The sequence below is a fragment of the Pongo pygmaeus genome, chromosome 6 (genome assembly GCF_028885625.2).
Source record: "Pongo pygmaeus isolate AG05252 chromosome 6, NHGRI_mPonPyg2-v2.0_pri, whole genome shotgun sequence".
Lineage (NCBI taxonomy): Eukaryota > Metazoa > Chordata > Mammalia > Primates > Hominidae > Pongo > Pongo pygmaeus.
Genome location: NC_072379.2, coordinates 132,131,463 through 133,284,895, shown reverse-complemented (window position 1 = coordinate 133,284,895; position 1,153,433 = coordinate 132,131,463). Strand labels below are relative to the sequence as shown.

General features: G+C 38.8%; 3 protein-coding genes and 1 pseudogene across 7 annotated transcripts; 2 read left to right on the top strand and 2 right to left on the bottom strand.

The window, feature by feature from the left end:
* Positions 1-25,797: 25,797 nt before the first annotated feature.
* On the top strand, positions 25,798-53,655 carry SLC35B4 (solute carrier family 35 member B4). Its single transcript, XM_054494597.2, has 10 exons — positions 25,798-26,159; positions 33,349-33,462; positions 36,201-36,303; positions 38,122-38,171; positions 40,851-40,932; positions 41,141-41,201; positions 42,710-42,819; positions 43,374-43,449; positions 46,521-46,596; positions 47,912-53,655. The coding sequence occupies exons 1-10, from the start codon at positions 26,083-26,085 to the stop codon at positions 48,156-48,158; spliced, it is 996 nt and encodes a 331-aa protein (XP_054350572.1). The 5' UTR covers positions 25,798-26,082; the 3' UTR covers positions 48,159-53,655.
* A 74,243-nt stretch (positions 53,656-127,898) lies between these two features.
* On the bottom strand, positions 127,899-225,285 carry LRGUK (leucine rich repeats and guanylate kinase domain containing). The gene is made up of 17 exons (XM_054494584.2): positions 223,146-225,285; positions 215,388-219,010; positions 205,742-205,849; positions 203,357-203,438; positions 199,710-199,810; positions 194,544-194,625; positions 184,588-184,712; positions 179,191-179,334; positions 168,110-168,190; positions 165,677-165,763; positions 164,141-164,247; positions 158,926-159,045; positions 151,034-151,130; positions 145,669-145,782; positions 143,321-143,522; positions 141,191-141,286; positions 127,899-133,739 (listed from the first exon to the last, which is right to left on the bottom strand). The coding sequence occupies exons 2-17, from the start codon at positions 215,685-215,687 to the stop codon at positions 132,184-132,186; spliced, it is 3,402 nt and encodes a 1,133-aa protein (XP_054350559.1). The 5' UTR covers positions 215,688-219,010; positions 223,146-225,285; the 3' UTR covers positions 127,899-132,183.
* Positions 225,286-283,849: 58,564 nt separating this feature from the next.
* EXOC4 (exocyst complex component 4) lies at positions 283,850-1,099,707 on the bottom strand. Of its 5 annotated transcripts, none has more exons than XM_063667851.1 (19): positions 1,099,571-1,099,698; positions 1,077,706-1,077,895; positions 1,063,816-1,064,010; positions 1,046,878-1,047,062; positions 1,035,603-1,035,709; positions 998,346-998,589; positions 979,748-979,922; positions 880,312-880,457; positions 875,658-875,746; positions 756,367-756,489; positions 723,105-723,201; positions 536,033-536,252; positions 460,650-460,786; positions 432,667-432,822; positions 412,812-412,990; positions 352,864-353,005; positions 345,398-345,576; positions 342,681-342,840; positions 283,850-285,318 (listed from the first exon to the last, which is right to left on the bottom strand). In XM_063667851.1, exons 1-19 carry the CDS (start codon positions 1,099,654-1,099,656, stop codon positions 285,081-285,083), a joined length of 3,048 nt encoding a protein of 1,015 aa, XP_063523921.1. In that variant the 5' UTR covers positions 1,099,657-1,099,698; the 3' UTR covers positions 283,850-285,080. The 5 variants fall into 5 exon arrangements, with proteins under 5 accessions (XP_063523921.1, XP_054350566.1, XP_054350568.1 ...); XM_054494591.2 differs by having other exon boundaries at positions 756,409-756,489; positions 1,099,571-1,099,688; XM_054494593.2 differs by lacking the exon at positions 756,367-756,489 and having other exon boundaries at positions 1,099,571-1,099,707.
* LOC134739894 (small ribosomal subunit protein eS1-like) lies at positions 620,044-620,751 on the top strand (annotated as a pseudogene).
* Positions 1,099,708-1,153,433: the final 53,726 nt, after the last annotated feature.

The window sequence follows — 1,153,433 nt, the reverse complement described above, 5'->3', positions numbered from 1 at the left end:
TTAAGAAAGGGACTTCTTAACTGGCACCTGCCTTTTTTCTTCTGTATTTCTAATTTGACCTTCTCAAATGGCATCTGGATCTATAAGGAGATAAGGGGGGTGGTCTCAAAGAAAAGGAATTATTGCAAATTGAGGGAAGCCAATGGCCTCCAGAATCTTTGTTCTTTTATCATTTCTTCTGCAATTCATAGAAGTAGGACTAAGAGGGCTGGCCTTACTCACTGAACTGTTGCACAGAGTAAAGCCGCCTGTAAAAACAAAGCAAAGCATCCACTCTCTAATATGCAACGCAGTGTTCTTTATGGATGATATGGTTTGGTTGTGTCCCCACCCAAATCTCAACTTGAATTGTAATAATCCCCATGTATCAAGAGTGGGGCCAGGTGGAGATAACCTAATCATGGGTGCGGTTTCCCCCATACTGTTATGGTAGTGAAGAAGTCTCATGAGATCTGATGGTTTTATAAATGGGAGTTCCTCTGCACAATCTCTCTTGCCTGCCTCCATGTAAGACGTGACTTTGCTTCTCCTTTGCTTTCTGCCATGATTGTGAGGTCTCCTCAGCCATGTGGAACTGTGAGTCCATTAAACCTCTTTCCTTTATAAATTACCCAGTCTCAGGTATATCTTTATTAGCACCATGAAAATGGACTAATACAATGGGAGAGGAAAAGTCAGCCCCAAATGTTCTCTCCATCTTGCTGGCCTCACGATGTCTCTGGAGGTTTTTTTCCTTGTGGCTGGTTCATCCTGGATTCCCCTTGGCCACAGAATCAACCCTCAACTATCTGCTACTAAAAAAACTGGTTTCAAAGCCTCCCCATACAGTAACTAGCACATCATAACCTCATTTCCTAGGACAACAATAGTCATTGAGAGTGATCCAGCTTCTCAAATCTGCTGCTAAAACTCTCTCCTGAGGACTCCAGCCAAGAACTATGACTACCTCCTCCAGGTCCCCATATTGCTACCTGGCATATTGTTGACTCAGTATTAATGACAAAAATTAAAATGATGCTGACACTAGCCAATAAAGGAACTAGAGAGGGAAACCTCTGAATCCTCCTAATGCCTCAGCAAATATTAAGTTAAAGACAATCACTGGAAACTTAGGTCAGAAAACACATTATCAGCCCTGTATATGGCCATTAAGAATCTTAGCCAGATGGAAGGCAGAAAAAGCACAGCAGTAAGGCACCTCTTCCACTTTCTCAGCTACTTGGAAGAGCAAAGCACTGTGTATGTACATACACAACAACCAGCTGAAGTATATATTGTGCAAACAACCTGTGCCAGAGACTTCAGGTACCTATAATTAGCAACCAAGGGGAGTTGGCCCAGCTTTATAGATTTTCCTATAATGAGATCATTACTTTATATACTTAGCCAATTCTGCATGAAGAGTTTCTTTATAATCCCTTTACAACTATGTGGGGGTTTTTTGTTTGTTTTGTTTTTGTTTTTGTTTCTGAGACAGGGTCTCACTCTGACACACAGGCTGGAGTGCACAATCTTGGCACACTGCAGCCTCAACCTCCCAGACTCAGGCAGTAATCCTCCTACCTTAGCCTCCTGGATAGCTGGGACTACAGGCACATGCCACCATGCCCTGTTAATTTTTGTATTTTTTTTTTTAGAGATGGGGTTTCACCACGTTGTCCAGGCTGGTTTCAAACTCCTGGGCTCAAGTGATCAACCCACCTTGGCTTCCCAAAGTGTTGGGCTTACAGGCGTGAGCCACCACGTCTGGTGCCTTTATGATTTTCTACAAGTTCATGCAATGTAGGAGGCAAGGAGCATAAAGATATAAAATTTGGGCTCTGGGAGGAGATGCCTAAGAACCAAAGAAAGCTCTGAGAACATGAGAGCTCTGGATTTAAATCTAGCTCCTGCCAAGTAAATTTGTCTCAAGTTTTAAACATCTGCCTCGGTTTTTCTCTCTGTAAGTTGGAGAGAAGAGCACTACCATATACCACAGGACTACTGAAAGGATGAGAATTTTAAGAAGTTAAAAACATGCGGCAGACATAAACTACACATGCAATTTATAAGGTTTCTTTATCTGAGAAACCCAAGGTACATCAAGTCCATTCACGTTGTTAATATATGCTGAGCATATGCTATAAGTGGCCATAAAGTAATATAGGTGCTGTTTGCAGCGATGGACAGAACAAAGTCCCTGTCCTTAAGGAGCTTACATTCAAGTCGGGGAGACGGGAAACAATAGTTATATGATATGGATAATACAATAATTTGTGGTGTTGATAAGTATGAAAGTTGTCAGAATCAAAATGAGGTCACTAATGTTCAAAAAAAATGAAAGAAAAACCTGACAAATAGAGCTGAGGAAGGCCATGAAGAGAGGTCTCACACTTGTATTCATGAAAACAAAAACTATCACAAAAGACTGCTGGCTGATATGGTTTGGTTGTGTCCCCACCTAATTCTTATCTTGAATTGCAGCTCCCAAAATTCCCATGTGTCATGGGAGGGACCTGGTGGGAGGTAATTGAATCATGGGGGTGGGTCTTTCCCATGTTGTTCTCATGATAGTGAGTAAGTCTCATGAGATCTGATGATTTTATAAAGCGGAGTTCCCTTCCACAAACTCTCTTGCCTGCTGCCATGTAAGATGTGACTTTTCTCCTCCTTGTCTTTCACCATGATTGTGAGGCCTCCCCAGCCATGTGGAACTGTGAGTCCATTAAACCTTTTTCCAGCCAGGCATGGTAGCTCACGCCTGTAATCCCAGCACTTTGGGAGGCTGAGGCAGGCAAATCACCTGAGGTCAGGAATTCAAGACCAGCCTGGCCACCATGGAGAAACCCCACCTCTACTAAAAATACAAAAAAATTAGCTGGGCATGGTGGCAGGTGCCTGTAATCCCAGCTACTGGGGAGGCTGAGGCAGCAGAATTGCTTGAACCCAGGAGGTGGAGGTTGCAGATAGCCCAGACCATGCCACTGCACTCCAGCCTGGGCAACAAAAGTGAAACTCCTTCTCAAAAAAAAAACAAAAACTCTTTCCTTTATAAACTACCCAGTCTCAGGTATGTCTTTATTAGCAGTGTGAGAATAGACTAATACAACTGCAAAAACAACAACTTTGCCCAAAAGCCATCATAGCCTTACACAAAAAAATACTTTTGCAAGGACATCTGCCCAGCACCTGCTTGTGTAACCTTGGGCTGGCATCAGCCTTGTTATTGATCTATGTAGCCAAGGATAATTATTTCAAAACAATTATGTAATCCTCCTCATTTTTTCTTTAAAAACTCTTGTCTCCCTTTACCTCCCTGAATACACACATAGTTCACTATGGCACACATTTTACCATTGCAATGTCCTATTTCCAAATAAATACCCTTTCTTTTAGAAAAACTCTCTGTTATTTAGGTTGACATAAGTATGCTTAAAAAAAAATAAAGAAGAGTAGGGACATGGATGAAGCTGGAAACCATCATTCTGAGCAAACTATCACAAGGACAGAAAACCAAACACTGCATGTTCTCACTCATAGGTGGGAATTGAACAATGAGAACACTTGGACATAGGGTGGGGAACATCACACACTGGGGCCTGTCATGGGGTGAGGGGAGGGGGGAGGGATAGCATTAGGAGATATACCTAATGTAAATGACGAGTTAATGGGTGCAGCACACCAACATGGCACATGTATACATATGTAACAAACCTGCACGTTGTGCACATGTACCTTAGAACTTAAAGTACAATAAAAAAAAAAGAAAGCTAAAGCAAAAAAATAAAAAATAAAAATAAAATAAGAGTACGTTGCTGGAGAGTGATGAAGGGGGAAAAGTCCTGCTATTTTAGGCAGGATGACCAGGTACAGTCTCTCTAATGAGTTCATTTGAGTGGAATCTGAATGAAGTGAGGAAGTGGGTGATGCAGGTGATGCGGATATTTGAGGATGAAGCAATCCAAGCAGAGAGAGCAGCAAAATGCAAAGGCTTACTCATCCCTCAATATTCCAATCACAAAAGGGACAAAGGTTTGCTTCCTCAGACAGAGGCTGAGGATGCTGAGGTTCAGAGAAGGGGAGACGTGGTCAGATCCACACCATTTCACAGTCTGGACAGAAGCAAGGCAAAAAAAAAAAAAAAAAAAAAAAAAAAAGTTGCAGTTCTGGCTGCAGTCCCACCTACTCCATCAGTGCTCTGGTTCTAAATTTTTGCATGTCTCCAAAATTCATATGTTGGAAATCTAACTCCCAAGGTAATGGTAATAGGAAATGGGGCCTTTGGGAGGTAAGTAGGCCACAAGGGCTAGGCCCTCATGAATGAGATTAGCACCCTTATAAATCAGGCCCCAGGGAGCTCCTATGCCTCTTCTGCCGTGTGGAACACAGCAGGAGGACACTATCTGTGAATCCATCTATGAACCCAATCTGCTGGCACCTTGATCTTGGACTTCCCAGCCTCCAGAACCGTAAGAAATAAATTTCTGTTGTTTATAAGCCACCCAGTCCATGGTATTTTGTTACAGCTGCCTGAATGGACAGAGGCAGTTGCCTAGTGTTAAGAACTATGCTGTAGCAGACTTTTGCTGTTTTCTCAGACCCACAATTCTCTGACTGTGAAGATCCTTCTACTTTTTTCTATACAATGGGGTTTGGATTCTGTGCCTCTCTGAAAATGGCAGCAGGAAACTTTGAAAGTGGTCTTATTTATGCAAAGCAACACCATTCTCCATCTGCACTATGTCTTTGAGTGGGCAGCAAGCAAAACAAAGCCAAGGCCCTGTGCTTTACACACAAAGTGCCCATTACCCTCCCACTAAATTTTTTTTTGAAAAGGCTTTAGCTAAATTACAAGCCACTTTACAGTCTGAGTACGCCTTGTTGTAGTGTGTATATTATACTTAGCCATAAAATGTCTTAAGGTTTCTTGGGTTGGAAATAGGTATAACATTACAGTCCATTATTATTATAAATTTCTCTTCATTACTCTTTGTTATATTTCTTAGCTCTAACCAAAAGAATTCTTACTCTGCTGACTGTTTACAACCTTCAGCTATAAGTGAATGGTCCCAGAGTTCCTCCAGATCATCATTTACTGAGCTCTACCTATTCAGCTCTTTTAATCTTTCTTCATAAATCAAGTTGTCCTTCTCCATCATTCTTGTTGCATTTCCCCTCACGCTCACCCCATTTGTCTGTACCTGGCTGGTAATTGGGTGCTCAGCCTTCCAGGTGGAGTCTCAGCAGAGTCGTCTGTTTCTCCAAGTGTTGCTTAGCGGCTCCATTTCCATCTCCTCCTGGGCCCCACATTTCACTCCAGACAGAGCCGAGCTGAAGAGAGCACAAAGGAGAACAACACAAACATTACCCAGACCCAGAAAATGGGTCCTGGGAGGAGGATACAAAGCTGGGCCATGTTCTATTTAGGGGCCAGAAGCAGTCACTGGAAGAGATGCTATGAAGAGGGCAGGGATTAATTTTTTACTCCATCTTCAGTGACAACAACAGAAGAGGTGTTTTGTGGCAGCAGAGACATTTTGTCTTAAATGTTATGAAAACCTGCATGGGGCTAAGCTTTCTAGGATTTCTTTCCTTCCAGGAGTCACTAAAAGCCTCCTCTACAGTAAGGTGACAGACAAGGTGGAGCCTCCTATTCCAGGAGGATGCTGAAGGCATGACCCAGCAACTTGCTCTTTCCTGCCCACATTCCCTCATTCTGACAGGCTCCTTCTCTCTCCCAAGTCACAGAAAAGGGCACTTGCCTAGCTCTCACCCACAGTGACCCAGAATTAATTCATTTTCTCATCAGCAGGTTTATGGAAGAGGAGAAAACCACAAAAGCAGATAGCTTGTATGGGTTCTTATGAATCAGCCACACTTCTCCGGCAATTTTGTTATGAGCTCAGTTTTTGCTCTTCTCGTATGCCTACTCCATCCTTGAACATAACACTCTCCTAGAGCAGGCATCTGACAGACACTTGGGAGATGGCCCCAAACAGTAGATTCTCATGTTTTTAAGCCAGAAAGCCCTGGGCTTGTTGTCTGGCACTTCCATCGGCTGGGTAATTTGGGGTGGGTAATTTAAACATTCTGGGCCTCAGTTTCCTCATATATATGATGTCTCATTGGGGTTTTTGTCCACTGTGAGTGAGAAGGCATAAGCAGAGCCCCTGATACGTAACAGGCATTTAGATAATATTAATTTTTTTTCTTTCTTTTTTTTTTTTGAGATGGAGTCTTGCTGTCTCGCTCTGTTGCCCAGGCTGGAGTGCAGTGGCGCAATCTTGGTTCACTGTAACCTCCGACTCCTTGGTTCAAGCAATTCTCCTGCCTCAGCCTCCTGAGTAGCTGGGATTACAGGCATGCACCACCACGCCCGGCTAATTTTTGTATTTTTAGTAGAGACGGGGTTTCACCACGTTGGCCAGGATGGTCTCAATCTCCTGACCTCATGATCTGCCCGCCTCGGCCTCCCAAAGTGCTGGGATTACAGGCGTGAGAGCCACCACACCTGGCCTAGGCAATGTTAATTTTTCTCCCCTGGAGGGAAAAGCCATAATAGTGGCTGGCTGTAGTAGATCACACAATCACTCATGGTTACAAAATGTCTGTAATCATTTCTACTTAGGGAAAGTTAGCGTTTGGAGAGAAAAATTCAAATAATGCAGTTTGTCTAATCCATTAGCAAGACAGCATACAAGTTCCTAACCTAGCTTTGATCTGCAATTTGGAGGAAAGAGTTTCCAAATACTTGAGGGATCGTTTCTTCCCCTTAATGTGATGCTGGAATTTAACTCCTATTAACCATAACAGGCATAATGAGTCGGCAGCCACGGGAAAACACCCTCTAGTGCTTAATGAACACAAAATAAAGCATTGCCTTTTATCTTCAACATCTACCAGGGTAATTTGAATAATAATATTCATATTCATGATGCATTCACGACGCTTCCATCAGCTCAGCATTGTCACTAAGGCTCCCATGGAATGCCAATAAGTAAGTGGAGATCTTTCTGATGATGTGGTAGTTTGGAATACGCTACTGCAGATGAATCATGGCATCGCAGCCCAATAGGGCAGATAAAAGGCAAAGGACATTGCACACTAGCTGCGTCTTTCCATCCGAACCCATGGAATTGGGTGGCCTTGAAGTGATAACCTCCAAGTAGATCACAAATCACCTTTAACAGAGCAGAGATACTACCACCTGATGGATGACAACAGGGCAGTGGCTATAATGAAGACTGCGTTTGTCCATTCTTGCATTGCTATAAAGGAATACATGAGGCTGGGTAATTTATAAAGAAAAGAGGTTTCTGGCCGGGCACAGTGGCTCACACCTATAATCCCAGCACTTTGGTAGGCTGAGGCAGGTGGATCACTTGAGGTCAGGAGTTAGAGACCAGCCTGGCCAACATGTTGAAACCTCGTCTGTACTAAAAATATAAAACATCAGCTGGGCGTGGAGGCGTATGCCTGTAAGTCCAGCTACTGAGGAGGCTGAGGCACGAGAATTGCTTGAATTCAGAAGGCAGAGGTTGCAGTAAGCTGAGATCGTGCCACTGCACTCTAGCCTGGGTAACAAAGTGAGACTCTGTCTCAAAACAAAACAAAACAAAAAAGAGGTTTAATTGGCTCATAGTTCTGCAGGCTGTACAAGAAGCACAGCACTGGCATCTGCTTGGCTTCTGGTGAGGCCTCAGGGAGCTTGTACTCATGGTAGAAGGTGAAGACAGAGCAGGCATACACAGAGTGAAAGCAGCAGCAAGAGAAGGGGAGGTGCTACACTCTTTTAATCAACAAGATCACACATGAACTCAGAGCAAGAACTCACTCATTATCACAAGGACACCACCAAGCTATTCATGAGGGATCTGGCTCCATGACCCAAACAGCTCCCACCAGGCCCCACCGCCAACACTGGGAGTTACATTTTGACATGAGATTTGCAGAGGACAAACATCCAAACCATATCAGAGACCATTCCACCAAACATGAGGTTCTGCAATTTGCCCAACTGGGACTAGACAGGACAGACTTAGGAGTTTGAAAAGGGGTGGGGATGGGCAGGGGGAGGTGGGTGGAAGGGTTCAGGCTATATTATAGTCCCAAACTGGACATGAGAAAATCTCTATAGGGAAGCCATCTTTATCTTTTATTATATCTATGAGCTCCTTGAGGCAAAAGACTATGTCCTATGTATTATATATTTCTATTTCCACCTCTTAGCACGGGGCTTGGTGCATAGAGGGCTAGCAATTTCAAAGCATTCATTATGCACCAGGCCCTGGGTTAAGCATTTTACATCACGTAATCTTATTCATTTCTCACTATGAGTCTATGAGGGAGGGAGGTGGTATTATGTCCTTTTTACAGATTAAGAACTTGAGTTTGGTTTAGAGAATTCTAAAAACTTGCCCAAGTTCTGCTAGTAAATGTTAGAACTGAGACTTGAACTAAGGTCTGTCTGGCGCCATAACCTACGATCTGATGTACCATAAAACACTGACTTCACAGCACTGGCGTCAAGGGTAGGGTCAGCACAGGCAAAGGATGTGTGACTTTTCTACATGAGTCTGTGGGCACAAAGAGCAATACAATGATGAATTTAGTCTAGAGGAGGTTTGCGTGGTTTTACAGCAGGGGTTGGAAAACTGCTTCCGTAAAAGACCAGATAGCAAAGATTTTAGGCTTTCTCACAACTTCTCAACTCAGCTGTTGCAGCACGAAAGCCAGCCATAGAAAATATGTAAATCAATGGGTGTGGCTGGGGTCTGATAAAACTTTATTTGCAAAAACAGACAGCGGGTGGATTTGTGCTGCCCGTCTCCGTGGTTTTCCAGTCCCTGCTCTGTAGCATCTTGCCCACAAATATCAATGTCTACATTAAGTTTGGGGAGAGGTAGACCCCCAAAGAAGACAGTGTGTAATTTGCCACTCTATCAGTCAGGGTCCCAAAAGGAAACAGATGACATATTCAAAAGATTAATTAGACAAAGTTGTATGAAGGGGCTGGCTATGGAAATGTGCATGGGGTTAAGAACAAAGGATAGTTAAATCTCCAGGGGCTAGCAACAGTACAACCCTAGGCCTGAAGGGACAAAGAGAGGGAACATTATTATTGGAACCTGGCATGAGTTATATTCATGGGAGAGGATTTCTCTACCAGGAATTATGGTCCTAGGTAGAAAGATGCTGCCATTGCCAGACCCACAGCCCATGGGGACAAGTAGCAGGGGGAAGAAAGACCCTAAGTTATCTCTCTTCCTGCCCTCTGATCTCCTGGCTGGTACCTTCTATTTACCAAACTTAATGAGAGTCCAGAGAGCAAGAGAGAGTAGGTGGCATGTTCCATAGAGATGGGACTCTCAGGGCTCAAAACAGGACAGAGGAGGGTGGAAAATGAATCTGGAGGGAAAATGGAGAATAACCTGTATAGTTTTCTATGACAAAGTTAAGCATTGCTATTTTGTTGAGCTGCTGAATAGTTTTTATGAATCAACCAATGTTCTTCTGATCCTTCTTTTCACCACGTTTTTGGGCCAAGACACTAGAGAAGGGCCATTTGCTGGACAAACTAGTAGCAGCCCTTCAGAGAGTAGCTCTTTTCAGAGAATAACCTCACAGTTCCCTATCCAGTTTTGTCGGAAAGACTCCTCATGCACAGCTGCCCAACTGTCCCTTGTCCCATCTGCTGAGTGCAACTTTCAGCTATGTCAAACCATGTAAAAACTAATAATCAATACTGATTCAATGAATACTGACAGAGTTAATAGTTAAAATAATAATGTTAATAAAATAATAATGCTAATAAAAATGCTAATAAAAGTTAATAATGCTAATAAAATAATGCTGGAAAATCATCATCCCTCACTGTTGGGATGATGGATGATTTTTATGTCTTTTCTTGATATTTTTATGTATCTCCCTTTTATTCTATGGTAAATAGCAGAAAACATCCAAAAATGTGAAGAAGAAGGAGAGGAGGAGGAGAGGCGGGGAGGGGAGAGCCAAATGTTCTAATAGCACACTCTGTTGTTCTAGTAGATATCAATGTCTGCACCTCCAGGCTCTCCCAAGGATATCTTACTGCTGACCCATGCAGAGTCATTCATTCATTTAGCAAGTTTCTATTGAGCGTCTATTATGAAACAATATTATTCTAGGCACTAGGTTTCCAGTGCTGAAAAAATAGCTCAACCCTGGCTATATGGAGCCAACAGAGCAAGAAATAGATGAATAAGGCCCAGGGTCCTTGTTTGCCCTTATGGCCTCTCCAATTGAGATACGCTGAATACCCAAGAGGATATGTGCTGTGAGAGAGATAGGAAAAGGGAGCTGTAAGAACACAGAGAGGGGCTCCTAGCACAGTCAGGATTCGTGGAAAGGTTCTTGGAGGATGCAATGCCTGAACTTTTATTGGGAGATATGTAAAATTGATCCAGGAGGAGAAGAGTAGAAATAGAAGTCCAGGCAGAGGAAACAGCACAAACAGAGGCACAGAGGCGCAAGAAGCTTTAATCTATCAGTGTCAAAAGTGATGCAAGAAGTGGAGGTAGACGGCTCCAGAGCAACACCATCCGGTAGAACTTTCTGCAATGATGGAAACATTGTGTAAATCAGCACTGCCAAAGGAGAATGTATGTAGAATGAACAAGTCTAGATATCTAATGTACAACATGAGGACTATAGGTAATAAAATTTACTGTATGTGGGATTTGTGATAAATGAGTAGATTTTAGCTGCTCTTGCCACAAAAACAAAAAAGCACAGGTAACTGTCTGAGATGATGGGTATGTTAAGTTGCTTCACTATCACAACCTTTTAACTATCTAAATATGCCCCATAACATCATGTTTTATAATTTAAATCTACACAGTAAAGTGCACTAATATGGTAGTCACTAGCCACATGTGACTATTGAGTACTTAAAATGTGGCTAATTTGACTAAAAAATAGAATTTTTCATTTTCTTTCATTTTCAAATATTTCATTTTCAAATATTTTAAACGTAAATAGCCGGATGGGGCTAGTGGCTACCAAACTGGTCAATGCAATTTGAGAAGAAAAGGTTGGGGAGGAGACTTCACATCAAGAGGGTTGAGTATTGGATGCCGCGCTTCCATTCAGAATTTGGCCTTGGATTCTCTGGACCATGGGAAGCCATTGAAGAGTGTGAGTCTGGAAGTGACAGCCAGATTTGGGTTTGTAGCGAATTACAGCATCGTGGAAGATACACAAAGCACAGGGTGCTATCAAAGCTCATAAGAGGGAACCCTAACTCAGGATGAGCTTGGAAGACTTCCTGGAGGAGGAAGACACAATTAGGCAGAATTTGGAAAAATGAGCTGACATTTGTCAGGTGGCCCTACAGAGAGGGCATTGGAGATAGAGACAAGAACAGGTGCAAAGCATCAGAGCAGGAGAATGCGGCCGTGCTCAGGGATGTCCACATGCAGGAGGTGGAGGGCTGTGGAATGAGGCTGGGAAGTTAGGGTGTGAAGGGCCCTGGACACAAGTTTGGAGTTTCTTTTTCTGTAAAGATATAAGAGATTCATGACGGCTTTTAAACAGAAAAGTGTATCTTACATGTGTGACCTTGGGTAACTATTAACCTCTCTGAGCTTCTCTTTCATTTTTTTGAAAATTGCGAATTGTGGATAATGACACCTGCTTTGGGGATCTGTGTAAGGGCCAGTATGTTGCCTGCAGCAGAGTAATTGCAGGATAAAAGTTAGTTCCCTAGAGTTCTCCTGGCTGCCTTGTAAAAACTTAGCATCCTGGGGGCAGGTATGCCAACCCTTCCCTTTCCTAGCTGTCACCACTATAGGCTTGATGACTCCAAATTCCTCTTTTTCAACCTCCTCTCCCCACTCTCCTCTGTAGCATCCCCAATGCTGTTTCATGAAATTATGGGTGTTTAGGGCATGACCCTGCAACAACAACAAAAGGTTTGTTAATAAAGAAACTCCAAAACTTTTATTTTTAACAAAAACCCAGACTGCCATTTTGGTGCCTCATGAGAAACAGAGTTGATATTAATCCTGAGTTGTTTTCAGTTTACATGAAAGAACCACCTTCCTTCACCCTCGCCCCCAAGAACAAGCAAAAGTGAATGGGGTGGGTTTGTCCAAGTGCCTTCCAGTTTCCACGTTCTGAGTAGCATTATTCTACCGAAGGGGATCAGAGACTGACTCTCCACCTTCAGAGGACATGATGTAACTTCCAACGATCACAGCAGTGTAAGGAAAGCAGGCTGCAAACACTGCACTTGGCCCAGGCACGGTGGCTCACGCCTGTAATCCCAGCACTTTGGGAGGCTGAGGCAAACAGATTACTTGAGGTCAGGAGTTCAAGATCAGCCTGGCCAACATGGTGAAACCCTGTCTCTACAAAAATACAAAAATTAGTCAAGCATGGTGGTGGGCACCTGTAATCCCAGCTACTTGGGAGGCTGAGGCAGGAGAATGGCTTGAACCCGGGAGGCAGAGGTTGCAGTGAGCTTAGATCGTACCACTGCACTCCAACCTGGGCAATAGAGCAAGACTCTGCCTAAAACAAACAAACAAACACACTGCACTTGAACAAAACCCGTTGCCACATCATCAGAAACTTTGGGAGATATTCTTTCTAGGAAACAAGTTTTCCTTATGTCAGTGGGGTGGGCAGGAACGTAAAGCCTTCTTTGCTTTGGCATTCCTCTGACCACTCCTCATTACCACTCACATAAGCCATCTGTCATGGTTGAAAAGTAAAGAGATCTGAAGAATCCCGGAAGAAATCTGATCCTGGACAAGCAGCCTTCCTGTGTCCTGACCTTTGTGAGGTTATGTTGTGGACATTAGACTGGAGCTTGAAAAGCCTGTAATTCAGTTTTCTTCTCTATCCTGTTAAAACTTGTTGAAATACCATGAGGGCAAAATGGAAGGGAAACTACTTGCCACTAAAAGCTTTGGAGACGTAGACTTTAGCACTGCAAGAAAAATAAGCCTGGAAGAATGAACTCCCAGGACAAACTCACAGTGGAAAAGAGCATGGACTCCAAGTCAGACTCTGTGGTCCAGATCCTGCTCAGCCACCAGCTGCCTGGAGCCTGTTCTTTAACCTCTCTGAACTCGATTTCCTTATCTGTGTCTATAAAATGAAAATAAAATAATACACCTCTCCCATAGGGCTGTGGCAAAGTAATATAGGAGATACTATAATGAAAAACATCTGGCAAAATATCAGGCATGGGATTGCTGTTCAGTATATGTCAGTTATCTTAAAGAACATTGACATATATAGTAAAGGCATTCGTTCATTTGACAAGTATATATTGAGTGCTACTATGTACCAGGTACTGTTCTAGGTGCTGGAGGTTCACACAAAGTCTCTGGCTTCCCGGAGTTTACCACTGAGTGGAAGAGACAGGCAATAAAAACGAAAATATAGAAAGATAATTAATATCCTGTTAAGTAATGGTAAGATAAAGAAAATAAAGCAGAGTAAGTTAAAATATAGTGTCAGGGGATGCTACTTTAGATAAGGTGGTCAAAAAAGATCTCTGTGAGAAAGTAACATATAAGTACAGAACTAAATGAAAGGAAGGAGAGAGCCATGGATACACCTTGGGAGAGAGTGTTCCAGGCTGAGGGAGTGGCCAGGGCAGAGACGCTGGGGCAGGAATGAGCTCAGCATGCTGCAAGGGGCTCAGCATGGCTGGAGGGCAGGTTGCACAGGCAAGAGTGGGCAGATGAGTAGGAGAAAAGTACCAGGGGCCAGGTCAAAAGCTGGAGTATTTTGAGAAGTCTTAGTAGTTTCATCCGTGTTTATCTTGTCTCTCTGATGAAACTGAAAGCCTCTAGGATAAGTGAAGTAGATAGAGTAGACTATGGTTTTGAGAATCAGATCTGGGTGTTAGCCAAACTCCCAACTTAATAGCGCCTTGGAAAGGCTCTTAATCTTTCTAAGCCTCAATTTCCTCATCTATGAAATGAATATTATGATAGTGCCCATCTCACTAGATTTTTATGAAGACTAAATGAGATAATTTGAATAAAATGCCTGGCATTGTGTAATTGCTCCATACGTCAGATATTACTGACGGCAATGGGAACATACTCTGAGCTTTCCTTTTGCCTGTCAATAAATACATAGTAATCTCTTACCATGTGCAAGCACTGTGATGGATAATCCCATACTTCCTAGCGTCGTGTTGGCCACATAACTGGGCTCTTCACAAATTTTTTGTAGACTTACAAAACAGCAGTAACTTTTAAATCTAGCAATCAGCTGACTGACGACTCCATTCAGAAACAAGAGCCAGGGGGAAAACAAAATATGTCTTAGAATTCCCAAAACACCTCAGAAAGATTATGCACTAAAGCTACAAACTTGGATCATGGAGAGGCCTCCATTCCCCACTTGTTTTTAAACCCAATCTTAATGGCGCAGTTGGGTTTCTCAAGCTGCAGAGAGTTAGAGGGGGACAGTGGCCAAGGGCAACATGCTGAATTTAAAAAGAGCAACAGTGTGAAAGAAGATGAAAATAAAAAGCAGAGAGAAAGACTCAAAGAAGGAATATAGGAATCTATTTATTCCTTTGTTCCTTTAATCATTCACTCACTCAACGCGTATTTATGGGTGACTATTGTAGGCGAGGCACTATCCTTAAGAGCTGGGTACATAGAAGTGACAAGAACATAACCTTGCCTTCACAGAGGCACCCTGGCTCATACACAAGGGTGTGGTGGGGGCAGACGAGCAAGAAATGATTTCAATACAATGTGTTAAGAGGTCAAGGGGGAGTATCGGACACTAGGGGGTACTGGAGGAGCACTGATCAGTCTTAGGTATCCGACGACTTCCTGGAGAAAATGGGGGCTTTCGTTTATGAGGGCTCTTAGACCATGGTTCACCCAATGGCTCAGTGAGAATCAGCACATTGCAATAGGGGATGCTCAAAACCATGGCGTTGAGTACACAAACGAGGATAGCCAACATTCCATGTATCATACTTGATAAAGCAGGGGATTGCATGAAGATTTCCATTCAAAATTGCTTTAGTACAAAAAATTTCAGTACTAATATCAACATGTTATCTGGAAGTTCTTGGTTAGTTGGAATGAGTTATTTCCTAATGATACTGCATCTGTGAGGAATTACTGTAGGCTGTACTTTTCAGACAATATATAAAGTATACTCTAATAACATTTTATATTGTACTTAAGTATTAAACAAAATATCTGCTTCGGTGTTATTTGTATTTGACGTTTGGATTTTGTTTAAACTATCTGGTTATAGGGAGATTTGGAAAGAAGAATCCTTGGCTACAGGAGTTCTTTGAAAACTTGTACTATCAATGCTACGGTTATGAATCTAAAGCATGTCAGTCAGTTAACCTAAGTTTCATAGCTAAGCAAGGGCCAATTGTCCATGTGTTTAGTTTACTCAAAAATATGTATCATGATATTCAATGCAGTGCTGCCTGTTAGAGCAAAAGATGAGAACCAACCTAAAGATCCAATAACAGGGAACCAGTTAAATAAAAGATAGTATAATCATAAATGGAATATTATACAGTCATTAAAAAGAACAACACACTACTAATATAAATATTCTCTAAGATCTATTTTTAAGGAAAAAAACAGCATGTGAGTGAAAAAAACTACATATGTTGTAGAAAATGGAAGAATGTACAAAACACTGGTGACACTGGTTGCTTCAAAATGGGAGCAGTGGGTTATTGGGGCTCAGGAGAGGGAAGGAAAATTATTTTACACTGGTATCCTCTAGACCTTTTGAATTTTGTACCCTTTGTACATATTACAAATTAAAAGTGTCACCAATCCCAAAAGTAATATGTCGGGGTGAGCTGGTGGAGTGACTGAGCTGGTATCAAATGAGGGTGTTAAAGAGCTGGCTCATCCTTTTCCTGGCTCTGTCACTTAGGACATGATCGGGGTCATAAGCCAGCAGCCTAGAGAAGAAATATGGCTCAAAGATTGGTGTATGCCATGCCTTAACAATGTGAATTTGAAGGACTTAAATAGACATTTCTCCAAAGAAGATATACAAATGACTAATACCCACGTGGAAAGATGCTCAACATCACTAATCGTTAGGGAAATGCAAATCAAAACCAGAATGAGATGCCGCCAAGCACTCACTAGAATGGCCACCATACAAAACAGAACATAGCGAGTACTAGCAAGGATATGGAGAAAATGGAACCCTGTGCACTGTTGGTAGAAATATAAAATGGTGCAGCCACTGTGGAAAACAGTGTGGAGGTTCCTCAAAAAATTGAACATGGAACTATCATACGATCCAGGAATTTCACTTCTAGGTATATCCCCAAAATAACTGAAAGAGTTTCAAAGAGACATTTGTATCCCTGTGTTCATAGCAGCATTATTCACAATAGCTAAAAGGTAGAAGCAACCCAAGTGTCTGTGGATGATGAATGGTTAGACGAAATGTGTGCTATGCATAGAGTGGAATATTATTTTAGTCTTAAAAAGGAAGGAGATTCTGACGTACGCTATCGCATGGATGAATCTTGAGGACATTATGCTAAATTAAATAAGTCACTAAAGGACAGATACTGTATAATTTCACTTATATGAAATACCTAGAGGAGTCAGATTCATAGAGGTAGAAAGTAGAATGGAGGTTTCGAGGGGCTGGTGGGAGGCAGGAATGGGGAGTTATTGTAGAATGGGTGTAGAGTTTCAGTTTTGAAAGATGAAAAGAGTTCTGGAGCTCAATGGTGGGGAAGGCAGCCCAACAGTGTGAGTGTATTTAATACCACAGAACCTTACACTCTAAAATGGTGAAGATGGTCAAAATGGTTATGTTATGCGTATGCTACCACAATGAAAAATAATGTTGAAAATGTAAATTCAAATGTATTCAGACAGAGTTTACACTTTTTAATTCCCCAACAAAACTCCTATGAATTATGGCCAGTTTCACACATTTACCTTAGAAATCAGTTTTACCCACTTTACCTTACCTGCCCAGCCTCATGCATTCACACCAGTGAGCCTTGGAAAATATATTTAACCATATTTCTCCTAGGACTAATAATGCCTATCTGCTTCATATGATTCATGTAGGGGGTAGACAAGCTCTGTATGGGATCACTTTATAAGCTGAAATTGTCAGAAACTGAAATGTGCTGCATTTACTTCCTGGAACAGCAAATCAAAGCACATGCTTGGTACATGGGTTAGTAACATCTTCTCAAGCACCTAATGCCGGAATCAGAGGAGAAAGGTGGCAGTCAGTGTAGGAAAACTAAATGATCCCATAGGTTTGGTATTTTTTCCCTTAAGATATTATCAGTTGGCCAGGCACAGTGGCTCACAGCTGTAATCCCAGCATTTTGGGAGGCCGAGGCGGGTGGATCATGAGGTCAGGAGATCAAGACCATCCTGGCCAACATGGTAAAACCCCATCTCTACTAAAGATACAAAAATTAGCCAGGCATGGTGGTGTGTGCCTGTAGTCTACTACAGGTGCTACTCGGGAGGCTGAGGCAGGAGAATGGCTTGAACCCGGGAGGCGCAGTTTGCAGTGAGCCAAGATCATGCCATTGCACTCCAGCCTGGGCAACAGAGCAAGACACAGTCTCAAAAAAAAAAGATATTATCAGTTATACAAGGCATGGGGGTAGAGGCACAGTGAAAAAATACTTGGAGACTTCTCACACTTGACTTGAGTGAAGAACCAAGAAAACTTGATTATTGGACATGATTCTTTTTCTTTTTGAGACAGAGTTTTGCTCTTGTTGTCCAGGCTGGAGTGCAATGGCACGATCTAGGCTCACTGCAATCTCTGCCTCCCGGATTCAAGCAATTCTCCTGCCTCAGCCTCCTGAGTAGCTGGGATTACAGGCGCACGCCACCACGCCCAGCTAATTTTCTGTATTTTTAGTGGAGACGGGGTTTCACCATGGCCAGTCTGGTCTTGAACTCCTGACCTAAGGTGATCCGCCCGCCTTGGCCTCCCAGAGTGCTGGAATTACAGGCATGAGCCACCATGCCTAAAGGTGGTATAAACAGTCTCATTTCCTCAATTAGATTTGCCACCTCAGTTCAATAATATAATTTAACAAACATCTTTTCAGCAACAATAAAGGGGAAAATGGTAAGGCACATAGATAAACGAGCTCTGGTACCTGCTGTTCAGGAGCTCACCCACAGTTATGGGCACTAAGGTTTGTTTCTTCGGGGAATTATTATTTTTTCTTTTTTAATTAAATTTTTTATTTTTATGGATTTAGGGGATACAATTGCAGTTTTGTCACATGGATATATTGCATAGTGGTGAAGTCTGGGCTTTTACTGTACCCATCACCTAAAGAGTATACATGGTACCCATCAGGTAATTTCTCATCCCTCACCTTCCTCCTACCCTCTCACCCTTTCCAGTCTCCAGTATCTATTATTCCACTCTCTGTGACCCTGTGTACACGTTATTTAGTTCTCACTTATAAGAGAGAACATTCGGTATTTGACGTTCTGTTTCTGAATTATTTCATTAAGGCAATGACTTCCAGTTCCATCCATGTTACTGCAAAAGACTTGATTTCATTCTTTTTTATGGCTGAGTAGTATTCCACTGTGTGTGTATCTATACCACATTTTCATTAGCCAATCATCTGTTGATGGATACTTACGTTGATTCCATGTCTTTACTATTGTGAATAGTGCTGCAATAAGCATACTAGTGCAGGTATCTTTTTGATATAATTATTTCTTTTCTCTGGGGTAGATACCCAGTAGTGGAATTGCTTCAAGAAATCTCTATACTGTTTCAATAGGGGTTGTACTAATTTGCATTCCCACCAACAGTGTATAAGTGTTCCCTTTTCTCTGCATCCTCACCAACATCTGTTGTTTGTTGACTTTTTAATAGTCATTCTGACTGGTGTAATAATGTGAGTAGTGATGTTGAGCATTTTTTTTCACATGGTTATTGGCTGCTTGCATGTCTTTTTTGAAAAATGTCTGTTTATGTCTTTTGTCCACTTTTTAATGTTTCTTTTCTTGTTGAGTTGTTTGAGTTCCTTGTAAATTTTCTTCAGGTAATTATTCGTACTTACTTTCTCTCATAGCAGGTACCATTTTCAAATGCTCACCTGTTTTGTTTATGAGTCCCTTAAAAAGTAGCTGGTTTTTCAAAAGGTCCTCTTCCTTCCTTCCGTGCTTTTTTTTTCTTTCTTTCCTTCTTTCTTTCTTTTCTTCCTTCCTTCCTTCTTTTCTTTCTTTCTTTCTCTTTCTTTCTTTCTTTCTGTCTCTTTCTCTCTCTCTCTCCTTCTCTTTCTTTCTTTTCTATTTCTTTCTTTCTCTCCTTCCTTCCTTCCCTCCTTCCCTCCAGCTGTTACTTACTGAGCACCTACTATAAGCCAGATGTCATTCAGATATGGAGGATACTGTGGCTAATAAGACAAAGCCCTCGTCCTTGGGCCACTAATATTCGGTCAAGAAGGTTTTCTTCCTAGCCAAAATGTCATGCTCCCAAATTACAGTAATCTGAAAAAATATGTCTTCAAATAATGCCCTTGAAAATGTTAGCATTCATAAATCTATTAATATACCAGGGCATTGCTTGAATCTGACCTATAAAACAAACAAGAATATTTTGACTCTATGAATAATATCTGAAGTATATTTATAGTTCACAGCTCTAAATATCTCAAGATTTACATAATGTAAAGATGAGAAAATAATCTTCATATGATAGATACAGAAAAGACATTTTAAAAAATCAAATGACGGATCTCTGTAGGACTGGCAATTTGAGACTTATCAGGCAGTATTCCATCAGAGGTATATTTTTTTTTGTCAACAAGTTGTTTAAGTGAATTTTACAAATGATTCAAAATGTGTCTGAGTGTCTAGAACTAGAAACAAAAATGGCTTTTAGAACAAGCTTGACAGCTTTTCCCACTGACAACACTAGGTCAAAGACGATGAACATTCCCAAAGCGATAGATCCTTCTTTATAAGGTAAGAGGACTGTGAAGAGGTTTAAACATGGTGAGCACAGCTGGTGTCTAAGAAGTTGCTATTCATTCAAAAATGTTAGAATTCTGAACTCAGGGTAATAAAAGAAGAAAAAAAAGATCTGTGAGATGAAATCATAACTATACTTCATAACTTTGGTTTTATGATAAAACAAAATGTTGAAGTTGACATGACCCCTAAAAAGACTCTTGGATGTTCTAGTTGTCAATTTATGGCCTCTCCGCTCCAAATCCACCCTTCATGGCCGCTGGAGCTGGAGCTTGTGGACGTTTCTCCTCTGATGGGGGGCACAGTGTGAAGCTTTGTCACAGAGGGGGCTGCAGGGACACTGAGGGAGGAGTTCTGGTTCTGGTGTGCTTTCTTCCATGTTGCTCATGCAGTGCTCAGCCAGCATGTAGGGTACCCTGGGGAATTCACCCTGGTGAATTAACTAGTATCCTTACAGCTGGTATCCAGAAAATTCTGCCAGAGCTCCACCCAGCTTCCTAGCAAGTACAAAACTTCCACCAGCATCTTCTCAATGAGCTGACCAGTGCCCTACCTGGACCCCAGCGGATGACCCTCAGTGAATTTCGTCAGCACCTCACTGAACTTCTCTGCTAGCCAGAGGACTGCAGCCCTACCCCCTTCAATGAGGTCTGAATCTCCATTTGGGGAGGAGGGGAGAGGGCCCTTTTCCAAATATGTCCTTTTCTTGGGTAGTCTGACTCAGTCTTACGTAGTGGCTACTCCTTGTATCTGCTATTCCTATAATTTAGGGAGTTCTTTTAATCCTTTATAGTAGTTAATCTTCTAGTTAATACTATTAGTTGATAATTCTTTATGTTAAACTTTTTTTGTTCAAATTGCTATTTAATTTTTGTCTCCTGACTGGACCTTAATTGATACCCTGATATCCAACAGAAATGTACAAAAGATATGTACAAGATATTTCATAGTAGCACTATTGATAATAGCCAAATTGTCCATCACCAGAGAACAAATAAGTTGTAGTATATTCATACAAGGAAATGTTATGCAGCAATAAGAATAAATGAGCTACAAATACACACAGCAACATAGCTGAACTGACAACATAACGTTGAGCAAAAAAAGCAGAAACAAAAGAAATATACTGTATGATTCCATTTATGTAAAGCGCAAAAGCAGACCGAACTTATCTTTGGTGCTAGAAAGTCAGAATAGTGCTTGCCCTTGGAGGGGGTTAGTGATTGGAATGGGGCACAGGAGCTGCTGGAATGCTAGTACTCATTTATTCCCTAACCTGAATATCGGTTATACACCACTGTTCATGCAAATTCACTGAGCAGTACATTTTTGGTGTTTACATTTTTAAAATTAGTCAAGCTGAAAAATATCATATATTCATGAGGTGTGAATTATTTGACTATGTCAAGCTGAATATTCATTCATTCATTCATTGAATAGAAAGTATATGCAAATATTATGTACCTGTCACCATGTAAGATGCTGAGGATCTAGAGATAAATTAGTCACATGTGGATCCTGTTCATAAAAGGCTTATTCTAGCATGGGAGACCAACATTAAAACAGGTAACTACAGTGCAACATGATTAATGGATTAGTGGGGGTATGGAGGAGTGCTGGAGGTATAGAGAAGGAGGCCATGAAAAGCAGCCAGGAGCAGTAGCTCATCCCTGTAATCCCTGCATTTTGGGAGGCTGAGGCAGGTGGATCACCTGAGTTCAGGAGTTCGAAACCAGCCTGGCCAACATGGTGAAACCCCATACCTACTAAAAATACAGAATATATATATATATATATGTGCCAGCTGTGGTGGTGGGCACCTGTAATCCCAGCTATTCAGGAGGCCAAGGCAGGAGAATCGCTTGAACTCGGGAGGCAGAAGTTGCAGTGAGCCAAGATCGTGCCATTGCACTCCAGCCTGGGCAACAAGGGCAAAACTCCCCCTCCAAAAAAAAAAAAAAAAAAAAAAAGGAAAGAAAAGCTACACACAGAAAAGTGACATCTTAGCACAGCACCTTCCTTCTGCACAATATAGAGGTATCTACTCACTCTACTGTCCTCTCTGGCCACCGTAAAAGGATAAGCAGGAGTTGGTTAAAGAGAAAAGGATAGTCCAAGCAGACAGAACAGCATATGCACAGATGTGAATTTTGAAAGTTACTGTAAACTCAGGGAAGAAAGTGAGTTCATGTGGGTGGAGCCCAGGTAGCCCTAGGGAGAATGACACAAGGTAAAACCAAAGAGGTAAACTAAGGCTTGATTGTGATGTTTACATGCCTTCTACTAAGTGTGGCTTTTACACAAGGAATCAAGGAACATTGTATATAGCTAGACTTCAAAGACGTCCCTCCCACACAGACACAACTGATGATTTTGTTAGTTTTCTCCCACAGTGAATCAGGCTTGGTGCTATGGAATCAATAGAATGTGGTACAAGTGGCACTGTGTGACTTCAGAGGCCACCATGGCTTCTGCCTTAGTATCTTGGAATGCTTGTTCCAGGGGAAACAAGTTACCATTTAAGAATTCCAACTATCCTGAATCCACCATGTTGTGAGCAAGCACAGCCTAAGGGACACCATGTCAAGAGACTTGATCCTGCCATCTCGGGGATCAACTCTTTCAAGCCTTCAGGGAACTCCAACACCAACCCACATCTGACTGCAACTGCATGAGAACCCCAAGAGGACAGAGCAGCTGTGTGCTGGGCACAGTCAACACACAGAACCTGAGTGAGAAATACAGTGTGTGGGTTTTTTTATTTGTTTGTTTTGCTTTGAATCACTACAGTTTGGGGTGGTTTGTTACGTTGTACTACATAATTAGAACAGACATCTTAGAATAGCAATGGGACATGAAGATTTTGGGTTTGTTTTTGGAATCAGCCTGGAGGCAGCAGGGAGGATGGGTTGAAGAACACAGAGGCTGAAGGCACCAAGATGTTAGGAGGCCTTTACAGGAGAAGTGGATGTCAATGGGAATGGAACAGAAAGGCTGGAATCTAGAGATACTTGTAAGGTGGAACCGATGGGATATAAAGAGCAAATAAATGTGCAGTGGCAAAAAGAGGAAGACCGAAATCTTTCAGGTTTTTCCCAAAGAGAAGAAGTAGAGTACAATGTTCTTAATAGAAATAAAGGCCTATTAGGGAAGGTAGGTAATGAAATGTGTATTCCCTGATGGTGAGGGGTTTACAGGGAAATATTATTAGTGAACATTCCAAAGACACTGGAAATTTTGATTGAGGACACAAGGGAGATGGGGGCTGTACATAGACACACACGCAGGATCACTGTTCCATATGGCAATGGTGGAAGTACCAGAGGTGAAATCACCGAGAGAACATGTGCAGGGCAATAAGAAGAGGGGATAAATGATGGAACTCTGAAAGGAGAACCCAGTGGTCAGAGGACGAGAGCCCATTAAGGAAACTGGAAAGCGTAAGTCAGAGAAGTCAAAAGAGAAACAGAAGACTCATGTCTTATAAACAGAGGGACAAGAGAATGTCAAGAAATATTGGGTTTTCATTGTAAAAAGCCACTGCCAGATCAAGTAAGGTGAGACTGTGTTATATGGTTTTGACAATTAAGAAGTCATTATGGCTCTAAACAGGACTGCTTTTAATACCCTGGCATTGATCAGAGTAGTTTAAGAAGCTGATTGGAGGTTTAACAAGTAGAGACTACGAATGTAGATTACTCTTTAAAGATAGTTGATGGTAAAATGAGGGAGGAAGAAAGATAAGTTAGTTTCTTTGAGCATGATTTTGGTCTGAGAACAGATTTGCTAGCAAGAGTTCTCTGAGCAAATGAGAGCGGAGGATAGAGAGGTCTTCAGAGTTAATGATTTTACAGGCTTCTGCTCTCCAAATGCAGTCAACAGGTCAGTAGCACCAGCATAACCCGGGAACTACTTAGAAATGCAGAATCTTAGGCCATGCTGCAGGCCTAGTGAATCAGAATCTGCATTTTAACAAGATCCCCAAGTGATTAACATGCACATTAAATTAATACTCACTGCAGTAGGTCAAGACAGAAATGTGGAGGAAGGAAGGAAGTTACAGAACTCGTGCAGATATTACAGTACTCAGGCCATTTTTTTCTTGTTCAATCACTTAGACATGCTTGGGTTTTTATCTGAGATGTAATGAGAAATGTTTAGAACATCCTTTAAGGGCTTCCAAAATCTTGGCATATATGGAAAATGAAGGTCTGTGTGAAGATAAATCACCTCTAATGAAATCCAGATGAAAATCCATACCCGCTTCCTGTTGGCAGGATTATCTATAGTGGAGGTGGAGATATTATCATTGCTTCAGCCTCACTCCCAGATAGTCTACTTTACTTGGTCTGAGTAGAACTGGTACTACTATATACCTGTATATATACCAGTTATATATATATGTATGTGTGTGCATATATGTATATATGAATATAACTGGTATATATACGTGTATATATGTGTATATATAATTCATTGTTGTAATGTGCCAGCACTGTGCAGACTCAAGACGGGTGCTCATTAAATACTGAATTTCACAGGTAGTAGGCATTCTATTCATGTTAGTTCTTCTTCCTACTCACCTTTTTAAGGCAGCAGTTCTCAAATTCTAGAATGCATTAGAATTAGAACGTGGAGTGCTTGTTAAAAATACAAGTTTCTAGAACCCATACACAAGGATTTTGACTTGGTAGGTCTAAAGTGAGACCCAATAATCTGCACTCGATAACGAGTGCCTCAGATGATTCCAATGTGATCTCCCAGCACACAGATTGGGAAAAAAGCATTCCAAACTATTTTGTAGATCTCGAGAAAGACTTCAGAGTGTTCATGTCTCACAGGAAATAGCAAAAACAATATACCATTCCAAAATCCTACCTAGCTTTGTACCGTGTACTTTGCTATTGCTGTTGGATTCAATTACAACGGAAATATTTGATGTGGTAAAATACTGAGCAGTAATGCTAACCTTTTATAGTGGACACTGGGAAGCAGAAAGGAAGTGTAAACACGTTTCCCTTAAAAACTAGTCTTGCTGGGTGGATAAAGTGTGCATACCTATTTTACAAATAAAGAACAGTGCAGCACTAGCTTATGTACATAATATGTGCTTAACAAACATTTGTTCATTGAGTAAATAAGAGTCAAGTCGAATGGCTCAGATTGTAAGTGCTATGAGAATTGCACTGTAAGAAGAGGGAAGTGTGCCTTCTTTTCACCATTAAAGATCTGATTGCTGATATGGGCATTTTTGCCAGTAGAAGTGCCTGGACGTTGGCAGTTTTCAAAGCCCCCAGGTGATCTGACTGCGCAGCTAAGTTTGAGAACCACGGAGGTAAAGGAAGGGAGTACCTTAAAGAGCTAGGATTAGGGATAATATCAATAGATCACCTTTAAGGCTGCACCTCAGCCTAATTAAATCAGAATCGCTGTAGGTGAGACTTAGCTACCAGTCATCTTTAAAGCTCTCCAAGTGATTCCAATGTACAGACGTGGTTGAGAGCCATTGCTTTACTTGAATTCTCAGTGGTTCTTAATCCTGGCAGCATAATAGAGTCACCAAAGATACACATATATATCAGTTCAGGAAGCAGAGTTGTTTCAGATGCTAGAACACCTCCAACGAGCAGTCACAGCTCTGTAGTTCTAGTGCCGCCGCTGCCAGCAAGTTTGTTGTGACCCTGGCGGCCGAGTTACTTTCAGCGTTCTGGGCGGTCTCGCAAGAAACACTGACAGCTTTGGGACTTCATTTCCCAGTAAGCCCCGCGGCCGCCTATCGCGCGGAGCTGCCTGGCGGAAGCGGGAACGTCGCACCCTGACGTAAAGGTGCACGGCATCCTGGGACGTGTAGTCTGGCCGGGGCTCGGATGCCCCCTCGGATGAATGGGACCGAGGCTGACTGCGAACTACAGCTTCTTGGTGGCGGCGTCGGTGTTGGCCGCGGGAGAAGGGGAGACCGCGGCGGCCCCCAGTGAGAGCGGCTTTCCAGGACGGTGCGATGTGCTGCGCTGCGAAGAGGCAGGAGGCCAGCTTCCTGGGGTAGCGGTATAGGCGGGCGCTTACTCTGCGCGCTTGCTCCCCCAACCCTGCACCGGCCATGCGCCCGGCCTTGGCGGTGGGCCTGGTGTTCGCAGGCTGCTGCAGTAACGTGATCTTCCTAGAGCTCCTGGCCCGGTGAGTGACCCGCTCGGGCCGCACCCGGTCTCCCGGGGCGGGGCGGTGGAAGCCGGAGGAGAGGTCCCCCCGGGACGCGCCCACGCCCTGTCCCCACCCCGCCGCCCACGGAGCCCGGGGCAGGACGGCCTGAGCCCCCTAGCAATCCGTCTTGTTTGCGCAGCCTGGGACCCCGCTAAGTCCGCTGCTTCCCAAAACTGCGCACCGGCGGCAGTCCAGCCTAACAGTTTCAAAGCATTCCTACGAGGGGAACACTCAGGGTGTTGCTGTCGTCACCCCTTTTCCACACTCGGGGGGGATTGAAGCCTGAAGAGTTTTTCACATGACCAGTCCAAGGTCGGCAGAGAGCTAGTGTCAGAACCAAGGTTCCTTCACCAAACCACTCTCTCTCTTCCTTCCCATTCAGCTCTAGCTCTTTTTTCAATCCTGTTAAATGGCACAGGCTGGACTTGAGCAAAGGTTTTTGACGTATAAAGCAGTCTGACTTTGTACATGCTGCAAAGAAAGTTTTATTTTTATTATGGCATCCTGCAAAGCGTTTGCTTTATTGGCCTTGGAGATGGTTATGAGTACTTTGCCCAAACGTACGTAAATGATGCGGTAGAACAGATTTTTATGTAGAAGATCAGTCCACGTGACCCGAGAGTGCTCTTTGAGGTGGCTTGCAAAAAGAAAAAAAAAAAAAAACAACATGTGACCCGAGAGGGCTCTTTGAGGTCACTTTGAATGTGCAAAGTTCAGTGAATAGAAGCTATTACAGAAGAGACAACAGGTGGTGTGGAAAAGGGCTCCAGGACTAAAAAGCTGTGTTGTGAATTTCACTCTTGGCTCCGTCATCCACTGGCTGTGTAGCCCTTCAAGTCACTTAGCCTCTCTTGGCCTCCTTTTCCTGGCAGTAAAACAATACCTATAGTGTTCTCTAGCTCGTGTTTCTGAATCTATACATTACAAGTTGAGTATCCTTCATTTGAAATGCTTGGGAACGGGTGTTATTTTGTATTTTTTTTTGGATTTGGGAATATTTGCATATACATAATGAGATATTTTGCGGATGGTACCCAAATCTAAACACAAATTCATTTGTGTTTCTTATACACCTTATACACATAACCTTAGCTTGAAGGTAATTGTATACAATATTTTTAATAATTTGTACATGAATTAAAGTTTGTATACGTTGAACTATCAGAAAGCAAAGGTGTCAGGTGTGGAATTTTCACTTGTGGCATCATATCAGTGCTCAAAAAGTTTCAGATTTTTTAGAGCATTTCAGAGTTCAGATTTTCAGATGAGAGATACTCAACTTGTATCTCTGTTGATCATCCGAACAATCCTGTGCAGAATATAGGTCAAGAATTATAAACTGTTTTACTGAAGTGGAAATGGTCCAAAGAAGTTAGGTGACCCTTCACTACTTGTAAGTGGCAGAGCCAGAAATGGGACCCAAGATATATAAGCTCCTAGTCCAATACCTTTTTCAACCTCCCTGCCAGTTTTGAACTTGAGCAGCCCATAGATTTTGGTCATCCAATTCTTCATGTGATGCCTACTAGAAGTTTATTTTATTTGATATCATTGATTAAATCATCCCAAAGCAACCAGTTTACTTAAGGTAAACTCTGTGTGGGGTTAAGTTTTGCTGTTACGGAGCTTGAAATTTTATTGTACAGAAAGTGTTGATAAAGATCTGTTATTTGACTTGGGAATAGGTGATGAGGGATAAAAATTGAAAAAAAAATTGTATCCAACTGTAAATCTGATACACTTTTAAAGGAAGGCCACTTTGGCAACAATTGATTTGAAAATATAAAAAAGTTGGCCAGGCACGGTGGCTCACACCTGTAATCCCAGCACTTTGGGAGTCTGAGATGGGTGGATCACGAGGTCAGGGGTTCAAGACCAGCCTGGCCAACATGGTGAGACCCCGTCTCTACTAAAAATACAAAAATTAGCTGGGCGTGGTGGTAGACACCTGTAATCCCAGCTACTCAGGAGGCTGAGGCAGGAGAATCGTTAGAACCCGGGAGGCGGAGGTTGCAGTGAGCCGAGATAGCACCATTGCACTCCAGCCTGGGCAACAGCGCAAGACTACATCTCAAAAAATTAGAAAAGAAAATATAAAAAAGTGATATCATCGGGCCAGCCATGGAAATGACAGTCAGGGAATAATGGTAATATTTGTGTTGAATATGCCATTAAATTAAATCTTGCCAAACGCTGTATGACATGAGAATATGCAAGCAACTGAATCCCCTCTTTCTAGTTTGTGAGCCCTTGACTGAATTACTTGATCTCCCTGAGTCTGACCCAACTGTAAAAGGGGGTGATGGTGATGATGGTTCTACCAGCTTCACAGAGTTTTGAAGGATGAAGTGAGACGCGCATGTAAAGCCTAAAGCACACTTGTAGGGCTTCCCATTCTCTCCAACAACTTGGTTTCAATACAGATATATTTCTTTAATATATAAAAGAAAGATGTATTTCTTTTTTATATATTTATGGTCCTGCAAAGTCGTGGACAAATCTAATTTTATAAAATATTTTCATGCATTATAGGAGCTTCTATTTAAAATATTTTGAATAATTTGTAAATAAATCATCACTTCTTATCTTTTTTTTGTAAATCTGCATTTTTTGCGTAAAACAATGGGTTTTCGTAAAGTGGTGAGGAGGTGCATTTATTAAAATAATCAGTGGTGCACCAGACTGAATAGAGCCCTTTCCTAAGACAAGTCTCCACTTCTTGTGTTACAGATCAATAAAATAAGAGCTAGTTGAACCAGATGGCCTTAAGTTTCTTTCTAGATATGGTCTTGGAATTTGTGACTTTATCTTGGGACATCACAGCGGAAGGCCCATAAATTTTTATAGCCTAGGAACTGTGCTTTTTATATTGGCTGGCTTGGAGCCATTAGGTACCCTAATAAGTAGCAAGTATAACACTCAATATAAATGCTAAGTGACTTGCAGGAAGAAGAGGACATTTTTAACCATTTTCCCCAAATTGGAAAACAAATTTAGGCTTTTCATTCTGATTTTTATACCTATGATTGGGACCAATAATAAAACACAATGCAGTGGACAGAGCAGATAGGTAGTAATGGATGAGTGCCTTGATATTCTTCCTTAGGGAGCTTACATTGTACCTTGGAAACAAGATATACACACACCAGCTAACTAACTAGGCAAGATATTGTGTGCCTTACATCAGAAAAACAATCTGAAACATTTTTTTTCCTATTTTATTTTTCATTCAAGTGCCTGATCTTGAATTAAATAGTTTCCTAAATTCAGCAAAAGAAATGCAAAAGGCATAAACTATCTGCCCAATTCATTCTCTTCAAAGTTGCATTCTTTTTAAATAAAAATTTGAATTTTTGCCAAGAGAATTCAAAGTAAGAGAAACTGTTTGCAGTTAGTGATTACAATTCCTGAGGAATAGAGCTCAAGAAAACAAGATTAAAGGATCCAAGTTTTTACTCTGAAGTTTTAAAATGAATTATTCAAGTTAAAATAAATAATTCCATTGGTAGCTATACAAAAGTGTGTTTCGAAAAGGCTTCATAAGTTGAGCTTTCAAAAATTAAATTATTTGAGTACATTAGGGAGATTTTTAAATTCTATAGAAATAGAAACAAAAAGTAGATTAGGGTTATTGCTGGACTGGGAAAAGGAAGAAATGGGAAGTGACTCAAAATAGGAATGGAGTATCTCTTGGGAGTGTCCTAACATTAGATAGTGGCAATTATTGCACAACTAAAGACCCATACCAAATCCCACTAAATTGTAATAATCATAATGCTAAGGGTAACCGCAAATGCCGTTTATTTGCCATTGACCACTGGGAGACTTACCTGACGCAGTGCAATGGGACCCTCAGCGTCTTTAGCAATGGAATGAAATGGGCATATCAATACCCACCTCCATAAAATAAAAAGTACTAAGATGCCCTTTTTAGAAATCCTTATACACATGTCACGTGAATCATTTTTTAAATCTCTTTTTATCTTTTGTAGAAATTATAAGATTCTAGATCACACTGGAACCCTCACATTCATTATCTTGCTTGAGTGAAGGTGGGTCACTGACCCGAAAGTGAGAGCAGAAAGGTAAATGGGACATGGTCTGTCCCGTCACCATCCCTGCTAAGGCACTGGCTTCTGACGGCCTCCTTCTTCATGTCTGGCTCCCTCATATTGTCATCTTCTTGGACAGGAATCCAGTCCCATTCAAGTTGGGGGCTCCCTGGAAGCTGCCACCTAACTCTACACATAATTGGGTCTTGATAATTGTTCTTTAATTGACTTGGCCTAAGCTTGTTAAAGAGAACATAGAAGGAAACTTTGAAGCCTCTTTTGGATGACCTCTTGTGCTTGGCACTTACATGTATTTTCTCATTGAATACTCACTACAACAGTGAAGTCAGTTTCATTTTAGAGATGAGAAAACTTAGTCAACTGGAATGTCTTTAAAAGGGTGAAGACCTTTTAAAGGCTGAAGACCTTTCAGTATGCAAGATCCTAAATACTGGTCATCATATTTGCCTTTTTCACTCTGTGGCAGGCACTGTGTTAAGTGCTTTTCAGGGATGGCTCATTTACTCTACAATAAATCAGAGATAGGCACTCATATGGTTTCCATTTTAAAGATAAAAACACTAGACTTAGATAAATTAATTCACTTCTGTCACATAGCAAGTGACAGAGCAGCATCTCGCATGTCCGTGTGTACTTTTAAGCACAGTGGAGCATAGTGGTTCTCAACCTTGCGTCAGCACCTGAGAACTACCTGTTTATTCACATACACAGTGACACATGCACTCACATACACTCTCAGTCCTTTCCCTGCACCTCGACTGGTATTTCTCCAACCTGGCTGCATTTGACAATCAAGTGGAAAGCTTTTAAAAGTACAGATTCCAGGGTCCTACCCCAGACTAATCAAATTAGAAGTGGGAGAGTGAGCTTCTTTGGGTAAATAGGTTTTTTTGTTGTTGTTGTTGTTTGTTTTTGAGACAAGAGTCTCGCTTTGTCACCGAGGCTGGAGGGCAGTGGCATGATCTCGGCTCACTGCAACCTCCACCTCCCAGGTTCAAGTGATTCTCCTGCCTCAGCCTCCCGAGTAGCTGGGATTACAGGCATGCACCACCACACCTGGCTAATTTTTGTATTTTTTAGTAGAGACGGGGTTTCACCATGTTGGCCAAGCTGGTCTCGAACTCCTGACCTCAGGTGATCCACCTGCCTTAGCCTCCCAAAGTGCTGGGATTATAGGCATGAGCCGGCCGCCGTGCCGACCATTTGGGAAACAGGTTTTTAAAGAGCAGAGTAGGCTGGCCCGAGTTCCAAAGCACTGTGCTAGGAACCATCTAGAGTTAAAGTTCCTTCTGTTGCTCATATTTAGGCTAATGGTTTTAATTAGCTCCTTGAATGAGGTAAATGTCTTACATGATTATTTATGGATTCCTGCATTTAGCCTTGTCCTTTGAACATAAGAAGTGCTAAAAGAGAACTTGTTGAATTGAATAGAAAGCAGTTTTCAAGGAAACCTTCATAGGCAGCAGAGCTTAAAGAGTAGAAACAGTTCTGCTTCAGTTAGTAAGCCTAGCTCTGTAGAAGAATGGCTCATGCCTATGTTGTCTTAATTTTGTGCCTAATGGGTATATTTAAGGACTTGTATATCTTGGCATTGCTGTATAATACTAACACCACCAATGCAGAATGGAGTCGTTTCTGGTAAGTAGCATTATATTAATATGTAATAATACAGTTACATCCCTCTCTTCACCAGCTTCAGGTAAATGCCTTTGGTCAAGATGAAAACACAGAGGCTGGGCGCGGTGGCTCACGCCTATAATCCCAGCACTTTGGGAGGCCGAGGCGGGTGGATCACAAGGTCAGGAGGTCGAGACCATCCTGGCTAACACAGTGAAACCCTGTCTCTACTAAAAAAATACAAAAAAATTAGCCGGGCCTGGTGGCAGGCGCCTGTAGTCCCGGCTGCTCGGGAGGTTGAGGCAGGAGAATGGCGTGAACCTGGGAGGCGGAGCTTGCAGTGAGCCGAGATTGTGCCACTGCACTCCAGCCTGGGCGACAGAGCGAGACTCTGTCTCAAAAAAAAAAAAAAAAAAGATGAAAACACAGAATACGAAGGCGGGTGAATATTGGTGTTATAGGAAATCTGGAAGCTTCAGGAGAGCAAAGATAACTGCTTACTTTGTTCTTCCAGTGATTGAGCAGAGCTGAATGGAAGACAAGCTCAAGAAAACCTGAACATTTTAAATGACTAGTTTTCAGAGTGCCTCAAGATGAATGTCAGGAGGAAGTTTTTAACTTTGTAAATTTGTTCCTAACAATCACTGTCGAACATGGGGAATCTTCCCCAACTGTTTCATAGATCACTAAGGAGAATCTATTGAATTCCACAAACATTTTTTGAGTGCCCAATATATTCAAAACACTGGGTTAAGGGCTATAGAGAATAGTAGACTACGGCAGTGTTTTTCAGTCTTTTGTTCATTACGCCTCCTCCAGAATACTTTTTAGATGTTGTTTTCTTAATCCCTCCCCTGCCATAGATATAGTGTGTACTGGTTCAGGTACTATATGTATATTTGTACTTTATTATTATAAAAAGAGTAAGATATCTCCCCCATCCCAAGAACCAATTTTGCCCCGTTGCTGGGCACCATTTAAAGTAATGTTCCTATCATCAACACTGGGTCCATTTTTTGTTTGACAGCAGTCTTGGTGATTCCTGGTCAGGAGGGATATGTAAACATTCCAGGAGACCTGAGCATATTTCTGTCCCTGGGCTTTGCTACCTAAGCTGACTGGGATCCTGATTAAAGACCTTTTTGGTGAAGCAAAGATCCCAATAAGAACATACGACCAATTTCCTGCAGTTTGCTAGGAAAGCTGTATCATAGTTCTGGGAACAAGTGTGTCGTCACAGTAATTCTCACTCAGGCCTGATACATGCAAGGAAGAGTAAAATAAGAAAGCTTGACGTTCTTCTCTGTGAGATCAATGCTAAGTATGTGTGATCCAAAGGCTATGAACATTGAGATAAAGGACAGTGGGTAATCGAAATCCATCCACGCTGTTATTCTGGCCCTCTAATTAGAATGCATTTTAGTGTTATCTCAATTTTTGTGCCTTTACCCCCTCTTTTGTTATTCACTGTACAGGAAGCATCCAGGATGTGGGAACATTGTGACATTTGCACAATTTTTATTTATTGCTGTGGAAGGCTTCCTCTTTGAAGCTGATTTGGGAAGGAAGCCACCAGCTATCCCAATAAGGTATGGTACATTAGAGTCTCTTTTAGCTTTTGGATTTTTTAAGAAAGTAAAGAGGTGGTACCTGTATAAAAGGAGGATGAGACATTCTTTTATAAGATTTATTTCAAAGATATCAGTAGAATAATAAGTCATTTTCTAAATTTAATATGTTGTGAAAATTTTGCCTACTTCGAAAATAAAATTTCTGCCACAAGATTTAAAATAACCATGATGGAGACAAGAGTGTGTATGTGTGTGTGTTCATATTTAGTATAGGAATAGTCAGAAGGCCTAGTGTGACCACAAATTTTGTGCTGTCTTCTGTGTTGGTAAAGTTATCAAACATTCTAAAAGAGGAGTATCCTTGTTTCTTTTTAAAAATGAATGGCTTTTGGAAATAAATAGAGGTAGTAGTTACATAAGTTTGTGAATGTACTAAATGCCACGGAATTGTTCACTTTAAAATGGTTAATTTTATATTACGTTAACTTCACCTCAATTAAAAGAAAATGAATGGCAAGCGAAGACAAAATTTGTTGATGCCAGACCTGTAGTACATTAGTCCAAATTTGCGTAATTGTACTCATGGGGCCAAATAGAAAACAGGGCAGTTCTTATGTTAAACAATGTATTGAAAACTGAGCCTTCTTGCTGAGAGCGACTTGAGATAAAAGTGTAATCCATCCAATTGTGAGTATTTAGTAGGATGATGTCACTTACTTCCGTTTAGAGTGATATTCTGGTGTGAATATATCCAAGTATGAAGGCAAAGGCCCATCTTTGTTGGTTTTCTTTTGCAGCATTCCTACGTAGCCTGCTATAGAAAATCTGGCTGAATTTTGTCAATATTATACTTTTAAAGTTCTCAATGCGATGCTAAATATTCCAGATACTTTTAGTTTTTCATTGGCTTTAGTATCTGCATAAAACTTTCTGCCCCTAAAGACCAGCATTTACATCGCAGTAAAAGCCCCAGCATTTCTTGACTCCTCTGGCCCTTTCCCACCTCTTGCCACTATCTCTCCCCATTCTCTCCACCACTAGCATAGATCAGGAAGTATACCCTGACACCATATCTTTTATAATAGCATCCTAGCTGGCTGACTTCCCTGCCTCCCACCTCTTCATCCGTCCATTTCACTTAATATCATTTTATCATGTTGCCCCACTCTGTCGTTACCATGATGTTCTGAATGATGTCCAGACTCCCCATCCCACCCTTTGAGGGTCTCTGTGATCTTGCCCTCATAACCATATTCCCATGCATGTCCTCTGTGTGTTGGCCATTTTATTTTCTGTAGGTGGAGCCATAATCAAAATTTTGCTCATGTCATTCATCCCCATCAACAATTTCTAGGCAAGCAATGTGGAATAGTTAAATTAATTACCCTAAAAGACCTTGACAAACTCTGTAAATGGCACCTCTTCAAGATAGAGCTAAGAAAATTTGGCAAGAAACTTTGTAAAAGTCACTGATAGTATGCTATTTAGAAGCTGTGAAGAAGCTGTTGCTGGTAATTTTGCATGTGTGTTCATTGTCAAGTTCCTCAGACTTTCCAGACTATATTAATTTAGCCTTGGCTTGACTGCCTGTTGTGGTGTGTGGCTCCACACCTAACTAGCAATACAGAATGGGTTCTTTCAGGGAAGATCACTTAGGACTCAGTGCTGTCATATCCTTCAGATATGCAAAGGTGGAAAATGGTTGGGCATCTCCAAGATCAACATTTCCTGAAGAATATGGAACCACTTTATTTGCCTTTGCCCTGCATTCTTTAGCCATTTATTTTAAATGCTATTTTTTCTCTTACTCAATATAGTAAGTTGAGTCATATGAAATTTCTGACATTCAACTCTTTTTGACCTATAAAAATGGCAATTTTTTATGGTTTGGCCCAATATATGTAGAAGGCATCTGATGTATTTTCTGGATCACAGTGATGACATACAAATGTAAAATTATTTGTTTAATTCATCTGTTCATAATTATTCATTTGTATTTATCCCTTTAAGTTATTAAGGTTACTGGATTTTTTTTTTTTTTTAGTTTTTGTTTCTGTTATTAAGACCTATAAACTTGCCATGTAATTTTATAGAGTTCTATTTTAGATTGGTAACTTGTATTTTTCTAAAGATTAATCTGTCTTACCTATATTTCAATATTTCAAATTTCACACCATAAAGTTGTTTACAATATTTAAAAAAAAAAAAAAAAAAAGATCTATAAACTTTCAAAAAACAGAGACCCTGATTTTAAATAAAAATCTGTACAAGTCAAACCATGTCCTCATTAATTTGGAGGCCACTAGTTCAGAATGCAGGAGAATTTTAGCAGCTGCTAGGCTGAAAATAATCCTTAACTTAGCAAATACTTTCTTTAGAAACAGCGAAAATTAATAGTACAAACAAGTGTGTAGAGGAAGTATTTGAGAGAATCAGCCATTTTCAAGTTCTTCAGAGGTATATGAAAATTACTTATAAAGAATCAATACAATCATTTTAAGTTGCTATGTATACTTGAAAAATTTTAAATAGTGTTTCTTTAAATGTATTTTATAACTCAGACTTTCCCATGTTAGTCTGGCTTTGTGAAGCATTTTGATATGTACTTAGTAGTTGACATTGCATAATAGTGATGCAATCTTGTAACGCAGAGGAAATAGGCAAAATGCCTTTTTAGCCAAAAATATATATTTCCTGTACTTGATTTTCTTGAAATCCTAGATTCTGTTTGATGAGCTGTTCTGTCTGCATTTCAGGTACTATGCCATAATGGTGACCATGTTCTTCACTGTGAGCGTGGTGAACAACTATGCCCTGAATCTCAACATTGCCATGCCCCTGCATATGATATTTAGATCCGTAAGTGCTGCCGGATCACGTATGTATGTTCCTCTGAAAAGTATAGTTAAGTAGATCGATTGAATATATGGCAGAACTAGAAGGGTCTTGTAGTAAGTGGTCTTGGGTAGAAGAATAGGTTTGTGAATGCGTGAGCAAGGGTGGCTTTCATCTGAGAAGTAAGGCAAAAAGAAATCTCAAAGTGGATGGTTTACTTTTATTCATCTGAGGTCTAATGAGTGGTTAATAAAAAGAAAATTAAATTTTCCCTAGGAAACAGATTTTACCTTCATTTTCCCTCATCTCTTTGATTTTATATTCAAACATGCTATTAATATTATTTAACTTATTTCTTATCTCTTCTTTCATAAAAGTACATTTACTTCTAGAACATGAAAGAGATACTTGTCTTTTCTGATTTTTTTTTTTTTTTAAGCAGAGACTTGAGATAATAAAGGGAAATTCTTGATGAAGGTAGGGTTTCTCCCAAAGCACTCCAGGCAAAAAAGGCTGATAATTGTGATGATAACATTTCCATGTGGTCTGAGATTTTTGTGAGATTGTACTGTTCCCGAAGGGAGTTTCCAAAGCAATTATAATAAGGTGACCTTCAAAGCATTGAAAACATAGTAGACTTTTAATAAACACCTGTTGAATGATTGTCACCTTTTTAGAGAACAGAGAGATCCTTGCATGACTTTTTCCTTTAAAACTGGTCGGGGGCTGGGCACAGTGGTTCACGCCTGTAATCCCAGCACCTTGGGAGGCCGAGGTGGGTGGATCACCTGAGGTTAGGAGTTCGAGACCAGCCTGATCAATGTGGGAAACCGCATCTCTACTAAAAATACAAAATTAGCTGGGCTTGGTGGCACATGCCTGTAATCCCAGCTACTCAGGTGGCTGAGGCAGGATAATCGCTTGAACCTGGGAGGCAGAGGTTGTGTTGCGCCAAGATCGCAACATTGCACTCCAGCCTGGGCAACAAGAGCAAAACTCCGTCTGAGGGAAAAAAAAAAAAAACTGGTCGGGGGTAGAAGTTGCAGGTAATGGGAGAAGCTTATTAAAAGCTCTTATAAATTAGGTGATGGAAATTTTGACATTTAAAAATAAGTCTATGATATCATTTATTCCTGCTAGCCCTGGCTTCAGCACTGAGCAATTACAGCTGACCCTTGAACAACATGGGTTTAAACTGCATGGGTCCACATATATGCAAATTTTTTTCAAACAAATATGAAAATACAGTATTCATGAGATGCAAAACATGCCTATAAGGAGGGCTGATAATGACTATATTGAGAATTGATCCTTTTTATTCTCATTGTCATCTTTAAAAGGTTTTTTTAATATATATATACATATATTCTTGGAGACAGAGTTTCACTCTCGTTGCCCAGGCTGGAGGTGCAATGGCGCGATCTTGGCTCACTGCAACCTCCACCTCCCAGGTTCAAGGGATTCTCCTACCTCAACCTCCCAAGTAGCTGGAATTACAGGTGCCTGCCACCATGCCCAGCTAAGTTTCGTATTTTTTAGTAGAGACAGAGTTTCATCATGTTGGCCAGGCTGGTCTCAAACTCCTGACCTCAGGTGATCCGCCCATCTCGGCTTCCCAAAGTGCTGGGATTACAGGCGTGAGCCACCGCGCCCGGCCATCATAATAGATTTTTATGGTTTATACTTTTGCCATCATAAGAACAACTAAATCTCACTAATTATTCATCCTAGCCTTCTTCATTCCGTGTTTTTTCCCCTTGCCCATGTTCCTATTCATCTCAAATTATGTTGTTTTTTTCCTAGTGCACTAAACCTCTCTGTTACTGTTGTCTCCTTTTGCAGGGTTCTCTAATTGCCAACATGATTCTAGGAATTATCATTTTGAAGAAAAGGTAAACAATACACTTGTATATTTTGTGTATGGAAATGATACCCTGAGCCCCTGTCCATAAGCTAGTCATCTGGATTCCTTGTCCCAAAGTAGTGATAAGTTTGCTTCTGGCCATCTACCTTTTTTCTTAGTTCTTTACCAATGAGGCCCAATCATGCAATATCCTGAAGCAGCTGACCAGGTAAGAGGTCACACCTGTGGTGTCTCTGTGTAGAACCGAATAGCTCTTGGCATCACTGAATTTTAGTGTCATACTAACCTGCGAAGCCAAATTACAAAGATGATAGGAGAGCTTCACTGTGCAGTATGGTCACCACTAGCCATGTGTGACTATTTACATTTACATTTTTCAAAATTAAAGAAAATTAAATATTTAGTGTCTCAGTTTCATTAGTCACATACATTTTTTTTTTCTCTTTTTTGGAGATGAGGTCTCACTCTGTCATCCTGGTTGGAATACAGTGGTGCGATCTCAGCTCACTGCAGCCTCCACCTCCCAGGTTCAAGTGATCCTCCCACCTCAGCCTCCCAAGTAGCTGGAACCAAAGGCATGTGTCACTATGCCCAGCTAATTTTTTTGTATTTTTGGTAGAGATTGGGTTTTGCCATGTTGTCCAGGTTGGTCTCAAACTCCTAGTCACATTTTCAGTGCTCAGTGGACTCACGGGGCTGGTGGTGACCACATTGGAGAGCCCAGATGTGGAACATTTCTAACATCTCAGAAATTCCATGGGACACTTCTGCCCTAGAAGGTGCTTATCAGTACAGCATAGCAAACTAAGGAATGGTTGTATATATTAAAAAGGAAATTCCTAAAAAGGCCCAGATAGCCAAGAAGATGGAATGAAAAGTTCAGGACTGTTCTTTGTGACCATCACCAATGGCTCTCTTTGGGACAGGAGCAGGAAATACCAGAAGAACCTGGGATGCTTTTTCAAAGTATTTGTCTGTCACCTTCATTCTGAGCTTCACCCCTCACTCCTAAGGGGGATGGATATTAGTAAGAGACAACACATACAGTTTGGGAAATTTATCAGGGAAAGTTCACTGTTAAGACCAAAATTATACAAGTTGATGGCAATGTTTCAATGTATTTGATATCCAGCCCCAAGCTCTCTATACATGCTTGGAAAGTAGCTGTAAATTCAGAATGTGAGAACCTAGAGTTTTTAAGTATTAAGGGCTGTGTCATAAAAAGAACAATTGTCCTGTCCTACTAGGCTCCGTATCATGGACCCTTTATCTCCTGAGGCTTATGAATTCCCTGAAAAGTACTACTGTAGTTGATTTCTTTCTTCTTGGTTCTCTGCATTTAAACATATATACATATGATGGTCAGGTTTATTACATTTGAAGTGATCACCATGCTTCTTATAGTGTGGAATTCGCCTTGGGACAGACCTGTGCTCTTTCCCAACCTTTGATTCTGGCTCATAACAAGGATACAAAAGAACATGTTATAAGAGGAATTGTATTCTCCTGATATTGCCCCAAAATGTTAGGGGTCCTTCTCAAGCATCTGTTGCCCTTAAGAACTTGTTCTGAGTGTGTCATCTTGCATCTGTCTAAGCCTTTTGACTCTCTTTTCTGTGTGTATCTCTTTCCCATTGAGCAGGAATTTCCATAAGTTAACTTTCCAATAGTGAATTAGTAACTTCTTATCTCCTTTTATCTTGGGTAGAAGCCCCTCAAGTTCATAGTGTGCTCCTCATTCCACAATTTGAAGATCAAATTTATATTCACCTTACCCATACCTTTATTATTATTTTTGGCCTCAGTTGTAAACCTCTTCAGCGTGATCTTTCCAGACTGAAGAGGTTCATTATTTTTTACTGTACCTCCGCTCGTACCTGCTTCCTCCCCAACTGCTCTCTAGTGTGGTCCTCTTGGCCCTTTTAGTCCCTTTCTCTTCTTATTAGCTAGTTCTGCTGGCCTTTTATGAGGTACTGTGACCAGGACAATACTATGTATTTGAGTAGAAAACCTGGGATGGTTCATCTTCTTAATTTCTTTTAATCCTTGCCTGAGGCCTTTTGCTTGATCACCAAGAATCTAAGAGGGTGCTAATGATACTAGCTAATGTGAAATGCTACTGTTATTACTGCCCATAGTTCTATAATCTGAATATCCTTCCCCTTATCCAACTATGCCAACATTTTAAAACAACGTTAAGTCATTCAGAGATTTAAAAAACACAAGCTTCGCCCAGAGAATCGATGATTGGATTATTTTCTGAGTATTGAATCCTGCTGCTTGCACCTGATAGCCTGTTCTTCCACATGCACAGTGTGTCTTAGGACACAGATTTGGGCCCCCTAAAGACAGGAAAAGCAACAGATCCTAGTAAGGACTGGGTCAGGCTTTCATTTGGACTCTTAAGAGCAGAATGCAACATCACATCTGGTCTATTTCTGTTTTTGTCTCCTGATGAAATAATCGATTGGTCAACAAAGTGTTGGAGACAGACTGAACAGTACTAAGGAAAAGTATTGGTTAGAAACCAGTCAGTATCCTGATTCATTCATATGCACACTTCTGTGGACTCTGCTGGAAAGTGATCCTGTCTGTCATATTTTAGTGATTTGTACTTTCATGCACCATCTGACTGTAAGTATCACTGGGAAATTCATATCTGTGCTTTCCTAAGGTGTTTTTCTTCTTCTTTTTTTTTTTTTTGCAGATACAGTATATTCAAATATACCTCCATTGCCCTGGTGTCTGTGGGGATATTTATTTGCACTTTTATGTCGGCAAAGCAGGTGGTAAGAAGCTCACAAATCATTTTATGTTCACTACTTGCTATTGGGGCCCAGTTACCAGGCAGTTAATAAAATTCAAATTTTTATGTAATACAAAGATTTTGAAAGAGAAGAGGGGAGGGAAATGGGTAACATAAATGTTTCCCTTGTATGTCGGGGACCTTGCACGTAGTTCTGCTCTCTGTACCTAGTTTATTTTCTTATTTCCTAGACTTCCCAGTCCAGCTTGAGTGAGAATGATGGATTCCAGGCATTTGTGTGGTGGTTACTAGGCAAGTACAATAATTATAATAAAGCTAATTGCCTCTGCAGTTGTGTTTGCTGAGTTTTCTCCTAAGAGAAATGTTTCTTGGTAAGAAGCTTCAGATAAACAAATTATGCCATGGAAGAGAGGCACCTGGGATCATATTTCTCTGAACCTTAGCGTTCAAGAAATGAAAAAAAGAAAATGCCCCTACATTCGTGGCAGTATGTTCTACAACATGGATCCATGTTTTTCTTGGTTGCCACTGGTGTAGAAAGAAAAGTGTGTGTTTGTCTACTTGCACATCACACCCTTAGAATGTCATCCGTCTCTTCACGATCTGTCTGCCGAGTTGAAGCTTCTGCAAGAGGGCACGTTAGAGCGATTGACTCTTTAAATTTCCGAGGGACTCATTTCTAAAGACTTATTTTCTTCAGAGGTTAGCTGTTCCATATGGCAGTGTTCCCAAACCTGACTGATCATCAGAATCTCCTGGGAAATTTTTAAAAATACAAGGATCTCTTTGTGGAATTAAATAGGCAGCTCCTGTAGAGCTTTGTTCTCACATTTTTTGATATGGAGGTGAGACTCGTTCCAGGGGCTTTCAATGATAACAATAACAGATTGAGACTGACCAAGTGGAAGAGAAATAGCAGTGAAAGAACTGTGTTCTCCTTGCTTCTTGGCTTTGAAACTTTATCCCTTGTTGCTGTTTGTAACATAGAAAGATCCTTATGCGCTATTAGAAAAATACTCCATGAGAAAAATTTGCAAAGGATATGAACATATAGTTCACAGGGGAAATAGTAGTACCCAACAATTTTAGGTTCAGCCTCACTAGTCTAGTAATCAGGGAAATGCAAATTGAAACCCAAATGCAATACCTTTTTATGTTGGCCTAACATACTGGCAAGATGATGAATGGTTATCTCATTGCTGCTGAGGGTACAGTAAGACAACTATTTTTATATAATAAAAATAGTTTGGGTATAAATGGACACAGCATTTATGGAAAAATATTGTGTATTGTATTTTTTAAATGTCCACAGCCTTTGACTCAGTAATTCCACTTATGAGGGTTTATCCTAAAATATATCAACATTTGTTTAAAGATTTGTATACAAGGATGTACATTAATTTTAATAATGAAATAATTGAAAATAACCATCCTCATACATTTAAGTGTGCTACATCCATATCATAGTCATTAAAAGCATTCTTTTGAAAAAATTTTAATGACTGATTTGAAGGAAAATTCCAGGCAAAAGCTCATGAAAAAAGCAAGATATAAAATTCCATATGCAATCTGATCCTGTCTTAGTGTAAAAAAATTTACATAAATGAATATATAAGGAGATGTAGAAAGCTGTAAAGGACTAGCTGGTAATAATGTATTTTTATTTCTTTTTACAGTTTTGTACACGTTCTACAATTAGTTTGTAATATTTGCAGGACTTCAAACAATAATGTTCTTCAAGAAAAACATCTGGAAATGAACAAATGCAGATATCTTGTAACCTGATGTTTGTTTTTTAGGTATTGGGGCATTGACTTTTGCTCTTCTGATGTCAGCAAGGATGGGGCTATTCCAAGAGACTCTCTACAAACGATTTGGGAAACACTCCAAGGAGGCTTTGTTTTATAATGTAAGCACCTTCTTGAACCTGGGAACATGAAAATTCCTAAGTTGTAAAATGTTACTTCAAGTGAACTATTAACATTCTTCTGATGTAGTTGAAGGTGTATTATTGGTAGATGGCTTTGAGACCCACAGACTGAAGCAGTTTTGATGGGATGCTCTGGTGGGTTCCGAGTCACAGTTCACTGCATGAGATGATCACAATCAATCAAAGCGGATTAAATTGTGCCTGCATATTTAGCAAATCCTTTTGTGCAGAAAGACTATATGTTTAAATTTCTCCATTCCCTGTTGTTGAGGAAAGGATGCTGGCTCCATTGTTCGCTTTGTCTGTGATGGCCCTCAGACCCTATAAGGGCAAGAACCATAATTTGGGATTTAACATCCTGCCATACAATGTGAAGTGGTCAAGAAGCACTGTATACATTTAACTTAAGTCTAACTTGCTTTTCTTTGTATTGCTGTCAAACAACCTGTACAACTTTTAATCATTGTAAAGCTACTGTAATTATTCTATAATGTTTTTGCACTTACATTTATGTGACCTGTTTCTTTTCATAGCACGCCCTTCCACTTCCTGGTTTCGTCTTCTTGGCTTCTGATATTTATGACCATGCAGTTCTATTCAATAAGTCTGGTGAGTTTGGGGTTAGACAGTAGAATCACCTGACAGTTTCTGAGGCAGAGTCTCAGTTTTACTCTTGACTTGACCTCGGCCTTTTTCGTAATCCTATTCAAGTCATGTATTCCTTTCGAAAATGTCTCCATTCCACTTTCCAGTCATTGCAGCAGCAAAAGCTTTTACAGGGGTTTCTCAATTATTTACAAATGAAGTAAAAGAATATCTTCGAGTTTTCCATTTTGCTTTGGAATTTGTGTGTTTGCATTTGAATGTGAAATGTTTGATGTTTTGAGAATGCAAATGAATACTTATAGCACACTGCAGAGACTGGAGCCCTGCGAAGTTGGGCAGCCGTCCAGCTCTCTCAACTGCTGTTTATCCTTCTCTGCCGTGAAAGGCAGAGCTGCTCACAGATCCAGCCCAAGCTGCCATGGAGCAGAGCAAGAGGGGAGCTCAATGATGACAAGGTTTTTCTCCTAGTTACAGATGAGATAGGCAGCAGATGAATAAGCAAAATTAGTTTCAAGTGTCTAGTGTAAGTTAGCTGTTACTTTTTAAAGTGGCCAGTTAATAAATTAGCTATAGATTGTCAGTTAACTTGAAAGGGATCACTTATATGATCTGATTATCTACTAACAGAGTATAATATAGACACATTGAACACACAAGGAACAAATAAACATTTTTAAAATCAAGGCTTTATGTTGCACACACCTCAAATGCTGAAGTGCATTTTGTAGAATGACAGTAGGTGCTCAGTAAACATTTGTTTGCTATCTGAGCATGAGTTGTGAAGTTATGACTATTCTCTGCATTTATAGTGTTGCCTCTCCCATTTGCCCTATCTCCCAAAAAATGTGAAGGTAGTGTGTAAGAGTTTGTAAGGCTCTGAATTACTCAAATAGTCATTTCTTCATATTAACACAACAGTTTTTAAGATCTCTGAGAGGTCCCACGTAGCAAAGGGCTATTGAAATAAAAATGTTGTCAAATTCCATGTGATTGATTTAGTTGTTAGAATGCTGCTTCTAAAAATCACAGGGCTAGGTATTTATGATAAAATGTTTTACAGAATCTGTCTTCAACTTCTTCAGAATCATTTCCAAGTTAAAGATACATTTTCCTTCTCTTGCTTTCCTTGAGATTAAGTGTCTGAGATCCGTGAATTTTCCAAGAGAGCTAAATATCTGTCAAAATATTGTAAGTGATATTCATTATCTCTTTCCTTCAGAGATTCAGTGTATCTCTGAAGTTACTAAAAAGTAATCACGTTTGTTAACTTCCTTTTCATTTCAATACTTGCTAAGTATATCAAAGACAATAGAATACCAGATTATTGGCATTGCCCACTGATCCAGAACCAAGTTTCAAAAATTAGTCTTTATGTGTATGCGTGTGTATGTATATATGAGACATTTTATTGGTGAAAGAAAATTAATATTTCTTACCAGATCTCAGCATCATTGTATCAGAATTTCTTAAATTATGCTGTATAATTCAAAACCTGAAAACAATTTAGTAATACAAAAAAACTGAGCCGTTGAGGATTTCTATGTCTGTATTCTCTTTCATCTTAGATATTTTATTTCCTCCCACAAATTTACTGTGCAAGTGTCATTCTATAAAGCTAACATAAGAGTGAGAGTGTGTGTGTGTATGTGTCTTTTAATAGAGACAGGACCTCCCTATTGCCCAAATTGGTAGATTGGTCTTGAGCTCCTGGGCCCAAGGGATCCTCCTGCCTTGGCCTCTCAAAGTGCTAGGATTACAGGCGTGAGCCACTACTCCTGGCCTAAAACTAACGTAAGAATATATTTAAAGTTATTCACAGTTCCATCAACCTAGACATCTGCCAATTTTATTTTTATTGATTTTCTTCTAGACCATGTGTGTTTACAGAGATTCTTACATAGCTGTAATCCTTGTGTGGATATAATTTTATATTTGTTTTTTACTTTTCTTCTGAGTTTTTTTATGTGGCTATATAATCTCTATGATTTTTGTTTTTATCAAATGTACAATGCCTTCTCTAATGAAAGTGCCTTTGTTTATGTAGCCATTGCACCATCATTGGGCATTTGATTGATTTTGATTCAGAGTTATTCTTTATTATGTATAGTACTTTAATGAGTGCAGAACCTTTTTCTTCCTTTGAATTAAACTAGGATTAATTCTGAAGAATGGGTAGGAATACTTTTATAGACCCTTAATAAGGATTATGAAATTGATTTTTTAAAGAATGACCCCAAGTTATACTGCCACCAACCTGTGGCTGCCAGTTCCGTTACCAACTTGCCAGATGAAGATATTATTTATACATTTTGAATTGGCTAGGCGCAGTGGCTCAAGCCTGTAGTCCCAGCACTTTGGGAGGCCAAGGCAGGTGAATCACTTGAAGTCAGGAGTTCAAGACCAGCCTGGCCAACATGGCGAAACCCCGTCTCTACTAAAAATACAAAAATTAGCCAGGTGTGGTGGTGTGTGCCTGTAGTCCCAGCTACTTGGGAGGCTGAGGCACAAGAATCACTTGAACCTGGGAGGCAGAAGTTGCAGTAAGCTGAGATCATGCCACTGCACTCCAGCCTGGATGACAGAGTGAGACTGTGTCTCAAAAATAAATAAATAAATTTTGAATTGCTAATTTTGTAGCTATAAAATGGTACAGTCTTATTTACTTTGGATTTCTGTAATTACTAGTGTGATTGAACATATTTCCAAACGGTATTTAGTTACTAGCCACCTTTCCTCTTGTGTTGAGTAGTTAAGGCTGTCTATATCATTTTATCATTTCCAGCCTTTCTGTGCTTCACAGTCTTTCTTTGTAAAGTGAGGTACTATTCAGGCAAATGGTAAAGCACTTCCTTAAAAATTAAAACTATTATTTGTTTTAAGAAACCAATTTAATGACTTTAGTGGCTGCTGTAGACTGGAGTCAAGGCAAGTAAAGTGATGCGTGATCCAATTCTATTTGCAAGGAAGACAATGTTGCTGTTCCTATTATGTTCAGTCTGTATTACCCTGTTCAAAATATGAAAAATTTAGCTGTGAAAAAGCGATATGGCTATATCCTCTTGTAACCTCTACAGAGTTATATGAAATTCCAGTCATCGGAGTGACCCTGCCCATCATGTGGTTCTACCTCCTCATGAACATCATCACTCAGTATCCTTTGGACTCTGCCATCATCCTTATGTCATCGTCAGGTTCTTTTGGCATAGGAATGGTCATTCTTTTCTTCTAACAGTGTGTTGACTTCAATCTGATTTTCGCTGGATTTATTCTGCAGTAAGCTGGAGACAGAGACCCATTCAGGGAACTCCTTGTAGAGGGCAGAAGAGATGCTAGTGGTGCAGTAGGTCAGTAAGGCACAGGGCAGCAGGAGGAAGTGCTCTGAGTGGAAGCGTAGGAGTCCGTTGATTGATAGTGGCAGGCGTGGTGGCTCACGCCTATAATCCCAGCACTTTAGGAGGCCGAGGTGGGCAGATCTCTTGAAGTCAGGAGTTTGAGACCAGCCTGGCCAACATGGTGAAACCCCATCTCTGCAAAAATACAAAAGTTAGCCAGGCATGATGGTGAGTGCCTGTAATCCCAGCTACTCCATAGGCTGAGGCAGGAGAATTGCTTGAACCCGAGAGGTGGAGGTTGCAGTGAGCTGAGATCATGCCATTGCACTCCAGCCTGGACGACGGAGCAAGACTCCATCTCAAAAAACAAACAAACAAAAAACTACTGAATAGCATAAATCATCTGTGATTTGTACCTGTGATTTTTTGGTGTCCTAAGATATTTCCAGTAATCACAAGCTGCTGCAAAGTCCTGAAAGAAATTTCAAATTACCAGCTACTTAGGAGGCTGAGGTGGGAGGATCGCTGAAGCCCAGGAGATCGAGGCTGCAGTGAGCTTGATCACTCCACTGCACTCCAGCCTGGGTAACAGAACAAGACCCTGTCTCAAAAAAAAGAAATTTCAAAGTAATCAAGTTTTCGTTTTTCAAAGTGGTTATTTCGAATGACCTTACTTTCATTATAAAAATAATTATGTCTTTGAAATAGTGAAATGAATCAAGATTGACCTCATTCCTCTGAAGTCAGCTCCTAGATTTGCCATAGAGTCCCTTTCTGGAGGAGGGGATAGAAGGGCTGGAGGCAAGATAAATAAAGGTGAATGGGATCACCCTTACCGAGAGCGTCACCCTCTGTCATTATCTTGGAGGTGCCTGTCATTATAACCATAGGAAGACTCCAACATAAGAATAATTGGGGGTTTTTTAGGCGGTTTCGAATTGGTACCCATAAATGGGATGGCAGGACAGGAGTTGTTCTGCAGGTTCTCCCCAGTAGGAGCCTCAGAGTTGCCGTAGCAGACCTTCATGTTTTCTTAGAATATGTGAAGTTAAGCCAGGGACTATGCCAGAAGGTTCTCTCACTGATCCCCCAAGTACAGTCTACAGAAAACTACCTTGACTCCACTCCTCCAGGTACGTGTGCATCCGGGGTGTGTTCATCCTCACCACGGAATGCGCCTCCCTCACCGTCACGCTCGTCGTGACCCTACGCAAATTTGTGAGCCTCATCTTTTCCATCTTGTACTTCCAGAACCCCTTCACCCTGTGGCACTGGCTGGGCACCTTGTTTGTCTTCATTGGGACCTTAATGTACACAGAGGTATGGAACAACCTAGGGACCACAAAAAGTGAGCCTCAGAAGGACAGCAAGAAGAACTGAGGCCTGCCTGGAGTATGTAGACCAGTATCGTCGTGAGGAGGGACCCTGTGAAGGTCTGAGCACCGTTTCGCTTTTGTTAATGCCGAGCTACCCGCAGTGCTGAGCCAGCCATGCAACAGGAAATCTTCAGGAGGAGGGGACTTCTCACATTGCTCAGACTGACACATGTAGACTGAATAGAAACCCCTTAGCCCTAAAATAGAAAAAAGAACAGTTCTGGACTATTGAACAGCCCATTCATTTATTTCTGTTTTGTTTACCGAAATATTCAGTATTATTCTTGTTTTTTGAATTCTGAGTCTCCTGAACAACAGGCTTACTATCCATGGTCTTGGAAAAGATTGTCCCTTCTCTTGCTGTTCTAATGCATCTCTGCTACAGCAGTCATTGTCATCCTGTGGCCTTATCCCTTTTGTCTCCCATCACCTTTTCCTTCTTCAGCAGCACCTCACGGTCAGTCAGACACTGCAGGCACCACCATCACCAGGAGTGGCCAAGTAAACTGAGACACTAGTTACCAGCAGGGCTGGACTTCCTCCAGCGTTTTGGGAAGGAAAGAGATGTTCCCCTGAGCTGATTCCCAGTGACAGTGGAGCAAGACTAGTGGGACTCCTCTTTCCCACATTTTGCTTTTTTTTTTCTATGCAAAAGTCAGATGCTTCTATCCGTTGCTTTCTGTGATTAGGGCAGCCCTGCAGCATATCTCACAGCAGACACAGTGTTCATAACAAAGAAAGGTTGTGCCGGGCACGGTGGCTCATGCCTGTAATCCCAGCCCTTTGGGAGGCTGAGGTGGGCGTATCACTTGAGGTCAGGAGTTCGAGACCAATCTGGCCAACGTGGTGAAACCCCAACTCTACTAAAAATACAAAAATTAGCTGGGTGTGATGGCGCATGCCTGTAATCCCAGCTACTTGGGAGGCTGAGGCAGGAGAATCACTTGAACCCGGGAGATGAAGGTTGCAGTGAGCTGAGGTCGTGCTACTGCACTCCCACCTGGGCGACAGAGTGAGACCAAAAAAAAAAAAAAAAAAAAAAGAAAGATTGTTATGGACTGTATGGACTGGGCACCCCTGAAGCCCATTACCTAGGCCACAGTGGTGGCGGCAGGATGGCCCTGCTCAGCACCACAAGAGCCATGGCTGTCCCTGTTGGCCCAGCCGGGCACTCACAGGGCAGAAGGGTGGGTCTCGAGTGGGAGGATAAGGCTGCACCACCAGGAGATTCCCCTCTGCCCGATGACTCTGATAGAGTCACGACCAGTCGGGAATGCATAGATGGAGATATATAGTGTGTGATGTGTAAATCAGGTCAAACCTCAACTACAATTGAAAGTTGTTATTGTCCTATAAGGTATCTTACCATTCTCGATGGGTATTGAGGATGGTTGGATGTGCTTTACTGTATGTGGAAACATGCCTCTCTTTGCTAATCATTTCAGAGGTCCAGTTTTCCTCTCACTGGACAATCTTGAATAGGAGGAACGCTGTTGCTGTAATATGCGTAGCTTGTGTGTGCTCTTGTGTAGTTTGTGTGTGATCAAAGGGCACGGAAGTGGCTGCACTTTCACATCCCTTTTCTTTACTTAGCTGGAACCTTACATACCAGTACCTGCTCCTCTGTAAGCAGCTGAACTCACCGGCCGCTTCTCTTTTTGCCTATAGACAAAGACTGTGTGTGTGTGTGTGTGTGTGTGTGTGTGTGGTGCACGCATTGTGTTCTTAAACTGAGACATGGCTCTCCAGGTCTCCTGGGCTCATTCCATGGTGTGGTATGTTTATTCCACTGTCCAGAGCTATTCTCTGATGGATTTGAGCAACAGCAGTGGAGATAAATGTCCTAGAGTCACCAGGTCGCTTGGAGAAGTCACTTAAGCTGCCTCGGGTTTTTGTTACTTAAAATGTGGATATTATTTCTCCACCTAAATCACTGAGTTTACAGAGTAATAATGTGTTGCTCTGGACATTGACAGCTTTCTAGAGCCAGTAATGGGCTCTTCTGAAGGATGCTGAATTAGAAGTGAACCTATTCATAGGATCAAAAGCCACTTGCTTTGAAATATGTAGAGTTCCTCAGAACTGATGGTGCTAGAAATATCCAAGTGTTAAATAACCTTTTAAAAGCAACAAAAGCTACTTTTTTCTTACCACTTAATAGAAGAACCTGTCCCTAGAGGCAACTTCATTGCTACATATCTGGAGTCTCTGAACTCTTAATAGGATGCAGCCTCACATACATAATATCACCCATTTCATGTTGATGAAAACATTACAAGTTTTCATCACTGGGTATGTGTTGATGTTCACAGACAGTACTTGGGCCCATTAGGTTTTAGCATCTGGTCTTAGAGCATGTGTGTTCATCTCAGCGTGAATACCTCAGCCAGTCTTATGAATAGGAGGCTATGTATGGGCAGGGAATAGATTAGAACACTCGCACAAGATGACCACATATAGAAGCAGAAAGCCCCAAATCCCCTGGGAACTGGTTTTTCTCTAGTAGCTGAATATAAGGAAATATGTCTAATGGACACCAGTTAATACTTTTTAAAACTACTCTTAAAAAAGAAATACGTTCCCCTTGGTTAACTGATTTTTCAATCCAGGGTGGACATTTTTTCAACCTTTATTAAAAGGACAGATAAACTATTTTGTAGAAGATCAGACTCCTACTAACTGGAAGAGAAATGTCTATTAAATGTCTCTCCTGTTTCTCTGGGTCAAGACCATGTAATTTTATGCTTCAGAGATGAAGATATAGTTTGTTTACAAAGAGTTTAGTCTTTAAGACATCCAAAACTCTATGCTAGAGCAAAAATCAAATAGCAAAGGACACTAGCCAGAAAATACAGTGTATGTGTGTGTGCACCTGTGTGCCTGCTGAACAACTTGACAATGTAACAGATAAGGTAACAGCAGATGGTGGATATTTGAATTGTATTAGCTTAATGTCTGCATATCTTTGGCCAAAACTCTATTGTCATATTAGAAACATGTTATCTTTTTCATGTTTATTAGTAATTTATTTTTGATTCTTTGTTTTCTTTTTCGTCCAACTAAAACAACTGTAATGTACTTGATACATTTATATCAAGTTCTAAAGTATTTAGACAAATCCAAATACTTTTAGTTTTATCCTCCTTTCCATGCTGTTAACCACAGTGAAATGCTGCTGTATTTTGATTTGGTCAGTGCTACGGAGGAAGACCATGAAAGCTGAATTGGTCTGTGCCACCCAGAGTAAACCTCTTCTCTTCTTCTGGAAAGATGGCTTGATGTTTTTCAAGGATTCTAATAAATATCCCGCAGTCATCTCCTGAGCAGCTTTCCTCTATTTCACTTCCGAACTCCTTCCCCCACTTTCTTCACTCCAGTTTCTTCACTTGCATTGTTTTCTGCTAAGAAAGATCTATCATCTTGTATCTGTTTATGCCTCTCTTTTTTGGGGCCCCTGGATGTTTTTGTGGATTTTTACAGAGTATTTATATCTGCACAGCATGTATTTTGTTATACATTCTTACAAGCATTGATATTGGGGGGTACATTTATAATAGTGAGAATATCTGGCAGAATGTGTGAATGCCATATCTGTAGATGAGGATGAATGTGAAGGGTTAATGTAGAAATGTTTGTTTATTCTGTTACAGCTCAAAATGGAGGCTGAGAATCTCTACCACCATTCCCTTCTCTATTTGAGAATCTCTACCACCATTCCCTTCTCTATTTGGGAAACAATGCTTTTCTTATTTTGCTATTTTTACCTTCCCATTAACTGGCTTCACTCAACAGTGCCAGATACCTATGGAGAGGGGAAGTAAAACACCTTAGGTCAGGAATAATTATAAACCAATGAGTTAGCTCAGGGCCGGTGGACATGTTCACTGGTGGACCAGTTGGCATTGACCTAAATGGACAGAGAAATGCACATGGAGGAGAACTACGTTGAAATCAAGATCCTATGTCTGTTGTATTTTGTTTCTCTTTGCCTGGAGTAAATAGCATTATAAGTCATTCCACCCTTATTAGATAACCAAAGCATATTGGTCTCAATAGCTTTCTCCTGAAAAATGTGATTGAATCTTACCTATGGCAGTTCACTCTTAAGGTTGAAAGAACTGTCAATATAGATAAAATCCATTCCTTCTTATTATTGATTGGTGTGACATTTGAAAATGTGTCTAAACAATATTTGTAAGTAAAAGAACTAGTCATAAGCCTCAAATGTGTTCAATGTGTACCAAGCTGGAATGAGAGACTGGCCCCTCTTGGCTTTAAAGTAGCATGTTGTCTTTTTCTAGCAGCTTCTTCCTAGTAGACACTCCAGGGATGGGAGGGGCCAGGGATCATGTCTTACTCATTTCTGTATCGCCAGCCCCTGGCATAGTGTCTGGCTTATGTTACATGAATAAATGAATGCTTGCCAAGATCTCTTCTTCCCTCAAGTTTCTGGAAAACCTGAGGGTTCCTGATACCTGTTCCCACTCCTCATCAACGGGTTGGCAAGAAAGCAAATGAGGGGAGACATTCTTAACATTCCAAGCAAGAGAAGGAAGAACGACTATTGGGAGGAGGTACACCAGAGATTGCTCAGTGTGCAGCCTGCTACCTCACTTTTGGCTCTCTGGATTGACTGGCGGTAGAAGGGAAGAGCATTATGTAGTTAGCACCTTACATATTTGATGCTCAGGAAGAAAGTGCAAGGAGATCCCTAATAGAACATTAAAGATTCTTAAAAGTTTTTGAAGTAGGCTGCCTGGGGTGACCAGCCCCACCGTTACATCTCCATAGCTGGTACAGTTAGCTTGTAGCAGCTGAAGCTGATGCCTGGAGATCACTGTCTGTCAGTCTGATCTCAGTATCATGCTGAGACACCTCCCCTGAGCCTTACCTACTTAAATTGATAACCGTCCTACCAAAATTTGTCAATTTTAATCAAGTGAGGCAAGTTGCAAGGGAGCCAGAGATACGTGAAAAAAGAAAAGCAGAAATACTGATACTTTCTAAGAAGTTGTAATAATTTCTTTGGCACATTGACTTACTGATATCTTTTGAAATGCAGAGATGACTCTTGTGAACCAAAGAGAGCAGCAGTGGTTATTCCCCGGCGCAATAAAAATGCCTTTGTGTATCACTTGCGATTGCCAGTCATTTCTGTGCCAGTTGCTTTCATTCCAGAGAATGGCCTCATTCTCCAAAAAAAGACGATGATTTTAGAAGTAGGATTTCCTAACAAATTATGTGGTGGGGAGGGATGGCGGGGATTTTATTTATCCCGTCTGAGCTCTTCATACAGTATTACCATTAGGTTTTAAGAACAAAGATGGGGGAGGAGGGAGTAGAAAGCTGAGAGTACGTAGAACAGCTACAAGACATTAGTGGGTATTCAGATTTTGAGCTGTGTAAATATCAAACATCGGCTTCCAGCCTTAAGAGTTATTTGAGCAGAGAGTTAAGGAGGAACGGGAGATTTTGTGAATAAAATGTTTTGCCAAACTGAATGAGTCTTTTTGCCATTATTTCTTATAGAGAGCCGTTTTTTACCTTCTGAAACAACTCATCAGACATCTGGGGTTTATCTTGAATTGTACCATCATTGTTTCTTAATAAAAGTGATAAATTTCTTGCAGGTGTTTCCAATCACCATTCCCTTTGAAGTGCCTGTGTGCAGTTTCAAAAGCTCTCCAATTTTTACCTTGTATAGTGGTGGTGGCATATTTTACCACAAACGATTGTCAGCAACCTGTCTTCCTAATGCCTCGCAGCCGGATCAGTAATAAACCACTTCTCAGGCTGGTTTCTGCGCCAGAAGTTAGTTTAAAGAGGATCAGCCTACTTTTGGAAGTTTTAGAGGTTTGTGGCAGTACATTCTATAGCAAATCTCTCAAAACCTCTTTGCCTTGATAGAAATACACTGACTTTTGTAAGCTGCAGTGACCAGCTCTCTCTGTCTTTGATATATTGCTTTTAAATAAACCTCAGCTGGAAAGCAACTCTTCAAAGCAGTTTGCCACACCCAGCCTACTTTTAATCATGTTATGCAGTAGCCCCCAGGTACAGAACACAAAAAGAAAAACATGAGAAATTTTGCACTAAATATAGCGTAGTTAAAATTCATCTCTTTAAAAATGGCATTACTCTTTTATCAGGACAGGGCTGGATGTTCTTTAACAGCCCTGGGCCTGTCATTACAAGCAGGAATGGTCTCACTGCTTCTGAAGCCCTTTCACTGTTAAGTCATTTAGGTCTTAGAGTGTGTTGAACTCTAAGATGTTACGAACCACGAGCCTACAAAAAGGTAAAGAACCTTCTGGGGGACTAAGTTATGGTTTAGGTCAACTCTTTAGCAAATTGTATCATCTCATTACTGGAGGAGACTTCTACACAGAACTCTGTGATTCTGGTGCTAGCAGCAAAACACAATTGCAGATAATGCAGTGGTATCTCAGGCTGAGATGTCCCTCATTAATAAAGGCTCCAAGCACATAGGTGGGTGTCAGCAAAGATCCAGTTTCTTTGTCCCCGTCTTACGTTCAGCATTCGAGCAATGCATTAATTCATTCTCACACTGCTAATAAAGAGATACCCAATCCTGGATAATTTATAAAGGAAAGAGGTTTAACTGACCCACTGTTCCGCATGGCTGAGGAGGCCTCAGGAAACTTAAAATCATGGCGGAAGGGAAGCAAACACATCCTTTTTCACATGGCAGCAGGAAGGAGAAGTACAAGCCGGGGAAATACCAGACACTTATAAAACCATCAGATCTCGTGAGAACTCACTCACTAGCATGAGAACAGCATGGGGGAAACCGTCCCCATGATTCAATTATTTTCACCTGGTCCCGCACTTGACACGTGGGGATTATGAAAATTCAAGATGAGATTTGGGTGGGGACACAGCCGAACCATATCAGGCAGCCATAAGAAATGAATACATGTCAATGAGTTGAATGTGTGTTTATGTCAAAATTTCTCTTTAAAAGGAAAAGCAAAGCACATCTGGCTATGCAAGTGTTTGTTAATAAGAGCTTTTCAGTAATGTTCTTTATCTGCAAATTAATAAAATCATCTCATCATTAAAATTATTTTAGTATCTGATTGTTTCTTAATCAGCACTTCAAGGAATTAGCATATGGCTCCATTTTTACATGTGACTCCATGATGTACAGATGCATTCTAAAGCCAAGGGAGCTTATGATTATAATTACTGGAGTTTTATTATTTCCTGTAATAGCTTTGAATGAAGTTTACTGCATGAAACACTCGTTTCAAGAAGGCCATAAATCTGTACCGATTTCCCAGAATCTTTAGCATTGTTAAAATAATAGGTTCCATTCCAACAATTAAATGGAGTGACATAGTAAAAATAGTAAACATATATTTACTACATGCAAGGCACTTATATTTATTTAGTCCTCATGAAAAATCGTTGACAAGAAAATTATCCTCATTTTACAGATAAGGAATCTGAGGCTCAGATGAGCTTCCTAACTTACCTCAATTACTCTTATATTTTGGAGCTGGGATTTGAGCCCATGAAATCTGATTTCAGAATGCTACCTCGAAAATCTCAGTAACGAGACTACAGTCTCCCTTTGCCCTGTGTGTCCCTGCTTGGTGTAGATTTTTATATGCTAGATGTCATCAATAAGGCTTGAGTCTGTTATGTCATCATGTGTCTGAATTCATGTCCTGTTTCCTCTCAAAGAACTTATGATCTGTTCTGTAGTACAAGTGTAGTAGTCTGTTTTCACACTGCTGTAAAGAACTACCTGAGACTGGGTAAATTTATGAAGGAAAGAGGTTTCATTGACTCACACTTCCACTGGCTTAACAGGCTTAATAGGAATCATGGACTGGGAGACCTCAGGAAACTTACAATCGTGGCAGAAGGCAAAGGGGAAGCAAGCGCCTTCTTCACATGGTGGCAGGAGAAAGAGAGGGAAGGGGAAGTGCCACACTCTTTTAAACCATCAGATCATGCAAGAACTCACTATCATGAGAACATCAGGGAGGAAATCTGCCCCCATGATCTAATCCCCCCACCAGGTTCCTCCCCTGACATATGGGAATTACGATTAAACATGCGATTGGGTGAGAACAAATTGCCAAGCCATATCAACCAGCAAGAAGAAAATAAAATCCAGGAAGTTAGCAGCAAAACAGGACTCTGAAGCCATTCTGCTTCTCAAATGTTCACATCAAAATGTACCCATTTTCTCTGGTATCTGTAGCATATGAGTTTCAGGTTAATCAGCAATAATAAATATACAGAATAGAAAAAGGTAATTGAATCAAAATATCAATCAGTGCTACTTAAGTAGGTGTAATTTGCAGAATATTTAATGTATATATTAACTGGTCTTTCAGTTTCTCCAAGTTCTGTCCCAGAAAACATTTAAATTCTGTTATCTCACCTACCTGGATAAATGCCATCCCTGAATTATCCTTTGATAATAAACCTTCAACCATTATACAAGGATCATTACATGAGTTTTCATTTTCAATGATTCAGTATCTTTGACACAAATGGAGTTTAATACTTTAGCCATTATCCACCGGATTGCCTAATATCCCCTGCTCACAAAAGGATCAATGTTATATTATGGCTCAGTTTTTAGTTCTAGAAAACATTTGTCTCTACAGATGTGTTTGCATGCGTAATTTTGTCAGAAAATGAAAACTAGCTGTCATCTCTTTTATGCAGATTTTATCAGGATTATGTTTAATTGCATGTAATGGAAACTCAAACCAGTCCCAATCTGATGGTTTATTTTTCACAGGAGATAGGTACATTGGGGCTGGGTCAGTCATTCAAGGAAGTTGTCAAGGAAAACTAGTGGAAGCCACTGTAAAACGGCACATCTGCAAAAGCTCACTTGCCAGAGGAACAGTCCGATGCCTTCCACTTCACTTCTGCCTTCTGCTTCACTTCCGCCTTCCAAACCTCGAGTACCTGTCATTAGAGGAATCCCAGAAAGCTGCCAGCAAAGATTATGGGAAATGTAGATTCCAAGACTCCCAGCCCCTCTGGTACAGGGGAGAAATGAATGGGGAAATACAGCTGACTTGGCAACTGGCAATCCAGCACATTCCACCCCTGTGGTGGACTATTCAACAATAATGTTTAACTTCCAGACAAAAATAATGAGAGCAACAACAGCATGCTCCTAATATGATGTGACTATCCTTCATGCAAATGAACATGCTATCATTCTTTCCCAAAATGGAGACTCAAAGTCCCTTAAGTCTCCATATCCGTTTCTAGTTCAGTTGGCAGTTCCCCTTTGATAATCCTGTGAACCTAAAGCCAAAAATCAAAAGCTAACCACACATCTTCTATAAAATCAATTCACTAACGGTAATACACTAATATGTATGTAACAATGCAAAGAGTAAGATATGCAGGGTTATAGTCCTTATGTTAGCAATCGTGCATGAGGCCATACTCCATTCCTCAGTCTGTATTCCCTTTGCCCTCTGCCAGTTCCACTGCCGGTCATGGGTCTTCACCTTGTGGAAGGACCAAAACCTTGATTCCCTTTCCTGCCTACATTGGTGGTGGTGTTCATTAACTTTTACCACTGGACATGTAAGTACTAGGAAAGGTACACAGGGAATGCCTTGAGTTTCACATAGTCCTTATCTGCATGATGTAGCAGGAACTCTGTTTCCCCTTGATAACCAGGATCAATTCCCCCAGCAACTGTAGTCATCGTCTTTCTTGCCTACTGCTTCAGGGGCATAAAAAGGCAAATGTGACCAGGTGGCAGTCTCAACTCTCTCCTCAACTAAACCTTTGTTGTACTCCTTGGTGACAGCGTTCCTCCCTTGAGAACTAAAACTTCTAGACCAGCAGCACTTGAAGTTGTGCGGATCAGAAATAAAAATTTTGCAAGGGATGATTATGGGTAACAATGAGAAGCCATTCACTTCTGCCTCCTAACTCTTGGACCTGGGGTTTCTTGTGGGTGAAAAGGTGCCATATTGAACCAGTTGCAGTTCAAGCATACGCTGTATCTTGTAGGACAGCAAGTTTTCATTAATCATACAATCGGCCTCCATGGAGACTCAACCAAGTAAACCAGGATTTGTCAACTGACCTAGATTATCCTTTTCCAACTGCCAGACAAGCAACGAGGTCTCAGGTGTTCGTTACTGGTTTAAAACAACTTGAGTGGCATAAAGAGATTTAGCTGAGCTTAATCTGTCTGTGACGTCTTCCTTAAACATTGCTTAAACACATGCAAATAGAACACACTCACATTTACAGTATTTCTGCTGTGAATCCTGAAAGCTACATTCTCTGTTTTTCTTCTGAAGGCTCCTCAGCTCCCCCCACCCCACACACCTCTTTCTTTGGTAAGCCCATTTTAAATGTGTTAAATCTAGGAAAAGATGTCATCAAAAGGAGAAAAGCAGGTGGGAAAGAAAGAGATGAAAACACTCTTTGACAGTTCACTTCTGTTTTGCAGCTGTGAGAGCTGTAGATTGAATTGTTACCTCCCTCACCAAGCTAATTAATTCTCTTTTTTGAAAAAGCCACGTCTCCTTCCTTCAATCAGTGTCAACAGCCAATTACAGTCTTTCATCACCCAAAGTGTAATAACCAAATGTTATCAAGAGAGAAAACAGTTGGACTGACAAGATTAGCAATTCACTCCTTCTTTCTTAATCTTGTAATCACATGGTATACAGCAGTTTACAATAATATACACCCAAGTTTGCTAGTAAATTACTCTATAAAGGCCGTGTGTAAATCCCCCATCATGTCATGTGTACGCTTGGCATAGAAGCGCGTGTCTTCCTGTAGGAGATGCGGGATGAATTAAGATCGCCTCCTTAGAAAGCTTTCTTCTCATCCATTAACCACTGCAGAAGTTGTTAATTATGTAAAGAGAGTCACACTTGGTAGAATATAAAACCACGAATGGCATTTAGGGGTAACAGAAAACCGAGGCAGCTGACAGTGACAGAAGGTATTTCGCCAATGCTAAGATTAAGAGTTTGCTGTTATGCTAGATGACGAGTTGGTGGGTGCTGCGCACCAGCATGGCACATGTATACATACGTAACTAACCTGCACATTGCGCACATGTACCATAAAACCTAAAGTATAATAATAATAAATAAAATAAATAAAAATAAGAGTTTGCTGTTATCTGCTGGAAGACAAAAAACTTCTTGCTTTATGGGAGTCTTTGACTCCCATATTTGTTGATGTCATTTGGAATTTGTCCCTAAAGTCTTTGGGAAGCCCAAGTTTGTTATTGGTACACTCCCCACAACCCTGGAGGGTGTGAGTACAATGGGTATGAATTTTGCACCACAAACTGGGTTGTGAAAGGAATGGCGCATAGAATTGTTATGAAGACTTTGATTTCAAGAGCTCATTTCCAGCCCTCATTCTGCCAGACTGGTAGGGCTCTCAAGCTCCACCTTTGCTAAGGCACCCTCACTTCCTGGTGCCAAACAAAAACCCGGGAGTCTAATGTGATGTTTCAAAAATGAATGGGGGCTTCTGTATTTCTGCCCATTCTTGGTTATTGTGGTCCCTGAAGCCTGGTGACCCTGCAGCTCCAGTGCCTGACCCTGGAAACAATGCCTTGGCTACCCCTGGGCATTTAACTCTGAGCATTTCCCTGGGTCCAAACCCCTGGCTTACCTCAGGCAAGGGAGCACAAAGGGCTTGGAGTGGGGAAATTAAAACTTGGCAAAGGGATTTTAATGAAGAAAAATGAATGGCAGAGGCAGATCACAGTGAAACACTGGAAGTGTAACCTTGAGGTGGAGGAAGGATTGGGGCACCTCCTTAATTTAGAGCTTTCTGTCTTCCTGTTATTATTTTCCTAGATTCCAAGAGGACTCACCACAACCACCACCATCTCTTTTAAGGAGACGGTGTGGCTTGTGCCCTCTGTGGTCTGTGGGGTCGCCTTGTCTCTGCTGCTGCGTCCATGCCCATTCCTTGACTTGCGATGCTGAAGGAGAATCTCTCCTTCCTGGGTGGCCACAGGAATATCAGCCAATCTTAGAAGATCTTATCTGAGAGTGATTACAGGTAAGAGTGACCCTCTGCTGAGGAACCGGGAACACATTCCCTACTTTCCCAAAGTCCTCTGCATCATTTCTGCCAGAGGACCTCTAGGGCTCTCAGGCCGGAGGACTTGTGATATGGTTTGGCTGTGTCCCCACCCAAATCTCATCTTGAATTGTAGCTCCCATACTTCTTGCGTGTTGTGGGAGGGACCCGGTGGGGGATAATTGAACCATGGGGGCGGTTTCCCCCATACTGTTCTTGTGATTGTGAATAACTCTCAAGAGATCTAATGGTTTAATAAGGTGAAACCCCTTGTGCTTGGTCCTTATTCTCTCTCTTGCCTACCGCCAATGTAAGACATGCCTTTCACCTTCCACCATGATTGTGAGGCCTCCCCGGCCATGTGGCACTGTGAGTCCATTAAACCTCTTTTTCTTTATAAATTACCCAGTCTCACATATGTCTTTATCAGGAGAGTGAAAACAGACTAATACATGATCCTATAATTGAATGGCCCAGGAAGCCCAGGCCCCACAGTAACCACTGCTGGAGTCATGCATAGTCAATCCAGGATCAGATATTGGCAGCCAATTGGTAATACAAAAAAAAATTAAAGTGAGAACATATCCCCAAATCATCCTTAAGTAGCCAAAATGTAGCCATGGTATAATAGATAATTCATGGAAGCCAGAGTTGCTGAGCTCAGTATGTTTAGTGCCTTGTGTTTGACAATCTCCCACCAAGAGTGAATGGAAATATTTCTATTTCAAATCAAACAAAAACACACACTCTGCTGTGGATGCTGCGTGTTGAGTTCAATTCAAGCAGCTAAGGCACAGATTCCACAACACACTTTGTCAGCATAGTCTGCAGGCATTCAAAGGAGATGATGAAAAGTCCTTGAGGTGCCTCTGCCATTTCCAGTCCCCAGAGTACCCTTGGAGGGCATGGCCCACCCCCTGTTTTGCAAGCAGAAACTTGAGATGATACATGAAGTTTTAGAATACATGACCAATGACAAGTTACTGAAAAGGGCCATGCAGGATTAAGAATTCTGATTATTTTTAAGTGTGCTATTCTAATTCATTAATTATTGAGTACCACAATTCACAAGCACTGAGCTAAGCTATAGAAATACGTAGCTGAAACAGCTTGGTACTGATTTCAAGGTGCCTCCAACCCGCGTGATATGGTAGTTCTCACTAACCAAAGACAACTACTGAAAAATATTAGTATTTTTCTTTCCAGTTTTTCCTTCATCTATATGCCATATGCCAAAATTAGTATCATACTAAATATACAGTTCTATATTGTTTTATTCACTTAGCACTGTTTTGTATACGTTTCTAATATTCTTTGAAAATGTGAGTTTTAATGACTTCATGACAGTCTATTATGTAGATGTTCCATAATTAAACAAATTCATTATTGTTGATCATTTAACATTCACTGTTTCCAAACTTTATTATAAATAACAATCCCATGTACATCTTTGTAGGTAAATATGTCTGCATTGATCAGATTTTCTTCCTAGACTATATCTCCAGAGATAGACATATTAGTCCATAGAGTGTAAATATTTAAGATTCTTAAAGACAATTTTGTGCTGTATACTTTACCTACGTCATTAGTCAAGTATATATTGGGCAAGCTATTAGGTGCCAGATAAGATGCTAGGTACCAGGAGCACATTGCTGAGCAAAATCAACAGAGTCCCTGTTCTTACAAATGTTATTATTGACCAAGAATCTAGATCTAATCTTGGAACAAGAATCTTTATAGATTTAATGTCAAATTTCATGCAAAATTAAAAGCTTAGAGGAAGGAAAAATTAAGAACAAAAAGAAAGCTTTGACTCTTAGAATATCATTTATGCAAAGAATTCCAAGAAACAAATGGCATTAAAATGTGCTAAGCATTGTAGCAGCTGTCAAATTACCTATAAATTATGCATTGTGTTCAGTTAGTTAAGGTTATGGAGGAATATTGGAAATTGGTTTAACTCCAAATGGTGCTCAAATGAAGAAATAAAAATAATTATTTTACTCCACAATTTAATAATGAAACGGAATAATTTGCACACCAGAGGGGTTAGCTATTTGTTTCTTTTTTTTTTGAAAAGTTATCTAGGAAAGGCTACCAAAAATGCTAGAAATGGGAAAATTTAAGAGGAAGGAAGAGTCTATTGGGAATTTCTGCATAATGTGACTAATCAAGTTGACACGAATGGGTTCTCCTCCTGTTCCAAATCCATAGATATTCCAGGGGAAAGTGTGACAAGGAAGAGAGGGGGAAAAAAGATGAAAGGATAATAATTAAGCCAAAAAGTAGGAGAACATGTTTGTGTACATACAACAGATAAAATATTAATGGACAGCATTTAGAAAGAACTCCTAAAATCAGTAAGGAAAAGACAACTAAATAGAAGAACAGGCAAAAAAGACATGAACAATATTTCACAAAAATAGGAATTTCGCAGAATAGAAAACACCCAATGGTCACTAAATATGAAAGGATGCTTGATTACATTAATAATTAGAGAAATGCTTTTTGAATCCAGAGTGACATATCACATTACATTCATCAGATTGGCCAAAATTGGAAAGCTGGAAAATATTAAGTTTGGATAAACAGTGTACTCACGAAACTTTTTATATACTACTGTGTAGCTAAAATTGGTAAAGCCTCCTTGGGAAATAAGAAGACCTGTCTACCCTGCAACCAGAAGTTCCACTCATGGATATACCCATAGAGAAACTCTTTCACATGTGTACCAGCAGACATACATAAGATTTTTCATAATAGAACTGCTTGCTTTGCAAAAAACTGGAAAGACCAAAATTGCTGTTGACAAGAGAATGGAAAAGTGGAAAAGTAATGAATGTACTATAGCTTCAGCCATCAACAAAACTGAATCTCAAAAGCATAATATTGAGCATAAAAAGCCAGGCTCAGAAGACAACAAACAGAACGATAGCATTTTCATAAAGCTCAAAAACAAGCAACATCAAGCAACATGTCCTATTAACAAAACAAGGTAATCACAATCTAGAAATTTAGAATCAAGGTTATCTCTACTTTTCTGGGCTTACATTTTAATAAGAGGAAAACAAATGGTAAACAAGATACATAATTAAAATAAATGTTAGGTGTTGAAAAGTGCTCTGGAGACAAATGAAGCAGGGAAAGAGAAAGATGTGGGGTGTAGGTGGGGGCTCTAGACAGAGAGATGTTTAAATAGGATGATCAGGGAAGACCTGAGACATTGATGTGTGAGCAAAGACCTGAGAAGATGAGGGAGCAAGCACTTTGGTGATCTGGGCAAAGAGTGTCCTGGGGAAAGTTAGAGGAAATGCTCACACTCTCATCCGTAGCTCAATTTCATAAGTGAAAGTCACGTTGTCAACACTGGTGCAATGAAATCAACCAGCATCCTTCACCTTCCATTATCTTGCCTTCCCTGTTTCTCCATTTCCCTCCATCCTCTGGCTTTCTGAACCATATACTGATTAGTTTTTTAAGGACCTGCCCAAAAACAGGCAAGTGTAGTTATTATTTAGGCAAATTGAGTGGCTCAATCAAATCTTTATTTTGCAGAATTCATAGTTAGATCCAGAATTTTGCTACAATTTATAAGAACTGGAATTTTAGGTAAATAGATTGGAGCTTTGTACCTAAGCTCAATGATCCAGTAAATATAAAAATTTAAATATTCCACAGTGGCAATTCAGAATATTTTTGCCTTTATAATTGGCATGGTCTTTTATAGGAGTTAGAGAATTAGAGGCATGCATTAGGATAACAGAATTTTCAAGAGAACCTTATAAACCAGAGTGAAAATTAGATTTGGGGCTTTAGTATCTGGGATTCTAATTTAACATGCTGTGGAATGCACCTCATCAAATTGCAAAACTAATCTCTCGTGCCAACAACTGCCTGGGTTAATAAAAAACCTGAAGTTTTTTACATGTTAGTAAACAAGAGAAAATGTATAACTGCAGACCTTTCTCCTTCTTAAATGCAACCAAGTTGTATATGACCTTAGTGGAGCCACTTTGATTGATGGAAGCATTGTAATTAGTTAATAAAATTGCTCTCATTTTTTAGAGTTCTTGTTTGACGAAACTTCCTGCATGTGATTTTTAAAAAGAGTAATACCATAGATCGTGTCTGGTGCTAGGCTGATTTTTGTACTGAGTAGCTGTTCTTCATGTGTTAATTTCATCATCTTTCTAAACAACACCCTGTGCTATTAATAGCATTTGGGATTGGGGTATTTTCGTTAATCAACTTCTTTAGGGAACGTTTTTTTCAGAAAAGTAAAAGATGATAACATAGAATGCTTATGCATTTGGAAATCTAAATGGCACATGTACGAATATGCATGCAATGTCTCACCAATATTGCTATGAGAAGTGTTTGTTTTCGGGGATTTGATGTGATTTGGGAGAGGAAGGAAAGGTATATTTTCCAGGTGCCCTCACACCTCTTCTCCCCCTGCCACAGACATTGCGTGGGCACCGCACTGTGAGAAGACCATTTGACCACAGAATTTAAGAGTTGTTGCTATTCATAGACTTCTAGCTAAGGCCTAATTTTCATTTTTTCCCATTTCTCTTTTAGATTTTGGTTTATTTGTTTTGCTAAGGAGATAAATATTATGTATCTATACATATATTACAAATGTAAACATATATATGTGTGGATTACATACAGCTGTGTATTGCTTTAATGAGTTTTTCTCACTCTATTTTTATTCTTTTGTTTTCTATTTATATTCATCCTATTGTGCAATGTATCTATTTAAGTATTTAGGTTCTCTATTTTGTCCCTTAAGATTTATTATTACATGTTTTGATGTTATACCTTAAAAATACTTAGTTTGAACTGTTGGTTTAGAATAGTTCTTTTAACTTCTCAAGTGTCTACATTTAACAAGTCTAATATAGAAACGTCCTATACTATGGTATTTCTTTTTTATGTGTGTTTTTATTTATTCCTGATTTCTTGGGTTTGAAATTCTTGTTCTCAAGCATTTGAATATCTTACTGATTCCATTTTTAATCTCTCCATATTTAAATTATTTCTCACGTGTATGAAAGGAAACAAAGTTGGACTCACATGAGCCACCTGTAGAGTGATCATGAAATTATTGTCTGCATGAGAATACTTTTGAGGGTGACAGGGACCTCTGTTAATAATTTTGCTGGGACAATAGACATAAACTGGGATAGCCAAGGGCAGACCAAGGTGCATGTAACTCTCAACCCACAGGGACACTTCTAGGTCTTCCCCTCCCCCAGCATTCCCACACACCATGAAATGCAGAGCTGCATTTCTGGGATTTCCTAATAGATCTCCCATACCCTCCAAACCTGTCTGGGCAAACAAACTTACAAAAGGAAAATAGCTCATATTTATATGGAGCATCGATCATTTGACAAGCACTTTACATGGACAGTTCAAGGGGAATGGGGCATAAACTTCCCTTGAAGGTAGATGTGGCCTCTTCCAAAATAGGTATGGTGTAGCTAGTTCTGCTTCTCCCACATTTTTGTGAGTTTCTCTGTGCCCCAAACCCAGTGGTCTCTGATATCCTTCCCATTGGATTTGGGGCCAGTCTTGCCAACAGCATGCAGGAAGGAAAGGTCAGAGAAAGCATCCACTGGCGATGATCTCTCCACAGTCCTGGCTGACTGGTGAAAAAAAACATATAACCATAGGGAAGTGGTACTGGAGAGGCCCCTGGCAGGCTGTCGACTTGCTCCCTGCCTCCCTCTGACCTGCATATGCTCCTGTGTATTTGTGGCTGACTCTTCTCCCTGGCAAACAAAAGGAGTTTCCTGCTACATGCAGCAGCTCCTTGGTTCCTTTTCATCATTATGAGGACACTGGGAACGGCAGCAAGGATTAGCCTTAGGAAGGATTCCTCTCAAAATAAGAGAACTGTGCTTCTGCTGAACACCTTCTCACCTGACAGCACCCTATCTGGACAGACATGGTCCTCTTGGATTGCCAGAACTTTAGCCAGATCCATGCCACCTCCCCAGACAGACCTTGGCTGCCCCTGAGGAGCGGCTGGTCTCTTACAATAATTATTGCTACCATAATTTATTGAATCTAGGATGTGGTACATTGTAATATACACCATCATTTTCTATTCCACCAAGAAAGAAAAACAATGCTGCTAGTTCAGCCATGGCACGCCATCAATTTTTAAACGTGCCCTGAGTTTAGAGATATTAAAACGTGAAAAATGTCTTCTTAGAATCAATGGAATTCTTTTTTTTCCCCTTCTATTTTCCACCACTTGATTATTAATTCTCTTCCAAGATGCAGCCACAGGGAATTGAGGACTTGAGGCTAGAGGCCTGCCTGATATTGTTCAACCTGATTCATGATATGCCTCCATCCATCTCCCCCACCCTGTCCCCCACCATTCTGTGAATGACACCACCATCGGTCCTTCCGTGACCGAGCCTAACAGATGAAGAAACAGAGAGAGGAGTAAATTGCCTAAAGTCAGACTCCTAGCAAAGGGCTGAACCAGGATTTGAACTCAGGAATTCTGACAGCAGTCTCCCACAGTGAATCATTCTATAATAGTGCCTTCCTACATAGTTAGACATGCCTGTCAAATCACGCCTTTGGTGGGGATGGGGAGAATTGTGATTTTGTATTCTACAGTCTACGTTAGATGTCATTACAAGAAATAGAAATGGCTTTGTCAAACTCAAGACTGTATTTAATGCCCGTAAGCTACTGAGAGTGTGGTCCATACCTTCACACAGTGCCCCCTTTGGGAGAATTGGGAAAGTAAGTCTCTGAAGTCATTATCAAGAAAAGCTGTGCTGCTTCTGAGCAATTGTTTGACTTAAGGTCTTAGAGTCACCATGAGTCTTGATACTGTGGAATGGAGCTTGTTTCTTTCTTTGCTTTGGCTACCAGGAAGCTTAATTTTGTGATTCTAACAATTAGAGCTTGCATTTGATATATTAAACATTTTTCTTTCTTTTTGCCCCAATATCCTTGTCCTTTTTGTGCCTTATCTAATTGAATTGAATTTACTACTAAATATTCTCAAATATTTTTGGAATGAGATGATATAAAAATACATAAATACACACATTTTTATGAACTTTTGGAAACTTAGTGCTCTCTAGAAATTGGAGTGCAGATAAACCTGGTTAATATGGTAGCATATTGGCAGCTACCTATCCTGAACTTCTCATTCAATGAATTTATCCAGAGGGTGAAAGACAACAGCTTGATAAAATCCAGGAAAAAACTTCAACATTAACAAGAGTAACTGGCACTATAAATAACATCTAAACTTGAGTCCATATGCCAAAGTCTTGGTATTTCCACTGAGCACAGTATCCTGAGCATAACAGAAAAAAATATAAATCTTGGGAATAGCAAAATAAATGCAAAGAAAAAAATTCAGTCATTTCTCACCTCTCATGTCTCCTGCTGGAATACAGAAATCAAGCAGACTCTTCTATTACTGTATATTTTCAAATGCTTTTAGATCAAGAATTTGACCATGAGACAGTTATCATATAAAACAATTGGTAGTAAACATTTAAATTACTAAAAAGTTCAGAGAGAACTGCAATAACATAAATATTGAATATAAAGCCAAAATGGCTCTTAAAGATGTATTTGAAAAAATAATGGAGATGAGATTCTATAAACTGAGTCTGTAATTTCTAATTAAACTTATAATTGTGGGAATGGTAAAGACAGGGAGAAATGAAAAAAATTAAATACCATGATATACATCAGAGTAGAGAAAAATATACCTTCTAAATTACTATAAATGAAAAGAGCAAAAAAAGTATAGCAAAAAGCATAAACCAATAAGTGAAACAGCAAAACATCAGTGTGAAATTCAATAAAAAATATAAAACAAAATGGTAGAAATAGGACTGAACTTAGTATGAAAAATAAATAAAAATAGTTTTGCTCTACAACTGAAATGAAAGACAGATTTGAATTGAGTTAAAGAAGATCAAGAGTGAGACCAAAATTAAATTACATTGAAAAGATAAGATTGAAAGGATAGGTATAGAAGGCAAATAAAAATAAGTACAGGTGGCACTGATATTTTCAAAGGAAAGTTCAAAGCAAAAACAATTCAATACAACAATGAAACAAAAAGGACTCTTTTCCATTGAAACAAGATGAAATCTGTAATTGCAATATAATAGTCCTGTGCATTTATGAGCTGATTAACATAACATCAAAACTTATATAGCAAAAAACTATTTGATATATAAGAAGAAAGAGACTGAAACACAATTATAATTAGGTACTAAAATCCCACACTATCTATTACAGAACAAGTTGATAAAAATAAGAGAATCTATCTAGGTAATTTAAATAACATAATCAGTAAAATTGAATTAGTAGATGTAGCAAAATTTTATATCACAGATTTTCTTTTCAATTCCACTGATTTTCTAAAATTGGGCACATTATCACAAGGCAAAAAGAACATCAATAAAATTTAGAAGTATAAACTATATAAGCCATATTTTTATTTCTTTATTGTAATTCACCAAAACTAGAACTTATAAGGAAGAAAACTCTCAAAATGACTGTTGGGTCAAAAAGCACAAAACCACAATGATAAACCCTTTGTAATTTCACTGTCCAATGTGGTAGTCACTAGTCACATGTGATTATCTACCTTTCAATTAATTAAAAATAAGTAAAATGAAAAGTTCATTTCCCCAGTCACACCAGCCACATTTCAAGTGCTCAACAACTACACGGAGCTGTTGGCCACCATAGTGGACAAAGTAGATATTTCTACATATTTCCATCATCACAGAAAGCTCTATTGGACAGTGCTGCTTGTGGAAGAGAGGATGTGTATACACAACCAAACACTACATAGGAAAATATAGAGTTAAAAACTTCTCTATTTAAAATAAATGCAGACCAATAACAAATTAAGATGAATATTTATAACAAATGGGAACCACATAGTTAATATTGAACAGACTATTATTAATATTGAATCACTTTCACAAAAATACAAGAGAAAACACTAACATCCCAGAATAAAAACATAACAAAGACATGAGCCAACAATTTGTGGTTCAGAAGGAAATACTAATAAAAAATAAGCATATGAACAATAGTAAACCTAATCAGTAAAATAACATATTTTTCAACAAACAAGTTAGTAATTCTAAAAAAGTATAATACACTTTATGCTAATGAGGGTGTGTTAATATGATCACTCATAAACTGCTGAAGGCCAAAAATTTAAAAATTTGACAAAATCATTCTAGGAAGCCCCCATTCAACCTTGTGGAGCAGCGGTTCTCAAACCTGTCTGCACATTGGACTCACTCAGGGGACTTAAAAAAAAAAATGCAATGCCTGAGCTTCCCTGCCCATAGATTCTTATTTAATTGGCTTGGGATGGATAGTGGGCTTTGGTATTTTGGGAGCTTATAAAGAGTCTGATATGCAGACAAGGTTGAGAACAATTACTTCAGAGGCATAACCTCAAGGACCAGGGTACCACAGAAATCTCATTTGATTGTGGGACTCTGAGAGGAAGGGCATTCATGCCCACTGCCTGGCTCTACCATAGAGAGCTCTACCAGGCATCAGGTTCACCAAGTTCTCAATATGTCCACATCCCAATAAGTCTTCCCCTAGTCAGGGGAAGACCAGGTGTGTGTCAAGGCAGAGAAGGGCTGAGCCTGACTCTTGGCACAGGGAGCAGTTGGTTTATTATGTGCTTTCATGAAGGGAACCAAAGTTCCATGAAGAAGATTGTTCACACACCTGGAGAGGTCAGAATGATGGGGACGCAGCCACAGCCAGGCATGGATTCTGGGAAATAGACAATACTCAAGACTTTCTTATGAATGCAGGGAGGAACCTAATGTCTCCCCTGATGCCTTGAAACCCCACAACCCCCTGGAAGTTGGATAAAATCCGAAGTGAAATGCAAGAGAGGAGAAACTGTGAATTAATTGAGATTGTCCTGAATTGACTGAGAATAACATTAATTCTTTCACTTTGGATTGCACTTAAAATTAAAAGTTTGTGGACTGAAGTATTTATACTCACCATAGATGCATTATCTAGCTTACTCACCACAAGACTCTTAATAAGCAATTCTGTTAGTTTTATAAATGATAGTACTGTCATTCAGACAGAAAGTAATTTACATTTCTTATAATTTTTGCCTTATATACTTTGATGTCATGTTATTCAACTCATAAGGGCTTATAACTGTTATTATATCTTAATAATGGGATGTACCTGACTTAATGTAAAAGGTGTTTTATGTATCATTTAATGATTTTTAACTTGACTTCTACTTTGTCTGATTATAATATTCCTACCCTTTCTTGCTTTTTAATTTGTGTGGTATTTACTTCTGATGCTTCTGTAAGCATTTCTTACGTACCACTAACTTTTCTACAACCATCCTGCAACACAGGAAGGAAGGGAAGGAGGTAAGGAGGGAAAGGTAAGAAGAGAAAGGAACAGAAACCCTATCACAGTGAGAAATTTTTTGACCTATCCATATGAATAAGTAGGAAAAAATGAAAAAGGAAATAAATGGTTTGAATACAATGAATATGATTGAATTAATACATACTGCAAATGTTTGTACCCTACAAAGAAAACACCCTCTTATCAATACTTATTCATGGTAAAACTCTTAGTAAACTAGGAAGAAAATGAAACTTCTTTTTCCAAAGAAGTTTATCTACCTAAAATCCATAGCAAATTTCACACTTAATAGTGAAGCATTAGACAGATTCAGATATGAGACAAGGATGCTCGTTATCATTGTTTCTATTCAACATTGTATTGAAGATTGTCTCCAGTGCAGCTTAGAAAAGAAGGAAAGGGAAAAAGAAAATAATAACAAGACTGGAAAGAAAAGGAATATTGTCATTTTTTATTATACTATCTGCATAGAAATCCTGAAATAATCTATAATACATTGTCAGAATTAATACACAGGGTTATTTGTAGAAATGAATTGCATTTTATACACCAGACAGAGAAAATATAACCTTTAAAAACATTCAATTTACAACAACCAAGATAAAACGCATCTAGGAATAAATCTCACTAAAGATACATTTGTCATTTATGGAGAAAATTATACAATTTTATTGAAGAAATTAATGAAAACCTACATAAATAGAGAATGTTTATAGATAAGGAGAGCAAGTATCATAAAAAAAAAAGAAGCCTCCTCAAATTTTTGAATTAAATGTAATTCTGAACAACTCCAAGCAAGGCATTTGTAGAATTTGATACATAAATCCAAGCATTTATGGAAACAATCTATGAGAGAGAGGGTCTTACAAACTAGGAGGGGAGAGTAATGGGACAATTGGAATAAAAAAAAATTCAATCCTATCTCACATCATACACAGAAGTTCATGCCAAGTAAAATATAGGCCTAAATTGGAAGAGCAAAACTTAACAAAAAATTAGAAAAATATCTGAGATTATGTTTATGACAATAGGATAAAAAAGAAACTCATAAGATGTAAAAAGTACAAATCAAAAAGAAAAAGATTGACAAAGCTGGCCATATATAAAACTTTTATTCATTAAAATATAACATTTTAAAAGGTGAAAAGATAAGTCACAACCTGGAAAAAGATCTTTGTAATATGCATAATTAACAAATAATTCTTAACCAGAATATATAAATACATCAAATCAATAAGAAAAAGATAATAACTCAATTTAAAATTGGGCAAAACATATAAACAGGCAATTCACAGAAGAGAACCGTAAGTGGCCAATAAGCTTATTTAAAAGGTTCAACTTTACTTGACAATTGGAGAAATTCAAACTAAACACCTAAACGCCACAATGAGATTACATTAACATTTATTGGATTAGCAATAAAAAGACTATTAATGCCACTTGTTGAAAATGTGAAAAAATGAGCACTCTTTTACATGTTGGTGAGAGCATATTACAGCAACCACTATAGTAATATCTGATAGTTAAATATTTGTATACCTATAACACAGCAATTCCACCCTTACACAAGAATGTTTTTAGCTGCATCCTTCGTAATAACAAACATGTGGAAACAAATTTAGTGTTCACCAACAGAAAAGTGAATAAATTACTGTATATTCTTACAGTGTAATATTATATAGCAATGAAAATTACAAAACTACAATAATAAAAACTGTGTGGATTAATCTTACAAACATAATGTTGAGAAAAAAGTTAATTGCTGAATACATGTAGTACAAGATGAAGTTTTGAGTCATGGAGAACAGCAGTATAGATTGTTAGGAATAGACACATATATACCAGAAGTGTAAAAAATTCATGGGAAGGATAAAAAACTAAACTGAGAATAATGGTTACATCAGGGTGGGAAATCAGGAAAATATGATTAGAAAGGATACAAAATGGGCTTTAAATATATTAGTAATGTTTTGTTTCTTAAAGTGGGTATATTATGGGCTTAGAGTTTTATTATATTATTCTTTTTCACTTGTAAGATATGTCTTGTGCATTTTTAAAAGATTTGCATCTAAAATCTTCATTTTGTTGAGTGAGTATAGTTTAATTTCTGTTTCCAAATGCTCATTGCTAGTATGCAGAAATACAATTGATTTTTTTGTATCGATCTTGATACCTGAGACCTTAATGAACACATTTAGTCATTCTAAGAGTTTTTCTTTTCTAGATTTCTTGGGATTTTCTACATAGATCATAATATTATCTGCAGATAAGGATTTCTTTCTTTCTAATGTGTATTCTTTTTATTACATTTTCCTGCTTTATTGCACTGGCTTGAGCTTCTAGTCCTATGTTAAATGAATGATGAGAGTAGTCATCTTTGCCTTGTTATTCTCAGAGAGAAACCATTCAGCCTGTAACAACTAAGTATGATTTTAACTGTAGATATTTTGTAGCTGTTCTTTATCAAATTGAGGAAGGTCCCCTCTATTCCTAGACTTTTATTATGAATGGATGTTGGACTTTGTCAAGTGCTTTTTCTGCATCAATTTATATATTCTGATTTTTCCTCTTTAGCCTATTATTATGATAGATTTCATTGGTTGGTGTCAACTGTCACATCAGCCTTGCATCTCTGGATTAAATCCCACTTGGTCACAGTGCACACACCTTTTATGTATTGCTGAATCTTATTTGCTCAGGAACTATTTACCAAGATGGAATATATCCACAGCCACAGAAGAACTTCAATAAATTTAAAAGAATTGAGGCTGGGCACAGTGATTATACCTGTAATCCTAGCATTTTGGGAGGCTGAGGCAGGAGGATCACTTGAGGCCAGGAGTTTAAGACCAACCTGGACAACATGGTGAGACCTCATCTCTACAAAAAAGAAAATTAGCCAGGTGTACTGACACACACCTGTATTCCCAGCTAGTTGGGAGGCTGAGGCAGGAGGGTTGCTTGAGCTCAGGATGTCAAGGGTGCAACAAGCTATGGTGGCACCACTGCACACCAGCCTGGGCAACAGAGAGAGACCCTGTCTCAAAAAAAAAAAAAAAGAATTGAAATCACATAGAGTATGTTCTCTGACCACAATGAAATCAAACTAGAAATTAACAACAGACAGGTAACAGGAAAATCTGTAAGTATGTAGAAATGAAACAACACACTTCTAAATAATCTGTGGATCTACAAAGAAGTCTTAAGGGAATTAAAAATTCACCAAACTGAGTAAGAAAGGAATCCCTCCTCCTGATTTTTTGGAATAGTTTCAGTAAGATTGGTAGTAGCTCTTTGTACAACTGGTAGAATTTGGCTGTGAATCTGTCTAGTCCTGGGCTTTTTTGGCTAATATTTTGTTAAGAATTTTTGCGGCCGGGTGCAGTGGCTCATGCCTGTAATCCCAGCACTTTGGGAGGCCAAGACGACAGGATCACAAAGTCAGAAGATGGAGACCATCCTGGTTAACATGGTGAAACCCTGTCTCTACTAAAAATACAAAAAAAAATTAGCCAGGCACAGTGGCGGGTGCCTGTAGTCCCAGCTACTTGGGAGGCTGAGGCAGGAGAATGGAGTGAACCCAGGAGGCAGAGCTTGCAGTGAGCCAAGATGGCGCCACTGCACTCCAGCCTGGGTGACAGAGCAAGACTCTGTTTCAAAAAAAAAAAAAAAAAAAAAAAAAAGAATTTTTGCATATATAAGTGATATTGGTTTGTAGTTTTCTTTTTTTTATATTGTCTGTCTGATTTTGGTATCAGGGTAATATTGGCCTCATAAAATGAGTTGTGAAGTTTTCCTTCCTTTTCTGTTTTCTAGAAGAGATTGTATAGAATTGGAGTGAATGCTTCTGTTAGCAATTGGTTCTTCCGTGAAAGCATTTGGGCTTGGAGATTCTTTTTCAAATTCAATTATAAATTATTTAATTCAACCTAATTATTCGGTTTCCTTAATATATTTATAGGGTTAATCGAATTATCTATGCCATGGAGCGTGAGTTATGCAAGTTTGTGTTTTTTAAGAAATGAGTTTGTTTTATCTAAATTGTCAGATTACAAATGTAGAGTTGTTTGTAGCATTTCCTTATTATCTTTTTGACATTTATGAGTCTGTAGTTTCATCCCCTATTTCATTTATATTATTGGTAATTTGTATTAAAATATATTATCTTCATCTGTATTTACTAAATAGTCCCTTTTATTATGTTTTTGAAGAATCAGCTTTTTGTTTTATTGATTTTCCTCTATTGTTTTTTCCACTTTCATTAATGTCTGCTCTTTATTCTTTTCTTCTGCTTGATCTGGTTTTATTTTGCTTTTGTTCTGGTTCGTGAGGTAGGAGCTTATTGATTTAAGACTTTTCTTGCCTAATGTAGGCATTTAGTGGTATAAATTTCCCTTTCAGCACTGTTTCAGATGCGTACTACAAATTTTGATAGGGTATATTTTCATTTTTATTCAGTTCAACGTATTTTTTTTAAATTTTGGATTCTGGGGGTACTTGTGCAGGTTTGTTACACTGGCATATTGCATGATGCTGAGGTTTGGGCTTCTAGTGAACCCGTCACCCAAATAGTGAACATGGTACCCAGTAGAAAGTTTTTCAAGCCTTGCCCCCTGTATTAGTCCGTTTTCACACTGCTGATAAAGACATACCAGAGACTGGGTAATCAACAAAGAAAACGAGGTTTAATGGACTCACAACTCCACATGGCTGGGGAGGCCTCACAATCATGGTGGAAGGTGAAAGGCACATCTTACATGGCAGCAGGCAAGAGAGAATGAGAGCCAAGCAAAAGGTGAAACCCCTTATAAAACCATCAGTTCTCGTGAGACTTAGTCACTACCCATGGGAACAGTATGGGGGAAAGTGCCCCATGATTGAATTATCTCCCATCAGGTCCCTCCCACACAGGTGGGAATTATGGGAGCTACAATTCAAGATGAGATTAGGGTGGGGACACAGCCCCCACCCTTTTGCAGTCCTGGTGTCTATTGTTTCCATCTTTGTGTACATGTGTACCCATTGTTTAGCTCCCACTTATAAGTGAGAAGATGTGATATTTGATTTTCTGTTTCTGAGTTATTTCACTTAGGATAATAGCCTCCAGCTGCATCCATGTTGCTACAAAGGACAGGTCTTCATTCTTTTTATGGCTGCATAGTATTCCATATTTTTACTCTTTCCATTTTTCTTTCTTCCTTCATGATCTTTCAGGTTTCCTTCTTTTATCATTTCCATTCTGTTTCAATAATTTCCTTCAACTATTCTTTTAGGATAGGTTTGTTGGCAACAAATTATTTTTGTTTTCTTTCATCTGAGAATGTCTTGATTTCTCCTTCATACCTGAAGGACATTTCCACTGAATATAGAATTGTAAGTTGACAGTTCTTTTCTTTGAGTACCTCAAAATATACCACTTCCATGGTTGTTGATGAGAAGTCCACTATCATTTGTTTTTTCCCCTATAATTAAAATATAATTTCCCTCTCATTGCTTTGTGTGTTTTTGGTTTTCGGTAGTGTGATTATTATGTGTCTTGTGAATTTCTTTGGCTTTATCCTGTTTAGGATTCACTCAGCTTCTTGGATTTGTAGGTTTTTGGCTTTTGCCAAATTTAGAGATTTGGGATCATTTTTAAAAAAAATATTTTTCAGTCTCACACTCTTTTTGTACTCCTTCTAGACTCCAATGACACAAACATTAGATCTTTTCATATAGTCCTACACATCCCTGGGACTCATATTGTTTTTCAGTCTATTTTCTCTCTGTTGGTCAGATTGGGTAATTTCAATTCTTCTGTCTTAAGGTTCATTAAGTTTTTTTCCTCTTTCCTCTCTATTTCACTCTTGTGCCCATCCAATGAGTTTTAAAATTTCAGTGATTATACTGTTTAGTCATAAAATTTCCTTTTGGTTCTTCTTTATATCTTCTGTTCTTTGCTATGGTTTTCTCTTTCTTTGCTGAAATTATCTGTCTCTTCATTTGTTTCAGTCATGTTCCTAATTGCTTGTTGAAGCATTTTTATGATTGCTACTTTAAAATCCTTACCTGATAATTCCAACATCTGTGTCATTTTGGTGTGGGCATATATTAATGATCTTTTCTTATCCAAGTTGACATTTTCCTAATTCTTGATATGGTGAGTGGTTTAATTATATTTAGACAGTTTGGATAGTGTGTTAATGAGACTTCAGATCTTATTTCAATCTGTTGTCTCAGTAGGACGTTTCTGACACTATACCAGTGGGGCAGAAAGGCACTGACTCATGACTGGCAGATAGAGAGAGAAGTCCAAGTTCTCCACTTGGCCTCTGTTGACACCCAGGGTGGGAAAGAGGGCAGTGATGCCTCATTAATGCTTTGGGGTAGAAGTTTAGGGTCCCCACTGGGCCTCAACTGAACCACCCTCACTGGGAGGGGGAGAGGCACCTTGTCACGGCTCTTCACATGGCCTCCACTGACACTGCAGGGACGTGGGTGGATGGTGAAAGTCCTGGCTCTCCATGAGAACTTTTCTGATACTCTCCAGTGGGAAGAAGAGGTTCCTCATTATTACCAGATGAGGAATAGGTCCAGAGCCCCCAAGTGGCTTTCGATGACATTGTGGGAGGGCATTCTCATTAATATTGGGCAGTGGTTAAAGTCCTGGCTCTCCACAACACCTTCTCTGATACTATCCCAGCAGAGAGAAGGAGGAGAACCTTGTTACAGCCAGAAGACGTTGAGAGCCTTTGCTGACAGGGTAGGGAGCATAGTTTAATCCATGGTGTTTGGCTGGAATGGTGCAGCTAAAGTTTTCTATCTTTTGAGACTGTCCCTTTCCTAGTCCTTTGGCTGGAGAGAGTGGGCTTTCGCTGGGTCTTTTGTTGATGTATCCATTAGTGTCTTTGAATTTTAGTTTCTCTAGCACCCAGTTTAGGATATATGAGGAAAACCAAACTCAGAGGATTCACCACCATGTTGTTACTCGGGCTCTGAGATCCATAGCCCATCTGCCTTCTTTTCACCTCTCAGAGGGAGCTATAATGTTTAGGGTTTTAGCTGTATTCGGTGAGAAAAACCAGGAAGTGTGCAGCTCCTCCATGCTGTCTTAAATCAGAACTATTATTTTTAGATTTTCTATTGTTCCTAAAATATTTCATAATTTTTTTTAAAAGATTAGATGATACTTGTGAAAGTTAAACTATTCTTGAAGATTCTTGGAATACAGCGACACACCCTCTTCCTCCCCACTTCTCCAGAAAAGACTCCTCCGATTTCCCTGCCCAACCTGGTCATCTCTTCATGGTCCCCCTGCTCCACCCTCACCAACCCCAAGAAAAGAACTTTAATCAGCTCCTGTTTGAGAGCAGGACTAGGGAGGACAAGAGCCAACAGCAAATTGTGTTACAACCAAATTTGTCACAGGGAAGAGGATTATTAAAAAGGGTTTTGATATTTTAAAAAGGCAAGTCATTAGAGGATTCTGATATTCAAAATATTTAACAATGAGTATAGTACTATGTGGAGGCTTCTCTTTTCACTAGTCATCATGCACAGAGTACTCAGAGAAAAGACCATTTACCAGTACAAAGGAATGTATCTCAAAATTTTAACAATCAGGATAGCCTTACTGGCACATACTAGAGGAATACCAGTCTTGTCTATAACTGCTCAGTGGAAGTTTTTCTTTTTAAGACAAGGAGTGAAACCACAAAGATGATGAAAGTTGTCTAAAAGTATATCTAATCACAAGCAGTCCCCAATCAAAGAAGGGTGAAATAAAAGAATCAACTGTTACTCTTTATTCTTTCATGTTGCTAAAGCAAGTCAAGAACCCCCCAAAATTACATTAATTCCTTATGAGAGATGCAGTCGATATCATGTTGGCAACAAGTTAAATGGAACTCTGCAATCCTTTCATAATCAGAAAAAAAAAATCAATCCTCTACAGCATACAGGATGTTGTAAATGGACATATTGAAATTTTAAGAGCACAATCACAGTTGGATATATCAGAAAGCCACTCTGCGTATCGCAGTGCAGAGATCTTGGGAGATTTTCCCATCTGATATTTCCGAGCAGGGAGCAGCTGGAAAAAATTATTTATAGCTATAGAAAAAAAATGAAATGACATTTTTAAAAGCTAAGAATAACTCACATTAAAAAAAACTCACATCTTTAAAAATCTTTTAAGAAACAATTTTTTAATTAAAAAAACTAAAAGACACCAGCCAAAGAATCACAAAAGAAACTTATTGAGTGAATTAAGGCAGGTAGAACATTCTTCCGTAGGTAATGGGTTGAGTGAGAAACAGCTGGACCCACGGCCAAGTAAGGCAAGGAATTCGACATCAGCAGAGCAGGTTTTCCATGTTAGGATCAGACATCAAGTGCTAGTCTACCTGTGGCCCTGAGGGATTGGAGGGAGAGTGGGTTTGACGTTGGAACCTGGGCGACTGATGACTGGGACTGAGTGTTGTCTGTGTTGGTGAGACTCTTTTTCATGTGAAAATGATTGTATAGGTAGTGCTGTAAAACATTCAGAAAAAAAGATAGTTAATCCCTTGGTTTCTTGGTACAAAGAAAATAAGTGTTGCATGATATAAGCACCAGAACAATTTCTAGAATTCGTTCATGACAAACTATAAGAAATAAATGAGGCCAGGTGCAGTGGCTTACACCTGTAATCGGAGTACTTTGGGAGGCCAAGGTGAGTGGATCACTTGAGGCCAAAAAAAAAAAAAAAAAAAGAAATGACATTCAAGGAAGAACAATAGTGGATGAGGTCAGAATATAGCATGTACATGGTTGAACAAGCCTTAGGTTGTGTAGAGTTGCCCAATGACCAGAGGATGCTACAGCAAGCAGTCACTAGCGATTCTTCCACCTGCTCATGCCTTCTGTAACAATGCTCCACACAGTACTCTTTCACAATCATCCACATGCGCACACACACACACACACACACACATACACACAGTGAAGTGAAGTTCTTCCTATAGAAGCTTCATTTAATGCCCTCTAAAGATTGGTCTGCTCACCAAGCAGGAAGACATCTGGATGTCAGTTTCTCCAGGGATTGTGGGAAGCAGGAGGAGTTTAGAAGATAGAGAGGAAAGGTAGAGGCATGGTGGCCATAGCAGAAGCAGAATTCTCACTGGTAAGAAAGCAGAGTAGCAGGGATTGAGAAAGTAAAGCAGAGGATTCTATAGAGAGTGAGAGAAACAGAAATGATGGATAAGATTATAATAAAGACTGGATCTATTGGCCAAATCAAACCAATGAAAAGTCAAAGGGAACATTGACCTTTTTAGGACATATTCAAAGAAAAAAATAAGACATTGTTTGAGAGGATATTGTTATCAGGAAAAGAAAAGAAAGAAACTCCTTTTTTTTTGAGACCAGGTCTTGCTCTGTCACCTAGGCTGGAGTGCAGTGGTGTGATCTCAGCTCACTGCAACCTCCACCTCCCGGGTTCAAATGATTCTCATGCCTCAGCCTCCCAAGTAGCTGGGATTACAGGCATATGCCACCACCACACCTGCCTAATTTTTGTATTTTTGGTAGAGATGGGGTTTCACCATGTTGGCCAGGCTAGTGTTGAATTCCTGACCTCAGGTGATCCTCCCGCCTTGGCCTCCCAAAGTGCTGGGATTACAGGCGTGAACCACTGCGTCCGGCCCTTCCTTGTTTGCTGGTTTTTGTTTTTCTCCATGGGAATATTTTTTAAACAGGAAAGAGCAAAGCAAACATGTTGAGAAGAAAGCAGACAGTAGAGGAGTAGGCCTCCTTTTTCAATCTGTTCAAGTCCTACAACCAGCTAAATTACATCTCAGGGTGCTGGAATTGCTTATGGAAGCAGTTTTGGAGTATCCAGCCTTAGATAATTCATCCACAGTGAGAACAGTGTTGGAGACAAATAATATTGCCATTTAAAAAAATAGGAATAAAGGTTTACAAACCAGTATATTTGACTTTATTTTTATTTATTGTTGAGACAGAGTCTCGCTTTGGCACCCAGCCTGGAGTGCAGTGGCACAATCTCGGCTCACTGCAATCACCACCTACCGGGTTCAAGTGATTCTCCTGCCTCAGCCTCCTGAGTAGCTGGGATTACAGGCGCACGCCACCACACTCGGCTACTTTTTGTATTTTTAGTAGAGACAAAGTTTTGCCATGTTGGCCAGGCTGGTCTCGAATGCCTGACCTCAAGTGATCTGCCCACCTCAGCCTCCCAAAGTGCTGGGATTACAGACATGAGCCAATGCACCCAACCACATTTGACTTTAAATCTTAGCAAATTTCAGTTTATTAAAGAAATGGTTGTGTATTTATAAAATACTATAGTGAATGATGAGTGTTGAAGGGGTTTGCAAATAAAATTTACTTGAAAGTAACTTAATTTCCCTTTTATTTAGGCAGGGGTCAAATAAACTATGGCACATAGGCCAAATCGGGCCTGCAGCCAGATTTGTAAATTTTATTTAATTTGTAAATAAAATTTTATTGGAACCCATCTTGTACCCATTCATTTGCACATTGTTTATAGCTGTTCTCACGCTACAATGGTAGGGTTGAGAGGTTGCACAAGAGCCCACATGGCCCACAAAGCCAAAACATTTACTGTGGTCCTTTAGAGAAAGGTTGCTGACCTGTGAGTTAGAAAATACCGCTGATACAATGTATCTTGATTTCTATAGGGCACTTATCAAAGTTTCTCATGGGGATACACTACAGAGATGTGAGCAGTAATCACATAGTAGTGTTATTTTCAGGGAAAGTGGACTTTCCCTGAAGTTAAGTCTGCAGAGACTTGAGACTTGCCATGTGACACACACTCAGCAGAGTCCTGAGTCCTGTTGTTGACAGTGACTATGACACAGGCAGAGGTCACATGCTTGTTGGTTTTATAGATTTCAAAAATCTACAAAATAGAGAATATGGGAGTTTAATCAGATACGAAATGATCTAATTGAGCTGGAATGTAGGGCCAAACCAAAATGATAAAAAGATGAAAACAAAAGTTACATTTATGTAAAAAGAAAAAATCAACTTCACATATATGGGATAATGGAGACCTAGTTTGACAGTTCATGTAAAAAAAGACATGAGAGTTTGACCCAGAGCCAGCAGTATGACATAGTTGCTAAGAAAACCACCACAGCATATCAGCAAAATGGCAGACTCAGAACTTCCAGGCTGTTATTGTCCCATGGAAACATTAAATAAACAACTAGAGACTGGCTGAAATAACTTTATGGGAACTCTGGAACCAGTCAAATATCTACTGCAACCAAACAAATGCCCAGTCCAGGAAATGCCACACTCAAATGATAGGAAATGTCATGGTGCTTTCACCTGCCCTTGCCCCGCCTCACCCCAGCACATTGCAGTGATTTGGGGCAAGTGCAGTCAGGTCCCCAGTCCCCTTCTATAAGCCAGAGAGAGTAGGGCAGATCTAATTTGCAATGTTCTAACCCATTTGGCGGCTGCCTGATTGGTGTCTGTGTCATCTAACTCACAGTTCAAATGGCCCAAACAGGCATAGCTGGGATCTCAAACGAGGAAAAGCCACAGGAGCAGTGGGGATGGCTCATGAAAACCACACAGGGGCTACTAATTGAGGGATACGATAGAACAGCTAAAGCCCCAACAAGCAGCAGGGGTGAGACTCCTAGGAAGATTAAAACATTTAAAAGCAACTGTGTCTACCGGGGAACTGGGAAAAAAGCACACACACAAGCCCAGGGAAAATGCATACCTAGGAAAGGCCTGAAAAGATGTGAAGCCTGCATGCAAGCCTGATCCTAGGCTTAGAACACACGCCACTAATTAGTCCTCTGCAGCACTGAGCTAGTCTGCAGCCTTGGAGAGGTAGCTGTTTTTTCAAATGCCCAATTTTCAACAAAAGAGCAAAGGCATACAAAGAAACAGAAAGTGTGGCCCATTCAAAGGAGCAAAATGAATCTACAGAAAGCATCCCGTAAAGTACACCAACACAATCTTCTGCTATGTGTATACAAATTTACAAGCACAATATCTAGCAGGTATCTAGCAATTTACTTCTTACTTGTACCATAAACTCATCTTATCTGGCTTGATATTATATAATATGCATATATATGTTACAATCATATATAGTTATATATGATAATACCATATTATTATAGGACAGATATTATGTTATTATTCCCAAGGCTCAAATGTTAACTGATTTGCCCAATATTGTGCAGCCAGCCAGTAGAGAAATGGAATTAGAACACAGATCTTCTGATTCCTAATCTAATGTCTTTCTACTGTACCACACCACTGATAACAGCTCCACTTTGCTCTGGCCAGATGGTTTAGAATGCGGTATTTGACCCTAAGCATCCCATTTAAGGAAGGATACAGGCAGGGGGAGGAAATGAGATGGGGACGGTCCATGAACACTGTCCTATGGGAAGCTAGAACTGTGGTGAGCCTTAGTGCTATGTTTGGTCCAGAACTCCTGGTTCCCTCGGGCCCTGGAGTGGCAGGTCCCAGCCTTTACAGAATTCCTAAAACATTTCCCACTTCCTGCAAGCTGACATGAAGGCCATGTGAATTTGGAATTACTTCCTGGAGCTTTGGTGTTAGAACTCTCATCCTATTGTTTGTGTCCTGCATGAGTCAAATCCTTGAAAATATCTTATTCCAGCCAGCTATCCTTAATACCACTGCAGCGAAGGGGAGTCACCCTCACATTGCTTAGAAGATGCCTGCTTCAGTAATCCCTTCCTTTTGGAGACAGTAGCTATTGTGTCTTCTCATGCTAGGCAAATTAAGAGGTCTGTATTATCTTGCTAGTACCTCTGGTCACCTGAGCAAGCAGGGTTCAGGCAAAACATCCCCTCAAGACTACAAATGGTGGCTGTCTCCTAGCCTCCATGCATTAGAGAGTTCTCCCCATTCACTTCATTCCTCTATCAGCTACTCACAGAGCCCCACCTTTCCTGTTGACACCCAGATTATTCTCTCCCATTCCCATTTTCACCTCCAGTCCTTTGTTTTCCCCACCCTGTTCAAGGTCTTTACTCAGTGTTATTTGTGAACACTGCCGCGGAGCCCAGAGAGAAAAATGCAATGGCCTTTCTACCTCTGGACATGCATGTTCACATGTGTGTTTGGGATCTAGGGGCAAAAAGGAGGTGAAGCGGGGCTGGGCCAGATCCTTCAAGCCTAAAGCCGTCAGAATTCTGCCAAACTGCCACAGTGAAGACTGGACTGCAACTCAAAGCCTCCATGCTTTCCTTCACCTTCACTGAATGGAGTCTACTTCACCAAAGCCTCTTCCAAAGAGCATGTGGTCCTTGCCCCAGACCCCTGCAGATAATGTGGCCAGGTGGACAGTGCAGCAGCTTCTACTCAAAGTAGCTAAGTGACCGTGGGTGGATTCCCCACCTTTCTCAACTTTGTTTTTCACCTATAACAATGGGCAACAAAATAACACTCTACCTTAGAGGGAGATTCTGACTCAATACTCTCATTTAATTTTCAAAAATCAGGATCAATAAAAAGACAGTGGGAAACATATATAAACAAATATAAATATATATAACTTATATTTATAGTACCATACGTAAAACAACTCATACCTTTTTTTTTGAGACGGAGTTTTGCTCTTGTTACCCAGGAGTACAGTAGTGTGATCTTGGCTCACTGCAACCTCCGCCTCCTGGGTTCAAGCAATTCTCTTGCCTCAGCCTCCCGAGTAGCTGGGATTACAGGTGCCCACCACCACACCTGGCTAATTTTTTGTATTTTTAGTAGAGATGGGGTTTCACCATTTTGGCCAGGCTGGTCTCGAACTCCTGACGTCAGGAGATCTGTTCGCCTTGGCCTCCCAAAGTGCTGGGATTACAGGCATGAGCCACCGCGCTTGGCCTAACTCATACCTTTCAGGGTCTCTTCGGTGTCACTGTCACTGGCTCCTGATCCTAGGTGTGAAGAAATGCTCCCCTCTGGAGGCTGGAAAGGCAATTCTTTTGACCACGGACAGAACCGAAACAATGAACATTTCATGGAAACCAAGGAATCTTTCCCACTGAAAAAATGAAAAATCAAAGATCTTTTTGAGATGCAAACTATTCGCTACTAATGGCCACACAATCTATGCCTATGACTTCACTGGGTTACCTTTATCAAGTCCACAGTGGTTAGCGGATATGTCTTGTGTTGAGCTAGTTTTCAACAGTGTCTATAGCAGGTGCTACATAGAGCTGACATATCTTAAAGTATAATAGGTACTGTACACATTAGCATAAATGTCTCATCCATTATACAAGACATGGCTGAGTATTTACTAAGAGCAAGACATCATGATAAGTGCTGGAGTATAAAACAAGATAAGTAAGGCACAGATCCTAATCTCCAGGATTTTAGAATCAGCGCTATTTCAAGAATAGAGAAACAAAACCATGGTAGGTGGCCTGATCTGGACCTCACACTGGGCATAGGTTTTGGGGACTGTGATTTCATTTCCTTTTTTTTTTTTTTTTTTGGAGACAGAGTCTTATTTTGTCGCCCAGACTGGAGGGCAGTGGCACGATCTGGGCTCACTGCAACCTCCACCTCCTGGGTTCAAGTGATTCTCCCGCTTCAGCCTCCCTAGTAGCTGGGACCACAGGCATGCACCATTGCGTGGCTAATTTTTGGATTTTTAGTAGAGATGGGGTTACACTATATTGGCCAGGCTGGTCTCGAACTCGTGACCTCAGGTGATCCGCCAGCCTCGGCCTCCCAAAGTACTGGGATTACAAGTGTAAGCCACTATGCCCCACACTCATTTCCATTTTTAGGATAATGTTCAGGTATGATTGGGCACCTGAAATCCCTGCTTCTGAGCCCAAACACTTCCTACCGCCAGGTTCCTCTCCTTTGGGATTCACCTGTTGCTTCACTCCCTTCCAGGGAGGCAGCTGTACCAGGGGAGCTCATCCTGCACAGCCCTGGCAAGCAGCTGAACCTTGTTTACAGGCACTTCTACCACTGTGCCTCGTCCCCACCATATTTGCTGTCATTGGAGAATCTGAAATTGATCACACGAAAATGGTTGATATTTAAGCCATTACGTTTTGGATAAATCTTGCCTTTTAATGAGGGCCAACATCTTAAAAGAATGCAGCTCTCATGGCAGATCTCAGGCCTAAGCAAGAAGGCAGGAGAAATTTACTGAGTGAAATTTCCTTACTAAACATTGGAGTCATGCCACGAGTAGTCCCTGACTCAGCAAGGGGGATAGCTTTGATTCCACCTGACAGAAAGGTGGACACGATCCTCTCCCCTCTCCCTGACCAGTGCAGTCCCCATCTCCCACCTTGGGACCCCAAAGATTTTTTATACTCTTAACCCTTTTCTGTCACTCATTTATCAAGTCCTTCTCAATTCTAACACTGAGGAGGTTCAGGGGATGTAGCAGTGAACACAAGATCTGGACCTGCCCTGTCCAGCTTACAGACTGGGGGGTGTATCTAATCACACACGTGCTTTACAAAAACTGAGATATGAGGGAAAACACAAATGCTATAAGATGATATATTAGGCATACCAGGACAGCTCTCCTTGAGGAAGTGCCATTTTAGTTAAGACATGAGGGACAAATTAGCTAGAAAAGGGAGAAGGTGGGGCGGAGGTTGAAACTGGAGGGGAGGAAGGAGAATGCTCTCAGCAGAGGGACCATCGTGACATATGAAGGGCCTCACTGGGAGACAGGCTTCTCTTCTCCAACTTAATGGTTCTGGAATGCTTCTCAGTCAAAGTAAACTTCAGGAATGATAGAAAGATGCTGGCTTGGAAAACTAACTGGAAAAAGACAAGGAGTAGACTTTTTTTTTTTTTTTTTGAGACCGAGTTTCACTCTTGTTGCCCAGGAAGGAGTGCAATGGCGCCATCTCAGCTCACTGCAACCTCTGCCTCCCTGGTTCAAGTCATTCTCCTGCCTCAGCGTCCCGAGTAGCTGGGATTACAGGCACCCACCACCATGCCCAGCTAATTTTTTGTATTTTTAGTAGAGACGGGGTTTCTCCATGTTGGCCAGGCTGGTCTCAAACTCCTGACCTCAGGTGATTCGCCTGCCTCGGCCTCCCAAAGTGCTGGGATTGCAGGCATGTGCCACCACACCTGGCCAGGAGTAGACTTTTTAAGGGAAGGTTCGGGGGTGGGAATAGGATAATTCAACTACTGAAAAGGCAGGAGCGGTGAAGCATGAGGCCTGGAGTTTTATACCACTATGGCTTGGGAAGAGGGCGCCATAACCCAAGGGATGTGTGTCTCTTTTGACACAGGCCACAGGGGGCTTGTTCTGGCCCATGTTTCTGGATCTCACCAGCCAATGACTCCAGGACCAGATGGTGGCTGATTGAAGTATTTATAGACTGTGCTCTTGACCTCCCCAGCTGTCTCATCACTGGATGCCCTCAGTCATTGGTAGGACCTCGGCAAGGAATCATGCTGAGACCAAGCAAAAAGATCCCCTCATCCCCCATGCACACACAGAAAGAATTCTAGTTAACAGCAAGTGTCAAAAAAGAAAAAAAAAAAAAACAGGTATAAATGCAGGTGAACCCCTCAGACATAGAGTTGAAATGCACATATAGGGCCTTCCCATTTTTAAAAGTTTAATAATTTTTCTTTAGAAAGCCACAGAAAATGTGAATTATCTGTCAGAGATGCTGGCATATCTTGGGGAGCTTTAGCAAATAAGAAGTAGTTTGGGAAGACAAAAGAAACCTCTGGTAGAAAATAATGAAAGTCAGACAAAAAATATGTCTGAACTAATTGTCTTTCATTCATCACAGACGTGCCTGTGTCATTGGTGTTTCTCTATACATGTCTTCTTCCTTCAGTTAAATTCTAAGTCTTGTAGACAGTGTAGCCAAGTGGCTTAGCACAAAGATTCGAGCCTTTTGGCTTTGGTTCAGACCTCAGCTCTGAGACTTGATAGCTTCAAGTCCTTTTACCGACTAATTAACTTGCCTCAGTTGTCACATTTTTAAAATGAGGAAAATTACAGCATTTTTTTCTCGCCGGGTAGTAGTTATAAATTTGTGTGTGTGTGTGTGTGTGTTGAGATAACATATGTCACATTCCCAGAACGGAAACTGGCATGTGGTTGAGTGTTACACAAGATCCACTAGCTTTGTAACTCTGCTTCTCATATCCCATACACATTCATACTTCAGTTCAATTGTTTGGATTGACTTATCTTTATCCACTGAATTAATTTCCTAAAAATAAAGTTCACTAATTGCTTCTCATTATAAAAGTAAATCATATGCATTATAGACAATTTAGAAAATACAGAAAACTAGAAGGAAAAAGGAAAATCACACATAGAAAGCCACTCTTACAGTTTGGCTCTTTTTGTTTTATGTAATTGTGCACATTTTCAGTGAGCAATTTTAAGTTATCAACAGTTTTCTGAACCCTGATCTTTAACTGCTGCATAGTAGTCCACCAAGTATATGCTTCATGCTTTATTTGACCATTCTGTTATTTTTGGACATTCAGGTTATTTCCAAGTTTTTCTGTCATAATGAATATCTTTGCATACGATGATTTTCCACATGTTAATTTATTAGTATCTGCTAGGGTCTGAATGTTTTCATCCCCACAAATTCCTATGTTGAAATTCTCATCCCCAAGGTGATGACATTAGGAGGAGGGGCCTTCAGGAGGTGCTTAGGTCATGAGGGTGGGGCCCTCATGGTGGGATTAGTGCCCATATATAAGACTCCAGAGAGCTCCCTCACCCCTTCCAATGTGTAGAGGACACATCTACACAATGCCACAAGATGGCATCTGGAAACCAGGAAGTGGGCCCCGACCAGGCACTGAATCTGCCAGCACCTTGAGTTTAAACTCCCAGCCTCCAGAACTGGGAGAAATAAATGTGTGTTGTCTATCAGCTATGCAGTCTATGGTATTTTATTGTAGCAGCCTGAATGGTCTAAGACAGTATCAATTCCCAGAAGCAGGATAACTAGGTCAATAGTAAATATATTATTTAGGATTTTGCTATAAACTTCCTAATTGCTCCCCAAAAGATTGTGAAATTTTATCTCCCAACAAAATCTGTGTTCTCCGGCAGTATCTTTCTCTTTGCACCATTTAAAAAATAATTTTAAAAAGTCAGTTTTGCTAATTCAACAAGCAAAAAGTGGCATATTATTTAAAATTGCTTTCTAATCACAAGCAAGATTAAACATTATTTTTTATATTTATTCATTTGCTCCTCTCCACACTCCTTTTGTGAATTGTGTATGTCTTTTGCTCATTTATCTGTTAAGGACCATACCGTTTTTCTTACCGATTTGTCTGAACTCTTTACGTATTGAATATTAACCCTTTTGTTGTGTTGTATAAAGCTTGCTGTTTTTCTTTTAAATTTGATTTGGACCTAGGCAAACTTTTCTCAATGCTCCAAAAATTTATCGTTAACATTTTAATCAACCTGCTCTCTATATATAGTTAAAATTAAGTCAAATTATACAGAGAGGCTCTGTCACCCAGGCTGGAGTGTAGTGGCACCATCCTGGCTCACTGCAACCTCTGCCTCCCAGGTTTCACTGATTCTCCTGCCTCAGCCTCCTCAGTAACTGGGACTACAGGTGCGTACCACCACATCTGGCTAATTTTTGTATTTTTAGTAGAGATGGGTTTTTGCCATGTTGGCCAGGCTGGTCTTGAACTCCTGACCTCAAGTGATCTACCCTCCTGGGCCTCCCAAAGTGCTGGGATTACAGGCATGAGCCACGCCGCCCAGGCCTGACATCAATTTGAAACATATCTTTTAATAGATAGGATTTCTGCTATGATACGGAAGAACTCAACTCACTTTATAACACTCCCCCTACATAGTCCTATCACTATTCTCAGTTCTTCCATATGTCAGATCTGCATCTTCATATATCATATTTTAAAACTACATTTCTTCTTTCATTAACAACAGATAATAAAATTGACCCTCCACGTCTACCTCCTAAACTTTGTCATTACAGGTCTGCTTTTCACTGTCAAAGTTGATTATATTAAGCTTCGTATTCATAGTTCTGTCTTTTCATGATTTGGCCAAAGGTTGATTAAAACGTTGAAAATTAATAGGTAATTTTTCGCTGCAGAACCTAGTAGGTGGCTGTGATTATACTTTCTTTTCTGTAGTTCCAATGTTATGATCCCTATCCCAGCAAAGAAGTACATTTCTAGGATCAAGTTCAAGTTGAACCCCATTTGTTCACACTCCGCATTTAACTTAGATTCGTACCTGGCAATAGGAAAGGCTGATGCAATTGGGTCTATACAAGGTAAAGCCTGCCATTTAAATGAAGGCATCTATGTTTACTAGGATGATATTGACTGTGGCAGAGATTAAAAGGGTAGAAGCCAGTCTTAATAGATATCCCCGGGAGTTCAGGGCTCTAGTATTGAAAAACATAGTGCAATTAGCTATCATCTGAGTCTGTCCTTGACCCAGGAGGTAAGGGAGTGGGGTGGTATAGGCATACTGAGGGTGACACAGCTAATGTGCACCACTCACATTGTCTGTATTATGTTTGAATGGCAAGCAGAGGCCACAGCACTGGTGCACTTGGGAATCCAGAACCAGCTCTCCTGGAAAGCCCACGTGCTGCTGGGGATAGGCACCTGCCTACTACTTGGACCTCAGATGTCTGTCAACTACAGCTAGTGCTACATGGCACTAACATTCCCAGATAGAGGTATTCTGGGATGGGGCACTCTCTCTGCACCCTAAGGATTCTGCTTAGAAGTGTCAGTTACTTGTTATCAAGTGGCAGAGAAGTCTAATGGCTTGCTCAAAGGAGGAGGTCCATCTTACCATCTTGGGCTGAGTTCTTGGGACTGTCTTCTTTTTGTTGGACAACAGCTTTTGGAATTCTATGCCAGAATGTTAGGTCCATTTAATTTAATTTAATTACCTGTTTGAGACAGGTTGGAATGCAATGGTGCAATCACGGCTCACTGCAGCTTTGACCTCTTGTGCTCAAGCCATCCTCCCACCTCAGCCTCCTGAGTAGCTGAGACGACAGGCACACACCACCATTCCCAGCTACTTTTTTTTTTTTTTGGTAGAAACAGAGTCTCACTATGTTGCCGAGGCTGGTCTTCAACTCCTGGGCTCAAATGATCCAATCCTTCTACCTTGCCTTCCCAAAGTACTGGAATTAGAGGTGTGAGCCACTGCACCAGGCCTAGGCTCCCTTTATACAGAGCAAAGTCTCCTAGGAGACCTTGTTTCCCAATCTCTTGCTCCCACCTAGGTTTACTGAGCTTGCCCAAGAAGCACTTTCTAGAGAAGAGTAAACTGAGACCAATATTGCCAACATCTGGCTCTTCCAGTCACCAGACAAATCTCTCCTCTACTTCCTGCATTGGGAAAGTGTCATTATTAACCTATGCATGGGACCGTCTCTTTAGATTTATACCTAGACTGAGTCTTTTGCCCTAAATATAGCAGTAGATGCATTTATGTTTTATGGGATAGAGCTTTTTATCAAATGATAGATGCATAAAGATGTTCTTCCATCTTTTAGCAAAAAAATGCAATAACCCAAAGTGACAAAGGTATAGTGCATACAATAGTAGGTTATATGTATAACATATAAATTAAATACATACATAGCATATAACTATGTAGTATGTTAAAGGGAACACAGAAAGAATGTGAAAAGAAAAATTTCACTGGATTTTTAATACAGGTCGTATTAGTTTGCTCCAGCTGCCATAACAAGGTACCATGAACTGAGTGGCTTAAACAATGGAAATTGATTGTCTCACAGTTATGGAGGCCTAAAGTCCAAAATCAAGGTGTCAGCAGGGCTGATTCCTTCCAAGGTCTGTGAGGGAGAATTGTTCCGGGCCTCTCTCATCACTTCCGGTGGTTTGCTGGCAAGCTTTGGTGCTCCTTGGCTTCTGCCCCATCACCCCAATCTGAGTCTTCATCACAAGGTATTCTCCCTATGTGTGTGCCTGTGTCCAAATTTCTCCTTTTTACAAGGACAGCCTTATTGGCTTAGGAGCCCACCCTACTCCAGTATGACCTCATCTTAACAAATTACATCTGCAGTGACCCTATTTCCAAATAAGGTCGCATTCTGAGATCCTGGGGGTCAGGACTCCAACATATGAAATTGGGGGAATGGGGGACAGCTCAAACCATAACACATATGTTTTGGGAAAGAATATGTCTGCATTTAGGACACACACCAAAAAAGGCATCACAGAGCAAGTTCTATCTTTCAACAATTATTTTTGCTTTGTGTCAAAGTATTAAATGAATACTCATTGAAAGTCTGAAGAAAGAAAGTGGTGGAGTTAAAAGACACATGCATGACCACGGGTGAAGTGTGAGACTTGAGCCACAGGCCTGACCCCTTTTACCATGGGAAGAGATGATGTGTAAACCTACTGCAGCCCATTAGGCCATTTTGTTTTCTCTTTTTTGCTATATTCCCATCTGCCTACCTCACTGTACTAACAATTCAGAGCTCAAACAAATCCTCAGAGATCACAGTTTCAACATGGTTACAGAAAGCTAATTAACTAATTATAATGCTAGGGTCTCTAATCTCTAGTGAAACATGCAGACTGAGAGGGGACAATTTAGAGGGGACAGCTATTTTTCATCACCAAATTTATGGAAGGAAATCCCAAGTGTCAGAACAATAAAACTCAGAAATAAAGGAAAGCATTGCTCATTTTAAAAGTTTTCATTCTCGTTACGATATATCACCCTCATAAAATATCCCTTTGCTGTGACAGACTTCTAAAATAACTTTATAAAGTTATACTAATGCTTCAAAAATTATAAAAATGCTCATTGTTGAAAATACGGGGGGCGAACAAAAAAACAAAAACTAGCCATAATCTTATCACTAGAAGATAATAACATAATATTTTGGTGTAAATCCTTTTACTTTCTCATTTATTGAATATTTCATTAAATTCTTAGGGATTTTTAATAGTTTTTTAGGATATAGAAATAAAATATATATCCCTGTGCAAATAATATAGGTATTACAGGAAAAAAAAGGATAAAGAAGAATAAAATAACTGGTAATTCTAGAGAAATAGCCACTGTTCACATTTTGGTGAGCTTTTTTCCAGTCACATTGTATGTCCATTACATTGCCATGCGTCTGAATGCTCCACACAGACAGTGCCATACCTGCAGCCCCCTTCTGAAGAGTTTTCCACTTGGTTCGCTGTCACTGGTCTGACCACAGAATACTGGCTAAAGGATAGGTGCCTGACACAGGAACAGCCAATCTATAGACCAGCCAGCAACCTATGAGGGCCCTGGCTAGAGATCTCTACCCAAGAGGGGCACCCCGTAGTAGATGGCAATTGACCCAACCAGCCAGATCTTTGTGTAAATGTGTTTTCAAGACCTACAGCGAGATGGTCAGCTGCAGTGACGGGAGCAACTGAAGGAGAAACAAAATGTAGTAGAATGTTCTCAAAAGCACAGTGCTACAATCAGCAATGGAGGCTCTGTTGTGGTCTATATGGGGCCCTCAGCCTAAACATTTTCAGCTTTTGAGCCACACTATGACATATTAAACACTGAGACCCTGAAATGGCCTTTTATATATTGGACTTCCATTGGTAAACATTTTGAAATACAGCGTCATACTAATCAGAATGGTTGGTTGCAAATACAGACACTCTTTGTCCAAGGTGAATATTAAAAAGGGAATTATTGGAAGGTTATGGTGTACTTTATGAAATTAATGGAAACTAGAGAACCAGGCTTTAAAATGAGGCAGGAACAAAGGTAAGCTAGGAACCAAGAACACCGCCGAATCACAGTACAGGAAGAGATTAGCAGAACATCATTGCCTGCCTTACCACAATGGATGTCTGTGCTCTTCCTCTGAAATCTTGGTTCTTCTGCTACTGGTGACTTGAATAACCTCTAACTGCCCCTGTGTCTTTGTATCACTCCCTCAAGATTCAAAGTCGCAGATAAAAGCTTCCAATGGTGAACCTAGGTTATATGCCTGGGCCCTCCATAGAGGGGCAGGGTCTACTCCCTTCAAATTCTACAGCGGGAGTTAGGGCCCTGCTTCCCAGTTTTAGGATTTCTCTGAAGCCTAGAGATGAGTACCATGATTTTAACTAACCAGCAGAAAATAGCCAATTCCATCCAACGAAACTCCTCAACTCACCTCTTTTCAGGATATGGTCCAAATGGAGGTTTAAAATAGTCTTCACAAAGATCAAAACTTTTCCATAGTTCTTCTAAAGTTGTATAATAGTGTAGACCACTGGTGAGAGGTGCTGGTACTGGACCCCTGGAATTGGAAATTAAAAAAAAAAAAAACCAAAGGATTTTGTAATGATACCAAGTGTATACACATGTATACCTAAACATCCCAGATAAACACAAATGCCAATGAGATCTATGTGAAATAATGTAACGTATCCACTCAGAAACATTCACATCAGAGCTTGTCTAAGTCATTGGCATCATTACATTCTAATTTGAAGGTTAAGTAAATATTCATTGCTGTGAATATTCCATAGCCATTAAAGTACTAATATAGGCAAATTATCTTCCTGGAGATTCCCTAGTCCATTTGTTATGCAAGGGCTAGCAATATATCAACTGCTATAAAAGTTAAAAATAGGTGTTTTCCAACTTTATTTATAATCTAATGCTTTGAAATATTTTTGTAAAATATTTCTAAAAATTCTACCATTATACGTTCAACTAAACTCTAGCATAAAATATCCTTTTTCATCTATTCATATGTGCTGTATGCAAGTCTGTTCCCTCAGACTGACTTGAAAGAAAAAGAATCATTAGCCATTTTTCGTGAATAAACCCTGCTGTTCTTCAGACTTGCTAGAGTTGCTATGTGCAAAGCAGCCCAGTTGCATATAAATGCAGGCAAATTCAAAGCATCTATCTGCCTTTGTGATGACCCACTTGGAACTCATATTTAAAATTGCATAGTTTCTCTGTCCAGGGTGTTCGAACAGGCCTGGCATTCTGCTGGGCAGTGGTCACCCAGGCCCAGCTTCAGCTGCTCTGGGGGACAGTGTCTCATTCCCGGCCACCACCCTCCCAACCCCCCCATACAAATTTGCATATATCACACAGCCTGTCTTTTGAATCTAACTATCCAAAGATAGCCTACCAACATAAAGAAAATTAATCACTCTGTTTTGACATGGCAGCAAACAAGTGAACAAAAATGTAATTTTATTTATATTGATTAAAGATTCTCAATAGATAACTTAAAATTACAAACAATAAAAAGAACCGAAACAAGCATGCAAGGGAAAGGATAGACGATAGGTAAAGGTGGTGAAGCCACAACTCCAGATTAATCACCCGTCTTCTTCTTGCAAAGAAATATTCTTTGCAATCTTCAAAAAATCATCAGTTTCTAGTAGCTATGAGCATATTGTGCCTTTTAAAAATGTATACAAATGAAAAGGAAATACAACTTCTAGAACTGGGTTTACTGCTGAATCACAGGGTCCATTTTAGGACAGAGGTCTCTGTTTATGTTCATGATTTAGGATTCGTTTGATATATTTGAACACTAGGAAATCAATCTAAAGTTGCTCATGTGATAAATTGCTACCTTTGAAATAGGAGTGTGTGATCAGGGCGTATCCTTCCCATTAGAGCTTGCCGGGCTGCCTCATGCTGTCTCTGTATAGAATCTCTTTCCTAGGTAAGAAATGTCATTAGAAAATTGTATTGATGTTAAAAATGTCAGATGATTAAAACATCTATAATAATTCTCTTTGGTACTAGAGATTGACAAATATGTGGAAAGAAAAAGGGGGGAAAAGGCATAAAAAACAATTGATATTCACTCAGGAAAAAGAAAAGAACAAACTTTATAAATAAAGCCAAAGTATTTTTATAAAGACTGTAGTATAACGTATAAACTCTATTTGACATCTAAATAACAATATGGCAATTTTTATTCACATTTTATGTGTGCATTTTTATCTTTCTAACGAGATTATAAACTTCTCAGAGGTACAGACTATTATGGTCTTTTTAGTCTTCCCAGATCTCAGCACATATAGTAGCTAACTGATTGAATTAACATAGCCACCAAAGTTTAATTATGATCCAGAAATAGGAAAAATTTAAGAGGGCGGTCTTTCTCTCATTATTTCACAAATATCACTATCACTGTTTAGTAAGCATTTAATGGGGATACAGATACATAAAAAATAGTCTCTGCATTCAAAAGGTTTATGATCTGGTGGCAAAAGGCAACAAAAAAGGAGGAAATAAAACCCAGATGGCACATGTTGTTTTATAAATAACAAAGGATGCATTGATACACAGATCACCTGATGGAGTATGACCTATTTAGCAACTGTCCAGGTACTGGATTTCCTCCCTTAAAGCAAACCTAATACATAAATTTCTTAATTTACAGAAGAGATAAATTAACAAGTGATTATTTGTTTTACATAAAAGACTTACTTACAAGAGGATTTATAATGGTATTTATTTAAACAGCAAGTACACTTAAAATACATTAATCTTTGCATTGTATGTATTTTGCTTCCAGTAACTTAATCTGAAATAAGCCTTGCTGTTTTGATTTTTATGTCATTACCAGGCTCCACTATAAATTGGCATTCACTTAAAATTTCACAAGAAATAACAACAAACAAGCGTGCAAGGGAAAGGATAGACGATAGTTAAAGGTGGTGAAACCACAACTCCAGATTAATCACCTGTCTTAGCCTTGGGGGCTAGCATAGTTTCAAGTGTTTGTTTGCGTGTCTTTAGGGGCAGTTTTTTAAAATCAATTTTTAAGAATTAAGTTGATGTGATTGTAAAAACATTTTTGCATCACAATAACTTATCTGTAGTGATGCCAAGACTGACACACCTAACATCTCTGGAAATAAGTCACATCCCAAAGAAATCAGAATCCCTTTTGTCACTGCTGTATCCCTGCACACAGCACACACACTTTAGCACAAAGCAGGACCTCAACAAACCACTTTAATGTACAACAGTATAAATTTGGGGGGGATAATATAAAGAGTGAATAATGTTTACCATTTTTTATAACCTGGATTAGAATTTGCTGTCAACTGTTCCTAGCTTGAAAAAGTCTAGGTCAAGCTTTTGAAATTGTTCTTTAGAGATCGTGACACATGAGCGCTAACATGGGCTCATTGAACACACTCTCCAGTGGATATTTGACTACCAAAATCATTTTACTTTTTCCCTGAGCTCTGTGTTTCTATGTAAACAAGATGAGGAGAAAATTGTGTTGGGAAAGTCAGGGGAGGATGTAATGAGAGAAGGAAGGAACAAGCCCTATTTACATTTCACCATTTGAAAACTACAGGTTTAAATAATTGCATGAATATATCTAAATAGCTTGACATTACTATAAAATAACTATATATTAACCAAGTCTGCTGTGAATTTACTTTATTTTTTGTGTTTATTCACTCTCCCGTGAATTTATTATTTTGCTGGGAATCACTTTATAGTAGTACACCATTTACTACTGTGATTTCATTTTATACCACCCTTACTTTTTCCCTCATTTATGCTTAATTTAATTTTATTATAACTGAGAAGATGACAGCAGTAGTGGCAGCATACTTTTTGGATCTTCTAGAATTCCACATAAAAATAAACATAGCAACTAAATAGCAAAATCAAAAACACGTCAAAAAACTTACAGCAAAACCAGGTGACAGGGTATCTCCTCAAACCCCAAAATACAGGTGGGGCTTTCATAACCACAACACCTGCATGGTATCAGTATCTATGCAGGAGGAAGTCAGATGATAGCCACAACACCTGCATGGTGTGAGTGTCTATGCAGAAGGAAGCTGAAGGAAGCAGCATGGTGACTGAAAGAACTGGAAACAGGGGAATGCCAAGACAGCTGAAAAATATTCACTGAAAAGCAAAGCAGGGCAATCTGGGAACCACAGCTGAAACAGAAGAGGGGTTGTTCCCACTCCAGTAGTGTTTGAGTATAAGAAGTCATAGGAACTTTTTATTTATTTATTTATTTATTTATTCATTTATTTATTTTTGTTTTGTTTTTTGTTTGTTTTTATTATTATACTTTAAGTTCTAGGGTACATGTGCACAACGTGCAGGTTTGTTACATACGTATACATGTGCCATGTTGGTGTGCTGCACCCATTAACTCATCATTTAACATTAGGTATATCTCCTAATGCTATGCCTCCCCCTGTCCCACACCCCTGTGATGTTCCCCACCCTGTGTCCATGTGTTCTCATTGTTCAATTCCCACCTATGAGTGAGAACATGCAGTGTTTAATTTTCTGTCCTTGTGATAGTTTGCTCAGAATGATGGTTTCTAGCTTCATCCATGTCCATACAAAGGACACGAACTCATCTTTTTTTATGGCTGCATAGTATTCCGTGGTGTATATGTGCCACATTTTCTTAATCCAGTCTATCATTGTTGGACATTTGGGTTGGTTCCAAGTCTTTGCTATTGTGAATAGTGCCGCAATAAACATACATGTGCATGTGTCTTTATAGCAGCATGATTTATAATCCTTTGGGTATATGCCAGTAATGGGATGGCTGGGTCAAATGGTATTTCTAGTTCTAGTTGCTTGAGGAATCACCACACTGTCTTCCACAATGGTTGAACTAGTTTACAGTCCCACCAACAGTGTAAAAGTGTTCCTATTTCTCCACATCCTCTCCAGCACCTGTTGTTTCCTGGCTTTTTAATGATCGCCATTCTAACTGGTATGAGATGGTATCTCATTGTGGTTTTGATTTGCATTTCTCTGATGGCCAGTAATGATGAGCATGTTTTCATGCATCTGTTGACTGCATAAATGTCTTCTTTTGAGAAGTGTCTGTTCATATCCTTTGCCCAATTTTTGATGGGGTTGTTTGATTTTTTCTTGTAAATTTGTTTAAGTCCTTTGTAGATTCTGGATATTAGCCCTTTGTCAGATGGGTAGATTGTAAAAATTTTCTCCCATTCTGCAGGTTGCCTGTTCACTATGACGGTAGTTTCTTTTGCTGTGCAGAAGCTCCTAGTTTAATTAGATCCCATTTGTCAATTTTGGCTTTTGTTGCCATTGCTTTTGGTGTTTTAGTCATGAAGTCCTTGCCCATGCCTATGTCGTGAATGGTAATGCCTAGGTTTTCTTCTAGGATTTTTACGGTTTTCGGTCTAACATTTAAGTCTTTAATCCATCTTGAATTAATTTTTGTATAAGGTGTAAGGAAGAGATCCAGTTTCAGCTTTCTACATACGGCTAGCCAGTTTTCCCAGCACCATTTATTAAATAGGGAATCCTTTCCCCATTTCTTGTTTTTGTCAGGTTTGTCAAAGATCAGATGGTTGTAGATGTGTGGTATTAATTCCAAGGGCTCTATTCTGTTCCATTGGTCTATATCTCTGTTTTGGTACCAGTACCATGCTGTTTTGGTTACTGTAGCCTTGTAGTATAGTTTGAAGTCAGGTAGCGTGATGCCTCCAGCTTTGTTCTTTTGGCTTAGGATTGTCTTGGCAATGTGGGCTCTTTTTTGGTTCCATATGAACTTTAAAGTAGTTTTTTCCAATTCTGTGAAGAAAGTCATTGGTAACTTGATGGGGATGGCATTGAATCTATAAATTACCTTGGGCAGTATGGCCATTTTCACAATATTGATTCTTCCTATCCATGAGCATGGAATGTTCTTCCATTTGTTTGTATCCTCTTTTATTTCGTTGAGCAGTGGTTTGTAGTTCTCCTTGAAGAGGTCCTTCACATCCCTTGTAAGTTGGATTCCCAGGTATTTTATTCTCTTTGAAGCAATTGTGAATGGGAGTTCACTCATGATTTGGCTCTCTGTTTGTCTGTTATTGGTGTATAAGAATGCTTGTGATTTTTGTACATTGATTTTGTATCCTGAGACCTTGCTGAAGCTGCTCATCAGCTTAAGGAGATTTTGATCTGAGACGATGGGGTTTTCTAAATATACAATCATGTCATCTGCAAACAGGGACAGTTTGACTTCCTCTTTTCCTAATTGAATACCCTTTATTTCTTTCTCCTGCCTGATTGCTTTGGCCAGAACTTCCAACACTATGTTGAATAGGAGTGGTGAGAGAGGGCATCCCTGTCTTGTTCCAGTTTTCAAAGGGAATGCTTCCAGTTTTTGCCCATTCAGTATGATATTGGCTGTGGGTTTGTCATCAATAGCTCTTATTATAGCTCTTATTATTTTGAGATACGTCCCATCAATACCTAGTTTATTGAGAGTTTTTAGCATGAAGGGCTGTTGAATTTTGTCAAAGGCCTTTTCTGCATGTATTGATATAATCATGTGATTTTTGTCTTTGGTTCTGTTTATATGATGGATTAGATTTATTGATTTGCGTATGTTGAACCAGCCTTTTATCCCAGGGATGAAGCCAACTGGATCGTGGTGGATAAGCTTTTTGATGTGCTGCTGAATTTGGTTTGCCAGTATTTTATTGAGGATTTTTGCATCGATGTTCATCAGGGATATTGGTCTAAAATTCTCTTTTTTTTGTTGTGTCTCTGCCAGGCTTTGGTATCAGGATGATGTTGGCTTCATAAAATGAATTAGGGAGGACTCCCTCTTTTGTTATTGATTGGAATAATTTCAGAAGGAATGGTACCAGCTCCTCTTTGTACCTCTGGTGGAATTTGGGTGTGAATCCATCTGGTCCTGGACATTTTTTTGGTTGGTAGGCTATTAATTATTGCTGCAATTTCAGAATCTGTTATTGGTCTATTCAGGGATTCAACTTCTTCCTGGTTTAGTCTTGGGAGGGTGTATGTGTCTAGGAATTTATCCATTTCTTCTAGATTTTCTAGTTTATTTGCATAGAGGTGTTTCTAGTATTCTCTGATGGTAGTTTGTATTTCTGTGGGCTCCGTGGCGATATCCCCTTTATCATTTTTTATTGCATCTATTTGATTCTTCTCTCTTTTCTTATTAGTCTTGCTAGCGGTCTATCAATTTTGTTGATCTTTTCAAAAAACCAGCTCCTGGATTCATTGATTTTTTGAAGGGTTTTTTTTGTGTCTCTATCTCCTTCAGTTCTGCTCTGATCTTAGTTATTTCTTGCCTTCTGCTAGCTTTTGAATATGTTTGCTCTTGCTTCTCTAGTTCTTTTAATTGTGATGTTAGGGTGTCAATTTAAGATCTTTCCTGCTTTCTCTTGTGGGCATTTAGTGCTATAAATTTCCCTCTACACACTGCTTTAAATGTGTCCCAGATTCTGGTATGTTGTGTCTTTGTTCTCATTGGTTTCAAAGAACATCTTTATTTTTGCCTTCATTTTGTTATGTACCCAGTAGTCATTCAGGAGCAGGTTGTTCAGTTTCCATGTAGTTGAGTGGTTTTGAGTGAGTTTCTTAATCCTGAGTTCTAGTTTGATTGTGCTGTTGTCTGAGAGACAGTTTGTTATAATTTCTGTTCTTTTACATTTGCTGAGGAGTACTTTACTTCCAACTATGTGGTCAGTTTTGGAATAAGTGTGATGTGGTGCTGAGAAGAATGTATGTTCTGTTGATTTGGTGTGGAGAGTTCCGTAGATGTCTATTAGGTCTGCTTGGTGCAGAGCTGAGTTCAATTCCTGGATATCCCTGTTAACTTTCTGTTTCATTGATCTGTCTAATGTTGACAGTAGGGTGTTAAAGTCTCCCATTATTATTGTGTGGGAGTCTAAGTCTCTTTGTAGGTCTCTAAGGACTTGCTTTATGAATCTGGGTGCTCCTGTATTGGGTGCATATATATTTAGGATAGTTGGCTCTTCTTGTGAATTGATCCTTTTACCATTATGTAATGGCCTTGTCTCTTTTGATCTTTGTTGGTTTAAAGTCTGTTTTATCAGAGACTAGGATTGCAACCCCTGCTTTTGTTTTTGTTTTCCATTTGCTTGGTAGATCTTCCTCCATCCCTTTATTTTGAGCCTATGTGTGTCTCTGCACATGAGATGGGTCTCCTGAATACAGCACACGGATGGGTCTTGACTCTTTATCCAATTTGCCAGTCTGTGTCTTTTAATTGGAGCATTTAGCCCATTTACATTTAAGGTTAATATTGTTATGTGTGAATTTGATCCTGTCATTATGATGTTAGCTGGTTATTTTGCTCATTAGTTGATGCAGTTTCTTCCTAGCATCGATGGTCTTTACAATTTGGCATGTTTTTGCAGTGGCTGGTACTGGTTGTTCCTTTCATTTTAGTGCTTCCTTCAGGAGGTCTTGTAAGGCAGGCCTGGTGGTGACAAAATCTCTTAGCATTTGTTTGTCTGTGAAGGATTTTATTTCTCCTTCACTTATGAAGCTTAGTTTGGCTGGATATGAAATTCTGGGTTGAAAATTCTTTTCTTTAAGAATGTTGAATATTGGCCCCCACTCTCTTCTGGCTTGTAGGGTTTCTGCTGAGAGATCTGCTGTTATTCTGATGGGCTTCCCTTTGTGGGTAACCCGACCTTTCTCTCTGGCTGACCTTACCATTTTGTCCTTCATTTCAAATTTGGTGAATCTGACAATCATGTGTCTTGGAGTTGCTCTTCTAGAGGAGTATCTTTGTGGCATTCTCTGTATTTCCTGAATTTGAATGTTGGCCTGCCTCGCTAGGTTGGGGAAGTTCTCCTGGATAATATCCTGCAGAGTGTTTTCCAACCTGTTTCCATTCTCCCCATCACTTTCAGGTATACCAGTCAGACGTAGGTTTGGTCTTTTCACACGGTCCCATATTTTTTGGAGGCTTTGTTTGTTTCTTTTTACTCTTTTTTCTCTAAACTTCTCTTCTCGCTTCATTTCATTCATTTGATCTTCAATCACTGATACCCTTTCTTCCAGTTGATCAAATTGGCTACTGAAGCTTGTGCATGCGTCACGTAGTTCTTGTGCCATGGTTTTCAGCTCCATCAGGTCATTTAAGAACTTCTCTACGCTGTTTATTCTAGTTAGCCATTCGTCTAATCTTTCTTCAAGGTTTTTAGCTGCTTTGCAATGGGTTCGCGCATCCTCCTTTAGCTCGCAGAAGTTTGTTATTACCGATTGTCTGAAGCCTTCTTCTCTCGTCAAAGTCATTCTCCGTCCACCTTTGTTCTGTTGCTGGCGAGGAGCTGCGTTCCTTTGGAGGAGAAAAGGTGCTCTGATTTTTAGAATTTTCAGCTTTTCTGCTCTGGTTTCTCCCCATCTTTGTAGTTTTATCTAACTTTGGTCTTTGATGATGGTGACGTACAGATGGGGTTTTGGTGTGGATGTCCTTTCTGTTAGTTTTCCTTCTAACAGTCAGAACCCTCGGCTGCAAGTCTGTTGGAGTTTGCTGGAGGTCCACTCCAGACCCTGTTTGCCTGGGTATCACCAGTGGGGGCTGCAGAACAGCAAATATTGCAGAACGGCAGATGTTGCTGCCTGATCCTTCCTCTGGAAGCTTCGTCTCAGAGGGGCACCCAGCTGTATGAGGTGTCAGTTGGCCCCTACTGGGAGGTGCCTCCCGGTTAGGGTACTCGGGAGTCAGGGACCCACTTGAGGAGGCAGTCTGTCTGTTCTCAGATCTCAAACTGTGTGCTGGGAAAACCACTACTCTCTTCAAAGCTGTCAGATAGGGACGTTTAAGTCTGCAGAAGTTTCTGCTGCCTTTTGTTCAGCTATGTCCTGCCCCCAGAGGTGGAGTCTACAGAGGCAGGCAGGCATCCTTGAGCTGCAGTGGGCCCTACCCAGTTCGAGCTTCCCAGCCTCTTTGTTTACCTACTCAAGCCTCAGCAATGGTGGATGCCCCTCCCCCAGCCTCGCTGCCACCTTGCAGGTCGATCTCAGACTGCTCTGCTAGCAGTGAGCGAGGCTCTGTGGGTGTGGGACCCTCTGAGCCAGGCACAGGATATAATCTCCTGGTGTGCCATTTGCTTAGGCCATTGGAAAAGTGCAGTATTAGTGTGAAAGTGTCCCAATTTTCCAGGTACCATCTGTCATGGCTTCCCTTTGCTAGGAAAGGGAATTCCCCGACCCCTTGCACTTCCTGGGTGAGGCAATGCCCCACTCTGCTCTGTGGGCTGCACCCATTGTCTGACAAGCCCCAGCGAGATGAACCTGGTACCTCAGTTGGAAATGCAGAAATCACCCATCTTCTGCGTCGCTCATGCTGGGAGCTGCAGACTGGAGCTGTTCCTATTCAGCCATCTTGGAACCTCCAGAAGTCATAGGAACTTCTAAAGGAGCTGGGTCAACTGTGAATTCTTGAAACTGACCCCCTGGGGCTCCTTGCTAAGACAGGCTCTGCACTCAGAGAAGGTAATGGGAGTGGAATAAAAATGTATTAGAACGGATCCAACAGAAACAAAAGAAAGAGAAGGCCTAGACCAAAGGGGTGGGGTCAGAGGAGAACAGAGCCAGGAAATCCCAGGAAGAAAGCTGTCATGTATTTTGATACTATTTGAAGGAATTGTGCTCCCTTCTAAAAGTCTGAGAAAACTAATTTCACATAAAAATGAGCAACAGAAAGTATCTAGTGGAATCCCAAATTTATTGTGAGAGAAAAGGGAGGAGAGTAACATTCTAACAGACAATGAAAGCTTTCATATAAAACCAGAAAAAAACAATCTGCAATCTACTACTTCAGAATAAACTAAAAGACATTAAGAAAATGACACAAAACATCAAGGAACAGATAAATTACAATTTTAAAAATTCATGAACTAGGTGGCAGAACTCAGGAAAGAATTAGAAATAAAGAAGAAAACCCACCTCAGAAACGAAAACTAAACTAGAAGAAATACAAGAGTGAATAAACATAACAAACAATGGTTTAAGAAAAATAGAATGTGAGCAGAGTAAAGAACTTTAAACAAAAAAAATGAAGAGAGGTAAAAAAGGACTCAAGAGAAAATGATGAATATTTAAGATAAAGAAGACTCAACATACAAACAACAGGCATCCTTGACAAAATAAACAAAACAAGGAAACAGGGTAATGATAAAAACTACAATTCCAGTATAAAGTACAAGTGTATCACACACTGTTATTCACATACAAGAACTCAGGAAATATTGTTCCCATATTCCTTCTTGTATCTAGTAAAGAATAAGCTTAGACAACAAAAACTAGAGCAGTGTTGACCTATGGTCTAATGATGAGTATTAAGTATGTACATACTTGAGAACTAATACAAAAGGAGAGTATTCAATGACTATGTTTTGATAGTGTAGCTATGAACCATAAATAATGGGGGGGAGAACATTTGCAAAAAATGTTTTGAACTATTTTTTGGTTTTCATTATGGGTGCTGGTGGTGTTAGTATTGTTATTCTGAGACTGTTCTGTGTGTAAGGTGGGATAAATCAAAGGAGTAATTTAATGGGAGATTGTATCGTCTCCTGTGTCTTTCAGAATCAGGGTTCTCAGTGTGGAAGAAAGAGAAATACATAATAGAAAAAAATTTAAGTAAAAATCTTGAAAGTCCTGAATTTGAATTGGAAATATTAACTGAATTCATGAACTATTTTATCTATCCACATAAAAGACCTAGAAATGACAACCACCCCAATAGTAATGAACATCCCTGGTAACAACAATGTGTTCTTGCACTACCATTTCTCACTTAAAGAAACCAAGATTTCTTGAAGAAAAGACTGATTCCAGGTCTGGGATAGGGAAAGCACAAGAAATCATGGATTATCTTGTCATAACAGACAGAAAGCCAGCTATGAAGGATTCCACAGGTCATGTTAAACGACACAGATGCCAACTTGAAAAGGCTTCCATTAGCCAAAGGTAAGATAATATGAATTTCAATAAGGATAAAAAATGCGGTGGGTGGTGTCCTTCAAATATGCTTAAATGAAGATCATAATGACCATAAATGATAATTTAAAATTAATTGGTCACCTTCAGAGAATAAAAGGGAGCCAATTCATTATCTTGAAAAAAGCCTTAGCCAGGTGTGGTGGCTCACACCTGTAATCCCAGCACTTTGGGAGGCCGAGGCAGGCGCATCGCAAGGTCAGAAGTTTGAGACCAGCCTGGCCAATATGGTGAAACCCTGTCTTTACTAAAAATACAAAAATTAGCCGGGTGTGGTGGCAGGCACCTGTAGTCCCAGCTACTCAGGAGGCTGAGGGAGGAAAATCACTTGAACCCAGGAGGTGGAGGTTGCAGTGAGCCGAGATCGTGCCACTGCACTCCAGCCTGGGTGACAGAGTAAGAGACTGTCTCAAAAAAAAAAAAAAAAGAAAGAAAAAAGCATTTAGCCTGCTGATCCTATAAGAACTGATGAGAGATGAAAGAAGCATCTCTTTATAGTATTATTCCAGCTAATAAAAGAAAATGAAGTGATAGAATTACAAAATCATCAGTTTTCAATCCCCAGCATATTAATTGAACTAGGTATTGAACAACAGCTAATATAATAACAGTAGGTGTAAGAAATTTCTTCTGCTAGCTTCTTTTAAATTTCTGCCTACAAATCCTCTTAGTGTTAAAATCTTCCAGTCACTGAAAGAACACAGTACCTGATAAACTGTTCAGAAAAGAAGCTTGTTTTTACTTTTCAGAGCTGGATATCTGTATGGCTCTATAGGCACATACGGGTGTAGGAAACTTCTGCTAGAAGAATATCACAAAAAGAGAAAAACAGATGTTATCTACCTTTTAATTAAAAATAAATACCACTACTTACTGCCTTGCTAAAGGAACAGACCCTGAATCTGAACAAACTTCTGGATCCAGCTGCCAATTGCAGGAAATTCAGGGGCAGAAGAACATGATGAATGGCACCATAAGCATGCAACTGGCAAAACCCAAATTGTGGGAGATGCTACAGTCTAAACAGAGTCCTTTAACAGGAACTTGTAAAGAAAAGAAAAGAAAAGGCTGGGTGGAAAACCTCTAGATTAAAAGATACTGTAAATATATATTATTTATTTTAAAATAGACAAGACTAAACTAGAATCTAAGGATGCACACTTGTGCAATAAAACCAAAAAGGAATATAAGGAATTGGTTACTACAGAGTCAGAATGATGGTTACCTTTGGAGGGAGGGAGATGTCAACTAACCCCTTTAATCTTTTCAATAACCTAGGACTTGATTACTATTATCTCTACAGATAAGAAAACTAAGACTCAGAGAAGACATGTGACTTGCCCACATGACAGTGCTCTAAACTATACTTCCCCCTGTTCCTTCATTCATTCAGCAAGTATTAACTGAGCACTACTATGTGCCTAGAATTGTATAAAATAATGAATACATCAGGGAGTAACAATGATTTCTGCCTTTGGAGGATTTATAGTCTAACAGGGAGAGACCAACAACAAGCATAATAGATAAGCAAATAGCCTAATGCATTAGAGGGTGATATGAATTTTTCAAAAAAGAAAAAGCAGAGCAGGGAAAAGGGGCTAGGGAGCGCCAAGGAAGGACACAGAGTAGGGGATACAGGTTGCAGTATAAATTAGGGTTTCAGGGCAGACAGCATAGAGGTGGTAAAATGTGAGTTAATAGTTGAAGGAGGAAAGGGAGTCAGCCATGTGGCTATCTGGGGAAAGAGTGTTCCAGAAAGAAGAAACAGTTAGTGCAATGGCTCTAAGGAAGGAATGCTGGTGGGTTAGAGGTACAATCACTTGCCAGTGTCAGTGGAGCTGAGGTAGGAAGAGGAGTACTAGGAATGAGATCAGAGACACCAAGGGAACAAGATCATGGAGGACTTTGCAGGAAACTGAAAGACACTGAGCAACATGGAAGCAATTGCAGGTATTTGAGCAGACGGGGCCCATGATCTGACTTAGGTTTGCAATTGATCATTCTGTCTTCTGTGTTTGCAAATAGCCTATAGGGGCAGGGGTAGAACCAAAGAGACCGCTTAAGAGGTGGCTGCCGTGATCTAGGTGATAAATAATGGAAGAGTAGACCAGAATAGTGGGCAGATTCTGGATTCCAGAATAATTTGAAGGTAGGGCCAGTAGAAGTTTTTGATAGATTGGATATTGGGTTGGGAGAGAAAAGAGTACAAAGTTTTTGGCCTGATAACTGCAGATACAGAGTTGGCATCAAATAAGAGTAAGATTTAGGGCAACAATCAGTATTTCAGTTTTGGAAGAAGTGAGTGTAGATAGGGAAATAATGGAAGGGAAAGGAAGAAAAGGAAAAAGGAGAGAAGGGAAGGGAAAAGAAAGAAAGGGAAGGACAAAGAACTGAGCCCTGAGATCCTCCAATATCAAGAAATTGGAAAGAAAAAGAGAAAGGAGACTGAAAAGGAACAAGAGAAGCAGGGGGAAAACAAAGATTTAATTAAACGGCTCAGACAATAAATCTATTCTTAGAGGAACAAATTTATCATGAGAAGGAATATGATGCTAATTCTAGGAGGACTAGAGATACAGTAAGATAGTCATTATATAATCTATTCCCTGCCCACCTACCAGTTGGAAACAACCATGAAGAAAGGAATCAAAGGAAAACTTTGGAGGAGGGGTTCTAGTACATCACAAATCATTCCTTTGTCCATTCACTTTTATGCATTCATAGGTTCAGCAAAATTTATTGAAGCCATGCAGGGGGTCAGACAACCACATTAGATGTTGGGAAACCATCTATGAACAAAGCGGAGTACCTCATCTCAGGAAGACCAGTGTGTGCGATCGCCAAGAGACTGGGAAACTGCAGCAGATTGTGGTATCTGAGGGTCATATAATGCTTAAAAAAAGGGATATTGGGAATTGGCCTCATGAAGAGCAGGAGAACAGCTTTGAGATGCTGATCTGTGCCCCTATGAACCTAACCGAGGCTTTTTTTTTAATGACAAAAGACATATTGAAAATGAAACAGTTTAGAGCAGGGGTGTCCAATATTTTGGCTTCCCTGGGCCACATTGGAAGAAGAATAATTGTCTTGGGCCACACATAAAATACATGAACATTAACAATAGCTGATGAGCTAAAAAAAAAATACATTGCAAAAAAAATCTCATAATGTTTTAAGAAAGTTTATGAATTTGTGTTGGGCTGCATTCAAAGCTGTCCTCGACCACATGTGGCCGGCAGGCTGTGGGTTGGACAAGCTTTGTTTAGAGCCATGAGGATCCTGAGTTCAAATTAGACACAAAGAGCAGAGGCCAAAGATACTGGAAATCAAACGTCTTCTCTCAAGATTCACATTGATGCCTGGGTGACAGAGCAAGACTTCGTCTCAAAAAATAAAATAAAATAAAATAAAAAAGATGCACATTGATGTGTTAATACTGAAAAATGCACCTGAGTAGAAGAAGGCATTTTTCTTCTGAAATCAAAATAGACATTCCTAAGCTGTGTGATACTTGGACAAGCAGCCTCTTCCCTGAGCTGACCTGGGTCCTGAGAGTATTGAAAGGAAATGGTGCTTGGTGGATGCAAGTGCCTAATACTTTGTCACCACAGGTCCACTTTCTCATATCCCCTTCGTACAGTTGGTACTTACAGGATTGTACTGGCCTTGTCTGCTGTACACATATATTTGCTAAATTGTCTCTCAATGAATTGGTCATTCAGCAATTTTTCTTTCTGGAGAATTGTCTCTCAGTGACTTGGCCTGCTTCAGGAGTAAAGGTGTTGGAGGAGCTGGTTGAAGAAACAGATATGATGGAGGTAAAGGAAGTCAAGCTTCTTCTAGAAGGAAAAACCTAGTCACAATAGGAAATCCAGAGCAAGAAGCCTTAACTAAGTCAGCATAGCCTTCATGTATGCTTTCCAGGGAGCCAACCATGCAAAGAGCACTGGGTTACTATCAGGGAGGGAGACTGAAGTATAACGATATCTGGCAAGTAACACACAAGAACTTAGACACTTAGACATCTGTAACCTATACATGAGTGTTGGAAAAATAAAAACCTCTCACTGATAGGGTTGGTTATATATTTTTTGCAACAGTAAGAAAAGAGCTGTGCACTTTTTTTTACTCAAACCTGCAAAGAAAAATGTTTAAGTGTTTATGAAGTAAGGTTGATTAAAATTACATTTACAGTTCTCTAAGATTCTCTTAGAGATGTTCAAATTAATGTGCTTTGGGAGTCATTCAGAAAAGTAAGTACCATTTAAGATACGAAGAGAGAAGAAATAAAGCAACAAAGAATTGTATAAGCAAGGAATGAAAAAATGAGTAAATTGGATATTTTATTAAATTATCTAAATTCATATTAAATTATGATCACGTTTATAGAAATAATTTTATATTTATCAATGATTGGAGTAGCAATCAAGAAATGTGATGTTAGCAGATTTTGTTCAGATTGAAGAGTAAAAAATAATATTCTTGGGCATTTCTTCCTAACAAAGACAAGTCATTTAGGTTTTAGAGGAAACCTCCAGTGACCTTAGGAATAGGAAATAAAGGGCCTGGTGCAGTGGCTTATGCCTGTAATCCCAGCACTTTGGGAGGCCGAGGCGGGCAGATCATGAGGTCAGGAGTTCGAGGCCAGCCTGGCCAACATGGTGAAACCCCATCTTTACTAAAGATACAAAAAATTAGCCAGGTGTGGTGGCACGTGCCTGTAATCCCAGCTACTCAGGAGGCTGAGGCCGGAGAATCACTTGAACCCAGGAGGCGGAGGTTGCAGTGAACCGAGATCGTGCCATTGCACTCCAGCCTGGATGACAGGGTGAGACCCTGTCTCAAAAAAAAAAAAAAAAAAAAAAAAAAAATTAAAAACAACTGTCAGTATATTGGAAGTCAGTAATACTGAGGATTTCCACATTCCATTAGCCCATTTTCTACTCAAAGAAAGAAGGTAGTAGTAAGAGGGCTAGGGATACACTGACCTTATCCCATCAGTACAAGTAGACCAGAAGATCTCACTACTAGAATATTAATTCTATAAGGACAGGGACCAGGCCCATATTGTTCTAGTGTCTGCAGCAGGGTCTGATGAGGAAATGTCTGCTGATATTGAAAAATCAAATCAATATCCTACATACATGATAAGAATTCAACAAATATAGGATGGGTAGATAAATAAATAAGTGAGGAAATAGGAAGAAGGCAAAAGAAGGGAAGAAGGGATGGGAAGGGAGGAAGGGAAGGAAGCGGGGAGGAAGAGAGGAAGGAAGGAAGAGAAAAATGAAAGGAAGGAAGGGAGAGAGAAAGTAAAGAAGGAAAGGAAAAGGAAGATAAGAAGGAAAGAAGGGAGGAAGAGAGGGAGAAAGGGAGGAAAGAAGGGAGGAAGAGAGGGAGAACGGGAGCAAAGAAGGGAGGAAGGGAGGGACGGAGGGAGGAAGGGAGGAAGGAAGGAAGGGAGGGAGGAAACAAAGAAGGAAGGAAGGAAGGAAAGAAGGGAGAAAGGAAAGAAGAAAGGAAGGGAGGAAGGAAAAAAATGAAGGAAGGAAGGAAGGTCCTTTTGAATATGGGAATGGAGACGATGGCTATGAGAGCAAAGGCTCTTTCTAAGCTTGATCAATAGCAATGACAGAATGAACTCATCTGCCAATAAACTATCACAGACCACAGACACTACTTTCTTACATGGCCACACCTCCCTTGACTCATTATTTCACTTTTCTCAGATTTATGTTCAGTGGGGTGGTAAGGTGGGTCTCCCCCTAATGTGGGCTACTGCCATGGATCCTCACTCTCTTCAAATCCTTCAGATGGATCATCAAGTTGGACTCTGGCTGGTCTGGGCTTCAGCATCACCCTTGGATCCTCGCCTTATAGATTACTCTTAATTTTTCAAACTACAGCCCTCAGAAAATCCTACCCAATCCCAGAGTGGGTTATGTTAACTCACTGCGGCTTGTCCAGCTAATGAACAGAACAAATAGCATTCTAGTTCACCAGGTGGCCTCCTAAACCTCACAAACAATTGCCAGCGTCTACAGGTCCCTCAAGACCCTTTTCAACTATTACCACCATCTTCCCCCTCTGGAGATAAGCACTCTCCTGACTTTTACAGTAACCACTTCTTCTTTATAGTTTTATCACCTAAATGTGCTTTCCTAAATACTGTGGTTTAATATTGCCTGTTTTAAATTGTATATTAATGGAATCAGATGGCATGTATAGCATGTATTCTTTTGAGTTAGAATTCCTTAGTTCAACAGTATGTTTGTGAAATACAACCAAGAAGTTAAGTTTGTTGGTTTACATTACTGTACATATTTTATTATATGACTATTCAAAAATTTACATAGCCATTCTACTGCTGATGGACATGTGAATTTCTAGTTTAGGACTATTATGAACAATGCTACTACAAACATTTTTGCACATATCTTTTGGTACACATAACCGGTCATTTCTATTGGGTATATACACAAGAATACCACGGTTGAGGTATAGGGTATCTGCATGTTCAACTTTAGTGAATAATGCTCGACTATTTTCCACGGTATACCAATTTAATTTCCCATCAGTTCTTATAAGAGTTTCCATTGCCCCACATATTGATAGTCTTTATAATTTTAGTACTTTTAGTTTATGCATAGTAGTATCTCATCGTGATTATATTTTGCATTTCCCTGATTAGTAATAAGGCTGGATATCTCTTCATAAGAATATGGGCTATCTGGATATTATTTTGTGAAGGGATTTTCCTATGGGTTACCTATTTTTTTCTAAATAATTTGTAGGAGTTCTTTATATATTTTGGATACACTTTGTTGGTTATAGTTATGGCAAATATCTCCTCACTCTCTGTAGTCTTTTTTTCCTCCTTAATGCTGTGTTTTCAGTTAACAGGAGATCTTAGTTTTCATGTACTGCAATATTTCAGGTTTTTCCTTCATAATGAATGCTTTTTGTGTTACATTTAAGAAATCGTGACCCCATGATCATAAAAATATTATCTTACATTTTTTTGGAACTACTATTATTTTGCTTTTCACATTTTACAGATAATCTACCTTAATTTTTATATATGGTGTGGGATCAGGGTTAAATCTAATTTTGTTCCTATTTATATCTAATTAATGCTATACAAAAGGCATCATTTTCCTGCTGCTCAGCAGTGTCACTTTTTTCATAAATCAACTTTCCATGTGTGCATGGATCTATTTCTCGGCTGTTATTTATTTTACTTGTCTATTTTATTGGTGATACCAGCATTTTCAGATACATATTAAAATCAGATTATTAATTTCCACAAAAACGTGAGAATGTTTTTGACTGGATTGCTTTGAGCGTACAGACCCATTTGAAGAAAACAGACATTTGTATAATATGGAGCCATGCAATCCATAAACATGGTCTATCTCTCCACTTTTTAGGTCTTTACTTTTTCTAGAAAATATGTTTTACATTTTTCTGAATAGAGGCATTACACACCTTTTAAATATTTGACACTTCTTTAGATGTTACTGAACATATAGATAGATAGATAGATAGATAGATAGATAGATAGATAGATGGATAGATAGATAGATAGATAGATTTTTTTTTTTTTTTTGAGATGGAATCTCCCTCTGTCACCCAGGCTGGAGCGCAATGACACGATCTCAGCTCCCTGCAACCTCCAGTCTCCTAGGTTCAAGTGATTCTCGTGCCTCAGCCTCCCATGTAGCTGGGACTACAGATGTGTGCCACTATGCCCAGCTAATTTTTGTATTTTTAGTAGAGATGTTAGCCAGGCTGGTTTCAAACTCCTGACATCAAGTGATCCTCTCATCTCAGCCTCCCAAAGTGCTGGGATTACAGACGTAGGCCACCGCACTCGGCCTGAAAATATATTTTTAAAAAATTAAATATATTTAAAATTGTTGCTATTAGGTAGAAGTTTATTTTTATATGTTTTATGTTTCTAATAATCTTGTCAAATGCATTTATTAACTATTTTCAAGTTTTACACTATTTATTTCTTGTTTATGCTTTATTGCACTGGCTATGACCTCTGACACCATGTTGAATTCTTTATTTATTATTCTACTCCTCCCCCCAATTAGACTAAAAATAATACATTTCCTAATCTTCTTTTAGTATCATCCTAGAGATTAAAATATGTTTTCTTGACTCATCAAAACCTGATAATCTGATATTATGACATTTACCCTCTTCCTAGACTTCAAATGCAAGGATTCTAGAACATTTCATCTCCATTTATACCCTTCTTGACTTATTATAATTGTTGTCATAAATTTAGTTTTATTTTTAATTTCTATACTTTAATTAAACATTTTTTATTGAGGTAAAATACACACATATAATTTACCATCTTTACCATTTATAGATGTACAGTTCAGTGGTGTTAAATACATTTATATTTTTTCCTTCATTCCCCGTATTTTAATTTTATACATTTTAATTCTATGTATTGTTAAACCCATTGCTGTTTTATATAGTCAGCAACCCTTTAGATTTACTCATGTATTCAGATTTACTCATGTATTACCCTTTGTCTTGTTCTTCATTTTTTTCTCTATCTATGACACTCTCTATCTGAAATCATTTTCATTCTGCCAAAAGAAAATTCTCTACTGTTTCCTTTCATGTAGGCTTCCTGTGACGAATTCTGTTTCTTTGTCTAGAAATACCTTTAATTCACCTTCATTTTTGAATGATATCTTCACTGGGTACAAAATTCTAGGGCAATAATTTATCACCTTAAAGATATTCTTTGTCTTCTGGCTTTCATGATTTCTTTAGGGAAGTCAGCTGTCAACCTAATTGTTATTACTTTTTTTGAAAGTAATTTTATCCCCTATGACTGCTCTTTAGATGTTTTCCTTTGTTTTTAATTTTAGTATGATATGATTTCAAAACAAATATGTGTCTAAGTTGGGTTTTTAAGATTTATTTAATCTATGGCTTGATGACTTTTATCAGGACCATAAAGTTTCAACCATTATTTCTTCAAATCTTGTTTCTGTTCCACTTCTTCTCCCATTTTAGGATTCAATAACATATGTTAGAACTTCTCACATTTGCTTTATGTCTCTTACTCACTCTTCCACTGTATTTCCCATCTTGTTATGTTTCTAAGATTTATTTTTCTTATCAACTTTTCAGTCTATTAATTCTCTCTTTAGCTGTGTCTAATTGGGTGTCAATTTCAGTTACTGTTTCCCCCTAGGTTTTATCATTTCCATTTAGTTATTTTTTATTTTCTCCACTTTTGCTGAAATTTACGTTTTTGTCTTATATCTTGGCCATTATAAATGCAGTCACATTAAAGTCTTGTTTTGATAACATTAATACTTGGAGGCTTCAAAATATGTATTTAATGCTGCCAAAATCTGAAGGCTCTTGTAGGCCTGTTTCTATCATCTGGGGATTCTGTTATTTTTAGTTCACGTTTTCCCATGTCCTTATGTGCCTAGTTATTTTTCATTATGCATTAGACAGTGCATTTACATTATTTATATATATTTTTTCTGCCATGGACCTAGGGACATGTGGGATCTTTTGAATATAATTTCAGAAATAAGAGTACTTTAACTGTGGCTCCTATGAAGTCCTGACTTCTTTTTGTTCACCTTTACTCCAAGGTTGCAGCCCTTCAGTTACCAACCTAAAGAAAGCATCGTTCACCAAATTTACCTCCTTGATGGACATCATACTTTGATGTTATTGTCCTAGTTCCACAAGACTCTCAAAGTGTCAATTCAGCCCTCAGCCATGTTTACCTCAATTAGCAAAAGTCCGTAGGAATAAGTGGCCTCTGGTACCAGGTTCACCTCTCAGGATCATCCTCCCCTAATTCCTGGCCAGATAAACTTTCACTCTTCTGTTTATTCTCTGATTCCTTCAAGTAGATATTTTTTTAATCCAGACTTCCTAGTTGTTCTCAGCAGGAAGGTTACTCCAAATTACCACGTCTGCCTTTAGTGGAAGCAGAAGTCCAATTAACCACTTTTCAGGTATCTGAAGGTTCTTGGTGATACAGGGATGCTGATGATCCCCCAAAGGAGAGCTGCTGTTCTTGAATATAAAGAAGTACAGCTGAGGGCCTGAGTCCTTCCTCACTCTCTACCTACCATCACCGCCATAGCGACAACATTTGTTCTGTAGTCAATCATTTACAAAGAAGTTTCATGTGCATCTGACACAATGACATTGTAAGATAGGTGTTATTATTTCTCTGTATGTACTTTACAGAAGAGGAAATGGCATCTCATAGCAGATAAGTGGCTTTTGTAAGATCACCCAGTAGATGGCAAGGCTGTCACATTATTCAAAAGTTAGTGCATTTTTCCTCTTGGGTCAAGAAGCCAATAGTTAAATGGAAATAGAAATGAACATAGATGAAATATGCACATAAACATGTACTTACCCAGCTAGTTATGACATGTGCCATATGTGACTACCAAGAAATAAGACTGGTTTCCTTAAGACACACACAAAACCAGCCTCGTTATTTTGTAATCACAGCTCACACACGTCATTGCATGTGATGGCCAAGGGAAGAGGAGAATATTAGATTACAGAGGCGGTATAGAGAAGGCCTCATGTACACAGTGAGTTTTGAGGTGGATTTGAGCAGGAGAAAAAGAATGCAATCTTTAACATAAGCGGGAATGGTGCTTCAGAGAAACAGAACCAGAAACACACACACACACACACACACACACGCAACACACACACACATTGGAGATGGGAATTTCTACCTTGTCCATCACTGTGAAAGCCCTCATAATAGTTTGCAAAAGAAAATATAAACACATTAAATGTACACTTAAGACACCAAAAAGCACAAAAATGCCTTTTTTCTTTTGGCTAATTTAAGATAAAGGTTTTTGACAGAGACAGCTGCAATTACTTTCTTCCATCCACTAAAAAGTTCCAAAAAGACATGGAAAGTTACCTTGGGAAGGTAAGATGAGAAAAAACAACAACTTCTTCTTAGGGTTGCAGTGAGGGGTATGTGAAATAACCTACACAAAAGCTCTTTCTAAATTATAAATGCTGCATAAAGGCAATGTATGTTCTCTAACACACATCATAATGTCTCATTGAATCTTCTGTTGTGATGGTCTTAAAAAGGTATGTTGCTTGTTTTGCAGCATTATACCAGCTGTGCAAAAGGTTAACAACCTGTGAGATCTCCTAAAATGTGATAAATACTTGCAAGTTCCAAGAGCACTGAATTCATAATCTTTAAAAGAAAAATGAGGCACCAAACATAATCTTAGGTGAATTCACCACATATATGACAACAGCAATTCAGTATTATATTTGCCCTAATTTCTTAAGAGTGAATCTGTTAGTTCTGAGGGGGTTTGATTTGCTTTTCTATGAAACTACCTTGTTACATTTGTATTTCCACCTAAACTGCTAGTACTGAAAGGCAAAGGCACCATAACCTCAGGGCTCTGCAAATTACTACCATCAGGGATCAGTAAATGCCACAGTGCTGACGACACTGGACACAACACATGCTCCACACTGGGTTCCAGATGCTGTGGATTATGCGGCTGCTCAGTTTCTCAGGGAGGGGCACCATAGGCAAGGAGCGATCTGGTGTAAAAGTTCACGAAACTCTTTCCAGTAACAAGTGGCCTGGGATATTGGGTCCTTTCCCCCATCGATCATCACAAGGGTGGCCCCTTCCACTCTCACACTGCCTTTTCATCCTCTCCTCTCTCCGGTTTCCCCATACTGTCTTCATTTTATATTTAAATGTTAGGGCTGAATCACAGTTAAGAGCACAGAGTGGGTTATTATTATTTTTTTTTCCAGTTCTGTTCCCCTGTCCCCAGCCCCTTAGTACCTTATTGCCCTTGATCAACACTTTTTTTTTTTTTTTTTTTTTGAGATGGAGTTTCGCTCTTGTTGCCTGGGCTGGAGTGCAGTGGCGAGATCTCCACTCACTGCAACCTCCGCCTCCCGGGTTCAAGCGATTCTCCTGCCTCAGCTTCCTGAGTAGCTGGGACCACAAGCGTGCACCACCACACCTGACTAATGTTTTGTATTTTTAGTAGAGATGGAGTTTCAACATGTTGGCCAGGATGGTCTCGATCTCTTGACCTCTTGATCTGCCCACCTCAGCCTCCCAAAGTGCTGGGATTACAGGCGTGAGCCACCGCGCCCAGCTGACCAGCACTCTCTTTAATTAGGCCCCAACATTTTCTAACAGTTGATATTTAGATTGGACATTTTTTTTTTTTTAGCTTTTAAGTTCAGGGGTATATGTGCAAGTTTGTTAGGTGAACTTGTGTCATGGGGGTTTGTTGTACAGACTAGTTCATCGTCCAGTTATTAACCCTAGTACCCATTAGTTATTTTTCCTGATACTCTCCCTCCTCCCACCCTTCACCCTCTGATACACCCTAGTGTGTGTTGTTCCCGTCTATGTGTCCTTGTGTCCTCATCATTTATAAGTGAGAACGTGGTACTTGGTTTTCTGATCCTGCATCAGTTTGCTAAGGATAATGGCCTCCAGTTCTTGCAAAGGACATGATCTCTGAACACGTTTAAATAAACCATGAATACCCATTAAGTGGAAGAGCGGTGCAAGTCAATGGCATGTGCTTCTGCCTATCAGTGTGAATCCAGCTGTGCATTAGGACAGCCCACCTGGGAAATGGGCTGCCTCTGATTGTCAGGGTGCAGGCTTATCACTAAGGAATAAAGATGGACAGGATTTAGTGGTCTGAAGGTTTGCACTCTGGATTTCCATGTCCCAAGGGGACATTAAAGAACTGATGCTGTATTTGAAAGTCCAAGAAGCATCAAGCCACACCATCCAAGAAGGCTGGAATACCAAGGGCAGAAGAGAAAGCTGTGGGCTGATCTGGAAAGAGCTGGATTTCCCAGGACCAAAAGGACAGAGAGTGATAGGTTCCTCATGTAGAGGGAGCCTTACCTGTTGACTTCTACCCATTACCCCAGGTATAGCAAGATCTCAGGGGTAGGTATAAGAAAAAACCCTACTAGTTAGCTGGGCTCATTGACTCATGCTTGTAATTCCAGCACTTTGGGAGGCTGAGGTGAGAGGATCACTTGGGGCCAGGCGTTCAAGGCCAGCCTATGCAACATGTCAAGACCCTGTCTCTACAAAAGAAAAAAAGAAAAAGAAAAAAGCTACTAATAGTAGAAAAAAGTAGGATATGGAGAATGCCAGGGCCACTGGCTCAGAATGGGATTTAGTGCCTTAGATAAGAAGCATCTCCACGGCAACCATGGTGGTTATGAGGCTAGAGGCCCTTCTGCAATTTCCCAGGATGGTGTAACCCTCGGGATTCTTGAACTTAATCCAAATATGGGGAGTGATCCCCATTTCTAATGACATTTGATTTCCCACAAATCCTGGTGGGATGGGAACAATTCCAGATTTCATCGATTTTGGATAAATATGACTTTCCTACACTCAGTATCATGGAACAAATTCATCTTATTTATAGATGTTTAGCGTGCACCCACCTACCCCCTGCTGCCTCTGAGAAGCCACAGCCTGAGCCACAGGTCGTGCCTTCTGCCCTGCCACAGGTGACCACACAGGCAGGCTAATATGACTGCCACAGCATGGCTTGAAAAGTCAAGCTGGGCTGGGTAGATTCTCCTGCCTTCAGCAACTTGAATTAAAGAGATGGAAGTAAGTTCCTGGGAAGAATGAGCACAGAGCCAAGAGGCCTGGACAGTCGAGGCTGGGTGGTGCATGAGAGTGTGCTCAAGCTAGTGGGAGCAAAGCCTCTGGGCGAATGGAAGAGGCCAGCCAGGAGAGGGAGGGCCACCACATGCAGAAAGTAGAAGCAGGGAGATACTGTTTCTCGCACATAGAACACTCAACAACTATTGTGACTCAGTAAGAGTAAAATGTATATAGCATACTATATCTGTATATGCCCCAGCCTAAGACTTTTTGCCTGAAGTAATCAGTAATCAGTCTGATTCTTTTGACCACTGAACACTGCCAATGGTTCTGACTTGATGCAACTATTTATTTAGAATAGGCTATCCTTGGCAGGGCATGGTGGCTCACACCTGTAATCCTAGCACTTTGGGAGGCTGAGGCAGGCAGATCACCTGAGGCTGGGAGAGCCTCACCAACAAGAGAAACCCCATCTCTACTGAAAATACAAAATTAGCTAGGCATGGTGGCACATGCCTGTAATCCCAGCTACTTGGGAGGCTGAGGCAGTAGAATCACTTGAACCTGGGAGGCGGAGGTTGCGATGAGCGGAGATCCCACCATTGCACTCCAGCCTGGCAACAAGAGCAAAACTCCGTCTCAGAAGAAAAAAAAAAAAAAAAAAAACAGGCTAGCCTTAAGGAATCACAAACAAGGAATTGACAACCAAAACAAAAAGTTCTGTTGCTTCTGCAGCAAATTGCAATCGCAATTAAGTCTCTTTGTATTCCCAGACCATCACATAAAAATGATTACAGATGCAAAACAAGTACGACCTAATCTGAATGCAGTGCCAATTTTGCATTCAATACTCCTGTGCATGCTGCTTTCTCAAAACTTTCAGAGAATTAAGTTGGGACTAAGTGATGCGACTGGTTTAAGAAGTGCTAAGTTATAAAACACGGACTCTTTGAGTGGACTCACTTTTCAGGCTCAGCCCAAGATACTCAAATTTATACCCTAGCAACAAAGCAAGTTTTCCCTTGAAATACACCTTTCACTGCATTTATTTTCTTGTAGTGCTTTTCTGTTCTTACGAAATAGAAGATTTGAATGTCAGAATTTTCACTGGGAGCCCGGGAGAAAGGTACTCACAGAATCTGATATTGAATATTCTACTTTTAGAACCAGTGTCTATTCTCAGGGATGTACAAAGAGTCAAAATCCTGTCTTCAGCTGACACTAGTGAGAGAATAATTTTGGGGAAACTTATTAGTCTCAAAATACTAAATCCCCTCTTTGTCTGACATTGTATAGAGCTCAGTTGTTGCTTCACCCCTTCTATCCCTCCCTTACCGCTGGTGTTTTTTTGGCTGAAAGTTTGGCCCATAATTTAACAAGGTAGTTTCTGTCTGTAGAATGCAGGAGATCACCCATATTCGAAGAAATATACTTTGTAGGATGTGCTTCAGATTTCAGGTGGGAGGTCTTAACATCTGGTAGGAAAAAAAAATAAAGTTTAAAATAAAAGTCATAATATAAAGGAAATTTCTGAAGTGATAGAAATGTTTTATATTTTTATTTGCCCAAACATAACAAGCTTGATACTTAAAGTCTGTGCATTTCAACTTTAAAATAAAATAAAAATATATCTTAGAATAAAATAACTCATAATAATAAAATCAGCCTATAATACCTAATAGATATATCCTCTGAATATACCCAATACTTAATCAATTCAGGCTTATGAATAGAATCAAAAGAAGTAAGACATGTCAAAAACAGTGGCTTCTAGATATTTAATTGAAAAATTACCCTTATAATGACTTTTCATTTGATGGAAGTCCAAAAGGCTAAAAGGAAAATAAACTGTGCAATGCTAAGAGGCTTTGAAATAGAATGGAATGATGAGGCCAGTGTTTAACAGAATTTATTCATAAATAATATCTAATATTTCCTTTAAGATGTTAGAATGTTCAGAGACCTAGGGTATAAGAATGCTGTATAAATTTTTATTACTGCTCATTCATAGAGGCGCTAGGAGTAAATAGCTTTGGCTATATGGGAGCATCAACACTTTCAGGAGTATTGCTTTTAAAATGCTAAAATAAATGATATCCACATGTACCTTCAGTCAATATGATGGACTGAGCAGAAGTGGAAAGCTACCCCCACCCAAAGATGAAAAAAATACTAATGTATAACATAAATTTGTTTTGTTTTTAATACATAGTAAGGCGGAAACCAAGAAAGAAAATTTTCTAGGCGCTACAAGTGCAGTGAAGACTCGAAGTCAGAGGAGTAGGAATTGATGCTAAAAGGTCAGGGGGCATCAGGGGCTGAAGTTTGAACACGTGGTATGAGAGGGAGCCACAGCGCCTGCATGCTTGGCATACAAGACCTGACTTGGCCAGGTGCAATGGCTCACGCCTGTAATTTTAGCACTTTGGGAGGCCAAGGTTGGTGGGACGCTTGAGCCCAGGAGTTTGAGACCAGCCTGGCCAACATGGTGAAACTTCATCTCTACAAAAAATACAAAAATTAGCCTGATGTGGTGGTGTGTGCCTGTAATCCCAGCTAATTGGGAGGCTAAGGTGGGAGGATCACTTGAGATCAGGAGGTAGAGGCTGCAGTGAGCCATGATTCTGCCACGGCACTCCAGCCTGGGTGACAGAGTGAGACCCTGCCTCAAAACAACGACAAAAAAAAAAAAAAAGAAGAAGAAAAAGAAGACCTGGACTGTTTGATAAGTTGACAAGTTGGAAAAGGGGTATCTGGAAATGTCAGTCCACAGATGTAGGGACTTTGCCTGCGAACAGATTCTTACCAACCAGACGATAGAAACACCTGTGGGAAATGAGACTCTACTTTGGTTTGGAATCTGAACTTGAACTCCCCCCAAATTGTGTGGCAATCCCAAACCCATAACACAACATAAAAGTTGTCACAGACAAGCAAAAGTATTTAATCATGGTAAGGAAGTCTAAAGTTCCACCTAGACCCTGTCTTGAGAAAGGGAGCTTGAACAGATGCAACAAATGGGCGAGGACTATATCCAAAGAATTTCAGGTCATAGAACAATCTAGAAAGGAATATTAAAGAAACTGTGTTTAATCACAAAGTGACAAAATGAGACAACTGTAGGCAGAAACATTTGATTGAAACATCTGTTGAATCTCTGTGATAAAAGTCACTTGACCCATATTTATTGAGCACCTGCTATGTGCCGACTGGTGCTCTGGATGCTGGGGATATAGCAGTAAATAAAAAGTTCTTGACCTGTGGGGATTACATTCTAATATTGGAGTCAGACAAATAACACATTAAATAATGTCAGGTAATGACAAGTGTGATGAAGAAACAGGAAGCTGGATGAGGGGACAGCATGAGAGATGGCATGGTGGTCAGAGGAAGTCCACCTAAGGTGGTGACAGCTGAACAAATATTAAAAGGCATAAAGAAGAACAGCATTCAAACATCTAGGGAAAACTAGATCAGACAGAAAAAGTGGCTGGTATAAGAACATAGATGTATCCTTAATATAACTGCATCACAGTAAAGAATTCAGTGTGGCTGAGGCAGAAACAGAGAGAGAGAGAGAGGAAGAAGGTGCATCGGTGCATCCTGTGCTAATTTGTCTTTTGGAAAAAACCCTTGTCCTGTTGATGTCACTCTAAGTACAGAGCATTAGGAAAAAGACTAGATGAACTGGAACCATAGAAATAAGATAAAATTTAAAGAAATAAAAGCTATATTCACTGAAATAATTTCCATACAATAGATCCTACATAATATATGAAAGTTTATTCAAAATACAGTTTTTGTGTCCGGGTTCCTTTTTCCAGTTTTCTAAGACATAAGCTGTCTGTACTGTGGTGTAAACAAGTCAAGTTCCATCTGATGACACAATGCAGCTGTAATTCCAAAATAATGTCTTAATGATTTCTTGGCAACAAAATGTTTTGGGTAAAGAGAATATGTTTAGATTACTATTAAACTACATTGTAATACTACCACTTTAATGATTTGAACTCCTATAATGAAGACTTTCATAGAGTTCTTAATATATTGTCTAATGTCTTAATACATCAATGGACAAAAAGCTTACTTCCCAATTTAAGGAAAAAGCCATAATTACCGATGTTATAACACCATGCAACAAATTTTCTTAATGTGATTTTATTCAAGCTATCCAAATTAAAGTCAACCTTAAGGCAACATTTTAAATACATATAAACTACTTTACAGTCCACAAAAAGAACCAAGTTCTTCAGTATAGAGGCTAGTTAAATTTATTTAAATACCTGCAGTGAAGCATAAATGAATTTAATGATCCCAGGCAGATTTTTAAAGTTATTTTATGGATTAGTATCACTACAAATGCAGGAAAATATAAATGAAATATCTGGAACAACTGAACCCACGTTTCAAATTAATTCTAAATGGCTTAGATCTTTTATGTTAGACATACTCATTTGAAATCAAACAAATTAAAGTAATATTTGTATAAAACATTTTAAAAGAATAAGCATAAAATCCAACCTAAACAACAAAAGCAGTAGAGGCCATGTACCTAAGAAGAAAAGATTTGTATGTATATTTCACATTATATCATCAAACAGACTAAATAGGGCCATTTGCTGCAAAAAGGAAAGTTAAAAATAGAAGATGTTGATGATCTGGTATCACAGGCACATAGCCAGGTCAATAATTAGTGATGAACTTACCATTTGGGGGTCAGGTTATAAATATTTTGAAAAACAAAAATCTCTATTTTAATGACAAGTGTTTCTACATTAATAAGATTTCTTACATAGCAAGGCAATTTAGTCATTCTCCTGTCCAAAAATATGACTGATTACTTTTCAATATGAGCTTTTGACATTTAAATAAAACCTTGCAAAAAAAAAAATGTACCAACACTAGAGTTGATCTCCCTTTGAAAGCACTTAGAAATGGATGACTTGGAAACAGGCTTTAATTTTTAAATAAAAGTCCTCAGATGCACAGACGACTTCAGAATCACTTATTTTTTTCTCCACTCAAATGGGGCTTTGTAATCCCAGCACTTTGGGAAGGCCGAAGCAGGCGTTCACTTGAGGTCAGGAGTTCGAGACCAGCCTGGCCAACATCGGCAAAACCCCATCTCTACTAAAAATATAAAAATCAGCTGAGCATGGTGGCATGCGCCTGTAATCCCAGCTACTCGGGAGGCTGAGGCAGGAGAATCACTTGAACCTGGGAGGCGGAGGTTGCAGTGAGCTGAGATCGTGCCACCGCACTCTAGACTCCAGCCTGGGAGACAGAGTAAGACTCCATCTAAAAATAACAACAACAACAAGAAAACCATATAGTGAGGGTTTTTTTTTTTTTTAAAGGAAAAACTAACAAGAATAATTTATACCTACAATGATTAAATGCATATATACATATGATGTAAATACCTGTAAAATTAAAATCTCTATGTCTTGATACTGAAATATGTAGTCACAAAAAAGAGTTTAAAAGAAAACACAATAATCTACTATTGAAATTTAAATATTTTAATATGATAGATAATTTGTAGTGGAAAATTAAGACAAAAGTTTAGTTCATTAGGAAGTGCTATCACAAAACTAAAAGTGGCAAAATAAGCTATTTTTCTAGGACAGAATTACATCTTAAAAGTCTTGTCTATCTGTGCTTCTAAGAAAATAATAATATCAACTAGAAAAATAATAATTTTGCATAGTATCCATAATTTTCCATAGCAAAATAAACTTTTAGAGTAGAAAGTTATCACATAAGTCCAAGGAAATACAGTAATAATGTTGTAAATAGTCATGTTATATATAGTAAAGTGAATACATTTATTAAACTACACTAACAGTGAAGTGCTATATTCCTGAGTGACTAATCAAACGAATAATTAGTTATTTAAACAAAAACAATTTCTATATCAAGAAAAAGGAAAACATATACATTTACATTCATAAGAGCAAATAAAGTACAAAAACGTTCTTTTCCAGTAAACTTCATACATTGTAATGTCTTCAGTGGAGGTGAACTAATGGGTCAATATTTGGGCCTTGCATCAAGAATGTTCCAATGAAAACATAGAGCAATAAGGCCCAGAATTCCAAAAAAAAAAAAAAAAATGGATGAGTATATAATGAAGTAGTTACTGGACACTTTAAAGAAGATAAAACACATAGAACAGGTAAATTTCAAGAGTGGAAACTTGCTATATATGATCTGTATTAATATGGCAGATTTGGGGAAAGAAAAGAGGAAAAGGGTACCAATGATTGGCAGGAAGCTTCAATACACGCTAAAGATTTCCTTTCCTTCAACTAACACGTTCAAATAACTGTATTTCTGATGGGACTGCCACCCAATCCTACACCCTAGGCATGATCTTTGCTTGCTAAGGGCTTATCCTTCAAGAATAACCTTTTCAAAGATGTTACTTCATTGGTCACTTTCTCCAGCAAAAACATTCTCTTTCTTCACTTTGCTTTTCTATTTTTATCCTAGGACACTGAGGGTGTATAGATCTGGTAATTGTAGAAGCTGGTCTTTGTCTCAACTGAGCCACAAAGAGAAAATAAAATATCTACTATCTGGACAAGTGACTTGACAGCATTTACTATCTAACCAATCTGAAACCCAGAATATAAATGATCTTGATTTTATCAATAATGAAATCATAGTAAAAATAACAGCATTTATTGAGCATGTACTATGTGCCAGGTGTTACTACAGGTCTTTTATGTGTGTATCACATGGAAATTCATAATAATCTCAGAATTGATGTTTCCCTACTCACTTCTCCAAACTGCAATGCCTCCTATGAATGCCCATTGAAGAACCTCTTGATTTTTATAATATTTTGCTCAACTACAATTTCTTTCCAATATTATTCTAAGTTCCTTAATTAAATCAAGGTTGTCAAATTTTTAAAAAAGGATTTTCACAAAGACCATCTCATTTACCAAATATTTCCACCCAGTTTGAACAGTATCATCCTCTTTCAATGAATGGGAAAATGCAAACTTTTTTTGCTACTTTCATGTTAATATGAACAAACACTACTCATAGAAGCATTTACTGTGTGCTAGATATTGTTCTGGGTGGTTTTCAGTATATTAACTCATTTAATCACCATAAAAATACTGAGGTAGGTACTATTATTGCCTCCATTTTATACATGAGGACTCTGTAACTTGCCCAAGGTCACATGGCTAGATTGTAATGCAACTGGAATTTTCAAGGATTATTTTGAATTTTACTGTTATTTGCTATCATGAATTTCTAAGGTTACAATCTGTAATAAAAGGTCTTCAGCTTTTGCAAATCATGACTGCACTCTCATAATCAGTTTTAAGATTAGCGGTTTGATCTTCTAACAAACACCATTTATCTGTCATCAACACAAAGAAATGGTTAGGCCCTTCTTATCCTCTTCTCTGAATGCCTGGTCAATACGGAAAAGTGATTTCTAGAATTATGTCTTTCAAATTGGACTACGCAATTAAATTCATTTACAGACATACTGCGCTACATAGTATATAAATAGTGCAATTATCTGAAGTGGAACTTGGTGGATCTTTTTATGGTAATAAGATGATTTTCGGGCTTGTCATGGAGCAAAAGGCAAGGAAGTAAGCTGATCAAGATTGTTCTGAAGTGTCTTTTTTTTAAAGCTTTATATAAAACGTATGCATATGAATTTTGGATGTATCTTATCCTGAGCCCCAACATTGACAAAGAACATAACTGACAATACACCAGATCCTTGTCCCAGAGAAGAATTCAGCATAAATGATGTCACTCCATCCAACCTCACTTGAAGGCAACCAGACCTGGGGGGCAGTCTGGTAACAGGCCTCCAAGTAAGGATAGCATCAAAGCAAAGCTCTAGGGCACTCAGTGCAGGTTTTTTCAAACTGCAGGTTGCAAACAAAATTGTGAAATCAATTTAGGAGGCCACAACCAGAATTTTAAAAATTGAAATTCAGTGCCATAGAAAATATCGGAGTCGTCTATCCCCATAGTAAGGGTGTTTTATGACACTTTTTTTTTTGCCAGGTGTGTATGTGTTTACTGGGTCATGATATTGTAACATGTATACTTCTAATTATGGATCTTGGTCAATAAAACTTTGAAAGCCACATATCTAAGGAGTACTAGGTACATATAATTTGCTAAGCACTACATTTAATAAAACAGGATTCCTCATAACAAGCAAATGGAGTCAGTTGCAGTAAGTGGATCTTAGATCATAAAATGAATCTTACATTTTAGCCAGTCCAACTAATCACCCAACATATGAAGACCTTCTGTAAGAGTCCCATAACACAGCATCTAACTTCTGGAGCAAGCCAGTCTGTTCCTCTGCAAATTACCTCTAACTCTTAGAAAGTTCATGATGTCAAATCAAAATAGAATGTAAGGCTGTTGCTTTCGCATGACAGCTATTCAAAGTGTGCGTGTGTGTGTGTGTGTGTGTGTGTGTATGTGTTTAAATTTAATTCTATATAACTTTTTCTGAATAAACATAGGTCATTGTAGAAAATCTAAAAAATACTAAAAAGCATAGATGGGAAAATAAAAATTATGCATAATCCATAATCCAGAGCTAATAACTAGAGCCATACTGGCTCTACCTTCTTAATCTGCTTTCTACTTATTATGCAATAGTTTTCTCTAATTAAATATTCTTCTACAACATGATTATAACGACAACATAATATTCCAGCATATAGCTATACCATAACTAGTTTCTAAAATCCCATTAGATAGCTAGATTATTTCTAGATTTTATCATAAAAAACACTGATATGAACATCCTTGCACATAAGTGAGTTCCTTATGATAATCCTCAGATTCGAATTACTAGACTGAAGATACACAAAATGTTACGGCTTTGACAGAAAATTGTAAAACTGTGCCCCAGAAAAATTGTGCCGATTTACTTTCTCTCCTGAGACATAAAAAGTGCATTTACCCACAGCCTCGCCAACAATAGGCATTAAGTTGTTTTTCATCTGCCAATTCAGTACAAAAAAAAAGTCTATCCTGTTTTAATTTATAATGAGGTTAAATACTTTTTGACATATCTATTGGCCATTTTTATTTCCTCTTCTGTGAATTTCCCAATCATGCCCTTTGTTCAATTACCTTTTGAAGTTTTGGAAATAACTGATTTAGCTCTTTAAATATTTGAGGAAGGCTTTCATGCCAAGTGGCAATATTATCTCCATTGATTTGAATATTAGGTGCCAGTTTTCTTTAAAGGAGCTAAAGATGGTATTACTAATGTAGTAACTATAAGCCACAATGTTTTTTTGTTCCTATAAAGATCACCTTGCTGAGCAACATATCAAATGGGAAGGATAGGAACCTTGTAAATATAGATGGAAAATGGCAATTTTTAAACATTGTTATTCTATGCGTAAAAATCAGAGGTTTCCCTTATACCAAGAAAATCAATAATAGCACTAAAAACCTCTTGTTGATACTCTTTTCCACTCCTTTCCTCCGACCACAAACAAAATGTTGTCCAGTTCCACTGAATCTGAGACATTAGGAACATATACTACCAAAACAATAACAGAAACACAAACAAGTGATAGAAAAAATTTGGCTTATCACTTCCCTTTTGTATCCTAATGGAAATGCAACCCCAAATGCCTTCAGGAGCCTCAGAAACAGGCGCGCAAAGAGGAAAATTATACATTTCTAAAAGCAATTTTAAATTTCGAAAATTCTTCACCTAAACGAGACATGGACAACTCTAAAGTGCCCCACACCCACCTCATAGAAAATGAGTAATTATCTTAATTTTCTTCCTCTCTTGCACAAACTGCCCTCCCCCACATCCAATAGAAATATTTACCTAATTGGACAATTCGTGCCCCCACAGCCTTATTTCAGGCCTAACCTTCTTTCCTGGACTACAGCAATAACTTCCCTGCCACTCCTCCTGCTTCCTGTATTGCTCTCCTCAAATTCATCCTCTATACCCCCTCCAGACAGACGCCTCTCAGATACAAATTCAGCAGCTCCCCATTGTTAAAGATCAAGTTTCCAAGCTCTTTGGTGTAGCACAAAAGGCACTTTGGATCTATATAGACCTGCATCTCCCCTGGCATTCGGTTCCTTAGAAGATGCTATGCCTGCGTGTGCCCCTGCTTAGGCGAACGTGGTTCCTTCTTCTAAGAAAACTTCCTCTCCCCATCAGTCTGCTGACTATTCTGCAACCGCGAAGACTAAGCTGAAGGCTGACTTTCTCTTAGGAGTGTTTCCTGATCCAGTGTTTGTATCCCAGGCTGAATTCAGTGTCCTTCCTTGGTATTCTTATGACATCTGGAAAAGTTAACAAATGCATTTTCCTGTCTGTAGGATGCAAAATGTAGCCTAACACACTGTGGGGCCTTCAGCTGCCCTAATCACATGGCGTTATTAATATAATGAACTCTCTTATCTGTCTTCCTTGATAAAAGACAAAGCTTCTTGAAGTATCCTCATCACTTCCCCTTATCTAGCAACTATCACTGTCTGGCACATAGGGTGTGCTCAATAAATGCTTGTTGGATGAATGAACTTTTAGTAAAAATAAATACACTTTTAGTAAAAATAAATAAATGATATGTTTTCTACAATTACTGTATTATTTTCATCATGGACAAATCAGATAAATCAGAGGGCAATTACTGGCATTATATAAGCTCTTCATTTTGTAAGAGGATTTCTATATCCTGGATTTCTAAAATATGAGTTTCCTCTACTGCCCTTGAAATAACATTTGAAATTCATAGTTTCATAGACACCTCTCTTTTGTATAAGAGACATTTGCACAGGCATTTAGTCATCAGTTACGTTTTTAAATATGAGATACCAAACACAGTTTAGCATGCTGCTGTGTACACAGTAAGTGCTCAATAGATATCTTGTAGCTTTTAAGAGTCACATCTTGGGTTGTCCGTTTCAGTCACAATTATCCTCTTTTTGGGTGGAGTATAGTGTCCATACATAGGAGTAGGTTCAATAGGTATGTCTAAAGGTAACCCTGGCTCCTTGCCAGAGCAGATTGGTTTAAGAACAAGTGCCTAAACCAAGCTAGGCCAACAAGACTTTCTTTGGATTAGGATTAATGAACATTCATTCAAATTAATCCCTTTACAGCAGTGGGAGCTTCCAGAGGTAAAATCAGATATGGTCTTGAGAGCTGCTGGTGGCCATGTTTCCCACCATGTGCAGAAACTGATAGAGTCATCTGTAGTCCAAAGAATGAAGCCAACATGGAGAAAGAAACAGAGATGAGAAGTGGTGAGAGTCCTAGACCAGAGTCCAGGAGATGACTAGAGTCCTGGTTATGTTCCATAACTGGCCCCCAGTCTCTCTGAGACTTGCTGTAGCCCTGCCCTTCCCATAGTTTGGCCATATGAAATCTTCTACTCCCTTCTAATAGAGTCACACAAGCTGGCTTAGAGTGGACTCCTATCATTTGCCAGCAAAAGAATCCTGATGGTATGAATAGATAAATGAACAACTGATTCACTTAAATGTTCTCCCCATTAATTCTTTTAATTGATTCAACCAGATGGTTTGGCATAATAAAGGCATGGGCTAATTTACATGAGATTTCTATTCAGAGAAAGAAGGAAGGTATTCATTTTGAAATACATTTCAAGCAAAAGTAAGTTTCAGGCAACATATTGCCAAGACAAATCTGAAGCATTTGATCACAGAGTCATGCAGGCAAAATATGTCTTCTTCCCTACAGAAGATTCCCACAAGTTAACTGTAGATTTGGAACCTCCAGGAACAGCAAAGTCTTCCTGTCTCAAGAGTTCTTTTTGCTTTGAAACTCCTCGATAATGCAAGAGGGGTGAGAGAATTTTCTAGCAGTCTAGAAGCGAATTTTCCTTATGAAGAGAACAAAACTTAATGGCAATATGGCCCTGCTTCAGCCAGAGTTGGAACTCAGGTTGGATTCATGTCTGGACACAAAGGCTACTTGCTGACACCAGCCTTCCAGAATAGCTCAATTTGGTGGCAGCAGCTGATAGAGCTGCATCCCTCTGCAACAGCTGCTCTTCCAGGCTGTGATGGCAACAGCAGAAGAGGCACAGGAGTGCAGACTGGCTGCCTTCTAGGAATCCAAGGTTTGGACAGCGCTGAACAGCCCCTCCACCTACGCTGGCTATGGGTTCAGGAGGAAGCCAGTGTGGAGACTCACAGCACCCAGCCATAGCTGGTCGTTCTGTGACAGTGCTGCCTCGGGGTTCCCAGACCTTAATGAGCTGGTGGCTCCAGGGATGGCTTAAACCTTGGTGCTCTGACTGCTCCTGGGGCGCAGTCTTCCCTTCCGGCTGCCCTGCTCCACAGCAGACACCTGGTTCAGGGGAGTGGTGGGGCTTTTGTCCTGTGGCACTGTCCCATGTTTTCAGGTTCGCTTCTGTTTGGTTTGCTGCTTGGAAGCAAGTGTATTGTGCCTTTGGACAGAGCTCTGTCTGGCCTGACCTCTCCCCTGATGGGCTGGTGTGTCTTTGACAGGCTGCTGGGTTGGGGGCCCACTGTCCTGCTCTGGGGATTGCAAAGCAATCTCTCTCCTCTGAGACTTGCCCTTTCGATGAACCTGTCCCTTTCTCCCTGGATGCTCCACAGGAGCCGAGCTGTCCTGTAGCGACTCCGCAGGGGCCTTTTCCCTCTGGAGGGGTCTCCCGGGTGAGGGCTGGCCCTCCTGAGCTGGCTGATCGCTGTTGATGGGAGTTTTATTTTCTTGAGATAACCCTCCAAAAATCTCTCTCTTCCAAGATGGCCCTTGTTTGGACACATCTACATTCCGAGCCAGGTCATTTGTGGGGAGGTTGGTATGGGTCCTTTTTCTGGAATTATGGGGTTTTTTTTTTTATCTTCTTGTAATTGGGGGTCTTAGGTGATGGCTCGGCGTGGGGCGGCTCAGGAATTTCTAGTGTATGGACTTTGCTTCTCTGGTTGCTCAGATGGCCTAGTTTGTAACAGTTACACACTGAAATACTAGCTTAGACAAGAAACAAGAGGAGGGCTGGGGTCGGGATGGTCAGGCACCATGGTGGGAGCTGGCTGATCGTGGGGTTCTAGCTGCGAGGCTGGCTGGTGGCTCCCAGGCAGTGCCTCTTCCAGAGGTGCCAGTCCTCTAGCCGTCCCTTTCTGGTTGGGGAGTTTTTTTTCCCTAGCCCCTGTCTGCTGAAGTGGCCCCTGGTTGTGGGGTGAGGCCCGCATGTCTGGAATCCTCCTCCTGGAGGAGCCGCCTGCTTGGGGAGCTTTCCTTTCCTTTGCAGGCCTTGGATCAGGCTGAGTCCCCGAGTTCTGGGGCAGCCCTGGCTCCGGGAGAGGAGCAGGAATGCGAGGGAGCCTCACTTTCTGAGCCACCTCCTCCTGGGCGGGACTGAGGTTGCGAGGTGCTGCTGCTTGCTCCTGGCTGGCGGGACTGATAAGAGGGAGTTTCACCTCACTGACCTTCTCTTCCTGGACTTGCTGAAGACTGTGGGCTGCCTGGGGGCTCAGATTTGGTGGTGGTTTTGAGTGCGGAGGGCTGATGGGAGGAAGTTTACTGGTGTCTGCTTCCCGGGTTGGTGGAAGCCTGGGAGAGACAGTCATGGTTTGATGGGAGGTTGTTCCTAAAGCCTCTTCCCTGCTGGGCGATAGGAGTTTGGGTATGGGCCTCCTGCTCTGGAGGGGAGCCAGCACCTGTGGCTGGGGCAGCCGAGTGGGAGCCAGCCGGCTTCTAGGAAGCAAGGTCCCCAGGGCTTCCCTGGCCTGGGGCTGCTTGGTATCTGTTGCTAAGTCTTGGGGATGTGGCAGTTCTGGGTGAGGGATACTGACCCGGATGGTTTCCCATTTGGAGGTTTCCTCCTTCAGAGCTTGCTGAGAATCTCCAGCAAGTTTCTGCACCGAGTCAGGGCGGGAAGAATCTTTTGGAGGATCATGGTGGGAACTGCTGGGTGGAAGTCTGTCTGACTCAATTTCCTCATCCTGAATTCTCTGAGGGCTGAGGGGAGTGGGGCCAGGTCCCTGTGGAGGTTCAGACAGAGGAGGGCCAGTGGGGGTTACCTGGGCCTCCCCTGACTCCTCGTCCTGGTCTGGCTGAGGGCCGCGGGATGGGGGAGGGGAAGGGTGTGCAGGAGGCGCCAGGGTAGGGGTGATGGGAGACTTCCCAACCTCACTGGCTTCCACCTCAGGGACATCTGTCTCAGTGGCTGTTTGTTTTAGAGGAAGATCTGATTGTTGGACATCCTCTTCTGTCGGGTTTAGGGATAGGTCCTGGGCCTGCTGAGGAAGACCTGGTGCCAATGAACTGAGGTTTTGAGGGAGCTCAGGATTGAGATGGCTGTCAAGAGAAAGCTCTTTTTGATGGGTTTCTCCATCCTGAGCCAGCTCTTGGTTCTGGGCAGGAGTTAGGCTCTGATTTTCTAGGTCCTTGGCATGAATTTGCATTCCAGAGAGATGCTCTGTCATCTGGCCATCTGCTTGCAGTTTCGCCAAGCGCCTGGGAGATGGAACCAGATGTGCTGGTACCCCAGAGACAGTCTTCTTGCTAGAGGGAGCTCCTGCTTTAATATAAAAAGAAGTTAACTATAAACAGAAGTTAACTAACTGCTTAGAAATTAATAAGAAAAACATCTTTCCCCTGTTAGATGCACATAGGCCCTTGAAAGGAATAAAATTACACATACAGGAGAACTTAACCTTCCCTTCTCCTTGGAGATACTAAGTGTCTATAATTCTCTCATTTAGTGGAACTTAACTTAGAACAATTTTAGTCAACTGAAAACATAAGCTTCAATGAATAAACATAAGAGGTTTATGTCTGGTTCTTATTCATAGAACCAAAATTTACATCCAGATTTGTGGGTGGTGAGACATTTTCCAAGTGAATGAGATTTTAAATTTTTACCAACTTAGAGATCAATGCTGCTTTCGATGGTAGAAACTAGAGGATGGACATCCAAGCCAGACGAAATCCCATTTGTTTGTTTCCTTGTTTAACGGCAGACCCCTTATATAAGCCGTGAGCTCTGTGAAGGGTTATGTCTGTTCACTAATACCTGGCAAAGGGGCAGGAACTGAGGAAATGGGTGATGAATGTAAGAAGGAAGGAAAGAATCGGCCGGACAGAATCACAAGGCACCATGGCTCAGAACAGCTGCTCCTGAGGACCCCCATCCAGGCTGCTATCCCCCCACTCACATCCCCAGGCCTCCCCTTGGACTTCCACATCTACCTTGCCTTCAAAAATGGCTCTCAGAGGCCACTAGCAATGCTGGTGTTACAGAGAGGTGTCAACTTGGTGTTGACGCCAAGTTCTCAGAGTGACTGATCTCTGGGATAGTCTCACAGATGCCATCATCCAGCAGGCACTTGTTCAGTGAGCACTTGTTCACTAGATGGACTCTGGAGGCCCAAATACCATCTTACCCCAGTCCTAAGGACATAGCTCTGAAGTGTGGAGTGGTCAGAGGTGGCACATCAGACTGGAACAGCCTTGAAGAAGCTAGTCTCAGCTCACTTTGGGGGAGATCTGATACTCAGAGACTCCAACCCAAATCAGACCTCTGAGGTGACCTTAGAGTGATCCATTCCCCAGAGGCAAACCAGGCTCCCAGCCCCTGATCCCCTCCACTGACACAGGATGAGCTTGCACTGCTGGGTTCTCACTGAGCCCCTGGTCTGGACACGCACCCTTTGCATTCCATCAAACCGGTGTTCTCTAGGGAGAGGGCGGGACAGGTGGGAACAAAGAAAGGCTTCCCTCTTGGTGCGGTTTCTGAGGGGATGTCCTGTTCATCATTCGGAACTCCCTAGTTTATAACTGTTATAAACTGAAATACCAGCTTAGACAAGAAACAAGGTTAAATTGAAAAATAAAACTGTGCTGGCCGGGTGTGGTGGCTCACGCCTGTAATCCCAGCACTTTGGGAGGCCAAGGCAGGCGGATCACGAGGTCAGGAGATTGAGACTATCCTGGCTAACACGGTGAACCCTGTCTCTACTAAAAATACAAAAAATTAGCCGGGTGTGGTGGTGGGCGCCTGTAGTCCCAGCTACTCGGGGGGCTGAGGCAGGAGGATGGCGTGAACCCGAGAGGCAGAGCTTGCAGTGAGCTGAGATTGTGCCACTGCACTCCAGCCTGGGTGACAGAGTGAGACTCCATCTCAAAAAAAAAAGAAAAAGAAAACTGTGAAAATATCGAGAGTAGGCAAACTCATAGAGAAAAGAAAGTAGAGTCGAGGTTACCAGGAGTTGAGGGGAGTAATAGTTTAATGGGTATAGTTTCTGTCTGGGGTAATGACAAATTTTGGAAATAGGTAGCGATGATGGTTATACAACATTGTGAATGTAATTAGTACCATTGAATTGTACACTTAAAATGGTTAAAATGGCAAATTTTATGTTAAGGTATGCTTTTTAACCAAAATATAAAATTAATTTAAAAAGATGGAAAAATATAAGAACAATGAAATCCTGTGCTAAAGCTTCTTTTGCTCCTTAATCTCTCTTGGTTTTCTGTAATCAGATATATAAGGATGTGTTCCCCACTTTTACAATTTAACAATTGACATAACTTGACAAATCATATCAGTCCTTTTATTAAAGATAAAGGGAAACTTTATGGACTAGTCAACTGCTCAGTTCTCCTCTGTCTGACTTATAACCATCATCATTTCTTTCTACCATTAGTCAGATTAATGATTTGCAAATACAATTTTATTTTATGATCTATATAGCAAGAACTCAGGGTGATAGTTGGTCCAGCTTTCTAAAAGCTTTACTGGAAGCATTGACTATCCCAGAAGTAGGTTGTTTAGAGACAAATGGAAGGAAAGACATCCCTTAATACTGAGTTGTGAATATAGTTTTTTCCTTATTTTATAGAAACTATTTTATTTACTTGTGCTTTTTAAGCCTTCGGGTATTAGAAATAAATGTTATCCACATTACAATAGGGAAAATAAGACAATTATATATATATATACACACACACGCATACATATATACACATACATATATTATATATACATACATATATATATATATATTTTTTTTTTTTTTTTGAGATGGAGTCTCACTCTGTCACCAGGCTGGAGTGCAGTGCTGCGATATCAGCTCATTGCAACTTCTGACTCCCTGGTTGAAGCGATTCTCCTGCCTCAGCCTCCCGAGTAGCCGGGATTACAGGCATGCACCACCACACCTGGCTAATTTTTGTATTTTTAGTAGAGACAGGGTTTCTCCATGTTGGCCAGGATGGTCTCGACCTCCTGACGTCGTGATCTGCCCGCCTCGGCCTTCCAAAGTGCTGGGATTACAGGCGTGAGCCACCGCGCCCGACTGATATATATTTTAAATTAAGGGGCTATCTGAAGATTTCAGGGTTTGTAATCACTGTGTACCTAAAGTTACTATTTTATACATGCACTAAGTGAAAATTCAATTAATCCACCCATTGGTGAAAGTTTATATTTCTGAGTCCAGGCTGAAAGATGCTGTACTCAGAACTGATAAACCTTGTGCTTCCTTTAATCACTCTGTTCCACTCTCATTGTTAGAGTAGAAATTCAGCTTGTATTCTTAGTTATAAATTAGCAACGTAAAATTACGAAAGATAAAGCTATGTATTACTACTTCAGATATCTGGGAATAATTTTCAGTTTGCACTGATACAGGATTACCACTTTAAGAAAAACAATGCTGTTGGTCATAAGATTTCTGTTTGTACTGACGCCTAATCCAATTGGGAAAAACCTCAGCTCTGGACAGCCGGATTCTAATAGTGCACAATGACATTATATATAGGTTTTTATTTTAAGAAATGGGAGCTCAAAATTATTTCTCGAATCCAGTTAATGGTTATTGGTTAGATTTAGAATAGAAAACCAAGGCTTCATATTTCCAGTCCAGTTTTCTAATTGTTCAGACAAAGCTGTCTTTCACAGAATCATAAATATTTTTTATTTCAATTTCTTCCTTTTGAAAGCTCAATTATTTTTTAAAAAATTCATTATACTAAAACTATTGTTTTTTATTTCTAGAGGTCCCATTTATGTGAGTAATGTGTTTATACACATATATCTAAATTATAGAACTTAAAATCAGAGTGACCCAGCTCAGAGCAGCAGCAATGAGGTGAAGCACCAGCTGGGCACATGATGGTGACTCTGCTGGGACTCTGGGTCCCTTCCTGGGGAGTGCTGATGAGAGGTGAGGCCAGCTGGACTTCCTGGGTCGAGTGGGGACTTGGGGAACTTTCCTGCCTTACAAGAGGATTGTAAAACGCACCAATCAGGAACTTTCCTGTTTTACAAGAGGTTTGTAAAATGCACCAATCAGTGGTCTGTAAAACACACCAATCAGCAGGATTCTAAAAGTAGCCATTCTCAGGGAGGATTGAAAAAAGGGCACTCTGATAGGACAGAAACGGAACATGGGGGGGGACAAATAAGGGAATAAAAGCTGGGCCACCCCCGCCAGCAGCAGCAACCCACTCGGGTCCCCTTCCATGCTGTGGATACTTTGTCCTTTCGTTCTTAACACTAAACCTTGCTACTGCTTACTCTTTGGGTCCGTGCCATCTTTAAGGGCTGTAACACTCACCACGAAGGTCCACGGCTCCATTCTTGAAGTCAGCAAGACCACGAACCCACCGGCAGGAACCAACTCTGGACACACTGACACTTGTTTTAAGGTAATTATGGTTGGCTCCACTCTCGTGCACTGAACCTGTAAACATCTGGCCCCCATTCCTTGGCACCTTCTTCACAGCCCTGAGACTCAGGAAGAACATTGGCTCTACTTCTTGTCCCACTAGAGACACCATTAAATGTATGTTAATAAGGACCATGTTCATTAGAACTTTTTAGATACTCACTTGAATAATGTCTGGCCTCTACAATGTTACTTTATGTGCAAGTTTATTCTTAAACCCACAAGTAGGAAAACTAACTTCCTCAGCAAATTAATTGTCTAGGTAAGATAAAGTGGTTGGCTTCAGAAAACACATTGTTTTTCAAAATACTAAACATGCCAAAAAAACAAAGGGGCCTTGAGGCTAGTGATTTGATACATTAATTACAAATCTGCCTACCTACCTTTTAAAGTTGGAATTCTATTAGTCAGTAACTAGATGGCTCAGTTTCAGTTATGAAATGTAACTGAGAGCTAAAACATTTTTACAAATTCAGTAATTCACCCTTTTCATTAAATCAGCCAAGCCTAGCCTCATTAGTCCAAATAAATAAAATTTTATTATACCCGTTAAAATCAAAGTCTATTTTTCTATGCACACATTATCTGATCTATTAATTTACCAAATGGCAACTGCACCCAATAGCCAGTGTTCCTGATAGTTGTAGAATAAGAAAAGATACAGAGATGGAATCTCACTGGCTGTTGAGGCAAAGTCTTGTTCAAGCCTCACCAGTCAGTGGCAACCTCAGATTGAGAAACACACTGTTCTCAGTCACTCAGAGCTGGTCAGGCTCAGGGGACTGATTCATATTTATCCAAACCCACAAGAGGCTGATTTAAAAGCCAGTACACCAATTAATTAATTTACAATGGAGACAAGCCTGGCTCAGGGATCAGGGCAGGGTGGGTAACGCAGGGTACAGCCCCCACAGGAGCAGGTCCACCCGACGGGACCAAATTAAAGATCAGAAGGTTGCTTGGTTAGCAAAGAATTAAGGCAAGGGGAGCCAGATTTCCTCAAGAGAAACTTCTACTGAGCTACAGAAGCCTCATTAGATACACTACATAGCCCTTCTCCATAGACATGGCCTTCTAAAGAACCAACGCCCAGTGCAGAGATTCCGAGCAGGGCTGAATAAATACACTGACACGCTCCTAATCTAATGTTCCCCAATCCCCACTTTGTATACTGAGCACAGTCCTCCAGTCCTCCATTCCTGCCTATTTTAAGACAGGTCAAACTTTCTCCAGGAACATTCCAGTCAGCAGGTCATACCCTGGTCACTTCATCTCCTATAAGACATATGGAGAAGGAAATTCTCAGCCATTATCTGTTGATTTTTACCAGTTTCACATTGACCTCATTCCAAAATATCAGGGGACTTCAACCTGGGAAAGGTGTGCAAAATTACAAAACAGCATTGGTTTGAAGTCTGGCAAAATCATGACCTGCCCTGCCTCAGTCTGCCAGGATGCAACCTGGTAAACAAAATCCTATTTGGGCAAAAAGTCACAACCGCTAAAACACAAAGCTGAACATACTTGCAAAGCAACCAGGGTCTCGGGTTAACATTTCACGATATGCAGTGTGTGAATGGGGTTTGGTCCATCAAGGGAAAGTTTTAAAACTTACTATGGTGGCAAAATACACATAACACAACATTGACTATCTTAACCTTTTTTTTTTTTTTTTTTTTTGAGATGGAGTTTCGCTTTGACACTAGGCTAGAGTGCAGTGGTGCAATCTTGGCTCCCTGCAACCTCCTACTCTCTGATTCAAGCAATTCTCCTGCCTTAGCCTCCTGAGTAGCTGGGATTACAGGCACATGCCACCACGCCTGGCTAATTTTTGTATTTTTAGTAGAGACAGGGTTTCACCATGTTGGCCAGGATGATCTCTATCTCCTGACCTCGTGATCTGCCCACCTCAGCCTCCCAAAGTGCTGGGATTAGAGGCATGAGCCACTGCGCCCGGCCATCTTAACCATTTTTAAGTACACAGTTCAGTGGCATGAAGTATATTCACACTGTGCCACCATCACTATCATCCATCCTCAGAACTCTTTTCATCTTCTCAAACTGACCCTGTACCCATTAAACCACTCCCATTCCCTAGCCTCTGGCAACTACCGTTCTACTTTCTGGCTCTAGAATTGACTACTCTAGATACCTCATGTAAGTGGAATCATACAATAGCTGTCCTTTTGTGACTGGCTCATTTCATTTGGCACAATGTCTTCAAGGTTCACTTGTGTGTAGCATGTGCCAGAATTTCCTTCCTTTTTTAAGGTCAAATAAAATTCTGTTTTATGGGTTCCTTCCACCTTTTGGCTATTGTGAATAGTGCTGCTAAAAACATGGGTGTGCAGCTCTCTTTTTGAGACCCTGCCTTCAATTCTTTTGGAGGTAGATCAGAAGTGGGATTGCTGGATGATAGGACAGTTCTATTGCTAATTTTTGAGGAAACTCCATACCGTTTTCCACAGGAGCAATACCATTTTACACTCCTGGCAGCAGCACATAAGGGTTCCAATTTCTCCACATCCTTGCCAACACCTGTTAATTTCTGTTTTTTTATTTTGTTTTTATAGTAGCCATCCTAATAGTTGTGAGGTGGATTCAAGGGAGGCTTTTAAAGACATCTTAAAATTCACGTACCAAAATTCTAACTTAGGGCTTTAGAGTTCCTGGATTCCAAGGGAATGCACTCTTACATATACTACATCATGTGCTGCTCACCATCCATGTGGTGATGAGGAGCATTAGATAAGGAGCATTAGGTCCACGTAGCAGGACAGTAAACTGAAGCTCCGAACAGCGAAGGAGCTCACCCAAGAGAGCACAGGGCTAGGACCAGGAACACCGATCCTATGACTAGGGCTCTTGCCACTATATTCCGCAGCACAGTATTTTGAGGACCGAGGTAACGCAAAGAAAAGGGGAAAGAAAACTCTCAGACTAAATACAAACCCGACATGTAGAACATCATCTCAGCTCTCTAAGGAATGAAACCTCTGGAAGGCTGAGTTCTGAACCATGAGGTTAACCCTTATCTATTACCTCCGCCAAGGCACTGCCTAGCCTGTTCCTGAAGGGCAGTACCTGGAGGTCCATCATGACCATGGAGATAAGCAGAGTTACAGGTCCAGAAAGCTGACTCATGCTGCTTGTTTTGGGGACAATTGCCCCAGAAGAAGTACAGGAATAAAAGAGAACCAGCTTTAGCCCAAGTGATAGGTACCCAAATAGCAACTCAGATTTGTTTTCCTTTCCATGAAAAAAAAAAAATCCTGGCACAAAAATGATAGAATAGTACCTGCAGTTGTAGCCAAACTCTTGGCAGGTTCCTCTGTCAATCCAAGGTATTCTCTAATGAGCTGACTCAGTTTTCGGTAGGCAACATCCAGATCATCTGCAGCAAATAGAGTACATTTTAAAACAACAGGATCACATCCAATACAGTTGATGTTCAACTATCGGTGGTAATGATTTGTTTACTGCATTTAATTTTATATATGTTATGGTAGGCAGAATTTTAAGATGACCCTAAGGACACATCACCCTTGTATAATCAATCTCCTCCCCTTAAGTGTGGGCAGAACCTGTGAAGGCAATGAGATACCACCTCCACGATTGTGTGACATTCAGCAAAAGGGATTTTTGCGGATGTAGTTAAGGTTATTAATGGGTTGACTTCGGGTTAATCAAAAGGGAGATTATCCAGGCAGGCCCCCCACAGTCACATGAGCCACATAAAAGGAGAGTTTTCTCCAGCTGTTGGCAGAAAAAGAAGTCAGAGACTCAGATCACAAGGAGAATTTGATGTGCTGGTGCTGGCTTGAAGATGGTGGGGCCATGAGGATGAGACCTGAGAGCAACCTCCAGAAACTGAGGATAATTCTTGGCAGACAGCACACAGGGAAACTGGGACCTCAGTTCTACAACCAAAAGAAACTCCATCCTGCCAACAAGAATGAGCTTTGGGGGCTTATCCCCAGAGCCTTCAGATGAGCCCTTAGCTTCCTGATACCCTGAGCAGAAAATCCAGCTATGCTGTACCAGACTTCTAATCTACGAAATCGTGAATTAATAAATGGGTGTTGCTTTAAGACACTAAGTGTGATCATTTCTATGCAGGAATAGAAAACAAATTCAACTGTGTAATACATTAACATGTTTCAGAGACCAAAAACTATTATTAATAAGTTGAACCATATGAAATTGCTGTTTTCATAGGTCAAAATAGTTGAATATCAACAATTTCATATGGTTCAACTAATGTCCCCTGTCCATCTAGTTCATCTAGTTTCCCTTCCCCCTAAGAGGTAATCAGTGTTAGTTTTTTGAGGATTCTGCCAGAGAACTTTTTTATGTAGCACAAGAAAATACAATTGCATAATTTTTTACATAAATGATGGCATACTATATTGTAAACTTGTCTTTTTTAGTAACTGTATGACTTGAAGATATTTCCGTATCTAGACACAGAGAATTTTCTCATTCCTTTTTATGACTGTATAATATAGTGCACTTTAAAAATATATAGAAATTTGCCAGGTGCGGTGGCTCACGCCTGTAATCCCAGCAGTTTGGGAGGCTGAGGAGGGTGGATTGCTTGAGGTCAAGAGTTTGAGACCAGCCTGGACAACATGGTAAAACCCCTTCTCTATTAAAAATGCAAAAATTAGCTGGGCGTGGTGGCGGGCACCTGTAATCCCAGCTATTCGGGAGGTTGAAGCAGATGTAGTGCTTGAACCTGGGAGGTGGAGGAAGAAGTTGCAGTGAAGCAAGATCACGCCACTGCACTCCAGCCTGGGCGACAGAGCGAGACTCTCTCAAAAAAAAAAAAAAATTATATATATATATATATATTTATATATATATATAAAGTTTCTAGAATATATCTATAGAAATTTTATATGTATAAAAATATGTATACATATATAGAGAAATTTTCATATTTCGATAAATTCTCCCATGAACTATTGCTTTAAATTAAATGGTCATTTCTAAGCTAGTTTCTGAAAATGTTTGTTTTACACATACATTTTTAAGTTATAATATTTTGAGTAGTTGGGTTTTCAACCTATGTGTAGATTATAATCAAATTACCTGAGTTTCATATGCCTTTCTAGAAATTTAAATGTGTATTTCAATTATATATAATTTAACTTTGTTCTCACAATGTCCCCTAAAAAATGAACTTAGTTCAGGCTCATTTTACACCAGATCTTATTAGCTACAATCTTAAGAAATAATTGAGACAATGCTCTCATTAAAACAGTGGAAGATTAGACCTCTTGGATTCTTACCCCTTTTCGCAGCTCTTTGTGATTCACTGTTACAAGGAAAATAGCTTTTACCCAAGAATTTTATCCCCATGAAACAAACTTTTAATTCAGTAACCTTACATTTCAAAAACAAAACTTTGCTGAAAATTACCAACCTGCATTGATTACTGCATCAAAATATCCCGGAAAATTCTGATTAATTTTAATATAAAGGTCCACTCTAGAGACAGCAAATTCAATTTCTGCACGACTGAATAATCCTTTTCTCCGCAAATATCCCTCATATTTTTCCTTGTTCATGGGCACCACCAGGATATAACGAGGCTCAAAATAGGAATATTTCAAACTTCTTACACCCTGTGCATTAAAAGGAAGGTAATAAATTGGAAACAGATACATGATCTAGAAATCATTTTCGAGCCATCTGACAACATGGGTATAAGCAGTAGTATTATTAATATATTGAAGAATTTATTTCATCTGTATAGTTAGCTACTATTTTTCTATAAATATCTCAAGATTGGATTACATTTCTCTCTTCATCAAGTTTTAAATTGTCATTGGAAATATTACAATTCACTCCACCTGGCTTTCCTTTAATTAATCATTCTAATGAATATGACTGTTAGAAAATTGCTGGATATAAAATAGGTACATTCATAGCAATATTGCAACTTTATTACAGAAAGGTAATTTCAATTCGATATTTCAAAAGGCTTCTGTGGAGCACCAGGAGATAGAGATCTTACCAGGGAGAAAAGGCTCTTCTGTGACCCCTTTGTCATCATCTTGGGACCCTTTCTGCACATAAATCAGCACCCTGGTTGGGAAGGCCAAGCTCCTCGTAACCTGCAGACCAGGAGATCACAGTGTGGAACTGTGTAAGGAACTGACTGGTCTGTGAATCTGGAGGGCTTGGTCACGACTGCAGCTCTCCGGCTCCTGTAGACGCTGCACAAATCCTTCAAGTTCTCTGGCTATCAGTTTCCTCACGGGTGAAATGAAAGAGCCATTCCAAATGGACTCTAAAGTCCCTTCCATCTCAATCAGTTTCACTCAATGTTCAAAGTCTTTGTTTTAAAAATTCAGTTGGAAGAAATACAGGCTATTTCCAAAATAATTTCTGAAACAGTCAATGACCAGGACAGTCTGGAAAAATACTTCAGCTGGGGAGAATCAGGGGAATCAAGCATGGATTATAGACTCAACCTCCTGGAAATGAGGAAGAGTGAACTCCCAGGGAGAAAAACAGTGAAACAGGAGCCATTGCTCAGAAAACTGTTGGACTGGAGAAAGATAGACACAAAAGATGGAGAGTTTCTGGACTCACAAATGCATTAATTTTTGTTTCTGCCTTGTCAAATGAAGAAATTTTTTAGAAAAGACCTTTTATTTTTGCTAGTTATTATAGAAACAAAGAAAACCTTCCTTAAAGATACAAAACAATTTAATCACAGAGAAGTAAGATTGGAAATCTAAGTCAGGAAAGTTAAAGAGCTGGAAGAAATGTGTAAGCTAGGAAACACTTATACCAACACGAAGAGCCAAAAGGGAATTGCAGTCTCCTACTGTGTGAAGTCACAAAAGAAAGAAGAAAGATTCCGAGTTGACATCGAAGGATTATGTACCTGATTTGCCTAGGTTTTGTTTTCTGTATGTTTGGTCTAATTGAATTAGTTTTATAATTGCTTTTTTTTTTAATTCCAAAAGTGTCATACTGCTCAGTTAAAGGATCTTGAAAAAACAATCAACTATTTTTGAAGGTTCCAAGTATGTAATACAGCTATATTTTTAAAAAATAAATGAGTGGGAAATTCATAGTTTTACTCTGGATCTTAATTTTGGAGAAGCTTCTACATACTCTAATTATAGATCATTGTTGGGGGAAGACAGGGTATCAGGGTAGAGAGAAAAATCTCCTGACATCTACGGGTCTAAATTGCCAGAAGTATGAAAATATTATACCCAGTGAGCAACTGCAGTTAAATGGCAGCACAGCCCACACATCTCATGCAGAAGGAAGGAACAGAGTTGACCACATGGGGCTGCCATTGTCCTGAGGGGACGGGGAACCAGTTCCACACTCTAAGAATCAGGCTTTATCTACACCCTTTTATGTAAACAGAGACCATGCTCTAAAAAGAAAAAGGAGCATTTAGTGAGGAAATAACAGAAAATAAAGCTCGAGTGGCACTTTCACTCACAATATCTGTGCAATTTCTTGTATTGTAACGGAACTCCTGTCACTTAATGTTTCACGTGTCTTGCCCCCCATAGTAATTATAAATGGAATATCTTATCTTGTGCCTGGCAATGTGTTGTCTGTGCATTGTAACCCCCTCCCCAACCTCAAATATGTATATACATTATCGCATGTACCCCAAATATGTACCTCAATTATGTATCAGTAAAAAATTTATACATATATATACACACACACATATACACACACCACACTCACACAAACTACACACACATTAATTGGTTGAATGAAAACACTTACTTCTATTTCCATATGAATACAGCTTGCCAAACCATCTCTTGCGATACCTTCTACGGTGTCCCTATTTAATCCATACTTGTGATTACCATAACTAAATGTTAGAATGAATTTCCCCTGGAATTCGAGAAGAACAAAGATTTTCATATAACAGCAGCCATCATGGAATTTACATAACTAAAATCATTTGATGTCTTATTCTAAATAATTTCAAAAACCTTACACATTTTAGCAACTGTGTAAGGATGACAATGGGGTAAATGAAACTAAATTTCAAACTGTGACAGAGAAATTTATTCAGAATTCTCAGCTGACCAAAAAAAATAGGTTTTTAGAAATAATTTGCTGACAAAATGTTGAGGAGTGTTAAGGCACTGCAGCATATGGTAAAATAGACTATTTTGTTTACTTACCCACTTCCTGCCAAACCGGCACCAAAACCTTCATTACTGAGAGAACAAAACTAATGGCCTGCCCTTTACCGCCGCCATTTCAGCTGTGCCAGCACACCAGGCAACCCAGAAAAGCCTTCCATTTCCAAACGCCTTGCATTACCAAGATAAGCCATGAATTACGGATAATTCCGGGAGGCCATGAATTACAGGGACATCCTAAAAGCTTTGAAAAAGCAGACCCATCCTGTTTTTCCTCATAGATAGCTTTCTACTGAAACTGCCCCAAATGTCATCCAACAGAATTGGTGTCTGCCCTATAGCCATTTGAACTATAAATGACGCCTCTGTCTGTATTCTGGAAGCTCAGTTCTTCCAAAAACTGTATTCCCTTGGGAAAAAAAAAGGGTCGGGGGGCAAGTAAAAAGACGTCTCTCAAAATTGTCTGTGATTTTTTCTTTGGCAATACTATATTCATTAAACCATATTCATACTACATTCATTAGGTCAAATCTAAACTGGGTAACTGATGACGACAGAAGGAATAAAAACGTGGATGATGTTGGCAAGTGTGACTTCTCATATACGTGATTTTGAAATAAACAATGAAGTGAAAACTTCCAGGGCTGCATTGAATCCCATCAAATGGCGGTGGCAGCATTAAGAACAGTAGCAGTTGGGTTTATTGCTACCCTGCGTCTTGGCCCCAGATGTTCTGGAGATGTGAGAGTACAGGGATGGACTGTCTGTCAGGGAAGAGAGGTCAGAGACCAGAAGGCACAGGGTGTCTTTTGAGGTTGGGGGATGGGTCTCTGGGCGATGTGTCTGCTGCAGGTGATGAGGAAAATCCACATCCCCCATAATCAAAAGAAGTTTATGTTATATATTCCAAAAGTTAAAAACTCAACAATAAATATCCTTACTATTTTACTCCTTCAATGTCATACTTTCTTTGTTATTTGGAACAAATACTGTGACTCCTTTTCTGGCTCTCCTTTCAGATAGAAACTTTATCTTGTTTATTGCATCTGCTGGTTAGTGTTATGTGTCAACTTGGAAGATGTTTGGGGTGAGATGAACATTTAAATTGGTGAACTTCAAGGAAGCAGACTGCCACCCATAATATAGGTGGACTTTATCCAATCAGTTGAAGGCCTCAATAGAACAAAAAGATCAGCCTTTGGATTTCATGTGCACCACTGAAACTTCCATTGCAAAGTTATGACTGAGACAATGAAAGAGATCTAACCTAACTGACTCCATCTTGCTTCTAACCTCCAAACTGTCCTTGTTCATTCTTGGGCACAGGCTGAACTAAGTTTGGGAGGAACTTAGTTTACACTTTAAAACAAAGATGGTAACAGCCCTTTCCCAAAACAAACTCCCTTCTTGCCTGGGGACTAGACTGCCTTTGTAGGACTAAAAAATTAGCCACAAGACTAGAAATTATGGTTTAGGAGTCATGCAGCTGGAAGCTACAAGATTCGGACCCTCCCTAAACTGCTGCTAAGATCAGTGCTTGAGATATGTTGTAGACTCTGCACCTGACGGATCAGCTGGCACTGCCCAGATTGATAAACTGGCTCATCTGATCTTGTGGCCCCTACCCAGGAACTGACTCAGTACAAGAAGACAGCTTGACTCCCTATAATTTCATCTCTGACCAATCAGCACTCCTGGCTCACTGGCTTCCCCCGACCCACTAAGTTGTCCTTAAAAATTCTGATCCCCAAATGCTCAGGGCGATTGATTTGAGTAATGATAAAACTGTGGTCTCCTGCACAGCTGGCCCTGTGTGAATTATTCTTCCTCTATTGCAATTCTCATCATGAAAAATCGGCTCTGTCTAGGCAGTGGGCAAGGTGAACCCATTGGGATTTCCTGGCTGCCCGGCTCACACTGCAGATTTGGATTTGACAGTCCCCATAACCCATGTGTGCCAATTTCTTATACTAAATCTCTTTCTTTTAAGAGATGAGGTCTTGCTGTGTTACACAGGCTGGAGTGCAGTGGGGCAATCATAACTCACTGCAGCCTTGACCTTCTGGGCTCAAGCAATCCTCCTGCCTCAGCCTCCTGAGTTGCCGGGACTACAGGCATGAACCCCTACACCAGGCTAATTTTTTATTTTTTGAAGAGATAGGGTCTCATTATGTTGCCCAGGCTGGTCTCAAACTCCTAGGTTCAAGCAATCCTCCCGCCTCAGCCTCCCAAAGTGCTGGGATTACAGGTATAAGCCCAATCCTAAATCTCTTTCTATACATATACACATCCTATTGGTTCTGTTTCTCTGGAGAACCCTGACTAACACTCTGTGACTCACCGTTTTCAAAATGTATACTTGAATTCCTTTTCAGATATATACTGTAAGTTTGTTTATTGTTCACGTACAAGGACCTTCCACTGTGGATCAAAAAAAAAAAACCAAAAAAAAACCCCATTTTCTGGAAAGATGTAGAGACGTAGAGTTGGGAGGAATCTTGTATAGTACATAGGTATAAAAGAGACCCCATTACAAGTTTGTTAAGAATTGGGATTAAGTGGTTTCCCTCCATCCCATTCTGGCTGGTGATGCTACTTTGGTTTCTTGCTGCATGTGGATTTCCTAATACATAGCAATAGTCATACTCCAGAAACCTCAGGGTCTGTGGTTTTATTTCCACAGGAGAGGGAGAGTTTCTGTGGGGACTGTGTATATGTCCATAAAAAGGGTTCTCATATCTGTGGGCATGTTAGGGGGATGATTGTGTGTTGTGGGGGAAGTGTCTGATGGGATGGAGGAGGCACCTGTGTGGGGGAGGGTGTGCAGGTCTATGTGTTGTACCTGTCAGAGCAGAAAGGTGTGACTGTCCACAGTAAGGGTGTGCCAAGGCTGTCCGTCAATGGGCCTGCTGTAATGGAGGATGGTGGGCAGACTGTCTGGGTGGCTGCTGTGTAGAGGGGGGTTCTGTGAACAGAAGGCTGAGTGTCTGTGGGTGATTGGCAAAGCTGACAATGTGTCATGAGTTTGTCATCTCTAAGTTTGTCTCTCTTCATCGAACAGTCTCAAGCTTACATTAAAGGAAAAGAGATCAGAGGCACAATTCAAGTTCAAGAAAATTACATTATCCTGAAATGTAGATATATGTTATCAGAAGCAGTAAAAATAAGTACTTCTCAAACACAGGAGGATTTTTGTAGAGGTAGTAAAATTCTAAAACTAAATATAGTATAGAAGTGTAGTGACTTTTTAGACTAGGAATTGAACCAGACTAGATTACAGATCTGATAAGGTATGAAACACCAGAGAGCAGATGGGGTACTGAGAACAGATGAACTGACGTGAGAAAAAAAATGCCTCATACTCTAACAAGAGAAATTAACATTAATTTTGGGAACTAGTTGTCTTTCAACCTAAAAAGTCCTAAGAGACTGCTTCTTATTAATATCAAGATAACTTCTCAAATCTCTATTGAGGCTTTTAGAAACGTAAAGTCCCAGAGTACTCTTAATCAATTAAACTGAACTGCCAAAATATAGCCCTAGGAGAGAAAATTTATAAAGAATTTCCAAGATGTTCTTTTGACAAAGTTAGAGGAAAAATTGCCTAGGGATCATAGGATTTTCTCACTTGTATATCTCCACAAACACAAGAGAAGTCCAGAAAACATGCACCATTTATAGAGTTGGCCATTGAAAATTAAACTCATAGAAACTGCAAAGCCTATGCTGAAATGTTCCATGATCTTGTACAATGAAGAATAAGCCAGGTCCATTATTTTGGGGTCGGGAACAGAGGAAGGAAGAAGGAAAAAGAAGGGGAAAGAAGAAAGAGGATATGTAGCTATAAGGGAATCACCAGTTGGAAGGTAATCTTTCAAAAGCAGAAACACAGATGAGTCCCTCATCTGATAGTTCAGTGGGCTTCAGAAAAGAAAAGAAAGTGGTGTAGGATTTACTTGGTGATAGAAACAATGAAGATATAAACAAAAATAAGGGCCACGGTGAAGTAAAAACAAAAGGTTTACAGATTCATTGATCGTGATGAAAATATGAGCTACTACTTCAGTTTAACTGAAGTCATGGGCAGATACATATTTACATTAGCATACACTTTCAACAGATAAAACATGCTAGGATTATGAGGGTTCCGTTTGTATGTGAAGGCCAAGAAGGAACATATAAGTTGTTTTGAAGAAAATGAATTCAAAGACAAGAGTGTTTTGAGTTACTATCAATAACCAGATTGTCAGGGTTTCAGTAAAAAACAAACAAATGCAAAAACCCAAAACTTAAACAAGATTGTTCTGAGTGCCTGTGAAATGGACTAATGCACGGCAACTACCTTGACCTTGTAAAAACATAGTCCTCAAAGAAGTTAGGGATCATCTCCCATCTTCTAGCAAGGGCTGCCATCTGCATTAGTAAACTGCTTGGCCTCCAGGACTGAGAACTTCTCAAACAGGAACATGACCATGGAAGGTAACATGTCCAGAACAAGCCAACTAAATGGGACACACCATATTGAAATGGTGCTTAGGGTTGTAACAATTAGAAAGCACCACAGATAATACACAGAAAGACTACTCTCTGGACAGAATACCCAAATCCCCAGACATACTTAATTTACAAGCTTTGTGCACCATCGGTTCTGTAAGAACTGTTTTTCTTGAGTAAATCTGACTAATAAGAGTAGCAGCAACTGATAAGTACAGATCACAAGTATTTTTCATACTGCTTTAGTTCTATTTCCTTAAAATGCCTACTGATTCATTTTTATTGGAAATTTACAATATTTTCTCTGAGACAATAAAATAAAAAAGCATGTGAAGAATGATGTATTAAGCACTTTAAGAAAAAAACAACCCAGTAAGAACTCACCTGTCATAGCAAGCACAAAACTTAATTCTTCCTTTTTTATTTATAACTATTTCCTAACATTTTTGCCAGAGAACGTGTATTTCTTGTGCAATAAAAACAAAGGCAAACATTCTTACCATGTTTACCATTTCATCAAAAACTTCTTGAGAGATAAAATGATAATCAACTCGATCCCCTTCTCCAAAGTAAGGTGGTCTTGTGGTGTGACAGGCCCTGAAATCATAAAACAGATCACCTAGTCTATTTCTAACTTGAAATTCAAAACGGAAAAGGTTTCAGGATAAAGTATGTTTTAAAAAATGAAGTTAATCCACAAATCATAAATCATAAAGTAATACAGTTGTGAGAATATGTTGGTTTCAAAGTGCTAGATTATATTCAGTTGCTATCATCTATAAGGATTATACAAAATTTGGATTATCCTTACCAAATTTTTACTCATTATTACTTGTCACCTTCTGAACCACTTCCTTTTTCATCATGTAGTAATACTTTAAGAAGTAAATCGATACTTATCACTCAACTATTTTCCACCCACCTGCTTTCATGTTTAATCTGTGAGCCCTTTCCACAGGCTGTCCTCTCCTTCCACCTGGCTGGCCTACTTGTTTCTCAGAACTCAGTTTAAATGTCACCCTCCAAAAATCCTTTCCTGACCTCTATGGCTGGATTATTCATCTCTTTATATTTCCACAGCCTTAGTGTCTTTGCCAATTGCATTCCAGTTATATGTTCAGGGCCCATCCCCTCCACCACTTGAGGGCAAATCTATCTCATGTGCCCTGTGCTTGGTCCATATCAACACTGTGTATAAACCTCCTGTGGCAATCCATGGTGCCAATGCTGAATGGAAGTCTCAGCTCAACCAAAGAGGCCTTTTCTCTCCACTGTCTGAAATAGCCTCCCCATCCCACCACACCGCTCAACTACTGTCTATCCCCAGAACTGCTTTCTTTTATATATTTATCTGTTTTTTTCCTATCTTTCCCAGCAGAACATATGAATCCTAAAGGGGAGTACAATGTCTTATTCACCACGGCATTCCCAATGCCTGGCACATAGTAGGCATTTGATAAATTTTTGTAAAATGAATGAAAAATGAAACATGAGAAGTGGATAATAGCTGCTAAGAACTCCATTTTATAGACGACTACAAAAATAACTCCTCTAAGGTCACACAGCAGGCCAGTGTTGGTCCTACAACAAGAATATGGTGGTCCCAACCACTAGGACTCTTGAGTTCATATAATTCTGCCTTCCACTGTTAAGTGCAGAAATGCAAACTGATTTTTAGATTTTCCTGTAGTTTTAAAATAGCAGATGAGAGCCAGGCACCGTAGCTTATTCCTGCAATCCCTGCACTTTGGGAGGCCAAGGCAGGAGGACTGCTTGAGCCCAGGAGTTCAAGACCAGCCTGGGCAACATAGTGAGATCCTGTCTCTACAAAAAAATGTAAAAATTAGCCAGGTGTGGTGGCATGTGCCTGTGGTCTCAGCTACTCAGGAGGTTGAGGTGTGAGGCTCACTTGAGCCCAGGAGTTTGAGGCTGCAGCGAGCCATAATTGCCCCACTGCATTCCAGCTGAGGCAACAGAGCAACACCCTGTTTCAATAAATAAATAATAAAATAAAATAAGAGATGAGACTAGCTAGACACTTGACATGCTATTTCATTTATTTCTTACAAAAACCATAAGCTAGGTATTATTTCTTATTTTTATTTTACAAATAATGAAACTGGAGGCACAGTGATTAAGTAATGTTACTAAGTAGCAATGCCACGATGACTCAAAAGTCAATTCTTGTTAATATCATACTAATTCAGAGAGTAAAGTTGCAACCTCGAAAGGCTCTTCACTGCAAAGTCAAAGACAAATAAATGTTTATAATTCATACCACTGCTCCCTTTCCATTATACTTAAGAATTAACTGTATTAATAAATTTTAAGGTCTTAACATCATATTTAAATTATATACTCAGGAAAGAGAGTACATTCTAAGAGAAGGCTGTCAAAACACTGTGGCATTTGTTTTGTTGTTTGAATACATTGGCATTTCTTCACATGCCTTAGCAGAGACCTGACACCCTCTGTCTATTGGTGTCCTTGACAGTCAGGGAAGATAAATCAATAGCTTGGCACCCTTGCAGCAAACCCTTAGCATAGCCTTTACACATTATGCTGAACTTACGTTTCTCAACAAAGGAATTGAGTGGCAAGAATTTCTTCCGAATTTCTCAAAGAAAGGCAAAACAAAGGAGCAATTTGAAGCTTCTCGGCAGGTAAATAAAGAGATGGCTCCACTGATGTGCAGAACGCTGATGACAGAACCTGCAGCCACTGCAGACTTCCTATTAAGAACCTAAGATGATCTGTGTCTTTTTTTAATTTGTCATCCAATTTTCACATATAGAAATGTTCACCATGTTATACACTGCCCAAATATGAACATCTCAAAAAGAAAATGCTTCATAGTGAAGGCAACATTTCACTAAACTTACATAGGAAAAATGATACCAAATTCTAGACAAAGAAATTTGCTCAAGCCGGGACTTTCAAAATTCTTCCTTTCCCTTGTCTAAATCTTTCCACATATTCATTATTTACTAATTAATTTACTAGTTAAATTATGGTTTGTAATGGGAGTCATAATCCCAGTGATTTCACTTAACACAGAAAAGGACTAAGTTAGAGATGAACCCCAGACTTCAACTCTGGTCCTAAAAGTCTAAGGGTGCCAATTCATGGCCAGGTGTCACTAAAGCTACTACCAAACCAAGTTCACAGAAAGGAGATGATCAAGAGGAAAAGGAATTGGAAAGCCAGGCTAAATAATGGAATCCCAAAATATCCAGGGAAATGTAACAGGAAGAAAAGATATCTAAGAAGAGCTAGCAGGTGGATGAGGAAGTAGTATTTTTTTTCAGTGTCATTTAGAAGCATGCAGATTTAGAATCTTAATTCTGAACCAGATTGCCTCAGGAAATAATGAACTTGTTATTGCAAATATTTAGGCAGAGGCTTGGCTCTGAGCACATCTGAATTCAAGCACATTACAGCACGTCACATTGTTAGTAAGTGAGCTCTATCAATGGGTAGCCACAAAAGCCCAGGTATTCCTAGAGGAATTTGGGAGGTAAATGAAATTGGTCTGAACACCCAATGCAAATATATGTCAATAGCTTGCTGGACACAATTTAAGTGATCCTCCACACAAAAGATTCCAGAACATACTGTATCTAAGTATCAAACTCCATGAAGCCACTACTCTGCCCACTTTTCAGTAACTACACACCATTTTCTGACTCATGCTATCATCACCCGTCATTCTACATTCTACCTGGTCTGCTTGTCTCCAGACTTCCTTCCCTAAGCCCTTTTCCAAACTGCCAACAGGATACGCTTTTTAAAATGCAAATGTGATCACGCCATTCCCCTCCCTGTTTAGAAATCCTTTATGACCAGGCCCCTGTCTGTCCTTCCAGTCTTATCTTCTGCCATCTCCCTTGATAGTTCAAGCTGAGCCATATGCTGTCCTCTCTGCCTAGAATACAAACCCAGCTCAAGCCCCACTTCCTACTTCTCTTTTATTTCTATCCCAGAGGCTCTTTACCTCCCTCATCATAGCACCCATCAAACTATCTTGTTAATATTTACCTGTTTAAATCCCATACTATTTTGTAAGCTGCCAGCAGAAGAAGAACCATGCCTGTTCATTTCACAGTTTCATCACCAGCATATAGCATTTGCACAGTGCTCGATAAATACTGAATGAATAAATGAACCATTCTACAAATTTGTCACATGTGTATAAACAGACACCTTAGCTGAGACTGCATTTAGGTTGCTACAGCTCATATCATCTCATGTAACTAAATAGCTGTGGTCTTTTATTTTACTCTATTATAATGCTAAAAATAAAATATATTTAGTAGTCTACATCATGAGAAGTTTATGAAAATAGAGATGGCTATAAAATAGAGATCTAAGAAAGAATAAAGGTTTTCTTTCAGGGCCATTCAGATCACTTTCATGGCCTTAAATCTAGAAGATAAACAGGCATGCTGATGTTGTTTTGTGTTGCCCTCATTATCTGGCACTTTTCCAGGAAGTCACTGATTTGTGGGGTGCTCAGCTGGAAATCAATAGAGAGACTTTGAAGAAAGTAAATGCATATCTCCAGGTCACCCATAACTAATACTGGTAAAGAAAGAACATTCAACATATTTCTAAAACCAAAAACAAATAGTAAAATCAAAACCTAACTACAGCAAAATCTCTCAGCCGCACCAATATTTGTTATGTGACTGAGTTATGTTTTCAATATTTATATATCTGGATATGCAACTTAGCATGCGAAAATTTCATTGAATGTCTTGATCTTGGGTCCATGCAATTTAGAAAGGAAGTAAAATGCCAGGAAAAAATTAAATGAGGAGGAAGGAAAGAAATGATTCAAGCAAATGGTGGAGAAAGTGCCTTTGTAAATGCTTTTATGTTTCACCATGAGACTCTATGCATGCCTTTTTTCTTTTCACATAATTAAAAATCAATAAAACTTATGTTGGATAAAGAATAATAGAAAAGAAAATCTAAACAAGAGCAATGATTTGTCCTTGAGAATGTGCGAATGTGCTTTGTTTTTTTTTTTTTTATTGTAACTAGAAAGTTGCTGCATATAATGGTAGCACTATCTTACTTTCTCAATGGATAAAGTAACTAGCTATCTAATATCCTTTTTCATCTGATGCATAGTATTTTATCCATGCCTTGATGAAATTCTTAGAATAATTTGCCACTGAACAAACCTTGACCTCTGCCTTCATGAGGATGACAGTGAAGAGTTGGATGGTGCTTCTGAAACTCTGAGGAAGGTGGATAAATGAGTTTGTAGTTGGGAGGGGGGCAGTTAGGAGTGTCTTTCTACTCACCACTAATTCCAGCCAGAAGAGAAAAATAGCAGTGGCAGAGGTAACAGTACAGGAGCATGAAGCTAATTTTAGGATTCCGTTTTGCCATCCTGTGCCTCCACCTAAATTTCACATAGCACTAATTATCTAAGGTCTGAGTCCCCCATTAGATTACAAATTTCATTAAGGCAAGGACCTCACCAGTCTTGTTCCTGCTCTACCCTCAGGGACTAGCACAAGAGAGGAATTCAATAAATATTTATTGAAAGAATGAACAAGTGGATGAATCCATTCATCCCTGCATAGCTCCATCAGTGGAGGTTGGGGAAAATCACCCATGCTTCTTATTACAGTCATTTATATGATCTGTTGCACACAATGCCATTAATTCAGCCAACCATTTACTCAGTCAGTCAGTCAGTTATTTAACAAATATTTATCACACACATGTTAAATGTCTGGCCATATACTGGGTATTGAGAACTCAATGGTGAACAAGGCTGACATGAGCCCTACCCTCAATGGGCTACAGACAAGCAGGGAAAGCAGACTTTAAATCAACTAATCACAAGCATGATGGATAAGCATTCTAATTAGAGAAATAAAAGATTCAATGAAAATGAGTAATTGGGAGGCCTCACCAGATAAGAATGTAAGGGCAGATTGGCTCCGAATCTTGATGATGACTCAATAAACACCTCTAAAAACATATCCAACAAAGTATGTCTTAGCAGTAGCATATCACAGAGAAATAAACAGGACTGGGCTACCAACCATTTGCAACATAACTGGTATCAGAGATGTGAAAGGAACTGGAGAAAACCTTGGGTCCTCATAGGTCACTTTGGTTTGCTAAAAAGTTCCAAATTTACGCATTAGCAAAATAGCATATACCCTTTTGCCTTAGTTTGTCCTTCCATTCATTGTGTTCAGCTTATCTTTTAAAACAGGTTCAGTACATCCACAGAAACATAAAGTACTCTATATTTTTATTCTAACATTAACTTTTAATTTATTTTTGTTACTTCAGGGTGTTTAAAATATATTAATCAATAATATTCCATAGTGTTTGTGGCCTAGAGTTGTTCAAATAAAGGATGTAATTTTAAATATCTAAATAAATGGACCTGTTTGAAATAGAGTTTACATTGTTTGAACATGTGTAGCTTCAGGGAAGGAAGTTTTTTTGTAATAGCATTAGGAAATAATTTGCACTTATTTTTCTGGCTGTCCTATATATCTTTGTAGCCACATCCTCAGCTCACTGACAGGCACCACTAATCCAAAAGTAATTTCTTTGCCATACACAAAAAGTACAAGAGGAAACCAGTTTAAGAGATGACAGACAATTCTAAATTTGATTCACCAAAACCTCTAAAAAAAAAATCTTTTTTTTTTTTTTTTTTTTTTTTTTTTTAATATAACGAGACTCTTCTTGTTCTGTTGCCCAGGCTGGAGTGCAATGGCACAATCTTGGATTCTCATGTCTCAGCCTCCCGAGCAGCTGGGATTACAGGTGTGCGCCAACACACCCAGCTAATTTTTATACTTTTAGTAGAGATGAGATTTTGCCACATTGGCTGGGCTGGTCTCGAACTCCTGGCTTCAAGTGATCTGCCTGCCTCAGCCTCCCAAAGTGCTGGGATTAGAGGCGTGAGCCACTACGCTCAGCCTCTAAAAAACTCTTTAAACTCAGCTGGAGTTTTGTGTGTGTGTGGTTTTTTTGTTTGTTTGTTTGTTTCTGTTTTTTGTTTTTTGATGGTTCTAGTTTTTCGGATATGTTCCTCTATTTTAACTGGGTCATTAAGACATCACTAAGCAAAATATTTGCTCCAGAAAACTTGAAGTGTATTGAATGCTAACTTGAAGGAAAGAAAAAGAAAAACTTGCTGACCCTTCTCCTTCCTTCCTCCTGAAATACGCCTCAAAAGAGGAAGACCTGTCAGAGACAAAGAAGCTCAAGTGCCGTTGGCACATGTTCCAAGCTCAGACAGGAGAGGCTGTCCCTGAGCACAGATCTGCCCATCACACATCACAACACGGTGATTTATGCTATCATACTGCAAGGCAACAGGAGAAGCCTGCTTTCAAATGCCATTACGCTTAATTAAAAAGATGTTTATTTTCAAACCCTGGAGGGTGATTTGGGCTGAGACTGAATTAAGTTAAGCATTTGGAAAATTAAAGTTAAAAAAAATACAATGTATATCACATTATAATAAAAGGCAAAGAAGCCGATAAGCCTTTTATGGAAAAGGTGGGGAACAGCATGAATGAGCCATGCTGGTTTGCTTGCTTATTTTGCAGGGTGGTGGGGGGAGCAGGGGAGTCATTGCTGTATGTTTACAGTCTGCTTGACAAAAGAAAAATTATTTTGTTTTGGCCAGGTGTGGTGGTTCACACCTGTAATCCCAGCACTTTGGAAGGCCAAGGTGGGCAGATCATGAGGTCAGGAGATTGAGACCATCCTGACTAACATGGTGAAACCCCATCTCCACTAATAATACAAAAAATTAGCTGGGCGTGGTGACGGGCGCCTGTAGGCCCAGCTACTTGGGAGGCTGAGGCAGGAGAATGGCGTGAACCCGGGAGGCGGAGCTTGCAGTGAGCTGGTATCACACCACTGCACTCCAGCCTGGGTGACAGAGACAGACTCCATCTCGAAAAAAAAAAAAAAAAAAAAGAAAAACTATTTTGTTTCTTCCTGCTATATGGTAAGTTCTTCTATTGCTAGAAGTATACTTTTGCAATCATCTTTACCATATCGATTAGAATGGCACAAGAATCAAGATTCTATCATTCCACAACCAGGTAATCACATTGATCCGATTTTATCAGTAATTTACCATCAAGGATTAATACTCACATGGTGCTCTGTCCTTACCAACAGTTAATATCTATTGAACATTCCATTTACTTACCACTTTTGGCTTTGCTATAAAGTGTAACTTAAATATTAAGGTTTTTTGTACATTTCTGAACTTGCTTAAAATTAATAGCCAACATCAGCAATATTGGAGATTTTACTAGAAATGAACTATTGATACCTCCAATAATTCGGATGAATTTCCAAGTCTTAACAAGCCAATAAACAAACTTACCCGTATCTGAAGTAAGCGCTAAACTGTCTGCAGAGGAGATGGGCAAGCTCTCGTTTCCCACAAGCTTCAGGACCAGCTAGTATCAGCATGGGATAAGGGGCGTCCAAGCTGGGAAGAGTGCTACAACACAGGACCAGAGTCAGTTCTCCTGCTGCAGTCAGGGAGACAGCACATTAACTACATCCATTAGGCCATCATTAACCCGGCTATATGAGCACTTGCTATATAAGACACTGCGTAGAATAGTTGTCCTTTCCAGAAACAGATTGATTATATGTCAAAAATAATATTCAAAGCATAGATAACAAATAAGGTAAAATATGAACTTATGTAAATTTACTTTAACGTGACTTTTAAAGGAAAAATATAATATTTATTGGTTCTTGATTGCTAGAGTGAAATATTCCTCCCCAAAACTGATCAATGAAAGAAATAAGACTGTTAAAGTTAAATAAGACTGTAAAGTTCAGATAAATATTCATAACTACTGAATTAGAATGCAGGTATTCAAAGCCAACTTAACGGTAATAGCTAAAATTTACCTGAGCAATTACTATGTGCCAGGAAGCATTCTAAGAGTCATACATCTATTACTTCATTTAATTATCACAAGAAGCTAATGAAGATGTTTCTGTCATTATCCCCTTTTAACGTATGAAGAAACTGAAGTACAAGGAGGTTAATTAACTTGCTCAAAGTGATAGTTAATAAGGAAGAGCTGATATACAAATGTAGGTTTAGCTGCCAAGCCTGAAGACTGGACTAAAGAATGAATCGATTAATGAAATCTCCTGCAGCCAGGCGCGATGGCCCACACCTGTAATCCCAGCACTTTGGGAGGCTGAGGCAGATCACCTGAGGTGAGGAGTTCGAGACCAGCCTGACCAACATGAAGAAACCCTGTCTGTACTGAAAATACAGAATTAGCAGGCATGGTGGTAAACACCTGCAATCCCAGTTACTCGGCAGGCAGAGGCAGGAGAATCTCTTGAACCCAGGAGATGGAGGTTGCAGTGAGCCGAGATGGCGCCATTGTACTCCAGCCTGGGCAACAAGAGTGAAACTGTCTCAAAAAAAATAATAATAATAATAAAAATAATAATAATAATAAAATCTCCTGCAACACACTGAACAAAGTGTTTAAACTCTACTCATGACACAAATTGTAGCAATCTAGAATAAAATATAAAATTTTTAAAAACCACATGGCTGAGGTGTGGATTCTATGAAGATGAAGGTGTAGATTCTGAGAAGAGTCTGTGGAAACAATGAAACAGCATAGTTTTTCAATCTCTCCGAATTCCCACAGAAAAACTTGAGCGCAAAAGCCTACAGGAAACACATATAAGTACATGAAACAGTATCGCCAAGAGCCACGGACCCACAAAACCTGTGTGATACTACAGTCAATGCAGGAGGAAGAAGAGGGAAGCAATGGGCAGCATCTGACAGATCTGAGAGGAAGTGAACCCCAAAACAGCCACTGGGTACCTGCCGAGAGCAGGCAACCTGAAGCTATACATGTGCAACAGCCTGGACATGAATGTTCATGACAGCCCTATTTGCAATCACCCAAAACTGGAATCAGTCCACATGTCTTTCAACAGGTGAGCAGTTCAAGTAACCGTGATACCTCCATGCCATGGAATGCTACATGGCAAAAAGAAAGAATGAACTATTGATTCATGCAACAACTCGAATGCATTTCCAGGGAATTAGTCTGAGTGAAAAAAAGAAAGCCAATCCCAAAAGGCTATATACTGTATGATTCTATTTATATTACATGTTTGAAATAACAGCATTATAGATAGAGACAGGGACAGATTAGTGGTTTCCAGGGGTTAGGGAAGATGAGAGGGAGGGAGGTGCTATGGCTATTATAGAGTATTACAAGGGATCCTTGTGATAAAACTGCTCTATATCTTGACTGTAGTGGTGCTAAGATGAATCTACACATGTGATAAAATTGCACAGAGGTAAATAGAACTAAAGACAAAAGAATACATGCAAAACTGGTGAAATCTGATAAGGTTGGTGGATTTCCTGGTCAATTTCCTTGTTTTAATGTTCTGCTATAGCTATGCAAGATATCACCATTGAGGAAAACTGGGTGACTGGTATATGGAATTTCTCTGTATTATTTCTTACAACTTCATGTGAATCTACAATTACCTCAAAATATATTTTTTCAAAAAAATAACTAAGAAAAATAAAGTGACAAATATTGAAAATAAGCAAAAGAGAGCTTCTTCCTGAAGATGAAAACCAAAGGAACAGAAAACAGAGGCTATACTTCAAAAAACCTTCCCTGAAATTAAAACAAACAAACAAACAAACAAAAAACACTACGCATTGAAAGGGCATACGTTATACCCGAAATATCAGCTCAGAACTAATACCAGGACATAGTCTAGTAAAATTACTTGGCTTTAAAGAAAAAGAAAAAAAACTTCCAATTAGAAAAAAAAAAAAGCACATTACATATAAGGGAAAGAAAATTAAATTATCATCAGATTTTGTTTTATGCCAAAAGACAATGGAGTAACATTTTTAATATATTCAAGGAAAAAGATGTGGGTCATGAATTTTATATTTAGCAAAAATGACTTTCAAGTATAAAGGGCACACATTATTACAACACGCAAGAATTCACAGGATACTGATGCCATATCCCTTCCTAAGGAAAATACTAGAAAACAAGCTTCAAACAACCAAAGTGACTCAAGGGGACATCAATATAACGACTGGTAGTGAGCAACAACTATGTAGTTAACCAGAGAATTAAGACTAAATAAGAGCAAAGAAGGAGAAAGCACGGTATGTGATGGCTATATGTTTTGACAATATAAATACAGTACAACACTATTTTCTAAACGGGGTGGTTGACACTTATATGAAATATATAGAATAGGCAAATTCATAGAGACAAAAGTAGATTAGAGCTTATCAGAGGCTGGGAGCAGAGAAGAACCAGGAGTTATTGCTTAATGGGTACAGAGTTTCTGTTCGGGGTAAATGAAAATGTTTTGGAAATAGATGGTGGTGATGGTTACATAACATTATGAATGTACTTAATGCCACTCAACTGTCCACTTTAAAATTGTTAAAGTGGCAAATTTTATTACATATATTTTACCACAATAAAAAACATGGGAGGAAATGGGTAAACTGTAGAAAAAAATATTTTGCATGTTTTCAGGAATCATTTTGGTGGTAGTATTAGTACTGGTATTCTAATACCACTGCGGTACAACCTATGATTTTTTCAAATGAGTAATTATGGGATTTGGTAATTTCATCTTCCTCTGTGTCCCTTAGAACCAGATTTCTTGGTGTGGGAAAAAAGGAAATACCCATACAATAGCAAGGAGGTTGAGTAAAAGCTTAACTGTAGTTTTGGAATCAAACTGTAAATATCAAGAATTCAGGAGGTATTTAATCCATCTATCTATAGATAGACACAGATAGGTCTACCCAAACAGACAGAGATTTAGATAGAACAGATATAGGTAGGTACAAATAGACTGGATGGATGGATGGACAGATGAATTGATGAAAAGAGTTACATTCTTAGCTCTTTCCACTAAAAGGCCTCTAAATAAATGACCAACCTGGTAGCAATGAGTATCTTAACCCCCAGACTGGAATTGGGAAATACTATTTTTCACTAAAACTGGGGCTTCTTACAGAAAAGGCTGATTCCAGATTTGGGACAGGACATATACCAGATGAGTCTGGAGAACTTTGTCATATCAGAAGGTAAGAAGCTATCAATGACTACCAGACCAGAGTCAACGTTTGGCCATGTCATTTTAATACTGTATCCTCACCCCAATTATACCAGGAGAGGGGACAGTGATTCCCCAATAATGGCAGCATACAAGTCCGAAAGCCAAGGTTTGGGGTTCCTCTCCTGGATCCTGACTTCTGGTGCTGACAGAGAGTTGTGTACCGGCCTAGACAGAGTATGAAGGGCATTGCAAGCCTGCACACTAGCTAGTGGTCCTTTGTCCATGAGTTTCCACAATGAATGCCACTCCATCCTGGAACATCTGGGCCTACTTGGCCTTTGTTCTTGTTTGCCCGACGGCCAGAAATGATCAAGACATATGTGTTTATCAAACACTGCTGCAAATTTCTTTGATATATGTTTTTATTTAAATGTACCCTAAAGCATGAAACAACTAGCAATACCATAAACTACAATAGAAATACAATGAGGAGATAAATGCCCCTCTTTTGAATCAAATGTGCTTTTCCAGATGTATGTAATAAATGATAATTCATTTCACCTAGAGGGCCACCATAAACATGTAAAACTGTCAATGTCTACATTATTAAATTATATGTAAAAATCATGTCCTGGGTTGCAAAATAAAACATTTTGTTCTCTGTGGGAAACCAGCCATGTGAAGTACAGGAGCAAATACCATATGAAGAAGAGAAGCCATTTATATCCAAGAGATTTTACAAGTATTTTTAAAATGCCTTTGGGTATTGATAGAATTTCTGCATTATACTTATAGCATAAATGGCCATCTGCTCCAACAGATTGTTTTAAAAAGAAATGAAGAAAGCATGGTAAATCTGTCTTCGAATTCAGAGGTGAGAGACTCTGTTCATGTGTTCCACCGAGCTGGGCGACTCCTCCCTGCTGAGTTTATCGCAGCTTAGTGCAAAGACTGTTTCAGGTTTTCCTTAGGCTAGCTGGGCTTCCTTCTAAGGGACTCCCTAATAATGTGAATTCATGGAACAGTCTTTGGCAAGGGTATTTAGCATTCACTCACAGCTGAGGGAAAATTTACAATGGATATAAATTATCACAATTTTCTGTTAAGGTTAAGGTCTGTATTTCTCTCCTAAGGCAGAAAAATTGATCTTGTTTTTTTTTTTTTTTGGAGATTTCACTGTTGTATGGCACAGGCTGGCCACCATACAAGGGGCCAGAAAAACGAGTGAAGGTGAATCAGCTCATCACCATGCTTGGGAAAATACCAGCAAGCAAGCAACACATTCAAGTACATGATATTAATAATATACCATAACGGAGACAATATCGTCTATCAAATAAAGACTTGGCCCCTTCCCTCAGAGAAGGGGAAAAAGCAGCCTTTATTGGAAGTAAAGGGGTCACAAAATAGGGGTTAGGGGAAATGATGAGGCTGTCTTTTGCTTGCTCACCCTGAATTCTGGCCTTTGGATTCCTAATAAGTACCTGTCAAAGATCCTCTGCGGCTGCATCACGCTGTTGACAACATGGGTCAGGTGGTCTTGAGCTGCAACCACTTCAGGAGGAGGATCATATTTATTCACTGCTGAAACCTTTTCGAGAATTAGAGATGTAAAAGGGAAAAAAAAGTTTTGTTTCTAAAAAGAAGACAAAGCTTGGATTTTTCCTTAATGAAATGTTGTACACGTGTAGCCAGGTTCACAAAATAATTTAACACACACCCATTAACATTAGTATTCAGTCTTCATGTCTACTCTCATTTTCCTAAAATTTAAGAAATGATAATTATTAAAAAATATTGAGTGGAGTCTTTTGATCTCCTACTTCTTTATTCTGCCTGGTTTGGGAGGGAAAATGGCAAAAAAAAAAAAAAACCACCAAACAAAAACCCACAGCCCCTCTAAAGCCCATGATTACTTTGAATATAGTAAACATTCCAACTTTTAATATGTGAAAAAGGAATAAAACTTATCGCTGTAGATTCCAGGTTTTGATGCATGGGAAATGTTTTCCTCATACCATTTCACCAAGAACGATTCCCACAATCTCAAATTCTACCAAAACTTCCTCCTCATTTAGCATAACTTTCTTCATTCAAGGATATGGGCCTTTTCTTCATAATGTACAGTTCTTCATCCCCTTGTCTTTCCCATTCTTCTAAATACATTATCCTCATCTATCATATGCCGTATCTTTACTTCATACATGGTTTTAAATTGTATTCCTTTTGCAAAATGTTAAAGGAAAAGAGGAATCTAATAAGTACCTTTGAGTGTGAGAATAATGACAGACTGGCATCTGTAACTATTTTTAACCAAGATTTCAGAAAGGCATTTATGAGATGGAATACATGTCTCTCTACATATTTATACCTGATTTCACTCCCGTCTCAAGTTTGCATCCAGTGTAAGAAATCCCTCATTAATAGAGATTTTGGTTGTCACCAGCTACTAAAGCAAGACAAAGCAGTGACCATGAGTATGAAAAGCAGGGAGGCAGGTGCTAGCATTCAAGGTCTGGTTATTCTGGAATTTTGTGACTAGATGAATCATCATTTTAAAGAGCAGAATTAAGGATTTAAAATATCAGAGTAGTGATTTATTTGAGTACCTTTTGATTATATGGTACAGTGACATTATAATACATTTTATTGTTAAATGAATTTTTCAGGTAACACAGATAGAATCATACACCTTCCAAACAAGATAGTTTTTCAAACTGATAGTCTGCCATAAAGCTGTGACCTATATAAGTGGAGTGTTGCTTCTGTTCCCCACAGCCAACCTCTTCACTGTACTAACAGCAAGCCATCAGGCCTTTCACTGCATTTGTGTTGATACTCACCTTTGCAGAGGGTTAAATGAACAGATCCTAAGGCAAGGAAACATTCTCTAAATGAATTAATGTACATATTGTTATGGGTCTTATTTATTGATTATATTGCTTCCACAGCAGGCAACACGAGCTTTTGAGCACATTAACCCATAAACACAATGGTAATGGTATGACATGATTACATACCTTTTCTTCCACTTTAATCTTCTTCTGATCTAATTCTGTTAATTGCAGAAGCATAAAAATTACGAAGAACCAATATTCAGACTTTTCCTATTGAAAATATCAAGAGGACTGTTCAGTTGCCTTCCTTTTCCCAAATCAACAAGCACCAGCATTGGGTTTTCATGAGCTTGGGCCTTTCACCTGCTACCTCATCATTCCCACACACACCCTCAGAGGACTATGCATTTCACACTTCCCAGTCCCCTTACATTAACTCAATGCATGCAGACTGTGCCTTGTAACTTATAAAGGTCTTCAAGTGTACACTCTTGTTAATCTCCCTGTGAGATTAGAGATTAACAGGGCAGGTGGATTATCCTCATTTCTTTTTTTTTAATTTAATTTAATTGGTCGGGCAAGGTGGCTCACACCTGTAATCCCAGCACTTTGCGAGGCCAAGGCGGGCAGATCACGAGATCAGGAGATCGAGACCATCCTGGCTAACACGGTGAAACCTTGTCTCTACTAAAAATACAAAAAAATTAGCTGGGCATGGTAGCAGGTGCCCGTAGTCCCGGCTACTCAGGAAGCTCAGGCAGCAGAATGGCGTGAACCCAGGAGGCGGAGCTTGCAGTGAGCCGAGATCGCGCCACTGCACTCCAGCCTGGTTGACAGAGCGAGACTCTGTCGAAAAAAAATTAATTTAATTTTAAGTTCTGGGATACATGTGCAGGACGTGCAGGTTTCTTACATAGGTAAGGGTGTGCCACGATGGTTTGCTGCACCCATCAACCCATCACCTAGGTATTAAGCCCCGCATGCATTAGCTATTTATCCTGATACTCTCCCTCCTCCCGCCCCCGACAGGCCCCAGGGTACGTTGTTCTCCTCCCTGTGTCTATGTGTTCTCATTGTTCAGCTCCCAGTTATAAGTGAGAACATGTGGTGTTTGGTTTCCTGTTCCTGTGTTAGGTTGCTGAGGATAATGGCTTCCAGATTATCCTCATTTCTAAAGGCTACCAAGCCTCAGAAAAGTGAAGCATCTCATCTAAGATCCCGTGGCCAGTGACTCAAACCCTGTCTTCTAACTCCAACAGGTCTCAATTCTGCAAATAATGAAACTTTAATATTTTATATTATTTTGTTATTATTTATATGCAATATTTCATATTAATTTGTATTGTTTATTATGAATTTGTTTGTAGTAATAAAATGATATTCATTTATAAAACAAACTCCTTATTACTCCCTACCATCAGGATTATCTGCCTTTTGGAAATATAATTAGAGTTTTTGTAGTAAGAAGCTATGCCTCTTTGAGGGGAAAGACATTAGATATTAGTGGATGATCCGTTATATATTAGGTTGGTGCAAAAGCAATTGTGGTCTTTGCCATGAAAAGAATGTAAAAACCACAATTACTTTTGTGCCAACCCAATAGATGAGACTGTATATGAGGTGAATGTACAAAGCTTAGGTGTAAATGTTGGGGGGAGGTTTTGTATATAAATCAGTTAACATGTGTCAAATGGCTTGTGATGTTTATTCATGCATATGCACAAACACCCTTCAGGGATTTGAAACTGAGGTGTGCTGGCCACTTTAAGCCCTGCCTCTTACGTTTCCAGAAATGCTTTTAAATTGCCTCCCACTGTTCCTGTCCCAAGGGCAGTTTTTAATTTATAAATCTTTCTTATATTTTCTGTTTTTCACCTATCTAGACATGTTCATCAAGACACAAACAAAAAGAAAGTTACTAAGAGCTACATGCAAAGTCAAGAGCCTGTGGAAACTAAGTGAAGGATACAGGTAGAAGAATGGAATGAAGGACAAACAGACAAGGAGAGAGGGAAGGAGACCGGGAGAAAGCATCTATCAATGGAGAGAAAGAGAAGGACTTGAAACACTCCCTGATCCTTCAATCCCAGAGGTGTGAAGAACTCCTGGAAACGTATTATTTTGTTCTATAATTATTTTACATATACATCAATTTCATGGCTATATCCAGGTAAATTCGGTATCTAATCTTAGATTTTCTTTCCCCTGTTATAGAATAGGAACCACATTCTATCTTCACCTCTGGTGTCTTGCATTGTCTAATGTGAGAGAACATTGTTCTGCAATCTTATTACCTCCTTCCTGTAACCTTTACCACCAGGGATGAGTCACAAATGACCAGCAGAGCAATTAAATGATATTCAGTTTCAGGCTTTCCTTCACTGACAGTCATATGACAGCTTGTCAGTCATGAGAGAAGATCTTATGTCTTAAAAAAAAACATTGTCACTTTAGGTACTACTAAACCCTTCCTTAGAGAGAAGGAAGATAGACAAACTCTATTCACATTCCTGATATTCTTTTATCAAAAGTACTTCTTGAAGAATTCCTAGATAGTTTCCCTCCACCCTCCCACTTTCTTCTCTCTCTCCCTCCCTGATATAAATAATGTCTCACCTGAATTGGATTTTTTAGAAGATTGAGAACTCGAAGGATGGGTAAATTTTTAATGTATTCTATTTCTCTCAGCTCAGCAATCTGTTCAGTCAAAGAAAAAAAATTATCAACAGACTAAATGCACAAAGACAATAGAAAACATAATACAATAGGAACCAGTTTGGGTCCTTTCAATTCAACTTATTTTAAAAATTGCTCTGTCTAGCTTTTTAATGAGAATTCCACAGAACTACACAGAACAAGGGAATTATTGCATACCCCTTCTATAACTGTGCATGCACACAACCACATTTTCTTTTTTCTTCTCTAGCTAGGGAACAGTAAGTTTCCTCCTCTTATCCATGTTCACTTTAAGGCAGAAATAAAAATAGCATTCAAAGTCAGAAAAACAGTACAAAAATGCACTCAAAGATGACCTGCTTACCCATCCCACCCCCATTCCTAGCCCTCCAGCCCCCCAACTTCCTTTCCCAATCCTGCTTCTGTTACCCTGGTCATTTGTGACTGGTTAAAGCCTTCTTTTTTTTTTTTTTTTTTTTTTGAGATGGAGTCTCGCTCTGTCACTAGGCTGGAGTGCAGTGTCATCTCGGCTCACTACAACCTCCGACTCCCTGGTTCAAGTGATTGTCCTGCCTCAGCCTCCTGAGTAGCTGAGATTACAGGCACACACTACCACGCCCAGATAATTTTTGCATTTTTAGTAGAGACGGGGTTTCACCATGCTGGCCAGGATAGTCTCGATCTCCTGACCTTGTGATCCGCCTGTCACATCCTCCCAAAGTTCTGGGATTACAGGCATGAGCCACCGGGCCAAAGCCTTCTTACTGCCTGTACATATATGGCTTTATCAGTTTTTCCAACAGAGAATTATTTCAAGGTAAAAAACTAAAAATTGTATGACATATTTCTTGATGGGTGTGTACTGTTCACCTTGCACTCTTTAGCTAACTTGTACACTTATGTTTTATATACTTTTCTGTATAGGTTGTGTTTCACATTTTAAAAAGTAGGAGAACAGAAAGAAAAAAAAAAAGATTGCTTGACAGTTCCTTAATTTGACCAGAAATAGAACTTGGGTTGCAGTAGGCCTGAATTCTCTACTAAATTAAAGGCAAATAGGTTTACTTAAATATTCTGTAATTAGCATAATTACAATTTTATCTCAAGTGTAGATATTAAACTTTTGCAAAAAGTTAATCATCACTTTTTCATTTCTATTTTTCTCCAATCATTTCTGCATGCATTGGAAAGCACTCCTACAGAAGGGTCACCAAAAACTCTTGAGTTATCCAACCACAATACACAGCTAAAATGCAAACTAGACCCAAAGCCAAGTCAGAGGACACACATATGCACCATGTTCAAAGGATGCCATTTTCAAAGATATAATATGAAAGGTGAACACCAGAGTTGCAATCCACAACCTGCACACATTAATCTTGTTAGAGCAACATTATACTATAATACACATTTTTTTCTGTAAGATGACTAAACTGTCCATCAGTCTGCCATTTGGATTATCTTTTTTTTTAAAGGGATCAATTGTTTTCTATTGTATTATTCAGGAAAGTGGAAAAGTAAACTTGTGAACAACGGATTAATTTCCTTCTAGCATTCCACCTACTCTTGTTCTTTTTTTTTTTTTTTTTTTTGAGATGGGTTCTTGCTCTGTCACCCATGCTGGGGTGCAGCAGTACGATCACGGCTCACTGCAGCCTCAACCTCCCTAGCTCAAGGAATCTTCCTACCTCAGCCCCCGACCCCCGAGTAGCTGGGACTACAAGTGTGCACTGCCAAGCCTAGCTAATTTTTGTATTTTTTTTGGAGACAGGGTTTTGCCATGTTGCTCAGGCTGTTCTTGAACTCCTGGGCTCAAGCAATCCACCCACCTCGACTTCCCATTCCCAAGTTCTGGGATTACAGCCGTGAGCCACCACGCTGGCCTGCTCTTGTTTTTGGACCTAACACTAATGTTAAGAGGAGATGTGTTCCTTCATTTATCACGTCTCACCAACAAGCCGTGGCCATGTGCACTTGCACACATTGCTGGTGACAGTGGAAACTGGTGCATTCTTTCTATAGGGCAATCTGATGTATTTCATGTGTTTCATAAGCTATGAACCAGCTCTCCCACTTCAAGAGGTTTATACTAAAGAGATCATCTTGTATCTAATTTTTTTGTAAAAAATTAGATTTCCCTCAAGGCCATAGTCTCTAAGCATCACCATCTGGATCTAAAGGGAACTACTAAAGTCTTTTCTTTTAAAAAAATTTATATATAATATGTAATTTCTATATGTGAAATATTCTATATTCTAATTTTTTGTAAAAAAATTAGATACAAGAACATTCAGTCTAACATTATCAGTAAAAGTAAAAAAAAGTATGAATTCCTAACAACACCATGATCCTGTAATTAAATGGGTAACAGTACAGTCCTATAGTAGGAACACTACATGCTCATTTTAGAAGATAGTGATATTTACAATGATTGACATGGAAAGAGCTCCTTAATATGTTACAAACACCATGAACAGAGTGATCATGGAACATACAAAATTATATTACCGCAAGATGTCAGCTGGGATCAGTTGGTTTTTTGAGAGTCAAATGAAAGGGACCCATCTTCCCTTCCTGGCCTTCCATGGGTAGGATGAAGTAAGATGGGAGAAGGTACGGGTGGCCTGGCTTCACCTCCCCACGTCTACTGAATTAGCAAAGTGCCACAGATACTGCTTGCCCTGCATGCACCCTCCCTCTCCTGCACAACCTACCCCGAGGACTCCACCCTCACATCTTTTCTCTGCAAAGGCCACAAACCCAGGGCTATGTGCATAACAGACTTTTACAGCAGGAGTAGAGACAACACCCCAAATAGCTTGCAGTGAAATACCACCAGAAAGGTTATATTCCTATGGGAGGTTCAGCCATCTGCTGCCAAGAATGTCATCTCAGCACAGTTGATCCCCAGACTCCAGTCCAGCTCATTCTCTCACCTCCTTTGCCCCTATTGACGATAGTCCACACCCTCATCCCCAAAGCACGTTGACTTCCTCTTCTTTTCTTCTTTTACCATTTCCCTCAAGGCCATAGTCTCTAAGCATCACCATCCAGATCTAAAGGGAACTACTAAAGTCTTTTCTTTAAAAAAAAAATTTATATATACATATATAATTTATATATGTGAATATACATTTCTATATGTGAATATTATATATAAAAATATATAAGCATATATAAATATATGTTATATATACACACATATATATATTTGTCTTCTTAGAAAACAACTGGGTACAACCATTAAAATTTTTTTCCCTGCCATATTTAAACATAAATCTGTGCAGAAAAATATTTTTCAAAGTGCGGGGAACCCATCAACTAGTTGGTGATGATGGTAAGTGTAGTACTGGAATAAGAATCAACAGACGGATCAATGGAACAGAATAAATACTTCAGAAACAGATCTTCTCAGTATTGGTTTTGTTTTACAATTTTAAGAAGAGGGAAAAAGGAAAAAAAAAAAAGATTGCTTGACTTCCTGAATTTGGCCAGGGTTAGAACTTGGGTTGCAGCAGGCCTGAATTCTCCACTAAACTAAAGACAAACAGTTTTATTTAAGTTTTCTGTATCTTAGTAGAATCTTAAGAGAAATAAGAATGGTGTATATTTAAAAGATGAACCACAAATAATTTTCAAACTGTGAGGATCTATCAACTAGTTGATGATGATGGTAAGTGCATTACTGGAATAAGAATCAACAGACAGATCAATGGAACCGAATACATACTTCAGAAAGTATTTATTTCTGTATCAGTGAGAAAATTAGTATTATTCAATGAAACTATTTTTTAAATGAGTTAATGAATGGGAATTGGTTAGCACAAGGCTGAGGATATAATGAGTTCTCAATAAATGATAGCTGTTATCATTATATTACTATTAGATATTGGAAAAAGTAAATTAATTTTTTACATTTTTAGTTATTGTGGATACAGAAGAGTTGTACATATTTATGGGGTAAATGTGATATTTTGATACAAGCATACAATGTGTAATGATCAAATCAGGGTAACTGGGGTATCCATCACCTCAAGCATTTATTATTTCTTTGTGTTAGAAATGTGACAATTCTACTCTTTTAGTTATTTTGAAATATACAGTAAAATATTATTAACTATAGTCACCCCATTGTGCTATTGAACAGTAGATCTTATTCCTTCTATAAATTAAAATTTTTGTTTCAATTGTACCATAAAATAAATTATGGATTAAGAGTTGAAAGGTAATGAAAGAAACCAGGGGAAAAAAGTTTAGGTGAACACCTAACAGATTTCAGAACACAGAAAGACTTCATAAAAATTTTAAAAATAATAAAGGGAGACACAAAGAAAAATATTGATAGACTTCATAAATTACTTTCAAATGTGTACCAAAAGTACAATGAGTACAACGAAAAGCAGAAGAACGATAATAAAATAAATGATAGTTAAGGGCATGAATAGACAATTTCTAAAAAGAAAACTAAGTGTCTAACAAACAGGTCAAAAAAATGTTTAACCTCATGGGTAATCAAAAATTTTTATATAAAATAATGCAAAATACTGTTTTTCTCTACCAGAGTGACATAATTTTTAAAAGATATTTGCTCACAAAGGTGTAGTAAGATGTGCTTATAATACAGTATTCTAACTTCATATACTGCTGGTAGGATATTAATTAGTACGAATCTTTATGAAATACAGTCAGAGTCTTAAAAATGCCTATATCCAGTAATGGTGTTTCCAAGAATCTATCCTAAGTAAATAATTTAAAATATACTTAAAGATTTATAAATAAGAATATATACTACAACAAATTTTAAAGATAAATTTCAATAAGTAAATGTCTCAGTAAATCCTGACTTATCCATTCAATAGAATATTTTACAAGTATTAATCAGAATTCTGAAATGTTGGGACAATTTGTTTCCTACCTGGGAATTAGATGCCCACTTCACACTACCCACAAAAGTAAATCCCAATTGGATTAAAGACTAAATATGGAAAAATAAAACTTGAAATTATAAGAAAATATATAAGAGTATTTAAAACCTTAGGGTATAGAGAAATTTCTTCAATAAAACATAAAAAGCAGAAATTACAAAAGATCATAGTGAAGAATAACTTTCAGACCTCATCCTCTATTCCCCAGACATACAGTTTCACTTGATATATAAGTTTTCTAGGGTTTCCATAACAAACTACCACAAACCTGGAGGTCTAAAACAACAGAAATTTCTTCCTTCCACAGTTCTGAAGACCAGCAGTCTGAAATCAAGATGTCAGCAGTCCTGTGCTCTCTCAGAAGGTTCTAGAGGAGAACCCTTCCCTACCTTCTCCAGCTTCCAGTAACTCCAGACCTTGCTTGGCTTGCAGCAACATAACTCTAATCTCTGCCCCATCTTCGCCTGGGTCTTCTCATGGCCTTCTGTGTGTGGGGGGGGTCTTCTTCCCTTCAGCCTCTTATCAGGGCATTGGGTTTAGGGCCACCCTACATCCAGGATGTTCTTCTCTTTGGATCCTGAACTTGATTACATCTGCAAAGACCCCTTTTCCACATGAGGGGACATTCACAGTTTCCTGGGGGTAGGCTTTTTGGAGGGGAGGGGCACACAATTCCACCCGCTATACGTAGTAAGGATTAGCTTCCAAGAGAAGTGGCTCCACGGCCAGGGCTTGCCCTCTGTCACAGAGAGCTGGCACAGTGTGCCCCCATCCCGCTGTTGGAATGGGACACTCTGCCTCTAAGGTTTAGGACAAGATAAAGAACCATGCACCAGGGGTTCTGGATGAGAGTAAGAAGGCTGGATGGCAGCACTGTCACCCAGTCACCTGAGTCACCTGAGCTGCAAACCCAGGAGTCATCCTCAGCAACATATTCTTCCTCATCCACCACCTCCAATCTGCCCTAGTAATTCTTCCTCAGAAATACCTCTAGACCCCAACCTTCCTTCCCTTCCTTACTACTGCTACCTGATTGAAGGCCCTTGTCCTCTCAGCTCAAGGCATTCCTCTGATCTCCAGTCACCATCTCCCTTCTCTGCCCTGTAGGAAGACACTCAAGCCTCACTTCTTATACACAATCATTCCAGAATCTCATCCCAGGTACCTCAAACATCAACCAAGCACTTGATAGAAGGGAAGCAAATCTGGGTATTCCTGAGAGCTCCTGAGGGTCCTGCATTCAGTCAACAAATATTCCTTGTTTTTTTTTTTAAGAGATGGGGGTCTCGTGATATACACCAGGCTATAGTGCAGTGGTGTAATAATAGCTTACTGCAGCCTCAAACTCCTAGACTCAGGCCATCCTCCTGCCTCAAACTCCCAAGTAGCTGGGACTACAGGCACACGTCACCATGCCCAGTTATTATTATTTTTTTTATTTTTGGAAGAGATAGGAGTCTTGCTATGTTGCCCAGGCTGGTCTCAAACTCCTGGCCTTAAGTGATCAGCCTATCTTGGCCTCCCAAAGCTCCGGGATTACAGATGTGAGTCACCATGCTTGGCCAAGACAACAAATCTTCTTCAGTGCCATCTCTGAGCCAGGCATTGCTCAAAGTGAACAAGATAAACTCCCTGAGCTCATGAAGCTAACATTCTAGTTGGAAAGCCAGTGAACTCTAACAGATGTGAAACTAGAATATGCAATATGACATAACCTCAGGTAATAGTAAGTAGTAATGATAAATTAGACAGTGTAAAGGGATAAAGAAAACAGGGAGAGGGTGCTGGAGAGGCCAGAGGGGGTCAGAGGCCTTTTTTCGTGAGAGTTTGCCAGAGGCTTAAATGAAATGAAGTGAATATTTTTGAAGATGAGGGGAAAAGCTTCCAGCAGAGACACCCGATGTTACGAAGCTCCAGAGGTGGAAATATGCTGGATCTGCATGAGGATCAGAAGAAAATGGCTGACTTTACATTCCCACCCCTTCTGCAAGGGAGCACTGCACCCCACCAGCTTCCCCTAAGAGTGCTGGTCTCCATCCTCAGTCACATACACTGGCCACTGACAGCCAGTCCTGCGTAGCTGGACTAACCAAGTCAGATGGCGTGGAACCTGCGGTCTCCTGTTCAACGGCCGGCACTCTACTCAGTGAGCCAGTGCTAAAGCGGGCAAAGGGCAACTATCCCTGCTGACCCCATCATCATGGAGCCAGGGCACCGAGAAGCAGGCCAAGTCCATCACCGTGATATAGGCATTAAGAAAGGGGTCAGGGGCAAAAGGGAAAGTCACATTCACCTTGGTCCGAGAGTTCAAAAATTGTTTGTAAAAGTGAGGAAGCAGCATCAAAACCTGGACTTAAAGTGTGCACCCATCAGCACTCTCTGCAGAGAGCCAAGACCATCCAGAGAGCAGTTGCTGAGCAGATCACGGTATCCTGCCTTGGGCATCACCTTTGGGTGTAAGGAGGCCAAAGACCTCCAAGGGGGCCTCCCTCCTGTTTGCATCCCAGGGCAGGGGTATGTTGGCCAGGTGGAATGGAGATTGACTTTAGCAGGAGATCTGATCACGCTAGCATCAATGGCATGCCTCTGCATCAATGTTGTCAGCCCCTGGAGGCCCCAAGGACTCACCCAGTCCAACCCTTCTCATTACAGGCCTAATCTAACAAACTTAAATCCAGAGAGAAATAAAATTCACTTAAAAGCCTGATTGGGTTTAATGCCCCCAAAGTTCCTTTTGCTCACATATGTGAAGAGAAGTTTGAGCCAAGGTTCAATGAAGAGGGGGCTAATGCACATTGCTTGCCGGGGACATTAAATGGCATCTGTCTTTGAACAACAAGAAGCAAGGAGTCCTCGGCAAAGAATGTTCTGCCTATACCAAGCAGTGCAAAAATAGAGTGGAATAATGGTCTTCGGCTGCCATTGTCCCTGTCAGCATTCAAGAGAATGATTTAGAAGGAAAGCCAGAGCACTGCAAAGAATGAAGAGACGGGGAGCTCTGGGAGGAGCACTCTTATTACTCAGGATTCAAGTTCTCTCCGTGCTTCCATTGCTTTATGAGTGTTACCTTGTGAATCCTCACAAAAATTCAGAAAAGTAATTGGGAACCAACAGTGTGACATAACGACACTGAGACTTAGAGAAGTAAGACAGCATTTTTCTAAGTCACTCCCAGACTGATGTCTTGCTTCTAGAAGAAAGGACTGAGGTTATAATAGAGCTAACAGCTTGGGATATGTTTTAAATGCTGGAAATGATATAAAATCTAACAAGACTACAGAGTAGAGGGTAACTAAGGTCCCCAAATCCCCAGCTGATGGTAAACATTCTCAAGTGGCCTTAAGAAGATGTTCAAATGATCACATGTGGGTGCTACAATGTTTCAATCGCTAAAACCAACTACATAATACTGATGAAGTGCTACCAATAAAACAATATTCTTAACGTCAGATTAATCATATGAGAAGCAAAAGCTAGGTTATGTTTCTGCTAAATGATGAATTTTCCACCGAGATACACAGTATTCTCAGTAGTCCTGGAGAGTTCTCTGAGGAACTCTCCTGAAGGCTCAAAGAATATTTCAAAGTACTGCAGGTTGCTCCTCAACCTGCCCGGGGGGAGCCGGGGAATTAGGTGATTGTTACAGAGCTCATGGGTGCCAAAGGATCCCCCTTTGGGACACGTGGCCACTTTTTTTTAATGGAGCCTCTTTAACATTTGAAAATTATAAGCTCCTTTCTTCACGTGATGATACTCCTCTTTTTTCTTTAAAGTTTGTCAAATACAATTTGAAAAGCCTCTTGAAATGGAAGAGAACAACATACTATTTATGAGGTATTTCTAGATCTGTGCTGTCCCATATGGTAATTACTAGCCACATGCAGCTGCCCAGCCCTTAAAATATGGCCAGGATGAACTGAGACATACTTTAAGTGTAAAATACACACCGGATGTCAGAAACTTAGTATGAGACAACAGAAGGTTAAATATCTCATCAATAAGTTTGTATGTAGATTACATGTTGAAATGACAACATTTTGGATCTACTGGGTTAAGTAAAATGCATTATTAAAATTAATGTCACCCTGTTTCTTTGCACCTTTTTACTGTGGCTACTGGAGAATTTTACATCACATTTGTGGCTCACGTGACGTTTCGCTGAGAAAGCACTGCATTGGGGCATTACGACAGGCCCTTTCAGAAGGGAGGCCCATTAGCATTTTACGCACTATATCACCCTGCGGAGGTTAAGAACATCGAAACCGGAGGCAAACCATTCTCTATTTGCAGGCTGGCTCTGCTATTTGCTGGATATATGACTTTGGGCAAGTTACTTAACGTCTTTCTGCCCCTGTTTCTTCATCTGTAAAATGACAATAATAATAGGGTTATAATGAGGATTAAATGAGATACAGTACTTAGGAAAGTGCCTGGTGCATAAGTACTCAACAAATATCTCTAGATTATTTTATGACCTGAATTGTTATTATTATCATTACTGTTACTCCTTTTCCTAAATCCTGAGATGCATTGAGTTGAGATTTAATGAGAGCTTTCCACCTTTTCACCAGCCTCTGTATATATGTGAGAATCATTTTAAGTAAAAAAATTTTCTAAAAATCAGTCTTCAATGGCAAATGCATGAACAGGACACTAAAACCACATGAGATGGAGATTGTGTGGACTTCCTAAGACACGTGGTACAGTGAACAAAGGTTGTCCACCAGAATTAACTGGAGAAGTTGCCAAAACAACTTAATATACAAGTCAAGGAGAATGAAGATGAACAGTTTTGTCTGTGATTGAAAACTCATCTGTTCCCAGGACTAATAACTGACTTGATTCTTAGCAACCTAACGGATGAGGGAAGTCTGTTGGAAAAAAGGCTCATCACACAAAACCGACAAGCACCGCCACAGCAGAACACAGCAAGATCCCCACAACACCCCAGCTCACTTGAGCTGGCACCAACTGTCCCTTTCAGGCTCAGCCCAATTTTTCATTTTCAAGAAGAAATAAACATTCAACTTCCTTATGAAAGCGTTCTCCCACAAATGTGATAAAGTATTCGATACAAATAAAATAACTTTGTAGACCTTACAGCATAAGAAGTTTGCTAAAGTTACCAACTTAATATACCATGATTAGGAACACAAATGCTTTATTAAAAATAAAATGTAATTAAGAGTGAAAGCCAGTTCCTGTGATTTTTGAAGTAAAGTGTGCATTATTAAGCCAGACCTGAAAATTTGAATAAACCCAGTCCCCAACCCACCATGCAGATTGGTATATAAGAACTCCCTTCCTGTGCCTCTTTTCTTTATTTTATTTTTAAGGGTTTAAGCCTTTCCTAGGGTATTTGCATTTTTAAAACTTTTAAATATTTTTAAATTGACAGATAAAATTATATGTACTTACTACGTACAACATGATGACTTGAAATTCATCAAATCATCATGTCACATTGTAGGATGGCTAAATCTAGCTATTTAAGAAATGTGTTACATCACAAAGTAATCATTTTTGTGGTAAAAATGTTTAAAATATACTCTCTCAGCATGGAAAAACACAATATATTTTTATTAACTATAATCGCCATGTTATACAATCGAACTCTGGAACAAACTCCTTATGTAACCGAAATGTTGTATCCTTTGACCAACATCTTCCCAATACTCCTCCCATCAGGGCCCTAGACTTTTCTTTAAATGGCAGACACGGAGCAACACCAGCCAATGGCTATTCTTGCATCTCCAACCTCCTTACTCTGATATTTCAGACATTCCTACTGCCATCTTTCTACACAAAATTTTGAATGAACATGTATACTTTAGAAAATCATCCACACGTGGTTGCAGTTTAAACCTTAAAAACAATGTAATTAGGAATCATCACATTTTCAATAATTAAGATTTTAAGTATTTTTTAAAAACAACCCTTCTGCAACTACTCCAGGAATTTTGCTAGAACAATATTTCTAAGCTGACATTTAATGTGTCCACCCTTGAGAAACCAAAAATGAAGGGTCTGTGCTAAGTCTGTAATATGTCCTCTTATGTCAACACTGAAACCAAGACATGTGAAGTACAACACTACCTTATTATCCTCCAGGTTGATCACTTCCAGGAGGTCATGATTCTCTAAGCCTTGGAGGCTGCTTATCTGATTGTGGGACAGATCCAGGTTCTGCAGGGCTTTCAGATCCTCCAAACCTGTGATCATCTCAATCTGGTTATTGCTCTAGAATAGAAAACAATATATTTAATGTCTCAAAGACCTCTCAGGGAAAAGTTGTAATGGCAAGTTTTCATTTTGGATACTGACCCAAATCTCTCTTAAAAAAATCAAGAAGGCATTCTTGTCCTTCCCTCCATCCCATTTCCATCATTCACCTCTCTAAACACCTATACATACCCCAGAAAGAAGTTCCAGTTTTTCAGCTGGAAAATTCAGAATATAATATTTTCATTAAAGTTAAAGCAAGATGAGTACTCAAATCAGTAAGAAAGAAAAAGGCAGGTAATATAAGCTTTTAACATTGCACACCTGAAGTGTAATGACAGTATAACTCCAGATATATCACTAGAAATATAAATTTTATGTAATTATTTCATCATCATCACAAGAAGCCACTTGACTATTATAATCCCCACATACATTTTGTTTTCAGAAACACTAAATGTAATCACTCATGTGGTGAGGGTGCTAGTAGTCTGTTCTCTTAGTGTTCTCCAATGAGCCATGCCCCCAGTTATTCCTGCCCTTGTGCAGTTCCCTCCACTCATTTTATTTTTATTTTTTATTTTTTGAGAAGGAGTCTGGCTTTGTAGCCCAGGCTGGAGTGCAGTGGCACAACCTCGGCTCACTGCAACCTCCGCCTCTGGGGTTCAAGTGATTCTCCAGCCTCAGCCTCCCAAGTAGCTGGGACTACAGGCACGCACCACCATGCCTGGCTAATTTTTGTATTTTTAGTAGAGATGGGGTTTCACCATTTTGGCCAGGCTGGTCTTAAACTCTTAACCTCAAGTGATCCACCCACCTCGGCCTCCCAAAGTGCTGGGATCACAGGCGTGAGCCACTGCACCTGGCCGTGGTCCCCTCCTCTTAAACCTAGGCTGGACCTATGACTTAGCTTCACCAAAGAATATGGTAGAAGTGTGCCAGTTCCAAGCCTAAGACTTAAGAAGGCCTGGCAGCTTCTGCTTTTGTGTCTCAGAAGTACTGAGCTACCACATAAGAACTGCAGCTACTGTGTTGGAAAGAACTTGTGGAGAGGTTATATGGAAAAGGAAATGTCACATGGGGAGACACCCTGACACTAAATAGAGAGAAAAACCTAGCCATCCCAGCCTCTCGACTGAGCCAAGCCCCCAACTAAGATGCCGGCTAAATGCAGCAAGCCCAGTGGAAGAACCTCCCAGCTGAGCCTGGCTCAGATTGCAGAATTGTTAGTTAATACAATGGTTATTTCTCCAAGTCACTACAACTGGGGTGGCTTGTTATGCAACAGTAGATAACCAAACCAAGTTTTTCAATAATTCACACAAAAGCATCTTCCTCAATAATGAGAATAAAACAAAGATTTAAGACTGAAATGTTGTCTTCTTCCTCAATCTCCATATACCCATAACAACAAATAAGCATAACAACAAATAAGAATAACAATTATTCTTGGCGGGCCTGTAATCCCAGCACTGTGGGAGGCCGAGGCAGGCGGATCACGAGGTCAGGAGATCGAGACCATCCTGGCTAACATGGTGAAACCCCGTCTCTACTAAAAAATACAAAAAATTAGCCAGGCCTGGTGGCGGGCGCCTGTAGTCCCAGCTACTTGGGATGCTGAGGCAGGAGAATGGCTAGAACCCAGGAGGCGGAGCTTGCAGTGAGCCCAGATCGCACCACTGCACTCCAGCCTGGGCGACAGAGTGAGACTCCTTCTCAAAAAAAAAAAAGAATAACAATAATTTTCTTCCCTCTGTATTTTCCCTGGTACATGTTTCCTGGTACATTTGATAGCAAGAGCTCATTTTCTTCCTATTTTTAAAATAAAATTTCACTTCAATAATGAGCAAGATTTGTGTTCATTAATATAATTCTATGGCTTTTAAAAACATGTTAATAGAATGTCGATCATCTACAAAGGTAAGTGATAGCACACAAGGGTTTATCATAGTATTCTTTTTATTTTTATATATGTTTGAAAAATATCATAATAAATAGAAAAAAATACCCATAATCCATTTGCCAAAGTAAAGTCAAATTTCCTTCTGTCCAGAGTTCAAAAAAGTTATACAAAGCATAATAGAAACGGGAAAGAAAAAAACTACACCAAACTTAATGTCATATCCATATTAATTTAACATACTGCAATAAGACCCCAATAGCCTATTCAAAATATCCCCACATATCAAATTTATATACAATATATTTCTTCCTAAAGAACTCTGAAATGCTTTAGATGTGGTAGACAGACTGTAATTCTTCTTAATACACTTCTTCCCAAAGAATTTTGAAGTCCCTTAGGTGTGGTAGATAGACTGTAATTCTTCTGACAGTATCTCTAATGGCTTTCAAAGTGGTAGATGACATGAGAAGACCAAGGCATAGACAAGTTTAATTAGATAGACTACGGTCATAAAAGAAACCAGAATTGAAAAAAATTTAGAATCACAGAATTTCTGAATTGAAAGCTATCTAGTTAAACTCTTCATCCAATGCTGAAAAACCAATGCATCTCTTCTAAAAGTGGACATCCAGCTTCTGAAACAAACAAGCTTCTTCCTGCTTGTTTCATAATGATTAGTTGGGAAAAGACTTTTAGAATAAAGCCACTTTCTTGAATAAATGAAATTAGAAACATTCTTAACCAACCAATTTTGGAAGAAAAAAACAAGCGGCATTTACTGTGACGAAATGAATTTTAAAGTTTGGAATGCATTGTCTTTACTTGCTAAGAAGCTGGATGACAGAACAGTCCATTAGTGAACCACATGTTCCCCTTATATTTATCATAAAAGTTGATGTTCGAGAATTAACAGTTGGTTTGTACGGTGAATTGTTCTTCTTTCTCTAAATTGTAATGTAAATTATTTTCAATAGTAACTAAAGCTACTGGTTTCTTGATTCCATGAATTAAAAATAAAAGCATTAAAAACTATTGAAACAAATTTTATAGATTTATTAAACTTTGGAAAAGAAAACCTTCCTATTCTCAAAAAATTAAGAAAAATGAATGACAGTATATTCTGTGTATTCTAGTTGATCTTGGGTGATGAGGGCAGAGATTGGGAACAATCCACCAAATCTAAGAAAATAGAAGTATTCTATCCTTTTTCTAAAAGCTACTTGAGACAGAACTATCAACATGGATTATTTATTTTGTAATTGAAACACACTCTTAGGATGAAAATGCTACGTATTATAATTCTTAATAATGAGTTCATTCTCATTCCCTTAAGCACACCCCTATATCTTTTTCTATTTACCATGCTCCACTTTAAATGAATGGGAACATCAATACAGAGAAGATATGTAAAGAAAAGAACAAGATTCTAACAGACCACAAAATGAAGCATACATGCTGCTAAAAATCCTTCAGATTGTCATAATTTTAAAATTTGACTTTCTTTTATAACTTAAACATTTTCAATCTAATTTATTGAATTCATTTTCATTTATGTTTTGCTCATATGCCTTCATGGGTGGAAAACATGAAAGATCAGGAAAATTATTAAACCCTCAGGTTCATCCTCAGTACCGGGATGCCAATACTTTATCCTGACCTAACTCACTGCAGGAATGGAAGAGGTTTGGTTTGTGTTTTTTTGTTTGTTTTGTTTTTTTGAGACGGAGTCTCGCTCTGTCAACCAGACTGGAGTTCAGTGGCACGATCTCGGCTCACTGCAACCTCCGCCTCCTGAGTTTAAGCAATTCTCCTGCCTCAGCCTCCCGAGTAGCTGGGATGACAGGGGCCCACCACCGCGCCTAGCTAATTTTTGTATTTCTAGTAGAGACAGAGTTTCACCATCTTGGCCAGGCTGGTCTTGAACTCCTGACCTCATGATCCACCCGCCTTAGCCTCCCAAAGTGCTGGGATTACAGGCGTGAGCCACCACGCCCAGCCTGGAAGAGTTTTAAGAAAGCACTTTGAGCTCTAAGCTAAGGGAAAGAAAAATTAACACATAGCCAATCTTCAGTGATCTATGGTTAAATAAGACAGAAATAGTATATTGTATATGTCAAAAATCAGCAGATAATCCAAGATGTCATTTCTTTCTTTCTTTTTTTTTTTTTTTTTTTTGCAGCAGGGTCTTACTCTGTTGCCCAGGCTGCAGTGCAGTGACATGATCGTGACTCACTGCAGCCTTGACCTCCTGGGCTCAAGTGATTCTCCCACTTCAGCCTCCTAAGTAGCTGGGACTACAGGCTTGCACCACCATGCCCAGCAAATTTTTTATTTTTTATAGAGACGGGGTCTGGCTATGTTGCTCAGGCTGGTCTCAAACTCCCGGACTCAAGTGATCCTCCCACCTCAGCCTCCCAAAGTGCTGCGATTACAGGCATGAGTTGCAGTGCATGGCCCAAGATGTCATTTCAAGCAACAGTTTCAACAACCCCCTGTGGGATAGTTCTTGTAAGAAATTTACAAGCTACAAGCCTCATGGCTTGAAATCCCACCCGCCCACCCCATGATAGATGTAATGAAGAACAGCAAAGCCACCCAAGAGAGTAAGAAGTAGGAGGAAGGAGAAGAAAGAATCCTGGATATTTCACAGACAATACTGTAGACCCCCAAGTTAGGGAGCTATCCTGTTATTTCAAAAATATTGGGTATATCTTTGGGACTATTAGAATCCTGCTGAATTTCTGTAAATTGAGTCATAGTCACACAGCACGTCACACAGCTTAGAAAAAGTGCTCTCTGTGGGAAAAAATAATCAAATTTAAACTTTCTGATTGGAATTTTCATTTATCCTTAGCACTATTTTTGATTTTCTAGAGTGGAAGACTGACTAACACATGTTAAAATAAAAGGACTGTCAAAATTCAGTGCCCAGAAAACATCTTGTGGTTCATTTGAAAGCAGTTAAAGTGTTAACAGCAATAAATATTATGCTTAAGTATCCTTAAATGTTATTTTCACCAATAAGATATTATAAAAAATATTTTAAAATACATACTAAAAGTATACCTTTCTTTCCCAGTATAAAAAAGCCAATCATTTAAAATATTGAATTTGGATAACAAATTAGCAAATCATTTTACTTTAGCATGAAATTTGCTTTCTTTCTCTCTCTCTCTCTCTCACAAACCACCCCCCCACACACACACACACGCAAATGGTAAAGAAAGGAGCAAACAAAACTGAAGACAATAACATTTCATGAAGGAATTTGCTCTTTATATATTTGAATCCTAAGTAGTCATAATTCATGTAGTTACTAAAAGCATTAACTACTACTTCTATAAAGAACAGCATTTTGTTAGACTCACCAGACAAAGTATTTTGATTGGTAACTTGTTTAAGCCATTAATTGTCGTGATCTTGTTGTTGGCCAAACTAAGGTGAATTAGATTGTTGCACAACTCTAGTCCACTGATTTCTTCTATCTCATTGCCTATACACCATGACTACGTTTAAGGAAAATGTTATTAAAAGCATTTGGAAGAAAAAAAGAATCAGTGTTAAATCATCACTAGACAAAGCAGCTTAAATAAAGAATGATTATATGCCCAATATAGGATGAGTATTAATCCTGAAATATATTTTTTCATACAGAACATGTCATATTTTATACAATTTTTATTTTAAAAAGGCATAGTGGCCAGGCACGGTGGCTCATGCCTGTAATCTCAGCACTTTGGGAGGCTGAGGCGGGCACATCACGAGGTCAGGAGATCGAGACCATCCTGGCTAACACGGTGAAACCCCGTCTCTACAAAAAATACAAAAAATTAGCTGGGCGTGGTGGCGGGTGCCTGTAGTCCCAGCTACTTGGGAGGCTGAGGCAGGAGAACAGCGTGAACCCAGGAGGCGGAGCTTGCAATGAGCAGAGATCGCGCCACTGCACTCCAGCCTGGGCGACAGAGCAAGACTCCGTCTCAAAAAAAAAAAAAAAAAAAAAAAAAAAAAGCATAGCTTTTGAGTGGATTGTATTTGACTCATTTAATCGGTATGGAAAGAAAAATCACCGTGGTTCATAGCTGCCTCGTTGGCAGTGTGTTTTCCCTCGATCAGTTAAGTCTCCATGAGAAACTTATGTGTGTTCCCACAGGCAGAACTTCTGACTACCAGATCGCCCTGCAGGGGCAACATGCACCATGCATTATCATCCTTATAACTGGGCTAAGAGCCTGGGAGATGTCATCTGCAGCAAATGGGTGGTCCAAAGACCAATACCCTGTTATAGAAAGGAACAGCCCTTTCTTTCTGTCTACACTGACCTCCATTCTCCCTGTAAAATCAATGAGGCTTAAACTCTGCCTTACTTTCTTCATCTGTTAAATTCCATTTATTGTGAAAATTTTAGCTTACCTTCTGTGTTCCATCTTGTAGTCACCTAACACTATAATCTCAAAGTCATTAATCCTGTTCAGCTCTCTCTGTTCTCAATCTCTTTGACCAATTTCCAGGATTTAATGTCATTTCCCCATCAAAGCTCAGTTTTTCCTCTCAAGTCACCCATGACATCTCCATTTCTCAGCCACTCATAATCTGTGAGGCATCCAATCACCAAGACCTGCCATTTTTTTGCCTTAAAATATCTCTTTAATGATTTCTTTCCTTTTTATTCATTCCTCTGCCAACTTAACTCACCTTTAACATCAATAGTTACACAAATATCCATTACTTCCTGCCCTAAAGTCACTCTACACACTGTAGGCAGAGTAATTTTTTAAAAATATTGATTGAATATCATGTTTCAATTAAAAAAATTCTCATAGAATTCCAGATTCCTCACTCTGCCATCTAAGGCCCTTCACTATAAGCAAAACTTATTTATCCAGTTTCATCCACATTATCATCCAATGAGAATTCCCTATTTCTGCCAGGTCAATTTCACAATAGTTCTGGAATGTACCAAGAACTTTCTTTTTCCTGCTCCTTTCTAAACCATACCCATTCTTCAAGACAACTGCAAATCCCACCTTTTTTCTTATTTTTTTTAACATTCACATTAAATCAATATCTTAAATATTTCTTTTTGACATATAACACTTATTTTCTTACTATTTATTTTCTTACTATTACTTTTTAAATACACAAATAAGTGAAAATGATAGGCTAGGAGAACGTATTCACAATATATACTAGCAGACAAAAGATCCTACCTAGAATACATTAAAAATGACAACAAATCAATAGAAAAAAAAAAACCCAATAAAAAACGGACAACGAATATGCCCAGGCAATTTCCAAAAGAGCGAATCCAAGTGGCTAATCAACATATGAAAAGACATTCTGTCTCACCTGTAGTCAGGAGAATGCAAATTAAGATAAGCTGCCATTCTTTACCCATCAGCTTGGCAAACACTTTAAAGTAAAAGGTTTTGAATAACAGATACTTTTATACTACTGAGAGAGTTCATTATGATATAGCCACTTTAGAGGCAATTTTGCAATGTCTATCATAACTGTAAATATGTCACAGCCATTCCATTTTTTAGTATGTATTCTAGACAAACCATTTCTTCCTCAAAGCCTCTCCTGGTCATCTTCTAACCTCCAGCTATCTCCTTCCGTTAATCAGAGAAACAAAGAATTTTTTTAAAAAAGAAGGAAGAAGTCATAAATATCACAAAAACATTTTGCCTCCATAATTATTTGTAATTATCCCAACTCTACTACTTAGTAGATTTTTCATTTAAAGTGGAGATAATATCAGGTGGCCATTAAAAAAGTTAGGTCATGGGAAAAAAATTAGAAAATGGGTATGAATGAGCAACAAACCATAAATCACCTCACAATTATAAGGCATTGATACCATTACCAAATTATATTACATGAGGCCAAGGAAGCACGTCCTCTGCCTCTAGGCCAATAGCACAGAAATGGCAAATTCAAGGCTGGGATTAAGCCTGAAAATACCTAGACCAGAGAAAGAGGTAAATAAGGAAACTAGACAAAAATGTAAAATGTACCAGAAATTCTTGGGTTTTCCTCAATGGTTTCAGTTTCAATCCTTAGACTGAAGTATAACTCTGTTTGTGGTCAATATGCATTTTCAAATCTGTTTTCATAAAGCTTCCTGCCAGAATAGCCCTACAAACAGATGTTTATGCTCACCAATACTATCCCTTCTGGTTCTACTTTCTTTGGGCTGCTTAAATAATTGTTCTGGAACTAGAACAAAGACCTGATCTTTGTAGATACAGATTGTAACAAAAGATGAATATGAAACATAAGAAATAGGAGATTAAACTATCTCACTCAGGTATGGATGAAATAAAATACCCTTGGAGCAGGCAGTCTTTGGCAACAAAAACTATGCAAGGAAAACTTCGAATGGCCATCTGTCTCAGTTTAGCAGAGACAGAAATCATGTTTAAGTCCTATTTTAGGAGCACTAGAGTGTCCTGGTAGCTCTACTCCAACCAAGATGAAGATACTCTGAATCATGGCAGAATAAAACCACTGCTTGTGGTTATCTGCCTCAGGAAGTATTCTCATGGGAAGCAGGCAAGGATCAGAAAACTAGAAAACAGGAATTCTGAAATTATCAAGAGATATCAGGAATCAAAAAGGAAAGCTTGTTTATTGTGTCTACAGTAATTTTCTAAGACATTAGAGGCTAACCACAGTTCCCTTGGCACATCCAGCTTACTCTCTAGCTTGGACTCCCACAGCTAGTCACGTGTTCTGAAATTAGCACTGCAAGGACAGAAGGGAGGAGGAATTCAGATGCTCACTGCAATCACAGCTATGTTTCCTGCAGGTACTGCTGCGGTCACTAACAGCACTGGGGCAAAGGAGCAGGAGTTGCCTGAACATCTCTGTTGAGAAATATGCTCATTCCAGAAAAATTATTTCCTCCTATTTCTCAGCTTTTCACTCTCCTTCAAATATCAAGGAATTTCAGACACTCTAAATTAATCAGGTTCCTGAGTAAAGAGAACTTTCTACAGTGACACAACAGCTTTTTCCTCTACTTGCTCCCACAGTCACCTCATGTGTGCCTGGTGGCACTGCCAACAGTCAATATGCAGGCCTGGGCCATATAGAGCTTTGAGTTCATAGATCATCTTCAATATCTTTATCTCTCCAATCTCTCGTTCTCTTAAGAACCTTCACAAAATGTTACTTGCCTTTCCTCCTAACATTATTCGTGTTCTTTCACAGGTCTTGGGACTTCCTGATAAGAAGAAACATAATCTGATAAATCACTACACACTACAATGAATTAGCTTACTGGGTTAATCCTCTTAGGTATATTTTAATTTTAAAAGACCACTATCAGGAGAAAGAAACTCAAAAGAACTCAAAATCATCATACCGCATTCCAGCTCTAAACTTTTATGATTCTCTGAATAAATCTTTTAAAGTGAAATTGTAGATCCTTGGGGAAACTGAATGAAGGAACCCTGTAGCACTTAAGCGTAACTTTACAACTGGGGAAAAGCCCAACAACATATTTTTACATTTTGACGATGCTGTCAGTAGTTCACAATGCTTGACATGAATTATTCACTAGTTCAGTATTTGCTCTTATTCATTTGTCTACAATCATAAAATACGGTTCGGGTGTATAGCAAACAGTTACTGAGAAATAGTAGGAAATCCATCACAGTTCTCTTAGTGGAGAGAGCTGCACTGATGACTTTAATCAAAACCAATCCTGAAAGATCTATATCACCTGACCAGTGAAAAATGCTCTTCACTATAGGAGAGAATCTCTCCAAGAAAAGGAACACACATAGTTTAAATGCCTCTGTGACAAAAGTTGTAATTACTCAATGAATTGCAACATGGGAAAAACAGTGGAATTCAGAAGTCTCAGTTCAACCATTTACCAAATAATCTGGGGCAAGTTGTTGACCCTTCTGGAGTCTCAGGTTCCTCTGCCACAAAATAAAATAGTGATTAGCACTAGATGATCTTTAAAATTCTGTCTGGAATTAAATTTCTATGAATTTTTCAATTCCATTATTCTATCATCATAAAATAAATTCTAATAAACAACTAGTCAATGTTTATAGGTACAGAATAAACTGTACTCTTTCTTAAGAATAAATATATTTACATAACCTTGGCAAAGCTTACTGTATTGCAATTTAGGATAATCATCAATTAATCGTCAATTATCCACATATGGAAAGACAAAATAACATAACATAAAATAAAAAAATTGGTATCTTATAGTTAACAATTCATTCTGAGATATTGATATAATCTACTACAATTACACTGTCAGTATTACTAGCGCAACTGATTTGTTTTTATTTTAAATAATTATTTTCAAAGAAATTAATTTAGAATTTTCAGGTTTTTAAATTTTTACATAGAGCTGGGTTAAGTTTAATACCTGATTCACCATTGACCTATGCTTGACTGATTTTATTTTTAAAAATATAATGAGCATGCTTGAAACTAGTGCCCCACAGCCCAATCAGCAGAAAATTAACAACTTAAATCTACCCTGTGTCTCCTTCCCAGAGATAGTAACTATGCTCAGTTGTCTCTTTCCTCTTCCCTTCCTCCCTTAGTTTTATGCCTAAATTATATTTACATGCATGTAGATATATTTCGTTCATTTTCTCTACTGTATGATATGCTATTGTGTGACTATACCATAACTTATGGTTTCTCTTATGAATGTGTGTTTGGGCTGTTTCAATTTTTTACTAGTATAAGCAATACTGCTATGAACGTTCTTATACAAGGCTTCAGGTACACATATACTAAACTTTCCACATATAGGAATAAAAGTACTAGGTCATGGTGAACTTGGATGCTCAACTTTATATGACAATATAAAATTGTTTTCCATGGTGGTTGAACTAATTTCATACCCACAAACAAGGTAAAAAGATCTTCTGGATCTACAAGTTCTCCAACACTTGGTATGTTTAGATTTCTTAAATTTTGTCAATTGAATGGATATAATACAATATCTCATGTGGTTTTGAGTTGCATTTCTTGGAATACAAATGAGGCTGGTATCTCTTCATATGTTTATTTGCCTTCTCTGATTTATTTTCCATAAAATTATTTTTCTCATCTTTTATTTTGCCCATCTTCTTATCCAGGGACATGGGATATATTTCTCTTTAGTTAGGTCTTCAACACCCTTAAATAGAGTTTTGTTAGTCTCCCTACCCCCACAAGTCTTATTCATCTTTAATAAAATTTGTTTTTGTTGTTTTTATAAATGGTGTTTCTTTTTAAAGTTATTTTCTAATTGCTTGTTTCTGGCATACAGAAATGCAACTGATTTCCATTTATTGAAGTCATATCTAGTCATGTTGTTGAACTCTCAAAACTATTATTTGTAGTAGTTTATAGCAAATTTTTAATATTCTCTATAGATAAACATGTCATTTGCACAGAATGACTTTTATGTTCTCATTACTAACCTTTACACCTTTAATTTCTTTCTCTTGTTTTATGGTGTTGGCTAAGACCTCCAAAATAATGATGGGTTGAAGTGGCAATGGCAGACATCCTAACTTGTTCCCAATTTTAAAGGAGAAAGCTTAGAACATATACCCAATTAGGATAAAGTGTGTTTCAAATATTTTTGTAGACATCCTCTGTGAATTTGTGGAAATTCCCTATTACTAGTTTACTGAGAGTTTTTATTGTGAATGAGAGCTGGATTTTATTAAATTGTCTATATCTGTTGAGTTTCTATATCTCTGGATCATAAGGTTTATTTCCTTTAATCTATTAATGTAGTTAATTATGTTTATAGATTTTCTAGTATTAAACTCTCCATACATTCCTGAGAAAAACCCAATTTGGTGGTAATACATGGTCTTTTTAATACACTGCCAGATTCTGTTGCTAATATTTTGTTTAGGACTTTTACAGCTACATCATGAGTGAGACAAGCCTGTTGTTTTCCTTTCTCTTATTGCTCCTTGGCTGGCTTAGATATCAAAGTAACCTAATTAAAATGAATTGTGAATATGCCTTCTGTTTTTAGTGTTTGAAAGAATTTGTTCACTATTGGAAGGTCTGTTTTGAAAATTTGGGGTCTAGGCTTTTTTGGTAGAAAGATTTTTAATTTTTTAATTTAGCTTATTTTAATTTATAATAAATTAATTTTATAGTTATAGGACTACTCAGGGTTTCTATTTCCAAACTGACGTGTAATATTTTTCTAGGAATTTTTGTATTTCATCCAAGTTTTCAACTGTACTGGCATAAAAGTTGTTTTAAAATTCTCTTTTTAATCAAACTGTTTTAATATTTTCAAAAACAGTCTAATCTTGTGGTTTTTCTTCTCCTCAAGAGATTAATTTATAATCTAGATACGTTTTTGCTTTCTGCTGTCCAGAAAAGCTTGTAAAACTTCACCATCTGTATCATGCACAATATGATAGGCTTAAACAGAACAGGAGAGAAAGAAGTATATTTCATGCTGTTTCAAAACTAGCCTACTATTTTTTCAAAACTGCAAGAGATCTAAGAAGTTTATTTCATTAATAGTTGATGAATGATAGTTTGTTTTTGCATTTTTTAAAACACAGGTGAGAAATGGTGCCATGTTACACTCTAATTATATACCCATGTTCTGAACTTCTATTGGTTTTGATGTAATAATTACAGCTTTTTATACTTTAGTGATAAGACTCAATTGCTACAGCTAATGTCAAGAAAAAAAAAAACCCTAATTCCTTTTTTCATTATATCTGACATTTACAAAGTCATGATACTTTAGTTTTTACATGAAAAGCTAAATGTATATAGAAATTAAGACTCTCTTGATAGAAATGGTTTCAACTGTGTTTTGAGTCCAAAATACTGTGGAGTTGTTTTGTTTGGCAATTCCATGCCAAAACATAGAATGTTTTTCTGGGGGACAAGAGATCTCCATAACAAACTCCAGACTGCCATGGCACCATCAGCATTCAGGGAACCCTAATTACTGAATTCTTTCTGGCTAGCAAGAGTTTAGGGGCTGCTGACTTCTAGGCAAACCAGTGTTGTTTCTTTTGTTTGTTTGTTTGTTTGTTTGCTTGTTTTTGTTTTGAGAAGAAGTCTCGCTCTGTCTCCAGGCTAGAGTGCAGCGGTGCGATCTCGGCTCACTACAACCTCCACCTCCCAGGTTCAAGCGATTCTCTTGCCTCAGCCTCCCAAGTAGCTGGGACTACAGGCATGTGCCACCAGGCCCAGCTAATTTTTGTATTTTTTTTTTTTTTTTTGAGACAGAGTCTCGCTCTGTTGCCCAGGCTGGAGTACAGTGGCGCCATCTCGGCTCACTGCAAGCTCCGCCTCCCGGGTTCACGTCATTCTCCTGCCTCAGCCTCCCCAGTAGCTGGGACTACAGGTGCCCGCCACCACGCCTGGCTAATTTTTTGTATTTTTAGTAGAGACGGGGTTTCACCATGTTAGCCAGGATGGTCTCGATCTCCTGACCTCGTGATCTGCCCACCTCAACCTCCCAAAGTGCTGGGATCACAGGCGTGAGCCACCGTGCCCGGCCTAATTTTTGTATTTTTAGTACAGACGGGGTTTCACCATGTTGGCCAGGATGGTCTCAATCTCTTGACCTCGTGATCTGCCCACCTCAGCCTCCCAAAGTGCTGGGATCACAGGCGTGAGCCACCACGCCCAGCCTAGACCAACCAGTGTTTCTTAAGCTTTAATGTGAACTCAAATTGCTTTGGGGGGGTCTTATTAAAATGCAGATTCTGATTTCTTAGGTCTGCAATGGAGCCCAAGAATCTGCATTTCTATGAAGTTCCAGGTGATGCTGCTGCTGTGGTCTTCCTGTGTAGCACTCTACACAGCCTGAGATAAATGGATGTCTGAGCCAGATAGCTTCTGGACTGTCCAGCTATCTCTCTGCAAACTCAAAATACATGATAGTCAAGCATGAAGTGAAGGTTCTACAGAGATATGCTGCTAATGTGTATGCTTTTAGTTTGTCAACAAAACATGTTATATTGGTCACTTTCTGATTTCTGTGTTAGGCTATAATCAGGAAAACTTGCTCATTTAAGCACCATCTAAATGTCCACTAATTGCTCGTTTTCACACATAAGTTCTAAAGGGAGTGGTGCTATGTTCCAAGCTTTCCATCATATATGAATAAAGGATTTTTTTCTTTTACAAGACACATCTTCAAGAAAATGTACCCTTTGTTGTCCCTCGTCTCAGCCTTATCACAAATGTAGTGTGTACTAGCTGCTGTCACATCCCTGAATGAGGCACCCAAGGCAATCAATTCATTCTCCATTCTGTCCCCAAAAATCCTCAGGTGACTAGAAAGATACTTACTGAGAAAGAGAAGGTACTGGCTCCCCTGCCACCCAGAAAACATCAGTCTCTGGCGTGAAGAAGAGACTCAAGCTCATTAAACTCACAGATCTCCAATTAGCCCCTTAGGCTCTAGAAGTTGGAGCTCGCTGTCTTTAAAGGAGGTGCTCTGCTTGCATGGGAGCCTGGCTCATGAAATAGGTATGTTGCAAATCAAATCACAAGTTGTTCTTTTTTAAAAAAAAAAAGAAAGCATATTTAAAATACACTAGAAAAGCTTACTATTTAAAGAGAACTTATCATGAACTCTTTTGTAAAATAAAGAATCACTAATTTTCCTTATGACCATATCTAGATTTTCAAATACTGAATTTATATAAAGTAGGACACAAGTTTCAGCAAATTTGAAGGAGTTAATTTTTTTTTTTTTTGAGACAGTCTCACTCTGTTACCCAGGCTAGAGGCAGTGGCACAATCTTGGGTCACTACAACCTCCACCTCCCGGATTCAAGCAATTCTCGTGCCTCAGTCTGGGATTACAGGCGCACCCCATCACACCTGACTAATTTTTGTATTTTTAGTAGAGGCAGGGTTTCCGCCACGTTGGCCAGGCTGGTCTTGAACTCGTGACCTCAGGTGATCCACCTGCCTTGGCCTCCCAAAGTGCTAGGATTACAGGTGTGAGCCAACGCACCCAACTGAAAAAGGAGTTAATTACAACAGAACTTCTTCTCTGGTTCTAGAATAAGAATAAGCCTACATTTATCAGAAAAATGACTATCTTACTTAGCTTTTCAAGGGTAAGATACTCTTGACAAGCTTTGACTCACAGTTTCATTTCTTGGTAAATAAAATATTTATCCTCATTTTGTGAATATCAATTCCTAGTCATTTAAATAAGTCACATCTCTATTAAATTGCTTATCTGGTACTAGTCCATGTAATCTAATACAATTCTTGAATGTGTAGTCTTTAATTTTTATATTGTTTTTAAAATTTTCCCCTTTACTTATTCAAAGGATACCATCCAAAACTAGTCTAGTGAGAGCATGATACGCCGACAAATCACAAATTTCAGAAATTTGGTTGTGGGAAAAATCCGCCTTCTGGCAAGAAAAAGAGAACAAGATGTTATATTAATATTTCATCTTTCATATTTACCACATATTTACCACATATTTACCATAATTAACAGCGCAAGAAGAAGGTATTTATGAATGTAGAGTTAGAATTCACTACTAAAAGTACACACTAAGGCTAAAAGAGTCATCTGTCTTTAATCTTTTTTTTTGAAAAGGAGTCTTGCTCTGTCGCCCAGGCTGGAGTGCAGTGGTGTGATCTCAGCTTACTGCAACCTCCGCCTCCCGGATTCAAGCGATTCTCCTGCCTCAGCCTCCCGAGTAGATGGGATTATAGGTGCCCACCACTGCACGTGGCTAATTTTTTTGTATTTTTAGTAGAGATGGGGTTTCACTGTATTAGCCAGGATGGTCTCGATCTCCTGACCTCATGATCCACCCATCTCAGCCTCCTAAAGTGCTGGGATTACAGGCATGAGCCACCGCGCCTGACCATTTAATCATTTTCTAACTGGGATCCTTTTCTGTCCACTTTGAGGGATAGCAAGAAGGCCTCTTCCCCATGGTGCACAGGAACCTCCCAGTAACCTAAATGCTTTCAATTCCTGTAGCCATGCTCTCCACTTTTAGCATGTATTTTAAATTTCCTTGGTCTTCCTTCAGGATTTACCTCAATTTCATCCTTACCCACAACCATTTCATTTTCTCTACTGCCCAGTAACCTGTATTCACTTCATTTCTGTGCATATCTTGTTTCCTGTTCCTTTACCTTTTCTATTCCTATTTCCATATATAGTCCCAGGCTACTCTCTAAATGCCAGAATATTTTTTTTTTTTTTTGAGGTGGAGTCTCACTCTGTCACTCAGGCTGAAGTGCTGTGGCACGATCTCAGCTCACTGCAACCTCCGCCTCACAGGTTCAAGCAATTCTCCTGCCTCAGCCTTCCGAGTAGCTGGGACTATAGACATGTGCCGCCACACCTGGGATTTTTTTTTTTTTTTTTTTTTTGTATTTTTAGTAGAGACAGGGTTTCACTGTGTTAGCCAGGGTGGTCTCAATCTCCTGACCAACCTCTGATCCACCCATCTCGGCCTCCCAAAGTGTTGGGATTATAGGTGTGAGCCACCGCGCCCAGCCTAGTCTTTCTTATTTATCTCTAGGCAATGTCTCTTCAACTTTACATTCTTTCTCAAAATTGACTACTGTAGGAAAGCCTTTTCAGCAACTTCTGTTGTTCCTAGTCAAACATGTAAGACTAAAAAAAAATTAAATAACTTTAATTATTCACCTGCTGGCAAAAGATAAACAAAAAAAAAATTTTAAGGAAAGAAAAACTCAAGTTTTGGAACCACTGCATTCATAATTTGCTGGGTACATTATAATCATTTTCTGGAAAACCATCAAGCAATTACATAATAAGCACTATTCTTATTTTTCCATGCCCTTTAAAATAGTGATTTCACCCCCCAAATTTATGGAGATTATTTTAGCCACACATTGAATACTAAACCCTTTAAGTACTAAAAACTTTATAGAGTAAATACTAAAAACTAATTTAGAAACAACTCAAATGGCAAGAGTAGAAAACTGATGAAGTCAATTGCAATACAGCAAGCAACAGGACTACTTAGTAAAATACAAGTTAGCAAACTATATGAAGAAATAGAAATGTACAAATAAAAGTGTTATTAAAAAAATCAGAACACCAAACGTATGCATATACAAATGGGAGCTATGTAAAATGCATACTATGAAATAAGTCAGTTTGGCATGATGTAAATGGAGTTTAACATTCATTTTTTTCTTCTATAGAATAATAATAAAGTAGGAATAAACTTATCATGATAGGGCTTACTTATCATTGACACTTTTTCATCAACACCTTTCATTCCGGTGCCATAGTATGACATCTGTGTAACTACACCTCAGTCAGGGCAAATGCTAATACTAGGCTCTCTATGTAGCTATGGTATTAGGTTTCTTTTTTTTTTTTTTTTTAGATGGAGTCTCGCTCTGTTGCCCAGGCTGGAGTGCAGTGGCTCAGTCTTGGCCCACTGCAACCTCTGCCTCCCAGTTCAAGCGATTCTCCTGCCTCAGCCTCCCAAGTAGCTGGGACTATAGGCTCCCACCACCACGCCAGGCTAAATTTTGTATTTTTAGTAGAGGTGGGGTTTCACCATGTTGACCACGGCTGGTCTTGAACCCCTGACCTCAAGTGATCCACCCATGTCAGCCTCCCAAAGTGCTGGGATTACAGGCCTGAGCCACTGCGCCCGGCCAGGTTTCTTGAAAGACCTTAAAGGGGTCTGTGCCACTGTTTGGACTCCCACTGGAACCTAGAGCTTGGAAAAAGTAGCCATCAAGTCAAATTAACATTTTGCACCTAGTAAGAGCAAAAGCATTCTAATAAATACAACAAGAGTACACGTACAAGTCCCCGCTCTAGGAAATGCATGTTCTCTCTGGTTGGTGGTACAAGGCTCATAGATATTAAATGAATAGGAAGTGGAGCTTCTCAAGAGGGCGGAGCATAGTACATGAGCCTGACTTGCTGGAAAGATGTGGGCCATGGGGTCTCAGACAGTGGGTTCAATCCCAGTTCCGCTACCTCCCAGCAAAGGTGAAGTTAGTTACCTAACCTTTCATGCTTCAGTATCAGGACAGTATCAGGACAGCCCCACAGCTTTACTGGGAGGATTAAATAATACATTGAAAACACCTGAGGCCAGGCGCGGCCGCTCACACCTGTAATCCCAGCACTTTGGGAGGCCAAGGCGGGCAGATCATCTGAGGTCAGGAGTTTCAGACCAGCCTAGTAAACATGGTGAAACCCCATCTCTACTAAAAGTACAAAATTAGCCAGGTGTAGTGGCTCATGCCTATAATCCCAGCTACTCGGGAGGCTGAGGCAAGAGAATTGCTTGAACCTGGGAGGTAGAGGTTGCGGTGAGCCGAGATCTCGCCATTGCACTCCAGCCTGGGCAACAAGCATGAGACTCCAGCTAAAAAAAAGAAAAGAAAAGAAAAGAAAAGAAAACAAACACCAGGAGGCCACCATCATTCCTTCCCAGGTCTACACAGAGCTCACAGTGGCTTGCAGCACCTCAGGGTACAGCCTGGCACTTGGTACACACTTCTCTAAAATGACCAATATATTTGCTCGTAATTCTCCAGGAGCTCAGAACCTTAAAGATGGGGTTCATGATTTGCTTTTGTTCATTTGTGGGGTCTTTCTGGGAGAGTGCAAGGAAGGGATGTGAAAGGGAGAAACTCCAAAGTTTTTCCTGGGGTAGGGCTCATGCTGTTACCATGAATGACTGCCCTGTGGCTTCAGGCAATGCAAATAGAACAGCAAAAGGTGAATCAAAACAGCTCTGCAAATTCAATTCCTGATAACCTCAAGACCATGCGGCCCCACACTGAGTACAGATAGGCACCTAGTGTGGCTTATTTGCACAAAGGAATGTCATCCTGGCAAAAACTATAATTTCAAAGTGAAAAAATGCATTATTGATAATGGAGTGATATAAAATTGAAGAATAATTGAAAATTAAGGTCTCTCATCAGTATAAGGGAATGTCTGTTTCTTGATTTCAAACAGATTTTCATATTTGTGCAACTCTCCATAGAATATTTTGGATTTAAGTTAATTTGGTTTGTAAATAAAATAAAACTAATAGATAATAAAAGGCAATAGTTGATGTCCATTCATTAAAATGACTTTTTAATGAAATATTTGAGTCCAATACAACAACACTAATCACAAAACCCAGGGTGATCGTTTCCAGATTTGTCAGCACATTAGAGCCACCTGATGGTCTCTTTAAAAGGCCAGGCCAGGCGTGGTGGCTCACACCTGTAATCCTAGCACTTTGGGAGGCTGAGGCAGGTGGATCATTTGAGTCCAGGAGTTCAAGACCAGCCTGGGCTACATAGTGAAACCCCGCCTCTACAAAAAATACCAAAAAAAATTAGCCGGGTGCTTTGGCACTTGCCTGTAGTCCCAGCTACTCAGGCTGAGGTGAGAGGACCACTTGAGCCCAGGAGTCCGAGGTTGCGGTCAGAGTGAGACAAGATTGCGCCACTGCACTCCAGCCTGGGCGACAGGATCACTTGAGCCCAGGAGGCTGAAGTTGTGGTGAGACAAGATTGTGCAACTGCACTCCAACTTGTCTCCGAAAATAAAAAGCCCAAAGCCCACACCTTACCTTGGACCACTTAAATCAGAATCTCTTGCAGTGGGATTTCGGTATCAGTAGGTCTGAAAACTCCCTCAGGTGATTCCAATGTGCAGAAAGTGTGGGAACCACTTCTCTCTGACTTTGCTACTTAAGTATGACCCATGGACCAGTGGCATGACATCATCAGGAAGGTGTTTAGCAATCACAGGCTCAGGCCCCACCCCAGACCCAATGGGTCAGAATTCCCTTTTCAAAAGAACCACAGGTGATTTGGGCATGCATTTAAGCAACAGACTCACTGCTCTAGGGCATAGCAAACTATTCCATCCACCATTGTTCACAGGTAGTTTATTTCTGCTTCAGAAATGCAAAAGCAAGTGCGGAGAAGCAAGAATGGAGATCTGAAAGCATTATTTTCTTAAAAAGTAAAGTTAGATAAATAAAAGGGCAAAGTTTGAGCCTAGGACATTTTTACAGATTATTCAGATAAAAAATTTTTCAGATAAATTATTCCGCTGTATGTCCTATAACATCATGCTGTACATCTGAAATATACACAATAAAATGCATTTCTTTAAATAAATAAAATGTCCCAAGTAATATTTTAAAAAATTGTTCCACTATAACAACAAAAAAAGTGAAATAATAACTACTATTCAAATGAGGGAAAGAGGAGACCAGAGGGAAGTTCGTTGGTTTGAACACTAGGTTTGAACAAAGCTTCCTGAAAGCCACTAATTGTGACTGACAGACCAGCTCCCTTTTCCAAAATAAAGGATACACAAAGCCTTCTTTTTTATTTCTTTTCAGACACTTACATTGCTTACCTCCGTATCTTATTCTCTCTGAATTCTCTGAGTGCTATTTTGCTTATTTAATGCACTTTTGCAAACCCCTTAACGTGTAATTAATGTATTCATAAAGTCTACCTTGAGGTTTTTGGGTGGCTTGAAATTGAAGAACGTAGTCAAATTATTTTGAGAAGCATTAAGTTCTAAGAGATAAGGCATACAACTCACACAAGATAAATCTACGGAGGGAAACAGATACAGAATAAGGTAAGCCAATAAAATAACAAGACAAAGGCATTAAAAACAGTATACATGACCTCAGAATATTTTAAAATTATAACAGTTGCAAAGACATCTTAATTATTCCATATGAGTGAAAGGAATAAAATCAGGAGTATGCGAAATATAAAAAAAAAAAAGGTAGAAAACTCTCGATGAGTCAATAATTAATCCTCTTCCCCAGGGGTGGCCAATCCTTGTATGCCCTATTTTGGGGGCAGCCAAGTAACCACTCCCTGCAGCCTCTTCCGCATGCCCACTCACTGCCACTAACAATGAAATGCTACAAAACTTGCCAGCCTTTGAGAAAAGGATGAGAAGCAAAAGCCTTAGATAATCCTCTTGATAATTAGCCCCTAAATAACTAAATTAGATCTTTTCATAAAGAGTGGAAATGCCACAATTAGGAAACTCTCTTTGTTGTAAATTAAATTTTGTTTCAGTTGGACTTAGCACTAGATCGCATTAAGTATTTGAAGGGATTTAACTCATTGCTGTTATTTGATTTTTGACTCCAGAATGGATCAAATGTACATCCGAGTTTTGCATTTTATCCCAAGCATACACTTTGAATCGTGAATACTAAGTAAAGGACTACTGTGCTAATAAAGGATAGTGCTAATGAAATTACATATAAAAGATAAAAGATATGAACTATTGTTTTACCTTTCTGTATGAATTTACAGCAGACACAGAGGTAGCGGAATGAATTAGGGAAGGAATCAGGAAGGGTCACACAGTAAGGGTTATGGCCCTGTCTCTACCAGTAAGTCCTTTCTCCGCCTGAAAATGGCAACAATGCTAGCATTTCCATCTCTCTCCTCATTCTAGATCATGGTATGCACTATTACAACTCCCTGGGGATGGCCTCCAGTGGGAGAATGGAGCCTCCTCACCCAAAGCCAAGCAAAGTGCTTCTACCTTTCTCCAGGTGGCACAGACACATGCAGACCTCGGGAAGGAAGCCAGCCTGGAGTAGCTGGGGCCCTGCCCTGAGGTGGGTAGGACACGCTATGTAAGTGGCCTCCTGGTATCTTCCCTTCTCAATAGTCACTGAAGCCAGAAAATTCACCCCAATTTCTATGTTATTTCTCTGGACGAAACCATGCCCTTCCTTACTAAATGTAAATAGTTCTAGGAGAGACAATACTTTGAGACATTAACACTTTGTTGGAAATAAATCAGCAAATCAAGGAAGAACTCTTCGAGGAAACCTAAGGAGAAACTGTAATTGCTTTCCAAGTGGTATTGATTTGTCCACGCTGAGCTCAGCTACATGTCTGTCAGCAGTGGTCTCAACTCTACTAACTTCAAGGGACCCCCAGACCCTCCTGAAAGATGATCTTTCTGTGGGCAGGTAAATGGAGATCCTTCTTGAAGCAGAAGCAGCAGCTAGTACTTAGCTAGAGACAAAGAGATGGTGAGTGCATTTCACACACTGTAGATAGCCAGTGTTTTCATATCAAGACAGAAAAAAGTCCCTGGTCTGGGTTGCTGGACTTTGAACTTGAGCTGGCCTGTTGTCCCTATCAGTGCAGTGACCTCCTTGCCCACCAGAGAGCAGGAGCTCCTCCTGTCTCCATCACTGGTTTTCGGCGTGTGGTCCCGGACCAGCAGCATCAGCCTCATCCAGGAGCTTATTCGAAATGCAAATTCCCAGGCCCCACCCCAAACCTACCGAATCAGAAACCCTGAGAGTGGGGCCCAGAAATCTGTGTTATCAGAGCTTCCAGGTGATTCGGATGCAGTCTGAAGTTTGGCCTACACCAGGAGACCAGTGAGGCTGTCATCACAAAAAGAAACATGCTGTACCTTACACATAGGAGGCTTTCAAACAGTCGATGAACTAATGAAATGTGCCATCGAAGGTTAGTAAGGACTGATCCGGCCGAAGAGGAACTCTTGGAGCATAACTGTGGGCTCCCTGCTCCTGTTGTCAGCACTGAGCACTGGCAAGGCCCCCACCACTCCGCGATTTCCTACCCAGCAAATGGAAACAACCGCGGAGGCATGGAGTAGGCCAAGTGCTCCTGCCAGAAACATTAGAAAGGGCCTTCTGATGAGATAACCATCTAAGATTTGCTTTAAAATAACCCTGGGGAAGTGGCGCAGGGAGGTATATAGATGGGCAGATAATTGTTGAACCCAAATATTCATTCCAATATCTATTTGTGCACATATTTGTAATTTTCCATAATAAAGCTTTAGAAAACTAGAAAAAAAATAATTAAAAGTCTTTCAAAAACAGTAGCATTTTAAGAATGAAAACGGGCTAGAATATTTCTTAATCATTAAAAAGTGGACTTTAATTATTAGGGTCCTAGAAGGGGGAAAAAAACCCCAAAATCAAACAGAGAAGACATATCAGCAACATTTATTTGTCATAAAAAAGGCAGGCAAAAGAAGCAAGCAGAAAGATTATCGGTGAAGAAAGCAGGTCAGAAGTAATGATTTGCTCACTTCCCTAGAAATCTAAAGAAAAACATCGTACACTGTCAATTTCAAATAAGATCAGAAAATTATAAACAAGGATCAAGCTTTGAAGAAAATTTGACAACTGTAGGACTAATTTCATTAAATGTGAACAAGGTGTCATAACAAATATATTATATAGAACTACAAATGGTGGAGTTAGAGTTGAAAGAATCAATTAAATAAAGACAGCTTTAAAGAATGAAAAATATGTATTTGTGAATCCCTGGTGCTCAATAATAAGGATAAAAGAGCTAACAGATTTAAAATGCAAAATGTAGGCCCGGGCACAGTGGCTCACACCTGTAATCCCAGCACGTTGGGAGGCTGAGGTGGGCAGATCACTTGAGGTCAGGAGTTCGAGACCATCCTGGCCAACATGGCGAAACCCTATCTCTACTAGAAATACAAAAAATTAGCCAGGCGTGGTGGTGCGTGCCTGTAGTCCCAGCTACTCCAGAGGCTGAGGCAGGAGAATCACTTGGACCCAGGAGGCAGAGGTTGCAGTGAGTTGTGATCATGCCACTGCACTCCAGCCTGGGCAACAGAGTGAGACTCCATCTCAAAAAAAAATTTTCTTTTAATTTTAAAAATAAGATTTAAAAAATGCAAAATAATGAGTGTAATAAAATATAAATGCAAAGACAAAATAAAGAAAAGAATCCATTAAAGAAAAAAAAAGACTAATTCATCTGCACTGAGTAACAGAGGAAAAGAAAAGAAATCATTAAATATTCAGGGAGTATTGAAGAAGTAATGATCAATCTCTTAAAAGGAAAAAATAAAGCCAACATTCCATCTCCTAGTCTTAAATATCATTGACTGCATCTCAGCCACATCATCGTATTGCAGATCTGTGCCTTTTTCTCTCTCATCAGTTATCGGTGCCTTTTTTGCATGGAAAGCAAAGGATCAATATGTAAATTGATACACAAATTGTGATATCAAGTCTGGTATTATTAAACCATATTACATACTGCAACGTTTAAGTTTTCAGATAATTCAGTGATCAATCTAGAATGACAATTACATACCTTCAATTTTATTCGCTGAAAGATCCAACTTCTGTAGGTGAACATATCCACAGAGAATGCTAACATCAATTAAATTACAACCCTGAGAAAACAAAAGGTAAAAGACTTTAATGTTGCTTTATCAGGTTACTACTCAGCCTTCTTGCAGTAACTGTTGATGGAAAGAAATCCAGAATTTCTTTCACAAGTATAGAAGAAGAGAGAGAACAAAATCTGAAGCCCGCCACTAATAGGATCTCAAAACAGATGCCATAAAAAAAAGCCCTTCCTTTGAAGAAAATAATAGCTTAATAATATTAGTGTTGTTAGCAAAAACAAATACAACATGAAAGGCCAATTTAAAGCAGTGTTCGTGGAGACCGTTAGAACAGTCTTTTTTTTTATTTTAATAAATCACAAAATAGCAATAAAGACAAGGCCTTTATCTAGTAGAAGAAAAGAAAAAAATGTCTAGAATTTAAATGAAGTTTTAAAGAGAATTCACACCTCATCAGGAGATCATTAATAACAATACTACCTACACTTTCACCGGGTTCGTTTTCAAAGCTCTTTCACAATAATCTCATCTGATCAAACACACCTGTGAAATCTGTAGGGCAGCTTATTCCCAATTTAGAGATGAGGGGTGTGAGGTACAGAGAGGTATGTTAACAGCCTGAAATCACACAGCAAGTTAGTGACAGAGAAGCAGTATCTAAGTCTCTTGAATCCTTGTCCAAAATTCTTTCCAGGAAATCTTGATTCTAGTCAACTTCAGGTGAGGTTGAGGGGAATTTGGTTGAGTGGAACAAAGACTTCTATGACTGTTTTATGCCATGATGGCAGAGTCAGAAAAAAAGCAAACCAATGAAGAGTCATTATAAGCACGTTCTCATATAGAATAATGGTGATTGTTTAATGAAGGCCGCTAGAACAGTAATAATAAATAAACACTTACTGAATATTTACTATGTACAAGGCATTGTGCTTGGCATGATGAGAAATGCAATGATGGAAGAGAGCTAAATTGTGCCCTTAAGAAACTTATGACTTTGGTAGGAGAGAAGATATGTACACAAGTAATAAGAGAAAGTAAAAAAAATAACATGTAACATAAGTAAGACATAAAGGAAAAAAAAAATCACCAAACCAGGCAACTCTAAGAAAGTGTATTCAGTAAGACAGGTTATTAAGTCAAAGTAATTCAATGTGTAATATCTCAAATGTAAAGAGGTCAGTGGCAAAATAAATTAAGCTTCAGTCCATCCAGCTGAAATAAGATTTAAAGGATTGCTTTTTGGGGTAGATCAATTTAAGGCATAGCACTACCTACAGAAGTAGAATATTGATTGAAAGGGGCTTGTGTGGGGATGCATTGGCTGCTGGAATTATATACCATATTCCAGCGTCGAACACAGCGCAATGCATACAGGGTGCTTCCTGTATGTTATTGCCTGACTGGCTGAGTCATCCATAAAATGTTATAAAGTGAAAATAGAAAAAGATTACTGTTTTAATATGCTGACCTTGAAGGACATGCCCATGGAACTAGCAAAGGTGAAAAGCGCTTAACATTTCTTGCTTAGCTTACTCATTCAAATCCAAGATAGAACAGGCTTACAGTGAATTATATACCCTTTCGCCAAATCATGGTGCCATGGTAAAATTTCAATGTGCATTTTTTTTTCTCATATGTACCTAAATTTACTCTGTGGATCTCCAATGAATATTTAATGCTTTACAATATAAGGAGACAAAATGACTTAAATTGTTTTTCTAGGACTACAGAGAAACAAAATGAGGAAAGAAGCAAGTATTCCCAGTAGTTTGCTCTTACAGCCTCTTTTGATAAAACTGAAGCCAAGATTTTGTGCTACTCTATGATGAGTACTGAAATCTTAAAAACTGATGAATAATAATAGATTTTTTTTCTTTAATGATAGGTATCTTTTCAAAAGTAAGATATAGCTCAAAGCCTCTTATTTCTTGACATACTTAGTGGGGAAAGTCAATATCAAAATACTTTGTTCCCTTGGATTCAGATATAAAGTTTAGTGTTTCTTCCACTGATCAGAGAGAAAATTCTTAAAGAGTCTTTGATTGGTTTTACAGAATCAAATTCAACCTCCTGGAAAGAAAGCATTGATTACTATAATACAGACTACTTAAGATGAAAGAAATAGTGTGTGAAGAGAATGAAAACTAAGAAATTTGGGGGGCTGATTATTGGATTGGTCAGGGCTCTTTGAAGTCTAATATTTACATAAATATCTCTTGTCACCAGTCTCCCTCAAATGCGAGGCTCCAAGATTTGCTGCCACCACAAAAGCTGAGTACTGAAGAAAATGAATATGGTCTAGTCAGTGTCAAGCTGTAGCCAGCCAATGGAGATTTTGTCATACTCACTGATAAAGTTAGATTGAGGTAGACTTGCTCAGTCCCAGAGCCTGAGCGCCCCAAGTGATGGAGTGCTTTGGCCACAGCCTCCTCTCTCAGGACCCCATCAAATTCCTCCTGTAAAAAACCCAGAAAGGTAGACAAAGAAAAGACTCTCATTAGAAAAGAAACAATCTATCTTGTCATACCCAGCACTTATTTAGTATATTTTATACCCAGGAGCTGAGCTCTCCAAAATTTACCAACCCCCCAAAAAATTCTGTGTTGATAACATATACATATTACATATAATTAAATAACTATCTGCCAAATCAATGTTTTCATTGCCACTGGTTTTTTCAGGTGGTCACTTGCGATAGGCATTCAGTTGAGTGAACATTGTAGCAGTAGAAGCAGCAGTATCAGTGATGGTATTGATTGACTGGTTCTCTATTTCAGACACTGTACTAACAGCTCTCAATGGATGAACTCATTGAATCCTCTGGACAACATTGAGATAGTTACTCTTATCTCCACTTTACAGACAGAAGAATTAAGGTTTGCAGGTTAACTTCCCTGAAACCAAACAGATAGTATGTGACAGAGCTGGAATGAAAATCCCAATCTGTCCAGTCCCAGGGCAGTTCTCCCAAACTGCCCTAACCACTGCATTTGACTGCTTGCCCACACCCCAAAGGATGGTTACATCAAATTAAGACAATTATCTCTCTAAATCTGGTATTCTTGCTAGAGAAAACAGGTCCTTCAGTTCACTTCCTATTGGTCAATGTTGCTAGATTTATAAAATGTACAAGATTATTAAAAAGGTGATGATCATTTCCATAAGGAGGTTGGCCCTTGGTCTATAGACATCACATGAACCAATGGCACCCTGACATGCCCTTCCTCCAACAATGACAGGCAAAAGAGATAAGAGGTGGGTCAGTATTATATTTGTGCTGCCTTCAACTCCACAATGACCAACACATTAACACTGACATCACATGAGAACACAAAACATAGTGATCACATCAGTCACACCAACATAACTAACTACGACTAGCATATAGATTACGATGGCAAAATACCCTTTTTCTAAGTCCTCTATATGAATTCAGGAACCAAGAATGCTGCTCTGGCTGTAGGTACTGACGACATACGCATGTAGGCTTGTGCTATTATAAAGAGCTTCTTGCCGGGCGTGGTGGCTCACGCCTGTAATCCCAGCACTTTGGGAGGCCAAGGTGGGCAGTCCGCGAGGTCAGGAGATCGAGACCATCCTGGCTCACACGGTGAAACCCCGTCTCTACTAAAAATACAAAAAAATTAGCCAGATGTGGTGGAGGGCACCTGGAGTCCCAGCTACTTGGGAGGCTGAGGCAGGAGAATGGCGTGAACCCAGGAGGCAGAGCTTGCAGTGAGCCAAGATTGCGCCACCACACTCCAGCCTAGGCGACAGAGCGAGACTCCATCTCAGAAAAAAGAAAAAGAGTTTCTTTCCCGGCAAGTTTCCACTGATTCAGGGAAGTAAATACCACCTATGTGGAGGCAGCACATGGCTTCAGAATTGGGCAGGCATGGCTTGAACCCCAGCCCTGACATTTTGGATGTGTGACTTTGGGGAGGTAGAGTTTTCACTGAGCCTGGTAGTTTTCACCTATAAATAGGAAATGTTATTACCTTTCAAGAAGTTCAGGACATGTCGCTGTAAAATATGCCATGTTGGTGCATTGATTATTTTGAGCTGAAGGCACTTGAAAAACAGCAAACGCAGGGAAAGGCTCTTTCTGAACTCCCTTTATCTGCCTAAAGGTACATCCTCCAAAAGAAACTCAGTTGTCCTAAATTTGCCCCTGCTCCAGTGGTTTCATAAAACACGGAAGAATGACTTTTACCAACTCAGGGGAGGAGACCAGAAGTCAATGTCACACTAAGACAGACTTTGTCACAAACTCTCATACCCCGCATCTGTTTTTCTAAGGGACTATTCATTCCCTAAAAAGCATTTACTCTCCCCTAAGTGGCCTGCATCCCTTCTCCCCTTCCCCTACTGAGATGGTACATAACATCTCAAATCTCACTGCTTTTTTGATTATTCACTTTTGTTTTTTCCTGCAATGTTTGTCCCCCACAAACATTACAAATTTATTCAAAATTAATACATGTATAATACCTTTTCTCCTGTTAATCCACCTGTTGTCTGTTTATTTTATAGACCCAGCTATAAAAGCTAGGAGAGTAGAGAGAAAGTCATTCCTTCCCAACACCTTCTAATATTTTGGAGAAAGAAAAAAAAATGAACATAAAACTCCCAGCACAGTATGTGCAACATAGTGTTTCCAATAGATGACGATTTCTGTTACTACTAATTGATGAAGTCAGAAATTCCACATCTTAAAGTTTCACTCATCTATGCCAATCAGCCTGTTCACAAAATGGGCAAAACACATTTACTTTTCTAAATAAAGTTCTAATTTATTATATAAGGCCTGGGAAGGAATGTTACCTTCCCTCCAAACTTTCCACCTAGCCCTTTGAAGTTCATCTGGCCCCCTCCATTTCCTGGAAATATGAAGACACTGCATCCTCACTTACTCACTCAGAGCAGGTGGATGCTTATTTTTCAACTTAGCTATTGACATGGAGATGAGCCACATTGTCACCATTTTTCCTTGAGGAAGGCAGCACACTGCACAATAACCTCCTCACACTTCTGGAGGTTACTGACATTTGGCGGTATCATGTCTCTCCTTCCGATCTTCGGTCGTTTTCAAGCTCCCGTCGTTATCTTGAGTGGCTTCAGAATCCCTATGGGTGGCCATTCAACACCCTACTGCCAGCACATGCACACATGCACAATTCTTTACTGCCTCAGCTCTAGACAGCTTACTCTCACGGCCATGCCCTGGACTTAGTCATCATGCTAAACTGCTCCACCCTGGAAACCTCAGACCCCAGTGTTCCACTGTAATCCCACAATTGCTTATCCTTCAACCTATCTAGCACCTGTTGAACTTGTTCACTGACCACAACAAAATCTCCAGTCTGTTCACAGATAGACACCTTTCTCATAGTTTATCTGTTCCCTTCTGACTATACTCCCTTCCCTACTGGGTAGCCCATGGGCAATTTCTTTTTTTCTTTTTCTTTTTTTTTTAAGACATGGTCTCGCTCTGTCACCTGGGCTGAAATGTAGTGTTGTGATCTCAGCTCACTGCAGCCTCAACCTCCCGGGCTCAAGCCATCCTCCCACCTCAGCCTCCAAAATAGCTGGGTCTACAGGCATGTGCCACCATGCCTGGCTAATTTTCATAGTTTTTTTTTATAGAAGCAGGGTTTCACCATGTTGCCCAGGCTGATCTCAAACTCCTGGGCTCAAGCAATCGCCCACTTCCACCTTCCAAAGTGCTGGGACTACAGGCATGAGCCACCACACCTGGCCCCATACGCAATTTCAGTTTCTCTCTATCTTCAAGTCTCTGATCCTTTTCCCCTGGTTGCAACTACCCCATCCATATACAAATCAGAATCAAGTTCACAATCAACTGCTGCATTGAGGCAGGACTGTGTCATGTTCATCATTCATCAGGGGAAAAAAAAATCTCTATAGAATACCTAGCACATGCCAGCCACTATGCTTGGCTCAATGGATAAGACATGGTGAATCAGTGAACAGATATGGTGCCAGTCCATAAGGGATTTACAGTTCAGTCTGGGAGACAGACAAGTACGCAAGCAATTTTTGGATTTGATAAAGATTATAATAGAGATAAGCAGTGTCTGCTGACTATGAGCAGGGCCCCCATTGTATGTCAGTACCAGGGTGGAGTAAGAGGTTAGCAAAATCTTCCTAGGAGAGACGGCAATTCAATTGAGACCCAAATTGTGAGTTACTCTGGCAAAAGGGAAGATAAGGCTGAAAAGCAAGCCAAGAAATAGTATTACAGGCAAAAGGGGCAGCATGTACAAAATCCCAAAAGCAAAAGCAAGCGTGGCCCATTGAGAGGATGATGAAGGTTCAGGATGGCTGAAGCCTAAGTGTGAAGGAGGCAAACAGTGCCTAGCACATGGTGAGTGCTCAAACATGGATTGAATGAATGAATGCACGTCATCTGCCCCCTAGCTGCTGAGTGGGCTGGAGAAGACCCCACAACCCTGCATCCTGGAGTCCCTGTAAAGCTGACTTTCCTCTGGGCCTCTTTGCTATGAAACAGTCTCCTGTTCTTCATCAGCCCCTTTTCAACTCCTCTTCTTGACTAGCCCAGCTCTCCATCACTCTCAAGCTGTGCAGTGCCTCAACTCTTTTGCCCTCTTCTCCACTAATGCCCTTCTCTTCTACTTATGAGACAAAGCGGAAGCTCTCAAATGTTAACCCTCTCAGCTTCCTAGGAGCACCTGTCCTAATGTTTTTCACTCAGGTCTTAGAGGAAGACTGTGCCTTCTTTCTACTCAGGGTCCCACCCCCTTCTCTTTCCTCAGGGACCATTTTTGCCCCCTTCTGTCTGTGTTTTGAACCCACCACTCTCTGTGGCTTCCACTCCAGCTATACAAGTGTGTTAGACTCTTCTGTCCTACGAAACTTTCTTCAGTCCTGCAGGTTCCTTTAGCTATAAACTAGAGTTTCCTTTAATAACCAATCTTCTCTAGAGCTGTTTGTTTCTTATGCCTTAGTTCTCCTTTCCTCACCTCCCAACTACTCTTCAACTTCACTTAGCCTCCTGACTTCACCACCTCATAAAAACCACATGGGCCAATGTCTCCAATGACCCTCAAACAGGCAAAATGAATGAGCACTTTTTAGGCCTCTTCCCACTTAACCTATTTGTAGCGTAACCCATTCCCATCTTCTTATTTATTTATTTATTTATTTATTTTATTTATTTATTTTTTTTTTTGAGACAAGGTCTTTCTCTGTCACCCAGGCTGGAGTGCAGTGGCATGATCACAGCTCACTGCAGCCTTGAACTCCTGGACTCAAGTGATCCTTTTCCTCAGCCTCCCAAGTAGCTGGGACTACAGGTGCATACCACTATTACTGGTCGGCCAATTTTTTAAAAATTCTTTTATAGATACAGGGTCTCACTGTGTTACCTAGACTGGTGTCAAACTCTGGCCTCAAGCCATCCTCCTGCCTCTGGCTCCCAAAGTGTCAGGATTTCAGGTGTGAGCCACTGCACCCTGTCATCATGTTCTTGAGACTCTTGGCTTCCCTATCATATAGGTCTTCTTTCTCCTTATACCTCTCTTACCAGTCCTTCCCAGTTTTCTTCCCTGCTCCTTCATCTGCCTACCACTTAAATACCCTTAGTATTTGTACCTTTATGGTTCTATTCATGGCCTTTTCCCTCCCATCCCTTCCTGGATGATTTCCCAGAATCTAGTGGTGATGATTCCCATGTCTCCTACTCTGAGATCCCTCCTCTGATTTCCAGTCATATTGTTCATATATCCAACTCCTTAACGCATAGCTCCATCTGTCCCTGATTCCTATGATAGATAACAGCTCTTCTCACTCCCCCCGGATTTTGCTAGAATTTTCTCACTGATCTCCTTGCCTCCAGTATTACCATCCTCCAATCTAATACCACCTGGCCAACAGAGCAGTTCCCCACCGTGTAGAGAACCAAGTCCATATTCCTACAACATCACAGTGCCCTCCACAATCTCACCCCTACCTAGGAGGCTTCTTCTGTTCTCACCTGTAACTCATCGGTAGGAAAAGCTGCCATCTGCCTGCCCACACACCACCTCTCCACCCAGGCAAGAGTCTCCTTCCCCTGAAGTCTTCCATGTCCCTGCAATCCAGCTGTCAGCTGTACTCATCTCTGTACGACATACTACAGGTATGCTGAATTGCTATGATTTACTCACATTCTTATCTCGCTTTGAGAGCAGGGACCATGTATGTCTTCAGTCATGTTCTCATCTTTTTCTACCATTACTGTTATTATTTATTGCAGCTATAATTTTTTGAAAGTCTATTCTGTATCAGACACTATAGTAAGAACTTTAAATATAGAGTTTCTTATTAAATTTCATGTTCATAACTATCCCAGGAGTAGGTATTATTACCTACATTAAGGGACTGAAAAGAAGTGTTTTTCATGCATCAATTTTTGGGCCTAGAAACTTCTGCTCTGTACAGTCAAAGAGTGCTTTCTGCATAGCAATCATTCAGTAAATGCTTGTTCAATGAAGGCTAAATTAATCAAATCACTTAATGGGCTGTAGTTAGCAGATAAAAACATGTAAGTTAGTATTTGTATTATTGACTATCAAAATATATTATGATAAGCATTTAACATATAGGATCTCATTTATTTCTCACAGTTCTTTAAGTATTATTATAATTCCCACATTAAGAATGAGAGAGGTTAAGTAACTTGCTCAAGATCTCACAACTAACAAAAGGCTAAATCAAGCCTCAAACACAAATCTTTGATTCCAATGGCAGTGTTTTGAACAGGTGGTCCATACTGCCTCCCTTACTTCATAAGGGCTTCTGAGGTTTAAGGCAAATTGCGTTAAAGACACTCAATAATCATTGTGACCACGACAGCACTGCCAAGGTGCTAAGCTGGGAATAATAAGCTGGGAATAACAGCCTAAGATGGGAATAATAAATCACCGTACATGAATTTCCAAATGTTTCTTTTTAAAACTTTGTTTCAGTTTATTTAGCATATTAATATGTGTGCAATACTATGAAAAGCCAAAATAGAATAAAAACACAAAATTAATATTTAGAATGTAAATGGAAGAAATAATGAACCTGTTCCATATGTGTCTTACAAGCCAAAAAGGAATAGCTAGTTCATGTCAACCCCTTCTACGGTTTGTTAATGGCATACTGAAGACAGATTAACAATGGTGCTAATGAACCCCATAGCCCAAGAGCTATGTATTAATTAGAATAACAAAGTATACTGGTGGTTCATTTGTGAATTCCTCTGGGGTGGAAGCTGGTGGAAACCATACAAACATCTCAAAGTTACAAAAACACTGCTATAGTTTTGCAACAGTCACTGTTAAAGATAGCAAAGTAAATCAACAAAAGACAAAAGAAGTAATAACGAACAGAATAATTAATAGCTTTCTATGGTCAACTTTAAGCAAAACTAATGGGAACTAGTTCATGTAGAAGGAAGTAAAAAAAGAGGAAAGACAAAATGGGGGATGAGGATGGGAAAAAAAAACAGGCCAAATGTTGAAAGTGAACAGAAGGACATTACAAAGGAAGGGGAACCCAAGTGGTTAATAGAAGAATCAGAGTAACAGAAGACACCGTAAGTTAGAGAGGGGAGAATAAGAAGAAATAAGACAAATGAGGAAAGGAGTTTCTGAAAGAGAACAGGCATAACACAGAAATATGTTTGGCCTCAAAGAGAAAAGGTGACTATGAATAGATGCAAAGATGCAAAGAGGGGAAACCAGAAGAATATCACAGAATGAGAGCACTGAAAATATCCTAGGCTGGGCACAGTGGCTCATGCCTGTAACATCAGCACTTAGGGAGGCTGAGGTGGCCGGATTGCTTGAGGCCAGGAGATCAATATCACCCTAGGCAATACTGCAAGACCCCCATCTCTACAAAAAATACAAGAATTAGCCAGGCGCTTTGGTGTACACCTGTAGTCCCTGCTACTCAGGAGGCTGAGGCAGGAGGATTACTTGAGCCTAGGAGGTTGAGACTGCAGTGAGTCATGACTGGACTACTGTATTCCAGCCTGGGTGACAGAGTAAGACCCTGTGAAAGAAAGAGAAGAGGAGAGAAGAGAAGAGGAGAGGAGAGGAGGGGAGGGGAGGCAGAGGAGGGAAGGAGGGGGAGGGGAGGGGGGAAGGAAGGCAGGAAGGAGAAAGTGGAGGGGAGGGAGGGAGGGAAGCAAGAAGGAAGGAAGGAAGGCAGGCAGGCAGGAAGGAGAGAGTGGAGCGGAAGGAGGGAGAGAAGAAAGAAGGAAGGAAGGAAGGAAGGACAGAGTGGAAGGGAGGGAGGGAAGAAAGAAGGAAGAAAGGAAGGAAAAGAAAGAAAGAAACAGAAAGAAAGAAAGAGAAGGAAGGAAGGAAGGGAAAGAGGGAGGGAGGGGAAGGCAGGAAAGAAGGAAGGGAGGAAGGAAGGAAGAAAGAGAGAAATAAAGAGACAGAAAGAAAAAGAAAGAAAGAGAAAGAAAAGGAAGGAAGGGAGGAAGGAAGGAAGAAGAAAGAAGAAAGAAAGAAAGAGAGAGGGAGGGAGGGGAAGGAAGGAAGGAGAAAGAGAGAAAGAAAGAGAGAATGAGAAAGAAAGAAAGAAAGATTCTACTTCTCTATATTTACTTCTGAAAAGAATTTCATGCAATTTATACTGCCAAGGAAAAGGAAAGGGGAGAAAAAACTTAAAGAAAACTTTGAAATTAAGAAAAACTATTGAATCTAAGTTTCCTGGCAGCCAAGACAAAGAGAAGAACCTAACAGTGTATGGAAAGGAAGCAAATTAGGCCGGGTGCGGTGGCTCACGCCTGTAATCCCAGCACTTTGGGAGGCAGAGGTGGGCGGATGGAGAGGTCAGGAGATCGAAGACCATCCTGGCTAATACGGTGAAACCTCGTCTCTACTAAAAATACAAAGAATTAGCTGGGCATGGTGGCACACACCTGTAGTCCCAGCTACTCGGGAGGCTGATTCAGGAGAATCGCTTGAACCCAGGAGGTGGAGCTTGCAATGAGCAGAGATCGCGCCACTGCACTCCTGCCTGGTGACAAAGCCAGACTCCACCTCAAAAAAATAAATAAAACAGAAAGGAAGCAAATTAAATTACGCTTTTGAAAGAAAGCAATTTATGAGAAGCCAAGCGAAAAAAAGTGATGTGATGATAAGTGGAAAAGGACAAGAAGACAGCAATGGACTAAGAAAGGAAAAGGACGATAATAAGCATAAGAAAGAAGAGGAATTGTGTGGTGGTCAGAAGAGGTATTGTAGAAAGGAGGGAATCGCAGTCATGTGAAACGTGAAGCCCCCATCCCAGTCAATACGGGTGGGATGATGGGAACATTCCCCATATCCTAAAATATTCCCACAATGAGCTGGCTGTTTGAACATTCTAAGGCTCTTTTCTGGTGTGTCTGCATGTTGCTTGTACAAGGCATATGCCCCCGACAGAAGTAATGTATTCAACTTTTAAGTCACTTAGTCTTTGAAGAAGCACTTTCAAAAGTGGATTTTTTTTTTTTTTTTTTTTTTTTTTTTTTTTTTTTTCTGGAGGCAGGCTGACGGGACTAGAACTGAGGAAGAGCGTGGAAGTATATCATAGCCATGGACAACAGGTGCTGGCAATGTCAGAGATGAACTCTGCCTATTCACAATACTGTCAAAGTATAATTTCGAAAAAGCTAAAGCCATAATTTCCAGACAATTATCTAGACACTTTCAAAGTGACGCTGTGTTAACTTGACTCATAAGAAATCAAATGTGTTAATGAAAAAAGAAGGGAGATATTTAGAGCTATTTCAGGCAGGGGGTGAGAAAACGGGGTAAAAGACAGGGGAAGAAAAGAGGGGGAAGAGGCGTTCCTGGAGGCGAGAGAGCCTGAGAAGGTGTGGGAAGCTTCGGGCTGGTGGGGTGCATCGGGGAGCTGCCCTGAAGTAGCAGGGCCTGACGGCTGGACGAGGGATCCAGGGAGTATGGGGTGGGGGGTAAGACACACCTCCAAATTCAGCATTTCGGACTCTGAGGACTCCTCGGAATCCGCCTCGCCCTCGCCCTGGTCCTCGTCTCCGTCCGCGTCCAGCTCCTGATAGCGGTGCATGAGCTGCTGGAGCAGGTAGGAGGAGGCTATGTTAGAGCTGCCTTTCGTCTTCTGCCCCATGGGAAAAGAAGACCAGCAAGGCTGACGCTCTTTTTCTGCGCGAAACTGTAACGATCGGGCTCCAGTTCGGGATCTGCCCAAGCCTCTGAGGAGAGAGGCAGCTCTGGTCCTCTGGAGAGCCCTCCCGGAGGTCGCCATCTTGTTTAGCGGGGTTGCCTAGGAGACTGACCCCAGGCAAGGGGAACCGCGGGGAATTCTGGGGCCTGTAGTCTCCTCCGCGCGTGCTCGCCTTCTGCAGGCGGGGCAGTGGACGCTCCACTTGCTTTTTCTTTTTCTCAGTCTCTTCTGTTATTTTTCTCTCTTTGGTCTGTTCTGTTCGCTTATCTTTCTTGTTTTCACCTCTTTTCGCTACACCCCCTTTCTTTGTCTCCAGCTGTTTCCTCCCTACCCTGAGACTCCTCTTAGAGCTTTGTCATCCCACGCTAGGATCGCAGGTGCGCCACCGTTGCCGCTTCATTCCCAAAGGGCTCTTTCCGCAGAGTCGTACTTTAGAAGTGTCTAATGTCTCTAAAGCTGTCTGTAGGAAAGCTAGTACCATTGAAATTTATGCAGAGCGCGACGCTAGGAGATGAGGGTGCATATAAGTGAAATAGAAGGCATGGTTCCTGTCCTTATGATTTAATTGCAGATAATAAAGAGAAACTACCAGACGACGCCTGAGAGCTGATTTCCAATTAATTTACATTCCCCACCCCCACCCCCCAATGATAAGCCTTGTCCTTGGGGAGAAAAACTGGCAGTGGTCTAACAATCCAAACAGAGAGAGAAAAAACTGCTGTCAAATTGACACTGTATCTGAAAGCGTCTGAAAAGCTATTAGCATCCCATAAATAATTATATTAGTCAAGTGACCTGCATTGGCAATTATTTTAATCTTGTTGCATAGGCTCTCTTTGCAGTTAAAAAAAAATACTCTTTCAAGATAACAAAGCGTGATTTTATGCTAGTGTGATTTTATGTGACCCAAATCCCATAGCCTTAAGCTCCACAAAGTCGACACTCTATAGAAAAGCAGAATGAAAATTATAGTAAGTATTATTGCCATAGTGATGACAATAGAGATCCTTGCAGGGAAGTAGCCCTCATCCTCCTGGCCTTACAGGGCCTTTTCTGCACGCTTCAATAACAGCAGTTGCAAATACAAAATGATCCTGTCAATGGCTGTCAGGGGAGAAGGAGAAAAAATCCTTATGGACACCATCCATTGACTACTATCTTTCTCAGTGCTTGAGGGACCGTTAAAACTGACATAAAGCTTTCAGAATTACCTTCCTTCATTATCTTGCTAGTCATAAATGTAAAGGCCACAAGCAAAATATCTCTTTCTGCCAGGCTCATCTTGCTTTTTGCTTATTTCTTTTTCCAATAAGTAGAGATTCCTCCAAGGGAATTTTCCCCACCCTTACCCTCGTAGGGCCTGGCTTCGGCTAAGTGACATAGGGAAGAATCAGGCAGAAAGTGTAAAAATGCAAATCTCGATCGTTTTTCTTTTTTTTCAGTAACTTAATCAGCATTTCTAGTGAGTTTCGCCTATGTCAGTCTATCAAGGAGAGTGTCTGAAGGCAGTCAAAGAATAATTTTCAAAAGGTTAAAAACAGGATTCTTATATAAAAAATAGAATGAAGCACATGTGAAAGATTCTATTAGACTCACTAATTAATGAAGAAATCAGGAAGATAGTGATCAGGTATTCAGAGTCCATGAGAAAAGACATTCTGAAATAAGTTTGCCAAGTTATAGACAAAACTGGTTAATGTCCTACAGGACAATCAAACTATAGCCTTTGAGGTTAGTCTAAGAATTCTGCCTCCTTTCATCTTCACATCTACCCTCTGTCCATCCTCATTAGACAGATGAGACCACGGAGCCTCAGAGAGGTTAAATAACTGGCCAAAAGCCAAGTGGTGGTACTGAAATCCAAACCTAGAATGACCAACTCCACAGTCCACCTTCAACTACCACTTCTGCATGTGAAAAAAAATGTGAGGCAAGATAAAGCTATGCAATAAGAGGTCTCAGAAGAAAAAATACATCAGCTAAGGTTTTTTAAGTATCAGTAAAAGAATTCATTCAGAGAAAAACCTTTTCATATAGAACCATAAAATACAAAAATCAGAAGGAACCTACAAGTCCATCTTATCCCAATTCTTTTTACAGAAGAAATTATAGCCTTCAGGGGCTAATGACTTGCCCCAAATTGCCTGGCTTGTTAGCAGCAGAGCAGGAATTAGAGTCTAGACCTCTTGTTGCTCAATTTTTGCTCTTGCTAGTTCACCAAACTGCTCACTAGGCTGGACTTTCACTAACAGAATCCCTACTTTGGGATTCTGGGCATTGAAGTACAAGGCGTTGTATCCATAAAACAAGTTATTTTATCAGGCAGAGAAGACAGAATTAGACAGAGGGAGAGGAGGTGAGGGGAGGAAATATTTATTCTAAATTCTTCTCATTAGTACAAAAACATCAATAATCACTTCCATTTATTCATTGCTTACTGTAAACCAGGCCTGTTCTAAGGGCTATACACGTATCTCGTTTAATTATTCCAACGGCCCTCTGAAAGAGGATTGACATCCCTATTTTCAAAGGAGAAGAAAGAGGCCCAAAGATGGTAAGCAATTGCCCAGTTACAAAATTTGTGTCTAAAATGGCATTCCAACTCAGGTCTTCCTGGCTCCAAAACCCCTGAAATTAACCATTAATACTCTTATTTCTCCAAAAGTACGAATTAATTTCTCAGGAACTTATCACGAGGCATAGAGAACCCAACCCTAGTGAGATACTAATAATGGGAGAGAGTGAGTGAGTGAGAATAGGGTGTGTGTGTGTGTGTGTGCGTGTGTGTGTATGTGTTGGAGCAGGCAGGAAGACCTCAGGTTTCTGGGACCAGGGAGTGTAGTGAGGTGGGCAAAGACAGTGGGATATGATCGTTCCGGAGAGCAGGGTCTTCTTGTGATAGCCCTGGATCCTTGCCACCTTGGGTGAGAGGAAGGAGAAAGTAGAGGAGTGACATGATGATACTCTCAGAGTGCCTTTTTTGAGAGGGCATCCAGGATAGGCTGTCCTGGAGGGAGAACCAAAGGGGTAAAGAGCTTAAGTCGGAAAAGGGTGCTGACTCCAGCTTCAGCTTCATGGTATCTTTGCGTTGGTGTTATTATTAACTTAGTTACCTCAAACTCTTCTGTGTGCAACTGAGTTGTTCTCCCAGTCTGGAGCCAGCACCTAACCTCATTCAGAATGGAAAGAAGAGGCCAGGTGCACCTTCTGTTGCCTATATTGGGAAAGAATGCCTTTCCAGGAGTCTGGACCTTGGGCAAGGCAAAGAATGTGTGTCCCCTTTCCCTGTACATACTTATACCCCTTTTGTGCAAGGACAAACAGTGCTTCTTAGACAAGTTGAGATGGCAGCACTTCAAACTCACGGTGATTTTTTATGGAACACTGTAATTTTTACAGAACACCTTGAAAAGAAGAGAGAAGATACACAATAGAACGCACCATTAGTATTAACATAATAATAACAATTAAAACACAACCACATTAATATTTATGAGTAATTGCTGAATGTCAGACAACTAAGTGCTTTACATATATAAACTCAATCCCTATAGGTACCCTACAAGTTAGAGATTAATATTATTATTCCCATATTATAGATGAGGAAGGACAGGCATAGAGATGTCATGTAACCCTTCAATCCACTGTGTCAAACAGTGACAAAGCTAGGACTCAGATACAAAGTCTGGTTTCCCAGCCTACATCCTTAATCAAAACACTGTGCTTCTACTCAACTGCTTTGTAAAACTTTATGGAGGAGAACCTTAAATTTGAGATAATTTGATGAATTAACTTATTATCCTTTGATGGTTTCTTATCCCTGTCTAGGAAGAAGAAAAGAAAGCTTATTATCTCATAAAAGCCTAGTGGGTATATAGACATTAAGGAAACAATTACACTAATAATCATGTCGTTTTATTTGTCATAAGGGCTAAGGAGGGAAAACATAGGAGCCAAGAGAATTTCACCTGGAGCCTTGACCCAGTAAGGTGGAGAGGGGCCCTTTAAAATGTTAGACAAACACTTTGAGCCTCATGATTATAAAGTTGGGAAAAGCCAACAACAGATGAGGAATGCATGTGTTACCTTTGCAGGAATCAGCTACATTCAGATTATAATTGTCATAAGTAATTGGGCTAATAAGATCCGATAAAGTCTAGGCAGAAGTTGACTGAGCCAAATAATATCCATCCTAGCAGATATCAAAGGTGCTTTGTAGGTTGCCCCACTAATAGATAACCCAGATCAGGTACTGGTGTTGAGATCAAAGATAAAAATTGCAGTCCAGGAAAAGATAATCTTAAAAGCTCAGAGACTAAGGCAAAAAAAGTTAAGCCAGTGAAGAATTGTTGCAAAGGAACTGCAAGCATCATGTTGTGAATAAAATCTGAACACAGGACTAGATAAGGATTACTGAGAATTTCTAGCTCAGATTATCTTAGCAGACAGAAAACTGGATATCATCAGGGAAGTCACAAAGACTTAAGATCAAAATGATTAAAATGATGACCAGAAGGGACTGTGTGAAATCTTTTGGGGATGAAGATATGAGGACTTGAGAATGTTACACTAGGACAGTCAGGAGATCAAAGAAGACCAGGAGAAATTCAGGGAGACATAATCACAGGAGGTGGTAAAAGGCAGAAGTGCTTGAGAGACACAAGTTTTAATAACTAAAGGGTCCCAGTGGCACTGAATAATAAAAACAGGAAGAAGAGCAAATAGAAGACAGTTACATGAAAGGTTCAAGAAATCCTGCCACAGCACATACACTTCAAAAATAGCAACACAATCCATCTAGTTAAGAACAAGTGTGGATCAGTGCTGCTTTATGGAAAAGCAAGTCATGCAGGCTCTGATACAAAGCACAGGTAACACCCAAGTCATCATTATCAGCAACAGGTTATACAACCTATAAGGCCCTACTACACAGAGAGGGCTGTTTCAGGCACTGGGGATACAGAAAAAGTTAAAGTTGTAGTCTCTTTATTCAAGGGATTTGCATTATGGTTGAAGCAGCAGGACACCTACATCAAACATATTAAGTTAAAAGTATACAAGAGGAGATAGGTTCTGCCTGATTGGTCTGGAGCTGTGTTACAGGTCTTCAGGGAGGAACTGAATTGGAGGCAGCAGTGGCATCACCTTCCCCTTACCACTGTTGGCAGATGGGGCTCACTCCTGGACTCAGATAATGCAATGCTCAAGCCAGTCCAGGGGAGTTAAGAGAAAAATCTCAGTTGGGGTCAAATCTGTCCCGAGAGAGTTGCTAAGGAGCTTTAGGGAAGAGGTAAGACTTGAGTGAGATCCTGAAAGAGGAGAAGGAAGTGGGAATTCTGGGAAGGGGAAGTGGTAGAGATAAAGGGGAGGAGGCTGGCTGGGCTATGCTGTAGGAAGTCTCTGAGAAGTCTATCCTAGTTTGCAACACAAACAGCTTTGAGTAGGCTTGGTATTTCTATGTTAATAATATAGAAATAAACTCTGCTCACAGCAAGTTGGAAGAAGGAGGGTATTGCCTTTCTGTAAGAAAAGGGACATGAGTGAGGAAAAGGAGGTAATTGTGTCAAATGTCTAAGCAGAATCTGGAGATGAGAGTTAAAACAAAGGAAGAAAAGATGGGCACAGCTAGAGGTCCTGACAACAGTGAGGGGAAGGCAGGAGCCTTATAACTCCTGGTCTTCCGTGACGCCTATTACACACAGATGATGCTCTCCCATGAGGTTAATAGGAGGCTCTGTTTTCTGTGATCTACTGTGCCTTTTAGGCACCTTATAGAACTTTTATTTATACCTTGTATCCAAACTTCCTCAGTTACTTTTCTTCCACAAGGGTATCCCTCTTTCTTGCCGAAAGTCTCCTGCACATAGTGGTGTGCTTTATAAACATGGATGACTGCTCACAAAGTTATCTTTATGGTGATTATGCCAAATGCATCTGCCACTTGGTTCCTCCTAAGTGAAATGACATCTGTGCAGATAAGTGCTTGGAATGAAATGATCAGGATGCTTGTCTCAGAGAGGAGTGCCGAGACTCTGAAGCCTCAAAAGAATGAAAAAGACACAAACTAGCATTCAGAGGGGCTAACAGGACTCATTTAGAGTCAGACCTGAGATCTAATCCAAACCGGCCCGAATGTAACCTTGGAAGGTTACAGGGAAAGTTAAAGGAGATGAGTGTAAAACTGGCTGATTCAGTGTGCTAGATTGCAAACACAGCTACCAATTCTTCCCATCCCTGCACGCACAACCCTTGCAAGGTGACTTTTGTAGCTCCTCCAGTTAAGAGGTGGAGTCTATTTCTCTACCCCTTGAATCTGGGCTTGACCGTGAAACTTGCTTTGGCCAAAAGAACAGTAGCGAATGTGGTACAAATGCTTGGCCATTGGCTGCTCATTCTTGTCGCTCTTGGGAACGCTGTGGCCACCCTGTGAAGAAGCTTAGGCTAGCCTGTGGGATAATAAGAGATGCTGGGACCAGTTTCCCTTGTGGGCCTGGCCAACCATATCCCATTGCCAGACATGAGAATGAAGCCAGCCTGGATTATTTGGTACCAGCTGCCTTGCCAACTGATTTATGAGGGAGCACAGTAAAAATCAGTTGAGATGACTCAGGCCAGAAGAACTGCTCAGGCAACCCCAAGAATCATAAGCCAAATCAATGGCTATTTTAAGCCACTAATGTTTGGGATAGTTTGAAAGGCAGTAAAAGTTAACTTATACATATGGTATCTGGATGTCTATAGGATGTGAGATGCCTATAGTCTCACCATGGTTAGTAAAAGACTTTATTTTCTGACTCTCACTGAAGTGATTAGTTTCATATTAGTCTTTGCTAATGTGAGTACTATCTTCCATAATAAACAAATCTTTGCTGCTATAAAGGCCAAAAAAGAAGCTGCAAATCTTTCCCACAATGCAAGTGTATTTGTAGTCAGGGTTCTCCAGAGAAACAGAACTAATAGGATGGAAGATGTTTCTTCAGAGAAACAGAATGAATACGATAGGCTATAGATACATACATACATATTAAAAGGAATTGGCTCATGCAATTATGAAGATTAAGAATTCCATGATCTTCAGTTGGCAAGCTGGAGACTCAGGAGAGCAGGTGGTACAATTCCAGTACAAGTCCAAGCGCCTGAGAACCAGGAGAGCTGATGGTGTAAGTGCCAGTCTGAAGGCAGGGGAAGACCAAAGTCTCAGCTCAAGAAGCCAGGCAGACAAAGTTTCCTCTTACTCAGCTTTTTTGTTATATTCAGGTCTTTAATTAATTGCATGAAGCACACCACATTAGGAAGGGCAATCTGCTTTCCTCAGTCTACCCACTTGTATGTTAATCTCACACCCTCACAGACACACCCAGAATAAAACTTGACCAAATATCTAGGCACCCCATGTCCCACTCAAATTGACAAAATTATCACAGCATGTAACACTTAGGGAAGTTTCTAAGTAAAGAACAGTGTCTTAGTCTTTTTTTCTGTTGCTATAACAGAATACCAAAGACAGTAATTTATAAGGAAAATAATTTTATTTCTTACCGTGCTGGAGGCTGGGAAGTTCAAGAGCATGGTGCCACATCTGGCAAGGGTCATCTCACAGTAAAAGGGCAGAAGGCAGAAGGGCAAGAGAGGGTCAGAGGGCACAAGGCAGAGATGAAAAGGGGGCCAAAATCCCAAAATAACTAACCCACTCCCATGATAAAAACATCATCCATTCATGAGGACAGAGTCCTCATGGCCCAACCACCTCCCAAAGGCCTCACCTCTTGACACCCCACAACGGTAACCGAGTTTCAACATGTGTTTTGGAGGAGATGTTCAAACCACAGCAAACAGAAAGTCCTTTGGAATCTCTTGAGAAAGAACAAACCTTACATCTCTGAGTGTTGCTGTACCAGCCTTCCCATCCAGCCAAGTGGGCCTCATGGATGCTCTGCTTCAACATCCTCCTCCATTTCACGCACCACTGTCTGGAAAGTGCTCCAGCCTTCCTTAAGGTTTGTGATGATGCAAACCATTAAGAATACTACAAAGTCTAGGATGCACATAGAAATAATATGATAATCATGAAAAAGTACAAGTAGACAAGGAGTGGCTTTGAAATTATTTCCCCTTCAAATCAAACATTAAATGTTTAAAATGGAAGGAGTATGATAAAGAAAGAATCACACCCTGAGTCATTTCACACAGGGCCTTCTGGTGAGACATAGGACATCAGCAACATTTCTGGAGGACAAAAATCCATTGCCATGTGAAGAATAAGACAGAAGCCTGACCTTTGCCCCTCATTGCCTTTAGATATCAAAGTGAGGGATTTTGTGTTTGAATTATTTACTGGTACATATACAGTCCTGCAGACACAAACAGCTTTGAGTAGGCTTGGTATTTCCATTATAAATAAATTGAGACGTAGGGCATTTTTCAAAGTCATTCATTATTGAGCCATCCTCAAGAAGTTCTCACTTTGTCACGTTGTGATTTTCATTCCTGAGCAAATCAAGCTACTCAAGAGTCCATCTTGACTGGAAACTCATTCAGAAAGTGATTTATGGGCTTTTACAAAATTCTGTTGAAGAAAAACCATTTTAGAGAAATTTGATTTTAACTCTTTAGGTATTGAGTTGCTCTTAATACTATAGCCTTTAAAAACATTGTGGTAAAATACACACAACATAAAATTTACCTTTTAACTAGTCTAAGTATATAGTCCACTGGCATTAAATACATTCACATTGCAGTGCAATCCACCTGTCTCCAGATCTCTTTTCATCTTCCAAAATTGAAAGTCCATTACTACTAAACGATAACTCCCTATTCCTTTCTCCCCTGTTCCCTGGCAAACACCATTCTACTTTCTGCCTCTATGAATTTGATTAGTCTAAATATCTCATATAAGTGGAATCACACGGTATGTGCCTTTTTGTTAATGGCTTATTTCACTTTGCATAACGCCATTAAGGTTCATCTATGTTGTAGCCTCTGTCTGAATTTCCTTCCTTTTTAAGGCTGAATAATATTTCATTGTATGGATAGACCACATTTTGCTTGTCCACTCATCTGTCAATGGACACTTAGGTTGCTTCCTCCTTTTGGCTATTATGAATAATATTGCTATAAACATGGGTGTCCAAATATCCCTTCAAAATCCTTCTTTCAATTATTTGAGGTATATACCCATAAGTCAAGCTGCTAGATCATATGGTAATACACTAGCTTTAGAAAATGCCATACAGTTTTTCACACTGGTTGCACCATTTTACATTCTTACCAACACTGCACAAGGGTTTCAATTTTGCTACATTCTCATCAACACTTATTTTCTGTTTTTTATAGCAGCCATCCTAATGGGTGCAAGATTATTTCTCATAGTGGTTTCCATTTACATTTCCCTAATTATTGATGATGTTGAGCATCTTTTCATCTTTCATGTGCTTATTTGTATATCTTCTTTGGTGTAATGTCTACTCAAGTCCTTTGCTCATTTTTAAATTGGGTTATTTGTTTTGTTGTTATTGAGTTGTAGGAGTTGTTTTTTTTTTTGTTTTTTTTTTGTTTTTTTTTTTTTTTGAGATGGAGTCTTGCTCTGTCACCCAGGCTGGAGTACAATGGCAAGATCTTGGCTCACTGCAACCTCTGCCTCCTGGGTTCAAGCAATTCTCCTGCCTCAGCCTCCTGACTAGCTGGGATTACAGGCGTGCGCCACCATGCCCAGCTAATTTTTGTATTTTTAGTAGAGATGGGGGTTTCACCATGTTGGTCAGGCTGGTCTCGAACTCCTGACCTTGTGATCTACCCACCTCAGCCTCCCAAAGTGCTGGGATTACAGGCATGAGCCACCGCATCCGGCCAGGAGTTCTTTATATATTTTGGATATTAACCTCTTATCAGATCTATGATTGGCAAGTAGTTTTTTCTCCCATTCTATGGGTTGTGTTTTCACTTTGTTGATTGTGACTTCTGATGCAAAGAAGTTTTTAATTTTGATGTAGTCCAATTTATCTATTTTTACTTTTGTTACCTATGCTTTTACTGTCATGTCCAAAAAGTCATTGCCAAATCCAATATCATTAAGCCTTTCCCCTCTTTTTCTTCAGCTTCACTGAGGTATAATTGACAAATAAAAATCATATATATTTAAGGTATACAACCTGATGTTTTGATATAAGTACACTTTGTAAAATGATCACTACAATCAAGCTGATTAACATATCATTGCTTCGTATAGTTATCATTTTCTTTCGCGTGTGTGTGTGTGTGTGTGTGTGTGGTGAGAACACTTAAGATCTACTCTATTAGCAAATTTTAGTATACAATACTGTATTGTTCATTATAGTCACTATGCTGACTATATCTCCAGAACTTAGTCATTTTGCATAACTGAAACTTTGTACCCTTTACCAAAATCTCCTTATTTCCTCCTCTCTCGGGCCCCTGGGAACCACCAATCTACTCTCTGTTGCTATGAGTTTCACTTTTTTAAGATTCTACATATAAATGAGATCATGCGCTATTTGCCTTTCAGTGTTTGGCTTATTTCACTTAGCATAATGTCTTCCAGGTTCATCCATGTTGTTGCAAATAACAGGATTTCTTTCCCTTTTAAGACTGAATACTGTTTCATTTTATATATATCTGTGTTGTATATATATATGTGTGTGTATGTGCATATATATATAATACATATGATTGGATATGACACAAAAGTACAGGAAACAAAAGCAAAGATGACAAGTAGCAAGATTACATCAAAATTGAAAACTTACATGCATGAAACATCACAATCAACAATGTTTTATACTGGCCAGGCATGGCGACTCATTCCTGTAATCCCAGCACTTCGGGAGGCCAAGGCGGGCAGATCACCTGACGTCAGGAGTTTGAGGCCAGCCTGGCAACATGGCATAATCCCATCTGTACATAAAATACGCAATTATCACGCCTGTAATCCCAGCACTTTGGGAGGCCGAGGTGGGCGGATCATGAGGTCAGGAGATCGAGACCATCCTAGCTAACACGGTGAAACCCCGTCTCTACTAAAAAATACAAAAAAATTAGCTGGGTGTGGTGATAGGCACCTATAGTCCCAGCTACTTGGGAGGCTGAGGCAGGAGAATGGCATGAACCCAGGAGGCGCAGCTTGCAGTGAGCCAAGATACCATCACGGCACTCTAGCCTGGGCAACAGAGTGAGACTCCGTCTCAAAAAAAAAAAAAAAAAAAAAAATACAACAATTAGCTGGGCGTGATGGTGCACACCAGTAGTTCCAGCTACTCAGGAGGCTGAGGCAGGAGAATTGCTTGAACCCAGGAGGTGGAGGTTGCAGTAAGCCGAGATCATGTCACTGTACTCCAGCCTGGGTGACAGAGCAAGACTCCATCATATATATATGTGTGTGTGTGTGTGTGTGTGTGTATATATGTATATGTGTGTATATATATATGTATATATGTGTGTATATATATATGTATATGTGTGTGTGTATATATATATATATGTATCTGACATTTTCTTTAAACATTCAACTGCCAATGGGCATTTAAGTTGTTTTCACATCTTGGTTATTGTGAATAATGTTACAGTGAACATAGGAATGTAGCTATCCCTTCAAAATCCTGATCTCATTTCCTTTGGCTATATGCCCACAAGTGGAGTTGCCAGATCACAGGATAGCTCTATTTTTAATTTAAGAAAATCCTATACTGTTTTTCATAATGGCTGTATCAATTTACATTCCTACCAACACAAGGGTTCAATTTTCTCCACATCCTCACTGTATTAATCCATTCTCACAATGCTATAAAGACATACCTGAGACTGGGTAACTTATAAAGAAAAGAGGCTTAATTGGCTCCCGGTTCTGTGGGTTGTACAGGCTTCTGCTTCTGGGGAGGCCTCAGGAAACTTACAATCATGGTGGAGGGTGAAGGGGAAGCAAGCATGTGGCTGGCAGGAGAGAGAGCAAAGGGGGAGGTACTACACACTTGTAAACAACCAGATCTCACAAGAACTCTATCATGAGGCAGCACTAGGGAGATGGTGCCAAACCATTAGAAACCACACCCATGATCAAATCACCTCCCACTAGGCTCCACCTTCAACACTGTGGATCACAATTCAACATGAGATTTTGGTGGGGAAACGGAGCCAAACCTTATCACTCACCAACACCTGTTTCCCTTGACAATTAGTGATGTTGAGCATCTTTTCATATACCTATGGCCATTTGTATGTCCTCTTTGAAAAAAATATCTACCCAGGTCCTTTGCTCATTTTTTAATTAGGTTATCTGTGTTCTTTGCTGTTGAGTTACGTGAGTTCCTTATATATTTTGGATGTTATCACCTTATTAGATATGTGGTTTGCAAACATTTTCTCTCATTCACTCTGTTGATTGTTTCCTTTGTTGTGCAGAAGCTTCTCATTTTGATGCAATGCCACTTGTTTATCCTTGCTTTTGTTGCCTATGCTTTTGTGTCATATCCAAAAAATTGTTGCCAAGACCGACGTCAACAGAGTCAAACTGTAAAATATTTAAAAAGGTTTATTCTGAGCCAAATATAAGTGACCAAGGCCCATGACACATTCCCCAGGAGGGTCTGAGAACATGTACCCAAGGTGGTTGGTTACAGCTTGATTTTATACATTTCAGGGGGACAGAAGCTTCAATCAGATATCAATCAATACATGTAAGGTGTGCATTGCTTCAGTCTGAAAAGTTGGAACAACTCAAAAGTGCAGGCTTCAAGGTCATAAGTGGATTCAGAGATTTTCTGATTGGCAATTGGTTGAAAGAGTTAAGTAATTATCTAAAGACCTAGAATCAATAAATAGAAAGGAGTGTCTGGGTTAAGATAAGGGGTTGTGGGGACCATAGTTTTTATTATGTAGATGAAGCCTCCAGATAGCAGGCTTCAGAGAGAATAGATGGTAAATGTCTCTTATCAGACCTAAAATGGTGCCAAACTCTTAGTTAGTTCTCTCCTGGATCAGGAAATGACCTGGAAATGGAAGGGGATTCTCTACAGAATGTAAATTTTCCCTGCAAGAAAGAGTTTTGCAGGGCCATTTCAAAATATGTCAAAGAAATATATTTGGGGGTAAAACACTTTGATTTATTTCAGGGCCTGCTATCTGTCATGTGATGCTATACTAGAGTCAGGTTGGAATTCAGTATCTTATTGCTACTGACAAGAGTCTGTTTTGTCAGTCTTAAGATCTCTGTTTTAATGTTAATGCTGGTCAGTTGTGTTTGTATTCCAAAGGGAGGAGGGTATAATGTCTGATCCCCTCTTCCCATCATGGCCTGAACTAGTTTTTCAGGTTTATTTTGGAATGTCCTTGGCTGAGAGAGTAGTCCATTCAGTCAGTTGGGGGTCAGGGGGAAAGCTTAGAGTTTTATTTTTGGCTTATACCAAGACCAACATTAAGAATCATTTTTTTCCTATGCTTTCTTCTAGTAGTTTTACAGTTTGAAGTCTTATGTTTAAGTTTTTAATCCCTTTTTTTTTTTTTTTTTGAGATGGAGTCTTGCTCTGTCACCCAGGCTGGAGTGCAGTGGTGTGATCTGGGCTCACTGCAACCTCCACATCTCAGGTTCAAGCGATTCTCCTGCCTCAGCCTCCTGAGTAGCTGGGACTATGGGCATGTGCCATTGCACCCAGATAATTTTTGTATTTTTAGTAGAGATGGGGTTTCACCATGTTGGCCAGGCTGGGCCCGAACTCCTGACCTCAGGTGATCCACCCGCCCTGGCCGCGCAAAGTGCTGGGATTACAGGCATGAGCCACCATGCCTGGCCAAGTTTTAATCCATTTTGGGTTGATTTTTTATACATGGTGTGAGATAAGGGTGCAATTTCATTCTTCCGCATGTGGATATCCAGTGGTCCCAACATCATTTGTTGAAAAGACCCTACTGCTTTTTAAAAAAGTATTGTTTGCTTCTCTTGATCCTTCAGCTTCCTGCTGTGGCTAGGCCCCAGGGACCTCAGCATCCTTTGTTGGTTTCCTTAACCTTGACCATACCTCTGTAAATAGACCCTTTATTAAATTCTCTTTAGAATTTTGAGTGGGCCAAATATTTCCTGCTGGGCTCCTGCCCAATAAGAATGGTACGTGAATATAAAGACAACCATTTGAAAGGAGCCAACAAAACTAATTAGTCTAGAGAGATATTCACCACGGTACTTACATCCTGTTTGGAAGTTGACAGTTAAGTGAGAGAGACCCAGGAGTCATGTCTCCTGTGCTTTTTTTTCTTTTTTCTTTTCTTTCTTTCTTTTTCTTTTTCTTTTTTCTTTTTTTTTTTTGGTATGGGGAGGGGAACTGTGGGGGAAAGAAAGGGAAGGGAAATTCTGAGGTGTGTGTGTGTGTGTGTGTGTGTGTGTTTTAAAGGCTAAGATTCCAAAGGGAAAACTTGATGTAAAAGACCAACATCTCTTACTGAGTAGTGATTAATATAGTTATTATATGCAGACAAGTAATAGGATTTTACACTACCAGCAGCTTAAAGGATCCAGGAGGGTTTCTCCAGTCTCCCTAAACCCAGACAAGATGTTAAGCATTGTTTATGTATCACTCAGCCACAGAAATACATTTATAATTTGGATATAACAAGTGAACGCAGGATTGGATTACATTAAGCAAAATTTATCATATCAGAAGTGAATGAGAGCTATGACACCAATCTGGGACTACCCAAGTGTTCTATTTCTCTTGCTCTTGCTCTTTTAGTCCTCTTTCAAAGGGATTGTATCCTCTTGTTACAATAGGTAGACAGCCAGGCATGAGCGTTGTAAACCCAACCTATTTCAAGGATAATAACCATCACAATTTACACAGTTAACATGGCTACTTCCTAATCCTTTGTTGTCTCAAAAATTACTCTTTATGTTAAACTTTTTAAAATAAATAAGTGGACATGGATCATAGTTAAAACTATAGATAGAGAGATCTTCTCCCCATCTAATCAGTTCATACGTATTGAAATAATGACTTAAGGCTAGGAGAGACGACTTCTAAATTTGATCCATATTTCTTTATCTAATCATTTCTCAAAGAAGCTGCCAAATCTTCTTAGATAAATCCTAAATGATATTTTATATTTTCATTATGCTTGTTTTTAAAAATGAAAATATAAAGACAAAGTATTTTTCACCCTGGCAATAAACCTGTACAGGCAGAAAATTAGATGTCAGAATCTTTAGTAGAAGGCACATTATTTAGCTGATGAATTAATATGAATTTGTGGAAGAGGAGGTAGGATTGAAAGTTAAAGCTGAATAACAATTAGGTTGTTTTGTCATTAAAATTCCACTTTTAGCTGTTACTAATTTTCTTTTGACCACAAAAGACATTAGTTTTTCTGAGTAAAGAAGAAAAAGATCTGTATTGTTTTACAACAGTATCTACCAGAGAGGCTGCCATTGTAGGAAGAGGTTGTCATTTGAATTGCTTAGAAAGAAATAGATGAACAGAGGGGAAAGATAGGGAGAGAAAAGAATACACCATGGTCTATGCCGAGTCTTGATTGCATAAGCAAACTCAGTTGGGAAGCAGCAATACTGTTTCTAGGGGTAAGGAAACAAATGAGGGAGGGCAAGAAGAAAGAGCAGAGGCAAGCACCTCAACCCAGGGGAAGAGAGCGCTGGACACCACCGTGGGCATGGGCCAGACATTGTCCAGAAAAGGATCAGGTGCTTTAACAGGGAAGGTCATGTCATTCAGGATGAAAGACAAGTCCACTTACCTTCAAGTAACAGTGTGGCTATTGGCTTTAAGCCTTTAGCAAACTTCCATCGTTGAGATATTAGTTGGTGCCCAGAACTTACCTGGGGATGATGGGGTGTGAGAAATGCTACCCCAAAAATATCACCTTGGTGTACTGAATATTTTACACTGAAAGAATTTGAGAAAACTACAGAAGTAGAAAGGTCACTCTGACTGCCACCCACCCTCCCCAACCTCCTGTAGCAGGTCATAAAACCTAAAAAGGATTTGCTGACCTTCCCCTGAATCAGGTCAGAAGACTCTAATGTGGGAGGTGCCCACCTGCAAAGAAATAACATTCTTATCTTTGAAGACACAGAGATGGCAAGAAGAATCTGAACAGGCCTTGCTAAGTTTCCCTCCGTTTATTACCATTAGATCATTCCTTTGTTGCCCTATCATATTTCTCCACAATTTTCTGCTCATCAAACCTACTATTAAAAAATACTCAGGGCCGGGTGTGGTGGCTCACGCCTGTAATCCCAACACTTTGGGAGGCCAAGGCAGGCGGATTGCCTAAGCTCAGGAGTTTGAAACCAGCCTGGGCAACACGGTGAAACCTCGTCTCTACTAAAATCCAAAAAAAAAAAAAAAAAAAATTAATCGGGTGTGGTGGCATGCGTCTGTAGTCCCAGCTACTCAGGAGGCTGAGGCAGGAGAATTGCTTGAACCCAGGAGGCGGAGGTTGCTGTGAGCCGAGGCTGCGCCACTGCACTCCAGCCTGGGTGACAGAGCGAGACTCCGTCTCCAAAAAAAAAAATAGAAAATACTCAGGTTTAACCACTTCTTCAGGTCTTCCTTATGAAGGCTCCTGTATCACATAAAACTTATATTAAATAAGTTTGTCTGTCTTTTGGGGCCCCTGAGATGCACCTAAGATGGATAGAAGGAGACAATTTCCTCTCCTATAGGGCATAGGACTTGGGTTTGCAGCCTGATTATCCCTTCTCACCCTAGCTTGCCTTCCCTTCCCAAAACAAATGCTGGTCTACATTAGGATCACCAGGGCTACCCACCTACCTTGTTCATGATTTCAGATAATAAACACAGAAACTAGATACATTTCATTGTTAAGCAGGCCCATTGATGTATTAATTGAGGGCAAAAGAGCACAGGCATTTTAATTATGTGACAAACTGTAGAATTTAGGCTGTAGACTGTCAAAGCTACAATTCTGAGCTCAACCACTCAAAAGACCAAAGTGTCTAAGGTGAAGAAGTATCACTGCATGAGGAATATGTAGAAATGCAAAACAAGGATGAAGCCACCACTGCTCAACTCAAGACTATTACTAGAAAATCAAACATTCTTCTTAAAGCAACTCTGGTAAGCATACAACTTCTGGAGGAACAACAGCAAATCAAAGAAAGCTGATTCCATAAACTTGGAGCCGCTCTACTAGAATAGAGGAACAAGAATTCCCTCTCAAAGAACAACAGTTAGAGAGCTGCCACAAGAGGCTGAGATTAAAAAAAAAAAAAGAAAAAAGAAAAAGAAGGGAATAAGGCCAGGCAGTGGCTCACGCTTGTAATCCCAGCACTTTCAGCACTTTGGGAGGCTGAGGCAGGCAGATCACCTGAGGTCAGGAGTTTGAGACCAGCCTGGCCAACATGGTGAAACTCCATCTCTACTAAAAATACAAAAATTTGCTGGGAGTGGAGGAGGGCGCCTGTAATCCCAGCTACTCAGGAGGCTGAGTCAGGAGAATCACTTGAACCCGGGAGGCAGAGGTTGCAGTGAGCTGAGATCGCACCACGGCACTCCAGCCTGGGCAATGGAGCGAGACTGTGTCTCAAAAAAAAAAAAAAAGGAATAACTCAGCAGGAAGATGGCAGACCCTTACAAAAATGAAATGTGGGTCAGAGCCTCAGCCCTCCCTTGCCTTCCTAATGGCTCCTCCGAAAGTAGCTCTGTTAACTTTGCAGCTATCCCTTAAAGATACGAGGAAATGAACATCCCGTGACCTCATCTCAGCACTGAAAGGGGTCATATTTCAGTTGGAAAACGGCAGTCTTTCTCTGTAATTTACATACTACACAGAAGCTTCTAGATTCCTGGAATTTCCCTTAGGAAGACAAGAAAAGTTTTTAAAAAGGTACCTAGGCTAACCCGTGGTCTAGCAGGAGAAAGTGAACTAAGTCCAGATGACTCATAAAGATGGATGGGTGTTGTAATACAATGCGATTATGTACTAATGGAGCTATGGACCAGGGGCTAACAGAAAGCAGCAGAAATGGGGGCCAGTGGAGCTCTTTTTGTACCCAACAGTTCTCACTATCATAGACTAGAGAACAAATGGAGTACCAAGTCCTAGTGAAGAGAGAAAGCATGCCAATGTTTTCCTTTTCAGTTTGAGCCTCCTAATTTGCTTGACTGGCTCTAGGTGCCTCCCTTCCTCAATATTATACGAAGATACCCAATCCTACCAGTTTTCTCTGTGGATGCTGTGGAACTGTAAATTATTTAATGCATTTCCTCTGAAAACAAATCTAGGATGTCAACCCGCTAGCAAATTAATAAGCAGCTGGCCCACCAGGTACTGCCACCATTTTGGACACATATAGAATAAAGGGATTTCACAGTAAGGGCACCTTCAATAATCCAGGCATTATACTGAGTTCTTTACACACTTTCTGTTTCTTAATAGTTAAAATGGTGGGAATTATTATCCCCATTTTGCAGAGGAACAAACATAGTTTGGGAGTTTAGGTGACTTGCCTAAGACTGAGAGCACATAAGCTACTCGGTGGTGCCGCAAAAAATATCAACCCAGGTCTTCCGATCCCTAAACCCATGCTCTTTCTACCACATTCTGTGTACCCCACAGAAAACCAGCTTGGGCCTTTTATTATTTCCCTTGATGATGGTAACTGCCTTTGGATGTTTCCAATGGTGAAATGGTTACTTAAGCTATGTCGCCTTTTTCTTTTTTTTTTGGAGAATCTGGGGCAATTAATTACTACACATTCATTTCTTTTCTTGTAATTTAGAGAGCTTTCTTTCTGAAATGCAGAGCAATTACACAGGAAGACAGAGGAAACTTCTCTCCCCATGTTCTTTTGTAAGATCAAACAGGTATCTGTCAATAAAAAGCAGTCATTCAGGCTCGAGCTCTTTAATGCGATTTCTCCGGGGCTTTTCAAGGGTCTGCAGACTGCACCCCACTTGTACCTCTTGTCCCAATTTGGTCCCTCTCTGTATCCTCTTCCCACTCCTCTCTCTCAAATGCAAACGAATGTCTCAATATTCTCTGTGTCTTTTTACTCTTAACCCCTTTACAATCTTAAATTCACAGGGCACCCCAGATCTTCATTATTAAATTCACCAAATAGTGTGGATTGCCTATTATGTGCAAAGCACTGTGATAAGTGTGGTGCAAGACATAAACTTGAGTAAAGTCAAGTCTATGCCCTCAGCTTATACTCTTGAAAGGGAAATAAATCAGGGTAAAGTAAGCAGAGAGTACAAATCAGGGTCCCATTTTTTACCAGCTGAGGAAGAAAGGGCAGGTGAGCCTTGGGAGTGAGCAGACAGGAGGAGGCGGGCAGAAGAGGGGAGTCAGCTCCTGCTTCTTTCACTTTGCAGATCAACTGCAGGACTCTGCAGGTTGCAGGCCCCCCACTATTTTTTCCACCTCACCCTTTTCTTGACCTCTCCTCTTAACTAGCCCATTGCCCCTTGTTGTGCACTGCTGCCTTCCCTCTGCAATGAGGAGTTCTCTTCAACCACTTTTTAAAATGTAGTATTCTTGAGGCAGGAGAATAACATCTGGAGGCAGGGAACATAAGGCCAATTCACGCTGACTTCCTAGAACTAAATCAAATGGAAACACCTCAGCTATGACAGGAAATATCCTTTCCATTTCCACAGGGCACACACCAAGTAAATGAGTTTGCAACTTTACTTCATCTTCCTCATTTACATAGGGCATCAAGTAACCAATGGAAACCTCTAGAGGGTATTTAAATGGCAGAAAATTCTTTAACTGGCTCTTGAGCCCCTGTGCTTGGCCCACTCCCACTCTGTGGAGTATACTTTCGTTTTCAAAAAATCTCTGCTTTTGTTGCTTCATTCTTTCCTTGCTTTGTCTGTGTGTTTTGTCCAATTCTTTGTTCAAGATGCCAAGAACCGGCTGGCCACGGTGGTTCACGCCTGTAATCCCAGCACTTTGGGAGGCCGAGGTGGGTGGATCATGAGGTCAGGAGTTCGAGACCAGCCTGACTAACATGGTGAAACCCTGTCTCTACGAAAAACACAAAAATTAGCCAGGCATGGTGGCACACACCTGTAATCCCAGCTACTTGGGAGGCTGAGGCAGAAGAATCACTTGAACCCGGGAGGTGGAGGTTGCAGTGAGCTGAGATCGCACCACTACACTACAGCCTGGGCAACAGAGTGACAGTCTCAAAAAAAAAAAATATGGCAAGAACCTGAACACCCTCCACCAGTAACATATTTTATTGCTGCTAGCTGCCACCCCTTTTCCATGGGATCTTCAAAGGCTGTGCATGAGGAAGAGCCAGCTCCAGGATGTTGAGTAAAGTCTCATCCCTCAGCCTCACCTGAAGGAACAAGAGTTTAACAGGAGAGGGGCTGGGGCTTCCCAGGGTAGAGAGTGGGCAGCTGCCTTAGCTTCTATCTGTGGATAAGGTTCCCTGTCTGCCCTATCCTATCAGCAGGTGTACGTGGCTTCAGTGTTGTGCTGAGTGAGATCTGCATGGTACTGTTGTGGGGTGGGATGGGGGCAATGGGATGGGCTGCATCCAATGAGCCACATACCTTGATGAGAATGTGAGACAGGCTTGGATACCACATGGCCTGCATTTGATACAGGAGGAGGGCAGGGAAGTGCTGGGTAGAAAAGGGCATGGTCCTTGGCTAGGGCTCCACCCTCAGGCCTGTGCCTAAGGACCTAGGTGAGGACAGGCATTTCTGTTTTCATAGCCAAATGCTGCATTTTCCAGGACCACCCTGGCCAGCCACGCCCCTATCTTGTGCCTATAAAACCCCCAAAACCCTAGTGGGCACAGACACAAATGGCTGGATGTCAAAAGGAACACACTGGCAGAAGAGCACACCGGCAGACACCAGAGACACTGGCAGGGCATCTACAACAGGACAATGCGGAGTTCGGCCAAGGGTGGTTGGAAGAGAACGCGGCTGCTGAGAGGCCCAACTCCAGGGAAAGACCACCCGGCTTCTGGCTCCCATCCATCTGCTGAGTTACTTTGACCACTCAATAAAACCTTGCCCTCATTCTCCAAGCCCGCGTGTGATCCAATTTTTCTAGTACACTAAGGCAAGAACCCCCGACTACAGAAAGCCCTCTGTCCTTGTGATAAGACACAGGGTCTAATTGAGCTGATTAACACAAGCCACCTACAGATGGCAAAACTAAAAGAGCACACTGTAACACACGCCATGTGACTTGTTCAATGACACAGATACGGAAAACTACCAAGTACTGCCAGTAGAGTTGGCCTCTGTGCTTATGATGCTTACAGTAAAAAGGACCAGTAATACTGAAAATTAGGGCCTTTACTGGTAACACCAGCTGTTACTGGTAATATGTACTTGGGCAAGGCATTTGTCCTCTTATATCTGCAGTTTTCCCAACAGAAAAATGGTGGTAATATATGTGTTGCTCAGTTGAATGTAAGAATTACATGAAAGAGTGTAAATGCAGTGCCTGGCATGGTATGTGGCACATAGAAAAACACTGGGCAAATGTTCTCTTTCTCCCCAATTCCTTTCCATTAAAATTTGAGATTCAAGCTTGCCTTTGCACTGTAGGGTAACAAAAACATCTTTTCCTCATCCATTGCTAGCTTCATGGCTAAAGCCAGAAACAAAAGACAGATTAACAAGAGAAAAAGCATATGAATTTATTTAATAAGTTTTACATACATGGAGGCTTTATAAAGAAATAACCCAAAGAAGCATTTTAAGTATATTTTTATGCTAAGTTTAGTGAAGAATGGACAGTCATGGAGAGATATGAGTGGATAAAGGGGGGATGATTTGATGGTAATAAACTAGGGAGATCTTAGCAAGGTCTATTTGTTCAGATTCTTCTCTGTGTCTTTGTATCCTCAAAGATAAGAACGTTCCTTTCCTGCAGGTGTAGAGAGGGCACCTCTTGAATAAGGGTCTTAGAACCTGCTTCAGGGGAAGGTCAGAAAATCCTTCCTAGGTTTTATGAACTGCTTCAGAAGAGAAGTGTGAAAGAAAGTCAGAAAGTGACCTTCCTGCTTCTTTGGTTTTCTCTAATTCTTTCAGCCTACAATATTCAATATGTCAAGGTACCATATTTTGGAGTAGCATATCCTGAACCCCATCAGCACAAAATAATATCTGTAAACTGAGTCCTGTAGCTTTCATTTCTTATTTTTATTTTTAGATGGAGTCTCACTCTGTTGCCCAGGCTGGAGTGCAGTGGCACAATTCAGCTTACTGCAATCTCCACCTCCCTGGTTCAAGCCATTCTCATGCTTCAGCCTCCCTAGAAGCTAGGACTACAGGTGCATGCCACCATGCCTGGCTAATTTTTGTAATTTTAGTAGAGACTGGGTTTTGCCATATTGGTCAGGCTGGTCTCAAACTCCTGAACTAAAGTGATCCCCGGCCTTGGCTTCCAAAGTGCTGGGATTATAGGCATGAGCCACCACGTATGGCCCTGAGTCCTGTAGCTTTTAAACAGGAGGAAATACCTTATAATTTTGAAGAAATCTCTAGCAAATTAATTGGTCACACATTTTGAAGTGTTAAAAAAATCTGGGGATGGGGAATCAGTAGACTGGGGTGACTCCAATATTTTAAGTTTCTACATAAGCAGACCAACGCCTGATGTAAACGATAAAACGAAACTAAAAACTTCACCAACCAGAAACTGCCAATAAACCTGCAACTAAGATCTTTCTACTCTAAGCAATGAAATAGATTTTCTTTGTGTTACTTCCATGCCAGCCTATATAAGCTCACTGCCCATGCTGCTACAGCTACAGAGCTCTCTGAACCTCTCCTGCTGAATTGGACTGTTGCCCAATTCATGAAATTGTTCCTTGCTCAAATCAATTCTGTTAAATGTATCTTGTCTAAATTTTTTTTTTAAATCAGAAGAAAGATCATCCATTGTGAAAATGAGGTGTGATGCCATAACTAGAGAATGGGTTTATATAAATAGCAAGGATTGAAGTCTTCTGTTCAGAAGACATGGTGCTGTGCTTCCCAATAAGTGGGCCACCAGCCACATGGGACCCTCAAACACTTAAAACTGAGATACACTTTTAAGTGTAAAGTATATGCTGGATTTTGAAGACTTCATACCAAAAAAAAGTAAAATACTTCAATAATTTTAAAATTTGGATTGCATGGTGAAATGGTAATATTTTGGACACACTGGGTTAAATAATATATATTATTAATATATAATACATATTATACTATATATTATTTAATATATATTATATTATATATTATTTAATATATCATATATACTAATATATATGGTCTAATATATATATTATTACAATTAACTTTGCTTGTTTCTTTTTACTTTTTTAAGTGTTGCTACTAGAAAGTTTAAAATTATTGGCTGGGTGCGGTGGCCCACACCTGTAGTCCCAGCACTTTGGGAGGCAGAGGTGGGCGGATCACCTGAGGTCAGGAGTTTGAGACCGGCCTGGCCAACATGGTGAAACCCTGTCCCTACTAAAAATACGAAAAATTAGCCGGGCGTGGTGGCTGTCTCCTGTAATCCCAGCTACTTGGGAGGCTGAGGCAGGAGAATTGCTTGAAACCAACTGGGAGGTGGAGGTTGCAGTGAGCTGAGATCGCGCCACTGTATTCCAGCCTGGGCGACAAGAGCGAAACTGTCACTAAAAGAAAAAAAAAAGAAAGTTTAAAATTACATGTGGCTTGTATTCTAGTTTTATTGGAAGTAGTAAGTTGTTTGTTTGTTTGCTTGTTTGTTTATTTGTTTGAGACAGAGCCTTGCTCTGTCGCCCAGGTTGGAGTGCAGTGGTGGAATCTTGGCGGCTTGCTGCAACCTCTGCCTCCTGGGTTGAAGTAATTCTCCTGCCTCAGCTTCCTGAGTAGCTGGGATTACAGGCACCCACCACCACGCCCGGCTAATTTTTGTATTTTTAGTAGAGACGGGGTTTTGCCATGTTGGCCAGGCTGGTCTTGAACTCCTTGCCTCAGGTGACCCACCTGCCTCAGCTACCAAAAGCGTTGGGATTACAGGCATGAGCCATGGCACCCGGCCTGAAGTAGTAAGTAGTTCTGATGGCAAGCCATCCTGCGTGATCTTATTCAATATTATTTGTCTTAATGAGTTTTGGTGATAACAGATCACATGTGGTATTTGTCACTTGTACCAGGCTTAATAAATACTTAAGAATGGAAGGTGTTAAGGAGGGTTGAGTGTGAGTTAGATTCTACTGCCCTTCACTGTTTAGCTGAACCAGGCTTTTCTTACTGTACTTTAAGGAAAGGGCTTTCCTCCATTCTGGCGCTAAAAGAATCCAAGCTCTGTCCAGATGGGGCTGCTTCTCTCTTTCTCCAGATGCATCAATTAATAATACTTTGATAACCCGAGCTTCCTCTCTGTCGGAGAGCTCAGTATTCACCAGCTAATTAACTCTACAAAGAAAGCAGAGCTGCTGTCATCTCAAATGTTTCCACTTCTGCTTCCTGAGACAGCCAGGAGAGCAAAGCAAGAGATCACTCCTGTGGGCTGTGGGGTCCTTGGGCTGGAGTTCCTGCAGCTGTTTTTCTAGTTGAGAGGGACCTTCTTTGACAAGCAAGAGTACTTCATCCTTCTGAAGAGAGGGATGACTTTGCTAAAAGCAGCGTTCAAGTAGTTTTTGCCACTGACCAGACCTTTTCTTTGTTAACAGTACTTAAGTGCACACACATCCACACACACATCCACACACACATTTCACTAGATGAGAACAACCTCTAAATGGATTAATTGGATGAGTTAGTTTTTTGCTTTTTTTGTGTGTGTATGTTTTGTTGTTGTTGTTTTACCATTTCACTTCATTTCTTGTAGAGTAGAACCATTATTTTTTATCTGCCTTCAAAAATTCAATTATCTTGTTTGGATGAATAATGGTGCATTTTCTCCTAAGTCCAACTGCCTGCTGGACCCCTCCACCACCTCAGAGTCAATGTGCACAAAAACAACTCCTCCACCTCCCTCACGTGATGCTTCCTCCTAAATCTGCAAATGGCATCACTGTCCTCACAGTCACCAGGCTCAAATGTTGACCACGTTCCATTCAATTCCTCTCTCTCCCTTCCTCTCACATGCAAGCATTTGCCAGGTCAACCTACCATTTCACCTCTTGTCTTTATCCCCTCTTCTCTGACCTGCTGCCCTTTTCCTAGTTCAGACCTGCTTTGCATAGTTTTCAGATGATAGCCACAGCTTCTCACCTAGGCTGCTGCTTGGCTCTGTTTCTCCAAGGAGTTGCATCCAAGATCACCCTCCTGTGCAGGTGCCGATCAAGTCACTTCCTGGCACACAACCTGGTTCCCCATGATCTACATGCTAAGGTCAGCCACCTCAAATCATTTTAGGCCAAGATAGATAGAAATAAATATTAACACAAAACAAGCAAACTCTGCCAGATAAAAATGTAGATGTCTTTCTTTCTTTAGATGGAGTCTTGCTCTATCGCCAGGCTGGAGTACAGTGGTGCAATCTCGGCTCACTGCAACCTCCACCTCCTGGGCTCAAGCGATTCTCCTGCCTCAGCCTCCCAAGTAGCTGGGACTACAGGTGCATGCCACCATGCCCAGCTAGTTTTTGTATTTTTAGTAGAGATGGGGTTTCACCATGTTGGCCAGGATGGTCTTGTTGTCTTGACCTCATGATCTACCCGCCTCGGTCTCCAAAAATGCTGGGATTACAGTCATGAGCCACCGTGCCCGGCCCCAAAATTTAGATGTCTTTTCCAGCATTCAAAGCCTCTGTTACTTGGCCACAATAACTTTCCCATGGCTCCTTTACAGACCTTGGTTCCAGTAGAACCGAACTGATGAATGTGCTGCATACGTAAATACATATTCTTACCCCAGTAAGCTCATGCTCTTCCTTCCACTTGAAGTTCTCCTTTCCATCTCTAAAAATACAGTCCTACAAACCTGTATTCATTTGCCAGGGCTGCTGTAACCAAGTACCACATGCTGGGTGGCTTAAAACAACAGAAATATATTGTCTCACAGTTCTGGAGGCGAGGAGTTCAAAATCAGGTTGTTGGTAGAGCCTTGCTCTCTCTGAAGGTGCTGGGGAAGGAGCTGTTCCAGGCCTCTTTCCTGGCTTCTAATGGTTCCTAGGCTTGTGGCAGCAGAACTCAAGTCTTCACATGGCATCTCCCCATGTATGTGTCTGTCTCCAAATTTCCCCCTGTAGGAGAGAAAAAGGTATTTTCCTCACCCATTAACAAGGTTCATGGCTGAGACCACTATAACAAAAGACATATCAGCAAGAAAAATGCATATGTTTACTTAAGTTTTATGTGACATGGAAGCCTTTAGAAATGAAGACCCAAAGAACCAGGGAAACCTGTGCAGAAGTGTGATGGGAGGGCTGGGTGCAGTGGCTCATGCCTGTAATCCCAGCACTTCGTGAGGCCAAGGCGGGTGGGTCACCTAAGGTCAGCAGTTCGAGACCAGCCTGGCCAACATGGCGAAACCCTGTATCTACTAAAAATACAAAAATTAGCTGGGTGTTGTGGTGGGCACCTGTAATCCCAGCTAGTTAGGAGACTGAGGCAGAATAATCACTTGAAACCAGGAGGTGGAGGTTGTGGTGAGCTGAGATTGCGCCATTGCACTCCAGCCTGGGTGACAAGAGCAAAACTCCACCTCAAAAAAAAAAAAAAAAAACAAAGAAGTGTGATAGGAGGAGCAAAGGGAACCGTTTAATGGTAATACACTGGGGGGAACTAGAAGGCCTGTTTGTTCAGCTCCTTCTTGGTGTCCCTGTGTGACTTTCCTTCCCTCTAGGTACAAGACAGGACAGCTGTCACATGAGGGTCTTCAGGAGAGAAGAGAGGGAGGTCAGAGAGTGGCCTTTCTAGGTTTTATGGCCTGCTTCAGGGACAAAGGGTGAGGGGGATGGTGAAAATGACCTTCCTGCTTCTACTATTTTCTCAAATGCCAAAGTGCCATAATGTTGGTAGCATGTCCTGAGTCCCATCACCCTTTTTACAAGGACACCATTTATGGGATTAGAGGCTCACCTTACTACAGTATGACCTCATCTTAACTAATTACATCTACAATAACCCTAATTCCAAATAAGGTCACATTCTGAGGTACTGGGGGTTAAGACTTAAAATACACATTTTGGCAGGGGACACAGTTCAACTCATAACACCATCCTTTAGGCCAAGCCCAAATGCCATCTCCTTCTGGAAACACCCTTGACCCTTTCCCCACCTCCCTACCCCAAGTTTGACATAAACTCTATCCCTCGTTGAATGCCTCTGACCTAAGAAACTCTTACATCTTTACCATACTTGATGGCACAAAACACTGGCTTTGCATCTGAGTCAGGCACTGTGTTGGACGTGGCTCCAAGCTATTTTCTAAAGGTTTTCTCTTTCTCACACCCATGTCTCATCTCCCTTGGAAGATGGAGGACAAGAAGCATAAATACTTCAGTGAGAGCTCTTGTTGGCCCTGGGAACTAGCTGAATGTGATGTGTCCCTGCCATGACAGTTGTCCCCAGAACCAGAGGTAGAGTTCTGAAGATAGCTGTGAGGATTTCTTCACTTCCAACTGATAGAGAGGCAGTACCTCCAACTGCCTCTCTATCTCTGAAATACTCTGAAGTACTGATGTTCTCCGCTGTCCCCACCCCTCCACCCCAGCAACTTTCCCATGCAGAGCAGTTAATCTGCTATTTAAGATGCAGACCTAGCTTTCTTTTCAAAGCCTGCTCAGCCACATTTTGCAGTTTTGATTAGGAAATAGCACTCTGTGTGCAAGAATTGGGTTGGGTTGCACCATTTAATAAAGCTATCATGACTGATGTGAGCACTACTCACAAAAGGGAACAGGAGTCACACAGCTGTACTCTTTGTGGCATGATATCATGCAGCTTGCACTTGGGTAAGGACCTTTCTGATGTCACCAGGTGAGGGATTAAGTCATAATTATGTAGATCTAAATTACCTTCCAGCAAACCCACTGGTGGTTCTTCATTAACATCACAGCAGGCTTTAATTCCAGCAGAAGACTGATCACCCTTCAGCTGCCCGACATCCAGCCTGAAGAATATGTTTGGAATTAAGCAGGGATCTTGGTTGAAAAGAACATCAGGTGCTGTTTCTTCACTTTGGTCTCAGACTTTATGTTGATATGTGTGAATCCTCCTTTCGTGACAGTGCCTGGGATGTGTGTGTGCCAGGACCTACCCATTTGCCTTCATTGTCTCATGCTCACACACTGGAATCTGAGAATCCAGTAGTTATTAGGGACCTTGGATATCACTGATCATCTGAGTTTTGATCAGAAGGCAGTACTGATCCAAGTCGGATTTCCAGGACCATTTATGACTGAGGTGGCCAGTTGATGCCACCATGAACATCTTCCAGGCCCTGGATAACTCTTCATGCAATGGACCAGAGCTATAACACCTTAGTGTCTATCCCTAGGGAGGCTGAAATAACCAGGAGAAGGGTCTTATGGATAAATGGGATTTTCTGGGAACTTGGGTGTTTCCCTCCCACATCAAGTTGTGGGGGTAGATTTCCAGTCAATGTGTAGGAAGTCTTGGGATTGATTAGTTGATTTTTGTTTTCGGTCACCCAGAGGGTTGTCTCAGTAAGAAGAGTCTATAAACCATTTTCTCCACCATTTTCCATTAGGGTGAACCAAGGAGAATGCTTCCCAAGTTAGGCAGGATAAAACAGCCTTGCTTCAGGGAACTACAAAGCAGTCTCTGTGAATAATGGATGGTGAGATTTGCTTTTCTCCATTTGGGAGAGAGCTAGGCTTTTCATACCCACTTTCTGGGAACTGCTACCCATGAACTTTTTTTTTTTTCTATCTGTAACAGGAATACTCTTTAGCTTACCTTAAATTGGGTAATGTTTAGCCCCTGACAAAATCATGGAGGAGATGACCAAGAGCTGGGAGAGACAGTCTGAGACAGTCGATCTCTAACCAGAATTAGATAAGAGGCTTAAAAAAAAGAATATATTACCCAGTTCCACTCCAGATGAACTAAATCAACATCTCCAATGGTTGGGAGTTGGATTTTCTTTTTTGAACTTCCATGACCTCAAATTTTTAATTTTAATTGTTGCTACTCTCCTAAGTCTTCCATGTGGTTTCTGATCTCTATTTTTTTTAAATTTGTATCTTTTTAATGTGTATATATCATAATTCCATACTACTTCATATTTTTTTCTGTAAAAAAAATGGTGGTGGTGGCGGATGTCAAGTTATAAGTCAACTTGAAAACAGAGTTGTCATGGTTAATATTGAGTGTCAACTTGATTGGATTGAAGAATGCAAAGTATTGTTCCTGGTTGTGTCTGTGAGGGTGTTATAAAAGGAGATTAACATTTGAGTCAGTGGATGGGAGAGGCAGACCTACCCTCAATCTGGGTGGGCACCACCTAATCAGTTGCCAGAGAGGCTAGAATAAAGCAGGCAGAAAAATGTAGGAGCACTTGATTTGCTGAGTCTTCCAGCCTACATCTTTCTCCCGTGCTGAATGCTTCCTGCCCTTGAACATCAGACTCCAAATTCTTCAGCTTTTGGACTCTTGGACTTAACCAGTGGTTTGTCAGGGCTCTTGGCCTTTGGCCACAGACTGAAGGCTGCACTGTCAGCTTCCTGACTTCTGAGGTTTTGGAATGGACTGGCTTCCCTGCTCCTCAGCTTGCAGATGGCCTATTGTGGGACTTACACCTTGTGATCGTATGAGTCAATACTCCTTAATAAACTCCCCTTCATATATACACCTATATCCTATTAGTTCTGTCCCTTTAGAGAATGCTAATACAAAAGGTCTTCTAAAAAATCCTCTACCCAGTAGAGAAGAAAATCACTTTCAACATTGTGATAAATGGCCCTCTATCTTTGATTGAAGTCTTTAAGTGAAAAGCAGTACACCACTTTAAAATGTGACTTATTCCATTGTGGGCTACTCTTCCTATGTAAAGTTCTTCCTTTTATTAAAACTCATTGTGCTTTTGATTTGCACCCCTCTGATGATTAGTGATGTTGAACATTTTTTCATATATTTGTTGTATGCCTCCTTTTGAGAAGTGTCTGTTCATGTCTTTTGCCCACTTTCTAATGTGTTTTGTTTGTTCAATTATTTAAGTTCCTTATAGATTCTGGAAATTAGACCTTTGTTGGACACATAGTTTGCAAATATTTTCTCCCATTCTGTTCACTCTGTTGTGGTCGTCTGTTCACTCTGTTGATAGTTTCTTTTGCTATGAAGAAACTCTGTTCGTCTGTTCACTCTGTTGATAGTTTCTTTTGCTATGAAGAAACTCTTTAATTAGGTCACACTTGTCACTTTTTGTTTTTATTGGAATTGCTTTTGAAGACTTAGTCATAAATTATTTCCCAGAGCCCATGTCCAAAATGGTGTTTCCTAGGTTTTCTTCTAGGATTCTTAAAGTTTGGGATCTTACATTTACTTTAATGCATCTTGAGTTAATTTTTTATAAGGTGAAAGGTAGGGGTCCAATTTCATTTTTCTACATGTGGCTATCCAGTTATCCCAACAAGAATTATTGAATAGGAAGTCTTTTCCCTGTTGCTTATTTTTGTCAGCTTTGTAGATTAGATGGCCATAGGTGTGCAGCTTTATTTCTGGGTTCTCTATTCTGTTTCATTGGTGTATGTGTTTGTTTTTGAGCCAGTATCATGTAGTTTTCGTGACCGTAGCCTTATAGTATAATTTGAAGTTGCGTAATGTGATGCTTCTGGCTTTGTTCTTTTTGCTTAGGATTGTTTTGGCTACTTGGGCTCTTTCATGGTTCCATACGAATTTTAGAATAGTTTTTTCTAATTCTGTGAAAAATGAAGTTGGCGGTTTGATAGGAATAGCATTGACTCTGTAGATTGCTTTGGAAAGTATGGCCATTTTAATAACATTGATTCTTCTAATCCATGAGCATGGAATATTTTCCCATTTGTTTGTGCCATCTATGATTTCTTTTTTGCAGTGTTTTGTAGTAGACCTCGTAGAGATCTTTCATCTTCTTGGTTATACGTATTCCTAGGATTTTTTTTGTTGGTGTTTTGTTTTTGGTGTGGCTATTATAAATGAGATTGTGTTCTGATTTGGCTCTCAGCTTGAATATTGCTGGTGTGTAGAAATTATGTAATTGCTTTTTTGTACCTTGATTTTGTAGCCTGAAACTTTGCTGAAGTCATGTATTAGTTCCAGGAGCCTTTTGGTGGAGTGTTTAGGGTTTTCAAGGTACAGAATCCTATCATCCACAAAGAGAGATAGTTTGACTTTTCCTGTTGGGATGCCTTTTATTTCTTTCTCTTGCTCGATTGCTGTGGCTTGGACTTCTAGTACTAAGTTGAATAGGAGTAGTGAGAGTAGGAATCCTTGTTCCACTTCACAAGAGAAATGGTTTTAGCTTTTGCCCATTCAGTATGATGTTTGCTGTGAGTTTGTCATAGATATGTTCCTTTGATTCCTAGTTTGTTGAGGGTTTTTATTATGAATGGATGTTGGATTTTATTGAAAGCTTTTTCTGTATTTAGTGAGATGATCATATGGTTTTTGTTTTCAATTCTGCTTATGTGGTGAATCACATTTATTGATTTGCATTTAATGATTGGCATTTGAGGATTTTTGCATCTATAGTCATCGAGGATCTTGGCCTGTAGTTTTCCTTTTTTGTTGTGTCTTTGCCAGGTTTTGTTATCAATACTGATGCTGGCTTCACAGACTGAGTTAGAGAGGAGTCTCTCCTCTTCAATTTTTTTAAAAAGTGTCAGCAGAATTGGTACCGGCTCTTGTTTGTATGTCTGGTAGAATTCGCCTGTGAATCCACCCGGTCTGGGACTTTTTTTTTGGTTGGTAGGTTTTTAAATTACTGATTCAGTTTCAGAACTCGATATTGGTCTGTTCAGTATTTCAATTTCTTCCTGATTCAGTTTTAGGAGATTGTGTGTTTCCAGGAATTTATCCATTTCCTTCAGATTTTCTAGTCTGTGTGTGTAGAGGTGTTCATAATAGTCTCTTAGGATCTTTTGGATTTCTGTGGGATCAGTTATAATGTCATCTTTGTGATTTCTGATTGTGCTTATTTGGATCTTTTCTTTGTTAACCTAGCTAGCAGATTATTAATCTTTTTCATCCTTTCAAATAACCAACTTTTGGTTTGGTTGATTCTTTGTATGGATTTTTGGGACTCAATTTTTTTCAGTTATGCTCTGATTTTAGTTATTTCTTTTCTTCTGCTAGCTCTGGGGTTTATTTGCTCTTGTTTTTCTAGTTCCTCTGGGTGTGATGTTAGATTGTTAATTTGAGATCTTTATAACTTTTTGAGGTAGATATTTAGTGTTATAAACTTTCCTCTTAACACTGCTTTTGCTGCATGCCAGAGATTTTGATATGTCGCATCTCTGTTTTCATTTATTTCAAATAATTTTATTTCTGTCTTGATTTTGTTGTTTACCCAAAAGTCATTCAGGAGCAAGTTGTTTAATTTCCACATAATTATGTGGTTTTGAAGAATCTTCTTGGTATTGATTTCTATTTTTATTCCACTGTAGTCTGAGAGTATGGTTAGTATAATTTCGAGTTTTAATGCCATCCCCATCAAGTTACCAATGACTTTCTTCACAGAATTGGAAAAAACTACTTTAAAGTTCATATGGAACCAAAAAAGAGCCCGCATCGCCAAGTCAATCCTAAGCCAAAAGAACAAAGCTGGAGGCATCACGCTACCTGACTTCAAACTATACTACAAGGCTACAGTAACCAAAACAGCATGGTACTGGTACCAAAACAGAGATATAGATCAATGGAACAGAACAGAGCCCTCAGAAATAACGCTGCATATCTACAACTATCTGATCTTTGACAAACCTGAGAAAAACAAGCAATGGGGAAAGGATTCCCTATTTAATAAATGGTGCTGGGAAAACTGGCTAGCCATATGTAGAAAGCTGAAACTGGATCCCTTCCTTACACCTTATACAAAAATTAATTCAAGATGGATTAAAGACTTAAAAGTTTGACCTAAAACCATAAAAACCCCAGAAGAAAACCTAGGCATTACCATTCAGGACATAGGCATGGGCAAGGACTTCATGTCTAAAACACCAAAAGCAATGGCAACAAAAGCCAAAATTGACAAATGGGATCTAATGAAACTAAAGAGCTTCTGCACAGCAAAAGAAACTACCATCAGAGTGAACAGGCAACCTAAAGAATGGGAGAAAATTTTCGCAACCTACTCATCTGACAAAGGGCTAATATCCAGAATCTACAATGAACTCAAACAAATTTACAAGAAAAAAACAAACAACCCCATCAAAAAGTGGGTGAAGGATATGAACAGACACTTCTCAAAAGAAGACATTTATGCAGCCAAAAGACACATGAAAAAATGCTCATCGGGGGGAGAAGCCAAGATGGCCGAATAGGAACAGCTCCGGTCTACAGCTCCCAGTGCGAGCCACGCAGAAGACGGGTGATTTCTGCATTTCCATCTGAGCTGTGAGGAGAGCAGTGGTTCTCCCAGCATGCAGCTGGAGATCTGAGAATGGGCTGACTGCCTCCTCAAGTGGGTCCCTGACCCCTGACCCCTGAGCAGCCTAACTGGGAGGCACCCCCCAGCAGGGGCAGACTGACACCTCACACGGCCGGCCAGGTACTCCAACAGACCTGCAGCTGAGGGTTCTGTCTGTTAGAAGGAAAACTAACAGAAAGGACATCCACACCAAAAACCCATCTGTACATCACCATCATCAAAGACCAAAAGTAGATAAAACCACAAAGATGGGGAAAAAACAGAGCAGAAAAACTGGAAAATCTAAAAACCAGAGTACCTCTCCTCCTCCAAAGGAACGCAGTTCCTCACCAGCAACGGAACAAAGCTGGACGGAGAATGACTTTGACGAGCTGAGAGAAGAAGGCTTCAGACGATCAAATTACTCCGAGCTACGGGAGGATATTCAAACCAAAGGCAAAGAAGTTGAAAACTTTGAAAAAAATTTAGAAGAATGTATAACTAGAATAACCAATACAGAGAAGTGCTTAAAGGAGCTGAAAACCAAGGCTCGAGAACTACGTGAAGAATGCAGAAGCCTCAGGAGCCGATGCGATCAAATGGAAGAAAGGGTATCAGCCCTGGAAGATGAAATGAATGAAATGAAGAGAGAAGGGAAGTTTAGAGAAAAAAGAATAAAAAGAAACGAGCAAAGCCTCCAAGAAATGTGGGACTATGTGAAAAGACCAAATCTACGTCTGATTGGTGTACCTGAAAGTGACGCGGAGAATGCAAACAAGTTGGAAAACACTCTGCAGGATATTATCCAGGAGAACTTCCCCAATAGCAAGGCAGGCCAACATTCAGATTCAGGAAATACAGAGAATGCCACAAAGATACTCCTCGAGAAGAGCAACTCCAAGACACATAATTGTCAGATTCACCAAAGTTGAAATGAAGGAAAAAATGTTAAGGGCAGCCAGAGAGAAAGGTCGGGTTACCATCAAAGGGAAGCCCATCAGACTAACAGCGGATCTCTCAGCAGAAACCCTACAAGCCAGAAGAGAGTGGGGGCCAATATTCAACATTCTTAAAGAAAAGAATTTTCAACCCAGAATTTCATATCCTGCCAAACTAAGCTTCATAAGTGAAGGAGAAATAAAATACTTTACAGACAAGCAAATGCTGAGAGATTTTGTCACCACCAGGCCTGCCCTAAAAGAGCTCCTGAAGGAAGCGCTAAACATGGAAAGGCACAACCGGTACCAGCCACTGCAAAATCATACCGAAATGTAAAGACCATTGAGACTAGGAAGAGACTGCATCAACTAATGAGCAAAATATCCAGCTAACATCATAATGACAGGATCAAATTCACACATAACAATATTAACTTTAAATGTAAATGGACTAAATGCTCCAATTAAAAGACACAGACTGGCAAATTGGATAAAGACTCAAGACCCGTCAGTGTGCTGTATTCAGGAAACCCATCTCACGTGCAGAGACACACATAGGCTCAAAATAAAAGGATGGAGGAAGATCTACCAAGCAAATGGAAAACAAAAAAAGGCAGGGGTTGCAATCCTAGTCTCTGATAAAACAGACTTTAAACCAACAAAGATCAAAAGAGACAAAGAAGGCCATTACATAATGGTAAAGGGATTAATTCAACAAGAAGAGCTAACTATCCTAAATATATATGCACCCAATACAGGAGCACCCAGATTCATAAAGCAAGTCCTGAGTGACCTACAAAGAGACTTAGACTCCCACACATTAATAATGGGAGACTTTAACACCCCACTGTCAACATTAGACAGATCAACGAGACAGAAAGTCAACAAGGATACCCAGGAATTGAACTCAGCTCTGCACCAAGCGGACCTAATAGACATCTACAGAACTCTCCACCCCAAATCAACAGAATATACATTTTTTTCAGCACCACACCACACCTATTCCAAAATTGACCACATACTTGGAAGTAAAGCTCTCCTCAGTTAATGTAAAAGAACAGAAATTATAACAAACTATCTCTCAGATCACAGTGCAATCAAGCTAGAACTCAGGATTAAGAATCTCACTCAAAACCGCTCAACTACATGGAAACTGAACAACCTGCTCCTGAATGACTACTGGGTACATAACGAAATGAAGGCAGAAATAAAGATGTTCTTTGAAACCAATGAGAACCAAGACACAACATACCAGAATCTCTGGGATGCATTCAAAGCAGTGTGTAGAGGGAAATTTATAGCACTAAATGCCCACAAGAGAAAGCAGGAAAGATCCAAAATTGACACCCTAACATCACAATTAAAAGAACTAGAAAAGCAAGAGCAAACACATTCAAAAGCTAGCAGAAGGCAAGAAATAACTAAAATCAGAGCAGAACTGAAGGAAATAGAGACACAAAAAACCCTTCAAAAAATAAATGAATCCAGGAGCTGGTTTTTTGAAAGGATCAACAAAATTGATAGACCGCTAGCAAGATTAATAAAGAAAAAAAGAGAGAAGAATCAAATAGATGCAATCAAAAATGATAAAGGGGATATCACCACCGATCCCACAGAAATACAAACTACCATCAGAGAATATTACAAACACCTCTATGCAAATAAACTAAAAAATCTAGAAGAAATGGATAAATTCCTCAACACATACACCCTCCCAAGACTAAACCAAGAAGAAGTTGAGTCTCTGAATAGACCAATAACAGGAGCTGAAATTGTGGCAATAATCAATAGCTTACCAACCAAAAAACGTCCAGGACCAGATGGGTTCACAGCCGAATTCTACCAGAGGTACAAGGAGGAGCTGGTACCATTCCTTCTGAAACTATTCCAATCAATAGAAAAAGAGGGAATCCTCCCTAACTCACTTTATGAGGCCAGCATCATCCTGATACCAAAGCCTGGCAGAGACACAACAAAAAAAGAGAATTTTAGACCAATATCCTTGATGAACATTGATGCAAAAATCCTCAATAAAATTCTGGTAAACAGAATCCAGCAGCACATCAAAAAGCTTATCCACCGTGATCAAGTGGGCTTCATCCCTGGGATGCAAGGCTGGTTCAATATGCGCAAATCAATAAATGTAATCCAGCATATAAACAGAACCAAAGACAAAAACCACATGATTATCTCAATAGATGCAGAAAAGGCCTTTGACAAAATTCAACAACCCTTCATGCTAAAAACTCTCAATAAATTAGGAATTGATGGGACGTATCTCAAAATAATAAGAGCTATTTATGACAAACCCACAGCCAATATCATACTGAATGGGCAAAAACTGGAAGCATTCCCTTTGAAAACTGGCACAAGACAGGGATGCCCTCTCTCGCCACTTCTATTCAACATAGTGTTGGAAGGTCTGGCCAGGGCAATTAGGCAGGAGAAGGAAATCAAGGGTACTCAATTAGGAAAAGAGGAAGTCAAATTGTCCCTGTTTGCAGATGACATGATAGTATATCTAGAAAACCCCATTGTCTCAGCCCCAAATCTCCTTAAGCTGATAAGCAACTTCAGCAAAGTCTCAGGATACAAAATCAATGTGCAAAAATCACAAGCATTCTTATACATCAATAACAGACAAACAGAGAGCCAAATCATGAGTGAACTCCCATTCACAATTGCTTCAAAGAGAATCAAATACCTAGGAATCCAACTTACAAGGGATGTGAAAGACCTCTTCAAGGAGAACTACAAACCACTGCTCAAGGAAATAAAAGAGGATACAAACAAATGGAAGAACATTCCATGCTCATGGGTAGGAAGAATCAATATCATGAAAATGGCCATCCTTCCCAAGGTAATTTACAGATTCAATGCCATCCCCATCAAGCTACCAATGACTTTCTTCACAGAATTGGAAAAAACTACTTTAAAGTTCATATGGAACCAAAAAAGAGCCCGCATCACCAAGTCAATCCTAAGCCAAAAGAACAAAGCTGGAGGCATCACACTACCTGACTTCAAACTATACTACAAGGCTACAGTAACCAAAACAGCATGGTACTGGTACCAAAACAGAGATATAGATCAATGGAACAGAACAGAGCCGTCAGAAATAATGCCACATATCTACAAGTATCTGATCTTTGACAAACCTGACAAAAACAAGAAATGGGGAAAGGATTCCCTATTTAATAAATGGTGCTGGGAAAACTGGCTAGCCATATGTAGAAAGCTGAAACTGGATCCCTTCCTTACACCTTATACAAAAATCAATTCAAGATGGATTAAAGACTTAAATGTTAGACCTAAAACCATAAAAACCCTAGAAGAAAACCTAGGCATTACCATTCAGGACATAGGCATGGGCAAGGACTTCATGTCTAAAACACCAAAAGCAATGGCAACAAAAGCCAAAATTGACAAATGAGATCTAATTAAACTAAAGAGCTTCTGCACAGCAAAGGAAACTACCATCAGAGTGAACAGGCAACCTAAAGAATGGGAGAAAATTTTCGCAACCTACTCATCTGACAAAGGGCTAATATCCAGAATCTACAATGAACTCCAACAAATTTACAAGAAAAAAACAAACAACCCCATCAAAAAGTGGGCGAAGGACATGAACAGACACTTCTCAAAAGAAGACATTTATGCAGTCAAAAAACACATGAAAAAATGCTCACCATCACTGGCCATCAGAGAAATGCAAACCAAAACCACAATGAGATACCATCTCACACCAGTTAGAATGGCAATCATTAAAAAGTCAGGAAACAACAGGTGCTGGAGAGGATGTGGAGAAATAGGAACACTTTTACACTGTTGGTGGGACTGTAAACTAGTTCAACCCTTGTGGAAGTCAGTGTGGCGATTCCTCAGGGATCTAGAACTAGAAATTCCATTCGACCCAGCCATCCCATTACTGGGTATATACCCAAAGGACTATAAATCATGCTGCTATAAAGACACATGCACACGTATGTTTATTGCCGTATTATTCACAATAGCAAAGACTTGGAACCAACCCAAATGTCCAACAATGATAGACTGGATTAAGAAAATGTGGCACATATACACCATGGAATACTATGCAGCCATAAAAAATGATGAGTTCATGTCCTTTGTAGGGACATGGATGAAATTGGAAATCATCATTCTCAGTAAACTATCGCAAGAACAAAAAACCAAACACCGCATATTCTCACTCATAGGTAAGAATTGAACAATGAGAACACATGGACACAGGAAGGGGAACATCACACTTCGGGGACTGTTGTGGGGTGGGGGGAGAGGGGAGGGATAGCATTGGGAGATATACCTAATGCTAGATGACGAGTTGGTGGGTGCAGAGCACCAGCATGGCACATGTACACATATGTAACTTACCTGCACATTGGGCACATGTACCATAAAACCTAAAGTATAATAATAATAATAATAATAATAATAAAAGAAAAAAATGCTCATCATCACTGGGCATCAGAGAAATGCAAATCAAAACCACAATGAGATACCATCTCACACCAGTTAGAATGGCAATCATTAAAAAGTCAGGAAACAACAGGTGCTGGAGAGGATGTGGAGAAATAGGAACACTTTTACACTGTTGGTGGGACTGTAAACTAGTTCAACCATTGTGGAAGTCAGTGTGGCGATTCCTCAGGGATCTAGAACTAGAAATACCATTTGACCCAGCCGTCCCATTACTGGGTATATACCCAAAGGATTATAAATCATGCTGCTATAAAGACACGTGCACACGTATGTTTATTGCCGCATTATTCACAATAGCAAAGACTTGGAACCAACCCAAATGTCCAACAATGATAGACTGGATTAAGAAAATGTGGCACATATACACCATGGAATACTATGCAGCCATAAAAAATGATGAGTTCATGTCATTTGTAGGGACATGGATGAAATTGGAAATCATCATTCTCAGTAAACTATCGCAAGGACAAAAAACCAAACACTGCATGTTCTCACTCATAGATGGGAATTGAACAATGAGAACACATGGACACAGGAAGGGGAACATCACACTCTGGGGACTGTTGTGGGGTGGTGGGAGGGGAGAGCGATAGCATTAGGAGATATACCTAATGCTAAATGGCGAGTTAATGGGTGCAGCACACCAGCATGGCACATGTATACATATGTAACTAACCTGCACATTGTGCACATGTACCCTAAAACTTAAAGTACAATAATAATTAAAAAAAATTTATTGATACTTGGTTTATGAATGAGCATGTGATCAATCTTGGAGTATGTTCCATATACAGATGAGAAAAATGTAGATTCTGTGGTTGATGAGTGGAGTATTCTGCATATATCTAATAGGTCCAATTGGTGAAGTGTTGCGTTTAAGTCCAGGATTTCTTTGTTAGTTTTCTGCCTCGATGACCTGTGTAATGCTGTAAGTGGGTTGTTGAGGCCCCCTGCTATTATTGTGTGGCAGTCTAAAATCTTTTTGTAGATCTAGAAGTACTTGTTTTAATAATCTGGGTGCTTCAATGTTGGGTGCATATATATTTAGAATAATTAAGTCTTCTTGTTGAATTGGATTATTTATCATTATGTAATGCCGTTCTTTGTCCTTTATTCCTGTTGTTGGTTTTAACTCTGTTTTATCTGATATAAGAAGAATGACCCCTGCTTTTTGTTTTGTTTTGTTTTCCATTTGCATGGCAGATCTTTCCCCAACCCTTTACTTTGAGCCTTTGGGCACCATTATGTGTGAGATGGGTCTTTTAAACACAGCACATGGAAGGAAGGGTCTTGTTTTTTAATCCAACTTGCCACTCTATGCCTTTTAAGTGGGGCATTTAGACCATTTACATTCAAGGTTAATATTTACATGCAAGGTTTTGATCCAATGGTGAAGTTGTTGGCTTTTTGCTTTGTAATTTCTATTGTGTTTTTGCTCCATAGGGTCTGCAGGCTATGTACTTAAGTATGTATTTCTGGCAGTAGGTATTGTTCTTTGGTTTCCATTTTTTTTTTTTTTTGAGATGGAGTCTTGCTCTGTTGCCCAGGCTGGAGTGCAGTGGCGTGATCTTGGCTCACTGCAATGTCCACCTCCTGGGTTTGAGCAATTCTCTTGCCTCAGCCTCCCAAGTAGCTGGGATTACAGGCATGTACCACCACACCTGGCTAATTTTTGTATTTTTAGTAGAGATGGGGTTTCACCATGTTGGCCAGGTGGTTTCAATGTATATAACTCCCTTCACGATCTCTTGTAAGGCTAGTATAGTGGTAATGAATTCCCTTAGCACTTTCTTGTCTGGAAAAGATTTTATTTCTCCTTTGCTTATGAAGCTTACTTTGGTGGGATATGAAATTATTGGTTGGAATTTCTTTTCTTTGAGAATGCTGAAAATAGGCCCTAAGTCTCTTCTGGCTTATAAGGTTTCTGCTGAGTAGATATTATTCTTATGCTGTCCTTTAATTCTTTAGACATGATTTCCTTTAATCCTTTGAAAATATTCACATTGGCTGATTAAAACTATCTGTATAATAAGTCCAGTATCTGGACTTCCTCAATTTCTATTGACTCATCTTTTCCTGTGGATGGCCCATACCTTCTGGTTTCTCTGTGCATCTCATAAGTTTTTTTGTTAAAAATTGGTTTTTCTTTAAAATTTTTTAATTGAAATATGTCTCATACCATAATATTTACCCTTTTAAAGTGTACATATAATTCAATGGATTTTAGTACATTCAGAAGGTTCTGGAGGCATCACCACTAATTCTAGAACACTTTCATCAACCCAAAAAGAAACCCCATACCTAGTAATTCAAAACTGGACATTTAAAATAATGTAATGTAGTAACTCTGGAAATCAGACAAAGTCACATATCCCTTTTCCAAAATGCTTAAGAACAAAGGTGTTTCAGATTTTGGATTTGTTTCAGATTTTGGAATATTTGCATATATATAATGAGATATATTGGGGATGGGACCCAAGTCTAAATATGAAATTCATTTATGTTTCATATACAGCTGAAGGAAACAAAAATATTCCTCTCTAAAGTACTGGGGATTTTAGTTACAGTCTTATAAAAGGTTTAAACACAGGGGTACACTCTGCCCCTGCTCTCTGCCTTTCCCACCTAAATATAGGGCCCTTTATAATGCTTGCTAATCAACTGAGAAACAGAGCTCAGAAACAGTGCTGCTAGAAGATCTAGAGCCGACTTTACTCTTCTCATAAATTTACTTTCCACATTTTCCTGCCTTTTGGAAGCCTTCTTTGTCTTGTCAGTATATAAGATTTATGGGTCTTTGTGAAAATACTGTCAGAGGCATTGAACCAGAGAAACTCCATCTTGAATAAGGGCTGGGTAAAATGAGGCTGAGACCTACTGGGCTGCATTCCCAGACGATTAAGGCGTTCTACATCAAAAGATGAAATAGGAGATCTGCACAAGATACAGGTCATAAAGACCTTGTTGATAAAACAGGTTGCAGTAAAGAAGCCGACTAAAACCTACCAAAACCAAGATGGCCATGAAGAGTGACCTTTGGTCATTCTCACTGCTACACTGTCACCAGTGCCATGACAGTTTACAAATGCCATGGCAATGACAGGAAGTTCCCCTATATGGTCTAAAAAGGGGAGGCATGAATAATCCACCCCTTGTTTAGCATATCATCAAGAAATAACCATAAAAATGGGTAAACAGCAGCCCTTGTGGCTGCTCTGTCTATGGAGTAGCCATTCTTTTATTCCTCTACTTTCTTAACAAACTTGCTTTTGCTTTGCACTGTGGACTCGCCCTGAATTTTTTCTTGCCCAAGATCCAAGAACCCTCTCTTGGGGTCTGGATCAGGACCCCTTTCCTGTAACATCTTTCTGGCAACCACAAAGGGATGATACTGAAGAGACCCCTAATCTCAACTGAAAATCATCTGCTCACACCAATTTTGGCTGACTTTTGGTAAGTGGAGTGCATATACCTGGGTAAAGAATGGGATTGGGTTAGAGGCTCAACTTAGGGGAGTTAGAGTCTCTCCTAAGACAGAGTGGGTTAGAGGCCCCTCTTGGTAAAGTCCCTTTTGGCTAAGGATGTGTTTGGCACTATGGGATGCTAACTGCTATTCTCTTTGGATTATTCTGCCTTGTACTCTTTGCTGACAGCTGTGGGTGACAGGATTAGGCATGTACAGGATCATGGGACATGGAGAGTGTCTTCTTCCCTAAAAGGGAAAACCTAAGAGCTGATGAAACTGCTGGAAAAGATCCCTTCATGACCACCAAGCAGCCGCCTGAATGTTTGAGCAATGGGGGGATCTTTCTCTGGTCTCCCTGAGCTCTTCGCCTTCCCCACCCTGCCTCAGGCAATGCTTTCTCGCTCTCTGTCTCTCTCTATGCTAACCAGTTGAATTAATGGTAAAAATCACTGTTTACCTCCTCTGTAAAGTTCTGATTAATGGAAAAAGGATTTGAGAGGCTAGTGTTAAGCTGTAGCAAATCTGGTGTGCTTTGTGTGTTTTTCTGTATTGTTCTGTCATAAAGAGGGGTACCTTAGGATACAGCATGGGCTTTTCAAGATGGCCCAACAAACTGGTCAGTTACAAACTTTGTTGCAGGTCCCTGAAAAAAACTGGATGAGGTTTCCTTGTTGTCTAGTATGTCCTTGGGAGCTTGACCTTGTAACCATGTGGCTGTGCTTTTTCTTTTCACAATGGTGGCCTGGGTTCAGGGTCCAATTCCTGGCTTAGAGAATGAGTCCTTAGAGAATGTATTTATATGTGTTGTGTGTGTGATTATATATGAAAGAGCTTTGATTAATTGGCTTAAAAATAAGTGCTTAAATCAAATATGTTGTCAGAAAAAAAAAAGTGTACTGCCTTTTACTTCATGTGACTTTAGTAATCTTTGGGAAATAGAGACAGTTTTTAAAATTATTGGTAAAATAAAAATATCTTCCAAAATGTAAACATTTCTTCTAAATTATGCAGGTCAGATATTAAGTTTACTAAATGCTTTAAGGTCATAAACTGCTTCTTTGACTTTTAAAAATTGTTCAGTTACCTACTTTGAAGCATTAGATTCTACATAAGGCCTGGGAACATGTGGAATTAGCCATACCCCATAGCTATGCAAAGAAGTTTATAAAGAAAAGAGACTTTATGTAAGAAAGGATCTTATATGGTAAATTCTTATCCTAAAGTAAAATAACTTGTTGTTTAAAAAAAGGGACGTTTAGGACAAGTCACAAAGTCAAAGTATGTTGTAGATAGTCTGTGTAGGTCACGAAGTTCCCATAGCAGGGAATTTATGCAAGAAATGTACAATTTAAAGGTGATTAGGCCTCCTAAATGCTTCATAGAGTACCACTATGACACTTAACCATACAACTTGCCTGCTTTATAGCTAGGTAAGGCTTGGGACACGTGAAGTTAGATGTTGGAAACAGTCAGGACTTATCTGCACTTCTGTCTGGGTCCTAGGCTCCACACTAGTACATAATTAAAATGGCTTACTAACCAGGCTTTTCACCAGAAGTAAGAGTTGCTAAGAGTTAACAGTGTAACATGTATTTGAGACTACTAAAAAACAGTTTTACATGCAAGGTGTGTAAAGAAAGTGAAATGTGTTTTTGGTAAAAGATTATAAGAAGTCATAGGAATGTGGATTTTTTTATGCCTAAAGTGTTAAAGGATTGTTTTAAGTTAGATAAGGTAAAGCTGAAGATTGCAGCGAGTTGTGGAAGGTTTGTGAAAAATTAATTGTGAAAGAGATTCTGTGTGTGAACATATTGGCTGAAGTTAAAGGGATATTATTCAGTTTTTCTATAAATCGAACATTGGAATAAAAGGAAAACAGGTTTTTCTTAAAGCAAAAACCTGCGTATAATCTGCTCTTTCATAAAAATTTGTAAAGGGTTATACAAGATTTATAAAAATCTTATCTTATGGTCAAATGGATTAAGATTGGACAGATTTATTTATAAGGTTTTATTAAGAATTGGGTTTAATGGTAATAGTACACTAATGCAAAGGTAAAATTTGCCTTATTTGGTACAGTAAAATCATACAAGAAGCACTGACAAATATAATAAAACTTACTGTAGGTTATTAATCATTATAATTGTTACATAAAATCACTGTATGCCACAGAGGTAACCAAATTTCTTTGTCAATCATGTTTTTGGCTGTGGCTGTCCTAAAACATTTTGTCATCCACAAACAATTGTTTTCTTGTTTTAATCCTCTTCAAAAGGTGGTTTATAGTCAGCTATAGAACTCTAACAGGTGTTCTTAAATGCAGTTTTCTGACAACTTTGGAAATTGTGACATTAGAATAGAGGAAACAACTTTCAGAACTCTCATGGAGAACTGAAGTGTTCATGAATATCAAACAGGAGAGAAGTTAACTGCATGGAGTAAACTAGTAGAAGTCTAAAGTAATCTTTTTAACTTTTAGGTTAAAATGTTGCTGATTCTGTGTTTTGTTTTTCAAAGTCAAGAAAACAATGCTTTTAAGCTATTTACAGCTTTTAACAATTAGGTAAAGTATACTCCTATGAACACAATTTGGAGCACATTTGTTTCTCTCTACCTAGTTTCTCCAGAATTTGGAAACTACTTGTGAGTATTCTTAATTTATGGCAATATAGTTATTTGCAAAAGTGCAATAAGAATCTGTTTTCTTTTGCAACAGGACACAATTGGAAAAACTGGTTATTTTATCAAGGCTTTGACTGGAATGGTGTGTTTTCCTTTAAGGAATTTAACTCGACTTATACAGCCAATAAAAGCCCCTTGGGAAAACTGGCCTCATACCTTGTCTACACAGTCCCTGTACAGGGTTCCTGACATGTCGTAATTAAAGAATGTCACTTTCTATCATGCCTAGGAGAGCTAAGTTATCTTGGAACCTCAACAGGAGAGGAATTTATTCAACTTATAGGTATTTGAGGGTACAAACCTATGGCAGGGCTCAGCTCTAAAAAAGTCTTATCTAAGATTCCTTCTATAGAACAGAGTTCCATCAATGCCAACTTAAAGAGAGCTTAAGTGAAAAATAATTATTCTTGCTGTACTTTATACAAATAATCAGGCCAAGTAAAATAAAACAAATCAGTCTTACCATGATTTGTCTTAATAAAAATGGGAAACTGGAGAGAGAAAAATTATGTTTCAAGAACTATGGTACACTTGTTATTAAATTGTAGTCTCATCAGTTGTTTATGAGTTTATTTCCTGCAATTAAGACTAATCCTGCTTATTCCTGTGAACCAACCAGTGATCTCTGGCTGCTGCTCAGAAGAAACAAGAGGCATGGGTAATGTAAAAATCTGGATCAATATTCTGGGCACATATTGAAATCATCTAGCAACCCCATATCAGCTTGGTTCCAACAGCTGCCCAGTTCATGGAAAGCCTTCTAATTTAGCTTACTTGGGATAATTTTACTTATTTTGCCTTACTCTTGTGTAATATATTGCTATGTACTCTTTGTGTAGGAATGAGGATGAGGTTACTCAATGTTTTCTTAAATTGAACACTTATTAATCTTCCAGATACCATCTTTTGTTGGAACTCAAAAGTTATGAATGGCCCTCACCGTACCAATGCTTTCTGACTGAGCTGTTTTATACCCCAAATACAAGAGACTCTAATAGTTAGGCAGGAACTTCATTACCCCTATTCTGCCTGAAGTAGTTACAGAAGATGGATCTTCATCCCTCTGCAAACCTTGAAGTTAGGGTTGTCTTTTAAAATGGAGGGGGGAAATATCAGAGGCATTTGAACCAGAGCAAATCCATCTTGAATAAGGGTGGGGTAAAATGAGGCTGAGACCTACTGGGCTGCATTTCCAGATGGTTAAGGCATTCTAAGTCACAGGATGAAATAGGAGGTCAGCACAAGATACAGGTCATAAAGACCTTGCTGATAAAACAGTTTGCAGTAAAGAAGCTGGCTAAAATCCACCAAAACCAAGATGGCCATGAAGAGTGATTTCTGGTCGTCCTCACTGCTACATTCCCACCAGTACCCTGACAGTTTACAAATGCCATGGCAATGACAGGAAGTTCCCCTATACAGTCTAAAGAGGGGAGGCATGAATAATCTACCCCTTGTTTAGCATATCAAGAAATAACCATAAAAATGGGTAACCGGCAGCCCTTGTGGCCGCTCTGTCTATGGAGTAGCCATTCTTTTATTCCTCTACTTTCTTAATAAACTTGCTTTTGCTTTGTACTGTGGATTCACCCTGAATTTTTTCTTGCCCAAGATCCAAGAACCCTCTCTTGGGGTCTGGATCAGGACCCCTCTCCTGTAACAACACTATTTAAGCAAGGCCCCAGAACCACTGCCTTGAGAGGGAAATATTTTCGAACTGAGGCCTCTCCCTGTGATGGGTACAGCATGCATTACTAAACTTCTACTTGTTTTTCTTCTGTTAATCTTACTTTTGTTTTCAGGAGGGTGTCTCAAGTAAGAACTTGAAAAAGAAAGGAAAAGAAATTATGTTTGCTCCCCTACACACTTTATGCACAGAGCCTGAAAGTAATTGTTTACAATACTTTGAATAATATTGTGCATGAAACAAAGTTCTGATTGAGACCTGTCACACGAGGTCAGCTGTGGAATTTTCTACTCATGGCATCATGTCAGTGCTCAACTTTCAAATTTTGGAACATTTCAAATTTCAGATTTTTATATTATGGATGCTCAACCTGTACCCTGTGTATCCAGGGTTTGTTGTTGCTGTTTTGTTGTTTTTACTGTTTGTTTAGTAACTGTCCTGGACCAATTCTGTAAATAAGTATTTCCTATTATGACTGAAGTCCTACTCAGTTAACTTAGTGGTCAGCTAATAATTGAACAGAGATTTTCTTAAGTTCTTTGAACTAGTAAGTCTCTAGCCTTAGCCAAGGGGTACTGTTAGCTGTGTTGGGGCACACTTTCAATGCTCTGGTATGACTTCCTGCTTGCAAGGTCAGCCAGAGGTGAGAAGTTAGCTTCCATTTAGGTCTTTCCTGAGCACACACAGCTCTGCCATGTGTATGGCCTTCCAGATCCCCTGTGATACGTTGGAGCTTTTTCAAAGCCCCCTGTGAATATCCCATTCCCAAGATCTTCCTTTTAAATGTTTTGCCAGGCTCCCATTTGCCCCAACTGGTATTGCAGCCTCAGGCAGCCACATGTTAAATCATTGCTATTGGTTGTTTTTGACAAACATCCTAGGGATAAGTTCTACACCCCAGATCCCAAGCAATGAGTTGTGAATCAGATCAAATAATGACAACAACATTCTGTGAATGGAGCTTTTCCAGGGAGATGAAAGACAGGTAAAATGTGACAATTCTAAGGAGATGTGCTTTTGGGGGAGCTCTAAATCCAGGTTATACCTCCAGTGGCTGTAAGGCTGCTCATTTTCATAGCTTCCATAATTGCAGAGCTGCTGTTCTCAAGGTTTCTGCAGAGTGGGAGTGAGGAGTACAGGAATAGTGCAAGTTAAAATGTTACAACATTTTGCTATTCTTACCAACATTCAGCAGTTTTTCTTGCATAAACGCTCCTTGGATTCTTTGCAAGCCTTTGGTTAATTTCCAGAGTTTAAAAAAAGTTGATTTTTTTTTTTGGCCTCATATTCTTAAGAGTGGATTTTTGGAAGGTTATTACTTCACCATTCCGGAAGTCTCCAACCTCTCAACCTGACCTAGAGCTGCAATTAACAGTTATGATGTATTAAAGCAAACTAAACATGGCCTGACAAAGAGTCCATACTTCTATATTTGACTTCTTGTGGATGAACGGCAACCTAACTTGATAGGTGGACAAGATTAAAAACATAATTTAGGAGTATGCACCTGTAACAATAGCTGAGTCTTGGCCAATCCCAGCAGCCATACTTCAACCACTCATATACTGCTGAATGTTCAAACTGTGTTCAAAAAAGGCAAACGCCCAGCTGTAACTAACCCAGCTGTTTTTATGCCTTACTTCCGATTTCTGTATGTCACTTCCCTTTTTTTTGTCTATAAATTTGTTCTGACCGCTAGGCATCACTGTAGTCTCTCTGAATCTGCTGTGATTCTGAAGGCTGCCCAACTCGTGAATCATTCATTGCTCAATTAAACCCTTTAAATTTAATTTGGCTGAAGTTTTTCTTTTAACAGAGGCTTAACAATGGAATTAAGGGGGTGGGGAGGCTGTCCTTTTGGTGAATTTTTTTTTTTTTACAGCTGCACCAAATGCTTTTCCAGAAGTTTTTGTCCTCTCTTTGAGCACTTGGAAAGCCTGTGCCCTTTGTAACCACCTGCCAGCCTTGCAAGGTATAAAGGCATCTACATTCAGAGAAACCTTCCTGAAGCCCTCCTGATATAAAGATAATCCAAGAGGAGTCCCAATGTTAGCCTGAGATAAGAGGATCTTCCAGCCTCTTGGGACTTTCTCTCTGATCAGCTTTCTCAGCGAGGTTTCCCAGTGCCACTAGTCGCTCTTCTCCTTGCCTTGATGGTGCCCCACCAATTGTTAACTACCTTCTCACTTTTGGCCACTCCTCAGGCACTTTTTGTGTAGTTCATGATGCCCTAAGAGATTTTAAACTGCCTGTAACACTGGCAAGAGCTATATCTCTTCACTATTGAGAAATAAGGAAGTCTCAATGACTTTCACAAGAATATTCAGGAATTATAACTAAGGTTATATAATATATATATATGGTTATCTATTATAACTGCATGTCTGGCTTAGAAGCAACTGCCTTCAGAATGGCCAGTTATTGCTGGTGACCAGTGTGATAGCTCTGGTCATGACTCCACACCCTTGGATGTGTCATGCTTCCAGGCTGATTACATCTCTTTCACAGCAAATGGCCTTCTCAGGAGAGCCAGCTTAGCATCTCACTGGAGCCAGACAGCCTTGGTATTAGAGTGATAGCATAAGAGATCCTTTTTGTTTGCTATAATAAGCCTCATTTCCTATGGAGAAAGAAGTGGAGAGATATTGACTTTGCAAGACACTTATAGAGAGAAATTGGCCCACACAGTAGAGGAGCAGAAGGAGAACAACTTGGATGTATGCATCAGACCTTGTCCCCTTGAAAATCCTGAACCAGAGAGTGTGGCAGATTATAGATGGCTGCAAATTCATTGATATTCCTCCTGTTGAGAGGTTGGATCTATGACTGGCCTATTAAATTTTGACCTTTAGAGTATGGTCAAAGTGATGCTATGCTAGTTTTAGGACTAGCATTTAAAAGGACTGGTCATGTCTGCTTTGGTTTTTTATAGAGCCCTGAGTCACCATTTAAGAAGTCCGACTACCCTGCTGAAGAGATCACATGGAGGGGCTCTGAGACTACAGCCTGAGAGCTGTTCCCACCAAGGTGTCAGGTTTGTGAATGAAGCCATCTTGGATGTTCCAGACTGGCCCAGGTAGCAGCTTAGTACGATCAGGTGACTCTAGTTGGTGCCATACGGAATGGAAGAATCACCCAGCTGATCACCCCTCAAATTCCTGACCCATGGTATCATGAGATAGAATCACTGTTTTAAGCTACTAAGTCTTGGATTAGTTTGTTATGCAGAGACAAATAACCAGAACAGGGATCCAGTTGCCCTTCTGTGAGAGTCTGCCTTAGACATGAGCAAGGGACTAGAGGTAGACCCTGACTTTTCTGCAGCTGCATCTAGAGGGGGCCCATATAGGGTGTCCTGCTGGTGCATCACTGGATGGGGCTCCTAGGTGCCTTTTTAGTACACAAGCTGGTCATACCCAAGTAGGAACCTTCCTTGTCCTCTTGGTGAATAGCCAATCTTGTGCTTATGGACCAGCAAATATGTATCTAGAAGAGAATTTGCTGAGTCACGGATATGTAAATTTCTAAACTTTTTGATACAGACTGTCAAATTGTATTCCAGAAAGATTCCACTCTTTTCCAGTTCCTTCCAAAGTCTATGAGAGTGCTTACTCCCTGTCCCCTCAGTAACACTGGTTGTTATCAACTGTGTGGTAACTGTGATTTTATATGTAATGTCATCCATTTGCACGACCTTGCCAGAGGCCTTTACCAGAGCAACTCCATCTTGAATAGGAGCTGGATAAAATGAGGCTGAGACCTACTGGGCTGCATTCCCAGATGGTTAAGGCATTCTAAGTCACAGGATGAGATAGGAGGCCAGCACAAGATACAAGTCATAAAGAGCTTGCTGATAAAACAGGTTGCAGTAGGCCGGGTACGGTGGGTCATGCCTGTAATCCCAGCATTTTGGGAGGCCAAGGTGGGTGGATCACGAGGTCAGGAGATTGAGACCATCCTGGCCAACATGGTGAAACCCCGTCTCTACTAAAAATACAAAAATTAGGTGGGCGTGGTGGCATGTGCCTGTAGTCCTAGCTACTCTGGAGGCTGAGGCAGGAGAATCGCTTGAACCTGGGAGGCGGAGGTTGCAGTGAGCAGAGATCATGCCACTGCACTCCAGCCTGGCAACAGAGTGAGTCTCAGTATCCAACAACAACAATGACAACAACAACAACAACAACAATAAAAACCAGGTTGCAGTAAAGAAGCTGGCTAAAACCAACCAAAACCAAGATGGCCATGTGAGTGACCTCAGGTCATCCTCACTGCTACACTCCTATCAGTGCCATGACAGTTTACAAATGCCATGGCAACACCAGGAAGTTACCCTATATGGTATAAAAAGGGGAGGAACCCTCAGTTCCCAGAATTGCCCACCCTTTCCAAGAAAATTCATGAATAATCTCTACCCCTTGTTTAGCATAAAATCAAGAAATAACCAAAAAAATGGGCAACCAGCAGCCCTCGGGGCTGCTGTGCCTACAGAGTAGCCATTATTTTATTCCTTTACTTTCCTAATAAACTTGCTTTCACTTTACTTTATGTACTCTCCCTGAATTCTTTCTTGTGTGAGATCCAAGAACCCTCTCTTGGGGTCTGGATCAGGACCCCTTTCTGGTAACAACCTCAGTTTACTCATCTGTGTATTGAACATGCTTGGTGTAGGGTCTGGAACAAAGAGGGTTCACAACAAATATTTTTTGAATGTATAAGGACTGTAAAGGCTGCACAATCTATTCTTTCGGCCCAAAGTCCTGTTGCCTCTACATTTTTCTGTACACAGCCCACAAGTGCCTCAAGTTTATCATCACCTCCTTCACCTCCAAACCTGCTTCTCCCCATCCTGCCTGGTGTTCCTTATCTCACTGAATAGCAGGCCATCCCCTCAGTTAACCTAGCTAGAAACCTGGGAACCTGCCTTTGCTCCTTTACCACTTCCTCTTACCCCCTCCCATTCTACCAATGATCACGTCCTGTCAGTTCTGTCATCTTTCACTGATTCATTCATTCTAAAAATATTTATTGATCATCTATTATGTGCCAGGGATTATTCTAAGTATTGGGGCTACAGAGAACAAAAGATATAAAAACCTCTGCCCTCAAAGAGTGTATACTTCAGTTGGGGAAGACAAACAATAATCAAATTAATGATTGAGTTATACAGAATGTCAGATGGCAATAAAAATTATGGAGAAAAATTAAGCAGAGAAAGTATAGGGTGTGGGGAAGGGGCTGCTGTTTTATTTATTTATTTATTCAATTTTTTGAGGTGGAGTCTTGCTCTGTCACCTGTCACCCAGGCTGGAGTGCAGTGGCACAATCTCAGCTCACTGCAACTTCCACTCCCTGGGCTCAAGTGGTTCTCCTGCCTCAGCCTCCTGAGTAGCTGGGATTACAGGCGTGTGCCAATAAACCCAGCTACTTTTTGTATTTTTGGTAGAGATGGGGTTTTGCCATGTTGGCCAGGCTGGTCTCAAACCCCTGAGCTCAGGTGATTCACCTGTCTTAGCCTCCCAAAGTGCTAGGATTACAGGCATGAGCCACCATGCCCGGCCAGGGTTGCTGTTTTAAATAGGTGGTCAAGAAAGGAATCATTTAGAAGGTAAAATTAAAGCAGAGACCTAAAGGAGGTGAGGGAGCAATCAGGCTTTTATTTATGTATTTACAATATTTTTAGAGACAGGGTCTCATTTCTCTTGCCTTCTGCAGTAGCACGATCATAGCTCAATTCAACCTCGAACTTCTGGGCTCAAGCAATCCTTCTGCCTCAGCTTCCCAAGTAGCTGAGACTACAGGTGGGTACTACCATGCCTGGCTAATTTTTAGATTTTTTTTTTTTTTTTTGTAAAGATGGGGTCTTGCTATGTTGCCCGGGCTGGTCTTGAACACCTGGGCTCAAGCAATCCTGTCTCGGCCTCCCAAAAGAATGAGATTATGGGCATGAGACACTGCACCTGGCCATTGTGCTTTTAAGTATTTCCTGAATCTGTCCACCTCCCTCCATCTGTATTACTACCACCCTAGTTGAAGCCGCTACCGTCATTCTCCTTGACCACTGACTAGTCTTCCTGCCGTCTGCCTTCCAATCCATTATCCATCTTCCAGGGTGATATTTGTAAAGTCAAAACCCAATACTACTTACTTGCTTAAAACTCCTTAGTGGTTACACCAGATCCCTCAAGGTTAAAACAAACAAACAAACAAACAAAAAACAACTTATTAATATCTCCTACTCGCCACTGAATTATTCTCCAACCTTATCTCCCCAGGTCCCCAGTTGTACTCACAACTACTTTTAGTCCCTTCAGTAAGCATGGAGCTGAACTTTTAAAAACCTTCTTAAGCTCCTTTTTTTCTCATTCCATAAAGAAAATAGTGGAATTTTGTTTTTGTTGTAGATTATTTTTTATTTGGGTTTGAGATGCATTTTAGAGAACCTGGCCACCTTTAAAAGAGCCATTCATTCAGAAAGGGTAGGTTTTGTGGGAGGATGAAACTTTCTAATCAGTAAGTTAAGAGCTAATCATGCAGATGAGGAATGTTTATAGCTGAACTAAGTCAGGGGCTGCAGCTATACATTATTAATAAGCTATGGGCTGGTAGCATGGCCCCAGCTATTAATAGCATAAGCTGGATGGACTCTAGATCTTGGCGTGATCAGAGTCCAAGGCTCTGTATCCTTGGAGAAGGAGCCTGTTTGGACTAGCATCCGGGGTTAGGTTTTGCGGGCGAGAGGGTGTTTCTGGTGAATGTGTTTACCATCCTTGTGCTCTGAGGCAGGCTGGGACTACACCTGGGTCCTGCCTTGCAAATTTGCATTGAAGTTTCCAAGTACATGTGGATGGCTCAGTGCAAACTCATGCCCACAACTAGGAAAGTGATGGTTAGTAGATGTCCTATGGTGGAGGACCAGAGGAACTGACACTGCATCTGAAGGGCAGGGCATTTATTAATGAGGGACAGGATAGCCCAACCGGGCAGCTCCCTGAGAAATGACATCCTTAAAGACCAGACTCAGGCGCCTCCTTCCAGAACACACTCTCCAGAGGTGGCTGTGGCAAAGTTTTCAAGGGCTGCCATCTAAACAGGAACAGTACTGGAGGGTTGGTTAATCAGCATAAAAGGGGTAAGAAATGAATGCTGAAATTGTCCAAGACATGTGGCGGGCTGGTAAGACTTTATGAGCTTTAGCAACTTTTTGCGAATGAATTAAAAAAAATAAGTAAACCTAGTAGTTGACAGCTATGAAACAGCATTCTGGGTCCTCAAGCACCCAGAATGCATGCAGAACTCTGTCTCTACATCAAACTAGAAGGTGGGTCTGATCCTGCTGACAGAACATAGTTGTGCTTGCCTCAGAGGAAACTTTCCAATAAGGTGCTGGGCAGAGAACAGGGACAGAGAGTGCTTCCTGAGCAGGTTGGAAGAGGATGTTTATGTTCGCTTGCTAATGAATGTTGTCTGTGAACTGCTTACTTTGTAGCACACTTCCTGCTAGCAAAGTTGAGGGGAGGAGTCACATTGCTTCCATCCCTGCTTATGGCAGAAGGCTACTGATGTTTACTAAAGGAATTTGGACAGCAGGAATGTCAAATTGCCCTAGATCAGTCCTTGATGGAGGGTGGGATGTGGGGCGAATGATGTAGCTACTCTTACTTCCTTTCTGAACTCTGTAGGTCTGGAACAGTGTGTAAGCATCTCAGGGGCATCCAGAAAACATGGAAATGAAAATCTAAGAAAACGATGACAGTTAATACAACTGCAAGACGCAAGAAGTTCTATATCCCCTATGAAAATACTTTAATGTTTGCTGTTATCATAGATGAGTGAATTGCTCTTTAACTGCCAAGAGGTCTAGTACCTTGTGCTTTATTAGTCTCTTAAAGCTAGCTGAATTAACAGCATTTAAGTGTTATGTTTCCTCATTTTAAGATTGCAACTTCAAATCTCGTTCAAAACCATTAACATTTACATCCATTGGGACATCAGAGAAATACAAGGAACTCTAAGCTGTTGGAGAGGAGGGTAGAAAAATATATTCTTTTCCCCAATCTTTTTCATGTTTTGGTGATTGGGCCTATGTTGTTAGAGGGTAAACACTTACTGCTGAGGATAGGTAATACATGGTACTGAAATAGAAAGTTCCTAAGGAAAAAGGGGCTGGTCCAGTGAGATAATTAGACATCAGGATTTTGGAGCAGGGATGTGTGGCATCTTGTAGGGGGTTTTAAGCTTTAATAACAGCTAATTATTATAGACAGCAGATTTATAATCTCTATAATATTATAGATATAATATTATACATAGTTAACTATATAGTTTTTTTTCTGTTTATATGTTGGATTTACATAGAAGCTTTCCTATGAGTACTAGAGACACTGAATTAAGACCTATGTATCTGAGCTCACTAATACTATAGGAGTTCAAATAAATGAAAAAGGTGGGTAAAGCAAAAGACATAAATAAACTGGGGGGATCCAGGATTGCTCACTGTGATGGTTGATGCAGGAAATTAAAGAAAAATAAAATTAGAAAGAAAGCAAAATAAGTTTTCCTGTATTAGGCTGACTTGTCCCAGAGGCAGCAACAGGCATAGCCCAGACCCAGGAAGTCTTGATAATATTATCTAATGTGCTCTGGAGACTCTCCCAGCACTCCCTCAACATAAGGAGAAGAAAAACAAATAGATTCCTGTTCTCTGTAACTACTGACTTCAAGTATTCTGTTTTATCTAAGAAGTACAATGAAGGTCACGAGGAGCCTGAGTAGGCCTGAACTACAGCTGCCTGGGCACCATAGTGAAGGTTACAGGATAAGCCTGTGCCCAGACAAACCTAGATAACAGACATCTGGGTTGCTTGGCAACAGTCATGTGCAATCCTGTCTTTGTCCTCCCTCTGTATCTCTGCTTTCATGCCACTGTAAGCTTGCTTTAAGCTAGCCCACCCCCTTTTGTGAAGTATGTATAAAAGTCAGGTGCGGTCTTTGTTCTGGGCCCAGTTTTTTGGAGGTGAGTCAGCTGGGCCTGAGGGCACTCAATATCCTGTTTCAACCTGAGGTCTCTCTCATCCTCCTGAATCCTGCAATGATGGTTAGTTTTATATGCCAACTTGACCGAGCGAAGGGATGCCCAGATAGCTGGTAAGACATTATTTCTGGGTTTGTCTGTGAGGGTGTTTCTGGAAGGGCTTAGCATTTGAAGTAGTAGGCTGTGTAAAGATCTGTCCTCACCAATGTGGGTAAGCATCATCCAATTTGTTGAAGGCCCTGATAGAATAAAAAGGTGCAGGAAGGACAAGTCTTTCCCTTTCTTTGAGTTGGAACATCCATATTCTTCTGCCTGTAAACATTGGAGCTCTTGGTTCTTGAGCCTTTGTACTCTGATACTTAGACCAGTCCCCCACCTTCAACTCCCCCACTGAGAGTTACATCACTGTCCTCACCAATGTGGGTAAGATCTGTCCTCACCAATGTGGGTAAGCATCATCCAATTTGTTGAAGGCCCTGATAGAATAAAAAGGTGCAGGAAGGACAAGTCTTTCCCTTTCTTTGAGTTGGAACATCCATATTCTTCTGCCTGTAAACATTGGAGCTCTTGGTTCTTGAGCCTTTGTACTCTGATACTTAGACCAGTCCCCCACCTTCAACTCCCCCACTGAGAGTTACATCACTGTCCTCACCAATGTGGGTAAGATCTGTCCTCACCAATGTGGGTAAGCATCATCCAATTTGTTGAAGGCCCTGATAGAATAAAAAGGTGCAGGAAGGACAAGTCTTTCCCTTTCTTTGAGTTGGAACATCCATATTCTTCTGCCTGTAAACATTGGAGCTCTTGGTTCTTGAGCCTTTGTACTCTGAGACTTAGACTAGTCCCCCACCTTCAACTCCCCCACTGAGAGTTACATCACTGGCTCGTTTTCAGGCCTCCAGACCTGGGCTGAATTACATCACCAGCTTTCCTGATTCTCCAGCTTGCAGATGGCAGATTAGGGAACTTCTCAGTCTCCATAATCATGTGAGCCAACTCCCATAATAATTCTGTCTCCTCATCTCTCTCTCTGTCTTGCTCTGTTCTATTATACACACACACACACATATATGCAGATCCTCAACTTATGATAGGTTTATGAGGATGTAAGTCACGGAGTGTTACTGAATGAATATTGCTTTTGAACCATTGTAAAGCCAAAAAATTTTACGTCCAACCATTGTAAGTCATGGATCATCTGTATATGCAATTCTAGGGGTGCAAAGATTCCATGTATCTGCTGAGTTCTAACAAGGTTAGCACAAAAAAGTGAAGAATATTTGTTGTTCTTCATTTATTGTTTGAGATAGATATATATCAAATTATAGATGATAGTTTTTGCTGTTTATATGTTAGATATATATTTATATATTTTTGTTTATATGTTGGATATATATATATATATCTTTAAGATATATTTAAAGATTTAAAGATATAGCCTAAACATATATATATATATATATATATATATATATATGCTATTGGTTCTATTTCTCTGGAAAACCCTGGCTAATACACTCCTTGAGTGAACAACACATACTTGTTGCTTCTGTCTTTTTTTTTGAGACAGAGTCTCACTCTGTTGCCCAGGCTGGAGTGAAGTGGCGTGATCTCAGCTCACTGCAAGCTCCGCCTCCTAGGTTCACGCCATTCTCCTGCCTCAGCCTCCCGAGTAGCTGGGACTACAGGTGCCCACCACCACGCCTGGCTAATTTTTTTGTATTTTTAGTAGAGACGGGGATTCACTGTGTTAGCCAGGATGGTCTTGATCTCCTGACCTCGTGATCTGCCTGCCTCGGCCTCCCAAAGTGCTGGGATTACAGGCGTGAGCCACCACATCCAGCCTTGTTGCTTCTGTCTTTAGGACAGACATGTACTGACTGAGGACTTGTTGGGAAAGCACTATCTTTTCTCATCCTTCAGCCTCTAAATTTGGCTCTTATTCTCAATCCTCCACTCAACTAGTTCTCTTTAAAGTCAAAATTTCATCCCTCATTGAAATTCCCTTGCTCTTTCTGCTCTCCTCACTGTGATCAGCCTCTTCATTGTGTGTATCAGTCAGGATAGGGAGGGTTATGCTGCAGTAACAAACAATCTCAAAATGTCAATGGCTTTAAACAACAAAGATGTATTTCTTACTTACCTCATGTGTCCACTGCAGGTCAGCTGGGGCTCTGCTCTGCATCTTCCTCTCTCTGGAACCCTAGCTGAGTGAGTGGTCACTATCTGGAACATTGCTGGCCATTGTGACAGAGGGGGCACTGAGCTCTGGAGGGTTTCACACAGGTAATTAAATGGCTTTGGTTGGGAAGTGACACCCTTCTACTCATAACTTATTGGCCACCTAATCACATGGTACCACCCAAACACAGAAGAGCCCTGATATGGTTTGGCTGTGTCCCCACCCAAATCTCATCTTGAGTTGTAGCCCCCATAATTCCCACGTGTGGTGGGAGGGACCCAGTAGGAGATGATTGAATCATGGGGACAGTTTCCCCCATTATGTTCTGCAGCAGTGAATAAGTCTCATGAGATCTGATGGTTTTATAAGGGGTTTCCCCTTTCTCTTGGCTCTCATTCTGTCTTACCTGCTGCCATCTAAGACAAGCCTTTCGCCTTCCACCATGATTGTGAGGCCTCCCCAGCCACGCGGAACTGTGAGTCCATTAAACCTCTTTTTCCTTATAAACTACTCAGTCTTGGGTATGTCTTTATCAGCTGTGTGAAAACGGACTAATACAGGCTCAGAAATGCAATCCTACTATATTCCTGGAAGAGGGAGAGCAAGATATATTGAGAATCTAATGAAAACCTCAGACCTGATTTCATATAATGCACTTATACATCATCACCCCAAATCACCCATGCTGTATGCATGTAATTCTAGAGGGTTCAAAGATCCCATGTATCTGCTGACTGCCAGCAAGGTAAGAAAGAAGAAGTCAAGAACATCCAAAATGTGCCAGGCCTCCTACTAGGCTGGTTTGCCTTGGCTAGTTTTCATGACTGCACTGTGCTGATCCTCCTCATACTCCTGAGTTTTCTTTTGCTTCACTTTCTTTGCTTACTTTTTTTTTATACTGTGGAGGTTGACAAAATGCATAACTTCATCTCAGCCCTCACATTGATTCTTTAGCTCCACTTGTTTTTCAAGACCATGGTCCAGTTCCATTTTCCCAGTTAAGTTGTATTTGACTAATGATAGTCTGCAATCATTATTCGTTTTACTGAGTTCCTTAGAAACTACTCAGTGAGCTTTCAGTGGTACACTGGCTTACGATACTCCATAGTGGATTCATGTGTGTTGCCCTGTTCTTTCCATGCGACATTCATGTCTTTGAAGGCAGGACCTTGCCTTCTATCCCTCCACTTGGCAGTGTAACAGCATGATTCACCTGGGGGCTCCCAAATGCAGGACCCTGGGAGTGGCAGTCGAGACCTGGATGCTGGTCCTGGCTCAGACATGAACTAGGCATCCCCACTCTCTTCTCTTGGGTCTCCTCCCTTTGCTCCTCTGGCTCCTTTGAAAAATGAGACAGTTGGGATGGAAGCTCTCTCAAGTTCTATCCAGTTCTATGAATTCACAACAGGGTGAGTTATTGAGAAAGTAATTGATGCCAACCCCCCACCCCAAATTAGGATAAAAGATTCCCAGTGCCACCCTACAGGGTTACCTGGGGATTGCTCTTGAGCCCAGGCTCTCTTTATCCTCAGATGTCTGGTTAACAAACTTCTTGTTTCAGGGTAGAAGAAAAAAAGGGGAGAAGAAGGGAGGGGAGGGGAGACAGAAAACTTATCTTTACTCAGATACTCCCTCCAGCAGCCTATTGTTTTGAAGGTCTAGGCCCAGGAAAGGAGGCTTTGCTCTCCCAGTGGCAGAAAGGAAAGAGACTTTGGCATTGGGAGGAAAGAGGAGAGAACTGCCCAGCCTAGAGTGTTGGATCCCCCAAAGCTGAGAAGAGACAAGGGCTGTAGCATGCACGGTAGCTCCACGGCATCCAGCTCACAGTGCCCACAGCGGGCAGGACCTCATGTCAGGCAACTGTGAGGCATGCCTGTGGTGGATGGACACTGAGGCCTGGAGGTCCCCGGAACAAAGCCTGGGCACACTAGAAAAGACTCTGCCTGTGGAGGGCAGGGCCTGACGACAACACCAGACAGTGTTTAGAGTCTTCACTATGTTGTAGAAGGAGCCCGAGGACAGAGTGATCAGGATGCCGTGATGATGTAGTGCTCACCCCACTCTCCTGACCTGCTTCGGCAGCAAGGTGTTGGTGCAACCTGAAGGAGGGGAAGCCTCTCCCCAAAACCTCCATCCCCTGCCTGTGAGTAAATCACAATGACTGGAGTTGGACTTCTGCTGAGAATGGTTAAGTGGGGGCTCCAAGCCAGATTTGATTTTTAAAAATTAAAAAAAAAAGAATGTGACATTTTTCTCACCTCAATTTCATAGAGCAATTTGTGAACTTATTAGAAATCCATGGGCTGACATTCCTCAGCAGAGGTAGAAAGAGTAACAGCAAACTCAAACCCCAGGCAGAAGGCCATTACGTCTGTGAAGGTCTGGTCCCTAAAGGGTACTGGAGCCTTCGGAGTTAATGAGATGCACATAATACGCTGGCAGGTAATGAGATGCAAAACCCTCGCTAATAGCTAAAATGGAAGCAGGCTTAAGGAACCAGACACTGAGGGCAGTTGTCGTGTGTGGGGAGGGGGCTGAAACAATCGTGTAAGATCAGAACATCTAGTTTCTATGATGAAGATGGACGATTCTGGGGGCCTTTAGGTGTCCACATACAGCAAGTAACAGTCTTGGGTCCACCCTGCCATAGCCTGGGCCTTTCTTTGTTTTTTGTTTTTTTTTTTTTTTTTTTTGAGAGGAAATCTCACTCTGTCGCCCAGGCTGGAGTGCAATGGCACGGTCTTGGCTCACTGCAACCTCCATCTCCCAGGTTCAAGTGATTCTCCTGTCTCAGCCTCCTGAGTAGCTGGGATTACAGGTACCTGCCACTATGCCCGGCTAACTTTTTGTATTTTTAGTAGAGACGGGGTTTCACCATGTTGGCCAGGCTGGTCTCAAACTCCTGACCTCAAGTGATCCACCCGCCTCGGCCTCCCAAAGTGCCAGGATTACAGGCATGAGCTACCATGCCCGGCCTAGCCTGGGCCTTTCTAACCAAGAAGCCCGGTAAGCAGGGCTGCACTCTTACACTTCAACACAGCAGGCTTTCTTGATAGTGTGTCTGAAACTCCTCAAAGAAAGACAGGATAATATTATTTGTTATGTATATATAATACTTATGACATGCCAGGCACTGAATGCCTCTGTTGGACAGGAGCTATTAGTATCACTGTTATCCCATTTCAAAGATGAGGCAACTGAGGGCATTTTTAAGCATTTTTAAGCACTTGTAACCACATCAAACCACCTGCAAAGTTGATGGTCTTCAGGACACGCTACTCCCAAATCTGGCACCTTAGCATAGCGAACAGTTTAAGCAGAAGGAATTTCAGAAACAGCATGTTCAGGAAGGTTTCTCTGACCTCCCCTGGCCATCCCACTTCTTTCCCCTCTGCAGCAGGTCATAAAACCTAGGAAGACTTTTCTGACCTTTCCCTGAAGCAGGCCTAAGATCCTCCTGTGAGAGACCAGGCTGGGCGATACGGCGAGACCCTGCCTCTAAAACACCATCACCACCACCACCACCACCACAAACAACAGCAAAACCCCACCCAGGTTTAATTACTTCTTCAGGTCTTCATTTTTTTCATGTATAACTTACATTAAATAAATTAGTATGCTTTCTTCTTCTTAATCTGTCTTTTGTTACAGGGGTTCCAGACAATGAACCTTAGATAGACAGAAGGAAAAGATAAGTCGCCTCCCCTACAAAGGCTAAGGCAACATGTTAAGCCAAGATACACCAGATTCTAGAACCTGAGCATTTAGCTTCAACCTGTTGGGGTTATCTCCAGCCTCCAACTGGCTGGGGTCAGCCCCTGAACCAAAAGTTTGTGTTTCCAAGATTTCTGTCAATGTACTGGCCACAGGGATGGGCTCAGGCAGCTGGGGGTGGAGGAGAAGCAGAGAGGAGAGTGGGCAATGGTGGCCCCAAATGTGGTCCAGAAATGGTTCCTGCTGGAGGTTACAGGAGAGGACAGGGTGAATGGATGAGTCAGACTACCAGTATCACTTGGGGCTCAAATATAGCATGTGAGAGTCCCTGCCTTTGCCACACTAGACAAAGGGGTTTGGCTCAAAATAGAGCAGAGGGGGGTTCTGTAGCAGTGAGAGAAATCTAGCATAGTTGACTCCATGTTGCTTCTAACCCCAAGCAAACTGCCTTTGCTCATTCCTGTGTGTAGGCCCAACTAACTATGGGAGGAATTTAGTGTATAGCTTAACTTTAAAGCAAGGATGATAACAGGGCCTTCCCCAAACTAACCCCTGAGGAGACAAGAAGGGCATACACACAAGTAACAATGTTATGCTAAAGACTTGTAGGAGTGCTGTAAGCTGAACAAAGAAAAAGAAGTTATGAAACTCCCTCAGACTCTTGCTGACACCCAGATGTCTGTGGTCACCTGTCACCTCCTGATCTTAACCCCCTCCTTGTTCCCTTTACCCAATATAAAAAGAAGCTTGAGATTCATACCTTTGAAGATGGTTCTTTAGGACACCAGTCTGCCATCTTCTCAGTTTGCTGGCTTCCTGAAATAAAGTCACTTTCCTTTATTTGGAAAAAATAGTTGAGTATGTCTTGTCTTATTGGCTGTTGTGAGACGAGTGGTATGAGCTTTGGATTTGGCTACGGTTCCAAGCATGAACTCTAGTGTTGGGCAGAGCTGGCTTACTTACCAGATCTGGTGCAAAGCCCTTAATCTGAGCCTTAGTTTCCTCTGTAAAGTGGGGATGATAATAATATACATCTTGTAGGATTATTGTGAGGATTAAATGAAATAACGTGGTAAAGCATTTAGCACCGCACCTGATACACATGAAGTGTTCCATAAATGGTGTCTAGAATAACATAGTAGCAATCATAAAATAAAAACAACCACAAAAACCAGCTACTAATGGTTTCCTCATCTCTCTCACACAGTAAATAAATCCTTGTGTGAAAGAAAACTTGAGCTGGTGATAATTAAATCAGTTTGGGATGAGGAGATTGCTGGGTTTTCTGTTTGGAATCAGGTTCCTGCTAAGAGTATCTATCGCAAAGTCAGCAGGAATCTGAGGTCACCTTTCTAAATGGGATCAAGGAAAATGGGAACTGCACTCACCCGAAAACACCTAACCTCCTTATTTTTTTTTCCAGTTATTTGTACACACACAAGCGGTCACATACATCTTAATAGTATGCATGTGGCTTTTACAAGTCATTGCGCTCTTAGGTTCCCAGGGACTCTTGCTCCAGGTGTGTGAATGTCCTGGCAATATTTTTAATTACAGACGCGTCTTTGGCCCAGACATGTTCAAGCAGCCCCTCCTCACATGGTGTACGTTTCATCACACTCACACCTACCTCCATTAGCAGAAATTCTTTCCTGGTGTTTGCGTCTTAGTTCACTTTTAAAGAAATTTCCAGCTCAGTTCCAATGGCTTTTGCATCTCATTACACTCTTGATAATTAGCTCTATCTCATTACACCCCAGCCCAGTTGGAACAGGATTAGTTGTTTTCAGGTGTAAACCTGTGGTGTGCATCTTACTACACCTCTTCAAAATTCCAGGCAGGCCTTCTGCCTCCGCCAAATTAGGACAACTACTTCCAGCTGCGCACAGTTCATTACAACCTCCATTTCAGGAAAAACCTCTGCTGTATTTCACATCTGGTCACACACTTATTAATTATGTACTTCTTTTAACAACTGTGCCTAATTAGGACAGGGTTGACACCTTGCCGAACCTAGTGATTCTTTATGTTTTCTTGTTCTTGGTACCTCATTACCCTCCCTCCAAATTATGTCCAATTTGTTTTACATTCCTGCCACATTAAGACAATCGCTCTCAGGTGTATGTATTTCCGCATCCACTTTGCTTTCCAAGCAAAATTGTGTTGACCAGGACTCTCCTTGTTTTCACATCTTGCTAGAGGGACATCCCCTTGGCTGGTCTTCTGATCACATCTGCCCTGAATGAAATGACTCTGGCTTGGAGCTGGCCTCTGGTCTCTTTCATTGGTTACTGTGAAATTTCTGTGCCCTGGTCCTGGGGAGGCAGCCACAGCTATGCACCAAAGCAAGAATCCTGAATTCAATGGCCTCAGTCCATTCATAAAGGCTGAGGGTGGGAATCCATTAGTTCTATCAAGAAATGGTAAAGGGGCCAGGTGTAGTGGCTCACGCCTGTAGTCCCAGCGCTTTGGGAGGCTGAGCCCCGGGGCTTTGAGACCAGCCTGGCCAACATGGTGAAACCCCATCTGTACTAAAAATACAAAAATTATCTGGGCATGGTCTGTAGTTCCAGCTACTGGAGAGGCTGAGGTGTGAGAATCACGTGAACCCAGGAGGCAGAGGTTGCAGTGAGCTGAAATGGTGCCAATGCACTCCAGCTGGGGTGACAGAGTGAGACCTTGCCTCGAAGAAGAAAGAAGAAAGGAGGAGGAGGAGGAGGAGAAGAGGAGGAAGGAGGAGGAGGAGAAGGAGGGGCAGAAGGAGGGGGAGAAGGAGGAGGAGAAGAGGAGGGAGGAGGAAGGAGAAGGAGGGGAAGAAGGAGGGGGAGAAGAGGGGGAGAAGGAGGAGGAGAAGAGGAGGGAGGAGGAAGGAGAAGGAGGGGGAGAAGGAGGGGGAGAAGAGGGGGAGAAGGAGGAGAAGAGGAGGAAGGAGGAGGAGGAGGAGAAGGAGGAGGGGGAGAAGGAGGAGGGGGAGAAGGAGGAGGAGAAGGAGGAGGAGAATGAGGGGGAGAAGGAGGAGGAGAAGAGGAGGGAGGAGGACGAAGAAGGAGAAGAAGGAGAAGAAGAAGGAGAAGAAGAAGAAATGGTAAAGGGTGAACTGCGAGGTGTGCTAGCCAGTGGGGCACAGTGGATCATGAGAGTCCTAAGCTTCCAGAGAAGCAAAGCTCAGAAGAGTGCACAGAGTGAGGCTGAAATTCGAGCTGTCTTCCTAAATGAAAGGGTGGTCTCAGAGAATCAAGGGGGGAAATATGGAATCTGGGAAGGGTAGATCAGAGAGGAGTTGTAAGAAGCCAGTGGAAGTATAAGCTTTGTGTCACAAGGGGCTGTCTCTTTTGCCTGTCATTGCCTGACTCCCATATCAACCTGAGCTGTAACAGACAATTCTATTTGACTGACTGAATGAATGCATTAGTGCTACGAAATTCACGGATATGACTTGACAGTAAGTAGCATCAGGGTTTGGTTGCCAATTCAAGTTGTATGAATTGGAGTTTTTCCTCCCAAGCTATTTGAAACATAGATAAGGACCATGAGGCTCAGAAAACATTCAGGCAAGAATAAAGTCTTGGAGAGAGGGTGGGGCTCTTCTTGGAATGGGGTTACTCCGCAGAGGGCAGTAACTGCCGGAAGAGGATCCCACCAGATTAGTAGTAATGTCATAGAGTAATAGTACCTAAGGATGGGCAAGATACAGCCCCTATATTAGTCCATTTTCATACTGCTATGAAGAAATACCTGAGACTGGGTAATTTATAATGAAAAAGAGGTTTAATGGACTCACAGTTCCACATGGCTGGAGAGGCCTCACAATCATGGCGAAAGGTGAAGGAGGAGCAAAGTCACGTCTTACATGGCAGCAGGCAAGGAGAAGTGTGTGGGAGAACTGCCCTTTATAAAACCATTGGATCCTGTGAGACTAATTCACTATCATGTGAACAGCACTGGAAAAACTCACCCCGATGATTCATTAACCTCCTACCAGGTCCCTCCCCTGACACGTGGGATTATGGGAGTTGCAATTCAAGATGAGATTTGGGTGGGGACACAGCCAAACTGTATCAGCTCCTTTCCTCAAGTAGGTCAGAAACAAGGAGGAAAGGTCATGAAAAGCAGAGGCTTTTCACAAGGTTTCCACTGTGGTGTCAAGAGTTTCAAGAGTATGGGTTTCAAGAGTATGGGCTGTAGCAACTCAGGCCTGGTCTTACCACTAAACTTGAGCTGATCTCGACATACTAAAAAATAAACTTGTCTTTCAGAGCCTGGAAGTAGGACTTGTCCTTAACCAGTAAGGGCAACCTGAGGAACCAATCCTTGTCTAATCATTGGGATGAAATCAGTGTGGAGGGGGAAAATGTTCTAGTTGGGCAGTAAGATTTCAAAGTCCTACTGTGAGGTAGGAATAAAAACATCGCCTAGGATGAGAGACCCTGAAAGAAACTGTATTAATAGAGCAGGTAGAAAGAAGTGCCTGTGGGGTAAGGGGCATAATATCACCCAAAGAGTAGTTTCATTTATAAATTGGAAGGTATACTGACAGGCAATAATATGATAGCTAAAAGTAACCAAAAAATGTAGAAGAAACCACTACCAGCACTTCCAAAACACAATTTGCCTGTGTGTGTGTGTGCGTACATATATATATATATTTATATAAAAGAGTTGGGTCCTAGCTGATGAACTACCTCTTTTTCAAGGAATTTATTTCAAGGAAGGCTAACTTGGAAGAGATTCTTTCAGTAGTTTCTGGGCCCTTGGGTATGGAAGAAAGGAAAGTAATATTTATGATAAGGGTTGCTGTGAGGACAAAATGGGAACACATGCGAAGTACCAGAGAGTAGATAACAGTGTTAGAAGGAAGTGCTCTCTGGGAGCTGCTGTTCTGAGAACCAAGTTGGATGACATCACTCCAAAGCCTTCCTTCTTCATGGTCATGTTGATTTCCCATCTCAGGACCCCTCCTACTCCCGTGGGCCTACTCCATGGCACAGTGACTAGTGATGCGGGCAGCAGTCCACATGTCCCTCCCATTTGTACCTCTGTATAAGAATGAGAAAATGGTTTGCTTTGCTTCCAGCACCCCTTCTGGTAAGGCCTATTTCGTTGGCCTTTTTTTTTTTTTTTTTTTTTTTTTTTGAGACACAGTCTCGCTCTGTTGCCTAGGCTGGAGTGCAATGGCGTGATCTTGGCTCACTGCAACCTCCACCTCCCAGGTTCAAGCGATTCTCCTGTCTCAGCCTCCTGAGTAGCTGGGATTACAGGCATGGACCACCACACCAGCTAATTTTTGTATTTTTAGTAGAGATGGGGTTTCACTATGTTGGCCAGGCTGGTCTCGAACTCCTGACCTCCTGATCTGCCCGCCTCAGCCTCCCAAAGTGCTGGGATTACAGGTGTCAGCCACCATGCCTGACCTTTGTTGGCCTTCTTATCTGCATGCAATAGCACACTTAGGGAGAGGTCTTCACACAAGAACGTTACGTAACTGTGTATGTGTTTGGTGGGCCCTGTCCTTGGCAGACCCTGGCTCTCTCAGGCACTTTCTGGTTGGTCAAGGCTGTAAACAGCACAACAGTCTCACAAAATACTCCTAAGTAGGACCAAAATGTGGAAATCTTCACTGTGTCCCAAATGCATATAGGTTGTGAGGTAGCCATTGACCATCCACTGAGTGTGTCACTGGCTATTCTTTACCTGTGGAAGAATAAAGACTGATGTGCCAACCTTCAAAGAAACTTGGATGTCCTAAATGTCTTGGAAGAGTTCCAGAGCCCCTTTCCTGTGCAGAATTGCCACTTTCAGTCCCGTCATTGTAAGCAAAGCAGAGATTTCACTTTCCTAAATGTTGCCCTTGAAACAGCGCATCTGCCATTTTTTGGTTGGTTCTCAGGGCTCTTGACATTCTGCTCAATCCAAACCCACGTCTCTTTTTTAGTGGAACTTTCCACTACTTCCAAGAAAATTAGTCTGAGCACTCTCAGTCTCACCCTGGCTCTGCTGCCATCACTGTCACCACTCCGGGTTCTCCGCCTGGAGTGGACAGGAAGAAAAAGGAAAGGTACAGAATCAATGCTGGGGGTCATGGCCATGAAGCAGCAGCTTCAGATTAGGCAACCCTAATCTCCTCTCATCCCCTCTTCTTCCACTCCTGCTTCTAGGGTAGACTATTTCTCATGATATTGTTTAGGGCAGTATGTTTTTCCACAGTTGTCTCCTACAGAGATTCAACTTCTTCCCAGTCAGGCCTTTGGAGCCAGACAGATTGACTACATTCCTTCCCACCAGAATCCCGTGGAACCTCCAGCTGCCCACTGAATCCCCTTCCCGGCAGCCCCACTGCCTGACCTGATTCTGACCCAGCCCTGAGTTTGAGCTGTTGGGATTTTTGGCTCCAGTCCAGTTCCCACACTCTTAGATAATAAGGGTGTCCTCTTCATCTATCCATTTGCCCTTGTGTGTGGCAGCATGGAGCACATATTAGGCTTCTGGGGAATATTTGCTGAATAAAGAACACAAGAAAAATAACATGAAACATTTAAGCTTCTCAAAACACTTTTTAATTTTCCATTTTTCCCATCAAGACCAAAACTGTACAAACAGGTACAAAATCCCCCACCTTCAGGGTGTGAGGCATCACTGTGTGTGGTCAAAGTCCCATGTTCTCCCCTTTCCCTTTCCACGAGTTTTCAAGATGTGGCCCAGTCAGTGCATTGCTGCCTTCTGTGACCTATGAACCATGGGCAACAAGAGGACTGGGGACTGGGGACTGGGGGACATGGTAAGGTCCAGTGTGCCAGGAACATGGTAAGTGCCCACATTGGGGGGAGGGAACAATTCAGAGACAGGCTCAGCTGGAGGCCGCACAGAGGAGAAATGTCACTCTGTCCCATCTTCCCTGCATTCAGCTGAGCTCAGACCAAGTGAGCACCTAAGAACCATTTACCCCCAAAGGATGTTTCAAGTGAGATGCAATGTTCTCTAACCGTTATTCTCTCACAAATTAGGGGGGGCGGGGCAGAAATCAAGCAGATGTTTGAATTGCCTTTCATTCCTCCATATTTGTCTAATTGTCTGGCTCTTGGTTTTTATATAGCAGAAATAAAACAAAATGGCAATAAACCAACCTACAACCTGTGTACAAGATACAGCATACAAAACTGTCCCAGGGACTGGGATCAAAAGACTTCTATTCCTAGCCCTAAATTAGAGGTTCTGTTTTGGTTAGGGAAGTTTGTTGTAAACAGCAGCTGAGAAGCCATTTATTTGATTTTGGCAATAGAGACAGACAGCAATGCACATACACTTATTTCATTGAACTGTAAACGGATAAGGTCAGGAGAGGAAAACCCTACTGTTTATGTAATAGAACCCTACTAAATGGTTTTTGGAAGGGACTAAAACTTAGGTAGCAGCCTACTTTCCAAGGCTGGAATTATACATGTATTGAGTAATAAATCAAATATTAGTAATCCATCCACTTGTTTTTCAGAGTCCAACAATTTGATACTACCTTCCTCCCTATCGCACCCTCGTCCCGTTAGATTTGACTGCATTAAAGTAGTTGTTCAACCAAAACACTCTGTACTGTCGCCTTCCTTTAGCATTTATATGAAAAGCCAAAACTAGAGAGAAAAAATCCTTACACCTCCTCTCCACTAAAGTATCACTGTAGAGAAAACTAAGCTCAGAATATACTCAATAACATACCAAGGAAAAAAGTGAGTGTGACTGAGGGGACCCCTGTCACCAACCACCGTATGCCCTGCTAAACGGTAGTTATCTTTTTGTCCTTGGTGGCTTGCTTGATGGCAGCCTGCTCGCAGATGATCTCTTTGAGCCGCTGCAGCCTCATGTTCTGGGTGGTCAGTTCCCCCACCCCCGTCTGGCTGCGGTGCAGCAGGGTCAGGGCGTGGATGTACTCCAGCTCCGTGTACTTCACACCCTGGTCCACCACCAGGTTCAGGAGCTCGTCAGCTGTGTTGTAAAGCATCTCGTAGTACTGCCTGAGAAAGCAAGAGAGAACACTGCTCACTGGCTCCACCACTGGTAACATCCGTCTCGAGGGGACAAATATGCTGTGTATACATTGATTCCTCTACTTACTTCAAAACAATTGATCAGCTGGCAGTGTTCTAGGCCCCACCAACAGAATAAAGAACAGGACAACCACAAGCTCTGTCCTTTGGAGCTCATGGGAGCTCTCTTCAGAGGTCTAAGTGAGGACCCAGAGAGGCCGCATACCTTTCAGTGGCTCAGCTCATTCTACATTTTTTGCTAATTTTGCATTTACCTTGGGAGAAAGGAAAGAAAAGTAGGGGTATAGCCTAAGAAGGAGAGAAGGCATTGTTAACAGGTTTTGTCTCATTCAAACCCTCATTCATTCATTATTCATTGGAGGTTTTTGTGAAATACTGTACATGGTTTTCTGTTCCATAAAGTGGGTTAATAATAGTACCTACCTCTTGGGGTTATTGAAATAGTTGAATTAATTAATACATATAAAGCACTCAGAATGGTGGTGCTTCATAAAGATTATTATTATTATAACTATAATGATGCTAATGTGTGATAGCAATGTAATAAAATTAATAGTAGTATATAAGGATGGGAAAGGCACAGCCCCTTTCCTCAAGTAGCTCAGAGACAAGGAGGAAAGGTCCTGAAAAGCAGAGACATAAGGATTCCAGTGCTGTTGACCAAGTTCATTCCCGAGCACTGTGCCACTTACCCCTCACTCCACCCAGGGGCTACACCTCCCTTTTCCCAGATACAAAGACCAAAGCACGGAGAAGTTAGAGGGCTTGCCCATGTCACAAAGACAGGGACTGACTATGCCAGGATCTGACCCCAGGTTTCTGACTCTAAGTTCAAGACTGTTTTTTCATGGACACTTGACAACTCACAAGAATATTCTATGTGCCGTAAGTGAAGTCCTAGTACCGTGAATTAATAGCAGAAGAGGAGAAATCGCATCATGCTGAGGGGATGGTGTGGGACTGAGGAAGACTTCCTATGGGGTAAGATTCTGTCAGGCAGGGCTTCCAGGAAGGAAATTCTAGTTGGAGGGAAGACCATGAGCAAAGGCATGGAAGAGTAATCTGGTTAGACTGGGGAGTGCAGAGCAATAGCAGAGAGTCCTGGGATGAGGCAGTTGAAGCCACAAGGTAGAGCCTCTGAACATCAGGCTATGATTTTAGACCTAGTTAAGCTAATAAGGGACTTCCTTCTTCCAGAGAGCAGAGGTGCCATTCAAAGTTGTGCTTCTGGAAAATTAATGTGACAATTGAATGCAGAATGGTCTGGCAGGGCATTGGTTACAATTCTAGCAGAAAGAGGAGACTTGAGAGCCACTTAACGGCAAGGCCATTGGCCTGGCTCTGTCCTTTGGTGGAGAAAGACTTGTGCCTGTAATAGAAATATGCATTATAGGGATTCTTCAATGCAGCAAGAAGATGAAGGTGGGAGTCAGGAAGGGGAGAAGACGACCACTCACCATTCTTTAAACCAATACTATGCCACTGCTATCTCTCAGAGTCTACTGGACTCTGAGGCTGTGCCTTGCATGGCCACTCCAAATTACCCAGGAGGTCAAGTTCAACACAGACTCTGAGCCAGCAAGGCTTATCACAGCTTGTCAGCGAAATGAAGAGTGTTACTCACTTCTCTCTGACGTGAAAGGTAACTTTGCCAAGATCGAGGGGACAGAACCAGGCAGTGTGCTCAAGTCAACTCGGGGGCGAAGGAATCTTCCAGACCTAGCAGGATCAGTGGCTCAGAAATCCTGTATTATTAGACTCAGGGCCATGAATTTGTTTCTTTCTCATCAGGAACATTTTGAAAAAAAAAACCTCCTATGGGGAAATGAAGCTATCTTTGTGGTAAGAAATACATTCTAGGAGCTCCATAATTTCAGGCCTGTTTTATTCAATTGCTGGTACAAGGGGAATGTGGTCAGGAAGAGTTGTGGTGTCTTTTCACACGGTTAGGTTCTTTTCTTCCTGCTAAGCCTCCTTTTCTAACTAACACACTCTTTTAAAAAATAGGGGAGAGAATAATCTTTTGGGAATAGTCCCTAAATAGTGGCAGAAATGGAAAGTGCTCTTTGTAGACTGGTAAGATAATGAGGCTCTCCTGCGAACAAATCGGTCAGCATCCTTGTGTACAGGGGGCTAATTTTCTATAGTGGTTTCAAACGAGTGTTCATTTTGGCATCACAGAAGCAGATACATAGCAATCACTGGTCCAGGGTGACCCTGAATATAGACAGAAATACTTGGTAGAAGGGGAGATAAAACTCCACTTCCAGGGGTGTGAGACCCCAGTGCCAGATCAGTAAATCTTTTGAAGTTTCATGTTTAGCATACAACTCACATGAACTTTGCATTCTACTCCTTAATGTATCTGCTGTAATTTAAACACACTGTTTCTAAGAAAAACTTGATGCTGCAGGAAGAAGCATCATATTAATATTTATGCTACAGCTCTGCATGTCCCCTGGCTCTCCCTGATATTGGCCCCTATTTTGAGAAATGATGCCCTATGTCATCTAATCTGTTTCCTGTAGATGTACAGGTGATGGAGAGAGTTGTCTATTAATGGAACTTCCTAAGAATATACATTTTTAAAATTGCCCAAGAAGAGCTCATGCATGCATCGAGATTTACCAAATGAAATGAGAGCGAATCTGGGGCTCACGATTCTTTCAAAGCTAGAAGGAACTTGAAAGCTGCGGTTTCTAGACTTGCAGTTCTTGAACTTTAGGGTACCTAACTAAGAATCACCTTGAGGCGCCTATGAGAAGTGCAGATTCCTGAGGCCCCATCGCCAGATATGTGCTTCCTAAAGGTTCTGAACTAGCCACGACTCAGTCAGAGTCTGTTTGGTAGACCAACAGTTACAGAACCACTGTCTCCTCCAGCCAAGGACCTAAACGCATCAGGGAAGGCCACAGAAGCAATAAAAGGTTTGTGATGCTTTTCACTGAGATTAAACCAAAAGAACTGGATTTCTTTGTATTAGGATGTTGATATTTTTATCATTTATCTTAAGAAGCAACACTGAGCCCATCATGCCAGATGAAATTGGATTTCTTTTGAAAAATCTGATGAATTGTTTCCAGGGATACTGGCTGGTTTTCTACAGAGGCCGTTGTTCCATGCTGGGAGCAAACAACAAAACAAAGATGCCTGCATTTCTACTCTTGGATCTTCCACAGTGTGATGAGTGATAAAGGGCATGCCACTTAAGTCCTTAATGTTTCAATATCCTGTGTGCAATGAAGACCTTTATAAATCCCAGAATGACAGTCTGAAGTGGACTGAGAGACTAAAAGAGTCCTCAAGAGCTTCGTATGAACAGTGCCCCTGAATTGCAAAGCTGAGTTATTCAACAAAATTGACAGGTAACTGATGGTGTATTTTCTATAGTTACAGAGAAAAAATTCCTCCATAACCATGATGATATATTAGATCATAAAGAATCATAAATATTTAAAGACAGAATGAAATTCATTTATCTTTCAGAATGGTACCCAGGAGCAAAGATGACTAACTAAACTGACACAGCAACAGTTTCACCTGGAGGTGGGGAAAGGGTGCTACCAGGTGTCCTAAAGAGAAAATACAAAAATGCCCCAAACTATACCATTAGAATGAGCTTCCATGATAAACACTGTCAGACTGAAATGAAATCATGTCACCCAATAGGGATAAATAATTTATCAGCACTTATTGAGGCCCCAGGAAATTGAAAGCTTGGTCTTCATCACTGAGCATTAAAATAGCAGCCATGGCTTCCAGGGTAACACATTTTCCATTTGATGACACTTTGCTGGGGCTGCCTGGATGGGATCAGTGAATGCACATTTGATTGAGACATATTCTGGCTCATGGTTTGTAGCCCTTCACAGACTCTTCATAGCCTACAATATTCAGCAACCAATTGCTAGATGCACACCAAATATCTTATTCTGAGGACCAAAGAGTTTCATGTCACCCTGGTGGATGGAACATTCTGGAAGGAGATGTGTACCTTGCTGTGGTTCCTCCTACCCTTTGCTGTGTACCTTTTTGCAGCAGTTCCCAAAGTATTATAAGCAGAGAGGTGAGGGAGTAGAGTGACAGAGAAGTGGAGGTGTGACTTCACAGACTGGTCTCATGTGCAGAGTCTAGAACATGACAATGTTTATGCTTTGTTCTGGTGCAAACAGATCATTTTCTCTTATCTTCCTCATGTTTGCTTTATCAACAGACTGTTCTCTGTGGCTTTTTCTTTTGTGCTTTATTTTAACAGTATTGCACTGCAACTCTTTCTCCCCCATACATTCTGTCTGAAAACATTTCTACCAGGAAGGAAATACAGGGTATTTTGGAAAGGTGGGCAGATCTTTTTAAAGTTTTAAAATAAAATTTTATCTTCCTCTGATTGGAAAGTTAATACATGTGCCATATAGAATATATGGGCCATAGAGAAAGATTTCTCACCATTTCATCATAAAGATAAACCACAGTTTGGCATATTTTCTTGTAGTTCGCCCCCACCACACGTAGTGTTCTAGCCAATTTCTTTCTTATAGTTGAAATATTTAGGTTGAAACACAATTGGATACTTCAATTGTTTCCAATTATAAAGACTTACTTTCTCATGGATAGATTTCTAAAAACAGAATTAGTTAAAAGATAAGTATATTATTTAGGACACTTGACAATGCTGCCAAGTTGCTTTCTAAAAAAGCCCTATCAATTTATCCTCCTATCAACAACATATGGGCAGCATCTAACTCACATTCTTTTGATTTGCATGAGGTTGAACAATTTTTCATCTACTTGTTTTTAATATATACAGGTATGTGTGTATGTATAAAGGAATTGTTGGTATCTTTTTATCTTTGAGTATTAGTGCTTTTCTGACTTCTCTTCAAGAGCTTTTCATAAATTTTCATAGACAAGAGGCCAGGGAGTTTTCTCATCCCTGGTTCTACCTCCCACGTTGGCATACTCAGTGCAAAAATTAGTACTGCATCTCTGAAAGTGATTAGAAACAGTTTCAGTTCCCTTCTTTACAAATTGAGGGAAGAAATATTCACAAACATAAACTAATCCCCCCGCATGGCAACTCTTGTTCCCATACTTGTAGGCGTTCCATAAACTTTGCCTGTAGCGGCGACAGCAAGGCACTGACTGGGGAACTGTCCACGGCCTCTGAGGAAAGCTTTGCCTTTTGCCTTCCTTTACTTGGTAGAATTCAGAGTCCTAGATCCCAGAATGGAAACTGTGTTTTAAAATATACAGCTACATCTCATGATGGGTTTTGGAATCTGTCTTGATTGTAGAATATTAATAATAATGTCTAGCTTTTAGGTGCATTTCAATCCTTTTAAATAGCTACTACAATTATCTGCGTTACACATATGAGAAAACTGAGCTCTACAGAGTATGAGTGATTTGTCTAAGGCCTCAAAATGAAAGACTTTGAGCCCTGTATTTACTCTAAAACCACCTTAATACAAAAATATTTGAAACTATAAAAAGCAAAAGAACTAACTGAAAAGAATATTTTTATCGCTGACTCATTTGAGTCTTGAGTACACAAATATGAATTAAATAAAATTCCCATACTCAGCTCTGTCTTTCATTGTAATGCAATGAGCCAGTATTGTGGCAATTCAAATTTGTTTGTACAAACTTTGCAGTTATATTTGAACAACACTGGATTTGATGTGGGAATTGAGTGCTCTAAACCAAGTAATGCAGTCATGTTGTAAATTTAACACTTAATTTGGGAGTTTACAAGAAAGAGTTTTTGGCTTTTTCATTTTGTCACCTCTTTTTATTTCTTCCCTTTTTGCCCCTTCAAGCTGGTAATGGATGAAATAACCTTTCTTTCCAAAAGTTGACTGTCCCTCTGATTCAGTACTTTTTCGGGGAAGGGAGATAATTATTTTCATTGTAAAGACTTCCTCTTGTAGTCCTTCCCAAGATAAAGCTCTAGTATTAATGTCAACAAGTGAATTACGTGCTGAATCTGACTTCTGAAATACAAATTTGAGAGGGAGAAAAATTGAGCTGAATAAAACTTAGTATTGACTGTAGCTCCCAACATTATTTTGAGCCAATATCTACAGCATTTTGAGCACTTTAATAAAAACCCAATGGTAGATGGGTCACTAAGTTGTCAAGTGAAGCAGTGAACTCCTGTTTTCTCCACCCACTCAATGGTACCTATGACAATAACAGGGAAATGACGAGAGAAAAAAGAATAATCCATAAACCAGATAATCATCCCATAAATAATTGAGAGGTCGTGGTTATAGCAGAACAACTTAGTGAGGTAAATATTTAAGAGATCAACTAAACTCAGATTCTGGTTAAGTCTTTCATTCTTCGCTACTAACTAGCCATGTGACCTTGGGCAAATATCACCAGCTCTCTGGATCTATCTCTCATGTCCAAAACAGAAAGGTTACAGCAGATGCTATATAAAAGCACTGGCATTTTTGGATTTTAAACCTTTACAGCATCCCCTGCTTGGTCCTTTAAAATCATGGGGCTCCCATCAGAATTAGCTGATGCTGTTTTTCTTCAAGCAATGGTAGACAAGACGCAGTAGCAATTGACTTGAAAACACTCTGAACAAGTGTAATCTCAGCTCAAATGGACTTTCCAGACCAATAATAAAATGGATGGTAATCCTGTGTGTCAGAAGAATAAATTAGTTTATTAAAAAGTGTAATCTAATTGCTCTTATTTGTATTCCCCTTCGAAGAGCTTAGAGTTTATTACAAACATGATTGAAAATTCTAGTTTAAAATGAGCTGAAGTTATTTCCATTTTAGGAATGAGAAAACTAAGGTAGAGAAAAGCTAAATACTTTTCAGACAGTTAGTGGCACAATTAGGTGTATATTCTATATCAGGATAGTTTTTTGGTTTTTTTTTTACACTTCTCACAACGGATTGTACAGGTTTTTGTTCTGATCAGGACACGCTAGAAGTAAAGAGTGGTCTTTAGAAAACATATTGCTTATATTCCCTCAGCTGGTGGCAGCAGAAAATCATTCAAGAGGTAAAGATAGCCTGGGAGTCTGTTGCTTTAAGGCTTGCTCGGGCTTCTTTGATCGGTCATCTACCTACCTGTTTCTTATATATAGTGACACATGCACGCACCTGCCCTTCGTCAATGGTGCTATCCTTAAATGGCAGTTACCAGTTACCTCTTGGCCTTGTCCTGATAACCATCACGCCTCAGCAGTACTGCGGGGGTGGGGGCTCTCCTGGGGAGACGCTGAAAGTTAAAATCAGCTGTTTCACTCCTCTCAAGAACGTATCCTGACATTTTTGATAGAAGCAGCAGCCAGAACCTTGCTTTATTTCTCTTCAGATAATAAAACCACTTGAAACAAAGAAACTTCTCCAGGACATTCCCATCACCGTTGAGATGATGACACACTCCTAGGCTCAGTTACAGTCATTGAAATGGGGAGAAAATTTCTTTTTGTTCCCTTAGCTAGCAACTTTGCTCCCCACCTTTGGAACACGTCCTAAATTTATAAATATCTATGGTTGAAATGTCCTCTTCAACAACTTAAGGATTCATATGTCACTCTCTGCTACATCAGATAATTTTTTAAATTAAGTTTTCTACAACAGGGCTAGAGGAAGATCTGCATTTTAAATTCAGTACAATTAAAACTGTGTCTCTTTGGTCTGGCACTGCCTTTGGTCAAACCCCATTAGTATGAATAATTATTCAGTCCATTAAGAAGTCTGCTCAACTCCTTCTCCCATTTTGAAGGTTTTAATAAATATTGATCAGGCACATTTCTGTTTGCACTTGCCAAGGCAATTCTGATGGATTCATCTTCTGATGTTATCAAATAATGAAATATGAAAGAGTGAATAGAATTACCCTCTTGTTCTGTGATTTTTTATTTAGGGCCTTCATTTTACTTTCATATTTGTGTTTGTCTCATACTTCTGTAAATGTTCTTTTGATTATCAAAAGGTGAGTCCAGGTTAAGGAGTGCTATTCTGAGCTGAATATCACTTTAGAGTCTTTTCAATGTAAGAAAATAGTTCATCAAATATCACTTTAGAGAGTCTTTCTGATTTTTAAAGACAATTTATCTAATATCATAGGTTGATAAAAAGGACATTGTATTATATACTTTAGTGACCACAAAGCTACATATCATTTAACCCAATTAGCACAAGACTCTTGTAGTGTATATTATCTACATTTTTCAGATTAGCAATTTGGGAAACAACTGCTGAGAGGCCCTACGGCTTTTTCAATTTTTAGTAATAAAATCACATTATTAATTTTTCAATAAATAATGCAAAGGATTTCTTCAAAGCAAAACCTAATGTTATTACTAATGCTTAGGAAACTCCAATAACATTTTAAATGTTAATATGATATAGAAAGGTATAGTCCTTGGCTTCAAGAAGCTTTATTTATTTATTTATTTTAAAAATCTAATCCAGGCTCTGACCAAAAATACCCAAGGCATGAAGCAAATGTTTCAATTTAAAATCAAGCAAAACTAGGGCTTGGCAGTCTCCCTGCCTGCCCTCGTCTCCTGGTACATAAGAAAGGCACAAAGAGTTGGAGTGCCCTAGACAAGGGATAAAAACAATGCTTCTGCTCCAAATGACGACCAGGGTTGGAAATGAGATGGTGAAGCGAATGGGTAATGGGCTTTCTGTATTTATAATACTGGATCTTGCCCTACCTGTGGGTGTGTGAGGAGAACAGTCAGTGGGAAGAGGCATGGACTGTATGGCTTTGATGGGAACATATGCTCCCATCAACGAGAGCATGATGAGCATGATGCCAATGAGGCCAAGGTAATGGTTGATTCTGGCCAGTGCCAATTCGTTCTATTTTTTGGCCATTGACTCTGCCCCTAGCCAGCTACCTCACAATGATGTTAAGACAGGGCTGGGGGAGGCTGAATGGAGAGTTCACTGCAACCCACCACAGCTTCTGGGAGTCTTAAGACGCAAGGACTGCTATTCGGCCATCACTTGGTTGAGTCACTCAAACCCTGATTCCTGACCTTCTGGTCCTGGTTAGTGACTCTAGCACAGTTCTTGAAATTGTAGGAGATCTCTCTGCCTTGCTGAGACACAAGACTACTTTGTACAGGACTGAAGGGCCACAAAGGAAAATGATTTCATAGAAGAACCAAAAAACTCTGGATTATTTGAGAAGTGTAAAGATACGTAAATCAGCAGGTCCCAGTGGCAAACACTTGAGGGTGTATTAACTAAATCCTTAGGTAATTTATGAAAGAGAGAAAACCTAAATAAACCAAAGCTACAAAATGGGCCACCTGAAATTCAAGGACATGTGACTCAGAACAGATGTCAATTAGAAAAATAATTGACTAACTAGAAAGGAGCTAATGGAAATATGAACAATATCCAGCAGGTTTAATTAAAGACCCAAATACTCTGACAAACGTGATGGATAGCTTTGGATAACAATGTGAATTTGGTGGATGAAAAGACTACTGTGGCTGATATGTATCTGAATGTCAGTGAACCATTTGATGCAGTGCCTCCAGAAAAATATAACTAGCAAAATGAATTTATTCTGAATGGCTATCCTCGATAGGACACAGGCTGAAAAACAAACAGAGGGTAATGATAACGGCAAGTCAACAAATGCAGAAGAGAAGCATCTAGTGAACGCTAAGGATGCTGGCTTTAGAACTGATCTCACTTAATACCTTCATTAATGCACAGGAAGATACAGAGTGGTGAAAGGGGCCAACGTTAGTGAACGGGGAAGGGCTGTGAACAGCAACAAGAAAGGAAAAATCACATCAAGGACTCCAGGGAATCTGGAATTATGGGAAGCAAGTAATGAAAGGGGAGTCATCTTAGAAAAACCCAAGTGAATTTGTCTGGGAGAAATTCTAACCTCCTATATTCATTCAATAGTTGGGAGAAACCTTAGAACAGGTGGGTGAATGGTCACTGGGTGGGGAGGAGGAGGTGGGTATGTTGGGGTGGGTGGTAAGGGCCATGGAACCAGAGCATTTCTTGTTTCCTATTTTAAAAGTACCAGTTCTGTAATCCCAGCACTTTGGGAGGCCAAGGCAGGTGGATCACCTGAGGTCAGGAGTTCAAGGCCAGCCTGGCCGACATGGCAAAACTCCGACTAAACCAAAAATATAAAAAATTAGCTGGGCGTGGTAGTGCGCACCTGTAGTCTCAGCTACTTGGGAGGCAGAGGCAGGAGAATCGCTTGAACCTGGGAGGTGGAGGTTGCAGTGAGCCAAGATCACACCATTGCACTCCAGCCTGGGTGACAGAGCAAGACTCCATCTTAGAAAAAATAATTAAAAAATAAAATAAAGTAAAATAAAAAGTACCAGCTATAGAGCAAGGAAGTGACAATAATTTGTCTCTGTTGTACTTCATAGTTCTTCTTTTGCTTTATACTGTAAGCCAATTGAAAGAAAATCAGAAAAGAGGATCAGATGGGATTAAAGGGACAGGAGGTTGGAGGAACATAGAAGATTAAAAGAGATTCAGGTCAATTTTTGCTCAAATGTCTGCTTATCAGTAAGTGAGGTTTTCCCTGACCACCTTATTTTAAATCATACTTGCTCCATCCTCATAAAGCTTTGTCCTTTAAATGAGCTTTAATTTTCTTTTTAGCATTCATCTCCAACTAAAAAATATATTTCCAAAATATATTTAAAATTATATATTTAAATATATGTATATATAAAATCAGAGATACTGTGATCAGCATATACAGTGATTAAGATCATGGACTCGGGAGCCAGTTGCCTGGGATTTAAACCCAATTCTGCCTCTTCCTATTTGTATGACTTTGGTCAAGTTATTAATCTCTCTGTGCCTTATTCTCTTCATCTGAGAAAAGGAAATAGTAACATAGGGTTGTTCCAAGGCTTAAATGATTAAGAACAGTGGCTAGACAGAGTAAGAATGTAGAAGCATTTAGTACATAAACAAGTATCTGCTTCCCCCTCCTCCAATGCAGGTTCTATTGGAGCAGGGCTGAATTCTTCTTCTTCTTCTTTTTTTTTTTTTTTTTTTTGAGACAGAGTTTCGCTCTGTCGCCCAGGCTGGAGTGCAGTGGCGCAATATCTGCTCACTGCAAGCTCCGCCTCCCGGGTTCGCGCCATTCTCTAGAGCAGCGCTGAATTCTATATTCAACTTGCTCTTACCCCTTGGCCTAAGAAGACGGTAACTAGTGAGTGCTGGGTAAATGAAAAAGAATGAGTGAATGAGACAGCCGATAGTCTATACATGTCATTAAGTACGGCATACAATCTAAAAAGCAGTCTGATTCTCTGACACTGGGAAGAGAGGAACTATGAATGAAATAATTGATCTGTATAAAACACAAAGGGTTATTCTGATGTAACTCCGGGGGGAGATGGTCAGGATAATGTTCGCTAATGGAAAAGGGGGAGACAACAGAGATCCGTGTTTTCACTAATGATCTGTAATCCTTCTCAGCTTTTTGTTCTCTGGCAGATTTAGACATGAATCCCACATCTTTTACCTAAGATGCATGACTGGAAATTTCTGAACCTGCCTGAACTTCAGTTTTTTCATTTAGGCATGGGATAAATAACATTACATCATGTTAGGTTTGAAGATTAATCAAATGATATGATAGAACACCTGCTACGTAATATAATATAAACGATAAAAATAATTGTTAACTTTGGTTGCATACTCCTCTGTAGTCTGTATTAGCCAATGTTCATGTATATATTATCTCTATGGGTCTCACAATTGTAGGAGGTATCACATCCTCCATACTGAAACACATAAAAAAAAAAATCAATCCTTCCCTCTTGACTCAGAAGAAGAGGGCTTTCTTTTCTTTTTTTTCTTTTTGTAAGATTAACCCTATACCTTTGATCCTCACCCCTCCCAGTGGTTTCAAGACTCTGCTGGGTTTTTGTTTTCTTTTTAACTCTTGTATCCGGTATCTTCCCTTTTCACTGGTTCTTTCATGTCTGCTTCAAACATCCTTCTGCTTCTCACATTTTGGAAAAACAAATCAAGAAACAAACCCCAAACTCTTTATGTGATCCTGTGTCCACTGCATCTCTCCCCTTGTGTCTTTTCTCCCTTTCATTGTTGAATTTCTTGAACAAATCATTTGTATTCACTGCCTGTCCTTTCTATGCCTCCAATGTGTCTATGAAAAGGGTCATCAATGACGTTCTCATGGACACGCACAGCAGCTTTTCCTAAGTCCTCTTTTCCTTGACAGTTTTCCATCCTAAATCCAACTGTCATGGAGTCACATTTTTTTTTCTCTCTTTTTTTTTTGAGATGGAGTCTCGCTCTGTCGCCCAGGCTGGAGTGCAGTGGCGCGATCTTGGCTCACTGCAAGCTCTGCCTCCCGGGTTCATGCCATTCTCCTGCCTCAGCCTCCCGAGTAGGTGGGACTACAGGCGCCCGCCACCACGCCCGGCTAATTTTTTTGTATTTTTAGTAGAGACGGGGTTTCACCTTGTTAGCCAGGATGGTCTCGATCTCCTGACCTCATGATCCACCTGCTTTGGCCTCCCAAAGTGCTGGGATTACAGGCGTGAGCCTCTGCATCGGCCCATGGAGCCATATTTTTTTTTTTTTTTTTTTTTTTTTTGAGACAGAGTCTCGCTCTGTCTCCCAGGCTGGAGTGCAGTGGCGCGAACTTGGCTCACTGCAACCTCTGCCCCTCCAGGTTTAAGCAATTCTCTGCCTCAGCCTCCGGAGTAGCTGGGATTACAGGCGCGTGCCACCACACCCAGCTCATTTTTTGTATTTTTAGCAGAGACGGGGTTTCACCATCTTGGCCAGGCTGGTCTTGAACTCCTGACCTCATGATCCACCTGCCTCGGCCTCCCAAAGTGCTAGGATTACAGGCATGAGCCACAGCATCCGGTCCCATGGAGCCACATTTTAAGGCACTTCTCCCAGCTCCCTCTGAGTTTATTCTCTGATTCTGCTATTGGCTCTGTGCCTGCCTGCTGCAGGTGCTCCTGCCAGTCAGGTGGGGGCCTCCATTCTTCTCCCTCTGCTTCTGAAATTCTTATCTGTGCATGTAATGCTCAGATGTCTCTCTCAAGATCTGGTTTCTCAATAGATCAAAGCTTCATTTTCACTTGTCTGCAGACATTTCTAATAGTTGCCTTTGTCAGGTGGCCTCCCTAGCCTCTGAATTTCGCTTAACGGAACTAGCTTGCAAAACCTCAAAATCTCAGTGTCACCTGGAATCTTCGCTCTCCTTCATTTCTTTTGTCCAGTTGTTAGCGGGTCTATCAATGCAACATCTTTCACGTTCATTTCTTCTTTCCAATCTCACTATCACAGATCCTACACTCTTCTCATTGGATTGTTACAGTTGCCTCTTAACTGGCCACCTGACTCACTCACTCCTCCTAGACTAACCACCAGTTCTTAGTTGGATCATATCACTATTCTGTATTTAATAATAATAAAAAAAAACCTTGCGTGTTCACTAGTGCTAACAGAATCAAGTCCAAACTTCCAACACTGACATCCAAGGCCTTTTAAAGACTTGACCTGTATTCCACCTTTTCTCCCAATTCTTCCCTGCTTCAACCTGCCATTCAAACCAACTACTCACTGTCCCCTGAATAATACTTAGTACTTTTTGGCTCTAAGTATCCAGAGCCTACTTCATGTTCAAAATCGCTAAATCCTCTACCCTCTATGAAGCTATCCTGAGCAATTTATTTCTTCTCTGTCACTTACTGCATGGGTCACCCACTTAACATTTATCATGTAGAATCATATCTTTTTTAAAAGAAAAAAACTCTTAGTATTCTTTTTGAGCTGATTATACAATAAAAAAGGTTACTAGGTATTTACTTACTAGTTTTGTGAACTTGGGAAAGTTATTTAACCTTTACAGGCTTCAGTTTCCTCACCTGTAAAATGAGGATATTGATAGTACCTAGCTCATAGGATTGTTAAGAAGACTAAGCAAGTTAATATTTATAAAGTGCTTAGAACAGCACCTGGCACATAATATTTTTGTTACGTAAAAAGATAATGGTACAAAATAAGCATATAGTGCCAAGCCTCTCTCCCACCATTTCCTTTACTAGAGACAATTACTGTTACTAGTTTCCAGGGTATCCTTCCAAATATATTTTATACATATAGAAGCAGTCCTTCTTGAGTGTGTGTGTGTATATAAACACACAAATATATTTAAAGATAAATGGTGTTTACATACTGCTCTGCACCTTACTTTTTCTACTTAACAATAGAGCTTGGAGAAGGTTCCATTTCAGTTCATATCAAGCTGCCTCATTCTTCTTAATGGTGGCAGAGTACTCAATTGTGTGGATGTACCATTATACGTATTTATTAACCTCACCTAGACTGTAGGCTCCTTGATGTCAAAGACTGTATCTTATGACTCTTTGTGTCATCCTCACTGCTTATATAGTGCCTTTCAAAGTCCTTTTTAAATTTGTTTACTTACTCAACAAATATTTCAGCATCAATGACACACCAGGTAGTATACAGTAGATACTGTGGATGCAGAGGTAAGTAAAACATAGTCCTTGTTCTCTGGCGATGCAGAGTCTGGTGTGAAAGTAGCCAGTCATCGTATGTACTTATAGCAATGTGACAGTGGCCATAATAAAGGTATGGAGGAGATTCTCTAAGATCACAGGAAGGAAGGGTTGTAGGCTTCTAAGAGCAGCCAGGGAATACTTAATAGAGAAGGAGAAGTTGTCAACAATGAGGCAAATATGAAGGAAAGAAAGTCCTCCACAAGCAAGGGAAACAGAATGTGTGAACTGGGTGGGAGAGTAGGAAGAATACGGTATTTGGGGAAAACGACAAGTGGTTTATTCCTCACTGGAGTGCATGGGGTGTGGGGAAGAGCAAGGAAGGGGAAAGGCGGGCAAGGCAAGCTGGGCTAGAGCCTAACAGACCTGTGGGCCATGCTAAGACTTTGGACTTTCATGGGTGAGTGGAAGGATGAAAGTGAATTAACTTTTATTTTGCCTAGATTATTCAAACAAAACAATTACCATTTACTATTACCAAGATTTGATAAAAGAAGGTATTTTAACACTCCTTAAGTGGAAAGAAAATAATCTCAGAAAAAAAGGTTAAATGTTTTATTGTGTGGGTAACTCCGAAACTTTTAGTCATTATTTATGAGAAACTCACGAAGTACAGTCATTATTTTTCTAATTTTCCTATAGATGAGGACAATCAGCTTCGGTTTACGTACACCCCGGCATTTGGAACCAATGACAGGGAGGGATCTGGAAACAGATGATTTTAGAAAGAAGTCACACATGATGACAACTGTGTTTTAGAAAGACCTTTCCAGCTGCAGCATGGAGGATGCACCTGAGGGTAAGAAAGCCTTCAGATTGTTGGGCAACTTGGCTATTTTTTTTTCTAGTATCATACCATGCCAATCTTCTAGAAGGTTTCCTCACAACTCCACATCCCCAAGCTTGTAGCTAAACAAAATCAACCTCAAAGAGAGAAGGGTGCCAGCACCTCAGTAAAGAACAACACATCAGGCTCTCACCTCTAGTATGTCTCCTTCAGGTCAACTGTGACTGGGGCCATTAAAATACACATAACTGTACTGAGATGAGGCCGGTAGCTGAGAGGAAAGAGAAGGCTGGCAGTGAGAACATAAGAAATAAGAGGACACCTTTTACTCAAAGGTTCCTCCTAACCTGCCCCTCAACTGGCCTGGCTGAAATGTGAGGGAGGGGTACTGAAATTGCCTTTGCAAACATTGTAACTGAGAAAGTTATTACAGTGAAAGAGACCCTGACCTAACAGACTCCATCTTGCCTCTAACCTCCAAGCTGCCCTTGCTCATTCCTGGGCATATGCTGAACTAACTTTGAGAGAAACTTAGCTTATAGTTAAACTTTGATGACAACAGCACTTTCTCAAAACAAACCCCTTTCTGTCTGGGGACTAGACTGTCTTTGCAGGACTGAAAAATTACCTGCAAGATTCAAAATTATGGCTTAGGAGTCATGCAGCTAGAGGCTACAAAATTCTGAACCTCCCCAAATTGCTCCCGGGGATAACATCACTATTGTTAAACCTAAGATCAGTGCTTAAGATATTTTGCAGACCCTGCACTCAATGGATCTGCTGGCACCACCCAAATTAATAAACTGGCTCATCTGGTCTTGTGGCCCCCACCTGGGAAATGACTCAGTGCAAGAGAACAGCTTCAACTCCCTATGATTTCATCTCTGACCCAACCCATCAGCACTCCCCACTTTCTGATCCCTTGTCCACCAAATTATCCTTAAAAACTCTGATCCCTGAATTTCTGGGGAGATTGATTTGAGTAACAACTCCATCTACTGTGTGGCATGGCCAGCCTCGCATCAATTAAACTCTTTCTTTACTGCAAGGCCATGGTCTTTATCTGTGCAGCAGGCAGGAAGAACCTGTCCGGTTAGGTTACAGGACCTAAGAGCACAGAGTATAAATTAGGAGTACAAATATGATCTCATTTAAACTCTTGCCAAACATACAGGAAAGGCTTGATAATCTTAATTTGGCAGATAAATAAAGGGTCAGAGAAGAAGGACACAAAACCTCCTCGTGATGAACACGACTCAAACTCTAGTTCATCCAATTCAAAAGCTCAAGCTCTGATTCTACTAAAGTTATGGGGATTTGCTGGGGACACTGGGAACTCCTAGAGTCACTGTTACATAGCAGGAGTTTACATTAGATTCTTAGTTGTAGAATCGGGATTTGTGCCTTTGAGGGGGCGTCTGGAGCGGAATGACACATAATAGGATAAAATTAACCATAGGAAAATACATCCTGAGAGTCAGCAGAGAAAATCAGGCATTGTAGGAGAGAACAGCAATTTTTTTTTACGTGGCCCTTTCCGTACAAAAAGACTAATACTGAGGCTGCTCCACAATATGGCTCTCCTAAGTCTATACATAAAGAAAAAAGGCCTTTGACGGGAAAAATATAGAGAGCATTTGCATTCATTTTTTAGGACGAAAAAGTATCTGATTTGAAAAAACCTCTCAGAAAGGGCAACATTATGAGAGGAAGGTCTTCAGGCAAGTTTAATGCCTCTATTTAAATGCTAATGTTAACCTATAGCTCTGGACCACACAAAAACTAAAGTTTTTCAAAGACCATAAAGTGAATTTAAAATGAAACCTTAATTTCTTTAAGAAAAGATATTTTATTTCTGAAGAGCCAGCTAACACACACAATTTCATAAGAGCGGTACTGATTTGATCGCACCAGTGAGGAGGTAGGTGAGTTAATGGCAGAGGCTGGCCGGCATCCAGCGTGCAGGGGCCGCCTTTGTCACAATTAGGAGTCCTCCTCAAAACATCTGCCTTTGGAGCGCAACATTTGCCCACAATTGTCCCTGATGGGGGTTAATGCTCCCCCTACAGCCCACCCCACTCCCCTGAACTGTTTTTTGTAATGACCTGTGTGCTGAGAGCTTGCTGGTGTTTAGAAGGAAAGCTGGGGACAAAAGCGAGGAGAAAATGCAAAGGCATGAGGGTCCCTGGGTTCAGAAGAAGAGGCCGTGGGTCCTGAGTGCTTGGTGCTGCTTTGTTTTCCCTGGGAACCAACATTAACGAACGCAGGTAACTGAGGCCTGGAGTACTGGGGAAAGGTCTCCTGGGCTCGGGGGACCACGTACTTACTACCTGTATTAATAGATATACAGGGAAACAAACTCAGAAAAAAAAAAAAAAAACAAACAAAATTAGGAAATGCCTGTGGTGAGGGCAATGACTTAGGAGGGGGCAATCTGAGCCATTTTTTTTCTTTTTTTAAAGATACAGTCTTACTCTGTCACCCAGGCTAGAATCTAGTGGTGTGATCTTGGCTCACTGCAACCTCTGCCTCCCAGGTTCAAGCGATTCTCATGCCTCAGCCTCCCGGGTAGCTGGGACTACCCATATCTGGCTAATTTTTGTATTTTTATTAGAGATGGGGTTTCACCATGTTGGCCAGGCTGGTCTCGAACTCCTGGCCTCAAGCGATCCGCCTGCCTCAGCCTCCCAACATGACGGGATTATAGGTTTGAGCCATTGTGCCCAGCCCTGAGGTGGTTTTAACATTCTGTATTTTTATAGGAGTGATGGTTATAAGGGTGTATTCTCTTTGTCAAGAGGAATCAAGCTGTGTACTTAAGATCTGTGCAGTTTACTGTGTGTATGCCATACTTCGATATAAACACCTTAGCTTCCTTCTCCCCACCCCTACAGAAAAAGGAAACGAAAAAGAGAGCAGGCTGTAGGCCAGGTGTTGGGATGCGTACCTGAGCATATTTTTAACTGTCTCATATCCTGTTATTAAGACAAGTGCTAATTTTATAAATCTTGAAAATATTAGGCTAATTGAAACAAGCTAGCCACAAAAGCCTAAATATTGTGTAATTTCACTTCTATGATCTATCCAGAAGAGGCAAACCCACAGAGACAGAAAGTAGATGTATGGTTGCCAGGGGTAGCGTTTGAGGGAAATGAGGAGTGACTGCAAATGGATATGGGGTTTCTTTTGGGGGTGATGAAAATGTTCTAAAACTAGCTGGTGATGATGGCTGTACAACTCTGTGACTATACTAAAAACCAATGAATTGCATACATTAAAAGGGTTAATGTTTATGGTATGTAAACTATATCTTGATAAAGCTGTTATAAAAATGCAAATCCTATACACTAGAACCCTGACTTCTTAACTATACAGAAGACATCTGTCCACAGCCAATACTGTTGTGAGGATTGATCCATTAATTGAGATGTTTGCTGCAGTTCCATGTTCTCCTGTGATAATTGCAGAGAAGATTCTGTAAGCTGACAGATATGGCAACAGCTTCACCAGCTCACATTTTCACTAAGTGCCCCAGAAATGTATTAAAGTCATGTCTCAGGGCTCTACACTTTTGTAAGTTAACTGACACCCAGCATCTTTGTACTAAATGCCTTTGAACTCTCTCCATCACTACATACTATTCTCAAAAAACATTGATAACAACTAGTAATGAGTAACCCTTACGAGAAATATAGGTTAGAATTGGGAACAACTCTATGTATGATAGAAATATAATTCAGCCAAAGATTCACTGATGATTCTATTAATGTTTATTATTAAGAAAGACCATAATTATATGGAACAATTAGCATTTAACACTTACTATATACCAGGTCCTTTCACATACACCTGATTTAGTCCTCACAACCTGAGGCTCCAAAGGCAAAACACTTGCCTAAGGTCACCTGGCTAGTTAACAATGGCACTAGGATTGAATTCTTTTATACTTTCAGGGTTAAAGTTTGACTACATAGCAATAAACTATCATACCCTACCTCCCACATATCATTCCAGGAAAACTGCTGAGTTAGGCTGTGAGAAAACAGTTCAAATCAGAAAATGCTTGGGGAGACAAAAATGTTGACTCATCAAGAGACCCACTGAAGTCATATTTGTGAAAGCCCTATGTTGATTGTAAAGTGCTATGTGAATATAAGTGTCTGGCAAGAACATATTAACAGCATTGGATCGGGGGAGCTGGAAACTGAGGTGCAGATGACTGCTCCAAGTGTGCACGTTGTGCTAACGTGTGCTACATTAAAGTGAAGGAGGAGATGCCTTGCAATTGTCTGCTCTTTCACAGAGTGGATCTTCAGATCTTTATGTGTGGTAATGGATGACTGTTCAGCTGAGTTGAGGCTGTTCTAGACAGCAAGGTGGTGACCAGGATGGCCTGTGATCTCAGCAGATACAGATGTCAAAGAAAATACATGCTGATCCCTAGTAGAAAAAGTAGACACTGTTCAAACAGCAGCAAAAATAGCCTGGAAACCTGAACCTAGTTTGTTACAAATCCTGCAGAAGATGGTGGTAGGCAGGACGCAGCAGAGGTTCCATTTCCCTCACACTTGCTACCTTCAGAATTAGTCTCGTAATTTCCAGTGCTTTCAAAAATCTCATGACCTTCCACAGGTGCTTCACCTGTTTCAGTGGGGATGTCAGTAAGCGGGATGTGGCCTTATTGATTATTTTCCGGTGGCTCAGAGGAAGGGCTGCTCTCATGACCTGGATATTGGTGGAGAAAACAAAATGGGAGGAAGGTGGTGACAAGGACTCTCTTGAGCAAACTCTGCACAGGCTCCTTTGAGCTTTTCTCCACTAGGCTTCACCCACTGGCAAGGTGGATTAGTTGAGATTATCCATGAGTCAGAAATAGAGTTAGGGTTCAACCCACTCTGCCTGGATCCAAACTGCTGATCCAGTTCCTAGACCATGCTCCATCACTGATCAGGCCAGGGCTACAAACCAAGGTTATTTTAAAGGCCCCACTTCCAATTAGCACAACTGTGTTGGAGCTGCAGAGGCTGTATTGGGGAGTGAGGGAAAAGATGAGGAAGAATCAAGTAAGCCTCAGCCTGTCCTTCTCTACAGGGAGACTGCCCTGGCCAATCTCCTGCCTCCTCTCTTTACACTTTCTTCTCAACAACTACCCTACATTCACAGCTGCATGAGAGAACTCACTTGCCACCTCCAAACCTCCCCCGAAACCACTGCACTCCTCAATGTGCCCCTAACAGTTTACATCCGAGAAATTTCAGAGTCTGCGGTGATGCTGGGAGGTGTCACACATTCCTAGGGGCCAGGAAGAAACTGCTATCCCTGGAGGACCCTGAATGCCCCAAACCAGGTGGCTGTGGGTGTCCCTTCTTTTCCAGATTTATACTTCTGTTGACAATCTGTTTTACTGACAAACATTTCTAATGTTTTCAAAGAGAAATATTTCAAATGTGGTAAAGCAAACACTGGTTTGTGACCCAAATGTTTCTGCAAATGTTTTCTCAGGCCAGGGGGTGTAAATGTTTACAAACCACTTGAGCAGGAAAACAGCAGTGGTATGTTTCATTAATAGTTGCTTCGGGGAAAAAATCCCACCCCTACCAAATGCAGCCAGGGTGTCATTAAGAAAATAATTATCTGCTCCTTTATGTGCTGTGTGACAGCACAAACATAACATCTCTGAGGCATCTATTCCAGTCCTTGCCCCAGCACTAGCTAACTAGTGATCACGATCATGCCACGCAATCCCACTGTACCTCAGTTTCCATATCTGGAAAAAAAAATGGAGTAGACTAGAATATATGACATCTAAAAACCATCCAAACCCATGAGGGAGACTGCAGTGGGGGAAGGGGCAGCATTATATTGATTGATTGACTGAGACGGAGTCTTGATCTGTCACCCAGGCTGGAGTGCAGTGGCGCAATCTCGGCTAACTGCAACCTCCACCTCCCGGGCTCAAGCAATTCTCCTGCCTCAGCCCCCGGCACCAGTAGCTGAGATTACAGGCATGCGCCACCATGGCCAGCTAATTTTTGTATGTTTACTACACACGAGGTTTTGCCATGTTGGCCAGGTTGGTCTTGAACTCCTGACCTCAGGTGATCCACCACCTCAGCCTCCCAAAGTGCTGGGATTATAGGCGTGAGCCACCGTGCCTGGCCAGGGCAGCATTATTAATATTATTTTCATTTTCCAGGAAACAAGATTTAGGTGTGGAAAGATGAGGTCCAGGTCACACAGCTAATCAGCAGCAGGGCTCTGACTTAAATCTGCATCTCCTGCGCCCAAAGCCTGTAACCTTTCTATTACACCACACAGGCTCTTGACAATTTATCCGGTTCCCTGGCTTCCTCGGGCCTCTGTCGTAATCGACAGTGTGCCCAGTCGTAGATGGCCCACATTTATCATGTGTCCTTTCACTTTCCTTTTTTTTTTTCCTAGCATGCATTGTGTCACTCAATCTGCAATGAAGAAAAAGTACTTTTGACAAGAGCATTGAGCACACTGGCAAATGCGGTTGATGCAGCTTTATTTCCAGGCATATTCAATTGAAAGTAATAGAGGCTTTATTGTATTAAAAAGCTTTATTGTGCTTTGTAATGAAGACACAAATCACTTAGTTGAAATAATAGTCTTTTAAACTAATATGCTTTATACTCTATAGCAGAGATGCAGATACAAGGGAATTCAAAAGTGATTTCTGCAAAATGATTCACTCAAAGTCACTGTATCTTTTGAGTGGAAGCCTCAGTTTTTCCCAGGCATCCTCCTGGGCTAGGGTTTCTTTCTTTTCTCTTTTCCTAAGACATTTGTGGCAGGTGCTCGCTGAGCTTTCTCAACGTTTATTCTGCTTGGGAGGACTAGATAGACTTCCCCACAAATGCCGCTACATATTATATGATCGCAATCAGGGTACACAAACCCTGTACTGCCTACCTGCACATACACCCAGCAGAATGTAACACAGCTGGCTCAGTGGGAGAAGAGGGAAATGAGGATTTTAAAGCCTTTAAATAAAGATTGTAACTGTTGTTGGACTGCACAAAGATATAGAGTAATTAAAAAGCTCTTCAAAGAATGGAATAAGCCCATTAAATCCAGTTAAATAATTTTTCAGAAACACTGCAAGAAACATTCTTGCTGTTTCCTTCTCTCACAATGAACTGAAGGAAGAATATCTCATTTTCCAAATGGAACTTTATGGAGTTTTCAATAAGCCCCCTCAGCACTTATCTAAATCTTTAATTAGTTCTATAATATACTGATGATATCAAGCCTAATTAAATTTATATAGATAAGGTACAATGAAATTCTAACCAAGTGATCTGGAAAGCATATATTAAATAGTAAATTTAATGGTTCAAGCTGATAACCACAATTTTATATAAAAAAATTAAATTCAATTTACATGTTGTATTCAAATTGATTTTGAGTGTGCAAATTATTGGAAAAATCTCTTAAATATATCGGTAAAATTGCTAATCTGGCCTGTTTAAATATCAGTTATTAATGTCTACATTTGCAAATAAGCCACACACATTTGTATTTTCACTGCATATAGTAAAAAATTATCTAAACCTTATGCCGTTTTTATTAAGAATATGAAGTAATTTTTCTTTTGGCTTCATGCATAAATTAAGGAGGTAAAGAAATGACTACTGGGTCTAAAGAAGAGAGAGTCAGCAATTCAATATCTACCAAGGCAAAGATTATATATATATTTTGCTGACTAAAGCAGTTTATGTTACCCTTTGGGAACAGCAGTTACAATGGTAAAAGTCTCCCTTATTTAGGATCAACTCAAACAGAACCATCTATAAACATCTGATGCCATAATCATGGGGAGAGGAGGCTATATGCAAATTTGGTGGGTTTTACCATCAGTTTAGGGAGGGGAAGGAAAATGCATGGTTCGGCTTTATTAGAGGGTAGAGGTACACACCAGCTGATCACGTGTCACAGTTCAGCCAAGGATTAGGCTTGGGAAGCTATATTAAATATTCATCTGATTAGTTAAAGAGAAGGCCCGACCACCTATACCACATATGTTGACCAATACTAGTACCACTGATGATAGTACCACAGGTGATTGACTATCCTTTAGAAGTATCATCCTGAAACATGCTTTGCTTACATATTTTTCTTTGCTGACATGCAATATTACAAATATTGTTAATTGAGCTTTAGTTACCTCAGAATTAGCTACATATTGCTAAAAATTTGTGCACTGATTACTTTGCCATTATCACTACCTGCTTTCCCCAAGAGATGCCTTTATTGCTCTTCAATTCCACTGGTTGGAAAACTATCTTTGAAATGATCAAATATTTATTAAACATCCGTTTTATGCCATGTGCTTCATTATGGAGGTTTCAAGTAACATGGCAATGACTTCGGAAAACTGAGAAATGAGGGTCAACTGGAGCAGTCAATTATTCCAGAGGAGGGGTGGGAGTGTGATGTGTTTTGAAGGCTGGGAGTTGAAGAATGAATCAAAACAGCCAGAATAAAGGCATGGAGGTTGGACCGTGAGTCACATGTAAAGAAGACTGTCAAATCAGTGGGAACATAAGGTTAAATAATGAGAGAAGATGCTGGCCAATTAAGAAAGAACAGTTATCAGGCAAGTTTTCCTTTAACTCCGACAAATTTGGGCCAAATAGTGTATTTATAAAAAAGTCACTCTAAGGATTGGGCAAAAAATTAAGAGAAGCAATATCTTGGGATGATTAGTCTATCTACATCACAAAGGATGACTGAAGGGAAGAGACCAAGAGACATGAACATCAGCTGTGGGACTGTTGCTTTATTCCAGATTTGGAGGAAGAGAGAGTCAACAAGTCTATGTGTTTAACAGGATATAAAGGGCTGACAGGACAGATGGATGAGCCATAGAGAGGTGTTGGCAATTTGTGTAATGTGAAATCTAAGGTTAAGGGATGGAATATGGAACTAAGATTCAGATTTGGCAGATCTTGAGGCTACTTTCATAGAGACCCAAAATCCAAGTTAATGAAGCTGTTAGTCTGTTACTAATATCTGAAAACTTGGAAGTAGAGTTGCTAGGACCAGATACAGATGATGAAAAAGAATCAGGAGTGAACAACCATCCAAGACTTCCCTCCTGAATGAGAATGCTATCAAAGTTAGAAATGGGGACCTGCTGTATGAGAGAAGATGATGAGCTTTGCATGTAAACTCTTCAGTATAGCGAAAATCTGGGTATCCTGAGACTGTATTCCCATGATTGCTCATTGTACTGGGGCAGCAAGAAAAAGCAATATGACCAGCTCGGGGTAGAGGTCAGTTCTGAATGGAGGACTATGATGGAGGGCAGTGGTGAAGGAGACAACACTAGCAGGCCTGGAAATATGATTTTATTTCAGCATTAGTATGATTGCCTGTTCTGATCCCTAATGTTTTGTTCAGAAGTCTAAGAACAAGAAAGTAAATACAGCCAGCCAAAGAGAATGGATTTAGAATTTCACAGCACCTTTTGAAAATTTGGTAAAATCATGGACTATCTTGCCAGAAAAAATTCACATCCATATAAACATAGATTTTGCATATAATTTTGGGGGTTTATGGACTCCCTGAAGCTTTATCATGCACTCCAAGCTTTATCATGCACTCCCTGAAGCTTTATCATGCACTCCAAGTTAGGAGTACATGGTTTATACTCCTATACTCCTTACGTAGGTATATACCATACCTACATGAGTACATATACACTTATCTATTATCTATATCTATTTATCATTATGGCCTCATGTAGCAATCTTTCACCCATTTCTATTTCTGATTAAGCAAGATGTCTACTCAGACGATACACAGAAGCAGGAGAGGGGAACAAAGTAAAGGTGGGTGGACCTTTCCATGTTCCCCCAAGGAAAATGAAGGCAGAAACCTCAGTATCTCCGGAAGTGGGAACACAGGTTATGGGATTTACCATGTAGACACACATGGGTATCTCTTTACACGTGCATTTGGAGTGCTTTGAGACTGCTAGGTAAGCAAATATCCATTCATCTTGATTCTCAGCATCCTGACCTAGACCTAGTCAAGACCTCGGAAGAACTTGTTTCCAACTGATAGCTCAGGGATGCTCCAAGAGCCCTTAGTTACTGCCAATGATAAGTGACACAGACTGGGAGCAGCCTGTGGTGTGGCTGCTCTGCTTGGTCTAGGCCTCCAGCACTTTCTGGGAAGATGAGGGCATGGGGATGTGGAGGATAGCGAAGGAACATAAGGTAATAAACAGGAGAAGTAAAATAAAAATGAGAATGAGTTAGAGGGTGGAGACTGGGAAAGAGATGAGGAATCAGAAGGAAGCAATAGAGAATAAAATTAGTGTGTTACAAGTGATTTCTCAAAAAAGACTAATTGACCCACATAATGAAGCTCAGCAGTCTAAGGCAATTAAAGGATATATAAAACAAACGGGAGTCCAACAATCCCTGAATATCTGACTACATGGTGTGGTTCCCAAAGAACATAAATGTAAGTACAGGTGCCTAGAGTATCAATACAGCACTTGGGAAAATATTTTTATTTTTTAATGCCTAATATATTCAGGAATTCATAAAGACTAAAACCTTTTTATGTGTTCACTGGATCTCCACAGGGGAAGTCGGGCTGCATGTTAAAATCCTCAATTTGCTGTGTGAAAGTTCAGCAATGCCAATCCACCTGATGCAGATGCCTCTCAGTTGAATGAGTTGACAGTTCCCATCTGCCAGATATGCTAATCCTTATACAATCGATACTGCGACTCCTTAGCCCATGCTTCTCAGACTAGCCTCAGGAAATGTGATGTCTGTTCTACTGAGTGGTCCACAGTAGGTATAGGGGGCCCTAGATTGCACTGGGTCTTGACCTTTTAAAGGTAAACAGTGGAAGATAAGTTATCTATGTTAGCACCTTGTTATTCATAGTTCTAGGCATTTTGAAAAGAACTCCCTGGGATCAGAATCAGAGAACACCTGAGTTGGTGAGTAGCAAGATGCTGAGGATCGCTATCTTATAATTGGAATACTAGAAAGAAAAAAGGTCCTTTTTATCAAGAACTCCTGGGACATCATTAGGAAATAAGAACTTGTAAAAACTCATAGGAAGTCTTCAGTTTTATTGTGGCATTCTGTTTCATGAACTGTCCGAACCTAGAGCAATTGCTCGAAGGGGATTCAGAAGGAACTGAAAGATGATGCTTCTACTCAAGGACTCTCCCTGAGGAGGAATGCGGATAATCCACTTCTAAATTGTGCCTAAAATGTTCATGTCCATGTTTATAAAGCCACGGGTACCAAAGCTACAGGAACATTGCTCTGGTCTCATGGCCTGGGTAGGGTGTGAAGAATGGAAAGCCTAACACAGGGCCCCTCTCAACCAATGTATGCCGAAACGAATTCAGATAATACATCTGAACTTCTTTGAGCCTCCCACAAGGGAAAAATGCTAGAGAAATTCAATTATTATTGAATTATAATCATACAACATATTTCACCCATCATCTCATGCTTTTTGATCATCTGATTTCTTTTTATAATCAAAGTGTTTCAGTGAAGAAATAAAGTCACCCTGGTCTCCTTCTGTGAGGAAACCATTCCACTGAAATCCCCTTCAATGGAGCTCTGTAGGATCCGGATCTGGGCAACGTGGGAGCAGCTTGCAGTCTTTGATTGAGAAAACTTCGTCAAAACCACTGATACCTTGTCCCTTCGGTCTTTATCCTAGCTGCCTTTCATCTATCCTCTTGTTACTATATTCCTGTTTAAAATGAGAATTAAATTCCTCTGCCTTGCCCCCTAATTTGACTCACTTTTCAATAACATGAAGCTACTATCAAAAATATAAAAACTGGGAAACTAAGTGCTAGAATTCTCTTACACATTACAATAGGAAGAATAAGAATGAATAATCACTAATCTCCCCTTTCTATTTGTACTGGGTATTTTACTTGCAGTTTCATTTAATCTACAACCACCCTAAAGTGTAAAGAAATCATCTCCATTTTATAGATAAGGTAACCGAAGTATTAAAAGGTTAAAAACTACTGGGGGCTAAGCAGCTACTAGTAAAAGGTGGGATTCAAGCTCTAGCTTGCATTTTGTTTCCACCTCACCAAGCAGAACAAGGAAACTTTGAGAAGTGACACAGAAACCTTCTGTCTCTATAGAATACCTACATATGTAAATGTAAAATCTATAGATTTACAGAGATGAAGAAACTTCTAGAATCTATGAATTATATATAGCTGTTTAAGCCAAGAAAAAATTCATTCAGCAGTTCTGAGGATTCTCTCTCTTTTTTTCTTTCGAGACAGGGTCCTGCTCTCTCTCCCAGGCTAGAGTTCAGTGGCATGAACACGGCTAACTGCAGCCTCAACCTCCCAGGCTCAAGGGATCCTCCCACCTCAGCCTCCTGAGTAGCTGGGACAACAGGCATGCACCACCACACCCAGATACTTTTTGTATTTTTGATAGAGACGGGGTTTTCTCATGTTTGCTGGGCTGGTCTTGAACTCCTGAGCTCAAATGATCCATCCATCTTGGCCTCCCAAAGTGCTGGGATTACAGGCTTGAGCCATTGTGCCCGGGCAGCTCTGAGGATTTTGGTATGATACATAAGCTGGAGAGAAGGATGCTCTCTTTCTATATCTCAAGGGAAAATTACTGATCAAGGAAACTAGAAAGTCACCATGGCCTTTTTTTTCTGAATTACGTTTGTCATTAAACTCATACAGGGGCAGCACAGACAACTTGTCTGTAATAGGTCTACTGGTATGAACACTTATCAATTAAGGGAAAGGTGAGATTAACAGTTGTCACGCTTAAGTCTTAGGTTCATGCTGAGATACAAACTGCTATTTCCAGGGACTTCCATCAAAGCAAATCTGCTGAAGAGTGGCCGTAAGAAAGCAGCTCTCCATTTCCGTTGCCAGTTACTAGTTTAGGGGGAATGTGTGATCAAGTTCTGGCCAACAGGACATGGGAGGAAGTCAGCTGAGGGACTGCTAGGAAATGTTTCCCTGCTGATGAAGATAAAGCCCAGAAGGAAACACTCTTCTCTTCTTCCAGTGTGTCTCTGTGATGCCTGGAAACTCAGCAGGCAACCCTGTACCACAGGAGCAGCTTCAGAGGATGAAGCCAACACACTTTAAGGAAGGAAGAGCAGAGAGATGGCAAGAACATGGGTTCTTCATGACATCAATGGGCTACTGAATTAGCCCACCCACAAGCCACCCTACCTTGGGACTTCACATTAGATGAGAGAAAACTTAAAAAAAAAAGTTTAAAGTCACTTAAGTCAGCGTTTTCTGTTACACGCAGTTAAAAGTATCCTAAAAGATAAATCTCCTGATGTGGAAGACAAAGATATGGCTCATCTGTAATACTGCTCTCCTTCTTCTAGTATTTTATGGTTATATTTTATCATTTTTGTGTGAAAATGCTGTTCTTTGTAATTTAAATTAACTACCTAAACCACTATTTTTACTTCAACAAATCTCCTGCCTGCTCCCACTTTTACAATGACACTATTAATGACCCTTTTAAAAAACCTTTTTGGCCAGGCGCAGTGGCTCATGCCTGTAATCCCAGCACTTTGGGAGGCTGAGGCAGGTGGATCACCTGAGGTCGGGAGTTCAAGACCAGCCTGACCAACAGGGAGAAACCCTGTCTCTACTAAAAATACAAAATTAGCCGGGCATGGTGGTGCATGCCTGTAATCCCAGCTACTCCAGAGGCTGAGGCAGAAGAATGGCTTGAACCCGGGAGGTGGAGGCTGCAGTGAGCCCAGACCATGCCACCGTACTCCAGCCTGGCTGACAGAGTGAGACTCTGTCTCAAAAAAAAAAAAAAAAAGTAAAGAAAAGAAAAAAGAAAAAAACCCTTTTTTCCTCCTCCTTTCCCTCAAACCATATTTCTGTGTCTCACCTTCTATTTTCTCTCAGCTACATTCTTACTTTTGCTGGGTGAAGATAAACATTTACATACTATCCTGCAAACACAATGGAGGCTTTCATGCTTTGTTTGCATGATGATTCATGAAAAACGATAAAAAGCATTTACGCCATCACATATACACAAAATAGTGCTTGGCCAGTGATGCTAAGGATTATATTTCCTTCTCTATCAGTCACTTACAACCTGTATTAGTCCGTTTTCATACTGCTATAAGGAACTGTCCAAGGCTGAATAATTTATAAAGGAAACAGGTTTCACTGACTCACAGTTCAACATGTCTGGGGAGGCCTCAGGAAACTTACAAACATGGCAGAAGGTGAAGGGTAAGCAAAGCACCCTATTTACAAAGCTGCAGGAAGGAGAAGTGCTGAGCGAAGGGGGAAGAGCTCCTTATAAAACCATCAGATTTCATGAGACCTCACTGACTATCACGAGAAAAACATGGGGGAAACTGCCCCCATGATTCAATTACCTCCACCTGGTCTCGCCCTTGACAGGTGCGGATTATGGGGATTACAATTCAAGATGAGATTTGGGTGGGGACACAAAGCCTAACTATATCACAGCCCTGAGGCCTCTCAAAGAGGGTGCTTCTAGAAATGTATGCAGGCCACACATTTCCTGTATAGTTGCTTTTTTTTCCTAAAAATTTCCAATTGCCTTTCCTTTTTCTTGTACTACTTGAGTTTTTCACATCTTAGGTTCTTTTTTAACCTCTCAATCATATTACCTATTTTCTTGAGTCTTTTCCCACCCAGAGACCTTTCCCCAGAACAGCTGTATCTCATTATCCCAATTTGAACTGGTTCCTCTCTAAGCCTGCTTCATGGTCTGAGCTGGATTACATGTTTTTTAGACACGACATTTTCTGATTTTTGTGGTTTATTTACTTGCTTTGCTTAAATGCATTCTCAAAAAGTTCCCTAGAAAGAAGAGCATGAAAAGTAAACTTTCCAAGTCTTTATAAATCTGAAGATGCCCTTATTGTGCCCTCAAAATTGGCTGATACACTGTTTGGATGTCTAATTCTAGGTTGAAATCATTCTTCCCTGATGCTGAGAAAGGATTGCTTCATTATTTCTTAGCAATTAGTGCTATTGATCACAAGTCTGATACCAGCTGACATTTTTTTATGCCCCTCTCTCTGGAGCTTTTATAAGTTTACTTTTGGCATTCTGAAAATTCACGAGGCTGTGTTTTAAGTGAGGCTATTTCTTCATTCACTGCACTGGGCACCCAACAGGCTCTTAATATGAAGACTTGGGTCCTTCCTGAGTTCTAGAAAAGCATTTTTACTACTTCTTCAGTAATTTCCCCTCCCCTTCATTTTCTGTTCTCTTTTCCTCGGACTCCAATTGGATCCTGGGCCTCTAAGTATAGGCAAGATCATGTTTCTAAAAAGGCTCTTAGTGGGAGGGAGTTCCTGGGAGTGTTATGTGGGGTGGTGCAGAAGGTGCTAACAGGTGGGTTTCTCTTTAGGATGAGCAGGTGGGATGCCAACTCTCAGGCTGGGGACCTCTTCCTCCAATGCTAGAATGAAGAAGGTTTTATTCTGGTTCTCCAACATCCACACCAGAAGTCTTGACTTTCCCTAAATATTTCCTAGGATGGCTCTTTCAAGAACAAGTTCTGGATACCAACATTTGGAGGGGTGAAGAAAATAGTGCTGTAGGATATATATTTTTATGTCTAGAAAATATTCATTAGTCTCTATTTTGAGTTTCTCTTGGCACTCCTACATTTTTTTTTTGAACTGCTGATTATGAGCCTGGAACTTCTCCGAGGTCCTCATTGCACATTCCAGACTGAGGGTTTCCTTTTCCCCCACTACTTTACCCATTAACAATGTTCCATCTTCTTCCTATCATCCAGAAAGTTGCTGTCATCATTTATTTATTGGTAAATCCTCCTATTCTTTCTCAGTTGTGGATTTATTCCTTTTTGTTTCTCTGTGAAAGTACAGTAACGAAGTCTGCCATCTTATACCCTACACGTTACCTAAACCTTACAAGCTTTGTTAAAAATATTCGAGCGAATGGAGGACATTTAAAAATCACTTTCAATGCATGGCCCAGTGCTCAGGGAGAGGCAGAATAGTGCTTATTTCTGTTACCTATGCAGGCATATGGTGAGGAGGAAGCTGTTGGTGCTGTCCACTCTCCTAAACAGAATAATTTTCTAATTGCTTTCATCTCCAGTAACCAGTACAGAAGAGACATGCTGGGGCTCTAATGTGCTGACCCCTAAAAGTATAGAATTCTTTGAGTCCCCAGGTCCAGTCTCACTGAGAGGCCCAGCTGCTTCTGCAGGCAGAAAGGTGGCCACCACACTCCCTTCACCAGTGAGGCCCCCCCAGCTCAGGACTGGGCTAGTTCCTGCTGGCTTCACTGCTGTGAGGGTGATAATGAATGGTGGCAGTAAGAGGTGTCAGATGGCTCTGAGCCTGGCAGGGGAAATAGCTCCTGTACCTTGATGTGGTGTGGAGAGGTGCCAATCAGTCCCATTAGCAGCAGGAAGATGGTGGCAGGGGCAACAGCTTGTGTGTGATGGTGATGACAGCAGCAACAGTGAGAACAGGCTGGCAGCTGTTCAGACACCAGAGGAGCAGCCACTGGACAGTGACAGCAGTGACAACTGCAGGAGAAACTGTTGACAGACTTAGGGTAATACACACCGAATGCTTTAGTGTAATATATTGAAGATCACTTTCAATACGGAGGATGTTGCTTTCTAGGTAATGTAGTTATAAGAAAAAACTTCAGTATGCGTTAAGATGCCTATGACAAGAGGCCTCTTTCTCATATCAAGGTCAAGGACCCTATAAAAAGCCTTTGTCACCATCTCTGAATCACTGATTGCTAATTTCAGCTTTCAAGAAATTAATTTGTTTCTAGAAAGGCTAGTATTTCCAGAAGGGCTGTACTCTTTGTTGTCATCAGGTGGCAACAGAGAGTCATAATTTACAATCTCAGATGCTTGGGGTTAATAGGGAGATCAGACATTTAGTATTTTAAACCAGGACTTTACAAACTCACTGCTTATTAAAATAACCACAACTGAGAGAGATTCAGCAACAAATGAAACCTTACAAAAAAAACTTTGTTGCAAACAAAATAATTCTGCTTCTTCAGCTCTTCTTAACTTCATGGGTGTATAATGGAGTCTTAGATTCACTTGCACAGAAGTTTCCTTCTCTTCTTTGGATGCATCCATTCTAACTTTGGAATTGCTATTTCTTCAGTAGCTTATGGCAGCATAGTTCCTTTTTATCATAAGCAAGTCTTCTTCCAGCTGGATGGAGGTGTCAGATCCTGAACTAGTAATACTTGTCTCTACTCTCCCAAGTGTAATCTATTCCTCCTCTACCTGGAAGCTCCTTACTCCTAGTTAGCTCCACAATCAACTCTTAATAACAACAGTGATAATAGTAATGATACTAAAATCACCAAGACTACTAAAACCATTTCCTTACTTCCAGGCAGGGTTATACACCTTGTGTCTGTCTTTCCATAACCCATAAAAATGTTTTCCCTTTTAGAGAAAGAGAACAAAAACAAAACAAAACAAAAAACTCTCTGCTATTCCCTACCACTGCTCTCAGTTTTTGCTTATTTTTTTCTTCAAAAAACAGCTTTATTGAGATATAATTCACATACCATACAAATCACCAATTTAAAGTGTACAATTCAATGGCTTTTAACCTATTTACAGATATGGGCAACCAGGACCATAATGAATTTCAGACCATTTCTTCACCTCAAAAAGAAACCCTGTATCCTTTAGCTGTTATCCCCTTCCTTGCTATTCTCCATCAAGCTCTAAAGTGAACACTAATCTATGTCTGTCTCTATAAATTTCCCTATTCTGGTCCTTCATATGAATGAAATTATAAAGTGTGTGGTTTCTTTTGACTGGCTTCTTTCATTTAGCACAATGTTTTTGAGGTTTACCCATGTTGTATGTTGTAGGAGATTGGTCAGGGTGGTGGCAAAAGTTATAAAAGTTAAAGGGAAAGATGCAAAACTTCTTGGAAGGCTGGGAGGTTTCGCAAAAGCTTCAAAAGAAAATTTGGCTGAAGGCAGCCAAATTCTCTTATCGGGAGTCTGACAGCAAAGGGTAGATAACAAGGGACTGTAAAGGGACTTATCTAGATAAATTTGTTTACTCCTCTCTCCAGAAACCGACCTTTGATCAGTCGTGTGCAGGACTGCTCTCTACTCGGGCAGGGGCAGGGGAGGGTCAACAAGGCTTATTACCCACAAATTGTGTTTGCTCCAAGACTTTGTCATTAAATCTGTACGAAATAAATGCGAGTGTCTCCGGCTTATGGGGGCTGCTGTGGCTGCACTGCACTCTCATCAGCGGTGCTAAGCTGTGGGGTCCTCTAGCCGCACTGTTAGGCAAAATACCTGTGTCAGTGAACTTCTTCCATCTGTCACTTGGCCAGAGTCTGCGGGACAGACTTGGCAGCATGTAGCATGTATCAGTACTTCAAGTCCACTATGGCCACGTAATATTCTGCTACATGGATATGCCACATTTTGTTTATCCACTCATCATTGATGGACATATGAGTTGTTTCTACCTTTTGGCTATTATCAATACTACTGCTATAAACATTTGTATGCAAGTCTCTGTGTGAACACATGCTTTTAATTTCTCTTGGGTATATACCTAGGAGGGAATCTTATCAGGTTTTAACCTCTTTTCTTACCTTAATCCTCTCCCTCTCTTAATTCTTATCACAAGGTTCTGCTCCCATTACTGAGGCCTACTGTGCTATACTATGCACAAATAGGAATCATATTTTTATCTTTGTAGCTCCAGGAATGACTAGCTCTCACATTTATTCAATAAATATGTGATGTATGAATGGAATGACTGACCCCTTGCCAATATGTTATAACCTCAAGCAAGTGACTTCTTTAGGAAACGTTCCAGATATTGAAACAGTTTAAATCATATGCTTGTACATGGCTATTCTCATTTTAGAAAGCAGTGGAGAGAAGCTTCCAATAGTGGATGGTTCCAAAGATATGTAAGAGCCTAAGAAAAGGCTACTTTAAAAGGTCCACCAGCCAGGCATGGTGGCTCATGCCTGTAATCCCAACACTTTGGCAGGCTGACACTGGAGGGCTGCTTGAGAATAGGAGTTTAAGACCAGCCTGGGCAACATGGTGAGACCCTGTCTCTTCAAAGATTTTTAAAAATTAGCTGAGAGTGATTGTGTGTGCCTGTGGTCCCAGGTACTCAGGAGGCTGAAGTGGGAGGATCACTTGAGCCCAGGAGGTTGAGGCTACAGTGAGCCGTGATCACACCACTGCACTCCAGCCTGGGTGACAGAGTAAAACCCTGTCATTCATGAAGTAATAAATAAAATAAAACCAATCAATCAATCAGTCAATCAATAGACCACCAAAAAGAAACTCTGTATCCTTTAGCTCTCATCCCCTTCCCCGCTATTCTCCATCCAGCCCTAAAGTGAACACTAATCTACTTCTGTCTCTGTAGATTTCCCTATTCTGGACCTTCATATGAATGAAATTATAAAGTGTGTGGTTTCTTTTGACTGGCTTCTTTCATTTAGCACAATGTTTTTGAGGTTTACCCATGTTGTATGTTGTAGGAGATCAGTCAGGGTGGTGGCAAAAGTTATAAAAGTTATAGGGAAAGATGCAAAACTTCTTGGAACTCCTACAGTGAGGAGGAGGCATAATGTAAACAGACAAGGGAGACATTAGATTGTTTTGGATACAGAGGGTATGTCATCCCTCAGCATAAGAAAGATAACCCACTGGGTGAACATCCTTGGCCTTGACAAGGTCAGCTTCCTTTATCACACTAAGAGAAAACCACCTGGGTGGGTGTCCTATGGTCACAATAGCTGGTTCCCTCTGGTCCCTCCTAACTCCTCAGGAAGACTCCTGAAGGGGCCACCTGAGGATCCTTTCACATCTGTTTGCTAGATCTGCCAGTATAACTGAGAATGCTCTTTCAAGGCAGCCAGTAGGTGTCTAGATTAGACCACATTCCTCTCAGCGAAAAAGTGAGAAAAAGAAGATTACGTGTAAGTGGCCCCAACACTAAATCTCTGCTCTCCTCCAAACTGGTCAGAGGTATAGAGGTTCTCTCTTATCACTCCACACTTTAAGGGCACATGATGACCCTAAACTCCTGGGGCTCAGGAGAAGAACCTGTGCACCCTAAGGAGAAATCTTCATTGGAGGCAGAAGACTAGTTGGCACTTAACAAGTTAGGTGAAGACACTCATCTTCCAAGCATGGGCAGTGACACCATGCCCATTGCTAGCGACAGAGGAGTCCAGCCACCCTCCACACTGCAGCTACCTAGTGACTCCATGCCTTCTTCCAAAGACTTCACTTTCTGCATCTCAGCAGCAGGAACAGTCTCTCACATGTTATTCTCACATAATCATGGTTCTTATATTTTGTTTCGACTTATAGTTTATAGAACTTTGCTAGTAATTGTGTTATAATTTCTACTTTAATTTCCTTACGAAAAAATAACCAAGTTGATGTGGGCAGAGCAGGTCTTCATAGCTAGGAGAGAACATGACAATTTCAATATCAAAGGCTGATAAAACTAATAATCTTTCTGCATTTACTTAGCAACAAGGACTTGAGTACGTGAACAGAAGTCATAATTATCATCACATAGTAATTTTTGTTTGTAAAGATGTGTCCACAGGAATGTTACTCTAGTATTAGAGAAGGTGGATATTATGGTTAATGGGGTTAACATGATACTCTTAGGATTGTATCAGAAACACATCACAAGATGACCCTCCTCCTCCAGAGGATTCTAGTAATCATCTTCCTGGGTTGCCTGTCACTGCCCTAGGGCATTACTCTTCCCCGGGAGAATGTGAATAAGGCTGAGAGCTCCTGACATGAGTCTGTAGGGGGTGTTGAGAGCTCCAGGAGGGAGCCCAGAAGAAGCAGTTCAAAATCTGGGTTCTAGCCCTATCTGGATCATTTGTGGCCAGTTACTCCATCTCCCAGAGCAAGTCTCCAGCCTGATAAATGAAGGGGCTAGAAGATACCATCTCTTGGCATTTTTAGTGTTTTGTTTTAATTTGGGGATACACAACCTAATTATATCCATTGGTCTATTGCTAGTGGTAGAATTACAGGATTTGAAGGGTAGATTTTCAAAGCTTTCAATAAATATGACTCAACTGCCTACCAGCTATGTATAAGTGCCCAGGTTAGTGCCCATCCAGCTGGCATTGAGCAATATCTTGGAAAAATACAACTTTGCTCATTTAATAGGTGAAAATGGTATCTTCATATTTTCAATTTGCATTTAAGTATCAGTAAGTTGAAGATTTGGAGATAATAGCATTTAGAAAAGGAAAAAGTTTACTTGCAAGAAATGCGGGGACCTCAGAAGGAACTGCTCATCAGATAAAAAACACAACAGGTCATTAACAGCAAACACTGCAAACTTACCAAGGTTACTGAATTTATAGTTGGTGTGTTCATGACAGAAAACCAGCAATTTTCTTACGGGGTTATCATTTCCACAAAGGCTGGGGTAGTCTTCAGACAGCAGTTTTGCAAAGTCTGGGATAAAGTTGTTTGCATTAAGTAGTCAGCAACTTACAGGAAATGCTCAGGAGTTCATTTATTTGGGGGGCTAGAATTAGAGAGGGTTCAAAATGTTTGTTTTCCTCTAATCATGGGACTTAACGGAGGCAAGAGATCAGTTTTGCTTCCATGAGACTTTTCAGGTGTAGACAGGATTGTGTATTTCTGCTTGTATAACTATATGTGTCTTTTGCCCTGTTTAATTTTACTGGGGAGTACCTTTTGCTTATTTAATTTTATTTGCTATATATTAAAACTCTATTGCCATAAAATGTAAAAAAAAAAAAAAAAAAAAAAAAAAAAAAAAAAAAAGAAGAAGATACCATCTCTAAGGTCCTACTCAATTAAGACTTTCTGAGTTTCTGACAGTATGATCTAGCGATCTGAGCCAGGACTCTCTTCTTACCAAATTCAAATCCTGTCTCTGCTCTCTGCTTCTTTCTCCTTCACTAACCCCATGAGAACTATAAAGTCAGCTCAGCCAATACATTTTTTTTGTTGTTGTTGTTTTTTGAGATGGAGTCTCTCTCTGTCGCCAGGCTGGAGCGCAGTGGCGTGACTCGGCTCACTGCAACCTCCACCTCCTGGGTTCAAGCGATTCTCGTGCCTCAGCCTCCTGGGTAGCTGGGATTCCAGGCATGCACCACCACACCCAGCTAATTTTTGTATTTTCAGTAGAGACAGGGTTTCACCATGCTGGCTAGGATGGTCTTGATCTCTTGACCTTGCGATCTGCCCGCCTTGGCCTCCCAAAGTGCTGGGGTTACAGGCATGAGCCACCGTGCCCGGCCAGCCAATTCAGTTTTTGCCGCTTTTTTCCTCACATTCTCAGTCCTTCTTTTACTGCCTTTCTCAGACAGAAGTGTGGGTGGGGTAGTTGGGAATATTTCGCTTCTGTTTCCTCCTGAGTTCATGAGAGTGAAACCAAATTAATTTACATTTATGGAATCCTTCAGATTCACAGGAGGACTATAAATACAGATTACTGTTATTTCTGGTAATTTCAGCATCTATTGTTAAAGTGACAAAGGACAACAAAAATGAATATACTATATATTTTTAAAGGCGTTTTCTTTTCCTTGATAGCAATCAACTTGATAGTTTTATTTTTGTGTGAGCCCCCCACCCCCTCTTAATCACTAAACACCCATTTGTCATATATAGGTTAAAAAAAATCTTTTTGGAACCAACTAAATCTGTAACTATATAGTTCAACATACTATAATAACCGAACTCTTGATTTTCTTACATGCATAGTTTCAGAGGATCAGAAACATCCTAAAATTACACTCTGTAACCTTCTCTTTTATTAACAGCATTTGTTTTTTAAGAAAGCAATGTTTGCTCTGCCTATAAAATCCTCCTTCCTTCTAAATCTTACCTTTTTCAAAGTACAGCTCAAAAACTGCTTCTACAACATTTTCTCTAATGATTTCAACCCACTTTGAATAATGTTCCAGCAGCACTTCTACCTGTTTCCATAAAAATGTCTTTCCATAACAGCATTGTTTTAAAATGTCTATCTTCTCTGACACCTAATAAACTCAGTACGGTAGTGTGTGCACCACTCATTTATAAGCTACATTTTATTCATTCAGCAAACTGCTATTGGGCTTAGGGATTATCTCATTTTTGTTTATCCAGTATCTATCCCTCTTCTTTCGGTAACCAAACCTTCCTTTTCTCTAGAAAATGTTCTTCTAGGTCCAGATTAGACTAAGCAACTTTTCACCACAGGTGCAGGTGGGTGATTTGAAATTGTCCAATCAGAATGCTGCATTCCTCTTGGCCACAGGAATTGGCTCAGAAATGGACAGAGCCCATCAAGAGTCCTTCCCTGGATTCTGGAAGAGAGATTTCCCTTTCCCTAAGATTTCCAGCTATGAGTATAAGTCTGGGCTACTACTTTGGCGTCATGGGGAGACAGGCTATGTAGTTATAAAGACAAGCAGATGCAAATAGAAGCAGGAGTTGGAGGAAGAAAAGAAGCGATCCTGCTGACATGGTCTGAATCCTTGGTTAAAGCAAGCCTAAAGCCAACCAGCCCTTGTAAGTCTTAGCTTCATGATTCAAGAAATTTCTTTATTGACTTAAATCATTTGAATTAAGTTTCTGCTCCTTGCACTGAAAGCATTCTGACAAATAGATGGAATGTCTACTGTATGAGGCACTGCACTGGGTGCACATAACTGGAGGCTGAAGTTTAAGTATAGTGGTGACTAAATTCCAAAGATAACTCCTAATGAAACATGCCTCCCGTCATTCATGCCTCTATTTAGTCCTCTCCTGCATTAAATCTGGGCTAGCCCTGTGACTTGCTTTAAGAAAGTGACAGAAGTGATACTATGCTCATCCTGGGTCTAGACCTTACAAAGGCTTGATAGCTTCTACTTTCATGCTTTTGGGAGCCTCAAATAACCATGTAAGAGGTATGCCTACCCTGATGAAGAAATCACATGGAAAATCTACATGGAGAGGGGGAATCTCTGAGACTACACAGAAACAGAGAGAGGAACTGAGCCATGCCCGTCTCCCAGCTGAGTCCAGGCTTCCAGTTGTCCCCACCAAATCACCAGAGATGAGACAAGCCATTCCGGATGCTCCAGCCCTAGCTGCCATCCCACTGCAGCCACAGGAGAGAACCCAAGGCAGTCCAGAGATGAACCTTACAGCTGGGCCCCAGTCAATCTGCTCAACTAAGAGAACTCATATAATGGTTGTTGTTTTAGGTACTGCGCTTTGGGATGATTTATTGGAAACAAATGTGTAGATCCAATAACTAACTTTTCCCAGATCTGGGTAGCCTTGCTTCAGGGCATGCAATCTAGTCAATTTGGCTTTTTCTTTAAAAAATAAAAATTATTGATAGACATTTAAGTTTGTTATATAATTGACCAAGATAAGTGATACAATGTGGGTTGAAACTTCAATAGTAATCATAATGTAAGACTCCAAACTTCACTGTAGACTGCCAGAATTAAAAGCTAAGATTAACACTTATTACTAGATTTTACTACAAATATATGTATGTAACAATCAGGGTTCAAAGTTGCAGAGAAGGAATTATTGAAAGGGTACTGGGCAACTCCGAGATGAGCCAGGAAGCCTGGAGAATGAGACTTGGAAAGGGAGCAGGAATAAAAAAAGCTAGACAGCAGCTGGGATTGTGGCCAAAATCTCTCCAGAATCACTCTTCAAAGATAGTTTTGTGAAGATACCACCACAGCTGCTGCTAAACACAGAACACCAGGTCTTGCTCTGCTGCCAGCAGAAGTGGATGTTGGCCATACCACTGCCACTACTGCCTCCACCTTAGGTAACCAGAAGTTACCACTGCTGCTGAGAGAGCCTTCCGTGGTGCTCTGTCACCCTTGTGCTTGGAGTCCTTAGCTCCCCGATCAGAGTTCAGAGTACGTGCATCTGATTGGTGCAGCTGAAGTTGTCCCCCACACAGTAAGCAAGCTTGGGCTTTTGTGTGTTTATGATGGAAGACGCACTTTGTTTCACTCCAAGACCAGGTTGTGGGGAATTCCTTAAACATAGATTTTAGAGGAGGGGTAGCCAAAAATGGACAAGTGTCAATAATATATCACTACTTTTTCTTTTAAAAGGACTGGATTTTCTATTGAAATAACAAAAGACAGAGCTTCTTGAGCTTCTTGATTTCTCCTCCTTTGTGAATATTTTAAAGTAATTAAAAACATACTAACTTTTTTTTTTCTTTTTTTTTTTGAGATGGAGTCTCACTCTGTCACCCAGGCTGGAGTGCAGTGGCGCAATCTTGGCTCACTGGAAGCTCCACCTCCCAGGTTCACACCATTCTCCTGCCTCAGCCTCCTGAGTAGCTGAGACTACAGGCACCTGCCACCACACCCAGCTAATTTTTTGTATTTTTTAGTAGAGACGGGGTTTCACCATGTTAGCCAGGATGGTCTCGATCTCCTGACCTCGTGATCCGCCTGCCTCGGCCTCCCAAAGTGCTGGGATTAACAGCAAGAGCCACCGCATCCGGCCACTAACTTCTTAAGAGCTATTTTAAGACACTTTCATCAGTCACTGTGGTACCACCCTAGGTAGGAGCTCTACTGATACTGTGGGAATTGAGGTTTATACTTGGGGGACTCATTCTCCCTGTAAGGTGTGGTCCAGCCTTCCTCCTGGATTTGGGCACCCCTAACACTCCTGCCATGCCAGGTCTCTCTGAGGTCTTACACCCCTTCATGCCTGTGTAGGGCCCATCAATGATTGTGGTCATTCCTAGACAGGCCTTAGGGACTGTGCTAAAATCCTCCCTCATCATGTTCTTGGGTCTTCTTTGGTTTTTCCCTGCGGGTCTACTATACAACATCTCCTTTCAGTTCCTCTCTGGGAAGATAAAACACTGCCACCCCTCCTTTAAGTTCTTTCGACTAGGAATACTGTGCAATACAGTCAATAAGAACATTGAGGCTGTGGTACATTTTCTTGAAATACTAATATATTACATTGTCATAAGCTGTATAGCGCAATGGCTAAACTGCAGATAGACCTGACTTTGAATCATGGTCTTTTCATTTACTACAGTGTAGAACCCAGGTTACTTAATCCTTCAGAGATTGAGTTTTCCCATTTGCAAAATGAAAAAGTTAATTCGTAAACATACTAGGTTAGTATAAGGATTAAATAAGATAATGTGTGTAAATCACATAAGTTATACAAAGTAAGTACCCAATTCATAGTAGTTATTAATAATATTAAAAATAATAAAGCAATATAAAATTATTTTAAGCAGTTTGTCATTACTACCTAGTCTTATGGAAGAAATGAAATGCTATGACAATTAGAGATATAAATACTCTATGATGTAGTATGAAAAGAAAATGAGGGGCTATTTTTAATCAGATATTCTTGCTTATTCTCAGATATATTGAGTCACCGATTTTTCAAAGACAGAATACAGCAAAACATATATAATGCTGACTATGCTAAATTGTAGTAGTATTCTTCTTTGGTAATGGATGGGATATTCTAGACTCAGGCAAACATCATGAATCCCAATTATCATTGCAATGTAAAAGCATAGAGTCCTAGTTTGGCACAATTTTCCATACAGAGGAATTACTGATAACCAGTTCTTACTGTTCTTATATTTGGTTCTAAATATAAATAATAGTTCAAAGAAAGAGGTTAACATCGAATGGGGAAAACATTGTTTTAAGAGGGGCAGCTTGGTATGGGAAATTAAGCAAACCTTTGAAATGCAGACTTAGGATACTTCACTTATCAGGAATGAACAACAGAGATTAGACACAACAGAGAAACAAGATTAACATGAATTATTTGAGTTGAAAATACATGTGAACAATTCCTATTTTGAGTAGTGAGCTAGCCTTAGTGCAGACAGAAGGAAATTGATGTGTGATAATATGCCATGCTGGCCAGTATACAGGCCTCACTATTCTGTCTGGGCAAGGCTCTTTGTTAAAATAGCTGCCAAAAGGAAATTTCTCTCTCTTTGTCCAGGTGAGTCAACACTGAGGTTGGTATTATCCAAGCAGATCTTTACAGATCTTACTGGAAGGCAAGAACCCCAGGCAAGGAGCTGCAGCTTTTATTAGAAAAAAACAGACTTTTTTTTTTTTTTTTTTTTTTTTTTTTTTTTTTTAATTTGAAAAAGGGGAAAGAGCTATTACAGACTCTGTGGCTTCAGGGCCCATAATGTAAACATGTGCTATTGGTGGAAGGAGCCTTAACATGCCTGAAAGCCAATTCTTCCCCTCTGTACAACAGACAGTAAATATTTAAGACCCATTAGAGAACTGGCAAATAGCTGATAGCCAATAGCTATGAAACTTAACTAAAGCAATCAGCTTCCTCACACACATATGCTTCCCTTGTTCAAATGCTGGTTATGTGTCATTATCATTTCAATACCTATATCCCTGGAGAACTATGCACCAAGAAATGAAAAAAGCAAAATTTCTGAAAACTGAAAAATAAAAATTCTCTTATGTTGTATAATTAAAGTTAACAAAAGAAACAGACTGCCACACACATAGAACAGAGAAAAGCTGAAGCTTCAAATGACTGATTTACCACAGCAAGTAATTACTTTATGTTTTTCACAAACATTTGAAACCTATTATTGCTTTCACAGCGGCACACATCAACAGAAGACTGTCACCTAAGGGAGAAATGGGGAACTGGGCTGTAATTAATTTCTGGTCAAATATATCATGAAGCCTTTAATGTTGTCAATAAAAAGCTCTAGCCACTAAAAATCCCCAACCTCTCCCTCCCTCCCTCTGTCCCCAATACCCCAAAATGTTTAATCAGCGTCTCTGCGAAACAGATCGCCTGAAGGAGAATGAGATGCAGTGTTAATGCCTGCTGAAAAGTTGAGGCCATTGATCCGTTCCTTCCCCTGACCGTGTGTGTCAAGAGAGAGAAGTCAATCAAGAGCTGGCCTCTCCTACTCCGCTTGTTTTTTTTTTTTTTTTTTTAATGGTTTGACTCCATCTGCAACTGAGAAAAACAGAAGGTGCACAATTCTTTGGAAGAATTTAAACATGTAGATTCCAGGCAATGGAAATCATTACATGGCAACTGAGTCTATATCGTTAAAGGTTAGAACACGGAGATTAAGAATGCCTCCAGGAAAAAGAGAAATGGCTGATCTGAATAAAACCTTTCCATCAATTGGAAAACTATAGCACAGCAATGGAGATGAAGAGCTAAAGCAGATGTGACATTTATGTTTTTGAGTACCTACATGTTTATGTTTTGAATTACTGTTCAGAGCCTTATAAGACCTTTATAGGTCATGCAAAAGCAGTAGCCAGCGTCTAGATCTGTTTTACGTGTGGTGAGCAAATGCTATAAGCACGATCTTGACTATGAAAAGAAACAGGCCTACAGTACTTCCTTCCTCATTAATTCATCCATACACACACGCATTAGTTTGTCCAGTCAACAAATATTAAAATGCCTGTTATATATTGCATATCTCAGAAATGTTTATAGTATCTTTATGGAATTGGATGGGAGCTAATTTCCTTCCTCTTAGATAGCTTTCCTGCGATAGTCTCTTTTGAGAGCTAGGAGTTGAGGCGGGGCTCTAGATCTCTCAAACCCCTCTCTGGTTTTATGTCATGGAACTCTAGGCAAGTCCAATCTGCAAGAGACCCTATAGTTGATCTTCTAATCAAACCCTTCATTTTTTTTTTTTTTTTTTTGAGACAGTCTTGCTCTGTCGCCTAGGCTGGAGTGCAGTGGCGCAATCTCGGCTCACTGCAAGCTCTGCCTCCTGGGTTCACGCCATTCCCCTGCTTCGGCCTCCCAAGTAGCTGGGACTACAGGCACCTGCCACCACGTCTGGCTAATTTTTGTAGTTTTAGAAGAGACGGGGTTTCACCATGTTGGCCAGGCTGGTCTCAGACTCCTGACCTCAAGTGATCCACCTGCCTCAGCCTCCCAAAGTGCTGGCATTTCAGGCACAAACCCTTTATTTTATAGATGAGGAAACTTCAGCCAAGAGAGCTGAAGTGACTTACTCAAATTCATGCAACAATTAAAGGTTGATTTATTAGCCAACTACTAGGTGAGTGAAATGCTATTTAGTTTACTCCCAAATTTCCAAGAATACAACCCGACTCTGCCTCAATGTCTACACATGTTAACTGAGAGTAATAATGGTGACCACCTTGTGTGTTATTTTAATAATTTAAAATAATCTAGAAAAGTGCTTTCAAGTTATTTTTACTTTCACTGCCTGCAGTAGGAGATAAGAGTAAAGGGGACTAAAGGAGAAACATGAGGTTGAAAGACGATGGCCTGGATATTGCATGAATCTCAAAGAAAACGAGGTCAGGCCAGTATTTCTGAGTGATAATCTCCTGAGCACTTGTTAAGCTGCAGATGCCCAAGCCCTATCCTCAGCCTTCTAAATCAGAACTTTTAGGGATGGAGTCAAAGAGTTTCCACTTAAAACAATTTCCCCGCAAGAGACCCTGTAGCTGATCAGGAAATTCTTATACCTTCCAGTCTTTGGGAAGCACTTGGTTTAGCTGCTTATTGTCTTAAAAGCACAGCTGTATGCATTTGGATTAATGATAGGGCTGCTCAGTGCTGTGGACGATGTGCTAATTTGTGGTGAGGTTCTGAGAGAGTGGTCTTGGGTCTAAGTGTTGCTCCCCAAGGACAGTTGTTTGGAAAGCCAGCAGAAGACCCACAAGCAGCATGAACACCTGACAGTTGAGCAAAACCAACCCCATAACACCTACCAAGGTAGGAAGAGTCTGCAGACCCCTCTGCCGTCAAACTGCCATTAAAGCTGATTAAAACAATTAGCAATCAGAGCTCAGTGGAAATCAAGGGGGAAAGATACCCAACCAGAGAAAACAAAGGAAAAAAGAAATGTTTGATATCTAAGAGACTAACTGAAAAATAAAATCATATTTTAATATAAGCAAAAGAGAGACCCAACATTGACCAAAATTTTAGCCTTACTTCACGTAGTTAAGAGCATACACAGACTTTGGGGTTGGACTGACCTAAGTTTGAATCTTGCCTCTCCTCTTATGTAAACTAGGAATTTACTTAACTTCCTTAAGCTTTAGTTTTCTCATCTTTTTGCAGCAATAGCTAAATTTAGAGTTTCAGGGACATTCAGTGAACCAATGTAGGTAAAGCATTTACTAAAGTTCATGTCATGTGCTGTGATCATTATATAACAGTAATTATAATTACTCATATTATAATTGGAATATGTCATCATCATCATCATCATCATCATCATCATCATCATCATCATCATCACTGAGAGAAAGTCACCAATATAGGCCTCTAGGATGGTTTATAAAAAAAATCACATGTCTTGCAGGAGCTTTCCTTGTTTTAGAGAAAGTAATTTAAAGTTAAAGGTCTGTAAAGCTAGGTACAAAAACTATTTCTTGGTAACCTATTTGTATTTAGCTACGGATGCTCTCTAAAACATACATCGTGGCTGGGCGCCGTGCCTCATGCCTGTAATCCCAGCACTTTGGGAGGCTGAAGCGGGCGGATCACTTGAGGTCAGGAGATCGAGACCATCCTGGCTAACACGGTAAAACCCCGTCTCTACTAAAAATACAAAAATTAGCCGGGTGTGGTGGCGCGTGCCTTTAATCCCAGCTACTCGGGAGGCTGAGGCAGGAGAATCCCCTGAACCTGGGAGGCGGAGGTTGTATGAGGCAAGATCAGGCCACTGCACTCCAGCCTGGGTGACAGAGCAAGAGTCAGTCTCAAAAAAACAAACAAACAAAAAACAAAAACAAACATACATCGAAAGTAATACATATCAAACATATTTTAAAACCCAAATTATTTTCATAAATACTTAAGATTGCTGACAGGTAGTCTATTACAGAGAAGTAAAAGGGGGAAAACCACCCAGAAACCAAATAAACAAAATACAATCACGGTAACTAGTCACAAGAACTTTATAATTCAGTAGAGAGAGAGAGAGAACATGTTAATAAAAATTAGAGGAATAAAATATTAAAAGATGGGAACAAATGAAGAACAAATATAGCACATAATGAGGTATTAATTTTAGAGTACAGAAAATTAAAAAAAAGGATTATAAAAAGAGCAAGTGATATGGGCCAGGCACATTGGAGAAGGTTTCAGAGAACAAAAGGTCCTTGAGCTGAGTGCTGGCCACAGAATTCGCTGTGGCCATGTGACCTTCCTTCAGTACTCTGATCTTTTTCTCCCCTTCAGTACTCTGATCTTTTTCTCTTTGGATCAGCAAAGGGTGTTCAGTAAGCAGGAGGTGGGAATGAAGAGAAGGGCTTTCTTCCTGTATATGATAAAGCAGGTAAAGGGAGGGGCAGGATGGAAAGTCTGGCATGATGCGCTTTGCAGGGACTGTAGCTCTGCTTTTACAACAGCGATTGTGCCAGTTTCCTACTTTCAAGCACCAAAACTTAAACACTACATCTTTATTTAGAAAACAAGAAAGGTCAGCTTCCAGCCTCATATTTTTCAGTGAGAATTCTAATAGAGTCGGTAAATGATCATTCTTGGGCTTTAGCCACAGAACAAGCTTAATATCTTTTCAGTACAATGCAACCCTTCCCTGGCAGAAAAATAGCCTTCCTAGGTGGGTTAATTTACTAACTATGATGAACACAAAGGTACTGCAGGATATATAAATAGCAGGATTCGATGAGAGATTCTGGACAGGTCACTTCTTATTTCTGTTCTTTGGGATCTTTATTGGATAATAATAACACTCGCTATCTATGCTAATCTCTGAATCATTGCAATTCCAGCACATGTGCTACAAAGGGAAGACTGTCACTGTCTGCCAGTAATCTCAAGGAACCCTAAATTATACATTGACAATATATATATACAAAATATGGTGACATTAATTGAGCATAATCAAAAGAAATCTTACTTAATCAAAGCCTCACACATGAGATATGTTTATGGGGAATCAAACATCAGTTACCGAGAGATTTTTTTGAGAGGCTTAGAAGTATTTATTGCTCTGAAGTGCTCTGTGAAGGATATGCAGACCAGTAAGGCAAGCTCACCTGCATTCAAGGAGTCCTGATTAAATGATCAATTAGAGATCAATTAATTGTTACAATGCACGGGATCTAATGTAAATGTAAAAAAAGCGAGATCAAAAAAAAGCGGCATGGTCAGAAACGGGACAGCAAGGTCAAATGAAGGTTTAATTGGAGAGGTGTAATACTATTTAAATCTATTTATATAAAGATCTTTAAAAAAGTCCATCAGATCAGGCCATACAAGATTTTGTTTTATTACTGAATTTTATCAACTGGTATACTTCTTTCTACCGGGCAGCGGAAGCCATGTAAACCATTGCATTTCCCAATTTACTCTGGCTCCTAGGAAAATCAGGGCTAGCTTTTTATCACTATTAAATTTAAGAGATTTAACAGCATTTTAAGGGGCATCATCATTTAAAAAAGATTTTTTTTGGCAGCAGACTAGTCTCTTCTACAAAATTAATCCCAAATCTACATGGCTAATAATCTTGAGTCAATAATCTGGAGTATTAAAGGTAAATCTTGGGAAAAGGATAGGTGCCCCTAGAATTGGGAAGGCAAACAAGACCAATGGCAGAATAAAGCTGGGAAACGCAAACAGAGAAAAGGATGTGACAAATATTGTGCTTCTTTCTCAGAAACAAAATTGTTCTTCTAGCAAAGCTGTCAGATAAATTTTTATTTGAGAGGTGGGGCATTTCATATTTTCAAGCCAAGTCACCTTTGAAGTCTGCTTCAGGGGCAGTACCCACTCTTGATTCAGAAGAGTGAGGGGAGATTTGGAAGACCACAGACATTCTCAGTCTGGCTGTCTGTGGGCAGTTCCAGTAGGTGGCAGCATGTCATCGCTAATCCCCTTCTATCAAACTACACTTTGGTCATTCCAAATAGGAAAACTCATAACCTTTCCTGCAGAAAACAAAAGTAATGTTCCTGGTGCAACAGGTTTGTAGGAAATAAATTTATGTAAACAGCTCCCCTGGGAGGAATTCAACATTCTCAGCTATGCCAGAGATCATTCCTGGCCTTAGTGAAGGTACAAGGTCAAGGATAAAGCAGGGGTCTGAATCCGTACGTTTAGTTGCTAGGCTAGCTTTGTCACTCTGTCACTTGAGGAAAGTATCTGGACAGTTTAATTAAAAGAGCTAGAGAAGTTAACATGAGAAAATGCTTCCATTTATTGCGAAGGATGCTCTATCAATTTATGGGGAAAGTAGCATTTCTGTGCAGGCAGCTATGTGATCATGCACTCTCTTTGGTCTTCATGAGCTGTGTTCTGCCCTTGTCCTATGAGACCATTCCTTCCCTATCTTCTTTAGGGGCTCCTCTTCCTTCTCATGCCCTTTTGGGTCTTCCCCAGGGGATTGCTCTCCATCTACCTACAGCCTTGATCTCCATTAATGGTTTTAAACAACTCCATGCTGATGATTCCCCATATCTGTTCACTCCCGGCCTCTCCCTCAAGCTTCCAGTTTACATATCCAGTTGCATGTTAGATGTCTCCACTTGGAAGTCCCACATCCATCTTATACACACCACAGCCACTGATGATCTTCCCTCCATCAAACCTACTCCTCTTTCCTCCTGTATCCTTATCTTACTTGATTGTGGTGTGATCTGGCTAGACACTCATGTTAGAAATTGGAGAGTCCTCCTTGACTCCTTCCCTTTACCCTCAGTATTCAATCACTCTTCAAGACCTGCCAATTTTAGCTCCTTCACACTTCTCAAATATGTCTCCTCCATGCCCCCTCCCCCCACCATCAAGCACTGATATATTGTTGAAGCCCTACACAGCACTTTTTTTTTTTTTTTTTTGAGACGCAGTCTTGATCTGTCGCTAGGCTGGAGTGCAGTGGCGCAGTCTCAGCTCACTCCAACCTCCACCTCCCAGGTTCAAGTGATTCCCCTGCCTCAGCCTCCCAAGTAGCTGGGATTACAGGCACGTGCCACCACGCCTGGCTAATTTTTTGTATTTTAGTAGAGACAGGGTTTCACCATGTTGGCCAAGATGGTCTCGATCTCCTGACCCTGTGATCCACCTGCCTTGGCCTCCCAAAGTGCTGGGATTACAGGTGTGAACCACTGTACCCAGCCCCCTACACATCACTTTCTTAGCAATCACCTTCCAGTTGACTGGCAAGACCTCCAGTTTTATCTTCCTCAAATCCAAGTCCTATACTGCTGCTGAAATGATGTACTTAGAATATAAATCTGACCATCTCACTCCTCTGCTTAAAATCCTTCAGTTACTTACAGGATAAAGTCCAAATAACTTTAACACCCCACAAGTATTTACTGAATGTCTACTACATGCCAGGTACTGGTTTAGGTCCTGGGGCTACAGCAGTGAACAAAAAAGGGTCCCTGCTTATGGAGCTTACATTCTATTCAGGGTAGACAGGTGAGGAACAAATAAGTAAATATGAAATATGTCAGATATGTGCTTGTTAAAATCATGGTAAGGAGAATAGGGAGTGCTGATGGGGGAGGAAGGCATGTTTTGAAAGTGCAGGAGAGAAGGCCTTAATAAGGTGGCATTTGTGGCTTGCCCTAAGCCAGCCCTGACTTCAGGCCTGATGATGACTCAGGTCTCTTCTCTCACCACCTCCTTCCTTGAACGTCTTTTCCAGTCCCCAGAACTACCCTTTCTCTTCCAAATGACTTTCTCCCTATTCTGGATAATTCCTATCAAGACTAATATGAAGCACCACCTCCTTCTCCAAAAATTCTTCCTTTATCTTCTACCTCTCAGGATGGATTAGGGAAACTAAAAAATGAGCCAAATATTTCCTTTTAAAAGTTTCCCCACTAATGAGAGGATAAAACTTGGGCTCCACATTTCCTATGACAAATCATTTAATTTTTCAAGTCTTAAAACTCAACCTTTTTTTTTTTAAAACTGCTTCATCGAGATATAATTCATATATCATATAATTTTCAGACTTACAGGGTACAACTCAAGGACTTTTAGAATAGTCACAGAGCTATACAACCATCAGCACAATCTAGTTTAGCGCATTTTCATCACCCTCCCCAAAGACTCCTCTATCTATTTCCCCATTTCCTTTCGACCCCTACTAATCTATCTCTATAAATTTGCCTATTTTGGACATTTCATATGAATAGTGTCATACAAAATGGCTTTTTGTTACTAGCTTCTTAAATTTAACATAATGTTTCAAGATTCAGCACATCATGTCTTTCTGTGGCCAAATAAACTCCACTGTACGAATGTACCACGTTCTATTCATCCATATGTTGATGGACATCTGGTTGTTTGTACTTTTTTTTTGAGACGGAGTCTTGCTCTGTTGCCCAGGCTGGAGTGCAGTGGCACGATCTCGGCTCACTGCAAGCTCCGCCTCCCAGGTTCAAGCATTCTCCTGCCTCAGCCTCCCGAGCAGCTGGGACTACAGGCGTCCGCCACCACGCCCAGCTAATTTTTTTGTATTTTTAGTAGGGACAGGGTTTTACCGTGTTAGCCAGGATGGTCTCGATCTCCTGACCTCATGATCTGCCCGCCTTGGCCTCCCAAAGTACTGGGATTACAGGCATGAGCCACCGCGCCCAGCCTGTTTATACTTTTTGGCTATTATAGATAATGCTTGCTATGAACATTTGTGTGCGTATTTTTGTACTCATATATGTTTTCATTTATCTGTGTATATGCCTAGGAATGAAATTCCTAGGTCATACCATAACTCTATGTTTAACTTTTTGAGGAACTGATGCAGCTGCGCCATTTTACATTTCTACCAGCGGCAAATGAGGGTTCTAGTTTCTCCATAACCTTGCCAACATTTTCATTGTCTTTTTTTTTTTTTTATTGTTACAGCAATCCTGGTGGGCACAGACTGATGTCTCATTGTGGTTTTAATTTGCATTTCCCTAATAACAAATGAATTTGAGCATCTTTTCATGCTTAATATGAATTAGCCACCTGTATATTTTCATTGGATAAATGTTCTCTGAAATACTTTGCCTAATATTTTTATTAATAGACTTTATTTTTAGAATAGTTTTGGATTCACAGAAAAATTGAGAAGATAGTACAGAGTTCACATATAATTTGTACCCAGTTTCCCTATTATTAACATCTTACATTAGTATGATACATTTGTTACAATGAATGAACCAATATTAACACATTATTTTAACTAAAATCTATAGTTCATTCAGGGCCTCTTAGTTTTTACCTAATGTTGCTTTTGTTCCAGGGCCCCATCCAGGAGGTCAAAGTACATTTTAGTCATCATGTCTCCTAGGCTCCTGTTGGCTGTGATAGTTTTTCAGACTTTCCTTGTTTTTGATGGCTTTGACAGTTTGGATGAGTACTGATCAGGTATTTCACAGAATGTATCTCTATTGGAATCTTTCTGATGTCTTTCTCATGATTAGATTGAGGTAATAGGTTCTGGTAAAGTGCCATTTTCATCACATCATGTCAAGGGCACATAGACATACTGTCAACATGATTTATGCATGTTGATATTGACCTCGAGAAAAGAAAGGCTGCCAATTTGGTCTTTTATATATCACACTAAAAATACTCTAATTGCATTTTTGTTTTGCCCTGATGACATCAAACCCTACCGTAGACTTGAGGAGTGAGGAACTTATTCCCAAATATATACATTTGAAGCGTATTCCTACTTTAGGTAAGTTGTGTACGAAAGATAAAGGAATGCAAACCAAAGCATTTCAGGCCTCTTGTCAAGCCCACCAGTAGCCAGTTCTCTGTCTTGAGCTAATTTAACCTATCAACAGCATTTGACACAGATGAAGACACACTCCTCTTAAAACACTTCCCTTGACTTCTGGGACAACACCCTTTCTTAGTTACCTTCCTATTCTGTTGGCTGCCTCCTCAATTTCCTCTGCTGGTTCTTCGCTAGCACTCCAGCATCTCAACAGTGGGGTACCCAAGGTCCAATTCTTGGACAGCTTCTCTTTTTCATCTACTTGTGCTCCCATTGAGATCTCACCTCTCAGCCTTTCTCATGACTTTACATCCCACCTATATGCTGATGACTCCAAAACTCTCATCTCCTCAACTCCAGGTTGTATAGCCGGCTCCCTTTTTATGTCAATTCTGGTGCCTACCAGGCATCTCAAACAAACATTTCTTGTTATCCCCTCTCTATCTGAACCCCCCCTCCGCCCTCCACATGCTTCAATAGCCTCTGCTATGGTCTGGTTCACTTTCATTACAGTAAATAAAAACTTCATGCTTTGAATTGTTCAGATCAAAAACTTTGGAGTCTTTGGTTCACTTCTGATTCCTCAGCAAATCCTGTTAGCTCAACTTTTAAAATATATCCTCATCTGACCATATCTCATCCTCTCCAGTGCTACCATCTTGCTTTGAATCACCACTACCTTTCATCTAGAAGATTATTCCCACAGTTTTCTAACAGACCTTCCTACTTCTGCCTTTGCCTACAACCTCCCCTCCTCAACTAACAACTGTGATGTTAGTTTCAACATCGTGGCCAGACTGATTCACATTATGTAGCACTCTTCTGGCTCCAAACCTTCTAATAGCTTCCTACCTCATGCAAAGTAAAACTCAGTGTCATTACAATGACTTTCCAGATCTCAGCTCCTTAGATCAAACCTTAGACTTCATCTCTTACTCTTCCCCTGCTCACTTACTTCATCCATGCTGGCCTTTCTGCTCTGTTCTTCAGATGTTAAGTGTATGCCTCCCTCTGGCTCTTCACCCTTACACGTTCTTTCCTGGTACGCTCTTTCCCTAGATAGCTGCATGCCTTGCTCCTACTCTTCCTTTAGGTTTTTCCTCAAATGTTACCATCTCATTAAGGACTTCCATGAACACTCTAAAATTTCGGATTACCTCCATTAAACTCTGGCACCCTCTGGTCCCCTCCCCATGCCTACTCTTTTTTTTTTTTTAACTACAGCATATATTATCATCTGAAATACTTTATATATATTTTACTTATTTATTACTTTGCATCTTGCCCCACAGTAATGCAAGTTTCATGAGGCCAGGACCTACAGAGAACATATGCTGAATAAATATTTGATGAAGGAATGAAGAAATGAAGGAATAACAGGGCAAAGAATCTGTCTTGGGTGTTACAATTTTTCGCCCTACCACTTCCCAAACCGTAGCTTTTGTTTCCTTATCTTGCGCAGGTTTAAGAATGAAAGATACCAGTCCAAAAAAAACCAAAATCAGGGGAAAAATTGAGGAGCAATGAAACCTTGAAGGAGGAGAGCAGGAAGTAGAGCTATTGGAGAAATAAAGGAGAAAAAAGAGACAGCTGAAGAGGCAGAGAAAGAGACAAAATGGGGTAAAGAGGGGAGAACTGGGAAGAAAACTCTGGGATATTCTTTTTGAACAATGGCGTCACTCAAGCTAGAAAGGTTGTCAGACACACCTTGGGGACTCCAATCACCGTTCGTTCGGACCTCTCTTGTTATGCTGCCACCATCTGGACTCCTAGGTGGCTTCTGTGACTCACATGTGGAAAGGCGCATGACAGCTCAAGTTAAGATGATCTGTGATGAAAGGAACTAAAAAAGCACACTCATAAAGCCCTTCCACCTTCTAACTCATCTACACTGATTTTCCTGGATAAAGTATCTTTTTGACTCTGAAAATTAACAGGGGGGTTAAAACCATAAGAGAGCTTAAATGATCATTACCATAGAGGACAGAGGCTCTCTGTACTTCTGGTAATGTTACAGGTTGTCTGGTTCCTTTGCTCACCCAAGATCTACCCTCCTATTAGAGACCAGTTAGAGGAAAGGTGTGTATGAAAAGACAGAGACAAGATAACAATACTATGAGTAGAAGAATCAACATCAATGGAATCGCTCCAGATCCCTCATTTCTTTATTACAGAAAGGTGTTATATTTTCCACTGGCCAGGAAGTCTGAGAAGGTTAAGAAAACTACAAGCACTTTGCAACTTCTTGTTAAATAAGTTTTCTGACACACGGCAACTGGTGATTAATTACTGTGTTAGAAGATAACATTCCTGTAGAGATTTGCTGGAAATACAGATGCTGTCCATGCTTGATTAGACATTGCTTAAGGAATGCTGAGGTATACTGCTGCAGTCTATTATTTCTGGCTATTTTGGTATTGCTGTTTTATGTATTTTACATAGCTTCAAATATGGTAGAATTGATGGAGCTCCTTTAACAAAATCCGTCCCTACCAAAAACAAGAAGTGGGGAAAATAAGGCTATAAAGTGTGTCTGTATGAAAGCAAGAAAAAATGAGAGGGAAAGAGACTATGAATAGTAGGGCTATAATATGGTTTCTGTTTTACAAAGAACGAACTGCAAGGAAGATACGCCTTTTCTTACAAGCTTATAAGAAAACTGATCCATGCCGGCTAGTTTAAAGCTTCAGGGAATTAAACATAAACTGACCTGTCAATACCCAAGGACTTCACCCACACCAAAATTAGCCTTGATTTGATATCTTTTCATTCATTCAGTACATACAATTAACACTTACTTTGGTACAGGCACTGAGAAAAGAGTCTCGGCCTCTTGGAGCTTATAGTCTTAGTAAGGAGATGTCTTCTGAAGCAGAATCAGAAGAACAGATTCATCCAGTGCTGTATGTTTATGCTAGCCTATTTCCTGTCAAAAATCCATGTCAGAATAAAGAATAATAGTAGCAGTACATCTCCCAAGTGGTCACATGCCACTTGTACCTACTTCCTGGGACACAATTCACCAATCCAACTGTGAAAGGCACGGCATGGTTGGGACTCAGTTCCTGAAGAAACGCTTCATCGGCACATGACCTGCTGATGCCAACTTCAATCCTGCCCAGTCAGCACTGCATTATTCAGATGCCAGGTTTTTCAGGCCCCAGACTGTCTGCCAGAAACTGCGTTAATTCACTTATTTCAGCTAAATAAAAAAAATCATTTAAAATAGGATGATTGAATTTAGGAATTGTATTCCTTAGAGCATTAGTAATGGGTTTCTGTATCCCCTCAGGCCTCTATGTTCTTAACTTCTCCTTGTCAATGTTATTATGACTAGACTAATTCAATAATGAGATCATTCCCCATAAGAGCGACCAAATAAATGCAGCATTCAGTCACACCTGGTTTCCCTAATCTGAGCAAGGAAGGCTTTCCACCAAATTTAGCCTAAAACAGGGAATTTAATGAAAATACACACACTCACTGACTCGCTTTCTCTCTCACTTTCCCACAAATAGAAAGAAAAAGACAGGGAAGGAGAAGGACAGAAAAGCAGAGGAACAGGGTAGCAATGGAACAAATGGAGTAACAGATTGAGGAAGAAAGGTTAAAAATGAACATATATGGTTCATACCCAAAACAAAGATCACAGCATATTTGTCTTTACAATTGTTAAAGTAGTATAATATTTCATCATCTCCGTAAATTGTTTCAAATTTTCCTGCACTTCTCAAGGAATTAAAAAAATCAAGTGAAAAGACACAGAAATACTAAATCTCAGGCAGAAACACTGGGCATTACTAAAAACAAAGGACTTCCTAGCCATAAAGGCTTCTGGAAAATAAGGGAGTTTACAGAATAATCCACTCAGGTATAAACGGCAATAGAGCATGAAGATAACATATTTATCATCTATCATCTTCAAATTGCTTAAGCTTTTACTAAAGCACCAAAGGTTTGATATTCTAATTAAGGTTTAGATGGGGTTAAGACAAATGAAGAAAGAAAAAAATTAACTCTCAAATCTTGAAAAAGTGTATTATACAAAAACATTAAAAATTGAGATCAAGGCCAGGTGCAGTGACTTATGCCTATAATTCCAGTGCTTTCGGAGGCTGAGGAAGGAGGATTGCGTGAGGCCAGGAGTTCAAGAACAGCCTAGGCAACATAGTGAGACCCTGTCTCTATTAAAAAAATATAAAAATTAGCCAGGTGTGGTGGTGTTCGCCTTTAGTCCCAGCTCCTCAGAGGATCCCTTGAGCCTAGGAATTCAAGGCTACAGTAAGCCATGTTCACACCACTGCATTCCAGCCTAGGTAACAGAGCAATACCCTGTCACTTAAAAAAAAAATTAAGATCAGAAAACTTAGAGAAGAGAAAGGATAGTGATGAGTTCTCACTCTCCTCCCAGTGAGAACAAGAAGAGATGGGTTTCAATTGGAACAAGATGGAAGAAATGAGAAGTAGGTTCCTGTAAAAATACAGTAGATACATGTTATTTACAATGACAGAAAAAAAGGGAAAAATTCAAATGTTCAAAAATTTGCAAGTGATGAAAAAATAAATATGGCTCATTTATACCATGAAATATTTGTTCAGGCATCATTAAAAGTAATGTTTTCAAGGAGTATTAACGAACGTGGAAAAATTATGTTTTCAAACAACGTTATTGATACGGGAAAACAAAATTAAATTAATATAAAATTGCATTAACATAGTTCCAGTTTTGGAAAAAGGGAAATCACATGCTTGAATATGTGTGAAAAGTCACATGAACAACACAGCACATGCAAAAAAGCTAGGAGAAAATATACCAAATATCTTAGCCTCTAGATCAAAGGTTTATATTCTTCTTTGTATTTTATCTTATATATTTTATGCAATGAGCATGTATACTTTTACACACAGAAAAATAAAGTTATTCAAGTATTGTAGTAAGAAGAACTTGGGTTAGACATCAGGAAAAACTACCTGCCAAAGTAACAAAATTCAATAGAATTCTGTGGAATTATTTTCTCTATAGGACCTAAAAACATCTATCTGTGCTTCTTTCTTTTTTTAAACTAAGCTTTTTCTGCACCAAAAGTCTATTTTTAAAAATGACTTCATAGGCAATGAGGTCTTAGCTTTGGCAAAAGAAACTAAACCCAGTTTTCCCTCCTACCTTGCAAAGTCCAGGTCTGCCTCCCGCGACATGGTGATGTTGGTCAAATTCTGCTGAAGAACAAAAATGTTCCTACACATTTTCTTGATGCCAGACTCACTGATGCGCCTGAAGTACTGGGCACCATTAATGAGGATGCAGGAGATCAGGTGGCCCAGGCCTGAGGGGTCAGCACAGTGTGGGGCAAAGAAAACAGAAGACAGATTAGAGGCATTCCTGCAGAAACTTGCACACAGAATTGCTGTCTTCTAATCCTCTATACATTTAAACGACCAAAGAAAATCTACCTCTGATGGTTGCATCTGCTGATCTGACAATAATTTTAGGGTATTTCTACATTGTCCTAGTAGTTACAAATGAGTGGACTTCATGTTGATGGCAAAGCCTGGTAATAGCCACATCTCCAGCATTGCCATGTACACCTACTGCCACCAGGCCAAAGCCTTAGAGAAGCGGCCAAGTTGTTATAAACTGTTGAAGTGCACAGGAAATCCTGCTTTTCTTTATAGACAATTGGGAAGCAGAGAAGAACACAGGCATATACAATGACCCTTTTGCCTCTCCTTCCTCCTACAAAGTAGAGAAGGACACTTTGGGCTCAAAAGTTGATTGGGAAGCTACATAAATAAAATCAATATGACACTGGGCATTGGCAATAATGTTAATATATTTCAACACTGCCAAGTAAGAAATAAATCAATAAGAAATTGGGTAATTGGCAATAATGCTAATACACCTTAACAACGGCAATGGGTATATAAAACGTAATTAGAAAAAAGGGTGAAGGAAAAGCAGATCATACATTAACTGTTGGCTTCCCGTGAGACACCTGTGGACATTTTGGGGCCCCCCTAAGTGGTTTGTTCTTAGGTCTGGAGGGTGGTCTTATGGTCTGCGAAATTTAGCAAAGGGCAGCTCAGGACATCAGCAAACTAACAAGTCCTCCTCAGGATATCCCATGTAATTAAGTTGAGAAACGCTGGTTCAGAACAACGTGAGGCACATATGGGTTACTATTTTTAAAAGCTGGATTTTAATTCTAAATGGAATTCAGTAAACGTTTCTTCCTTCTTTCTTATTCTTGGATGCTAGCAGGACATTTTCCTTGGAACTGTAAAGCTGGTCTGACTAGTCGCAAACCATTTGCTATTGGTTGTTCTCCTGTTCTGAAGTCTAGTCCCTTCCCCGAGACTCTGAGGTTTAGATCAGAGTGCAGGGCTTATCTTTAGGTCGATGGCTCCCCATGTCTTCAAAATGAGTTTTCCCTTGATTAAGGTGAAAGCAGAAATGAGGGAGGAGATGCATTCAGGTCTTGCTTCAGCTACACTCACACAACATTGCTTCAAGACCACAAACTTGTATGTGCTACAATTTGAATGTGAAGAAAAGTTTTTATTCAAGGAAAAACACAACCGCAGATTCTACATTTAAAGCTAGACAACTTATTTATATGAAAAATCTCCTCAGGCCAAGTTTTGGTGTCATTCTCTCAAGTCCGTAACTTTAGGTACAGTTTTTTTTTTTTTTTTTTCTGCCACAATATAACATGGTCTGCAAGTCTGGGCAATGAAGGGGTATGCTGTTTGTAGAGAATAAGAAATAATAATATAATAAATATATCAAATGCATTTTGTAATAGGAATAAAACAAATATTGATATGCAGGGGCTGGGAAGAGCCACAGTCAAGAGCAAAGAGGAAACTCGGAGTAATAACAGAAAAGTGAATTCTCAGGTAGGCACTGCAGCTTAAAGCTGCAGAATATTACACATGCCACCAAACTCATAGTGCCATGGGGTTAACTGACAGCTAACCCTTCAATCACTTACACTTTTTGGCTAAGGTCTTTGAGAGACATACCCCAACAGAACACATCTCTTTATAACTCCACATACATTTAAGGATTGGATTTTGGGGGGTCCAAGTTTGCTGGAATATAACTTTCATAAAGCAAACATTGGCCATGTATTGTCAGTTTGCCACAATCCTTTGGACAATGTACCTTCTTAGTTGTTTTAAATATTCTGTGAGAGAACACAGATACAAGTTTTCATACAAACAAACCAAAACATGGACAAAGGGAACATAATGTGGAGTCCTAACAGGGGTCCTCTGGGTGAAATTCACCATGAAAAATTATTTGGGTGCCATCACATTTTTTCAAAATTGTGAAGGGTAATGTCTTTAGATGGCACTTCCTGTCTCTCACACCCTTCCTTGCCTGCCCCTTGGAGGCATTTATGGACACATCCTTCCTAAAAATTGCTGCTAATCAGAGGCTTCTGTTCTTTCCAGATGATTATAACATTCTGTGAGAAAACTTCCCGTTCCAGTGATAATTTTAGCCAATGAGTGATCTTTCAGGATTCTCTCCTCATTGTGTATGTGTGTTTTCTTTTTCTTTTATAAGCTCCTCTTGAGTTAATTTGTGGCCCAGTCTGCACATTCTCTCAAATCTCATGAGTGGCATGTCAGGGAGGCAGCCATCTGCCTTATCTTGGATTGAATCTCCTTATCAACCAGGAGCAGATGGCGGCCATATTGTTGTCTACCTAGTCATACACAAAGAGGCTAGGTATTGCAGATTTAGTTCAAACAAGCAAACAAGCAAACAAACAACTCTTTTCTACAAGTCTTGAACTTCAGTAATACAGAAAATCAGGAAAACCTTCATCCTTTCTTCCTCCCAAACTCCGAGAGACAGAAGCAGGGTCTGACCTTCGAAGATATACTGGAACTTGTGCTGCTGAAGGCTGGCGCTCATGGCCTCTTCAATGGCGCTGATATCTTTGTTGAGCTTGACCACCAGGGGGTCATAATCCATACTTTCCACATTAGCCACAATGGCATAGTTCCCCTCCTTTGCAAGAGGGATGAGATAGTGGAAACAGTGAACCCTGAAAAAGAGAGAGATGGGGAGAGCAGTTAATAATAAATCTTTCCAGGGAGGGCAATGATCTTGGGACAGAGCACCAAAATAACTAATACATTATCATTAATAAATGTAAGACTAGCCATGAGAGCCAACACTTACTGTGTACCCTATTTGTGCCAGACACTATGCTCTACACTTAATATGAAGCAGCTGTGGCCTTGTACGTTTTAATGTGAACACCCTCCCCTCTTTTAACCAGAAAGCCATCTTAGTTATTCTATAGAACAACTGAGTGATCTGGGGCAAGCTGGCTGCTATGATCATTGCTTGTTTAACCCATACAGTGTTGGTAAGGAGCTATAAAATTCTCTTCAATGCCAGGGTTGTAGGCATACTGTGAAAAGCATTGTAATTTTCAACAGATATTGTTGCAATGAAGATGAGAGGCAGAGTTTATAGATCTTAAAAGTGTAAGGAGACTACTTTGGCTTCAATCACCAGCTGTATGACTTTAGGCAAGTTACTTTATCTCTCTATCCCTCAGTTTCCTTATCCATGAAATGGGGGTGAAAACAACACCTGTCTCATAGGGTGCTGTGAGTAACTACTACATATAAAGTGTTAAGTATAGCAGTGTCTGGCACAAATGGCGTGCATAGTAAGTACTGGCTGTCATCACTAGTCTTATATTTACTAACAATAATTTATTAGCTAACTAAATTACGTATGGAACCTCTATGAATTTGTAAGAAATTGTGCTAAGCCCTGGAAATATAAGACAGTTTGTATCCCTAAAGACCCATAACCTAGTGGGGCAGATTAAGAAAAAAATGACTAAAAGAGAACAGCATCTCACTCCAAGCACACCCATCCACGTACCATGGAAATGTGCCACGGGGTATCAGGAAAGGGTCCTGACAGAAGGTGATGCTTGAGTCTCACAGAACATATCTGACAGCTTGAGGAAGGAGGGCACTTCTATGTGAAAATGGCCTGTGTCAGTCTGGTCACACACAATTCTCAGGTTCTTTTTGGCAGATATTAGTAGCTGCTGAAGAAGTCTGAGGTGGGTATGGATTGGCTACACTGCCACAGCCTTTTAAAGTTGTAATCAAAGTGTTTCAGTCCAAATTCTGCCCTACATGCAGGTATTTATTTTGAATCCCCCACCCTAGCAGAAAAAAAAAAATCCCAAACCAACAGTATCCCTTGGCAGGCAGAGTTCAAACAGGCTGTTCCGTAAGCCCAGTCTAGTCCTAACTCTGTCGTTTCAGGTGCTCTGTCTGACCTTGCATGGAAGGTTCACCGGAGGTAAGAAATGATGACATAATCCAGGGTCTACATTCTGTTACCTTTACAGTTGGCATCAAGTAATAAGAAATATTCCTAAATGAATGGCTGCAAAAGCCTTGGGCATTATTATCTCTAATGATGTGACCACGCTTTGCCTGTCATCTTTCTTTACTTATAGTCAGGTTTATAGAGAAATAATTTACAAACAGTATAACTCCCCCCTTTTAGTGTACAGTTGTATTAGTTTTAACAAACATGTACAATCGTATAACCACCATCAGAACCAAATTATAGAACACAAACATCTCCAAAATTCCCTGTGTCCCTCTGCAGTCAATCCCTACTCAACTCCCAAACCTTTGGCAACCACTGATCTATTTTTCTGCCCCTACAGTTGTCTTTCCAGGATGCCATATAGATGGAATCATACGGTATGTAGGCTTTTGAGTTTGGCTTTTTCACTTAGCACAAAGCATTTGAGATTCATCTATGTTGTTCATTACTTTTTATTGCTGGGTAGGCTTCCACTGAATTGGATATCCCACAGATTATCTATTCACCCATTGACGTTTAGATTCTTAGGTTTAGGTGGTTGTGGATAAAGCTACTTCATGTACACATTTTTGTGTGTGTATAACTTTGCATTTATTTCTCTTGGATAAATACCTAGAAGTGAGATTGCTGGATCATATGGTAAGTGTATGTTTACTTTTGTAAGAAATTACCAAATTGCTTTCCAAAGGGGCTGTGCCATTTTGCTTTCTTACTGGCAGTATACAAAAGTTCCAGTTGTTCCACATCCTCATCAGTACTTGGTGTTGTCAGTTTTAAATAAAAATTTTTGGTCATCCTAATAGATGTAGAGCAGTATCTCACTGTGGTTTAAATTTGCATTTTCCTAATGACTAATGATGTTGAGCATATTCTCATGTGCTTATTTTCTGCACATATATCTTTGATGAAATATCTGTTCAAATCATTTGCCCAGTTTTAAAAATTGGGTTTTTTGTTTTCTTATTATTAAGTTTTGAGAGTTCATTATATATTCTGGATACAAGTCCTTTTTCAGATATGCATTTTGCAAATATTTTCTCCTGGTCTTTGGCTTGTATTTTAATCTTGACAACGTCTACCAAAAATGGTTTTAATTTTGATGAAGTTCAATTTATAACTTTTTATTTTTGGATGGTACTTTTAGTGTCATATTTCAGAAGTCTTTGCCTAAAAAAGATCATAAAGTTTTTTTCCTATGTTTTCTTCTAGAAGTTTTAGAGTTTTAGATTTTAAATTTAGTTGAATGATCCATTTTAAGCTAAGTTTTATATGGGATGTGTTATATTCTTATAAGCAGTTCATCCAAGAGAATCCAAATATCTTGACTACTGCTCATTTTTACTGATAGATGCTCATCTTAACAGTTGCTAATTAACTAATGACTAATTTCACCATTAAAAACTCATTTTGATATTCAAGTACTAATTGGCACAAATGTATAATTTGGTAAGAATACCAGTAATGGCACTGGTTATATCCTCCTCTGGAATGTGATCTTTCTGACAGAATTAAAGTTTACCAACTCTGGAATGGGATTCATGACTAGGGCACTGATTGCTACTGTGGTTGAAATTTAAATGAAGTAGCACTTTGTTGAAAATAAAATTAAAGCATCTATGCTAAAGTATTTTTAAAGTAAATGACAGACATTATGACTTCAGGCAATGAGAAGACCATGTAAAATAGCATGAGACTATAAATGCAGGATGTTCTGAGGACTGGTGAGCAGTTCTTTTCTGCTGTACACAGATCCCACATTACAGGCACGCCACGAGCTTGGGGAGATGGGCACAGGCCAGGTCAGCCCAGGCTCTGAAGGCCATGTAGGGAATCAAGCCTTTATCCTAGAAGCCACAGGGATCCTTAGGGGGATTTTAAGAGGTGAATAATATAATCAGACCTGAGCTTTGGCAAGATCACTCTGGCACAGTACACAAGTGGATTAATAGCAGAGAATGGAAGCAACTGGAAGTAGAGTGACTAGTTAGGAAATTCTTATGAATTGGAGGTGAGAGCTTATGAGATCTTGAAGTTATTGGGAGAGAAGACATATAACCTTTCTTTAAGGTATTATCTTCTTCCCAAGTGATTAGAGATTAAAAAAAAAAAAGAAATTAAAATAGTTATCAGTGAATGCCAAATTCAAATAAAGTATTTTTTTAAATTTAAATTCTGGCCTGTTGTTGCTGACCTTAATATGACTTTGACATTAATGTATTCTGCAAACACTGCTGATTACACAGTGGGGTGGATGATTTTCAGAGAGTGCACACTTAGGATCCCAACAGTGATAGGCAGTTGCTGTTGAACCTACTTAGAGCCCTCCTGATGGTGAGAAAAATCAGCTGATAAAGGTGACATTCTTGGCATCTTGGACTCAAATGGCAACTTAATTTTCTTCTTCTAAAGTTCAAATAGAAAAAACAAACCTCAGTAGTTTTTAATGGGCTCACCATGTCTTTCATCTCTTGGGGGTATCATTTGCTTTATGCTTCAAACTGTGGAAAGGGGCTGCTTGGTGGTTAAAATGTGACCTACAATGACACAGGTAAAATGTCAAACACTCCTTAGATGGATCCTTCAACACAGACTGTGCTGGATTTGAGAACAGTTTTTGGTTTGAATTTTAACAATGTCAAAGAAAAATATGGGCTATGGATATAAAGCTATGTTGGGGAACAAGACCAATTTTTGGCATCTGAAGTTGTTCTGGACTTTTTGCTAGCATATCCCATTACTTTTTTCCATGAATTTTTTTCTTCTATCCGTACTATTACAGTGGTTTCTTGGCTAAAAGTGCCAGAGACAGGAGCTAACCAGCCACTTTTTCACCACACCAGCTCCTGGACAACCGGGCCTACGTTCTAATTCTTTTTTTACAGCAGGATGGGAACAAAACAAACATTAGTTGATGAGAATGATGTTGACCACGCAGCCTCTGTACCTCTTAAGATAATGTAGTGGACTTACCAGTGGACTACTGTGTAAAAACAGAAACTGCAAACCAATTCATTTTCTTTAAAGACAACAGGTTTTGTTTTGTAAAGTAGCACTTACTTTATCTGGGTTTGGTTTCAAACCAACTAATTCTTAATCACATTTTTACTGAGCACCTTATATACAGCAGGATATTAGGTTTCAGGGCCAGCCATCACAATGAACAAGCCACACCTGGAAGAGCTGCTCGGGGGTCTCTTCCACAGTCACGCCCCCAGAGCACTTAGCAGACATCTCTATTCTAGCGTTATTATACTAGAGTGGCATGAAATCTGTCTTTTTCATTTTGTATCATCACTGTGCAAACTGAAAAAAAATTTGTTAACATGACCAGGATAGAGTAAGTGTGTCTACATTCACTATCCGAGCCTTATGTGGTGTATTCTGCTAGTTGTATATACCTTACTTTAAAAGGAACAAAGACGAAATGGAGCATACTCATAAGAAAGTAACATGAGCGTTGGAACCATGTTATATGAGGAAGTGAGGAAATTTAATTTAAAAAAATCCCATGTTTCGTGTTTTGAGTTAAATTCAAGGAAAGATAATTCTACATCCAGGGCTCTAAAATTCAGTCTTTTTTGATATTCATTCTTAAAAATGACATTTTTCTGTTTTTAGACTAATGTTGAAGAAGATATGGAAACTGGTAGCACTGTATAGTTTCTTGTAAATTAATGACTAAAGCATGTTCAGTATTAAGAAGAGTATTGCCAAGATGTATCAAAAGGGCAGAATAGGGGTTAAGGATTTAAAAGATCTTATTCAAATGTATTGCAAATATCCCACTTGGAATTAACTACACATAAGTAAACAATTCTGAATGTAGAATATGTATAAGCACACGATCAATAGTATAAATTCCAGGAGTTGTGATAATAACTAATTTGGTATTCCCTTGTTTTCCTTTGTAACTCAGTAACAGCGGCATTAGAATATTACTTGGTATTTTTCATTTCCTTCCATCTATTGCAAGTATTTATTCATAGAAAACACCTGATTTATTTCTCTGTCCACCTGTAAATAAAGAGATACCAAATATGAAAATTATTGTAAAACAAATCAGAAAATATACAGAGAGAGCTTTATTTCTGGACAGCTTAATGTGAGAAATAACATCAGGAATAATGCCACGTAACACAGATTCTAAATCTGCAATGTTACTTCTCTTGTTCCACTCACAAGGCTCTCACAAGCAATAAGGAAGTAACTCACTGGGATATGGTAACGAAGGATAAAAAGCAAGTAGCACACACAACGAGTCACCCTGGAAAGAAATCCAAGTTCTAACTGGAGTCCAAACATATTCCCAAGGGTCACCTATCAAACAAAGTCCTATTTACATTTTTAAAACCTAAATCTAGTAAAGACTTCAAATGAAAAGAAAAATATTCTATCAATGTTAATCATGTTCCAAAGCAATATAGAATAGAATGTATTACCACACCATGCACTTTCTGATCCTGATGTTTTGACATTGCTACCTAGTTGTTCAATAAGCATCTCAAACTGAACATCTCCAAATGGCATACTTGATTTCCACCCTTCTCCTCAACCTTTCTCCTCCCTCAGTGTTTCTCCCCTCAGTTAATGGCACACAGTTGCTCTGGCCCCAAACTAGTGGTTTTCCTTGAGTCTTTCCTCTCATTGCACCAGCCCCTGTGTCCAATACAATCTATCAACAAACTTCATTAGCTCTATCTTCAGCACACGTCCCAAATCCTACGCTTCTCATACCTCCACCTCTGTCACTTTGATGCTCAGAGTTGTTTTCAACTGGTCACCCTGCTTCCATTTGTATTTTTCCCTGCAATCCCTTTTCCATACAACAGCCAGAGTGACCTTTAAAAAATGTTAATTAATTGATATCTCTCCCTTTCTTAAAACCCTTCCATGGCTTCTATGACATCTGAATGATTCACTTGGTCTGTAAGACCCTGTAATGCGTCAGGCTTCATGACTCCACAGGATTGGGCTCCAGCTTGTCTCCTGTGCCTTACTCTTTCAGACCTCCCCACCCAGCTTGTTCATCAGCCTACAAGCATATCAGCCTCCTCTCTGCTCTTAAAACTGCCAAGCTTGGTTTTGTCTCAGGACCTTTGTAAGTGTGCCTCCCTCTGTCTGAAACTCTCTTCCTCCAGGTCTTTGTACAGACCGATCATTCTTGTTACTTTGTAACATTTCTTCTGACCATTTTATCTTAAAAGAAAAAAATCCCATTCCTAGTCAGACCCAGCCACTCTTGGCAACTGCCCACTATGCTAGTACTGGGCACATGTAGCTACCAAGCACTTAAAATGTGGCCAGTCCAAATTGTGATGTGCTGTAAGTATAAAATGTGCAGATTTCAAAAGCTCAGTGCAAAAGAAAATGCTGAATACCTTAATCACTTCCGTTGATTGCCTATTGAAATGCTGTTTTGGATATACTGGGTTAACTAAAATATATTAGTATAATTCTTTTACCTGTTTCCCTCTACTTTTTCAAATGTGACTCCCTTCTTGACTAGCAGAGCACTTTAGTAAAAATATCAATCACAATAAAGTCACCACAATAGCAAAGCTACCATATTTTGAGCACTTACTTTGTGGCTGACATTGTGCTAATTATTATTTCATTTATAAAATCTCTATAAGTTAGAAACTACCATTTCCATTTTTAAAATAAGGAAACTGTGGTTTGTAGAGTTAATTAACTGACCTAAGATCACCTAGCCAGTTGATAGTGACATTCCAATCTAGGTGACCTGATTTCATAGATCATGCCAGCTCTGAATCACCACACTCACAATATACTGTGCGCTCAAATAATCACTGAATATAGCTAAAAATCACTTTCAGTGTAAAAAGGGATAACATCAATAATATGAGCCAGAAATTATGGTGATATTCCCTGGAAATAAGCAAGTGATTTATGAACTGCAGTGCATTCAAATTGCAAGGTCCTGGGCTTGGCTGTATCATACCTCACTTCCAGATGTAAGACCAGCAAGCAGCGGTCAGCCATATCCTGGAACGATCTGGCAAGTTCACTGAGAGTCTGCATGATCTGCTCTGACACTGGGGGGAGATCCGTGTTCGTGTGGCTGTCTTGAGCAGGAGAAAGCACTGGAAGGTAAGGATAAAACACCAATCATTTCATTAGATGCCTACAGATTTTTCTGAAATGACGTATTATTTTGCTGTTCATCTTGTTTTTACTAGTTTGGTTAACACTAGTGTTGGCAGCATTAGAAGTCCAAGACATGATAGACTATTTCTATATTTGATTACACATAGAAGTGCAGTGGCTTATCTTGAATCAATTCATATAATAATATTTAGGTGGGTGCAAAAGTATTACTTTCAATGGCAAAAGCCATAATTACTTTTGCACCAACCTACAGAAACAGAACCTCAGAGTTGGAAGAGGCCTTCACTGTCATGTGGCCCAACCATCTGGTCTGTGCCTCCATCTTCTGTGCACCTTCAAGTGGCTGTCCACATTCTGGCTGTACACTTACACAAATGCTGGCGAAAGGAAACTCAATACCTTTCAAGGCAGCCTGTTCCATCTCCGAAAGATTTGACCATCTTACATCAAGCCAATATCTGCCTTCATTAACTTCTAATCATTGGCTCTAATTTTACCTAACTTTGTAATCCTTCACACATGAGTCAGTACTACAAGTATTGAAGATACCTCTTTTGGCTTCCTTGAAGTCTTCCCTTTTCTAGGCGGAATGTCCACAGTTCTTCACCCATTCTTCTAATGATTGAATTAAATTATTTTATAATTCTCAAAATTTATCTACCAAAACATTCCAATTTTTCTCTATTTCCCTTGAAATGTAGAACTCAGGACAAAACAGAATAAATACTACAGAAGGGGCTGACCAGTCTAGAGAGAATGATCAATTCCCTTTTTCTAGATGCCATGATGCTTTACACCTCCCTAAATTCTGGGAGGTGGAAGTGGTAGTGTGCTGTATTCCACTTCAACGCATATATAGCTTATGGCCAACTAAAAGCCCTAAGAAGGTCTTTTTGGAAAATTTGATAAAGCTACCTTCTATATATTTCCAAAACAATTTATTAAAATATTTAGCACCACTTAGATATTTTCTTCAAAAAAATGCTGAACAAAAATAAAAAACTAATTTGTTTATCTCTAAACTTCTATTGTATCCGCATTTCCTCACGATTTCTCAAAGATTACCAACCAACAATAATTTGGTAATCTCATTCAAAAGTTTTCTTAGCTCTCTAGAGCCTCAAAGTTTGGCTTTAAGTCCCACCTCCAACATTTACTTTATGTGACCAAGAGCTAGTTAGTTAAATTTTTTCTGCCTTATTATTTTATTTTGTAAACGGAGGGTAATAGTATCTATATCATGGGATTAAATGAATTAAAGTAGGCAAAACACTTAGAATGACAACATATAAAACTTAATATAAGCAAGAAACGTAAGCAATTATTATTATTCTTTAGCAAGTGATTTGTCCAGGTTAGGTCTTCAGCTTAATTACAGCAACAATATACTTACAAAATAATTCCATCCATCTTTATTTAATTTCTGATATGTTTTGCTTTTCTGTATGAACATCCTTCTCTTTTTCAGAGTCCTTTGGAAGAAAGACGCTCTCTGGACTTAGGGAACATGGGAATTGGTGAGGCATCACTAACTCAGAAAGTCATTCACCTTATAGGGTAGAGAGCCAACGTCTTGCTGTATTGTGTAGTGTCTACACTTACGACCTTTCAGCACTGTATCCACTCTTAAACTTTGCTAAGTCCAGAAAAGGGCTTGGAGAGACAATCCAGGCTTCTAACATGTAAGGCTAAGTTCTCCTCTGTGGAACCAGACTCTAATAAATTAAAATAACGTGGCAAACATAAAAAAAAAGAATGTTGTTCAAGGGAACTGATGGGTGAGGAGGAAGGGAACGTAGCAATGTAGATTTTAAATTATTGCCAGCCTTGGTATCATCCTAGATGTTTACTAACTTGATCTGCTGGAGCCTAGATGTATGACATTGCATCTCCTCTCTAACGTTAGCATTAATCATGTTGTTTGATCGCCAAGACAAGATCACTGCTTTTGCAATATTTTCATGGAACAGGCTAGAGGAAAGCAACTATACAACTATAATATTTCAAAACATTTTAGGGCTTTTCAGCCCTTCAATTCCTCTATTGGGTGACAGTGACTATAGCATGGACAGTTATCTATGTATCAATGAGAAGAGGCAGAAATTGGACTTTGAAGTCTCACTCCTAGTCTGAGGTCCAAAGCTATACTAATAGACCAAATTCCATCAAAGGCATTCTGGATAAATCCCGCCAAGAAACTTAAAAAAATTCCCATTTCCTATTTTATAAATACATTATTTTATCATGTGGCAATTGACCACTGTCAAATTACAAATTAAAAAAAAAATCTAAGTTGAGTAAGTCTATGGCAAGATTAGCTGCTGAGGTAAAACTTAGAATGAGTGAGGTAAAAAGTAGTCTCAGGTAACAGCACACTGTATATTTCACTTGACCATAATCTATGGCAAAAAGATAACATTTTATTAAAGCAACATGAAAAATTACGACCAGAGCTCTACTAGAAAGTCAGTTTGTGGACTCCTCAGGGCTTACTGAAACTTAAAAAGTTTTCTTAACAAGAAAGAATATACTGAGCAAAGAAATACTAAGCTTGGCAATCTAAGACACCACAAAAGCACTTAACTAGCTCTTCAATGTCAAATGAAAATCTATAAAAAAGCAATGCTAACACAATCTGCTTGGGAGGTTACAGTTAAGGTATGAGATTACTAGAAACACACACACACACACACACACACAATCTTGTACATACCCTTTTAAAGGCTACATTGTTGTATATTTATCTATAGTATTACCCTTCATATCAGCAGAGCCCACGCGTATTGGACTTTAAATATATAAGTGCTTCATCGCTTTATGAAGACATGCACTTTGAGCTGTTTTTCTAATACTAGGGATGGATGACATCAGATCATTCTTAGTATCTCTGTTCCTCCTGTGACCACTGCATGAAGCATGCCATCTTTTATTTTTATTTTAGCTTACTTTAAGTTCTGGGATACATGTGCTGAATGTGCAAGTTTGTTTCATAGTTATTCATGCGCCATTGTGGTTTGCTGCACCTATCAACCCATCATCTAGATTTTAAGCCTCACAAGCATTAGGTACTTGTCTTAATGCTCTCTCTCCCCTTGCCCTCCTTCCCCCGACAGGCATGGTGCATATACGCCATGGAATACTATGCAGCCATAAAAAAGAATGAGTTCATGTCCTCTGCAGGGACATCGATGAAGCTGGAAACCATCATCCTCAGCAAACTAACACAGCAACATAAAACCAAACACTGCATATTCTCACTCATAAGTGGGAGTTGAACAATGAGAACACATGGACACAAGGAGGGGAACATCATAAATCATGCATCTTTAAGTCGCTGTTTGTGGTAGGATGATTGTGGCTTTCTGTACTACATAAACATTGTTCCATAAAAGGAAGCTGAACATTGGTCTTTGCAGCAGACACTGCCTTTTTGGTGAACCAGCAGTTACTTCCAGTTCCATTCTCTCCCTTGCTCACTCCACTACAGACTCTGGAAAGCTAAATATTTGTATTCTCAGCCCTATTTGTTGCTAGAGGTGGCTGTGTATCATAGTCTGTCCACTGACCCCCTAAGTAGAGTCTTTTGTGGCTTTTGGGAAGTCTTTTGTTTTTCCTGATAAAAGGAGAATTGAGGCTGGGGCCACTTGCTCCCACTTTCCCCCCTTTTCTGATTTGATTGAGGTATCTGAAGTTGCATCATCTTGCTATTAAGAGGAAAAGACCAAGAATCAGAGAGGTGCTGGACTAAGTATTGTTGGACCATTGGCCAAAAGAAGCAACTGTTTGACTTCAGACTTTTTGCTATATTAGAAAAACAAACACCTCTTTAAATCATTGCAAATTAAAAATATATATTAATAACTTGCTGCCGAGTTAAATCCTGTTTTCAGCCTCTGAAATTTTAAATTCTAATATCATATTCTCAGATCAAAAACTTTTCTTCTTTCAACTCTCTCCCAACCTCATTTCCATTATAACTTTAATGCTGTAATCCCCTCATTTTCTCTTGGTAGACAAAGTCCCTCTTAGGACCCTCAGCATGGATTGCATGGTTGATTCCCTGAGCTACTCTTTGACCATAAACCTCAACTCCCTTGAATACTTTTCTTTCACTATAATTGTCCTAAAACTCATGTAACATTGAGTCAATTCTACAACTCATCATTTGACAGGAAAACAAAAGAACATATTGTTCACTGATACCAAAACTAGACAAAGCAAAACAATAAAAAAGAAAACTACAGGCCAATATCCCTGATGAATATAAATGCAAAAATCCTCAACAAAGTGCTAGCAAATAGAATTTGACAACACATTAAAAATGTCATTCACTGTGATCAAGTGGGATTCATCCCAGGGATGAAAAGATGGTTCAACATATGTAAATCAATAAATGTGATACATCACATCAACAGAATAAAGGACAAAAATCATATGATCATTTCAATAGATGCCAGAAAAAGTTCTTGATAAAATTCAACATCCCTTCATGATCAAAACTCTCAAGAAACTGGGTATAGAAGGAACATAACTTGACATGATAAAGGCCATCTATGACAGGTCCATAGCTAATATACTGAATGGGGAAAAATTGAAAGTCTTACACTAAGTTCTGGAATAAGACAAGGATGCCCACTTTCACCACTTTTATTCAACATAGTACTGGAATCCTAGCCAGAGCAATTAGGTAAGATAAAGAAAGAAACGGCATCCAAGCTAGAAAGGAAGAAATCAAATTATCCTTGTTTGCAGATGACATGATCTTATATCTAGAAAATCCTAAAGACTCCACCCCAAAACTCTTAGGACTGGTAAATGAATTTAATACAGTTGCAGGATACAAAATCCACATACAAAAATCAGGCCAGGCACGGTGGCCCATGCCTGTAATCCCAGCACTTTGGGAGACCAAGGCGGGCAGATCACTTGAGACCAGGCGTTAGAGACCAACCTGGCCAACATAGTGAAACCCTGTCTTTATTAAAAATACAAAAATTATCCGGGCATGGTGACGAGTGCCTGTAATCTCAGCTACTCAGGAGGCTGAGGCGGGAGGATCACTTGAGCCTGGGAGGCAGAGGTTGCAGTGAGCCGAGACTGCATCACTGCATTCTAGCCTAGGCAACAGCGCTAGACCCTGTATCAAAAAAACAAAACAAAACAAAAATCCAGTAATATTTCTAGATGCTAACATCAATCAATCCACCAAAGAAATCAAGAAAAAAATCCAATTTACAGTAAGAAAAACCTAGGAATAAATTTAATCAAAGTAAAAGAAATCTACAAGGAAAATTATAAAACACTGATGAAATAAATTGAAGACACACACACAAAATGGAAAGATATCCACACTCCTGGATCCACACTCCTGGATTGAAATAATAATTAATATTATTGAAATATCTATAGTACCAAAAGCAACCTACAGATTCAATGCAATCTCTATCAAAATACCAATGACATTCTTCACAGAATAGAAAAAAGAATCCTAAAATTCAAATGGAACACAAATGACTCAGAATAGTTAAAGCAATCCTGAGCAAAAACAAGAAAGCTGAAGGTATCACACTACTTTGATTTCAAATTGTACTACAAAGCTATGGTAACCCAAACAGCATGGTATTGGCATAAAAAACAGACACATAGACCAATGGAACAGAATAGAGAACCCAGAAATAAACTCACACACTTAACGGCCAATTCATTTTGACAAAGGCACCAAGAACACCCATTGAGGAAAGGACAGTTTCTTTAATAAATGGCACTGGGAAAACTGGCTATCTGTATGCCGAAGAATGAAACTAGATGCTCATTTTTTAACTTATTAAAAAAATCAACTGAAAATGGATTAAAGATTTAAATGTAAGACCTAAAAACTATGAAACTACTAGAAAAAAGCATTAGGGAAATGCTACAGGACATTGATTTGGGCAAAGATTTTTGGGTAAGACCGCAAAAGCACAGGCAACAAAAGCAAAAATAAACAAATGGGATTACGCCAAGCCAAAAAAGCTTCTATAAAGCAAAGGAAACAATCAACAAAGTGAAGAGACAACGTATATAATGAAACAAAATTATTTTCAAACTATATACCTGGCAAGGGATTAATAACCAGAATATATAAGGGACTCAAACAACTCAATAGCAAAAACAAAAAACAAAAAACAAAAACAAATAATCTGATTATAAAAATGGGCAAAAGATCTGAATAGACATTTCTCAAAAGAAGACATACAAATGGCCAACAGGTATATGAAAAAAATGCTTAACATCACTAATCATTAGGGAACTGCAAATAAAAACCACAATGGGGCATCATCTCACACCAGTGAGAATGACTATTATAAAAAAGACAAAACAAATGCTGGTGAGGATGTGGAGAAGGAAGAATGCTCATACATTGTTGGTGGGAATGTAAATTAGTACAACCATTACGGAAAACAGCATGCAGTTTCCTCAAAAACTAAAAATAGTACTACTATATGAGCCAGCAATCTCACTGCTGGGTATATCCAAGAGAGAGGAAATCAGTATATCAAAGAGATATCTGCACTCTCATGTTTGCTGCAGCACTATTCACCACAGCCAAAACAGGGAACCAGCCAAAATATCCACCAATTAATGAATGGAGGAAGAAAATGTGGTAGATATACACAATGGAATATTATTCACCCATAAAAAGAATAAAATCCTGGTGGGGCAGGGTGGCTCATGCCTGTAATCCTAGCGCTTCAGGAGGCCAAGGCGGGTGGATCACGAGGTCAGGAGTTCAAGACCAGCCTGGCCAACATGGTGAAACTCTGTCTGTACTAAAAATACAAAAATTAGCTGGGCATGGTGGCATGTGCCTGTAATCCTAGCTACTCGGGAGGCTAAGGCAGGAGAATTGCTTGAACCCGGACCTGGGAGGCAGAGGTTACAGTGAGCCGAGATTGCGCCACTGCACTCCAGCCTGGGCTACAGAGTGAGACTCCATCTCGAAAACAAACAAACAAAAAGAATAAAATCCTGTCATTCGAGCAACATGGATGGAACTGAAGGTAATCAGGTTAAGTGAAAGAAGCTAGCACAGAAAGACAAATATCACACATTCTCACTCAAATGTGGGACCTGAACAGGAAATTTCATGGAGGCTGAATGGTGATTACCAGAGGCTGAGAAATAAAAAGGGGTGGGGGGGAGGGGAACCTTAGTTATTGGGCACAAAAATACACTTAGAAGAAATAAGTTCTAGTATGTGATAGTACCATAGGGTAATTATACTTAACAATAATTTCTTGTATACTTCATAATAGATGGAAGAGAATTGTAATGTTCTCAATATAAAGAAAAGATAAATGTTTGAGGTGACGGATATCCCAGTTACCCTGATTTGATCATTACCCATTGTATACATTTATCAAAATATCACATGTACCCCCCAAATATGTACAGCTATAATATATTAATTTAAAAAAACAAAAATGTATAAATTGTTGCCACTAAAATGTTCTGGATTTTAATTTCAAAAAAAGCTTTCAGTACCACTTGTCAATCCTTTCCCTGGTGCTTGGCTAGCTCCTTCCCTTTCTCAGCAACTTTTCCAAATTCACGCTGTTCTCCTCAGGCCCTTTGTCCTACCTGCTCCCTATTAGTCCTCAACAAAGACTTCAAAAGAATCTCAACACTGACTTTCTCCAGTCCCACCTCCTATTAACTCTTCAGTGTGCCACAATCTGACTCTGCCCTCACCTTTTTATTAGAAACTTTTCTGGTAATAGCCATCAATGATACTGTAATTGCCAAATCTACTGGCTGCTCTTCAGTCCTCATCTCATGCAGGCTCTCTGCTATCTCTGAATTCACTGGCCCTTTACTTCTTGAAATCATCTTCTTTTGGCTTATATGGCATACTCTTCTGGGTGCTGTTTTCTCTCTCTGGCATTTCTTCCATGGTTTCCTTCACTGAATCCCCTTCCTTTAGTCCATCCACAATGCTGGTGTTTCTGGGGACTTTTTCCTCTAGTGGTCTTCCTTACTTGCCAATATGTTCTGAGTGAGCTCGTCCCTTTTCATTGTTTACACTACTATCCATGAAATGATGGCTCCTAAACCTTATTTCATTAATGACTTGCAAAATATTGCTACCTGTATGTCCCATAGGCATCTCAAATGCAATGTGTTCAAAACTAAACTCATTAACTTTCTTTAGCATCTGTTCTCTATCCTGAATTCTCTTTTCATAGGTGATACATCAATCTGGGAATCCAAGCTGCAACATGAGTGTAATTTTTGACTCTCTCTAGCAAAGACTAATTTGTACCAATTTTATTTACAAATATTTTCTTAATATTTATTTTTTCTTTTCTGTATCTACTGCTACTTTCTTGGTTTGGACCCCATCTCTGCCATGGACTACTGCAATAGTTTCCTGACTGGTATCTCTGCTTCTTACCTGGCCCCCTTTTATCTAATTAAATATGAGTTAGATAAGTTATTTACCCAAAACACAAATTTGATTATGTTAATTTCTTGTATAAATAACATCAATATTTCCCACTGCTTAGATGATCAAGTCTAAGCTCCTTAGTAAGGCTTTCCAAGATTTTTTATTTCTGTCCAACCCTCCAGATTTTCTTCATCTCTTACCACTTTCTTTTATCTCTTCAGCGTATCCCCTCTCCAACCCTGGGCCCTTTGATTTACCACCCTTTTAAAGCAAATTTCCTAAACATATCATGCTGTCTCATGATTCTACACCTTTGATGGCTCTTATTCCTCTTTCAAAACTATTCATGCCTTCTCTGGCTCAGAAAGTCTTTTCTGATTTCCCAGGAAGGGTCAGTCGCTCTTCTAGATGTTCCCTCACCCCTCTCAATTCTCCATTAACTATGTCTCCCTTCTGGATCATTAATTACTTCAGTGAAAGAATTATGTATTATATATATTTTCCCCCATTCAAGGCCAGCAGATAACTAGAGGCATTACAGAAGCTCAATCAATGCCTTTTTAATTAAACTGACCAATGCAATATGACAAAGAACATAATAACAGATTGTTAAAGAAAGATCAGAAAAAAGAAGAAGCAACTTGCCATTTACAACTTTAACTTTCTCCTTAGTTTTCTGAGTATAATCTAGAGAGTAGGGATGGGGAAGTAGTTCATTATAGCTGGTTTCTGGGGATTCAGGAATCTAACAGAAATATAGTTTAAAGCAATTCTGGTGAATCCCTATACCCCAAGTTCTTTCCCTATAAATCATGCTGCTGTTAGAAGCCACTTTAATTTCATGAGTTGTCAGTGCACTTTGCTGCAGCCACGACTTGGGGTCTCTCTTCACGATTGACATAAAAATGCCTGGCATTAAGTACCCAGCATCTCTCAAGGAAAGCCAACATACAAACTGTCATGGAGAAGTAATCAGACTAGGACATTAGGATGTCTCAAGTGGTTCCACATCCTAATATTAACCAGACTGAAATCTGTTTAGGTCTTAAAATTAGTTAAAATTGGACTCATTCAGACCCAGAAGAGCATCTGCTTTCAAGGATGCAGCTGCCACACTTTCAATGGCAACTTACTGTGACTTCTTTAATTGATTCATATGAGGATGTCCTTGTGCATCTGCAATATCATCTAAAATTGTTACAATATTAGCTTAGACTGGTATCAGCTGTCAGAAAAGTAAGAAATTGAAAAGGGAAAGATGGTTATCTCGGCAGGAAAGGAAAGGTTAACACTGTGAATTCAAACTTTCTAGAAGATAGAAAAAGACAGTGAAGAATGATCCCATGAGATTTTCTCATTGAAAACATTTTAGAAGATCAAATTTTGGTATAATAATGATTTCCGAATCCTCTTCCTATTTGTACAGAGGTGAAAGACACCACACAGTTTTCTACTCTAACTTGGGATAAAATAAGTTCTTTCCTTTCTTCTTCCTTCCTCTCTCCCTCCCCGCTTCCCTGCTTTCTTTCTCTCCTTCCTTCATTCCTTCCCTCCTTCCATCTCTTTTCTCCCTTCCTTCTTTTCTTTCTCTTTTTCTTTCTTTCTAAGACAGCAATCCTCCCACCTCATCTCCCAAGCAGCTGGGATTCCAGGTGAGCACCACCATGCCTGGCTAATTTTTTAATTCTTTTGTACAGAAAAGGTCTCGCTACGTTGCCTAGGCTGGTCTCAAACTCTTGGACTCAAATGATTTTCTCACCTCAGCTTCCCAAAGTGCTGGGATTACAGGCGTGAGGAACCTTGCCCAGCCCCAAAATATTGAATTTTTAATCTTCAGTTTTCCTATTTAGAAAACTATTAATAGTACCTTCCTAACTCCTACAGCAATATGTTACTAGGTCTTAAGACAACTCTGAAATCCTTTGATGTTGTTGCCTGGACAAAACTAAATACTTAAAAAAAAATAAAAATAGGAATGCTCATTAGGTCTGTGATATTAAGAATTCACGAAGCCTACAAAGTCAATGGGGACAGTGACAGGAGCCCCTCCATCTAACTTCTTTCCTCTCCTTAAATGCCTAAGGGATATGCTGCTATCAAGCCTAACACCGGGGTCACATTTGAGTGTCAGACACCATAATACTCCAGTTCCAAGCTGGAGTTTTAATGCAAGCTAATTCTACCCCCAGTCTTCATAATTTCTCTGTACTACTGTCCCTACATTTTATTTATTGCCTTGAATTATTTGCAAACCTATACAAACTAATCTTTCCTTACCCCAGTGCTTTGTACACTGTAGGCACTAAGTACGTGTTTAAGAAATAAATTATTCATTTATGAAGCCTACTGGTTTTTGGAACACAGGGTGAGCTTCACATGCTAAAGTAAGTACCATCTTATTAACATTTGATTTGAACTTTCTTGGAATAGAGATGTCCTTTCTTCTTGAACTAAATCATTATGCCAAACTAAAATTTCATGGTAACTAATTTTGATCACTCTTTTCCTGAGTCCCATTTTCCAAAGCTACCATTCTTTTCCCAACAGTACTTGGCTTCTGCCACTATTAGCAATTCATGTATTTACTTGTTCTTTCCCATCTTCCAAACCATCTATATTCTAGCTTTAAGTTCTTTTGCTATGTTTCTACATAAGGATGGGCCTTATCTAAGAAACACGTTTGGAGAGCTCTCTTCATTTTGCTTCCTATTTCAGAAACAATAGTTCTTCTGCCTCCAAATAATAACTACTTCTTTTCACGGACCCCAGAAATTTTAGGTTTGAACTATTAATAGCGAAACTGATTGATTTTGAAAACCACCATGCTCACTGATATTGTTCCTTCTGATTGCAAAGGATGGGGACATAATGCACATTAGTCAGATTAGGTCCTATGCATGCATACACATGTGTATAGCCAGCTGTGGAAATAAAGCCTGTGCTCCGAGGCACAACATCCAACCAATGAATCCTTTTACATCTCAATAATGGAGCAATCATTCCCTGCCTTTTCACTGCTCTCTCTCTTTTGCCCACTTTTACAGAAGAAGAAGAGCAGATGAAAGGGATTTATTAACAACCGGGATGGAGAAAAGTGGAAGAAATCATCAGGAAGGAAAAAAGGGATAAGAATGAGGGAACTGGAGGATCGGGGGAAGGTGTCTTAATTATACGTGCTGTTCTATGGTCTAGTCACATAATTGGTAACATATTTATATTTAAAAAATGTTTCCTGAATATGGAGGTGTTGAAGTGAGACAAAATATAGAGATGAATGTCTAAATTTAAAATATTTTATTTGGAAAGTAAGAACTGAAATTTGGGGCACACACAGAGAATGGGTGGTTTGTGACATGTCCAAAGAACAAAGAGAAGGTTAGGAGTCTTATGAGAAAGACAAATGCTATATATCGTTTTAAAAGAAAGCTCATTGGCCCTAGAGGAACTTCTGGTAGCTGTCAAGCTCTGACTGGGAGTGATGGTGGTAGATAAAAGCAATCTTAGAGTCACAGCAGGTTGTTTCAGCAGCTACTAGGTAAAACTGGTCTTAGAGTTACAGCAGGCCATTTCAGCAGCTGGGCTTCTGGAAAATTTAATTCTTGGAGCAGGTGTAATATACACAGAGTGATTTTACCTCTGGCCTCTTGAGTTTGATTTAGTTGGGGATGACAAGAATGACCCAATTTGTATAATGAACTTTCACAGAGGGGACGTTTTACATTTGGGTATAGGAGGCAGAGACCTACTTTCTTTTATGTGGTACCATTTGTTATTTAAATGATCATGTGTTACACCTTCTCCCAACCACTGGTCATAAGACTATGGACAATATAACTTCTTAGTGTTTCTTAGAATGCTTCCTCCAAAATATCTTATATTACCCTAACTACAAACAGTAACTCTTTGGGGAAGAAAAGATATACCTGTTCCATTCACTGCCCAGCTTAATGTCTTAGATGTCTCAACATTTGTTTGAGAATATATTATTATGAGCCTCCCAAAAAAGAGTAAAAACCAAACTCAGCTGCTTAAGAGACATTTTCATCTCTATGAAACCATACTTTTTCCTGCTGCTTCCCAGAGGAATATAATTTATTCTTCCACTGTTTATTATCTCTAGAACAAATTTCTTAACAACTCTAAGTCTCATTTTCCTCAAATATACAACTTAGGGAATTGTTGTGAGGACCAAATGGGAGATGTGGCACCTTGCACTGTGCCTGCAACAAAGCTAAGGGCCATCCTTCGAGCCCTGGTAACACTCTGCCTCTCTCCTACGGACTTAGCACATTTCATCTTGCACTGTATTTGCCCACAGCATTCCTAGTAGATTGAGATCTGTGATAACAAAAACAATAACTACTTCTTCCTGGCATCTCTCAGTGTATAGCTCTTCCTTACTCTCAGTAGACTGCTGATAATGTTTGTTGAATTTTATCTTCAAGTTAAGGACAAATCAAAGAGTTTTATAACCATTTTTTTCATTATATTTTCACAATGCCTTTAACTTAATGTCTTCCAAATAGTTCATTCACCTGGAACATTACTCTGTTTCAGGGTAAGAAACTAAAGCTCCAGGAAGGATATGAGCATCTGAAATGGAAGAATTATTCCAAATATCAAACTATATAGAAAGAACAAAGGAGATTCATGGAAGGCCCATTCTGATGAGCAAAACAAAAATAAGAGCCAAAGTAGAAATGGATAGTCATTCCCTTAGGCTACCACAGGATGAGAGGCCAGTTCTGAGCCAAGACTACACACTACACACTGCACAGCTCTGCAGAGAAAATTGCATCTGGTTACTCAGGAAATAGTGCTTGATGGTAACAAGTCTGAGCAAGCCCCAGGTCCCTCAGGACGTTTAGCTTTGGGGTCCTATCTGCATACAGTGCAAACCAGCATAGACATGATTTTTATACCTTGTGATTGATAGTACAGACCTCAGTGTCTTTCAGTCCTGGGGAGAAACATTAAGATTGATTTTTCCTTTATTCCAAATAATCCTCCCTAAGGCTTGGTAAAAAACTCATCATTTGCTAAAAAGGCGTATGGTGTGGCCAATTCAGCTCCTGCCGGATATGAAAAAGAAACAAGGTGGGTAGGAGAGTGGAGGCTAATGAACAGCTCCTGTTCTTCAGTTGAAAAGCAGTATTGTGGTGCTGTATTAGATTTCCATGGACTTTGTAAGCCTTTTGTATTTCTGTAAAACCCTGCATCAAAGAACATCTAAAAGTGTTAACCAATACTTAACCAGGTATTTTCCATGAACAAGGGACAGAAATTTAAGCTTTGCAGAATTTTAGAGGCAAAAATATTACATGGCAGAGAGGTAACATTTGTCTCTGTGTTCAAATAGGATCCTTCTAGCTTAAGTACATGTAAATCTTCCAAAGAGCCTCAGGGAATGGCTTATTCACTGGGTAAATTGGAAACATTAGGACCATTTACAAATGGTGAAACTGAACCAAACAGAAATAAAGCACACGTCCCAATATGACACAGCAAGTAAGCAGAAATAGAACTAAAGAAGTTGAATTGGAAGTCCCATACGGAGTTCCTCTTCAACCTAACGTTTTCCAGTTGCTTTATTTCATGGGTTTCTTTCTGAGGCAGCTGCATCACTCATAAATTTGGATCTAAGTTGAAATACTCATTACTTTCTTGATATAGTTTGGATATGTGTCCTCTCTAAACCTCATGTTGAAATGTAATTCCCAATGTTGGAGGTGGGGCCTAGTGGGAGGTGTTTGGGTCATGAGGGAGGATCCCTTAGGGCTTGGTGCCATCCTCACAATAGTGAATGAGTTCTCGCAAGATCTGGTTGTTCAAAGCGTGTGAATATCCCGCCTCTTGCTCCCGCCACGTGTGATACCTGCTCCCCTTTTCCTTCTGCCATGACTGGAAACTTCCTGAGGCCTCCCCAGAAGCAGATGCTAGCAGTGTCCTTTCTGTATAGCCTGCAGAAACATGAGCCAATTAAACCTGTTTTCTTACAAATTACTCAGTCTCAGGTATTTCTTTATAGTATAAGTGCAAGAACAGACTGCCATACCTCTTAAGCAATAGCAGGTGCAACCTCACTTTTATCTTTGTACCCCTAACACATAATGTGTTTTCTGAAACCAGCAGGTAAGTACCAAGTATACTGAACAGGAAGGTGGTCCTTTGGAGGCAGACTGACCTGAGTTCATATTTCTGATTTTCTCATATATTATACTATTTGGAAGAAGTTCTCTATAACAGATTCCCCACCTGTGAAAGGAAGATCATCCTACCTAACCCACAGGATTCTGATGATTAAATGAGAAACTATATAAAGGCTTAGAACAGTGTTTGACACACAATTGCTAATACATGGCAATTCCTCCTCCTCCTCAATAAAGGTGTTGAATAAGTAACAAAAACCCAGTATCTTTTTTTTTTTTTTTTTTTTTTTGAGACAGAGTCCTGCTCTGTCGCCCAAGCTGGAGTGCAGTGGCATGATCTCGGCTCACTGCAAGCTCTGCCTCCCAGGTTCATGCCATTCTCCTGCCTCAGCCTCCCGAGTAGCTGGGACTACAGGCGTCTGCCACCACGCCTGGCTAATTTTTTGTATTTTTAGTAGAGACAGGGTTTCACTGTGTTAGCCAGGATGGTCTCGATCTCCTGACCTTGTGATCCACCCACCTCGGCCTCCCAAAGTGCTGGGATTACAGGTGTGAGCCACCACGCCCTGCCCGTATCTTTTTAATTTAAACCTTTATTTTAGGCTGAGGGGTACATGTGCAAGTTTGTTATACAGGTAAATTTGCATCACGGGGGTTTGTTGTACAGATTATTTTGTCACCCAGGCATAGGCCTAATACCCAATAGTTATTTTTTCTGATCCTCTCCCTCCTCTCACCCTCAAGTAGGGCCCAGAGTCTGTTGTTCCCTTCTGTGTCCATGAGGTCTCATCATTTAGCTCCCACTCATAAGTAAGAATGTGTGGTATTTGGTTTTCTGTTCCTGCATTACTTTGCTAAAGATAATGGCCTCCAGATCCATCCATGTTCCCGCAAAAGACATGATCTTGTTCTTCTTTATGGCTGCATGGTCTACCATAGTATATATGTACCACATTTTCTTTATCCAATCTGCCACTGATGGGCATTTAGGTTGATTCCATGTCTTTGCTATTGTGAACAGTGCTGCAGTCAACATTTGCATGCATATATACGTCTTTATAGTAGAACTATTTATATTCCTTTGGGCATATACCCAGTAATGGGATTGCTGGGTAGAACGGTAGTTCTGTTTTTAGCCCGTTGAGGAATTGCCACCCTGCTTTCCACAATGGTTGAACTAATTTACACTCCCTCCAAGAGTGTATAAGTGTTCCCTTTTTTCCACAACCTTGCCAGCATTTGTTATTTTTTTGACTTTTTAATAATAGCTATTCTGACTGGTGTGAGATGGTATCTCATTGTGGTTTTCATTTGCATTTCTCTAAAGATCAGTGACATTTAGCTTTTTTTCTTGTTGCCTGCATGTATGTCTTCTTTCAAAAAATATCTGTTCATGTCCTTTGCCCACTTTTTTATGGGGTTGTTTTTTCTTGTAAATTAAAAACCCAGAATTTTTCACTCCATCTACAGTTTTATGTGGGCACTGGAACAATGACACTAGCTTTACACATTTGATCGCAAAATCTGAGAGCCATCGAGACTGCAGAGGAAAACAGGCAGAATCTTAGAAGCCATGGCCACTCTGACTGCCATGTGGATAACATCTGGACAACTGATTTATCTGGAAGAAGAAGCTGACCCTGCACCAAGTACACAGATCATCACCATGACTAGCTCTGTAATTGGTGGGGGCTCCTGTGAAGCACGTTAGAAGTAAAAAATAGAGAATTAACTCGTTGACACATGGAACAGACTTTGCAGGTGTAAATCTTGCTAAGACAATTTCTACTCAGTGAGGACAAGTGTGGTCACTTCTCAGCACGTGGTGAAGATAATAGTTAAGTACTTCCCCTTTAATCTCTCTGGTGTCAGACAGTCCCTGTGCAGGCTGATTGATGAGGTGGTGTGATACACATATTGACTAATGCTTTGTGAAGGTTAATAATATATGACTATATTTCTGTCTTTATACATTAGTAACACATGAATACTATTCACACATCCATTCCAGTTTTGCAATATAATCCCTAGAATAATTAACAGTTCATATAGATACTTCCAGAATAAATTTTTAAAAAAGTGAAAGATTAATAATCAATCTGTGTTTATGCCAGTTGAGAGTAAGCTACATGGAGAAGCAATCATCTCTCTATCAGTTGACTATACAATTTCAGGATATTACCTCAAAATCTAAATATCTTTCGCTAAGTAAAAGGATATGAGTATTCTCCTATTAAGTAAGAACCAAATTCCTACGTACAACATTTCTTTTGGATTGACAACCGTTTCTTTTTGATTGGCCCAGAAAGTAGTAGTTACATTATGATTTAACAACTTACTAACTGGATAACCTTGGGGTAATAGTTAAACCTGTTCATTGAAGTGACTACATTTTCAGCCTCAAAGGGTCATCTTAAGGATTCAATGATATAAAACACATAAAACATTTAGAACAATAATCGGCACATAGTAAGTGCCCAGCAAATTGAAGTGATCATTATTGAACCCCCTGGTGAGGATCCTGGAAGAGTGAGATTCCTAGACTCATCCTCTTACTCCTCGAAAAACCTTGCAAGAAATCTGACAGCTGTGGGCCTAGTTGTTCATGGGGCTAATGGCCAGAAAGAAAATGATACATTCATCCATTAAACATATACACTGGGTAAGATCATGCCATTTTGAACTTAAAATCAGGAATCATAGAAGTATGAGAACAGCACAGGATTCTGGCAATGTTTAAATCAGTGAAAACACGCAGGAGAGAAAAGGGATTAAGGCAGAGGGCAGGTTCAAATTTTATCTTTTCATATATAAAAAGGGGAGAATGCCTTTCTCCAGTCGCCAGTTCAGTGGTAGAGATGGCCTTCAAGCATGAGGTAGGTGGTAGATTGGCAGGAAAGCCAGGCATGATGTTGAGGAGCAGTGTGGGAGGAGATAGAGCAGTCTTTTTAACATTATTTTGAGAAATGACAGGGATCTCCCTTTCCAAGGAAAGGATGTCTGCCAAGCTAGGTTCTTTAACGAAGGCAACTTACGGGTTTTTTTTTTCTTTTTTTTTAAGACGGAGTCTCGCTCTGTCGCCCAGGCTGGAGTGCAATGGTGCGATCTCGGCTCACTGCAAGCTCCGCCTCCCAGGTTCACGCCATTCTCCTGCCTCAGCCTCCCGAGTAGCTGGGACTACAGGCACCCGCCACCACGCCCGGCTAATTTTTTTGTATTTTTAGTAGAGACAGGGTTTCGCCATGTTAGCCAGGATGATCTCAATCTCCTGACCTCGTGATCCGCCCGCCTCCGCCTCCCAAAGTGCTGGGATTACAGGCGTGAGCCACTGCACCCAGCCGCAACTTAGGGGTTATTTTAGGAATTCAAAGAATATTCACCAAAGCCTTGAAATTGTTCATGTGATTGAGAGATCATGTCTGCCTTACTCGAACAGGGCCTGGAATCAGCATTTATTTCCTGACCACAGTTTATTTCCTTTCTGCCAAAGAGGCACTATGAGAAGGGAAGAAGATTACTTGAGTGTGATTCCTGGTGGTAAAGGTTACGACAGTAATGATTCTGAATCTAAACAGCCATTATGATACCTACGAAGTTTTGACCTGAAATGACAGAAATTGTGTTATATTCACCCGAAGAGACAGAAATTGGATTATAAATTATTTTAATATGTACATAAAAACACTGACAAATCAGGTTTTCCACTAAGGCTTAAAACAGCTGAATCAGGATCATTTTGGAAAGATGCTTTTTATATTTACTACCACAGGAGACTTGTTATTTTATCTGCTTTCCTAGAAATATGTTCACCTTCCTATTACTCTAGACTAAATTTACTGTACAGAGTGAAATGGGAAAATACCCTTGTGCTTAGTCTGTTGTCAACTCAGTGTCACCTCTAGCCGCTTTCCTGGAAGCATAGGAACATTTACAACTTCTTGCCAGTAGGGGTTTTGGGTTTGGATTCTGCCACTGAGATGTACTCCCAAAAGCTGTGTAAGGCAAAAAGAAAGGCAAGGCAGGATTATCTTCTTATAGTGGCAGAAAGATGCTCAGGCAGCTGGCAAATCAGAAGCTTGCAGCAGCTTCCAGAAGAGCTCCTGCAGACAGCTGCTGCCTCACAGCAGGAAGGTGAAATCCCCAGCTGCATTTCCTGATTATCCTGAAAGGCAGCAGCTAGATTCCTTGCTTTTTGCATCCTTCCAACGGCTGTCTAAGCCCTTTCAGCAATTTCTAAAACATCTTATTCCCTATATTAAATTCCTTCTTGCTTGAAATACCTAAAATGGTTTCTGTTTTCCCAACTGAGCCTTGATGAATGAATGTAACTTTCTACTCCTGAGATACTTTTGAACTATGGCACTTTAAATCTCAGAGAAGACTGGAGCAGGAAGGAGTGAAATGAAGGGTCACCAAGGATCTCTGGGCTACACTTAATGCAATGCTGCAAGCTCTAAGGCAAGGATTTTTGGAAAGTGCCCTGCAGAGTTCCTAATCTCTGTTAAAAGACCAAATTACAACAAACGTAGATCTTAACTGGCTTTTATTTGTGATTCTAGAATAGTGAAGCAGCCCAGACCAAAAATGGTTCAGAATGCTGTGTTCTACCACATGTGTAGATTATATTTATAGCCAGAGAAAAGGAAGTGACATGTAACGGGAGGGATGTACAAAGGACGCATACTTGGTTAAAGCTCAGTGTTTGCCTCATTTGAACCTGGGTTGAAGAGTTGGCTGCCTATCACTGACTGAAGCTTGGCTGCTGTGACTGGCTGAGACTCAGCTACCTGTTACAAGAGTAGGTTCTAGTCTGTTTACACATCAAGTTAGGTTACAGTTCACTATGTACAAAGAAACCTTTAGGTCAAACTTATAACATGTACAGAGGCAGCTTTGGGCCAAACTTAATTCAATTTAACATTTTTCAATCTCCATTCTCTCCATCTTGCCTTCCCTGCTTCCTTAGTCAGAGAAGCTCCACTTTGATTTGTTACCCAATTCAGATTTTACAGTAAAATTCTGCTGGAAGAAAGGGTTCTGTTGCTAAAACAAACAAACACACAGACACACACACACAGACACAAAACAAACAACAACAAAACCAACCCAAAGCAAACAAAAAACCACACACACAAAAACAAACAAACAACAACAACAAAACAAACCAACCCAAAGCAAACAAAAAACCAGCTGCTCCCAAACCACTATCTTTGAAAAGGAAAGATTTGGTCACAGCAAACAAGTTCCTACTGCACTCCACTCTCTAGCTGTGAGCCAAGGCAGGGATAGAAGTCAAACATTTAAATTATGGCACCATTCCTATAGGCTGAGGACGAGTGGGAGGAAAATCTATATAAATAATATTTATTTAGAAGCAAGTGATTTGGTTTCTCCTTTCTCTTCATTATTTTTGCTATATTAACTCTAGTATCTTTTTTTTTGGATTTAGTGAATACTGAACACATTATGAATTGCTCTTATTCTCAATAACACACAAGATGCCCTTGCAAAGAAGATTCAACCTTACTTTCAGAAAATGTTTCACAGGACTATTTTACTTTTTAACTTTTTACAAAAGTATGCCATGGGTTTCTCTACTATTTTCTAGAATCCCAGGTTAAAGACGTAGACCCCATCAAAACAGACTTCTTAGCAAGGTCACTCAATTTGGAGCTGCTTTCAATTATTCCGTAAAAGCTTCAGCTTAAGACTGAATGTATCTTCCAAACAAAGCCCATGCCCATGAGCACACTCAGTGTGTTACAACTTCTGGGCTCCACAGGTTAGACCACCAAGCCTCAAGCAAGCCTTTGGCAATTAGGTTAAAGGTATGAAATTGAGAAGGAACCACCTATCAAGGCAGAAAAGCTTAGCTCTCTTTGTTCTAAGGCTCATTCATCAGAACATTCACTTTTAAAAAGTGAAACTTAAAGTTTTACATGTTCTCTTGCTGGATTAAGTCAAATTTGATTTTCAGAGAAACAGTGGGCTGATACTGGTAAACCTTGATTTGTTAGGACACAAGAGCTAAGTTAAAAAAATATATATCATACCAATTTGTAAACCAAACAAAGGTATTCGAGACTGTGGCAAGACTTGGTCTCTGATTGGTAACTACAAGGACATATGCATAGTGCCCATTTCTTCCATGGTAAGGCCTGTCCATTTTCTTTCAGTAGTTCTTGGGCACCTATGATACTTTTTCTCCCTCTTGTGACCCATGTTGGCTCCTGGCACTCATCATATTCTTTTCCATGTGCTAACTATCATATTGGATCATTGTCTAACATTAATCTGTAGTTTCTAGAATTTCTTCTTCACTCTGTTTTGAGAATAGGAATATCTGCTGTAATCTGGGTATTCTGTCACCTTTTACATGCTCCACAATTTCTCAAATTCAGCAAATTTCCTTAACACCCTTGGATTTGATCTATTTAAGTTCTACTCTAAAGAAGCCAGATGCCAGCTGACACTTTCCTCACAGCTGTTTCTTATCACAACTTGTCTTATCCTTACATTTGAAGAGCAGGCCCCTTTCTAAATAAGACAGAAACAAAAGAGAGGTTAGAGTGGTTCTGCTTTTTCTTAACATTATATTCACTACTTCACCAATCTGTGGACCTATCTGTTTCATGTTCTCTTTGTGCCTAAACATAGCCACACACTGCATTTTGTGGTCCTTAGCATCTCTCATGACCATGAAGTCATTCTAGGCTTTAGCGTCCCCAACACTGTACCTGCAGGCCCCCCGGACATTTTATGTGCTTGCTATATGCACTCATCTGTGATTGACTGCAGGGCTTTTCTTTCATTTTTAAAATACATCTTCTTCTGTGTGACCTCATCAGACAGTTCTCTGAATGCTACACAATAGTGTGGTGGTTAAAAGCACAGGCTGTGAAGGCATACTAAATAGTTTCAAATTTTGGCTTCACCATTTAATAGCTGTGTGTCCTTGAGTTATTTTACTCTATCTGTGACTCAGTTTCCCAATTTGTAAAAATGAAGATTATGATATCTACTTCTTGGGTTATTGTGAAAGTGAATAGTGTGTATGTGTGTGTGTGTGTGTGTGTGTGCACACAGTTTAGAATACACCTTGTCATTGAATGTTTGCTATTATTTTTTGTTAAAATTACTTAGCACTTTATAGTTCAAATGTTATACTGTATAATCTCCCACCCCTCATCATAAATTACATTCCCTTTGATAGGTTTCTATTCATGAGATCATACCTACATTTTCTCCAAATGTCTAAAAGTTTAACTTTCTGAAAACTAAACATCTAGCTATGCCTAGTGTTTACTTTCTTTGCTGTGTAAATTCCAATATGATATGATAACATTCTTTAAAGATTATCGATTTTTACTTTCCCACGAATTCTTTCTTTTTGTCAGAATTATGCACAAAATGTTGGGTCTCCAAGTGTTTCTCTCTGGAGAAGAAAAATCACCCAAAAGATGAGTCAAGAACTTATCTAGCATTCTAGTTTGGCTGAATTTGACTTCTGGAAATGTCAAGCTAATTGAAACCATCCCTACTATCCCCATATCAGTGTCATCATTTATGTCAAGAAAGCATGATCCAGACCCTATATCTCACTGAGTGAATAGTATACTTTTATGAAAATATCACTTGCTTCTTCCTTCTACATTTATTTTAATCTTCATTTGAATATTTTTTCTAACTTCTCAGAGAGGTGAATTTCCATAAAATATTTCTCACACTGTACTTATAAACAAGGATGGTGGATAAATATTTGTGCTTTCCACCATATGAGATACAGAACTCAAAAAAAAAAAAGGTATAGGAATTTATACAGGGCTTGAATTTACTTGGTTGCTGCAAATGGTCATCTGGTACTTCGCCATAATTTGGGGTGAAAGCATTATACATAGAGCAAAGATGTTGATAACTACTTGCAAAATCAATAGATTCAATTCTCAGTGAAACTTACACAGAATTCCATAATTTTATTTTAGTTAGTACCATCAACTTTTACTTTCATTAAATCATTCACAAGGACTACTAACGAGCTGAGTTACTTTAGGGACATTCAAAAGCTTATTGCTTAGGATGAGAATTACCTTCCTTGCCTTTGCATTTTGAACTCTCTTAGGTTGTTTAGCTGCTTATAATTCTGCCTGTTAACCCCAAAACAGAACTCTTGTTTCACTCTATCTCCCGAATGGGACAAATACAGGGCACGAACAAAATGCCATTCAAGTGAGTCCATGTTGCTGCTTCTAGTAGATATGTCTGGAGAACAATATCTAAGATTAGATTTGTGTATTACAGATCAAATAATATTACTACAAATATCTTTATACTGGAAGAGATTTCTCTGAATCAACAGTATATCCTAAGGAAAACTGTATAAAGTTCTAGTTCAACTAAATAATTTGGACAGTTTTCTTTAGTTGTGTGTATTTAGAATTAAGCTGTAATACACATCTGTGATGTGCAGGTCAAGTTTCATTTTAATAAATGTCATTTTAACATATGGTTCTATTTGGCATAGATGATTCTGCATCCTAGCACAGTGCTTAATATAGCCACAGTGTGACTAGTTGTACAGACAAAGAACTTGGAAACACTTTTGATGCCTGTTTCCTGTACTCCCTATATCATTCTTTCTTAATATCTCTTGCATCCAACCCCACTATCTCTGCCTTGGTATAGTCTGCTATGGTTTAAATGTGTCCCACAAAAAGCACGGGCTGAAAACTTAATCCCCAATACAACAATGTTAAGAGGTGGGACCTTAAAGAGGTGACTAGGCCTGAGGGTTCTACCCTCATGAATGGATTAAGGCCATCAGAGCAGGAGTGGGTTAGTTATGAAAAGACTGAGTTTGCAGCCCCGCCCCTTTCTCTCTTGCCTTTTCATCTTCTGCCTTCCACCTTCCACCACGGGGTGATGCAACAGGAAGGCACTTGCCAGACGCAGGCCCCTCAATTTGGGACTTTCCATCCTCCAGAACTATAAGAAATAAATCTCCATTCTTTATAAACTAGCCAGCCTCAGGTATTATGTTATAGCAGCACAACACAGACTAAGACAAATCCTTTGCCATCTATCATCCATGTTAACGCATCAGGTTTCTAAATAATCTCTTGCCTTAAGAATTATTCTTTTCCAATTCATTACCCTGTATTCTTACTGGAGAAATAATTCCAAAACACCAGCTGATCATGTCTCTTTTATGTCTAAAATCTTTCAATAGCTTGACATTGTCCTCCATATAAAATCTCAACTGACCTTGCCTACATCTCTAGCTTCGTTACTTCTTGCTGCTCCCCTATAGTGAGCCCTGCAATGTAGCCCTCCTGAATATGTGAATTACTCTGAACTCACCGTATTTTCTTCCACTTCATAGCCTTTTCTTTCCTTTCACTTAGTTTACCCTCCATAATATGACTTCTATAATGTAATAACAATTTAACATAATAAATAACCCCTCTTTGTCTGGCTAATTACTATTTACCCTTCAAGACACAGATCAGGTGCCATCTTCTCCAGAAAGCCTTCCTTGATACTTACATTCCCCTTAAGATGTATACATCATATATTCCAATTATATGTTGTGCTTTTTCCATAGTCACCAAATCATATTATGGGGTCATTACTTTCATGCCTGTATTTTCCATGACTTTTAAACTCCCTGAAGGCAGAGGCTGGGTCTTGTTTATCCATGTCCCTGTAGCCTAGGGACATAGCTGGTACTGTGTTATTTGTTAAACTGAACTGATCTGCAAATACTTCCTGAATAAATGAATATCTTCTCTAATGTCCCCATAAGATAGTGCACCACTGATTTAATTTCTGTTGGAAAAATTCTCCAGAACACATGATGTATGAACCCCTGTCTATGTGTGTAACAGTTGTGGCTATGCAGCTGATTGACTATGTATCTGTCTGTTCCCTCAGCAGGGGATGCCTCCTGGAGAAGATGGAGAGTGACACACGGGACAGATCCAGGGAATATAATATGGAAGTCAGAGATCAAAGGCAAAAACAGGGAAGCCAAATTTTCTTTCCCAAGTGAGACCACTTTCAGCACTTCCTCATGCTCTATAACTCAAAAAACCCACAACACACAAAATTACCAAAAAATTCTCTAATGTAGACAGTGAAAATTCCTGGGTTTTTGCATTTGCAATATTTATCTAAGCATTGCTTTATTTCAATATAAAGACATGTAAATGATCCTCTCTTCGCATATTCCTACCACACTATATTTTCAAATTTACTTTGAACTTAATAAAGCAATTCTGATATTTCAAGTTTGTTAAAATGTCATTATACCTATTTTTATTAGTTAAGAAGACAACTTAAACGATACGGAAGATAAGTAAAGAACTTTCTAATCCAGAAAGTTAAAGTATGTCCAAGAATCACTGAAACAGATTTTCAGAAGAAAAGGCACCTTTACTTTGTACTTCAGATGACGGATCGGTAAAAATTTTTCTGTCACATGAGAAAGTAGAAATCATAAATATGGTGGACAGACTAATCATTTACGTGAGGGGTACTGAAAAAATGGAAAATAATGAATGTACGCAGGAGAAAAAGAAGCAGGGTAAAATTTCTTGTTAGTTTAATAAAAAGTAATGTAGCTCTCGGGTCAATATCCCAGCTCTCTCACTGGCTAAAGTTAGTTCATACCTTTTATACTTCAGTTTTTACATCTGTAAAATGGGAGTAAAGATGTCGGTTTTCTAATTAGATCAGAAAGTGGCTGTGGGATGACTAAAGTGTAAGGTACAAATGTACAGGGCTAGAGAGTTTTTGCTTGGGACGTATCAGAAAGTCAAAGAGAATGGGAAGAAAATTTAAAAATGGACACAATAACTTCATAGCTTCCTTGAGACCCCTGGATTCCTCATTTCAAAGAAGTGAGGAGGGATGCCCAATGAAGCTCTGAAAGTGATGTAAAGTCATCTAAGATGAGCTGTGATAAGCAGGCCTGACTGCGGTCTCCATCAGCTCAGTAAACACTAATGATGGAGAGACAGTGCAGACTGCCATTGGTGATAAAGAGTCAGCTAAACACTCTATTAGTTTTTCATTTTGTGAATTAATGTCCTTCATGGTGTGTGTACACTAACCAGTAATGAATTGTCTCCTTCGAACTGCCTGGGGTACTCCTCACTGCCTCTGGAAGAAGGCATAAATTTCACATGGAAATTAGCACTTTTAAGGAGGCAATTACTCCTTTAAAAAAGGTTTGTTTTCCATTAGTTTCTGCAAACATTCTGCCTTAAGAAAATTCACCTTTTTATAGAAAAATCTATCTATTTAATAAAAAATAGGAGGCAAGACAATCTTCTATAAGAAAAAATATACTTATGTATATATGTGTGTATATATATTCACATATTCTCATAAGAATATACAATACATATTCTTACATAGAATATGTATTCTCTTTTATATATATATACATATTTTTTTCCCCACATTTCTTATAAGAGCCAAGGTTCAAGGAGCTAGGAATATTTTTTTTAAAAAACCAACAACTCTGAAGCCCTACTGGTCTTCGTAACAAAGAGAAATCAATCTCTTACTCATCAAGTCCTGCACATTAACCCTGATGATTAGGTTTTTCTCCATTTGCCAAGGTTCTCTAAACCTTCTGTACCCCTGCAGAATCAGAAAGTCAAGCCCAGGCCTCTGATGCACATAATGGTATTTCATTTCTCTGGAGTTTATAACCTCTATATCTCACGAAGGCACTAGAGTCAGGGCTGAGGTCCTCTCTTCAGTCTTTAACCAGCTTCTCTGGGGGTTTTTAAGTGAGAAGACATTTCTCAAAGACTTAGAAGCAATTTGGGAATCATTTTTCAGGGCTGAGAAGTCAGTAGATGAAGAAAAGGAAGGCAGGTCGGGGGAAAGCCATTTGGAACCTGCAGTTTTCTGGTGGCTCTATAGTTCACCATCTTGGAGCAGTGAAGTCTAAAAACCCAAGAGAAGGGTGGCTGGCAAGATGGCCGAACAGGAACAGCTCAGGTCTGTAGCTCCCAGCGAGATCAGTGCAGAAGGTGGGTGATTTCTGCATTTCCAACTGAGGTAACCAGCTCATCTCATTGGGACTGGTTAGACAGTAGATGCAGCCCATGGAGGGCGAGCAGAAGCAGGGTGGGGCACCACCTCACCCAGGAATCACAAGGGGTCAGGGAACTCCCCTCCCCAGCCAAGGGAAGCCATGAAGGACTGTGCTGTGAGGTACGGTGAATTCCAGCCCAGATACTATGCTTTTTCCACAGTCTTTGCAACCTGCAGACCAGGAGATTCCCTCTGGTGCCTACACCACCAGGGCCCTGGGTTTCAAGCACAAAACTGGGCAGCCATTTGGGCAGATGCCAAGCTAGCTACAGGAGTTTTTTTTTTCATACCCCAGTGGTACCTGGAACACCAGTGAGACAGAACGATTCACCCCCCTGGAAAGGGGGCTGAAGCCAGGGAGCCAAGTGTTCTAGCTCAGCAGATCCCACCCCCACGGAGCCCAGCAAGCTAAGATCCACTAGCTTGAAATTCTCGCTGCCAGCACAGCAGTCTGAAGTCGACCTGGGACACTTGAGCTTGGTGGGGGGAGGGGCGTCTGCCATTTCTGAGGCTTGAGTAGGTGGTTTTCCCCTCACAGTGTAAACAAAGCCACGGGGAAGTTTCAACTGGGTAGAGCCCACCATAGCACCCCAAAGCCTCTGTAGCTAGACTGCCTCTCTAGATTCCTCCTCCCTGGGCAGGGCATCTCTAAAAGAAAGGCAGCAGCCCCAGTTAGGGGCTTATGGATAAAACTCTCATCTCCCTGGGACAGGGCACCTGGGGGAAGAGGCAGCTGTGGGAATATTGTAAGTTCAGCAGACTTAAATGTTCCTGCCTGCTGGCTCTGAAGAGAGTAGCAGCTCTCCCAGCACAACACTCAAGCTCTGCTAAGGGTCAGACTACCTCCTCAAGTGGGTCCCTGACCCCCATGTCTCCTGACTGGGAGACACCTCCCAGCAGTGGTCGACAGACACCTCATACAGGAGAGCTCAAGCTGGCATCTGGCGGGTGCCCCTCTGGGACAAAACTTTCAGAAGAAGGAACAGGCAGCAATCTTTGCTGTTCCGCAGCCTCCGCTGGTGATATCCAGGCAAACAGGGTCTAGAGTGGACTTCCAGCAAACTCCAGCAGACCTACAGCAGAGGGGCCTGTTAGAAGGAAAACTAACAAACAGAAAAGAATAGCATCAACATCAACAAAAGGACATCCACACAGAAACCGCACCAGAAGGTCACCAACATCAAAGACCAAAGGTAGATAAATCCACGAAGATGAGGAAAAACCATCACAAAAAGGCTGAAAATTCCAAAAACAAGAACGCCTCTTCTCTTCCAAAGGATTGCAACTCGTCGCCAGCAAGGGAACAAAACCTGATTGGAGAATGAGTTTGACGAACTGACAGAAGTAGGCTTCAAAAGGTGGGTAATAACAAACTCCTCCAAGGTAAAGGGGCATGTTCTAACCCAACGCAAGGAAGCTAAGAACCTTGAAAAAAGGTTAGAGGAATTGCTAACTAGAATAACCAGTTTAGAAAAGAACAGAAAAGACCTGATGGAGCTGAAAAATACAGCATGAGAACCTCGTGAAGAATACACAAATATCAATAGCCAAATCAATCAAGTGGAAGAAAGGATATCAGAGACTGAAGATCAACTTAATGAAATAAAGTGTGAAGCCAAGATTAGAGTAAAAAAATGAAAAGGAACAATCAAAGCCTCCAAGACATATGGGACTATGTGAAAACTCCTAACCTACATTTGATTGGTGTACCTGAAAGTGACAGGGAGAATGGAACCAAGTTAGAAAACACTCTTCAGGATATTATCCAGGAGAACTTCCCCAGCCTAGCAAGAGATGCCAACATTCAAATTCAGGAAATACAGAGAACACCATAAAGATACTCCTCGAGAAGAGCAACCCCAAGACAAATAATCGTCAGATTCACCAAGGTTGAAATGAAGGAAAAAATGTTAAGGGTAGCCAGAAAGGTCGGGTTAACCACAAAGGGAAGCCCATCAGATTAACAGCAGATCTCTCCACAGAAACCCTACAAGCCAGAAGAGAGTGGGGACCAATATTCAACATTATTAAAGAAAAAAAATTTCAACCCAGAATTTCATATCCAGCCAAACTAAGCTTCATAAGTGAAGGAGAAATAAAATCCTTTACAGACAAGCAAATGTTGAGAGATTTTGTCACCACCAGGCCTGCCTTACAAGAGCTCCTGAAGGAAGTACTAAATATGGAAAAGAAAAGCTGATATCAGCCACTGCAAAAACATAACGAATTGTAAAGACCATTGACACTATGAAGAAACTGCATCAACTAATGGGCAAAATGACCAGCTAGCATCATAACAACAGGATCAAATTCACACATAACAATGTTAACCTTAAATGTAACTGGGCTAAATGCCCCAATTACAAGACACAGACTGGCAAACTGCATAGAGTCAAGACCCATTTGTGTGCTGTATTCAGGAGACCCATCTCACATGCAAAGACACACATAGGCTCAAAATAGAGGGATGGAGGAATATTTACCAAGCAAATGGAAAGCAAAAAAAAAAAAAAAAAAAAAGAGAGAGATAAAAAGCAGGGGTTGCAATCATAGCCTCAGATAAAACAGACTTTAAACCAACAGAAATCAAGAAAGACAAAGAAGGACATTACATAATGGTTAAAGGGATCAATGCAACAAGAAGGGCTAACTATCCTAAATATATATGCACCCAATACAGGAGCACCCAGATTTCATAAAGCAAGTTCTCAGAGACCTACAAAGGGACTTAGACTCCCACACAATAATAGTGGGAGACTTTAACACCCCACTATCAATATCAGACAGATCAACGAGACAGAAAATTAACAAGGATATCCAGGACTTGAACTCAGCTCTGGACCAAGTGGACCTAATAGACATCTACAGAACTCTCCATCCCAAGTCAACAGAATATACATTATTCTCAGCACCACATTGCACTTATTCTAAAAACTAACCACATAATTGGAAGTAAAACATGCCTCAGCAAATGCAAAAGAATGGAAATCATAACAAACCATCTCTGAGACCACAGTGCAATCAAATTAGAACTCAGGATTAAGAAACACACTCAAAACCGCACAACTTCATGGAAACTAAACAACCTGCTCCTGAATGACTACTGGGTAAATAACAAAATGAAGGCAGAAATAAATACATTCTTTGAAACCAATGAGAACAAAGACACAACATACCAGAATCTCTCAGACACAGCTAAAGCAGTGTTTAGAGGGAAATTTGTAGCACTAAATGTCCACAGGAGAAAGTGGGAAAGATCTAAAATTGAGACCCTAACATCACAATTGAAAGAACTAGAGAAGCAAGAGCAAGCAAATTCAAAAGCTAGCAGAAGACAAGAAATAACTAAGATCAGAGCAGAGCAGAACTGAGACAGAGACACGAAAAACACTTAAAAAAAAAAAATCAGTGAATCCAGGAGCTGGTTTTTTAAGAAGATTAACAAAATAGATAGACCGCTAGCCAGACTAATAAAGAAGAAACGAGAGAAGAATCAAATAGATGCAATAAAAAATGATAAAGGGGAGATCACCACTGTTCCCACAGAAATACAAATTGCTATCAGAGAATACTATAAACACCTCTATGCAAATAAACTAGAAAATCTAGAAGAAATGAATAAATTCCCGGACACATACACCCTCCCAAGACTAAACCAGGAAGAAGTCAAATCCCTGAATAGACCTGTAACAGGTTCTGAAATTGAGGCAGTAATTAATAGCCTACCACCAAAAAAAGCAAGGACCAGACGAATTCACAGACGAATTCTACCAGAGGTACAAAAAGGAGCTGGTGCCATTCCTTATGAAACTATTCCAAACAACAGAAAAAGAGGGACTCCTCCCTAACTCATTTTATGAGGCCAGCATCATCCTGATACACAAACCTGACAGAGAAACAACAACAACAACAAAATTTCAGGGCAATATCCCTGATGAACACTGATGTGAAAATCCTTAATAAAATACTGGCAAACTGAATCCAGCAGCACATCAAAAGGTTTATCCACCATAATCAAGTTGGCTTCATCCCTGGGATGCAAGGCTGGTTCAACGTACGCAAATCAATAAACATAATCCATCACATAAACAGAACCAATGACCAAAAACACATGATTATCTCAATAGATGCAGGAAAGCCTTCAATAAAATTCATCACCTCTTCATGCTAAAAACTCTCAATAAACTAGGTATTGATGGAACATACCTCAAAATAATAAGAGCTATTTATGATAAACTCACAGCCAGTATCATACTGAATAGGCAAAAGCTGGAAGCATTCCCTCTGAAAACGGCACAAGACAAGGATGCCCTCTCTCACCACTCCTACTCAACATAGTATTGGAAGTTCTGGCCAGGGCAATCAGGCAAAAGAAAGAAATAAAGCATATTCAAATAGGAAGACAGGAAGTTAAATTATCTCTGTTTGCAGAAGACATGATTGTATATTTAGAAAACCCCATCATCTCAAGCCCAGAATTTCCTTAAGCTGATAAGCAATTTCAGCAAAGTCTCAGGATATAAAAATCAATGTGCAAAAATCACAAGCATTCCTATACACCATTAATGACAAACAGAGAGCCAAATCATGAGTGAACCTCCATTCACAATTGCTTCAAAGAGAATAAAATACCTAGGAATCCAACTTACAAGGGATGTGAAGGACCTCTTCAAGGAGAACTACAAACCACTGCTCAAGGAAATAAGAGAGGACACAAACAAATGGAAAAACATTCCATGCTTATGGATAGGAAGAATCAATACTGTGAAAATGGCCATACTGCCCAAAGTAATTCATAGATTCAATGCTATCCTCATCAAACTACCATTGGCTTTCTTCATGGAATTAGAAAAAACTACTTTAAATTTCATATGGAACCAAAAAAGAGCCTGCATCGTCAAGTCAATCCTAAGCCAAAAGAACAAAGCTGGAGGCATCACACTACCTGACTTCAAACTATACTACAAGGCTACAGTAACCAAAACAGCATGGTACTGGTACCAAAACAGAGATATAGATCAATGGAACAGAACAGAGCCGTCAGAAATAATGCCACATATCTACAACTATCTGATCTTTGACAAACCTGAGAAAAACAAGAAATGGGGAAAGGATTCCCTATTTAATAAATGGTGCTGGGAAAACTGGCTAGCCATATGTAGAAAGCTGAAACTGGATCCCTTCCTTACACCTTATACAAAAATCAATTCAAGATGGATTAAAGACTTAAATGTTAGACCTAAAACCATAAAAACCCTAGAAGAAAACCTAGGCATTACCATTCAGGACATAGGCATGGGCAAGGACTTCATGTCTAAAACACCAAAAGCAATGGCAACAAAAGCCAAAATTGACAAATGGGATCTAATTAAACTAAAGAGCTTCTGCACAGCCAAGGAAACCACCATCAGAGTGAACAGGCAGCCTACAAAATGGGAGAAAATTTTCGCAACCTACTCATCTGACAAAGGGCTAATATCCAGAATCTACAATGAACTCCAACAAATTTACAAGAAAAAAACAAACAACCCCATCAAAAAGCGGGTGAAGGACATGAACAGACACTTCTCAAAAGAAGACATTTATGCAGCCAAAAAACACATGAAAAAATGCTCACCATCACTGGCCATCAGAGAAATGCAAATCAAAACCACAATGAGATACCATCTCATGCCGGTTAGAATGGCAATCATTAAAAAGTCAGGAAACAACAGATGCTGGAGGGGATGTGGAGAAATAGGAATGCTTTTACACTGTTGGTGGGAGTGTAAATTAGTTCAACCATTGTGGAAGACAGTATGGCGATTCCTCACGGATCTAGAACCAGAAATACCATTTGACCCAGCAATCCCATTACTGGGTAGATATCCAAAGGATTATAACTCATTCTACTATAAAGACACATGCACATGTATGTTTATGACAGCACTGTTCACAATAGCAAAGGCTTGGAACCAACCCAAATGCCCATCAATGATAGACTAGATAAAGAAAAATGTGGCACATATACACCATGGAATACTATGCAGACATAAAAAAGGATGAGTTCATGTCCTTTGCAGGGACATGGATGAAGCTGGAAACCATCACTCTCAGCAAACTAACACAGGAACAGAAAACCAAACACCACATATTCTCACTCACAAGCGGGAGTTGAACAATGAGAACACATGGACACAGGGAGGGGATCATCACACACTGGGGCCTGTCAGGAGGTGGGGGGCTAGGGGAGGGAGAGCATTAGGAGAAATACCTAATGTAGATGACGAGTTGATGGGTGCAGCAAACCACCATGGCATGTGTATACCTAGGTAACAAACCTGCATATTCTGCACATGTATCCCAGAACTTAAAGTATATAGAAAGAAGAAAAAAAAACCCAAGAGAAAAATATGGTTGGTTCTTCAAATTAGCTGGCTTTGTTTTGTAATATAAAAAATTGTGACTCTGACATAACGAACTGGACAAGGAGCCAGGAGGTCTGAATTCTATGACTGGTTCTTTTGCTGATTTTTCTAAGGAGGTTTGGGGTTTACTTTCTTCTCCAAAGACTTACATACTGCCTATTTTTCTAAGAACTTGGGAAGTTCTTTCTCATATATTTCCTCATATTAGCTTTGCAGATTTTAATTAAAAAGATTTCACAGGGGCATACATACATAATAAAAACATTCTCATAAAATATATAAGACAAGTCCCTATTTCTGTACTTAACATTCTTAAGAGTCATCCTTTCAAGATGAACTACTCCTTTCTTCTTTTCTCCATAATTGTCTGTATTTCCTAGGTAACCACGTTAAAAATAAAACAGAAGCCTCTGCGTTAATTTAACTCATGACTTATGTAGATAATGGCCCCATTAGGTTGTAATACCCAAAGTGACACCATATCTAATGGTCACCGCTGAATGCCCCATGCCTAACACAGTCCTGGGCACAGAGCAGGCTTAAAGGATTGAAGTAACAGAATGAATGAAAAAACAATATACTTTCTTGCTCAGTGCCAATTTCATGTTCTTCTCTGCTTTCATGGGAATTCTCAATTCTTTCCTTTTTGACACTTTAATATCATGGATTACTCTCTAATAATTTAAGCGTAAAACCAGTCTTTCCCCCAAATCCTTCACACTGCAGTTATTTCATGGGGTTCTGAGGCCCACAACATCTATTTGTCACTTTCCTTTCACTCCTTGCCTTGTCAGAAACACCCTCAGGTGCTGGCATTTCTTTTGTCTCCGGGCTGCCTTTGGTCTAAAGAGAAATTCCTGAGGGTTCAAAATGTGTGTGTTGCACTGTGGAATAGATTTTCTAGCGTATTACATTACAACAGTACTTATGCGAGGCTGATGTGTACCCTAAACCCTTAATGTATACCCTAAAATGTACTCTACAACTAAAAAGCATTCACAGAGTTTTTAATTTATGAGCATTTTTACAGTTCTGAGTACTATAGATGCCTCCCCTCTGCCCCACCAAAACAAAAATGGGAGCACCTCAACAACCTTTCTGTGATACCTGATCTAGGGAAGTGGGACGAGGCACAACTTCGGTGAGTGATTAGCAACGGCTACCTGGTGAAGTGCGGGGACAGGGAAGGCAGCCACAGGCTGTGGTACTCCCTTCCTTTGCTCGGGATCAACTGTTTTTATCATGCTGCCACCCTGTATCTCAAAGCCCTTCCTACACGTGCATCATGTGAAAACATATTGAAATCCTCTTTGGATCACAATACATCTGTTCTAAGAGGCTGAATGAGAGATGCCAGGGGAACATTAACTCAGAATTTCCTAGCTTGAGTGCAATTAAAATCTCAGCCACAGTGTGGAATTAATGTAGCCCTTTGCATTTTAAATACATATTTTAATTAAATGACACCCATCTGTAGAATATGAGACTGCATTTTTATTGAGGATTTCAAATGATATAATCTGTTCCTATGAAGCGTAAATGGCTTGGTTCATGTTTCCAAAAACCTCAAAAGAATTATACGGATCTGGCATAAGCACATGTGGTGACACTCAATTTTGCTTAAATTTAAATCTGTCTAACTTGCATGCTAAATGTTGTTTGTGTGGTTAAGATTTAGATAGTATATAAAGAGTGACAGAAAATAAGAGCACAGCCTTTTAAATGTCTTGGGGTACATCTCCACAGAGGCTGTCGAAGGGAACCAGAGGGTCGAAGGTGGCACATCTCTGCCCGGGCTGAAGCTATGTAGCCACAATGATCATCTTTTAATTAATTTAACCTAATGAGAGTGTCATCTAAGGTAAAGGGTATGTTAATGAGCCCAACTAACAAACAGAGGCAGGACAACTACTTGGGAGTTGCACAATTAGCTCTGACAGAAAAGCTCAGGGGTATATGTAAAGCTTCTCAGGAAATTAAACTACACTAACAAGAAGGAGAGAGCAAATGCATCATTGTCTATTTAGAGCTGTTATTTGGTATCTCTGTTTGATGCGGAATTTTCACCTGTATTTCCACAGTAAGTATGTTCTTCAAGAAGACAAGGCCCTAGATGAGACAAGAGTTAACCTGGGTTCCACATCTGGCTGTGGCAGCACCTTGATGTGTGACCTCGGGAGAGAGTCAGACATCTTGGCTCAGTTTTCTCATTCATAAACTGCTAGGACATAGCAAAGAGGTGTTGAGATTAAGTGTGGGGGCACTGGAGGCTGACTGTACCGCTTTAAATCCTGTTTCCACCAAGCTTGGCCTCAATTTCCTCCTCTGAGAAATGAGGGCAGCCAGCACCTTTCCCCATAGGCTGCAGTAAGGACTAGATGAGGTACCACATTAGGGTGCATAGACCAGAGCCTGCTTCCTACCTGGTTGGTGTTCCATAAATGCCAACTATTACTGCTGTTGAAAGAGTCTGGTCTGAGAGTTACACTGGCCTAGGTTCCAGTCCTGCCTGTGCCAGTTACTTAGCCTTGGTTTTTGTAAAGTTACTCAATCTTTGAAACTTAGTTTTGTCATCAGAAAAATGGAGGCATTAATACCTACCGTGTTAGCTTCCCAGTGCTGCTGTGACATTACCATGTACCTTATGGCTTAAAACAACATCCATTTATTACCTTACAATTCTGGAGATTAGAAGTTGGATATGAGGCTAGGCACAGTGGCTCATGCCTGTAATCCCAGCACTTTGGGAGGCCAAGGCGGGTGGTGGATCACCTGAGGTCAGGAGTTCAAGACCAGCCTGGCCAACATGGCAAAACCCCCTCTCTACTAAAAATACAAAAATTAGCCAGGTGCAGTGGTGCAGTGGTGTGCGCCTGTAGTCCCAGCTACTCGGGAGGCTGAGGCATGAGAATTGCTTGAACCTGGGAGGCAGAGGTTGCAGTGAGCCGAAATCATGCCACTGCACTCCAGCCTGGGCAACAGAGCAACACTCCATCTCAAAAAAAAAAAAAAAAAAAAGTTTGACATGAGTCTCAATGGTTTAAATAAGTGTCAGAGGCTCTAGGGGTGAATCCATTTACTTCCCTCTTCCAGCTTTGGGAGGCTGCCTGGCTCCTTCCTCATCTTCAAAGCCAGCAATGAGGGTTGAGTCTTTCTCACACTGCATTACTCTAATCTACTCTTCTGTCTCCCTCTTCCACTTTAAAGAACCCTTATTACACTGGGCTCACCTGCATAACCCAAGATAATCTCCCTATTCTCAGGTGAGTCGAGAACCTTAATCCGTCATTTGCCTCACATTTTTGTAAGTTCTGGGGATTAGGACGTGGACATCTTTGGGGAGCCATTTATTCTGCCTACCAAACGTACTCACACAGGGTTGTGAAAACAGAGATGATATCCTAAAATCCGCAGTACAGCATCTTGTGTATCATAAATTCTCAATAAATGGCAGTGCTTGTCATGGCAGCTGATGCTGAGGTTCTCTCAAACTTGCAAGTTCTGTGATCTTATAATCAATCGTATAGCAATATCCCTGATGAGAACACAGATGCTAAAATACTTAACAAAATACAAGCTAACCAAATCCAATAACATACCAAAAAGATAATCCGCCATGATCAAGTGGGTTTCATACCAGGGATGCATAAAGGAATGCTGGATTTTGTCAAATGCTTTTTCTGCATCTATTGAGATGATCATGTGATTTTGGTTTTTAATTCTGTTTATGTGGTGTATCACATTTATTGACTTGTGTATGTTAAATAACAAGCAGTGAAATTGAAATGGTAATTTAAAAATTACCAACAAGAAAAAGTCCAGGACCAGACGGATTTACAGAATTCTGCCAGACATTCAAAGAATTGGTACTAATCCTACTGACACTATTCCACAAGATAAAGAAAGAGGGAACCCTCCCTAAATCATTCTATGAAGCCAGTATCTATCACCCTAATACCAAAACCAGGAAAGGACATAACCAAAAAAGAAAACTACAGACCAATATCCTTGATGAACATAGATGCTAAATTCCTTATAACAGTTTTATTCGTTGTTTAAAGTACTCAACTCCAAACTTTCTTATGATGGACAAATTTTTTTTTCAATAAATCCAAACACATTAGGTATTCTAATCAACATCCTCCTCCTCCACAAAGCTCTCCTGAGAGATCAGCTATTCCTCTCTGGGCTAGCTACTTCCTAGGCCTGTGGCAGAGCTGTTGTCTTGGCATATCCTGTCATGATCACTCTGGAGATCTTTCTCTTTCTGTAACTACTCTAGAATCCCCATTTCTTGTAGCGCATGTTTTCCTATTTTTATGTAAACTCCTTCAGTTTGGTAGATTCTATGGAAGACTGCATGGAAGATAAGTTTTCTGAGAACTTGTATGTCTGAAAATGTCCGTATTCTTCCCTTACATGGAACTGGTAGTGTGGTTAGATACACAATTCTAGGTTGAAAATCAATTTTCTTAGAATCTTATAGTTTGTTTGTTTTTATCATCTAGCTTCCTCTGCCACTTTTGACAAATCATTGCTTTTCTGCTTCTTTTCTAGATGTACTTTCTAGAAAAACTTTTATTATTATTTTTTCTTCTGACAGTTGTAGGGTTTTCTTTTTAACTTGAGGGTTCTGCAATTTTGTGACGACTGCCTTAGTGAGGATGTAGGTCTGCTTTCATCCACTGGGTCCTTTCATTTTGAGAATTCCTGTTTTCCATTTTGGGAAGTTTGCTTAATTTTTTTTACGGCCCTCTCTATTTTCTCTCCTTTTTTTCTCTGTAGACCTATAATTCAGTTATGGAATATCCTGCTGTTTCATAGGGTCCTTTTTCTTTTTTGTCTTTTTCTTCCACCTTCATGGATATTTCTTCAATTCTATCTTCTGAGATTTTTATTTCATTTTATTTTTTATTTCTAAGAGTTCTTGTTTTCTGAAAGTTCCTTTCATATAGTATACTATTCTTGTTTCATGAATACAATATCTTCTCTTATTTCTTCTAGGGATATTAACTTTAATTTTTTCAGTTTTTCTTAATTTCTGGATAATCCCTGTTTCCTCTAAGTTGCTTTCCCTGTTTGTTTTGGTCTCTGTTTCCTATTATAAGGTTTCCTCAAACATCTACTCTTCTTGGCTGTCTGCTCATATTTAAGTGGGGCTGACTGAAGTTTTGTGTCTGGAGGTAAGGCTGATGCATTGTAGTCATCTTTGCAGGTGATCTGGCTGGTCTCTTTTATTGGAGAACCACTGATGTTAGTGTCTATCTCCCACCTCCACCTGCCCCATCCTGGTGCTTATCAGATTTTTCAGAAAAGACTTTCTAGTCTTTTGTCTGAAGTTATATTCCTGGATGCCAGCCAATAGGAAAAAGAACAGAAGAGTCAGCATTCATTAATGTAAACTTTGCCTAATTTCAGAATAACAGCCCTCACACTCAGCTATGACTTACGTCCCTCAGTCCAAGCAATCTCTGTTTTACCATTTTCAGAAACTAAACCTCCAGTGCTCGGCTGCAATTCTGATAGGAGCAGTGGCACAGTGCTCCTATGAAGTAAGAGAGAAAAATCTGAGGGCAAATATCTCCTAAACAGACTTCTAATAACTCCTCCTGTTTTTAGCCTTATCTTCATTTCCTCTTTCAATGTCAGTAGCTATGCCAATTCTCCACCTTTTGGGTTAAAAAAGAACTTCTGGAATATAACACATATATTATTCAGTGAGTGATATTTGTGTCAGAGTAGGTACTATAGGAAAGATTGTTTAAGAAAAAGAAAGAGAAGTCAAAGTAGAAGGTCAGAGAGAACAGTTTCAGTAAATAAAATCCACATTTAGCAAGGGATAAAACAGGCATATAATATATTGTTTTAAATATGTAAATTAATGACCAAAATACTGTGGAAATATGTGGAAATAATAATCATACTATTTAATCCTAAGAGACATTCTTAGCAGAGATAAATGGATGGCTAGAGAGGAATGTCCCAGTGCTATAAGACATTAATAATTGTTACTATCAGTTTTTGAAATGTGAGGGAGGAAAAAAAAGGAAAAGAAATGATAGTACTTGCAAAAATAAGAAAAATGGTTGATTCATTTGATTAAGTAGCCAATTTGGCAAATAAGAGCAGGGTGGAAGATTTCAGGCCCTCACTGGAAGCATTTTGTTAATTTAATTCAATTTGATAAAACATTTACTAAGTGCCTGCTATGTTCAAGGAGTTATGCCCTGAACTAATTTCATTACTGATACCGGCCCTGTCAACAACTAAATTAACAGGAAGTATCACGAGGCCCCATGCAGCACACTCAGATTGGCTGTGATTTCTACCTGGTGCTCTGGTTTACGATCTAAGTCACAATATGAAGCATTGCTGAGGAAAAGGAATCGTAGTGCTAACTGATCTGGCAATGGTGGCTGGGTTAAGTAATACACATGACTAATTCATTGTGGAAAGTAGAAAATTAAGTGGACTGCAATATGGCTAATTAACCCTTAATGAATTTGAGCTAATAGCTATTTTCACTATTCTTGTTTCCTAGGCCTTCTGAGTATATTACTGGGATGCATTTCTCAACTGTTTAGATGTTTCAAATGGTTCTGCTGAAGCGAACAGAAGCTCCTGATAATGAAGCCTTTTGTTGTTTCATGATGTATGTGAAACCTTAAGAAATAATCCTTATGAAGGGTGGGTATACAAAAGAAATGATGGAGTAATCCATTATTCAAATAGTGAACACAGGAAATGCCACATTAACATTTAAGAATCTTGACTTTCCAAAGACCAGAGTGGCTTGAACTCCTTAGACTCTATAAGGAAAATCCTAATTTAGACTAAATTGTACTTTGCATCAGGATTTTACTGAAGACTAAAGACTATAGTTATTCAAAAGTAAGTGCTTGAAAGTTATGGTAGATATTTTAATTAATGTACATTTACTCTAAAATTTCCAGCATATATGGCATTAAGGAAGTATCAGTATTCTGTACACCCTCCTACACCTATTCAGGGTAACTCAGACATTTAACAGTCTATAATTATTCTGCCTTTCTAAAATAAAACTATTTCTAAGAGGTCTAACTGAAAAACAATCACTGTGAACAATCCATTCAATAAGACATGCTACAAATTAATCTCTAATGAAGAAACGAAGAAAAACTTTGACTTTAGGGAACACTTGCATTGAAAACTTAATTTAGTTAATTTTAAGCCATGAATATAAAGATCATTTTGAGTATGCCATTGAGGAACACTGAAAAGATGCATCATTTCAACTGAACATTTTAGCCTCTCTATATAGTCCTCACATTGACAAAAAAAAATCAACTGTATTATCACTTGGAAAATACACTTTTTATAAGGAAATGCATAGAAAACATGCTCTCTGTACAAGCCAAAGTGATTAATTATAAATATCTTTTTTGGTATTGTTTCTTCCTAATTTACCAGTGTGGTGGAATAAGTATGATCACAATTCTTTGCAGCTTTTCCCATTAAGAAGTAGAGTCTTTTCCTCACCTCTTAAATTTTGATTGGCTTTATAGCTTACACCGACTGATAGGATATGGCTGAAGTTCTGTTATGTGAGTTTCAGAATCTGGGCCTTAGCTATTCCAGCTTCAGTCTTTGCCTTCTTGGAGCTGCCCTGAGACCTGTGTGCATTGAAGCAGCCCAGATGAAAGGACCACATGGAAAGAGGCCCCCAGTTCTCCCACAGGATGCAGCCCCCACTAAGCTGCCAGCTGAGCACAGCTACTTGAGGAGCTCTGGCTAGAAAAGCTGCTCAGTCAACTCACTGAATTTCGAGAAGTATCTGGGCTGGTTTGTTCTAAGTACTAGGTACAGATAACTGAAAGGCCAAGTTTCTGTACACTCCAGCATTGGCCATGATATGCTTCACTTTGCAATGATTAAAACAGACAAAAGAGCTTCCAGGGAGGAAGAACTGTTTAGTCTGCTTGTCTGTCAGAAAATCCCATCCTATTTGAGCCACCTCTATCTTTTAACACTTAAAGTTATATGGAAAGAGTCTGGAGACTGCTAAAGTCCTAATTATGTCATATTATCAGCTACAATTCACAGTGTTCATCTAAAAACAAGACAAAGGAAAAAAAAGAACATAAAAAGCAATGGTACTACTGTCCCTGTGGTCCCATAACAACTTCATTTGGAGACAATAGTGTCTAAAGCAATTGATGGCCCCCAGCCGCAGCTGCGGACCCAGGCCTCCCTGTGCTCTTGGGGGCCAGGAGCAGGCAGGAGCCCTGCCCTCCCAGGTGCAGCTGCTGCCACCCAAAGTGGAGCTGTGGACCTGGGCATCTCTGGACTCTCAGGGGCCTGGGAAGCCCCCAAACTGCCCATGAAGGCTTGGAAGGGCCTACTCTCACTGCCTGACTTCTCCCTGCTCCCAGTGCCCACTCCGATCTCAGAGCAAAGTTGAGGCTAAGCCTGGGCACTGTTGCAACGTGGTCACATATGCATGCACTCAGAGCAGTGCCGACACACCAGCCCCTTCTAGCCTTTGGGTGCTGGCTTGTCAGGAGGGAGGCAGATGGGGTGCTGAGGGCAGCATGGTGCAGGCCTGTAGGCGCCCCTTGGCACAAACAGCCTGGGCACCACGAACAGCAGCAGGAGGCAGACAGGCTCCAGAGCAGACAGGGGCAGGTGCCCGGTGAAGCTCCACCTTTAAGTGCCCGGTGAAGCCCCACCTTTAAGTAAGGAAAGGTCTGAAGCCTGGGGGCCAAGCTGCCAATCCCATGGACCAGAGTGGGAACTTATGTTGCTTTTTCCAGGCTCACCCATGGACCAATCAACACACACTTCCTCCCCTCTGAAGCCCAGAAAAGCCCCAGACTCAGCCAGACTTAAGCACTCGACAGGATGACCTGCCTGCAGAGAGGAGCTACCCACTCCAGGGTCTCCTCTCTGCTGAGAGCTGAACACTTGACAGGACCACCAGCTGCAGAGAGGAGCTACCCACCACAGGGTCTCCTCTATGCTGAGAGCTGAACACTCATTGGGATGCCTTTGCTACAGAAAGGAGTTACCCACTGCAGGTCTCCACTGAGCTGTTTTGTTGCTCAGTAAAGCTCCTCTTCACTCTGCTCACCCAACACTTGAATATGTAACCCATTCTTCCTGGATGCAGGACAAGAAATCAGGACCTGCCAAATGGCAGGGCTGAAAGAGGTACAACATAAGCAGGGCTGAGACACTCCCCTTGCTCACCAAGTTGCACGCAACAAGAAGGACAGAAGAGAGGAGAGAAGAGCTGTGGCCCCTTGGGAAGCCCAGATGTAGGAGCTCCCTGAGCCAGGGCTGTGACATCCTCTTTGGGGCTCTGAAGTTCCTGGCGTCTCCAAGCTTCCGTGTGCCACCATGTTTCCCGGTGCCAGCTGTGGAAGCTGCTTGTGGTATGCCTGGTTTAGCTGCAGCCTTGCAGGCAGCCGGTGCCCATGCTGGCGCCTGGAGTTGTCCATCCCACCACAGCCAGTGTATCTGGCTGTGAGCAGTGGCTGGAGCCCGTGCTCACTTGCTCACATCCCCCTTGCTGCTCCACTTGCCCTTGACAGGCATGGGATCCAGGCTGGTAGCACAAGCCAAGCCAAGCCAAGCACAGCCTGCTGGGCCAAGTGAGCCCAGTGGTCCTGAGCAAAACTCGGGCAAAGGCACCAGTGGCCACAGAGGCTTCCTGTTGGTGAAGGGACACCCCAAGGATCCCGTAACACAATAATCTCCAAACCTCTTTGATTATATATATTCCAACAGTGAAAAATATTTGTGTCCAGATTAATAGTAAATGTACATTTAGTTATTTATATATACTGGTACTAATACATTATATAAGTTTAAAAATATAACCAGAAAAGAAATCAATAAAAAGTAAGCTAAAGATGAAACAAGTGATATTCTTAAGCATCTTCCTAATGATTACAGCTTCAACATCTATTAGCTAATATTTCAAGGCACACATACAGTTAGAGCAAGGATCATGTTAATAATTGTAGATGTAAATCCATATTCCAAATAATATTCTTGACAAGTTCTTTTGCCAGTTTCCAGTCATCTGATTAGATTATTACTGCTTAGATAATTATAATGTGACTGATGAAGATCCCCACCAGGAACAATGATAATGCCAGTTCTGCCATTTCCTCATGTTCATTTTTGCTTATAGTGCCAATCCACAGTTTCCCTTTTAAGTCACTTATCCATTTGGGGAAGGTAAGTTTACTAAAAACTAGAAAATGTAATCCATAAATCTACTTCACCTGGAACATATTACAAAATGTTGAAAATTTTAAAAAATGGCAGAAGATTGAGCCTCTTTCTGCTGAGGAACCCTTGGGGTTCCTGCAGGATTCCTCCCATATAGTACTTCACATATGGCTCAAATGAGGGCTATCACGTCATCTCTTGTGTTAAATATTAGTAAAACTTGCAATGTTTCTGATTGTTTTACTTTTAAAAAGTATACGTAAATGGTCTCATGTTTCCTTCCCATGCTTCAATGTATTGTTTTACACAATTATTGGGGGGGCATATAGCCAACATTGTAAACAGCTGATATAGAGAACAAGACAGTAAGCTTAAATTTCCATTTTAAATTTTGAATTCTCTAGGAGTGAAAGGAGGGTACTATCTAGGGCTTTTACATTTTTTCTTTTCTTTTCCTTTTTGAGACAGGGTCTTTCTCTGTTGCCAGGCTGGAGTGCAGTGGTGCAATCACACCTCACCGCAGCCTTGACATCCCAGGCTCAAGCGATCCTCCCACCTTAGCCTCCCTAATAGCTGGGACCACATGTGTACATGACCATACCCAGCTAATTAAAAAAAAATGGGGCCACACCTGGCTAATTTTTTTTTTTTTTTGTAGAGATGAGGTCTCCCTATGTTGCCCAGTCTGGTCTCAAACTCCTGGGCTTAAGAGATCTTCCCACCTCAGCCTCCCAAAGTGCTGAGATTACAGGCATGAGCCACTGCGCCTGGTGACCGCCTGGCCAAATTTTTTATTTTCTATTTCAAGAGGTGGTAAGAAGTAATGATTGATTTGAAGGCAGCAAACTCTTGACCTCAAGTGATCCACCCACCTTGGCTTCCCAAAGTGCTGGGATTACAGGTGTGAGCCACCGTGCCTGGCCAAGATCTTAGCATATATTATTATCATATCTGAGAAAAATGCTTAACTTCCCTTCAGAAGACGTCACTTATATAAGCTATCAGAGAGTTGAGAAGCAGTAGAAAGACATGTGAAGTACATCTAATCTCAAATGACTAATTTCCACAATTTCACTTGTGGGTATATACCCAAATGATCTGAAAACCAGGACTTGAACAGATATTTGTCCATCCATGTTACAGCAGCATTACTCACAATAGGCAAAAGAAGGAAGCACCCTAAGCATCCACTGATGGATGAATGGAGAAATAAAGTGTGGTACAGCCATTCAATAGAATACCATGCAGCTTTCAAAAAAGAAGGGAGTGCTAACACATGCTTCAATACGGATGGACCTTGAAGACATCATGCTAAACAAAACAAGTCAGTCACAAAACGACAAATACTACATGATTCCACTTATACGGGCCACCTAGAATAGTCAAATTCATAGAGATAGGAAGTAGAATGGAGGTTGCCAAGGGCTGGAGGGAAGGAGAAATGAGGGATTATTGTTTAAGGAATATGGAGTTTTAGTTTGGGAAGATGAAAAAAGTTCTGCAGATGGATGATGGTGATGGCTACTCAATAATGTGAATGTACTGAATGCCACCAAACTGGACATTTAAAAATGGCTGAAATGATAATAAAAAAGAACACAAATTTCCATTCCTAGCTAACACTAAGATCCTAGCAGAACTGAGACTCCCAGAATTCCTGTAAGCGTGTTATTAGGCAGCAGAGAAGGGTAAGCAGCTAACCAGATCATTGTCACCCCTGTGGAGGATGCCCAGCTGAAGCTTGGGTAGATCTTAACTAGAGCTATTCCAAAGCCCACTTCAATACAGACAGAATCATTCCCTTGATGTTAAAAGACCTGAGTCCCAGAGCTACTGTGGGCTCTGAAATTAGCTGGTCTGCCATTTTTGTTATAGTTTTTACTGAAGCCACAATTCAGCTTCTTTTTTTTTTTTTTTTTTTCTGAGACAGAGTCTCACTGTTGTTGGCTCGGGCTGGAGTGCAATGGCACAATCTTGGCTCACTGCAACCTCCACCTCCTGGGTTCCAGCAATTCTTCTGCCTCAGCCTCCTGAGTAGTTGAGATTACAGGTGCCTGCCACCACGCTTGACTAATTTTTGTATTTTTAGTAGAGACGGGGTTTCACCATGTTGGCCAGGCTAGTAACTCCTGACCTCAGGTGATCCACCTGCCTTGGCCTCCCAAAGTGGTAGGATTCAGGCATGAGCCACTGCGCCCGGCCAATTCAGCAGCTTCTTCATTGCCATATTTCTCGATATGCTGACATACAAGTTCACAGAGGAAGTCATTTAATGAGAGCTGGAGGTTAACCTTAAGTTTCACTCGTTGTGGCCCTGAATAAATACGACCTTACCCTATGCCTATGTTCCCAAGCCACGTGGATTTTGGAAGGCTGTTAAACTTAAGAGTTCAAAATCTAATTTCAAATGCAATACAGCAAAGATCTTTTGAGATGAAGTTAAACTATCAGGCAGAATGACCCAGCTATCAACAGGAAGGACAGGAGCAGGGGGAAATAAACATAGGGCAGATTTGGGCATTTCACATTGAGTACCACTATGGGCAAATATTGGTAGCTAAATGAGAAAGCGAGAAATAAAATAGTCTCAGGAAGGCTAAGAATGAGGAAAAGAGCTTAAAAAAGAAGGAGCAGAAGAAACTACTATTTATCACGTGATCACTGTTTGCAAGCATTGTACCAGGTGTTGTGTATATATTAGTTGACCTGAGCCTCCAAACAACCTATGAGGGATTTATAATACAGACGACATCATCAGCAATGTCAAGTACCTTGTCCAAGGACAAGCCCATACTCCTCTATTGAGTTATGCTGGTGCTGAGGAATAGAATTAAGGCAGGAGTTTAACAGATGTTGAGGTTGCCTTGGTATTCTATGGGTAGGGCTGGGTCAAGGGAGAGAAAGTCCAGGCACAGCATTCAAGAAAAGCACCCCTCCCCATTTGTTTTGCGGGAATGGGAGCTTGTGGGAGGAGTTTCCGGCCGCTGGTGGCGCTTGTGGCAGCCATCTGTCAGTCAGTGACCCATGCTCTGCTTCCTGGAGAGAGGCAGATACAGCAGCATATGCAAAACTCTTTTGTGGGGGTGTTTCTCTAGCACACTTCCAGGATTTCTGTGAAAAGCTAAAAGGCTGTTGGCTTGAACAAATGCGTTAATTGGACTTGTGGTACCATTAAACAAGTAATACGATGGTGGATTTTTAGTCACACTCCCTCTTTTAGAAGCAGATGTGACAGGCATCTCCTGTCTCTGGGTAAAGTTTGAGCAAATATTTTTCTTCGTAAAGCCAATCCTAAAGGGCAGCCCTTATTATTAATGTATGAAGACAGGCTACAATGCTATTTCTGTTTGATGCTTACAACAATAATCCATAAATCTTAAAATGAATATTTTGGTGAGATTTTCTAATACAATATTTTTCAGCATTCTGATATCACTATTGAAAGACTGTATCCATAAAAGGTCAAAATCTTATCATCAAACTTCTTAAATGAAGTTCTATACTTTCCTGAAAATTGAGAGAGACTCTCTTGGACAGAGGAGCAGGCCCTGAGGCCTAAGGAGAGAGTTCCCAATGACAGAAGATGCCCTGAGGCCTAAGGAGAGAGTTCCCAATGACAGAAGATGTGTGGCTGTCTTATTGTGGTTCAAAACTTGGGTAAACTACACAGATCTTTTAAAATCTTTCAGAATCACAGCCAGTAGAATTTTTTCATGCTTAAAATAGTTAAAAATTTCAATAATGAGCCATAGATAGAAAGAGATGTTGTTTGAAGTGGCATGTATCCCTCAGGTGTCAGGATAATGACTTTATCATTTTCCTTTCAGGAAGTTTCTCATATACAGACAGTCTATATTTACTGAAAGATCTACTTATACCATTTATCACCACCTTTTTGAGGTTCTATAATATAATAATTCTGATAATACTCTCCTCGCCTTGTCTTCTAACTACATCAGGCTTCATAATACCTCATCTTTGCCATACATTGTGTGTTTTAGCAGAATGGGGGGTTCCAAAGAGAGAGAATACACATGTATTGGAAAAGAAAAAGAATAAAAAAGAAGAAGGGAAGACCCCAGTTGCAATTAAAATGCAATAGGCCTTACTGCACATCCCAATGCTAGTTAATACAGACATTTCCAATAACTTTAATCTTTTAAGTGGTGATTGTTAAAAAAAAAAAAAAGAAAAGAAATCAAGTTTGCGTTTCTTAAAAGACAAGAGAGAAGAAAATGACTTGTCATATCTGGCTGGTTTGGAAATATAAAATCCAATTCTGAAGAAGCAGAGATAAGAAAAGTGTGGTGGAAGTGCCATCAGCTTAGCAAACACTAAATAATGAACAATGCAGAGACTGTCCAGCATGATAAAATACTCTATTAGAAGGACTGTTTTTAAATTAGTGATAATTGTGGCACATCCACAGTGAAAGGTTATTGAATTTTTATCTGTAGCAAGAAGCTTTTGACAGGCTTGCTGAAAAGTCACCTACAAATAGTACCTTCTTTAGATGAATTTGACCAAAGGGGTTTTCCAGCATATAACATCTTTCTGACATTTACAGGATTTTTGCTTCCTTGAAGAATCTGATCAGATATTCTTGGCTTCTATAAAGACACTTAGGTTTTTCATCAGTCTTACAGAAAAGTCCTCATTACTCTTCCTTTCATAAAAATTGGATTAAGATGTTGGTTAAGAACTCTAGTCAAATCCACCTAGGAGTCAACGACCAGAGCTCAAAGATGTTAGTACACAGAATTAACTGCTATTAATAAGGAACACTGTGCCTTACAGACCTATACCTGATCTATCTCTGTACCCATATGAAGAAGGAAATCTTTTATTGTATAATTTACAATATTTAATATAAATCCACAGTATTGAATTTAAGATAATAAGAGAACCTCTCACTGAATGCATGACTACCAAATTTGGTTCCAAAATAGGTCCTTTGGGGGCAAGAGGTGCAGCTTTTACATCTCAGCTTCTGAAACAGAGTAAAATAATGTTAAGCTCACTTTTCCCCACTCCTCCTTTTAAAGTGTATTATTCAATACCATTTATACTAGGCACACAGCATTGCATTCGCCTTGCTGCTGTAGCTTTGGGAGATGGCTGAACAACAGCATTGCCTCCGTGGGGAAACAAAGGCACGCCGGTTTGGTGTGCTTGTAACTCTGTCACTCGTAACTCGTAATAGGTGATTATGTTGTTTTTCCAGACACTCTGGTCTGCACTCTGAGAACAGACAGATGCAGTCTAGATTTTTGTCATTGACTGATTTTGACCTTGGGCAACTGCCAAACTTTTGCATTTCATGATCATGCCTTGTAAAACTGAGAATATAAAGGCTGATTTGTCAACTACAGCTTGAGGCAGGAATAAGAAATTAAGAATGAGAGGTTATAAAGGTTCTTGAAAGTCTGAAATGTAATCTGAATGTTGAGTCCATTATCGTTACTGTAGTATCCTTTGGGGGCTGTTATACACATACGATTCACACATCTCGCCCCTTTGCTACATTTTCCTGGCTGTCTGGAAAAAGTCTTTATGCACTATTGATTAATAAGGAAGCTGTTTGAAAAAAAGCACATCCAGTTTACATTTAGACCATTTTTCTAAAATCAATCCCACCAAGTAACGGAGAGTCCTTCCATGTCACTTTGGCCAGCCCTCCATCTTCTTTCGGATTTCCCTGTCAGGATTTGTCTCCCTCACCCACTGCATTTTGTAGATCTAAACTTAGTTTCAAGGGTGAAGAATGGAAAGACACACTCTTTCTCTGGTGAGGAGTTCTTTAAGTCATGATTTCACACTGGTTCCTGGGCTTATCCCAGGTTTTAAAGCACCCAAGTATCTAAGGGTTTTTCTAGATAAGAGGCCAGATTGAATAGCACAATCAGCGCCTTCAGGTACAATCTTTCACTGCTCCTCATTGGAACGCCTGGTTCTGCGTGGCTATCAAATCAGTCCACTCAGATGTCTTGTTCAAGTCACTCTGCTGCAGCAGCCGCTCCTCCTCTCTGCTGTGCTGGGTGTCGGCTCAGGCTCTGGTGATTCTGCATTTCCACCATCTTCTCTGTCTGGCTTTGCAATTTCAGCATGCCATTTTAGAGCCTTCTCTTGCTTTCTAACTCCTCTGTCTCTCCTCTTTCCCAGAGATTTTTTCATTTATGTTTCTTCTTGTTGTTTCCATTTTATAGTTTTGCTTGAAGATACAATCATTCAGCTGGCAGCTTCCAGCCACCACACTTAAGCATACATGATATTATCATATTTTAATAAAATATTTCCCTTATGGGTACAAATGTTGGCATTTCCAAAGAAACAGCCACATAATTTTTTATGGGCAAGTACTTAGAACTCCATAATTACATTGAAATGCCCACAGCACTAGCCTTCTGTAGCTCCACAGTTGATAATCACCTCCTTACGGAGGGGGGTGGGGTACTGCTTTCTAATCAGCACAGGACAATGAACTCTACTAACAACCAGCTGATTGACAGAGGGAATTGTGGTTGGATTTGGCATGTTTTTCAATAATAGCTGAGCTTTGTTTTCATAGTTTTGAAGAGCAAAAGGTGCCTTTTTCAAATTCAACCGTGGCTTCTCAGATGAGCACCTGTAGGCCCTCAGATGCAGGCCCATTCTCAGACACACTTCCATGACCTCAGAAACATTTTGGGAGCTCTGGTGAGTGAGAGCCATGATTTACTGGAAATGATTTAGGAGCACACATATTAACAGTTTTGAAAGCAACTACACAACTTGAGATAAAAGAGAAGCCTGAAGGGGCAGGAGGAAGGGGAAGACCCAGTACAATGAATGAGAGCTCCAGGGATAAGATTCATGGTAGGAAGCCCAGTAACCCCATAGTGAGCCCCACTGTGTATCACACACTGCTAAGAACTTCAAGTTCATCAGATCATTTAATAGTTAGAGCAACCCAATGAGTATGCATCATTATTTCTATTTAACAGGTGAGAAGACCTATTTAGCTTGGACAGGCCAAATAGTTTCCCCCTGGTTATACACTAACTTGCCTGATTTGTCCTTAAGTTCGTCAGACTTCAAAGTCAAATATGTGCTACATGTCTCCTAGACTAAGGGAGAAGAATGACAAAGATTCTATGAATTAATAGGAAAACAAGGCTATGTGAGGAGAGTCAAAAGTAACCATGATTGGGGAGCCAAGGGAGGACACTCAATGACAAGAAAGGGAAAACGAGAGTAGATATGTTTTAAAAAGGGGGTAACTCTTGTGTTAACAGCAATTTAAAATGTGCTCAAAATCAAGGAACACGGGGAACCCCACTGGGGTCAGTCTGAAGCTTGCACGATAAACAGAAGGAGACAGAGAGGTCTAGATGGTATTCCTTAGAAAATAAAAGAATAAGCAGCATCTCCATTCGTAGTAACAACGTGGATTTCAGAAGAGAGCTAAGAATAATCAGGTGAACACGCTAAGCATAGCAGCTTTCCACACAATTCTTTGTTCATTATGATAAGTTTCAACGAGTTTGTAAATATAAGCAGAGTACATTTAAGACTGAAAATGAACAAAACTGGATCATCATACAATTATCAGTTGGTGCTTTTGTTCCTACAAAACATTAGTTGAGACATTGAGCACAACATGGAAATATATTTGGACATTATTTTTAAAAGAGAGAAAGGCTCAACAGAAGTACAAGTAATGTTAATTAGATAAGGCCAAAATATATTTAGAGTCAGGCAGGGGGTGGGAAGCTCATGAACAAAATACAATACCAATGGTAAATTAATTTTCTTAGTCAATAGCATGATCATGAAATCAACCAATGGCAATGAATTTGGAAGGTATCATCAACAAAAGAAGAACGACAGAAATGAAGCCACAATATGAGAGTCTGCTTAGGAAAATGACAACTACTAAGAATGAAAAACGATGAAGGGCATGGAAAGTCTAACCACAGAAAGGTGATTAGAGAAACTAAACATGTAAGGTAGGCTGAGGAGGAGCTGTCTGATAACAGTCAACAAATATTTGAAACTTGTAAATACTGAAGCGGGAGAGGAATTACCACGCATAGAGTTCTAATTAAAAAGAATCAGATGAAATTATGACAAGGAAAACTCCGGCTTAATGGTCTGACAAAAGCAAACCTGAAACATGACAGATTCCCATGAGATCTTGGGTAGGGAAATTTTTATTTTCATTTGTGCCAAGGCAGAAAAACAAACAGCTGGAGGATTTGCATTTTATTTTTCATTTACTATTAAGGCATGAAGAGTCCATGATAGTGAGCTCTAGCATGAGAATATTCACATTACATCTCATAGAAAATATTAAATCACCATCGGGAATGCATAAAAAACATGCTGGAATATTGCGCAACTGTGCAGTTGGGGGATGAGGGTGGACCGACACCTAGGCCTTTTCCATTTATTTTCAATGACATATCTACATTCATTCCATTGATTTGGCAATTGCAGCCTTTTGTGTTGAGAGACACAGATTCCTTGTGCCCTTCTCATTTAGCTGGCTTGAAAACTGTAAGAGGAACATTTTTGTTGTTAATCATATTTGGGTGACAGTTTAGCTAACAACTGCTAAGCAAGGCTGTGGTCCCGACTCTGGCATGGACACGAAGTACCGTATCTCCATGCCTACAGTTCTTATCTATAAAATGGGAAATCATGTTAATCTCAAGCTCCAGAGGATAGAAGAACTGGCAAAATAATTACAAAGCATTTCCCAAATATAGAGAGTGACAGAAATTGAAGAAGAAATTTTTAGGGGCTCGAAATGAGTGGTTCTCAACCTTGGCTCTTTGTTAAAACTGCCTGGGGATATGTTAAAAAGCATAGGCATTTCTAAAGCAATGAGGCTGAAAACCACTCCTTTACAACATAGGTTCTCTGCCTCTGATTTGATTGGTCTGGGGTGTAGCCTGTTGCCCATGTCATACCTAGGAACAATTACATCAAAATCTCTGCATCAGTATTTTTACAGCTCTCTAACTGATTATAACTGACGTGCAGCTCGGTATGAGGTACCCTACTCTAAAAGGACTTATCTCAGGAAGCGAGTTCCACTTGTGAATGGGTTTTGAGTCAACATTGCACATTACAGTTTAATTAAAATGGGTTAAAATAAGACTTTATTTTTAGTGAAGAAATGTAGTTAAACTCTTTTAATGTCAGCATGGTTTTGTTTGAAATTAATATGGCTGTATACATTTATTAAGGGATGTTTAGCACATGTAGCAACCAAAAAGTGGCTACAGGCCTTAGTCAAGTGGCTCAAGGTATTAAAAAACAGATCCTCCCACAGAGTCTTTCAGACCCACAAGATGATAATTCATTATCAACTGCATAATTGTTTAAGGTAGACAACCATTTTTCTTAGCAAGTATTCAACTCATCCAAACACTGGGCTTATAATAAGATGCTTCTATCATGTTAAATAAATAGCCACTAGAAAGATAAGCAATCTGTAGTCAGAAAGTGGAGAGCCAATCCAAAATTTGGAAGGAACTGCCTAGAGAGGACTACACAAATTGGAGGCATAAAATCAATCCCAGACATCATCAGTAATAAGTTACATTGATGATATGCACCCTTGATGTGATTTCATGAGAATGGTACCTCACCTCTGTAGTTTTCCTTTTGAAAACCCACAAGCCCAGTCTAATCAGGAAAAGACACCAGATATACCCAGATTGAAGAAGATTCTACAAATACCCAACCAGAATTCCTATAAACTCTCGAGGTCATAAAAAACAAGGAAAGTCTAGGAAACTGTCACAGTCTAAATGAGCCTAAGGAGACATCACTATGTGATAACTGTGATACGGGAAAACTGCAGTATAAATGTGATACATCTTGGATGAGATCCTAGAACAGAAAAAGAAGATCAGGGAAAAACTAAGAAAATCTGAACTAAGTATAGACTTTCACTAATAATAATGTATCAATATTGATTCATTACTTGTAACGTATGTATCATACTAATATATTAACAATAGGGGAAACTGGATGAGATAGATAAGGAGATTATCTGTAATATCTCTGCAACTTTACAGTAAATCTAAAAATATTATACAACAAAATTTTTATCATAAATCAATCCCAGGAGCCCCACCATGGATATATTGACATTATTCCATGAATTGGGGTGTGTTATAAAATTGAAGCTGGAATCTTTGAGAATTGTGAGAAAAGCACAATGACTGGAAAAGGGTCAGTATAGCAGTAGGCAAGCCTGAAATAGGCAGAAAGGGAAACCATGGTTATTTTATATTGGTTGACTTGAACATTTCTAAAAATCACTCAATGAATCAAATAATCAAATAACCAAATTGCAAAATAAGTCATCTGATGGTATGCAAATCTGCCAATAATATGAAATTAAGTTCCCACAATAGTGGAACATTTGCCCTGAGCGTGATGGTGCTGGGAGAAATAAAATATTCTAAACAAATTACATAAATATAGCGTTGGGCAGTGTCGCCCAGAAGTTGTTTCACGGACAAAAAGCCCTGTGAGATACGCTGGGACAACAGAATTTCACTGAAAAGTAAGTTTAAGAAACATTCCACTGCTGTAATTATCTGGTTAATATAGCAAAGATTTTAGAGGTTTTCTGGTACTGAATTATATTTAATGTACTTTAATATTTTCCAAATCTATTTGATCACAAAACCTTTTCCCTTTAGCATTAGTTAACATCAATAGGAGAAATTTTGATAATGCAGAGCCAAAAACATCAACTTTCGTCAGGAGGGTACATGTGATCTGAGGCTGGACAATTAAAGTAGTTCACCATGTTTTGATAGAACTAGGTAGGCATTTCAAGTATCTTTCAAAGGCTAAGTACATGGACTGGCATTATTTTTAACCTTTATTAATGACCTCAGTGATGATCTACAGCACTGGCCAACAGAACTTTCTGTGATGATGTAAGTGTTCTATACCTATACTGTCCAATATAATAGCCACTGAGCATTTGAGACATGGCTAGTATGACAGAGGAACTACATTTTTAACTTTAATTAATTTAAATTTAAATAGCCACCCAAGGCTAGTGGCTAATGTATAGGGCAATGCAATATCTAGAATATATTACACGGCATGATAACAAGACAGATGGAGTTTCTAACTTAGAAAATACTTGCAAAACAAAAATAGAGAGTGGCAAATTACAGAAATGTTTTATTGCAACTAAGATGAAATTCAAGAGGGGTTTGTACAATAATTCCATATATTTAGGTGTAGAAATTCTGTTTAGGTACAAGAAAATGATCAGCAATGATCACAACTTGCTTGTAAGCATTAAAGTGCTTCCATTAAAATAAAATATGCCCAACCTGCTGGAATGGTTTAATAGGAATATGGCATGAACGGTCCAATTAGTGGCTCTAACTGACGTAGTAGAAAGAAAATTAAACCGGGAATCTGAAGACCTGCTCCATCTTAGTTTGGCACAGACAGGTGATATAACCACCCTGAGACCTTAATTTCCTCATATGCAAAATGACTGAGTTAGACCAGATGATTTCTAAGATGCCTAACAATAATTTACCTGTAAGAAATAAGTATATAAATAATTGTATGACTAATACTGCAATTCACAAACCAATTCTGGCAACCAAAATTATGAGATTTATTTGCCCAAAAAATTAGAAGAATGTTTAACTCTGTGGTTGCTCAGACTGAAAAAGACTAGGGCATGGTTTTTCTTACTCTTATTATTCATGTATGTGGACTTAGCAAGAACTTCAGCAACGGGAACTCAGAGAGCTGGAGTGGGTAAGCCTGGTGTCAAAGATCCTACCCTAAGCCCCACATTCACAAAAGCCAACAGCCAAATCATCGTCCAAGAGAGTGAACTTATGCCTGATCGGGGCTCCTAATCCTACAAGGTTTGTGTGTCCTTGACTCACAGACTGGAACTGTCACAGGCCCAAAAATCTTTAAAATCCAGAGATAGGGAAGTACAAGGCCATGGAAATATTTTTTGATGCATTACAATATTTTATAGAGAAAATAGTCATTAATAGTAATTACTTAATTTCTGAAGAGAGAACAAAAGCAGAATAAAGTTTAGACTGAAGCACAGGGGCTTCACTTAAAAAAAAATGACTTCCTAGATGGTATGGAGTAGAATATATAATCAAGGAGGTTGTAGAATCTCTAATCCCAGAGATTTTTACAGAATCCAAGATAGAGAGAAGGGCCTCCCTAAGGAAGCAATGGATACAAAATAAGCCCTTGAGCCTCCTTCAAATTCTGTGTAGTCTATTTTTAAAAACAATCCATCTTTAAAACAAAAGGATAAGATGCAAAAGAAAATCACTAATGTTAAACCGAAAAATAGTCCAACAATTTTTATGTAGGTCATATTTTGTTCTGAGAATTTTCTTAATGATAACAATTTTGGAGTCTTTATTTAGGGATCTTACAAACAGCAGGCATTACAAAGAGCCAGCATTATTCGTGCCTTTATTACAAGGTTGAAATTGTGATTAATGCAGGAAAACATGTAGAAACTTAGATCCTGAATGCCCAAGGCTAAATATGCTCCTGCTCACCTACCTTGCACTGAAAGCACATCTGTTAAAGCAGGTCCTGAATGTAAGGGTCTTCTAGGGATAGGGATGGGAGGCTGAGACCGGGGTGGGGTGTGGGGGAAAGAGAGAGAGAGAGAGAGAGAGAGAGAGAGAGAGAGCAGGTGTGTAAGCATGCCTGGGACCTGACGATATTTTGGGAACCTCTGGATCCAGCCACTCTTGAAGTCCTTTGATTTATCAGTTATATGAGTCAACGCATTCTTTTTCCTTCAATTAAGTCTGTGACTTTCAACTGAAAGAATCTTAAGTAGAAACAGTGTCAGAAAGACTGAGGGGAGAATACCAGAGGAGAAGGAACAGGGAACTGTGTACTGTGTGGTAGGGCAAATGCAAGAGTGGTATCTTTGGTGTGGTCAGGAGCTAGATACAACCAGGAGACCCTTTTATGTCTAAAGGAGATAGAGAAACATTTAGGCAAATACTAAAAGAGATGAAAAAATTACCTTAGGAAAAAAAATAATCAGTTTTAACCTCCTGAACAATGTATAGCCAGCCATGCTCTGCCACTAAAATGTAGAACTTTTTTCCCTACTTTCTTCTAAATGTAATACCTGACATGAAATGTTCAGGTGGATGAGAATCCTACTGTCCTATCTGAAGAGATATTCTACTATGAAAATAATTTTCGGCCAGGCGCGGTGGCTCATGCCTGTAATCCCAGCACTTTGGGAGGCCGAGGTGGGCAGATCACAAGATCAGGAGTTCGAGACCAGCCTGGCCAATGTAGTGAAACCCCGCCTCTCCTAAAAATACAAAATATTACCCAGGCGTGGTGGTGGGCGCCTGTAATCCTAGCTACTAGGGAGGCTGAGGCTTGAACCCAGGAGGCAGAGGTTGCAGTGAGCCGAGATCGCGCCACTGCATGAATCCATCTCAAAAAAAAAAAAGAAAAAAAGAAAGAAAATAATTTTCTGCAAACTTTTTCCACCCTATCACAGCAATAGCTTCTTAAGCTTAATAAAACATGGCCTTTACCATACCAAATAGTTAACAGAATGTGGAACAAGAAATAAACTGAAGATCTTCTTATCTTGAGTTCTTCCCATCCTGCTGAGCATTTTCCTCATGTTCGCTAGTCTCCAGACTTGGAAACACTTTCGTTGCAGTAATCATTTGGTTCACTTTTCAAAAATAAAAAAAACAATAATAAAAAGCTGTCCCTTGTTCCCTTTCTAGAGTCACACTGACATAGGGCAATCAGAGTAAGCCATTATCAGAGAATCCCCTGCTTTGTTCAAATTATAAACATCAATGGGCATCTCTCCTGGGAATTCAAAGAGCACATGAGTGAGGGTGAGCCAGGCTTGCTGTTAGTAGGATAAACCAGGCTTGCTTGATGCTTTGTTTTAGCAAAGACACCATAAGTAGTGATTACAGTTCACTTGGGTTTTGCACTGATCCTCAAAATGCTGACAGTTACTTAAATCACTCACTGGGTGGAATAATCACCCTGCAAGGAACTGAGAGGGTACAGCTTATATTATAAAATGGAACTGAGCACATGAGGCAAAGGATTAACAGGCGTGGTAGATGAGATCTTTGTCAGAATAACAGAGATGATTATAGGCATGAATTAGACATCAACTTTACTGGGTACTTTCAGTGACATGAACACAACAGCTAAATTGTGCAATTACAAAGTTAAGCATAACTCAGAATGCATCTTTCTCCTTTTGAAAACAGTTGATGCCAGGTTAGCCTGTGTGAATCACTCAGTGGCTTGCTACAGAGGTTATGTACTATCTTGCTTTGTGAAGCCCTTTTAGAATGGGCAGAATAGAAGTCTAGAATGCTATGTCATTAGAAATAAGAGATTGTAGCATTAAATATTAGATGCTAATGACATACTAAATGAGAGCACCCCTTCCAAACATTACTAAATAAACTACCTAAGCAGCTCTGCATTTGCAAGTCAAAGAAAACTAGGAAAAGAGGCAAGTGGCCCCTTTTTTGCAGCTGCTCATTTTGCAATTAGCAAAGAAAAAATTAGTTCTTTCTGACTTTTTCTAGAGGGGAGAAGGGAGCAGAGTGGGTTTGGGAGATAAAATGGATAATTTAAACTGCTGCTTGTAACAGAACTGCCTGATATTATGGGATTATGAAGTTAAAGGGGCCTTTACGGATACCTCCTTATATAAAATCTGCTCAAAAGTAATACTGTGGGCAAACTATCCTTAATTGGTAGACACATTTTCTATTCTTATAGATTTCTGAGAATAAACTTGTATAATTTCATCATCAGATAAAAAGCAGTCTTTTAGAGCTGGGCATGGTGGTACATGCTTGTAGTCCCAGCTACTTGGGAGGCTGAAATGGGAGGACCACCTAAAGCCAGAAGTTCAAGACTAGCCTGGGTAATACAGCAAGACTAATCTCAAAAATAACTAGTATTTTCAATAAAAGACTTAAGAATAAAGGTATAAATATACAGGAATATTTTAAGGAGATTTCTGGTGCAGATTCTATGATCTCCCTCCGAAGCCCACTGCTTCAGTCCCTTCTTCCCACCCCACATTGGCCCTTGGGACAGGCAGAGAATCAGCATGAGGCCATACAAGTAGTGAGCATTCAAGGGGCTCCTTAGACTCTTAGAGGATAAGGGAATAATTTACTCTGTGAATTTAATCCACACCTTTCCATCTCTAGGCTGGAAACGTGGTTAATCAAGTAATAATACCTTCTCAAATGACGGTGATTAAAAAAAAGCTCACTCTGATGTGCACAGTCCAAATAATGTGTTTTCTTTCTAATAACTGTCTAATAGCCCTAATATTAAATTCAGAGGTGATTTTGCTTCCTTCTTCTCCCAGCTGTTTTTTTTGCTTTTTCTATCCTGTTTCTATCTCTCCATTCACACATCTAAATCTGTCTTTTGGGCTGGACGTGGTTGCTCACGCCTGTAATCCCAGCACTTTGGGAGGCTGAGGCAGGTGGATCACTTGAGCCCAGGAGTTTGAGACCAGGTGTGGTGGTGCACACTTGTAATCCCAGCTATTCGGGAGGCTGAAGCATGAGAATCGCTTTAACCCAGGAGGCAAAGATTGCTGTGAGCTGAGATTGTGCCACTGCACTCCAGCCTGGGCAGCAGAGTGAGACTGCCTCAACAAATAAAGAATAAATCTGCCTTTCCCTTTATGCCTTCTTCATATCATGTTTTCTTTGTCTCTATTTTAACTGTGTTATACATACTCCTGAAGTAATGCTTTAAATATAATTTTATAGTTATTAAAGTTTATGTGCCCTAAAGTTTTCAAATTATTTTTCTCTAAGTCATTGGTCCTTCATAGAAAAAGAGGTTCCCCCAATTTCATGTTCTGTTCCTTAATTTCCTTGAAATCTGTAATTGTTATCTCTTAGCCATCTTTTTTCCAGAATAATTGTTGTCTTCATTGACTCTATTTTCTAGCACCTTAATCACTTCTATGACTAATAAAAAGATTAGCTTTATGTCAAGTAAAATGAGAATGTCAGCCGTGCATACAGCCCTGAGCTCTGAGACAGTTTCTGCCCTTGAGAAGTTGTTGTAAGGAGGAAAAAAGGTATTGCTTTCTGTTCTTGAGACACAGTGGCTCAATCCTAGATGAATTTATGTTTCTAAGGCTATGTTAATATCAAGCTACGTTAACATGGGCCTTTCCTGGATTCCCACTTTCCACACAGGGAAACCAAGATTAGTTCCTTTCCCAGAATCACAACGTACGAGAGGTGCAACACGAGCAGAATTCTAACCAGGATCTTCTGACAACTTGGGACACGCCCCCATATGGTAACCAGTGTACACTCTCATCTTTCAATGAACGCATTCAGTCTAGTTCCTCAGTTGTCCCCACAACAGCTTCCTACCAGATACTTACTCTGGGATGTAGAAAGATTGGAGAAAGCTGACTTTGTTCGACTTGCCAACCATTCCAGGCTTTCATGCACGTTGGCCAAGGCTTTGAGGTCACTGACGTCACGAAGGATGTCTTGTGGAGGGATTAATTTATCACCCAGGTTCCCAATAAGAACTTCAGACTCCTTGCCAAAAGCTGCCCTGAAAAGCAAATTGGAAACACACTTCATATATACAGCATGGAAAAGGTAGGACTGGGTAACACTGTTTTAGGCACACCTAGCACAAGGACTGACATGATCACTATTTTACAGTGTGCTCTTTTTCCTAGGTTTAACTTTGTGAGACAACTATCACATGCCTGCTTAACACGGTTCTGATAGGGGAAAAAGTTCTTGGAAGAAGAAATAAGTGACTCCAATGATTGTGCCTTCAACAGGGACCAGTATGGGCCTGATTTATACAGTGATGGTTCCTGGGGATGGTGTCTATACTGCTCTCCTGTAGGTGTTTTCCTTGCCTCTTCTCATGCTATAGAAGTTGATAAACAGCTTAGGGTGTTAAATATGTACATGGTTTAAAGTTTATTGTAGTGAAAATAAAATAACCAAGTTAATCTGGCACCTAGAAAATATTGAATAATGTTCAAAAGCAAAGAAGATCCAGCCTCTTTAAAAGAGGAGGTTACAACTGAGATGGATGACAGGTTTCATTTATTCATTTACTTAGTTGTTCTAAAAAGGATCCAACACATTGGGTTTCACGCAGAGCCCAAATCTTCGAAATGTTTTGCAGAGGGCAGGGTGGGGTTGAAAAATCAAGTTACAAGGGGTTACAAAGGATGAAGCTGGAAAGGACCTGAGATCATATAGCTCAGCCACTGCAGAGATGAAGAACTGGAGGCTCCAACAGTTAACCGTTCTGCCTACATGACACATGAGTGGCAAAGCTAGGACTCAGGCTTCCTAATTTCCACAGCTCTCTTTCCTTTTGAAAAGGAAGAGGGCTAAAATTAGAAAAGATGACTGAGGGCCGGGCACGGTGGCTCAAGCCTGTAATCTTAGCACTTTGGGAGGCTGAGGCAGGCAGACTGCCTGAGCTCAGGAGTTCGAGACCAGCCTGGGCAACAACAGTGAAACCTCATCTCTACTAAAATACAAAAAATTAGCGCCAGCATGCACCTGCAGCCCCAGCTACTCGGGAGGCTGAGGCAGGAGAATCGCTTGAACCCGGGAGGCGGAGGCTGCAGTGAGCCGAGATCGTGCCACTGCACTCCAGCCTGGGCAACAGAGCATGAGACTCTGTCTCCAAAAAAAAAAAAAGATGACTGAGAATGTTAGGAAAAAAAAATCAAGAAAGTTACACACAGGTGGGTAAGCAGAGCTGATGCTGGAGGAGGTTGAAACAGGCACCCGGAGAGTTTTCTGTAAGACCCAAGGCTTTTAAAATCTAACACACCTTAAGTGAGAAGAAGCAAGGGCTTAATTTAACTAGAACAAGCCAAATTAAGTTTTGAGCATGCAGTGATTAATAAAAATTGTTGACACATAGTCAGAAAGATGCTTAATTGACACATAGGCGTTTGGTGCCCAGCACTACAGCAACTGCTGTGAATCAAATCGTTATCTAAAATGTTTATGCTACCAAGTAGTGAGTCACGACTAGCCTCCTTATTTTAGCTGAGGGTTATCTTTTTTTAAAGGAAATGTCACAGTTGATGTTGAGGCAATGAAGAGCAGTGAACCGAGTGCATGGAATGTGGGTGTGCACCAATCTGATCTGAGGGGCTTGGAAAAGGGCTTGGGGTGGGGCCCTGAATTCTGCATTTCTAACTGATTTCCAGGTGATGCCCAGGCTGCTTGTCTGAAAAGTGTTTTCCTTGAGTGGCAAGGGTGGGACACAGACTTCAAAGTGAGATAAACCCAGGTTTGAATACTGAATCTGCCACTTGCTTGTTGTGTGACACTGCTTAACTCCAAGCATTATTATCTAGAGGTAAAAGAACTGACCTGATATGAAGCAATGTAAGGATTAAATGTGATTTTTAAAGCTTTTCATTGGGAAAATTTCAATAATTATGAAAGTAGAAAGAAGAGTATAACAACCCTCCATGTAACTGTCTTCCAGCTTCAACTATTAGCAACTCATGGAAGTCTTATTCCATTTATCCTTATTTATGCCTCCCCATCACCACTTTAGAATATTTTAAGGCAAATCATTCAGGGGATGCTTTTAAGTGCATAACACAGTGCAAACAGTTTTTACTTGGTAAAAACTATTGTTGTTATTATTATCTTAGGTCTGTTGAGATGGCTAGTTTATTTAGTGGGATGATGAACGAATTTAGGTAAGAGTGAGCAGGAGGAAATATGTTACATATCAAGGGCTAGTTTTACAAATACCAACCACAGTGTCTTACAGCCCAGACTTTCATCAGAATTTTCAAGATGTTAATTATTGTGACAGAAACCATTAGCTGCCTACCCAGTATCCATTATCCCATGCATTCTTGGTAAAAGTACCCTGATGCTGTTGGGGTCAGCAATGTGCCCAACTTAAGATGAAACAAAACAAAAAACCCCACCAAATTTTCCTGTCCTTCTTGCAGATGTGGTGGCCAGTGAGATGTAAACTGAAATCAGTAGATGGGCATCAAGGAAGCTCTCTTAAGCAATCTTAGTTGGCAGAGACTCTTTTGCCTTCTCTCTTAATGGAATGAAGCCAGGGCAACTGGGGCTGCAGTAGCTCTTCTCAAACATCAGCTGACCTTGAGTATGGAAGCCAGTGCTGAGCATAATGGAACCCAAAGACAGTGGGGCAATGGTGCACTGATGCCATCATGGAGCAACAGTGCAGTCCCAGACAATAAAAATGCTTTTGAGCTTCATGTCATAGCAGAGAAAAATGAAACCCTACTTGTTTAAGCCACTGCTATTTCAAGTTTCTGTTAGTAGCTGCTAAATGCAATTTCTAGCTGACTCATTTATCTAATTAGCATACGAGATGTCATCCCAAGAAAACTTTCTCTGAATTTGAATAGCTCTAAAATCCACTTACTAGGAAAAGCAAAACAATGTCTCCTCCGTGATTTGAGCCCAGAAGACATTTATAGTATTTCCCTTGGCTGTCACTCAGTCAGGTTGTAAATATTTAGTTTTCTTAATCTGCCCTTATATATCAACTCTTTGAGCCCCTTAATCATCTGTGATAGATATAACACAAAAAATGCCTCTGAGCTGGGTGGTGAAAAAGCAACAGCGGGGGGCAAATGGCTTTGAAAACCAGGCTTGGAGCCATTTTTATGCATATTAGGTGTAGCCCTAGGTGGAATGTGACAATTAAGACAAATGTATTTATGTAAGAAGTCTAATCTGCTTGAGTGGGGATCTTGGGCCCTGAGCATGTTTGCTGTGTGCTGCCAGCACTTGATGCCTGTCCCATTTCCCTCTGGCTCACTGAGATTTGCTTAACCTCCTCAGACAGGAGAGCAATAGACTGAGAAAATACAAACTGCCTCATGTCGAATACATAGCAGACATCTCATTTGACAGGAATCCATAATCACCCCCTAACAACCTGAAAAGAGCACAGAAACCATGACACAGAGAATAAGTGATTGACAGCTATAACCATTTCACACAAAAAATCATTCCTTCGAGGATTTGTGTGTCAAAGAGCTTGGTGGAAGGTTTTTATGTGTTAGAATAACCTTAAAGGGATGGCTTTAGCTGTTTGACTACAGATTTTTTTCCAAACCCTCTGATTAATTAAATTATGATCTATCTATACTATGGAAAACCATAAAGTCATTAGGAATTATGTATATAAAAAACTTGGTAACATAGAAAAATATTTGGTATAGCTTATTTTTCATTATGATATGCAGTTGTGTAAAATAAACTTATACAACTGTAGGTACTGTATGATATTAAGAAAATAAATAAATATACGAGCCGAAAAAAGGTTGGATATCTATATGGCAAAATGTCAACTGCAGAAATGTATCATGCTTTGTGCTTTTCTATACTGTCCATATGTTCTCCAAAAAACAACTTCACGTTTTGCTGAAGAGAAAAATGGAAGAACATCTCACCACATATGAGAGAACTTTCAAATGGGCACACCAGGAATCCCAGCACATAAAACTGGAGGACATGGGTATTAGTTACTTGTGCCAAGGTGGGACGCAATGGGCGCACTGGCCTGAAGCTGGTCTGGACTGGTGGCTCCAGGCTTGCGGAAGACACAGTCACTTGTGCCCTGCAGAAGACCTCACAGCCAGAATGGCTGCTGCCTGGCAACTGGACAGTATTATTTCCGCTTTCTAGGCCTGAATTTTTACGTACCCTTCATCTTCTGCTTATTATGATAACACATTATTTAATGAAGACACTATGTATTTTTGAGTGAAACAGACAGCAAACTAACATTGTCTTCAGAAGGTGAAGTAACAGAAACTCAGAGGTAACAGGCACTCAGCAATTGCTCAAAGATGATCTGACACAGCCAGGAGTAGAAATCAGAACTCAAAACATGAGTGTTTTGGGTACTGGATCCTATCTGAGGACTTGCCTTCCAAATCAGTTGGCCAACAGGCTCACATAGAAGCCTATGAAACTAAAGAAGAATGTTAAACCTGTTAAGCCTAATTTTTACCACACAATTATTTATAATCTTTAAAGAGCTCTATCTGACAAGAATTCATTTAAGGTAATTTTGCCAGGAGTGTTAAACCTATTTAACTTAATTTTACCACACAATTACAATCTTTAAAAAGGTCTATCTGACAAGAATTCATTTAAGGAAATTTTGCCAAACATGCTCAAAATCGTCTCCATTTAGTCTTTAAAGAATCTGTTATCTACTGAAAGGAAAGCAAAAAAGAAAAAACAATCTGCGCTTTCAGCAGACCTGATGCAATTATGAACGAAACATCACAAATGGTTTCAGGGATTGGTCCGCAGACCTGTGCTGTATCTGATCACATTTTATTTAGACACACACACACTCTCTCTCTCTCTCTCTCTCTCTCTCCTGGCCCTGTTCCCCAAATCTTTCATCACCACTTCCTATTGCTGAGCCCAGACCTGAGATAACTGCCCTAAGAGTCTAGGAAATGCTGCCTGCAAAGTCAGTTCCCCTGTGATAAACAACAGAGCAGGGGAAAGGTCAAGACAGACTCAAACGGCCAAGCCTATTGACAACAGTGGTAATTGGTTACAAGGCAGCAACATAAAACTAATACATATGGTAATGATATGAGTACATATGAGAATGTCTTCCTTCTTGGGAAATGCATGCTAAAGAGTTTAAGAATAGAGGCCATAATGTCCGTGGCCTACTTTTGAATGGTTTGGCAAGGAAGTGTGTGTATATATTTGGAGAGAGCATAGAGTGAGTATAGCAAGATGTCAGTGGTCAGGAGATCTCAGTCAGTGTATGGTACATATGCATTCACTGCACTGTTAACTTTTCTGTGGGTTTATTATTTTTCAAATTTCTAAAATAACAACAAAGAGTTAAGCTCAGGGAACAAATAAGAAGTGAGAAAAGGAATTTTTTTGTTGGGCTTTTCAAAATCAGTATCTCTCCTACTCCTGTCCAAAATAGTTCCTAAGATGGTGAACTCCTGGGAATCACATCCTACATAGATCCCTTGACAGTGCTCTTTAAGTTTCTTCCCAGCGTGCCGTTTCTGGAAATGAAGGTTTTATACAAAATATTACATGTACGATGAGAAGTTAACGCACCAATTACAAACTTAAGCAATATTACGAAAGCAATCAGAATCCCTGCAAATTGTCTCTGCCATTTTAATTTCAGATCTGGAGAGAGAAAATTTAGAATGACAGTCAGTTACGTTTTGACATGTTCAATCCAGGAACGCATAAATGCATAGTTTCTTCTGTCAGTCTTTCTGTCCTTGTGTAAGTATTTTGGAGTAGTTTATGTGTTGTGTTCTTAAGGCTGAGCACAGAAAAACTATTATGCATAATTTAGCCTCTTCTAGAAGAAGCAAGGTTAGAGTTACCAAGGCTATGGCAGAGGCAAAGGTCTAGAGAGTAAATTGGAGACACCATTCTGCTAAGGCAGCTTTGCCACCAGGCAGACTCCCAGTCTAAAAGAAAGACACAAACACATCATCCTTATGGAGGGTGGGTTGGTAGCAAAACACCAGGATTCGAACAGCTTCTCCAATTAGAGGCCAAGATCTTAATCACAGGTCAAGCTGTGTGATAAGTTCAAATGCATTAGTATGAGAGATTTATTATGTTTTGAAAACACCTGTTCCTATTTGACTCAGCTCTATATAGTGTGTATGAGAAGAAATTCTTTAAAATTTCTCTATAATTATACTTTTAGTTTAAGTTACAGTTTTTCTTTCCTAGCAGCCTAACTTTTGTTCTTTTGCCTATATTATTAACAATATATTCTATATATTAAATAGTTAACTTTTTTATTTCTGAGTAATTTTCAATTGCCAATATAAAACTGCAGCTCAGAATTTGGGCAAACAATTAAGTCTTTCTACTCCATATTCTGAGATTCCTCCTACACTATCCTTTCTCTTATTTGAATCCATTACTTATATATCAAGTAGCACATGAATACAGACATACATTCATTCAACAAGTATTTATTGAGCCACTATTGGGTGACTCATTTGATGCCTGTCATTAAACACTTAAATTCTAGAACAATAAAACTGGCTAGGCACTCTGGTCATTAACCTTACGCCTTTGATATCAGTGTTGAATCCTGAGTTTATTTAAGAACTTGATCCTTTCAAAAGCAATTACAGGCAGCTTTTGGTTGTATGACAATGTTTTTCTGGAAACCTCACTGGAAAATAGTAATTATCAAATAATTGACCAAATTTTCTTTTAAAACAGCTTTACAATTGAAGGTTGTGTTTCTGAGACATCAAATAAATGACGAACGTTTGAAAAAAAATGCCATAAATGTAAACTAGAACCTGAAGTAGTAACTAAAAATAGTACAATTATATTCAAAGTTCCACAAAATGGGTAGAAATACACTAGGTGATTACACAAGGGGTTCCAACCTACTCTGAAGCATAAATATCTGGCTTAAAAACATAGCTTTACTGGATGTTAAATAAGACCTAATAAGCTAGTTAAAACAAATAAATACACATAAACACATACACACACACACAAACATCACTTAAGGAAAAAAACAGCCAATAAGTTGGAGACTCACAGGTTGTCGTTTACAGAGGAAGAGCTGGAGGTGCAGAGGAGGAGGGGATACACGGGGAGTTAGTGGCACAGGGGGCAGGAACCCAAGGCTCAGTCTCAGGGTTTCTCCACGTTTTGTATCCCCGTTTTTGGTACCAAGCAGAAGAGTACACTGATGTATCAGTGGGTAAAGACAATGAAAAAATTCCATGAAAATTGATACTAGAAACTAAGCAAAAAGCTAACTGCAAAGCAGCATGTTACTTTGATGCTGACAGCACCAGCTCAGAGTTATGATATGTAGACTTGGAACACAATTGCATGGAAATGCTCTATGAGTTTGGAAAAAGAATGTTATCTTTCTTTAGCTAAGACACTCAAATAAGCTTGGCCACTAACTTTGCTTCATAGATATTGTCAAGCAACACTAGGTATAAACGATTAGGTTCATGTTTTTTCTTTAGGTGCTAGGACTTCTGTAGGTATGCAGTTTTTCTGCCAGGAGTCACTGTATAATATGCGTGATACAGTGCATAATTATAACAATAACTTTCCATAAAGAATTCCTGAACTTCAAAATAGATTACCAGGTGATAGGAGTAAAATAACCAATAACCACTTATTATAAGTTGAACACATTATACTCTGGTTTTTCCACTACTGAGAATGAGTATAGGTTTAAAAGCCATACTTTATATAGCACTGAACTCCTTCCCCCGAGTATACCAGCTTATTGATTATCCTGGTTATTTCTCAAATTGCCATATGATTTCCTCTTGAAGAATCGAAATCTGTTCAGAGCAGAGACATTAAACAATTGACCTCAGGCAAAAGCAATGGTATCAGGTAAGGTTTCTCTTCTCTTGGAACAGAGAAGAGAAGGGATGAGGAATAAGCAGGGGAGGGGGTTTTAGGAGGAAGGAAGAGAGAGATGTGAACCTTGGCAGGGGCAAAATGAGATACACATTGACACAAACAAGGGAGCAGTAGACATGGGACTACTTGAGGGTGAAGGGTAGGAGGAGGGTTAGAATCAAAACACTACCCATCGGGTACTATGTTTCTTAACTGGGTGACAAAATATTCTGTATGCTAAATCCCCATGACATACAATTTACCCATGTAACAAACCTGCATACATACCCCTGAATCTAAAATAAAAGTTGGAAAGTAAAAAAAAAGAGATACTATAAAGAGTAAATGCTTTGTGTAAAATTGGCAAAAAAGTGAAAATGGCTTAAGATGATCCATTTTTTTTCTGGGATAGAAGTGTTACAACAACAGTGTATTTGGGAGCAGTAGGTAACTATCAGAGCAGTCACAGGGTTTGAGGATGTGTGGAGAATTGTTTTTAAAGCAAATAACAATTCTAAACCAAAGGTATAATTACCCATGGTTAAATAACCTACACTAATCAGTTGTGACCCCACTGTCCTACCACTCCCCAGTCTCAGTGTTGTGCCCCAGAAATAACCACATATAACTGTCTAAAAAGGTACTACTGTAACCAGGTGTGGTGGCTCATGCCTATAATCCCAGCACGTTGGGAGGCCAAGGTGGATGGATCACGAGGTCAGGAGTTCAAGACCAGCCTGGCCAATAAGGTGAAACCCCATCTCTACTAAAAATACAAAAATTAGCCGGGCATGGTGGCACGCACCTGTAGTCCCAGCTACTTGGGAGACTGAGGCAGAATAATCGCTTGAACCCAGGAGGAGGAGGTTGCAGTGAGCCAAGATCGTGCCACTGCACTCCAGCCTGGGCGACAGATGGAGACTCCGTCTCAAAAAAAAAAAAAAAAAAAAAAGGTACTACTACTGTTTCTAAATTCTTCCAGTGATTTTTCACCATCTCTCTAAAGAATCTGTTGAAATAGCTACTTGTTGATGTTAATTTTAGACATTGTCTTCTGACCTCTTGCTTGATGGATGGTGAGGACCCCCTCCCCTGAGCTCCAATTCCATCCCCTTCCTCTTTCTAAGGCTTTTTAGTTCTTTGGCCTCTTCTGTGTAGGTTTATCCATATTTTTCCCTCCAGCAGTAGCACTCACCACACTATTAAGGGTCTGCTTACTGGTTTGACTCACCCACAGACTGTGAGTGAGGGGAGCAGGGTGGAGCGTGGAGCAGGAGGAGGGTTTCTGGGAAGAGATGCTGGAGGAGTTGATATCTAAGCTGAATCTTGATGGCAAAGGTGAGTATGAAAGAGGATGGTGGACTAGGAAGCAGAAACAATTCAACAGGGACAGAAAGACAGATGTGAGGAGGCAAATGGTCCTTCACCCCCTGGCAGGGAAATTTCAGCTTGCAGCAGAGAACAGGCATCAGCAGAGACAGAGTGGGGCCAAGCTTACAGCAGGCACGGGCTTTCGGCAGTGCTACTAGAGCGTCTCACTGCTTGCCCTTGTCTCGGAAACACTTCTGCCTGCAACCTACCCAGGCTTGATCACAGGCATCCTGCCCACCACCACAATGGCACAGGTGACCACTGCCAGCCTGACTTTCTCAAGGGCTAAGTGGGACTACTTTGGAAGAATTGCATTTTTTTTCTTTTATTAAGCCTCAAATGAAAGAGGAATGGTATTAAATGTCCACCTTAATGGAAAAAAATTAAATAATCATATCTAAAATTAAATAAAAAATGAAATTTAGAAAACAAATCAGTGACATTTTAATGATACTAACATAATTATAATTCTCAAATAATTGTCCAAATACACTAGCATTAATGTGATGTATAGGGGAGATTTTAAATTTTGTTTTTTTCCATTTACTGCCACTCTTATGCTAACAAGAATAGTATCATTTTCATATAATAACAAAATGCCTAATTCAATCATCTTGAACATTAATTGATATGTTTGCAGCTGAGTCTCCAGTAAATGACCTGTCTTTTTTGTTTAGTTTTGAGATTTAAGTCAGCTTCTCATCCAGACTTGCCCGGCAGCATCCTATATCCATCTATGACCTTCATCTCATTTAACTGCAGCAAAGAAAATATTTCAGTAAAGCATTTTTTACTCTTGCACTTATTTAATATATTCATGTTTTCTGATTTATCTTTCCTTTTATAATTATATTTTAAAAGTTATATTAAGCATCCAGAGATAATGAAATAAATGTCTCCAATTTATGAACATAAATATGAACACTTTGTTCAAGATAGCTAAAGTCTTTTTTTTCCTGCTTCGCCCCTTTCATTTACTCCTTCAAGCTTATCTGAAGATTCTTCAATAGCTATAGTTATCTGGAACCTTTTAACAGCTGTTGCTTATATTACGTTGAGAACCTTTCAAATTTCCAACAGGAACTTTTCTGAAAATCATTTGTGCTCTACTTTATTCATATAATTTCCACATCTGAACACATTCTTAGCCCTGCTAGATTTCTGCTTCTCTTAGAATTGTTTAATCTGAATTGGATGAGAAAATGGAAGAGGTATAAAGACCTACTAAGGACAAAAACAAAACAAACTAGTTAATGATGGTGCTGAGGACCAGAATGTAGGCCAGTGGCTTTCCAAAGGGAATTTCTTACTATGCATGTAACTTTTAGAGAGTTCACTGAAGGCTGAGGCCTCCTCCTCATTTTTTTTTTTTTACATTTTATTCCTTTCATTTGAGGAGTGGCTGATCCTTCTCATTCATGCAACATTTACTGAAGACCTATGGTGTGAGGAACTATGCTAAGAGGATTCCACAGAAGAAAAGTAAAAGTGCAAACCTGCTTTCTGCTTTTATTCCTTTTTCACTGAACATTTAATATATGACTTGTGCCAAATAATAACGTAAGATCAACCACCTTGCTTGCTGGAAATGAATATTCTGCAGTTAATCATGTTGACTTCCTAATTTCATAAAACCACAAAAGGTAGTCATAATAAACATACCACTCATTTGATTCCCCAGATAAAATAAAAAAGTTATTTTCTAAATAACTCAATAACTAAAAATAGCTACAAAACGTCCTTTGGTCTCTCTTCCCTATTCAGGACTGCATCACGGTCTACCCAAAATCTATGTATTTTATATCATTTTTATATTTCATTCCCCCATCTTCTTTTCAACAACGATTATTATTTTTTCTTTGCATTGATTAGTCAAACATATAAATCAGAGGAAAATAAGACAAGCAGTTTTAAAGCACCTATATTCAATAGATAATTTTTCCTCCAAGTATAGCTGGATATTCTGTTTACCAACCTGTTATTGGAAGGGAGAGAACCTATAACAATATAATACATTAGGTATAATATAATGAATACCAATGATAACAAAATCTAGAGTCAAAATGCTTATATGATAAATGTCTGTGACGTTAGCATAAAATGACTCAAATATCAGTCAAGATTATGATGGTCAATGAAAATGAAGGAATAATTCAAATGTCAAAATCCACAAATTCCTGATCCATTTTTAGGCTGGTTAATCATAGTGTGGTGGCTCTGGAAGTCAGATTACCTAGAGTCAAATTCCATCCCTGTCACTTAGTGGCTGTGTGAACTTGGGGAAGTCATTTACTTCCTCTGCACCTCAGTTTCCTCATATGTTGAGTAGGAATAATAATTCCTGAAAATTCGTACTGCTGCTGTACTGTGCCAGGCACTGACAACTCTTATTGCTGTGACTGCTGGAATAAACTGCACGATCTTAGTTCTTTTCTTTTTTTTTTTTTGAGACGGAGTCTTGCTCTGTCGCCTAGGCTGGAGTGCAGTGGCGCAATCTCGGCTCACTGCAACTTCCGCCTCCTGGGTTCAAGCAATTCTCCTGCCTCAGCCTCCTGAGTAGCTGGGATTACAGGCACGCATCACCATGCCCGACTAATTTTTTTTTCTACTTTAGTAGAGACGGGGTTTCACCATGTTGGTCAGGCTGGTCTCGAACGCCTGACCTCATGATCCACTCGCCTCGGCTTCACAAAGTACTGGGATTACAGGCACAATCTTAATTCTTTATTGTGCATCTTTCAAGACTAATCTGTAGGTTTTATATATTGCTTGACCTTTATCACCTGAAAATTCTGCTCCAGGTCCTACCAATCACACCTATCCACTTAAGAATTTTCAAACCCGGCTCTAGAGAACTGACTCTTCTTCTTTCATTCAGGGTATCAATGAAATGGGGGTAATCATTTGGGGTGGGGGCTGTTTTTCTAATACACATGGCCTCCCTAGCTCCTTCCCTGTCCCCTTTGCTTCCCCCGACACCTTATCCCTTCTGTTAATTACATCTCCAGAAAGCAGGAATGCCTTTTATCAGCAGATAATCATTGATCTCAAAAGGATAAATATATGCATATATATGGCAGGTGCAAAGACAATGGGCTAGAAAGCCTGCTTTCAGCTTCTTTGGGAATAAAAGGATATTTGCTATTTTTCTTTTTTCTATGAAAGCCCTTGCTTGACCTATTTTTCCTCTCTCCATTCAAAGTTACGCCTAGAAATAATACATTTTATTTTTTAGTTAAAAAACAAGAATAGAAAAGAGCCTCATTTAGTAATGAAGGGAACATAACCTTTATTCAATGCAAAGGGCAATGGATTCTATATTCATCTATGTGCCAAGCAGCCCTCTGAGCTTTAAAAACTAATTATAGGGGGAGATTGTGACTTTTCAGTCTTTTTGGCTCATGCCATATTCTATGGTACTCTAAAGTGCTTAATCAAGGCACTCTGTCAAGTCTACCACATTGGAATATCAATGAAGAGTGTCCTCTTCTACTTACCTTTGCTTTCAACTTCTAATTGGGATAGAGAATGTGACAGGTTAAAAGGAAAGAGTCAATCATATACCAAATAGACCTAAAAGTTACTTTTCTTTTGTTAAGGCAAATATAGTTTGTTTTTCAAGCCATGTCTACATGCAAAAACATGGATAAATCCTTTAGGCATAATGTTGAACAAAATAAATTGGATGCTATAATTAAATTTATATAAAATTCAAAGACAAGTAAATCTAAACTATGGGATGAAAGTCAGAATAGTGGTTATTTGAGAGCAGGACTTTTCGGGATACTAGAAAAATTGTATATTTTGATCTGGGATGGTATATAATGAGATATAACATTACATTTAGTTATACACTTAAGATTACACTTTGCTTCATGTATTAAGAAATATACATTTAATTTGTTTTGCCTTCAAATTTAAGATAGAAAGTGATACAACTCAGTGAGCAAAACAAGAATAAAGAAAGCCAGGACCTTGCTTCTAGCTTTTCTAAATCAGAAGCATGAAGGGTAAAAATTCATTCCTTTGGATCAGTATTCTCTTTTCTGGAATGAGGCTAGAAAGCATTCCCTTCAATTTAAGCCATTGAAGATACCTAATAAGATTGATGGAAAATCCCATTGCCAAGCATAAAATACAATTAAGGAGTTACACAAAAATAAGCTGAGGAACAAGAAGAAAAAGATATTTAGTGATTTAAAATAATCTGTAAAGTTGGGAAAAAATAATTTTTCTTCCAGAAACTGCTTGTAGCACAACTATTAAGGTTGACAGCTGTAGTTAGATGAGTATGCTTACAGAGAACGAGTGGGGACATGTTCACCCAGGCATCTTCAAAATCTGGCAATGGGAAAATATTATGGTAATACTGTGAAAGAGTGGAGCCTTGTGGCCTGACCTTTGTCCTAAGGTCAGTTTAATTATTTCTACTCAGGGCTCTAACCAATCCATCTCTCAATCATTCTTTACTTGTCTTGATAGAAAAAAATACCTCAAGTTACTCTCTACACTATAGTCATGACAACATGATGCAAATGAAGGGAAGAGAATAGGTAGAGGAAATAAAAATGTAAAAGCTTATCATTTATATCAGATGCAGGGGGAAAATATATTCAGCACAATAAAGGTTTTAGAAGAAAACATCTCTGTGACTTTGGTAAATCATAGATTTCTTAAATAGGATTCAAAATGTCTTGTCCATAAATAATAACAAATTAAATTTATTAAAACTTTAAAAAGTCTGTTTAGTAAAAGACACCATTAAGACAGTAAAAAAGGTAGCCTGTACAGTGGGAGAAGATCTGTTGGTCTATCTATCTATCTCAAAGATGTTACACCCAGATATGCAAAGAACTCTTAAAAATCATTAAAGACAGACAAGCTAATTAAAATGGGCAATAGATTTGAACAAATATGTTACAAAAGAGGATATTCAAATGGCCAATAAATATGTAAGTGCTCATAAAAAAGTGTTCAAGTTCATTGTTCAAGAGATAAATGCATATTAAACGACAAAGAGATATCCTTACAAACCTACTGGGCTGGCTAAAATAAAAAAATAAGTGCTGGTGAGATATGGGGCAACTAGAACTCTCATACAACACTATAAGGGAGGCCGAGGTGGGCGGATCACAAGGTTGGAGACTAGCCTGGCCAATATGGTGAAAACCTGTCTCTACTAAAAATACAAAAATCAGCCAGGCGTTGTGGTGGGTGCCTGTAATTCCAGCTACTTGGGAGGCTGAGGCAGCAGAATCTCTTGAAACCAGAAGGTGGCAGTTGCAGTGGGCTGAGATCACACCACTGCACTACAGCCTGGGCGAAGGGCGAAACTCTGTCTCCAAAAAAAAAAAAAAAAAGTGTAAACTCTTACCACCACTTTGGAAAATTATTTGGCAGTGTATACTAAAACTCAACATATGCATACTCTATTACCCAGAAATTCTACTCCTAGGATATACCCAACCAAAATGCACATATATGGTTATCAAAAAAAAAAAAAACCCAGGATATTCACAATAGCACTATTTGAAATAGTTCCAGGTGCCCATCAGAATGATGAGTGTATGAATACATAATTACTTGTACATACATACATACACACACACACACACATAGAAACACACATGTATAAATTTTTTAAAAACCTTGTTTTAGTAACATAATGAAATACAATATAGATTATGGAGTAGTGAGAACCTATATACAACAATATGGATGAATCTTGCTCACATAATGTGGAACATAAGAAGCCAGTCATAAAAATAAAAATATATATAACTGAATGATTCCATTTATATAAGGTCCAAAAATAGATTAAACTAGTCTAGTAGTTACAAGTCAACTAGGGTAACTTTTGAAGAGGCAGGCAGTAACTAGAAAGGAGGAGGACAAGAAGGCCCTTTATTGCTATGTTCTATTTCTTATTGCTAATATTATGTTTCTTGATCTGAGTATTGGTTACAAAAGTGAAAAGTGTAAAACTTGGCACAGTTGTGGCTTTGATATGTGTACATTCTCATATATTTATTATGCTTCATTAAAAGTATATATATATATAATAGACATCCAATAAAAAGAAAACTACAGGTAATGTAAGAAGAGATGAAAACTCTAAGAAAGAATCAAGAGGAAATGTTAGAAATAAAAAACACTGTAACAAAAATGAAGAATGCCTCCGATGGGCTCAGAAATAGACTGGATATGGCCAAGGAAAGAACTGGAGACACTGAAGAAATGTCAATAGAAACTTTCAAAACTGAACCAGAAAGAGAAAAGAAGAATAAAACAACAGAATATCTAAGAACTCTGAGATAGTTAAAAAACATATAATCCAAGAACTATAAGACAGTTTAAAAAGGTATAACATAGGCATAATGGGAATATCAGAAGGAGAAGAAAGAGAAAAAGCAACAGAAGAAATATTTGAAGCAATAGTAACTGAAAATTACCCCAAATCAATTAGAGATACCAAACTACAGATCTGGGAGGCTCAGAAAACACCAAGCAGGATACACACCATAAATTCTACACCTAGGCATATCACGTTCAAAGCATACAAAATCAAAGACAAAAAAAATCTTTAAAGAAATCAGAGGAAAAGAAATCTGATAGAGGAACAAGGATAAGAATTATATCAGATTTCTCTTCAGAAATCATGCAGGCAAGAAGAGAGTGGAGTGAAATATTTAATCGTTAAAAGAAAAAAAAAACAACCCTCAATTGTGATGTTTAATTTTATATGTCAGCTTGACTGGGCTAAGAGATGCTCAGATAACTGGTATAACATTTCTGGTGTGTCTGTGAGGGTGTTTCCAGAAGACATTAGCATTTTAATGAGTAGACTTAGTAAAGAAGATCCTCCCTCACCAACATGGATGGGTATTATCCAATCCATTGAGGGCCTGAATAGAACAGAAAGGTGGAGATGGGTGAATTCATTCTCTGTATGCTAGAGCAGGACATCCATTTTCTCTTGTCCTCAGACACTGAAGCTCCTGGTTCTCAGACCTTCAGACTCCATGACTTACACTAGCCTCATCCTCCACCCCTGTTCTCAGGTCTTTGGACATGGAATAAATTACACCACTGACTTTCCTTGTTCTCCAGCTTGCAAATGGTGGATGGTGGAACTTCTTGGCCTCATAATTTAATGAGCCAATTCCTATAATCAGTCAATCTATCTATCTGCCTATCCCTCCCTCCATCCTATTAGATCTGTTTCTCTGCAAAACCTTGACTAATACATCAGTCTAGATTTCTGTACTCAGTGAAATTATCCTTTAAGTGAAGAAAAAATAAACACTTTCTCAGACAAATAAGAACTGAAAGAATTTGCTGCCAGTAGATCTGTCTTGCAAGAAATGTCAAAAGTTCTTCAGAGAGAAGAAAAATGATACAGATCAGAAACGTGGATCTACACTGAGAAAGGAAGAGCATTAGGGAAGGAATAAACGAAGGTAAAAATAAACCTTTTCTAATTCTTACTTGATCCAACAGTTTGTTCAAAATAATAACAATAACATTGTAGTCAATGATTCTAGCTTATGGATAAATGAAATCAATGACAGCAATGCTACAAAGGATAGGGAGGAGGAATTGGGAATATGCTGTTATAAGGTACTTACACTGCCTGTGTAGTGGTACAGTGTTATTGAAAGCAGTCTTGGATTAGTTATAAATGCATACTACGAATGCAAGGAGTAAAAAAAGAAGTATAACTAATATGGTAAAAGACAAGAAAAAATGGAACCATACAAAATAATTAAAACAAGAGAAGACAGAAAAGCACAATCCATAAAAAAATATGTTGGACTTAATTAAAACTTCTCTGCAAAAGACATCATGAAGAGAATGAAAAGGCAAACCACTGGCTGGGAGAAAATCTTTGCAAAATACTTATCAGATAAAGGACTGCTACCCAAAATATACAAATAACTTTTAAAACTGAACAAGAACACCCATAACCCAATTAAAAAGTAGGCAAAAGATTGGAATAAACACTTCACCAAAGATATAGAGACAGCAAATAGCATATGAAAAGATGTTCAACATCACATGTCATTAGGAAATTGCAAATTAATACAATGAGGTATCACTACATATTCATAAGAATGGCTAAAATCCAAAACACTGACAGCATCAAATGTTGGCAAGGATGCGGAGAAATAGGAGCTCTTGTTCCTTGCTGGTAGGAATGTGAAATGATACAACCACTTTGGAATACATTTTGGCAGTTTCTTATACAACTAAACGTATTTTACCCTTATGATCCAGCAATCACATTCTTTGGTATTTACTCAAATGAGTTAAAAACTTGCATCCACATAAAAACCAGCACACAAATTATTTACAGCACCTTTGTTCATAATTGCCATAACTTGAAAGCAACTAAGATATCCTTCAATAGATGAGTGAATAAAGTGGTACACCTATGAAATGGAACATAATTCAGAGATAAAAAGAAATGAGCAATAATACCACAAAAAAAACCATGGAGGAAACTTAAATGCACATTGCTAAGCAAAATAAGTCATTCTCAAGAGGAAACATACTGTATGATTTCAACTATATAACATTCTGCAAAAGACAAAACTATGGAGACAATAAAAAGATCAGTGGTTGCCAGGGGTTCAGGGTGTTGAGGGAGGGAGGGATGAATAGGAGGAACACAGGACGTTTTTAGGGCAGCAAAAGTATTATTCTGCATAATACTGTAATGGTGGATATATTCCTTATACATGTGTCAAAACCCATATATTTAGAATATGAAGAGTGATCCTTAATGTAAACTACAGACTTTAGTCATTAATATTGTATCAGTATTAGCTCATCAATTATAACAAATATACCACATGAATGCAAGATGTTAAAAGCAGAGGAAATGGTTGGGGGAGGTGTAAGGGGATCTATGGCAACTCTGTACTTTCTGTTCAAGTTTTTCTGCAAACCTAAAATTGCTCCTTCAAAAAACAAAGGTGGGGAGAGAGACAGTTTTCTTATATAATTAACTAGCTAACAAGTTTCTTTCAGATACTGTGAATAGTAAGGAAGAAAAACACAAACAGAAAGAATTTAGGTTAAATTACACATGCACTTTCAAGTATCATGGTTTTGAGAAAGTTTAACATGACGCTATAGGAAATTTTCATACTAAAAAGTTCATAAAAATATGGCACTGTAGTATATGATTATAGGTTAACTTTGTGAGCAGTAAAGATTTGTCTACAGTTGCACAATTTGAGAGAGATAAGAACACAGTTCTGTGATGAATTAAAACATGGGCCATTACTCCTTTTATTCCTCTTCTAGTCTTTGTTTCTTTAAAATGCTTTTATTTTATTTTTACCACTTATTCATTCACTTAGGCAAAAGAAAATAATATTAAACCTAACTTTGATGTGACAAGTATTACCACCATTGTTCTTCTACTTTACACAGCTCTAAAGTGACAGAGGTGAAAATGTTTCACTGTGGCAAGCCAGCCATATGGAAATGAGTAGCTTCATCAAATTAGGCTACATTTTCATGGCTAAGTAAATAATTTAAACTGAACAAAGTCAAATGTTGAGTGATAAAGTTAAAAGAAAGACTCTACTTTTGTTAAAACATAGAAAACAATCACGGATAATACAATGTATGCGAACACACACACAGGAAGCACATTTGTATTTTCCAGAAAGTCCAACTAACAGTTCTACGGACTGGAGAACATGTCAAGAACAATCATAACATATTCCGTATGGACAGAAACATATTCTGTACGGACAGAACTTATCTTACTCTCATGTTTGAAAGGGTATGGCCTATATGGGGGCTATAAACAGCTTTGCTGAATGAATGAATGAATGAATTCTATTTTTCCTCTAAGAGGAAAGAAGAACCTATAAATTAAAAGATATTTTAGGCCGGGCGCGGTGGCTCACGCCTGTAATCCCAGCACTTTGGGAGGCCGAGGCAGGTGGATCATGAGGTCAGGAGATCAAGACCATCCTGGCTAACAGGGTGAAACCCCGTCTCTACTGAAAATACAAAAAATTAGCCGGGCGTGGTGGTGGGCACCTGTAGTCCCACCTACTTGGGAGGCTGAGGCAGGAGAATGGCGTGAACCCGGGAGGCGGAGTTTGCAGTGAGCCGAGATCGCGCCACTGTACTCCAGCCTCGGAGACAGAGTGAGACTCCGTCTCAAAAAAAAAAAAAAAGATACTTTAACCCAATTTAGCAATGTTCCAAATTTGACACACATTAATTTTTTGCCTTCTAAAGTTTTGAGCTCAAGGCACACTTGCATGGGAAATGAAGTGAGGCAGGAGGAAAACAGATTTTACTCAGTTCAAGTAATTGCTGCTTGATTTTTAGAATTGGCCTAAATTTCATGTAAGAAAATATTAGCTAAACAGATGTGCTTCCTCCCTATGTTTAGGACAACTTAGAAAATGGACCTTTTACCTTATGAAATCTTCTTCCTCCTCTCTTTTTGGCCTCAGCTGTTTGGGTTGAGCCATATTCATCCAGTTTGGTAGAGATTTCAAGAGTCTGCTGATATCATCATCTTTTGCCCAGGATGCACTGATGACAAGTTTTTCTTCTGACTGGACAATACCCCTAAACACAGCCAATAGAAAAAAGACACTGTAGCATGATGCCTGGTATTCAGTTAGCATTTTCATCTACCTTTGCTGCAGGAAAAAAGAAATCACACTCATCTCTCTTTTGAACATAATCCATTATTTAAGTTGGAGTCTGTGATACCCATTAATAGGCCACATTACTGGGAAACATTTCTAGATTTCATTCTTAGTTTCTTAGTTGTTGAGTAATCGTGACAGTTGAAAAAAACTAATTAGCTCCTCTTATCATATTTGATCCCTTAGGATAAATAAAAGCGTATGGTATGTTTTGGGGGGGACCTTTTAAGAAAATGTTGAATAAAAAGTGGGATAACCATGTAAAAGAATGCTATTAAGTGACAACATAACTAGTACCTGAAAGGTAACGGAAGTGTTACAAAAGGTTGTACTGACTTCTTGGTTTAAACTATCAATTAGTTCTAGTTGAGGGTATTGCTTGAATTATGGACACCACTTTCTTCACAGCCAATCTACCATCATTAAGAAACCCTCAGCCCCAGTTGTCAGGCAGAAAAAGCCTTTGATTACTGCCATCTCCAGTGAGCTCTGACTAGTGACCTAGAGCTGACTGGCTTCAAATCTTTTAATAGGGCCCATGGGTTAGCTATTAACACTGCTCTTACCAGAATGTTACCTGTAAATTCATCTTAAATGTTTAATTTCGACTTAATTAAAAAGCTTTTCTTTCGGTTCAACATGTGTCACTATAACTAATTTCAACGATCTAAATATCCTCGTCAGCAATACTAGGTGACAGAAATGACATTTATTTATGAAAGGAGTGCCAATTAGCTGGCTTCTCCTCTGGGGCTGACCAAGACTCCAGGAGATTGCCCCCATCATAGGCAGGAATCTCTTTTGGTACAGGGTTCACTCTGGGGGGCATTATGCACTTCCAAATAAACAATACATATGGCACGTATGTATGATACCTCCTTGACCCAACAGAAAATTAATGTTTGTAGACAAAAGAAGGTGGAGCCTAAGCCAGATGCAGTGGTTCACATCTATGACTGCAGCACTTTGGCAGGCTGAGGCAGGAGGATTGGTTGAGGCCAGGAGTTCAAGACTGGCCTGGGCAACACAGATTGACCCTCTCTACAAAACAAAAACAAAAAGTTGAAGCCTACAAACCTTGATTCATGACAGACTGATTTAAGGTAACAGAGTTTCATGTTGTAGGGCAGGGGTCCCCAACCCCTGGGCCACGGACTGGTCCTGGTCCATGGCCTGTTAGGAACTGGGCGGCACAGCAGGAGGTGAGCAGCGGGCCAGTGAGCATTACTACCTGAGCTCCACCTCCTGCCAGATCAGCGGTGGCATTAGAGTCTCATAGGGACGCAAACTCTATTGTGAACCACGCATGCGAGGGATCTAGATCACATGCTTCTTAGGAGAAAGTAACTAATGTCTTATGATCTGAGGTGGAACAGTTACATCCCAAAACCATCCCATCCCCTTTTTCTCACCCCAAATGTCAGCCCAGTCCCTGGTGCCAAAAAGGTTGGGGACCGCTGTTGTGCGGAGCAATATTACCCTGGTTCTTTTAAAATAAACCAGAATAAATAAGAAAGCTATTCATTTGCTCTCTTATTCTTCTAAAGTTTTGAGCTCAAGGCACACTTGCATGGGAAATGAGGTGAGGCAGGAGGAAAACAGATTCTAGAATTCTTCTAATTCACTATAAGCAAATGCTTTCTCATAGTAACCATGGTCAGAGACACAAAAATTGGATTACAGAAACTTCTTCCCTCCAATCTCTCATATTACTTTCTTACTGCTATTTTCTATTCCCTCTTTTGTTATTTCCTTGCATCTTTTCTGCAATATTTATGGACTAATCCAACAATCTAACTTTTACAATCTTATACTTGCATTGCTACATGCAATCTTATAGCACGGTACCACCTCAGATAAGAGATTCTGTTGCAGGTGTACCCCTCAATGTTCTCTAACATTCTTTATACCTGTCTCTGATCAGACTCATCTCCCCATTTATCTTAGTAGCTATTTCTTTAAAAATCATTTGCTCTTTCTGTATCTCCTCATTGCTTATCCCCCATATCCTTCTTATCTAACAGAGAAGGAAGGGATCTAATTACATACTTTCAAATATTTGACCTCCTACCCTCAACAGAAATATGTTCAAATCTGTTTCATCCTCATTCATTTCCAGTAATTCCTCTAGTTAGGCTCTTGGGGATCTTTTCTCCCCGACCTATCTCCCCTTTTTCCTGTATTTTTACTCTTTCCACTATATATTCCCTAATCCTCTGTTATTTTAAAAATGAATGAATGAATCTCTTCCCTGCATTCCTCTCTAACAAAGCTGCTCCCTCTCCTTCAAAGGCAATCATCAAAGGAGCAGCCTGCACTAAGTGACTTCACTGTCTCACCTCTCATTCATGAAATCTCTCTCCAAGGTCTACTTTATGATTTAACCCATCTACTGCTTTTCGAAAAATTTTCAGTTATTATATTTTTCATTTCTAGATTTTCTATTTGCCTCTTTTACAAATCTACTGGCTTTTGCCTCCCAAACTGTCCTGTTCTTGTATCATGGAATCTGTTCTTTAATCTCCTTGAATGTTTTAGAAATCAACAACTTTTAAGTTCCTTTTATGAAGTGGCTTTATATTCTTTGGTAGTTCTTGTAGATGTCAAGTGTCCTGTTTGTTGCATTTGCCTTCTTTTCTCATGATGGTGCATTTCCTCATGTGGTCTGCTGCTTTGTTCTGGAAGCTCTACTTCAATGGGACTTATCCTCTGTAGGAATCTTGCATTTGCCCAGAATTTTCAAGATATCACTGTTACGTAGTCTGCATTTGCCTCTTCTGGGTTCTATGAGTTTCCCTGGTTCCAAATAGGTTTTTAAATTGTTTTCCTTTTTTTTTATTTTTTATTTTTGGCTTAAGGCTTTTTCTCCCTATGCAGGTAGTACAAATTGAGGTTCTTACTTGCACGTATCACATGAGGTGTGGGATTCTGATTTCTTTTAGGGGCTACTTTTCTACTCCAGGCTGGGTAGCTCCTTCTTAAGTCCCAAGTTTTCTTGGTTCCATTCATGAATGAACTAAGAGATATGAATGAAACAGTTCTTTGCATAACTTCTGCACAGATAAAGCTCCCTCCCTGCCTGGAAGATGTCAAGATGCTAGCCTCTATTTGACCTCTGTATGTGGTCCTGAAACCTCTGTAGCCCACTCAACTTCCACATTTGTCTGTTTCTGGCTTTTAATTCCTCTTTCATTCATGGCATCTGGAGGATTCTCTTTCATCCTTTTGAGTTTGGTTACATATTTAAAATACTTTTAAAGTTATAATTTTTTTATCCAGAATTTCTACAAGTTAGAAACAAGAAAAGGGCTTTTTAAATCTATTCGCGAGGAAGGAGCCAAGATGGCCAAATAGGAACAGCTCCGGTCTACAGCTCCCAGCGTGAGGGACGCAGAAGACGGGTGATTTCTGCATTTCCATCTGAGGTACCCTGTTCATCTCACTAGGGAGTGCCAGACAGTGGGCGCAGGTCAGTGGGTGAGCGCACCGTGCGCCAGCCGAAGCAGGGGCGAGGCATTGCCTCACTCGGGAAGCTCAAGGGGTCAGGGAGTTCCCCTTCCAGGGGTGACAGACGGCACCTGGAAAATCGGGCCACTCCCACCCGAATACCGTGCTTTTCCGACGGGCTTAGGAAACGGTGCCCCAGGAGAGTATAGCCCGCACCTGGCTCAGAGGGTCCTACGCCCACGGAGTCTCGCTGATTGCTAGCACAGCAGTCTGAGATCAAACAGCAAGTCGGCAGCGAGGCTGGGGGAGGGGCGCCCGCCATTGCCCAGGCTCGCTTAGGTAAACAAAGCAGCCCTGAAGCTCGAACTGAGTGGAGCCCACCACAGCTCAAGGAGGCCTGCCTGCCTCTGTAGGCTATACCTCTTGGGGCAGGGCACAGACAAACAAAAAGACAACAGTAACCTCTGCAGACTTAAATGTCCCTGTCTGACAGCTTTGAGGAGAGCAGTGGTTCTCCCAGCACGCAGCTGGAGATCTGAGAATGGGCTGACTGCCTCCTCAAGTGGGTCCCTGACCCCTGACCCCCGAGCAGCCTAACTGGGAGGCACCCCCCAGCAGGGGCAGACTGACACCTCACACGGCCGGCCAGGTACTCCAACAGACCTGCAGCTGAGGGTCCTGTCTGTTAGAAGGAAAACTAACAGAAAGGACATCCACACCAAAAACCCATCTGTACATCACCATCATCAAAGACCAGAAGTAGATAAAACCACAAAGATGGGGAAAAAACAGAGCAGAAAAACTGGAAACTCTAAAAAGCAGAGTACCTCTCCTCCTCCAAAGGAACGCAGTTCCTCACCAGCAACGGAACAAAGCTGGACGGAAAATGACTTTGACGAGCTGAGAGAAGGCGGCTTCAGACGATCAAATTACTCTGAGCTACGGGAGGATATTCAAACCAAAGGCAAAGAAGTTGAAAACTTTGAAAAAAATTTAGAAGAATGTATAACTAGAATAACCAATACAGAGAAGTGCTTAAAGGAGCTGATGGAGCTGAAAACCAAGGCTCGAGAACTACGTGAAGAATGCAGAAGCCTCAGGAGCCGATGCGATCAAATGGAAGAAAGGGTGTCAGCCCTGGAAGATGAAATGAATGAAATGAAGCGAGAAGGGAAGTTTAGAGAAAAAAGAATAAAAAGAAATGAGCAAAGCCTCCAAGAAATGTGGGACTATGTGAAAAGACCAAATCTACGTCTGATTGGTGTACCTGAAAGTGACGGGGAGAATGGAAACAAGTTGGAAAACACTCTGCAGGATATTATCCAGGAGAACTTCCCCAATCTAGCAAGGCAGGCCAACATTCAGATTCAGGAAATACAGAGAACGCCACAAAGATACTCCTCGAGAAGAGCAACTCCAAGACACATAATTGTCAGATTCACCAAAGTTGAAATGAAGGAAAAAATGTTAAGGGCAGCCAGAGAGAAAGGTCGGGTTACCATCAAAGGGAAGCCCATCAGACTAACAGCGGATCTCTCGGCAGAAACCCTACAAGCCAGAAGAGAGTGGGGGCCAATATTCAACACTCTTAAAGAAAAGAATTTTCAACCCAGAATTTCATATCCAGCCAAACTAAGCTTCATAAGTGAAGGAGAAATAAAATACTTTACAGACAAGCAAATGCTGAGAGATTTTGTCACCACCAGGCCTGCCCTAAAAGAGCTCCTGAAGGAAGCACTAAACATGGAAAGGCACAACCGGTACCAGCCACTGCAAAATCATGCCAAAATGTAAAGACCGTCGAGACTAGGAAGAGACTGCATCAACTAACAAGCAAAATAACCAGCTAACATCATAATGACAGGACCAAATTCACACATAACAATATTAACTTTAAATGTAAATGGACTAAATGCTCCAATTAAAAGACACAGACTGGCAAATTGGATAAAGAGTCAAGACCCATCAGTGTGCTGTATTCAGGAAACCCATCTCACGTGCAGAGACACACATAGGCTCAAAATAAAAGGATGGAGGAAGATCTACCAAGCAAATGGAAAACAAAAAAAGGCAGGGGTTGCAATCCTAGTCTCTGATAAAACAGACTTTAAACCAACAAAGATCAAAAGAGACAAAGAAGGCCATTACATAATGGTAAAGGGATTAATTCAACAAGAAGAGTTAACTATCCTAAATATATATGCACCCAATACAGGAGCACCCAGATTCATAAAGCAAGTCCTGAGTGACTTACAAAGAGATTTAGACTCCCACACATTAATAATGGGAGACTTTAACACCCCACTGTCAACATTAGACAGATCAACGAGACAGAAAGTCAGCAAGGATACCCAGGAATTGAACTCAGCTCTGCACCAAGCGGACCTAATAGACATCTACAGAACTCTCCACCCCAAATCAACAGAATATACATTTTTTTCAGCACCACACCACACCTATTCCAAAATTGACCACATACTTGGAAGTAAAGCTCTCCTCAATAAATGTAAAAGAACAGAAATTATAACAAACTATCTCTCAAATCACAGTGCAATCAAGCTAGAACTCAGGATTAAGAATCTCACTCAAAACTGCTCAACTACATGGAAACTGAACAACCTGCTCCTGAATGACTACTGGGTACATAACGAAATGAAGGCAGAAATAAAGATATTCTTTGAAACCAACGAGAACAAAGACACAACATACCAGAATCTCTGGGATGCATTCAAAGCAGTGTGTAGAGGGAAATTTATAGCACTAAATGCCCACAAGAGAAAGCAGGAAAGATCCAAAATTGACACCCTAACATCACAATTAAAAGAACTAGAAAAGCAAGAGCAAACACATTCAAAAGCTAGCAGAAGGCAAGAAATAACTAAAATCAGAGCAGAACTGAAGGAAATAGAGACACAAAAAACCCTTCAAAAAATTAATGAATCCAGGAGCTAGTTTTTTGAAAGGATCAACAAAATTGACAGACCGCTAGCAAGATTAATAAAGAAAAAAAGAGAGAAGAATCAAATAGATGCAATAAAAAATGATAAAGGGGATATCACCACCGATCCCACAGAAATACAAACTACCATCAGAGAATATTACAAACACCTCTACGCAAATAAACTAGAAAATCTAGAAGAAATGGATAAATTCCTCGACACATACACCCTCCCAAGACTAAACCAGGAAGAAGTTGAATCTCTGAATAGACCAATAACAGGAGCTGAAATTGTGGCAATAATCAATAGCTTACCAACCAAAAAAAGTCCAGGACCAGATGGGTTCACAGCCGAATTCTACCAGAGGTACAAGGAGGAGCTGGTACCATTCCTTCTGAAACTATTCCAATCAACAGAAAAAGAGGGAATCCTCCCTAACTCATTTTATGAGGCCAGCATCATCCTGATACCAAAGCCTGGCAGAGACACAACAAAAAAAGAAAATTTTAGACCAATATCCTTGATGAACATTGATGCAAAAATCCTCAATAAAATACTGGCAAACAGAATCCAGCAGCACATCAAAAAGCTTATCCACCATGATCAAGTGGGCTTCATCCCTGGGATGCAAGGCTGGTTCAATATACGCAAATCAATAAATGTAATCCAGCATATAAACAGAACCAAAGACAAATACCACATGATTATCTCAATAGATGCAGAAAAGGCCTTTGACAAAATTCAACAACGCTTCATGCTAAAAGCTCTCAATAAATTAGGTATTGATGGGTCGTATCTCAAAATAATAAGAGCTATTTATGACAAACCCACAGCCAATATCATACTGAATGGGCAAAAACTGGAAGCATTCCCTTTGAAAACTGGCACAAGACAGGGATGCCCTCTCTCACCACTTCTATTCAACATAGTGTTGGAAGTTCTGGCCAGGGCAATTAGGCAGGAGAAGGAAATCAAGGGTATTCAATTAGGAAAAGAGGAAGTCAAATTGTCCCTGTTTGCAGATGACATGATTGTATATCTAGAAAACCCCACTGTCTCAGCCCAAAATCTCCTTAAGCTGATAAGCAACTTCAGCAAAGTCTCAGGATACAAAATCAATGTACAAAAATCACAAGCTTTCTTATACATCAATAACAGACAAACAGAGAGCCAAATCATGAGTGAACTCCGATTCACAATTGCTTCAAAGAGAATAAAATACCTAGGAATCCAACTTACAAGGGATGTGAAGGACCTCTTCAAGGAGAACTACAAACCACTGCTCAAGGAAATAAAAGAGGATACAAACAAATGGAAGAACATTCCATGCTTATGGGTAAGGAAGAATCAATATCGTGAAAATGGCCATCCTTCCCAAGGTAATTTACAGATTCAATGCCATCCCCATCAAGCTACCAATGACTTTCTTCACAGAATTGGAAAAAACTACTTTAAAGTTCATATGGAACCAAAAAAGAGCCCGCATCGCCAAGTCAATCCTAAGCCAAAAGAACAAAGCTGGAGGCATCACACTACCTGACTTCAAACTATACTACAAGGCTACAGTAACCAAAACAGCATGGTACTGGTACCAAAACAGAGATATAGATCAATGGAACAGAACAGAGCTGTCAGAAATAATGCCACATATCTACAACTATCTGATCTTTGACAAACCTGACAAAAACAAGAAATGGGGAAAGGATTCCCTATTTAATAAATGGTGCTGGGAAAACTGGCTAGCCATATGTAGAAAGCTGAAACTGGATCCCTTCCTTACACCTTATACAAAAATCAATTCAAGATGGATTAAAGACTTAAATGTTAGACCTAAAACCATAAAAACCCTAGAAGAAAACCTAGGCATTACCATTCAGGACATAGGCATGGGCAAGGACTTCATGTCTAAAACACCAAAAGCAATGGCAACAAAAGCCAAGATTGACAAATGGGATCTAATTAAACTCAAGAGCTTCTGCACAGCAAAGGAAACTACCATCAGAGTGAACAGGCAACCTACAAAATGGGAGACAATTTTCGCAACCTACTCATCTGACAAAGGGCTAATATCCAGAATCTACAATGAACTCCAACAAATTTACAAGAAAAAAACAACCCCATCAAAAAGTGGGTGAAGGACATGAACAGACACTTCTCAAAAGAAGACATTTATGCAGCCAAAAAACACATGAAGAAATGCTCACCATCACTGGCCATCAGAGAAATGCAAATCAAAACCACAGTGAGATACCATCTCACACCAGTTAGAATGGCAATCATTAAAAAGTCAGGAAACAACAGGTGCTGGAGAGGATGTGGAGAAATAGGAACACTTTTACACTGTTGGTGGGACTGTAAACTAGTTCAACCCTTGTGGAAGTCAGTGTGGCGATTCCTCAGGGATCTAGAACTAGAAATTCCATTTGACCCAGCCATCCCATTACTGGGTATATACCCAAAGGACTATAAATCATGCTGCTATAAAGACACATGCACACGTATGTTTACTGCAGCACTATTCACAATAGCAAAGACTTGGAACCAACCCAAATGTCTAACAATGATAGACTGGATTAAGAAAATGTGGCACATATACACCATAGAATACTACGCAGCCATAAAAAATGATGAATTCATGTCCTTTGTAGGGACATGGATGAAATTGGAAATCATCATTCTCAGTAAACTATCGCAAGAACTAAAAACCAAACACCGCATATTCTCACTCATAGGTGGGAATTGAACAATGAGAACACATGGACACAGGAAGGGGAACATCACACTTCGGGGACTGTTGTGGGGTGGGGGGAGGGGGGAGGGATAGCATTGGGAGATATACCTAATGCTAGATGACCAGTTAGTGGGTGCAGCGCACCAGCATGGCACATGTATACATATGTAACTTACCTGCACATTGCCCACATGTACCATAAAACCTAAAGTATAATAATAATAATAATAATAAAATTAAAAAAAAAGATTTCTTATAAAGCCAAAAAAAAAGAATAACACTCTATTGTATGGATATGCCAGATTTTGTTTGTCCACTCATCACGTGATGAACATTTCAGTTGTTTCCACCTTTTGGCTATTAGGAATAATGCTGTAATAAACTTTTTGTGTACAAAAAAAAATAAATAAATAAAAAAAAAAAAATAAATAAATAAATCTATTCGCACCAAATTTTTGACAGGAAATCAAAATCCAGTCTTAAATCAACTGCAGTCAGGATTCTAGATCCTTTATCCCACTGAAATTGCTCCACCAACCCAAGAGCACTTTTCATTTTATTCTTTGCACTCTTTGACTATTCTAAAGCATTCAACACTTTTGATTACTCTCTTCTTGAAATACTACTCTTTTGCTTTCCACATCACGTTCTTTACCTACCATCCTAACCTTTCTTAGCCAAACTGATGGCTCTTTTTTCCATCCATACTTTAAATGCTGTGTTCCACAGAATTCTGCATTGCTGACTTGTGCAGTCTCATCTTCTTGCCCAACTTGAACCATCTATATTCTGATGACTCTGAAATTATTATCTCTAGGGCAGCCCTCTCTTCTAAGTTTCCAGTCTGCATATCCAAAGGCTTACTGTAGAACTCTACTTGAAAGTTCCATCTGCATTTCAAGTTAAAATGAGTCAAGAGGAACTCAATTTACTAACTACTCTCTCTCTCTCTCTCTCTCTCTATCACTGAGCATCTAATGTTCCCTATTCAAGCCATCCTGTTATTCAACTCAGGAACGCAGAGTCATGTCATCCTAATTACCCAGTCACCACATCCTGCCAATTCCACTTCCTTAATATCTTAATAAATCTGTCATTTCCTGTCCAGGTTCACTGCTATTAACCTATATTTAAATCCTCATCTTTTTTCATCTGGACTTGGCAATAACCTTGTAACTGGGCTTCTCGCCTGCAGCTACAAGACCATCAGTTCAACTCACCACATCAGTCAGAAGAGTCATTTTTCTAAACTACAAATCCAATCATGTTATAACCCTTCCTACAAGTCTTCAGTGACTTCTAATTCCAGGTAAGACCAAGTGTAGACTTAGCAAGGCATGAACATCTACCTTTTCAGCTTTATCTCCTGCTATTCCTTTTCTCCTTTGTGTCTGTTCACTATTCCTAGCCAATCTCTTGCCCATGCTGGTTGAACACACTACCCATGATGAGTATTCCAAAGTTTTCCAAATGGGATCTATTATTTCCTGCTTCTGTGTGTCATTTCAGCCTAGAAAGCCTTTTTCTCATCCTCCTTGTTTGCCTCTACTTGTCAAGCATTGCCCCAGCTCCTCCCTTGGTACATCTGAGTCCTCTTTTTTTGTGCCTCATCACCCCTATACCAGAGGTTTCCAACCTTGACTAAACATTAGAATCACCTGGGGAAGCTATTTTAAAAACCAGATGCCCAAGCCATACCCAAGACCAAGTAAATCATAATCTCTGGGCTGTGGGACCCAAGCAACAGAAATTTTTGGAGTTTCCCATGTGATTTAAATGTGCACTCAAGGGCCACAACCTTTGCGTTTGCCAACCTCTATTTTAACCGGTCCTACTGCACTTTTTTGTAAGCTGGAATCCCATACTGGATGATGAGTTCTGTGAGGGCAGAGTTGACTACTTCTTAGTTTTTGTGTCTCTAGTGCCTAGCACAATACCTGGTATTTGGAAGGCATCTAAGAACTGAAGTAGAGATAAAAAGAAGCCCTCTTCAATTTCAAAAGTCGAGATAACTTATTACACTAAAAGCATCTTAATGGTTTCCGTTTTCTTCTCCACTCTAAACAACTTTGATGAGCTGTCAAGTCATTTGGTATTTAACCAAATCAAAGATCACTCTGTGCCATGCCCTTCACCATGCCTCTCTGGATTCAATACAAATCAGGTAATGAATACAGGTGTGTCCCTCTTTGAAAAACCCCAACGTAAAATAGTCCTGACTCATAAAACAAATGAACCAAAGAGAGATTATTGACAAGCCTTTCCCTTCTACGCTACTTATTCCTAGGTGGCCTATTATTGGAAAGTCTCTTCAAAAACTCACTTTCTCTGTGAAGAATCTGTTGACTATGTCAGCCTACAATGATCTCTCCCTTTGGAAACCAAACAAAACCCCTCCTTTTACACTTATCCATAACTTCCCAATTAGCACTCTGTCTGATACAATGGGGTGGGCAAACCATGACCTGTGGGCCAAATCTACCCATCAGCTGTCTTTGTATGTCCTGTAAGCTAACAATGGTGTTGACATTTTAAAATGGTTTTTAAAAAACTAAAAGAACAATATTTTGTGACATGTGGAAATTACATAAAATTTCAATTTCACCATTCACATCTAGAAAGAATCTTGGCTGTGGGAGATTTCACCATTCATATCTAGAAAGAATCTTGGCTGTGTGACTCAATTCCTCTTAGACCCACACTATAGGTCAAATTCTGTTCCACAGAGTGAGAAGCCCAAGCCTAACTCATTTTGTCAGCATCTACATCTTTGAGCCCATCCACGCTGGCCCATATCTGCCCTGAGGTTCAGGAAATAGTTGGATCTGTAGGTGTGAGATGGTATCGTACATTTTGAAGGGCTAGAATTTTCCATTTTAGCATTAGCTGAAATAAAAAAATTAGGTTAGGTTGGATGACATTAAAGGTACCCACATTATTTACTTACATATTTTTAAAGGACTGGATTAATTCAGTAATTCAAGATTACATTATCTCTAATATGCATCGATCCCATTTTATTAAAAACCAGTCATCCAAATGAATGAAAATGCTACTAACATACTGCCCTCAACAATAAATATGTTAGTACATATTGGAATGAACACCAATCCCAAAAGTAATCCCAAATATTCTAATTTGAAATACTGGCATTGATCAGCAATAAACAATTACCCTAAAGAAAATTTTTTACTCAAGTGGCAAGTGCACCCTGACTAATTGCATTTATTTGTTTTTGATTTTCTGATAAACCAGATCATGTGGGTTACAGAATTCCAGGACATATCCAAATAGCCTCAAAAAAGGAGAGCTACATCTCCAAAAATTATTCCATAGGAGAAGCAAGGTTAATCATCCCTACCAGAACCATAATGTACTCAATTCACAGCTCAATGGGCCACAGACAGAGCCATCTGTGTAACTATTTGTATCTGTTCCCAAGAGGAAGAGGAAAATAGGTGTACCTTTTGGTACAGGTGATGAGGCTGTCAAGAGAAAGGTCCACCCTCGAGATACGGCTGAGTGAATTTCATTCAGAAAACATCTGCTGGTGTCGCCTGGCTCTGATGTGTACCACTTCCTCTCTGGAACAGTTGAGAAGTGTGAGTGTGCATGGTCCCTGGACACAGCTGGGGTGCTGAGTCTTTCATTAGGTAAACAACCAGGGGCAGGTGGGGCTAATTGGATTCAACTGTTTGGTGACAGCCAGGGCATGATGTTTACTTTCCCAGACTGAATCTTTCAAGATACTTCAAAAACTAGGAGCCAAGCTCAACCAATGAACCTTGGACAAGGCTGGTCCAAATTAAAGTGCCGTCGTCCAATTTAGACTGTGAATGACTGGACCTGCAGCAGACGAAATCACAGTGAAATGTCCAGCAACACAAGTGATAATGACAATTAGGGATGCAAAGATAATAGTATTATGCTGCCAAATAAAACAAAACAAACACAAAACCAAAACCAAAAAGTCAGTTAAGATGGAGCAAGATACATAGGAAAAGAGGAAAGAAACATCAGAACATCTTTGACACCATACTCAATGCTGGTCAGAGAGCTTTATGATAGTGTATATGTCTACCTGAGAATGACAACTTCTGATAACTCTGGAGAAGGCCCATAGAAAACAGAAACCATCCAAGAGGACCAAGGGAAAAAGGCTTTGGAATGACAGTTTACAGAAGGTAACTCTTGGGGATAATTTAGTAACAACCGTTAAATAGACAAGTTCTCATATGAAGGATCATAACTGTTTGATACCTAAAGGATCAAGAAGAAAAAAATTATACTGTAACACAGGTAGTGGACCAAGAATTCATATAAAATCTGTCTCAGCTGGGCACAGTGGTTCACGTCTGTAATCCCAGCACTTTGGGAGGCCAAGATGGGTGGATCACCTGAGGTGAGGAGTTTGAGATCAGCCTGGCCAACGTGGTGAAACCCTGTCTCTACTAAAAATACAAAATTAGCTGAGTGTGGTGGCACATGCCTGTGATCCCAGTTACTTGGGAGGTTGAGGCAGGAGAATTGCTTGAACCTGGGAGGCAGAGGTTGCAGAGAGCCAAGGTCACGCCATTGCATTCCAGCCTGGGCAACAAGAGCAAAACTCCTCAAAAAAAAAAAAAAAAAAAAAAAAAAAAAAAAAAAAAAAAAAAAAAAAATCTGTCTCAACCATCAATGTTCAGATTTTTCTTATAATAAAGCAAATTTAAATATAGTCTGTGTTTTTATATCATTAAGATCTTTATAAGCAGATCTCAGATCAGATGACTCCCTATTTAAACCTTGCATGTCTTCCCATTGAACTGAGAATAAAATTCAAATTCTCTAGCCTCAAGATCCTTTATCAATGGTTATTAATCCTGACTGCACATGAAAACACCTGGGAAGCATTTTAAAAATACATCAATTTCACAGTCTGAAGTGGGGCTCAGTCTGGATATGTTTTAAGCTCCCATGTGATTCTCATGTGCAGCCAGAAATGACCCAAATGATCTGACCCCTCTACCTGTCTAAGGTCACTCAGTATTCATTCTCTTTGCTCACTAACCTGAATACAAGCTAGTTCCCATCTTTGGACTTGCTCCTTTCTCCACCTGGAGCGCTCTTTCCCACATTTCCACGTGGCTCCTTCTCATCCTTCAGAACTGAGCTCAAACGCCACATCCTCTGCGACGTCTTCCCTGAACCTACTCTCCTCACTTGAACCTGTTGTTTTTTTCAATCACATCATCCTTATTAATCAGAAGTTTATTGTTTATTTCCACTTGATTATTATCTAGCTCCCTCCATTAAGGTGTAAAATCCATGAAAGCAAGGACCTTACCTAGTCAATTCACTTCTTCACCTTTAGCCCTAGAATAACGTTGGCTCCTAGAAGTGCTTAATAAATGATTTTTGAATGAGTAACAGATTGAAGGAATGAATGATATAACTGAAGCACAAAACACCAGGAAAATAACAAACGACATAAAAATATCTTTCTGAACCACACACAGCATGTTCTCACTCAAAAGTAGGAGTTGAACAATGAGAACACATGGACACATGGAGGGGAACATCACACGCCGGGGCCTGTCGGGGGCTGGGGGGCTAGGGGAGGGATAGCATTAGGGGAAATACCTAATGTAGATGACAGGATGATGGGTGCAGCAAACCACCACGGCACGTGTATACCGATGTAACAAACTTGCATGTTCTGAACATGTAGCCCAGAACTTAAAGTATGATAATAAAAAAATTTAAAAAACTTTCTTGTACTGTCTTATTATTGAATATCAATAATATCATCAATGAATTAATTTAAAAGTCAATAATACAAAACACCAATTGCAGCAACAATAGATAATTGTACTGGCTGACAATTTAGCCTTTTCCATGAGCTATGCATTCTTCTGAGCATTTGGCCTATATTAACTTTTAATCCTCACAACCACCCTGTGTGGCAGGTACTATTATTACTTCCATTTGATAGGAGAAATACAGAGGCACAGAAGGCTGGGAACTTGATGGTGGTCAGCCAACTAGCAAGGTAGAACCTGAAATGAATCCAGACCCGCTGTTCTGCAGTCTATTTTCCTAGTTATTACACTGTCTCTCTAAAGCATGTGAAGCATTTTTCAGGTTTCCTATTTCCTCTTTAATTCCATTGCCTCTCCTTTGGGCTGAAGACTGAGATAGAGCTAGTGCTTTTCACACGTGCACTACCACTTTATGCTCTGTGGCCTTTGCCACGTTATTAACTTTTCTGAACCTCTGTTTCCTCATCTGAAAGGCAGAGAGAATCTAATTTAACAGAACTGTTGTGACTGACTAGATGAGCTATGACTATAAAGTCCCTTGCACAGAGACTATGTATTAATACTTTACTGAGTATTTATTTTCTTTCCAGTCTAGGTCCTTGTTACTTTGTGTCAAGGTCACTGCAACAGACTCCTATCTGATTATGGTAGAGTGAGTTGGGTAGGAGAAATGAGGACTGGCTGCTTGCTATAGAATCTGTAGGACAACTGGTTAGGTGTATTTGGCCAGAAGGGCAACTGATATGTACCGGAAAGGATGAGTGAAGGGATTCACTTGATCAAAAAACAAGAGTGCAAGGCCTATACAGAGACACCATACAAGATACTGCAGACAGGTGTGTGGAAAATGACATAATAACTTCTGGAAGCTAAGAGTTCAGAGCAGTGATTTCTCCCTCCCTCCCTCCTTCCCTTCCTTCTTTCTCTCTCCTTCTCCTCCTCCTCCTCCTCTTCCTCCTCCTCCTCCTCCTTCTCTCTCTCTCTCTCTCTCTCTTTCTTTCCAGACCGAGTCCTCACTGCAACCTCTGCCTCCCAGGTTCAAGCGATTCTCCTGCCTCAGCCTCCTGAGTAGATGGGATTACAGGCACCTGCCACCATGCCCAGCTAATTTTTGTATATTTAGTAGAGACGAGGTTTTACCATGTTGGCCAGGATGGTCTCGAACTCCTGACCTCAGGTGATCCACCCACCTCAGCCACCCAAAGTGCTGAGATTACAGGTGTGAGCCACCGTGCCTGCCTGGCCCAGACCAATGATTTCTAACCACCAACACATGAGAATCACTTTGAGGCTATTTTTAAAACTAAACTTGCCCAGGCCCAACTCTCAGTGGACCTAGTATGGAAAACCCATGATGTGTGTTTTGAAGTTTCCCCAAATAACCTTGATGTGAAGCTACAATTGAAAAACAATATTTTTTTTTAAAGAAAGACAGTTAAACCAATAACTAACGAAATAATATATTTTAAAAGTCTAAATTACAATACAGTGGAATAAATACCAGCATAAAGTTATGCATAATAAATTACAGGAGCACACAATAAAAGCTCATTTGCTGAATGCCCTCTATGAAACAGATATTGTGTATATTTTATAATGTTTTTGGTACTTATTTAATGTTTAATAGAAATGAATATATATCAGTGTTAGGAGACAACATAGCTTCAAGAGACAGATCACAAGCTGGAGCTTGCAGAGGGTTTCCCTGGTATATGCCCTTGGCTGTTCTTGTTACCAAGGGGTCCTTGCTCCCAGAGCTCCCAAGATGGTGGCTGGCCACTTCCAAGGTGGTAGCAAGCCTCATGTTCTCTGACCTGGGGTTCTTGGCCTCATAGATACCAAGGAATGGAATCTTGGGCCCTGTGGTGAGTGTTACAGTTCTATTAGAAGCCGTGGGTCACAGAAGACCGTGGAACCCAGTGACTAGTGTTCAGCTCAATTAGGACAAATCCGGACACTTAGCCATGCAGGAACAATGGCAAGCCTTTAGCCCGATCAGGGGTGGCAATGGGCGCCTTGGTGGATCAGGAGCACAGCGGATACCCTGCCGGATCTGGAGGGATGGAAATCAGCGGCGGGTCTGCGATGGCGGCAAACAGCAGTAGTGGACGGCAAGCTCAGCTCAGCTCTAACAGTAACAAACACAGAGCAGAAGAGTGCAGTTGCAAGATTTAATAGAGTGAAAACAGAGCTCCCATACGAAGGGAGGGGACTCAAAGAGGGTAGCCGTTGCCGGCTCGAATGCCTGGGTTTATATCCTGATCATTGGCCCTCCTGCTGTGCTCTCAGGCGACAGATGATTGGCTATTTCTTTACCTCCTGTTTTTGCCTAACTAGCATTTTAGTGAGCTCTCTTTACTACCTGATTGGTTGGGTGTGAGCTAACTTGCAAGCCCCGTGTTTAAAGGTGGATGCGGTCACCTTCCCAGCAAGGCTTAGGGATTCTTAGTCGGCCAAGAAATCCAGCTAGTCCTGTCTCTCACTCTGAGGTTCCAAGTTAAGTTAGGCTGGCAAAAGCTCCAAGGCCAGCTCAAGGAGAGTCTCATTCCTATAGGACCCTGGCCTCTGGCTACACAGGAAACCTGAAGGGCTTCAGAAGCCACCAGAGCCCCTAGTGTGTAGTTTCTGCTATTTAGCACAGTGGTGCCAGTGAGATCATAAAACACCACTTTGATCATGTCCTCCTTCTTACCAAGACCTATGATAGCACTCTTTGACCTAATACAGGAAATTTCCCCTTTCCTGCCCATTTCTACCCAACCACACTGTCCACTCTAGTCACTGTGATTTCTCAGCCTTTCTCCCATGCACCACGGTCGTCCATGCTGCTCCACTGCTTGCTCGTCCTGTTCAGTCTGGCAGAAATTTCCTCAATGAGCATATCAAGGGTCAACAAGCTGCCTAGCCTGGTGCCAGCTCCGATGTCTGCCATCAGCGAGTGCAGGCTTCTCCTCCTCTCACTCTTTCTTCATGTCCAGCATGAATTCTAGCTCCTCTCTGAAGTTGTGAAAGGGGTGTGCTAAAAGTAACATGCTTGTGTCTTAAATCAACTCAAACCAACTGAGCCTCTAACACTAGGGAAGAGGTTTTATTTGTATTCTCTGCCAGGCCCAACACAAGGCAGAGAGCCCCCTTATCCCCCACCTCCAAGAAAAAAAAAATTGATTAATGAACTGATGGTAAATTGGAAGAGAGAGAAACTTCCAAAAACTGTGATTTCCAATCTTTAAATTATTATTTTGGGACACATGAGCTGCTGGTTGGATCTCAGGACAGAGGACAGGCAAGGGGAGGGAAGCACTCTGCTTGGAAGTACGCGACTCATGGGCCAAGTGCCTGATTCCTAATGAGGAGCAGTACAGAATTCACAGCTGAGTTTCCCTTTAAGCCCCAAGGGGTGTGGATAATTAGGGAAAAGACTTCTAGCCCTCATATCCCTTTTTAGGAAACCTCTCTTCATCCAAAGCATGTAACCTGACACTACCTGAGGCACAGTCTGTCTCTAGAGTGAGGTACTCATAGAAAGGTGATATGTTTTTCACTTTTCCTCAGATCTCTAAGCTCCCAGGAGCTGCCCAGGTTTTCATGGGAAGCTTGGAAAACAAGCCAACCCTCAGCAGAGGGCATTGTGAGCTTCTAGATTTGATGATTTCTCTGAAGGATATCTGCTGAGGATCACATGGGAGAAAATCAGATTGCAATGTCTTCCTGCTCCCTTCCTCCTTCCCCAGTGTTATACCATTTTGGATCATTTGAATTGTATATGGCTTTCTATTTAAGTCAGTCATTTGCTGGCAGCAAAACTAGAACATTTCCTGTTTTTCCCCTCACTGTAATCAGGATTTGGCCGTCCAAATTAGGACTGCCCTAATTACTCCTCAGCAGGTGCCAATCTGGGGGAGGGCAATAAATGGGAAGAGAGGAAGTAAGGACACTTTGCATCTTCAGAGTCATACAATAAGAAAACACTTTCTCCAGAAACCTGAATATGCTGATTAACCAGCAGCAACAGCACCGTGGGGGCATGTGTTGTGCCTTTGAGTGTGCATTGTTGTATAACAACCAGAAAGATGATTTTCTATTTATTCCCTTTCAAAGCCTCAAAGAATACTTTTCCCAATCCTGAGAAAAATTTAAACTAGGTCCATTATTCAGCAACTACGGTAGATCCCTCCCAGATAATCCCCTGAGATCTGACAGTGGGCACCAACAAGTGGACACCATTTCAGAGACCGTGGCTAGGAGAGATACCGCAGCAGGAGAGTTTCTTATGGGAAGGAATCAAAATGCTCCTGACAACCAGAATATGTCAAAAACCAAAAGCAATGGCCATGTTCCAGAAGTAGTAGTCCAAGGGAGATAGAGTTTTGCTGTTTGGACAAAGTGGTAAAATATGAATGACAGAGAAATAACAGAATTCCTACAGAACGGACAGACAGCACGGGCAAAACTATCCATGTTCCTGCCTAAACCAATCATTCCAGTTGCGCACCCCTCCTCCAGCACTACTTCCCCGGCCAAAAACATAATTTCAGGGATTTCCCCCTTTCTCTCTTACATCACCAAGTTTCCCTTCTTCCCAAGTCCTTTTCTTCAAATACAAATATGTACTTATTTCTTCTATTTAAAAAACACATAAAACAAAAAAACCTTCCTGTGACCTCATTTCTCCAGCCACTATGCCATTTCTCTGTTCACCTTTGCCGCAAAACTCAGTGTAAAAGTTTTGCCTCTATTTACCCTTCCTCTACTCCCAGTTTCTTTTTTAAGGCCACGCCAGTCCAGTTTTCATCCCTACTACTCCACAAAAACATTTACATTTATCACTCGGTCCATGCTACATTTATCATTCAGTCCGTGCTGAGTTCTAATGCTGGCAACACTACAGCACTACGTTTTCTAGGTTTTCCTCCTCCTTCACCGGCTGCTGCTTGTCAATGCCTTGGATGGTTTCTCGCCATCTTGCAAACTTCATAAAGTCCACGGTCCTCTTCTTTGCCATGAGTATACTCCCTCCTGTGAAGATTTCATCTAGTCCCATAGTTTTAAATTCCATTTAGCTATACTATTTATATGTCGATGGCTGCCAAATAGCTATCTCCAGGCCAGACCTCTCTTGTTTTGATGCATATGTCCAACTCCCTCCTCCATATGGCTAATAGATACTCCAAATCTAAGCCCTGATCTGCCTGCCCAGACCTGCAGCATCCTCCGTCATAACAGCTGGCAACTCCATCCATCTTTTCACTGCTCAAATATAAAATCCTGAGAGTTATTTTTGACACCTTTCTTTCTCTCACACCCTATCTTCAATCTGGCAGGGAATTCAGCTGGCTGGTCCTTCAAATACATTCAGAGTTCACCCAGTTCCCTCCATCTCTGCTGCTACCAACAGTGCAAAGAGTCTTCATTTCTCACCTGGGTTACCACTCTGGCCTTTAGTTGGTCTCACTGCTTCCATCCTTGTCTCCCTAAAGCCTATTTTCAATACTTAAAATTTAAAATACATGTAAGATCATGCCGCTCCTATGCACAATCCTTGTAATGGCTTCCCATTTCACTCAGAGTAGAACTCAGCACCCCTAGAGTGGCCTACCAGGTCCTCTGTTCCCTCTTGGTGATACTCCAATACCCTTCCTCCTCTCGCTCACTTTACTCCAACAATGCTGGCCTCCCCGTTGTTCCTTAAAAGTGTCCCGGACAGTCCTGTCTCCTGGCCTTCACCCTACGCTAGCGCACTCTTCCCAGATGGCTGGTCAAACTCTTTCAACTCCTTGGAGCCTTTCCTCTAAGCTCAACTCAACAGAGCCTCCCTGGGGCATCCTATTTAAAACTACAACCTGCTCCTCCCACACTCCTGAGTCTATCTACTTTACTCCATTTCTTTTCTCCACAGTACTTACTATCTTTGAAAATTCTTTTGTTTTGTTCTGTTTTTTGAGACAGAGTCTCATTCTGTCACCAGGCTGGAGTGCAGTGGCACAATCTTGGCTCACTGCAACCTCCGCCTCCTGGGTTCAAGCGATTCACCTGCTTCAGCCTCCTGAGTAGTTGGGACTACAGGTGCGCATCACGACGCCCAGCTAATTTTTTTGCATGTTTAGTAGAGACAGGGTTTCACCATGTTGGCCAGGATGGTCTCAATCTCTTGACCTCGTGACCCACCCGCCTCGGCCTCCCAAAGTGCTGGAATTACAGGCGTGAGCCACCACGCCAGGCCCTAAAATTCTTTACGTTTATGTATTACATTCATTTATTGTCTATCTCCCCTCTCCCATCCACAACAGAACATAAACCCCATGAAAACAGATATTTAATCTGTTTAGTTCACTGTTATATCTACAAACTCTTGTACAAGCACTCAATAAACTTTTGTTGAATAAACAGAATTCTAGAAACCAAGTGAATGAATTGTTTTAAGGATGCAGTGATCCACTGTATTTGTTAATGGTTATTGAGATCAAAAAAATTCCTGAAAGGTTCAACAAATTTAGGGAAGGATCTTGTGGTGCCAAGATAATTCAAAGCATGGAATCACAGAACCACTGCTGATCATTCTGAAGGTATCCTGACACACAGGAAAAAATGCCTGGGAGCAAAGCACTGATGTTCATAAAAGAAAAGGAATGTAAATTACAGAAATGGGGTGAATTTGGAATTGTAGGCAAAATTCTGAACAGATAATTAAAACATAGTTCATGAATAATTACAAAGTGGTACTCTCTAGAAGCTAGGAGGATCTCATGAAGAATAGGTCACATGGTCCTTTCCTAACTGACTGGGGGCGGTGGTAAATTTGGCTCTTGGTTATCTTCATCTTGTTTCCAAAGGTAATTTGAAAGCTGCCCAAGAAGAGAGTTCTTAAGGAACGGTTCAGTTGGGAGAAGTGGGTCGTAACAGTAAAGGGATGGGAGGATTCTTGAACAAATATCTAGTATTGTCCATAACAGGCCTGCATGCCCATCTTGGGTGGACATGAGGAAGGGTTGGCTGCATTAAAAGAATCAGGCTGGGAAGACACCAGCAAGAAATCTGATCAATCTTTTATAGGGCAGATTATGAAATATGTGGAATACTGTCATGGGAACTGGTAAAGGCAATCACTGTCATTACCATTATTATCATTATCAAAACAGCAGCAAATCATTTTGGGGGGAGCATATCACTTCGCTAAAACCAGTTATAAAAGATTGACATTTTTTGAGACAACCCTTTGAGGAAAGGACTATTATTACCTTTTTGCAGATGAGGAAATCAAGGCAGAGAGGCTGAGGAGCTTTTCAGGGTCATATAAGTAGTAGGTAGAAAAGCTGGCATTTAAACTTAAGCTGTAGGGCCTGCTCTTGAGCTAAAGCCCAGGTTCCTAGTTAGAAAAACATATGAACTCCTGAGGCACTAAGTAATATACAGATGTCAACATACAAGGAAGTGTCAGGAGGTATAGCTCCCCAATTCTCAACTTAGTCCTATGCTGTTGGACATTTTTTCAATGACATGCATAAAAAAAAGATTGCTTATGTAATCAAGGAAGACAAGGAACTTACAGGAATAGCTAAGATTTTTTGATGACAGAATGATGATTCAAAAATATCTCAATAGGCTGAAATGGTGACTTAAAAATAACATTAAATTTGGCCAGGCATGGTGGCTCATGCCTGTAATCCCAGGACTTTGGGAGGCCGAGGTGGGTGGATCACCTGAGGTCAGGAGTTTGAGACCAGCCTGGCCAACATGGTGAAACCCCATCTGTACTAAAACTACAAAAATTAGCCAGGTGTGTTGGTGGGCACCTGTAATCCCAGCTATTTGGGAGGCTGAGGCAGGAGAATCGTGTGAATCTGGGAGGCGGAGGCTGCAGTGAGCTGAGATTGTGCCACTGCACTCCAGCCTGGGCAACAGAGCGAGAATCTCTCTAAATAAATAAATAACATTAAATTTAACGGGTAAATGTGAGATCCTGAATTTGTGTTTTACAAAAATCACCACAAATATAGCATAGAAAAGATAATACTAATTTCAATCAGTATTTCTTCTTCTGTAGCCAATCAGTGGCCAAGTCTTATCAAGTTTACCTCTTTACTATCTCTTAATCTGTTCCTTCCTCTCCATTTTCCTTCCCTGTCCCCTAATTCAGGCACTTAATGTCTCTCTCCCCTCTATCTCTACACTCTTGCTTTTCAAATCCATCTTACACAAAACTCAGAAAAATTTCCCTAAAGCACAGGTGTCCACGTGGCACTCCATGCTTAACACCCACTCAGTGGCTCCTTGCTACCTAATTTAAAAAGGCACAGTTCCTTGAGTCTGACATTTGCGATCCTCCAGTCTGACCCAAGCCTTCCTTTCCACATCCCAGACATTTATCATTTGTTCGTGCTCTTCTTCAAACCTCTGTCTAATTCCTCTTCATTCTTTACAAAGCCTAGTTCATATCCTTCACTAAGCCTTCCCTGTCCTCCTTCGTAATTTCTTTCTCCCACAACAAAGCATTTTTACCTATCTTGCCATATTTTCTGTCATGAATTAATGCTGTGGATATATGTTTTCTATTTCTTTGTCCCATATTTCCCTTTCTATTCTTCACCAAGAATATGAGCACATGAAAGGTGGAATCTTGATTGATTAATTTCTTTACCCCCACACACCCTCACAGCATCTTGGTAAATGCTCAGTAAATACCTGACAAATGCAATGATAGGACACACTAAGAAGCATTGTATCCAGCACTGGGTCCTGAACAAGGAAAGTGATGGTGCTGCTCAACACCCAGAGTGCATCTGGGCACTTGGTGAGGCCGAGGCGGTGGGATAATCGCTTGAGGCCAGGAATTCGATCGAGACCAGCCTGGCCAACATGGTGAAACTCCATCTCTACTAAATAAATAAATAGATAGTTGGCATGGTGGCTTGTGCCTGTAGTCCCAGCTACTCAGGAGGCTGAGGCAAGAGAATCACTTGAACCCGGGAGGCAGAGGCTGCAGTGAGCCAAGATTGCGCCACCGCACTCCAGCTCGGGCAAAAGACTGTCTCAAAAAAAAAAAAAAGAGTACATCTGGAACACTGGGTATACTCTGGGGCACTCCTTTTTAAGATGGACACTGCCAAGCTAATGGGTAATGGAGAAAGATGACTGAGATAGTTCACAGACCAGGGCATACCAGAAACTGGGAATGTTTAGTTTAAGGAAGGAAAACAAGACTAAATGGACTATGATAGCTATCTTCATATATTTGAAGGGCATCCATAAAAGGATTAAACTGATTTGTTATCACTCAGAGAAAAGAACTATGTCCATTGGACAGGACAGTATCACTTCAAACTAAGAGAAAAATTCCAGATGAAAACTATTCAACAATGATCAGTCTGCTTTGCAGATGCAGTGGCTTCCAGCCACTTGACATCTTGAGAGGCAGGAACATAAATGATTGGGAAAAAAATCACCCATGATGAATATGGTGCCAAGCTACAAGAACTTAAAACATGTCTTTCAAGACAACAACATCAATAATACAATATAAACGGCCATCAGTGGGATTTACATTCTAGAGATAACTTGACCTTATCGTGGTCAGGTTATGCAACATCTCCACTATAATTACTATTTATCAACATTATTATTTGTGAGAAAGTTATTGGGTGCCCATAATCAGATAACTTACTAGAAAAAGAGGGCATGTCCTACTTTAAAAAAAAAAAGCTTTAAATTTAATGAAGGTTAAACATAAATTTAAAATGTAATATTATTAAAATGCAATTATTTTAAAAATTTTAAACTTTTTAATATTTAAGTTTTATTTTTATTTTTTATTTTTTGAGATGGAGTCTCACTCTGTCATCCAGTCTGGAGTGCAGGGGTGCGATCTCGACTCACTGCAACCTCCACCTCCCAGGTTCAAGCGATTCTCCTGCCTCAGCCTCCCGAATAGCTGGGATTATAGGCGTGCACCACCACACCTGGCTAACTTTTGTCCTTTTGGCAGAGATGCGCTTTCACCATGTTGGCCAGGCTGGTCTCAAACTCTTGACCTCAGGTGATCCGCCCGCCTTGGCCTCCCAAAGTGCTGGGATTACAGGTGTAAGCCACTGCACCGGGCCTAAGTTTTAATAGTTAAAATATTTTATTCCATTCTCTTTTGGTAGATGAGATGTTGGTACTACCACTTTGAAGTCTGGTTTTGTAAAACTGAAAATCCAAGACTCTATGGCCCAGAAATTCCAATCTCAGGCAATTAACCTAGAATAGTGGCTTTTACAATTGTTATTGGTGTATCCCTTAAAATAATTTTGAAAAACTATATTCTCCTTCCCTTTTTAAGTTGACATTTAATTTTTTTTAGCATGCGTTTAAATAGATGCAAAAGATATAAATTTTGGCATATCCCAAAGATTGACACTGTTAAAAATCACTATTTTAAATGTATCCAATGGCCAGGCACAGAAAGACAAATATTGCATGATTTCACTTATATGGGGACTCTAAAAAAGTTGAACTTAGAGAAGTAGAGGGTAGAACAGTGGTTGCTGGAGGCTGGGGGCTGGGGGATTGGGGTGGGTGTGGGATGAGGTGGGGAGATGTTGCTCAAACCATACAAAGTTTCAGTTAGAAGGAATGCCATTTTGAGACTGATTGAACATCATGGTGACTATAATTAATAATAATGTAATATACATTTCAAAATGCTGAGAGTAGATTTTACATGTCTGCAGCACAAAGACACACAAAGACAAGTATGAGAGGTAATGGATATGTGAATTAGATTGAATGTAATCATTTCATAATGTATTCATATATCAGAACATTCAATTGTGCTCATTATATATTATTTGTCAATTAAAAATTTTAAAAAAGTATCCAATGGAATCTCAATGCCATAGGGATTTGATACCCTCCATTATACATTTAAAACACATATGAACAAGCTCTTCTTTAACAGCTGGATATTTTTTGCTTTTCCTTTTTCTCTTTGAATTATTATTTCTATTTCATTTCCTCACTGGAATTTATCCTAATGAAATATATTTTTATGCTTGAAATTATTTTATTATTCCACTGTAGCTTTTTACAAAAGACTATCTGTATAAATTCAAATCCAAAAACTTTAAATTTTCTGTTACCACAAGGCTAAATTTTAACTTTCTTTTGTTTGAATTGCCATTATAATTATTATTTAGTACACAACCAATTGACATAATTGTTAATTATATGTATGATTTTAACCTAAATATAAGTTTTGATAAATAATTATTGAACATAAAAGGTTATTGGGACTGCATCTCAATGAGACGGTTGTTGTTTAATTTGTCCATGTAACTGTGGATAATTCTTGTTGCTGGAATGAGGAAGGTTAAGCATTAATCTATGTTGTATTCCTCTGCCAAATTAATCTTCTGTAAACACTGCTTCCTTGCTCACTTATATCTGCTATCCAACATCTATATTTTCAGAATCTTATTTTTTTATGATCCCTTTTTAGTTGGTCTGAATCTTCCTATTCAACATTATCTGCTACTAGATTCTCCTAGGAACTCTGTTCCAGTCAAACTACCTCCTCATTGTCCCCTTTAAATAGTGGGCAACTCGGCCGGGTGTGGTGGCTCACGCCTGTAATCCCAGCACTTTGGGAGGCCAAGGTGGACGGATCATGAGGTTAGGAGTTTGAGACCAGCCTGGCCAACATGGTGAAACCCCATCTCTACTAAAGATACAAAAATAGCCAGACATGGTGGCGCGTGTCTATAGTCCCAGCTACTCGGGGGGATGAGGCAGGAGAATCGCTTGAACCCAGGAGGCGGAAGTTGCAGTGAGCTGAGATTGCGCCATTGCACTCCAGCCTGGCAACAGAGTGAGACTCCTTCTCAAAAAATAAATGAATAAATAAATAAATAAAATAAATAAAATAAATAAAATAAAATAAGGGGCAACTGTCTTATTGCTTCTTCCATCCCTGCCTTTATGTATTCTCTCCACCTCCGTAAATTTCATCAGTCCAGTACATACCTCACCTGCAAAACCATTCCTGACTACAACCCTTTGTCTTTCTTGTGTTTTGTTCCTTCTGCCCTCACAGTCTATACTGTACAAGTAGCACCTGATTATGTACTGCACTTTACCTATCTATCCTTCATTATATATCACATATAATTTAGTATTTTATTATACATTCTTTTCTTCCCTAATTGTTTCATGTCTTGGGAACCAGACCATAATTTGTTCCCATTATTAGCTTTCTTAGAGAATTGCTATGATCTTTTCCACAAGCCCAGAGAGATTTTTTTGAGCCTAGGGAAGGAAATCAGAGGGATAACTAATGGTTTTCAAGTTCATAACAATGGTTTTTCATTGCTACCGATGCCGAAAACAGGGGTAACTGTTCTTTTGTGACAGTAGGAACGCTACAAAGTAAACATCAGGAAGAATATATATATATATTTTTTTTAATTAAAAAGAAACACTATTAAAGATTATTAAGAGTTTAAAATTGCTCTACTTTAAGGATCTTTTTAACCGCAAGATAGACTAACCAAGATCTGGGATTTCCTTGAGGAACATGATCTTATCATTCTAGGTTTTCATGAACATCAAGGCTAACACATAATCTGAGCCACTCATTGGCAGTCCTAGTGGCTGTGTCCCTTCATCACTTTTATTCTCTCTGTTGGTCTGACTACACAAAGGTCTAGGAGACTATTTCCATGATGCATGTTCTCACCTCTTGACAAACTCAGAGATGATCCTTTTGGAAATTAGGCTATTGAGGCAATTTCAGCAATTGGAACCACCATCAGGCTCAAACATTACTTTGCTTAGCCCCTAACAGAAGCTCTACCTGTAAGCTGCAGTGCAGGTGTCCTTGTACTCCTGGAGCTTCACGCACACCATGTTGAGGAATTGATCTGAATATGCACTCAAGTCATGCATCAGGTTCAGGAGATCTTGCACCGTCTTCTCCACAATGATTGTGCTCTGGAAATGAACAACAAAGAGAGGATATGAGATTTCTGTAGTCAAGTAACGTGTAGGACAAGGAAGGACAACTCCAAGTATGTCATAATTTAAGGTACCTGAGCTCTCCTGGAAGAATGTGACATTTTGAAATATGAACTCAAAACAACAACCAAATAAGTATCTTACACAGTGCTGGTCTTCCCAAGACCTGAGCAAGTGTTTTCTCTGCAAGGACACAGAATAGGGATTTTCAAGTCGCTATCATGGAATTCTTGATACAAGATAACTCTGGCTTTTAAGACAGAAAATGCATATTCAGTTGGAGCCTGATTTATCACTCCAAGGCTTTTTGAGATTAGGGACCTATGACAGGCAGCACAAAGAAAAAACCTTCCATGATTTATTTTAAAAGTTTCAAAACCATCAATCTATTCAGAATAACAACTAACATTTGTATTGTGTTTTAAAGCTTGTAGAATGTTTTCACATACACAGCAGATGTTATCTCACTTGAGACTCACATAATAATCATGATAATCATGAACATTTATAGGGTTCTTACAAGTGCAAAGTACAATGATAAGTACTTTGTATATTTTATTTCGTTTAATACTCTCAACACCCCTATCAGGTGTATCCTATAACCATCCCCAGTTTAAAGATGAGGAAACAAGCTTAGAAAGATGAAATAAACAAAGAAGGAGCTCCAGGCTTTGCTCTTCTAACTATACCATTCTACCTCAAAGCCAGACCGGAGTTCTGCTGCCCACAGTGCATTTTCTCACGAGATTACAGTGCTTCATATTGCTGTCACCACTGTAGGCGCAGGGTCCAAACACACTCAGACATATTTTAAAACTGAATTAAAAAAACTATCTGAAAGGAAAAATAAGCCCATCTTAAAGCTAGACACCGACAGCATTGTGCAGCAAATCAGTGTTATATCTGAAAAAGACGCATAGTCAACAAATTCTGAATCTTTGATTAAGAAAAGACTGAGTTGTTTAAACCACTAGTTCATGCCTCTTTCAAAAGAAGCAGAATTACACTGGGGTAAATATTAATCACATGCTGAGCAGCTTGGAATCCTTCGGTCAATAACTGGTTTGTTGATTTTGCATTTATATAAAATTACATAGGCTATGGTAAGCTTAGCCATACAAGTATGCTTAAAAAAATACTTTTCCAGTCTTGACAGTGAACTATGAAGAAATCAAAGGCATTTTTATTATGCTTAAATACAGATTATGGGGTACAGGGTTTTGGCTAATTATTTTCTAAAAGAATAAACAAAGGTGTATAGCTCTTCTCAACACAATGGGGGATTAGCTTGAATTACGAGTTACACTTGCATGCTTCTTCAAGAAGATTTGGTGGCAGAAGTTTCTTGTCATCTTTCCCCTTCCCCTTATTTTTCCCACCCCAGTAAAATAATCAGAAGGTGAAAAGGAAGGAGCAGCTATATTCTATAAGGCAAACCTCATAGGAAGCCAAATTACAGTCTCTATAGAATCCCCACAAGTTCAACTTCCTTTTCTGTATTGATTTTAAGATTAAAGCACTGCAGCTGCACCCTGATCCATAATCCCATTCCTCTGTATTTGTGTGTGAGTGACAGGAATTGATTCTGCCTGGCTACACGTCCCTACGCTAAGAATTTAAAATCCTCATCCTGATTCAGAACACAGGATATCCTACAACATGTGGGCAGCAATTAATAAAGGCGACTGGAGTTCAGCCATCCTAACAAAGCCTGTTTAAAATCTAAAACATTGCAGGGAAGACGAGCATGAGGAGATTCCTCTGATTATTGGGAGAAAGGGCCTTGTTCTATTCCCAAGTATGCTATTGATAACCATCTCTGGGGTAGGTTTGGGTAGCCCCTTCCTTAGTTCTCCAATAACCAAGGATAACTGGATTGCTCCTTTACTCTGTTGGCCCCCATGACTCATGCATTCAATTTGTGTACTGGTACTTTCACACTGGGCGAATACTGTGTAACTGCTCTCAAGTCATCTCAGGTGTATTTCGTCTTTCTGAATAGATTATCAGCCTCTCAAGAGGGATCAGCATTCCTCTTTTCTTTTTGTCCATCTCCCATCCTTCCCTTCCCTCAGTTGTTTATAATCTCTCAGGATTTTCAGGACAATACTATTAATAAAAGAAACTAGATTAATAATGTTAATACACAGAATAAATCTCCGAATGTCATATATATGAGGGATTTTAGACACAGACACCTTGCATTTTGAAATCTCCTTGGGTGGTTTGGGTTTGGTTGGATTTATTGCAGAGCTTTCAGCTGATGAGAACTGTGCTGATAGCATTTGAAGGGGAAGGGATGACTGCGAACACCTCTGCATATCCACTGGAGGTCAAGGTTTTGGGGATGAACAGGAAGTACCAGCAGGGAATGATTAGAATGCCATGGTTTAATTCTAATGGTTGTGCTCAACACAGAGCCTCTGTGATGCTATATGATTACATACAATTTTCCAGCTATTTGGTTGGTTTACCTTGTCATGGTAGCACTCTGGATAATCAATCACTACATTCTCTTCAAGAAAAATGACACTGTAGTTTGCCAAATGATGGGTATTTTTACAGGGAAAAAAGTTTCCATTTTTCAAGAATTTATAACAATTTCCAAATCAGTGGCTCTGACAGATAAATGTTGAAAATATCAAATTTCTAACAAGGTCAATCCTGTTCTTATTTATTTGATCTCTTTAGCAATGCAAATGATTTACTGACACATTATTAATTTTGAGATTTGCTAATGTTGACTATAATGACTTCATAATAAGCAAAACCCTGATTTTCTTCATTATAATTTCTATTAAACAAATCACAAATGATTGATATTTGCTTAGAAACAACTCAATTCACATTTTTTGGAGCTTATTACCAGGTAATAAAGTCTGTGCATGACATGAAAAATGAGAAAAGAAAAAATAAATCCCAGGACAGATGATGTAATAAAAAAATACTGCTGTGGAAAATAAACACCTAAAGTTTATTACAGGGATATGCTGGTAATCTAAAGCATAAAGTGAACCAGTTGTTCGGTTCTGCACTTAAAAAAATTTAATCAGTGAATGAATAAAGATGATTGTACCTTTGAGAACTAGTCCACTGTTTGCCAGAATGGGGCTCTGCCTCATGATACTAATATTCTGTTACAGAAAATCGTCTCCCAGTCCACATAATTTGGAAAATACTGAATCAAAGAAAACTGAAGTGGTGTTTTTACTGGAGGACTTCAGAAACCTTTAATATGCTAGAGTCTTGATGAGTCTTAAAGAGGCCAATGCAGTATTCAGTCTTCCCTTAACTATCAAAGTAATGAAACCATTGTTCATAGCCCATCTTTTCACATCTACTGGAACAGTGTTTCATGGTTTGGGAACTTTCCCTAGTTCTCTGGTTATACTAATGAGGCCCAATGACATGCTTAAGGATACATGAGGAGCACCACTGTGAACAGGGTGAGCTTGAACAGGCCTCTTCTCGATCCTTCCTTCTTAGCCCTTTCCTGAACACCAAGCCTCTTCAGTTCTGCCTCCTGCCTACCCCTCTAGGCTTCTCTCTCTCTTTTTAAAAGTTTTTTTCTGTATTAAAATTATTATTATTTTCCTCTATGCTTCTCTCCAGTTCCTCTGAACATGCCCATCTCTTGCTCCAACCACACTAAATTACGAGTGACTCCTTGCCTGCACCAGGCTAATTTCTGCCTCTGTGCCTTTGCGCCTCCTCATCTTAGTGTCTGGAACACTATTCCTAGCTCATGACTGTCATCTTTGAAGAATCAGCTCAAGGGTTACCTGCTCTGATTTAAATGCCCCTTCTGTGCCACCAGAGGACCCTGGCATTTTGGCCCACGCTCTAACTGGAGTGTGGTAATCACTGGTTCAATTGACTATCTCTTCCACTAGGCTGCTAATTCCTGTTGATCAGTGACTGTACCTTCATATCTCTAACACCTTGCAAAGTATCTGGCATATTGCAGGTGCTCAATAAATATTTATTAAGTTAATGCACATGCACAACACATTCAGAATAGGGTGAAAAGAGAGAGAGTATAATTGTAGTAGTGGATAAGAGCCTGATTTGGTAAGGTGAAATCAGACCACTACCTCTTTATTACTACACTGTATCTTTTCTTTCTTTTTTTTTTTTTTTTTTGAGACCGAGTCTCACTCTGTCACCAGGTTGGAGTGCAGCAGCACGATCTTGGCTCACTGAAACCTCTGCCTCCAGGGTTCAAGTGATTCTCCTGCCTCAGCCTCCCGAGTAGCTGGGACTACAGGCGCATGCCACCACACCTGGCTAATTTTTGTATTTTTACTAGAGATGGGGTTTCACCATGTTAGTCAGCCTGGTCTCGATCTCCTGACCTCATGATCCGCCTGCCTCGGCCTCCCAAAGTGCTGGGATTATAGGCGTGAGCCACTGCACCCGGCCACTACGCTGTATCTTAATTCCCACGGTTCTAAGGACTGAACATTTATTGTGGCTGAAGGTCTTGGGTATTTCTACAACAGTACTCTTAACTTCACCTGATTGTATTATTTTCTATAATGGCAATTCATTAACTGAATGTGCTCATTTTAACATTTTAAGACATAAATTCCCAATTCAAAATCTGCTGATTTTAAAGTTTTAAGACATAAATAAATTCACAATTCAGAAACAAAACCAAAAGCAAAACAACTTTAGATTGCCGAATGGAGTCTTTGTATCCGTACTGTTTTAGCTCCTGAGACGACAGTTCAGAGATGCTGCTAAGAATCTAAGGTTCTATATGGTCAAAGAAATATGTCTATGACTTCAGACACACATCTCCAGCACCATCACGCGTGCGCGCGCGTGCACACACACACACACACACACACACACACACAGAGCATAGGGCAAGCACACCTGAGAGCAATAATTTAAGCATCTCCTTAGAATGAACCTGTGTGGCTGATGCACCTGAATGTGTGTTCTGAGCTAGGTAATTTGGGAGTGGCTAACCTGGAGATTCCTTCCTTATCTAGGATAAACATCTGAGGCCCTTGGCCAATTTCAAGGAACACCAGCCATATGGGGGATTGAGGCCCCGAGTTTTGGGTTACATTAAGGTTGCCAGGTGGAGGTCGTTGGTGTGAGGGTGGTAAGTGGAAATGCTCTATAAACTGCATGATGTTTGTAGGTGGTTGCGGTTTTCCTGCCCAGCCCGCCCACACTGGACTCTCTCCCCTGTATGTAAGCCCATAATAAAACCTCATGTCTCCTCTGATGGCTCTGGGTCTCTTCTTTGACCTCTGGAACCTGGTGCCTTTCCTATTGAGGTTAACAAGGGTTTGGCACAACAAGAAGCAATCGTGAAAACGGGGCTTCACAAATGTTTCATGACAATAATGGTTTTCTTTATTGGGGCATATTCAATGACAAGTTAGTAAAACTTGTCATATCATATTGTCTTTCCAGTTACTATCAACTCTAAGCTGTAGCTGGCTGTAAACAATGATTAATAACTATGAAAACGACAGTAATGATAGAAGCCAAAAGGAAATATGCTTTCCATTTTTTAATCTACGCTTTGATTTGTGTGATGTTTAAACTGTTCTGAATGTGTCCTCTCTTTACTAAGATGACTTGCAAAAGGCTATATATCCAAGAACTGGTGCCTCAGGAACTGCCACCTCTGCTCTCTTCCAAATCAGCCTCCACCCTGAATGCAGAGTAATCTTTTCAAAAATTCTACCTCCCACAGAAATGAGTGTTCATGTCAATCAAAAGACATGAACACAAATCTTCACAACAGTTTTATTTATTTATTGCAGTTCTAGCTTAATTTTTTTTTTTCTTGAGATGGGGTCAGACTGGAGTGCAGTAGTGTGATCATAGCTTATTGCAATCTCAAACTCCTGGGCTCAAGCGATCCTCCCACCTCAGACTCTCCAGTAGCTCGGACTACAGGCAGAGGCCACAATACCAGGCTAATTTTTTTTTTTTTTAGTAGAGATGGAGTCTTGCTATGTTGCCCCGCCTGGTCTTAAACTCCTGGCCTCAAATGATCCTCCCACCCCAGCCTCCCAAAATGCTGGTATTACAGACATGAGCCACTGTGCCTGGCCTAATCATTTTATTTATAACAGCCAAAAAAAAAAAAAAAAAAGCAATTCTCATGTCAATCAATAAAGTGGGCAAAGTGGGCAAAGAAATTGTGGTATACTCATACAATGGAAGACTGCAGAGTAATAAAAAAAGACAAGCTACTGCTACATGCAACATATGGATGAACTGTGCAGATCTTAGGCTGAGTCAAAGTAGTCTGACCCACAGGTGCACAACTGGATAATTTTGTTATTATTGTAGTTCAAAATCAGGGAAAAGTAACCTCTGGTGATAGAAGTCAGAATAGTGGCTACCCTTAGAGAGGGTCTTGATTGGGAAGGAGAGGACGTTCTAGGTGCTGGAATTTTACTGATGGAATAGCTGTCGTGTTAGTAAAAATGTATGGAAAAATTCTTTGTGCTTAAGATTTGTGCACTTCAGAATTTGTAAGGTTAACATCAAAAGAAAAAAATTTAAAGTTATGTCCGTTCGTGGGATTAAAACTCTTTAATGGATGAAGACTCACATTGCTCAGATAACTCATAAGGCCCTTCATGACATGGCTTCTGTCTACCCTTCCAGCCCCATCTCCTACCATTTTCTACTTCCCTCTCTATGATTCAGCTACATGGGGCTTCTTTCAATCTTCATTACCATTTCAGGACCTTGTACCTTCCTGCAATGCTGTTTCTTGTCTTCCTTCCCGACAGTACTTTTGTTTCTCTTTCGGGTCGTAGCTAGCATATCCTTTCTGTGGGAAGATTCTCCCTAACCCTCGTACCAGATTAGGTCTTCCTGTTATAAATACCTAGAACATCTTTTATTGCTCTGTTACAACATTTAGCATATTTATAATTGCTCGTTTAGGGTCTGCCTTCCCCAGTGGTCTGTGAGATTCCAGAAGGGAGGGACAATTATTCAGGACCTGGAACATAACAGATACTCAATAAATATTTCTTAACTGAATGAGTAAAGTTAAGTACACCCTATATTAAGATCAATTCATCACCTATTAGCAGGCAGAGAAAGGACAAAAAGCGGGTGTAATGCTATGCTCTGTAGTTTGGTTCTCAAACAAAACTTTATGTTCAAGGCCAAGTCTAGAAATAACCCAAATGTCCATCAACAGTAGAGTAGATAAATAAAACTGTGACATATTCATACAATGAGATACTACAGAGCAATGAAAAAGAGCAAACTAGTAGTTAACATGAGAATTCACATGGAAAAATATCACAGACATAATGCCGAATGAAAGTAGCCAGTCACAAAAAGATATATACTGTTTGATCTCACTTATGTGAAGGTCAAGATCAGGCACAGCTAATATGCGGTGAGACAAATCAGAAGAGTGGTTTTTTTTTTTTAGAGAAGTGTGGGGAGGATATTGACTGGGAAAGGCATCTGGTTGGTGGTTACATGAATATATGTTAAGCCTCAATTTTAAACAATTTATTTCCAACCATTATTACAAATAGGCACCTCTTTGAAAACCTTTGAGAATACAATCTTTAGGTATATTGGTATTCTGATACAACGGTTTTTACTTGTGATCTATTTTTAAAATGTGAAGACATAGCAGTATTGTTGGCAATACTACTACTGACTACCAGATGAAAACTGTTCTGGAGAGGATGGGAAGTTGTTTGGGGAAACAGCAGGGAACTTAGCTAATTGATTAAATAGATAAATAAGTAAGTACCTTCTCTATGCCAAACACTAGCCTAACTGCAGGAGATACAAAGCCAGATACGATTCTTGCCCTCCAAAAATCTTAGATACTAGCAGGGTAAGAAAATAAGTTAACGAATAGGGACAATAAAATGTCCTAGGTGCTATGATGGGCATCTGCATATTGTACAGTAGAGGCACAGAGGAAGAAAGAGTTAATTGGACTGGGGTGAAAGGCAGAGAGACAGAGGTGAGAAGGAAGAATGTACAACTGAATTGAGTCCTGCAAGATAAATAATTGCAATTTGTAGAAAGAACAAAGATGGAAAAAGAGCACTTCAAGTAGATGGAGCAGTATGAACATGAAACAGTATGGGATTCAAGGAACTGCGAGTGGTTGTTCATGGCTGGGGTGAAGGGGGTGTGTGGGGGAGTGGGGGTTGGGGGGGTATGTATGCGTGATCAGGTGGGAGGGCTCAGTGAAGCAGTCAGAAGTCAAGTCATGAATGTCCCTTTATGACATACATACATACACACACAGAGTACCTGAACATTTGGAATATCACCCATTTCCAGCAAGAAAATATAAAGAATTAATTCAATCTGATGTCACTAATCACTAGATGATCCACTTCAAGTATAGAAGATAATTTCAAAAAGTTTCATTGTTCAGAAAAGATGAATATACTTACATAACAAACAAACTCTGAAGCTCTGTTTGTCAGGCTAAAGAGTTAGGCAGAATAAAACAGGCTTAAACAAAAAATATGAGGCCAAATTTTAGACAATCAAAAAAACTATAAGACTTTAGAATCACATAAGTTATTGTTAAATTTATTTGCCAATAAAAACATGGAAAATGTATATGATATAAATTATCAATAATATATATTTTTAACATTTTGGGTATAAATAATTTATGGTTGAAAAAAATCTGTGACAAACATAATCTTATAAGCACAGCTGTCTCTTTATGAGGCTTATTTGGGGGTTTGTGATTTCATATTCACAACAAAACAAAACATAACAGCAGGAAAGGGAGAAAAAGTCTATAACGGTTGTGCTTAATTAGACTGTATGATCCCAGGGGCCATCTTTCTTTCCCCAGCTAATATTACATAATAAGGCAGTAATTGTTGACTTATGTATTTTGAATCAATGCAACTCTACGGCTAAGTTGTCAATACCTCTTGATATGTAATGGAACCCATTACATATGGGTAGAAATAGATCAATGAATAGGAAAGCATTAGCATTTATAAGAAATATCCCCAACACCCTCCTTCCCCCCCCCACCACCCCACACACCCATGCACACTTCAAAAGCACCTTAAGGCTGTTATTCAGCTAAATAGAAGGTGCTACATGTTAGAAAAGACATAGAAATATAACAATGACATTAGCAGATACTGTACTATTGGGCCTAGCAATGTTCCTGGTAAAAAGCATGGGCTTTTCTTTTCAGGGGTGATGGTAATCTACTTGGGAAAACATCAATTAGAACAGGAAACAGTGATATTCCAAGAGAAGAGGGAAATGAGTATAAAAGACAAGGTAAGGGAACAGGAATAAAAAGGTGGGGGAGGCTGAACTGGGATCTGGAGGACAGGGAGGTTTGGATACTTAGAGAGGCAGAGGCAAGGTATCAGGCAAGGGAAAAGGTGTAAGTAAAGGCTGGGGATGAAGGATGGGCTGGTCATGTGTAGCAGTTAGGAGACAAGTGTGGCTGGAGGGAATTTCTGTCAAGGAATCTGGAGAAAGGGTTGAATGGATGAGGGGGCCAGCTTGTGGAAGGCCTGAAAGACAGACAGGCTGAGGGTTTTCTGCAGCTGGACAGAAGCAGGGCAGTGTATTTGGTAGCAGAGCTCAGGATCCTAATTCTAGAGCTGAAAGCAAACCTTGTTATCTAGTCTAATTCTCTGGCTTAAAAAAGAACCATAACAAATATTAAAGGGCCTGTCAAAGATATTAAATATGTAGATAGTCTACGATACTTCAAAATCTAGAATCCAGCTCTGTGAGTCCCTCTGGCCAAAGCTGATGATTAGCGCACCAGAAAGAATAAATTATTACAGGCGATTACATGTACTGAAAAATATGAAAAATCAACAAATAGAGAAAGTCAGAAAAAACTCATTTGTCACCATTTAAGGTGGCTATTAAAACAAAATTGTCGTTGAAATTTGGCAAATGAAAAATTATGCATTTGCGCTATCTTTCCAGTAGGAACTATATTTCAGCATTACCAAATTCAAAAAGTCCTATTTTAAGGAAGAATACCAGCTAATAAATGTAGAAAAAAATAACATAATTACAAAAAAAGGCAGGATGTGGTGGCTCACACCCGTAATCCCAGCACTTAGGGAGGCCAACACGGGAGGGTTGCTTGAGCCCAGGAGTTTGAGACCAGCCTAGGCAACATGGCAAGACCCTGTCTCTACAAAAAAGAGAAAAATTATCTGGGCGTAGTGGTGTGTACCTGTAACCCCTGCTACTCTGGAGGCTAACGTGGGAGAATGGCTTGAGTCCAGGTGTTCCAGGTAAGCTATGATTGCACCACTACTCAAGTCTGGCAACAGAGCGAGACTCCGTCTCAAAAAAAAAACAAAAACAAAACATTTTGTGGCCCCTAATAAAACAACTGATTCAGGTAAAGGTTATCCATTGGTACTAAGACAAAATGAAAGTTGAGGCCAGGCGCAGTGGCTCACCCCTGTAATCCCAGCACTTTGGGAGGCCAAGGCAGGTGGATGACCTGAGGTCAGGAGTTTGAGACCAGCCTGGCCAACATGATGAAACCCCATCTCTACTAAAAATACAAAAATTAGTCAGGCATGGTGGAGCACACCTGTAGTCCCAGCTACTCAGGAGGCTGAGACAGGAGAATCACTTGAACCTAGGAGACGGAGGTTGCAGTGAGCCAAGATCGCACCACTACACTCCAGACTGGGAGACACAGCAAGACTCCGTCTCAAAAACAAACAAACAAGCAAACACAAAAAACCAAACTGAAAGTTGACCAGGAAATTGCAGAAATGAACATCCACATAGGGTCAACGTTATAGAACATCAATTACTTCCCCACAACAAAAATCAAACTACACAATGGAGGGATTAGAAGGTCACAAGCCTCATCCAGGGGTCGAGCTTGGCCTAATTAATGTAAGGAAGCCAGCTCTTACAGGTTTATGGATGAGACAGAATATGAATATAACATCATCTATGATATATTCTCACTAAAAACATTTAAGTTCAATCTAATCAAGCTTTCAGACCTAACTTCTAGTAACAAGAAATAGAGGAAGCAATCAGGCAAATACAGAAGATGGAACATGCCACAGCATGGCTGGCTGGTTCTGTTCACTGTATCAGTGTCATGAAAAATGTGACTGTTAGGGATTAGAGACTTAAGTCACATAACAATTATGGTCCTAGATGGAATCCTAGTTTGAACAAACCAGCTGAAAAGGACATTTCTGGGACAATGCATCTGGGAAAATGCAAAATTGACTACATATTAGAAATATGGAGATATTAGAAACTTTTTCTAATTGTGATAGTGATAATGCTATCTTGATAATGCATTAATGATAATGAAGAAAATGCTCTTGCTCTGCAGGGAAGTAAAATTAAAGTATTTCAATATAAAATAGCTTGAAATTGTGCCTTAAGCTATTAGAAAACCAGACAAAATATGGGAAACAATAGTTTCAGACACCAGAGATGAAAAACAAATGACATGAGCCCTCTGAGTGCCCCAGCTGAAGAGTTTCTGGGCCATGATGCAGGCAGAAGGGACCTGGACAGAGCCTGGCAGTCTTGTTAGGTTGAGGAGACAGAATTTGGAATTTTGGAAGACCAAGGCAGCTACAGTTTACTGTGGCAAAATACTGAAGAGTGAAGCTTCACAAAGAGAGAAGAGGGTGGGGAGAGAAAGAGAGCACATGTGTGCAAAAGGGAGCATGTGTGAGCACAAGATCTGTGTAGATCTTCCGTGTAGAACCTTCGGCTAAGTACTGGTCTGTGTGAAGGACACTACTGAGGCCAGAGAGGACTACCTCAATGGAGCAGGCAGAATAATCCCAGAGTTCACACAGGGCGATGAATGGTCCATGTTCCCACTAGCTAGAGTGGAAGAACCTCCTAACAGACAGGGTGTCAGGTAGTCTTCAAAACAATATTGCCTCAGTAGCAGGGCCAAATTAGCCTTAGAGTAAAAGCTACCCTGGATCTGTCTGATAAAGCCTAGAAGCAAGGTTGACACGATGAAAATAATTCTAAATAGCTGAAATGTGTTCCCAAAGTTCAACAATATTTAAAGAACTATAACAAAATCCAGCACTTAACAACGTAAAAAAAAGTCTCGCATGTCTAGCATCCAATAAAAACATTACCAGGCATATGGAAATAAGTTGGAAAATATATGAAGAGAAGTAAAATCAGTTAAGAGAAACAGACCCAGGGATGACACATATAATAGACAAGGAGGTTAAAACAGCTATTAGGAATAGGGTCCTATGTCTAAAAACAGAATGGAAAATATAAACATGGCAGAAACAGAAATGGAAGACACAGCAATAGAAACTATCCAAAATAAAACACAGAGAGAAAAAAGGATTAAAAAAAAATAGGACAGTCAGCGAACTGCGAAACAATATCAGGCAGCTTAATATACACGCAACTGGGGGTGGGGGGTGCAGAGAAAATATAAAAAGATATAGTGGCTGGAAATTTTCCAAATTTGATTTGAAGTATAAGCCCACAGATTCAAGCAGCTCAATAAATCTCAAATGGAAGATAACAAAAACTATAGAAAGTCACAAATAATCGAATTGCTGAAAATCAGTGATAAGTAGAAACATCTTAAAAACAGCCAGAAAAACAAAACAAAACAAAACAAAAAAGAAAGAAAGAAATGAGATTTGAAAGGAAAAAGAAGAATCTAGGCCTTCTGAGTCCCAATTTGATTTTCTCTTTACCACCCTATACTGTGTCCCCTCCCCGGGAAAATGGTATTCGATGAAGACTTGGCAGACACACTAGGGTGGCCTGGAGAAGTGAGAGTTCACAGTAAGGCATCTGACTAAAGCCCTGGCAGTAGTCTAGGGCGGCTTGCACTGTGGTACCATGAGAAAAAAGAAGATCCAACAGAGAAAAAAAGAAGTAGAACATAGATCAAAAAAAGAAAGAAGAAGAAAAATGAAGGATGAAGAAGAAGATGATGACTAGGTGTGATAAAAGCTAAGCTAAGAAAAGTAAGAGTTCCTTGGATCATGTATGGACATTTGACCTTTAAGAAACAAACCACCTACTCACATTCTCCAATGAAGAAAGAATGACCTGGGAAGACTCGCTCGAGGTAATGATGTCCCCTGAAATTTTATTTCCCAGTTGTATATTTCCAAATATTATTTTCCTGCTCAAAGGGCCCAATATGATTCCCTGCTCTACAGTCTACACACACACACACACACACACACACACACCCCTTCATTCTGTTCCTTAACCTAAGCAATATGAGTTGCTATTTTTTAAAATGTAAGTTACTAAAGGAAAAATATTAATAGCAAGAAGCCATATAAAAGTTAAAAGACATGAAAAGCCACAAATATAGATGAGCTTATAGCAAACAGATATATATTCAAAGATAACCAATTCTAGCCCCTACAAGGTAAAATACCCAAGTACTCTTGTTTCCTTTCTCTTATTTTGGGTATACCTGTAGATAATTATATCAATAGCATTTATATTATAATATAAATGTGAATGTTAGAATAAGCCTACCTATCTATCTGTGAATCCATCCGATATTTATTGATCACCTACTATGTGCCAGGCACTGCTACTATGCTATGCTCTCCAATACAACAGCAAACAGCTTATACTGTTATGACTGAAACCCAGGCAGACTGAATCCAGAGCCCGTATCTTAACCACTATTTTTTGTTGCTTCCAGTAAAAACAAAAAGCAGTAAGTTCAATCTTTTCAGGTAGTCCATGATGCCAGGTGTAGCATGGTAAAGATGAATGAAGACTGCTTGTGGAAGAAGGTTATTGTGACCTTCCTCAGATGACAGTTCCAATGGTGGGATTGGCGAGACCAAAACTAGGTTTACAAGAAGCTGTGAAGGTAGTGTGTGGTGCGGGAAGAGAGACTGTCATTGGAGACATTCATCAGTGAAAAAAAAGGTGCGAAGTAACTCAGCAAGTGGATAGGATGACGTCAGGACAGGAAATGAAGACTGGACCCTCCTGATCATCAGTAGACCATTCTATGTGACCAGCCTCGGGAAGCACAGGCCACTCCAATGCCAGCAGCCAAGAGACAATTCGTGGGCAGTTTTAGGCCAGCGAGATCTCTTCTCTCATCCCACATTCCTCAAACCCAGACCTCTAAATTCACTCAGAACTGATACCTAAGACAAAAGGATAGACCAGAAGGACATACAGGTACAGGCCAATAATCCAACCTGTCTTCAAACTTATCTTTCTGAAATTATTTTAGCATAGGTTTCCACGCCCTGCTAAAAACATCACCATAGCATTTCCTAACACTCTTCTTCCTCAGAACTCAGAGTACTTGCAAATATCTCAATCAATATCCAAACAGACTGTGAGAAAGTAGAGCAGTCATTATCATCCCTATTTTATCACAAGTCTAACACTTAAAGCCGTTTCAAGGAACAAGCATAACACTAGAAAAAGGTTTTCAAAGAATTCCAGAATATCAAGCTGCCACCAGAGGTGGTCTGAAATGCTTTCATTTCTTCACGTATCTCAGATTCGCATTCCACAGCACTAGTTTGTCATGTCGCAAAACATCTGCAGTTACAGAAGGCCCTCTTAATGTAGCAATGTTATTTAGATATTTTATGTGATTATTTTGTCCTTTTAAAGATTACATGTCCTCAGCCACTCCTTTAGAGCCAATAACCCCCAAAATTCACAGAGGAGAACCTTCACTATTTCTTTTGCTAGCAAAGGTAAGGTCTATTCAGCAGGAGGCTCCAATGACCCACAACAGGGCATGATTCATTAGGGAAGAGCTACAAATATATCAATCAACATGTCAGAGGAGGAAGTCCGGTTAGATGCAGTGGGAGATGCATACTACATATACATTTGTTCTGCTATATGCAGGCTCACCTGTCTTTGGTGGTTCACACCATATAATAATCAATTTTGCTGACAAGTTTCCCTACAAATTGTTTTAGCCTCAGTTACACGTGCATCTCAGAGGTGAGATCTGGAGCCCTCTAAGGAGGAGAATGAGCAGGGAGCTTGGCTTCCAGTAAAATAGAACATATGGAACTGTCTGAGGGAGAGAGTGTACAAGCAAGCGTGCCAGTGTACACACACAAGGGAAAATTTGTTCAGGAGTGGAGATTCAACTTGGATATGCCTCCTACTGGGAGGGACAATAACACTTGAGAAGAACTAATGAATTTTCAAAGCAGTTCTTGTTTTTAACAAAACTGGTTGTTGCTAACCCAGCATTCTAGCTCATTCCAAAAATAAATTTAACTGCTTTATATGACTTTTCCATGCTGAGCAAAACAAAATGCACCACTGGGCAAAAATCAAATAGCTAGCCAACAGGAGACGTGGGCTCCAAACATAATTTTAACATTGACTGACTGAGATATTGAACAAGTTGCTCTCCTTTTCTTCATTTGCAAGGATTATGATATTCTTTATGAACCATGGTGACGTCTCCAGCCTTCCCACCATAAAGTAACCTTAGGCTTTAACTTAACTGTCTCCCTGAGTTTAGGAGATGAGTCATTGTATTTCCTAGATTTTAGTTATCAAAGCACATAATTTGTCAAGAGATAGGCCAATATGATATTGGAAATCACTAGAATGCATTCTGATTGACTAAACTCAGTGGCATCCTGCCCAAGTTTATATGAAAGGAACAGTAACAGTACCACCCACGTACTGCCCAGGGAAGCAGCTTTTCTCCCAAGTCCAAGAACAGTTAGTGGTTAAAAATCAGAATATCAAAGCTTTGCTAAGTTTCCCTCTGAGACAATCTCTTCACACAGGAAACACCTACACCCTGGGAAGGAAATAGCCAACACTTTGAATGTACAATAGTTTTCAAAGTTTAGATTTCACCAACCAGGAAAAAAATATGGATGAATATAGCTCAATTTTTCATTTTATCAAGTTAGAATGTTTAAAACAAAACAAAACAAAGGGAGATTATCTATATTACCACTGTTTTCACAAAATAATGGCAACGTTTTCACACCAAAAACAGGAGGAAAATAATATCAGAAAAAAGGACAGCCTTTTCTAAGAAAATAAACTTAACATCTTCACACTTACCCTGCCTTGCACACATCCACACTACCCACTACTTTGACCTCACTTTCCCCATTTTCTGTGGATCACAGGCTGGACTCGCTGCCCCAGGTAAGTGAACAGGCTTTTGTGAACCATCCTCTAGGAGGGAGGTGTGAGGTATCATTAACAGAGTACACATTTCACAGATGACTATGCCTGATGAGACATATGCCGAAAAACAACGTTTGAGCGTTGTGATAGTTTTCTACTTTGGGTGAGGCAGAGGAACTTTTGCTTTTATTTTTATTTATTTACTTTTAGAGACAGGGTCTGGCTCTGCCGCCTAGGCCAGAGTACAGTAGTACAATCAGGTGCACACCACCACAACTGGCTAAATTTTTTTGTAGAGATGGGGTCTTACTATGTTGCCCAGGCTGATCTCAAACTCCTGCCTCAAATAATCCTCATACCTGGGCCCTCCAAAATGCTGGGATCATAGGCTTGAGCCACTGTGCCCAACTGAGCTTTTGCTTTTAAAACGAGAAGTCATTCTACAAAACAAGGCTTTGTATTTTCTCAAGTCTGTCACTAGACTGTGGAGGAGAACAGAGATAGGGTCATATGTTTTAAAAAACAGAGGAAAGAAAACATACAATGACTCAGTTATCATGATTTTATCTTTGGGCTATTAAGTATGCATTTTTTAAAATATAAAATTAATACGAAATTCAGAAGTGTTAAATTGTTCAACAGCCTCTTACTATGGGTTACTTAGGAGGGATTTTAAGAACATGCAGTTATAATTTGGAAAAACATTCTAATGATTCATAAAATTACCACAGTTCCCATGTAACTGAAAACAATAGAGCTCACTGCAAAACACAGACAGAGCATTCAAATCAATTTAATGGTTTCTCATTTTTTTCTTTTAAACTCTCTGCTCCTTTTATCACTAAGATTTTTTTTAAATGAAAAGTAAAATGTCCCTGCTGCCCATTTTCTTCTTTTATTGTTTCCCTTTTGTTCTAGCAATGAGGGTAAAATTAAGTGCTTAGACCACTAGAGATTTCCAGATGGTCAGACAAATGAGTACTTCAGCTCCCGGCTTGCGTTTTTGATAGATACGGACACACATCTCTCACTCCGTCCCCATGGCTCTTGTTCAATACACAGTTGATTAAGCCGAAGTACCTTAAATATGTGGCTACCACATTTCTGCCTTGGATGAAGACCAAAATTGAATTAACTGCTAACGTCAAAATGGGAACTTTCTATGCATTTATAAAAAATATCCCTTTATTTTCTTGGGGTTTATATTTGAAATAAAATACTAAAAGCTAATATTATATATATTTTAATCTTTGCAGATTATTTTGAAATGTAATTTTTTTCTTATTTGTCTCCCTTCCTGATTCCCACCTTTCCTCCAGTTCCTTTCATTGACTCTTTTCCTAGTTTCCTAGAACTGTCACACCATTGCTGTGATACAAGCCCAGGCCATTTTGCCTCTTCTTTTATTCTCATGTGTTCTGTTGCTGTTCTCCTTCTGGCCTTGAACATTAGCACATAAGGAAGGGCTGGATGACAAATGCAAGTGTTTATTTTATTAAGTAAATATGCACATGTTGCTTACTATAAGCCACCCATTATTCTAGGTGCTTTTAAAATTATTAACTCATTTGGTCCTCATAATAACTACGCTAGGTGGATACTGTTATTATCTCCACTTTACAGATGATAAAACTGAGGCACAAAAAGTTCAGTAACAATCCCAAGGTAACATAACCAGTAGATCATGAAGCCCAGATTCAAAGCCAGTCAGTCTGTCTCCAGAGCCCTTGCTCTTAACCACTGGTAGAGGAGGAATGTGAAGAAGGAGGAAGGAGAAGAGGATGGGAAGTGGAAACAGAGGGAGAAAGAGAGAAATTAATGACTGAATCACTGGGGATGAGAAAGATGGAGGGAGAGGCAGCCTAGGAGTAACCATGGATCCAGAGTAAAAATCTGGGCTGGGTGTTCATAAGGCTGTGGGGGAAAAATGTGTAAGGTTGGTGTAACCACCTTGGAGGAAGAGTTTTGCCATCTTTAAGATGAATGGTAATTGGTGTGGCTCACAATCACTCACGATTCGCAGGAACAGAAGAGCATGACTAGCGGTGTGCTGGTAAATGTTTTGACAAGCAGCTCTCCAGGGAAATGGAGGGGTCCTGGTTTGTGGTGTTTGGTGGTTTTTGTGGTGTAAATAGTCCCACCATGGCTGGTTTCAAGCTACCACCGAGATGTCACTGAACTTAAAAATGTTGCTGAACTCAGAGTTGGGAAGAGATGAAAAGCAACACAAACAGTAATAACGTATAATAACTCTGCTATCAGCAACAATAGATGCATGCAGATACCCTGAAGAACATAGATAATCCTGAAATGTTAAAAAATAATTAAGAAGTGATGAGTCTTGGTATTTATTACCTTTGTCATATTATAGAATTTGCTTTTTAATGGCTGTATTTAACAACCAGCTCACAAAATTTCAGAAAATTTGACAACTAGCTCCCTGGAGCACAGGGAATGTGACTATGACTACCCGAGTACCTCTATTCTCAAGTAAGTGGATGGAGAGTAAACTGAGACTTGATCTTCACAACATCCCAAATTTACCATAGCTAGGAAATAAATGCAGAAAGAGGGAAAACAAAAATGACAGAGCTTATGAAAAACAGAATACCCACTCTAACTTGAAGAATGGAGAAAGAGGTCAAGTGTGAAAGAGTTTGAGAAGGCAAGTCTAGAGAAGGGCTGAGTCTGTGTTATCTACCAGGCTATAGGCCATGAGTGGTAAACAGAACAACCTTGCCACCTACCCTCAACTCCCTAAGCAAGGTCTTGTGTCTTCTTTCTCTGTTCTGCTGAGATTTGTACTCACAGGAAACAGAGGTCAAGAAGGAGTAGAGACATTTCATAAAATGACCCTCTTTAGATGAGCCCCAATAATCAACTGTATAAAAAGAAAATACAACTCAAGAGTTGAATGAAAATGAATTACGCAAAAAGCTGGATGTAGCACTGAGAAAAATTTGCACAGACAGCTCTGGTAGAGAAGAAAAAGTCAAATATCAAAGGCAACTAGAAATCTTTGGAGGGCAACAATCTGTCTCACTCAAGTTTTCCACAGAATCAAGCACAGAGTCTAGTACAATCATACTCAGGAAGAATTTTCCACTAAATGGATTTCCATATCTGTTCCATGAGGTAACTATTTTAAAAATTTTTGTCACTTGAGTACAAATGGAGGTAGGGAGATGTGTGTGAGAAAAAAATGTCTTTAATGGAAAACCCGCTGCCTTTTTCTTTATTGCTTAAGATATTTGAAAATTCATGAGCTCATAAAGGGATGCAAACTTAACAATCTTTTACCTCCAGCTCTTCCTGCAACCTTCACTGGATACAGCACAGTATAGAATTTTACTTATAAAGTACTTATCAAACGCTTGCTGAATTGAAAGATTAGCACAAGATCCATCTCATTACTCCAAACTGCCAAATAATAGGCTGTCCTGCTAATTGACATTTGAACATATAATTACAACTGGCAACCCTACCTAGCAGAGCACCTTGGGTCAAAAAATCAGCTAGCTTCCAGATCCCAAGGGGCAAGCTATGGATTGAACTGGAAGTTAGCTAATACAGTTCTCACTTATAATTGGAAAGAGGAGGCACAGCTGAAAGCCTCAGGTTGGCTTTGGTGAAGCCAGCACTGAGATTGAGGCCCTTTCAGTTTTATTGAACACTGTGTTTCTGTTCCCTCGTGCCCCTTAAGTGGTAAGAACTTCCTGCCACATGATTCTAGTTTAGAGAAGGGATTCTACTTTCCTGCCATAGTTGATGGGGTACAGCTGGATACAAATAGAGTAACTATGTCTAATGAAGAACCATGAAGAACCTCTACCAAATTTTTTTTCCAGAACAATCATTTAGTGAATATTTCTTGAGCACCTACTACAAGGAATGCACTACGCTATGGAGATGTGTGGACAGAAAGGGCAGGAGACTAATTTTTATTAAATACCTCCTCCATGCCAGGGATTATGCTAAGCAGGGACAAGACTTCATCTCATTTAGTCCTCACATGCTTCACTTTACAGATGAAGACAGGGAGCTACAGAAAGGTTAAGTTCTTTGCTCAAGAGAACACAGCTAGTAAGTGGTGGAGCCCAGAGCTGCCCCCAGGCTGGTCCTACCCCAAGGCCTGCTCTTTCTGTTATACCACATTGCAACTTATTTCAAGAATTATCAGGCAAGGCGTTGGCATGAGAGCAAATGCAATCTAGTTGATTTAGTTTCAGTCTTCTTGAAGAGGACAGAAAAGATGCATACACAGGAATTCAGCTGCTCATAGGAGGTATATATGAGTGCCGTTCATCATGACCCCGAGTGCTCTAGAATGGCTTTCTAGACAAATTAGAATCTCAGTTGGGCCTTCAGGGAGGGTAACCAGAAAGGCTGGACGTGCAATGCATGCATATGAAGAAAAGAAGTGGGGCGGGTGTTCCATATTCCTCCAGGTGCCTGCTGGGAGAGGCAGGGCAGGGTCTTCTAAGTAAGGGCACAGGGAGCAGGAAGGAGAGATGTTATCGAGGGGAGAATTTACTTCTAGGTAAAGAAAGCAGATTCAAAATACACATTTATTCTCCCTCCCTCTTGAAACCCCATTGAAATGATGATAAAGAGATTATTTTTTCCCAAGACATCAACCTACAAGGGCAAGGAGAACAGGAGGGAGAAAACAAAAGCAACATAATTTTGGAAGCTGGAAGTCAGATTAGAGAGGTCAGTTCCTCTAATAGACTCAAGAAAATGGAATCCTATGTGAATAGGAGGGAAGGCTGAGAAACAACCTAATCTCTATTTTGAATTCCTGACAGCCCCAGGTACATCTGGACGTGGGGGCAAAAGGGAGGGAGTGGTTCATAAAAGAATAACTTGAAAGTCTATTGAAGAAGTAGTCAGATCCCTAGATCTCTCAGGCCCTCACTGGGCAACTGTCTCTTCACCCTAGCACAAACCTGAAGGTTTATTTTCTGGAAGGAATAAAATAGAGGGTTTCTGGACTGGCAGACTGCATGAACGATTAAGGTGGAAGAAAACAGAAATATTAAGTGAATTCACATATACTGGATGCCAAAAATTCCCACCTCTCTTCTACCCTCTTCTCATTTGGTTTCCTGCATACTGGCAGCCAGGCCTTCAATCTCCAGAAAGCAGATTAGAGAATCATTCTCTGTGGAGTCGGGTCTAAGATAAAAGACCTAAACATACTGACATTGGAGGTTTTGCAAATAAATGGCCCAGACAAATCTTCATGGTTCTATGACCCTAGCTCAAGCCAAGAGGTAAGATGAGAAGAATAAATAAAAGCTAAAGAACTCCTTTCCTTAATATTTGAAAAATAAAAAGGATCTCTTTGAACCAAACTCCATATAAAACTATTACTAAAAAACAGCTTAAAGTATTTTAATTTATTTACAGAAGAAAATGCTTTTTACCTTCTGTGTTCTTGGCAATTATTTGCTTACCACATTAATGAAACAACCTCAGATTCACGCTGGTTTAAAAGAGAAGGCCATTAGCACATATGCTTTAAAGATCCCTTAAACCATACAGTAAGATAACACACAGTGCAGTGCACAAGCCATAATCTTTCTTTAATTAAGTTAATCAATACACATTTGCTCAGGGTTCTATGGAAAGGACCTGGTCTCTTTTAAGATGCACACCCACCTCTGAGACTTCTAAAAATTAGTCTGTGGCAGGTTTAAGTAACTGATTAGGGTTTTCCACTGTTATCCTACAGGTCATACTATGCATCACATTTAAGTGAATGTGGCAGGATAATCTTCTGAGAGACTAATTTCTGTTCTAACTGCTGCAGGAAACTGGATGGGGTGAGGGGTGGGGGGAGAAACACCTCAAAGGTATTTTTCTCCTTCTCTGCCCTCACTTGAAAAGAATGGTTCCCCAGGAAAGGATTAACAGCTTCCTTTGCTCCAAGAAATGTCCCCCTAAAAATCCACCAGCCAGGTGTTTGAGAGAGGAAGCTGAGACTGCCCTCAATGGGAAGGGGTAAGAGGTTTTATACACTGGTAAGGATTGATGCCATAATGGTAATGAGAACAAACTTGAACATTTACTGAGTACTGACTGACTACTGTGTTTGAAAGTGTTCATAGTAATATGCAAGTTAGAAATTTACATACTAATTTATTTAGTCCTTGCAACAATCCTGTGAAGAAGGTACTATTATTGCCATTTTGCAAAAGAGAAAACTGAGGCACAGGAAAGATAAATAATGTGCCTAATGCCATACAGCTAGTGAATGGGAGGGCCAGGGCTTGAACCCTGGCAGTCTGGCTGCAGAGCCCACTGGCTCATTTACTCATAGTAGATCCTTGGCCTGGGAATGCCTGGACTGAGGAGCGCTAGTATCCATACAGGCTCCAGTGGCTGAGTTTGACTGGCATGAGTGGAGAGATCACAGGGCACAGCAGAGCCAAAAGTTTTCAAATCTCCTGAAGGGACTTGCAAGTGATCCTCTCAGCAAAGATGACGATGGACGGAATCCATTTCAGGAGAGAGGGCATGAACATTTCTCTCTTCAGGAGAGAAAGCTGCACAACTCTTATAAAGCTCTCCAAATAAGGTTTTAAATGGGAAGTGTTAGTTAGCTTGATTGTCAGCATCACTTCACAATGGATGCATAGATCAAGTCGGCACATTGTATACCTTATATATAAGTAATTTTTATTTTTATTATCTCAGTAAAGCTGGCACTTTTTTTAAAACTCAAAGCTTTAGAGCACATAGGCTCTCGGATCCAGCGATGAATCAAAATGAGTTTTACTTTGGAAGAAGGAAAGTAGATAAACAAATTAAAAGGTACTTGTTAGAGCTGAGATTTAGTGGAAGAAAGTGGCAATGCCTCAAATTAACCAATCCCATTGCCCAGCCTACATGACTAGCTACCCCTTATCCAAAACAGGACAGCAGCCTCACCAGTAGAGCCTCTCGAGCTACATTATCTCTTGCTACCTCCCCCATATTCCACAGCTGTAGTGAAGAGCACACCTGTGCCCCTATTCCTTAGTTTCCTGCCCCCAAACATCTCATACCAACTAGGCCTCGAGACACACAAGGCCCAGTGCATCCTGAGCATCTAGTCAATGTCTGGTACCGGAGTAAGCCAAGTACCTGAGCCACGCAGTGTGTAGTAGGGACAGAAGAGCTGGGATGCACCTCCACCTCTGTCAGTGACTCATTCTGTGACTTGAGAAGTCGCTCGATTTCCCTTAATCTCATATTTAAAGTATTTGTAGTATAGTATTGTTGCAAAGATTAAATGAGATTATATATATATGAAAAGCATGTTACTCAATAGTAATGTGCCTACTATTAGTAATTGTTAGTTATTAATAGTTTCCCATCATAAATGTTAGCTGTCAGTCCCAGAGTTATTGTATGTCCCCCTTCATAAATATTAGTTGAAAGAAGGTAATTTCCCTGAGAAAATATTGATGACTATAATCTTTATTAAGAAAATATGCATAGCAAAATAGATGTCTCCAAGTTCACAATGATTGATGGTATGATTTGGCTCTGTGTCCCTACTCAAATTTCATATTGAATTATGACCTTCAGTGTTGGAAGAGCGGCTTGGTGAGAGGTGATTGGATCATGGAGGTGGATTTCGCCCTTGATGTTCTCGTGATAGTGAGTTCTCACAAGATCTGGTTGTTCAAAAGTGGTAGCACTTCCCCCTTTGCTCTCTCTCTCCTGCTCCACAACGGTAAGATGTGCCTGCTTCCCCTTCGCCTTCTGTCATGGTTGTAAGTTTCCTGAGGCCTCCCAGCCATGCTTCCTGTACAGCCTATGGAACTGTGAGTCAATTAAACCTCATTTCTTCACAAATTATCTAGTCTTAGGTAGTCCTTTATAGCAGTGTGAGAACAGACTAACACAATTGATTACTAGTAGAGATATCTTAAAAGAGCAACTAAGATACAAGTGTTTATACAGAGGGATAAATAAAAATAAACACGAAAATGCTAGAGATGGGAAAATAAGGTAGTACAACTGTATGTTCAGAATATTATCATGATTTAAAAGAACTGTTGGCATATGCTGAATTTATATGTCATTTCTAGGTAAAATACATGAGAGGACCCTGGAGGTTTTCATTATAAACAAGCTATACTTATGTATTCATCTGTTTGTTTCAATGCACTGCCAATGAATTTCTTATTCTTCATTTCTACTGATATACAGTGGGTTTTTTTTAAGGAAATGAAAAGAAAACCAGTAAAATAAAAATCTTACAATCCACCTTAAATCTGATAAAATTAGGGAAAGATAACATCCCTGTCCCACAAAATTTATTTAAGAAAAAGAAAAAAGTAATATAAAACAGTAAATAACTTTTAAATTACATGTATAATAATCCTTCACTACTCATTTTCATTTTTTAGACAAGGATTTCCTAAATAATTCCTAAAGGTAGTTTAGTAAGTAAGAAAATCAGTAAAACTAAAAATCTTAGAAACCACCTTAAATCTGATTGGGCAAATAAAATTAGTTAAGATAACATCCCTATCCCATGAACTTTATCAAGTGTTATCAGGGCTCATGGGGACAAAGATGTCCATGCCTGGAGTTTCTGCCCTGAGACTCCTGCTCTGAGGAATCTGATATCTGGCCTCACTCCTGTATTTTTTCACTTCTTACCATTAAAGACTGCTAAATCCAGATGAACCACACATGACAATGCTTGTTTCCCTTTCTGACACATATACACACAAAATCCAAAGTTTTAGTGACAGAAGATCTAACTCTTGTTCCATAATCATCTATAGTCACCAAATCTCCCTGCTTTTCCTAATTTGAATGTAAATGTCGTAAAAGTCAGAAGGAAAGGATTTGGCAATGTACTGCTTACCAATATGCCATGGAATGATAACTTGTAAGTTATTAAATACTAACAGATACAGGAAAAGTTTGAGGGCTGGTGAAAGCATCTAATAATTTTTACCAGCTTTTTGTAAATTAATGAGACTCCCCTAAAGTCTTCCTGATCCAAAAGAGGAGGTGTAGTAGAGTGAGAAGAACACAAAATCAGAGTTAGAAGATCTGGATATTAGATCCTGGGCTACCACTTGCTAGCTATGCTATATTAACTAAGTCATACAGTTTCCCTCTCTACCAAAAAGAAGAAACAACCTATCTCACAGAGTTGTTGTATACATGATACACACAAAGGCATTAAGTAAAATGCTATCCAGACATTCATTAATATGAATTTCCACATATAAACGAGTGGGCCTAGTCAAATCAAGTTTCAGAACCTGTAAACAAAAACTACAGTGGACACACAAAGCTCTCTACTATTTTATTTTAGCACGGTTATTTATGCAAATTAGCCATCAGAGATTACAGCAGAGACATGGTCAGCAATCAACAAAAGAACTGATGATGATGAGAATAAGTCAACAATTAACAAATTCCAGAATCAACATCAGAAGATATACTTATTATTGCTGCTAATACCACCCTAAGCAGATACAAGCAGAAAACAAACAACTCAATGGCCACCCACTGCCTTTTGTGAAATCTGTTTGCTCAAAGCTCTGTTTGGTCGGTAGATCGTAATAGAACTGCTGAATGTCACAACTGTCAGTCACTAGTGCAGAGCTGCAAAGCAGGAAGTTTTTCTAAGCAAGAAAGCCATTCCAAACTAGATAGCATCCTCTAATACAGCCTTGATTTTCTTGGCAATATGTTTAAGTGAAAGAAGCTATATAAACAGAAAAGTGCAAAGTACATAAATTGTAAGTATAGAGCACAATAAACTTTTACAAAGTGAAATCACCCATATAACCACCACCTAAATCAAGATAGAGAACACTGCCAGCACTCCAGAAGCCTCTCTCGCTGGACTCTGCCAGTCACTACCCCTGCCCAAAGGTAATCCCTGCTCTGACTTCTATCCCTGTGATTTCTTTGACCTGTTTTTGAACTTTATATAATGAAATACCACAGTATATGGTTACTGTGTCTTGGTTTTTTTGGTTTATTATTATGTCTATGAGATTTTTCCACATTGTGGCATTTAGTCAGAGTGTATTATTTTTCATTGTTATAATATTCCATTGTATCTTTGCCTAATTGCAAGTCATAAAGATATTCTCCTATTTTATCTTTCTGAATTTTTAAAATTCATTTGCATATCTAGGTGATCCAGCACCAGTATGGAAGGACTACCCTTTCCCCATAGCCCTGCAATGGCAGTGTTCATAGCCAGAGGTTGGTCTGGTTTTGATTTTCTATTATGCTCCACCAATTTCTTTTTAATGAAAAAAACTGTGCGGATCTCCCCATGATGGCATCTGTATGTTCAATATTCATTGATAAAGAATATATTTAATTACCCAAAGATATTATAACTTCAGCAATGTTTATTATTTTATAGTTATCATTATAGCTTTTACCCATGTTAACAAATAGTACACTTACATATGAACCCTAATAATTCTGATTAATGGATCCGTATGATAATTCAGAGATTCTCACACTGATAACTATGCTTTAGATGTTAATTTTCAAATAGTTTTACTCACATATATTTGCTCTGGTATAATTTCTCACTGTTAACATAAATCTGTCACATTGCCAAATATAAACATAACAAAAAAATTTTAGAAAAATGTTTTCCCTACATAATAACTACTTCAGCTTTTAAAAAGAAATATATATGTATGCATGTACATGTATATATCTATAGCTTAAAGAGCAAATTTGACTTCTTGTAGACATCCTAAAAATCTTAGCAACAGCCATCAGTTTCACAGCTGGAAAGCAATGATTTCGTTTAACTAAAGGCCATCCTTTCTGTTGTAGCTAGTACTTTAGTCAGTCAATCAATCAATCAAACCCAAAAATAAAGTGCCTTAATTAATGAAGCCTCTGGGAATAAGGCTGTTTTTTTATTCCCCCCACCCCCTGAGATGGAGTCTTGCTCTGTCGCCGAGGCTGGAGTGCAACGGTATGATCTCAGCTGACTGCAATCTCTGCCTCCTGGGTTCAAGAGATTCTCCTGCCTCAGCCTCCTGAGTAGCTGGGATTACAGGCGTGCGCCACCACCTTGGCTAATTTTTTTGTATTTTTAGTAGAGATGGGGTTTCACCATGTTGGCCAGGCTAGTCTCAAACTCCTGGTGTGATCCACCCACCTCGGCCTCCCAAAGTGCTGGGATTAAGGGCGTGAACCACCACGCCCGACCTAGAATAAAGCTCTTTTTAATGAAGCACATAAAATCAAAAAAAAAGAAAGAAAAGCAAGCAAGCAAGCAAGCTAAAGACATGAACCATATGAGCCAGTGCTGATATAAATCTTACGGCTTTATGGGAATGCTTCTAAAGCTATGTACACAACAACTGCTGACCAAGTACCTTGTCTCATGACTTTTATGTGTAATCATCAGAGAAAAATGGGCTTGATCTCACATGAAACTGTGAAAGCATCCCTTTGACATTCCCAACTTTACCTTCTGTATCATGCCTTACCTTGATATGAAAGGTACCTGTCCTCTAAACCAGTGTTTCTCAAAGCATGTCCAGGAAACACCTTCAACAGAATCACCCTGGGTGCTTGTTAAAAATGGGGATTCCTGGCCAGACGACGTGGCTCACACCTATAATCCCAGCACTCTGGGAGGCCCAGACAGGTGAATCACTTGAGTTCAGGAGTTCGAGACCAGCCTGGCCAACATAGTGAAACCCCGTCTCTACTAAAAATACAAAAATTAGCCAGGCATGGTGGCGGGCTCCTTAATCCCAGCTACTCGGGAGGCTGAGGCAGGAGAATCACTTGAACCCAGGAGGCAGAGGTTGCAGTGAGCAGAGATCATACCACCGCATTCCAGCCTGGATGAAAGAGGGAGACTCTGTTGCAAAAAAAAAAAAGTGGATTCCTGATCCCCTCTCCAGATGCAGAGAATCAGAATCTGTGGAGTGGTGCCCAGGAGTTTCCGTTTTTGTTTTTATTTTTAAATTGTATTTATTTCTTAAATGTTTATTCTAGGTTCAGGGGCACATGTGCAGGTTTGTCATGTAGGTAAACTGCATGTCACAGGGATTGGTGTACAGATTATTTTGCCACCCAGGCAATTAGCATAGTACCTAATAGGTAGTTCTTCCATTTTAAAACAAGGTCCGCAGGCAATTCTCATGCACCCAAATTTAAGAACCACTGTTTCTGGCCCTATTGTAGCTTCTCCTCATTTCCTGAAAACCCTTGGGGTTCTCTTCTCTGACTTAGCGCTGACTGTTAAAGCACAGGTCAGCGTTGAAGGAATCTTCCCTTCACATGCCTCTCTTCCCTTTTTGACTTGAGGACAGTTTAGTTACTTTCAGCTGATGAGGTTGTTTTGTTAAGGAGGTGGCAGCTGAGTCAGCAATATTTGGCTATCTCTGGATGGGTGCAAGGGCATTCTCAATAGAGAAAAGTGAAGGGGTAAGAATGCAAAAGCAAGAATTCTCTCAGAATGTGAGGGGAAAGGGAGCAGCTGGGTTTGGCTTAAGTGCTTGGATTATTTCTAGTCATATATAGAGAAACAAACACATACATGTTGAGATCATACAAACTAATGGATTTAGGTAGATCATGACATCATGCATGTATGTGGAAGTACTTTTAAAGTTTTAGAGGGCTTTGCAAAGGGTATTATTATTATTATTTCATGGGTTTAAATTAAAGCATTTTAATCCCATGTTTGAAAACAAAGTAAAGAGGAGAAAGAAGTAACATCTATTAAGCACTTATGTGTGTGTTGGCTCTATATGGGATATTTAGCTATTTGATTCTCTTCAACAACATTTCTCTAAAATAAATCAAAACTAGTAGATATGAAAATATTTGCCCAAAGTCACACAGCAGCTGTAAGGGGGGGAAAGATTTCTTTTTCGTTTCCATAGTCCTTTCTTCCCTTTCACACACTGCCATCTCTGGAGTCACCAGTAATAAAGTTTTTCATTGTCAATGGCACTTTTTAGGCATGAGGAATTGCTTGTACTTGTACTTTCTTGCTTGGAACTTTTAGTTTGATGTTCTCTCATGCTCTGTTAGTTTGACAGTGTAATATGTAGAAATGCTGTGGAAAACGAGATGGAGAAAGGGAGAGCGAGCTGTCCGATATTAGCCAGTCTGCGTGACCAGATGTTCTCCTAGCATAGCAATTCTGAGGCACATTTCAGATTCACACAGTTAACAGCTTAGAACTGGGCTCCTCTCAAGGACAAACAGGCACTGGCCTACAGGCTTTGGATTTTTTTCAGAGGCAGGAAACATACCTATGGTGCTCTCTTGGCCTTCAGAATTCTATCTAAAAACAAAACTGCATAGGTTGAATAGTAGGAAATTGCCAACATTTGACCTTGTTTGACCCACAAAACTGGCAATTTCATAATGAATAGAAACAAACATTCCAGATGTTCTACGGGTTGGAGTTTTCTAGTCTACAGCTGGCTCTGCTTTATAGAAGACAGCACAAATCTTTGTAACGAAATTTCCTGCATTTTAAAGAGCTTCAGCATACCAAACAATAGCAACATTGACTATTACACTTAAAAGTGCTCAGAGCAATTTTTAACCAGTATCTTATTTTATCTTCACCATTCTGTACATCGAAGACATTAAAAAAATACTGTTTTTTTCTAAATCTTAAAAGTCACAAATAAACCTTTTATGTCAGGCCTTTTGTTCTATCTCTAGAAGGATTTTGTGAATTTGCTCTCTAAAAAAGCCAAAACCAATCAACCAACCAACCAAACTGTCCTAAGTGTTCAAGGATGGCATGAAAGCAGCTCTCTAGTCCTTGTCTTCAATATGATTTCCTCCCAGTGCTAATGACTGTAAGCCACTATTCCGTGAATAAACCCATTTAGGTCTCCTAACACCAGCTGCAAGTAGGAAATTAAAGCAAATGGAAAGCCAGGCGCTGCAGCAGTTCCAGTGTGGGTACCAGGATCCAAGAGACACTCATCCATTAACAAACAGCAGTACTTTCAAGCCCAGCGGGAACCAGTGGCTCCCTGCTGAGAAACAGAAATTAACTTTGCAAGGAGATAATTTGTCTTTAGATGGTTGTCATATTCAGAAAAGCTCTCTGGGTGAGGTAGTGGGAAGAAAGGGCGTGAAGCTCCTGACAACATAGCCACACATGAAACAAAAGCTTATCAGGGAGCCAGGTGGCACTGAAGATTGATGTTCTGTCTTGCCACCTCTGGGACATATGCTTGAAATGTAGCAGGAGCTGTGGTGCCATTTGCCTCTAATGGCTGCTTGGAAAAACGAAGATGCACAAGCAGTGGCTGTAGATTTAACTCAACCGAAAAGAGAAACAATGAGACAAGCAGAATAAGGTTTTTGAAAAACAAATTGGTGCCACTGGGTGGGGTTCTGCAAAGTTTTGAGGGAGAGGAGAAGAGTCAAATACTCAGAGGATGCTACAAAAGATGGCAACAAAGAGACCTGCCAGGGTGGAAGGCTGTCACAGAACAGGCGCCTGGAATTTGAAATGCATCTTGGGATTGGATAGCAAGCTGCAACAAGATGCCACTTGCTGTTCAGAACAGATGAAGCATAGACGTACCTAAGACTGTAACACTGATTTGACTAATTTGAAAATAATTTAATACTATAGGGTTTAGATTAATTGCCATGGGGTAAAAGTACAGGAAAACTCTGATGTTTGTGAACTGAACAGAACACCATTCCATTTCGGAATCAACATTTGATGAGCACCTGCGCAATACCAGGTCTCCACCCTGAAGAAGTTTACTATAAAATTATGTCTGTTTAGTCCCGGGTTACTAATGATAGCAGCAGGAGGCAAATTCCTAGGCAAGAAGGGGCAGGTCCCTGGTGATACCTGACCTTCAAGCCAAATACAGCGGGAAGCCTGAAAACCAGGCTGCCAGTCTCCGGGAGAATCCACTATCCACAGTGAGAACTTCCTTAAGGCCTTTGGGTCAATCAACTGTGCTTTTTCCAGGTCCACCCATGGACCAATCAGCACACACTTCCTCCCAACCATGAACCAATCAGCACACACTTCCTCCATTCTGAGTCCATAAAAACCCCCAGACTCAACCACATGTTAGGACTGCCCGCCTGCAGGTAGCAGCTACCCACTTTGGGTCTCCTCTCTGCTCAGAGCTGTTCTGCCGCTCAATAAAATTCTTCTCTGCCTTGCTTACCCTCCAGTTGTTTGTGGAAACTCATTCTTCCTGGATGCTGGACAAGAATTCAGAACACACCGAATGGTGGGCGCGAAAAGGGCTGTAGCACTTTCCTGGCCAGCTCGCTGAGCTGCGGGCAATGACATGCTCCTGTTCATCAGACTGTGGCAGTGAACACTGGCGACCCTTCTGGGGGCCCAGACCTCAGGATTCCCCAAGCCAGAGCTGTAGCACTATAGCCCTCCTGCCCTCTGCTGGTGTTGGGCGGCTACCCCATGTGACGGGAAGCAGCAATGGGACAAGGGCAGCCTGGGAGCTGTGGGCCAGAGTGAGGCGGTGGGACTGAATGAGGCAAAAACACGCCTCCCCCCAACCCCCCATTCGCCGAGCTGTGGGTGGTGGAAATGAGAGAGCTGCAGAGCGCCCCCACACCCACCCCTTGGGGCTCTGTGGTTGCTGGCATCTCCGAGTTTTCAGATGTCATCACATACCCCTCATCCAGATGCTGGCACCCACAGGAGAAGCTGCTTGTGGTATGCCTAGTCCAGCCGTAGGCTTGCACGGAGCCTGGAGCTGCCTGCCCTGCCGCAGCAGCTGGTGTGTCTGGCTGTGCGCACTGGCTGGACCCCACACTCAGTCGCGCACACACCCCTCGCTGCTCCATGCCTGGCTTGCCCTCAGCGGGCATGGGTCTGGGTCGGTAGCATGAGCGAGCACAGCCTGGCAGCCCAAAGGGACAGAACAAGCCCGACAGGCATGAGTGAAACTCAAGCAGAGGCGCCGACGGCCACAGAGGGTTCCGGCTGGTGAAGTGACACCGGAAGGATCCTGTGACACTAAGACAATCATCCAGGGAGGTTAAGTGGAGGTAATATATATATTGAGACGGAGTCTCTCTCTATTGCCCAGGCTGGAGTGCAGTGGCGCGATCTCGGCTCACTGCAACCTCCGCCTCCCAGGTTCAAGCGATTCTCCTGCCTCAGCCTCCCAAGTAGCTGGGACTACAGGCATGTGCCACCAGGCCTGGCTAATTTTTTTGTATTTTTAGTAGAGACGAGGTTTCACCGTGTTAGCCAGGATGGTCTCGATCTCCTGACCTTGTGATCCATCCGCCTCAGCCTCCCAAAGTGCTGGGATTACAGGCGTGAGCTACCACGCCTGGCCTTTAGTGGAAGTAATATTTTTTAAAGTGTTCTGTTTCTCTATTGCATTTATGGCTTTAGATAAGAACCTATCAAGCAGGGCCCAAGAGGCATCAAGAAGCCTAGAGATGCAGAATGAAGCATCTGGATCTCCTATGAGCTACATTAATTGGCCATTGCCCTACCAATTCCAATTCATAGTTATTTTTATAAATGTAAATGATATCTAAGAGGTACCACAGTATAAAAGGTATGGAAGATGATAAAAATCACGCATTTATTCATTCAACACACTTTATCTACTACATGTTGGATACTCCACTAGGAGCTGCACACACAGTGAGAAGACAATCTCTCTATATGCAAGGAATTCAGACTTGTGAGTGAGAGAAGTAAACAAGCAATTACAAAAAATGTGACACCACAATGTTAGTAAATGGCAGTGTCAGGGATCAGGCCCAGGCAGTGTGCTCCAGGTGCTTAGCCATTTGGATGCTCTCTCACAACTCACTAAAGCATCACACATATTATTTTTCCACCTACAATGGCACCAATAACCTAAATCTATGTAGGACTGACCTTCTTTTAAACACATTACTGATTGAATCCCCATATTGGTGCTGTAAATTGGTATTACTTCCGTTTTATAGCTAAGGCTCGAGGAACTTAGGCTTCCTGTGAAAGGCCACATAGCTAGTGAAAAGCAGGTCTGGAATCTGATCCCACGTCTCATTCCAAAGCCCATGCTCTTTTAATGACACAGGGCAGTTTCTTAAAATTAATATGCATGTAGGGTTTGACAAAGTGCTTTTACGTGTTCCAGATCTTTTAACCTTCCTGGCAATTCTGTGAGGTAACTACCCCAGATGACAGGTAAGAAAATTAAGGCTCAGGATGGTGAGGGATAGGACCTATTTATATGGGTGACAACCTATGTACATGGTTGACAAAGCCAAAGGCTTAAAACTAGGTGCCAAACCAGGCTTCAAATCAGCGCCTTCTCTGTAGACAGATGCAGTCTACATCTGTAGATATAACACTTACAGATAATTATTGCAGCCATGTAGTAACTGCTCACTAACTTTCTTGAGTGGGAAGGGGTATATAAGGTTAACTGCTTTGACTGGCAGATGGATCGTGGGGAGCTGGCTAAGGCTTACTTTCTTATCAGTAGTTGCTTTTACCCTCCTCCCAAAGAGAAAGGTACACACTATGTTTTTCAAAATCATTGATCATTCTATTATTATGTTAACAGTGCTATTACATCACTACACAGGCACTTAGGGTGGAGAAAATGAATCTGGAGATTTGAAGGTTATAGGCTAAAATACGAATCCCAGGGTCCTGGAATAAAAGCCACATATCTCCAAATGTGCTGATATCTTTAGAATTGAAATAATCAATCCTGCCTGCCTGATAAATGGAAGACATACAGACATGGGCGTTTGTACATCTTTTCATTTCTTGATAGAAGAAATCTGACAGGGTACCTGCTGTAATGTAGAGGTACAGTTGAAATCCGCTGTGGAACTAAGTTGGTTTTCTGGTTTAGATTATTAGATTATTCCAGGAAGGTTGGTTCAGGAGGACTGAGAGAGTATAAAGCAGCAGAGGTGCTCTACTGATTGTCTGGGGTAAGCAGTACATGAAAAACAACTGTCCACTTCTCTTTGCTGATTAAAAAAAAAAAAAAAAGCCTTAGGAATAGAGAAGCCATTATGATCCAATAATCAGCTAGAGGGCAGCACTGTGTCATCTACTTGCTGCAAATGAGAAAGACATGAAGACAATACGAGAATCATAAAAAGTAGGGATAATATACTGCACAAGTCTCTAGCTGATGATCTAGATCATAAAGGTGTCTTCCTTTTTTAATTAATGCCAAGAGGCAAGTTCTTTTTTTTTTTTTTTATTGGTTTCTAGGGAGTAAGGAAAAGGGATGGTGAGGAGGATACACCCAAGCAGATGAAATGGCTAAGAGGGACTATTTGAAGGTAGGGCTGGAGTGGGAGTTAGGACGGCTCCAAAGTTTAAAGTGCCTTGGGGTCCCACACAGCCTCTCAATTTTGCTGATGGCTGTGCTTGTGTTTTAAAAATAAAATATCTGCTGAGTGGATTAAAGGAGTCAATTGAATTCCCGAGGCTCCGATTACTTTTCCCTTTGCCAGTTTTTATCAGCAACGATGAGTAAGACTGTCAGATCTGGTGTAAGCTGCTTTCCTCTTGCACTCTTCTTCAGCTTCACAGCATGTGAAGTACAGAATTAAAGTGTGTGTGTGTGTGTGTGTGTGTGTGTGTTTATGTGTATGTGTGTGTGTGCTCTTTTAACAACTGAGCCCAGTTGAGAAGAATGCTAAAGAAAATTTCCTAGGAATTGGAGGACCAATAAGAGGTGGCAAGCACGTGCAAGGGAATACGATCCTCGGTCTCGAAGGTACGGCCCACCATCAGTCCCCAGAGTCCGTCATTCCCAGCTCTACCCCAGCCTCACCCTGAGGAACAGGGAGCTGGACAGCTAGTGTCTGCAGAGGCACGTGTAAAGTGATGCTACTGATGTGTTATTATGAGGCCTCTCCCCGCAGCCAAATGGGCTGGACCTTTTGACACACTCCCTCTCTCCCTGTGCACACTGATGCCCCGATGAGGCAGTTGCCTGCCAGCTCCTGGTTGAGGTTGTTTCCTCTGGGCACCACATCCACTTGAAGGTTAAACACTGCCACCTGAGGGCAAATGGAAACAGAGTCAATGTTTTTGACTCACCCCGCACCCTAGGGACTGTAAACTGCTGAAACCTTGTTCATGAATACTCTGTGCCCACAAATATGCCAGCCAAAGGATGCACCTAGAGTGAGGGCACAGCACAAACAGGCTGTTCAGCGCACAGGAACCAGCAAGTTCTTCTTGGGTTTTATCTGTCCAGAAGAGGGGGGAAATGTCTCTAGAATAGGATCACTACAGAGACATCCCCCAGAGATGAATACAAACATAAGCATGGGGAAGGGCTCAATAAACACCGGCTAACTGTATCACACTGAAAGCAAGATGTCTCCCCACTGACAATGGTTGGGAATGGTTTCCCAGTTCTCAGGTGTGCCTAAGGTACTTAGATATTAGGGCAAAGAAAGATTTTCTTTCCCTATAAAATAGAGGTGGCAATGGTCAAAAACAGATGAGATATTGACAATATGAATATTGAAACCAGGTGCAGTGGTGCATGCCTGTAGTCTCAGCTACTCAAGAGGTTGAGGTGGGAGGACTGCTTGAGCCTACAAGTTCAAGATCAGCCTGGGCAACATAATGAGACCCTCTCTCCATGGCTCTAAAAAGTGTGTGTATGTGTGTGTGTGTGTGTACGTGTATGTGTGAGAGAGAGAGAGAGAGAGACAAAAAGAGAGAGGAAGAGAGGGAGAGGGACAGACAGAAAGAAACAAAGAAAGACACAGATGGTAACATAGCCCAGCCAGCTACATGAAGCAGGTTTTCCATCTAGTGAATAAGCACATAGTTACCTTCCATGTCAGGCTAAAGAATGGTATTGTTCCAAAGAAGCTGGAGACGACCTCGATTGCTTAAACCACAGTCAAAATGCACTTAACTGGTACTTCTCTACCCTAGGCTACAGCCATTTACTGGATTCTGAACATTAGGAGCAAAAAGACAGGTAATTGACTAAATCCAGCTTCCAGTAACTTAATCCTTGTCAGATTGTGCCAGGCCTTCAAGGAATACTTGAGAGCAGAGATGCCCGATTGTGTATTTATTTATTGTTTTGTTTTTTGCTACTCTTTGGTCCCTAGACCATTGTGAAAGTACTCAATAAATGTGCTTTGTGTGATTTTAAGGATGGATTTTAAATGGCAGAAAATGTTGCTATTCCTTTCCCTTAGAAAAAAATGTTTTTTATCAAACAAGACTCTATAAGCTTTTACTTGTTCCCCAATCTCCATCCCAAAGACAGGAGTCAGGAAAATGCTATGCTTATTTTTTTAAAAGTGGGGGAAAGGATTTTAGAAACTATTGATTAAACTTCAATCATCCCTTGGGTTATGAATATTTAGACAAAGAAATGTTAACTAAGAGCCATTATACATTCACCTAGATATTATGTTAATTTTCTTTTCTTTTCCTATAGGATTAGCAGACTAAGAGATCTATATGTGTTGAATTATCTCATGGGCTATCCTTGCAGTAAAAATATGAGGAAATGAAAATTCATGTAGTCAAATATTAGCAGGTGGTTGAAAAGCTATACTGAGAAAAGGTTGCTTAATAGATTCTTTCAACTAAAGGGATACTTGTAACAGACTATAGTCCTTAGAAATGACCTATATATGTAATCCCAGCTACTCGGGAGGCTGAGGCAAGAGAATGGCATGAACCCGGGAGGCAGAGGTTGCGGTAAGCAGATATCGCACCACTGCATTCCAGCCTGGGTGACAGAGTGAGACTCTATCTCAAAAAAAAAAAAAAAAAAAAATGCTCCATACAATGACTTTATTGCCAACTTTGAATAAAAAATTTATTTATTAAACTTAAAACCCAAAAGCTGAGAATGCTCTAGTATTACTAATGACAAAGTCAGGATTCAACATTATTCTAATAAGGCATGAGAACAAAATTATAAAATTTAAGAGCAACAAATGTTTTTCACTGAGATTCCAAATTATTGGTTTTGTCAAGATTATAAGAAAATTTTAAAAGATCTGGGTATTTTAATTCACCAAAAATAAGTTTGTATGAGAAGTTTGATTACGTTCTTAGAAAAACAAGGGCGACAACCAAAAATCCTGGGCTGGACTAACAGCAGTATAATGTAGTATGATGATTCGTGGGAAGATCAAAACAACTGGAATGAACTGTTGAAGTTTGTGACACTCTCCTGCTTAAAATCTTCCAATGGCCACCTACTATGCTTACAAACTATACTTACCTGAGCCATGGTAACACAGCTTTGATGCCTTAAATACGCTGACTGCTGCCTTGCTCTCTGATGTTGCTAAAGTGACTCTCCTCTTCTCTTGCTCTACTTTCCACACGACCTCTCTTTCTTTTGACAAGACTCATGTTCACCATAGAGCCTGCCATGTACCACTCCCTCTGGCTGGAATGCGCTGCCTACAGATCTTCATTCGCTCCCTGGCTCCTCTGTATTATTCAGGAACAGCTCAAATGGCACCTTCTGAGATGCTTTCCCCATCACTGATCAAAACATGCCACCCTGGCCGGGCCAGTGGCTCACACCTGTAGTCCCAGCACTTTGGGAGGCCAAGACAGGAAGATGGGTTGAGCTCAGGAGTTCAAGACCAGCTGGGGTAACATAGCAAGGCCCTATCTCTATTTATAAACAAAATAAAAAACATACCACCTCTCTGCAAATATTTTCTATCATATTATCTGATCTTATTTTCTTTGTAACATTTTTGACTACTACAGACCATCTTGCTTATTTCTGTGTTTCCCGGTTTACTTGATTTTTCCACTACAAGACTAGAAGCTCCATGAAATATCCGACCTTGCCTGTCTTCTTGCCTGCTGTATCCCCAGCCTCCAGAATAGTGCCCAAAGGAGAACAGCGGCTCCAGAAGTATTTGTTGAATAAAAATTTAAACATGTGTGCTTGACAGATCAAAGCCGACTGTGTTTAATTCTAGTTATCTTATTTTGAGAGGGACACTGGACGTTTTCCAGGGGAAAGTAACCAGGATGTTGAGAATTCCAGAAACTTCCTCATATGAGGAAGAGTTGAATAAGCTAGGAATAGTCAATCTAAAGAAGAGAAGGTGAACAGGAAACATGATAGTCATCTTGCAGAAAAGAAAGCAAACTTGTTTTGCCAATATTCCAGATGGCAAAACTAGAAGGAATGAGTAAATTACAGGGAAACAGATTTTTGGTTCAATTATAAGGAAAATCTTTGTTAAAAAAGGAAAGGAGGCCAGTCATGGAGTGGAATGACTTTTGGAATGGGAAGTTTCCTGCTAAGGTCTGTATTCAGCAGAGGCTGGATGACCATCTGTCGGAGTGATATAAAATGGATTTTCACATGGGTGTGTGTGTGGGGGGGTAACCTAGATAACCTTTAAGCCCTCTCATGTCTGAACGTATGATTCTATAAGACTGTTCATACATAAATACTGCATTTCCCAAAGAGAAATGGAATATTAGGTCCCTGTGACACTCTTGTGGAAAAAAAATCATTTGGGAAATACTATATACTATATCCCATTTGGTGATGTGCTACCGTTAAAAAAAAAAAGAAAAAACAAAAAACAAACTTATTTAATACTGAACCAATTTTTTCCAAATCTATTTGGAAATGAATCAGTTTTCATACAGTACCTATTAACATCCCACAGAGCTGGATCCCAAGGAATATATTTTGGGAAATGGTAGCCTATACTAGAGGGAGAGAATTCTTTTCTCCTTAGAATGCCCTAAAATGCAAAAATACTAGAATTCCTATTTCTACATTCTGGTCAGTGCCAAAGCTCTAGGCTAAAAATGTGGAAAAGATACAGTACCCAGAGAAAAATTTTCAATTTTCTGCAATTTTATAAAGACAATCTACATATCACAGGAATTGGCAGTGTTTTGTTGGTTTAGAAGAACACACGCAGCTTAAAGAAATTGACATTCTACTGAAAAATAGTTCCTGAACATATTTACATTGAGAGTTGTTTCTGTGAACATTATGGCCATGAATAACTCAGATACACTTACTTGGACGATATTGAAAACATTAATATTTCATACGCTGAAGTGCTTAGTGATGAACGTTTATAGCATATTGTTAAAGCTGACCAAAAGAAAATGAAATGTGATTTTTAGACAAGAAATCTTTTTCCTTTGTTTTAAGTTGTATTAATTTGGTAAGAATGCAGAAGATTGGACTGATTGATTCAGTCAGCTAATACTTGAGTACCTACTACATGTTAGGCATTAGAGAGTCAATGGTGAGCAAACAGACATTATCGCTGCTTTCAGGAAGTTCATTATTTAGGGAAAGAGACAGAAAATGAAATCAGCCACTATAATAAATTGTGATAAGAATAGTGATGTGCTGGAGCTGGCTCTTTTGGCTCATAAGCGTGGACTTAAATTTTTAGGACTTTCACGAGTCAGTTATTAAACATAACCATCATTAAAAACTATATAAGTGTACAATTAAATAAAATTTATTAAAAACAATGGTAATACTCAAAATGTTTCACTTCCCAGTTATCTTATTATATATTTTACTACTCCTTAAGCTCTTCTTTTATTTTTTAATTTAAGAGACAGGATCTTGATCTATCACCAGGCTGGAGCACAATGGCACAATCATAGCTCACTGTAATCTCAAACTCCTGGGCTCAAGCAATCCTCCCACCTCAACCTCCCAAGTAGCTCAGACTATACGCATGTGCCACATGCCCAGCTAATTTATTTTCTTTGTAGAGATGGAGGTCTTGCTATGCTGCCCAGGCTGGTCTCAAACTCCTGCCCTCAAGCAATCCTACCACCTCCCATAGCACTGGGATTACAGGGGTGACTCACCGCACCTGGTCTCTATGCTCTTGGGGTTATTTGCATCTGTTATATCCATATGATGAAAATTCTGTATAATGGTGTGCTACTGTACATTTCTTCCAGAGTCTCAAGGCTTCAGGTTAAAACAGATGAGGCCTCCATTAACATGTAAAAGTTATCAAACAAGATTTTTGTATTCCAGTATTTTTGATTAAGAAGGGCTTTCCTATAACAAAACCGTATTTACTTTTGCTTAAACATATTTTTACTCAGTAAATATGTACTGAACAACCTACCACATGCGAGGTTCTGAGAGAGATGCAGAACTGAACTAGAAATGTCCTGATGCTCCCAAATTTCGAATCTCATTGAGAAGATGTGAAAAGACAATAATAAAATGAGTAAACTGTAACTTTTAAATGATGGTCCAGACAAGCTGACATTAAAATTTAGAAAATGAGAACATTTTAGATCCCAGAGAAGGGATGAGGTGTATTTATGGATAAGATCTGACAGCTGAAGGAAAGTATGAAAGATATTTCAGGTAGAGGGGGAGACTTGTGGAATAGTAAGGGGTCAAGAAAATGCCATGTATGCATTCAGGGACAATAACTAGACCAATGAGAAGGTCTGTGTTATACAGAATATACCATTCTATCTAAGATACAATTACCTTCCACAGTTGTCCTTTTAGACATGTTTGCCTGCTAGCTTCATTAGTGTTAAAGATTCAGAGGCTGGGAAAGTCATAATATGATGTCCCTTGAGTGTATCAAATCTTGGCAAGTTGAACATTTTCACATGGGAACACTTAGACGGGAGGGAAACCAGCTCTAATACCTCTAATACCTATCACCTCATTGACTGCTGGAGTTGACATAAAAATCTCACAGACCCTGGGGGCATCCTCCTCTTCTCTGCATTCTTCCTGAAGCTGTACATGCAGGCAAAAAGGCTCCTTTCACATTTGTTCCCTTTGCTAGGTGATCTGTTGCTGGGGTTTCAGATTAGAATCACATTCACACGCACATTTCCAGGTGTAGTGTACCACCCAGTGTGGGGCTCTCATACGGCTTGTTGTGGTTCTGTCACTAAATCCTGTGTTCAAAGATATTCTGGGATAGCTGTGGGGAATTAGAAGTGACTCCTGGGCCAGGCGCGGTGGCTCACGCCTGTAATCCCAGCACTTTGAGAGGCTGAGGCGGGTAGATCACCTGAGGTCAGGAGTTTGAGGCCAGCCTGGCCAACATGGTGAAACCGTGGCTCTACTAAAAATACAAAAAAAAAAAAAAAAAAAAAAAAAAAAAATTTAGCCGGGCGTGGTGGTGGGTGCCTGTAATCCCAGCTACTCAGGAGGTTGAGGCAGGAGAATTGCTTGAACCTGGAAGGAGATGGTTGCAGTGAGCCGAGATCATGCCATTGCACTTCAGCCTGGGCTACAAGAGCAAAACTCCGTCCCCCACCCTCTCCCCACCACAAATAAAGAAAGAATCCTAACCGGGCCGGGCACAGTGACTCACACCTGTAATCCCAACACTTTGGGAGCCCGAGGTGGGCTGATAACCTGAGGTCAGGAGTTTGAGACCAGCCTGGCTAACATGGTGAAACTCCATCTTTACTAAAAATACAAAAAAAAAAAAAAAAAAAAATTAGCTGGTGTAGTGGCACAGGCCTGTAGTCTCAGCCACTTGAGAGGCAGGACAATCGCTTGAACCCAGGAGGTGGAAGTTGCAGTGAGCAGAGACCGTGCCACTGCACTCCAGTTTGGGGGCAGAGCGAGACTCGGTCTCAAAAAAAAAAAAAAAATTAAAAAAATAAAAGAAGAGAATCCTAATCCTCTCCCCCTCTAGAAAAATTGCCCTTGTTGCTTCTCATAATACTTATTAGGGAAAAAGGCTATGTTTACACAGTATATCATAGTGAACACATCTTATTTGTCTAAATTATGCTCTTTATTCTATTGCACAGTAGGGTGACTATCGTTAACAGTAAGGTATTATATATGGCAAAATAGCCAGAAGAGAAGCTTTTGAATATTCTCACCAGAGAAGTGATAAATACGTGACGTGATGGGTATGTTAACTACCTTAATCATTATGTAGCATACACATGTAGCTAAGTATCAAATTGCACTCCATCAATATGTATAATGTGTTAAATAAAAAATTTTTTAAGTCTATAGAATGTTAACAAAAATTAAAAATTAAATTATCCCATGTAACTTTCTAAGGAAGGAATGGCAAGTGCTATTACCATGAACTTTACAAATACATACAAAAGTATGAGACCCATTTGAGACCACTCTGTGATTATATGGGTCTCAAGCCCCATGTGAAACCTCAGCTCGAAACCCAGTAATCTTGTCCATATACCAGGAGTCAGCAAAGTACGGCCTGAGGGCCAAATGTGGCCTGCCACCCACTTTTGTAAATACAGTTTACTGGAACACAGTCACATGCATTCACTTATATATATGTTGTCTACGGCTACTTCCCCACCACAAAGGCAGAGCCGCATAGCTGCAACACAGACCGCATAGGCCAAAAAGAAAAAGATTGTTGGTCCCTGCATTATACCGTATTATCTTAGTTGAATGGTCCTGAATTCCTAGAAACAAAAGTATGGAATCTTTCAGCCCAGCATATAAAGAACAATCTATATCTGATTGGGTACTGGAAAGGGACTCCCTAAACCCGTGGGGACACTACAGGATGAATGCCACCCACACAGCATGCAAGGACTCTCTGAGCCCAGAGTACCAACCGTGGGATGCATGCCACCCACACACAGCTCAGTTAAGGGTGGTAAAAGGCTGTGGTTACAAGGTACTGGATTAACTTCAGGTTGGCCTGTGATTTCTATTGTTAGCATTTTTGAAGGTTACAAGAAACTGAAGAAAAATAACTGAGTAGAAAGATTGAACTAAAGACTTAAAAGATTATATGAAAGTCTAAGGTAATGAGGCAGGCAGCTGACAGGGCTAGAAATGGATTATATGAAATTCTAGTCTTAGCTTGCTCCTTGCAGGGTCTTTTCTCAAATTTCCTTTCACTTTATCCCCTGTTTTTTTGCTTGATTGAAGACCAACTTCAGAGATATAAAATAAAATAAGTGTGACGTTTAACTTTTTTTTTTTTTTTTGGTATAAAGTTCTCGTGTGTGTGTGTGTGGGTGTGGGAGGGGGTAGTGAGGAGTAAAAGGCAGTTATTACAGAATTCATTGCAAAGTCTATTGTTTTATTATCGTAAGCAAATGCCTGCCTTTTATGTTCTTTCAAATCCTATAAGACTGAAGAGTTTATCCAGTCAACCAGACACACAACATTCTCCCTGAAAAGGGAGAGTGTGCTATCAGTGCTCTAATGCCACTGCAGCAAAGAATCAGATTACTCTGACTCGTGTTCGTGGCATGGTCATAAAATAAACCTGTAATCTGTGAAAGTAAGAAAAGCTTCCTTTAGCTCACTGCATGCAACGTGAAGTATATAGAGTTTTGTTTATACCAAGTTCTGAGCAGGTATCACGATAGACTGCACTAGCTGAGAGGGAGATGTCCATGGCTGAGACATGTGGCAGAAATGACATGCTAGAGAGTAGGCATATGTGAAATGCTTCTGTCAAGGAGAAAGCCCACCAAGTGACATGAAAAGCTTTTGGACTTTCCAAGAGAAGCAAATACTGGACAGTTTGGGATGAGTCTAACTCACAAATATCTTCAGTTAGTATAATGGGCAAACGTTATATTTCTTTCATATATATCTTATATATCTAGTATATATAAGATATATGTAAAATATAGTCTAATATGTATGATATTATATATAATATTGTATTTTACACACACACACACACACACACACACACACACACTCCTAACCTGCCTATCATGCTAGTTGGCCCATGCTGGGTGCTCAGTACATCTTAACTGAAGGGAATATTCCCAGTGGGCCATTTGTAGTAAAACAAAACAGGCAACAGGATGTGCCTGGATCATGCAACTGCAGCTCTTGCACTAGAAAAGCAACATAAAGCACATGTCTACCTAGTCAGAGTAGGCCTCTATATCATCTTTCTAAATAGGCAATAGTTTATTCACTCTATTTCATACCAAGAGAAAACACATAAGCAATACAACCCAAAGTTTCCAGGATGTAGAGTCTACTTATACATACAAATTTCAATGTTAAGATACAACTTTGGATTTTCAGGCTTGAGTTAACCAAAGGTCCTTTCAAATAAAATTCATATTTGATACAATGAAATTTGCTATAAAGTAGAAAATCTAGTGTGGTTTTAATGTGGACATGGGTGTTTTCAGGTCATGTTTCAGAGAGTGTCTGAAATGACCTCCTTTTTAGTCAGAAATGGGCTAGTGAAGGGGATTCTAAGCTTGGTTACAAACACCTGAGTTGAGTTTGAGGCATATGATACTTTGATGCTGTTCTACTTATAGAAGCATGGTAGGGAGGTATGGCCAATGAGAAGAACAATGAGCAGTAGGTACTCCATTTGTCAAGCTGGTAAGAATAGAATGTGTGGCCTGTAATCCCAGCACTTTGGGAGGTCGTGGCAGGCAGATCACAAGATCAAGAGATTGAGACCATCCTGGCCAACATGGTGAAACCACGTCTCTACTAAACATACAAAAATTAGCTGGGCATGGTGGTACGTGCCTGTAGTCCCAGCTACTTGGGAGGCTGAGGCAGGAGAATCCCTTGAACCTGGGAGGCAGAGGTTGCTGTGAGCCAAGATTGTGCCACTGCACTCCAGTCTGGCAACAGAGCAAGACTCCATCTCAAAAAAAAAAAAAAAAAAAGGAATGTGTGGGAATCCAAGAAATTAAATTGGGTAAAAATGTAAGAGATTAGAAATAGTTTGAGGTAGTCATTGGATTTCAACACAGGCAACTGACAGAAATTGACAGAGCTGAATTCTACCAGATATATAAAGAAGAGCTGGTACCATTCTATTCCAAAAAATTGAGAAGGAGGGACTCCTCCCTAACTCATTCTGTGAGGCCAGAATCATTCTGATACCAAAACCCGGCAGACACACAACAACAAAAAAACTTAAGGCCAATATCCTTAATAAAATATAGATGCCAAGGTCCTCAACAAAATACTAGCAAACTGAATCCAGCAGCACATCAAAAAGCTACTCCACCATGATCAAGCAGGCTTTACCCCTGGGATGCAAGATTGGTTCAACATACACAAATAAATAAATGTGAGCTCATCACATAAACAGAACTAAAAACAAAAACCACATGATTAGCTCAATGGACGCAGAAAAGGCTGTCAATAAAATTCCACATCTCTTCAGGTTAAAAACCCTCAAGAAAGTAGGCACTGAAGGAACATAACTCAAAATAATATGAACCATCTATGACAAACCCACAGCCAACATCACACTGAATGAGCAAAGCTGGAAGCCTTCCCCTTGAAAACTGGAGCAAGAAAAGAATGTCTTCTCTCACCACCCCAATTCAACATATTACTGGAAGTCCTGGACAGAGCAATCACACACACAAAAAAGAAAAGGCATTCAAATAGGAAGAGAGGAAGTCAAACTATTCCTGTTTTCAGATGCTATGATTCTATTCCTAGAAAATTCCAGTCTCTGCCCAAAAGCTCTTTGATCTGATAAGCAACTTTGGCAAAGTTTCAGGATACAAAATCAATGTACAAAAATCAGTAGTATTCCTATACAGCAACAACATCCAAGGTGAGAGCCAAATCAAGAATGCAATTCCATTCACAATAGCCACAAAAAGAATATAATACCTAGGAATACAGCTAACCAGGGAGGTAAAGGATCTCCACGATGAAAGTCACAAAACACTGCACAAAGAAATCAGAGATGACATAAACAAACAGAAAAACATTCCATGCTCATGGATAGGAAGAATCAATATTGTTGAAACGGCCATACTGCCCAAAGCAATTTACAGATTCAGTGCTATTCCTATCAAACTACCAATGACATTTTCCACAGAATTAGAAAAAAAAAACTATTTAAAAATTCATAAGAAACCAAAAAAGAGCCCAAATAGTCAAGGCAATCCTAAGCAAAAAGAACGAAGCTGGAGGCATCACATTACCCAACTTCAAACTATACTACAAGACTACAGTAACCAAAACAGCATGGTACTGGTACGAAAACAGACACACAGATTGATGGAACAGAATAGAGAGCCCTATTAGAGAGCAGAAATAATGCTGCACATCTACAACCATCTGATTGGCAAAATCCACAAAAACGAGCAATGAAAAAATTTGTTCATTTGTTGAATGGACTCCCTGTTCAATAAATGGTGCTGGGATAACTGGCTAGCCACGTGCATTAGATTGAAACTGGACCCCTTCCTTATTTATACCATACACAAAAATCAACTCAAGATGGATTAAAGACTTAAATATAAAACGTAAAACTGTAAAAACCCTGGAAAATAACCTAGGAAATACCATTCTGGACATAGGACCTGGAAAAGATTTCATAATGAAGCAATTGCGATGAACACAAAAATCAATAAATGGAACCTAATTAAACTAAAGAGCTTCTGCATAGCAAAATAAACTATCAACAGAGTAAACAGACAACCTACATTATGGGGAAAAATATTTGCAAACTATGCATTCAACAAAGGTCTAATATCTAGCATCTATTAGGAACTGAAACAAATTTACAAGCAAAAATCAACCCCATTAAGAAGTGGGCAAAGGACATGAACAGATACTTTTTGAAAGAACACATACATGTGGCCAAGAAGCACATGAAAAAAGGCTAAGCACGACTGATCATTAAAGAAAAGCAAATCAAAATCACAATGAGATACTATTTCATACCAGTCAGAATGGCTACTACAAAAAAGTCAAAAAATAACAGATGCTGGTGAGGTTGTGGAGAAAAGGAAAAACTTACACACTGCTGATGAAAATGTAAAATAGTTCTTCCATTATGGAAAACAGTTTGAGGATTTCTCAAAGTACTTAAAACAGAATTACCAGTTGACCCAGCAGTCCCATTATTGAGTATATACCCAAAGGAATATAAATCATTCTACCATAAAGACACATGCAAACATATGTTCATTGCAGCACTGTTCACAATAGCAAAGACATGGAATCAACCTAAATGCCCATCAATGGTAAACTGGATAAAGAAAATGTGGTACATGTACACCATGGAATACTAAAAAAGAATGAACTCATGTTCTCTGCAGCAACATGGATGGAGCCAGAGGCCATCATCCTAAGCAACCTAATGCAGAAACAGAAAATCAAAACTGCATGTTCTTATTTATAAGTGGGAGCTAAACATGGAGCACATATGAACACAAAGAAGGGAACAACAGACACCAGGACCTACTTGAGGGTGGTGGGTGGGAAGAGGGTGAGGACTGAGAAACTACCTATTGGGTACTATGCTTATTACGTGGGTGACGAAATAATCTGTAACCTAAACCCCTGCAACATGCAATTTACCTATATAACAAACCTGCACACGTACCCCTGAAACTAAAATAAGAGTTTAAAAAGAACTTTCTGGAAATAAATACATAAAGATGGGGAATTGAGTAGTTTTCTTGGCAGGACTGTGGTGGAAATGGTACTGATTTATACCTATCTGAAGAAGTAGGCAGGAAAAATAACCTTTTTGTAGAATAAGAATGGACTTAAAGGAAAAAAAAGCTGCAGCAGAAAAAGCCTTGCCCATTGTGGATACTATATTCCCCATCTCAGCACATGCCATCTTCCTAGTCAACAAATTAAAAAACCTGGGAACCATGGTAGACCCTGGCTTCCCAGCTCCTATCAGTGGCCAGGTGATTCTAATGCTTACCACCCTTCACATCTTCAGTGTACTGAATGTTTATGAACCACTTCCCAAATTCATATGTTGAAATCCTAACCCCCAAGGTAACAGTATGAGGAGGTGGGGACTTTGGGAGGTGATTAGGTTATAAAAGCAGAGCCCTTGTGAATGGGATTAGTGCCCTCAGAGAGATCCCTCACCCCTTCCGCCCTGTGAGGTTCCAGAGGAAAGGTAGCCAACTATGAATGAGAATATACGCCCTCACCAGACACCAAATCTGCCAGCACTTTGATCTTGGACATCCCCACATCCAGAACAGTGAGAATTAAGTTTCTGTTATTTATGAGCTACTCATTTTGTGGTATTTTGTTACGGCAGCCCAAATGGCCTATGACAATACCCATTCTTCCATTTCCTACTGTCTTATTCAGGCCCTCATTATCTTTTAAAAAATCTCTTTTATTGTGAAATGCAACATAACATATTTAAGACAAAGTTTATAATAAGAATGCACATCTTAATGATCATAAAGGTAACACCCAATGGAACCACAAACTTGGTAAAGAAATGAAAGTTTCCGGCCAGGAGTAGTGGCTCACGCCTGTAATCCCAGCACTTTGGGAGGCTGAGGCGGGTGGATCACGAGGCCAGGAGATGGAGACCATCCTGTCCAACATGGTGAAACTCTGTCTCTACTAAAAATACAAAAAATAGCCAGGTGTGGTGGAGTGTGCCTGTAGTCCCAGCTACTCAAGAGGCTGAAGCAGGAGAATCGCGCAGTGAGCTGAGATCGCGCCACTGCACTCCAGCCTGGGCGACAGAGAGAGACTCCGTCTCAAAATAAATAAATAAACAAAATAAACAAAATAAAATAAAAAATAATAAATAAAACTTTCCATTATCCCAAGTGCTCTCCTGCCCAATCAAAATCTTCTCCCCTTCCTATCTGAGGTAACCTTTGTAATGGATTTTTGTTGTTGTTGCTATCCTTTATGATTTTACCACTTAGATATGCATCCCTACACTATATAGCTTAATTTTGCCTGTTATGAATAGAATCAAATTTTACATAATTCTTTTGTGTCTTGCTTCTTTCAACACTGTTAGATTCATGCAGGCTATGTATAACATGCAGTACATCCATTCACTCTCGCTGCTGTATCGGATTCGATTATAGGTATATATGACAATGTATCTATTCCCCTCAATGAGGTATGCCACTTTATCTTTGTTAATACTTTTTTCTTTATTTGGAATCTATCTACCTTTCTAGATTCAGCTTCAGCATCATCTTCTTTATGGAATCTTTTAAAAATGACCTTCGAGGTAGCATTGACCACTGTCTCCTGAACTCCCAATGTGTCATATACAGGTGTAGATCATGGCAGATACAACATTGATTTATTAGTATATCTGCCCTTCTCTAATAAACTTGAGGGCAGGACTCAGGTCTCCTTCACCTCTGTTGCCCCAGTGTCTGAGCCTTTGCTATGGATTGAATATATACACATGATACATGTTGGCTAAATAAGTGCATGGACTGTTAGAAACTTTCAAGTGTAATACTAAGAACTTCAAAGAAAGGAAATACACGTGATCTGCAGTAGTGAACAAATTAAAAAGATGAAACTAATATAGTAGTCTGAGGTTCTGGATTTTAATATTCCTATAAAGCACCTGTCACTATGGGATTCGGGTCTTGGTACAAGTCCTCCATGGCTGATATCTTAAAGCTCAATAGAATTCTTACTTGAGTATCAACTTTGGTCTTCATTCTTTATTGACTACCAACTCCTATGACTATTTCCCTATTACTCGTAGGCAAATAGGCAAATGCTAAACAACTTTGTTGAGGAAAATACAGTGAAAATGAATTTATTAAGAGCATACATTTTTCACCAGAGCACAATCTTCAAAGCAATATGCTACACTGTCATTATCTCATTACAGTAATTTCAAGACTTGCTCCTGTTAACTTATTAAAAATCATTTAAAATCATTTTCTTCATTGCAGGCACAACAAACTATCTCGTTATCCAAATAGGATCAGAGCCAAATGATATGGCAAGGGATGGGATAAAAGAAATGCACATACGCAGGAAAAAGTCAGAGTTCAGAGAAAGGCAGGCACACAGCAATATACAAGTATAAACGACTGTTTGCCAAAGAAGTGATTTTTCAAAATGCTGGCACTATTATGCCACAATAGAGCTAAGCCATTATGCCTCTCACCTTATTCTAAGTTCTCTAGAGGAAAAAAGATATCTTGTTAATTGACTTAAAATTTTTCTTGTATAATACCTAGGTATACCATGAATGAACCTCTACTCATTGTATGTATGCCTAACATCATTATAAAACAATCTCATGTAGACATATGGATGACAACCTTTACATTAAAAATAACAACAAATCACTTCAAATACATTGCCTAAGCAGCGGTTGGCAAACTACAGCCTGCAAGCCAAATCCAGCTGCCACATAGTTTTGTAAATAAAATTGTACTGAAATGCAGCCACGCTCATTCATTTACATATTATCTATGATTGCTCTTATACTACGATGGCACAATCAAACAGAGATGATATAAACCACAAGGCTGAAAATATTAACTTTCTGGCTCTATTCAGAAAAACTTTGCTGACCCCTGGTCTACAGCCTTGCCACTGTAAAGTAGCACCGTGAACTTGCAGCGTAGCCGTTACCTGAGTGCTTGTTCACAATGCAAAACATGAGGCTGCAACCAGACTGACTGGATCAGAATGTGCATTTTAAGATGTGCCTGGTGATGAAAGTGAATATTAAAAGTTTAGAAGCACTGGTATAAAGAGAAATAAACACACCAAAAAGGGGGTGGGATTATTACTAGACTCATAGTATTTTATTATTAGACAGCAGAGAAGAGGGCTGTTGCAAAAATTTTTATAAAGATGAGAGAAAAGGAGGTAGATTGCAAATTAGGGAACACATTAATATTGCAGATGGAGGGGAGAGATTTCTATTAAACAGCATCAATTTATACCCCTAGAGACTACGGGACATGTGAAAACTACTTTAATTCAGATGGCTAGGTATTTTGTTTACTTTCTTTCATAAAAGAACCATTACTGCTGAGAGATGGTCTGGGCCCCATATCATTCTCTCTAGTACAAAAACAATGAGTAAATAAGAAACAAATTTGCTGATTTCAATCAAGTCCATTTGGTTGTCATATTCATTTCCTTTTTAAATACTCCATTCTCCCTGTGTAACAGGAAAATTGTTTTTCCAATAAGGCAAATGGGTTATGATTTGCTCCCTGAAAATAAACATGTTATAAAATCCACTCTAAATCTCTATTTTATCATGTGTTATTTGTGTTCCATTTGTAACAGGCTATATGCTGTCATTTGGGGTTGACTTTATCCAGCGCTGTAAGGGTCTGACAGGGATGAACAGCATTTTCTCTTAAAGTTGCAAAGCCTGCTCTATTGTATTTACATTCAAGATCCTTAAGTTTTCTAAGTTTTCGAGTTAGGAAGTTTTACCTTATCCAACTTAGACACCTCCAAAGAGAAAAGCATAACATATAAAGAAGAACAAAACCCATTTTGTGACTTTCTCTTCTAACCAATAAACAGTGAAACTTAGGCTTGTGAAAACCACGTTAGAATTAGAATCCTCACTGGAAAAACAGCTTCATGAGCTAAGAAGACGTCAGGCAATAATTTGAAAGAGAAAGCTATTTGCTGCTTTGATAACTTTCAGTTACTCAGAGATTGTTACCTTCTGCCTCCAAAGACACCCTGTTTTGGGCATGGAGGACTTAGCAGGAAGAAAATGCATTCAAGATAAAGGAATCATTTGTCGAAGAGCTGAAATCAGAGATGACAAAATGACTTCTGCCACAGAAAATTTAAACCTTTTACCACTCCCTATTCTTCCAATTAAATCTGACAAAGAAGCAATGTGGCTGCTATTTTACGGTCTTTTTTGGAGCACTGCCAAATGTTATAGCTAGGAGAAAATTCAGAAGAGGTCCAATACCCTCTGCTTAGAGACGAGAAAATTGAGGCCCAGACAGATTAAGTGTACTGTGCAAAGACATGTCACAAGTTAGTAGGAGATAACTAGGATGAACACTCCTAGAGGACAGTCCTTTTCTTTACATTTTTGCACTTCCTAATTTTTAGTACTGTCCCTGGCACATAGTAGGTATTCAAAAATTGTTAGTTTAACTGAATTCCAGGCCAAAGTTTTTTCCATTGTACATTTTTCTTTACATTTTTGCACTTCCTAATTTTCAGTACTGTCCCTGGCACATAGTAGGTATTCGAAAATTGTTAGTTTAACTGAATTCCAGGCCAAAGTTTTTTCCATTGTACCATGCTTATTCATGTTTAACAATGGATTAATCTTTTTTATCTTCCAAAAGAATAATAAGTCAGATTTCAAATTATGCTTTTACACAGGTATAATTAAATCTTTAAAAGGTGGGATGGCAAAAAAATTAGAGGCTAGAGTGTAACAGACATTTTACAACCTGCAGATGCCAGCAGCAGGCAGCTCCCACCCTACTTCACTCCCACATCCCCCACAGTATAACGGCAATTATATTCCAGGGTGAATAATGTAATTATCTAAATGAAACCAGGAAGGGAAAAATAAAGCATCCAACATAAAAGGATTAGCTGCTCAAGGACTTGTGGTTGAGGGAGGCAGGAGGATGGATCCAGGCTGACAATTTCATAAAGTAGCCATCAATTATTTAAATCATTGTGACTTTTCAGACAGCATTCTGGACAGCAAGGGGAAAAAAAAAAACCACTCTGAAATTTTGAAAACCATAAATTAGGAGAGAAATGTGCATTATTTGGTTTTGGAGTGAAACGTGTTCTGCCTTTAGAGAGAGGAGCAAAAGGAAAGGCAAAGTCACCCTAAGTAGGAGATGGTTTAAGATGTTACTTTTCTGGAACTTCAGCAGAACAAAATATTTCTTTTACAGTACAAGTGTCGGTGCTGTTAAAATCCAATGTAAATAAACCATCCAGCACATGAAAGGTTAACAGGTAGAACAAAAATAGAATTGGCCAGAAGGAGAAGGGCCTGGATTTTACTATTGGATCTGCTATTTACCAGATATGTCATCTTAGACAAAGCACTTAATGTGTTGAACTTGACTCCAGCGAAGAAATTAATTTCTAAGGTATACCTTCCAGCCTTAACATTCTATTGAAGTCTAGCCTTTATATGATAGAGAATACCAATGCTAGCTGGGGAAAATTAATAATGTAGGCTAACTATACACAATCAGGCTTTTATTAAAAAGATTTATGACTTAGAATAATTATCCCATGTATATGACTTTGGTTAAAACATTGCCTGTCTGCTATATTATATTTCCATCATGTAAGTAAACTAGCCTGTGCCTATATGTCCAGAACCTGAAAGAAATAAGAAAACAGAATTGAAATAAGCATAGAATTTTTGCTATTAATTGAGATATTTGCATTTGCTAAGCTAGCACTAAGGCAATTAATTATTTCTACCCAGGCACAAGGTCTATAATTGGGTTAGTAATCATGGAGTTAATCTGGTCAATAGTTTCATGAGCCGGTTAGCTTGGTTTTCCCTAGATAAAGCTGGTTGAGAAAGAGTAAAGATTGCTTCCATTCCATTCATTTATGATGATTTCTAGAAAACGACTCCATAAAAAGCCGACGTTATAAATATATAATCACATAAATATTTAACTAATGCACTTTAGACAAATATATGAACTATAGCATGATTTTTAAAAATATACTTACCCAGGGACTAATTAAAAACACTCACCAACTAAACTATGTGAAAGGAAAATAAATCTTGGGACCCCCAATTCACTAAGCTAAAGGGAGAAAGTGAAGTTGGAAACCGCTTAGGGCAAACCTGCCTCCCATTCTATTCAAAGTCATCCCTCTGCTCACTGAGACAGATGCATATCTGACTGCCTCCTTTGGAAAGGCTCATCAGAAACTCAAAAGAATGCAACATGTATACATATGTAACTAACCTGCACATTGCGCACATGTTCCCTAAAACCTAAAGTATAATAATAATAAATAAATAAATAAATAAATTAAAAAAAAAAAAGAATGCAACCCTTTGTCTCTTATCTACCTATGAACATGAAGCCCCGTCCCCGCTTTGAACTGTCCCACCTTTCTGGACCAAACCAATGTACATCTTACATGTATTGATGTCGCATGTGTCCTTAATGTATAAAACAAGGCTGCACCCCAACCACCTTGGGCACATGTTGTCAGAACCTCCTGAGGCTGCGTCATGGGCATGCATCCTTAACTTTGGCAAAATAAACTTCCTAGATTTACTGAGACCTGTCTCAGATATTTGGGCTTCACAACTATAACATAAATTATAACTTATCTCTGACTTTTTTATTTTTCACTGTATTAGTTCATTTTCACACTGCTGATAAAGGCATACCCAAGACTGGGAAATTTATACAGGAAAGAGGTTTAATGGATTTACAGTTCCACATGGCTGGGGAGGCCTCACAATCATGGCAGAAGGCAAGGAGGAGCAAGTCACATCTTACATGGATAGCAACAGGCAAAAAAAGAGAGCTACTGCAGGGAAATTCCCATTTTTAAAACCATCAGATCTCGTGAGACTCATTCACTATCATGAGTACAGTGCAGGAAAGACCCCCCCACCCCATAATTCAATCACCTTCCACTGGGTTCCTCCCACGACAGGTGGGAATTGTGGGAGTTACAATTCAAGATGAGATTTGGGTGGGGACACAGCCAAACTATATCATTCACTTAAAGAGAAATCTTAAATTTTCTATTATTTATGTTCTATGTATCAAAACACTTCTGATCACTTGCTGTTTACAAATTTCTTGTCATGCTGGCTGTTGGAGAAAGTTCTTTCTGCACTTATACTTTGGCTCCTCTGCTCATACTCCTTCCACCCTATTAATTCTTGTTAGGAATAACGCTCAAAATCCTAATGAAATTGAACACTGAAACAAAGGATTTTTAGGAAAACAATTTTACTTCTGCGAGAGGGGTGCCTCCTTGGCCAGTTGCCATGAGAGTAGACCTGAACAAAGGGGCACGAGAGTCTTTATTCCTGATGCAAGTCCTGCCCCATACCCTTTCCTCATTGGCTAGGGTTGGGTCCTACAATCTAAACTAATCCCGGTTGGCTAAACATTTGATTTTTTTAAGATAAGGTGGGCACTTAAAAGAAAATGGAGAGGAAGGGGAAGGGGTGTCTGTAATGAGCTAGAAAGTTAGTCCTCTTTCCAAATAAGGAAAGGAATGTGAGCCGGTACTGATAATGCCTGGTACTGTGGCGTGCCTGGGTATCTAACAAAGGCAAAAAGGAAAAAAAGGAGAAAAAGGGAAAAGGGGTGGGAGGTATTATGAATTAAAGAATAAAAGATTGATCAGATTATTTGAAGAGAAACCTCATCATATCTCACAATTCTGCTTCAAATGAGGAGAGCTTTTTAATCTAGTCAAGCCTCTGAGATTATATCTTACTAATATGCAGGGGTCACTGTGCATTCAAGGGGGGTGTGCTTGGTACCCTTTCCTGTGTGTTCCATCTGCTAGGCGGTAAACATACTCCTCTTTCTCTATTCTACCTCCTTCACCAATAACTGGTATATAAGTGAGGTTCTAACTGGCCCAGCTGAATCAGCCACCTAATATTGAAAGCTGTGCAAGGGCCAGGTACGGTGACTTGCACCTATAAATCCAGCACGTTGGGAGGCCGAGGCAAGCTGATCACTTGAGCCCAGGAGTTTGAGACCGGCATGGTCAACATGGCAAAACCCCATCTCTACAAAAAATACAAAAAAATTAGGTGGGTGTGGTAGCACATGCCTGTGGTCCCAGCTACCTGGGAGGCTGAGTTGGGAGGATCATCTGAGTCCAGGAGATCAAGGCTGCAGTGAGCCATGACTGTACTACTGCTCTCCAGCCTGGGTGACAGAGTGAGACCCTGTTTCAAAAACAAACCAACCAACCAAACAAAGGTGTGCAAGCTGGAAGCAAGAGGCCTCTGAAAGGCCTCCTGGTCAAAGCCATCTCTTCCCAGAAGCTTAACAAAAACAACTCCTAGTTAGCTCTTGACAAAGGAAGATTTCATTTACTATTTGGTACACTCCTTCGGGTTCAGGTCCCTCTATAACAAGTATCTGGGAGGAACCCCAAATTTCAGAAAAAATGACTTGTTGCTATCTCTAAATGACTTGGTAAAATAACTATATTTGTTCTTTTGTCTTATTAATCAATTCCAGGTTTCCAGATACCTAAACATCCCTAGGCCTTTTTTTTTTTCTTCTCAGGGGCTGATTATTCACCTTTATGTGAAATTTCCCTCCTATTATTTGAGTTGGAAGAAGAAAAATCATTGTGTTAAGTTTTGCAGGAGTCTACCACCTGCCTTGTGGTCTTTGCTAGAGCTTTAACAGTGTGTCTTCAGCAGGTTAGGTCGGTTTGGGATGTGTATGTGTGTGTGCATGTGTGTGCATATGTGTGTGTTAAGGGAGTGTTTTTCCTGGAAAGAACTGCTAAATATTATCTTTTCTATAGGAAAGCCTAAGAATGATTTAAGTATTTTTACTTTTGCCTTTTTCTTAGTGTAGATTCAACAGTTTACGTTATAGTTATAGTTTTATGAAAGCACTTACCACTGTGATATACTTGTTTACTTGTAAATCTGCCCCTACCACCACAAGCCCACTGACCCCTACAATTTCAATACATAAAAAAATCCAACTGATTTGAAAGCTTATATCCTCACAAAACCTAAACATAAGTATTTATAACAGCTTTATTCATAATAACTCTAAATGGAAGCAACCAAGATGTCCTTCAATAGGTGAACGTATTTTACAAACTATGGTTTATCAATACAATGGAATATGGAATATTATTCAATGATAAGAAGAAATGAGTTATCAAGTCGTGAAAAGCCATGAATGAATCTTAAGCATATTGCTTAGTGTAAGAAGCCAGTCTGAAAAAGCTACTTCTTGTATGATTCCAATGATACGAATTCTGGAAAAGGCAAAACTATAGAGACAGTTAAAAAAATCAGTGACTGCCAGAGTCTTAAACAGAAGAGAGAAATGTTGAATAGGTGAAGCATGGAAGTTTTTTAGGGTAGTAAAAACCATTCTGTGTGACATCATCATGGTAGACACATGACATTTTGCATTGTCAAAACTCATAGGACTTTAAAGCACAAAGAATGAATATTAATGTATGCAAATTTAAAACATCATTTGGGATATCATGGAATCCTAGGATTTAGTGCAGAATGTGACAAAACCATCTAACTATTACAAATGTGTAAAGCAATGTCTTTGAAGGGGGTGGGGAGAAAAGGTACTGACCCAAGTAACACCAGAAATGAGTATAGTCTATAAGACTAAAGGCAAAATAAACTATAAAAGCACTGTATACTAGCTGATAAAGTTGTTTCCCACAAGGGTATGGGTTAACAATTCTGACACTGCTATACGTATATACTGGAATTGAATGACTGTGTTATTGCTACACATGTATACTAGACTCCATGTATACAGTTAAGTAAATTAATGGCAGATGGTGGGAGCCAGGTTTCTTCCTGAGGGAGAGGTAGGTCACACCTAACCAAGAGAAGGCTAGAATGCTCCATGTAGTAATGGATTAGTGTTGGAGACATCAGTATGAACTCGTTTTTAGCTTAATACAGACATAAATGGTTACATATAGAAATATATACAGATATGAATATATTCAAGGGTTAGTATATACACATACATGTTTCCTTTCAATGTCAACTGAGTGGGCCTAGAAATAATGATACTCAAGTTACAAGAAACATTCTAAAACTCCAGATCTTGTTTTCCAATACTAGTCTCTAATAAAAGGAACTAGGATTCCTAGAAAAATGGCTGATTCTAGGGCTGGGGCAGGCAATATACAAGATGAGCCAGGAGTACCTTGTAGTGCCAGAAAGTAAGGAGATGCTTAAAAAAAAAAAAATCACAAAGATGGGGACTTAGGAAATAACAGAAGCCAGTCAAAGAAGTTCCTGATGTCCAAAGCTAGAACGATTTCAGCAGCAAAATAAAGTGGATTATAACTCCAAGTAAAAAATACAAATCTATAAGTCTATACTGACAAATAAATAACCAAATAATTACAAAAATGAAGGAGAACAGCCAGCTCTCTCATGTAGAAGCATTCTAAATCATTTATACTAATACTCCATCATCAAGGAAGTGGAGCATAACTTCCTGCACTTGAAGTGTGTGGGCTGGGCAAAGTGTCTTCCTTCCAAACAATACACTGTGGAAAGGCGGTAAAAGTAACTCTGTAGTGAAAAAACCTGACAAGTATTGCTTCAGGCAAGTAATCAAGGTTAACATCAACAGTGCTAAGTCATATTGATAGTGTATACGCTGATATGATGTGATGAAAATGGTACTTTACGCCTGTGGTCTTTCTCCCAGAAACACATAATCCCAATGAAATCATGAGAAAAATAGCAGGCAGACACATATTGCAGGACATTCTACTACATACCTAACCAGCACTCCTCGAAACTGTCAAGGTCGGCCAGGCGCGGTGGCTCACACCTGTAATCCCAGCACTTTGGGAGGCTGAGGCAGGTGGATCATGAGGTCAGGGGTTCGAGACCAGCCTGACCAACATGGTGAAACCCCATCTCTACCAAAAATACAAAAATTAGCTGGGTGTGGTGGCGGACGCCTGTAATCCCAGCTACTCAGGAGGCTGAGACAGGAAAATTGCTTGAACCCGGGAGGCGGAGGTTGCAGTGAGCCGAGATCACGCCACTACACTCCAGCCTGAGCGACAGAGCGAGACTCTGTCTCAAAACAAACAAACAAAAAAACTGTCAAGGTCATCAGAAGAAAGGAAAGTGAGAAAACTGTCACATTTAGAAGAGCCTAGGAAGCCATAACAACTAAATGTATTGTGGTATCCCGAACAGCAAGAGGGCATTAAGTTTAAAAAATACACACACACATATACACAAAACAAGGCAGCATGAATAAGGTATAGGTTTTAGTTAATAATAATATGTCAATATTGGCGCATTAGTTGTAACAAATGCACCATAGTAATACAGGTGTAAGATACTAATATAATAGGGAAAGTGGGGTTATATGGGAACTCTTTGTACTGTCTTTGCAACTTTGATAAATCTATAACTTTTCTGAAATAAACAGTCTATTTTTTAAAAACACAAATATTTGATACTCCTTTCCTTGGCAAACAACAGAGGTTTGCTTTTACCTACCCTACCCTTAACCACGTAAGCCAGAGGCCACACTTTAACATAGCTGTTGGCAATTTTCATTTTATTCATTTAGCAAATAAGTGCCTACTATGTGTTAAAGATTTCTTTTGGCTCTAAAGCAACGTTTTGAAAGGTTAAAAGAAAAGTGTACTCCTCCTGTTCAAGAGGCAAGAAATTAACTGGCAGGCCAGCCTTCTCTCTGCTCGGGCAGGTTGCTCACTCTGGTAAAGCCTCAGAAGCCACGGACAAATACAGCAAGCAAGGTCACCGGAGCACTTCTGCAAGTGCCTGATAGGCAGCCTTGACCTTGAAATGACCAAGGGGACAACAAATTCCGAAATGCTTTGTGGAATAAAAAGGAAGAAGCAATTAAGCTCCTGTGGTTGAAATGGGGCAAAGAGAAGTAGTGTGTGTGCAGTGAGGAGAGGTAGAGAATAGCTCTCATTTAAGTGTAGTTATCTGTATTTGACTTTGTAGCTATTTGCAAGTGAATACTCAGGGTATTCTGGACTCCACAGATATGACCATCCATCATGGGAATAACTATAAAGGGGAAAAAAGGAGATAAAAATGAAGAAGAAAAAGAAAGGGAAACTAGAAGCCTAGATGGCTTTTTTTTTTCCTCCTCAAAAGACTGTATTTCCAATATACACAATCCAAAAAGGACATAATGACATAGATAACCTGTTAATGAACTGGCTGCATGCTGCCTTTTCCCCAAAGCAGGACTTTAATTGACAGAGCTCCTGTGTGTCTAAAAAAGTAACGAATGAGAAATGTACAGCTTAATCTTTAAACAAATGTGAGTGTGCTAAAGCCAAGATGGCTGCTCCTGTGGACACAGAGGTGAGGATGAACTCCATTTGGTCATGCCTTTGAGGGCTCAGCAGGGAACACCCTCACGGAGATTCATGAGTGCAATATTTACCCCAGAAAGTCAGACTGTTGAGGTGGTGTGGTCAACTAGGACAGTAATTCAAAAGACTGATGACAAATGCTAAGCTCAGCACACCGCTGCAGCTCACTAAATCTCAGGCAGCCACGACGTCATCACCCAAAACTTTGGTCTGGAGAGAAACACATAAAACTTTCTGTCTCCCCTTCAGAGTGGAACTAGTGGATCCCTGCCTTAGCTGCCTCTGGGACCCCAGGCTCTCTGCCTCCTAACCCTGTCTGAACTGCCAAGGCCCACTGTTCCTTAAAAGTGCATCCATTTTAACACGTACCTTCTCTAAAAACTGTCACCATTCTGTATCATTTCCACTTCAAAAGTAAACTGGTGTGTTCAGTTTGAGACCTCCCTGGTAGAGTTTCGTGCCTCCATTAACCTAATTTCTCATTCTCGTTTCATTCCTTCACTCATTTAGACTCTCACTGTCTCATGAACACGCGATGGTCAGTTTTACCTTTTGTGTCTTTGCTTACATTGTGACCGCTGTTCAGGTCACTTTTCTCCTCTGCCTTCTTCGTTTCTACACATCCTACAATGACCCAGGGCCCACTTCTTGCCTAAGGTCTCTCTTGAATCTCCCAGCCTTCTGTGTCTCTCTCCTCAGCTCTTATAGTGAAAATCTTCTAAACCATCACATTCAGTACTCAATTATAAAGTGTCCTTTACTGTTCTTGGATTTGTAGGTGTGAGGAATTCCGGTTTCCTAATTAATTGATCCCTACTAAATTCCTGAGAAGGAGTCTTGCTTTAAGTTTATTCTGTATCCCCATATCACCTTGTCTAGTAATAGCACAAAGCAGGTGTCAAATAAATATTAATCATTTCATTTTATTAAAATTTCAATGGTGGAAATTCTTTCACTGTGTCATGTCACTCTTGTTATAAGAGATGTATCAGGTTTCACCAGCCCATCTGAGATTGTCTATGCTAAGAATAAGTACACGTAAGTTTTTGAGTAAGGCAGGATCCTTGAAAAGCATGAAGAAAAGCAGCTGCTTTACTTGAACTGTTAATCTTAAAGGGCCATTAAACTTTGAAGCTGAGATAGTCTTGTTTCTCTCTCTTCATTTTCTCACTAGAACATCTCTAAGCCAGAGCTGCAACATCCACATAGGGCAAAAACTGCTTAGGATAAGAACCTCAAAAATTTCCTAAGTACAGCAGTTCTCTGTCTACATTCATCTGGCTCCTACTAGTAATCTCGCATCATCAGCAATTCTGCTGCTCCCAAGAATGATAACTATCATTTGCTTGGGCTGTTGAGCCAGGCTTTTCTCTTCCCAGTATCTTTCAATGGGATGCTCTTCCTCTTCTCTAACATTTAAGGAAAAGAAATAAATCTGAAGATGCCTTTGTTAGCAAGTAAAGTCAAATATATTTCAGGCAAAGGCAGCCCTCTAAAGGTCTGAGTGACAGAGTGTTAATGTATTTCAGTTCCTGTCAGCAGATCTGTCATAAGTCATTACCTTCTCTCCTGCTTATCCACCAAGGAGTGGGCTGAGGCAAGATCAAAATGGACAGCAGCCAATCAAAACCTCAAAATGCTTACCCCAAATAAGCCCTGTTTCACAGAACAGTCTAGGTGACAACTAAGACGACCATCAGTGGGGCTCCTTTACTCATGATAGAAAGTAATCTCAGAGTCCTCCTTTAAAACCCAGGGGTTATCCCTATATTGATGTCATTCTGAAACAGGCTCGTGCTCAGACAAGTTTCTTGGCACCAAGCAAAACTGGTAAACAAGTGTCACTGACTATAATTACTTTCTCATTCAGTAGTCCCTTATGACTCCTCTACCCAAGGAGATAAAGTCCTCCAGTTTATTCTTTTTAAACTGACCTCGTAACCCAGATGTAGTAGATGAATTCTTTAAAAGTTGCATCTAAACTAAAATCTGTTCCAAATACATTATGAGAGATGATAGATTGTTGAAGAAAACATTCAGAATAATGGTTGACCTCAAAAATAAAAAATGCTGAGATCATTAAGGATCCTTATAAAATGTGTAAGGTTGGTGGCAGATGATTTTCTGAAGACAAAAGAAAATAATGTTTATCTCTCGTCCCTCTGTTATTATTCTGAAACCCTAGCTGGCTATATTATATAGAAGCTAGTTTAAATATAGTTAAATAATCTTTTTCTGTCATTGCTTTGCAGAAAGTTACTTACAGAAGTCTAGTTAACTAAGAACTTCTCTAAGAAAACCAGCCAGTCAGATGAGATCCTGTTTCTTTTTCATTCAAAGGTAAGACAATAAGTTAATGATATTTATGGAAATTCAATTTGATCATATAATGGGCCTGTTCTGCCTATATATTAAAAAATCATCTCTCAGTGGCTCAACTCACAGCCTTCTTCATCAACAGTTATGAGGACAAGTTCCTTTGTAATATTATGTCAATAACGGCACTACTTATAGATTAATCATAAGAATGAGCCGGTCAATTTCCTATTCCATGACACTATGTGAAGGAAATGTTTGGATGAGTACTTTTAGAAGCTGGTCAATTTCCTTTTCCATGACACTATGTGAAGGAAATGTTTGGATGAGTACTTTTAGAAGCTGGTCAATTTCCTATTCCATGACACTATGTGAAGGAAATGTTTGGATGAGTACTTTTAGAAGCTGGTCAATTTCCTATTCCATGACACTATGTGAAGGAAATGTTTGGATGAGTACTTTTAGAAGCTGGTCAATTTCCTTTTCCATGACACTATGTGAAGGAAATGTTTGGATGAGTACTTTTAGAAGCTGGTCAATTTCCTTTTCCATGACACTATGTGAAGGAAATGTTTGGATGAGTACTTTTAGAAGCTGGTCAATTTCCTATTCCATGACACTATGTGAAGGAAATGTTTGGATGAGTACTTTTAGAAGCTGGTCAATTTCCTTTTCCATGACACTATGTGAAGGAAATGTTTGGATGAGTACTTTTAGAAGCTGGTCAATTTCCTATTCCATGACACTATGTGAAGGAAATGTTTGGATGAGTACTTTTAGAAGCTGGTCAATTTCCTATTCCATGACACTATGTGAAGGAAATGTTTGGATGAGTACTTTTAGAAGCTGGTCAATTTCCTTTTCCATGACACTATGTGAAGGAAATGTTTGGATGAGTACTTTTAGAAGCTGGTCAATTTCCTTTTCCATGACACTATGTGAAGGAAATGTTTGGATGAGTACTTTTAGAAGCTGGTCAATTTCCTATTCCATGACACTATGTGAAGGAAATGTTTGGATGAGTACTTTTAGAAGCTGGTCAATTTCCTATTCCATGACACTATGTGAAGGAAATGTTTGGATGAGTACTTTTAGAAGCTGGTCAATTTCCTATTCCATGACACTATGTGAAGGAAATGTTTGGATGAGTACTTTTAGAAGCTGGTCAATTTCCTTTTCCATGACACTATGTGAAGGAAATGTTTGGATGAGTACTTTTAGAAGCTGGTCAATTTCCTATTCCATGACACTATGTGAAGGAAATGTTTGGATGAGTACTTTTAGAAGCTGGTCAATTTCCTATTCCATGACACTATGTGAAGGAAATGTTTGGATGAGTACTTTTAGAAGCTGGTCAATTTCCTATTCCATGACACTATGTGAAGGAAATGTTTGGATGAGTACTTTTAGAAGCTGGTCAATTTCCTTTTCCATGACACTATGTGAAGGAAATGTTTGGATGAGTACTTTTAGAAGCTGGTCAATTTCCTATTCCATGACACTATGTGAAGGAAATGTTTGGATGAGTACTTTTAGAAGCTGGTCAATTTCCTATTCCATGACACTATGTGAAGGAAATGTTTGGATGAGTACTTTTAGAAGCTGGTCAATTTCCTTTTCCATGACACTATGTGAAGGAAATGTTTGGATGAGTACTTTTAGAAGCTGGTCAATTTCCTATTCCATGACACTATGTGAAGGAAATGTTTGGATGAGTACTTTTAGAAGCTGGTCAATTTCCTTTTCCATGACACTATGTGAAGGAAATGTTTGGATGAGTACTTTTAGAAGCTGGTCAATTTCCTATTCCATGACACTATGTGAAGGAAATGTTTGGATGAGTACTTTTAGAAGCTGGTCAATTTCCTATTCCATGACACTATGTGAAGGAAATGTTTGGATGAGTACTTTTAGAAGCTGGTCAATTTCCTATTCCATGACACTATGTGAAGGAAATGTTTGGATGAGTACTTTTAGAAGCTGGTCAATTTCCTTTTCCATGACACTATGTGAAGGAAATGTTTGGATGAGTACTTTTAGAAGCTGGTCAATTTCCTATTCCATGACACTATGTGAAGGAAATGTTTGGATGAGTACTTTTAGAAGCTGGTCAATTTCCTATTCCATGACACTATGTGAAGGAAATGTTTGGATGAGTACTTTTAGAAGCTGGTCAATTTCCTATTCCATGACACTATGTGAAGGAAATGTTTGGATGAGTACTTTTAGAAGCTGGTCAATTTCCTATTCCATGACACTATGTGAAGGAAATGTTTGGATGAGTACTTTTAGAAGCTGGTCAATTTCCTTTTCCATGACACTATGTGAAGGAAATGTTTGGATGAGTACTTTTAGAAGCTGGTCAATTTCCTATTCCATGACACTATGTGAAGGAAATGTTTGGATGAGTACTTTTAGAAGCTGGTCAATTTCCTATTCCATGACACTATGTGAAGGAAATGTTTGGATGAGTACTTTTAGAAGCTGGTCAATTTCCTTTTCCATGACACTATGTGAAGGAAATGTTTGGATGAGTACTTTTAGAAGCTGGTCAATTTCCTATTCCATGACACTATGTGAAGGAAATGTTTGGATGAGTACTTTTAGAAGCTGGTCAATTTCCTTTTCCATGACACTATGTGAAGGAAATGTTTGGATGAGTACTTTTAGAAGCTGGTCAATTTCCTATTCCATGACACTATGTGAAGGAAATGTTTGGATGAGTACTTTTAGAAGCTGGTCAATTTCCTTTTCCATGACACTATGTGAAGGAAATGTTTGGATGAGTACTTTTAGAAGCTGGTCAATTTCCTATTCCATGACACTATGTGAAGGAAATGTTTGGATGAGTACTTTTAGAAGCTGGTCAATTTCCTATTCCATGACACTATGTGAAGGAAATGTTTGGATGAGTACTTTTAGAAGCTGGTCAATTTCCTATTCCATGACACTATGTGAAGGAAATGTTTGGATGAGTACTTTTAGAAGCTGGTCAATTTCCTATTCCATGACACTATGTGAAGGAAATGTTTGGATGAGTACTTTTAGAAGCTGGTCAATTTCCTTTTCCATGACACTATGTGAAGGAAATGTTTGGATGAGTACTTTTAGAAGCTGGTCAATTTCCTATTCCATGACACTATGTGAAGGAAATGTTTGGATGAGTACTTTTAGAAGCTGGTCAATTTCCTATTCCATGACACTATGTGAAGGAAATGTTTGGATGAGTACTTTTAGAAGCTGGTCAATTTCCTATTCCATGACACTATGTGAAGGAAATGTTTGGATGAGTACTTTTAGAAGCTGGTCAATTTCCTTTTCCATGACACTATGTGAAGGAAATGTTTGGATGAGTACTTTTAGAAGCTGGTCAATTTCCTTTTCCATGACACTATGTGAAGGAAATGTTTGGATGAGTACTTTTAGAAGCTGGTCAATTTCCTATTCCATGACACTATGTGAAGGAAATGTTTGGATGAGTACTTTTAGAAAATAAATACTCTTTTGAAGCAACTACTTTCTTACTTAATGTATCTCTTTCTATGTTCAGATTTTCTAAGATTAAAATACTGGGAACAGCACCATGGTAAGGTACTCAGGGAATGATGGGGAATTCATTTCTGTGAAGGCTGAAGAGGAATCAAAATGACCAGGTTTGGTTATGCTATAAAACAAATATAGAAGAATGTTAATGTTAGAATCTGGGTGGTGAGTATGTGGGTGTTCACTGGACATTTTTTTCTTGATTTTTTGTATATTTAAAACATCTTTGTGATAAACTGGGGAAAAAATATTGCCAGGTTCTTATACTGGTTGTCTAATCATGTATGAAACAAACCAGTAAATATTAGTGAAGCTTTCTACTTAGTAGAAAATATTTTTATTCATGTAGGTGTTTTCTTAGCACCACTCCCTTTAACACTGGTGGATGTTTTTTCTGAATGGAGCAATCATGTGGCTGTGTGGACCACTAATAATAATTATGAAACAGATCAATATGTAGAAGACTTCATAAAGCCCTGCTGAATCCATGATACCATAGTACTTCTCATCCTAGTCTTTGGAGGAAGTCTGGGCAAGTGTCATTCTCATTTTATACATGAGAGAGGGGAAGCTCAGAGAAGGCAAGTAGCTTGGACTTGTCTAAGGTCATTGAGCTGATGATTATGGAGACCAAATCTATGTTTTATATGCATTTCCCACCTCACCATGATGAAATGTAGCAGTAAGCACTTTCAAAGATGGCTATGAAGAATCACATCAAAACTACAAAATTAAAATGTACTAAATCAGTAATAGAATTAACAATACATAAGTAATACAACTTGATAAAAATGATCTGAAAACATGGACGAATGTAATCAGATCCCAAAAGTCTCTATCAGTAATAAAAAATTTAATTTGCTCTGGTATCTTGGAAGTAAACAGGTGAGTGTTGGACAATCTAAACAAAGACAAGAAAAAAGGCATCTTCCACTCCATCTTCCTCAATAAAGTCTTAGGTAGCCACAAGTCGTTATTTCTTGACATGAAGAGGCAAAATAACACTGTTAGTGAATAAATAACAAGAGTAAAATGCAAAGAAAATCAAAACTATGAGTGGTAAGTTAGTGTTTCTTTAGGTATCGATAAACACTGAAGAATCAGATTAGACCCCAAGGCATCTTGGTTCTAAGACTTATTTTAGCACAGTGAGACCATTAGCACCATCTCTGAGAGCTTACAGGGGGAAAAAAAATCAATTGATCAGTTCTCTTTTCAACCTAATGATTTTCATAATGACTTCCAGCAGACCTTAAATGGGACTAATCTATTTACACTAATAAAAGCTGAATCTATTCTCTACCAGAGAGTGGAAGGGCAACAACTGGCTGTGATGCAAATGCCACTCAAATGCAACATTCTTCATATGAACATAATGTGATATGATGAAAACAATATGCTACTGCTGCTGGCCACACTTCCTTGGGAAACCAGAAGAAGTTATTGGCAGTGCCTTAGCTTGGCTGGGGAGATAATAGGTTTGGGCAGCAGTATAATTATCTCTAGCAAATTATTATACTGTAAGCAGCTGTGTCCACCAACTTTCAGTAAGAGCTCCGGCAATCACTCAGCCTACCAAAAACTTTCACTTTGAACCTTGTTGACATCTAGAATGTAGACCATCCTGGGCCTACTGCCTTAACAGAATACTTATTTATTTATTTATTTATTTTTAGAGACAGAGTCTCACTCTGTCATTCAGGCTGGAGTGCAGTGGCATGATCATTGCTCATTGCAACCTGAAACTCCTGAGCTTAAGTGATCCAACCCTCCTGCCTCAGCCTCCCGAGTAGCTGGGACTACAGGCATACATCATGAAACCTGGCTTTTCTTCTTTTTTTTAGAGACAGTTGCTTGCTATGTTGCCTAGGCTGGTCTCGAATTCCTGGCCTCAAGCAATACCCCCACCTTGGCCTCCCAAAGTATTGAGATTACAGGTGTGTACCACCCAGACTGGCCAACGGCAATACTTCCACACTGCCTCCTGCCACAGAGTCTTCAAGGAAAACATAGCAAATTGAATCGATTGCATTCCAGTTATGAGCTGTAGTGGACTGAATAGTGTCTCCCTCCAAAATTCTACACAGAACTTCACAATGTGACTTAACTTGGAAATCTTTTTAGATGTAATTAAGGTAAGGATTGAGATGAGATCATCCTGGATTAAGATAAACCCTAAATCCAATGAAAATATCCTTACAAGAGCCAGAAAAGAAAACATGGAGACACAGGGGAGAAGGCCACATTATGATAGAGACAGAGATTGCAGTTATGCTGCCAGAGCCAAAAATCAATGGGAGCCACCAGAAGCTGAAAGAGGCAAGGAAGGATCATCCTCCAGAGCTTTGGAGGAAATGTGGCTCCTGGCCTCCAGAACTGTGCAAGAGTACATCTGTGTTGTTTTAAGACACTAAGTTTATGGTAATTTGTCATGGCAGCCCTAGGAAACTAATCCCCTAGCTTTAATGGACAAAAATACTGCACACTGCTTCTGCTGCTAATAAGGCCAGCTGACAAACTTCAGGAAAAGGAGAAAGCAGGTGAAACAATATCATCTCTTGCTGTCACACCAGCGTAGCAGAAGGCAGGAAAGGGAAGTTACCAGCTGGGTGCTAGAGTAGAAAGAACAGAAGGTGGGTAAACAGCAAGCTGGTGATGAGAAGAAGACGCAGGTTGAAGATGTGGGCAGAGAGGGCAGGGGTTGGGGCGCAGTCAGTAGAGTTCAGGAAGGAAGGCAGGCGTTAAGGGGCAGGCAGGTAACACATCAAAGCAGTCAATGCAGAGACCTGCTCACAGGTGACCCGGGGTAGGAAGGAGAGGGCATGTTTTACACCCATTACTCCATTTAACCACTAGAGTGTTGCTGTGACACAGATTTTATGATTCTCATTTTATAGGGGAAGAAATAGGTACAGAGAAGTTAAGCAATTTGGTGACAGCCACAAAGCTATCAAATGAAATGGCTGAGATTTAAATCCATTTGTGTCTGATTCCAAGGCTTATGTACAAGGCTTGGTTCAAAGTATCCAACACAGCAGTCTTTTATAAACCTGGCTGCATTAAATAAAGCCTCAACTATATATATAATATATATACAATTTATATATATATGTATGTATTTTTGAGACAGTCTTGCTTTACTGCCCAGGCTAGAGTGCAGTGGCGCTATCTTGGCTCACTACAACCTCCAGCTCCCGGGTTCAAGCCATTCTCCTGCCTCAGTCTCTCAAGTAGCTGGGACTACAGGTACGTGCCACCACACCCGGCTAATTTTTGTATTTTTAGTATAGAGAGGGTTTCGCCATGTTGGCCAGGCTGGTCTCGAACTGCTGACCTCAAGTGATCCACCCACCTCAGCCTCCCAAAGTGCTGGGATTACAGGTGTGAGCCACCATGCCTGGCCTTCAACAATAATTTCTGATGTACTCTCTCTGCCAGCAATAACTGATACAATGGAGTAGAAAGATCAAGGCCAGAGGTACAAATTCTGGCTGCATGTTGGGATCATCTGGGCATCATACCAAACACCGATGCCCAAGCATGCCCCACCCCTGACCAACCAATGGGACCTGGGAAGTGGTATTTTTAGGAAGTTCCTGGGTGATTCTAATGGGTAGCATTGGTGAGAATCACTGCTCTAAGTCTGCAGATGTAAGTGGAAAGTGCAGCTGGCAGAGGAAAAGATGACAGTGTGGTGTTTGCAGGCGGATTCTAGCCATTTCATTTCTCAAAAGTTACTGTGACAAATACTGGGGCAGAGAGGAAAATGAAAATATGCTCTAAACATTTCAAGATTGCCCAGAATTTGTACTTGCACAGCTTATGTTTGTTCCTCCAATGATGTGGGAGTTTAAGCCTGAGCATTAGAAAAGCTGCCTCTGTCTCACATTGCCCTGCATGAGCCAGAAAATGTAGGCTCATCCTGTACTTGGAAACAACTTTGCAAAATCAATGTGCTAGACTAGAAAGCAGCTTCTGCTGCTGCAACAAATATTGTTTTTACAATTCCTGGGCCTGCATGAAACGAAGGTGAATACTTTTTAAAAAATGACTACTGTTGTTCACCACAAAGCTAAAACCCCACAACATTAGACCCCATTTCCTAACTTCACGCTGGGTATCATGACGACGTTATGTTAAGAGTATCCTTCTTAAACTTTGGTGAGTACCAAAATCACCTAGAGGGCTGGTTTGAACAGAGATTTCCAGAGTGGAGTGAGGTTCAGGAATCTGCATTTCTCATAAGCTCCTAGGTCACACTGATGCTCTCGGTCCATGGGCCACACTTGCTTTTGCACTGGTATAAGGCAATGCTGCTCAAACTCTAATGTATATACAAATCATCTGGAGATTCTATACAAATGCAGACTCATCAGAGGTTGATGCTCTTGGCCACAGAATACTCTCTAAGTAGCAAGGGTATGACATATTCCATTGGGGATAGAGGAAGAAAGTTTGCTTGTACCATTTGTTCACATAGATAGTTGCCCATTCAGCAATTTGATAGGTAAGGGGTTAAAAACCTTAAGCATTAGTCCCCTCACTCTTTTTTTCAGATGGAGACACCAAAGAAGAAATAAATTAAATGGCATCTCCAAATCAATGGTAAAGCAGGGAAATGAAGTGAATCAGTTCAGTCTGTCTCCTCATGTTTAAGGAATGAATAATTTGTACTCTGGGAGATATATAAAGCATGAGATGGTATCCACTTCAATGGACTGTTTCCAGAACTCCATGTTCAGAATCTGACTCAGGAGAAATGAATAATTTCTCTTAAGATATTTCCTTAGTTTGAATCAACATGCTTTCCTTGCAACAGGTGGAGGCCATTCTGCAGAAAAAGTGATGGCAACAGAGGGATCTCAAATGGTAAGACCATGAGATGTATCCAATCCTGCCCTTATCCTGGGAGCATTAGAGGCATAAGAACTGTAACATTTTAATTTTAGCACCATTAACTATCTTAAACCCAAGATCATGAGTTTTATACCATGAGCAGAAAACACAGCCATGTCCTGGTACTACGGAAGTCATCATTCATTCATTCATTTTCATTCACTCATTCATTCATCCATTTATTAAATATTAAGTGCTTCCTCTATGGTAGACACTATTCTAGGAGCTGGGGATTTAGGAGAGACCCAACTGCAACACATATCTGCGCTTTTCTATCTATCTATTGAAAACTCCTTTACGCACTGGGGCAAAAGTGATGGTTCTGTGCTTTACCTTTCTGTGAGGCAGTACCGAAGAGTAAGGGATTTAGACAGTTCTTCTCTAACTGTGGAGAGCTCAGTTTTTACCCCCAATCAGTTGCATATTGATGCTTTTATAAAACATAAAAATGAATTGCTAGAAAAAAGAAATTTTAAAACCCACAAAGATATACAAAACATGAGGCCCAATTTTTTATTACTGGATTCAACAGACAATGTCAAAATGCTAAAAAAAATTAAGTGTCTAAATGCTCACTCCTAAATTCTCTACGTCTCATAGCAGACTGGTGACAAACAGCTTGCAGACAAGCATAATCCTCAGAATCCACTTCGGGTAGAACTGGCTGGGAGCACAGACTCCAGGGTTACATTGCCTGAGTTTGCATTACAGTTCTACTACTTGGCAGCTATGTGACTGTGGGCAAGTTACTTAATTTCATTGTTTCTCAGTTTCCTCCCCATAAAAAGAATACCACTCAGAGCTGCCATACATTTTAAACACTTGCAATCAATACAGACAAAGCACCCAGAATAGTGTCTGACTCATAGTAAATGCTACTGAAGTGTTAGCTGCTATCATTACTACTATCTACTATTATAACTGCTATCATTACTGTTTTTACTTCTTCTATTATTACCACTAGTGTTACTCTGCTGTATCAGCTTGGGCCAACACTTGCACAGTTGTTTTATGTATAAAATGCTGCTTGTCATCTCTTCCTTCCTACTGACTTCCTTCCTTCCCTCTTATGGAACCTGTGACTAGAAAGTGAAATCACTGAGAACACATGTTGGCACTCATGGAAATGCCTCTAATAATCCAAGTGTCTGTACTGCCCAGATGCCACTTCAGAAGGACAAGGACAAAGTGTCCTGGGGTTCTCTTCACAGGGCTCCTAGGCACCTTGTCTGTCTGTTATCAAACAACTGGAAGCATCACTAAGACAGCTGTCCTCCCACCCTCCCTGGAGAATCCGGCTGGGCTGATGCTATGTGACACTGGGTGTTGCCTCAGGGAAAGGCATGTCCTCTCTTCTACTCTGTGACCAAACAACAGTTTAGCAAAGGGAAGAATTTTAAAGGACATTTTTATACTTCCTGTAATTGAATACTTAACCCACATGCATCTTTCACACATACACATATTTCTCCAAGCTCCTTCTTAACATTTGTTTTGGATTCTCAGCTAAAATTTTTGAGAATCATTTCTTATTCTTTTTTCAGATTAGCCACCTACAATTAGCTGGGAATAAAATATTAAGGAAACATAGAAACACATTCAAGAATAAAATTCACCTTGTGCATGTAGAGGAAGACAAAAAAAGAATGAAGCTTGAGTATGGGGAATTATTAGAAAACAGTTTACAATCACTATAAGGCAGGAAAATACCAAACATAGGAAAAAAAAATAACCATCTCCTTGTTTGCTTTTTAAACTGCATAACGCTCTCTGAGAATATTAAACAAACTTATTGATATGGTTTAAATAATTTGCATTTTCATAAAATAAATTTTTTTAATAAAAAAAGGAGATCAACAAAATCACCAAAAAAAAAAAAAAAACAAAACATGAAGCAGGTGTGTTAACTCTAGAAAAAAAAATTTGCAGGTTAATAGCTTGAATGGTCTTAGCCTCAAGACTTATTCACTTATATACAACTATATCTTGACAAGGTCAAAGAGAGAACAGGTAAAGCTGGAGTTCTTAACTAGTCTCACGGTGACTTAAAGGACAAGAGGCACAGTAACATGTACAAAATGGCTGGTGATGAGGTTGGGAGTGATCTGACACGCACATGGACAGACTGCCCAGATATGTCATTTTGCTGGTAGCATATGGCCTGACATGGCCCAGATCAATGAGTTATGAGTTTTAATGCATCTTTGCTACTGAAGCTGCAAATTATCACATTTAATAAGCCAGTATTATTGGTTCACAGATTCACTCTGTAGTGTACTGTTGCCTTTTTTTTTTTCCTTTTAAATTCAGTACACAACATGTTCAAGTTGCTCTGTATGGCATATAGCGTGACACTTCAGAGAAATAAATACTGAAAGGTTTTCTGATGGAAATGAGGCTAATGATATGGTCAGACAACACATAAAAGTAAACATATTTTTGTCACTCTCTATTTCTCATCTCCTCATTCTGACTCTGCAGGTACTTATGACTCTCAAAACTTATTCACTGTATCCATCCATCCATCCATCCATCCATCCATCCCTCCATCCATCCATCCATGCAACATGCATTCATTGAGTAAGTTATTCATTGAGCACCTTCCTGCTGCCTGGCATTATAATATGTGTTTGGAACTTATCTTCTAGGGGGAAAAGATAGAAAATATACAAGTTAGTGAAATTAATTAATAATTAGAGTTTTGATAAGTGTTAGGAAGAAAAAACCAAAGTGTTAAAATCCTGATTAACTGGGGAGATCTACCTGGGATCTTGACAAAAAAAAAAAAAAGTATTCCATTCAGATGATTCAAATAAAGAAATATGAATGAAGAAATAACTTACAGAGGTATGGGCAGGGTTGAAAGCAGCAACAAGGGATACTGAGGCATCCAGAGGCTTTTAACAGCAGAAAGCTGAAATCAAGAGGGAAGGAGAAGAAATGACATAGCCAGAGTCCAGTGAGAGCTGGAGCTATGGAGGATGTGTCACCTGGCAGGATCTCCTGTTATGGAGGGAGGCACCCACAGCCAGGTCCATGATCCAAAGTGAAGAGGAAGGGGAGAAGAAATCACCCACCCTCTTTCTCCTCCCACTTTCCAATCTTCTACTTGTGCTGCCTATCAGCAGAACCTGATCAGAAGCTACCTGGCAAGGGGGACTCCATGACACAGTCCACAGACACAGTCCATAGGGTTTGGCCTCAGTATTGATAATGGATGGGGGTGGTTGTAAGGAAAAATGGAAGAATGGAGAATAACCAGGAAAGGGGACCTAATTAGGTAGGACAGTCAGGAAAAGCCTTCCAGTGGATGTGACATTTGAAGTGACACCCAGAGAGGAGAAGACCCCAGCCATGCAAAGGGCTGGAAGAGATATCCAGCAGAAGGAAGAGCAAGCACGTTCCTTTGGCATTCCCCCTTCTCTGAACCCAACACTCAGTACAGATCCCTCATCAGGTGCATGACTACAGAGACCCAGACCGTCCAAATGAACACCTTCCTATTCTATTTTATCAATATCATAAAAGAGCTTGCTCATAAAAAAGAATGCTCATAACTAGGATGCTTCTCTAAGAAAGGTCCAGCACTTCTGTAAATTCTAACATATAAAGAAAAATCAAGGGAAACATATGTAAAGGCAGGTAAGGGCAGGCAACTGGAACAAGTATAATTCCCTTCCATATATACAACTTCTCTTTGAAAAGCTCAAGCCTTCCATACATTGAATAGTCTCATATTGTACAATTTAGGTAAAAGTGTGAGACTGTGCCCATCCTATTCTTAAATGAAGAAACACAATAAGGATTCAATTCCAACGTAATAATAGTTAATGTATACCTATAATTTAAACTCCTACTAATTTTCTTTTAGTTTTATATTTACCTCCAAGTCACCAGCTAAAATGTATATAAAATATATGCCTCAAGCCTATTAATCAAAAATATCTACTGACAGATTATTTTTTCTGATGCTAAGAAACCATTTTTTTACATAAAGTAAAATTTTCAGTACTAACAAGATCATCATGTGAATTCAGTGATTTGACTTTTAAAGGCCAGTTTACTGGTTCACATTCCCTGTGAGGTAGCCAAGTCATTGAAAAGTAAGTCTGCCCCTAAAAGGTATAGAGGGTTTCCTGCTGGTAATTGAAGTTGGGCATCGTAACTTCCTTCCTGTTAATCCTTCATACTCAGCGATGCATTCACCAATGGAAAAATAGTTCCTTTCAAGGACAAATTCCAGGCATAATAATGAGGAATTGCCTGCATGTTAATGAGATTCATCATCTCTCATATCCAAAGCTAACCGTTTTTTTTTTTAAATTTTTCTTAAAGATCTTAAGGAACTTCCATTATCCAACTACATTACACCTAAATTTCCCTAGTGCCTATTTAATTTATTTTTTTTTGTTTTGTCCCTGATGAATATGGAAACAGATGGTAATTCTTCTTTTTTAAATTTATGACGCTTGCCAAGTCAATGAAAATTGCTGATAAAAATAATAAGTTCAAAGTGTCTTATTACCTGTAGGAGAGGCCGCTGCACTCCCAGCACCTTCATGGTGTCTGCGTTGGCCAGAATCTTCAAAGGGTCAGATGTTTTAGTGACTCCTTCAATCTCCTTGTTGATCTCAGCCAAGACTTGATTGAGAAAGATGTTTTTGATGTACACGGTAAGAAACTCTCGAAGAGGACACTGTTTGGCTGGGCCAAGACCCAGGGCATGCTCAATCTCCTGAATAAATCTGGAAGACAAACAGTAAGAAGGTTATTAAATTTATAAGGAAAATGTTATATAAATATGACATGAGGACATGAGTATATCTAGTGTTGGCTATTTCCGTGAAGAGGGCAGGTCATCAAAAATACTCATCTCTATATAATTTTTAATCTTTTAAAAATATAAATTATTCCACTAATTGAATAGAAATAGGATGAAACAGAAAACATGACTTCTAAAAATGGGGGGAAAAGGAGAAGACAAAAACTATTTTTAATTCCAGAAGGAGATAAGACTACAAGAAACAATGGGAAAACGTGAAAAACAAAAAACACAAATTATTGTGCAAATTAAAAAGCACATCCCCGAAGAGTACATATTTCCCACTGAAACCTTTACATCAGGGGTCCCCCTACCCCCACACTGGGCCATGAACCAGTAAGGGTCTGTGGCCTGTTAGGAACCAGACCACACAGCAGGTGGTGAGCGGCCAGCTGGGCGAGCATTACCACCTGAGCTCCACCTCCTGTCAGATCAGCAATCACATTAGATTGTCATAGAAGCATGAACCCTACCGTGAGCTGTGCATGTGAGGGATCTAGGTTGCATGTTCCTTATGAGAGTCTAATGTCTGACCTGTGGTGGAAATTTCATTCCGAAACCATCTTTCCCCCAACCCTTGTCTGTGGAAACATTGTATTCCACGAAGCCAGTGCTTGTGCCAAAAAAGGTTGGGGACTGCTGCTTTACATGTATAGATATAAATGTCAAAAAGAGAGAAACAGAGAGAGAATGAAGGATACTCTAAAATTCATGATGATATGTGAGTTCAGAGGTTAAGAAAGGGAATGGGATGGGAGTTGGAGGACAAAGGAGAGCTTCAACCTTACTTGTAATGATCTATTTCCTTTATTAAAAACCCTTAAAGAATACATAACAATGTTAATGATTGTCAAGTCTCAGAGATGAGTATATAGATATTTATTAAAATTCTTATTTTAATAACAAAATAAATTTATTATTAAAATTCTTTTTAATTTTCTATACAGGCAGCCCTGCTTTGTGTGGTTTCATATGAACAAATTGAAGTTACTACTGTTTTTTAGTTAAATAACATCAGTCCATCAATTACATAGTTTAAATACCTGAATACTGCAGTATAGTCACCACAGTACATTAAATTTAAGTAACTAAAGTATAAACTTTGTTGCTAGCTCCTCTGAAATCCCTATGTAAATAACTGATGTGTGTTCATCATGATTAGTGACCAATCACATCCCTTCTTCCAATGTCTATTAGCAACTGGTCACTGTGCATTTGTTATTCACTTCATGTACAGGCAGCAAAGCATGCAGCTGTGGTGCCTCCCTGTCCCCCACTGATAAATCCATATGGCACTTTATAAAAATGGATAATTGAAAGAGGGAATTGGCCAACAAAGATAAAAGTACCGCAAAGTGATAACACTGGAAGTGAAATTTGAATTGAATGTAAATGGAGTTACAGGAGAAAGAGCTGACCCTGGGAATGTTGACACTGCTGCCATTGGAGAGGCACAGCCAGACTGAAGGCCAGCACAAATGAGGAAGGTGGTTGTGACCAAAGGGATGCAGAGGATGAAGAGAGATGAGATGCCAGAGGAAGTGATGTTGGCAACAAATTTCACACTTAAAAAACTCTTGGAGATATTTCACAACACAGAAAAAATAAAGGATAAAATGCTGGCAACCAAGCCAAACTCAGAAGTATGATAGTTCACCGAGGCCCAGAAAAGATGCTTGCTGTATATTGCAAAGCATATAAGACAGCGGCAAGCACTGCTATACTACTCTTGATAAGATTTTAACAAAAAATAAAACACTTTAATTGTCAATGTTTCTAATGTTACAGTGTACTAAATACATATCAGTTTTCTTATTTTTCAGTTCTTAATGGATTAAGAGTACATTCTTAATACATGAATTAAGAATGAATTAAAATGTATATTTATAAATGCCAGGAATAGAGTTTTTTTTTTTTTTTTTTTTTTGAAGCAGAGTCTTACTCCGTCACCCAGGATGGAGTACAATGGTATGATCTTGGCTCACCTCCACCTCCTGGGTTCAAGCAATTCTCCTGCCTCAGCCTCCCTAGTATCTGGGATTACAGGTGTGCACCACCACGCCCGGCTAATTTTTTTCTATTTTTAGTAGAGATGGAGTTTTGCCATGTTGGCCAGGCTGGTCTTGAACTGCTGGCCTCATGTGATCTGCCCGCTTCGGCCTCCCAAAAGTTTTTAATGTTTTGACAAAAAATTTTAAAGTCATGAAACAATTGTGACTATCCTCATTGATTAAGATTGCTTTGCATGGTTTCAGCTTGCATGGTCATTTTTACAGTTCCACAATGCTATGGAAAGGAAGAGCTGTATTGTACTTCAATTTCTTCTTAAAAAAGGGGAGAAGAAAATAAATGAAAACATAAAATGAATAACCAACTGGGAAGATATATTTACAATTTATATCACAGATGATGGCCAGAACTCAACAAGAAACAAAACCAAATAACTTAGTAAAAAAAAGATCAAAACACATGAAAAGACTATTTAGAGTCAATACAATGACCATTAAACATTAAAAGCAATTTTTCATTCATAAGAAAAATGCAAAGTACACTATACTGAGATACCAATTTTTACAACAATGCAATTGGCCAAGTTCCAAAAGTTTGAAAACACACTCTGTTGCTATAAGTGTGAAGAAAGAGGCATTCTCATATATTATTGATATGAGTGAAAAATGGTACAACCCTATGGAACGCAGGTTGGCACTATTATTCAAAAATCCAGATGCATTTCTTTATGGCCCAGAAATCTCACTCCTGGGAAATTCTTCTGAGAGCTATATCTAAATATGGATGTGATGATCTACATTCAGAGTATATAGATCATTACATTGTTTTTAGGCAAAAGACTGGGAACCACCTAAAAGTTCATCAATTAGGGAATAATTAAATAAACTGTGGGATATTTACATTTTGGAATACTGTACAGCTCCCTCTACTCCCAAATGTGGAAACTTTTGATGTACTAATGTGAAAAGACCTCCAGGATATATTGTTACAAGGAAAAAAAGCAAGCTCAGATCAATCTACGGTTAGCAGTATTTACTATACTAACCTCTATATAACAATTATATATCCATTTGTTTATTTTAGCATAAAGACATCCTGGGAAGTCTCAAAAAAATGACTAAGTACCCATAGGAGGCAGGGGTGGGGGTCAGGTCTGGGAGAGGAGTAGAAATTAGACTTCTGAATTATAACTTTTAATAATCATTTGATTGTTAAAAACTGTTAATGTATTAGCTACTCAAATAACATTAAATTAGAAAATTTAAAAATTACCTGCACATATCAAAGACTATATTTAATAAATTGCCGTCAAATTAGGACACATTTAAAGTGTGGTGTATAATAGTTCCTTAAGTTTAACCGTTTAACCTAATAAAGAGTTTTCTTTACTTACTAAATCAATACATTGCAGTTAATCTTACATATTACCAGTTAAACGCTCTATTAACCCCTGGGGTGTATGTGTGGTGGGGTGATGAAGATGGTGTATATATAGGATTATCACAATGAAAAAAGTAGCTTTCCTTCAAGGAAAGATGAAATTGAGAAGGCACAAGAAAGAGCATTGAGGCTTCTTAACTGATGTTATCAATGTGAAAGAAAAATAAAATATGACCAAAAACAAAATATAATGGATCTTTAAAGAGAGGGTGAGTGAAAGAAGGCAGGGAAAAATGAAGACATAAAAGTACATGGTTAAGCATGGCCACAATTTGAAGATCTCCAAATACCACATCCTGCTACGATGACCCCTTCTGTTCTCATCTAACCCTCAAAAAGATACTCTACCCAGGTGCATCCTAGTCTACTTGGTTGCCTTCCAAAAGAAAACCACTGTTATTAATTTGCTAATGAGTAAATACACTGAAACTCCTTTTATTATTTTTTAATATTATGAGAATTAATCATCAGAATCTCTATTTTTTTCAAAGAGACTTTGGAAAAGAGTTTTCTGAGTGTACTTCCGACATTTTCAAAACATTTAACATTTATTAGAACAAAACTTTTACCAGTCAATCTGCTCCTAAACAGATGGGCAGAAGACTCTAAATTAGCCTCATTTTCTTTCTTTCTAGTCCCATATTTGCCTTTCATGTCCCTAAAATATGAACTGTGCTGAGCAGCACAGACAGAGGGGCCCCCATCGCTTTTGGCTGAGTGATTTCTTTCAAATTCAAATCATTTTTTCCCTAAAGCATACACATCTATCTCACATGACACATACAGGTTGACACTGTCAGCCCTAACTGGAGGGGACTCATTCAACATGTTTCCAAATCTGCTTTCAGAGCTGCAAGAGACCTCCCTGTACAGAAGCACAAAACGTGTGGGTAAGAATGAAAGAGAAAAATTAAGGCTGTTTCGCCAGTCCATTCTTTACCTTAGTGAAAAATGGGTAGAATGGGGGCTAAGGGATGGGGGAGGGGAGAAGATGTTGGTCAAAGGATATAAAATTTCCAGGAGGGGTAAATTCAAGAGATCAAGAGATCTAATACACAACATGGTGACTATAGCTATTAACAATGTGTGGATACTAGAAATCACTAAGAGAGCAGAGTTTATGTGTTCTCATAACAAAAAATAAATATGTGAAGTAATACATGTTACTTAGCTCAATGTAGCCATCGCACAATGTATATATATTTCAAAACATGTATATCATAAATGCATATAATTTCTATTTTTCAATTAAAAATAAATAAAAATGAAAAACGAAAAAAAGTAGTTACCTTAAATGGGCAACCTACCCTTCATGGGCAGGAAGGACACAGAAAATGAGCCTTCCTAGCCATCCAGGAGATGAACCTCACTCACTGTCACTCTGCAGAGGGGAGTGACTTAGAGAAGGAGAGTGGTCAAGAGAGAAACACTTACAGTAGGGCTTCCAGAGTTTGGACCTGGAATGCACAGTCTCAAGCAGGTTACTTAGCCTCTCTTAGCTTTACTTGTGTCTTCTGTAAAATGGCTACAATAACACTACCTACCTCACAAGATTGTTTTGATGGTTTAATGAGGAAATAAAAATTAAGCACTCAAAACAGAGACTGGCACACAGTAACTGCTAAGTAAACGGTGCTGCTGCGGTTTTTAGAATTACTATCTTACATAAACCCTGATGAGGCTGGAGATTAGAGGAAACTGTGAAATATTGTATGATTTTTTTTTTCACTTTGCTCCCTTATTTTCATATCTAATCATCCCTAGTTGACAATTCAGACCATTAGGTTAATACTTGGAATATTTCACTAATAAATGGATGTAGGAATGAGCAAAAAACCCCATGTGGCCAGGTGCAAAGTGTAAATTGCTAACTGCTGAATCCTTCGTGCCTAGTAGTGCTACTCTATGACTGGCACACAGTAGACTTGTAGGAAATGTTTATTGAATAAAATATTGGATAAAATAATCAAAAGGTCCTTTGATCATAACCCATAGTTCCCGAAACTAGGACATAATCTATCTGGCTTGTAATGCCCTTCTCCTAAGAGTTTGGACTATAGATTTCAATACAAAATTTTAAAAAAATCATCCCATATCTCCACCATTCGAATGTAAACCGGTAATTCTTACTGACAGAGGATTCTGTCATTCTTATCCACATCCCACACTGTTTTATATTTTGTGCAATATGGCTGTTCACACTACTTTGGTATTCCGTTCTTTCATGGAGTACTACAGACTCATTCTATCAAGCTAATGAACACAGTTTTATTAACCAAACAGCTACTAGGGAACATCTTCATTTTGCTTCTGTTGAATTATTTCCATAAATTAAAATATTGCAAGCAGCTCTTCAACATTTTTGGTGAGTCTTCATTTTATTTTCCCCAATTTACCAGTGTACTGGATGGAACCTTTCACCTAGTGTTTAAAAATGATCTGTTGAATGGGAGACAGGAGTGAGAGTCAAGGCTATAGAAGAGAATAATCAAAAAGCCCAATTTTCCCAACAATGCTCCTCATTAGCTCTATGGAAGTATGAAAACATTGAATTTTTAACAGTGAAAAGAATCTCATTAGAAAAGAAAATACTTCACTTCAAAGTTAAGTTAGAACACAGATGGAGCCCTGTCAAAAGAGTATTATTTAATCTCGTGAAGTACTTTTATACCAGGGGTTTCCTATCGCCTATAAATGATGAGCAGGCAAACACAACATACAGGCATATCTGTATATGGAAAAAGAGACTATGAGAGTAAAGAAAAGGGTATACATAATGCTGTATGGGGAGCGTCTCATCACAGAATTTTGAGGACCCTTATTCAGATCAGCCTCCTAAACTTGAGGTTGTAAAGTAGGAGAAACAAAAAAAAAAAAACAAAAAATGCGAATATGCAACTGACTCTCATTGCTTTCAAATGTTTAAAGCACAGATCTGGCCGGGCGCGGTGGCTCACACCTGTAATCCCAGCACTTTGGGAGGCCAAGGCAGGTGGATCACGAGGTCAGGAGATCGAGACCATCCTGGCTAACATGGTGAAACCCCGTCTCCACTAAAAACTCAAAAAATTAGCCGCAGGGCATGGTGGCGGGTGCCTATAGTCCCAGCTACTCAGGAAACAAGCAGGAGAATTGCTTGAACCTGGGAGGCGGAGGTTGCAGTGAGCCAAGATCGTGCCACTGCACTCCAGCCTGGGCAACACAGCAAGACTCCATCTAAAAAATAAAATAAAATAAAATAAAGCATTGATCTTATCGTCTAAATTCTAATATTTATAAATATTTAATTGAAGCTTTCCTTTTCAGATTCTCAACTAAAGGCCCTCTAAATGTATGTACATATGCAATACCTGTGTTGTTGAATTTACTTTCTTGCAGCAAGTTATGTGTCCTTTGGAATGCACACATGAGCACACACTATGAACATTTCACCCAATATTTTCAAAATTTTAATCTTGATTTGATTGCTACCAAGGGAAATTATAAACTAATTAAAATTTCACTCAAGCATCCCTCACTTAGCCCAGCCTTATCACAAATTCTGTTTCACTATACAGCTCCATTTCTTCCATTTCATCTCAACCAAGAATTGTGGCTGCTACCAGCTGGAAATATCCTTTAACAGAGAGGTCCTATATCGTATTGTAGAAGCTGCAATGACAGCAGTGATGTTTTATTTATTTGAATAAAAATAATTGCGTATTAAATAAGTATTCCTTACATTCATATCCTAAAAAGCTTTTAAAATTCGACGGCCAACATCACTAATAATGGGACAAAATGGACATCATGTACCTTCCGATATGATATAAAGAAGAACGCAGTATTGTTTTGTTACTCTTGCTAAAAATGTGCAACTTGAGTCTAATCATGAGAGCACATCATTTTTCATGAAACCAAAATACAAAATCAAAGGTACAAATTTCAGAATATTCAAATTCAGGATTCTGGTTTTAGAGCACAAGTAATTCATGCATGACTCTGTCACAATAGTGAATCACTGTTTATTGCTAATTATGTTTTTTAATGTGTACATTTATATATATATATATTCTGTATCATACAATATAAACTTTTCACTTTGCTATTTCCTGACTTTGCTGTATATCATTACATATAATTTGGTAGTTTAGGATGAATAACGTACACATTAATATAGATATTTGGGAGGTCTGGGAATTTTTCTGCTGATTCCATGTATCACAACCAATAGAAACGTGTGATTTATCCTTTGTGACTTCTGCATTTTGCAGGATCTCTCAACATATCATTTCCTCTTACATGTTTTCTAATCTAGTCTTGACTCTGCAGAGATGTACCATCCTTACTGAGAAGCTCTGAATCTCTCCTATTAATAAAGACTAAAAAAATGAATCTGAATTCTTTTATCTCCATTTTAGTCCAAGATTTCTATGTGAAAAGTTGCATGACATTTACAGGTCTGCAGAAGCTTTGCATGATCAAAAATAAGTCCACACGGTCCTGTCCTCATTGTGCCAATCCTCTACTGTCACATTTAATATTGTTATTTGACACAGATTGTGTATAAAAGCATGCATTAAAATTTTAATTAGCAATAAACGGTGACATACTGTTTGTGACACCATCATGAATGAATTACGTGTGCTACAAAAGCCACAGTTCTGCATCAGAATTCTGTACCTTTGATTTTGAGTTTTGGTTTTACGTAAAGAATGCAAACAACAGTAAAAACAAGCTTGTAGCATGAATGATACATGAGTTACAAAGAGAAAATAAAATGCACATTTCCCCCTAAATCCAGCAAACTGAAATAATCTTTGGACCCAGAATGAGAATGAAACACCCTAAATCCAGCAAACTGAAATAATCTTTGGATACAGAATGAGAATGAAACACTAACTGTCAAATGCAGAACTTTTCAGGAGAGATATGGGCCCATGTACAAAGATGGCAAACAGCACTAATAACAGAGTCCTGCATTCTGATAACACTTTCTGCACACCACTCTAAGGGAAATCATGGACTATTTATGAGAACACAGTATATTCAAAATCCCTACCATGGTAGATTTATACGTAAAAAAAAAATCAATCTACAACTCATAATAAAATCCACCCCCAGACACGGGCTTATCCTTGTACAAAGAACTGTGACCAGTTAGCTATACTTAGATGATAAACGGGCTTTGGGAATCAAACCCAAGTGAAGCCATGCAAAAGGCTGGAAACATCTCAGTCTGCAGAAAGAAGGCGCCCCCAGCAAACAGGGCTCCTTTAAGATATATTTTTTACTTTCTCAACTGCTCTCAGGTATGACTTTTAAGACACAGAGCAAACTGGAAAACAACTTAGGCAAAGAAGGAAAGAAGCCTCAGAGGAATTGATTTGAGATATATTCAACTCACTAGTATTATCTGAGTCGAAAAAGATCATTTAGAAATGATTTACAAGGGACTCATTCAGAAACAGCAGCAACAGGCATATTTAAGACCATAAATCAGTGGAACATGAAAACCGAAGAAAAATCCATAAAGGTTAATGCACTTTGGAGCACATTTGCCTCTTAATTCATGGGAGTAAGCCATTGGCACATCAGGAAGAGGCTCTTCCCCAACAAGCTGTAATTGTTCATGCTGAGTGTAACTACTATCTGTGCCTTTTGTATATAAAGATTTTCTGTGTAAAAGTGCAAAATAAGCTCACCACTGCAGAGCCCAATCATGTCCTCAGCCCATACCCATAGGAGACAATTTGCTGAACTAATCAAATAAAAAGGGATTTGGGTGCTCTTATTTGTAATGTGTGAAATTCATGTCTGGGAGTAGAGGAGAAAAGGGGTAAAAATCGTTAAATAAAGGGAGAAAGAATATTATCTACAAAATTTGGACTCTGCAGGCTTATAAACAAATTCAACTTAAAAAAATCTTACCATGAGTATATTGCAAGTGATTTGTGACTACAGTTAAGTGTTCCCTCTAGACTGAAAAGCACTTTAGGTAAAATGAAGTAAGCCTCTCTAAAAATGACAGCTGTTAAATTTTTTAAGCATATAATTTGGAAATTGAAGTGACTTAAACTCTAACCCTTAATATCAAGCAATCTTTTTAAACCAAAGATTGCATAAATAAATAAGGGATGCTGACATAAAACTCAGAGAACAAAATAATAATCCTGCTTTTCCGAGAGGTCTAGAATTTTGGTTTTATCCTTTCAATTTATCTTACGGCAAAATACCCTCTTCTTTATGTCTTTTTCTTTTTCAGAAGATAAAGCTGTCAGAAAAATTTCCAAGAAAAACTGCAATTTATTACAAAATGTCTATCATACACCTGGAAACTTATGTGTCACGTATTAAATATACTCTGTTTTAGGCGCTCCATATCAGTTTGACCTTCAGAGACTCTAATGCAAGACACAGGAGAATCTGGCAAATCTTCTACCTGTTGCTATGCCAGTAGGAGGTGTATTAATAATTGCTTACACCCATGGAGGGTTTACCATGTCCTGATCAAAGAGCTTTATATGGATTCTTTTTTATGTGACTTTCACAGACACTCTATGAGGACTGTGCTGTTACCATCTCCATTTTACATGTGATAAAACTAAGCAGCTGAAAAAATGGCAGTAACATTAACAGCTGACAGTTCTTATTGTTCTTATCGTAGTCATCTTTCAGTATCCCTGGGGGACTGCTTCCAAGAATATCTGGGTCTGTGCACACTCCGGTCTGGCAGTCGGCCCTGCCGAACCTGCGTATATGAAAAGTTGGCCCTCCGTATCTTCCGATTTCACATGCTGTGAATGCTGTATTTTCGATCTGCATTTGGTTGTGGATGCAGAGCCCTGCGATATGAGGGCCGACCGTATTTATTTAAGAAAATCAGCATAGAAGTGGACCTGCACAGTTCAAACCAGTGTTGTCTGAGGGCCAACTGTATAGGCCAGTATTGTTTTAAGTAATCACCATGCTTTGCTTTACATATTCCTTACAACACTATGAAGTTAGGTACTTTTATAATTGCCATTTGGAAGCAGAGACACGAAGACACAGAAAGGCAAAGTTACTTTCCCAAGGTCATACAGCTAGCAAGGGGTGGGGCCAAAATTTGATCTTGGACAGTTTGTCTCCAGAGACCATGCCAGACTTCATCACTGTATCCAACATACTTTAATATCAAAGCCTCTTAAAGGTTCACCCATAAGGTTAGAACTCCAGAGGTGGGCAGGTAAGGGGATGACAATCAACAGACTTAAGTCCATGCTGAAAACCCTAAAGTGTGTGCTGAGGTACTGGGACCTTGTGTGGATGGAGAGGACCATAATATTACTAAATATAAGCATTTGAATATATCAAAGACCAAATTATTTCTCTTAAAATACAACAAATATTATCTCCAGCCCTGACTTCTTGCTCCTGACCTGCATTTCCAATCACTTGATAGATACTTTCAAATGATGTCCTCCTGATAACTCAAACTATGTCCAACATGGAACTCTTTGCTGCTGCACTCCCATTATCATTTCAATTCTCTCCTCCTATGTTCTCTATTTTTGTATCATCATCATTCCAGTTACCCAAGCTCAAGCTTAAAAATCATCTTTCACTTTTTCTTCAGCCTTGCTACTCATGCAAGAAGCTTCTAGATGTATAGACATTCTCTTTATATTAAATCTTAAGTTCATACATTTATCTACTTGTTTATCCCTTCACTTATTTATTACTCCTTATGCTGAAAGGTAGGCACTATGTTAGTGTTCTAGGTCTAAGGCACCCCCAGTGAAAGAATTATGCCCCGGGAGCTATTACCCACCTAGCATATGATATGAATAGTTTTCAAGTAGTTTAATGCTGGAACTCAGACAGACATTCCTTTGCCTCCATTTGTAACACTCACATACTAATTCGGGTTCTTACAAAATGAGATGACGCAGGTGAACAGACAGAATTACAATAGGGCAAAACTTTTCCCGGGCCTCCCTAAAATAATCTCCTAACTGGTTTTTCCTTCTTCCATCCCTTCTTCTTTCAACTTATGTAATATATGACTATTTGGTTAATCTCATTAAAGCAAAGAATCTAGAACTCCTTGCAGTTTCATAAAACATGCTTTGCTCTCTCTTGCCTCCAGCATGGTCTCTGTACATGCTGGTTCCTTTATTTAGAACACTGTCCCCATATCTCCTTCCTGACTGTCACTTGTCCTGTAGCCACTAGCTTACACGTCACTTCCTCCAGAAGCCCTTCTCCCTTAAGTGTATATCGAATGCCCTTTTACTATGTGACCACACCACCCTAGGTCCACAGAATTTTGCTATGGAGGGATCTGTCTTCTCTATTAGTTTTTAAACATCTTGAAAAGAGGGAACATGTCTTTTTCATTGTAGACAATGTTTGGTATCCAGTAAGTACTCAAGAAACTCAAGAAATAAGTCTAACATTATTTCTACTTCTACTCATTAGCAAACTTTGAGTTCCATGTACTCTCTGTATTTTTTTAAGTTCATGCCTTTTCTTATAATGATCATGTGGTCTACTTCTAGTGTTCCCTTGCATTTTCTAAATTGTGGCAAATCAGCTAAAGAGGAGTTTTGAAAATTTATCATTTTCACAATAGCCTTTCTTCAAGGACCACTTCAAAACTAAGTCACTCACAAAGTTTTCCCTGATGCCTTTAAAACTGCTTTATGTATTTGAACTATTTTACTTCATAGCATTAGTCTTTTTTTCTACCTGTTTTTCTCTTTTAGAATTAAGTTCCTTCTGAGCAGCAACTGTGTTTTGTACATCTTTGATTTATACCTGAAACACCTAACACTACATCAAGTACAGTGGACATAGTTAATAAATGTTTTAATAAATAATATTAAGTTATTTTTACAGCTTGTTTAGGCTGGTCTTTAAAGGCTAGTCCTTCTTAGAGGGGATACATATACAGATTATTTTAAGGCTATGTTTTAGGAAAGAAATATGGCTGGCTAAGCAAGATAAAGAACAGAGATGGTGAAAGAAAAAAAGAAAGTTGTGAAGTTAAATGATGCATGTACTATGTTAAACATCAATATGAGGCATTTTTAAGGCAAACTATCAGCAAATCAAAACCTAGTCCTTTTCTCAAAAGTGAAATTTAGTGAAGCTGGCCTAAGCTGAACATTACTCATGTATCAATAACAGAAGTCAAAGACTGGAAGTATTTCATATGTTGAAAATGTGACTGGCTTGTATACCTGCTGGGATAAAATTATAGTATATATTGTCTGGAAGAAACAAACTGGCTCCATGGTTATTCCACTCTTTTTCAACAGGATGGATTTCATTATATTTAATAAATGAATGCTTTGGAAAACTCAGTTTGAATGATCTCTAATGGGCCTATCTGGCAACCACCCTTATTGCTGAACTTAGTTTATGATGATTTATCACACTCTTATGTTTACTATCACTTAACTGGCAAAGTGTTCTGAATGCACAGTGCCCTAAGAAAAAAGTAGTCACTAATGATATGAGTCACAGACAGGCAATAACAATTATGCTATTAGTCTTGTCCCTGAAACTTTTCTATTTCTGTTTTCCTGTATTCACACACTTGATCATTAATTCAAGTAAGCCAGGATAATCTCATATCACTGTTGGTTTCTTTCTCTGTTCCCACATCTACATTTTGCCTGAACAATATCTACAATTATCTTGCAACGGTATTCACAAAGTTATTTTTCTACGGTGGTTCAAAGTTCCCAAAGTTACCTCCTCTGGAGCCCTTTCCTACTTGGAAGAGAGTATTGCCTTTTAGAGTCTCACTTTGGGTCATCTATTGATATAACACACTATCAGGATTTCAAAATAATAAAATGGGTTGGAGTAACATCAAATTCACATCAAAAGTGAACTAACAGTAAACCAAGCTAAATATTTTAAGCCATCGCAGCTAGCATTCCATTCTTACAGTTCTTTGTTCCTTCAAGAGGCATCTGTGTTAAATTCTTCTTTATAGTTAATTTCATAAATAGGTCCACTTATTACATAGGAATTAAAGACTTTAGTATTTCCACCTTTCTATTTTATTTATGTTTTCATATCTCCTGTAAGGCTAAATCAGAGTTAAAAATTCTGCTCACAAATCTGAGATATAGAAAAGTATAGATTATTACATTTGTATACAGGATAATAAAGAAAATGTGTCTTCCTGTCTAACTGATTACTTGCAAGTGAATATCTATCAATTGTATAGGCATTAAAATGATAGAATACGCATCATTTTCTAAGAAAAACTAGACTCTGTAGAAGAATTTCGATTACAATATTATCAGTTCCTGCAGAACTGATATTCTTTTGGATTATGTTGATGACAAATTCCTAAAACTCATAGAAGATAAAACAGCTGTCCAAGCAAGAGTCAATGTCTGCAATCAGGTGACTCTGCCCAGTATGTTATACTCAGCTGAATATGCAAGAGACAGAAAAAGCCTGTAGAAATGGTTTGTACATTTAAAAAAAGAAAACAACAACAAAACTCCAGTATAAGCCCTGGTTTCATCTGAGAAATGTTTCCTATTTCAAAGTAATGGAAAAATTCAAGAAATATATGCTTTATCATAACACAAATACAAAATACATCTTAATGGAAAAAATTATTTCAGAAAACTACTTTGGCTCAGATAAAACTTGTGAAAAAATTTCCAGCCATCATATTGGCAGCTAGTTCTAACACAGTTTATTTTAAATATGATAGTATTCATAAAATTGTTCATTGTCATAAGGCTGACAATAAAAAATTATGGCAACAGGCATGACAGCCACAGCACAAAAGTTAGTTTTGCATTTACCATTTATGTATTCAGTTCATTGCTTTAATGCATTCACACTTATTAATGTCTTTAGAAGTGTTTTTTTTTTTTTTTTTTTTGGTCATTTCCCACATGCATATCTTGTTTTGGAAGCAATATAATAAGCCCTTCTTGGACAGGAGGTATTCACTGTATTTTCTCCCTCTCTTTTTTTTTTTTTTTTTTGTGGAGATGGAGTTTCGCTCTTGTCACCCAGGCTGGAGTGCAGTGGCATGATCTCGGCTCACTGCAACCTCTGCCTCCTGGGTCCAAGCTATACTCCTGCCTCAGCCTCCCGAGTAGCTGGGATTACAGGCGCCCGCCACCACATCTGGCTAATTTTTTGTATTTTTAGTAGCCATGTTGGGCAGGCTGCTCTTGAACTCCTGACCTCAGGTGATCCGCCTGCCTCAGCCTCCCAAAGCGCTGAAATTACAGGTGTGAGCCACCACTCCCAGCCTATTTTCTCTTTTTAAAAAATATGGAGCAGCATCCATTTTACTGTTTGATTTTGACAAATTCTCAGCAATAGTTATTCATGTAAGATCCCAGCAACAAACTGAAACATGACAGTAAGCCTACCAAATATCTAATTAATTAATTAATTCAACTAACATTTACTGATCATATGTAAGCTGTGCCCTAGAAGCTAGGAATGCCAAGTCATATAAGTCAAGTGGATGCATGATTATTGCTCATATCTATAGTGCATGTTAGCATTTACAAAAGACTTTCACATACTTGAACCTCATTCTGCTTTGGGGGCTGTTTTGACAGTGATAATTATTTCCATTTTACATATGAGGAAATTACAGTTCAGACAAGGTAAGTAATTTGCTGAAGGTCACACTGCTATCAAGCTTTCAGACTGTATCTTGAAGCCAGATCTGGTTCCTAATTAGTCCATCAGCTTTCTTGTATACCACATCCTAAAAATGGCAAAGCCTATAATGCCTGTAAATCCAGAGGAATGTAAAATACATGGTCCACAGGTTCTAGAAAATTTCCCAAGGAGCAGAAATATGGAAAGGCTTATTTTTCATAACTAAGTTTTATATATTTTGGTAGTTTTAGAACTTTCTGATGCACTACTATATCCTGAACAGTTTTAAAACACTAGCAAAGTCTGATGTGTATGACCTTGTTGGAAAAGTGGGTGGCCAAAATGCATATATAAAAAGGAGCAACATGACAGGAGCTTGTATTATTGGTGTGTTAATTTGTACAGGAAAGAATCCCAGAATGGGTAGGACATGATCAATGCCATACACAGGTTCTGGCAACTGTGAAAGATCTGAGATTTTTCTAAAACTTCACCACCATAGTAGGCTGAGCATCTTTTGCCTCTGAGTTCTCCAATGACAGAAGTCAAAGAATAATCAGACTATGTGGGTTTCTCTGTAACCTGGTTGGCCATTTCCCCTAACAGCACAATTACCCTCCTAATGAGATTAAATTTGGTTTAACTAGAGGATTATTTCACTGCAGAGCCCCCCGCCGACTCAGGTTCCCACAGGATCCATCCCTGTGTTGATGCACCCATCTAACATTCATTTGCCTTAATGAAGGCCAGACATGAGAATCAGGCCTGCACAGTAGCGAAGAACACAAGGGCTTTTGTTTAGATTGAAGAAGAACCTCATTTAGTCAATCTGAATCTTCCTAATACCCAGTGAAATATTTATTAATGAGTATCAGCACAGCAAGCCAGAAAGTCTTATTTGCATTCATTTAAACCATAAATAATTGAAGGTAGATTTCATTCCTTCTGTCATGGTTTCGGGAAAATCCTCAATAGCATGCTAAATAAAAAGAGACCATTAGTGAGAGAAAATGAATTAAAAGTTGAGGGTGGTAGATGTTTTGCCTGCCCTTATAGTACATGGCTCATTTCCCAATAATATATAATTCATTATCCTGTTATAGGCATCTCAGTGGAGGTGACAGAATGAGATACTAACAATTTTTTTCTTATTTCTTTAGGTCAAGATTATAGAGGACATATCTGTGCTATTCATAAGGTTGGACCAAAGATGGCTCTGAGCAGACATGGGTATCCCTTTATTCACTTACTCTTTAAAAGAAGGGCTTCCTCAACTTCAACCACAAGCTTGAGCCACTGTATTCCCTAAGATAATTTATGTAAGTTAAAACATTGGAATGGAACAAAAGCATGAGATTATCTTAAAAATTTTGTATCTCATGCTCAGATTTGAGAATTTAGGTATGTTTGACACTTTGTAGTATTGTTATTAGAGAACAGAAGATGCCTGCCTACCCACACTGAAGTTATGACTAGACGTCAACACTGTCCGTTACTTGGGTCATCTAAACTTTGAAAGCAATGACCAGGGGATCTTTGTGAAATGTTTCCCTAAATGAATTCTTTTTGACTATTGTTCCTAAGATTGCTTCAACTTTTGAAACAAAAGAAAGAAAATCCTATCATCAGAGGACTGAAAATTCATTGCAGAAGTATTACTTAATAACGTGACTACTACTTAATACTGCTTTATGAGGACAAAAAAAGGAATGTTATTAAAACAAAACTGGAAAACTTTTATTCCTAAAGTTGTGAATTTTTCATTCAGAACATCATAAAGGAACCAAAGTGATTATTTTAGGTCTTAAGAAATAGAACGACTCCCTTTATTTTTGGTCAACTAATTCTCTAGAAGAAGATGACATCATAAAAACACAGAAGGAATCAGAATAGTTAAAAACATTAGAATGATTGAAGGATATATTTATTTTCAAAAGTAAAAGTAATATATAAATCTACCTACTTTAAATGTGACTTTAAGAGAATCCAAAAGAATGACAACTGGATAATAACATTTCAAATTTGTTTTCAGAATTTTTTAGTCACTTTCACATTCATTAACTAATTTAATGCCACCAGCATTTTAGAGTGCCAAACTGAGACTCTCATATAGAGAAGTGATATGTTTGACTGTAAGTATAAATGTAGAGAGGGAGGAAAGAAAATATGATGGGTGGATGGATGGGTAGATGGATGGATAGATGGAAGGATGGATGGATGGATAGATGGATGGATGGATGAAAGGATGGATGAAAAAGTGCCTTCTAAAAAGCTACAGCTACCTGACTAAGTTCTTGGTATTTAACCTGCTCCTTCGAGTGTGCATTATTTCCTTTAAATCACATTAATGAGATTAAGTAAGGTGAAAAGTAATCTCCAAACAAGTCCCATCTCTAGAAATGATCTAACTCTAATCCATACCTTCTTCTAGATTATAACTGTCTCTGGTCTGGTCTTTTCCATTCCTACTTCACTACCCACCCTACATTTCACCACTAGACTAATCTGCATCAAGCTTTCACAGTATATTTCATTTCTCAAAAACTTTCAATGGCTTTTACTTCCATCTCATGAATCTCTAATTTTCTCTCTGGTTTTCACGGCCCTCTTAGGATCAGGCTGCGTTACTTTCCCATATCTCTGCATAATGGCCATTTGATGATTTCATGAGAATCCAAAATTACTTCTGCCCTGGTCCTTTCACTTATGTTTTTCTACTTATTTAGAACATACTCCACTTCAGTGAGATTTTAGAATACCCATATTTAATATACATGAAATCAGTGGTGTATGGGCTGAGAGGGACAGGGGCAATGCAAATACAACAAGGTATTTGGCCTGCCATTCCACTTGATGAGAATGTGTCCCACAGTACGCAGGACAGGGAGGCACCAATCCAGGTCCCTCAATCAGACTCAGCTCCTGGATGTCTTTCATGGTGTCAGACTCCAGTCACTCTGAGTGTGACTGTGTGATCTAGTACTTAAAATGTGTATTTTTTATGTGACATAATTATTTACAGGGGGAATACTTCTTTTGGAGTTTAACCAAAGGGGTTAATGGGAGGAAAATGTAGCTGGGTTGTATTTACCATGTTGAGAGACAGTAGTTCATCTCTAACTACTACTGCTAAGCAATTTTCATAGGTAATCATGATGATATCTGATTTTCACCCTAGGTACAGGAGTAGATTCTAACATCCATACATGATTGGAACTCTATGACAGAGATCACCTGAATTGTACCTGTCTCTCAAAATTGCAGCTTCAGGCTTATTGTCTGTAGTCTACATTAATCTCTCTCTGTTCCCTAGCTTTCGTAGTCCAAGGAATGCAATGATGCGTTTATACCCCATCTTTCACTGTCCTCTGTTATTTCTCATAAAATTATCTCTCCCCAACTATATTTTCATGTCTCTGAGTACAGGGATTGTGCTTTTATTTTTATTTTTTGTCTTTCTCATGGTTCCTAACACAGTGTGCCACTCATATTAAGAACTCAATGGTATGATCTCTTGAGCAACATAATACACAAGAGAGGCCACAGGGTTTGAGGTCAGACAGGCCTGGGTTGGAATTTCAGCTCTCCCAGATATTTAACTGTGGCACTTTTCTGACTACTCGGGCTCATAATCTGTAAAATGAGGAAATAATATCTGCCTTGCAGCGTTATTATAAGGTTGGCAGTGATGTATGTATTGCCATACGTATGCCGTATGTATCTTAAATTCACCTCGTGTCTATAAACAGTGTCTGAAATATGGTAGCACTCATTCTATGGCAGGTAATATTACTAACAAGTAATTCCTTTGTTTATTTCTTTGTAAATATGCCAAGAAAATTATTGCTAAAGGTTTGTGTGATAAAAGTGATATCACCACAGAGTTGGTCTCTTTAAGTGGGAATTCCCTCAAAGCTTTTAAATGACTCAGATTATAATGATAGAGATCTCTAAAGCTTATTTGGAGCTTACTAAAAATATCCTATGTTTATATATTATTTATAGATTACAGTACCTTTGCATGCATATTTTCAGTATTCCCTAACTTACAAATAAGAAATGTTGAGGACTAACTCTAATATTATCAGGCAAAGAAATCTGGAAGCAGCTGGTTTCTTGGTGGTAGGACTGGCAAAAATACTCATAATTTGCTTGGGCCTCTGACAGTCCTGGTCCCTCTGCCTGGGCTGCTCTTCCTCCAGTTACACAACTCACTTGCTGACTTCAGTAGGGTGCCAGCACATACATCAACTTCTTAAGATCATTCTCCATCTCCCTTCACTGCCTCTTTTTTTTCTTTACAGCACTTATAATCTGATACCACATGCACTGACTTTGTTTACTTTTCATTTGCCTTACTGGAAAGCAGGCCCCACGAGGGCAGGGTCTTAGACAGCTTCATAGCTGTATACCTAGAACCTAGGGAAGTGCCTAGCACACTGCAAGTGCTATTTAGATACTTGCTGAATAAATGTAAGCTTGTGGAACTGTCTAGCTCTTTGCATGAACTCCAAGGACTAGAGACTTCAGGAATCCTATGGAGCAGGGCTGTGACTCTCACTGAATCAATAGTGAATGAATAGAGATGATGTTTTTACTACTTCTTCCCTACCAGATACATGCAGCCACAGTTTTTCAAAGGAGAATAAAGCTCATAACACAGTTCTGCCTCCAAACCCTTATATTTAGCCCATCCATTGTGTTCCCTGACCTCTAGCAGTCCCAGGAAGTAAAACTAGAATCTGTGAATTTAAAAAAGTAGTTATGTAGCACTGCTCTAGACCTTGTCACCTGTCCTTAATGCCTCATTAAGATTGATCTTTGATAATCACACCTGAAAAGGGAAGAGTACCAGTCTAATGATATTACTTGGGCAGAATAGCTTTAATTTTTTTTTTTGAATTATCACCAGTAGCACATTCTTCCATGTTCAAATCCCGCAGCTCTCAATCTGGCCCCCTGTAAAAAGTAACATATGCTCACAATAAATCTTTAAAATGGCTCTATTAATAGAGTGGCTGTGGTGACAGTTTTATAAATGGGCCCCATCTTATGCAAACTGTGTTTTATTCGATTGCATTATAATGATTTGTAATAAGAATACAGAGATGAATTCTGAGAAGGAACTCCAAACATTCCTAAGCCAGTCAGGGGTTTCAAAGCCCATGCATTCTGTGTGGTGGTTTCTGCATTCCCAGAACAACAGACATCATCAGATTAGTTTTTGCTATAGTTGTATGCTTCTCTGGCTGCTTTTTTCCAATCAGATAATAACAGTCTAATAACTGGCTTTGTGTCTGTCAATCCAATTACTTCCTATTTGGGATACGCTGACACTCCATTAAGTCGGCAGACAGATGGCAGGGTCTTTCATTATCCTCCGACTGAATAATTAGCTTCCCAGGCACGTAACTGGGGAAGAAACCGTCGATGAAGTCAGGTGTCTTCTAAATAAACCCAAAGACATAGATTACTATGAATAATCTTTTTTATTTTGAAATGGAGTCTTGCTCTGTCACCAGGCTGGAATGCAGCAGCGCGATCTCGGCTCACTGCAACCTCCGCCTCCCAGGTTCAAGCGATTCTCCTGCCTCAGCCTCCAGAGTAGCTGGGACTACAGGTGTGTGCCACCAAGCCCAGCTAATTTTTATATTTTTTGTAGAGACGGGGTTTCACCTTGTTGGCCAGGATGGTCTCGATCTCTTGACCTTGTGATCCGCCCACCTCGGCCTCCCAAAGTGCTGGGATTACAGGGGTGAGCCACCACCGCGCCTGGCCAAAATAATATTGTTAACCCAATATTACATCCATGCCATGCCTGTAATAGGCAAAGCTATCCAGTTCATCCTTCTGAACTGAGGAATCTTTCTGGGCAGCCTTGATCAGGAGGAGTGGTCTCTGGCCCTATTTCCACCAGAGCCTTTCCCCCACAACCCATATATCTGATTGGTATTCACTCAAGGAAAAAGGCAACCTCAGTCTGGGATCCAAATGGTGTCACCTTGGGAAAGAAAAACAGTTCTTTCATCTGATCTGAGCTTATTAAGAATTTAAAGAAGTACCACACTGACTAAAAGAAGTTGCCTATGGAGAAAGTTATGTAAAATTTAACTGAAAACTTTTAAGGCTTGAATGTCTATAGTAAATTAAGACCCAATCATAAGAATTTTAATGAAATTACCTTGACTTCATAAGATGTTTATAATACAATTAGGAAAAAAGAAGTAAAAGGAAGCATCATCATACATCTTCCTTATTCTCAACTGTATCTACCATAGTGATCAGTTTTTATTGTTCTAAGAAGGGTAAACATGATTTAACAGGTGTTTCATAGACTCTCTGAATAAGCTTAAGGATGTTTTTAAAACGTGAATAATAATGGTAATTTTTAAAAAGAAAAATGTGATATAGTTGGTGAAATTAATACCCCCAAATATAACTAGAGTTTATTTCTAAGAAACTACATGGTTGATAGAGATGTTTTTCTACTCCTCTGCCCTCCCTGAATAACTTTGTCACATAAGTTCCACCATCATGGTCAAATTCTAATTTTAGATATTTGGCGTTTTATCTTTTTCATGGGTTAGAACCTCAGGAGTGGAAAAGGCAAATTCATATGGAGATAATATGATGTCACAGAAAGAATCTGGACTGCGAATTGAAAGACCTGGATTCTGGCCTGGCTGTGCTATTCATAACTGGGTAGCCCTAGGCTTCAGTTTCCTCACAAGGTCCTTTGCATACAGCCCCGTGTTCCATGATTCAATATGGGATGCTGGCATGATTTGCCTTTTTCTCAGTTTTCCTAGTTGCTGAGAGTAATTCTCTTGGGGCCTTAAAAAGGATCTGAAACATCACTGCTATCTCATTATGAATATTCATTCCCAAAGGCCACAAAGACTAATAAACTCCCAGCTGCAGGGAACAGAGGGTCAACATACTAAAACAGCACTAAAAGCAAGGAGACATTAGTGTGCTGAACCGTGAAAGCAGACAACTTTATAGCCCTTTAATGAAGATTATATTTTCATGGTTGTGGTTAGAGGGAAAAGCAGACCCATTAACTATTGTTCTCTCTTTTCTAAGTGTCATCAGTTCTTATTTATTGAGGGTAATAGTTCTATTCAACAATGGTTATATATGAGCTGGCTTGTGTAATACTTGATTTTTTTAAAAAAGTTTTTTGAATAGTGTCTTCAACGTACCATTTAAGAAAACACGCATCATGGGTAGTAGCTTTGAAAACTATCCATTGTGTGGACACAGGAAGGGGAACATCACACACCGGGGCCTGTTGTGGGGTGGGGGGAAGGGGGAGGGATAGCATTAGGAGATATACCTAATGTTAAATGAAGAGTTAATGGGTGCAGCACACCAATATGGCACATGTATACATATGTAACAAACCTGCACATTGTGCACATGTACCCTAAAACTTAAAGTATAATAATAAAAAAAAAAAGAAAACTATCCATTGTGATTTGATTGGGAGATGCTCACTCAATAGGGCAAGAGTTCTGCTACTGAAGAGAAAGTGGTAAGTGCCAGTGGGTTGTGACACACTCAAGCTATTATCAGCAGCCTGGATAGCTTCCAAGGGAACTAATATAATGATAGAAGGAACATCTGGGCTGAAGAAATTGAAACCTGAATAAATTGAACGGAGGGTAGTGCCTCTTAGGTGCTAAGAGAAGAGATGGAATAGCCTAGTAACTAAAGTTCAAAATCAGAAAAACAGGTAACTTAATTTTGAGATTTCACCAATGCTGAAAATAAAGTAAGAACTCCAAATAGAAGAATAAGGTTCTTCTCCTGGGCTCACTAAGGAGGCCAGGTAGCTTCCATGTTACTAGGACAGTCGCCAAGGGGCTCGTCGGCCAGTGGCTTTCTGAAGGAATTCACCACTTAAACCAGGAGAGAGACACTTACCCTATGACTCATCTAGATCGTAAAGATGAAAATATCACCCAAATTACTGATGTCTCCCGAATGTACATGAAAAAGTATCTTCAAAGAGTTATTTTTCCAACTAGGGATAAAGAACACGAGAAGCATCACAGAGGATTCAAAGCTGATTATAGTAATTGGAAAGTGTACCAAAAAAGCCCAAACCACTTAGTAGCAAAAAAATGAACTAGATATATAAGGAGAAGCTCAAGATCCTTGAACTTACCTCTTCAATCAGTTCTCACTGTATCAGGACTGCATATGGAGGGAAAGAACTACCAAATGTAAGGGGGACATTTTTATTGTTCTTAGAAGGGTAATGTAAGGCTGAAAGTCCTCTTGGAGTTGTATATTTGAGACCCACAGTTCAAAAGTTATGTGAGGTACCTGATAAATACAGTCAAGATTAACTTTATCCAGCTGTTTTAGGGCATTTTATTTATTTATTTTTATTATTTATTTTTTTGTGACAGAGTCTCCCTCTGTCCCCAGGTTGGAGTGCAGATGCGCAATCTCGGCTCACTGCAGCCTCCGCTTCCTGGTACCACAGATTCTCCTGCCTCAGCCTCCTGGGTAGCTGGGATTACAGGCATGTGCCACCACACCCAGCTATTTTTTGTATTTTTAGCAGAGACGGGGTTTCACCATGTTGGCCAAGCTGGTCTCGAATTCCTGACCTTAGGTGATCCATCCACCTTGGCCTCCCAAAGTGTTAGGGTTACAGGTGTGACCCATCGCACCCAGCCTTGTTTTACAGCATTTTAAATGATGAAACAGTGTGAGCTGTTTAATCTGAGTTGAAACAAATGTGAAAGCTCATCAAGTCTGAAAGGAACATACAAACCAAAAGAGCCAAACAGAATGGTGGCAGATCCCCCAAATCAGGATCCTCACCATGGGGTCTGTGAATTGCCCGACGCCATGAGTAAACTGCCTGGGTCTGGGCACGCAAGTGTTAGTCCACAGTCCACAGCTGTCATCAGATTCTCAAACGTAGCTGTAGCCCCACAAACTTCCCTAATCTCGTATTAATATAGTCAAGATTAACAGAGTACTATTGCCTCTATTAATGTCTCTTCAAATCACCAGAATTAAAAGTATTGATGAAGATAAAAGGAGTTGAAAGTGCTCCCTGTTCACTCTGCCCTTTCAAGATTTTGAGGCTTCATTTTTACTAAATGTCTTCATTTGCTAACTGGATACATTGAGCTTGCTTTTCTAGTAATTGGCTTATTTTCACAGGTAACGAAAATGGGTGGGGTTACGGGGAGAATGGCAAAAAAAGCCAAGGTGATTGTCCACGTGCATCTTCCTTTCCTCACCAGGGTCTTGCTGATGTTCTGAAGGTAAGGAGAGCAGCCTGGGAGGATGACTCACCATTTGGTTCTCTCTATACTAATGAGCCTCCAAATCCACCTAGAATAGACAACCTACCATTGACTATTTTATTATTTGGTACCTTTTCTTGAAGAACTATAAATGCATGCTATTTTTATACACTTTTTCAGAACATTAAAATTGTCTCCATTTTTACAGTGCCATTTCCATTTTGGGATAAAAATGCATATTTTACAATAGCTCCACTTAAGGCTTCAACATAGCATAGTGATTTAGATTTTTGTTCATTGTGAACAATTTTCTTCTTCAACAGGTTTTTTTATATTCCATATTTTTCAAAAATGAAAATGCCTTAGTTGTAGTCACCTTCTATGGACAATGTACCTTATAGGTTTTTCTTTTTTTTTTTTTTTTTTTTTTGGAGACAGGGTCTCGCTCTGTTACCCAGGCTGGAGTGCAGTGGTGTGATCTCAGCTCATTGCAGCCTCAACCTTCCGGGCTCAAGCAATGCTCCCACTTCAGCTTTCTGAGTAGCTGGGTCTACAGGTGCGTGCCACACCACTCGACTAATTTTTCAATCTTTGGTAGAGACGAGGTCTCACTACATTGCTCAGGCTGGTCTTGAACTCCTGGGCTCAAGCAATCCTCTCATCTTGGCCTCCCGAAGTGCTGAGATTACAGGTGTGAGCCATCACATCTGGCCATTTTAAGGCATTTTAAATGATGAAACAATGTGAGCTGTTTAATCAGAGTAGAAGCAAATGTGAAAGCTCTTCAGTTCTGAAAGGAACATCCAAACCAAAAGAGGGCCAAACAGAATGGTGGCAGAGCCCCCAAATCAAGATCCTCACCGTGGGGTCTGTGAACTGCCCGATGACACGAGTAAAACTGCCTGGGTCTGGGCACACATGTGTTTGTCCATGGTCCACAGCTGTCATCAGATTCTCAAAGGTACCTGTAACCCCCCAAACTTCCCTAAACCAGAAGACTCCCTTCAACAGAGTCTCATCTGCATGTGAAAAACAATGTTCAATGATGTTTCCACGCCTTTTAGACGTAACAATAAAAGTGAGAAGTAACTGTAGAGGCAAGTTTTATTTAGAGCTATAAATGTTTGATTTCCAAATCTTAGGCAGCATTTTCATTCATAAAGGTTAAACATCTAAAGGAATCTGATCTGTTTTCAATAACATAGTTCATGGTGGGAAGACCATGGGCCAATAGCTCTGGATTCTAATCCTAGTTTTGCCATCAACCCCCTGCTCAATTTGGAGCAAGACACTTAAGTTTTCGGGGCCCTAGCTTACAATTGTGCAAAGTTGTTTTCACACCAATAACTTATATTACTAATTTCCTCTGGTGGAGATTTTGTTTTGAAATATTTTTACTAACCAAACTGTGCTTATTAAACGGTAATTGATTTCTTCTTTAAGAAAATTAATCCAAGTTTCTATAACTGCCAAAAGAACTTCTGATTAGTTCTTCTTCCTCTCATTTGTTCAACTGTCCAACCAACAAATATTAAAATTCCTACCATGCGTGAAGTCCTATTCATTAGGACTAAATTAGGCAGACCCAGCCCCTATTTCTATGGAGCATACAATACATGCTACACTTTGAGTTGATACAACTCCAACCCAAATATAAACAAATTGATTCATAGTTTTATGGCCATATCATGCATGCATTCATATTCATAAATACACTAAAAATAACTTGTAAACCCTATCACCAATTTCTCAGACTTCTAGGGGTTGGGTAGCCTGAACAGGCAGCTGCTGAATGAGATCAGTTGCCAGCTTCCTCTTAGTTCTAAAATGTGAAGATTCCACCATTCTCAGTGGAAAAGAGTGGACCCATTGTTCAATATCAGTCCCTAATATCCAGCTGTAATAAAAATGGTATTCCAGTGATTAAAACCTTCCACATCCCCCCAATCTACATAAATATCTTCTTTCACTAAAAACTAATTACGTCTGCAACTAAAGTAGATATTTGTAATGACAATTCAATCGAAGTAATGTAGATTTCCTTCCATGCTTCAGAGAGTTGAGTTTAAATGCCTTTTTTTGATTACTAGTTATTTTCCAAGTGAGTTTAATGCTTGTGAAAGCTATTGGGACCACATGCTTGAGAATGAATATTCTCTGTTTATTTGACAAGCAGGTTCCAGAGAGCCCCCAGCTGCATGCAGCATGAAACTCTACCTGCAAATCTCAATCTGAAAAGGTTTATTTCATGGAACTGAAGAATATTTCAGTCATATGTTGCCTTCAAGTACTGGCTAGTTTTAAGTCTTAAATAGAAGGACAACCTAGCTCTAGTAACAGGAGATGAATTACATGAAGAATTTGCCTAATTATTTCAAATGAAATGCATGTCGTCACCCACAAAATACAAATTGGGTGAAATAATGTTAACATGTGAACTTGTGATAGCAGCAAATTACTTCCACACATTTCCAGCCAGTTGTCTAAGTTCTGTCACTTTGATGCAACTTGAGGTGTTATGGTCATCACCCCCACAGCTCCAGGAAATGGAAGCATGATTTTGCATGATTTGTTCCAGCCTCCTCAGTGCTTAGCAACATGGAAGTGCCCCCAATGGGTTGGACAGAGACTCATTAGCAGCTTAAAGCTTTAGGACTATTAAGCAATCTCAGGTGAAGAATCTGAGATTTTTCCAGTGAAAATCAATTCATCAGATTCCTTTCCCATCTACATCCTACTGCATGCTCTATCGCTCCTAAAAAAGGTTGTTTCTCCTCCAGCTGGGGGAAATGCAGTTCACTCAGCAACCACTGATTCATTGACCATATTGCATACCGTGAAGTAGGCTGACTTATTTCTGCTGGGAAGATCAGGTTCTGTTAGTTATGTGCTCATTATTTACGAGGCTGGAAGCAGCTTCCGACTCCCTTAGGAGCTGCCTAACACTACTGGTGTCAGGTTTGTTACATGAGAATATATATTTCATCTAATTATGTGGTCAACAGGTTGAAGATCTCCCTATCCAGAAAGAGGGGCAAGTCCTTGGATACTTTAACACATATAATCAATATGTTGACTACATCTAAGATGGAGAGTTAGAAAGTAAGTCAGTATAATATGGCTGTGATGGTTAAAATGCACACCTTGTATATAAAGTTTATCACTACTTTTAACAACAGTGTATTCTTAGAAACTGAAATTGAACAGAGAAAGTCTTTCCCCATCATACCCTGCAATTGACACCAAAATAACAATTCCCCTTTGAAATGGATAGACAGGTTGATTAGTAAACCTGCAATTATTATAACAGTAACACAATCTTATAACCAAATACAGTCACTGCGGTAGATATGCAGTCATCAAAGTGGACCAAAAATATACCTAGGATCAGCAATGGGCCTAGAATCCACAGCTTTCAAATCCTCACCCAGTCTTCTTTCCAATACATCATACTGCTTTTATTCTACCATCAAATGGTAATCCTATATCATTAGTGTGAAACTAGAGTCAGAAGCTTGTTGGAAATCAACAACTGCACAAGTCATCGAAAGCAAAATATATGCCCTTTGGTCCTGGGGGAGGAGAGGGAGTAGTGGCATAGAACTCAAGAAACATCAGCAAAATGCAAAGTCGCATTAAATGGAGAGCTTCTGTGTGGCTGTAATCTTTTCCTCAAGTATTTTGTGGAGACTTGTGTTCTAGAACTTTTTAGATAAAGAATAAACTAAGGCTTTCATCACATTTCTGGAGTAGATGCTGGTCCAGAAAATGCTCTGGCCCCTAGTTTTCCTTTCCTACTTCCTTTCTTGCTTTACAGGGCACGGTGAAGAATTGGAACTTTACCCTGATGAAGTGCCATAATCTACCCTGTGTTTTAACAGCATCACTCTGGCTGCCATGTGAAAACCAGACTATATGGCAAGAAAAGTAGTAAAAAGTGTCCGATAGGAGACATTGCAAAATAATGGAGATGAGACATTATGGTGGCCAGATTCAGAGGGGCAGCAGTAGAGAGAGTGTAGAGTATCAAGTTTGTTTTATGAGAATACATGTATCATGTATTATATAGTGAAGGAGCTGAAGATCTTGCCATCTAGAAAAAGTCAGATTCTCCGTATAGCCTGAAGGTAGAGCACGCAAGGTTTGTTGAGGGCCTATTGCATGTGGGGTATAAAAGAAAGAGAAGTGTTTCCGGGTGTGGTGGCTCATGCCCGTAATCCCAGCACTTTGGGAAGCCGAGGCAGGTGGATCACCTGAGGTCAGGAGTTCGAGACCAGCCTGGCCAACTTGGTGAAACCCCATCTCTACTAAAAACATAAAAATTAGCCGGGCGTGGTGGCGGGCACCTGTAATCCCAGCTACTAGGGACGCTGAGGCAGGAGAATTGCTTGATCCTGGGAGGTGGAGGTTGCAATGAGCCAAGATCACACCACTGTACTCTCCAGGCTGGGTGACAGACCAAGACTCTGTCTCAAAAAAAAAAAAGAGAGAAGTGTTTAGCATGACATAAAGAGCTTTTGTCTGAGCAAATAGGAGGGTGAAACATTTACCGAGATGACCAAGACAACAGGAGGAGTAGTTTTGGGAAAAAAATTTGGTGAGTCTTGTTTTGGACAAGTGGAGTTTAAGATGCTGATTAGACATCTAAGTGGAGACATGAAGTGGGCAGTGGATATATGAACTGAGAGTTGAGAGGAGAGATTGGCACTGCAATAAAAGCTTAGATGCTATTCTTGTACAGCTGTTATTTAAAGCTGTAAGACTAGGGAGTGGATCTGATGGAATAGAGGAGAGGAGAGGTCTAAAACCGAGCCCTGAGATACTCCAATTAAGAGGTAGAGAAGATGAGTAGGGGCCAGCAAAGGAAAAGCAACAGCATGTAAAGCAGAAGAACCAACCAAGAACCCAGCAAGTGCAGTGTTTAGAAGCTATATGAACCTTATTCAAGCTCCCTTTTCTCTAGAAAACTCCCTATATATATATAAGCACAGGGAAGAAGTATCTAGGTTGCTACCTGTGTGACCTTGAATAAGTTATTTAACCTCTACAAATGCTATGGATTGAACTGGGTCTCCCCATCCTCACAAATTCATATGTTGAAACTCAAACCCCCAATGTGAGAGTATACGGAGGTGGGGTATCTGGGAGTTAATGAGGTTTACATAAGATCACGAGGATGGAGCCCTCATAACAGGATGAGTGCCCTTATGAGAAGAAACAGCAGGGAGCTTGCCCTTGCTCTCTCCCTGCACCCTATGTGAAGACACAGCAAGGAGGAGGCTGTCTGTAAGCCAGCAAGAGCCTCTGCCAGAACTTGACCACACTGACATCCTGATCTTGGACTTCCAGACTCCAGAACTGTCTGTTGTTTAAGCCACCCAGTCTACAGTATTTTATTATAGCAGGTCAAAGTGACTAAGACAGTAAGCCTGTCTCTTTAACTATAAAGTACTACCACCTATACGTTGAGGGATGAAATGATTTAACCCATAAAGAGTGCTTTGTATAAGTACTTGACACAGCCTGGGCAATATAGGGAGACCTCATCTCACAAAAAAAAAAAAAAAAAAAAAAAAAAAAATTAGCCTATTGTGGTGGTGCACGCTTGTGGTGCCAGCTACTTGGGAGGCTGAGGTGGGAGGATCACTTCAGCCCAGGAGTTAGAGGCTGCAGTGAGCTATGATCCTGCCACTGCACTCCATCCTTGGCAACAGGGCAAGACACTTGACTCAAAAAGAAAAAAGAAAAAAAAAAGTACCTTACAGAAAATGCTCAGTAAATATTGCTTATCATTATTGTTGTTATTCATGAATCTTTTATGCCTAAAGCACTTTGCATCTACAGACTGATCATTTGGAATTTACTTAAAACCTTGAAGAATAGTTGTAACTACTTCTCTGTTTATATCTTATATTGATAACTAAAGTATAAGTGATTTGAATTCAGAAACTGGTTCAACTTCCTTATGTTTCCTACAGTTCTAGCACAATACTCTGAGCATAGCAGATGCTGAACATACATTAGTGAACTAATACATTCTGACTTCTCTGTTTGCCTGGATGATTAGGAGGAAACATTTAATATGAGATACTTAAACCATTAAGTCTTCCAATAGCCAGGATGGTGAAATCATCACTGTTGGATCTTACATGGCCTCTTGTTAGATGGAGGAGAAGAAGCAGACAATTGAATAAAGGTCAGTAAAAATGTAAAGTGACACAAAATGCAGACCTTCTATGTGGCCTTAAGCCTGAGGAAAAATGCTTCTCTTGATCTGGAGTTCCAAACTTCTCAGGTACTGAATATGCTTTGAGAGCTTTCCTCACATTTCTGGAACAGATGCTGGTCTGGAAAACTCTTTGACACCTGTTTTGTGATATTCTAAATTATGTTCTGGGCCCTGCCTTAACCCTGGATCCACCAACATGGATAGTTTTTGGGTGGCATATCCAGTCTCCTTTCTCAGAGAAGGATACACAGCATCCAGCAGGGTGGACTCTGAAACCATGTTTTCTGTCTCATGGCCTTGCCTTTGCTCTAGGTGATGTGCACAGTATCAGCAGACCCCTGGCCAAAGTGAGAGACCTGGGGCTTGGGAGTTAGTGATAACTGGGTCTTGTAATGACTGGGTCTATGTAATGACCCAGAGAGAAGATTCGCAGATGACTCCTGCTGAGGCCCCCAGTGCTGCCCTGGTTTTTGTCCTTCCAAGGGGTTAGATTCTACGAGACATTCTAGTGTCCTCCAAAAATGTACTTTTGCTTGAAAGTTCTGCTTTTTTGTATTGCTTTATTTTATTTACCAAATAGAACGCTTTACTGATATATTTGGTATATTGGAAAGAAGTTGAAGTATGAAGTAAGAATATTTTTTAAAGTTTCTAAAGTAAAACCAAGAAAATAAAACATGTGCCCATTTCTGGCCGGGCGCAGTGGCCACTTTGGGAGGCCAAGGCGGGCAGATCATGAGGTCAGGAGATCAAGACCATCCTGGCTATGGTGAAACCCCATCTCAACTAAAAATACAATTAGCCGGGCGTGGTGGCGGGCACCTGTAGTCCCAGCTACTCGGGAGGCTGAGGCAGGAGAATGGCATGAACCCGTGAGGCGGAGCTTGCAGTGAGCTGAGATCGTGCCACTGCACTCAAGCCTGGGCAACAGAATGAGACTCTGTCTCAAAAACAAAAAACAAAAAACAAAAAACAAAAAACAAAACATGTGCCCATTTCTGTCTTCCATCTCTTCCTCTGGCCTCAGTTTGGTGACTGGAAATAATGGCATTGTTCGGGGCTGATGATGAAAGAAGCGAGGCACTTTAGAGAAAGTAAGTATATGTTTATTGAAAAAGGAGGGAATACGTGGTAGATTTTGTCCATGTCACCTCACTTCCTCCTTGTCTTTTCACTCTATCCCTATATTACACAGTCATCAAAAGATAAAACTCGTAAGTTATGATACAGTACAGCAAATCAGACACACATGGGAAGAAAAAAATCAATTAAAATTTCTCAGTTCTATGGAAGTGTCAAAGAAAATGAGTATTGAAAATACTCAGATTTGATCAAATGCCTATATATATATATTTTTATATTTAAAAGGGGACATCACAACTGGCAACTGAAAAATTAATAGTGCTTTATTCTAGAAATTACCCATGTAGGCAAATAGACCCAAATAACATAATTTTCAGGCATTATTCCAATGGCAGGGGCACTTGGACTGATAAACAGAAGTTCCTTTTTCCAGACACCTTTTGCTATGAGGCAGTAATCTGGAAGACGGGTAAGTAAGGCTGGGGATATATTAACTGGTGATTTAACTTAGTGAAGTTAGCCCTATGGAAACTAAACTCATGGCCTTGGCCTCATGCAAACCATGCTTTAATTAACTACAGTACACTATTCTGTGGTCATGTAGCTGCAGATATCTTCTGGAGGGCCCGAAACAGCACAGCTGTTAGGAGTAAAAACCAGCAGCCAAGCAGTTAATTGCATTTGGGAAAGCAAAAGAAATTTTTTAATGGCTTCTTTTTTTAAACTTTAGCCTGAGTGCAGCTGTGATTCTTGAACAGCTTGTTCTGAACCACATGGCCTTCCAGCCTCCCAATCTTCCCACTATGTTCCATGCTCAACTGGCTTTCAACAGCCTTCCCGAAGCAACTCTTCAGCATACTAAACTTGGGATTCTATAACACCAAGTAACACTTTTCTCTCTTTAATGGGATAATTTAGCCTTCTGACTTTCACAGCAGATGCATTTAAGACTCAGTGATGTCATTTAATTACAGACTCTGAAGAAATCTGAAAGCATCATTATGACTAGCCTGGACTGTCAGCTCCCTGATGGAGCTCACCAGCAATGCCACACACAAGAAGAACGGACCCTAGAGAGGAAGAAAGGCCTGTGCTCCATCCCCTGAATACTAATGTCCAGGGTGCTCCATATATCACCTAGTTAAATGGAGCTAGAAGGGCCAAGACCAAGGGTCCAAATTAGAAGGCAAATGAATGATCAGGTCAACATACCTACTGAATAATTATTAAGGTGTATTTTCTCAATTAGAGTGATCAGATTAAGATATCAAAGGTCCATTTTTCTGTCCTCTTAATGAACTCTTGAAGTCTTAACCACAAGAGTTCAATAACTGCTATGCACTATTACAAGCATTTCTACTTGGCCATTGCCTAGTAAGAAAGATGATGATAAAGAAAAAAAATACGAGCAAAGAGAAGCCTATATGTTAATCAAATGATAAAGCTCTTTCAAAAAATTAAGCGGCATTTTTTAATTGATTAGAATTATTAACATAATTAGTAATATTATCATTGAAAATGGAAAGATAGCTAAAACAGATGTTTTTAAACTAATGATTCCTATTCTTTACGAGCAGAAGGATGGGGGTATGAGGAATGTAATATATTACATGCATACGTTGTCCCAAGAAAGGAAACCAAACCACATCAAAAATAAACATGCATTTCATCTACTGTATAAAACTTCTTCTTCATGCCATCAACTAAGGGCCTGTACAATTAAATTGTATGAAAGAGTCTGGCAAAGTTTGAAAGCATCACAGCTCAAAATCTGTACTACCTCCTGTTACTGAGAACATGTATCTCTGGTATATCGTACATAAAGTAAGAAAGAACTGATCTATCTTCGTGAGTCTGTCAAAGTCTAAACCTTCTTCCTTTCCAAATCATCTACAGTTTTTAAAACTACCAACAAGCAATGATCCCATATACTAACTCTCCACACAGTTCACTGAATACACACTTTCTTACACTACCTAAATGTAACAGAGTTCAAGAGAATATAGATGGATGAGTAATTCTGCATGGCAAGGGATATGAACATTCTGGCCCTCTGCCACTAGGAATCATATTAAATTCATTGTTCATAAAAGCAGTTATGTCCTAAGGGAACCACAAATAGGATGATGGCTAGGCCATGACTTGCTATCATGATGTCACACACAGCAGTGCTTCATATGTAAGCATCAAAGGCCATATGGGTATGAGATTATGATCTACTCTTTCAACAACCAACCCCTGATCCCAGGACATGTCCAACTAGAGCTGGCCTTGGCAACACAGGCAACAATGAAACTTAAGGATGCTACGAAGACATCTTCATATACTTAGGTCTCCTGTGACAGGGAAGGGACTAAAAAAGTAAAGTTTTCAAGGGATGCAAAGGCTTATATTCACAGTAGTGGATATAAGTTATAAAAGGTTCCTTAAAAAATAATGTATTAATGCTACCATATGTCAGGCATTATATGAATTGCTATATACATTTTATTACCAATCTTCAAAATACTCCCATTTTCCCAATTTTAAAGATGAGGGACAGTAATGTTAAGTAACTTGTCCAAAATCACTAGGCAAATAAATGGCATAGCTGAGATTCAGACCCTAGTCTGTCTTGACATTTGGGTCTTCCCACTCTGACACCCTGCTTTCCAACGGCCTGGGCGAGTGACCATACAGAATCCACCAGTGGGTGGTGTTGAAGCCAGAGGGAAGGTCTATGGAGACTAATTTTGTCTTTCTATACACGCCTCACAATACCATTCGCCTTTGCTGTTGTGCCCCTCTCTCCACATGCATAGCATAGTTGTAGTTATGTACCCAGGTCCAAGGAACATTTGATCTAAGGTGACAGTCATTCTTGGCATTCATTTAACCAGATTTTATCTACAAAAGGATGTGTTTCAGGGGACCTATTAGAGTGTGATTTGCTCCAGGCTCCACTCCTACTATGAATGACTGTGAAGAAGGCCCCCATGTCGGGTTCATTTTTCTGCCCTTATTTGAAACTTATCCTTTGACAGCTTTCACCCTGCCTGATCTGAGTTTCATCTGTTCAAGCAGATTGCAAAAGAGACTCCTTGCCTAGTAAAATCAACATGCAGGGAGCATCAGATAATTTCTAATTGAATTTTGCCTCACTTTGATTAATGTAAATGCCCTCAAGGCCCCAAGGATGGGTACATTTGTGTGATTTGAAATAATCCAAGAACTTTATAAAACCAAGGAGAGATACTTGCTTATTTGTAAGCCTAGAGCCCCAAGTATCTAGCTAGTCTGGATCCCTGAATGACTGCATGCCCTCAAAGGTTACATTTATTTTAGTAAACCTATGGATATGGATAAATATAACATTTCCTAATGGAGCAGTTTGATAAATAACTACCAATGTCTGGATTTTTTACTTCCTCTGAGCTAAGGAAGTCAATATGGTCTTAACAAAAGCTTCAAAGATACTAGTTGCAGACAATACTGCAACCCAAGCAGCACTGACACTTGGCAGCCTTTTGACAGTGACCCCACTTGGTTGTATTCATCTCACAAAACGATTCATATAGGCTAGGATTACAAAGAAATGATTATTAAAATTAGAAGCCACAAAGTAATAATTAAAATTAGAAAAGATTGGTTCTGACATAATAAAAGCTTTTTTTGTGTTATCACTGATTATGCGGCAAGTCTGGAAGTACACATTATTTGTGTTTTGCAGCTGGTGAAACTAAAGATAAGTTAGACAACTTGGCCAAAGGCATTAAGAGTTGTAAGTCCAGAACGCAATTGGGAGTTGAGGCTCTGAGCCCCCTACCACTCCAGCGATCATCATGAGTCACTGCTGAGCCTTGCATGGGAGACTCGAAGAGGTGAAGAAGGCCCAGTGCAAGGCAGACTCTCCAGAGACATATCAATCTCTCCCATGAGCTTTAAGTATGTGGGCAGCTGGGCTTCAAGGACTGCAATCATCTAGAATTACTTAGCCCTGACACTGACAGAATTACTAAGTTTTAGGATTGTACAGGGCCTCTGCATTCACTGCCATTCTAATTCTTGCACTCTGCAAACAAAGAAACAAACCCAGAGACTAACTGATATCTTCAAGGAAACACAACTAGTAAGTGGCGGAGCCGGATTCCAAACTCAGGTCTACAAAATCCAGGCCCACTGTTCTTTTAATGGCACCTCAGTGTGGACAAATCATCTTTAGATTTTATAGCCTACAGAAAGCCAATTTATTTTTTATGGTGACTCCAGGAACCCCAAGAGATCTGGTCTGATCTTGAGTTTCATGGCCACCCTAGGGTGTGAAGAAATGGACAAGAAAACCCAGAATGGCCTTCAAAAGTTTTCTGCTTCCAAAAGCCTTCTTCACAAATGGTTTTGAATTCAACACTTAGAAGGGAACTTTGCTTCTTGATACTTTTTATTTCCATTATATAGAAAGACATAATATCCAAGAGTCAGCATTTCCTTTCAGAACCAAAGTGTTGGCAGGAACACAGACAACATTTTCTACTCCTGTTGGGGTTGCTGACTCACTGGCCAGTGCCTCGTGCTTCCAAAGGCTAATAAAAGGTTATCTACCCAGTTTTGTGATGTCACAGTGGAGTCACCATGAAGCGCAACATATCACAAAAAGGATCTTTAGAGGGTCAAATACTCACTTAGCATTTCAGGAGATAAAAATTCACAATTCTTCATTTGAAAAATACCAACATGCTAACAGGGGTGTGGCAGCCATGGAGGTGCCCCCTTTAGATCTCCCTTCAAGAGAATATGCTTTGGGGAGCAGAGCTGTTGGTTGGTCTACAGGCGCCACCTGTTTGAATCCTCATGGAGTTCCTGCCCTTCCCCCAGGTTGCTCCTAGCCAGTGACTAAGCATGACAGGCCAACCTGAACTGGGCCACTCCTGCCCAGTGTGGAATTCTTTATGACACTGTAATGCTCTTGAACGAAAAAAACACATCTCTCCCAGGAATCATTTGTACAAACAATAATTCCTATAGACTCCTAGTGAATTTGGGAAAGTTATTAAGTCCAAGCAAGATCCCATCTCTATCAATATAAAAAGGCAGTTAAAAAAATAGTGCAAAAATCAGGCTGTTTAATAGCAAGCTCTTAACAGTTTTTAAGCTCCCAAATCTAACACATCTCTGAAGCTGCTAATATCATTAATTTTCTGGATTTACGAAAACAAAACAAAAAGCCTCATATTAACTTGGTAATACTTTCAAAAAACACTAAAAGTATGGGTTTTTTTTTGATTCTTCAAAAGCAATTATAGGAAGAAAATTATTTCAAATACAAAGAAAATGAAGGGTTTTTTTTGGAAAGCATATTAACTATGTTTACTAAAGCATTTAGGACACTGCTTCATGACTAGAAATAAAAACATAGCTAGTTGTAAAAAACTATTAGTGACCATTAGTTTTTTGATAATATGACTTGTCAAGCAAAATCCCTCCAGCATCTAATCCCTGCTCTTCCAACTCCCCAGAACACACTGCTTTGATTTCCAGCAGACCATCAGGATGTGTCTGGAGTTTGTTCCTTCCGGTGGGTATGCAGTCTCGCTGACTTCAAGAATGGAGCTGCCAACCTTCGTGGTGCCTGTTACAGCTCTTAAAGATGGCAGGCACCCAAAGGGTGAGCAGCAGCATTCCCTCTTCACAATAAATCTTGCTGCTGCTAGCTGGGGTGGCCAGCTTTTATTCCCTTATTTGTCCCTGCCCATGTCCTGCTGATTGGTCCATTTTACAGAGAGCTGATTGGTCCATTTTACAGTGTGCTGATTGGTCCATTTTACAGGCTGCTGATTGGTGCATTTTACAAACCTCTAGCTAGCTACAGAGCACCGATTGGTGTGTTTTTACAGAGCACTGATTGTTGCATTTTACAAACCTCTAGCTAGCTACAGAAAATTTCTCCAAGTCCTCACTGACCCAGCAAGTCCCACCTCTCAAGGATAAGTCCTCTGACCTAAATATCAAGAACTCAATAATTGAAATTTCCAAAATGATCCAAAGGCCTAGTTGAAGTAAGAAAAGTTTCAAGGAAGAGAGCTTCTGTGATATTTGAAGTGTTCCTTCTTTCCACCCTATTCTTTGCGTTTTATAGTATCATAAATCCATACTTCTCAACACTGTGGCAAAAATAAGAGTTAGTAGTATTGAGAAAGCCATTTAAAAAAACCCTCATTTTTATAGACAGGGGCATTAAATACATAGCATTTAAACCTCTCACTTATACAATGAAGATGGCAAGTAGATATAAATTTAGTAACAGAAAGCAAAACCCTGTGGCCTACCAAAACAAAATTACCTTTCCAATACAACTTTGCAATGACATTTAAACTCCAAAGGTAATTTTGCATCCAAGGTACTCATTGATGTATAAATGATACTCACCAAGGTGAATCAATAGATTTTGTTTGATTGCTTCATCATCCCTCCATTATCTCAAATCTTCTAAGGCAGCAGGAGAGATGATAAGGATGTTTGAGGACTGCTTATTTGAAGATACAGAGAAGGCCAAATCATATCATATCTATTAAAGGAATGGAGCCTGACCATGAAATCCTAATTAACACTGTAACAATTCACTTAAAAGTCTCTGATGCAGCCCATGTGAGGCTAAATCAGAAGTTAAAACAGTATTAGCATTTTAGTAGAATTAAATTAAAAGAAAAAAATGACAGAACTGAGACCACATTATAGACTAATAAGGGATTAGATAAAACAATTATTGCTTGAGTATTGTTTCTTCTGTGTGATAGAATGAAGAGGACGCAGCTCTGAAACTTTGGTTAGACGATGCTAACTTTCTGAATGAGTAATGGTGGGACACGGTCAGTGGTCACAACCTTCTGACCTATCTGCATCTTAGAATAGTAGAGAAGTCTTTGTTTTTTGAGACAGAGTCTCACTCTCTTGCCCAGGCTGGAGTGCAGTGGTGTGATCACGGCTCACTGCAACCTCCACCTCCTGGGCCCAAGCCATCCTCCCGCCTCAACCTTCCCAGTAGCTGGGACTGCAGGCACACGCCAAGCCCAGCTAATTTTTTATTATTTGTAGAGAGAGTCTCCTTATGTTGCGTAGGCTGGTCTCGAACTCCTGGGCTCAAGTGATCCTCCCGCCTCTCTCCTGGTCTTGGATTATAGGTGTGACCCACCATGTCTGACCCGAGAAGTCTTAAATGAGGTAATATCTCAGACTGAGTCCTGTTCAAAGTTAATACGGGATTCATGAGGAACTTGGTTTACATTTTTCTTTTCTCACTAATTACCCCCTAAGATAAGCATCAAGAGATGGAGTAGGATGGATGGCAACTTGGGTCAAAACTCTTAATACTTTGGACCTTTCCTTTGTCTTAATCATGGCACAGTCCTGGTTGAAATGTAAATATTCTTGGGAGAATGCCTATAATTCTCAGTCAAGTATATTTTTATAAACCTTTCAGAGACATTTTTTTTTTTTAAATGGAAGATAGAGAATGAATGTTACTAGACATCTAGGCTTCAATTAGCACAGAGATGCAGAGATGATGTAATTCCAGAAAGCACAGACTATTACCTGGGTAAAGTATGCACCAAGACAAACTTCATAATGACTCATGATAATAGTCATTCATATATACTAGCTATATGCCAGAGACTTTTCTAATAACTTTACATGTATTAACAAGCTTAATCCTTACAACAACCTTATAAAAGGTGGTACTGATCATTATCATCCCCATATATCACATGAGGAAACCAAAGTACAGAGAGGTTTAGTGACTTGCTCAAGGTCACAAAGCTAATTAGTGACTGGGTCAGAATTTGAACCCAGACAGTCTGCATTCCCAACGATGTGCTGCCATCTCGATCTATGTTACTCATCCACTTCCTACTACAATTCCAAATCAGTGCATCCTCATTCCACGAATAATCATAACACTGTCCTGTTCCTTAGAAAAAATGCCGTAAGAATGTGAAAGCCCTTTTCAGCTCTAGAGTAGCAACTTCTCACATAACCCTCTGCAGGAAGTATTTTTCTATACATTGTGGTCCAAAAGGTGATCCTCAGATTGTCTGAATCAGACCTGGATATATAATTCAGTAACAACGTTTCCTGATAATTTCTTCTGAAAATGTCTAATACAATCACATTTAATTGATATATACATATTCTCTCTCTTTCTCTCTCTCTCTCTCAGACTAAGCACATGCCTAGAAGAAAGTATACATGATCTTCAATCTCAGGAGAAGTTGTGATAAATACTATGCTCAAAGAATTCTGCTTGACAGGCAACAAGAATCATTAAAGATCCTGGTAAAACTCAACATTTTAAATCTATAATCTTAGCAGACTAAATATAAAAAAAATATATATATATATTTATAAAATAATGTTTAAAAATATAAATTAATTCTCTTGGCCCTCAAATGGTTCTGTATTTAGAACAAATTTAAAGCTCCTGCTCCTTTGGGTTTTCATTTTTGTTACTTTTCAGAAGGCTAAATGGACCTTCTTGTTACAGGACAGCTTTGTTTCGTATTTTTAATATGGCAGTGAATTACAGATAAGTATTCTTAGATATCAAGCAATTAGGAGGACATCAGTAAAGCAGGGAACAAATTCATGGCCCATAACATGCAATAAAGAAACATAGAGAATCACACTTTGTTAAGATCATCCATTTGAAGACCCAAAGCAATAGGTTTCTGTACCTCATCCAAATTATTTGGCATATGGATAGGCTTACTCTAAGCCAAATGTTAGCTCTTGAACACTTGATAACTCTTAAAAAATAATATGTTGATGATTTAAGAGGGTACAAATCAAACATGAATTGAATTTTTCATAAATTACCCATAATCTAAAAAATTAGAAGAGTAAATGACTCATGTCCACACTGACAATGGATCCCAATGCATCATTCACATTCTGGAGTCCTTCATTCACAAGAAGGTAAATTAGCCTTCTTTGGCAGTCCCTTTTTCCACATAAAGGAATTGGGCTTGGGGCAACACGTGCCAAATGTCTGGAACAAGAGACAAGATGTTCAATTAACTCCTGAAAGATGACTGAATAAATTAATATAGAACCAAAACTAACATACAAACCATGTCATTTCAGTTGGCAGGATCAGAAAAGGAGAGAGAGTAGCTTTTAAGGAGGATGCTGCATTGTTGCTTTATTTTGCAACAACATAAAGACAACACCATTTGTATTCATAGAACTGACGGGTGGAATCAGAAAATAGACTCGTGACAATTAATAAAGAGATGGTGGAAAAAGAAACTGAAAAACTCAATATCTTTAAGTTGCTAACCTATTCTTTAAAATCATGCTTGCAACTTGAAGTCCCTACTTGCTTTAGCTTTCTAGCCCAGCTAGAAATAGATATCCACCTTATTTTGCTTTATTTCTTTAACAGTGCTTTTCATCTACAGAATGCCCAATAATGTCCAATAAACCCTAAGTCTATTAAGACTATAAGTAAAAAGAAGATAGACGTAATTCCTTCTAGATAACTGATGATGTGGTTTCCTTCTAGCATCGAGCCTAATCTTATATCTCCTAGAAATCCTTTTCTGAAGTGAAGAAAAGTAGAGAACATCAAAGTTCAATTCTTCTAATGTAGACAGAAGAACATCCCACATGGTCTATAAGCCATGACTTTCTTCACTGCAAGTGCGAAATCAGTCCTACTCTCTCCTAGGATGCGCAACAGAAAAGTGAATGAAAGGCTTACGGATGCCCCACAGGAGACATGGATAGGGAAAAAATCTTGTACATTTTCTTAGACATTTTGATGCTTTAACTGTGCCACAGTTCTCCCTCTGCACTTAATAGAAAGAAAAACTATAGGGAGAATATATCCCAGATAGCCTTAGTGTAGTTATAGACATGCCTGCTGATGCACCTGTTACATTTTTGGCAGATAAAACTAATTTATCCTCTTGCCTAACTTTATGAAAGACAATAAACTAAAAGACAAGAATATATCAACAGAGCTACATTGTGTACCCAGATTAAGAAGGTCACGTGTTTGCAGATCACCCTGTGAGACTGTCAAACTGACTGCTTAAATGAATGGCTTCACAGGTGGCTTGACGTCATTTCTCCATGCTACAAGCTGCAAATGATCCATGTACACTCGTCTGAAACAAAGCCTAACACATGAAGGCTGTGCATTTCATGGATGTTGATTTATACTCCTTTTCCCCCAAAGATTAGGCACACTACAGATTAAAGACATTAAGAAATCCTGGCACGTAGCACAACCTAGTAAAGAGTTTAGGAGGGAAATGCAATTCCTCACTTCTGACAAGACAAACTAAGAACAAAAAAATCATGTAAAATGCTGTCTACCTTTTTGAAAAACTGCCACAATTATAGCTCCATAGAGTTAACTCTTTTTAAAATCTGCAGACCTGGAGTTCCAGGGGTAAAGACAGTGCTCTATTCCACTGCCCTATATCTGGGCCACTGCTAGAGAGAACAGACTTTCTTCAGGTTAGCCATGTTTTCATCCTTATTTATTCAACTAATAAAGTGGTGGGGGAGGGGTGGGGGAGCAAGCTGGGTGGAGGATTAAGAGTCTTTAGGGAAAAATAACTTTGAATTGACAATGTGAATTATCCATGAGCCTCAGTGATTCTTGAAATTATTCCAGAGATGAGTTTCATACAGCCCATTTAGTTCACCTAAAAACATCCAATGCACTAAACCCAATGGAAATATGAATTCAGAACTAATGTCCATAAGTTAAGGACCATATACTATAATATGCACAAATAGGGTAAGAAGTTAGGCTTGAAAAAAGTAGATTGTTTAAACTGCTGTTTTGTAGAAAATCAAGTTAAATGTCTTGAACTTTCTATGCTTCACATCCATCGTCAATATGCCACTGATTATCAGTAATAACTTGAGTTAAACGACGATGGCACAAGAATAATAGTAATAACCTCAACTGGAGTTAACATTTATTGAAAGCTTATTATGTGCTGGGCTCTGACTAAACTAACTTTAATATATATTATCTCGTCATCTTTGGTTGCATTCTTTTTTTCAACATCTTTATTCAATGTCATTCTACTTCCTACTGGGGCATCTTAAACCTTTACAAACATTAAGAGTCCACAGCTGGTAAGGAGGCTGCATTCATTTAGAAAGCAAGTGAACCATGATAGTAACATATGGAACTGGCTATTGCATACACTCTCTGCTCATGCCTGAGAATAATTCAAGAGATCAGCCTCGCTCTTCAGGGATGTTAATGGCCTACAATCCTGTAGCCTTCCCAACTCTGCCCTGGCTGGTTAGCTCATTGGGTAGAGAATCATACAAGGTCAGGCCTTGTTTTATGGCTTAATATGCTTTCTGATCCCAGTTTATTTTGCACAGAGAATAACCAGTACCACACACCATATCCTTAATCCCAGCTACGTGTTTTGAAAATCTGTATCTTTGATTATGAGGAAACCAGATGTAAGAAAGAACGGCCTAATACAAAACCAGCCATATTATTTGGATGGTGGGTATGAGGGGATTAAAACCACTACCACCATAAAATAAAACGAAACAAATCTCAAACATGTTTTCTACTGTTAGCAGACAGCAGGCTTATCTTCACAGACAATAGCAGCTATCTACTATATAATCCATTTAGATTAGAAGGGTTGTAGCCCAAGTGGTGATAGTGGGTGCTAGGTAGCTTTGTGCACGAATGAGTACATAAGTGCAAGGAAAGAAGTGCCAGTGCGTCCAAAAATTTATATTATCAGTTCACTGATGATATTTCAACCCCCAACATGTGAAAGTTAATTAGAACCCACAAAAAGTACCCAGAGATTTTAGCAGCTGTTAAAGCTAGCATATTTTGGGTATGGTATGATCTGCTCTGACAGAGCCAGGCACTCTAAAACCTGGCTGTTCTTCACAATTGTCCAGGGAGCTCAAAAAGAAAAAAAAAATAATAATAACAATAATAATACAAAACCTAGTAAATACATAGATTAACAGACTCTTCTCCACACTTCTTGTACTAAAGGTTTTCTTTCGAGTGGAATTGACAGAAGGGCATTAAGTTGGTCAGAGAACAAGAATCTGTACTTTTAAAACATTCTCCAGGTAATTCTTCCTCTGGCATGTTTGGGAAGGATGTTTGGGAAGCACTGTCCTAGAGACACCAGTTATGATAACTTGGGTTGTAAAAGCTTGAATTTCAGCACATGGCTTGAGTGGGCATGTCTCTAAAATAAGAAACAAATGTACTGGGTGGCCCATAAAAGAGTATGGTTTTCAATCACAAAGGCACTGAGAGCCTTCTTATGTCCCTTAGGAGGCACTTACAAGCTCCAGGCATGCTCTGGGATGAAAGCAATGACCTAGGGACACCTAAGGATAAAAGCAATCAGAAGGCAACATAAGGTTGCTTGGAGTCTTACTGAAGGCTTTGGAGTGGCTTCCCCACTGACGCTCACTGTAATTCTATGAGGTACATATTGTTCCTATGTCCATTTTACAGACTAGGACTCTCAAGCTCAGAAACATCCAGGACTTAGCCCAAAGTCACTCAGGTAATGTCACTAGGTAGTGCTCTTAAGGGGAAAGAGTAACAGCCTAGAACTCAGGAGAATGGAATTCCAAGTCAGGCTTGCCCAGAAACTGCACAATCTTGGCAAATTATTTTAGCATTCTGAGACTCAAATGTCCTTGTTTGCAGAGCAAAATGATTGGACTAGAGAATTTCCGAGAATGCTTAAAATGTTAACATCTATGATTTCAACATGGTTTCTACCTCATGGCTTAGTTTTTAAGAAATACACTTTATGGTCATGTTATAATGATGTTCGGTAAAAGGGAGCATGAAAAATTTAGGTTAAGTACTACTGCAGGAATTATTCAAATTTAAGGTTTTTACACATGTGAGAATAGATGACTTTAATTAATGCATTGCAAGTTCTGTTTTAGAAAAGAGGGAAGCCTGGTAGTTTGAATTTAATGGTGTGAAAGATTCTTTGTGTTCTAATGCATAAGTTGCAATGACAAGTGGCATCTTCCACTTGAGACCAGGTGTTAGACTGCTGTGTGAGATGTTCCTAAATATCACCACGGCTGCAGTAACATCTCTGTCTGCAAAATGCATGCCCAGCCCAGCCTGGAATGCAGAGTACATACTAAGTAGGAAACATAAATGTGCAAAACGGCTGTATAATTGTTGAACTCGTGCCTCATATATTCACAGTTAATTTTGGCAACTGATTTCAGTTACGAGAAGGGGGAATATGAGGAGGGGGTGACTTCTCCTGTCCTTCAACTTCCCAGAAATGTATTAGAAATGACAGCCTATGATTGCTGCAGACAGTATCTAATTAACTGTCATTATAAAACACATGTCAGAGCCTGGGGCCTATGAGGGATCTGATGTCTAATTTCTTTCCAGAATAATAAGAGTCTCCTTTGAAACAAGCTGGTGAATGAATTTTGTTGTCTTATTAATCAACTGATTTCAATCTGACCCCCTGTTTCCCTCCCATACCTCATTCTTTCCTGCTGCATACCCTCCCCTAACTACTTTGGAACTCATATTTTAGACAAGTGATGGATTTAAAACAACTACTTGTCATCTTCTGCCGAGGCAATCTCAATAAACAGTGACTGTAGCAATATGATATGGAAATGGAAGCTGTTTGTAAAAACTATTAACTCAATAATGAAACAATTATTCCTAAACAACCATGAAAATTACTTACAAGCCTTATTTTCTCTCATTTTGCCATACCACGGATTGCAATTCTATTTTCATTCCTATTAATTAGAACCAAGAATTTAATCCTTTTCTCCTTCTATTATGCAAAAACAAGCATGGTTATTAGGGAGCTATCTAGTTTCCAATTAATTTTATTTAGGAATGAGTTGCAGAGACTGATTCATTACTGATGTCCTCTAACTAGGGGGTTAAGATGAAATGAGGCCTGAATCAACACAGAAAGTAAGCAATTTCCTTCAATTCATTTTTTCATTCACAAGATGACTCATCAGGTTCTCCAAATGGATACATGACACACTGCAACGAAGCAAGGTACATCAGCAAATGAGGCTGAAGGAAATCAGAAAAAAGCCTGTCAGTTGATAGAAAAAGAATGCATTCTCCTGTGACATGGGAGGCCTTCGATAATCTGGTGCCAACTTGCCTTTCTAGTCCTGTCTTCCATGCATACCCTCCCCAGATTCTCTATAAGTCTATGTCTTTGGCTGTGACTTCAGTTCTGCCTAGGTTGCCAAAACAACTTTGGTAAATTCCAGTTTCACTGCCTGCAGCCTCTTCTGTGAATCTTTAACTCAATCATGGGAAGTAAATCATTCCTTTTGCTGGGCTACAACATGTCCATTCATGTATGGCCACAACCCCTTCTGCTAAACTCTTAGGACCAGATATATTTCAGAATTCAAAAAGTTCAGATTTTAGAAAGGTTTTCAGGGCATTTACTATGTATTATGCAACAATGCCATGAGAGCTTAGGGTAGCACCTCATAATCAAACACATGTATGAAAAATTATATTAAGAGGTACAAACAAAGGCTATATATAATGTGGCCTCATATGAATGCAGGCATTAGTGCTAAATGAGTCTACACATTTTAAAAATTTCATTTCTTAGAGCATTTTGGAATTTAGAATTGTGGATAATGGATTATGTACAATTAGTAAGTTTCCCCAGCTAGATATCACCTCCTCAAGGTCAGGACATATACATATGTATATGTATGTTTACCCTGATGCCTGATACAATGTCTGGCTTACTATTAGCAAAAGCACACTTGCTGAATACAAATCTTATTAAGTCTGCATTGGCTAAAGCTTGCTTTCAATGTTTACAAACAAAACTACCAATAAGCTAGTAACTGCTATCATAAGACATCAAATTATGGTTTACAGCAACAACTGTCATGTCTTTTTTAAAGATCACAGAAGGATTAAAAGGATGAGGTATAGCCTAGCATTTAAGAGCATGGGCTCTGGAATCATACAGGCCTGGGTATGAATCCAGCATTGTTAGCTGTAGGAAAATGGGCAAGTTGCTTAATTTCTTGTGCCTTAGCTTCTTCACAATAAACTGGATAACACTCTAGGATCTACCTGAGAGAACTACTGTACAGGTAAAGTAAGTAATACAAGCTAAATGCTTAGCACGAGTTAAGTGATAAAATGTAATAGTTAACTAATATTATGATTATAAAATGATTACGAGAACATTGATGACATTACTGAAATAGCTATAGAGGGATCAAAGTGACATTCCACATGTATAGACGGCTACACATGTTGATTTTGGCAAGTTTATTGAAGCAATGATCTACTCTTTCCTAATACATAATTTGATTACTTTCATGATGTTTCAGCTTGGCAGAGGTGGACATTTAAAAACAGCAGATAAGGCTAGCAAAACCGAGGCACTTGCTATAACTACACAGAAAATGATTCCGATTCAGGAAAAAGGATGGGAAATAGAATTGGAGTGTGAGGCTCCCTGTGGTGATTGCTAATAGTCTCCAAACCTGGAAGCTAATTCTCAACAAAAATTGGCTCCTTTGGATATTAAACATTCATGATAAAGGGAATAAGGAAAAAAGTTCAAAACTGTTTTAGATTTGCTTTGTTATCTAGGAAACAAGATTGACATACTGCATTTAGAGCTTTTTTTCCCTCACTAGAAAATAACCAAAAGTTTCTCTCAAGTCAGTCTTTTTTTTTTTTTCTTAAATAAATGTTAACTATTCCCTTCAGTTGTTAATAAAAAAAATAAGAAGAAATCTTTTGTCCTTCTGTGTGCTACATGGCTCAAGGCACAGTGTGTTCAGACAGACCTTAGAATTGGAATAAAAACCAAACACAACCCCAGGACAGAAAGATTTGATGGATCAAAAACATGTCTGTTCAAAGTCTCTGAGAAAAATGGTGCATTAATTGGGAATGAAACGTTCCATTTCAGTAGCCTAACAACTGGGTAGGTGGTTGGCAAATTCAGCTGCTATGAAACACCAACATTTGCCTTCTTTGGCAATGAAAGCCCAGCTTTCAACACTTAAAAAAAAACCAAACTACTTATTTTTATTTTTTATTTTACTTTAAGTTCCGGATACAAGTACAGAATGTGTGGGTTTGTTACACAGGCATATGTGTGCCACGGTGGAAACCAACTTATTTCTAAATGACTATGCACCAGGCTTGAGTAGCCTCTTTACCTGCATTCGCACGTGCAATTCCCACAATGTTTTGTGGTAAACACTAAATGAAGACGTGGAAAGTCATGTTCAGAGAAGTTAAATAACTGGCCCAAGTATCGGACATCCAAGCGTATGTGATTTGCACTTTAACAGAAAGCACATAGGACATCCTTCCCTGTGTCTTCATCTGTCTAATTTCTCACTCATTCTGACTCAGTTTTAAGTGTCGTGGCCTCTGATATGACATCCTCTTTCTATAACCTGTTCTTTAGATTTCTTCCATAGCACTTACCACAATATTTCATAATTATCTACTTACTTATCTGACTCCTTCACTAGACCATGGGCTCTCTGAGAAGAAATGCCATGCCTTTTTACTCTTGTACTTAATACAGTGCCTGATACATGATAGTCAATCTCAAAGAGTGTTGTATTGAACTGAACATCTCTCCTAAATTCAGCAACAAATTTTAAGGAATTCATTAAAGTGTGGCTAATAAATAACACTTTACTATGAACCAGATACAAATTTCATATGATAACTGAGAATCCTTCTCAAAAAATAACGCAGCATTTTCATTTTGCCAATTAAGGTTCGTTAACTAACCTTGGTGACAGTTTGAACTTGAAAAGAAGTTTTGACTATTTTTAGGTTCCTAGAGAACCAGTTGCTGTTGTAGACACAGTAGATATATCTGTAGTATTTTACATACCCTAGGGCCTCTCTCTCCTAGATAGCAGCCTGATTGCCCATTCGCAGTTGACACTGGGGAAGAGTTGTGGGGGTGACAATAAAGACTTCAAGATGGACAATAACATTCTTTCTGAATTGCACTTTTTCTTAATTAAAAAAATCTATATTCCTCATAATAAAAAATGTTTATTTCAAATCATCAAACAACTGGTCCCTTCTCTTTCCTTCTACCTCATTTCCAGCTTCTTAGTTCGGTCTTTCCCATTTAAGAGGATAAATGTGATAAGCAATATGTTTGTTGTTTCCTACCAGGGTTTCTTAGTCTTCTGTCTTAGTCCTTGATAGTCTTGCAGAGGTTTTTGTTTACACGAGGATTCATTTCCGCTCCTGGCAATCAAGGCTCAAACTGTTCAAATCATCACCAAAGAAAGCCTTCTCAGATGAGTTCATGGATAAGCACAACTTTCTATCCCCTAGGTACTTACACATTCCATTTATGCCATGCATATTGCCTTAAAACTACTTTAACTGAATCTAGAATTGCTGAATCTAAGAGTTCAAAGAGGTTGTCTACCAGACTATGAACTCCTTCACGGGAAGGACTATGCCTTAATTTGTCTTTGTGTCTAGTCCTAGCACAGTGCCTACCATGTAGTGGGCACTCATTAACGTGAGTGAATTCAAAATAATAGTTCAGTAGCTTTTAAATTATATACCTCAGAACTATCTGATTTTGCAGGGTCTGACTTAGAACACAAAAGGACCTTGTATTTCATGGACAGCAGTTACCCCTTTCTCTGTTTCACGTAAGTTTCGTATGGTTTCATGTAAGATTGCAGTTGAAAAGACTTTTCACTGCTAAGAAAGCTTGAAAAGCACTTTTAGTAGCTTCGGTCTCATTTGTTGGTATTATTTTGTCTCTTGAAATAGAATGTGAGAATATGACAAAAGGAACTCAGTGGTGTGTACACAGTACATATAAAACATCACATATATAAGGGGGGTGTGTGTGTGTGTGTGTGTGTGTGTGTGTGTGTATAAAAGGCCACTGTTTAATTGGAGCCTACTATGAATTAGATGCTTTATATATGTTACATCATTTCACCTTCTCTCTAGCCCTAGATGGCTGTCATCATTGAGCACCCCATTTTATAAATAAGGACTCTGAGGTTCAGAAAATTAGCAACTTACCTGAAAAGGCATGTTTTAAACTCATTTCTGTCTGGAGCCAAAGATCAAGCTCTTGTGATAGAAAAGAAAGTTTTTGATGTAAATTAGGGAGAGTGACTAGGCAGAAGAAATTGCAAATTTTTTTAGATTGGCATTTCAGAGAGAGGAAGTAGTTTTAAATTGAAGGAAAAAAACCAGATAAGAGTCAAACTCTCTGAAAAGATGCCAGTATGCACGCAAAAAGAGGGAGCAGCTATGGAAATCAGAGTTCCCCGCTTATCACTAGGATAAGTAGGGGAAATTAAAAAAAAAATCTAGTGTCTGACAAAGGGTGAGAGGAAGAAGATATCTGTAGAGGTAGAAGAATTTTGAAACAGAGAGGATGAAGTGAATGAAATGGGAAAGACTGAACTCCACTGGGAATTCAATTTTAACTCAAATAGATTTGCAACCCTGAAAAAGCTTACACATATACTAAGTATCTGGGTGAGTGATCATAACCAAGTGACCTGGGCAATCTGACTTTAAATAAATGCTTCAGAGAATATATTAGACCCACTTCTAATTAGGTCTCTGAGAATCATTGTCAAGTATAATTCCCTCCCTCTCTCTTCTATAGTAGGTGATCAGGAAGTTTGGAAGGGCAGGCAAGGTTTTCCTTAAAGGATGAAAATGTTTCCTTCAGCAGATGAACCATGTGCAGCATCAGCTGGTGTTTTGGCCATGTTAACCATTTTACTGTAAAACTTTAAGATCCCTAATTACAATATGATATTAAAACAACTCTGTTAAATTTTAGCCAGTCCAAATTCCACTGAGGTAGATAAGGATTTTTCAACTACCATTCTAACGAAATGTCATTACTATTATTTTAGGAAGCATATTAAATTGAAGTTTAATTTAAATAGAAAGCGAGTTGCTTTCCTTTAAAGAATTACACTGTTACCAGTGTTAGGCAAATAATAATTAACACAAGTACATACAGTTATAATTAGCAGGGAATTTAATTAAACAAATATGCCAACATAACCAGATGCATGACAAAGTAATTGTAATATGTCTTGCCAATGTATTCTTTCCCACTTCATAGTTCTTACATAGTAATTATAAAGCTATCTCTTTTTTCATAAGCACAGAAACTCTAAATACAAGCCTCCTAAAAGCCATATTCAAGTAAAAGAAAACAAATAACAGAAATCTTATTGAAGGAGAGGCACTGGAGAATGCAATCAATTACTTCACTAAGGACTCCTGGTAAAAGTTCAGTTGATTTTGATTCTTTAGCTCCATCTGAACTTTACCAGGTATCATCCTCACTTTCGTTTTATGGAGCTGTATCTCTAAGCTAGGAGAGACAAAGTCATATTTTTAAAAGACTAATTTTACATGATCTCCTAGTAGTAAGTAATCTGTCCTTCGAAAGGAAAGCAAGTCATCTAGAAGTCATATACTACTTTGAGAACCAAAAGGGAGAGTAGGGAAATAAATTACCAAAGAGAGAGGAATATGATTCACAGGTAAAGTTTAAAATATGTATTCTTATTTAACACTGAGGAAAGAAAAATGATGGGTCAGTCTGCTAGCTTCCTTATAGGAAAGATTATAATACAAAAGAAGGTGATTAATGCAGAAAAAAGGAAGACTTAATTAGGTCATTTCTAAAATGAGCCCAAGTATAAACTTTAACATCACAATGCTATGCTACACAAAGATCTTAAAATACCATACTCCCTTTTTATTTTTATCCTAAACATACAAAAACTATGATGCTTTTAGTGATCAAGAAATAAATGATTTGTCCATGTTAACAGGGCACATCTGGAGACACACATAGAGCTTTCAATTCCCAAGCCTACCATCCTTATAGGTATTCTATTCACCTTGGGTTTTTAAAATGAGAACAAGCCATTTGAAAATATGATCTACTCTGCATTCAAAAAGAATCAGCTATTCAGCTTTTTAAATTTTGTGTCATACATGTTATTTTAAACCAGTGATAAATTCAATCCAAAGGCAGGCAGGGATCACTTTCATTTAAATGTTAAATCCTGAAATCAAGGAGAAAAAAACAGCAATCCTCATTAGATGCAATATCCAGTTCAATGAAAGTGTAAACCCTCCCTAAGGAATAAAGGTATGCTTACTTTACAGAAAAGAAAACTTATTTTCATAAACAGTATAACATAAAGATAGCAGCAACAGCCTACCTCTATAGAGGACTAGAGGTCCCATCTACCTCTATGTAGGACTTCATTGGTTGTAGAAATTTTCTCACATTTTAACTTAGCTGATAGTCACAACTGTAGTTACCTAGTGATTCATATCTGTATTTAATGATGTGGTAATTGAGACTGCAGAGGTTAAGTATCTTGTTTGGGATCACCTAACTAATAAGTGGCACAACTGGGGCTTAAAACCAGTCTTTGTATTTTGAATCTGCTCCTTCCCACCACCTTCCAGATGTCAAAGAGAACAAAGATCTGTACATATGTATAATAGACATCATCATTCTCCAGACGAGCAAAAGCTTGATCAATATTAAGCACCTCCCAGCTGGGTTAGCTGATGGCAAAACAACTTATCTAGAAATGTTACCCAATATACTTAAAACTACAAACTTTCTCAGTATTTCAAATATTACCTAAAAAGAAAATTAAATGGCAACTGTGCATATATGAGATATAAAGTTTGTTTCCTAATCGTCACAGGAAATTAATTCACTCTTCCGGGATTAGAAAGTTTTTGAACTGAACGCCTCAAACCAAACAATTTCCAGTGTCACCTTTGCCTCAGTAAAACACCACACTCCTGGGCTAAGTCCTGGCAGCCCACAGCATGTTGGAGCTCTCCTAGGATGGGGAATGGATTCATCCCTAAATAGAGACGCCATCATAAAATATTCATGAAGCCTTCTCGTCCTGGAAGAGAAAGGAGGACTTCATATTTTGACGATTTGGATTAACTCTTAGAGCGTAGGTTTTTTTAACGGTGGGAGTATCAGAAAAATTATTAGACTGTGAACTTTTACGGCAGTTCTTGAAAAAGTTTGCCAATCCTAGTGACAACACAATTTTCACCTCTGTACATTTGAAAATGACGGGAATGTGGGCTGCAGGATGAGCAGAAGGCAAAGTGGGGAGGAAAAATAAAATGAATTAACATTGAAACTGAATCAGCTGTGTGCCTGGCACCTTGCTAATTCCTCACCTCATCTTCACAACTAACCTATAAGGGAGTGAGTATTGTCACCATTCACAAAGAGACAAGGACAAAATCACAAGGTTAAAGAATTCTACTGAGGCCAAAGAGAAAACTTTCATGCTTCTTTGTGGTTTATTTTTTATGGCTACAAAAATCAAAACAAGACTAAGACACTTTCATATGCTTTTGATAGGTCTCCTAGTTGGTAAATCCTGGGACTGTTAGAGCCACTAAAAGCAGAAATGTCCAGTAAAACCTGCCATATTACTTTCAGAGAATTCTATTTTCTCTATAGTCCTTTCCCCAAGTTTTCCTAGTAAATTAAAACAAACTAACAAACTATAATTTCCCCCTCTTGAAAGTGTTTGCTGTTGCAATCTTTTTTTTTTTTTTTGGCTAGGTGTTCAAATAACTTCTTTTTTGAAAAAGATTAAAAATGCAAGCAATCCTAGATGACAGTAACAACAGCTGCTAACATTTACTAAGTGCTATTCAAAAACTTGTGTATTAACTCATTTACTTCTCCCAACAACCTCATGAAGTTATTTTACAGATGAGCAAACTGGGGGAGCAAGAGGTTACAGAATCTGGCCAACATAAGTTTATGGAGCCAAGATTCCAATTCATTTTTTATTATTTCAAAACTGTACTCTTTACCACTTAATCCATTCCATAAACCAACCAACACAACTGAACATTTTTTCCTAAGTCATGGACTGTGCTAGGTGAAAGGGATACAGACAGGAATTCTAATTTGTTACAGCCTGGTGACTTTGAGACAGCATTTATACTTGGTACTCAGCCCTGTTTTAACGAAATCCAACGACCATTGGTAAGAGTTTCTGACCCCTGGAAGCAGAGGCTGTGGCAGGGGGAGTAGCAGTGGATACATGTTGACACCAGGAACTTGTTTTCTCACTGGGATATATATCCCCATATGGTCATTCTCTACATTAGTAATTCTCAAAGTGTGGTCCCCAGACTTACAGCATCAGCACTATTTGGGAACTTGTTAGAAACGCATTATGTGCATGTTTTCATGTGAACATGCTAACCTTTGGCCAGGGAGCATATTGACTTTATAAATTGGTATACAACACTTGTAAGTATGTAATTATTAATATATAAATGATAAAAAATAGATGTTAATTGCATAACAAAATTAAAACAGCAAAGAAAAAATATTTCTCAAAAGTCAAAACATTATCAATGTCTTGGTGTATTTTCTTGTTCTTTTCTGTTTACAGCTTTTTACACAATTATCATATTGTATATACTATTCTGAAATTATTCACTTCTTATATTCTACATGTTTTCCAGTGTCATTAGAAACACTTGGTAAATATCATTTTAATTACAAATTATGTAATTTTAATTATATAACACTACATAATATGGATACAGCATGAAAAACTTACCTTCCCTATTGCTATTTAGTTTGTTTTCCATTTTCTGCTGTTATAAACAAATTGTGATGAACTTGTGCAAAAATATTTATATGCATATCAATCTAGCACCTTGATATAAATATCTATCAGTGAAAAACACTGAGTTTAAATATTTGCATACTTACTGGTTGTATTAATCAATGCTCAAACCAGGAAAGTATAAGACTAATTGTTGGTTTACTATTTGATGAAGTAAAAAAAAGGTTTCTTATTTTAATTTTCAATTTTTGGCTCTTAGTAATGTTGAACTTCTTATATATTCACCAGCCATTTATGACATTTTTGCACATAACTGATGTCATTTGATTTTTACTTTTTAGGTTAAGCCATATGAACTTGCCCTTTTGTAGATATAATATAGTTGAAAACCAGCAATTTCATATTGTTCAAACCTAATAGCTTAGCCTTCAGGATTCTGAAGCTGTATCACTCACAGTGATAGAATTCTCAATTGGGGATATAAGACATACATACATGAAAAGAAAAAAAATACATATCTCTAGTCTCAGGACCATCATGGATTCCACTCAGAGCTCTGCCTTCTCCTATAACCAAGTACTCCATGACATTTAAACATTTAAACATTTATATTAAAGGACACAGACAGAACAGATCAAGCACGAGAGAGCTGAGCTTGAGGGAGAGGAGAGCATCCACATGACTCTCCATGTGCCATCTTCTCATTTCTTCTTGGCAAGTCACTTCAGTGAAGTCTCATGTCAGGAGGGAGAAGCACCACTTCACTGGCATAAGCCAGCCTAAGTTGTTCACTTGGTCAGTACAGGTAAAAATCATTGGGGCCAGGTGAAAGTATTTGCTTACGATTAGTATTGTTCGTAAACTGCACAGGGACATGGTTAGAAATGAACACAATCATAAAGATAATTCACTTATAAGTTATTAGCTCAATCAACAACTTGACCGCACATTGAAAAGCTGATCAAACACTAGCCAGGCAATATGGTAGGATGGGAAGAGCAGTGAATGCTTCTTTATCTTTCAGGCAACATGGAGTCTAGCCCTAGGTCTGTTGCCAAAGCCAGCTGTGGGACCTTCACTGAGTCAACAGCCAACGCATCAGTTCACCGTTTTGTAAAATGAGTTAGATATGAAGAGTTCTAAAGTCTCTTTCCAGTTCTAAATTCCATGATGACACTGATAATTGGAGAATACTATAGATTGACTCTTTTCCATATAATCCGGCAATAATTTTTACCGAGAGACTCAGCAAACCTTTCAAAGCAGGCTCTTAAGCACCCTTAAACTCTCACATATGCTAGAAAATACAAGGCTTTTTATGAGTTTCATGAGTCTGTTTCAGATACTTTAGAAGAAACAGTGTTATCCAAGCTAATTAAATCATCTCATCTGTGTGGCTCTATGCATTTGTTGGGATTTTTCCAAAAATGCTCCTTAGGGTATCTTCTGCTTACAATGCTTTGTTCAAAATTTCAAAGGTAAACATCAACAGAGAATGCTAATCTCTCTCTAAGACTTCTTAATTAGGGAAGGCTGAAGCCCCAGTAGATTTATTGTTAATACTAAATTCTTAATTTATCGGTTTGTTTGCCCTCTCACTTATCATCAATAGGCTGAACACATGATAATTTTGCCACAGGGTTGTGAATTTGCCATCTTGTTTTTTTGCCATCAAGCTGTAAAACTGGGTGTTATGGGTCAAATAATGATAAACAGAAATACAAAAGGTGATATGTATCTGTTTATTTGCTTAGAATGTTGTTGTATCAAATACTGCTTGAAATAAGAGCATTTCCTAGGCCTTGGAAATACTTTTGTTACACAGAACTTTCTGTTGTCCAGATAAAAGGCCCCTTTTTAAATCAACCTGATAGGACATTAAGCATGCTAGGCTACATTTAAACTTTTTTTTTTTTTAAGTAAAGAAGGTTTTATAATATAGTGAAAACAATAGGGAGATGAAAACCAGGAGACCTGGGTCCTGCCTTTGTTACAAATGCCTTTCCTAAAAGCTCCAGAATGGTGCGAGGTCAAAACAGATGGGCGGAAAGGAAGTGGTCATCAGAGCAAGAGAAAGTGCAGGTGCCAGGCACTCACGTGTGCGGTCATATCAGGTAGAGATGACGAGGAGAGATCTGCCCTATAAGACACTGAATTCTCAGATTCAAAGGGGAGAAGTTGATTTTATAGCCAGTGATTTTATAGCCCACTTTCCCTGCCCCTCTCCTACTCTAAGAATTGACATTCTATTAGGGGAAAATATTAAGACGGTGTCTATCCTTCCATATGACATCCTATGAACCAAGACAATATTTTGGAAAAGTTTCTGGGTTTATTGAAAGCATTACACATTATATTCCAATATAGTCACTATACATAAACACTACATTCAAAACGTAACTTTCTTCATTAAAAGAACAAAAAATGGACAGGGTCTTCTGAATGGCTCTGTTAAACAAATTGGCTTTGACTCTATACAACTTGCTATATCCCTATCAGGAAGGCAGTGTTTACAATGGCTGTCCCAAGAGAGTAGCCTGATTACACGGAACTGAGCAGCACAACAGCACTCCTAAAAACAGAATTTACTTTCTGGTGATTTTGCCAGTAAGGGATTTTCACTCGTTACACCATTTCATCATTGGCCAAACTCGTGCTGACGTGGAGAGTCAAAACTGAATTGCACCTGCACACTCTTCCTTCTCAGTTCTTTTCTGTAGCCCTTTCATGTTCTTTTCTCACACCTGAGACTGCTTCTAGCCCAAATTGGAAAGCAGGTGAGTCAGCCAATGCCTTCCCATCTTACTTTTCTTCTACTGTACTCCTTCCTAAACTCTGACCACCCCCACACCCCCAACATCCAAGGACTGATAACCTTTCTCCTTCTTCCTTTCCCTCAACCTCCACCAGAATTCCAACTAAGCAGGGACCTTCTCTCAGTTTGCTGTCATAGAGGATACAGGAAAGGAGTCAATTCATGATTCCAGGTGGCAAGTATCTAATGACAACTTTATATGCAGTGGGGCTAAGAGTCATACTATCAGGGTTTGAATCCTGGCTCTGCCATTTACTAGTCATGTAACCATGAAAAAGTTATGTAAATCTATTAAGCCAAAATCTCTTCATCTGCAAAATGAGGACACTCATAGGACAGTTGTATTTAAGTGAGATAATACTTGTACATGGAAAGCCACTGTAGATCTGTGCCTGAGACACAGTGCAGCTATGTCCTATTTTAAAACATCATAAAGTTACCATCATCATCTCATCATCATTTAGTAGCCTCTCCCAGATCCATTTGAGTTTTAAAAGATGACTGCTCAGAGAAATAATATCTTAGTTTAATATTCCACAAGAAAAAGGATTCTGGACAGGTGCAGTGGTTCATCCCTGTAATCCCAAAACTTCGGGAGATAAAGGCAGGAGGACTGCTTGAAGCCAGTAGTTCAAGACCAGTCTGGGCAACAAAGTGAGATACCATCTCTAACAAAAAAACAAACAAAAATCCTTTGTTTGTTTGTTTTAAATTAGCTGGGCTAGGAGGTGTGCCCGTAGGGTTTTTTTGGCATGGGGAGCAATCCCTAAATCCAAAAAAATTCACTATGTTTAAAACTGTCTACTCTGTCCACATGATAGTGGTCCCTCTCCTTATTCCTCCTTACCCTCTAGAGATGCCTCAAAATTTCAGCATTTTTTTCCTTAAGCACTTGAAACTGCCAAAGCACTTGAATTCTTGATTTTCCCTTGTGAATAACATGATCTTTGTCCTCTGTAGTCTACAGACTAAAAAGGCATGCTGTATCTCTGTGGGGCAGGGGGAAGAGCTATATCTTAGTAAGGTTATTAAACTTCAAAGATTAATAAAGAATCATCTGGTTGTCTGGCAAGAAAAATTAATGAAACTATGATGTACACATACACACTTTCAGTGTATAACTATATAGCATGTGCCTATTTTACTTATCAAAAATACATATGCATTCTTGAAATACGAGTGAAATGAAGAACACGTGTTCATCCCCAGTGCCCTCATGGCATCTGTATATGTGACTCTGTGTACCTGTTGATTTGTATATCTGCTTCTCCCAGACAGAGAGCTCCTCAGGGATTGACACCTAGCCTTTAATCATCTTTCTGTCCCTAGGGCCTGGGATATCATAAGCATTCAATAAGTAACCATTCAATTCAAGGAATAAACTATGGGCCGGGCACAGTGGCTCGTGCCTGTAATCCCAGCACTTTGGGAAGCAGAGGCGGGAGAATCACTTGCGGTCAGGAATTCCACACCACTCTGGCCAACACGGTGAAACGCCGTCTCTATTAAAAATACAAAAATTAGCCGGGCATGGTGGCACGTGCTTCTAATCCTAGCTACTCAGGAAGCTGAGGCAGGAGAATCGCTTGAACCCGGGAGACAGATGTTGCAGTGAGCCGGGACATGCCACTGCACTCCAGCCTGGGCAACAGAGTGAGACTCCATCTCAAAAACAAAAATAAAAACAAATAAACTATGCATTGATTTCATTATTTCATATTAGCTTCATGACTTTCTGCCTGGATCACAGTTACTAATAATCCCATTAAAGATGTTTCCTAAATAGTCTAGCAATTCAAAATTCCCCCAACTGAAGAAAAAATAAAAGCAACCATTAATGTGATTCTTCTTCAACCCCTCTGGGTAAGAAAGCAGGTTCTGCAGCTCGACATCCTGAGTTCAAAGCTCCGTTTTCCCATTTACTTGTGTCAACTTAAGCAAATTGTGTAAAAATTTTAAGATACTGTCCTTATCTGTTTAAAAATGAGAGATAATCATATTACAGGTAACTACCTCATAGGGGTATTAAAGGGATTAAATGCGTTTATAAACACAGAAGCACCCACACGGTATTTGTCATATGAATAGCACTCAGGACTGAGGACGAGCCAGTGGGGTCACTGAACAAACACATATTTAGTTGAATCCACATATATGAATACCTTGTCTTTATCCAGCTCTGCAGTATTCCAAGAATGTTAATATAAAAGGGTTTTGCACGGACAATGGAAGATATCCCACTGTGGGATTATTGTCCTTTTTTCACCATAATTTAATCCAACTTGGGATTCCATGGCATAGGCCTCTCTCAGAAGAATCCACCAAGTAGTTTTGACTTCAAAATCCCTCAGGAAAAGGGCTAACATTCTTCTCTCTCATCGCAACGTGGACACTTCAAAGCTGAAGCATACTCATGACACTCCTTTAAACATCAAAATCACAAAGCAAACACTATCTGCATTTTTTTAAAAATAAGATGCTTCATATTTTTTCCTAAAACTACTTCCTCCCACCTCCCTTAACTCAGCAGAACAATCCTGAGCCATTTAACTACAGCCATAAAATGCAATTTGTGTTCAATGGCTCACATTCAACATTAAATCATTTCCCCACTATAATCGCATTTTAAAGTAGGATCCACTATCTTCCCATGTAAAAAGAGGGCCCTGGAAAAAAGGGTGGCATCTTCAGTATTAAGACAGCATGTAAGCATCTGAACAGCCACTTACACACAGAAAACGAAATCTCGAACAACCAGTTTCACAGATAGATTTTCTAACAATATACAGTGAAGCTAGGAAACATATTCAATCCCTTAATATGTATTTTTAAAAAGCAGCTAGACCATCGTGACCTTGCCCATTTTCCCCTTCTCATTCTAGAAGCCTGAGTTTAGCATTTCCAGAGTCACCATCTTTGACAACAGCGATTCTCCTAAACTAAATAATCAGATTAGATCCAGATATATTGAACTCATTTTAGTCACTATTTTATGTAACCTTGCAATGTGTTTTATACATGTTTTTCAGAATATCTTCCAATTTTCTACTTTCTTGGTTGCATAATATTAGAGTAAAATAAGCCACATAATTTCTCCCACCTCTTAGGTGCAGAATACTTTCTGAATTCTATGTCATTTCCATAAATTTTTCTTTCCTGTGCTTAGGGCAAAAGATTCTTGGTCCCCAGATGGTATCGCATGAAACATTATATATGTGTGTGCAGAGTGGCAATTTTAAACGGAGGAGGATTCAAAACTTTCACCGCATTCTCAGTGGGGTATATGACACAAAAAAGGTGAAGAATTACCAACATTTAGAGGGTCATATAACATTCAGAGGGTCATAGAGTCACAGACTAGTTACAGCTTAACAGGACTTTTCAGATAATCTTACAGATGATCAAGCTCAACACTCTTCTACAGGTGAGATAATGAAAGATCAGAGAGGGTAAGTGAATCTGAAAGAACTCTTGTGAAAAAGTAACATTATCATAATTAAAAGTGACAGTCTAGGCTTCCTCAGCTAAACACCCCCATCCTTTACCTTAAATTGTAACACAAGTACTTAGGGGAAAAAAAGCAGTTAAGTGTCATCAAGATAGTAATTATGGTTGATTTATTTTCTGTAATGGGTTAACATTGTTTTTATGATGAAAATGATAATTATGAAAATTATATAGAAATATGAAAAAATATGCTGTGTAAGAGAAAAGCAGACTACAAAATAGTACAAGTGGTTTTATAAGAATACACATGCATGAGGAAAAGAGCTGGAGGGTATGGAACTAAAATAAGTTATGTTGGGATAGAACATGATGTTTTTTCTTCATTCAAATATTTCATTAGTATCAGACTATTTTCCCAACAATGTTATTGAGAATACAGCCACCATGCAGACTGGTAATATAAGCTAAGTCATGGAGGATGAAGAGGTAACAGAGAGAAGGAAAAGCAAGCTATTTAGGTCAAATATTACACCTTGACACTAGACACGAAGAAATTAAAAACAGGAATATCTTGGAAACGGTTTAAGAAGCTCAGGGTGGTTGAGCACATAGTTCTGTGGATGAAAGGAGACATGTACTGTATCTATGTGCACAGAGCCTAGTGTGCTAGGCATTCAGCAAATGGAATTAGGCATTACTGTTATTATTCTACAGACTCTTTAAAAATTATAAAGGAGGCCAGGCGTGATGGCTCACGCCAGTAATCCCAGCACTTTGGGGACTGAGGCTGGCGGATCACGAGGTCAGGATATCAAGAACATCCTGGGCCAATGTGATGAAACCCCGTCTGTACTAAAAATACAAAAATTAACTGGGCGCGCTGGCGTGCACCTGTAGTCCCAGCTACTTGGAAGGCAGAGGCAGAAGAATCGCTTGAACCTGGGAGGTGGAGGTTGCAGTGGGCTGAGATGGCGCCACTGTACTCCAGCCTGGTGACAGGGTGAGACTGTCCCAAAAAAAAAAAAAAAAAAAAAAAAAAATATATATATATATATATATATATATATATATACACACGAATGGTTTACTAACTGTTTCATAGTGTGAAGAATTTATATAACTTCAAGTAAGTCTTGTGGAAATAAAACTGGTAAATGAAGATTTGTTAGCACTTATTTTCTGTTGGTCTTTAGCCTGTTTCTCAGCTTTTCATTATATTTTAAATAGGCTAAGTTGATAGAAAAAGGTATGTTGGAAAAAATGTAGGGTCAACATTTCTGGCAAGATTTTTGTTTTAAGTAGGGAAAAGAACATCATCAATATGCATTCACTGACCAGCAACTATAATACTGTATTTACAGATTTGTGGGAAAATGCAAACTATCCCTCCTCGTAAAAAGCAAGGGCAAATATGTAGAGAAAAAGAAAGCATCAATTTAGTCCTTTTGAAGAGCCTTAGACCATATCTTAGAAATAATACTTCTTAGCCCTTCTAAATTCTAAGACAGAAAGAAAATTATTATTAACTAAATATGTGATGTTTGTCCTATTTGTTAGCATTAAAGTAAAATCAAGTTGGACTTTAAAATAGTACACATGCATAGCTCATAGTACATCAGAGCATCTCATATAATCCATCGATACTGTACATTTATGATGGCTAATGATTTTATCGCAGTAAAAATGTTAATAGTATATAGTAGTAGTCCCCATCCTCTGACCATTCCTTAAATGGTTATGTTTCCTAAGGTGTCACCCAGTTCTCTTCTTATTTAACAACCTCCATAGTTCAACTACTGACATGGTTCCAGCTAGCACCCAAGTACCAACAACTCCCTTCCATAAACCTTTTACTGATAGCCCTTTGAGCTCTTGAGAGGCATTCCTAACTAACGAATGTATTCCTTCTCAGTATTTGTTTGGGACCTCAAATGCCACAAATTCGAACCTAAACTTAACATCTGTCTCCAGAAAGCTGCTTCTGCTCTTAGTCTCTAGCTCAGAGAAAGGCACTGCCATTGCCAGCTGCCCAGGGCAGAATTGGGGGTCACCATGGCCTTCTCCCTCCCCTTTACCTCCAACAGGCTAAGACCTGTCAATTCTTGTGACAAAACCCCTCATCTCAGCCTTACTGAAACAATCTGATTTCAAGGACCCATCATTTCTCAACCAGGATATTACAATAAACTTCTTTCATTGCCTTTGGTTTTGCCCCCATTCAAAACATCCTCTACGTGACTGACACATTATTGTGGCCATCAAAGATGTGAAGATTAAATGAGTTAGTATATATAAAGAATGTGAATTTTTGTCTGGCACATTAGAAGAATTATAATCACCTTCTCTTCCCTTTTTTCCACCTTCTTCAAGTTCAAATCTGATCAAATCATTTTGACTTACACTCCTTCAACATTCCACAACCCATAAAGTCTAAAGTTCTGAGTCCTCTATAAAACAGGCCATTAGGCTCCAGCCTTGCCCCACCCTTCCAGCCTCAAGTTCACACCACTAAATACACTCAGCATGCTAGGTACAGTGAGAAACTTGTAGCTGTGCAAAAATGTGAGATTCTTTCCAATTCTATGCTTTCTGCAGGTTGACTCCTCAGGCAGGAATGTGCTTCCTTCCTTGTTCACCTGGAGAAATTCTTGTCATCCTTTAACATAAATAGTATAACATTCATCGAGTTCTTCTGTACCTCCCCTGGTAGGGCGATTTAATGTCTTCAGTATATCTCTGTAGTAGTAATTATATCTTGCAGTACCTATTAGATATTTACATAGCTGATTTCTAGAGTCTTGGTTTGTCGTTTAGATATAATCTAAGCTCAACTCTAAATGTTTGTTAATATATTCCTTTACTTAGATAACATTTTATCAAGTGTCTATCATTCTTGGGTGTCAATGCTAGTAATACAAAGGTGAATAAATTCTCATCCTGCCTCACTGAGACCACAATAAGGTAGCAAATTCAGAAAATAAACAGTTACAATGAGGATTACAAAGTTGGTCTTTGGAAAGAACAGTTACCTCAGCTTCTTCCCATTCCTATTCCTAATGGATCAAGTTTTCTATATTTATACATTGAAGCTGAAAAGGCACAGAGCATAATTTATACATAAAGCACATTTTTAAAAGATTGAGTTCTTTGATCTTTAAAAGAGTTGGTCAATATGATGAAGATAAATATCAAGAATATTCCTTGGGATAAGGATAAAAAGAATGGTGTTGCAGAAGTAGAAGTGATCAAATAACAGAGAAAGGAAGACAAATGAACCAGCTTCGCCTAAGCAAGATAGCATTAGCAAAACATGGCGTCAGAGGTGGGCATCTGTGTGGGATGATGTCTGACAGAGCCAGTGGAGCGGTCAAAGGTTGAGAAGAACTGGGAAACTGAGACTGGTGAAACGCCTGCAAGCTTTGCTAACGGCAGCAAAACAAGGCCTATTTTTCCTCATCCTTCATGAAGACATTCATTAAGTTAACATTGACATGCTGAGTAAAGTTACTTGTGCCTTCTCTCCATACCCCACCAAAAAAGAAAGACTGATGGTTTCCACTTGCTGCTTCTGTTTAATGCTCCCATGACATCCTGTACTCACTCTTTTTTATTGTTTTGTTTTTGAACAGTGATCACACTTATAACCACTTTTTTAATGTTCATTTTCCCTAATAGATGGTAGGTTTTATAAGAGCATAGACTATGTCCTTCCTGACATTCTGGTGTTGGCACAGGGCTTCACACAGGGTAAATGCTCAACGCATATCCTAAATGAATGAAACAACAAATGAGCAAATGAGAAAACATCATCCCAGAAAGGTGGGTACCATTAGTCTCATTTTACGATGAGAATATTGTGGACTGGGAAATTAACTGATCTGACCAAATTCACAGAGACAGAAAGCAGCAAAGGCAGTTGCGAGTCCAAAAACTTTAGGACTCTGCCACCCAGGCTTTTTTCACTTTTTCCTCTTCATCACAGAGCTTCCCTTTTAAAGCAAGTAAAATTAAATTCTTAAGTACTGAGGAAACATAAATGAGTCCTCCAGAAAAGGAAGACTTACTAGAGGAAGAAATTTTAGATAATGGTCTTTTTGTTTGTTTGTTTAAGAGAAAGGGTCTCACTCTGTTGCCCAGGCTGGAGTGCAGTGGCACGATCATAGCTCACTGTACCTGCAAACTCCTGGGCTCCTGAGATCCTCCTGCCTTTTTCTCCCAAGTAGCTAGGACTATAGGCATACCACAATGCCCATTATTTATTTATTTTTCTGGTAGAGAGATGGTCTCACTATGTTGTGCAGGCTGGTCTCAAACTCCTGGTCTCTAGCGATTCTCCCACCTTGGCCACCCAAAGTTCTGAAATTATAAATATGGGCCACAGCACCTGGCTAATGCTGATCTTGAAGAAAATAAATTAGAAAATTCAGAGAATATAATAGAGTAGCCGTTCCAAGTGAAAAAAAAAATAGTATGTAAAAGGATAGTTTCAAGGGCTCTTGAATCAAGTTAAAAAGGAAAAGTAGATGTAACTGTTTCACAGTTTTAAGACAACGTAAAAACTCATGTGACAAAAAGAGCTATATATGCAGCTATGGCTTTGACAGAAATAAAAGAACAACAAAGAACAAACACCCAAATCAAGATGCTGCTATATATTTGCTCACTTACATCATCTACCTAACTTCTGCCTTCCTTCTTCAATTCAGTCCATGAAAACCAATTAAACTTGAATGAAAAGAAAACCAACCAGTTTCTGAGAAGATGTAACACTCCCTTACATGCTGACAAATCAACTTTGGGTGGAGGCAAAGCAGCAAGGAAATTTCAAACTATTTTGGGCTACGTGTTTTCTCAGGTCTTTCCCTGGCTAACCCTTCCCAGCCCCAAAATTTTACTAATTGGATCTCTAGATTTCAAGCAGAAGTCTTGAGCTGTAATTTGGTACATCTGCTTAGAAATGTGACTAGACTCTCAAATGATTTAATTGTAACATTTGGGAATGGTGAACACTAGTGCAATTACAAATAACTACCAGAGAACTGCTAATAAATGTCACTTTGTTGGAAAAGGAGAAAGACAAGCTCCAACTTTATGCAAGCAATTAAAGCTGCCTTTGTGACCATGAAATAAGCTGGCCTTCCAAATATTTTGATGGCCTTCCATAAAACATGAAACTCAAAAGGATTCAGGAAACCAGTTCAGGGGAAAAAGTACTTTCTTCCAAAAATGGTCCTTCTCCACACTAACACACTTGTGTGGGCGTGAAATACAAACAACATCTGTCCAAGTGGTGTGATTCCTGTATTTCAGGAAACTTTATGCTCTCCAAAAATGGGTCTTTGTAAGTTTTCCCATCAAAAAAGTTCAAGGCTGGGCACAGTGGCTCATACCTGTAAGCCCAACACTTCGGAAGGCCGAGGTAGGAAGACAGCTTGACCCCAAGAGTTTGAGACCAGCTTGGGCAACATAGAGAGATCCCCTATCTACAGAAAATAAACTATATTATTTGGGCATGGTGGTGTGAGCCTGTGGTCCCAGCTATTTGGGAGGCTGAGGTGGGAGGGTCACGTGAACCAGGAGATTTGGGCTGCAGTGAGCCATGATTGTGCCACTGTGCTCCAGCCTGGGAGACAGAATGAGGCCCTATTTCAAAAAAAAAATAAATAAATAAGGTTAAAAACAAGTCCATAATCCCCTCACACAACAGTTACTCACATTCTCTAGCAGCACACTACCTTGACCATAGTTTCAAAGCTGGATTCCTCACAGCATGAAGCACCACAGGCATTCTGCCTTACATATATATTCATTACAGAAGAAAGTGAGCTACCAATGGTGCTCTGAATCTCCAATTAGGGAACACCATATAAAACCAAAAGAGTGTAAGACCTATTAAGGAAATGGAGTTCAATGGATACCCTGAAAAGTGTTTCAGGTCAGTGATCCTTAAACACATCGAGATCTAAATATGCTTGAAATATCAAGCACATTTCCATCCATGATCACGACAATGGCTCACTGTTAAGGACACATAGAATCCAGAGTCTTGGGGGAAAGGAGACAATGGGAAGCAGATGTAGTGGAGAAACAGAAGCCCATGTAATCTGAGTCCTCAGATAATTCTAATATACAACCTCCCTTCTCTGCTTATGACCCAAGAAAAACACATTAGGCCTTGTACCATTCCTTCACTTCTGCTAAATTTCCAGCAATCCCATTTTGGTCTCAGTGGCTTATCTGCTTAGAGTTCATGGCACCAAAATCCACTGGTTAAAAAAAAAAAAAAAAAAAAAAAACTGCCAACCACCTTCAGGAAGCCCAATAAGGGAGAGCAGAATATCTTAAACAAGTGTTAGGGTTCGTCTTCTACTGAACCTCAAGGTACTGTAAAAGGAGAAGCAATTTAGCTTAGAAAAATAATTGACCATTGGTTTGATGTTAAGATACTAGTTCATATCATGCTCAGTGCTTGAATTGAAATTTTAGACACAATATTATGCCTTTGAAGTTTAACAAGATTAGGTTTACTTATGACACAGATTGAACAAGCTCAAAACAGGCCAGGCCTGGTGGCTCATGCCTGTAATCCCAGCACTTTAGGAGGCCAAGGTGGGTGGATCACCTGAGGTCAGGAGTTGAAGACCAGCCTGGCCAACATGGCGAAACCCCATCTCTATTAAAAATACAAAAATTTATCTGAGTGTGGTGGGATGCCCCTGTAGTCCCAGCTACTCAGGAGGGTGAAGTATGAGAATCACTTGAACCTGGGAGGTAGAGGTTGCAGTGAGCTGAGATCATGCCGCTGCACTCCAGACTGGGAGACAGAGTGAGACTCAGGCTCAAAAAAAAGACTCAAAACAATTAAGTCACATTTTTAGAGTTCTTCATTCTGATTATGCGGAAAGCTTTTAAATATGGGCCACCATCCATCAGGACCCAGAGACATGGATAAAATTGTAAAGCAGGCCATCTGGAGGAATATCTCTCCTTTCCATCGCCCCTTCAGGCTCTAGTGAAAAGCCTATCACAGAGGGCAGTGATTCTCAAACAAAAGAGCAGGGCACCAGAATCTCCTGAATTTAATTTCCAAGTAATGAAGTTCCCTTAGATTACTAATAGTGAGTTATATCTACGAATGTAAGCATAAAAGTATTTATCTCTCATGTATGAAAACAGGCAGCAACTGTCCAGGCTCCTGAGCCTATTTTCACACGTTGCCTATCCACTAAAATCATTAAAGCCAAGTACTTATCTTTGTGCAGTCTGAGGCTGCTATCTTAAGAACGGCCAGTTTGCAAGATTGGCCTTGGAATACCATTTCGGAATTAGGGTTTTGGAAGTGAGCTTACCTTTCCCTGACTGATAAGGGTAGTTTCCTGTGCTAGACTGTGCAGATAACATGGTTTATGCCAAATACCTGATTTCCTTCTGGAAGTCTGAAATTTTGGTTTATGCTAGTGAGAGAGTTGCCAACGTGATCAGGTGACAAGTCTCTCATCTTAGGCACTGAATCTCTTACAAATGCTGCATTTTTGTCTCTTGGGGAAGAGTGTCCTCTATATGACCCTCTCATGGAAGGGAGAGAGCATAGGAAGCCTGTACATGGATTCCTCTAGATGTCAACACCTGTGCTTTTTCCCCTTATTATCCAGTTGAGTAACCTTACTACCTCACTGTAATAAATCATAGCCATAAATACAATTACATGTTAAGGTTCCATAAATCCTTCTAGTGAATCTCCAAGCCTGAGAGTAATTTTGGGGACCCCAGGGCAACTCTGGAATGCCTAGGCAATCTGGGCCTTCATGTGGTTCCTCTCATCCCTGGAGCTCATTGATTGATACGCTTCACTTTCCCCCTGTTGAAACCTGCCTAGCTCATACTCTCCTAGATTACTGATAAAGTAAGGAGGGTCACTGTACAGTTTGAAGATCTAAGGTCTTTCTTCAAAACTGTATCATTCTTGAAAAAAAATCCTCAGGTTCATTTTCTAAGCTAAAGTATTAACTATGATGGTAGAAATCTAAGGCCAGGTAGAAAGATGATAGGTCAATAACTGATCAGTGAAAACAAAAATCTGGGGGCAATACAGGCTTTGCAGTGTCTCCGGTCATAATACACCAGCAGCTCTTAGATCTGCAAATAGGGCTGGTCTAGCACAAAGATTTAGGTATATGCCCACAGGAAGAGAAAATCTACTGGTCTGCTAGTCTTTGTGACTGTTTAGATTCTCCTTTTTCAGTATTTCAGTATGAGACAGGGAGCAAAAAGCTAATGAGACATTCTGAATCTGAAAGACCAAATCTTCGATCAGAATGTAGATGTTGCAATTATGTGATGGTGACTGATAGGCAAGAAAATAATTAATATTCTCCCTGACTGTTGTGTTTTTCTTGCTGAATAATACAGATTTAAAACACTGTCTCAGAATAGGAGCAGTTATGTTGGCGTGGGGATGGAGGAGCAGGGAGCAACAGAGCAGCTAGGAAGTCAGGTTATATGCTCAGTTGGATCCTCTGAGGGGCAAAACAGCTCAAATCACCTTTATTTTTTGACGAGGGTAAATGAATACACCAAGGTCAGAAAGGTACATCACCATCATCATTTTACCAACATACACTTCAATGTACATGCATTTCAAAATCAATTCACAAATTATTTCATTTGACACTCACAGTATATCCATTTCTATGACTATTTCTAGTATGATTTTAAATAAATGTTACTATAGTACTATAATATTAGTCTTCTTGGAGTTCTAACCACAAGTTAAACATGCCAAGTTTATTCCCTGTAAGAAAAATAAAATAACAGTGATAGTGAACACCATCCCCAACAGTACTACCACTGCCATAAGAAAAATTCAACATGTACATTTATTCCTTCTACTCAGCGTACAGTTGTCTTTATTCTGGACTACATTACTTTCAATAGTAATTACTTTTTAGGTGTGTTCACTGCAATACTTTCCAATACTATATTAAACAACAGATCTTAATATAGAGCAATAATAGTATGGTATTTCAGAAAACTGAATATACCACCAACTTGGAGTTAAGGGCTCAGAAAAGTCTCAGATCTTCAGAGTAACAAAATGCTACTGGAAGATTCATTATGCACATCTAATTACGTCACTTCAACCAAAGATTCAGAGAAATGGATGCTTTTCTAAGTGCTGCTTCAAACAACATACCTTTTGTCTAGACCTAATTCCTAACATTCCCCAGGTGTAGCTGTACTACTAGTACTACCCAGTCAATAAATACCAGTCTGAACCTCTGACTTTCTCTCCTGAAGTTATTTCCTTCTCTCTCTCATCTCCTGTTTTTGCTTTCCCTAAAGTCCTTCAGTGAGACCCTCTTTAGAAAAGAGAAAACTCTGCCCTGACTCATAAGAACCATGGTAGAATTTCCTGCTGTCAATCTGGCAGTTGAATGAGGAATCACGAGAAAGATGGGCTGCATCTCTGGCCTTGAAATTTTTTAGTAACAGACGAGAAGGTTTCCGCATTCTGTTTGAATTCTCTCTGTATGAACCTGTGTGTATCGTTACAATCCTATTTCACTGAAGTTTCATCTTTAAAAATGAGCACTGAATTACAGAGCTACCAGAAAACCTTATGAAGCTCAACAAGAATGCCAAGGCCAAGTTTTACTGGAAAGCAAAGTCGCTGGCAAAGAAACACGTATTCCTCTCACTGGCATATCTGCAGGTAACTTACATGTAACCCAGCCTTAGGGAGAAATGCACCGTGGCCCAGTGAGTCAAAGCATACTAGGTAGAAACTCTGGCACTGGGAAAATTAATACAGAGTAAACCACTAAAGGAATCTGTGAGTTCATTAACCATGCTACAATTTTTGGAATTAAAAACAGGGATATTTCCTTACCTACAATAAGGCTTTAAGGTAACATTTAACTAGCAAAGTAACGAAAGCTCTTTATGTCACTTGGAACTAACTATCTTAATCAAAAAAGAAGAGCTTTAGTTTGTGTAAAACAGAATAGTGGAAAATTAATATAGCCAGGATTTTCTCAGACTGATTAAAAGCTAACAACAAAAACATCAAGAAGTTAAAATAAATAAAGGCTGTGAGTTGGAATGGCCACTTCTAAAAACAAAACAAAACAAGTGAACATGTAATATGAGAAATTTTTTCTTCTTTGATACTTTACCATGAACTATAGGGTAATACTTTTAAGTGTTACCTATTTTAAGCCTTTAAGAAAGCTAAGCTAATGTTTTAAAAATAGTCTTTTTTTTTTAATGTTATAACAGTTAGGGATTTTCTGTTAATATGACTGAAAAACATAGAAAAGTAAGAAGTAAACATATTCACTCAACACATGCTTATTGAAGAGAAGTCCTGTGCCAGACACTTGGCATTAGACACGATATATAATGGTAGAAAAAGATTGACTTGAGTCCTTCCTCATTTAAAACATACATGCTAGAAGGAGAGACGATCAAAACCAACTAAATAGACCAATACTATAACTGTGGATTGTGATAAGTAACCCAAACAGGAAAAAAAAAAAAAAAAAAAAAAAGAGTAACGGGAGGCAATAGTTCTAAAATAAACCATAATTAATATTTTGTTCTATTTTATTCCAGTCCTTTCAAAAATGTTTAAACGGTTGTTTTAATAGCTGTGATCATGTCACTTTATATCCTGTTTTTTAAAGTTTTCTCATGAACATTTTCTGTATCATTACACATACCTTACAGACATAATTTAATAAGTTTTTGTTATTAGATAGGTTAACATTTATTTATAGAATACTGTGTACAAAATACTTCCTGTATGTTAGTCATTCAATATTGATAATGCTAGAAGATAGATACTTCTATAATTCTCATTTTATAGATTACAAAATTAGACAGTTTAAAGAACTTACTAAAGATTATATAATTAATTAAAAGAACAGTTGAGATTCAAACCAGGCAGTTGTACTCGAGTGTAAGCTCTTATTACATAACTACACTCTACTGCCTTAGTGCTTGCATAATATTCCATCATTCTTATTTGGTATTTGGCACACAAACTTTCTATAAGGTGAAAATCAAAACAGTAAAGACAAAAAATATGGAGTGACAATGGAAGCAACAAATATAAAAGAAAAAAGGCAGAGCAGTAGAAACAACCTTTCCTGGGAATGATTAAATAAAAAGGATCAAGAAAGGGGAGAAAAAGTGAACTTTCAAAAATATCTCCTTGGCAAATTTCTAGACATTGCTGATCCAGAAGTGATTATGCATTTGGAAAAACTTTTTTTTTTAAGCAAAAAAACAAATGCTTATTATGTACTAGTTTCATCATGAAATCATCAGCTAGAACCTTCTATACGCTTGGGATCATGAGCAAAAAGCAGCAAAAATGTAGCCATCAGCTTTGTCCAGGTTTGGCTGCATGTGCAATTCATTGGCCTTAGCTAAAGGGTATATAGAATCAAGCATTTTCTGCGAGCCTCGGTACAGTCTTATAAAAATGACAGAGCCAAGTCACCAATCAGCAAAGGCTTTACTTGCTGGAGGTTTTACAGACAGCAGGGATTCACACATGCAAGCTTAACCAGTGGTGGAATAATATAAAGCCATTTGTAGCATTAAAAATAATTAGCAATAGTTCTCATCAAAGCTCTAGTACTATCTGTGCCTCCTCATCTTAACTTTTCAATGCCTTTGGGCATGTACATTTAATTCAATACTCTTCTATCTCAACATCTCTATGACAAACCAACATCTCTATTGTCAGTTAGATTTTGGGTTCACTGAGTTAATACCAACTTCAGACATTTCTTCTTCCCCTAGAGAGGCTTTCTTTTAAACATCAAGTAAAAATTGTAATGAAAAGTTTGTGCTTTTAAATCAGACTCTCCTGGATTCAAATCCTGGCTCCATCACTCACTTTTGATTAACAAACTTAGGAGGGAAGAAGGGGAGGTTCAAGGCGGCAGAGGTGGTGAGGGGCAGAGTTAAGAGTTTGCTATATTTCCTATACCTAAGATGTCTTCTGTAATGCCTTGTGCATAGGTGCTCAATAAATATCTTCATATAATATGCCCCGTATCTACGTTTTCTCTGTACATTTAACAAGATCTAATTCTCTTCCACATTTTTTTTTTTTTTTGCCTCCAGGAAATGTGTACCTGGCAGATGTTTAACAGCTATATATCAGCAATGAATGAAATGATGTTGGTATATAATTTGGTTGTAAAGTTTATAAAGTGCTTTGAGCTGACAGAAATAGTGCAAATGATGACTGTAAATGAACATAAAAAATGAAATATCTCTCTGAGTAGCCTATCCTTCCTCCTCAGAGTTCTCTCTCCAAAACTAGGAATTCTGGTTTTCTCCTTCCCCTAGGAGGCAGACACACCAACCTCGTAAGCAGCAGTGAGAAGCAGGGTGGCTCTGATTTACTTAGAAGACTTCACAGCATCAGGGCACAATAACACCCAAGTAGCTCAAAACCAAAGATTAGACTCTTTCACATAATGTGTATGGCTTGTTGATTAAGCCTCACTAAATGGACAGTGATCTCTAGCAATTATGTCCACAAAGAACAGTGGCCCAAATATGACCCACAATGGCAACCATGGGGGGTTTTGAATTATTTCATGGTTTCGTAAAGGATGGCATCTAGTTTCCAAACATATCCTGATGTTTTGGGGAGAAATCCATCCACTATCTTCCTCTGGAGCTTTAATACATGACATGATGACATGTCATAGTGCTTTTGAGTGGGCTACTGCCAGTAGTACAGAAACTGATGACATGAAACAGGTACCAACAATGGCACAGCTGCTAAAGGGTACATTTAAATCAACATCTATTCTTCCCATGCCATCATGCAAAGCCCCTTTTACTGCTCTAAAACAAATACAGCTTAATTTTATTTCCTGCTTGGCTTTGTATAATTTTGACATGTCCTCAGTCAAACACGACCCAGGCCCTTCAATCAGGGCCTTCAATCAGGCCCTATTTTTCTGGAGATGGGAAAACAAGAGGAAGCTAAAGTAATTATTGAAAACTCATAAGCAGCAGCTTTAGCCTAATTACCTTGACTTTTCTTTTTAATTTTTCTATCGATTGTCTCTTGTTAATATACAAGTATTGACTGAGCTAGTAGAGCCTGGTGCTACTATGATAAGAACAGATGCCGCTGGGAAGTAAAATGTAATTACGAGACCCAATATTCTGTTCTTCCTTTTCAGAAGTACACATGTACAGTACAGACTTTGGTTTAAGAGCCTCATAAGAACCACCAGCAGCACCTACACAGCAAGAATCTTTGTTAAACGTCTTTGCTGTCTGTTGTGCCTTTGCCACCAGAGGGCAGCTGGGAAAAGCAAAAACAATCCCTTTTTCTTTGTTCCTCTTGATGTTAAAATATGTTTCCCGTATTTTTAGCACATATTCTATTAGAACTTCCAGGTCAACAACTCCAGGGGGATGCACAACCCAGGAATGAAGGTGACATCCTTTCGAGCTACATGTGTTCCCTTTTAAATGCTGTTGTATTTAAAGTCTCCATTTGGGGGGAAAAACAAACCAAAAACTAAGCAATATTGCAGGAGCTATCGTGAATATTAATGTATCACTGACAAATGCTTTTAACAGATTCTGATTCCTTTGTCAGAGAGAAATGTATGGTTTTCTTGCTGCAGGATACAAAACTAGCTTTAAAAATACTTCTAAAATACTTTACACTTTTTGGTTTCTCATAAATCCAAGTTTTATGGAATACTAATAACATCTTATATGTTGAGAATCTTAAATTGCTATCAAGGTGTAGCTCACTTTAAGCAAACATAATTCAGTAAAGTTGTCGCAAATCCTTTTTCTAGGAGCCAAGAAGACCTTGCTAAACCAGGGTATCATGTTGCATTCTGTTTCACTGTATCTTTTAAAGCAAAACTCTAAGAAGAAATAAATGAAGCAGGAGCAGTTCTCAATGCTAAAGGTAACCAGAAATCTCTAAAAAGGGGACTTTCTCAAGGGCTAGCTAGCAACAGCCCTAAAAATGGTGTTAATGTTGTCTAATCCAAGAAGCATGGGGAAAGTGACAGGAGAAGGAATCCAGTGGATTCAAAGGAAAAATGAATTTAAAAAATCATTAGACTGAAAAAGAGGGCTAATGACTGGTATTCAACACAGATGGTGCGATGAGCAGTAGAAGCAGCCGCAGAAGTAGTTTAGTACCTACAAAGTGTATTATAATAACAACAACAGCACATTCACTACAACGTGACAATTCTATAGACGTTGGGGGTATTCATTTCATAAAAGGGCAAATGGATTTCTATTAAAATAACTTCATCAGTCCCTGAGGGCACTGTAATCAGCTAGTCTCTGGAATAACTATACCACCAATCCAGATCAGCAAATGGCAAACAAATCACTGGAAGGTACTGAGAAAAAAAGTCATACTACAATCTATACAACAGTATAAAAAGCATCAGACAAAGTCATAGACACTCAACCATAATATAGGTTTCAAACATGCCTTAGTGAAATGTTAGTTCAGGTACCTTAAATTTAAGGTTCAGAAATGAAAACTGAAAAATATCTTTAGGATTTTGAATTACCTAATTCTGAAAAGTAATACCTTACTGTGCACATAGTTCAATTAGAGCACTCAATGTTTCAGAAGCTCAGGAAACATTTTCTGAGTGCCAACTATGTCCCAGATGGTAGAATACAGGGCCAGATATGACCTAGGCTTTCTCTCTAGAAAGGTCTTTGCCTAGTGGAAAGAAACACTCAAATAATTATACCATGTGATAGGAACAATAATTATGACAGGAGCAAGGTGTTATGTTAACTAAAGAAAGAAAACGGGAGGTTTCATATTTTTTAGGTTACATTTAAGCTATATCTTGAAACTTAATTGAAATAATCAGCAGGAGAGCAGCAGCGCTGGAACGGTGGGTAGAAAGAGGCCCTGGCATGCTCAGGTCATCTCAGGCCTGGTGGGGAGAGACAAGCCGGTACGAGTAAGAACAGACCTGTGTTTAGAGGCAAGAATGGGAAGAGAGAAGAAGATACCTGCTGGGGAGCTACTTTAGGAGACAAAGTGAAGAGTAAAGAAAGAAGAAATAAAAAAGTAGACAGTCATCTTCCAGAAATTGAACTCTAGTTCTTATCAACTTTCTACGCATGCGATAATTTAAAGAGCTTTGAATTCATTGTTAGATGGGCTGGATTTAAGTTCTAGCTCCAGTATTTACCCTGTATGTGACTGTTTCCACCAGTGTTAACTGAGCTGCAAGTAACAGGAAACTGACTAAAAGTGGCAAATAGGGTTTCACTGTAACAGACAGAAACCACTCTAGCTATTATACCTCCAACTCTCAGTGTCTTCCTTTCCTGAATTCTAACGTGAGGATGTTAATATCTGCCTACTCATCGAACAGGGTCATCATTCCCATGAGAACCTATGCCTACTATCTAATGGGGCCATCATTCCTAGAGGATCACATTAAATGACATATGTAAACTCTCTGTATATAAGTAGATGCAATTATTATTATAAGGGGGAGTGAGAAAGGGGACTTTGTTTCTCAGAAAATATCTCATTCTGAATAGTAATTAGAAGGACAAATAATTGTCATGAGGAAAAGCAATTTGCTGAGATGTGTGTTTCTGAAGCATTTTATATTGTCATCGTGGGAAAGAAGGTTAGATTATATCTAATGAAAGACAACCAGCAAACCATGAAACTGCCCAACAATGTTGGAGTGTTTCCAGATAATTTTTTTTAACAGAGACTCTCCTGAGCAGTGTCACTATGTAAATGAAGTTGGACTACATTTATGAAGCAATTCCGCCATCCCAGCAGGTAATAAAAGATCAAGAACCCGAAGTTTAAGGGACAGGTCTTAGTATTAATGTACATGCTAACATTCATGCAGACTCTTATATATAAAATGTGTGAAAAATTGGAAATTTTATGGTCCTACAGTTTTCAAAGGGTCATATGCTTACTTGTTGCTTCCAGCGCACAAGCTAATGCATATCAAGTCTTCCTGTCAAGTCCTAACATTATTTTTTTACACTCAGTAGAATTTTATTTCATATAGTTCTATGAGGGTGGCAAGTATTACTGACTATTATCATGCTTGTAGTATCTTTCTGCTTGCTAAAGTTAACGAATCAAACTACATTATAATATGAAATATTACAAAACTGGATGCCATAAATTGATGATGAAATTTTCAAAGAAATTTCCTCTAATATCTTCATTTCTTTACTCTTAATTTTGCGACATTAGAATCCTTTACCCTTAAATACAATGAGCCATGCTATAGGACTCTCAGCCCCACAGTAACAATAATGATGCAAGGAAATACACTGGTTATGCCTCAAATTTCATCATCCAGATATTATGAGAAGGTTGGAAAAAGCCCTGGTTGCAGAATACTACCCTTTTGAAATATTAAAGAAGTTATGCAGAAGGCCTATTTGTTATGGTGGCTTTCTAATGTGCAGCTTGGCCAGGCTGAACTGCATTTCCCAGAATTCTCTTCCCTGTGTGTTTAGGGCTAGGGTGGGCTAAAAGAGACATTTTTGCTAGAGCAGTGAAGGGTGGAAGTAAAGCAGTAGCCAGTCTGTTTTAGACACTCAGCAGCTGCAGCCTTAATGTTGCTGCTTAGCAACTTTTCATGAGGCAGCTGCTCCAACTTTCCTGGATCCCCCTTCTGCTTCATCGATGTGTAAGCCAAGTGTTTCTCTAGCTCCATGATGCTTCTCCTACAGGACATCCACATCATTAGGACTGGAGACAGGGAGAACTGACATGAATTCCAGCCCATTCTAGCAGTTCCAGCTTGTCACTGCTCTCCCTGACTTTATGATCCCTCTCTGTCTTCTGATGGCCTGCCTTGTGAACTTCAAGCTCCAGCATGAGTTGAGAAGACAAAAATCTTACAGAGACTGTTTAGCCAGATCCCACAATTAAATGAGGTCAAGTTCCTGAAACAAATCTCTTTTTATACACACACACACACACACACACACACACACACACACACACACACACACACACCTCTACATGTGCTTCTGTAAGGTAGGTAGATGTCACGATAAAGTTCAATGCCATCCTTTTATAAAATGTCTTTTGTTGTTCTATTAGAAAAAGTATAGTCCTACGCCATGGTGGGTGTTCATAAAAGGCACCAGAAGTAAGAGTATCAGGTCTCGAACCACAACAAATAATTTACATTTATATTACATTTTATAGCTAAGAGTACACTTTGGGTCTCAAGTTATGTTTCAGTGTCCATTGCACATATTGGTTTCACTCTCTTCCACAGCTACAAACTGTTAAAATAATCCATCTATTTTATAAGTGTATTCTATATATAAAACGGAAGACTAATCTAGAGCATATTCATTTCAGGTGCTGAAAACAATTTGAACAGAATGGAAGTACCAACACAACTTGGGGTTGATAGGAAACTTACAGGCATGCTGGTTCACATGGTACCCAAGCTCCTTTTTACAGTATCCTTGGATAAGTAACATTATCTTCAAATTAGAAGAAGCTAATAGTTTAGATAATTTCTAATAATTACTACTTTAAAAATATTTTAAATCACACTTCCTGAAAATGATGTTTTCAAAACTCCAAAAATACATGTCAAAGTTATCTATGAAAAACAGGTCACAATGACTGGAACAACTGAGTTTCTTCATACATGCACAGTCTGATAGTTAATCCCAAAGAATGTCTCGTAGAATGCAGCTCAAAGAGTAAGAAGTTATCATTTTGTTATTCCGTTATCCACATTCTCAACTATAAAGCTCTTCTCCAAAGGAATTCTTCTTGTCTTTTAAAATGTTGCACTAAGTAAGCACCATGCTATTCCCAAGCAATGCTAACCACAAAGGTAATGAGGCTATACATTTAATTTTTCTAGCCTTCATGTGACTTTTGACATTATAAATGAGTCACTAATGGTCTCAAATAGATTGACATTGTTTGCTACTACTGAGAAATTTCATTTCTTTCAAGATAGCAGGAGGACAATTTGGATTTAATAATCAAGCAGGGCTGGGCACTGGTGGCTCACGCCTGTAATCCCAGCACTTTGGGAGGCCAAAGCAGGAGGATCACTTGAGGTCAGGGGTCCGAGACCAGTCTCGCCCACATGGTGAAACTCCGTCTTTACTAAAAATACAAAAACTAGCCTGGCATGATGGCATGTACCTATAATCCCAGCTACTTGGGAGACCGAGGCAGCAGAATTGCTTGAACCTAGGAGGCAGAGCCTGCAGTGAAATGAGATTGCACCACTGCACTCCAACCTAAGCAACTGAGCAAGACCCCGTCTCAAAAAAAAAAAAAAAAAAAAAAAGGAAAAAAGAAAAATCAAGAGGCACAAAAAAGTGGGCAAAGTTAAAAGAATCTAAAAGTATATGGGTCCAACTTTCTAGGGTATTTATTTTGTCATTTAACTCAAAGTCTGAATGGCATATTCCATAAATCATGGAGGCTGTGAAGATAGCCTCTGGCCTACAAAAACATGGTAATTAAAAAACAAAACAAACCTGAAAAACCTGTTTGTCATGTATAGTTTGAAGGAAAAAACAATCTGCTACACAAGGGTCCCAGGATGTCACATACATCACAATCAGCCACAAGCCATCTTCTAATGTACAAACACATCCTAGTTAAATGAGATCCAAACAACTAGAAACGGTAAGCTACTAGTTCTATACCGAATTTGGAAGTCTAATAACATGAGGTAGATCTATATAGCCTAGAACAAGGCAAAAATTTTCCTGCCTAAGGGAGTCAGAAAAAAAATTAATAAGCTTCATACGAAAAAAAACATTTATACTAGAAAAGAAATGTCAAAAAAAAAAAAAAAGTTTAAAGGCTAGGCAACAGCAAGCAGCCCAGTTTTAGCTGCAGCATAGAGTCTCTGCAGAAGAGTGATGGAGATGGATTGAAAATGCTGATAAAGAACTATTACCAAGTGCCTAGAATTTCATCCTAATTGTTTGGATTCAATTATAGTCAATAAGGAGCCATAGAACATGTTAAAAGACAGTGAAAAGATTGGGGCTGTGCCTGAAAATATGACAGCAGTATGTGGTACATAGTAAAGACCAGCTACTAGGTTATTACAATTGTACATGTGCAGCCAGAATATGATTAATGACTACAGGAATACTAAAAGAATAGCAAATTAACAAGCAGTATACAGGATGGAATCTATACGTTTTAGATAATAACTGTTAGTGACAGAAAGAAAGATAAAATTTAAATATGATGTTTATGGCATAGGTGGCTGAAAAAATAGGAGCTAGAAAGAAAAAAAACAAAAAACAAAAACAAATCCAGCAAGACAATAAGCTCTTCTTTGGACAAGAATGCCAATGATATATGTAAAAAGGTGTCCAGAAGGCAGTTTGTTTTGAGGATTCTGGGTTTGGGGAAAGAGTAGGGTGATATTACACAAACATAATGAAAAAGCAAGGAAATAAGATCATTAATCTAGACTATATAGATTAGAACAACTACCCAGGTTAATAATTGGGGCAGAAGCAGTATTTTTGGAACAGGAAAGGGGAAGACCAGTCAAAAGAGGACAAAGACAATGAGCAGTCAGAAAGGTGGGAGGATAAATATGATGTACTATTTCAACCGTGAATATTTATGGGCATAGGGAATGTTTTCTCCTACTTTGAAAGAATAAACCTAGAAGGGTAAATATTGGGAAGGAAATCTGTTGATTTAACCTTTAGGAGGTATTATACTGATCAGTTAGAGCAATGGTCCTCAACCCAAAGCATATTAGAGTCTTCTGGGGAAATTTCTGAAGTTATCAGTGGGAAGACTTATCACTGACCAATTAAATCAGAATTTTTCAGGATGGAACCAAAGGATTAGAAGTTTCTAAAAGCAACCCAGATGATTATACTATAACCAGGGCTGAAAACACTGTTCTACACAGAATGATGAGGCAAAACATATTCAAAAGAGAAAGATTAGAGTCAGTGGGTGGTTAAAGTAGAGAAAAGGAACACAGCCTACTGTTTGGATAAACTTGGGGTAGAAGAGTATCTTGAGAGGATCTCAGGTAAGGGGAAGGTTTCTTTAGGATAAGGAGAGAATGAGCATGCTTGTAAGTAGAAAGAAAGAAATCAGTGGACATAGAGAAAATAAATATCTTTTTTTTTTTTTTTTTTTTTTTTTTTGAGACAGGGTCTCCCTCTGTCACCCAGGCTGGAGTGTAGTGGTGCGATGTAGGCTCACTGCAACCTCCGCCTCCCAGGCTCCAGCAATCCTCCACCTCAGCCTCTCAAGTAGCTGAGACTATAGGCATGTACCACCACACCAGGCTAATTTTTATATTATTATTATTTGTAGAGATGGAATTTCGCCCTGTTGCCCAGGCTGGTTTCAAACTCCTAACCACAAGTGATCTGCCTGCCTCGGCCTCCCAAGGTGCTGAGATTACAGGGATAATCCACCATGCCCGGGCAGAAAATAAGTATCTTAGGGTAATAGAGGGCTGGATTGGGTTAGGTGGGGGATGATGGAGCAAGATTCTAGAAAATTTGGAGAATTTATAATCAAAAACACAAATGGGGAGCTTCACTTGATATAGCAGAAGACAACTCATTCCTCAGAAAAAGTGAAAAAAAGAAGAGAAGAGAAAGATAAAAAGAGATTTTTGAGTAGAATAGGGTCATGCTAGAAGATGACTCTTCAGAGGGTCTCAAATGGCAAAAAGTGGAGGACTATAATACCTCCAAAAATAAAGAATCTAAGATCCCATTTAACTGAGGCAGGTACATAATCTTCTAATGCAACTAATCAGATTTCCTTATAAGAAAAGATCAGGAAGATGAGTGGTGTGCATGGAGATGACTCAGATAAACTTGTAAGTCATCTAGTAGAGGTTTATAAACAATATGCTAAGATTAAAAGTCAGATCCCAGCTGCTTTATAAAAAAGAAAAAGCGCTGCATAAACTGATGTTTCAACATGTACATTAAGTCTAAAGAAAGACAAACACCAAACTGTACTTTAACTTTTTTTTTTTTTTTTTTTTTTTTTGAGACAGAGTCTTGCTCTGTCGCCCAGGCTGGTGTGCAGTGGCTTGGCTCACTGCAACCTCCACCTCCAAGGTTCAAGCAATTCTCCTGCCTCAGCCTCCCGAGTAGCTGGGATTACAGGCACACGCCATCATGCCCGGCTAATTTTTGTATTTTTGTATTTTTTTTTTTAGCAGAGACGAGGTTTCACCATGTTGGACAGGCTGGTCTCAAACTCCTGACCTTGTGATCCACCCGCCTCAGCCTCCTAAAGTGCTGGGATTACAGGCGTGAACCACCGCGCCTGGCCTTTAACATTTACGATATGCAGACAATGAAGTGAGTCATGACTTGCTAAATCTCTAATATTTCAAAAAGTTGCATGAAACTGATACAGGTTGAGTATCTCTTATCCAAAATGCTTGGGACCAGAAGTGTTTTGGATTTTGGATTTTTTCAGGTTTTAAAATATTTGTATCACATATTCTTACCAGTTCAGCATATCTAATCCAGAAATCCAAGATCCAAAATACTCCAAATGAGCATGTCCTTTGAATATCATGTTGGTGCTCAAAAAGTGTCAAACTTGGAGCATTTCAGATTTTGAATTTTCTAATTCAAAATCAGGGAGATTCAACTTGTACAGGAAAACTAGAATGTCAAGAAGTCCCTGGGTTTCTGGAAGGCATAAACTGGAGGAAAAATCCTCGAAATATAATTTTTCCAATAAATGGAATCTAACAGAAACAATTAGAGATCTAAAGTTTCAACCTCATAACCATCTCAAAAAAAAAAAAAAGTGAAGAATTATCACGAGATAAGTGAACTTCAAAGATTCCATTTATATTCTGCTAGGTCCTGTTTAAGTAAAATGGAAAACCAATTTATGACCCATCACCATCTCCCTGCTTAATGTGATAATGACTGCACAGGCCTAAAAGGTTTAATTTTAAATTCTTCCTAGTACTTGGGATGTTCTCATCAATAATTTGAGCTTTTGAGTGTCACCAACTCTCACTCTGGGCTGCTAACGGAAGCTGTCCCAAGGATACAATGAAGCTCTCCTGTGGATAACAAACAACTTACCTGTACAAATTTGATCTGCCAGAGGCACTATTGTCTAGTGGTTGGTAAATGGTTTGTATAAAAATCCATATATTGAGTTGAGCAGGAAGGAAATAAAGTCTGAGCAGTGACAGGATGTCAATTATGGAGTTGGTAAAATAGCCCTTTTAAAAAGTTGTTAACTTAGGCACTTTTTTGATTCTAAGGATTTTATTTAAATATCATATTTCTCTGCCACAAGCCACCTTTTTGTCACTTGCATAGTATCATGAGGAATTAGAAATGAAGGGTGAAGAATCTCAATAGATCACCCTAAGACTTCTATAGAAATGTGGTAGGTTACAAACACTGGAGAGAAAGTTACCATAAACTTGTAAAAATTAAAGTTCAGGGAGAATGAAAATTAAAGAGTGACACCTAGATGTGTCAAGTGTAATGACAAAACTAGTAGTTAAGAATTGGCAAGGAAAGGCAATAAGAGGAAAACATTTATGCCATATATCTGTATATGCCAAATGCCACATACATTAACATTTGAGGCACTTTCTGTCCTTTTGGCTCTCTCAGTAGCAGCACGGCAGTTGCCAAGAACAAGTGCCTTACAAAAAGTGGCAAAAAAGAAGCCAAGAAAGTGGTTGATCCATTTTCCTTTTTTTATTTTTATTTTTTTCTTTTTTTGAGACAGAGTCTCTCTCCGTCACCCAGGCTGGAGTACAGTAGCGTGATCCTGGCTCACTGCAGCCTCCGCCTCCTGGGTTCAAGAGATTCTCCTGCCTCAGCCTCCTGAGTAGCTGGGATTACAGGCATGCGCCACCATGCCCAGTTAATTTTGTATTTTTAGTAGAGACGGGGTTTCACCATGTTGGCCAGGATGGTCTTGATCTCCTGACCTCGTGATCTGCCTGCCTCGGCTTCCCAAAGTGTTGAGATTACAGACAAAAGCCACCGTGCCCAGCCGGTGGATCCATTTTCTAAGACCGACTAGTATGATGTGAAAGCATCTATGTTCAATATAAGAAGTATTGGAAAGACACTAGTCACCAGGACTCAAGGAACCAAAATTGCATCAGATGGCCTAAAGGGTTTGTGTGTTTGAAGTGAGCCTTGCTGATCTGCAGTCAAGTTGCATTTAGAAAATTCAAGCTGATTACTGAAAACGAACAAGGTAAAAACTGCCTAACTTTCATGGCATGGATCCTACCAGTGACAAAATATGTTCCATGGTCAAAAAATGGCAGACCATTACTGAAGTTCATGTTGATGTCAAGACTACTGATGGTTATTTGCTTCATCTGTTCTGTGTTGGTTTTACTAAAAAGTACAACAATCAGATACGAAAGACTTCTTATATTCAGCACCAACAGGTCTGCCAAATCCAGGAGACGATAAAAACCATGACCCAAAAACTGCAAGACAAATGACTTGAAAGAAGTGGCCAGTAAATTGACTTCGGACAGCATTGCAAAATATATTAAAACAGCTTGCCAATCTATTTATCCTTTCCATAATGTCTTGGTTAGAAAGTAAAAATGCTAAGCCCAAGTTTGAATTGGGAAAGGGCATGGGGCTTCATGGTGAAGGTAGTGGTTCTGGAAAAGCTACTAGAGACAAGACAGTTGCTGAAGTTGAACGAACTGATGGGTGTGAACCACTAGTCCAGGAATCTGTTTAAAATTCAGCCTTTTTTGTTGTTGTTTAAGTTCTGGGATTCATGTGGAGAATGTGCAGGTTTGTTACACAGGTAAATGTGTGCCATGGTGGTTTGCTGCACCTATCAACTCATCAGTTTGCTGCACCTATACACCCATCACCTAGGTATTAAGCCCCGCATGCTTAGCTATTTATCCTGATGCTCTCCCTCCCTCCACATCCCTGACAGGCCCCAGTGTGTGTTGTTCCTTTCTCTGGGTCCATGTGTTCTCATTGTTTAACTCCCACTTGTAAGTGAAAACGTGGTGTTTGGTTTTCTGTTCCTGTGTTAGTTTGCTTAGGATAATGGCTTCCAGCTCCACCCTTGTCCCTGCAAAGGACAGGATCTTGTTCCTTTTTATGACTGCACAGTATGCCATGGTGTATATGTACCACATTGTCTTTGTCTAGTCTATCACTGATGGGCATTAGGGTTGATTCCATGTCTTTGCTATTGTGAATAGTGCTTCAATGAACATACGTATGCATGCATCTTTATAACACAATGATTTACATTCCTTTGGGTATATACCTCATAATGGAATTGCTGGGTCAAATGGTATTTCTGGTTCTAGGTCTTTGAGGAGTCATCACACTGTCTTCCATAATGGTTGAACTAATTTATATTCCCATAGTCTGATTTGTTTAAATTTTTTTTTGAAATGTGAGTTCTAATTTTCAGAATACTTTGACATAATTAAATTTTTGGTTCCTCACAACATCCACGTGAGGCTGAAAAAGCAAGCTTTTATTATATCCATTCTATAGCTGAGGCAACTAAGAGAGGTTAGCAACTTGCCTAGAAGCAACCATTTAAGCTAAATGGTAGAATCAGGATTCAAACTGAGGTCTCATGACAAATTCCATGCCACTCCACTGTATTAGTGAGTATTTTATTTGGCTAGACATGTTACTATTTATTTATCTCTTTATTTTTTTCTCTGCTGTTTTGCAAGATCATAGTAGTAGTTCTAGAAGTCTAGTAGTTCTACAAGTTACTATTTTTTTTCATATCCCAGTAACAAATGGAGAGTCTTCAGTTAGTACCTATTACTTAAAAAAAAAGCCAAAGATATGGGATATTCGTTTATGCATGTCTCACATAAAAGCAAGCAAGCAATAAAAGGGAAATAAGAAGTTATTGGTTAATGGGTAGCTTTTCAGTTTGGGGAGATGAAGAGATCCTAGAGATAGATGGTGTTCATGGTTGTTTAACAATGTGAATGATTTAATGTCACTGAATCATACACTTAAATGGTTAAAACAGTAAATCTGATGTTATATTTTATTATTTTATTGCAATGATCAAAAGGAATAAAACATTAAAAACCACATCAAATTTTCATTGAAATATTGTGCAAAACATAAATTAGGGTGAAATCTAATATTTTTGAAAATCTGTTAAATATGCTGCTTTTTTATTTAAATGTAATCTATAGTTTTAAGTAAAATCTAAAGTAAAAAATACCTAAATCCTATCTTCCATTTGAAGAACTGGATTCACTTTGTAACTATTATCAAGTGAATCTTGTGAAGTCAAATGAGATCTAATAGAGGAAAGTAGAATATTTAACCTTACTAAAGGCCTGTCTTCCACAGCATTCACCAAAAAATTACCAAAGTGCACCATACTTGTGTTTATCTGTTGTGAGTTAATCCATACAAAATTGAAAAATAAAACCAATAAAGCACATAATTTCAAATAGTTTGATATTCAATGTTGGTATTTTTGAACTCTTCTTTCAATATGCTTTGGATTGTAAGCTCCATGAGGACAGAGATTCGTCTTACACTTTGCTGTATGTCCAGAATTCAGCAAGTAATAGAGGAAGGAAGGCAGGAAGAGAGGAGAGACAGAAGATTAATGACTTTATAAACATATCCAAACAGGCATCCCAAAGCGAATGTGAAATCTGCCAAATCTAAAAGAGCTGGTAGCTCACCAAGTTGACTTTCGTTATATCAGAAAGCTGTTTTTTTTAAGAACTGTGCTCAGCAGATAGGGCAGGACCATTAATACCATCTTACTAATCTATAATCTGCTAGAAAGAAATAATGAAAATTTAGAACATTTCAGTAAAGTGCCATCATAAACAATTAATCCTAACGCTCCATACATGAGGATCCTGTTACCTCTAAGATCTCCCTATAAGGTCCCTGTCCAGGTAGAGAATGTAATTTTAAGCCCATTTAACAAGATTGTCATATTGTCGCAATCAATTATTATCCTGTTTCCAATCATCTCATTTGTACAATGTAGGTCAGAAAGAAGGTCACTAAGAAGCTGTTTTAGCTGCCTTTGGGATCTAGTGTGTGGTTTTGTTTGTTCGTCATCCTTGATTTGTGGTTATTAGAAAGAATAGCAATGCTAGAATAACAGGAAATTGAAGCCATGCTCTAATTTGGTCAAAAGCCCGCATCTTTTATTTCCTTCACCTAAATCCAAGAAAAGTAATAACAATAGCCAATGATTATTTATCCGAATGCTATAACATTTAATTTCTAAAGGTCGATTACTTTATCTTCCTCTGAGAGGTTTCCAGATAAAGATTTAATGTATCATATACCTTTGACCAAGAGACTGGACTATTATAGACCTAGAAAAGGAAGTTTTCTTAGCTTTCTGTAGTGAGGAGAGAATCTATCTTTTGAATACATGGAAGCATTTAGAAAAGGAGAAATATAAAAGTTGATTATGACTATTTCAATACTTTTTAAAAAGTTACCATCAAAATAATGAAGTTTGAAAAATACTCTAAAAGAAAAATCTATAACTAACTAAAAATAAAATAACAAGAAAGCTTGAGAAGTCTTACTGTCTTTGAAAAGACCAAAGAAGTTATTCTGTAAATAAGCACTCCCTTCCAGTCATGCCAGATAATATCATTTCAATCACAGGAGGCACAATGAGGCCTTTTCATTGCTCCCTAATATGCAGTGAACTGAGCTGACAGTGCTGACTCTTCCCGGTTAAATATATATTTACCTGGCAGTATCTTTTATGTATTTCTCCCTTCCCCAGTGCCCTCAAAAAGCAGTTTGCAAGATTTGTATATTAGGTCAATGTGAGTCCAAACCCATTGATTAAAGACAAATAAGCAAATAGCATTGCTTTAACAATTATACAATAGACTAGTGCAATTACTGTCTTCTCAAAAAAATAACATTTTTTAAAAATGGCATAATTATATATTTACTCAATAGAAGGTAACCAAGCCAGCTGTCAATCATTCCCACATTTCTTCTCACAACTTGCCTCAAGTTTTTAGTTCGCAACTAAGTTTTTGTATTTGTTCTTTTTAGGTCTTCTTGAAACTAATTCTAAGGAAATATAAAGAAAGAAAATTCATCAATAACCAACATTATCTGAGAACCAACAGAGTCTACAGAATAGAACTATGGATCTGTCATTCAAATATCTGAAGAACTGTTTTGTGGAAGAGAGATTAGACTATTTCCATAGAAACCCAAAGGCTAGAAGTGCAATGGAAATTTCTCCAGTATATACTGTCACAGAAATAATCCTTTCAAGGACAGGTGAGGCTGAGAGGAGACTGTGTTTTGCATTAAAGGAAGGCTTTCTAATAGGTAATTTCATTGAGAGATGGAATGGTTTTCCTCAAAAGGTGGAGAGTTCTGTATTACTAACAGTCTAACTGTTAGGATGGACAAAATTCAAGATGAAGGGATGCTAGAGAAAAGATCATGTGTTGGAGACTGGCTGGGCTAGAAAACCTTCAAGGTCTCAGTATAATGACTTGTACATAGAAGTCCTTCTTGTTAATGCTATTGGCCAACTGATAAGGAAATGGGGTAAGAGCCCCAAAGAAGTTTATAGAATAGATGAATTTTACATCATGTTATAGTGGCACATACTGTAAATTACAAATAGCTAGATGGCAATGAAGTAAGGGAAGTTTGCACTAAATATCAAGACAAATTACCAGCAAATACAACCATTTTCCAAGGGAAGGACAGAAAATCCAACTTAAATCTAACAAGGAAAGACACTCTTTGATTCATTCGATATGGTCAGAAAAGCTTGACACAGTCTATAACTCTCAATGTTATCTACAGTTCTGAAATAAAAAGCTGTCTACAGTAAACATTATGTGACAACATCAATAGAAAGTCTCAATAAAAATTTCCCCAGTACATAGTATCACAGAAATAATCCTTTCAAGACAGCTCCCTAGCAAATAGTTACTTTCATGAAACAGCAACTATGTTTCTTACTAGCCAAGTTTCACAAAGCCATTAAGCAGAGGTTTAGTTTCCCATGGAACTTTCTCTCTCCACCTGATGCACTACCATAAATTTTTAACATAAGATTTCAAGGTCTAATGATAAAGTTATAAATATTGACTTCGGCTGTTGCTTGTTTTCACTCAGTGATGATGTTGATCAACAAGAAAAGTGGCAATTTGGGGTTAAGGAAGAATCAGATATTCATTTGCTGTTATCAAGGCAATAAACTGCCAAGTCGGCAATGATTTAAAAGAATTTTAACAAGCAGTGTAAAATGAAAAATAAAAAAGAAAGAAATTCAACTGTAATTAACTTAAAACATAAAAGTTAATGCTTAATCCTTTCAATGTAAATAATTTAAGAATAAGCATGTGTTCACAAGGGAAAGTGGTAAACACTATAAAAATATAAAAACATGAATAAAAATGGGAGTAATCTTGTTATAACTTTTCCTTGCACACACTTGTTTATTAAATTATTTACCCGGAGGTGCTGCTGCTTCTTGTGGGTGTGGCGGCTTCGAGGTTACTTTCTGGAGCTGCAGCATTGACTGTGCAGGCCCGCAGTCCCAATGAGGTGACCGCAGTGTGCTCCATGGCATCTGGAGGTGGTTGGTGCTCCTAGTGATGGTGAGCAGATGACTGGGTTGGAGAGGGAGGTCATGATGACTGCACTGAAGGGACTGGAACCTACAATATACTGACCCCAAAGGCAGCCTCCGGAACCAAGGAGGAGTCTAATTTAGTCCTGTCCATCACCAACAAGCAAATAGGGGGCTGTGTCTGTGAAGAGGACAACAGCGTCATCATCTGGTTTTGGCTGTGCAAAGGCAAGACCCAGCAACGCCTTAATTGTAGAACCCATTACAAGGTGGTGTCCCAGCAGGTGGCCCACTGAGCCCATGCACTAAGTTACTCAAAATGTGCTGTAAAGTTTCTTCTTTCTGATAAAGATTAGCCATTGCATTGGCACCTTCTCTTATAAGTGGCTGGTCTTATTTCTTTCCAATATTTTTGGGTAGGCATGGAATATTCTTATGCTGGGAATAGCTATCTGTTAACACTAGCTTGCCATCCACTTACTTAAAGTATATAATCAGTGTACAGTGCTTAGATCAATAACAAAAATAGATTGACAATCTATTAAAAATAAATTATTTAAATTGAAAAAATTTAGCTTGAATCTGCATGCAATAAGTGCAATATTTGAATAAACTTAATGTAACTATCTCAACTAATTCCATGACACCTTATTTGTCTTCATTTACAAGTGAAGAAATGGAGCCTTCAGGAGTTTAAGTTATTTAGGAAAGTCACAGGCTCGTAAATAAAAAACTAGTATTTGAAAACAGGTCTGTTTATACCATTCTCCATGTTCACAATCATTCCACTATGGTGTCATGCACCTGCTCACAGGGATCCTAAAATATCATGTGCAAAATAAAATGAACAACTGGAACCAAATGGAAACTGAGATGCATGTCAGTAGAGCCATGACAAGGGTTTAAGGACAGGTTAGAAGAGAAGTGGAGGGAAGGGGAAGTACTCATTTAGGAGAGGGCATTTGAAAAGGCCCCTAGTAGAGGGATAAGATTTCAACAGGTAAAGAAGGACAGAATGGCATTTCACACATGAAGGAATTTGCATAGAATGAGTAAATAAAGAAATGCAAAATTGCAGAGCCTATTGGAAGCCTATGAAGAGGTGCTGCAGTTCAACTCAGTCATATATTAAAATACAAATTCCTGGTCAAGGAGTCGGCAATGGGGAGCCATTAAAGGCCTCTGAATGGGGTAAGGGGGTGTTGTACATTAGAACTCAACAGAAGTCAGTATAGAATAGTGCGTACCCAGTTATTCATTGACTCAGCACACATACGTGTGCCTATTATGTACCGGGCAGCATTTGATAAGTACTGATGAACTCTTCCTTGACACACTTGTACTTGGCTGCTAAAACATCACTTTCTGGTTTCTTTCACCCTTCTGCAGTCTTCTTTTCTCAGTTTTCCTTACGTGTTTTACCACATACTGAAGTACGCCAAGGATTAGTCCTCAGACCTTTTTCTCTTCTTTGTCAAATTCTCTCTCTAGGAGATGTTATTCCTACCCATGATTTTAATACCATTTTTTATAACTATCAAGTGTATATAGCTGCAGTCCAGATCTCAGTCTTCACCTCCAAACTCCCCTTGGATAACTGACAGATATCCAGTTATCTGTCAGTTTAAGACTTAAACTTCAAGCCAAATTTAACATAGTTTCTCCCAAATCTGCTTCTATCCAAGTCTTTCCCATCACAATAAATAGCAACTCCCTTTTGTCAAATGTGGAGGCCAAACATCTTTAAGTTATTTGTTTGTATTTGCTCTGTCTTTTACACCACACATGCAATCCAGCAATAAATCCTGTCAAGTCTACCTTTGAAATAAGCCTGGTCATCGCACCTCTCATTCACACCAGGAGTTGGTAAACAACAACCTATGGGCCAAATCTGACCAATGAATGAATAAACTTTCACTGAACACAACCATGCTAGTTCATTTACATACTGTCAATAGTATACTTCAGTAGTTGTCATAGAGTCCATATGAAACGTCAACCCTGGCCAGACGCAGTGGTTCACGCCTGTAATCCCAGCACTTTGGATGGCCGAGGTGGGTGGATAACCTGAGGTCTGGAGTTCGATACCAGTCTGGCCAACATGGTGAAACTCTGTCTCTACTAAAAATACAAAAATTAGCTGGATGTGGTGGTGGGGGCTTGTAGTCCCAGCTACTCGGGAGGCTGAGGCAGGAGAATCACTTGAACCCAGGAGGCGGAGGTTTCAGTGAGCTGAAATCGCACCATTGCACTCCAGCCTGGGTGATAAGAGGGAAACTCCATCTCAAAACAAACAAACAAAAACAAACAAACAAACAAACAAGAAAAAGGAAATGTAAACCCTAATATAGTTACTAGCTAGCCCTTTATAAAAAAAAAATTTTTTTTTGCTAAGCCTTGATCTGCATTCCTAAGGCTTCTCCCTGCTTTTGCCTCTTTGCTTCCACATACTATTCTCCATAAAGCAACCTGTGAAAATGTATAAAATTTTTCTGACCAACATGCTAGCCATATGTTACTGCTTAAATTAAAATTCTATTAAATTTAAAAATTCAGTTCCTCAGGTGCATTGGCAACATCAAGTGTTCAATAACCACAAAGGGTTAGAGGGCACTGCAGATTTTAGACTATTTCCATCATCACAGAAAGTGCTATTGTTCAGGACTGCTTTAAAACCAAAGTCACATCATTTTCCTCTACTTCGCTAAACCTTCCAATAGCTTTTGAATTCAATGTAAACATCTTTGCTATGGCCTATGATGTGATCACCCTTCATCCCCAGTTCCACACCACTTCTCTGACCTCATCTCCCTTCACTTCTCACTCATTGTGTTCTAATCCTACCAGTCCCCTCACAGTTCCTCAAAATGCCAAGCATATGCTTCTTTCAGGTACTTTGTACTTGCTGTTCCCTCTTGCTAGAACATCTGTCTCCAAATATCTGCATGAACCATTCCCATACTTCTTTTGGCCTCTGCTCAAATATCACCTTCAGAGATCCCTTTCTTAATTAGCTCTTCAGTCCACTTTACCTTCATGGTGCTTGTCACCAAATGATCTATTATCTGTATCTTATGACTCATTAATAAAATAATAGATATGATGTTATTAATATCTGCATTTCCCTACAAGTTCCAAAAGAACAGAATTTTTTTCTGTTTTGTCACTAATATAACTCCAGAGCCTAGAACAATATCATGTACACAGTAGATGCTCAATAAATATTTGTTGAAAAAAATAAAAAATATTTGTTGAATGAGTGCTGAGTAAATGAACTTATGAATGAAAACACCCAGCAAACGAGTTTCCGGAAGAATTAAGGTATATGAGGTAATGCTTTAGAATGTGCCTTTGCTGCACTGACCTTGCTTCCAGATATGGTTTAAATTTTGTCTTGACCTCCATCAAACTTTGGTCTGACTGAGGTCTCCTCTGGAGTAACTGGAAAAGTGAAGGATTCTCAACAAAAGAAGACTGTAAGACTTGAAATATCAGCCTGGGAAAACCACATCTGACCTAGCAACTCAAGGCCTCAGACTAAACTTACCATTGATTAGTCTGACAGCCTAGGTTTAATTATAATCAATAATCTATCATCATTAAACTGTTAATAATTATGTAAGATTTTTGGCTCTCACATAAGTTAAACTGGCCTGACTAGCAAATGCATGTAAGTTTTTTTTAATATATATATAAGTCAGGGCTTCACTTTTAATTTTAAGTAAGTCATTATGGAAATAAAATCTATTTATTTAGTAGATCAAGATAATATTCTCAGTTGGGCATGGTGGCACATCTATAATCTCAACTACTCAGGAGGCAGGTGGGAGGACTGTTGGAGCCCAGGAGTTCAAGACCAGACTAGGCAACATAGTGAGGCCCTGTCTCATTGAAAAGAAAAAAATAAATAAGTTGGGCATGGTGACTCACGCCTGTAGTCCCAGCACTTTGGGAGCCCGAGGCATGTACCTTACCTGAGGCCAGGGGTCTAAATACAGCCCGACCAACATAGTGAAACCCCGTTTCTACTAAAAATACAAAAAATTAGCTGAGCATGATGACACATGCCTGTAATCCCAGCTACTTGGGAGGCTGTGGCACAAGAATCGCTGAACCCAGAAGGCAGAGGTTGCAGTGAGCCAAGATTACGCCATTGCACTCCAGCCTGGGCAACAGAGTGAGACTCTGTCCCAAACAAACAAACAAACAAACAAAAAAGCAAGAAAGAAAAAGAAAAAAAAAAAAAAAGATGTTATCCCATCAAGTACAAGAGGTAATGTCTTACCTGTGTTCTCTGCCAGAGGGGGATATACCATTCCTCTTGTTTTAAATAGTGTTCTACTTCTCCTCTCTAACCAATTCCATCTAAGATTGAATGAAGGAAACAACATGGGAGGTGGAAGAGTGAAAGCAATTGCTCAAGGTTTAGCAGAAACTGCCCAAAGGCGCCAGCTGGTGCCAGCTGCAGCACAGCAGACTTTGTTATAAACTGCCTGACCTCTTCTCCCCTCTTTTCTGCCCCTTATAACACTTTTTATTTTTGCTGTGAATCCCAAACCAGCTACTTTAATGAGCAACAGACAAGTAGCACAAATATATTCACTCATCTGGCAGCTTTCATCTGGCAAATTTGTAACATATGAATTCCAAAGCAGGTAAATAATTTAAGATTACTAATGTAAATGGATAAGTAACACTTAACTCATAAATAATACTCATAGATGAATTTTTCTCTGAGGCATATAAAAGCAAATCTGTATGATGATCACTGACCTAAGAAAAGGTTAAGAGTAGTTTAATAAATGCACAAGTAGAATTCAGACTGACACAAATTTATTTTTCCTGCTACTACATCCACATGGCAATAATCCAATCTGTGAAGCTGAATTTACGAGGTAAGGGCATAACTCAAAACCTGCTTGTTTAGAAATGCAACAATTTAGGGCAGTTTGGAGTAGTGATATTATACACCACTTTGCATTTTGAATGGCAGCGAAATTTTACATTGATTTTCACAGCAGAAGACACTTACATGAACACTCTAGTAAAAATTAATGGATTATTTTCCCTTCCCCAGTGACCTTTAAAATGCCTAAAATTCAAGGTGAAGTACCTAACAGTTATCACCTCTGCTTACTACACCAGTTGTATTACACCAAAGACGGTTTCAGTATTTCCAAATTGGCTACTGATAGAGACATGCAATTGCCAAAGGCGGGGTTTAACAATAGCCGGTTTCCCTTTCCCTGTGGGAAAAAAATATTGCTTCCTTAGCATTCCTCATTCTGTAGAATCTTGATTTCTAAAGGAGAAAGACATTAACTATTTTCTCCGTTTAAAGAGACTGTACTCTAGATAAATGCAAAGGTAACAAGAATGTAATGAACTCAGGTAAAGTAGCTGAATATGTGTGGCCAGAGATACCAGTTTTCTCTGGTTTTATGTCTTAACACTCTCAAAATCAAAGTGCATTATCAATAGATTTCCAACATTTCATTGCAATGGAAGAATAGTTTTCAGGCACCCAAGTCCCAAATGGGATACGGGGCGCAAAGCCTATTTAGCAAGAAATCATAAAGCCACATTTTTATGTCTTTAGTTCTGACCTCCTGTTTGCGTGCCAGAATTTATATGCAGCTGCAAATTGCATCAGATATATAACTTCATCTCTGTCCCTTACTTTAAATTCAGTATGTTCAAACTCAATTCTGCCAGAAACTGTGAAGAATCTCAGGTTTCATCCTACTGGCAAGCTAACAAGTTAGCCTGTCATCATTTCACAGATGCTGGTAGAAGTTAAAAACAAACAAACAAAAAACTCCTGGGTCAGGGACAAGGATATTTTATTACTCCCCATAAAAACAGTAGCCAGAGTATCATCATTTAGTGGGAGGCATTATCTCTTTCTTCCAAGGCTGTTCACTAACCAACCATCCTTCAGTTCACAACCAAAAGGGTGTCACTGTGCCTCTGTTCATGACACATGGACACAAGCGATCCATGGAGCATTGTCTCCCAACAAATTCCTTCTTACCATGTAAACCTGACCCATGACTATAAGAAAAGAGACACCTGATTTATTAGGAAGTCATGAAAAAGAACTGGTGCTTTTGGTTGACCACAAAGATTCAAAAACTTACTGTGTCATACACCAAGCATCATATTTTATCTGGATTTTTCTTTTTCTTAATCTTAAACTGGCCTATGTCTAATGTGATAAAATCTGGCCTCTGACAACATTAGAAATAGGAATGAGACTCCTTGACTTCCAAACATATCGTTTTTCTGACACACCACCCTGGCTTCAAATTATGAGAGTCTCTATCTTATTAATGGTTCCAATTACCAGTTTTTATTTGTAGCTCTTTCCCTAAGGATACTACATGAAGCTCAAACAGGAAACACTCAAAAGGTATGTCTGATAATGTTTTGAGGTATTTTTCTTTATAATAAGTTCCTATGAGTATGGGAAATAGTAAATTGCAAGGTAATGCCGTTGCTGATAAATGTGCAAAATACAGATTTTTTCATAATCTTAATGAAAAAAATGAAAATTAAGCTCTGTATTTTCTCATCTTCACCCAAAACCAAGGCCAGCCCATTAATTTAGTGACGGGAAGAATGAGTTCTCTGAATTTCAAGTTCTCTATTTTCCCTTAATTGGACACAGGTAGTAAATTCAAGAGCAAGTCTACCAGAAGCAAAAAAGAATAGAGTAAAATTACCATTTTCAACATCAAATACCACTAAGCTACACATTTACTGTAGGAAAATTGAAGGCTCCTATATTATAATCTAGCTCAAAAGATTTTATTCTCAAAACTATCAGATAAATTTAAGTCCTAAATAACTATTAGCTGTTTTTGTGGTGGCATGCTTAGGATAGCAGTCAGGTCAGTTTGAAGTTATCTATCCTCCTGCTGGAATATTCATTTTCTACATCTGCAAATAATCTATGTTCTGTTTATCTACCATGGAAATATTATTGTTTGCTAAATACAATAGCAGGTTGCCATTAAGCATCATCAACAAGTTAAGCAAGATATTGTCCTGACTCTCTTGAAATTTATTTTTATTTGGTATTTTAACAGAAAACAACTGAGGCAGGCATGCAAAATCCACCACATTATTAGAAATTTCTAGTTGTATAACTTGATATATTCCAAAAGGGACTATTTTATTTTCTTTAACATGAATAGAAAATAAAATACCCCCAGAATAAGATCCTGTGGTCAACTGTTTTGTGCATTATGGTTTCCTTGGGTAAAGAGGTTATTTCCTTACCGGTGGTTATGCTTTGCAACCTCATAATTATGAAGGTTTATGCACAACACTCATTAAATAAGTCTCTTGATTATTTGCACATATAGCAGATTTAATTATTATTACTCTAAGGTATTATTATATTTTAACCTATTAGGTATTGGCAAAATAGGTACTATACACATTTTTTCAGATAAGGAAACCGAGGCTCAGAGATCTTAAGTGAGTGGCTTAAGGCCCAAGGCCAGAACATAATCCTTTATTGGTGATACACTCTCCCAGAACCCCACGCTTAGCATTATTTCGGGGGTAGATTCACTTACTCACTTAATGAAAGACTATTCTAGTTAATGAGACAGGAACTGGTAATACAGTGAGAAAAATAGACACAGACCTTGCCCCAAGAGGTCCACAGCCAATGTGGCGATGGTGAGGACATATTAGACAATCATATACAATCAATCACAATCAGTGGGATAAGGTCCAATGAATCTGAACTCCTTTGCATACCTTCAATTCATCCATCCATCCATCCATCCATCCATCCACCCATCCTTTCCTGAGAAGTTAGTTTCTTACAAGCATTATGCTAGACGGGGTTAGAAAATAGAATGTTGAACAAGACACTGCAATCTTTTATAGAACTCTGGCTCGCTACATTAAAAACAATTACTATTTCTTGAAATGAGAAAGTATTGTTTCTGAGTTTCTGCCAATTCAATTTAATGAGAAATCACCAAAACTCACTTCAGAGAAATGCCATTTATGTTGTTTTTGTCACTATGCCTTATTAAAAATAATTTTGATTACTTCCTAACTCTTTTTTGCAATGCTAAGCCTCAAACCATGCACACAATGAAGAAGAGCAGCAGACAGACAAATGTCTGAGGCACACTACAACAAGGGCTTAATGAAAGGAATGAAGGCTGATGGCAGACTAGATGGAAGTCGAAGTTCAAAAAACTCAAATCCATGGCTTCCTGGAAAATAAATTACTTCTAGCCTAAAAGGTCTTCCTGCTTTTAATTTGTTTACTTTTTAATCTATGTGGAATGCCTACCACCACATTACTTTTCCTAACAATTCTTCTATGTGTCATAGTGTATTAGTTCGTTTTCATGCTGCTAATAAAGACATAACCAAGACTGGGCGATTTACAAAAGAGGCTTAATGGCCTTACAGTTTCACATGGCTGGGGAGGTCTCATAATCATGGTGGAAGGCAAGGAGGAGCAAGTCACATCTTATGTGGATGGCGGAAGGCAAAGAGAGAGAGTTTGTGAAGGGAAACTGCTCTTTTTAAAACCATCGGATCTTGTGACACTTATTCACTATTGAGAGAACAGCACGAGAAAGACCTGCCCCCATGATTCAACTACCTCCTACTAGGTCCCTCCCACAAAACATAGGAATTGTGGGAGTTACAATTCAAGATGAGATTTGGGTGGGGACACAGCCAAACCATCTCACATGGTTTGACATGAAAATCATGAATGGCTCCAAATGGACTGGAAGATGACTCTTTGGTCTTACACTAAGGGCCCTCCACAAATCCAGTCTATTCTCCCTAGAATGAGCCCTTTCCCTAACAAGACTGGGAAAGTGGGTCCACCCACTATCCCTGAGCATGCCTATGTCCATAAAAATGTTCTCACCACTTGCTTTCTCAGAGGATCCTTCCTTTTCAGATAATGTTTACTAAACATTCACCATGTGTTACATGGCTATTTTATTTAATCCTCACTACAGTCCTAGGAAAAACGAACTATTATTATCCCAACTTCATATTTTACAATACTGAGGCCTAGAGACATTAAGGGCCTCAGGTTACATAGCCAGTGAGTGGGGAAGCAGGGATTTGAATTGAAGTCTTTACTTCTAGGGTACAAATTCTTAACCATGGTAGTGCAAGAAGCAGGATTATCTGATAGCAACCCCAGAGCTGACCCAGTGTCGCCTGGACAATGGGCTGGCTTGGGTAGGTGAGCACCTTCCTCCCAAATCAGTTCTCCTCAGCACTGGCAGCTTCCCTAAAAAGAGAAAACTGCCAATTCACATCGGTCTAAAGGCATCTAAGTACTAGGAAAGCAGCTGACATTCTCAGACAACTTCTCTAGGCAGCTGGGGCCCTAAATTGAACTGCTTGGTCCTAAGTAGCCTCTGTATTCCCCACCAATAAGAATGCTTCCTCATTCTTGCCCTGTGGTAAGGCGGAATACCAGGGGAACTCAAACCCACAGAGTAGGTTCAGCAGAATCCAAACCTAGTATACCTAGTACGCCCTCTTTTCTCTTGCTGACTTAGCCTTGTAAGTTTTCCCTTTCACCAGTAAAATCTATTCCTTAACCCACGCTGGGTGAGGCAGGCAATCAGTGTTGAACTCTGGTGCATGATGAATGGAGACTTAGATGGAATCTAGTGAATGAAACCACCATCACCATCTATATGACAGTGCCTTTTGACATGTGTCCCACTCACTCTTTTAAGGCTGAGCTAAAGTCCCATTCCCTCTGTGAAGAAGTCCCTGATTCTCCTTATTAAAGGGAGTTCTTTAGCCTCTGTTTATAAGAGAGGTGATCCTTTAGCCTGTGAATAAAGCAAGGTTTTAAGATATACACCATCTTTAGTTAAGGCAACTTTTTCACAAATGTTAGTTTTGGTTCCAATGAAACTGTAAGCTCCCCAAAGGTAAGACAAGAGCCTTATATTTAGTAACTTCAACAGGCCCAGATATAAACATGTAAAAAATAGGCATTTAATGTATATTTGCTTGTTGTGTGTGTATGTGTGTAAGTATATTCTATTGTTCACATGACCACACTTCATCTACTCATTATTTACATATGCACATCTAATACACCAAGTACTGTGTTGGGCACTGGGTTCACAAAGATACTGTCTTGGCACAAGAAGCTCCCAATCTAGCAGTAAGATGAATATATAAACAATATATTCAAAAAATTTATGCAGAACCATGGGGTAGTGTGGAGAGCACATCACGGAGGACCTCACGGGTTGGGGGCGGCAAGCATGTGCCTAGCCAGAACAGTTACATTCTAGTAGTACTCTAATGGATCAGATTAAAAGGGAGAAAACATTTACAACTGAATGAGAAATACACCAACTCTTTAGCTATTAAATGAATAATACTAACCTAATAGAAGATTGTTCCTGTCACTGATAAAATTATAAAGCTCACTTAATGATCAAAAGTTCTCCCACAAGTTATTAACCTTGAATTACACACAAAAGGCAATTTCACTGATTTCATTCTTTGGCAGTAGCCACCTTAAAGGATAAGAAAAATAGTGAACCTTTCAGAAGTTTTTACAGTTCATCTTTGGAATGTTTTTTATTGGAATCTATTCAGGATACCAATTTTTTAAAAAAATGTAACTATGAAAGAAAAACTAAATTTCTTGCTTCTTAATTTATAGTTGAGCTCAAGGAACATAGAACTGGTATGAATTATGGCCAGTTGAAGAAATGTACTTTTAAAGAATATTTTCTTTATTTTTTTTCTTTTTGTTAAGATGGAGTCTTGCTCTGTAGCCAGGCTGGAGTGCAGGGGTGTGATCTCGGCTTACCACAATCTCTGCCTCCCAGGTTCAAGTGATTTCCCTGCCTCAGACTCCCGAGTAGCTTGGAATACAGATGTGCACCACCACACCTTGCTAATTTTTGTATTTTAGTAAAGATGGGGTTTCACCATATTGGCCAGGATGGTCTCAATCTCCTGACCTTTTTGATCTGCCTGCCTTGTCCTCCCAAAGTTCTGGGATTACAGGCATGAGCCACAGCGCCCGGCCAAAGAATATTTTCTAAGTAGTGTAAAACAAATAAATCCTATAATTACAAAAATATTCTAGAAGTAAGCTCTTTTTTGGGGGCATTTTCATTTCTATATGTCATGACAGGAGACCATAATCTATATTAAAAACCATTTTATGTTTTCAAGTCTATCAGGCAAGATTAGATGTAGAAAGTATACACTATTCTGTGAATAGGCAGAATGTCTCTTATAGATCCTTCTAAAGCAGTATTTTTGCTCTTACAGTTTTCTAAATCCTTTTCTGTATACATAGGTTGCATTCACCCAAGACTCGCTCCCATATACAACTCGCTCCCATATATAGAGCATTTCAGCTCTATAACAAGCTCTTACATTTTTCAATTTGTTTTCTCCAACACAGTGAAAGCCACTTAAAGACAGAGTCCCATGTCAACTTTTCATTGCTACATGCCCAGCACTCTGTAGTGCCCTGCACATTGTAAGTATTCAATAAACATTTGCTGAATGGATGCCTAAATGAATGAAATGCATCTAGAAAAAGAATACTTAAGTATCATGCTAGAATAAATCTTTTTGAATGTAGTGTTGTAGCACATAGTCTTTAAGTATTTGACTTTAATAATTTAAAGAAGCAGGAAAAGAATTTCTCGATTGAGATACCATGTGCCTTTGACCTTCTCCGGCAGAGTTAACTGCTTTAATGATTCTGCATCACCTATAAATGGTTCTCCCCATTTGAACAGGAATAATATAGCAATTTGACAGTAACATTCCAATGAAAAAAATATGCTTTCTAGACTAAGAATTAGAGTTAACATGGCAAGTAAACTGCTCAGCCTCATGGGTCTATAGTACAGACTCATGAGAATTTAGGAGTGAAAGGGCACTGGTACCCTAGCATCCTCCCTTCTCTTCCCTTCCTTTCTCTCTCTGAAAGCCTCTAACAGTGAAAAGAAAACAACGAACAATGTCTGCTGAAACAACATACAAAATGCAGAAGAGGTAGAAAGTGGTCAGCTTTGAATTCAGCAGACAAGAGCAGAGATAAGGCCCTCAAAAAAAAAAAAAGAAAATTTCCTATATTCACACAAAATATAAGGGTTTTTATACTGTATGACTGAATTACTATAACTTTTTATATTACTATAACTTGCACCTCTCCCATTGGTTGCATTCCCAATTTCTCCCCCTTCTAAAAAAAAAATCATTGGAAAATGTGAAAGATTTAATGGCTACTTTGAGGGTGGCAGAGAAAGGAGCTAAGAGATCAGATCCATTTTTGTAGTCTGCAGTCAGGCTACACCTTTTCTAGCTAAAGTGTTCAGTGGTAGCCACAAGAAATGAAAGGATAATGAGAACACTGAAGTCTCGAAAATAACTGATTTGGGCACAACTGTAGTCCCAGCTACTCAGGAGGCTAAAGCAGGGGAACTACTTTAGCCCAGGAGTTTGAGGCCAGCCTGGGCAACATAGCAGGACCCTGTCTCTAAAAGAAATGTTTAAAAAACGTATACTAGTTTGGAATTAGAGATACTGGAATACTCAGTACAAGGTTGTCCACAGTTTCCATTCTCTGCTGTCTAGCCTCCTTTATTTATACAACCCAGGAAAAAACTGCTTCTCTTTTGTGATGATCATGATGATTTTGAGGAGTAAAGAAAAAACAGAAGAAGAAATATTAATGGAATCCGGTATTAGAACCATAAGAAAAGCTGGAGATCAACAGATATAACCTACCCCATCATACCACAGAGAAAAACGAAGCCCAGAGATGTGATGTCTTTCTCAAGGTCACACAGTAGCAGTAGATGCTAAAGTCCAAATCTGTTTGCTCTTTTTGTAGTCTAGTGCAGTCATTCCTGGTATCTGTATGGAGACTAGTTCCAGGACCAACCCAGCCCACTGCCCATGGATGCTCAAGTAACTGATATAAAATGATGTAGTATTGGCATGTAACCTAAGCACATCCTTCCACATACTTTAAATCATCGCTAGGTTACTTATAATACCTAATACAATGTAAATACTATGTAAACAGTTGTGCAAAAAAAGTCTGTACATGCTCAATACAGATGCAATGATCTTTTGATTTACACTCAATTGAACTGGATGCAGAACCCAGGAATATGGGGGGCCAATTGTACTACTTTTATTATATTATGACAATGATTATAATATGAATGGAAAAGACAGCTAGATTTGAGTTCTAAAGATCAGGACTTGAATCCTGGCTGAGTCTTAGGCAAGTCACTACACCACTAGAGGCTTTGTTCTCACTCTGGTAAAATGGGGATGACTTGCTAACACAACTGGTTCCTAAAATTCCTGAACATACAATACAGACTACGGAAGAAACATCCAAGGTGACCTCTCCGACAGTACGCTTTCAGCAGCAAGAGGATGCAACAGTTAGTCAGAAGGTGGGGAGGGTTCCAGGATGGTGAACTGTGGCTCCAGCTGTCTGTCACTCCCTTGGCTCTTGCCTAGTCCATGGTCAGCTTGTCCTCAGGTTATCTTCCCTTTAAACTGCAAAAGAGTTTTTTGCAGAAAAAACTCTTTCCCAACTCTAGAAAGCTTCTACCTAGTACTGATGCTGGTGTGAGGGTGGGCCTGACAGTGGTTGTGCCCACATCCAAGGCTCTGTGTATCCTATCAAGCAGTATAGATCAAATCCCCCGCCATATTTCTATGTCTCAGCTTCCTATTGGTTTCCATTATAGCTCTTATGTTCAATGATACTGTATTAGTCCATTTTCATACTTCTATAAAGAACTGCCCGAAGTTGGGTAATTTATAAAGGGAAGAAGTTTAATTGACTCACAGTTCAGCATGTTTGGGGCGGAGGAGGCTCAGAAAACTTACACTCATGGCAGAAGGTGAAGGGGAAGCAAGGCACCTTCTTCACAAGGAGGCAAGAAGGAGAAGTGCCAAGCGATGGGGAAAGAGCCCCTTATAAAACCATCAGATCTCGTGAGAACTCATTCACTATCACGAGAACAGCATAGGGGACACCACCCCCTTGATTCAATTACCTCCACCTGGTCTCTCCCCTGACACATGGTGATTATGAGGATTACAATTCAAGAGGAGACGTGGGTAGGGACACAAAGCCTAACCATATCAAATACCTTTCTTGTGTTTGTTTACTTATTTTTTGGTCTTTCTACTCAAACACAACCTTAATTCTAGATGATATCTATCTTACTCACATTTATATCCCCAAGACTAATATAATGCCTATAGCACAGCAAGCTCTTATGAATATTTCAGAATGATGAAATTAATGACTGTTACGTAACTTTGTGAAAAAAAAATAATTGGTAAGTCAAAGAATAATCCCTATTCTGAGCGAGGTCACAATCTAGTTAGTAGGAATGAACATGGTCCAAATTCCTTCCACTATAAATTATCTTTTCTTACTTAGGCAACTCTGTAGAAGAGGAGATGAGTTGGTTATTCTTATAAAACCTACTGCATATGAGGACGTGTCTTTATTAACCCTTTACTTTCTCTTCCCAGATAAGAATTCTTAGCTATTTTTCTTCCTCAGGAATAACTTATTAAGGTGAATTTCAAATAACACAAAATTAGCCATATTAAAATGAACAGTTCAGGGGCACCTAGTACAATAAATATTTTGCTATCACCACCTCTCTCTATTTCCAAAACATTTCTGTCACTCCAAAGTAAGAGCCCTTACCCAGTAAGCACTTCCTCCCAATTGTCCCCTTTCCCTAGCCCCTGGCAACCATCAATGTGCATTCTGTTTCTATAAAATTATCTATTCTGGATATTCATATAGATTGAACCATATAATATATGGCCTTTGGGGCCTGGCCTTTTTCACTTGGTATAATGTTTTGGAGGTGTATCCGTGTTGTAGCATGTATTGGTAGTTCAATCCTTTTTATCACTGAAGAATACTCCACTGTATGGATATACCATTAATTTGTTTATCCATATATTTGCTGATGGCTATTTGGGCTATTTCTATCTTTCAGCTATTGTGAATAGAGCTTTATTAATGTGTGTGTATATGTACTTGTTTGAGTCCCCTTTTTAAATTTTTTTTTTTTGGTATATATATCTAGGAGTGAATAGTGAAATTATATGCTAATTCTACGTTTAATTTTTTGAGGCACGGACAAACCTGCCATCATAATGGAACCCTTTTGTATTCCTACCAGCAGTGTAGGAGGGCTCCATTTTTTTTTTTTTTTTTGAGACAGAGTTTCATTCTTGTTGCCCAGGCTGGAGTGCAATGGTGCAATCTCGGCTCACCGCAACCTCTGCCTCCTGGGTTCAAGTGATTCTCCCGCCTCAGCCTCCCGAGTAGCTGGGATTAAAGGCATGTACCACCATGCCCAGCTAATTTTGTATTTTTAGTAGAAACGGAGTTTCTCCATGTTGGTCAGGCTGCTCTTGAACTCCCAACATCAGGTGATTCGCCCACCTTGGCCTCCCAAAGTGCTGGGATTACAGGCGTGAGCCACTGCGTCTGGCCAGAGGGCTCCAATTTTTTAATGTCCTGGCAAGACTTGTTATTTTTCATTCTTCTGTTACAGTCATCCTAGTGGGTGTGAAGTAACACCTTACTGTGGTACTTCAGTCTTTTTTAAGGCTCTAATTCTTAATACTTGCATTTTCTATTGAGTATTTCTGAATGTTCCTGATGTTTGTCAAATCCACTTTATTTCATGGAGCTCAAATTTAGGCAAGGTGGGGAAACTTTTAGAGCATCTTGATAGTCAAAGAGAAAAATAAATCCAAAATGGGCATAAATAAATAAATAAACAGGAAGGCATGGTAAGATAGTGAGTACTACAGTCAGTCAAGAACTATGGGCAACAGTCAGGAAATGACAATAATAAGAGGCACCCATATGAAATGAACCCTCTCTCCTAACCAGGAAATCTCCTAAATGATTCCTGCTAGGAAAAGACTAAATGCTAGGGTTGGCCAGAAAATAATTTGGACTTCATCCTGTTCTTTGCTAGCTCAGCTCTCTTAAGTGCACCTAAACAAGTACGGCTTTACAAATACTGTATTCAAGGGCTATGATAATGGCACTGACTATACACAACTACACCCCAGATTGACAGAGTCTGAGTTCCCCTAAGTGTCAGGGGTCTTGTCAGTCTCCATCTCACTGAGTCTATTTTCCCTAAAAACATCCATGAATTGCTTAATACCATGTACTTTTATGAGACACTCAAAAGTGATCGTGTGTATTTTTATCAGTGGGTTTCAGTTTGTGCATCCTTCCACAAAAATCCATGAAAATCTCTCTACTTTGAGTTTCACTAAATCCATTTCTTTCTCATTTCAGTCTGAGCATTGCAATCCAGCTCTACAGGTAGCAAATTGAAATGTTTAGTGGCCCATTGCAGACCGATTGAATCTGAAAAGAATACAGCAATAAGAAAGAAGCCAGGCATCAATATCATACAGTAAAACTCTCACCAATGACAGCGATGATGTAGGGTGAATAATTGAGCATTTGTTAAACTTCTACCATTGTGAAAGTAACCTATTATTTTCCTGGTTGTGCACTGAAATGCCTCAATCACCAACAGAACAAGTCAGCAAAAAATGATATAGTTCATTTTGTATTGCTGTTCTTCCGTGGGGACAGTGTGGTGTATCACATCTCTCACCCCCTGAACTCTACTTTACCAATACTGTGCTCAAAATCTCTTCCTTCATTCATTTCGTAAAATGTTTTATATCTTGGTGGTGCTTTTTTTTTTTGGCTGTTAAAATTAAGCCTGATACCATGACATGGTTTTCTGATTTAGGATTACTCTATAGAAAAGAACAGTATCCGGCAAAAAGTATCATGTCAAAACAAAACAAAACAAAAAAAAAGAAACTAGTAGCAGCTGCCCTGAAATATATTTCTGTCTCTCTGACTGCACACTAAAAATAGTTGAGGCTACTGGACAGATCTCATGCAGTAGCATTTTGTATCTGCAACTACCAATTTTTATCACAGCTAGTTTCTGTGTCCAAATCATCTCACCACTGAGTGAAATCCCCATACAAACTGAGCCATTAAAGATGCACTGACCCACGCCTTTGAGCAAGAGCGAAGACTCCGGATGGCACTTGAAAGATCAAGTACAGAGGAGACAGCATATCTCCAAGGTCTGTCCCACCCTGTGATGGAAGCCCAGACTATCACCATTGCTGTTTCTGCTGCACTTCCTCCCAAGTATTCTGCTCTAAATGCCTGGCTACTATGACATATGATATTTCATTAAACTCATTATTTTATGGCTGATAAAAATTTGACAACACTCATAGGCAAAGTGCCAGGAATCTAAAAGTAAATGCTCTTTTTCATCTGCCATTTGATGCTAAGAGGATAATGGTGACCAATTTAAGTATGGTGTAATAACACATGTGTAATAATAACTACAGCAATAACGACAATCACAATAATAGCAGTCTAGCTAATGCCTACAGCATTTACCATGTGCCAAGCACTCTTTGAAGTGCTTTACTCACAAAAATGCTTATCAAGTAGGTTCTATTGCTATCCCCATTTTACAGAGGAGGAAACTGAGACAAGAGATTAAGTCATTTATCCAAGGTTTCACAAGTAGTAAGAGATTGGCATTAAGGTGATTTGGCTAAAAAGCCACAGAGTCTTCACCACGACACTGAAACCGCACACCACTTTGAAAAAAAAAAAAAAAAAAGAAAACAGATTATGATAGTGACGAGTCTATCAGAGGATGTTTTAAAACAATGCTAAACTCACTTAGGCAATGAACAGACATAATCTTCCAGCTATGTAGTCTGAGGTCTGGCCAAACCCACATTAAATATGATTATGCCCCCATTCTCTTGGATCAGATGTAATCAAAACCTTAATCTAATAACAAACAAGGTGTCTAAACAAATTGGCAGGTAGCAACTCTCACCTGCTGGCGCAGAGCCTGGTGACAGCCACTGCTGATAATCAGTTTGCCAGTTTGCAGGACGCTTCACCGTAGCTGAATGGTCTGTGCGTGGAACTGTCTTGCTTCCTTTTTATCTTTTCTTCCTCCTTGATGTCATCTCCTACGTCCTTATTCCTCCACAAAATCTATATGTTTCTACATCACCTCCATCAATGTCCACGTTGGCAGACACTGCCTAGTGATAACTTGTCCTTTGCAATTACACAGACTACACTAGTAAAGAGGAAGCTGCTTATCAGAACCTTTCTGAACACAGTGCCCATTACGAATCTTTCTGCTATTACTGATGAGAAGTAGCCATTTGTGCAACCAGATCAGAGCAGCCACATCAGATGTCATTTCTTTGAAGACATAACCAAGCCTAATACTCCAAAATAACTGCTTTGAAAAAATGCAACTGAATGATGAGCCAACTCACATGTTCTAAAATTATTAAATGTGGACATTTGGTAAGGTATTCTTATAAAGAGTGTGACCATGGAAGGAGACAGTACAGTAGTGGAGCTATGGATCCATGGGGTCAGACCAACTGAGATTTTTGTTTTTTGAAACCACTTTATTAGGATATGACTGACAGACAGACAAACAAGATGCTGTACATATTTAATGCATGTAACCCGATGAATCTGTAAATAAGTATACATCAATTACCTTTCCAGTTACTTACAAGCTGTGTAATCTTGAGCAGCTTACTGAGACTCAGTTTGGTCATCTTTAAATGGGAAATAATGATAATGCCATAAGTTGCTGCAGGACTTAAGTGAGAGAATGAACAGGAAAAACCCAGCACAGTGTGCACAACAAAATGGAAACTTCTCTCTCATCAGAACTTAACCTCTACAACGGCAGGGAATCTTATCTGTTCTGCAGCAAATAATAAGTGTCCAATAAATATTTATTGAATAAATAAATGAATAAATGTGTTGATTGTCTTCTTCCAATCCATTCAATGTCAATTAATGTTGATCTCTCTTTTTCCATGCTGTGGAATGGAATTCTTTTATTAGGACTAGGTAACTTACTGAATTCTTTCATATCAATGTTCCCCATCTAGCCAACTAAAATGTTTGTTCTTTCCCAAACTCAGTATCACAAACTCAACAAGAGATTGTGATAATAAATGCTTCAAATTCTTCATTTATTTTAGTTTATCAAGTCATGTAGGAAGAATTCCTATTTTTCTGTATTGACCACATATTCTTCCTTTTTGTGTCTTTTTCTCCTTGTAACAAGGAGTCATATACTTCTGCTTCACCTTATACTAAGAAATCAGTACTCCTACTTCCAACTTCTGAGTCTGAAAGTTTTTATTAGATTCTATCTTGAAGATTTCAAAAAAGCACATTATAAATAATATGAACCACAGAGCACCTTAAAAATTTCTGGTATTTTTATCATTCCATTATCTAAGTAATTGTTCACTGTCATTCATGATAACCAGAATTTCGGCATTTCAAAATCCAGGAATTCCATTCCATCAAAAACAAAAATGAGGCCAGGCACAGTGACTCATGCCCATAATCCCAGCATTTTGGGAGGTGAAGGCAGGTGGATCAGTTGTGGTCAGGAGTTCAAGACCAGCCTGCCCAACATGGCAAAACCCCGTCTCTACTAAAAATACAAAAATTAGCCAGGCGTGGTAGTGTGCGCCTGTAGTCCCAGCTACTCAGGAGGCTGAGGCAAGAGAATCGCTTGAACCTAGGAGGTGGAGGTTGCAGTGAGCTGAGATTGTGTCACTGCACTCCAACCTGGGCAATGGAGTGAGGCTCCATCTCAAAAAAAAAGCAAATATTGTTCAGAAATAAGCACCTGGGAGGTGAGCAAAAATTGGGCAGATTCCTAAAATCTACACTAAAATAGAAAACTTAATTAATTGGTATTTCATTTTCAACTTTTTCTTTGTTTCTCTTTAATAATGACTTTTTTTGAGTTGACTCTTGTGGAGGAAAAAAAAAAAACCAACAGTGGCTTTTCTCTCATCTTTTATTTTCTTTTGATATGTCAATACAGGGCCTCGCTCTGTCACCCAGGCTGGAGTGCAGTGGCATGATCTCGGCTCACTGCAACCTCCACCTCCTGGGTTCCAGTGATCTTGTGCCTCAGCCTCCAGAGTAGCTGGGATTATAGACATGCACCACCACATTTTCTGTCATTTTCTTGGCTAATCATGGATCTGTGTTAAATTGTATACTTTTACCAGTAAATGCTTCAATACAGATCCTTCAAAGCACCTCAACAATTAATTATGTCCTAAATTAGTCTCTTAGCTTCAATTTTACATTGGTTTTCTTAAAGAAGAACAGGCAAAAAAAAAAAAAAAAGGCCATTTAATGTGTACACACGCATGTCTTACAAGAGCTCTGGTTTACTGGGATAGAGACAGTGAAAGCTTGAGGTTATAAATGCTATGGTCTGAATGTCTGTGTTTCCCCAAATTCACAGGCTGAATGAAGCCCTAATCCCCAGTGTGACAGTATTAGGAGGTGGGGCCTTTGGGAAGTGCTTAGATTCAGATGGGGTCATAAGGGTGGGGCCTCATGATGGGATTAGTGCCCTTATGCAAAGAAGAAGAGAGACAGGTGCTCTTCCCTCCCCACCTTTTCCCCTTGCTCCATTCATAAGCCATGCAGGGATATTAAGCACTTCAAATGAGGCTAGTCCAAATGGAGATGTGCTCTAAGTGTAAAACACATGCTGGGTTTCTAAGACCTAATATGAAAAAAAGAATGTAAAATATCTCCTTAAAAATGTTTATACTGATTACATATTGAAAAGATAATATTTTGGATGTACTGGGTGCAATAAAATGTATTATTAAAATGTATTTCTTCTGTTTCTTTACACTTTTTAAATGTGGCTCACATTATTTCTATTGGAAATAAAATTACATTTGTGGCTTGCATTATATTTCCTCTATCAGAGAGGGCTCTTGGTCAACCGAAAGCCATGTCTAATGATGACTTGTGGGTTTCCATGTATGTGTGTATAAATGTAAATATAAGTACAAATACTAATATGTTTGTGCACATCTCCTTTGCTGTATCCTTTTGTAATTGATAAGCCTATTTTGTAAATTCTTATAAAGTAAAATCATAGTGGTATGCTGGAAATTACTTATCTGGATATTTTTAGTACAATAATTATATTGAGGCTAATGGAACTAATAAAAAGATTCATACACAATTTTTCACACACACAGATACAGAATTGCACATACACATACACATGGTGGTCATCAAAATGACATTCATTCAAACTCGTTGGGAGGGAAGTTTATACATAACCTGGCAGAAAAGTCAGGTGGATACTATACTTTTTTTAAAATTAAGAGAGATTATTTCTAAAAGTTATAACTGCACTGGAACTGCTAGTTAAATGCTGTCTGCTTCTAGTAGAAACTAAGTTTAATAAACAAATTAAAATACAGTAATTCCTCCTTATCTACAGTTTTGCTTTCTGTGGCTTCAGTTATCTGCAGTCAATTGTGTTCCAAAAATATAAAATGAAAAATTTCAGAAATAAACAACTCATGCGTTTTAAATTGCACACCATTCTGAGTAGTGTGATGACATCTCATGCTGTCCCACTCTGTCTCATCCAGGATATGAATCATTCCTTTGTCTAGTGTATCCATGCATTTTATGCTACCTGTCTGTTAGTCACTTTGTAGCCATCTCAATTATGAATTCAACTCTCAAACGGGTATTGCGGTGCTTCTGTTCAAGTAACCCTTATTTTACTTAATAATGGCCCCAGAGTCCAAAAGTAGTGATGCTGGCAATTTGGATATACCAAAAATAAGCCATAAAATGCTTTCTTAGTATTTAATATTTTTGGACCACAATTGACTATGGGTAACTGAAGCCACAGATAGCAAAATTGTGGATAAGGAGGAACTACTATATTTTTATTTGTTTGGTAACTATAGTTTCTACTAGAAGCAGACAGAATTTAACTAGCAGTTCCAGTACATTTATAATTTTAGAAATAATCTGTCTTAATTATTCTTCTTATTATTTTTTGAGATGGAGTCTTCTTCTGACACTGAGGCTGGAGTGCAGTGGCATGATCTCAGCTCACTGCAACCTCTGTCTCCCAGGTTCAAGTGATTCTCCTGCCTTAGACTCCTGAATTGCTGGATTACAAGCACACACCACCACACCTGCCTAATTTTTGTATTTTTAGTAAGAGACGGAGTTTCACCATGTTGGCCAGGCTGGTCTTGAGAACTCCTGACCTCAAGTGATTCACTGGCCTCACCCTCCCAAAGTGCTTGGACTACAGGCATGAGCCACTGTGCCCGCCTCTCTCTTAATTTTTAAAAAGTATAGTATTTACCTGGTTTTCTGCTAAGTGAAAAGGTAAAAGTTCTTAACTTATGGAAAGAAAATAAAATCATACGCTGAGGTTACTAAGATCTAAGTTAAGAACAAATTTTCTATCTGTGAAATTATGAACACCATATTGTTATAATTGTTCAACATGCTGAGCAATCCTAATCCAAAAGTCTGAAATCTCAAATGCTCCAAAATCTGAAACATTCTGAGCATCACATGATGCCACAAGTGGAAAATTCCACATGTGACCTCACGTGACAAGTCACAGTTCAACTGTAGATACACAACAGAGTTTATTCAGCACTCCCAAGGAACAAATTACCCTCCCAAGACAGATTTTTTTCTTCCCTTCAGCTGCAATGTATCTTTTCCACACACACCCGGATTCCCCCATAAAAGCACGCTCACAAAGTGTAATACAATGCCACATGTACAGGCCAGACGCAGCAAGGACAGGTTCCCCAGGATGGGGCTAAGACCTACGTGCATTACTCACTGTGTTTTTGTGCTTATTCTCTGCTCTGTGGTGAAAGATATTGTTGAAAATGTCAAGAAGGCTATGAATAACAGTGATAGGAAAAAGGGAAAGCATTTATGTTTCTCTGTAGCACTGGAAGTCAGGCTGTTGGAGAAACTGAATAGCAGTGTAAGGATGGAACATGTCACAGAAGACTATGGTGTTACAATGACCACCATACATGACCTGAAGAAACAAGGATAAACTGTTGAAGTTCCATGCTAAAAGTGATAAAGTTAATGAAAAATACAAATACACTGCATAAAGCTAAAAATAAAGATCTTAGGGATGGCCATGGTGGCTCACACCTGTAATCCCAGCACTTTGGGAGGTCAAGACGTGAGAATCACCTAACTGCAGGAGGTCAAGACCAGCCTGGGCAACATGGCGAGCCCTCATCGCTATTTAAAAATTCATTTATTAATTTTAAAATCTTAGGTGTTGAAAGAGTAGATTGATCAGTGTCACAGTGAACACATGCCACTTAATGGTATTGCTGATGATGAAGCAAGCAAAGCTCTATCAAGATGAACTGAAAATTGAAGGGAACTGTAAATATTCAACAGGCTACTTATAGAAACTTAAAACATGGAATTCAACTTGTTTTAAAGATTTATACAGTGAGAAAGCATCTGCTGACCACGAAGGAGCAGAGCAATTCACTAATGAATTTGCCAAGGTCATCGCTGATGGAAATCTGATGCCAAAACAAGTCTATAATGCTGTTAAAACATCACTGTTTTGGTGTATGGTCTCAGAACGACACTGGCTACAGCTGATGAGACAGCTCCTACAGGAATTAAGGATGCCAATGACAGAATAGCTGTGCTGGGATGTTCTAATGCAGTAGGCATGCATAAGCGTAAATTTGTTATGATAGGCAAAGGCTATGATCTCACTGTTTTCAAGGAGTGAATTCATTACTAGTCTATTATATGAACAAAAAGGCATTTATCACCAGGGACATCTCTTCTGATAGGTTTCACAAATATTTTGTACCAGTGACTTGTGCTGACTGAAAGGAAGCTGGCCGGGATGACAAATGCACGACTTTATTATTCCTTGACCACTGTTCTGCTCATCCTCCAGCAGAAATTCTCATCAAAAATTATGTTCACCACATACACTCCCCCTAAATGTGAATTTATTAATTCATCCATGTGACGAAGGTATCCTTACATCAATGTAGGGTGAATATAAAAATGTATACTTGAACAACATGCTAGCGGCAATGTAGTAATGAACACTGGTGTGGTTGTGGAAGATATTCAAAAGGAGTTTAGCATAAATAATGCTATATATGCTGTTGCCAAGACCTAGAACACTGTGACTAAAGACACAGTGGTGAATGCCTGGCACAGCTTCTAACCTGTGACTATGTTCAGTGATAATGATGAACAAAATGCTGACTTTGAAGGATTTCACATGTCAAGTGAGAAAAAAAAGTCTGATCTCCTTACATATGCAAAAGATGTATCTTCAGAATCCATCAGTATGCTGGAAGAAGTGGATGTTAAAGAAATTTAACATTGATAATGAGGCTTCAGTTATTTCATTCATTGACTGATGGCAAAATAACCAAAATGGTTCTGAATCAAGGTGATTGTGATAATAGTGATATAAAGATGGCATTGTTAACACTGCAAAATTACTATCTACAGACAACATAGTGCAAATATGTGATGAGCTTATTGAAGGACTAGAGCAGTGCACATTCATAATAGAACATGTTAGTTTATAAAATTAAAGAAAGACTTCTAAGACAAAAATCGTTATGGAGTCGCGGATGACTCTGCTGGAAGCATTTTTAAAAGCCACCCAGCAGAATGCTTCCTCATCCCTAGGGGATCCACTTCCTGTTATAAAATTAAAGAAAGACTTCTAAGACAAAAATCGTTATGGAGTCACGGATGACTCTGCTGGAAGCATTTTTAAAAGCCACCCAGCAGAATGCTTCCTCATCCCTAAGGGATCCACTTCCTGGTCCCTCAACTGCTTCTGATGTTTCTTCTCACCTAAATAAATAAAATATAGGCCAGTTGCAGTGGCTCACATCTGTAATCCCAGCAAGTTGGGAGGCCAAGGCAGGGGGATCACTTGAACCCAGGAGTTTGAGACTGGCCTCGGCAACATAGCAATTTAAAAAAAAAAAAATTGACTGGAAGTCATGATGCCCACTTGCAATCCAGGCTTCTCAAGAGGCTGAGGTGAGAGAATTGCTTGAGCCCATGATTTCAAGGTTGTAGTGAGATGTGATCACATCACTGCACTGCAGCTTGGGCAACAGCGTGAGACTTTGTCAAGACAGAAAGAGAAGGGGAGGGGAGGGGAGGGGAGGGGAGGGGAGGGGAGGGGAGGGGAGGGGAGGGGAGGGAAGAGAATGAACAAACCAGCATCGTTGGTGGCGACAAAGCCGGCTGCGGTTCAGCAGCTGATGCGGGTGTTCTGGTGATGCTGCTGTGCTGCTTAGATACCCTGAACACATTATTTTTTCACTATTTTAATGGTATGCTATATATTTTGCTATTAAGTATTTATGTGCGCGTAAGTGTAAGAAAATGATTGCTTATCAGTAGCTTATATATTCAGAGTCACAAATGATGATCGCTTGAGCCTGGGAGGTCGAGGCTGCAGTGAGCCAAGATCACCGCACTGTACTCCAGCCTGGGCGACAGAGGGAGACACTGTCTCAAAAAAAAAAAAAGAAAAAGAAAAACAGAAAAAAACAAAGACAGAAAAGAAAAGGAAAAAGAAAAATGACAGTGATTCCAAACAACCACAGATTGTCCCCATGGGTGGCTGAGATAGGGACACCTTTGTTTTCTGATGCTTTAATGTACACAAACTTTGTTACATGCACAAAATTATCACAAATATTATACAAAGTTACCTTCAGGATATGTGTATAAGGTGTATATGAAAATAAATGAATTTTGTATTTAGACTTGGGTCCCAACCTTAAGATATCTCATTTTATACATATGCAAATATTCCAAAATCTGAAAAAAATCAGAAATGCAAAACATTTCTCGTCCCAAGAATTTCAGATAAGGGATGTTCAACCTGCATTTTACTATTAGTTATTGTTGTTAATCTCTGACTGCGCCTAATTTATAAATTAAATCTTATCACAGGTACGTACATATAGGAAAAAACACAGTGTATATAGGGCTTGGCACTATCTATGGATTCAGGTATCCACTGGAGGTCCTGGAATGTCTTCCCCATGGATAATGAGGGAATCACTCTAACCAACAACTAGCATAACAAGGCCCCAGTGTATGCAAAATCTTTAACAGTGTCTAAAACACTGTTGATTAAACAGGCGAATATTTCCATTTTGAGCTTGTTGATCTTGTTTAATCAGGTTAATATTCTTCATTAAAATATTTAAGGTAATATTATGCTTCAACTCAGTTTCAATTCAGATTAATGCTGAATTATTAAGTCTCTTGCACTCTGTGGAGATCTTTTTGGGGCATGTAAGAGCTATTTGGATAATAAAAAATTTCTCAAGTCTAGGACATTTTACTTTTAATTACCTATGGAGGAATTCAAGTTGGAAAAGTAAGACTTCATAGGTGTTTTTAACTCTGGTGGAATACCACTTGCAAGTTCAAAGTAATGTTTATTTTCATTAACATACATATCTGTATTTTTATTCTCATACTGCTTACCTGGTCTTTTCTATTTATTACACCAGGTAAGAATACATTACATTTTTTTTTTCTTGGTAGGGACAGGGTCTCGCTATGTTACTCTGGCTGACCTTGAACTCCTGAGCTCATACTAAGCCTAATATTTGAATTTAATCAAGTTAAATTATCTTACAACAGACACTACGAAACTAAGTTAATATTGACTATCAGAGAAGGCCTCTTTTTTCCCCTTTACTAACTAAATATAATGGCCACAGAGAGGGGTCCCTGTAATGTTCCTTAGACTATATTTGATACTTAAGTCTCCATATAAAAAACAATTACCAAGCCAACCTCTTTCAGCTAATAAAAACATAAATCCAGTAAAGTAAATGAAGGTGGATTGTCTATTATTTGTTATAGTATGATCTGACATATACATCTTAACTAAGACCTATTAGCAAAACAATGACTACAAGCTGAAATTCACAAATCCAAAAGCTGAGTATTTGACCATGTGTCTCCTCAGATAGCCCCCTTGCTAATGAATAAATGGAAACAATCTCCTGCAATTTTGGAATTTGTCAAAACTCATAGAGCATATCAGAGTCGAATATAGGAAAAGAGCCCACAACCAATATATTTTCAATTTCTTTTGTTAACATACAAAGTTGAGATGACTTTGATATAAAGAACTTGAATCAACATCTTATAGAATAGATTAGTGTAGCTCCTCCAAATTACATCCTTAAAAAAAAAAATAGTCCCTCAAGAGAAAATAAGTAATTTTGAAGAGGGATTCTGTTAACATATAACTGTAAAATATTGCATGTTATATCAATCTCTTTGGCACTATGCACTTTAGCACACTGTAGTTGAGAAAAGTCCTGGAGTCAAAAGTAAAAAATACTATTAACTTTTACTTAGAGTTTTTTCCAAAATCCATCTTCCCCTCTACTGGCCATGATTCCAGTTACATTTCTTGGAAGCAATAGTGTCATGTGGACTGTAGCTGGGCAAATGCTAGTTTTTTTTAAAAACATATAGGATTGAATAACAAATGAACATAATGTCAGACTAAATCTAAGGGACAATCTGTATGACTTCACAAGCTATTTAGCTGCCTCAGACCTCGGTTTTTCTAAAAATAAGAATCATAACATATGTCACAATTATATAACATGAAATTAGTTGTTCTGTTACATTTTCTATTGCAAACAATAAACTTTATTCATTAAATCAAAATCAAACATTTAGTGAATATTCAATGTTTCAGACTCTATGGGAGCTCCCAGAGATGGTCCTTACATGAAGGAGCTCACATATACTTGAGAAGACTGTGAAAGTTGTCCACGTCAAAAGAGAGTCACTTATTCAAACCCCAACAAAATGGAGCCAGGATGCGACGAAAGACAGGCCCTCATGCATGTTTGCTTGACAACAGGAATTATCGTAAGAGACTGCCAAAACCACAATGTTACATAAAGGCCACTGCAACCCTACATACAGATTAGTTCTACGAGGAGACCAGCCCAGCAACTGCCTGTTCCACTAATGAACTGATGCCAAACAACTACTGTAACCTCCCTCATTTTGCCTTTACAGACTCTTACCTTCCCTTGCCTCTCTGGAAGCGCCTATGATCCACCATAGCAGGCATATTCTGGATTGCTCCCCTGCTATTCCTGAATAAACTCTTTGGAGAGTTGGTCTTTCTGTTGCTTATTTTAGGTTGATAAGACATACACTTAAAAAAACCATTGCAGGTACAGACTGGGGGAAAAAACATTGACTCAGTCTAGGAAAGTGTCAGGCAGAGAAGGCTCTTTTGAGGAATGGACCTGAGGGGCTGCATACCAATTTGCTCCAGGAGCAAAAAAGGGAAAGAGAATTCCAAACAGGCAGAAGAGTGTAAGAACATGCATTTTAAACACTCTAAATTAAATATATCCCTCTCTTAAGATTTCAGACTATCCTCTTTACTGTGTATTTTAATTTCACCTGTGCAAATATTTAGATCATATCTATCAATGTGATTCTAAAAAAAGTGAATGCTGATACTGAACAATAACATTACTTCTAGAAAGCAACCTCAAGGTAGTGCACAGTTTTACAGGAAATACAATATAATGCTACAGAACTTGCAAAGCACATGCCTATTTTATTGCCTACTTCTTCATTTTCATAATTTATTGTTACAGTCAGCTTTTAATCTCCATATTGCAGACACACATCATACACAAATAAATTAACCATCAACTGCTAAACCTTAACATTCTATGCAAAATCACAGTACATGGCCTCAAAGCCACCAAGACAGAAAAACAATAGCCAACATACTTGCCATAAGAAAAAAACAAGGCACAGAGTGTGTTAATGTGCACACCGAATATAGGTTGCTGTTTTTGTAAGTTTAAGAAATAGTTATATAGTCTGTAGTGTGAAAAAATAGTTGTATATCTATATGCATCGCATCTTCTATTTTTTTTTTTTTTTGACACCACTTTTGTCTGCGCTGGAGTGCAGTGGCGTGATTTTGGCTAACTGCAACCTCAACCTCGTACACCCAGGTGAATCTCCCACCTCAGCCTCCCAAGTAGCTGGAACTAAAGGTGGGTGCCACCACACCCGGCTAATTTTTGTGTCTTTTGTAGAGACACAGGCTGATCTCCAACTCCTGGGCTCAAGCGATCATCCTGCCTCAGCCTCGCAAAGTGCTGGGATTATAGTCATGAGTCACCACAACTGTCCTGCATGTTCTTTAAGAATAACAGTGTCAACACATAAGTGAAGGCACTACTTAAACTATACACAATGTTTTTTAAAAAAAACAATAGCCTAGGATTCCCCCACCCCCTGCAGAAAGGCACTGATACAGAGAGCAGGGGTAAACAAAACACAATACAACCAAGGTCACACACGTAAATCAACATAATATTTTTTCATAAATTATTTAAATTTTTAAATGAAATAACTCATCCATTTTCTTCTGTTTTTAAAACAGAACACATATGCAGTCAGTACAACACATTTATAAAACAGCTAACTTTGGTTTTACAGTAGAGCTGGTGATAGACTCTTCATTGACCAAAACTTGAGTCAGTCTCCTCTGAGTCCCTTCTGAGTAAGTAGACACTGGGCTTCCCTCTCTGCTCTTGTAGAATCCAGTTAGAGCAAGAATCCTAAGTCAGTTTAGGGAAAATCACCCACCTTTGGTATCTGACCACCGTGGATAACTTATCATCTGGCCTGCCTTCGATAATGGTCCTATGAAGTCGGGTTAGCCAGAAACACCCTGCAGCTGATGCTTCCACTTAGGGACTTTCCACCCAATCCCGCACCATGCTCTTTGGTTATAAATCCCCACTTGTCCTTGTTGGAGTCAGGGTAGAGCCCAATCTCTCTTCCCCACTGTGAGACCCCATCACAGTGGTCCCCATACCTATGGCCACGGCCCCTTGAATAAATCCTCCCTCACCATCTTTAACAAGTGCCAAGAATAATTTTTTTCTTTAACACTACTTTTATTAAGGGAAAAGAATATGAGTTCTGGAGTTACACACCTCTGGATTCCAAGCCATATTCTAACATTAACTAGTTTTGTGGCTTTCTGTAAGTTTTAAAAACCTTCAATGCTCAATGAAAAAAAGGGAAATAATAACATTTACTTTACAAAATTATTCTGAGTGAAATAAGATAATCTATATTGAAGTGCCTTCCCCTTCCTTAAACTTGAAAATAAGCTACTCAGCCTCTCAATTTCTATTTTTTCCTGTGAATAGAAATAAAAAATTAAAAAAAAAGAGACAAAGATATAAATCAAAGGAAGAAGATGATATATCCAGTCTAGTGAAAGGACAATCTCTTTATCTTGAAGCATGACAGAACACTAGTATTACTATGAGAGCTTTTTTAAAAGAAAAAAAAACTTCCCAGGTCCCAAGCCTTACCCTATAGTATGAGAATCACCAGGGATGGAGTGTAGGAGTAAAGAACCTCTTTCGAAGTTCGCAAGTAACATGATGCAGCCAGGACTTAAACCAAATTTCCTACAACAGGTAACAGTCCTAACACAAAGTCTGTGCTCAAAAAATGTTTATTAAATGAATTATTGCACACGATTGACTAATTAAGCTACTTGTAAAATCATTAGAAAGAAAAACTACACTAATAATATTCCCAGGGACAAGAGATATAGTGACAAATAAGACATTTTGCCCTCATGACTTAGTAAGGGAGAGGCTGATGTGTAAACAAAGAAATTAAAATTGTGGTAAATGCAACAAGAGAAGCATAGTAAAGAGGAAAGTGGGATTAATGCACTGCTCTAAAGCAGCTATAAGAAATCAATAATTATGTTATTCTGTTGTCAATATCAACAACAACAACAACAAAGATTATACAGAAAAAGAGACCAGAACTTGAGTGGAAACATTCATTTGTTTTGCATTTAAAATATTGTTAACATAAGACCATGAGGTACATGGGGAAAAAAAAGAGGAGCTATATTTTCTATAAGCAATATGCAGATTGGGGACCAGAAGCCTACAGTGCAAACTGAAAATGTGCTGGCTCTGAGATGGGTTGGAGAGTCAGAGACTATGAAGGCAAAAACTGCAGAACAGAGGAGGGAGTCAGGGGAGTGAGGAATAGTATTGATTGGATGACCTTTAAGCCCTAAATCACCAGTCTCTCTTAATTGGCTGGTTCAATGGTCAGTTGGTTGGTGTCAGGTGGTCTGTTGGTGGTCAGCTGGGGGATTTCCAGCTACAGCCTATCTCTGCACTGACAACAGAAACTAGTTTGGCATGATCGTAGAAAGGGAGGTCCTGTGACACTTTAACAGCATCTCTGCAAAACACAGAGTACATGACTGCTCCCTCACCCAGCCATGGTCACCTGATCTGTTTAACGAGCACCTCAGTTAGCCACAAGAAGTCCACTTTGCCAGCCGGGGTCATACTTTAACAATGTCATGCTTTAAATGCCCCTTTATCAGTAAAATGTTTTATTTTTTAATGACCTAAGAAGCAGTACAAATAACCTCTAAAACATGAAAAATGTTTGAACCATATTTATATGTTAATCTTCATATAATAAAACATTATTTCAAGCAATCCCTACATACAGTTGTGTTTCAGTACAACAAATGAATTTGGATGGTCCCTTGGCTTTTACTGTAATAGGATTTGATTCATACAACGTAATTGCTAGGATAAGCATAATTCAGATGCCTCTGGAATTCCATTTCAAATTTGTAAAATGCTGAGACAACTCAATGAACATCAATGATAATGGACTAGAAAAGGTGCTATCTCTACATCACTGCAATAATTACCAATACAGACTTATTTAAGCTGATGATGGTTTGGTTTTACCCCAATATTTAAATAATAAGTCATTAGTTAATTATAACATTATTAAATAATATGAAGTCTCTTAAGAGTAAGAGGCTAGTTGGGAAGGGATTCAACTATCGAGAAAGAGGTGAAAAGCGAAGGTGAAATGTGGAAACCTGCTATCCACAAAGTCTACTTTCTTATTAAAAAAAAATGCTAGACATACCATCAAAAAAAAAGGAAATCAATATATCAAAGATACCTATATGTTCATATTTATCACAACACTATTCATAATAACCATGATATGGAATCAACCTAAGAGTCTGTCAACAGATAAACGGATAAAGAAACTACAATACATACACACATTGGAATATTATTCAGCCATTAAAAAGAATGGGAAGCTGTCATTTGCAACAACATAGGTAGAACTGCAAGTCCTTATGTTAAATGAAAAAACCCAGGCACAGAAAGACAAATGTTGCATGTTCTCACACATATGTGGTAAGGTAAAAAAATGAATCTCATGGAGATAGGGAGTAGACTGTTGATTACCATAGTTAGGGTAGTGGGGGCTGGGTGCGGTGGCTCACACCTGTAACTCCAGCGCTTTGGGAGGCCGAGGTGGGTGGATTACCTGAGGTCGGGAGTTGAAGACCAGCTTGACCAACATGGAGAAACCCCATCTCTACTAAAAATACAAAATTAGTCGGGTGTGGTGGCGCATGCCTGTAATCCCAGCTACTTGGGAGGCTGAGGCAGGAGATTTGCTTGAACCCAGGAAGCAGAGGTTGCGGTGAGCTGAGATTGTGCCATTGCACAAAGAAAAGGTAGTGGGAAGGGAAGATGATGAAAGGTTGATTAATAGGTACAAAAATGCAGTTAAAAGGAATAAGATCTAGAGTATGATAGTGCAATAGGGTGACTACAGTTAATAATTTATTGCATATTTCAAAATAGCTAGAAGAATTTGAATGTTCCCAACATAAAGAAAAACGTTTACAGTGACAGATATCCCAATTACCTTGACTTGATCATTACATATTGTAAGCACGTATCAAAATTTCAGAAGAACCCCCAAAATATGCACATTATGTAACAATTTAAAAAATAAAAATAAATGAAATGAGAATATATCTTCAATTGCTTTTCTTTACACATACTGTTAGACCAAAGGTAGACAATTTCAGTATGATAAACTACTCTGTTTCTTTTAGGTTGCAAGGGAGAGGAACGGAAATAATATTGTAATTCTTGAAATAAGCCACGTTCTCTCACCGTCTGAGCATTTATAGCGGTTCTCAAGTTTGAGCATACCTAAGGATGACCTGTAAAGGCTTTAAAAATGCAGATTTCAGGGCCCAACATTCAGTGTTTCTGCTTCCATAGGTCTGAGACTTAGCATTTCTAACAATTTTTTTTTGAGAAGGAATCTCACTCTGTTGCCAGACTGGAGTACATCAGCGTGATCTCGGCTCACTGCAATCTCTGCCTCCCGGGTTCAAGCGATTCTCCTCCCTCAGCCTCCCAAGTAGCTGGGACTACTGGCGCACACAACGCCCAGCTAATTTTTGTATTTGTAGTAGAGACAGGGTTTCACCATGTTGGCCAGGATGGTCTCAATCTCTTGACCTCGTGATCCACCCACCTTGGCCTCCCAAAGTGCTGGGATTACAGGCATGAGCCACCACACCCAGCCAACATTTCTAACAATCTTAAGAGATGTTCATCCAGGGGTTACTCTGTGGGACTCCCTGGTAAGCATTATCTCTTCAGCCTTGAACACTCCTACACAACCTGGCCATGCCCACTGAAGCTTAGATCGTAAATAATTTCTTTTCTGAAGCCTCATCTGAGACCTTAGTGGTGTCTCCCTATCCTGCTTCCCTTTCCTCTTATAGAAAAGACACTTTCCTTACAGCCCTTCTCTGCCAGGGACTACTGAGGCTAGGTTTATCTACATGGCTATTTTTCTATCACCCATGCCTAGAATATAGACAGCATTTTATATTTTTTTTACTGATTTAAATCCATGTGATTATCAAGAGAGTGGGCCCTGGAATCAGATTGCCTGGGTTTGAATTGTGGCTACATGACTTTCTAACTGTGTAATTAGGAGTGTGATGGGTTAATACTGGGTGTCAACTGGACTGGATTGAAGGATGCAAAGTATTGTTCCTGGGTGTGTCTGTGAAGGTGTTGCCAAAGGAGATTAACATTTGAGTCAGTGAACTGGGAGAGGCAGACCTACCCTCAAGCTGGATGGGCACCATCTCATCAGCTGCCAGCAGGGCTAGAATAAAGCAGGCAGGGGAAGGTGGAAGAATTTTGACTTGCTGGGTCTTCCGGCCTACATCCTTCTCCCAGGCTGGATGCTTCCTGCCCTCTAACATCAGATTCCAAGTTCTTCAGCTTTTGGACTCTTGGACTCACACCAGTGGTTTGCCAGAGGCTATCGGACTTTCAGCTACAGACTGAAGGGTGCACTGTTGGCCTCCCTACTTTTGAGGTTTTGGGAGTTGGACTGGCTTCCTTGCTCCTCAGCTTGCAGACAGCTTATTGTGGGACTTCACTTTATGATCATGTGACTCAGTACTCCTTACTAAACTCCCTTTCATATATACATCTATCCTATCAGTTCTGTCCCTCTAGAGAACCCTAATACAAGGGGCATGGTACTTAAATTCTCTGGACCTCAGTTTCCCTATCCAAAACAAGGAGAAGGATATCAACGGGACACACTTCATAGGACCAAGGTACAAATGGAATAAAATAACATGTGAAGTGCTTAGCACAGTACCGAACATGTGGCAAATAATTGATTTCTATTTCATTGACAATATTATTAAGAAATACTAATTCTAAGGAGGATGAAAGGTTAAGGTGCTGTTGGAAAACTCTTGAATAAAAAGGTACATGAACATACACTGATTTTTACACATAGACTGATAGGTATTGCTACTGGACACAGACTGAGTACTAAGTTTAAAAAGGACTAAGAACTCTGTTGACTTTTAAAATATTTTCTTTTCCAGTAAAGTTTCTCACAACTGGCAATCCAGAGGGATTCTGATTCATTGGAAGGGGAGATTATGGAAGTGGAATCAATCAAATATGGATAAGATGGAAGTGTTTAACAAGTATCTGGGATTTGTTCCATCTTCCCATTCACACAACAGTAATTTCCTGAGATTTCCCATAAAAGGTCCAAAGACCCTGTGAGTGTCCCAGGGCAGGAGGTAAGTGTTAAAGAGTTGTACATCATTGATCTGAGCTCAGTTAGGGGAGACACAAACAATAAAGCCTGTGATGCTGTAAAAAGAAAAGCACACAATGAGTAATTCCTAGATTGGTAGAGAAAAGACTTTAGTAAAAACTATTTCTTTTTTACAACTAATAATGTGTATATTTTGCGATCACATTTGGAGAGTATACCAGGAAATTCTACTGCTCATAGCTGGACTCTAGAAATACTCTCTTGAGGATTATTTTTGGCTTGTTTTTTCTACTTAGGTTGACTGGCGCTAAGGTAGTTTTTTTGTTACTACTGCTTCATAAATTTTTCAGGTTGAAACTACCACAGACATATTCCATAGCCTCATTATTTATGCATAGGTGAGAAGTGAATGTCTTCCAAAGACACTGTTGACCCAGCCTTATCATTATTTCCTCTATATTATTTTTCCTCCCATCAGAGATGAGGTGGTCTCTCCAACAGCAGATTGAAACATCAGCCATGAGATTATGACGCACACAGTGGAGATGGTCAAAGGGTAGCATCTTTTCCATGTGAAGGCTCCTGTGATTTTAAGCATAGCCTTATTCTAAGCACACTGGCTGCTTTTCAATTTCTCAAATGTGCTAAGCTCTTCCTCACCTCAGAACCTTTCATTCTCAACTTGAATACATCTCTCCAGGAGGCAACTTTGGCTGAACCTTCTCAAAGTGGCCACCCAATTTTATTCTTTATTGTATTACTCCCTGGTGATTTCCTACCTGCCACTTATCGGATTTTGTAATTATCTGATATTTTTGCTCGCTTACTTCTTGTTTATTATCTGTCTCTCCCCATTATATTTATAAGCTCCTTGATGACACAGGTCATGTCTGTCTGGTTCACTATTACATATCCAGCATACCTAATGTGTTTCTGGCATACAGAATATACTCAGTAAATACGTGTTATTAATATTTTATTTACTCTGTTGTACTGCACTTACTTCATTGTTAAAAATATATGCATTACATTACAAAGTATTATCTTCAAAAGAATCTCTAGAAGCTATCCCATTTTCAGGAACAAATAATTCTTCTGAGCAAATGGTTTATTTTATATGATAGACCCAAGGAATCAAATGAGGTATATCTATGTGCACCTCTGTGCTGACTGCTGGAAAGCTCAAGACCTATTCACAGTCCATCTCCAACCACTAACATCAATGGTTGCTTCTGACTTTTTGAGCCATCATTTCCTTAATTTCATATTTCTCATATATCATTAAGTTTAGCTTACTTAATTGCATCTGTAGAAGCCACCTTAAATCTTTTGTGGATGAAGGAGATGAGGATATACTACCCTAAAATATGCTGCTCAAACACAAGGATTATTTTGAGCTGAAGACAAGTGAGAATGAACAGATGCAGAAGAGTTCTCTGCCCTCCCTTATCTGCTTAAAAGCAGGGCAGAAATTTCCCTTGTGAGGGTGCTCCCTACTTCTGGACCAGAGAAAAGAGAGCAACTCTTATCACAAGTTATCACAAGATGAGGAGTCGGCACCAAGATGAGACTGAATTAGCAACCCTTACTAAAATAATCCTATCTTCCATTAGTTTCCTCCATATTCCTAGTCACTTCCCCACAATTTATGACCCCTTGAAGCCCAACCCGCCCTGGCCTATGTTTGAATGATACAAGACCCTGAGACTACTTTTTTGATTTTCTCTTCTGTGAACTCCCATGTATTTAATATTAATAAAAACTGTGTAACTTTTATCCTGTTAATCTGTCTTTTGTTATTCTAATTCAGCAGTCCCCAAGCATTGAATTAAAGAATGTAGTGAAAAAGTTTTTCCTCCCACCACATGGAAAAGGGGCGAATATAAACAAAGGCTGTTTGTTGAGATGAAGCATTTGATTCGCCAGAATCCCAGGAGAGCTGCCCCTCTCAGGAAAAAGCCTAGAGCAGGAATGATCCTGTATCCAAGGAGGCACTGCTGCATCAGCAGGAAGGAGAGAAAGAAGAAGGTAATGGTAACAGGGAGATGGCATGGTGGCATGCGGCCTGTGGGCACATTTTTAGCTGCTCCCATGACTGCAAATTTTGGGCTGAGGAGGAGGTATATGAAGAGGGCTTTTACAAAGTTTTGCTGTGAGGTGAATCTTAAAAAGTGACTTTCTCCTCTTCAAGAAAATTAAGAGTAAATATCTTTATTCTGACAAAGACTGTTAAATAAAATTTACAGGAGGCTATTGGTTTGGACTGAGCTCCCGCACTACGCCCAAGAGACCAAACCAAAATGGAGTAACTCATGCTGAAGTACCAAGCCACCAAGCTGAAAGCAAGTTATTTATCTGACCTTCTGGGAAACCAGGAGAGAGATGATAGCCAAATCTCCAAACAGGCCAGTTTTAGCTGGCATGATAAAGAAGTTCCCTGTGCTTTAACTTTCATTAAAAAAAGAGCTTTGAAATGACCAATCCAATTTTTGCAGTCTGTTTTCGTTTTCCACAGCCATTTTTAGTCTATAAAGCCAACCTCATCTGCTCAGCTCATCAAAACACTCATTCTACTTTATAGAATGAGGCACTGCTCGATTCTAAAATTGCAAATAAAGGTCAATTAAGATCTTTAAGCTAAATTTGTTGTAATTTTGTCTTTTGACAATTCTTTCCCCTGACCAAAATCTGAGTCTGGCTGCTCTGAGCCCTCTTTCTCACAAGGTCCCTGACCTTGGGTTCTGTCCTTGGCTCCTTCAGTCCAGTTTTAGCAACAATCATACTGGGTTAGTTCAGGAAAAGCCCTCACCCTCAATATCTGATCAAATTCCTCCTCCCCACCCTTGATATCTGACTACCTTTGATATGTAGTCAAATTCTTTATCCCCTGCCTTGCATGTTTTACCACCTTGGCCTGCCTTCAGCAATAATCCTATCAAGTTGGTTTAGCCAGAACACTGTTACTCTTGATGTTTCTTCTTAGTAATTTTCCACACAGTGAGCCACATCCATATCCTTGGCTATAAATCTCTACTTCTCCTTGACATATTCGCAGTTGAAACTGATCTTTCTACCCCACTACAAAACCCCATTGTAGGAGCCCCCCTTGAATAAATTCTATCTTTAACATGTATGATGAATTAATTGATTTTTTTTTTCTTTAACAATTCCTTCATAGCCCTCACTGTTGGACTGGTTTGTTCAATTAGGCCATGAGACTGCTCAGCTTTCTGTATTTCATATGTGTTAGAGTAAACAGATGTAAGAGGAACTATGAAAACACTACAGGAGGAAGCTTAAACTGGTCAGGGAAAGTATTTCATCATGATCATGAATAATCACCTCTACTATGACAGCCATTCACCAAGAAATTGCTGGGTGTGTTGGTTATTCTACTTAAGAGAACAAAGCATAGTTTCTAGATTGTGTTTCTTTTCCAAACTATTCGACATAAAGCAACACATTTGGGGAAGGAGGGTGGCTACAAGGGAATGAGGACTGGGCCATATATGAAAGAAACTATATAAATAGTCACATTCACAAAATATATCTATGGAAAGAAGCCATTAGCACAAATTCAGCATCTGCACACAATGTTGTGAATGCCTGACTAGTAGGTGAGATACCATTGGTTAATTCCAAAAGAACTGGAATCCTCTGGTTTCTTAAGTATTCAGAGTGTAATATAAATGTCAACACTTTCACACAGGAATCAATGAAACATCTCTTGACAAAAAAAAAAAATGGGCCTAGACCACAGGGCTATGCCTTCTGAATTGTTTAAAATGACAGACAAGCTAAATTATGTATGAACGTTTTATTTTTCTAAGGCAGACAAACTACATTTTTTGCCAATACTGAAAGATAATTTACTTGTTTAAAAATATATTCAGGCCACGTTCTTCTAGCTCCACAAGCTTCCCATACTACTTATAACAAAGAATACTAATGACTAATATAATTGGGCACCATTTCTTTTCTTATCAGTCCCAAAAGAACAATAATCATCGCTATACTGTCATTTCTAAAGTAAAGTAAAATCGCTAATCCACTGGGACTCAAAGTAAAAAGCTGCAAGATACTGCTTTACCGCTGTTACTTTTTTCAATACGTATTTTCACTTTTGTAGATTTTCATTCTGTTTAATCAAACATACGCATTGATCAAAGGAAAAATACAGGTAGATATGAACATAATGAAATGCCTATTCCATGCACTGTGTGCCTACACAGAGAGCAACATTTCAACCCACTTCACATAAAGGCCACCTATCACGCTATAAAACTTACTGCCTTCTTCCTTGCTTTGGTGAAGACCCCTATAAAGTTACACAATGACCTCAGGACATTTCTATTTGCATTATAGGTATCTCAATCATGATTTTAACTCTGAGTTCAATGGCATGGAAAGTGATGCTAAATGGTTCTCTAAACTAACTATTTTAAGGGAGCTTGAAGGCAAATATAGATGTTCTCTAATCCTAAAAAAAGTAAATTTCACACATGCCTGTATATACACAGTTTGTTAGATTTATACACTAGTATTTTAAGATGCAATGAAAATATTTATGTTAAATAAATATCTTTATCTAATGGGTTTTTTTTTTTCAAGTCACATTTCATGGCAACTGATTTAAAAACTAGTTAAGCTAAAATAATGACCAATTGTTTCAATTATTTTTTAAGGACAGATTGAAGAATATAACTAGTTAGGAGAAAAATTAGCACTTGTATTGTTACAGAAACACCAGAAGTTCAGTCTAGGTCCTGCTGCTCACTGTGCAGAAAGCCAGTCACTGAGATGGTGATTACTGCAAAGGAAGAAGGCTTCAGTCAGTTGCTGCAGCCAAGGAGGCAGGAACTCAGTCTCAAATCAATCTCTTTGACTGACCAAAACTAAGGATTTATATAGCAGAGAAGAAATGAAACAATCTATAAAGAAAACAGGAACTAGGGATGGGCAAGGAAGCAATTATGGTGAATGAGGGGTCCAGCATCTTAATGTCTGGATTTAGAGATCTGGTGAGTTTCAGGGTTTTTTTCTTTAATTTTAAATATAATATTTTAATTTGTTATTTCCATAGGTTTTTGGGGAACAGGTGGTATTTGGTTACATGAGTAAGTTCTCTGATGGTGATTTGAGAGATTTTGGTGCACGCATCACTTGAGTAGTATACACTAAATCCAATTTGTAGTCTTGTATCCCTCACTCCCCTCCCACCCTTTCCTGAGTGGCTAAAGTCCACTGTATCATTCTTATGCCTCTGCATCCTCATAGCTTAGCTCCCATTTTTGAGTAAGAACTTCACACAATGTTTGGTTTTCCATTCCTGAGTTACTTCACTTACAATAATTGTCTCAAGTTTCATGAAGGTTGCTGCAAATGCCATTAATTTGTTCCTTTTTATGGCTGAGTAGTATTCCATCACACACACACACACACACACACACACACACACACACACACACACACACACACACACACACACACACACACACACACACACACACACAATTCTTTATCCCCTCATTGATTGATAGGCATTTGGGCTGGTTCTGTATTTTTGCAATTGCGAACTGTGCTGCTACAAACATGCATGTGCAAGTATCTTTTTCGTATAATGACTTTTTTTCCTCTGGGCAGATACCCAGTAGTGGGATTGCTAGATCAAAAGGTACTTCTATTTTTAGTTCTTTAAGGAATCTCTACACTGTTTTCCACGGTGGTTGTACTAGTTTACATTCCCACCAGCAGTGTAAAAGTTCCCTTTTCACCACATCCACACCCACATCTATTATTTTTCTATTATGGCCATTCTTGCAGGTGTAAGGTGGTATCGCATTGTGGTTTTGATTTGCATTTCCCTGATCATTAGTGATGTTGAGCATTTTTTCATATGTTTATTGGCCATTTGTATATATTCTTTTGAGAACTGTCCATGTCCTTAGCCTACTTTTTGATTCTTAGATACTTTTTTGGGAGGCCTGAAAGTCCATTCCTGAGGAAGGAAGTCAGACAAAACAAATGTCAAGTTTCAAACTTTAGGGACAGAAGCATCAATTGCTGTGTTTATCCAAAAACAACTGTCTATAGGACTATTGGGTTTTCATTAACAGTAGAGTCCTATGGTGTGGGAAAAAAATGCTAAGAGGCAATGAGAGGAAGGAAATGCCAATACAGAAATTCTGAACTCAAATATGTTTTGATCCATTTTCTGTTGCTTATAATACCTAAAACTGCATAATTTACAAAGAAAAGAAATTTATTCTTACAGTTATGAAGGCTGGGAAGTCCAAGGTCCAGGGGCTACATCTAATGAGGAGTTTCTGCAGAGTCATGAGGTGGTGCTGAGCATCACATGGGCAGGGGGCTGACTGTACTAGCTCAGGTCTCTCTACCTCTGCTTACACAGCCACCAGTCCCATTCTCATGATAACCCATTAATCCATGAAAAAGAATAAAATCATGTCTATTGCAGCAACATAGATAGAAGTGGAGGCAGTTATCTTAAATGAAACAAGAAAGCCAAATACTCATGTTTTCTCTTATAAGTGGAAGCTAAATAGTGTGTACACATGGACATGGAGTGAGCAATAACAGAAACTGGAGACTTGGAAAGGTGAGAGGCAGGTGAGGGATGAGAAATTAATGGGTACGACGTACATTATTCAGGTGATCACTATACTAAAAGACCAGACTGCACCACTACGCAATATGTCTATGTAACAAAAATGCACTTGTACACCTCAAATTTATAGAAATTTTTAAATATTTAACATTTTCATTTTTAGAGGTATACTTGTTCTTTCTCAAGTCGGCCTAGTCTTCTCTGGCAGCATCTTAATCTTTTACTACTTTTACTATGTTTTTATTCAATTTCTATTTCTTAAATGTTTAAAACATAGACATTTGATATTCTGTAATCAGAAATCTCATTTCTAAAGTTATTGGGAACTAACTGAACTGCTGTATTAGTCCATTTTCATACTACTATAAAAAACTGCCCAAGATTGGGTAATTTATAAAGGAAAGAGGTTTAATTGACTCACAGTTCACCATGGCTGGGGAGGTCTCAGGAAACTTACAATCATGGCAGAAGGTGACAGGGAAGCAAGGCACCTTCTTCACAAGGCATCAGGAAGGATAAGTGCCGAGCAAAGGGGGAAGAGCCCTTTAGAAAACCATCAGATCTCATGAGAACTCACTACCACAAGAACAGCATGGGGGGAACCACCCCATGATTAAATGACCTCCACCTGGTCTCTCCCTTAACATGTGGGGATTATGGAGATTACAATTCAAAATGAGATTTGGGTGGGGAAGCAAAGCCTGACCGTACCAACTGCTTATTGTTTCTGCTGACTCCAGCTTATGGTTACATATTCCTTGTATATTTCTATGATTGGGGGTTGTGAACTCATGTTTTACAAGACTTTATCCATGGGAAGAACAAAGGCCTAAATTGAAGGCAAATTCCTCAAGAAAAGAACTGCTTGCTTTTGCCAAGACAAATTTCCTTGCCATCTCCCTTTGCTGATTGGATCTTTTTCTATTCTACCCTTTAATTGATGAGGTAACCCTTCAAAAATTACATGCTTTATAAAAAGCAGGTTTCAATTCTCCATCCCCTCTTGTACAGGCCCAAGGCCCTGTCTTCAGTAGTGATCCAGCTGTTAAAACTTGGATCTCTAGGTTCCTGAGGCTGACAAATGCCCCATGGCAACTGCAATATCAGTGTCCATTTACTGCTCTGGTTTTTAGTTTTCTCTTTATTTGCATCCCCAGGAGACCTCTTACTCTCTAAAAAAGGTCAACAATACTTTTTTAAAAAGAAGTTTATTGCATTTTACCCAACATTTCTAACTCCTTTGTACTGGGAAATTTACCAGATATTTTAGCACTCAACTTTGCCAGGAATCAAAGTCCTTTCATTTTCTTTTTATGGGGTCCTTTCTAATATATTTTCTTCACCATTTTTTCTTTCTTGCATTTTCTTAGACATAGAACCCACAAATCTGTCAGATATCATGGAAAAGCCTTCTACCTTACCAAACCAAATTATTAAAAAGTCAAAGTAATTTAGTATTTTTCAAATTACCAATTCAAAATATGGTAATTTGTACTACAATTGTCTTTAGAAGCATATCAAGTTTACACATAATATTTAAACCATCAATTTTGAATCTTTTACAAAGTTATGAGTGTATTACACAACTCAAAGAATAAAGTATTCTGATATTTTAAATAACCTTTTTATCATGAAGGATGAACGCTTTGATTTGTAAAGCAAGAATGATATGACATCCTGAGACATCTTTTCTGAGCAATATGACCAGTTCTCACTCAAGTTCCTTATATCTATGCTAAGTAGGATCTACGAGTTACAGTTTGTTAAAGTAGGGGTGTCTAAATAATTTGGATAAACAGTGTATGCTATAGCAGAACAATAAATATTTAAAACAGCAAATGTGATCCTGTAGCTTTCTAAATCATATAGGACAGATTGCTAAACATGTATAAACTAACTTGGATGTACATTGTGATCATTTGCTGAATATGCTATGTTTAATTTTGAAAAAAGAAAAAATTATATTTTCTAGGTCTTTTATTTTGCAGCCTTATATTTTGTGCATTTAGATCTATAGTAAAGATATTTACCAGCTTGTTATGTTTTGATGTTAATAAATATTATCTTGTTTTTCCCCATATGTTAAAAGTGGCCATTTTAACAGAGTTGGTAAAGTTGCTTCTTGGTTGAAGAATGCCTACAATCTCATATGAATGCCCCAAAATTGGAAAAAAGAGACAATGTGCTATGTGGGGTAGGAATTTTTTCTTTTTCCTTGCTTTTCTAGTTTTGTTTTATTTTTAGGGGTAGGGCTTTTAAACTGGGGCTTTACTAAAAATTACTTTCATAATTCTAACCTTAAAACAACACTTAATTAACATTCAGTGAAAGAATAATTATCACAGTATATTTTCATTTGATTCAAAAGATACAGATATTAGTTAAAATGGCTCAGATGATCAAATTATAAAGCATTCATTCCCCTACTGCCAGCGTCTTGACAGTTTAATCTATATGTTAGGTACTGAGCCCTAAGATATGAACCAACGCTGCATATAAAATCAGTACACTGTGAGTTAAATTAACAAGTCAGACGTAGAATAAACTGCAAACTTGATACTGCTCAATTATGCCCCAAGCAGAGCAATCAAGGAGTGCTATCTTTGAAAGTAAGCCTGTTGACCTGGAAGAATGAGAAACAACACTCTCAGTGACTTTACTCCTTCTAATCTCTCTGATAACACTAACAAAATGTGTCAGCTAGAATGAGCTATGCAATATAAACACAAGGGGAAGGAGAAGTCAGGTCCCACAAAGAAAGACAGGGGTAAAAGATGAGGAGGAGAGATGACATTCAAAAGAATCATAGTGCTCAGAAAATCAAGGTGAGAAGGGTAGACTTTTAAATGAACCTTCACAGTTGTCCCCCTTTCACAGAATGACAACGTCTCTGTAAGATCAGAAACCCAACTTGTTTAAAGAAAAGCATTTCATGGTGTTCAGCACAAGAGGGTAAATCCATACATCCCTTTGCCATGTCTGCACCACCTCCTTTCCTTCAAAAGCATGTATCGGTACTTGAGAAAATAACAATGTGCTCTGGGACCCAGCAGTTGCGGCATTTGAGTCATTTTGACTGAGAGCCTCAACCTCTATGTGGTGGTAAAAGCGTCTGATCTTTACTACTACTTTACATGTGGTAGATGACTAGCAGGCAGTGGAATTATAATGTGTGCATGAGAAAGGTGGCTTAAGAAAGTGCTCAGGGTTTGCCCTTCCTCCACAATGCCATCCATGGTTACCTGAGTGTTACTCCAACAAACTTATTGGTATAAACCTGGTATGAGAATTCCAGATACGGGATGTATTCGTTTGTTTTGATGCTGCTGATAAAGACATACCCAAAATTGGGAACAAAAAGAGGTTTAATTGGACTTGCAGTTCCACATGGCTGGGGAGGCCTCAGAATCATGGCGGGAGGTGATAATGGTGGCAGCAAGATAAAAGGGAGAAAGAAGCAAAAGCAGAAACCGCTGATAAACCCATCAGATCTTGTGAGACTTATTCACTATCACGAGAATAGCACATAACATATACTTTTCAAATTACTATGGGTGAAGAATTTTATACCAAAATGGTTGAGAATGGAAACTTTTTAAAAATACAAAAATTTACAACTTTGGTAAATGATAATATAAAAGTCAGAAAATCAAGTAAATCTATTTAGGTAATAAAGATAACAGCTGCCTGGGCATGGTGGATTACTCCTGTAATCCCAGCACTTTGGGAGGACAAGGCGCCAGGATCAGTTGAGTCCAAGAGTTTGAGACAAGCCTGGGCAACAGGGCAAGATACCATCTCTTAAAAAAGAAAAAACAGCTGGGCATGGTTATACGTGCCTGTGGTCCCAGCTCAGGAGACTAAGGCTGGAGGATTGATGGAACTTGGGAGTTTGAAGCTGCAGTGAACTATGATCATGCCACTGCACTCCATCCTGGGCTACAGAGTGTGATACTGTAATAATAATAATAATAATAATAATAATAATAATAATAATAATAATAATGGCTACCAATTATGGAATATTATAAATCTAGTGCTGTTTTAAGCATTTCACATTTATTAATTTATTTAACCCTTACAACTAAAACGTACAACCGATGAAGGAGGCACTTCCTTATCTCATAGTGAGATAACTGAAACACCAAGAAGTAAACCCCAAATTCATACAATATGCAAGCTAATCATTTTGCTCCATGATATGGTTTGGCTGTGTGCCCACCCAAATCTGAACTTGAATTGTATCTCCCAGAATTCTCACATGTTGTAGGGGGGACCCAGGGGGAGGTAATTGAATCATGGTGTTATAAAGTCCTTCAAAAAGTTTTCTCTGAACTATGGTAGGAAGACTGAGTCCACATACTAACAACACTGAATGTAAGCTGGGCGCAGTGACTAAGAAATTTGCTTTGCTTCGCTACTTATTCGAATTATTATGCAAATAAGTAGAAGGTGTCCTATTTTGTCACAACTACAGACCTTTCTCACTATAGATACAGAAAGAATATTTATTTTTAAAATTAAAAAAAAATTTGCCCTTGAAGCAAGTTTCCATCATTCAAAAAGATATCTGGTGCTGAAATGCCCTTTACTTTGCTTTATTTACATGAGAAACGTGACAGAAAGAGACTTTATGCTCTCTACTACTGAATTTCTCTAAGTTACAGCCATTGATTCTTTGTAAGTTTATTTATTCAAAACAACAGCACAAACAATTCTTTTTTTCTTGGGTCAGCAGCTTACTGAATTAACATCAATCATCAAAGGAGACGGGGCTGAAAGGAAGATGGAAGCCCTTTTTCTCAGAGATTGATTTTTTTAAGCCAAAACACACGGGCATACGCAGGAGGCTATTTACCATCAAAAAGGTTCAACTTGAAAGTCACAGCCAAAAACTGAGCCCTCACAGTACTGACCAGGTTCCCTGAAATCTTAAACAAGGAAAATGGTTTTCGTAAAAATCATTTAAATTTCTTTTATAATGGCCTGTGAGAGTTTGATTACTTTGCTATATAAAACCCAACTAAAAGGCTTAAAAACAAGGAAAGGGGAGGTTCCAAAGGTGAGGGAAGAAGTAGATCAATGTTGGTATTTATTATAATGATTTTCTAATGGCTTTCTCTACTCTCTTTGCTTCGTTTGATGTATTTAAAGTGGGAAAAGTTCATCAAAAGACTTCTGTGATTAGGGGCTTAAATGTATTCAAATAACTACCTTTGGCATGTTTGAAAGGTGATTTGCTCCATAGGTCCTAGCGAAATTATTCTTTGAAAATCTTGATTCGCTTCTTGCAAGAAATTCAGCTCAATTATTTTTCCTTACAAGATGGGGGTGGAGAGTTCTTGCTTGAAAATGAAGTCAGAAGGGTCAGTATTCCTGAGACTCTGGGAACTGCAAAAAGTAATTGGTTTATATCCATTTTACATCCTGTCGTGTCAGGGGAATGTGTTTCCTTCCTATAGCTTTTCTGGAGATTTATGTAAGGTGAGAAATGTATTAGACGAAACATGTATAAACTGCTGGCTGCCTATTTCAGTAGAATGTGCTATATTCTTTATTATAGATTTTTTAAGTGTTAACTATATTGTTAAATCAACTTTAGAAGAAAATGTGAGATTTTTCAATTTAGAATTATAGTGAATGAAAAAAGATCAAAAAAATAAAAGGCCCATATGCCTGAGTTGGCTGTCAGAAAGGACCTGTATTATCACTATTTTCTCTCAAATTGAGACAAAATTTATTTCATTTCAGAATCTGATATCAAAGCTATCAATCACTTGCTTGTCTGAGAATGAAGCAGGAACATCCATTTGTTCTCCAGATGTAAAACAAAGATTTTTAGCCTCTAATTCACAGGGATTATGAGGAAGAATAAAATTCACTCCTTGGAAGGGAGAAAACATACAAATTACCTAAATAAAAAAAAATTAAAAGCATGAAGGACTTTCACCCAATTTATAAAAACAACAACAAAGCCCCCACTATTTAATATTGAGACAGTATCATTTGTTAGCCAGTCTAAACCTTCTTTTCCACTTATTCTCATAATTAAATCATAAACAAATGAGCAAGTTAATGTATTGCATGTTATCACATATGGCCATTTATGAGCAATCTTTTAGCTTTAACATTCTACAGTGTTTTGCAGTGAGAAAATGCAAATTCTAGAAGAACAAACGCCTGCCTCAAATAATGACTGGCAATGTCAACTGATTATAATAGTGTTATAGTTAATATGATGTCCATACCACTCTATGAGGAAAAGGTGGAATTCAAGTGTAGCTAAAACCACTCCCCAGGGCCGGCTCTGAGGCATGATAGAGTAGCAATCATTCATGGATGGATGGATGGATGGATGGATGGATAGACAGATGGGGCAGTAGTAGGAGCTCCTGGAACATCAGGCTAAAGGCTCTGCTCTCAGCAGCTCTGTAGTGGACTTCCACCATGAGGAGAACTCTGAGAGGCCTCCAGAACATTAACATCATGGAGGGAGGAGGTAATTTATCACAATGAGTTATAAGAGGGAGAACTGAAAAGTATTATTAATAGAAATGCTTTGGGAGAAAGACTGTTTCAAAAGCATGATTTGGAACAAAGGTAGCGAAAGGGAAAAAAAGGCCTTATAAAATTCTGAAAATATAATTTGCTAAGATTTTCAAAATGGCACATTCACTTTCAGCAAGATGCTTAATTCCCAAAACAACAACTTATGGGAAAGAAGCATCAGACTTAGACGAATAGCAACTGTAAACTCGTCCTGCTTTTCTATGGTTGGGAGCACTGAGGAAAACACACCCAGGCAAGGACCTAAATTATAAATATGTGATAGGCCTTAAAGATTTTAACAAAACAGAAATTATGACATCGGTTTGAATGCATAAAGAATAAACACAAAAATAAAAAATAAAATAAAGTATTTAACTGAAAGAAGTATGAGATTAACCAGGCAGGACGAGGAGCCATAAGGAAAGTGGAAGCTGGCCAGGTGTGGTGGCTCATGCCTGTAATTCCAGCACTTTGGGAGGTCAAGGCGGGGAGACTGCTTGAGCCCAGGAGTTTGAGACCAGCCTAGGCAACATGGCAAGACCCCAGCCCTACAAAAAGAAACAAAACAAAAAACATTACCCAGGTGTGGAGGCATGCGCCTGTGGTCCCAGCTACCTGGGAGGCTGAGGCAGGAGGATCACTCGAGCCCAGGAGGTTGAGGATACAGTGAGCTGTGTTCATACCACTCTACTCCAGCCTGGGCAACACAGCGAGTACCTGTCTCAACAAAGAAGAAAACAAAAAGAGGGTGGGAGCAATCAAGAGCTTGCTTGGTGACACAGTGTGGAAATTTCAAAGGGGAAAACAACAAAAGGAGAATGAAACCAACCAGGTGTGTGACTAAGTTTATGACCTCCAAGAAAATAATTTCAAAATAAACATAACCTTGAGAAATTCGTTACTTTAAGAAAGCGGTCAGCATGAGGGAAACAGTTGGAAGTAATCTGCTTTAAATTATTTCTCTGTGAGTGAACACACAGTGCAATAAGCTGTGAAGAAGGTAATTCCATACTTACATTGTGTTTTGCAAGCAAAGTGGGAAACTGAGAATTATTGAACCATGCTCAAGTTCTTATCCAAATGAGTGTTTCAATTAGTTCACTAAGATTTCCTCATGTTTTAGAACTGTAGTATGTGGAATAAAGCAGTCAATCTATGGTGCTGCAAAATGGCCCAGCAAATTTGTTACATGTGGGATTAAATCTAACAAGAGAAGGCTATTTGTGTTTTAACACCCAACAATATAATTTGGATACTTTAGGTTATTCTGTTTTATATAGCAGCTTTACTGAGATATAATTTACATATCATAAAGTTCATACTTTTTAAAAGTTTATTATTGATTTCAACAAATACAGGAGGCAATGAAGACATTAAAAATTGCAAGTTTTAGAGTACAATTATAATGATGCTTTTTAACAACAGTACACTGTTGAACACATTATAGGACATTCAATAAACATCCTAATTCACTATGTGATGTAAGGTCTCTCAAATATATCTACCAATAATAACCAATTAAAATATTTTAAAAAATCCTTCAGTTACAACTAATACAAAAAAAAAAGCCCTCAAAGTGATGCCTTCTAATGATATTTAGCAGAAAGAGAAGGATTTAAGATTGATTAGCAGGTTTGGGTGGCCTTGGAGTAGAAGAAAGTAGAGATGAGCTTTTACTTATCTTTGTAGCTATTAAGGTGCTTAAAACAATTCTTTGCACATAGCCAATATTTAAGAAATATTTGCAAAATTAAACTAGAGAAAGAAGGAAGCTGAAATGTATAAAGAAAGAAAAAGCCAAATTAAAAATCGGAGCAAAACAAACTTTAAGACCCAAGCTTGTAATTGCAAACTGAAGCTATGGAATTTTATTTTTATGATTGATAAACTTAGATGACAATCTTTTTTTTTTAAGTGTACACAATATATTTGACATTTGAGAAATTCTAGTATACATTCCCTGTGGTGAGATTAGCATGGCCTTGACAAAGATGGAAGTGTCTAAAGATGAAGTCATGGAAAAAATCAAGCACAGTAAATCACCTGCATACTGCACTTTGACCCACAGATTTGGTAGAAGGCTTATGGAATGACAAAGACATGGGATTTGTCATTTGTTCCTAGAAACAACAATACATCTTAACGGTAACAAAGATGTTAACAAGAATCTTCTGTTCTTTTTTTCTAAAACTCAAAACATGAGAGACAAGGGAGACACTAAGAATTACTAAACCGCTAAATTTTTTCTCATGTGTATGAAACAGGGAGCTCAAATAAAACAGAATAATATCTTATAAGGATAAGACATATGTTATCAGCATAAATAAGAATGACTGTCAGAATAAAGGAGGCAAGAACTCTGAAGCCTTGGTGATTCATCACTTTGTTCTCAACACACACACACATACATACACACACACACACACACACACACAGAGTTTACTACATACCCCTCAATAATTTATTTTTTGAATAAATGAATATAACTTTTTGAATAGCTTTCTATAATATACATAAGAACCTCCTACTGTAAATAAGAGATCTTAAGAACAGACTTTTAACTAATGAAAACGACCAGAAAAATAGGAAAATAAATAGCTCAAGGGTATACACAGTTAGACACCACATATCCTATTAATTAATTTATTTACTTAACTAAAGAGGGAAAAGAATGCCTTGGGGAAAAAAGAATAGGGTGGTAGCTGATAAAACATCTTTTGGGAAATTAATAAATCACAGAAATATAACACCCTCCCTTCCACTTTGTATATGCTAGATCCTCTCACAATTACTGTCTTCAGTCCTGGTTCCTACACATGAAAAGAGACAAGAGTCAATTAGAAAAGACTCACAGAAGGGCAGCCCAACTATTTAGAAGAAGAACTGGTGCTATTCAGTCTAGACTTGAGGCTAATGTGATTGAAATATTTAATGGGTGTCATAAAGTGATTAGAACTACTCTATGTTGTTCTTCAAAATAGGCATACTTGGTCTCATTCCAGCAGTTGCAGCTAAAACAAAATAGGCATACTTGGTATTTTACTTGTTTAAAATAAAATTTTGAGCCCATTCTAAATGTAATGTACTTTGTCGGGTGAAGTAGAAGATAAAAGGTGATCAGACAAGAACCCTGTTCTCATAGAGTATATGGTCTAGATATAAAAGGAAGATACAGAGCATGAGTACCACCTAGTATCTAGAACAAGTGCCTGGTACATAACGGGCACTCAGTAAATATTTTTTGAATGAATGAATGACTGACTACAACTCTCATGCCACTAATTTTGTGACCACCTACTTGACTGAGTTGCATGAACAGATCTGACTGTCTCATGTTCCTCTTCAAAACTGTCAGCTCATGAAGCAGATGACATTGCCACATAGAGATGAGACATCCTTTATTCATGGTACAAGCATAAATAATACACAAGGCAGAAACTAACAATTGCCTGAGAAGAGAACCAAATGGTGCACTGGGAATTTTGAGGTTGAATAAATTAGTATTAAAAATTAAAAGCTGGCATATTTCATCTCAATTTAATAATTAAAGCTGTCCAACAAAGGAACAACTCCCAACTACCCAAATCAAGATTGTGCTTTTTGAAGCCTCTCTTTAGAGGGATACGGTATACAGTTTCTCACTCCTACACCGTTATCTGGAGATGTAGTGAGGGGCTAATTTATCTTGGCAGAGCCATCAGGAATGCAGTCTGCTCTAAATCAAATAATCTACAAACTGGAATGATTTGTCCACATAGAAGTAGACAACTAGTAAATGAGACCTCAAAATCTTCCAGAATAAAGTCAACTCTTCCCTGATACAGAACTATGGCCTATACTGTTTCTATAATACACTGCCTGGTTTCAAATTTTAGGCATTCAAATTTGTGACCATTTATTTAAAGGAACAAATATCTAGAAAAGCAAATCATATCAAATAAAAACAAAGATAATACAAAAATAATGCAAATAATCTTAGAATATAATCAGGCATACATTCATCTAGAAAGAGTTTTGAACACTCATATATTGTCTCTTTCTGGACTTCAACCATAAAACAGGAAGGCCCTACTGACCAAACGCCACACAGACATTCTGGCTTGTAGATATTGCATTTATGGATAGCTGACAGCTGGGGTCTCCTTGAAAACTCCAAATGGAATTGATAGAGAAGAGATTTTGAAGCAATCCCCTGTCCACTCCCAACCCCCACCAAAAACACAACCCTCCAAAACTAAGGGTTTTCCATGGGTGAAGAAAATGGAAAACACTAACTTACTGTGTATTCAGCATAAGAAATTAAGCATTATACGCTTTTAAAGAACACTTCTTTATTTGAATTGCCAATTTAGACTTTGTATCACCTTCTAAGATGTTGCTAATGTGACTGAGTCTTTTCCCTCCCTGAGTCTCACTGAATTCAGATGCTAGTAGTAAGCACAATGTTAAGCACTGTAATTCTGTCTTTATTAGATTCAGGTATATAAATGACATCCCAGTGATCATGGTGAATTTTGATCGTTACTTCTCCACTCAAATTGTGTTCATCTTCCTGCTGAGAGGATGATCAGTGAGTTTTACCATAGGCCCAAGGGACCTATTATTTATTATAATACATCTTATGGTGTGGAGTAAATAAATAGCATTAAAGTGCTAAATTCATTCACAAGAGATGAACTATATTCATAAACTGGAGAAGTTCTTTAAATCAAGCCTATGCTGCTAATAGGCTCTTCATAAATATGCAGAAAACATTCATTGTAATATGGCAGCAATAAAGGGAGGCAGCTGGAATAACACAGAAACATTAGAAAGCAAACATTCTAGGCAAGGCACATTATCGGCATATAAGTGAATCATGAGGTTAAACACACCAAACTCATTTAGTAATCTATCATTTTTATATACCTGAATTGCAAAAATTCAAACCTTAAAATAATGTAATTATCCTGATAGAATTTAACATAAATTAAGTGTATGAATGTATAAAAATTTCCAGCAACCCTGACCCCACCTAAGATGTTCCTAATTACTGTGCATTTTGTCTTAATTGGCTTGTTTTATAGTAAAGCCCATTGGGTGGGGAATGTGTGTGTATTTGTTTTTTGTACTATATATAATCCACTCTCATTTCCATTTGTGGTTTCTAGGGTTTCGAGCAATAGCTTTTGGTATAGCTTTTGACTATAAAATACTTTCTAGCCATCAATCCTTTGGGATTTTCTTTCCCCATTCCTCATGTGACTTTTAATCATTCAAGGCAAGCTCCAGCTCTGCATTTTTTCCTTGGCAGGTTTAAAATCTGGAGAGTTTGAGAGTGACGCAAATTCCTTGCCTTCCTTGAACTCCACTATACAAAGTCACAGTAGGTCTTAAGAATAGGGCGCCCTACAACCCTAGCATCTGCTCTTCCTCATACAGTGCTGTACCAACACTTCCTACAGGACTGTAAGTGGCTTTAACAATAGGAATGAGGATGCATGTTCTGTGTCAATTACAATATTTGTTTAGTATTGTTATGAGCTGGTACAACACAGATAGAAGGAACAAGAAAAATGAGTAGTAACAGAATGCCATAGTAATTATTGAAAAACATACTTAACAGAATTCCCACAAGACCTATAATCAACATATTGAAAGTGGCAAGGGAAAAAAGCATGTGTGTTGTCTTCTTGTTTTTCAGATTTATCTCCCTGCTAACGTAATAGCTCAGAGAGCACAGGAAACAGTATATCAAATACAGAATGGAAGGTAAGGCAGAGCCAGGTGCACAGAATACAACCAGAGGTTGGGACGCGCAGGAGAAATTCCAAATGCAGCCATGTTAGAGTACTTCAAGACAAAGCAAAGATGTGTGTGGTGAGACCAAGAAAGACTCTGAATCAGAGCATACACAGGAACAATGAATGGAACTTCATTCAAGGGGAAAAGAGAAAGACAGGAGATGAAAGGTTAACTCTCAACACTTGAAGTCCAGAAGAATTAAAAGAGGAGATGAGAAAAATAACGGAAAAATAATCAGATCTAGCTATCAGAGATTTGGGGTAAAAATCTACTTTTTAACCGTACACAATAACTTCCTACCAGTTTCCACAGTCCAAGTGTACATACAGATGCTAGCTTCCCCTTCTAGAAACTAACTCCCTTTAAGTACTCCTTTAAGAAACCACAGAAGAGCAAAGTAAGGGAGAAAGGGAAAGTTCAGGGCTAGGCAGATGTTTGGCTCTTTAACCTCAACTGCTGAAATAAGAAATACTGAGGCTATCTCAATCCAGCTCCTCTAAAATAAGCCCTGGAAGAACTGGGGAGGGGTGATGGTGGGTGGCTGATGAGTAAGAGGTCAGTCATGAACAGAATCTGGGATTTCCAACAGGTAGCAGCTATAAGATGGCAGTGCTTGGACCTCAAAGAAGAGAGCATACTTCCTGAAAAAAAGTTTTAAAGGCTAATAGAGTAACCCATTAATTTGTTCAGCATTGTTCATTTTAAAAGTGATTATAAAGCAATAACTATTTGCTAGGGCCTGGGATAAGACTGGGTTTCAAAGAGATAAACCCTTACGTGACTTGCTCTATAATGAAGCTGATGAACAGATCAACAGCATTTATACATTCGATCATTCTCATTAAAACACTTTCTTCACTTGGCTTCTTGGAAACTGATTTCTTTTGGTCTTCCCTTTCCTCACCATCTGCTGCTTTTTGAATACCCTTTGCTGGTAGCTTTGCATTTTCCTAACCTCTACACTGGAGGTCTCAGTCCTCAGATGTCTTTTCTTCTTTACCTATGCTTCCCCCAGGTGGACTTATCCAGTCTCACGACCTTACAAAACACTGGAATGTTGATGGCTTTCAAGTTTATATCCATAGTCTTCCATGCCAAGCAATAAGTAACCACTACACACATATGACTATTTAAACGTTAATTAAGATTAAATAAGATAAACAATCGATTTCTTAGTTGTTCTAGGTACTTTTTTTTTTTTTTTTAAATACAGAGTCTCACTCTGTCGCCCAGGCTGGAGTGCAGTGGTGCAATCTCGGCTTACTGCAAGCTTCGCCTCCTGGGTTCACGCCATTCTCCTGCCTCAGCCTCCCGAGTAGCTGGGACTACAGGCGCCCGCCACCACGCCTGGCTAATTTTTTGTATTTTTAGTAGAGATCCCCCCGCCTTGGCCTCCCAAAGTGCTGGGATTACAGGCGTGAGCCACCACACCTGGCCTGTACTAGGTACATTTTAAGTGCTCAATATCCACACATGACTAGTGGCTATTATATTGAACAGTGAAGATATAAAACATTTCCATCATGGTAGAAAGTTCTTTTGGACAGTGCTAGTCTAGTTCTCATTTACGAACTTCAGTGTCATGTATTTCAACTAGCTACTCAACATATACACTTGACTATATAATAGAGATGTCAAATTTAGCATGTCCCAAACCAAACCCAATGATTTTACTCTCCAGCTAGCTTCTTCCTGTAGTCTTCCTATGGTCTTCTGAAATTACATTTCCATTGTGCTGTTACTTAAGTGAAAAACCTTTGTGATATGCTTGACTCCTCTTTTTCTTACATGCACATTAAACCAACGGGCAAATCTTCACACTTCATCCAGAATGTGACCACTTCTCCCCTGCACTGTTACCATCTCTTACCATTAATTATTACAATGGCTTTCTGCTCTCTGCTACTACTATTATTCCCCTACAGCATATTCTTCATATGGCAGCCAAATCCATCCTATTTACTTATTTATTTAAGATGGAGTCTTGCTATATCGCCCAGGCTGGAGTGCAGTGGCGTGAACTTGGCTCACTGCAACTGCTGACTCCCCCGTTCAAGTGATTCTCCTGCCTCAGTCTCCCGAGTAACTGGGATTACACGCACCCGCCAACACACGCCCAGCTAATTTTTGTATTTTTTAGTAGAGATGGGGTTTCGCCATGTTGGCCAGGCTGGTCTTGAACTCCTGACCCCAAGTGATCTGCCTGCCTCGGCCTCTCAAAGTGCTGTGATTACAGACATGAGCCACCGTGCCTGGCCCAAATCTGTCCTTTAAAAAGGTGAAAGCAGATTATGACAGCCCTCTAGTCAAAACTCTCCAATAGCTCCTCACCTCACTCTGGATAAAACTCAAAGTCCTTATTACCATCTAAATGACCTTTCATAATCTTGCCCTGGCATCTCTCTGATGTCATCTTTGACACACTCCCTTCCTTGCTCACTTGTCTTCAGGTATACCGGTCTCAGGGCTGTTGTCCTGTACTAGGAATGCATCTCTCCCAGGTATCTCATGGTTTGTTCCCTGAATTCATTCAAGTCTTTGCTTGACCATGCACCCTGAGCACCCTATGGCAAGCAGCATCCTATCTGACTCCTCCTTATCCTGCTTTATTTTTCTTCACAGTACTTAACACACCTGAGGCATTTGACATTTGCTTATTGTCTGCCCCTCCCATTAGAATGTCCACTCCATTAAAGCAGGTTTTTTTCATTACTTGATACATAACAGGAACTAAATAAATATTGTTAAATACAAACACTTATTACATCATGGTGGTAAATGCTCAAACAGCATGTTGTAAGAATGTTCTCCAAATCTGTCACCTCAGCCCTCCAGTTGGGATTACCTCAGTCAGGCAAATACTGTCACAGAAAAAATAGAGATAGAGACACAAACATTCAGGAGAGATTCCCAGTATAACATGTTACACAGTGAGGAAGAAGAAACACAATTAGGGCATCTAGGAAAGAGTTTCTGGAGGCTCATGCCCCTGACAAAGAGGCAAAGTAGTCTTCTAGACTACCTTCAATGTTTGGAGGTTCAACAGATGTCCTCCAGCCAGACTGTACTGCTGCTGTTTCTCTGCCTGCTCATTAGCAATAGGCCAAGAGCATGCAGTCACACATGGAATCAAACTGAAACAAACTGTACACTGGCTGGGCAGCTAGGAAAAGCCAGAATCTTTCACATAATATCATTTGAGTTGACACTTGAACAACATGGTGAGCTAGGTAGTATGTGCTCCATCGTACAGGTGAGGAAACAAGTTCAAATGATTAAAGAACTTGTCCTAAGTCACAAAGCTGCATGGCTAGAATTTTAACCCAAGCACAACCCCGAAGACTCTGCAACCTGAGATAAGTTAATATAGCTACTGAGGGTGGTATCCACCTTAGCAATGTAGGCACCAATCTTTAAACGAGACGCTTCAAATTCGCAAAGAAACACCCTCACCACAGCAGTTATTTGCAATCTTAATGGTCATCATTAAAATTAATCATGACTTTGTAATACCAAAAGTTGAAAGGACTAACCTTCAGGAAATCTACCAAAAGTTCACTAAAAACTTCAATTTTAAAAAGAAAATGAACTTCCTAACACCCCATCCCCCGCCAAATCACAGCCACAATGCCAGATTAGGTAAAGAAAATAACTGTGGAAATAAAATGTTTTGATATAAAAATATAATAAGGGAAACAACATTCCTTGGAGTCCTTGTGTTTCTCAGAAATGGGAATGTTGTCTCCTGACGTCATTCAAGGAGCTTTACGTGAGTGGAAGGGACTCTGAAGGAATTTATTTCATGTTTCAGCCCATCTAGCTTCCCTCTTTCCAAACACCATCTCTTGCCCCAAATATACGCAAATGCATTTTACTGTAAATTTCTGTCTTTTAAAACTGTACATATTTAGAAGATTCAGGGTCAAGGGACATATCTTCTTACATGTTAAACACAGTCAGGCATTTAGCAAACATAGTTCTTTATTCACTGCTTTGAATATTTGAATATTACTTAATTTGAATATTACTTAATTGGTTTCTAAAATTAAAAAGTTTCCATTCTAAACTTTCCATGATTTGTCACTAAATCAGAAATTCTGATTCCAAAGAAAAGCACTGAGCACTCTTCAACCATCCTCCCCACACGCACACAGGTGCCCTGGCCTGGCCACAGAGCTAGCATTGTTTACCCTCCCCACCTCAGCAATGGCTTCCCCCACCGTGTGACGTGTGGATCTCGCCCTGTATTGAGGCAGCCTCATCCGCTGGACACGCCAGCCAGGCCATAGGAGCTCCTTTTCAACTGACAGAAATATCCCGCTGCTCCTCCTCTCACCACTGCAGATGCTGCGTCCACCAGAGACAGCTCGATTTGGCTCCTTACCCCTCCCTCCAGTCATGGCCTCCCTGAGTGAGGGGGAATATCTGTATTGGTGTGCTGGTAGGGGCAATGGGGAAGAGAAAGGTAAATGCCTTTTTGCCAAAAAAGGGGAGTTCACCCAACATGCCTTACTAACTAGGAAGGGAAGTAAATAGAATAGAGTATGAAGTGACAGGCAAAAAAAAAAAAAAAAAAAATTGGGAGAATTCTGTTGTGCATAACAAAAGGGGCCCACACATTCACTCCTATCCTCAGACCCCCATCACCTCCTCCCCTTCCCATGCCTCACCCCAAAGCTGTCATCTGACCCAGGCCACATCCTGCCTCTTATACCAGTGACCCCTGGAGCTGCCCCTCACTACCTGGCTCTCTCCAGAAAGGCACCTCTGGCCCAGGCCCTTGGAACCATAACTCGGGAATGTTGGAGGTGATGTTCTCATTCTCAAAACAAAGGAAGGTGGACTAAATAAGCTTTAATGTCCCCTCTGTTGACCATGTCCTAACATTGCATGAGCTTCTGATCCCAAGCACAGCATTCAGTAGGAAGAAATGTGCTCCTAGAATCTCAAGTCAAACTCTAAATCCATTCCCAGGACACATGCTTAACACTTCAGCTAAATTTCAGAAAGCCACAGTAAGATACTAGAAATACATTATGGATTAACCTGTGTTGCAGAGGGTTGCACCAATCCAGATAATATAAGATTATGTCTATGAGAAAATGCATTCTGAATTCCAAACAATTGACTTACAAGTGAATCGGATGTATGAACTATAATCTATTGACAAGTAAAAAACCATATTGTTACGATTATAATGCGGTGCCCTGCTTATGGAAAAGCTTCAGGAAACAGGCGATTAGGCAAATGACTGAACACGACCGAAAGATGACCACTGAATATTCTGTATGTATACATTTTTATTGGACTTACGTTTCTGGAACATATTTATGAGAAAAAGAAGACCTTCTATAAAATTATTTTCCATTCATACATTTAATGGCTTTACTTCCTTGCCTATATTCATTGCACTTCCTTTGACATAAAAAACCATTCCGAATATAAACCATACAGTGCTTCTGTAGTGTATCAGATTTTAACACTGAGTCACTTTATATTTGTCTGTAGAGCATGAAGGAGAGAGGCCCACTAAGGCCTAAAACATGATATGGCTATTAAGGTAAAAACATCCTAAATCTTAGGATAGGCAGCAGATGAGAAAATTACAAAGAAAAATCTCAAGTCAAACAAATTCAGATAATTTTGCGGGAAAATAGCAAAAAGTTTTTGGTTGTACAGTCTATTTTTTGTCTACTTGATTGTAAAGGCTATTTATGTAAGAGTTCTTACCAAATGCACTAGTTGTTGAAGTTCCAACAACTGAGAGACTGTTGGAACAATTTAAAGTTCCAAAACTGAGTGAGTGAGCCTGGAAATACAGCGAAAATTCCTGTTATTAAGTCTTGCATAGCAAAGATAAAAAAAAAAATGTCTGAAGAAAATGCAAATGTAATTGTGAAATGTCCAACAACAAAACAATAACCTTCTATGAAGACAAAAGAGTAAATTCAAACCAAGAAGATCCATGGAATACTTCCCTCAAGTACAAGGTGGAAAACTAGAAACAAAATACACTGCACAGGGCTTAGGAAAGTATTACACTCCACATGGGCTCAATAAATATTAGCTAATGCTTCCCAGCAGTGTCCATAACTTATTTATCTATCCACTTATGTTCTCAATGCCTCAATTTCCCTGTCTAGAAAATAAACAAATACTTACTATAAAATAAAACAGCCATCTCTACTCACTGAGGGGTTGGGAGGCTTCATTTCAGTTTCAGAAGCATTTGGAAGAAGGCAAATGATGGATGTGAGTGTCAGTCATCATCACTGCTCACAACTGCTCTTGCAGCAAGCAGGTTAGAAAGCCAGCATGCCAACTCTCCTGGCTCCTGTGTTTTCAGTCACGGGAGAGGTGTCCTTTTTCTAAAGTCACACTCTCCTCGATTACTTAGGGTACGGAGGAAAGATGAGAATTGCTAAGGCAATAAAACTGGATATAGCTAAGTTCCAATGCTTTACATCAATAAAGATTTCCCTTAATGTATGACAAGTATTTGTGCCTACAATATATATATATATAAATTATTTCCTAGGAAGTGCTAAGAGAGAATGGAAGAAAAGGAAAGAGAAACAGGGAAAGGAGGGAAAGAGATGACACCCATCTGGAAAAGTCCAGACTTCACCACTCTGCAATATAGGCATGTAAGAATCTGTACTTGCACCCCCTAAATAAACAAAAATTTAAAAAGAGAGAGAGAGAGATGATACTTATCTGGGCTTTGAACAGAGTTGAAGAAGCAAAAAAATCTTTGATTAGGATCTTCATTGTATACTACTGGGTCCTAATCCATCAGTCTATAAATTACTTGGAAGCAGGTATTGTGGCAATCACTCTTACATGTCTAGTGACTGGCATAGTGTCTGGAATGCATTAAGCACTGAGCAAAGGTTGAGTGAATAAATGGATGAGTGTCTATGTCTCAATGTTTTATCAAGCAATAGTCAAAGCCAACCAGCTACCAAAAAGCTGACAGTAATGGTTCTAGTTGCTTATAAACTGCGTTAGAGTAAGATTTTGAATGTTTCCATCCCCATTAGCATAACCCTTAAAGGCAGGAGAGAAGAGGGAGGCGAAAAAAGACAGCATCTCTATACTCTATAAAATGTCCACCACCTTAATATATGACATGGCTATCAATCTGTACACCAGTCACCCCAATCTATTCTGGAGAAAAATCACTGCTTCCAAAATAATACACTAAAACAAATTTTAAAATGTTAATAAAATTTTTAAAAGGTCAGGTCACTACTTCCTATAACATATGTCGGAGGAACCTAATATATCTCAGTATCAGGTCACTGGCAGGACAGCTATGACATTAAAGGATGGAGAAAATGGAATTTTTTCACTTTTAAAATTAGTTAACCAGCACATCCGTCTATTTCCCTCTTGGATGCCTGGTATGGAGCAAGAACTGTAACAGGGGAAATTTATTGAAACATACCATTAAATCAATATGGCAGAGCACTCTACTTTATGCCATGCTATAAAAGTCATGCATGTGGGAAAGCTGAAGAAAACAAATTGGCACTGAAAATAAGAACAGAAATGTTTTAAAAAGTAAATGGATTCCTAGAATGTATAAATTTAGTAGATGAGGTAGCAAAACCAGGGTCTTGAAATAGGCCTTGAAACTCTTTTGTTCTTAGGCTAAAATTGTAGTAAGTTCTGTTACTTCAGAATCTAGCTTGAAAATGACAAAACAAAAATGAAGGTTCTGGCTGGATTAACAGAAATTACTTTGGAAGAAGGCAATAAAACTGGATTTATAGAAAAGAGTCATACCAGGGTTTTATATTGTCACAAATGGAGATGCTATATTTTTGTAGATCATCCAGGGAGATTCAGAGGGTAGGAAGGAAATGTGTTGTCAAATAATTCTGCTGTAGGGTAAAAAGTGTTCTGAATATCTGAGAAGCAAATACTGAAAATATAGTATGTGTGTCATAGTGACATTCTGAATAGATTATAAAAAAATCCTAGGCCACTTCAGATCATTCAATAGTTCATGGTCAACTTGTAGAAACCCCAAATTTTATGTATGGATGTATATATATCCCAATTACCTTAATTTATAGAATTTGCCAGAAGGATTACTTTCAGAAGTCTTAGAATGATTCAAGTCTACAAATCAACTGGTCTAATATCCACATAAGCACCATTAACTTAAATGTTTACAGCAATTTATGAAACATATTTGTACACATTTGATCCCCACAAAAATCATGCACAATAGGAAAAGTTAACTGATCAACTTGAGACCACCAGTTAACCATGTAAAAGTCAAATGGGAAGGGGAATGACACACATGCTTCTCACTTAAATTAATAATGGAAACAAATGCATGGAAAGTGAAAGAAATCAGTATAGATTCCTGTGATCATGGTGTAAATGTCTACAAGTAAAAATAACAAGGAACTAAAAAATTCAACATAACAATTTGCAAGACATGTGAATACCACAGGAAAAGGAATGAATGAACTATACCAGGTTGGAAATAAAGAGCATTGCATTTTTGTTTAATACAGTAGAGATTCCCCCACCACTGTAAAATGGTGCCTGTGTCTTTTTCAGCCAAGATGCATGTACTTACAAAAACAAAGAAAGGAAAAACAAAAAGATACCATGAAAATCACCTGGGCCAGCAGATTGTTTCTTTGCATCTTTGGACGAGACTTTTTTTTTCTTTTTTCATTACCTTACCAAAAACGGAAAAATCCCCGCCTTGCGTGGTTGCTCAGCCTACAGAGACTGATTTTGTTACAGGCCATTAGTGTTCATCATTACACAGCTTAATGCAGTTGTCTGTTCCCTTTAGTGAATTCTGCATAGATTTATCTTCAGCTAATGCAGCAGAGGCTAAGGGAAACTACAAAGGTCTCTGGATTTGTTTGCCTTTATGGGATAGCATTTTGAAGTCATTCTGGGCCAAAAGGACTCTAAAGAATTGGAGATAGTAATATGTGTTTCTCTTGTTTGGCTTTAATAGGCAGTGCTTGTTCACAGACATAAAGATCTGGGTATTCAGAGGCACCTCTGTTCAGAGGTGGAAAACTGTTGTCTTGAGTCTGTAGTTTGGAGATCAGTAGAAAAATCGTACTCGCAGACCAACATACACTGACATACCCTGACTCAACCACCCTATTTTAGGTTCTGAAACTTCATTCATTCATTCAACAAACATTAATTGAGGGCCTACTGTATGTCAGGAACCATTCTAAGTGGTACGAAAACTACAGTGAACAAAACAGACAAAAATCCCTGACCATTTGGAACTTATATTCTAGTTCCAGATAACAGATAAAATATGTACATGGTAATAAGGGCAACAGAAAAAAATTTAAGTAGGGCATGCCGGAAGAAGATATCACAGTTTTCAACAGGATGGCCGAGGTAGGCTTCACTAGGAAGGTAACATTTGAGAAAAGCCGTAAAGGTATTAAGGGAGCAAGTTTCTGGGACATTTGGTGGAAGAAAAGTAGTGCAAATGTTTAAGGTTCAGGGAATAGCTGAGAGGCCAGTGTGGCTGGAGGGGTGTGATCCACAGAGAAGATTGTAGAAAATGCATTCAGCATCAACCAGTAGGGGCAGATTATTTAGGGCCCTGTAAAACACTGAAAATAATTCTGGCTTTTACTCTGCACGAATTGCTGTTAAAAAGTTCTGTGCCAAAATGTTCTTGTAATGTGACTTACATTTTAATAGCATCATTATGGCTAAAAGGGAGAGGAGCAAGAGATAAAGTATAAGACCATTCGGGAGCCTAATCCAGGCAAGAGATGTTGACAGCTTAGACCAGGGTAGTAGTTATGAAGGTGGTGAGCAATGGTTAGATTCTGGGTATTTTTTGAAAAGCCAACAGGACACGCTGATGGGTTGCTTCTAAGGTGTGTGAGAAAAGGGATACTCCTGGGATTCTGGTCTGGGCAACTGGAAGGATGGCATCCCACTCATTGAAATGCAAAGACTAAGGGAAAGAAGGTGGTGAACATAGAGTGTGGAATATTGGAATCTCAGTTTTGGATATTTTAAATTTGAGGTTCCAATATAACAAGGAAGTGGACATGTTAAGCCAAAAGGCATTTAAGGCTGGGGTTCAGTGAAGTGGTCCAGGCTGGAGATATAAATTTGGAAGTGATAGCTTGAGATGGTATTAAAAGCCTTAGGATTGGATCAGATTACCAGGGAAGTGAGTGTACATGAAAGAAGGAAAGGTGGCCAACGACTAACCCCTGGGTACTACAGGCTAATAAGAGGTCAGGGAGATGAAGGGGACAGAGTTGGGAGGAGACAATGAGGCAGGAGAAAAATTAGAAGAGCACGTATCCTGGGAACTAAGTGAAGGGAGTCTTTCAAGGACGATATACCAGTGAGCCACATCAAATACTATAGATGGATTTAGCAACAAGTCAGAATAGCTGGTCAGAATGGTGGTGACACTTTGTTCTGATCAGCAGGAAAAATGCAGACTAGGAGACACTGCACAGAAAAGGAAAACTGGGGGTTGCATTTGTCCCACACCACTCCTTTCTGTTTCAATTTCTCCACTGCAAAAGAGAAAACAAAGAAAATTAACAGCCGTATCCTTTGCACAATACATATTTATAAAAACGAAGCAAGTCTGTGAGATGTTTTGAGTACCTTAGTAAAAAGTATAGGAAATCCCACTTTCAATAGAGTCCGCTAACACATTTACCCTATTACCTACTGCCATCTTCTATCTACTTCTTCTTAGCAAAATACTTTCTAGGCAAAATAGAGAAAAATAGCTAATTCTGCGGTTCTCAGTAAAGCAGATACTATCCCACACTTTTTTTTTCTTGTTTTATACACATATTTATTTATTTTAGAAAAGAGGAGGAATGGGACAAAGAAGTAAAAGAACTGTCACATGCGCTATTTTGTTGTTGTTGTTGTTGTTGTTGTTAAAAAACATTCAGAACTGTTACCCTAGATTAAATAACGCTCTTAAACTAGCCATACGTGATAGGTGAGGATAATCATGGAATAAACTAATCCAAAGCTTCAAACTGAATGGCATATTGAGATATGACTAAATGCTCTACTCAAAACTGTTCTTGTCAAAGTCCCTAAAGACACATAATCTCTATATCTGATAATTTCCCTCCCATTCTTCTTGAGTTCTTTGTAGTTTTTAATAACTCTCTTCGTCTTTAAATACTCTTGTATGGTTTCCCGAAACTGGCTTTGTGTGTCCTTTGCTATCTCATCATGTGCTATCTCAACACTTCTCTCAACCTTAATACAGGTATGTTCTAAGATTAAATGGAGTCCTGCTTTCAACTATATTTAAGGTTTCAAAACCACCTCTATGCAGACTACCACAGGAATGAAGAGTTCAGATTTAAACATCACAAAGGTTTGCCTTTGAATTTCGCCCCAACAATTGCAGTTGTGTGAACCGAGAAAAATTACAAAAACCTTTTCTGGGCCAGGCTCCTCATCTGTAAAATGTGGATTTTAATACTACCTTCGTGGAGTTTTTGTGAAGATTTAATGAGCTCATCCACATAAAAGGCTCAACACAGAGATTGGCACATATTAAGCATATTAAAAATGTTGGCTATTATTATGGCTCCCAAATACAAATTCCTAGCTCCATCCTTTCTTAATTTCACGTTTAATTTCTTACTACTCTCTAAGTACTAAGGAGTTTGATGTGACACCATACTTTATAGGACTATATATGCTTTACAGGACTACCAATATAGTCCTATAAAGCATGGTGTCATGTCAAACTCCTGCTGGACACCCAGCTCACTAGTTACAATGCATTTTAAAATATAGAGTCTGACTGTGATCAAAATTCTTTTTTTTTTTTTTTTTTTTTTTTTTTTTTTTTTTTTTTTTTTTTTAGTTTTAGTTTTAAGGAGTGGAGAATTTAACAGGCAAAGAAGAAGGCAGAAGGACGAAGCTCTCCCATACAGAGACAAAAGGAGAGGGGCTCCAAAGCCAAGAGAGGGAACCCCCAAAATTCTTTTATTTTACAAATATACAGCCCCTAATGATAAGCAGTTAATATGATATATCCATAGGGCCAGCTAAATGTGTATGTTAGCATTTCTTTCTGAGTTTTCTGTATTCTTTGTAGCAGCACACTTTACACTTTTGCCCAGAGGAAGGGGGCAGAATACAACTATAGCTCAGGTTTTGAAGATAGTTGCTAAAAAGTATAAAATCCCTCCTGTATTGCTCAATGACCTCACACAGTAAGATGTGTATATGGTTAATTGTGATCTTGTGCTCTTCTCCCTCCAGAAAGCAGCTCTTTAAGCAGTTAATTCCCAGAGCCTTGGCACATATACAGTGGCTCTGCTAGCATGCAGCAAGAGACTGCCGAGCAGTGGGCATGGAAGGTAGGTTCCCATCCTTTACCCCTCTCAGGCATGATGCTACCCTGTCATTTCAGGTATCTCAAGTGCATCATGAAAATGCCTGGCATTTTTGTAGGGTACCCCGGCAAGCGAACGAAACTTACAATCAGACAAACATGAATTAAAATCTGAAATACAACACATGGTAGTATGTTCTATAACCTTGAGCAAACCGCTTTATCTCATTCTCAGATTTCTGGGGTTTTTTAAAATATCAAATGACTGTTATGAGAATTAAGATAAGACATGAAAAGTAGTTGGTACACAGCAAGTGCTTAATCAACGAATAAACAGCAGTTCTCTCCCTCCAGGCAGTGTGTGGATTTCTGAAGGCGGCAGTACATCCCACACATCCACACTTTTCATCAAATTCTGTACTCAACTTTAATGAAGTATTTACTATGTATCCCCAAGGAATAAAACTACCATTGGGTCTCCCTAACAAGTAATCGGAGGCAAAAAAGTGAAGAATAATTTTTTTTAAAAGATAAGGAAAGCCGTAAATTTCACTCAAAGGTTTAATATTCTTCTGACTGTATGCTTCTAAACTTTGCAGAGTTCCACTAAGACCATTCAGTAGGGAATAAAATCTTTTCCATGGCTTATAGAGATCAGCCCAAAACAAAAACAAGACACATTGTGCTATACTCCTGTTATCAAGAGGTCTTCCACACAATATGGCCCAAGTAATACCTTAGAGGGGTAGGCACCTTCACCACCATTCTTTTCTGCTGCTTATTCTGTTTAAAAACTCCTGCAGCAAACACAGGCAGACAGCTATTTATGCTTCAACAATTCCCCTTACTCTAGCTCACGGTTTCCTAACTCACCTTTGCTTGGAAAATACTCAGTAAAGAAATGAGTGGAAACAAATTAATCATTCTGCAGTCTATCAATCAAGCCACACTAAATCAGTCTCAGTAGGTATGCTTGGGGAAAGGGAAGCAATCAATTCAAGGCTGCAAAAAAAAAAAAAAATTAATGAAAACACACAGAAGTTCTGGTCCGTTTTTAGCTTGTTATTAATATTCAGGTTGTGAATCCTAAATGTACTGCTCCAGGGCAATAACAAACCCCAGGATGGGGAAAGGGAAAGGGTATTGGTAACTCCATGACACTGCAGGTTGGTGGCTGATGGTGTCAGCCTCTGCTTCCGGTTTCAGAGAAATGGATGCTAGTAAGAGAAGACTTAACTAGAAAGGAAGTGAGTTTAGTCATATCTTACTGATCTCTGGGAATTATCCATGTAAATGAAGCCTGCTTAAGAAGCAAATTGCTGTTTCTCCACCCAAAGTAAAGCAAAGAGGGTTTGTCAGGATTCACAGTTGTAGAAAATCTGGATATGTAATAGAAAGAAGAGGAAAGTGACTGTTAGCCTTTCCTTAGTGTAGCACCAAATGGGAGGTCAGGGAGACAATGTGACCCTAACAGGTTGTAAACCTCAATATGTATAGAAATCACCTAAGAGCCTGTTCAAAATGCTGATTCTCCATGCCCTGCCCAGAGGTTCTCATTCAGTAGGTCCAACGTAAGGACCGGGAATCCACACTTCCAATAAGAACCCCTGCTGATTTTGACGCAGGCAGTTTTTAGAACACACTCTGACAAACACTGCAAAAGTATAAATGAAACCAAAATAAGCAAACGTTTGCTTTTGCCAAAAACAGGGAAGAAATGCAAATAGCAATATAAAACCAGTAATTTTTCCCCAGAACCCAGGCACGAGACAAGGCCCTTAGAGCATCCTTAGTATATATTTGCTTAGTGAATCAATGAGTGAGGGAATGAATACGTTCATCATTAGCAAACACAGGCAGACAACTGTCACCATAGTTACCACTTATCAGATACTTACATAATCTTCAGCAACTCTATGAAATGGCTGCTGGTGGTGCTGCCACTACTACTATCCACATTAGAAAGATGAAGGTAGATTAAACAACTGACCCAATATCACACAGCCAAGAAATCATGGAACTAAATTGCCCTCACATCACAGTCTATGTCTCTATTCCCTATGGATGGTCAATCACTAATGCTTCGAGGGCATTTTACCTGAGAGGGGACACCACAGCTACCTCTGTCTTGGAGAAACCAGCCCTAAAACCAACCCCTTTTCCTATTTATATGAACCATTAAATAAATAAATAAATAAATAAATAAAAATAAAAAAGCTTCTCTGAAGTCTTCACCAAATCAATGATTGGCTAAGGTTAGTTCTTTTGTTTTTGTTTTATCTGAAACTAAACCAAAAGATCATTTCTTTCCTATGCAATATCATTTGCAACAATATCAACATGCAGCCACTGTTCCAGGTACACTAGTCTCTCCATAAACTATGCATTGAGATTAAACGGGATTATTAAACACCACATCTTTACTCCTTATTGCAACAGTATTCCGTTCTGTTACCTTTACTCAAGATCTCATTTGATTCCTACCTTCCTAGGAAACCTCTCCAGTTGATCACACATCCACCCCACATATCCTTTCCTGTCAGAATTTTCCATTGTGCTTACAACTTACTTCACTATCGTAATAAATCTGTAGAAGAGATGACTGTAAACTGCAGAGTTATCCCAAAGACGTAGTCAATCTCATGATTTCAGTTAGCACAGGCTGTGAACAGACAGCAGCCCACAGGCTAGGGGCAATCATGTACTTTTGGGGCATGGGCAACACGAGCCCCATAGCAGCCTGGCCATACAGAGGATATTCGGCAGGGGCAGTCACACTAACAGGAGATGTGGACCTCCTTATTTGGGCATAGGGCAGATGTAAGTAGATTTTAACCTGCTAGGATCCTTAAAGGCCCTAGAACATACTGGCAGAAGGGTCATGTGGCCTACAATCATCTGGTTGCATTTTCAAACCATAGGTGAGAAAGTGCAAGAGCTAATGGACAAACAAGTTCATACTGCCATAATCTGGTAGATCTTAGACTCAAACAGTCCTCACAGATGTATTGGGATCTCTCTCGCTCTCTTTTCTTATCGCCTTGGCACATGCTGTACTTTCTGACAGAAAAGGTCTTCTCCAAATCCCTAAATATTAATCATCCTCTAGGGTCTCAGTTTAGACATCTCCTATTTTAGGAGGATTTCCCTGCCCTAAAGGTAGAGTTAGATTACTCTACTATACTCTCCCAACCTTTTGGTACCTAACTGCTTTCTCTAAGATTGTCTATATCCCCTATATCCCCCACTAACCTGTGAGCACCATGAGGGTTGGAATGTCTCATGTCTATTTTATTCCTATTGGCTAGTACAGAGCCAACCACACAATGGGTATTCAGTAAATGACTGCTGAATGAATCAATGAATAAACCAACGAACAAATAAGCAAGCAAACTAAGCCTTGACAAAGTCCAAGGACCCACAGTAGGTTCATGGCAGAGCCAATTCTATAAGATTTATTTCAAGTGTTGGGTTCCTTGCAGCAGTATAAAGTGTCAAAGAGCAAAAACCATGCATACCATTACAAGAAGCACAGAGAACGTTTATCTCCCAGTTCCAAGTTTCTCCACACAGCCTTTGTAATCAACTCAATTATCTCCCAATGCTGAGCCCACACTCAACCAAGGCAGGATCCACACTGATTTTTAACATAACACTGCAACTCTGGTTAGGTGAGAAGAAACTCAAAAAGCACGCACACCACTTACAAAATGCTGTCCTTGAAAAACTGAAGATCATTTCTGCTTAGAATTACAGTTTATACTAAAAGTATAATGACCCTCTTTAGTAAAATACCAACATCAGTAAAATTTAATTGTATCTACCAAGCGAGTTGGGACAGAACTAATACAGAACTGTTGATGGTGTTTAACATCCATGCTAAAAAAAAAATGCTCAGAAGTAAAATTTTGATATTTAAAATTTTATTTCTCTATGCTCAGTAACAAAACTCTAAAGCTTTCTTAATAGTAGCTGTGAATGACCATCCCTTCTTGGGTTGAATATTAACTAGGAATGGAAAGAAACTGATGTCCATGCTTCTCATTTGTTGAACTTCATTCATATCATTAATTTAATATGAAACCCGAGGGGACCAGCAACTGTCACCATGCATTTAGCAAAACTTGTTTTTCTTAGTCACGCCTCAATTCCTAGAAGAAATGACATTTTACCTTTCCAGACTAAGAACAAAAAGACAAGAGATAATATCTGCCACTTCTGATATTCTCCTTGGCTGTCTCCACATCTTCATAGCATATGTTAAATTAGATAAATGAGCTTTTGTTCCCCTAAGTGCCATTTGTAATTTGAAATGTTCTTCTGAATTATTCTCATTTCAAGTCCCAAAATCATAACTTAATTCCTAAACCATCAAAAGTAAAATTCAGACAAGTATACACAACTTCACACAAATCACTACAAGGCTATACTATATCATTTCACAATATTCAAATTTATGTTAGTGTACTGGCACAAATCATACATACTAAGTCAGACCTGATTCATTTAGTACAAATAACTGCAATTCTACTATTTCTGGAAATATTTTCTGCTTAAGATGGAAACAATTTAAAATAGGTAGGCACTTGTGTTTTTGTTCTGTAAGGATTCACTAAATTCCTCACAGTTAATTTAACACATATGTGTCTGTGATGGGTCATTTCATCAGTAGTTGGCTGTCGTCTCATTTGCACTATTACCTTAATAGGCTCACTCACCATTTTACTAGCGCTTTTTCTGTATTTGAGGGGGTTATTATCTTCTTAATATTTTCAGAATTCAAAAATAGTGATTCTCACTGTTCCAGTTATATATATATATATATATATATATATACATATATACATACATACATACTCTGGATGCTTTACAAGTTCAAATTCATTTTCTATTTCTTCCAATATTCAAACTCATTAATTTATTTTCACAGGCTGAAAAGTAGTATATTCTATGTGTTTTATGAATTCCCCCTTGCCAACTGATATCTTTGTCACTAAAGCTTCAAATTTAAACCTTAATAATTTAAGTGTAAGAGATCTTTCTCCAAGTCCTTCTATACTACAAATACTGTGGTGAGGCAATATATCCTATTATAGTCATGCACCACATGATGACGTTTTGGTCAAGGATGGACTGCTTATATATACCATGGTGGTCCGATATGATTCCAATGGAACTGAGAAACTCCTATCTCTTAGTGATGTCATAGCCATGCTAAGGTCACAGCACAATGCATTACTCACGTATTGTGCTGATGCTGGTGTAAACAAACCTACTGTACTGCCAGTCTTACAGAAGTACAGCATATACAATTATGTAAAGTTCATAATACCAGAGAAGAATAACAGACGACAATGTCACTGGTTTCTGTATTTACTACACTCAGCTTTTATCATTATTTGAGAGTGTATTCCTCCTTATTAAAATAAACAAACAAAAAAGTTAACAGTAAAGCTGCTTCAGGCAGGTCCTTCAACAGGTATTCCAGAAGAAGGTATTGTTATCCTAGGAGATGGCAGCTCCATGTGTGTTACTGCCCCTGAAGACCTTCCAGTGGGACAAGATGTGAAGGTGGAAGACAGTGATACTGATGATGCTGACCCTGTGTAGGCCTACGCTTATGTGTGGGTTTGTATCTTAGTTTTTAACAAAAATTTTAAAAAGTAAAAAAATAAAAAATTTCCAAAACAGAAAAACATCTATAAGAATATAAAAAAGAAAATATTTTTGTACCACTGTACAATGTGTTTGCGTTTTAAGCTAAATGTTATTATGAAAGAATCAAAAAGTTAAGAGGAATATGTTCAGGTGTTCTATTACACAGCAGGGCGACTATAGCTAATAACAATGTATGGTATATTTCAATATAGCTTAGAAAAGACAACAGTAACCACCACATAGAAATGACAAAGGTTTGGGGTGATGGATATGCTAACTACCCTAATTTAATCATTATAAAATATATACATGTATTGAAACATCACACTGTACCCCAATGTGTACAATATGTCAATTATAAACAAAATTTTTCAAATAAAGTTTATACAGTTGAAAAAATTATAGTAAGCTAAGGTTAATGTATTACTGAAGAAAGAAAAATATTTTTAAATAAATTTAGTGTAACTCAAGTGTACATTGTTTATAAAGTTACAATACTGTTCAGTAACATCCTAGACCTTCACATTCACGTACCACTCACTGACTCACCCAGAGCAACTTTAGTCCTGCAAGCAACATTCATAGGGTAAAGGACCTATACAGCTGCATTTTTTTTTTACCTTTTATATGGTATTTTTGCTCTGCTTTTTCTATATTTAGATGTTTAAACACACAAGTACTTACCATTGTGTTGTAACTGCCTATAATGCTCAGAACGGTAACCTGCTGTTCAGGTTTGTAGCCTAGGAGAAATGGGCTATACTATATAGCCTAGGTGTGTAGTAGGTTATAACATCTAGTGTTTGCATAATGATGAAATCACCTAATGGCGCATTTCTCAGAACACATCCCCATGGTTAAGTGATGTGTGACTATATTTTAATATGAATGACGCCTGAGCAATAGGGAAAAGAAGAAAGAGGGACATAAGAGGGAAGGAGCAGATAATACACCCATACCCTTCAGTTTGCTCTATCCATAACCAACATTCCCAAATGCTAAGGCCCCTCAGATCCTCTAAAAGTGTTAATCCATTTAACCATCCATTTTCAGTTTCTACAACAACTACCTGTACAAATATCATCTAAGAAGATCTGTGTTTCAAGTACAATTCTAATTAATTTAGGTATAATGGCTCATCTTCTCCTAATAATCCCATAAAACTTAATAATATTATTCCTATTTTACAGATGAAGGAACTGAGGCTTAGGGAAGTTCAGTGACTAAAACAAGAATGGAACTTAGATTAGTTTGACCCTAAAACCTGAACCTCAACAGTATTGCTGCTTTCTGGGCTAAACAGTTTCACTCACAGCTCTCAGAATACTAATGAATTTAAGGTCCTCCTTTAAATTCCTACTAAGGTATATTCTTTCATGCAGGATCGATTTGGATAAGCCCTTATTCACACATGCATAGAACCAGTGCTGTAATGACAGAGACCAGCCAGTGCACTACTCAATTTCTTATTAAGGCAGAACTCCACCTATTAGAAACCCTATTTTACGAGTCCCAAAGGGGGAAAAATTTCTAGAGGAAACTCACTTCTTCCATGACTATCCCTACCTTTCCCGACTAGGTTTCTTAATTGTAATTAGACTCTCTTGTGTCCTATTCACCTTGGCCAACAGAAACGGAACTTCTCTAGCCCTGAATTCTCTGCTGCCCTGGGCACTCTCTTGCCCTTTTCCTGTTCTCATACTCATAAAAGGTAGCTATGGACAGAGAGTACACCATTCTCAATATCTCTAATTTGCTCACTTCAAATTCTGCTGAGCAGTTCAGAAACAGGAAAGTTGTTTACAGAGTGACAACTCAGAAAAAGGTTCATAAAGTCAGGCTTACCTTTTCTTATCTGTCAAAAAGGAGGAAAATGGAGCTACACGGGAGAGAATATTCAGCTATACAGGGAAAGGTATTTGCTGAGCTTTGGACAGTTTACAAGGAATGAGGGGATATTTGCAGAGCTGAAGACCCAGAGAAAAAAAAAGATTAGAGAGGGTATTTACCCTATCAACTTGCCAGAGAGAATTGAAATTTCTAAAAGATAAATGTACTGCTGCATTTGTATGCAAACATAAAATAGTGCAAAAATAGTACAGAGAGGTTCTGTACACTTTAACAAATTACTCGAGACACAGTTTTACAAATAAAGGGGCATCTTAGTACAGTGAGTATTCTCAACAGTTATAGGTAGATAGGTTGAGAGCATTTTATCATGGCAATTGGCCTTTAGGGCGAAAAAGCTAGTGAAAGCTAAGTTATGGTTTTGGATTCCAAACCAATTCAAAGTAATAGAGAATCTGAAAATATAGTATCTACTTACTAATATAACATATTAATATTAATAATGATCTTCTTCCTCTCTGAAGTTTCATTAGAAGACACCCCCAGACCCACCATGTAGTATGTAGAAAAACATTACATACAACTGTTCTATTACAGATGCAAACATATAACCTCAGGTTTCAAAATTCTTCAAGGCCCCAATCTCAGTTATTTACTGATGTTGCTCTCTGCCTAGGAGTTAACCTAATTTAAAAAATTGTAAGCATTGCCAAAATAGGTCACTGATAGTTTTAAATTCCTACAATTCCTATGTCCTAAAGATTTTTACTCTTTCAAACAAGAAAGAGCAGGCTGATATTTTAAGTCCAAAAGGAGTCGACTTTAATACAGTAAGTGGTCTGTAAGCTTTTAGGATATTGCCACAAAAGCATTAAAGCTATTTTCATTTCTCTATCTATAAGTAAAACTGATGATGATGATGAGAGTTTGGAATGGAGAAACAGTTGAAATTCATTAAAACAGCAAAAACAGCTGCTTGCTCGGAGGCGGAAAGGCCAAGGGGGCCACCTAAGGCCTTTGACCTGTGGCTGCTTCTCTCTTCCCAGCCACCCTGCAAACTCCATTTTTCTCTAAGTCTCCTTCTTGAACCAGGACTCCCTCTTGCCCCTTCCCCACCACTCCTCTTTGGACCCTGGTCTGTCTTTGTCTTTCTTCTTTCTATGGCTTCCCTTTGCCACTGGGCAAGGGGGAAACTCCACTCTTCACTCCTTCCCTCTGCTAAGTGGCTTTTATGGAACTGAGGTTTGGTTGTTTTTTAAAAAAAAAAAAACAAAAAAACTATTGCTGTGTTTAGTAAATAAAGCACTATAATCTCTACATTATGCTAAAGAAAATTAAATAGCTTATATTTCTTTAAGAACAATAACAACAACAAACTGTATTTTACCAGTATTTCGCTTTCAAATTAAAATCTCTCCTCCAACTCTCACTTACATTCATTCAAAGATACTATATGTCTAGGCTGCATGTGAAAGTAATAACAAATCATATTTTTTCACATGTAAATCTTTTTAAATGTGCATTCTTCTATTATAAGTATTAATACTTACACTGGTAGCTTTTCATCTACATGGAAAATATTTACTGTCAGTGTCACCAGGAGAAAGGCAGTTATAAACCATCGACATCACAGCTGAATTACTTGGAAAAGAAAATCAACCCGGTTTCCCGTTTATTTCTAAGCCAATAATGAAAATCAATCTACCAAGTCGCACCTGCCTTCTAGAGTTTGAGTTATGGCAGAGCGCGGTGGCTCACGCCTGTAATCCCAGCACTTTGGGAGGCTGAGGCAGGCAGATCACCTGAGGTCAGCAAGACCAGCCTGGCCAACATGGTAAAACCCCATCTCTACTAAAAATACAAAAATTAGCCAGGTGTGGTGGTGCACACCTGTAATCCCAGTTATTTGGGAGGCTGAGGCGCAAGAATCCCTTGAACCTGGGAGGCAGAGGTTGCAGTGAGTCAAGATCACACCACTGCACTCTAGCCTGGGCAACAGAGCAAGACTCCATCTCAAAAAATATATTAAAAAAAATACAGTTTGAGTTACAAGGTGTGGTCCTTCTGGGCAACTCTAATATCAGATAAAAGTCCTCAAAGGAATTTTTTAAATCTTCCTATGCAATAAACAAGCAATCTGTATCTTGGAATCCTGGTTTAATGCTATGAGGCTAAGCACTTATTTGTATCATAAGTGATTCAAAGCCTATTTCCATTATAGTCAACAATCCTTTTCTTATGATAATGTGATAATTTTTCATACTAATGAATCATGATGTTTTTCAGAAAATGTTCAATTCAAAACAAATACAGAATCTGTAGTGCTAAGGATACTATAGGTGTTGATTTTTTTTTCTTATTTTGTTTTGGTTTTTAATTTTTTGAAGATACAACATCCTTTTCCTTTAGATTTATTCAAGTTTGAATGAAAAGTTCCTGCTTCAGTTCTGAGTTTTTATTTTCTTAGCTATGATGTCTTCCTTGACCTAGACCCTAAAGAACAGAAGGCGCTACACATGCTGTCAATCATTTACATCAAATGCTGGGAGTGAGTAGAAAGGGACTTTTTATTACAGAACACTGAGGTCTTATTTCGACAGAAACTGGGGGATATGTGGTGTATGACTTTTCTTCCTTCTCATATGGGGAGTACTTTGAACATATTCAAAGAAACTTGCACAATCATAATAATTAAATCACTAAGGAAACTCCCTCCTGCTTTCTTTCTTTGAGGACACACAATAAGTGCCCATTCAAAAAAAAAAAAAAAAAAAGGCTGACCAATCTCAGGATGTACTAAGAAAGCTTTATTTATAATCCTAAATGAACAGCTTCTCTCTATTATGGGATAAATAACCTAGAAAATAGGAATATGTCTCCTGGCTTTACTTCTGCTTTGTATTTCTTCCACTGCAGTTATTGTACAGTTAGTATCCAAACAGTGAATATCCAGCAGGGTAGGTTGCTGATTACATCTTATGAAGAGACCACTCCTCCAGATTTGGGCTTCAATACGAAGTCGGCCAGGATTATTAGTGCAAAGTCTTAATATAAGATTCACTTCCTCATTCCAAGGAGTAACTACCATAGTTAGGGACCTTGAAACAGCTACTCCATTAGTTTGAAGTGGCATGAATTAGGGCTTATAATTTAGATCCTTTGTATAATAATATACAGACATAAACACACATCATGTAAACTTCTGGCTTTTTTTATTTTAAAAAAAACACCAATTTGAAGATTAAAAATTGACTAAGTAGTCTTAAAAGGGCATAATTTTCATTCTAGAAAGGAAATGCACAATCTCAAGTTGCTACCAGTGGGAGGAACAATTGAGCCTAGAGCTCCATTTCACAATTTACATTCTGGCTGCATTTTATCATCGAGGCTTTTTTTTTTTTTTTTTCCTTCTCGGTGCCAGATATACATTCCAGAGCCAATGTTCTCAAGTGAAAACATACAGTATTTAGACTAGCTGTAATTCACTAGTAATGTTGCCACATAATCATTTCACACACAATTGCTAATCATGCCATGTGAGAGAACTCTCCAGACCAGGGAACATACATATGACCGTAAAATTAAATTACCAAACTGAAAAATAAAGGAAAAATGATCAAATAAGAGTGTATTCCAAGCTGGTTCAGAGTATTAACCAAGTCTGTTTTGAATAGTTTTGTATATTTATAAAGGGATAAAAACCTAGAAAATAACTAAATCTTAGGAATATAAACTTTCTTTTACTCCTGAAATACTTAGCTAAAACTATTTTTCCCCAAAGCAGTGATATAATATTAAATAGGTTCTTATTCAGTCATTTATCATCATAACTTCTAAGAACTATGCTCTTAAAATCATTTACTGAAGTTCATTCCAATAACAGCATCAACAAAAAATACTGAATGAAGTACATTCCTATCAAGCCACCCTCTCCCTCTAAATAACCACTTCAAGCCACTATCAAGGCAGCTGTAGAAATAAGGTGTTGGAACTACACCAGCGCTTCTGAGAGCACTCTCTTGTGAAAAGCAAAGCATGGCCTTGAACCCAACTCCACTTCTTCTCCTTTTGCTCAAAAGGAACGACACAGAAGGTGGTGACTGAAAGTATTAGTGAGGTTTACATAGAGGAAAGCCAAGAGAAACACTCTGATGGGAAACAGCATTCCCTCCCTTCTTCAGGAACACAAATGAGCATGAAAGAAATTAAAGTTATAAATAATCTTTACTGGTAAAAAAAAAAAAAAAGAAGAAGAAGAAGAAGTAATGCTTCACACATGGTAGGGTCTGGCAGAATATGTTACAGAGCCAGCCTGTGAAATGCTTAGCTATCAAATTCATTCCAGTTGGCTGGGCTATGAACCCTATCATGTGTATTGAAAACTAGATGAAACATAACTAAATGCAATGATAAAGAGCAAAGAAAGTGGTGCTGGAAAAGTAATCATGAAGCTTAAGACATGTTTAATGATTCTGTCAATATCTGGAGAAGAGGAATTCCATAGAACCATAAGTATCCTCAGGGGGATTTTGCAAACATTAGGAAGAAATTATAAAAAAGGGTTTGCAATACCAGTAATTTTTAAAAGAGGAGGGGGCACCATTATTTTAAAATAATAAGCTCAAGAAAATGCCCAACTAAATTTAAAAGCCAAGGTGACTTTTCCCTGTATGAGTGGTATACTGAGGCTTATAAAACTACCAAAAAAGTCTACTCAAGCTTCAGTGCAATCCACCATAGACAAAATTCATCCCTTTCATCTCTCTTCATGATATTAAAGGCACTAAATGGAAAAGCACAGGTATTTCAAGAGAAACGGGTAAGAAAAATTAAATATGTCTAATGCTTTCCTTTCATAAATTGCTGCCGACATTGGTTTTCCACAATTCTGTTTTTAATTGCCCCTCAAACGAAATATTCAGGCAACTGTTTCACAGTCTTTTCAGAAAGGGATAAGCAAGTAAATAAATTTTAAAAATTAATGACGTTTCTGAGTCAAATTGCAAATCCTTTATTCAACATTTTCCAAATAAACATATAAATGTATCTACTCCTCCTCAAGTAAGACTAAGGTTCAAAGGCGGCACTAACAAACAGTCTGTTTAAGTCAGAATTGTCTTCCTCTCCTTTTATGGCACCCACTATATCATCCTACTATAAAATAAGGACGAAGGAATATATCATACATTGGGGGATATAGGTGTTTAAAGCCAATTCACAATAGTGTCATGAAGACTAAAATATTTGAGAACAATATTATATTGCACATATCTCATGGAAAAAAAGATGATGATTCTACAAAGGCAGAAGTCATTTGAGAAATAATGTAATGCCACAAAATGTAGGGAAGTGTATGCTCTCTAGAAGACAGTGCCAACAGAGAATGTTTATAAAGGAGACAGTCCTGTAGGCAGCATGTGAGGTTGCTAAAAGTTTTCTTTTCACTTCAGACCAAGACCTAAGCTAACAGGGGAATCACAATGTTCACTTCTAAAAATACTTAAGTGCTCCTCTTCAGCAAGAGAGGCATCCCTAATCTGTGCAGACCAATTTTCTTTTAAATAAATTAAATTATATTGTAAATGGGCTTGAAAATTTACCTTGGGTAAATATATTTAATAAAAGTCCTTAACTTATGCAAATAATTAGACCTATATTAGCCCATTAAATACATAATGTTTTCTTCTAAACTGGCCCAACTATTTCTAGATTCTTATCTTTTAGAAGCAAAACTAATAGAAGGGCATAGTGACTGGGCTGGACCAACGTAACCAAGTGTTCTGAGGAGCTCATCTTGACCTGGCCTGGGAACTATCTGGAATGCAGGGCTGGTCATATTTTATCTCTTCATCTTAGTTTTTTTTTTTTTTTTTTAACAGAAAAATCACATATTTTAACCTAACAGGAGAACTGTTTATGAACCAGACATCTTCCATGATGGCTCTAATTAGGCTGTTTGATAATCCAGAGTCAAACTGGATTATCTGTTTGACTGTGGATTATCAGAGTGGATTATCTACTCTCTGACTGTGGATAAACTGTTTGACTGGATTATCAGAGTCAAACTGCCTAATGACAGCCACTATAGAAGAGTCCTCGAGCCTTTGAGCCTCCTCTGGTAAGGGTTTTAAATGGAGGCACACACCTGAGGCATAAAGTAGGAGGTAAGAGCTGGGGCTCTAGGGTCCTCCTGTCTAGGTTTGATCCTAGCCCCCCATTTACAATAGCCTGATCTTTGTCAAGCTACTTCATCTCTCCATGCCTCAGGCTCCTTAGCTATAAAATGGGGGTGATACTATTTCCTACCGCACAGAGTTGCTCGGAATACTAAATTAGATAATACATGCAAAGTGTTTATAACATAGCTGAGCTCATCACTAGGGCTCAATCATTTTAACTCTTATTATTATTTATTTGAGTTGATTGTGACCTTTGCAATACATATGCAAATTTCAAATGACCCAGAACGTACCCTTACATAATTAGTTCCATGTCATATTATCCTAACATGCCCAGACTTCAGAATATTTGAAAACTTTTACTTTCTTGTATACAATCCAAAATAAAAGGATTCAAGATGTATGCTCATTACTATTCCTAGGGACAAGTAGAAAATGACATTAATGTTTGCAAAATTCAGTGTCTGCATGCCGTCAAACATTTAGTGGCAAACTGGATGTGAGCAATGCAAGCAAAATCATCAGGATTGCATCAGTGATTTGACTCCTTATGGCTTCAGTGATGGCTTTCCTGGAGTTGGCCATGAAAATGCATATTGATAATGCTGATCCATTAAGGGCCATGTGTGCTGTTTCAATGTGTTCCAAGTAATTTAATCATGCTTGTTTGGGAAAGGCTTCTAGCTGTCTTAGGAACATTCAAATACCTGGGTTTCTTAGAATATGCTAATATATTTAAATTATATAGGGGTTTCCTGATTGCATTAGAAATGCATCCATCTTCCCCTTCTCTTCTTTGCAGAGGGCATACTACTAGCTTTGTCACAACCAAATGTAGAATTCTCCAGGGCTGGTGTTGCTAATTATACTTTGAAGAGCAACTGGTTTCTCTCTTAGTAGTTATTCAACATCCATCAAACAAAATAATATCTGAAATACGCATACTACACATACATATATTTCATCCAACTCCCAAGTAAGTACACATGTGGATAATTCACAGAAGTAGGTTTGGTGGAAAGCATCTAGAAGACTGAGAAGAAACTAAAAGGAAAAATAAACAGAAATTTTAGAAATATCAAGGCTATTTGAAAAAGCTTACACTTTCGTTTTCAGAGAAAGCAAGAAAAAAAAGAATGTAAGATATAAGTAATATTTAGAAGAAAAAACATCTAGCCTCTTGTAAGGTAGTAAACTACAAAGTTCACACAAAATACTGGAAAGATTGCAAATGTGTCAGCAGAGGCCTCCTTCCTCTTTTCCAAACTATGAAAAATACTTCTTGCAGAAGCTCCAAAGTGTATGAAAAAATTTCTCTAACATTTACATCTGTAATGGTTTTCCTTCTGGAGAGAAGAAAAAATATAAGGACATGAAATTTTTGACAGCCTTTGTGATGTTCAGTAAGGTGGAAGTATGTTTGCAAACTCCAAACCTGACTGACTTGTTGTAGCACCTTTTCTGACAGGCAACGTTAAACAATTGTCTTACATAGGAGGCTTCTCTAATATGTGTGCTTGGGTTTGGGGAGGGGAGGAGAGGAGAAGCTTCATGTGCTGTCATGGGAAATTAATGGTCTAACTTAAAGAGTTTAGAGACTATCATTTCTAATCAAACACAGGCAGCCTGCCAGCTAACATAAAGCAATAAAGATTGCAAAACAAAAGACCTTCTTTATCTGCTTCATCCTCATCTTTACAATGACCTAAATAAAAACTAGTCCTCTTTACATAACTTTACCACAAAATACATTTGGAAGTGCATATTTGTAATTTGTCTATATGGATATCAAAAGCAACTCCAAGAAGAAACACTGGATGCAAATCTATTTTAGGGGGCAATGGTCTAAAGGTATACAGGAGCACAAAACCTGAACCATGAACTGTGTGGGAATTCCTAGCAACCCTGTTCTTGATATCCTGGTTCCGATAGTGAGAACTGTATGACCTTAATTTCCATGAAAATATCACATTACTGATTCACTCACCAAATATTTACTGAGAATCTAGTGTGTGCTAAAAATCATTCAAGTTCTAGTTATGCAAAGCCAATCAAAAAATGGTCCCTAGCATCTTCTTTATGAGGGAGAATAAATACTCAGGAAATAATTTGCTAGGTCTCACAAGGGCACAGAGGAAAAGGAAAGGGACCACTGAGAGAAGAGGAGGAGTAAGAGAGGTGATAGAGGGCCGGGCGTGGTGGCTCATGCCTGTAATCCTAGCACCTTGGGAGGTCGAGGCAGGTTGATCATGAGGTCAGGATGGTCAGAGACCATCCTGGCTAACATAGTGAAAACCCCGACTCTACTAAAAATACAAAAAATTAGCCGGGTGTGGTGGCACACGCCTGTAGTCCCAGCTACTTGGGAGGCTGAGGCAGGAGAATCATTTGAACCCGGGAGGCAGAGGTTGTAGTGAGCTGAGATCACGCCACTGCACTCCAGCCTGGGCGACAGAGCGAGACTCTGTCTCAAGAAAAAAAAAAAAGGTGGCAGAAGGCTCCCCAGAAAAGACATTGCTGAGGGATGAGTAGAAATTCACCAGGTGAAGGAGGAGGAAAAGGGCATCAAGTAGAGAGAAAGAAAACACATACAAAGATGCAAAGGGATATAGCTATGGCCGAGCACTGTGGCTCACGAAACTTTAAATAGTTTGCACTACAGGAAGAATACAGAAAAATGAAGGAAATGATATTTAAAAGACAGTACTACAATCCCATCTTTCTCATGCACTTACTAAATGAAAAGACTCTGAGGGCCTAGGCGTGAGGGGGGCCACCAAATGGAGGTGGCCTGGATCCCTGAATCACCTTGTGGTACATCCCATGGAGTACCTGGGAATGGCTCTCTTCATGCCCAGGCTCCAGATCCAACAAAGTACAGAAAACACAGGATTTAGAATCAGATTCACGGGTTTTAAGTTTTGCCTCTAATACCATGTCACTTTAAACAAGAAACTGTCCAAGCCTCAACTATAAAACAGAAATAATATGACTCCTTCAAACTATTTCTTAGGGTTGGTATGAGGACCAAAAAAAGACAATGTATTTTCAAATATTTTGCAAGCTGTATTTAAATGTTAGCTATTAATGCTATTACATACTTTACATATTCAAGTAAACACCATAATCATAGTAATAAAATTATAACAGATCTAACCATGGGAACCACAGTCATTCAACTACAAAATTTAAATACAATGGGAATAATTGCATCCCAAGATGGCAGGGGTCAAGTGACGGCACTCAACCATCAAAGGCAAAGTAGGCATAGCTACCATAATGGATAGCAGGGGCAGAGCAGCAATCAGAATAGTCTGACTCCTGTAGAGCTCTGGCATTGGCTAATTAATCACAGTGTTCCTAAAAGTGAAATTGATAGGAAGCCTACTGCATTCCTACTTAATTTATATAAGCAGAAAACTTCTAGGTTAAATGGACAAAAGACTAATTTGAATTATAAAAACAGAGAATCACAGCCCCTCAATCAATTTTCAGACTTGAGCCAGTTTACAGACCCAGAACTCCTTGAATGAACGGGAGGCCGGGTCCCCTTGAGGAAGGAGCCCGCTGCATTACTGACAATTTATGCAGTGAATCTTTCTCCCATCCTTCCCCAAGGAGACCTCTGGCCTTTTACCACGGTAACTGTACACTGGGGAAAGGAAAATGATCAGTAGAGGAAGTAGTCACCAATACCAGCCATGACCACGTGACCAGTTACAGAAATGAGGACTGTAATTATCATGAGTATTTCCTCCTTTAGTTAAAAACATGTTTGTGTATGTATACACTTGCATTAAGAAAATTTCTTCATTTTATTTCCTTTTTCCTTCATTATGTGACATAAGATTTATTGACTTCATATCAGCATTTAAGTATCATTAACTTTATGTAGCAGCATTTGGGCTGAGGATTAGTATGTTTCTGGTTGTACAAAGGATAGTTGTATTATGTTAGGCGTAATTATGACCTTATTATTGTCTTTATTTAAAGATTATGTATGATCTCAGGAGATGTGTATGGGTTCAAGTTGACAAGGGGTGGACTTGGGATGGTTAATACTGAGTGTCAACTTGACTGGATTGAAAGATACAAAGTACTGATTCTGCGTGTGTCTGTGAGGGTGTTACCAAAGATTAACATTTGAGTCAGTGGGCTGGGAAAGGCAGACCCACCCTTAATTTGTGTGGGCACATTCTAATCAGCTGCCAGTGTGGCTAGAATAAAGCAGGCAGAAAAATGTGAAAAGAGAGACTGACCTAGCCTTCCAGCCCACATCTTCTCCCATGCTAGATACTTCCTGCCCTCAAACACTGGACTCTAAGCTCTTCAGTTTTGGAACTTGGACTGGCTCTTCTTGCTCCTCAGCCTGCAGATGGCCTATTGTGGGACCTTATGATCGTGTGAGGTTCCAGAGAACCCTGACTAATACATCAAATAACACCTGTGTTCTCTCTTGAGTCATCTCCAGACAATGTGCCAGGTGCTACAATAAAAATATGGCAAAATCACAATAATTTTTTAAAAGCAGACAGTAATCCACTTACATTATGTAAGGGTGAGTAAGAGTAGGCACAGGAAAAAGTTGGAAGAAAAGGGGATACACGCGCTGATTCTTGAAGGATAAAATGTCTTTCAGATAATGAAAGAGGTCAAAGGTCAGTGTTGGTAGCTGCATTTTTGGTAGAAAGAAAAAAATTTTGAAAATAGCATGACAGACCTGGAAAAAGAAAGGATTCGTGGCTTTGAAGTGTACAAGGGGGCCTGAGAGCAGTGTGCATAAAGTCAGAAAGTCAGGCCTTCTATTCTACAACAAGGAATTCCACTTCAAGGGCTGAGGATAAGAAATCACAAAGAAGGAGGGGAGTGACATGATCACTCTGGAAGAAGTAGAGAAGATGGATTAAAGAAGTTTAGGTTTGGAGTAGCAGAAACCAATTAGGAAACTGAGCAACTAAAGCAATGGCAACAAGTATCAAAAGCAGGGAATGGATAAATTTGAGACATATTTATAAAGTAGGACTGGTAGAAATTAGCAACACTAGATGTGTGGGGTAAAAGGGACAAGGGTCTTCTAAGTAGGACTTCAAGATTTTTTGGTCTGGATCCCAAAGGGGATGGAGGGAAGTGGGATGAAGATCAGAGGTGAAACTGCCTCTGAAAAAGAAATGGCATGAAAAGAGCTGTGCCTCTACAACAGATAATCTTCTAAGTGTAAAAAAGGAAACTGGAAGAAATTTAGCACTACTGGAATGATGGACTCCTTTATCATAGATTTTCTCTTATTCTCAAATTACCACAATACCCTCATTAGGAACACAGCCTCCACAAAGACAAGGACAGTGTCTGGTACATAGTAAGCACTCAGCGAGTATTTGCTAGAAAAAAAAGAATGAATTAAAAATAACAGAAAAATATGACTATATTGAAGAATTTTGCCCCAAAATTCAGTTTAAATACTGTCAACTCCCACTGAATGTTGAAGTTGCATTTTTAAAATCAACATGTCAATCAAAAACATGTAAAAAAGAAAATATAATGAGTTGAGGCTTATAAAGCAGACAGACCTCCAACGTTCAGAGAAGGATGTTGGTTTCTTTTTAATCTTCAGTGAAATCCTCATATCAATTTTCTTAAAAGCTTCAAAGTAAGAAAGAACTGTAGATTCACTTAGAAGCATTTCTGAGCATTGATGCACCTCTATCGAACCTGTTCAGCATTTCTAATTTCATGCTAAAGAATGAATTTAGTGGCCTATTTTTGTACAATTTTCTTTACTATTCTTATTTCCACTCTTACATTGAGAAGATGTTCTACTATTTTTCACAGATGCAAAAAGCAAAACTAAATAGAATATGCAAAAAAGATATTGATGGATGCCAGCACCTTCAGCACACTGGACAGAGTAAGAGAGCTTCAGGTGGTTGGCAAAGCACTGCAGGTGACAGTGATACTAGCAGCCACCAGGAGAGGCTGAAGATGTACTAAAACTTCAAAAACAAAGTGGCTGGAACAAATGACACTGTACAGAATATATTCTAATAATCAGCTAGCTAAAGTGAAGGCAATGAGTGTGTGTTTGTATGTATATGTATGTGTGTGTATGTATATATATATATATGTGTGCTCAGGACAGTGTAGAGATTTAAAAAGTATCTTTTAATATTCAAGAATTACAATGAAAGGTACTGTAGACATACTGAAAGAATATTCAATATCCATCCAGTTTGCCTTATACATTTAAAACTGCCCCCACCACTTTTACCTTCAATTAATTTGCTCATTTACAAAACATTTTTAGTGACTGCCTGTTAGGGACCAGAAGCATGTGATTTACAATCAATAAAAGTAAATTCCCAACTCAGTACAACTATGTTAGGGTCTCTCAATTGGGTCCATACCTGCTCATGGCTTCCTGTGATAATTCTGCATCTGGTTCTTGGCTAATCCCTCATGTCAAGCTTCTCTCCTCCCTCCTTGACTGAATTTATTGTCTCCAAAAACTAGCCTACATATTAATGTTGGCTTAAGAACATTGACTTAAGCCGGGTATGGAGGCTAAGGTGGGAGGATCGCTTGAGCCCAGGCATTCCGCAGTGTGCTATTACTGCACCTCACTCCAGCCTGGGCAACACAGCAAGATCCTATCTCTTAAAAAAAAAAAGAGAGAGAGAGAGAGAATGTTGATTTTAAGTTGCCAATTATCTTTCCTTAAAAAGGATGCATTTTAATTCTAAGAAAAATCCCTTTTCTTTAATAAAAGTAGCAACTCATGTTAATTGCCAATTATCTTTTCACTGACTGATCAGAAAACCCAAAGTCTAGGGAACATGTCAACTAATTTTTGCTTCGCTAGCTTTTACTACCAAAGCTGTAGGAAACAGTCTACATCCATCATGGAAAGAATGTGGCTTCCAGCTATGCTGGCTCACTGCCCTGCTGGACACTGCCCCACCACAAGATCTCTTACTGCCCTGAGAACCTCCTTGGCCCCAAAAGATAGGAAATCAAAAGATTTCTTGGAAAGCTGTTTAGAAGAAGTTTAAATTGTGAACAGTTTTTAGGACCACAGGATTCTAAAAGTTCTTTTATTCCAAATTAATGATTGAATATTATATTTTATAATTGCTCATTTCAGTAGTATACTGACACAATGACTAACATAAAGAAATCAGTGTTAGTCTATGGATGACCAACATAGACATCATGTCACACAAATGTCAGGCACCAAAGAGGACATACTGTATGATTCCATTTATATGAAGTTAAACCATAGGCAAAACCAATCTATCTGCAGGGATAGAATTCACAATAATGGTTATCTCTCAGGGAAAGGGATTGACTGTCAATATAAGCAAGTCTTCTAGGGTACTGAAAATGATCTATGTCAATGTCTTATATCTTGATTTGGATCATGGTTACACTTATGTATACACATGTAAAAATTCATACAAATACACAAATATTTAAAAATATGTGTACAGATTTATACATTTGAATGTATATATGTATAGCTCAATAAAAATTTTAAAACATTTTTAAAATTTAGAGATTCTGAATTTACAGAGTCCAATTAAGTAACATACTGCCATACTCCTTCACTAAAGAGTGATAACCTAGAAACTTGCTAGCGTTAGTTTTTTTTTCTTCTTGACATTATCGAATACTTTCTCATGTATTTACAATGTGGTATTTTACAGAAATGGGCTTTGAAGAATGCTCACCGAGTTTAAAAATAGTAATTGTCAAAATTACTATTCTTTCACAACTAATAAAAACAACATAAAAAGTCAAACATTCCAGCAATTATTTCAAGTGCAATAAGAAAGTCAGACCCAGCACTTCCCAGGTTCATAACCACTACTCTTACCAAAAAATGAAATTAAGGTAATTAAAAACTAAAACTTCCTTTATGATGTTTCCACGTTCTTCTCCTTTCTAGCTGGCTGTTCTCACTTATCTTGCTGAATCAAACAAGTTTCCTTTCTCAGTTCTTAAATAATAAAGTCCTGAGAAAATATCATTGCTTATTTTGGGGCCTATTTTTGTTTAACTACAAAAGGAAAATATAAAAGATTTCATGACCATGAAATGAAAAATACTTCACAGGCAGTATGACACATTTTTTAAAAACACAGTAGGCAATATTAATGATCAAATGTTCAAATGACAATTATGACCAAAGAAGAGTCTTTGGTATTATATAGCAGACCCAGTAACAAAGAATGCAAAACAGAAACAGAACAAATAGGAAAGAGGGGGTGTGCATGTCTTTCTGTTTTCTGAGGAGCAAGGGGAATGATAAAATAATTTTCCAAATCATACAAGGAAATAATGCATAGCCAACACTCAAAGGAATATATGTTATTAAAGGGAGAGACTGTATTTTCCCCCCAGGTATGCCTATGTTATTTTTAACACCAAATTACATTATCAATTCAGATTTCAAAATCAGATGTAAATGGCCCTGTGGCTGGACATAAACATATTTCTCCGAATGTTGAATAAGCATATTTTGGGTATTGCAGTCCAAAAGACGAATACATGTTCAGAATACATAAAAAGCAGCATACAAATTATGCAAGCATTTTGTTCTGAATAGTCTTTTCTACTGTCTTTTACATATAAGCTGCTAATAAGGTTAATTGATAGTAACAAAATATAACTGATAAACAGACAAAAACCTGCATCTAAAATATCAGCTTAAATCTAGGTCAGAATCACAGCAGCAAAGTCATGCTGATTTTAGGTTTATTTGGAAATACAGCATTCGTCCCACATTAGCTTTTACAACAGAAGAAAGCTAGTTTTCTTTTTCCTTTAACAGTCACTGGAAGAGTTAAGTTATACTCGTACATACCAGTTACTGGACATGAAAAGGAAAAAGAAAAATACAAAAATAAAAGCAGAGAAGAAAAAAAGAAAGAGGATAGAAGGAACTATATGGTAGGGAGGGGTGGTGTTCGTCTAACAACCCCTCCATGAGTCTCCTTGTGTTGGAAAGAAGAAAGTCAATGCTGAAGGGACACAGAAGTCAACTATACTCCTTGACCCTGCCAATGATAATCATCAGCATTAAGCTGAAGTATAAAAAAGTAACTCAAATGAGCAAGATTGGAAGAAACATATCTACCCAGAGCTCTGAAGTTGCACAGTATATTAGAAAGGATTACAATCAGAGATTTAAAGAATGTAGACCTGGAAATTCAACAGCCAGTTAACTGCATCATAAATTCAGCTTCTGGTTAAGCATCTCCATGAAAAATATTATCTCCCAAGAAAAGCTTTCCTATTTCAGCTGCCTTATTCATTTGAAAATTCTCATTGTGTAGAGTAGAATCTCTCTAAACATACAACCAACTAGTTATAATCCATACTTATAAAGCAACAAATAACAAAACAACTATCTCTTTAATTGATTTCAATATAAAGTGATCTCTTTATATATGTAAATAGATAAAAAATCTTCTGTTTCTCCTCTGTTTTTCGCTAACATTTCCCGTTTTTCCTACTGTTTCTCATGAGAAACGGCCTATTCTTTTGTGCTAACTAGATTGGGATGCCTCACCTCTTTAGAAATTGCTGAAATGTGCATAGACACATGGCTTGAAACCTTGACCGGCTCTCCATTTTACCCAGTAGTATAAAACTGCCCAGTTAGTTGCAATCAGTGTTTAGCCATATGTCATACATTTTGAAAATATAAAAGTAAAAAAAAGTTTAGAATGAAATTTTTTAATCTCCAAAAGTTAGGTGGTTTGAAGGTTTATAGCATTTAACATTTATAATATTAATTCAAAAGAAGTTACTCAAATACAGGGTTTGAACTCTATGTATACCAACCACTCAGCACTTCACAGGCCTTACAGGTCAGGCAGACCGAAAACTAGCAATATTTTTTCATAATTCTGAGCCAGGGGAAAAATGGCTGTGTTTCATAAAAATGCAACAAGGTGTCTACATTTCCTCCCACGCGTGAATAATATATGATCTACAACATTATTTGCTAGGCTGTCTAATCACTAACATCTTTCAAAATGTCTACATAAGCTTTAGCTCATTAAGAACAAACATTCATCTGTATAAAAATACCACATACCTGTGAACACCGAGAATAATATTCTGCTAAATAAGTATCAATGTACACATCAAACTGACATGGGTAGAACAATGTCACTGCATTTTTCAAGGATAAAAATATTAGGGAAAATGTGCTTAATTATAACAGCAAATTACATATGCCTTTGATCTGGAAATATTGGCAATATATGATATTATAAGTACTATAATTATTAAAACAAAAAGTATAAAATAAAAATGTTAATTACAATTGCCTTTTACTTTGAAATGCCATTTTTGGAAACAGAAATTACTGGTTAATAGCATAATCACCTTTGGAGTCTTTTACTGCTCCAGGTTTGGATTTAGTTACTTCCTGTCCTCCTAACTTTAAGCATCTCTTAATCATAGGCATTTCAAAGCTATGAACACAAACAGGCCATGAAACAGTACCCTATACTGCTGCAATATGCTGATTTCTACGGGTAACATATACATGTAAGAGTAATTTTTAGAAATTATTCTCTATATATTAGATGACATGACTACAACTATTTGTTCTGACTGTTATTGGTCTTAAGAATGGAACACAGCCAACCATACTGTTCATCACCAAAAGCCCAAGTTGCCAAGTGAGGTTCATCTTCTTAACTGACCTAGATGCCAGGACTTTCCTCACTGACCAATAAATATTTCACTTTTTGCTCTACCTAGAAAGACATTAATTGATGTCTGATCTTAATGAGGTGTGAATGATAATTACTAGTGAAAAATGCTCATAGCCCAGATAGTCAATATTCCAGCAGTGTTCAACAGAACCAGAATCAGTAACATTTTGCAACTTGAATGGCATCATCATCCCCATGTCCCCAGCCTCCTGACTCTGCCATGTCACTACAAGACTGCAAACAACTGTTCCTCAGTTCTCCCGTAAGAAACATATTACTTCATGCATGCCAAGTGTTCATTACCCTAAAGAGCCAAATGCCTTTTAAAAGCCAGTTGAAGCAAATAAGCAACAATTCTCCAAAACACTATAAAACTCACTTTTTGCATAAACTTTTAAATTTCAAAATGTCAGGCCTTCGGATTCCCTAAATATTATAAAAGCACTGCCCAGTCACAGAATCACAAAACTTAACAGATAGAAAGCAACATCCAAACCAACCAACTCGTTTATTTAATGCTTTTCCTTGCTGTTTTCTCTTTCTGGTTAAGCGTTGTCTCTTGAAGAGTAAATTTCTGGAAAGAAATGAGGTATAGTATTATTTTGCTGGCTTTACTCTTTACCTACCAAGACACTGTCTGTCATTAAACACTTAATGAACGTTTTTCCTTCCTTTACTGATAAGGGAAATGAAGGCTCACAGTGATTTGGCAGATATCAAAACTTAGAATGTGTTCATTTCTACCCAGCCCCAACACTTCACTTTTAGTGGTCTAGTCTCTCTCTCTCTCTCTCATACAATGTACAAAACTCCTTTCCAGTTGAAATAGGGCTCCAATGCTAAAAGGACGATTAAATGTCACTTTAATTAATAGTCTGTTCTGACAGTGAATTTTAATATATATTCTCTGAAGGAGGTAATTAAGGTCAAATGAGGTCACAATGGCAGGGCCCTGATCCCATAGAGCTGATATTCTTGTAAGAGGAAGGGACTCCAGGGAGCTCTGTCCCAGTACACAGGGAAGAGGCCATGTGAGGACTCAGAAGGTTTCCTCGGGCCAGTGTGTACTTGTTCTTGAGTCATGTCCTAGCTAACCACTATTTCTAAAGCAGTGATGGGCTGCGTTAAATGCTGCCAGCCTTCTTTGACAATTCCACCTGTTTAACTGGGACTCTGTAGTTATGAGGTGCTAAGTGCACCTGTCAAAGGCATGACTTTGTTTCGATTTAGCAATGCTCCCACCAATATGCCTTATTGGTCCAGGAAGAAAAAAAGGCATTAGAGTATTTTCTCAATGATACTTCTAGTTAGGTGCAAGCATTTAGATTTTCTAAGGAATAACTTGTGTTCTCACATGTGTTTGCTACATGAAAGAACTGTACTAACAAATCTAAGGCACAATAAATTATCTGTTTTTAGACTTGGAGAAAATGAAGAATAAGAAATGAATGAAAAAACAAAGAGAAAAATAAATTCTCACTCCTTCTCCCCACAAATCCCACAAATAACAGCTACAAAGTACTTTAAAATTTCCTGAAAAGACTACATTATACATTAATTGTAACAAAAAGTGTCACTCTGATTTAAACTGTGGTTGATACTGCAATAAAATGTACTTCATTGCCAAAAGTTTCTTTATATGCAGATCATGGTTAATAATTACCATGATGTAATTATTCAAAAATAATTATTTTTGGAAAGAAACCTAAATGCACGTCAGAACTACACAAAAGAAGAGAAATAATGTCACTCAAATTACAACATTAACATAACTTCCTTCTGTTCCCCAAAATCAAGGCCATAACATAAATTCCATTTATAAGAATGAATTCATTCATTTGTCTTAAAGCCTTCTAGAGAAAGCTGAAAGACAGGAAACATGTCAATGGAAGAAAAAAAGGCATCAGTTATATCATTTTCAGAGTCTGTATTTTAGGAAAAGTATTTCAGAATCTATCCAGGCATGGCTAAAAACCTTTGTTTTAATATGGTTTTGTTCATTTAGACCCACAGGCAGAAACATGATTAGATGACCTATTATTGGCTGGGCATAGTGGCTCATACCTGTAATATCAGCACTTTGGGAGGCCGAGGTGGGCGGATCACCTGTCAGGAGTTTGAGACCAGCCTGGCCAACATGGCAAATCCCCGTCTCTACTAAAATATATTAGCCGGGCATGGTGGTGCATGCCTGTAATCCCAGCTATTTGGGAGGCTAAGGCACAAGAATTGCTTAAACCCAGGAGGCAGAGTTTGCAGTGAGCTGAGATCACACCATTGCACTCCAGCCTGGGTGACAGAGTAAGACTCTGTCTATTTAAAAAACAAATAACAAACAAACAAAAAAACTATCATTAAAAACATTCATTAAAGGTTTAATTACAGATAATGTCTTGGTAGGCTAAGAGTAAAGCAAGTAAGATAATACTATAGCCCATTTCTTTCTAGAAATTTACTAAGAGACATGCTTGACTGTAAAGAGAAAAAAAATAAGGAAAGCATTAAATAAACAAGTAAAGGGACAAGCAGAGTTAATGGGGAGTGAACAAATTAGAAGTCAGTATATCTGACTCTAACATCCTGTGAGATTTCCTAGTGATGGAACTGCAGTAGCTATGAGAACAGTATAAAAATAAGTTAGCCAGATTACCAGAACTGAGGAGCCGGTATAATAATTTTATGAAAGGAGAGTAAAAAAGACTGCTGAGAATATATAAACCAGCATAACAGGAAACTGCTCTGTGGTATTCTTAGAAGGGTGGTTGCAGTTGTCAATATAGAAACCCTCTAGGCTACAAAGAACACACGGCTAGCTGAAGGAAAATTATGAAATGAATGATTTTAATAAATGAAGTGTATAGAATAGTCATATGCAAAGTTTTAGGAAGACAGAGTACCAGTGACACCAGACATAGGGAAAAAGTAGCAAAGGAAAGTGAAGGACCTACGCACTTGAAAGGGATTCTCCCTCCACTGAAAACAAATCTGAGTTTGCCAAGAGACCATGTAAGAAAAAAAAATGATACAATGTTTAAATAGGTCCCGACTTTTGATAAAAGTCAACTTGTGATAAGTTCCTCTAGAACTTATTTTATTTTTGAGATGGAGTTTCGCTCTTGTTGCCCAGGCTTGAGTGCAGTGGCGCGATCTCAGCTCACTGCAACCTCCGCCTCCTGGGTTCAAGTGATTCTCCTGCCTCAGTCTCCCAAGTAGCTGGGATTACAGGCAGTGCCACCATGCCTGGTTAATTTTTGTATTTTTAGTAGAGACAGGGTTTCACCATGTTGGCCAGGCTGGTCTCAAACTCCTGACCTCAGGTGATCCACCCATCTCGGCCTCCCAAGGTGCTGGGATTACAGATGTGAGCCACCGTGCCCAGCCAAACTTATTTTTTAATATGAGCTAAGTTATAAATATAGAATAATTATTGTAATCAATTAGAAAAAGAGTTTGGCAAATTGGGATGGAAAAATAATATGAGTCAGTTGATAACAAGCAGAAACACATTCAAGAGCATTAGCAGAGGGAACTGCTGAGTAACAGGAAATGTGATTTCTCAATCATGTCAAACCAGTTTTGAGAGAGGCTGAACCAATTTATATCCCCCCACAAGGTGTAAGACATCCCACTGATCCATGTCCTTGCCAGTATGTGGTGTTTTCAGGCTTCTTCATTTTTGCAACCCATGCAGGTACCAAGAGAGGAGCTTGCAGGTAAGGATATGATCTTATTTTTTTCTTTCCCCAGGATGTGGCATAATCAGAGTCTAGTAACGAGCACTGAGTAAAACTGAAGTGAAGGAGCCTAATCCTGAACCAAGATCACTTGTCATGTTTTTCATTTGAAATTTGCAATCCTGTACATTTTTCCACCTTTCATTCTTCTACACTGCCTCTCCCATTAGGCTACACTATCTTTCAAATAACAGAATGCTAACTCATACTCACTTAAACTAGCATAGAATAAAAGCAATGACCATTCTAAAGGATAGAAAACTTATCTACACAATTTTATTTACATAGTCTCATAAAAATAAGAGTAACTACATATGAACAAGAGACCACATCTAACTTGGAGATAGGAAAATATGCATCATAAGTATTCAATAAATATTTGTTGAATATAAAAGAAAAATTTTAAATTATAATAGTACCAATAAAATACACAAGTATGATAATGCACACTGGTTCATTTAATTACAAAAACTAAACTTCTGAACTTTAGAAGAAATAATAAATCCAACACTCAGGAAATGCAGAAGTGTGAAAACTCAAATAAAAAAAGTAAAAAACCACTAAAAGATCTTAGTCATTTCAAGTTCCACAAGCCAATCAGGAGTTTTTGACAAGGTTGCAATTTGGGCCAAGGGCTAATTTAAACTCTATCATAGTCATCTGTTTATCGAAGAATGAACTTACCTTTCAGACCACATAATATTTTGGGGATTTCCATTAAGAGATACACAGAGAAAGAATGAATGATAAACTATATCAGGCAACAAACTTTTTCCAGTTTTAATCAATAATAAGTTAAAATTCTGAATGAAAGCAGAAACCAAGTAAGTGAGTAAAACCACTGGGAGCATTACCAAGCCTTGAAACAACTATCTAGCAAAGCAGCATTTATAAAGACTTAACAAGTAGCTGTCAAGAACTATAATACATTAAGTTCCACCAGAGTCTTCTACAAAAAAATGCATTTTATTAAGTGTAAAATAAGTACTAACATACATATTTACATATATGTGTGTGTATATATATTTCATTCTAACTTCACATTTAAAAAGAAAAAAAAACTTAGAGGAAAAAAATCTCTTGAAAAGTGGTTACTGACAACATGGTTAATAGCTTCTAAAGGGTTTCTTTTCTACTTGGGAATAAATGTAAGCACAAGAGTTCCAACTTAGCAGTAAATTATGGCATTAAATCTAGATTAGAAGATGCCTATCATGATTAAGGTATTTTTCCAATTTCTAACAATTAGCAACATTAACTAAGTAGAAATCAATTGTAATTGAAGAAGACAGTGAAAATTAAACTAATTACCAAAGTCAAATAAAAATAATCCATGTTATTTAATCTATGAATTCTGTATGTTATAATTTACTTATTATATACATATAGTACTTATCAACTAAACCTACAGAGAAATAGTTTTAATTCTCTTAACCTCTTAATAGTTTTAATGTTCTTAATCTCATGGTTCCTAAATAAATTTACCTGCTACAAATCTCTGCTGAAACAGACTTCTTAAAGGCAATAAAATTTCTTTAAACACTTTTTATTGTGTGAAAGTCAAGTTTTTGTTATTTAATTTACATATTTATGTTTTTGTATTTAAAATCAATTAAGGAAACTAATCCACTACGATTTAGAACACTGGTTATCTATATAAGAGGTTAGAATGTAATTAGTTCTAATGGTATCAATTTAGTAAGTCTCGGTTAATGAGAAGGTAGGATAATTGCAGTAATAAACTGTTTATGCTTGGAGAAAATATACATCATATTATATCTGGCCAATTCAACAGCATTTGTTTAACTGTTATTCTAAATGCCTCAAATATTATAGAAGTGATCTGAGAAAGGTAAGGTGATATTCTGAAGTACCTAACATTTAGTAAATCCAGGAGTTTCTGCTCTATTAGGCGAAAATGCCACAAATATATACTCTGGTTCTTTACAGAGAAAACATACAATTGATATTATATTAGATATCTGGATCCCAAGAGGTACATTTTAAAAATTGTGGTAAAAAAATACATAACATTAAATTTACCATCAACCTTTTTAAAATGTACCATACAGTAGTGTTAACTATGCGCACATGGTTATGTAACAGATCTCTAGAACTTTTTTATCATAAACTGAAACGTTTTATCTACCCAACAATTGCCCCTTTTTCCACTCTCATGAAGTACCTTTTTAAAAGTATTTAGGGTTTATATTTTTTTCTTTAATGGAGGCACCGTGGATTCTTATTTTCCTATAATCATGTTATCACAATGAACTGAGCATTAGAATAGATTTCACTCTAGTCATACCACGTTATCATTCAATACATAAAAACATACACTTGATGTACATGTCTTTCATTTTTTATAAATCATATTTCTTCAGAGGCCTGCCAGTTCTCAAAGGATATCTCAGGCATTGGTATAAATGAGAGGGACAGATTATGGGTTGTCAATTTTTTCCTGTAAAGGGCCAGAAAATAAGTATTTCAGGCTTTTGGGCCATATGAGTCCTGTCGCAATTAACAGTCTGCACTTGCAGCACAAAAGCAGCTATGGGCGATACATAAACAAATGAGCATGTCTGTGTGTCAATAAAAATGTATTTACAAATACATGTGCAGAGTAGATTTCTCCAGAAAGCATAGTTTCCAACTCCTGAGATAGATAAAAGAGAGAGAGGGAGTGAGGGAAGAGAAGAGGGCAGGAGAGGGACAGAGGTAGGGAGTGTGAAAAAAAGAAAATCAAATAAAAGTATTTACTCCTGAAAATAAGTAGCTACTCAGTGGGATTGAGATTATCTGTTTAACTTTAATAGTGAGGCTCTAAAAATGTAATAAATTTCTTTTATGACTTATTTCAGTGCTGACTCAACAACTGGCATTCAGCAGAGCAGCATAAATAATGAAAATATTGATCTTCAGTAAGTACATAATAGCACTTGACTTACCTTAGTAATGGGTGGAATATGACGGTAATATTTCTGGCTCCAGGTTTGCAGACAAATTTTGTTCCTCCACCTTCAATTAAGTTGTCATCAGGACCCCCTTTCAGAAGAAAGAAAAAAAACAGACTTAGCTCATTGAAACTTTTATAAATAAACAAACCTAGCATATCTAGATGAGTCCTATACTGTCATAATTAGGACCATCTTTGCAAACAGTAACCTTCGGTATGCGCAAAATTATTTTGAATGACTTCATCCGGTCTTCCTCACTTGAATAAACAATAGATTAGAATTTTCACTCTGGCAGGGCACGGTGGCTCACAGCTGTGTTCTGTGGTCCCACCACTCTGGGAGGCTGAGGAGGGTGGATCACTTGAGGCCAGGAGTTCGACATCAGCCTGGTCAATATGGTGAAACCCCGTCTCTATTAAAAAAAAAAAAAAAAATTAGCCGGGCGTGGTCGCATGTGCCTGTAGTCCCAGCTACTTGGGAGGTTGAGGCAGGAGAATTGCTTGAACCTGGGAGGTGGAGGCTGCAGTGAACCAAGATTGTGCCACTGCACTAAAGCCTGGGCTACAGAGCCAGACTCCGTCTCAAAACAAACGAACAAACAAAACAAAACAAAACAAAACAAAAAACAGCATTTTTACTCTGAGTAAGAATTTTTATTCTGAGTAAGAATTCTTACTGACTCACAGTAAGAATAAATGCTACATTTAAAGGAACAGTGCAAGGCTACAATTCAGTTAAGGTGAAAATTTTGATCTCTAATGACCAGTGTCCATCTTGGACAGTATGGCACATAAAGCTTTCAGAGAAAGGATGAAGTGCCTGCCATTCAAAGTTGCTGCACGTTGTAAACATTGGAGCAGAGATTCATATAAGCCCAGCTGACCACACTTTATCAAATCTAAGACCCCAAAGATGATAAGACACACTATTATTTTACGTGTCACTAAGAAAAAAAAAAAAGTCCTGCTATTTAGACTATATAATGCTTTCTTGGAATGTTTCCTTTTCCTTATTGAATAGCTCCTTTGGCTTTTTACATAAACAAATGGTTATCATAAACCTCTCAGGCATGTTCAATAAGGAAATATAAGAAAAATAAGTTTGTTAAGGTATTCTTAACACTAAATAATATTTGAAGTCTAGCTCTTCCGAATCACTCTGACTCAAAAGTTTTCAATGTCCTTGTTTTCTAAACATTGTCATCCAGTGTCACTAAGAGCGTGTGTTTCATAAAGGAGTGCTCCATGCTGCATCCTATATTTTATTCCACACTGCTGACATCCATCCTGCAAAGTTTAAAGTTGATGCTTTCTTGATGCTATCAGAAGGTTTAAACAGAAGGCTTTCCTATCCTGACCAGGACGCATACTCTTTCCTCAAATGGTCCTTAATTGCTTCATTAACGGAAACAATGAAGGGTCATGGTGCAAGGAGTAACCCAAGCTCACACACACTGCGTGGGTAACAATTCACCATGACTGGTTTCCAGTAGGCAGCCATTAAGATGCCACTGATTTCAGATACATCCTAATTTCAGAGAGTTTAGAATGTGAAAAGATGTATCACTTTGGATGTTCGGAAAAACACTCTACCCCCAATTATGTTTCTTGCCACTATAATGAAGTTCAACTAATGTAATCTCTGACCTCTCTCCACCTTTTACCCACTCCAGGGGAAGTGATATAACGCCTCTGACTGATAAAAATTGAAAAGAAAAGGCTGGGCATGCATGGCTTAGCAACTCCCATATTCTATTTTAGAAACTAGAATGCCTGAAGATAGTTAAGTGGTGTCTGGTGTAAGTTTAGCTATAAAGGCCCTGTTTTGTCAGAGAAGGCCTGAAGTGGGCCAACATCTTTTCTAAATGGGTGAGTAAATCTGTTTGTGATGTTCAGTTAGCAAGCTTTGTTTGATTTTCAAACTGGGTTATATCTTTCAATCTGGCATAAATCAATATAAAAGTGACATTTCACTTACTATCTACCTTACTTATTTCTCAGTAGTTTCAAAACCCCAGCAGGAAAGATGGCTACTATTTAGTGGGCTTCCTCAAAACCCTAGCAATCTACACTTACAACATTTGGTTTCCTTCTTCTAAATTAAACATTTTCTTTCTGAGTATAGTTCTTTGCATGTTACCAAACACAGCTAAATCTCCCTTGATTTGTTATCTATCTTAATGGTCTCTAGGCATCTTGGAAATCGACTGATAAAAACATGTGAAGCTTCAGAAATCCATACCCTGGATCATCAGGACTTCCCAGAGGCATCAGAGTCTAGACATTTGGATCAGTTCTTTCTACCAACTAATCAGAGCATACTTTTTCTTAAGAATAACAAAAAATACAATGGCATACTCAACACTTAATTAAAAATCATGGACTGTTTTTTCTCATTTAAAAAAAATCCATCTTGTACAATATTTGCATCAGAGATATGAACGTGCTGCTAAGTTTTGCTGAGTTAAGGAAAGCATGAAGACTGACACAAACACTACACTTTTAATAAAATCCTCCTTGAAAGGTCACATGGTACAGTTACAAAAATGATATATAAATACAACTTCTTTAACAACATATTTCCTTTTAAGATTATAAAATCTAGTCAGAATTGATTCATGAAGGAGATGTGTATAGAAGAAACCAGGATATATTCTACACTTCAGGAACAGATAAATAAGTTTACATAAAAATAATGTAATAATCGACTCAATATGAACATGTCTTTTGATAACCTTTATGAGATAGACTAGATGATTTCCAATGGTTTCTAAATATTCTGAAGTGCTACGATATTAGGTACTCAATAATTAAATTCAGACCTGACTAACCTGGCTCCAGTCAAATGAAAACCTTCATGTATAGCAAATGCGCTGTATGCATGCGCACCTCTATGCCTTAGCCACACTGCGCTACCATCTGGAGGTCCCTCTCCCCTCATACCATTTCTTTAGGTCCCACATCTATCCCCAAACTGTCAAATGCCCCTCTCTCAAAGTCCACAATTCCATTAACAGTGACTATGTATAAAATAACCCATATGAACCTTATTAACACAAGTCACTTCTGTTACTATGTGTTTTCTTCCTTATGTCACTTTTTCCCACCTGGAATGTAACTTCCTGGAAAGTGATTATACAAGAATACATTTGCTGAATGAAAGGAAAAAAGACCTAACTTGCTAAAATGTTACAGCAATTAGATGAGACAGTATGTGTGAAAGCCTAATAAATGTAAACTGTCAAAACCCGAATCAATGTAAGCAACTGTCAAAAATTAATACAGGTAAGCAAATCTCCCTGTATGGTCAAAACTGTACAGGGATTAGGTGTGCTTAATAAACATTTGTTGATTACCATATTACAGAGAACAAAGATAACAAAAGATAAGCTCCAATACCAAAAATAAAGCATCAGAGTCACTAGAAATGTCAGTGAGAGGAAGATTTGGCTGTGAAAATATAGGCACAATGACAGGGTATGAGATTAGAAACTAAATAGTACTTTCATTCGTTCTAAACCCCTGCTAGCTACAGAAGGATGATTACTGATTCACATAGTGCAGTTAAGCTAAATAAAAAGTAAAGTTCGGACAGAAATATGAAAAAAAAGACTCTCCTCCCTACCCCAACCCCTAACCAGAATTCCACCTACAGGAACCTCATATACTCTTCCAGTTTCATTACCAAGTGCCATCTATACTGAATTTGTCATGATTTCCTCTTGAAGATGAGAAGTCAAATGTTTGTTACTACATTACCAATAAACAGAGCCAACCCAATGAAAATATTCTTGAAAATAAAGCTGTCAGAAACAAAAGTAAAGGTCATAGCCAAAAATCATAAGGCCTGAGTCCCGACCCCCTGAAATCTACTTCAGCATTTCAGTATTATGAGTAAGAAACAAAACTCACTTTTCCTCACGTGCCTTCTCATGATCAAATAACCTGGGACCTACTGTCAGGAATCTTTTTTTCTTTTTTTCTTTTTTTTTTTTTGGAGATGGAGTCTTGCTCTGTTCCCCAGGCTGGTGTACACTGGTGAGATCTCAGTTCACTGCAACCTCCGCCTCCCAGGTTCAAGAGATTCTCCTGCCTCAGCCTCCTGAGTAGCTGGGATTACAGGCACGCATCAATATGCCTGGCTAATTTTTGTATTTTTAGTAGAGACAGGGTTTCACCATGTTGGCCAGGCTAGTCTCAAACTCCTGACCTCAAGTGATCCACCTGCCTCAGCCCCCCAAAGTGCTGGGATTACAGGTGTGAGCCACCGTGCCTGGCCAGGAGCCTTCGTAAGGAATATGTTGTTCAATCCTGGTTAGAGCACGACAGGTCAGAGCACTCCTTCCCTTCATTATATTTACAGTCTAATTGCAGCTGTGAGACGCCAGGTGATAGGCACCAGAGAAAATGTCGAATGATGATGGATGGCTGGAATGCAAGGGAAACTGACAACAGTATTATAAGTAGAATATACTATGCAAAAGGAGAAGAAAGGCCCCAGATATTTCCTATTTTTAACAATGAGGACAATGATTTGACACACTGTCCCAGACAGCTGGCAACAGGCAACAAGACCACCTGATAACTGCTGGAATGACAACATCTTAGTGTTCACAGGCTGGTTCCTTCTTTTAGAATTCATTTACTTTTAAGTAATAAGATTCCACATTTATTTATTCCTTGATTCTACCCAACTAGAGTTTAATGTGGTTTATAATACATATTGTCATATTAATAAAACACAAACAGAAACCAAAGCCTCAGAAAGAAATGGAAACAGGATTCTCACTGAAATGACTACGGAACAGAGGGAAGAATCAAAATGATCTTGTGTCAAACATCAGACCACTATTCATTATTAGCATAAGTGTGATAAAATTATTTAAATTCTCTGAGCCTCAGCCTTCCCATTTATAAAATAAGGATTGCAATAAACTCTTTCAAAGACTTGTGGTGATGTTTAAGGGAAGTAACGTAGATAAGGGCATTCAGTACAGTGTTCTGTGCCTAGTATGCTCTTCTCCTTTTCCATCAGAATTGCCAAACACAGAAGGATCTAACTGATTTCACAAACTAGGGAGAAAGAAAGTCCAAATTCAAAAAATGTTGTTCTTGTTACTTTAGGCAACACAATACTAGTCAATATCATTAATGAGACCAACTTTACAACAAATATGTAAAGCATGCTTGCCTTATTTTTGTGGAAATATTACTGTAGTGAAAGATTTAGAAATTTGCTGGGAACACTTAGCAGGACAGAAAGAAAAAAGGCTTTCTCTAGTCTTAATTTTCACTTTTTTTTAATTTATAAAAACATCAGATAGTGTTAGCCATCATTCCCCCTACTCTTTTTTTTTAAGAGATGAGGTAAGGCTTAGCGCGGTGGCTCACACCTGTAATCCCAGCACTTTGGGAGGTGGAGGTGGGCAGATTACCTGAGGTCAGGAGTTCAAGAGCAGCCTGGCCAACATGGTTAAACCCTGTCTGTACTAAAAATACAAAAATTAACCAGGCATGATGGTACATGCTTGTAATCCCAGCTACTCAGGAGGCTGAGGCAGGAGAATTGCTTGAGCCCGGGAGGCAGAGGTTGCAGTGAGCCGAGATCATACCACTGCACTCCAGCCTGGCCGACAGAGCGAGACTCTGTCTCAAAAAGAAAAGAAAAAAAAAGAGAGAGAGAGATGCATTCTCGCTCTGTTGCCCAGGCTGGAGTGCAGTGGTGTGATCACAGCTCACAGAGCCTCAACCTTCCAGGCTCAAGGGATCCTCCCACCTCAAGCTCCTGAGTAGCTGAGACTACAGGTGCACACCACCATACCTGGTTCATCTTTTATTTTTTGTAGAAACAGGGTCTCAATATGTTGCCCAGGATGGTCCTGAACTCCTAAACTCAAGCAATCCTCTCACCTTGGCCTCCCAAAGTAGTAGGGAGTGCCCAGCCCTACTCTTTATGTTTCAATTAATCAATATTAAATGTATAGATGTTGAAATTATAACCATCTTGTACCAAGTGCTCAAATGAAAATGGCATAAAATTGCTCAAGACTTTTTGAGCCACAGGAAGCCACATGCCCCATCTGACATTTTTAATGTGTCCTGATTTTTAAATCGGCCTTTTCACATAGAAAAGAACCACAGTGAAGGTGAATTCTTTTATAGCAAATATTTTGCTTCATAACTATTTTCTAAGGATTATGAAATAGTATACAGTATAATACATATGGAATTCCTGACTGCATCAATAAATGGGGTCTTTAATTGACTCTAAGAGCCAGCTGAATAGTTCAAGAGTTCCCTGAATTCACAGCTGTCACCCTGCCAGAGGGGTTCTTTTAGATTACATTCCTTAGCAAGTGCTTATTCTTAAAGCACATGTGATCATTATGGCTTAATGCTGTTGCTGCTCCTACCACCACCACTAAACTTGTCACAAAGGTAACCTTGTTACAAGTACATGACCTTGGGTTTGTTGCTATATCAAGAAGAAAACAAAGGTAAAATACTTATCCTTACCCTCAAATGATTTACTATCACAGCAAAGTCAAGTAAGTCAGAATTAGTGATGGTACTATATTACCCAAGGGTGAGCTGCTGCTGGACACAGGAAGAAAATCCAGGCAACAAGCCCCTTCCAGGAAAGAATTAGCTTTTGCACTCAACTCTTAGGTAGTGTGTCATTATTATTAATAACAACAATACTATTTTGTTCATAATTGTATTCTTTGTGCCTAAGATAGTTTCTACCGGGGAATAAGCACGCAGTACATATTTGTTGAATGAACATACGCACAAACAAAAAATGAGAAAGAAGGTCTTTTTTAGACCAAGTGAATTCTACCTACAAACCAACTAGGAGCAAATGGTAATTATGTTTTTACATAAAGTTTGCTCAGTGAGAAATCCATGTTTCAAGAAAGGGCTGAAAAAGTATAATGATTACAGTATTATTTATAAAAGATAATCTCCCAAATAGAAGTAAATTCATTATTTTCATCGTAAGACAAGTAAATGTCTTGCCAATATTGTGTTCAATTATATTTTATTCTTGTGTAGCTCTCGGGTTGTACTTTAGGTTAAGACAGATGCCAAGTTATTATCCTGGATATGTAGAAAAAAGGTAAAAGAAGGCAAAGGGGCTGATTCTGATTTACCAAACATCTACTAAGAAACTGGCACTGTGCTGAATCCTTTACATAAAAATACTCACTTCATCCTAATAATATTTCCTGTCATATTATTATCTACCATAGAGATGAAAAAATGGAGGCTCATGGCAGAGGATTAAGGGGCATGAAGTGTCTTGCTCAAGGTCACACATACAGTAGGTTCATTATTCAAACTGCAGTCTGTTTCTCCAAGAACAGTTTTTTCAACTATATATCCTACAATGTGCTTAATATCATTTTATGTTTCCAAGGAATTCGCAGGTTGAATAAAAGGAACCAGGTGACAGTAGTGCATGAAAAGTCTAAAACAGGGAGTACTGAACCCTGATATTGTGATGGAGTTTGATACACAAAATGTTTTCCATGGAATCAATGCTAAATAAAGCAGCTGGTTATTCAAGCCAAAACACAAAAAGCCTCACTATAAATGTAGGTGAAGCTTAAGAGAAACAATATATAGGTTATGTCCTATATATATAAATATAATGATCACGTATGCAATGTTTGGAGGGAAAACACATTTAGTGGTCCAACTGAAGCTAGAAATACTCTCCTCTCTAATACAGTCCCAGCAGCAAGAACTAGAACTCTACGTTTTCCTGTCTCTCCTGACTAGTAGCAGCTATGATGATACTTATCCCATCCTCACCTTCAAATTGCTGGTGAGAGCTCCCTGGATGTCAAAAACATGAGGGGAGGAACAAAAACCAAAAGTTTGCAACCTTCAAGAAAAGAACTGTGGAGAGTTTGCCTGTCATCCCAGAAACACTGACAGAAATCCACCTATTCTGTTTCTCCTTCAAAAGGAGAAAAAAAAATCGGCCAAGTGTGACGGCTCATGCCCTTAATTCCAGTGCTATGGGAGGCCGAGATAGGAGGATCACTTGAGGCCAGGAGTTACAGACCAGCCTGGGCAATGTAACAAGACCCTATCTCTACACAAAATTAAAAAATTAGCCCAGCATGGTGAGGTGCAACTGTAGTTCCAGGTACTTGGGAGGCTGAGGCAGGAAGATAGCTTGAGTCCAGGAGTGCAAGGTTGCAGTGAACCATGATTGCACCACTGCCCCCCAGCCTGCGCAACAGAGTGAGACCCTATCTTTATTGGATGGATGGATAGACAGACAGACAGACAGACAGACAAAAGAAAATAGTCAACAGACCTTTCTTGCTTCTGTTACTGTTACCACAGATCATTTCCACTTTCTAATCATCCGAGACCCAAACAATGTCTTGCAGTTTCCTCACTACACAGAAAAAAGCTATGGTTTGAATGTCCCCTTCAAAACTCACATTGAAATTTAATTGCCATGCAACAGTATCAAGAGGTAGGGCCTTAAAAAGGTGGCCATAAGGCTCCAGAGAAATGAAGGAAATAAGGGAAATTCCAAGGATCTCAACCCAGAGGAGAAAGGAAAGATCCTTTTCGTCCTCCCTAGAGTCACTCACAGGTATAGGCATAATGTCAAGAAAGAGAATCTAAATTTAGGAGTACCTAATGATGGATTATTGTGAGAAGGACATCTCTCATATGTTTTGAAGTAAAAAGAACAGCATGTCATGTGTATGTGCAGTACCTTACGTGTGTTGGAAACGTCCATCTCAGTAGACTGCTAGAATGGAAATAACTAATCGGAGTTTTGCTTCAAGTAAGACTCTCTCCTAGATTTTTGGCTAATGACCATAAAATAATTCTCATAAAGAAATAAAAATCATATTTTTTGTAGTTCAACAACTGAGTACATTCTAGCTCCTAAATAACAATGAATTCTACAATAATCTACTATTTATTTTGAGGTAGTCTCTTGGTTTAGAAAACAAAACAAGAGAAAAAAAGTAGCTTTCTCGATTACCTCCTTACAATAAATTAAAAGAGGAGTGGAAGGACAAGATAACAAGGGAAAAACAAAAATGAAGCAACAAATTTGAAGGTTAATAATAGCTCATCCTGAGCCATCAGTAAAATGTGTTCACCTGGAGCTCTTCCATGAGCATAAGTCAAAGGAGGATCCATTAGCAGCAGTGCCCAATGTTTCTATAATAGAGTCTGAAAATGGCATGTTCTAGGAAGAGCAAAATGTAAGATATGAGCCAATTACCAAAGGATACACAGTGACTCCATGCATATTTTTAAATGGTTGATCAACAAGGCACAAGGGAGTTTTAATTGACGACCAGTGAGGAGCATTCCTACCTTTGTGACATTATCCTACAACTCACTTTATTTTAAGGTTACTTTGGAAGATTGGAGTAATTCTTCTCTTTCCACTCTTTAACTGATTCTCCAGATTTAATTATCTTGAATCTATTAAATATGTTTTAGTGGCTATTTGAGTATATCTAGCTCAGAGATTCTCATGTGTGTGAGCCGGGGAACCCTACTTCTAATTACATTTCATCTTTTTTTCACTAAGCATAATGTTTTCAAGGTTCATCAGTGGTGCAGCAGAAATCAGTACTTCATTTCCTTTTATGGAAGAATAATATTCCAATGGATGTATACACCACATTTAATTTAACCATTTATCAGCAGATGAACATTTGGGCATCTCTACTGTTTGGATTGCATAATGCTGCTAGAAACATCCAGGTACAAGTTTTGTATGGATGTATGTTTCAATTCTCCTCAGTATATCTAGAACTGAAATTGCTAAGTCATATGGTAACTCTGTGTTAAACATCTTCAGAAACTGCCAGATTGCTTTTCAAAGAGGCTGGACCCTAATGCTAGGTTTTTTGTTTTTAAGTAACTAGTTGGTTAACAGAAAATGGCTGGGCCCGGTGGCTCACACCTGTAATTCCAGCACTTTGGGAGGCTGAGGTGGGTGGATCACTTGAGGCCAGGAGTTCAAAACCAGCCTGGCCAAGATGGTGAAACCTGGTCTCTATTAAAAATACAAAAAAATTAGCCAGGTGTGGTGATGCACGCTTGTGGTCCCAGCTACGTGGGAGGCTGAGGCACGAGAATTGCTTGAACTTGGGAAGTGGAAGTTGCAGTGAGCCAAGAACAGGCCACTGCACTCCAGCCTGGGTAACAGAGGGAGACTCTGTCTCAAAACAAAAAAACAACAACAACAAAAAACAAACAAAAACACACACACACAGAAAATGGGGAGACAGAGAAGGTAGGCAGCATGCAGAGAGAGAAAGTATTAATATTTTCTTCTCTAGGCTCTCTCACCTGGCTCTTGTAGGGGTGGTCTTGTGCATGTCAAAGAATCATTGAGAAGGCATTACCAGACATAACAGATGATGGCTAGAGCAGAAGCACTGGGGAACTGGGCCAACTAGGAAAGTATCTGTGCTATCTGCATTCTTTGAACTAAGTGTCTATTCTGTTTTATCCCTCACAATTAAAACAGACAATAGGGTTTCTCTTCTCACTCAAGTTTCAGATTGCAGAAGACTTTACTGTTTGCTCTGTAATTCCTGTAACAGCAAGAGTGATATGAAGGACAACAGAATGCCATGAAGTTCTCTAATCAGGTGAGCCCATCTCATTGCTGACCTAAAGCATATGGTTGGCTAGCTGAGAATCCTCTGATGACGGCTTACCAGTTGGGCAGTAGATTTATGATGTGAATAAGCCTCAAACTGAAAACATGTTGAGCCTATCAATCTTATTTTGTCTGTGAAAGGGTCCACAAAAGAGCTTAGGCCACTGGAAATGATTAGTGCTAGTTCATATAGAAGAAACAGTGTTGTTTAAATGCTGTCATTGTCTTCACGCACAGAGGTGTGCTTAAATCTAAGTACTCCCAAATTTGGAAAGAAATTAATTTGAAGGGATTGGCATAACAAGCATAACTCAAAATGACTAAGAAGTCGGAGAGATCGAGTGCTCTGTAAATACAAAATCAGAGTCAAAATACAGGTTGCAAAACATGGTGCCATTTAGCTTACTGATAGAGATAATCAGAGCTGGCATCTAAACAGAAACAGCATTATTTCATGACTCATTAGAAGCATCTGGATTACTGAGGCACAGGTGGCTTTAAATAACGTTACCAGCAAACCTATAGTTGCTGTTTAGGCTTAAATGGCAACAGTCAACTTTCCAAACACTCTAGGAAGCAATTTTTGTAATATTCTAATAAAATCAAAATCAGTCTTCCAAGCCAGCGAAATATGAGCCATGACAAGATCAATACTCAAAATTACAATTGCTAGAGGCATTTTTCCTGTTTTCACATAGAGAATGTTACATATTATGATATATAATATTACTTGTTGTACATTTACTATGTTCAATAAATAACAAAAATAATCATCATTTTATAGTCTATCCAGACTCAGACTATTTCCCAGATCTCCAAGGTAGAATACACTTTAAATTTTTGCTCTGATGGAGTACTATATTGATAACAAAAGGAAATACAGCACTCCTACATATCTACAATCAAAATAATGACACCAACCAATAGAAAAAAGGTAACTGTTCTATGTTTGAAGTACTGACCTCTGTCCTTCACTGAATTCAGTAAATTCAATGTCAACCACCCACCAAAGCAAAAAGTAGCGAATTTTTCCAATCTTATTTGCTCCACATTTGTCTAGCACACTTACATGTAAATCCAAAATTTTTATTTTCCATTTGATCAGTCTTGATTGTTATAAAGCACATGCACAAAGTGTTAACATTTTGAATACTATTTGATCTCAAAATTTCAGTTCTAGGAATTTACTCCCAATCTCAGTAAAAAATAATAGCATGGGTGAGATTAAGATTTGGCAACAAAGATGTTCCTCACAGAATGGTATATTGAACTTTAAAAAAAAAACTCTCAAAATGCAAAACAGAAACTAGATTAAATAAACATAAATATAGATATACACACACACATATATATAACTAGAATATTATGCAGCCATTAAAAATAAACACTGCAATAAAGCAAGAAAAAGATATAAAAGGCAGGAGTCATTAAGGTGAAAGGTTATTAATTAAAATCATATTACAAAATAAGCCTGTATCACGTGTCTGATAATTACATTATTGGAAGTCTTTGCTGATCTGGTTCTCCTTTCACCTCTACTGAATCCTGATTAACTTTATCCTGTGTATCATGTGTGTGTATGTTTGCATGTTTTATACTCTCATATTCCTTAGATCTTTACCTACAGCAATTCTTTAAGGCCCGGTTTGAAAGTAGGTCCTATCCCAAACATTAGCAACAGTTCTGCTGGTCCACTTAAGGGCACTACCAACCTGGAACTCATTTTGAACTCAATTCTCACTTTAAACTTTCCTCACACTACCTAGAGGATGTATATTTTGACAAGATATCTAGTAAAGAATTCTTTAGAGATTTTTTTCTCTCCTCAGCCTGTGTCAAGGTGACCAACTTTCTTTTAGTCTCTTATAGGAGGTGGGGTATTATGGGAAAGAGATGATATTTTTAGATGATCCATATGCTTTGTGTAGAAGATGGGGATGCTTCTGTCAGACTCCCCAGGTTGCACAGGTCCCGGGCTTTGTTCCTGTTCTCCTGTGCCATGCTAGTTTACTTGGGTTTGGTAAATGCCCTTAGGGTGAAAACTGGCTTTAGCAGTACTTTGTCTAATATCTCTCTGCAGTTCGTTTGTGTTATTTTGCTTACGTGAATCCTATCTTTCATCAAAGCAATTTAACACATTTTTGAATGTTTTATCTGGCATTTTTAGTTTTTTCATGAAATGATCAATGAAAATACTAGTTATGCTAGAGAGAGAAGTCTTCACGCAACCCTCTCTTTATGGAACAGTCTACAAATAACTTCACCTCACCATTCAGTTTTTCCAGTGCAAGTGTCTTTGGATTCTACTCAGATATACTATTACTGTTTTTATGGTTTTAGTCCATTTTCTTGTAATCCTAACTAAGGCAATCACTACAAACAATCCAAAAATAATATAGAGCAGAATACAGCTTTTGCCTTAAATGTTATCAGTTAACTTGATATAGTGAAATATAATGATATATAATACAATGCAATTTATAAATAACAAAATCAGATATTAGGAAAACAAAGTTCTCTGTCTAACTTTGACATAAAGTATACAGTGTTAAGTAAGCTACTTAACCTATCTGGGACTTCTATTTCTTGCCAATAAAATAAGGCAACCAGATGTGCTCATCTATGAAATTATAAAATTTCCTTTACAATATATTCTGTCCATTGGTTTTATTTACATTTTACTGATACTGCATAACATGGCATAGTAGCACCTTTTTCAAGTAGATAGTCCAATTATAATCATTGATATAGATGATAATTCTAGCAGATTCTAAATGAGAATGAACTGTATGTTTTGCTTTGGGATATTAGTAAAGCTTTAGGAATAAATAGCTGGTATCATTTGCAGCTGACAGTTTTACATGATCTAGTTATGATTATTTGATACTCTCTTTATTTTCTAAGAAGCATCTTAGATCCTGCCATGACTGTCACAAAAATTACCCAATGCAAAGGAAAAAAATGGGCAAAATTCATGACAGGTCTGTGCAATTTTAGTCTAAAAATTTTCTCAATTATTCACCTCAAAACAAGTATCCGAACTTTAAGCAAATCACTATAATCAATGGTTTTCAAAAGTATATTTCCTTCAGAACTGCTTTAATAGGGAAATACAATTATTTCATTTCATTCAATAACCCATACTTAGTAATCTATAATCAGCATCTTTGTGACTAGCAGTGAGTTCACGGTGAAATAAACATAAGCAATAGCCATAATCCATGACCTCATGAAGTTCACATTATGATGTATAAAAAGGGTATAAAAAAGAGCACACACAAAATTACAAGCAAAGCTATTACAAGATAAACCAAAGGAATAAAAAAGCCTTCCAACAAGACAAAACGATTGTTCTTGAGTTTGGAAACCAACTTATATATGCATAATAAAATCCAGGGAGAAACATAAGTTACCATTGTTTGGCAGAGAAAACCGGACACTGTTCCTCTACAAAATAGGCCAATATTAATAAGATAGGTAAACAGACTGGCAATGGTAACACATAATACAGAACTCCTTATTTTGGTATTCAATACATACTACATTTGACTGATCAAAAACAGTGACTCAATCACAGAACAAAGAAGCTACTTATCAACAGTTTCTAAACACATCACATAAAATTACTGCTACAATCTCTTCCTGGAAAAACACTTTTTCTTTGTATTTCTTTAAAGATTGGTGATTCTGCTTTTTAAATGTTGTTTTTCAAAAGTCTGAAATACAGATAAAGCTTTTATTAAAATGTACTTGTCGATTTAGCTGAGGAGAGAACAGAGACAGGTAGAGGTTACCAACAAAAAGGCTCTGATAATACTAGACAAAGCAACTTAAGCCTAAAAACTAATGGTCCATGGAACACAACTTCAGCGTAAACACTTTTTATCTAAATCGCCAAGCACCACTCCACCAATAGAGAACGCAGAAATTAAAACAAAAAGGCTGCTGACAGATTAAATTCAAATATAGCTAATCCTTGAACAAAGCAGGATAGGGTTGCTTCTCCCATTCCAGTCAAAAATCTCTATATAACTTCTGACTTCCTAAAAACTTAACTGTTAATAGCCTACTGTTGACCAGCAGCCTTACTGATGACATAAATAGAAAAATAAACACATATTTTGTATGTGTGTTATACTGTATTGTTATAATAAAGCTAGAGATAAGGAAATCATAAGGAAGAGAAAATTTTACTATTCGCTAAAAGTCAATCGTTATAAAAATAAATCACCCTCGTTTTCTTCATTTTGAGTAGATGCGGGGGGAGGAGGAGGAGGGAGAAGAGGAGGGGTTGGTCTTGCTGTCTCAGGAGTGGAAGAGACAGAAGAGGTGGAAGAGGTGGAGAAGGTAGAAGGGGAGGAAGGAGAGTCAGGCATACTCAGTGCAACTTTACAGATGCTTTTTCATTTCTCTAACAATGTTTCTACATGGTACCAATCCCAACTGTTTGCTTTAGTTTGAGTGACGATGTCATAGAAGGGTCCATGTCATAAAAGAAGTCAAATGCAGTCTTGGATAATCTGAACCCTTCTGCCAGATTATCTGATGTCAATTTGTTTTCTGGCAGTGCTTCTTCGAGATCTTCTTCCTCATCATCTGGCACTGTTTTAAAAGGACTCAACACCATCAAGTTGTCTTTTGTTAATTCCTCTGGTATGTTGTCTGCTAGCCCTTGAATTTCTCCAAGATCTGTATCTTGAAACCCTTCACAATCACCATCTTTTTTGTTTTGTTTTGTTTTGTTTTTTTACCATATGCACAATTCTTTCATGACTTGTTTGATCAGCTCTCTTGTAAATCCTCGAAAGCCATGCACAATATCTGAACACAGTTTTCTCCAACAAGAATTCACTTTGGGTTTGGTGGTTTCCATGGCATTTTCTATAACAATGCATCTTCAATGGTGTAATCCTTTCAGACTTTCATGATGTTCTCCCTGTCAGGATTCTCTTACATAAAACTGAGGATCCTTTTCATAGAGTATCATGTGCAATGAGCCTTAAAGGTCGTTATGATTCCCTGATTAGAGACATTCTGTTTGGGGGCAAGTAGACTATTTCTCCTTCAGTGTTGAACTTATGGAGTTCTGAGTGGCCAGGAGTATTGCACAATTAAAAGGCAGTCCCTTACTGATTCCTGACCTCAGGGACAAAGCATCAATGGAACCACCCCAGAAAAAGGTTCTTGTTATTCAAGATTTCTTACTGTACAAACAAAAGACTAGCAACTGCAGTTCATCTTTTCCCTTCCAAACTCGGTGGTTACAGATAAGGGCAGTCCCAATCATAAATCTGACTGCATTTGCACAAAAGAGTAGAGTTAGCCTATCTCTTCCTGCCTTAAATCCTGGTGTTTGCTTCTCCTAATAAACATCCTTTGTGGCATTTTTTCCTCCAGTGTAGGGCACTTTCATCTGCATTAAAAACCTGTTCAGGCCGACATCCTTTTTCCTCAATGGATTTCTTAATGATGTCTGGGAACTCATCTGCTGTCTACTGGTTGGCAGAAGCTGCTTCTCCTATTAACTTGACATTTTTTAGGCCAAACATCTTTCTTTATTTTATTTTATTTTATTATTATTATACTTTAAGTTTTAGGGTACATGTGCACAATGTGCAGGTTAGTTACATATGTATACATGTGCCATGCTGGTGTGCTGCACCCATTAACTCATCATTTAGCATTAGGTATATCTCCTAAAGCTATCCCTCCCCCCTCCCCCCCACCCCACAACAGTCCCCAGAGTGTGATGTTCCCCTTCCTGTGTCCATGTGTTCTCATTGTTCAATTCCCACCTATGAGTGAGAATATGCAGTGTTTGGTTTTTTGTTCTTGCGATAGTTTACTGAGAATGATGATTTCCAATTTCATCCATGTCCCTACAAAGGACATGAACTCATCATTTTTTATGGCTGCATAGTATTCCATGGTGTATATGTGCCACATTTTCTTAATCCAGTCTATCATTGTTGGACATTTGGGTTGGTTCCAAGTCTTTGCTATTGTGAATAGTGCTGCAGTAAACATACGTGTGCACGTGTCTTTATAGCAGCATGATTTATAGTCCTTTGGGTATATACCCAGTAATGGGATGGCTGGGTTAAATGCTATTTCTAGTTGTAGATCCCTGAGGAATCGCCACACTGACTTCCACAATGGTTGAACTAGTTTACAGTCCCACCAACAGTGTAAAAGTGTTCCTATTTCTCCACATCCTCTCCAGCACCTATTGTTTCCTGACTTTTTAATGATTCTAGATACCATCTAGATACCAGTTAGATACCATTCTAACTGGTGTGAGATGGTATCTCATTGTGGTTTTGATTTGCATTTCTCTGATGGCCAGTGATGGTGAGCATTTTTTCATGTGTTTTTTGGCTGCATAAATGTCTTCTTTTGAGAAGTGTCTGTTCATGTCCTTCACCCACTTTTTGATGGGGTTGTTTTTTTCTTGAAAATTTGTTTTTCATTGTAGATTCTGGATATTAGCCCTTTGTCAGATGAGTAGGTTGCGAAAATTTTCTCCCATTTTGTAGGTTGCCTGTTCACTCTGATGGTAGTTTCTTTTGCTGTGCAGAAGCTCTTGAGTTTAATTAGATCCCATTTGTCAATTTTGGCTTTTCTTGCCACTGTTTTTGGTGTTTTAGACATGAAGTCCTTGCCCATATGCCTATGTCCTGAATGGTAATGCCTAGGTTTTCTTCTAGGGTTTTTATGGTTTTAGGTCTAATGTTTAAGTCTTTAATCCATCTTGAATTAATTTTTGTATAAGGTGTAAGGAAGGGATCCAGTTTTAGCTTTCTACATATGGCTAGCCAGTTTTCCCAGCACCATTTATTAAATAGGGAATCCTTTCCCCATTGCTTGTTTTTCTCAGGTTTGTCAAAGATCAGATAGTTGTAGATATGCGGTGTTATTTCTGAGGGCTCTGTTCTGTTGCATTGATCTATATCTCTGTTTTGGTACCAGTACCATGCTGTTTTGGTTACTGTAGCTTTGTAGTATAGTTTGAACTCAGGTAGCGTGATGCCTCCAGCTTTGTTCTTTTGGCTTAGGATTGACTTGGTGATGCGGGCTCTTTTTTGGTTCCATATGAACTTTAAAGTAGTTTTTTCCAATTCTGTGAAGAAAGTCATTGGTAGCTTGATGGGGATGGCACTGAATCTATAAATTACCTTGGGAAGGATGGCCATTTTCATGATATTGATTCTTCCTACCCATGAGCATGGAATGTTCTTCCATTTCTTTGTATCCTCTTTTATTTCATTGAGCAGTGTGGTTCGTAGTTCTCCTTGAAGAGGTCCTTCACGTTCCTTGTAAGTTGGATTCCTAGGTATTTTATTCTCTTTGAAGCAATTGTGAATGGGAGTTCACTCATGATTTGGCTCTCTGTTTGTCTGTTATTGGTGTATAAGAATGCTTGTGATTTTTGTACATTGATTTTGTTCAAAAGCTAGCAGAAGGCAAGAAATAACTAAAATCAGAGCAGAACTGAAGGAAATAGAGACACAAAAAACCCTTCAAAAAATTAATGAATCCGGGAGCTGATTTTTTGAAAGGATCAACAAAATTGATAGACCGCTAGCAAGACTAATAAAGAGGAAAAGAGAGAAGAATCAAATAGACGCAATACAAAATGATAAAGGAGATATCACCACCAATCCCACAGAAATACAAACTACCATCAGAGAATACTACAAACATCTCTGCACAAATAAATTAGAAAATCTAGAAGAAATGGATAAATTCCTTGACACATACACCCTCCCAAGACTAAACCAGGAAGAAGTTGAATCTCTGAATAGACCAATAACAGGCTCTGAAATTGAGGCAATAATCAATAGCTTACCAACCAAAAAGAGTCCAGGACCAGATGGATTCACAGCCGAATTCTACCAGAGGTACAAGGAGGAACTGGTACCATTCCTTCTGAAACTATTCCAATCAATAGAAAAAGAGGGAATCCTCCCTAACTCATTTTATATAGCCAGCATCATCCTGATACCAAAGCCGGGCAGAGACACAGCCAAAAAAGAGAATTTTAGACCAATATCCTTGATGAACATCAATGCAAAAATCCTCAATAAAATACTGGCAAACCGAATCCAGCAGCACATCAAAAAGCTTATCCACCATGATCAAGTGGGCTTCATCCCTGGGATGCAAGGCTGGTTCAATATACGCAAATCAATAAATATAATCCAGCATATAAACAGAACCAAAGACAAAAACCACATGATTATCTCAATAGATGCAGAAAAGGCCTTTGACAAAATTCAACAACCCTTCATGCTAAAAGCTCTCAATAAATTAGGTATTGATGGGACGTATCTCAAAATAATAAGAGCTATCTATGACAAACCCACAGCCAATATCATACTGAATAGGCAAAAACTGGAACATTCCCTTTGAAAACTGGCACAAGATAGGGATGCCCTCTCTCACCACTCCTATTCAATATAGTGTTGGAAGTTCTGGCCAGGGCAATTAGGCAGAAGAAGGAAATAAAGGGTATTCAATTAGGAAAAGAGGAAGTCAAATTGTCCCTGTTTGCAGATGACATGATTGTATATCTAGAAAACCCCATTGTCTCAGCCCAAAATCTCCTTAAGCTGATAAGCAACTTCAGCAAGGCTAAACTTCTTTCTAAAATTATCAAACCATCCTTTGCATCCTTTTAATTTGCATTAAATTCTCCAGCTTTACTTCACCTTCCTTTCGCCTTAAGTTACCATATAATGACTTCTCTATATCTAGAATCATATTAGAATCTATAGGTATGCCTTTCTTATAGCAGTCCTACACCCACATAAAAGCTGTATTTTCAATACCAGATAAAAAGGTATTTTGTGAAAAGAACAAGGTTTTCATGCCTACTGATGCAGCTTCAGTGACAGCTCCACAAATTTCCTTTTCTTTTACAATAGCCCTTACACTGAATTCATTTATCTTGATATGGCAAGAAACCACAGCTGCAGACCTCAATCTATAGTACATATCAAGCAATTCAACACCTTTGTTTTTTTTTTGTAATGTCATGACTTTCCCCTGCTTCTTGGGAGCACTTACAGTGTGACTAATGGTGTTTTGTATGGGTTCCATGGAGTTATTCAAAGCTTACAGTATTGCACTAAACATGATGGACAATATGTGAGAACTGCCAAAGATCACTTCTCACTGCCGTATGAAATTTACTGGAGAGATGGACTGCTCACAGGGAGATGATTAGTATTACACAGCAGTTTAAGCAAATAATCGCAACGCTTGAGCTCACAGTATCAGCAATAGGAGGTGACTACGAAATTACTGCAATAGTACAGTATGCACTGTAGTTAATTTTATGCAGTTATGATTTAACACTGCATCTTCATGTTTCTTTACATTTCTTTCTACTGTGAATGGCACCATGTATGGTCTGCATTTGTGTAAAAGTTCTGATATATTTTAAATTTTATAATAGAGTCATATATTTTCTAAGAAATGATAAAAATAGACTAATATCAACATATAGTTTGTGCATTCATGACATATCTAACTTTTTCTTAATTTTTCTGATATTTCTAGACTACATATTTTGTCTCTTGAGTTTTTTCAAACTATAGGTGATCTCCAAACATTTGTTCAATATATTTATTTTTTTAAATCCACACATAAATGGACCTACACAGTTCAAACCCATGTTGTTTTGGGCCAACTACACATCCAAAAAGTATTTATGAAGTACCAGTCATGTACAGGTACAGTACAAGGTCCTGGTGATGGTAAGAACAACCACCTTTAGTTGTTCATGTCTAAAACTTTGGAGTCATCTTCACTCTTGTATTTTGTCTACCTCTCATCCAGTCCATCAGTAAATCCTTTCCATTTTGTCATCAAAACATAAAGAATCCCAGTGCCTCTCACCACCCTCACTGCTACTACCTTCCAAGTCACCACCATCTGCCTCCTGCATTACTGGCCTCCTAATTGGTCTCTCTTCATCCATCCTTGTCCCCTGTAGGTGGATTGTCATACATGCCAGAGTGATACTGTTAAAATACAAGCCTAACCCAGTTACTCTTCTCTCCAGAATGCTCCAAAGGCTTCACATCTCATTTGAAGTAAAAGCCAAACTCCTTAAAATGACCTGTAAGACCGGTGTTCATCTTGTTCCCTCTGCTGTCAACACTCTTTCCCCAGAACTGCAGACCTCACTCCCTTACCTTCTCAGGTCTTTACGCAACTACCTCCTTCTCAGTAAGCCCTTCCTTGGCATATGAGGTAAGAGTAAAATCCAATATAAATAAGATCATTTAAACATTAAATCTAGTCAGCAGAAAATGTATACTTCTATATACCAGCAAGTAAGAGTAAGTTCCAGAAATCTGCCCATGAAGATATAATTGTGAGAGAGATTACCAGGGAATGCCCACTAAATGCCCACTAAAAGGAAACATTTGCACAAGCTCACAACTCACATAAAAATTGAAACCATATATATATAAATGTCTGAGTCAGTTTTTTCCTCCTAATAATCTATCCTAAGTGTTTTCCCATGTCATTAAATATTCTTAAGAACACGAATACTAAAGATTACAAACACTGTAGGGAAGCACCAAACATTCACCCTTCAACAGTTGTTATTAAACAGCTTGCTGCATACCAGGCACTATGGTAGGTGTGACATGGTCCCTGCCCTCATGGAGTTGACCATATTGTAAATGAGATTATTTTCATGTAGTAAATGATATTCAGCAATAGTGCAAATAAATATGTAATTACAAATTGTCTTCTGTGTTATGAAAGATTAGAAGAGAATGGCAGGAGAGACCCTAATATCTCTATAGTATTTAACAATAATCTCTAAAATATCTATTAGGGGCTAATTTACATCAAGGCCAGGGAAACCCCTTTCAGGCTTCATTTCATGGAAATGACACACAGAGACCTGAAGAATGGGTAGGAGTTAGTCTGTAAAGAATAGAGGAAGGTGTGTTCTGGGCAGAGGAAGAGCATATGTGAAGGCCCTGGGCACACTCAAGGCACTGAAAAAAGTTGAGTGCAGAAGACTAGGGATGAAGGAGAATGAATGAAGAAGGGAGGTAGGTAGACCAGATCAACAGGGTGTGGTAGGTCCTATGAAGGAAAAGACATTTTTTATCCTAAGTACAATGAAAAGCTATTAAAGATTTCGAGCAGGCGAGTGACACAATGAAAATGTCAGAAGATCATTTCTTTAAAAACTCAGAGTTACCTCTGACACAATCTTTTCCTTAATTTTTACCCTGATATAAAGTCTAGCTTCAAAATGCTTTTCCTATCTGCTCCAAAGCAAAGTTATCTGAAATGTCTCCTCGCTGCCAAGCAGCACACAAGGTCTATACCTTCTGAGACCATCATCAACCACGCTAAAGTGACAAAACCTCTGCCACTACACCAAAGCCCATCACACCTCTCATTCCTATTTCACTGGCTTATTTTCTTGGGGAGTAACAATCTAACCATTACCAGTCTACAATCTCTCTCACAATTCTCTCATTAAATGAACAAATAAAGGCCAAGCATGATGGCTCATGCCTATAATCCCAGCCTTTGGGAGGCTGAGGCAGGCAGATCATCTCAGCCCAGGAGTTCAGGCGAAACTCCATCTCTACAAAAAAAAAAAAAAAAAATAGAGAAAACAGCCAGGAATAGTGGTGTATGCCTGTGAGCCCAGCTCCTTGGGAGGCTGAGGTGGGAGGGTTGCTTGAGCCCAGGAGGTCACAGCTGTAGTGCGCCCTAATCGCGTCACTGCACGACAACCTGGGTGACAGAGTGAGATCCTGTCTAAAAAAAAAAAAGTAAAAAAGAACAAATATATTTGTGTTAAGTTCTTCGTAAAATTTTTATAAAGGACATTATAAATGCTAGTTACTGTAACATGGAAACACTTGTATGTTTTGCTAATCCCTGCAGTGAGGCAATCACAAGAGTTGAATCCTCAGAGGAAAGCAGGTTTAAGATTTAGAGCTCTATTCAAGAATATAAAAAAAAGTGGAAGAAATGGGGAATGTTTAGGTGAGAGAAATGGAGGTGTGGGGAGGAATATGATTAGTGTTTTGTGACATGTGAAAAGCTACATGATGAAAAAGGAGTTAAAATCATATTCCGTGGTCCTAGAAGACAGTATTAAAATAAACAGGTTGGAACTTTCAAAAAGGCAGATCTGACTTTATAAAAGCAAAAATTTACTAAGAAGGGCATGAAAAAGTAATGACTTTCTTACAAGACAGTTTCTTCCCTGCAACTTCAGTCTTTTGTTTGTTTTTCCTAAGAAAAGCTGAAAGTCCACTTGTTGTGGTCTCATAAAGGAGATTTAAAGCATTGATTAGAATGTTAAGAATCAATTCCAACAGTGAGATTCTGGGAATTCATCAAAATACCCTGGGATTACATCCATAAATATTAAGTCAGGAACCATTATCGAGGCTTCTGCAGCAGGTGTCAACTTCCCCAAAGAATTCTCTGTCACAGTCATGGAGGATCATGGAAAGGAAATTAAATTTATAACAAGTTTAATTACATCTAGTTATGTCTATCAAGAACAAAAAGGAATATTGCACACATCAAGGAACAGGTGATTATGAAACAATGAGAATAGTGTTTAAGAAGACTAAGATTACAGACCAATAAAGCAGCATTCGAGCCTCTCATCCTATGCGTAAAAAGTTGTTCATGGACTATAATTACTGATGTCTTGGTCAATGTTTAATAACCACCTCTGTGAGAGAGGCTAGAGTCCTGTTGTAACATTTGCTGATTTCTGTTGTGTAACTACACCCATCGTGGCCAATTCTAAGCTACCAACATGATGTCACTGAAAGCAGAATGTTCAGTGGGAAGAGATGTGCACCACTGGCTTCGGTGAGTCAGCTCGACCCTACCTGGCCCACCGTGTCTATCACTATTCTCATGATTCTTATAATTTTATCACTCCCCCATCCCCAGGATAAAATCACATGTAAGGCAATGATGTTTAAATACAGATTTTTCCCAGTTTAGTTACAACTATGCTTTACACATATAAATTTTTACTTATGTGTCAATGTGAGAGTTGCAGTTGATGGGAAATATTCCTCCTTTAATGTTTCTTCTCAGCTGACTTCTACATATTCCCTGTGCTTATCACACAATCAGGAGAAGATGGCAATTGCCACACAGCTATTATGAATTAGTAATATCAGAAAATCATTATTTTCCAACTCACTGCAGTCACAATATACGTGTAATTGGAATATGCTATATTCACAATAGCCAAAAAATCCCTTGGCATAAACATCTGAATCAAGACCTGGAACAGCTACAAGTTCAATTTAAGTATGGAAACAGTCCACACAAAAAATAATAGGAAGAAGTTCTGTACTGTCATACTGGATTCCATACAACAAAAATTATTCCTTTTTTATTACCTCCTTTTAATCAGTAAACCCTAAATGGAGGCAAAATGTATAATTACAGTTCCCCACACTTAGATACCCCAATTGATGGATTTGTGGATATCTAAGAAGTTGCTCTTAGGTTTTAAAGACGTGAATTCAGGCAAGCAGGGGTAAAATGACATAATGTCTGGAAGTTGCTTTAAAATACTTCCAAAAAGAAAAAAAAATAAAATAAAATAGATGAACCCAATATGGTAAAATCTTGATAACAATATGACACTTAAATGTGAGAAATGAACATACAAGTTATATTTATACTATTTTCCCAAATTTTGTGTTTATTTGAAATTCTTCCAAAATAAGTAAATAAAACTACCAGAAATACACCGGTTAAGGTTGGGGGTGGTGGCTCACGCCTGTAATCCCAGCAGTTTGAGAGGCCGAGGCAGGCAGATCATGAGGTCAGGAGATCGAGACCATCCTGGCCAACATGGTAAAACCCTGTCTCTACTAAAAATAGAAAAATTAGCTGGGCGTGGTGGCACGTGCCTGTAATCCCAGCTACTCGGGAGCTGGGGCAGGAGAACTGCTTGAACTGGGGAGTAAGAGGTTGCAGTAAGCCAAGATTGCCACTGCACTCTTGCCTGGCAACAGAGCAAGATTCCGTCTCCAAAAAAAAAAAAAAAAAGAAATACAGCATATTTACTACAGATAACAACCATTTTATTAATTTTCCCCACATCCACTAGGGTCTTTAGTACAATATACTCCTAAACACTGTTGCAGCAAGTTTGAACACTACATTCATTTTTTAATCCTATTTCAGTATAACGCCTAAATCTCTAATAGTGTTCAGTAGTTGATGATCATAACAAATATAGATCTATTCCGAGAAGGCAGAAAGAAATTACCACAAACTCAAATGGGGTCATCAAACAAACTGTTAACCTAAATATCTTAAAGGAATATAAGAGAAAATATTCACTTTACTCCTCATCCTGTTTTTTCAAGGGAAAATGTATTTCCATTGCTGTTTTCGATTTACCTAACAAAAAATAAGTCCCAAACTCAGATTAAAGTGTTCTATATTAAACCAATATCCCAGAATCTAGCTTAACAATAAACCCCCAGGAAAATTCTATTATGAAATTCTGAACAACTTTGAGTTGAAGTATATTCTACTAATAAATGCCGGATTTCAAAACAAAATTTCAAAAGAAAATTTTCTAACTCTATTTACAACTGAAAAAGTCAATAAAGGATGACTTTAAAATGACTTACTGATAGCAATTTTGGCTTGCTGCCCCCACTACCCCTTCACTTGGTGAAGATGAAATTCAAATTTCAGAGCCGTGCTTGTTTGCTTTTCTGAAATCTGTTTTTATACTTCAGGGGTATGTAGTTTTATGCAGTGGTCCATTTTATATCACAGAGCATATAGCAAGCACTAATGCAAATTTCTCCATTATAATAACCAGCAGTTCTACTTTTAGTATTTCTTATAAGAAGTCTATAAATCGATTTACAGTCTTCTGATCTTCTTAAAGCACAAGAGAGATGGAGAAATTAGAATGATCACAGAATGCTTGTGATAGTGCCATTTCACTCTGATCTCTTTCATGTACAACTCTGTAGAGATCTTGAAGGCTCTTTTTGTTGCCCTATAATTATTTATTTACTACATATCGGAGCTTGATGCTGTGAAATGCATTTAAATATTGTTATGCAGATAATGCTTAGGTACAATGTCCTTTTGATGCTGCCGAATCTATTTTTATTTCCAATACTATCTTGTCTGAGATCCAACACCATATGCATTGAAATAAGTTGTTCTTCAATGTTTCAAAACCTGATTTATTAGTTGTTCACATTCCATCTGCCTCAGAAAACTGCAATGTGCCTTTACTTTCACTGGCTGCACAAAAGGTTGAGGCTCAATTTTCCTTCACTTTATCATTTGATCAGCTTGTCAGACACATGTGTTAAGTTCTCCTTTCAACTATACAAACCATTTAAAATTCATGCATTTTTTAAAAATCAGGGCCGTATGGCAGGAGCCTGATTAATGCATTTGTCATCTTCCATATTTACTAGTGTCTCAGAAAAACTGCTCTAGAAACATATCCTCACTATTGTAAACCACATAGAAGCCAGGCTGTAACAATGATGCTTGCCAAAACTCAGAAAATAAATTACTATTAGCAAATACGCATTGTAGGATCTACAGCTAGAAAAAGGATCTACAGCTAGGGACAACCCTAGGGTCTATAAATGAGTACAAGAAATAATAACAGATGGAATAATCCGAAAGTATGGGAATTTTTAGAGAGAAGAGAAAGAAAACGATCTGTAAGAGACAAGGAAGACAGCTATCACACCAATGTGCTGGAGACGAGCCACCATTTAAAACAGTAGCAAAGGGCCAGGCGTGGTGGCTCACACCTGTAATCCTAGCACTTTGGGAGGCTAATGTGGGCAGATCACCTGAGGTCGGGAGTTCGAGACCAGCCTGGCCAACATGGTAAAACCCAGCCCCTACTAAAAATACAAAAAAGTAGCCAGGTGTGATGGTGTACACCTATAATTCTAGCTACTCAGGAGGCTGAGGAAGGAGAATTGCTTGAACCTGGGAGGTGGAGATTTCAGTGAGCTGAGAATGCACCACTGCACTCCGGCCTGGGCAAGAGAGTAAGACTCCACCTCAAAAAAAAATAATAAATAATAATAATAATAATAATAAACAGCAGCAAAGGAAGCAGTTTCTCAAGAGGGAGATTGTGTTTAATTCTAACTGCTCTAGGAAGTAGGTTAAAGGAGTATTCAGTGAAGATATTCAGGATATGAGGGATTTGCAATGATGAAACAGGGAAGTTCAAGTAATGTACACTGGAAGGAAATAGAGATGTATAGAGCAATATTGGGGATAAGGGGCCAGAAAATGGCAGATAACTAGTGAACCCTGGACTCTCTGTGGTAGCTGACAGGAATGAGGTAAAGGGCATGATGAGATGGAATAGACTGTAAAGGGGAGGCCAGAAGACTTGTTAGGGATTAGGAGCATGGGAATGGTCAGGAATATGCACAGCTCTCAGGCCCTTGCCTTCACTCTTGTCAATGCTAGTATGGAAACTACCTTCTTAAAATGGTCTTAGTCAATGAACAATTCCCTGTCCTTATCTTTCTTATTTTTCTTATTTTCTTATTAGATCTAGCAGCATCACTTCACACAATTAACCATTCCTTTCCAGAAACACCTTCTCACTTAGCTTCCAGGACCCTATACTGTCTTGATTCTCCTCCTGACGCACCAGCTAGTCCTTCTGGGGTTTCCTGGCTAATTCCACCTCATTTTTCTGACCTTTTAGCATTTGAGGGCCCCCAGGCTCAACTCCCGAACCTCTCTCTGCTCTACCTGTACTCCCTAGCAGATTTCATTTAACCTGGTGGCTTTAAGTACCATCTATATGCTAATGACTCCTCAACTCATATCTCCAGCCCAGACCTCTCTCCTGAACTCCAGACTTCTGTTTTCAACTAACTTCTCAACATCACTAGAATTCCATTAAGCATGACTCTAACTTAGTATGTCCAAAAACAAACTCTGACCCACCTGCAATCCCCAGCTTGCTCCTTCAATAGTCATCCTTACTTCAGGAAAAACAAAGTACTGACTCATGCTATACCATGGATGAGCCTTAAAAACATTATGCTAAGTGGCGGAAACCAGACATAAAGGCCACACGTTGCATGGTTCCATTATACTTAGTGTCCAAAACAGGCAAATCCATAGAGACAGAAAACAGATTAGTGGTTGCCAGCGGCTGTGGGAAAGAGGGATGCAGAGTGACTATTAATGAATAGCGGCTTCCTATAGGGGTGATAAAAATGATAGAATTAGATAGTAGTGATAATTGTACAATTCTATAAAATATTATAAATTTTATCTCAATAAAATATTCAAAAAAATTTAAAAGATTGCAGGAACTTTGGTTTGTTTGCTCTCGTATCTCAAGCACCTAAAGCAGAGTCTGACAATAGTGTGTACTAAGAAAACATTCGTTGAAGAATTGATGAATTAGTCTCTAATGTTCATACACAGACATACCTACTATTTCGCTGCTCTCTTTCATTCCTACATGAATACCTAACAACCTATGAAAGACGAGAAGAGGTTAGGCCAGAAGTCCATTGTTTCATCTTGAAATCAGAGCTAGAGGCTGGGTGTGGTGGCTCACGCCTGTAATCCCAGCACTTTGGGAGGCCGAGGTGGGTGAATCACCTGAGGTTAGGAGCTCTTGACCAGCCTGGACAGCATGGTGAAATCCCATCTCCACGAAAAATAAAAAGTATTAGCTGGGTGTGGTGGCGCATGCTTGCAATCCCAGCCACTCAGGAGGCTGAGGCAGGAGAATCACTAAAATCCAAGATGTGGGGGTTGCAGTGAGCCAAGATTGCACCACTGCACTCCAGCCTGGGCAACAGAGAGAGACTCTGTCTCAAAAAAATAAAAAGGAAAGAAAGAAAAGAAAAAGAAATCAGTGCTATAAGTGAAAGCAAAGATGAAACCAGAGCTGAAGGAGCAGTACCAAGTGTGTCAAGTTCAGAACTCACTCAAAGAAAAGATCATTTTAATTACAGTCATGTTCCATACATACAGTGATGTTTCAGACAATGATGGACAGCATATACCATGATGGTCCTGTAACATTCTAATGGAGCAGAAAAATTCCTGTCAACTAGTGACGGCGTAGCTGTTCTAACATCTCACAATGCAATGCAATACTTACATATTGTACTGAGGCTGGTATAAACGAACCTACTGAACCACCAGTCATATAAAAGTATAGCACATACAATTACAAACATTATACATTACTTACTAATGATAATAAATGACTATGATATGGTTTATGTATTTACTATACTACACTTCTATCATTATTTTGGTGTGTACTCCTTTCACTTATAAAAAAAGATAACTGTAATGCAGCCTCAGGCAGGTCCTTTAGGAGGTATTCCAGAAGAAGGCACTGTTATCATAAGAGCTGACAGCTCCATGCATGATATTGTCCCTGAAGACCTTCCAGTGGGACAAGATGTGGAGGTGGAAGACAGTGATACTGATGATCCTGACCCTGTGTGGCCTGGGCTCACGTGTGTGTTTATATCCTAGTTTTTAATGAAAAAGTTTAAAAAGTAAAAAAAAAAAAAAAAAACAATTCTGAAATTAGAAAAAAGCTTACAGAATAAGGATATAATGAAAATATTTTTGTACAGTTGTACATTGTGTTTGTGTTTTAAGCTGTGTTATTACAAGAGTAAAAAAGTTGAAAAATAAAAACTTATAAAGGAAAAAAGTTACAGTAAGCTGTTTATTAATAAATTAAAATATTTTTTATAAATTAAGTGTAGCCTAAGTGCATGATATTCATAACATCTACAGTAGAATACAGTAATGCCCTAGGCCTTCACATTCACTCGTCACTCACTCACTTGAGAATTTCCAGTCTTGCCAGCTCTATTCATAGGGTAAAAGCCCCATACAGATGGACCATTTTTACTTTAAAACTGTATTTTTACTGTATCTTTTCTACGTTTACATATGTTTAGATACACAAATACCCCTTTTGTTACAATTGCCTACACGTTGTACATGTAGTACAGTAACATGTTGTACAGGTTTATAAAGCAGCAGGCATATCATAAACTATACCAGGAGCGACAGGCTATACCATATAACCTAGGTGTATGGTAGGCTATACCATCCATGTTTGTGGAAGTACACTCTATGATGTGCACAAAATGATGAAATCACCTAATGATGCACTTCTCAAAAGATACCCCCATCTTTGAGTGAGAAACGACTGTATTTAGGTATCTGCATGAAGATGCATTTGAGTTTAAAAATTATTTTTTGTAGAGCACAAAGAAGAAGCTCTAAATCAATCCAGACAGGCATTACAAAACTATTTTGAGTATGGCACCTAGAGAGAAAACAAAGAGTCTAAAATACAGTGCTCTACCTCAAGCACTTCATAACCTACAGAGGTAGAGAATCAACAACTAAGTTCTAGAATTTCCAAGGTAAAAGACTAGCAGATGAAAGAGTAAAATTGTGTAAAAGTTAAATTTGGTAGCAATTAAAAAAAAAAAACACCTAATACATTCTTGATTTCTAAAATCCTGCATATTTTTTCAATGTGGAAAAGAGCATATCATTAACTGGGGTAGTAGTAGACATTAAATAATTGTTTTCAGACAACCATAATTCCACAATACATCTTAAAACCTAGGGAGCCATGCCTGCCACCCAACACACACAACACTTATTTTTTCCTACATATTATATAAGAATGGAGCTCATTTTCCATTTCCCACTGCAAAGAGATCATTCCTAACAGCACAGGCTTTCCCAAGTGAGCTGCTGCCTGAGCTGCTCATGCCAAGGCACAGAACACACCTGTCAAGAAGAAAGGCCCAGATGAAGCTGAAATATATGATTGTCTAGACTTTGCCCTGCCATATCATGTTCCTCAATCTGTTCATCCATAATCTCTTTTAGAAGGGTTTCTGTACCTTCTCATCATGGCAGCTTTGTTTAGTCTGAAATTCAATCACAGATGAATTAGGCTTTAGGAAACATTCCCATTCTAGTTTTGTAGTCACATCAGAAACCCTAGACCCTGTGTTAATTTTGTTACAGCTTTTAGTTCTCGCATTTCAATGTGAAATCACTTCCCCCTGGAGAATGCCACTGATATTGACAAGAAAGCACAAGGGGCTGCCACACAACTCAATCGCCAATAACAACCTGTGAAACTCAACCCTCAGCAGACATTAGTAATCATGGGAAAAGAGCCAGAACTTTAATCACAATTCTTTCAAAAACAGCCAGGGATTTGGAAATGCTGTTATTCTAGGATATGACCCTACTACACTGCTTAATCAAAGCCATTGCCAGTACAAGAACAACCTGCAGATTTTAATAAAAACCAATTTCATAAAAGCCAGTGTGTCAGTATCATGCTGGACTCAATTTAGCAGAATTCCAAAACCCTTACATATATGCACCTTCTATAGATACAAATTTGTTTATGATATCACATACAACCTATTTGGAGTTGTATATTTTTACAAACATACACACACATACACTGCCATTTAGGCATGCAGTCACCCAGTTGAGGTTATATAGTTAACAAAAGTACTGAAAAATATGAACCTGTAAAATTGGTGACCAGCTGGGTGGGCAGGTGCAGGATCTGGATTGGATTGCCTCCATGCCCCAGAGATGTTCTGGAGGCCTTCTTCAAAGCAGAAATTTGGGATAGAGCATTTTCAGTGCCAAGCTGGCAATAGACACACATCCCCGATGTTCAGGAAGCCATGTGGCTTGACTTAACTCCACCAGTAGCTCTATTTTTAGGCAACATCCTGGTGAAATGGCAAAGGCCACAATCACACCTTAAGATACAGCAGCTGCCACCACTGCTACTGTGACTGGTGAGAGCACAGGGGAGCTGTTCTCTGTCATGATGGAGGAAAGAGAAGGAAGGCAGAAACTGCTAGCCCATCCTGTCTGCTCCACTCCCACTTCAAGGGGGATTTCTCTTTTTCCAACTATGAGAGAAGTAGGGAAAGTAGCAGTGGGAAAGGAACACGAAGATGGGGAGGGAGAGGCTGGATTGAAATGTTTTATTCATTTATAAAGATCATGTCCACCAGGAAATGTGAATATAATGGTGGGATAGATACATAACAATTCAGAGTGATTTATGGCCTATTAGAATTGAAGGGAATGAACTAATCCTTAATTTTTGAAAAATATGTATCTCCCTCCAAAAATATATATATAAATATATACACATACAAGTACACACAGATACGTACATACATACAGGCCTCCAAAGATTTTCACTATATATTTCCACTAATAAACAGAAAGATAGTCTCCAAATAAAAATAACAGGACTATCAATAAGTATGCCAAGCCAAAGGACACCAATAAAACAACAAAATCCAGCATTTCAATGAATTAAAAAAGCAATCAGATTTTTACCCCTGAAAAAAACCCGATCACAAAGAGGTCTATGAAAAGAATATGCCAAACAACCTATTCCTCAATTTTTTAAAAAGCAGCATATAAACAAAGGGGAGGCCGGGCAACGCAGTGTACATCTGTTGCATTTCTAAGTACTCTTAGAGGACAACCCAGGATTATTCCCTGGATAGGTGATTCACTGCAAACTTGCTTTCAAATGTACATTGACAGTATTTAATTACATACTTTCTTAGCATAATCTATATGTAGTTGATACTGCTATAGAAGCTGAGAAAACAAGATAGATGCTTCACACAAGTCAGTTCCTGTCTGACTAAAGGTTTGAAATGTTAAAAAATAAAAATAAAAATAAGCCAACAATGCTGTAAGCTAGAACTGTGCACCGGTTAGAGACATAGATACGTATCTGTCCCACAAAAGGCTGCTGGGAATAAAGGGCAAAGATGGCAAGTTGTAAAGCTTATTTTCTTCTGAGTCAGACTTATTTATTTATTTATGTATTTATTTTGCTTTTGTTTTCTGAATTACGAATTCTTGGAACACAAGAGAGACCCATATGTAAATGTAAATGCTGAATTATTTTCTGACTGATTTTCTAATTATATGGCTTTCTGGAAAATTTGCAACATCGATTCTCTCCATTAGTGCAAATAATAGAGGGTACACTGCACCTAGGTGATTGGGAAAGTGGAAAACTACACCAGTCTCATTTCACTGAAGAAGAAAATAGGTCTATGTAAACAATAGCTTATAATAACGTAGCTACTAAGTGTCCAAATTGCCTTTGCAATCATATTCTCCTCTGAGTCTCAAAGTATTATGAGGTAAAGCAAATATTACTGAAGCAACCAATGAGAAAACCAAGATACCAAAAGGTGAAGCATCTTGCCCAAGATCCTCACAGATGGTTGGTGGGTGAAAAAAAATAAAAGTGCTAGGCAACGCAAGCAACATTCAAAGACCTCAAAAGTCAGGGGAGAGTGGCTTATGCCTGACTTATCCCAGCACTTCGGGAGGCCAAGGCCAACAGATTGCTTGAGGCCAGGAGTTCAAGAATCTCCTCGGCAACATGGTGAAACCCTGTCTCTACTAAAAATACAAAAAATTACACAGGCACAGTGGCACCCACCTGTAGTCCCAGCTACCTGGGAGGCTGAGGTGGGAGGATTACCTGAGCCAAGGAGGTTTAGGATGCAGTGAGCCATGACTGTATCACTGTACTCCAGCCTGGGCGACAGGAGTGAGACCCTGTCTACAAAAAAAAAAAAAAAAATCAGAGATCTGTTCAATTTCTAATACTTGCTCCACAGTTAACATGTAGTGTGATACTTTGGAGTAATAATGTCAAGGTGGACATGAGTTTATACTTTATAGAATAAGAATCACACCACTTTACCCACCAGAGATACCAAAAGAAATGAAACAGTAAATAAAAGGTATGCTCTGGACACAATATACTCCACACAATCTCAAAAAATAAAAGGTTTGGTCTCTGCTCATTTATCATCTCAAAAATGACGAATGTCCAGAAAAGGTCCATCTAGCTATGGAAATTATTGTCTGAAAGGCTAATTTGGTAACTGTCATCAAAGAGGCAATGATACATCATATTCAGCAATGTATGTCACATGAAGATTACACAGTATGGTCATCTTCTGTTAAACAGCCATTAGAGAAGTCCTATTTCTGGCAGAGGCAGGGTTAAGGGGAAGGCTGAGAAAAGGATGATAAAGTGAAAGAAGTAGAGAAATACAGGAATATAAAGAAAGAAGAAGACAGTAGCATTCAGCAAGGACATTATGACAAAAAGATAAGGCCCAGCTGTATTCATCTTGGAAATTTGTTTCTTCTGAAATCAGGAGATACTAAGAAGCCTCTTCATTTGTACACAGAGTCATGTCCTCTATTAAGAGATGAGGCTTTACAACAGTGCCGACCAATGGAACTATAATGTGGGTCACATATGTAATTCTTTATTTTCCAGTAGCCACATTAAAAAGGTAAAATGAAACAAGTGAAATTAGTTGCATTAATATTTTCATTTAACCTCATTTAACCTAATATAGCCAAAATATCATGCAAACAGGTAGTCACATTTTAAAATTGAGATATTTTATTCATACTAAAGTCTTTGAAATCCAGTTTGCATTTTATTTTATTTATTTATTTATTTATTTATTTATTTATTTATCGGAGATGGCGTCTCGTTCTGTCGCCCAGGCTGGAATGCAGTGGCGCGATCTTGGCTCACTGCAACCTGTGCCTAGTGGGTTCAAGCAATTATCCTGCCTCAGCCTCCAGAGTAGCTGGGACTACAGGCGCCTGTCACCACGCCCAGCTAATTTTTTGTATTTTTTAGTAGAGACAAGGTTTCACCATGTTGGCCAGGCTAATCACAAACTCCTGACCCCAGGTAATCCACCCGCTTAAGCCTCCCAGAGTGCTGGGATTACAGGTATGACCCACCACACCCGGCCCAGTTTGCATTTTATACTTAGAGTATAACTCAATTCAGATGTTAAATGTTTATTGGAAATACCTGATCTATATTTAGATTTTATAAAATGTACAGTTGCAAAAGTAGACTCACATACCCTAGTTGTTCTAGACACAATTAAAAGATTCCAAAAATTGAATCGAGTATCAGTTTTTAATTTAAATTAAATTTAAAATTTGGTTCCTCAGTTGCATTAGCCACATTTTAAGAACTCAATAGCTTCACGTGACTTGTGGCTGCTATGCCAGGCAGGACAGCCACATACAATAAGTTCTGCAGTCTCTAGAACATCAGACATCATTCTGCTGATATTGGCACAGCTTTCAAAAGGACAAATGGAGATAAACAAAGTCCAAATATTAAGTAATTGATTATCTGTTCACTAACATAATTAACTCAGGTGATTAGATGAGGGCGCAGCAGAAACTGTTAGCTGTGGCCAATAATTTTTCTCCCGATTTTTTCTCAGAATTAAGACTACACTTCTGGCCCTCCTTTGTAGTTAGGTAAGGCTTTTGTCCTGTGAGACACAAGCAGAAGTGTTACGTGGTAGCTTCTTAGAATATTTCTGAAATGATAGCTGGTATAAGCCTTTTGTCTCTATTAGGGTGGTGGAAAAAGTAATTGAGGTTTTTGCCATCACTTTTTTTTTTTTTTTTTTTTTTTGAGACAGTGTTGCTCTTATTGCCCAGGCTGAAGTGTAATGGTGCCATCTCGGATCACTGCAGCTTCCGCCTCCCGGGTTCAAGCAATTCTCCTGCCTCAGCCTCCAGAGCAGCTGGGATTGATTACAGGTACCCGCCACCAACATGCCTGGCTAATTTTTTGTATTTTTAGTAGAGATGGGGTTTCGTCATGTTGGCCAGGCTGATCTCGAACTCCTGGCCTCTGATGATCTGCCCCCCTCAGCCTTCCAAAGTGCTCGGATTACAGGTGTGATGACATCACTTTTATTGGCAAAAACCGCAATTACTTTTGCCTAACCTAAATACTCTGTTCCTTTCTCCATTCAGTAGCTGCAACGGCCACCATTTTGGACCACAGTTTAGCCAAAGAATGAGCTGGAAGAAGCCTAACTTTCCAAGGAATCGTTTTTGTTGTTGTTGTTGTTGTTTGAGACAGAGTTTCGCTCTTGTTGCCCAGGCTGGAGTGCAATGGCGTGATCTCAGCGCACCGCAATCTCCGCCTCCTGGGTTCAAGCGATTCTCCTGCCTCAGCCTGCCGAGCAGCTGGGATTAAAGGCATGTGCCACCACGTCTGGCTTATTTTGTATTTTTAGTAGAGACGGAGTTTCTCCATGTTGGTTCAGGCTGGTCTCGAACTCCCAATCTCAGGTGATTCACCCGCCTCGGCCTCCCAAAGTGCTGGGATTACAGACATGAGACACCGCGCCTGGCCTCCAAGGATTCTATGGAACAAGGCTGTCATATCAGCCCTGAACTACACCTGACTTGTAAGTGAGAAGGGGAAATGTCCATCTTGTAGAGGCCATTGTTTAGGTCTTTGCTACTTGCAGCAGAATCTAATCCACACCAATAAAGGTGAGGAGTGGGGCTGCTCCAGTGACATGAATTATCTCTGTGCTATTCACCAAACTTGATCTGGACAATCTGGCTGGCTGAGGGGATATTCCACATATACTGAAGAAGACGAACTAAAAATTTGGCTGTCAACCTAGATTCATATCCTCCCTGATTGCTTCCTCTAAAAAGAACCCTGATTCTATTCTTCTGGATAGCTGGATGCTTCATGGGAGGCTGACCCGAAGTCCTTGGCCATAAATAGATACAGGCAAGGTCTACAATTCAGGCTAATGAGATGTGGGGTCTTCCCGTAAAGGTCACTTGCTTTATAAAGGAGAGTGAGAAAGAGATGAGCCTTTGCTGGCTCTGAAGGTCTTGAGTGGATTTTATAGCTATGAGAGCTATGATGTTGGGCACACTAGTGCCCATCTTGGAACCAAGTTGAAGATGAAGTTTGTACTTGGAAAAGGGAAAAACCATGATACTGGCAGGGAAATGAAGCTGGAACCCACCCCCTGTAATGTAACTAAAGTTCACCCTATTTGAGAGATGTCTTTTGCACTTATGGGGGAGCCACATTATTAGGGGGAAGAGTGAATTTCTCTACAAAATCATTTCATTCTTTTACCAAGCTCCAAACACAACAAATGATTATAAACAAACAAACAAAAATACATAGCTGAGTTATGGAAACAGAGGATAAAGAACGGGAGTTTAAAGAAGGAAAATCTAATTTTAAGTAGTTCTATTAATTCATTTTGCAAATATGAACAATTCTATGCACATTTTCCCTGGTTTTAAAACAAAGTTAGCCTATTTTTGTCTTTTCTCCAAAATGAGGCAGCACATTACGAAACATAAAAAAACAGCCAGAAATCACAGAAATTCTCAAAAATCCATGGAACATTTTCTTTTTCCAATGTGAAATAAAATAACCAAATAAAGTTTTCACTAAATAGCAAGAAAGAAATCTAGATTAGGTCAAGGATTGAGACACCAAAGAAATGCACCATTTAGGCTGTGAGATGAGAGAAAGAAATTACACAGATGAAAGGCATATGAAGACAAGGGCAGAGGTGGAAGACATGTGAATAGCATCATACAAAGAGAGCATGTTGGAGAAAAGCAAATGGGAGTGTGGGGAAAAGGTGGGGCTGGTTGGGAGCCACACTTAGCCAGGACAAAGACAGGCAGACAGGGGTGCCAGAATCTGGGCTTCAGCTCTGTAGGAGAATCCAGAGAAGACAGAGGCACGGTGGGTAGGTACAGGCGGAGATTTTAGAATCTGAGCCTTTCCATCAGCTTCTTAGAAAACCTCTAAGAGTAGAGATACTTGGTGAGAAGACAGTGCGAGGTATAGGAAGGAACTTCTTGTCGCTAGGAGTGAAAATTTTAGAATGAGAAAGACTGAAGTTTAAAAAAATAATTCTGCCACTGACTAATTATGTGACCTTGCACTGATTTCTAAACCTCTCTGATCACTATTTTCCGTATCAGTAAAATGGGGATAAGGGGAGTTATAGCTCATAAGGCTATAACAAGGATTAAATGAGATCATGCACATAAAGTGCTCAGCACAATGCCTGACACATAGAAAGAACTAAAAAATGTTTTTCTGACATACAAACACACAAAACAAGCACATCAGAAATAATTCATCCCATAAAAGTAGATGCTAATCTAATGAAGTATGCAAAATAGACATTTGTGGGAAAAGTCTTAAGAACAGCATATGCAATAAAAGCAAATTATTTACAGAAATTAAAGACCTCATAGCAAGGGACAAAGGACAGGGGAAAGGTAGAGACAGACTTTCTAGGTTGTAGGACCAAGAACTTTGTTCACTACTTCTGGGAGTATCAGCAGCATTTGACACATACTATTGATCACCTCCCTTCTTCTCTTGGCCTCCAGGATACCACTTGCTGTGATTCTCCTGCATGTTCCTGCACAGTCTTCTGGGTTCCATCCTCCTTCTCTTCCTTTCCTCCATGGGGAAAAACGTCCTCTCTGATCTCATCCACCTACTCTCCCCATTACCTACACTCCTCCATCCACACTGGTTTCCTTGCTAGTCCTCAACAACTTCCTCCACCCCTGCCTCTGTATCTGCATGGTTCTTTGACTTCCTTCAGTTCCTCCTCAAACCTCACCTTATCAGGGAAGCATTCCCTGACCATTGGATCTGAAATAGCAACTGACACCTACTCCCATCATTACTCTGTCCCCTCAACTGCTTCATTTTTATCATTATACTTCCCATAATCAGATCTGCTTATTAATTAATTTATTTTTTTTTATTCCGGCAGGCTCTTGAGCCAGAGTAGGCTTAAGAAGACTCAAGCTTGGCCGGGCGCACTGGTACATGTCTGTAATCCCAGCACTTTGGGAGGCTGAGGCAGGTGGATCACGAGGTCAAGAGATTGAGACCATCCTTGCCAACAGGGTGAAACTCCATCTCTACTAAAAATACAAAAATTAGCTGGGCGTGGCGGCATGCACCTGTAGTCCCAGCTACTCGGGAGGCTGAGGCAGGAGAATCGCTTGAACCAGGAGGCGGAGGTTGCAGTGAGCCAAGATCATGCCATCGCACTCCAGCCTGGTGAAAGAGCGAGACTCCGTCTCAAAAAAAAAAAAAAAAAAAAAAAAAAAGACTTAAGCTTATTTATTTCTTGTCTCATTGACTCTCTATAACAAATGTAACCTCCATGAAAGCAGAGACCTAGTGTGTTTTATTCAGGGCCTATACCCCTTGCCCAAAACACTGTCTAGCACATGGTAGGATCTCAATAATATTTGCCAAATGAAAAGGAGAGAGAAAGGTCTTCAAATGAAAATATTATTCATTCTTTTTTTACTCTATCTCTCATTATCTGATTTTATTTTCTTCCAGTTACTTTTTAGCCACTGTCTCTCTAACATACAAAGACTCACACATCAACTCTCTTTTTGGTTAATGGGAAGCAACAGATACTTTGCATCAAAGTGGTTCACATTTAAGGGTTCTGACAATTCTTAGATTCTAAGATTACTGTCTCAGTTCATCTTAACACAGTTTTGCCTCAATAACACTCAGAATGGTCAATATGACTATCTCAGTTTGAGGATAGTCTCTTTAATTGCTTCAATTCTACTTGTTAGAAGAACATTACTTTAATCTACAGTTAGGCACAGGCATTTTTTGATAAATTCATTCTTTAAAAATAACTAAACTTTCTACATTGTCACATAACTACATAAAATGTGTGTCCCAATACAAAATTCTTGTTTTAATATTTAATCAGAATAAAACACAAAACTGGTCTACTTCTGTTTGCTTAATAATTTTGCATATTATTCTTAAGAATGTTATCTATTTTACTATATTTGCTAAAATATGCTTGCTCATCTATTACAGAAACACTCTTCCAAAAATTTAGAAAAGCAAGGTGCAGGAGTTGTGACAAGTAGAGGAAAGGATTATCTTTGAAAGCCTTTTGATGTGTGGGAAACAGAACTGAAAAGGAATCTAGAATCAGGAGAGATTTCTATAATTCAAGAGCTTTCATCCATAAACATCCCCTATGATAATTCACCATATAGATCTGACAACTGAACTTCATCAGTTATTCTTCTCAATCCAGACTCCCCAAAACACATTGATTCCCATTTTATAATCACACACAATATAATTACACATTAGTGGTTCAGGGAGCAAGATGGCCTGTGGCTTAAAGATTTCTAGCTGAATTCTGCTCGACTCTGAAGGTTATGCCTGCTGGGTAAGGATTATCGGAGTTAATGTCAGATAGTGAACAAGAGATACCAAGAACAAATGAAGAAAGATCAGACTCCACAACCAAAACAAGGAAGCAGCATCTCCAATCTTGCCTTAACAAACCTCTTCTTGCTGATATGTGATTCATTCTCCTGTTTCACTTGTAAAAACAAAATGAAATAGCATCACAGTGCTTACTTACTACGGTACAGAATTGACAACGTTCATACCACTTTTGCTCTCCAATCTTTCACAAAAAAATCCAGAATGACAAGAAATACTGATACCAAAACAAAAGACTTGCCTAATTTTGAAAGTATATAAGCTTTAATATCTACCAATTTAGGCCAGGCACAGTGGCTCATGCCTGTAATCCCAGGATGTTGGGAGGCCAAGGTGGGCAGATAACTTGAGGTCAGGAGTTTGAGACCAGCCTGGCCAACATGGTGAAACCCAGTTTCTACTAAAAATACAAAAAACAGCCAGGCATGGGCCAAGCGCAGTGGCTCACGCCTGTAATCCCAGCACTTTGGGAGGCCGAGGCGGGTGGATCACGAGGTCAGGAGATCGAGACCATCCTGGCTAACATGGTGAAACCCCGTCTCTAATAAAAATACAAAAATTAGCTGGGCATGGTGGTGCGTGCCTGTAATCCCAGCTACTCGGGAGGCTAAGGAAGGAGAATCTCCTGAACCCAGGAGTCGGAGGTTGCAGTGAGCTGAGATTGTGCCACTACACTCCAGCCTAGAGACAGAGTGAGACTCCATGTCGGAAAAAAAAAAAAATAGCCGGGTACGGTGGCACACGCCTGTAATTCCTGCTACTCAGGAGGCTGAGGCACTTGAATCACTTGAACCCAGGAGGCAGAGGTGGCAGTGAGCCGAGATTGCACCACTGCAGTCCAGCCTGGATGATGGAGTGAAATTTGTCTCAAAAATACAATTTAAAAAAATTAATAACTACCAATTTAGTTGCTGGGTAGATCTTTCTAGGACTCTCCAGATATTCCCAAGGTATAAACATTCCTGTATGCACTAAAGTAGCCAAATGGAAATGTTTTCCATATTGTGGGAGGCCAAGGCAGGAGGATTGCTTGAGCCCAGGAATCCAAGACCAGCCTAGGCAACATGGCAAGATCCCATCTATACAGAAATTTTTTTAAAAAATTCACTGGATGTGGTGGCACACACCTGTAGTCCCAACTTCCCATGGGGCTGAAGCAGGAAGATCACTTGAGCACAGGAGTTTGAAGCTACAGTAAGATCTGATCATATCACTGCACTCCAGTCTGGGCAAGAGAGCAAAGACTCTTTCTCAAAAAAACAAGAAAAAAGAAAAGAAAGAAATGCCTGCAAAGAACTCAAGTCCAGATTTTGCTACACGTTGGCATACTTTTCTTTAGCCAAAGAATAATCCCAGGAGGTGAATTTTAGAGTACTGAGTGGAAAAAAATTCAAAAACTGTTTCGCTCAGCAGATTCAAAGGGCACTCTCAGGATCACAACACACATCACTGCTCCACGTGTGTCTACCTGTATCCACCTTGTTGCCACAGCACAGAGAAAATGAAAGTGTTTTTAATTGATTCCCCAACCTACATGCATTCATTCCACAAACCCAAGTGTCACCTTTTACAGAGCAGTCCATTCTGACCAGCAGTGCACAGACCTGAGGAAACTCACTTCTGCAGAAAAACTGTTAGTCTCAACAAATTCATATCGGCCACTTAGATCCAAAGATGTATTTTTTACAAAAATATAGAGTGCAAAATGAAAGAAGAGACGGTATTGCTAGAAAATACACACACACACACACACACACACACACACACACACCCCAGGTCTTTAAAAAGTTCAGAGAAAATGCATATGAAAAAACTATGCATGGGTTTCAAACATTTTTTGTATCAAAATAAGCTTGCTATAGCATGCCTGAACAGGATCTAGTTTGAGGCACTAAAAAGGATAAAACATCAGTTTGAAAAGAGCCTCTAACAGGGCAACATGAATTCTGTTAAAATTGAGGCAAGAATGAACATCAAAATTATGGTGAAGGCTGGGGTGCCAAGGCTCACCCTGTAATCAGCAGCACTTTGGGAGGCTGAAGTGGGAAGACAGTTTGAGTCCAGGAGTTTGAGGCCAGCATGGGGGAACACAGTGAGATTCCATCTCCACAAAAAAATTTTAAAAATTAGCCAGGTGTGGTGGTACATGCCTATGCTCTCAGCAACTCAGGAGATGCTGCAATTGAAATGGGATTGTTCCCTTGGCCCTTTTGTGGGACTCCCGAAGAAGGTGGCTTCTTTACTCGGCCCACAGCCCTCAACCCCGCACAGTATGGGGAGCACACAGGTAAGCAGGTGCAGGGGCTGGAGGCAAGTGCCTTTGGGCACCAGCAGGGCTGAGCCCTGTATCAGCCATGTAGCAGTGTCTAGGGAGGTGCCCTGCCCATGATCTGTGATGCCCCAGAGGGAATGTTATACTGTGCCCTCTTAGCTTTGCTGTCCATCGATGGCTAAGTGTTTAACAGCTCAGTGTGACAGCCCTCTGTATCCCAAGCTCTCGTTCGGCATCCAGGAAGAATCAAGTCACAGTAATGAATTGAAGATGGTAGATGCAAGGGATTTTATTACTGACAAAAGTGGCTCTCAGAGGGATGGAGAGCTGGAAAGGGGATGCAGTGGAAAGGTGGTCTTCCCCAGAGGTTCGGCCATCTCCAGCCAAACTCTTCCCCAAAGTCTCACCATCAAGCCATCCGTCTGAAGTCAAGCTGCTTCTCCCTGACCTATGGTTGCTTCTTCTCTTCTCTCCTTCCCTGCCACTCTGCCCCGCTCCTCTGCCAGTGGAGCCTGGGGTTTTTATGGGTACAGGATGGGGCAGAGCAGGCTAGGGTGATTTTAGAAAGGGCAGCATTTGGGTGAGAAAAGAGGAATGTATGTTCTCACTTTGGGCTGCGGGTTCAGGCTTGAGGGTGGAGCCCTTGCCAGGGACCCTGCCCTTTTCTACCCAGTATTTCCCTGCCTCCTGTCCATATCAAAAGGAGCTATGATTGTTATACTGCACTCCATCCTAGGTGTCAGGGTGAGAATCTATCTCTAAAATAAAAATAATAATTAATTACATTTAAAAAATAGAAAAAAAATGTGGTGAAGCTTGGGTGGAAGAGAGGTGAAATTGATAGATACAGGAGGCAGAGAAAGGAACCTGCACAAGGTCTTGCCTGAGCATGCCCACAACGGGCCAGGGGCCTGCATGTGCACTGGGAAAATGGGGTGGAGACAACAGAAATTCGAGCCTTAGACAAGGAGAGGAGCCAGGGGTCTTCAGCTCGTGTGTGGTGGCCTGGTATTCAATCTGTGAGGTGGGAGCCTATTAGCAGGACCCCCGTCTTTTCTGCTGACAGATTTCTTTTAATAAATTCCACTCTCCTCACCTTTAAATGTGTTCGCATGCCTAATTTTTTCTGGTTGTGAGACAATAACTTGGATTTTAGCTGAACTAAGGAATAAAAAATCCTGCATCAAAATTATTGATTCTTTATGTAAAGATGATGGAGACAATGTCCCAAAGAAAGCAGCAGTTTATAAATAGATGACTCATTTTCAGAAGGGACAAGACAATCTTGAGGATGATGCCTACAGCAGCAGACCATCCACATCAATTTGTGAGGAAAAACTCAATCTTGTTCATGCCCTAATTAAAGAGGGCCGACAATGAACAGCACAAACAATAGCCAACATTGTAGACATTCCATCTGGTTCAGCTTACCTACACTCCTGACTGAAAAATTAAAGTTGAGCAAACTTTCCACTCTGTGTGGCAAAACTGTTGTGCTCAGATCTACTGCAGACAAGAGCAGAGCTTTCAATGGAAATTTTAAACAAGAATGATCAAGATCCTGAAGCACTTCTCTGAAGAACTGTAACAGGAGACAGAACATGGCTTTACCAGTGTGATCCTGAAGACAAAGCCCAAAGCTATGCCTCCCAAGAGGTGGAAGGGGTCCAGTCAAAGCAAAAATGGACAGGTGAAGAGCAAAGGTCTTGGCAACAGTTTTTTGAGATGCTCAGGGCATTCTCCTTATCAGCTTTCTAGAGGGCCAAAGAATGATATCATCTGCTTATTATGACAGAGTTTTGAGAAAGTCAGCCAAACTTTTAGCAGAAAAATGTCCAGGTAATCTTGAAAAATCTTTAAAGGCTACCCATTTTTCTTCAGTTAGTAATGTAAAAAAGATGGCACTGACATGGTTAGGTTCCCAGTACCCTCAGTTCTTTAGGGAAGGACTAAATGGCTGATACCATCACTTATAAAAGTGTCCTGACCTTGATGGAGCTTATGTTGAGAAATAAAGTTTATATTTTTATTTCGTATCTTTTAATTCCTTTTATCCATGACCTTTTGAAGTCTCCCTTGTGTGTATACACATACACACACACACATGCACACACACACATATACACACATATACATACACATACATACACACACACACACACACACACACACACACTTTTTTGAGACTGAGTCTCACTCTTGTCGCCCAGTCTGGCATGCAATGGTGCGATCTTGGCTCACTACAACCTCCAGCTCCTGGGTTCAAGCGATTCTCGTGCCTCAGCTTCCTGAGTAGGAATCACCATGCCCAGCTAATTTTTGTATTTTTAGTAGAGACAGGGTTTCACCATGTTGGCCAGGCTGGTCTTGAACTCCTGACCTCAGGTAATCTGCCCGCCACCACCTCCCAAAGTGCTGCGATTACAGGCATGGGCCACTGCACCTGGCCATATATTTAATTATTAGTTAAAACAGAATTACACCCAAAAAGCTGAAAAGAAGGCAAAAAAGTGGTAAGCATTCATTTCCCTTTTATTTGGACATCACATTTTTATACAGCAAATAGAGAATAGTGGCAAAAAAAAAATCTGCTAATATTTTTCTTAATGGTAAGTAAATTATTAACCACTAAACAGAAAACCACAAATAAGCAAACCATAAATACTGAAACAAAAAGCATTTGGTTTGTATTTAGGATATCACTTAATATTTTTAAAGGGTGAAATGGGAAACCCTGGGGAGAAAGAAGGGAGGAAAGAAAATCATTCGTCTTGTGTCCATGGTATTTAATTTCTTTTTTGGAATGAACTGAGAATCTGGGTCTCATGAATCTAAATGCTGCCACATGTCCCAGTTCCTAATGATTGGTCTATTACACTATAGTTGAATTTATTTGAACAATTAAATGGCTTGTTCAAAACAGAAGGCATTCCTGCCTTCCAGTAGATAAAATACACAATTTCCCTTAGGGGATGAATATAGGGCAAGAATACAAAGAAGTATGTCTAACAATAGTAAAAATGTCAGGAAACAGAAAATGTCAAATCCTCAAGGGAAAAACAAACTCAAACTTTGCTTAGAGCTCAGGCACCATGTTTTCTGTGATGAAATTACAGTCTACAGTCTCCCCTAAGGGGAAAAAAAAAAACCTGCTAGAACTAATCAAAGTGTAGTGTTTGGTGAATTTTTTTTCTTTTTGCAAAGTTCAAAACGAAAGCAATAGCAACAACATAGCTTTCATGTCATCATTGGCAGGAAATTTAACTCTTCTCTGGATAACTTCTTTGGAAAAAAACTGAACCAGAAAAGAGAGTTTCACATCCTGAGTTCTTTCTAACTCCAATTTCCTGCCTGGTATGCTAGAAGCTAAAAAAAATCTGGAGGACAAATTTAACTGTTAATTACATATTCAAGTCATCTGATTTTGTTGATAGGTTCAAACAACGATGTTAAAACTTGGGCATTTTCCTTGATTTTTGCTCAATCTGAGATGCAAACACCTCTCATAAAAGACAAATGATGTGAATAAAATTGGCTGCTAACTCCCCACCTGTCCAAGGCCCGTCTAGTTTAGTTTGACTCTGAGCACTGGAGCTTCAGTTAGTTCTAAGATCAAGCAATTTCTCCCCATAGTTCCAGTTTTCATTATGAAACCCAAAAATACTAACATCCTCATTCAAAATCTCCAAAGGGCAATTAATAATGCCTAGTAGAGGCAGGTAGTCTTTATTCTTCTCGTTTTCATTTTGCAATTGTCTGGACTAATAAAAATTAGACAAAACAAGCATTAAATATTTAACTTTCATAGAATTCCACCAGTCTCTTCCTAGATGTGAAGGTCTTGCCCCTTCCATTATTGCCTGTTCTAGTTTGATACCGTACCAATTCCTTGTCACTACACTTCTACTGCAATAAAAATGGGATCAGAGCCAGGCATGGTGGCTCACTGCTGTAATCCCAGCACTTTTGGAGGCCGAGGCAGGTGGACCACTTGAGGTCAAGAGTTTGAGACCAGCCTGGCCAATATGATGAAATCCTGTCTCTACTAAAAATACAAAAAAAAATTAGCCAGGCATGGTGGCGTGCACTTGTAATCCCAGCTATTCAGGAGGCTGAGGCAGGAGAATCACTTGAACCCAGGAGGCAGAGGTTGCAGTGAGCCGAGATCACACCGTTACACTCCAGCCTGGGTGACGGAGTGAGACTCTGCCTCAAAAAACAAACAAAAAAAATGGGATGAGGAATACAAAGAGCCCATAACAGAGGTGAGGGCACAGCTGACAGAATGAGTATATCTAGATAAACAACAGCATGTCAAAGACTGTGTACTACGAGTATGTCATGTGTTTCCCAATTTCTGAAGAGAAAACTTCTGAGAGGCCTTTCCCATTCAATCTGTCTATTCAATCCAGCAATCCCATTATTGGGTATATACCCAAAAGAATATAAATCATTCCACCATAAAGATACATGCGCATGTATGTTCATCGCAGCACTATTCACAATAGCAAAGACATTCCTGGAATCAACCTAAATGTCCATCAATGGTAGACTGGATAAAGAAAATGTGGTACATATACACGACCATGGAATACTATGCCGCCATTAAAAATAAAAAAGTAAGATCACATCCTTTGTAGCAACATGGATGGAGCTGGAGGTCATTATCCTAATAATGGAGAACATTATCCTAAGTAAACTAACACAGGAACAGAAAACCGAATACTGCATGATCTCACTTGTAAATGGGAGCTAAACATTAAGCACACATGGAGACAAGGAAGGGAACAACAGACACCAGGGCCTACTTGAGGGTGGAGGAAAGGAGGAAGGTGAAGACCATAAAACTATCTATCAGGTACTATATTTATTACCTAGGTGGAGAAATAATCTGCACATGAAACACCCATAGCACACAATTTACCTATCTAACAAACCTGTATATGTACCCCTGAATCTAAAATTTAAAAAAATAAAATTTCAACCATCCCTCTTGATACTTCATGTCTACCTTTCCTCCTTTTTCTCCTTAGCACTTACCATTATTAAAACTGTATATATTTCTAGACCAGCTGTGGTGGTTCTCACCTGTAATCCCAGCACTCTGGGAGGCCGAGGCAGGCAGATCACTTGAGGTCAGGAGTTCGAGACCAGCCTGGCCAACATGGTGAAACACTGTCTCTAATAAAAATACAAAAAATTAGCTGGGTGTGGTGGTGCATGCCTGTAGTCCCAGCTAAAAGGGAGGCAGAGGCAGCAGAATCACTTGAACCTGGGAGGCAGAGGTTACAGTGAGCTGAGATTGCACCACTGCACTCCAGCTCACTGCAATGTCAATCTTCCAGGCTCAAGTGATCCTTCCACTCAGCCTTCCGAGTAACTGGGACCACAGGTGTGCGCCACCACCCCTGGCCAATGACAGTGATTCTTGTTCATTTTGTTCACTGCTGTATCACCACTGCCCAGAGTAATGCCAAAGTAAATACGTCTTAAATGAATAAATAAATGAATGAGAGTGCACAAAAGGGACCGAGATCAGAAAAAGTAACGATGTGCTATACACTTCATTTTATTAATTTAACCTAAACATGGTCTAGTTTACACATAAGAAACCTAAAGTTTACGAAAGTCCGTCATTTGAAGTTACACAGATAACACAAGGATTTGCACAAAGCTTTATAAAATACCACACTGCTTCCTCTTCGAAGAGGAAATGAGACTTGAATTATTGAATTTGACCTTTGCATGTGTGAGGAGTAAAGAAAGTAATGGAAACAGCATTTTAAAAGGCAGACATAAAAATTCAGGAAAATTGAATATCACAGAATGACAGAAGCCTAAGATTTATGCTGAGATTTACATTCGAAAAAATAAATTAGATAGGGAGAGACTCCAAAGAGCCTTGAATGCCAGGATCTGTATTTTTATAAACGAGTACTTTCAAACTTTTTTTTCACAGTAGAACTCTTCTTTGTCAGTGGAAATCTTATATGGAACTCTGATATATTACAGAGATAAAAGTCTGGACCAGGCACGGTGGCTCACGCCTGTAATCCCAGCACAGGAGGCCAAGACAGGCAGATCGCCTGAGGTCAGGAGTTCGAGACCAGCCTAGCCAACATGGCAAAACCCCGTCTCTACTAGAAATACAAAAATTAGTCGGGTGTGGTAGAGCGCATCTGTAATCCCAGCCACTCTGGAGGCTGAGGCAAGAGAGTCACTTGAACCTGGGAGGCAGAGGCTTCAGTAAGCTAAGATCACACCACTGCACTCCAGCCTAGACAACAGAGCGAGACTCTGTCTGAAAAAAAAAACAAAAAACTGAAATACGTAAAAAACAAAGGCCTGAAAAATACTGATACAAGTGGGAAAAAATAAGAAAGGGCAGATCTAAAAGGTACTGCACAGGAAAAAAGCAAAATAATTTGATGAGAGATGACGCAAAGTTAATTGTCAGAGAAGACTCCCAACTCTGGCTTCCAACTACACTGAGAACGGTGCAATCTTGAGTGAACAAGACAATTTAGTAAGAAAAGGGTTTTGGGCAGATAATGATGACTATCTCCTCCACCTTCAAAATCCCTCACCTGCAGGGGTCCCCAAGATTCTGTTCTCAAGTCTTTGCTATTCTTACTGTATCTCTGATCAAATACACAATCATGATATCAACTCAATGAGAACCTGAATGCTAATGATACTCAAAGCCATGTGTGGCCCAGACCTCTCCCCCAAACTCCAGATTTCACCTAAACAGCCCATACATCCCAAATTCAACAAGTTCAAATCCAAATCTGAGCTCTTGTTCCCTACATCCTGCCCTTCTTCCACCAAACTTAAACCCTCCAGCATGAATTTTCTGAGCCATAGTCATCTCGCACTCCTCCTTGTCCTTTATAACCCTTCTTCTTCCCCAACCCACAGAGTCACTATCCTCCAGACAGAGCCACAGTTCATTATCTCTAACTAAAGCAACCACAATCACCTCATAGACACCCTGTCTCCTTGCCTTGGCTTACCAAATTTACCTTCAGACCTCCTAACATCTCATCATACCAATCCTCTGCTTAAAATCCATCATCAGCTTTATCATTTCTTCCTCCACTTAAAATCTTTCAAAGTCTATCTCTGCCTTCAGGATAATGGTGATATTCCTTAGTATGGCATTCAAGGCCTTTCAAAAATCAGGCCTTTCCCCATCTCTCCCTTCAGCTGTACCTCTCACTTTTTTTCTCCTAGACATGCCACTGAATGAACTGGTTGCTTTCCTCTAAATACAACTGGTTCTTTCAAATTTTAGAAGCTTCATATATGATAATCCATTTGCTTGGCATTCTCTATCTAGTACATCTGGCTAACTCTTACCCACTATTCTTTGAGATTCAGCTCAAGAGTTCTTTCTCCTGCAAAATCTTGCCTGCACCTCTCAAGTGCCCTTCTATGTTCCCAGAGCATCCTGAACAAGCATTTCAGTCCCTGGGGTGCCACCATTACTTGTTTACGTAACTGTCCTCCAGCTAGACCAACATTCTTCAGTGCCCAGCACACAACAGGCTCTCAATAAATGCTGAATGAATGCATAAAATAGCAGGCCACATAAGAGATTATCGGAGTAATATTAAGGAAGTGAGAAGAACAAGCTAGAGTGTAGGACTAGTGTTTAAAATCCGAGTTAACAGTTGAAACAGCCAAAAAAAGTAGGCAAGATCTCAAAGAAATAAAATGTAAATAAAGAAGAATAGAGGCTGTTGGTGAGAATATGAAGAAACAAAGAAAAAAAACACACTCTAAAAGAAAAATATTGAACAATGAGAACACATGGACACAGGAAGGGGAACATCACACTTCGGAGACTGTTGTGGGGTGTGGGGAGGGGGGAGGGATAGCTTTAGGAGATATACCTAATGCTAGATGACGAGTTAGTGGGTGCAGCGCACCAGCATGGCACATGTATACATATGTAACTAACTTGCACATTGCGCACATCTACTCTAAAACCTAAAGTATAATAATAATAAATAAATAAATAAAAGAAAATTTAAAAAAAAAGAAAAATATTGTAAAATTAGAACGGAGCAATGGCTGTATAACTCAGTGAATATACTAAAACCACTAAATAGTATACTTTAAATGTGAAGCTTCCATGGCATGTGAATTATTTCTCAAAAAGCTGTTAAACAGCACTAAAGAATACGTAATACTGATGTTTCTTAACTTCTACATATACTGTTATTTCCCAAAGGATGCAATTCATCTGCAAAGAATGAAACTTTTCAAAACCCCCATGAACTCTTTTGTATTTCTTTAGACTCCATTTCTTTTTCTTTTAACATGTTAATTATTGTTTGGAAAATTTTCTGATTGCTTGAGAAACAGGGTAATTCTGGTCCTTGTGATTTGTTTCTGTTGCCATTTAAAATGCCTTTTTCTTAATTTTTTTATTTTTAATCATTAGCCCCATGATCATTATTCATATTTATACTAAAATGACAAGGTATCTAATCATTTTGCACATGTAAACAACATTAGGAAAAATTTTCATTTACACTTCTCCTTATTTAAAATAAAAAAAAATACAGCAATTGTGACCCCATAAGGACTACTGAAATATCATTAGGTAAATTTTATTTGATTAATTATGTTTGAAAAACCTGATTTTAACAACCCTGCAAAGCAGTCTCTTTTATCTTGGATATGGAGGCTTCAGTAACATCTATAAGGACACTTTAACAATTAGGCTTTGAAAAATAAAGAGCATTGTTTAAAAGTGCTGTTCTTCAGTAGACTGGATAAAGAAAATGTGGTCATATCCACCTCTGAATACTACACAGCCATAAGAAAGAACAAGATCATGTCCTCTGCAGCAACACGGATAGAACTGGAGGCCACTACCCTAAGTGGAACTAACATAGGAACAGAAAACCAAATACCACATTATGTTCTTGCTTATCAGTGGGAGCTAAACATTGAGTACATGTGGACAAAAAGAAGGGCACAAGAGACACTGGGGCCTACTTGAGGGTAGAGGGAGGGAGGAAGGTAATATGGCTTGACTCTCTGTCCCCACACATATCTCAAACTGCAATCCCCACATGTCAGGGGAGGGGCCTGGTGGGGAGTGATTAAATCATGGGGGCAGATTTCCCCATGCTGTTCTCATGATAGCGAGGGAGTTCTCACGAGACCTGATGGTTTGTTTAAAAGTGGCAGTTTCCCCTGCTCTCCTTCTCTCCTGCTTCCATGAAAAGACGTGCCTTCTTCGGCCTTCACCTTCTGCCATGATTATAAGTTTCCTGAGGCTTCTCCAGCCATGCAGAACTGTGAGTCAATTAAACCTTTTTCCTTTATAAATTACCCAGTCTCAGGTCATTCTTTATAGCCCTGTGAAAACAAACTAATACAGAGGGTGAGGATCAAAAAGTACCTGTGGGTACTATGCTTATCATCTGAGTGATGAAATTATCTGTACACCTGTGGCAAGCAATTTACCTATCTAGCAAACCTGCACATGTACCCGCGACCTAAAATAAAGGTTTAAAACAAGTGCTGTTCCTAACAACAGTAGAAGTCTTTGACTATGTCAGTCTCTTCAGCTATCAAATAAGGTTCTCAGTGAATCATCTCATAGCTTCCAGCCAACTTCAAACTTCCGTAATTCTGAGCCAGTGTTAGTAAATCAGAGAATAGTTGGGGGGTCCAAACATTTTCTGATCCTGTATCAAAAGCAGCAGGAAACACAGGCCCAGTCTTCATAGGCCCAGTGTGTGCCTTAAAGCAATATATTATACAACACGGAAAATGCACACCCAAAGCAACACCAGCATGAGACTGCTTATACAGCACTGGGAAGGAAAGAGGCCTATGTTAGTTACTTCCTGAAAAGTTCCTCCCAGACTGGACATGTGTATTCATGTATCATGTCTATTTTGAACACTTATGACTTGCCAGGCACAATGATTTAGGCACTGCTGGTGCTATAAGGTTGAAAAACATATGGATACTACAGTGTCTGACACAAATCCACATTCAGTAGCATTCACTAAATGGAAGTCACTACACTAAGATGCAGTACCTTAAAAGAGAAGCTCAAAAGAAAGGACAATTATCTACACATATGTGTGGGAGGTGTTAAAAAGCTTTCTTGGGAAGATTTTTAGAGGAATTTGAAACCTCATCTTGGATCTGATTCAATCAGTGTTAATCAATGTTTTAAGAGTCAAAGGGAAAATAAAGAAGGATTTTAAAGTTTACTTTACACCTCTCTGAATCGTTTGAATCTCTACAATATGCAACTTTTGTAACTTAAAAATCAATATATTAAACAGAAATGTAGGAGTGTTGGTGAGGTTGTAGAGAAACTGGAACCTATGGGCACTACTGTGGAAAAGTCAAATGCTGTAGTCGTATGGAAAAGAGTAGGGAGATCCCTCAAAAAAATAAAAATAAAAATTACCATATGATCCAACAATTCCACTTCTGAGTAGATATCCAAAAGAATTAAAAGCAGAGTCTCAAAAAAATATTTGTATATCCATGTTTGTGGAGCAGCATTATTCACAAAAGCCAAAAGCTGAAAGCAACCCAAATAATGTACATGCCATGTAAGTCACACATTTAAAGTATATGTCCATCAATAGAAGAATGAATAAACAAAATGCGATGTATACATACTTTGGAATATTATGCAGCCTTAAAAAGTAAGGGAATTCTGACACATACTGCCACATGGATAAACTTTGAGAACATTACGCTAAATGAAATAAGCCAGTCACGAAAGGCAAACACTGTATTATTTCACTTATATGAATCAATGGAGTCCAGTTCATAGAAAGTAAAATTGTGGGCTGGGCGCAGTGGCTCATGCCTGTAATCTCAGCACTTTGGGAGGCCAAGGCGGGCAGATCACAAGGTCAAGAGATCGAGACCATCCTGGCCAACACGGTGAAACCCCATCTCAACTAAAAATACAAAAAATTAGCTGGGCGTGGTGGTGCGTGCCTGTAGTCCCAGCTACTCAGGAGGCTGAAGCAGGAGGATCACTTGAACCCGGGAGGTGGAGGTTGCAGAGAGCCAAGATCATGCCACTGTACTCCAGCCTGGCGACAGAGTGAGACTCCATCTCAAAAAAATTAAAAAAAAAAAAAAAAAGCAAAATTGTGATTATTAGGGTATTAGGGACTTGAGGAAGGGGAGAATGGGGAATTATTGTTTAATGGATATGGCTTCAGTTTTGTAAGATGAAAAAGAGTTCTGGAGACAGATGGTGGTGATAGTTGAACAACAATATGGATGGAGTTAGTAACACTGTACTGTATACTTTACACTTAAAAATTTTTTTAAGTCTAAAAGTCAGTTGAAGCCACTAAATGAAACTCTAACTACATGATAAATACTATTGGTTAAAAACATTAGAGTACTTCAACACCAGAAGATATACATACTGTGTCCCTGTTTTAGTCTATACAAGAAGAGAATATTTTCTTATCAAAAGAAATGATGAATTATAAGAGTAAGCAAATTATTTACTCAAGTCAGGTACTACATTTTCATTTCAGAGACAAAATGCCAATATATTATACACTATGCTAAAGTATCCCTTTGCTGTTAATCAAGTTTAAATGAAACTCTTTAGGGATGGCTAGAGACCTAAAACTAAAGTATCAGTATACCATTAATATTTTAATTGACCATGAATATTCACAGTCATTTATTGCTTTAAAGAACAAGATAGGATAACTAAATTATTCTACTATGCAAATTTCAGTTCTGACAGGACATCTTACCTTCATCTACATTACAAAAACCAATGAATTTTTGCATCCATTCATTATTTATGTAATTCTAGAGTTTTTCAGGTTAACAAGAGCTACTGAGCACAAGAAGTATTTTCTCAGATAGGGGCAGAGCAGTCGTGGCACTGCAAAGTCATTTTGCCCTAGCTACCTCAAAGAGTTGTATTTTATTTTTTCATGATTCCAGACTAATTTCAACACCACCTTAACACTTGTGCTTCAATACAAGCCCAGGAGAACAAGCAGAATGCAACACTATTAAAGATTTGTTTCTTTGCTTTTTCTTTCAATGCCCTGGTAAATTCTAGCTGTAACACTGCAAAGAACATTAAGAACTTTGACAGCTATGCCAACTGTTTTATAAAACTAATAGTGCATTACTTTAACTCTCAAGCATAAATACATTTATGCAAATTAATTGATAATCCTCTGAAGTGAGGCAAGTCTTTTTGATACAGCTGTACAAATAACCTGCTAATACAAGGAGCTTTCAAAAGTACATCACCATGTCAGGGTTATATATATTTTAAAATCATGTTATTATATTCAAGTTAGCCATAGTGATAAGAAATATAATGGCTGGAAATTCTACAATCACTCATATGAGATATAAAAATACATCTTAAGATCCAAAAATCACATATGTGACCGGAGAACAAGAAGCTAGAATTTTAGTCACCAAATAAATAATTAGCCATCTGGGAACTACACTCAAAATTCTGTAGCATTAAGTAAAGTGAAAAGAGTTTTCTTTTTATGTACCAAAGATAGTCAGGTACATTCATAAAAATCCCAATAAATCTAAGATGAGAGGTGAAACTGATTTGAAAGGGACAAATAGGACCAAAAGGGGATACAGAATCATAAATCTCCTCTTCCTGAAAAGCAATGTGGCAATCACATTACAAAAATACAACAATTTCAACAAATTAAGACAACAATATGGGTAATAATTCAAAGGTATGTTCAACTGGAAAACTATTTGCATCTATTTATTGGGGGGTTATTAAAAGAATCCCTATGCTATTCTGAAAATCTATCATCTTTACCATGCTAATTTGTCTGTGATAATGAACACTGACTTATATAATGTGACTGTGTTGGTATTTCATTACGCAATAATGTCCTTCCAAATAAGCCAGATGGATCAATTTTGGTTTCTTTTCTGATTTTAACTTTTTTTTTGAAAGTCAGAAAAAGTACGTATGTAAAACAAAACTATCAGTTTCATTCACTCAGTTAATAAATACGTATTGAGCATTTTTTACATATATGACCTATGGAAAACAAATTTTATCTCTATAATTCTATTATTAAAACATGGATGACAACATTAATCATAATTGCTAAATTAGACTGCAAACAGCATACCCTTGATATTTTACAGCCAACTCATCCAGACTGAGAATGTGATAGGAGGCAACATTAGAGCCAAAAGGACTGAACAAAGATGAGAGGATCTAGGTTCCTCTCCATATTCTGACTTAACTTGTTGTGTAATCTTAAACATGTAACTTAACTTTTGGGGACCTTAGTTATCTCTGCTGTAAATCACATTAGATGCTATTTAAGAGATCTTCTAATTTGATAGTAATCATTGGAATAATTTGTAAAAATAGTTTTCTTAGAAATAGTTATTAGAAGAAAGAGAATGAAAATTGAGAAAGGGGTGATACAGGACATTGACACACAGTGGCATTTTTAGACTTCAAAAATTTTTCATAAAGGAAAATATTACTAAATATTACTTACAAAGAAAATACAAATTTGTGACCTCAGAATATACTTGCAAGCTTCCTGAGGTCTGATGAATACATTAAATAGAGTGAATGTTTAAAGATAAGTAGAGGTAACACATTTTACTTTTCTAATCCACAATATTACCCAAAATTTAATAAAAGTCTGTTCCGGCCCTATCACTTTTATAATTTACTCTTAGATTGCGTCTATCATAACTCACACTGTGAAAGACTGCTATGTTGAAGCTTCTGTACCTACAAGTATGTAAGCATCTTCTTCTACTTAATAATAAATGAAAATAGATATCCAACCCCGGGCATATTATCTTTCTCACTCTCACTCACATACCCACATACACATATGCAGTGAATAAGAGATCTGGAAAGCAAGAACAAACAAGTTAATTTAATCTTAAAACAGATTACCCGATGAATTCATCTTAAAACAGATGAATTAATTGGCCCTAAATCTCAAGGAGTTCAGTAAAGACTTGCCATGCACAGAAGGGCTGTCTGGGTGTAAAAGCCTCACAGTTACCTCTCCAATAGTACCCTGTAGACCAATATCCTCTATCTCCATGTTGGCAACAAGTCTTCATTGAGATGGTTTCACGGCTCCCATTGCTCACTTCTGATTGTTTCTTTTTCAACTGAGTGAGATCACATTTAGCAATAGCTAGGTGGTTATCTCTACCCCCTTGAGAAATCCGCTTTATAGATCTGGGATTATTGGGATCCTCTCCTTTGCTCATTTTGGTTTTGCTTGCTGTTACTAAATTGGCCATGTAAGAAAATGTTTTAAATAATTCAAATGCAACCGACAGATGCCCTCTATAAATGGGTTAAATAATTTTTTAAGTGTAGTAATATACTACATAATGCTAATTTGACTGTGACGGAGACAACAGATTAAAATGAAAGAAACAAGCCAACCAATCACTTTTCTTAAGGTGTGATCTGCCAATTATCTCAACCAACACAGATCCTAATATTATCATTCTAGGCCATATGTGTAATTCTCAGGCAAAAAATAAATCTTTTAACAAGTCTGTAAGAACTATTGGCACCCATTCATGCCAGCCTGCACTAACATCTTGAGAATTTTCTCTATTCCAAAAAATACATAATGGGGGTTGGGGGTAGAAGAGGTGGGAAAGAACCTAGCCATACATGTGATTTAGTTATAGGCCCAAAAAGATGTAAAGATCCAAGCAATTCTTTTTAAATTTGCTAATAGATATAAGAAAAATGCTGGCATTGCTCACCACTCCTGAGCTGAAGGAGTAAGCGGAGGTCCAGAACACTTTCAATATTCACTGTACCCATCTGTCAGCAACACAGTCACTGAAGAGAACGAGCAATTACCAAAGCCCTTTTCAGATATAATCTGTCAACCACATGTAGTCCTCCTGCCAAAAGAAATCAGAACTGAGGAATGCAAAAACAGACTGGCCTTATGGGACCAAGGAGAGGTTCATTTAAGATGAACCTGGAGATGAAGAAAAGAAAGGGGAAAATCAGAGAAATGTTATAACCACTCATCAGATATTTTTGAATTGTATACCACTGGGCATCAGGGAAGCCAGGGAGGAGAGAGGCACCACTACGATTTAAACCCTCTTTGTTTCGCTGTGCTTATTACAATGTTAATTTCAAGAAATGCTCTACTCATTGCCAGAACTGGTTCTCTTTGGACAATGAACATGCCACATACCGGATGTGCTTCTCTCTAGAATTGTCCCATTACCCTATCCTACTATCATAGCAGAATTTTTAAATCAACAAACTATTTCAATTCAATAAATATATTAAATGATTTCACCATCTAAAGCGGTACTGTATATGTTATAGGTCCACAATTATTTTTTAACTAGGTGGGGGACTATTTTAAAGTTAGTGTTCTAAAAATTACAAACCAATACCTCTCTTGTGCACTTTTTGATGGATTATGCCTTCTAGTCTAGAACTAAAATCTTATCACCACTATCACCACCATGGTAAATAAATGTGCGCTGAAGTATACAGTATATAGAATGAAACAGAAATAGGAGAGACAAGCATTAAGTGTACAGTAACTCACGTTTGAGGTAATGAAGACTCGGACAATGTGGTAGCAATGAAATTAGGAAGCCACAAGGGGTAACTCTAAGCTAAGAAGGAAATGACGAGAAAAAATGAATACATTCTGACTTCTTTTGGGAAAAAAAAATCAATTTAAAACTTCCATAGCTGTGAATTGAATGCATCTGTTTTCAACACGTGTGTATAATCATAATTATCTGATCCTGTGGAGCACATCACCAATATAGATAATATAAAAGCATATGAAACAATCAGGTCATCTGTTTCACAAACAGTTTCATTTGTATTACAATATCCCGTCCAAAAATTTGTTTCTAACAGGTTTGTCATCAACGCTGAAGATAAAGGACATTCTTAACTCTTAAGAGGTTTCAAATCTTCACCAAATAGCACCTCTGCAGGTGACAACTTTTCGGATGTATCTGGGTGCAACGGACAAAGTTATAATGAGAAAAAAAATGAAGAGAAGAGGAGAGTAGCCAGCATGAGGTGTAAGTATGATATTCACAAGAGTGAGAAAATTTACGTTTCTGAGAAGCAATGGTCATGCTGACCACGAGCTTCATTCTTAATTCATGTAAAGAACAGATACTTCAGGGTCAAGGCAGCTATCAGTGGTTGCAGCTCAGCAATCCTCTAGACAAAGTGACTGGCTTATACACACACAAAGTACCCTGACCTGAATTATCCTTTAGAGAAATATAACAATTTACCCAGTCCCAAAATCAGGGCAAGCAACAAATGTTTTATTCAGTGTCTATTAAGTAAAAAGAACAAGAGAAAATGTCTACCCTCAAGAAGCAAACCCCTTAGTGAAGAAGCTTATAATCTAGATTCAATCTAATTCATTCCCTAAATATCTACGAAAGCAAGTAAGTGTGTGCATTTTGGTGTATGTGTAAACATGTATGTATATAGAGTTCATATTTGTATAAATCATATATAATTATACATGAGTATATGATTATGCATGTATACATATACATGCATGTACACACATACATGTGCACAAACACACACACACTCTCTTTTCAAGAGCCAGAGCTACTTCTTATATATTTTACACTTTCTACTTACATCAGATATCAGTTATAAATAATTTATAATTACAAACAATAAGCACAGCAACTTATTAGCAGTCTTACTTAATAACTCATGCTATTAAGAAGCACTGTGAGAATACAAAATGTTTTAGATATACTAAATAATAACTGGAAAAAATAACATGTAACCAAAGGTATTTTAAGATTTCACAAAGCTGAAGAATCTCTCTACACAGTAGAAATATATGAAGTCCCCAACATTGTTAATTTGTACTTAACACAGGAACCTACAATGCTGACAGCAATGAATCAAACCGTAGGCTGGCAGTTAAAGACCTGGCTTGGCAAAGTACAATGGCTCATGCCTCTAATCCCAGCACTTTGTGAGGCCAAGGTGGGAAGATCGCTTGAGGCCGGGGTTGGAAGGCTGTAGTGAGTGAGCTATGACCATGCCACTGCACAACAGAGCCTGGACAACAGAGAGAAACCTTGTCTCAAAAGAAGAAAAGAGAGGAGGGGAGGGGAGAGAGGGGAAGGAAGGAAAGGAGGAAAGAAAGAAGACGTGACTGTAAGCGCACCGAGTTCCACAGGACTGTATACTTTGGGGCGTATTATCACAGCTTTCCAGGTACCTGACTCCCCATTACAGAAGCTGCCTCTGGTGATACCTCAACTAAATGGGCCTAAGTAGAGGATGACTTATCAGAGAGGGCAATGAGGTGAGTGAAGGGCTATCCTAAACATACTACTGGTGCTGAAACTGGTTCTTCCTCTATTCTTCTAAGTAGCATCATAGTTTATCTGCACTGGTGCCCAAAAGATCTGGTGCCTATTTATCTCTGTCAATAACTAGTCAATTCACCTCTCCAGAACTAAGTTTTGTCATTCTGTAAAAATGGAGTTCCATCTCTAACAATATACATAAAGTGGTAAGTATCTTATATATCACAGATTAGTATTTTTTTGTTTTTATTCACCAGACAACTCCGTAGAAACATATTAACTATACACAAGATCTAACTATTCATGTATTACTACTGCTATATATGACCACATCCTTTTATTTGTTTGTTTTAGTACTGGTATAGTTTCAAATTACCTATATATAGTAAATGCTTTGCCATATGGTCATATCCTGAAACATAATCTTAGAATCTGGATAGTGCTTTCTGGTGAATGGAAGACGTCTAACTCAAAAATTCAAAAATAATAGACTCTTTCCCCCAAGCAATCCTCATTTTCATAGTGGGAAACTAAGATTATTAAATTGAAAACTGTCTAGAAGTTTCAAATGAGAAGCTGGTCATAAGCCTTTTTAAATCACTATAGACCATATTCAGATATCACTATTCTTGGACTATTAATCAGCAATCACAATCATGCTGTTTCAGTGGAATGACATTTAAGGACCCCAAAAGCTTCCCTGGAATGCCAACAGCTCTTTAATTCAATAATATATCTACACTAAAGTTTATCATTTCACTAAAGCGATTTTTGTTATGCTGGAAGGAATTCTTTTTATGTATTTTTTTGCTTGTACTTCCTTTATTCTGCTGTAACCTTTCAAATGCTAGAAATCTTTCCTGTACACACAAGAAGACTATCAATTTTTTTTAAAAAAATTTTATATTGTTCAAAGTAAAGCGATTATAGAAGCAACTTGAATATTTATTATTCTTGATTTATTCTTTTTTTTATATTGAATAAGCTTTTACAAGTTTTTTCCCTAAGCTTATTGATTTTTCAGTTCCAGTCATCCTTTCCAGTTCATGTTTTAGCCTGTTCAATTATTCACTGCTATGATTCAGATTTACTGTTTGCCTTGGTGCAAATTTGGAGGAATTTACAAAGCATTTCAGACAAGAATCTGAATTCTTGTCAAATAAGCTGTAACAATGTAGAAACAAAAGAAAACAGACTGGGGTGGTGCAGTAAAGAACCTCTAAGCACACGTATGACCATCCAAATAATTGCCTCCTTTCTTTGATACCTATTGACACTTAAATTCTTTATTCACAAACACTACCACACTTTCATTACAGTCATTGTATATTTTGTATACATCACTGTATATTTTCACCCAGTAACTCACTAACAAAGAAAATCCCTGTGCCTACCTTCCCAGCAAATACTAATTTTTCATTAACCTTCTGCTATGGTTTCAAAGTATCCCTTTTAAAATTCCGGTGTTGCCAATGTGATATTAAGACCTGGTGCCTTTCAGAAGTGATTAGGCCATGAGGGTCCTCCCTCATGAATGAGATTATGTTACTTAGAAAAACAGAATTCTTGCAGCTTTCAGCTCTCTTACTCTTCTGCCTTTCACCACGTCAGGACCCCTGAGTGTCCTCCTCACTGGAGAATACAGCTCTCACCAGACAGCCAAACAGCCAAACAGCCAGCCAAACAGCCAAACAGCCAAAAAGCCAAACTTGCCAGCACCTTGGTCTCAGACTTTCCAGCCTCTGGAACTGTGAGAAAATTAATCTTTTTTTTTTTTTTTTTTTTTTTCTTTGAGGCAAAGTCTCACTCTGTCACCCAGGCTGGCATGCAGTAGTGCAATCTTGGCTCACTGCAACCGCTGACTCCTGGGTTCAAGTGATTCTCATGCCTGGCCTCAGCCTCCCAAGTACCTAGGACTACAGGCGCATGACACCACGCCTGGCTAAGTTTTTGTATATTTAGTAGAGATTCACCATGTTGGCCAGGATGGTCTCAAACTCCTGACCTCAGGTGATCCGCCTGCCTCAGACTCTCAAAATGCTGGGATTATAGGTATGAGCCACTGGGCCTGGCCTAAATTTCTCTTTTTTATAAATTACTCAATCTGTGGTATTTTGCTAAATTGGCACAAAAGGGTGAAGACACGTTTCTTCATTTTTATTAGTAATTTCCACACTCACTGGCTCCCTTCTGTCTGATGACATTTGATCAGACAAGGGCTCCCTTTCAGGTTAAGCCCCATCAAAGGGGCTTACTGCAACACAGTTCTGAAACTTGTCTCTCCTCCTCTAAACCATTACATGATCTAGAGCTACACAAGTAATCATTTAATAATCACTTCAAAAAATATCGTTCTTTAAATCTGTTTATAAGTTGTATCTTCTAGAAGATTCTAAGTTACTTAAAGGCAGAGTTTGAAATAATTGTAAATTCCACTCTCATGGAAGATAAGGCCACCCAGTTGCTCAACAGGAGTAAAGATGGGATACCAATACTTAAATTACCAGTGATAATCAGTTCTAAATTAAATCAATTTTCAAATATTAGGTAGCACAGTCGTACTTCTTTAAAATGCCTAATTAAAGCTGGCTCATGCTGGGCAATTTTACTTCTTATTAATAAGCATACATCAGCCTAAGAACTGGCATCATGTTGATTTTAGATGCTTCTTAAATCTTGTTCCAAACCTCTAGGTAGAGTGAGTCACTTCAATTTCTAGAATGTGAAAAACCATACATCAAAAAAAATATTGAGGAGTGGATAGGAGTCCTGGTTTCCCCATTTCCTACATGTGTGACCTTGGATATTTAACTTCTATGTATTTCAGTTTCACGCATGACATGGTCTAGCCTTCTCAAAGTATGCCTGCCACAAGAGCCATCTGCATCTGAGATTCTTGGGCCCATATCCCAGACCAGCTAAATCAAAATCTCTGAGGTTGGAGATCAGGTATCTGCACTCTTCCCAAGAATCATACGTGGTACACTGAGAGCTGAAAACCACGATGGTGAAAGACATGTGCTGAAAGAAAAGCAATGAAACAAGACAGAAAACCTGCTGTTAATCTCTGCCACCAAATTTGCTTTGTACACACACAAAAATTACTTCTTTAGGTTTCACTCTCCTACTATAAAATAATGTGACTAAACTGGATGATCACTAACTGGTAAGACTGTAAGACCTCCAATTCCCAATCTTCAGTGTAAAAAGCCCTGGCAGCCCCTCTTCCTGACAATATTAAAAGTGTACAGAGGCTCTAAATGCATGAGGTCATCAACATTCACAGTGCCAACTATTATACATTATATATTGACACTGCTAACTTCTGTATACCAAATTTGAACTGTCAAATATTTCCTGTTAATCCACAGCAGCCTCTCCTGCCAACTCACAATTCAATTTCAGCAGCACTCACATCTTGGTATAGAAGCGGCTAGGCACCTATGTGTTATTTTATTGCGTTCCGCCATTATCTTATAAAAATTAGTGGTGAACAGAAAGACAAGTATGTACACTGGTGATAAGCCCAGATCTCATAAACATATTCCAACGGTGACAGAGACGTAAAATATAGAATCTGTAAAATAAAGAATCTCTAGCAGAAGCCACACATTCACTAGAAGCGCCTGGAAACCTGGGCATTTGATTACGAAGGAAAAGAATAATATTCATCTTCATGAATGAAAGGCAAAAGACTGTCAAAATTTGAAGGATAGTTAAATATTTTATACTTCTTTTGGTTCTCTGGAAACAAAACCCAACACTCCACCATTATGTGTGTGTGTCTTACACACACATACCTACGTATGTACATTTGAAATATAATCCACACATCTTTCCTCAATATTATCTTCCTAATTCTTTACTCTCTTAATAACACTGAGTTAATGCATGTTTAATAATAAAGTTACATATCTATACTTGGTTTTTAAAAGACTTTCATATCTTTCTAGTTGAAAATAACTTCCTGCTTGTACCTAACATGGGAACTATATTCACTTTCCTAAAGACTATGTCAACTTATACATTTTATCTTACTTTCAAAACTGAAGCTGTTCTCTTATTAGTCATGTCCTTTGGGCATATCTAACGTATTTGTTGTCTCTTGCATTAAAGTCCTCTATAGGACTGAAAATTCTTAGTTGCTTTTATTGGCTGTACAAAGTATTATACATTCGTGTACATGATTAAATTTCTTTATTGTTATCACCTGGCAATTTATTCTCTCACCTTTCAAGTTATCTGAGGCTTTTGTTGTTCATTATTAATCTGGCCTTTTAAAAAAATCTTTATTAATTATTCTTTTTTTTCTCAAAGGGAGTTCCAAAATCACACAGTTGGGAAGTTTGTGTTCTCATATTACTACCCTCTCCAACATCTTGAAAACTGACTCTCTCAAATTAGTTTTCTTAGTCCTATTTATTTGCTTATTTTTACTTTGCTAAAAAATATCAGTAGAAAGCTGCCAGTCTTACAAACGTGAATCATATCAGTTGATCTATTCACACTGTACATCAACATTCTTATAATTCAGACTGTATCTGTTCTTCTAAATAAATCCTTCAGTTTCATAAAACTAAACTGTTTTAAGATATTCCTGATTTCAAAAATGAGTATGGTATAAATATTTCCTTATTCTGAGTCCTGTTCTTTCCTATACAAAGAAAGAATGAATCACTCCTGTCTATGCATTCCCAAACATCTCTACCATAACACTTCTTATGCTTTTTCATTCATTATTTGTTTTGGAAATCCCAGTCATCCAACTAAGTTTTAATATGCTCTATGAGGGACACCCACCAAATTTCCTGGTACATAAATGATACTCAATGAAAACTGGTTGAAATAGTGAAGTCACAAATAAAACAAACTCAAGGCAGAAGTCGAATGATTTCCTCATAACCTAAACCTAGATAATTGCCAAACAAATTGAAAATTTAAATGTAAAACAAACTATAAAAGTTATTTTAAAATTATGATAAAATTCCTTATTTATAACCTCAGCTGGTGGAAGTCTTTTATAACTGTGTCACAAATGTAGAATCCATTGAAGAAAAGTTTGTTATACTAAATAAAATAAAGATTAAATATTTCTGCATGGCAAAAATTATGCTAAGGAAAGCCAAAGTATAAATGGGAAAAAAATTGGAAGCTCATATCTCAAATGGCTATATTCCCAGATTAAAAAAAAAAACAATCCTAGGAATCAGTAAGGGGGAAAAAAGAGGCAACTGAAAACTATTCAAAATAATATGAGGAGACAGGTCGCAGAAAAGGAAATATAAAAAGTTCTTCAATATATGAAAACGTGCAATCTCACAAGAGAAATATAAATACAAACTAAAACATTTTTACATATCAGAATGGGAATGAGTCAAGAGTTTGTTAACACAATGTATTGATAAGAATGTAAAGAATGAAGAACACTACTTGGTAAAAGTATAAAATGGTACAACCACTATGGTGGGCAGTATGGCAATGCTATGGCTTGAACATCTGCACCATAACTCATGTTGAAATTTAATTGCCATTGTAAGAGGGTTGACAGGTAGAAACTTGAAGAGGCAGAGCCCTCATGAATGAACTAGTATTCTTATCATGGGAATGAATTAGTTATCACAGGAGTGAGCTCAGAATAAAAGAATAAATTCAGGCCCATATTTCTGTCTCCTGTGTTCATTTCTGCCTTTTGCCCTTCTGCTATGGAATGACCCTCACCAGATGCCAGTGCCATGCTCTGGGACTTTCCAGTCTCTAGAAGCATGAGCCAAATACACTTTTGTTCTTTATAAATTATCCAGTCTATGATATTCTGTTACAGCAGCAAAAAATGAACTAAGACAGGCAGTATCCATCAAAACTACAAATGCACAAACCCTGGAATATAAGGGTTTGAGCCGCAAATGCCACTTCCAGGAATTTATCTTACAGACATATTAGCACATGCATGCAAGGACGGTTATACTGTGGCATTGCTTGTGATTGCAAAGGGCTAGAAACAACATGAATGCATATTAACACAGGACTGGTTATATAAATTATGGTGTAACGATACAACGATACTCTTGCCATAACAAAGAATGAAGAAATAATACTCCATGATATACAAAATGAAAAAAAATTGATGTTCAGAACAGTGTTCATAATGTTACCATCTGCATAAAACAGGAAAAAACTATATATATATATATATATATATATTTGCTTATATATGCCAAAAAATTTCTAGAATGATACATAAGAAACTAATGATATAACTTAACCTGTGGGAAAGATAACAGGGTATCTATTGGACAGGAGTTTTAAGGAGATGTTTAACATATATACTTTTATACTTTTAAATTCTGAAGCAAGGGAATGTATTGCCTATTTAAATTTACTTTTAAGAATAATAAAGCTGTTTTTCTTAAGCCAATGTAGTATATTAAAAGGTTAAAAAAGGAGAAGAAAAACCAAGTGACTGTTCTTACATCAGACATTTAAAACATTTCCATTTTTCTTGACATTCTGTATGATTCTGTTTATGTGTCCAGGTTCATTGTTTGAGATATGCTGAACCTTTAGTCTACTGTTATATCCATGGGAACATAATCTTCTGATACAACAACTTTGTCTACATATAACCATAAAATCATCTAAAAACAGTTTATTGAAAGCATCTACCAGTGGTAGTCACTTTTCGTTTTTTCCACAAATATTTATTATCTATTCTATGAAAGGTACTGTTTTAGACATCAAGGATAAAACAAACAACAAAGCAAGAATAGTCTCTGCTATTGTGGAGCTAATACTGCAGCATACAGTAGACCAAGTAACCAAGTTCTAATATGTACCTTCCGGTCTACCATGAATCAGTGATGTTTCTTAGTCACAAAAACAAAACAAAACAAACAAACACAAACTTGGCTCAGAGGATTTGTTAACAATGTCTTAAAAATTTACCTACTAAATTGAGGATTTGAGTTTTATTAATCCTAATCCTATTTTAGTCTGCACTTAAGTGCTCACTGTATGCTAAACCATGTTTTATGTGTACTCTTGCACATCACGCTCACAACAATCCTATGAGATAGGTACCATTATTATTTCCAATACACAAATGAGAAATAACTCTAAAGCCCATGAAATAATCACTCTCTACACTGACTCCTGTATGACTCTAATTACTGGCTTCTGACTTATAGGGATTATAGATAAAGCACAGAGGAGTTTAAGGTTTCACGCTGGGCTCTCTCATTCCCAACCCCAAAAATAATTCCTGGCATTAAAAAGCTATAAATTTGAAATTCATTAAGGTGTAGCTCAGTTAAAATCATGACAAAAAGATGGAATCTATATTTTCATTTAGGCCAATGCACTTAATTACATACCTTTATAAATGATCTCAAACTCATGTTCCTTATTTTAAAGACTTTACCACAAATATATAATAACCCCCACTAAAGCGCAACTATTTAGACACTAACATTGTTGCCTTGTATCTTGGGTATATTTTGAACTCCCAGGGAATGTGACACCTTCTGCTACAGTTATTTGTAAATGATTGTCAACATACTCCTCAGATCCATCCAGCTGCAAGTATCGAGAGGTTCTCAAAGTGTTGTCCTGAACCACCAGTAGGCTCACCTGGGAAGGAACACATTTGACATGCCAATTCAAACTGCCCCACCCTAGACTCAGTTTTCCAGATTTAGTCAAAACAAAAACAAAAATCCAGAAGATTCAAATTTCAGATAAACAATGAATTTAGCACAGTTAAATTAAATTTTCAGATAAACAGTGAATTATTTTAGTATAAGTATGTTCCAAATATTGCATGGGACATATTTAAAAGATTGGTTACTGTATATCTGAAATTCAAACTTAATTGGGCATCTTGTATTTTATCTGGCAACTCTACCCTAGGGCTACTAAATCAAGAAAACTCTGAAGGTCATTTCCAGCAATCTGTGTTTTAAGAAGTCCTCAAGGTGATCTCTAAACAACTCTGGGGCCTCAGGTAAAAACCCATTCCTTTGAGTAGGTAGTATCTGTAATTGCCAACATATTTACTGAACACTCACTATGTCAAGGCAGTATTTTACATGTTACTTATGGATTTTCTTTTTAATGATCATAAACAACCCCATGAGGTGACTATAATTATTGACTACTGTCATTTCACAGATGAGAAAACTAAGAGTGGAGGAGGTTAAGCTCAGGATTCAGCATGCTTCGGAGAGCAAACTAAACCTATGGTCTTCCCTATCGAGCCCACCAGGCATGTCCAATCCTCGGGAATTAGCTCCTCCCTTGGCTCCTAATTAGGTTACAGTTCCCCTGAACCTCAATCCATTTTGACATGGTTCTGAAAATGGGAGAAGTATTTACCAAGGCCACTAATTGGGATTCTAATTCTAACTAAAACTCGACATCCTAACACCGCTATTCACCAAATTCGATTTCTATCACAATTCCACTCTCACGTTAGACCCCGAGGTTGTCTGTACTTGGCTGGATTAGGTTTGAGTTCCTGGAACCCCTGGAACACTGTGATTCAGACTACTGACTCTGGCCTTAGCAACCTTTGCTCACAGGCCTCAAGGTTCAGTTCCAGGACAATTTGCAGTAACTGCCAGGTTAGAAAATATTTCCACTCATTAAGAGTAGAATTAAGATGTCTCCTTTTTGCCTCTCACATTACATATCAAAAGCTTCATACATTACAAATCTTAAAAAATATTAAGGGAACACTGAAAAATCTTAGTCTGCCTCCTACTGGTCATCAAAATTCAGCATTTGACTGGGCCTTACCTTCAAAATTGATCACTAAAAGAGGTTTACTTAGGTTTAAGGTATGGTGTAGTTGGTTTGGTAAAAGTATTTCATAAAGACTAAAACATCTTATATTCCATCTTTTAATTTCCAATTTAAAATAAGTGGAGAAGGAGAACAAAAAAAATAGGAGCTTGAATTTGACCTGTGATATGGTTTGGATCTGTGTTCCCGTCCAACTCTCGTGTAGAAAAATTTTACTCCCCAATATTGGAGGCAGAGCCTGGTAGGAGGTGACTGGATCATAGGGGTGGATTTCTTCTGTGGTGCTGTTCTCATGATAGTGAGTGAGTTCTCATGAGATTTGGTTGTTTGAAAGTGTGTGGCACCCTCCCCTTCTCTCTGTTGCTCCTACCCCAGCCATGTAAGATAGGCCTGCTTTCCTTTCGCCTTCTGCCATGACTGAAGGTTTCCTGAGGCCTTCCCAGAAGCAGAAGCTGCTATGCTTCCCATACAGCCTGCAGAACCGTGAGCCAATTAAATCTATTTTTCTTTATAAATCACACAGTCTCAGGTATTACTTTACAACAATGTGAGAATGGACTAATACAACCTGCTACTGAGTAGGTAAAATAAAAAAATTTCTATGAAGTGAGTGATCTTTCCATAAAACTCAATTTGAATCATACTCATATGTCAACAAGAATAAAACATTCTGAGCACCTTCTTTTATCTTTAAAGACTTCCATTCTGCAGAATTATGCCCAAAAGAGTAACTCAGCAGGAAAATTCAAATGGACAAAGCGGCCAGTGTCAAAAGTCAGTAGTCTCAATGTGTAATATAATTCCTGGCAGTTCTGGAGAAACAAATTTCTATCTTTACCCAATTTGTAATTCACGTAAAAGTATAAGCATGTATATTTGAATTGTTATGTTTTAAAGCCCTATTTTGAAAGGTCTTCATCTAATCTAAGATATATCTAAATTTTCCCCACTAACTTATGCCGCCTAGTTTTACCAATCCATTTCAATGAAAACAGAGAAGACAATGTATCAGACACCTCCTACTCGAGCTACACATAACTAGGCTACAGCTGGTGCAGATTAAATTCAACTCTTAACAGGTGCTTGGAGGAAAAGGCTTTAACAGATAAGCATCCTTGTCTTTGGGATCTTAAAAATAACTAAATCATCTTACTTTTTCGACACAAGCAAATGCATGTGACCCAGGCAACAGTAGGAAAGAGGAAATAAAGTGACATGTAAGATGGAGGAGAAACGAGTAAAACTAGAAACCTCACAGCCAACAGCTGCTGCAGAGCAATTAAAGTCAATGCTTTACAGATGTTCATGAGCAGAAGCTCATTTGCCCAATTTTGATTGACTTTTTTAACACATACATTTCTTGAGACATTCTTTAAAATTCCATTTTTATTTGGGATACTTTAATAATTAAAAAAAAACCTAACTTTCCTTCTTTCCAACACTTCAGTCTCTTTCAATTTCATATGCCATTAGAAATGGCCATTAAAAAATGACCACTAATGCCAGAGTGTGACAACCCACTGGTACAAATCAAACAAATGAAATCTAACAGTTTAAAATATAACACTCAGCCTCCCAAATGCTGACCACAAATAGTGCTCCTCGGCCTGAAATATCCATTTTAAATAAAAAATGTCACTGAAATGCCCAAAATGATTTCATCCTCCTTTTGTGACTTCATGTGTCACCACAGTCATCCCAGCAGACCAGTGCATTCCTAATGAGTCTTTCTATTATTAAAATTAATTAGGAAAGTATTCAGTTTGGCCACAGGAGGGCTAGCAATACCAAAATGTGATGACTCAGGGACTAAAAATTAAAAGCTCTTATTAAGAGGCATGAGGATTACTAAACACACATTAAGATCCTTTTATTTTAGATTTTGTAAGTAACAAGGTCCCAGTATGATACACGAACCCAATAATGTATTCGTTGTATCGTTAGAAACTACAATGACTCAATGCCCTCAATCTTTCTTTCAATTTGTTGCCTTAGTACAAAACAAGAATATTTCAGCTGTGCTTATCTGAAACTAATTGCAATTTTCCAGCTCTTCACACACTTGTGAAAACAGCTCTAGTTAAAATAAACCTAATATTTTTCCTAGGTAAGAAAGAACTCTATTTGTCAGGAGAATGGCCTAACTGCTGAAGCAATGAGACCTAATAAAAATGACAAGTCTGGAAGTATCAGATGAATGGGATTGAGAGAACCACATTAACCGGAAGCACAAGGCAGCAAGGTCAGGCAAGCCGGGGAACCTAGCATTGCAGAAACCAGGAACCAGAGCAACACCATGAGAACCTAATCCAGAGGTCAGGCTAGGGCCCTGTGAGAATTCTCATACTGCCTTCATATCATAGGAGCAGAAACCAATCCCTGGGCTTGGACAGCCTAGAGCAGCACACAGTGGACTAAAAGCAAATGCACCCTTCACAGAAGTTCAGCTATTTCTTCACAGTAAAAGCAAATAAATAAGCAGAAATGCAACAAGTTCTTCACTTTACGTCCTCTATAGGTTCTTAGAAACTTCAACTTTAAGCAAAATGATGTACCACAAAACCAATTTCCCCATTGGCTAACTGACATAAACAAGAGTTGAGTTGTTATGGCATATTTCTGGTTGCAAAAACATCACCAAACCTCTAAATGAAGACAAAAACACTAATACTAAATACTGAAATAAATGTGAGCTATGCATACATTTGAGATAAATGACAACAAGTTTAAGATATTTACCCACTTAATCCAGTTCAGGGTGGCGGGTGGCAGGAGCCTATCTCGGCAGTTCAGGGCGCAAAGTGGGCACTAGCCCTGAACAGGACACCATTCCATCTTGGGGCACGCGCACGCACCCACACTCACTCAGACAGGGATAATTTAGACATGACAATTCAAAGAACACGCACAGCTTTGGGATGTGGGAGGAAACTGGAGTATCCAGAGAAAATTCACAGACATGGGGAGAATGTGCTAACTTCACACAGACAGTGGGGCCCTCCAGGAATCAATTTCTTTTTCTCATCAACGTTATAGCAAAGCGATGTTATTCAAGAACCTGCTGTAGAATCAGCATTCCAGCTCAGTGAGGAAAGCCCAAGGCAATTCAGTCTTAGGCAATCAAGAAATAGCATTTAAAAATGAAGGAAAACACACTATAAATGATTTTTCGGGTTTTCAGGACCTTTTCTGCACTGTGTAAGTGCCAGGCAAATAGGGGTAATGACTTCCTAGAAATCACTGAGGGAAAGAAGTCAATAAATTAAGGGGCTTAGAGAAACACTGGTTTGAGAAGACGTGGAAGAACTTACTTATCCACTGTCTAAAAACTTGGCTTGTACAATTTAAGATCAAGAGTAATTCTGGCCTTATTTGCAAAGGCAAATGGTGTTGACTGGCTACCTAAAGGCCATTCCAATCCCGCTTCCCACAATAGAGATTAAAAAGCCATATGCTTGCTTGTCAACCTTACCTGCATGGAGAAGAGTTCATGTGACCAGGCAGGAACAGAGGTACCCTAAGACAGCTTTCATTTTACTGACAACAAGGGAACAAACTGACATCAAACATGCTGTCACCCTCTTGCCTCAACCAGGTACATAATGACTGTCCTAGTAGCAGTCATCTTATGACTACCAGAGCAAGGCCAAAAGAACTGTATAGAATCATCTTTGACTTTACCGCGTCACTGATCTAGTATCTTTAAACCTCTTTGATTATGAATAATAAAATCATACTCTTAGCAGGTTTCTTTTTACTTAAATGGGAATGCATTCCTGATACAAATGCCAATTTATTATATCCTAAACATTTAACCTCTGTGGAAGATATAGCACCATGATATGCCTAAATGTATATACAGTTATCCTTAAATGACAAGATTATAAGAAAACTTTCTCTTCTCTTACTCATCTTTGCTTTCTAAATTATTATTATTCAATGAAGTTTTATTTGATTAAGCAGAGATTATTAATGGGAATTCATTTCACAGAAATATCGCCACACCAGCCCACTTTACCATAAAAGAAAGATTTTTTTAAATGGAAAGGCATACCATGATTCCGGAAAAAAAATCTTGGCCAGCACAGTAGCTCACGCCTATAATCCCATCACTTTGGGAAGCCAAGGCGGGAGAATCTCTTGAGGCCAGGAATTCCAACCAGCCTAGCCAACACGATGAAACCCCATCTCTACTAAAAATATAAAAATTAGTTGGGCATAGTGGCACACACCTGTAATCCCAGCTACTCAAGTGGCTGAAGCATGAGAATCACTTGAACCCAGGAGGCGGAGGTTGCAGTGAGCCGAGGTTGCGCCACTGCACTCCAGCCTGGGCCACAGACGGAGACTCTGTCTAAAAAAATAAATAAATAAAATAAAATCTCAAAATAAGAAGGCAAATTTCCACTTAGAAAGCTATAAATTCAATATATTCCCATCAAAAAACATGGGATGTGTACTGGAACTTGACATGCTGATTCTACATTTCATTGCAAAGAATAAATACCAGCCAGTAGTATTTTGAAAGTTAAAAAAAATGAGAAAGTACTTGTCCTACAATTTTCTAAGCCAAACATAAAACTACAGTAATCGACATAATTGACACAGCACTGAACTGAAATAGGCATGGATAAACAGATATAACTTCTAGAGAGTCCAGAATGAGACCTATGTACCTAAGCTATCTAATTTTTCTAAAGAAGAATTAGCCTTTCATCCACATGGTTATGGTCAGGGCTGGCTATGTTTTTAATGACTTCATTTCCAGAACACAGTGAAGGTCAACCAACACAAATCTGAGATGTTTCAACTGGTAACCAAAAAAGTGATTTCTGAGTAGATGAAACACTCAGGAACCACTCAGAAAAAGTGTACAGTGAGAAAGAAGAATGAAGCCAATATATGAAAAAGAAACGAGAAATGAAGACAAAGGAAAAAAGAAAGAGAATGAAACCTGATGGTATTTGAGTTCCCGTAAATAGTTGTTCCCAAGGCACAGCCACCTGCTCTGTGGTCCTGAGGAAAAGCCTACTCTCCTTAAAAATTACCCAACTTTGTTTATGCTCATTAAGCTGAGTCCTTTACAACTGAAATCAAGAAATTCTAATTACGCATTTGGAATTGGGAAACACAGTGCATTTCAAATCATTGGGAATGGACAGAACTGACCAACAAAAGATGCTGAGACCCTTTTTTTACATCAGGAAAAATTAAATCAATATCTTACAAAGAAATAAATTCTATATGGATTAAAGGCCTAGATGTAATACAGAAAAATTAAACAATGAAGTCTAGAAAAATGTGTGTTTTCAATATTAGTGTAGAGAAAGCTTAACCAAAGAAAATTTAAAAACCAAGAAGGTATAAAGAAAAAAGAATTCATGACACAAACATTATACATTTGCATAATAATAGATAACATAAAAGTTTAAAATATAAGCAACAAACTGGGAGAAAATAATTTGTCACACTTGGAAAAGGATACCCATAATACATACAAATATACACAAATCAATAAGAAGTATGGAAATATGTTAAAGGGATAAGAACAGGTAATTTGGAAAGATAAAAACAAACACCAAATGCACACCAAAGTGGAGGTTCCAAGTTTGGAGTATTTGGTTTAACGGCTTAAAATCATAAACGTGAGAAGCATTTTACATAGCCCCCATATATTATCAAGAATTTCTCCTCCTATGCCTTAAAAGGCAGGAAATTTCTCCTCCTATGTCTTAAACATAAGGAAGGCTAATATGGTTGGTCATATGATTACCCTGGAGGATAGGGGGGCACAGGATTTCCTCCTTCTGCCCCTTAGGCTTCTCTTGAAGTCAGTCATCAGTAGCATTTCTCTTCTGAGCAAATGAAAGTGTATTAAACGATTTGAAGTGTTAACTCTGATATCTTAAGATGATCGGGATTCCATAGAACACAGTTTACATCTCATATCCTTTCAGTGAGCATAGGCACAGCCTATGGAAAAAAACTAACAAAAGAAAAATAAAATCTATATGCTTAAAATTTAAAAAAAATAAAAAGACATTTGAAGAATACGTACATTTGTTTGTAATTTCCAAAATTATTGTTCTACATTAAAGGAGGGAGTAGATTAAACACGTTTCTCATTAAATTCCTCGATGTTTAACACACCCCTCTGCCCAGTGCCTCAGGTACTTCATGAACTTAAACTATTATTTGTGCATTTAATTAAAGAAATCGATTATTCTGGTGTTATACATACAGAATGAATATAAAGCAACATATGTAACTCTTTAAATTCCAAGTTATAGCTGAATTCCAAGAAGCCATAATTCTGATACTTTATTAGATTTCCCTCTGACATATTTCGCAGGATTTACATTTATAACAGATTACAGGGCAAAAAGTGCTTTTATTTGAAAAGAAAAGAAAAGGAACCAAAATGCCAGCTAGCATTTCCTTTCAGGAAGTATTTCACCGTGGGTGTTTTAATAGGCATGTTTCTTTGATCAAGGAATAAAAAAGCAGATAAATTAAGACACATATGACACAGGTCAGAAAAAATGCATGAGGGGAAAACACTTATCATACTAATTTCCCATATTTGCTGTTTTTTTTTGTTTGTTTGTTTTTGTTTTTGAGAAGAAGTCTTGCTCTGTTACCCAGGCTGGAGTGCAGTGCTGATCTTGGCTCACTGCAACCTCTGCCTCCCGGTTTCAAATGATTCTCCTGCCTCAGCCTCTTGAGTAGCTGCGATTACAGGCGCCTGCCATCATGCCTGGCCAATTTCTGTATTTTTAGTAGAGATGGGATTTCGCCATGTTGGTTAGGCTGGTCTCGAACTCCTGACCTCAAGTGATCTGTCTGTCTAGGCCTCCCAAAGTGCTGGGATGACAGGTGTGAGACACCACGCCAGGCCATTTGTGCTGTTTTAAGTACAACAGAGAATAAAATGTTGGATTTGTGCATTCAGGATCAGAAAGACTTTTACTATTCAGAATGCCATAAAAATCATTTATGTTTTATTCACCACACATCTGTGATTCCAGCATGCTGACAAGCCCTAACACTACGAATCTATTGACTCTGTTTATTCAAAATAGAATAATTTGAAGTTCATGAGAAACTGAACATTTTGATTTCAAAATCAAAGCACTAACCTTGGGCCCATGAAATCCCTAGGCCATTAACAGAATGCATATGGCATATACCATTTAACTGGCAGAGAATCAATACGCAACTTAACAATTATTATGTGTCAATTATATGTCAATTAAATACAAAATAAAACTGAAATATAGAGTATAGTGAATGAAAAAAAATGCAACCTAAGACTTTTGTGTTTGGTTTATTTGAAGGGAAAGGTAGGAAGGGAGGGGTTGCGGGGGAGGGAGGAGAAACCAGGGTGGTATTTAAGAGTTTAATGGCTACAACATTCTGAAAAAGTCAGGTGGAACAAAAGCTCTAATAGCTAGTTAAAGAAAAGGGTACCTGTCTCCTTGGTCCAACATTCCAGTTAAGTACTTTAGGTTAGATGCTGTTTTCTGAAGAGCTCAGTGACCACAATGACGCTGAGGTGAGAGGCACTTAGAATTTCTAAAGGCGGTCCACCCTCTATTTGCCTAATAACATCTTCTTTCTCTGACTTATCCTTTCATATCCAGTCACTCACTCACTCACTGAAACAGAGGGACGCAGAAAGGATTCAAGAAGGCCCCAGGCACGGACCTGTCCCAGGGTATCAGGAAGGTCTCCTTGCTAGCTGGGCTCCAGCTCTTTTCATACCTACATCTAAGTACAGATTCCCCGAAGATCAAGCCCTTAGTCCTCTGATATTGAACCCTCCCACTCCTTCAGCAAGTCATCCATCATTTTCAACAACACCCACAGAAAAATATTCCATTAGTGCCTTATCTCCCTCATATCCAGCCCCATATTTCTTCCCAAAGTGGTTAATTCCTATCATAACACTCCCTGTGTAGGTCTCCAGCAACTAAGCAGAAATGTTTATCATACAGACTGAAACTAGATCCCATCCTTACCGTGGGACCCCATTTTTGTTTCTTCCAAAATCTGACATGGTATATTTTATTAAAGTTGGTGCTTTACTATTTCTTTTTGGACAGTGTGGGAGTTATGAATTTGGCAGGGATGTAGGATTTGAAGATGGATAAGAAACAATAAGGAACTGAACACTAAAATAAGCTAATCTTAATAAAATGAGATGAAAAAAGGTAGGGCAAAAAATCTCCTTTCAAAAGAAGAAGAATTAACTCTAGATATGTATGGAAATTCCATTTAGGATAAGAATCAGTGACAAGAAACAGCCAGAAGGGACTATTTCTACTGAAATACAAGCCATTAACTTGAGCCAAGCTAACAGCAAATGACTGCAGTGGCAACTGCTGGCCACAGATAATTAGTTTAGAACCTATTTGAACATGAATATTTTATCATGCAGCACAAAACTCGTTATGGAGAAGAATTAGAGAGCTGGGACATCTGAAGGCTCTGGAGAGGTGATCTGTCAGGTCCCAATAAAGAGCCTTCTAGGAGAGAACAGGTTTAGTGATTCAGCAAGACTAGATTTCATTAAAGTTACAACAAACAATCCACAAAGAACACAGCTGGTGACAAGTTAAAGGGTGTAGGTACCAAGCTGCACTGAAACAACTTAACTACAGGCAACAACTAACAGGTAAAATGAAATTTATGAAAAATCACGTCGAGTGGTTATAATTTTCTAAGTGATGCACACATCCTATTTCTGTCAGAAACAACCTAATGTATCTGGCCAATCTTCTCACAAAAGGAGAACTACCTTACATATACAAGGTACAAAAATTCAAAATTTTGAAAATTCAAAACTGCATTTGGCATGCTATGTAGGAGTATGCCAAACTGGAATTTTTATTTTAAAAATACTTGCCTATTGAGCATATGTTATAATAGCTAACAATCTTATGGGTATTATCTCATTTAACCCTCAGAATTACCCCAGAATGAGGTGAGTACCACTACTGCCATTATTTTGTAGATGCCAAAATAGCAAAAAGATGCTAAAGTAAGTATTTCTAAAATCATATAGCTGGAGTAGCAAAGCCAAAATTTAAACCCACGCAATTTGATTATAAAGTCTGTGCTCTTTCTGTCTGTGTGTCTTTCAAATAGTCCCTAGGGCTTCTGAATATAAACCTAGGTTCTTGGAGGAATAACTTAAATGACTTTCAATTTTATTAAAGAAATAAAAACAGGAACATATACATATTACTCAAAAACTACTATAAAGAAAAATATAGCTAACAAGAATAAAGTTATAGGTAATCTTTGAAGTTGAAACATAAAATGTCTTACCTGTGAAAATAGTTAACACAACGCTAACATATTACCATCTTCTTAACCATTACATGCTCAGTGACCAAGAAAAAAAGGTATTTTAATATTACTAGTTTTTCCATCTATTTAGATGTCTTGGTCTATACAAAGAATAGTCAAGTCTAGCACAGTCCCTTAGGCTGAGGGGGACTCAATATTTGTTCACTATTATTTAGATAAATAACTTGCCCAGGCCATTCTCTGTTACAGGAATTAATCCACATCCCACAGGCTAGATTCAATTTTTCCAATCATTTCTAATTCACTGCTTTCCCCAATATTTTCTATCCATAGAAATCATGACATGCTGCTATACCTAAGGGAAACACCAAGATGAGGTATCTTACAATCCTTAATCCATCTTTTAATTCCACAAACATTTACTACATGTAATGTGCAAGGCATAGGATTAAAGAAAATTAATAAATCATAATCCCTTGCCCATAAGGATCTCACAGTCTAGCTGGAGAGATAAATGTATAAATGCAAAATTATAATACAATGTGCCGATCGTTACATATAAGGAGCTACTGGGATAGGAAAGGTCAGGTGGGTCTCCATGGATGAAAAGTGACGTGCAGGAGGCTACAAGATGCCTAGGCCTAGGAAGCAGCAGGCCTAGGAGAGGACAGGTTTCAAATAATGAGGAGGAAATGACAATGGCCACAAAACCTAAAACTCAAGGGGGCCCTGTGATTGCCATTCTGATTCATGGTGATTTTGTCAAAGAAAAGGCATCAATTTAGTAGCATTTTGAAACACAGATCAGGCAGATAGGTACAGATACTGCCCCAGCACTAGATGAAGGTTGGCGAGCAGAGCAATAAACAACTCTTCCAGACCTCAATTTATTTTTAAATTGAGAAAATGTATAACAACAATTCTATTTTTAGTGTAGAGAGCTTAGGAACTTAGAATTTAAACATATATGGCTGTTCTGTTGACATTTACATGATTTTTGATACTCAAATAATATTAAGAATGATTTCTAGAGAATAGTATTAAATTACTGAGAGATAAAATAAAACGTTTCATCAATCTACAGTAGTACAGTCTACGAAGATTTTAATAGTCTCAGGAATAGGCCTGGGCTGTAGTTACTATTTTCCTAAAGATCCACCCAAGATAAAGCACGACTTAAGAAAAGCTAATATAAAGGAGTCTACATAACAGATAAACCGTGAGGTTTTTCAATGTAAAAACTGGTTCTTTGCTTCTAGATAGCTCACCTCTTCGTTCCCCTATACAGCTATTTCCTATGGAATTTACATTATACGATGTATTAAAAATTTATTATCTATATTACATAAAATAAGAATGCTTATAGATCTACATAAAATCCCCTTATCGGTAAAGTACAAATGTAAGCACCAAAGAATAGACATGGGTGGAGGTGGGAGAAACTGGTGACATGCTACGTGAGCGATAAAAACCTACCACAATTTTAAATTCTCCAACAGCAAAATAAAACCTAGGATCACCTCTCACTTTGTTGGGAACAACAGAAAATCAAATTCGGTAATACTTTCTCTCCCCTGGCTGCCATCCCCATTCCTACCATTATCTATTCCATTTCTATAAAAGAAACACTGGGCCTGGCAAAAGAGGAAAAAAAATTAAGGGACAAAGTCATATCTGAGATGAGTCTTGAGAGACAAATCAGATTTTGTTGAGTAGAAACATTATGAGTTTAGAAGGGAGAAAGTATTTTAGGTAGAAATAACAGCACATGCACAGGCATGTAGGTGGCAAGCATAAAGAGCTCAGGAATAGCAAGGAGTTCAGGGGATGAAATGGGAGGAAGGAGTATGGAGAGAAGATAAGGGCTAGAAGAGTAGACAGGTGGTACAGCAAAAAGCCTTGAAAAGGAAAGTAACATATTTAGAACATTATTTCGGGACTACTCAACACATCCTACAAAAGCAAGAGACAGGGAATTGATTTAGCAGAAGATAGGCACAATCCAAGTGTGAGATAGCAAAAGGCCTGAATTAGTTGGGGCAGTCAGAATAAAATAAGATGTAAATTACAGACACACTGTGATTACTAATACCCTTTATATGTATATCACACTTTATAAAACACTTCATATCCATTATCTTATTTGATGCTCATAATCATCCTATAAAGTGGGATATATAATACTACCCCTACCTTATCAATAAAGAATCAATCAGTGCCTGAGATATTGTAAGTTGCCCAGTGTCACACACCCACTAGTAAATGGCAAGGATAGTACTGGAGCTCAGTGCATGTTAATCCAGTCAATGATCCTTCAATTATACCAAAAGCAAATGGATCAGACCTTACAAAGGTAAGTTCTCCTCCTTCCTTTATTAATTCACCAAACTCATTTTATTCAAATATTTAATAAAATTTTAAGAGAAGGCCAAAAACAACAGTAAATATACACATTAATGGGTAAAATACACCTTAATGACAAACATTTAAGAGTGAAAAAATATGATTTGTTATTATCAGGAAAATATAGTGTTTTGTACTTTGCACCAGATACTGTGCCAGATGCTATGAATACAGTGGCAGATACTTCCATGTAGCTGGACTGTGCTGATCATACATGTATGATCATTTCTATCACTAGTTAAGGAAACCATCCCTCCTCATTACTCCCATTCTAAGTCACCACTGAGTTTCAGCAAACAGAGTCTGCAGAAACAGTCCAATTTGCCATCTCTCCCTAGAGGTGGCTATGGTTGAAAGGAGGTAATGCCTAATATAGATGGCTTTTGAAGTAATTTCAAATATCAATAATTATGGCTCAATTTCTCTCATATGTTGGATATTAATAAAACACCTGCAGTTAAAAATCTCAAATGTCTGCTAGACTGTAGACAAGTAGCACCTTTTTGTTTTTGCGTGACAGCAGTAACACAAAGACATCTTCAATGATTTCTGCCCTGTCTGTTAAAACAGCTACTTTGAAGAAAGCCTAAAATATTTAAGATGCAATGTAAAACAATGCTAGCTGACACATAAACCAATAACTCTGCCTCAAGCTTAGAGAAGCATTTTTATGAGGTCTGAATACCATGGTTCAACTGAGCCATGTTTTTTTTTCTCTGTTTCTGAAATCAAAGGTTCTTAATGATATGAAACAACTGCAATATCATGTAGTCAGAATGCAACTAGTTTTATTACTTTTTATATTCAATCAAAATGCCAAGTTCCATTCACAATATCATTATTCCTGAACCATGAAAACATATTTATATTCATTACTATTACTTTTAAAAATGTCCAAAATGATCTAACTCCATCTTCTCACGAAGACTCAATAAAACAAAAAAATTAATTTCCCTCTCCACAAGTCAGAAATGGATACGCTGTTCCCTGTTGTTAATGAGGTGATAGAAACACTACTGCTATATTACTAATGCACTCCTTTAATGAATCATTTTTTTCTTGGTAATCACTGTAATAACAGTAACTCATCCCAAACTTCGGCATTTTAACACAGGCATATTATTTTCATTTCCTTATTTAGTTTGCTTACCTCTTGGACAAATTTAAATGAATGAAAATCAGCTAGATTACAGGTGGTATAAACCCCAAAAGCAGCACCATATGGAGATCCATAAGCTTTGGCACTATATCAGCATGTGACAGAATCCTGGAATTTAACTTCAGAGCAACTGACATCCCCCTTTGTATCAACTCTCTGTACTCGTGCTCTAGAATATTCACATTTTAATCTTTGAGCTAACATGTTATACATTTAACTACTGACTACAGTAAAATGCACGGCAGTTACGTTTCTCCTTCCAAAAAAGAGAGCAATTTTGAAACAACTAAAATTATCAAAATATTATTTCTCTGTACTCTAGACCAGGAAAATAACATAATGAATCTATCCTTAGAAAGAAAAACCTAGAAATTAAAAAAAAAAAAAATCAAATGACAAAATCAGGAAGTATACAATAGTATGGTTTGTGGCAGCTGTGCAACTGAAAAGTATGTTTAGTCCAAGAATTTAGCATGCAACAAGGGTCTTTTTTGATATGTTGCATAGGAATAGGATGATTAACTAGGAATCATGCTTAGCATCACACTATTTCTTATAAAATTATCAGGAGCCATCATTCTGATTGGGTAATATATCAGTCAGGGTTCAACTAGAGGAGGAGAACAAATGGAGATATACATTAAGAAATACACAGCAGGGTATTGGCTTAGAGTAGTGTGGGAGCTATGTAGGCAAGTACGAAATCATTAGGACAGGCTGTCAGGAAGGTGGGGCCTAAGTCTCGGAAATCAGCTGAAGATGCTGTCCACAAATGAAATTTCTTTTTCAGGGAAAGCCACAACTTTTCGTGTAAGAACTTTTTGCTGACTGAATTGGGCCCACCTAGAGTATCTAGTATAATCTCCCATACATGAAGTCAACTGATTATGGACTTTAATCATATCTACAAAATACCTTTGCAGCAGCACTTAAATTAGTGTTTTGCTGAATAAATGGGGGTGGTAGTCCAGCAATGTTAACAAATCAAAAAGGCCATTACAGGTTCTAATGTGGAAGCTAGGAACATGCCCTCATTTGTGAAGTTAGGGAACTCTGGACAGTATTCTTGCAACTGCATCTCAGTTAAGGTAGGTGCTTACGCTTATCTCTTATTTTCTGATATTAATAAAAATGAGTGATAAAGGAAAGTATAAAAAGCCTTATAATACTGTTGGTGGTAATAAAACACAGTAAGGCCATTACTTTCGAGCAAAAGCTAGATGTCATTAAATGCTAGATTTGCTCTGAGATATAGATTTTATAGTCTCAAACTCAGAGTTACATTTTTCAAGAAAATCTTTATTATTTAAATTCCTGCAGGAAGAATAACTCTGTTATTGTGAGTAACAGCCAAAAATGTATAATAAAACAAGTCTAAACAGGGCCTGGTATTTAATACAACAGAATACAGCACATTCAGCTATGAAAGAGGTTTAGGCTAGAGTTAGAGATTCTGATTTGAGGGTACCTACTATGCACTTGGCATTGTGCTTGATTCTGGGGTCACATTAGTATACAAAGGAGACACGGTACCTGCCCTCAGAGGGCTCATTTAGTAAATATAAATGATTTACTACATAACACCTCTCCCTGCCAGGGTAGGGCTGTTTAATACCTAATGAAGGCAACAAGGGCTTTGTAACAAAAAGCATGCCTTCAATTCAAATATAAAAATATACTTTAGAGAAGATTTCATTCATAAGAAATAGCCAACTGAGAAACAAAATCCACTGGTTTGTACAACTTATGGTTATGGAAAGTATCAGGCACATAAATTTCAAACTTAAAAATGTGAAAGAACAAAAATGACAAAGAAAAATGTGAATTTCAATAAACAGTGTGCCAGATGATACTTTCAAAGTCACATTAGTAGGCAGAAAAGGTTACTAGACTTTTATGTAATGGAAATCTAGGCTTAAAGTCATGCTCCAGATTTCAACATGACATCTGCCAAGATTTCTTGTGCTGTCCTTGGTTAAAATACATGTACCAGCACATGTTTTTTGAAGTATGCTTTGCTTTATTGCATTTTTTACAAATTGAAGGTTTGTGGCAACCCTGTACCCAGAACGTTTATAGGTGCCATTTTTCCAACAGCCTGTGTTCACTTTATGTCTCTGTGTCACATTTTGATAATTCTTGCAACATTTCAAACTTTTTCATTATTATTATATCTATCCTGGTGATCTTTGATGTTACTATTGTAATGGTTTGGGGCACCACGAACCACACTCATACAAGACTGCAAACTTAATCAATGCATGTGTACGTTCTGACTGCCCCACTCACTGGCCATCATTCCCTCATCTCTCTCTCACTCCTCCAGTTTCCCAATTCTCAGAGACATAACAATTTTGAAAATATACCAATTAATAACCCTACGATGGCCTCTCAGTGTTCAAGTGAAAGGAAAAGTCACACGTCTCTCAATGTAAAAGCTAGAGGACGGGTGTGGTTGCTCATGCCTGTAATCCCAGCACTTTGGGAGGCCAAGGCGGGCAGATCACTTGAGGGCAGGAGTTCAAGACCAGCCTAACAACACAGTGAAACCCGTCTCTACTAAAAAAACAAAACTGGTGATGCATGCCTGTAATCCCAGCTACTCAGGAGGCTGAGGCATGAGAATCAATTGAACCTGGGAGGTGGAGGTTACAGTGAGCCGAGATCATGCCACTGCACTCTGGCCTGGGTGACAAAGCGAGACTCTGTCTCAAGAAAATATATTAATTAATTAACTAACGAAAAGCTAGAAATAATTAAGCTTAGTGAGGAAGGCATGTAGAAAGCCAAGACAGGCCTCTTGCACCAAACAGCCACGTTGCGAATGCAAAGAAAAGTTCTTGAAGGAAATTACAAGTGCTACTCTAGTGGACCAAGAAAAAAGGATAAGAAAGTGTAACAGCCTCATTTCTTACATGGCGAAAGTTTTAGTGGTCTGGATAGAAGATCAAACCAAACAAAACATTCTCTTAAGCAAACGCCTAATCCAGAACAAGGCTCTACTCTCTTCAGTTCTTTGAAGGCTGAGAGAGGTGAGAAAGCTGCAGAAGAAAAGCTTGAAGCTAACAGAGGCTGGTTCATTAGGTTTGAGGAAAGAAGCCATCTATATAACATAAAAGGGCAAGGTGAAGCAGCAAGTGCCAATGTAGAAGCTACAGCAAGTTATTCAGAAGATCTAGCCAAGTTCATTGATGGTGGCTACACTACATAACAGATTTTCAGTGTAGATGAAACAGCCTTCTATTGGAAGAAGATGCCATCTAGAACTTTTCAGAACTAGAGAGGAGAAGTCAATGGCTGGCTTCGAAGCTTCAAAGGACAGGCTGATTCTCTTGTTAGAGGCTAATGCAACTGGTGACTTAAAGTTGAAACTAATGCTCATTTACCATTCTAAAAATCCTAGGGCCCCCAAGAATTATGCTAAATCTACTCTGCTTGTTCTCTATAAATAGAAGCGGAGCCGAAAGATGGACTAAATTGCTGCAATCTCATGACAAAATTTGAACGGACAAAGAGTCCTTATAGTCAAGCAAAGAATGTGGTTTCTTGAGATGGAATCTACTCTAGTGAAGATGCTGTAAACACTAGCGATATGTCAACACTGTTGACATAAAAACAAGATTGTTTTCATGTCTGCTAATACAGAATCTGTTCTACAGCCTGTGCATCAAGGAGTCATTTGGATTCTTAAGTCCTATTATTTAAAAAACACATTTCATAAGACTATAGCTGCTATAAATAGTGATTCTTCTGATGGGTCCGGGCAAAGTAAATTGAAAACCTTTTGGAAAGGATTCACCATGCTAGATGCCATTACAAACATTTCTGGTTTATGGGAAGAGGTCAAAATATCAACATTAACAGGAGTTTGGAAGTCGGTTCCAAACCTCGTCGATGACTCAGAGGAGTTCAAGACTCCAGTGGAGGAAGTAATTGCAAATATGGTAGAAACAGCAAGCGAATTAGAAGTGGAGCCTAAAGATGAAATTGCTACAATCTCACGATAAAACCTCAACGAACAAGGAGTTCTTATAGTCAAGCAAAGAAAGTGATTTCTTGAGATGTAATCTACTCTTGAAGATGCTGTGGACACTGTTGAAATGACAACAAAGGATTTAGAATTACATAAACTTAATTGATAAAGCAGTGACAGTGTTTGAGGGGATTGACTCCAACGTTGAAAGACGTTCTACTGGGAGTAAAATGCTATCAAACAGCATTGCATGCTACAGAGAAATTTTTCATAAGAGGAAGAGTCAATCCATAGGGCAAGCTTCATTGTTACCTTATTTCCAGAAATGGGCACAGTTACCCCAACATTCAACAACCACCATCCCGATCAGTTAGCAGCCACCAACATCAAGGCAAGACCCACCACCAGCAAAAAGATGACAATTTGCTGAAGGCTCAGATGATCATCAGTATTTTTTATCAATAAAGCTTATCAATAAATTAAGATTTCAGACATAATGCTATCACACACTTTACAAACTACACTATAGTGTAAACATAACTTTTATATGCACTGAGAAACTAAAAAATTCATGTGGCTTGCTATATAGTGATTTTTACTTTATTATGGTGGTCTGGAACTGAACCTGGAATACCTCCAACATATGCCTATATTAAGTATGAATTGAACAATAATAAAGTTGAGTGGATTAAAGCACAATATCAAAAGAGAATGATTAATGAATAAATGTCACCTTCGATAATGTTGTCTAGTGTCAAATAAGGAATTTTTGTGGGTTTTTCCCCCTTGGCTCTTATCTTTGGTTGGCCTTTTCTCCCCTATAACATGGACGATCAGCTAAAATGCATATCAAATTTATGCATGTTATGAGATAGAGACGAAAACAAAAACAGAATTGGGATTAAAAATATCATGACAGTCTAGAGCTATATATCCAAACTAAGATGTAGAAATTGTAAATAAATAAAGTTTTATACCACAGCAGAAAAGCCAACCATACAAGAATAGAATGGTATCTACAAAATACAAAATTATATGGACAGGAATCAGGTTGCCAGAGGCTGGGAGTGGGGAAATGGACCGGCTGCAAAGGGATACTAGGGAACTTTTGAAAAGGAAGGAAACAATTTGTATCTCAATTGTGGTGATAGTTATATGACTGTATACATTTGTCAAAACTCTTCAAGTTTTCCAGCTAAGGCCGGGTAAAGTGGCTCACTCCTGCAATCCCAGTACACTGGGAGGCTAAGGCAGGCAGATCGCTTGAGGTGAGAAGTTTGAGACCAGCCTGGCCAACACGGTAAACCTCATCTCAAACAAAAAATACAAAAATTAGCTGAGTATGGTGGCACATGCCTGTAATCCCAGCTACTCGGGGGGCTGAGGCAGGAGAATCACTTGAACACAGGAGGCAGAGGCTGCAGTGACCAAGATCATGCCACTGCACTCCAGCCTGGGTGACAGAGCAAGACTCCATCTCAAAAAAAAAAAAAAAGTTTCCCAGCTATTATAAAAAGGGTGAAATTTTGCTGTATGTAAACTATATCTCAATAAATCTGATCTTAAAAAAATAAAATAGATATAGTTTAAAAACAGTACCCATAAGAAAGAATTCTTAAAAGTTACTATGAATCAACAGAGTGACTGGCTATAAAACATTACCTAGAGTGATATCAGGCTAAATTAACAGAAGTACATAGAAGAGAAGTAATCATCTCACTCTCCTCTGGATTGCTTAAATCATATCTAGACTAGAATCCATTCCAATCCGAGAACAAGTTAAACCAACTGAAGCAGCAGGGAATAGCAACCCGAATGTCAAGGCACTGGAAACCCCAAAATATAAATTGGTAATCAGGGATTTTCATTTGGAAAAAGGGAGGCTCAGTGAGAACATGCCAACCACCCTCATGTATTGGACGGGTGCCACATGAGACTGAGATCTGACATTCTTTGTGGTTATATAGGGTCAAACTAGCACCAGCACATTTAAGCAATAGATATAGACTGCAAAGTAACTTGAAGAAAGGATGCAGACAGAATTCAACTATTGGGACAGTAGTCAAACTAGATTGCTTTTAAGACTCTTAAATATCGAAAATGGTTCAAGTGAATGATAAAGAGAATGTGAACTGGAGAATCTGTAATAAATACAGAAAGGAAAATTTTTAAAAATTTGAATGTAAAATCTTTCTTTTTTTTGAGACAGAGTCTCGCTCTGTCGCCCAGGCTGGAGTGCAGTGGCGCAATCTCGGCTCACTGCAAGCTCCGCCTCCCAGGCTCACGCTATTCTTCTGCCTCAGCCTCCCGAGTAGGTGGGACTACAGGTGCCTGCCACCATGCCTGGCTAATTTTTGTATTTTTAGTAGAGACAAGGTTTCATCGTGTTAGCCAGGATGGTCTCGATCTCCTGACCTCGTGATCCGCCCACCTCGGCCTCCCAAAGTGCTGGGATTACAGGCGTGAGCCACCGTGCCCGGCCTAATTTGAATGTAAAATCTAAATGATTTTATGACTATGAGTGTACGAAGAAATAAGAAAAAGATAATTTAAATCAAAATATGGCATTTAATGGGAAAAGGGAAAGAACCTAGTATTTATTGATGGGCTATAAGGTATACAGTTTTCTTGATATCTCAAAAATACTAAGTTTTTTGTGGTTCTAGGCATTTTACACTTATTTAATCCCCCGAACAAATCATTAAAATAGGTATTACATGTCCATCTTTAGAAAAGAAGAAATGGAGGTTCAGTGAAATTTATAACTTCTTCAACATCTAAAAATGGAGGAGCTAGTATGATTCTCAGAGGTAGGATTTAGTTATCTGGAAAATTAACTTTTGAGAGACATTTCATTTCTTAATGATACTAACAAATGAGGCATTACTATACGTTTTTCTTCTATGATGCAACAGTGGGGGAGGAAAAGAATAACTCATTTATGAGTATTTGGCAGAGAAATAGCAACCACATAAACAAGGGAACTGTTGAAGTAACCTTTTCATCCCTCACAAATTTCCAAATACTAAACACATAAATACATACACACATACATACGTACACACATACACTTTTAAAGGCCCAAAGTGAAATGAAATTTAAAAACATAATAATCGAGACAAAAAGTGAAGAGTTATCCTCCCATTCATTCAAATCTTCTTTTCATATTATTTCATGTGCAAGATACAAAGAGCCCTGAAAAACACTGACCGGGGGAAAAAAAAGGGAAGGAAACTTACAAGTGGAAGACAACAAGGTTTTTCAAAAAATCAACCCCGCATAGCAATGTCCTCCTGCTTTAGAAACAGAACATAAAAAGGTTACTGCTTTAACTCCCTCGATTTGGTTAAAAATCACATTTGACAAAATATCTAACAAACTTACTAACATGGTCCTAGAGATTAAGAATAGAAGAAAGAAAAAAAATGACAGTATTGGAGTTCTAAAATGTCAGTTAAAATGCAGAAGAAAAAGGCATTCAACACTGTTAGGTGACCTAATTTAGTTTCTTACAGGAGTTGATACAAATGGGTTCTGAAGTCCTAGATCCTGACTGAAAAAGAAAAGACAATTTCAGAATAAAGATACCAGAAACACACGTAGAAGTAAGGTAAATCAGTTTCCTACTGAGAAAACAAATAAATGGTGGAAGTTACTATAAAAGTCACTTTACCAGCAGGAATTATAGTAGATTTCAATCTAATCTGATCTTTAAATGATTAAGCAACTAAAAGGAACACAGATAAAACAATGAAGACATTAGTCGTAAACGTGCTGTGATTATCAAGATTTGGTACTTTATTTTAGATCTGAAAAAAAATTCAGAGAACAAATATTCAGTAAAATTTACTTTGAACATATATTTCTCAGGCTGCAAGTATAGATGGTGAGGAATCTTTGTTCTGTTTAGAAAATATACGCTGATTTCTTAATACTTGAATTTTCCCAATGCACCATTATTTGCTGATAAAAGGCAAAAAATATATGTATGTAATAATAATCAAAATTTAGCCCCTAGCCTTGGCCATTTAACTTTGTTCAGAAAGAAATAATTCAAAATTTTCTAAGTAATGCTATTTCTGGGAGAAATAAGATAAACCTAATTTCATTTACAGGCAAACTAAAGACTGAGGGTCCATTTATCTTTTTTAAAATGCTAGCCAGCAGATAAGATTAGTTTCTGTCACTCACAGCACTGTCAAGATGACTCAATATGATTGCAAAGTCGATTTTTATGGCCATATTTGAACAAATAATAAATGTTCCCATGGATGCTTCAGTTTGAGGATCTCAAAGAATTTGACGGCTACAGAGGAGAAGTGACAAGCACACTACTAGCAGTAGGTTCGTTTTATAATCTCATACTACTCTTTTCTAAAGAAGATCTAGAAGAAGCCGCTAAAATATTAAAGGCTAGATAAAAGCAGGATAAAAATAAAGCTTAAAGGAACTGGGATTATTGTGGCTGAAGAGATGACAGCATAAGGATAACCTAATAATAGTTATTAAATATATGAAAGCTTATTGTATGAAGGATGGATGAGGCTGTTCAAGAGGGCAGCAACTCAGGAGAAATGGAATTAAGAGACCAGATAAAATGAGGGGGAAAAAATGCCCACAGTATAACCATAGAGATGAAAATATAAAAATACTCCTCTGAGACTCAACACTAGGGAATATCAACTGATAACAGCTTGGGTGGAATAAACAGAATTAATTAAATTATATTGTCGATGCTTGAATTAGCTCACATAAATATTGAACAGAAACCTAAAACTTTGCCTTAGTGGAAAATCTTAGGCAACTGAGATTATGTCAGAACACTCAATTTATACACAAAGTATATTTTGTGAGGATTATATTAAAAAAAAAATTCTCGTTACCTTTTAAAATCAATACCAAAGGGTATTAAATCCTTTACCACACCATCCAGAAAACAAATTGCAAAGCCAATCAAGAGTTCAAGGACAAATCTAAAAAGCTCAAGTTTCTCAATATATTCAAGCTGTTATGTTTGTGGGATAGCTGAAAATAAGCAAAACATTCTTTTGATAGCTGTGGTCATCTTAGGGCACTCAATTAGCATACTTCTAGTCTAAACACATTTAATATTATTAATATTTATAACCTCTAAGCTTTTATTCTGAATCCAACAATTCTAAAAAAAAAATTAAAATTTTTCTGAATACATAGTAGAAAAACTAAAATGGTACTGACAATCAAACATTCATTAGATCAGTTTCAAACCATTTCAAATCATTTTCTGAACACCTTTAAGTGGGCCCTCTCCAAGTGACATATATTGGGGCTCAGAAGACAATACCCCCAAAATGAAGGGTTCAGAAGTGGCCTCAGAAGCTGGTTTTTCTCTGACCTTCTCCCCTCCTCAGTCCTATTCTCCCCCAAGGCTACCCACAGAAACTAGAATCCCTCTTGCCCAAGGCTGGTCACAGAAGCCAGAACCTTTACCCCAAGGCCAGCCATAAAACCTAAAAACATTACCCTAACTTTCTCTCCACATTTCTGTGTAAAAACTGGCCAAAAGTAACTTATCTGACCAATCTTGTTTCACTATAGGTCATAAAACCTTCCCCCGCCCAATTCCAGAAAGAGTCCTGCCCCACACCCAGAAGGAAGGCATGCATGCTCAGAGAGGCTAGGAAGAATCTAGACAGACAGGCCTTGCTGGATTTCCCCATTCCTTCTATGAGAATTAGGATCATACTCTTTTGTCCAATCATAATTCTACATGATTGTCTATACTTTGTTGAACCTAAACATAAAAATGGACAATTTCCTCCATTTCTTTGGGTCTTCATTCTGAAGGCACACACACACACACAAGATAAAATTTGTCTGCCTTTTCTCCAATTAATCTGCTTTTTGCCAGTTGAATTTTCAGTGAATCTTCAGAAGGCCAAGGGTTTTGGCCTGTACACACATTGCTTCAAAATAATTTTTAAAATAAGTTCTTAAAATGCATTTACACTGTGTCCTAAAAAAAGATTCCTAACAAGAGCCCTGGAACCTTGAATCTACCAGAAAGCAAACATGCATGACCACCACAAATGAGACTTCAGCCTCTGCTGGAATTCCTCACTGGACACCCACCCTCTCTCATGACACAGGACACAGTGCCTGGGAAAACTTCTTTCCCAAAAAATTAGTCCCAATATTACCCAGAATTTTTTAATCTATCATTCTGCTTATTCATTCACCAAATAGAGGCCAACATCCACTAAGAATTTTCCTTTAATATGCAAATACACTTGAGCCCAGGAGTTCAAGACCAGTCTAGGCAACATAGTAAGACCCCCATGTCTACAAAAAAAAATACAAAAAATTAGCCACGCATGGTGGTGCCCACCTGTAGTCTCAGCTACTTGTGAGGCTGAGATGGGAGGATCATTTACGCCCAGGAGGTTGAGGCTGCAGTGAGCCATGATCACACCACTGTACTCCAGCCTGGGCAACAAAGTGAGATGCTCTCTCAAAAAATAAATAACGTAACATAACGTAACATAACATAAAAACAAATATACCTTGGTGGATGATTCATGCCTGAAAGTAGTTATTTATGAGGCAACTATTTAATGAGAAATCATGCATCATTATTCCCAAGTGTTTACAGCCAACAGTTTCTAAAGCTATCAGGGAGATTCTAACCATAGTGCCCCAGAATGGAGAGGTAACAGTGACCAATATTCAAACGTGAAAAATTAAGCTGAAGGCTATTTGGGCATAGGTTCTGAGAGACGGCAACTGATACTTCCTAACTATACTTCTAGCTGATACTTCCTGCATAGTGCACAATTTCTCAAATTGTTTGAAAAAATATGGAGAACCATTTTCAATATGAAAAAGGTAAATAATGACTATAATTAGCTTAATTAAACCTAAGGACACTATATTACAAATAACTCAAAAACATATTGTCTCAAAAATTATTTCATGTAGACATAAATATTCAGATGTGCCACGGTTTTATTATTGCATATCTTAATGTCAAACCTTTCCTTTTCCTAGAATTAAAAAAACAAAATTGTTAATAATGTCAAAAAAGGGGAAATAGCAAGAAGTGCTTCGATTCATTGTGTAAAAATATTCCAAACATCAAGATTCCAAATTTCAAAACAAAATTTTTTTTAGTTTTCTGATGAGCAGTAAATAGAGAATTAATAAATGTGTCTATGTAACAAAGCCTTTCTCTACTATATAATGGGAAGCTATTAGCTTTGCAAGTAAAACTTGCAAAGTCTATCAGGTCAATACATTGTTCCATAACATGCAAATTGATAACTGCTGGCAGGAATTTTTCAGAACAAGAGACCTAAAGCTATTGAATAAGGAAGGCATAACAGTTTACCAGGAAACACACACATACATATATATATGCAAAGAGCTTTGCATTAGTAAATGAAAGCACAGACTTAGAAATTGTTTGTAAATTTGAAAGTGAATAAAAAGGCAACTTGGCAATTTAGCAACTGGTTATAAAAATGAACCCATGCATGGAAAACTTATTAATGTTCTTTTAATAGTTTTCTGAAGTAATAAGAACTATGATGGGGGTAATCAGTTAGAGTTACACTGGTTTTTAATATATTTTCTTTTCCTAGGCATCTAGTACGGTACGTTCCTAAGAAATTTCTATTAGTGGTTCGTTGACAAATAGGACAGCAACAGTATTCTAGGGCTGGAGTTTGAAGAAAAAAGAAATCCAGTGGCAACATTTAGATGGTATGTGGTTTACCACAGATTACATAATGACAAAAAGTAGCCATCAGGAGTAAAATTGCAGCTCCTGTAAGCAATTGCATTAGTGAAGCAGGTGCTACATAAATGATAACAAGTAATGGCAATAGTAATAACAAAAAATGCCTTATGTTTATCTAGTGCCTTCCTTCTAAAGTCCTCAAAACTACCAGGAAACAGCAAACTGCTCCTCCCAGGTTTTAGAGGTTGCTGGTGGTGATTTTTTTTTCATACCTGAATTATAGAATTATCAAAAAATCATCAAGCAAGAAGGGATTGTGAGATTACCTCCAGTGAACTCATTACCTCTACAGCAGATGTGCCCCTAGGGCATGCCTCCTTAGAATCTTCTGGGAGAGCATCTAGACATTTCCTTAGTAAGATAATGTTAGAAATTCTCAGGTCTAGGGATTCATAAGCTTCACAGAGCAATGATCTCCTTCACAAAGACCAACTAAAAAATTCAGGCCCCATCAATGATGGGATCTTCAAACAGGTTTCATTTTTATAAAACCATATTATAATTTCCTTTCCTATACTTAAAAACTGCTAAGTCACACACAAAAAAAGGGAAAAAAACCCAAGTTATTAAATCATCCAAGCTAATACACTGATTTTACAGTTAGCTTTTAGAGAGAATATATATACCCCCCCACCCCACAGTCTTTCCTATTCTTGATTAACAGGTACTAAGACAGCCTGTCTTTACTTAAATCAACATAGAAGAGAATGCAACTGAGATCTAGAACGCTGTTAAATCAGTCTTGCCAAAGGAAGTTCATTTCAGAGTTCATAATTTGAGTTGAATTTAAGGTTCAGACATTGCAGTTATGCAATAGGAAAAAAATACAACCCAGCAGAAAAGGTTAAGGGTAAAAAGAGATACAGGAGAGATGGCTATTTTTGTCAGACAATAAAATAATAAAACAATAAAAAGAAGACAATACAAGAAAAAAAAAAGTCTCATACCAAATCGAAGCATCACATTGCTTAAGTAGGACAGAAAGAATGCTGCTCTGTCCATTCCCAGGGAGGGCAGGACACTCTCGCACGGCCTTCTGTCTCACTCTCTGTAATATAAGACACGTATGTGTGTGTCCAGGTATAAAATTGTTCTTTCTAGAAGTAATGAGGTAGAGCAGAGGCTTAAGCATACCACAGGTACAAGATACCGGGGTAAAAGATAAAGACAGACAATGAAGTAAACATTTCCAGAATAGAGAATGACAGATCAGCAGCAGTTTATATTAAAAATGTACCAATAAAGAAGACTAAGAAAAAAAAACAGCAGTTTCACAGAGACAGGTGTAATCAATCCTTCCTTCCTTCCTTCCTTCCTTTCCTTTTTTTTCTTTCAAGACACAGGGTCCTGCTCTGTAGCCCAAGCTGCAGTGCAGTGGCAGGATCATAGCTCACTGCAGCCTCTAACTCCTGGGGTCAAATGATTCTCCTTCCTCAGCCTCCCAGGTATCTAGGGGTACAGACACATGCTACCTCACCTGGCTGAGTTTTTTATTTTTTTATTTTTATTTTTTGTAGAAACAAAGGTCTTACTTTGTTGCCCAGGTTGGTCTCAAATTCCCAGCCTCAAGTGATCCTCCAGCCTCAGCCTCCCATAGTACTGAGATTACAGGCATGAGCTGCCACTCCTTTCCCACCAATCCTTTTTCATACATGTATTATGTGTCCCTGAAGAGATTTAAAGTTCCTTGAGAGCATATATACAACTGTTAAAAAATATTATGCATTCAATCAGAGAAGAAAGGGGAAAAGGTCTAAGAGTAAAAGATTTTAAGAAACAGAAAGGAGATGTTTGTCTGTCAAGCTATGGATGGAAAAGAAACCATTTAACAGCAAATAAAGGGAAACAATTCTATCCCAGCTGAATCATACTGTATAGAGATGAGGGTTCTCCCATGAAGGATGACCCATCCATTCTGAAAGAACAGCAACAAAGAATTTTGAGAATTCAGTCTATAATATGCAAAAGAATGCTCTTATTTTCCAATTCTTGTACCATAGTGAAAAAGGAAGTGAATTTGAATTCAAACGGCCTGGGTTTGATTCTGGGATCTGCTGCTTGCCTGTTATAGGGACTTGGATAAGTTATCCAACCCCTGAACTCAATTGCCTCATCTTTAAAATAAAAATACTCTTATGGCCTCAGACACCTGTCAGTCACAAGAAAGTATACAAAAAAAAAAAGAAACATACACAAAAAAAAACAGGGAAAGCTCTTGTAGTTGTTCCTACTAAAGAAAGGAAACATTTATAAAAGAAAACAAAATGAATCAAAAATATGTGTTATTGTAATCAACATGTAAAACTTTTTACAACCCCATCTTCAATACACTTTGGTTAGATGTTCTTCCATGATGACACTTGAGCACTGATATATTTGAAAAATGGAATATATTTCCACAGACGTTTCGATAAAAATAAAGAGTGTTATACTGCCATTATTTTGGTTTAAAACAACAGTAAAATCCATGTTGGACTACTTTCAGAGGAATGTGGGGGAAAAAATCCAATATGGCATTCTGCTAGATTTGCCTGCAGTCTTAAGACTACAGTCATTGACCATGGTGGGTAGTTCAGGAGAAAACAAAGAATCTGACTAGAAGAAACACTTTTCTCTTGGCAAGAAAATGAACAAAATAAAGTACAAGTGGTATTCTATGTCCATAGATAGTGTGGACTTAGAAAGATAAAGTATGGGACAACAATAGATAACTACATAGTATGAAATTAGGCCGGGCGCAGTGGCTCACGCCTGTAATTCCAGCAATTTGGGAGGCTGAGGCAGGCAGACGACTTGAGGTCAGGAGTTCAAGACCAGGTTGGCCAATATGGTGAAACCCCATGTCTACTAAAAATACAAAAAAATTAGTCAGGTGTGGTGGGGGGGTGCCTGTAATCCCAACTACCCAGGAGGCTGAGGCACAAGAATCACTTGAACCTGGGAGGCGGAGGTTGCAGTGAGTCGAGATCATGCCACTGAACTCCAGCTTGGGCGACAGAGTGAGACTCCATCTCAAAGAAAAAAAAAAAAAAATCAAGATATATAAATAGTGTGAAATTAAAGGATTTGGTTTCCTGAAACCTTGGCTAAGGATACAGCACATCTCACAAATACCAACAAGGCAGACAATGCCAGTTGTCCTCAAATATCCATTCTCTCCTTTTAGGCATGTAGATAATTGAAACAGGATACATTTCTGAGTCTTCACTGTATCTAGACATAGTCATGTAATACAGTTCTGGCGAATCAAATCTAAGAGTTAGTCAGTGTGGGCAACTTCCAAAGAGAAGCATATGTCTTACTTTTGCCCCGTCTACTTCCTGCTGCCTGCCCCGTCTACTTCCTGCTGCCTAATATGTAGATACAATAGTAAGAGTTCAAGTACCCACCTTGGACCAGGAGGGGACCTTCGGAATGGAGCACACATGTGACAAAGCGTTAAAACAGATCAAAGTCCCCACACCAGCACTTGACTCCCACACTTCTACATGAGAAATAAAATTCTGTCTTCTTACATCACTATTAAGCTGAGTCTCTGTTATTCACAGCCAAACCTACTCCTATAGCCAGGATAAAGGAAGCCTGTCAACTAGATAAGGAGGCCTTTAAAATGGACTGACAAGAAAGAAGGAAACAAGAACAGATAAAATAGGTAACGTGGTAGACAATGGGTATGACTGAAAAAAGTAGTGTGATAAAAATTGCTACCAGCAACATTTTGAAGAAGGCTGGCTGGAAACATACTATTTGTATGATCAGAGCATGGTCAAAGTAAACTTCAAAGTGGATGTGCGTGATCTCATAAGAATTACTAGGACTTCGGGGCTGTAAACAGAGAGAGAAGGAGAAAAAGAGGAGGAGGGAGGGGCAGACAGAGGGAGTAAAATATCTAATTAAAAAGCATGAGAAACGGTACTGCAAATAAAGGAGAATTGTAATTTGCTGAACATTTATTCTGAGTAAGGGACCATGGCAGGCATTTCTCTTAGGCTGCCCTATCAAATCCTCACAATAGCACAACTAACTCCTATTTTATGAACAGGACAGTGTGACTGAGAATATTTGAGTAACTCATTAAAGCTAGTAAGTGGAGCCGCAAGTATCCAAATTCAGGTCTTTGTCTCAAAAGCCTACATTCTTTCCATTACCTGATGCTGCTGCCTCAAAGTTCCATTTCTGAACAAAAACTACTAAACTCAGAATAGAAGCAAAGTTTTAAAACTCAGACTGTCATAAAAGACAAAAGAAACAAATGTGTTAGCACTGCCTGCATTAATGTGAGCCATCAGAAAAGAAAGAGATGATGTGATAGTGACAGAAATCTTGGAAGAAAATGACGATGCTTATTCAGAGTTTATAACAGCAACAAAACGTATGCTGGAAATATTTAAACGTGTACCACTAGCCTTGAGAGGAAGAAAATGACACGTGTGGAGGATAGATATGTATGATTCCAGGGCTGAAATATATAAAAGAAAATTAAAACATATAAGGTAGAAACCATTTTTAATCATATAAGAGAGTTGATATTACTTCAAAAATATGCATTAAATTGCTTTCCATAAAACAGCACCAGAGTCCTAATTACCCAGGCTGCTCTTGGTCTGCATGCAAATCCTCTAATCCTTCCACAGAATGCTGGTAGACACCACGATGCCATCCTTGCTTTCTACAGTGTTTCCAATATTACTGCTTATCTTGACTTAATCAAGAGCTAGGAAATGTTTTCTCTGCAGTTTAACCTAGTAGTATTGAATTACATTAACATGTATATACACCCGCATACACATACGCAGTAGTGTTACATCAATGTTCAAAGTCAATCAGGCCAAATCAAACAAAAGAAGGAAACAGATCTTGAAGATGACTTTTCTTGTGATTTTAGTCAGCAAACATAAACAGCACATTTTCCTTTGGTCTCATCGATTTCCTCATATCCAGCTGAAGAACTGCTTGATTAATAGTATACCGTCTTTGGTGAAGTGGACTGGAAAAGTATGGGGTAAGCGGGGTGAATTTTATGTTTGGAGCTGTTATTATCCCATGTGGTATCTGTTGCTTACTTCTCGGTGGTACTTGTATAGATGTGTCAACAGATTTGATGTTTTGTGCCTATGAAGCAGAATACTTAAAAGGGCATGAGAGTCATTACTTGGAGACGAGATGGGCCCTCATTTGTGCTCACAATATCTCTGTGTGAGCACGTGGAACAATCGTATTTTATTTTTTGAAAACAATCTTTTTGAGATTATTTTGTATTTTGTATTAATACGTTTGAATACAATCAAATACTTGATTCACACGGCTGTGGTCATTCAGATATGATTGTAAACTTCCAAGTATGAGGAATTCTTTTAAATGAAATTCTTCTCATAATTATCTAGCATCATGTTAGCCACATAAACAAGGCAGCTGTTACATGGCTGAAAGACAAAATTACTGTAGGTGGAGTCAGAAAGCCTGCATTCAAGGTCTGGCTTTTACTTACCGGGAGGGTAACTTTGGACAAGTCACTTACCTGCTCAGAACTTCATGAGTAAAATCAGGATAATCACACTTAACCTCCCACAATGAGGCATTATAAAAACATCATCTCAAATGTCAAGTACCACAAAGACATTCAGTTTTACAGTGGACTCTCAACAGATAAGCATTTGACACTCAAAAAGATTGTTTTCAAAAAATAAAATATGGTTGTTCCACGTGCTCACACAGAGATATTGTGAGCACAAATGAGGGCCCATCTTGTCTCCAAGTAATGACTCTCATGCCCTTTTAAGTATTCTGCTTCATAGGCACAAAACATCAAATCTGTTGACACATCTATACAAGTACCACCGAGAAGTAAGCAACAGATACCACATGGGATAATAACAGCTCCAAACATAAAATTCACCCCGCTTACCCCATACTTTTTCAGTCCACTTCACCAAAGACGGTATACTATTAATCAAGCAGTTCTTCAGCTGGATATGAGGAAATCGATGAGACCAAAGGAAAATGTGCTGTTTATGTTTGCTGACTAAAATCACAAGAAAAGTCATCTTCAAGATCTATTTCCTTCTTTTGTTTGATTTGGCCTGATTGACTTTGAACATTGATGTAACACTACTGTGTATGTGTATGCGAGTGTATATACGTGTTAATGTAATTCAGTACTACTAGGTTAAACTGCAGAGAAAACATTTCCTAGCCCTTGATTAAGGCCTGCATTAAACCATCAGGCCCCATCACAAGCTTTGCTGATGAGTAGCTATTTGGACACACACAGAGCTGTGATTTCCATCCACTTTACTAATCAGCAAGTTCAGATTTGCTGCTAATGTGACACTGATGAACAGGAATGATGTTAATGTGACAGTGATGAACAGGAATGACAGCTCAGGGCTGATTGAAATTAGCTAAGGTTCTTCAACCTAGGACAAAATTGAAACAACTACAACCAAACAGGCATCTTGGAAACAGAACAAAAACATATGTTTACTGATTATACATAAATTTGCGCAAATGTACATTTCAATGTGACATCGTTTAAAATGTATGCAGTCATTAATCAAATCCTACACTAAATCAAAAATGGCAACAAAAACATGAATACACAGAACCAAAGTGCTGACCAAAACAAAACATCAAAAGGCAGAGGCTACGGTTTGATTATGAAAATACAGGGAACACTAGAAACAAATCAAGTTCTTACGTGAGCTGAAATAAAATTCTCTGACCTAAACTGAGTTATTCAGAAGAGGTATTCTCAAATGCCATGTGGACTTCTCTCATTTTGTCATTTGCAAAGACTTGAAGTTATATCCTTTATCCAAGGACAATTCAGGACAATTACCTCATCTTCCTTCCCTTCCTTTTTCTCACCAGCTACTCCCATACCATCAAGGACAAATCATTAGATTAACACATAGGGGAAACAGAAGAGTCAAACTGTACTCCCGTCAAGCAGGTAACACATTTCTCTTTTCCAACATACCGTACTTAATCCAGCCACCAATGTTTCTGACATCATACTATAGTTCCTATAAAACAAAATTATAAAACAAATTAACAGAAAATCCATACAGAGATGGCACAGTCAGCCATGGCACTACCCCAGCTTTTTAAAGGTAACACAGAAGACCTGTGGCAAGGAGTGGACCACAAATAATCCATACTGTACATGCTACCCCTAGAGCTAGGTATAGAATAGCATATAATACCAATGTCCCTTTTTTAGAAAAACTAAAGTCCATTAATATATTCTGCCTCTGTTAAGCTCTACATAAACGGGCCAGATTCTCATTGTTGACAGTATTGAATTTAATTCCTAAAGATTTACTCAAAATATTAACCTGTACCGATGAGTCACTTGAAAAGAGTAGGCATTCACAAGCTACAATGTCCTGGCACAGGCTGTCATTCCATCACTTAAGACCAAAAAGCATTTCAACACAAACATTTATAGAGATGAGGTTCTACAAAGAATAAATTAGAAAAGCATATTATATACCAGACATAACAGTCTCAGAATCCTAGTACATTTTAATTCAGGTTTTCTTTGTTACTATTCATATTGATTGAACTGGTAAATACTAAACAGAAATGGTTAAGTGGCCTTCTAAGAATCCAAAAATCTATAGATAAACCAGACACATTTTACAAGCATTTCTGACAGGAGACAAAAAAGGAGAGAAAAGACCAAGATACATTGCTCTGAGCTTCTGTAATCAGATACTGAAAGTCAATCAACACAGGCAAATCTTCAATTACTGTATTCCCAGTGGCAATCAATGGCAGGGCTGTTTCTGGGTCATGCTCCAGCCATGCAATTTTCACCCTGAAATCTCAAAGAAAAAACTACATTCAAAGCAAATCTCTAGTTTTAAACTCTAACCACCTATAGTAACCCTATTTCCTGTTGAGTAAATAGTTATTTCTCACACATAATTGTTTAAATTATCCTTTATTAGAATTCCTCCTCAAAAGTAAATTTTCTAAAATTATCTGAATTGCAATAAAGCAATTAGTCAATTACTGTCTAAATTAGTCAATTACTGACTAAATAAATAAGTCAATTACTGACACCTCCAAACATCTTTATATTGGAATAAATAATTTATTTATTTTTCTTGGGCTAAGATTCAAAATCAAACATGGCTTCCAAGCTTAAAACCTGATGTGGCCAACTTTTAAACTGCCCACGCCAAAGTCCTATTCACTTCTAGAAGAAACAGGTATTAAAAGTAAGCTTTCTCCTAGAACTATGTTTTCTTTTAGCATTATGCTTCATTTTCTGCCATTAAGTTATAACCATAGCTCCACATATAAAAAGCACTTGGCACCCAGGAAAATAAATTACCTGTAAAACTAAGCACCAACTCTTGATCAGTGTGGTTATTCTGCTCCTGTTTACAGTGGGAGAGTGCAACTAATACTCATTTCCTAAAGGAGTTTCACTGAAGAAATTTATCACAAATCTTGTCTTTCTGAGACCACCCCTCCTTTCATGTTTCTAAAATATTACAAATGATGGGTCATATATTGATGAATGACAATATAAGAGTTAAGTTCAAGCTAATGAAGAAAAGAAAAAGTTTAGAATATTTTTGGAATTACTGGCTTCCCCAACATTAGAAATAGTAAGTATTGGGTACTGGTTGAGCATTCCTTATCTAAAAATTCAAAATCTAAAGTGCTCCAAAATCCAAAACTTTTTGAGCATCCTAACGACACCACAAGTAGAGAATTCTACACAAGTACTTAACATAAACCTCGTTTCATGTATAAAATTATTTAAAATATTGTATAAAAATTTCTTCAGGCTATGTATATAAAAAACAAATGAATTTCGTGTTTAGACTTGGGTTCCACTCCCAAGATACCTCATTATGTATATGCAAATATTCCAGAATCTGAAAAAGTCCAAAATCCCAAACACTTCTGGTCCAAAGCATTTTGGATATGGGATATTCAATCTGTGCTTGTAGGTCTACCAGGCCTCTAGTCCCCAAAACTAATTTCTAAAAACAATTCAAAAGGAAGATTTTTTGAAAATAAAAAAGCTATCACATTATTAAAAGTAAGGTTTACTGCAAAGAAGCAGTACAACTGAATTCTCAATCACAAATCCAAGGAGGATTTATGTACCTAAGGACTACTATACTTTTCACATAAGAAGAACTTTTCTCATGTCTTTTTTCTTTCTAACTTTGGACCCTGACTTTGGTAAATCTGCTTGCAAGTCTTGCCTGGGTCTCAAATAAGTGGTAGTACCACAGTCCATGACTAAAGACAAGTCTTTCTTGGTTTTACTAAAATGTTCCTTTGTCGTTCCTCCAGTTTTCACCTACTTGTCAAAATTTTAAAATTGGATATAAATTCAGTCAATGATCTGTAGTTAGAAGCCAACTAGACCATATTATAAATCTAAAATGCTAAACATGAAATGGTTTATTACATCAGAACTAATTAAAGCAGCACAGACACTCTCCAACATGGATGGCTGGGTTCTGTACAATACCAGTGTTAGAATCTGTGTTTCAAGAGTTAACTTAGGAAAGATTTCACTAGTACATTTACAGTCAATAAAATAAAGACACCATGTCTTATAAAGATAATATCATCTATATTTTAAAGGAAATGAATACTAATGGGTACTATATTATTATTTCCATTAAAATATATGCCTTACTAAAAACTTTATCCTTTTCCTACAGTTTGTATTCCTTACAGAAAATACGTATCTTAAGAAGTATTCCTATGTATATGTATACTAATGAGTTTAGCCTCCATTAAGTCCTGCCTCTATGAGTCTGGCCACGATGTCAGAAAGGCCAACCTTAGAGACACTTTAACTAGAAAAAAAGAGTAGGATAAGCCCCTTGACTACATTCAAGGTTACGCAGTTAATTTGCCAAAGCATATGACATCACTCTCTCCATCATCACAGATGCCTTGGCATGAAAAGTGAACTGCAATCCTTCACATTCCCTTTAACAAAGCTGAATATGTGCCAAACCCATTTAGCCTTTCTCTGCCACTGCTTTAACTTTCCTTTTTCACTCTCAAAACCCCTAGGTTCCACTTGTACCCAACAGGAGTGATTTAGAAATCATGTAACTAACTTTCTTGGATTAATAAAAAGTTGCCAAGTAACTCTACATGTGCTTTCATTTCTCTTCAGGAGATTAGCATTTGAGGATGGATAAATGTATAGTTGTGTGTGGCATAACAACATTTCCATCAACATCACACTGTATATACAGTGACGGTTCCATGGGATTATACTATGGTATTTTTACTATGCCTTTTCTACGTTTATATACACAAATACCACTATGTTACAAATACCCTATTCAGTACAGTAGTATGTTGTACAGGTGTGTACTCTAGGAGCAAAAGGCCAAACCATGTAGCCTAGGTGTGTAGTAGGCTATGCCATCTGGGTTTGTGTAAGTGCACTCTATGATGTTTGCACAACTATGAAATCGACTAGCAACACATTTCTGGGAGCGTGTCTCCATCATTAAGTGATGCATGATTGTATATCCATTATCTCAATATTTCTTCCTGGTTGATGGAAAAAGAAAATGTCCAGGTGTTCAAATAACTTACCTGTCTTTTTATAGGTTACTATGTCACACCACTTCCACCTCTTAAACTGCCATTCCTTGGCAGTGTAGCGTACTGATTGAGAGCCTGAGTTCTGGAATCAGATGGCAGCTCTAGCCCCAGCTGTACACTTGCAGGCTATGTGACCTTGGGCATATCATTTAAATGCATTGGACCTCATTTTCCACATCTACTCTCACACCACCTAGAGGATTAAATAAAATAATGCATGTATGTGGCTGGCACATAGTAAACTCCCAATAAACATTAGTGGAGAGGTTGGTATTTTCTTCTCTCCAGTTACAAAGAAAGCTCCTGGTTGCTATTCCTGAACATCCCTGCCTATTTCATTTGCAAAGCCTGAATAACTCTCCAAATAGAAAAATGATGACCTAGAAATAAATCTGAATCTCCGGATAAAAGTGATATTTTTAACATGGTTCCTCTTATCTTTCTTTTTGTCCTAAATAATCATGCCACATAAGCAGACAATGATGCCACATAAGCAGACAATGATGCCACATAAAAAATGAATACAGACATCTAAATTTATATATAACTCAGCAACAGGTTGCATAAATAGTACAGAGAGATGACAGAGCCAGAAAGACAAAGATATGAATCCCTGCTTCACAATTTACTAATTGGGTTTTAGATCTTTCTGATGCTTAGGGCCCCATCTACAAAATGAGATAATAATTCTTATATTTTTATGTCTCATAGATTTATTGCTACAATCAAATGGAGTAATAGGACTAAGCACCTGATATAAAATAAAAACTCAAATATAAGTTCCCTCGCATGATAAGTATGAGAAACTTAAACTTGCAACCCTCTCTCCAGCAAAGTTGCTTTTTATACCAAAGGGAGCAGGGATGTCTGAATGATAGGGGTTTATTGTGAAAATCTGTCCTTAATATTCTTCTAGTTACATAACCAAGTGATATGTACTAATTACACTAGGGCTTTATTTTTTAAATACAAGGCCAAGGCACAGCACACACCATAAACATAATAAAAAGGCAAAGAAGAAGGAGAAAGGAATAAGAAAAGGAACAGCTGGTATAAACTGTGCACATCATTCAAAGTGGCAATGCGGCCAATAGAGTTTTTCAATAAAAGGAAGAGAACACTAGGTGGTAACGAAATGGATACTTTAGATCTCAGGAAGCAAAATATATTCACTACTCTTCAGGATGCCAGGGGAGGCTTGGATAACATCTCCTGTCTTAATGAGTTATATTCCATTCCCAGCTGTTCAGAACAATGACAGAGTTCACTGCAGCAGAGTATCCATATACAAAACTCCATGGTCCCTAGAGCAAGAGGTGCAGGGCAAATGCTAAATCATACATCTGTTGATGTTGGGATGTATAAATGAACAGAGATTTAAGAAGAAGAAAAAAACCCTTGCACATTCAGGATCTTTCTTCTCCAAACTTACGTACATTTTCTCACCTCTTCTCCTTTTGTTCAGACAAATGTGTTGGCTCTGGGTACTTTTTTTTCAATTAATTGACTTTAAATTTTAGAGCAGTTTTAGGTTTATAGAAAATTAAGCAGGTGATACAGGGAGTACTCATATACTGTCTCACTCTGAGCACTTTCACATGTCCTGGTAGACTTAAAATATTATATGGTCACTCGGTATTTGAATGAATCAACATATAAAAGGCCATAGACGATAATTTGAAAGACTCTTCCCGAAAACCAACTGACAGTGACAACAATCTGAAGAGAATACAATGATCGGCCACCAGAAAAAAGATATATAGCTGTAGATCTCTATAGCTCCTATCAAGGAATCACTAATGCCAAATTCAAAAATCACAATCACTGATGTCGCACTTAAGTTTATTTGTAAAATCAGAACTTTCACAATTAAAAATATTAACATCTCACTGACCCCCATATTTCCTAAGACTATAAGGAAATTTCTCTCCAATCTAAAGGAGTTTGAATGTTCCTGAGATCAAGGCTCAGAGCTCCATTTAGGTTTATTATACAGCTTCTTTCAACTGTGAAACTGCTCCCTTTTGCTTTTAATACGATGAGGTGTTTTATCATGTCACATAGATACCATCTGTCATTAAGCCAAAGATTATCAGGTGAGTCTTCACTACTGCTAGGAAAAATTAAATGGACAATATAGTGGTTATCAAAGTGTGGTAATTAGAAATGCAAATTATTGGGTCCAACTCTTGACCTAATGAATCAGAAATCTGGGGATGGTACCCAACAGTCTGTGTTTTAACAAGCCCTCCAGGTGATTCTGATGCAAATAAAGTTCGAGAATGACTGATACATTCAAAGATATCTGATCAAGTACAAAAAGGAAGTAAGCATGAACAGTAAATATCTCCCCACTATATCACACTCTCACACACAAACTGTTTTGGCTAAAAACAAGAACGATTCTTGATTATCAGTGTTGTATTTTATTTGGGAATACTGATGACTGTTTTGTAGGGCTTCATATAGTGGCCTACTGAACAGAACTCTTTCAACTACAGCCATTTTTTGAATGTAATTCACATTTTCTATGCATCACAAAATGAACTGAAACCTACTGTTATAACTAAACACAATTTTTCTCTTCTACACAACTTGAAATTTATTCTAACTAGTTTTTAACCAAAATTTTTAAATTATTATTCCTTTACCTATTGCTCAGAGTGTAGTAACAGCAGACTTAGCATAGGAAGATCCCATGTTTGGATAAATCAGATAAAAGTTTCTAACTGTATGCTCTAGTCTTTAGTTAACCAACATAGAAGGCCCATCAACTCGATGACTGAAATACATATTTTTATTTATTTTATTTTTTTGGAGATGGAATTTCGTTCCTGTAGCCCAGGCTAGAATGCAGGGGTGCAATCTCAGCTCACTGCAACCTCCACCTCCCGGGTTCATGTGATTCTCCTGCCTCAGCCTCCCAAGTAGCTGGGATTACAGGCACCCACCACCATGCTCGGCTAATTTTTGTGTTTTTAGTAGAGACAGGTTTTCACCATGTTGGCCAGGCTGGTCTCGAACTCCTGACCTCAGGTGATCCACCCACCTCAGCCTCCCAAAGTGCTGGGATTACAAGCGTGAACCACTGGGCCCAGCTTAAATACATATTTTAAAACAACTACAGTTTGATGTAAGAAAAATCCAGTTAACGGGGTGGTATTATGGTTATTGTCCCTTTGTAACTTTGCCCCCTTTTCTATTATCATCTATATCTACTTTTTGTTTTTGTTTTTTTTTGAGACGGAGTCTTGCTCTGTCGCCAGGCTGGAGTGCAGTCGCGCAATCTCGGCTCACTGCAACCTCCACTTCCTGGGTTCAAGTGATCCTCCTGCCTCAGCCTCCCGAGTAGCTGGGACTACAGACACATGCCACCATGTCCAGCTAATTTTGTTGTATTTTTAGTGGAGGCGAGGTTTCACCATGTTGGCCAGGATGGTGTCGATCTCTTGACCTCATGATCCGCCTGTCTCAGCCTCCCAAAGTGCTGGGACTACAGGCGAAAGCCACTACGCCTGGCTATATCTACTTTTGATTACATTTCTACAATAAAATTAAAGTAATTGTATTCTTACTGCTGATTCTCTCTACTGGGCCCAGGGACATGAAATGCCTTTGCGAATCTATGTGCTAAACCAGGTAGTCATGATAAATTCACTGGCTTCAGCAAGTTACATCCTGGTAAGCTTCTCTCTTGAGCAACAGAATGTAGAATCAATGGATAAAATTTTATAAAATCTTTGTTCTTGTTTTCGTTGTTGTTTTTAAAGAATTCTCTGCAAGCCAATTTGATCTTTCTTCTTAGTCCAGTGAATAAACGGTGTATTTTAAATTAGCAATCCCATATCACAAATTCCTAACCTGATATCAACTTGGATAAAGAAAGAGTCATCAAGATTTATAAATAAGGTTAACATTTGAGCATATCAGAAAGAAAAAGACTAGCGATTTCTGAAAAACTGATTTATCCTTTGGTTTATACCATTCCAAAGAAATAAGAATTTCTCAATAGCCTGGCAACAATATTGTATTGGTCTCTCAAAAAAGAAAGAGCCAATTATCTGGGGAAAAGAAAATAATGTACCAACCATGTGTCTCTTCTGGCAGAATAAGTGAAAGATATTGAAGCCTCAGCAGCACTATAGGCCTTGTCACTAATGTTTGGGGAACTCAGCCCTTTAGGAAAGAAAGGCAAATCGCAGTCTCTCTCTCTGGAATATTGGCTCAGGAGAAATAGTAATCAGATAAGCAGGAATCCCATTAGAAAAATACTTCTTAATCTGGAATCCATGGATAGAATTCAGAAAGGGCATGACCTTAGAGGGGGAAAACACACATCTTTTATTTCACTAACCTCTATTGAAATTTAGCATTTCCTTCAACTATGATTACAGACAACTACAACAGTATTAACATACCTGCAATTCTGTCACCAACAGAAATAACAAATACTTTCATACTATATTACAGGTGTTGCAGGTATCTCAAAATTACAACTGTACTCATAACTACTTTGAAATTACAGTATTATTAGACTTGACACTAGATCTTCTTATTTATCGTACCTGTATTTCAATATAGTGGGTTTCCTTTTGTACTCTTTGCATCCATTAACACAGTAAACAGCACTATTCTGACAGGTCAAAAGGGGTCCACAACTTAAAAAGTATTAAAAACTCTATTTCAGAAAGGCATAAGATGGGGAAGAGGAAATGCTCTGAAGCAGTCTCACCAACTCCAGCATAAACCCCATCATGAAAAAGAATCTGCCAAGAAACATATGCAATTGTTCTGTTATGAAATACACACACAGAAACGTTAGGAAGCAACACTAGCTTATTATTCTCACCTGAAAATCACAATAAAACCTAAGTAAAGGTTGAAATGGCCTAGCTGATCTCAATAGGAATAATTTCTAGCAATCAGTTTGACCTTAGAAATATTAGCCTACCAGCAGTGGCTATTCTAAGAAAAAGGCAGCTCAGTGATATTAATAATTCAGCAAACACAATATCAGGAGTCACATTTTCCTCCATCCAAAATCCTGCGTCCTCCATCCTAACGTACCCCGGAAGGGACACTATGAAGCACTCCAAAAAACAGCTCTTACAGTATAGCAGACAATTCAAGAAAGCTATATGTTACACTTACAAGATGTCACAGACTCTTTGTAAAGAAAGGATTTCAAATGCACTGACAATAGAGTAACTTTGTGAAAGACAAATTGGATATTAAAACAATCACAACCTAGTGTCTTTATAATAATCAGGTATGCTTGGATCTCTATATAAGAGATATTCTTGAAATAGTAGTTTATAAGCCAGATACACTCAAAGTACTAAGGAAGAGCTCACTGTTGAAAGATATAGTAAGAACTGAAAGGTATATATACTCTTAATTTTCAGATTAGATCATACGTATTCCAAACACCTGTGAACATACTTTGGAAAAACATGGCAGTAAACTATGACTTCAATTTTACATGGATCTCCCCAAACTAATTTATAGGAAACTAGTAACCATTAATATACTTAAATCCTTACTGAATTTAAAATATAGAGTCTGCTTTAACAGAACTAGCTGGTTATCTTCCATTTATTCTATGAGATCCTGAGCTTTAAACTTTTCTTTCTGGTCTGATCTTTTACTCTGAAATATCCTAGAAGGGGGTAGTCTGAAGCAATATGAAGCTGTGGGCACATCAGACCCATTAGCTAGATTTTTAACTGAGGGCAAATAATGGTTATCATTATATTACAGCTTTCAACGTATTTCTTACTGGCATCAGGCAACAGCAAACACAAGGTAGTGAGTTAAATGCCAGCGGTCAACTTGACTTGGTTCAGAAATGAAGTACTGCCCATGCCCTTCAAATGGGCTCGTTAAAATGGGCTCGTTCAAATGGTAAGAGTTAAAAACAAACCAGTTGGTCATGGTTTTTATATGGTCATATCAGAGATTCTTGGGAATGTAGGCTCCCATTTCATTCTAGTCACCCACAGAATGAAAGCATTTTAAATCTTGTGTATGCAAAGATCTTTCAAAGGGATATTTCTGAGACAGATTTTGTGCATTTAAAATGCTCTTCAACTGGAGGGAAAAAAAACCCTCTCTTCGAACAAAGAATTTTCTCTTTTCCATACTACTCTGTGCCGTATGCCATCCTGGTTTTTTCAAAATTTGCACACACAATTATGATTCAGTTGAAAACAAAGATAGTAACACTATAATTGTGCCCAATGAGCCCAAAATATTAAACTTTTATTTTCAAGTTTGGCTTTCATCACTCCCTCCCCCAATGCGCTATATATGATAATATATTATTTGTTATTCAGAAGAGGAAGAGTTCCATACAAAATGAATGACTCCAATTGCCTTATAAATAAAACATGGATAAATGTCTTGGTAAAATAAATTAAAGGAGCATTTGTATTTGATCACTCCATCATATTACTGTCTTTATCTACAAGCGGAAGAAGCTGTTGTTGTGTATTTCCAGAAATTCATTATGTGCAAAGTCTATAATGGAGAAAAATCACTATTAAGTTATGGCTGAAACTGAAACAACACGTATTATGCATCTCAGAGAGACTCAAACACATTAAAGGCACAACACTCAGAAAGATAATGAAGGTCCACACCTGTAGTTTAGGGGTTTGTTTGTAGGTTTGTTTTGGAAGAGGTTTTACTAGCTTTACGACTGGTATTCAACTCGACTTTAACTTCCTAAAATTTACTAAAATGTTTGAAGAGGACAAATACTGATGAAATACTTTTGCTGATTTTGATTTAATAAACAGGAGTCATAAAATAAACTACTCAAATCCAGTTTTTTTTTAAAAAAAACTGAATCCACACCATTATTATTATATTGTTAAAGTTACAAACATATATATAAAACAGAACTGAAATGGGGCCGGGCATGGTGGCTCACACCTGTAATCCCAGCACTTTGGGAGACCCAGGCAGGCGGATCACGAGGTCAGCAGATCGAGACCATCCTGGTTAACATGGTGAAATTACGTCTCTACTAAAAATACAAAAAATTAGCCAGGCGTGGAGGCACGTGCCTGTAGTCCCAGCTACTCGGGAAGCTGAGGCAGGAGAATCGCTTGAATCCGGGAGGCAGAGGTTGCAGTGAGCCAAGATTGCGCCACTGCACTCCAGCCTGCTGACAGAGTGAGACCCCGTCTCAAAAAACAAGCAAACAAACAACAAATAAAAAAACACGGAACTGAAATGAATCACAAATAACAAATACAGTATATTTTGCTCTGGGAATGTAATTCTGGGTTATCCTTCATTTCTCCCATTTTGCTAAAATACATTGGGGGAGAATAGAAATTTCAAAGACTACAGAAATAAATAAGTGTTAACAAATAAATACTTTCCGATTTTGTAAAGTAACAGCCTTAGATAGAGCCACTTTTATTGTTTAAAAGAAGGTATTTTTAAGTAGATAAGACAAATTATTCTCAGTGAGAAAATCATGGAAGAAAAATCTGTTTTTTTCTCCTGTGCTTTGGGAGAGTGACTTACAAACAGAAAACTGTAATTACAACTAATACAAAAGATAACGTTAAATAAAAATCATCTAATGTCGAGGGTTTTCAATTTCCAACTAGTGTTTCCCATACCATAAAGCAGCTCTAGAAAAATATTAAAATATAGTAAGTATATTCGATACAATAAAAGCTAAAGCCTGACAGATACAAATGTCATTTTGAAAATTTATAAACACTATCATTTCCAGTAGCTAATATTAAACTCACTCAGTTTACCATCCAGACCACGTAACGTGCACTTACAAGCCCTGAAGGGTCAACATTCCACATAACATCCTTCCCTTTATTTTATACATCACCAACAGTAATCATCCTGCAATGAAAGCTTATTTCCCTTATACTGGTGCTATCTGAAAGCATCCTTGGTTGATTTTTATGGCAAAGCAGGGAAAGGCATAAATGAAACTCAAAAACTTCACTCTTTTACTGAGCTGTTGTGGAGAAGGCGATAGAGAAAGGAAAAGAAATGAAGGGAGAATAGAGAAAAAAGGAGGTAAAGAGAAGGGAGAGGGAAAATTAAGACAAGAGGAATGAAGGTAGGGCTTCAGCAACTAGAAGGAGGAAAAATTAAAAATGGCACCAGAAAGATCTCCCCTGTAATTGATTCATATAAACTAACAATGTGTGGTAGTTGCATTTTGTAAGGTGACTTCAATAGCCACCAAATATTTTATTGGAATATATATTTCATCTTTTAAAATATTTTGCACCAAGAAAGTTAATGTATGCTGCATTTGCACAGTAACTTAACTGAACATTTTTCTATCCCCTTCTCAAATCTGCTTCATCGATTGACAAATGCATTTGTCAGCATTTCAGACCTCAGTAAAATAATAGCCCCAGAATCCAATTTGTTCATACTCAGACATTTACAAAATGCCTTCTGGACTAGACTTTGTGTTTGTCCCTGAAAATACCAAGATCTAAAAGGTACACACACACACACACACATACCCCACCCCAAGTGAGACTGATACAAAAACAGTAATTATAAAATATTGCGGCAAGAACAGGAATAAGATACATGCTCAGGTTTTCACCCAAAAAAGGATTTTATCTGGTAAGAACTTTAGCCTTTCTGTCATATTTGTGGCAACATTATTCAATTAAATTTTTTGGCTTTTAATTTTATATGTTTGGATTATAAAAAGTTTTACATTTTTTGTGGCAATATTAAGCTATCATTTCCTCTTAGAGTTCTTTCATTATTATTATGCAAGAAGTATTTGTATATCCAAACATTTAATAAATATTTACTTTTACCTTCTAATTTTTTGTTTCATTTGTTATATTTTACTACTTAGCTATCTGTAATTAATTTTGTCAGATAATGTGAGGTGAATTAAACCACACCTTATCTGTGAGATTTTTCCAAATTTCTGTAGCACCATTTACTGACTACATCCTTTCCAGTAGTTTCTATAAGAACAGTAGGTTCTTATAGAAACTGAGATGTGTATTCATTTCCATTGATCTGGCAGTCTGCTTTACACTGGGAACTTCATCTGAAAACTTCCTAACGGCACTGGCTGGACAACTTGACTTCCGACAAATGCTCAACTTCTCTAAACTATTTTGAATTCTCACTTGGAGGCTAATTAGGTTGTAGTCAACTTCTATCATATTTTTGTTTTCTATTAAAAAGGCTATGGATTGATTCCTCTTTGGCTTTTTTTCTCCTATTTTTAAATAACTGTATCTCATGGTTTCAAAGGCAGTACATACCTGTTTTTATGCATTTTATTTACATGTTTGAGGTTGTAGTGTTTAAATTTATGCCTTGATTTTATTTATGATGTATTTTCTCTTATTAAATAGTCTTCACAAACATTTAAATGAGTAACTAATACTTCCTTTTTTTTAAGATAGGGTCTCACTCTGTTGCCCGGGCTGGAGCGCACTGGCATAATCGCAGCTTACTGCAGCCTCGACCTCCTGGGCTCAAGCGATTATCCCACCTCAGCCACCTGAGTAGCTCCTGAGTAGGAACTTCAGGTGTGTGCCACCATGCCCAGCTAATTTTTGTATTTTTTATAGAGACAAGGGTTTGCTATGTTGCCTAGCCTGGTCTCAAACTCCTGGAATCAAGCAATCGACCCACCTCAGCCTCCCAAATTGCTGGGATTACAAGCATGAGCCACCACACCCAACCTAAATTAATAACCAATACTTTCTAAAACTTAAATGAAATATTTACTTAGCTACCATTTCTCTCTTGTTAGACATTTAGAAGTTGCCAATTTTTCACTGTTGCAGTGAATATACTTTTTTAATTGAGTAAAATATACATAACATAAAAATTACCATTTTTACTATTTTTAAGTATACAGTTCAGTAGTATTAAGTACATTCACGGTGTTCTACAATCATCACCATCATCCATTTCCAGAACTTTTTTCATCTTCCCAAGCTGAAACTGTACCCATTAAATAACTCTCCATTCCCTTATTCCCCTCCCTCCCACCCCTTACAACCATCATTCTTTCTGTTTCTATGAATGTGACTACTTTAGATACCATCTATAAGTGGAGTCATACAATATTTGTCCTTTTGCGACTGTATTATTATAATGTCTCCAAGGTTCATCCATGTTGTAGCATGTGTCAGAAATGTCCACCCTTTTAAAGGCTGAGGAACATTCTATGCTATGTATATGCCACATTTTATTTTTCCATTTATCCATTGATGGATATTTGGGTTGCTTCTATCTTTTAACTAATGTGAATGATGCTGCTATGAACATGGGTATAAAATATCTGTTTGAGTCCCTGTTTTCAATTCTTTTAAGTTATTTCTTCTATATCTCATACAATTTCCTTAGGAAAGAAACCTAAAGCTACCTTAGGAGAATGAAAAAAAAAAAAAATAGGAGAGGGCATGAACGAATAATCTCAACCTAAAACTACCTTAGGAGAATGAAAAAAAAAATAGGAGAGGGCATGAATGAATAATCTTAATTCTTTAGACAGTATACAAGACTGTAACGAAAAAAAAAGGGGGTGGGGGCAAAATTTCTTACCATCTCTGCGTGGACACCACTTTTGCACTTTGACTTTGCAGGACCTCCCATCAAAAAATACAGTCCATTTCTCCACCCATCAAATCTGGGTTAAACTACAGGATACTAGCAAATATGATGCAAGCCCAAACTTGAAGACTGCTTGAGCACAGCAAGCTTGCTCCCATGTGAATAAGCCCCAGCTGACCTCTTCAAGGATGAAAACCAATGCAAAGAAGAAGACCTCAGCCCCTAAGCATCCCATCTGGCACCATCCTAGATCATCCAATCCTAATCGAGCCAGTCCAAATCATAAGAACTGCATAGTCGAGTCCCAGACCAATGAACAACAAAAATGTTTGATATTTTAATCCACTAAGTTTGGGGTGATTCACCACGTAGTAAAAGCTAACTGATATATGCATATGCCCAGTGAAAGACTAATTTCTAATTTGAGTCCAAAATAAGTTAGAGACAAGATTCAAAACTCTTACATGGTGATATGGTTTGGCTGTGTCACCATCCAAATCTCACCTTGACTTGTAGCTCCCACAATTACATGGTTTGGCTGTGTCACCATCCAAATCTCACCTTGACTTGTAGCTCCCACAATTACCACGCGTTGTGGGAAGAATCCAGTAGGAGGTAATTGAATCATGGAGGCAGGTCTTCCCCATGCTATTCTTATGATAGTGAATAAGTCTCGCAAGATCTGATGGTTTTATAAAGGGCAGTTTCCCTGCACAAGCTCTCATCTCTCATCTGTGGCCATGTGAGATGTGCCTTTCACCTTCAGCCACGATTGTGAGGCATCCCCAGCCATGTGGAACTATGAGTCCATTAAACCTCTTTGTTTTGTAAATTGCTCAGTCTCAGGTATGTCTTTATCAGCAGCATGAAAATGAGCTAATACACATGGAGTGGGGGAAGGAACTCCAGAGAACAAAAATTATATATTATCTTTGTTAATATCTTCAAATGATTAATAGATTTGTAGGTTTCATTTTCCCATCTCAACAGACAATTGATAGTAGCAGGTACTACCTTTTCCTTGATTTTTCTGTTATTCCCTGCACACTTCCTTTATTAAACCCTCTCTCCAGACTCATTGTGGAACTGCCATAACTAATCCTCCTTCCCAACCCTACACTTTCTATTAATCACACTCCCTCCCATGCAGTTTCAAACATGTCTTCCAACTGTCTTGATATTATTTTTACAAATCAAATATTTGTCTTTTAAATAAACATATAGAATTCCTTTTGCTCTGTGAAGGACTCATTTACTCTTATTGTCGAAATTAGTATCAATCTCATTATGGTTATGGCATACTTATGACCCTTGGTTCATCAGAAGGATACTTAAATAGATACATGCATTTTAGAAAGAATAGATTTAGGTGGATGTGTATAAATGGTATATTTACATTTACTATTTGTGATGTGATGACTAATCTACATCACAAATGGACAAGTTCACACATCAAAGAGGGAAGAATAAACAACTCACCATGAAGACCATGGCCTAAAGCAAAAATATCTTAATTAAATGTTTTCTACTGTAAATAAGTGGTTTAAATTCTGTAAAAAAAAAAAAAAAAAAAAAAGAGCAGCTAGTTTGGCAGTTTCCCAAAAGAATAAACCCCGAATGACCATATGATCCAGACTTTCCACTTCTAGGTATTTACCCAAGCAGAATGAAAACATGTGCATATAAAAGCCTGCACATGAATGTTATTCATAGTACCCAAAAATTGGAAAAAACACAAATGCCCATCAACAGTTCATGAAGAGATATATAAAATGTCCATACAACAGAATATTATTCAGCAATGAAATAGAGACCAATGCTACAACATGCATGAACTTGAAGACCTAAGTGAAAGAAGCCAGTCACGAAAGACCACTTCTTATAAGATTCCATTATATGAAATGTCCAGAAAAGATAATTTTTTAGAGACAGAATAATTTTGTCTGCCTAAGATTAGAGGAGAAAAGAAAGAAGAGGGAGTGACTGTTGACAGGTACAGAAATTCTCTTGAGGATGACGAAAATGTCCTTAAATTGACTGTGGTGTGGTTATATACTTTGTGAACACCCTAAAAACCACTAAATTATACATATGAAATGGGTGAATAGTATGGTATGTGAATTGTATTTCCATACAGCTGCTTTTTAAAATGTAAAAACAAAATAACAAAACAAAAAGGTCCCCGAAACCTTGTAGTGGTGAAATAGTTGCTAAGACTGTCATATTATCCACCTTAGAGACTGTAATTTCAATAGTGATGCATCGATAGTCTTCCAGTATTTTAAAGCACTGCCATTGAGCAATGGTTCAATTTGCAGATACATAGATAATAATTAACACTGAAGAGCAACTAGGTGACAAATTTTCTATTCAGATTGATGAAACCACAATTACAATAAAGCTCTTCAATACATTTGTACACAATTTTGATAATGACTATAAAGAATGACTATATATATATACAAAGAATGACTATATAAGAAGAGATGTTGTTGGTGAATTCTTTAGAAACTGGCTATAGTGAAGCATCTGTTTTTACTTCTGTAAAAACTTGATTTGATTAAAAAAATAAGTGCCGGTCAGGAACTCTGGCTCACCCCTGGAATCCCAGCACTTTGGGAGGCCAAGGCGGGAGAATCGCTTGAGGCCAGGAGTTTGAGACCAGCCTGGGCAATGTAGCAAGACCTTGTCACTACAAAAAATTTGAAAATTAGCCAAACATGTTGGTCTTGCCTATAGACCCAGCTAGTGGGGAGGTTGAGGTGGGAGGATCACTTGAGCCCAGGAGTTCCACCCTGCAGTAATCTATGACCTTGTCACTGTAATCCAGCCTGGGCAACAGAATGAAACAGTCTCTCTCTCTCTCTCTCATTCTCTCTCTGTATACGTATATGTATATGTATATGTATATGTATATGTATATGTATATGTATATGTATATGTATATGTATATGCATATGTAAAATACACACGTATAAATCTGTGTACACATATACGCATGTGTGTATATGTATATATGTGCATATATTTATATATAATTACACATATACGTGTGTATGTGTGTGTGTGTGTGTGTGTATGCACACTTGGGCTACTGACTGGAGTAACCTCCATGGTTGGAAGATATACAGGTTTTACAAACCCACCTAAAAAAGTATGTCCTGAAGTTCTTGCAATATACTGCACTGTGCATCAGCATTAACTAATTGCACAAACAATATCGGTCCAGTTCTTTATCCCTCTCTCAGTATAATAATCTAAAACAATCAAGTAAATCCATATTCCACATATAAAAAAGCTGAGCAGCTAGTAAACAAAATAAACTATCTTGTAGAGATGTATACAAAAAAGTGCTCAAAAAATTGTTATTTTGACATTAATATATTAAGAATAATAGTTTAATATTACTTTATCAATCTGAGCTTCTCATTAATGATAAAGACTGAAGTGGTGGTAGCAACAAAAAAGTTCAGACTATCCTTAGTCTAATGCATCAGATTAAAATGCCCTTATATGAAATGATATCATTTATCATAGTACAATGAGCATAAAGTACTGGATCAAAAATAATTCACATTCTACTGCAGGGCCCAGATTTTTCTCATTACAATGCCTAGTTCCTAGCACTCCTAAGTATAAAACCTCAGGTTTTCCTTGCTATGTAATCAACTCAAAAAATGTTAACCTATTCTTCTGTACAAATGTTTATATTTTCATTAGTCTCCTTTTAAGAACTCTGGTACATCTTCCTGCCAGTACGGAAAGTCTCTAAATCTAGATTAAGGAGTCTCTCATCAATCATTTACATACTGAAGGGGTTATCTAATGTTGCTCAAAAGTACCTCTTTGTCAAATTTTCTAAAACATTCATTCCAGGAGTGGATTTATCAGAAATTACATGGAGAAAAAGAAAGTTACTTGTTTTAAGTATAAAGATGTTCCAGGCCGTGCGCAGTGGCTCACGCCTGTAATCCCAGCACTTTGGAAGGCCGAGAAAGGCGGATCATGAGGTCAGGAGATTGAGACAATGCTGGCTAACACGGTGAAACTCCGTCCCTACTGAAAATATACAACTAGCCAGGCGCGGTGGCATGAGCCTGTAGTCCCAGCTACTCAGGAGGCTGAGGGAAGAGAATCGCTTAAACCAGGGAGGTGGAGGCTGCAGTGAGCCGAGATCGCGCCACCGCACTCCAGCCTGGGCGACAGAGCGAGACTCCTGTCTCAAAAGAAAAAAAAAAAAAACGATGTTCCAATAAGATGGATATTAGAACCAAATTAATCAAATTGATTACGCAATAGAAACAAAATATTATCAATACCATTAATACATGTAAAGCACCTAGAACAATGTCTGGGTATAACAAACAATAAATGTTAAGTATTACACTACATACATAAATTAATAAGCATGATATAGTGCCCTGAGCCAGCCAGCCACAATGTGCTAGGAAAACACTACCCAATGGAACAGCCAATTTTCTCCTCTGTCCAATTACTGTCCAGCAAATTGGAGAGCAGATACAGCTCACATATCCAGCAATTTCATGAATCTTCATAATAACCAAGAACTGAAAGTAAACAAAAATGGCCTCTCAAGGGACAAGACAGATGTTAAAATTTCACAAGCCTTATTACTCACCTCAGGTCTATTTACTTTACACAGAGCAACACATTCTTATATCCAATTTCTAACTCCAAAAGAAAGACGGAAACAAAGACTACTAGAAGACAGTAAGCTATGAGCAGGAAGAAAATGCCTGACAATAAGGAAACAAACAAATAACAAATTAAATACAAATCAGACCCAAGAACACAAAAAGACAGGATGCTGGATCATTTAAATCAAGGACAATCAGACCTAAACTTTAGTATAGTATGCTGTTTGAAGCTGATAATGACAACCTGAAGTTATCAATAAAAAGGTGTGTCATGTTTAAAATATTATGTTCAAAAAGACAGAAAAATATGTAAAATATCTTAGAATGCTTTTCCTAGAAAACAGGTAAAATTTTAATGATAAAAATAATATCAAGCCAGGTGTGGTGGCTTGTGCCTGTAATCCCAGCACTTTGGGAGGCCAAGGCGATGGATCGCTTGAGCTCAGGAGTTTGAGACCAGCCTGGGCAACGTGGTGAAACCCTGTTTCTACCAAAAATACAAAAATTAGCCAGTCTCATAACCCAGTAAGTCTTAAAAATAAGTAAATAAATAAAAATTTAGAAATAAAATTTTTAAAAAATACCAGACATATAGTTAAAAGTTTCATATACTTTATTTATTTATATATTTTTTTGAGATGAAGTCTTGCTCTGTCGCCCAAGCTGGAGTGCAGTGGCGTGATCTCGGTTCACTGCAGCCTCCATCTCCCGGGCTCAAGTGATTCTCCTGCCTCAGTCTCCCAAGTAGCTGAAACTACAGGCGTGTGCCACCAGGCCCGGCTAGTTTTTGTATTTTAGTAGAGACGGGGTTCCGCCACATTGGCCAGACTGGTCTGGAACTTCTGGCCTCAAGTGATCTGCCCGCCTCGGCCTCCCAAGGTGCTGGGATTACAGGCGTGAGCCACCGCACCTGGCCAGTTTCATATAATTTATTTTCCATTTTAACTGCCTCCCTGAAGATGAGAATGATCAACCTTAATGTAACAGGCTGAGGCGTAGAAAGAGTAACTTGCCAAAAATCAGATGACTAACACCACGCTTAACCACAGCACAGCATGACCTAAGCTCAGTTAACTCTCCAGTTTGTTTTTGTTTTGTTTTGTTTTGTTTTGTTTTGTTTTGAGCTAAGCTCTCCCTCCCTACACTACCTTCTTTGAATTTCTTGTGCACATTGATCTTCTTCCTCACTGGAAGCCTTCACAACTATCTTCCCTATGTTTGGCATGCCCTTTCTTGCCTCTGCTCCATTTCCCTGATGCTAGGATCCTTCAGAGATCTTCCCCAGAGAAGATTTCTGACTCTATAGACTAGGCTAGATCCTGTACTATGCATTTTCTTTCTTTTATTTTTTTAAGATGGAGTCTCGCTCTATCACCCAGGCTGGAGTGCAGTGGCGCAATCTCGGCTCACTGCAACCTCCGCCTCCTGGGTTCTAGCGATTCTACTGCCTCAGTTCCCGAGTAGCTGGGATTATAGGCACATGCCACCACGCCTGGCTAATTTTTGATTTTTGGTAGAGGCAGGGTTTCCCCATGTTGGCCAGGCTGGTCTCGAACTCCTGCCCTCAGGTGATCCACCTGCTACAGCCTCCCAAAGTACTGGGATTACAGGCATGAGCCACCACACCAGCACATTTTCAAAGCACTCTATACCTTCCTTTCACAGCAGTTATCACAACTTAACAACTATTTGTGTGATATTTGCTTAATACACATTTCCCCTGCTAGACTGTAATCTCCAGGAGAGTAGGATCCATTTTATCTCATTGATATCTGAATTCTCCAAGCTGAGCAGGAGGAGAAAAGTAAGAATGCTGTGCTGTGGCTAAGCGTGAAGTGGTGGGAAGGAATGAGAAGGGCGGGGAGGGGAGCATTTCGCACAGGACTAATATTCACTAAATATTTACATCACAGGTACTGTGCCTGCATTTGCTCTACAATGATTATACTTAAGGGAACCAGAATATGTCACCCCAAAAAGTAAGAATGCTGCACTGTGGTTAAGCATGAAGTGGTGGGAAGGAATGGGAAGGGAGGGGAGGGAGGATTTCACATAGGACTAAATTCATTCACTAAATATTTACATCACAGGTACTGTGCCTGCATTTGCTCTACAATGATTATACTTAAGGGAACCAGAATATGTCACCCCAAAATATGCCACATTGGAATAAGGATGATTTTGAGCTGAAGGCAACTGAGAAAAAGCAGAAACAGGAATAGCTCTCTGCCCTCCCCCATCTGCCTAAAAGCGGGTATTAATTCTCTCTTGTGAAGGCCCGCTCCTACCCCCCGTGCCAGGAAATGAAGAACAATCCTTATCACCAGAGACAGAGAGAGCACTGAAATGAGTTTGCATAATCAACCCTTACGAAATAACGCTTACCTATCATTAGTTCCCCCATATATGTAATCTTCCCACAATTTTTTTTTGCCCCTAGAAACCCAAACCCTCTTTGTCTAGTCAATTCTCAACAACTTAGTACCCTTCGTTACAACTGTATATAAGCCCCCCAATCTTTGAGATTTCACTTCCTTTCTGATTCCACACATGTAAAATTTAAAATAAAACTGGTGTGCTTCTCTTTTAATCTTGTTAATTTGTCTTTTTTATTGTTTAATTCACAGACCTCAAGCACATACCTAAGACGGTATAATAGAAAATTATGTAGCCAGGACGCCTGGAGCCTAAATGTTCTGGATTAATAATATGTCCAAACTTCAGGTATTTTACCTACCAGTAAAGAAAAGAGAAAAAAAAAAATGATGCAGATCTTGTGGATATACTCTTTCAGCTTTTCCTTCTTTTATAAACAAGTTATAAGAGCATATTAAGATTATGTACTGGCACACTACAATCCTGAACTTTAAGATGGTTCTTACTTGCCAAACCATATGAGCAATGAAAAAGTCACAAGTTGTGCAATACCAGGACTATGACAATACAGTCACTACAGCTTCTGGTGTGATATGTACCACTCTGTCCTTAATGAATGAATAAACTATCAAGACAATACTAAGTAGTTATTTGAGGCCCTGTGGGTCCCACTATCACCACCCACAGTGCATTACTGAAAATCACTATAACAGTGAGGGTTGTTTTAATACATGCTTTTGAGACAATTCTATTGCTCGTATGCTTCCAGTGTTTAGATAGCTAAACAAAGGATCTCGTAAGGTATTTCATTTAATCCTCACAACAACTCCATGAGGAAGTCTGTATTATCACCTTTTAGAGACAAGAAAATCACAGGTTTTAGAGACCAGTAGTTAGGCAATTTGCCAAAGGTCACCAGCCTATTGAGCAGAGCTAAGATTCAAAGCCAGGTGTGTTAAGGACTTGAAGAGCAATGTTCACAGCACCATATTCACAATAGCTGAAAAGTGGATGCAATCCAATGTCCATTAACTGATGAGTAGATAAACAAAATACAGTATACTCATTCAATAAAATACTGTTCAATAATAAAAAGGAATGAACTATGGATATGTGCTAAATTATAAATAAACCTCCAAACATTATGCTCACTAAAACAAGGTCATACAAAAGAGCACATCACGATTCCATTTATATGAAATGTCCCAAAAGGTAAATATATAGAGACAGAAATTAGATTGGTGATCTTCTGAGGCTGAGGTGGGGATTTACTGTAAACAGGCACAAGGGATAACGTAAATGGGTTGACATGTTCTAAAACTGAATTGTGGTAATGTTTGTAAACCAGTAAATTCACTAAAAGTTACTGAATTGTAAATTTAAAAGGAGTGAATTTTATGTTCTGTAATTACACCTCAATAAACTTGTTAAAAATAAAACAGGTGTATCTGACTCCAAAAGACAAACTATTTCACTAGGTGAAAAGAAGAAGAAAGAAAGGATGTAAGATGATGGGGATCCAGTGATACATGTGGAATAATTTACAATGAACTTACAAAGTCATCTGTGAAAACACCTCGTAGGTTTTAAAGAGACACCCTTCATTAACAAAGACAGACAATGCCATCTTCGACATAAATAGCAAGGTTTGCTTACAAATAACAGAAAATCCAAATAAACTGGTTAAACAAAAGAGACATTTATTTCTCTCTCCAATTTGACAGTACATATCCAGGGCTGGAAATGTTGGTCTGTGGTCATGTGGCATCAAGGCTCGTTCCTGCTCTACTAGTGCTTGGCTTCCAATTTCAAAGTGGCCTTAGAGTCCGGCATGGCCACTAAAACATCCAAATGCCAGGGAGAGAGGAAGAGGAAGGGTTATAAAAGAGCACCTTCCAGCTGAGCCTTCTTTAAGGAATTTTCTCAGAAGCCCTATCCAACTACCTCTGCTTATATTTCTTTTTTTTTTTTTTTTTGAGACAGAGTCTTGCTCTGTTGCCCAGGCTGGAGTGCAGTTGTGTGATCTCGGCTCACTGCAAGCTCCACCTCCATTCTCCTGCCTCAGCCTCCTGAGTAGCTGGGACTACAGGCGTCCGCCACCATGCCCAGCTAATTTTTTGTATTTTTAGTAGAGATGGGGTTTCACCATGTTAGCCAGGATGGTCTCGATCTCCTGACCTCGTGATCCGCCCACCTCGGCCTCCCAAAGTGCTGGGATTACAGGCGTGAGCCACCATGCCCGGCCCCTCTGCTTATATTTCAATGGTTGCACCCAACTGCAAAAAAACACTGAGAAATGTATCACTGGGAACATTGCCACCTTAAATACAATCAGAAGGGGTAAAAAAGGAGGAGAAAAGGGTGGGTAATTGGAAACTAAGCAACCAGCAGTTTCTACTATATGCCTTTTAAAATTGCTCAGGACCAAAAATAATCAAAAGAAAGTCTGGAATAAAAACTCAACAGTAACGTACAACAAAACATGTAGCACAATGATAATATCTCTCTATAGCATTTTATTATTTTTCAATAGTGTGGTATGCCTTATAAGCATCCAAACTTGACTAATCATTTTCAATTCAAAATTAGTATGAAATCTCTACTGGAATAACAGTCTGGAAGCTACTCCTTCATCCTCTTCCTACTTTCCTATCTCTACTTTTATAATTCATGCATAAAACCCAAATGGAGAAGACAGGTACAAACACCCTGATAATTGTTAATTTGTGACTGTAGCTACAGGTTTTATGTCGTTTGATGGAAATGTCTCTTTTCAAATTGCTCTAGGCCCAAGGGAAAAGGTATAAGGTTGATGATCTCTTACAGCGCATGCATAATTCTATTAGGTTTGATCTTCTCCAGGGGAAATACGATAATTCCTAAGTGCTACAATGTTAAAGAGGAAACAAAAGTAGTTGGTCACAGGCAACAAGGCTATCCTCATTAGCATCACCTTTCATCATTTTTATTACAAGGTTTAGAGTAGTGGTTCTCAAAGTGTGTTCCCTCCATCAGCATCATAAAAGGACTTGTTAGAAATGCAAATTTTCAGACCCCATCTCAGACCTACTGAGTCAGAAATTCAAGTAATGGGGTCCTGCAAGCTGTGTTCACAAGACCTCCAGGCATTTGATGCACCCCAAAGTCAGAGAACACTGTAACAGGGAATACTTCATATTTCATTTCTTTCATTGAAAAGACTTAAGTTCTCAAGGACAATGATATAAGAAATATCATGATGTATTATTCAGTTAGGTACCTTTGTAGTCACGGATTAAAAAAAAAAAATCTGTGTATTTGTTACTGATTTTTCTTTTTTCTTTTCTTTTCTTTCTTTTGAGACGGAGTTTTTGCTCTTGTTGCCCAGGCTGAGAGTGCAATGGCGCAATCTTGGTTCACTACAACCTCTGCCTCCCAGGTTCAAGTGATTCTCCTGCCTCGGCCTCCTGAGTAGCTGGGATTACAGGCATGCACCACCATGCCCAGTTAATTTTGTATTTTTAGTAGAGACAGGGTTTCACCATGCTGGCACAGCTGGTTTTGAACTCCTGACCTCAGGTGATCCACCTGCCTCGGCCTCCCAAAGTGCTGGGATTACAGTACTGATGTTTCATTTTACCAGAAGAGGAATTATAACGCTGCAGTTTATAACTTAACACTTTACATTTCAGAACCAGCCAGTGGTGACAGGAAAAAAAGTGATAGGAAAAAAAGCTAAAATTCTTCCAGTCATGTTCAGCTATGGTCATCAACATAGGAGTGATTCTCATGCCTTCTACAGGAAATAAATGTTGGGCCACATACTGGGCCAACCATTGCTAGACAAGAAAGCTATGTGCTATTTGCATGGCACATGTATTTTATCTTGAGAGAACATCTCAACAGACTGAGATCCTAATTTCTGATTCTGCAATGGTACAACCTTGAGTAAATTATTAAATATCTATTCTTCCCTTCTGAAAAGTACAGATGCTGCCCACTCACAATTTATCCAGAAGGATACTATGACGCTGATAGTTTATAAAACAGACTAATTTTAAGAAGAAAAGCAGTCATGTTGCTACTTAGTAACAAAAGATTTGAGATTTAATTTAAAAACTTAATGAAATCTTGAAACTTCATGTTAATAGGAAATTTTTTTAGACTACTAAATAAGCTAGATAGGTATATCGACTAATGTAGGATGTTAATTAACACATTTATATTTTTTTAAGTTGAGAAAGTTAATAAGGACTGTGAGACACTAGAACAGATTACTCAAGGAAAACTGTAATATCTACTTACTTTATGGTCTTTTAAAAACATCCATCTGAAAGAAATCATAGTATCAAAAAATACTACTCTAATAGCTTTGAAATTATTTTTAGAAAAATCATCTTTGTCCCCAAATTAAATCTTATCTAAATGTCTGACTAGGAGGAAAAGTATTTATAACACATTTGTATCTAGAATATATAGAGAATCTAAAAATCAGTAATAAAATAAGTCCAATAAAAATAGGAAAGAGGTGTTAGGGATTATTTTTAGACTCGATAATAATTCAGTGAAAAACTACAAATGTCAAATAAATGCAAAAAATATGCTAAACCTGGCTAGTAATCAGGTACACACTCTAATCAAGTTGGTAAAATTTCAAATTTTTAAGATCTAAAATTTAAATTAAAAAAATTGGTAATATTAAATGATGTCAAGGATGAAAAGAAATGATGTTCCCATGGATTTTGAAAGAAGTGTAAACTGGGAAACACTGTTAGGAAAGTAACTTGGTAGTCTATCAAATTTTAGGTAAGACAATCTTTTTACCCAATGATTCATCTTCTACATTAAAGGAGTATCACAAATGTTCCTAGAAGTCTGTACTGCAACATTTTTGAAATAGCAAAATTTAGAAAATATGTCTGTGTGAAATCCCAACATACAAAACCAAAAAAATTAAGCATCCCTGGATGAAGCTTTCAAGAGGGAACTGAGAATTCTGATCACCCAATTTCTTATACCTTTCCAGACCTCTAACTGTTCTAGGGAACATACACAGTTTTAAAACTGCTAGAGTAGATTAACTCAGAAGATGCTTCCTAGCCCCAGGGAAGAATGTAATTTTTTGAGGGGTTTAATATCACTAATGATTATCCAAACTTTAATTACATATATGAGTACATTTAGATTACTAAAACATTACCATGAGTGCCATCTACAACTTAAAACAATCATATTAGAGAAATATATCCTCCCTAATTTATTTAGGTATTCTAAAACATATCCTGTCATCCAATTGCCAAATATAATACAACTAACAAATAAGCCAACCACTATAGAATATGAATATTTTTCAAAGTATTTTTCCAGCATATCTCTCATTTTTAAAAAACTCTAGTTGAAGAAGGCCATTTGAAAGTATTAACATATTCCATTGAACATAACAAAAAGGAACTGTTCATTCATCCTGTACTAAATGCTGCTGATGGACACTGCCCACACGGTGAGTAAGGAGGAGACTTCAGCAGTAGCTAATGGCAATTAAGCTGAACACAACCACAAAATCATAGCAACTGAAACTCCCAGAGAGAAATGTAAAAAGTCATCCAAGCTACTAATCATTTATAACTTTTTTTTACATTATTTAAAAGAATCTAACTACAGAACATCAAGCTTTTGTTATTACACTATTAAGCTTGTGTTACATTATCAAGCAATTAGAGAAAAATCTGAAAACCTTAATGTGATCTAAAATAGTACTAAATTCTTAGAAGAGTCAGAATGGGCATGAGATACCTAACTTAGGAGGTCTTGCAATTAGCTGGACCTCACAGAAGGTTCATATAATATACAAAGAGAAGTTCTTGATGTTACATTAGAAAAATTTTCATGGCTATGGTTTCATGTCATTAAAACAAAATATTTCCATTAAATACAGGATGTCATAGTCAACCAAAAATTCTTTTTCACTGACCATTTTCATAGGGGCTGCAAAAATCATACAATTCAAACTCTGGGAACTGCAGACAAGAGCAGACTATTAAACAATTAAAATGAACCCATAATTTTGAAAAAATTGGGCTCAGAGACAAAGGTACAGTTATCAAAATTGACAGGAGGACACAGGAAACAAAAGCCAAAATCAGACTGTGGTTCCTGGGAATCATTAAGAACTCATTTAAATGTGTTTTTCAAAAAGCAGATAGAAGATATTCACACTATAAACCTTAAGTGTCCATTTGCCTTGCCCTTCCCCTAACTTATTCAAGCACTCCTCGAGTCTCACAAGCTACTCTTCTTCAACAAACTAGCAGCATTTTCCTTATGCAGAGTCTAGAGTTTTTCTTTCCATCTATTACTGTTTTAAAAGCTCAACAACTCCAGCGTTTCCATCTATCTCACAGATGACTCATAACATTTCAATCTCCGACCTGACTCTCTGCCAACCCATTGCTCTGAACCCTGAGGTTTCCATATTTCATTTCACTGGGCTATACTCTACTTTCATGCTCACAAAAATCTAATTTCATAGATTGACCACTATCCTAAGAAAATGGGGTTCTTTGTACGTACACTACTTCTGCTAGAGTAGGATATTCTTATTAAAGCAAGTATTTAGATGGGAAGTGGAAAAGAGTCCCAGAGACTCAATAGTAACACAGTTATCCCAGCAGAAATATCAATAATAGATATTTAATAAATATCTATTCAGATATAATCATATAAACATACATTAGTCGATCACTATTAAAGATTAATTATATCATACTAAAAACTAAAGGCATTCTTTCCCACCCATCACCAGCAATGATTTTTAAATAGCCTTCTTCCACATCCGTCATCTACCACGATATAAACTGAGCATACAGCAAATCAAGCAAAGCAAAAATGCGCCAGTAGAACAGCTGACACCCTCACCTCACCACTGGGAATTCAACATGATAATATGATTATTATCAATTGAGAGCCTCTTAAAGCAAATCAAGTTCCTTAATTAAATGATCAATTGAGCTATATCAAACTGTACTTTTAAAAAACTTCACATTAAAGGAGAAAAAACAAACCAACCAACCTAGAATAGCTTTGCTTTTCTGCTTTTCTACTCCATTAAATAATCCTTGCTTTCTTTAAAATGATTCACACTTAATTACTATGCCTCTCTTGATTAATTTTCTCAATTTTTATAAATTCAATTTCTTTGCCTACCTGTGATGTTAATATAATTAATATTAATGTTATTAAGCATTTAAATATAGGTTAGATGTATTTCATTCACACTTATTACAAAAGGTTATCATTTCATGTGCTTTTACTAAAGTGGTTACATTGTTTTCTTCTGTTGATAATAAGGCTCTCCAAGTTGGGAACTGTATTTGTATATGTATTTGTGAGTGTGTGTGTGTATACGTGTGTGTGTGTGTATATACACACACATACATACGTGTGTATATGTATACACACACGTAACAATAGCATTTTGTAAACCTAATGAAAACTTGGCAACTTCTTCCTGCTCCCCACCTCTCTAATCTGAAGACACTGCTGGGTGTCACAGATTCCCTGAAGGCTACCCATGTACCCTCCCCCAAACCACCCAACACATTAACACACATAGGTTAAGAATCCCTAATTCATATGCTTAGGCTCCCTTTGTTATGGACCTGGAAATGCAGGAACATTTCCCAACAAAGGAAATATCCATAAATATAACTATAAATTATTTCCGCAAATGTTTATTGGATGCCGAAAAGCATGTAATCATCAACGTCTAAGAACATGAAGATCAGCACTGATAACCGATGACTACAAATCTGACAAGATCAACTCTTCAGAAAGAAAACTGACTGGCAGTTTTCTTCCTTTTTCCCCAAGATTAAACTGCAGCCAATTTTCATCCAGCCAGTGATAGATATTCTTCATCAAAAAAGGAAGGAGGATTAAGCAAGACTGACAAATAAAGCTGAGAATCCATAGTAGGATTGCAAGAATGATAGGCTAGATCAATGGATCATGTTCCTAAACCAGAGGGGCTTTAGAGAGAAAAATGCCATAGCAAAAATCTCTGATTATATAAATGACATACGGTCTCTTCCATTCATTTTTGGTGTAGTCTGGAATCTGCTTATGAAGATGTTTTTTAAAATAACTCCCCAGATTGTAACAAAAAGTCCTACCCCTTATTTAAACAGAGAAACCAACGCTAGGAGAATATGAGAGAAACCAGATTCACACAAGACTATCAACCAATTCTCAGTCCCTCTCCCACCCTGGGCCAAAGACGCATTGATCACTTGTGTTTCCTCTTAGAACTGGATAACAATTTCCCTAAGACCAATAGGCAAGCAATCTATAAATAGTACATATTACTATTTTAATATTTAGATTGTACTATTCTTACACTATTTATAGATAGGCAATTCATCATACATGCAAATATGAAAACAGGGCAATGAAGAGAGAGGGTTGGATGATTCAAAAATACTGACAAGGTCTCTTAAAAATCTTAGAATCTACTGAATAAAGAAGAGATGCATATGAGTTTTAACTTGGCAGAATGAATTAAAAGATTCGCTGCTCCTCTATTTCTCCATGAAAATTAGATGTCCAAATTAAGAGGAGACAAGATGAAAAATATTTTCCAGAACAAATGAATTTTCATTATGTTGCATTCCTTGGGGAGCACCAATTACACTGATGACAGAATACACTTTGTTTTACAGCAAACCTGCGGTTGCCTTACTTCTTATCTCAGGCACCTAAGCTTGACAAGGCCACTTATCAATAAGTGGTCATCTATGGCTTGACATAACTCACTACCTAAACTGTGTCTTGAGTGACTTAAAAAAATTAAAAACACCAATGAAAAGAAACAGACTCCCCAAACACAAAAAAAAGCAAATTAGCATTTAGAAAAGAAGCTCCCTTTTCTAACAAGAGAAATTTTGGCCTCTCTCCAACATATATAAACATTTCAAATATTTGTTCTGCCACTGAATATCCAAGAGAAATTTATAAGAGAAAAACTGAATAATAAGTAACAATGAAGGAACAAAACAATATTGCTGTGCTTCTAAAACATACTTGCAGCAAACATTTACAACAGATATTTTGCATAGCAAATAGGCCACTAAAGAATCAGTCCTTTCAGATTCTTCCATGTCAGATTTTTTGTTCTTTCCCTCCTCTGAATTTCCCATTGCCTTAATAGCAATCTCAGAATCAAAAATCAAAAGACTCTTTTTTCTTTTTTTTACATATAATTTCACACTCCCCCACTCCAACTTTGCTGTCAAGTGTCTGACCCTGGTTTGATAATCTCATTTCCTGAGAATCAAAAAGCTGGAAATTTAAGCTTCCTCGAGTGTTAATTGCGGCCCTGCTCCATTGCTAATCAAAAAATTGGATGTTTTGCATGAAAATGCTTCTCTAATTAATTCTCAGTCATAAATCGCCCTGGTTTTAATAACCCCTCCTTGATTGGATAGCCTTTGAAGAGACAGTGCAGCTAATCCGCTAAACCAGAAAAAACACACGCAGAGGAAATAATAAGTGGGCTTACAAGGTATGAACTAGATGATTGCATTAATACTGTCAAACCAAAAAAGTGAGTTTCCTTTACAGGTCTTCAGGCCTCACTCTGTACCCCAATAAAATAAACCAGGAAACTAGGAATCATGAACAAAGGCAACTGTCAAAGAGGTAATGCATCAGAAGTCAAATCTTTTCACCCAGCTTCCATAAAACAGCCATTCCCATCATTTTTTTAAAGAGGTTTCCCTTGACATTTTTTCCCCTAGAAACCAGAGATTCAGCAATGTCCACTTGTCACAACGTCTATTTTAATAAGACAAGGTTTGTGCTTCTCCCCTTCTCTCTGTTTCTGACTGACATATATTATCACACATATCTCTAAGAGGTGCTGAACTGAATTTCATTATCTAAAATGTCAAGATTCGTTTTTGTCATCAGAAAACACAGCTGGTCTACACTAGCAGCCCTTTGATTAATTCAGATGGAACAAGTCACCTATACATAACTTCATTTTCCCTAGACTAGGCCTTACATTCTGAAAGTTTTAATTTACAGCTTGTCAGTTTAAGATACCACTTGCTGCCATGGTGGCACTCAAAGAAAAACATAAAGTCTTAATTATCAGAGCTTTGCATTAGCCCTGTGATTACTAATAAAGCAACAATTGAGAATTTTTAGCTTCAAAGCAGGATTTATTCAGAACTTACTCACAAACTTTCAGAAGATGCTGGAAATATAGATATATACAATAATGAGTATGAGTAGTTTTAGTAAGCATTATTTTTAATGTGTAATTATATATATACATATATGCCATACACACACAAACATATGCATACATGTATGGCTTTCCAGTTGACCTGTAAAATAGTTACATGTATTTTCTCTGTATTTAAAAACTTCATGGAGGTAGAAACAAGTTATTCCAAAAGACATGACATATAATAAGAGGTCTAGAGGAATTCTCAAAAGAGAAAAAGGATTTGAGGTTGATTCTAACTTCCAAGGCCTGAATCCACATTTGTGTGGCCTCCTACATCAATAAGATGTTATATTAAATATAAACCGCCATAATGAGATACCACTACACACCCAGCGCAATGTCTAAAATTAGAAGAACTGACAATACCAAGTGCTGACACACATTGTTGCTGGGAATATAAAATAATACATTTATTTAGAAAACTGGGAATTTCTTTAAAAGTTAAACATATACTAACCATATGACCTAAGAATCTCACTCTTATGTGTTCCTCAGGGAATACTGTCCCACACAGAGACTTGCACACAAATGTTCACAGCAGCATTATTCACAATAACTAAAAACTGGAAACAACCCAAATGTACATCAACAACTGCAGGGATAAGCAATAAGTGGTATCTCCATACAATAGAGTCCTACTCAGCAGTGAAAGGAACAACTACTGAAGAATGCGACACTGCGGATGAATGTCAGCATCATTATGTGGAGCGAAAAAAGCTGATCACAAAATTGTCTATTGTATGATTCCAGTTATATCAAATTCTAGAAGTTGTAAGCTCATCTATTATGACATAAAGCATTTTACCAGTGACCAAGGGCTTGAAATTGAGGGAGAAACAGACTGAAAAGGACACAAAGAAACTTCTAGGTAATGAAAATGTTCTGTATCTTAATAGTGACATTATTTTCACAGGTGTATATATCCACCAAAACTCATCAAATTGTTCATTTTAAATAAATGTGGATTATACAGAAATTATCTCAATAAAGTGGAAAATACACAAGCCATTTCAAATGTAAGTTATTTCAAACCCTATATAATAAAACTATTATGTGACAACTTTGTCCTTTATTGGTTTTGTGACTATGGTCAAGTTACTTAACCTCCATGAGCCATGTTTTTTTTTCCTTAGCTATAATAGAAATGAGATAATAAGGCATATTAGTCCATTCTCACACTGCTATAAAGAAATACCTGAGACTGGGTAATTTACAAAGAAAAGAGGTTTAACTGGCTCACAGTTCTGGAGGCTGTACAGGAAGCATAGCGGCTTCTGCTTCTGGGGAGGCCTCAGGAAATGTATAATTACGGCAGAGGGTAAAGAGGAGGCAGGCGCTTCTTACATGGCATGAGCAAGAGAAAAATCTCAGGAGAACCCTATCACAAGAGCAGCACGGAGGGGATGATGCTAAACCTTACATGAGAACTCCGCCCTGTGATCCAACCACGCCCATCAGGCCCCACCTCCCACACTGGAGATGACAATTTGACATGAGATTTGGGCAGGGACACACATCTAAACCATATCATAAGGCCTACTTGACAAAATGATTATGAAAACAAAATAATTATGTATATACCCTAAATAATTCCATTTCAGTCACTTCATCCTCTTCTCTCAAGTAACATTAGTTTCTCTTAGCTTCCTTCTTAATATAATTTAATCTATGATACATTCCTATATATCCCCAAATATTATCTGCTCATGGAAAAAAGCTCTCAACTTGAAGGGAAAATACCTAAGCTACTGTCTAAATCAGGCATTTGTTTAATAATATTAAACTTCTTTTACTTTTAATAAGCATGATTATTTATTAGGTGCTTACTATACCAGTGATTGGTATATACTGACTTGGTCCCTGACTGCAAGGAGCTTAAAATGAATGATAAATACACATTTTAAACAATAGCAAATAATTAAATTACTAAGTATGCGAATTGAATAATTGTAAGTATGCCATGTGCTACAAAGAAGGAAGCTGACCTGGTCTGGGGTAATTTTTTTTTTTCAAAAAGCTTCCCCAAGGAAATAATGGTTAAGAGAATAAAAGAAGAAGATATACTACCGGTAAAATGTTTTAGAGTACTGATTGACACATGGCAAGTACTTAATAAGCATGATATAAAATTCTTATTATACAGAGAGCATTATCTTAAAGATGGCATTAATTATCAAGAATATGAAAGAAAGCCAATTCCATGTACAGACAGCAGCATGCAAGGAGCCTCCAAGGCCTGAACAAGCACAGCATGTTCTGATAAGTCCGCGAGGTTATGATTTTCAAAAGAGGCCAAGAAGCTGCTGCATGTAGTGGTGGCTAAATCATGCAGAACTTTATTAGGCATATTGAGGACATGGGGTTTAGTACTAAGTACATAAGAAATTATTAAATACCTTTAACTCACTCCAGTTCTGGTATAAAGAATGGTTTGGAGGGATTAGAGATAGAAGCAGGAACAACCAAGAGATGATGGAAGTTAGAAACTGGGTAGAAGCAAGGGACATTTTATTTTTGTTTGTTTGTTTGTTTGTTTTTGAGACGGAGTCTCACTCTGTCACCTAGGCTGGAGTGCAGTGTGGCATGATCTTGGCTCACTGCAAGCTCCACCTCCCAGATTCACGCCACTCTCCTGCCTCAGCCTCCTGAGTAGCTGGGACTACAGGTACCTGCCACCACACCTGTCTAATTTTTTGTATTTTTAGTAGAGATGGGGTTTCACCGTGTTAGACTGAGGATGGTCTCAATCTCCTCACCTCGTGATCCGCCCATCTCAGCCTCGCAAAGTGCTGGGATTGCAAGCGTGAGCCACCGTGCCCAGCCGCAAGGGACATTTTAAAAAGAAACAGTAAGTGGGTTTGTAAGGCACTTAGGAGGCACCATCAGTAGGATCTGGTGACAGATTGTCTATGGCAAAGAAGGAGGAGTCAAGGATGCCTCCTTTCAGGTTTATCAACAGTGCCATTTAACAAAATCAGGTGCACCAAAAGAAAAGCAGGCTTGGGAGTGGTAGGAAGGAGGAATCATGAGTTTGATTTGGGCATGTTCAGTGCCGGGTGCTCATGAGACAGCCCAGAAAGGTAACATGATAATCTGTGCTGCTTTCCTCAGGGGGCTATCATCACAACGATGTCTCTACTATACCTGTAACTACAAACATTTTCAAATGGGTGTCTCATACTATAAAGCTCACAGTAACACAGAAAACCTATTAGACCTCCATCCTTTCCCAAAGACCCTTTCAGCTTCCAAATTAAATAAAAGCCATAGAGAACTGGAGGGGCAAGGAGATATTTTAAGACTGACAGACATGTCTTCTTCATTAGTATAGTGGTATCCCTGCCTGTCACGTGGGAGACCGGGGTTCAATTCCCAGACAAGGAGGCAAAGTGTTACTTTGGCCAGGGCGTGGTGGCTCACCCCTGTAATCCCAACACTTTGGGAGGCTGAAGTGGGCGGATCACGAGGTCAGGGGTTTGAGACCAGCCTGGCCAGCACGGTGAAATGCCGTCTCTACTAAAAATACAAAAGTTAGCTGGGCTTGTTGGCAGGCGCCTGTAGTCCCAGCTACTCAGGAGGCTGAGGCAGAAGAATCGCTTTTACCTGGGAGGTGGAGGTTGTAGTGAGTAAGCCGCAAACGTGCCACTGCACTCCAGCCTGGGCGACACAGCGAGACTCCGTCTCAAAAAAAAAAAAAAAAAAACACTGACAGAGAGTTGGAATAAATTTAAGGTAGGGAAAAGAGTTGTTTGCCTTTCTTAGAACAAGACAGCTAGCCTAGCAACTTCTATCCATCAGTCTTAGGAACTACATGGGAGTCTCAAAGGGACAACTTCACAAATTTAGCAGCTCAGAAAAACAAAAATTGATGATCTCACAATTTCTGTGGGTCAGAAGTCCAGACACGGGTTAGCTGAGTCCTGTGTTTAGGGTTTTACTACGCTGAAATCAAGGTGTCAGGCAAGGTCACAATCTTATCTAAGGCTTAGGGCCCGGCTCCTAGCTCATTCTGTTGTTGGGAGAATTCTGTTCCTTTTGGTTGTAGGATGGAGGCCCTATTTTTCTGTTGGCTGTTAGACAGAGATGACCCCAGGTCCTTATAACATGGCCTAGTCTATTCACAAGAATTACTACTTTGAGGCTAACAGAAGAGCACCTTCTGCTGCTTTTTGTCTCTTTTAAGGGTTCAAATGATCATGTGAGGCCCAACCAGGGTAATCTCCCTTTTGATTTACTCAAATTTAAATTATTAGGGATTTTAATCACACTTGCAAAATCCATTCAGTGTTGCCATATAAAAAACTAACTCTGAGAGTGACAGTCTGTCAGAATCATGGATACCACCCAAAGGGGAAAAAATATAAATACATGGGCATGGGTCTGGTCATTGGGGTCATTCTAGAATTCTGCCTACTACCAGTGGGAATATCGGTAAGAAACATGCAATACAAAGATCATTCAAAATAGAAAACCATTGACCAAAAAATTACAAAAAGTTGAAAGAGAGGAGATACCTTTATCTTCCACCTCGAAGGTGCGAAGAAATATGGGAGGTGATTTCTAGTAAGAAAAGCCGCTAAAGAATTCTGGGTAGAAACTGTATGAACACGATCAGGACTTCTTCTAGAAAGAATACAAGATCACTGAACTATGAAAAACTATATTGGCTGGGTGCAGTGGCTCAAGCCTGTAACCCCACTACTTTGGGAAGCTGAGGCAAGAGGACTATTTGAGGCCAGGAGCTTGAGACAAGCCTCAGCAAAAAAGTGAGACCTCGTCTCAATAAAAAAGTTAAAAAATTGGCCAGGTGTGATGGTGCATGCAGTGGTGCACACCTGTGCTCCTAGCTACTTAGGAGGCTAAGGCAGGAGGATCACCTCATGTCCAGGAGATCAAGGCTGCAGTGAGTTATGATCACACCGGTGCACTGCACTCCAGCCTGGGGGACAGAGCAAGACCGCATCTCAAAAAAAACTAACAACAACAACAAAAAATGCTGTACTGTAAATCAGTAAATTGGCAGATAGTCTGTATAGCAAATAATCATATCCAGAAATTCCTGCCAGTATGGGGGCAGGGGAAGAGTAGCAGAAGTAAGGAAAGCTTAGACTCTTTTTCTTTAAAAAAAAAAAAAAAAAAAAAAAAGAAGAAGGTATACTACACACTCAAGAGAATGGTAAAAATTTGAGCCCATAAAAATACATTAGTGAGAATGTAGAGCAACTGATATTGTCATACAATTTCTTATCAATTTCTATAATGGTAAAATCCTTGTATCTCCTAAAGCCAAATACATGCCTATGTCATGAACCAACAATTCCATTCCTAGGTATATTCCTATGAGAAATTAGTGCATTTGTAATACAACTGTTCATAGGAGAATTATCTATAGTAGCCCCAAAGTGGAAACGATGAAAGTCCATTAAAAGGTGAATGAATGAATTGTCCTATAGTCATAGAATAAAATACTATGCAATAATAAAAACTGATATGCAAATCCACAAGAATGAATGTGCCAGACATTTTGTTGAGTTACAGAAGCCAGACACACAAAACACAGTATGATTCTATTTATTTAGAGTTAAAGAACAGGTAAAACTAAGAGATAGAGTTAGAAATCAGAATAGTGTTGACCCTCAGGGAGTGTTAAGAAGCATGGGAAATCTGGGTTGCACATATATGGGAATATATATGTGCAAGAATTTAGCTGTACATTTAAGATGAGTGCACATTACACACTTCACTGCAGGTACATTCACCTCAATAAGTGAAATCTAATCAAAGTGTAATAATAATATTAATAAATAAACTAAGGTTAAAAAAAGGGAGAAAAAACAGAAAAGATTCCGTGTACAGGCATCTAAAACTCCAGTGTTACACACAATTTTTTTTTTTATTAGAGACAGAGTTTCACTCTTGTCACCCAGGCTGGAGTGCAATGAATGGCGTGATCTCAGCTCACTGCAATCTCCGTTTCCCAGCCTCAAGCGATTCTCCTGCCTCAGCCTCCCTAGTAGCTGGGATTACAGGTATGTGCCACTATACTCAGCTAATTTTATATTCACCATGTTGGCCAGGTTGGTCTCGAACTCCTGATCTCAAGTGATCTGCCCACCTCGGCCTCCCAATGTGCTGGGATTACAGGCGTGAGCCACCATGCCACGCCCAATTTTTTTAATATAATGTATATTATTATTACTTCTAAAAGTATTTATAAGAACTACAAATTTCAAAGTGTAAAATGCAACAAATATGGCTAATAACTAAACAGAAACCATCTAAAATAGATAGAAAAGTAGAAGTTACTTAAAAAGAGCTAATTATTCCTCTTGGGCATTATACTTGCCTAAAAAATGTCCTGGAAGTGATAGTAAAAAGAAGATCATACTGATTAAAATTCGGGGATGACAAAGGATTTCAATTGGTTAGAATAAGTTAGACCAAATTCTATGTATTTTAAGGCAACTACATCTATTGTGTTAGGGTAAATACCATAATTTAGAAATGATAGTCAACCACTCAATTTACATGTTAAAGAATTCTTGTGGAAAAAGTTCTTGTCTTGAGAAATTTTTAAAAATGATTCATGACATATTTAAGTGGATATGGAGTTAATGGTCCTCAATAACAGTCCTGTAATCTAGAAATGGTAGATAATCATAAATGAGTGAATGATTCATCCTATCAATTGCCTTGCTTTTATCAGTCCTCTTTCAGCAGACATGCTAAGGGGAATGATATCCATAAACAATTTATTGCTTGCTTTCCAAGCCAAGTCAAAAATTTCCCTTTCAGATCAGCTGTAAACTTTTTTTTCAAACTTTGTTTCTGTGATGGTTACCTTTATATGTTAACTTGACTGTGCTAAGGGACGCCCACAGAGCTAGTAAAGCATTATTTCTGAGTGTGTCTATAAGGGTACTTCTGAAGAGGTCAGCTTTCCAATCTGTAGACTTGAAGAAAGAAGCTCTCCCTCACCAATGTATTACCCAATCCGTTAAAGGATTACAACTGCATTTTTATTTTTGTTTTCACAAGCAGCAAGAAAGTGATGTCAAACTGGAGGCAAGAGGAAGGCAAAACAATAATGTACATAAAACAACGCCAAATTTTCAGCTGCCAATAATTCATAAATAGAAGGGCTGTCCTTTCCATTTTAACCTCTTTACTAGCCATATTCCAACCGTCCTAAATTATTTGTGTAGTAAAATTTAGAGTTCGTGCCACTGCAGATCAAATGGTTTTGAAGAAAAATGGCCATGTTCATCATGGCCATTAATATTTATCTCTGGGGTGGATACAGGCCAGAAAGACAAATTCACTAAAGGTCACCAAGTGTGGCCCTCTCAGTTAGAGGTATATGTGAATCACACCTACATTCTCAAAATGGATGTCACTTAACATTACAAGATTGGGACAATCTCTGAGGTAAACACATTTTCTCAACAGTCTAGAAAGACTTCTGTCAGAGAAGAAAACAGGAAAAATGGGGGTGGACGGAAGAGTTTCTAGGGACCATTCTAAGAGATACTACTAGAACTTACTTGTCCATTAACAGGCTTATTGGTTCATTAATTTAAAAAAACATTTACTGAGTGCCTCCTATGTGTGAAGAATGATGCCAGGTGCTACAGGTTATGGGTAAAATAATAGTTGTTAACATTTATCAGTACTTAACATGTGCCAGGCACAGTTTTTTGTTTCGTTTTGCTTTGAGACAGAGTCTCGCTTTGTCGCCCAGGCTGGAGTGCAGTGGTGCAATCTTGGCTCACTGCAACCTCTGCCTCCTGGGTTCACATAATTCTCCTGCCTCAGCCTCCTGAGTAGCTGGGACTAGAAGCATGTGCCACCGTGTCCAGCTAATTTTTGTATTTTTAGTAGAGACAGGATTTCACCATGTTGGCCAGGTTGGTCTCAAACTGCTGACCTCAGGTGATCCACCCACCTCGGCCTCCCAAAGTGCTGGGATTACAGGCATGAGTCACCGTGCCAGGCCCAAGGCACAGTTTTAAACATTTTACATGTGTTAACTCATTTCATCATCACTACGGCCCTATGAGGTTAGGTATATTATATTCACAGTTTAGGAAAATGAATGTGACACACAGAAGGAGTTACTGTGCCCAAAGTCACCTAGGTAGTAAGCCAAATTCCAGAGACCACACTCTGAACCTCTAACTAGTCCCCAGACTCTGCTGTGAGGAACAGATAGTGGGCAAGCGACTGAGAATCCAAGAACCTAGAGCTTTGGAGATAAATGAGATTCAAAAAAAAAAAAAAATCATTTACCTTCTTCCCTTTACAACTGAGAAAACTGGTTAAGTGACTTTCACAAAGTCAGAGCAAGTTATCAAGAGACATCGCTAGTAGTTTGATTTTAATAATAAAAGTACAGGGTACATCAAGGAATAAAAATTAAAGAATTCATATTCTTAAGAGACTAAAGTGGGCACTAAAACTAATACATCAACGAAAGCCTAGAAAAAAAGAAAGTAGTATTTGCAACTAAAAAATAAAAAGAGGAAAAGGGATGGAAGAAAACCGTAACTCCATTACTCTGAACTTGAGAAGAGGAATGGCTATGAGTAATCACAAACTGCTGAAAGCCTTACACTTGAGGGAAAGATAAAAGATTAGACTATGTAGTAAAATTATATTGGGCTAGATTAGATTAGACAGGTCTAAACACAACTAAAAGAGAACCATAAAAGCTATAAACTATAAAAGAGAACATAATGAAAGGCTATCTTTACCCCTATCTAACGCTCCATAAAAACTACTCCTCTTTTTATATTTCCTATCTTAACAAATAACATCATTACCTACCCAAGACACCAAAATACATCTCTTCTTGCTGAAACACCACACAGAATGAGTCACCATGTCCAACTGATTCTACGTCCAAAATAGGTTCTGGGTCACTTCCCACCTCACCTAAGAATTCTTCTATGAGCTCTCACCTGAAATAACAACAAAACTTGCCTCTTTGTCTACACTCTCATTCCACTCTATTCATTCTCCACACAGTCATCAGAAAACATTTTCTAAAATGCACGTTTCATTATGCGACTCTCCTACTTTAAACCTTTGGAGGACTCATCACCCACAGGACAAAAACCGAACCTTCTTGCTATGGCATACCAGGTCTTTTGAGATCTGCCTACCAGTCTTCCGTGTCTATGTTCAATCTTCCCCATACACTTTATGCTTAACCACAATAAAATATTTCCAGTTCCATGAGATTCTCAAGCATCTGTGTGTTCATTCGCATCTTCTCCCTACTTGCAGCAAGTTCCCTTCCCTTGTTCAGTGTGGTCAACTCATCTTACCAGTTCGGCATAAGGATTCCACCTTTGTAATACCTCCTACGACTTCCCTCGAAAATGTTAAGTGTTTTCTCTTCTGTACTCCCCAAAGTACTTCTAATATTCACTGAAACTGTGACTGTTTGCATGTCTTATCTTCTACAGCATCTAGAACTCCTCTGTATGCAGAAAATGTTCCAGGAACAGGCCCCAGAATATAGTTGGCCTAGAAATGTTGACTGTACACCATAACCTCCAGCGTGTCAACTGATATGACAGCCCTAAGAACTAACCAGCATTAACTTCATTACACAGATGAATAACCTAGAGCTCAGAAAAGTAAAGTGCCTTGCCTAGAAAAACTAGGATGAGTAATAGGTGATCCTTCTACTAAACCATAACACTCCCCAAGCTACTCAAAGCCCAAACAGAGCTGTACCAATATTCCACATAAGAACATCACTAACCAACTGAACAGGGCTATGTAAATGAGTTAGCTGGTGCTGAAATCAGACATTAATGTGCAAACAAACAGGGACTTATTTGAGCTAAGTGGGCATGAATATGCAAATTACTGGCTGCAGTTCAGTAGATGTCATCACAATTCTAGGAATGAACATCCTATATTATGACTATTACAATATTCATGTCGCATTCATACATACTATCATATATTACTGTAATATGGGCTTTTCCAGTTTAAAATTGTGGGGAAGCCAAAAGTAACTTAATGTGTATTTTCATCCACACCAAAATTACAAGCTGGAAATCAGATGTGAGCACACAGAGCTCTGCAATCTCCATATAGAACCAGGCTGCCATCACGATCACTTGCAGTTAAAGCTGAACATTCTATTTTTAACGAAAGGTCCTTTAGAAATAGGTTGTGCCGTGGGCCCTACTAATATTTCCAGCCTCAGCTACCATGCACAGTCTAATATAATATGCTATGATAAGTACATTTAAAACAAAGTTATTTTTCCTATACAATTTTTAATAATAAAGCTGCACAGCTATAACACTTGAACAACACTTGGAAAATCCTGTATGTGATTACATTTATTCTTTGCTCAGGTATAATAATGACCTTTATTTTCCCATATCACCAGTACATCATTGGTTCTTATCAATTCTCAATCTCTTATTAGGATGAACAATGGCCAAAGCCATTCACAATAGCTTTGATGTACTTTCATCTGACTCCTGAAAGTAACAAATTATAATCAGTAAAAATCTGTATACATAAACTGAGTTCCTTAATTAGTAGAAAAATATCCGATTCATGTTGTGAAACTCTGATGAGAGAAAAGCCTATACTCTCACACTTTCATACATTTACCCACACTGTGCCTGATGCCTGAAATGCTTGCCTCAATTTCTTTACCTGGAAAACTTCCCTTCATCTGTTATAACCGAGTTTAAGCTTTAAATACTTATAGATGCCTCCCTGCCTTTTCCAGAACTTGTATATGCATCCCAGTTGTCTATATGTATACACACAACTCCGTGATAGTGTGTATCACAGAGCTGTGATCACTTGTGTTCCTGCTGAATTAACTGGGATATAAGTAGGGCTGCATGTAACATGAATCAAAACACTAGTGAATTAACAAGTCAGAGTTTACTCATCTCTCATGCAGAAGTCTGGGATGATGTGGTGACTCTGGTCCAGGAAGTTACTGAGGTATGGCACTACACAGTATCAGAAACCCAGGCCCCCTCTGTCTTGTTGTTGTAGCTTTCCTTCAGTGCTGCCTCACCTGCATGGTCTAGAAGGACTTACCACATTACATTCATATCCACACCTTCACACACAGGCTAGGCTGGGAGAGAAAGACAGCCCCTTTCTTCCCATTAAGAGCATGACCCAAAGTTACACACATTACTTTCAATCACATCCTGTTAGCCAGAATTAAATTACATGTCCATGTTGGCTGCAAGGCAAGTTAGAAATGTTCCTATTTTGGGTGGTCCTGTGACTAGCGAAATATCAGGGACTCTATGAATTTGGAGGAAAGGGAGAACAAATGCTGGGAGGCAGGTGACCATCTAAGTGACACATTTATGGTCCGTTTCTTTTCTTTTGGCCTTCAAAGGCAGTCCTGTTCATTATTTTATCCTGAGGTCCTAGTGAAGTATCCAGCATAAGTAAACATACCATAAATCTATATAAGGATTAATTAATAAACAGAAAGTCCTTTAACACAGGCAACAAAAGTATAATCGCTGCTGACTCCAATTAATGTTAGGTGTCTGACATCCCAGATGGAGGATGATGGAGGGAGCAGGTAAGTTGACAGGAAACTCTTCTAACCACAAAGATGCCTTCTCATGAATGACTTAAGGTACAGTACTAGCTCAGGGGTAGTTCACAGCTTTGGCACGTACCAGGAGTTGCAACAAAAGTGCTGCTGTCCAGAAAACTCCACATTTGGTCCCGATTTCTAAATGGGAACGTTAAACTACATACATGGTTTTGTCTCTAAAGCTTTAAGAGGCTTCTTAAAAAATTGTTTATATCTGTACATTTTATGAAATGTATGAGTGCATATGACATTTGTACAGTTTTTAAAAGAATAAAACAACAGTATTTCTATAACAGCTTAAGAAACAGAACATTACTAGTATCTTTGAATCCCCACGAGCTCCTCTCTTTGGTTACATCCCTCCTCCATCCTCTCCAGAGGTGATCTCTTCCTTGAGTTTTATATTTATGTCCTTACCTTCTTCACTTTTTTATCACACAGGATATATTCCTATGAAATAGGCTATTCAGTTCTGCCTGCTTCTGACCTTCATACAAATGGTATTAGATTTTATATATATTAAATATATTAGATATTATATATTAGATTCATATATATTACATATTAAGTTTACATGTGTAAGATATTAGATTTATATATATTAGACTTTATATAGAGATTTTGTATACACTACATTATAAATGTTTATACATTTCTATATATAATCTAATTTCTAATATATTATCTAATATTTTCTTATATGACTACTTTTGAGATTCAACTAACTCAATGTATAGCATAGTTCATTCATTTTCATTGCTACATAGTATTCTACTTTGTGACTGTACAACAACTTACATATCCATCCTTCTTTCTATGGGCATTTGAGCTGTTTCTCGGTTTTTGCTACTAAAACAATGTTGCTATGAACATTCTGAATAGGTTTGCCTTTCACATTTGAGTTATCAACCTATTGGAAATTTATTTCCCTAAATAGTATGAGGTACAAATCTAATTTCTTTTTTTTTCCTATATGCATGATCAATTGTCTTACCATTCTTTATTGACTGGTCTGTCCACTTCCTAAACTTTGTAACGTCATTTCTCCCTCATATAATATTTCCATATCTCTGCCTCTGAGTCTTTAGTGTTCTAAATAGTACCCTGGGTGCCCACACAGAGGAAGGAAAAAGAAAAAGATGAAGTGGGGGCCTAGGCTTCGAATCCTCAACCACTTTGTTAAACCATCTCCACTTTTACCTGTTGTCTACCTTGAACTGTGAAATAAGATTAAACAGAAGAAGAGTTCTATAACTAAAAATGAATTTAAAAAGCACTAGACTATGAGTTCTAAAGCACTTTCTAACACTAAAATCTATTGTTTCATTTTCCAGATATCACATTACCTGCATGTTTACATAAATCTCTTCTGAATTTTGTTAATTAATAGCTCCCTTCAGAAAGGAAAATTTCTATTAATACTATTAGTATTCCTAAAAGGATCCAAACTTCATTTTTAAATATAAAATTATCTTATGAATTGTGTTTATTGGGACAATAATAAATTCTTTATTTAGTATTTTCATCCGTTTCTAATAATTACTTTCTTTACTATATGCCATAAATGTTTGTGGTCTTCTCTATACTTTAACAAGGCTTAACTCATAATGAGTGGTATTCTATAAACTATTAGAATAGCCAAAAATATACTTTCTTGTGGGCCTAAAAAATGTCTAATAAGATGAGCAAAGCTGTTATTTTTACCTTATTAAAAAACTAATGTGAACCAAATAATTAAAAATATGAGATATACGTTAACTTTTAAATTTCCCTGTTGCATCATTTCAGAAGTTTTTGTTCTGAAAACAAAAACTTTTTACACAAATTTAGTTTTGTTTGTTCGTTTGTTTGTCTTTTGAGATGGAGTCTCACTCTGTCACCCAGGCTGGAGCACAGTGGCACGATCTTGACTCACCTGCAACCTCCACCTCCTGGGTTCAAGCAATTCTCCTGTCTCAGCCTCCCGACTAGCTAGGACTACAGGTACATACTACCACACCCAGCTAATTTTTGTATTTTTAGTAGAGACAGAGTTTCACCATATTGGTCAGGCTGGTCACAAACTACTGACCTTAGGTGATCCACCCGCCTTGGCCTCCCAAAGAGATGGGATTACAGGAGTAAGCCACCATGCCCAGCCATAAACTTGGCTTTTTAAAAAAACTGTATAACATAAATATAGAGAAATGCATTTGTTCAACTTTTAAAACTCAAATACATTATGTTTCATTTACCAGCATTCCTTCTTTTCTCACATCTGTATGAATGAATAGAATATTTTTAGAAATAAGGTTAGATGTCATCAACTGGTTCTGTGTGATGACCAAGTATCATACTCAAGTGTGAGGTTCTTAGGCTTTACTAAGTAATGGGCTTTGTGATGGTTATTTTGTACTCTCAAGATCCATTTTATCATAAATTCCAGGCTCTTCCATACGGTTCAGCTACGCATGATTTGTCTACTGGCTAGATAAAATATTGCACAGATCAGATTTATTCAGAAAACAAATCCAACTTATATAAAGTAAATCCATAACTAAAGAATATTTTTAAATAAAATAAGTTTCTACATCAATTAAGGCTAAAAAGTAGTACACTTGATAACAATCTTGGCATAAGAATATTTTTATTTCCTAAATGATTTGAAATAATGCAATCTGTTCATGACTTGAGGAAAGTATATTTATTAGTTACAACGTCTTAGGGATAAACAAAGAAATGAGCATTTGTAAAAATTCTATTATAACTTTACTATAAGACAAATCTTACATATAAGTAAGTTAAGGTCATTCTTTTAAAAAAGCAAGAACATAAATCTATGAAGAAAAGGGGAATCAATTTTTAAATACTATTTTAGAGGCTAAAACAGAAAAGATAACTAGGAAAGATTAAAAGTTATTTTGACATAATTATATGCAATTTTCAGAAGAAAAAAAATGTACTGTTTTTCATGTTCCCTGCATACTGTTGCATAGTTATTAATGAAGTCATTAATCAAATTCTAGAAGGCAACAAAGAATTTTCTAATCAAACTTCAGGGTATAAAGTTTTGAAAGTGCTTCTTATATTTAAGGCTGCAGAACAAATATATGTCATGAGCATAACATTGCTATATAAAATAATGCACCTCACTTCAATCAAAGTGACCCTGAAAATGTGTGCAAAAGTGAAATATTGCCTTAAATGCTCAATTATGGAACAGCTTGCTATATAAGAGACTCCTATTATAAATCCTTTTAGTAAAAATGGATAATCAACTCAGAGTGAATCCATCTCAAATATTGTCTTTTCTTAAGGCAAGACACCCCCGAACAGATTAATTACATACAAGTATTCACAATCCCAGTCACCGACAACCCATTAGAGAGAAAAACTCAGAAAATTCAGGTTAGGCCAGTGTAAGAGCTCAGTTTTTACCTATGTCAGTATGTCCATATTTACTATGTAATACAAATCATCTTAAAGAAGTGAGGTCTCAAGTGGTTGGAGATTTACAGAACATTTTAATGTCAGGGCTATAGAAAGGCCACTCATTAAACTAATGGAAATAAAAATGGCACTCTAAAGGTAACATCATTGAATAAAAACAAAAATATTAAGTAGCCCCGAGATAGAAAAGAAAACATAATGGAAATTGAGTATATATCTCTATTTGAATCAATGGCAATTAATATACTCTTACTCATTCATGAGTTTTATTATCCTTAAAAATGAGAAAAGACAAATCACAGGACTCCCAGTCTGTTTATTTAAACAACCACTAGGGTTTCTCAAATAAGTAGGCTTGTACCTACAAATAAGGAGATATTAAAGATAGAATCATACGTGTTCGTCATATATGTCTTTAAGCGCCTAATTCAAGCCAAGCATTATCCTAGGTACTGAAATGTACCCGTGAATAAGGCTTGCATTCTGGGTCAAGGGAAGTGAAGGAAGTTAACAAATTAATAAGACATGTACATATTAAGAAAAGTATGAGAACTTTTTTTAAATATTGTGATAAAGAATTATAATGTAGGGAGACGGGATGCTAGAAAAGGTCAGAAAACAATGAGAAAAGGGCAGGAGACACAGACATGGAGGTCAGCTATGCTCGGGCGCTGAGTGAAGCTTGGTCTTGGCTGAGATCATCTGGGGAGAGTCTACAAAGTGAGCATAGAAGAAATCCCAGGACCAAATCAGGAGATACTCCAACAGGCTTTTGACAAGACTCAGAAAGAACATGAGGATAAGAAAAGAAAAAGAGCAGAAAGATCGAGTGAAATGAATGTCAGAAAAAGCTAATACTAAGTCTGCCAAGCAGAGGTCACTGGTGACTTGGAGGAGAGCTAACTCAGTGGACTGGAGTTGAAGAGAAAATGGGAAGTAAAGAAGTAGATGTGGCACTCTTAACTCCATGATGATACTTTTTTTATTTTTATTTATTTATTTACTGACTTATTTATTTAATTACTTATTTTGAGATGGAGTCTCACTCTGTCACCCAGGCTGGAGTGTAGTGGCACAATCTCAGCTCACTGCAACCTCCACCTTCCAGGTTCAAGCGATTCTCCTGCCTCAGCCTCCCATGTAGCTGGGATTACAGGTGTCCGCCACCATGCCAGGCTAATTTTTGTATTTTTAGTAGAGACGGGGTTTTACCATGTTGGCCAGGCTGGTCTCAAACTCCTGACCTCAAGTGATCTGCCCACCTCGGGCCTCCCAGAGTGCTGGGATTACAGGCATAAGCCACTGTGTCTGGCCCAGGATGATTTTTTAAAACATCACTTTATCAATTAAATCAACATTGCTAATCTAATGTTTCTAATTCAGAAATTTCTAATATTAATAATTTAATATTTAATAGTCACAACATTCCCCTAAAGTAGTCAGGACTGATAACAGTTCTAATTTTTTCCTATGAGAAATCTGAGGCAGAATGTCATTGATAAACCTGTCAGCTTATTTTGGTCATGAGTGGTAGTCTTTAGATTGTTTTTTGTTTTTGTTTTTGTTTTAACCCTCACCAGATAATGTGTTCATCAATTATCTATTCCCCTGAAGAATTATACATTAAACCTGAGAAGCTATATTCAAATTAAATGTTCATTAAAACTTGAATCTTTCTTCACGACCAACACTGCTGTCTAAGTACAATGAAGCGGCAGAGGCTAAAACCACAGGAAGCCTATGATTAACACTGACACATCCACAAGTCAGATTCCCACCTGGTATCTCACACATTTTGAAGCAGCACCCGCATCTCCACAGCCCAACTGCCAACAGCAGACTATATAATGAACCATCTGTACCATAACAGTTAGAGCCTATTGAGATGGGTTGATAATACCAAAGAAATCTCATTTTTTTAATCCTTTTATCCCCTTGGGTGTTGTTAGACTAAGTAACATTTCTAATTGTTTGATAAATTGAAAATGTTGGCAGGAACTTAACTTTTGTAAAATTTGAGCTTTTTAATGTTACTTTGATTGTCTTTCTGGTGGATTTCTTCGCCGCTCCCCTGCAACGGAAGGAAAAGTTGACCTATGAACTGAAATTACTGGGAAGCAAAGCCTGCCGCTATATGGCGTTAACAGAAGAAACAAAAATCTTCCCTTAGTCTCTTATGGTTTGACTGAACTATTCAATTATGCCTTTTCAGGGACAAGCTGAAATGCAGATCTCATTGTGGTCCTTGGACCAGTCATTAATGGAATAACTGAAAAAGGACAGCCGTTTTTAATGGAAGACAGGTATGATTTTCTTCTCTTTTTTCCTGTTGAAATGTTAAAAGCATTCATCAGAGAAACTTTTCCTCCTGAATGAAACACCATCAGACTTTTACAAAAACTGGTCCACTGATTTATTCTCTCACCAAGTGTGTAATATGTCAGCTCACCTAAAGTATTTTTAATGATTATTAGGAACATAATGTGGTTGCTATTACTTTTCTTCTGTTGTAACCAGAAATATTCCTTGCTGAAAACTGGTAAGTTCAATCGACTTGTGCTTGAAAGCCCATATTTCAATTAACTTTTTGAAGGATGGGAAAATTCCTAGTTAGATTATAGTGATTTCTCCATTAACCATCCTCACAGAGTAAAATTCCTCTGTCACTTAGATTCTAAAATGTTTTTCAATTACATACAGTAGTTTTGTCCTGGGCCAGAAAGCCCAAGGGCAATATTCCTACTTAATAAAGCTTATAACTGCAGAGGACAAAACCATATATGTATACCCTCTACTTTGCCTTCAACTTGAAGACTAATGGAAAACTATAAAGCTGAAAGTGGCTCCTTTCAGGCCCTTCCTGCCTCTCCATGGTGCTCTCTATCCTATTTTAGATCCTAACTGTCCTCATTCATTCTGTCACTAAGTCAACCAGTATTTATCAAACATTTCTTGTACCAGGTGCTGTGAGAATCACAGGAAATAAAATAGTATTTTGCTCTTGGAGCTTATAGTTTTGTGGCAAACTCAAACAAGAGAGCATTGTTCCACAATGCAGTATGGAAAGTACTCAGAAGAACATCATTAAAGACGTGGCAGTAACACACAGCAGGGGCCACAACCCCAGAATGTGTGTGTATTTGTGACAGGCTGAGAGGAGGGACCAACAGGGAAGCCCATCCAAATGAGCGACACCTAAATTTAACTTGGAAAGAACAGGAGGGCTTAGCCATATAAAGATGACAGAAAGGACAAACAGAATGTATATGAAAACTCTGAAGTCACATCACAGTACTAGAAATAGAGGAGAAGAAGAAAGGCATAGCATTCAGTATATGTCAGACACTTTTTGAAACACTTCCTAGCTTAACTCACCTAATTTTCACGACCACCTCATGGAGTAGGGAGTGTTACTTTTATTCCCATTTAGAGAAAAGGAAAAAGAGGCACAGAGACCATGGAACTTGCTGGAGGTTACAAAGTGAGTGCTGGGGAGCTAGGTATCTAAATGAAGGCGACCTGGGCCCAGAGCCACCTACTCTGCACTGCCACCCTATACTGTCTCTCAAGAGAGCGTGGACCACTGGGGCAGGACTGAAAAGCCTTCCCACGGCTGCCGCAGAGTGCTCTCTATTCTCACTCATACAAGCATAAAGAATCTGCCACTAGTCCTGCGCCCTTGTTGACCAATTATGCTTGAGTGTGAGTGAGCGATGAGAGGTCCTCGGTCCCTATGTAACCATAGGGACATGCTCTGCCTGTTCACTGGAAGGGTCAAATGGAAGGCTGCACTGTGCTGCCGGATGTCGACACTGGAGGAAGGTGGGCATGTGTGGGGACAAGGGCACACAGGAACTCTGTTCTTTCCACTCAGTTTAGCTGGGACCTTATAACTGCTCTAACAGATAATGTTTATTAATTTTTAAGAAAGAAAATAATTAGGACTCAACCTAAAAAAGAAGAAAGGAGATGCTTTGTCACCATTAAATAAATTTATGTGTATTAGAAGACAGGTGTAGAGAAATTATGGAGGCAAATTTAAACTATTCCTTAAGGCAACTCTGAAAAGAAATTAAAATTAGGATACCGTGAGTGTGGAAGATACACTAGCCTTAGATAGCCTGCTAAGGGCAGTTCAAGCACAATCCTACCTCCTGCAATAATGTATGTTCTGTTATCATCATTTCCTTTCACTCTTGGCAGCCTAGCCTCTTCTCCTGGGAGGCAGAGAAAGCCTGCTAGAGCATGGGTCACCCTCCTCCTTCACTCCTTTCTGTCCTTTCACTTGTTCCAGGTCTAATGACTGTCTGTACTCCTCTACATCAAGACTCTAGACATGAATATTGCATGTCTTTCAGAATGCATGACAACCCTTTCATATTAAATAAAATGTTGGTAGGCTAATCTCCTCTTCCTAATACCCTTAACATACTTCTAGGCTTTTACTTCTGGTGACCACATATATGGGCTGTAGAACTATTACTGTGATATAAATATGAGAGAGTACAGCAGCATCTTTGGAAAAACTTACAGGTTATTCTATTAATAACAAAGGTGAAGTTAGGAATGACAAGGCAATAGTCTTTAAACGAAGAAAGGTTGAGTGGTTACTTCATAGTGTTTTGGTACAGAATTATGAGTCTTAAAGACTAAATATTTAATTACACAGGCCAGTCACTGCAAAATGCTAAGTGATCCCAATGCATCAAAGACAGTAAAAGTATTCGTTCCCATCCCTCATGGAGAAAAGCCCAGAGTTCTAAAACAATTTATGTAATCACTCCTTTCTTGTAATTTCTCTAGCAATTTATCCATACCACCCACTCAGTTGTTAGTATTTACTTCCTGATATTGTTATTGACGTGTGTGTGTGTGTGTGTGTGTATGTATATATGCACACACACATATGTATACTTTACTTTCATAACTAGATCTTTAGGCTTTATATTTCTTTGTACCCAACTTCCATTACTTCCAACACCTAAGATGTCTTACACTTAGCAGGCCCTCATCAATGTGGTTTTGTTGTTTTTTTTTTCTTCTTTTTTTGAGACATGGTCTCACTTTGTCACCCAGGCTGAAGTGCAGTGGCATGATCTCAGCTCACTGCAACCTCTGCCTCTCAGGCTCAAGCAATCTCACCTCAGCCTCCTGAATAGCTGGGAATACGCACGTGCCACCATGTCCAACTAATTTTTGTATTTTTTTATAGAGACAGGGCTTCACCATGTCGCCCAGGCTGGTCTTGAACTCCTGGACTCAAGTGATCTGCCTGCCTCAGTCTCCCAAAGTGCTGAGATTACAGGTGTTAGTCACCACACCTGACCTCCAAATCTTTCTTAACTCATTACATTTACTATGATCAGCATCTTTTTGTCACAGAAGGAAATGTTATCAATCTAATATATTTATTTATATTTAATTTATTTTCTAAATATTTTCTTCTTCAGCTTACAACTCTTTGGTAACCATACATGGGTATCAAATAGCCTGTGTATCACAGTTATGTTGACTATAACATACCATTTAGAGGCATCTTTTTCCCTTTAAATAATGACAGTGGTTGCATTTTCCCTTTCCCAAATCTCAGGTACTCCTGACATATTCTAGAAGGTGTCAAAAACAACAATTAGAAGTAACAGTGGCAGTCGCAGAAGACCAACATTCTCCTAGATTGTGACTGGACTCAGGTCTTCTGTTTAAGCAAGACAAGCCCGGCCTCATCTCTTTTTGCTTTGAATTCCCACTTGAACAGTAGCAGGTCTATAAGTCCTATGGCCACAGTAATAGTTTTAACTGCTTGGCAGCAGATGCTGGGAAATTACAGAAGAAACAAATTATTAAGTCACTAAGTGTTTGTTGTCTTGAAAGGATCCTGTGAATGCAGGACACAAACTCACATGTAATAAAGGAAATATTCCTCCAGAAAATTAATTTTTCCAGAGAAACTCAATCACTCACCTTGCAGTTCTCCACTCCGACTATAGAGCTCCCTTCTCTGTTCTCGCAGATAGGCGCTCATACTGATGGCATGGGAGGACGATTCGAACCTGCAGAGAAACACAGGGGAAACAGACAAGCAGGTGTAAACCAATTAAGTGCTGACCAGCTCTGTATTCCACATTATTCTACTCTGGTCTGTGTGGTGCTCCCCGATGTTCTGTGATGAAGACACTTTGGCTATACCATGACAGGACCAGGGCCAGCTGCCACGGACCTTGATTTATGAGCGATATTCCTGGCTAAGGCTCCTTTACAACCGTATTTGGAACTTTTGCTTATTCTCCATTTCAACTGGTACAACTCTGATCTCCCCAACTTCCTTTTGCTTTCAGACCCCCATCAGCCTTTGCCAGGATCCTTATACATGTAGCAATGAGAGCATCCTATGAAGTCATTCTAATTACGTTACCATCCAGCTCAAAAGTCACCAGTGACTGCCAGCTACCAACACAGACACACTGGCTCCTCAGAGCAGAACTCGTGCCTAACTCCCATAGGTAGAGGACTAGACAAAGGACATACTAGAAATGTGGCTGAATAATGGCACCAGAAAAGCAAGGCAGCTGTAATCTCTCCCTAAATGGCCTAAAAAACAGTTTCTTTTCTAAATGGCTGCTAGTTTTTTGACCTGCTGCCTACAATATAAAATACTCTCAAAAATACCAAGCTACGCAATATTTGTTCACACTCACTCAGGAACTATTTCAGAGGTTAGAAACACTGGTGAAGGAGGGAGAACGAGAGGCTCAAGATAAAGAACAGGTTTCTAAAACCTAAAATAATAACTACAAAAAGAACTAACAAAAACAAATCAGTCTTAAGAGAAACGTGCAAGTAAGAAAAAAAAACAGATAAAATTATGACATATCAAAGAGTAAATCCTTTGATAAGAGATCCCATTTCAAACTGAGATTTCAAAGGCAGGATAACAACCTGCCAGATGGAGGAATCCTTCTAAGAATGACTGCCACTAAGGGGTAAAAGCAGCAACATAGTACGAGCAACAGTGCTAATGGGATAGGTTTCTGGCAACAAGGCAGGCACACCATCATTTTCTTAATTATGCCTTCTTTATCCTTTCCTTGACAAGGAAGATGAATACCGAGATGAATGTCAGTCTGTGAGGGAAACACTTAGGTTACTTGATCCCCTCTCTGCACCCTGCCAAGAACTAAGAGGGTACTAACAGCCGGAAAGAAGGCAAAGTGTGCAGTACTTCAAACATGCCACCTGCCAGTCAAGTGCAGAAAAGAAGCCACTGACCTCCAAAAAGCATGCTGACAGCTATTGATCAGATAGGGCAAAGAAAAAAAAAATAAACTCTTAAGCAAAGAATGGAGAGACACACACAGCACAATAAGGCAGGACTTAAACAGACTTAATTAACCTTAGCTAAGGGCAATTAAAGAGGGTAATAAAGTCCTTCACAGACGTGATTAAAAACAGTCAAAATCTTAATCCTTTATGACTTGATGTATTTTTGCTACTCAGGAATTCTTTTTATGTCTGCAACAAGTCACAGACTGATGTAATTTTTCAGTAAACGAGGCACTAGAGATTGAGTCTCACCTCCTTAGTTTATATCCAGAGACACTGAGACCTGCTCAGACACACATGGGCTCAATGATAGAACCAAGACTGGAAACAGACAAATCTGTAATAATGGCCTAATTCTGTGTCTGTGATAAGTTTCATTACTGCCCAATAATAATAAACGTGTAATAATTATTTAAGCCAATTTGTTCATTTCCAACAATTTCTTTTTTTTTTTTTTTTTCCCAATACCACAACTTCAGAAGCACTGGCTAAATGTTTGAAAATGTGTATGTGGTCTGACTGAGGTTGAAAGTCAGCGGTGATGGTTGACAGCATGAACTTTAAACCCTAAAGCCTGCTTTCTGCAATGATTCCATATTTAGAAGGTTAAATTGAGCTAGAAATAGAGAAAAGAAAAGAAAAAAAAACAAAAGAAAAGGGCCTGGTTAGGCGCATCTGAGACAGTGTCAGTTGCCTCTACCAACTACCTTTTCCTTTTACTATCTTTGTGCTTGCTGGCATAACCCTGATTCCATCTGGGCATTCTGCTTCCTTGCTCTTTACTCAGCCATGTGTTCAGAAAAAGTGGCTTCCTCTCCAGCTGGAAACCTAGCACCAGAGAGGAACCTGCCTAGTTTAAGACAACCACTGAGATCTGCTTCCCCTTGCCAGTGACTAGTTTAGGAAAGGGCTTACGACCCAATCCTAGAGCTTAATAGGAACTTGCTGAAGAGTTTTGTCATTAGCAGAAATGATTAATAAATTGATAATTAGTAAGTACTAATTTAAAAAGATTTAAAATGGTGCAGCCACTTTAGAAGACAGTTTGACAGTGTCTTATGAAGCTAAACACAGTATCACCAAATGATCCAGTAATGTTGCTCCCAGGTATTTACAAAAATGAGTTGACAATTTATGTCCACACCAAAACCTGCACATGAGTGTTTAGAGCAGCTTTATTCGTGATTGCCAGAAGTTGGAAGCAAGCAAGATGTCCTTCAATAGGTAAATAAGCAAGCTATGGCATATCCACACAAAGGAATGTTACTCAGCAATACAAAGAGACATCTATCAAGCCCCAAAAAGATGTGGAAGAAAGTTAAATGCATATTGCCAAGTGAAAGAAGCCATTCTGAAAAGGCTACACCTGATTCTGACTATACAACATTCTGGAAAAGGCAAAACTTATGGAGATAGTCAAAAGATCAGAGGTTGCCACGGGTTAGGGAGGGTGGAGGGATGAATATGTGGTGAATGGAAGATGTTTAGAGCAGTGAAACTGTTCTGTATGACATTGTAATGGTGGATAGATGAACTTATGCCTTTGTCAAAACCCATTAGAACTGTACAACACAAAGAGTGAATTCTAATGTAAACTATGGAATTTAGTTAATAATGACATCTCAATACTGGTTCATCAATTCTAACAAACAGACGCTAATACAAGATGTTAAATAGGGTAAAATGCAGAGAAGGGGGGAATATAAAGGAACTCTCTGTACTTCCTGCTCTACTTTTCTATAAACCTAAAACTGTTCTAAAAAATAAAGTCTATACTTTTTTTAAAGAGAGAGATTCACAGGGAGAATCACACGCAATTTTCTTACCCACACTGTCTTTACTGGACTGGAACTGATGGATATGCCTCATAATCGCAATAGAAAACATTACTAACGTGTTGAGGATGGCAATGCAGAGAGATGGAAAGGGCTGAGTCCTTTATGATATTGTACAGTTGAATTAAGGAAACCTCCACATTCATCCTTGTTATGTGAGATGGTAACTTTCCTATAGTTCAATCTATTGTATTTAAAGTTTTATGTTACTTGCAGCCTAAAGCATTGTAACTGATATTGCATCTACTCTCTGAATAAAACTGTTTAAAAAGGAATGCATTCAATAAACAGAATAGATTTCATTTCTGGCAGGGATATACTAAATCTCCTCTCTGCTAGATCACAAAATAAATAAACTGTTGAAGCTTTAATTATTAAAAACATGAAAAATCTAAGATAAAAACAAGCCTCAAATGTGGATCAACAGAAGGTATTAGATCTCCAACTGCCGAAAAAGAATAAATTCAATATACTGGGATACTTCTGTGGTGGTCACTTTACATGCTTATATTTACAGACACAACTTCTTAAATATCTACTAAATCCTCAAAAGAAAACAGACCTAAAGTAAGACTGCCAGGATTTAAATCCTCCTTCTACCATGTGCTAGCTATGCGACCTTATATAAATTACTTAACCTTTCATGTCTCTATTTTTTTTACATGTACAAAAGTATTAAAAATACAACCCTTGCCTATAAGGTTGTTGTAATTAGTAAATAAAATAATCTATGAGAATAATTTAATGCCTTGATTAGCACTTAGTAAGAACTCAATAAACGTTAGCTACTACTGCTGCTGCTGAAATTTAGTATACTCCAATTTAAAGAATGTTTAACTGAGATTATTTTGGGAAACTCGCCCAGTACAGTGCCTGATACCTAGGAAACAATCAGTGGTAGCTGTTGGTATTATTGAAGTTATTATCAATATTATTAACTATTAGCTGTTGCCAAGAGATATACATTTTGGGCACATGGCTTCGTGGAGTTAACTAAGGTAATAATTAGAAAAAAAAAAACCCAGATTATTCTTTTATTAAACAAGTAACCACATAAGGTCCAATACTGCTTAGCTAGAAACATTTGCATAACTTTATTAATAAAGGTTGTTTCTTGGCTCTTGGGGCCTTTTCAAGGCTAACATATTTCATTTTCTTTCATTTCATATAAAATTCCCCAGAAACAATTGGGGAGTTTCATTCCTCTTAATTTTAAATAAAACTCCCCTGAAACAAGTTCCAGAAATTTTTATTAGGAGTTCCAGGTAGTCCAGTAACTGTACCCAAAACAGCCATTCCACCTGACAGAAATCAAAAATAAATAAAAACATATATTTACTTCCTCTAAATTACTTCAATCAACTTAAGCTAGAGAAAGTTATGGCTATTAATAAAGTAGGAAGTCATCTTACTTCAGTCTAACAATTCTTAAAACCTATTAACAGCAGAATAATACTTACTTGAAAAGAGAATTTTTTGGCCTTTGAGGTTTCTTCTTGGCAAAAAAGGCTGCAAACTCTCGTCCAGTGCTGGCATAGCTTAGTTGAGCTGATGGTTCAGAGGCCGTACGAGTATTTTTCATATCCAAGTACTCAGTTAACAGCATCTGTAAAACCAGATAAATCAGTTAATGGTAATATACACATTTTTAATGTGCTATTAAGAAAAACTATTTTAAAACCGTGCAAATCTAATTCTAAAACCAACATTCAAGAGTATATTAACCTGGTCATTCATTTTCCTAGTTGGGGATCTAAGAAAAGATTCATTATAGCTAGTAAGTCATCTACTTGTTCGTATTCATGGGGAAGAGGTGTGGTGGGCATTTGAACATGGGAGTAAAAGGAACGTTTTTATTGGGTAACTACTATGTGCTAGATATTGTGCTGAGTGAGTTAATCAACATTCCTCTTTAATCACAATTTAATCCTCATTATTCCAAACTACAGCAGCATTAGCAGCAATGCCATAACATTTACTGAGGGCTTACTATGATGCAGGCAACATGCTAATCCATGTAAAATGTATTATCTCTTTTAAAGCACAAAATTTTATCAGATAAATTCACAGATTATAGATGAAGAAATGGGGCTTACAGAGGTTCAAGACCTGTAAAGTGATCCCTAGTGGACTAGGGAGTGCATGCTCTTACCACTCACTATTACACATAGTGGATAAATACCACAACAAACCTGCAAAAAGAGATATAGAAAGGCCACAGGAAGCTAAGAAGTCCTGACCTGCAAAGAATTTCCATAGCCACTACTCATACTGAGAGCTTCAACACAAGAAAAGCAGCTGCTTTTTAAAAAATCAACTGCTAGCTAGGCACAGTGGCTCATGCTTGTAATCCCAGCACTTTGGGAGGCTGAGGTAGGAGGATCACTTGAGGCCAGAAGTTCGAAACCAGCCTGACCAACATAGTGAAACCTCATGTCTACTTAAAAAAAAAAAAAATTGGCTGGGCATGATGGTGCACACCTGTAGTCCCAGCTACTTGAGAGGCTGAGGCACAAGAATCACTTGAACCAGAGGTTGCAGTGAGGTGAGATTATGCCACCGCACTCCAGCCTGGGCAACAGGGTGAGACTCCGTCTCAAAAAAATAAAAAAAATTAAAAAATCTACTACTGCCAATAGGTTCTACTTATAAAATCAATCCAATTTAAAATCTAAGAATTATCACAAGGTAAAAACCCATAATAGATACACTAAAAACAAAAGGCAGCAAATTAAAACATGCTACCAGAGAGATCATGTAACCACAAAGAAAGATAATAAGAAGGAAGAGTTATAAAACAACTAGAAAACAAGTAACAAAATGCCAGCAGTAAGTCCTTACCTATCAATAATAACACAATGTAAGTGAACTAAATTCCCTGATTAAACACACAGTAGCTGAATGAATTAAAAAACAAGACCCAGGCCGGGCGCGGTGGCTCACACCTGTAACCCCAGCACTTTGGGACTTTAGGAGGCCGAGGTGGGCGGATCACGAGGTTAGGAGATAGAGAGCATCCTGGCTAACACAGTGAAATCCTGTCTCTACTAAAAATACAAAAAATTAGCTGGGCATGGTGTGGGCACCTGTAGTCCCAGCTACTCGGGAGGCTGAGACAGGAGGATGGTGTGAACCGAGGAGGCGGAGCTTGCAGTGAGCAGAGATCGCGCCACTGCACTCCAGCCTGGGCGACAGAGTGAGACTCTGTCTTAAAAAAAAAAAAAACAAGACCCAGTAATATTGGTGCATTCAAGAAACTCACTTCGCTATAAAGACACACTGACTAAAAGTAAAGATATGGAAAAAGATATTCCATAAAAATGGAAAACACAACACAGTAGGATTTGCTATACCGATACCAGACAAAATAGACTTTAAGTCAAAAACTGTACAAAAAGACAAAAAAGGTCATTAATAAAGGGGTCAATACTGCAAGAGAATACAACAATAGTAAACATATATGCACCCGACACCAGAGCACCCAAATAAGCACAGGTCTATAGGTGGCAGTAAATGTACTTTATTTCATTTTCTGTCCAATAAGGACTGCACTTGGAAAATACAAAACATGTCAACAGACTGATAAGTATTTTTTATTTATTTATGAAGCCACTAGAGTAGTATTCGGTATGTGGATGAAATAATATAATGATAAATACTATCTCTGTTAATACATCACCCAAACTACCCAATGGTCAGGGAGAATATTGAGTTGGGTCTCTAGTAACAACTCAACTCAGGGACTAAATTATACTGTATATTTGGCACTGCTGCTAATAAGATTTTCAGCAATTTGTGATCAAAAAAAGACTGGTAAACCAGAAAAGAATTTCAAATTAATATAACACAGAAAGATGTATATAAATGCATTGTTTCACTCATATTTCAGATGGTTAACATCAACATGACAGAGTGATGTTTCTACCAAAGCGTGAAAATACACTAATCCAAGTAACTCTTTTGAGGCACTTGCTGTCCTAGAATCCAATGACTGAGGCCTTGTATAATAAAATACTGACCTCAAAACACAGGTTTTTTAAGACCATTTTTCTTTTTCTCATCATCAGTAAAGTCCCCTTAATTGTTACCTCTCAGCATTGTTAGTCTATTCCTATCCACCCACTTCTCCTTTCAATCTGCAAACACACACTTTTCCTACTTTCTCAACAAAAATCTTGCATTGGTCCTTATGCTCTATCTACAATCTTATTTTCCTTCTGTCTTTGAGTCCCAAACTTTAAAAAGTAGCCTTTACATCTACTATTCCCTTTATCACAATGTGATTTATTCCTCATTTCTCTCCTGAGCTCCAGTCCCACATGTGTGACTGCATGCTTGATATATATTCACATATTTCACTAAGAAAACCAACTCCTCTGAAACCTAAATCATCTTCCCATAAAAACATTAATTCCTTCTGTCTCCTTTTTGTTTGTTGGTAGTTTCTTATTTTCACTACTTTCCAGGTTTAAAACTTCAGAACCATCTTTTGATACATTCCCACATCCTTTGTGTCCATAAAGGAATTATTCCTCAAGATCATTAATGACTGTTCCTCAACTCTCTATTAGTTTGCCCATTCCTGTCCATTTTGACAGCCACCAACTTAGTTCAATTCATGTAGTTTTCATTTAATTTTCTGCCTCTCATCTCTTACCCTTCCAGTCCTTCTCACATAATATCAACAGACTGACAGTTCTAAAACACTGCTGCTATCATCAGAAGGCTACTCCTTTCATCATCTACAACATTCTGACTTCAGTACATATTTCCAAGCGTATCTTATTCTCTCAAATGTAAACCCAACACTGCAATGAAAATTACTTATCTCTTCCCTGAATATATGTGGGCATTCTCATTTCTAGAAGGCCTAATCTAGATTACCTTCTCTCCTAAATAAATACCAACAAATACTTCCAAGAATAATTCCAGTGTTTTTTCTTCAAGGAGCCCTTCCCAGGCCACTCTAGTTGGCTATACCCTTTCCTGAACTCCTAAAACACCCATTTTCTACATCATTCAATAAGTATTCATCAAAAACTACCTGATATTATTAGTCCTTATTTAATAAAAAAGACACCTTACTACCCCCAATTTATACGTTCCTTAAAGCATTACATTTCTTTACTTCCACCATAGGGCCATGCAACAGACCAGCAAATCAAAAAAATACAACAAATTGCTGAACTTTTTAAAAAAAGTATAAAGAAGCTTTAATGAATATGTTGTTATATGCAAATTAAAAAGTCTTCAAAGTAGAGTGAACTCTGTAAATTAATCCTCAGTACAAAAATCTACAATACAAATAAAATTTAAAAGAAAAAGGATGGGTGTAATTTTTAACCACAGGCTAAATGTTTGCAATTTGTGTTTGTTTGCTTCATTGTTTGCCTCTCTTGTCTAATACCATTCATCACCAGCTGGAAAATGCTATTTTAAATTTAGGTAAAGTTTTATTTTGATATTCAAGTTAGTAAAGGGATTTTTTTTTTTTTTTTGAGACAAAGTCTCGCTCTTGTACCCCAGGTTGGAGTGCAATGGCACGATCTCGGCTCACTGCAACCTCCACCTCCCAGGTTCAAGCGATTCTCCTGCCTCAGCCTCCCGAGTAGCAGGGATTACAGGCACCTGCCACCAAGCCCAGCTAATTTTTGTATTTTTAGTAGAGACTGGGTTTCACCATGTTGGCCAGGCTCATCTTGAACTCCTGATCTCAGGTTATCTGCCTGCCTCGGCCTGCCAATGTGCTAGGATTACAGGTGTGAGCCAGCATGCCCCGCCAGAATTTTTTAGTATCTCAAAGAACAAAAAAGCCCTTATTTCTAGGATACCTGAAATTTATTTGAATTGGGCTAAATCTTCTACTACACAGTCTTGACACAAACACCAGATGCCTAGTATTAAAATATAACTATATAATTTATTGATGATTCCACATTATGGTGGATAATGTACTGCACCTTCCAAATTGTATATATTCTAAGCACACACCTATGGGTTCAAATTTTAATTTTCATAAAAGTAAACAAGCTATTCTGATTAACATTTGCCTGAAGAAAATCACCCAAGATTGAAATTCTGGAACAAAGAGCATTACTTACAATATCAAATACATTCTGTCTACAGAAAATGTGCAGAATCCCACATTCTTGTTGGCTCTCAATTCCTTCATATCTTAGATACTAATTTCTTTACTATTTTTAAGTACCACGAATTTCTATTTCTTGTTGATCAAGAGCCCCAAAAATAAAAGTCAAAATTGATGGGTGTGTCAACTTAAAAGGCATAATCTGTAAAAACTAAAAGCAAGAAACAACAACAACAAAACAGTTGGAAAGCACTTGAAAGTCTACATATTCCAGTGATATCATGATTCACTGTTTTTTTCTGAGAACCTATTAAGTTGAATTGCTCTGTGGTCAAAACAAAGATACAGAGTGTTTTAAAGAACATATAAACTATGTTGGTTAGGCATCTCTTCTGCTATATTTGATTAGCAGTTCCTAAGATGTTACTTAGCAATCTCATGATATTAAAGCAGGACCAAAATTTTGAGATTTATAACTTGCTAACATTGGTAACATCATTCTGAATTAATTCCTCATTTACCAGTTAATCTCCTTTAACCCATTGCCTATAACTGTCTGTGGTTATACATGCAGAGGTTTTTTAAAATAAATATAAGATTCATAGGCTTAGAATTAACACATCTTCTGTCTTTAGCTTCTCCATTTATGCCAGCTACTCAATTAAACACTCAGATCCTCTGAGGTATTTCATGTGGTAGATCCCTTTCAGGTAACTTTTCAGCTTACAAAACCCTCTCCTCATCTAAGAACTATTCCCCAACCACATAGTGGACTCTGGTAGCCATGCTTATAACCTGTGATTCCACCCTCTCAGCCACAGCCAAAATGTCCACCAGGGAGACAACCAACCCCTACTTGGCCAGTTAAATTATCTTCCTCAGGAATGTGTTGGGGAATACATTCGCTACTGGCCATGTAAAGGAGGAGATGTAAATTCTTTGGGGCAACCACTTTTTACAGACAGAAAAATCAAAGAAGTCAATCTGCAGAGGGAGAATAAAGAATGAACTAGCTGGCCAGAGAGAGAAATAGGAAACCCAGAGGAGACAGACTTGAACATTGCAAACTTTAAATGTTTTCCATAGTGTTATAGGTCTCACATCCAGTTGCTGATAAGGTCAAAGATTTTCTACCCTATGAGTTTGAAATATGTCTTTATAGCATCTAATATATCTTCCTTATAATAGCTTAAATGAGTATTTGTTCTTTCACGAAGATACCTATGGATTGATGAGTATATACTAATATGAATCTATTGACATTTATGCCAAAATTACTGCTTTTGCAGAATACTGGCATCTCATAAAAACAGGAGTAGTGGTTTGCACAAATTTCAATCTGTACAACTATGAACCCAATTTTCCTTTCTTTTTTCTTTATTTATTTATTTTTAAGATGGAGTCTCACTCTGTCGTCCAGGCTGGAGTGCAGTGGCACGATCTCAGCTCACTGCATCCGCTGCCTCCCAGGTTCAAGCGATTCTCCTGCCTCACTCTCCCGAGTGGCAGGGATTACAGGTGCATGCCACCACACCAGGCTAATTTTTCTATTTTTAGTAGAGATGGGGTTTCACCGTGTTAGCCAGGATGGTCTCGATCTCCTGACCTCGTGATCCACCTGCCTCGGCCTCCCAAAGTGCTGGGATTACAGGCGTGAGCCACTGCGTCCTGCCCCAATTTTCTTGACTACTAACTTCACGTATTCAGTGATTTACATTAAGCCATAGTATATTGGTCCTCCTTGATGAGTCTGATAATAGACTGCTTCTCATGACATGAGAAACAGTAACATGAAAAAATCATCTCAAGCTCTCAACATGAACTAAGACTCAACTTCTCTTAGGCAATATTTTAAATGTGCCTATATTAAATACTGGAATTTTCGATAACTTGCTCTTTTAAAATGCAAGTGCCCAAGAGTTTGTATTCTGGGTACAGCAAATCAGTTCTCATTTAACTGGTCCTTATGCTGATAATTGTAAAAGCCAAAAAAAATACTAAAAAAATAAGAATTTGAAGACCCTGGAGGGGAATCAAATTCGGCAGAAACTGACAGCTATGATCCCTGGAAGAAACAACGGAGCACAGCAGGTGAATTCCTCTGGCTTTCTCCCAGAAGGTGCCTCCCGGTTTTCATGGAGCAAGGGAAGAGCCCAAGCAGAAAGTATAGTCTTACCCGATGGAGGATGTCTCAAAGGAATTTGAAAAGTGCAGGAGACAAAATCAGGGTAATATACCCACCAAATTATAACCTTGATTCCTGAAAACATTACAGCCAAGAGAATGAAATAATATAATAATATTTTTAAATTAGAATGTCCATTTTAAATTACCAAAACTTATTGGGTTTTCCTCATAGAGCTACTATGAATAGAATGTTAATAACAGAAAAAATAACAGAAAAAGTTATTTTTTTCAATATAGCAGTCTAATTTCCCCATTGTATAAAGTCTAAAATATTCTGCAGTAAGGAAAGCAAAGGAAAAATTCTTCATTTTGAAAATAAAGCGGATGCCTGCTCAATTATACTCATTGTCAGTGGCAGTTGTACAATTAAAACCACTAATGCTATGGTCTTGTGAATGGTTCATTAGTGTTCAGAATAAAACAAATCAAAAACTTCCAAGAGTACACATGTATTTTTGGTCCTGCATCGAACATCTGATCGAACTACTCATGATTTGTTTTTTTTCTTTTTCTCAAGAGAATAGCTCTTAGCAAAGAAAGCCCAGTTTTAATAGCTTCCAAATGTTTTCATTCATTTTAAATATATACTTATTTAACACAGAAAATATGCAAAGTATTGTGCTAGATATAAAACCAGGACTCAAAAATAAGTCCTTCCCTCAGTGTATTTATCTATTAATTGAGACACACATGAATGAGTACAATACAAAGGAGAAAGTGGTAAAACATCAGGACAAAAATATGGCTAAGAGCATTTATAGGAGGACAAGATGGCTCCTAACTAGGGCAACAAAAAAAGCCTTCAAGATCATGGAACTATAGAAGGACATAAATTGAATCTTAGAATGTGTGAAAAAAAAAATGAAGGCACAGAACAGAACAAGAAAATAAATAGTGATAGGAAAATTTAGGGCATCTTCAGTAAATAACGAATATTTCAGGTGACATTAAAATGACCAACGAGAGGTAAGCCTGGAAAGGGAGTGCACTAACAAACTTCCAAGAATCTTAAAAAAAAAAAAAAAGAAAAAGAATCTGTAATGACAAACAAATTACGAACTGAAGTCAAATACAAAATGAGGCAATGAAAAAAAGAGTTTTAAACAGGCAAATGAAGTGGTGATAAATATGCTGTATGTAAATTGATCTGACAGTATACAAAATTATTGACTGGAAGGAAATGGGATTAGGGGCAAAAATGAATGATCAGGAAAATCCTATAAAGGAAGGGCAGCAAGAAGAGACAACCTACCAAGACAGCTCAATTTAAAAAATTAAAAGGTTTTAAACTAAAGCAGTGGCAATAAGTTTATACAATTAGGACAAACTTAAGAGTCAATGCAGAGAAAATAAAATGAACAAAATTTAATCAGTCATTCTGCCAAAAAAAAAAAAGAGAAATAAAAGCAATGGCTAAAAGATTGCTTATTAGAGGGATTTTAAAAATTATGGTTCTATAAACAATTAAGAATGCATGAAAAATGGGTTTCATAGCCCATGGTGACAATATATTTTGTTTGGAATATATGCCCGTGAATTTGAAAAACATAATGTGAATAGGTTAAGATTGATGGTATTTCCATGATCTATAAATTAATAAATTTGCATTAGGTCAAAAAGTTCCTTGATGATGCTAGTTGCAGGTTTTTCACAAGTGCCTTTTATTAGGTTGAGTATGTTTCCTTTTTCAATAAATAATCAATGGAGGTCAAGTGCTTTTCTATATCTATTGAGACGATTATGTGACTTTGGTTCTTTATTTTATGGTAATACATTGACTTTTAAAATAAATCCCAATGAATCATGGTATAATACAGTTTATATGTCGATACATTCAATTTGCTAATATTTTGTTCAATATTATTACACTTACGTTTGTAAGGCTGCTCTACAGTTTTCTATAATACTTTGGCTTTCTTATTAGGGTAATACTGGCCCAGTAGGATGCATTGGAAACTGTTTCTCTATTTTCTGAAAGAGTTTGCAAAAGATTGGTATTATTTCATCTTTAAATGTTTGACAGAATATTCGTGTGAATTACGTATGTGCAGGAAAATTTTTAATTACTAATTTATTTGTTATAGGACAATTCAGATTTTCTGTTTCTTCTTGAGTCAGTTTTGGTACCTTGTGTCTTTGTAGAAATTGGTCTGTTTCACCTACATCGTCTGATTGGCATATCATAGTAGTCTCGGAATCCTTTTAATTTCTGTAGAGTCTGTAATTATATCTCCTCTTTTATTTCCTGATTTTGGTATTCTTTAGACTTCTCTCTTTTGGTATTCTTTAGACTTCTCTTTCTTAATTGGCTGGTCTACCTAAAGATATATCAATTTTTTATCTTTTCAAAAGACCTCTGTTTGGTTCCACTGTTTTTTCCTACAGTTATCCTGATTTTTATTTCATTGATTATCACTTTACCTTTATTATTTCCTAACCTCTGCTTGCTTTGGCTTTGAGTTTTCTCCTTTTTTTTTTTTTTTTAGACAGAATTTCACTCTTGTTGCCCAGGCTGGAGTGCAATGGCATGATCTCAGCTCACTGTAACTTCCACTTCCTGGGTTCAAGTGATTCTCCTGCCTCAACCTCCTGAGTAGTTGAGATTACAGATGCTCACCACCAAGCCCAGCTAATTTTTTGTATTTTTAGTAAGGACAGGGTTTCACCATGGTGGCCAGGCTGATCTTGAACTCCTGACCTCAGGTGATCCACCCACCTCAGCCTCCCAAAGTGCTGGGATTACAGGTGTGAGCCACTGTCCCCGGCTGAGTTTTCTCCTTTTTCTAGCTCTTGGGATGAAAACATACGATTATTTAGGTCTTTCTTCTGTTACCCATAGTATATTCAGAAGTTTGTCGTCTTATTTCCAAATATTTGGGGACCTCCAAATTTCTTCCCTTTTTTTGTTTAATTCTGTTGTGGTCAGAGGATATACTTTGTGTGATTTCAATTCTTTTAAATGTATTGAGATTTACTTGATGATCTAGCATATAAACTCACATGGAGAATATTCTATATGACCTTGAGATCATCTGAATTCTGATGGCGCTGAGTGTAACATACATATCAGTTTAAATCAGGGTGGTTAATAGTGTTGCTCAAGTCTTCTCTGTATTTTCTTCTAGCTGTTCTATTAATTATCAAAAAAGAGTATTCATTATTAAAAAAATCACCAACCATAATCATTGAATTTTCCACTACCCCTTTCAGTCAATTTTTCCTCCATGTATTTTGGATCTCATGGTATTTTGATAGTTATTTCTACTTTCACTCTTAAAAAACAAAGACAAATAAAAGAGACAATGCTAGGGGATGGCACAAAAATGGTCTCAACATCCAAAGGTATATTCCTAACTATAGCTTCAATATATTCTCTGCCTATTTCATTTAAACATATTTTAAAGTTCATTCTACCTATTTACATTGCTTTCTCCCCTTTTCTCTTCAACTTTGACTACCAAACTCTAGAATTGTCTTATACCATTACAAAAACATCAGGCTGGGTGCAGTGGCACATGCCTATAATCCTAACACTTTGGGAGGCCAAGGCGGGAGGATTGCTTGATGCCAGGAATTCAAGACCAGCCTGGGTAACAGCAGTGAGGCCCTGTCTCTACCAAAAAAAAATTAAAAATTAGCCAGGCATGCATATGCTGTAGTCCCAGCCTCTTGGGAGGCTGACCTAGGAAGATCCCTTGAGCCCAGGAGTTTGAGACTACAGTGAGCTATGACTGCACTACTGCACTCCAGTCTGGGTGACAGAGTGAGACCCTAACTCCAAAAAAAATAAATAAATAAACCAAACAAACAAAAAAAACTTCAGCTACTGGTTAATTCTGTAATTAACTAATTAACACAATTTTACTCTGTTTTAAGACTAATATGTTTCATCATAATATATTGACTCCTTCTGTCATCACAGAGTCTTTCTCAGTCTCCTTGATTCCGATAACCTCCACTCTACTATTCTTTAGGATTCTGTGTCCTTAGGAAACACTCCATCTATAAGGTCACCAACTCTGAATTCTCTCTGTCCACAATGTTTTATCTCCTCCAAAAAAAATACAGACCTCTTCCTTCTCAGTTTGTGCTAAGATTCTGGGAAGATTGGTCTGCACATAGGAATCACTTGGATAACTCCTTTAAAATAGAAATTCATGTGCCTGCCTTAGAACTACAAAATGAGAGTCATATAAAAACGCAGAAAGTCTGTGCTTGAAATCAACTCTACTACTTATTAGTTATGTGACCTTCGTCAAGTTACTTAATCTTTCTAAGCCTCACTTCCCTCATCTGTGAAATAAACATAATAATAAAACATAATAATAGAACTACTTCATAGAAGCACACATTTACCTATGTAACAAACCTGCACATCCTGCAAATGTACCCTTGAACTTAAAAGTTGGAAACAGAAAAAGAACTACTTCATAGAGTTAAATGAGAATTTTTTAATAACGCATATAAAATGCTTAGTACATAACAGACTATTATTATCTTTCAGGATAAGGCTCAGAAATCTGTTTCTTTTCTAATATATTCCAGTAACTATATATCTATGATATTACCTCTCTGTGCCTCAGAACCTCAGTTTCTTCATCTGTAAAACAGAAATAATATTATCTATTCCCTAGTACTATCATGGGTCAAATGAGTATTCCACTTAGAACACTGCCTGAAGCACAACAATCACTTTGTAAGTGTAAATGAGTGAATGAATGGGTAAATGAAATTATCTGTATATCTTCATCGTCTTCTCAAAGTTATTATTCTTCTCCTTCTTTCTTCTTCCCCTTTGCTCTACAATAAAGATCTCAATCACTAAATCCAGGCTTCTGCTAATACTCATTTTCTAAACTTTTGGAATGTTTTATTTCACTTCAATGAGTTTTATTACTGTATTTTACAACCTAACTACTTGAGTATTAGTAGTTAGGCTGTAAGAACTAATACTAATACTTAAGACTATTACTTGAGTATTAGCAGTTAGGCTGTAAAATGCAGCAGTCAAACCATGGACGTAAAATATCCTAACCCTTGCTCCTGCTCTCTTCCATTTTTATTATTTCTACATTTTGAATGATTCCCAATTATCCCTCTTACATCATACTTTCTCTCAAGCTCCAAAGATACACTGCCATTGCTTGCAAGAATGTCTGGGTTCTCACATCCATATCATAGTAAGCAGGTCAAAACAATGCAGCAGATGTTTAGGAAATGCTAAAACATGGGTCCAACAAACTCAGCCTGACCAGGTAAACTCTCTACTACCACCTCTCCTCAAAGGGAGGAAGGGCACCAAAGGGGGGGAGCTCCTTAATGTCATCATTCTTCTGATCACCTGGGATCAAAATGTGTAGTTAGTTGTGGCTCTTCTCAGTCTTGTTCTCCAAATCACCTGCCAAATCCTATAGATTTCATACTACACATTTCATGTCCAGTCCCTCTTCTAAATATTTTCATTCCCATACTCATCTTTCTAAATCAGGTCCTTATTATCTTTCATGTAGATTATTAAGGCAGTCTCCCACTGGCCATATCCTGCCTTATGCATCTCATGACAGTCTATCCCACAACCTGCTATCAGATTAAACCCAATGTTTTCATTCCTCTGACAAGTCCTTCAATGGTTTCCTCCATGCCTTCAAAATAAATAAACCTCTATCTTCTTCTTATTATTCAGCGCCTCTCACAACACAGCCCCAATCAACCTCTATAGGATGAGTTCCTATTGGTTCTTTTTACATCATTACCAGTTGATTAAACTAAAGTTTTATTTCCTGTTTCTTAAATAACTCCCAAAGGCTTTCCATCATGTCTAAATTTATCTATTTTTTTTTTCTGCCATTAACTACTCTTTCGTTTATCAAGTACAGGGAATGTTAGCTGTACATCGGGTACCAGGGAAAAACAAACAAAAATTTTTTAAAGCTTTGGGTATGAGATCAAGAAAGTGAATCTAAGTAGAATTTAATGGATTTTAGCAAACTACTTTTCCTCCATTCAGATGTTACTAATCAGAGTTACATGCATAGAGATGAAGTCAACCCCGTGCATGAGGAAACAGAGGGAGGGGTTTATAGCTTTGAAGTTTTATCTTCTCGTGGAGATGTTATCTCTACCTTCTTCTTTTGAAAGTTCTTTTTGCACCAGTCTTTTTATGTCACTTCCCCTTGGTCTTATGATGACAACTATGTGCCTCTGTCTTCCCATCAGATGTAAATCTATAACATGCTGGTGGGTAGAATAAATCATTCTTACATTCTTTTCTAGCTAAAGGTCAATATCCCCCACCAGTAGGCTGACACTCAAGTTGAGGTTACAGGGAATCAGTGAGTAGCGTATATCCTAAAAGATGTTGTGTTTTTTTTCTGGTTTTCACCTACTTACTATAGTCACTTTAGATCAATGCCAGACATTAATATTTCATATTCTCACAAGGAAAAAAAGCACACATATGAAAACTGTAAAATATGTTTACAATTTATTCAATTCCTATTTACAAATATATTTGTTCATATTAATATTTATACATATACATGTCTATATACTGAGAATAAACATGAATGAGCATATTGTGTAAAAAAAGCCATGATGCCTGTCTTCTGGGAGATTACCATCTATCTCGACTGTCAACTATGATATCTCACTCTAATTAAAACCCATACAGCAGTTTGTATCTCTCAAGGATTTCATCTTGCAGTTATTTGCCTTCTCTGCTGCCTGTCAGCCAGGTCTTTTCTTTGTATCTCTGTCAACATCTAGGCACAATGTCTTAAGTTACCTAAATTGAAAGTAAGATGCTCCAAACAGCAGCTACTTATTGCTGTTTCACATTCACAGATGAGCTCCTTGGAGTACAACTACAACACCCATGGTGAAACTTCAGGCTTTCTGAGGTACATTAATTTACTTACATTATAGGAATACCATTTATTACATTTCTGCTCCAATGAGATAAGTGCCACCCTAATGAACTGAAAGAGTTAATGCAACTTGGAAAAGACCCAAATTACTCTCTGGAGACAGTTTATTCAATTAAGTGGCTAAGACCCAGCATTTTCAATTAGCAGTTCAGTTACTAAAGATGCTTTTATATTGTTTATCTGTAATATGTAAATATTGACACACTTATAAAAAAAATTTGCCTATAGTTCATTCAAAATAGAATTTTTAGAGATAACAATTGCAAATTCAGATTCAACCAGCATTTACTTTGTAATTACCAAGTGCCAGGAACTGTGTTAAGTACCTTCTCATTGGAATTTAAGGGGAACATTGTAAAGACCAGGAGATAAGGGGGTTTGGAAGCACTGAGAATACAAGGCACCAGAATGCAGAGACAAATAAAGTGGTTCTGTTCTTTAAGGAGTCCACAAAGAACATCTCAACCGAATTCATCAAAGCCTCCTCAGAATGTGGTTAAATTCAGTAAGGTGCTCACTGTTCTGAATATATGCATATTATCCCTATCTAAAATGATCTTTCCAAAATACCTAAATCCTAGCCTTCTTTTAAGGACCAGTTCAGCTTCTAACCCATGCGCAAAACCTTCTCTGACCAATCTATCCAAAGTTATCTTTTAAATTCCTAGAGGACCCACAGATGATTATTTGGACTTGGCAATTAATCATACACTGCTGGATATTTAACTTTTCCTGTATTTCTCTCTTCACCTCCCAACATGACTTGAGGAGAAGGCATTTTATCTAATACCAGCATGTATCAGACAAAATTAATGTCTAATGATATTTCCACTGAAGTATCTTATTAAAATGCTTTATGACTGAAAGAACAACTTAATATCACCTATTTCTTGACTTTGTCAACTCTTGCATCTACAAGAAAGATTCTGTCTATGAAATAAGCAAAATTCTTCTGTCTGAAGGTGATGGTGTGTGTGTGTGTTCCTTGAGCAAGCTATTAAACTAATGAAAAATACCTGTCGACAGCTTGGTTAAACAAAAAGTAATACTATTTTATCAGTTTTGTTGCCAAAAAAAAAATTTCCACATCTACAATAGGTATTTGATTATTATACATTATTTATACTAAATGTTATGTGTTCATTCAAAACATGGAATTAAACTATTTTATTTACGCACTACACTTGAGCATAGCCTAAAATTTAAAAGGTTAATCAAACGAACTGCACTGCTGGTTTAAGTAAGTTTACAGTAAATATGAAAACTCTAGCGCAAGGGTTCCTGTGCACTAGAGTTACCGGTCTGTGGCCTGTTACCGGAACCAGGCCACACAGCAGAAGGTGAGCGGCAGGGGAGCAAGCATTATCACCTGAGCTCCACCTCCCATCAGCAGCATTAAATTTTCATAGGAGTCTGAACCCTATTGTGAACTGCACATGCGAGGGATCTAGGTCGTGCGCTCTTTACGAGAATCTAACTAATGTGAGGTGGAACCGTTTCATTCCAAAACCATCACCTGCCACCCTCCATACATGGAAAAACTCTCTTCCATGAAACCGGTCCCTGATGCCAAAAAAGGTTGGGGACCACTGCTCTAGTGTACAAAAATGGAGAACTATTTCACTGATATTTCTGGCATCCAATTTAATTCTTTTGCATTGGCTTTCCTATTTCTTTTTTCCCAAATAATTCTTTATTTTGATCTTTTATTTAAAAGCAATATACACTCATAAAAATTTCAGAGGACAGAAATATGTAGATCCAAGTATTCTTTAATAGCACAATCATATGCAATGTATTTAAATATGTCTTTGTTGATTTATCATTTCATGATTTTTCTAGTCATCCCTCAAATTCTAATAAGCACAGCATCCTGCGTACATAAAGTACCTAAGAAATGCATTATATACATCCATCAAACAGCCTAATTCTATCAGTAAATCAAAAACACACTGTATGATTGGCAGCATATGATCCAATAAGATCCTGTCTTTCAACTATTTACTCCCCATTTTCCATTTATCACAGCAAATCTGAGTTTGTAAATTATACTACGCATGTCTGCCCCAACAAACTTAACCCCTGCTTCTGCCCCCGTGAGGCAAGGGCAATGGCTGAACAGCTCACATGCCTGATATTAGAAATTAGTTGTATACGTGGATCATTTCTCTCCAATAACTACATCTTTTCATTTTAACTCTCAAAAAGACAACCACAGCCAGGAGATGGATACAATAAATTCATCACAGTAGGATGATTAGCCTTGACTCCATATGACATGAGAGTGAGTGTTTGTAAACATAACTAGAGAACATCCAATGGGATGAGGAAGTGTGCCTAACTCTGGTACTTATGAAAACCACCACAGCTCTACCTAATTATTCTCAGTTCTACCCTACCATTCAGTAACAAGCTCATACCATAAAGCAAGCCACAGAAAAGAAAAAAGACAGCATGCTATTTAAATACCAACCATGTTAACGCAGAAGCAATACCATACAATTCATGTACCTCATGTTCTCTGCTAATTGCTTAAGATATCCTGCTACAGAGAAGACAGCAACAGTAGCCAGGCCCTAGTCTTCTTTAAATGCCAGCTCTTAATAACAAACTCCAAAAAGGTCTTAATTGCATTTACCAGGAGCTCATGAACTTTAAAAGTTGTTAATCAGATTTCCATGTAAATGGAGTGACAATTAAAGGTTAAGTACAGGTTTCTGAAATTTCAGAAGTTGAGAATATATTGCCTTTCACAGGGCGGGGGTGTGGGGGTGGGGGGAGGGCTATCAGCCTTGACAGGAACTAAACATCTTAATTAAACATGCAGAAGTACCATGCTTATTTTTACGTGAAGTTCCATTTCCAAATGTCAAAGTTAATCATGCACTTGACTAAAAATGTGCAATATTCTCTCTGCCAGCAAAATGTCTTAGTATTCTTTTCTGAGAAGACACCATCAGGTCTTCAAAAATTTCTCTGGTGTCCCCTCAGACCTGATCTCTGCCTATGCTGCAAGAAAACCTGAGAAGCAGAGTGAAATGCCTTTACAGAGAGATCTTAATTGCTCTCCACCTGAGGAGTAATCTAAAACCACACGTTTTCAATCAATTCTGCTTCATATTTATGTGACTCAGGAGAAACACAAGGTGCTTCCTCCATAAATTTGCTGCACCTGTGTCCCTGGAGTGACATGTTGACAAATGCATATGACATCTCCTCAAACTCCAATAAGAATTTATGATTCTTTGAAAGAATATATTTGATCAATTATAGTGTCATCACAGTTGAAAGCAAAACCATGTCTTTGGAGTGCACTTCACAAAATTTGTGAGGGCTTGCATCCTGCAATAGGATAAATGACAATCCCAACCCCCAGAGTCAGGTCCTTATTCCAGCTAATACTTAATCTCAGATTCTCCAGCTTCAGAGGAGCTAGGTAAAACAACTGATAAGTGCAGTAATGAATGAGATGAATAGCTGTGTAGTGCTCTAGACAAAATAACTACAGAACTCACACTCAGAAAATATTTCTAGTGTGATATCTAGCCAGTAAAAATAATTATTCTTTAGGTATACATTTATTAAGAAAAACACCCCTTCTGTCAACCCCACTATTGGTCTCTGATTATAATTCTAATTCTTCCTTCTTTTATTTCTTCTAAAAGTCTGAGAAAAATTCGGTGTCTGCTAAATTTAAGTACCAACAGCACACTTGAGAAGAAAAGCATAGACTGTTAGCATTATTACTGAAGCCATACCTACTACTGTACTATTATGATTAAATCTGGCCACAGAACTAACCAAAATACCTGAGGTTTAAAGAAATCCATAAGTGAAAAAGTAATACAATATAATGGTTATTCAATTAAAGGTGAAAAAAGAAGAGGAGGCAGAGAAGGGAAGAATTTTTAAATCATTATTTTCAGAAAATGTCTCTGCCAGATTTTGAAGTCCTTCTGGCAGAGCCCCTGGTTGCCTCTCAAGGACAATGGGATACACCAACTCTAAGGAGAAAGGTTCCCTCTTCCTGAGAATAGCATTTCAGAGTTTTAAATTTGATTCAATCCAACAAGTATTAAATTTTGATACGCAACCTAATTGAGAAAATGATCCCACTAAATATGGCGAGCTACCTGAGGAAGATGGGTGTGCTGAGCTATATACTGCACTTGCTTCTTGCTGGTGCCCTTTCAAGATCAACAGCCTATAGTAAGGCTATTGATCAGGAGTTATGAGACTAGCCTGTGAGACAGAATTTCTCAGTAGAAAAATGTCTCATTCCTTTGTATTTCCCCAAAGAAGCTTGCACTGAGTCTTTTTGTGTGTGTTCAATCAATATCAACCTCTTATCAACCATTACCACCACAACATACACCATGGGCCTCTCATCAGACTGACCTCTCCTGTGTCTCACAAAATTAAATAAGCTCATTCCAACATCTGTGCCTTTATTCATTGAGTCCTACTATTCTGAAAAGCCATGTCATTTCCCTTCACTAAATCAGATTCAACCACCTTTCAAGGCCCAACACAAATATCAACGTTTCACTAAAGTTTCTGTTCATTCGACGAGCATTTATTGAATGCAGGGCACTATGTTAGGTATTGCCCATGAAAAGATGATTAAAACAGTTGATGCTCTGAAGGAGCTCTCAGTGTTCTTCAGTGGTCTTCCATTCCATTGAACTACATTTAGTTTCTCTGCTGGCTTATACAAATAATCCTGCAAATAAAATTGTCCTGAAGTGTTATCTGTGTTCTTCAAATTCTATGGCCTATTGCTGTAATTTCCTTTATTAGCTTAAACAGCATTTATGAGTGCTTTCTGTGTGCTACATACCACAAGTATCTTCATCACCTAGGTGATCTGTGGAGTGACTCAATTCTCCAAACCACCTATCATGTCCTTCATCCTGAGCTCTGTGATACCTGATTCCATACTGGCAGGAGCTGCAGCCCAAAAGTGAGCTCAGAGAACTTGGGGAAGGTACACCTGCCTTCAAGTTCAAGATGACTATCCACACCATTCAGGGGAGTTTGCAGAGTTCAATTCATGATGTTCCCTAAGTTTTCTCATATCAGACATTGATTAGATAGTACAGAATGTGGTTTACTGTTATTTACCAAACTACCAGGGGAGTTTCATCTCAAGTTTCTCTCCCTCCTAAGCCAATTCAATTATATGATCACATGAATGCGAATTATGGTACTGTGCTCCGTAAAGGCAACAAAGTTTACAATTCCTGATACTGCGGCACTTTCACACAGTGGAGATATAATTATGGCCCATTTTGTTGACCTTGGTGCAGCCATTCTTTCTTCTGGGCACATAAAACTAAAACCCAAATATTTTCCAGCCACATGGTGACCTCTCTAGAATCTGGTGATCCCTATAAATACAGTGATTCTCGGATTCAGTTACAGTAACTTGCAAGAAGAAATTAGGATCATTAATGATAATGGATAATGATAATGGCTGGAACAGAGGTGCTTTCGCCTCCTTTGCATTTACCTTCAACTGATAAAAATGTACTTATCTTTACATAATAGCCTCCATGAATAAAAGCAGAATACATGTATATTGATTACAGAATGAAGCATATCAACCAAAGACATTCTGGCTTATTCCAAGGTGGAAGGAGACAAACGGCTCACATAATTTATTCCTTATAATTTATTTTCTCAGAGGGTAAACCTATTGCAATAATTCTCAGTTAATAAATAATAAAGGTGTATGATTTGGGATACAATAGACATGGCAAGAGTTGCACTGCTTACGTTGCAAGTAGTTCTGTTACTTTTGATGTTTGAAACATCACTATCACTACAGATAGATCGTTCAATCTTTAAGTCAAAATAGCAGTAACTTAAAACCCATAAATCTATAGACTGCCAATTACGCACATTATATATGCAGTTTTAAAGCTCCAGTCAGCACTTATTTATTGGACAACCATTAGCTCAGCCTTATCCATGATATTGGTTCACATACTTAGCTACCACTTGAATTTTCAGATTTATCAAGTCTAGAACAGCTTTCAAAGAAGCCTAGAACTCTCTATAATAAACAGGTTCTACAAGTAACAAATTTAGAAAATAAACTTATTTTGTCTCATATATCAACCATGACATTTTAACTGAAAATCTACGATTAAAATCTAGATGGTGGTATTCCTAAACTTTGTCAGATAAAATTTGATAAGAAAATAATACTACTAAATAATACAGTAGTCCCATCCCCACCTCCCCTAACCCCTGGGCCCGTGGTTTTGCTTTCCATGGTTTTAGTTACCCATAGTCAACCACAGTTCAAAAAAATTAAATGAAAAATTCCAGAACTTTTTAATTGCATGCTGCTCTGAGTAATGTGATGAAATCTTGTACTGGCCCACTTCATCCCTTCCTCAAATATCTTAAGAAAGAGTATAACTCACATAACTTTTACTACAGTATATTGCTATCATTGTTCTATTATTAGTTATTGTTGTCAATTTCTCACTCTAATTTATAACTTAAACTTTTTATTTATTTTATATATATTTTTTGGAGACAGGGTCTCACTCTGTTGCCCAGCTGGAGTGCAATGGCGAAATCTTGACTCACTGCAGCCTCAACCTTCCGGGCTCAAGCGATCCTCCCACCTCAGCCTCCCAAGTAGCTGGGACCACCATACACGGCTAATTTTTATATTTTTTTGTAGAGATAGTTTTTCACCACGTTGCTCAGGCTTGTCTTGAACTCCAGAGCTCAAGTGATCCACCTGCCTCGGCATCCCAAAGTGCTGGGATTACAGACATGTGCCACTGTGCCTGGCCTATAACTTAAACTTTATCATAGTATATACAGTGGTTCTGTACTATCTTCAGTTTCAGGCCTCCACTGGGGGTCCTGGCACATATCCCCCACAGATAAAGGAAGATTACTGTAATCATATATTGCCATCTTAGAAATAAGTTCTATTATTATTAGCAAGGAAGATATTTTGTTTCATAAACTTTGGCCTAACAAGAAACAAAGCTACTCCTCAAAAGAAATGAAGGCAGTGGTCAGGCGTGGTGGCTCACGCCTATAATCCCAGCACTTTGGGAAGCCAAGGAGGGCAGATCACTTGAGGCCAGGAGTATGAGACCTGCATGGACAACACGGCGAAATCCCATCTCTATTAAAAATACAAAAACCAGCCAGGCATGGTGGCGCACAACTGTAATCCCAGCTACTTGGGAGGCTGAGGCACAAGAATCGCTTCGCCAGGAGGCAATGGCTGCAGTGAGCCAAGATCACACCATTGCACCCCAACCTGGGCAACACAGTAAGACTTTGTCTCAATAAAATAAAATAAATAAAATAAATGAAAGCAGTGTTGGAGAAATTATTTAAAATATAATACAAAACAAAAGGTTCTTTTAGTATGAAAAAGATGTCCTTTCAGAAATGAATTAAGGAAAAGATTTCCTTATCTACTGGAAACTGAATATTTATAATGTTTTCAGTCTAGTTATGTGTGAGTAGGGGTGAAACTATAATAGTAGCATGTCTTTAATTTTCTTTAAGATTGACATTTAAAAGCAATCTGAATCACAGAATTTAAAACTTAATCATAAATTGTCTTCAAATGCCAGTGCTGTTAAAATTATATTAGTTTGATCTCAACTAGGAAGCAATCTAAGAACAACATTGTGTCTTACACTTCTCCTTTATCTCTTGTATTATGTATAGAGGTGACTTAATTCCAGTGACACGAATGAAGCATTTTTTATATACAAAGAAAATCATCTAGCTGTGACAATAAAGTTATGCACTTAACATATAACATATAATTCTTAACTGTGTAAGAGTTACATATTATAAAGAAAACTTTCTTCAGCAAAGAATAATCTGTTTATTAAAACAGAAGTAATTAACCAAGAGACGATACCTTTAGTAAAAAGAATACTCTCTTTAATACATGCTTAAAAGGTATGCATAAGCTTATGTAAACTTACATAAACTTATATGTTTATGATTAATTTTCCCTAGAAAATATTATTAAAGTAGATACAATAGGAAAAAAAAAACAATTAAGGAGATTATCTGGATGCTTTATAGAAAAGTAGTCTGAAAGTTAATCACTAATTAAAGAGAAATGACAGTTTCATTAAGTTAAAACAAAATGTTTAAATTTTTCAATATATTTTCATTCTTTAAATGATTACAAATCTGCATGCTATTATCCAAGAGCAAATATAGAGAGAAAATGTAAAGATTTCTTTTGATACTTTGATAACAATATAAAGCAAATGCAATCTCCAACAGAAAGTAAGTATCACTGTTCCATGCTACCAATGAGCTCCCAGAATTTTCACTACAGAACTTTCTACTATATTCCATGCCTAGATTCCTACTATAGATGCTGGCCAACCAATGATTTTAAAATCGCTGGGCCTTACTGCAAGAAGTAGAAATATATGTCTGCCTTTACATAAAATGATTTCTATAACCTTGCTGTATTATTTATAATTCACAGCGATTTTTATATTCTCACAGTCTACAGATTTTTCTTAGTGATTTATGTTAAGCTCTTTTAATGCCTCGTTCATATTTATGGTTTAGTCTCCTCCCAGAAAAGGTAACAATCCATTCCATGTATAAATGTCATGATAAACTTACAGACTGGCAGAGGGAGGACAAAAGGACACTTTACATAAGGGAAAGGAGATTAATGAACAACTGATGATGCCATTATAAGGCCCTTTTCACATGGAACAAATACAAAATGGACTATCGAATTCCACAACTAACCTCACATGACAGAATTTTGAACACACATATATTTCAAATGTCCATATGTTGTTCATTTGCCCAGAGTGAATACAAAGCTGAGTAGTTTACATATGTAACATTCTGTTGGCTATTCTGTCATCACTGCTAAGCACATGTTCCACAGGGTACATTTGTCAGGCTGTCAGCTGCTCTCAACAATCCATAATGGTAGAGAATCAAACAACTTAGTTAAAAATAACATTTATAGAAAAAATAAAACTGCTATCTAGAATGGATGAGCATTAGCTATTCTGGACATACGAGATGCACAGAGAGCTAAAGGTTGAGTGGAGCATGAGGATGGCAGAGGTTATTGGGGGTAGACGGCTTGTGACCCTTCTTGATGCCTGGGCTGTGGCACTGTTCTACTCTGGTCACCAACTTCCTCGTCAGACACAAATTTGCTGCTTCTCATCACCATGTGGGAGACTTCCTGGTATTTCTCAGATTCTAAGGTACACATTTGCTCACATTTTTTCACATATCCAAAAATCAACAGTCATCTTATGATAGATGTATATATTTAAGGTAGTTTTACTTTTTTTTCCTTATCTTATACTTCTTAGGGTCTTGGAATCAACGAAATGAGATATTTACTAATAAAGCTGCTGTAGGGACCATTTCTAATCTAAGCTGTATTCCTCTTCCCTCCTCTCTGCTTTTATTCTCTCATTTTGTCTTCGGTTCCTTCCATGAGAAAAGTTGGACTGTTCAACAATTCACAGTGCATCAGGCTAATTATCAGAGCCTCAGCTCTTCTGAGTAGGACGAAAAGCTTTCAAAGGTAAAGGCAATAAAAGGTAACACTAATGTGAATATAGTTAACACTACTGAACCATACAATTAAAAATGGTTAAGATGGTAAATTTTATGTTTTTTACTACAATTAAAATATTTTTTTAAAAAAGGTAATAGCAAGGCAACAAGTTTCTCTGTAATTATCCTGACATACAGCTGTGTTTCCAACTCAAAATCATTGACCTCTTTCCATCATATCAATTAGCTATGGGCTGAGCAGGTCTACCCTACCAACACACTGGAAACTAGCATCATGCTGGAGACCTTAGTGAAGAAACATCAGAATTGAGAATCCATTTCATCGTGTTCCTAGGAAGACAGTTCAGCTGGGTGAACTATGGGTGGCTATCGGCTCAAATCCCCAAATAAGTCCTTGTAACTCTTTCTCTGACTCAACGTTTTTAAATAAAATATGCCTGCAGATGAGAGAGGAAAATATACAAATAAAAGAGAAAGTAAAAAATTTTAAATACTGAGTCCAGCAAACAAATGAAAGAAAAAGAGAAATAATTTTCTCTTATATTAACAAATAAAATATTAGTAAATTACCTGAATTAATAAACATTTATGTTAATCTGCTAACCAGAGCACATTTAAATTTGAAATCCCATTTAGAGCTAAAGAAAATAAGATCAAAAGAGGATATTGCCCTAAATTACAAGTCAACAGGAAACCTACAAGTAGAAATGAGGAACAAATGTCAGACTTCCAAATTAAAATGATATTTGGCTAGTAATACCCAACACGATCTCTCCCACATACCCATTCAAATATCTATGAATGCAAAAGATAAAAAAAAAAAAGCTTCACAATGCCGAAAAAAAATCTGGACCCACACACAATACAGCCAGAATCTTTAAACAATCTCCACTAAATACAAGGTCAACGGAAGAGAGTTAACACGTACACTGAATTGTTTGTGTTGCATCAGTGGAAGGAAAGTAATCTGCTTACTTGGAAGTAGGTACAAAAAGCCTTTCCCACTCTTGCACTGTCTGTACTCTCCAAACCAAAGTGAGCAACCGTTCACGACCACATAGTTGCTGGCCTGAGAGGCAGCTAGCCCTCCCACTCACCATCCCACCTGAACACTTCTTGTCCTGCATCCATTAGAAATAGTACTTAAAATTACACAATCTACTAAGAAGTGGAGAGGACTAACAATGGAGTTCTGACAAAGAGAATCATCTTTTGTAAAATACTGTAAATACAAAAATAATCATGGAAAATGATTTATGTTTACCTTACTAATTCATTTATTATTTTCTGTGTTTCAGGAAGCCAGATAGTGATACAGGTTGAAGTTCCATCCCAGAAAAACAGATTTGCATTATATGGTAACAAGGAGTTGAGCTGGCATATGTGTACATGAAATTGATTACTAGCAGTAAAACTCAGAAAACGATATCATTAGCACATATGTTTAAATAATAGGCTAAAAGGCAGTCTTTGTATTCCAACAGTCAGCAGACACAAGGTCTAGGTAGATTTCCTCTCATTTGAGAATGAGTAAACAGGGAAAAGAAAAAGTGAGGAAAAGATACATTTCAAGTAATTAGAGGCCTGGCATGGTGGCTCATGCCTGTAATCCCAGTACTTTGGGAGGCCGAAACAGGAGGATCACTTGAGGACAGGAGTTCAAGATCAGCCTGGGCAAGAAAGCAAAACCCCATCTCTACAAAAAATAAAAATTAAATGGGTGTGGTGACACACCCCTGTAGTCCCAACTACTCAGGAGACTGAGGCAGGAGGATCGCTTGAGCCGAAGAGTTTGAGACTGCAGTAAGCTGCACTGTGCTCCAGCCTGGGCAACAGGGCAAGACTCTGTCTCAAGAAAACATAATAATAATAATAACCCAAAAACTAGAAACAAGAAATTTTCAGTAAATCCTGGCATCCTCAGTAGCATACAGGAACACATAGCCTCTTGCAACAGTAAAAGAAATCTTTAAAGAGAAAACAGGCTGGAAGGAAAAGATACCAGGATAAGATTTTTTTTTAAAGAGGGGACAAGGGAAAGAGAAGAACTGTAAGGAAGGTTAAAATGCTGTAACTTCAGAAGAGAAAGCAATAATAAAGGAAATAGGATAATAACAATTGATATTCCATAAAATAAAATCAGAGATGCAAAAAACAAATTGAGAAATACTCCCAAATATAGATGGGAAAAACAGCAATAATAAAGATTGAAAAGTTTGAGGAGAGATGATAGACATAAAAATTTCAGAACAGGGATTCAATCCAAGAATTACAGAAATAATGTTTGTAAAAAGAGATGTGTACACACACACACACACACACAAATGTATTTTCTTGTTTTAGGGAAAAAACACCACGAGTAAGACAAAAGAGTTTACCGCATTTTGCAGGGAAAATAATGAAATAACTTATCTAGATACAGACAGAATAAGGAACTTATAAAAAGAACAAAAATCACGATAGCTATATACTTCCTGTAACACTAAATGAGAGAAGACTAAGGAGCAATGTTGATAGATTTTTAAAGAAAAAACAGTGTATTAAAAGAAATTACCCTTGCATTTAAGAAAGCTCAGAAAAAAACTTGAGAGAGTTCAGAACATAGGTGTTCTTGAGAGGTGTGTTAGCTTCCCAGGGCTACAGTAACAAATGACCACATACTAGGTGGCTTAAAACAATAGAAATGTATTCTCTTGCAGTTCTAGAAGCTGCATATCTTAAATCAAGGTGTTGGCAGGGTCATGCTCCCTCTGGGGTCTCTAGGCGGGGGTCTTCCTTGCCTTTTCCTAGCTTCTGGTGGTAGCCAGCAATCCTTGGCGTTCTATGCCATGTATAAGTTTTACTCTAATCTCTGCCTCCATCATTACATGGCATTCCTTGTGTGTCTTCTCTGTAACCAAATTCCCATATTCTTTTTATTTATTTATTTTTTTTTTGAGACAGAGTCTCACTGTCACCCAGGCTGGAGTGCAGTGGTGTGATCTCAGCTCACTGCAACCTCCACCTCCCAGATTCAAGCGATTCTCATGCCTCAGCCTCCTACTGAGTAGTTGGGATTATAGGCATATGCCACCACACCCAGCTAATTTTTGTATTTTTAGTAGAGACAGGGTTTCACCATGTTGGCCAGGCTGGTCTCGAACTCTTGACCTCAAGTCATCCACTCACCTCGGCCTCCCAAAGAGCTGGGATTACAGGTGTGAGCCACCACACCTGGCCTAAATTTCCATCTTCCTATAAGGTCACTAGTCATTAGATTGAGACCCAATTTAATTCAGTACGATCTCACTTTAATTTGACTGCATCTGCAAAGACCCTATCTCTAAATGAGGTCACATTCACATATACCAGACGTCAGGATTTGAACATGTCTTTTGGGGTGATACAATTCTATCCACCATAAGCGGAGGAAAGAGGCTTAAGACCTGCTCTAGGTTGGGCATGGTGGCTCATGCCTATAACCCCAGCACTTTGGGATGGGTGAAGTGGCAAGATCACTTGAGGCCAGGAGTTTGAGACCAGCCTGGGCAACATAGTGAGACTCTGTCTCTACAAAAAAAAAAAAATTAAAAATTAGACAGTCATGGTGGTGTGTGTCTGTGGTCCTAGCTGCTAAGGTAGCTGAGGTGAGAGGATTGCTTAAGCCCAAGAGGTCAAGGCTGCAGTAAGCCATGATCGCACCACTCTATTCCAGTCTGGGTGACAGAGCAAGACCATGTCTCAAAAAAAAAAAAAAAAAAAAAAAATTGACATATGAAGAATGAGTAAAAATTAGGATTGAAAGCATAAGGAAGTCACAATATATAGGACTGGTGGGGTTTCCCAGCTCCAATATTAGTTATCTAATTAGACTGAGTGCAGTGGGGCACCCTCCACAGCCCAAGGGCAAAAGGAGACCCAGAAATGCTTCACTGAACTGTGCTTTTTCCTGCTCTGTCCCTCACCTAGAGCCACTTTTTAACCCACAGTCACAATATTTTTGTTGAACACTTAAGACAACAGCAGTGTTGTTCTTTCTAGCATTTACTAATAGTGGCTCAACTATTTTAAACACATTTGGGACAATATTCCATGACAACTACTAAATAAAAAGTACACCTTTCTCTCTAAAGGGAAGAATTACATACCACAACAGACATTTTTTGCTTAGGAACTTCAGAAATAATTTTTCACATCTTTGTGAAAAATTCAGTTTGGAACTCAAACTGAATGACCTGAGTCATTAGTTTTTTTATTAACTCTTCTCTCATCCATAACCTGTGGCAATGCCTGTATTAGGTACACTTAAAAATAATTATGATATGAATCCAATAAAAAAAGTAAGTAAATATAAGTGACGGTTAAAAATTATCCCTGGGATAAAGGATTCTGGATGATTTTTAAATCTTCTTTATAAGTTTTCTCTATTTTCTTAACATTTTTATAATATACATATCTACATTTATTGATAAACAGAAAAAAATAGCTTATTTAAATAAGCACATAGAATTTTGTACTCCCAATATGTTGAAAATTTTATAATTTTTAATGAAGCAAAATTTGAAGAAGGAAATACATAAAAATGTGAACTAAGTACTAGGAATATAAAAAAGTTAACTCTCCTCTCACTTTTCTGTATTTTCCAAACTTTCTATAATAAGCATGCATTATTCTTACAGTAAGAATAATAATATACAAAAAGGGAGTGGAGCACTTGCCTGGTAGACTCCACAGAAGACGAGAGAGTGAAACAATGTTCATTTCTCATATGTAAGAAGATCTATATATCTTAGTTAGGAAAAAGCAAGCAGAAGTCTTTGATTGCTTAAAACAATGTATAACAGAAAAGGATTAACACTGATGTTTTCATGCCTCAATGTACTTTAGAAAATGATGTACTTTATAGAACATACTAGTGTACAGCCAAAATACAAGTGACTATATAAAATGATGAACTGTGGAGTTGACTTGGTCAGAATCACTCAAAACTGAAAACAAAAGCTGCCAAAGCAAACTGATATCTATCCCCTTTATTACTTCACTTATGGTTAAAAACCAGCCAAAATGTTCCTGAGTCTTCAAAGGGTTATAGGAACATCTGTAAATGAAAACTGCAGCCTAGAGAGGACAGGTGGCAAAGTATCAGAAGCAGGTTGAGAAATGCATATTGTAGATTAAAGCTAAGCTCTAGGTTAATGCCCAGTGCCAGAACTTGAAATTTACCACTTACAGTGTGTTACTCTACATCCTCAAAACAGTCACAAATCAAGAATATTATTTCTACTCGTGAAAAAAGCAGGGGTAGTTATTAGTCCTCTCAGTGACTACTGGATTCAGAGATCCAGTCCATGGCTTCTGAAATTATCTGTGAGGATCATCAGTTTTTGATACTTTATAAAACATTGAAAGTATATTTTTTAAAAAGACAAAGATGAACAAACTCTAAAGTTATGTTTTTCAAATCACTAGGAGTTTCTAATGGCTTCATCTCGATTTCTGTACTTATTTCATCAAGGATGGGTAATAGCGAGCAGACAGGTCGCTGGACTGAGGACCGCGCCCTGAGTAGCTCGGAGTAATCTCGCCAAGTTATAAGCCGGCATGTTTTCACTAGCTAACAGTGAGCACACTAGAGAAGAAGCTATCTTCATTTTACAGACAGCCCTGCATTAAAAACTAGGAATAACCATTCAAAAACACAATCAAATCTCCAGAGATAATTTTACAACACAGAGTAGGGCAAAACATAAAAAGCATCTCTCTCAATCCAAAAAATGGAATAAAGTCTCCCTCGTAAATAAGAAAACAGTTTATTGACAGGTTTTGGTTGTAATTAAATTAGGCTGTGGAAAGAAAGGGGTTAGTCCAGCTTCACTGGTCTCATGTACAAGCAGAGAGAATACTGATACCAGAGAAAGAATGTGTGATACCTGCAAACTCACAACCAGAAAGAGAAACAGTCACAAGAAAGAGGAAGGACTCTGCTTGAGACTTAAAGAAAGAAAAGAGATCTTCCTTAACAAGGTTATTAGAAGTATCCTGGTTGGCTCAGTCATCTTTTTTTTTTTTTTTTTTTTTTTAAGACAGGGTTCCATTCTGTCACCCAGGCTGAAGTGCAGTAGTATAATCTCGGCTCACTACAATCTCAACCTCCTGGGCTCAGTTGATTCTCCCACCTCAGTCTTTTGAGTAGCTGGGACTGCAGGCATGCGCCACCATGTGTGGCTAATTTTTCTGTGTATTTTTTGTAGAGATAGGGTCTTGCTATGTTGCCCAGGCTGTTCTTAAACTCCTGGGCTCAAGCAATCCTCCCACCTCAGCCTCCCAAACTGCTGGGATTACAGGGTAACAACACACCAGATAACACAGCTCCTGGTAAGGCAATGTGGAATAGGGCAGAGACTCACAGCTACCGCTGCACATTAGAATCACCAGGAGAGGCTGATTTGTTTGTTTGTAGGAACTGTCCAGGCCTCTGAGGTGGAGACACAGTTGCTGGGCTTTTTGTTTTATTTTATTTTGTAACTTCCCAAGACGAATCTAACATGGGGCCAAGGCTGAGAACCACTGAAGTAGTGGAAAGACCCTGGCATATAAATTAAAGCCTTGAATTCTAAGATTGGTCCTAACAATTTTGAGTTGTGTCTTCCCGTCAGAGTCACTTTATATTCCAAAGTCCTACCCTACACAACTGTAAAGGAAAGAGTACAATATCTTCCTACCTCACACAGGTTTTGGAACCCCAGATGTGTGTTAACTATAAAGCACTTGACACACGTTCCAGCCATCGTTTTCAAATACAATATTTACTAAGAGAGATTTCAGGGACTCTTAATAAATCTGAAGATCAGAAACCTATGACTGCATATGCACACTTGAGTAGATTCTATAATGAGTTTAGAAAATTCTCAATTTGTCAGGATATAAGCTGAAAACTTTGAGAATTGCTGTCTTTTAGCCATCAAGTACATGACAGGAGGAACTTGTCAATCAGTACACATACGGTCCAGAAACATGAAAAAAACATACACACACAAAATCATATTCATGCCCCCAAAGTTCTGCCTCATTCAACAAAAAATCTGTTCTATTTAAAATAAGAATCTTACGTGTTGTTAATCTCTAGGCAAATATACATGATTAAAAAGAGCTCCAAAAAAGTGTGAAAACGCCATCTCATCCAGTCCTGTGACTTTAAAATACAATCTATCTGGTAAGGTCCTGCAATCTGTCACCCCAGACCTCTGACCTGAACACCGACAAGCTGACACCACCGACCAACCTGCTCATGATCTCATGTCCCATAGGCACCCCACATTTAACATAGCCAAAATACAAGACCCAATTTTCCTCTCCCTTCCCTCAATCTTAATGTGGCACTCTTCTTCTTATCACTCAGGACTCAACCCAAATGCCATCTCTTCAAAGAAGGCTTGCTGACCACCCTAGCTTCAACACCTCCAGAACAAATCACACCCTACAGTGCTGTTTCTCTAATTGTATCTTTTTCATAGGAAGTCATCAGTAAGGAATTACCCTATGTGTGTAGGAGTTTACCGTCTCCACCTGCCCACTAAGACATAAGCTCCATGGGGCAGGAAGCAGGGTGTTGTAAGACTGTCTGTCTTGTTCTATCTTGTTCATTGCTGTGACCCCAACATATAAAACATTATCTGGTACAAAGTCAATCCTCAATAAATGTTAGTCTCCACCTAGCTAAGTATGTGTCCAAAATGAAGCATATGGAAGGAGGGAGATTCAGGAAGAATAAAGAGCCCGGAGAAAATGCCAAGCCCCACTTGCTACCCTCTGCTCCGATTCTTCATTTGCTGGTCTCCTTGGTCCATTCTGCTGGCTCTCATCCAGAATCTCTCTTGCCCCTTTGGACTGAAACTCCTTTGGTCAGCCAGCCTGACTTTATAATTTGGCTTCTCCTGAAGAAACACTCAGACTGAACCCATGGCTATGCACAATCAGAAAGTGAGCTACACTCCACTCTTATGAGGACCTGGTTTTCGGCAAACCTTTTGGGCCAGGTATCAGTGCACCCAGGTCTCCCGACCCAAGAGAACAGGAAATGCTCATAATTCCCTGAACTACATAGTTCCTGGGGTCTGTCATTTGTCCCTGGTCCTGCCTGGCACAACGGCCAAAATAAAGGCCACACTCCAAGCTTTCCTTATCTGGGCATCATCTTCCAATACAGGTGCTTCTTATACAGTTTGAGCTTTTTGTGTATGGAAGACAACACTTCAGCACTACATGCCCCTTTGAGAGGGGGTGTTTTCCAAATGACCTTTCTGGGAATATAACTTTGAGAGAGAAAGGTGGAGCTCTGGGGTCCTTAGATACTGTAACTAGTTCTGACTCCTCATCACAGCCAGGAAAATGGGAGAACCTTTGCTAAAGGCCACTCACACCACCCACTGATGCCCCCAGAGAGGTCAAGACAACCTGCATGGAAGTGAATCTGTAGAGCCACAGAGACAAACACTCACCCAAAGCATCTGCTGGATTCTACACCCTGGTGCTTGACCATGGGAAAGGTCACTGAGGAGTTTTTGGTATTTGAGTTTCTACCATCAGACTGAAGTGACAATAGACTCAGGGACAACTATTAGGCATTTCACAGACCTACAGGCTGATTTCTGCCTCCATCCAAGGCTATCCAGCTGCTCTCTGGTGGAGAAAGCAGAGATGGGCCCACATTCTGTACTGCGCAAGAGACTTTACCAAGAGGCAGGTGTGTCAACTGTTCATCTTTCCCCTTGCCCTGGGCCTCTCCTGCTAGGGTCTCCTCGGAACCCAACCCCAGCCTTGAAAAGGACATTTCTGTGTCTAATAGTGCTTCTATTACCCATGTGAGGTCTAGCCTCCACAACCATGCCTGTGCCTGAGATCCTGGACAAATGTGACTACGGAAGAAGATGTGAAGACAAAGCAGCTATAACACCACCCCTACAGGGAAATATACTGTTCTAAATCTCACTCCCTGGCTCCTGTCACAGCAACTGGGACTTCTCACTCCACTACTTCACAAACACCCAAGTCCTGCAGAGAGGCACTTTGGATTGTAGATTACGTTGTTATTACACTCCTCTGTAATCAATGGTGTTCACCCTCATCTTTCACAGGTCAACCTTATCAACCTTCAGTACAAGCCTCCTATTGGACTCCCATTATCTCAAACTCAAATGTATTTAAAAACAGATTCATCTTCTCTTTATTACAAATGGGACCACTGTTCTTTCAGTCACACAAAACACACAAAACTGATTCCTTGGTCATCTTTGATTCATTCCTTTCTTCAGTATCCAGCAAATCTTCAATTCCTTCAAACCCCTTCTCCTTGTGGTCAAAATCCATCTACTCCCACCTCCTCCATAATTCACTTTATTAATCATCCCTTCTCTCTCCCAGATCATATGTAAATCTCTTTTTCTCTACTAGGTTCTTTCTTTTTGCTTATAAATAGGCTCAAATACCACCCCATAAGCTCTTCTCTAGTCCATTCCCCATCCCTACTAGCCTGAGGCATCACTTCATGCCTCGAGGGTGCTTCAGCCTGTTTCATCCTTAAGCACAGCATACATCACTACTTAACTTGTCAGACTGCCCGCTACTGGGGGCTCTCTGAGGTGGAGCCCAGCTTTTTCAGCTTTAAATCTCCACAGTGTAATAAATTTCAATAAATGTTTAATAAATGAATAAATTCTCCCTCTAATCATTCTCTAATTCATCCTTTCTACTGTCTAATAACCACCTCTTTCTATTCTCATTGTCCTTATTCTGTTCCCCTCATTTCACACTAGGCTTTCAAAATGGTCTTTTTAATTTGACTTAAGTTTTTATCACCTCCAATTCATCAGCTATGTCCAGTATATCCTTTCTAAAACAATAATTTCAAACTATCAATTGCAGGTATTAAAAAACATACATGAAAACAAACATAATACACAAAAAAATAAGCTAACAAAAAAACCTCTAATGGTTTGCCATTGCTTATGGCAAGCCTTGTAAGTGGGTCAATCATTAGTTATCAGTAGATCTGAATGACCAAGTGGTCAGAATTTCATTTCACAGTCTTCCAGGATTATTCACTGGAAGAGAACCCAGGCAGCAGCAATGCACTGTCCACCACTCTGCTCAAGGAATCCCATCTCAGGAATAAGGACCAGCAGCGATGTTGTATTTACCTAGGTATGCGTGCACGCGCACGCACACATACACACACACACACCCACACCCACACACACACAGGCTTAACAGTGTGAGTCAAAATTAGCCCCACTGTATCATTTGCAAGCCATATCTCTTAGAAGATGACTGGAACCTTAGAGGAAGTGATAAATGCCTCTTCAAGATAACTAGAGGCAGGGCACGGTGGCAAACGTTGGCTCATGCCTGTAATCCCAGCACTTTGGGAGGCCGAGGTGGGTGAACTGCTTGATGCCAGGAGCTCAAGACCAGCCTGGCCACATGGTGAAACCACATCTCTACAAAAAAAATACAAAAATTAGCCAGGCATGGTGGCACACATCTGTAATCCCAGGTACTCAGAAGGCTGAGGCATGAGAATCACTTGAACCTGGGAGACGGAGACTGCAGTAAGCCAAGATTGCACCACTGCTCTCCAGACTGGGTGACAGAGTGAGACTATGTCTCAGAAACAAGGCAAAAAGACAATTAGAAACCCTTGCTCCATAAAATATGCAACTGAAAATCTTCAGGTGGAATTTCTAGGCCCTCTATGAGCCAGTCCCAACCTACCTGAACAGGATTTTCTTTCACACATCTTACGTGCATACCTTCTGCTAGTCCCTTCATTATATTCCTTCCCTCCACATATTCCATGTACTTTCCTCTCTTTCTGGTACTACTTCTCCAGATCTTACTTGCTGTAAATATCTCTCCCGTCTTGAAGCATTTTCAAACAACTCAGTGATCTCCACTTTCCTGTAACTCCCCTGGTACTTACAGTCTGTATCATTTATTTAGCATTTGCCACTGGCTATTGATGTTACAACTTCTGAAATAGAAGACCTCAGCCAAACTCTCCCAATAGTACTAAAATATTTCTGTTACCAGAAAGGGGTCCTGATCCAGACCCCAAGAGAGGGTTCTTGGATCTCACACAAGAAATAATTCAGGGTGAGTCCACAGAGTAAAGTGAAAGCAAGTTTTATTAAGAAAGTAAAGGAATAAAAGAATGGCTACTCCACAGAGCAGCCCCAAGGGCTGATGGCTACCCACTTCCATGGTTATTTCTTGATTATATGCTAAACAAGGGGTAGATTATTCATCTCTCCCCTTTTTAGGGTAACTTCCACATAGGGTAACTTCCTCTATGGAAGTTACAATGCATTGCCATGGCATTTGTAAACTGTCACATTGCTGGTGGGAGTGTAGCAGTGAGGACCACCAGAGGTCACTCCCATTGCCATCTTGGTTTTAGGAGGTTTGCCCAGCTTCTTTATTGCAACCTATTTTATCAACAAGGTCTTTATGACCTGTATCTTGTGCTGACCTCCTATCACATCCTGTGACTTAGAACCATCTGGAAATGCAGCCCAGTAAGTCTGAGTCTTATTTTACCCAGCCCTTACCCAAGATGGAGTTGCTCTGGTTCAAGTCTCTGACATTTCCAGTCACATCATGAACACTGATGACCACCTGTAGCGTGAGAAGTTAATTCTAAGGCTAAAAGTACTTGGAAGGAAGACAGAATTGAATAGGTAATGGGGTGTGGAGATAAAGGTGGGAAAAATAACAGAATGAGAGCTTTTACAAAAATGCAGAATTGATTGCAGTACCTTACTTTCCTCTGAATCTCTGAATAAGTCACTGTCCCTCCCAGGAAGACTCAGATCCAGTGAAAACATGAAGAGAAATAAGAAAGCCATTGTAGTGTTCAAGAACTATGACAACTTCCTGAAGAGTGTAAACAGTAGTTAATGTTACCTATGCAAGGCCTCAACTCAGAAATGGTTAAACTGTGTGTCCCTGTGGGGGTGGGAGAGGGTTGCCAGTAAGTGATTATTCAATTTAATCACTAAATTTATTTTTTTAATGCTTTTAAATGAATATATTGAATTAAAAAGTAAAAAATAAAGAAGCTATAACTCACAATAAGCAATGTGCTCATCTGAGTTTGGTTTCTTGGAGATGTCAGAGCTGAGTGATAGATGGAAGAGTTATCCAATGAGTTATAGACCCCCTGATGGCTTCGTTGTTAGGAATCTTTACACATTACACAATTCAACAGTGAGGCAGGTCCAGGGAAAACATGGGAAGGGTCATCTGGGCTGAGAGACTGATAATCTCCTCCTACATCTTTGCTTCTTTTGTGTTACAGGCTTTATGTCTCTTAATAAATCCTGAGTCTTTCAGGAGTGTCAGACCAGTGATACAGCTTTTTTGGTCCCAAGTAACCATGTGTCAGTAGTCAGAAGGTAGCTTTGTGTGGTATCATTATCCTCACAAATACAAACACACTCACACACAAATACATACACTATACTTCATGGATATATGATACATACTATTTCACATTTTAATATCTCTGAAGTTGGGAGGGGTCTGATAAGTGATGATACATTAGAACTGACGAAATATGGGCTGGGTGCGGTGGCTCACACCTGTAATCCCAGCACTTTGGGAGGTCGAGACAGGCAGATCATGAAGTCAAGAGATCCAGACCACCCTGGCCAACATGATGGAACCCCGTCTCTACTAAAAATACAAAAATTAGCTGGGTGTGGTGGCGGGGGCCTGTAATCCCAGCTACTTGGGAGGCTGAGGCAGGAGAATTACTTGAACCCAGGAGGCGGAGGTTGCAGTGAGCCGAGATCGCCCCACTGCACTCCAGCCTGGTGAGACAGCGAGACTCCATCTCAAAAAAAAAAAAAAAAAAAAACTGATGAAATATGGTACATTTCCTTTAAACAACTATAACATCTTGAAGATGGAAACCAAAACCGAGGTTCAAATACTGACTGAAAGGAACAGTGGTAATCCAACCCAATCTCTTTCATTTTACAAGTGAAACCACACACACACATATACACACATAGGCAAACACACACGTGTACAGAGGCAGAAGTAAAACCAAACCTGTAAGTCAAATTTCCTGATTCCCTGTCATTGTTCTTATGTTCTATCAGCACCTCAGCAAAATACTAATGAACTGACCTACTGTCATCTGTAAGCAACAGGTAATCAAGTTTTTGAGATGAGGAAAACAATTCAACATACTATAAGCACTGCAAGATCAGGAACAATGTCCAGTTTGCTCACTGTGATATTCTGAGTGCCCAACACAGTGCCTTACAGAGAGCAGGCATTTTATAAATGTTATGAGATGAAAAATCTGGCTGCTGCGTTTAAGATAAAGGATGGCAGTTAGCAGGTGGTAGCCGTAGTGGACTGCCTCAGTAGACCACCTCATTAAAACTTAGGATGTTTGGCTCTTCATGTCTAGACTCTTCACAAACCAAATGAATTAGAATTTCTGGGGCTAAGACTCAGAAATCTGGACTTTTAACAAGCATTCCAGGCGATTCTCATGGCTATTAAAGCTTGAAAACCAGAGTATATTAGATAATAACAACCCCCAATGGAGGCAACAGAAAGGAAGAAACTAATGTCATAATATTTAAATCGAAAGAACATAGGGCATTAGAGAAATAAGAGACTAAATCAAGATGGCAAGGAAAAACCAGGGGAAAGTTACTTAAAAACTAATATAAGAATTATTTAAATATAAATGTACAAATATTAAAGAATCAGGAACTCTGAGGAGCCCTGGGATAAGGGATTAATTCCATCAGTGTGCAAGAGGCCAGGGGTACCATATGAGACATCGTTAGGATAATTAAATAATTAACACACATAGGATTAAAATTCCTCTTGGGGAAAAATGATAATGAACAAGAAACACCTAATGTAGTTTCACAAATGACTCTTCAAAGATCTACAGACAAAGACAGATCTGAACTAAATATGGAAAAGAGTGAAAAAGTATCTTGTTACAGTTAGCTAAAACTTATAGAAAAGAGTCAGAGGTAGCGAATTAATTCATGCTACTTAAATAAGTCAGACATGAGAAGAGGAGCTTTTAAAATTACCAAAAGCAGGACAAAGACTAGGAAAAGAAAAATGCTGCTAAAAATGGAGTGGGGTTTGGAATTAATGAAGACTAAACTAGCTAAGAAACTGAACTAATTCTTTTTAATTTGTCTTTGACAAGAAAAATGAAAAAGACATATTTGTATAATTAGAGAGAATGAAGACTTTGCAAAAATAGCGACTGACAAAAAGCAGATGGGGAACACTTGACAATACTGAACTCATACCAATCAGCAGGCCTGGATGATGGGAAGCAGAGGAGCTTAAGGGAATTCACGCACACACTTGTGGAGTCATTTACAATCATTATGGAAACATCACAGAAAAACAGGGAAATAAAAGATGTGAAGTGAAAAAAAGATTAGATAATAAAATATCCTATCGATCTTAAAATGGTAACAAAGAAATATTATGGAAAATTTTAGTGGTGAAACCAATAGCACTGTTTTCCCATCCAGATGTGAGCTCCATGAGGTCAGAGGCATTCTTCTTCATTGTCCAGCATTAGTCTGGAGTTTAGAGCAAATAGTAAGTGATCACCAGATAATCGAAAATGGGAGAAGACCGTGAGCTAGAAAATGAATGCCACCAAACTTTTCCATTTCTTCTAAACAGAAAATTGTACCACAGGGAGCTTACAGTCCATTTTTTTCTCTCATAAATAATAGCAAAAGGTAAAATACTTAAACATCTGGTGGATGATTAAATCATAAGCCATAATCAGAATAAAAATCTAAAAACTCTAGTAACACAAATATAGTAAATTTGAGAAACTATAAGAGAAAAAAAGTAGAACACAAATATTAATTTGGGCAAATATTTTCAGTACTTTCTTTAAAATGAAATCCTCTAACACGTTTGGATAACATGCAAAATTTAAAAAGAAATCAAAAAATTTTTAAATGAGCCTTTACAATGACCATAATATATCTTAATGAGTCACGGAAGTTTCTCGCATCCTCACACACTCCCACACAAACCCATCCATAGTCACTCAGATGTATTTTTTTATCAATTCATCCTCAATTTAGAGACAGGGCAAACAGGCAAATTTATATAAAATTATATGCCTCCAGGAAATTGACATTAAGCTCATGGGAAAAGATCATAAGTTATTCTAAAGTAATTATCAACACAAGCAAAATAGAAGAAATGCATTTCCTACAAGCTAAAATAAAGGGGCAGGGTATGAAGATTTCATTTTTGGAGTTTTTCTGCATAGAACACAGTGCATTCCATATAGTGGAATTAATAACCATACACTGATTAAATACATTAATAACCATACACTGATTAAATCAAATTGAAAGCCACTAGCTCATACATACGAAGGGTATGTGATGATACTTAAAGAGGCTGATTATTTCATAGGTCTGTCTTATTTCTTTGATCAGGTCCCCAAAACTGAAGTCTACGGTTCTAGGTTTTAGTAAAGAAGTATTATGCCAGTAGAATATCTCATAAGATATGAATAATATTAGGGTTTTTTTTTTTTTAACACCACACTGCCTTCACTCAGGAAAAGAGAGACAAAAAATAGAAAAAGAGAAAGGTTCTAATTACTGGAAAGGAAGTTAGTTTCATCTTTTATTCGTTTTGATGCCAAATGAAGAGGAAAGGAGAATGCTATCTCAAAAAGAATATCATTTATATGAGTAATGATAGCTCTGGCCTAAAGAGGACAGTAAAATTCTAGATCTTCTCAGTCAGAGGGCAAAGCTCAGGGCACATAGGAGGGCAAGTACAGACACAGCAGCTGAAGAAGTCAGAAGGCAGTACAAGGAAGGCCCACACCACTGTGGGTTTGATACAGTTCATATCGTTAGTTTGTATGGATGCCAAGAAAAACATCTTTCAAAAACAAGCCGGCTGATGCAAGATCACCAATTTCTTGAAATGAATAGCAAGAGCAAATTTTATCTCTTTTAAAAAAACAAAAAAAACCACTGAGATAATTCAAATTCTTTCCCCCTGCCCTTCCTTATATGGCTCTAAGGAATAAAGGACAAGGAAGAAGAAATTAAGAGGAAAAAAGAAACTAACCAAATATTTAATCACAAAAAAAAAAAGAAAAAACCCACTTGCTTCAGTATCAAAAGAAACATATTTATTCATTCACTTATCCAATCGGCACAATCCAGGTGGCAAAATAAACAGCAAAAACTTTACCCTCAACCTAGATACTTCTAGAAATTAACAGATCACTAGATAACGGAGCATTTTTCCCAGAAATGGATCTTCATGGAATAGCTAAAACTTAAGTAACACAAATACAGATGGATGGGACTAGGATAGAGAATTCTACAATAAAGGTGTTTTAGGTATCATTTGACTGCCACTGTTAACAGAATAATACCTAATTTACCTGGCAGCCTGGACCACTAAGAATAGCAGAAACTAAGGAGGAGAAAATTAAGAAAAAAGGGACATTTCCAGGGGCAAAATGTCCTTATGTTATGCAATCCATAGCTGAGAATTCATGTGCATGATGCCACAGAGTGCTTTCTGGTCGCTTATTCTACACACAATTCTAACCACCTTGGTTCTCTGCCTTTGCAGCTTATACCACAATAGTTGAGCAACTTAGCAAGAGGAGCTTGTCTGAAACAGACACGATCAATAGCTAGACATGATAACCTACTCCCAAAAAGCAAGGAAAAAAAAGATAGAGGGCATGAAGAGTGAACAAGTATGATTTTTTTTTTTTTTTAACGGAAGTCTGGGACTGGTTTGGCACGACGGAACGTTGTCCATGCCTTCACATGTGACAAGATGACCTCTGACATATCACAATACATTCAATAAAGGGTAGTGTGCAAAAGTGCAACCAAAGCATCGATTAACCAGGTTCAAAATGACAGCCCTTCAGTCACCAGAAAAAGTCTGAATGTGCTCAGTATATTGTGACAAAAGGACCAAATCTGAGAAATGTATTTTATAAAATTTCCATTAAAGATGTTAAAATACAATCTTTAATGCTAAAAGGGGAGAGACTTTATTTTCTGGAAAATTAAGCCACACTGCAAATCAGATTCCTAGATGGTGCTAAATAAATTGGGCATCACCAGTCTTCTTTTTAAAGAGAATATCACACAATAGTTAGGAGTTTACTTACAATAAAGCAATCGGTATCTATCAGAACAAAGATAGCCATTGAAGACAAAAAAGAGGAAGGATAAAGCTTTAATTACAAAAACAAAGAGACATATGGATTTATCTATTATGACAGCACAATCCTGAGGTCTGTGTAAAAGGCACCTCATTTCAGTCCAGCACACAAGCTTTAAAAAAATGGTTAAACAAGCTCAAAGTATCTCTGAAGCAACATCAATGGTGTATGGTACTTGGTTTCCGATTTTTTCTGCACCAAATTAAAAGTTAATAAATGTTGCCAACGGTTCCTCTACATTTCTCAATCCACCCCCACCACAAACTCTGGGAAATAAAAGCAGCCCCCACCATTACTTTACAGTTTGCAAAATGACTTGGAGGGGAGCTTTGAAGTTTGTAGTAACACAAAGAGAAATATACCATGAATGCCAGAGGGGGGAGCTCAGAGCAAAGGGAAAGATCATGTTTATAATGGGCAAAAAAGGGAAATTCTGAAAACCTTCTGAGCTTTTACACAATATCTTTTTTTCTCTTTTTCAGTATTCTCTTTTGAAGAATGGGTTCTAATACCCTTTGAAATAAACAACCTTCTTTTTTCCCCCCATGTAGAGAGAAAATAAATAAAAGTAGTGCTAAGGGTAACCAGTTTAAACAATGTGCAGGTTTCTGAAACCTCTGCTTTAGGGGTCTCATGCACACAGCCTCCAGTCTCTAATCAGTTTTGTTTGCAAATGAACCTACACAGTAGGATTGGCATCTAATGATGCTGAAGGCACAGTAAAGGAATTAGCCCAAGACAATCATTATTTTAAAGAGGCGTTTGGCCTCCTCCAGATTCCTTTACATGTTTACTTCTTAAGATAAAATGGAATTTTAATAGGCTCCTTCCATAATTAAAGATACTATCTTTGTGTATTCACTGCCCTTTGTACCACTAAGGACATACAACTAGCTGATCCAACAACAAAAAAAAAGAGCCACTGGCCATTATATTTTCCTAGAAACAACTTCCAAGTACAGACAGGTTTGTGGAGATACCCAGGGTCAACCAGCACTCTTCTTCCCATCTGAATTGTAAGCATTTCTTTAAACCGAGCTTTCAATCCCGAACAGTTTTGCCAGTAACCAGAGACAAAATTGGCATTAAAATAGGTGCCACTGAACAATAAAGTTCTTGATGCTACATGGAAAGCTACAGCTTCCAAAACAGTGCCTAAAGAAGGTCTTTAAAAGAAATGAGTATCCTTCTGTATTTGTTGGCTACCGCCAAAATACTGAGTAACAAACCACCTCAAAATTCAGTAGCATACAACAAGTATATCTTCCTTGCTCACATATATGCTCATTATCTGGGACTTGGCTGTAGGCTGGACTACACTGGGCTTGGTACCAAGCTGCAGATCAGGTCCAGAGCCAGTGCTTTTCATCCTTCTTGAATTAGCAGCTACTAGAAGCATGTTCTCACGGCAAACAATAGAAGTGCAAAGACCAAGTCCAACTGCATAAGCATATTTCAAGCCTTTGCTAGTGGCATATTTGCTAACATTCCATTGGTTATAGCAAGTCACACGACCAAGTGCAATAGCAATTGGATGAGGAAACAGACTACTCTCATTGGTTGGGTGGGGGGGCTATTGGGGGTGGGGTGGGTTAGGGAATGAATATTTGCTGAACAATAATCCAACCTACCACATCCTTCCATTCAGGCTGCTAGAGGTTATTTGTTTACCACATCTGGTATCCTGCTGCTTATGGAATAACAAGATCTCATCATCTAAGTATGTCAGTCCTAGTTTTACAGAAGTCTGCCATTTATACTACCATTAGAAAATAAGAATGAGAATTAAGCAGAAAAAAACTGTAAAATTGGTATTATATTGTATAAACGGACATGATTAGGAGTTTCATTGATGTCTCAGAAATCTGTTGACAAAGGGTAATACATTACAGCTATAGAGTGCTGCTTAGCATACTTTGGTGTTTCAAGTCCATGTACTTGCTAAGCTGTCTACCTTACATCGGCATCGACAATATTTTATGCAGTATTAGTTTTGCATAGAAATAGCCTGCTAGACAGCAGAATTACAAAGAAAAGAGAAAGCAGGAAAGATCATACCAAGGTTTCCAACTTGGATAATGTAGTAAGCAATAGTAGTAGCATTAGCAGAAACTGGAAGAGAGTGGAAAGCACTTGACAAACAGATTTAGAGCAGCTATTAACGAAGCTTTACAGTGAGCATTTTAAGATAACTTTAAAAGGCTCTGGCTATTACATACATTTAAAAGTTAACTTGTCAACCACATACCAGTTAAATCCTACTGGAAACAAGACATGGGATGCAGATATAAAGGGGGGAGAGGAATACATATATTACATAAACATGATACTTATATTTATATATCTATTTACCAAAATTTTCTTAAGAAGGTCCAATGAACCCCAGGTTCAGATTTCACTATCAGCTATTAAATGCCTACTATGTGTCCCATACATTAGCTCACCAAATACAAAGCTATGTTGTAAGGTAGGAATTATTATTATTATCCACATTTTACAAATGAGTAAAGTGAGCCTTGGTAAAGTTAATAAAGTTATATAACTAATTAGATGTAGAGCCAGAATTTGAACACAAATCTTCTAAATAAAAGCCTGTTTTGTTTTTTTTTTCTGACTATCCCATGCTAACTCTCTAAAAATGCCTTTTTTACCTGAACCAAAAGAATTCTTTTATATTCTCCCATTCTCAATTCCCAACACTAAAGGGATAGACTAGACCAGGAACACAATTATGATCATAGTAGACTTATGATCCTCCCTAGGGTATCTCTCACAGATACAACAAAATTCAGGAATCTTTTAAACGTGTTATTTTAAATACCAGGCATCAATCAGTTGATCAAAAGTTACAAAAAGGGGGAAATCTCAGTACTTTCAAGTAGTATTTTAATAGTCTGCTTCCTGGAATGAGTTTTAACTGAGGTAATTGAACACACTGTTTCCCATAAAGCCTTATAAAATAAAGTCTTTGTCAAAAGGAAGTGAAATATATGCTCTCTGCATTCAAAGGCTCTCGATGTCTACCTGTAGTCTATAGCTTTTGCACAATGATTCTCAACTTCATTACGGGTCCAGTCTATAAACCTATCCCTCATGGCACACAACTCCACTTAACATGCAAATGTGGCTCTAAAAACAATGCCTCAGATACAGGGTAATCTATGCTTACTTAAGCTATGCTACATTTAATTTACACATATATTACTCTGGAAGAGCAGAATAAGGAGGAAAGCCTGATAAAATGGATTCCTCCATCTGCAAGAGTGATTAGGAAAGAAAGGAATACTAGTAGATAGCAAACCTGTACTAACCTGTCTCACTTTCAGATAATTAGTTGTGAATTTTTTAAGGCAAGTGACTCACAAGGGAGAGTACAAATTTATTGCCTTCCACAATCTAATAATCTTGGCAGCAATGAAAGTTATCTATTTATTGATAGGCAACTGTAATTTATCTTCCCTGGGTAAAATGCAGTTATTTAAATGTGTTTTTCTTGTTATGAATGCTAGCCTCAGCAGTAAACATGTAAATGACTTCACAAGAACAAAAACACTCATTAAATGTCAATAAACCCCCAAAGCACAGCTATAAAACTGTCAGAAAATTCTGTATCAGGTCAGCAATGGACCATGAAGTTCAGGAAGAACAGTGAATTCAAGATGACTATGATGGCAAGAATTTGGCAAGGAAATCAGGACCAGAATTCTAGTCCTTGTTCTACCATTAAATCCCGTAGTGACCTTTAGAAAGTTACCTCACATCTCTGGGCATCATTTTTCTCATTATGAAACAGAAGGGTTTGATTAGATTCATTATTCAGTAAAATTTGCTAAGCACCTAGTATTTACAGTGCTGACACAGGTGGAGTGGATACAGAAGTGAACAAAATGGACAAGGTGCCTAAACCTCAGGGATTTTCCATTCCAGTAGAAAGATGGATTCATTGGAACCTCTCAAGCTCTACAATTTTATGGCCTTTCAAAGTATCAGACAGTAACTCATTCCAGTATAGATGATGTCCAAAAGGCAAGATAGAAAGGGTAAAACTATTTTTCCTTAGTATACCAGTTACATTTCAAATAATATGCCCAATATGTGTGGTGGAATATAAAATGGTACAGCTAATTTGGAAAACAGTTTGGCAGTTCCTCAAAAAGTTAAACACAAAGTTACTATATGATCCAACAATTCCATTCCTAGGTATAGTAAAATTGTAAACAAATATTCACAGAAAGACTTGCATACAAATTTTTATAGCAGCATTATTAATAACAGCCAAAATGTGGAATCAACCCAGATGTCCACCAACTGATGAATGGATAAACAAAATGTCCATATAATGAAATATTATTGATATGGACCAGAGGCAGGGAAATATTAGATAGAAGAGGGCAGTTCCCCAGCAAAGGCCCCACCTGCAAGCCTGGAAACCACAGCCCTAAATGAGAAGAGTTATCCCTGTTTTCCCACTCAAATGTTGCTTTTTCCAAAACCACCCTGGCCCGCCATGCCCCACATCCTGTACCCACAAAAACCCCAAACTCCACTGGCAGAGGAACAGAGCATTGCAGCAGAGAAGCAGAAAAGAGAAGAAGCATCTGAATGTCGAAAGGAGTTCAGCTGGGGACGGTTGGAGATGAGGGAAGATCCTCTTCCCACTCCATCTCCTTTCCAGCTCCCCATCCCACTGACAGCCACTTCCATCACTCAATAAAATCTCCACATCCTTCAAGTCTATGTGACCTGATTCTTCCTGGATGCTAGACAAGAACTCAGGTACCAAGAGGGCAGGGTGTAAGACGCTGTCACCCTGACTCTCCACTGAGCTGGTGAACACTTAGCTGTCCACAGATGGCAACTGCTAAAAGAGCATTAATTTTAACACACCCCTAGATGCTACCATGGGACTGGAGCACAAAAGCGTTTGTCCCAGCCCTGGCACCTGTTTGCCTGTGTGCTCCCCATTCCACAAGAGGTGTGAGATGGGCAGCAGCCCAGTAAGTGGGCCACACCCCCATCACAAGTCCCATGAGGGGGTCAAGGGAATTCTCCTGTCTCATGATTAAGCAATAAAAAGAAATTAGGTACTGCCATGCTATAACATGGATGAACCTTGAAAACATTATGCTAAATCAAAGAAGCTAGTCAGAAAGGCCACATACTGTATGATTCCATTTACATGAAATGTCCAGAATAGACAAATCTACAGAGACAGAAAGTAGACTGGTGGCTGCCAAAGGCTGAAGAGAAGCAGGAATGGGAGTGACTGGTAATGGTGAGTGATTGCTAATGGCCAGTTTTCTTTCTGGAGTGACGAACATGTTCTGGAATTAGACAGTGGAGATAGTTGCACAACCTTGTGAATGTACTAAAACCTATTGAGTTATATTCTTTAAAATGGTGACTTGTATGTGAATTATATCGCAATGTTTTTAATTTTAAAAAATTAAAAATTATGGAAAAAATTTAGGTCCTAATACGTAACAGAATCAATTATCTTAGCAAAATTAGAAAACAGCATAGTAAAACAGAAAGCAGGTGATTTGCTAGTGAAATGTTTAAAATAATGTTCAGATTATGATTTCAAAGCAGTCTTATACTTGGTTCCTTATTTTAGATCCAAAATAAACATCATTAAGATTGATTAAAAAAAAAATTAAAAGTCATGTTTCCATCAATTCTTTCTCTAATATTCTAAGACTTTGTTCTTTCAGTGCCCTTTCACTTACTAAATCAATATCCTCGTTACTTCTCCTTCATCATTGTTCTTCCAACCCATGCTGTTAATCACCTCAATCCCTATTCTCAAACCACGCCTCTCTTGCTTAATACTTTCCCTGCAACTTCAGCCTTTCCAAGGCATCAATATCTCCACAATCCTCCTCTAGTCAACTTTTGACTCATTATAAGAATTTTCTAATCTACACATCTGTATAACATTCATAAGGTAACTTTTGATCAGAGAAAAAGGGAAAAAGAAAACACAAAAAAAAATTTAAGAAAAATGATGATACTTACTGCAGGCAATTTTACCAAAATTAACTTTAATAAGTCCTGGTATACCCTGGCTGAAAATTTAATATCTACAATAAGCACCAACAGATGTTTGTGGCATAAAAGAAAGCAAGTGGCATACCAGAAAACACACTGATGTAGAATATAACTGAAGGAACCCGAATATTATACTAAACAAGTCTTCAAGCCACAACTATTGAATCCATTTCCTGATTTACAAATTCTACAACAGCAAATTTCTAAGCATTGAGTCTGTGCATAACTAGCCAAAGCTGGATCTGCTCCAAGGATTATAATAAAATAAGAATAGAATAGAGCAGAACAGAACAGAAAAGAACAGAATAGAATATTAGCACAGAGTGATTACCATTTGTTCTGACATTGCTTCTTGCTGATCACTATAAGGCATGTGCTCTACTTGATGGCTACTGGAATAACAAATGGCATTTAGATGTCAATAAAGAACAAAGTCAAAGGTGAAATGTTAGCAATTCTCTGATTGAGAAGTCCAAGGGAGAAAGAACTCCTTAACGCTCAGTGTGGTTGGCCTTGACCAGAAATTCAACTGTGGCTGAGAAATTTACATTCGACTACACAAGACAACAGGAAGGATGGCTGCTCCTCACATCAGACCAAGTGAATAAAATTGAAAAATTTTAAATCAGGACATTCTCTATGCTGAGGTTTAATAAGCCGTAGACATACAAATCACTGTCAAGTGTGATCCAGCATTTCTGAGAGCTGCATTTTTAAGCTTCCATTAGGCTGGAGCACTTTTACCATGATCCTATCAGTCATAAGTTGAGAAGTTAAATACCCTATTTCTCAAACTCTTGAAAGCATCACAGACTGAAGCAAATAATTTGCAAACATAAGGTAGTTATGTCTCTCATCTTTTTCTGTAATAAGGAAATTGATTCTCTCTTCAAAATCTACCAACTGATTTTTCTCCTTCTGTTAATCAGATTATCAAAACACAGTGTAATTTTTCTACATGGGAACCTCAAACTGAAAGGAAGAACAATGGAATACCCAAGGTGTGTGTGGTACCACCCCCTTACCCACTGGAAATACAAGAAGAAAATATTTGGCCACCAGCCTCATCTCTACCACGGCAATTGATGGAGAAAACCGGCAAAGGGAGTCCATGCAAAAGCAAGATATTAATTTATAGAGTACAGAGTTGGGTAGTTCAACCTTCCTGTGCCAACCCCACATCTCCCTGCACCCCAACGCACTTGTAGCTGGCAAAAATGAGGTTGCAGAGTAGCTGATAAAAACTAATCCAAGATACAAACTGCTCTGTTTTCCTTTCTGACTGGAGGTTAAAATTCCTGCTCTACCAAAAATTAAAACAAAAATCCATTTCCATTCTACTTACTGTTTTATGAACAACAGATCATGTGTCTGGCATTCCATAAGATAATAGTTTCAAGGTTGTCATGTCAAAATGTCAGAGTTGTTGATGAAAACGTATAGAGGTGATGTCAATGCCTGAGCCTTAGCATACAGACAGCAAACAAATAAAATAGTAACCTAGTAGAGCTGTGAATCACCCTACTGAGAAAGGCTGGGAGTGGAGAAGCACAGCCTATAAAGTTGGATACAAAAACAAATACTCCTCATCCCAACTAAAGACTCATTCCCACACTCATCCCCTAGCTTATGAGGTGCCTGACATACAATCCAAGTTAATGAACTGCAAAAAAACGATTATCTTGAAAAAAATAAAACAACTCATCGAATCACCTTTGATATACCTCAAAAAAAAAAAAAAACACATATGGGAGCATCAAGAGAGTCACATTGGATGCTAAGGTTCCTTTAGAGTGTATGGAGCACTAGGCAGAGTTTAGAGCCATCTTTTCAATGTGAATCCAATTACTTATTAATGAAAAAGACAGAGACCATGGATCACACTGTCAATATAAACTGCTCAATTCCCTGTTATACCTTAAGAGAGGAAATGTCTGAAGCTCAGCAAGAAGCTGACATCAAAAGATGTTCATGAAAAAGTTCAACAGGAAGTCAACTGAACTACTGAATGTTAATATTCAATAATAAGAACCTCTGTATTATTTAATGATGTTGGTGATGACAACCATCTGTTTACAGCAGAAAGAACCTACATACATTAATAGTTCTTTCTTCACCATGTATTTACAAATACTGTCTTTAAAATTGCCCTTGGCAAAGCAAAGATAGCAAGACATGGTAACAGTTTTCATAATTTCAATGATGTGTTTCTAAAAGAAAGGCAAAGGAACCAATATTTATTATTTTCCACAGGAAAATTAGCAGAAAATTGAGCCATGTAAATAAATTTGCCATAAACATCCAAACAGATACTATTATTATCCCACACTTCATGAGCAAGTTATTTGCATGTAATTAATTTGCTTATTTCTGGGGCCTCAGACAATATAATATGCTCATCAGCTTGGTTTCCAAACAATAAGTGTTTAACTCTTCCTTTTATATTTGTAAGAAAATATTTACTTGCTCTTTCCTTGACAGATTCAGAGCCAGCTGCAGGCATAACACACAGGGCTGCTCCTGTGGCAATTACAGACACATAACCCCTAACTGGGGCAAGATGTTACCAACTTTAAAATGAACATAGAATAGCCAAGGCTGAATTCCCTAACACCAAAAACATCATTACCAGAAACAGAAAACATCTATGGGAAGGGGGTGCTGATCATCTCCTTCCTGTAGAAAAAAAGAGTCAAATTCTGTGAAATATCTGAAGAGATATATTCTGAGCCAAATATTAGTGACCATGGCCAATGGCACAACCCTCATGAGATCCTGAGAACATGTGCCCAAGGTGGTCGAGGTGCAATTTGGTTTTATACATTTCAGGGAGGCATCAGACGTCAATCAAATACATTTAGGAAATATAACGGTTTGGTCCAGAAAGGTGGGACACCTCAAAGCAGGGTCTTCCAGATTACAGGTTGATTTAAAATTTTTCTGGTTGACAATTGGTTGCGTTTATCTAAAGACCTGGGATCAATAGAAAGAAATGGCAGGGTTAGGAGAAAGAACTGTGGAGATCAAAGTTCTTATTTGCAGAGGAAGCCTTCAGGTTGTAGGCTTCAGAGAGAATAGGCTGTAACATGTTTCTCCTCGGACTTAAAGTCTGTGTTGATGTTAATGCTGGAGAGGTATAATGGGGCATGTCCAACTCCCCATGTTCCCGTCGTGACCTGAGCCACTCTTTCAGATTAAATGTTAAGAGTGTCTTAAGCCAGACGTGGTGGCTCACGCCTGTAATCCCAGCACTTTGGGAGGCTGAGGCAGGTGGATTGCCTGAGCTTAGGAGTTCGAGACCAGCCTGGGCAACATGGTGATACCCCGTCTCTACTAAAACACAAAAAATTAGCCGGGCGTGGCAGTGTGCACTTGTAATCCCAGCTACTCAGGAGACTGAGACAGCAGAATCGCTTGAACCGGTAGCCAGAGGTTGCAGTGAGCCAAGATTGAGCCATTGCACTCCAGCCTAGGTGACAGAGCGAGCGAGACTCCAACTCAAACAAACAAACAAAAAAAGTGTCTTGGCTGAGGAGGAAGTTCATTCAAATGATTTGGGGGCCTTAGAATTTTATTTTTGGTTTACATTCCCCAGACTACCGACTTCTAAATTCTGTCCTCCCTTGAAAAAGCAACTCCCTACCAACATTTCCCTATCCCCTGAAGCTTCCATGACTGCTCAGCTCACTGTCTTTGAAGTTCCTGTCCCTGCCCACCATAACTGCAGTTCATGGAGTCCAGGCCTTCCCCAATAGGGTACCATGGCAGCGTCTCCCCATCCTGAGCTCTGGCCCTAGGAAAATACTGTTGTTTCCTCACTGAACTGGTTGCCATCACTAACTTAGTCTGAAGCTTTGGGAATCCCCTAACATTTTCTGTGTGCTAGCCAACCTAGTTTATAGAGGCTTTGCCTCCAGAGAATTTTGGCAGTCATTTGCCAAGTCACAGGCTAAACATTTTAAATGTCCCATCTATTGATCTCCCTCTCTCTTAAGTTTAGCTTCTCTCTGAGAGAATATAAGAAACAAGTGTCAAGCTGATCACATTTTTATGGATTATTTACTGACTCTATTCATAGTGCTAAACCTCACATCAAATATACAATATTCTGACAATAAAAATAATGTTACCTCTAAATATTCCCGGCATATCTTTTTATGAGTAACGCCTGTAGGGTACAAGGTTATGAGAAATATTCATTTATTCATTCAGTAGTTACTAAACACCTATTGTGTTGGAATTGGTGGGTTCTTGGTCTGGATGACTTCAAGAATGAAGCCATGGACCCTCACGGTGAGTGTTACAGTTCTTAAAGATGGTGTGTCCAAGAGTTTGTTGCTTCAGATGTTCGGATGTGTCCGGAGTTTCTTGGTGGGTTCATGGTCTCGCTGACTTCAGAGTGAGGCTGCAGACCTTCGCGGTGAGTGTTACAGCTCTTAAAGGCGGCGCATCTGGAGTTGTTCATTCCTTCTGGTGGGTTCGTGGTCTCGCTGGCCTCAGGAGTGAAGGTGCAGAACTTCACGGTGAGTGTTACACCTTATAAGAGTGTTACAGCTCATAAAGGCGGCAGGCACCCAAAAAGTGAGCAGCAGCAAAATTTATTACGAAGAGGAAGCTACCACAGAGTGGAAGGTGACCCCAGCAGGTTGCTGGTGGCTCGGGTGGCCTGCTTTTATTCTTATCTGGCCCCACCCACATCCTACTGATTGGTCCATTTTACAGAGAGCTGATTGGTCCATTTTGACAGAGTGCTGATTGGTACATTTACAATCCTTTAGCTAGACAGAAAAGTTCTCCAAGTCCCCACCTGTCCCAGAAGCCCTGCCGGCTTCACCTCTCACTAGCACTCGCCACAGGACTTTGGGGCACCTAGCCCAGGCACTCCGCAGCCCAGAGGGAGCTCGTCCCCCAATCTAGTCCAGCAGGCACCAGCTGGCTGCGCCAAGTGCGGGCCCGCCGAGCCCATGCCCACCCAGATCCCGTGCCGGCCACAAGCCCTGCGCGCAGCTCCAGCTCCCACCCGCGCCTCTCCCTCCACACCTCCCTGCAAGCAGAAGGAGCCGGCTTCGGCCTCCACCAGCCCCAAAGAGGGGCCCAGAGCGGATGCCGAGGCTGAGGAGGCACAGAGAGCGACCAAGGGCTGCTAGCACGTTGTCACCTCTCACTATTATGTCCAAGAACAGCACTAGGTACAGGGTACATAATAATAATAAGCTAATCACATGGTTCTTACTTTCAATGAGCTTAAAATTTAGCAGGAAGGAAACTGACAAAAGTCTACACACGTGCACATACTCACACCTACACAATCACCAAATGAGCAAAGTGATGTAAAGTAAGATAGAGAGTGCTATGGCTTACATATTGCTTACCTAAAGTGAGGACAAAAGACGACACAGAATATCTAAGCAGCAATATTAGTTTTACCGTATATTATGAAGACTCTAGAAGAATTCTAGAATTAATCTCCAGAAGAATTCTCACAAAGAAACTTATTTAGCTCATTTTGGATTGCTCCGTTAATTCTATTACTTTACCTAATGACAATTTTCAACATGAGATTCTTTCCCTTTCTCCTTTTAAAAAGTAAGCATTTCCCACAATTTCTGTAGTAAGATAAAACTTTCACATACTTCTCTAAAATTCTAACTACAGATTTTTTTTCTATTATTAAAAAGAATGAGATTCCTAGGTTATTTTTAATTGCTCCACAAATCCCCAAGGGATTTTCCACCAATGCCCATTTCAATCAGCTCTAAGTTGAATGTCATTCTGAACTGGGTCATTTTGAAGAGCTCCATGAGCCAGTAAAACATGTAACCTACATAACCTCCATGTTAAGAAAATGTGGTTCTAAAATCAGCTTCAAGCAGTTTGACTATAATTTCACTGGCTCCCATCTAATTTAAGCACTGATTTTATTATGTAATGCAAACTATAGGAAACACAGAACTCTTATGTTAGGCACCCTTTTTATTATGCAATGCAAGCAATATCAATACTCTCTTTATTGTATAATATAAGGTATATAAGTACCCTTTTTATACATGATGTAAGCTATAAGGAAGACAAAACCTCTAAAACCAACCTTAAACATGGAAATCACCCAGAGCTAAAGGATGACTTAATCAAGAAATCAAATAACTTCACTAAGCAAGTTTTTTTAAAATCTCCGATTTAAACTTCTGTTTTGTCTTCAGTTTTGTCTACCTCATTGTATTGTCCTCTGCCTACTTACTGAAGAAAGGTATATATGGCCAGACTGCCCAGCCTACTTGCAATGTTCGGAGACACAAGCAAAAATGATGGGCCCAAAAGCATGTCAGGACCTTATCATCAATCGGGGACAAAAGGGCTCAGTTCTTTGCAAAAAATGAAATTTTTAATCACCTTCAATCAGGTTACTGGGCATAACATAAAAATTACCTCAAATGAATTGCACATAGTTCTTATTTCTTTCTTCTGCCTAGTATTATAGGTAGTCATTTAAATGTCCATTTCTCTTAGTAAATTAAAAAATTGCTTCAGGGCAAGGATCATATTCTTCATTTTGGTATTTCTAAAGTATCCTGAAAAAATGCTCAATGACTATTCCATGAATGAAGAAATATAACTGGCCTTTAAAAACAAATTATGTAGGCATTGGGGGAAAAATGAATGAGTAGTTAGGAGATTTTTTAAAATTTTTAAGTACACACTTATTGGCTCCCATTTCAGCTCTCTAGTTGAAAGTAACAGAAAACTCAAAATAGCTTGAACAAAAGAGGGAAAATTATTACTAATATATAGATTTAGAATTATGTGTTATACAACTTAAAGGCAAAAATACTGCAAGGACCCAGAAAAGCAAGCAGGAAATCAAAAGCAGACAGGCCCCCAGCAGTGGGCCCTCTTTCTCCACAACTTTCCTTCTCTCTTCAGATCTGAGTTCCCTCCGTCCTCTGCAAGGAACATTCTCTGCTACTCGTACAGTAGAAGTCAGCTGTACCACAACTTCCTTGGATTCTAATCTCTTTACGTTAGATCAGCAAGGACTAAACTGTCATCATTTGGTCCCAAATCCAAATTCCCAAGATGGAGAATCTGTGTGACCCAGTTTGGATCAGCCATCCATGCCTTCTCTGAAAGACTGTGGTTAGACACAATCAAGGAACAATCATGACTTTTGGATACACACTACTATTGGTAGGAAGGGGGCAGCTCTGTGAATAACGCATTACAACAAAACAAGTCCACCACAACATTATATAATGCTTTACACTTTACCAAGAACTTTTACTTCTTTAACTCATTCAATTCACACACAACAGCCCTGTAAGAGAAGAATGACAGAACTTAACATATAAAAGAATTGATGCAAAGGATAGTTCAATGTCTTTCCCAGGATTGTTCTGCTATTAGGGCAGAGCATGTCCATTACTTTACACCAACTCCTATCATCAAAATGGAATAGTAAAAGGGAAAGGAACAACTTTTTTTTTTTCTTAAGCCCAAGTTAGGAAATTACAAACTCCCTCAGAGAGTCCAACAGCACTACAAAAGTGAAAAACACTATACTCAAGCAGAAGTGGCAGGGAGAAAGAATACCAAAAATTCCCTGATGTGAAAAAGCTTTTACACAACAAATTATTTTGCTAACCATAAAACAATTCACCTGGCCAGGTCAAGCCCAAAGAACTTTCTTCTCCCTCTAAATCAACCTTCTTTGGCACCTACCATCTGTAACAGTTTCTTAAAATGTAATTGTCTAAGGAATGTCACTGAAATGTAGATTCTGATCCAGTAGGTGTCACAGACAAGACTTTACAGTGGCCCCTGATCCCCACCTCCTACTGTCCACGCTTTTGTGTTTCCCTCCCCTTCAGCGTGGGAGGGAACTGTGACTTGCTTTTAACCAACAGAATATGGCAAAGATGATAGGCTGTCACATGACACTATACAAGACTCTGAAGCTAGTAGAACCCCTCCCACCAACCCCACTGCTGGCTTTGAAGAAGCAAGTTGTTATGAATCCTGGAGCAGCAAGAAAAAGAACATGGCCAACAATTGGAGCTTAGAAGCAGACTCTTCCCCAGTTGAGCCTCTCAGGTGAACCCAGAGCTAGCTAACACCTTGACTGCAGCATGGTGAGAGACCCTCAAGCAGAGGAACCATCTCAGCATCCCAGACTCCTGACCCACAGAAACTGTGAGATAATAAGTGTGTGCTATTTTAAATCATTAAGTTTGTGGTAATTTGTAGGCAGCCATAGGAAAATAATAAGAGTCGGTTTGGATTGGGGCCTAGGATCTGGGATTCACACTTCAAACAGCACTAACATTCATTTGACACACCAACATTTGCTGTCTTCTATTTGGGTTGGCCTTTGATGTTATCCCTGTGCCAATCAGACTGTGATCCCCTTAAAACACAAAAACTATATCCTCCATGGCTCCTCAGAACAATACTCAAATAAATACTTGAGTGTTGGCTGTGTATGAATGCACCACTGTTGCCTTCCTGATCTCCCATCATACAGATTTTATCCCTTTACATCTGCTTCACATCAAAACACCAGTCAGGTGGTCAATTCCTTTACTGTTAGTTCTCAAAACTGACTTCTTAATTCTTTTAATCATGAATACCAACTTGAAGAATTGGAGCATTTCAAACGTCTTCCTTCACTACACCTGTAAATAAGTCCTTAATCTGTTCCATACCATGAGTCTCCTATCCTCCTCTTCCTTGACATTTTTTCAGTCCTACTAACCATACATCAGCTCATATGCTGCTGGTGGTGCTACAAGTCCATAAACACCCAAAATCCTCATTAGATGATTCATCTAATGTCTCTCAAATTGAAACCACCTTGTTATTTTCTTGAAATCATCTCTCCACTTCTACCTTCTTTAATTCTGCCTACATACCCAACCTCTTGAAATAACAGTTATTCAGAGGATGTCTCCCCTATTTCCTCTGCTGTACAACACTCCTTGAATTCACTTACACCAGGAATATCATATTGAACCACTTTATGACTTTGAAACATAGTCAAAGATGACCTTTTTCTCACCACTGAAATTACCTGTCATCCTTACAATATATTCCCATAAATCTCCATTTACTTTTTCACTTTTAATTTAAATTCTGAAAGCTTACCGTATACGAAGGCTTTATCTATTCCTATATCCTGCATAGAAGTTTGCTATAAAATACCTGACCAATCAATTACAATGGTCTCCCAGCGTCAGAGGATATGCACCAATTCATCTTATATCTAACAATATTCACAATAACCCTAAAAGTAACTACTAGTAGTGAGTACACAGAGTGATGCAAAGCAGAATAAAGGAAAACAACAAACCCTAGGGGTGACAGCTACAGCAGAACCTCAGGAGGTGGGTCGTGTATATTTAGAAATGTTTTAACTAGAGCTCCTGTTATCACCCCTTAAAGAATGTGGTCCCCACCCTTACCCCAAGAGAATCAATGCACTGACCCATTTTTTTCTCTCCAGCACTTCACAACCTGTGCACATTTCAGACATTCTTCTGAGTAATTTCTGACACATTATTTTCCATGAACACTGTGACTTTAATTCAACAGTATCTTAGCAGTACAATGTGAAAGTAACTCTGAGCCTGATTATTTTGTATTCTCCAAAACCAATGTACAACCTCAGTAAGCAAAAAGAGCTAACTGGCCAACATTATGAACCAAGCTACTTTGCCATTCCTTTCACATTCAGATGAGGCAAGAGAAACTACAGTAATCAATACTAAATTTCTGGGCACTAATGTGCCACAACAACAAAAAAAGTGTCGAGTCTGGGATTCTCCAAGATTGCAGCCTATAGTCTAAATATGTAAAGCACTGAACCAAGAAAGGAATCAATACATATAGTTGGCTCTTGTCCTGAACTATGTTCATAACATGTTTGATGACATTATCTTTATGAGATCAGTGAAACTAATAAATCTGCTATGTTCTATTACCAAATGGAGATGAAAGTGGGAAGAAAGGGTAGAAAGGAATTACTTTTTTAGTAAAACATGGGAGAGACATTTAGTTATTAATACTATGGCTTTCACTTAAAATCAAAAATCCATCTACTGATTGATGCCAGGGGTTAAAAATCATGCAAAAACTGGAAATCTATAAAGAATTCTAATGTTTCACATGCACAGTCTATAAATAAATTTAACGCTCCTTGGTTTTTTATTTTAAAGAAGCCAATTATAATGACTTGTTTCAAATGAAATTTTAAATGAGGGTAAAAAAAAACATGGTGCCTAAAGGTACTGATGAGGTAGACTGGTCAAGGATCACAGCAAGCAAGAGGGGATATTACTCATATGATCAGTCCTTGATGTCACTAGTACAGAGGCAGAAAAAAGGACGTAAACTATGGCACCGATATTCCCCAATTGTCTTAGATCCTTGGCTCCATTCTGTGTACAAGTAGAACCTAACCCTGATTCGTATAGTCACTACATGTATTCTAACCTAGCCTGGATTCTTGTAGTCACTACATTTATTCTGCTCTTAATTATAAATGAGATTTTTTTACCCCATCAATGTTCTGATTACAAAACCATTTAACACCTTAAGTGTAAAAAAGGCTTTCCAGTTGGCATGCAGTCAGACCTTCCATCTTCACATCCTAGCCTCTCTCTGAATCCTTCCCTTGTTAGGAAACTCCCTACCTCTAAAGACAGTGTATTCTATGATAAGATAGCTCTAATTACTGGTGATTTCTTTTGACTGGGCAGGAAACTGCCTGTCTTAGACTCTTTAGTGCCTGAGTTCTGTCCTATGATAAAACAGAATTAAAAGAATTACTTAACCATAAAAGAACTGTTCAAACATTTAAGAGAAATTGCCATGTCTCCACCAAATCTTTCCTTGCAGCCCTGCAAATCTCTTCTATTACACACCCTGTATGCTATTCTTCATTCCCAGCTTCCAAAGTATAAAAATCACATAATCATATAGACCTCATCATTCATACTATCTAAATCCATGTGAATCCTCAATGTTGTTAGACAATGCATTTAGACATCTGTCTTTCATTTCTTCACTCATCCAAAGATGTTCCAAATGTTGTTCCTTCCCTGTAATACCCCACATTGCTACCTTCATCACCACCAGGCCCTCTTCCTACCAACAGGAGGGCACTCACCGTGCATTCCTTCAGCTCCTCCTCTACTCCAACATCGGCTTAGCTTCCCTCCCTGCAAGCAGAGAGTCATCCATCCATCCTTCTTTAAAAAATGTACTGTTGCCCTTTCTCTCCATTCCTTTCAGAGTGTTCTGAAACTGTTTTCCTCAATTATTTCTTCTCAAATATCTGATAGTGGAGGAGACATGAGGGAATACTAAGATTGACCGATCATGAGCGAGGTAGTGTTGATGGCACTTTGTACACATTGTCTCATCTTCTCATGTTTTTCACAGCTTTCCCACATACAAAGTCTCTCCATGCTGGATAAAGTTCTTTTTCAAGATATATTTACTTATGCATCTGACTATATTCTGTGGTTGGCAGTGGTACAGAAACCATTATTCCTTACTCAAAGGATCTTTGAGTGCTAGAAAGAGAAACAACCCTATATGCAAATTACATGTTTTTAAAAGAGAGGAAAGAGAGAAGGTATGAATAAAAAACTTGTCACTCTAGGTATCTAAGTCAGAACTATGTTGCTGTGGTACCATTTTGAAATTTCAAACTGTTCACATGGGTGATGGTCAAGTACTACACCAAATTTGATGCACAAGGCAAACTTCTTAGCTCCATCTTTCCTTTCAACCCCTATTTCTCTCCTTCAATTCACTGACAACATTTTTAATGTGTTTTACACCACAGTCTTTTTTTGTCATAGAGCATATATTGTATACCCCCTACAATCTGATTTTGAACCTTGCTCCTAAAATGAAAACTGCATCCTAGGAGGATATTACTAAGAATTGCCAAAGTTTTGTTGTTTTTTATTTAACTACATTTGCTCCCTCTCTGTATGATCTGACATTGTTGACAACCTTTCCTTAGTATCTGTACTAATAAATGATTCTCCAACTTAGACCTTTATAACCAAATTTTACTTCCTGTTTGTCAGATCTCAACAAAATGTAAGCATGCACCAAAGCATTTCTGCAAATTGTATTATGTTTTCATTGTTCCTTGGCAAAATTTTCTACTCTCATTACAACAACTATTATTTTGAGGTTGTTGACTACAACTACACATATCTATATTTTAGAAAATAATATAACAGCTATGTATCTAGCACCACAATTTTAACAAATGCTAATATTTTGCCTTATTTGCTTAATGCCCTTTGTTATTTAAGAAATAAAATTACACAAATATAGCTAAAGCTCCACTCACCATCTCTTCCCATTTTTTTATACTTTGATCATACATGTGTGTATCGAGAAACAATATATGCCAATGTTTTACATGCTTTACAAATCTATATACAGTCAATATGCACATGAAAAAGATGATCAACATCATTAGCCATCAGAGAAATGCAAATCAAAACTACAATGAGATACTACCTCACACCCACTAAAATGTTTATAATCAAAGATGAACAGTAACAAGTATCAACAAGGATATGGAGAAACTGGAGCCCTCAGATGCTGCTGGTGGGAATGTAAAGCATGCAGCCACTTTAGAAAACAATTTGGCTATTCCAACATAGGGTTACCAGGAATCCAGTAATTCCACCCCTAGGTATATACCCAAGAGAAAAGAAAACACATGTCTACACAAAAACTTAAACATAAATGCTTATAGCAACATTATTCATAATAGCTACAAAGTGAAAACAACCCAAATGTTCAACTAATGAATGGATACACAGAATGTGGTATATCTATACAATGAAATATTACACAGCAATAAAAAAATTGAAGTACTGGTACATGCTACAACACTGATGAACCTCGAAAACATTATCTAACTGAAAGAAGCCTGTCATTAAAGACCACATATTATATGATTTCATTTATATGAAATGTCAATAGGCAAATATATAGAGACAGAAAGTAGATTTGTGGTTGCCTAGGGCTGGAGAATATGAGAGGCTGGCAGGGGTTGGGGGTAGGGGGCTGATGGCTAAGAGAACGGAGTTTCTTTGTGGAGTAATGATAATTTTCTAAAATTGACTGCGGTGATAGATACACAACTCTGTGAGCATGTTTAAAGCCACTGAATTGTATACTTTGAATTGGTAAACTGTATGGTATCAAAATTATATCTCAAAAAAGGTTTATCTATAATACAGAATATAGAAAATCACTATATCACATATATAATAGTTATATTACATATATTATATACTCTTTTACAGCTTACATTACCCTTAGTATGTTTCTGAGATGTATCCATGTGGATACATGTGCAAGTGGTTTATTTTAACTGCTCTACTGTATGGCGGAAACATCACCCTACATTTATATATTCCTCTGCTTTCTATTTGAAGTAGACAGTGCTACAATGAACATCCTTGTACATGTCTCTTTTTCTTCTATGTGTGACAATTTTCTAGGCTAACACATAAAGGCAGAATGGCTGAGTTGCAGAATATGGACATCTTCAACTTTACCAGATATATCTAGATTGCTTGCCTAAAAGATTGTAGTAATTTACTCTCATCAGTAATATACAAGAGTTCCTGTTTCTTCTCATCCTTGCCAACACTTGGTGTTATCAAGCTTATTAGGTATTGTCAATCAATAGGTGTAAAATGGAATCTCACCAGGGTTTTACTTTTCATTTCCCTATTAGCGAAGTTAAGCATCTTTTATAATTGGTCATTCAAGCATTCACCTATGTGAATTGCCTAGTCATATTCTTTATCCATTTTCCATTGAGTTGTTTATCTTTTTCTTATTGAATTGTATGACTTCTTTCAAATTCTGGATACTTCTCTTTGACCACTTAGAAGAGTTACAAATACATACTACCAGTCTATGGTCTATCATTTTGTTTTGTTTTCATGTCTTTTGTTATATTTAAGATTTTTAAGTTAATGTATTTTTTTAAGTCAGTCTTTTAGGGCTTGTGATTTTTATATCTGCTTCAAGTGTCTTCTCTATTACACTGTCATGAAAGTATGTCCCTTTAAAGTTATTCAGAGTGTGTCTGAGATGGCCTGGCCTTTATACCCCCTTCACTGATCAGTCACTATGGGCCAAACCAGGAAAGTATATGATCTTGGACAACATAGCTCTTAGCAGCTTTGGCAATCTCTAAATGAACTGACAGCTAAAGTTCTGGGTACCAAAATCTCTGGTTTGACCTGTAGTGCAAATATGAATGATCTCCTATTTAAAACCCTTCGAAGATTCTTCTGCGCTTCCAGCAAAGTCCAAACTGATTAAACATGGCTATAAGACCCCAAAAGGAATCTGAGGTTTATAAAAATTGAGTCACTTGCACTTCCATCACTTGAGCCATCCAAAGTAGCAAGACTGAAAGTCAAGCCTAAATCTGACACCAAAGTCACTGCAGTTCTATGACATGGTCAATAAAATCCCAATGTGAGTCTATGAAAGGGGATTCAAGCTAGGGAAGACTAAAGAAAGACCATCTACAGCAACATTTTCTTAAGAGCAGTCTTACTATCTACATTGGTCCCAAGCAAACCTGACTATTAAATACAGTTAATTAAGAATGCCCCCGGTAAGTCCTTTGGATTTAGGCACTAAGCAAAATGACAAGGAATTTGGTTTTGAAATGACCAAATTGCCAGTTTCATCGTAAGCTTCATTGGAGCTCATAAATCAGAAAAAAATTAAATGACCTGTGCAAACAGAAAATCACTGAACTCAACAGAAGAAATCATTCTGAAATAGGTCTTCAGTAGATGGAGCTCTCCACTTTGAATTGGTACTGAACCAGAACTGAGAAATCTGAACAGTTGGAAATACAGTCGTTCAGACAAAGGTTCTGAACATTTCCACTGATTAAAATGCCAATCACCCTTCTCCTTAAAGCACCAGCATTAACCCTGGTATACTAGCCACACTTCAATCCAGAATAACATTATTATTAAACATGAACTGAGCACCAGCAATGCCTTCAGCACCTCTAAGAAAGATACAGAGTCCTTCCGAGAGGTTTGCCATTAAACCACTATTTTGAGAAAGATAGCAGAGTAATTGTAAACATCTTCTGAATTTTATTTTCATGGGAAAAAAAGAAAACCTCAAACTTCATTTCTCCTGTTAAATTTTAATATGATTCAGAATTTATTTATGAAAAACTTCTCTATGATTACTACTTTTTTCTGAAGCCTGATGTTGTCATATGAATTAGGCTTATGACCCGGTCCTGTTCTTTTGTTTTGTTCTGATTTTTTCAGAGATAGAGTCTCACTATGTTGCCCAGGCTGGACTCAAACTCCTAGACTCAAGCAATTCTCCTGCCTCAGTCTCCAGCATAATTGGGACCACAGCTAAAAAGGATATTTGATTTTTCATGGCGGTTTGGGATTAATTGTGAAGTTGCAGAGCTGGGCTACCATTAGACAAATGCTGAAGAAAAACAAAACACTTTATATCTGAATGTGAAAAAAATAATTGGACATTATCCAAAATAAAGATGGGAATATTAAAATACCCAAATATATTCAAATAAAAGTATGTCTAATCTCCCACAATGCCCCACCACAACATACCACTTTTATCAGCTAACTAATGCCCATCAACCAAATACTGGCAAAAAAAAAAAAAACTGAATTCTGACAGTATTGACCAGATACAAATCAGAAATTCTGTACAATCTAGACACTCTTCGAGGCTTAAATTTAGATTGCCCAATACAGAGCAAGACTAACTTTGACCCAGCAGTCAGGTAATAGCCCATCAAAAGCAACACACCTTATAACAAGCTCACTGATAGACAAGTGATTATTATTTAGTGATCCACTTGAAGGTCTGACCTCTTCCTATCAAAGCCACACTTAGAAGTAAACTGCATTATTAGAGAGAAACAAAAACTTGCAATGCAAAATCAAAAAAAAATTGCTTTGTTATAATGATGTACTCCAAGACTTTTAAAAGGCAGAAGAAAAACAGCAGGTGAGCACATACATTCAAGTATTTCAGTATAAACAACACTGCGTGAGTACCAAATAAACAAGCATGTTCCACTTGACGCTATGACACAGCTTCCCCCAAAGCCAGCATACTTTTATGACCTTGAAGATAAATCTCCCATAATCTGATCGTAATTTGCACCTGGAGATGCCTTCTCTGGAGTATTTGATGTTGGGATTTTTGTTCAAATGACTTTCTTGAGAATGTCAATACATGTTTAGATGGAATACAAAGACTAAAATAACTGTCCTACTTTTGCTGATGCTAAGTCCTGAAAAGATTAAATCCACAGATACATAATCTGTGATAACATCTAGTTAGAATTCTGCCAGTGTACGAATGTGCTAATGTACTGGCTGAGGTCAGGAAAAGCACAGGAAATGGAAATGTCTTTTCAATGCATGAGTGACTAACAATATTTCTATTCTTATTAATAGCATGTTTATTCTATAGTAATAATAAGAATTATTGAGTTTACTTCTAATGACATTACAAACTGTTAAAGACTACACTATAGTAAAATGATTCAATGAGGATCTATGATCTACAGAATATACAAAGATGCTTCAACTTCTTTATATTTAGCTAACACAAACTATTTAAGACTTTGTATCCAAAAATGAGTCTACAGATGTAAGACATTAAGTTTAACTATTTTTTACAAAAGTGAGAATGAGTTTGCACTAACCTACATATATCTTTTTGCTAAATTCCTTTTGCTACAAAAGATGGATACTTTTAAGATGGCTGGCCATAATTTGGGGTATAGTATACAGATTAAAAAAGCAGCCAAAGTTAACTAAACCAAAAATAGTTAGCCTCTGTAACTGTAGCCTCTTAAGAGACTCTTAAGATCACAGTCCCATCCAATGTAGTGCCTATCCTAAACTTTAATAAAATAAGATCAGAGAGGTTGACTTAGCACAATTTAAATGGTCCATATTTACTGATGCTAATGTAGATTACAAACAATACATTTCACTGTCATCTTTTGGTGACCTTGGATGTATTATTCAAATAGAATATAAAATAAGATGATACATCAATTATATCTTCAAATAATTTTAATGACTGGGAAATTATCAAGATGTGACATCATTTTTAAAGCTAAGATGCAGAACTGTATACGTGCATAATCTCAACTATATAAACATATATAGAAAAGAAACAGCTAACAGTATTTCTGCATAGGAGAGTTATAGAGTAAATTTCATTTTCTCCATATTCTATAACTTTCTCAATGAACATTTATTAGAAGGAAAAATAAAAATCTTTCTTTCTCCCTCTGTCATACCCATTATGCCCCCACCCCAACACACAATCCTGAAGGGAAAAATCCAAGGTTTGAATCAAAATAGACCTAACATAGAAGTGGACAACATGCTGATAACGAAATAACCCCTCAGGTGAGTCAAATTAAATGACTGTGTTGTAAAAAATAAATAAATAAGATAAAATAAGGCAATGGATAGATGCCCATGCATGCACAATGTGAATGCACGTAGCAGAGCCACACGTGGAGAAAAAAAAAAAATCACACACATAGATATACATTCCTCAATATTAACGTTCATTTGATAACCCTGCACAAAACTCTAATTTCCCTAATGTAATGCTTTTTTCCCTAATATAATGCTTTATTCCCTCCCTCCTCTGATATCCTGTGAGATATAAGTCTTGATAAGAAGGCTGAGCTATCTTGAAACACATGTCCAAGACATTATTATGATTCCTGCAGACTAACCATGTGGTGTTCATAGACATAAAACCATTTCAAAAGTACATTCACTGTGTATTGGCTCAGCAGGATGGGCTGTCTGGAGGAAGGGAAAAAATGAAAAGATGATAAGCAGGGAGGCCTGGGTAAAATATAACTTCATTTCTTAGCATGAAAAAAAGACTCCCAGCAAATCTGTATACTCAGTCTCTAATCTTTATTGGTAAAATCAAGCTAATAATTCTGAATATTCTCTTAAGAACATCATACAGATAGCCTAACTACTGAAAATCAAAAAAAATGCAAAATTATTTTTAAATGTTAGCTAAAAAGAGGTTTCCCTTATAAGAAAGATCTAGTAATTTCTAGTTCATTCATTCAACTCTCCTTCCTAGTCCTATAAGGCTAACTAACCCAGAGCTATGAAGAGGAAAGTATTTCCCAAACTTATCAAGCTGACCAATAGTAACATTCTTCAGAATACCAGATCCCAAGGACAATTAAAATATATAGAAAAGAAAGAAGGAATTAATTGAATGACCACAGCCTGCCAAATGTCTGAATAAGGTCAATTGTTAATATTTTCCACAGTAAGAAAAGTTTAGGCAGGGGTCAGGATGATGACAGCAGAAAGTCATATGAACTGCTCTGAGTTAGTGATCTCTAAAGGTAATAGTGAAAATACTCATGGAAACAAAAGCAAATCAACTCCTCTGGCCATTTTTGGAAACATTTTAAAGATAAAGAAATTCAGCCTCCAGCATATTCTGTCTCTCATAGCTGGTGATACTTCACATGATTGCTTTGAGAAGATGGAGGGTGGAGGTGGGAATCACTGTGCTTATAGCACGTAGCACAGACATTTATACATGGATTTCTCCTGTCACTTGTGCTATAGGAACATTCCGTAATGGCAATGAATTAAGAGTAAACCTAATACAGCTAAAATTCTGGTATTTTTAGTAGACTATCAAATGGTAACTTTCTAATGGAAAACAAAGCCTCAATAAAGTGGCAATAAAACTTGATCATTCTGTTATTGAATTTTAGCTAAACATTTACAAATTTGCCAGTTACTGTACAATCCCTTATGAACAACACAGAGGTACAGCCTGTAAGTAAGAACAATGGTGATTTATCTATTGACTAACCTACTGGGAGGTTTATCCGATTTTGATTATACTTCTTTTTTTATGCAGTCACTCCAGATAGTTCCAGCAAGAGAAAATTGTTTATATAAGATGGTCCTAACACAGGCTACCTATGATAATTCAGAAAGGTCTTTTGGTCTTATAAATAAAGTGGTGGATACTGAAATATGCAAAGGTAAGAGAACAGAATCATTGATAGCAGTTTGACCATCTTATACTAGTCCCACAGTACCAGAATACAGGTGTCATTATTCTGTGAAAATACACAGAATTCACGTATGGTGGACTGGAAATAATGTGAGAAGCAACGTAACATTCCTGTGAAGTATGTGGACTTTGGTGTCAGACAAACTTAGGTTCAAATCCAAGCTCTGCCACTTAATAGGCATGTAGTAAATTATGGATGCAGAGGTGTAGGTGAAATTAGATCATCCCAGAGGTTAGGACAAAAGAAATCCTAAGTAAGTGGCAGCTGCCACCACCATAACACCATCACCTCCATCATTACCATCAACATCTTCACCACCACCACCCCCTCCTCAACTCCATCATCACTACCAATCCCTCCATCATCCTTACCACCCTACTTTGACCTCCATCATCATCATCACCATCACCTCTACCATCACCAATCCCACTCCACCATCACCAACCCCTCTCCACCTCCATCATCACTACCAATCCCTCCATCACCTCCACCATCACCAGTCCCACCTCACCATCACCACCCCATCCCCAGCTCCATCATCACCACCAATACCTCCATCATCACCATCACCCTAACATGACCTCCATCATCACTACCACCTCCTCCACTACCAGCACCCCACCTCCATTATCACCACCAACATCTCTACCATGGCTACCGTCGCCACCACCATCATCATCTATTACACCATCAACACCTCCAACATCACCACTAACTTCCCCCCAGTTCCCCTTCTCCTTCATCATTACCACCACCATTATTTTACAGGTTTTGGAGTCAGGTTTAAGTTCTAGTTGACTTCAAATAAATTATTTGACCATTTTTAACTGCAGGTTTATCATCTAAAAGTGAAAAATAATTAATGGTCCTGGCTTTGCACAATTATTGAGAGGACAAAAAAAAAGTGTCACCAGGTGTGCATCTAGAAATCTAGGAGCTTAACAAGAACCCCATTCTTACCTAAATTCTTATTTTGCTTATTCCAGCTTGATTTTAAATGTTTTTGCATTCTCCTTCAAGGAGAAATGGTCCATAGGTTGGTAATATTGGTATTTATTATCAGCATTTTATTTAAATTAATCTTACTCCTAGAATTTATGGCTACCCTTTTCAGTTTGCTGGGGACTACATCTTACACATATCTTATCTTACCCCAGGTTGCTATCCTTCATAGCTTATTTAAACATTACATATTTGAATATGGCTGATATCCCCTTCTTTTACCTTTAGGCCATGGAGACCTTAACCTCTATACCCAATCGCAGACTTGATTACTTGAATTGCTTTTGCTGCTGAGAATCTGTTAAAGAAAAAAAGTCACTCTCAAACATGTTAAAAATGGTAAGGAAGATTTTATTCAAGACCACAACAATGGAGATATTGCAATAGGGGAGAGAAGTTGGGCTCAACTTCATATTACGCTAAGACACTTGGGATTTATAGCCAAGAAGCAAAGTAAGAGGATGGTGGATGGAAAAGTACTAAGAGGAAACACATTAAGAGTAGGGGGATTCTTATTAAACTAACCTAACAGGATTGTTTCTAAAGGCAGGTCAAGGACTTACAGATCAAAGGTGGGGGATGTGGCACTTGATCAGATCCAAGGGTGATCAGGTATAAAGGGGAGGGTGGATTCTCATTAAACTGACACAGCAGGATTCTTGCTAAAGAATTTCAAAAAATACATACCTTCCCTTCACTGCTAATTTAAAAAAATACAATTCCAGAAAACATTAAGGGTAAAACCAGTTTTTTAATGTTTTAAAGTATCAGAGGCACAATAGTAATATAATGTATATAAGTTAGCTTGTGCTCATCCCCAACGCTCAAAAATTATTAAGCATTTGTGTCATAAATACAAAAAAAAAAGTGATTTTCAAACCATGTCCTTAAAAACCTGATATGATTCTGTAAGATATTCCACAATCACCCATGGATGTAGTGCAGTATGGTGTAAGAAAATGGCATGGGATTTGGAATCAGAGCCTATCCTGGGTTCAAGTTTACTTTCTCTATCACATAGCAATGTCACTTTCTACAAATTACTCTCAGTCTCTGTTTCCCTCATCTGTTATGTGGAATTAAAGGCAATAAGATGCACGAAAGAGCTCTATGAGCAGTAAATCACTATACATATATTCATTATCTACAGACAGCAAAGAACACTCACATGTAAGTTGTTTTTGCAAATAATGGACATAGTTTATCTTTCAGATCATGTATATCTTGCTTATAATCCCAGCACCTAACACAGTGTCTGGCTCACAGTAGGCACTCAAATATTTACTAAATGAGGTAAATGGATAGTCCCCCCTTATCCACAGTTTCAATTTCCATGTTTTCAGTTACCCACAGTATAGTACATACCTTCAATATAGTACAATAAGATATTTTGAGAGAGAGCAAGAGAGTGTGTGCATGAAAGAGTTCACAAGCGCACATTCACATAACTTTTATTATAGCATACTACTATCATTGTTCTTTATTATTATTGTTGTTAATCTCTTACTGTGCCTAATTTATAAGTTAAAGTTTATCATAGTTATGTATAGGAAAAAATATGGTATATATAAGGTTTGGTACAATCTGCAGTTTCTGGCATCCACTGAGGAGCCTGGAAATTATCCCCATAAATAAGGGAAGACTACTGTATATTTGGATGAAGGCAATTCCTTCCTGTTTACTAGCCCTAAATTATAATCCAAATACCACCTTAATGTGGTACATTTGCTACCAAAGACAAATAAAAATCATATTCAGAAAATAAAAAATTATATCAATATTTTTTGATAATACTTATATCCATTTACCATGATCTAAATAGAGAAACCACAAAAAGGGAAAAATTTAACATTTTACAATTTCTACAACATCTCTGTCTTTACTCAAATATTTATTATTGGTCTTATGATTATTATTCCAGATCTTTTCCCTCCTCTTCCATATTTCATATTAATCATTGCCTACATACTAATATAAAATTACAAATTTTGTTTTATTGATATTTGCTCTACATACATCATTAAAGCTTTATTACTAAATCAATGTTGTATGATTTTAATATAAACTTTCCATAGCCTCAACATTTTAAATTCTACCTCAGACAAAATAAAGAAACAGTACTTACCTAAGTTTTAATTTTCTCTTTTTAAAAATGTTTTTTAGAGACAGGGTCTTGCCCTATGACTCAAGCTGGAGTAGAGTAGCATGATCATAACTCATTGCAGCCTTGAACTCCTAAGCTCAAGGGATCCTCCCTCTTCAGCAACCCAAGCAGCTAGGACTACAGGTGTAGGTTATCACACCCAACTAATTTGTGTGTGTGTGTGTGTTGGGGGGGCGCAGGGGGTAGAGGCGCAGTCTCACTATGTTGCCCAGGCTGGTCTTGAATTCCTGGCCTTCAAGCAATCCTCCCACTCCAGCCTCCCAAAGTGCTGGGATTACAGGCATGAGCCACCGCACGCAGCCTTTTCTTTTCATTTCACCTCTTGTTCAACAAATATTTCTAATGTGCCAGGTAGTAAGGCAGCTGTGCACAGGTCAGAGTCATGGCCCCAAGAAAGTTCCCAGTTGAGCCAAGAAAAGGCAATGACAACATAAGATGAAAACTGCAAGAAAGAAATGTGCACAGCACTTTAGGAAATTCTACAACAAAGGGTACAATATGTGCAAAAGACTGGAGGCAAGAAAGAAAAGGACCCCACCAAGAAACTAATGTGAGATGCACAGCTTCCAAGGCCAGACTCAAGGAAGGCCTTGTGTGCCATGTCAAGGAATTTGGACTTAACTTTCAGAGTTTAAATGTTAAGGGGCCGGGCGCAGTGGCTCACACCTGTAATCCCAGCACTTTGGGAGGCCGAGGTGGGTGGATCACGAGGTCAGGAGATCGAGATCATCGTGGCTAACACAGTGAAACCCCGTCTCTACTAAAAATACAAAAAAAAATTAGCCTGGCGTGGTGGCGGGCGCCTGTAGCCCCAGCTACTCGGGAGGCTGAGGCAGAAGAATGGCGTGAACCTGGGAAGCGGAGCTTGCAGTGAGCCGAGATCGCGCCTCTGCACTCCAGCCTGAGCAACAGAGCAAGACTCCGTCTCGAAAAAGAGAAAAAAAAAAAAAAGTTAAGGAGAGATTTGTCATTTAGAAAGCTGATCCCAGCTGCACTATGGAGAATATATCAGAATAGGGCCAGAAGATCAGTTAATAGGATGGTATAGTGAGCTTGGGAGAGAGACCAGTGCCCTGAACTAAAGCTGTGGTCTTAGAGAGAGACAGAGAGACTTAAGAGGATTTTAGAGACAGACAGAGGTAGAACTGTTAGACTTTAGTGACTGATGTGGGACTTTTCTGATGGCAAACTCCTGGGCTCAAGCTACCTTCCTACCTCAGCCTCCCAAGCAGCAAGGACTACAGGTGTGCACCATCATACCTGGCTAATTTAAAAAAAATTTTTTAGAGATGGGATCTTGCTATATTGCCCAGGCAGGTCTTGAACTCCTAGGCTCAAGAAATCCTCCTGCCTTGGCCTCCCAAAGTTCTGGGATTACAGGTGTGAGCCACAAAACCCAGCCAATGTGGGGCTTTTTGATGCAGAGCACCTGAATGGTAATATTCAGAAGTTACTGAAATGGAGAACACAGCTGCCTTAGCACCCAAAACTGAGTTAAGCAAACAGACAGAATTTAACTGATAATGTTGGTACCATTCTAATTGCCAATCACTATAATGGGCTAAATTCATTCCTCCTAACACTGACAATCAATAAGGAAGTTCTGAACTTCAGCTCTGGGTCAAACATGATGGCCCGCCAGCAGTCTTTCTATAAATGCAGTAGGATCACAGTGATAAGGGGAAAGGGATACTGAAAAGACAGGAGTCGTGACTACAGTCCCTTAAGGATCTGAAACAGCTTCCATCATCTGAAAGATGACAAATGCTTATGGATAGCGGGCATGCTCGTGCATACGTGTGAACATGTGTGTGTAGTTCCTGAGAGTAAAGGATTTCTCCCCTTCTAAGAAATATTAGGATCTTGCGGCCGGGCGCGATGGCTCACGCCTGCAATCTCAGCACTTTGGGAGGCTGAGGCGGGTGGATCACGAGGTCAGGAGATCAAGACCATCCTAGCCAACATGGTGAAATCCTGTCTCTAGTACAAATAAAAAAATTAGCTGGGCATGGTGGTGCGTGCCTGTAATCCCAGCTACTTGGGAGGCTAAGGCAGGATAATCGCTTGAACGAGGGAGTCAGAGGTGGCAGTGAGCCAAGATCGTTCCACTGCTCTCTAGCCTGGCAACAGAGCGAGACTCCATCTCCAAAAAAAAAAAAAAAAAAAAGAAATATTAGGCTCTTGCTACTCAAAGTGTGGTCTATGCACCACTGGTATCATCTGATAGCTTTTTAGTAATCCAAATTCCCCAACAGGCATGGTGGCTCATGCCTGTAATCCCAGCACTTTGGGAGGCCAAGGCAGGTGGATCGCTTGAGGTCAGGAGTTCAAGACCAGCCCGGCCAACAAGGTAAAACTCCATCTCTACTAAAAATATGAAAACAAAATTAGCTGGCTGTGGTAGCACATGCCTATAATCCCAGCTATTTGGGAGGCTAAGGCAGGAGAACTGCTTGAACCTGGAAGGCGGATGTTGCAGTGAGCCAAGATGGTGCCACTGCACTCCAGCCTGGGCAACAGAGCAAGACTCCATCTCAAAAAATAAATAAATGAATGAATGAAATGCAAATTCTCTAGTCCCACCCAAGAAATCCTGAATTAAAGTCTACATTTTAAGATCCCCCAGTGATTGTGATTCATATGCTTGTTAAAGCTTAAGAAGCACCGAATTAGGAGACTTGTCCACAACTTATTCCCTATAGATAAAATGAAAACATAAGCACTGCTGACTTCATACCTGTTTGAAACAGTTACTCAACAACAGCCTTCAAATTTTACCACTTACAAAGCAGTATACGTGGGTACTTAATGGCAATTAGCCATCAAAAAGTATCTTCAGGATTTCCCATAGGCCAGAATACTTAGGCAAACTAATATAATTACAGTTTGTCCTTGTTTTAAATACTTTCCACAGGAAAATTTTCATTTCCACCACACATTTATTTACTACAGCACTAGAAAACTTATATACATTTAACTCATTCCCACTCTTTCAGCTTCCCCAAGGGCTCTGCAAAGCCCTTAATTACATAGTACTCCAGAACAACTATTTCATTAGCTAATTTTCTGCCCCACCCCCTTTTGTCAGGTGCAAATGTGTTACCAAGGTTCTTAGTGAAGGCACAGTTAATGTGTTTTGGACAGTGATTTGCCTTAAAAGGGGTAATTAATATTCTAGTTCCAAAATATTAATAAATAGCACATCTATTAAAATAATGCATTCAGGAATAGATTAAAAGGTTGGAGAAGGTAAACTTGTGTCAAAATTTAGACAAAAAAAAAGAAGGAAAATCATGCAGAAATCACTGTATAGACTACTTAGCATCTTAGGCTATTTAAGAAAAAATTCTCAATGAAAAGATTCAGAGTAATGATTTATCTCTTTTTTTTCTTTTTTTTTTAGACAGGGTCACCCAGGCTGGAGTGCAGTGGCAGCAACATAGCTCACTGCAGCCTTAACCTCCTGTGCTCAAGCAATCCTTCCACTTTATACTCCCAAGTAGCTGGGACTACAGGCCCATGCAACCACACCCAGCTAATGTTTTTATTTTTTGTAGAGAAGGGGGTCTCACTATATTGCACAGGCTGGTCTTGAATTCCTGAGCTCATGATCCTCCTATCTCAAGCCTCCCAAAGTGCTGGGATTACGGGCATGAACCCAGTCATCCTCTAACTATTAAAGAACATAAAACAAACTGTCCTTGCTAAGAAAGACCAAATTTCAGGACATCTAAAATCACTGAGAGGTTAAATACTTGACTGAATAGGAAAGAGAAGAAAACAGGCACTGCAACTAAATTTGGATCAATATTAGCACAAAAACCACTACAAAGAGGCCTAATCTCTTCAGACTGCCAAGTTTAAAAAAAAAAAAAAAAAGTGGGCTCTGGAATTATTCTCAAGGAATAATATTGTATACAAATGGTAATGGTAACTAAGATTCTTAGGCACACCCCAGAGTGGAAATTAAAAATCCTGGCAACTCTTCTAGTTGGTTAAAAGAGAACTAGAAAGACATTTGAATAACTTTTACTACTTCCTGTACAACTCAGAGTTTAGGAACCTGAGTTCAACCAGAAACCTCTGGCTACAAACAGCTCCTCGTGCCCCACTCTGAGGTCTCATACCTTTTCATTTTCTCTGTCCTTCTGTTTTCAAATTCCATCTTCTCTTACACAATTCATTTTCCAAAATATCCATTAATCTACCAATCTATATGTTCCACCTATCTCTACATTCATCCCCTCATTACCTCGTTTATTAACCTACCACGTAACACAAAACAGGGCACAAGAGTCCCTCAAAGGGGTGATGGAAGGAAAGGAGGTCCCAAAACAAACCTTAGATAGTTGTTACGGACAAGTGCTAAAATTGGGAGAAAAAGTCAAAAGTACTTCTTCAAAGAGATGTGGCTTTTGTTTCTAAAATGATGGAATACAGAGAAATGAAAAACTATAAACTAGATTCAGTGATGTGACACAGTAGGCTGTTGTAAAAAAGAAAAGCAAAAAAAATCCTAAGAAAAAAATAAAGGAGACAACACTGTAAAAACAGTCTTTGGTCAATCAGGTGACTCCCAAATAACTGGTCACTATAGATACTAGGAAGTAACTTATTACATGGTTGTCCCCCAAATTAACTAACATCAGGTGGGCAGAGGGACAGAGTGAGCAGCCCATCAAATCTAACAAAGAGATATATATAGAGTAGGTGACTGATAAATATCCGCCAACTAAATACTCATCATTGCAAGTTCTTATTGCATTAGATTATATGTAGAATAACCAAGAAAACATGAAGTTTCAGTCCTCTAGAACCAGGTCTTAAGTAGCTGAAATTATAAATTTTAGGACCAACCATAATCCGAGGTGTCATCAACCCTAATAGCCTTCTGCGATTTCTATCTCTGGTCTCTCCATCTTTACCCAGGTTGCTCATATATCTCAGTGCCACTAACTCCTGCCCCCGCAGCCCCAAGTGTCTTGAGCATAAATTCAAAATGCATATAAAAGTGCTGAGCATTGTGCCTAACACATAGATGGTATTCAGTAAGTGTTTAGTTCACTATGAGTCCTTAGCTAGCATTCAAAGTCCTTAGAGATCTGACCTCTATTTAACTCTCAAATTTGAAGGGTGACTAAACCCATACATGAACCCTTACTCCAAACAAACTGGAAATCTCCCTGCATCAAAACATGTCATATGCAAGACATAGCTATCTTCCCTGCTTGGGATACATGCCACCACTACTCCCTCTTTTTTGTTTCTCTTACCAAAGCCTACACTTATGTCTAAGCCCTCTACCCCTAGTGGGCAGTCCAGCTCTAATTTCACCTCCATATGAAGCATTTCTGAAAAGGTACAACTTTGCTCCTGTGATGTCCAACAGTATATCTTGTCTACACCACTCATGAGGCACATCTTGTGTGCATCTCTTACTGTGACTATTCAGTGTTACTTTAATCCAGTAAGATAACACTTCTGGAACATACAGAAATTAGTTTTATAATGGAAGCAACATCTGAGCATGAAAACTCATTGTGTCCATAATTCCAGCTATGCTGATGTTTAGACAGATTCAGTCTGTAAGACAGAATCCCACACTCAAATCGAGATTCAATAAACGAGTGATGCTGGTAGTGTGTTGTTCCCTGACGCAAGTGTTGATTAAGTGGGTAGGTTTAGTTCATGAAAATTTGTGAAAAATATACAATGTGTGCACATTCCTATATGAATAAAAAATACAAAATAAACAGAGAGGAGAAGAAGAAAATCAAAGATATATATATAATCTGTACAAAAAAATAAATTCTCCAACATTGGCTTGGCAATTCCAGCATCTACTTAACTTCAAGGGTATTTAAGAATGTTTACCTTTAGTGATTTAAAAGCTATTAATCACTTTCACCCTTTGAACAAGGTATAGTTGTCTGAAATAAAAATAATAACTATAAACTGAAAATGGCAACATTTCAGAGGATAATACTGACATAATTCATAGGAATGGCAGGAGGACCAACTAATTTACATAAACAAAGCACTTTGGAAATGTAAATGGTGTACAAATTCTAAATGATGATAATAATAATGGTTGAGTTATCTATATTTTAACCTTTATAAATGTAATTAAAAAATAATAAGCACTTAAACATCACTTTACATTCTCTAATCAGTGTAGAGAAACTAACTAAGCCAGAGGGCATCCTTTGAAATACATGTAAATATTTCCACTTAGAGAAATGGAAGTCAAGTCACTAAGTTAGAGTGGCACTGAAAGGAACTAAAAGTAATCGGGTTATCTTTCGTCCCTAGAAATTCAGTTGAGAATGTGGAACTTATGAAAATAAAGCAGAACAATACAAACTCAAATGTCTTGTTCCGCTTTTAGCTCCCTCTCTAAACCTGGCTTAAAAAAAGAAAGGATTACTGAGAAGTGCCTGGAAAGGAAAGTTATTAAAATGAAGATCCAGCCCTACTGTGTGCTCTAATCCACATTAGAAATTCAATACAACTGAATAAAGCAAATGCAAAGAGGGAGCATAAAATAGGAAAAAGGTTTACATGCAAAATACAAAATCACTAAGATCCTGGATTGAAAGGAATTGAAATACTGGAAGGAAGTAACTAAACTAGAAAAATGCTGCTACAGCCCTATTTCATAATAGGACTGTATGTGCATCCTTGTCCTTACCTTATACTGGTATGAATATTTATTAAAAATGGCATTTAAGCTTCGTTATGAACATACATACTAACTGTGTCATTGCTGGAGTGAGGAGATACCTTGATCCATGTGAAATAAGTCTTAACCTGGGAGACTGTAGCCCATCACAGCCCCATATGACATTCAGTTCCCTCTAGCAGAAAATCCTTATTCTAGGCGTAGGTGCCTGTCGGCCTAGAGGTCTCTGCATATTTTTTTTCCAGATTACAATAATCAGGTTAAGCCTAATACATGAATAAGACGTCATACCAAAGCAAAGCAAAGCCATAAAGGTTTTTATGTCTTTTGAAAACAATGGAGGCAAAATACTATAATTAAAAGTTTAACTGGAATTAAGATACAGCTGAATTTGAATCTCAGTCTCACCACTTAATAGCCAGGGCAAGGCACTTAACCTCTCCAGATTTCATTTTTGTCACCTACAAAATAAGAATAATAATGGCATTATAAATGTGGGGGTTAAATGAGATAATACATATAAAGTACTAAGCACAGTGGTATGTGGTAAATGCTCATCAAATGTTAGCTGTAATTTTTTAATTTTGTTATTAATGGAGAGAATAAATGGAGAGAGAAGAAAACAATGGTGTATCTGCAGTACAGGAATGGCGAGTACAAATGCTCAGAAGGAACAGAGGAAAAAAATCACCAACAGAAAAGATAAATGGAATAATATACAGAAGATAGGCTGGAAAATAATAGGAAAGGACAATAAAATAAGGAAGAGGCAAAATATTAATTCTTTATGACATTATTGAGCATGTACTGTGAAAATGACACAGCAATAGTTTACAGACAAAAAGCAAAGAAGCTGTCCTTAATGCCTAAGAACTAATAATTCAGTTAAGGAGACTGCAACTTTAGGTGACAGGTAAGAAAACCAAATGAGCCGGGCGCAGTGGCTCACACCTGTAATCCCAGCACTTTGGGAGGCCGACGCAGGCAGACCACCTGAGGTTGGGAGTTCGAGACCACCCTGACCAACATGGAGAAACCCCTTCTCTACTAAAAATACAAAAAAAAAAAAAAAAAGTGGCTGGGTGTGGTGGCCTGTAATCCAGCTGCTCGGGAGGCTGAGGCAGGAGAATTGCTTGAACCCAGGAGGTGGAGGTTGCAGTGAGGCGGAGATCACGCCATTTTACTCCAGCCTGGGCAACAAGAGCGAAACTCCATCTCAAAAAAAAAAAAATAAAACCAAATGAAACAAAAACAAACAAGAGGATATCGACAGGCCTAGATACAATGACTAGATGGGCTTTGTCTGGACCAGATCCAGGCTGTTTCAAGTCAAGGCTTGAGATGGAAGAATCATGATTATTGTTGTGACAAACAGCAAAGGTACAAGTCAATGAAATACTTCAGGTTTGCAAATGAAACCCTAAATAAAATGCAGGTAAAAGCAAACTTCAGCATCTTGGTTGGTTTGTATTTCTTTTTCCATCACAAGAGGATGGTACTGAATAGAAGCAAACTATAGCTCTCCCATTGAAAGGGGATAATGACCTTGAAAAAGTCACTCCACTATGCTTATTTTTTCCAGTTCAAAGTGGAAAGCTTCTCTGTAAAATAGGCACATTTCACAGGAAAAGTACAGTCATCTAAGTAATCAAGTGTCCCAGGAGGAAGCCTGTTCAGAGGACATTAGGCCAACCAAATGAATGAGAGAGAGTAAAGGCAGAGTCAGGACTAGAACTGAGTTCTAGATTATACTCTGGTTTGCTCTTGGCATCCAACTTGCCACTCAACCCCTCAGGTACTTTCCTAATTGATGACATACTTAGTTGTAAAAAGTCACAAGAATAGCCACTTAAAAATCATTCCTTTTTAAATCTTCCTACTCTACAGCAGTTAAGAAAATAAATTTTGAAACCAGACCAAGATTCGAAGCCTGGTTCACTGCTTACCAATCAAATGGGCACGAACAGAGTGTCATCATCTGAACGGAAGAATAATGATGGCAGGCTCTCCAAAGTGTTATGAGGGTGGAAGGAAATAAGATATTTAAGGTTTGGCCCAGGTCATATTCACCAGCATAAGTGAGTCTGAGTGTTGAAGTTTCTTGAAATAACACTAGCATTTCATTATTACAGTCTGTGTCTAATTCCATGGTTCTCCTGCATATCAGAATAACCAGGAGGGCTCACTAAACACAGACTGCAGAGCTCCATCCTCCAAGTTTCTCAATCAGGAGACCTGGGATACAGCACTAGAATCTGCATTTCTAACTAGTTCCTAAGTGATGCTGATGCTGCTGGTCTGGGAACCACTCTTTGAAAACCACTAGTCTTATTAAAGATCATTCCCGATGCTACTGTCTATCCTGAGAAATTCTCATGCTAAGACAAAGGAATGAACCTCTCCTGTAGAATCAGAAAAGGCTAACATAAAAAAAAATTTAAAAAAAATCAATCATCATATGGCCATGTTCGTATGCTGTAAAGAAAAAAAAAAAAAAAGCAGAGCTAAACAATCCCTAAAGAGAAAATTTTGGTTGTCCTCCCTACCCTTTTTCATAAAAATGTTAGCACAAGTTTATTCTGTACAAACCCCAAGTGATTCACTGTCAGATTAAATCCCCACAGAAATACAGACAGAATGAACAGATGGTCTTTTTCTTTCTAAATACAGTGTGTGTGTGTATTTTATACATACAGTATATATATATAATTTTCTACTGAGCAGTAAAACTCACTTCCTCCAGAATCACATAGGGCCTAAATGTAATAATCTCAATACTTTCATAACAATCACATTCTGGGGTCCTATTCACTTGCTTCTTTGATATTGTGAACTTCTTGTGCCGTATTTGCATCCCAGCTGGCCACAGATCAGGGAGATACAGTAGATATAAAATCAAGAGCATAACAGATATAAAATACAAGAATTTTCCCAAGCTCTTCTGGCTGCCTCCAGATTTTTATTTTAAAGAAAAGGGCATCATTCTTCACTGTATATACTTCCTTATCTCTTTAATCCTGTGATTAGTGATCCTACAAGATGAACGACAGCTCTTCACACATATTGGAATGGTGTTTATATGTGGGTAGAGAAAAATTTTAAGACTACTTTATATTTAAAATGCAAACTTTCCTTAATGTGAGTGCTGTAAATGCCCCTATTTCACGTCAGGAAGTTGCATTTACCCTTTCACGAGTAAATGGATTTTTCACCATCTTCAATTGCGACCAAGTTAAAAAAAAAAAAAAAAAAAAAGGCAAAAGTATTGCTGTTTGACCAGCAAAAATAATATAAAGATTTGGTGACTGCAGCAAAATTATACTAATTACCTTAGACTAGCTGGTGATCTTCAAACTGAGGCTCTCAGAAGTAATTTACTACCATAAACTGACTCAAATACAGCAATTTTAATTTCATATTTTTATAGTTTCTTTTTTCCTTTTTTACATTTTCCCCTTTTTAACGTTGCTGATCTTTAAAAAGGACACTGTCAGGCACTTTTGGTAGTCTTTTATGCTAGGTTATTTGTAACATTCACTTGAAGCTTGAAATTAAAATTCTTTCTCCTACCAATTTAGTGCCTTCCCATTTGGCAAACATCTCTTTTGATTCTTGCATCTTTAATGAAGCTGAAAATTAATATGACTTTTATGTTTAATTCTTTGATTATGCAAAAGAATCATCAACGATGTCAGCATGGTTCTGTATAGTAGGTCAGGAGTTGTAATAAAAGCCTTACATTTCTATAGCACCTCAACTCCCAGAGGACCACAAAACACTTCATAACTGTTTCCATTTCTCAGAGGAAACACCTTCACATCACTCACTGGAAGCTGCCCCTCCAGTGAAATGCATGCTCTGATTAACTATTAAGTCTGTCCTTAGAATCATAGGGTTTACTCCCAAGAATTACATAATAGAAGCTCTGATGATTCTAAGGACAGACTTAACAGTTAAAGAAGGTAATTACAAACCAAAGCTATCACTGAAAGAAATGGATTTAATTTGCAGCAAGTACATTTCACTTATAGCAAGATATGAAGGAACATTTTTTAAATACGAGTAAGAAAATTAAAATGAAAAATCAAAAATTTAAATCGTTTTCAAAGAATAAAGGACAAGTTTGTATAGTTTAATTTCACTTAACCTATTATCAAATTTTTCACCATTCTTCCAAATCTATTATTGTCATACCCATGATAGAAATGATACTATCTAAGCATGAGCGTTGGCTATATAATAGTAATACTATGACAGTCCCAATTATTAATGGTTTCTCTTGCCAACACTATTTCATGCCCATTATTTCATGACATCATTTCATATCTGGAAACCTGAGCTAACAATCTGCTTCGCCAACAGAAACTCTTCATATAGGGATGATTTCATTGCAGGCTCGTCTAGGAGAAAGCAGGAGGAACTGGTCTCCTGGGAATATAGCAAACCTTCGTAGTTTTATGAGTCTTCTGCTACATGATTTTTAAATCTACAAAGTTCATCACATTCACAAAGCATTTAAAAATCAACCTTGTCTTAGTTGAAACCACTACAACAAAATGCCACAGACTGGGTAGCTTATAAACAACAGAAATGTATTCCTCACATTTCCAGAGGCTGGGAAGTCCAAGATAAAGGCATCAGCAAATTTAATGTCTGGTGAGGACCCCTGTCCTGTTTCACAGATGGCCATATTCTTGCTGTAACCCCACATGGCAGAACTGTTGAGGGAGCTCTCTGAGGCCTCTTTTACAAGGGCACTAATTCCATTCATGAGGGCTCTGCTATCATGACTTAATTACTTCCCAAAGGCTCCATCTCCAAATACCATCACATTGGGGATTGGCTTTCAACATATGAATATGGGGGTGGGGGAGACATAAACATTCAGTCTATAGCAAATCTTAAATCAATCAATAGATATGTATAGAGTATCTACTACTCATTTGTTCAAAACATATTTATTAAGTGCATACCGCCAAACTCTGTGAGTTTAGGGGAAGAGACAGGCACCATAAATAAGCCATAGTTCCTTCTCTCCAAAGGCTTAAAGACTAGTTGTGAGAAATTTAAAGACATGTAAGAAATGGTCCTCAAGAGAGCCTTTTTAATCTGATTAAAAAGGAAAGATGTGGATTCAGTAGAGGAAGAAAAATATAACTATTAGATATGTCAAATGAGTGGTAAAAACAAGAAATGCAATGAGTTCTTGAAGGGAAATGATCAATGGATGCTTCATAGATAAGACAGAGGACTGGAGCATATCAGAGAAGGTATTCAGAGATGAGGGCAAGGACAGCAGGAAAGATGTATGGAATAAACAAAACTACTACCATAGGAAAGGACAGAGTCATATTTAGAGGACAGAAAGAAAGGCTGATTTAACTGGAATACAGCATTACTATAGAAAAGGGTAAACTAAGCCTGGAAAAGCAGAGGCTTTGTCCGAATTGTACAGGTATTTGAATGCCAAGCTAAGAAAACAATCTTATCCAATAGACTAAGATTGGATAACAATCTATCTAACAATCTTATCCAACAGACTAGTTTATAATAAGGAAATACAGACCATTTGTAATGAACCTGAAATTAAATTTGCATTTTCAGTTTACTTCTTTGATTATACAATGATACCACTACAGGCAAAGACTGGCATACACACCACTGTCACACCATAAGGAGTCAAGCTCTTGTCCAGTAGCCCTTTCCCATCCAGGAACCTGAAATTTTTCACATTTCTACAGGACACAGTAAAAGTCTGTGGTCTCCTAGTCTGCTAAATATCCTTTTTCATCAAAGTAAAGTCCTCGGGGCAGAGGGGAAAATAAAACCATCATTCATTCCCAAAGAGGCCAGCTTGCAGACCTGTTGGGTTACTAGATATATCTGAAGAAGACACTGACCCCATACACATGGGTCCATTCTATATTACATGTATTCACCTTAGGTAAAGGACCCTAACACTGCCTCCCAAATAGAAAGGAGAAATTTCTACAACACCAGGAGAGATGGTGCCAGGTCAACCTCAGGGCAATGAAGCTCCACTTTTAGCCTATGTCAATCAGGAAAGCATCTACAATGTGCCTGGGTGTAGAAAAACAAGAGAGAAAATTTCTTCCTAATCACAGCAGGTGAAGAGATCATCAACAGGGCCCAGAATCAGAGAAGAGAGAAATGAAAAGTGCCTACAGGGATATTCAGTCTATTTCCCTACTGATACACATTCAATTCTGTCAGGATCAAATGTCCAATGAAATTCAACCCAATTTTCCCAGGGGAATATCCTATGGTCCGATAGTTCTCACTGCAGAAATGTTCCCTGCCATTCAGTTTATACTATGTATTTCTTAAATTATTTCTTTCTGTTGTGCTTGCCTATACTACTGTGGAAAGTAAGTAATTCCTTTATTTCTTACTTGAATTTCTAAAGATAACTATAAAGTCTCACCCCCATTGTTCCCAGGTTTAATATTTGCATTTGAATTTCCAATCAAAAGCACCTGACTTATGTAATCTATTATTTTCTATTCCTTCTCACATTATAGCAAGCACTGCCAATGTTAATCTCTTGATTAAAACATAGTTGACCATAAATAAGTCCTTGCTTAATTTTGCTTTAGAGCCCCTTTTTGCTGATATGCTGTCTGTGAAAGTATTTGGGTAATTCCTCTAAAGTGCACTGTACTAAACTAATGCCAGCTAATGAGGACTCTATGATGTATTTCCTCAATATCATCCTATCTCTGAAAAGGTTAACATCTCTTTACTTCCATGCTCATTCCTAAACGTGCCACTTCTAAAACTTGTCTCATCTAAAGTCCTTAGTCACAGCAGATGCTCTGCTTGGGACTCCTACCCATTTGTCTATCCTTCCAGTACGCACATGTCCTACACTCAAGACAGCATCTCAGATGCTGCCTCACAAGTACTGGGTAGAAAGGAATGATCAGCCCAGCTCGGTGATGAGATGCTGTTTTGTGCAGCACAGCCAAAAATAGTGTTGGCTTTTTTTATTGCCATATCACGTTGCTAACACATATTTAATGTGCTGTCGTTTGTCACCCCAATGAGACTGGCTAATTCGTGCTGAGCTTTCGTCATTTGCTGTAGTTCAATTGGCGACAGCCGTCATCTTCCTGTGGAATCATATCCAAAGCAGTAGATTTTGTTGACGGTGTTCACTTTATATTTTACTTTATATTTTCAAAACCCTTCACAACTTTCAGGTGGCTAGTCAAAAAAGGTTTGTGCCACTCACTTATGTGACACAACTCTTTGGCAACACCAACAAAAATTTCTGGGAAGCCCAGAACTACTACAGAAAAATATAATCTGCACCTTTGAGAGCTATAAGATTTTCTATATAATCTTACTGAGGATAAAAAGTTAAAATGATTTTGAACACAATTCCCCTGTGAAGAAGGGTACATCACCTGTGTTCAATGCTTCACTGAATTACAGGTATAGATTTGATAGCAAACATTTATTTTGCCATCCTTCTGCAACTAGGGAAAAGTATTCATAAAACACAGATGAGTAAATAAGATGCTGTTATACAGGTTAAGGGATATTTCTGAATAGCACATTTTCTTAAAATCCTTTCAGCTAGGGAGGACTTTTGAAATTATTACATATAAGTTTTGTAGTTTCCCATTAACCACATTCTCTGTAGTCTCTGGATATAAGAGAGAAACAGCAGGAGAGGACACAAGGGAACTCTTGGTGCCCCACCCTCACTAACCAGTTCTCTCATGATGGAGGTCAGGCTGGGCTTCTGAAGGAACTAAAAGACACTAAGGCAAGTCTATCAAATCCCTTCAACCCCAAGGTCTTTCCCTATAGCTGGCCCTGCCCACTTTCTGTCCTGCTTGCTGTGCTTCTTCGCTCCTTCCAGGCTCACTTACAGACTCGGCTTTTATTTCCTCCCGAGCTGTCTACATCCCCAGTGGAATCGCCAGCTTCGGAAAGCTAACACTCCTGACCTGAACAGCAGCTGGATTCTGCTCAAAAATCTGCTGCCACAGCACTTATAAATGATGAAAAACCACAGAAGCAAAGAAAGGCAAAATGTGGCATCATCATGAGAAACTCCAGTCTCTAAAGACAGTGTAATATTTTGCTGTGACAACTATAGAAAGCTGATTAAGCTGACGAACTACTTAAGGAAAGTGCTCCTCAGTTCACTCACAAGTTTCTGAGCTGGTCCATTTGTATGGCTTCAGCTATTCCCAGGCAGACAGAGAATCCCTAAATTTCTATCTCCTGCCCTTACCTCTCCCCTGGTCCCCCATGATCAATCTAGCTGCCTGATATGGCTTGGCTGTGTCCCCACCAAGATCTCATCTTGAAATCTTGAATTCCCACGTGTTGTGGGAAGGACCCAGTGGGAGGTGACTAAATCATAGGAGCGGGTCTTTCCTGTGCTGTTCTCGTGATAGTGACAAGTCTCATGAGATCTGATGGTTTTAAAAATGGAAATTTCCCTGCACATGCTTTTTCTTTTTTTTTTTTTTTTTTTTGCCTGCTGCCATCCATGTAAGATGTGACTTACTCCTCCTTGCGTTCCGCCATGATTGTGAGGCTTCCCAGCCACATGGAACTGTGATTCCAATTAAACCTCTTTCTTTGTAAATTGCCCAGTTTGGAGTATGTCTTTATCAGCAGTGTGAAAACAGATTAATACACTTCCTATAACACAATTCTGCAAGGATAGTCTACTAATACACAGACCTTCAATTCAACATGCACAAAGCACCATCTTCCTGACCCTAATTCCCAATCACTCAGGTTCACAACTTCAACCTGACTTAAGACTCTCCTTTTTTTTTTTTTTTTTTTTTTTTGGAGGAGTTGTTTCACTCTTGTTGCCCAGACTGGAGTGCAATGGTGCAATCTCAGCTCACTGCAAGCTCCGCCTCCTGGGTTCAAGCGATTCTCCTGCCTCAGCCGCCCAAGTAGCTGGGATTACAGGCACCCGCCACCACACCCGGCTAGTTTTTTTGTATTTTTAGTAGAGACAGGGTTTCACCATGTTGGCCACACTGGTCTCGAACTCCTGACCTCAGGTGATCAACTGGCCTTGGCCTTCCAAAGTGCTGGGATTACAGGCATGAGCCACCATGCTCAGCCGACTCTCCATTTCTTATAGTTAAACCTAAAAGTTTTGAAAATTCCTTCTTTCAAAATCTCTCTCATCTCTATTGCCTTTCTTTTCCCTGCCCCTGCCTTACTGTAGCCTTTCCCTCCGCATTGATTGAACCTGCCTTCTAATTGGAAGCTCTCCATTTCCTCCTCTACCAATTCATTTTGCACACTGCTGCCAGATAAACCATCCTAAAAACATTACTTTCACTACTTTATTCCTCTATCCAAAAATGCATAATACCTATGAAGTAATCATGTCCCCAAAAATCAACTTAAATCTGATCAAGGCGCTAGATCCAAGATACAGGACAAAAATAAATAGCAAATGACGCTAGCAATCAGCCAAAGCCAGCCACACTGTGGAAAATTTTACAAACCAAATGATATAGTTTCTTCAATAAATAAATTTCAAGGGATAAAAATAAAATGACAGATGGAACAGGAACTTATAGATTAAAAGAATCTTAAGAAATGTATCAATCAAATTGCAATATTTAAACTTATTTGGATCCTGATTCAAACAAAATGTAAAAAATATATAATTATAATATTTGAGACAACTGGAAATGTGAACACTGACTGGATATTTGATGATAAGGAAATTAAGTTTTTAGGTATTATTTTGTTATTTTTGAGACAGAATCTCACTCTGTCACCCATGCTAGAGTGCAGTGGCACAATCTCGGCTCACTGCAGCCTCCACCTCCCCGGTTCAAGCGATTCTCCTGCCTCAGCCTCCCAAGTAGCTGAGACTACAGGCACAGGCCACCATTCCTGGCTAATTTTTGTACTTTTACTAGAAACAGGGTTTCACCACATTGGCCAGGATGGTCTCAAACTCCTGACCTCAAGTGATCTGCCCACTCCGGCCTCCCAAAGTGCTGGGATTACAGACGCGAGCCACCATACCTGGCCAATTTTTAGGTATAATTTTAAAAAGAGAGTTCTTATTTTTTAGAGGTACATATTAAAATATAGATAAAACAGTATAATTTCTAGGACGGTTTCAAAATAATAAAGGAGAGGGAAATACAGAGGGATAGAAAACAGTATCAGTCATAAATTGATAATGCTGAAACTGATCAAACTGGATAATGAATACATGGGGAACCATTCTACTGGTTCAATTTCTGAACATGTTTGAAATTTTCCATAGTAAAAACAAAACAAAAAATATAATAGCAGCGCATGGCTTAAAAGGCAAAGTCCAAGCCGCCCCAATCTCTTCTTCAAAGGTCTCCCTATCATCCAAAAGTATTCAATCTTTTTTTTTGTTTTTGGTAACATGTTCTAAGAAAACAAACAAACCCCCCAAAACCCATCTCCCCCAGCTCTTTATAGTGCTGTTCATATTACACATTTATACTTAATTGTGTGAAAACATGCCAAGTCCCCCTTTGCCCATGAACTCAACTACTTTAACCCATTCTGACCTCAACCTTCCAAGGTCTTCTCTAGCACTTGTGTTCAGACACGTGGGACCATAAACTGTTCTGCAGTGTTTTTGTTTTGTGTTTTGTCTTAGCTCCCAGCAAGATTAAAATAATTTCCTAAATTCCTTTTACATGAACATGTTAAAAAGGAAAAAATTTCTCCCCTCCATTACATAAAAATCTCATCGATATAAGCCTTAAAAATTCATACAAGTAATAAATTGGGGGGGAAGCAACCTAGAAAACCCCCTTCTTAATAACAGACAATTAACATGATGATATAATTGTTTCCAGTCCAAGAAATTATTGGAGGAAATAATGCATTTGTCAACATTCTCAACTGTTCAAGTCAGAAATAGGAATTATCTATGTTTGCCAACTTTGGGCTGCTACTCTAAATAAAACTGACCAAAATCTGTAAATGGAGATCAGTTAGAGCACAGATGTCTAGTTTTTCTTTTCCCTTTATAGTAATGTACATTAAAGCACTTTCCCATATTTATGAAGTTTCATAATTCTATCTTCATTTACTATATGTTGCAGAACACAAAAACTCTCCTAAACATGACATATCTTTCAAAATGAATCAAAATTTGCCTTCTGTAAACCTCTTCAACCCCTTAAGACTTTAACGGATTTGATTTTAATATGACCAATCTTGTATCACTTACTAATCCTGCCTCTTAACCAGGAGTGTGCATAGAATCAGTTAGAATCCTACTGAAGCATGCTCTAGAGATATGGGGTCCACAGGCCATTCTAATTGTGCATCCCCACAGAGATTTGTTGCTTTAAGATAGTAAAGATAACAAAACTAAGACTGACCATGAATAGGATAACAGAATCCAGAAGACTTCATCAACCAGATTATACATACATTTAAAATAGACCAAATAATGGGGTTCAATACATTATAGTGCACTGTCTGACTTCTGCATTGGTGTTTATTGCCACCTCTTTACCAGAACAACTGAGTCTTGCCCAGTACAGCAAAGATTCACAAAAAAAAAAAAAAAAAAAAAAAAAACAAACTCTTCTTTCATTATGTCTTTCATTTGCAGAATTCCAAATAATGGAGATCTTACAAGCCAAGATTAGAAGAAATGGTGCAATAACAGTTTCTATGTCACCTTTTACCACAGAAGGTTTAAAGTCAAGGGCATAAAATATTAATATCCTGCAATTTCACTTCCACTCAGTTTTTAAATTAAGCTTTGCATACACATTATGGTACACGTATCAGTAATATCCCTCCATTCTATATTCCAGCCTTCAACCCTGAACAAGAGTATAAGCAGAACAAACTAAAGTGGCGAAGGATTGCTCCCTTCACTACCAGAATGCAGTACTCACTAGAGTGACAAACAGGTAAAAGAAGCATGCTCTCGAAGGAACAGCAACTGCCAGAGAGCTCTTTGTGCTCCCTGCTGACAGCCACTTCATAAAAGCAAGATATACAAGAGAAAGCAACACCTTTGAAAAACAGGGAGAGAGGAAGTCACAGCTATTGCAATTACCACTGGTTCTGGAGAGGAATGGTGGGAGGCCCAGTGACCACTGGAATAGCCATAATTAGCAAAATATTCAGAACATTCAGTTGATCTAATCTGAAGCCACTGCCAAAAACAAAAAAGACATAGCCTTACCTTTCTTGACTGTATTGGGTAATGCAAAGGCTTAAACCAATCTCAGTGCCTTTATCAAAATATTTGGTATTTTAAAACAGGAAAAGACAAATCTCTATGCAGAGATGGCTATTCTTTTAAACTTGAAATCCACACAGTAAATATGTACAATTATATCTGTCAATGTAAAAAAAAAATAAACTTGAAATCCTGAATATTCACAATTAGAAAACAATCATACATGAATACATGTACACATGTATAGTGGTAAACACACTTCTATATATACAAACAAATCCCTGGTTGGACATATTCCTCAACACAAAGCCTTGATTTTAAAAATATGTGAACTGAAATAATTTCAATTAAAAGAATCAGTTGAAAGAGTTATCACGGATTCTCTTAAGTAAAATGTCAAGATGCCAAAGTATAAGCCAAAGTAGGCTTTTAAATCAATGACTTAAAAATTGCAAAAGAAAGCTAGGGCAAGCCGATTTCCATATATTTGACTCTTTGGTGCTAAAAAACATGATTTAAAACCCATAACAGTTTCTCCATCTCTAAAATGGGGCGCAATATGACAAATTGTAACAACAGAAAGATCAAAGGGATTAATAACATATAAAAAATAATTTCAGTACTTGAGTGAAAAGTGACAAAAGTGTAACTACTACAAGAATTAACTCACTTGAACAAAGGAGTTCTGTGAAAGACTTGTATTTTCCTAAATGTATCTTGAATGGTCTTTAATGTGATCAAACTGGTGAAATGTTGCTGAATCTGGTAATCACGTAAATATTCTCTAACAAATTAAGAGCAGTAGACAATGAAATACCAGCCTCTATCTTGTGACACAAACCCAAAGACAATGACCTCATGCCAGTGTCTGACTGGTGGGTCTATAAAGGCAAACTTACAAAGTCCACAACGAAGTGGCAGAAAAAAATAGCTAGAAATTCCTTGCCACTCTTCACACTAAATAAATTCTATTTTCCCTCCATTTAAATCTGAGCTACCCAACTGACCAAAAGAACACAGGAGACGTGATACCAAGTAATGCCCCAAGGCCAGGCCTTAAAAGACCTGCAGCCTTCACCCTTTAGAATGCTCTCTAGTTAAAGCTAGCAATCATGTATGAAGTCCAACTACCCTGAGACAACGCTGCTGCAAGGTCATGTGGTGAAACAGAAGCCAAGTGGAGAAGCGTGATGGTGCCAGATACATAATAAAGTCTTCTTGGACCTTCTAACCAGTCCATGCTGCAGATGCGCAGCCAAGTAAATGTTCTCAGCCAATGCCATGTCAAGTAGAAGCACTGTGCATTGGAGCCTTCATGAATTCCTGACTCACAAAACTATGAGAAATAAAATGGCTGATGTCTTAAGCCACCAAGTTTCTGAAGAATTTGGCATACAGAACTATGAGAAATAAAATGGCTGATGTCTTAAGCCACCAAGTTTCTGAAGAATTTGGCATACAGGAAAAAAAAAAAAAATCAGAAGAACTATCGCTATACTCAAGGATTCAGACATACTCATTGCTTCCACAATCAGAAAAAGTTTTTTTTTAAATACACTTAAAAAAAAAAAAGACCAATTCAGGAAAATGTAATTATCTTTGCTCTAAAACCTTCTCAAGTAGGCAAGAGCAATATGTCAGTGAAGGTCATGCCAGTAGCTTTAATTTCACTCAAATCACAGAATGATACTTTCTACATCACACTATTTCACGTCATGCTATTAATCACTACCACTTATTATGGCCTCTTGGTTCCTAGCAACATTCTTGCCTTGGCCCAGGTGCACCAAATCTTGACGAGCACACTTAAAGAAGCGGTAGCAGCATGAGTCTGACGGACACTTGGCTTTTAACAGTTCACCCTCTAAAATATCAGACAAAACCAGACAGAGATAAGCTTTGGAGGCAGTGAGGGAGAAGGAAGACCTGCCATTTCTACACCTGTGTTCTCTAGACCAAGACATAATGAGGCCCAAGCAGGCCCATCCTAGGTATGTGAAAATTTAAGGAGAACAGCCATCCTACCAGATCAACCTATTCTGGGGTATCCCCTGCCAAGCTACTATTGTCTAAAGTTTGCTGCAATGTATTAAGATGTCCACGACATTGACATCACACTTCACTACGCATTAGACACCCTAGCACTCTGATTTGGGCATTTGCTACGTCTCTACTAGAAGCCAGAGGAATCTCCCTGGCTGCTCATCAGTTCCTGCTTGAAGAATTAGTAGTGAACATAAAACAACACAGGGAGAGTCCTGGTGCTATAGAAACAAACTCAAATTTAGAAGATCGTTAATTTAACTTGTAAATGTTAATTATATTCTGTTCATTTGGCAGCATACTATCCATTGACAAGACAGAAGAAACATTCCAGGAGCAAGCACTTTTGTGGAGATTCAATGGCCTGGCCAGCGACATGACTTCACAATGCCACGCAAAACAGAGGTTATCAAAAAGTTTTACAGGCTGAGAAATGATGAAAAACTATTTCTGCAAGAATACTCTCATATGTTTTCTGGCCTGAAATACTAAAATAGGCTTATTTTACTTTAAGGTATAGAATCCTCGGCTAACCAAAATATCAAAGTCGACAGAACCTAAGAATAACCTAGTTTCAGACCTGAATTCAAAATAGAAATTGCATCTGTCTCCTTGAAAATCCCCTCCAGATCAAGGATCAGTACTATTAATTTTGTGGATTCTCTTACCTGACAGCAAACTTCAAGCTCTCTCTGCAAGAGGTTAATTTTATCACTAAACATTTATATGGCAGTTAACAGAAGTAAAATGATTTTACATTTTGTCTCCGTTAATCTCCAGAAAAAAAGAAATCAAGGCACTAAAAAAAATAAAGTGACTTGTTCTAGGTGTCACTGCTAGTGGTAAACAGTATAATCAGAACCCACTGTCCCCATCTGTAGACACTGCTTAGCATGCCAAGAAGTTACACATTTAAGTCAACAATGGCTAAATCGACAGTTGTGTGAGATGTGAAAAAAATTTAGATTTTTTACAGAATCATAACATCTGGAGGATGGGTTTGTTCAAAGTGATCCTCTTCCTTTGCTATGCAGAATTCAACAAGATTGAATATTTTGTGTTTCTAGTGTACCTCAGTCTTTTATACACTTGAAAACACACAGACAAAAATATGACACACTTGTCACCAAGTAGGTGTCATTTTGGAAGGTACTGCCGCTGCTCAAAAGGGCAAAAACATGTATTTCTATTATCACAGTTTCAAAAAGAGTGAAAACTGAAAAAGGAGTGCAATGGTGTGTGGTCACAGGGCTGACACCAGGGAAAAACTATGACACCCCGTTACTATGATAGCTATAGCCTTGTCTCCTCACTGTCTGTCTCCAGACAAAAACACGCTGAGACAAATGAGCCTTCCAACTAAAGGATGGGTTCTGGCTGCCAGGGAAAGCCCAAGTTACAGTGGAAAAAAACTGCTGAAGTCATTAAAAGATCAAAAATTATTCTCTCTTCCAAGAATTTACTATACAAAGAATTTAATATACAAGGAACATTTCAACTTTTCAGCAGGAAACGTTTTGCATTCAAAGAAATACAGAAATTTGAACTCTAAACACTTATAACTCTATTCATCATAATATCCCATCATCTTCATTCATGCTGTTACATACTTAACTAAAGGCTTCTAGTATTCTGTTCAATTATTTTGTTCTCCAGGAATGATTTCTAACCTAAAGAACATTCCTCCAACAAGTACATGAAAACTAAATCGGCCCCATGTGTAAAACTGTACATAGAAACTTAACCAAAAATCTTCATCCTAAACCCTCCATATAAGTGAACATTAAATATTTCCCAGCCGGGGCTCTCCGGTGTTCATGTATTTTTTTCTATTCCCCAGTACTCAGCACATAGTTGGTCCCAATAATTTAACACTAAACCATCATTAAAATATCTGTCATATTGGAAACTAGGCTGGCAGATGGACCATATCATCTTACAGATTTTCTAAAAGACTCTGAAAAGGTTTAGAAATCTTCTTCTCCCTTCTTTGTATTCCTTTAGCATACACCAAAGCCTGTCTTGTTTACTTCACTACTAAACAATACCTCAAGTAATGTATGCATGGACTCTCCACTAGCCTACAAAAGTTTGCCTGTCTTAGTCTCTACCCTCTCTATTCAGTCCTTTTCACTCAGTCCTTTTCATTGCTACCACATTAATCTTCCTTCATCTCATCACACTCCAATATAAATCTCCAAAGTTCCCATATTACCTACAGCAAAGGTCCTCAAACTTCAGTGTGCGTAAGAATCACCTGAAAGTCCCGCCCCCAGAGTTCTTGTTTCAGTCAATCAAAGGTGGGGATACAAATTTGCATTTTTTAATATGTTCCCATATAATGCTGATGATGGTCCAAGAGGTATACATTGAGAACCACTTACCCAACACAAAGACTTCCAAATACAAGATCCTAAACAAATATATCAGAATCACCTTAGGAGCTAAAAAACAGAATGTAGTCCTTATCCACAGTGACTGTCATTCATAAGGTGCAGGATGGAGCTAAGAATCAGTCCCTAGATAAGTCAAATGTGTAACCAGGTTCAGAAACTATTGCTCTAAAGATAAATCACAAACCACTTAGATAACCCTAACAGGTTTTCACAACCTGCACCCAAATCTACCTATCCAAGCTTATCATCAGATCCACAAAATAAACCTTCAGTTATGCTAAACTCTTCTTCTTACCTATCCCTGAATATCCTTGTCTACTCATTCCTTTTTTGCCACTTGCAAATATTATCTCATGAGCCTTTCCACCTACCTGGAGTGCCATTTCCCACCTCCTCTACCTCTACAAATCCTCCAAGGATCAACTCATTATCAATCTCCAAAACCTTTCTTGGGCCATTCAACATGTCTCAGAATAATAACATTACATATTACATCTACTACTCTTCTTACATTCAGCAACATTAGTCCGTCTGTGTGTCTGTGCCATTAGCCATCTAGTTTATTGATGGGTATAATATATAGCTTAATATTACTCAGTACTGTACAACCTGAAAGAATTCTGAGAGAACTAGAAAACATGGAAATCTAAAAATAATTTTAAAGTTACAGAACAATTTTTATTGCATAGCAATTACAAATTAAAATATTTATATGAATCTCTTATTCAAAAATGCTCTATGCTCAAATTTATAGGACAATAATAAAGATGAGTAGAATAGATAGTTAAGAAACAATCAACAGATTAACTCAAGTCATGACTAAGGCCATTCTTCCATGACATGCTTAAGAAAAAAAGATAAGGGCAGAAAAGTAGATAGTTAAGAGGCAAAGAAAAATGCGGAAAGAGAAAGCAAGCAAAAATGCAAAGAACACTGACATACATTGGCCTCAGAGCAATTAAACAAAATACATGAAATAAAATGTTATTTCTATGTCAGACCTCTCACCTTTCATTAGAACAGTTTCAGTTCTATGTTCTTTCTCTGTCAAATAGCTTATGCCATTGGTACATGTATGCATTAACGTGGAATAGCAACAGCACTGCCAAGTGTATAATTAGTTTGGAGACTACAAGTTTCTGACAGATGTAACACATAATTGATACCTCTTTTAGTGTCTTAAATTCATCTTGTCTACTTTCTCTTAAACTATAAAATTTCCAAGGACCCATATTTTAGAAAAATAAAAAAATAAAGATCATGGATCCATGATAAAAATAAGTCATTTCCAAAAAGTAGATCAGTACCTAACAGGCTAAGCCTAGAGGTAAAGGGAGTGGGATATGAGGAGTGACTGCTAATAGATACAAGGTTTCTTTTGGCATAGATGAAAATGCTCTAAAATGATATGATTTTGATGGCTGTACAACTCCATAAACATAATAAAGAAACCACTGAAATCTATACTTTAAATAGGTAAATTTTATAGCATGTAAATTACATTTCAATAAAGCTGTTTAAACAACTCATTCCATAACTTAATGACAGAATCCCCAAATCACTCATTTTATTTTATTTTATTTTTATTATACTTTAAGTTCTAGGGTACATGTGCACAACGTGCAGGTTTGTTACATATGTATACATGTGCCATGTTGGTGTGCTGCACCCATTAACTCGCCATTTACATTAGGTATATCTCCTAATGCTATCCCTTCCCCCTTCCCCCAACCCCACGACAGACTCCGGTGTGTAATGTTCCCCTTCCTGTGACCAAGTGTTCTCATTGTTCAATTCCCACCTATGAGTGAGAACATGTGGCCAAATCACTCATTTTAAACTATATGTATGAAATGTATAACTCATTTAATAAGCCAGAAAAACTTATTTTTAATCTGTAAATCTCACCTGTTAAGATCTGATAGAATTTAAAGTTGCTTAGTTCATTACAATCATTTTTATTATGAAATAATGGGTTTCGTTTTCAGCTGTACAGGAATTATATACATCTGACAATCACAAAGTAAGCAGAGTTAGGGAAGACATGATATCTTACTTTGTTTATTATCATAACTAATTCCTCATGGTAGTATTCTAAATAGGATCCTAACAGATTTAATAGTTGTTTTCAGTTCAGAACATAAGTAAAAGCCAAAGATGGGGGGGTCATAAAAATTTATTCAGAAAGTATTTTATGACCTTGCCATAAGTAAAATTACATAGTCCATAACATACTTTCTAGGCCTTGATGTATTCAAGTTCTAAATGTCGTAAGTACTATAATACAAATAATTACATTTATATATTCTAAAAATGTCTGATGTATTTGTGTAATACTAGCTATTTTTATTAGTACTTCATGGTTATCTCTTTCCATTCGCATACGTTTAATCTTACGTTTAAAGTGTATCTTTTAAACCCAAAATGACAAACTTGTATTAAAAGGGGAGAGATACATATTTTTCAAAAGTGCCACTATCAGAAAAGAGAAAAAAAAAGACTATAAATGTTCAAGTTTAAAGACAACTAGGCTGGGCGCGGTGGCTCACGCCTGTAATCCCAGCACTTTGGGAGGCCGAGGCGGGCAGATCACGAGGTTAGGAGATCGAGACCACCCTGGCTAACACGGTGAAACCCCATCTCTAGTAGAAGTACAAAAAATTAGCCGGGCGAGGTGGCGGGCGTCTGTAGTCCCAGCTACGTGGGAGGCTGAGGCAGGAGAATGGCGTGAACCCCGGGGGGCGGAGCCTGCAATGAGCCGAGATCGTGCCACTGCACTCCAGCCTGGGTGAAAGAGCGAGACTCCGTCTCAAAAAAAAAAGACAACTAAATGAAATACCTGATTCTAAACTGGTTTCTCTACTGGAGGGGCAAAAATACTGCTATATAGAACATTACTGGGTCAGTTGACAAAACAAGAATACAGACAGCAGAGTAGATAACTTGCTGTCCATTTTTCAAAGAAAAATGCATGTGTATGTCCGTATATACACAGAGAAAACAGGAAAAAAGTGGTAAAACGTTAAGAACCGCTGAATCCAAATAAAGAGGTATATGGCTCTTTGTACTATTCTTATTCTCACAACTTTTCTACAATTTTAAAATTATTTAAAAATTTTTAAAGTAATAAAATATCATAAAATGCATCTCTTGAAACAGCATGGTTGGGTCTTGGTTTTTTTTAAATCCAGTACGATCTCTGTCTTTCAACTGGAGTATCTTGTCGATTTATATCTAATGTAATTATTGATATGGTTGGTGCTAAGTCTATCATCTTGCTTTGCGGTTCTATTCATCCTATCTTTGTTTTTATCGTTTCTTTCTTCCTTGTTCTTTTTCCTCCCTTCCTTTCTTCTGAATTAATCAAATATTTATTCACTGTTCAATTTTATCCCCTCAACTGGCTTCTTAGCTATGTATCTATCTTAGAATTTTAAGGTTTGCTCTAGGGATTGAAATACGCATCCTTAACTTATCATAGGGTACCCTAAACATTATACCTCTTCATGAATTATACAAGAAATTCACAACAGCATAATATCATTTACTCTACTCCCATCTTTTGTGTAATTATTATCATATATTGCCTTCCAAAATATATTATAAAACCCACATACACTATGATTGTTTTTGACTTAGAAATTTTAAAAATTCTTTAAATAAAAATAAATCAAGAAATGTGGGGGGGAAAAGCATTTTTTTTTTGTCCACATATTCACCATTTCTGGCCCTACTTACTTTTTTCTGTAGATCTAAGTTACCATCTGGTATTATTTTCCTTCAGCCTGAAAAACTTTTTTTTTTTTTTTTTTTTTTTTTTGAGATGGGAGTCTCGCTCTGCCACCCAGGCTGGAGTGCAGTGGTGCGATTGCAGCTCACTACAACCTCCACCTCCCCAGGTCAAGCAATTCTCTGCCTCAGCTTCTGGAGTAGCTGGGATTACAGGCACCAGACACCACACCCAGTTAATTTTTTTGTATTTTTAGTAGAGACAGGGTTTCACCATCTTGGCCAGGCTTGTCTTGAACTCCTCACCTCATGATCCACCCGCCTCAGGTTCCCAAAGTGCTGGGATTACAGGCATGAGCCACCGTGCATGGCTGAAAAACTTTCTATAACATTTCTTTAAGTGAAAAGTCTAGTGGTGACAAATTCTTTAAGTTTTAGTTCATTTAAAAATGTCTCTATTTCAGCTTCATTTTAAAGAATATTTTCGGTAATACAAAATTCTAGATTGACAATTTTGGTTTCTTTTCAACACTCTTAGAATGACATACATTGACTTCTGGCTTGCATTGTTTCTGATGAGATGTCACTGATAATTTTTATCACTGTTTGCTTGTAGGCAATGTGTCTTTCTTCCTCTGGCTATTTTTAAGAATTTTTTCTTTGGTTTTCATAATGTGCATATGTGTTGATTTTCTTTGTGTTTATCTTGCTTGGGATTTGTTACATTTCTTGCATCTGTGGGTTTATGTTTCTCAACAAATTTCAAAACTTTTTGGTCACTATTTCTCCTGATATTTTTCTACCTCAATCTCTCTGTCCTCTCTCCTTCTATACCTGTAAACCACATAACTGTTAAGCTGCATAATATCCTTGAAGATATTATAGCTTTGTTCATTTTCCTTTTGTCTATTTTTTCTCTGTGCTTTGATTTGGATGGTTTACATTGATCTATCCTCAAATTCACTGATCCTTTCTTCTACAGTATGTTATCTGCAGCTAAATCCATCTGGTGAATTTTTCGTTTGTTTGTTTGTTTATTTATTTATTTGAGATTGAGTCTCACACTGTCACCCAGGCTGCAGTGCAGAGGCACAATCTCAGCTCACTGCAACCTCCACCTCCTGGGTTCAAGCAATTCTGCTGCCTCAGCTTCCTGAGTAGCTGGGATTACAGGTACCTGCCACCACGCCCAGCTAATTTTTTTGTATTTTTAGTAGAGACAGGGTTTCACCATGTTGGCCAGGCTGGTCTTGAACTCCTGACCTCAAATGATCCACCTACCTCGGCCTCCCAAAGTGCTGAGATTACAGGCGTGAGCCACCACTCCCTGGTGGATTTTTCATTTTAGATATTTATTTCTATCAACTTTTTCACTCTGGTTAAGAGTCACATTTTCCTGCTTTTTAACAAGCATAATAATTCTATGCTAGACACATTGCGGGTGCTTTGTTATTGAGAAACTGAATTATGTTGTCTTACTTTAGAAAGAGTTTTGTTCTATCAGACAATAAATTTACAGGTGGATCAAGATGATAAAATAGAGGCTTGCTTTGGGGCTTTGCTGTATGAGATCTATAGTAGCCTGTCTTCTACTCCTAGACTAGCCCTACTCATAAGGTGTGACCTTTCTGAGGTCACAGCTGAAAGCACAGTATGTTCAGCAAGCTTTCCCCACACTGGCTGGTCTGAGCTCCAACACTGCTGAGAAGTTTCCAACTTCTGAAATCTTCATTCAGCTCACAGTCTCACAGTAGCTTTTTTCTGCCAAGCCTTGTGGTGTACACAGCTTCATATCTGACCAAAGGGCTAATCGTTTGGAAAGTATTCACGAGGAAGATGCAGGGATGAAGGTAGAGCTCACCTAGTGTGTTCTTTTTTTCTCAGCTGACTGTGCTGACTACCTAAGTTGCTTACAGCATAAGGTAACTTCATCAAGATGAGAAACAGAAGTCCCTAATTCTAATTATTTTTTATCTAGCTTTACAATCTATTATTTCATACTTAAACATGGATATGAAAGGCACACATTATTTACACAGGACGGATAAGCATATCAACATGCAAAATGTTAAATAACCAGCCTCCAACCCATAAAGATATTTTATTCAATACACAAATATTCACCAAGCACCTACTACAGGCATGGTAATTGACAAAGCAGTAAAAAGTTTCAACCAATATTATTTCTACTGAACCACCAGTAAAGAACATACACTGTACCAAAAGTTGTCTAATGAATGAAAAACCAGGAATCAATCATTCAATCCACCAACAGCATGTCTACATTCTAAAAAATGACTATAATTTACATTCATGATTTACTTTTTTCTGCAAAGACTCCTATTTGCCATGCAAGTAATTTCATTCCTACACAGTTCCATTTTCCAATTCCCTACATATACTTAATTTTTTTCATATTAGCAGATACTATCTAACTAAGTTACTTCTATTTAGTTATGTCAAACTTGCTTCAGCTAACTCTTAATTATATTTCTAATTTCCATCTGGCCAAATCAAATATATTTTGCTCACATATGGAGAAAAAATATAATACAATTTCTAAATATCATTTCAGCAGCATCATACCAAAGAATAATATTATTCCTCTAATCTTCAACAAATCAAGCAAAGTGATACATTTATACCTCACAGATCTATTCTCATCTCTCAAAATAGGCTCTTGTTCTGTCATGTAACCCAATATATGCAAAAGTTGACTATAAGGAAATAATCAACAAAATTAAGCTACGTACATGTTTATAAAATAATGCTTAAGAACATTTTAATGTTTTTTACCTTAATATATGACTAATTCCCGTCAAGTAAAGTATACTACAACAGAAAGCCAGATACTATACATACTGAGAATATGCTTCTATTTTTAAAGTCTGCCAAAAAAAAAGAAGTCTGTTAAAAGTTTTTGTTTAGACGGAGTCTCACTCTGTTACCCAGGCTGGAGTGCAGTGGTACAATGGCTCACTGCAAACTCTGCCTCCCGAGTTCAAGCAACTCTCCTGCCTCAGCCTCCCAAGTAACTGAGATTACAGGCGCCCGACACCACGCCCAGCTAATTTTTGTATTTTTAGTACAGACAAGGTTTCACCATGTTGGTCAGACTGGTCTCAGATTCCTGACCTCAGGTGATCCACCCACCTTGGCCTCCCAAAGTACTGGGATTACAGGAATGAGCCACTGCACATGGCCTGTTAAAAAGTTTTTTGAAGATGGTAGAAGTTAATGCCATCAGCAACATCACATTCAAATGCAAACTTTACTTTCTCACCCTGTTTATGACCCTTAAGATAATGTTTTAGGTGGCTTGTTGTTGCTGTTGTTGTTGTTATTCTAAACTGTTACTCTGAATCAAGATGACACCCTTTGTAAAAGGCTCTTACCTGTAGAACATCTTGGATCTTCACCCATACATCTGCCATATCATACAGTTTGATATCTTCCTGCTGAGTCAATGGAGTCACTACAGTGTCCTGCAGGTATCCCAGGACCACAGAGTGTGCAGTGGCTACAGCATTAAACTTGTCAAACAGTAACTCCAGCAGTTCTAGAAGCAACCTAGTGACATAAACAAATAAATAACACTTACACATACATACATGCAGATAAATGGCTTACAGTGACCTGCAAGAAAAACATCAAACTAAAGTAGCATTCTACAATGTAAACAGCATTAACGTTAGATTTCAGCAGATGTGAATTCAAACAACTGTATTATCTAAGCAACTTTTAAAAACTTATCTAAGCCTCAGTTTCCTCTGCTTTAAAATGGAAATGATGTAAGAGTTTTAAAACCAATTGTAAAGCCCCTAAACCAGCAATAGCATCTCAATAAACATATGTTGCCTTTTTAACATAGTTCACGGATTACAATACCACTACTATGTATTCATACAGGCAGCTTCTCCAAGGAATTCATGTAATTTTTTCAGACAACAGCTCAGATGTTACACAGAATATGCTATTCCCTAGCAATAAATGAGGCACTTTGATAAGGATATTAATCCATTTAGTCATGGAAAGCTATGCTTACTACCATCCAAATGCATGGCCTGAGTTGCCTGAAGAAAAAATATACACCTGCCAAGCAATCTGACTTTCACCACAGGGAGAAGCTCAGGCATCCACATTATCTCATTCATCATAGTGAGATATACTGGACACATATTATTACATCAATTTTATATACTCAAGGACACAAAATAAGGTTGCAGTGCAGCTAAGCCTAAAACAAAAGTTGATTTCCATGTCTGTACATTTAGCCACCTACCTCTCACTACAGTTCTAGAATGTAGATGTATCTTTAGACATAGCTCAAAGATTTATGTCATAGATGCAAAGTAATTCCTCTACCACTGAGACTTATAGTTTCAATGATCACACAGGCCTGGAATCATCTTTTCTTCCTCTGAACTTGTATACTCTTTTGTCCTGCTTTTAAGGAACTTATCATATGAGCCTCACATATGTTGCTCAATAAATGTCAGTCATATTTCTTTATATACAGATACTTTACCTCACTTCTCCATTATTAATCTTTCAGAGTAGGCACTGCTTTATACATCTCTGAATACTTAAGAGCACTTAGAACAATAATTAGCAAATACTGCTGAATGAATTTAATGTGTATAGCATGAACAAGTACAGAAAATCTTGCAATGTGAGCTTTATTGTGTATTTTGTGGCTCTCAGCTTGTAATTCCTAAATAGACTGATAAACCAAGTTGGAAAGTTGAAAAGGAAAGCAAAAAAGCTTGTCAGCAGTGCCAATTAACAAGGTTTTATTACCATTAATAAGGGGTTATAACTACAATCTCATCAAAACGTACCGCATATTATCTATTCCTATGGCTTCTTTACTGCCCAATTATTGTAATTAATGTGCCAATGAGACAGCCCATAACTATCTTATGGTAAAACCCTAGTATCTATTTGACATTGTAATTCAGATGAGACAAAATCAATAGAATTTATGTAGTACTCCCAGCCTAGACTATACATATATAATCCAGAAGTTACACATTGTATTTATAAATAGAAGCCGTTCTACCTTTTGATTGATGATTCTTTTTAATCCTTAAAGGTCAAATTCATATTTACACTCACGTATATCTAAAATAATTCTTTCTCATCTGTGTTATTGAAGAACTACTCAAATATTAGCAGAGATACATACAAAATACAGAAACGTGTCTAAACATACCAACTGAAACACTTAATGTGGTGCAGAGAAATAATCGGTATAAAACTGGTATCTGGCATCATACAGATCAGTAACTTAATCAGTAAATACCTGATTAAGTGAAGGTTCTCCTTTTCCAACAAAGATTTATCCTAGGTATGTAAGACTGTGATTCTCAAATATGAATCTATAGACTGTAATATGTTTTTGAGTGGTGGATAGCGAAGTATGAATAATATATTGACTCTTCACAAAGGTAAATTTATTTAACATTACATCTTTTATACTCTCTTGATAGGAAAATCTTAGTTATTTTCTGCCATGAATGGCAGTTATGTTGCCAAATGTCCTTACTGGAGAAAATTAAAACTTAATGTATGTTAAGGTAAATGTTGGGGTATTCAAAATATGGCTTGAAACCATATTGGTCCACGACATTCAGATGCCTGAGGCACACTGGTGTCTAATGCCCCAGTGGTATGAAGTTCTAGATACAGGATTGTGAACCAGCAGCAAAGTTTTAACAGAAAAGTGGCTCCTCTTGTTAGGGGTGCTGTTATCTGGTTATCTCCAGGGCCAATGAGTTCCACAACTGTATACCTTGCCTGTCAGTCAAGGACAAGAGCTGCTCAGCAGCCAGGAACAGCACTACATTTAGAAAAAAAAAAAAACCCAGTAGAGAATAGAGGTGTAAGATGAGATTCACAGTATCTATTAACATCTTGGAAATAGCAATCTCTTAATAAAATGCTGACACAGTTCCAGTTTCTGCCACTCCTGGAGGCTCAAAGCCAAAACAGGCCTGTTCCTATAGTGTGGCCATCATCGCCACAGGACAGGCTACACAGGGAGGAAGGAAAGGAGGTGTAATAGTAGCTAGGAACTTGCAGCTCTACCTTTTTTGAGACCTCCAGCCATTTTAACGAGAGGAAAGCTCTCTTCCGCCTTACCGAAGCACAATGGTGTCATATTATTTAATAAAACCCACAGCTCTGACACCAAAATTTAAAATGTTTGTGCTTCAAATGATACCATCAAGAAAGTAAAAAGGCAATACATAAAATGAGAGAAAATATTTGTAAATCATTAATCTGATAAAAGACAAATCTAAAATCTTACACTCATAAAAAGACAACTGAACTTAAAAATGGACAAAGGATTTAAATATCCATTGCTCCAAAGAAAATATGTGAATGGCCAATAAGCAAACAAAAAGATGCTTAACATCTTTAGCCATCAGAGATATGCAAATCAAAATCACAATGAGCTAGAATTTCGGTCCACTAGGATGGTTATAATAAAAAAGAAACGCAATAAAAAGTATCAGTAAGGATGCAGAGAAATTGGAACTCTCAAACAGTGCCAGTGGGAAATGTAAAATGGTGCAGCCGCTTTGGAAAACAGTTTGGCAGTTCCTCAAGACATTAAACATAGTTACCATATGGAGCCACTGATTCCATTCCTAGCTATATGCCCAAGAGAAATGAAAACATACGTGCACACAAAAACTTGTACACAAATGTCCTTAGCAGTGTTATGTGCAACAACCCAAAGGTGGAAACAATCCAAATATCCATCAACTGATAAATGGATAAAATGCGGTATATTCATACAATAGAATATTATTTGGCCATAAAAAGGAATGAAGTACTGATACATGGTGCAACTGGAATTAACCTTGAAATTACTATGGTAAGTGAAAAAAGGTCACAGAAGACCATATATTATATGATTATAGTTATATAAAATATTCAGGATAGGCAAATTCATAGAGACACAAAATATATTAGTGGTTACTTAGGCTGGGGTGGGTGGGAACTGACTGATAAAGTATACGGGATTTGTTTTAGGGAGGACATAAACGTGCTGGAACCAGATAGTGGTGACGGTTGCAAAACTCTATGAATGTACTAAAAACCAATGAATTGTATACTTTCAATAGGTGAACTGTGCAGCAGTGAATTATACCTCAATATAGCTGTTAAAAGAACAGCAGCTATGGCTCTGAGTGGGGAGAGTGAAGATCCAACACCTCTCTAGCACTGAAGAGGAAATATATAAAACAGTGAAAAATGAAACCTGGCGTCTCAAAAAGCGAGGTGTTGTGAAAGCTGATTCCTTTACATTCTTACTACCAGGAGGACATCAACTTTTCTCTTTTAGTTCACTTGGTTTTTTATTTCTTTCTCCTTCTTAAGTAACATGTAGGAAACAACAGATTTCCATTCTTTCCCAGCACTGACACTTCCTACATCTTTCGTTATGAAAAAAATTCTCCCAACTTCTCCAAGTGTCCCCGTCTGCAAAGCGAAAATATTAATTAATAACTGTTCTAAGAGACTCACAACACTGCTGGAAAAATCGAATTAGAAAATGCACAGAACTAGCTGAGGTAATGGTACAATTCTAAAGACAGGGAAAAGTTCAGGTTTCCTTTGTCTGAATTTCTGGCTTGAGCAACACTGAGGAGAATGGTTACCTTTCCTGTGTGAAAGGAAAATAAATCTTGGGACCCCAAAATCACTAAGCCAAAGGGAAAAGTCAAGCTGGGAACTGCTTAGTGCAAACCTGCCTCCCGTTCTATTCCTTAAAAAAATAGCTACCAAGATTTTTTTTAAAAAGCTACATACCTCCCTCACATTTTGTCCACACGGAAATTCCTCATGGACAAAGAACAGACAGGAACAGACAGAACTCAACGTCATCTCTCTGGTCACTGAGATTAATTTGTATCTGATTGCTTCCTTTGGAAAGGCTAACCAGAAACCCTAAAGAATGCAACCGTTTGTCTCTATCTATCTATGACCCAGAAGCCCCTCCTTGCTTGACTTGCCCCACCTTTCCAGACGAAACCAATGTATATTTTACACATATTGGTTGATGTCTCATGCCTCCCTAAAATGTATAAAATAAAAATATAAAAATTAAAATTAAAATTAAAAAACTAGCTGTGCCCTGACCACCTTGGGCACATTTCGTAAGGACCTGAGGCTATGTCATGGCTGCATCCTTAACCTTGGCAAAATAAACTTCCTAAACTAATTGAGACCTGTCTCAGATACTCTTTGGTTTATGCTTTTGGGGGGGAGGGTGGAGGGGAGAGAGAATTAAAGTGAAATTAGAAATCTGGAAGGAGGCCGGGCACGGTGGCTCACGTCTGTAATCCCAGCACTTTGGGAGGCCGAGGTGGCGAATCACCTGAGGTCGGGAGCCTGACCAACACGGAGAAACCCCGTCTCTACTAAAAGTACAAAATTAGCTGGGCATCGTGGCGCATGCCTGTAATCCCAGCTACTCGGGAGGCTGAGGCAGAAGAATCGCTTGAACCCAGCAGGTGAAGGTTGAGTGAGCCAAATTATGCCATTGCACTCCAGCCTGGGCAACAAGAGTGAAACTCCGTCTCAAAAAAAAAAAAAAAGAAAGAAAAAGAAATCTAGAAGGAGAGATGCTGGGTTTTTATCTGGATATGTTAAGTTTAAGGTGTTATATCCTTAGGTAGTCAGATATGCAAGTCTGAGCTCAGCAGAGAGAATGATACTGGAAATTTTAAAAGTGATAAATATTTGAGGAGATGAGATCACTCGGGGATAATATGCAGAATAAGAAAAGCAAGTGAGGTCCAGGACCAACACTCCAGGAAAGGGTATCATTAAAAAGATGGTTAGAAAGTAACTAGAGAGGAAGAAGGAAGCCAGGGAACATTGCAGAGGACCAAAGAGAAGAGAATACCAGCAGAGTCAAAGGCTATGGTAAGGCTAAGAGAGAGAAATTTACAACTTAAGGTCCTCAGTGACCTTGACAAGAAGAGTTTCAATGGATCATTGAGTGGAACTCAGTAGTGGGATAAGCAGTGAATGACTAATAAGGAAAAAGAAACCAAAGTCAATCATACATTGTCCCTCACCAGCATGTACACTCCTTTAAAAAGAAAAGGAGAAAGGAAGACGACACTCCTCTGATGCAGCAAAGAATAAAAGAGATTAGGAATCATTCACATAAACAGGATGTAAATCTGCACTAGCTTGTCCCAATTTAAAGCTACCAGAAATAAACTGAAATATGTTGTTAATATTTATATACACTCTCTGACTGCCCACAACACAAGATTGAGAGAGTTGTTTGCCTTTAACTACAGACACACTAAGGATGAAAACACAATGCCCCATTGAAATCATTCCCTGCCCAACTCCCACCACAAAATATTAAATAAAAGAAATAAAACATTATGTTGCAGCTAGCTCAGTTGCTTACATCCTGCTAGGATCAAGGTTTTCACCACTGATCTAAAAAAGACAAAAGAGCAGGCAAGATCATTAAATTACCTCATGATTCCTTAAGGTGAATTGAATTAGTAAAGGCCCAAGAACTTTAGAGATTTTAATTTCAATTAATTGCAATTTCTACCCTTCAGAAAAAAATAACACACATACCCCTCTCACACAAGTTATTTCTAAAGCCACAAAACAGTATGTAGTAATACTCAATGCAGCATCACAGTTAGTGAAAGAAAATATTAATCCTGGATGGCAATGTGGTATAAATGCCAGTTAGAAACCTGGACTTGAATGCCAGCTCTCTACTAAATAGACATGGGACTTTCAAGACATCATAGACTTCTCCAAATTTCAGGTTCCTCAGAAATTGACTGTGAGAGCTACATACAAAAATATATACGAATGTAACACTTTAAAAAAAGCAAATTAAAAGTAACAATGAATTAATTCCTGTATCTTTAACACTTACCATCTAGAGGGAAGGAAAGGAGATAAGAGATACTCTGGATGTTCCTAAGGCCCAACTGCATCTCTCTTCTTCTTACAGCTTGATTAGTAAAGTCCTGCTTATATTCCATAATGATAATTCTGCATCATTCTAATAAAAAGCCCCTCTTTGATTAAGTTAGGTGATTTCAATTCCTGGCACTTACAACCAAAAGAGGCCTAATCCACAGAGTAAGAACCAATTCTCTCTTTCCTCTGTGATTCTACAGTCCCTCCACACAAACTATTACAATGAACTGAGAGAACTGACAAAACAGGTATGCATGGCCTCCTGGGCCAGAAAGTGAAGGCAGAATCCCTATTTTATGGTTCTTTGTAAACACATCTCTCCTACAACACATGGACCAATGTCCAGAATGGAGAAAACAGTCAAATTTTGAGGGCAAATGAGTTCATGAGTAAAAGAATGAGCAATGTAGGATGGCAATATGAGCAGAAGTCTGGGATGAAAGATGATGGTCTGGGGTCCTTCTTCTACAAGGGGCAGGTAGTTAGCTACCTGTCATAATGGAGGAAATCCCTAAGAAAGTAAGACTGAAATGAAGTATCAGTGACAATGACAATGAAATCATGACAGTAACAAAAAGGAGAACTATGCTCATAACAGCCACTCTTTCCTAATTACTCACAACATGCTGAGCACTGTGTTAAGTACTTTACTTGGATTATCTCATTTCATCCTTAGGACAGCCCTATAAGGAAGGTACTATTTTATTCCCATTTTATAGACAAGGAAACTGAAGTTCAGAGATAAGAGAACAAAGGACACAGTTTTGGAGACTGTTCCTTTTTAGGGGTGTTAGAAAACAGGGAAAGTATTTTAGAAGAGAGGCCAAAGTGATATTAGTACTCGATAATGCTAGGGAAGCCAAGGCTAGAAAGAGAGCCAACAGAACTGTCTGTACTGCCTCTTCCTTCTCACTGCAAACAGGTTTTCACCCCTGGGACTCTACTAAAACATCGTTGCTAAAAGTCCCAAATAATTATTTTGCTCCATCCAAGAAACCCACTTTGGCCTTTAATCAAATAGCCACAGCATTTGTTTCTACTGCCCACTCGTGCCTTCTTGAAACACTGTCTTCCACTGGCTCCACAACCCTCCACTCTTCTGCTTTCCTGCCACCTCTCCAGTTATTCCTTCTCAGGAGCCTCATCCTCAGCCTGTTCCTTAAATGGGGTAAACTCTTCTCAACCCCCTCATACTCTCTCTAGCTGAGCTCATTTGCCCCTAATCTTCAATTATCTACCTGCTATCAACTCACACACATATCCCTTGGCCAGATTACTCCCCTGAGCTGTAGACCTCTAACTTAATATGACTTAAATGGAACCCATCATATTCTTCCCCAAACCTACTTCTTCATGTTCTCTACATCAGTAAATGGTAACGCTTGCCCCAGCAAAAAATCCTTACCTCCCCTCCTCCCTCACACCCAAGCCATCACCAAGTCTCTTTACTGCTACCTCTTTACTCTCTCTCAAATAGGCCTCCTTCACTCCATTGCCACGGTTACCTTGCTCATGTAGGCCATGTTGCCTTTTGCCGGGATTATTAAAACTGTCCTCAAACTAGTCTCTCCTTCCCTCCAGTCCTATCCTCTTCCCCTCTACTGTAAGCTCACTGTGGGTATGAGTTTGATTTATTACTGTATTCTAATATTTGGCATGACACCGATTGGCAAAATAGCATATGACAGGCAATAAATGAGTATTTGTTGATAAAGGAATGAAAAAGTGGGCTCCAGCAGAATGGGAGAGAGAGAGGCCTGATTACAGATAAGAGGTGGTAAGAGAGCAAGTGTTATAGATTATAACCTCCTGATTTTAGAAGCCCACAATAAAAAACATTTCACACAAAACTATGCTCTCAAAAAGGTAACCTTACCAAGCTAAACATGAGAACATGAAGTAGAGTTATGAGCTGAAAGATACACACTTTAAGAGCCAACTTTAATAATATGGCAATAAAATCTATTTTATATTTAAAAAACAGAAAAGTAACAGGATGAAGAAAGTGTTTATTCTTTAAACACACTTCCAATTACCCAGCAGGTTTTAAAACCAGACTTCCTAGAGAAGTAAAATGTTACTTATTCTCCCAGATCATCTACTAACTTCCAGCCCCAAGCGATCCCTAGGTATCTCATCTTCAAGTGCTACCATGAAAAAAGGCAGAAGGCTAAGAAGAGGCACATGTTAAGGAACAGTCACAGTTGCAGAAGGCAAGAAGCATCAACAGTGTAAAGCTACATCATCAAGCTGTGAAAAATGTTCAATATTTAAGGTGAGATAAGACTAACTGAATCTAAATTTAACATCCAGGGAACCTTGAATTAGTCATTTGGCTGGAAAACCCATGTTTGCAGCCAAGAAGCTGCCTTACTTGATCACGAAGCAAAGACACACACAAGGTAGAAGAATTAGTTCTGTTCTATTACTTATCTGCTGAAACTTTAATATCAGGGTTATGCTTTTCCCCACTGACAGACAAAGGCAATAACCACAGAATGTTTATTGCCCTACGATTGTGCTCTAAAAGGTAAGAAAGTAGTGAACTCAGAGCGTAGATTTTATATAAAAACTTTATAATTTTATAAAAAGAAACGTATAATCAATTAGATAAAAATGGTCTTTGTTTTACCTGCCCATATCTCTCATACACATTTCCTTAATAAGCCTGGCTGAGCTACTATTTTTCATTTCAAATAGGACATGGAGCCCATTTAATCTTCAAGGTTATCTAATACCTACTTCTAAGGGATAGAAATATGTTTTACCACTTATTAATAAGTCTTCTTGTAAAAAGGGGTTACTATTTAAAGAGTGCTGACTAATTCTCCATCTGCTCTATGAAAAGAGCAAGAAAAAATTAGTAGTAATATAGAATGAAACACAGTAAAAATAACAAGAATACTGAAGTGGGGCCTGGTGCTAGTCACTTCCTTCCTGTGTTACTCCTTCCTTGTCAAGTCAGGTTTCTGAGTTCTGGAGAGATGACCTCAAACGTCTAATCCTGACGTATGCCAAATTAGTGGCTAAAATTAGAAAATAAACTCAGGCCCTCTTTCTTTGAATTAAAGTATCAGTATCATTCTTTTGAAATCCTTTCCCCCATTCCAAAAATAACATTTCATCATAGTGGAATATTAGAAAAATGATCCATAAATCCACTTCCCAGGGATAACAAAAGTTAAGATTTTAGGTGTACATTCTTAGTGCTTTGTTGTTCTTAGTACAAGTGCTTTGTTGTTCTTAGTACTATATTGTTCTTAGTACAAGAATGTCCCTAGAGGAATTGTTTAGATAATAAACTTTGATTCTCAAGTGACCTAGTTAAAATCCAGGCACTCTGCGGCTGCTTTTCACGCTTCTCAACATGTCCAGCTATCTCTGAGGCCTGTCACTGACCACAATGTGAGGTATGGGCAGGAAAATGGATGTTTAGTACAGATATCGTCCTTCTGAGGACAAACAAAATCAGGCCCATGACATGGGTTGGAAACATCATCTTTATATAAGCCAGAAAGCAAACTTACGTGGTGGAAAAAGACTACTTCTAATCTTAATTGCACCACGAACAAGCTTTGTGAACTGTCAAATTATTTCAGCTTTCACATTTCTCTGGGTAAATCTGGGATTAATAATAATGCCCCTGCCTGTGAGGAGGCAAGTGGTGAGGCTCACTCAGGTGAGATACCAGATGGCAGATGGCTTTGCAAAGCGTGAATACTACAAAACTGCAAAATTCTATGATGTTTGTGATGTTATCTAAAGAGTGTTCTCAAACTTCAGTGTGCATAAGAATCAACTAAGGCATAGAGTCCTGTGGGCCCCGCATCCAAACATTCCAATTTAATAACCACTGCTTCTTGGGGAAATTTGCATTTCCAACTCTCTAGTGACACTGGTGATGTGGGTCCATAGACCCACTGTGAGTAGTGCTAAAAATAATAATAATAACTTCCACTAAATGACCTTATTTGCATCTTTTTCTTATTCATTCATTCATTAAAACTGGCCAGGCACAGTGGCTCACACCTGTAATCCCAGTATTTTAGGAGGCTAAAACGGAAAGACTCTTGAGACCAGGAGTTCAAGGCCAGCCTGGGCAATCACTGTGAGACACTATCTCTTAAAAAAAAAACAACTTTAAATAGCTAGGCATCGTGTCATATACGTGTAGTCTCAACTACTCAGGAGGCAGGAGGCTAAAACAGGAGGATCTCTTGAGCCCAGGGGGAGTCAAGGCTACAGTGAGCCATGATGATTGGGCCTCTACATTCAAGCCTCAGCGACAGAGTGAGACCACATCTCCATAAAAATAAACTTGTAGGCATTTAGTATGTGCCCAGCCCTAAATCAGGCTACAAACACAAAGTTACCTCCCCTTATAAACTCACAGTCCAATCTGATTAGAGACTATAGCAAGAGGATGGGGCAGGAGCTAGAAGACCCAGACAATCTGAAATACAGCCTGAGACACACATGAAGGTGCTTTAATCATTTATGACACCACCCCTACACATCATCAATGGAAGAATTTCTTTTGACATAGGTTTGTTAGTTCATTTTTGCAATGAAAAGATCCAGTATTATTTTGAGCTTGGAGTGCCTTTCCTATTATAACAATAGCAAGTGCACAAAAATGACAAAACCTAAGGCAGCTCCCACTCTAGCAAACAGAGAAGTGGCCTTGATACAGCATGATGGCTGACATCTAAATAAAGTTATGACAGTCCATGAAACAGATTGTCTCTATTCCTTTGACTGGTCAGATCTTTAATTTGAACCTGCTATAATATGTAAAACAAGAGAAATCGAGAGTAGGTTGTTGCTGTTGTTGTTGTTTTAACTTTGCCACATAAAACATAAAGGTTTAAGAAATGTAATATTGAGTAACATCTCTGGCCTATTCAGCCAAGAAGCCTTTTTCTAATGACTGTAACCAAAGGACAATACACAACCAGAATGATAGCTGTCCAAACTCATGTTTACAAAAGAACTATGAACATTATCGACATTTCTCAGTCACTGTATATGTGATGGAGCTATTATGCATTAATTTATTTAAGTCTTACTAGAAAGTATATAGACTTGGGAACTTTCATGGTAATGAGTTATATATTTTAGTTAACAATTGGAGTAACAAGTCCCATATGTAAAAAAAATTAATTCCTTTCATTTGTTCTAAAAATATTTCAGTTAAGCTGCAGGGGACATATCCTAGTTGAAGAATAGTGGAATTTCTTCTATATGTCCCTGGTTCATCCTATTCATCCCCTTCAATATTTAATAGTTGGGTATATTTAAAGCATGTTCTCACGATATGTGTAATCAAAAGCAGAGATTTAATCAAATGGAATCATAATCACTGAAGTTAAATTTACTTGCTTCCCGCTTGCTTTGATTCGAATTAACTACTCATCTAAATTACACGGAGGCCCTTCCTGATTCCAAGCATGTCCAGGTGCTACATGCGGTGCTTGGGAATGGCTATAAGAAGCCACAAGGACAAATGCCTGACCTTGCTTCAAAGCTGCTCTTAAATGACTTTTCTGTAAAATAAAATGACCAATTCCACCATGTCCTGCATTTCGGATACTTAGAAGAAGGGTAACTAATATAGAAAGAAGAGATAAAACGAAATGCTATTTATGTGAAATAGAAACTCATGCCTGAATCTAGCCATAGGTCTAAAAAAAATCATGAGCAATATATCATTTATTTCTCCTTCCATAAACATTGTATTCATACTATAAAACTATCTTTGAGGCCTGAGCCTTTAGTCTTCCTCACAGATAAAACCATTTTATAAGAATGTTCTATTACAGCAGTATGCCCTCATTCTGAATTCTGGCCTCCAAATTATAAAAAATATTTCAAAAGTATATTTTTCCAATTTTAGAGCAATAATTCAACGTATTTCTGAAAATCTATAGTCTTCACAGACTGAGAAACCAGGAGGAAAAAAAGAGTTTTAGAAAATGTGGCAAATACCAACCTTGAGAAGAACCATCACTATATTATAAACGATTCAGTGTTAAAATTATTCAGCAATTATTGCAGCTAACATGGACAATTACATGACAGATACATGGATGACAGAAAAGAAAAGGGTGTACAACCCCTTACAATACAGTACAGTATGTGGCAGGTGTGCTCAAAAGTCGTTTGGTCACTCCTTCAGATCCCAGGTGTATCAAAGATATAAATATTAAGAATGAGACTATATAAGTACTAGAAAAGTGTTGAAAATTTTATTTATAATCTAAGAGTAGGGAAGCTCTAAGTATGACACAAAACCCAGAAGCTATAAAACCTGATAAATATAGCCTCATAAAAAATTAAAACAAATGTCTACATGCCCAGAAACATCATGAAGTCAAAAGAGAAAGAAACTGGCAGAAAATTACAAAATAAATCCCAAAGAACAAATTTCCTAGATATGTAAATAGTTCCCACAAATCAATAAGAGACAAACATGTTAGAAAAATAATTCATTGAAAAGGAAATAAACACTATTTAAATATTGTACTGTTGAAAATTTCAAACATTAAAAAAGTGAAGATAGTAGGATAATGAACCACCTTGTCCCTATCGCCCTGCTTCAGTATCATTTCATGGCTTATTGTATCTATATCTTCACTCACTTGCAATCCATTTTATTTTGAAGTAATACATCCATATATAACCCAGATATCATAACAAGTTACTTTTATACAAACGAAAAGAAGTGTAACCTTACAATAAAAATGCAAATCCAAAAATACCATTTTTCACCTCTCAGATTGGCAAGGATAAAAGTATTTGATAATACAATCTGTTGGTAAGGGAATATAGGAACTCTCAAACATTATCCATGACATGAAAAATTGGTATCATCTCTAAGAAAAGCACACTTGGCAATAGTTAAAATTTAGTCAACACTTGGGAGGCCAAGGCAGGCGGATCACGAGGTCAGGATATGGAGACCATCCTGGCTAACATGGTGAAACCCCGTCTCTACTAAAAATACAAAAAATTAGCCGGGCGTGGTGACAGGCGCCTGTAGTCCCAGCTACTCGGGAGGCTGAGGCAGGAGAATGGCGTGAACCCAGGAGGCGGAGCTTGCAGTGAGCCGAGATCATGCCACTGCACTTCCAGCCTAGGCAACAGAGCAAGACTCCGTCTCCAAAAAAAAAAAAATTAATCAACACAGAGGTAAGCAAAAACAGTGAAAATGGCATATCAAGAATCTGGCTGCTTTCATTCTCACGTCTTAGCGTTCTTTGAGTAACGCCTTCCTTCCTCCTTTAAACTCCATGAGGACAGGGACCACATATAATTTGTTGGGCATTTTAGCCCAATGTCTGGTCCATGGCAGATATTTCATAAATGTGGAATTTATTCTTGCAATCAACAAATATTTATTATGGGTCAGGTGGGCACTGTGCTAGATTCTGGAGATACACCAGTGCTGAACAAGACAAACTGGTGCTCTCTTCTCTTCCATTCTAGAGGCAGCCAATAAATAACCAAATATATATAAAGATACACATATATAACAAAATTAATGAATGATATCAAGTTGGTTTAAAAACAGGTATTATACTTTTCAATATTAAAATTTAGTTTTATGAACATTCATACCCCCATAGGCATTTTAATTTCTAATAATTTCTTGTGATTAAAATAACCTGAGTAATAATTTAATTTTTTGATAATGAATTATTTTCACTATAACTTGAGGTGCAAAACAGAGATGAAAAAGCAAAGACTACAACCCTACTAACCAAACACAACTACTTTTAGCATTAAAGTATATTTCTTTCCCATGTTTTCCATGAAGCTTTCTTCAATATCACAACAAGCCCAAAACCCACAAAGTTCTCTGCTTTTCACATCTGACATTTAATCTTTTTCTTCATAACAGAAGTCAATGAACCTTTTAAAATGGTTTCCTTCCAAAAGAGAGAAAGGTCTCCCTGGAAGCAACAGCTCCAACTCACTTAACGCTTTCTGCACTCTCTAAGACCAACAGCTCTACCTAAGTGAAGCTGACCTCCACCATCCCTTCCTGCAATGAATTGCCTTTGAATTTAAACAGGTCCATTTCCCGCACACATACCAACCATTCTCTTTTCCCACATTCTTTTCTTCTATATTCTTGACAAGATACCACATCTTTGAGAAGTTTTTCTTCCATCTCTTCCTTATGCTTTTCTTATTTGTTAAGTATAGAACTCCTTCCAGCTTCTTTCAAATAAAAATAATATAAAAATACTCATGAATTAGATTTTGGGAAAGAATCAACAATTAGGCAGCAGGAGTTGAAGAAATTGGTTCTGAAATGCAGAGGCTTCAGGCCACAGTCACCATCTGAAGTTGAAGACGCTGCCTGTCTTTCTAGAGAAATAATGGGTAGCAGGTGGTTCTGGTAAATTAGCAAGGCACATGCTACCCTAATGTTTATCAAGTTGGCAATAATTGTGGTTGAATATTTTCCTATAATAGTAAGTGGAGGCTTAAAGACACTGATAGATTATGAATGAACAGAAAAGACAAAATATTTCTCCTATAAATAGATAACAGATAGCTTGGGAGATCAAAAACAAAATAAAATAAAATAATAAGTAGGTCACCAAAGTGATTTTTTAAAAAACTGGCTGGGAGAGTATCCTGGCTCTGTAGGAATTAAAAGGAAGAAAGAATTCACTAGTTTGTTTCCTTCTACATTTCTAGCAAAATAGCACACAACATTAATTCTCTTTACATAAAGACAAATGAAAACAAGCCTGCAATGCATCACAACCAGAATATATTTAATAAGATGATGAAACTTTTAGGGAAAATTACAGTATGGGTATCTTGTCTCAGAAGGGCTAATGTTTTGGAACAGGATATTTCATTGGAGGGTGGGGGAGAAAATATGCATGCTGGGAAACAGGATTCATGGATTTTTTGGTCTCTGTTCCAACTGTCTTTAAAAAAATAAATTCACATATCTTTAGCCATAAAATTCCTTGAATGGTAAACAATAATAAATAATGCCAAGTATTGTGATTTTACTTCTCTCTGAAATAAATGCCACTAATACCTTCCTAAGTAAAATTCAATGCACAAAAGCACCACAAGCTTCAAGTGATAATTTGACAATATTGCTTCTAAAATTCCAATCCTCTAGAAGCAACAATGCTGATCATTTTTGAATGACTGTGCTTAATTCAAGATAATTAATTCCTGAAAAGTTTTAAAGCATCTGACAGCACACAACCACTAGAGACTAGCTCAAAATTATCAGTCCTTTGGAATCCCAGCCCCAAAATTTAATCTTTGATCTTCTAACAAAGTGGTTTACTTTAAATATTTGCTTTCTCTGTACTATTTTGTCTCATAATAAACAATTTGGGTCTCAAATCTTGAATTTGTATGTTTTATAAAATGGGATTATGTTTACACATACAGCCAAGGCAAACAGCTCATTCACTTGTTAGTGTCCAATATATCCTGCCTACAAAAGCTTTCTAAAATACTGACAAACAAAAGACACTTAACAGGGAAAAAATCCTGCTGCTGACTCATTCCTCATAGAGAAACATTTAGTATTTCCCAGGGCAGTGTGCTGAATTTCTATTATACTTCTAGTGCTATAATTTCCACTCGTGAATTCTGGAAGGGGTTTAGGCAAGGGGAAAAAAAAAAGATGAAACTCCGATGAAAGACACAGTGCTTTTAAAGGTACTATAATGAGATCTGCAGAAAAGTTATTAATCCATGCCCTTTTATTTCCAATATATACTATAGTAATGTTATTTCCCTAGGAAAGTTCACTGTATTCATCTAGGAACTTGCAGCAACAGGCAAAGAGCAAATCAGAATTTTAGAGTATTCATCAGTAAGGAGTCAAAAGGTCTTCACGAAAATCCAGGTACCAGGCAAAGAAAGAAGAAAGGCAAAAGTTCAAAGAACCATTCTCCAGCTTCTCTGGATCATGATGTAAGTGATCACAGAACATGGAATTTGAGGAAGGCACCGATAAAAAACATGTATTCATATACACATGCATTTTATACAAGCATGCATGCATGTTATAGTACTTACTGGTGCTATTCCACTAAGCACCACAACCATATAACCTCATCTAAAGCAAGCAACTCTGTAAGACAGGTATTTATTTTTGCAAATCACAAAGTGGGGATACAAAGTCAGGTCTGTTCTCCAAAACCCATCAAATATTTACTTTTGGTGTTTTTGTTTGGTTTTGGTTTTTTGGGTTTTTTGTTTGTTTGTTTATTTGTTTGAGATGAAGTTTCACTCTGTCAACCAGGCTGGAGTGCAGTAGTGTGCTCGACTCATGGTGTTTTTGTTTGGTTTTGGTTTTTTGGGTTTTTGGTTTGTTTGTTTATTTGTTTGAGATGAAGTTTCACTCTGTCAACCAGGCTGGAGTGCAGTAGTGTGCTCGGCTCACTGCAACCTTCGCCTCCCTGGTTCAAGCAATTCTTGTGCCTCAGACTCCCAAGTAGCTGGGACTATAGGCATGCACCACCATGCCCAGCTAATTTTTGTATTTTTAGTAGAGTTGGTATTTCACTATGTTGACCAGGCTGGTCTCGAACTCCTGACCTCAAGTAATCCGCCCACCTCAGCCTCCCAAAGTGCTGGGATTATAGGCATGAGCCACTGTGCCTGGCCAAATATTTACTCTGAAACATTCTGTGGCAGGAGAAGGATAAAGGGTAGTTCCATTCACCAAACATAGTACTTTTGAATCAAGTTTACAAGGAAATTAATTTTTGAAATGTTAAAGTATAATTGAACTCAGTGTTATTTACATATGCAAAAGAACACAGAAATACAGTATTAATTTTTCCAAAAAATTTAAGTAAGTCTATAGAGAACTCTATACTAAGTGAGTTATTATTTCTCCTTAATTTTATCTTCTTTTAAAAAAATTTTGAGCCCTAGGTATAAACAGTAGATATTTCCTTAACAACATACCTACAAGATTATGATTTCTTCTTGTTTGTCACACATGATCTCTTAGTATATGATAGTCAGAAAGTTACAATCTGAATTCAATTTCAGTACTCTCCATATGAAATAAGAATTATGAAATTCAAATCTTATTGTTTTAAAAATTCCTGAGACTGATTTGTCTATTGGAAAATATCATTACACATTAAAGAAGAAAGCATGAGACACAGGAAAGACCATGGATTTTAGAATCAAATGGACTAGTATTCAACACCAAGACAAGCCACCTTTTCTAAGAGCTTGCTAATTATTCAACCTCTGAGCTCCAGTTCTCCTAACTGCAATATGTGGATACTAATAACTAGCTCATACAGTTGTAGTGATAATTAAGTGAGATAATATACATAAATTTCCTTGAACATTGCTGAGTACTTAGTATGCGTACAATAGCTGCTACATTATTTGATTCAATTTATTTATTCTTTAAATATGTTTAAATATAGACAATCTTTACTATAAATATGTCCATATTTTTCATTCAGTGACAATATGCTTTAAATTTTTCAACAACATTAAAAAACAGACAGCTGAATTATGCCTAGTCAAGCTGTTTTTACCAATCAAAGTTTGTATGGGCTATAGTATCCTTTTTATTTTTTAAGACGGAGTCTCGCTCTGTCACCTAGGCTGGAGAGCAATGGTGCGATCTCGGCTCACTGCAACCTCCGCCTCCTGCGTTCAAGCAATTCTCCTGCCTCAGCCTCCAGAACAGCTGGGATTACAGGCATGCACTACCATGCCCAGCTAATTTCTGTATTTTTAGTAGAGACGGGGTTTCACTACCAGTACAGGCTGGTCTCAAACTCCTCACCTCAAGTGATCCGCCTGCCTCAGCCTCCCAAAGTGCTGGGATAACAGGCGTGAGCCACTGCGCCTGGCCTGTATGGACTATAGTATCCTAAGTTCAAGAAAACAACATCAACAGAAGGTAAGTTACTTACGCCCCGCTCTAGAAAATGTGCAATAAATAAAGTTGTCAAAAATACAAAATACACTCCCACCTACCTTGGTTGGTTCTCCACAGTAACGTTCTCCCCACGCTGATAGCCACTGTCTGCCACCTGGGTTGTAGACCTCTTCACAATTTGCTTCAGCTCCTGCTCCAAGCGCTCTATGATTGCCTTAACTGTCTCTGGGATCTTCTTCAGTTTGGCCAAGCCCTTAATGAGGATACCCATAAACAGGGTGCTGTTTTCCTCTGGATCCAATTCTAAATCTTCCTTGATGTCCTGCAGATTTATCTCCCTCACTGAAAAATTAAACAATAACAATAATAGATATAGACTCCACTCAAAAACCCCAAAACAGAGCAGTCTAATAAATGAAATCACTGCCTTGATTACTCTCTTAAAGAATTAAAGAGGATTCTTCAATTAAATTATATTTGCACAGTAACCATCCAAGAGTCGCAAAATAACATTTATATTCCTCAAATCATACCCATCAGTTAGTAATAAGAGGCAGATGCAATACAAATTAGTAAACAAATCACCATGGGAAGTTTTCCACAGACTACTACTTCTGCCTTGAGTCCACTGGCTCATGACATTTATTAGGCACTAGCTGTTTATAAAATGCCATATGTGGTGCTGCAAGAGAATTCTGAAGAGCTGGATCCTAGCCTCAGGTTTGTATTTGTTAGTTAAAAGTGGTAAATCGCTGGAGAAAAAGACATCATGAATACACACGGGGGAAGAGTGGTAAATAAATTAAAATTATAATAAATTTTTAAAAAAGATTAAGGGAAAACAATAAATACAAGTGAGACAAGACTTTGAGGAAATAGAGTAATGAAGAGTTATTTCAAAAATACAAAAGAACAACCTATTTTTCTTTAAACATATGTCTGCTACAACATCATTATCTATAAGAGACAGATCTTGCTAATAATCCATGAAAGGCTTCTGAGAAGTAATATGTCAAAAGCCTCTGTAGATCTTTAGAATACAGCATTCATTCAAATAATTTGGCACTGAAATGGAAGAAATAACCAAAACTTTAGTTTTTAACCCCTGTGGCAAGTTGGAGAGAGGGGAGAACTGCTGATAGGAGACCTCTGTTATCTACTGAAAGCCATAGGCCTTGCTCTCCGAAGTATGAATATACATATGCAAAACTTCACATAGGAATTCCGGGTTTCACAACTGCCAGAAAAAACAGGAGGTTACAAATCTCCGACTTAAAAGTAACTGGGTCATTTTACAAATGGCTGGATTAAGATATACAAAAGCAAAAGTGAGTACAGGGCTGAAGATGGAGCCTAATAGTCAAAAGTTTTCCCCATCCACCTCTGTCCTCCATCCCTCAAAACAAATGCAAGATTTTAAAAATCTGCAATATCCTGAAAGAATGAATACATTCTTCCTTAGTAGATTTAAACTCAATTAGACTACAAGCCATTCTAAGTTATTCAGCACTACTAGAATGGTACTGAAACCTACTAGGGAAGAAAGAAAACATCCCAGTATATGGAATGAGTTCTTGTAACTGCTACATAAAGTCCATAAAACCTCTACTTCAGATGATGTGAAATCCACTGTAGGGCATTCTCCTCAGTCCCTATTTTGGGGGTTCCCAGCTTATAAAATGCTCTTAAGGAGGATTCTGGGAAGACTGAAGAGTAGGAAGCACCAGGAATCTCCCCACCTACACAACTGTACTGGCAGAATCTGTCTGATGTAACTATTTTGTAACTCTGGAGTCTATGGAAGGCTTGCAACTTCCAAGGGAACACTTGGATGGTAAATTGTGGTCGATTTCAATTACAGCTCTTACCGAAGTAGCTACCCAGCACTGTGGCAGACATCCTTGTACCTGTTCCTGGAGTACCTTGCACACACCTGGTGGGAAGACAGGGTGGGCAAAAAGAACCCTGCCCGCCAAGTATCAAGAATCTACGCTCTGATCGCTGATTGCTTCCTCTAATCACAGAGGTACAAAGAGGCGGGTGACCATTGTTGTTGCACCTCCTCCAATTTTTCAAGCCCTTCCTACTCTTGCTGAAGTAAATTCCAGGGAATTTAAACAGCCAGCAGACTTCCCCCACCGCCTTTATTTTTCTCTTGCTCCCGTTTTTAAAGTCAAACATTAGGACTAGGACATTCAAAAACAAATCCATGTACTGAAAAAATTATAAGGTGACTGTGCATGCTCATGTAAAGGTGCAGGCTTAGAAAAGCTTTATTTGAGGAGATCTTAAATTAACACCCAGGCTGATCCTTAGGATAGACACTGGCTACAATAATTTATAAAACAAAACAATAACAACATCAAAACCCAGCAAACCCGGGAAAAGAGGGAGAATGTGATTTCTGGAGTCACCACATCATTAAACTCAAAATGCCCAGTTTTCAACAACAACAAAAAATCACAAAGCATAGAAATAGAGAGGAAAATATGGCCCATTCAAAGGAAAAAAAATAAATCAACAGAAACTGTCCCTGAAAAAGACTTAATGGTAGATACATTAAGAAAAAAACTTTTAAAAAGTTTTTTTTTAAAGTTTTAACTGTTTAAAAGATGCTCAAATAACAAAAAATATAGAGAAAGTCAAGAAAATGATGTGTAAACAAACTGGCAATATCAATAAAGAGATATAAGAACTAAAAAAAATAAAAAGAATAAGAAATTCTTGAGCTGAAAAGTATACTTGGAATGAAAAATTCACTAGAGGGATTCAAAGGCAGATGTGAGCAGGGAGAAGAAGAAAAAAAATCAGCAAACGTCAAGATAGGACAATGGAAATTATCAGCTGAAGAACAGAATGAAGAAAGATTGAAGAGAAGTGAAGACAGCCCACAGGATACAATTTAGACATTGTGGGAGCTCTGAAAGGAGAAGAAAAGAGAGAAAAGAGCAGAGAATATTTAAAGAAATAACAGCAGAAAGCATCTCAAATTTGATGAAATACATGAATATAAACATCCAAGAAGCTCAACAAACTCCAAGTGAGAGGAACTCAAAGAGACCTACACCACGACACATTAGAATCAAACTTTCAAAATACAAAGAGAGAATCTTGAAAGTAGTGAGAGAAGTTACTCATCACATACAGGATCCCCAATAAGATTATCCACAGATTTCTCATCAGAAACTTTCAAGGCCAGAAGGCAGTGGATTAATTCAAAGTGCCAAAACAAACAAACAAATAAAAAAAACTGTCAACCAAGAATTCTGTATCTCACAAAACTGTCCTTCAAAAGTGATTGGGAAAAATTAAGACATTGCCAAGTAAACAAAAGCTACAGGATTTCAGTACCATCAGGACTGCCACACAAGAAATGCTTTAGAAAGTCCTGCATGTTAAAATGAAAGGACATTAGACAGTAACTAGAAGGTATATGAAGAAATAAATATCTCAATAAAGATATATGTCTAGGCAATTATAAAAATCAGTAGTGTTACAACAGGACAATTATTTCTAACTATTGTTTTCTACATAATTTAAAATATTAAAAGATTTTTAAAACACAATTATTAGTCTAAAAGCTAGTATTACTGTTAACTTTGGTTTGTAAATCCACATTTTGTTTTCTACATCATTTAAGAGGCTAATGCATTTAAAACAATTATTAGTTTATGTTTTTGAGCACACAATGTATAAAGATATAATTCTGTAACATCAACAACCAAAAGTGGTAGGGACAGAGCCATTAAAGGAGTGGAGGTTTTGTATTTTATTGAAGTTAAACTGGTATAAATTCAAGTTAGAGAGTTATAACTTTAGAATGTTAAATGTAATTCCTATGGTAAGCACAAAGAAAAATGCTACAGAATGTATACCATCAGGAAATGAGAAAGGAATTTAAACATTTCACTATAAAAAGTTAACTAAACACAAAATAATACAGTAATGTAGAACATGAGGGGCAAAAAAATAATGCATATAGAAAAAAATAGCAAAATGTCTGAAATAAGTCATTCCTTATCAGTAATTACTTTAAATGTAAATGGGTTAAACTGTCTAACCAAAAGACAGAGACTGGTAGAATGAATAAAAATTCATGATCCAATTATATGCTGTCTACAAAGGCACAAATCAATTCAAAGGCACAAATAGACTGAAAGTAAAAGGCTGCAAAGAGATATTCCATGAAAACAGCAGCAAAAAAAGAGCAGAAAAAATCGACTTTAAATCAAAAAAAGATTACAAGAGACAAAGAAGGACATTATATATTAATAAAAGGCTCAACACAGTAAGATATAACCATTATAAACATTTATACACCTAATGACTATCAAAATATATGAAGCAAAAACTGACAGAATTGAAGGCAGAAATACGCAGTTCTACAACAGTTGAAGACTCCAATACCCTACTCTCGATAATTGATAGAACAACCAGACAGAAATAAGGAAATAGAAGACTTAACACAATCAACCAACTAGATCTAACAGACACATACAGAACACTCTACCCCAAAACGGCAACACACACACTCTTCTCAAGTACACATGGGACATTTTCCAGGACAAACCATATATTAGGTTGTCAATTAAGTCTCAATAGATTTAAGCAGAAAGTATCACACAAAGTATCTTCTGTAACTAAATAGGGATAAAGTTAGAAATCAATAACAAAGTTAAAAAGGGAAAATTCACAAACATGTCAATTAACACACTCTTTAAAAACCAATGTATCAAAGAAGAAACCTCAAAGAAAATTAGAAAATTACTTAGAGATTAATGAAAATGAAAACACAACATATGAAATACAATTTACAGGATGCAGGAAAAACAGCAAAAAAGGAGAAATTTATAGTTATAAATGCTTACGGTAAAAAACAAAAAAGATCTCAAAACAACAGCTTAATTTTACAGCTTAAGGAATCTGAAAACAGAACAAACTAACCAAAGCTAGCAGAAAAAAGTAAATATAAAGATTAGAGAAGAGATAAAATAGAGAATAGAAAAACAATACCAAAAACTGATGAAATCAAAGTTGGTTCTTTGAAACATCATCAAAAATAACAAATCTTCAGCCAGGTGAACTAAGAAAAAAATAGAGAAGACTCAAATGACTAAATTCAGAAATGGAAGTTACATTACGATTGATTCTAGAAAAATAAACAGAGTACTGTGAATAATTATACAACACCAAGTTATATAACACAGATGAAATGTACAATTTCCTGGAAACATAAAACCTATCAACACTAAATCACAAAGAAATAGAAAATCCAAATAGATCTATAACTAGTAAGGAGATTAAATAAGTAGTCTAAAATCTTCCAACAAAGAAAAGCACTAGACCTGATGGCTTCACTGGTCAATTCTACCAAACATTTAAAGAAAACCAAACTTTTCCAAAAAATTCTAGAAGAAGGAAGAAAACTTCCTAAGTTATTCTATGAGGCCAGCATTGCCCTGATACCAAAGCCAGACAAAAGCAGTGTAAGAAAACTACAGACCAATATCCCTTATGAACACTGATGTAAAAATCCTCAACAAAACACTAACAAACTGAATTCAGCAGCATACTTACAGGACTATACACTATGATCAAGTCTGTTGCATTTCTATACACTAACAGTGAACAATCTCAAAAGGAAATTATAAAAATAATTCAGTTTACATTAAAAAGAATAATCAGGAATTAATGAAAAAGGTGGAAAACTTATATAATGAAAGCTTTATATAATGAAAGCTATAATATATATAAGCTATATAATGAAAGCTATAAAATTGTTGCTAAATTAAAAAATTATAATTAATGGAAACACATAAATGAATGGAAATGCATCCCATGTGCATGCATTGGAAGACTTACTACTGTTAAGATGCCAATACTATTATACCTAAAGCAATCTACAAAGTCAATGCAACTGCCCCATCAAAATCCCAATGACATTTTTTGCAGAGAGAGACCATCCTGAAATTCATACAGAATCTCAAGGGATCCAAAGTAGCCAATACCATCTTGAAAAAGAAGAACAAATCTAGAAGACTCATACTTCCTCATTTCAAAGCTTACTTCCTAATTTCAAACTTATTTAGAAGCTACAGTAATCAAAACACTGTGGTGCTGGCACAAAGACAAATATATAGACCAATGGAATAGTAAACAGACCCTAGGGAAAAAAACCTCACATACACAGTCAAATGATTTTTGGCGAGAATACCAAGATCATTCAATGGGGAAAGGACGGCCTTTAAACAAATGCTGTACAGGGAAACAATATCTACATACAAAAAAAGAAGTTGGATCCTTATCTAACACCATATACAAAAATTAACTCAAAATAGATCAAAGTCCTAAATGTAAGACCTAAAACAATAAAACTCTCAGAAGAAAACACAGGGCAAAAGCTTTATGACATTGGATTTGGTAATGATTTCTTGGATATGATACCAAAAACACAAGCAATAAAAAAAATAATAATCAAATTGGACTGCATGAAAATTTTAAAATTTTTGTGTACCAAAAGACACTAAGAACAAAGTAAAAAGGCAACCAACAGAATAGGACAAAAAATTAAAAATCACATATCGGATAAGGTATTAATATACAAAATATATAGAGAACTCCTAAATTCAACAAAAAAGTCAACTTGAATATGTGCAAGGGACTTGAATAGACATTTTTCCAAAGAAGATATACAAATGGCCAATATGCACTTGAAATGATGCCTAACATCACTAATCACTAGGAAAATGCAAATCAAAGCTAAAATGAGATGCCACCCTACACTCTTTGGGATGGCTACTATTAATATCACCCCCCCCCCCAAAAAAAACAGGAAATAGCAAGAGTTGGCAAGGATGTGGAGAAACTGGAACGCTTGTGCACTGTTGTTGGGAATGTAAAATGGTACAGCCACTATGAAAACCCATATTGCAGTTCCTCAAAAAATTAAAAATGAAATTACTATATATCCAGCAATTCTAACTGAGTATACACTTAAAGAATTGCAAGCAGGGTCTTGAAGAGATAACAGGGTCTTGAAGAGTACACTCATTTTCATAGCAGCATTATTCACAATCACTAAAATGTGGAAGCAACTCAAGTGTCCATCAACACATGAATGGATAAACAAAATGTGATATATACATACAATGGAATATTCTTCAGCTTTAAAAAGGAAGGAAATTCTGACACATGCTACGACACGGATGAACCTTGAGTACATTACACTAAATGAAATAACTCAGTCAAAAAAAAGACAAATACTGTATGATTCTACTTATATGCCGTACTTAGTCAAATTCATAGAAACAGAAAGTAGAATGGTGGTTGCCAAGAGCTGGGAGAAGAGGGGTATGGGGAATTGGTCTTTAATGAGTACAGAGTTTCAGTTTTACAAGAATGAAAAGAGTAATGGAAATAGATGGTGGTGATGGTTGCACAACACTATCAATGTATTTAATACTGCAGGACTGTACCTTCCAAAATGGTTAAAATGGTAGGCTTTATGGTATGTGACGTTACCACAATAAAAAAAAAAAAGCATTTAAATCTGAATCAAAACCATTTTAATTACATACGTGATATAATCACTTACAAAAGTTTTATTCTTATAAGTCCTGCATTTATCCATGATGCAAATCTTACTAGGTTCATTCGAACCCTGAAATCCATGAGGAAAAAGAGGTATAATGACCAGATTTATGTGGTTTTACTTGCAATGTGGAGTGCATTTGATCATATGGGATTTAACAAATAAACTTTTTGAATATTAGTAAGACTTGGAAGAAAACCAGGAAGTCTTAAGCTTATAAAGATGACAATGCAACTCTGAAGGCAGATCAAAAAAAGTCATTGATATTTCCAAATTTGACATTTCAGTTACTGGTTTTGTTTTACACATGAAGAAGCTAGATACTTCAGGAAAGAGAAGTACTCCATCCAGCAAAACCAACCCCACAGCAAGGAGAGAAAAGTATTTAGCAGCCAACAAGCCAACTAAATTCAGCATGTTTGGGGATTGTGGGTAGAAATACGCAAAACTATAAGCAGAGCTTCAGGTAGGACCAAAAAGTAATAGGAATTCAGGTGAGACAAAATGCTCTTCACAAAAGAGCACGTGTGAGTCACAAACGTGACACATACAAAGTGCCCCCTGAACACTGCAGCTACCTGCCACAAGAGTGATTAGTGATGAGGTAAATGCAGTTTAAATCAATAAGACCTGAGATTACGTCACATGTAGCCACTTACATACACATTAATATGATAGATAGCCCATTAAAAAACAACAAATAAGCAAGGTATGAATAATAAAATGACACAGCCCCAAATGGCACTTGTTTAGAACCTTATCTTTCTGTTTGTCTCCTGAAATCTCCTAGAGCATAAACACTGAACAGATCCAATATTAATTAATTTATATTATCTATTTCACTTACATCAGCTGAAAATTAAAAGGCAATTTAAAAGGATAATATAATCAACCATGACTAGTCTAATATCACAAAACCCTGAGAGGTCAGGTAGAATTATTGGTGCTTTATGAAAAAAGCCCTGTACAAAAGTAATTTAACAGGAATTCAGTAAAGTCTCACACCAGAATTATAACAAAATATACGTATTTCCAAACTACTGAACTCCAAATCATTCCCTAGTATCTATATTGCTACGATATGTACTCAACATGTAGGTTTTAGAACACTTTAAAATTAGAAATACTTAACTTCCTTTCCCAGTTCTCTTACCCTTGATTTTTCTGCTCTGAGGGTCTTAACGAGTAAAGATTTCTCAAACCTAGTTTCGAAGACTTTCACAGACTGATAATGCTAAAAATTAAAAGATTTTAATGCCCTTTAACCAATTATTTCTACTAAAATTCTATTGGCCCCAAGTGCTTGTGATCACAGCCCCCTACACACACACACACACCTTATATGTATAGATATGGATATATTGGTATGTATGTCTAAATGGCTATAAATCATCTCTGTGATTGAAGCTAAGAATGGAATCATGAAAGGAGGGCTTAGCTAAAACTCTCTGGGACTCATGAAAAGACTGACTAGATAATACCTATGGTCATTTCATTCGCTACAATTCCATGATTCCACTAAGTATAGTTTACAGGCTGGGTGTGGTGGCTCACGCCTGGACCATCCTGGCCAACATGGTGAAACCCCGTCTCTACTAAAAATACAAAAATTAGCTGGGTGTGGTGGCACACGCCTGTAGTCCCAGCTACTCGGGAGGCTGAGGCAGGAGAATTGCTCGAACCCAGGAGGCGGAGGTTGCAGTGAGCCAAGATCGCACCACTGCACTCTAGCCTGGGCAAGAGAGCAAAACTCTGCCTCAAAAAAAAAAAAAAAAGGATAGTTTACGTCTATATATCCTTGGTTACATAGCCTACAGCTATTTACATGTATACCTATATTATAGATGGCTCACTTAAAAAATAACATATAAAAAAGCTAAATAGCTCTCCCTCTCCCTCTCCCCCTCCCCCTCCCCCTGCCCCTCCTGTCTCCCGTCTCCCGTCTCCCTCTGTTGCCGAAGCTGCACTGTGCTGCCGTGATCTTGGCTCGCTGCAACCTCCCTGCCTCGGGCTCCTGTGACTCTCCTGCCTCGGCCTGCCGAGTGCCTGGGATTGCAGGCGCGCTCCGCCAGGCCTGAATGGTGTTTGTGTTTTTGGTGGAGACGGGATTTCGCCGTGTTGACCGTGTTGACCGGGCTGGTCTCCGGCTCCTGGCCTCGAGTGATCTGCCTGCCTCGGCCTCCCGAGGTGCTGGGATTGCAGACGGAGTCTCGCTCACTCAATGCTCCATGGTGCTCAGGCTGGAGTGCAGTGGCGTGATCTCGGCTCGCTACAACCTCCACCTACCAGCCTCCTGCCTTGGCCTCTTAAACTGCTAAGATTACAGCCTCTGCCCCGCCGCCACCCCGTCTAGGAAGTGAGGAGCGTCTCTGCCGGGCCGCCACCCCGTCTGGGAAGTGAGGAGCGCCTCTGCCCGGCCGCCCCGTCTGGGAGGTGAGGAGTGCCTCTGCCCGGCTGCCACCCCGTCTGGGAGGAAGTGAGGAGCGCCTCTGCCCGGCCGCCCCGTCTGGGAGGTGAGGAGCGCCTCTGCCCGGCCGCCACCCCGTCTGGGAAGTGAGGAGCGCCTCTGCCCGGCCGCCCCGTCTGGGAGGTGAGGAGCGCCTCTGCCCGGCTGCCACCCCGTCTGGGAGGAAGTGAGGAGCACCTCTGCCCGGCCGCCCCGTCTGGGAGGTGAGGAGCGCCTCTGCCCGGCCGCCACCTCGTCTGGGAGGAAGTGAGGAGCGCCTCTGCCCGGCTGCCCCATCTGGGAAGTGAGGAGCGCCTCTGCCCGGCCACCACCCCGTCTGGGAGGAAGTGCGGAGCGCCTCTGCCTGGCTGCCCCGTCTGGGAGATGAGGAGCACCTCTGCCCGGCCGCCCACTCTGGGAAGTGAGGAGCGCCTCTGCCCGGCCGCCCCGTATGGGAGGTGAGGAGTGCCTCTGCCTGGCTGCCACCCCGTCTGGGAGGAAGTGAGGAGCGCCTCTGCCCGGCGGCCCCGTCTGGGAGGTGATGAGCGCCTCTGCCCGGCCGCCCCCTCTGGGAGGTGGGGAGCGCCTCTGCCTGGCTGCCACCCCGTCTGGGAGGAAGTGAGGAGCGCCTCTGCCCGGCCGCCCCGTCTGGGAGGTGAGGAGCGCCTCTGCCTGGCCGCCCTGTCTGGGAGGTGTACCCAACAGCCCCAAAGAGACAGCGACCATCGGGGAGCGGGCCATGAGGACGATGGCGGTTTTGTTGAAAAGAAGGGGCGAAGTGTGGGGAAGGGAAGGAGAGATCAGATTGTTGCTGTGTCTGTGTAGAAAGAGGTGGGCATAGGAGACTCCATTTTGTTCTGTACGAGAAATTCTTCTGCCTTGGGATGCTGTTGATCTATGGCCTTTCCCCCAGCCCCGTGCTCTCTGAAACATGTGCTGTGTCAACTCAGGGTTAAATGGATTAAGGGCGGTGCAAGATGTGCTTTGTTAAACAGATGCTTGAAGGCAGCATGTTCTTTAAGAGTCATCACCACTCCCTAATCTCAAGTACCCAGGGGCACAAACACTGCAGAAGGCCACAGGGACCTCTGCCTAGGAAAACCAGAGACCTTTGTTCATGTGTTTATCTCCTGACCTTCTCTCCACCATTATCCTATGACCCTCCCATATCCCCCTCTCCGAGAAACACCCAAGAATGATCAATAAATACTTCATAAATAAAAAATAAAAAATAAAAATAAAAAATAAAAGAAAACAATGAGATAACAGAAAAAAAAATAATAAAAAATAAAATTTAAAAAAGCTAAATAGACTATTTATACAATTAAATATTTTATTTAAAAAATTACTTCATGTCCTAGCAAGTACAGAAAGCAATCTAGACCACCAGTTCATCATGACTGCGTCCTTTGCTCAGTATATTTGATGTGACAAGATCAGTAATATATGCCATACCATACATATACGTCACCAAACCCCAGAAGGTAAGGACCCTGGTGATATACTTCAATGTTTTACTTCATAAACTGCATTATTTCATTTATATTTGTACATGTTAACTAAGATATAGGACAATAGTAATGTTTACTATAGAAACTCTTGGTAGACGTCATTCCTTATACTACACATGATACACAAATTACACAAAAATCACGTATATGATCTCAATCTACATAACTTAAATCACATGTATTCAAGATTATCCCTGTATCACGTGAGAACTGTCTGTCACTATTGAATAGAATTAAATATAAAAAGGAATGTTCAAAAACATCACCCAGCCTAATTAGACCACTAGAATAACAAACAAGTTACTTATCTAGAAGCCCCACAGATGGGAACCTGGCCTGAGAATACTGACAATATTCTCAAGTAGAAAATAGTAAGAAAGTTACCATTTAAAAATAATGTGAGTGCTTCTGATCAAAATGGCACTATAAATTCACACTCTTAACATATCCAGTATGCTCAAAATATAATTAAATGTAAAAATATAAATTAAGAAATTAAAAAGAAATCATCTGACTCAAGATTGAGAGTAACATCTCTGTGGACAAGAAATGCAAACATGGAGAGGAGCCGGAGTACAGTTCCAATGAGCACTGGGTGGAGAAGCAGACAGAAGCAGGCTGGATTCGGCCCATGCAGGGTAATAGAGACTTAATGCGCTCCACAGGCCAGGTGAGCCAACCAAACCAAATCCTCCAACAAAAGCAGCAAGCACAGGACCAAATCAAGGGACTACCTAGGTTGGAAGGCTGTTGCCCTTGCCAAATCTGTATCCTCAGCCTCTACCCATGTCTTATCTCTGTGTAGGAAACTGGCCAACTACATATCTTAAATAGCATTCCCTTCACCAGTAAAAAATTACTTCTTACATCTTTTATTCTAATTAATGCACCCACTGGTACAGGTTGAGAGCAATATCTGAGGCACTGGTTGCCTCTGGAGTATAGAATTTTGATTAGGGTCTTTCAAATGTTAACTAACTACCCCTGGAGTATAGATTCATGATTAAGGTACTTCAGAAATGTTAACTAAGCACCCCTAAGGTGCAGATTAAATTACTTTAAAGAAAACTACAGACAATATAACACCCACTCCAGAAAGGAGGCAGCCAAAAGCTGTTGCCAACTGCTACTTGGGGCTATCATTTCCATGAAGTGAGGAGTTTGCACAGGGAGGGCAGTGAGTTTTGAAAGCAAGGTGAGTGTGCACGGGTCCTCCCGTATGTGAAAGTGGGCCAAGAGGGAAATGATGGTAGGTCTGCTTTAAGTGGAGATACAGTAGAAACCTTTATTAGGAAAATAAATAAATAAAATAAACAAAATTGACATCTGTTGAATCATTTTTTTCAAGAGACAGGACTTAATGTACATGATCTCGTTTACAGGAAAGAAAATGTACCTTAGAAGGTCAAGGAGTAGCAGCCAGTGGAGAAGAGGCTACTAAAAATATAACAGGACTGCAAGATAACAGGAGGGACAAGGAACAGATGAATAAGCTGACAGTTTATAATCACTAAAATGTTTTAGGTTGCAGTATTTAATTAATGCATGGGCTTTCTAAGTTCAGTTACTCAGGGAGATGGCAAGATGTAGTGGAAAGAACAAGAGCTTGGCATCATACAATTTTAGAGTTGATTAGAATCTCTATCAGTTTCTGGTTGTGTGATCTCCCTTGAGTCATTTAATCTTGCTGGACCTCGATTTCTTCATTCATGAAATGGAGATAGTATGTGTAGATCAGAGGTGTGCAAATTTAATGAGATAATGTGACAAAATGTAACATCAAAACTCAAAACGAAGAAAAATAGTTAAAAATGCACTTTTAAAACATTTAGCTTTGGAAACTCCCAGGCTGACAATGGTGGTTGCTTATATCTCCCTCTTTCAATATTTCCTCCAGAAGCAATAGAGAACAAGAAAAAGAAGCAGCAAAACTACACAAAAACCATGTCCTTGGGATCACTTGAAAACAGAACTGACCAAAATCCAAAACAACTGTAAATAAAAATAAGAAAAAAACACCTAATCCCAGCAAGTGATATCTCATGCTCCTTCTCTGCCCCTGATCTGCCAGAAGGCTTTATTGCAAACAAAGGTAGAATGTGAAAAACTGTAACAAAGAGAGAAGGGAATTAGTGACGAACTTAAGGTTGATCTAAAATCATCAGAGGAAAGACAAAGTCAACCCTAAGTTTCAAAATACTAAAAAGGTATCCGAACAGATCAGAGAGCTGACTATAGGGATGGGATGTAAAAGCAGACACAATCTTAAGGACCAGTTTTTGAAACACGTAGCTTCCGGGAAATAAATAAGAAAAAAAAAAAGTAGAGAGAAATGCCCTTTGGCTATTGGATGGCTAAAAGAGAAACAGGAAAAAAGGGAAAATTTGGAATCCTACCCGATGACAAGAGAGCTAAAATTCAGAGACCACAAAACCTTCCCATGCTACCAAAACAAAGATCTGGACTTTGCTACAGTGACAGAAGAGGGAGCCAATGAGCTAAAAATCCTATAAAACACCCCAATATCATAAAAACAAACAGAAAAAAATGATGAACAGACTCATACTGAAGTATTATTTTAAAAAGACAGAATATCCAACACACAGCAACAGAGGTAAATTCCCTTCAACAAAACAACCATGAAGCACAAGAAAACTAGAAGGCAACATTCCAGATGGAACCAATATACTCAAACAAGAATTTGGGATAGGAAAAGCTACCTTGAGCCAGAAATTCAAAAACTAAGAAAAGATATGGACAAAAAACAGGAAAGTGTGAAGAGAAAATGATGACCCTCAGAAAAGAAATGGAAGAAAATGACAAAATTAGGCCAGGTGCTCTGGCTCATGCCTGTATCCCAGTATATTGGGAGGCCAAAATAGGAGAACTTCTTGAAGCCAGGAGTTTGAGACCATTCTGGGCAACACAGTGAGACCCCATCTCTACAAAAAAACAAAAATAAAAAAGTTGGCCGAATGTGGTTGCTCACGTCTGTAGTGCTATTTGGGAGGCAGAGGCAGCAGGATCCCTTTGAGCCTAGGGTTCAAGGCTGCAGAGAGGTATGATTGCACCACTGCTCTCCAGCCTGGGTAACCGAAAAAAAAAAATTTGAAAGATAAATAATAAATTATTAAATGCCCAAGAGAGGGGCTCAAATGAATAGTTCATAGGAAGCACTGAGGAAATACAAGACACCAAAATAGACAATAAAATACAGATAAAGAAATAGGGAGGATGAGGGATGTGAAAAGCCACCTTGAACCAGAAATTCCAAAACTAAGAAAAGACATGGACAAAAAACATGAACGAGTGAGAAGAAAGTGATGAAAAAAAACGGAAGTAAAAGACAAGATTAAGTTGAGTGCGTGGCTCATGTCTGTAATCCCGTCACATTGGGAGGCCGAGGTGGGAGGATCGCTTGAGCCCAGGAGGTCAAATTCAGCTTAGGCAACATAGAGAGACTCCATTTCTACAAAAAATACAAAAATTAGCCAGGTGTGGTGGTGGTAACTGGAGCAAGTGCTGGGTGAGAGACCTGAAGACAGATCACATCACAGGACTCTTTGCAGACACCCCCAAGTACCAGCCCATAGCCTGGTAGCTCTGCTGGGTGGCTAGACCCAGAAGAGCAATAAAAATCACAGCAGTCCAGCTCTCAGGAAGCCCCAACCATAGGGGAATGGGGAGAGCACCACATCAAGGGATCATGCTGGGGGCCAAAAGAAATCTAAACAGCAGCCCTTGAGTCCCAGATCCTTTCTCTGACATAGTCTATCCAAATGAGAAGAAACCAGAAAAACAATTCTGGTAATATGACAAAACAAGGTTCTGTAACACCCCGAAAGATCACAGTAGCTCACTAGCAATGGATCCAAACCAAGCAGAAATCATTGAATTGACAGAAAAAGAATTCAGGTCAATTATTGAGCTACTCAAGGAGGTACCAGCGAAAGGTGAAAAATAACTTAAATTTAAAAATTAATACAAGCTATGGATGGAAAAATCTTGAGAAAAATAGATATCATAAATAAAAAACAATCAATCACAACCTCTGGAAATAAAAGACACACTCAGAGATATGCAAAATACACTGGAAAGTTTCCACAATAGAAATAAACAAGTAGAAGAAAGAACTTCAGAGCTCAAAGACAAGGCTTTCAAATTAACCCAATCTGACAAAGACAAAGAATAAAAAAAAAATGAACAAAGCTTCCAAGAGATTTGGAATTACGTTAAACAACCAAACTTAAAATTAATTGGTGTTCCTGAGGAAGAAGAAAAATCTAAAAGTTTGGAAAACTTACTTGAGGGAATAATCAAGGAAAACTTCCCTGGCCTTGCTAGAGATCTAGACATCCAAATAAAAGAAGCTCAAAGAACACACGGTAAATTCATAGCAAAGAGATCACCGCTTAGGCACATAGTCATTAGGTCATCTAAAGTCAAGACGAAGGAAAGAATCTTAACAGCTGTGAGGCAAAAGCATCAGGTAACCTATCAGATTAACAGGAGATTTCTAAACAGGAACCTACAAGCTGGAAGGGATTGAGGTACTATATTTAGCCTCCTTAAACAAAACAATCATCAGCCAAGAATTTCGTATCCAGCAAAACTAAGCTTCATAAATGAAGGAAAGATACAGTCTTTTTCAGACAAACAAATGCTAAGAGAATTCGCCACTACTAAGCCACCACAAGAACTGCTAAAAGGAGCTCTAAATCTTGAAACAAATACTGAAAATACAACAAAACAGAACCTCCTTAAATCATAAATATCACAGGGCCTATAAAACAGTAACACAATGAAAAAAAAAAAAAAAACCCAAGGTATTCAGGCAACAAATAGCATGATGAACAGAACAGTACCTCACATCTCAATACTAATGTTGAATGTAAATGGCCTAAATGCTCCACGTAAAAGATACAGAATGGCAGAATGGGTAAGAACTCATCAACCAAGCATCTGCCGTCTTCAAGAGATTCACCTGACACATAAGAACTCACATAAACCTAAGGTAAAGGGGTAGAAAAAAATATTCCATGCATGTGGACAGGAAATGTGAGCAAGAATAGCTATTTTTATATCAGACAAAACAAACTTTAAAGCAACAGCAGCTAAAACAGACAAAGACGGACATTAGATAATGATAAAAGGACTAATCCAACAGGAAAATACCACAATCCTAAATTATATGTACCTAACCCTGGAGCTCCCAAATTTATAAAATATTTACTTCCAGACTTAAGAAATGAGATAGACAGCAACATGATAATAGTGGTGGACTTCAATACTCCACTGACAGCACTAGACAGGTCATCAAGACAGAAAGTCAACAAAGAAACAATGGACTTAACCATACCATAGAACAAATGGACATAAAAGATATTTATGTTCTCATTCTATCCAACAACTGCAGAATATACACTCTATTCACCAGTACATGGAAAATTCTCCAAGACAGACCTTATGATAGGCCACAAAACAAGTCTCAACAAGTTTAAGAAAATCGAAATTATATCAAGTACTCTCTCAGACCACAGTGGAATAAAATTGGAAATCAACTCCAAAAGGAACCCTCAAAACACTACAAATACATGGAAATTAAATAACCTGCTCCTGAATGGTCTTTGCATCAACAAGGAAATCAAGATGGAAATCTGAAAATTCTTTGAACTGAACAGTAACAGTGACACAACCTATCAAAACTTCTGGGATATAGCAAAAGTGGTGCTAAGAGCAAAGTTCATAGCATTGAACACCTACATCAAAAAGTCTGAAAGAGCACAAATAGACAATCTAAGGTCACACCTTAAGGAACCAGTGAATCGAGAACAAACCAAACCCAAACCCAGCCGCAGAAAAGAACCAAGATCAGTGCAGAACTAAATGAAATTGAAACAAACAACAACAAAAATAAATAAAATACAAAAAAATTAACAAAACAAAAAGCTGGTTCTTTGAAAAGATAGATAAACTTGATAGAATATTAGCAAGATTAATCAAGAAAAGAAGGAGATCCAAATAAACTGAATGAGACACAAAATGGGAGATATTAGAACCAATACCAAAGAAATACAAAAGATCATTCAAGGCTATGAACACCTTTATGAGCATTAACTAGAAAACCTACAAGAGATGGTTAAGTTCCTGGAAATATACAACCCTCCTAGATTAAACCAGAAAGAAATGAAAACTCAAAACAAACCAATAACAAGCAGTGAGACTGAAATGGTAATTAAAAAAATGCCAACAAAAAACAGTCCAGGACTAGACAGATTCACAGCTGAATTCTATCAGACATTCAAAGAAGAATTGGTACCAATCCTATTGACACTAATCCACAAGATAGAAAAAGAGAGAATCCTCCCTAAATCATTCTATGAAGCCAGTATCACCCTATTACCAAAACCAGGAAAGGGCGTAACAGAAAAAGAAAAGTACATACCAATATCCCCGATGAACACAGATACAAAAATCCTCAAAAAAAATACTAGCTAACTGAATTCCAACAGCATATCAAAAAGATAATCCAGCATGATCAAGTGGGCTTCACAGAAGGGATGCTGGGATAGTTTAACATCCAAAAGACAATAATGTGATACACCACATGAACAGAATTAAAAACAAAAATCACAGGATCATTTCAATAGATTAAGAAAAAACATTTGACGAAATTCAGCATCACTTTATGATTAAAACTCTCTGCAAAATCGGCATAGAAAGCAAATACCTTAATGTAATAAAAGCCATCTATGACAAACCCACAGCCAACATAATTCTGAATGGGAAAAAGTTGAAAGCACTCCCCCTGAGAACTGGAACAAGATAAGGATATCTAGTTTCACCTCTTCTGTTCAACATACTCCTGGAAGTCCTAGCCAGAGCAATTAGACAAGAAAAAGAAATAAAGGGCATCCAAATTAGTAAAGAGGAAGTCAAACTGTCCCTGTTCACCGATGATATGATGATCACATACCTAGAAAACCCCAAAGATTCATCCAAAAAGCTCCTATATCTGATAAATTCAGTAAAGTTTCAGAGTACAAAATCAATGTACACAAATCAGTAGCACTGCTAAATGCTAACAGTGACCAAGCTGACAATCAAATCAAGAACTCAACCTCTTTTACAATAACTGCAAAAATAAAATAAAATGCTTAGAAATATACCTAACCAAGGAGGTGAAAGACCTCCACAAGGAAAACTACAAAACACTGCTGAAAGAAGTCATAGGCAACACAAACAAATGGAAACACATCCCATGCTCATGGATAAGCAGAATCAATATTGTGAAAATGACCATATGTCAAAAGCAATCTACAAATTCAATGCAATTCCCATCAAAATACCACCATCGTTCTTCACAGAACTAGAAAAAAAATCTTAAAATTCATATGGCACCAAAAATGGAACCCACATAGCCAAAGCAATACTATGCAAAAAGAACAAATCTGGAGGCATTACATTACCTGATTTCAAACTATACTGTAAAGCCACAGTCACCAAAACAGCATGGTACCGATACAAAAACAGGCACATTGACCAATGGAACAGACTAGAGAACCCAGAAATAAACCCAAATACTTACAACCAACTGATGTTTGACAAAGCAAACAAAAACATAAAGCAGAGAAAGGACACCCTATTCAACAACACACACACACACACACACACACACACACACAAAACCATGGAATACTAATCAGCCATAAAAAGGAACAAAATAATGGCATTCCAGCAACCTGGATGGAGTTGGGAACCATTATTCTAAGTGAAGTAACTCAAGAATGGAAAACCAAACATCGTATGTTCTCACTTATAAGTGGGAGCTAAGCTATAAAGATGCAAAAGCATAAGAATGATATAATGGGCTGGGCACAGTGGCTCACGCCTGTAATCCCAGCACTTTGCGAGGGCAAAGCGGGCGGATGACCTGAGGTCTGGAGTTCGAGACCAGCCTGAGCAACATGGAGAAACCCAGTCCCTACTAAAAATACAAAATTAGCCAGGCATGGTGATGCATGCCTGTAATCCCAGATACTCAGGAGGCTGAGGCAGGAGAATCATTTGAACTGGGAAGCAGAGGCTGCAGTGAGCTGAGATCGCCCCATTGCACTCCAGCCTGGGCAACAAGAGCGAAACTCTGTCTCAAAAAAAAAAAGACTACACCATTGGGTACGGTGTACACTGCTCCTGTGGGTGCACCAAAATCTCAGAAATCACCACTAAAAAATTTATACATGTAATCAAATACCACCTGTTCCCCAAAAACTAATGAAATAAAATTTTTAAAAAGAAAAAAATAAAAATAAAATAATGAAAACTACATATTAGTGTGTATAAGGCATATTCAAAGCAGTGATGAATGAAAACTTTGTATCACTAAACATTTTTATCAGTAAAATGAAAGAATTAAATACATGATTTAAATATCTAGCTCGAAATTTTTTAAGAGTAAAAAACCAAAAGAAAGCATAAAGATGGAAATAATGATAAAAGCAGAAAGTAATGAGACAGAGAACAGAAAACTAGTAGAACTAATCAATAAATCAAAATCCTGGTTATTTCTTTAAAAAAAAAAAAAAGAAAGAAAGAAAACCTAACAAAATAGACAAACTGCTAGCTACTTTCACAAAGAGAGATAATACAAACAGAAAATAAGAAATGGGCTCAGCATGGTGGCTCAATGCTGTAAACTCAGCACTTTGGGAAGCCAAGGCAAGTGGATTACTTGAATCCAGGAGTTTGAGACCAGCCTAGGAAATATAAGGAGACCCTGTTTCTACAAAAAATGCAAAAATTAGCCAAGCGTGATGGCACACACCTAGTCCCAGCTACTTAACAGGCTGAGGTGGGAGGATCAACTAAGCCTGGAAGGTTGAGACTGCAGTGAGCCAAGATCGTGCCACTGTACTCCAGCCTGGGCGACAGAGCAAGACTCCAAAAAAAAAAAAAAGGAAGAAAGGAAGGAAAACAAAATGAGAAATGACAAAAAGGAAATACAAGAAAAATTTTAAAGCCATAAGAAAACGCTTTGTAGATCTCTATATAAATAAAATTGAAAAATTAGATGAAATGAGTACTTTCCTAAGGAAATACAGATGTTAAATTACATCTCACTAGAGACAAAAATGCTTAAAAAGACCAATTTGTATAGGAAAAAACACAGAAAAAATTATAAGAAAAAAAGTGAAAATGTTGAACAGTACCAAACACAAATGGTTTCACAGAAAAATTCCCAGACTCCAAATAGTCCCAATGCTTCATAAATTGTTCCAAGTCTCGAAAATGAAGGAAGCTTTCTACTTCCTTTTATAAAGCAAATTATTACACTGAAACCAAAATGTGGTAAGGTTTAGACTACACAATATCATTCATATAATATCACTTGTAAACATCAATGCAAAAATACTAAATAAAATATTAACAAATAGAATTCAAAACAATACACCACAGTCAAGAGAGATTTACCTCAAGAGTGAAAAATTGTCTCAATACTAAGAAATCTATCAATATAGCATATTGATACATTTAAAAATAAAACATGGCTGGGAGTGGTGGCTCACACCTGTAATCCCAACACTTTGGGAGGCTGAGGAGGGTGGATCACGAGGTCAGGAGATCGAGACAATCCTGGCCAACATAGTGAAACCCTGTCTCTACTAAAAAATACAAAAGTTAGCTAGGCATGGTGGCGTGTGCCTGTAGTCCCAGCTACTCTGGAGGCTGAGGATGGAGAATCGCTTGAATCCAGGAGGCGGAGGTTGCAGTGAGCCAAGATGGTGCCACTGCACTCCAGCCTGGCGACAGAGCAAGACTCCATCTCTAAATAAAATAACATAAAACAAAATAAAATAACATAACATAACATAAAATAACATAACATAACATAAAATAAAATAAAATAAAACAAAACAAAACAGAAAAATTGAAAAAAATACATAATTCACCAAAATAACTAAAAATAAACCTTAAACATACCAGAAATTGTTCAAATTTTATACATAATTATAGAAATGAAAATTAAACAACACTGATAACATTTTTTACTTCTCAGATTGGCAAAAATTGTAAAATGAAAACACGTTCTGTTGGGAAGGCTGTGTGGAAACAGGCACTGTGATGTACTGGTGGGAATGCAGACTGGTACTACTTTGGGGGAGAATTTGGCAAGATGTAATAAAACTATATAGGAGCATAGATCCTGACCTTATACCATATACAAAAAGTAACCCAAAATGGATCAAGACCTAAACATAAGGCCTAAAACTATAAAACTCTCAGAAGAAAACACAGGGGGTAGGCCTCATAACATCGGATTTGGCAAGGATTTCCAGGATATGACATAAAAAGCACAGACAACAAAAGTAAAACTAGACTACACCAAAATTTAAAACTTCTGTGCATCAATGGACATAGTCAACAGAGCGAAAAGGCAACCTATGAAATGGAAGAAAATATTTGAAAATCACACATCTGAAAATGTGTTAATATTACAGAATATATAAAGAGCCTCTGCCACTCAACGGAAACAAAAACAAATAATCCAATTTTAAAATGGGCAAAGGACTTCAGTAGGTATTCCTCCAAAGATGACCTAAAAATGAGCAACAAGCACATGAAAAGATGTCCAGCATCACTCATCATTAGAGAAATGCAAAGCAAAACAATAATCAGATATATCCTCATACCCACTGGGATAGCTACTATCAAAAGAAAAAAATACAGAAAATGGCAAGTGTTGATGAGGATATAGAGAAGTAGAACCCTTACACACTGTTGGTGAGAATATAACATGGTATACCTGCTGTGAAAACAGCATGGCAGATCCCCAGAAAATTAAATATAGAATTACCATATGATCTAGCAATTTCAATTCTAGGTATATATTCAGAAGAACTGAAAGCAGGATCTCAAGGAAATATCGGCACACTCATGTTCACAGCACCACTATCACAATAGCCAAATGTCCATCGACACATGAATGGATAAACAAAATATAGTATATATACAATGGAGTATTATTCAGCCTTGAAAAGGAAGGAAATTCTGATATAGGGTACAACATGGACAAATGCTGAAAATATTATGCTAAGTGAAATAACTAGTCACAAAAGACAAATACTATATGATTTCACTTATATGAGGTATCCACAGTAGTCAAATTAATAGAAACAGAAAGTAGAATGAGGGCCGCCAGGGGTTGGTGGAGGTGGACAAAAGAGGAGTTGTTTAATGGGCACACAGTTCCAGCTTTGCAAGATGAGATATTTCTGGAGACTGGCTGCACAACAATGTGAATATACTTAACACCACAGAACTGTCTACTTAGAAATGGTTGACACAGTAAATTTTATGAGTTTTTCTAAAACATTAAAAAAATTTTTTAAGCTATAGAAAAAAAGATCCCATACATATGGGCTTACCTTTTGACTGAGCTATCCCTCTTCTAGAAATTTAATGATACACCTCCAACAACATGAAAATGCACATGCATGTTATTTATTCCACCACTGCTTGATGGCAAAATACTGAAAACAATCTAAATACTCATACAAAAGAGAGTGGTTACAATAGCAAAGACACGAAATCAACCGAAATTCCCAACGACGACAGACCAGATAAAGAAAATGTAGTACATACACAACATGAATACTACATCACCGAAAAAGAATGAGATCATGTCCTTTTGCAGGGACATGGATGGAGCTGGAGGCCATTATCCATAGCAAACTAATGCAGGAACAGAAAATCAAATAACACATGTTCTCACCTAATGAGTAGGAACTAAATGATGAGAACACACAGACACATAGAGGGGAACAATGCACACCGGGGCCCATCAGAGGGTGGAGAGTGGAGGGTGGAGGGTGGGAGGAGGGAGAGAATCAGAAAAAATAACTAGTGGGTACTAGGCTCAATACCTGAGTGATGAAATAACCTATACAACAAACCCCCAAGACACACATTTACCTATGTAACAAACCTGCACATGTACCCCTGAAGTTAAAGTATAAAAAAGAGCAACAACATAGAGTGGTTGACCTATGATAAATCAACCCAACAGAGCACTATGCAGATATAAAAAGAACATTGAAGAATGAGCAGAATCTCTATGAACTAATACAGAATGATTTCCAGGATATATTGTAGAGTGAAACAGCAAAGTATAAAGGAGTATCTATAATATCCTTACCCTTCATAGAAGAGAGAAAGGATTTAAGAAAAGACACATTTAACTCCTTGCTTTTACAAAAAGAAATACAGGAAGGATAAAGCAGAAATCAATGTGATTGATGACCTATAGGGATAGATGGAAAAAATAGGAAGGAAACTGGGAATGGGATAAAAGATAGGGATGGAAAAGTGACATTGCCTGAGTGCTTTGTGTTATAATTCAGATGCTTACAACATGATAATGCTTCCGATGTACCCCCACAATAAATAATTAAAATCAACTGAGATCTAGGAGAACCCAAATGAAATAAAAACAGTAACAAATGAACCTAAATGTATTGCAGATAAATAACATAACCATAAGTGAGTGGGTTGGGGTCGAAAAGAACTAACCTAAGTAACTGGATTTTGACTATTTTGACTACATATTATAAGCCTTCTAATATGCAAATTGAACTGCACGCAAACATTTACTCAAGTTTACAGATTTGTTTTTCACTGCCGTGAATTGTTTTTCATTGGTTAACAATTGTAAAATGATTTCATGTGTATACTAGGATTACAAAAATGAGTTGCTTGTTACAAGAACCAGGTTTCTCACTATTGAAAAGAGCTAGAAATAAGGAAAGAAGGCTCAGTTGAACTGCAGTGGTTGACATGGATTTGGAGTTGAACTCATGTTTTACTCATATATACACATGGTTAGAAACAAACAGATACAGAAATAAATAGATACAGATCTATGTAGAAATACATACAGAAATAGATACATACAGATGTATATGTTTCTGTCTATACATGTGTATGGTGTACACACATATACACATGTAATATACATAAGCATGCACATACATATCTCCTAGCTCTGTCAGCTAAGAGGGACTACAGCAACGTTACACCAGCAGCAATCTGTTCAACTAGAATACAAATCTAGGTTTCAAAATATCACTCTCCAATAAAAAAAAAAAAAAACAGATCTCCTTAGAGAAATGGTTAATTCCAAGGCAAAGGGAGGGGAAGTACAAGATGAGTCTGAAATGTCTTGTGGTACCAGAATGTAAGGAAGTTTTCGAAAATGGATGGGGACATGTTGGAACAACCTAGGAACCAACCTGAAGGAGCTACCAGTGGCCAAATTTGGGACAATTTGAGCAATAAGATAAATAATGACAGTACCTGATTACAAGTCATAGAACAAAGTAAATATCCATAAATTTTTACTGATTTAAACAATTAATGAACATAGAAATACATGAAGAAGACACAGCTCTTCATCACAGTAGAATTCTATTCGTAAATGAAAAAAGAATGACAGAAAAAGAAAATCATGATTTGGCCAACACTTGATAATTGCTATAGCCAAGAATAATAATCATACCTTGGAATGTGTACTGCACTTGAAATATTAAAGAAAAATAGACATTTGATAACTTTAAAATATCAAATGTCTAAAATAGCAAAGTAGGTGCTAAAATTTAAGGTTAAAATCTAAAAGAACAAAAATATAATCTATAGCTTCCCACCCAGAAGGGTAAATAACCAGTCAAAAATGAAAAGGAAAAATCATACTTGATGACATTTTAGAACCATTTCCATTAAGGGCAAGACTCACACTTCTGCCTCTACCATTCAAGTTATACGACAGGTTCCCAGCTATGCAAAAATTAAAAACAAATAAACAAAAAGAGGGCAAATAACTGTTGAATCTTTACGAAGAGGAGACAACACTGCCCTTAACTGCAGACACTGACTGTTTACATACAAAATCCGGGAAAATATACAAATATATTTTTTCAAATAGTCTATTAGAATTTTGAAAATAATTCAACAAAATTGACAGATACAAGATCTCACCTCACTGCAACCTCTGCCTCCCAGATTCAAGAGATTCTCCTGCCTCAGCCTCCTGAGTAGCTGGGATTACAGGCACGCACCACCACGCCCAGCTAATTTTTGTATTTTGGTCACCATGTTGGCCAGGATGGTCTCGATCTCCTGACCTCATGATCTGCCCACCTCAGCCTCTCAGAGTGCTGGGATTACAGGCATGAGCCACTGCGCCCGGCCTCCAAATTCTTAAGATATATATAAAGTCTCAGAGCAACACTTTATGGAATAAAATGCACATCAAGAAAATAGCAGCAAAAAAATCATTTAATTTGTGTTCTCTTTAGGTTTTTATTGCTTAACCTATGCTTGTACCCAAAAGAAAAGAACTAAGAAGTCCAGTTTCATTATAGTCATATTCACGAAATCCCAGCAGAAGCATGAATAAAATGAATAAAGAGGCCACAAATGAAATGCCTGTGTTCCCTGGGAGTAACTACTCAGTCAAAATGTTTCAAGGGCAGCATTTTACTACATTTTACTACAATTATTGGCTTTTCTCCACACTTCTCCCATCCTTCTACCTAAGTTATAGTTGAACTACTACATCTAAATTAGACATTGGTTTCTCTGTGCATTACAAAATACTGTGACTGAAGAGAATAAGAGAAAGGCTTGCAAAATACATGCCCTACATATTTAGACTGGGAACAGCATGAGGCCAGACTCCAACAATTATCATCTTGGTTGAACCTGGACCAACCACTCAACATTCCTGCATTCAGCTTCTGTACGTGTAAAGTAATTGTAAAGATAATATCTGATTAACTAGACTATAAGTAGTTTTTCATATATTTCTTAGCATTGGATTCCCCTTATGCAAACTGTTCATAATTTTGCCTATTATTCTATTAGCTTGCTTTATTAATTTATAGAGATTCTTTACATATTCTAGATACTTAATCTCCATCAGATAAATGCCAATTTTTCCACAGCAGGGACTCTTCTGTGAATTGCAAATAATTTGCTCAGTTCTTTATTATGTCATTTCTTTTCTTCATTAATATGTAGGGAAGCTAAGCGGATGCTAATCATTTTTCTTTTAATGGGTTACTTGCTTTTGCCAACCTGTGCCTTGACTTTGCATTTTGTAAGTAAATGTTTTATATCTGATCGCACACTTAAATTTAATGATCTAAATATAATAATTGTAATAGTAATCACATAGTACCTGCCCTAACTACGTCATAGGCCTGTTGCATCATTTAAATGATATATTTTGCAAACTACAACTTATAAACTATTATTTAAAAAAAAAAAAAAAACTCTCACAGAAAAGTCACCCACAGATTGCTGGCAAGATGGCCAAATAGGAACAGCTCTGGTTTGCAGCTCCCAGTGAGATCAATGCAGAAGAAGGGGGATTTCTGCATTTCCAACTGAGGTACATGGTTCATCTCACTGGGACTGGTTGGACAGTGGGTGCAGCCCACCGAGGGCAAGCCAAAGCAAGATGGGATGTCGCCTCACCCGGGAAGCACAAGGAATTCTCTCCCCCTACCCAAGAGAAGCTGTGAGGGACTGTGAGGGACTATGCCGTGCCATGAGGAACAGCGCACTCTGGACCAGATACTGAACTTTTCTCACAGTCTTTGCAACCCACAGACCAGGAGATTCCCTCCAGTGCCTACACCACCAGGGCCCTGGATTTCAAGCACAAAACTGGGCAACCATTTGGGCAGACACTGAGCTAGCTGCAGTTTTTTTTTCCGAACCCCAGTGATGCTTGCAACACCAGCAAGACAGAACCGTTCACTCCCCTGGAAAGGGGTGCTGAAGCCAGGGAGCCAAGTGGTCTGGCTCAGTGGGTCCTACCCCCACGGAGCATAGGTAACTTAAGATCTAGTGGTTTGAAATTCTCGGTGCCAGCATAGCAGGAGTCTGAGATTGACCTGGGACACTTGAGCTTGGTGGGGGGAGGGGCATCTACCACTGCTGAGCCTTGAGTAGGAGGTTTTACCCTCACAGAGTAAACAAAGCCACTGCAAAGTTCCAACTGGGTGGAGCGCACCACAGCTCAGCAAGGCGGCTGTGGCCAGATTGCCTCTCTAGATTCCTCCTCTCTGGGCAGGGCATCTCTGAAAAAAGGCAGCAGCCCCAGTCAGGGGCTTACAGATGAAACCCCCACCTCCCTGTAACAGAGCACCTAGGGAAGGGGCAGCTGTGGGCACAGCTTCAGCAGACTTAAACGTTCCTGCCTGACGGCTCTGAAGAGAGCAGCGGATCTCCCAGAACAGCATTTGAGCTCTGCTAAGGGTCAGATTGCCTCCTCAAGTGGGTCTCTGACCCCCGTGCCTCCTGACTGGGAGACACCTCCCAGTAGGGGCTGACAGACACCTCATAAAGGAGAGCTCTGGCTGGCATCTGGCTGGTGCCCCTCTGAGAGGAAGCTTCCAGAGGAAGGAACAGGAAGCAATCTTTGCTGTTCTGTAGCCTCTGCTGGTGATACCCAGGCAAACAGGATCTGAAGTGGACCTCCAGCAAACTCCAGCAGACCTACAGCAGAGGGTCCTGACTGTTAGAAGGAAAACTAACACATAGAAAGAAATAGTATCAACATCAACAAAAAGGATGGCCACTCAAAACCCCATCCGAAGGTCACCAACTTCAAAGACCAAAGGTAGATAAATCCATGAAGATGGGGAGAAACCAGCGCAAAACAGCTGAAAATTCCAAAAACTAGAATGCCTCTTCTCCTAAGGATCACAACTCCTCGGCAGCAAGGGAACAAAACTGGATGGAGAATGAGTTTGATGAATGAGTTGACAAAAGTAGGCTTCAGAAGGTCGGTAATAACAAACTTCTCCAAGTTAAAGGAACATGTTCTAACCCATCACAAGGAAGCTAAAAACCTTGAAAAAGGGTTAGACGAATGGCTAACTAGAAGAACCAGTGTAGAGAAGAGCTTAAATGACCTGATGGAACTGAAAACCACAGTACAAGAACTTCGTGAAGCATACACAAGCTTCAATAGCTGATTCGATCAAGTGGAAGAAAGGATATCAGTGATTGAAGATCGAATTAATGAAATAAAGCAAGAAGACAAGATTAGAGGAAAAGGAGTGAAAAGAAATGAACAAAGCCTCCCAAGAAATATGGGACTATGTGAAAAGACCAAATCTACGTTTGATTGGTGTACCTGAAAGCAACAAGGAGAATGGAACCAAGTTAGAAAACATTCTTCAGGATATTATCCAGGAGAACTTCCCCAACCTAGCAAGGCAGGCCAACATTCAAATTCAGGAAATACAGAGAATGCCACAGAGATAATCCTCAAGAAGAGCAACTCCAAGGCACATAATTGTCAGATTCACCAAAGTTGAAATGAAGGAAAAAATGTTAAGGGCAGCCAGAGAGAAAGGTCAGGTTACCCACAAAGGGAAGCCCATCAGACTAACAGCAGATCTCTTGGCAGAAACTCTACAAGCCAGAAGAGAATTGGGGCCAATATTCAACATTCTTAAAGAAAAGAATTTTCAACCCAGAATTTCATATCCAGCCAAACTAAGCTTCATAAGTGAAGGAGAAATAAAATACTTTACAGACAAGCAAATGCTGAGAGATTCTGTCACCACCAGGCCTGCCTTACAAGAGCTCCTGAAGGAAGCACTAAACATGGAAAGGAACAACCGGTACCAGCCACTGCAAAAACATGCCAAACTGTAAAGACCATCAATGCTAGGAAGCAACTGCATCAACTAACGAGCAAAATAACCAGCTAACATCATAATGACAGGATCAAATTCATACATAACAATATTACCCTTGAATGTAAACGGGCTAAATGCTCCAATTAAAAGACACAGACTGACAAATTGGATAAACAGTCAAGATCCATCAGTGTACTGTATTCAGGAGACCCATCTGATGTGCAGAGACACACATAGGCTCAAAATAAACGGATGGAGGAAGATCTACCAAGCAAATGGAAAACAAAAAAAGGCAGGGGTTGCAATCCTAGTCTCTGATAAAACAGACTTTAAATCAAAAAAGATCAAAAGAGACAAAGAAGGCCATTACATAATGGTAAAGGGATCAATTCAACAAGAAGAGCTAACTATCCTAAATATATATGCACCCAATACAGGAGCAACCAGATTCATAAAGCAAGTCCTTAGAGACCTACAAAGAGACTTAGACTCCCACACAATAATAATGGGAGACTTTAACACCCCACTGTCAACATTAGACAGATCAATGAGACAGAAAGTTAACAAGGATATACAGGAATTGAACTCAGCTCTGCACCAAGCGGACCTAATAGACATCTACAGAACTCTCCACCCCAAATCAACAGAATATACATTCTTCTCAGCACCACATCACACTTATTCCAAAATTGACCACATAGTTGGAAGTAAAGCACTCCTCAGCAAATGTAAAAGAACAGAAATCACAACAAACTGTCTCTCAGACAACAGTGCAATCAAACCAGAACTCAGGATTAACAAACTCACTCAAAACCGCACAACTACATGGAAACTGAACAACCTGCTCCTGAATGACTACTGGGTACATAACAAAATGAAGGCAGAAATAAAGATGTTCTTTGAAACCAATGAGAACAAAGACACAACATACCAGAATATATGGGACCCATTTAAAGCAGTGTGTAGAGGGAAATTTATAGCACTAAATGCCCACAAGAGAAAGCAGGAAAGATCTAAAATTGACACCCCAACATCACAATTAAAAGAACTAGAGAAGCAAGAGCTAACACATTCAAAAGCTAGCAGAAGGCAAGAAATAACTAAGATCAGAGCAGAACTGAAGGAAATAGAGACACAAAAAACCCTTCAAAAAATTAATGAATCCAGGAGCTGGTTTTTTGAAAAGACCAACAAAATTGATAGACCACTAGCAAGACTAATAAAGAAAAAAAGAGAGAAGAATCAAACAGACGCAATAAAAAATGACAAAGGGGATATCACCACTGATCCCACAGAAATACAAACTACCATCAGAGAATACTATAAACACCTCTACGCAAATAAACTAGAAAATCTAGAAGAAATGGATAAATTCCTTGACACATACACCCTCCCAAGACTAAACCAGGAAGAAGTCGAATCTCTCCAACAACAGGCTCTGAAATTGAGGCAATAATTAATAGCTTACCAACCAAAAAAACTCCAGAATCAGATGGATTCACAGCCGAATTCTACCAGAGCTACAAGGAGGAGCTGGTACCATTCCTTCTGAAATTATTCCAATCAATAGAAAAAGAGGGAATCTTCCCTAACTCATTTTATGAGGCCAGCATCATCCTGATACCAAAGCCTGAGAGAGGCACAACAAAAAAAGAGAATTTTAGACCAATATCTCTGATGAACATTGATGTAAAAATCCTCAATAAAATATTAGCAAACCGAATCCAGCAGCACATCAAAAAGCTTATCCACCATGATCAAGTGGGCTTCATCCCTGGGACACAAGGCTGGTTCAACATACACAAATCAATAAACATAATCCAACATATAAACAGAACCAAAGACAAAAACCACATGATTATCTCAATAGATGCAGAAAAGGCCTTTGAAAAAATTCAACAGTCCTTTATGCTAAAAACTCTCAATAAACTAGGTATTGATGGAACATATCTCAAAATAATAAGAGCTATTTATGACAAACCCACATCCAATATCATACTGAATGGGCAAAAACTGGAAGCATTCCCTTTGAAAACCAGCACAAGACAAGGATGCCTGCTCTCACCACTCTTATTCAACATACTATTGGAAGTTCTGGCCAGGGCAATCAGGCAAGAGAAGGAAATAAAGGGTATTCACTTAGGAAAAGAGGAAGTCAAATTGTCTCTGTTTGCAGATAACATGATTGTATATTTAGAAAACCCCACTGTCTCAGCCCAAGATCTCCTTAAGCTGATAAGCAACTTCAGCAAAGTCTCAGGATACAAAATCAATGTGCAAAAATCACAAGCATTCCTGTACACCAATAACAGACAAACAGAGAGCCAAATCATGAGTGAACTCCCATTCATAATTGCTACAAAGAGAATAAAATACTTAGGGACACAACTTACAAAGGATGTGAAGGACCTCTTCAAGGAGAACTAGAAACCACTCCTCAAGGAAAGAAGAGAGGACACAAACAAATGGAAAAACATTCCATGCTCATAGATAGGAAGAATCAATATCGTGAAAATGGCCATATTGCCCAAAGTAATTTACAGATTCAATGCTATCCCCATCAAGCTATCATTGACTTTCCTCACAGAATTGGAAAAAAACTACTTTAAATTTCATATGGAACCAAAAAAGAGCCAGCATAGCCAAGACAATCCTAAGCAAAAAGAACAAAGCTGGAGGCATCACACTACCTGACTTTAAACTATACTACAAGGCTACAGTAACCAAAACAACATGGTATTGGTAACAAAACAGATATACAGAAGAATGGAACAGAACAGAGCCTCAGAAATAACACCACACATCTACAACCATCTGACCTTTCACAAATCTGACAAAAACAAGCAATGGGGAAAGGATTCCCTATTTAATAAATGGTGTTGGGAAAACTCGCTAGCCATATGCAGAAAACTGAAACTGGACCCCTTCCTTATACCTTATACAAAAATTAACTCAAGGTGGATTAAAGACTTAAACATAAGACCTAAAACCATAAAAACCCTAGAAGAAAACCTGGGCAATACCATTCAGGACACAGGAATGGGCAAAGACTTTATGTCTAAAACACCAAAAGCAATGGCAACAAAAGCCAAAATTGACAAATGGGATCTAATTAAACTAAAGAGCTTCTGCAAAGCAAAAGAAACAAGAAGCAGAGTCAACAGGCAACCTACAGAATGGGAGAAAATTTTTGCAATCTATCCATCTGACAAAGGGCTAATATCCAGAATCTACAAAGAACTTAAACAAATGTACAAGAAAAAAACAAACAACCCCATCAAAAAGTGGTTGAAGGATATGAACAGACATTTCTCAAAAGAAGACATTTATGCAGCCAAAATAATGAAAATGCTCATCATCACTGGTCATCAGAGAAATGCAAATCAAAACCACAATGAGATACCATCTCACACCAGTTAGAATGGTGATCATTAAAAAGTCAGGAAACAACAGATGCTGGAGAGGATGTGGAGAAATAGGAACGCTTTTACACTGTTGGTGGGAGTGTAAATTAGTTCAACCATTGTGGAAGACAGTGTGGCAATTCCTCAAGGATCTGGAACCAAAAATACCATTTGACCCTGCAATCCCATTACTGGGTATATACCCAAAGATTATAAATCATTTTACTATAAAGCACATGCACACGTATGTTTATTACGGCACTATTCACAATAGCAAAGACTTGGAACCAACCCAAATGTCCATCAATGATAGACTGGATAAAGAAAATATGGCACATATACACCATGGAATACCATGCAGCCATAAAAAAGGATGAGTTCATGTCCTCTAACACAAGAACAGAAAACCAAACGCCTCATGTTCTCACTCATAAGTGGGAGTTGAACAATGAGAACATATGGACACAGGAGAGGAACATCACACACCAGGGCCTTTCGGTTGGGGCGGGGCTCGTGGAGGAATAGCATAAGGAGAAATACCTAATATAGATGATGGGTTGATGGGTACAGCAAACCACCATGGCACGTGTATACCTATGTAACAAAACTATACATTCTGCACATGTACCACAGAACTTGAATTAAAAAAAAAAAAAAAGTCACCCACAACTCTACCTCAAAATAGGACATGTGAAAAATAACTTGTTTAAAAGCAATCAAAATTCTTATTTAATTAATAATAACCTGAAAGTTCTCAGGAATCACCTGTAATCTTAATTTATGGTATCCCAATGGGAGAGCCATACTACCCAGGGATTCCCTACTGGAGCTTCCTCTATAAGTGTCAATTCTAATGGATTACACCCTCAATCACTGTTTCACAAAATGAGAGAGGAGCTTTAAGAGCCTATGTTAAATTCCCTGCTGAAAACGGCTATTACTTTCTAGGCTGACTTGCAGAGCACTTCACAAATAGAATCTTAGGACTTCCAGTTTATTATTAAGAATAAGACAAAATTCCTGCTTTTTATTATAGTATATTTCATCAGCCCCATACTTTTATATGTATTTAGTAATATTTTGTGCAGTTCTCTACATAATTTACATCTTCCTCATTTATACAATTCCCTTTAATAATGTGATCCCGATTAATAGAGTCCTAAACACTAGACTGCAATGACTTAAAAAGATTTAGCTACATAATTTGAAGAAAGTCAAATTTTTTACACTTGCTCCTAAAGATAACTTAAGTCACAAAATGGGTAGCGTAGAGTGTGGTAAGCAGAATTATGGTTGCCCAAAGATATTCATGTCCTAATCCCTAGAACATGTGATTAGTCACATGGCAAAGGAGACTGCAGATGTAATTAAGGTTAAGGACCTTGAGATGGGAAGATTAGCCAGAATTATCCAGGTGGAATCAATCTAATCACATGAGTCCTTAAAAAGAGGAAGCAGGCAAAGAAGAGTGGGTAAGAGGGAGGCAACGTGAGAAGAATGTGACCCACCGTTGCTGGTTTTGAAGATGGAGGAAGGAAACCATGAATGAACCAAGGAATATGGTGGCCTCTAGGAGCCCGAAAGGCAAGAAAACAGATTTTCCCTTAGAGCCTCCAAAAAGGAACACAGCCCTGCCAACACCTTGATTTTACTGCAATCAGATTTGTGTTAGACTTCTCACCTACAAAACTGTAAGATAATAAATTTATGTTGTTTAAGCCACTAAGTTTGTGTGAGTAGAAAATTAATACACAGAGGACACCTAGCTTGTTTTCAGCAAAACAAACTGGTTAGAAGAGCATAGTCGAACCTGGCTCTGAGCTGAAATCACAACTACTTGTCAACTGTGTAAACTTTTATCAATTATTAACCTCCCTGTGCCTCAGTTTTCCCATCTGTAAAATGGGACTGATAATAAATTGTTATAAAATTGTTGAAGGACTAAATAAGTTAATTCATGTAAAGCACTTAAGACATTGCTTTACCATACAGTAGGCACTAAACACATATTAACTTCTGCTATTATTGACTTTAATCAATAATATTTTTACCTTCTTTTTTGGTCACGCACAAAAAAAAAAAAAAAAGCACATGATCAAGTCTTCAAAATAGTCAAGGAAATGAATCCATCTAAAAAGACACATCTGGCCGGGCACGGTGGCTCATGACTGTAATCCAAACACTTTGGGAGGCCACAGCGGGCAACTACCTGAGGTCAGGAGTTTGAGACCAGCCCGGCTAACATAGTGAAACCCTGTTTCTACAAAAATTGGCTGGGTGTGGTGGTGCATGCCTGTAATCCCAGCTACTTGGGAGGCTGAGGCAGGAGAATCGCATGAACCCAGAAGGAGGAGGTTGCAGTGGGCCGAGATCGCACCACTGCACTCCAGCTCAGGCCACAAGACTGAAACACCATCTCAGATAAATAAATAAATAAATAAATAAAAGGTTTATACATATCTCTACAAGCAGTCTCCATAATGCTCCTAGCCCCAGTCAACTACCAAGCAGTTCTTCAACAGTAATTCCTAATAATACCAAAGTCAGAGTGTCACCATGAGCTCCACTAAGTGATGAATGCAAACTCCAGAAGCTGACAGATAAAGTGCCTATCAAAAAGTAAGGCCTATCATAGTAAGAATAATAGATGTAGCAAAATTAGCTTCTACTGAAATTTGCCATAATTGGCATATTTCAGCTTATTTTATATTTATACAACACTCATTTGCAAAGCCTGCCCTGTCATTTCTTCATAAATAATTAAATTTTTTATTTCACTTGGCCACTGACTTGGTAACATTTACATAAATTAATATAACCAGGCTAAGCAGTAATGATTCACATTACAAAAAAGCAAAGATGTAACAACTGGTAATTTCCATGAAAGGCAGAGATAAAATACATATCAAAAGTACAAATATATTTTGTTTCATAATTCCACAGTCTACAACCCCTCAGAGCAGTGTTAAAACTCAAAAGCAACATTACATCAGAAAGAGGGAGAAAACAAAACCTTTCTAGCTCCAAGAAGAGGCTGGAGTACAAACTATTGTAAAGTATCATAATAAAAATAAATGATTGCAATTTTTTAAAACTTGGCTACTAATTAAACAAAGGAAAATCTATGATCAAATTCTATACTTTCCTGTAGTTAAAGTAATAAACTTGAAGATTCCAAGCCTAAATAATCCTAAAATAATTTTAAGTGGTATTTTAAGGTAACAAAATATGCCCCAACAATATATTAAGCTCTCAACAGAAACATTTCCAATTAGTTACACAAAATGTACTGATTGAATCCAAATTGTTTTTCTATTTTTTTCTACCTTTTCATTATTTCAAGTTCTACAGAACTAATAAGAACTGTAAGAACTAATTTTTGTCTGAAAAGACAATGATAATAAACATTACAATTTCATTAAAAGGCAATGAAGATCTTGGCTGCCACAAGAAGGCACCTGCGAGGTATCCCACAAAAGACATCCAGTCTTCTCCCCCAACCCAAAGTTACAATAGCAGAGAAACTCTCTGCAGAGGCCCAGAAGCTCTCCAAGCCCAGTTGAGCTGAACCCTCTGCAAAGGCAAGCCTAAGGCAATCCACAAGATTCCCCTAAATCTTTGCATTCAAAGTATACCCTCCTGCCCTCAACCTTAAACATAACCCCAAAATGGCTTTGTCTTGTTCAATAGGATATTGGATATCTCCAAAGAAGAAAAGATACGTTTGTAGATATTTCCTCAAAGTGTGTTACAGGTATGACTATGAGTGCACACGTTGATGCATGCACATTTAGGAGTGGAGAGGGCATAGGACAGAGGTCACACACTCAAAAGCTCCCAGGACCAGACATTGAATGTAATACACGAGATAAATGAGTAAAAGCTACTAGGAGTAGTAAAGATTATAGCACAATGGAAAGCATATGCTCTATCAAAAAGCATCCAAACTCAACTTTAGAAAAACAGTGCTGGTCGCCCGGGTGTGGTGGCTCACGCCTGTAATGCCAGTACTTTGGGAGGCCAGGAGTTTGAGACCAGCCTGGCCAACATGGTGAAACCCTGTCTCTACTAAAAATACAAAAATTAGCTGGGCATGGTCACAGGCACCTGTAATCCCAGCTTCTCTTGAGGCCGAGGCAGGAGAATCCCTTGAACCCAGGAGACAGAGGTTGCAGAGAGCCAAAATCATGCCACTATACTACAGCCTGGGCAACAGAGCGAGACTCCGTCTCAAAAAAAAGGAAGAAAGAAAGCGAGAGAGAGAGAGAGAGAGAAAGGAAGGAAGGAAGGAAAGAAGGAAGGAAGGAAGGGAGGAAGGAAGGAAGGAAGGAAGGAAGGAAGGAAGGAAGGAAGGAAGGAAGGAAGGAAGGAAGGAAGGAAAGAAGGAAGGAAGGAAGGAAAAAAAAAAAAACAGTGCTGTTCAAACAAAACACAGATGCAGCTGGATTCAGCAGGCAGGCCAGGTTCAGCTGCCACTTTTCAACCCTGATAATGCAACAGCCCAATAAATCACTGTACATCTTACTTGCTCTGAAGGTTGCAAAGGGCTCATCACAGGTTCCAACACACTTACCTCAGGCCTACCTAGCCCAGCCCAACCTAGCTCAGCCCCCAGAAACCTCCTCCAGGTTTCTACCTAGGAACTAACGCATACTAAAAAGCTTAGTGGCTGAAGAATTAAATACTTACCACTTGAGCTTCCAGCAGTAGAATAGTGAGACGTATCAAGGAATTTTCGAGGAGTAGGGAGGTTTGTAACATCAATCAGAGGAACAGAAGCATCTTTCACAAGGGAGCTGAACGGGAAAAGAAGCACTAGTTACCACTTTCTCCAAAACCAACTAAAGTCCTCCCACTACAGCCCCACCCTTACCACTTTTGTTTTTGTCATGAGCCCTCTTTATACTAGAACTGGATCTCCCCAGTATATTTCCAATAAAGAGGTGACTGTCACAGACAGGGGTATAAAAATGTATTGTAAGGGTTCCAAGTACTTAAATTTTTATTTTGTCATTTCATTCAATGCTGTTTAAAAAATTAGTGTAGTGTATTCTGGATCAACTGGATAACCACCTTGTAATAACACTATGCCAGGCAATTTCACTGTCCTCCTTTGTATCTGTATTAAATATTAATTTATGAACAAAGAAAGATGAAATGACAACATGCCATGATACTGAATAAAGGTTTAACTAGTGTTTACTTGTGTTTTTCAGGCTATAGTTTTTGACATATTCCGGAAGTTTACTACATTTAGTTTTCTTTAAAAGAGACTCATAAATTTCATGACGCGGACAATCACAACAATTAAAATGATTTAAGGATCTCAAACAGGTTAATTCAGTATTTACCCATTTCACCTTTCCTAAGAAGGCCAAGCCCCTCATCTTAATGATTAACTTTAAATAAACTAATAAACTTTAAATAAACTCATAAATCAACTTCCTTCAAAATAAACACATTAATTTTAAATTACGAAAACTATAAAAAAACAAAATTTCAAATTAATTCCCATCTCAAAGTACCTGTTAAGTGAAAGAATGCAGGCTATGCCAAGCCAACTAAACCCTATGCCCTGCTCTCAAGAAATGGAATCATGTCACACACTATCTACAACAGAAGAGCCCCTCGAAGCCAAATCCAAGGGTAGGGAAGTCAAAGCCATAATTCTTACTTTTTAGTACTGAAATACATCATCAGTAGCAGTGACTAGAGCAGGCAAAGGGGAAGCAGCAAGAGACCACGCCCATAGGAAAGATTTCTTCAAATGGAAGGAAGGATGTGTGCAATTGGGAACAACATGTGCCCCCACCACAGCAATATATCCCCATCTCCCTCACACACTCCTTTTGGAACAAATGTGCTAGGTATGTGTGTGTTTATAATCCAATAAAAAACAAACATGTTTTTTCAGAGAACTTTGAAAAATAAAGTTTGTTAAGTGATAATTCGGGTTCAAGTGATAATTTTGCGCTGTGTTAAAGAGCGAAATTATCACTTAAGGTTTCATTCTTTTCACTGAGTACAAATAATGTGGGAGCCACTGTCCTAGGCCTTGAGGATCGCTATGACAGTCATTAACTTCTCCCTTTTGACTTGTTACAGGGAAACGGAATCATTACTCGAACGATTCTTCAGCATCCATTATGTGCTTGGCACTGTGTTCAGTGCTGAGAATGTGAGTATGACTAAGATATGAACCAAACCAAACAGCATATTTCCAATTGTTAAAATCACTCACAGGCTAATGTGGAAAGTGGAGTGTAAGATATTAAAGTAACAGAAAGCATTTACCAGGAATTGAACTGGCATCCTCCCAACAACTCTTTTCCAATATAAACCTGTAAGTTCCTAAACTATCTTAAGAAAATCCAACAGTCCTCAAATCCAATAACTTTTCATAATGGTTTATCTATTTATAAAATAAATTAGATAATAGATTTGTCTGTTCTTTCATGTTTTATGACTTCTTTTGTCTTCTCATTTTTTTCCACTCAATGACGTCATCCTCTTTCACTTGCATTTTACTCACAATTAGAAAACACTTTACAGGTCCCCCTAGGCCCTGGATACAGATGCCCGAAGACACAGAGAGCTCTTTCCACCACCTTTCCGTGCCACCGTAATGGTGTGCATAAATGTCCTGTCTGCTGCTTTCAAGAGCATCGACAATGCCGAAAAGAGAGGCAAACACCTGGTTCTTATTAGACCTTGCTCCAAAGTCATTGTCTGGTGTCTTCATCAACTGTGATGACAAAGCATGGGCACATGGGCAAATTTGAAATCACTGATGATCACAGAGCTGGGAAAATTATTGTGAACCTCACAGTGTGAACAAGTTGTTGTGAGCAAGTGTGATCAGTCCCAGATTTGATGTCCAACTCAAAGATCTAGAAAAATCTAGAAAAATCACAGACTAATCTGCTCCCATCCCACCAGTTTGGTTTCATTGTACTGACTCAGCTCACATCATGGACCATGAAGACGCAACACAAAAACACACAGGAGACAAAATCCTGGGGTTCTTCATCTATGGATATAATACATATTTACAAATAAAATGCTTCAATGTACAAATGAATAAAGTAAAATAAAAATGTTTTAATTATAAAAAAAGACACAGGTTTATGGTACTGCTACAGAGTAAAAAAACTTCAACTTTAAATGACAGGAAAAATATAATACATTGTCTAAATATTTAAATATTTCTAGAACAAAGTGGAGGAATTATTTTTAAAGCATAGATAAACAAAGGTATCAATCAGCAGGAAAATTCAATTATATAGCTGGAATACTGCCTGCCACACCTAATGATGAAATAGTTGTTACTATGTGTGTGCACACTGATATTTTTATATGTGTATTTATCTTAGTACACACTTCTATGAGCACAGATGTACATGCACATCACTTTAGATTAAATCCTACAATTATTTTATCAGTTTTAACCTAAAAACATATTTCAGCTAAATTTAGGGTGATAAACGGCTTGCCATTTCAACTCTGAAAAACATAACCTGCTGATTTTATTATCAGAGCCAGAAGGGCCCTCAAACTCCATCAATAAACTTTTAGAAAGTCAATTTACTGCAAAACTATTTTCATACACTCATCTCTCTCTCTAAAATTTTCCCTTAGGCTTCAATTTTCTCCTTTGTGAGCACTAACCCAAAGGCAAGTAACTCTGGAAATGACTTTAGTTTTTCTCCTGCTGTTTTATGAAAGGACTTAGTCTCAAAAGTTCCAGAGAAAGGGCGCACATCCACTCACTTTGTGACTACAGACATGAATGAAGCTCAGCATAAGGTAGGTGCTATTGTAGAATATCGCATTAAATAGTGTGGACCTCAGTTTCCGTTTCACAACAGAAAAAAAGACCTCTTCTCACCACATATCAGAGATAAAGCTGGGAAGGGATTAATTAATTAATACCTTCAACGGGTTTATTTTTTGAAAACAAAAAATAAAAATTAGAATGTTTTCTTGGAAATATTGATAGGTATTTTTCATTTTAAATACATGATTACAAATTTTTATTTTAAATCCATTCAGAATCATTCATAGCTGAGATCAAAAGACAGCTGATGAACAGTAAATCCCTGCTAGTATAGAACGGTCCCCCCAAAATTACCAATTATATATTGTGACTGAATGCATTTTGCCAATTAACAGCAACATGGTAGAGGACAGGAAAAGTATACAACAAATTAAACCAAAAACAAGCAACAACTACTGCCGCTGTAACCTCAAGGACTTCCTGGCCATTAACCAACATCCAACTAGTAAAGCTCTGCTTCTAAATGTTAGATTTCAAAATTTCATGATACGAAAACATTTTTTTAAGAGGGGTTAGAAGTGCTGACAGCTTATTAAACATCTACTTTTTAATTATAACATATTTCTGTTCCTTCACTTCGCAATAAATGGGTTCAACTATGTCCAAAATTTACAACTGCAACTCATTTGGCTGATTTTGTGAAACTAAAAACTGACAGAGGTGAGTTGAACTTTAAGTTGTAAATCGAATAACTGATATATTCACTTATATAACCAAAACAGCTGGCACAATACTTGTCAAAGAGCAAGTGCTCATAAAATTTTGTTAAATCAAACTGAGCTAAGAAATATCTGTCAAAGATAACATGCCCTTAGTAAGAAGATTTAACTAAATAATGAAACAGGAATGGCTGGCATAGTAATTCTCGATAGTTCTAAGATCTGGTGGAACACTCAGAATAGGAGTGATTTAGAGGGTATAAAAGTAAAAAAGAGCCATCGTTTCAAATGACAGACCAAGGGTGAAGACATGGTAACAGAAAATAAAGTGAAGCTAAAAATTTAAAATCTAAGCAAAGAGGGAAAAAAAAAAAAAAAAACAAGAACTGAAAGATAAAAAGAAAACCAACATATGTAAACAGATAAAAAATCTTTAAAAGACAAAATAGTTAGGGAACGAATACAATGCAGTCAAGAACATTCTTTACATGCCCAGAGACAAATATGGACACCAAATTTTCTATTCCATGAGCTAGACGATGTCCCAGGATGGCTGAGGAAGCAAGGTTAAACCGAGTATTAATCCAGGATCATGCAATAAATAAAAGAATTATTTTTAAACAACTTTTTATTAATTTTATCTGATTATAAAGGTGTAAATTCTTTCTTGAAAATATTTTTTTAAAAAAATAATCCATTTACATCATTTTGGTATACTGCCTTCCCAAACATCTTACAGAAAGGAGCATCAAGGCCAAGCGCAGTGGTATGCCAGTTACTTAGGAGGCTGAGGTACAAGGACTGCTTGAAAAAAAATTTAAAAATGAGTGTCTGTCCATCCACCCCCCACATCACACACCACAAAAATGGCACACATGCTCCTTTTTCAACATTCTTTGATCATCCTGCATAGTTCTGAATTCTAGTTTTTCCCTTCAAGGGTATAATCTAAACATTTTCCCATTTCATTTTTAAAAATCTTCAAAAGGATTATCAGTAATTGTATTATTTTTAAAAAACATGCTCATGATGTACACAGGAAATAAAAGAATTTCTACTTCCCTATGCCCCACCTCACATTTCCATTTCTCATAATTCCTTTTATCACTGTTTTGACATTATCTGTCTGACATTTTCTATACACATACAAATATTTATACCAATATATAAAGTATACATATTTAAGTTTCTATCCTTTCAGTCTTTCACAAATAGGTTCATACTATCTATGCTATTTTTCAATTTGCTTTCGGGACCCAAAAATGCACCTTAGAAACCTTTCCATATCAGCACATAGAGATCATTATCATTCAAATTCTATAATTACATGGTATCAATATACCATACTCCTCTTGATGAACATTTAAGCTGCATATTTTTGTTCTTCTTGCCAACAATGTCACAATGAATATCTTGTTACATATATTTTTATGAACTGGTACTGTTTTTGTAGGCTGTAGACCTAGAAACAAAATTCCCTGGACAAAGAATATGCAAATTTATTTTCCAAAACGGCATATTGGTTATTCCACCATCAAGAGAAAGCTACGCATTTCCGCCATCTTTGCCATCATAACATGCTATCAATGTCTTTGATTTTGATCATCTTATGAACAAAAAACTGCATTTAATTTTTCAAATGTGTATTTCTCTGACTACTCATGATATTGAACAATCTTATGTTTATTAGCCATTTGTATTTTTAATCTATGAACAGTCTATATCCCGCTTTACGAAGCTTACGAATATCTGCATGCTTTAGATATTAAAGCGTTATATGACATACATATATTTCCTCAGAGTATAGTTTATCCTTTGACTCCGTTTTACTGAAGATAAGTTTTGGGTTTTTTAATGGCTAAACCATTTAATGTATTTCTTTATGTCTTCTGATATGCTTCGAAAAGGCTCTCCACACATATCCTCCTACATGTTTTCCTAATGCTAATAGAGTGCTATGTGATTTTTAAATCTGGCTGAATCATTTGTACATAAGAGGTAGACATCTAAATTTATTTTCTTCAAATCAATAGTCAATTGTCTGAACACTATATATTAAATAGCCTTCATTACCCCCCAAATGAACTACTGTTCAAAAATACTAAAGTCTATAGATCCTGGGGTCTATTTCTCAACTCTATTTTGTCTCACCCATCTGATTTTCTACTTGCATGTCTGCACTGTTTTCTTTAAAAAATTTTATTTTTGCATGTCTGTACTGTTTTGACTAAAACAGCTTTACAATATGCTTTGATATCACATAAGAAATGTCCCCCTCATAACCTCCCTTCACAATTCTTTTAAACAATTCTTACGCATATATTCATCCATGTGAACTTTAGATTTCATTTGACAGTTTCAAAATTTTCAACTGGAACAGACATCTTCATGAGCTAAGAACAAGGACAGTCTCACCATTTATTTGTTTCATTTCCTCCAAATAAAATTTTTATTATTTTTTGCATGTGAGCATGTACCTTTCTTTCATTTGTCAATTCTACTGCCTATTTTCTACTTCAAAAACATCTGGTCTTCTTTATACGTAAGTGCCTTCATGTGATTTCCTTTGTTTTCTCTTGCAGTAGAAATGTGTTGGGTGTTTGTCTTGGGTACCAAACATCTGAACAGTCCATCCCCACTGACTGCATCAAAGCAAAAAGAAGGCCTCACTTCCTACTATGGAAGCTGAAGGAGTCCAGGCATTACCCAGGCTCAACAAACTGGAAGCCTGAGTCCAGAAGTTTGAATCTTGAAGAGATAAAGGAAAGATGCAGGGACATTTAGAGATCATTTACAGAGGAGTTTAAAATCCAGCTATTGTGGGCATGGTGCCAGCAAAAATAGCAACCCAAACAGACCCTTCCTGTGGCTTGTCTAAGACTGTGTGTGCTCAGCTGCTTAATCTCCGTTGGTTCCTACTGGGCTTTAGAGCCTGATTATACAGACTTCCCATAGATTCTGTGAGCAACCTGATAACTTTCCAATAAATTCTTTTCCTGTTTTAGTTACCCAGACTGATTTCCTCTATCTGCAATCAAGAATCTTGGCATATAATGAAACGATTTTTTTTTTCTCTCATCAACAGAGGACCTTGAAGGACACAATGTTATTCTAGGACCTTCTGTACGTCATTTCACTTAAAGTTACAGCATCATTTCACTTAAAGTCACAGTTTCCAAGTACCTATTGAGGGCATTAAGTGAGGATTTACTATGCAGGTGGATTCAGGGTTCAGCACTATCTGCAGTTTCAGGTACCTACCGTGGGTCTTGGAACATATCCCCTGCTGACAAAGGAGGGCTGCAGTACAATATCTTTTGTGATAGAGAATATTTTTGTCTTCTCTATTGATTTTTAAATATAAAAATCTTTAAATATACATATCTAGATTAGTAAAAACAAAATTAAACATTTTCTCTAATTATTAAAGTCGAAAACAAAACTTCACACTCATCTTAAGCAAGAATTCAGCATTCCTTTCTCCTACCTATCCAAATTTCCTAGTCACTATTAACTGAGTAAAAAGGGATATAAATTCTGTTTACTGTTAGAGGGTACTCCTTGACTACATAGACTTTTTTTGTTTGTTTGTTTTTTGAGATGGAGTCTTGTTCTGTCACCCAGGCTGGAATGCAGTGGTGTGATCTCGGCTCACTGCAACCTCCACTTCCTGGGTTCAAGTGAGTCTCCTGCCGCAGCCTCCTGAGTAGCTGGGACTACAGGCACGTACCACCATGCCTGGCTAACTTTTATACTTTCAGTAGAGATGGGGTTTTACCATGTTGACCAGGCTGGTCTCAAACTCCTGACCTCAAATGATCCTCCAGCCTCAGCCTCCCAAAGTGCTGGGATTACAGGCGTGAGCCTCCACGCCCGGCCGACCTTTTTCTCAACAATGGTTTTTAGCTGATATTCTCAATCTTGTAAAAACATATTTGTCAGTTACTTACATATATATACATGTACATATTTAATGGTATGTGGCCCTCAAAGTTGTTTCAAACTACCTACAACTTTATTGTTCTCTGGTTGTATGTCTTACAGTTTATCTCTGAGAACTTTGCTCAGAAAAAGAATACTATTTTTTTTTATTATAAATTCATATCTGAGAATATCTCTCGGCCACCTATGCATATCAATGTCCCCTTGGCTGGCTAGAAAAGTCTTTGGTCCCAACTCTTCTCCATTCAACTTTATAGATTTTGTTCTATTGTCTTCTGGCATTTAGTATTCAGCAAATCCTGGTGAGCCTGATTTTTGCTCCTTTCTGTGTAACTGAACTGGTTTTAAGTGTATAAAAAGAAGACCAAATAATAGCAGTCTGAGTAAAACAAAGACTTCCTCTCATATTAAAGAGGTACCCCATCCAGGGCTAGAAAAGAAGTTCAAGGTGATCATGGAGTTTCAGATGTGGCTTCTATCCTCAAGGTCACCTTGTGTCTAGGATGGCTTGATGGCACCAATCTATGTCCCAGATAGAAAGTAAAGAAAGGCAAATGAAGGGTAAAGAGTGAGCATACCAGTTTAATTGGTATCTTTGAAAAATTAATGACCTCTCCATTCAACAGCTTGCAAAATGAAGTCCCACTAATCACCCTCTAGCTATATGGGAAGATGGAAAATGCAGCCTTTTAGCTGGGCCTATAGCCACCAGGAACGAAATAAAGATTGTCATTAAAAATGAAGGAAGAATGGGTATTGGGTGGGCAAATAATTATCTCTATCACTTCAGATCACATAATATTTCTTCCTGGTGTTTATAAAATTTGTTTTTGAAAATCATAAAAATTTCCAGATTATATCTAAGAGTAACTTTTTTTATTAACTTTACCTTAAATTCTTTCAACTTGCAGACCAAGGTCTTGTTTTCCTGTTTAAGTAGGCTTCTTTGTTTATACTCTAATTATTGCTTCTGATCCCCTCTGTCTGAGTTCACTCCCACTGCCATAATAAAGTAACACAGACTGGATAGCTTAGACAACAGAAATTTACTTTCTCACAGTTCTGCAGGCTGGAAGTCTGTGATCAAGGTGTGGGCGTAGTTGGTTTCTTCTGAGGCCTCTCTCCTTCGCTTGTAGGTGATCATCTTCTCCCTGTGTCTTCACATGGTCTTCCAAGTGTGTCAAATTTCCTTTTTATAAGGACATCAGTCCTACTGGATTAGAGCCCACACAAATGACCTCATTTCAACTTAGTTACTTTCTAAAAGACCCTATTTCCAAATACAGTCATATTCTGAGGTACTGGGAATTAGGATTTCAATATATGAATTTTAGGGGGAACATAATTCAGCCCCAAACACTATCATTTTAGTGTGATTCTCTGGAAACCCTAAAATCACTGGATTGACCACTGTTCATCTTTCATATTTATCCTCTTCCTTTTGGCATCTTGTCTTTTGCCTCTTCATCATGAAAAGTTTTTCCCTCCACATCAGTGATTCAGATCTTCTCTCTGAAGTTTTAAAGATTTAAATTTCCCTACTTCATTTTGGTTTCCTTACATTTTATTCATGTTTTAGTTAGCTCTGTTAGCATCTCTCCTCACTCTGTTCTTGTAGCTCCCGGTTACTGTTTTCATAGAAGCTATGCGCTTACTGCATACAACCACAAAATCTCAATAATGTTCAACAATAAGCATACATTTTGGTGGTTGGTTGATGCAGGCTAGGCAGGTCTGCTGATCTTCAGTCAGTTCCATGTGTCTCTCACCCTTCTCCTGGGACCGACAGCAAGGCAATGGCAGCGGCACAAAAGGCCACACTCAACAGCATAAGCCCGTTTGAGCCCCTGCTGGTGTCATGTACCCTAATGATGGCAAAAGCCAAGACCCCAACAAAAAGGGTAGGAAATACTCCTCTCCCACAAAAGTAGAGGGGAGAGAAGTGGTTATTCTGAATAGTCTACTACATCGTGTTTCTTGTATTTTTTGAGAAACCTTGAGCTTAAGTCTCTTAAATGTTCCTTGCTTGCTTTACATAAATTTTTTTAAAATAAATGTTCTTCCTCTGAGACCTCAAAGTAATGCTCATTTTCCCTTATAATACAGAATATTTTCACAGGACCATAGTGATTTTATTACTTAACCTTGTATGGGAAGAAATCTCTTCAGATCTGCTATTTATCACCAGGCATTGTCGAAAGAATTCCTTAGCACTTCCCCTATCCACCACTTCACTCTCTGCTGAGGTACTGACAGATACCCTATTCAGAGCTAGCCTTGAAGTTATGTCTCAGGTACATATCAAATCTGTGTGTCTGGCAGAAGTTTTTCTAGTGCCCATCTGCTGAAAAGAGATAGAAACTTCTCTTTCTCTGTCAGGATCTCTGATTAAACTGAAGCATCACATGCAAATTTGGCATTTTTTGTTCAAACAGGAAAAGACTTGAAAGACTTCATTCCCAGCACGCACTGCTTCCAGTGCTCTTCTTGTCTACATCTGAATGAAGAAGCATGAACATGTATATTTCAGTAGATAGTGCTAAAATGCCCTCTGAAAAGATCTGTCTATTCTAAAGGAATGTTGGAAGGACATGTACTATGCACAGCTATCTAACATATGTTAAAAATTCCAATGTTCTACCATCTTAAGATCTAGTCTTATTCCCTGCCAGGCCTCTACTAACCTAATGAATTTCTTGAGACTACCCAGGCCATTAAATACAGGGCTATGCTACAACCAACCAAGGAATAAAAGTGTTCTCTCTGAACCTTTCCTAAACTATTCCAGAAAAAGGACAACCTAAAGCTGAACATAACCCTAATTAACAAAGAATCTTATCATTCAGTCAATACATCTATATTTCTTTTTGTCTTTTTTTTTTTTTTAGGAGACCAGGTCTCCTTGCTGTTGCTCAGGCTAGAGTACAGTGGAGAAATCATAGCTCACTGCAGCTCAAACTCCTGGGCTCAAGCCATCCTGTCATCTCAGCCACTGGAGTAGTTGAGATTACAGGTGCACACCACTATACCCAGCTAATTTTGGCCTTTTTTTTGTAGAGACAGAGTCTTGCTCTGTTGTCCATGCTGGTCTTGAACTCTTGGGCTCAAGCAATCCTTCCACCTCAGCCTCTCATAGTGCTGGGATTACAAGCATAAGCCACTGCACCCAGCCAATATATCTACATTTCTTAATTAGGCTGACTTCACAGTCCAATTTAAGAATTTTTCTACTTCCTTCTGAGATGTACCAATGTCTCTGATCCAGAATATGAGACCCACAGTAAATGCTTCTTATATATCCTTACAGAAAAGGACCATAATATATGTAGAATGAATGAATGAACAAACTTCAAATGTCAGCCCCTCAGAACATGGAGTATTTGCTGTTATAAAACCATCTTCAAGTTTCAGAGACAGTCCATTAAAGGAAAAGTAAAATAAACTACAACAACATTCTGGGAAACAAAAAATATTCCTTCCAATCCTACACTGCCACAAGACACTTATAGCAAAGAGCCTCTTTAACCTGATTTTCCCTTTTTCCTTGTTACGCTGCACAACTCGGCTAGTCGATTTGATGTACAGGTGCCGATGTAGTTCATCTATCAGAACCAAGTGGAGGTTCATCTTCTTGCTGTGAAGCTCTAGTCGAAGGTCACTCAGTCCTTCCACCTGGAGCAGGGGGCCCTCCAAAGACTCAACTGCTGACACCTGAAAAGAGAAGAAAACGAAAGACAATTAAGTACAACTTAATAACCTGGCAATATTATAAATAAGAAAGACGTCTTAAAAAGATACTAACAAAAGGGAGTTTACGAGAACTTTATCAGCATATAAAAGACTTTGTAGAGTATAATGTGGCCAGGGGAGAGTTTTTCTCACCTTAGGTAATGATAAAACAATCGAGACAAAGATAAACACGAAAGCATACACAGCACCACAGCAAACTATTTATGCCCACAAACGTCTGTCAATGGACACATGTAAAAAGACCTCCCTATTTAAATGATACTATCATTCACATTCTCGCAAGAATCCCATGTACTAATGGTTTAATCAACTTTTACTCAAAGTTAGCTTTTTTAAACTAAGGCTTTAAAAAAAGCACACTATATAAATGTTTTAAAAAGAACTTGTTCTCACAGCAATCATGACTCTTTGTGCTTACCAAGAGTCAGGCTCTCTCTCACTCTTTTTCAAATACACATCACACAGAGGTAAATACTTTTTTTTACATGAATGCTACAAATGGACAATAGTAGTCATCACCTCTCCTTGTCCTGATTCAGTTTGATACAAGAAACGGGATATGAATGGTGACTGGAAGACAAAACATGAAGAGGAAGATACTCCCGGTGCAAAGTGGTTTGGGAGATTTTCAAGACAAAAGGACTGGATAAATCAAACTGGTATAGGAACGCCTACAATAAATGGAGAACATGAAGGATTCAGGGAACCTGGAGCAACCAACTCACTTTGAAACTCAAAGTGACATCTTCAAAGGGGAAAAAAAAAAGACAGCACGCATGATATGATCCCATTTATTCATGTACACAAAATTATGTTTAGGTATAAAGATCTTGTATCTTTTCAAAGAAAACTTAAAGAGCATACTCTAGGTGCTATTCTTTGAGAGAAAACAGAAATGACAGGATGAGCTTAGAGGGAAAGAACACAAGTGAGCTCCCTCAGGGATGAAAATGCTATGTGTATTATTCCCTGCTTAGGTTATACTAAATATTCCTAATAGGTACAGATAAAGGAAATAACTAATAATACTTCAGGGTAAAACCCTTAAATGTAATTATGGATACAAACACGCTCCTAAAGAATGAACCATTTAAACTAAAACAATAGGTAATTAAACCCATGAAATACGTTGGTGATCAAAAATGTTGATCACACAACTACAGCAGTCTAAGGAGTCATCTAGGAGACTGTGGACAGTGAACAGAGAAACCTTTGTAGCTGCCAAATATAAATCAGCCTGAAATGGTAAAGAAAATGTGATGGCTTATCCACAACCACATCACTTGTTTTGTGATGTGCTATAATCAAATGTCAGTAGCAAATAAGTTTCCTTAAGTTAACCAAGAAAGAATGGAAGAGTGACAAGCCCTGGGCCAGCTCTGCCCTCTGAAGCCTACCAGTTCATTTTCATGCTGACTTGCAACTGTCCCTGCTATGAGAGCCCCTGGGCCCAGAACAAGCTGCCAGCAATTCCAAATGGAAAGGCAGCTTCACAAAATGACCACAGTGTCCCCAAGGAGGAAAAAACAACAACAAATTCATTTATACTTATGCCCTAAAATGGATTTTAACTCGGGTCTCTAGCAGAGAAAAGAGGATGCATTAACTTTCAGTGACACTGAGATCCAGAAAATGAAAAATAATTTGGTAAACCACTGGCCCATCACGTAGCCTTATCCCTTAAGGTAATTAAATCCAGCTGAGATATTTAAGCTTAAAAACCACCCACTGCACATCCACACTTGATTTGTTTGTAGGAATTTACATGAAGATTTTTAACCCAAACAGTACATGTTCCAAATACAGAATTTTATGACAAGTGTCAACTTTCAAAGCCACCTAATTAAATTAAAAGTAAAAATTCAGGTAAAACACTTAGCACAGTGCCTGGCACCTCCTGAGTGCTCACTGAAATTATTTTTAACAGTACCTATTTATTCCATGAGTAAAGAAACCTGAGAGAGTATTCCCAACGTGTTTTAGTGAAGCAATTTCAGTAAGTGTTCCTTCCTTCTTTGAGCCATTGTACCCGTTTAAATGACAAATTTTGAATATATTTCCTTGACCCAAAATATAAGATAACATAATAACATATATTATCAAAGGTAGTCTCACAACTTCAAAAATTTGAAAACCTTACCACAAAAGAGAAAAGAGAATAGTCTCTTATTTCTATAAGAAAACACTGTGTTTTATTTTCTGGCCTTCACTTATTAATAGTCTATTTATAAAGCTATAATTATGGAAGCTGGACAAGGCCACTGTCTTCCCTTATTCTAACCATACTAAGTGGTACTCAAATCAATTTAAAGAAAATAGTTGTCAATGCAACATTTGCTCTCTAGAATATATGGTTAGAAACCTAACATTTATCTTTTTTTTGTTTTCTTGAGATGGAGTCTTGCCGTGTTGCCCAGGCTGGAGTGCAATGGCACAATCTCGGCTCACTGCAACCTCCACCTCCTCAGTTTAAGTGATTCTCCTGCCTCAGCCTCCCGAGTAGCTGGGACTACAGATGCCTGCCCCCATGCCCAGCTAATTTTTTGTATCTTTAGTAAAGACAGGGTTTCACCATGTTGGCCAGGCTGGTCTCAAACTCCTGACCTTGTGATCCACTCACCCTGGCCTCTCAAAGTGCTGGGATTACAGGCATGAGCCACTGAGCCCAGCCCTAACATTTATCTTATCTGGTTTTAAGGAGTTTGAAACATAAAGTTTACACACAAAGGAAAAGCTGGTGAGGCAGCAGTCAACCCAACAGACTACCACTGACAGTCAATTCTGTTGTACTGGGGAGGTGCGGTTTCCAGGTATTTACTAAGATTTGAGATTTATTAGAAATAATAAAATAATCATCTGTATTTAGGAATGTGCATAATTAATGATAAAAAGATTGTTTTAATGTATGGGAAGTGGTCATTGTATACATTACTGCACTTTTCCAAATGTAATGACTACAGAGTACCTTTTAAATAACACACTGATTAAAGATTAACAGAAATTAAAGAGACACAGTTGGATTAATGTAGACAGCAACAAGATAGTCTCACAGGGTAGGTAGCTGCTATAAGAAATTATTAAAAAAAACAGGTTCATAAGTGTGACATGCAACGCTGAATAATGTCACAAATACAGATTAAAATTACAGGATAAAACATAGCAGATGAAAGACTAAACAGACAACATCCACGGTACAGTGAATTGGTAAATGCTGTCTATTCCTCTATTCACAAATCAAACACCATGCATTCATGCGCCAAATGATCTCTAATATGACCTCCTAGAATTATCAGGTGTATCTCACAGTTTATTTAAGTTAGATTACTATATAATAATGAGTCACCTAAATGTATTTAGAATTCTTCATATATATAGATAGATGTAAGTATTTTTAAATGCATTTTGGAGGAAAAAAGGTATCACTACCAGTGAATTTTTTCACAGAACACCTATTACCATCTAATAGAATATTAATGTTCTAGTCAACACAGTTGGAAACTGCTCAGATAGACAATAGAAATCTGTTTTAGAATTGAAAATAAATATTTCCTTTAGGATTATGAAGATAAGCAAACATTTTCCAAATGTTTTATCACATGATATTGACCAGGAAAGCATGTTTTGCTATTAGAAACCTATCCATGTAAGAAAACAAAAATTCTAAAAAATGTTTCTATAACTAAAAGAATAGCTCAAACACACAGTTAAAATGTATATAATCAAGAATTCAAAAAAATTTGCCTGAGTTGAGATATAAGTCTACAACAAAGGAAAATCTTTGCAATTAGGAACCACCATACCCTTAAATTTTCTTTCCCAATGTCTATTTCTCAACTTCATTTTAGTGTAACATACAGGAAATAATTATTTCCTAGTTAATGCTTGTCTTTAGCCAATCTTAATCACGCTTATCAGGTAAAAAGATCTAGTTTTGTGTTCTGACATGAATCACTGTAAATATTTTGGAGGAACACTAAACTTGGCCATTCTCAGCAGCTGCTTTGTTGAAGAAATGTTGTAAAAGAAACTATTGATCTTTTTATTTTTCTAGTTGAGGTGAGTAAGACACACAAAGGTAAATGACATGAGTAACTGTTTCTGAACAGAAATAAGGTTCAAGCCAAAAAAAGAAGAAAAACTGGTGTATAAACAAAAAACACAACTGATAACTAAACCATCTGGTAGCTAATAAGAAAATGCTTATTTTGGCAACACTGTTCCCTAAAGAAAGCAAATGTATTGCCATTGTTGAATCCAAAACAAATATTTCTTTGAGGACTCTGAAAATTATATGGTTCTAAAATGTTTTATCACTTTTCACTAGATCAGTAAATCTCCCTTAAGGAAGCATTTTTCTAGCAAGACAACATAACCATTCTGAAAATGTTGCCATGGTCTACCTTGGAGTTGCAGTAAAAAGATATGAAATTAGGCTACTCCAGAGAATTGATACCTTCCCCCTTCCTACATATATATAAGACACAGTTAAACAAACTGTTTGAGCAGTCTCAATTATTCAATAAACAAGAACATCACAAAATCTCTGTATGAACAAAAGAAACATGCCCTGAAGCCTAGATTTACTTAGTGCCCAGGTCACCCACCTGCTGCTGCCTGCCCCTGCACTGCTGGAAGGCAACCTCCGGTGGTTTTAGGGCCTGCTCCCCTAGAGGGCCCTCCACCCTCAAGTGTCCACCTTCAGAATCAGGGAGTCCTGGGTGGGCACAAGAAGCCTCCAGGTCTCCCAGTGAATGTGGAATGATTCCGACTCACGTCTAAGCAAGCAGCGAAGATATTCATCACACAGGAGCCAAGAATCCCAGATCATTCACTCACCAACTATTTCTACTTTGCTACATCTTATTTTTCCCAAGTCAGAAATTTTTATTTTTATCTTTATCAGAAAGAAACTAGTAAAACAAACAATGAAGCTTAGAAAAAAAAAAAAAAAAAAAACATGGTATCTATCACATTATTAACTTGAACCATAAGAAAACACTGTTTTTACAAGTTAAAACTGATCAAATATTGGTTATTTCCTATGGTCCAACCTAACAGCTGCAGCAGCAAGTCTGAAAGCTTTGATAGATCTGGGACATCACAGCACTCTTTGCAGTACATTGTAGCCTTTATAGAACTCCATGTATTTAACTGCATCAGATAAACTAGGAACAATTTTACTAGTAGAATATACCACAATATATATGTATGTGACATAAATGTGCAAGCAAGTGAACCCAAAATTTCCAACTGTTAATACAAACCTAATAACAGTATCCACGTAACTTTTGTTTACAGCATGACACCAGTAGACTGGTCTTCATGTAAAAATGGTGATCGGGGGAATAAGAGTATGGGACATGAAAGGGAAAATAAAGGGGATTCATTCAAGGGTCAGGGCTATTGTGAAGGTTTCAGGGACTCTTGCGGGATCTATGGGAAAAACAACCTCTGATTTCAGTTTCACTGGAGAAGACTAAGATGATGTGTCTGGCTCCCTATGGCCAAGCTTTGCCACTGCCTGAAAGCCACAGGGTTACTGACAGTCTGGTGCTGAAGACGGAGTTCCAAAGACAGCTGCATCAGGAGCAACGCCAAGTGCCTGGAGCAAGAATACTTTTTTCTTCTAACTCCTCAGCCTATATGATAATCAACAGTGATCAAGTAAGACAATCAAAAATGCCCATTCTTAAATCACCCTGATAAAATAATATCGATCAGACCCATTCAGGTGCCCTATCTCCCTTAGGAAACCCAATACCTATAAAGCAGACTTGGTGTACTCTCACCATCAAAAAAAGGATGCTGTCTACCTCCCTTCTCCCTTCATTACTGCCAGGGTTACTGCATGTTTTTATTTAATAAACCTTCATCAGCTCAAATGAAGGGTTGTTATTAGTTGAGCTAACAGCAAATGATAATGCTCCAGAGAGATATCAGTGCTTGTTGGTGCATTAACAAAGAGAGGAGAAGAACTGAGGTCAAGCATATGTCAATGTAAATGAGGCGATATTAGGTACTAAGGGCTTAATGCAATAGACTGCCAGGGAGATAATGGAATTTACAGGATAAGGCGAATTAGATGAAGTTATTGATAAGTGAATGAAGGGAGGGGGGCCTGCAAGATAAAGTGCTGTCAAAGAAAAGGCCCTTTACTTGTGAATTTATTCTTTAAAGTATCTTCAGATCTATCTTGGAAAATAAAACTCGAAAACAGGATCAAATGTGACTTCTTCCTTCATGAAAGATCTCACCCTATTACTACCACGAAATGCGGACTTGTTCTAAAAGCATACCATTTTATTAAGCTATTCTTAAGCATTCTTCGGGGTTCCCTCTTTTGTTGTTGGTTTTTTGTTTTTCCCCCTTAAACATCAGGGCATTCTGCCACAAATAATTCCCATATTTTATTAAAGCGAAAGTAATCTTTTTTTTTCCCCTCCTAAAGTAGAGACAGCCAAGTCTTCTAAGATACCCTATCAGCCTGAGCCTCACAGAACGGCAGTATCTGAGAGATGAAAACTAAGAACTTTCTATTGAAAGAGACCTTTAAAGGTTGTCAAGACTGGGGTCCCACCCTAATTTCACAGATTAAAAAAAAGTCAGGCCTAGAATGGTATTTTTTTCTTAAGCTTGGCATTTCTCCCAAATTACAAAAATAATACCTACTCAACCAAGAAAACTTGAAAAACACAGAAAATTACAAAAGAAAAAGATCATCATATTGTCACTCATCTGATGCAATAATATATAATATTTTAACCTAGTTCTTTCCAATCATTTTTCCATGCAAAGTGTTTGCAAAAATACTTGTTTTTAAACATGCTTTTTCCATTTGGCAATACACTGGGAGCATGTGCCTATCCCTAAACATTATATTTAGTATTTTCATACTAGTCCATGAGTATGACTATACAATGACTTAAACCAATTCCCTATATTTAAGTCATTGCTAGTCTTTTTACTTTCATAGATCTTACTGTGATAAGTATCCTTGTATACATATTTGTAACACAAAACAGTTATAATTCTTAATTCTTTCTTTAAAACAAAATTCTAGAAGTAGATCGCAAGTCCTAAGCTATGTACAGTTCTAGGGGTTCTGATGCATAATTCCACATTAAGAGCCTTATTTCTTCTAAAAGGCCTTGTAACAGATCTGTTCACAATTACCTTTCTGATGAAATTAAACTATACTTAACACGGTAAGAGAAAGATAATTGTAAACTGCTCATAGGAAAGCTTAGAAAAAAAACCTCTTTTGTTCCTAACCTCATGGTCCCTTCAATTCCCAGTTCCCATCACTGCTCTGTAAGAGAGCATTAAAACCTAGGTTTCTACTACAAAATCCAATAGAAGAGACCACTAGAAAAGCCATTCTCTTTTAACAAGCGTCCTAAAGTCACTCACCACGTCATGTTATTTGTTACTCTGGGACAAGAAAAAGTTACAGAACAACTCTCTTTTTAAGAGTTGGCAAAGGAGGTCTCAGAATCACTTCAGGCTTGCACTTTAATCAAGACAATTTCGCCCACACTCTGCAAGAGCCCCAAATCCATTAGAAATGCTCAGCACTTACACAGCTCTTTACTAACATGAACTATTAAAATCCCACAAAGGAATGATAGAGGAATATGGCTTTTTTCATTTCAAGAGCTAGGCAACCACAAGTAATTAGTATTGGGATGAATCTCAGAGAAAATAGACTTCTTTAACAAGCTCCTCCTATCTTGTCGAGCCAAGCAAAAGCTACTGATTAGCATTCTCAGACCATCATCAAGTTGAGACTGAAGTCCCCTATCAACAACATGGGTTGTCATCAGCTGCAATTTACACAAATATCTAGTTCCCATCTGGCCACAGACTGACCAATCAAAAATCTGTTCAAGAAAGGTCGTATGTGAGGTTGAAACCAGAAATATGATGGAGGATGGCAGCAAACGACTTAGGTATTATTCTTGACTTAGAGCATTCTTCCTGTAGACTCAAGTGTGCAAACACAGTCACACTTGGTTTATCTGATTAAAACAGGTATGCATTAATGATGGTAGCACCAGAATAGAAATGCTGCTCACTGTAAACAAGCCCAGACTCCTGCATTTTCTTTTTACCTGGCACGGGGAAATGACGACGATGATACCTACACCATTTTAAATTTTTATACTGCTTTATATTCTACAAAGCACTTTTCCTGTACTATATTTCACTTTTATTCTCATAACCATTCTATAATGTAGACAGGTAAGTATCTGTTTATCTGTTCTACAGATAAGGATACTAAAACAGAGAGATAATGTAATTTATTTATCTAAGCTCAAGGAACTGGTAAGTTGTTGAATCAGGACTAGAATTAAGAACTTCTTGCTTTTAAATTCACTTTGTTTCCACTATTACACACTATACATAGTCACCACTTGTAAATTAATAAACATATTCTCTAATTTCAATCCATTAAATCCCTGCAGTAGGTCATATCAGGACCCACAACAAAGATGCACAAATCAGAGCATCAAAATGACAGTTCTAAAGAGTGCAAGTCAGTCCAAACATGGAGAATCATCTCATTTAAAAACTATGTGAGTTAACTACTAAATCATCTCATTTAACTACTAAACCGATTGACCAAATAATCAGACTATAAAATCAGAATAAAAGCCAAATACTCATTAGCTCTATCCCAAAACTAAAATAAAGTATGGCAACCAAGCAACTTCAAACAATAAACTTCTACATAAATGTGAGTATCACCATGTGATGTGTGTCTTACATAAATACTTGGTTTCCAACTACTTACCACTGTCGCTAAATGAAGACAAGGACAATAAGTTTTGCTGAATTCCACAGAACAAGCTATACCCTACACCAATAGTTCCAATTTTGTCTGCATGTTGGCATTACCTGGAGAATGTCAATAACTGAAGTCAGTGGCCCACCCCTAGAGATTTTTATTTAACCGGTCTGGGATGTGACCTGAATTTAGAATTCTTGCAAGATCCCCTAATGTGCAGTGTGGGAATCACTGCCCCATAGCCAAGCAAGCCAAATGGAAACTGCTGAACCTCGTAGGCTTTAGTGCAATAAAACAGAATTTCCATTGGCTTTAAAATAAAAGAGGCAAATGAATAGCAGATAAAAAAGCAAAATTAAAAAAAGGAAAACTAATACAATAACCAGGTGCTTATCAAACAATCTGGTTTCTAAAAACCCCAGCCTTCAAAAACAAATATAAATAAAAAGGGCCTTGAGCAGCATGAAAAAACAGCTACCACAAAGCCCTGCACTTCTACTCTATAAGAGAAAAATAAAGCTGTCACAAACCTACTCACTTAATTGTAGATATAAAAAAACAAAGTTACTCATTTTGTTTTCATCTTTTCCTAAATCTTTTTGAAGGCAAGAGAAGAATGAAGGGGGGGTCCCAAATGCGGCTAAAAGCAGCTACAGCTGACCACCCCTATTTAAATAGCAAACCACACTACCCCTACCCCAATCCCCAGTACTCCCAGTCTCCCTGTCTTATTGTAGTTTTCTCCATAGTACTTAACATAATTTGAGAGACACTATTTGTTCACCATCTGTCTCTTCCCACTAGCAAGTAATATCCTCCAAGGTTAAGGCCACCTTCACACATACACATACAAACAACAGAAGTTATCAACAATGGCATTATCACATGTTAAAGACCCAATCATTTGTCTCTTTATCAAAATATGTGCCAGATTCTTTCCTGATAAATTATTAGCATAGAATATTGGCCTCAGTCTTTCAAGCTGCCCTTCTACACTAGGAACAGATGGGCTTTAGCGATGGCTATTTCATTATTGATCACTGATATATTTTTATCATGTTGTGGAAAATCCATACGGAATACTGGAACATTGTTTTACAGTCACCGAACCACTTTCAGGTTTAGTCCAATAAGCTCACTAGAATATTCCAGCTCCTGTTATCTACAGAGCTTTCACGTCGATACTTTTCCCAGAGTAATAAGAAAAAACAGTTCTGTGAGATCTCAGAAACTTTCAAGCCAGATAAAAGGGATGTATGTATGTTTTGGCTCCCTTTTTTCTTGCTTGCACATTAATCATTTCGCAGTGGATGCATGATCACCCATTCCTTGCGCATAAAGAAGAGAAAATAAGATCAGTCTATTTGCTAATGACACAGTTTTATTGACACAAACAGAAGCAACCTCACTGGTCCACTGGTCCTGCTATCTAAGCACTCACAGAAACAACAGCTTAACACCAACTCTTCTAACACTAAAATGTTCTGATGACAAACACCTTCCAGCACTGACCTGGCTTTTATCTAATGATGATACCCAGTGGATTAACATATTTACTTACCTAAAAGTAGATTTTACAAGCTCGTCTTGGATACTTTACCAACAAATTACATTGCTCAGAATTATACAATCAATGGGTACCCTATGAACATATTTTTAATGTAAGCTGAGTAGGTAATTGATAACACAGAATCTGAAATTTGTCCATGCCAAATCCTAGAAATATAACACAGAATTGTTAGAGAAGACTAGAATTGCTTTCTGAGAAAAACCCTATCCGCCCACAAGAGTTCCTTTAACTTTAAAAAAGGTGGGCTGGTCTTTCATTTAGGTACATCCATGTTAGGCCAAGAAGAAAAGGAATCAAAACTGCTTAATCCAACCCTACTCCAACTTCTACTAGCTCAAAAGAAGTCCACCTCCAAGGCAGTTTTTGAGATTATAACATGGAAGCAATCATCATATCATTTCCTACAATATCAGTAAAATTTATTGATTATAAATAACATTTCAAAAACTTTATATTGCATATACTTTATATACACAGTTTAATATCTCACTTAATCCATTCAGCAACCCTTGGAGATATATATTATTCTTAACTCCAGCTTTCAGCAAGATAAATTACTAACCACAAGTCATCCAGCTACTAAGAGTCAAAGGTGGGATTCAAGCATCAGACGACCTAACCCAAATTAAGACCCATGCTGACATTCACAACCCACCATGTTATCCAATTCCAAAGGATCTTGTTAACTAAAAATACTACAAATATATTTATTTTATTACATAAGATCTTAGAAAACTATTCAATTAAATAGCTGCCCTAATCTCTTTATCCCAGATACGGCCACATCTACACAGTGTAAGTGAAATAATTCCATTACACCATTCTCTCAGCAAAGCACTCTGGGATCCTCTAGGAAGAAGGCAGCTATATAAATATAAGTTGTTATTATAATTATCATAATAATCCTTATCTGACTATACAGCTATGGATTCTTTTTAAAACGCATATAAATAAAGACAGACAGAATGATTAAGAGACATTCAAAATCTCTACAATCTCAGGAAGGCTTAGAAATGAAAAAATTATTTTAGTCACAAGCCTTGTGACTGTCAGCTAAAGTGCTTCAAAACTATTTGCACTGGCTTGGTTTCCACTGATTGAATGCAATTATGAATTGACTTCTATGGGATGATAAATCAGAACTTGTGTAAGTGGTTTTCAAAGCTCATCTGTGCAATTTTAGTTTGATGCAGACTTCTACACACATTTTCCCTTAAAAAAAGTTTATGAAAATATTAACTATCATGAAATACCTTCCTGGTTGGCTCATGCCACTGGGAAGAAGCTGCTATTCTTGTATTAATAATTCTTCCCAGAATTAATCACTCTTTGTACATTAGAACCAGCAGCTGGAGTGTTTTGAGTGATAATGAAACCTGTAACAAGGCATCTTCAGCCGTCTTTTCAAGACAATAAGGGAATTAAAATTTCAATTTAAATGCAGACGTTTGAAACACGCTTCACTGGCAAAATTACTTCAATTAATGTGAGTGGAATACAAAGGACAGACTGCAGAAATGTGATGCTGCAACCAGAAATTATGTCATTAATGTGCTTGCATCAACCCAGCACAATGACTGCAAAGGTCTAATTTAAACCGTACATATCACAAAGCTACAGGCTACAATATTAATCAAGTCTCTGATTTCAATGTGACGGATACAGGCTTCTTGTTGGATCATTTTTAGCTTTTCATAAGCCAACAGCAGCTGTTTACCTTGAAGAAAGAAACAAAAGGCCAGACCTATTTGCAGACATTTCCTGTCATGACAATTTAATTATTTTATGCAGTACTCGGTTATCATATCAAAAGAAGAAACAAATATCTCATCTAAAAGCCAAGCCTATAGCTACCAGACCAGTCTGATGGTGCAGTAGGAATAGCAGGAGCTGCCAAGAGCAATGGGTCACCATAGAGTTATTTACTCTGGGTTTATTAATCTATTCTGAGTAGAGATTAAATTACTAAGCATCTGCATCTGCCTTAAAATAGAAATGCAAAATCTTCTGACAAACAAATCCAAGGAAATCAGGGGGTTTTGAAGGACTAGATTGTTTTGTCTTCACTTTCTTCTGATGTCTTTTAGCAAAGATTTCGATTTGGACCCTTGAGATGGCTTAAGTAGATTTTACTTCCAACAGTACATAACCATGGAGAAAGAAAATGTGATTGTTTTTCATGTGAAGTCCAATGAAAGCAATTATAGGGCTTACTACTCAATCTTATATACAAAAGACCAAGTTGAAGATATCTCCAACCTTTCAAGTGCACTTTAAATCCTACCTCCACGAAATTTTTGCATATTGGGATATGCAAATCATTGTTTATTGGGATATGCCAACTCCTCAGAACATGCAAAGTTATAAAATGGTAATATCAGAAGTGGAGTTGTTGAAAGAAATAAGCTAACAAATGTAACATATTTCAAATAGTACCAGGACATAGTTAAGTGCTCAATACATATTAGCTATTGTTATCATTGTCATTCATTTAATTACTACGAAAAGGGAAGGTTAGACACTAGAGAACCTTGCCATTAAGAAATAAATAAGCAAATAAATAACCAGAGAAGAAAAAACAGACCAAAGCTCCCACAAAAGAAATACCTTTTTCTCTCTGTAGTGGTATTACAGTCTTCCACATAGTCACCCATTTAGCTAATGATTTGGGAACTCTGACTATATAAGCTACACTATGCTGGGAACAGGGCAGACAAAAATAGGTAAGACACAACCACTACCCTCAATGACCTACCACACAAACAAAAGGAATTATATTAAAATGAAACATATGAGCTTATGGAAACATAAAGAAAAGCACCTAGCTATCTGAATATCTGGGACATTCAGCGAGTTGATGAAATTTGAGCCAGGTCTTAAAAAGTAAGTCATCACTTTCCAGGCAGACAGTATTGGGAATCAGTTCAGGGAAATACAAGGTCAATTAAAAAAGAAAAATACATCACATCCTTATGCACCAGCAACCAGTAACTAGAAACCTTAATAAATAAATAACTACTGTTTTAAAAGACAACAACAAAAAAATGAAATACCCAGAAATAAATCTAACAAAATACATATGATACCCCTAAGGACTATGTATATTGCTAAGCATTATTAAAGGACACAAATGAAGATTTTAATAAATGAAAGGAATATTATGTTCACAGATAAGAACACTTAACATTGCAAAGATAATTCTCTTAAATTCAATCGATTAGCTATTGAAGGTTCAAGTGATTCTCCAGCCTCAGCCTCCGAGCTAGCTGGGATTACAGGCATGCACCACCACACCCATCTAATTTTGTATTTTTAGTAGAGATGGAGTTTCACCATGTTGGCCAGGATGGTGTCAATCTCCTGACCTCACGTGATCTGCCCACCTCAGCCTCCCAAAGTGCTGGGATTACAGGTGTGGGCCACCATGCCTGGCCACAAAGACAATTTTGAATAGCAAGATGAGAGAATCTCTTCACTTCCTATCAAGATGTATTATAAAGTTACAGGAGTTAAAACAGCATGATTTGGGTGCAGGTACAAATAACACCACTAAACAAAATAAAGAGCTCAGAAACAGATCCATTTATATATGAAAAGTTGCTGTGTGACCAAAATAGCATCATGAATCAGTAGAAAAAGGATTCAATAAACAGCCTGAGCCAACTGACTATACAGAAGAAAGATAAAATTAGATCCTCAGTTGATACCATATATAAAAATGGACTTTCGATGGGTTAAAGAAGAAAACATAGGAGATTCTCTTATGATACTGGAATGGAAAAAAATTTTCTTGCATCAAAAATCACATAACAGGCCAGGCACAGTGGCTCACAGCTGTAATCCCAGCACTTCGGGAGGCCAAGGCAGGCATATCACTTGAGGTCAGGAATTCCAGACCAGCCTGACCCAACATGGTGAAAACCCATCTCTACTAAAAATGCAAAAATTAGCCAGGTGTGGTGGCACACACCTGTAATCCCAGGTACTTGGGAGGCTGAGGCAGGAGACTCACTTGAACCTGGGAGGCAAAGGTTGTGGTGAGCTGAGATCACGCCACTGCACTCCAGCCTGGGCAACAGAGTGGGACTGTCTCAAAAAAAAAAAAAAAAAAAAAAAATCACATAACAAAAAATACTGAGAAATTGAGAATCTGTTTTGCATTACAATTTTTAATTTCTTTATAACAAAGACACTATAAACAAAGGAAAAAGACAAATCCCCAATTGGGAGAAGATATCTAACAGACAAGAAGAATTAATATCTAGAATATATAAACAACCAAACAGAAAACGAAACAAAACCTCCGGAAAATGTGTCTTACAAACTCACTCTTTTCTGGACATGACTGTTCTTCCTCCCTATACCACGCCCCCTGCCCCAACCAGATAGTTTTACTGATGATTATTATACCCAACCTGGCTCAATCTAGCTCCTAACCCTAGATTTCTGAATTATTTTCTTCTGTAAAGGTGGAAAGATGTAGACATAGCCTATGCCCCCTGTTTTCCCTCAATACCCAACCTCCTCCCTCACACATGAAGAGACCAGTCTTTAGCAGAACAATGAAGAGGGCATGCAGAGAAAACACACAGGTGACATTCCACATACATGCCTATTCCTTAGGCAGACTGGTTACATGAGTCAAACAACTATTTTTACTTAAGCTAGCTAGAGTTGAATTTCTGTAACTCACAACCAAGAATTTAAAGAAGTTATTTAATGAGTCTTGAGGAAAATATGTCAGAAAAAAAGGGACAGTATTCCTTATTGATTAGCCCTTAAGTAAATAAATTAGCCCTTAAGAACAAAGACCATAACACAAAAATCTGAACATAATTAACACAGAAATAAATTCTAACAACCTATTTTAATCTGTGGCACTTACTTAAAAGCAAGCCCACTCCAAAAAATCGTGATTCAAATAGATGTATATTTGCTACACAAATGTATACATGCTTATCTATTCTGATTGCTGAATCTTGAGAATATAGGACAAGTATGCATTCATAATGCATAAATCAACACTAAAGGTGAAAAGTAATTTTTTTCTATCAGACACCCTATAGTCATTATTATTAAAGAAGCTGCCACTTTGAATAAGATGCTGAAAATAACCAATTCTTTTGTCACTCCCAAGAGTCAATCTTTTTTTGTTGTTTATTGGGGTTCTTTTTGAGACAGTCTTACTCTATCGTCCAGGCTGGAGTACAGTGGCATGATCATGACTCAATGCAGCCTCAAACTCCCAGCCAAGGGCCAACCATTATTAATCTCCTTCCACTGTGGAAACTGACCATTCGGTCTTATCACATAACCAGGTTTTAATATCTGATAGAATATCATGGCACTTCTCACTCCTTGGTTACCAAATTTCCTTAAAAAGCTTCTTATGAAGGAGTTTTAGCAAAATTCCTCTTGGAAGTCTGAATGAATTAGAACCACTTAGAGCATTTAATCTGTGTCCCTACCAATTCCCCTCAGTGTTTTTTCCAGTGTTAAAGCCAATCTAATTTGGTTAAACAAAGGCAAAGGATTTTCACCTATTGTGGGGAAGAAAAAAACAACAATTCAAATACAGCCCATCTGCTGCTGAGAGCTCCTATAGAGAGCTTCCTTAACCAACTCTGAATGAGATGGAAGTGGGACTGGGTGGGTAGAAGGGAAGGGAGAAAGAGCAGCCCTCTCTAAGAGCCACAGGACTTGGGAAAGTTAGGATTATTAGGAAGCAAACTCTGTATTTCTATTTTTTATTCATCTTCTTGACGCTTAGCCACATGAACCACCAATTGCATCCTTCTGGGAACTTTCAGCAATTCAAAAAGGAGCATACACAATGGACTAAGATAGAGGCTAAAGGCTAGATTGTGGAGTACTCTTGCTCAATAAAGTTGCTTCCAGTATTAGTCTCCCAAAATTTTATTTCTTATCAATTTCAAGGAAAAGAACAAAGCCCTTATGTAAAAATTCCTTCAAAAAATGTGTGGAACACTAGTCTATAAATCTTCAGAAGTTCTGTCTCATGTAGATTTCATTGTTTAAAATTGGATTCATTAACTATCTTTCTCTGAAGCTAAAAAACACCTCTCATTACCATTCTAACCTGATTTAAGTACTGGTTTCTTACTATTATACTTCTTGCCATTGTTACAAAGACAGATAATACATAAATAATAATCACCTACCATTTCAAACACTGGAATTAGAAAGAGAAATAGCCAGGCTTCACCTGCAAGGGCTCATGAATCCCAAGAGGGCAGTTTGTAATGCGCTACATGGATTACAGGATTCAGAGAGAACAAAAGAGAGTGCTTTTACATCTTAACAAAAATGACCCTTAGCACAGGCTGTTCTCTTACCAGCATGTCAGTGGCACTGAGATAGTGCTTGCTGGCCATGCACTGTTCCAGCTTTTGAGGCACTTGCTTGATATTCTCAATTTCATCCAACAAGTTCAGGACATGCTTATGCTCAATTCCTTCAATCCATAGTTTCCGAAGCTCATCCCGTTTGCAGTGCAGCAGCATCTTACATGAAAGTAGGTTCTCTTTTACCTACAATAAAACAGATTCAGTCTTGGGTCAGTCCAAAGTCTTGCCAATCTAAACCTATAATCTGGTTAGTAGTCTTCACTGGTACTACTGTATGCAGCAGTTCCTAATTCCCACTGCCACTTACTCTCCTTGGTCTGCCTCCAAAATTCTAATCCTGGTTCTGACATAGACTCACTTGGGCACATCTCCACCTCTCTCTAATTTCACTCCCATGAAATGAGAAAACTACTCCCAACCTACCTTTGAGTGCATCTAGAAAACATTACTAAAGAGAAAGCACTCTGAAAATATGAAGTACCTCATAAATATTAATATATCTAAAAGGAGAATGATCAATGTGAGAGTCCATGCTATTATACCTTCCCCAATGCTTGCAAATTTCCCATCCAGCTGATACGTCACTTGGTCCAAGCTTCTAGCTCTAGAACTCCAGCTAAAGTTTAAAACTAAGAAACAGGGTGCTCAACTTAACTAAAATAAAAGTAACCCCAGCTTCCAAAAGAGAAGAGGCACATCCAGAGATAATATGAAAATAAAACGACATACCAAGGCTTTTTTGCCTTGCATTCTGAATATTAGATATTAAATAAGACAATCTCCACCACCTGTAGATCTGCACGGTATAGTGACTAGCATAGGCAAAACATGACAAAATAAAAGGGAGAGGAGAGGAATGGAGGAGGTAGTTGTGATGCACGTGATAGGAATAAGTTTTTATTTGCTCCCCTAAATGAAAATTTTCCATTTTTTCAACACGGAAAAATTTTAAAAACCATGATTTTTCAAAATTCACAGAACTACTTTCATATATTTTTGATAGTCCTCACATGTATTTTCATTTAAATTTGAGTTTAATATTTCTTTACAGTTTTCTTTCTGGCTTCTGTTTGAGGTAAAATTTACCCATGAATGCATCTCAAGTGTACCACGTGGTAAGTTTTGGCAAATGCACCCACCTGTATAATCCAAACCTTCATCAATACATGGGACATGTCCATCAGTGCAAAGAGTCTACCATATTTTGGTAACTGAAAATCTATATTGTTCTTCTACAAGACTTGGTGTCGTGATGAAAATATTCACTGACACTATGCCTCTGGTGATTACAAAACTAAATTTCAACATTCATCCAACAAGTACGGAAAATACGAGGACAAAATGCTAAGATTAAAAGGTTTCTTGAGAAAGCATCTAATCCTTTCCTACAACTTCATGACAACACCAAAATCATGCTTCTATGAAACTCTCCCACGTTAAAAAAAAGTCTTGAATAAGACGACCTTGTAACCTCTCTTAATAAGTATAATAGGCCAGGCGCAGTGGCTCATGCCTGTAATCCCAGCACTTTGGGTGGCTGAGGTGGGCGGATCACGAGGTCAGGAGATCGAGACCATCCTGGCTAACACGATGAAACCCTGTTTCTACTAAATAAAATACAGAAAATTAGCTGGGCATGGTGGCGGGTGCCTGTAGTCCCAGCTACTTGGGAGGCTGAGGTGGAAGAATGGCATGAACCTGGGAAGCGGAGCTTGCAATGAGCCAAGATCACGCCACTGCACTCCAGCCTGGGCAACAGAGCAAGACTCCGTCTCAAAAAAAAAAAAACAGTATAATAGACTGATTATTAATTTGGGGGGTCATAGACCTCTTTGTAAATCTGATGAAGATGATTCCAATTATTTCTACTCCTTCCTGCAATCCCACCAAGGTAACAGCAAAGAAATTTTTTGAAGCATAAAGAGAGAACAGAGAGGAAGAACAGCAAATAAGAGATGGTAACAAAACTGTGGAAGCTAGCAAGAAGATGGACAGTAGGCAACTAAATTAGCAGGCCAGAGAAATCTGAAAACCTTAGCCTGGAGTAGGATTTACTAACACCAAAAAGGAGGCACCAAGTATACTAATGGCAGGGGTACTGAGTTAAAAGTTTCTATAGGAGTATTTTGAGTCCCAAATCCCCATCAAGCCACACACATGGGTAATTTCCTCCCCCACAGCATTGGCCAAATTGGGAGCAACTGAATTGGACAGGATCTAGACAAGGAAATGCCAGGCATGGTTGAGAGGGAGGCATGAGACACTGCACAGAAAACAGGAGGATGAAGTCAAAGTGGGACATATTAAACAGTATGATCCTCAGCCCCCATGGACCCTCGGTCTCCGTCAATAGTTAGGCTCCAAAACACTGACAGCTTGACTTTTCACCCCAACACAGAAGACAAATGGCTTCTCCCTTGGGAAAGTGAACTGGTCCAAGTGAAGACCTATACAGATAGTGACATTTGAGGTTTCACTGAAGAAACTGCTGAGTCCCTACCCAATCATTATGGACAAGCTCCATAACATGTTCTGAGCTTCCAATCAGGTTTGTAGTGCCTGCCTCTTACACACAAATGGCTAGCCAAGGATCACCAGACATGCACAGAAAGCCTGCAGAATGGAATGACAGGCATCAAAACAGAGAAAATTACTGAAGCAGGACATGAGGGAACAGAAACTATGCAGGAAACAGAATTTTGTTAAACTATAATTAACATCCTTAGGAAAAATAAAAGAAGCTATTACATCAATTAACCAAGGACAGGCCGATATAAACATTTTCAAGAAATGAAAAACAACTCTTAGAAATTAAAATAGAAATTTTAAAACTCCAATAGAAAGGTTAGAAGGTATCCTTGAGGAAATCTCCAAACAAGAAAACACCAAAAAATGAGATAGGAGGTAAAACAGAACAAGAGGATTGATCCAAAAGGTCCAACACTTACCAGATAGGAGTTCCAAGGAAGGAAAAGTGAAACAAATGGAGTAGAGAAAAATAGTTAAAAAATAATTAAATAATTTTTTTTAAAACTGCCTGCTCAGTGCAGTGTCTTACTATAATCTCAGTATTTTGGGAGGCCAAGGTGGGGGGCTGCTGGAGCTCAGGAGTTCAAGACCAACCTTGGCAATGCAGGGAGACCCTGTCTCCACCATAAATTAAAAAATCAGCCAGGTATGGTGGCACATGCCTGTAGTCCCAGCTATTCAAGAGGCTGAGTCAGTAGGATCACTGGAGCCCAGGAGGTTGAGACTGCAGAGAGCCATGATCATGCCACTGCATCCAACCTGGACAACAAAGCAAGACTCCAGCTCTTTTAAAAAAAAAACAAGAAGAAGAAGAAAGAAAAAAAAATGCCAGAACATGTCAAAACATGAATTCTCAGATTGAAAAGGCACACCAAGTGCTCAAGAAAATGGAAGTCAAAAAGACCCAAGCCAAGACACATCATTCTGACATGTAAGAACACAAGGGATAAAGAGACAATCATAAAAGCTGTCAAAAAAAAAAAAAAAAGGAAAAAACAGGACCTATACAAAGCCTTGTGAATCAGAATGACATCGGATTTCTCTCAGCAGCAACATTAAAAGCTACAAGACAAAGGAATGATATACCTTCAAAATTTTAAGAGAGAAGTATTTCCCAGAAGAACTATCAATCAAGTATGAGGAAAGAATAAAGACATTTTCAGGCTTGCAAGCTCTCAAAAACTCAATTTTATATGCACCATATCTCAGCAAACTACTGAAGAATGTGTTCCACCACTACAAGAGAAAACAGAAGAGAAGAAACAAGGGATCCAGGAAATACAATACAGAAGAAAGGCAACAGGACAATCCAATCAGTAACTCCAGGAAAACAACAACGCAATCGCACAAGAGAAAACATAATCACAGTATGCTGTATGGCCTAGATGTACATATTAGTGTAGTTATAAAAAGGTAAGCACTGATCATCTATTTAACCAAAACTAGAATACAACTATATAGAGAGGATGAAGGAAGAGGATGTAGTGGGATGGGGAGAGATTGGGAAGGGGGCTAAGTCCTCATCTTCCATAGTTGGAAGTTAATATATAACATTTAAAATAAAAAACACAGCACAAGCCTACTATTAGAAATAGAAATACCTAAAAAAGAAAAACTAAAAGAGTAAAAGTCAGCATCTCTGAGATGTTGGAACTGGGACTGGGGTAGGATGAGGTAGGAGAGTCCAGTCTTTTATCATCATTTGTGGCTTTATTTGACTTTTAAACATATCTCTCAGGCCGGGCACGGTGGCTTACGCCTGTAATCCCAGTACTTTGGGAGACCAAGGCAGGCAGATCACGAGGTCAGGAGATCGAGACCATGCTGGCTAACACAGTGAAACCCCGTCTTTACTAAAAATACAAAAATAAAATTAGCCAGGCGTGGTGGCAGGCACCTGTAGTCCCAGCTGAGGAGGCTGAGGCAGGAGAATGGCGTGAATCCAGGAGGCGGAGCTTGCAGTGAGCCGAGATCGCGCCACTGCACTCCAGCCTGGGCGACAGAGTGAGACTCTGTCTCAAAAAAAAAAACAAAAAAAAAACACATATCTCTCAAAGCCATTCCTAAATTCCACTGGAGTTCTTAGTCTCTGAGTTAAGGACTCCAGCTATTAAATCATTCCATTTTAAATCTTAGTTCAAATCTGTTAGAATCTGATTTCTGATATCCTGCTCACATCACCTTGCTACTATAGTTCTCAGCTTTTTCCTCTATGTGTAACAGTTACTATGGAAACAGTTAAAAATAAATCTTATGTTATACAACACCCAACTAGGCTCCTGATCAAGAGTCGGGGACAAACTTACACGGTGTCAGTAAAGCTTGGCAAACTCCTATCTGATTGGAAAAAGACAATTGTGTCACTTCACACTAGGATATGTACAATGTAATCAGCTCACTTCTCACTTTTGCTTACTACATGGAAGGAAAAGTGAAATCGAATTTGCGGGGGGTAAAAAATTAGCATCAGGCTGGGTAGAAAATGACCACACCAAAATTCTCTAAACCGAGCTAACAAAGCTACAGACCAAAGAAACTACAAGAACTGTTAATACTAAATTGCCCTGAGGCTTCCGCTTTATGATTAGAAAGTCACAGTCATGAAAAATGTTATTTTAGAATTTGGGGGATAGGCTCAGTCAGCCACAAAAAGGAAGAAACAATGAAGAATCTCAAAAACATTATGCCAAGCAAAAGAAGCTAGACACAAAAGAGGGAATAATGTACGAAGTTCCGGAATAGGCAAAACTAATCAGTAGTGCCAGAATTCAAATCAGCAGTTGCTTGGAGCAGGATGTGAGAGAGAACTGACCGCAAAAAGGCAGGAGAGAACTCTGGGGTGATGGTAACACATTCAGTGATATATACCTTTGCCAAAACTCACTGCACTGCACTCTGAAAATATGGCATTTTACTGTACATAAACTATACCTCAATAAAGATGGAAAATACAGCCACTGTGGAAAATAGTATGGAGTTTCCTCAAAAAATTAAAAAATAGAACTACCATATGATCCAACAATCTCACTACAGGGTCTATATCAAAAGGAATTGAAGTCAATATGTCAAAAAGGTATCTGCACTCCCATGACCACTGCAGCGTAAGTGTCCATGAACAGACGAATGGATAAAGAAAATATGGTATAAGCACAATGGAATACCATTCAGCATTTAAAAACAAGGAAATCTGTTTGGGCACAGTGGCTCACACCTGTAATCCCACCACTTTGGGAGCCTGAGGTGGGTAGATCACTTGAGCCCACGGGTTTGAAACCAGCCTAGGCAACCTGGTGAAAACCCATCTCCACAAAAAATTAGCTGGGCAGAGTGGCATGCACCTGTGGTCCCAGATAGCAGAGGGACTGAGGTGGGAGGATCGCCTGAGCTCAGTAAGTCAAGGCTACAGTGAGCTGAGATCTCACCATTTACTCCAGCCTGGACAACAGAGTGCAACCCTGTCTCAAAAACAAAAGGAACTCTTGTCATTTGCAACAACACATATGAACCTGGAGGACATTATGTTAAGTGAAATCAGCCAGACACAGAAAGATGAATATTGCATCATCTCCCTTACATGTATAATCTAAAAAAGTCAAACTCATAGAAGCAGAAAGTAGAGCAGTGGTTACCAGGGGCTCGGGGTGAGAGGACGGGTTGAGAAGATGTTGGTCAAAGGATACAATACTTCAGTTAGACAAGAGAAGTAAGTTCAAGAAACCCATTGTACAACATGGTGACTACAGTTAATAACAATGTATGCCTAAAAATTGATGAAAAGGTAGATTCTAAGTATTCTCACCACAAATAACTGATAAGCATGTGAGGTGAAGTGTATGTTAATTAGCTTGGTTTAGCCATTCCACAGTGTATACATATTTCAAAACATCATGCTGTCTACTACAAATATATGTAATTTTTATTTGTCAATTGTTAAAAATTAAAAAAAAAAAGGTTTTTTTAATAGGAAGAAACAGGGCTATACCCATCAATGAATAACATTCAAATGTTAGAAAAGTACCAAATTACACTGAAACATTTATTTCTCAAAACTCTGTTCTACTTTTATAAATGTGATGACAGTATTTTCATTTCAATTTAATTTATAAGTATAATTAAGATTGAAAAATTATGTTACTCTGTTTCTTCCTGAAACAAATGCGTGAAAAGTGAGGTTGTTCAAACCACGATATCAAGTCAGAGACAAATTTCCTTTGCTTTCTCAGAGTTTCAGTAACTTCACAGTTGCTCATAATCACCTGTTCAGCAATAGCTAGAATTTCACAAAATCTGCAAGTCACCCTCACTAGAGACTATTAGAAAAAGAGAAAAGAAGGAAAACAAAGCCCAAGAGGCTATTGTGAATAGAAATGTGAGATGATACAGACAGCAGAGAAGTTGAGATTTTTGCAGCCCTCTCTTGGAAAAGATAAAGGGGTGAGAAAAGCTAAGGGGCGCTTTGAATAAAACTGCCTTAGCATTTGTGAGAGGAAGACCAGAGATATATACAGTGAGAGGGGCTGACGGACACAGGCCTGGGGAAGACCATAACTTTTAAGTCATAAAATCAGAAAAGTACTGAATTTGTCCGGATGTGATCATTCTCGCCTGTAATCCCAGAACTTTGGGAGGCCAAGTTGGGCAGATTACCTGAAGTCAGGAGTTCAAGACTAGCCTGGCCAACATGGTGAAACCCCATCTCTACTAAAAAATACAAATATTAGCCAGGTGTGGTGGTGGGTGCCTACAATCCTAGCTACTTGGGAGGGTGACGCAGGAGAATCACTTGAACCCGGGAGGTGGTGGTTGCAGTGAGCCGAGATCACATCATTGCCCTCCAGCTTGGGCGACAGAGCGAGACTCTTTCCAAAAAAAAAAAAAAATAGAAAAGAAAAGTACTGAATTTGGTTCAAGGAAAAGATAAAGAAGGGAGGGAATGCCTCTGAGTATGCATATTATCTGCAATAAAATACAAAAATGTGCAAACAACTCATTGAAACTACAGACTAGAAATATTCTAAAAAGTTATCTAGGAGGCAAGGATAGTAAATGAAAATTAATGTGCTGACATTACTCTTAATTTTAAAAGTATAAAATACTGAGATGTCTTCTTTGTTTTTGTTGAATTTTATTGGCGCAAGTAAATCTACATATAAGCACTATCATAGGTTTTCTCCTGCCGTAAGAGACCAACCCAATTTTTTCCATGGAGTCTTATAGAAAGCACCTGGAAAGAACGAACCTCGGAAATACCATTCATTGTTCTGTTTAAAAGCCTTTTAGAACTACAGATCATTTTTAAATTACCTTCAAACTTGTACTGTCTGTGCTTCATCTCCCCGGGTTTTTTCAGCTGCCACTCTAAGTTCTGAAATTCTGAGAAGCTCCCCTCAACGCTTTCCAATACCTTCCTTTGAGCTGCAGAGACCGAATACAGTACACAAATACACACACACCTGAACTTAATGGAAAGATCACCTCATGGTTCCAGCAACTGCATTAATGTGCTCTAGAGTGCTGCACACATTTAAAATTATATCTCATTATTACCCACTGTTTAGCATGTCCATTTCTAGAAACCAAAGGCCTTCTTCCCTTTCTCATACAAGCAGCTAGAATTCTCCATCTTATATTTGGGCTGTAAATAACTTCCTAGCAAACCATGTTGTTCTACTAGGACTTTTTTTATATTAAGGTTACTCCTCGTTCTAATTCTAACTTTCAAGGTATAATCACATTTAAAAGCCAGAATTATTTTAGGTATATACTAAATAATGAATGTTTCATTACTCAATGATTAAGCCCTAACAACTTCACTTGAATAATCGTATACAGTTATTTCTCATTATAGGCAAGAAAAATGAGATTCAGAGCTTGATCTAGCACCAACAGGGTGGTCAAAATTGGAATGAAATGTTAAGTGTTTGTGTGCACATCACAACAAAGCCAAGTATCTCCCTTCAACCTACCCTGCTCCAGTGATAAGCACTAGACTACTTTCTAACTTTAAAGAAATCTGAGGTCATCTCATTCACCTAGTATACCATAGAGAAACATACCAATTTATTTGGCCCAAGTCCCCAATTTATATCAACTCGTATCCATTTCTTTTGGTGCTGCTGCTGCAATAAGCTGGTCAGTTGTTATTATGAGAGACACTGGCAGAACCTATGGAATTGGAGGTTTACCAATGCAATAACATCTCATTTTGAGCAATTTTACAATGCATTCAGAAGTAATAGAACTGCCTGCCCAGTTATTTTGCTTATTGTCCACATTACTTGACCTGATCAATTGTACATGGTATCAAGGCTGAGCCTATGAGCCTTCTGTTGAGACCTCGTCTCTATAAAAAAATTTTTAAAATTAGCCAGGCATGGTGGTGAGTGCCTGTAATACCAGCTACTCAAGAGGCTGAGGCAGGAGGATCCCTTGAGCCCAGGAGTTTGAGGCTGCAGTGAGCTATGATGGCACCACTGCACTCCAGCCTGGGCAACAGAGTGAAACCCTATCTCTAAAATAAATCAATAATTAATTTTTTTAAAAAAAGCTTGGACCATCAGGGAAGAAAGTTAAATCCATCTGTCAGCTCACTTTTATCCTCAAAAACACAGAATCTACCAATATAATATAAATCAATATATGAAAGTAATGTCAAAAAATGAGACATGTAGGCCAGGCACAGTGGCTCACACCTGTAATCCCAGCACTTTAGGAGACCAAGGCAGGAGGATCACGTGAGGCCAGGAGTTTGAGACCACCCTGGGCAACATAGGGAGACCCAGTCTCTGCAAAAAAATCAAATATTAGCCAGGCATGGTGGAACGTACCTATGGTCCCAATTACTCAGGAGGCTGAGGCAAGAGGATCACCTGAGTGTGGGAGGTCGAGGCTATGGTGATTCGTGATAGTGCTACTGCACTCCAGCCCAGGTGATGGAGAGATTCTCTCTCAAATGGGAAGCATAAACAGTTCTGTGGTCTCAAGCTTTAAAAGGTGACAATGCACAAATATGAACATCTTCATCTGCCTTGGTCTCCAATGAAATCTATTCCCAGCACAGCAGCTAGAGTGGGCCTTTTAAGATGTTAGCCACATCATGATTCCTCACGGATCTAGAACTAGAAATACCATTTGACCCAGCCATCCCATTACTGGGTATATACCCAAAGGATTATAAATCATGCTGCTATAAAGACACATGCACACGTATGTTTATTGCAGCACTATTCACAATAGCAAAGACTTGGAACCAACCCAAATGTCCAACAATGAGAGACTGGATTAAGAAAATGTGGCACATATACACCATGGAATACTATGCAGCCATAAAAAATGATGAGTTCATGTCCTTTGTAGGGACATGGATGAAGCTGGAAACCATCATTCTCAGCAAACTATCACAAGGACAAAAAACCAAACACTGCATGTTCTCACTCATAGGTGGGAATTGAACAATGAGAACACATGGACACAGGAAGGGGAACATCACACACCGGGGACTGTTGTGGGGTGGGGGGAGCGGGGAGAGACAGCATTAGGAGATATACCTAATGCTAAATGACGAGTTAATGGGTGCAGCACACCAACATGGCACATGTATACATATGTAACAAACCTGCACGTTGTGCACATGTACCCTAAAACTTAAAGTATAATAATAAAAAAAAAGATGTTAGCCACATCATGTTATTCCTGTGCTCAAAGCATTACAATCATTTTCCCATTATACTGATAATTAAAATCAATGTCTTTCCAGTGACCTACAAGACCCTACGTGACTTCCCTACACCCACCCACCACACCACACGCCCTAGCTCTCTCATCTCTCTCCTGCCACTCTCCCCATGCCTCATTTTGCTTCAGCCTTACCAACCACCTTGCTGCTGCTCCAAACCTCCAATCATGCCCCTGACTTAGGATCCGGGCACCCGCTTCCTTTCTTCCTGGAATGCTCTTCCTGACACTCTCCCTAACCTCCTTCAGGTGTTGGCTCATGTGGGCCCTCAGTGAAGCCCTTTCTGGCCAACCCAGCTAAAACAGCAACTCCCTGGTCTCCCCTCCTTGGTGAGTGGGTGGGGGTGTGTGTAGCACTTCTTACCATCTGCTATACCACACTTTACTTATGTATTCACTTATAGTCTGTAGTCTGTCTCCCCTGATTAGAATGTAAACTCCACAAGTATAGAAATGTTTGTGTTTTCTTCACTTCTACACGTGAAAATCTAGAACAATCCTCAGCACAAAGCAGACACTCGACACATAGAGACTACATAAATGTTATTCAACATTATCTATTTGTTCGTTTTCTATCCTCTCATTTGCACATAAGCTCCATGAGGACAGGAACTGGTGTTTCCCATTTGTGCAGCCCTAGCACCTAAAACACAATGAGCAACATAGCGGGCATTCAACAGATATTTGCTGCATGAATCCTTATTCTTTTGGCAGAGAACAGAAAGAAAATTTCAACTCAGATCTACACATTCTCAACATCTTGCTTCGCTCTGAGATAACGTAGCCCAATCGTTACTGAATCATCCATGTTTTCACTTTAAAAAAATACATACCTATATTTCATATATAATCCAAAGTGCAATTAAAAGCCAAAAATGACAGGAAAAGATTAGTAAGAAAACATCAGTGTTTCCTCGGTGATAAGAAATGGACTGTCATGGTACAAAATTGTCAAAAACAAATTCATTTTCATTTTCCCCCAACACACAAAAAAATAAAAATAAAATAAAAATTTTCCCATTAATCAATTATTAAAGGTTAATAATAATTAATCTTTTGAAAAGAGCTTTGACCCTTTATTTCTCTACCCAATATTGAAGCTAATTCATAACCCAGAATAATATGACATTTACTTTCGTGACAACTATCAGATATAATAAAGTTTTCATTGTTATTTTCTTTTGCTCAAAACTCTGGCATACTGAAAATGAGGATGGTAAGAAACGTGGCTACTAAAACAAATGTGAAATGATCAACACAAGGCTCTTTTTCAATATCAGGCGAACATTCTTTGTTTGCAGCTAAGATGCTATCGACTCAGAATGATGGGAAGCAAAGCAGAAATCACTGCTGGTGCTTCCCATGAGATTAGGACAAAGTCTTTTCAGTCAACCAGACTAATCAGAAAACACAAACACCATGAGGTCCTTCACCTTTGCTGTGATTACCTGAGGCAAAGCCAGAAGGTCAGCAGCTCTATACATTCATTGACCCCTCTTGAGCTTAGTATATTGGGTCAAAATGGACTACAGTTTACTTTAAATCTAGAGCAAGTGATCTACAACTTTACCTAGTTTCACAGATAAATCCATAGGATGAACTCAGCACTTGTAAAGGCAAAGAATTATAGTATTCCTTTCAAAAATGCCCAGTTATAGCCAGGCATGGTGGCGCATGCCTGTAATCCCAGCTACTCGGGAGGCTGAGGCAGGAGAATCACTTGAACCCGGGAGGCGGAGACTGCGGTGAGCTGAGATCGCGCCATTGCACTCCAGCCTGGGCAATAAGAATGAAACTCCATCTCAAAAAAAAAAAAAAAATGCCCAGTTAATTTTAAAATATAAAGAGGTCAACACATGGCTTCCAAAAAGGTTAAGAGCATACTGATTCTGGAACTAGACTCTTAGAAGCTGAAAGTCATATATCATCAGTATTTGTAGAAGCACAATTTATGTATCTGCTTACAAAATCATAATATAAGTCTAATGGACAGAAAACAAAACATGAAGATGCCATATGCACAGCTGTTACTGGGCAGATATAGGCCAGCCAGTCCCCTAACCAATCTCAAAGCACAGGGCAGTGAATTTTAAACCACGGTCTATGCATCCCTCAGTCCCACAGTGGTGGGGGGAACCAAGTATGATGCTTTGGACCTCTCACCCCAAAACCAAAGAAGAGGAGAGCACTGCCTCTCTTAATGACTGATATGCTGGTATTCTGCAAAATATCGCATTAAAAAAAAAAGTTTCTGCTGCTTTAAAAATGCCTGAAAATCAGCAACAAAGGCTTTAGAATCAGGGAGATTAGAGTTTAAATTCTAAATTCATTCAGATGATTGAACATAATCATCCCTTGTAAAGAATCAGTGTTCAATAAGTGGTGGCAATTATTGTTATTTATCACAGAGTAGTACTAAATGGTATTAAAGGAGTGATCTCAAAAATACAACTAAAAATCACATAACTATAATGTTATACTACATAACCCTTATTTGATCAGTTCATCCTTTGGCCAATTATGAAAATACTCCTTACAAACCCATTTTATCCGTTAGGTACTAAAGGCATAGTACCCAAGAACCAAGAGTTTTCTCAAGGACCTACAGCAAAAGGAAGAAAGTAGGGGAGCAAGGAGGGGTAGGAGAAGAGAGAGAGAGGCAGAAAGAACATGGGGGAAGGAAGAAAGGAAGGAAGAGAAAAAGGGAGAAAAATAACAAATAAAAGAAAAACTGTTCCAAAACATGAAAAGAAAACTACAAAATAAAAATTAATACACATTAGTCACAATTAAAGCATGATATTCAAGAATTTTGGTTTTTTGCCAGGCATGGTGGGTCACACCTATAATCCCAGCATTTTGGGAGACTCAGGCAGGAGGACTGCTTGAGCCCAGGAATTCAAGGCTTCAGTGATGCACCACTGCATTCTAGCCTAGGCAACACAGCAAGGCTCCAACTCTAAAAAAAAAAAAAAAAATTATTTTCACAAACATTTCATTTTATGTTTAAATAATTTGCAGGTTAAAATTTCTTCACTTCCCAAAAAATACCAAGAATGCACAATAAATGCAGGCAAGTCACAACCAACCTCAATGTAGGAGACATTCTCTCTTCTGTGGTTTGGATTCAGATAAAAGGGTATTCGACTGGCTGCCCTCCAATTCATGTGAGTGTAAATAAGTCAGCCACTAAGATTCAGAATAGGCATTGACTCAACAGTCAGAATATTATGCTTTATTGTTTAGATGTGTGAAATACAAGAATAACTGCTAGAATGAGAATGGAGAATACAAGGGCCAGTACGCCTTCTAGTTTGTTAGGGATGGATCGTAAGACACAAGCAAATGGAGGCCATCTTGCTTGTCTCATTCCACGCTGCAGTGAGAAAGAATGGCAGAACCAGGGATAAGACACAGGGGAGGGGAGAAATCAGCCGAGGATGCCTTCTGTGATCTTTCCCAGCCAGCCTTTCCAGACACCTGCAGAACTCCTGAAAAGTGGCATTTTGAATCACTTTGTTAAGGACCATTAGCCACTACCACGGCTCCTCTCCAAGCTGCAACACCTATACTGACGGGAAGCGCTGCCATCACCAGACAAGAAGGGAGGAATACCTGCTTTATTTTATTTAGGGAGTTAGTGATGCGCTCTGTGATGCTCTGGTATGTGCGAATGGCTGTCGTCAGTTCTGTGTAGTGCTGCACAATCAATTCATCCAGGTCACGGTCACATTTCTCGTAGGCTTCTTCAAGGCGACCCTTTTCATTTTCTCTGTCTTCAACATCGTCACTAGTAGACAGAGTCCTGGTGAAGGCAGAGAGTATATCAAGCTGAGTAAAACTTGAAAGTAAAATGCAAAAGAAAGGTGAAGCACATTCATCTTATTAACTAGGAAATGAAATAAGTTACAGACAGAAAACACAAAACTTCCTTCACAGTAAATTTCAATAGCCCATCTAAGTGAATTTGTTGTTGCCTATCCAAGGAGCCCTTCTCTTCTGTCATTGGCATTAGAACTGATTTTAATCAGATAGCAGGCAGGCATGAACTGTTCAAGAGACTGGGTAACTCTTGATTTGAGTGAACTGTTCCATTCTCCTTATCAGTGACAAGTCTGGTCAATGAGACAGACCTAAGGAAGTACTAGGAACAATTTTCTGCAAGAATAATAACAAGAAAAGGTCCCTTTCCCAACCCTAGGTATCGCTGTACAAAGATAAGATACTCAGACACTTCAGCCATGTTACAACCATGGAAGGAAAAACAAGGAGGAATGCCAAGCTACCACTATGTCCCTGGCCACCAAAGCAGCCAGCCCTGCAGCTGCCTTACTTCAGGACTTCTTGTTAGGGGAGATAATAAATATCCATTGTTTAAGTCACTTTCAGTTGGTCTTTTTCATACATAGCTGAAAGTACAGTAACTGATACAATTACTTATACACTGAGGAACCACCTTCCGAAAAGCTCATTTGAATGACCTGAATTTGGTATGGAGCCCCCAGCAATCTGGAAATAAGGTCATATTAATTCTAAACTCTCTTACAACAGCAGTAATCTAAGCTATCCTACAGGACGGTTCCTGCATTTACTAGTCTTCGAACAGCACTAACAAGATTGATATGAATCAACAATAACCAGGGAATGAGATACATATTAAAAATATTTCAATAACTTCGTTTGATACATGGACCACAGATCTTTGTTTCCCCTACTATCTTTCTCGGATAATTTTTTTTAATTTAGTATTATAATCAGTAACAAAGGAACCTTTTCCTCTTATCTGTTGGCTGTGGTAATTTAGAGTTTCATTAAATTCCCTCAGATTTGTCAGCTTATACATTCAGCCTAGTTTATTTCATTTATCTTTTTTAATTTAGGGAGGGGGATATTTTAGGTTCTCAATGATGGATGCCATCAATTATAAGTCCATCATTAGAACTGCTTTCAGAGATGGTCTGTCAGCAAATTAATCACATATCCACTTCTAGATATTTGCAAGCAAAATACTGTACAATAGTCTGCTCTGAACTGTCATTTAGAGCAAAGGATCTTAATTCATGAGCCACATAATATATAAAACTTCTTTTCCAATTTATAGGGAAATTCAGGCCAGTCTTTGACTTCAATCTAACCTCCAAAAAGAATTTTATAATTCTTTTTGTTAGGTGTTAGGAATGCCAAAAGATCAGCTATATCATGAATACGGGTAGGGGGATGGCAGGAACAAAGGCAATGAAAGGAAGGGCAAAAGCCACTCAGGACAGTGTGGGATGCTCAGGAAAGGAACACTACTGGGAACCACAAGACTTGATTTAAAGCCTTTACATGAGAGATCCTGTTTCCTCATCTGTAAACTGGTGGCCCTAAACCAGACTACTTCCAAGGTTTCTTGCAGGCAGAGAATACCACCCAAGTGTTTGACTATAAAGTAAATCAGAGTGGAGAATGTAAGCGAAACTGGGCTTCAAAGATAGAGCTACCAAGATTACTTGCAATATTTGAGTACAGAGCAGCTTAGCATGTATCATGTCTTCTTGTCGTTTTAATGATACACAACTTTGCTCTTAATCTAAAGTAAAGCACAATCAGAAACTGCCTTCAATTTATCAACTGTCCCAAAGGTAAGGGTTCCTAGATGTTTAACTCTATTATTTCCCCTTGTAACGGCAGTCACAGAATTGTCAAAGCTACACTAGATCGGTTTGCCATCTTTACAAGGCTTTTCATGATTTCCGCTCCACTACCATTTGTGGAAAAAATATGCCAAACATTTCACACTGTTTACCTTAACTAGTTAGAATTACCATTAAGGAAAATGTCAGGCCCAGAGAGGACACCTTCTCTGGCATCAGCTGTCACTGTTAACACATTACTGGATCATTAGGAGTTATTTAGGGAACAGAAAGGGTTACTAAAATGAAGATTAGAGAGTAAATTGGGTCTACTGGGGGTTCTACCTCCTATTTTCCTTTTTCAAGAAAATATTTATGTAAGAAATACCCTGTGCCAGCTTTGCCCCGTATTTAAAATGTATCCTCTTGATGTAAACTAGGATGAGTATTTTGTCTTTAGTAAAAAATATTTACATTATAGAACTCAGAGTGCAAAACCATTAAAGCTTTTTTTTTTAATTAGAGAAAAGGAAGGCAGCAAGGATAATAAAAATAATAATAGCCTCTAATATTTAGAGAGGCTTACTAGCTGCCAGGAGCCAGCTGTGTTGCACATTTTATAGAATGTATGTTTAATCCTCATAACAGGCCTTTGGAGTAGGTCCTATTATTATTCCCTCCCCTCTTTTGACAGATGAAACAGCTGAGATTTAAAGAGGTTAAATTAATTTACACCACCTCACACAATGAAGGTTAGGAATAGTATGGGGATTTAAAACTCAGGTTGGTCTGCTTTCAGATTGCACTCCTAACAGCTACAGAGTGGGGTCTCTTCAGGCAGAGTAAAGCTGCCTGGGTTAGAAATGTGCCTCCACCCCACTGACTACTCAAGACCTTAGTAATGGCATCTCATTTTGCTCATCTATAAAGTGAAAATACTAAGATACCTTCCACATAGGGTTGTTAGTGAGAATTAAATGAGATCAAACAAGGCCTGGTATGTCATTAGCACTCAACAAATGTTGGTTGTTGTCGTTAGCTATTATTGTTCTAGTAATAACAGTAGTAATGGCAGCAGCAAAGGCAGTAGCGTTTTTCCATAACATAATAAAAAGTACACCCTCCGAAGACAAAAGTTAAAATCCCACCACCCCCAAATACTAGATCACTTAACTGTGGGCATTAGGTTTAAACTCTCTGATTCTCACTTTATTCCTCCTTAATGTCAAGAATGGTGAAGGCTGAGATTTTATTCTACTCACAAGCTAAGAGGTTAGCCACAGTTTCACAGGTGCTGGCAGAAGACACAAAACTCCTAGAGCTCCTCAAGTCCAAAAGACTTGATGACACTCATAGCACAGCAAGCGACGTAAGTGCAGTATGTTCACATCAGTTCCCCTTGCCCCCAAGTCCCACAAGGGTTAGGCAGATGGGCCCAAAGAGAAGCCTGCCCACATAGGCAGCTCCTGGAGAAGAACTCCGAGCTCCGAAAACCGAATCTAAGCTCAGAGACTGGACTGGAAACACATCTGCCCCTTGCTCTGGAGTGAGAGACCATCTCTATCTTCCAACGCTGTTTGCTAAACAAACATCCTCGGCAAAATAACCTAAAACATAAGGCAATCAGTGCCTGGCTCACAAGAACTTCAGAAACACAAGAGCCCCAAGGCGAATGGTCTCCCAACAATAATAAAATCTAAGTCATTGGGTTCCTTCAAGGACTGAATGCATGGTGCCAAGCAATAGTAGGCAGTGAATATTTATTTCCAAGCTCTGTTTTCTTTTCTGCAATATGAGACCAGAAATACAATGTCTCAAACAATAAATATTTGTCTGAGATAAATATTCAATAAAAATTAATAAATGATAGACCATAAAAGCATGAAAGAGGCCAGGCACGGTGGTTCATACCTGTAATCCCAGCATTTTGGGAGGCCAGGGCGGGCCGATCACAAGGTCAGGAGTTCGAGACCAGCCTGGCCAATATGGTGAAACCCTGTCTCTACTAAAAATATAAAAAATTAGCCAGGTGCAATGGCCTATGCCTGTTGTCCCAGTTACTCAGGAGGCTGAGGCAGAGGAATCACTTGAACCCAGGAGGCGGAAGTTGCAGTAAGCCGAGATCGTGCCACTGCACTTCAGCCTGGGCAACAGAGAGAGACTCCATCTCAAAAAAAAAAAAAAAAAGCAAAGCATGAAAGAGCTGACTAATTCTAGGGAGAAAGTTCTCACGCACACTAGCAAATCCCAGCAAATTTCAGTGTGGGATTATCACTAGTCCCTTAACCTGAACAGACAGCAGTGCAGAAGAGAACACTTGTCATTGAGCTCACCCCACCAGCCAGGTCATGAACCTCTCTTCAGCCTTCTAAGCCTCTGTGCAATACAGAGCTCTACCAGCTCACAAAGCAATTCACTGCAATTTTGAACAGCTTTACTTATTATAAAGCCTTCCATTAAAATAAAATAAAATCAGCCCCTTTATAATTTCTACCCATTGATCCTAGTCTCATCTTTTTCTGTAACACAAAAAAATGTCTATTCCTTCTTCCATAGAATTTCCCTTTAAATGGTAAAGGACTTTCAATAGTTCTTTCTTGGGTTAAACACCTCCAGTTTCTTCAACTGTTTCTTCCACACCATGACTTCCAGCAGCCCACCATCCTTTTTGCTTTCATCTGAAGTCCCCTCAAAAACAGGTAACACTCACATAGAACTTACTATGTGCCAGGCATTAATCTAAATGGCTTACACATAATAATTAATTTATTGCAAAAACATCCTTATGAGGTAGGTACCTGTATTAATCCAGTTTCATGCTGCCGATAAAAACATACCCAAGACTGGGCAATTTACAAAAGAAAGAGGTTTACTGGACTTACAATTCCACGTGGCTGGGGAGGCCTCATAATCATGGCAGAAGGTGAAAGGCACATCTCACGTGGCAGCAGACAAGAGAATAGAGCTTGTGCAGGGATTACCCTTTCTAAAACCATCAGATCTCGTGAAACTCATTCACTATCACGAGAACAGTGCAGCGCAGGAGAGACCCACCCCCATAATTCAATCACCTCCTACTGAGATGCTCCCACGACACGTGGGAATTGTGGGAGTTAAAATTCAAGACGAGATGTGGATGGGGACACAGCCAAACCATATCAGTACCATACTTATCCCTCTTTGTAGAGATAAAGAGATGGAGTTTTTTATTCAAGGCACATTAAGGAGCAGAGTCTGACCTCAAACCTGGGCCATATGGCTCTTAATGGCTTCACTAACCTGCCTCTCAGATGTGCTGAGAAGTGAATACAACATACTTCCAAACTGAAAGAGGTTTTATATCCCACAACATGAACACTATATTTCTAATAATATAGCCTAAAACTACATTCCATTTTTAAAAATATAGTCCAAAAATTATCCAAGATCCCTTTGACAGTAAGTGCTGACAAGTCAACTCTCACTCATCCTCCACTTGTGAAATTTTAAAACTAAATGCAGAAATTTACATGCATCCCTGTGTTCTACATGTTTGGAAAGGAAGGTGAAAGTGAGGCACAGGATACAAACTACTGAGCATCTATAATACACCAGGCAATACAGTGGTTATTTTGCATACCTAATCTAAGACAATCCTCAAAGCAGTCTAGTATAATAAAATATTATCACCAGCCTTTTTACAGGTAAGGAATCAGAGGCTCACAGAGGTAAAGTAAAATATACACATGCACATAGCTAATATCAGAGTTGAAATTAAAGCTAAGTATATTTGACTCCAAAATCCATGCTCTTTCTACTCTACATGTTACAAAATCCTATCTTTCCTGCCTTCAACTCCTGAGCTGCAGGACACATACTCTCATCAAGCCACAGTTCATATGTAAAGAGAACAGCAGACAGGGATGGAAAGAGAGCACCAAGCAGCTTTTTTAGTAATAACAGTCTTGAATCTGGGCAAGATTTAAAGCATGAGCTAAATAAAAGACATGATCAAAGAACAAATGGTATAAAGTTGCCAACCCAAGATGTATTCAAGTTATTGAATCACTCTAGATTTTTTTTCCATTCCTATTCTCAAAACGATTATGACTTATAAATTATTGTCAAGTTCATGGAGGAACATAAAAGAATAAACTAGATTCCAGTTAAGCTGGACACAAAGACATTTCTGGATCATTAAGAATTTTTCACTAAGATAGCTCTGATATTTTGCATGATGAATTACATCTTAACCATGACTAATTAATCCCCAGGAAGGAATTTATTTACCTAAAGGGCTAAAAGGACCACGGTACACATGTAAAGCTACTGTTAACAACATCTAGTAGGAACAAATATGTTATTAAGTTCTAGTGGATTCACAACCATGAGCTCCAAGTGAGTCCCATAAACAAGCATTAAAACCCAGCGTAAATAACTGGAGATCTAAAACTGAATTTGTCTGTTTCCCATTTTCATAGTAGCCTCTGTATTTCAGTGTAGCTGATCAAATGTTTTGAAAGGAAAATAACCAGTCACCATCACTGGTTCCTTCTGTGGAGCAATTTTGCTTTCACTTTGGTCTTAACAGAGTAACGGAGTCCAGACAGGAGAAGATACATAAAAGTCAGTATTGTTCTTAAAGACAAAAGAAAGATCAAATAAAGGAAAAAGCACACCTGTGAAAATAAGGTCAGTCACCAAAAGTGACTCATCACTCAAGTGGAATAAAAGGATGCAAAAAGAAAAACCCAAATCTAGAATACTACCATTAGGAATACACCAAGAAAGTCTCTTACTACCTCATCAAGTATATCAAACAAGAGCCATCCACATACACATTAAAGGAACACAGGTTCTGGAATTTTAAAACACCCAGATTCAAACAGAGCTCTGCAACTTTCAAGTTGCTTGACCTTCGGTAAGTGACTTAACTTTTCTGGGTCTGTGTTTTTCTTTGTAAAACAGGTAAGATAATAAGAATACCTGCCTTGCCAGGATATTGTTAGGACTGGAGAAACGTGTGAATGTGCTTTGAAAATATAAAGTGTGACAGAAGTGTTGGCTGATATATTATTGGGAACAAAATAAATAATCTATGAATCACAACATTGGTAGCCCAAATCCCCTAAAGCCTATCCCTTTCTAAAGTTCCTGAGGATATTTATTTCTGAACTGAGATCAGACCTTTTCTCTATATTCTTACAGTGCCTGGTACATTAAGTGCTTAGTAAAAGCTAAGTAATGAGCAGCAGTGCAATGCAGGATCTAGAGAGGTCATGGAGGACAGTTCCCAGCCTTAAGAAACAATTGCAACTAAATTGTCTCACATGAAATGCATGCTCAAAAATCTGTGGAAAAGAACAAATAGTTGCTCGTGACCCTATTTAATTCACTTATTCATTCAACAAATATTCACTAAGTATCTATTACTTACCAGGCACAGTTCTAAGGGCCTAGAGATACATACAGCAATGAACAAAACCAATCCCTCCCTCATGAAGCTTATGTTCTAGTGAGGGGAGCTGGGAGGTAACAGCTACGCAAAAGCCAAGACAGGCAAGGAGGAAGGAGGCTACTTCATATAAGGAGGCCAGGGAGGGCCTCTCGGATAAAGACGGCATTTGAATACAGCCTACTAGAAAGTGAGAGAGAAAGGGCACTATCTGGGAAGCTGATTCTAGAGAGAACAGACCCTGAAACAGGGTGTGTTTAGCCTGCTCAAGAAACATGGAATGGCAAGGAGGTCAATGTGGCTTTAGAGACTTGAGAAAGAGTGACAGTGACAGGAAATGAATCAAGGAGAAAACTGGGAGCCAGACCAGGCCCAAGTTTGTGAGCTTTTACTCTGAATGTTCTATGAAGCTACTTGGGGGTGAGCACCCAGCCAAAGACTGATAACCTTTCAACCAGTATTTAATGGTGAAACTGAGTAACAATATCTACATTCAAGTTTCATTTTAATTATATCCCACCTCTTCCCAAAAAAGATGTGAGATGGCTTGCGCAAGAATATAAACAATAAAAAGTAAAATACAAATGAGAAAGTGGGACTAAAGAGATGCAGAGCTGAACAACACCAAATAAATGTAAAAGACAACTATGCAGATCATATGGGCAAGCAAAGTTAATATGAAGCGAGCCCCCAAACTAAATCTGAGCTTCCTAGCAGCCCAGGCAAAAGGAGACACATCATATGATATAATTCTCATTCTCAAAAAATATGGACTCCAGTTCCTTTAAGGAAGCAAATTTTGAACTAGTCCTAAATTCTAAAAGAAATCTTTCACTTAAAAAACATGGAAGACCTAATATAGTAAAAGATGTCGTTAACAATCTTCTGAAAACAGACAAAGTCACAAATCTTACATGGCCATTTCTTGTAAGTTCCTTCAAGAACATAACATTGAAACTCAATTCAGGCCTAGAGATTTTGAAAGATTTGAATACAGCCCAGGTACAAAGTTTTCCAACAATTCATTTTAATTTAAGTCTAGAATTTCGGGAACTTACAGGACTAAATAGATCAAATTATGTTTTATTAATTTTAATATAAGCCAGAAAAGCATGCAGTAAGATTGACAAACAATTGTGAAAAATTAACAGCTTGACCAGGGCTCTTGCCCGAGCCTCAAGACTACCTGTAGGTGATGAGAAATTGTCACTCTAGAAGCAGTTTTGGAGATTTTATCAAAATAATAAGAGTGCCCAGGGTACCACCTGTTACAAACTGAACTGTGTCCCTCACAAATTCGAATGTTGAATCTCTGACTCTCAATGTTATTGTATTTGGATACACAGCCTACAAAGAAGGTAATAAAGGTTAAGTGAGGTTATAGGGGTGGGCCTTAATCCAAAAGGACTGATGTCCTTAGAAGAAAGGAAAAGGAAGGAGAAGCCCTCTCCACACATTTACACAGCAAAGGCCATGTGACAGCAGAGCAAGGGAGCCATTTACAAGCAGAGAGGCTTCTCTAGAAACCAGCCCTGATGGGTTGATCTTGAACTTGTAGCCTCCAGAACTGTGAGAAAATACATTTCTATTGGTTTAGCCACCTAATCTTTGGTGTTTTGTTATGGCAGCCCAAGCAGACTAATACACCACACTTTAAAACACAGGCAGTGTTATTTTGGTTGGTTAATTTTTCAAGATAGATGTTATCAGTCACTCTCCTTAGTCAGAAGCAACACAGATTCTTGGCAAATCCACAAGAATTAGCTGCCTAATACAGCCCCAGATAACTAAACTAATTAACCGGCTATAAGAAATATTTAATGTAATACACCTGAATTTTGGCTACACCTGCAGAATAGTTAGCATTAAGTCATGCTTTCTGAAAACAGTTAATGGGCTTAATTGTCTACTAAAGACATTCCTTGTTGGCATCCAGTGACCTCTCCTCCAGGAATAATAAAGATTAACAAAACAATTAATGGAAATCCCTTCAAGCAACTCAGAAAAACTAATTACAAGAAGAGCTTCACATATCCAAAAATCACTTATCAGGAAGCAACAGCTCTACAGAGCACAATGTACAATAAGAATCAAATCTCAGTGACCCCTCTTAAAAGTACTCAAAATGGGCCCCTAAGTGGATAAACTATGTCACCGAATCCCTGCCTTTTCTACTCATCAAGCATCTGAACCACCCAATCAGTGCTACCTTCTCTCTTGTTGGGACAATTCCAGTTGAAATTTCTTTTTTTTTCTTTTTTTTTTTTTTTTTCCAGACAGAGTCTAGCTAGCTCTGTCGCTCAGGCTGGAGTGCAGTGGTGCGATGTTGGCCCCAGTGAAATTTTGGATTTCACTGCATAATGGAAAGAGTACCAGATAGAGAAGGAGTCATCCTGATTTAGTTACAAAATATTCTAACACATTATCATAAGGCAAAAACTAAGCATAAACTCTCAACAAATGCTGAAGAGTTCACTAGTTTCAGAACCTCACTCCAAGATGGAAAAAAAGGTAATTATTAGCTTACTGATCTTTCCAGAACATAATATTCCTGTTGCTACTGATCCCAACACAAGAAAAAAAGAGTCTAGAGCTGATGTGATTCTTTATAACATAAATCCTGTTTTCTTTCCCAAACTGCTTTTAACCAGAAGACATTAGGTTAAGTTATTATATCTATTCAGCCCTAATTTCACAGTGTAACAGTCAGGTTCTCTTTGCCTTTAAAATACTAAAGGGCCAATCTAAGAAATGGCTGACAGCACCATATACCTATTATGTCATCAGGGAAACAAAAGCCTGTCCTAAGTATGAATAGAGTGAAAGTACAAACTGAAGAGGAAAAGAGATAGTTAAGAATATAAACACTAAAGAAACAAGTTAAATAAGTTTTCCAAGCCTATGATTCTAAGCAGAACATTTTGTATATGACTAATAGACTATAAATGCTCCCAGTGAATTATAAAAATAAGAGACCCTCATCATAATTCTGAGTTACTCAGAATTATGAGTTTAATGTGTAAAAAATTACACATTAAAGAAATGTTCAAGATGTGTATCAGTGTATAATCACATAAGATACGGCTTCACTCAAAGCATAACCAAATCTACATTACACTTTTAAATCGGATTTTATTATATTCAATTATACATTGTGACTGCTTATTTCTTAATTATGTCTTATTAGAGCACACAAAATATAAGATAATCCCATCCCAATTGATAGCAATTCACAATGACAAGTCCCTCTGAAAAAGTTTTCTGATGCATAAAAACAACATCCCCTAACAGTACAAAGAGATGTATTTAATATCAAGTGACAGTAAACAATTTTTGCTTTAAAGTCAATTGAAAATTCATTGGTGTCTTGCTTCAGACAGCACTTAGGGCCAATTACTACACCCAACACATACAGTTTTTCAATATTTCAATTAACTCAGTTACAGAACACTTCTGGGGACCAAAAGCTATAAATCTATTAGGCAACAAAGGTCATTATCTAAGTAAAATCACCCCACTAAGGCATAAAACTGAGACCAAGGTTGACAAAGTCAACTTAAAATCTACCCCCTACTCTTACTTCACCGAACTCTACCTCTTTTTCTACTTCTATTGCAGCCCCACATCCTCCTTCAAGCATTGTCCACAGTGATCTTGTTTTCTGGTGAGTTCCCAGAAACAATGTTTTACAAAAAATTAAGAGGTTATGTGGTCAAATTTTGGAAATTCTGGGTTACACAAATTGAAGCAGATTTCTTAAATGCAGAAATCAGGGACACTTTAATATGTTATTGTTAAAGTGTCTAGGGGAGAGGGAAGAGGACATAAAGAATATATAGCACTTCTGTAATATACTAATCTATTAAAACATCAATCAATCAACCTTGTTTCCCACCAACTTCCCTCCCCCCAACATATACAGATGTAAACACACACACACACATATAAATGTTTATGGAATTTTCAACCATGTACAAAAATTAAAAGATCTGTCAAATAGGCCAGGCACGTGGCTCATGTAATCCCAGCACTTTGGGAGGCCAAGGCAGGCAGATTGCTTGAGGCCAGGAGTTTGAGACCAGCCTGGCCAACATGGTGAAACTCCCTGTCTACAAAAAATACAAAAACTAGCTGGGCATGGTGGCACACACCTGTAGCCCCAGCTACTCAGGAGGCTGAGGCACAAGAATTGCTTGAGCTTGGGAGGCAGAGGATGAAGTGAGCTGAGATCACACCACTGCACTCCAGCTTGGGTGACAGAGTGAGACCCTGTCTCAAAAAAAAGAATGCTTTTTTAAAAAACATATCTATATAATGTTTATCTCAGAAAAAAAATTTTAACAATTGCCATTGGCTTCTTGTATCTCTTTTAATTAATGCAAAATATTTGTACATATTTATGGCACACATGTGATTTTGTAATATTCACAGACTGTGTAATGATCAAGTCAGGTGTATTAGTCTGTTCTCAAGATGCCAATAAAGACATACCTGAGACTAGGTAATTTATAAAGGGAAGAGGTTTAACTGACTCACAGTTCAGCATGGCTGAGGAGGCCTCACAATCATGGCAGAAGGCGAATGAGGAGCAAAAGCACATCTTACATGACAGCAGGCAAGAGAGAGCTTGTACAGGGGAACTCTCATTTATAAAACCATCAGATCTCACGAGACTTATTCACTATCATGAGAACAGCACAGGAAAGACACGCTCCCATGATTAAATTACCTCCCACCAGGTCCCTCCCATGACATATGGGAATTATGGGAGCTACAATTCAAGATGAGATTTGGGTGGGGACACAGCCAAACCATCAGGGTATTCAGGATATCCATCGTCACTAGCATTTATCATTTCTATGTGTTGAGAACATTTCAAGCCTGGGGTTTCTTGTTCTAAAGGCTACCTAAACTTTATCGTGCTTTCAAATCACCTGGGAATCTTGTGTAAATGCAGATTCAGCTCAGGTAGATCAGGTAGGATCTGAGATTCTGCATTTCTAACAAGCTCTCAAGTGATATTTTTAGTATAATTCTCCCATATTATTCAGCACAATGAATAGGTTTTAAATGGAAAAATATTTTTAATTATATTCTACTTTATTTTGACAAAGACTTTATACTTTCAAAAGAATAAATAAAACTCAGAAAAGGGTCTCCTAAGAACCTTGAAATATTTTCTTACCAACAGTGTCAAATGTAATACAAGAATTTTCCCTTATTACTTCCTGTTAAACTGTACACATCTATGTTTTTCAAAGCTAAACCCCTAGCACATAAAAAAAACTGGCCACTATAAGGACCAGGGTCATAATTTATTTCATGGCTTACTATGCTGCCCCAACGGGACTTGAACTCCTGAGCTCAAGCAATCCTCCTACCTCAGCCTCTAGAGTAGCTGGGACTACAGGCATATATCACTGCACCCAGCTGCCATCACTTTAAACAGCACATTTGAATATCTTATTCTTCCTCTCTGAGAAGATGCAATCCAAAATAGTACCTTTAGAGATTTTTTTTAAAATAAGAAGTACTGATGGACTTCTACTTCAGGCCCAGAAGAAATAACAGGGACTGACAAAGTAACGAACAAACAAATAAACAAAACGGGTTTCAAAACACTGCCTATTAAGGTGGTTAGAATCTGCAGGGCAGTAATGGAGATGGGAAAGAGCTGCACACAGAAGTCTGCAGATATGTAGAGGGTCATCAGCTGGGTATTGATCAGCACACGTGTGATAAGTAACTACCTAAGGCCAGGAAAATAACAACCTGAAAGGATTAGAGGAAATAATGATCTGAACTCACATAGGGCTGGAAATAGTGCCTATCCCCCCAGGCCAGAGTGAAAAAATTTCATAATTCTTAGGGTACTGAGTGGAATACTCAAAACAATTTTGTCACAGTAGTGAGACAAACTTAGCACTAGACTAAATGTTGCTCTGCTCCCAACTAGCAAAACATAAAACAAGGCCTGAGAAGACCAAATTGCTTCCGAGTAACTTAACCACATCTCAAAACAAAGCTCAAGAATAGTAGAATACAAAAATATCCAAAACCAACCACCATCAAGATAAAACTGACAACGTCTAGCATCAACTCAAAAACTACAAGGTGCCCGGGTGTGGAGGCTCACAGGCTGAGGCCTGCGGATTGCTTGAGGCCAGGAATTCAAGACCAGCCTGAGCAACATAGCAAAACCTAAAAAATATACGAAAATTAGCCAGGCACAGTGGCACACAACTATAGTCTCAGCAACTTGGGAGGCTGAGCGGGGAGGATCACTTGAGCCTGGGAGGCGGAGGTTGCAGTGAGCAGAGATCGCACTACTGCGCTCCAGCCTGGGCAAGAGAGCTAGACTCTGTCTCAAAAAAAAAAAAAAAAAAAAAAACTGCAAGGCATGTAAAGGAAGAGGGAAAAAAAATTAATCAATGGAAACCCAGAAATGACACAGATGATAAAATTAGTAGACAAGGACATTAAAACTGTTATAATACCCATATTCCATTTGTTCACAAAGCTACAGGAAAAGTTAAACATGTAAGCAGAGACATGAAAAAGACCCAAATCAAACTTCCAGACAAAGAAGATAAACTTCTGTATATTAGATTGAAAAGTACAATCTAAGATAAAAATAATATTAGATAGGATTAACAAGAGATTAGGAATAGCAGAAAAAACTAGTGAACTAGCATAGCACCACAAACTATATGAAACAAAACACCAAGGGAAAAAAAATGCATTTTTAAATGAACATCAACATTCCATGAACTGTAGCACAACTTGAAGTGGCCTAAAATAGAAATCTGACCAAAGACATATAAACCTAGACACTAAAATCTATACACACACACACACACACAATTGCTGAGATAAATTGAAGAGGAATTAAATGGACATATATACCCCCCATCCATGGATCAGAAGACTCAATATTAAGATGTCAATTCCATATATTAATCCCAATCAAAATCCCAGCAGGTTTGATTGCAGAAACTGACTAGTTTACTCTAAAATTTGTAAGAAAATGCAAACAACCTAGAAGACCCAAAACTACTTTGAAAAAGTAGAATAAAGTTAAAGGGGCCAGGCAAGGTGCCTCACGGCTGTAATCCCTGCACTTTGGGAGGCCGAAGCAAGTGGGTCACTTGAGGTCACGAGTTCAAGACCAGCCTGACCAACATGGTGAAACCCCGTCTCTACCAAAAATACAAAAATTAGCCGGGCATGGTGGCACACGCCTATAATCCCAGCTACTCAGGAGGCTGAAGCAGGAGAATCGTTTGAACCCAGGAGTCAGAGGTTGCAGTGAGCCGAGATCGTGCCGTTGCACTCCAGCCTGGGCAGCAGAGCAAGACTCTGTCTCAAAAAAAAAAAAAAACAGTTAAAGGGCTTACACTATGTCTTCATAACTTTAAAAAGCAGTAATCAAGACAGTGCAGTATTGTTATCAATATAAACATGAATGGAACAGACTAGAAAGTCAAGAAATAAACCCACACATATAAAGTAAATTGGTTTTTGACAAAGTTGCAAAAGAAAGCAAATACAGAAAGGATAGTCTTTTTAACAAGTGGTGTTGGAAATGGATATCCTTACACACACAAAAAAAAAAACTACTGGAAAAAACTGGTAGAAAAGGATCATTCTAGGATGCTGGAAGTGTTCCGTATCTCCAGCTGGACAGTGGTTACACACGTAAAAATTCACGCCATAAACTTAAATTCAAGCCATAAACTTAAGATTTGCGCACTCTAGCATATACATGTATACCTCAAAAAGGAGGACAAATAAAATTAGTATACAGAGTAAGATCCCATATTTAATAAAAAATTAGTTCTGGCCATCAACATTTCATATACACACATACATTCACATAGAAAAGGGAGGGGTCTGGAATTAGGTTCATCTAATATCAACAACAATAACTTATAGAGGATAAAATTTGAAATAATTTTTCTTACTTTCATCTTCACGGTTTTCTGCATTTTCATTGTTTGAATTATTTATCATGAGGGTACTATTTTTAAAACAATAGAGTGATTTTTTTTTTCTTAAACTGGAAGCAAAAGCATTAATAGTGGATAATGCTGGCGAAGAAAATACAAGTGGGCCGGGGACGGTGGCTCACGCCTATAATCCCAACACTTCGGGAGGCCGAGGCAGGCCAATCACCTGAGGTCAGGAGTTTGAGACCAGCCTGGCCAACATGGTGAAACTCTGTCTCTACTAAAAATACGTTCAATTAGCTGGGCGTGGTGCCTGTAATCCCAGCTACTCAGGAGGCTGAGGCAGGAGAATCGCTTGAATCCAGGAGGCAGAGGCTGCAGAGAGCTGAGATGGCGCCACTGCACTCCAGCCTAGGTGACAAAGCAAGACTCTGCCTCAAAAAAAAAAAAAAAAGAAAGAAATTAAACTATGGGTGATTTTTTTCTTCTCTACTGTTCTGTATATGTTTAATTCCTCCACTTAAAAAAACTTATATAACTATGAAGACTGTATAGCAATATTTTAAAAAATGTATATACATGGACAAGATCCATACGAAAACCTGAAAAAGAAAAACAGGTAATATTTTGGGAAATGAGATTGCTGGACAATGTTCCTATGACTCTAGTCTTTATAAATTTGTACAATACACAATATTGTTGTCCTTTTTATAAAGGACAACAAGGATTATCTCAACAGAGTATTGGGCCCCTTGATTTGCTTGTTTATAGTCTTTTCAGTCTTTTAATCTAATAAATGTTTTATATTTTATGTGTGTTTATATTTTACATGTTTTATATACACACATAACCATACATACATTTAAATCTAGCTTCTGCAGTTGACTCTCAAATTACCAAATAATTACTATCTTAATTCAGCTGTACAAGATTTCCTGGTTACAAAGACAACATCCTGACAAATGGAATCACTCTAGTCAATGCATCAAGGTTATTTCTGGTGGAAAATTAACATTATAGCCTGGTTGCTATCCGGCAAATTTATTAATATCAAAAGAATCTTCTTAACAAAAGAGGCTACAGATCCTAGAAAGGAGGAAATGAACGTATGAGTGCCTACTGTGTGCCAAACTGTGCTAGGCACTTTTATATACTCTCATCTCATGTGATGTTCCAAAAAAACACAGATTGTATTAGCCCACTTTCCAAATGAGGAAACTAAGATGCGGTGGTTTTAAGTAACTGTTCCAAGGTTACACAGGTAATACAGCAAGTTTCAACTACAACACACCACCACAGCACTTCTCACCACAGGCTGTGACCACATCTATGTACAAATAATGGCTTGAAAAAAGCTGACCATACCACCACCATCAATACTACAGGCCTCAAAGCCTTCAGGAAATCCCAGTGTTAACAGTTACACGAGGTACACTAAGACATGGGTCCACGACACTAATTCTGAGCCAGAGTATGGTAATTGTGTTGCCCCTTACATTCACATATGCTGCCAGACATCCCAGGACTTCCTGAAAGCACTGTTTCTGGGTATTCTAGTAGTAATTTCAAACAACACAGCATCAGTAGGGCCAAGATGTCCCAGGATACAAAGAGAGCTAGAAACCAAACACCATTATGTGATGGGCTCAAATGAAAAGAAGAGATGGTGATGGAAAGAACATTAACACCTAACCCAACTTCCAAGACTCGGCTCAGAACAGAGTGACTACTTTCCTTTCCTGCCACAAACTGTGTCACGAGCCTCAAAGCTGTTTGTTCAAAGCCCTGGTCAAAGCCTGGACCCCTTCAACACAGTTTACTTTGAATTAAACACAGGGCTGACCAAAATACTCTCCAAGGAGGAAGGGAATTTAACAGGTGTCTACAATAAAGGATTTTCTAAGTTTTTGAAATTTCAACTTCTGTGAAGACATAAAAGTTGATGAAAATGTGAGCCTTCCACTGCCTTCAAACCTCCTTGACATCTGTAACCAGAGTGTGTCTTCAAAAGCTCTGCTCCAAGGTTTCAATAAGGTCTCCTGAAGTCACAACCAAAGTTTGTATTCCCAATTAAACTGGCTATTACAGGCCAAGTTATAAAGAGAGACAACATTTAATTGGAAAGCAAATCACCTAACAGTAAGTGGCAGACACATTTCCCAATTAAAAATCTGGCAAGAACTCACAGAAATAAAATATCTCCAAAATGCCATCTTTCTTACTTCCCATCTAGAGAGGCTGCCTCCTCTGACTTCCCACCAAACAAAAGGTTGGCAAAGGAAATCAACAGAAAAGTAGAAAAATTGTATGTGTGTGTGCACGTGTGTGTGTGTGTGTGTGTGTGTATAAAACATCCAAATCGTACATCAGCAGGTCAACAGAAAAGTAGGTGTGTGTCTGTGTGTGTGTAAAACTGTCCAAATCATACATCACACATCAGCAGGTAATCAGGATTCTGTCCCCCCAGTTAGTTCCATTTTAAAGGACCAGTGGCAAGACTTAAAACCAAAAGCTGCAGTTGGCAGTAGCCTCCGACAAACTGAATCCCAACCACTATCTGTCCTCTCACAAAGCCCCACCTCACCGGCCTGAGGGCCTCTTCTGTAAAGCCCTGGAAGTCCACCCTTTGAAACATCTGACTGCCCTGAAATATTTTTATTCGATAATTTTTAAATAATTAAGCATTTTTATTTGAGTCTCAAAGCACTTAAAAAATCATATAATACTTGCATTACAATTACACTATACTTCATCTTTATTTTTGGCTTTTAAATGCTTTAAAATTTAAATACTTTATACTAGCAAAATAGAGTCATTATTTAACTATTTAGTACAAGGGCTGGAAATAGCGATGAGATTTGGATATTCCCCATGTCTATACTTACTCTGTCCTTAAGTCAAACCCTTATCCACCTGTAGTTTTTTGAATACAATATTAAAAATGACTAACAATAAATGCTACCCCAACTGTTAGGAAAAGCACTGAAAAAATACAAAATTTTATGATACATAATGTAGTACAGAAATGACATTTTTACACATGTGAGCAACAGAATTAAAGGAGCGTTTTTAACATTCACTATTCAAAAAAGAAAAACTACTACTCAGTGATACAAAAAGATATTTTTAAAAAAGCTAAACTGATCAAACTTTTCAAAAGACAGTAGACTCTCTAACTGTTGGTAACCTATTTTGTGACAAAATAAGTCCATGGAAACATGAAAGGAGCTAGCAAGTACCCGGTACATGTTAGGAATGCTCAGACCTTATAAACAGGAGCCTAACATGGGTTTTCCTTTTTGTGGCTTGTTGCCAAAGCAACCAGGAAAGCTATAGTCTTTGGGAGAGAATTTGAAAAAAATGTTAAAGATAGGAGGAGATAATCAAAGTTTTATACGAGGAATTAAGAAAAATGAATGCAGGCCAGGCGCGGTGGCTCACGCCTGTAATCCCAGCACTTTGGGAAGCCGAGGTGGGCGGATCACGAGGTCAGGAGATCAAAACCATCCTGGCTAACATGGTGAAACCCTGCCTCTACTAAAAATACAAAACATTCGTCGGGTGTGGTGGCGCATGCCTGTAGTTCCAGCTACTCGGGAGGCTGAGGCAGAATGGCGTGAACCCAGGAGGCGGAGCTTGCAGTGAGCTGAGATTGCGCCACTGCACTCCAGCCTGGGTGACAGAGCAGACTCCAAGACTACGTCTTAAAAAAAAAAAAAAAAAGGAATAATGAATACAATGTTGCAAGAAGGGAAACACAAAGGACATAAATTGAACAGAAATAAAGAAGCAACTTCCAAGTGACAGCACAATTTACTAACAAGAAATATATATACCTGGTTCTCTTACGCGCAGGACTCTCCCCCCCATTCCCCATCCCAAACACCAAAGTAATACTACCATTGTCCTCTCATTCACTACCACTGTTTATAAAATTTAAACCACTGGGTATGTTCAAAAGCATATTAGGAAGGAAATAACAGGAAGTTATAGCTACAAACATCCTCACTCCAACACCAAAATCTCCCTGTGACTCAAAGAAATGTTGAAATACAAACACCAACACCATTCGGTCTTAAGGTCATATATAACAATGCATCCCAAGCCTTACTAAACTTGCCCAGGATACTAGGTCTAGACGTTCCCTTACACCATGCTTGTAAAAACCATATAACAGAAGTGTTATTCAGTGATCTGAGGTGGTCAAGGATAAAGTAGAAAAATGAGGGCTGGACACGGTGGTTCATGCCTGTAATCCCAGCACTTTGGGAGGCCAACGCAGGCAGATCACAAGGTCAAGCGATCGAGACCATCCTGCCCAATATGGTGAAACCCTGTATCTACCAAAAATACAAAAATTAGGTGGGTGTGGTGGCGCGCGCCTATAATCCCAGCTACGCAGGAAGCTGAAGCAGAAGAATCGCTTGAACCCAGGAGGCGGAGGTTGCAGTGAGCCGAGATCACGCCACTGCACTCCAGCCTGGGGACAGAGCAAGACTCTGTCTCAAAAAAAAAAAAAAAAAAAAAAAGAAAAGAAAAGCAATATAATGCACAACAGAGATCAAAGTAAAAAATGCCTAGGCCTAAATCACAGTGATAAAATGAAGGTCATATATTAATAAACTGGCATAAGAGATGGATGGATAACCACAAAATCTTAGCCATCAAGTAGTAGGGGATTCCTCCTGGAGAACATTAAGGAATGGTCAAGCAAAGGCAATGTATGTTCTGAATTAGCATTAGTAAAAAAAGCTTTAGGTTGGCTTTCATGCTGTTTTCAAAAATATGACATTTAGAGTAAATTCAACTGGCCCTGAAGAAAATACAAATAGCATAAAAGAAATGGGAACAGCCTGGAGAATCAAAAGTACACAGATGAGATGACACATTTCACTTTCATTAGAAACAGCCACTCCTCCTGGATTTCCGTAACATGTCTCTCTCGTAGTCTTATGTCATCATTTTTACTGACATGTTTTATCCCCCAGGTAAACTATACTCTCCTCAAGGGTAACACTGTGCCTGCTTCATCTTTGCAAAACTCAGGGCATTTACTCATTCAGTCAACAAATATTATTAAATATGTAATACGTGCCAGACGCCATACTATCAACTGGCACTAAATACCTATCGTTTAAATAAATGTTGACTATAAGGTAGAAAAAACAAGTTCAAAAAAGGATCCAAATAATGTCCTGGTATTCTAATTCCACAGGAAATTCAGATGGGAAACAACAAACATTCTTATTGGAATTCTAGTATAATGAGATACATCTACACTACCTGCGCATTGTCACAGCGAGAATGTGGGCCTACAGAGTCACAATACAACAGCACTTCCTCTGTATGGCCTACCAAGTATAATAAGCATTTCCACACAGAGATTTTTTTCTCTTAAGCCCAAAAGAAAATTAAAGTAATGATTTAATAGGCCATAATCTTAAAGCCTCCTAAATAAGACCCATAAGATGTGTCTTTGTCAGTGAGTGCTAAGCTGTTCTAATGGTTTGATATATTCATTCATTGAAGTGCTTAGTACCTACCAGATAATGTTGGGCCCTGGGTTTTGAAAAGATGATCAACACATTCCAGGAGCCTTGCAAGAACTCAAACAAAAGTTTAGCATAGGTGGGGAAAAATAAGAGTGTTTGTTTATGAAAAATAAATAAGTTGAAATTCAAATGCCAACAACGTAAAAAACGTACCATAATAAATTTTATTTAGATTGGTTTTAGTCAGTACCTGTATCATATCCAAGGTTCTTGAAAGGGTTCCCCCATCCTCACTATATTTCGCTTTTTTAAAAAAAGCTCCTAAAAGATCCACCACTCCCACTCCACCCCCACCCTAATCTTCTGGGAGGTGCAGAGGAGCAGTGCATGAAGGATAATTTGAAATTGGTTTGGTTGTTTTTTAAGGAATGGACCAGAATACGGAGGCAGAGCAAAAAATTGAAAACCGATGTGTGCCTTCAAACCCAGTCCTCCTACCAGCTCACTGCAGATTCTTGTATTTGTGGCTGTGGCCACGCACAGGTGGTTGAAAGTATCCAGAGTGTGAAAACACAAATCTGCAACTCGTGACAGGAGTTTCCGGACTCCAAGGCCTTACACCCCAAAGTCCAGGAAACAAGACGCAAAATAAATAAGCATTTTAGGAATCAATAAACACACCTTTACACCTGGTTTTCTCTACCAAACCCAAATAGCGTGCTTTGGGATCCCGGGACTGTAATAGAAGGTGCTGCCCCTAAAGAAAAGACTGAGGCGGGGCTCCTCTCTCTATAGCTAACCCCAGAAAAAAAAGGTGGGGGGAAATTGCTGGGGCCCTGGGGAGGGGTTAGAGCCCTGGGGAGGGGCTGCGGGAGGCAAGGAGGAAAGGGAAGGGAGAGCAGGGTGGGACCCAGCTAACCCTTCTCCCTTCCAAAGCGGAGGTCGAGCCGCTGCCCCCAGTCCCCAGACCCTGCCTCCTGCCTCCCTCACCTGATCACAGAGATGAGCAGCCCCGAGGGGTCTTTGCTTTTGCTGACTGTGCTTCTGTATTTCCCACCAGCTGCTTCTGCCGCCATCTTGGACGCGGGGAGAGCCGCTAGGCTCCAAGGAAGCCAAGGGTGCGTAAATTCTGTATTTGACCCCGCTGGAGTCTCCACCAATGGGTGAAGACAATTCCAGAGGCGCGGAAGTGGAAAATCCAATCACTGAAGTGAGGAGGCGGGACTAAGGGAGCAAGTTTTGAGGCCACGACGCGCGTGTTCGCTCTAAGCACTCTGGGAGTCGTAGTTTTCCTTCTCCGTCTCGTGGGCGCGCAGGAAAGCTAAACCAGCTGCAACTTCATAAGTCTTGTAATGAGTGTCTTCATTTATCTTTATTCTGACTTCGAGCTTTTTTCGGCTTCCTTGCTTTTAGAATTTTGTCAGGCTTTAAATCAAATTTATCTGATGATGCCAAAATGTGTTAGTGTTTGTATTTAAATGAAAGAGGGGTTCTCTGCTGGATGTCTGTGTGCGAAGTTTCTGCCTTAAGCGCAAGTGATTTTTTTAAAAATCCAATAAAATACGAAAATGAATATAAGCAGAATGCTTTTCTTTAGTATTCTGTAAAACTAATGTTTCTACGTTAGGTTTGTGTGGAGTTCAATTTTTCCCAATGTCCTATATTTCCAGATAGTCCTAAAACCACACGCACAGGAATAAACAAATGAATATTGATGAAGAAAAGACAGTATAAGCGAAAAACAAACAGACCACACTGCAGATTCCTTTTTTTTCAAGCTAAATGAAATACTTAGTACTAATGCACGTTTGTGTTAATACTTTTACCGGTAAGTTTTTAGTATTTCCTGCATTTGGTTCCTTTGGCTTAGTCATTAATTCATAAGACCAAATGAACAAAACAAACAAGACCAGAATGTGCGTGGAAAGTGGTTAGACTGAGGAACAAGAATAATAATAATTTAAAAGTAAGGAAGGAGGTGGCCTGCTCAGTAGCAATAAAGATTGAAGAACTTAAAGGAATAGAAAGCAAACTAACTCAGAGGTCATGGAGTTGTGGAGCAGCAAGCTCAGAACACATCAACTACTTTTATTAAATAGACATCGAGCTGGTAGAAGTTCACATTTTTAAAAATTAGTTGAAGATAACACACACACACACACACACGATATGATAACTTAAAAGTATTCATAACCTTTGGCCCAATAATTTCAGTTCTAGGGACTTTGTTCCTAAAGAAATATAGAGTATTGACATTTTTGAAATAACACAGAAGTATTAAATAAATTATGTAACATTCAAATGAGGAAATAACATATAGCTTCTGGAAATCATAATTTTAATGGCTTTTAAAGAAAATAAGATTTTGGGGCCAAGTGCGATGGCTCACACCTGTAATCCCAACACTTTGAGAGGCGGAGCCAGGCAGACCACTTGAGGCCAGGAGTTTAAGACAAGCTTGGCCAACATGGTGAAACTCTGTCTCTACTAAAAATGCAAAAGTTAGCCAGACCATGGTGGTGCGTGCCTGTAATCCCAGCTGCTTGGGAGGCTGAAGCATGAGAATTGCTTGAACCTAGAAGGCGGAGGTTGCAATGAGCCAAGATCTTTCCACTGCACACTGCACGCCAGCCTGGGCAACAGAGGGAAACTCTGCCTCAAAAAAAAAAAAAAATATATATATATATATATATTTTTTTTTATAGTATAAGTACAAAAAGTGGGCTATAAAATTAAATAATTCATAGAGAAAGGGAGAGGCAGTTGGGCCTAGTGGTTAAGAATGCAGGACAGGCCAGGCGCCGAGTGGCTCATGCCTGTAATCCCAGCACTTTGGGAGGCCGAGGCGGGCAGATCACGAGGTCAGGAGATCAAGACCATCCTGGCTAAGACGGTGAAACCCCGTATCTACTAAAAAAATACAAAAAATTAGCCGGGCGTGGTGGCGGGCGCCTGTAGCCCCAGCTACTCGGCAGCCTGAGGCAGGAGAACGGCGTGAACTCGGGAGGCGGAGCTTGCAGTGAGCCGAGATCGCGCCACTGCACTCCAGCCTGGGCGACAGAGCGAGACTCTGTCTCAAAAAAAATAAAAAAGAATGCAGGACATAGGATAAAAAGTGTGATCATCTCAACTGTTGCAGAAAAAAGCTTTGTCAAAATCCAAAACACTCTCACAATAAAAACAGTCAGAAAACTAGGGATAAAAGGGAACTTCTTACAGGCTATAAAGGGTACTTATGAACAACCCACAGCAATCATCATAGTCAATGAAAAACTGAAAGCCTTCCCACTAATATTAGACACAAAAAAAGGGTAACCATTTTTTTGCCACTTCTATTCAACAAAGTACTGCAAGTTATAGCCAGAGCAATGAGGCAAGAACATGAATAAGTCATCCAGATTGGAAAGGAAGAAATAAAACAATATCTATTTTTGGATGATATGATCTTATATAGAGAATATCCTAGAGAATACACACAAAAAACTATTAGAGCTAATAAAATATTCAGCAAAGTTGCAGAATACAAAATCAATAGCAACAGAAAATCACTGGTATTTCTGTAAACTGGCAATAAACTATCCAAAAAGGAAATTTACACAACAATTCCATTTCCAATAGCAGCAAAAAGAATAAAATGCCTACAAATAAACTTAGCCATGGAAGTGAAAGACTGCTACACTGAAAGCTACAAAACATTGCTGCAAGAAATAAAAGAAGACTCAAATGAATGGAAAGACATCCATGTTCATGGTTTGGAAAACTTAATATTGTTAAGATGGCCAAACTCCCCAAAGCTAACTACAAATTCAATGTAATTCCGATCAAAATTCACTAGGCTTTTTGTGCAGAAATAGAAAAACTCATCCTGAAATTCATGTGGAAATTAAAAGAGCCCCAAATAGCCAAAGCAATCTTGGAAAAAAAAATCAATGTGGAGGTCTCACACTTCCTGATTTCAAAACTTACTAAAAATCCACAGTGATCAAAATAGCATGGTACTTGCATAAAAACAAACACATAGATAAATATAGTAGAATAAGCCATACAGAAATAAGCCTATTCATCTATGATCAATTGATTTTCTTTCTCTTTTTTTTTTTTTTTTTTTAGACGAAGTCTCTTTCTGTCACCCAGGCTGGAGTGCAGTGGCTCAATCTCAGCTCACTGTAACCTCTGCCTCCCAGGTTCAAGCAATTCTCGTGCCTCAGCCTTCCAAGTAGTAGACACGGGGTTTTGCCATGTTGGCCAGGCTGTTCTTGAACTCCTGACCTCAGGTGATCTGCCCACCTTGGCCTCCCAAAGTGCTGGGATTACAGGCATGAGCCACCACACCCGAACGGTCAGTTGATTTTCAACAAGGGTGACAGTACCATTCAATAAGGAAAGAATAGTCTCCTCAATAGATGGTGTTGAAAACTGGATAAGCATAAGCAAAAAAGTGAAGATGGACCCTACCTCATACAATATGCAAAAATTAACTAAAAGTGGATCAAATACCTAAATATAAGAGATAAAACTCTTAGAACAAAATATAAGGGTAAATTTTCATGATTCTTAGCTATGACATCAAAAGCATAAGCAACAAAAGAAAAAATAGATATATTGGGCTTTATTAAAATTAAAAACCCTCATACATCAAAGTACACTTTTCAAGAAAGTGAAAAGACAGGCACAGGATGGGAGACAATAAAAGCAAATCACATACAGTATCTGATAAGAGTCCTGTATCTAGACTATGTAAAGAACTCTTACAACTCAACACAAAAGGAAATAAAAATTAAAACCTAGGCAATGGATGTGAATAGACATGTCTCCAAAAAAGATACACAAATGGCCAGAAAGCACATAAAAAGATGCTCAACATCATTAATCATTATAGGAAAATGCAAAACCATAATGAGATACCACTTCACACCCACTAGGTTGGTTATAATTTTTTTAATGGAAAATAAATGTTGGCAAGTATGTGGAGAAACTGGAACCCTTGTGCATTTCTCTTGGGAATGTGAAATGGTTCAGCCATTGCAGAAAACAATTTGGTGGTTCCTTAAAAAATTAAACATAAAGTTACCATATGACCCAGCAATTCCACTCATAGGTATATACACAAGAGAATTGAAAACAAGTGTTCGGAAAATAACTTGTACACAAACATTCATGAAAGCACCATTCAAAATAGCCTAAAGGTGGAAGCAATCCACATGTTTAACAATCAATGAACTGCAACAGTATGACTGTATCAGTGTGGTATAAACAAAATGTGCTATATCCACACTATGTAATATTATTCACACATAAAAATGAAAAAAGTACTGATATATGCTACAATATTGATAAATCTTCGAAACATGCTAACCGAAAAAAGCCAGACACAAAAGGCCATATTGTGTATAACCCCATTTATCTGAAATATCCAGAATAGGCAAATTCATACAGACAGAAAGCAGATCAGTGGTTGCCCAGGGCTGCAGGGCAGGAAGAAATGAGGAATGACTGCTCAATGGATACAGAGTTTCATTTTGGAGTGATGAAATGTTCTAGAACTACAGTCAATGGTTGCATAGCTTGTGAATGTATTAAAGGTCAGTGAATTATAAACTTTAAAGTAGTCAAAAGTGGTAAATTTTATGTTACATGTTTTTCACCACACCTTAAAAAAAAAAATGCAGTTTGTGTAGCAGGATGGCCTAGATTCAATCCCAGCTTTCCACTTCCTGGCTAGATTACCTAGGGCAAGTTACTTAACTTTACTCTGCCTCAGTTTCTTTATCTGTAAAGCAGGTGGTCATTGTACTTCACGTAGAGAGTTATTGTAAGAATACGTGAGATATACATTATCGGCACGTGGTAAATATCAGCTATTATTACTAAAGTATGGTACTAATTTTGTTGAAAATACATCTCTGGGGTTATTGCAAAGTTGTTTTGAGAGTCAATAACATGCGTAATTTTTTTTTTTACACTTTTCTGTGATTTACAAAGTTTCCAGGATGGGCATGGTGGCTCATGCCTATAATCCCAGCACTTTGGGAGGCCGAGGCAGGTGGATCACCTGAGGTTAGGAGTTCGAGACCAGCCTGGCCAACATGGCAAAACCCCGTCTCTACTAAAAACATAAAAACTAGCCGGGCGTGTTGGCAAGCTCCTGTAATCCCAGCTGCTCTGGGGGCTGAGGCAGGAGAATTGCTTGAATCAGGGAGGCGGAGGTTGCAGTCAGCCAAGATTGTGCCACTACACTCCAGCCTGGGTGACAGAAGGAGACTCCATCTAAAAAAAAAAAAAAAAAAGTTTCCAAGTGTTGCTTTTTATAAGCAGAAATACACAAAAGTACTTCCTTTAAAGGAGAATTGGATAAGTGTCAAAAACAATGGCCTATTTTCATCACAAAATGGAAATACAATTAAGTGATAAATAAATTAGGACACCTAAATTAATTAATTAATTTAATTTTTTTTTGAGACGGAGTTTTGCTCTTGTTGCCCAGGCTGGAGTGACGCGATCTCGACTCACTGCAACCTTCACCTCCCAAGTTCAAGTGATTCTCCTGCCTCAGCCTCCTGAGTAGCTGGGATTACAAGCACATGCCACCATACCTGGCTAAAACCAGTATATATGCAGGTCTTGTTTTATGTTTTCTAAACCAGGGCAGACCATTTCCTAATATTACATTTGTAAATATACCTAGGGGCTCTTAAAGTCATGGGAACATCCAATTAAATTAAAATGCTTTGACCTTTTTGGATGAATGGCTCCATATAAATCCAAGGTATTGATATTCTTATTATTGTGGATAAATGAAATGTGTGAATGAGGCTAGCTCAGCAGCAGAGTGGCTCCCTGAGATTCATAAAAAATGCCCAGGCTTGGGTGTCTATAGGACACCCAACACAGACATAGGAGATTTGAAAACAAACAAACAAAAAATATGAAGTGTCTCATAATATCAGCCATGTGGCCAGAACTCTGGAAAAGGGCTATTTCCCTGACCCCATCAATATTGCCTGCTTATGAGTCAGCTCAGCTAAGATATTAAAAATGTGCTTTAGCCAATGCTGAGTAAATCAAGGTATGGGATACAGATTATAAATCGAAGAGAAAAGTCAATGACTCTGTCGTCATAGAAAAAGCAACTGTTTTATTTTATTCAGGAATTAAATTTTATGTTAGCTTTTTCAATTACATTGAATTAAATAAATATAAGCTTAGTCAAACATATACACATAGTATATTCTATTTGGAGGAAAATGTTATAAGTAGATTACAATAGGCTGTTAATTTTCTTGTCCATATTCCCAATACCTGGTTCAGCCTATGTTGTCTAACGGGGGAATTGTGATTTAATCTTCATGTTGCATTTGAGTTTCTGAGTGTTTTAGGAAGTTGGTCAAGGATATTATTTTCCATAATTAAGGATAGCTTCATTGAAAGAGGAATGTTTTTTATTTCTGTGGGATGCAACCCTGATTGCTATTGAGCTCAGGCTGCAATGGTCCCCCAGTTTCTCTCCCAAATTCTGTCATTCAATAAACACTGAATGCATAGAGTGCACAAGAAGAAAATGTTCTGGAACTAAATAGAGTTGATGGTTGCATACCATTGTGAATGTATTAAATGTCACCAAATTGTATACTATCAAATGGATTCTTTCATGTTATAAACTCTACCTAAAAAGAAAAATCTTTTGAGTCCCCAAGTTAGGATCCATTAAGTCATCTTTCTTTTTTTTTTTTTGAGACTGAGTCTCGCTCTGTCACCCAGGCTGGAGTGCAGTGGTGCGATCTCGGCTCACTGTAAGCTCCACCTCCCGGGTTCACGCCATTCTCCTGCCTCAGCCTCCCAAGTAGCTGGGATTATAGGCACCTGCCACCACGCCCAGCTAATTTTTTGTATTTTTAGTACAGATGGGGTTTCACCATGTTAGCCAGGATGGTCTCGATCTCCTGACCTCGTGATCTGCCCACCTCAGCCTCCCAAAGTGCTGGGATTACAGGCGTAAGCCACTACACCTGGCCATTAAGTCATCTTTCAATTGGTCACCAAGTTCCATCAGTTTGACTTGCACAGTGGGTTTTTTTTTTTTTTTTTTTTTGAGACGGAGTTTTGCTCTTGTTGCCCAGGCTGGAGTACAGTGGTGTGTTCTCGGCTCACTGCAACCTCCACCTCCTGGGTTCAAGCAATTCTCCTGCCCCAGCCTCCCAAGTAGCTGGGATTACAGGTGCTGGCCACCACGCTCGACTAATTTTGTATTTTTAGTAAAGATGGGGGTTTCACCATGTTGGCCAGGCTGGTCTCGAACTCCTGACATCAGGTGAGCTACCCGCCTCGGCCTCCCAAAGTCCTGGGATTATAGGCGTGAGCAACGGCACCTGGCCAGTGGTTCTTAAATTCATCTTCTTCTCCACATTCCCACTCCCATTGCCTTGACTAGGCCTCATCTTCTCTTCTATCAACTGCTGCAATGGTTTCTCAGTTGTTACCCCTTTTTCTTATATAAAAAAGAGATTGGTTCTCATTCCAATCTACCCATCACACTTCTTCCTGAATATAGTGAAGCATGAATCTGATCCTTCTAGCCCAGCTTTAAAAAATTCCAAGGACTCCACTTCCCGTATAATTGTTTTACAAACTGTTCACTAGAGAACCAGCTCCAAACTACCTTTTCAGCTTCTTTATTGATTACTCTGCCATTGTATCCCAGTCTCTAAACATGTGCCAAGTGAGCCAGGATTCTTATATTTCCCTTCTTCCTACATACTTTTGCTCAACCTAAAATGTCTCTGAGCCCCGGAATATACATCTGTTAAAATGTGGCTATCTATCTTCAGCATTGTTGAGAGACTTGGAGAAAATAAGATATGTACATAGGATGTTCAGCATTGGGTTCATTTTTAAGAAAAGTTTCTTTCAATTCATCCAGTTAAAATTTTGTTTATTCTTCAAGGCCAAAGTTCAGTAGCTCACCTAAGCACTCACACATTTACACACCACAACTCTTTTAATTCTTGACTAGTACTGGTATGACAACATAATATGACTGTTGGCTGGATGCGGTGGCTCACGCCTGCAATCCCAGCACTTTGGGAGGCCAGGGCAAGTGGATCATCTGAGGTCAGGAGTTCGAGACCAGCCTGGTCAACATAGCAAAACTCAGGCGCTACTAAAAATACAAAAATTAGCCAGGGGTGGTGGCACACACCTGTAATCCCAGCTAATGGAGTGCCTGAGGCATGAGAATCGCTTGAACCCGGGAGGTGGAGGTTGCAGTGAGCCAAGATAGTGCCACTGCACTCCAGCTTGTGCGACAGAGAGACACTCAGTCTATAAAAAAAAAAAAAAAGATAGTATGACTGTTATAGAGGATGTGTTTGTTCCCTTTAGTTGAGTTCATTTGTAAACTTGAACACAAAATCATTGTTGTATTCATTTTCATACTCTCAATGCTTTCAATGGAGCAGGGCTCTCAGTGTTTGTCGAATTGTAGCATCCTCTATCCTACTTTAATATCTAATGGGGCCAAGACTGAACCTTTGAACAATACTTCATTTTAGGCCAGGCTCGGTGGCTCATGCCTGTAATCCCAGCACTTGGGGGGCCAAGGTGGGCAGATTACAAGGTTAGGAGTTCAAGACCAGCCTGGCCAATAGGATGAAACCCCATTTCTACTAAAAATACAAAAATTAGCCAGGCGTGGTGGTGGGTGCCTGTGGTCCCAGCTACTCAGGAGGCTGAGGCAGGAGAATCACTTGAACCCAGGAGACGGAGGTTGCAGTGAGCCGAGACTGCGCCACTGCACTCTAGCCTGGGTGACAGAGCGAGACTCAGTCTCAAAAAAAACAAAAAACAAAAAGAAACATTTCATTTTAAGGAAAATTACACCGCAGAGGCTGGTAAAAGTCACCACAGTTGTCAAACTAATGGTAAGTGACTTAAACACAGTATTTCCTTTATACATTTTTTAAAAACTTCACTGTTTAGACAAATGAATGCAAACTTAAGTTGTCTTTTGGGAACAATGACAAAAATAGAAATCATTTTTGACTGATTTATAGATCATAAACTTATTTTAATACATAAAACTAGGAGGAATATTAAAACAGAATCAGCAACATAATTTCATATCCAAAATTTCTCATACTCTCTGGAGTAAAATCATCTGTTACGTTTACGTTTTTCCCATATATGAATAAAACTGTAGATGATACAAAAATCCATGTACTTATTCTGTAAAAATACTTATAGATACTTAGTGTGGAATGAAACACTATCCAAAATACGAAAACTTTTGAAATTTATTTATTTTTGTTTATTTATTTTTATTTTTGGAGATGGAGTCTTGCTCTGTCACCCAGGCTAGAGGGCAGTGGCGTGATTTAGGCTCACTGTAACCTCCGCTTCCCAGATTCAAGCACTTTTCCTGCTTCAGCCTCCTGAGTAACTAGGATTATAGGCACATGCCATCATGCCTGGTTAATTTTTATATTTTTAGTAGAGACGGGGGTTTCACCATGTTGGCCAAGCTGGTCTCAAACTCCTGACCTCATGATCTGCCTGCCTCTTAATACTTATTTGATGCCTATTTTCGTCCTTAGTTGACTCATCAGTGATACCAAAACAAAACAAAACAAAAAACCCATCAAGGTTGTACCAGACATCAAGAAGTTCAATTATGCTAAAATCACAGTTCACATTGCAACGGGTACTAGCTTCAACAGCATGACCACCATTTCTGTTTAACTCCTCTGAGAGGATTTTCAGCCATCCACAGAGATCAGTTTATTCATTATAACAAATGTCCCATAGATATCCAGAGGTTAGGGAGGTATCACAGGGGAAATCCAGTTAGCAGATGATTTCAACTGCTCTGCATGGATTGGTGGACCAACTGGTGGACTCATGATATGCAGGATATCTCCTATAGCAATGGCTGCTCAGCAAAGTCGCCTAGCTCCCTTAGTACCCAGGACAGACAAGGAACAAAGGGGAGAGAGAGAGAGAGAACATGAGAGGATATTAAAGAAAAATCAAGTGAGATTCCAGAAAGTCATTAGAGAGTCATACAGAGACGGAAAATTAAAGATACTCATGGCAGCAAGGGGTATAGCACCACAAATTCCCCAGATGTTCATCACTGTCCAAGTCAACAAATCATTGAGCCTCTGCCTCCACTTTTCTGAGTAACTTTTAAAATAATATGAAAGTAATGCTTATTATAGAAAAAATATAACATGGAGCAACAAAATGAATGAAATAACCCCATATAATTCTACTACCTGCTACTCATACATAACCACTATTAACATTTTTTTGTATTCTAAGATTTCATTTATGTATACGCCAATACATATTATCTTGTTACTTGCTTTATTTTAAACAATAAACAGCTTTCTGTATCATTACATAATCTACTACTAATTGTGTTTTTTTTAAATAGCTGAATAATATGGCTTTGAACAGGTATGTCATTATTTTACCAACCTCCTACTTTTTGACATTTGAGTATTTTGTGCTTTTTAAAAATCATGTGAAGAGTACTAAAATGAACATCCATTGAACACAGATTATCAAGGTGAGTTGGTATAGTTGAAAAACAGCTATCCATATAGTTGAAAAACATCTATCTACATAGTTGAAAAACAGCTACCCCAAAATTTAATGAGCTCCCCAAAACCAATTTGCCTCTATTAGTCCTTCACAAAATAAAAGCCCTTGTGAAGAAAAGCCATGGTGTGTGGAGGGAGTGATAACACATTAAAACTTGTTTACATTTTACACACATATGTATGTGTGTGTGTGTACATACTTCTTCTCCAGATACATGGGTACATGTACACAAAGGAACATAAAAAAGACATTTGTGGCAGGGCATCATGGTGCACACCCATAATCCCAGGACTTTGGGAGGCTGAGGCAGGCAGATCACTTAAGGGCAGGAGTTCGAGATCAGCCTGGGTAACATGGCGAAAACCCGTCTCTACTAAAAATACAAACCTTAGCCAGGCATGGTGGCCCATCACTGTAATCCCAGCTACTTGGGAGGCTGAGGCACAAGAATCGCTTGAACCCAGGAGGTGGAGGCTGCAGTGAGCTAAGACAGTGCCACTGCACACCAGCCTGGGCAACAGAGTGAGACTCCATCTCAAAAAAAAAAAAAAAAAAAAAAAGATATTTGCAGTATTGCTGGGTATTGCAAGAGAAATGCCCCAAAACAGTAGAATGTATAAATAGTACCACAGTCATACAATAGAAAATACTAGAGCAATGAACAAGAAACCAACTTTCGTTACAGAAAACAACATGAATGAATCTCAAAAATATAAAATGAGGTCGGGCATGGTGGCTCACACCTATAATCCCAACACTTAGGGAGGTTGAGGCAGAAGGATTGCTTGAGCCCAGGAGTTTGAGACCAGCCTGGGCAACATGGCGAGACCCTGTCTCTACAAAAACATTTTTTTAAAAATTAGCCAGGTGTGGTGGTATGTGCCTGTGGTCCCAGCTATTTGGGAGGTGGAAGTGGGAGGATAGCTTGAGCCTAGAAGGTTGAGGCTACAGTGAGCTGTGTTCACACTATGGCACTCCAGCCTGGGTGACACAGCAAGTCAGTGTCTCAAAAATAAAATAAATAAAACAAAATAAAATAAAATGGAATGAACAAATACACAAAAGAATGTGTACTATATAATTTCATCTATATAAAATTAAAAAAACAGGCAAAATATATTGTTATATATCAACACAATGGTTAACTTCCAGGTAGGAGAGACAGGATAAAAATTGGGGAGTGCTGGTAATGTTCTCTTTCTTGATTAGGTGCTGGCTACATAGATATTAACTTTGCTTTATTTATTTTTGTGTTTTATATTTTGTGCTTTGTGGGGGTCATATTTTATTTTGCTAACTTTTCTGTAGTTGATAACAATATATTGCCAAATATATTGTTCACTTTTCTGAATGTGAATATATACACCGAATATATTATGTATTAGATAGATGTATTACATGTATATACATTATATGAATTATATATTCTTGTAAGAATATAAGAAATAGACAACATGATCATCTTTTTTGCCTCTTGGGAAAAAACACATGGCTGAGGGATAGGGGTGCATTTTCTTTTTTTTTTTTCTTTTTGAGATGGAGTTTCACTCTTGTTGCCCAGGCTGGAGTGCAATGGCGCAGTCTCGGCTCACTGCAACCTCCACCGCCAAGGTTCAAGGGATTCTCTTGCCTCAGCCTCCCAAGTAGCTGGGACTACAGGCATGTGCCACCATGCCCGGCTAATTTTGCATTTTTAGTAGAGATGGGGTTTCTCCCTGTTGGTCAGGCTAGTCTCGACTTCCCGACCTCAGGTGATCTACCAGCCTCGGCCTCCCAAAGTGCTGGGATTACAGACATGAGCCACCTGCCCGGCCAGGGGTGCATTTTCTTACATTTTGAAACATATAAATTAACATTTGCTCAAAAAATAATAAATAAATTATTACAGCAAGATTTATGCAGTATAACATGCATTCTTCTGACAGAACCTAATAGTTTCAATATTCTTGCTTTTACTTAAGGTGTTTTCCTTTTGGCACTTAATATCCTGAATTGCACAGGGCTCACATTTGTGTTCTAAGGTGATGACAGCTTGTTAACCTCTCTTTTCGTTTCCAGTCATTCTCTTTCTTCAGCATTCTATGTCCCATGTCAGTTTCAAAAAAAAAAGAAAAAAGAAAAAACTCTTCCAGTGTTTCATTGGCATTTCTGATGCAGGTTCCCAGAATTCATACGTAACCATTCAGTCACTTTTACACATTCTAAAACTTTTTAAACTTTAATGAAATTATTGCTCCAAATCTCATCAAATTCTTTGATTATGTAAATAACTGCTCAGAAACACCGCTTCTGTAAACACTTGTATGTACTGAGTAAATGCAAAATAGATGACATTTATTTAGCTTTACAGGTTTATGAAATTTTTACGCTTAATTTCAAAAATATTAAGTAAATAAATGCTCAGATATGCACACAACTCTTAAGAAACAGTCACTACCACCTGTTATCTGTTCAGTGCCAACATTTATAAAATAATAAATATGGTTTTTATTTGAACACCGAATGCTGGGTTCTTTGGCTGGAGTAAACAGGTAGAAAATGTGCTCTACCTTGGGGAAATATGATATTTATACATAGATATGTCTGAAATTTTTACATATGATAGATTCATATGAGTATAATGAAAAGGAAAACGCGGAAAATGCAGAAAATTATGAGTAACAGAAAGACCTAACACCTTAAATAGTAAAAACTGTTTAATCCTAAATCTATGAGTGACTTGGTAAAATATAAATTCTAAAACCATTTTTAAAAACCATAATCCCTGTTAATAGACAGGAGAACTGAAACAGGCAGAGTACTCTTGAATGTGTCTATTCAAGGTTTTCATTTTTTTTCATCCAGGAGGGATATTTTTAAAACTAAAAAATTAAGAATATGACACAGATACTGACCAATTAGAACAGACATCTCAGTCGTGGTCCTGGAGGTCATCTGGGGTGCCAGGAATTAAGGCTTTGATGCCATAATGTGCCAACAGTAAATAGGATTTTGATATTAACAATCGCGCAATTATATGAGTGCATATCACCAGAATGTCAGCCTTGTTCTAATCCTAGCTATTCCCAGTAACAAGTGTCTGATATGTTGACTTCATCCTGTTCTATGTGTTCTATTCTTGTTATCTCTAGTCCCTCTCTCATCTTTGTAGGTAGCAATAATCATCACAGATTCTACCAAGAAGAACCGTGGGACGGAAACAGTAAATGAATGACTCTTCCACATGTGTTCAAAGTTACTTAACATGAAAAACTGCACTTCTAGCTTATCCTGAAATATTAGAAGATCTTACAAGATAGCACACATTCCTGGATGAAAACAATTGTCTGAATTTAGAAATAATAATTTGCCAGCGTGCAATTCATGAATATTTATAAAGTCCTATATTTTTATAAAAGCAATAATAACAACAACTATTTCTTTAAAATGTTTGAGATGACTATGGAATTTTTATTTATTTATTTATTTTGAGACAAGGTCTCACTACGTTGCCCAGGCTAGTCTCAAACTCCTGGCCTGAAGCAATCTTCTTTTTTTTTTTTTTTTGGGGGGGACGGAGTCTCGCTCTGTCACCCAGGCTGGAGCGCAGTGGCGTGACCTCAGCTCACTGCAAGCTCTGCCTCCTGGGTTCATGCCATTCTCCTGCCTCAGCCTCCCAAGTAGCTGGGACTACAGGTGCCTGCCACCTTGCCCGGCTAATTTTTTGTATTTTTAGTGAAGACGGGGTTTCACCGTGTTAGCCAGGATGGTCTCAATCTCCTGACCTCGTGATCCCCCGCCTCGACCTCCCAAAGTGCTGGAATTACAGGTGTGAGCCACCGCGCCCAGCCCTGAAGCAATCCTCTTACCAGCCTCCTTAGTTATTATGGAATTTAAAATATGAACTGTATTTTTTTCTTAGGTGTCATTACAATATTGTGGTTATATATTTTTTGTTTTTATCTTTAGGAAATATGTGTTGAAATATTTACAAATGAAATGTCATGTTTTCTGCAGCTTATTTTCAAATATTTTAGAAAAAAACTAAGGTTTATATGAACAGACAAAGCAAATGTGGCCAAATATTAACAACTGCTATGTCTAGATAAACATATACGAGTTTTCTCTGTTCTACTCTTCCAACTTTTCTGTAAGTAGCTTTGAGCATTTTCATAATAAGATGTTGATGGATTAACCTGCAGGACATCATGTTAAGTGAATGAAATAAGTCAGGCACAGAAAGATAAATACCCCATGTTCTCACTCATATGTGGAAGCTAAGAAAGTTGAGCTCATAGAAGTAGAGAGTAGAACTGTGGTTACTACAGTCTGGGAAGGGGAGTGGGGAGAGGTGGATAGGGAAAGGTTGGTTAACAGATACATAATTAAAGCTGGATAGGACGAATGACTTACAGTGTTCTATAGCACTGCAGAGTGATTATAGTTATTAATTTATTGTTTTGTTTTTGTTAATTTTTTTAAGAGACAGAGTCTCACCCTGTTGTACAGGCTGGAGTGCAGTGATATGATCATAGTTCACTGAAGCTTGGAACTCCTGGGCTCAAACAATCCTTCCACCTCAGCCTCCTGAGTAGCTGGGACTATAGGCATGTGCCACCATGCATGGCTAATTTTTTTTTTTTCTGAGACAGGGTCTTGCTCTGTCACCCAGCTGTCACCCAGGCTGGAATACAGTGGCACAATCATGGCTCACTGCAGCCTTAACTTCCAGGGTTCAAGCAATCCTCCCACCTGAGCCTCCTGAGTAGTTGGGTCTACAGCCACATGCCACCACACCTGGCTAATGTTTTCTAATTTTTGTAGAGATGGGGTCTCGCTATGTTGCCCAGGTTGGTCTCGAATTCCATCTTCAAGTGATCCTCCCACCTCAACCTCCCAAAGTTCTGGGATTTCAACTGTGAGCCACTGCACCTGGCCTATTGTATATTTTCAAATAGCTAAAGGAGAGAATTTTGAATGTTCCAAACACAAAGAAATGATCACTGCTCGATGTGGTAGATATGCTAGTTACCCTGATCTGATCATTACACATTGAATACACGTATCGAAATAACACTCTGTATACATGTATAGAAATAACATTCCACATTGTATACATGTAGTGAAATAACACTCTATAACCCCACAAAGATGTACAATTATGTCTCAAAACTTTCTGAAAACATGAGAAAATGAAAAAATATAAATGGTGTATATATATAGAAAATGCCCAATAAATATTCTTTTCATATATATATAATTTATATAAGCTATTCAATAAATACACTTTTTTCTCCATGTCTGGCTCATTGCTGTCTCTCTCTTCCTCTCTCTCTCTCTCTATATATATATATGTATATATACACACACACATACATATATATGACAATATATATGTGGCTCATTGCCATATATATATATGGAGACATGGAGAAAAATTAAGGAAATGTGAAAGTAGTGTCCACCCTGTAGAAACACACCAGCAAGGTGGGAACAAATAACTGCATTGTACATGATTATAATCTGATGTTACTACGCAGTTTTAGAAATGAAGTGTTTAAACAATAACACCTAGAGTCACTGGCATAGAGGGGAAGAGAATACTTAATGCCGTTACCCAGAAATTGCAATGGTGTAGCTCAATGTACAACCTTTTAGTGTAGCTGCCAGGCAGGGAGCAATACTTCCCACTAAAGAGGATTAACCAGCCCTGGGATTGCACTAAACACGCATTGTGCTAAAGCAAGAACAGAGACTAAAAAGACCAAGGATGCAGTGTGCTCTGAGGACCCTGAGAGGGGAGCTTTCTTTCTCACCATGCACCCATTCATGTTAACAAGTAGAGCAGGCAACTAGCAACTAATTCTTAGAATCCATAGCACATAGGCAAATCTCCCACAGAAAATACATAATATGGCTGGGCGTGGTGTCTCACACCTATAATCCCAGCACTTTGGGAAGCCAAGGTGGACAGATCACTTGAGGTCAGGAGTCTGAGACCAGCCTGGCCAACATGGTGAAACCCCATCTCTACTAAAAATACAAAAGTTAGCTGGGCATGGTAGCATGTGCCTGTAGTCCCAGCTACTTGGGATGCTGAGGTTCACTGGATGAGCCTGGGAGGTGGAGGCTGCAAGGAGCTTAGATGGTGCCACTGCACTCCAGCCTGGGCAACAGAGCAAGACTCAGTCTCTAAAAAAAAAAGAAAAGGAAAGAAAAAGAAAATACATAATATTCAGTCCTTTGAACTGATGCTTTGACAGACAGATGCATCTACATTTGCAGCAAGAACAACATGGAACACATAAAGGAGGGCACAAGCTAGACCAGAACCATTCTCCTCAACACAGGGGTTAAGGGTTTTTGCCAGGGCATTAGAAGATATGCTTTAGGGTATGTTTAATGTAAGTGCATGGAGAAAAATAGACAGTACATGCAGCCTTTCTCAGCAAATCTTTGCTGCCATTTTCATAGAATTCTAAGATAAATTTTGCTAAGTGTTATTACACTGAGATTGGACCCAGTGAACCCCATATGACCATTAAGTCTGCATTCTCCTCTCCTGGGCCTTATTTCTATCTAGTATGCTGTGCTATATGAACATGAGGAATACCAGGAGAAATTGTTACAGGAGTCTAGAGGTTCTAAAAGATTGAAGGCTGCGCATGGGACTGGAAGAAACAAAAGAGAACATGAGTGGGAAACCCCACAAAATGATATGGGGTTATGGGGAAAGGATTTCCTGACTATAAGACTTATGAATCACACAGGAATGAGTGACTGTGGAGAGTTAAACACACACACACGCAAACACACGCACACACACAGGCACAGTTTTCACAAAAACCTTTAGGCCGTGAACATTCTATTCTCCTCCACAAAGTCGGAATTGTTCTTCCTGCGATAGGAAGTGCTCCTTGGCTGACCTCTCCTTCACAGTCATCAACCCTACCTTCTATATCCTCCCATATCACTAAACTAAGAAAACATAATCATCAGCCTGCAGCAAATTCTAAAAGGCCTTTGGCATATCACATTGGCTTTGCATCAAATTTATTGCCGAATTTCACTGGCTTCTCCCAATCTGCTTTATTGCTGATTTTAATCTTGTTTGTTTTAGGCTTCCGAGCCCCACTGCAAAATACCTAATACACTCTTTGTAGCTAGAGACTGTATAAATAAAATGTATCACATTTCCATTATAACAACACTATATCATCCACATTATGTAGCACACATAGGTGGCCTACATTTTTAATTATTTCCCTCCCCCAAACTCTAAATTAATACAATGAATTTAGAAACCCCTCCACCTCTCATCAGAGCAAGTAATTGAATACTCCATTATGACAATAAACCATTTTTCGTTGTAAGTGCTTGCTCCCAGAGGGCTTTGCTCTGTGCAGTAAGTCTACAGGCAATAGTTTTGAAAGGGCAGTGTGTGCTGTGTACTCAGATAATAACACTTTGTTATTTTGCCTTAGATCTTAAACCACTTTCATGCTAACAAACCATCCCCCCCCACAAAAAAAAAAAAAAATCAAGGAAGCTACATTTTTTAGGTAGAAAAGGAGATGCATGAAAGTGGTCACTTTTCCTAGCACCCCAGTGATTCAGGGATAGAGTAAGAGAAATGAAGCATGTAGCCAAACTGGGCTGGAGGTGAGTATTCCTGTTTTTGTTTTTGTTTTGTTGTTGTTGTTGTTGTTTTTGAGATGGAGTTTCACTCTTGTTGCTCAGGCTGAAGTGCAACAGTGCAATCTTGGCTCACAGCAACCTCCACCTCCCAGGTTCAAGCGATTCTTCTGCCTCAGCCTCCAGAGTAGCTGGGATTACAGGCATGCGCCACCACGCCTGGCTAATTTTTTGTATTTTTAGTAGAGATGGAGTTTCTTCATGTTGGTCAGGCTGGTCTCGAACTCCTGACCTCAGGTGATCCACTCACCTTGGCTTCCCAAAGTGCTGAAATTATAGACGTGAGCCACCATGCCTGGCCGAGTATTCCTCTTTTTAATGGTCTCCTGGCCTGTCCATCTTCTTCTCCTGTAAATGCTCCTGGATCCAGATGAGGTGTAAGAGCCTCCAGGCCAAGGATTATGTCATGCGTAGCTTCAATCCTTTCAGTGCTTTGCCTGAGATGGGCAATCAATAAGTGTTGAATAACTGGGCAAGAAATGATGCAGGCTGCCCTATTTTTGTCCTCTGGAGCTCAGGTGAGGAGCAGCAGAAGACAGCGCTACCAGCTCTACCTTTAAGCAATTTCCCAGGGCCCAGATGAGAAGGGACAGAAAAAAAACGAAACCTCATCCCACATTTGCAATAGCAGCCTACAGATGTGCAAAAACGATTGAGCATTAAATGCAGCTTTGATGTAGATAAAATATCTTAAGGTTGAGAATTAGACTAGAGTAGATTAAGGTAAGAATATAGGCTCTAGAGTCAGGCCACTTAGCTATGAATCCTTTTTCTGCCACTTACTGGCTAGTGGTGACGTTGGGTGAACTACTTGACCTCTCTGTGCTTCAGTTTCTTCATTTGTAAAATGGGGATAATGATAATACTGACTTTGAGGGTTGCTGTGAAGATAAAAAAGATTAAAAACTACTTAGAACAGTGACAGGCACATTATAAATACTGTTACCTATTATTATGGTTGCTACAGATCACATGCCCATTATCACTCAAGAAGTACAAGGCCAGGTAGGTGGTCAACTCCATGGTGAAGACAAAGGCGGATAAAAGATCTCTGTGAACAGATTCATCGCTCCCAAGAAGTCACAGGTGTGAAAACTCACTCATCAGTCCTACTCCTTATGTCAGAAGGCCCCTCTGAACATAAAAATGATATAGGAGAGGAGGGTGATTCACCCCTGATGGGTTTCCCTTCACAAACCTCCTGTGATTCCTGATTGCCTCACAACACATTCCTGCCCTAGCTTTTGAAGCTCTGTACTGTATGGCCCCAGACTATTTTCCTCGCCAGAACTCTTAACTACTTTCGGCATTTACCTTAGCTCTGGGCTTTCTGTTCATCTAGCTGATGCTATTAAAGTCTGTTCTGGCTAGAAATAATTCTTCTCAAGGCATCTTTTCTAAGAGTGGGCTATTTACCTGGTCTGGCCACGGGACCCCTTGAGAGCATGTGCCATTAAAGTCCATTGAGTTTCCCTGTCTACATCTGGAAATACCTAAAGAGTTTTCATAACAAAAGGATTAATTAGGCGGAGCAAGGTGGCTCACGCCTGTAACCCCAGCACTTTGGGGGATCAAAGAGGGCGGATCACCTGAGGCCAGGAGTTCAAGAACAGGCTAGCCAACATGGCGAAACCCCGTCTCTACTAAAAATACAAAAAACTAGCCAGGTGTGGTGGCAGGCACCTGTAATTCCAGCTACTCAGGCAGCTGAGGCAGGAGAATCACTTGAACCTGGGAGGCGGAGGCTGCAGTGAGCCAAGATCACACCATTGCACTCCAGCCTAGGCAACAAGGGCAAAACTCCGTCTCAAAAAAAAATTTTTTTTTAATAAAAATAAAAAAGGATTCTCTGGGAAGCCAAGGCAGGTGTATCACCTGAGGTTGGGAGTTTGAGACCAGCCTGATCAACATGGAGAAACCCCGTCTCTACTAAAAATACAAAATTAGCCAGGCGTGGTGGCACATCCCTGTAATCCCAGCTACTCGGGAGGCTGAGGCAGGAGAATTGCTTGAACCCAGGATGGCGGAGGTTGCAGTGAGCTGAGATCGCGCCATTGCACTCAAGCCTGGGCAACAAGAGTGAAACTCCGTCTAAAAAAAAATAAATAAATAAAAAGGAATAATTGCCCATAAAACTGTAGGAAATGTATATACAGCAACTAGCAGTGGATCTTCAGCATAAACCCAGTTATAACTGAGATAGTGTCATTCTCTTCTATTTCCAATTCCTTCCTTCACACTAAAGGGCAATGTGTGCTACCTACTCAGCACAAAGGGATGGATCTGCGGGCAGAGGGTTCTGAGTGGGTGTTAGGGGAGGCCAAAAGCCACAAGACCAACAGGTAGCTTCTTTCTGAGTTGTGTCTTCGGCAGCCTGCAGCCATTTCTGTTAAGGTAGACAAGCAGCTAGCCAATAATTTGTTAAGCATTTCTTCCACAGAAAAGCATACAGATTCAGGACTTAAAGATGGTTCTTTCATAGGAAAATGCAAAGGGGCAGGGGGACTCTCTGCAATGCTGGTCATGTTCTTCCACTTGGTCTGGTTGGCAGCTACACAGGCATGTTCATTTTGTGAAAATTCATGCAACTGCACACTGAGGAATTGTGTACTTTTCTATATGTCTGTTATACTTCAATTAAAAAGTCGATTAAAGAAAATTGAACATGTTAAATGTGTATATACTATTTGAAATTTTAAAGGGTTTTAATTAACTATGTCAATGAACTAAATATTAATCAGTCAGTTTAAAAGATATCATTCAAAATGTGCTAATTCCATGAAATAGAATAATAAGTTTTGTAAGCTGAACTAAAAAACTTAAGGAAAATATCATTCAGCCATAAAAGAAATGAAGTACTGATACATGCTACAACATGGATGAACCTCCAAAATATTATGCTACATGAAAGAAGCCAGCCACAAAAGGCCATATAGTACATAATTCAATTTATGTGAAGTATCTGAATAGGCAAGTTTATAGAGATAGCAAGCAGATTAGTGATTGCCAAGGTTGAGGGGGAAGGTGGGAATGAGGAATGACTGTTTAACGGGAAGGGAGTTTTACTTTGGAGCAATGGAAATGTTTGGGACTAAATGCCACCACATTGTCCACTTTAAAATGCCTAATCTTAAGTGACCTTCACCTCAAGAAAAGACTTAAGATGAGATTTATATTTTCACAGTTAACATTTAATACACTCAATAGGAATATTTAGACTGCTGAATGGTTTTTTCTGTGCACCAAAACCACCTCAAGGGCACACAAAGCAATCTTACTTTATTTTGGCTTTTACTATGGGGGCTATAAAAAGGGTCAGGTTCATGGTCAGATGCAGGGATGGGAGTATCACTCTACACTCTTTGGAAGAGATGGTTCACCATCTTTGCAAGTCCAATTTCATATGTTCTCCCTGGCAAAGTAGAGAATGAGATATAACAAATAAAAATGTAATTGATGGAATCTGAGGAGTCGTCTATTTCTTCCTCCCTGCCATTTGATACACCTGAGTTTGATCCATTTGAGATGACCTCTCTCAAATTAACCATCTCCCAGGAAGGGAGGTTCTACAAACTTTTTGTGATAGATCTCACACCCAATGAGTAGGATTTGTAGGGAAAATTATGACATTGATTATTACATCTTTGTAATGTGTCCGTGGGAGGTCAACATTAAGTTCAATTTATCATTAACTGGACATGTTTGCTAGTTTGGAAAAGGAAGTCATGTGTAATATGTACACATTAATGGCATATGTAATGCGTAATGTGTAATGTGTCCATGGGAGATTGATGTTAAGTTCAATTTATGATTTAACTGAACATGTTTGCTAGTTTGGCAAAGGAAGTTATCTTGGTGGTAGTGGAAGGGGTTGAGCATCTCTGGAATTTGGGGAAGGAGAGAACAAATTCCAAACCCGATCTACTTGAAAAACTTGTTTCAGCATCTACAGAGTGGAAACTGCATTTAAAGCACAAACTTTGAGTAACTACAGACAGAAACTAAGAATTATTTGCAACTTATATGCATGTCTCAAAACAAGAAAAATGACTGTTCCAACCGAGTCCAACAGGGGGCAGTAGTGATTTCCTCAGCTCCATAGGGTTATATTCAGTGGCAGCAAGTTGATCTCAAGTTTCATTAGGTTTTGGTTGCCAGATCTAGTAAATAAAAATACACGGCACCAAATTAACTTGAATTTCAGATAAAGAAACCAATTTTTTAGTAGATTTCATATATTTCATATGAAACCGGGGCATACTTAGGCTAAGAAATCATTTATCTTTTAGCATGATATTCATATTTAACCGGGTATCTGGTATTTTATTTGGCCATCCTAAATTGTGTGTGTGTGTGTGTTTAGGAGAGAGAGAAACAGGCCCAGAGAATACATGTGGCTCATCTAGTTTACACAGTCTAACATACTAAAACAGGGTTTCTGTTCATTTCATCCTAAGATGCTATGAAAAGGTGAAATCGTGGTCTGAAAATTTGGGAGTTTTCCTGATTCCTGTCTTTTTTCTGATCTTCCTATACTGGCTCTATCTTTCCTGCTTTATAGCCAAATAGATTTCTAGTTAACCTTGTCTGTCCCCATATTGGCAATCATCTTCATTGTTTATGTCTTCCAATGAACCTGTCTCCTTCCCCCAATTTTCTTATCCTGTCCCTGAGGTTTAATTTTGTTCAAGAGTCTTCTCAAAAGAAGCAGAAAGTAAATGAAGACTGTCAGCTTACTTCAACCCGGACCAGATGGAGTTAGGGAGGTAGTGAAAACATGAAGTAAAAGGAAGGAAAAACATGTTTTATTTGTCTCTTTTTGTCATATGTCACAGAACAGGAGACCTGCTATGTCTGTGATATTTACCTTAGAAACAAGGTTTGTGTAAATTGGGTAAGCCACATGACCGCAGTGTTTTTCAATGGTAAATAAAAATAATCTCAACCTAGAACTGCAGGTAGGCTTCAATGAGAAAAGGATGTACAAGTACTTTGTAAGATATTAAAGGCTATGGTTATAACAATTAATTTATTATGTGTTTTTTCCTTTTGGAATACTATAACTAATACAGGTTTTGATCTCTTAAAAAGAAACATTGTCAATATATATTCTTCCCCATCACCCTAACCCCAGCAACTAGTCAAAGGTGTTATAACAGTGATAACGAAGCTGAACTAAGGTAGGCTAAATAATCAGTACCTTCCAATTTCCTGGGGTTGAGCTCTCCCTTGGAGAGCAGGTGACAGTTGGGGACAGAGTGATCCTCTCTTTTTAAAGCCACATTAGAGTCTCCAAGAAATGACAATGTTTCAGATGCATAAAAGGAAACATTCTGAAGCTAAACACCAGGAAACATCTATCAAAACACAAAAGAACTGAAAAATTACTTTATAATAAGCAGAAAAATATGCATTTGAATGATCACCTTGAAAGAGTTTTGGGTGGGGGATGGAAGAATAACACATTTATAGATGTTATGCCAGAGGATGGGTGACTGCCATATTCTTCTATTAAATCTTCCCAGGAAAGGAAACTTCAGGGACTCAAAAGATGCTTGTGATGAGTTTATCTTACTTGCTTTTCTAGACTTTGGCTTTCAGCAAAGCACCATAGCTCTAACTGTTATATTCATCACCCATGTTAGGTGTCTGCTGCTATTTTTTGTTTGTTTGTTTTTTACGCATTCTTCTTGTGTTCTCGTCTTTCCAACTCCAGAGATAGCTAAGCATTTCCAAACTTATTTCCCTTGTGTACTTATATCCCCTGCATTCAATCCAGTTTTGTAAACCCAAGGTACAGTGATTCCCTACCACTTACCAAAGGGGATGTACCTTTCAGGAGCCCTTATGGGAGGTCCTATGTGGCCATTTAATGCCATTTGTCAGTATTAGTTTCCAGCAAAGGATTAGACCACAGGTCTCTAAAGGGGGAGGTGGGGGTGAGATATTCCTCCTCATTCCTGAATGTGATGTTCCAGGGTTTGGGTAAAATCATCTACTGGTGTATGAGGAAAAAATAATAAAACAGTTATCTCTTTCTCTTAAAAGTGAAAGGAGTTCAACTTTAATATTTACTATATGGATACACAAAGACACCCTCACTGGCATGCCAAGTGTCCTAGGAAGAGTGAGAATTCCATAGTGAGTTGGGATTGACAATGACCCCTGCTATAACTTGGATGTTTGACTTCTCCAAATCTCATGTTGTGATTTGATCGTAATGTTGGAGTTGGGGCTTAATGGGAAGTGTTTGGGTCATGGGAGTGGATCCCTCATGAAGAGATTAATGCCCTCCCTGTAGGGCGAGTGGGTGCAGTAAGTGAGTTCTCACTTTTCGTTCCCAGGAGAACTAGTTATTTTATTTTTATTTTCTGAGATGGAGTTTTGCTCTGTCTCCAGGCTGGAGTGCAGTGGCACAATCTTGGCTCACGGCAACCTCTGCCTTCCAGGTTCAAGTGATTCTCCCGCCTCAGCCTCCTGAGTAGCTGGGACTACAGACGTGCATCACCACACCCAGCTAATTTTTGTATTTTTAGTAGAGATCGGGTTTCACCATGTTGGCTAGGGTGGTCTCAATCTCTTGACCTCATGATTCACCCACTTCAGCCTCCCAAAGTGCTGGGATTACAGGCATGAGCCACCACGCCCAGCCGAGAACTGGTTATTAAAAAGAGCCTGGCATCTCCCCCATCTGGCTCTCTTGATTTGCTCTCACCATCTGATCTCTGCACACATGGGTTCCCCTTGACTTTCCCTATTTGTGGAAGCAGCATGAGGACCTCACCAGAAGCCAAGCAGATGCCGGAGCCGTGTTTCTTGTATAGCCTGTAGAACTGTGAGCCAAGCAGACCTCTTTTGTTTATAAATTAGCCAGCCTCAGATATTCCTTTGTGGCAACACAGACTCCCCCATTCTCATTCACTCTATTTCCTAGAATTGTGAAATATTGCTATTTGCATGTAAAAAGTTACATAGTTTTACAGATTAGGTTATTTAGTTTTAAAATATTCCTGCAGAGAGAGCATGAATTGAATTGAGTTTTAATAACACAAGCAAAAGGAAACAACAAGAAACTGGCAGAGCTGATAACTTTTTCTCCTTCTGGCATGAGCTCTCATTCAGGCACATTACAGGTTAAAACAGTGGTGAAGTAATAGAGCTGACACATTTCTCTTGCTTATGAAAAGTTTGTTTCCATTAAAAAGGTTTATATCACAAATACATGAAATAAAATGTATTTTAAAATATTGTTTACTGGGCTGGGTGCAGTGGCTCACACCTGTAATTCCAGCACTTTGGGAGGCCGAGGCGGGTGGATCATGAGGTTAGGAGACCGAGACCATCCTGGCTAACATGGTGAAACCCTGTCTCTACTAAAAATACAAAAATTAGCCAGGCGTGGTGGTGGGTGCCTGTAGTCCCAGCTACTCAGGAGGCTGAGGCAGGAAGCCTCAGCTTCACCTTCCGTGAACCCGGAAGGTGGAGCTTGCAGTGAGCCAAGATCGCGCCGCTGCACTCCAGCCTGGGTGACAGAGCGAGACTCCATCTAAAATATATATATATATATAGTTTATTTTCTCCTCAAAAATTTTATAACCATTTTACTAGAGTAGTATGTGTATATAATATAAAGCTAACTACAAATCTTTTGTAATTATATGCTCAAGCAATTGTTACTGATAGGTGTATGCAAACAAAAAAGTTAGACAACCACTAGATGAGAGTCAGTGCTGTGCTAGAACTTGCCCCTACAGGCTTATGAGCACTAACTATTAAATTTTCAGGAATTTTTAAAATCTACCTATTAAACACAACTGATATGGTTTGGCTGTGTCCCCACTCAAATCTCATCTTGAATTGTAGCTCCCATAATTCCCACATGTGGTGGAAGGGACCCAGTGGGAGGTAATTGAATCATGGGGGTAGGTCTTTCCTGTGATGATCTTGTGATAGAGAATAAGTCTCACGAGATCTGATAGTTTTATAAAGGGCAGTTCCCCTGCACACATCCCTTGCCTGCCTCCATGTAAGACTTGACTTCGCTCCTCCTTCACCCTCCAGCATGATTGTGAGGCCTCCCCAGCCATGTGGAACTGTGAGTCTGTTAAACCTCTTTTCCTTTATAAATTACCCAGTCTAAGGTATGTCTTTATTACCAGCATGAGAGCAGACTAATACAACAACTATTATTAAATTTTTAATTACATGAACTTATAATTACATATATTATGTTAAAAAAACAAAGGCAGAGCAGGGCGAGGTGGCTCACGCCTGTAATCCCAGCACTTTGGGAGGCCGAGGCGGGTGGATCACGAGGTCAGGAGATCGAGACCAGCCTGGCCAACATGGGGAAACCCTGTCTCTACTAAAAATACAAAAAAAAAATTAGCCGGGCTTAGTGGCGGGCGCCTGTAGTCCCAGCTACGTGGGAAGCTGAGGCAGGAGAATGGCGTGAACCTGGGAGGCGGAGCTTGCAGTGAGCTGAGATCGCGCCACTGTACTCCAGCCTGGGCGACAGAGCAAGACCCCATCTCAAGGAAAAAAAAAAAAAAAGGCAGTAAATATTCCAAACTTGGCATTTCCTAATTACTCTTCTTATTTTACTAATTCTATGCTCTTTAGGGTATTTATATCTATTTTATCTTTATGATGGTGTATTAGTTATCTATTGCTGTAAAACAAGTCATCCCAAAATTTAGCAGTTTAAAAACACAAACATTAATTAGCTTAGACAGTTTCTAAGTCAGGAATCTGAGAGTAGCTTCACTAAGTGGCTTTAGCTCAGGATTTCTCATGAAACTACAGTCAAGTTGTCAGTGGGGGATGCAGCCATCTCAAGCTTGACTGGAGCTAAAGGTATGACTTCCACGAATATTAACTCATATGACTGTGGCTGGAGGCCACAGTTCCTTACTACATGAGCTTCTCCATCAGGTTACTCAGAGCGTGGCAGCTAACCTCCCACAAAGTGAGTGATCTGAGAGAGGGAGACCAAGATAGAAGCTGCAGTGTCTTTTATAGCCTAACCTTGGAAGTAACACACAACCACTTCCACTATATCCTACTGGTTATACAAAACAACCCTGGAACAATATGAGAGGGAAATAAACATTGAATACCAGGGCTCACATCTTAAAGGTTAACTAATATAGGTAAACATACAATAAAATGACATGCTGCTATATGTATCTCTTTCCAACTCCACATTCAGTGACATCACATTGATTGCCTGAACTTGGCCATGGTACAAGTATTTACACCACAGAAATCAGAAAATGCTACAAATCAAGTGGTTTTTGTTGTTTCTTTGTGCATTATTCATGTGCTTGTTTTTTTGCCTGGGGAGCTGCTTTTGAAATACTTAGCAGCACCTCACTGATTAGAGTGCACCACCATGCTGCATTTGGTAAGGTGAGGGATGGGAATACTCATAGGTCACTGTGTGATAGGGAGAATGAGCTGAAAGTTAGTTTGGATGGGGGAGTTAAAGGTCCAACACAGAAGCAGCAAACCAAAATTGAGGTGGTAAGGGTGTGATTAAGTGCAGGACTGGTTCTCCAGTGCTTCTGAAAGAGGGCAGGGCAGACTTCAGATTGCCCCACGCTCATCATGAAAGTCTAGGATGAGGCCAGACTGGACAGACACTTAACCACGTAGGACATGGTGTGCACCCACCCTATAGGGAGCTAACAACTTGTATCTGAATTTTGATCTTGAGCTCATACTAGTGCACTAATCTGAGACTGACAGGAGTGATTTAAGATTGGGAAAGTGGCCGGGCACAGTGGCTCACGCCTGTAATCCCAACACTTTGGGAGGCCAAGGGGGGCAGATCACAAGGTCAGGAGTTCAAGACCAGCCTGGCCAATATGGTGAAACCCTATCTCTACTAAAAATACAAAAATTAGCTGGGTGTGGTGGCTTGTACCATAGTCCCAGTTACTCAGGAGGCTGAGGCAGGAGAATCACTTGAACCTGGGAGGTGGAAGTTGCAGTGAGCCAAGGTCGCGCCAATGCACTCCAGCCTGGGCGACAGAGCAAGACTCTGTCTCAAACAAACAAACAAACAAAAAAGATTGGGAAAGCAAAACTTTGAAGCAGTGGTTAAAGAAACAAGAAGATAAGTATAGTAGAGGAACAAGAGGCAATAGACATGGATTTCTAGATAACAAAAGGCTCATGCACAGAAAAGTAAGCAGTATAGTGACTGTAACGATAAGAATTGGTATCCTTTTGTGAGGTAATATCCATTTCAATCTGTTTTTACTACTAACTGATGAATGTAGACTTGTTTAATCATCAATATGACACTCAAAATTCAATTAATAAGTGCTTATTCAGGGCACACCATGTTCCACAAACGGCTGGGCTCCCGGGAATGCAGGTTGGAGCAGGGGTGGGGTGTAGGGTAAGAGAGCTATATTAAACAGTCTCTACTCTAGATGATATTACAGACTTTCAGGCCTAGTTTACAACATTTTAGGAAACTTTCTAGTTTTTTTTCTTATAACAAAGATGTTGAAACTTAACATTTTTTATTGTGATAAAATATATATAACATAAAACTTAACCATCTCCACCATTTTTAAGTGTACAGTTCAGTGGCATTAAGATATTCACAATGTTGTATAACCATCATCACTATCCATTTTCAGAACTTTTTCTCATCCCAAACAGAACCTCTGCACCCATTAAGTAATACCTCCTGCTGAAGAGATGTTGAAACTTCATATTTTGGATTGCTTTCTTTTTCTATTTGTTAATTCCTTCAGAGCCAGGACATTAGGTATTAAATATGAAGTCATCAAACCATTAGCTAGTGTTAGTGAGTCCAAGATGGATTAAAATATTTTAAACTCAAATAAAAACAAGGCTTTGACCTACATGGTACAACTGCTGATAAAACTGAAAATGTAAAGATCAGTGAAGAATGATGATATGCTTTGGCTGTGTCCCCACCCAAATCTCATCTTGAACTGTAGCTCCCGTAATCCCCATGTGGGACCTGGAGGGAGGTAATTGAATCATGGGGGCAGGTTTTTCCAGTGCTGTTCTCGTGATAGTGAATAAGTCTCATGAGATCTGATGGTTTTACAAAGGGCAGTTCCCCTGCATATGCTTTCTTGCCTGCTGCCATGTAAGACATGCCTTTGCTCCTCCTTCACCTTCTGTCATGATTGTGAGGCCTCCTTAGCCATGTGGAACTGTGAGTCCATTAAAGCTCTTTTTCTTTATAAATTACCTAGTCTCGGGTATTTCTTCATAGCAGTGTGAAAATGGACTATACAAATGAGTTGATCAATTTAGTTGCAGAATTTGGGAACCAACTGAATGCAACTGGTCCAGTAACAAAGACCAATCAGTTCTTGAATCAAAAAATTAGGTGGGCTGAAAGAAAGTGTGAATCATAGCTGTAGCTTTTAGAATTTGGCCGTCAAACAGAGAAACTAATTAGAAGATATTTAAATTCCTAATTGGGGCAAGAGATGAGGGGAGATCAGGATTGGATCATGGCTGCACAGATTGAGAGAAGTGGCATGATTCAAGATGTATTTTGAGGGTAGAATCAATGAAAAATCAATGGTGATTCTTAGGTTCTTGACTGGAACAATTGGGAAAGTGGCAGTACTATTGCTAATTCTGGAAAGGCTGGGGAGGCACACATCTGGGGGGTAAAAATCAAGAATTCTGTTTTGAACATGTTCTGTTCAAGATGTCAGTTACACATTCAAGTGAAGCTATTAAGTAGGCAGCTGGAGCTAAAAATCTATATTTTAAAAGAGAAGTCTAGTTTGAGATATAAATTGAGACCTTAATAACATCAATTTAGGTGTCAAATAAGAGATAACATTTAAGCCAGGATATCAGACTTCCAGTTTTAAAATAGTTGCATAAGAGATTTCTACCCCTGTGCCAGATATCTTCTGTGTAACCCTCCAGACCCATTTTCTTCCTCCTTCTACTCTGTTTTCTTCCTCAAGGAGATTGATGTGTATGTGCAGAGCTGTCAATGGGCCCCTTTGCCCTCTGGCTCCTGATTGAGTTGCAGTCTGGGCAACCTCCACCCTCCGCCCCCCACTTCACTCACAGGAGCTGAAAGGGAGGAAGCATGATGAGGAAGCATGATGAGGTCTTCCTCCCTTTGGAGTCAAAGGTTACTCGACTCTTTCAAAATGGCTTCCTCTTATTAATCCTCTCTTCTGGGTCCAACTTATCCCTTTTCTCCCTGTCGGGCTAGAGGCTAGGTGAGTAAGAAAGAGTTCTGCTACAGACCCTAGCACTACAGTATCCCTGTAGTCCCCCTATATCCAGCTCAAACATTTATAAACATTCCATTAACTGAACATTTCTCAAATTATTCTAAATTTAGCATGTCATGTGTTTCCTCTTGGGACCGTGAAAAATACTCCCCTTTCTCCTCTTGAAAATCATCCCAAAACAATAATGACAACAAATGAACAAAAATACAAACTCTACCTGGTTATGTATAACCCCAAGCAACACTATGTGAAGATGGAAAAGTTACTCACACCCATTCATGCAGGAGATGAGAGATTTATTTTCTGGAGAAATTGAACCACAGAGGGTCCAGATTGGAACAGGAAGGTGGAGGCTCTAAGAGGAATATTTCCAGGAAACGAATATTAGAATGAATCAATTTCCTGACAAGTTTGACTATGTAGAAAATTCTTTGCAGTAGCATGTTTACATCTCTGTAATTGTATGGGATATCTTAACTGTAGGTTCAAAGACTATTAAGTAAATGAAAATATGAGTTTATTTTTAACTCCAGGCAAAACAAAAATTTGTGCAAGAAAATAAATATAATTATGGCACATTGGTTGGCTCAGCAGTGAACAATATTTATATATTCATAATACTGAAAACAGATTTAACATATTACTATGTTGGGAAGAAAATGGAATACCTATCAAAAATGCACATACCCTATGATCCAGCAATTAAAATAATGAAACCTATATTGGCTTGAAGCTCCAGGACAATGTTGAATAGCTGAGATGATACAGATATCCTTCCCTTGTCCTGATGTCAGTGAAAATGTTTCTAATGTTCCCTTTGAAGTTTCGTTGCTTATGCTGAAGTTATGGCAGACAGTCTGTATCAAGTTAAGACTGTTTTCTCCCTTTACTATTTTAGTAGGAGGATTTTTTTTATGTTAATCAGAAATAATTGAATAGAGTTGAATTTGAGTAGCTTTTTTTGTTTTTTGCTTTTTTTTTTGAGATGGCGTTTTGCTCTTGTTGCCCGGGCTGAAGTGCAATGGTGCGATCTAGGCTCACTGCAACCTCCACCTCCCGGGTTCAGCTAATTATCCTGCCTTAACCTCCCGAATAGCTGGGATTACAGGCATGCGACACCACGCTGGGCTAATTTTGTATTATTAGTAGAGACAGAGTTTCTCCATGTTGGTCAGACTGGTCTCAAACTCCCGACCTCAGGAGATCCGCCCACCTTGGCCTTCCAAAGTGCTGGGATTACAGGTGTGAGCCACCGTGCCCGGCCGAATTTGAGATTTTTAAAACATATAGCAAGGTCAACTTCCTCATTTTTTAATATAGAAAATTACAAGATTTGCTGACATTGCAATATCCTTATATTCATGGGATTAAATAACATTTGGGTAGGGTGTGATTATGTGAGAAATATATATATATATCTTTATTTTATAATATATTATTTCGGATATTTATATGCATTTATTGCCAAGTAATTTTTCGTCCCATCTATGTCTGTATAACAAGTTGAAGTGCTTTACATCTTTTCCTATTACTGGAATAATTTATATAAAACAAGAATTATCTGTTTCTTGAAAGTTTGTTAGAACTTGCCTATAAATTATCTGGGACTGAGTCTTTTAAAGGATAGATATTTGATTACCTATTAAATTACTTTTATGATTATTGAATTATTCAGTATTCTACTACTTATTTCTCCCTAAGTCAATATGAAAAATTTATATTTTTCTAGAAAACCATCCATTCTATCTACCTTTTCAAATATAATGGTACAAAACTTACATACTCTTTTGGAAGGAGAAGCACTGTCATAATTTTCATTTGTTCACTTTCATTTGCTCTAAGGGTTACTATTTTTCTTTTTTCTCTTTATAAAAATTGGCAAAAATTTACTTACTATTCTTTTAAGATAATTCATTTATGTTTATATTGATCAAGTCTACTATATTTGTTTTTTGTTTCATCAATTTCTGCTTTTATTTTTACAATACTTCCTCTGTACTTTTTTGTTCTTTTCAAAGATTCATGTGATGAATGACTAGTTCATTTATTTTTAATTTTTCTTATTTTCTAATAAATATATTTAAGGCTTTAAATTTTCCTTGGACACACCCAACAAGTTTTAATATGTAGGGCTATTATGGTCCTTCATTTTTCAATAACATGTAATTTCATTATTGATTTTTTAAACCAAGAAATATTAGAAAGGTGTTTTGAATATTCAAGTGATATTTTAAATGGACTTGAATTTCCTTTTTAATGCAAGAATTATCTAAAAGGCATAACAATGTACTTAACACTACTAAACTGTACACTTCAAAATGGTTAAGATTTTTGTTTTGTTTTAGAGACAGGTTCTGGCTGTGTTGCCCAGGCTGGTCTCAAATTCCTGTGCTGAAGCAATCCTTCCACCTCAGACTCTCAAGTAACTGGGACTACAGGCACATGTCACCACCTCTAGCTTAAGAAAGATGCTAAATTTTATGTTATGTGTATTTTACCACAATTTTTTAAGTTTTTAATTAAAAAAAGATAGGTGGATTATCTGGGTGGGCCCAATGTAATTGCAAGGGTCCTGTCTTAGTCCATTTTCTGTTGCTGCATTAGAATACCTGAGACTGGGTAATTTATAAAGAAAAGAGGCTCATGTCTGACAGTTCTGGAGGCTGGGAAGTCCAAGACTGGGCAGTTGAATCTCATCACATTTTAGTAAGAGCCTTGTGCTCTGTCATAACATGGCAGAAGGCATCACAAAGTGAGTGTGTGCACTGAGAACCAAGCTATTTTTCATAATAGACTCACTCTCATGATAACTAACTAATCCAAACCTATGATAACCAATGAATCCATTAATTCATGAATGGACTAATCCATTCATGAAGAAAGAGCCCTCATGATCCAGTTGCTTCCTGGAGGGCCCATGTTATAATACTGTACATAGAAGATCAAGTTCCAACATGAGTTTTGGAGGAGGCAAACATTCAAACCTTGAAAAGTCTTTGTAAGTGGAAGAGGGAGGCAGAAGAGAGAACAAGAGAGATGGCAGTGTCAGAAGAACTTGGCTTGACATTGCTGACTTTGGAGATGAAGAAAAGGGGCCTGAGCCAACAAATATGGTGGCCTCTAGAAGCTGGATAAGACAAGGAAACAGATTCTCCCCTAGAGCCTCCAGAAGGAGCACAGGACTTTAGCCCAGTAAGACCCACTTTGGACTTCCAACCTCCAGAACTGAAAGATAATAAATTGGTATTGTCTTAAGGCAAAAAAAAAGAAAGAAAGAAAGAAAAGAAAAATTATTGAAAAGGGTATTTTAAAAAAATTCAATTAAACAGTTTTTAAGAAGGGCTGTAATTACGCTAATTCTAATGAACGATACAGTATTTGCTACAGTTAATTAACCCCTGAAGTTTATATGAGATATAGCATTAATATTAGCTACTTTCTGTATTTGATCTAAAAGTAATCTAAGTGCAGCCATAAAAAAGAATAAAATTATGTAATTTGCAGCAATATGGATGCAGCTGGAGGCCATTATCCTAAGCGAATTAATGTAGGAACAGAAAACCAAATACCGCATGTTCTCACTTATAAGTGAGAGCTAAACATTGGCTTCTCAGAGACATAAAGATGGGAACAATAGACGCTAGGAACTACTAGAGGGAGGAGGGAAGAAGTGGGGCAAAGGTTGAAAAATATAACTACTGGGTACTATGCTCACTACCTGGGTGATGGCATGAATCGTACCTCAAACCTCAGCATCGTGCACTATTCCCATGTAACAAACCTGCTCATGTACCCCCAAATCTAAAATATAAGTTGAAATTATCTTTTTAAAAAAGTAATCTAAACTTAGTGATATGTCTGGCATGGCATATAAGCCATAGGAAATTCTTCCTATAAGATACTCAGTTTCTTGTCCTCTTGTCATCTTTTGACACAACCTTAGTGCAGACAGCACCATCTAAGTTTTTCTTTTTTCTTTTTTCTTTTTTTTTTTTGAGATGGAGTCTCACCCTGTCACCAGGCTGGAGTGTAGTGGTGCGATCTCGGCTCACTGTAAACTTCACCTCCCAGGTTCAAGCGATTCTCCTGCCTTAGCCTCCTGAGTAGTTGGGACTACAGGCATGCACCACCACGCTAATTTTTTGTGTTTTTAGTAGAGATGGGATTTCACCATGTTGGCCAGGATGGTCTCGATCTCTTGACCTCGTGATCCACTGACTTTGGCCTCCCAAAGTGCTGGAATTACAGGCGTGAGCCACCGTGCCCAGCCCTAAGTTTTTCAACATGAAAGTAGAGGCAGAAGGAAGTTAAGCTCCTAGAACTTAGGATCAGTGATGGAGGATGATGTAGAACTTTTTAGATTAGGGCTATTTCTACCATCCTAACTAAGCTCCTTCCAGAATTCACTCCACATAGCCAGGATCAAAATACTGAGACCCTGTCACCCAGTCCCAGTGAGGTCCACAGAGTCAGAGCTTGAGAAATATTAAACTGAAACACTATCAAAACTTGCATCTGTCAGTGTTTAGAATGGCAGTGAGAGAGAAGCCGGGCAGTGAGAGAGAAAGGCCACCGCTCATCAGGCTCTGCCCCTCTCAAGGCTTAAGGGAATTTCATTCCTGGAAATGTGTACAGAGCCCTTGCCACTGTGTCCCAAATGTGTTCTCCTTGCTTATCCTTTGAACTTTAGATTGCATTGGAAGAGCTAACATTTACTTATTTGGAAGGAGGCTGAGCCTCTTCTCGACCCTTCTCCCTGGCCATTTGAGAAAGGTCTGGGAGTGAGAATGATGCCTTTAATAAATGGAGACAGAGCCTCGTCTCACCAATAATATTTTTATCAATCTTTCATTTTACTATTTTAAAAAACAGAATTCAAGGAGATGTTCAGATCTGGCATAATTTCTCTGATCTATGATTCTCTAAGTTCGTAGATTAGTGCAGGACATTTTGGCCCATAAAGTGGCAAAACTGAGGCAGGAAGTAGGGGAGTGACGGAGTCAAAGATATTCAAGATTGTAAGAAGAGCAATTTGAAAACCCATGATGGCATAATGAATTGATTAGAAACTCAGCCAGAGGCTTTCCAGTTTTTTTCCCCTTCTTACCCTCAGTGATTCTTCAGCATCTCAGAATAATGATCTCCTAGGTTTCACGTATAACTCTCTTTCCCCAATGCAGAAAATGGAGGTGAAGATGGACTCTGCATGTTAAAAGCTGAAGAAACACTTTCTCTCCCCTACACCCCCACTTCCAACCATCCAAATGATTCATATAATTACTGCAGCCATTGAATCCTGAAAAACACTTAAAATCTCCTTTAAACAGGTTTGTTTTGGTGCTAAAATGCTATTCCAAATATGAATTCTGCAAGCAAAAACACAATTTGCTCATAATAATTTTTATTAGCACTCTTTTACAACTTATAATCTTTACAAACTATTTTCTTATGTAATCTTTCTCAGAAAGCAGTTTACTTAAGAAGGCAGTTTATAAAAGTTGTAAGTTGCTGAGAAGTTACTAAGGAAAATCATTTATGTGCAAAATAAAATATTGATCAAATGGTTATAACTTGGAGTGAGCTCTCACATAAAAGAAAAATAAAACGCAAAGATGTAAAAGCACTCAAGTGAAGAGGGACCTAGAAATAGAATTAATTATCAAGAGGCTTCTGCTGAAGGGCTGAAATGCCTTACCTGGTCATAATCGCCTCCTTTCCTGCTGTGTGGGAAGAAGAATCAATGATCAGACCTGAAACTTAAGAGAAACTACTTCAGCAGAAGCTGTGAAGAAAAGGAGTCACTGAAACGATTCTTTAAGTTAAAGCAATAGCCAATAGTTGATGGAAGCTACGAAAACAACTTTTCACCCTAAGGCAGACTACACAGCCCTTCTGACATGTTATCTGACTTTAAAATAAGAATTAAAGAGGAATTACAAAGACATTTTCAAATCACATCTTGGGAAGATATATCATGCTATGAATGATAATGTTCAGAATTTGTAAGAAGTGAACTGTGGTTTACCACATACCAGGATGTTTTCCAACTATTGACAATGGATTAGTGCATCTGAAATAAAGGGCATAAGAGACATGGAATGCTAGTGCTCGCCAATGTCCAAGCCTTTTCTGTTCTACCTGAACATATCATGAGATTATATTCCCCTTCCCAATTTATAGCTAGATGTGACCTCCTGATTGAGTTCAGCTCTGGACATAACATGGCCACTACCATGATAGCCTATAAAACCTCTCGGTGAAACCCTGTCTCTACTAAAAATACAAAAAATTAGCCGGTCGTGGTGGCACGTGCCTGTAGTCCCAGCTACTCGGGAGACTGAGGCAGGAGAATCGCTTGAACCCGGGAGGCAGAGGTTACACTGAGCCGAGTTCACGCCACTGCACTCCAGCCGCCTGGGCAACAGAGCGAGACTCCATCTCAACAAAAAACAAAACAAAACAAAACAAAACCAAAAAAGCAAAACAAAACAAAAGAACTCTCAAGCCTCTCACATAATATATGCATCACTTTCTCAATCTTCCTTCATTTTTTGGCTGGAGACAGAGTTTTTCCATGTAGTACTTCAAGTCCCGAGAAAATGACATAACCTTAAAATGTGAGAAGCCTAGGTCCCTGAACTTCTGCATGGAAGGCTGACAATCTATTTGGATTGGGATATAAGCAAGAAATGAACCTTTTATTGTGTTCACCATCTGAGGTTGGGGGGGCAGTGTTGTTATGGCAACCAGGACAACTTGATTAATACAATGCTTACTAAAAGGGTAGGCTTCTTGCCCCATTCCCAGATAGGCTGAAGCAGAAACTCCAGGAACAGCATCCAGGAATCTGGAATTCTCAGAAGTTCTCCACGTGATTCTGTGCACACCAAAATGTAAGAAGTGCTGGCTTAGATTTTGATTTCCTTAAAAGTACTTCACGTATATCAAAATTAAACATTTTCGGCCAGGTGTGGTGGGTCATGCCTGTAATCCTAGCACTTTGGAAGGCCGAGGCGGGTGGATTACCTGAGGTCGGGAGTTGGAGACCAGCCTGGCCAAATGCTGAAACCCCATCTCTACTAAATAAAATACAAAAATTAGCTAGGCATGGTGGTGGGTACTTGTAATCCCAGCTACTTGGGAGGCTGAGGCAGGGGAATCGCTTGAACCCCGGAGGCAGAGGTTTCATTCAGCTGAGACCACACCATTGCACTCCAGCCTGGGCAACAAGATCGAAACTCCGTCTCAGAAAAAAAACCCAAAACAACAACAACAACAAAAACCATTTTCAAAGGTCTTAAGTTGGACAGTTCAAGAGTTGTAAATCTGTTAATACAGAAAAATACATTCGAAATAATATGAATCTTTCAAATATACACATAGTTAGAATCATGAGGGTCAGAGTATGCAACATTTATTCAACAGATATTTGTTAAGCACCCACCCCACTAGGTGCCAGGAGCTGCTGTAGATACAAGGATTAAGATAGTAGCATTCCCTGCTGCTACAGAGCCCTCTATGGATATGGATAACTATAATATATTGTGATAGGTGGAAATACCTGGTGCTCTGAGCACAACTGTGAAAAACATTTAACCCAGGTGTGGTGAATTCAGGGAAGATATCTCAGCTGAAACATGAGGATGAGTAGGCATTAACTTGATGGAAAGAAAGAGGAGATAGGTAGAGTAAAACATTGGTACAAGTAAGCAAACAGTATGAGCGAAGATCAAAAGGTAAAAGAGGATATGGAACGTCAGGTTAAAGATGGATGTGATGAGAACTGGGGCTAAGGAACTAAGTATGGGCCAGGTCAAAAGAGTGGTGAAAATCAACCTAAGAAATTTGGATACTATCTTCAGGGTCATGAGGAGCCATTGAAGGGGTTTTATTTTATTTACTTATTTATTTTAAATTTTAAGGTCTTTTTTTAAAAATTATACTTTAAGTTCTGGGTTACATGTGCAGAACGTGCAGGTTTGTTACCTAGGTATACACGTGCCATGGTGGTTTACTGCACCCATCAACCCATCACCTACATTAGGTATTTCTCCTAATGTTATCCCTCCCCTAGCCCCCCACCCCCCACAGGCCCTGGTGTGTGATGATCCCCTCCCTGTGTCCATGTGTTCTCATGGTTCAACTCCTACTTATGAGTGAGAACATGCAGTGTTTGGTTTTCTGATCTTGTGATAGTTTGCTGAGAATGATGGTTTCTAGCTTCATCCATGTCCCTGCAAAGGACATGAACTCATCCTTTTTTATGGCTGCATAGTATTCCATGGTGTATATGTGCCACATTTTCTTAATCCAGTCTATCATTGATAGACATTTGGGTTGGTTCCAACTCTTTGCTATTGTGAATAGTGCCACAATAAACATATGTGTGCATGTGTCTTTATCATATAATGATATATAATCCTTTGGGTATACGCCCATTAATGGGATTGCTGGGTCAAATGGTATTTCTAGTTCTAGATCCTTGAGGAATCGCCACACTGTCTTCCACAATGGTTGAACTAATTTACACTCCTACCAACAGTGTAAAAGCATTCCTATTTTTCCACAACCTCTCCAGCATCTTTTTTTGCATGACTTTTTAATGATTGCCATTTTTAATGATTGCATGACATTTAATGATGCCATTCTGGTGTGAGATGGTATCTCATTGTGGTTTTGATTTGAATTTCTCTAATGACCAGTGATGATGAGCATTTTTTCATGTCTGTTGGCTGCATAAATGTCTTCTTTTGAGAAGTGTCTGCTCATGTCCTTTGCCCATTTTTTGATGGGGTTGTTTGTTTTTTTCTTGTAAATTTGTATAAGTTATTTGTAGTTTCTGGATATTAGCCCTTTGTCACATGGATAGATTGCAAACATTTTCTCCCATTCTGTAGGTTGCCTGTTGACTGCTTCTTGTTTCTTTTGCTTTGCAGAAGCTCTTTAGTTTAATTAGCTCCCATTTGTCAATTTTGGCTTTTGTTGTCATTGCTTTTGAGGTTTTAGACATGAAGTCTTTGCCCATGCCTATGTCTTGAATGGTATTGCCCAGGTTTTCTTTTAGGATTTTTATGGTCCTAGGTCTTACATTTAAGTCTTTGATACATCTTGAGTTGATTTTTCTAAAAGGTGTAAGGAAGGGGTCCAGTTTCAGTTTTCTGCATATGGCTAGCCAGTTTTCCCAATGCCTTTTATTAAATAGGGAATACTTTCCTCATTTCTTCTTTTTGTCAGATTTGTGAAAGGTCAGATGGTTATAGATGTACGGTGTTATTTCTGAGGCTTCTATTCTGTTCCATTCTTCTGTATGTCTGTTTTGTTACCAGTACCATGCTGTTTTGGTTACTGTAGCCTTGTAGTATAGTTTGAAGTCAGGTAGTGTGATGCCTCCAGCTTTGTTCTTTTTGCTTAGGATTGTCTTGGCTATGCAGACTCTTTTTTGGTTCCATATGAAATTTAAAGTAGTTTTTTTCCAATTCTAAGAAGAAAGTCAATGGTAGCTTGATGGGGATAGCTTTGAATCTGTAAATTACTTTGGGCAGTATGGCCTTTTTCACGATATTGATTCTTCTTATCCATGAGCATGGAATGTTTTTCCATTTGTTTCTCTCCTCTCTTATTTCCTTGAGCAGTGGTTTGTAGTTCTCCTTGAAGAGGTCCTTCACATCCTTTGTAAGTTGTATTTCTAAGTATTTTATTCTCTTTGAAGCAATTGTGAATGGGAGTCCACTCATGATTTGGCTCTCTGTCTGTTATTGGTGTATAGGAATGCTTGTGATTTTTGCACATTGATTTTGTATCCTGAGACTTTGTTGAAGTTGCTTATCGGCTTAAGGGTGATTTGGGGCTGAGACGATGGGGTTTTCTAAATATACAATCATGTCATCTGCAAACAGAGACAGTTTGACTTCCTCTCTTCCTATTTGAATACCCTTTATTGCTTTATCTTGCCTGATTGCCCTGGCCAGAACTTCCAATAGTATGTTGAATAGGAGTGGTGAGAGCAGGCATCCTTGTCTTGTGCTGGTTTTCAAAGGGAATGCTTCCAGTTTTTGCCCATTCAGTATGATATTGGATGTGGGTTTGTCATAAATAGCTCTTGTTATGTTGAGATATGTCCCATTGATACCTAGCTTATTGAGAGTTTTTAGCATGAAAGGCTGTTGAATTTTGTCGATGGCCTTTTCTGCATCTATTGAGATAATCATGTGGTTTTTGTCACTGGTTCTGTTTATGTGATGGATTACATTTATTGATTTGCATATGTTGAACCAGCCTTGCATCCCAGGGATGAAGCCGACTTGATCGTGGTGGATGAGCTTTTTGATGTGCTGCTGGATTCAGTTTGCCAGTATTTTATTGAGGATTTTCGCATCAGTGTTCATCAGGGATATTGGCCTAAAATTCTCTCTTTTATGTTGTGTCTCTGCCAGCCTTTGGTATCAGGATGATGCTGGCCTCATAAAATGAGTTAGGGAGGATTCCCTCTTTTTCTATTGATTGGAATCGTTTCAGAAGGAATGGTACCAGCTCCTCTTTGTACCTCTGGTAGAATTTGGCCATGAATCTGTCTGGTCCTGGAATTTTTTTGGTTGGTAGGTTATTGCCTCAATTTCAGAACCTGTTATTGGTCTATTCAGAGATTCAACTTCTTCCTGGTTTAGTCTTGGGAGGGTGTATGTGTCCAGGAATTTGTCCATTTCTTCTAGATTTTCTAGTTTATTTGCATAGAGGTGTTTATAGTATTCTCTGATGGTAGCTTGTATTTCTGTGGGATCAGTGGTGATATGTCCTTTATCATTTTTTATTGCATCTATTTGATTCTTCTCTTTTTCTTCTTTATTAGTCTGGCTAGCGGTCTACCTATTTTGTTGATCTCTTCCAAAAACCAGCTCCTGGATTCATTTATTTTTGAAGGATTTTTTGGGTCTCTATCTCCTTCAGTTCTGCTCTGATCTTAGTTATTTCTTTTCTTCTGCTAGCTTTTGAATTTGTTTGCTCTTGCTTCTCTAGTTCTTTTAATTGTGATGTTAGGGTGTCAATTTTAGATCTCTCCTGCTTTCTCTTGTGGGCATTTAGTGCTATAAATTTCCCTCTACACATTGCTTTAAATGTGTCCCAGAGATTCCGGTACGTCATATCTTTGTTCTCATTGGTTTCAAAGAACATCTTTGTTTCTGCCTTCATTTCATTATTTACCCAGCTGTCATTCAGGAGCCGGTTGTTCAGTTTCCATGTAGTTGTGCGGTTTTGAGTGAGATTCTTAATCTTGAGTTCTAATTTGATTGCACTGTGGTCTAAGAGACAGTTTGTTGTGATTTCTGTTCTTTAACATTTGCTGAGGAGTGTTTTACTTCCAATTATGTGGTCAATTTTAGAGTAAGTGTGATGTGGTGCTGAGAAGAATGTATATTCTGTTGATTTGTGGTGGAGAGTTCTGTAGATGTCTATTAGGTCTGCTTGGTCCAGAGCTGAGTTCAAGTCCTGGATATCCTTATTAATTTTCTGTCTTGTTGATCTGTCTAATATTGACAGTGGTATGTTAAAGTCTTCCATTATTATTGTGTGGGAGTCTAAGTCTCTTTGTAGGTCTCTAAGGACTTGCTTTATGAATCTGCGTGCTCCTGTATTGGGTGCATATGTGTTTAGGATAGTTAGCTCTTCTTGTTGAATTGATCCCTTTACCATTATGTAATGGCCTTCTTTGTCTCTTTGTTGGTTTAAAGTGTTTTATCAGAGACCAGGATTGCAACCCCATTGAAGGAGTTTTAAAAGGAAATGCATTTGGTCAGATTTGCTTAGAAAAATTATTCCAACTGTATTGTGGAGAATGTATTGGATGATCCAAGACTGGAGAAAACCAGTTAAAAGATTTATTTGTACATGTGGCAGAAATCCAGGTGATAAGTTAACTAATTAACTAGTTCACTTAACCAACATTTATTGAGCCCCATGAAAGCTTGGTGAGGGAGAGAGAGAGAGAGAGAGTGTGTGAGATTGAATGCATAATAAAAAAGTAGCTCAGATTAGTCACAATAAGGGTGGAGGACAGTAAGTACTAGTTATTGATGAAATGTAGGATGTGAAGAAGTCCAAGATGATGCTGGGCTTCTGGCATGAATGAATGACACCACCATTCATTGAGATAAAGACAGGAATAAGACTAAAAAGATAATATGTTCACTTTCGGACGTACACTACACCTAATTTCAAGACTTATTATAAAGATACAGTAATCAAGACAGTGTGATATTGGCAAAAAAATAGAAAAATAGATCAATGAAACAGAGTAGAGAGTCCAGAAATATATGCACATATATGTGGCCAATTGATTTTCCACCAAGGTAAAAAGCAATTCAATGGAATAGAGATAGTCGTTTCAACAAAATATTGGAACAATTAGGCAACAATATGCAAAAAAAAAACTTTGACCCATACCTCATACCATATGAAAAACTAACTCAAAATGGATTTTAGATCTAACTGTAAAACTTCTAGAAGTAAGCATAGAAGAAAACACCTGTGACTTTAGATAAAGATTTCTTATGAAAAATACCCAAAACACAATGCATAAATAGATAAAATGAATACATTGGATTTCATCCAAATTAAGAACTTAGAAAAATGTTGTTAAGACAATTAAAAGACAAACCACAGACTGGGAAAAAATATTTTAAAATCACATATCTGGTAAAGAACTTAAATATAGAGTATATGAAGAATTCTCAAAAGTCAATAAGAAAATTAACAATTGTATTTAGAAATAGGAAGAAGAGATTTGAGAAGTCTTTTCACCAAAGGAGATATTTAGATGGCAAATAATCACATAAAAATGCTTAACATCAGTCATTAGGGAAATGCAAGTTAAAACAACAGTGAGATGCCACTGAACTCCTATTACAATGGCTAAAATTAAGAGACTAATCATATCACATGTTGGAGAGCGTGTGAAGTAACTGGCACTTTCATATATTACATACACTACTGGTGGGGATGTAAAATGGTACAACTCCCTTGGAAGACAGTTTGCCATCTTTTACAAAAGTTAAATTTATCTATCATATGACCCAGCCATTGGTTGCTAATTATTTATTTTTTAAACTTGAAAATGTATGTCTATCCAAATACTTGTAGATGCATGTAGATAGCAGACTTATTTGTCATAGTCCCAAGCTGGAAACAACCCAAATGTTCATCAACAGATGAGTGATTAAACACATTGTAGTGTATCTATACAATGGCACACTACTCAGCAACATAAAGGAGTTAACTGTTGAGACATGCACCCGGCCTAGTATTTATTTTTTATCCAGAATCCAATCAAGATTCACACCTTGCATTTGGCAGTTATGCCTCTTTAGTTTCCACCAATGCTCCCCACTATTTTTCATCTCATTGAATCCTTTGAAGAGTCTAGGCTAGTTGTTCAATGGAATATCCCACAATCTGTGTTTATCTGTTTCCTTGCCATAAATTTCGGGTCATGTATGTCTTGTAAGAACTCCACAAAAGTGAGCCTATGTTTCTCCAATTACATTACCTTAGGAGGCACATCATATCAGGCCATCCCACTTTGGGGGATGCCAAGCTTGACCACTTGGTTAAGATGATTACTGCCAAGTCTGAAGTAGAGAATTTTCTTAAAGATTAGAGAACTGTGTTAAGGAGTAAGTAGAGCAGGAGAGACTGACGCTGCTGGAAGAGAAAGAATAGTAATTGGAGTGAGGTTCCCCGAGGATGCTGGAGGGAATGAGACCCAGAAGAAAGAAGGAGAAAGTAGCCTCGCACAAAGGAGAAGCCTCTCTTCAACTTGTCAGATCCAAGAGAAATTCCTCTTCAAAGGTTTAGTTTGTTTAGTTTCTTTGTTCTCTACTTTCAAGTTCCAACTTCCTTATCCTTTGTGCCTCCCTGCTCCTAGTTCCAGTAAACAACTCTCCCACTGGTCCCTATCTACAGAGCCCACATCTGCTACTCACTCTGTAATTTACCCCTCCCGCTGTGACGGCTCTTCCTGCCAAAGCTGTCTTTCAAGTTGGCCAGTCGGGTTCAGTTTAGATTATGCAGTCCAACTCCAGCCAACAGAGACAGGACACAGTCGTAGGGACAAGCTGCATTAGGAATAAAAAAAACCTTTCCCTCTTTTGTTTGGCTGCTCTTGTGGGAACCAGTCCTGCGAGAAGCACCCTTCTGCAGAAGTAAATTTGCCTTGCTAAGAAATCTTTTGTTTGAGTGCTCGTTCTCTTTGTGACTCCAAGCTTTACTTTCAACCAACTGAACCAGAATGGAAGGAGGAAAACTCAGTGCAGATGCAGGAAGTTGCTAAATGTTCAGTCTGATGACCTTTATTTTCTTTGTAGAGTAAGAGATAATGTCATCTGTTGAAATGTAGGGGGCAGTGGTGAGGTTGAAGAGAGGAGACTTGAGGTCTTCTCTGTCCTTATACAATGCTTTTAGCGTTGCAAGCTATAGGACTTAAAAAAAAAAAAAAACTCATTAGAAAAGTTTCTTTCCTGCAATTGATCTTTCCTAATCCCTCACCTGGCAGCTCTGCTTCAGTTAGTTTTGATTGGATGGTCTCTAGGAAATTAGGGCATTGGATCAAATCAGGGAGAGGTTCTGGACTGTTTTTCGATTGTTGACCTCTGAAAATGTGATGATGAAAATGTAACTCCTTTTTCCAGGAGGATGAACATTTGCACATACCCATGCAATGTTGCATTCAGTTTTTAAAAGTTTCATTAACTGCCAGTTAATATAACCTGAATTTGATTACTGTGGGTATCTTTACAGTTATATGATATTATGATCATACTACAAAGTTGGTTTGTTAGCCAAAATTTTAAAAATTTTTGTTGTAATATCTTCTTTTAAACGTGTATGTGCGTGGTTTTTGTTTGTGTGTTTTTGTTTTGTTTTTGAGACAGAGTCTTGCTCTGTTGCCCAGGCTGGAGTGCAATGGCACGATCTTGGCTCACTGCAACCTCTGTCTCCTAGGTTCAACCAATTCTCATGCCTCGGCCTCTGGAGTAGCTGGAACTACAGGCGTGTGCAACCATGTCCTGCTAATTTTTTGCACTTTTAGTAGAGACAGGGTTTCACCATATTGGCCAGGCTGATCTTGATCTCCTGACCTTAAGTGATCTGCCCAACTTGTCCTCCCAAAGTGCTGGGATTATAGGTGTGAGCCACTGCACCCGGCCCCTAAACTTGTGTTTGAGATCCCTTTCTGTAGTCAGTGAGGTTTAAAGCTGCCAGTATATAAATTTCCCTTCTGACTGTGATCTGATTTTTCTCTCCTGGTGTGACCCTTCCCCATCAGAGCACCTGAAAGTCTCGTGCTAGTCACCCCATCAGATTTTCTTTAAACAGGATCAATCTCTTCACCTTAAACAGCTGACCCTGACACCCTGTTTGTTGACTGGCAAGAGCCCAGCCCCGCAGCTGAAGTTGCTGAAGTGTCAGAGACACTTGCCACCCAGCCAATTCACTCTGACCTGGGAGTCATAAGACAGAGAGAGGAGTTTTGGCACAGAAGGCAGTGCAGGGGACTGATGGGCTGATGAGGGGGGTCTCTGCTGAACACATCTAAGCTCATGATCTCCAGAGTACTTGGTAAATGACAAGCCTAGGAACAAACCATGGAATGAAAGGAGGAAAGAGAACAGAAAAACATTTCCCCCAAATAAGCAGGCAAGAAACAAACATACACCATTAAAAGTTTGGGTACAGGCCGGGCATGGTGGTTCATGCCTGTAATCCCAGCACTTTGGGAGGCCGAGGGACATGAATCACTTGAGCCCAGGAGTTTGAGACCAGCCTAGGCAACTGGCAAAAGCCCATATCTACGAAAATTAGCCAGGCATGGTGGTGCGTACCTGCAGTCCCAGCTACTTGGGAGGTGGAGGTGGGAGGATCACCTGAGCCCAGGGAGGTCGAGGCTGCAGTGAGCCATGATCGTGCCACTGCATTTCAGCTTGGGTGACAGAGTGAAACCCTGTCTCAAAAAAAAAAAAAGTTTCATGTACAGAGGTAGCCTTAATTTTTTATTCTTCTTAAATTAAAATGAATCACATCTCCCTCTCTTTCTGTTAAAAGGTTACTAGCAGTTTGTCCAAAGGGGCAGTAGATCTGCTCAGAATCCAGAGAGGGTAGAAACCCTAATCCATTTCAGGAAATAAATGGGCTGCATAGGTCGGATTATTTCTTCTCACTTTTCCTCTAAAACAGAAGTTTCTTTTACTCTCTGTCTGTGCTTTCCCCTTTTCTGTGGCAGTTCATTTTCTCACCACCACTAACTATACTCTACCGAATTCCTAGAATAATGGTATAAAAATTACATGTGATTTATTTCCTTTTTTTTTTTTTTTTTTGAGACAGAGTTTCACACTGTCACCCAGGCTGGGGTGCAGTGGCACGATCTCAGCTCACTGCAACCTCTACCTCCCAGGTTCAAGTGATTTTCCTGCCTCAGCCTCCCAAGTAGCTGGGACTGTAGGCACCTGCCGCCATGCCCAGCTAATTTTTGTAATTTTAGTAGAGATGGGGTTTCACCATGTTGGCCAGGCTGGTCTCGAATTCCTGACCTCAGGTGATCCACCCACCTTGGCCTCCCAAAGTGCTGGGATTACAGGCATGAGCCACCGTGCCCAGCCTTATTTTGATTTTATCTACAGCTTAAGAGGATTTGAAATGACTTACAATAAAGACTAAAATGCTGGATAACCACTAAAAGATAGCAAAAGAATATGAGCCAACCAATTGGTGGATTATAGCTGTGCCATAAAACTTAGGTTTAGCCAAACTACTGCAATTGATCCCAAAACATAGTCCTGAGTACCCTGGAAGCCAGGATAAAAAAGAGAAAATATAATAACTGAGCTAGGCTTTATTATCTCTGAAATTAAATATACCAACTTTAAAAATGCCTTTCCTATTATTAAATTCTAAACTGAATTTATCTGTCATAGATATTCAACAAATATAGTAGATTTATTATATTTAATTTCAAGATATCGGAACACTTTCATATGAAAATTTCTCAAATATATCCTTGAAAAGTGCCAAAGGAATATGGTTAAGCCATGATTTGTTAAGGTTTTCTCATAGGTAGCTTAAAGAAGTCTATCACAGGTGTGTTATTTGCTAGTTTTTATGACTTGGCATGAGGATAGAACTTTGGCTAGAGGAGAATTTTGGCTATGCTTTTTTGAAAATTCTTCTCAATTAATCAGTGGTCTCAGGTGAGTAATTAACAGACAATGAATAGCAGGTAATTTGAGACCTAGAGCATAGATCTTCCACATTGTTGATAGGAAATTCATGTGCTAGCCAAGCGCCGTCGCTCACACCCGTAATCCCAGCACTTTGGGAAATCAAGAGGGGCGGATGGCTTGAGCCCAGAAGTTTGATACCAGCCTGGGCAACACGGTGAAACCCCATCTCTACAAAAAGTACAAAAGTTAGCTGGGTGTGGTGGCACAGGCCTGTAGTCCCAGCTACTCAGGAGGCTGAGGTGGGAGGATCTCTTGAGCCCTGGAGGTTTGGGAGGCGCCTTGGCCTCCCAAAGTGCTGAGATTATAGGCATGAGTGACCACGCCCAGCCAGGCTTTCCTTTCTGATGGGAGTTTGTCAATGAGATTATTTGCTTTTTAGAATGATTGCTAATGAAAGTCAGACTATGGCCAGGCACGGTGACTCCCACCTGTAGTCCTAGCACTTTGGGAGGCCGAGGCAGGTGGATCACTTGAGGTCAGGAATTCAAGACCAGTCTGGCCAACATGGTAAAACCCCATCTCTACTAAAAATACAAAAATTAGCTGGGCATGGTGGCACGCAACTGTAATCCCAGCTACTCGGGAGGCTGAGGCAGGAGAATTGTTTGAACCCAGGAGGCGGAGGTTGCAGTGAGCCAAGATGGCGGGCTGCTGCACTCCAGCCTGGGCAACGGAGAGAGACTCTGTCTCAAAAAAAAAAAAAAAAAAAGGTAAGACTATGCCATCATTAAAGAAAAGAATGCTTATCTATTTGTTTGTCCTGGAAAGACAGAATGCATCCAGCTTATCTGAAAGTTGTACCAATATATTTGGTATGAGTTCCAGGAAATGGTGAGGAAGTTACAAAGTTGCTACAAAGAGCACACAGGATCTCTGATTTCTGCTCCTCAGGACTTTCATTTAAGTGGGCTGATGAAGTTAGAGTAGGATCAGATTTACATTATTCATTTCAGTAAGGACAAAAAGGGACATGGTACAGACTATGAGAAGCAAAATATTGATAATGTCAGCATAGTTGTTAAAGCAAGAGGAAATTTGCATTACAGTTTTCCATATTATTAAAATAAAATGATTTCCTTTACATTCAAAGTCCACTCAAGTACCTTATCCTTAAAGAGTTAGTCTTTAAAAGAACTCCTTTGGGAGTTATTTCTCCTCTGGGAATTTGACTATCTTGTACATCAATAAATAAAAGGATGTCCTAAGAAGAGTAAAGTAATGAAAGCACTTTTTTGAGGTTTTTTTGTTTTTCGTTATAGAGAAAGAGTTTTGCTCTGTTGGCCAGGCTGTAGTGCAGTGGTGCAATCATAGCTCACTGAAGCCTCCAACTCCTGGGCTCAAATGATACTCCCACCTCAGCCTCTCAAGTAGCTAAGACTGGAGCTACCTTCCCCAGCTAATTTTTTAAAAAACTTTCTTTTTGTAGAGGTGAGATCTCACTATATTTCACAGGCTGGTCTCAAACTCTTGGCCTCCCAAAGTGCTAGGATTACAGGCCTGAGCCACTGCACCCAGTCTTGAGTTTTAAGATTTGGAAAACAAACCTAACTGATGTTGACAGTGTGCCATGAACAGAGAAGTATGATAATAAAATTACTTGGACCTGAGGTTCAAATAAACAACAGCAACAACAACATGTCTAGGTCATAACTTGAGAACTGATTTTGAGACACACACACAAACACATACACAGAGAGAGAGAGAGAGAGAGAGAGAGGCAGAGAAAACAAAAATTCCATTTAAATAGATCAACATTCCCTGAATTATTTCCCCAGAATATGAACTCCATACTAGTTCCATAGCAGTTCCATATTTAGCAAAAAGAAAAAGGGGTTTCCTTAGTGAAATAAGTTTGGGAATCTACATACTGCCTCCTGATTCCTGGTGAGTCACGATGTACATTAGCATAGGCAGAACAGCATATTTTGTTCAACCTAGTTTTCTGAACTTGTTTCACCAGGGTATTCTTTTCATGTGACATTAGTTTCCTACTAAACACACTTTGCTAAACAGAGCAGTAAATGAAATGCTGGCCATGTTTCTATGCAGAGTACTACGTAATAGCTTTATGCTTACGTTACAAATGGAGAATCCATGGGCAAAGGACTTTATCTTCATGAGTTTGCCATACTTCACTCAAGGCAAACTTCTGACATATTAAGATAAGTGCACATCAGTTAATTTTTTTTTCTTATTGGTACAATTGGTCCCAGAAGGGTCTGGCTTCTTTCTTGATGTCTACAGGTCCTGTTCCTTCTGCATCTATGAAAGAAACTACTCTGCTGGTGGAGATGCAGGCGTTGTAGACAGCTACCATACAATAGGTACCCGGAGTTAAAATTATAAAAAATTTGTTATAAAAATTAGATTTCTCTGGTTTAATGTAGATGAGAAAAAGTTTTATATACCTGTGATATTTTCCGGTAATTGATGACCTTTAAAATTATTATCTGTCTGTTTGCATATGGTGGCTGTTTTATAGAGAAGAGACAAGATGGGGAGAGTAACTATAATTTCTCACCAATTCCAGTTTCTATGCTAGATCTTCTATGTAGGTCATCCACTGACTATTTAAAACAATCCTATAATGTGGGTCTTATTAGCCTCTTTTTCAGATTTTAAAATTGAAGCTCAGAAATATTAATAAACATTTATCATAAGTGAGAGGGTCAGAATTTGAATCCAGGTTTCTTAGAATCCAAAGCCCATCATTTTCCTACTATTCTGTGGGCTGTAGGACACAGGACACTAGGAGCAGGATTAGAAGACAGGCTGGCCATTACTAAATATATGACCTTAGCTCAGCGTTGCACAATAAAAATAGAATGTGGGCTGCATGTGTAATTTAAAATTTTCTAATAGTCACATTTTTAGAGAAACAGTTAAAATTATTTACTCTGATATATGCAAAATATTGTCTCAACATGTAATCTATATTTTAAAAATTATTAATGAGATATTTTACATTGCTTTTGCAAGAAATCATTAAAATCCATTGTGAATTTTAAACTTACTGCATAATTCAACCTGAACTAGCCACATTTCAAGTGATAAAAGCCATGTGTGGCTAGTGGCTACTATATTGGATGGCATAGCTTTAGCCTATGTAGTTTCCTATCCAGTAAAATAGAAATTGCTATAACCTGCCTCCCAAGGTTGTCTGAAATATTGCATGGGATAATTTATCTAAAAACATTGTTGAAAAGCATAATGGGTGAGGTAGGCTGAATAATAGATGACTCTCCCCACTCAGATGTCCGCATCCAAATTCCTGCAACCTGCAAATATGTTACCTTAAATGGTAAAGGGGCCTTTGAAGATGTAATGAAGTTCAGGATCTTGAGATAGGGAGATTATTTTGGATTATCTGAGTGGGCCTGATGTAATCACAAGTGTCTTTTTGTGTGTGTGTGTGTGTGAGATGGAGTTTCGCACAGTCACCTGGGCTGGAGTGCAATGGCACGATCTTGGCTCACTGCAACCTCCGCCTCCCAGGTTCACACAATTCTCCTGCCTCAGCCTCCCGAGTAGCTGGGATTACAGGTGCACACCATCATGCCCTGCTAATTTTTGTATTTTTAGTAGAGACCAGGTTTCACTATGTTGGCCAGACTGGTCTCGAACTCTTGACCTCATGATGCGCCTGCCTCGGCCTCCCAAAGTGCTGGGTTTACAGGCATGAGCCACCGCGCCTGGCTACAAGTGTCTTTTTAAGAGATCTGGAGGCATGAGATTGCAGTGATTAGTTGGAGATGTGGTGATGAGGACAAGAGGTTAGAGTGATGTGAAGAGGACATCATGAGACAAAGGGTACAGGAAACCTCTAGAAGCTGAAAAAGATAAGGAAACTTCACCCCTCACAGTCTCCAGAAGCAACCAGCTCTGTAGACACCTTGGCTTTAGCCCAGTGAGACTTTGGACTTCTGACCTACAGAACTATAAAATAATAAATCGTAAGTCCTTGTTCTAAGTTCTAAGTTCTTGGTGGTGGTAATTTATTACAATAGCAATGTGAAACTAATACAAAGGACCATGTAAATGAGATCTATCACTGTCATCATATGTGGCTATAAAAGACCATTTTAGGGCTGGGAGTAGTGGCTCACACATGTAATCTTGGCCCTTGGGGAAGCTGAGGTGGGTGGATCACCTGAGGTCAGGAGTTTGAGACCGGCCTGGCCAACATGGTGAAACCTGGTCTCTGCTGAAGATACAAAAAATTAGCTGGGTGTGGTGGCACATGCCTGATATCCCAGCTACTCGGGAGGCTGAGGCAGGATAATTGCTTGAACCCGGGAGGCGGAGGTTGCAGTGAGCTGAGATCGCACCATGGCGCTCCAGCCTGGGTGACAAGAGTGAAACTCTGTCTCAAAAAAATAAAACCAAAAATAAAAAAGACCATTTTAGGCTTGGCTTGGCAAGAATCAAGGCTGGGCTGTTGTGGGGGTGGGAGGATTGGGGGTGGGAGGATTAGGTGTGGGTCTTGGCTATTTCCAGGTAGAAAGGTAATTTCCTAGTTCAGTCTTCATCAATTTGCACTCGGAAATAAGAGGCAGAAGGGCCACCTAGGGAACATATATTAGACCCTATCCCTTTTCCTCTGAGTATGAAAGACATACAAGTATTACGATAGACCAGTACTCCAGCCTAAGGCCAGATTGCAGAACAGAACATACAGGTCCCAGAGAAGAGACCACCACAAAAGAGGACAAAATCTGGGCTGGTGGCCTGGACTTAGCCTGAGCAGCTTGGCTGTCAGAAAACAACTGCTGGTTTGGGACACAGCTCATGGATTAAAACTTCTCACTCAGCCTTGCCAGCGCTGTGAGAGCTCTGTGGTAAAAATGGCGGTCAACTCAAAGAGCTGTACCCCTCTGAGACCAGGCAGTTGTGTGGCTGGCTGCCACTGCCTGACATTCCATTTGGACTGATGGCAGAGGCTTGGGGTGGGGACTCCAGGCCAGCAGGAGTCCCAGCAGATCTCATTGCTGCAGGGTGGCTGGCTGGCCTCAAGGACATCTGAGTTGTCTCTCTCCTGCTGTGGGCAGCTGGCAAGCAGTGAAGGGGACTCCCAGGAGGAACCAGGGAGAACTTGAGGAGGTCTGGCGAGTGGGGGTCAAGGGGATGGTAATCTGGGGTAATGTGAGCGCCTTGGTTTTTGCCATAAGCTTGCGGGCTATGGATATCTAGTTTACTTTAGGGAGCTTTTCAGTCCTCCGTTTGCTTCAAGAACAAAGAAATGACCACATGGCCAGGCGAGTTGGCTCATGCCTATAATCCCAGTGCTTTAAGAGGCCGAGGCAGAAGGATATCTTGAGGCCAGGGGTTTGAGACCAATCTGGGAAATACAGCGAGACCCCATCTCCACACACACACAGATTAGCAGGGCATGGTGGTGTGCACCTGTAGCCCCAGCTACCCAGGAAGCCAAGGCAGGAAGATCACTTAAGCCCAGGAGGCTGAGGCTTCAGTGAGCCATGATGGTGCCACTGCACTCTAGCCTGGGTGACAGAGCAAGGCCCTGTCTCAAAAATATTAAAAAACAAAACAAAGATGGCCATGTGTAAGGGATGTTCTGGGAACAGTGTGCCTAGCAAGATAGAGATTAGACAGTGTCCATTGACAGTGGTGCTTCAAATGACACCTTTCCTTGGGAGACTGTCCTTGTCTTATCAAGGAAGAGTCACTTGAGCTGACCACCTGCAAATGTAAGAGAGGGGCCACCTGTAGCTGTGAGGCAGTGTGGCAAGGCCACTCACTGTCAGTACATTTTAGTATAAATGCTGGTCTCAGCTGAGTGCAGTGGCTCACACTTGTAATCCCAACACATTGGGAGGCCCAAACAGGTGGATCACCTGAGGTCAGGAGTTCGAGCGCAGCCTGGCCAACATGGCAAAACCCTGTCTCTACTAAAAATACAAAAATTAGTTGGCCATAGTGGTGCATGCCTGTAATTCCAGCTACTCAGGAAGCTGAGGCAGAAGAATCACTTGAACCTGGGAGGTGGGGGTTGCAGTGAGCTGAGATCGCACCACTGCACTCCAG

Bases quoted from the DNA above. Each gene is read 5' to 3' on its own strand.
- EXOC4 (XM_063667851.1), bottom strand. From the start codon at position 1,099,656: ATGGCGGCAGAAGCAGCTGGTGGGAAATACAGAAGCACAGTCAGCAAA. The intron at 432,823-460,649 runs GTAGAGCTTCTG...GGCTGTGTTTAG, and splicing joins ACCTGCACTGCAGCTTACAG to GGGTATTGTCCAGTCAGAAG. The intron at 345,577-352,863 runs GTATGATACAGC...TCTCTTTTTCAG, and splicing joins GTCTTACATCTGGAAGTGAG to GGTTCACTGTTTCCACTATC.
- SLC35B4 (XM_054494597.2), top strand. From the start codon at position 26,083: ATGCGCCCGGCCTTGGCGGTGGGCCTGGTGTTCGCAGGCTGCTGCAGT. The intron at 41,202-42,709 runs GCAAGTACAATA...TTTGTTTTTTAG, and splicing joins ATTTGTGTGGTGGTTACTAG to GTATTGGGGCATTGACTTTT. The intron at 42,820-43,373 runs GTAAGCACCTTC...TTCTTTTCATAG, and splicing joins AGGAGGCTTTGTTTTATAAT to CACGCCCTTCCACTTCCTGG.
- LRGUK (XM_054494584.2), bottom strand. From the start codon at position 215,687: ATGGCGACCTCCGGGAGGGCTCTCCAGAGGACCAGAGCTGCCTCTCTC. The intron at 194,626-199,709 runs GTAGACTTTATG...TTTTCTTGCCAG, and splicing joins AGCCACCCAAAAACCTCAAG to AAGGCGGATTTTTCCCACAA. The intron at 145,783-151,033 runs GTAAGAATGTTT...CTCGAATTCCAG, and splicing joins TTGATGAAATGGTAAACATG to GGGAAATTCATTCTAACATT.